Genomic DNA, 1,153,433 nt, shown 5'->3' on the forward strand with positions numbered 1-1,153,433 from the left:
TCTGGTAAATTTCACGGCCTATAAGTAAACTACACAATATTTTCCAAAAGTGAAGGTTTGGGGGGGGAAACACCTGTCTATACAGTTTGTAGCCTGGCCAGTCTCCGTTTTCTGCTACTGTCCCACTGGGATGAGTGAGAGGAGGAAAAAAATGCTCCAAAAGATCCCGAAGCAAAAACTTAGCTAAGCAGAAGGAACATGGCAACTACTTCAGGTCTTGGCAGGCGGGATGGCAAGAGCAGTGGTTTTGGTCTCAGAGGCCCTTTGCACTCTTAACAATTATTGAAGACCCAAGGACAATTTGTTTATATATTACATATTGCAATATTTGCTATTTTAGAAATTAAACCTGAAAAAAAAAGTTTATGTATTCATTTGAAAACAATAAAAATAAACTCATTCTGTGTTAACATAAACAACATACATTTTTATCAAAATTCCTATGTTTTCCCAAAGAAAAGAGTGATATGATCTTATACTTTCTTGAATCTCTTTTAATATCTGGCTTAATAAAGACAGCTGAATTCTCTCTGCTTCTGTGTTCCATCTGTTGGGATATCTTAATTTTTATTAAAAATATAAAGAAAAATCTGGTTTCACACAGAAATGTAGTGAGAAAAGGAAGAAGCATTTTAATAGGCCTTTCAATTAAATTTGGGTACTCTTCTCGGATACTACACTAATACCTAGTGCTAGTTTCTCAAAGGTTAGTGCACCATAGAATCTGAGAACATATGAGCAGACTTTCCATACTGCTACATTGCAATCCATTGGTCCGTATAAAACTTTGAATGGATCTTTCATCCATGCATGCTTTGGAACATCATGCATTTGTTATTTGGGAAATAATAGCTCCCTAAGTTATGCAGATCTTTCATTTCAAAACACATTTTGAAAATCACATTTATTAATATCACCACCAAGCTCAGTGAAGAAATAACTATTGAGAAGCTCACAGTAGTGGATAGGAGTTTTCCAAAAATTTAATTTTTGCTTGAAAGCTTAAATTTTATTATTGGCAACAAATACTATAAGTGGTTTCCTTGAAGAGAGGGTTTCACTCCATTCATTATCATGAAAATATTGCCAAATCCCCAAGTCTACATAATCATAGTTTTTCTGTCAATCGTTCTTTCAAGTAAAAATGATGACCCATGTAAAAATGTGCCTAGTTCAGCTCATTTCTCAAATAATCACATAAGTGCTTTTGCTCAAGATAGTTACTGTGTTTCAGTGTGCAGCAAAAGTACTTTATGCATGTTTCCTATCTGGTCACACAATATAAAAGAGACATTTATTCAAGGGTCTAGATTTAATACAGTAATGTATTATTTTTTCATCAAGAACATTTGATGTGAAATTGGCTTTTTTTAAAAACTGTGAGTCCGGTTTGGTGCAACTGCCTGAGTTCATGCTCAGCAGCCCCACAGTTTTACCCACCATTTTTGCTTTTCCACCATTCATGCAAATGCCAGTACAATGAAACAAGCAAAGTGATGTCTTGGTGCTATTATGAAATATTTTTACCTCACAAACCACCTAACAAGGTCTTGTGGAACCCCAGCGGTCCACAGATCATACTTTGATGAAATTTTAAAGTGGCTAAAGCCAACACCTGCACAGTCAAAGATCTTCATATAACTTTTGACTCCCCCAAAACTTAACTACCCTCAGTATCCATGGGGGACTTGTTCGAGGACCCCACCCCATTCCCACAGATACTACAATCTGCAGATGCTCAAGTCCCCCATATAAATTGGCATAGATCAATGCATCCTCTCTATCCACAGATCGAAAACACAAGGTGTTTGTTGAAAACAATCCACAGTGAAGTGGACACGCCCAGTTCAAACCCACATTGTTGGAGAATTAACTGGACTATGAGAAGTTGTATTAAGGAGCAGAAGGAAAGGCTCCTGACTTTCTGCTTTTTATACTGATCCATTAGGAAGAGAATCTTTGGGACTACAGGTGTTGGTCATATCGGGAAACCAACCTTTTTTAAACCTATGTCTTGATTGAAAAGGAGAATTGGATAAAACTAATTAGACATAACTCTATCCACAAGGCCTAGGAAATATTTCAGCCCAAATCAGAACAGGAAATCTCTGGATTGTAGGAAGAATGTCCTCCCCAAAAAGAGAGAGATTCTAAGCAATAGAATAAAGAAGAAGTTAGTGAGTGATACGATGAAGACGGCTAACATGTTCACTGTCTCAACAGAAAAAAGAAAGATGACTTCAGGTTTAAAAGAAAAACAAAAACTGTACAAGAAAATCTGATTCAAATAAGAAGCAAACAAAGTGTGGTTTGATTTGAACAATCAACACAAGAAAAAAGCATCCATTTTATTTGATGCCAGGAAATTTCCTTTGAGTTATTTAGGGATTTTGACTTTAGATTTGTAGAGAAGGAAATATTTGCATAGCTATAATGATAAAAATACTATTTACTCACTTTTGATGTGCATGAACTGAAAGACAAAAATACAGATTCCAGTATGGCTGTAGGACAGCATGTAAATGTTATCAGTCCTGAAGATGGGGAGCAGAAGAGATGCAGAGAGAACGGTAGAAGCCCTAAGAGTATCCTCAGTAACGGGAGTCAAGAGGTGCAATGGAAAGTTAATAGAATAAGAAATACAGGGAAACTTCAAGTATTTAACTAAAAGTATTGTTCAACATTACAAAGTTAAAGTTAAGAAGAGATTTAGAAAATTATTCAGCTATCACAAATTGGGAAAGGTAGGAGAGAGATATATTGTGAATGAACTAAATTTTCTTTGATAGTGCTAAGTCAAGAGATAATGTTGAAATGTGATAAATCAAGAAATTAGGATACAAATTATATTATTTAGACAGCATTAATATTAAAAATGTCTGGTCACTATTATGTCACAAACACATAATGTTCAGACCAAACAGAAGTTTGTATATTTAGAATGGGGGTTGACTGAGACACACTGGCTATCTATCAACTCTCTTTGTAAAAATGATTTAGGAAAGTAACAACTTTTGAAGTAAAACTAGAAGCAGGCCAAAAGGTAGGCAAGGTTGGTGCAGGGAACTGTTTGCTTTTAATTAAAAGCCTTTCTGTGCTATTTTAATTTTTACTGTATGCATGTATTACTTTGCTAAGGAATAATATTAGTATATAAAAGATATTTTCATTCTATCAATAATTAAAACAATTTAAAATTATACTATCATTCTATAATATCTATAAGCTATTGATATTCAGCAGAAATAAATTCAATAACATATAAAAGTAAACATTTTCTTGGTTTAGTAATAACTTTTAAAACTATTCTAATGTACCCTCATATATATTCTCAAGGATATATAAAGGAATTATTTCAAGTTTTAATTTAGGAGATAATTCATAATTATACTTCTTTCTCATGATGACAGGGAAGTAATGGAAAATATCCTAAAACAGATAGCTTATCTCTAGGGCACATTTCTTTAAAAGTTATCAATGCTTTTAAACATTAGAACATTCTCCATACCCAAATTAAAGATGACGTTGGGAATTTTATTTTGCTTAAATGAATGGACCCCAATGAACCATCACTTATGTCTATATGGCACAATTAACTATCCTTTCTGGTCTTTAGATCACCACAGAGAACAGGAGCCCTACAATAATTACTAGAGGATGTATTTCGAGGACATTGCTTTACTTGAATTTATAAGTAGTACAATTAGTCACAGATATTGTTGGCTGCAAGAAATAAGTCCATGAAAAATAGTCTCCCCAATAACATAGTTGCCTGGACTTAGAATTGTTTGGATATCAGACTTATTCATTCTGAAGGTATATGAAGCCAGTAAAAGAAAATATGTAAGAGAAAAGTTATCAAAATATAATTAATTGCAATTTTCATGTTTCAAAACCTAGAATTTTGTGTATACTTATAAATATGCAGACATTTTTATATTGTTGGACAGTTGTTATATTACAAGGTATAAAGGTGTGGGAGATGGATGGGCAAGTGAGGGTCCCAGAATACTTGGGTTCATTTGAAGGAGGACCTCGTAGACCAGTTTTGAAGTTAGTTCATTTAACCAACATCTATTTCTTAAATCAACTCCCTCACTGTGTAGTATTACAATATCTTTGTGTAGTATTTTGGATCTTCAGTGTCAAATAACATAAGATTTCAGGCCATATGGCATTTTTGTTCTGTGTGTTTCAAACACTCAAGTTACTGTTCTTTCTTATGTTTATCAATTTCATAGATCCTATGGAATAAACTGTATCATAATATTTATGCATAGTTTATTCATACATATCATAAAATAGTGAAATTTCTACATGTGCACACTTAACGTAACATAAATGGAAAGGAAGTCTTACTAAAGTAAATTTGAATTATTTGACTTTACTCAAATCTTTGTGTTTGTACACATATGTCTACAATAGCCTATCAACAGCAAAGATAGTTAATAATTCAAAGCTTTGATTTTGTAGTCAAATAGGTGGCCTTTTTGAGGCTATAAAAGTCAGATATGCATAAATATATAAGGCATATAATTAAACAAAAAGTCTGAAAGAATGTTACTAGAGGCATGTACGTTATTTAAAGTATGATTAAGTCTTGGGTCATATGTTAAAATTATGAGTTCTAGCAAACATCTGTAGGAAGATCCCAAAATCCATTTTTAGAATTAGTATATATTTATTAGTTAAAGCAACAAGGTTACATAAGTCATATATACTAAAACATCTTTTTTTGTTCTATAGTATAAAATATTCAAAGCAGAGTTCTTTAGGGTCTTATGACATATTAAATGAATGTGTATTAAAAACTGTTTTAAACCACATTATTTCTACCTAAGAAAGCAAATTTAATGCACTAGCTTTTTCCATATCCATTCAATTATTTATTCATCATTCATCTTATAAATATTTACTGAGCCCCCTGCTCTTACACCACTATGGAGAAGGCAGAGACATAAAACATATGGCCATAATACTGTGTGATAAGTGCTCTGGGTAATTTACCAAGTTAGGCCACTCACAGGAACAAATAAGTTAATTACAAAAGGTCCCTCAATAGTGTTACTTCTGAAGTGTCTGGTTTTAAAAATAAAAAGTTGCCTACGTTAGACTTCATTATACTATAAAAAACTGGCAAGTGGAAAACTCTAGAATTATTATATTGACATTAAGGAAAATTAGGTAAGATGCCTCTCTTCTTAACTTTATATTTATTTTAATGGAAGCCCATTCTTCATCTTTTTTCTTCAGTTCTGGAAGTTCTTGAAAGGCATTATAACAGGTTCATTTTAATAAGAGAGAGGACAATCACACAGAAAATGACTAAATTATTCTCAGTTTAGGATTTCACTGTTTATTTATTTATTTTTGCCTCGGGCTTTGGGACATTAAGACCATGTTATAAATCCTGGTCACTGCTTTTACTAAAGAGCAAAGATGAGAGTTTATTAGCATCTCAGTAGTTGCCTCAATAATGACAAAACAGTTGCTCATTATCGCTCATTAGTTTCGTATTAGATTCATTTGCAATAGCAATATATCTTCTATTCATACTTGACTGCAAAGCAGCCGATATGATTTGACACCTGCTGTACAATAGAATTCATTAGATAGTAATAATACAAATAGAAATTCAGAAGCTGGACTTCTATTTGCCTCCCTGATGACTCTGTACAGGAAAAAGCCTCTGAAATCATCTAGGTTAGAATAAGATAAATATGCACAACAGATAATCAAGCTTTTCAAATACTGAAGTCTCTGTTTTTCTATCTATAATAATGTCCTACATATACAATGTAATATTTTAATGAGTGGCATAATTTCCAAAATAATGAAGCACTTTCTACTGCACAGATGAAATAAAATATTTATTTAAAGAACCATACTGAATGAAAAACAAACCTAAGATACTGCTATTAACCCCAAACAGAATAAATGCAAAACAGAAAAAACACCTTGGAAAAGCAAAGTAAAACTAAAACACAAAGACCAAAGTTTAAAAGCGTTCAGAGAATATACCTTTCAAAAATATCCTTCCAAACTGAAAGGGAAATAAAGATATTTTTAAACAAACACAAATTTATCATCAATAAATCCTCACTACATAAATACTATGGGTGACCTTCAAGTAGAAAAAAATAATTCTGAAGGGAGGCTTAGATATGCAGGAAGGATTGAAAAACAATATAAATGTAATTACATGGGCAAATGCAAATACATACACTGTAATAATAACAGATCATGGTAAATAATAACAGGTTTAAAAATATATATGAAATTAAAATACATGCCAATAATAAATAATTTATGAAGGGGTAAATGGTAATAGAAATATTTTAAGATCCTTGCTGTGTCTGGGAAGTGGTTGAACTCTAATAACACAAAGATGCATGTTGTAATCTCGCATGTAAAATCCAAAGAAGTAATGAAAGAATATGTAACTATTAAGAGAGAAAACAAAACCATAAACAATTTTCATTCATTACAATAGAATGCAAGAAGGAAATAAAAGGCAAGAAAAAGTGTAGAGACAGGCCAAATAGAAAGCAAATTGTAAGACAATAGATGTAGATACAATAACCACAGAATTGCAACCAGCTTCCTTGCTACCATTTTTAGTTCAAGGACGGGCACACCAGTAAATAGAACTCCCTGACCAAAATCATTTCTTTGAGGCAACCAAAGTCCCACAGATGGTTCAATCAGAGCAAAGACCAGAACTAAATTTCAATCCCTCTCTCTCTCAATATAAACAAAGGCCCTTGTAGCCCTCTGAGCTGCTGGCAGCCACTTTTTTGAGCAGGGAAACTAGGCTGGGATTCAGGTACGCAGGCTTTAGCTAGTTAGCGTGGGGGGCCGGGGTCAGGATAAAGCTGACCCGACAGAAAGAAACGGAGATGTAGAGAACATCAGGGTCTGTGGCTTCACCGGACTTCTGGATGAAAGCAGTCTTGGACTCCCTGTGAAGACTTCCTGCACTTATGTGAGCTAAAATGTTCTCGTATTGATTAAGCCAGTTTGAAATGATTTTTTTGTCACTTGCAAAAGTAAGGGGGTTACTGAGACACCTGATATGTAGTCATCTAGTCATGCTTATTTCTAATGTTTCCATTAAAATATAGCCATCACTTTCCATATCAATTTATTTTTTCAGCTTGTTCTAAACTTCTATAGAGTCACATATTTTATCATTTTCCTTTGTATTGTCCTCCATACTAATGTTATCTGCACTTCTTATATTGTATCCTATACGTAAAAGAAATGTGAGCTAACAGTTCACCATGTGGGCTGAACTGTCAAAGTAGACTGGTTAATCGTGACTATTACCCAAGATACAACCAAACTTTACTACTGATTCAAACGATACCAGCAAGCATTGGCACAGATACAGCATTTCTTCCTAGAAATGCTCAAATCCTTTAGCCACAGTTTTCAAAAACACCCCTTTCTCCTGCATTGGGACAATTTGGGTTAAGATAATAGACAAATTCTGAACACTGGATGTGGAAACATGCTTCTCAAAGAAGCGGTTTAAGTTTTGTAGTTCTCCAGTTTTATACTCAGTTACAGAGATAGAACATATCTATGTTACCACATCCCATCCTCCAGCAAGTCCAGTTACAGGCTGGTTTACAATAAACCACCTGCACACACCACATCTAGCATTTTCAGACAGCATTCTCCAGTGTCTTTCCCCTGATGAGTATCCTCAGCAGGTTTCATAAGAGTTCCGGCCGAAGTGGGCAGAGCAGGGAAGGGGTAAGTCACAGTTGGCTTGTTTTACACCACACACACAAATCTCTATTTATTAAAATCATATACATGTACTATATCATCAAGTGTATCTAGAAGCAAAATTTTAAAAGGCACAAGATAAGGAGATATTATTTTTTTAAATACTGTTTATTTCATGTATTAAGGCAAAAGCCTTTATGCACTCTCTAAAATATTATTTATAGAACTTACAATAATGGTAATTATATTTTGTGCAGTAGCATTATTGAAGATGCCCCATGAATATGGAAATTTTTGATTTAATACTTTCTGATACAATGTCTCTGAGATCTAAGCTTTGGATACTTGATGTTAATGGCTAATATAACTGAAAAGAATTAGATCCAAAGATATAGCATTCCAAGTGGAATAACTGCTGAATTAGCTGTGCTTACTATAAATTATGATAATAACTTTAAAATTCCCATCAACTAATTATGCACAGCTTTTTGTTAAATGTTGGTTATTAAATTTCTACCTTCCTTGTTGTCAGTTCTTGCAAAATAATCAGAATGTGGTATAATTTTACATTTTTAACAAGTGATTTCAAAATTCACTGAAACTCCTCATATGGAAGATTTTAAAAATCAATTTAGAAAATTTTGTTTCCAAATTTTTAAAGTATGTAGATATGTGAGTTTTATCAATAACACATTTACAGCATTATCAGACACACACACACATACATACACACACATACATTGTACTATTTCAAATCATATTGCCTGGGGTCAAATCCTAGCTTCACAACCTATTAGAGGTGTGACCTTGGGCAAATCACTTAACTTGTCTCTGCTTGGTTAGCATATCTCTAAAATAGCCTTTCTCTACAATAAGGTCTTTCTTGGGCTGTTATAATTCTGGGGCCAATGACTATGAGCTCTTATTAATTTATGTTAGGGTCCACTTTTTACTAAAAACGCTAGATGAAAATAAAAAATTTTATAGAATACCAATTCCCTGGTTTTCCTAATTCTACCCTTGCTTATAGCTGATTTAATTATTATCCAGACATTAGTGTGGCCTATCTGTCCCTGTTCACCTTTGGCTCGTTTATATGCTATGACTTTCACTCAGTGGATAAGGCCAATTTAATCTGTTGGTCAATTTTGTTTGTCCCAGCAGGGGCATAATTGCCACTGGGTTTGGTTGGGACACGAGCCTCCATTTCTGACAAAGGTATAGAGAACTGGGTGAGCGGGGACTCTTTCCTATCTTCTACCTGCCTGTCCATGCAGCAGTTTCAGAGGCCCAGACCCACAGGCCATCGTTTCTCCATCTGACCTTTCTGCATAGGTAAGTGAGGCTTTCAGGGTTTGGCAATGCTGTATCCCTTTGACGCAGAGATTTTCAACAGGTGTGCCTCAAGAATTTTTAAAATATGTAAGACCTGTAGTCAGGGACACTGACCTCTTTTCTCTTAGATTCTCAAAAAAAAAAAAAAAATGACAACAGCCAATACAAAATAGCCATCATGTGTGAATGAATCAAAATTATACCTATTTTTTTGTCAGATCTGGGGAAAATATAATAGATTTTTTGGTGTGCCACAGAATTTTAATTAGTTTATGTATGCCATGAGATGAAAGATTGAAAATCAGTGTGTTAACTCAGCACTCTTTACCTTTTAACACGTTATGTTAATTGTGTTTTGTCTGCCCCACCCTTGCTAGAAGCTAGAATGATAGCTCTGCAAAAGCAGGGGATTTTCTCTGTAAGTTTACCTGAAACAGTGCCTGACCCAGAACAGTTCCTCAAGTAAATATTTTGTAACACATTTAAAACCTTACTTTTTAGTAAAGTTGTGACTCAGAGTTCCTGTTTTCAGAGGGATTTCAATGGGGAATTCCTTCAGGCAAAGCTAGCTGGCCACCATAACTTGGAAGTCAAGAGTCAATTACTTGGACTTTCTTCAATGCATATCAGTTGTTTTGAAATATATATACAGCCCAGAGCATCTTTTTATTTCTTTGTTACTTTTGGTAATATCAGAGAAAACAACTGAAGTCACTGAATTTGCATTAAGAACAGTGCCTTTTTCTCAAACAATGGCTACCCTAAGGCAAGGGCAAAACTTCACCTATGTTGGTTAGACAGAGATGAAAACCTGATTGGCCACAGACCCTACTCTTTCTACGTATATCATCCAGTAAAATTGGTCTTAGTAATGTTCATAGCATTCCTTTTTTTATTTCCTCCAATTCTTTTCAGTTCTAAAGTTCTGCCTCCATTTATTTGTGATTCCAAATTCCAGTCAAAAAGCTTCTACATAAAGCTGCTAGCTGAGGAGATACTGGAATTTCTATTAAGAAGTTTTGTAAACAATGATTTAATGTCATTCCTCTAATAATTCATATTAAATCATGGAAGAAATACACAAGTTGAGTCTGGTGTGCTTTTTCTCTCAATGAATTTTTCCCTTCCTAATAATAGCACTTACATTGCTAAGATGATAACAGATGTGTTCATGTTTATATACCAGAGATCAAAACCAGTTCAATAAAATGAAATTGTATTAGTTGAAATCCTGGAGTTCAACACAGATTTCAATTCACACTCTGTTACTGGAACTAAATATCACTTATTATATGGAAAAATCATAAGTAATGATACTCTATGGCTTTTTAAAATGTAATTACAGAAAATGCTAAATTCCAGTTAAAACTAGTGAAAATAAAGATGAGATTTTTTTTTTTCTCCCTTCTAAGTTCACAGACTGCTCTTAAAGTCCATCCAGGAATACCCTGAATCTGGACTCTATGAGAACCCTTTCTTAATAAAAATTCCCTGGGCTTAAATTCTTTCACATTCAAAACTTAAAAATTTAATACAGATCCTTGTCATAAAAGTTTCAGATGAGTAGCTAATAATAGGTTACTGTACATTTTTCTTAATTCCAACTTATAAACATGTTTGGGATATTAATTTTCCTAAGATACCATAGTCAACAGGTTAGTCAGAGATATCACAACAATTTTGTTTGAGTTTTATACTAACATATGAAATGAAAGTTACATCAACTACCCAGTGACTTGTTTCCATGTAGACATCTGTTAATACTGGTTCTAGCTTTTTTTTTTTTTAGTAACTGAATTTCCCCTTTTCTCCACTCTACCCTGAAATCAGTAAGTTACAGTTTTTAACATTTTCTTTACTTCCTCTTTATGCACAGGACTCAGCTAGTAGCATCTCCTATACCTCTCCACACCTATGACAGATGGCTACTGAAACCTACGTTTTCATTTGATTTTTACATAGCCTCACGGTTTTCATCCTGGGGTCTGTGATTAAAAGAAATTGCTCAAATTCCAGTGCCCCTGACTTTTAAGCAATCATTGATTCTTCTTTTTGTCTCAACCATCAAAGCTGTTAGTACTTTGAACCCTTTTTAAGTTGCAGAATGTCCACTTGAGAACCTTAATCAGTCAGAAAGTTGGTAAATTACACCTTCACGCTATCCATATTGAATACCCATTACTCCTAGACATAGCACATTAACTGACTCATTAGCTATTTCCAACCATATGGACTTCGGTTTGGGTGGGTCATTTTGATAATATCCTGAGGTGAGTTTCCTAATTATTGCAATTATGTGATCTCAATCATGAGGCCAGGCTCACAGAATAGTGTCAGTGCCTTTAGAATGAGTGTCAGTGCACCCAGACAATGACTGAGATGAGCAACATGCTCTTTGGTTGTTATAAGTCCCTTGATACCCCAAAAGTAATTACTTGAAAAGTTCTGAGAAGATGCCAGAAACAGTCTGAGAATGGAATAAGCATGGAATGTTAGAGTGCTTGACAATCATAATTAGATTGCCCAGAGTTGAAAGTGGAAGAACTTGCCTACCTGAATGTTGATGCTGCTTAATCAGTATGCTTATTTCCAATGTATGTCTTATATAGTATTTTAAGCAACAATGCAGATACTTTTTAAAAAGGAGTGAGAAAAGAGCAAGTGTGAAAATCATGTTGTCTGTGAGAAATTTTGTGATGGTATCACAAAACAATAAGGGGTTAGACATTCACATATCAAAGTTGAAGGGATAGCAAAAGATTTGTTTACTAACTGCAAGTTGGTTTTATAGAGGTAAAATATACTTAAAAGTAATCATTATAACCATCTTAAAACGTACAGTTTTGTGGCATTAAGTGCATTCACATTGTTCTGCAGCAGTCACCTCCATCCATCTCCAGAACTTTTTCACTTTGTAAAACTGAAACTCTGTACCCATTAAATCATAACTCCCCATTTCCTCCTCTCCTTCCCTGGCAACTAACATTCTACTTTCTGTCTGTATGCATTTGACTACTCTAGGTAGATCATATAAATGGAATTATACAATTTGTTCTTTTGTGAGCAACCTGTGTCGCTTAGCATACTTGTCTTCAAGGTTCATTAATGCTGTAGCATGCATTAGAATTTCCCTCCTTTTTTAGACTCAATAATATTCCATTGTGTGGATGGATAGATAGGTGATAGATAGATGATAGATGATAGATAGATAGATGATAGATAGATAGATAGATGATAGATAGATAGATAGATAGATAGATAGATAGATAGATAGATAGATAGATAGATAGATGATAGATAGATGATAGATAGATGATAGATATAGATAGATGATAGATAGATAGATAGATGATAGATAGATAGATAGATAGATGATAGATAGATAGATGATAGATAAATGCCACATTTTGTTTATCCATTCATCTGTCCTTGGACACCATTCTGCTATCATGAACAATACTGCTACAAACATGGGTGTACAAATACCTGTTCAAATCCCTGTTTTCAATTCTGAAAGGTTATTTTTAAAAAAACAAAATAGGAAATGTGTATTTTCAAAGCCTACCCTCTGCACAAGCATCTAGAAGTTACCAACTACAAATTAAAATTAATATGATCAATTTGAAAGTGAAACAGAGGAAATCCCCAAAGTTCACCACTTCCTTTTATTTTTCTGGCTTCTTTACTTAACAGCCAAAGATAAACATTAGAAGTAAAAAATTTTTTGTTGTTGACTCTAAGATATGTATGAAAGGATTAGTACAATCAGAGCTGCCAATGTGAGTCAGCTGGGAAAAAACCCTGAACACAGTTACAAAATAAATACAAGCAGACCTCACTTTATTGCACTTCACTTGTTACATTTTTTACAGATTGAAGGGAAGACCCTCCACCAGCAGAATGTTTACAACTCACTTTATTGCAGTGGTCTGGAACCAAACCAGCCATATATCCGAAATATTGGAGGGGGTAGTCATGCTCAGGTTGGTTTAGACAACCAAACTATTGAAATATGGAAGTTGGCTGGAAAAAGGAAAGAAATCTGTAATCTCACAACTGAATACTAATGGTGAACAGATAATTAGCTGGTAAGAGATATTTTTGTCTCTCAGGAAAAGTTTAGAGATGGAGAGACTAAAGAGCAGTTCTGAAATAAACGTATATGCAGGGTAATTGTGGTTGTTGGTGTACATGGGTCTCAGGTTTGCAAAGCACCATTCACACTTGTGAATAGTTTGAGGGTTCAGGACAGGCATATTCCAATTTAGAGGTTGAAATAACAGTTAAAGAAAGCAGGATAAATTGGGAATTAGTGTGTGTGGGGTGTGTGTGTGTGTGTGTGTGTGTGTGTGATTCTATTAGAATTAAATTAAAGCATTTGATAGAGTGTAATATCAGTTGGTAGTGGGAGTCTAACTTAAGTGGATTTATAATGTCCAACGATCAATCTATTGACAAGACACTCCCATTGGCTTTAATACTTTTACATTTATTCCTGGTGAGAAAGAGAATCATGACCTTCTTGATATTTTATTTTGGAATTGTTCTTCTAAAATTGGATCTGTCCAACTTTATTCCTAGCCAGTCTACCCACAGATCCTGTTAAAGCAAATGCATTACCCCTGGTATGAGGGCCAAATACTCTACAGACATTTTATTTCAAGGTTTCTCTGCTCTCGTGAAGACCTGGTTCCTAAAGTCCTAAAGTTCTAAGTCCCCAAGGTGAAGACAGCAGCCAGACTCATGGGTATTTGAGTCATGATGGGTGCTGAGAGTGCCGAATTTAGTTGGTTAACATGACAGCAATTTAATGAAAAAAATCACTAATTTTGGGAGTTAAGGATTATCTAAAGAGATTCAAATATGGAGAAAAAAACCTTTATTAGAAAACAAGTACATATAGGTTATGGACCTTGTTTTATTTGCCTGGGCTTTAGCTTATAGAATAAAGTCAGGGAGACGGGGAGGTAAGGCTTCCCTTCTGGCCAGAGGACATCTCATCTAGCTGCTCTTTAATGGAACCATCCTTGTCTTTAATCCCGTGTCACACTGACCACTGTCTGAGGTATAGTGCAATGGTTAAGAGCATAGGTTCTGCAGCTAGACTGCCTGTGTTCAAATTTCGTCTCTGTTGCTTCCAAGCTGTGTGACCTTAGGCAGATAACTAAACCGCTCAGAACCTCAGGTTCATCCACTGTAAACAAAAAGGGGGGCAGCAATAATATCCATCTCTCTCTTTTTTCTTTCTTTTTGTTATTAAATGAGTTCATAACTATAAAGCAATTACAATAGAGCCTGGGACATATTAATAGCTCAATATATGGTAAGCCATTGCTATTGCTACCACTGTCATTTCCTCCTTTCATTTGACTTCTTAACAAGAATTCAAAAGCCAATGTCAGAGAAAGCCCAAATTGAAGAACCAGACAAAGTAAGAAAATCATAGGCAATTTTAAAAAATTAAAATATTTACTAATTTTAACCATTTCTAAGTTAAATGCCTTTTTTTGCCTTTGTGTTCATGGCTCAGAACTATTTTGTGAATTCTGCTCATGCAAAAGTCATGGTTTATCTTATTGTCTAACTTAGATGGATGGACAGCCAAGAACTGTGGCATGAACTTTTGTCCAGGGACAGAATGAATCCTCCAGCTGGATTAAAGATGCCCTTCTATGTTGGAATGCTTTATCTTAGTATTTTTTATGATTGGTTCAGTTTACCGGAGAAAGGATGCCAGTTGGGTGGCTTTTATGGAAAAGGTGAGCTTCTGCTAAAGACACTCAATAACCTTTCACCTGACCTTTGCAGATCACTGGCTCCTGTATTACCCTTTCCAAGTAGTGTCTCCTTTATCTAACTTTTGCTCCCATACTCCCAGGCCCTTTTCATCTAATTTATAAGATGTACAAAGCATACATCAGTTTGTAATGGTCCCTGTGATTTCAGTATAGATGACTACTTCTCACGCATTAAATAGTGTTCCATAAAACTATGTGTAAATGAAATAAAATGTGACTCTACTGGGGGATTTTAATGCTTCAACTATTGCAAGTCTTTCTTCTTTCAATGTGCCCTGTCTCACTTGTTCCATTACATCATGGAGACGTGCAAAGTGAAAATTGCCCAGCATATTTTCCCTTCTGAGAAAATAATGGAGAAATTTCTGAGTTGCTGAGATTATTGGAATGTCTGTCACCTAAGAGCTCGTGTTGCCAGTGGGACCAATGGTGTGAGACAGAGAGGAGGGCAGAAGCAGGGAGAATGTTTAGTATCTAATTTATGTAATTCATTTTTATAACATGAAAACAGCCTAGATATTTAGCTAACAAAAGTTGATGTGACTCCTCTTAAAACTACAGATACACAGTACTCTTCCTAGGAATATGAAACTATGAAAGATAGGGAGGTTTGAAATAGTTTGGAGTTTGTGGATGAAGCTTTTTAGTACTGGTATATGCAGCATTTTCAAAAAAGTTAGTATGGCTCTGTTTTAGTTTTGGAATGTATTGACCTTAATGGAATAAAATAACATTTAGTCATTTTTCATATAGTCTGGTGGCAAAAGGGAAATCTTTCTTTGTTGACCTTTGAAGGAATAAAAATCTACACATTTTAATGGCTTTGCGCTAACCTGTGGCTATATAGTTTTAAACTTTTATTAAAGTACTAATAAGTTAAATAATTATACCATTTTGTGCAAATTAAGTATGCCCTTTCCTTTTCAGCTTTTATTTTCCAAATTGTCTAGCACCTCCATCCCATGATATTCCAAACTTAAGGACACCAATCCAGGATGCCCAGTGACTCAGCAGAATAAGAAAAACGTCATTGGAGGCCAGTGACAATCCAGGGTATGATAGAAAGACAAAGCGCCTCTCCATCCAACCCCAGGAACATAACTAAGGGGTCTCAAGTATTCAAATTACATCCTGGGAAAGGCACCAGAAATGGGTAGTGGTGAGATGACTTCTGAAGAGTGTGAGCAACAGCTATGGTTGATAATATAACCTTTAAAATGACTGAATATAAATCCAAAGCAGTCTTTTAAATAACAAGAGACTGGATTTCTCCTATTAAAAAACTTATTTTTGAGGGATCACATGTTAGTGGTAGTGATGTAGGGAATTCATGTAAAGGGTTGAAGATGGGGTGGATTTGTTAGACATCTGTAAAAATTCAAGGCTGCAAAGGTAAAGAAAATAGTCAATTATAGGGTTAGTCAACTATAAAAATAAAATTACTTTTTTGGTCATCTAAGTCAACGTATATAAATATTAGCCCAGTATAGATAGAAATATTGACAGAGCTTTCTTACTGGTGTTTCAGACTAGAAAAATAATACTGGCTTCATCTGCAAGATTTATAGGAAAGAGTGTAAGTTTCCAACCCGAGAGACTGAGCAAAGATAGAATGATAGGAATGTTTACATTCATAAGGGGGAGGGGGGGGGAGGGAGTATCCTCTGAACAGAAATTGCTTGTATTTTCATGAATATAACCAGTAATTTATAAGAGAAGTCTTTTATTTTATTTATTTTAATTGGATTTATTGGGGTGACATTGGCTAATAAAATTATATAGGTTTCAGGTGTACAATTCTATAATACATCGACTACATATTGCATTGTGGGCTCACCACCCCAGGTCAAGTCTCCTGTCACCATTTACCCACCTATACCCTCTTCTATCTCCCCCCATCCCCTTCCCCTCTGGTAATCACCAGGTGCAAAAGAAGTCTTAAGAAGAGGGATTGGGGGGTGGCTAAATGACACAGTTTTAGTAAAATGTGACCAGCACTGCAGTATTCATCCATCTGGTGGATGAAGAGGGAAACATCCTGGCCGAGGCTTTCGAATGAGGAACTGCCTAGTAAGGGAGACAGTAACTATCTGTTATTAAATAGAGCTCAAACAATCCCATAATCTAGGTCTTGAATCTAGATGGGAAATGTCTGAATACTGCACCTGGATTCACCAGCTATTTTTAGGATTCAGAGCAGGGGAAATTGTTTTTATCTTGGGACTTATATTGATCCTGATTTAATGCTTTGTACTCCAGGGCTCCCAGAAAGAGGTAACACTTAAGAGCTACAAGAAGTACATCATTTCCTGGTCTTGTCCAGAGTTCCTTTTTCTATAGCTCTACATCAAGGGATAGGAATATAAAGAAGGAAGCCTTTTCTTCCAAAGAGTAACCCAATAGAGAGTAGTTTCTGGGTTATTGAAACTCTTGACAGTTACATTAAAACACTTAGCAATTTGATCTTTCTTTAAACATTCCCGCAGACCTTCTGGAAGATGAGAGATCTAATTGCAGTTTAGTCATCCAATAACTCCCAGAAAGCCAGCTGAGAATTCTATTCAATGTAGTCCTTTAAAAGCCTAAAGCGCTTTATGGAAACTGATTAGCTATTTTCTGTTTCTATTACAAACCAAATAGAGGGGGGAAAAGAAAAGCAAACCTCCAGGCACGAAGTAATCAGCATAATTTGAATCTTCAATATTTTCCCACCTTCAATATCTTTTACTTGTCTGGCCCACTTCCACCTTTCTTTTCTGTCATTCGCCAGTTTCCTCTCAGGTATACCACTGGACTTGAACTCTCAGAAGTAGCTTAAATGGGACCATTTTGTTTTGCACAAATTCAAGAAGGAAGAAGATTTGCCTTTTACAAAAGGAACTTTTATTAACATTTAATGGGAAATTTAAGTGATTCTGTATTGACCAAATGTAGAGTTGACCAAAAGGTGGTAGTATGGCTGGCAGAGCTTGCAAGATCATGCCCTGTTTTCCTGTCTTAGACACAGTCTTTTTTCATGACCAGATGAAATTGTTCAGATTGCTATGATAAGACAGACATAGACTGTCTCCCTTGTCATATTGAGGCTTTTTTATTTGTTTGTTTGTTTGTTTTTGATTTTGTATCAGAATGGCCACTTTGGTTCTAGGCTCTGTTGAGCTCCTGATCTACATTATCTTTGATTCTTGACTGTGATCTGACTTTTCCTTGGGTATCTGAATGAAAAAGGCACATACCTGGCCCCGAATAATGCTTTCTGAGATTCTGAAGCATCTCACACACCATTTATCCTTGCTGTTTGCCCTTTTGAATATTATTCAAGTTCTAGAGCCACTGGAGTTTCATATTTTCTTGCATTTTGAATTTCTGTCCTGTCCAGTCTACTGAAACAATCTTCAGAGGCCAGTTATTAAGATTATTTCTACCAGTAACAATTTACTTCTCATCGATGTTAGCAACCCAGTTCAGCCTTAGAGTCAGTTTTTAGTAAGTAGCCTCAGGCACGATACCTGTGATTTTTTTCCCCCTGCTATGGTTAAAAGGCCTCTTCCTATTATAAAGCTATTGCTGAATTTTAGGTTGTCTGAGGACTTCTTTATACTGATATCAAGGTTTTGCTCAATGAATATGCACATAGATATTGTTGCTTATTTCCCCATATATAATAACCTTAAGTTAATTACCCTTTTATAATCTTGCCATAACCCCCAAATCTAGCATGGACCAAAAAAAATCATATCCTTTTCTTCGGTCAGGTGATATTTGAAATGCCTATTAGAACCCTGTAGAAATAAATATACAAGATTGAAATTCACTGCATTAATCAAAATTTGTGTCAGATTTTACTTTTTGAAGATGGCAGCAACAATCTCTCCCATCCCACAAGCTCTTCCCTATTTTGATCTTGGCTGTACACCCATCTAGAAGTGGAGCTATGTCTCTTCTTAAATATTGGCAGGCTTGTGACTTGCTTGTAATCAATAGCATGGGATGAAAGTGGTGCACATGACTTGTGAGGCTGGATAAGAAAAGGGAATGCAATTCTGCCTGTTCCTTAGAACACTCACTCTTAATGCCCTGAGCCACCAGGTAAAAAGTCCCAGTACCCTGAGGCTGACATGCCCTGAGGAAGTCAAGACACAGTCATTGGTCCTGGTCTTCTCATCCAAACATGTGAGTGATCAAACTGTCAGATGATTCCAGCCCTCAGGCTGCAAGTGATCCCCAGCCTGCAAATCATCCCAGCAGGGGAAAGCCTTCCTCTCTGTGCCCTTTCCAAGCTCCGGACGCACAGAGTATGTGAGCATAATAACAAAGCTGCTATTTTATGCCACTAAACTTGGAGCTTTTGTCACTCCAAATGGTAACTGAAACAACTGGGGGTATAAACTCTGGAGTTCACAACACACATTTCATTTAAAGCTCTGGGACTAGACAGAATAAAAGATGGTCAGTGTCGGCAGAGAAAGACTAAGCAAAGTAGATTTAGAAGGAAAAGCCGGTGGGCTAGAAGGAGCACAGGGATGGTGTGGTGTCATGGAAGTCCAAGTAAGAGAACTGAGATTGGAAGTCGTGCATTTTTTGTTTTTTTTGGTGCTGAGACCACGAGTATGAATGCCATTTCTTCCCTTCCATCAGAGTGAGTGACTTCAGTGATTGACTTCAGTAGGATTGAAGAAAAAAATCATTGAAGTTGAGAGATCAAATAAAAAAACCTTTTAAATATATACTTAAAATAATTAGACTTCAGATCATTTATGCTTAGCATCAGTATCTTCTGGCTGTAATTTTCATTATTTATGTGTAATCCAAATGATAGATAGGCTTCCCATTCTTTCAAGATCTAGGTTAAATGAACTTAAGATCCTTTCCTAAACTTTCTGTGGATTTTCAGGGACTTATGTTCTCATGGCCACTACCTCCATTCAAATATATGATAAAAAATGAACTAAATCTATTGTAAAATTACTATAGTCAAAAGAATATGGTGTTGACTGAGGAACAGACCTTCACATATGCAGCACTCTATATTCTGTGTGGCTATCACACGGGAACATTTAGTATTAGTCTCCTGCTCAAGTGTCCAGTGACTCTCCATTGTCGATGGTAGTGCTGTCCATGAGAATGTTTATGATGACAGAAAAATCCTATAACGTGTGCTGTCCAGTAGGGTGGCCACTAGCTACGTGTGGCTATTGGGCATTTGAAACATGGCTCATGAAACTAAGGTACTGAATTTTGTGCTTAATTTCAATTAGTTGAAATGTAAATGTCACCAGTGGTTTGTGGCTACTGCACTGGGCAGCACGTTCTATAATGCCCTTATCAAGCATTTCAGATCCTTCATAATTTTATCTCAGACAACCTGAGCTCTGGCCCTATAGGGCTTAAGAATAAAAACTGAAAGAGGGTGGTACTGTAAACTCATGGAAGGAAAGTCTAAAAGCATGGCTCACCTGACACGTGGGACGACAGGTCCTGCCTCTCATTTGTTTACATATAATCAACCCAATTCTTATCAAAAGCACAGCTTCTGGTTAAAAGCCATTTAGCCAGTTCCCCATCTTCCTTTTCCAGCTTGTGCTTTTGGTTATTGCAGGCATGTTAGTTGGGGGGAAGGAAGATAAATGTGCGAATATAGAGTGTGAATACGGTCTTATGATTCATTAACCTTTTATGATGCTTATATTAGGGGAATGGACAGGGCGGGACTAGTGGCCCTTTTGGCCAGCCAATATTAGGTTCTACTGCCTTCCATTTGATACATATTTACTGCCAGTTGTTTGGCAGCAGGACTCAACTAATTAACATCTCTGGAAGAGAGTTTATGGGGCCTGTTGAGATACTCAAAGATGACATTTTAAATGATTTTTTTGGTACCCTTGTCTTTCGTTTATATGGACAATCAAGCATTATGTCTTTTGGACAAATACGTTCATGCTTTCTAATGGTCTTATATGTAGAGAATGCAAAGGACATAGATATTTGGTCTTGTTGTATATGTGATAGGTTTGCGATTCTATTTACCTGAATACTTTTACTTTCAAAATTTCTATGTTGGTAATCGCTCTCCAGGGATTGTGCACTTATGAGTGCAAATGGCCCCCTGGTTGTTATAAAATAAAAACTAGCTCTTCCTGGGCAGGCAAAACGTTTCCAGTGAAGTGATTTCCTTTCTTACATTAGATAACAAAGATTGGATTTTTCTAAATGTTTTGTCTATGCAACATCTTTAACACTTTGTTTTAAAGGATCTTGGCCTTGTAAAGTGTGCTCACTAAATGGCTATGTTTTTCTTTTTCCTTTGAACCAGTGTAAGCTTTTTATAGCACCTGGTTCTTTGAAAAGCAGAACCCATGCCATACCTACTAGTTGGCACACCGCCAAGAAAGTCCTTTTGTGTGTGTTTGTGGTGAATCATTCACACTCCGTATTTTTATCAAAATTGCGCTGTTTGAAAACCTTGTTTTCCCTACTTTTTGTCTTCTGCTGACTCAGACTTTAGCGCTTTCATGTCTAGATTCTCTTTTCTTTCTTGTTTCTCATCATGTTCATTCAGAAGATGTTCTTTCTCTAGTTCCAAAATTTGTATTTCTATATTCTGTCAGTTTTCATCTTGAAACATACACACAGCAATATGCTCTGAATCATAAAATTCGGCATTAAATCCCTACACTTAGAAACCCCACAGATTCTCTGTACAGCTTTACCTGTGCTTCTGGTCCCATTTTCATTCAGTAAAAATTTATTAACATTTTAATTTCATTGGCCCTTGAAGGTTCTGGATGCAAGAAATGTAAAAATCAATGCTAAGTGACTTAAACAATAGGACACTTAACACCTCATGGATAAATATGAAAAGTATCCTGGCTTCAAGGTTAACTGAAGGAATACTTCAATAATGGTCTCAAGGACTCAGGTTCTTCCATCTTTCTCTTTAGCCATTCTTTTAAGTCAGTTTATTGAGGTATAATTTACATATAATACAATTCATAAATTTTAAGTGTACAATTAAATGAGTTTTGACAGATGTATAATCATGTAATCACTATATATAGTTTTACATTTCTCTTGGGTAAATACTTAGGAACAGGACCACTGGGTCATATGTTATTTATATGATTATACAAAACTGACACTTTTTCAGTGGCTGTACCATTTTGGATCTTCACCAGCAATGTAAGAGAATTCCAGTTACTCCAAACACTTACCAAAACTTATCTTAACAGTGCTTTTTGAAGAGCAGTAAGTTTTTAGTTTTGATGAAGTTAATTTATCAGTTTCTTCTTTTAGGCTTTCAGCTTTTTTTTTTTTTTTTTGGTATATCCTAATTTTACAAATTCAAAGATCACAAAGATTTACCAAAACCAGAATTATAAAGACTATCTCCTAGGTTTTCTTCCAAAAATTTAAAAATTTTAGCTCTTATATTTAGATTTACATCTATATCAATTTCAAGACAATTTTTATGAGGTATATGAGTTAAGGGCTGAGGTTACAAATTTTGGTAGTCTAGGGACATTTTGGTGGTTATAACTTGCAGGGAAGGGAGTCCTGGGCAGGCCCGGGGTGCCTCTAAATAACCTACGATGAACGGAAGAGTCTACCTTGGACCATCTTCTCTTTCTCAACAAAGAATTACCTGGCCCAAATGTCAATAGTGCCAAGGTTGAAAACCACTGAGGACATAATAAGGACTGGCTAATGCTGATTGAGCTAGAATGACACTGAAATGTTTCGAGCAGAGAAATGATCTAATTTAAGCTTTTAAAAAGATCATGTGGCTGTTGTGAAAAGACTGAGGGGTTGATGGGTAGGGAATAGAGTAGTAGCCTTTAGGAGGGTACTGCAATTATCCAGGAAAGAAATGATGGTTTGGACCAGGGTGGTGAGGAGTGATGGATTCTGGATATGTTTTGAAGGTTGAGCTAACAGGACTTACTAACAATATTCCTCGTTAGTACAATGCATATGTTGAAACCTAACCCCCACTGTGATGGTATTTGGAGATGAGACCTTTGGGAGTTGATTTGGTCATAAACTTCCCAGCCATCAGAAATGTGAGAAATACATTTTTGTTTATATACCACGTAGTCTATGGTATTCTGTTTAGCAACCTGAAAGGACTGTGACACTAAAATACTGGGTATTTAGGTGTGAAAGAGAGGAGTATGTCCCCTCAAGAGTAATCTATCATGGCTGGTGCTGGAGCTAAATCTTCCCAAAGAAAGTAACTTGGAGAAATGGACAGAAACCTAAACAAATCTGGAACGTTTGGATAGGCAGCCAATAGTATCTGTTACATACAGATCTTATGGAAACAAGAATGGACGTTGTTGGATTTGTGAATGACTACCTCAAAGGGCACAATTACTCTACATAAAGACTGTGGAGTTTCTTTTAAAAATGTTTTAATGTTTTCATAGCCACAGCACGAAGTGCTTCTTAAGAAATGTCTCCTTATGTAATCTTTCACTTGGTGACAGTCTGAGGGATGTAGGAAGCCCTAAAACCTATTCCTTCAAAGTCATTCAAAGACTTTGATTTTCCTTTCAGTATTTGCATCCCAAGCACTGACTGACTTCCTACATAGGAACTTGATTTATTGCTAAATAATTGCTTTCTGAGCATGTTTTGTCTACCCCAAAATATTATAAGCTCTGAGTCATTATCTGTTAGAAACTACTTAATTGTCTCAATTATCGTAATAATCTTATAACTGGAACCTGACAAAGATCCTCCTTCACCAAACTCTAATTAGGCTTCCCTGAACTCTTCTTCAACTAGGCCTTGATTTTTGGACTTCCATGTTCTCTCTACAATTGTCCAATTTTAGCAAGCATCCTGCTAGGTCAGTTTAGCCAGAATCCCCCATCCTCCATAACTGATTAGCTCTCAAATCCAGTGGAGATCTTCATCCCCTACAACCTCCCAGATGCCTGATCTCCCTGGCCTGCCACAGAATCCTCCCCTCATTCCTGCTGTTTCGTCTTAGTAATATTCTATCCACTGACTCCCACCTTGCTCCTTGGCTATAAATTCCCACTCTTTGTTGTTTTATTTGGAACTGGGGATAGCTCTTTCTCCTTTTGCAACAGTTTTGAATAAAATCTTCCTTACCATTTTAACAAGTGTCAGAAAAGTGTTTTTCTTTAACAAACCTTAAAACCCAAATAACTATGATTATTTCCATTTCACCTACAGCAAAATTGCAGTTTGTGAAGTAATTACATTTAATCAAGATTATCCAACTTGTAAATAGGGTGTTACTTATAAATAGCCAAGATATGGAAGCAACCCAAGTGCCCATCAATAGACAAGTGGAAAAAAAAAGTGGTAAGTATACACAATGGAATATTACTTGGCCATAAAAAGAATGAAATCTTACCATTTGTGAGAGCATGGATGGACCTACAGGGTATTACGCTAAGTGAAATAAATCAGACAGAGAAAGACAAACGCCTTATGATTTTACTTATACGTGGAATCTAAAGAACAAAATAAACAAAAAAGAAACACACTCATAGATACAGAGAAGGGGCTGACAGTTGCCAGTAGGGGGGTTGAGGGCTGGGTGAAAAAGGTGAAGGGATTAGCAAGTACAAATTGGTAGTTACAGAATAGTCCCAGGAATGTAAAGTACAGCATAGGGAATATAGTCAATAATATTGTAATAACGATATTGCCAGGTAGGTCCTGGAAACACCTGGGGGAAAACTTTGTAAAGTACTGTATGTGACTGTCTAACCGCTATGCTGTGCACCTGTAACTAATACAAAGTTCCACGGTCACAAATGCACGCCCGGCTGTTTCACACCCAACGGATGGCCGACCTTCCAGACCGCGGCGGGCGAGGGCGCAGGGCGCTAACGCAACTCTCACGCCGCGTTCGGATCCCCGGCGCCCTTTGCCCTGGGCGGCCCGCAGCGCGCACAGGCCGCGGGAAGGCAGGCCCGCCCCGGCCTCCGCCTGCCCGGGACCCCGCGGGCCCACGGCCGGCGCCTCCGCCCTGGCGAGGCGGTGCCCGCGCGCTGCGCCGCGGGCCGGGTGGCGACAGGTCGGTTTGGCCCCTTCCTGGGCCCGCCTCCCCGCGGGATTGGAGGCCCTCGGCCCCGCCCGGCCCAGACCGGCCCGCGGGAGCCGGCGCGCGCCGCGTGGACGCCCAGGCCTCGTCACCCCCTCCAGCGGCGGGTCCGGGGCTGGCCGCTCTGGCGGGACTCGCCACTTCCGCGGCCCGCATCTGTCCGCTGCGCCCCAGGCCCGGGAGGAGCAGCCTCCGGAGGGAGACGCCGGCCCGGGCGGGGTCCCTGCTTCCGCGGTTGGTGCCTCACTCTTCCCCAACTCGAGCGCCAACCCGGCGCCCCCTCCAACTCGCGCTCGCCCGCGGCGCCGGCGGGGAAGCGGGTACGGTTCCCTCTCTCCCGTCCCGAGAGAGCTCGAGACGGGCCGTTGGGCTGCAGACGCGGGCGGGCGGCGCGGGGGCCGGGGGCCGGGGGCCGCGCAGTGCGGGGGGGGGGGGGCGGTGCTGGGCCGCGCGCTCCCCCCGCCGCGGGCCCCGCGCCCAGTCCTCGCGAGCGTTCAGGCCGCTAGGTGCCCGTCCGTCCCGGAAGCTCCTGCTGCGCGCCTTTCTTCACAGCCCAGGGGGAAGCCGGGAGCAGGAGGGACCCCGGGGGCCGGGATGTGCGTTTCAGAGTCAGTGACGCTTCGGGTCTCAAGTTCTGATGTCCCCAACTGCCTGTATCCTCTGTGGGCTTCTTTAGAATTGTTGCGCGGCTGGAGGTGGTTCTTTGGCGGGTTTAGGTCTGAAGCCGGCAGATATACTGTATATGAAGTGCCGGTCAAGGGGGCGCCCTCACGAAGCTTTTTTTTACTTGAGGCTTATTCGCCCTCCGCCTGCCCAGCGTCCCCCGTGGCCCCGGCAGGAGGACAGGTGACTGTCATAAAGATGTCACCCGCGCTCCTGGGCTCCACCAGGGACCTTGCTGCTGAGGAAATGACAGCGGGGCACTGGGCTTAAGTCAGTGAAGGGCAGAAAACCTATGAAAGGAACTGAAACTTTCTCATTCGGAAGATGGGAAGGTGATCCAATGAGAACTTGACATGAGCTTTCATTCAGAAGCACTCAACACATAAAGTTCTTCGGAAATACAGGATTGACGTTATCTTCGCATTTAAATTCGTTCCAGGCATATATTCTGCCCCTCCCTCCCCCCCTCCCCAAGAAATTCTCTCTTCCAGCTCAAGATCTCTTGTGAAGTTCACTAACCTGCGTACAGTGATAATTAACTGATTAAAGTTGTGTGACTACTGTGGCGTCTGCGCTCTTGCCGTCGCAGCACCGCGTTAGTCTCAGGCGGGCCGTTCTCCTTGGGGGGGGCGGGGAGGGGCGGGGTGGAGAAACGGAGGAAGCTGGAAGGGTGTGCGGGCCTGGAACTCCGGGGCCCAGCCTTCTGCTAAATTATACACCGTGAGGCCTCTTGAACAAATACGCTGTCACTTGCTGTGTTTGGTGATGAGGAACGTTGCCATCTTGGTGGTTTTCCCAGTCCATAGCTGTATTTTTTCCTAGTGACCCGGGACCTCATCTTTGACGCTTAGCATTCTCAATGAAAGGAGCACGTGAAACATTTTTTTCTCTTTGTCATCGGAAATTGTTAACTCAGTTCTTAAGGTGTGACCCCAAAGGAATTTTGGAGATGTTAAGTTCAACAGGCTTGTTTTTTAAATACCAGCACCTCTTACATTTCAGTGTTATAATGTATGTGAATCTTCACTTTGAACAAACCCAATTGACTCCAGAATCCTAATTTCTAGAAACCTGGGAAAGTGCCCCATAGAAGACATTTTGAGAAATGTATTTTAACTGGAATTTTTTTGTCGCTGATGTTTTTGTTTTTAACCACTGACCCTTCTGTCAGCAGAAGTGATGCCACCAAGAAGAAATGAGAAATACAAACTTCCTGTTCCGCTTCCAGAAGGCAAGGTTCTGGATGATATGGAAGGAAAGCAGTGGGTGCTGGGCAAGATGATTGGTTCTGGAGGATTTGGATTGATATATTTAGGTAAAGTATAACTATAAATTACCATATATTCTTATGTATGTGACTAATATTTTGAAATTGAAACTTTGAAATAAAATTGAATAAATGTGTTTTATTAAGTGATATGAAGATAGTTAATGCTTAATAGAATCTTGGGTTCCTCATTAAACATTTCAAACTGGGGGAGGAAAGACTATCCCTCTGCCCTCCTAGGTTCTGTAGTTGGGTTTATGAAATGAATTGACAGGTAGGTTAACAGAAGAAAAGGTATACAAATTTATTAATTTTTAATGTTATGTACATGGGGATGTTATAGAAAAAAAAGTGAATGTCCCAAAAAGTAGTGAGATTTGAGAATCTATATACCATCTTAATAGGGAACAGGAGAAGGGATGTAGGCCACTTAAGGGAGAGTAGATGACTTTTAGGAAAGATGAATGAGCCCTTAGAAGAGTAGATGGGGGAGATATGACAGTTTGTGACAAAGTTTGAGAGTGGTGTCAATTTCTAATCTCTTCTCCAGTGATAGTTTCTCCTGGCTGATGAAATTCCCCTGGAGGAGATTGATAACAATTGAGGTTTAATTGGGAAGATCTGTGTTTAGGCAAATAATGGGAGAGCAGAGAAAGCCTCTCCCTGCATGTGCTGGTTTTCAAGTCCCTTCAGCTCATAATACAGTTAAACCTTGGACAACACGTGTTTGAATTGCGTGGGTCCGCTTATACTGGAAATTTTTTCAATAAATACTATAAATGTATTTTTTCTTCCTTATGATTTTCTTGGACCCCACAGCTGATCAGACATACTTTTAGTTTTCTGTTTGAATTATTTGAGTAATTTCAAAGAACTACAGAAAAACATTGATTGCAATGATCTTATTTTCTTTTTAAAATGTAAATATTATATATGAGGATATGTATTTAAATTTAAGTAGATGTTTAAAGTTACTGTATGTCTATACACATAGCTATATCTGTACATATATATGTGCACATACTACTTGTGTGGTGAAAAAGAATTTGCTCAGGCATGTAACGTATTTGTCTCTTTTCAAATACAGAAATATTTTTGCTTCTTTCAGTCTAAGAAACATGCCACATATTTTTTACTTATTTTTTTCTCATTACCAAACAGTATTCGTTGTACAGCAATTTTCAAGGTTCTATATGTATGCAATACCTCCCACCATCTGAATTTTAGAACCTGAATCCTGGCAATATTAGCAAGTGAATACCAGTGGGGAAAGACCATTAAAAAAAGTGTAGCTATTTGAGGAAAAGGCTCCATACTTCCAAATCTATAATAAAGCTCTGTGTTCTTTGCAAATGTTGTCATTGTTCCATCACAAGTGGCACTCATGAATCATAGAATCAGCTTTTTAGTGAGATGCCATCAGCAATAACTTCATTAAACTAGTTTGTATTGATTCTTTTCAAAGCTATCTAAGCAAATCCTTAGGAAATTATATCATGCTTTTGCATTTTACCTTGGTTCTCATCACTTCTGTATATAAATGAAGAAGCTGGTAAATTCAACTTTTCCTTAATACCTTGTGTCCAGCTGCATTCATTTCTGGCACTGTTCTTTCCAGATACACTGTGTCGGCAGACACTTCATCAGCATTTGTTGCCTGAGGCTGAGGAGAAGCTGGCATCCATCTATGTCTAACTCATTGTACATGTACAACTGTCCTGTAGCTTTGAGACCAATAGCTAAGACCTTTCAGTGATCAGCAAAGGGCGGAGAAGTTTGTTGTGTAATCTTGGCTTGAAGAAAAATGTGCCTGGAGCAGTAATAGTCAAAGTTATAAGAGGGAAAAGTTTGAATACAAGAACAAAGCCAAGGTTCTTTTTTGTATATGAAAAGAGAGAGAGAAAAAAGGAAACTGGTTTAGGGGATGGGAAAAATTGTGGTCATTTTAGTATAAAATAAGTGGAAAAGTTTCTAAAACTCTACAGGGAGAGAGAGAACTGAGTGTGAATTGTACCGTCATAGAATTGCATAAGTGAGAGCGTGGGTCTTGGTGTTTGGCAAATCTGGGTTGAATTCTGACCTTACTAAGCGTGACTTGAACCTAGTCACGAGTCTGTTTCTGTTTTGTGTCATTGGGATAATATTAATTGTGAGGATTGAGATAATGTTTTAAATAATTTAGGACTTGGGAAGCACTTAAATGCTTTAAAAGCACTTAAATTTAATAAACAAATTAATTTGTGCATTTAATTAGAATTTCCCATTTTCAGTGATAATTGAACTCTCGGTTCAGTGTGTGGTGCCACGGGATGGCTGAGGGTAGTGACAGAGACATCTATTGAAGGGGTTTTACATTTATCCTGCCAAGGGTTGTGATGGATTTAGCTACTAATGTGGTATAACTAAGAACATAGAGAATGTCAGTGGAAGACTGTGACATTTTACTTACTGACTGATAACTCTTCTCACCCTTAAAGTTTACGATAGTAGCCACGATGACACAGTGGAAAGTTCTCATTTAAGCTATCTTACCTGTTCCAGATGTGAAAGCTAATGGGTCTCAGAAGTTAGTCAGAAATCGAGAAAAACAGAATCATAGGTAATAAACTTCAGCCAAAATTTCTTTGAAGACTTATATGAGTAAAAATAGAATCGATTTCTCTGTGGAAGTTTTAGTTTTTTGAAGTTGGGCATAGCGATGATTATTTCGCAGCTTTAGATTATCAAGCACAGAGTAGATGTTCAAGAGTGATTTGCCTGAGAGATTGAGACTGAGGTTGGGATATTTAACCCATACAAGCCAGTTTGCTGTAATCTCTTCCATAATTATAGGTGTCACTGTTAATTCCAGCCTGTAATCTTGGAGTCACAAGAAAAGCGGGGGCAAGTTAAATATGATGTCATCTGAGAGAATCTGTGTCTGCTTTATTGGTAGTGAGAATATATTACCATAACTAAAATGAACTCTAGTGGAGCCTTATGACTGAGCCCTTTATCTGTGGATAAGTATTTAGAATTCATCTGAGTGACCATCATTACATTTTTTGGGTCATGCTCTCCGATTAGCTCAATTTTGATCTTTAGAAACATAGAGGAAATGTTTTTTGAGGGGGTATGTGTATGAGGAAAGTGGGTAGGAATACTAGGATATTTAGAAATTATCAAAATTTAACTCACTTATTTGATTATTAAGAAAACAGACTTCTACTTATGAAGAAATAGAAAAGTTTATGCCAATGTGGTTTTTACTTATTTTATTTTTTAGTCAGCTTTAATGGATTGATTTTTAAGATATGCAGAATAATGTCCAGAAGAGCCCTAGTGATAAGCTATCAACAAAGTGCACTTATTGGAGCACATATTGCTTCATTACACAGTGCTGTATTAAATGTTATTCTGGCAGAGTTTTACAGAGAAGGCTTTGAGATAAGCAGTTAGGCTCATCTGACACAGTGCAACATTATGGTGCCACCACAACTGTTACTAAGACATTTTGCAAATGATATAGTGGGGGTGAAAAGATGAAGGAAATAACATGAAACAAGGATACTTGTACTAGAAATTATATGTGATAAATTAGTTCACGGGTGATGGTGTAGCGAGATAACAGGTGAAATAAACTCAAACGAGGAAGGGATCACTTGGATTTTGTGAATTTAATAACTGGATCGTCCTATACATAAGAAATAAAAGTCCCTGGAAGTTGTATTTTAATTTTGCATGTGTTGTCCACAGGCTATTAAGCTTGAGTTTTTAAAGAGAGAGCACTGTTTATTTACCTATCAGTTAAGAAACCTAAGTATTTACAAAAGTTTGCCTTCTTTGTGTAAAAAAGGAGAGTTCTTCTAAGGCTTAGCCTTTGCTTGTATTTTTCATTTTTTTAAGTGCCCAACCTTTTTAACATATTTATATTATGGTTTTCATTTTCAACATTTTTGCTGTTAAACTCCCTTGCTTTAGGGAAGATCTACAAACTCTTCTGTTCTTCAGTGATTTATATATAATGTCTCTTCCACTGCACCTGTTACTATCTTGTAACTGTTTACAGTGGTCAAGGTTTTAAAATTTGAAACCTATTGCTATAAGGATGTGTCTTCTTCATGAAATGAGCTCACCTCTCTTGCCACACAATAAAAGAATTCTCAGTCTTTGAGAGCTTCTGGCTTCCTTATGAAATATGGATAGACTTTTGCTTCTGAAGTGTTTTCAGGGTTTTTCTTTAGATACAGAGGAAGAATAAATAGTAGGAGGTATGGTCCTTCTTCTAAGACATAAGAGTATCTGTGTTTATAAAATAAATGAAAAGTAAAATTCCAACACTCTAAATGGGAGAACTCATTAGAAATGAGCTACTTGGATGATGACAATTTGTCCACCATTCACATTTAACAGTGATACAAGAATGTTTATGGGTTTTATACTGCTTATGTCCTTGGTTCCGTAATTAGTGCTTCTTCAGAATGTTTGTCCCCTATAGCTCCATTCCATGGACTGAGTACACTTTGCAGTAGTCTAAGTGTAAGAGTATTTTAAGAGAAAAGAAAGAAAATTCAGCCGTTATTCCAAGACAGTTGTTGAAGATACCCATTGTTTTTTTTAAAAGGATGGCCTTCACTTAGTCAGGTAGACTCTTTTTTTCCTAACATTTCCAGTGAGAAAAAAGATTCCGTAGAATGACATCCATTGAAGGCCAGAAACATCTTCAGATGCAATGTGATCCCAAGCAATGAAGCATGTGGCCCTTCATTGGCATTATATGATAACAGGAGGATCTTCTGGCAGGAGAGCTGACTTTTGCTGCGTTCTGCATGCTGCCCCTCCAAACCCATCTTTGATTGGCACCTATGCCCTATTGAAACTGGCATCACACCTTCTGAGTGGGCATAGTGCCAGGCTAGCAGATGGGTATGGGCAAAAGCCTGCCAGAAACCCAGTATGTGCACCAAGTTTAAGTATCAGGGGCCCAAACTTCCATCCAGGGATATAAAAACTGCAGTCTGTTGAGAGCTTTTTGTGCTTAAGGTTAAAGGACATGCCATTTCTATTCTAGCTCAGAGGTTGATTAATTTTGAAAGTCAAACAGGAGCTCCTGTGTCTGTGTCAGGCAAAATTCTATCTTTGGTGCATGAGAATTACTACTACACGTAGGGAAGAGAAAGTATTGTAATGAAGTTTCCAAAGAGTTACTCTCCTGCAAGTGCCTCCAGCACTTAAGCAGCATGCATTCAGCTGAGATGAATATTTCTCTTCTCCAGCAGAGCCAGGTGCAATCAAAGCCAGATCTTCAACCTGCTGCAGCAAAGGACCCTAAATTTAGAAAGGGCAGACAAAGTTTGGAAGAACTCCGTGGTGGCAGCTCTCCCCATGAACTGATGAGACTTCACAAAAGTGTATAAAGGAGATGAAGGGAAATCTCCACAAATAAAAACGCTTCAGAATACTTCAGCCTGAAACAGAAAGATCTTTACCAAACCAAAGGAAAAGTTTAGTTCTTTCTCCTCAGTGCAGAAATTCTTCTGAATTTTATATCAATAAAAACTTAGTCTACCAAAATGTTAGAACCAACTTAATGCATAAGTAACAAAGCTTCTCATTCTAACATTTATTTCATTGCATGTCTATCATGTATATAAACTTCACTTCTTGAATAATGGATTTTGCATAAAATCTAGTTCTAAATATCATATTCCTTATGATCGTCTCACACCAACTACAGAACTAGACCAAAAAAAGAGGGCATCATTCCTTGTGATCACTTTAATCATATCCCCTAAATGCTCTTAAATTTACAGGAATGCCTGTAAGACCAGCTGTGGCCAAGAGAGGCTTTTCCTAATCGCCATATAGCCTTTGCTTTCTCTTTTCCACTGTGTAAACTTTATCTATGGAACAGATTCCACGAGACCGTTGTGAATACTTCAACGTATTCAAAACATATAACTGCCACAAATTAAACTACTAAAACTAAAGCTGGTGCATTGTAACTGCCAAGTGAAACTGGCACGTCCCTCTGTCAGACTGCGGGAGAGTGTGCCATACAGGCCTCAGAAAACACAATTCATCCAGAAGCACTCTTGTCACTTGCTCTGATATTAAACCAGAGAAAGTGACATTAATTAAAGAAGTGACATGAGCCAACAAAGGCAATGAAATTCTCAGCTTTGGCTCATGTGCAGACCTTAATCCAACTCGCTCTGCTTAGGTATTGTGGCCATTTCTGGAGAGTCCTGTGGCTACTTCCCCCCCCCTCCTTTGCTCCCCCCTTCTGTCTTTCCATGCTGAAACATCATTTTCAAGCAACTAAAATTTCATAGCCAGTGTTGGACTAGCCAGTTGGTACACTGGTAGTCATTGCAGGGTTTCCCAAAATGGTAGTGTGATGGCATGTGATGCATTTACTGCACTTGGTAACTGCATGAGATGAACAGTCAGAGGCAGAGGAGAGTTGGTCTAATGAAAAGGCGAGCAGCAGCCACACAGAGCAGAGTCCCTAGGTTTGGTAGACTGGGAGTGAGGGGATCTGCTGCTAGGATCAGTTGTGAAAACACATGGCTGGTGGGCCTTATGGAAACTCTAGCATGCTAAAGAGGCAAGCAGGGGAGTAGTACCCACAGGTTTTCTTTCTCTTTGTTCTTCAGTGTGCTTTCTCACATGCTCATCCTGCTTCATATGATTGTTATTTGTATACTCCCCACCCTGCAACCAACATTAGACGATAAACTACTTGTAGGCATTTTCAGGGTGCTTAAACAAGGCCTTGCATGCAATAGTTTTCTAAAGTGAATGGGTTAATTAACTCTAGAACTTGTTTGTTATGGAAGAATAATTTCCCCAGCAACATTCTGAGATGAAATTTTGTGCTATAACATGTGGTGTGAGGATGAGACACTGTACTTTTAGATTTAAAGACATTATTTAAAGAATTGAGGTGAGGAGGGAGAGAGAAGTATCTGTTTATTTTCTTTTCAAGCATAGTTTTTAAATACAAGAAGCCACGCACTTACTTCATAGATTATAGGATTTATTGGGAAAAGTCTCCTTTGCTCATGCATATAGTGTAGGGAGAGTTAAAAAATGGATATTGTATTAAGACTAAAACAGTTTTGTGTCTAGATTAAAACAGTTCCGCTGAGTAGCACTTATTTGAAGTAGACCTAATAGCAAGTATCAACTTGTGTGGAGGAAAGGGATGGCGTTTATTATTAAATGGATTGACTTGTAGGCATGTAACATGCATAAGAAATCCACTTTTCACAGAGTGTAAACACAACTTTAATGGGAAATAAATTATTGGAATTTCTTTTAAGTGAATGACAGGTTTGATGAAGAGTTTTGTACATAGTCAGAAGCTTTTGTTATGGTTGCTGGGCATAGGTATTTCATAGTGGAGAACAGGAATTTTTATCTGTGTAATTAGTCATGAGGTTTAATGCACATTTTTCATACCGGGCAGACAATTGCTTCAAAGAGACAGCAGTGCTGCAAAGGAGCAAGGAAAGAAGGCCAAAGTTGACACACACGGAGGCAAAACAGTGTAGAAAAAAATCAACACGTTTTGCAAAATCAATCATTGAAAATGTGTCAGTGTTCAGGAGACTGTCTTTAATTTGCAATCCAAGTGAAAAAGAGTATTTAAATATGAGAGGCAGTATTATTGAGCCCAGCATGCCTGCTACCACTTGTTTGACTAGCTCAGAATAGAACACTGAGAGGCAAGGGCTCAAAGTTAAATGAACATTTATACATTTTAAAATCAAATGAAAGATTCAGAGTATATTCATGAATTAAAAAAAATTTTTTTTCAGAACCCTAAATTTAATCAGCTGGAATTACTTTTAAAGTGTCATTCTATTTAACTTTTGGGAATGATGAATTTGCCTTTTAATGGGGATGCTGTATTTTATCATGAAGATGAAACAAACTGTCTTTTGTTAATTATTCCCCACAGACACTGGCCATTTTTCTCTCCTATGCTTAGTGTGGAGTAAAGGCAGCTTCCGCAAATTTGTTTCAAGCAAGAGCAATCGGAAGCTACAACGTGTGTGAAATAAGCTCCTGGAGAGTGTAGCCTCCATTGTAGGCATTCCGAGGGCCACCTAATGAAATTCTTATAGGAAACGTTACCAAAGCTTCACTGAGGCGGCCGTGAACATAGAGCATAGAAAAGTAGAAAGGAATGAAAGGGAATCTCTGGTAGGGAGTAGCCGATGAGTCACATGTGTTTGTGGTATCTGATACCTACTAGGAACAGTTCTTGTCTTTTTTTTTTTTTTTTAGGGAACCATCATCATCATCTACTACTAAAATTTTTTACTAGTGTGCCAAGCTCTGTGTTAAGTGCTTTACATGCATCATTTCATTTAATCCCCCCAGCAACTTAGTATGAAAGATTTTGAGGCCTTGGAGGTTAAGTAAGTTGCCTCCATGCCACAGTTTTAGTAATTGTCTCCATCTACTTTGAACTCAGATTTCTTTGCTCTACTGATTGATGTCCTTTGTCAAGAACACTTTGGATTAATTCTAGCCAGAGAAATAGTGGCAAATGACATGCTTATGACATCCTCGTTTCTAAAATAACAGTGAGATATCTAATTGATAGTATTGGCAGCTAATTTGAGAAATCTGTTAGTGATGATGCTAATGGTGTCATTTTTATTCAGATTGACAACTTGAGGTGTGGAGCATCAGTGATATGTTTTTAATATTATTATGTTCATGAAATCTGTGAAAGAACATCTGATATTTATAGTAAATCTAATGTTAAGAACTAGAAAAATACATTAAAAATGTATGATACTTAGATCAAACAATATTTTTATGAAAAGTCAGAATGGACAACCAATAGTACATACAAACTGATGAGAAAAATTTGGTGGATTTTCCTGCTTTTTTGAAAATGGGTAGATTTGTCTAGTTTATAGGGATTTTGTGTATTTGTTTTGAGTCTAATAAGCAACGGGAAGGTCAAAAGAGGCCTCTTCAAATCCCTATGGCACAGTTTTCATAAGCATCATGTAAAAATAGATATTTTTACAAATACTGAATTTTTCTTGACCATATCTTTTTTTATTGGATAATAATTTAAAGATACACCATTTAGAAATCTAGGTCTTTCAAAAAGTAAAACCAACGACTACTTGGATAGACGGAATCTTGATAAACAAAATGTTTTCTTATAGAATTTGTTCAGATGCCAAAATATTTTATTTATAATAGAACTATAGTTTTTGAAAATTAGTCAAGTATTTCAAGATATATAATAGTCATGATTTATTACAGACCTCTGCATGATTTTATGGAAAAAATTATAACGTTTCATGTAGAGGCAAATTTTTAGGTATTTTTAATGGAGAAGAGATATTTATTAGCTAATGTAATGCTAATTTTTATGCTAGATTATTTTTTCTTTGGTGTATATACATAGCAAGGGAAAAAAACGAACAAAGTATATTACATTGAATATGTGTTTTTGAGCACTTATGGTATGAGGTTATAATTTTAATTTCTGGAGAATGTGAAGAAAAGCTATTCATTATACTTCATCTTTTTTCTAGTAAAGATCATGTGTTATAAGTCTAGCATAGATCTCTAGTGTCAAATGTGAAAATGTGAATATTACAGTTGAGATGGAGTATTACTTATGCAAACCTTCTATCTTACCAATTGTTAGGATGGTAGAAGGAAAAGTAGTAAAACCCACTAAAAAAATTCTCACACAATGCATCTCAAGAAAAGTGAGAAGAAAGCAAAACAGGTTGTGTATGTAATAGGCAAATGTTGCTCTGTGATACCAAGGGGAAGAAGAAAAATCGTGTAGGATTTTATGATTTCAAAATTTCTACTCCAGCAGAAACTGGAGAACAGGCACAAATGTTCTGAAATTATCTAGTTTAATGTAAATTGAATTCATTATGGAATCTTTATAAAAATAAGAGGTTTTTATTGGCATTAGAACTTTTTAGTTCCTCTGACCCTGAAAACCTGTGAGATCCTGAAAGATGGTGAGAGATACAGAAACATGGGAATAGGATTTAAGAAAATAGTTGACTCAACTAAGCAAAGAATTAGTTGTGCTATCAATGAGCAAGCAAAGCAAATCTAAGTCACAGAAAAATAACATAAGAGATCATCAAGTAGAAAAAATAATGGTTCTATTATCTGTTTATGTAGTATATATATCTTTCGATAATAAGAATATCACATGAAAAGGTAAATACCTGTAAAATAGAGACCATAGTGAAAGATACAAGAGAGATTTCCCATATTTGAATCCTAATTTCAGCATGAATATTAGAAAGTGTTTTGAAAAGTGAGGGTGGAGCTAAAGTTCTTATGTAGTGGGTTTTTAAACTTAAAATACAGAATTTACCATATCATTTCAGAAAGGGAGGTCAAGAACTACTTCAGACTTTAACTCATAGAATGAAAATAGAAAAGGTTCACGATAACTAAGAAATGTGGCTACTATTTCAATATGCTGTCTCCTAAGAGATAGAAGGAAACCTTTGAGGTCTTAGGAAATTCGATATGATTTCATAACAGATTAGCACAAAGATAAAGTAGACGTGAAAGTATATAACTGAAGGAGACTTACAAGAGATAATGAATTAAATTATTAAGAAAAGGTGATGATACAAAGTAAAAACAGGTTAGTAAAAATTGGACTTATGAATATAGAACTTCGTGATGCCGTTCCCATTTCTAAAGTATATTAATGAGAAAAAAAAAAAGTATATTAATGAAAGTTGTTTAGGGAATATAGGGTTAAAAGTTTAAAAAGTTGCATTCTATATCAACCCTTTAGTCAAGCTCAAAATGTATTTAGGTAATAATACTAATAATGAAAACATCTGAATTAGAGTATATCACTGTTAAGAGTGTTTGAGAAATAGATAAATGGACTGAAAGATAGTCTCTTATAAAATGGAATAAAATGTGTAATATGTTGGACAACCAGTAAGTAATTGGTGAAGGAGAAGCAAAGAAGAATAACAATAATATAAATTCATGGTGTTGGATTATAATATAATTGTCAGTTGCTACATTAGATAAAAACAGTCTGAAATCCTCCTTTAAAGAATATCATTGAAAGTAGGGTATCAGAGGTCCCTACTATTATTATATTGCTGTCTATTTCCCCTTTTAGTTTGGTTAATACTGGCTTTACATATTTAGGCACATCCATGTTGGGTACATAAATATTTACAATTTATATTCCCTTGATTAACTGATCCCTTTATTGTTATGTAAATGATATAAAATCTTTGTTCATTGTCTCATAACAGTTTTTGGTTTAAATTCTGTTTTGTCAGAGATGAGTATAGCTTTTCCTGCATTACTCTGATTACCATTTACATAGAACATCGTTTTTCATTCTTTCACTTTTACTCTCTGTGTGTTTTTAAAGCTGATGTGAATCTCATGTAGGCATCACAGAATTGTGTCTTTTTTTCTTATCTATTCAACCACTCTGTGTCTTTATTTGGAATATTAGTATATTTACATTTAAAGTAATTATTGATAGGTATGTGCTTACTATTGCCATTTTTGTAATTGTTTTTTGGTTGTTTTGTAGTATCTTTGTTTTTTTCTTCTCTTGCTCTCCTCATTTGTGATTTGATAATTTTTTTCATAGTGGTATGCTTTGATTTCTTTATCTTTTGTGCATCTACTATAAGTTTTTGTTTCATAATTACCATTCAGATAAAACATAACAATCTGTTTTAAGCTGATAATAGTTTAACTTTGAACACATACATAAGTTCTACATTTTTACACCCCCCCTCCCTGCATTTTATATTTTCCTTTTCAAAATGTACATGTTTTTGTCCTGTGTATTTATTAAAAATTATTGTAGTTTTAAAATACTTTTGTCTTTTAACTTTTATACTAGTTTTAAGTGATTTACCCACTATCTACATTAATGTATTTTGAATTTAACTGTATATTTACCTTTACTAGCTAGTTTTATACTTTCATATGTTTTTATTTTAATAATTCTCATTATTTCATGTCAGTTTAATAACTTATCTTAACATTTCTTTTAAGGCCAATCTAGTGGTTATAAATCTCTTCAGCTTTTGTTTGACTGGGAAACGCTTTCTCACCATTAATTCTGAAGAGCTTTGTCAATAGAGGATCCTTGGTTGGCAATTTTTTCCTTTGATCCCACTCTTTTCTGTCCTGCAAGGTTTCAGCTACAAGAAATCCACTGTTAGACTTATGGACTTTTTTTTGTGCATAACAAGTTGCTTTTCTCTTAATTCTTTTCTCTTTCTAAGATGTTGTCCTTGTTTGTAATTTTTGACAGTTTAATGGCAATGTGTCAGTGTGGGTCTCTTTGGATTAGCCTTATTTGGTACTAGGCTTCCTGGATCAGGATGTCTGTTCCTTTCCCCAAGCAGGGAAGGTTTTAGCCATTATTTCTTTGAATAAACTGCCTTTTTTTCTCACTTTTCTCTTTCTGGAACCTTTATAATGTGCGTAATTGGTCTACTTGATGGTGTCCCATAAGTCCCTTAAGCTTTATTCACTCTTTTTCATTTTGTTCCTCTGATTCTGTGAATTCTACTGCTTCGCCTTTGAGTTCATAGATCCTTTCTTTCACTTGAGTTAGTCTGCTGTTGAAACTCTTTATTAAATTTTCCAGTTCAGTTACTGTATGCTTCACTCTAAATTTGGTAATTTGTAATATTTTTTATCATTTCATTGAAATCTTGCTTTGTTTATGCATTGGCATCCTGACTTTGTTGTTTTCCTTATGAATCATTATTTTGAACTATCAGATAAATCACTTACCTCTTTTTCATAAGGATCTGTTTCTGGAGATTTCTCTTTTTCTTTTGTTTGGAACATATATATTTTTTTAATTTTCCTCAACTCTCTTCATCGTTTTCTGCATGTTAGGTAAAATAGCCACTTCTCCCAGTCCTTCCAGTGGTCAGATGAACCTCATCAGTCAGCCTGGCCCAAACTCCTAGTTCTCTGTCAAACTTATGTGATTTTTTAAGCTGCCTTCCTTGTTCTTAGTAGAACTAGTACTTGAGGGTGTGCCAAGACCTGTCAGTATGGCTGAGGAAAGAGTCATAGTCAGCATCCCTTATTATATGTGTATTTTTTCATATGCCTGACATGTAGGAGTTGATCAGCTAATTTCTGAATCTCTTTCAGAGGGATTTGCTTCTTGTGTAACTACACATTCAATCAAGCTGTAACTTACCAAATTAGATCTCTTTCCCTCCATTGATAAATCCTGTCAGTTTCTGAAGTCTCTGGAATCTGCTCATTCTTTGTTATATCTAACATTGATGCTCTAGTCCAAGCTATAGTCCTCTCTTCTCTGATCTACCAAAATTAAATCCTTATTGACCTGTCAGTATCTACTGTGGTTCCCCTTCAGTCTGTTTTCCATAGTGCAGTCTGGTGATCTTTTCAGAATGCAAATCTAATTATGTGTTTCCTAGCTTCCATATATACCTCAAGCTTTTAAAAACCTTTCATTAGAAATTATTAACTAGATTTCCATCCAGCCCTTTACAATTTCTGCAACCAGTCTTGCTCGAGCATTTCCTTTTTATATAAATTAAATTATATATTCTCATAGCATCATCTACCTCTCCCTTTAACATTTATTATCATTACAGTTTTACATTTGTATACAAATATTTGATGAATGTCTGACTTCTCCACTGGACTATAAAAGCAGATACCATGTCTGTTTTCTGTGATCATTTAACTTCACTAGCTAGAATGTGGCTTGGCTTACAGTGGAAAATAAATATTTGTTTCATTAATTAACTGATTGATTACTGTAAAGAGAACTCCATGGTAACTAAGACAATTTATTTGTTTAACATCCATCTCCAAGAGCTTTCTAGTCAATTGATTTTGGATTTAGGCTCTCCAATATAATCTCACTTGGAAGTTTATAGACAACATTGTATAGCTGTGAAATGACAAGTACAGGGATGTTTTAAGTATATGTCAACACATGGTTATGTTCATGTGAAATAATGTGAAAGGAAGATTCAGATAGATGATACAGTGGTAGGGAATATACTGATTGAAATCGTCAAGGAGTAGGACTTTGGACTGGTTGGATATCTTTTTCCCCGATGGCAGCATTATACATTATTTACCTAGTTGAAATCCCCATTTTCCTTTTGTGCTTTTCTGCTTCTTACATCCTGTTTGGCTTAAAGATTTATTTGCTACTGTGGCCACTTGCTTTTGGATAAGAGGCAGGAATTTTTTTACCAGCTTATACCTCAGAAAGCAAAGACCGTTGTCTAGTGTCCGTACTGTACTAAGTGGTCCAGCGTTAGGGCAGGGCAATTTCTCCCCAGCCTTAGGGAACATCATACTAGTAAAAATAATTTATCATCAGATGGGAGGAAAGGCTATTCTCATCTCTTCTTTTATAGCAGGACTGGATCCCTTCTTCTGTGTATACTTTCTTTCCCCTTCCTTAGATGTGGATAATCCACTCCTCCTGCAATTCCCTTGGGATTATAGCATGAGTGAAAATGAAATGACTTTATATGAATAAAGATGAAAATAGAGATTTAATTGATATAAGTTTAGTTTCTTTGCTACTGTAAAGAGGTCTGGGTTCACCATTTATCTGTAATATCCACTAAAGTTGAAGTAATAATTTCTTCAACTGGCTAATAGCATTGCTGACATCAAAATTTTGAAGACTGGTTAAGAAAATTGTGCATGTACACTTTATATACTTTAGTCAAGTTGTGATGTACTTTAAGGTACACTTTATATACTTTAGTCAAGTTGTGATGTACTTTTTACATCTGTCATGTGAATTAATAGAACAGTTGATGGAGTTAGGAGAAAGAAAAGGAAAAATGTTGGGAGTAGTGATAAGAGGACACAGCATTTTGGTAAACCTGAAGAATTTGATCTTGTTCCCATTCTAGGTGCTGATTTTCTATTGTATTCATATTAGTTTCGCCTTTTCCCCTTTCACTTTAAACATAGTCCTAATGCTTAACACAGTGCCTTGCGTATTCCAGCCTCTTGGTAAATAAATATCGGTTAGTTGGGTGAATGAAGGAATAAATGGATGAAGAGTGAACAGACGAATGACAAAATTCTAGACTTCACAATTCAAATAAGTACATACATCAACTTCCCTGATCAAGATTTGAAAGCAGAGGGATCTTTTAATAATTTAGATAATATAGAGGAAAGTATTGATTTGATCTAAAAATTTAACAATTGAGTTTTCAGAAATTGGATTACTGTGCCCAAAGTGCAAGTGGTAAACAATAAAATGAAGTAAGATAGCTTGAAATGAGCTTATATTATGAGATATGTATTCTTTAATGTTGGAATAATTGATGTCTAGGCTCAGAAGATAATTTTTAAAAGACTTTGCTCTTATTTTAACTTGGCTTATTTTAGAATTTTACCAAGTAGAAATTGGTTTGAACTTTCTACTTAAAATGAAGCAGTTTTTATTTCTGAATTATCATAGATTTTAATTTAGTAAGAGTGAATCAGTGGATTTTACTATATATCATTTATTGGGTTTAATGCTATATATCTAGAAAATATTTTTCCCTACATTTGGATCTGTGGGATTAATATCATTTGCTGGTTTTACTTGTTTGAATATTTGAATATGGTTTGTGGTAAAGAGTGTGGGCTATCGTGTCAGACAGATTTGAGTTTAAATCCCCAGTGTGCTACTTCTTAGCAAATTATTCAATTTGTCAAACCTTAGTAGAATCTTATGTAAAATGGAGATGATGCCTACTATTAAAAGGTTCTTGGGAGATATAATAAACTAATATATGTGAAGTGCTTAGCACAGTGTCTGGAATATAGCAGGCATTCAGTAATTCGGAACAATCATTTTCCCCCGTTGTGTTTTGTTCTGCAGCTTTCCCCACAAATAAACCAGATAAAGATGCAAGACATGTAGTAAAAGTGGTAAGTATTGCTCCTAAATGTGTGTTTCACATATATTTGACTTTTTCTTTTCTGCTTTACTTTATTTTTGTAAAAATGTTTCTCATCATAGTTTTCATAATTTTACTTATGGTTAAACCTAATGTTATGATACAGTTTCACATCGTTAAAATGTAAAGGCTAGAGAACTTTGTTCTTCTGTGTTAACACTCATAATCCTTGTACTGTGCAGCTATATATCCTCTCCTGCTCCCTCCCACACTTCCCATTTTCCTTTCTCTCTGCCCTAAATGGTATGGTCATTTCAGGCGGGGTGAGGTTTTATTTTTGTTTGTATCCCCTGTGCTTAGTGCAGTGGATGAAATATAGTGGATACTCAGGAAAGGTGTCACGTAGAATGAACCACCAGGTAGTCTGCAGTGTGCCATATCCCTGATGTGCAGGTTGGTACACATTGAGTGCCTGTGTATGTGTACAGTTCTCAGTGCTTTTAGTAAGTTCTTTCAAGAAGAAGACTACTTTCATGTGTAAGAGTGTATAGAGATAGCATTACAATATGTTAAATTTAAAAATGAGATTCTTCAAGTTTATTTAGTGCTCTTTTGGAGATTTTTTAGTGGAAATCTGCTGCCTGTGTTTTATAAGAAATGATTCAAGTACTATTGTATAATACATATGTATATTCATATTTTCACAGTTGCAATACCAATTTTATCTTTACAATTTTAAAAAAATAAAATTAATTGTTCTTTCTTTTATAGGAGTATCAAGAAAATGGCCCATTATTTTCAGAACTTAAATTTTACCAAAGAGCTGCCAAAAAAGAATGTAGTAAGTAAAATTAGCAAAGCAAGTTACTTCCATATATATGCTTGCTAAAGTGAGTGTAAATATTTTTGTCTTTTTCTAGCCTTCTGGAAAATTCTTTTCAATTAGAAATGTTATTGTAAAATGATTCAGTTAACTGTTAAAACATATAAAAAAGACAGATGGTGTACAAGTTTTGATATTATGTAATAATGGGTTATGCATTTCAAAGTTGTTTCTACTACTTTACATAAAATCTTGTGTTGTTGATCCAAGCTACCAAGAGTTCTCTAAGTGTAAAAGATAATAGGATGAAATTAATTTTTAAAAATCAAACCATTTGGATAGGAAGAATACAAGAAAAATAATTAAAATGGGCAGATATATAAATAAAAGGAATGATCTTAGAATGGATTAGGGTAAGGTGTATAGATATGATTAAATGTTAAGATTTAGAAATTAAGTTAAAAATGCTCAAATGTGAATGTCGGGAGGTTAATTGGAACTGAGTATCAGATATAAAAAGCTACCAATTAGAGGATTTGAATGTGAAGTGAATATGAGCAGAACTGAAGAATAAAAGCATTTAATAAGCACTGTAAGTTTTATATGGACTGAGTAAAGCTTTAAGGAAGCTGGTTTGAGTAACGACTTTATAGTCAAGATCCTTTACATTATGCTTAGAAAAAAGAATGATGAGTCTTGCCTCAATAATTAACTTTTTTCTCCCTAATAAAACCTTCTAAGCATTAAGACTGTAGTCTTTACTGACTGCTTTAAGTATGTCAGGGTGACAAATAAAATTCATTAAACTTATTGTTTATCAGTAGAGATGTCTTAAACATTAAACATACATGGTAGAAAAGTGAAAAATTAAATAAGTTACCTGATTGTTTTAAGTGGATTTGATTTTTTTTAAAACTAAATTTAATCAAAACCATTTCTGTGTAATATGCTTTCAGAATACGATGATTTTTCTGCCCAATTTCTGTTATTTGACTACAGTGGCTTTAGATTTTTAAGTAATAAGGAAGAAAAAGCCATCTCTCTGCTGATCCTGTGGTGGTTAGCATGTTATATTTAAAAATTTAGCATATAAGGGAATTAATTTTTTTCATGAATAGAAACATTTGTGTATATGATAATGCATTTTATGACTGTGACTACTTTTGGTTATAATTTATTTAATTTAAAATTTCTCTATATGGCCTGGCTGCCGTGGCTCAGTGGTTGAGCATCGACCTGTGATCCAGGAGATTGGTTTGATTCCCAGTCAGGGCATATGCCCGGGTTGCAGGCTCGATCCCCAGTAGGGGGTGTGCAGGAGATAGCTGATCAGTGACTCATCACTGACGTTTCTATCTCTCTTTCCCTCTCCCTTCCTCTCTCTGAAATCAATAAAAATATTTTTTAAAAAATAATAAAAAATAAAATTTATATGTATTTGTGTTAATTATAGTGATAAATGAAATTTGAAGCCATTAGATATATTTAATTTCTAAAAAAATTTTTTTAGGAAGGTCTAATTTTTATTTAGGTTAGCTAAATAGGTTTTAGCATTAATGTAAAAGTAAGAAATACCTTTATAAAAACTTTTTTTTTTCTGTTAAATTTGTCTTTGCAGTCAAAAAATGGATAGAACGAAAACAACTTGATTATTTAGGAATTCCTGTGTTTTATGGATCTGGTCTTACTGAATTCAATGGAAGAAGGTAAAATGGAATTATTATAATTAAATATCATCCAATCACTATTACTTATGTGGTCTCTTAATTATCTGTTGCTATATGACAAATTATCCAAACTGTAGTGGCTTCTAACAACAAACTGATATTATCTTAATTTCTGTGGGTCAGTTATCTGTACCTGGCTTAAGTGAATCGTTCTAGCTCAGGACTTCTTATGAGGATGTAGTCAGCTGTCTATTGGGCTGCAGTCATCTCAAGGCTAGACTGGGAAGGTTCTGCTTTAAAGGTCACTTATGTGGCTGTTGGCAGGCCTAAGATCTGCTTCTAAATGTACTCATGTAAGTGTTGGCAGTCCTCATAGTCTCACCATGTAGGTCTCTCCGTAGGCTGCCCCATTGTGTTACAAAGACATGGCAGCTGGCTTCCCCTAAAGCAAATAACTGAAGAGAGGGAGGAAGAGAGCACATGCACATGCATACACACACACAAGCATGCATCCAAGAAGAAAGTCACAGTCTTTTTATGGTCTAATCTGAGAAGTAATAGCCTATCATTTCTACTGTATTCTCTTTTCGAGGAGCAAGTCACTAAATGTACCCCATACTCAAAAGACGAGAATTATGAAGTGCTATCTCTTGAAAAGAGGCAAAACAAATAATTTTTAGAAATAATTTTAAAACTACCAAATATAACTAATCATCATGTATAAATAAAAAACAAAATGAACAGTAGTCTTGTAACAAAGTAAAGGGCTGCCAAGAAGGGACTGAAGAGCTAATCAAGCTACATTCGTATCATGCAATATTATGCAGCTCATTAAGTAAATCAGTTAGAGCTATACCAGTTGCCTTGGAAGGATTTCACTGAGATGCTACTGAAAAACGTATGATGCAGTAAAGTGCATAAAATAAGATCACATTTTTATGGAAAAAAGACAAAGGTTTCTATATGCCTGTGTTTGTGTGTCTATACACAGATAGACTTAGACTAGGGTCCTATGTGGGTAAGTGAAGGGAAGAAAAGGGTAGAGGGTCCCAGACAGAAGAGAAGAAGGGTAGAGGGTGCCAGACAGAAGAAAGGGAAAAGTGCATTTCTAAAAAAGCATGTTTACAAATGTATAGAGACAGTAAATATGATTTTATTAGGTCAAAAACAAATATAAATATAATTTTATGTATAGACAATTTGCTCAGGCTCTATGGTGAGAAGGTGATGGAGTCAAAATGAACTAGATTCAGGACTATTAGATTTAGAAAGACTTTTTTTCATGATCTCAGTGTGGGTGGTTCAGCCCAGCATTCTCCTCTAGGAAACTAACTGCAAAGTAAAATACTAAATAATATCTTTCTGCAAAAGGGCAGCATTATTAATGTACATTCATTCTCTCATGGTGCATATTGCATCATTCTCTGTTGTTAGATTGGGTATATTTTTTCTTGTTTTAATTCATAATTAGAAAGTTTGAAACATTGCTATCTTAAGATCTCTTTTTTTAAGTTTATTTTTTATTGTTGACAGTATTAAAGATGTCATCATCTTTTTACAGTTACAGATTTATGGTAATGGAAAGACTAGGAATGGATTTACAGAAGATCTCTGACCAGAATGGTACTTTTAAAAAGTCAACTGTCCTGCACCTAGGTGTTCGAATGGTAAGAAGGAATAACTTATTTCATGTGCTCTATTTTTAGATTATTTACTTGTTACAAATTGTTGCCCTTTGTGGAATTATCAGAGTGAAGGATTATTGCCCTAGAAATGTCAGTTATTGAGAGTAGAGGCTATTTTGGTGAAATTGATAACAGTGGGCTCTGTAAATGACAGAATGTGCTGTGTTTGGCTCTACAAACTCAATTAGGCATTGGTTCTACGGTCTGATTTTTCTGCACAGCTTTGTTTTACATATCAGAACAAGCTTGCATTGCTATACGAATAACATCTCTTTTGTCAGTTATATTTATAACAATGCAAACTACAGCAGATTATATTATTTTCCATACTAAACACATGATGGTATGGGGGTGCTATAAAGTTTTTATTGTGAGTTTGGGATAGTGGCAGTAATTAGTGTGGCAATGAATAATATATACTTTGCCAAATAAGAAGCAATGAAATCTTAATAGCACCCATGCACACATTTTGTTTATACCACATATTTGTCTTATCTTGTTTGTGTTTGGTTTGCCTAAGCTCCATTTTATTTTTTTCCATTTTAAATGGAATAAGACTATTTATGCCATGTTGGGATGTGGCAAGTAGAACTCATTAATTTTCCCATTTGTCCATTCATCCATCTAGCCAGCCAGCAAATGTTTATTGAGCACTGGATGTAGGTAACACGCAAGGCCCAAGGGATTCCAAGACGAAGCTAAGGTTTATTCTGTTACTACAGAGGGAGAATGCCTTTCTCTGTGCTCATGGACATGGTGTTTTGTCCTGGGGTCCCTGGAACTTGATTTATAATTATTCTTTGGATAAGGAATTGCTGAGCGGGCTTCTTAATTATTTCACTTTAGATCTCAGATTTTACTGTGTTTCTCCTCTTTGCACAGTATGATTTGGCCACCAGGCATAGGTGCTGTTGAATCTTGGTTTCCTTTCGTCAGAAGTTCAGTTAAAACACTTGATATTTGAGGGTCATTTTATTCAACTTTTCCCAGGATGAGCAGCCAGGATATGTGATATTTAAGAAAAGATAAATAGCCCGGCTGGGCGTGGCTCAGCGGTTGAGCTTCGGCCTACGATCCAGGTGATCAGGGTTCGAGTCCCGGTCAGGGCACATGCCCAGGTTGTGGGCTTGATCAGTGATTCTCTCATCATTGATGTTTCTGTCTCTCTCTCTCCCTCTCCTTTCCTCTCTCTGAAATCAATAAAGATATATTTTTAAAAAAAAAGAAAAAAAAAAAAGATAAATAAAGAATTGTGAAGTATGTCACTTTGTCATTGTTAATATGAAAAAATAAAATTACATGTTATTCTAAACTCAAATGTGCAAGTTGATCATAGGTTCTAAATAGACATGGGTATAACCTTATGCAATTCTTTTCACAGTTGGATGTACTGGAATATATACATGAAAATGAATATGTTCATGGTGACATAAAAGCAGCAAATCTACTTTTGGGTTACAAAAATCCAGATCAGGTAAATATTAAGCTTTGCTTTCATAAAGAAAGGGTCCTCAGAACACCATACTGAGATATTCAAGAAACAAACTCCTAACTGAGACAGGTTTACAAATGAGGACTTAATATGATGAATGTTGTAATTTATCTTACCTTGCTTATCTAGCTTAATGCACTAAACTAATAAGTAATTAAGATGGGGAACTTGAGACTCAGAAGGGTTAAATAATTTGTTAATGGGCAAATAGTTAAGAAGTGGCTGAATAGGAATTTGACCTTCTGAGCAAATACAAAGACCCGTCAATATCCAGTGGGAGAAGAGATGGATTTTATGCAGAGAAAAAAATAAAAAGCTATCACATTAGCTTCTCTACTATGTAAATAATTAAGTTTTAAATAGAGCAGCATTTCCAATATAACTTTCTTTGTTGATGGACATACTCTGTATATTACTGTCCAGTACCGTTGCCACTACCTGCATGTGGCCATTACACATTTAAAATGTGGCTACACCCCCAAATGCTGGCAGGAACTTGGAGCAACAGGAACTCTTACTCATTGCTGTTGGGAGTGCAGAATGGCTTGACCACTGTGGGAGATGATTTGGTGGTTTATTACAAAGTGAACATATTTTTAACATATGATCTAGCAGTTATACTCCTTGGTGTTTCCCCAAAGCTGAACACTTCAAACTATACAGAAACCTACACATAGATGTGTATAGCAGCTTTATTTGTAACTGCCAAAAAATGAAGCTACCAAGATGTCCTTTAATAAGTGAATGGATAAATTGTGGCATATTGAGATAGGGCAGTAATACTCAGTGTTAAGAAGAAATGAGCAAGACAGTGAACAGACGTGGAGGAACCATAAGTAATGCATGTTACTAAATGAAAACCTGTATAACTCTAGTTACATAACATTTTAGAAAAGGCAAAACTATGGAGACATTAAAAAGATCAGTGACTGCCAAGAGTTAGAGGGGAGGGAGCGATGAATAGGTGGAGCACAGGATTTTTAGGGAAATGAAACTTCTGTATTATACTGCAGTGGCGTATACATGTCATTATACATTTGTCAAAGCCCACAGAATGTACAACATCAAGAGTGAACTCTGATGTATACTGTAAACTTTTGGTGACGATGTGTCAATGTAGAATTACCCGTTGTAACATATGTATACTGTGGTGTGGGATGTTGTTGGTGGGGGAGGCTGTTTTTGAGGTGGGGGGAGGTAGTGGGTATATGAGAACTCACTGTACTTTCCGCTCAGTTTTGCCTAAGTTGTTCTAAATTTACCAAAATTGAATCTAAAACTGTTCTAAAAATTTTTTAAAGTGATTCCATAATCAAGTTAGCACATTCATTGCCTTACATAGTTAACCTTTTTTCCATTTAGTTTTGTGGTAAGAACACTTAAGACGTACTCTTTTAGCAAATTTGAAGTATACAGCATTATTAACAATCATCGCCGTGCTGTACATTAGATTCTCAGAACTTACTCATCTTCTAACTAAAAGCTTGTACCCTTTGCCCAGCATCTCCCCATTTCCTCCACCCCCCAGCCTCTGACAGCCACTGTTCTACTCTCTGGTTCTTTAAGTTTCACTTCTCCACATCCCGCATATAAGTGAGATCATACAGTATTTGTCTTTCTGTGTCTGGCTTATTTCCTTAGCATATGTCCTCTGGGTTCTTTCATGGTGTCACGAATAACATATTTCTTTCTTTTTTATGGCTGAATAATATTCCACTGCACGTTATATATGTCACATTTTCTTGATTCATTTATCCATCAGTGGACACTAAGTTTTGTTTCCATGTCTTTTATGAATAATGATGCAGTAACACGGGAGTGCAGATATCTCTTCAAGATAGTGATTTCTTTAACTTTGGATATATACCAGAAGTGGGGTTGTTGGATCATATGGTAGTACTATTTTTTACATTTTTTTTGAGGAACCTCCATATTGTTTTCTATAATAACTACTAATCTACATTCCCACCAGCAGTACACAGGGTTCCCTTTTCTCCACACCCTCACCAATCTTATCTCTTGTATTTTTGATAATAGCCACCCTAACAGGTGTGAGGTGATGTCTTATTGTGGCTTTGATTTTCATTTCTTGGCTATTAATAATGTTGAGCACCTTTTCATATACCTGTTGACCATTTGCATGTCTTCTTTAGGAAAATGTCACTCAGGTTCCTTGCCCAGTCTTTAATTGGGTTATTTGGGTTTGTTTTTGTTGTTGTTAATGAGTTCTTATGTATTTTGGCTATTAACCCCTTATTAGATATATGGTTTGTAAATATTTTCTCCCATTCCATAGATTGCCCTTTTTTTGTAGATGGTTTTCTTTGCTGTGTACAATTTTTTAGTTTGATGTAGTCTTGTTTGTTTGTTTTGTTTTGTTGTTTTTGCTTTTGGTGTAAATTGCAAAAAATCATTGCTAAAACTTGTGTTTATAGATTGGAAGAATTAATATTATTAAAATAACCATACTACCCAAAGCAGTCTACAGATTCAGTGCAATCCCTATCAAAATTTCAATGTCATTTTTCATAGAAATAGAAAATACAATCTTAAAATTTGTAAGGAACCACATAAAACCCTGAATAGTCAAAGAACTCTGGAGAAAGGAAAAAGCTGGGGACATTATAGTTCCTGATTTTAAACTATGTTACAATGCTAAAGTAATTAAGCAGTATGCTATTGGTATAAAAACAGACAGACCAATGGAACAGAACAGGGAGCTCAGAAATAAACCCAGGCATACAGGGTCAAATGATCTTTGACCGGGGCACTAAGAATATACAGTGAGAAAGCTGGATATCCACTTGCAAAAGAATGAAATTAAACTCTTATCTTACACTATACATAGAAATTAGCTCCAAGTGGATTAAAGACTTAAATGTAAGACCTGAAATGATAAAACTAGTAGAAAACATAGGGGAAAAGCTTAATGGTAATTAATTTAAATTTTAATAACCACGTGTGGCTAGTAGCCACCGTATTAGGAAAGATTTAAAAAGTTAAAAAAAATAGTCTTTAAAAGAAAGTTACAAAAAATATAGTTGAATGTTTAACTGAACTTTACATGAGGAAAGAAGTTTCTAAATGTACAACAGAAAAAAATCTTAGAAAATACTGAGAAGTTTCCAATTTTAAGCTGTCTGTATATTTTAAAAATTGAAAAAATAAAAGGCAAATGAGAAAGTGGGAACTTACATTACAACACATATTTGAGGATATATAGCAAGATCTAAAAAGTTAATAAAAACACCACATACTTTGTTAAAATAGTGACTAAAAGGAATGAATAGACAGAACAGAGAAGAAATAGGACTCTCCAAGAAATGGATGAGAAAAAGTTCACTATCACTAAAAACTAAGAGACAAGCAAATCAAAACAGTGAGGCAACATTTTAAAAGAAATTATCAGTTGGAAACTAACGAATCTCTGAGGGAAGGGGGCATTAACCAAAGAATTATATGTGTCCACACATAACCCATGGACACAGACAGTAGTGTGGTGAGTGCCTGGGGGTGCATTGGGGGTGGGAGAGAGGGGTCAGTGGGGTAAAAGGGGGACGTCTGTAATACTTTTAACAATAAAGGTAAAAAAAACAAAAACAGTTGGGAAAGGTCTAAAAATAATAATCTGATTAGATCAAGGCTGATGAGATATAGAATGCCAGTGGGAATGTAAATCAGTGGGAGTAGAAGAAATTAAGTTAATGAAAGGGCAATTTGGCAATATGTATTAAGAGCCTTTACAAGTCTGCATACTTTTTTAAAGGATAGGTTTATTAATATGTAATTTACAAACAGTAATATTCACCCTTTCAAATATATAGTTTGATGTGTTTTGACACATGTATGTCATATAACCACCATTATAATCAAGATACAGAGCATTTCTGTCATTCTCAAAAGTTCTCTTATTTACTCTGCTGCAGTCAGTACCCTTGTCTCACCCCCAGTCCCTGGGAGTGATTTCTGCCCCGATATTTTTTGCATTTTTAGGGATGTCATATAAATTAAGTTACTGGATATGTACTCTTTTTTGTCTTGCTTCCTTCATTTAGCCAGATGTTTTTTATCTTTTATTTTGTTATTATTTTTAACCCCTCACCCTAGGATATTTTTTCCCGTTGTTTTTCAGAGAGAGTGGAAGGGAGAGACTTTGGAATATAATATAGTGTTGCACAATTGATTGTTAGAAAGTTACGCTTATGGATTCTGATGTAGCATTTGGAAAATGAATGTGCTTTCTGATTTCATTGCTTATAATGGTATTACCAGGAATGATATTGAGTGGTGGTTTTGCCAACTAAGTACTACCCATTTAGTTGTGCCACCAGTGTCACTAGTGAAGCAAGTTGAACTGTTTTAAGTAAAGCAAGGTTTCTACACACTTTTTAATTTCAGTGGTGCAGGTGCTTTCACATATGGAACGCCACGCCTTGGTTGATCAGAAGCACATTGTTTTCGCACCAGCTTCTATTCCTCCTCTTACGGGAAGCCTTTCTTAATGGTTCTGGTCTCTACTGATCTCCTTTTGTGATTTCCTTTAGCTTCTAATGTGTACTTAAACACAGGAGCACTCAGGTCTCACTTGTCTGTGTTGTCTTATGTCCTGAACTAGAATGAACTCCTTGAGGCCTGTAGGTAGGTGCACTTCTTTCTTTTGTATTCCTCACAACACATAGCTTGGTGTCCTTTTGGAATAGTCCTTCAAGAAATACTTCACTGACTTCTCGGGACAGGAGGCCAGTCTCGATGCAGGTACCCGTCATGTCACTTAGTGGCCGGACCCCACCACGCTTCAGGTTTTTCTGCCCCCAAACCGCCTGTTCAGTTGAAGAGGAGGCCTCAGAGATAGAGAAGGACAGTTTTTTCATGTCCGTATCTGGGGTGATAAATGTGACCTAGGAAACCTGTCATGACTTCAGGTTGTGCTGTACTGAAAGTCAGGAGATCCAGCTGTAGTCCCAGGTCTGATATTGAGCACGATTGCGGTCTTCAGCAAATGATTTAAATCTCTGTGGATTTTGGCTTTCTAGTGTATAAAATGTGGGATTTTGAATAGGTGATTTCAAAAGTCCCTCCTAGCTCTAAAATTCTGTGATTGTCTGCAAACGTCTTTTTCAAGCTCATTGCAGAAGGAAATGTTTCTAATAATGTTTCCTAGTGTCTTGCGTATTGTTGCATAGCTAAGGAAGTTAAAAAGTTTACATTTAGGCAAAATTTAATGTTCTGGGAGCAGTTGTAGCAACTGACCTGTATCTTGTGACAGATACTCACTTTTAGATTCCCTAGGATATCCGCAGGGTAGGGTCATAAGCCTCATTAAAGCTGTGTGTTCACTGTTTGCTAGAGGGAATTCTAACACAATCCATTTATCAATCACAGTTACTTGTAAGATGGAGTGTGAATGTGTTTGTAAGAATTTTACATGATATGTGTACATGATATGTTTACCATTTAGAGGTAGCGTTTCCTTTGTCGAACACACATAAAATTTACTCCTGGTAACACATATGTCTGTATTTCATTATCTCCAGAGCAGTCCTCTATGTCTTAGCCTGATACTACCGTAATATTACTAGATGGCACAGCTGGTGCAGCCACTTTATTTTTTTATTTTTTTAAAATATATCTTTATTGATTTCAGAGAGAGGGAAGGCGAGGGAGAGAGAGAGATAGAAACATCAATGATGAGAGAGTCATTGATCGAGCCCGCAACCCGGGCATGTGCCCTGACCGGGAATCGAATGCCGATAGCCTGGATCCCAGGTCGACGCTCAACCACTGAGCCACGCCCAGCCGGGCTGGTATGGCCGCTTTAAAGTGTTGTGATATCAGGTGGATAGGATTATACTCTGGATTCAATCACGGGGTTGTGTTTGTAGTAACTTGTTGCTCTCTTTGCCTCCCTCCCGTTGCTCACCAGTACCCCAGTCTATTCTCCCGTTGCCTCCTGCCTGGACTGTTTATTATATTCTCCTAAGTGGACTCTCTGCTTCCATTTACTCATGATGCTGCCACTGCTGATAATACTGTTCCTTGAAAAAACCTTCAGGGACTTCTGTTTGCCCAGCTTCTTGGTGTGGTTTCCAAAGCTTTCTGTACGCTGACGTTAACCAGACTTTCTCGCTTGTGTTGTGTCCAGTAACCTCTCGGCTCCCAGCACACGCTGACCCATGCCCTGGCTTTCCTTCTTGTGTTATTTCTTCTTCCCTGTTTCCATTTGTGGAAATATTAGATATTTTTCAAGGCCCAACTCTTTTTTCTCTGAGGCCCCAATTAGAAATAACCTCTCCTTGCTCTAAAATACTATTAAATGTAAATCTAATATACTTTTGTCAGAGAACCTGTTACCTCTAGGCTTGTGGATGTGATTATGTCATCTCCCCTTCCTGTATGTGGGAAAGTACTCAGTCTTCCAGTCAAACTGATTGAGATTCAGATCTCAGCTTTGCCAGTTATTATAAGTTTATTCTGCACAGAGTACCTAACCTTACTCATCCTATTTTTCATCCTCGAGTATCTTAAAATAACTCCCTCGAGGGTCACGAGGGTCAAATGATTTGACTTCTGTAAAGCACTGAATGCTTTCACATAGCAGGTACAGTTGGCACTTGAACAGTGTGGGGCACTGACACCTCCTACCCCCACTTCTGTGTAGTCGAAAATCTGCTTATGACTGTTGACTTCAAAACAAGAGCCTATTGTTGACCGGAAGCCTTACTGATAACAGAAACAGTTGGTTAACACATATTTTGTACGTTACATGTATTGTATACTGTACTCTTACAATAAAGTAAGCCAGGGAAAAGAAAATGTTATTTTATTAAGAAAATCATGAGAGAAAATACATAAACAGTATTTATTGAAAAAAATCTGCATATATAAGTGCACCTGCTTAGCTCAAACCTGTGTTGTTCAAGGGTCAACTATATTAAAAAAAATACACATTCATTTTTCTTTTTTAAATTTACAGTTGTCAGTAATTTATCATGCTTGGCACTCAGGTGTCTATTGAAAATAATTTACGTCAGTTTGCCCAATTATCGTCAAATCAATAAAAATGTGTTTAAACCTACTATGTACAAGGCTTTAGATTGGGTGCTGTCTTGGATACAAATGTGTTATACAACATTGTCCTGGCCTCTTGTCCGCTAGGGGCTTACATCGTGTAAATGTGGGGCCAAGGCATAAATAAAAGAAGAGCAGAATAACTGTGCATTTTAAGATAGTAAATCCATGTGGACACAAATGAAAACTCAATCAATTGCCTTGTGATTAAAGGGACCCACATACCAGAGTAGGATTCAGGTATAAGGTGAGTCCAGGAGGTATAAATTGTGAACCCAGGAGGTGTGGTAGGAAATAGAGGAGAGCACTTGAGATGCCAAGTTGAAGACAGAGGCCCTTTCCATGCAAATCACTGCAAAGGAGAGTTATCTCAGGGCTTCTTTCATTGTTAGTTTCACTCATCCATTTGGGAAATTAAAGCAGTGTAAGAGCCTACAACGTTAGGAAGCAAAGGAGATGGGAAGTAAAGATTTAACTAAGTACAGAACTTGAGGATGTGGCATAAGTGGGCGCAAACCTAGCTAGGTAAAACAGCATGCTGATTTTTGAGACAGGCTTGTTTAGTATGGGAAAGTTATATTTCTCATGGTCATCAAAGGCAGCTTTGTTTTCATCTTCATTTGCTTAGAGTTTTTAATCAAGGCTATGATTTACAGGCCATCTGTGTCAAATCCAGTTCTCAGAGAAGCAGATGCTGAGATGAATTAGGAGTGCAAGGGCTTTAGGGGGAAGGGGGGAGTGTAGAAGTATATTACCTATGAGAGAGAAAGGAGAAGCAGCAGGATTGGACAGAGAATGCTTTCAGAGTGGGATGTTGATATGACACTCGTGAAAGGAAAGGGGACAAGAAGGATTGAGCAGGGAGAGCTCAGTCTGTGATACAGTTCTAAGGCGCAGCTAGCCCATTAGGGAGCAGCAGAACAAAGAATGCCCACGAGAAGAATCTCTGATCAGATAGAATTGGCCACACAGAATCCCCACCATGATCATTGTTTGGCAGGAGCTGCTCAGGAAGAGAGTGGCCTCGGCTCACATGCTCTGGTGGTTCCTAATGGTCCTACCACCGGAGGTTTTCAGCTTATTGCACCCCTCATAGGTGAAAGGCCAGTTCTTTCTTGATGGGATTACACCTCAGTGGCTGCCACACTACCTTCAGTAATAAGATATTAAAATCAAAAGTCCATGAAAGCATTAGCTCAGATTAGGTGGTATTGGGGGGTACTAAGAAATTCATTAAAACAAAACCCTTTGTAGAAGCAGGACTTGGTGAGTGTTGGGTGACTTGGCATTATTTGGGTTTATTGCATTATTTTTCACCTGTTAAATGTGGATAATGACACACATCATCTCTACCTATCTTACAGAGTTATAAAAAATAAAGCATATCTAAGGTGAGAAAAAAATGAGTTCCATGTAGAAATGTGAGGGGCAGTACAGTGTAATGAAAAGATCTATGGAAAGGGAAGCAGGTAGGGCTGTCCTTTTACTCCTGGAGAAAGGAAACGGTTACTAAATTCAGAAAAGTTGCATAAAAATAAGATCATTTAAAATGCATTAGGGAGCTAGATTTTATATCATCCTATGTCTAGTCTTATTATAATGCAAATAATCGTCCTTCACCTGATTGTGAACTTGAGTTTCCAACTACAAGCTTCTAAAACGAGGCATATTACATGTATTTATACTTAAAGTAAAAAATATTAGTTGTTATTTTTTATTTCACAGGAAAAAAAAGGATAATATAAAAACAGTTAACTAAAACCAAGTTTTTCTCTAGATTAGAGGTTGGCAAACTTTTTCTGTAAAGAGCCAGGTAGTAAATATTTTAGGCCTTACGGGCTCTGGGGGCCACACATGGGTCTCTGTTGCCTATTCTTTTTCTTTTTCTGTTTTACAATCCTATAAAAATGCAGAAATTATTCATGGCTCAAGGGCATGCAAAACAGGGCCTAAACTGCAAACCCTACTGTAGATTAAGTTCTGCTTAGACTTATATTTTACTTCAACAAAATTTCAGAAATGAGCAGATTTCCAAATTGTTTGTTGTATAAAACAAAACAAAAAAAGACAATGGACTTCGAAGTCATATTGGCATGGATTTGAATCCTGTTTCTCTTCTTTACTAGCACATGGGCAAGTTATTTAATTACTCAGATGCTCAGCTTTCTCATATCTAGAATGAAACCAGTGCTACCTGGCTGGGTGTTTGATAAGATTTAATGAAGTAATTTGTGAAAGGTATTTTGCTCAGTGATTATCACATAATTAGAACTTCAACAAATGTTACTTCCTTTTTACCTTCCTTATCATGTTTGACATTTCCTAGCCTTTTTTTTTCTTATTTTTAATTGTTCTAACACAATTCTAGACTGTATTTCTATTAAGTTATCTTTGTAGAAACTCTCACTTTGACCAAATTTGAGACAAAATAATTTGTCAATATTTTGATTAGTTTGTACAAATTATTGGTTTTACTTCCTTTTACATCATATCTCTACCCACCAAATGCAGTCACTCCTAAATTTCTTTATTAGTGCTTCACAACCTGTAATTTAAAAATATTGATAGATTCTGGTAGTAAAACTTCCATGAGAATTTAATTCTCATTGAATCCATAAGAATATAAATATTTTCAATTATAGGCTTTACTAGTAGATAAAAATCCAAACAACAACAACAAAAGATTTATATAGTGGGGTGAAGATAGATACTTGTTTGTTTTATTATTTTGTTTAGCAGCCTTCTGTGCTTATTTGACTTCTACCCACAACTCTGTTAAGACCACCAACTATGCACCCAATATCAGAACACTTAATAAATAAAGCATATACTAACAGATCTGAAAGGAAAAATAGACAGGAATACAATAATTGTCAGGGGCTTCAATACCCCACTTTCAACATGGATAGATTGTCCAGACAGAAAATTAATGGGGAAACATTGAACTTAAACTACATGTTAAACCAGATGGGCTTGATAGTCATACAATACATTCCATCCAACAACGACAGAATATACATTCTTCTCAAGTGTCATGGAGCAATCTTTAGAATGGATTGCCTTAGGCCACAGAACAAGTCTTAGCAAATTTAAGAGGATTGAAATCATATCAAGCATCTTTTCTAACCATAGTGGTATGAAACTTGAGATCAGTTACAAGAGGAAAACTGTAATATTCACAAGTATGTGGAGATGAAACAGTGTGCTCATGAACAACCAGTATGTCAAAGAAGGAATCAAAAAGAAAATCAAAAAATACCTTCAGACAAATGGAAATGAAAACACAGAATTCTAAAATTTATGGGATGCAGCAAAAGCAGTTCTAAGAGGGAAGTTTATAGCAATAAACTCCTACATTAAGAATAAAGGACGATCTCAAATAAAACAACCTAACTTTACACATAAAGGACATAGGAAAAGAACAAACTAAGCACAAAATAATTAAAAGGAAGGGAGTAATAAATTTCAGAATGAAAATAAGTGAAATAGAGACCAGTTAGACAATAGAAAAGATGAATGAGATTGTTAGCTGTTTTTTTTGAAACATAAACGAAATAGATAAACATTTAGCTAGACTAAGAAAAAAGGGAAGACTCAAATAAATGAAATCAGGAATGAGAGAAGAGATATTACAGCTGATAACACAAGTAAGAATCATAAGAAACTATTATGAACAGTTATCCGCCAACAAATTAGACAACTTAGAGGAAATGGATAAATTCCTAGAAACATACAACCTTCCAAGACTGAATCATGAAGAAATAAAAAAATCTGAGCAGAACAATTACCAGTAAGGAGATTTATCCAGTAATAATAAAACCTCTCAGCAAGAAAAGGCCTTTCTCAAGGACCTGGGAGTTATTCCTTTAAAATGTAATCTCTGAGAAACATAGTGCTCCTATCTCTTCAGTCTCTGAAGGAGGGTAGGAGCCTAAGCACCAATTAGCAAACGTAGATAACCTAGGCACATTGACCAACCTTCCCTAATGTCCTCCAGTACTTTTCACTAGCTTGCCTCAGGGCTTAAAAACTTCCCCATCTTTGTTTCAGTGGAGTTGAGTTTATCTCTCTCCCCTATTGCAATGGCCTTGAATAAAATCTTCCTTGTCTTTTTAACTTATGCAGTGCAATTTCCCTCCCACAGTGACTGAAAGTAAAAACTCTGGAGTCAGACTCTGGCTCCATTTTACTACCCAAGTCACATAACCTCACTGAGCTGCAGTTTGCATGAGTGAACTGGAGATGGTGGTACCTACGTGCAGGATTTCTGTGAAGAGGGTTGGGTCAATGAATGTAAAGCTCTTAGCATGCTCTCATGTATACTAGGTACTCCATGAAGTTTAGGTCTTTTTGGCTAATGACTACATGAAAATATTCTTGATAGTTTTTGTTTGTTTTTAGTAAACTAGTGTATTTACTATACTGTTCCATTTGCTAAGTTATCAATATGTACATATCTGGGATATTTTCTTTGTAAGTGAAGCCTATCAATTTAGTTCTTGAAATAAAGATAAAAATGCATCATATATAGTGAAAGTAAGCAACCAGTTACAATCTCATCCTTAAGCCTAGTTACTTAGGGCAGAGGGATCAGTTACTTCTGAGGCCATCTGTGGGAGAAACAGCATCTGTGGGAGAGAGAGATAAAACTGAAATACCATGTTTTCAGACACTGTAGCAAGCTATGTTCTCCAACAAATGAAGAAAACTCTGTGCTGTTTCTATTTTGAAGTCCTAAAACCAAAAGGTTAAAGAAACTAAAAAATAAATACTAAATTTTAATAGATATATTTTAAAATACAAGTTGTTTTGTAATGCTCTCTTGCCTTGTAGCTACATCATGAAATGTTGCCTCAACCCCTAAATTAAAAAAAAAAAAAAAAGTGAAACAACATGTTTTAAAAGTTGCAACTGCTTTTTTGTGGGGGTGAGCATGGTAAGATATAGTTGGCAACTACTGTATTTTGACTTCATGTCAGAATAAATATCGAGTCATAATAGTCCTCCCTATTCAATGTATGCCACATCTGTAAAACTACTTCTCCCTCCTCCTTCTCTCTCCAAAGTAATCTGAGAAAAATTCACTTGAATTGCCTTCTGACTTTTATCAACTTATATTCTGTTTGGAAACCCTGCTTGCAATTCTGACTGACTGACAAAGATAACAGTGGTGATATGGATCGGTCTGAGTACTGCGCTGATGTTCCGTTCTTAAATACACACAACATGCTGGTGGTTTTTGCAAAGAGTCATTACCTCTTACAGTCTGATCACTATTTTTATACCTCCTGTTAATGGAGACTCCTATAACATTAGGTTTATATTTTTAGATTGTTGGCTCTCACCTCCTCCTCCCTGCTTGAAACAGTTTTATGTTGCAGGGTGGAGGTTACGAGAAAAGGCAGAGCCTCATAAGCTGCATGAATACTGATAAAAAGACAAGTTGCGGTTTATGATGTCTAGATGCCCACATGGAGGGAAGGGAGTTTGGGAGCAAAGTAAAAAGACTAAGAATCTAAGTTAACTCAGAAAAGATATGCCTATGATGAAGTCAAGATTTAAGTTGGAAAGTTAGTTGTTATGGTCCCTAGTTGTATATATTTTATCCTAAGGCACCATTTGGTTTAATAAAATGTAGATCTAAGACTGTTCTTAACAGTTTCTTAAGACATAATTATAAAGGTTGTATTTTCAGAGGACAAAAGCACGATTCATTTGTCTGTTCATGTCTTCCAGGTTTATCTTGCAGATTATGGACTTGCCTACAGATATTGTCCCAATGGGAACCACAAACAGTATCAGGAAAATCCTAGAAAAGGCCATAATGGGACAATGGAGTTTACCAGCTTGGATGCCCACAAGGGAGTACGTAAGTTTCTTTTTACTTTTTCTTATTTTTATTTCACAAGAATAATTAAAGAGTAATAAGACTCCATGAAATGACCTTTGCATAGTAACTCTGAGGAGTGAGAGCACTGCTGAGATTTTTATTGAAAAGAGTGAATTCCTCTATGCCAGTGAGTATTGTCTTAACAAGGGGAGGAGATACAGACTGTGACAAGTGAGAAAATAGCAAAAGGATGTCAAGAAAGCAAAGCCTGATGCTCATTTTGGGTAGGAAATTACTAGTTTGTGTAGGTTAAACTTGGAGGTCAGCAACTGAGTTTTTATGCTGTAGTGAACATTACAGACTTGGTAAAGTGCACGTATGAAGAATTGTTCCTATTTTTCATTGTGCCCTTATCTGAGCTATGGAAGATACCATCTCTCAACAATAAGAAAATCTTTTCCGAAACTATAAAGTGTTAATTTGTGGAAATCTCTCCTAGTCGCCTTTCATATATCTTACTTATTTAAACTCACTTTGATGGTATTGGAAACACATTTGCAGGTAAATTACATACATAGTCCTTTTATTGGATATTGATTGTACTGCCTTGCATTCCAAGGCAGACTTAATTCAACAATTCCCTAATTAGTTAAAGTCATAACCTATGTCTTGTATTCATTTACCATTAATTAAACCTTAGCTGTTTATTACACTGCAGTCCAAATCCAATAGCCGACCCAGAAAGCCATGGAAAAGGAAGTAGGAGGTCAATATTGAAAATATATGGTGCAGAGTCCCACTGATGGTTGCTTTGTTCACAATCAATATGGTCAATGCAACAGTACTTTCTTAGTTGCTCTGTCAGCAAGACAAAAAGTCAATTCTAATGTTATGCTAGTAAAAAAAAAGGGTGATTATTGAAGAACTTTGGCTTTCAAAATTATATTCTTTAAACTTTGTTTATAAAAGTATTTTCAAGTATGCTAAACCATACAAATAATTTTAAACAGCTTTGAAAGAACCACATTTGCACTAAAAGGCAATTAGACATTTGCACTTGTTAATGGCTGTTGAACTGTTACCCTAAACTGAGACTTCCTAACGAGTTTTAGTTGGTGCGAACAGCTGTATATTATTGCCTTTTCTATTAAAAGGACCACTGGCCATGTAATGTAGAAGGGTCCTGATCATTTTCCAGAGCAGTTAAAGCCCATTCTAGTTTAAGGTAGGCCAAGGAAGAAGTGAGACAAGTGTGTCAGTTGTATCCTTGCTTCCTTTCCGGGAGAATCATAGGTTAAATTTTCTGAAATGGAAATTAGCTTTTATACTTTGGATTAGAGTGAAAGAAATCACTACATTACTTTTCAAGGATAGTTTGGTTAGAAAAGTAATGATCACTCAGAAATTAAGAAATCTTGTGTATTTTTTCACCATTTGCATTGTTAATGAATCAGTGAGCACTGAAAGATATAAATGGGACATCGGTTTAAATAAATTAAGAAATGTAAGAATCAAATGCCTTTGACAGTGGGGTACGCGTTCAGTTCAAAGTTCTTTTACTCTCAGTGAGTTTTCTTCACTTTTGCCAGATTCATTAGTATGAAAGGATTTCCGGAAACCTGGGAGTACTTTTTTGATAGTAGTGTAACTGGAAATTCATCATACAGGTTTTTAAGCATTGGTCCAGTTATGGTAGTAATGATATTAACTTATTTCACTGGCTAGTTCTAACCCTGATGCACATGGCTGTGGCCGTGGAAACAGCTGAGAAACCAGTGTGACTGTTGAATGGGAGGAATAGTTGTTGCGTGTTCATCTGGCCAGTGTCTGGACTGGTAATTCTGAAAGTCCTCTACAGTTATTCCATAGGTTAGGGCAGTGTTTTTTTGTGCCGTCTTCATAAAAGATTTGAACGAATTTTAATTCTGTAGTTTGCTTAAGTTTTTTCCTTCCTAAATAATAATACATGTGATGAGTTGGGTAGATTCACCATACTAGGGTTTGGGGGGAGAATATTGAACTAAGAATGATGGTAGAAAGACACTATATCTCTGGGAGGATAATTCAGGGAAGAGTCTATATTACCTATTTTTGGTATTTGCTGGAAAGTTACATGCTGGAGTGAATGTTCATTTTTATAGGTTTCATAAGATTCCTATAAAAATATTCCCTTAATGCATTTAAAATTGTATTTTCACTAAACTTCTGTGCATATGTATATCTACATATAGATATATATACCTGCCTATGTACACACATACACATATGTACACACATACATACATAGCTACATACACACATAAATATATATTTGCTAAAGTTTTAATATATACTTTTAGTCTGGTATATAAAGTGAAGGGTTTGATGTCCTCAAATGTTTGAATTCATTCCTAATAGTTTGTATTTAATTTTCTAAAATATTTCACATTAAGAATTTATTAGAAATGAAATAATCATTTAGTCATATCTAGGAACCTGAATAAACACAGCCATAAATACTGTAGGTTAATGCAGAAGGTCAAATTCACAAATATGTATGTGTTTACTTTCGGTACAGTCACTACGTAGTTTAATCTCAGAAAAACCTTTTCTATACCAGCCCAACCATGAGATCAAATAACTACTTAGAAAGATAATGCAAAGGAAAACATAAAGAACAAAACAAGTTGTCACTGGGAAATGGAACTCTAGTTGTCAAAGCATCCGTCTGGTGTCAGGTATGTCTGTGTCTGGTCAGGCCCAGGGAATATCCAGGCTTCAGGGTGAAACTGATTTGTGAATTAGCCATTTAACTGACACTGTTAACCTGATCAGACTAGCTGGTCTCTGCACTTTTCATAGTGGTTATTCATAAACTGTAGCTAACCCTCTTCTTTCTGTGGATTAGTTGGGTTTTTATAATGGAGGAGCTCGTATAAGGTGCCAATTAGCAGTTTTACCCAAGCATTTTCTAGTTCAACTTTATGTAAAAGCAGAGTAGCTTGTGTTATTACAAACCAAAAAGATATATAGAAATGGGTAGATAGATTGACAGAGGAATGGATAAATAACTATTTCTGGAACTATCATGTATATATCTGTATGTTTTTAAAAAATCGCAATTATTCTTTCAAACTCAATTCTCTTGTATGACCTAAAGGTATTGTCTGAGTGGCTGAAGTGCTTCATTTGGTGTAAAATTAGAGTAATGCATGCTGGGCTTATCTCTTCTATTATTATTTTTTTATTCTTCATAAAAACTAACATGTATAAACATTGACATATTTTGGGCTCGTTGCCTGATAATTAAAGAGAATTATATCTGTGTCAAATATACTATTTTAAAATTTGTTACATTCTTAGCAATGTTAAAAAAGCAATATTTGGATCAATGTGTAGTATGGATTTTTGTAGATTTTTCTACTCACTGAGGCATGCAGTCAATACCTAATTTCTCTAGAGATATACTGCATTTAACATATTGAGCTTTTTTAAATACTTCAGACCTGTGCATTGAGTGTATAATACCTGTTTTAATTTGACATCATGGTTGACTGTAAAATAGGATATCTAAATTGCATTTTAAATGTCTATTTGTTTATGTAATATATTCAGTATCAAGGAAAGATATATTACATACTTTTTTATTTTTGCCAATCGCTACCATGTATGAAATCCAAGTCTTGTGCTATTTCTTGCATGGCTTCATTTCACTCTAATTCAGCACTCCAACTTACAAAATATATGTGAAATAAACTGAGAATGTATTTTCATGTTACCAAACTTGGGGAAGTGACATGAAATTTATCTTCTTAAACAATAATTCACAAAAGGAACCCATTTTTCAATGATAAGATGTCAAGGGGAGCCATCAAGTTATTGATATGCTCTGTTGGATCTGTTAGTAATCAGAAAAAAATACTGTTGATTTCTATTTTTAGGTAAATTTAACTTCTGTAAATAGTCTTTGGTTGATGTGTCAATAAACAATAATGGAGACACTATTCCCCCTGCATGGCATAACCCAATTGTGACATTTAGACGTGACTTTTAAAGTCATGACATAGGTCTTGAACTGTTCGGTTGGGTTAAGAATATGCATTGACGAAATGTATCCTACCTTTACCTTCGCTCTGTTGAATAACTTTTCCTAAGCACCCCCACTGTAGTGTTTCATAAAAAGCTAAGGCTTAGAATTTAAAAGGTACAGGAAAAACAAGGGAGACCTGGGTTTAGTATTTTATTTGCAGTGTCACAGATTGCATTCTTTTTTCCTCACATCCTTTTTGAAATGGCAAAACTTTGTGGCCACCATAACATTTTCCAGCTCATTATATATCTGAATTTACAAAATACTGAATAACATAGGTTACTAGCTAGAAAAATTAAAATGAAGTTTAGATTTGTTTCGCACAGTCACCCTTCGCTTGCTCAGGTGAGCATCTTACTCAGATGTGTTCTGCACTCTCATTGTCATTGCCCAGCCTATGAAGTAGTATTTTGGGCATTTAAACCCGTTTGCTTTAGGACAAAGTTTTCAAGTTCACTTTATTATTTCCTACTAAACTTCTTTTTCTTCACAGTTTTCATTACTCTATATAAGAAATAAAACTAAACAGAAAACCCCTTAGGCAAATGATCAGATTAATTTTAGAATTAACACTTGCACTTTCCCTGTTCCCCCAATTCCTCTCTCATTCCATTTGAGGAACTGGGCCTGGATGATTTCACTACAGTTTGTTGTTAGAATAAAGACCAGTTCTCCAAGGTAACTCCTCTGTTCTTGTACCAGCTCGGAAGGACCATTTAACACTTTATGATATAACGTTTTTACTAGACACCCTTCTTCATTAGAATGAAGTAGTTTGAAAGAAATAGTATCTTGAAAGGATAGTTGCATGAAAAATGTTGTTAGTGCTGTAGCTTACACCTCAGGATCTGCTGCTGGTTTATTCCTCGCAAAAGAACTGTCTTTGTATCAGTATATCTTTCTGTGTTTTAAATTACAATGCCTACTTCAGGTAATTCCCTAACTCTAGAAGTAGTATATGTAATGTTTGAATGGTGTTGAAACTAATGATAGAGGCAAAGTAATTATTAGACTGAGTGTGGACTTTGGATTCTGAAATATGGATTTCACTGTAGAGCTCTGTCAGATTTTGCTCTGTGATACTGAGCAAGTTATTTAACCTCTCTGAGCCTCTAATTTCTTATTTGCCATCGGGGTTAATAATACTTACCTTATATTTTTAGGATTATTAAATGAGATAATATAGAAGGAGCTAGAGTGTCTGGCACAATAGCAGCTCCATAAATCACATCAATTCTTTTAATTTTAATCATGCATTTCAGTGTCAACTGTTTCTATAATCAGCTTTCTAGTGAAATAGAATTCAAGACCCTACCTGTGCCTTTTTTTTCAATTGTTGTTACTCTTGGCAATACTTTATAATTTAGAAATGCTGAGCAATTGAGAACACTGCAGGCTTTCCATGAAAAGAGTCATTTACATTGTTCCATATTTATAAATAAAAATTGGATGCTAAATTATATTTGGAAACTAACACAAGAGTGTAGAAGAAAAATATTAATAACTAAATTTTGCTGCATTCCCGTAGCACCATAAGTAATAGTTTGATTTTTTTGAAGATTTCTATGTGAAAATATACTGTTAATTATATTAATTATCAAATATAACTGAAGAACCCTATAAGTTACAGTAAATTATACAGAAATGCAAATTATATAGAAACAAAAGAATCCATATATATTTCAACTTTCAAATTAAAAAAAAATTTTCATACGTAGACATTAATAGTCCTCTTCAACTATAAGGAATTCTTGTGTTTCTTTTTATTTTCAGCAGTTTATTTTATTCTTTTGAAATACAAAGGAATTAGAATAAATGTAGTAAATATCAAAATATTCATTTCCTAAATTATAATTATTATTTTGTCATGTCATTTATATTTTGATGTATTTTAAAGTCAATTAAAGATATATGATCAATGTCTTGTGTTAGTTACACACATATTGTCATCAAGAGTATTTTTAATTAACAGGTATTAAAATTATTTTTCTGTGTACAGTAGATGGAAAGAAGACATAATTGTTGGTAGAATCTTAGGGTTTAATTTCACTAAAACGCATCAGACTTCGCAATTTGTTTTTTGGGGAGGGAATTCCAGGGAGGATATGTACTTAGAAACATTTTTAATACTTTTATCTCCTTAATAGTGAGAAAGAGAAACTATAGGATGTTACATTACATGTATTTCTACAGAACTGAATGGAAACAGTGGTAAAATACCTAAGCATAGTTATTAATGTATGTATGCAGTAAAAGAAAATAAGTAAAAAGTTGAAAAATGTGATAATGTACTTTACTTAGGTAAGACCAGACTGTAACAGTGAGGTAAAGTTAACTCTCAAAGGAAGACCAGTTCATGAAAGATTGGCTTCAGAAATCTGAATGAATTGTCATTACTGCTGCTTCAGATCAATTAATCCCCCTGTCGAAAGGTGGGGAACAGTGACCGGGAAGGTTCATTCCATTTTAATTCTCTATTGTTTTTCTTCAGAGGGCCTCTTGTGTGTAGCCTCTGTCATCCAAACAGGTGCCAGAATATAATTTTTTGAAAATTAGAGGATGTGAATTTTTTTTTAAATGGTGGTAATCAGGAGTTACCAGCCAGAATGGAAAAGGGACTTGTGAACACATCTGTACAAATGGAACCATTCCATTATTAATGGGAGATTTATTACTGGAGAAGTCACTACAAAACAGTGTGGTAGAGGCTGTGTTTTTATTTGAATACAAGAGCCAGGACTTGCATTAGGACATTGTGGAAGCTTGTGCAGAAAGTAAATGGCACCCGTGGGATCGCAGCATTCTGCTAGGCTGAAGGGCCTTTAATAATCCTACTCTCACAGCAGTTAAGATAGAGTATGTGTAAGAGCTAATCTTGTCTTCTGCTTTTATAACAACTTATGTATGGTGACCAAAAGTAGTTATGACATACTGGCAGCATTGTTCTTAGTAGATGACTTTTTAAACTAAAAACTTAAGTTTACTGAGCAAGATTTTTTTGGACTTTATTTAATGAAAGGTAATAAAATAGGATACCTGTTTACAGAAAGTTTAACAGCCACAAAATACACTTTGGAGGTTGTGTATCCCTGCACAGATGAGCAGTCAAGTCATGGTAGAAATGTAAACACCAACCTGTCGTTTTATAACAGTTTGGAATGGTTAAAAACATGAGTTTAGTTGTTGGGTTTTGTTAATGTTTTAATCATTTTTTTCAGTAATATTTGTTATATTTGACATGTTTCTTAGATTTCATTGTCTATCTTTTGAAATGAGGCACTTTAAAAAATATAAAATTGTGATGGCATTAGTCTACAGCATTTAGTAGTTTGATATAAATTATATTTGCAGTGGCTTAAAATTGTTCTTTTACTGCATTTTGTATAAAAAGCCATCTTGTAAATGCTGAAAGCCTCTGTTGGCTTCAAAATCTACTTCCTACCACCTCCACCCACACTCCCATGAACACCATTGCCTCATCTTTATATTTTCTATTCAGGGTATTTGACCAGAATCTTAGTTTAACACTGCTTATATCTAAAAATAATATTTGTAAAACCATAGAACTGTGTACCCCAAACAGTAGGCATATTTTGCCCCTCACTCTCACGAATGGGAAAATCTCCCGACAGCCCTGGTTTTTATACTGCACACTAGATGGCAGTTTTGTCATACTCTTCCAGCTTCACATGCTGCAGTGCGAGTGGAACAGAAAAGGCCATCGATGTTTAGTCTGCGCTCAAAGGGTCTCCGCGTGACCAATGCAGACCCCATGGGCTTCCCGGAACATATGTTAGCAATTTAGCCGCAGACATTTATTTCTTTGTTTTACTGCTTGGCTCTTTGAGAAAGTGTTGGTGCCAGGTTATGGGTTGTCTGGATCATGTCAGAGGCCATGGAGATCAAGTTCATGTGACAGGCTAGACTAAGGAAGGATGAAGGCGGAGGAGGCGAGGAAGCTGACCCTCACTTTCAGCAGCAGCAAGTCCCTGCCTGTCTGTGGCCTGGAGCCAAGCGCCCAGGCGGTTAAGTTTTACTCCAGCTGAACAAACAAAACACGTCGCCCATTTGGCTTTTTCATATTTCATCGATGGTAGTTAAATCAGTGGTTCCTCCATTTCTCAAAACCTGCTTCTCCCTCCTCTCTGTCTCAACGCTGACCCCTCTAGCCCTGTCCCGACGAAGTGACCTGGAGATCCTCGGCTACTGCCTGCTGCGCTGGCACTGTGGGCCGCTGCCCTGGGAGCGGAGCCTGCGCGACCCCGCGGCTGTCCAGACTGCGAAAACCAAGTACAGTTTCCAGACTCTCCATCAGCACACAGCAGCCCTGCAGGGGCCCATCAGGGGAGGCAGTATCCCAGAGGAGACTGCCAGTCACCCAACATGATAACCAAAGCAAATTTCTTAAATTTGAAAAATACTGTTTAAAAGGCTGCACAGCCTACAGACATAAAATTCATTAAGATGACGCCGCCTATGAAATCACATGTACACGAATCATAATACAAAATGTAAAGTGAAGTAGTTCTTCCTTTCCATGGTGTTTTCCAAAACTTAGGTTCTAGGTGGTGGTGGTTTCAAGGGAGAGTATTTTCAGATGAGCGCTGTATAAGTATATGCAGGTAGTTTGAGCTCCATGTGATCGATATTAACTGCGCAGAGCGACGATGTGAAATGGGACAAATATGGCCCATATTTTTCAAGTGAGAGCAGCACACCTCTTTCTTAATCCTGTGTCTTGGTGGGAGTATGTTTTGTTTCTGAAAGAAGAAACAAACAATTTTTATATGAGGTGTTTATATAAAAGATGATCCTGCAGCCATATAAACATTTTTAATATTTCACATTCCATTTTTCTCAGCTAGAATCTGTTAGCATGAAAATTAGGTCAGCCTGAGAACAGAGTGTGTTGCTATTTTACTATTTTCTCACTTATCAAGCCTAAGAAAAAGTCAATTGCATGTAGCACGGAATAGCCAATTTTTTATTATATACCAAGATATGCTCAACAGTCCTCACCCACAGATACAATATCACAATTGGGGAAGGCAGGTATGTCCTAAGAAGGGCATGTCACAACAGAAGTTTATGAGAGGGGCAGCTGATTCATAGGAATCAATCTTCAAGTTCATTGTGGCATCTGTTCTTAAGAGAGAGAAAGGCTGGCCTGCAGATGCAGATCACATTTGTAAACACTGACGTACTATATATTATATAAGATGTTTGTCCACTTGGAATCTTCATCATCCTGTTCCCTCACCCAAAATGAACACATTTATATAAGTCAATATTAGAACTATCTAATTAGTTACTTACTGCAGTGATCGATGTGTCCATATTAACCCCCATGTAACTGACATTTTTTAATATATGGGTCAAGTCAAAATACAGTAATGGGTATAAACAAACAGTTCTGGTACACAATTTTCCACCTCAGTTTACTGAATTTCAAAAATGTATTTTATTACAAAGATTAGCATTTTAATTCTAATGATTATATGTATGGTTTTTTTATTAAGATTTACTAATGATTTTAGTCTTTTATCAATATGCATATATAGATTTCTTTAATGAATATGCCTACATATTTGTATTCAGATATAATAATAGGGGATCATATAAAATAATAGAATATAATGCTAATAAATATAACCTTTATTTACATTTTGGAGATCCTAACATGTTAATATCTTCATTTTGATGTGATTATTAGTAAAAACCTATAGATCAATAAAGCTAATATATTATGAAGTGTATTATTAAGGTAAACTGTAGACATTTTCAAACTTCTTATAGTGTATAATACATAATCATAATTTATTCAGTTGCTGAGAAGGCATAACACTGAATTTTCCATAAGGGCATGCTTGCATATTCAACCATGATACCATATCTCCCTTATGCCCTTTATTTCCCTGACACAGGGTGATATTTGATCAGTGCATTTATTGTTGCATTTCTGCCTGTGCCTGAGTTTATGAGTCAGACATCCATATCAGTAATTTTAGTTGAATGTTCATATATTTGTGGCTGAAGCAACTTAAGAGAGTTGTATTTGTTCAGTCTAACACACTGGCAATTGTTAGAATAATGGATGTTGTGTTTTGTTTTTTTGGATATTTCTTGTTGGCCTGTTTAATCATTGGGTAGCATAAAATACTGCCCAATCGAGAACATTATATGTAAGTAATTAAATAATTTACCCCCCAATGGTAAATGCTTGAGGAAAAATACCCTCAGAATCCAGATACAATTTTTCTATGTATTTTTTTCTTGTTTTTAAGAAAAAAATATGACAGATATTGCTACTTCTACATTTTTACCTGTGTAAACCTTGAATTAAAGCATTTACATTATTTAGTCTCTAGGTGACTGATATAAAATTGGTCCACTTTTCTTCTAACCTATTACCGGTGGGTGAAAAACAGTACTAAAAGTCAAGGTATTGGTGACTCACCAACACAGAATTTGAGTTTTGTTTTCTAATCAGAACAGTGAATCACAGGATGGCAAACAGATTCATTGTTGTTACTCTATTTGTTTCAGTCTGTTGGATGAGCTCCCCGAGTCGGTGCTGAGATGGGCTCCTTCTGGAAGCAGTTGCTGTAAGTTACACAATAACTTCTGCCCTCTCCGATATTCTCTACAGGTCACCACATTCGTCACTCTTGTTTTACAACTTTTTAATCCACCCACTCCCATTCCACAGGGATGGGAGGAAACTCTCAGGGTTATAGATAGGTTGCTCGAGCAAAGACTATTTGGATCCTTTTTGACATTAGAACACAAGGACGCTGCACGAAAGTATTTAGGCAGCTTTCTAGGCTCTGCTGACTGAATTATTATTATTATTGTTTTTTAGATATATATATTATGGGGATCATGCCCAGGTTTAATAGTCAGCTTTATCTGGTATTTCTAGAGGTGACTTTCTATCTTTGTTTAGATAAAATTGACCTAAGACTACTTTCAGTAATTTAAAAAAAAACCCACAAATAAACCCTTGAATGCTGTTTAGACCGTGGGTTACACTCTGGCTGGACAGCCAGCAACCAGATTTTGAATTGGCATATGACGTTGGGGTTTGCAGGTATATATTTCATTAAATGGTTTTTCCTTCCAAGTTAGTATAGACCATTTTTGGAGTTCTTTAATTGACAGTATTATTAGTAAAAATAATAAGTCAATTCAGTTACCCAAGTGCCTATCTGCAGTGCACGCAGGGCACATTGAGCACCAATTTAACAACTGGGTTACAGTGTCTCATAGAAAGACCCCTTTGGCTGCTGGGTCTGCTTTTGCTCAGAGACAGATAAGCAGAGTGAATCTTGTTCTCTGTTTATACGGCATGGTCTCAAAGGGAGCTTTTAGCTGACTTACGAAGGTGAGTATGAACACTGACCCCTACCTAAGGTCAAATAGTGTCAATTTTCACCTGAGAATTTGAGTTAAATCACCTTAAACTTACATTCATAGCCCTTCTTTGACATGACACCAAAGTTTTCATTTTCATAGGAAACAAAGGAGGAACAAACCAGATCTGCTTTTCCACCTCCATTTCCTAAGACCATGAGCCTGTCTTCCCACTGCCTCGTGGAGGGGGGAGAACAAGAGAGGGCTCTCATTTGCGGGGGCTGGGTTGAAAGAGAAAAAGTGTTTCCTTTTTTTTTTTTTAGCAACTTGGTCCAAATGCTAATAATACTTTTTTTCTTATTGACATTTTTACCAAGTCATACAGCTTGTGTTTTACTCAACAGGACAGCAAAAAAGAGAGCTGGGGAGATGTCAGAAATTTTTAAAAATTGTTTATCTCCTTTCCTATCCCTCCTGCGCAGAGAGTAACTGTTCAGTTTTGGGTCAGGAAAGAAAGCCCAGATGCCATGGGTTATACAAGATAACCTTCTGTGACCCTTCTTTTGCTAGAGTGAGGTTCAAAGGAGAAGTGAGTGATACGGGAACTCAAGGGAGCAGTGCCAGATTCCTCTTTTACAGTACAAACCATTTGAGTCTATAGTAGTATTTTATAAAATGCAGATTTCTATTTCTAAAGCACAAAACATTGAACCTTTAATATTAAGTGAAGGTCTCTTAAGTTGGTTATGCTTAGGAGAATGGGTATTGTAAGCAGGAAAATTAAACTGATTTACAAAAGGTTTATTACTAAGACACTTTATGAAATGAAACAGCCAAGAAATTTGCAGTGTGCATGCCCAACTCAGTGTAACAATAATAGTTTCAAAAGTTTCTCTCTCTTGAAATGATACTCAGTAATGATACTTAATATTCCACTAGCCTAAAAAGCAGATGATTCAAGAATATCATAATTTCATACCTCTCAAAGTGTTTTGTTTTATAGCTCTGGAAATATGCTAGTAAATTAGAAAGTATACTGAATATAATACATCCAGATCTTGAAAGGCTGACGTCTAAAGCAGTGCTGCCTCACAAAAGGCTAAGCTTCAGGTTTGTGATAGTAAATTTGTAACAGAGGTGGTTTTTATTTTTCTCCCTCTCCTACCTCACTGGTACCCAGTTTTTTCAAACCCCAGACCCATGAAGGCTTCACCAAGCAGCTGCTGTCAGTTGGTGGGATGCCAGGAGACTTCCATTGTCTTCCAACAGTGATTTGTGAAAAGCGTTCCCAACATATTCAGCTCTGTTCTCCATTTGGGATATTTTGGTTAATAGAATTGTAATGTATATCAAACTTGGCTTACCAATCTGTAAAGGCCCAAAGAACGACAGGATATTTATGTTAAAATAGCAGTGAATGCGATTTCATCTTTTTTTTCCTTGATCATCCCTTCAGGAATTGGATGCTCCCAAAGGGCTCCTGCAAACATGAGTTATAAATATGATGGGACCACAGCACTTGCTAGTTAATAGAAAGCTGGGTGATCGAATGCTAGATGACATATTTTATATATCTTATATATTAGAGAGGAAAAAGGTGGGATGCATAATTGTCACTGTATCCAAAACAAACAAACAAATGAAACACCCTGGAGCCAAGAGTTCTCGGTTTAGTCACATTAGCCTTGCGTTCCTAGAGAACAGCTGGGGACAGTGTGGTGTACAATGGTCATTCTGACTTTCAGAAGGGAAAACAGATGATGGCTATTCCTTTTGGAATTTTCCTTTTGGACAGCGAAACCCAGGTTCTCTGCCTTTCCCCACTTGAACGGAGGTCAGCCTGGAGGGCAAGAGAAGGGTTAGGAAGCCACTCCTGCCAGGCTTCCCAGATTGTCTTGCCCCGGGATATAAACGGCTTAGTGCTAATGTAAGAAGGACTTGTGTCTGGGTCAGTAATACGTTTTTGAAGCGGAAAGGCTTGTAAAGACTAGTTTGTGGAGCATCTAAACATTGCCATAAACAAATGAAAACATGCCCGTTTTTAAACAGTGTATGGTCTTGTATCTAGATTTTAGATTGAACTTGCATGAAACAAATGCAAAAATTACATTTGTTTTAAGGCTCTGCTATGCTTGTAACTTGGTTACTAATTCTACTTGTATTTAAAAGTTTATAGTCCTTAAATTCTTTTTTTGGAGGGGGGAGAGTTACCTTATAGTCCTAGGCAGGAGATTACAGTAGAGAAAAACATAAAAGGTAGCAAGTTGTCGTCCTTTTGCACTAAATCTGACTGTGACGCGGATGCGCTGGGCTGGCCAGGTATGGAAGCTTAGCAACTTCCACAGTCAGGCCCGGCTGAACGCGTACAGTTCAAGGTCGTTTCTAAATGAACTGCTATAATCTCAAAACCAAAGCCTTAATTGAAACTTGGAATGGTTTTTTTTTCCTTTGAAGGAGGTCTATAGTAAGTACCAAGTGTTTTTAACTGAATTTTTAAAACTTCAACATAAAGTAAAAGCATCTACTATGCTCCTCAGGTGGTTCTTAGTAGTTGCAAGCTATAAATCAAAATCACTAACTGTAATTTTAAAATTTGCTTCCTTTGATAAGATTAGTGAATTAATGACTATATACAAAAATGTATTAAAAATTACATTTCTCTCACCTTGCCAAACCTATAGGTCACTATATAGTTGAGTCATTATTGGATATCATTTGAAAAGTGATTTTCATTGAATTGCTCATTCTTAGTTTCTTTAGAGTATGTGTGTGTGTGTGTGTGTGTGTGTAAGAGAGAAAAGAGAGATTTTGAGGATACGGGGTCTTGACATTCCTTGCCAATTATGAATGACATGTAAAAAAATTTAATACTTTACAGGTGAAATAGCCCAATATTTGACATGTGCTCGTAATTTAGCATATGATGAAAAGCCAGACTACCAAATGCTCAAGAAAATTCTGAACCCAGGTGGAATACCTTTAGGACCATTGGAATTTTCCCCTAAAGGAGAGGGTGTAAATGTACATACTCCAAACTATCAAAAAGTAAGTAACAGTCCCTGGGATCTTATGATTACCTTCTGTGAAGCTTGCTTCCAAGTGAGGTTGTTTTAGGTTTCAAATGAATTTGACAATCCAGTTTCTTGTGTATTATATTTAATTCCTATTTCCTCTACTCAACCCCAAGAAATTTTGTTGGAAGTTCTTTTGACATATTGTTTCTTACAGGAAAATAGTAGAATCTGTGGTCTATTGTACAGATTAAAGAAGTCAAGCAGTCACTGTCATCATAGAGATATGACGAGGTTGAGTCTAATCTGGCGTTATTTATGAGAACTTTATTTGCTGCTTTTCTTCAGATTCCCTTTAGTTATTTCCCTTGGTTTTCACATAGCAAGTTGGCCATAATTTGGTGGAAATTATAATAACCTTAGATTTCAGCAGATTATTTGTATGTGCTGATATTTCGATTTATAGAAACAATTATTTTTTAAAGAGTTTTTTTTTTAAAGTTGTATCTCCTCCTTTACTCTGCTGTCTTTCAACTGGCTCCCTCATACCAGCGTAAAAAAATGAGAATTATCACTTGAAAAAAGATTTAAACTTGAAACAATACAAAAGAATTAGGACAAAACATTTTTTAAGAGAGAAGCCTGAGACTGCTATCAGGACATGACTGGAAAGGCGACTCAGTGGCTGTTTCTCCCTTGACACTCTCCACATACACAAAAAAGTAGGAGGGTTTTTCTCCCCTCATGCGTGTATAATAAGGTAGGGTCAGGATGCCATTCATTTTTAATATTTCTTATGAACTTTGGATCATCACGAGCGTTCATGAGCCAAGAATGCAGGATGCAAACTAACGTGACGGATAGGCTGCTAGATGAACGGTGAGTCAGGTACCGGAGCACAGATGGTTCTGATTTGCTGAATTTTGTAGCTGCTGCAACTGAAGACATAAAATATCCTTCTAGTCATAAATTAGCTCTTTGGAAGCAAAACCTTGACACCAGAGCTTTACAACCTTCAATTAGTAGGGAAAGAAGTATTTGAATGACTGTGGTATTGACATCTGTAGGCCTGCATAGTAATCATTCCTAATAGAAGAGAATATCTGTTTGAGGAGGTTTTGCATGGCTAATTAACTACCAGCGAGAATATGTAATTTTTTCATGATCTCCTGATTGTCACCTTTCTCTCATGATACAATTACATTTTATTGTAGCAAGTGCCTCACAAACCAATTGTCAGCACTATTTACGTATTGCAGAAGGCAGAACAAAAGTTCATGTTTAATAAAAAGCCACTGGATTTTGATCTTGGTAATTACTGAGACTTATTTTAACAGTTTTATTGACTTCTGTGTTTTTATCACTTTCGTAACAAAACAAAGAGCCATTTCCTTGACATAGTATTTCCCTTGCAATAATGGTCACCATTTAATCTACACTAATTTAAATAGGGTGTTTTTTTTCCGTTTTTTGTAGATTTTCACTTTCATAAACTTAATCGAAATATAAAAAACCCATTTTAAAACCTGATAGCTATATCCTCTGATATAAAATTTTAATTATTCACCAGAATTTTTGGTTTCAGCAAGTTCTAAGGATGTTGTGAAAACATTTTAATATGCAGAGAATATACCATAAAACTTTTTTCCAATGAGCCTCAATCAAAAATATTTTATTCTTTTCTTTTGATTAGAGCACTTTGATTATGAGTAAAAAGAAAACAGAATAATATACATTCTTAAGATAATTTCTGTTAACAATATGATCAGCCTCATTGTTACAGAAAGTATGATTTGGGATATATTTCACAGCATATCAATATTGTATAATGACTTTATTTCTCTAACATTTTAAATATACAGATACATTTAGTAATTAGGTGGCTAAACCTTAGTATTTTAATATTTATTTTTAAAGCTTACAGATTTTGTAATGCTAAAAAAACCAAACTTGAAAATGTTCAAAAGCCAAGTATGATAATATATACTGTCCTATGTTCCGTCCCTTTGCGCGATAAAGTATTGGATAGTTTCCGCAACTGATCGCTTCCATTTACAAATACAATTTTAAGTCCAAAATGAATATAATTACATGGCCCCAAATTTCTCTTTTTAGTCACAGAGTCCCTTTAAAATCCCCTTAACATTTCCTCTGACTCTATACACTCGTCCCTCTAGTTATTTAACAGACTAGTGAATGAACTTTGGATTTGTGCTTTCTAGACAAAGATCCTTAAAAAGCAGCCAGTGGACCAGAAAATGTATCCCGTCAGATAAATGTTTCTATCATTCAGTATTCAAAGGAAAACTATGAATGTTTAATTTTTAAGAATGTTGTTTCCCTCAGTAATAAGCGGCTGTGCCTTGTAAACTTAGGCTGCTTCAGACTGTTTCGGCTGCGTGTTAGAGATGAGCCCATTGCCGCAAGAATCTCGCCAACTCCCACCCTCTTTTTGCAAAAGAAAAATGAGCTATTTTTTTTCAGTACGAGGTTTTACTGGGCATCATAAACTCTTCTCCGTAAACGGAACCTTCTGAAGTCCTCAAATACTGTTACTGGAGTGAAAGAGGGAATGAATTTTGTCAAGATAGTAGAGACGTTGCTATTTTTCCCTGAAAAGCAAATCTTTGCGGGTATTTGCCTCGATCAAAATGACGGTGCGTGTAGCTGGAGTCACCCTCCGGTGGAGCTGACGGCCCCTGAGGTAGCACTGACGGATTAGGGGAATCTGTCATCAGGGCTACCTCAGTCTATTTATGCCACCCACGGGGACCTAATGTCCAGAACTCACTGAAGGAAACCATATTTCAGTAGGCATGCTTGCCGAGTGAGCTAAGCTCGGCAGTTCCCAGGTGAGAACCTAACGCCAAATTGAAAAGCCAGCGTCACTGAAGCCTCAGCTCAGCCCTTGAATAAGCGGCTTCCTCAGGAGCCAGCGTACTGGATCCCTTTCTCAGTTTATCAGTATCTCCTTCCTTAAGATGATACCTGAATCCATGTTTGAACAGTGTAGACACCTGGCCTAAGGAGCTGCCCATCCTTCCCAAATGCTTCCCCTTGGCAGCGGAGTAGCTGTAGGTCAGAGTCAAAACGTCCCAGCTAACCCACACTTAAGACGGAAAACGTTTCTTCCTACGTCCACCCTAAGTTGGAGGCTCCCACGGCAGAGCTAGGGGTGAATATATCATTATTGGTAGTAGTAATCTTTAATGAACTTAAAACGCTTACAGAATTCTTCCTTGAGCTTTAATTCTCAAAATAATTCTATTAAACTTGTCTTCATGTTTATTTTCTGTGAGAGCAAAATATAAATTCTCCATCATAAGCACGTATTTGGCATATTAAATTTTAAGGGTCCAAAAGTATTCCTGATTTTGTAGAACAGTGTGAAGCACTAGTGGAAATTTAAATAAAACGTACGTTGTTTGAATAGCCACTTTCTCAAAATCACACACATTTGGATGGCATCCTTTTACTTGATTGTGGGGGATGCCAAGTGTTTTCTGTATTTGTATAACTTTGAGAAAAATGTTTACTTCATCATCCTTTATTCTTACCATTGTAAACACTCCCTAGAAATAGAACTTTCGCATAAACTGGGCGTCATTTGATTAGGTAGAGGTGTCCATGCAGTACAGCCTGACCATCCAGGCCCAGCCTCAGGGCCGAATCCGTTAGACCAAGACTTGGCGCGTCGGAGGCTCCCAGAGCAAGAGTCGTCAGAGTTGAGGTGCCTGGCACATAGGAGGCACCAAACTACTCAGGATCTCAACTAACCCTTCATGCCACAGGACACATTTTCACGGTGACTGGCCAGCCAGTGGTTATTAGGATAAAACTGCGTGCAACAGCCTTGGGAAACTCCGTTTCACACTAGTGGGATGATGGACATTTATTACCAGGATGCAAGAGGGGCTCAGGAGGAGGGCACACACGAATTCCCCAGCAGTTTGGGAGAGTTGAGTGGTGGAAATAAAACCCAAGTGATTAGGAAGCAATTTCAGTTTTCAGGTTACTGAAAGGCATAGCCTTGTCCTTTGAGAAGCTGGGATCGGAAAGGAGGGATGGATAAAGACTGATGTTGCGACGCTTAGACCTAGCCACAAGCACCAGCATGTTTTAAAGGGAAAGTGAGCACATTTGGCAATAGAAGCTAAAAACTGAGAGACTACAAATTAAGGCTCTGCTTGCCCAGCCAGTGTAATTCATTCTGTTTTGGCACTGGCTACTCCATTATTTCCCCTCGTACTGTTCTATCTTCTGCCCTCTGTTTAACCCGTGAGAAAAGGTGATGGCACTTTCAGCTGCTATAAACATGAAGCTGCTGAGCAAATACTTCACATGAGGGTCTTCACTGTAGCTTTCAATCTTCCAGCTGTATTGAGGGATCTGTGCTTCTGTTTCCCCGTCTACTTCAGGTTTATTAAGTCAGACATCCCCCAGATAACACCATGGTGTGAAAAAGAAACCTTAGAAACAAGCTTGTTGTAGAACTTAACCTCTGATACTGGTACACAGGATTAGGTGACATGAACTGTTATTCTTCTGCTTAAAGGTTAAATTACCTGTATAAAAAGTAAGCAACATCATAAGCTTCTGTTACACATTCACTTTAATTAGGCTCACTTCAGTGATAGAAAACGAAGATTCTAATTAATAAGAATTTAAACTAAAACGATATACCGGATCCACTCCCAGCAAAGGTTAATAATGAATTCATGTGCAGTTTCAAAATGTGACAGTTTTCTGTAAAAATGCTGTTTTCAATAAGCAAGTTATCTGTAGAGATAATTTCCAAAGAGTGCACAACAGAGCCACTAATTTTAATTGGTCTTGTCCTACTGATGAGAGAGGGTCAGGATCTTGCCAACTACTATCTTTTTTCTATAACGTTTATTTGTTGGTTTCCTCTCTATTTTTTTCAAAGCTTGGCAAGTTTAGAGTTTTCAAGAATCTGGATATGAATGCATTTTTAGTTTTGCATGTCAAAAGTTTTCAATATATATTATTACTTATTCTATATCAACAGGTTGATTCACAAAAGGCTGCAACAAAGCAAGTCAATCAGATGCAAAATAGGGTAGTAGAAAAAAGTGTCCACAGTGAGAGAAGTGCTGAGTCCCACGCAACACGGAGAAAAGTGCAGAAAGAGGAGAAGCTGATTGGATTGCCTAACAAAGAAACGGCTCAGGTGAGAGGGTTGTTAATTTTTCTCCTCTCCTTAATGTTACATTAGAATATGCCCTTTGGGAAGAAAGACGTTTTATTTTCTTCTGAGGGCCAAGGTTATATAGTTTTGCTAAACGAGAAGGGACAAGAAAGTGTCCTATCCAGAAGATAAAATCAAAGCCGCCAACACCAGTTATAGAAGAATGACAGTGAACATACTGGCGTACAGATCTGATTTCTTCCTGTAGCCTAAGAATGTAATGAAGTGCACTTAAATTTTTATGCCATCTATGATCCATTAGAGACTCTTAACATATTCCATACTTTTACATGGGTTCCTCCAGTCTAACCATTATAATCCAATGTAAGGGAAGTGTTTCTCTGTCAATATAGTTGTATTTTAAAATGATGTCTTTTCTGCATTATTTGATAATTTGGTTGGATAGTGACTCACCTTTTGTAGATCACTCACTCAGTCAAGTCTTTCCTAATCTAACCTTTTTGACAAGAAGAGTACAATGTGTTTATATCTGCAGTGAAAAAAATTATTTTTTCAGAAAGACCAATATTTTTTTTCCAGAATGATTTGAGGTAGTTTACAGTGTGCAATAGAATAATTTAATGCCCCCACTCCCAAATTGGTATATCAGGCAGCTGGGATGTTAATCACTAAACTAGTGCTGAATTTGGCTCTGAACTTCTTGGGAGCCAAGGCAAAAATTAGAAGCATACTAGTTAGGTATTTCTTGTCCTGCCAGTAAGCATACAAGTTTATCTAGAGAGAGATATATATTTTTTAATACTAATAGGAATCTTTTGCATTTATTGTTACAAAATAATAGTGGCATCGATTTTTTAATTGTAAAGTAGTCTACTTCAAATGTCATAACTTATAGTTCCTAATTGTAAAAGACAAATATTGCTTGGTGACAAAATAGAGATTCTTGAATGCTCTTTTTCCACCCTTATTGTGCACCAGAATTACCTGTGCATGGGAGAGAGAGGGACTATGAAAATACTGATGCCCAGGTTCCAAGCGAGGAAACGGATTCACTTTCATTGGGATGGCAATACGATGTGTGTGTACCTTTATCACTCCGGAAAGTTGTTTGTTCCCTTTCTCAGTCCCTTTCCCTTAGAGACAAACACTGTTTTGATATTCTGATTCTCATCACTAGATTAGTTTTGCCTCTTCCAGAATTTCACATACATGTAGTCATACAATATGCATGCTTTTGTGTCTGGCTTAAAATGTGTCAGCATGTTTTGTGAGATTTCTCCATACTGTTGTATGTATTAATAATTTGCTTTTTTTCTTATTGAGTAGTACTCCATTGTATAACTAGATCATAATTCACATATCCATTCTCTTATTAATAGACACTAGGGCTTCCGGGCTGTAGCCACCACAAATATAGTTGCTATAGACATTCTCACACAAGTCCTTCTAAGGACATGTTCTTCCTGAGGGATGGAATTGCTGGGTCATAGGACAGATGCATATTCAGTTTTATAAAAAGCTGACAAATGGTCCCAACCATTTTGTACTTCTACCAGTAATGTACAAGACTTCCAGCCATTCCACATCCTTCCCAACATTTGGCGGCGTCAGTCTTTTTTAGCCATTCCAACATGTGTATATTAGTATTTCATGGTGAGTCTGATTATCACTTACCTGATGACTAGTGATTTTGAGCAACTTTTCATGTGCTAAATGCCCGTTCATATATCTTCTTTTGTGAATTGTCTTTTCAAGTGTTTTGATCCATTTTTATTTAGTCAATTGTCTTTTTATTACTGAGTCATAAGAATTCCATGTATAATTTACATATACATCTCCTGTCCTATCTTTACATGTATAGTGAAAATGCCAGTCATCCTACAGAACTGTTGCATGATCACAGAAACTCCTCATGTTGCTTTATAATAATACCCCCCATCATTATGATTTTGTTGTTTTGAGCATGTCCTCTATATCAGACTATGTAGTATGTAACTGGTTGAGATGGGCTTTATTTCACTCACCATAATGTCCGTGAGATCTATCCATGTTTTGCATGTGTAAATAGTTCATTCCTTTTCATTGCTAAGTAGTATTCTGAAGTATGAATCTAGTTTTGAAGAACATGTGAGTTTCCAGTTTTTTGCCTTTCACCATTTTAGTATGGTAGGTTTTTGGTAGCTGTTCTTTATCAAGTTGATGATATTTCTAGTGTACTCAGCATTATGAAATGGGTGTTGAATTCTGTTAAATGCCTTTTCTGTATCAGTTAATATCGTGATTTTTAATCTTTATACTACTAACATGGTGATGACATTGATTAGTGTTTGAATATTGAACTAGTCTTTCATTTCTCAAATCAATCCCTCTTGGTCATGGTTTACTATTTTCATGTGTTGTTGGATTCAATTTGCTGGTATTTTGTTGAGGACTTTTGCACCTGTTCATGAGGAATATTTACCTGTAGTTTTCTTTTTATTCTCCACTGTCTTTGTCTGGTTTTGATATCAGGGTAATACTGGCTTTGTAACGTGAGCTGAGAAGTTTTCCTTCTAATTTCTAGAAGAGAATGAGTAGAATTGGTGGTGTTTCTTTTTTAGAGAATTCTCCAGTTAACCACCTGGGCCTAAAGATTTCTTTTACTTTTTAGCTAGGAATTAAATTTCTTTACAAAGACTGTGCAAATGATCTATTTCAAGAGTTGGCAAAATTTTCTGTAAAGAGCCAAATAGAAAATAGGTTTTATAGGTCCTGCGGTCTCTGTCACACTATTCAACTCTGCATTATAGCATGAAAGCATCATAACACAATCCGTAAACAAATGAGTATAGCTGCTCCCAACAAAACTTTATTTATGGCACTGAAATTTGAATTCCATATAATTTTCAGGTCTCACAAATTTTTTCCTACCATTTAAAAATGTAGCCCAGCCAGAGTGGCTCAGTGGTTGAGCGTTGACCAGTGATTCAGTAGATCACAATTAGATTCCTGGTCAAGGCACATGCCCGGGTTGTGGGCTTGATCCCTGGTGGGGGGTTTGCAGGAGGCAGCCGATCAATTACTCTCTCATCACTGATGTTTTTCTCTCTCTCTCTCTCCCCCTCCCCCTTCCTCTTTCAGAAATCAATAAAGATATATATTTTTTTAAATGTTAAAACTATTCTTAGTTGGTAGGCTCTATGAAAACAGGTAGTGCGCGAGATATGGCCTTCTGACCAGTTTACTCTCCTATTTCATCTTGAGTTGTTTTTGATAATTTGTGGTTTTCTAAAAATTGGGCCATTTCACCTAAGCTGTCATATTTTTATGTTTAGAATTATTCATAGTATTCCCTTATTTAAATCCTTTAAATACTGTGGAATTTGTAGTAGAATTTCTTTCTAGCTATGGTTGTTTTTCTCTTTTTTTAATTTTTTTTTGGTCAGGTTATCAATTCTATTGGTCTTTTTGCAGAACCAGCTTTTGTTTGTTTGATTTTTCCCTATTTTTCTGTTGTCAATTTCATTGATTTCTGCTCTTGGATTTATTTTCTCTTTTTCTAGTTTCCTGAAGTGGAAATTTAAGTCTCAATTATTGAATTAAGACTTTTCTTCTTTTCCAATATAGGTATTTAGTATTATAGATTTCCCTTCCTAGCACTGTGTTAACCACGTCTCACATATTTTGATATATTTTCATTCAGTTCAATATATTTTTAAGTTTCTCTTTGACCCATTCAGAAGTGTTTTTAAATTTTCAAATGGTTGGCGATTTCCTTTTTTTTTCAGATTGATTTTGGTTTATTTTCATTTTCTTTTTCTAGTTTAGGTGGATGGTTTAACTATTGATACGAACCCTTCATTTTTTCTAATATAAGCATTTAATGCTATAAATGTCCTGCTAAGCCCCAGTCGCATCCTATGAATCCTTACATATTGTATTTTTATTTTGTTTAGTTCAAGACATTTTGTACTTTTTCTTGAGACTTCTTTTGTGATGCCTTGGTTATTAGGTATTTCTGTTATCTGTTATTGATCTCTAACTTATATTGTCTGAGAACATACTTTATATAATTTTAAATTTGTTAAGGTTTATTTTATGACCCAGGATAATTGTCTATCTTGGTGAATGTTCCAGTTGCAATTGAAAAGAATAGCTATTTCTCCTGTTTTGGGGTGGAGTACTCTAATAATCAGTCAGATCCCATTGGTTTTTGGTGTCATTAATTCTTTTATAGCTTTGCTGATTTTCTCAAGGAGTTCTACTAATTACTGAGGACAAGGTTTTCTAGTTAGGAGGATGTAGGGTGCTGCCTCTTTGCTGTCATTTGCTTAATGCATAGCAGTGATGGGTCAATAGGGCTCCTTCCCATAGTACTTGACAGTTGATGTCTCTTTGCTGATGTTTGCTTGACACAGGTTGGGCATGGTCAGTAGGACTCTACTGCACAGTCTCTACAGTGTCTGGTGGGGTGCAGGAGAGGCACTGCCTCCTTCTGCCTGTGTTCGTGCAGGAAAGGAGAGTCTCCAGAGTACCTCGTGGGGAGGGCAGTCTGGGAATGGCGAACATGGCTTTCATCATTTCTGTAACACCCGGTGGGACAGGGTACTGCCTTATTAGTGTGGGGATGGCTGATAGGGCTCCACTTGTCTGTCTCCTTAGTGGTCCTCGGTTTGTACAGGGTAGTGATGCTTGACAAGGCTCCACCCCAGTTACCAAAGCACCTGGTGGGAAGTGGGAGAGGTACAGTTTATTTCATGGTTTTCACCTAGAGTAGAACAGGTATAGTCAGGATCCTGTCCTATAATCCTGCCATTCCCCTGGTCCATTGCTTAGAGAGAGCAGGGTTTTTGGACCTTTTTTGGTCTGTGCATATTGTTTTCAAGTTGCAGGCTGCTTAATGGCGAGGATGGTATACATAAGATGAACCAAAAAGAGGGAGTTTGAGGGTGAGACTCATGGCTAGGTCATTCCTCATGTCCCGAGTTCTCTATCCAATCTGCCTTCTACTATACAACTTTCAGAATGTTCTATCCATTGCTTTTTGTTCAAAATCTTTGGTTGTAATTAGCAAGAAATGTAACTTAGAACACTCTTACTCTGTCTTGTCTGTTAACAGATGCCCCTTACCTTCATTTTGAAGGCTTCATTGGATATGGAATTTTTCGTTCTGAACCTTAAAAATGTTTCCCTTTTTGGGTGTGTTTTTTTTCTAAGAAGTTAGCAATTTTTCTTACTGATCCTGGATATAATGTATCTTTACATTATATTCTGGCTGCTTTTAAGATTTGTTTTTTTATCTTTGGTTTCTTAGTGTTGGCTGTCTTGTGTTTATTCTGCTCGGGTTCATTTAGCTTCTTTTATCATTGGGTTGATATTTGTCATCAAACTGAAGAAGTTTCAGCTATGATTTCTTTGATTTGTTTCCTGCCTTAATCCCTTTTAACTTCTTCTGAGAGCCAACTATATGCAGATTAGAATGCTTTACCTTTTCTAACAGATAACTGAAGCTCTGTTCATTTTTCAAATCAGTCTTTTATCTTGCTGTATTTCGGTTTGGATATTGTTTTGCTGGGCCTGTCATTGATTGTCAAATTAGCTGTTAAATCTAGCCAGTGAATTTTTCATGTCATATTTTTGAGTTTTAGAAGTGTGTTATATTTCCCAAGTCTCTGCTGAGACCCTCTTCTGTTCACTAATTATGTTTAATTTTTCCTTTAAGTCTTTGAACATATTTATGTAGATGTTTTATTGTTGTCTGATAATTCTACCATCTGGGTCATATCTGAATCTATTTCGGTCAAATTTTCCTGCTTATGTGTAGTAGAGTTTTACTGAACATTCTAGATGCTAAGTTCTTGAGATTCCAGGTTTTATTAAAGAGTGTTGAATTTTGTCTTGGTAGGCAGTTAATTTACTGGTAAATATCTTTAAGTTGTAGCCTTTCTAGGGTCTGGGTTATTCTCCCTTCCTCAACAATCACAGCCTTGTTTATTTCCTATGACTCGTAAGTTGCTACATGTATTTTGCCCAGCCTCATTGTTTATTCCACGGTTTTCACAGCAGGAGGGGAAGTCTAATACCCATTACTCATGACCAGAACTACAAGGGGTGCTCATATTTTTCATAGCTTCCTAATTGATTCTAATGTGCACTCAAGGCTAATAACTGCTCATAATGCATGGTTTCCTGATATCATCACTATTGGCATATTGGGTGAGGATATTTGTTGTTAGGGACTGTTATGTACATTGTAGGCCACTATCCCTGGCCTTTATCCAATAGATGCCAATAGTACCTCTTCCCAGTTGTGACAACCCAAAATGTATCCAGAAATTGCTAAATGGCCCCGTGGGACAACCACTGGTTGAGAACCACTGTCCTTGCAGAATAATTATTGCATACCTTAAGTCTCCTGAATGAGGTCTGCATCTTAACAAGACCCCAAAATGATTTGTATGCTTTTTGGTGTTTGAAAAAGAATGCCATAGACCAGGGGCCAGCAAATTTTTCTTAAGCCTAAAATATGTACTATTTGGACCTTTAAGGTCCAGTCAGAACAATTCAGCATTGTTGCTGTAGTGTAAAAGCAGCCATGGATAATATGTAAAATAATGGGGTGTGGCTGTGTTCCAATAAAATTTATTCACAAAACAGGCAGCTAGCCAGTGAGCCACACTTTTCTAACCTAAGCGATAAACTATCCCAATCAGATCTCTCAATAAAGTGAAGACAACTGGTGGTTAAATCCTTTGATGAGTACCTTCGCATTTGATATCGTTTGTTGCTTAAAGAGATGTATAGGTTAAACACTTGTTTAGTAGCTTGACTTCTTATCTAGGCGGGGATACTGCCTAAGTTAGCTTACTGGTGGCTCTCAGCCTTCAGAAATATTTGATTTGGTGGCAAATTTCTTTTTCTTTGTGAAGAACAATAATATATTATTGGCCCAGTGAAATAACTATTCACTTATTTTGCCTTAGCAAATTCAGCTGCCAGAGCTTTAGGAAAATGGCCTTAGTGTGACTTTAATGTTAGAGCTGTTTCGGGTTCGTTCTCCTGCGGGCCAGACCACGTTCCACGTCCTCAGCCACGGCACGAGGGTTTCTCTTGGCCGCGCCTCTGGGCAGATTTTGTTGTACGCTCCTAGGCATTCAGCTTCGACATTATAAAACTTTAATTTGTAGAGACAGCCTGTCTGTTTCCTTCTTTGCTAGGAGATAAGAGTGGGCATCTTTCCCTAGATCAACATTCTGGACAAATAGAATTTTAACCAGCTGTCTTCTTGAGGCCTGTTATGGGAAGAGGTCAACCTCCGGAGTCCAGGCAGGAGGCTGCAGGGTCAGGTGGCAGCCAGTCCACTCAGTGAGTGTGCGCAGCCATCTCGCTCCCCTAGAATCACTATATTAATAACCAGAAAGCTTTCTAAGTAGGACTGCCTGACACCCATAAGATTAAATGTTTTTCTGTCTTGCCAAGAAAATTAAGTTTTCATATTCTATCTTATTTTTGGATTATAAGTTAAGAGATGACTTACTTACTGGTTTAAAAGAACCAATCAAATTAACCAGATTTGACTGATGCTGGTAAGTACTTTATAAACTCCTAAAATCCAGGATCTAAAAATAACTTATCAGGTAAAATAAACACACAAAAACTTATTTAGCATTCTTACAGAGCACACACATAAATACTTGATAACTCAAATCTCACACACTGTATATGTATTTTCCCATAGGAAAGCACAAGACGACGACAAAAATATCGTGAGTCGCAAGAATTTTTGAATGAAGTAAAAAGTTCTCCACAAAAAGACAGCTTTATGCAGTTCCCAGACTCATTTTATGAACCCCATCCAGATAAATTCAACAAGTCAAGACATCCATCGTGGTACGCATGCACTGCTTCAGCTGGTATGCAAGTCACAGACTTAGAAAGTTCTACAGGATTTTGGCCTGTAATTTCCCAGTTTACCCTTAGTGAAGAGACAAAGGCAGATGTATATTATTATGGCTTCACCATTCTTTGTCTTTTGACGTTAGTAGGTCTTGCTTTATATTTTCTTTGAAGATAGCAAAATCATTTTGATAGTTCTTAAAGTTCCAGTTCTTCACAGAAACGTTTCATTCTTATTTCAGGGCTTCCTCCCAGACATTTTCAAGGTAATTGGCTTATAAAAAGAGAATACGTTTTAAACAAAGTAAGTTTGTGAACATTCCAAAAAAAAAATGCTGTATACTAGAAATGGTGTCATGATACAGTTTGGAAAATACTTTTCTGAAGTTTCAGATTACAGAGAAAATTAAAATGTTATTTATCGGGACAATTTACCTTACAGAAACTTTTCTTTTTTAAATACATGTTAATGTCTCAAAAAGTTTTAGATAAGCTGATATATGGATATCTTCTAAAACACATAACTAAAAGCTAAGGACATTTTATGAAATGTGATTAACTGCTTACCTTACTACAATACGGACATTCACCAAATAAGATGTTAAAACTCTGTCTACTTGTCTGTAGTCCTCTCAACCACTGAAGTTGTTTAAAAGAGAAGATAAAGGAAGCAATGTTAGCATGATTAGATACTCCGGAAATAATTTTTCTTTTTGAATGCATCATATTTTTATTCCAGAAGATTTACCTTCTTAATTTTCTTTTGCAAGATGAGTATGGGGAACATTTTCTGACCCAGTACCGGACTGTGTGTGTGCTGAATAACCAGGGGAAACCAGCATGGTTTTCAGGGCCTATACAAACTGGTGTTCAACCAAATTGTGGGCCCATTAGAGTCTGATGAAAACTATTCACCATTTCTACCCTGAAATACACAAAAATAATGCCTACAGGTCTAGGGGTTCACAGATCTACCTAAATCCATTAGTCACAAATGAAGAACTAAGGCTGTGAAAAATACCATAGGCCTTGAAAATTTAGGTCTTAATTCTGGTGTTAATCACCAATAGTGGGTTAATTCTCAACCATTAATTACAAGCATGATACAGTTCATTTTTAAAAATTAAATGAATCTATATAAGACTTTCTTTGTATTCTATACCCAGAAGTACAACTGCCGAGTTATGGGGTATATGTATATACACACACACACAGAGGCACATACATATTAAATAGTGCTAGATTATTTTCTAGACTACCTCCACTAGTATACCCTCCCACTAGCAGTTACTGAGGATTTCTTTGCCCTCAAATCTCTGCCAATTGTTTAATGTATCCAGATTTCTACATTTCTTAGTCTAATAAGTATTAAGTGATACATCAGTATTTTAATAGGCATTTCTCTGAATACTACGTTTGAAGACTACTTAGTATACTAGTTCACTTTTTTGGCTCTTATCCTCCCAACGTTCATATCCTTTACATATTTTTTACTTTTATTCCTGTATTTTTATTGTTGAATTATAAGAAATTACATATATTTTAGATATTAATCCCTCATTAGTTTTAGGCACTGCAAAGAAATTCTTGTATTTTATCATCTAAAAAAATTAAATGAATATTCATTATTATAAAAGAAAGCACGTTTCCTTAAGAGTATCTCTATAATTAGAACTGATATTTTATGATTTTATATAAGGTAAACGGACATCTCTACCTCAACTCTCCCTTGTTAAAATACAGGTAGCACCAACTACTATATCTAATCACAAAAATCAGGTAGGTATACTAGGGAAGACTTAGAAAATTGAAAGCACCATACAACTGCAAGGTGTTTTGTATATCGGTGCACATGTACTTTATCGTATGTCAACTGTGCCCTAAGACGAATGCTTCGCAGAACAAATGACTAGAGATAGGAATAAAAGCAGACTTCACATATAGTAAATAAAATGTCACTGAGAGTGCTGTGAGATACTCACATCATAAAACGTGTTCTCAATATCAAAAGGAAGATTATTACATTTATTCTATACTTAAATCTAGCCTGAAAAGTAACAGATGTTCCATAGTGCTAGTTCCTCTTCACCTCACTGTCACCACTACTCCCAACTGGATGAGTCTACAGTTTGCATGTGGTTACACGAGGTATTTACTGAAAGACTGCAATGTACTGTCAGTTTATGTGTCACTAGTAGTTCATGAATGTATTCTGGACACGTCTTCACTCATGAGAAAACATGATGAAGAAATGAAGCACATGGACATCTGAATGAACTAGTAATGCAGGAGCTAAGGGCAAAACAGAAGATCATTTTGAAATAGATTTTATAGTCTATTTCAACTAGGCACCCTTCCTATGCTGTGTTAGCTGAAAAAAGTCTTGCTCATGTTATTTTACCTCATATAAGCATATCTGATGGAAAGGCTGTCCACACTGGGAATTATCACACACTTGGTCAGGAATGGCACCATCAAGTTGATAGGCATAACAAATTCCACAATCCATAGAAAAATCCTTCAAAAGAAAATAAATATTTAAAGTGTATGTGTTTAAAACATACAGGATAAGAGAGAATGAATAATATGGTATAGACAATACTAAATGTCTGTAATTACAGTTTTTATAAAGGTAACTATATTATAGAAAATAGCCACATTACTATTTAACACTTAAGAAAAGCTGTTTGTATGAGTGCTCCCTTTTTTCATCCAATACATTATACATACAGATATATAAAAAACAGATTCTATTTTTGCCTCACAAGATGTTTGGGTTTAAGTAATTTTCCCATATTGTACATCAATATACACTAGTATGTAAAAACAGAAACTGGTATCACTGGTGATTACTAACCAGCAGTCTACAATTTAGCAGCTTTGTCAAAAATCAATCCTAAGTTTATTTGCAATGTAGTGGTGTGTATTCAATTTTGAAAAACCGTAATGCCACCCTTCACAAACACTTATATTAAGCTCATCAGAACTTCATCTCAATCATCCAGAAGCAGATAGTATAGAAAATCCAAACACCTCATTAGCTACTTTGGACCCTTCCTCCTATTTTTAATAAATAAAGATGTTTGTCATTAATCAATTTACTGTCACAAAGACCATGAAAAAGTACACTTATAACCACCAATCAAAGGTTAACAAGTTCTTTGGTGCAACTTGCTTGCAGTTTAAAAGTCTGTTATAATATTCTTCCAATTTCCTCACTTTCAGCCTTATTTTCCTCTGGTACCTAAAAGAACATTTAATTTTCATTATGCAATGCTGTTTGGAATATCAAAGCAAAGAAAAAACTTACAGATTTTTCCAGGATAGCACGAGCTGGAAAATCAATTTCTAAGACATCTTTCAAATTCTGTAATAGAGTATTTTCTGGATCCCTGAAAGCATGAAAAAAAATTTTTTAATTAAATTTGTAAAATCACAGAAAAGTAACAATTCTATTGCAAAGATACCTACCATAAATGTATGTTTCTGCTCAGCTTAATTCCCAGAGGTTTCACCACTTCAGATATTTAAATAAAAAAAAGTTTAATAATTTAGGGGTTGCTGTTCTCATTTTGTAAAATGGCACAGAATTTGTTTCTAAGTTACTCTGATATATAACACTATTAGTTTTAGATGTACAACATTATGATCTGGTATATGTATATATTGTGAAATGGTTACTACAAGTTAACATCCATCACCACACGTAATTACAGATTTTTTTTCTTATGATGAAAACTTTTAAGATCTCACAGTAACTTTCAAATACAGTATTGTTAACTAACAATACAGTATTGTTAACTAACAGTACAGTATTGTTAACTATAGAATTTGTTTAACTACTTGAATAGAAAATTAATTAAAACCACAAAAGTACACAGTTCAAAATGATGAGACATTTTCATTTAAAATAATTACCATTAATATTTTATAATAATACTTTAACAGTAGTAGACAAGGATTTTATGATTCTGTTAAAACATTTAAATCTGAGATCTCACACCATGGTCAGCTCCAAGAAAGCAGCACTCGGGAAGCATAGTAGGGTGCCTGGGGTCCACCTCCACATGTACTGAAGCATTATTCCCTAGAGTAAAAGAATATTAAAGTTTTTACAAAAAATAAGTGAATATCTGGCTGGGTGCTTACTTCATTATATACACAAGGGAAGAGTAACCAAGTGCTTTATAAATGTGTCATAAACGTCAATATATCACTATATTATAAAAAGTAAATTTTGAAATTATAATTGTGGCTAAAAATTTGGGGACCCTAAATTTCAAAAAACAGAGTCAATCCATAAGTTAATATAATTAATTTAGATTAGGATCCTGGTCAGAATCCTATTAAAGTTTAAATAAAAGGTTTTATGGAATGATAAAGATCTTTAATATAAAAAATTCACAAATCAAAAATTTAAGAAATTTTTAAATTACTTTGCATGACTTTCTTGGAAAGAAATAGAAATATGGTCAAATATATAGACAAATACAATAAATGGTAAAAAATAAACATGTTTAAGATTTGAGTTTTATGAAGGTTTATAATAATACTTTCTGAATTCTTTCGCTCCATGTGAAGTTTTCCTCTGTAACTTAAAGGATTTAATTCCTATTAAATTTAAAACAGTTTATTTAGTGAAAACAAATAACCTTGCTTGCACAATCTATGAAAAAGTTACTTTTATTTGGCACTAGATTCTTTTATAAATTTTAACTGTACTAGAGTACTGAACAAACTTCAGAAATTTTACTATTTTTAAGGTGCACAGTATAATTGTTTAAAGTCTATTTAAATTTCATTTTTATGGTAAAAATGTCTTGATAAATTCTATATACTATAGTTTATAAACCTTTGGCTAAGGTTGACAACAATATAAACAGAGTTACTACAGATCTGGCAAAAAGGTAACCAAGTAAAATAAATGACTATAAGTCATTCATTGAGAAAGACAAAAAGGGAACTTGTAATCTCAATTGTTAATACATTCTTTATCATAAACACAAATTCCATATTAGCCTTTGGCAAAGTCATCTAATGACTCCAGAAAATACTTTCACTTAACAATGGCTATATTAACTAATCTTTTAATTAATTTGCTGAAAACTTGGTCTTAAAAAGGCAAATCAGTGCCTAAAGAGGGGGAAAGCACCTAAAAGGTAAGCAGAGAGAAGAGAAAATGAATGAAAACCAGGCTGTTTTTGCTGAACAATGAGAAATAGGATAAGAAGTATATTTAATCATATAACCTGATAAAAATAATTATTTTAATGATGACATGAAGATAAGTTATTACACTTCTTTGAAGAAAATATTTTCATTCTTAATATTTACTTGTTCACAGATATACCAAAATTTGGTTAATTATTCCAAATTAAATACTGTTGGACTTTAACAAACTGGGTAACAATATCATTTGTAGAACTGCTGTACAATTATACTTCCTCTTCTAATAACATGTCACTATTTTCCCCCCAGATAATCTAGTATGCCTAGGTAAAAACTATAAAAATTGCTCACTAACGAATATGATTCACATCAGAAATTCAAAATATCCTTTGGGATATATGATTTGAAACAACATATCTATTTGGGCTAGGAAAAAGGGGAGGAAAGATATAAATAGGTATCTTCTAACCACCCAACTAACAGTATTTAGTGTGAACTCAACTATGGTTTAAAACATCTACAATCTTGAGAGAGGCAGAACTTGGAAACTGTTTTGCTTGCTCGTAATGAAACACTTAAAACAATCATTTTATAGTAAAGAATATGGTGATATTTAAAGGATATTTATAGTTATATATAACATCTTTTCCATTTATTTCATATATTTATAATGGCAATACTTCAAATATATTATTATTTTGTGCCTTGTGTTTACTCTTCAGTGGCATGCATGGACCATTTCAGGTTCTTTCATTCTCTGTATTTTTTTCCAGAAAATATTTCCAGATTTGTTCACACTCATCTTCTCTAGCTTCAAGGATGAAGACTTCATTATTTCTGACATAGTTCTTTTTCCTAAATAATGTAAGTTTCGAAAAACCTGTTCCACTATTTCTGTGCTAATTAAAAGCTAATTTAACACCATCTTTGAATGCCGCTTCCATCGGATTATCACCTTTTATAATGAGACACTGCCCTTTCCCCCAGAGATATTTACATTTAAATACATTGTAATAAAAAAAAGTTTTAATAGTTTACTTCATGCAGAAAAGTCTGACCTAAGAGTCCAATGTTATCTTTAGATTCATTTTCCTAAGTAATACAAAATATAATCAAACACCTTAAAAAGAAAAAAGCCCTCCTGAATCCTCTTTTTCCCCACCTACTGCAATTCTGCGTGTGGTTGCACTCCGTGTAGGTTTTTCTGGCTCAAGTACCCAAGTCTTCTCATCGATTTCATCCATAACATCCCAGAATGTCTTCAGTGATTCCAATGCTGCCAAAAACTGGCTATGAATGCTTATTATGGAGCTCTGTAAAAGACAGATGAAAGCTGAATAAGTTATATGGCACTATCAATTGCAGATAGTCTTTCACTTAAAACCCAATTTAGAAATTTTAAGCCGTTTTATTTCAGCTTGACCTAGACTTTAGTAAACAAGAGTCAACTCGCCACACCTCTTCACCTCCATCAATATTAACAGAATTCCTTTGTCATTGGACTATGCAATTCTCAAGAAAGAATGGCTTTTTTCCTAAATGGTGATGGAAAAGAAAGAAAATAAACCATATTTATGATGAATTTTGTATTATATGTATGACAGTAGTTACTAATACAAGAAGATGTGTATGTACAACTTTACTAATGTATATTATATATTGGGCATAGTGTACACAATTTTATAATGAAAATATTTTCATTTTTGCTGTACTTATCTAGTTAAATGCAGTACTGTTTGTGACTTGATTAAATTACTTTTAAACATTATGGATAAATAACTTTTCAGACTTAATTAGGCAAAAAGTATAAAAGGTTTTACACTTAAAAAAAAAAAATCAAACAAATTACAAGAAGATTTCTTTTAATGTTAAACTTTTAGCCAATCTCTGAATTCAGTATTTTAGACATTAGTCCTTTATAGGAGGTAAGTACATTTTCACTAAGCAATAAGAACTAAAGCCATCACTGATTTAACAAATCAATTTATATTTCAAACAAAGTCAAAAGTTTCTCATAAAATAATGTAATATGTTTAAAAATTACTTACTAAATACTTTCATATAAAAAGGAATCAAATCTAAAACAGTTTTAAAAAGAAGGATTTTGTTTCAAAAAAGGAAAACATAAAAAGTCACTGAAAATACTACAAATGCATTCATCCAAAATAACTGATAGAAGCCAACAACGCAAGAATATCATACTCCCTGGGTAAGATGAAAGGAAAGCACTCCTTTCCTCAAACTGTTGTTTGTACTATGAACTTAAAGAAAGCCCACTTCATTTCATCACTTCAGTTGGGGTTTACACTTAGAAGAATTCGTGGCTCAGGTTCACAGAGCTAGTTTCAACTCCTCTAACCTTCTATACATGGAAGTTTAAGTGTAGGAACTAGAGTTTAATGTCTGAAAGAACCTTTTACAATACTGAAGGTAAAATATCTGTACTTTCCTAGTACAGCACACTTACCTACACATTTAGATGTCAGAATCCAGAAGTCAGAAAACTCAAATCACAAGTTGTTGTTTTTTTACTATGGGCTATATATTTTATTATTTTTTCACTAAATGCACCACAGTTTTTAAGATATACAAACAAGAAACCAGTTGTGACCCTTATAGATTTCCTCTCTTACACCTAATAAATTTAATAAGTTAACATAGAACCTGACTCTATTTTTCAATATTTCTTGACAACTTCACTACCCTAGCATTACTATATACCATTAGAATAATCCCCTAGTTCTTGCTTCCATACCCAGACTAGCCATCCTTGACTTCAACTACCTTACCGCAGAGTATCCAATCTAAAATGTAAAACTGAACATACCAGTTTCTCTCTTAAAACCATTCAAATCAACCTTCTAACTGGATTTTTTCCATCTAGTTATATTCCCATAAAATCCATTACTTATATTGCAGTTAAGCTGATTTTTGTATTCTCCAAACCTGATACTTGTATAATTTCCTGTTTTACAATAAAACAGTCTAGGTGCAGTTTTCTCAAAGTGATATTTTTTCTTTGTAATACCATTAAATATAAATAGAAATCATATGATTTAATGTACAGCAATAATTTCTTTAATCAAAAGAACTATACATCAGAATCAAAATATTTGGGTTACATTTTATAGGTCCATGTATTTAAGGAAGACGTGAAAGATGCATTGTATGACTACTATTATTTTCTAAAATACAGGAGAAAATTCAGTCTTCCAAAACTTCTGAGTTTTTGGAAGTGGTTTGGAACCACAAATTCCTAGCAGGAATAACAAAGCAATTATATAGCTTAAATGTAGTGAAGATCCAAAAATAACACCCAAAATATTGCAACTGGTTAATTTACTAATCAAAGGAAAATGCCATCCTTCTTTGCACACATGCATAGACCATGATTAAAGGAAATGAAACAGAGGAACAAAGATACAAGACAAATAACAAAAGAACAACAACCTTGGAGAACAAAAGATAATAGAAATTAGTATCTTAAAAAACTATAAAACACACAAAAGGCTTTGTGTCCCAAAAGCAATCAGCTATCACAGAGATGAAAAATAGCCCAGAAATGAAGATAATGATGCAGAGGCCTCTCACCACTCGCCTCTTGCCTCACTGTGGTGGGAAAGAAGAGAGGAGAGGATAGGAAAAAACCTCAACAATCTCTTGTCTTTAAAATGTAAAAAAAAGGAAATTCTGAGAAAGTTAGAAAATATAAAACAAGGTGAGGAGCACATTCAACACAACACCTCCAAAGATTTGCAGCAAGGACCCATGTTGAGGGCATTCCAACCACAACAGGTTAGTTTATCTTTGTCTGTCTGTCTTTTGGTCTATATTTACGTGGGGTAGGACTATAACAAGAAAAAATGACCCACACTGAACAGCAGAAGTTAGAAAACTACCTCTATAACATGACATGTACAGGGAGCAGAAGAACTAAGTTTAACAGGGGAGCTATTGCTTGATATGGAGTCCAATTTCCTGTGTTAAAAGCAAAGGTCAGAAGAATAAAAAGAATGTATTAATCTTGATGTAAATCGCTTCTCAGCCTTTTGGCTAAGATCAAGTGTAATCTTCAGGGGAGAAAATAGACATCACACATGATTTCAAAATAGCAGGCATAAAAATATTAAGAGATCAGTCTAATATTAGGTTCACCTAAGGCACTTAGTGAAATTCTCTGCACTGAAATCCGAATATCTGGACTGTTCTGTATATGGGCTTTTCCGTGAGAAGATCTGTATGTGGTCTCCCTGCATTGATTCACTGGAAATTTCTGAACAAACAACTGGAAAGATTTCTGAACAGTCTTGTTCAGTATGATAGATTCAGCATCTAAACCTTGAAATCATGAACCATTAGAAAGTCTGTTCAAAGTCACCAAATCATGACCTTACAAAATAACTAGCAGGCTTGTTTTCTCCACCCAGTTTCATAATGCTGAAGCAGTCCATTTTGGCAATGCTTACCAATTTTGTATTGGAAGGCATGTATGAACCAAGTACCCCAAGACTGAAGCAGGGAAAGGTCAGGCTGGTTATTCTCATTCATGTTTAACAAATAAACCATCAGAAGACTAAGTTGTATCATTATGCAAAAACCTCAAAAGGGGTCACATTTCCTTATGAAACATAGCCAATAAGTAAATAGGGAAGTAGATGGAGTAGTTCTCATTGGCTCCATGGCTAGAGACTGTATCTTTAATGAAAGAAGTCAGCGGTCTGGTTTCCACACTGTCAGTATCCACTGGTGAATTTTTGTATGCTTAAGTCTAAACTCTTTTCAAAAACATACTGGTACCAATTAATGAAATAGAACAATGTTTTTTATATTCTGCAAAGAAGCTAGGAACCAAAAAACTAGGTACTAGTACAAGCTAAGTGGGATTAGTCCTCCAACTTTGTTCTTCTTTTTCAGAGTCTTAGAATACAGCTCTGTTATATTTAAATATGAATTTTAGAATCATTTTGTCAGTTTCTTAAAAAAAATCTGTTGGGATTTTGACTGGGATTGCATTAAATCTATAGGTCAACTTGGACACAACTGACATGTTAACAATATTGAGTCTTTTAACCCATGCATGTGGTACATATCTCCATTTACTTAGGACTTTAGAAAAAAAATTGCAGACATTTCACCAAAAAAGATGTATGGATGACAAGCACATGAAGATATACTCAACATCATTGATCAGTAAGGAAATGCAAATTAAAATCACAGTGAGCTACCACTGCGTACCTATTAGAACGGCTAAAATAAAAACGACTGACCATAACAAATATCAGCAAGGATGTAGAGAAACAGGAACTCTCAGACACTATTGTTGGAAATGTAAAATGGCAAAACCTCTTTGGGAAACTGATCAGCAGTTTCTTAAAAAGTTAAACACACTCCTCCTATATGATCCAGCCATCCCACTCCTAGGTATTTCCTGAAGAGAAATGAAAGCATATGGTTCATGTAATGACATCCACATAATGTTAATAGCAGTTTATTTGTAACAGCCAAATCTTGAAAACAACCTTTATGTCCACCAACAGGTAAATGGACAATATGTAGTATACCCATACAATGAAATAGTACTATTACTCAGCATAACAAAATGAACTATTATTACATGCTACAACGTGATTAATCTCTATGCTGAGGAAAGAAACCTGAAATAGAAGAGTACATAGAATTACATAACATTTTAGAAAGCAGATCAGTAGTTGCCTAAGGACCAGACAAGAGGGAGAGAAGGGCAGGATTAAAAAGGGAAAGGAGGAAACTTGGGTGTAATGGAAACATTTATTATCTTGATTGTGGGGATGATTTCATGGGAGTAAACATTCGTTCAACTCACCAGATTATTTACACTTTAAATATGTTGGTTTACTGTATAGCAATTATACCTCAAAAAAGTTGTTTAAAAGAACACTCATTCGGATTCCTGGAGAGGAATGGATCTACATAGCAGTACCTTCTTTGCAGTAGACTTCTCAACAATCAGAAGCTTTAAAAAACTTAGAAAATGAAACCATTTCTAACAGCAAGGACGAATGCAGGACAGTAACTGTTCATAAACCCACCACTTAGAGAGTGAAATTTTATCACTTTTATATGTATATATAGATATATAAAATGTGTATCAATCGAAGAAGGAGAAAAGATATATATGGGAACCAAGATGTTAGCTATTCCCCTATAACTGTTATTAAATTATGCTAAACTAGGAAAGCACTTAAGCAGAAAAGTGTGAACACTGCCAATCTCAAAATGTAACGCTTATTATCTTTAAAAGCATTTTGTTACTTTTATAATACCTGAAGTGATATAATAATGTCAGTCACTTAACCAGATCTTAGAGTATAATATCTTCATCTTAAGTACTATTATTTCCAGTATTTTAATAATTTTCTCACAGTCCCGAAATGTGATCTTTTGTGCTCTGATGGCACTTAAATTAATAGCATAATTTTCTGGTACTTGCAACAGATGCTTTCCATTCTGATTTTTTTATACTTTCCTATAATACTTGAAGATAAATCCTCTAATAATCATTTTTGTCTTTATCTCTGAGGGATTCAAAAGGCTTCAATAGAATAAGGAAATATCAAGAGATTAAACTTTTTAAAAAATTTAATTTTAATATTAATTGCAATATTTCCAATCAGATTATCATTAAAGAGATGATAACTCTCTTAACTATTCGGTTCATTTGATCTTATTTGCAAGCTTCATTGATGGTCTCAACTTTTTGTAGGTACCACTATAACTAAATCTATTTAATCAAATGCTATTTTCTGTCAAGCAGTCCATATAGAACATTTCACCTCTTCTTATTCTTAAGTTTATTTAACTATAACTGACCACTAGTGATTTAAAAGAATTGCCTCTATTTTTAAGTCATGTGAAAAAGGTCTCTGCCCACAAGGTCAAAGGAAACATTAATTTTGTGTGCAGCCATTACAGAATGATCATAGCAACTATATTCAGAAAATGATTAAAGAACCCTGGCCAGTGTGGCACACTGGTTAGAGCGTGGGCCTGTGCTCGGGAGGGTTGAGGGTTCAATTTCTGGTCAAGGGCAGTACCTGGGTTGCAGGTCTGATTCCCACCCCCGATTGGGGGTGCATGTGGGAGGCAACCAATCGATGTGTCTCTGTCACATCAATGTTTCTCTCGTCTCCCTCTCTCTCTCCCCCTCTCCCACCCTTCCACTCTCTAAAATCAATGGAAAAAAATATCCTCGGGTGAGGATTTTTTAAAAGAGAGAGAGAGTAAAGAAAGGAGGAAATATCTGTCAAGTGTATGTTGAAAATAAGTGCTTTCAATTTAGTCCTTAGCTATCCTATATTGGCTACCCCACATTTTAGATCATTAAAAACAATTAAAAAAATGAGGCCAATTAGTAGAGGATTCTGGGTAGATGGTTGAATAGGAAGGATCAGGAATCTCTCGCCCCACCTACACAACAATTGCACTAACAGAATCAGTCTGATGTACCAATTTTAAACCTCTGGAGTCTACTGAAGGATTGTAGCTTTGGTTAATTTCAGTTCTTAGCTTGGGAGGGGCTACCCATCACCCAACCTCCAAGCCCATGACACACAGCACACACCCCAGAAGCATTTGCACACAGCTTGTAAGAGCCAGTGTGGGCAAAACGGGCCCTGTATTTCAAACAGCAGGGATCTGTACCCTAATCACCTATTGCTACTTCGGATCTCAGAGGGGCAGACAGACTGTTGGCCATCGTTGAAGCACCTCCCCACCACCACCACCATTGCAAGCCCTTCCCCCTACTGAAGTGACTTTTGGGGTATTTAAAGAGCCAGTGCCCTTTTATTTATCCCTTCATTGTTCTCTTTTCTTTCCCTTTTGGGAGCCAGATATTAAAGAGTAGAATATTCGAAAGCAACTGCATATACAGGGGAAATTCAGAAGTCACCGAAGTCACTATGTATGCCCAGGAAAAGATGGAGGTTCAGAAAGGACCAGAGAAGACCTTAAGCTTAAACCTCAGGCTAATCCTTGGCACAGAGACAGCCTACAACAATAATAAAATTAAACAAAAAACACAGGGGATTTTGTTCTTCTCTGAGGAAAGAGAAGAATCTGATTTCTAGAGTTACTGCATTACTAGATCAAAATTTCCAGCTTTCAACAATAAAAAATCACAAAACATAAACAGGAAAGTGTAGCCCTGATTCCAAGGGAAAAAATAAATGAACAGAAACGGTACCTAAAAAAAGACCTGATAGTAAATCTAATAGAATTTAAAACAATAGCATGCTTTAAAAAGTTAAGATGTGGAAAAAGAAAAAGATATATGAACAAAATGAAAATATCAATAAAGAGAAAGCAAGCCTAAACAGGAACCAAAAAGTTAAAACAGAACTGAAAAATTCACTGAAAGAATTCAAAGGCAGATCTGAGGAGGCAAAAGAAAGAATTTGCAAACTTAGGGCAATGGAAATTATCGAGTCTAAGGAACAGAGAGAAAAAGATTGAAAAAAAGGTGGACAAAGCTTAAGGCACCAGTGGAATACCAGCAAGAGGACTGAAATATGCATTGTGTGACCCCAGAAGAGGAGTGAAAGTGGCAGAGAGAATAAAGAAAAAGATGATGGAAAAATGTCCAAATTTGATGAAAGACATGAATATAAACATCTAAGAAGCTCAATGAAATCTAAGTCAGATGAACTCAAGGAGACCCACAATGAGACACATTATAAAGAAAGCCTGACAAAGAGTGAATCTTGAAAGCAGCAAGAAGTGACTCATCATATACAAGGGATCCTCAATAAGACTATAAGCAGATGTTTCATCAGAAACTTTGAAGGCCACAGGCAGTAGCTGATATATTCAATACCATCAGATCTGCCCCCCAGGAAATACTAATGGTAGTCTTGCAGGTTGAAATGAGAAAATACTAGACAGTAACTTAAAGCCCTAAGAAGAAATAAAGATCTCAGTAAATGTAAGCACATGGATAACTATAAAAACTAGCATTGCTGTAACAATGGTTTTTAAGTCTACTTTTTGTTTTGTGCATGGCTTGAGACTAATACATTTTTAAAACAATTATTAGTCTAAAAGCTAGGATTATAACTGGTTTGAAACTCCACATTTTGCTTTCTATATAATTTAAGAGACAAATGAAATTTAAAAATTACTCATTTATGGTTTGAGGCACATGATGTTGTGATACCAACAACTGAAAAGGGTGGGTATAGAGCTATAAAGGACCAGAATTTGTGTATGTTTTTGAAGATAGTATAAATTCAAATAAGAGTGTTATAACTTTAGGATGTTAAATGTAATTCCCATTATAACCACAGAGAAAATACGATTTTTGATAAGGGTGCCAAGACCACTCAGTGGGGGAAAGGACAATCTTTTCAACAAATGCTACTAGAAAAACTGAACATCCAAATGCAAAAGAATGAAGTCTGACCATTCCTTAACACCATGTATAATACAAAAAGTAACTTAAAATGGGTCAAAGACCTAAATGTAATAGATAAAAGTATAAAACTTTTAGAAGAAAATGTAGGGCACAAGCTTCATGACACTGGATTTAGCAAGGATTAATTGGATATGACAACAAAAGCAGAGGCAACAGTAGAAAAAAACAGATAAATTGGATTTTATAAAAATTAAAAATTTTTGTTGCATCAAAAGACAGTATCAACAAAGTAAAAGGGCAACCCAAAGAATGGGAGAAAATATTTGCAAATCATATACCTAATAAGGCATTAATATCCAGAATATACAGAGATCCCCTAAAACTCAACAACAACAAAACCATCACCTAATGGGCAAAGGAACTAAATAGGTATTTTTGCAAAGATACACAAATGGCCAATAAGTACATGAAAAGATGCTCAACATCACTTAGGGAAATGCAAACCAAAACTACAATGAGATACCACCTCACGCCCATTAGAATGGCTAGTATCATCAACAAAACAAAACAATAAGTGTTGGTGAAGATGTGGAGAAACTAGAATTCTTGTGCACTGTTGGTGGGAATATAAAATGGCATAGCCACTGTGCAAGAAAGTATGGCAGTTCCTAAAAAAACTTAAAAAAGAATAACCATATGATACCCCAAAGAACTGGAAGTAGGAACACAAAAAGATATTTGTACACCCTGTTCATAGCAGCATTATTCACAACAGCTAAAACATTGAAGCATCTCAAGTGTCCATGAACGGATGAATGAACAAAATATGGTGTGTGTATGCATGTGTATGCAATGGAATATTTTCAGCCTTAAGAAGGAAGAAATTCTGACATATGCTACAACATGTATGAACCCTGAAGATATTATGTTACGTGAAGTAAACCAGTCAGAAAATACAAATACCGTATAAATTCCACTTATACGGGATACTTAGAAGAGTCAAAATCATAAAGTCAGAAAATACAATGGTGGTTGCTAGGAGCTGGTGGGAAGGGGGATAGGGGAGTTTCTAAATAAAAGGTAGAGTTTCAGTTTTACAAGATGAAAAGCATTCTGGAGATGGATAGTGGTGATAGTAACACATTATGAATATATTTAATACCACTGAGCCGTACCTTTAAAAAATGGTTAAGATGGTAAATTTTGTTATGTGTATTTTACCATAATTGTTTTTAAAAAAGAAAGTGAAATGCTAAAAGTGCCAGCATGGGGCTTAGATGGTGGCATCCTGACTCAACTGATGAACAAACCCCTGTGATTATCTATTTCTTTCTCTTCTTAATTCTGAGAAAAATCACTTCTGTACATTGCTGTTTAAGACCCTTAATGTATGATTTTAACTCACTTCTAATATACTCTGTTTTTAACTTCCTTTACTTTGTATTAAAATAAACATAAAGGTGTACATAATTTTAAAAAATCAAGCCAATTAGTAAAAAACCAACTAGTCTAGCTTTTGTTCCACTTAGGTCATAGTGAGAAAAGGGTGCTACTCTCCTTGACAAGAAAGGTTGGTTATACCTAATTTTTCATTACATTAAAAACAATAACAAAAATCTTTACTTCAGGTAAGTCAAAACTAAGAGAGAATAGCAGCATGGCTACCATCCCATAAAAGTATTTCATGTGCTCACAATGCACAGATCTCAAATCTTCTACAAAATGTAAACTAACTTTGATAATCCCTAGAAATTGAAATTATAATGATACAGATTCCAAGTCATAACCAACTGTCCAATAAACACAATTACTTATATATACCATCGCATATCAAAATAATCAAATTCCAAACTGAACTTGTGTCTACACCCTTTCTTCCTGCATGCTCTAGCCTAGTCACCCATACCAGCAGCACTGGGAGTAATTCATGAGGTTTTTGTGCCCAATCTTAATCGCCAAGTTCTATCAATGTAACGTGAAATTTTCTCAATCTCCTTTTCTCTTACTCAGCAACCATTAACCTAGAACCTAATTACTTCCTGCATGGAAGTACACAGCAGCCTCTCAATCAGCTTCCTTCACTATAGTCCTGCCATCCTCACTTAGAACCCTCCTCTATGCTGACAAGAGTGTTTTGCTGAAATCTAATTCAGAGAGGTGATTTGAGTTGGGGGAAAAAGCCATGCTGAAAAGTTATAACACATGTTGGCATCTTAAGAAATCTGAGAAGTTGTCCAAGTCAAGAAATGGCAGAAATTAAATCTTCAATTTCATAAATTTATTAGATCATAGAGTCCTTTCTTCACCTTAACCGTATTAATAGCCAAAACCAAAGCAAACCAAAAAAAAAATTATAGAAATGCTATCATAAAACAAGATTCTGATCATGTCACACTTCTTCCGTTTAACCCCAGCACTCAGGATAAAGCTCACGTTCATCAGAATTAGTACGGCAGACCTGGCCTAACTATAGCAACAGCTCCAGTCCGCCGAGTACCAAATGATGTGTAATTCATGCGTTATCTCCTACAATTTCATGCCTTTGTTCTTTGGCTAATGCAGTTCTCTCCTGAAGTATCCTCTCTTCTCCCAGTCCTTACTTCTCATTCCTTAAGACTCACTGAGCTTAAGTAATATCTTATCCAGAAAACTTGCTTGAACACGTAAGGTTAGATTATATGCCTCTCTTCCATCTTATCAAAACAGCTCATCATATCACTCAACATATTTAACTGAAATTATCTTTTTAAATACTTCTCTCCTTATCAGACTGAGAGTTTCTCCTACTAACTTAGGGTATCAAAACCTGTCTAATTCACCATAATATCCTCAGGATCCAGCTCAGTGCACCATACTTAGTGGATAAAAAAAATTAAAAAAAGTCTGCTGCATTTAAATTGTTTCCTACTGAAAACTATTGCTTCCTGCTTTTCCGTTTATGTACTTTTACAAGTTAACTATTAAGAGAAGACTTGACCATGACAGCTATACAATTTTATCTAATAAAGCACTAAAATTAGGATATAACTTCGTAATTTGTGAGTCAGTTCCCTTACTTACCTTATGTTCTACAAATGTCCAAAGAACCCTCAACTTTCCACACTAACCCCTAAGAAATTACATAAATGTGTGGGGAAAATAAATCGGAGAGTTTATTTCTTTTGTCACTTGCCTCTAGTTGAAAATGTGAAACTCCATTCATATTTACCATATTTATTTAAAATTTCAATACTTCTCTTTAACTAGAGGCCACTGGTAAAAGCTATGAAAAAAAATTAACATGTTCATCAGAATTCAAATATAGTTAAATCTACACATTTCAGATTATATAAAAATAGGGTTAAAGCTACTAGGTAAGAAAGGTAGGTGGGTTAAATAAAAACATCTAATTTCACTCTCTCCCCAAAACTCACTATCACTATACCTATGTTGTTGTTTTTTTCCTTTCCAATTGATTGATCAATTGATTGACTGATATAAAATACATTATGACCTAATTGGGCTTATTTCAAGAATGCAAGATTGGTTTAACATTAGGAAATCAAAATATAATTTATCCCATTAAGAGATTAAAAAAGAAAAATCATTTCATTATCTTAATATAGAGAATATGTTTGATAAAGTTCAACCTTCATTCAAAACAAACTCTTAGCAAACTAGAAACAGAAATAAAAATAAATTCCATTAATTATTGATATCAGGAACCTAAATAAATGCAGGGATAACCAGCTCTAGATTGTGAACATATCAGTTCTTAATTTGGTGGGTAAATGAAAACCCAATTGTGACTAAAAACTTAAATGATTCTAAGGATTACTTGGAAAAAAACCTGAAATATTTTGGTAAGTGTTGAATATAATTTCAAAACTATTATTCAGTGAAATCCCAATTCTAAATGAAGGAATTAAAGGTGATTTTATATTTTCTTAACTTGGCTTGTTCTCTCTCTCTCATGGTTGAAAGGCACTTTTAAAATAAACGATGTTATTGAAAAAAAAAAAGGGGCAATTAATAGATCACTGGGTCCAATAGGTCACATTGCTACCTTTTCTACATATCATATAATCTCAATAATGAATTAAATTTCTTTGTTTGAGTGCTGTGATGCCTTTTTATCTATACCATTGTGGCAAAAATAAGATTACCAAGAAGACAAAAGCATATTTAATCAACCAACTTAAAAGTGGACAAAAATCCAGTACTATGAGTTCTCCAACAAAGACAACAAAGGGAAAATGGTAAGAAAGATAATCCAGTAGGTCAGAAAAGGAGAACTTCCACAGGATTATTACAGTGGATACTGAGGGTCTTTTCCCCCCCTGACATTCTGTTTGTTTAAACCAAATTTACTTTTCTTAACATCTCTATGAAAGAGAAAAAGTTCATTATTCCATATACCTATGAACGGAGGTAAAGGGAAGTCATATGACTTGTTTGAAATTATACAATTAAGTCAATGGCTGAACTGTAAACAGAATGTAGGATACCCAACTGCTAGTCTGCTGCTCTAATGGATCATGCTCCCTGCTATGTAATAGGACTGTTTCCTTTAATTACAAATTCTTCATTCACCATCAGATTATCAGCCAGAGGCTTTATCATTAGTTTTGCTCTTCTTGCATTTATGGCGTTATTCCAAGAATATAAAAGTTCCATGTTAAAAATATAAAGACCACTGCTTACTGTTATCATACCAAATCTGAAAATTCCCACTGCCCTGGCAATACTTCACCAAGCCCACACTGAATGGCACAATTATAGGCAGAACTGCAATATTAACATCCATTTTGGGTTAGTCAGTGACTGGAGAAAAGAAATTTTGATTTTTATAGAATCATTAATATCAGTGCACTTAAAATCTTACATTAGGGAATTCTATGGTCTTATTAATCAACAATATTCACATTATATGACCTGTATGTAAAAGTCTAAAAGATAGCAAGATTGTTAAAGATACATTTTGGAGCATTTGTCATGTTGGAAAGTAGGATAAGATTAAAATCATGGCATACTCTTACATTCTATATTAAAATCTAGGAAAAAAAATGCAATGGAGTAAACAAACTAAATATCTGAAAAGAGGTGTGCAGTCACTTGTCTTTGAGAAGCACTTTGTGTTTCTTTGGCACATATCACAGCAGCAGTAGTAGCAGCAGCCTTGCCCTTGGTGCTGATTTCTTACTACTCTAAATGTCTCCTCTGAGCCAGAATACACTGGCTGTTGCTGATCATGCTGTGAGACACCTGCACTGGCTACTAGGCTTGTCATGACGCACAAAACCCTACCATCTTCAGCTTGACATTGTGCAAGTTATAATTATTCATCCAAATGAATATGTCAGAGCAGCAGCAGCAGACCTCTCATCAGAGCAAAAGAAAAATACATCAAAACATTATCAACCCAGCAGGAAGACAGGGACCATAAGGAAAATTACCCATTTTTAATATGGATGCCACAAAGCCATGTCTATTATTTTACAAAAAGAAAGGAAAATAAAGATCTTCCAAGTTTAAAGTCCAGAAACACTGAATCCAAGGAAAAAAATGTACAAAAGCAGATAAGGAATGTTTGTTTTTAAATCAATTATCTAGAACCTACTAACAGTCTCTTAAATATAAGTTTGCTATTAGACTACAACAGTAACATTTATTTTGCTTAAGAAACACAATTGTTTAAAAATTGTTTTAAAAAAAATAATTCCCACAAGCAGAATTGTTTCCAACAAGTCAATGGGAAAAGGTCAAAAACGGCAAAGAAGTCTGCTATTGCTTCTTACTTTCAAAACACTCTTATCATGTCTAAAAGACTCAAGAGTTCGTACCCCTGGTAACATCACCAAAATATTTATGACGTACGGCTAGACTTTAAAAGAATAGGTAAATACTATATTTTGAAAATTTTCTAAAGTTTAATGGCATGCATAAAAGGAAAACTGAAATCACCCCTGATCTCCACAAATGAAGATGGCACATCCAAATTCTATGAGCATATACAAAATAGGCAAGTGTAAATACAGATTTCCTATCTCATACTTAAATACTTAAATAAATATGACAAACAAATAAATATGAAAAAGTATAACTTTTAGAACAAACTATAAGAATATATTTTCAGAACAAGATATGAAAGATTTTTCCATTCAAGACAAAAAAGTAGAAATCACAAGGATGAGACTGATAAATGTGACTACATGAAAGTTAAACTTTTGATTGACAAAATATATTATATACAAAGTTAAAAGACATGCCACAGGGATAAGATACTTAAATCCCAAAATAATCAACAAAGAATTTATATCCAAAATATGTAAGGAATGCTTATAATAAAAGAAAAAAATTAAAGAGGCTAAGGTATAAAGACAATAATAATGATTTATCATTCCTGATAAGAATTAGGGTCACACTAAAATCAGACAAAGATTTGGAAGGGATTTGGAAAAGTAGGAATTACTATGCACTGCTGGGTAGAAGTATAAACTTACACAAGCAATTGGCAATGTTTAGTAACCTCAAAATGGTACATTTCCCTACAATCCTGCATTTTCACTTCTAGGCATAACCCACACTAAAAGTCTCACATGTTTCCAAAGAAACATGTTAAGATATTAACTGCAGCAAGAAATTTAGTAAGAAAATTGTGAACAACCTTATCAGTATGGCAACAGATACATTAACTGGTAGATTCATATAATAGAATGATATAAAGCATTTAAAATAAATGTACTACACATACATGGATCATTGGTAAACCTCAGAAACAATGTTGTGTAAAAAAAGTGAGACTGCAAAATGTTATAGAATATGGCATAAACAAATGTAGCAAAAATATGCATAGATAACATATATATCAATTTCAGGGAAGTGGTTACTTCTAGAAAGGAAGAGAAGGGAAGAAAGGAGAAACAGAAAAGAGGGGTAAGTCTTAGTTATTCCAAAAACATTGTATTCCTGAGAGACAGAAACAGGGAGAGAGAGATCTGAAGCAAATGTGACAAAATATTAGCACTTGTCAAATTTGAACTGTGGATAAAAAACGTGTCCAAATTTCTTTCTGTACTTTGCTAAGAATTTTAGTATATTCTGTAACTTAAAAAATAACTTGTGACATTCCATTTACTACTAATTAAGTCTATTTTCTTGGAGCTAGTACAAAACAGAAAACTTATATGATGCAATTAAATCTAAAGCTTGAATTTGTAGTATTATAAACACTTACTCCATACCTATATGTGCAAGGCAGTTGAACTAGTGTTAAGTAGGATACAGAATTTTTTTAAAAAGTCTTCAAAGGTTTTCCAGCCAGCAGAGTCACACACTAACGTTGCTAAGTGGCAAAATAAGGTAAGTGCATTTTTCTGTGGAGATGCAAACCTTGTTCACAGATTAAAATATGGGGAAAACCTGTATGGTTATCTACATTAAAAAAACAAAACTAAGACACATCAGAAACATATTCTTCAACCTTGGGTTTTGATAAGTATTACAGTATAATTTAGGGAGAGCATATCTGGAAAGAGTAATACAATCTAAGTATAATGTTATCTCCTTATCTCATATAAAACAAAGACTAAGCTTATAGAGCCAAAGAGACAATGTATATTTTTTAAAAAAGGAAAGCTATACAATTTACACATAATTCCAATTCTTTTTTAAAAAAAATCAACAGTATTTCTTATATATTTATAATATATAACAGAATACCAAGAGCAAGTCACATGATTTTTCCTATCCTTTATTTTGCTTTTTTCTCTTTCTATTGAAAGGAGATTTTGTTTGTTTTTAAAGTAGAAAATGAGAAAAATAATTTTTGAATATATATGTATGATTAAAATGACATTTGAGCCTTCACAAGACTATTTAAATCCTGTTAGGCTTTTTTCAAAAAACTTCATATACAGGACAATTACTTTATATAACTGTATTATAAAATATAAGCATACATTTTCACTTGAACCTATCAAAATTTCATAAAAAAAAAAGATAGAAAGCCTCTACTTAGAAAATATTTGTAAAATGTCACTAAGAATTTTTTTCTCTTTGCATAAGAATAGAAACATTCTATTTGCTTTCAACTGACACAATTTACCAGTGAAAACAATTTACAGGTGAAAGAAGGACCATGCCCACCATCATTAGATTGTTCTTTGAACCTAACTGCTACTATTCTGCCAGATCTTTAGAAATTACACACAAAATGTTGATGATGGTACTACTGATAATCAGACCATTTTATAACTATATAATGCACTTCTAAATACACTATTTTGTTACATACCACCAGTGTATTGAGAAATTCAACTGACAAGAGCAAGAGAAAGAACCTCCTATATTCTTTATTCAAAGTTCAAAGCACATACAAAAAGAAAATTGTCTAAGTTCAAGGATGAATGAAGGAGAAACACTTTAAAACAATAAAAACTGAGTTGAAATGGCAAGGTTTATAGCTTAAGTCATAGCTCATTCTCCTTTGACAAAGATTATTTGATATTATGCCATCAATGTTAAAAGTTTTAGCAATCTGAAAAATTTCACCTAATTTTCCACTTACTGCTCACTGCTTTTTAAGAGTCCTTTAGAATTTAAATTTAAAGCAAAATTTCTGTCAACAGAGCTCCTTCATGTTTACCTAAACTGAAGCATAAAGATCAAAAGGCTGAATGGGGTGTGTGTGTGTGTGTGTGTGTGTGTTCAGAGAGAAAAATGAACATTAACTACTAGGAAATATGAAAGAAGCACTCTAGAAGTGCTGTTTATAAACAAATGCTTAAAGAAAACGAAAAGAAAAATCACTCTACAACCTATAATGGCCATTTATAAATAAATAGAATATGCTTTTTTAGCTACTTAAAATAAATTTAAGAATGTACCTGTGGTGTCCAGGAAACAGAAAATGAAACAGGAAAATCCACAAAGCAATCTGGTGATTCTGCAGGGTACTATGTAAAAGCAAAAAAATAGGTTCTTTTTACTTCTGTGTGACAATTTCATATGAGGTACTTTAGAAAAACTGATTAGCAAAAGTATAAATGCAAATGTATTATATATAAATATTTTAATTCTACTCTTATAGAGATGTCAAGAACTGATTAGTAAAGTTATGCTGAAGAGGTACAAAGTTTGGTGATTTGGGGGTAACAATGCAGTCAGTTTTGAGAAAAGAGGAATGAATAAGGTCAGTGGTAGGTCAGCTGCTAATGTGATTTGAGGGGTAAACCAAACTGCACCTCAGTTTCTTACCTATAAATAAAATAAAAGATCAAACTAATTGGTATTAGTTTCCTATCTAAAATTTAATCTCAAAGAGCCTCAGTTATTATAAAGAGGCAGTATCAGAATCAAGAAATACACAAAAATACAAACAATTATCCATTATAAAAAGTATTTTCTAGCCGGGCCAGTGTGCCTTATCAGTTGAGCATCGACCTATGATCCAGAAGATTGAGGTTTGATTTCCAGTCAGGGCACATGCCTGGATTGCAGACTGGATCCCCAGTGGGGGGAGTTCTTCCGCAAGAGGCAATGGATCAATGACTCTCTCATCACTGATGTTTCTATCTCTCTCTTTCCCTCCCCCTTCCTCTCTTTGAAATCAATACATATATTTTTTTTAAAAGTATTTTCCACAATTAAGCAATTACTTTCAATAAGAAGATAAATAAAAAACAAACAATAAAATGCCTTCTTTATTAAGGAGAAACAAAAGTAATAGTTTTAAGCCAGAAAACATTTTCATGGCTGATAAACAGAAAATCAATTCCTCAACAGTTTTATACAAAAAGTGATAGTCATTAGGACAAATCAGGTTTTTAAGTCAACAAAGACAAAATGCAGTTTTTCTTAAAGTCAATTTTGTTATTAGAAAATTATACTACATGGTTCCTCTAAAAGGCAATTCTCGATTTTTAGTTGCATGTAATTTAAAAAATACTCATTTCTGTCCATTAAAAAGCTAAATTTACTAAAAGAAAATTAGCTTTAGGAAAACTCATTTCTCTCATTTGACAAAATGTTTAAAATAAGTTTTAGACTCACTTTTTTCAGCTTATTTTTCACTACTTTGCTGAATAAAGCAAAAAGGGGCAAAAATTATCACTATAGTATTTAAAAAACATCAGCCGACTGAAGTCAATGCTCTGAAATGAATTAACATTTAGTTATAATGATCTCTTGAGAAACTTATCGCAGATTCTGACTAATGGTATCTGGCTATGTAGAACTGGTAACACAAAGGCAAATACACAGAAACCTATATAAAAATATAAGTAGGCTCTAATTTGGAAAAAATGAAGAAAGGCCAGGCTGAAATTAAGGAGGGAGCTCTATTTCAAACAATTAAAATATCAGATGATGTATTTAAGAATGTATCTGCTGCAATCACTGGAACAACAATTTGTATGCCATTTTTATAAGTCATGTGATTATCTCATAGTGACTGCAGCCAGAGACTTGAGCTTTCGCTGGTTTTCAGGCTGCTAACTAATTTGTGTGATCTTGGACAAGTCAGTAAACTTCTGTTTTATAAGTAAAAATGATGAAACTTAACTAAAAGTGTTATAAAATCTCTTTTCCCTCTAAAATGTTAACATTCCATAAAACTAATAATGCACACTTGAAACCTCCATGGATCAAAAATGGAGTATTTAGTCTGCTTTGACATGCTATTTATCTCCCACTGATGCTGACAATGAACAATATCAACTCTCTAACTTAAACAAATCATCAATGTGAGTAAGAGTATGAAGTTAATGAAGTGTTTACTGTATTCAGAGTAGATAACCCAAGTAAAGTACCTATGACTTTAGAAGTCATTAAGTACATACAACTCATTATGTTAGAAGAGAATATGATCTTATATTTAAGTAGGACTCAGTACAGTAAATGGTACATATGTACTGACATAGAGACCTAATAGTTGAACAAAAAAGCAAGTTATAAAAAAAATAATATGATCCCACATATATAAATGTAGGATAGTTTCTGAGATAAATATCTTTTAAATATATTTTATGTGTAATTATGCAAACATATAAACATAAACCAGACTGATCTATTTGTAGGTTGCTTTACTATATATCTATGATAAGTTAATGCATATATATATATATATATATATATATATATATATATATATATATAGTATATGTTAATTACATTCACATTTAAGATCTATTTTATTTATGTAATAAATTTTACATAACTGCACAGAACCTAAAAAGCACAAATTTATATACCTGTGGATAATTTAACATGAATTATGAAGCAGTATCCTAGATATTCATATTCAGAATCATTTGTATTGTAGTACTAACTACAACATGAACAACTAAAAATAATATTGTAAAATAACTACCAAAATTCAGACAGTTTCAGTAAGTAATATAGGTATACATAAAATCACCAGAGACTAATTGCCAAAAGTGTCTTTGTAGAAGTGTAATTGACGATAAAAGCTCCACATAAAGGATATTAATTGAAAAATAAGTACAGTAATTATTTTAAATTAAAATATAGTTTAAAAATTCACTTGAAACCATTCAATTAAGTAACTATAAAATAATACAATTATAAAATTATAAAAGTATATATTTTTGTCACATGCAATATATTTAGACTCTAATATAGTTCTAAGAAAAATTTTAACCCAAACTGTCCTGTGACTGGATCATCTAAGAGGCTCCCCAAGTGAATATATACAAATTGAGGATTACAAATCGGCCATCAGAGACAGAGTGCTCAGCCTCTGATACACATCTGTGAGTTGTTTTTCAAGTAGTTCTGATCTTGGCCAAAACTGAGAAGGCCTACGCTACTTTTTTCAAGGAGAAATGATAATTACATCCCATGGTTCAGGATATATTATAAGTAATGCATAAAAATACACCTATAAAAACAACAAATTTTAACTGTTTCCCTTATCACATTTCTTTTTGATTTATATATTTATTTTTAATAGTGGGTGTCTAGTCAATGCTGGTACTGTTTTCTTTAAGCAGAATTGAAAGTATATATACCAGAATAAAAATACTTATACTATTGTAAAGTGTGCTGCTATGAACATAGGGGTGTATAGATTCTTTCTAACTGGTGTTTCAGGTTTCGGATATTGTATATGTTAATCTATATACGTGTATATTTAGAGTAAACCCTGGAATATTAAAAAAATACTTAAACTAATGAATTTCTTTACAATATATAAAAACAGGTTTATAAATTTACAAAAATAAGTCTGCTTTAAGTTTGTTAAAAAAAAATCAGCTTGACCCTTTATTTAAAATTTAATTTGGATTAAGATTTTGCATTATGTCCTTTAACACAGTTTCAGCTATCACTACTTTTAATTGACAATAGGAGACCCAAATATTCCTAGAAAATAAATTATCACATGTAAAAGAGAACTTGGGTCTGCCTCTATGAAAACTAAACTAAATGGACAATTAAAGACTTTAGTAAATCACACCAACATAAGATTCATTCAGTTCCACTCTGTCCTTTCAAAAAGAAAAGAAACAAACATTTTTTTCTTTCTAACTTCTTCCCAACTCAAATAAAGCTCTCTTCTCTCTTGCCAGGGCATCCATGATAGTGCTTCACAGCTATCAATACTGCAAAAACTGACATTTAGAAACATTCTCCAGAGAAATATTAAAAGTGTCAGCTTATCTACCTTGTGAAGACATAAGAAAAAGTGAACAGACTAGTACATCCTCACTCTCAATACTACCAATAACATTATTAACTGGAATTAATAATAAAATCTTGAAGGTATAGATATAGGTAGTGTAGGCTTAAAGAATTATCTCTTCAATAACTAGAAATGCTTGCAAAAATTAGGGTATTAAACCAGAATCAAGACAGGATATATTTAAAATCTTTCATTTTGGTCTTCATAGCAGCCAATAATTTTTTATCAATGTACAAATTATAAACAAATAAAGCTTTGAAGGAAATGACAGAACTTTTGCCACTGGCAGTATGTGACCTTTGGAAAGATAAAGGAAGATTTCTCCCTGTTCTTAAAGAAAGCACACCTTAAAAAATTTAAAGGGAAAATAATTTTTTTAAACGAAAATATCCATGTAACTTCTTTTACAAATAAGATTTCTAGTACGCTAATTTTTTTAGCACTTCTCACATGAGTCTTAAAATTATACCTAAACATTCTGTGTGTGAGAAAGAGAGAAGGAGTAATTTCTCAACTTGCCTGATACAGAGGCATTGTAAGATACCAACTTTTCTGTGTCACCCAGCACAGCTTTATATATTAATTCTCTCTCATGGAAAGCTTAAATGCCAGGCACATTTTTAAAAGGACAAACACAATTGATCTTTTCATCACTACAATCTTCTGAAATAGAGTTGATTGATGACTCCTGGGAACAATAAAAAAAAGAGATGTACTGGTTTTCTCAAATTCTAATGTTTCCCTAGTGATTACTAAATAAATGATTAATATGCTGTACTTCCTTATTGTACTTATTTCTCAAAATTCCCAATCTAGAACTAAAAAATAAAGATGAAACAGCTATGTTTTGTGCCAATAAATTAATGAGTAGTTACAGATATCTAGCCTGTAAAGGCCCTATAGAGGCAAAATTTTAAAATAACAAAAGTAAAAAAAAATTCAGCCAAAACAAACAATAAAAAATATGCATATGTGTGTGTCTGTTTTTGGGTGGAGGTCAGGAGTGGGTCAGAAATAACTAGAAAGGTAATTCAGAGTAAGAGTTGAAGACAAAAGACCTTCAGTAGAACTTTACTTGGGAGAGTGGTAACTTCCAACTCTTTTCAATATTGGATGTTACAAAAATAACATGTTGGTGCTTTGAGGCTGCTGAATCTTATTGCAATACTTCCTTTTTATGAAGTCTATATTTTTATCAGATTTGAATTAAAATAGTGACATGAAATTATATCTAGGCTTTTGAAAACCTGGTGAATTTTCTTTTCAAAATAATTTTTGAAAAGGCTTTCCAAAATAATTTTTTAAAGTACCATATGTATATTTTTTAGAAGCAGCTGGCACCTCATTACATTGAAAACATTTATAGAGGTCATTTCACAGAGTATTTCCTGACCACAATAACAGTTTAACAAAGCACATACCTTTGCCTTCAACTTGAGAGTGATTAGATGCTCTCTACCAGAAGCATCTTCAGCTTTTAACTTGATGGTACTGAAGCAAGAATCCGCATATACAAGTCTGGTGAGTAGAAGAGAATAAATGATCACACTGGGGAGGGCAGGACTGGAGGGAGGGGGAAAGAATGGTAGGATTAGAAATGAAAATATATGCTATATTCCTATTAATCCACTACAAAATTAATCAGAAGGATTTCTGCATGCCAGCCCTTTATGCTGCTATATAGATTTACTGCCGTTAATACACCAGCCTAGTGCTTAATGCAGTCATAGATCTCTGGATTATTTACAATGTATGTCAAGGCTCATGCTGTGGTCAGTGAGCACTATGTTTCGGTTTTCCATCACTGGAACCTTTGGCACACACAGCATGTTCCTGTCAGCCTCTACTTATGTACACATTAAACTTCCTGTCAAACTCTTTGATCCATTTCTGTAGTTTCATACAGTATGAGACTTTTATGCTTCCTTTATTTGTTTTCTCCGCGATGAACTTTTCCTTTATTATCAATAATGTTACTGTACAAAAATCTCGCTGATATTAGTTCATATACTCAAATTGATGCTCCAAGGAAAATGCTGTATAAGCACAGGTACAGCCTGGTCTCCTAACAATAAATTTTCTTTTTGTGCGATATATAGCTTCTGACACTTAACCTGGGCATGCATTCAAGATGACTAATATTTTAAACATATAGCACAAGCACAGTTGTTTTGGCTTTAAGTTGCTCTAAATGCATGAATTTTCTACAACGGAAACCAATACCCTTTGAAATACATCATTCTGTAAAACTATGGTCCCTTGAGTAGCATAAGCTACTGCCAAAAATGTTCAAATTTAGTAGTATATTTACTAGTGAACTGGGCATGTGGATATTTTTTGACATTTTTACAATACTATTCTCTTGTAAAGATAAAAAAGTAGCCTAAGAGTATTGCACAACTTATCACCCAGACTGATGGTAAGACCCATTTAGAGTTCAGAACTAACATTAGCCTTCTAACCCAGGAAACATTTTTTTAACATCACTATATGCTGTTTAGTCACTGGCTAGGTATAATAGTAAAAGTGGGTCAATTTCAAAAAAAAAAAATGCTGGGCAATAAAGTTGTGGAACACTGTTTGTAATGGAAAATAGATCTAAGTCTGAAAAAGACACATATCTTCAACAACAGACTAAAAGATAAAACAACCTTTATCAACAGAAGAAATGTTTATCAAAATCTATATAAAAAGTTTCAGAAAACAAAAGTAATCTTATTCCAGAAAAAAATGTTTATTTACATAAAAATATCAATGATTTTATATAAAAATGTTTAATAATTAATTTCTTTCAGTTATATCTGTAAACATCTCAAACCCCCTCCCCCAAAATATTTAGAACATGAGACTTTATCACACATTTTATCAATACAACTCTAAGTTCAGATATACAGGCACCTAACTCTTTGAAAACATTAACACTGCAGATTCAAGATGCTGATATAAGCACATGCGTTTATATCCACTCACTAAAAAATGAAAAAAAAACCACAACCCCACAATTACAAAAAGAGCAAGAAGAAAATAGCATCAACTAAAGCAAATTTTCGACAAACTTTATAAAAATAAAAATAGGTTTGAAGAACATTAGCTGACAAAACACGGAAGACAGAAAAAGAAGGTTCCAGGAGAGAGAGAGCTGGCAAAAAAAAAGTCAGTCAGTCTACAGAACAGAGGGTATGACATATATGAGGAGAAATTCAGGGAATACTTTTAAAAAAATAAGAAACCAAAAAGTAAAGAAGAAAATTTAACCTAAATTATAAACAATGAAGCTACGTTAAAATTGTAATTGTTCTACCATTAACTTTTCAATGAAAAGTATTTATGTAGTCATAAAAAAATCAAACTGCTTACTAATTACAATTTTAAAAACCCAGCAATAGACAATGCTAAAAGAATTACAGCTACAAATACTAATGTAAATATATTTGACCATTGCAAAAGATGACAAAAATTGAGAGGTAAAAAGGGGGAAGAGATGAGAAGGAAAGATTAGGAACACTAAAATTTCTAACTGCTAATTTGAAGGTAAAAGAATACATATCATTAATTGAATGGACATGAAAGAAGTTTAACAAATATTAACCCTAATTGAAGAAAAAAGAACAGTAAAGAAGGGAGAGAGGTGGTAGTGTAGGAGCTAAATCCTTTCTAATTATAGTAATCAGTATGTAATTCCTAAAACTAATAAATCAAGCAATATTGAACATAGGCATATTATTAAAAAATATGGAAGTTGCAAGCATGAATATTTCAGAGTGTTTGTCTCAAAGAATAAGACTGGGGATAAGAAACGGTGTGGGAAAACTCTCCTGCTCTTCTTTCTAAGCCTTATAACCATGGTGAATATACACAAAAAGAGAACAAGAAGGGTGGGAAGAGAATAGAAACAAATCACCAACTAGTACTTTTCATACTTCACATTGCTGCTCCTTATCCAGATGTTCAAAATCATTACTGAACATCTAAAAAATTAGACAGAAATAAACAAAAGTTCTAGTCTTTTGTTTCCAGTCACACAAACAAAGATTATCATCTTTCCACACAGTTTAAGACATGGAGATAATACATTAGAGAAAATGTCATGCTCAAAACATGGCCTTGCAGTCAAAATGGTAAGATTAATTTTATTAAACTTTAAGAAGTCAAATAAAACAGTAAAAACATTTATAATTTTAGGTTAATCTCAGCCTAGTCATTTAAAATTAAACATTTTACCCATGTTGGTTTCTGTCTACTTTGTTTCGGGGACAGGGAGAAACCTCATTATGATTATTAACACTTTGATTACATGTGACCTAGACTGCCACATGTCTCCTAGTATTTCCTCTCACCTTCTTCCTTTTGGCAATAGAACCCCTGCCTCTACAGCACCCCCGACTACACCGAGTTTTAGCAGGTACACTCCATCCAGCTAGCAACCCTTCCTAGCTGCCCCTGCATATCTGCGTATCACTAAATTTTGGCCAATGGACTGCAAACAAAAATGATTGATATGTGCATCTTTTGGATCATGTTTATTAACAAAACTGTGCCTTCTCCTCTCCAGTGCCCTCTCACTCTCCCTTCCTTTAGACTAGATCTGAGATAGGCCAATATGAGCCAGCAAAGACCATACAGACAAGAACAACTCTCAGAGCAGCTCTGACGACTGGCAAGTTCTGCAGTGATGGAGGTACTCTACATCTGCACCGTCCAAAACAGCAGCCACTGGTGATGTGGGACTTAAAATATAGTTAGTATAGACACTGACATTTTAATTTAGTTTAAATATAAATATATAGATATAAATATAAACACCAATAGCCACCAGAGACTAGTAGCTACTATACTAGCTACTGACCAATGCAGTCACAGTAGATGGTTGCGAAACAAATGAAAGAAACGTGGGTTCTTGGATGACCTTGTGGAACAGAGCCACCTGGACTCACTCTTGATCATCTGCACACCTCTGAACTGTTAATGAGAGATGAATAAAATTCTATCCTGTTTGAAATAGTGAGGATTTGGGGTTCTCTTTGCTAATAGTAGCTTAACCTATATCTTAACTAAAAGAACATATTTCTATCTATTCACAATAGAAAAGAAAATCTTAGAGTCTGGTCTATAAAAAAGATATTAATGGGGAAAATAAAATAGTGATAAGCTCTTACAAGTAATTTAAAAATCAGTCTTAAAAAAGTCTATTTCAAATGTTCTGCTTTATTGTTACAGTGGGTATCTTGATTTAAACAATATGGATTAATTGTACTCATTTAAATAAGATAAATAATTCACTTAATATATTTAGAAAACTTCCCTCATTGGAAAGCTCAAATTTTTTTAATGTTATGAAATCACATTTAAAATTTATATCTAGAAGGAGTTTGGGTATTATTACTTAGCTAGGCATATTCAAAATTTGACTAAAAATATAACAACACAAATATAAAATCTAAAGAAATAAAATATACCTTTGGCATTTTACTTTGTATTTGTAATCTGCTGCATTTCTTTGCAAGTATGCTTGCAATAAGCAAAATGGCACTAAACTTGACAGTTAAGTTTTATAAACATTTAAAAAGGATATTAGTTGCTTTAGGAAGGTTTTTGTTCTTGTTAGTGGATGAATGTTATCAGTACCGAGCAGCAAAAGGAATGAGCTTTATCTCTTGAAATACTGTACCTATTTTGACCAACAGCCTAAGTCATATAATTTTTCGTTCTTTAAATATCTAGATATATTTATATAGTAATAACATCGAACGGCAAACTGAGACCTTCATGGTTTAATAAAGCATCAAAATTTCCATTTTTACCACTACTCTCAAGTTTAAGCATTAATACTTCAAACCCACATTTCAAAAAACAACCTCCCTAATTGGTGCCTTTACTTCCTGTCTCTTCTGTACACCAACCTATCCTGCCTTCCATGACTAAATTAATCTTCCTAAGTATCTTTTTAACCATATCAACGCCTTGCTAAAAGTACTCAATGAGTCCCCATTACCTGGGTATAAAGAACCCTCAGCCTAGCAGTCAAGACCCTTCAGTCTGGCCCTGATATTAATCCTCTTATGTGAGCAACTTATTTACTCCAAAATCCAAAAATGAATTGTCCATTTCCATCATTATAGCCTTGCCTTTACCAATCCCTCCCTTTTAAGGCTCTCTATATTCCTTCCAAGCTTATCCCCAAACCCACCTCATCTAAGAACCTTCTTAAATTATCTGTAGCCCAAAAGGACCTCACCTTTCCTGAAACTCTCACACTGCTCCTTTTCATGTAAGTTTTTGCTTTTTTATAAGGAACATAAAAAGTTTTATACTTCAATGAATATGCCAATGCTCTATGTATTAAATGAACATGGAGAAGCTTTTGTGAGACTGGTTCATATTTATTGCTTCACATGCATGTTCTAAACAGCTGAATGCAAATTCTATTTAAATTAGATACTATCAACACATTACAAATTTAGAAAAAAACAATATTTTCACTATTAGATAACCTGCAGTTATTCAGTGGTTTGGATATGAATGAGGAAAAAACACTATTTATAAAGGTACTTTAGAATGAAAATCATATTATTAGCATCTATGTCCTTTTGTGTTATATAACAAAAGTTATTACTGGTTATAATTAAATCATAACACAAATTAAAACTCTGTAAAACTCATATACAGTCTAACATTTTGGGGTAAAGTAGTATCTCAACAACTTTATATCTACTTGACACAGGGATTATTTGAGTCACATAACATGTTTCTTTTCAACACTTATTATTAAGTATTATTAGTTTCAACTGAAAATGAAGAAAATGTGGCTCAGGTAGGTTATGTTACTTGACGAAGGTGATACAGCTGATGAGCATAATCAATGTCCTTGTCTAGTTATTCGAATTAATTTAGTATAAACAAGTATCTCCATTTAACAGAAATAAAACTAGAAGATTTCCTCTTCCCTTTCCAATGCCTTCCTACATTCTTAACTATTTTAAAAACTAAGGTCTTAACATTGAAGCACCTGAAAATAAGTCAAAATGATTTTTCTCTATTCTATCACTTTACATCCAAAAAATGACATGATCCATGTCATCAATGCCTTGAAACAGTTCAACTAAAAACAGGTATAAAATAAATTGCTGAACATCTCATTGAAATGTGTAAAAAAAAGGCATTTCTAAAACATATTTTAAAATAGACATACTTATCCCAACCAAGAATTCCTATCTCTTCAATAAGGCTTGAGTAGAATTGGGGAGGAGGAGGTAGTGCATGTATCTCTTCTTTATTCTTTAAAGCAACTTCCTGTTTAAAAGAAAAAAACTTGAATTGGCTAAGGAATGCTAGACAATGAAATGTTAGCACCTGATTACACAACACAATTTCATAATCTTCTTTGTGCCTAACTAAAGTATCCATTGTTTTTACAGAAAATCCAACCAACTCTTTCCATTTCTCATCAAAAAAGACACATGAAAAAGTTAAAAGATTGCACTGAAGATCATATAAAAATGTCAATTATTATACCTTCAACCGTAAGACTTTAATATTCTCCTAGACTATGACATCTATCAAAGATGAAAAAAGTTAAAAAAAAAATACTCATCCCCAAGGCTTCACCACTATCTTACTACTCCTGTGAACATAAAGTTTGATAGAAAGAAACATGTACCTTTAAAGAAAAGCCTGAACTCTAAGTACATTGCCTAAACTGATATATTTGTACACCATTATGAATCACCTTATAAACAAAAACCTTTCATTATCACAATAAATACCTGCTAATTTCTTTTTTCATTCTATGTAAATCCGAGACCAGGTAAGTCTAAGTGTTTTGCCATCTGATTAGATCATAGTTTCTTTTTCTACTAGGCTCACGTTATGATATCTTTAAGACGGTTTATGTTCCCCCAAACAAAACTGAAATTACGTTTTTATTTTATTATATTTTATTTATTTTTTAAATATAACTTTATTTCAGAGAGGAATGGAGAGAGAGAGAGGGAGAGAGAGAGAGAAACATCAATGATGAGAGAGTCATCATGGATAGGCTGCTTCCTGCACACCCAGACTGGGGATCGAGCTTGCAACCTGGGTGCGCCCTGACCAGGAATCAAACAGCAATCTCCTGGATCACAGGTCGATGCTCAACCTCTGAGCCATGCCAGCAGGGCTAAAATTACATTTAAAGAAGCAATACAAAAATCACTAGAATTGCTGAGGCCAAAAATTACCAATTACTTCAAAGGTGCTATCCTAGACAAATATCTTATTTGGAAAGTAAAAATAAAAGTATCTACAATTTATATAGATGTTCATATGGCCTGGATTATCAAATGGTATTGTAAAAACTAAACAAATAAAATTTAAAAAAAAATCGGATACTATAACTAACAAAGCCATGTGGAAACAAACACAAAAATTATAAATGTTTCTGGTAAATGTAACCCTAATAAAAGGTATAAAATTTAACCCTTTAAGTATATGTTTAATCTATTAGCCCTTATACCTTTTTCTTTTTCAACATGGATAGGATACTATCAAATTAAGGTAACACTAGAAAGAAACAGATTTTACAAAACAGTATTTCAAAATCAGAACTACTATTAGCTGAAAGTACTTTAATAAAGTTCTAAATTTGTTTTATGATTTAAAAAATAAAATTAAAATTAGAAAACTCTGTGAAACCAGATTTGTAAAGCCCAGAATATCAATTTGGATTTAATTAGAAGGTAAGCTCCTAGAAGACAAGGAAAATATTGCCTTTTTTACAAACTAAATACCTCATATCTGTAATTAGCCTGCTGGTCCATAAAAATAAATCTGTATTATGAAGATTATCCTCTGTTTCTAAAAAAATAAATAAGTCAGTATAGTTCCTGTATTTATAACAGCTATACAGTATTTTCTTTGAAATTTCTATTTTTATTCAGAAATATTAATTACTGCTACCCACAAATATTGAAAATAAAAAGAAACTTGGATAATAATAAAAATGTATTTTAATCCTAAATTTATGGTATTTGTAAACTCTGCCTTCTACCTTAGGTCAGACAAGTTACTCCTATTCTAGAAGCATAACAGGAAAAAAGGAAAAGTCAGAGAAACAAAGCATTCTTTACAAAGAAGGAGGCAAAGGTATATAGAAGGAAGAACACAAGCTTTACACACACAGGTTTTAAATCCTAGTACATTTAACTTGAACATTTCCTAGTATTGAGGCCTAAGGCAGTTAATGACTTAGCTCTAAAATGGGAATAAAATAGCCTACACCTCACACAGTTTTTTAAAATATGGGTAATTGTTCATTTATTAAATATATACAGAACACCTACCATATGCCCAATTATTACTAGGAAATTCTATGGGAGATTTACAGAATTTCCTGACAAATTCAGTAACTACTGATTTCATTTGGGTATCAATACTTTCATCAGTGATTATATTATAGGAACCCTATTACTGACAACACACCCCAACAAATGAACTAATAATTATTCTATTTCTAGGTACACTGTCATAATTGTGTAATAATATAACCAACACTGTCCATAATTTATTTAGAAAGCTAAAAAATAGGATCTCATTTTATTTAGAATTGCAGTAACAAATGTGCTGAGGAGAATATTGTGACTCAGAAATTAACTTAATAGTTTTGGTTTTAATCAACGATTGTTTCTTCAAAATTAAATAATCGATAGGCCAAAAATAATAACTATGTTAACAGCAGAAACCAAGATTTTCACAGTAAGATAAAAAACATACGGGAAGTACAAAAACAATCAAGACTTACAGGATATGGTAACAGTGTTAGAAAACAAATGCTTACCAAAACCATTTTCAACTCCATCATAAAGCTCATTAGATCAGGAGAGTGCTTCATTCTCTAGATCAAAATAACATTTCCAATTAATTTCACTTGTACAATGAATATTCCAGTCACTGAAACTGAAATAAAATACAGGTCCCTGTGAATGTGAAAAAAATATTAGCTATATCTATAGCATAAAAGTATAAGAATTAGAATATTGGTCATTGTCTTTACTATTTCTACCAATTTCATATTGAAAGAGTAATTAAAGCTTAAAAATCTACTCTGGTGAGATATACTGAACTGAGTAAGAATTTCACTTAAAACCTCACACACTCCTCTCGTCCTTTAGCACTGATTACTATTAAGTTTAGCAAATCTAGCAAACCACACCATTATTTTTTGTAAGTGATATAGGAGTGAAGAACGTGAAAATAGGAGCATAAAATATAAAAATCAGGCAAATCTATACAACTATAAAAAAACTAGTTAGAGCAATTAATTAATAATTATAAACAATACTATCTATTTTTATTTTTTATTGACCTTAAAGACCACCTATAATAATTATTTTTGTCCTTTCACAATTAATCCACATTAATTCAAAAGGAATCAATCTTTCAATAAGGTAAAACCAATATAACAAAATGGCAAAAAAAACCCACCACTTCTAAAGTAGAATGAATATTTAAGAATCATGATTCCATTTCTTAGAAATCATTCTTAAAATAACTATATAATAAAAGAAATTAAATTTAAATTCTAATTTGAAATTGTTCTTAGATAAAACTATATCATTTCTCTGCTTGAAGTCAAAATACTGTATCTGTGTTACTTTTTGTGATGCTCTGTGCTATAGCCACACAGTTCTGGGCAAAGTCAGTATGTGAATTTGTTCACTCTCTTTAGATACAAAAATAATAACCTAAGATATTTCAGCAATGTATGAGACATATGATTCACATATTAACATAGCTTTGAGTGGGTACATGTTTGTAGAACAAATCTTTGATTTTCCCTTCTTCTGTACAATATCTACCCCCCACCCCTTAGTTTAGTGGAGATGAGTAATAAATTATATCCAGGGTTTGCAACCTACAGTCCAGAGGCTAAATTCAGCCAATGCATGCTTTTGTAAATGAATTTGTACTGAAATGCAGCGAAGTCATTCCTTTTACCTCTTGTCATGGCTGCTTTGGAGCTACAGGGCAGAGCTGAGTGGCTGCAATAGAGATCTTATGGTCCACGAAACCTGAAAAATTTACTATCTGGCCCGTCACTGAAAAAGACTGTTGATTCCCCTGACCCATATTTACTACTTAAAAATGATACAAGGCAAGAATAGTAATATTCATCTGGACTTTGGAATAAAACAAAGACTCAACTAATACTGGGTTCTACGTTACCAACTGGAGGGCAGAGAGGAGATTGGGACTTTTTCTAGGAACCTTCTTGGTGAATTGATGAAGAAAAACAGAAATCTTATTATACTTAGTCTTTATTAAAAAGTTTTTTCAGGCTATTTAAATATCTCAATAGATTCATTTCTTAAACTTTAATATATAATATAAATAGTCATAGGGGATCGGGAGGGGGCAATGGAGAGAAAACAGAAATAATTTAAACATCCTCTTAAAACACTGCTGTAATTATACTGTCAGCAATGACAGCCTACATTCTACAAATCAAATAGTTTATCTCCTATTATTTCTTTGTGGTTCAGTGATGCTTTATGTGTGAATTTCTGTCACTGTCAGTTATCATAGATAATAACCTGCCTTTTAGATTGAGAAAATATAGGAGGGAAAAACATACAAATGAAATGCAATTCTACTTAATTTATTTTTCTACAAGAGGCATTTCATTATTTTCAGTTGCTTCAGTAACAGTGATTTTGCTTTAAAGTTTCTTAACTCTTTAAAGGAATTTTTAGGTAGAGGAAGCTAAACATTAACAGTAACTAAACTTGGGTGCAGGGGGTGGGCAAAATGGGTGAAGGTGGTTGAAAGGTACACACTTCCAGTTATAAAATGATTTTAAAAGAGTAACTAAAATAATCCTGCCTGTATCTCACTGATGGAGCCTTTACAACTACTCCTATTATATGCACATACATGATCCCAAGTGATTTCCACACCTTTTCTGTTATTAATCTAGAACCACAATCCTATTTTGGGCACAAATATCCTATGACTCCTAAATGGGTCCTGGCATTTTTTCATACCACCACTATTCTGTCTTAGCAGAAAAATCACTCAAAAAGTGATGGATCCGGATAAGGGTGAATGCACTTGAAGACCCTAAAATCTCAAGGATGGAAATCAGTTTCAACACAAATGCTGACAGTAGATGTGCTAAGGATTCTGAGACAGAAAAACATTTTATATAATGTATAGATCCTTAAAATATTTCATAGAGATGAAGCCTACAAAATTTAGCAACTAGTTTGTTACAATATTCTGCAAAGTAAGTCTTTAAAAAAGAGTAAACTTAGTAATTTCTTATCCTTGCTTAAAACATAAACCTTTCAAAGGACTTACCTGTTGTATTATTTGATGGTATCCACTAAGTATTGTCCTCAGCTTCCAACTACATAGTAATCTAAAATTTTAATGGAATAAAATAATGTGTTCATTGTTCAGAATAGGAAAAAGCTTACATGTATGCTAACACAAACAGGCATGAGCATAGAAAAGAATGACAAACATAATTCTGACGACAAAATTTTTACCACTTATATAGAGTTAAAAGCCCTTCAAACTGACAATACTAATTTTATTTCAAAATGTAAATAGCTGCAATCAGCAAATAATAGGCAAACAGTACATCCTTTTTTAAACATAGCAAAGTTTTCTACTGAACTAGATTCTGCTCCAAGGCAGGTTAAATAGAACCAACAGTTTAGATCATAATATACAGAACTTGTATTTGAGAAAGTATATGTAGCAATATAATCTTCTTCAAATTCCAGAGTAATATAACTAAAAGGATACAGACTTTTAATTGTGTTAGTGATAGTTAATGTTCATCTGTCTACTGGATCACCTCAGCTGTGCTCTCAACATTGCTAGGCAAGTAACTCTTCTAGGAAGAGATTTAACTTACCTAGAAGTAGGAGGCCTGAGTTTTCATAGTGTTGGCCACTCTTTTTCTTTTCTTAAAGTAGTTTATACTGTTTACATTTCCTTTCTACCCACTCTAAAACCCAATAAACCTGGCTTCTGTCTACATAAAACCTAAGCATATCTAAAACGATCCCTTTGCAACACTCAGCACTGTTAATCACTCCTTCCTTAAGTCTCTCTTTGTTCGGCTTCAGATTTTCCTCTTACCTTTCTGGTCAACCCTTAGCCTTCTTCCAAGGTACTCTTTATTTACCAGTCCTTTAAGTGGTGGTATGCCTTCAAGAGTATGTCATTGGCTTTCTCTTTTCACCCCATACATGCAGGCACTGGGAAGTATATCCGTACTCAAGAGTCCCAAACCCCATGCCTACTGTGACTTCCACATACACCTCAATTCCAAGTCTCACACTCGAATTCCACACCAATAGAACTACTACCTACTAAATAACTCCTCTTGATATTTCACACCTGCTACGTCTTAAAACAATTTCTCTTCTAGTTCTCCATTAGTGTTCTCTTCTCTAGCTTTGGGATCTAAGCCAGAAACTTGGAAAGCATCCTCCATTCCTCTTTACCTTTCATTTCCCGCTTCTAATCACAACACAGCTTTCTATTTCTAATTCTTTTGTAGTCTCCCTTTATACTTCAGTTCAATACTTGTTAGTGAAATTTACACAACTCCAGTTTACTGCTTTGAATTAAAAAGAAAATTAGAGAATTAATATGTCACCTCTGAAAAGTACTACAGCACGAGGGAAAAATCATTTACAAATGCACACTGACTTGGAAAAATCAGAAATGACTAATAAGCATTTTAGGCCAAACTCTACTGACTAAAATCAGTTTGTACCAGATTAACTGACTGCCCATCCCACAAAGATGCATGTATAGAACAAAACACCACATCACCTTGCATTCTTCAGTTGCAAATCTTCGGGCAACAATATTCTAAGATGGAAATCTCTTCCCTGTGGAAAATATTGAAAAGGTTCAAATTTCCATCTTTCACATAATGTTATGAATTTCACTTAATTTTAGAATCACATAGAAAAGGCAATGTTTACTTTACTTTCTAAAAGGTATCAACTTTATCCAAATGTTTATACTTATTAAAATATAAGCAACAGAATACTGCATTTGAGAGAAAATAACTGTCAGTAACTTTGTAATGACTGGGAAATCAAAACACTGAGATTGTTTTCAAAGATACAGTCACTCACAGAACCATAAGAACTATAAGAAATTGTTAATGTAGACATAAAAAAGATTTTTAAATGTTATTTCTTAGGAAATAAATTTTTGAAAAGAAAATTCCTTCAAATTGCTTTGAATATAGAAGAAAAAGCCCAAAATATTGATAAGTAAAAATAAGAATATGTGATACATTATGGGCTTCATATTTTCAATTTTCTATATTTTATAAAATAAAAATATATTTAAATAATCTAAACATACAAATATCAGAGAAATGTTTTCATAAATCAGAATGTATTTAATTCTCCCACACTTGCAGACATTTAATAAGTAAAACTGCTAACATATTATGTTACTTCTCTTAATTTAAATATTCACTAGCTATATATTCAAGTATACCAAGTATATTCAAGAGTCTTTCTAAGGAAGGAAGAACTGTTTTCTGAGAAATACATTCAGTTTTACTTTCTTGAGAAAGTGAATGAGTAAGCAGCTTAAACTTTGTACCTTAAATAGGATAATACACATGAAATCTGAGCAAAGGTAAGCAGAAAAAAGACAAACAGAATTATAATCTTTTACTCCAACAGTATAAAATGAAAAAGAGTAATAAAATTCTTGAAAAACAATTACCACGAGAATTTGAGCACAGTCTCCCTTAAAGCAGTTTCAAAAATAGAGGAACACAATTAAATGTACCCCATAACCTTTACTTTCATGGTAATATTACAGTTCTGACTTTCATTACATTTAAATGTCCTTTAAAAAAATGAAACAAAATGTACTACTGACCTTTTCAAAAGGTCAAGTAACAATAATTCACTATTTCATTAAAGCACTAAAAGGTATTATGTAGTAACTTTAACCTAACTTTATAGACATCCCACACATAGGTGTAAGAACAATCTGGAATTCAAAATTTACATGAAAAATAGTAAAACTTCTCTACTGATCTGTTATCTGAAAGAATAAAATTCCAAAGTCCCTTATTTGCAAAAATCCAGCCATTTTAAAAGGTCAAATGTCATGTCACATGCCATCATACTTTTCTGATTAAAAAAAATATATCCTAAATTAGCTCTTTTTAGTTAATTGCTCTCAAGAAGCAGATTTCCCAGGCTTAGAGGAAACAAAAGTACTGACAGTTGCCTAAATGTGATCCTCTCTATACATCCTTCCAAAAGACTATATAGATCAATATTAAGAACAAAAGAACCCACAAAAATCTCATGTCTTCAGCAAAATCAGAATACAGAGAACACTGTAACTTTCAAATTACCTGTAGAAAAAATATATAGACCACTTTCCAGTTCTGTCCAGTTGGAAAACCTTATACTTTAAAAGCCAACAAATAGAAGAGTGTTTACTGGCAGAGCCAAATTAGTGTAGGCTAACGTCTGCTCTGTTTCTGCTTAACAAAGCTTAAAAGCAAACCCTGAAAAGATCAAACTATTTCCAAGTAACTTAACTGCCACTTAGAACAAATCTCAAGAATATTTAAGAGAATAAAATATATCTAGCACACAACAGGTAGAATGCACAATGCACAATCAAAATATACCAGGTAGGCAGAGAAGCAGGACAATAAGATTCATAACAAAAAGAGAAATCAAGACAAATAAATATAAAAATGGCAGAAAGAACTGCTTTAAAAATGTTTAAACAGTTATAATATTACATATATTCAAAGTTGAGGAAAGCATAAGTATGCTAAACAGACACAGGAAAGATATAAAGAAAGACATAAATTTAATAGATAAAAAATGCAATGTCTGAAATGAAAAATATCCTAGATGGTATTAACAGCTGATTAAATCTTGCAAAAGAAGATATTCGTGTACCTGAACCATAGAAATAGAACATCCAAAAAAAAGCCCACCAAAAAAACAGAGAGACTGTTAAAAAAAAAAGAACAGACCATCAACGAATTATACAACAACTTAAATTGGCTTAATATGCATGTATTTGGAGTCTATAATACAGGTGAGAGAGAGGGGAAAACAAAACAAAATACTGAAGAAATAATGGCTGAATTATTTCCAAATTAAATGAAAATAGTCTCACGGATCTGGGGGGTAAGTGCACAAATTCTATGGAGAAAATATATGAAGAAAACTACACCAAGGTACATCATTATCAAATTGACAGAAACCAATGACAAAGAGAAAAATCTTAAAAGCAGCCAAAGGAAAAATAACACACTATTCACAGAGAAAAAGATAAGAAGAAAGAGGTCTCATAGAAAATAATTCAACACAATGAACATCTTTTAAAGCACTAAAAGAAAAAAAGTCAACCTAGCATCTTATACCCAGTGAAAGTATCTTTCAAAAGCCCAATCAATTTTTCAGACATGAAGCAGCTGAAAGAATCAGCAGCAGACACGCACTGTGTGAAATATTAAAGGAAGAACCTCAGGAAGATAGAAAATGAAATGAGGTGGAAATCTGGTATACAACAAAAAATACCAGAAACAGTCAGTGTACAAGTAAATATAAAGGCATCTTTTCTTGTTTTTAGAAGTCTCTTTAAAGGATAACTGACAGTGCCAAAGCTGGAACAGTTTGAGCAACAAATAAAGTAAGACAGAATAAAGTGGTATCTTGGATGGGATCCTGCAACAGAAAAAAATTATTAGGTTAAAAACTAAGAAAATCTGAATAAAGTATGGACTTGAGTTAATAATAACATATGGTATTGGTTCATTAATTGTAACGAATGTACCATACTAATGTAAGATGTTAATAAAATAGGACAAACTGTGTTTGTGTGGGGAAGGGGATGGTATATGGGAACTCTCTGTGCCATTTGCTCAATTTTTGCATAACTCTAAAACTGTTCTTAAAAAATGTCTATTGATAAAAAAGAATTGACTGTTTAAGAGAAAATTAATAACAGTCTATTTGGAGGGTTACAAGATAAATAGAAATAAAATATATGACAACAATAGCACAAAAGCCAGGAAATGACAAATAGAAGTATGTTGATGTAAGATTCTTATACTATAAGAGAAGTGGTAGAATTGAAAGTAGATGGTAAGTTAAACCCTAGAGCAACCACTAAACAAGAGAGACAAAAATAATATAGCTGACAAACAGTGTGTATAAAATGGAATCTTAATATTACTTTAAGGTAAACCATGAAAGGTTTAAAATGTATACTATAAACCCTAAAGCAACTACCTAGGGAAAAAGAAAAGCTAGTAAGCTGACAGAAGAGATAAGTGCAATTATAAAAAACCAACAACAATGTAAATTACAGAAAGATAGGAAAAAGATAAAAAATAAATAACACATGGAATAAAGAGAAAATATTCAGGATATTAGATTTAAACCCAACCATACCAATAATCATATTAAATGTAAATGGTTATTAGATTGGTTGTGTATGTGTGTGTCACTGTTCTCATGAAATATACCTGGAGTATTTAGGAATAAAAGGGCACTACGTATGCAACTTAATCTCAAACTGTTCAGCACCTAACATTCTTAGGGATAGGTAAAAGTTTCATTTAGCAAGTGATTTTGATAATTCACTCAATATTTTTGAGAGGTTATGTTTAAAGAACTGCACACAAAAAATGAAGTCTTCGAAACATATGGTGATTCCTAGGATATAGCCCCAATCCTGAAAGAGTATGTGTTCTGGGGAGGGGGCACGATGTTGACTGTAATGGTCAGGGAACAAAAGTCTATACTCAAAATTCTGACCTAAGGTATCTTGGTGCAAATACAGAGGGGGGAAAATCCAGGCGTGGAATCAGCCTGAGTTTAAGGGGGTCTGTTGCGATCATGGACAAGAAACTTAAAACCTCTCCATTTCCCATGCCTTGATTTATTCAACTATGAAATGAGAATAATGATTTTTTTTTTTGAATTTCCGTCTCAAAGGGCTGAGGTTAATATTAAGTGAGATAGTGTACTTGGAAAGCGCTTTGTAAACTACAAAGCCCTACACGTGTGTCATAACTCCACATGAGAGGCTACTTGGAATCAGCAGACATAATTAACTCTGCTGTTAACTTTCCTACAAAACGTGCCAAGTAGATGTGGGCGGGTGCACACCACTTGACAGAGCGGCAAAACGAGGTTTCCGTCCAAAATGTTCTTTCTTCAGGAAACACCAACATAATAATTAGCAGGGATTCCCGTGAACGGCCACCGACCCTCGTGGATGTGGGCGGGTGAGAACAGAGATAGGCAAAAAAATTTCCAAAACCAAAAAAGTGTACGCGCGGGTCAGAGGCTGAATTAGGACGGAAGCAACTCCGAGAGGGGAGGGCAGGGGGCAGGGGGCGTGGCCCTGCGCCCCGCCCCGCTCCGGCCCCGCGCGCGCGCCCGTCTCTGGGCTTTCGGCCCCGCGCGGGGACCGGGTCCGGGCTTGCGGGTTTAGGCGCGGCAGCGGCGGCGAGCAACGGGCTCCCAGCGACGCCGTCGGTGCCCAAACCTCCCGTCTCCGCGGAGTCCTTACGCGCCGTCCCTCTCAACCCCAGAAGTCAGGGCTCCCGACCGCCTCCGCTCGCAGGCTCCACGGGGCGGCGCCGCGCCGCGCCGCGGGACGGGGGTTCTCCTCGGGAGGGAGCGGCGCCGGGCGAGTACCTGAGCAGTGACGAAGCCCTCATACACGGTTCTCGCTCGGTTCTGCGGCAGCAGCAACGGGAACTGGCGCCACAGGCCGATTCCCGTCTCCTCCATGGCCCGCGGTCCGGGAGCCTCAGGGGCCCGTCCGCCGGCCGGGCGGCGCACATGCGCAGCTCCGCCCGCTCCCGGCGCGCGGGGGGGCGGGACGCCCGGCGTTGGCGGGAAAAGGCCTCGAGCAGCCCGCGCGCGGAGCTGAAGGTCTGGCGCCGGGGGGACGCCTGGGCGTGAGCCCCGCCCGCACAGGGGGGGCTCGCTGGGAGGCGGCATTGGCCCCCACGAGAGGCGGGAGGGGGGGTGCTCCCAGCGTCACGGCGCTGCCTGAACGGGGCCATTCTAGCCCCGACTTAGCAGAGCCCTCTCGGTGATTTTGCCCCATCTTATTGAAATGCTGCTGCAGCTTTGGAGTTGCGTTCCTCCTCGAGTACCGTGGCTTACCCCGCACCGGCCGCGCCGCCCTCTCACTGTCGTCAGTCTCCTGGTAAGCCTGCCCCACAGGGCCTGCGGTGTGCCCTCAGCGCACGGAAGAATACGTTACTCTGTGTATAACAGTTTACCCCATGCAGTGCATTCCGTTCACCGTATCATATGCAGCATGTTACAGTTGTGACTGAACAGGTTTGCCCCGAGTCCCCGTCGCGCGCTGAGTTCTGGCGCACGCACTGCGATCACACACGGCAGGCAAAGCGCGAGGAGCGGTTACCGACGGGCTGCGCGCACCCAAGTTTGTTTTTTGGCGACGCTTTCCAGACGTTTTTCTAACTTAGGAATGGTAATCATCTGTTCCCTTTTACTAGGGGTTGATTAAGTAAGGACCTTATTGATACTGACTGCACGATTGTCGGGTCTTCCAACCGATGCGTCGCACTTTCGCGGCCTGGCATTTCAAAGCACGGCCGTCCTACGCCAAGGCCGTGCGAAGACGAGTAGGGCGCCCCCTCCCATCTTCGTTGCCCTCGGAACGGAACCAGACTTCCTGAAGGTTCCTCCCGTTTGACAGGAGTTGTCACGGTATGCCGGGTGCCTAGAGGTCGACAAGAACGCTGCAGCCGTTAGCTACAAATCACACTAAGGCAGTGCTTCCCGAGGTACGATTCTGGGAACAGTGGCATCGGCATCACCTGGGAGCCTGAGAGAAATGCTGGTTTTCCCGCCTCTCTCTCGGACCTAGGCAACCCCGAAGTCGGGGAGGGAGGCCCCACCCTCTGTGTTTAACAAGCCCCCGCAGGTGGTTATGATGAACGCTCAAGTTTTTCCCCGTGAAGCCTCTAGCCTTTTCTCCAAGTCCTCGGATGCTGCCGCTTTTTGGAAACCTTTATTTATCTGCTGAAAATTATTGCTCTCCCTAATCACTTAGTGTATTTCCTGGTGCAGTGTAAGTGTTCATTAACTATTTACTGAATTAAATTTCCATTAGTCCTATAAACAAAGTAAAAGCAAGTCCTTCGGGTAAGGGATGGGGAATGGCAAGATGTGAGGCTGAGCAGGTAGGAAAGAAAGACATCAGTCTCATGTGGTGACGGTAGACATTTGGGCGCTTGTAGAGCTATTAAAGGGGGTGTGTGTGTTTTAAATCTGGGAACTGGTCTGATAGATTTAACTTTTCGAAAAATTTCTCAGGGAGCTCTGTAGAGCATGACTAGGGGCAGTAAGATCAATTAGGAAATGATTACCATAATCCAGAGAAGATGCTGAAGAAATAGCTATGAGAAATGATATTAAGGAGGTGGAGATCCTGCCTCTCAGCCCTCTTTTGGCACCTCCTCTTCATCCACTTGTAACAGTTGGGGTGCTTCATTGCTCATTACTGGTCCCCCTTCTCTACCCTCTCCTCTCAGTAATCCCCTGTAGTCTATGGATATTAAGTGTCAGCCATATACTGGTGACTTCTAAATTTATCTTTCTCACCCCACCCTTCACACTTGCATACCTAACTGCTACATGATATATCCACTTTAGATGTCTAATTGTCATCTCAAAGTGTATTAAAATGGACCTCCAAAAATGACCATTTTATAATTTCTAAAGAAATAACTGACTTAGGCAGTGAGCACCACTAGATGCTTAAACCATGATATGAAAGGTTAAAGTGGGATAAATATTCACACAATGCAAAATTATCAACTTAATAATGGTGGAATCAGGTTATCACCACCTGACACCTCTTTGGTTAAAAGCCAGACACCCATATATGAAGTTTCAAATGATGTGTTGCAATAAGAAGTACAACACCAAAGATATTTGACATAAATCTAATCAAGCTTTTGGGTGTAACTTCTAGTTTACTGGTAAACATGACATTAGGAGAACAATCAGGCAAATCCAGAATGCCAAGTATATCATAGTACAAATGAACTAATTTGTTTATCCAGTCAGTGGCATGGAGGAAAAAACACAGCAGGAGGGAAAAGGACTGTTCACGTTTAAAAAGAGACTTAGGAAACATTAACACTCAAGAGCAATATGAAACTTTGAACACTAATTTGAACAAACCAATTGTGCAAGCATACGCAGTGGCCCTGGGAAAGAAAGATTTCTGAATTGGTGAAGTTTTGGTAATGGTACAGACATCCAAGACTAAGAACAAGAAAGAAAATTAATATATTTAATGTATAACATGTTAAAATATAAATTTGTGTGAAATCTTTATGTAGAGATGATCACAAACCAGTGGTTCACAATCATGGGCAATTTTGATGCCCAGGGAACATTTGGCAATATCTGGAGATATTTTTTGGTTGTCACAAAGAGGAGAGAGCAGGATGCTACTGGAATCCAGTGGGTAGAGGCTAAGAATGCTCCTAAACAATCCACAGGACAGCCCCCCACAACAAAGAATTTTCCAGCCCAAAATGTCAGTAGTGCTGAGGTTAAGAAACCTCACAATAGGCAATCAAATGTCTACACAATGTTGATTTTTTTACTTTGACCTTAGCATAGTTCCTGGTACATGGTAAGAGCATATATTTGATAATTCTTTTTATATTTTATAAGCCTCCAGGTTCTTGTAAAAGTGGGGGAGAATCAAAGAGAGAAATATTGTTTTAGGGGGCTGAAACTTAGAAGACAGATGTTAGAAGGACTTATAAATATACATCATTAGTACACAGGTGGAAATAGAAACCTTAGAAGTGAATGAGAACTTCTACAGCACTGGTCCACAAACCTCACTGTGGATTACTTGGGCAGTTTTAAGAAAATACAGGTGCGTAGTTTAACCCCAGTGCTTCTGATTCAAATGTCTGGGAGTAGATAGTGTAACAAACATCATATATATTTTTTTTTAAAAATAACACACACCTCTTCATATTATTTTAATGTGTAGCCACTGTTGGAAATCTAAGATTTTTTTTTCCTGAACTGCGTTCATTATATTGGGTTTATTCGTAAGACGTACTCTATTCGATGGTAGCTCAAGCAGTTGGCTATAGTTTTAACAGTTTTTCTGCATTTGCTAAAGGAAACAGGAACCCACTGTTGGTCTCTTTGGGTAAAGAAAAAGGCCAAAAAGTCCTTGGCACAATGTAGAGGAAAGAATTTAAGGACTTGGGAGATAAAAAAGTAGATTAAATGGATCAGGTGTCTCACCTTTATATCCTGGAAGGGCCCTGAAGACTCTTCTCCCTTGCCAGTAAAAATACAGTGAAAATTGAAATACCCAAATATTTAAAAGTGCTTTGCTGGCTCTTTTTTTTTTTCTGGGCCTGGAATGCTTTTGGAAGGAGATACAATAAAAATGGAATTCCTGATCTCAGTGGGGATGTGAGAAGCCAGCTGAGGCCTGGCCCAGGTGATGACTGTTAACAGTCTGAAGCAAAGTGGGTATTGTTTTAATAGCCAGATGCTACACTCAGGGATCAGGGAATGGCTTCAGTAGCAGAAATCTCTGACTGTGGTTAATTAATCATGGGGTCCCCAGGAATGAAATAGACAGACAGCCAATTAATGTGTGCCTTGATGTATTTAACCAAAGCTATTCTAGGTCTGATGAACAGAGGCCTCACTGGAGCCAACCTGCTAGAGAATTTTGGGTTCACCGACCCTGTGAAGGGGAGGCTGGTACCTATGAGGAAAGATCCTGCTGTAATAGTACCCAGGCATACTGTGTATCTTCTGTTTTGTCCTTCCTAATGGGGCTGGCCGTTGTTAACCTGAATGGTTGTGCATTGAAGAAAGAAAATTACTTCAACGCGGGAAATATTGGCTATAGCTCCAAGTGGTCACTGATTCCTGGGGACCTGTAATTCCACTGTAATAAGTTGGGTAGAATTGGGAATATTATGGATCCCAGGTTTTAAATTGAGTTCTGGCCTGAATTTATTTCATGATAGTCCGTGGGGACTTTTTTGGGGTCATTTTCTCAGATCCTGAGTGAATCGTTGAAGTGGATATTATAGGAAAATGGCAGAACCCCATAGAGTTTCTTACACCATAAGTAAGGGCTAGTATTTTAGGAAAGTCCAAGTGTGGAGGCCATTTGGCACTCCCCTTTCCTGTCAAAATAAGGAATGAACAAGAGCACTACAACCCTGGAGGTTGCTTCCTGAAAGGTGTAGATTTGGTGATTAATTAACAGGATGGTTTGGCTTCTGCAATCTCAAAGGTCTTGGAGAATGACTGTGGATCATTGGAAACAAAGTCATATGAGGGCCCAATGGTGGCTGCTATTATAAATTTTTTTTCTCCTTACTAGAATAAATGTATATTTTAGCACTTATGGTGCAAGTATTGATCCTGCCAAAACATTTTTATCCACTTGGTGTATAGGCATTACCAGAAGTTTGCCTTTGCTGACAAAAGCACCAATAAATCATTATTGTCAAGCCTCAGGGATATGTCAGCTCTCCGGCTATATGTACCTCTAGTTTGCTGGAACCTTGGCCATGTTACCACTTTCATCCAAGTAGTACTTCATTTTGATTCAATACCCACAAAACATCATGCTGATAGGACATGAAGATCAGAAAGTAGAAATGATCCTGGATGCTTCTGTAGGTCATATGTATGCCTGTGAAATTCCATAAAAATAAAGACCTTTGATATGACAGAAAAGGGCCTGGGCGTTTGAGGATCTGAGGCATTTCGGGCTACTCCTTTCAAAATGGCTATCTAAATTTTGAATGCAGTTTATTTGTGTCTTCCTCTGACCATTAACAAGATGATCCAAATTGTATCCATCCATAATTGGGGATTAAGGATGACTCCACATTACATGCCTCTACTAGATGGAAGATGATTGCTGGCTTTAAGGGTAATAGAGAATACAAATTGCTTTAATAGGCAAAACTTGTGCTTTACATGTTAAATACTTTTCATGGAAAATGGTCTGGCCTGAGGTCAGGATATACACTGATTGCTGGGCAGGAACTAATACTATGAATTATCTAGGATTTGGGAAGAACAAGAACAAAAGATTGGTAAAAAGCAAGCTTATGGAATGGGTGTGTGTATGGAACGAATCTCTTAAAATAGTCCCAGAGCCTGGAAATGTTTGTACCTCAAGCAAATACTCAGCAGAAGGCCCAAGATGGACAAGAGAGTCCTTAATAATCAGGTAGACAGGATGGCTTTCTGGCATGGTATTTGATCAATGATCTCAAGAGTCATGTTGGGGTAGAAGATATGAGGAGGGCAGTTAGAAGGGAGAGAATGGAACATGGGAGAAGACACTGAAAAATACAGGAGACATGTAGAATTTTTGTCAAATGGCTCTGAATGCCCAGATGAAACCAGAGATGATGAATGTATAGCTAAAGTATGAGCAAGAATAAGTTTTCTTCAACATCCTGGCTTTAAGAACAGAAAAATTAAATTGATGCAAATTCGAGAGTTTACCAGTGGCTATAACTAGAAGTACAGCTTGCAGAGGGAGTTGGCAGTGGAGCAGGGGAACTACTGCTCTGCCTGAGGAAATTCTGTTTTGCAACCTTGGTAGTTTTTTAAAAAGTACAGAGATAATAATTTAACATGAAAGTTAAGATTACGATGAAAAGACATAAGAGGAAGCAGTGTTTGAGAGCAGGATTGTGAGTCACCTTAGAAAGAGATTCAAATTTGGTTACATTTGTTCATTTCACTAGCAACCACTGTACAGGTCTGCCTACAAAGCTTGTTCCTCTGATTGCTGAAACTTACCATGTCTGGAGAGTAATGAAACAAGACAGGATATAAGGCACTAAGTGTTCTGGTCACAGGGTGATTGAGATGAAATGCCATAGGGACTATGCAGAATGGGCAAAGAAATGACAGGTGACAGACTGAGAAAAGTGGGATTGTAAGATTAAAGGAGTGCATGGGTCAAAAGTGGTATATCTTGCATCCAACCTCTGCTCTGGCCATTAGTATTTTCTTGACCATTTATTATTTGCTCTTTTCCATGTCTTTGCCCTACTATTCTTAGTAGAAAGCTCTGCCCTCACCTGCCAATTCCTATATTTTTACTTTTTTAAAAGTTTGCTCCAAGGGCATTTTTTAATCTTCCTAATTACACCTTAATTTTAATCCACCCTTAATCAACACCTTGATTTTATGCTAGGTGAAGACTCTGTGCTATAATGATTTGTACTTGTTTATGTTTCTCCGAAAGTGTTTTTATTTATTTATTTTATATGCATTTGTTCTGTTTCCCTCCCCAAACTAAAAACATTGCAAGCAAATACTCTATCTTTTCTTTTCTACTCTGACATGGTGGTTTACCGGTCAGTGGGCTGTTGATACAAAAGATATGTTAAAGATGTTTTAATTTGGTTTGAATCATATGGATAGGTTCTAAATTGTCAAATCCAAGATTATGCTGACAAATCTAAATTTTGTATTTTTATTGGAGGTGAAAGGTAAATGTTTGCATTTTAATTTTGAATTTCTGTTTTTTGAAAACTTAAACTGAATCATTCTGCAAAGGCGTTTTTCCAGGAGGCAAAAATAGTAAACTTTAAAACCCAGACATATTGGAACCAATAAAACACACCTTTAGAATACTTTACTTTAACATGGGATTCAGTAGGGGAGCATGAAAAACATACAATTAAGATTATACCAGAGAGGTAGTAATAGTAATCATTTTTTATAGATTTCCTCTATCATTCAAAATTACATGGAGAAATACTAAAATTGTTACTAAAGAAGAGAATGTAAATTAACCTATGGTGCTGATGAGATAGTTCTTGTACAATAAATTGTTTTATTTTTTTAATACCAACCAAGTTATTTAATTTAGTACTAACATTTTTCATGGGGTCCTCTTACAAACTGAACCCTTGGGTTTCAAATAGATTTTATTTTGACAAATGCTGCTTTGTAATGTCACAGAAAATATTTCCCCTGGAAAAAATACTTTGTTTACTCCATTCATAAAATATTTTTTGTCAGGGTTTGATAAACTCTATTTTTTTAAACAACCCTCAAAATAACATGCTATTTGCTTTAGACTTATATATCTTATGGGATGTGTCAAAGATTCTGAACCTTACATTTAAAAGACTTGTGCAACAGCAACACATATGGATCTGAAAATGACCTGGCACTCAAGAAACTGGTCCATTTAACCAGGTCCAAATAAGATCATATAAGTCTTTAAGAAAATATTACAAAGAACATTTCTAATCTTACCTACTACAATAGGCACTCTTTAACTGATGTCTTTTATTTTGTAAGAGCAATATATATATATATTACATGTAAGAATTTGACATGAAATTATTTATTGAAACAATCTGATTATGGTAACTTTTAAGCATAAAAGTTTAGGGAGCCAGATTATATCTGAAGGGTGGAAAGGAGTTAGTTAGGAAAAGGAGAAGAGGGCAATATGTGCAGGGGTGCCAGTCAGAGGCAGGAAGGTGCATGGTACGTTCAAGAAACAAATATAAAGAACAGGCGCGTGGGGAGGAGTAAAATGATATGAATGTGTGAGGCAGAAGACAGTTCTTAGAATGCCTTGAAGTCAATGTAAGGAATTTTAATTTTATCATAAAGGTAATAGAAAGAGTTTGTGGGAGTTTAAGCCAGAGACTGACATGATTCAACATGATTAGAAGTTGGTTGGGGGGAGGGATCACCCTGAGCATAGTATATAACACGCTTGATATATAAAATCTTAATGGCCATGGTGTTGATAATAGAAGTGCCAGGGTGAAGGTGGGGATTAGTTAAGAGACTAGTTAGATAACTGATTTTACTAACTTTTAATTAGGTCATTGGATGTTTCTAGTGATTATCTGAAATGAGCTTTCCCAGGGCTGTCTTTCAACTTATATTTTTATATATTAGAGGAGATAGCAAAAGACCATTGAGAGGCTATTGAAGTAACTTGGGTAAGCTATTATGATGATTAGACTGGGGCGGTGGTGTGGCAGATGGGAAGAATAAAAGGATTCTAAAGACAGAAAATAGAATCAATAGGCTTGCTGATTAATTGGTTATGAGGTAAGATGGGCATAACTAGAAGTATAGTTGAGTCATTTACTAGGCTCATGAACAGAGAAAGAACTGGTTAGTGATTAGAAAATTGTGAGTTCAGTATTGAATATATAGAGAGAGATTGAGATGCCTGTGAGACATCCAAATTGTGCAAAATGGGCACTAGCTATATGGGTTTAAAGCATGGAGGAAAGATCTGGGCTGGAGAAAAAAATGGGAGTAGTTTGCACATAGATGGTAATTGAAGTTATTGGCGGAGAATGGAGACTAAACAATTGACTAAGGAAGGAAGAGGTTGCCTGGAGAAACTAAAACATTTCAAGGCTGGATAAAGAAGTCATCAGAGAGGCAGGGAAAGCCAGTGAGCAACAGCCATAGTTATGGAATGGATGAATGTAGGAGAGTTCTTAGGAGATGGTAATAGATTCCTTCCTTATCAACAGAACAAAATGTTTCCTAGTAGTGCTGGATATCATAGATACAGAGGTACCTATGCCTGCTGGGAACATCCACTCTTGGCTGTAGAAGTACACCACCCCTACTCCCAAATACTTGCCCACATTGACCTTGTGCTAGGTTTTGAGTGAGCTGGCCCAAGCTGGTCTCTTATCTAGGAGCAGGCATTGATAGTGACAAACTGGCCTTAGTCAGCACACCAACATCACCACCTAAGTCAGGCTATATGCTTTAGGCATTATAGCCAGCTTATCAGGAAGGGACCAGGTCATGGGAAATGACACCCTAGACTAAGTCCTATGCTGACCAGGCATGAACCCCAATTCCTTCCTTTCCTACAGTAGACATTATATAGTTTCTACTCATGGTTGGGGCTTGGAGTACAAAGGGGCCAAAAGGAGTAGTCATATATCTAGAGTGCTTTCAGGTGATTGCCTCAAAGAGTACTTCTCAACTTTTAATGTGCACATAACTTACCTAAGGTTCTTGTTAAGATGAAGCACATCTGATTCAGTACATCTGATTTGTTGACTGAGATTCTGTATTTTCAACTAGCTCCCAGGCTATGAGAATGCTGCTGCCCACACTTTTAGTAGCCAAGGTTTAACTTACATTTGTAGGCTAGAAAGCCGGAAAATAAAATAGCTGCCTAAGCAACTAGAGCAGAAACTGATCAAGAGAGAGATGGGCTGCTATGTGAAGCCCAGATCTCACCTCTAGGCTCAGAAACAAGGTCTCAACAAGGTGTATGAATGGTGGTGCCTAATTAATGTGTATTGAACCTGGTTACTTAAATAAAGGGCTCCACCATTTTGGGCTTCATGATCCTTAGGTGCCTTTTCATTTCCTAGGTTCCTAAAAACGTATTCCAGAAGAATTTGAAGCATAATACATTTGTAAACCCAGATGTATAGCAAAATTTTCATGTATTAGCAGCATCTTTAGCTGTGATTTCACTTGAGATTATAAAAATTATTCCTGATGGTAAAGGAAATGGAGAAATATTTCTAGTAAGAAAACTGAATCCACTTAATTTTAAAAAGTGTACTTTTATAAGGTATATATTATGTAATGAGTAATTATGCCTTTTGTGTGTGAGGGAGCCTAGAAGAGTTGTATTTGGATCAGCAGTTAAATTCTAAAATAAAATAATACGACATCTACACCTATATAATTTTTGCCTTCTGTAAAGTATGTTCAAAGTAAAAGAAAAGAAAAATGGCATAGAGAGAAGCAAAAAAAACCACAACACACTACAGAATATGTAATATAAAAAGAAGCAGATAAGGAAAATTAAAAGGAGGGTTTTTACAGGGAAAAACAATTTCATTTTATTGTAAAGACCTAAATGAATAAAAGAAGACTTTGAATGTGAAGATGATTAAAAAGACAAAATCATTAGCTAAAGATATTTACAAGTTTAGACTCTTTCATTTTGATTGTAATTTTAATTAGCTGGACACTGTAGGGGGAAGAAAATGAAAGCTTACATCATTTACTTACTCTTTAAATTGTATTCCACCTTAATTTTCTGCTCTTTAGTTCTTAATTTTCTCTATTTTTGTTCTGAGTAATCCGGTTATCAGGCTAAACTGATTTTCCCTCAGCCAGGGTTAGCATTCAGTATTTGCATCTGTGAACCAAAAGTTCACCCCATTGCTTTAGTTTTTATTCTTTCAGTAGCAAAAACTCTCTACAGGTAACTTTTTTTCAGTCTTTTGTCTATACAGCGGGGCGCTTTGTATACCCATGACAGTTAGATGACTAATGACAAAGGCTTCTATTTTTCAAATAATTATGCTCTATTTACAGTTTTCCACAAAATTTACTCATAAAATTTAGACGACATCAAAGCTTTAAAAAACTGTAGTTTTACTCTTCATTAAAACCATTTTTCTGTGTGCGAGCAATTTGCTTGTTTCTGTTTCTGACAAAATAGAAGCCAAAAAAATCAGTATAGTTAAGTCTAGGATTTATGCCTGTGTGAATGAAATTTAAAAAAATAACATTGATATAAAACAAAATACATCTGTTTAGAATAACCTACTTTAGAAAGGGCTTATCTTCAAGATATTATCTGGCTTTTTAGTAGCTTATTTATTTTACATTTGTTAAAGAAAACAAAATTAGCATAGCTAACCATGTATTATGTGTCTCTCAGTTTGCCCTGTTTTCCAAAAGAAATTCACTCAAATAATGTGAAGTAACAATGTTGGAGTGCCTTGAGGTCTGAGGATGAAAGGCACTAGTTAAGAGGTGACAAGCAGTATTATTATTCTGCCATGGACAAAGAGTAACAATTGGCTTTTAAAACCATTGTGGACAATTTCATTTTGCTCCCCCATATCTCAGAAACGATCAGAGCATCAAGTTCTCAGCACATAGTATACACTCAGACTAGAACAGCACCTGCAGAGTAATTAGACACCCCAAAAGTACCTTTGGCTGCCAGTCATAGCCATCCAGGGCGGGATAGTTTAAGGAACAGCAAAATCAACAGCAACAACGAAAAAAACAACGGCCAACAAAACCAACTGTACATCATTCATTGTTCCTAAAATTCCAAAATTTAACTTGTATTTAAGGTTTTCCTCACCACAAAATACAAATAGTCCTTAAGATGAACTATTCTTTGAACCTTGTCATTGTTATTTTAATGAAAAGAAGTCCCACATACTTTCCAGATACAGAGTTTAGAAAAGGGGTAGAAGAAGAGGGGGAAACTAAGAAGTTGAAAGAAGTAATTAGAGGAGCTGTTGAGCGTGAAAAAATGTGCAGAAAGTGAAATAGAGGAGCAAGAGAGGTCAAGCACCTGATATCCCAGCATATAAGAATAATTAACATTATATTTACTAGGAAGTGTTATCAAGAAATGCTATAGAATTTTATTATCGGGAAGTCTTTTAAGATAAGATACTTGGGTCTTTCTGGTGTGGTTTATGGATATTATTGAATAGAAGGTGACGACTGATTAGTTGTCCTGTCTAGGATGAATCCCTTTAAAGGTCGTCTTCCTTCCTGCACTATGGAGTGCTGTGCCAGTTTGTTTACAGCTTTGATATGCTGCAGCAGCACTGAGATTTTATTCCAGCAGTTCTTATCTTGTCCCTTTTGTCTACGACTTATTGCACAGTGTCTTCAGACTCTTGCATCAAAATCAACTGGAGTGCTAACTATGTAGATAGATCCCTTAGGCCACAACACATGCGGTTAAATACACTCAATTTGTGAGTCTGCAGACACCTACTAAGATGAGAGAGGGAGGTTTTAAAAATTAGAGAGTGGCAAGGCATGGCAATCTCCAATAAGGTGATCACAGCCCCCACCACTCTCATCATAACACTTAATGCGATTACACTGTATTGTAATTGCTTGTTTAATTGGGAAGGCTATGTTCCAGGAACATGGCAAGTGCTCAAATAATACTTATTGAATAAAAGAATGAATTAATGAATGAACTTCTTAAAAGAGAGCTACTTGGGTAAAATCCTTAAAAAGAAAAGGAATTTATCTTTCCAGCAAAATGAAACAGAGTAATAATAATAATATTAGAAATTAACAATGATTAAATTCTTACTATGGGTCAAAAACTGGTCTAAATGCTTTAAATGTAGTATAAAATTCATACAACCCCACAAGTGAAATACTACTATACTATTAATATATTTCATAATAAAGTGTGAGCACTGAAATCAAGGCAGCTGGACCCCAGAAGCTATGCTCCAAGCTGTCACTCTGTATAATGCAGGCAAGGATCAAGGCACTGTGCTAGGAGGGGTGGATGCTAAGTATGGCTCCTGCTTTCAAGGAAGATTACAATAACTAACAGCACATGCTTACCTGAGTAGCTTGCTTCCTCTTTTTCTCTGAAATTTAAGAGAAGGAGGGGGAGGAGGAGCGGGGACAAGGGACTGGAGGGAGGAATCAGGGTGGAAGTGGGAGGTCAGGAAACAGCCTTAGTTGTTTACCAATAGGTTTGTGGCCCATTTTATACATGTTTGATTTTGTTCTGAACAAGCAACATGAATGAAAAACTCTCAAACAAGCACTTAACCTACAAATTGTTTTCACCATTCTTTGAGTATTAAAAAATATCTGAGAATTATTCTTCATTAGAAAAGAAATCATTCCTTCAAAAATAATGAAAGTTTCTTCTGCTTTCAAAATAACCAACATGTCACATAGATATAATGTATCTTTAATCTCACTGCCGATTGCAATACTACCACCATAGTGTTTATGTATATTCTAAAACCATCCAATGATGTGGCATAAACTGGCTAATTCATTTTTACTGATGATCATGAAACTTAATTCTGAGAAAAAGTTTATCAAGTCTCTAGATAAAAATTGCAGAAATAGTATAAGGTAAAAAGAGCAAAATGATTTGTGAGAGAACAGGGTTCAGGTACAGGATGAAGAATATCAAAGACATATGAAATGTCATTACTTTGCAAAAAACAAAAATAAAAGAATAACAAGTTTAGAAAATTAACTATCAAATTACATTTTTTTGAAAGAGGAGCAGTTAAAATGTTGATGAACAAATATAAGATGATGACTCAGGGGCACTAAAAACACAATGTGTGGGTTCTACTAGATAATACAATAAGTACTGGGAGTTTCACTTTATAACCCATTGTGATTAAACTGCATACTGCTGAAAATGCAGATGTGATAGTACCATAGTAAAACCAGCCTTTTAAAAGATGTTTCTAATTAAATCATGAAAAATCAAAAAGAAAATGTTGAGAGAAGCCATTTTGAAGATTTTATTAATGATGCATTCATGGAGAGGACTTCATTAGGTTTAAGCTAGCAAATGCTAATGCTGATACACAAAATGATAGATAAGCATTTCCCACCCCCCCAAAAAATTCTTTTTTTCAGGGTAAAAGGTTTTTTATGATACCAACACCTTTAGATTCTTGAGAGCTTAAAAAAAAACCACAACTCCACAAATTATTTTTTCTTATAATAATAGTAATATAAACACACTGTAGGTAAAGACCCACTCTTACTATACCTGCTCTCTATTTGATAAAAATCTCTTGACTGATCAATATGTCCCTAATCTATTAGCCACGCCCCTCCCCAGCCTAATTTATATACCTGGCCTAAACTACATGGTTCGTTCCATCAAATATTTTCTGTCCAAGCTCTTCAGCCACTATTCCTCTAGCACATCCACTCAGCAACATGTCATCCTGGCCAAACTGACAGACCACCTTCTCTGCTACACTCGGGATGCTGAGAATAGCTAGAGAAAAACCTCAGGACCATCCAGATTGGTGCTATTACACATTTATTGTTTCCAATCTTGGGGCCTCAACGCAATCTCACAATCCTAAAATTATACGGTCAGTGCCCTTTTGGATTCAGTGACATTTCAATATCTTAGCATATTCTTCAACTTTCTTAACCAAATGAACTTGCTTCCTACTTCACAAAAAAATTAAGGTATGAGGTTTGAGACCCCAGTTTATTCCCGGTCTCCCCTCCTCCCCCTCTCCCCCAACTAGTTTCCCTATGCATACCTGCATTCATACTCACTTTTCCCAAGTTTCAAAGGTTATCCTGTGCTTTAGATTTCAGTGCTTGAGGTCTACTCCAAGATTGCACTCTTTTGTTATTTTTGTTTTGTGTTCTCCTGTTTGTTTTTCTTATCTGTGAATATGTTCAAGTGTCCCCAAGTCTTAAAGCAATAAGATAGTCATTCCTCTACACACACACACACACACACACACACACCCCTTTATACTCTCCCCTACTAGCCTCTACCACTCCCCTTTATTGTTTAATCAGCTGCCTTTAAAAAGGAGGCGACTCTTGCTTCCTATAATCCTCCAACACTCAAATTTCCTATAATTAGATTCTGCAGAGACTAGTGTTGGGGGTGGAAATACCAATGACTTTCAGGTAACTAAGTTCAAAGGTCATGCTCCAGTCCCTAGCTTAATAAATCACTCTACTCCATTTCACACTATTGACATTTTCTTGAAACTCTCTATTTCATTGGTTGACATTTTACTGTTATTTCATTCTCCTCTCCCACCTCTGTCCATCCTTCCTTCCTTCCTTTGTAGGTTCTTTCTCCTTGCCTGCCTCTTTCATATTGGTGCCCCACAAAGTTCTGTGTTTTACTCACTGCTTTTTTCTTTTACACACTCTCTTGCACACTTGCCTCATTTTTAGTGGTTTTACCTCCCACTTATAATGCTAATGACTTTTTTAAAAGTGCCTTCAGCCCTGACCTTTTCCCTTCCCTTTATATTTATATGTCCAGCTGACTATTAGACATATCCCTTTAGATATCCTGTAATAACCATATAATATAACGTGTACTAAATTGAACTCATCATCTGCCACCCCTCCCTTTACTCCCCATATATTTCTACCATATCTATTGTGAGATAGTGTAATTTATAATAAGAAATATATACTTGGTCTGGCAGAGCTCCTAAAACCATTGGATAAGCCTGAGTGATAAAAGCATAGAGAGCCTTTTGTCATTCACAACCTGCCCCTTTCAGCTGTACCTGAATTTACTTTAACTAGCTGGTTTTTGGAAAGTCCCTGAGATTGAGCATCTGGTTACCAAGGGAAGCAACAATGTGATTAGAAGGTTGAAACTTTTAGCCTCACCTCCTAACCTCCAGGAGAGGAGAGGGGCTGGAAGTTGGGTGAATCACCACTAGCCTAGGATGTAGTCAGCCATGCCTACCTGATCACGCTTCCTAACAAAACCTAACTGAAGGGGTTTGCGGAGTCTCCAGGTTGGTGACCTCATGCAGATGCTAGGAAGATCACGCGCCTGGGGAGGGCGAGGAAGGGCCATGCCCCTTCCTGCATGCTTTACTCTAGTTCCTCATTTGGGCACTTAGTTGTTTCTGTATATTTTTTTAACTTATTTACGTCTTCCACCCAAATAGAAATAAAACAAAATTACTAGGCTAAAAGTTTGTTTTCATATCTCTTTCTATATACAGCGGTGGGCAAAAGTAGGTTAATTTACCAACCATCATTATCTAAAAGATACAAAATAAAAAAATAATAATGATAAGACAAATACTACAATAATAAATAAATACTACCAGAATAAACTGTTTCATTTACTCAAAAGTATAAACCTACTTTTGCCCACCCCTGTACATATTGTCAAATTATTTTCAAAGAGTTGTACAAATATATAACACCACAAGAAACTTCACCACATCCTCCCCAGCATGAAGTATTTTTTTAACTTTATTGACACTGTTACAGATGTTTCCATTTCCCCCATTTCTTCCACCTCCACCCAGGCCCCCCCCCCCCATCCCTCTGGCCAATTTTGACTTTCACTTTAGGCTACAAACCATTGCTTTTAAATTTACTTCTCAAAAACTGAGTACATTTTCTCAAATATAGGATCAGGGATAAAGGAAAGCAAGAGAGAGAGAGATGGGATTAAGTGAATTGACCCCTCCCCAACAGCAATTCACCTAACCCATTTCACTTCCTTATTCTTTTGTTTTAATTATTAAAATTTTAAATTTATCTTTATTGCTGAAAGTATTACAGATGACCCCCTTTTCCCCCCATTGATCCCCTCCACCCGGCATCCACCCCCCCAGACCTTCTCCACATTATTGTCTGTGTCCATAGGTCATGAATATATGTGTCCAAGTTCTTTGTTTAATCTCTCCCCATCTCTACTCCCCACTATCCCTCTGAAATTCTTCCAACTACTCTATGCTTCTGTGTCCCTGTATCTATTTTGTCTATCGGTTTATTTTGTTCATTAGATCCCGCATATGAGTGAGATCATGTGGTACTTGTCTTTCTCTGCCTGGTTTATTTCGCTTAGCATAATACTCTCTAGGTCCCTCCATACTGTGCCAAAGGGTAAGACATTCTTCTTTTTTACAGCTGCATAGTATTCCATGGTGTGAATGTCCCACGGCAGACCTGACTGCCTCCTTGATGAGGTCGCACAACCGGCCTTCCCGCCTCCCTGGCAGCAGCGCCACCCTGACACTTTCTTATTCTTATAAATTAAATGTCCATTTAAGATTTTGCTTGAAGAAAGTATTTTTGTTTTTTTACCAAAAAGAAGTAAAAAGTTTGAAATTTTTCCATACATCAAACTACATTTAAAAGGAAAAAAATATTATTGAAAATAAAACATTTAAAATCCAAGGGACACATACTTTACTTGTAGTAAAAAATTTGAAATAAGTAGACTTCTTCCAATGTAGATGCAATAGAATAAAAACATAGGGAAGACTGAGAGATGAGTAGGTGAAAACTTAAAATTTTATTTATATTATAATCAACCAAAGTAAAATGATATTAAGGGTATACTTCTGTCATATGTGAATTTTAATGTGTTAATTTCTTGCTTTCATATAAATAAAAATACAACAATCTCAATTTTAGAAAAAAGCAAATTATTTGGACAGCTCTGTCCAAAAGGGAAAAAAATCTGAAAATATCAAAACAATAAGGAGAATGTAGATGAGGAATTCCGACCAATTTTTGCAAAATGGAGGGTGGTGGAGGGGCGTGGTATCTGGTGAGAGAGGGCAGAGGGGCAGGGCTTGCAGTTTGTGGAGTGGGCTGACTGCCCTGGCCTGCTGAGTCCCGCAGCAGGGCTCTGAAACATCGGGGAGTGAGAGAAGAGGTTCATAGGCAGGGTGTACACACAATTTACTCACTGCAGTTTCCACCCCGTCTTGCTCCCCCCTTCTTACACCTGCACAGGCACACACATGCACAATCCCCAGAAGTCAAGCATTTATTGCCCAACTTAAAAAAAGAAAACAAAATCACAGTTTCCTTTTCCAAAGAGAACAAACCTCTTCTTTGGGGAGACTACAGAAGACGGCTGCCCCCCCCAGCAAAGCCTCCTTTCCTTGCTGTAGGGCCTCCCCGCACTGGGCTGGCTCTCACCCACCCTACTCCCCCTAAATAAAGCATGCGGGTGGCTCAAGCCTGCTCATGTACACAAAGCACACAGTCATTTACTTTTATTGTCACATTCTTAAACACAAATAAATTTCTGTCCAGCCATGCTATTTTTCCTGTTCTGCTGGCAAGACAGAAAAGGTTTTTGCTGGGTCTATGGTCTACACCCATTGGTCTTTTCTGGCACTTCTCCAGCACCCAGTCTGGAATATACTGGGCGGAAAGGAAACCCAGGGAACTCACCACTGTGCTCCATTGGTCCCCACATCGCTAGCCAGCCTGCTTTCTTCTCTCCACCTTTCAGGGTGTTGATATAAGAAACATCCAAACCTGTAGAGAATTTTTATAAGAGTTGATTTGAGCCACAACCAATGACAATTGCCGGGAAGTAAGATATCAAATGCTCCGGAGCATAGGTTTTGCAGTTGCTTTTATGTATTTGAAATAGAGGAGGAAATGTAAGGAAGAGTACTGAAAGGTGGGAGAAAGCAAGGCAGGGGTTGGATTACAATGTTATTAACAAGATTATGTGCTCACTTAAGGGCTGTCAAGCTTTAGAGGGAGGGATCTGAAAAGAGGCATTTCAAAGGTGTGTTAACCTGGAAACACAGAAACAATGGACAGGGCTGGCTTACCGCAAAGATAAGCCTTTCACTAAAGAAGTTATAGGCCTGGGGCATGATTACCCACCCTCACTTGCCCAGTTAGAAATTTATGACCAGCTCCCCCTGTGAGGTTACTTTCCTAGAACCCCTTTTTCATCCACAAGAGTCTTCTTATGTTTGTTTTATATATATAACATCCAGGGTTTTTAGTTTCACATAGTGGAGGAACAGAGAAAAGGGCATCTACTTCATATTTCAGGCAGCAGGAGTCTTTAGCTGAAAATTTATAGATAAATTGGGAATAAGAGGAAGCAATAAAGTGTACGTATTTTTCCCATTCTCCAGTCAAATCATTGTAACTTACATTTAAAACACACACACACACACACACACACACACACACACACACACACACACACACACTCTCCTAGATTCCTGGTTTGCTCGAGCTTAACTAATCAGATGCACAGGGAAAACCAGGTCCCCTCCAAAAAATGTGGTCAACCCATAAAATCTCCAGAACAGTTGATATTTTAATTCTATAGTTAATCTCAGAGTGATTTTTACTGCTTTCCCTACATTATAGCATTTGACTCATTTGTCTTTCAAAGGACTAGTAAACCTTAATTTGCTTTAGCAGCTTTGAATGGATTTTTATTGTTTCTTACCACTGCCTTTCAACTCATGTAATTTTAAAACTAAATGCAAACTGTAAAACTCAATCAATCTAGTAGTATTCTTTTAATATCAACTTTTCTATAATTAGCCCCCCAACCGTGTTCAATTATTGACAATTAATCTTACACACTTTGAGGGACAACACTAATTTCACACTTAGCAGCATTTAAAAGGAAGGTGGTACAAATAATATAGGGGAACAGTCCCTCCCTAAGGAGTTATACTTTATTATCACTGACTAGAGAATAAAAGTGCTTTCCTATTGCAATCCACCGTAGGGGCCCACGTTTTCTTTCATTCGAGACCAGTAGATTTGTGTAACAAACACAGAAGCAGAATCACACATACTTTAATTACAGTTTTCATGAGACCACCAGCATTTTTTAAAAGATCTTGAATTTTCCTTGTTCTTTTGACAATTTTCTTGACAGTTTTCAATAGTATTCTTATCAATGCTATGCGGTTAATTGCTCCATTGAGAGGGACTGCTAGAAACCAAACAATGGAAGCATAATAGGGCAAAATAAGAGAACAACAGCTGAAGGTAAAAAAATTGTGGAAAACTTCTTATTAGGGAAGAAATGTTCATAGAAATCAAGATATTCCAAAACCAGGATGTATTAAGTCATTGCTTAATACCTGTTGTAATGCTATCTCTTTCTATATATTACTGGCTTTTAAAATAAATGTACCAATTTTCCATTCACAAATTACATTTTTTCTTATTCCTGACTTATGTATATAAGTACATTCCCCTAATACTTGGTATCTAAAGCTGATATCATCAAGACCGAATCATATTAAAATAATTTTTGAAATACTATTATAATTTCTCCTAATAATTTAAAGTCAACTACTATGAATAAACCAAGGTTTGAACTATCTTCTAGTGTCAAAAAAATAATGAATACATGTTGGACTGTATGCACAGTGTTTAGCAAAAGGTGCACACATATCTGTTTACTTTGGTCTTTCATGACTTTGACCTTTTAGGTGCTTCTTGTTAGTAATTGGGTGATGAGGAGTTGTAGCCAATTTTAATGTTTGTAATTCATACTCAGATATGCAAATTGATGAGCACATTATAAATTTTTAAAATTATAGGGACAATTTATGGTGCAAAGTGGCATTGCTCCAGGGGATGAGCAGTGGCCTGGGAACTCAGAGCTGTGCATTTTAATTTTGATTAACTCTCAGCATGACCACATGCACAGTGTGGTCTTAATCTTCCTGTACTTTGGATAATTCATCTATAATGTGTGTGTAACAATTTCTTTCCTGTAGTTGAGGTGAGGAGAAACTATAAAGCAGAGAGTGGCTTAAGACAAAATCTATATATAAATAATCACATCAAAGACCAGTATGAAACTAAAGATTTTATAGGTTTAATAAACATTAAGTTTTGTGTCATTTACACAAAGATAAGATAGACAAATGGCTCATGGTCATGAGAAGTATGGAAGTCACTATATTCCAACCCAGAAATCTTATTAAAGTGCATTTAACATAAAAAATAAAAATTTTGCTGTCAGACTTCTGTGGATATTCATTACTAAATGAACATTATTCCTTCATTCATGTTCTCTTCAATATTATACACCTTCCAAATGTAAAACAATGCATTTTAAATGCTTTATTAGGTGCGCTCTTTAAAGGAGACCCTTCCCTTCCCCTCCTTAAAAATACCTAGGTTTTCATTAGGCACTTAAGCTTTATACCAGGAAAACAAAAATCACACAAAGGAATCAACTTGAAAGTAGGACATTGCAAAATAACATTCAGTTTCATGGTAATTCACAGCAAAGGATAAATCTGTATTTTTAAATTCACCTAAGTTGTCCTACCTGTTAAATGATATACTGTATCCTGAGAGCCACAGCATACACAGGCATAACTGGTGAGCTGATGATGGAATTTGAGCCTCTTTACTTTTCCATATATTGAAATATCCATCTTTTAAACTTAATAAATAGCTCTGCAACATTGAATTTCAGCGGGGAGGCCATTTTCCAGTTGTGGAACAATACAATTTTGAGCCCTAGTGTCTTCCCAAGCCTCCCTTGCATTGTGAAGTTGATATTTAGAAAACTCTAGCAAACTAACACCTGCTAAACATCAATCACATGCAGAAATCTACAGCCGGACAAGCTCAGGAAGACATAATAGATCAAATCCATGAAGAACCTCACAATGAATTAAGAAAACCTTAAACTTAATCCTATAACCTGACAGGCAGTCGGCAGACTGACTTATGGGGAACTGTAATGTGGGAATTAGACTGAATGCCAGATGGCTTCTAGAAGTCAAATTAAAAAAAATAAATAAATAAACTGCAGTCGATGATAGCACAGGTAGGGAGCCTGACAAGGAAAAGGCAGTAACTGCATTTTGAAATAACACACAAGGATGAACTAATATTTTACACTATAGTCTCTTTCTTTTGTTTCTCCCAGCCAGCTCGACAGAAAGTAGTAACGTTTTCCTAGTTCGAAGCCTAATACAGATGCCAGTTTGAACAGGTGCAAAAACAAGAATAGAACACTTACATTTGGAACATCGTCAGCTTTCCTCTTTATGTATTCCCTGATATGCTTTGTGGGAACTCACCTACTAGGTTTCTTATTGTAATCCCCTGCTTGAGAGAAGTTCTATTTGATGAACACATAGCATGTTCTCGTAGTCAATGAAAAAGTGTTAAATAGAGAAATGACCAGTTAATTTATCTGGGACCTAATCTCATCCCAACATTTCACCATTGAGAGAGGATACAGGGCTGGAATTTTGAGATCTCCGTAGGTGGTAATGTGCCTGTTCTCTGTTACCATCATCACATAATTGTGAGGTGCTATGACATAATTTGATGAGGGAAAGACAGTGGAAATTGGCAATGCCAATTATCAATGTTAAATGTATGGTCAGTCAGTACCAGGGGCTCAAACAAACACAGCTTGTTCCATACACTCAGTTGGGAAATTAGATGCAGGCAGAGAGACGAACACAATATCCCTCCTCTGTAGGTGGTCTCTGTTTCATTAGGTTTCCAATTGATGCTGCTGCACGGTAATCCAGAAATGTGTGATGGGAACATCACTCTCATTTTTCATTAACACTCCTTTGCAAATGTATCAGAGGCAGGTACAAAACAAAGATTTTGCCAGGCTTACTTTTATCCTTTGGAGGCTATTGCATATCCAACGTCACTGCTGGGTGCTTAGATTCTACTCCTTTAGAGTTACTGTTTGATATGATCAACTTCCTTAAGGCTGTTGTGGAAATAGTGGAAGAGCTACTAATCTTTAAAAGACGTGATTTAGGAAAATCAGCTATATACACTAATGAATAGTAACGTGGCTGCTGAAGTCAGGTGAGGTAAGAAAAAAAAAAAATAGAGCTAATGCCTATTGTCTCACAAAATCTACCAGAAATGTATAAACCTTGGAATTGTTTGAGATCTTTGAGATCATGTGACTGATTTCCTCTTTTTCATTTCATTATGAGGAAATGGAGACTTACACTGGTTCTGGCTTTCCAACGCAATGCAATTACTGGCAACAGCTAAGACTGCAAGGCAGGACCTCTAACTCATGCTCTGTTCAGTATACCATGTTCAGTCTATAACATGTGGATCTAGATAACTACCAAGGACTACATAATTCATATCCCCTGCCTCCATGAGCCTCCATCATAGCTTCTATTTATAAAGTTTATCAAGACGTTGTCTAACACATGGCCCAGTTTGTAGCTTTTGGAGAGCTCACTCAGCATGATGCCCTGAGGAGCAGTGTTTGTGTGCTGGCATAGAGTGCAAGGTGTTACACATGTCTGGTCAATTTCCTGAGACAGCAGGCATCGCTCTGTCTTTCCTTCTGTCACCTAACTTTCATGCCCCTGGAAGCCTGGCCAGAATGCCCATCCAGGTGCCATCCTGCCTTGATTGTACCCACAAGCCTCATCCCCAAGATGAGAATGAACATTTCTCAGATGACCCATCCTCTTTGCCTGACTCTGGAAGCATGGCTGTGTCCTGCATTAGTGGACACTGTGTTTTGTCTGTATGACGGGACTCTGGTTGAAGTGTTTGTTTGTTTTTGAGAAATGAAAGAAACTCAGTACACAGGGCTTAACCGTCCTGGTACAATCCTGGAGCCAGTCTGGCTCCCTGGCTCCATGTTCTTCTCTTCTGCTGTCATTGAACCATATGCTTATTCCCTGTGCTCCTGGGAATTTCTTCTTCAGTGAGTGAGGAATTACCATCCCTCAGTTACAGACCTTATATACCCAGAATGTTGAGTCATAGCATTTGTATGCATGGGTGCGCTCAGGATTATCTAGCTATTTTAAAGACTAATGTAGTTATTCCAGAATATGAATATCAAAAAAAGGATGACTGATTTCAAACTATTTAAAATTCTTCAGAATATTTTATATGTAAAAATACAGAATACTTTATATATGTATCACAGAGTTTGCTCAGATTTTTTAGTGTGTGTCATATTGACTTTTTTATTACAAATGTTAGGAGTGAATTCATACTAACCACTGTGGTTCATCTTTGTTCTATTTTAAAAGCATCCAATCCTCCTCATCAAAAGGAGCGTTATATAGGTAACTGCAGCAGATAAAGGAAAAATAAATGGCAGATTCTAGTTGCATTATTTTAATGTAATTAAAAGTCATGTAATTAACCATATCCTATTTCTTATGGTATGAGTAAGTAAGAGCATGCTAATCACGTAATCAAAACACATGGTAAGTATACTAAGCGCATCACAGTGCCTCCAGACATACGTTAATTTCATTTGTAAAATTCAGCTGTCTTAAAGTCTCTTGCAAATTCATCAGCAAATTTAGACAAACAAAAAGGATTAGTAAGCTGAGAAACTTAAAAGTCTATGTAATAGGTACCCAGGTTCTTTGGAAATGTGTTTCCTCAATTCATATCAATACAGATGTTGTTGTAGGATATGGTTAAATGGAATTATTTAGTAATGATATATGTCATTATGCCACTTTGTTTAGTGTCATGTATGTATGTTTTTTAACTCACCTGAATGGAATTATATTAACATCACTGTTTCAGGATAATATTCAGATAATGTTACTTTGCTTATATTCTTTGCTTGAGTAAAAGGATCTATTGGATTTAAACAAAGGGTGCCTGGCATGGATGAAACCCTCTGCTCTCATTAGTCAATTTCTCTAACAAGGCTATATCTTCACGAAACCTTTACGTCCCCAGTTTCAGTCACTTGGGAAGTAGTCAGGCTTAAAACAGACTTTTTAAAAATTTGAGTTCTAGGTTGACTATGATGTTACAAATAATGACAACTCCATTGAGAAAATGAATTTAAAATTTAAACATAAAAATAGCAGAATTGGGGGCATGACTATTGGTATCACAAGGAAACCATATAGTTTGCCACAAATGATCCATGTTCCTTGTGGCGATGACAAAATGGGAAAAGAAATATATTAAAAAACGAAAAGTTAGAGTATCACTTAGCAGCTATAATACTATAACAGAAAGACCCAACTCAAGGCAGCCTAAATGATAAAGAAGATCACTTGCTCAGGCAAGGACAATCAAGACATAGGGCAGACTTCAGGGCTACTAGATCCAGAGACTTCAACACGCTGTCAAGGACTCAGTGTCTTTCTGCTTCTAGTCAGTTCTCTGTGTTTTTATAGCAAGGGCCTCAGAGAGGCCATCATCTCAGAATGCATCACCTCTCTCTCCCAGAGAGATAATGGCATTCGGCCTCAGTGGGGTTCCACGCTTCCTCTTCAGTTCATGGGAGAGAAAGTTTTTAAGCAAGTCAGTAAGATTCTCCTGAAGCTTGGAGGCTGGGGGTAGGTCAACTTTCCCTAGAAATATGGACTATGTAGGGAAGGAGTGGCTCTATACCCCTTTCCCCTTATCCCTTGCACATACAAATTCTGGTTTCTGAAAGGATGGGAGGAATGTGGGTAGGTAACCAATATTTGTGTATTATGGAATGTGACAGAATTTTCAAATGAGATTTCACATGTACTGATGAAATATATTATCTCAGTGCCCATCATTTTAGTTAGGGAAATTATCAGGAACTTTAAAACTTTAAATCTTAGCATATGAAAGGACTTCTGTTACAAGAGATATGTAAATTAAATGTTACAAAACATAATGCTTTGGGGAAATATAGAGTCACATTTTTATTAACAATAATATTAAGGAAAAGTACATGAAATACTTTATATCATCTACTGAAGTCTCTCCAAATTTTCACATCTAACAACCTGTCTCACTACATTTTTCTTTTCTTCTTTTTAGTCCATGAAAAAAAAAAGGAAACTCTTTTAAGGACTAACATTCAGAGCTGCCTGGTTGACGAGGGAGGTTTGGTTGCAAGAAGACCCTGAAGCAAGGGTTCTAAATTAGAGATTCAAGGGCAATCTGAGTTTGCATTTAAGATCCTTGTGCCTATAGCAGTGGCCTATATGATATATTCAATTGACGTATAAGCACTATGAAGAAATATTCCACTACAATCTCTTCTGACATTAGCATTGTGTAATTCATATGTAGTTGTAGATAGAAATTTGGTCTGTTTCATTCCAATTATGACTCTTCCTTAAAAGCAGAACTTAAAAATTAAATTTATCTACATAATTAACATAAGTACTTATTGCATACCTGTTCCGTACTTAGCAGTGAGCAAGATGTTATAAAATAAAACACAGAAAACAAAGTCCCTTTTCACAGGTTAATTATTTCCCATTTTAAGTAAAAAAAAAAAAAAAAATGATAGAGATGCCTTGAATAGTTGTTCAATTTATATTGCAAATGTTACTTTGACTAGATGATTTTACCAACAGAGATTGAAACTGTGAGGAATTGTCATGGAAAAAGAAAAAAAACTAAATAATTATAATTCTTTTATCTCAAATAAGAGAATTAATTGGGCTTAATCTGTGGAAAATACGTCCTTTGGAGTCTGCATTTCCAAGGAGCTGCAGCTGGCTTTGCGTATAGTGCAAACTCTCCTTTGTAAAATGAACTCGTGTGTTCAAATCAGTAGGTAGGAAAAAGTAAATTTCTCCATCAGTCAAGCAAAAGTTCAATGACAGAAAAGAAAGTTGAAGGAATTTGTGAATATCCTTTCCTCTTTGTGCTTAGGGAATGCATGTCCATTTCTGCAGCAAAGGAAAAAAAATTAAAGAAAAATATTCTTTTTAAGAATCTTTCTTTGAATTTCATAGGTAGACTTAGAAAACAGTTATTGCTAGCACTGTTTACTCTGAGTAACACTTTTCAGTCATGTGTGGGCTGTTTCATTTGGGAAAAGCTGTTAATTTAGGTGAAACTTTAAAATGCAAAAGTAAAGATTATAGTGACACATACACTTCTGAACCAGATTTTTTTGTTTGAACAGTCAAATATTATATGGCTGAAATGTTTCCCCAATCTTTATTTTTCCTTTGTGAATATCTTTACAAAACCAGAACAATTTGTGGAAAACTCTTTTATTTATCAGTCTAACTAGACAACTCAAGTTCTAATCTGTGTCTAACACCTCAGCATTTTAATCTCTATTCGTTTCCCTTTTGATAAGATGTGGGCATTCTTGTTTAGTTAGTGGTAGGTGTGATAGAATCTGAGGTCTCAAATTATTTGCCAGAGTCACTGGGTTATCTCCTTAAAGCTGATCAGATGGGCTTTCTTTCTACCATCCTATTATAAGGGGTTTTTGTAAACTAGTGCTATAAACGATTATTTTTAGTTAAGAGAAGCCCCAGGAAAGATTTTTAAAAAATGGATATAAAGACATTCCAGTTCTTGATCTTATCTTTTTCTCATCTCAACCTTTAGAGAGTCTTGCTGGAAGAACACAAGGAAAGGCAGGAAGGCTTCTTACAGATCTTTGAGACCTCCTTCCACTCAAATCCCAGGGGAGCTAGAACGCTATACCTCTGTGGTTCAAAAAGTCTTTGGACCAGAAAAAGGGCCTTTATCTGCTAACGTTTCAAACATATTCAATCAAATATTGATCTAGAAAATCAGCTACCTTTTCCTCTAATAGAGAAATTAAATTAGTACTACCTACTGAAGGCCTATCCATGGTCCTCGGGAAGATAATGATGGTACCCTAGGCTATTCCTAGGATCAAAAGTTTATGGACACCAAACTGATTTAACATTTTCTGTAATGCATGGAGACAAAAGGGTGAAAGATCTTCTTGCCAATAGTAATGTGCTGGAGATTATCTCATGTGGCGAGTCCTTGCATCAAGAAGCCAGGTTATGGTTTTCAAATCCATCTCATCTCTGAAAATAAAAGGACTGGAACGTGGCCTGTGTCACCTCACTGAAAGGTTTTCATCACCAGAAATATCAGATGGCTCTTATTCAAGTTGACTGTAGCACATGTTTCTCTGACTCATAAACAGTCCCTCTCTCTATTGTGTCCTGTTTCCAAGAAGCACCTGATGTTATGTTATTAAAGGATAGGAAGTTTGCCTATTCTCCCATAAATAGGAGGATTTCAAAGAAATGATCAAAAGCTTTCCCAACTCTCAAATCATTTGGTATTTCAAGTTTAATTTATGAAATAATGTGGTTCTTTGCCTCTATATACTATAAAATTGTGACAGCCCACTTTTAATTAGAAATTTTAAGTTGATGAGACACTTGTTTCTACCAGTAGTATCCATGTTTTATTTTTAAGTTACATTTATTCTCTTAAAGTTGTTTTTCTGGAGAGGCCTTTAAATTATTCTTAAAGAAAGGGGAATGGATTACATGCCTTACAATTGTAGGTGCTGAAGTCAAAATTTTCATGCGTTAGTAAAAGTAGGAAAATAAAGTATTTCTCCTTTCAACTTTACATGTGGTCACAGTGGCCATAAGTACTGTGAACCTACTAATTACAAGGCAGCATTGTAGAGACTAAGCATGTCAACAGCCTCTTTGTAAAAATAATGCCTTTTGGACTGTGGGATTGTTAGTTGCTTGGCACAAAGGTTACATTCTTAAGTAAAATGAGGCATATTTTGGAAATCTGCCATGAACTCTGGTTTTTTAATGGTACTGATATTAGGAAGATTATTTCAAATGTTGTCATCATAAAGTCACTCTGTTAACTGTTTTGACTCGATTGATGATACAACCAAACTATTTCTCTGAATTGACCTGTTTTCAGCATCATGGCAATGCAGTCAAAGAATTACGGAAAGAAGGAGTATTCTTGAGCAACTACTGTGTGTTAGCCTCTTTGCTAAGTAATGAGAATGTAGTGCACAGGCCCTGCCCGCTCTCAAAGAATCCCATGATAAACGTAACATTACTTTTGTGATGAGAGATGTATGTAAAAGAGAGGTATAGATATCTGTCAGGCACCTGGTTTGTGCAGAGCATTTTGTTTGTTACATAAATCAATATAGCAGCTTGAATGAAGGTTGAAAAGATTAACTGCAAATTTAAGAATTAAGGAGGTCTGATTTAAGATTCACACAGAAAAAAAAAAAAGAAAAAGAACTTATATAAGAAGAGTTCAGTTTATGGTCAGCTTAGTGGGAGACTGTATATGCAATGTGACTTTTAAAATAACTCAAGCAGCCTTAGAATGATTAACGGAAACTCAGGTTATAGGTTGAGAAAGGAAAAGGTATCTGTCTAATTGACATTGGTCACCTGCTTTAGGCTCCTTTTCTGGGAAGTACACCTTAAAGAGGATATGGAAAACCTGGGGGTGTCCTAAGGAGCTGAATCCATATGATAAAAGGCCCAGAAACCACGTCTATGAGAAACATTTGAATAAAGTGGGATGCTTGGCAAAGAGAAGACAAGGGAGACTATGATAGTGTCTTTAAATAATTAATATGCTGTCATGGAAGATGAATTAGATAATGTTGTATAGCCATACGTGACAGATTTTAGACCAACCGAAGGGTGGAAGTTACAAGATTAGGTTTAACATTAATGATGAACCTTTCAACAATAAAAGCTAGTTGAAACTATAATGAGCCCTTTGTGAGGTATAGATTCAGTAGCATTAGAAATGTCCAAATAGTGGCTTGAATAAAACGTTTCCAGATGAGTCAAATCCAGCTATTTTCTAGTCTGGTGATACTCTACTCAAAATTCTAATTCCAAGACGAGCCTGATTTGAACAACCCAGCTTGGTTCACAGGCCCACTCATTGGCTTCCCAGTCTCCTTAAGACTGAGTTCAATGGAAGGTGGCAAAGAACTGGGATGCTGTTTTTCAAGAAGAGGAAATGGACTTGGTACCAGCCTAGCTCTTTTATGTATTATGTTAATATGTGCAAAACACTTCTCTTTCCTCTATCATTGGTGAGAAACCTCTAAAGTGGGAAAAGAGAAAAGTGACCAGTGGGAATGTTTAGGAAATTAACCTTTTAAGGGATTCCTTGAGATTCATGTAGGGAGAGTATTCCGTGAATATGAACCCTATGCTTATGGCATCTTGTCTTATGGTTTCCCTCAAAGTATTATATATATGTATTTATATTTTTATATTATATATACACACCATACATATGATAGTGTATATATGTAAAATATGTACCTGTATATATTACATGCATATATGTGAGCTATCTGTGCATATATACACATATACATGTGCAATATATATACACATATATACACACAATAAAGAAGTAAAATGACTATTTACTTAGTGTCCAAAAAGAAGTTTGTGAATTTTTCCACTTTTCAGTGGGAAACAGTATTCCATTGTCAACTTGCTTTGATTTTTATTTTTCACTTTTATCTTCACCTCAGGACATAGGCTATAGTTCTATTATGGGAAAACTATTATGAGTGCGCTCTGGGTCCAATAGTTGATCGGCATAAAAATGTGCCTTAGTACAACAAGAGCTTTTCCTACAGGTAGGACCGGTGTTGTAAACCGCTCCACTGCGTCACGCAGGCACGCGCCGTGGACTGCTTAAGTATTTCTTCCCGGTAGTTTTTCCCTTCCTTATTGTGCCCTCACTGCAAAGTTCTGTAATGCAACTAACAAAAGAAAAGCCACAAGACGCTGGGGATGAAATGAGAAAAATCAAGAGGAGGTAGAGAGAGAGGTAAATGAAATTATTATTAGGAATGAAGCATTGCAAGATTTCTGTATTTATACATAAAGGAACAGAGCAATTTTTAAAAGCTACGTTTTAACTGTGGTGAAAGGGCAGTTTAATTGGTTATATGTAAGTGTGCATGACACAGTGTGGCTGGGTTGCTCCTGGTAAAATCAACTGTGTTCAAGCATTTCTCTTTCTTTCTTTCTTTCTTTCTTTCTTTCTTTCTTTCTTTCTTTCTTTCTTTCTTTCTTTCTTTCTTTCTTCCTTCCTTCCTTCCTTCCTTCCTTCCTTCCTTCCTTCCTTCCTTCCTTCCTTCCTTCCTTCCTTCCTTCCTTCCTTCCTTCCTTCCTTCCTTCCTTCCTTCCTTCCTTCTTTCTTTCTTTCTTCTTTTTAAAAAAAACATGTCTTTATTGATTACAGAGAGAGGAAGGGGGAGAGAGAGAGAGAGATAGAAATATCAATGATGAGAGAGTCATTGCTCGGCTGCCTCCTGCACGCCCCTGACTGCAGATCGAGCCCGCAAACCGGGCACGTGCCCTGACTAGGAATCGAACCCGATCCCCTGGATCATAGGTCAATGTTAAACCACTGAGCTACGCTGGCCAAACCAAGTATTTCTTAAGAAAGACCTTTGTTTGGGGGGATATGGGCACTTTGTTGTTTTACCAATGAAGATATTTGTGAATTTGGCTGCAAAAGATGTAGCATGGCCAGTGAGAAGGGTGCAAAGAAAGTGGGCTTTAATAAAAATTCCAAAAGAATTCCAAAGGATTTTGCTGGTTTAGCTGAGTGGTTGCACCTGCTCCCTTCTCTGCTGCCACGGCATGGAATATGATTTTGCACTGCTATGTCACATTGACCCATGATAAACAAAGCTATTTATTTTATAAGAAACAATAGCAACATGATATGACAACTTGAGCTGGCCCAGTGCAATTCAATTGTGTTATTTTCTGATAACAGGAGTATAGCTTATGTCATTGCTATATATCACATTCTTTGTGTAAATTTGGTAGATTTTTTCAAGCCTACAAAACAAATCCAGCTTTTATTGCTTTTATTATCTTTGATAAGTTACATATCAGGAGCTGCTGCCCCTTGCATTAAGCTTACATTAAAAATAACATAAACTTGAATTAAGAATTAATATGATTGCAGTCTATAATAAATAATTGGGCTGCTATCAGATGATAAAATTGTCCACCACTTGGTTTCTTTTCTTTCTTGGGGGGTTGGGGGACACAGGTCTAGATCCAAAGAAACAGTAGTTTCCATCTCTATTCTTTGTTTCAAAACTATTATCAGTTGAGATGCTTCTGTTTTAGATAATCTAGAGTAGTAATTTACTTATACAAGAAGTACAGAAAGTTTTTGTTTTGTCAGGAAAATCACAAATAAGCATACCTAAGTTTTCAAATAAGAAGGAAACATTTAAATTTCATGCACCAAATTTTAAAAATTATTTTACTGTAAAGTGTCCATGATAGAAAAGTACAATTTGTCAGACAAAAATTTCCTATGTTTTAATCTTTGTTGCCACCTGCAGAAGCATGTATACTAGACTATGAAAGTATTACAGCATGCTTGTTTCATTTTCAAACTCTGCTATAAATTCTTTATGCTCCTGTATTGAGAAACCCAAGTGCCCACAAACACCAAATAAACAGGACATAATTGGGAAGAATTGATTATATTACCAAGCCTTTGACTGGATTGTCATATTTGAGAATGACGTGCATGGAATCAGATATGAGCTGACAGTTTTAAGGAACTAAAGATGGCTTTATGGAGCCAATGCTTATGAAGCCCTCTTGGAAAACCAGCTTGGTACCTGACTTATAGGTATTATAGATGAGTAAGAAAGGTTGCTTCCTGACAGGCCCAGGAAAATTAAGATATTTGGGGGACTTTGAGAAGAGGGGAATTCACCCAAACCTATAGGTAATGCAGGTGAAGTCTGACAGTGAGTTCTTAGCTTGGCACCCTAGCCTTGGCACCCTCGCCTTGAGAGAATTTTAAAAGTCCAGTCTGAGATTCCTTATGAAAGCTCCAGCAAAGGAAACTTAAAAAGGCCTATGTGGGCTGGTATCATTCTTGCTGTACTTATGTAAATGATCAGGCTAAATTGAATGAGATTAGACTTAATTTATAAACAAGAATTATTTTACTTTGATAAAAATGGGGGTGATTGTAGAGGAAACTTTTGTTCCAATGGAAAACTTTCACCCATCCCTGCGAATCCTCGGGTTCTAATCTTGTTCATTGTCTCTGAGCTATTTTCACCTCTTTGTAAACTAGATCCTGCCATCTTGCACATTTTGTCAGTAATTAACGTTTCCAATTTTTCTCCCACCCTCTTGCCCTGGCACCCTTGAAAATGAAAACTGCCCTTTTCTTGAAGCCCTGGATGACTTGATATAACTTCAAAGGCTTTATCACCACCACAGTGCGGGCTGCTCGGGAATTTCACCAGGACACTTCCATCTTCCAGTCTCTGCTCGAGGAGAGGACTGTGACTGTGACATTACCACCATCATTCTCATTCAAGATGCTTCGAGCCCAATCCTAAGACTCAAGAAAAATCTTCTCAACTGGCTGCCCTCTGGACTTAAAAACTGGGTGTATGGTCTACTCAACCGTTAATCTTTGTTTTTCTCTCCCTTTGCAGAAGTCCTGTCCTACCACTTCTAACCTGAATCTCTTTCCACAGCAACCAACCCAGCCTCTTTTTGGTCAAACTTCTAGGGGAGTTTTAGATTGGGTACATATGCAGCCCCACTAGACCTTCCAGAGTTGATATAAATATTATTTTAAAGTAAAAAACATTTGCATTAAAAAGATGCAGAAAGAAATCTTATCTGAACTTCCCTTATCTGACTAAAGCAGAGCCTCCAGAAAATACAGCTGCCATTAAAACCCACTCCAGAGATTTTCCTGTGAATTCAGCTATCACAGAAACAGATTGCCCATTTTTATTAGCATCAAAGAGCCCAATAGAACATTCCATACTTTCCCATTGACACTGCAAACATCCACCCCTCTTTCTTAAGTTTTATATATAAACCTTTTCATCTCTGACTATTGAATGAGTTATTTATCCTAAAACTCTCCTGCAAGTGTGCAGCACGAATATAAATAAACTCTGTCTTTTTCCTGTTACTCTGTCTATTGTCAGTTAATTTACAGGCCCCCAATCACTGGACCCAAGTTGGAAGAGGAAAAGTTTTTCTCCCAACAGTGACACAATGAATGGTAGAATGTAGGTGGAAGTGTGACACAGGACAAGCAGAACAATTAAGATGCACAGAGCCTCAAATGAAAATGAACATGATCCACAGTGGGCAGAAGAGCAACAGCGTAAAGGCCAGCTAGTGTCATGATTGTTCTTCTGTCTTACAAGCCCTACCTGTCATTACGCTTAGAGGGGTTCCAGCTCTCACAGGTGAACTTAACCTTAAGTAAATTCACTAGACTGATTTATAAAACCTGAGGGTCATGGCTAATTTACTGTAAGAACCAGATTCCCTAGGAATCAGCAATCCAATCCTAAGACTCAAAGAGAAATGAAAACATATGTCCACAAAAAGATTTGTACATTTGTACATAAATGTTCATAACAGATTTTTTTGTTCCTTTATTGTTGAAAATATTACAGATGTCCCCTTTTTACCCCCATTGATCCCCTCCACCCTGTATCCACCCCACCCCCAGGCCTTCCCCAGACCAATGTCTGTGTCCATGGGTTATGCTTATAAACATATAAGTTCTTTGATTAATCTCTCCCCACCCCCTCCCCATCCTCACCTTCCCTCTGAGATCCCTCAGTCTGTTCCATGCTTCTATGTCTCTGGATCCATTTTGTACCACATGATTTCATAACAGATTTAATTCTAAAAGCAAACAACTCAAAACAACCTAAATATTAGGTAGCACAGTCCCACAATGGAATACCATTTGACAATAAAAAAAATTAACTACTGATACAAACAATGATATAAACAAATCTCAAAAGTATTATGCTGAGATAAAGAAGTCAGATAAAATAATTCATTTTATGTGGTTGCATTTATTTTTTAATCTTCACCCAAGGATTTTTTTTCATTGCTTTTCAGAGAGTGGAAGGGAGAGAGAGAGAGACAGACAGACAGACAGAGAGAGAAACATCGATGTGAGAGAGACACATCAACTGGTTGCCTCCCACACGCACCCTGCCTGGGTCTGGGGATAGAGCCTGCAAACCCAGGTACTCACCCTTGGCCAAAATTGCACCTGGAACCCTTCAGTCCTCAGGCTGACGCTCTAACCACTGAGCCAAACCAGCCAGGGCTATGTGGTTGCATGTATATGAAATGCTAGATCAAGCAAAACTAATCTACAATGAAAAATTTTTTAATGGTTGCTTAGTGGAAAGGGTGAGCAATTGACTGGAAAGGTCCTTGTGCGAACTTTCTGGAATGACGACAATGTTCTATATCTTGATTGGAGAGGTGATCAAGGTATTTATAGCTCATGGAATTATACATTTACAATCTGGGACTTCTATAAAATGTAAATTGTACCTTAATAAGAAGATTGTTATCAACCAACAAACAGACACAAGGCAGGAGACACCACCATGGAGTGAATGTGAGAAAGTTGTTAATACGGAAGAATTGATTTGCAACTGAAATCAAAGTTTCAAAGAACAAAACAAAGAAACTGACAAGAGAAAAGTAGGCAAATTAGAGCAGAAAAACAGGACAAGGCAAAGTAAGTAACCCAACTAGTGAAGAATTAGGTGACTGGAGGAGCTTACATACTGTTCCTTGCCCTAAAATTATAAGCGTGAGAGAGAATGAACTCAACTGGCCCTTAGGGTGTCAGAAGTGGCGGAGGGTTCCCGGCAGATCCATTTGGGATCTCTGCGGATATGCCTTTAGTTTCCCGAAGACTCTGTACAAAATGACTGCTTGAGATATAACAGATTCAGCCTGGGAGGTGAGGTCCTAGAAACCATTGTGGTCTAGCTCCTGGGTGGAGGGAAGTTCTCTGGTGTGATCACAGCAGACTGAGCCTCATTTAAGGTATAAATGTCTCTCTTCACTTGGAGTCACTGTGAACTCGGCCAGAAGACTTGGAGATTTAAGGGCATTTCCATACACACAACTCACATTCTTATCCAAAATTTGATCAGAACCCCTGAAACATTTCATGCCTGCAGTGCTCAGTGAAAAATTCCTTGAGTTGCTCTGTATTTCTGGTTCCCAATTAAGCTGAAACAAGGACAGCTTTTTGCATAGTATTTTGGCATACTCTCTCAACCCAGGTAGGGCAGAGATTAGAACAATGGAAACTAACAGAGGAATACAATTGCTCTACCCTCTGAAAAAAGTGGGAAATTTGTATTTGCAGTACTGGGTAAATGTTTGTGCAGTTCTGATTTTTCTAAATCGATGGTATGATTTTTACTTTCTTTCTTTTCTTTTTTTTTTTAATATATCTTTATTGACTCCAGAGAGAGGAAAGTAGAGGGAGAGAGATAGAAACATCAGTGATGAGAGAGTCATTGATCAAGCCCACAACCCGGGCATGTGCCCTGACCGGTAATCGAACCCCGATCGCCTGGATCCCAGGTCGACGCTCAACCACTGAGCCACGCCCGGCTGGGCTGATTTTTACTTTCATTTTATGCTGAAACAGCTCCCATCCTAGGTATCCCCTCTATGTACAGCACATGAATCCATGTGATTTAATTCTGACATTTCCTGTCATCTCACTCTGAAATCCTAAATCTCATACAGACTATATTATTGCCTGCTTCAATGTACAAAATGAATTTCATGTTAGCTAGGTTTTTTCTAATAAATTTTCACATATATAATATATATTTTCATAGATTCACATATCATGTCAGAATTTATATTTGAGTCATTGTGCCCCTAAAATTTGTGACATTTGAAAAGCATTTTTGATACACAAAAGTCATACTGGTATTGACACGTATAGAACATGAATTTCAGCTTACAAAAATCTAATGGTTAAAATTTATAACCTATATAATTCTTAACAGTTTTCATACCTGTACTTTCTTAGCCTTCACTAATATTTAATTTCAATTTATTTCACATATGGATGTTTTTTTACTTAAATTATATATTTTGTAATGTTTGGTGTCATATGTAGTGTGGCCTAGCTTTAATGTTACTCATTTTCACCATTTTAAAATATATTTTTTCTGATGTCATTACAGTATTACATGTCAATTGTTTATCTGAAATTTTAACGTTACATCTACAGTTCTAAAGGCATATTGCTGAGTTACTTGAATGTAATCAAATAATCTATGTAACAATTTAGTTTGTAATATATTTTCCATATAAAATATATTTATTTTTGAATTCTTCTTGACTGTGTACAAACATATAAATATTTTAGACTTGTAATATATATACTAAATGCAATGGGTAATTATGAATTACAGAGATCACTGCACTTTGAAAAATGGTGAGATTCACTAGCAATTATGACTCCTGAGGTCTTTGTCACATACATCCCATTATCTACACTAAGTTATCATTATCATCAGGGATGTCTGGTTTTTAAATTCTTCATCACTAAAAGGGAGTTTCCCACTTATGACCACTGAATTATGTTCAAATTTTATTTATGAATTGGCTATTAGAAATTCTGAAATCATTAATTAACAAAATAAAATGAAGTTTTAAATACTGGTTAGACTTCATTTGAGGACACTTTCCAGCTATTGCCACTTCTCTGAGAATTGTTTCCTACCATAGAGGTGACTATGATGGTTCAATGTGTCCATTACCTATGGTAACAGTTGATTCAACCAAAGCAGGGATGTCTCATTAGAGTGAAACCAATCCAGAGGCTCAGCTTGGCCAGACCTATTCTCCCTCTTAGGAATCCAGGATGAAGGACTGAGCCATGGGGAGAATGGGTCCATTATAATGGGTCCATATAACAGAGCATTTGCCTGGAAGGTCATGTTAACCTGGCCCGGGTGGGCTGGCAGGAATTGGGCAGGGGGTGCATCTTTTGACCTTGTGCAAAGGAGTAGAGAAAAGCTGGTCTGCACCAAGAGATAGATAAATTAGAAAAGAGACTCCATGTCGCCTCGGACTCCTATGTGATGGCACATACAAGTTCATGATAGATTTCTAACACTTGGCTCTAAACCCTGTTCAGTCAAGGAGTGCTCTCTACTTTTCTGTTCCATGACATTTCCCATTCATTCTTTTGTAAATTTATATTTTTCCATTAGTTTAAATGGGTCATTTTCCTTGTCACCAAGAGATTCTGCATAAGTCATTTGGTGAAATACAGTGCTTTTAAAGAGAATATAGCAGAATTACCAGTGCTGCTCATCAATGGTTGGGGTCCTGGGAGGAGAAATACACATGAAATAGGAAAAAGGAGGAGAAAGGGTGTTTCAATTTTCTCATAAGTTTCAGGTCAGCTTTAGACAAAATTTCAAAACAGGCAAAATGCGAGCATGGCACCTTGCTGCTCCTTTCCTGGGCTCCAGTCTCTCAGTGTTCTTCCTGACGCCCTAGGCTCTCCACCACAATGAAACTGACTTTTTTTACTTGGTCCTGAGTCAAAATGAGGTTTGGGGAATACCCCAAATCAGGGTTTCACATGCAAGCAACTGATAGTAGGCAAGCAACAGTGTCTTTTTTGTCACATGATACTAACATCGAAGTATGTGACAATTATTTTAAAATTTAAAAAATCTGAACAAATATATATATACATATATTCTTGCATATTTGTTTTATAACTACTCAAATAAATAAAAACTAGCATTCTGACAATGTAGTTGCTTTAAGTTGTTAGCAAGAAAGCAATAACATTAAACATTTTCAAGCTAATTATCATTAACTTGTGACTATTAGCCCTCTTATTCTCTTGAAAGTTAGTTGTATTTTAAGAAAGGGATGCTTAGTAAGCCAATTGATTCACTAATGAATAGATTTTCCTGGATAAAAACAGAGTGACCTGGAAAATGTTTGCAGTGTGGGACAAATTATCAAGAAGCCCAGGGAAATGTTCTCCAGTTGCCTCCGGAACCCACCTTCAAAATCAGCTCCGCTGAATGTCCCTCCTCACCATGACTCCTTGCCTTCCTCCAGCTCAATGCTCGGAGCTTCTGCACGATGCCAACATTGTCCTGCGACTTTCATCCATACAGTAGGGGAGTTATCAGTGATCTCAAGGATTCCTCTCAGTATATATCATTTCAAAATTGTATTTGGATTTGGTGGCTTACTGGTCAAATTTGGCACAGTTTGAAAAATTGTGGATATTTTACCTTGCAGAGCCTCAAGGTTATGCAGGGAAGTTTAGAGCTACCTGAGTTATTCTTAGTATTGCTTGAAGGAGCCTCTCTAGCTGGAGACTTGATTGCTCAGCCTAGTGAGAAAATAGGTATGACTAACCCCTTACAAAATTTAAAGTTTGGGCCCACAAGATAGACTGTGAGAGCTGGTATGCTTTAGGTCACAACTGTGCTCAGAAACTGCAGAAATTATCCTATTACATTTACTTATACGGCCTAGTACATCGCCTATGGCTGTGGCACAGTGGCTTTGATATAATGTTATCAATAAATACTTGATTTGAAAGAAAGGAACTGAATTGAAAATGGTCATATTTCTATAGGCCTCCTACCATTAAATTGGTAGTAAAATTCCATTCTTTAGATATCACCAAAGCTCTGTCTATTGTCATTTCATGACCCAGTTTTAGTATTTGAGTCTACCCAGTACCTATAACACACTTCTGAAATTTGCCTTCTTCCTGAAATCTTCCTGACTAATTACAGAAAGATTAAGTGCTTTTGCTCATCCTACCTAGTCTACAACACAATTCAAATGTCTTCAAACTGTAAAATGCTTTTAATTTGATCATCGCACGGTCTCTCTATAATATAGGCTCTTTATTATGTATTATGTATTTGTTAACAAATGTATGTATAGAGCCATATGATGACTCTAATTTCCATGAAAGAAAGGTTTGTACTATCCAGTGAAATCATTTAGAGCACCCATGAGCAGGTGGGAGAGATATGAGGCAGTTCCTGATACTAACCCTCTAACCCACTCCTTATGTTTTCGTTACTAGTTTCTAGGTAGTTAATAACTCAGAAGTCTATGGGGCCACAAAGAAGCAGCCTCTTGTAAGGCCAACAAGGTTGACGAGGCAGTTGTCTCTACTAAAAGATCCCTAGCCTACCTTTCAAAAGGTCACCTTTTAATTACCTGTAGTGTCCTGGTTGTATATAATCATGCAGGGAAACTGGCCTTTGTCCTCAATGGCTTTATAAGGAGATGCCTTTGTTTTAAATTTTAGCTGAAATAATTGTATATTTTGTGATAATTGGAAAGGTATGGGAAAAACTGTTCAAAATAAAATTTTTTACATAAAAATGAATGAGTTTGAAAAATGATGTTGAAAAGTGAATTTATGTTCTTTAAAAAGTCTATACATTTCAATTATATGCTTAAAGAAATATTATAAATACACTTTCATTGAATTTTAGTTAGGGATAAACACAACTAGCCTATGTAACCTACTGGTTCCACTTCTTAGATCTTTCTTCCAACATACTTTAGACCTAAACAGTGCCAGTTTTATGCAAAATAAACAAACAAATGAATACATAAATCTGGGCAGACATGGAACTTCATAAGCTAGTTTGGTTTGAGGTGAATTTTGGTTTTGTTTTGTTAATTTTAGTCCCTTGGACTACTAACCTATCTAAAGAGTAGATAATGGAGGACAGTTAGATCATTTTTAAGAGATATTTTTTTCTCCTTAAAATCTGCTACTGGGGCTGAGAGTGGGGACAGAGAATGACTACAAATAAAAGCTATAAAGCAATAAAAATGTTTTAAAACTAGATTGTGGTGATGGTTGTGCAATTCTGTCAATTTACTAAAAACCATTGAATTGTACACTTCAAATAGGTGTATTTTATGGAATATATATTTATACTTCATTAAAGCTATTAAACATACACACATAAATAAAATAACAAAGCAAAAAAACAAAACTAAACTAAAAACCCTGCTTCTGGACAGATAATATGAATTAAACATTTATCAATGAGCTATACTTATAGCATATTTGGTTACATATTAAGTGTATTAGCCTGCTTTAGTAAGATCATAATTAAAACTAAACAGAAAGAAAAATACTTTTTAAATAAATATCAATATTAAGTGGTCACTAGTTCAGATTCATTGATAGGCATCTCTTTTTCTCCTTGGGTAGAGTGTTCTTTTTACATGATTCCAGCCAGGACCAAAGAAAAGCAAAAACGTGACCTTCAAAGTAAGCTTTCATCAAAGTAAAATGTGGTGTCACATTTTCTTTACTTGAATTTCTAATTCACCATGTAAAAGGAAAACCTCTTCTGTCACCATCTAGGAGAAGGGGTAAAATCTGGAACTAAAAAAAAAAAGCAAGCAAGCAAACAAAACATTCCTAATAGCTTAAATCAGATTTAGGGGCCAATTTTTTTTTTTTTAATTTATCTTTATTGTTGAAAGTATTACAGGTGTCCCATTTTCCCCCCCAATTGACCTCCTCCACCTCGCTCCCACCCCCTCCCAGGCCTTCACCCTGTTATTGACTGTGTCCATGGGTTATGCATATATGCATATAACTTCTTTGGTTAATCTCTTCCCACCTTCCACCCCCTTCCCTCTTTCCTCTGAATTATGATCGTCTGTTGCATGCGTCAATGACTCTGGATCTATTTAGTTCGTCAGAGTCTTTTGTTTATTAGCTTCTTCCTAAAGAAGACCCTCAACATTTCCTGTAGTGCTGGTCTGGTGGTGATGAACTCCTTTAGCTTTTTCTTATCTGTGAAGCTCTTTATCTGACCTTCAGTTCTAAATGATAGCTTTGCTGGGTGGAATAATCTTGGTTGTAGTTCCTTGTTTTTCATCACTTTGAGTATTTGTTGCCACTCCCTTCTGGCGTGCAAAGTTTCTGTTGAGAAATCAGCTGACAGTCATATGGGTGCTCCCTTGTAGGTAACTAATTGCTTTTCTCTTGCTGCTTTTAAGATTCTCTCTATGTCTTTAACCTTTGGCATTTTAATTATGATATGCCTTGCTGTGGGCCTCTTTGGGTTCCTCTTGTTTGGGACCCTCTGTGCTTCCTGGACTTGTAAGTCGATTTCTTTCCCCAGGTAGGGGAAGTTTTCTGTAATTATTTTTTCAAATAGGTTTTCAATTTCTTGCTCTCTCTCTTCTCCTCAATAATATGAATGTTGGGCTGCTTGAAGTTGTCCCAGAGGCTCCTTATACTATCTTCATATTTCTGGATTCTTTTTTCTTTTTGCTCTTCTGATTGGGTGTTTTTTGTTTCCTCATGTTCCAAATTGCTGATTTGATTCTCATTGTCCTCTACTCTACTGTTGATTCCCTGTAAATTGTTCTTCATTTCAGTTTGTGTAGCCTTCATTTCAAATTGGTACTCTATTATGTCATCGATGGACTCAGTTGTTTTCATAATACTCTTACTAATATGGTTGAGCATCCTTATAACCAAAATTCTGAACTCTGTATCTGTTAGCTTGCTTGGATCTATTTCATTTAGTTCCTCTTCAAGAGATTTCTTCTGTTCTTTCCTTTGGGACATGTTTCTTTGCCTCCACATTTTGGCTGCTTCCAGGTGTTTGTTTCTATGTATTAGGTAGAGCTGCTATGTCTCCTGGAATTTGAAGAGTGGCTTTGTGTAGTAGGTGTCCAGTAGGGTCCAGCGGCTCAGCCTCCCCAGTCACCTGAGCTGGGCCTTCTAGGTGCTCCCCTGTGTGGGCTGTGTGCATTGTCCTGTTGTAGTTGAGCCTTGGCTGCTGTTGGTGTCCCTGGGAGGAATTGACCCCCAGGCCAATCGGCTGTGAGGAGCAGCTGCAACTACAGCCAAAGAGCTGCTGTGCTGGAGACACCCCTATGGAGAAGATTTACTTCAGTGGGGCTTTGGTATTCACCAAGTGTGCCCCTTGAGTGTCACTCGTGGATGTGGTAGGGTTGTAATCCAGCGTGGTAGAGTCTGACCACCAGGTGCACTGTCTCTGAGGCCTCCAGGGAGGTGCAAAGTCAGCCTCTGCCAGTGCCTTGCCCAGGGTCCCCCAGCATGAGCTACACAGCAAACCGTAGCTGGCTGCTACTTGTGCTGGGCTTGGAGGTGCCCAGGAGAGGCCAAGCTATGAGCCAGTGCAGCTGCCGCTAGTGCCAGGCCTGGGGCCGCTTATCAAGCTGTATGGGGCACGCTGCTGCTTGTTTGAGAGATTTTAGGAAAGTCCTAAGCATGAGGCTCGAGAGGCCACTTGCACAGAAAAGCCCCTGGAAATGGCCTGGATGAGCTGCAGGTGGGAAGGGGCGGGGCCTCCGGGCATCACGGGGCGGGGCCAGAGGTGTGAGTCAGGTGCTGGCGACTCAAACATGGCGCCTGCCTGCTGGCTGTGTGCGGGGAGGACTCGCCACAGGAGCCATGGCCTCCGCCAGCCCTTCTGCCCGGGAGGAAGCCGCCCTCCGCCTCTCGCCCGGATCTCAGGCAGGTTAGTTCCTCCCCGACTGTCCTGGGTCCTTTCCGGCTGCTGCCCGGCGCTGGGCTCAGAGGGAGCGTCCGAGTGAGTCCGTGCCGGGCCCTTTAGAGGAGCTGCTGGGGCTCCCGCAGCCTCCGCGACCCTCAGGGACAGTCCCCCCTGGTTTCACAGCCCGAAGGTGTGGGGGCGTCTCTTCCCGGCCCTGGGGCCCTGGGCTGGGGGCCTGCTGTGGGGCTGGGACCCCTCCCTCTTCCCTCCTCCCTCTTCCCTCCTCCGGGAAACCTCCGCTGCTGAGATGTCCTCCCGGGTTTAACCCGCGGCACTGGGTGTGGGCCCGCGGCAGCGTCCCCGCCCCTCCTCCCGGTCTCGGTGCTGCTTCAGCTCCCTGGTTGCGGGGCTTCTGTTCAGCCAGATCTCAGGAGGCTCCGAGTGACGGTGGTTCTGGATTTCAGTTGTGATTTTGATGTGGCTGCGGGAGGCGGGGGTGCAGCTGTTACCTACGCCGCCATCTTGGGTCCATCCTAGGGGCCAATTTTTAAGTTTTCTGTTTTATTCCTGGAATTGTAAAAAATGAATTTAATCTTTCCAGATTAAAATAGATTGAGGCTTATAAAACATATCTATTAATTCTATGGAAAAGCGAGAAGATGCCTCTGCGGAAGAAATGAATAGTAGTAAGAGATGTGTGAGTAACAAGGGCACAAGAATAAAATTCCGCTTTCTATTTAAGGGTCCTGGTTGTTTAGTGAGCCTGAAATAGCCCGCGCTCACCTGCTGTGGTCAGGGTAGGAATGTTAAGTTGTCAAACTGGAGGTGATAGTAAATAAATTCAGCTCCAAGGTAGGAAGCCTTTACCAGATTATAGCTATTCTGATTCTTCCATAAAGCCAGTGATTTTACACATTTTCCCATTTCATCACAGGGAACAGAAGGTCAGAAGTGCCTCAAATACAGATAATTAATTTTCAACATAAGACAACTAATCATTTGAAGTGAGCAATTTGAAATATCACCTGTCTTTCTACATTCCAAAATTACATGGATTCTTGCAGTAGCTAGTAATAACAGAGCTAGTTGAGGAGAGAGAAATATGGTTTATTAATATTGAATCTAAAGGAGAATAAATCTTTTCTGCAATTAACTTTTAAGTCTTGAAATAAGAAAATAGCCATTATAACATAGAGATCATTAAAATGTGAACAGCATAGGCCACAGAATGTAAAAAATAAACAAACAACAGAATGACCAATTTGAAAGAGATATTAAACTAGGGGAGAAAAGAAATATTTCCTTTAGTCACAGTTGGCTGAGAGATTCTTTTCTATTTGCTAGTCAAGAGAATTTAGCAGTTAATACCAGACTCATTTATCATTTTGCTTCATTTGCCTAAAAATCATCTGTAGATTGTCTTTATTCTGTGATTTCTAAATTTGTCATTCTGGATCTATCATTTTGTGGTTTTTTAAAGTTTGGCAGCATGATACAGTAGGAAAAGAACAGACTTTTGTGTTAAAAAGATGAGTGTTTTCTTATGAGCTCTACTTCTCACTAGCTATGCCCCTGAGTGGTTTACTTAACTTTTCTCATCTGAAAAATGAGCATAATAATATCCACGGTGGTAGGTACAGATCATCTTTCTAGGAGGAGCCTAGAGATGGAAGATTTATTGACGAGGAGTGAAGGAATTTGTCTTAAGGCTGAATTTGGAGAATTAGCACACTGTCTTTACTTAAATTTATTGGAAGTGATGGAAATTATAGGGAAGTTCAAGATAACTCTCACACTCAAGTCACTCATTAGCACCATCATGGGATGTGGGGTGAGCAGGGAGATTTTGGGGGGTAACCTAAGCATCATGTTCACTAGGCACTCAGCAAATATTAATTCTCTTCGGTGTAACTCCTGTGAGTTCAGATTTTATGTAGGTAGATATTACAATAAAAATTCTGGTAACTGGAGGGAGAAAAAAGTAAGGTAGAGAGCATATCTGGCAGGGGAGTGCTAGAATGCAGACCCATTTCTGTCTTGGTTGGCCACATATACGGAAGCACCGGTTATGAGGAGCATGTTGAATTACATAAGAGAACAAGGAGGTTCCCAATATCAGAATATCACCTTTCCTCCCCCTTCTCTCTATTGACTGCGAGTTCATGAAAATAACACCACAAGTACATCACCATTATAGAAAATTTAGAAAATGCTAAAGAATGCCAAGAAAAATTAACACTCATAGGCAATCCCACTAAATAGCTATAACCACTATTAACATTTCATTTATTCAGCAATTCCTAGAATGCCCTACTGTATGACACCGACTCTTCAGGCTGTGTGGTTACAGAAATGACTGATACAATCCGTCCTCAAGGAGGGGTAGAGAGAAAGGATTTCTGCCAGCCTTGTACCTTTAATATGTTATGTAGAGATTCAGAATTTATTTTATATTCTCTCTGCTATTTGAAGTCTTTTTACAAAGCTTAGTATTAACATTGTTTGTAAGAAAGGGAAGTGAGGTCTGGTCTCTCTGCTATTCCTGTAGGTACCAGGTAGAAAAGTAGAAGCATTTTCCAGCCAGGGATTTCAGAAAGGGTGGGTCTGAGGTGAAGGTTACTTATGGAGACCTTTCCCTAACCTGCAAACCTGGCATTTCTCATCTGAGTTCATCTTTGAAGGTGTCAGAGAGCTTCTGCAATGTTTTACAGTATTTTCCATTAAAAGTGTGTCATGTAAATCAATCACAGCTTCAATTTTTCTGTCAGACTCCTATAACCTTAAACCAAAGCTTTCAAAATTAATCAAAAGAGTAAGTCAATTTAATTTTTCATGAGAGAATAACAGTATGGGGTTTGTCTTCAGCTACCTCAATTATAAATATTTATTAATGAATTGTGGTTAATAAATTTTTACAAAGGAAGTTTAAATATGGATTAAAAAAAGATCTAGTCTTAATTTCTGCATAAATTGCCAACTGCTTTTTGAACACTTTTTTTCTCATCTCTGTGCAAAATACAGAAAACCACTATAAAAATTAGAAGTTAACCATCCTACATTTTTGATGTATCCATGGTTAAGATTTGTTCATTTATTCATCTAACCATCCACCACAGCCCATAAATATTTATAGAGCATCTATGCAGTGCTGGGCCTTTGGCTGGGCTTTAGGGACACACGGCCAAATATAAACCATTTAGTTCCTGTCTTTGAAAACTCACATTCTCATGGTGAAGAAAGGCACATAATCAGATGGTTAAAACACCATCAGTTAAAGGGACAATAACCACAGCTATTGTGGGTGCCTGGCGGAGGGGCTAGTACCAACCTGGGGTGTAAGGAAGAAAGGGTCAGTCATGGGAGGGGTTCCTGGGCTGAATTTTAAAAGGGAAGTTGAATCGAGCTACAGGTTGGAAGAATCCAGAGGCATTCTAGTCAGAGAAAAACGCATGAGTCTAAGCAAATAGAAAAAATATATTAAGAGGATGCCTTCGGTTGCAGCTAACAGGAAAACCAACTCAAGAGGGCTTAAATAATGAAGAAAATTTATTGCCTATAATTGGAAATATAGAGTAGGTAAGGCTCCAGGGTTGGTCAATCCATCAGCCCAATAATGTCACCAAACAGCCAGTTGCTCTCTGTCTCTGTTCTGCATCCTCAGAGTCAGCTTCATCTGAAGGCTAGTTCCCCTGGGGTTGTAGAGTGGCTGCCAGTAGTCAACAAGGCTGTGTGATTTCTCAACTTTGCCCAGTGGGAGCGTCAAACAACTGTCAAACAGGAGGCTAAGATCGTTCAGACACCCTGAGCAGCTCGGAGGTCAACACAATGCCATACACTGATCCCTGGCTCAGGTTAGGATATATAAACCGGTATTAGTCCCTGTCTTGGAATGTTTAATGTTCCAATAGGTGACCAAGAGACATGAACAAATAATTTCCAAATGAAACAAAATAGCACATACAGATAGAAAAAAATACCTCTTAACAAACCAAGGATTTTCCCATTATTTTTTGATTGCAGAAAGGCCAATATTAAAGGAATTGTGTCTCTCTTAAAGTTTGGTAGACATTTTCTGAGATTCTGTGGTGTTTGTACCATATAAATAGTTTTAAAAATACTTGTGATAATTAAAATAATAGAAATAAGTAGTGACTGTTTTCCTTCTGCCAGAGGGACAATACATGCACTTTTACAAAAAAAAAAAAAAAAGACACAATATCATCTATATTTTATGTAACTTTCTTTTTTAACTTAAAACCTATCATTTCACAATAACATTTTATTGTCAATTTATAGAAAACTACCTCTTTCTTGGCAGCAATATAAAATCCCATTAGACAAATCTACCATAATTTACTTAGCTGTTCCCCTTTTGAAAGACTTGTAGATTGCCTAAAAATTTAAGTACTTGGAAGAGGCAATTTCAAAGTTTAATCCTGGTCTTTATGTAGCTAAAGAAAATAGTAATTGATTAATTCAATGTGGAACAAATGTCCTGCTGGAGAGTGCAGGGTCCCATAGACTGCCTTGTGGAGAAAAGTTATCCCTCGCAGAGGGTACGGGAGAGAGAAAGAACGCTTTGAACTCGAAAGGAAAGAGGAAAAGGCAGTTCTACCAGAAACTCTAGTTTATAGACTAAGGTGATATATTATTGCTCCAATACTTGGTAACTGTGCTATAATCAGAATATCTCATGAATATTAAAATTTCTCACTAAATATTTTTCAGCACATACTATGTCCTAGACAGCCCGCAGTAGCTAACCGTAAATCTAATATAGCTCTGAGTAAGTGCTGAATGGACAATAGAGACAATTTTAGAAGATTCAACAAAAGGAACTTCGGAGAGGCTGGTTACAGAAGGGGTGGAGGAAACGGAATAGCCTCATAAGAAAGATGCAATTTAGATGCGTAGAGAGGAAGTTGGGATTGGGTGGTGGAGGGTGTGTGTGTGGGGAGGTGGGGGGTGTGCTTGAGATTCCACGCAGACAGAAATCTGCAACAATTTTTCAAGGAGCTATGGGTAGGCTAGAAGTTACACACAGGGCTGCAAAGTCAGACATGTGTTCAAGGATGTCAAGGTCAGACTGTAGAAAGCCCTAAATGAAGGTCTAAGAAGTCTGGGTTTTGTTCATTTGGTAAATTAAAATACTCTAGCATGAGAAAACACTTTTATTATTCACAAAAAATAAATTAGCAAAGAGATCACATATTTCGAGTTATATTTTAGTGTTATTCTTATACATACAATAATATGTTTTGTTGAAGTAAATTTTTAACAATCCTTTTTTATTCATCATGTTCAGCTACTTCTGTGTTAGCCCTCATAAAATTGTTAAAGTCAGTTCTTTTTAGCCCCTAAAGAAACATCCTACCATCTATTACCTCCTTCAAACCTTGTTTCAGACTCTCAAACCAATAGAATCATTGATTAACTAGAAATTTATTTAATTTCTCTTACCTGCCACCCCTCTAACGGTGGTGACAATGTCTGTGTGTTGTATTTGAAGAAGTGTTAGTACACAGTGTAAAGATTTTCAGAGTTGTTTTATATATCCTAGTTGACACACTGTTCAATAGCACCATAATATAATTTAACACCCTACAAATATGCAGATGCTAATTTTTGCAGTATACCTTATTGAACAAAGTATTAAGACTCAAGCTGTATTGAGATATTTAGCATGTTGTCCTAATTTTAAAATTTGTTTGTTCCTTGCAGAAATACAAGATGATGGGTGCCAGTATAAATAAAACGTTAACAAACTGCTCACAATTTCTTTGAAAGAATCCAGGTGTGTATTAAATATTCAGCTTCCCCCCTCCACCGCTGGCCAAGCCTATGGCACCACACTTTCCCCAATTCATATTCCTTTCTGTGCTTCATACACTTGTTTAGAGCATTCTTGTGATTATGTTCATATAGTAGACTTGCTTATCCTATGACAGCATTATGAGTAGTTATCACATTCTAAAATGCCAGATACTGTTTAATTGTTATGGTGCCTACTTTTTTATCGAAACTATTCATACTTTATTACTGTAAACAAGTTTGATCATAATGATGCCATTCAAAAGAGCTGATCAAGCTGAGAAAAATGACACTACGGTCGTAAAGCCACTCTATATGTAGCTATTAACATTTTATAGTGCATATAAGGAAAAGTGTTTTAAGTTGCAACCATAGACAACTAAGAAAATTAATTTTAAACACAAACCTATCCTTTTGAAGATTAGAAATAATGCTGCTTAAATAATTATTGCCAACAGATACTTTTAGATTCTAGCCGATGACCTTCAATGCAAAGAGCTGCATATCTGCGGCAGTTTGCATTTAGATTCAAATCATCTTATTTTGGTAGGGTAGAAAACAAGGGCTTTCCTTCCTAGGAACAAGTAAGAAAGAAACATACTGTAGCCTCACTTCAAAGCTCTTCTCTGGTTACATACCAGAAGGGACAAGGTTATAGATGAGGAGTTTTAAGAGACACATTCTTGTAGCACTTCTCGGATCTAACACGCTCTTCAAATGAAATCAGAGACACTTACTGGGAGCCTACTACACGTGTGGCATGTGGCGAAGTATGGCAGAGAACTTCACCTCTGACATAAAGAAACCCATATTCCAGTTGAGGCGAGATGAGATAAACACAGGAACAATTAAAGACTAGCATTTCCATTCCACAAATATTTAAATAACAGTGTGTGACATCAATAGAAGCAATGCAAGGCCATGTGTACACATAATGACCAAGCAAACCAGAGAGAAACAACACCACCACTGGAATTCAGAGGAGTTAAGATTGGGGTGGTCAGAGAAGGTTTCATGAAAGATTTCTTCAGCTGGGTCTTGAAAGACTGGTAATAATAACATCTTATATTTGTTTAATGTTTCGTAGGGTGTTGGGAAGTTTCTGAAGCTGTAGAACAAACATGGCTCGTCTTTCTATGGTATCAGTTTACCTAACAAAGTAACCTAAAACATTTTACTATAGAGATTAATCAGCCTGGAGGCAGAGGCGGACCTCTGGGTGCTTTGAGTCTTTGCCTGATCTGCTTCTGGACCGGGGCCTTGGAAAAGCAGCCTTTGGTGCATATCTTGGTCCTGTCCAAAAACAGTTTACTATAAAAATAAACAAGGATTTATTATTACTAGTATGTAAGTATCAATAACGATACTAAAATTGTGAAACTTGTTTGCCTTGGTGATGTCCTAGTGCTTCACATATGTTATTGCTTATAATGGACTTTATCCCTTATGAAATTCCAGCTTTGTTTGATTTTCACAAACAGCTCATGGGTCTGGGAGAGGTTTTGCTTTTTTGCGGGCTTCTTTGAGATATATGCTCTCCTGCTCAGGGCACCTCCTGCTTGGGAAAGTGTGGCTGGCCAGGTAGTTTCACTGATGTTATTTGCTTTAATTCTCACTGAAATCTTGTTATGTTGGGAGCACAGGTGCTAGAAATGAGCAGAATAAAGCTCAACATGCTTAGTGGTCAGCTGAGGTTTGTTCAAAGAAAGGTAATCTTCTGATTCCCTTTTCCTTGCCTGGTAAATGATCTCAGGGCCTGGTAGGTATGTGGCATATGTGAGTGCAGCGAGGTTGGGGGTGAAACAGTAGGCAGAGACTGGTGTTGTAGAGTGTCTCTATAAAGACATTAAATTCAATTAAACAAATAAGCAAATCAACTAAAATGTATTTAGCAATTACTCATCAGAATTGGGCCAATGATTAAAGAAAGTTTTAAAAATCTTTAATTTTATTTTTAAAATATGAAAAATTAAACATTAAAATAATCAAACAGACTTTCAATTTTATAGTATCTAAAAGAACATTGAGAATCTAAAAGAACATGCAAGTTTCCTGTGGATGGAAAAAGCAGCTTTTGAACCCTGCATTTATCTTACAGTTAGTAACTAGAACTTTATAAGGAAATAAGTAATTTAAGCTATTTCCACTTCAGACTTCCAATATATTTATTAGAGCTGTGGATATTGCCATAAATTCACCTTTAGTTTTTAAGTTTAAAACTGAAAAATTCATTGCTGGGAACAGGATTTTATTGGCAATGATAAGCCAAAAAAGTTAAGAGTGATTGAACTAAGAAACCATGGGGAAAAGATGGATGTTATAATTTCTGGGACTTCTGTGACATCTTCCCTACCCCACCAACAGCTCAGGTACACCAGGTCTTTACCAGCAAGCCACAGGTTTCCATTCACAGGATAGAATTCAGATGCAGGACACCAGTCCTTTGGGGAAAAATGAATGTAGAGTAAGGACCTGTTCTATGGTGTCCACAGAACCTAGACGGACAAAAAGTAATGGGAGTTCCAGAGAGAAACTCAGAATTTATGCAGGAATTGTGGTAATGAATTTGGATGCCGGTTACAAGAAGTAACAAGGTCATCCACTGGTACCAAAGGCAAAGTCAAAACAGAAGCAGAAGCACAAGATTGGTTTGGTAAACAGGTAGCAAGGCATGGAGCATCACATGTCCCAGAGTCTGGTAGGGTCTGGTACTAAGGTAAGACAGATGCAGTAAGTTCTCACTTAACATCATTGATAGGTTCTGCATTGATAGGAAGGCATCAGTATGCAATATTTTATTTTATAACTTTAAGGAAACAGCATGCATATGTACAATATAAACACGATGAACATTGCCTTTTTCACATAGCTCTTGCCATCCAGGCAACAAAAGTGTAATATCTTGGATGATTGAGCAATTGAGAGTAAAACAACGACAGAGGAAAAAATTATTAGATGACCCATAAACCATTATTAGAATAAATAAGAACTGAAATAACCACTAATTCTGTTTCTGCAGCAAGGCCATTTTTGTATTTTATCTCCCTTTTAAGAAGCTATTTTTCATTCATAGCACTGTTGTAAATTATGCACAGCAGACTTCTTCATTTAATAGGTTCAGGTCAGAGAGTGATTGTATTTCAGCAGTTGGTATTCAGGGATTTTGTAATTTATGAGGTTTATTAATTTAGCAGATTATTTGCTTAAGATGCCACTACCCCTTCATGAAGCCTTCGCTGTGAGAATTTCTGGTCAGCTTAGTGTTTTCATAAGAAGCTTCAGTATTTAGAGCCTTCTCATATTCCTCAGAATTATATAAAGTCCATAAAATTTAGCCCACAAGAAGTGACTGGGGAGCATGTAAAAGCACTGTTTGTTCCTTTTGTGAATGTGACTGAGGGGAGGTTGGAGATCAGAAGTTAAGGGCTGAGGGCCTGCCTTATTGTTCCCATGGAAGATTCAGTAGGGAATGAAACTTTAAAAGAACAGGTAAATGCCCACATAGGGAGCACTTACAGGACTAGGCCCCCTAAAAAGGGCAGTGCCCACATTTCTGAGAGAATCTTGAATTGGTCTACTGCTTCCTCAATCTCATTACACAATCGGCAAGAACAGAAAGAGCAGGGAGATCATCCTGCTGAGTCAAAATGGCAGAAAACATCCTCAGAGATGAGTGACTCTGAGAAAGGCGCAGGCAAGTTTTTTCTCTGTATTTAGAAATATAAACTCTTGCTACCAGGATTGATTTTTTAAAAGATAGGGTTTGAGAAATTAAATAAAATGGTATGTCAGCGGGGACCTAGGTGTTTCCCAAAAGCCAGATCTGACCCTGGGCCCTGCTCAGTGTCTAAATGGTTGTCTGGTCAGTGGTTTTCCAAATGCATCATCCACTGAAGGACTTCTCAGTGTAGACGTGTTACAGATGCCCCCCTATGGGAAAGGGGCCTTGATGAGGTCATTAGAAGCTGATCAACTTGACTCAAATGAATTAGATATTTTCCCTTTAAAATAGGCTCCCCATATTCTTTATGGAGAAAAACCCACAATTTAATCATTCCAGCTCTTTCTTGCAACCTTCCAGAATCTTCCTCCTCATGTCAGTGATGATTTCCTCCCTGTATGTACTTCCAGCATTTTCTCATCTCCAACTTTGCTCCCCTCACATAGAATTTCTTCCCATCCGTCTCTATCTGCATCCGACCAGCCCTGAAGTTCTGGCTTAAGACTTCTCTTGTACTGAATTCTTGTTTGAACTCCACCCTCCACACCTGCCTTGTAAAAATATCATCAACCTCCAAACATTATGGTCCTTAGTGCCAAGACCAGTCATGTGTCATTGCCAGTCACTGTTTGTATGTTTTAACATTTTAGATGTTTATTTTTTATATTCTTAATCATGGAGTAGCCACCTTAAATATAGGGATGATGAATACTTCAGCAAATGCCTTATACTTAATTGGTATTTTAAAAATATTTAAGTGATATTAACCAAGAAGGACATGGTTCCTTTTTGTTGCTTATAGACTCTGACATTCAGGCATTCCTCTCCTTTCTTTGTGGACCTCCCCCAACCCCAGCTCCAAGCATCCTGCTACTTGTATCATGATGCTAGTGGCTCTGTTTCCAATATCTCCCACAATCCCTAAAATTGAATTGTTCCCTAGCATATAATAATAGTGGGATAATCAGGCAGGTTAATTCCTGCCCATGAGTGAGTCGGATTATTAAATCAGTTAATATGGACTTTCTATGCAGAGTGTGTGTGTGTGTGTGTGTGTGTGTGTGTGTGTGTGTGTGTATTTGGAAAGAAATGATGAGGTTCTTCCAACATTCTCAGATTATGTCCCCTGGTTGCTACCTATTGTACCAGGACGAGCTGCTTACGGTTATAGTCTACAGGTAAATGACGAGATGAGGTGATACAAACTAATAGTGGAAAGCAAATAATCTTAATCCACATTTATTAAACATCTAAAAGAATATACGATGTGTGATTATTTTCAATAAGACTTTTTAAATAAGCAGTTTTCAAGTTCACCTTGCTGTCCCAGCCCTCACATGCCAACGGCCTGTTTCTGTTCTACGTGCACCGAACTGGGATCAAAATCCCTGGAAGGGGAGGCCTGGAAATCTACAAGGAGATCCTTTGTTCTTTTAAAATTATCCCAAATTCACTATTTCAATGTGTTAACATTGAAATTTAATATTAATTCTATACTATGGAGGGCTTTAGTTTCCAACTTTACATAACAGAGAATGGTTGTGCCTTCCCTTATCTCCTTTTTTCTCTTTCGGTATAGTTATTTTAAATTTTCACTGCTTTTCTTGAAACTTAGCAATCAGATAAAACCGTCCTGATTGATGTTACAGAATCACGGATTTCCCGCCAACCAAAGGAAGCCCTCCTCATTATCTCCGTTCTCTTCGGCGGGGCCATGCTCATCCAGGTAAATGTACTTATTCCCTTATCTCCTCAAATCAGCTATCCACTTTTCTCCAGCCAAGCTTGGCTGTAAATTGACAAGATCTCCAGTTGTCTTTGTGATTTCCCTGCAGAGTGCAGCTGGGTCCCTTTCAGTTTAAAAGAAACAGGTGTGGGGGTAACTCTGCTCAACCTTTAAAAAATTGCTGTCATAAAAGACAGAGATGGAGTGGTGACTTAAATCTGTTTTATTTTTTTATTTTGGAATGACAGAATCATTGTACTCTTATGGAATACGAAATGTAGGCAACATAAAATAAGCTAATAACAAAGCATCAGGTTTACCGGCTGCTTCCATTTGTTCTTCAGTTTTTGGACAAGAAGAAACTTATTGCTTTTAAAAGCCCCAAATATACTTAGAAAAATTAGAAACAGTGATATCAAAAGGGAGTATTAGCTTTGACCCCTTCCAAACTTGGTAAACACCAGAAGAGATCTGTGGTTAGCAGAAGAGATGAAGTGAGAATTAAACAGCTTGGGGTCCAATCCCATCTGACATGAACTAGCTGAGAGATCTTTGCGAGGTCAGGAAAACTCTTTGGACCTCAAGATTCTCATCCATAAAAGGAGGAAATTGAACTAGATAATCCCTGATAGCTCTAAAATTCAAGGGCTCAACACGATATTTCGACCTTTTTTATTTCTGTTGATACATAGTAGATACAGCTTTTGTTTTCCTAGAGAAATTTGGGAATACAATGGTCATAATTTTAGACTTAAGACCAGCTATGCTAATGAGAACATTTAGTTTGTCTTAAACATCCTCTAATTTTCTGAATGTATCGTTGTTACTTAAAAAACAATCTGATTATTACTCCTCTGCATTATTAAGTTCACTGGGGCTTGGCTGATCTAGGCGGAGCTCAGCTGATAGCTCTGCTTTAGGTCACTGGTCTGTAGGTGAAGTAGGGTGACCATGTGCTTCTTACGCTGGAGAGTGTAGCCAGCACATGTTCTTCTCATGGTGATGGTAGGAGTTCAAGGGTAACATCCTTATGTATAAGTAAGAAAAATGAAAGTCAGAGAGGTCAAGTGATAATAAAAGCCATCTCAAACTAAGTAAAGGAAAAAGGGAGGGGGAGATGATTCATTGGTTCACATAACTAGAAAATCCAAGAGGATGGTACAGCTTCAAGGCACAGCTGAATTTATTAGTTCACGTGATGTTCTAGCGTCTCTGTCTCTCTCCATCGCTTGGCTCTGCTTTCCTCCCTGTTGGTTTCATTCTCAAGCACATTCACTCCATGGGGCAGAAAGACGGCTGCCAGTACTGACCTTCAGTGTTCACAGTATAGAGGGAAAATATTCTACCTTGTTGTCCATATAACGTCTGTTAACCTTTTATACTGGCTGAGCAAGAGACGGGAACTTGAAAGGCCACCTGCCTGGCCTTGGGGTAAGAGAAGTGAGGCCGTTTGATGTCAGGATAGGGGGTCGGGAGACAATCCCTGAAGGGAAAAGATGCTAAATTGTCAAAAACTTACAGGTGCCTACTCAAGTGTTCACCTGAAAGCCTACAAAAGTGGCAGAGCCAGAACTGAAACATGTATTTCCTAAATCCTTGGCCAGTACTCTTCAGGATACCTTATATGAATTAGTGGTACTATTTCTGTCCTGTTCAGACTATAGTGAGAAGCAGGACTACCTAATGGTTAATTAATGCCAATTCTAAGACTCGTATAGGTGGAAATGACGCCCAGGACATATTCATCTCACACCTCTGGATTTTGGAAAGATATTGGGCCATTTGTTTAATCTCTGATGATCCATCAAATTAAGGCTGATAGGCTGCCCAGCCAGCCAACTCTATGCCTTAATGCCTGAAATAAATGCTGCTTATGCTGCTAAGAGTGACCATACTTACTTGTGCATGCAATCTTTCTATGTAATTGGGAGAAAAATCACATTATTTTTTTCTGGATATAGCTTAACTCACTACTACGTTTCATTTATTCATCTTCTTTGGAACAGAAACCATGGGTTCTATTAAAGACTTTTTTTGAAATATGTTTTTTTAATTGATTTTCAGAGAGAGAGGACGGGAGAGGGAGATAGAAACATTCATTGATCGGCTGCCTCCTATACCCCCTATTGGGGACTGAGCCCGCAACCAGGGCATGAGTCCTGACTGAGAATCGAACCTGTGACTTCTTGGTGCATGGGGTGACACTCAACCAGCTGAGCCACGTGGGTTGGGCTATTAAAGACTTTTTAAAACAGAAAGTGATTAGTTCCACATCAGGTCCTAGGGCTGCTGCAGCAAAGTACCACAAACCGAGAAGCTTATAACAACACAAATATTTTGTCTCACAGTTCTGGAAGCCAGATGTGTGCAAAGTGTGGGCAGGGTTATGTCCCCTGTGAAACCCATATGGCGGATCTTTCCTGGACTCTCCTTAGCTTCTGGTGGTTTGCCCACAGCCTTTGCCATTCCTTGACTTCCAGCAGCTTCTGTATTCACATGGTATTCTCCCCGTGTCTCTGTATCTTCACACGGCTGTTTTCTTTTATGGACAACAGACGTATTAGATAAGTGTCCAGTGTGACCTCATCTTAACTAACTATACCTGCAATGACTATTTCTAAGTAAGATCACATTCTGCAGTATTTGGTGTTGGAGCTTTGCATATCTTTTGGGGGGGAGACACAGTTCAACTCAAAACAGTTCTTAAGATAAAGAGTTAAAACTAAAGGAACTGCTGGCTGTTTAACACCCTGACTAGTGAGTGTCCTAGGCCTGTCTTGTTCTTTTCCTTCCTTTTCTTCTTTATCTTCTCTCTTCCCCGTTAGACTCTCCAAAGCACTTACAACCTCTGGAGATGGATAATGTCTTATATTTTACCTCTGAGAAGATTTTTCTCATCTCTTAATTTATCATACCTTACACTGACCCATGGAGTAAACTAGGAAAACTCCATTATGTCTTTCCAACGAGTGATGAGAGAGAAAGATGAAATGACTTACCTAAGGCCACCCAGTTAGGTGGTAAAGCTGGGATTAGAATGAGGAGACCAAATTCAAATACCTGAGATTGGTTTCTTCCCCTACTGCCTCCAAAGGCCAGCAAGACCCATGGATTTGGTGGCTTTTAAACTGGTCTTTTCTTTCTACAAGTCTCATAGCTCCCCTGGCCTGTCCCATATCCAGCCATGCCTCTGTTTTTCACCTAAACTGATGATCCACTTAGGGGTAAGCAAGTCCTGAGAGCTTTCCTCAGGCACGTCCCCTATGTTGACAGCAAAGTGGGCATCTTCAGTTGGGGGGGGGTCCCTTAAGTATGGTGAGTTAGTGTTTGCTGCAACCCCAAATCTGTTTCTCTTCTCAGATTTTCCCATCTCTGTGAATACCCACTCCAGTAGCTGAGACCAGATACCTAAACTTCTTTTCACTCTTCCTTTGATGCACATGTCTAACTCGTTGCTAGGCCACATTGAACCTACCCCCAAGCTCTCCCAAACCCGCCTCTTCCTTTCCATCCCCATTACCACTGCTATAGTGCAGTTCCTCATCAGTTCTGTCTGGCTCTGCTTTTCCTTCTCCCAGATTCTTCCTGCTCCAAAGCATCCCCCACACTCACTGCTGCTTGTGTGGTTCAGCAAAATGGCCCATTGAAAGCTCTTCGATGGCCAGGAGCCTTGAATTATATAAGAAATACTGGTGGGTAAGATACTGGAAACGTAAAGGGAGTTATGGGAGCAAATATGGTAAGAAAGTCACATTGCTACAACTGTAGATAGTCTCAGGTTTCTAAGCTTAACTACTCAAAGAAGAGTTTGGGTAAATAAAATGGCTAGTGAATGGGGGAGAGAGGATATATGGGGTCTCTCTATACTCTGTGCTAAATTTTTCTCTAAACCTGCTCTAAAAAATAGAATCCATTAATTCAAAAATAAAATAAAAAGTGTTGAGAATGGATTGTCATCATTACAAATGGCAACAAAAATAATCTAAGCGAAATTAAGCATAATTACTTTTAGATATTACAGCTGGTCTGCAGCCATGTTTAGGGTTAAGAGGACTGAAAGGAAGCCTATTTGCTCGATCATATTAAAGCCTAACTTGCTGATACGCTGCCTTGCTCTAAATTGCGAGTTTCACGAGCACTAAAAATTGGCTGACCTACTTCACCATAGTAATTGAAAGGGATTATTACTGACAATTAGCAAGCAAGCAATAGTAATAGATAATTTACTTTCCAAATATTTTGCAAGCAAGCACATTTAAAAAAAAAAAGGAAACACATTAGACAGTTGTTTCTTGGCAAATTATAATGCATCTTCTATTTCTTGACAAATAATTCATACAGCAATATTTTTTACAGCCCATAATTCTAATGTGGCTGTTACATTCATTATGTCTACAGACACTTTATTGAGATAAGTATTCAGTACAATGCATGGGGACTTAGCCACAAAGCCCTCATTATAGCTGATAGTCCCATGATCGTGGCCCGGGCAAAGCTCAGGGAAGAGGCCTTTTGCAGCCAGAATTTGCCCTTGGAGGAAAATGGGGTCATTTTCTATGTAAATGTTAAAACTCTTCCAGCCTCAGATATTCTATTATATCCTTTCCAAGATGTAAGTTTTCTTTTTTTAGCCTAGTGAAAAATACAGTTAAGTTGTGGATATCTGGCTGCATATCTTTCTCTGCCCATATAATGGAGCACAAATCATTATATCTTTAACAGAAGCTAAGTAAGGTGAGGGGTGGAAGGCTTTAATGATGCAGAATTTATTATTAGACAATATCTTGATTTATTTTTTAGGAAAATATGTTTTGAGTTTAAATTAATCCATGCTCATTGCTCTATATGTCTGGTCCATATGCCATTGTTTAGCACTAGATTATTCTAATTGTAAACTTGTAATGACAGTTCCCATGACTTTTTGGTATCACTATAAGGTTAATTTTAATGCTGGATACATATTGGATACTCCAAAAAATACTTGATTGAATTCAGTCCTCTTTGAGCTCTCCTGCAAAGGTCTTGCATTAATGGGTTTCTCAGTGTCAATGAGTCATATTCTCTCCTTTTATCCTCAGGAAGATACATTGTTTTCTGTATAGATAAGATATAGGGAATTACAGTGTTTGCAAATCAAAAACTCTGGAAGCCGTAAGCTGTCCTCCATTCTAATGAAAAATCCCAAACTATGCTAAGGTGATTCGCCTGTGTTAATAAGATTCCTTTTTCTTGGAACAGTACTCAAAAACTGCTTGCTGCGAGATTGCATAGGTGAATGTCCTTCTTCCTCCCTGTATTGCCCTCCCAGGGCCCGATATATTCTTCAGAGCTTATCCTTCCTGCTGCGACTTAGGTTGTAAACCACCCCACACTGTAGTTATATGTTATGCATGTTTCCCACCCACTAGGTCCAGCTTTCAGTTTAGTAAGTGTTCAGTAAACATCTGATGAATTAATGACCTGGCTAACAGTAATTTACTTGCCCTCTCAATAGGATTTGGCACTACTGACTTTTTGAAATAAACTGTAGTATTGGCTGGTTTTTCTCCTGCCTTCTAGCTAACCCTTCACAGGCTCCTTTAAGAATTTGTCCTAGACTCTCTTCTCTTTCTAACTCCTTGGTGACTATTATCCGTCATCTTAGGATTAAATACCATCTAAATGTTGAAAACTCCCCAAATTATATTTTTCCCCACACCTACCTTTAGTCTTCTAAGCTCTAAAATAATTCATTAATAAAAATTATTATGTACCGTCTCCATTCTAGGTGTATTAGTCAACTCAGGCAGCCATAATAAATTACCATAGACAGGGTGGCTTAAGCAAGAGGAATTTATATCTCACACAAGTTCTGGAGGCTAGGGAGTCCAAGATCAAGGTACTGGTTGATTCACTTCCCCAGTGAGGGCTGTCTTTCTGGCTTGCAGATGGCCACCTACTCACTGTGTCTTCATATGGTGGGGGGAGAGAGAGAGAGAGAGAGAGAGAGAGAGAGGGAGAGAGAGGGAGAGAGAGGAAGCACACTCTCTGGTATCTTTTCTTACAATGCATTATCTTATCATGAGGACCCTACCTTCTAACCTTAATTAGCTCCCAAAGGCACCATCTCCAAATACCATCACATTGGGAGTTAGGGCTGCAACATGTAATGTTGGAGTGAAACAGTCCGTAGCAGGAGCACCAGGTAACCACTCCATGGATATAGCAATGAATGAAACTGATAGGAGATCCTTTCTTATGGAAAGTATATTCTTTGAGGAAAGCAAATAGCAAACCAGTAATATATATCCATATATTTAAGATAATTTCAGACCGCAATAAATGCTATGAGGACAAGAAGCGGGGTAATGTGACAGAGTAAAACTAGGGTGGGGTCAGAGGTCTGAAGGAATGAGAAGCAGGCCTCAGAGATTGTCTTTCCAGGGAGGTGAGCATGTTAGCCCCAGATCTGAATAATGAGAAGAAACAAGCTAAAGTCTAGGGCAAGAGTTTTCTAGGTGCAACAACCCTGAACTTGACTAATTTAAGAAACAGAAACAATTGCATAACCAAGGCTCTACTTGCCTCTAGTTTACTGTCTCAAAGACATCTCATAAGTATAAGCAGATTCTAGATCACCTCCCAGAAATGTGCCTCTTTCCTGATATTTCCTACTTTAGTAAATGTTTCTACATGTGCCTAGTATCAGCAAGGCACACATGAGTTACTTCTGTTATCTCCCTCTCATTCCCAACATGCAATTCTTTTCCAAAATGCATCTGTGCACTTTCCACACCCCGCAATGTCAACAACACAAATCACTATGGTTTCTCCACAGTGGCTAATGTTATCACCTATTTATCATTCTCATTGTCTCCACTCCTGGCCCTCTTTAAGCCGTTCCGCACAAGACTGAGGAGGTGATCATTTTAAAGTGTAAATTGTTCAGTGATGCTACAGTAATCAAGATAGAAAGACACTGGCAGAAGGACAGGCATATAGATAAATGGAGTTGAACTGAGAGTCCAAAATAAACCGAAAAACTTCTGCTCAGTTGATGTTTGACAACAGTTCCAAGAAAATTCAATGGGAAAAGAATAATCTTTTCAATACATGATTCTGGGACAACTGGATATTCACCTGTAAAAATTTGAAAATAAACCAATTCCTTATACCATACACAAAAATTAACTAAAATTTGACTTTTGACCTATAAAAATCTTAGAAGAAAACCTAGGAATGAATCTTCATGATATTAAATTAGGCAATAGTTTTTTAGATATGGCAATAAAAAGCATAAATGGCAAAAGAAAAAAGATAAATTGAACTTTATGGAAAGTAAAAGTTTTTGTGCCTCAAATACCATCAAGAAAGTGAAAAGACAACCACAGAATGAGAGAAAATATTAGCAAATAATATATGCGATAAGTGATTTGTATCTAGAATATATAAAGACCTCTTACAACACAATTATAAAAAGATAACCAGGTTCAAAGATGGACAAAAGATTTGAGCTGACACCTCTCCAAAGAAGATGTACAAATGGGTGACAAGCACATGAGAAGGTGTCAACATTCTTAGTTATTAGGAAAACGCAAATCAAAACTGCTTCGCACCCGTTAGAATAGCTGTAATAAGATATGAATGTATCGGCAAGGATGTGAAGAAACCGAAACCCTCATACATGGCTGGTGGGAATGGAAAATTGTGCAGCCACTTTGAAAATCAGTTTGGCGGTTCCTCAAAATGTTAAACAAAGAGCTACGATATCACACAGCAATTTCACTCTTAGGTGTGTATCCAATAGAAATAAAAATAAAGAGCTACATAAAAACTTGCACTTGAATATTCAAAGCAGCATTACGTATAATATCCAAGAAGTGAACAGAACTCAGAAGTCCATTAACTGATAAATTAGTTAATATAATGTAGTGTATTCATATGATGGATTAATAATTGGCAATAAAAAGAACTGAAGTAATAATACATGCGACAACATGCGTAAACCATGAAAACAAGATGAATGAAAGAAGTCGGTCACAAAAGACCACATATTGTGTGACTCCACTTATATAAGATATCTAGAATAAGCAAATTTATAGAAACAGAAGTAGATTAGTGGTGGTTGGGACTTGGGGTGAGTTGGGGAGGGAGCATGGGAGGTAACTTCTAATGCATATCTGGATTTTGGGAGGGAGAGACAAAATATTTTCAAATTAGATAACAGTGATGATTTTGCAATTGTGTGAATTTACCAAAAAGCATTAAGTTGTACACTTTAAATGAGTGAATTGTATGCTTTGTAAATGCTGTCTCAATAAAGCTGTTTAAAAATTGTTGGGTGATGAACATATTCTTTATCTTGATGGGGGTATGGGTTACATGGGTGAACCCATTCGTCAACAATTGTATAGTTAAGATTTGTGCATATCAGATTATATCAATTTTATCTAAAAGGGAAATATAAAGTAATAATCAAGTGGCTATAGGGAATGGGGGAAAGTAAATAAAACAAAAATTGCAAAATGTTAATAAATGTTAATAGTATTCTGTTTTCCTTCTATGTTTCAATTTTTTCCATAGTAAAGCATTTAAAGGTATAGATATATTTTTAGCCCAGCGCTCCTCAAAAACTTCCCTGCAGTCGCCTACAGGGCAGTGACCACTTATCCCCACCGATCCCTCCCACGGTATCGGTGCCCCTCTCCCTTATGTTTCCTCTGCGCCTGGCACTCGGGCCTCTTTTGCTTCCTTCCTGCTGACTCAGGAATGCCCACTCATCCTTGCACCCTTTCCCTGTTTCTCTCCTCTTAGTTTGCGCCTCAGCCTAAAAGCAACTTCCTCAGAGAAGCATTTCACTACCCTCAAACCCCGTCTCTTGGCTCCCTGTTTGTTATCACTATCGTGTGTGTGTGTTTTCTTCATAGAACATATTGTAATATGCAATCTTATATTGTTTATGTCTTTGTTTTTTCTCACTAGGCTTGAAACTCCATGAGGGCAGGGAGGTGTTCAAGTTTATTCCACACTGGATATGTTCTGCCTAGACCTCTGCCTAACACATATTAGTAGAACAATTAATAGTTGCACCCAGAAGTAAAGAATGAATAAATGAATACATTTGCAGACTCTACACATCATGGAGATTTTCTAGAACCAGATTAGCCTATGGGTGAACTAAAACTTCACAATGTATTTTCTCGCTTTTTAATGTTTTTAGTGAGACATCTACATGAAGATTCATTTCTCAGGGTTTTTTTCATGGTAATTTGGAGCATTTTAGAGAGAGGTTGAAATTTCATGGAAATCTTTAGCTGTGTTACCAAGACTCATTATTTTTTCTGATGCTAAAGGGAAATTTAAAAAAAATACAATGTGGCTATTGTTTTATAGCTTAAATAACTCAAGTGAAGAAATATGAACACAGCTGCTGGCATTTAAAATCTATCAATAGGTAAATAAGGCAAAAAATAAGTAATGAATCTTGCTTTCATTTTTGATTGCCAAGAGTAAAATTAGGACTGTTAAGAAAAAGATTGAACAAAACATTGGAGTTTTGCTAATAAAAACCCAATCTAGCATATAGATTTAAAATATGTTGAAAACAATGAACACATTGAAAGATATCTGTTAAATACCCAAGTGCTACATTTTTCAACTGCCAGTGAATGCAGTAAATTTTTGTAAAAGTGAAAATTAAATGGTTTATGCTTTGGTAAACTATAATCCTTAATTTTCTTAACTAAAAGAGACATTTTCCTTAACAATATTAAAATGTTTATATATATATAATATTTTATATATGAAAACACTTGAAATATATCATGAAATATATGAAATGCTTTTATATATGTATATATAAAGCATATATATATACATATATATACTTTTTATGAGGTTTCTATACTATTTCAGTCTTAAATGTTAATGTGTGCACAAATCACCAGGGGATCCTATAAAATGCAGATTCTGATTCAGTAGATCTTGAATAGGTTCTAAATTTCTGCATTTCTAGTAAGTTCTCAGATAATGCCAATGCTGTTGGTCTAGGAACCATACTTCAAGTAGTAACTCTACATATTTATTGACCTTTGCTAGTAGAAGGAAGTTCCATTACTAAAAGATGTAAGTAAGAGTTACTTTGGGGATCATTTAAGATAGTCCTGACTTTAGGAGATGATGGCCTATTATGTAGGACAGATGGTCCTTCTCTTTATGAAGATCTCCAAGGATACACCCAACTACTTAATTTTATATCCCATTTTAATGTTTAATCACTCCAGTCCTTGAGAAGTACATATTCTGGTAAAGGTGCAAATATACAGCCATGTGAACCATTTAAAATTAATACAAGGCAATAGGTGACCAAAGGGTAGCTGCCATCCTTGGATCTATATTCAAATATATCTTTCTCTATGTTGTTTTTTAAAAAGTTATCTTTATTCTGTTTATATTATTGTATATAAAATCACATGCTACATCAAATAATCCTTTTATTATAAAAATATAAGTTAGGAAATGCAACATGTTTTACATAGCGATTCTGATAGACATTCAGAGACAGGGAGAAATCTAGCGATCACAAGGCATTATCCTGGAAGGCTTCTTCTAGGAGTTGGCTTTTAAGCTGGTTCTTCAGGAGCAAGTACGTGTAACGTATGGGAAGGTGAGGTAAGTAAGTTGCACCAGGTCAAGAAGGAGTGGAACAACTTGGCTAGAGCAAGGGTTCATTAGATTATAAGAAATAAAATACACTAAACTCTAAAATATAAAATTGGAGTGAGGCAGTGGGGAACTTTACAAAGGAAGACACAGGGATGTAGCTACTCTTCCAAAGGCAGTGGGAGACACCAAAGGGGTTTGTTTTGTGGGTGAATGACAGGCTGAAAGAAAGAACAGTCGGTCAGGTAGGCTGGTGGAAGCAAGAGGGAGCTGAAGCACATAGTGCATCGGCCTCATCCTACAACCGAAGAAGGTGCTGAAATGGAAGTGAAAGTTGAAGTGGATTTGGAGAAGATGTATTTGGACAAAAACAAATCCGAATTTGGTCCAAAATAAATGTATTCAGCTTTAAGTTGAATCAGTTACTCTCCTTTGATTTTTGTGAACATGGGGAAAAAAATGATTAGACTATTTGAATAAAACAAAACCTCAAAATCTGTATATGTAATTTGTTACCCTTTACTAGATTTTTTTAAATTGTCAAAATGTTTAATGCTCGGTTCCTTCTCAACCTAAAACATACAAATATAAACATCCACACACAGATACACACACAAATGCACACACAACATATGCACACACCATCTCAACTCATCTTGCTCTCAATTCATCTCAACTTGTCCTGCCATTCTGCTTCCCCCTTCTTGGACTTCTGTGTGCACAAATAGAAAATTATTGCCTTCCCTTCTTCATTGCCAATTTGCTCCTAAATGTATTATAGTCTAGTTTCTGCCCTGTCACCCAATTGAAATTTCATTGAAGAGTCACCTTCCAATTTCAAATGCAGTAGCCTAAATATTTTTTATTATAAAAAATTCCAAGCATACACGCAAGTCACAACAAGACAGACTCTGTATCTTCATCACTTACATTCAACAATTATCAAGATTTTTCCACATTTACTTCATTTATCCTTGTTTTCTTTGCTGAATTACTCAAAAACAGATCCCAAGGATCATGTCACTTTACTGCTACGCATTTAGGTACATTCTTTTTTTTAAATTTTAAAAATATATATATCTTTATTGATTTCAGAGAGGAAGGAAGAGAGAGCAAGAGAGAGAAACATCAATGATGAGAGAGTCATTGATCGGCTGCCTCCTGCACGCCCCTGCCTAGGATCAAGCCCGCAACCTGGGCTTATGCCCTGACCGGGAATTAAACCTCAACCTCCTGGATCCTAGGTGGATGCTCAACCGCTGAGCCACGCCCTGCTGGGATAGGTACATTCTTCTAAGTAAATATGGATATTTTTCTTTTATAATTATAACATCACTAACACATCTAACAAAATTAACAATTTTCCCTAATATACTCTAATACCCTGTACTATAATCAAATTTTCCATAATTATCTCCAAAATGTCTTTTTACAATTGTTCTGTTTGAATCAGAATCCAAACAAGATCCACACATAATATTTTCTTGATATGTCACTGAAGCCTCTCAAAATCAAAAGCATTTCCTTTCTTCTGCTCCCTCCTTTTCTCCCTCTCTGCCTTTGGCTTGTTAAAGAAACTGAGGCTGCTGACTTGAAATTCAACATCTCACGGTCTGTATTTGTCTATTGCTTTCTCATAGTGTCATTTAGTGTTTCCTTCCCTCTTGTATCTGCTGTACATAGAGGTTTCCCCTAGATACCTGTTTAGAATAAAGTTCAGCATTTTATGGCAAGGATAATTTATAGGTGGCGCTGTGTGCTATATATCAGGAGGCACATAATGTCTTAAGTCCCACTTTTAGTGCTGCTAAGGTTGATCAATGGGTTCAAGTGCTGACAGCCTGATCCCTCCATCGACTTTTCACCTAATGGTTCATCCATTGATGGCTTTTTGCTTGAATTGCTTATTTCATTAGGGTTTTAAAATGGTGATTTTTTTTCCCATTCTATTCCCTATTGCAAATTTATGGAATTTACTTATAAAGTGGAACTTTTCTTCCTTCATCAACAGGAATATTAGATTAGTCTACAAAGTCATTTAAACAGGAAAGGTAGAATAAATGCTTATTTCTTTCCTTTTAATTGCCAGTCTTCAGAGTAAGGTGTTGGTGCTTAGTTACTTGCAGTGCTGTCCAATGAGATGTTGCCCCCACCAGCTCACCTTGGAGTTTTTCCCCCTAACTACTCTCTTTTAAAAGATAATTTTGAAATCATAAGACAGCATTTAATGGTTTCAACTAATTGCATTAATTATTCTTTTGGATTTTCAAATTGTCCCGTCTTTTGCCAGCTGGAGGTCTTTCATGTTGAACATTGGGTCCTTTTCACACAGCAAAGGTTTGATGGAGTCCTTAGTTTCTAATACACCAAGATAACACAGGCTCATAGTGTATAATTCCTGCCCCTGATCTCTAAAATTAGTTTGTTTTTTATGAATCTCTGATTCCTTTTAATGAACACTGGTGTTTATATGCCACAAATTGCCTCTCAGTATGCTCATTTTTCTTAGCTTGTCATTGCTTCTAGGCCTACTTAGGACAAAGCTAAAAATAACTTTTTTAAAAAAGCAGTTTGGTTAAATGAATTTATGTTGGTATTCTAATTTAAATATAAATACAAATACAAATACAAATGATTTTAACATTTTTAAATTTTATACTTATATCTCTTTTGTTTTACACTGAAAATCTAGGTTCCTAACAGTAGTAACACAATTACTTGTTTGTATTATACTATCATATACATAAAATAATTTTAAAATAAAAATACCAATATTACCACTAATAAACTACTAAGTAAAAATTAACATTTTTTTGCAGCTCTTTTTGCCTTAGGATAGATTTCATTAGGGACAGAGATTAGGACTTGGCTCTGAGTAACATCAAAGTTTTGAGACTGGAAAAATAAAGAGGCACTAGCATAGGAAAATGAGGAGTGGCCTATGGGGTAGAAAAGCATCATGAAACCATTCTTCTGAGTCTCAAGTAACTAAGTATTTTGAGAACAATTCTCTATGTCCATGGATGCTGATAGGCCAACTAAAATGAAGATAGGAATTGACCATTGAATATGGCAGTGTGAAAGTCATTTGTGACCTTGACAAGATCTGATGACAAGAGTAGTAGAGGGGGAAAAAAAACAGTCTATGGTAGGTTCACAAGGGAATAGAAAAAGAAGAATTCGATACAGAGAATATAGATGAGTCTCATTAGGTGACACTTTGCTAAGAAAGGAAGCAGAGAAAGAGGGAGGTAGATGGAATGAAAGTTGGTTTCAAAGAGTTGCTTTCTTGATGACCAGTAGAGAAGAAAATTTGATGATAAAGAAGATAGAGGTGACAATTACAAATGCATTTGAGTAAATATGAGGGGATTTGTTCTGGGGAGGCATTGGCCATAGTTAGATAGGAAATATGACTCCTATTACAATTCATCTCTAGTAATAGCTGGGAAACCAGAATATAAGTGTGGATTTAGATGTAGGTAAGTTTGCTGTTTTGGTGGTAAATGCATGTAAATTGCTTCTGTTTTCTCAGAGAAATAAGAAGCAGAATCATCAATGGAAAGGGAGTCCTTCAGATTAAGACTAACATGAATACTTCAAGATATACAATTACTCACTTTATAATAGCACAATGAAGATTTATTGTCATCACTTATCACTTATTTTCAATGCCCATTATGCACAAATATACATTACAACATTTTTAAAGACTTGGATTTTTTACTATGAAAGCTTATTTCTGAATTTCTTTAAAGAAACAAGAAAGGCATTACAATGGAAATTATATACTTCATCATGTAAAATTTAATTGTTGCTTTTTGGGATTTAAAAAGAAAAATGCTCATTACAGATATGATAGGCTTTATGCCAAACTTTTATAAAACTTTGATAATGCCTGCAATCATAAAAATGATCTATTTCAAAATAAAAGAGTCTAACTTATTTTTATTCATTTGAGTAGAAATACTAAAGTAATGAACAAAGCAGAAAAAGGAAAGAATGGGAAACATCTTATTTCACTTACTAAATTAGTTAATAGAAGTAAACAATGAAAGTTAATTAAACAAAAATTTCCTTTAAGGTGGTATCTGTAAGATATCCTGTTGGTAGGTTAAGAGATCAACTCATATTACATCCAAAAGAGATAGTGTGTGTTTTATTATTTTCTGTGATAAACATAGAGTCTAAAACTTTTCAAAGCAACCCTCTTGACAGAAGCATACAAATTTGAATGCTCTTGGAAAAAGCATTTGTACAAAATTTGCAAAGGACGGTTTATGTTTAAAATTAATTTTAAAAGTTTGCACCTCTGTCTTATTGACATTTGTCAGTGAAATTACTGTTGATGGTCTTCTGTGCCCACATGAAGTGTGTGTGTGTGTTCAAAAAATGGTAAGAGAGTAGAACATAAAAAGTTTATTGTTTGGGGGAAAAAGATATGGTTCTAGCTTTATTAGAATGTGGTTGAGGAGACCACATACATAGAGGAAAATGATGCTCAGATGTTATGTAGATGATTATGATTTAAAATATACACAAGAGCGAGCCAACACAGCCAAGCAAGCTCATTACTGCCGCTGGAGTAAGGACTGTTGAGTGCCAATAGAGGAGAGTATAGAGAATTTCGTTGTAATAAGATCCTGCGTATTCTTGGCAGCGTTTAAAATTTCTGACCACTCCCTCTTTGGCATTTTTCTTTTTCTTAGATTTTGTAATGCTACTTTTTCCCTAAATTGTGTGCTTCCTCTCTGTTCACCCTTTCTTGGCTGCTTTTGCCCACTCTCCTTCCATCAAGAAACCACCAGACTCAGTTATCGATTCTCTTTTTTGGCAATGACAATACATAACTGGCACTGTTATATCAATCACTGTTCTAAACACATTTTGTTACTTAACCCTCACAATACCCCATGAGGTAGGGGCTATTATTAGTGTCATCTGACAATGAGGAAATTGAAATCAAATTTCTTACCCACATAATTTCTTCAGTACTTTTTCAATGTTTGTGTGTTCCTCATTTTTAGCATGAACTCTATGTCTTATTTTAAATATATAACCTGACTTTGATATTTACTATTACTATATCTTCCTGAACTTCATTCTAGATAACTCTGATGGTTGTTTGAAAATGGATATAGTCACATAAAGACAACCACCTGTACAGTCAAGGTTTGGGTTGGGAGGCCACAAGGTGAAGATTAAGGAATGAAGATTCTAGGATTCTAGACCATGTAGAGGAGAAGGTTCAGTGTGGAAAATATTAACCAAGAACAGAGAACAGGAAGATAAGGTGTGTAAAAGCTTCTGAGACAACATTTATAAAATTACTTTTGAAAGGAGAATGATGGGAAACCTGTTTAAAATATTGTGTTCAGCCTCCCACCCTCACAGGTGAGTAGAAAGAATGCATCTGGAATGAATTATTCTCTGCTTTGAGCCAGAAAATAGATGGCATGAAAAATAGAGGGACAGGGGAAGTTCTGACCTATGAACTAGGTCACGAAATTCAGGGGCTAAATGTTAAAGAGGAAACTATGGGAAAACCCAAAATATGTGGGGATGAAGAAGTGTCACTACCAAGAGGAAAAGTGTAGAGACACTGCTGTGACAATAAGCACCAGCATTTTCCTTTATTTTAATTTGTATCGCTGAAGTGGTACAAGGGTACATTTCTTTCTAAAAAGTCAACACATTACGTATAAAGCTAAATTTACTATTCCCCTGCCCCGATTTTAGGACCCTCTTTTCTTAGAGGATTCACTATCCAGATTTTAAGTATTTATATAGAAAGATGCCCAAATAAAACATACAGATAAATTGTGTGTGTGGTGAGTGTGTAGTTTACATATGTGTTTTATATAAGGTTAGCCACTTTCTAGGTAGAGGCTGGAGACTAGAAAGCCAGAATCAAACTGATAATATTCTAATCAGGAAGTAACCAGGCCCCAACAAGGGACTGACAGGGCAAAGGAAGCTGCTAAAGTTGATAAATGAGTACATGTGGAAGAAGAAAGATTTGAAAGTAAAGATAATGCCAAAGATTTACGCTTGAATACCAGGATAGCAGCTGGGATTCTCCTGGTGTTTAGGAAGCAGGGCAGTCGGGAAATTTTTAAATGAAACAAAGACATTTGTCTGAGGCACACTGAGTTGAGGTGGAAATGATATTGAATCTTATTAAAATCTTTAATCAAATGACAATCTTTTGTGGCTTGAAATGCATGTATTTGACTACTACTTAATAACCAATCTACCGTATGGAATATTAATGGGTATTTGCTTTCATCCCAGTGATTATTATTTTCTGAGTTCTAAATTTATTAAAAGGAATTTTTAGAAAATTTTTTTCTTTTAAAGAACATCTTTAAAAAGAATTTGCTGTTCGACAATAAATTTTTAAATTCTGGGCAATCAGAACTATGTGACCTCAATCAAATCACTTGCCTTCTTTTGAGTTGAGTATTAGACTTCAATTTTGCAGACTAGGTATCCTCACATACCTTTCTGCTGAAAACAACTAAGAATGTTCAATAATTTTTTCTACCTTCGTAAGTGCATTTGTAAGATAACTAAAAGGCAAATCAAAAACTGAGTGAAGTCAGGATCCCAGGAGTGGTCCTTCGTAAGAGGGTAAGGGGAAGTTCAAAACAAACCACATTCCTCCTCCCTGGAACCCCCAACGCCCATCAAGGAAAATTGCCTAACTTAAACCATGGTGTTTAATAAAAGAGAGAAAAAATTCTTCCTTGAAAACTGTTAAACCAATGTCTACCCTCGGAGCTTATAGATAAATTTACATTGTCTGGGTTTTCCAAATATCCTCTAATGGATAACACTATGGCCTCAGGTGGGCCTGGACTGGTCGTGCCCCAAAACACCTCAGAGGAGCAAATGCAGGTGCTCTTTGGAGGAATTTACCCTCATCACAGGTCTCATAGAATTCTGATAGATAATGCTCTCCAGGAGATAACAAATTGCAGGAAAAAAACTGTAAAGCATGCAGATACATGGATTATCAAGTATGACTATGAAAAAACATTAATGTGCTTAAGAAATAATAGAGTAGCTTGAAAATATAAGCAGAGAAAATATAAAAGAACAAGCACCTTTGGGAAAAAAATAGAATTTCTAGAGATAAAAATTACAGTAATTAAATTATATAATTTCAGTGCATTGTATTAACTGCACAGCAGACTGACTTAGAAAAATAAGTGAATTGGAAGGTGGATGTGAGAAGTCCTTTGGTATTGAGAATGAAGAGATAAAGGTATGGAAAATACACAGAAGTGATATTAGGAATGTGAAGCTTAGGGTGAGACAATTTTTCTTTTAAAAAGTAGAAAAGAGGGAGGAGGTAGCAGAGGCAAGATTTGAAAAATTTAAAAAGCCATAACTAACAATAATCCATACCTTCAAGAAGTCTCCATAATTACAAGCATAAAAAGTCTATACCAAGACAAATCACATTGAAATTGCAGAGCAGTAAATTGCAGAGATATTATTTTAAAAGACTGATTGTGGTAACACAAGCAATAATAGATCAGGAGTCAGCGAACTCTTTCTGTAAAGGGACAGGTAGTAAGTACTTCAGGTTTTGAGGGTTATATGGTCTCCATTGCAAATACTCAAGTCTGCCGTTGTAGTAAAAGCAGCCATAGAAAATTTGTAAATGAATAAGCATTGGCTGTGTTCCAATACAATTTTATTTACAAAAAATTCCCAAACAAAACAGATGATGATTTAGATTTGCTAGGCAGGCCGTCGTTGGCTGACCCCTGAGTTAGACTGACATCTGATTCCTCAACAGTAAAACTGAAAAGCTGAAGGCAAGAGATTATCTTCAATGGAGTGAAAGGAAACAGTTGCCAACCTATACTCCCGTAGCCAGCAAAATATCAGTCAAGAATGAGGTAAAATAAAGATATTTCTTAGGAAAAAAACCCACAAACCCTAATAGCTTTTTACCACCAACCTGTCTTCACCAAGTAATGTCCTAAAAGACATGGCCTCAGGAGGTTGCGGGGGGGAGGGGGGGAGTGATCTCAGATTAAAAAAAAAAAAGCAATAAAAGTAATAAATATGTGAGTAAATCTAAATCAACACCAACTATATGCAACAAAATAACAACAATATAGCAAGTATATAAATAATAAAAAAGGTAGAGTTAGAATGCCCACTGATAGCACTTGCTGTGAGAGAAGTGCCTGGAACAAAGTGCTCCGGTTCTTTACTTGTTCACATGGAGCACAGACGCACTGATTAACCTTAGACTGTAACACGTTATGGGTGTAAAGTAAATGTATGCGAATGTAACTTCCTGAGGTAAGAACCACAAAATAGAAATAGAAAAACAGAAATCCTAAATAGTAAGGGAAAATAAGAGAAAAAATCTGTCTAAAGAAAGCAAGAAAGAAGAGAAAATTCATATAAAGAGATATATAGAAGGATACAATAGGATGGTATAAATAATTCTACATATATACATATGCTAAATGTAAGTATACTGAATGCTCTAAATTAAATTTTAATGGGTTAATGCTGGTTTCAGAAAAAGTCACCCATCTACTACTTTAGGAAAACAAGGTAGCTACTTAAGCCTAAAGCAAGCAGAAGAAAAGCAATAGTAAAAATTAGAGTAGAAATCAATGAAATACACATATACACAAGTCGTAGTTATTAGGATGTAAACATCTTTGGGGGCGGGAGGTATTATTTTGCCTGGCACAGCAATTCAGTGGAGAAAGAATAGTCCTTTCAACAAACGGTACTAAACAATTGGATGTCCATATGCAAAGAAAGTAAATCTAGCACAGATTTTATACCTTTCACAAGAATAAACCCAAAACGAATCATAGGCCTAAGTGTAAAATGCAAAACTATAAAACTTCTTGGGGAAAAAAAATAGTCCAAGGTAACCTTGGATTTGGTGATGAGTTTTTTTTAGAGCTAACACAAGTAGCATGAGTCAGTAAAGAAAACACTGATGAACTGGAATTTATTAAAATTAGAAACTTCTGCACTGCAAAAGACACTGTCAAGAGAATGAAAAATAAGCTTCAATCTGAGAGAAAATATTTGCAAACACCTATCCAATAAAGGACTTGTACCCCAAATACATAAAGAACTCTTAAATTCAACAGTAAGAAAACAAACAACCCAATTAAAACATGGGCGAAAGATCTGAGCAGACACCTCACCAAAGAAGATACACAGATAGCAAATAAGGAAATGACACATGCTCAACAGTACCTGGCATTTGAGAATTACAAATTAAAACTGCAAGGAGATATTACTACACACCTATTAAAAAAGCAAAAAATCACCCAAACAAAATAACTCAAACCTGACAATACCAATTGCTGTCAGATGAGTAACAGGAACTCTCATTCCTGCTGGTGGGAATGCAAATTAGCATAGACACGTTGGAAGATTCCTAGGCAGTTTCTTACCATTCTAAACATAATCTTATCTTACAATTTAGCAATTGTACTATTTATTAAACTGATCTGAAACATGTCTTTATCAAAATCTGCATATGAATGATTAGAACAGCTTTATTTGTAATCACCAAAAACTAGAAGCACACCAGATGTCCTACACTAGGTGAAAAAATATACAAACTGTGGTATGTCCTTACTTCGGATTATAATTCCATGATAAAAAAGAAATGAGTCACGGAGCATGAAAAGACCTGGTTAAATGCACATCGCTGCATGAAAGAAACCAGTCTGAAATGGCTCATACTTTATGATTCCAATTAAAAGGATCCTGGAAAAGGCAAGGACCAGTGGTTGCCAAGAGTTTTGGAAAGGGAGAAAGTTTGAATAGATGAAGTACTGGCCAATAATATTCTAAAGCAGTGTATAATATCATGATAAATCCATGACACCATGCCTTTTCAAAAAGAGTGGGCTGTGCATAGTCACTTTCTTTTTTAAAAATTTTTATCTTTATTGTTGAAAGTATTACAGATGTCCCCATCTTTTCCCCATTGACCCCTTCTACCCTCCCCCCCCCCCCCCCCCCGCTGCCCCCAGCCCCAGGCTTTCACCACACTATTGTCTGTGTCCACGGGTTATGCATGTAAGTTGTTTGGTTAACCACATAGTGACTTTCTTCCAAACAGTGCAGTATGAAATGCAGAAGAAAAAGTAACTTAACAGTAGAGACACCTGATAAACACGCCCCAACCAGGCGGTCAAGATCGACGTCAACGCTGGTAAGTCATGTTGACAGTAAGAACCATTGATGTGTGGGATAAAATGGTACTTTACGTCTGTGGCCTGCCTTCCAAAATATGTAAGCCCAGTCTAGCCGTGAGTAAGGCATCAGATGAATCTCTGCTGGGGAACCTTCACAGAATACCGGACCAGTGCTCCTTTAAACTGTCAAGGTCATGCAAGTCTGAGAAACTGTCACAGCGAGGAGCTGACGGAGACATGGCAACTACATGTAATATGGTATCCTGGAGCGGATGCTGGAACAGAAAAAGGACATTAGATAAATACAAGGGAAATCTGAATCAAGTGGAGCTTTAATGAATAATAATGTATCAATATTGGCTCATTAATAAATGTATCATGCTAATATTAGATGTTAATAATAGGAAAAACCTGGTGTTTGGTATATGGGAACTCTGAATTATTGTCACAATTTTTTTTCTAAATCTAAAACTGTTATAAAATAAAATTTTTATTTTAAAATTCTTTTATTAAACCAAAAGCAGGTGAAAGGAAAAGTAAACGCTTTGGAAAAAAGAGATGGAAAAATACCGACAAAAATAAAATAATTACATCAAGTTCAAAAGTACTAACACCCCAATGAAAAGGCAGAGATTGTCGTACTGGATCAAAAAACCATTTACAGGTTCTATAAAATGAATATAAAGCCACAAATAGGTTGAAAGTAAAAAGATAGGAAAATATATACCATGAAACCTGTAAGCATAAGAAAGCTAGAATGATTATATTAATACTAGATAAAGCACACAACAAGACAGGGAATATTATCAAAGGTAAAGAAGACTATAACTTAAGTACATAACAGTCTACTTTGAATGCATGCTAATTCTACTTTTTTTTTAATTGGAGAGTTGGGCTACATGATTTCTAGAGCCCTTCCTCTAAGTACTATGACTCTCAGGCTGGCCAGGGGAGGGTCTGATTTCTAAAAGTGAGCATATTTTGCTATGATTCTACAAGTCCATAAAGGGCTGTTGGATCCACATGGATAAATTCTGATGGGCTCTTTCTGAACAGATTTGTCTATGTAGAAAATAACGCAGAATATTTTGCTTGAATTCAAATGAAATTTGCATTAACCTTTGTAAGTGGGGAAGCATAAAGAAATAGCACAAGCGGTTTGTTGATATACCACACCATAAGACTGTTTGCTTATGAAAGCTGTTGAACTATTTATTTGATCCACACCACACACATTTCGGAGGCACTGAACTGAAAGCATAATAGACCCTAGGGTGTGTATGTATTCTAGAGAAAGAGAGAGAGACTTGCATTCAAATGAATGCATTTTGTTTAATGTATGTTTTAGAACCATACTTGAAAAGTGCTCTATGAAATTTCAATTTGATTTTGCCGGGTCATTTTCATTTAGAACTTAGTAAAAGCTAAACTGCCTAATGAATATTTAGTATACCTTAGACAGTTCCGCATTTTCAAACCTGCATTAAATTGAAACATCAAAACAAAAATATATTATTTTTCAAATTCTTCTTGGTCGTTTCCTTTCGTGCCTCCTAAATAAAGATAGTCTAATAGCTAGAAATAGTGCTATAAAATGAAGAGGGTAATGAGTAGGAAAAAAGAGGTTAGAAAGCTATAATCAATTGTGAGCTTCAATGCAATCATAAGCCATGAAAGCTAAATAAGTCCTATCTCTACCTTTGCCCTCTCGTTGTAATAATGCACACAGAGATTTTTAAGTAATATAAGCTTGAGATAAAAACTGCAAAGTTCAATTATCTTAGCAATAAAACATTAGGATGTAAAAATGGATATATTTGAATAAGTGATAAGAGTGGAAATACGACAATGTAATGACATTTCAATAACAAAATTAATTTACCTCAGCTATAAGAGGCTACATTTTCTTATACTGATTGCTACTGGATTTTTGTGTTGTTTTTTTTTTTTTTTGGTTTAGTTTAGTGGATTATAAATCTTCTCTGTTGATGTCTAGTAATTATGTATTCATTTGAATTATGAAAATCATTATCATAATATTTCAAGCCTCTGGGGAGCTATAGATTTTTCCCATTATTTAAAACATTTTCTTTATTTTTTGAACTCAGAATGACATATTCACTTTTAAATTTTTATAGAATTATATGTGAGTTTAAATTTGATGTGCTTCTAATTTGCCTTGTTGGAAAAAAAGAGCTAATTTTAAAGTGTGTGTGTGTGTACATGTGTACTTACTTGCATGTGGTTATGTGTGAGTTTGCGTGTGTACAAAATAACCGTTATTTCACTGGGATACATAGACACTGAAGAACTGAGTTATTAAGTTGAGAAGGAATAGAAGTAGAGCAATGAAAGACTGCAAAATGAGGGCATTTCCCCACAGAGCCATTCTTAATTTAAACCTAATGAAGGCGGATGGGGCAGGGGACCAGAAAACAATGAGAAAAGAATATAGAGTCTTTGTATGTATGTAATAGGAAAAGTTGGCAAATTATAAAGAAGAAACATATTACAGAGATTGTTTTTGTAGTGAAAGCTTAAAATTGAGAGGTAAAAGGATTTGGAAGCGAGTGAAATTACGACAGGCACTAAGTCTCCTCGCAGTCTGGACACTGTCCCGAGCGTGGAGGTGGCATCGTGTGCAGCTCCCGAAGGGCTTTCCTTCCCTGGGTTAGGGCCGTGCCCAGCCTTTTCATTGTGTGGCGATCAGGAAGGGATGTCTGCATGGAAATGCAGAGAGGGAATCGCTCTGGGACTTCCCAAAGCCAGTATCTGTGTGAATTCCATCTTCGCTTCCCCCGACATGATCTTATTGGTGAAGATGATGGGTGGATTCCACGTTCGAAAGCTCAAGATCGTTTCCAGCCAGGAGCAGGCTGAGCCACGTCCTTCTTGGTCGCCTTCTCTCCCGTGTCCAGCATGACTGTGGAATCTTGTTTCCGGGCAGAGTAACAGCACGCCCGCTCCACGTGTGCGGGGCCTTGGGGCGGCCGTGCGGGCGGTTGGGCTGCCGCCTACCTCTCACTCTCTCTGACCGGTCCTTCCCTGGTGACGCGCGCATCCAAACTGGTCGTCGACCTTCCAACTTGAAGCAACCCTTTTTGCAGATTGGAACCCTTCAAGCCGTGGAAGATATTCTGAGCTTCAGTAGGGTTCCTCTACTGTCCCAGAGTTTAGCAGCTTGTGGAAATTAGGTTATGGTTCCATGTAGACTCATATTTTGCTGGACATTTGATCCCTGCCCCTCTAAGAAACAACAAACCTGATTGTGCAAGACCCAGCGCCTGGCAAGGTTCCTCTGTGAAGTATTTCTGTGCATCCTTGGAGCTTGTGTCGTGGGTGCATGAGCAAGTCTGAGCCTGCTGGCTGCGCCCCCCCGCCTCTGGCCTATGGCCAGCGGTGACGCAGGTGCTCTGCTGCTGCGTTCCCATGAGCGACCCATGCTGTTGGTTGTAGAAACTTAGACTTGCAAAATGTTATTATTTTGCTTGCAGTTTTTAAAATTTACATCAGTAGACAATCGCAGCATATATTTCTATAGTGCTAAGTGAGATTTGTCTATCCTAAATATGAACTTCCAGATTTGGGGAAATTTCAGCCCATGCTATTGAAGGTCATAAGTATTTATATATAAAATCTTTAACTTCAACATTGTTGTGGGTTTGTTTTTTTCATGATGTGAATGCAAAACAAAAACACCAAAACGAAACAAAAAACAAAGCCAACATCACCCAAAATATTGTTAATTAAAACTTATGAAAAAAATACCTGATAAAATTTGTGGTATTTCTATTTTACTCTCTAGCCTATATATGTAACCTTGAATATCAGACTTTTATCTATGTGTCCATCCATTTTTTTCATGAAATCTAAAATGGAATCTGTTTTATACCCTTTTTTCTTAGAGTACAATCCTGGGCTTAATTTCTCTTGAGAAAAATGAATTTTGACTGCCAATAGCCATAGCTAGATGAGGCCTAATGTTTCCAAATAGAATAATACAGAATTATTCTAAAGTAGCTTTATTTGGTAAAAGCAATACAAATTGTGCATTATAAATAACTACTGAGCACAGGTTGCTTGGTTGAACCTCGTTTTAGCTCATTGTACAACTGCTGGTAAAAGCCATGTACCTGGGGCTAAGTTTATAGGTATCAAAGGTGTAAGAAGAGGCAACATAAAAGTTTTTAAAAAAAGGAACAGAGTTGTCACTTTTGTACAAGTGTCAAAAATCTATTGCTTTCCCCCCACCATTTAGTGCAGAATCTTTGATATTTCCCAGATGTTCTCAAGGCCAAAGCCTAAACTAATGTCCCCACTTCATTATTTCCACAACTGTTACAGAGTTGGCCATCTTACTTCTTTTCTGTAAAGAACACAGGAAAATGTACATAACTCAGAATGTGTAGAATCGAGGAAACAATTCATGACTGCCATATAAACACAAGATTTGCAACTTTTCCCTAGAGGAGTGACTGAGTGAGATACCCCCACGTGGCGGCTATAATCCAGTGCTGTGGGGTCGCACAGAAAGTCTATAATCATTTCACCATGACAACAACCAGTGCTCAAATCAGTTTTTAAAAGTTAGGTGCTTTCTATTTTTAAAAATGTGTATTTCTTTGCAAAAAGGAACAAGCATTCTACCACTGTCATGCTACTGTTCTTTTATTTTTTTCATTTAGCTAATTGGGTGTTGATTCTTTTGAAGAGCAGGGCCATTTTTATTGCAGAATCTCAGATTTGCACAGGTTCTCTTCCTGACATGGACTCCCTTCTTCGTCCATTCATGCCCACCCCAGTGTTGGCTATAACATTTGCCCTCTGTGCTCAGGGCAAGCCTTGCTTGCTCTGTGGAGCAGTCTTGTACAAAGTCATAGAACAATGGAGCGGGGAGATCATTCTAGCTCTTATTGCAGATGAGGAAACAGGCATAATGCTGTTGAACAACTTGCCGAGGTCTTCCACCTGGTTAGCGTAAAAGTTGAGATGGAGCTTGAGTCTCTTACAGGGCAGGCCACTAGATTTCCCTTCCCACTCTGGCTTTGCATTTCTCTGGGTTCTTAGTCTAGGATATTATTTAACATTTAATTATGTACTGCCTTGTGGCACTCCCTGAGTCCTTCTTGTGTCGGAACCTTGTATTGAATCCTGACTGCATGGTAGGTGTTCTACAAAAATGAGTTAATTGATTGGCACTGGCACACACTGGCGTGGATTACGCTCCCTGAATGAGTCTTCTCATGAGATCAGAATGCAGAATCCCAGTAAGATTTCCTACTCTCATTGTCAGGTTCTTGAAAATATTCCACAGACCAGTTGTAAGCATGGCTATTTTTTAAAAATCAATTTATTTATTATCAGAGTTGCCAACTTTTAACACACAACATCATTAAAAGTAAAAAAAAGGAGTGGGACCATAGGATATTCTCTTGGGACAATAGATTTTTCACCACTGGAGAAAGTAAGAAATGAGAAACTAGCTCATTGTGTTTTTCCATATTCTGTGCTAGGCAACTGGCATGAAAACTGAAAAATTCAGCCAATTATCTGGATATTTTAGTTTCTTATTAAAAAAATGGTATATAGACGGTATCCAGAATTCTATCATTGCTTAGTTGTCAGTCAAAAAGTCATTGTTATACATAAATATGATGTCATATCAATGCATAATAAACCTTTCTGTCAATCAAAAGTATTGTTATGTATAGACTTTGTGTCAGACATTTTAGGCTTTCCATTGAGATATGAAGTGCATGCAAATTAAGGAAAATTTAAAGATGGCATGGCCACAGGCAAATATATTTTAATAGAGTTAGACTTTACAGGGAAATTGACACTTGAGCAAAACCACAAAATGCAAGTGAGTAAACACAGTTTTCTAAACAAAGAAGCCAGCTCTTGAAGGAGGAAAGAGAAATATAATTTTATTATTATACAGACATATTTTCCATTTAGACAAATTCTCTCATTAGGATTCTGTAATTGGGAAAGGGGAAATAATAAGAGATACAAGAGAGTAAGGCAAATTTCTTATCTCATTTCCCACATTTTCTAATGATTTTAATAGAAACTTTAGTTTAATACAGCTAATTTCAAAGGAATTAATTATTTGCCAAGCTAATTTCTATTTAATGTTTTAAAAAGTACTTATATCTGAAAATGGAAAAAAAAAATTGGTTCAATTTTTCTTTCTCATTACTAGCAAACATTTCTTTCACTGAGAGAGTCTGCTATATGGAGCAAGACCCCTGAACAATAAGGATTGTACCTGATTTTCTCTTGTTTTCCCCTCAACACCTTTCTTACAGCATGCTCTGAGTGTCCCTGCCGTAGCCACGACCAAAATCAAAAAGGACCAAGGAGGAGTGAACCATGATGTAAACGCTAGGCTTTGGTGTCAATGTAGACGCAGCCATTATCACAAAGGTACCGCTCTGGCGGGGAATGTCGATACCGGGGAAGGCTGTGCCTGTGCGGAACGGGGATATATGGGAAATCTCTGTACCTTCCTCTCAATTTTGCTGTGAACTTGAAACTGCTCTAAAAAATAAAGCATTTAGAAAAAAATGAATCAAGGTGAGAGGCATAGGACCAACGTCTAACCCAGCTAGCACTGAAATCTTCGGTGTAGATGCTGGCCTAAACCTGGGGCTTATGCAACTGAGGGTGTGCCTTTAGGCAAGTCACATAACCTCTCTGACCCAGGTTCTTCATCTATAAACATAAAATTCATTCAGAATGAATTTTTTGCCTTCATTTATTCCAAAAATGAAGTTATGTAATGCTAAACGTAAGTTGCTAAGTCCAAGAAGGCAGGAGTCATGCCTGTGTTGTTCACCTTGGGTGCAGGGCCTGGCATATAGAAGATACTCAATAAACATGTAGTAATGACTGAATGAGCAAGTAGACTTTCATAGTTCCCTTTCACAGGTGAAAAAGCTAAGGGCTAGAAAAATTACTTCATTTAAGTTCACAGGCTAGAAAGTAGCACAGTTAAAACTTGAGCCCAGGATTCTTAGCTCTTACTCAATTATAGTAAGATTAGTGAAGATAATGTAAAATATATGATATCCATTGGTTAACGACATAGTGGATAAGACCAACAATGGTCTCTAGATGAGAATTTTTTTCCTCTAGGGAAAAAATATCAACTTTGCAGTAACATATTGTGTGCTGCTCTGCCTTTGATGAAATTTCTCCCTTATGGATTACCTCCTCACCCCTCACAGAAGTTAGAGTAGAATTTAGTAACCAAGAGAAGTGTGGGGCATGGGTACCATTACCGCCAGTTAACATTAAATGCTTTGTAATGGTCAAAAGAATGGTAATAAAAGGGATATCATTTTCTCATGTAAGCAGAAAGGGTTTGGGGAGAAAACTCATTCTCATAATGGAGAGATTTTTTTTTTTTTAATGTAGATACTTGAGGGGTAAAACAGCTGTAACTGAGCCTGGAAGCCCCCTGCGACAGAAGCCATGGTTGCACAGCAAGTTACCCTGCAACTCAGAGGCTTAAGGCAACAGCAGGCGGGCAGTAGAGCAGAGGGATGAAGGGTGAACTTACAGGCGGAGGGATACATGTTCGAGCCCTAGCTCTGCACCTTTTAACTTACAAGATCATGGATAAGCTGCTCTCCTCATGTGTAAAAGGGAATAATCACAGGTCTTTGCACACACACACAGCACACACACACAGCACACATGCACACACACACAGCAACCATAGAAATGATCTTATACAGATTCTCTGGGTAGAAGCACCTAAGGTCTGTCATGATTACTGTGGATCAGGAAGTCAGGAGTGGCTCAGCTATGTGGTTCTGGCTTCAGGTCTCTCATGAGTTAGTAGTCAAGGTGTCAATGGGGCTGCAGTCACCTGAAGGTTTGATGAGCTAGGGAACCACTTCCAACATGGCTAACTCACATGCTTGACACCTGCTCTTGGTAGAGGCCTTAGTTTCTCACCATGTGGACCTCTCAACAGGGCTGATTAAGTGTCTTTATGGCACAACTGACATTCCCCAAAGTGAATAATTTCTAAGCAGGCAAAGTGGAAGTCACAATATCTTTTATGACCTAATCCCAGAAGCCACACTCCATCATTTCTGAGATATCAGAGGTTATTTAGTGTGGAAGGGGACTACACAAAGGCATAAATAGCAGGAGACAAGACTCATTGGGAACCGTGTTGGAGCCTGGCCACCAGATTACCCTGGACCATATGCTCTTCCAGAAGAGCAATTAGACACTGAGATCAGAGTGCAAGGAAATTGTCTGTACTACCTAACTGATGAATGACAACGTAATGGAATTCTGCATACCAGCTCTTCATATGAATAATATCCTATGGTGTGTTTTTTTAATACTTTTGTAAAGTAAAGAAGCTATTAAAATTTCTCATTTAAGGTTCAAACCAAGAAGCAAAACCCAAGCATAATAAGGAAGCATGAGATGCAGAAAACATTCTCCCCTTGTATCAGGGGACTTATATTATGTGTGAAATTTGAAGTAATTGGTACCCAGAAGGAACCATATATGCTGGCTGAATTGTTCTGAAAAATATCACCATCCTGCCGACCAATTCACAGAGAGATGCTGATAACACAGTCAGAGGAGGTCACAAAGTTTCACTTGCTAGATAGAGAAAACAAGTTCCATGAAGGAAGCAGAGGGACAGAGAGATGTAGGAATTTTGTAAAAGGGCAGAAAGGTAAATTGGACCAAAAGGTGGACTGTAACTAAGCCAGAGATCCCCGAAGCTACTCACCACCAAACCAAACAGTAAGAACAACCTCATCACACAAGGCAAAGGATTGAGACCATTTGAGGCCAATTCACCATCGAGTGCCTCTGTGGGAAACTTGATTTAATCCCAAAGATCGGCATTTCTTACTGTCCTGAGGAAGTGTACATTCTCACAGCTCCCAGCCAAAAATGAAATGTGCTTCAAAGTAGGTCAGAGCCAAATGACAGCTCTCAGGAGCTTTGCAGTGCACCATGCATGCAAAAGAATAAAAACAAAGCCGCTTACAGAAGTCTCAATTTTCAGATTTTAGAATGAATTCTCTAGCTGGAATGAAGTACAGACTAATCCTTTGCATGTACTGAATTATTGAATTAACAATTTTGGCCATGCATTTTATCCTCAAGCTTGATTTTCCTTCATCACCTATCTATTTTTGAGAACTTGCATTTATGATACTAACCCAGACACTGTTATTAACGAGTATTTTATAGATTTTTGTCACAGTAATTTCCCTGATGATTAATTTGAACATACTCAACTCACTTCTTGAATTGCTCCCCAATGCCTGAAGTAACAGGTCTTAACCACAAACTAATTTGGGGCATCTGTATATTCGATACTAAAAACAGTTCGGATCTGGCCGGGCGTGGCTCAGCGGTTGAGCGTTGACCTAGGATCCAGGCTATCAGGGTTCGATTCCCGGTCGGGGCACATGCCCGAGCTGCAGGCTCGATCCCCAGTCAGGGGCGTGCAGGAGGCAGCCCATCAATGACTCTCTCATTGTTGATGTTTCAACTCTCTCTCCCTCTCCCTTCCTCTCTCTGAAATCAATAAAGATATGTTTAAAAATAAATACATAAATACATAAATAAATAAAAACAGTTCAGGTTGTGAACAATAGAGAGGTAGATAGATGTGCTTTCTCAAATGGTAAGAAAAGGGGCCTATTTAATCTTGAGTAAGCTTAGGTGAGTGATACAAGTATAATTTTTATCCATTAAGGATACCACATTGAAATAGAGATGGAGAGTCTTTGGCCTACAGTATAAAGTGGCTCTTCCTATAACACTTTCACAACTTGGATCCAAGCTCCCTTTGTGAACCATGTCTACTCAGGCTCCTTTCACTCATTGCTCCTGAATATGGCTTTCCCACTTCTAGGCATTTGCTCATATTTTTCCTTAACTCTTCTGATTAACTGCATGTGTCTACTCCTAGCTGATTTTTAATAGCTTAGATGACACCTCCTCCATGAATGTCAAGTTCAGTAGGCTAAGCTCTCTCTTCTTGGAACTCTTAAAAATATCTTTCCTTTGGCACTCATTATTTTATTTTATGATTTGTGACAGGGGAGTTTTAGATAAAGTGCCTTCTCTACACTGTTCCCAAGGTGGAAGATCCTTAGAGTTCCAGAAATCCTTCCCTTTGGATGGCTGGCTGATACCTACAGAGAATATGTGGCTCCTCCTGAACATGGCTCATCTTTTTCTGCTTCAAATCAGTGAAAGAATAGGACTGAATCTAGGGTGTCAGACAGATGGAATAGCTTCACTGTCCATTGAAATGACGTCTTTGTGTCCACATTTGTTCCATTGGGATTTGTATGCACCATACTTGATGGGCGGCCAGCCATTGGCCATAGATGTTATTGAGAGCACCGGTGCTCATTCACTTGTTAAAGGGCGAGCATAATTTATTTTTATTTTTAGATGAAAATGATAAAATGTAATAATAAAATAATAACAATAAGTGCCTATAGGTAGATGTTCCAATAATTTGTTCTTACACTCTACTTTGGAGACTACTATTTCATATAATTTTCCACTTTATTTGGCATTTTAAAATGCTAGTCACTTTTATTTGTGTTTTCAAGTGACCTGAGGGGAGGAACAGAAGGAGGAGGAGAGAGAACAGCGAAAATAGCTCAACACCTGAGCTTGTTCATACCGCTCTTTCTCAAGTTCATGCTTCTGCACCAGTTGGTTCAATCTGGACAGAACCCTGGGAAATGAGCAAACCTATAGAATAATTTCTCGGTGTTGTGCTGCATGTTTCAGAGCAGCTATTTTCAACTAGTGTCACAGAGTGCTGCTACCAGCAACTGTTAAATTACACAGGAATCTGACTTCACACTGTTTATTGAAGAAATGCCGGAGTATATTCAGTGAAGTTTTATTGTGCTTGTGTATTTCTCAAATGCAACTACAAAGCTAAGTGCCTTTATCAGAGTGAACAAGTTCATATAACATTTGTAATATATAAACCTTTAAAATATATTTTATATTTTCAAATGATCTATGAAAACAAGATAAAATAACAGTTCATTTTGATGTTTGGAAAAAGAAACAGAAACTAGAAATAAAATAAAAAGTCTTGGTGTAGAAAATGCATATAATCTACCTCGTAGATATTGGGAGATTGTAAGAATATGTCATAAAATGTATGCTTTGCAGGGTAACTTTAAGAACTAAAAAAATCTAATCTCCTTATTTGAGAAAACCAGCACTTAATTTCCTTTGGGTTCTCCCTTTTCTGTTCTTGAGAATTACAAATCTCCAAGCCTTATCAGTTGTACATCTTCCCTAGTGCTTACTTCTTGGATTTACGTTCTATTTGAGCGCTGATTACATTAAATAATAATGTTAATTCTCAGTAGTTATTAGTTAAAATTAGCTAAATTATTTGAAATCTCCCTATCATGATAAAAATACAATTTAAAATACCTTTGTTACTTTTTCTGGCAAGGGAGCATCATTATTATAATCACCATTTCCTAAAGATAGCATTCATTCCTTCTGTATGGAAGCATTACCAGGCCCACCTTTAAAGAGTGTGCAGTGTAAGGGTATGGAAGGGGCCGTCATTTTCACCTCTCCCCACCCTCATAGGATTGCTACTAAAACAAGTGATAAGTGATAGGATTTGCTTCATAATTGAGTGTATGCACCACTGAAAGACAAAAGCTTGCTAGGTATAGTCTGAAAATCTTTTTAAAAACAAGTGAAAAAGTGAACTGTGGAGTTTTCTGCTTTTCCTTCTAAGCTGCATGCTACAGTAAATTGTGTTTTGTAAGCATTATTTTAATACACAGATATGTATGTATGTATGTATGTATTTCAGATATTGGTTTATTTAAAAGAAAAATAACAGTTTTCCAAAGCATGGATTCCAAAGGGCATAATTAAATTTTAAAAACACTTTGGGCTAATTTTAATATTTCAGGCTTTTTAAAAAAAGTGAATGAGGTGGTAGTAGTTAGGAAGATACTCATTTGGCTGCACAGAAAGCTGTGTCTGGGATCTGGGACCCCCTCAAGTATAGCAGCAGCTGCGCCCATAGATGATCCTGCGCCCATTCCAAGAAGTGCCTGGCTGGAGCGGGAGATACATGTTCCCCGGCTACCTGCGCCAAGTGCAGGGAGAAGCATTGTCAAGACCTGCAATTCTTCTCTTTGGGTTTGCCATGGGTGCTGTGGTTATAGTTTATTTTTTTAAAAAAAGGTATCATGAAACTGTTAGGAGGACTTCATCTTTTCATAACTCTGCTGCATAGTAAAGCCTTATACTCATTCCAAACACTACAAAATGCATGAGTTTTCCAATTTTTATTCTCCCTTGGATTAGAAAAATAATCTTTTTAAGCCAAAACTTTTTCCCAGACTGAGAGAAAGAAATGGTATTTCCTGAAAACCTAATGAACATTTGGGAGCCATAATAGAGCTGGTTTATTCATCACTAATGGACATATTTTGGAAGTAAACAGTATAATTTAAGGAAACTGAAAATACTACTATTATATGCCTAAATTTTTAGGAGAAGTAGTAGAATTGAAATGGGAGGAAAGAAAAATTAAATCAAAGAGTAAGAGATGAAGATAGACCCAGGTGGAATTAAAAGTTAGACATTACAGGAGAGATACCAAAAAGCCACCCTGCCACAACAGGTTCCCCCTTTCTCTGACACATTGCTGAAATTCCACCATAAAAACACACACATTACTTTATGATTCTACCAAAAATCCTTTTGTCAGTCTCAGATTTTCCCTCTTCCCAAATTGAAATATCTAAGAGTCCTCATCAAGTTACATTGTGATTAGTGTCAAATATACAATTGGAACTCAGGTCTCCTTTCTGCTACCCCAGTGCTATTTACCTGGTAGGACTCTTTCTCAAAGAAGGATTTTTAATTCAATACTAACCTTAAAAAATATATATATATATTCTTGATCATTTTAATGCCCATATTTGTGTCTAGAGCCCATGCTAAGTAGTTCAACTTGAATTATCTTGGACTGAAACAGATAAGAATTTAATGCATCCCATGTGATGGTCAAATGAGGTGAAGGAGCACTGTGCAGAGGAAAATTTCGCAGAACTTTGAATACTGACAATGGTGGGCTCACTGCTCAACTATTTGGCACGTGGTACTATAGGAATGCCAGTCATCACCAGCACCAGATTCATAAGGTTAGTGGTCACTTAATTTAGGCAAAATATTATCACATTAAATTAATTGGTTAATTTAGGTCTCATTGGCTTTATAGATTTAATTTGTAAATGTTTTTTCATAGTTGTATACAACTTTTGAGCATTTAGAGGTATGAGAGATTCTTTTAAAGACAAAACATTGCTGAAGTTTGCAAGTTTAGCAAACTCAGTCCTTTGCCATGCTGAGGCACCCATTCTGTCATGCTCACCCCCTACTCTCATTTGTAATCTGGATAACAGGTGCGAGTGCACGTGTGCTCACAAGTGTGTGTGTGTGTGTGTGTGTGTGTGTGTTTATATATCAGCAGCAAATACAGAGAACCAAATCAAAGGTCACAGAACCCAGGCCTTCAGTTGCCTAATTCACAAACAATGGCCATTGTATACAAAGAGATAACTTGACTTAGAGATAGACAGACAACCACTTTCACATATGGGATTTGGGTCTCAGCCCACAATTTCTAAGTGTTAAATTTCTTTTAGTTCCTGGTCTCATTTGAACAATTTCCTGAGGGGAAAAAAAAAAAATTAAATATACCTAATTTCTAGAAGTCCCTAGGACTGGGAAGGATCCACGTTCATTCCCTCTGCTTTGTCACTTGGAGGCAGAGCTGGGTTTTGAATATAGAATCGCTGAACTCCATCCAGAGCCTGTGTCTTTTGACCGACTTGTTTCACAGCCTCAATGGTGCTTAGTAATTCTAAAGTGATGACAAAGAGACAGTCACCAAAATGGCTATTACATCAGTGGAGTAAATGTGCCATTGAGCTCTAAGAGACAAATGAAGTTCTAGTTCTGTGAAGCTCTACCAGGCAGTTTTTCAGAGTCCCCTTCCCCCCCACCTCCACATCCTCTTAAGTCCTTATTTCCAGCAGGAACTTGGCCATGTCTCTAGTCCTTAAAGCTGCTGAGAGCTGTATCAGTTATCCATTGCTGCACAATGCACCACTCTAAAACTTAGTGGCTTGAAACAACAATGATTTAGTGTCATGATGCCATGAATAGACTGAACAATTATTCTGTTCCATGTAGTGTTGGCTGGGATCATTCATGTGGCTGAATTCAGCTGGTAGCTAGGCTAGGGTACCCCAGTTCTCCACAAGGCCTCTCTCTCTAGCAGGATAGTCTAGATTTCTTTAAAGCTTGGCGGCTGGATTCCAAAATGGAGCATCCCCAAAGGACAAGCCTCCACGTGCAAGTGCTATCAAACTTCTGCTTTTCACACTTCTCAGAGGCCAAAGCAATTCGCATCGATAAATCCATGGTCAGTGAGGGGAGTAACTTTCTAAGTGACAGAAGTACTAAGAGTGACTTTTCTTCTATTGAGGCTGTTCTGGGTGGGCTCCTGGATGGAGGCTGGTATCCAGAAAGATCAAGCCATGTTTAGAAGCTTGAGATTTTCAGCCCCATCTCCAGTTCTCTTGAGAAGGGAGAAAGGCTGAAATTGGAGTTACTGATCCAATTGTGCCAACATGATATAGCATCCATAAAAATCCCAAAACTACAGGGTTCTAAGAGATTCCAGGTTAGTGAACATATATACAATGGGAGGGAGACACATCTCAACTCCATGAGAACAGAAGCTCCTGTGCTCGGGATCTTCCAGACCTGGCCCTATGTATCTTTTCACCTGGATGTTCATTTGTATCTTTTATTATATCCTTTATTATATAATAAACTGGTACACATAACTAGGTGTTTCCCTAAGTTCTGTGTTGTTCTGGCAAATTAATTGAATCCAAACGGGGGGAGGTCCCAGGAATCCCTGATTTGTAGAGAAGTCAGACAGAAGTTGTGGGTAAGCTGGGGACCTCTCACTTGTGATTGCCATCTGAAATGGGGGAGCAGTCTTGTGGGACTGAGCCCTTAGCTTGTGGGACCTGACACCATCTCCAGGTAGATTGTGTCAGAATTGAGTTAAATTGTAGGACACCACCCCATCCCCAGCTGGTGCCATGAGAATTTCTTGGTGTGGGGACAAAACGCACACATTTGGTGACCAGAAGTATCAAAGGTGAAGTGTTGTGAGTGTGGTCGTCATGTGCACGTAAAAGAGACACACAGGTAGAAGACAGGGTTTTTCTAATACACCTGATTAAGGGGAGAGATGGGAATTTGGAATGGGTTCAAGTAGTTCTACTTGCGCCTCTCCCTTCGACTTTCAAAACAAATCTCAGCTCATGGAAAGGGATAGATGAAATGAATCTGAGGGTAGACAGGAAAATGGTACAAATATGCAAAATTCAATTGTATTAGAAAAAAATGTCAGTGTCGATCAGAAATTCTACATAAGCATGCCAGAACATATTTGTTTTTCATCTAACTTTTAAAAATGAAACTATGATTCCTTAAATCTAATTTTATGCAATAAAAAAAATTCTTCTGTTTACTTAGAACATAAATCCCCTATTCAAAGCCCTCAATCACATAGTTCTGAAGTGCAGAAGTCTCGTGTCTGATGCCAAGAGAAATAAGGCACAAGTAAATATTAAGGGGGGTTTCATAAGGTCACAGTTAAGTTAGAGTTTTGGAAAACGTGTAAAATTCAGCATGATATAGAGAAAAAAATCACAAGTGTGGAAAAGAACATGATTATAACCTTGGTTGAACTATCCTGAGGGAATAAACTAAAGCCAGTGTAAATAGGGGATTTAGGGTCATTTCAATAGCTTTGCAATATAATTCCTTTTTCTTTATGTATAATCAGAATGCTTGAACACCTACTTATTAATTGACCTAGTTCTTAAAATGACCACAGTGACTGGTCTATATTGTAAACACTCCTTATTCAGTTCTCTTGATTGGATCAGATGGTCTTTTTACCTATATTGTCAATATGTTACATGACCTGTAAATGGTTGGTCCAGACTTCTAAAGATGACACTCTTCTATTCAATAGTGCTCTCCCCACACAGAATTAAACACGGGTAAGGCAATAACTTCTTTTAATGAGATTAATTCTGATGATAACTTAGGCACCATTTTACTGCAAGATGTAGATGACTTCCAATCCTTATGAATTAAAATATTGAATACTTTTTGATATCATCACCATGGTGGTTATAAATAGAACTGAGACTGAGAGGGTAGTGTTTTAAATAAATGAGGCCATAACCCTAGAATTTTCCTGCCATGGATCACCCTGAATCTCATCATAAAATCTGCCTAGAACAGGACTTAGATGCTGCTGCATTAACGGTAGTGAACACTGATCAGATGCAGTTCTACCCACAGAAACACGTATACAGAGGTGCTGAGCCTGCTTTCCCATCAGGATCTAAATACTTCTTCGAAGTTTTAAAACTCAAAATATGTGCTCACAGTCTATCCCCTCCGCGAAATACTTGTGCAAAAATAAATACTAATAATTTATACAACGGGAAGACTAGAAGTCCTGCTCCCAGCTCCTCTGGGAGCTTTCCGCGGTGTTGGTGCTGGTGTGGACGTGTGTGGGTGTGAGTGTAACACTGATGTTCTCCTGAACAGGGCTGGACCGACGCCGGCAGGTCGCCCCCGACGGGCGCTCTGCACCGTGACTCCCCGGGAGCGGGGTCGCTGCGCCCGCGCCACGTCCGCGGGAGGCCCCGCGGTCAGCGCGGAGCCCGCTCCTCTGCCGGGTCCCCCTGCGCCGGGAACTCGGTCCCGGGGAGCTGGGGGACAGGCAAGGTGCCTGGGGGCTTGGGAGCTGCACCGCGTTTGCGGGGCTGGTGCCTCCACCGAGGACAGGCTGCTAAACGGGGGGTGCACCCCCCCCCCGGCAGAAACTGCGCCTCAGCCTGGTATTCGGGTCTTACTCACCTGTATTTATAAAAACCGCCGCCGCGCTCCCTGCACCAACCCCCCAACTGCCTCAACTTCCCATTTAAAGCAGCGACTAAGCCCAAAGAAAGAGGGAAAGGCTGGGGCCCGGGGGGGGGGGGGGGAGGAGGGAGACAAATAAATAAATAAAAGCCCGCGCGAGGGGGGAAGGGGAGAGAAGGGAGAGCGGGAGCGCCGGGGACGCCAGACGGCGGCAGGTTCAATTAGCTAAACAAAGAAATCATGGCGGACTGTTTACACTTGGCAGCGCCCGCTGCGCCCGCCGCCGGCCCGAGCCGCCGCCGCCCCCGAGGAGTCGGCCGAGCTGCCCCCGCGCCCTGGCCGGGTAAGTGACGCGGGCGCGGCCCGGGCGCGGCCGCCGCGCGCCCCGCCCCGCCGCTCCCCGCCCGCCGCCCGGCGCCCCCCCGCGCCCCGCCACTCCCCGCGCCCGCCGCCCGAGCCCCCTCCTCCTGCCCCGGCGCAGCTGGGCGCCGCGCGGCTGCCGGTGACGCGGCGGCTCCGCTCCCGCGCCGGGGCTGCTGCCGGGAGGGCGCGCTCCCGCTGCGGCCGGGGGAGGGGAGGGGCGGGGTGGGGCGGGGGGCCGCGCGGGGCAGCACCCCCTGCGCGCGGCGGTCGCCCCCGGGGTCAGCCCTGTCCCGCTCCGCCAGCCCGGCCCGTGGCCTCCGCGCTCGCCGGGCGCCACTGCCTCCCGGACCGCGGCGCGCGCGCTGCGGCCGCCGGTGACCCGGCGGTGACCCACGGTGACCCGGCGAGAAGTGCCAGTGCGAGGGCGCCGATGGCTACCCAGGGAGGGTCAGCGCCTCCACCTCAGGGTCCGGAGGCCGCCCTGTCTCCTGCGCGGCTCCCGCGGCTCCCTGCCCTGGCGCCCGTGACCTCTCACCCTCCCTCCTGCTCCCCTCGCGCTTCTCTGAGGCAGGCCCTAAGGTTGAGCACCCGCCCGGGAGGTCACCTGCAAAGGCTGACCTTGAGGTGACCTCGCACGGCCACCACGTCGGGGAGCGCTTTTCTAAAGGATGGCTCTTCATCTTTTTTGGCCCCGGGGTTCACTTTTTTGCACGGATGGAACTCTTGCTCCGACAGAGGCTTTCAGACCAGCGTCTTTGTGCTGAGATTGGCACAGCGATCCTAGGAGGCTGGCTAATGACAGGAGAGGGAAACAAAGGCAACAAATAGGGGGAAAAACAGAGGGCAATGTCACCAACAACAGGGGCTCGCTGTGTTCCCGGAAGAGATGGCTTCCTTTGCGGGAATCCTTCAAGCATCATCAGCACCAATGACATATTTAATTTCCTTTGTAGAGAGAAAAACCAATCTCAGGTCCCTCAAGTTAATCAATTTTTTTTTCCCAATAAAACTTTAAAAAAATGTTTAGTGCATTAAGTAGTTTGCTTTTTCTCTTTTGCATGCTTCCCCTTTCCAAAACCTCAGATAATGTATATCTTACCTGTGTCCTATTTGGGGAAAAATCACAGCCAAGAACTGTGTAAGAGCAGGACTGGAGTTGGTGGCATTTGCCTTGGCACAGGTTTGAGTGGGGACCAGGGCAACAGAACCAAGGCCAGTTGCTTCTTTTGCACATGCCCTTTTGAGTCTCTGACATCGCAGGCCTGACAGGTTACTAGTGGACATTGTAATTTGTAGTTCAGTGAATTGCTTTATTACCTGAGAAAGAAAATACCATTGTTTAAAAAAATAATAACTCGTATTGTCATAGCAATTATTATATAGTTTCTATACAAATATGATTCAAGTGAATGAGTTTTTTTATTCATAATTTGAGAGGTTATAATTTTTATATCCTTTCAAAGCCCCATCCAGTATAAGGTATGCACCTACTTTTTCTTTCCTTCCCCTTGAAAGTAGCAAACGTTGAGTAATTGAATTTCATTTATTAGATTCAACTAAATTATATCTATTTTTTTTGCTTGTTAATCACCAAAGCAATTTTCTATGCAACCCCACTACATCTTTAATAAAACAAAACTTACTTTACAATTATAATTTGGCAGGCATATTCCTACACCTTACCATCTCACTACTCAATTCTTTTTTACCTATTGACATTTCAAAAACTAAGATTTACTCACAGAGCAGTATAGGAATGGGAATGGCTGGTAAGCCTTAGCTAACTCAAGAATTCAGAACTGACCAGTCAGAAGCTCCTACTGAAGATTGTACATGTCTTCTCACCTTTGTGTAGACATTAGAAAAACAAAGTTGGTGCTCCCATAAAGAGCTTCTACCCAGACACTTAACTCATCAATTAGCTTGAGATTCCATTACTCAGTAACCCCAAGCACATTCTCATAAATGGATTTTATGTTGACTCCCTGCCCATACTAGGTCAGAGATCATAATCATGGAAGGAAGTGAATTGGCCTCCAAAGTGACTTTAACAGAAGCAGAAAGATCAGTCTTTGGGTTATAGATCTTGCTGACCCATTAAGGGTCAGTAAATTAGTAGACTGCACTTGAGTTGACACTTCTGATCCCAACTTAATGGGTTGATTAACTGATGGCTGCTATCTTCATTATGGGCTATTAGCACATTGTTAAACCTGAATTTAGAGTAAAAGTTGTTTTTAATGTTTACTCTTTACTTCCCAAGGTTAATCAATATTTATCATGGCCTTAATTTTCTTTTTTAACTGAAGAGGTTAGTTAAATAAACTCTGTAGAAAAAAGAAGATTCAATACTATAACTATATATGACTTTGGGTTGCAAAATATTTTCTGGTTGAAGAATTTGCAATATACACAGAAATATCCAATTAGAAACACCATCTCCAAATGGAAAAATACATATAATATAAACATGAAGGATTTAAAATCGACATTGTTCTCTCTAGTAGAGAGCACCCTGACTCTTATTTTCTGGTTGCATTTTAATGACCGTCAAATTCAATGTATGATATTTAGACTTGCGAAATGATTGTGTAACTTGCTGACTTGGAATAGTTCTTTGTCGTCAATGCGTAAGCCTAGACTTTGTCTACCAGGAAGTGTGAATCTTAGGCCCCAATGAGGCGCACATTTGTGATCAACATAAGTGAGAAATCAACCTCTAGGCTGTATTATTAAATCCTTGGCATGTTTCTTCTTTCCTGGACTTCCTGAAATTTCTGGAACATTTCAAAGTAGTTGGAATCTTGGTGGAATGGATATCATCAATGATGGCTCTTTCATCTCACTGTTGGAAATCAGTATGTCAGTAATGCTAGGAAACTGCCTAAGATGCTTGCAAAACTTATATTCCCAAACATATGACTGATTAGGAGTTGTGTAGGTTGTTTGCTTCATATGGAACTTCATTCAAAACCCAGTGTGTTTTTCTGTCAACTAGGTTGCAAAAGGAGCAGTAATTTCTGGTAGAGATTTTTTAATTGATTAATTGGTAAACATTTATTAAAATGAAAGCAAAACCAAAATGAATCTAACAATTATTCTACCAAAAAATATAGGAGAATTAGGATATTTTTATATATTTAAAGTCAAGGCTAAGAAGGGTATCAGGGAAGTCTGATGGTTTCAAAAACAAGGGATTGGTCCCCAGAATCAGGAGAGGCCATGGAATTTGGCAAAGAGGAAGGAGATCACTGATGAACTTAGGGTGGGTAGTGCTGATTGAGAGGTTAGGATCCCAGGCAAGATTATGAGAGGGCAAAGAGAAAGAGACAGAGAAAAAGCCATAGGAGATAATTTTAATGAAGACTGTCTCAGAATGACCTTCTTGAAAGGTGCTATAGGTGACAAATCCTCAGTTCACAGTAGGGCCTCAGAGAAAATAGGATCTTAGTAGAAACAGAATTAAAACAGCATTAAGTACATTAAAACTCCATAGCAAATAAAAGCTGTGAAAGGCACCTACCTTCAAAACTAGCCACATTTGTCAGCATTAAAAGCCTGTACCGACAGGTAATCCTCTTGAACCATCTTCTTTAGCTGTTTGGGGACAAATGGCTACAGGATTGTGATCACCTGAGGCAGAGGGTCCCCAAGCTCTAGGGTACACAGATTATTTGGGGCTTTAAGGTGTTCGAGCCCATGCTTATTTGAAATTCAGTCTTTCACACTTGCTTCCTCCCTTATTTCATTTTCTTAAGCCCTGACAAAATGCTTTCTAACCACATAGCCTTTCTACAAATTGTCTTGGTATTTAGGGGAAGTCTTTTCTTTCTTTTGGTGGGGGCTGTGCATCTGGTGTCATATCTGCAGAGTTAGAGGGTGTGCTGTAAGCCTCTGTGAAACCCTCAGCTACACAGCCCACAGAGAGAGCAGCAACATTTATTGTCCTGCCCTGCCACTTATGTGATGGAACCGAATCTATACTATATAGAAAGATCGTAGGCTTTACACTTGTATACATATATAAAGTGAGTTATTTAAAATTTGCTTGGCAAGAGCTTATTTTATTATGATGGTATATTGTGAGAAAGGGAGAAGTAAAAGCAAAACATTTGGCTTTGACAATCTACAGATAGGTAAGGTTTTATTCTACATAGGAATTTGATTTAATTAATGTGGCTTCAAGGTATGCTCTGTGTTTGGAGCAATAGTGGGGGGCTGCTGTGACTCAGAGGCTGTGGAAAAAAAAGTGGGGAAGCAGATATGGTCTTCTCCCTATCTCTACTGCTGCTCACCTCAGAGGAAGCTGTGATATTAATAACCAAGGCCACAGAGCAAGGCTAACCCAAATCTGTGGACTCTGCCTTAAGGGAAGGCAGGGCTTAAAAAAGAACCACTTCTCATCAGTGGGCTTCCAGATGCATATATCAGAGAGTTCTTTGCCAGTTAGCAGGAGAGCTAGTGGAAACAGAATCTTGTTGGAGGGAGAGGGTGATCAGATTCTGCTGAGAGGCCAAGGACCCAGCCTTGGTCACAACTGGGCTCCATTACTACCAGTATACATGCCAGAACCAGGCAGGCAGATGGTGAATCAGAAAGACAGGTAGCTTCACGTGATGGAGGTTAGTCGGAGGTGTGGGTATTGCCCCAGAACTCTTTGAATAGGAGCAGCAGAACTTAATCCTCTTACCAAATCCCACTCACCGGTGGGTTCAAGATTTTAGTATTCTCTTGTTTCCCTGTTGTGAGGTTTATGGGGAGGAGGAGAGAGGCTTGGACACCCAGTCCTCCTCCTTGAAAGGACAACAATTGGAGGGAGAGAAGTAGGAAAAGGCAGGAGCTGATAAAAATGGAGAAACCCAATGAAACTTAAGGATTAAAATATAGTAAAACCCTGAGAATATAATATTCTAAAGGTGTTGAGTTTGAAAGCAAAAACGATATGCTCAAAACTATGTGTCCAGGATTACATATTTCCAACAATACACTGGAAGTTACTTTAACTTGCTCTGAATTACTGTGTCAGAATTTTTATATCAAGTCCTTGTGTGTGTTGCCACAGCTCAATGGAATTTTTAAATCCAGAGATTATACTTATACAACACATTTGTCACAGAGCCTTCCCTTCTTAATGAAAGCTTCTAAATATAGCCCAGGTGAAACTGAGCACCAGAAAGAGACAGTGAGTTTGACGATGGCATTTTATCCATTGACATAGTTTCCTCTATATTAACACATTTTGGAAATTATATTTTCTTGAAGGCATCACTTATGAATTAACAGAACTGATTAAAGGATAATAACTTCCTGGCTAAAACAAAACACAACACAACAAATACCAAACACCTTTCCTGTCTCAAAATTAGTTGAAGAATGATTATAGATACACACACACACATACACAAGAGGCTCTGTGAATCTCTAAGGACATCACACGATCAAAAACACACAGAGAACATATTGAACACTCACATCAGCATCTGAAACATCAATGTCTTCTGTTTTATTTCACTTTTTCTGACTACCTCAGATTTTCAGTAGTCTTTAAGAATAATGTATAAGTTTTCTATTGCCCTTTAAAAAATTACTACAGACCTTGTGGCTTAAGACACCATTTGTTACCATATAGTTCTGTAGGTCAGAACTCTGACAAACCTCACTTGGACTAAAATCAAGGTGTCCACAGGGTTGCATTCTTTTCTAAGGGCTCTGGGAAAATCCATGCCCTGCCTTTGCTCATGGCCCCTTCCTCCATCTTGGTGTTGCTCTTTCTGACCATTTTTTCACAGTCTCACCTTCCTCTGACCACACCTAGGAGCAGTGTCTGAGTTTAAGGATCCATGCGATTTGACTGGGCACGCCTGAGTAGTCTCCATCTCATGGGCTTTCACTAACCTCGAGGACATTTGCAAAGTCCTTTTGCCATAGAAGGCATCACATTCACAGACTCCTAGGATTAGCATGCGGACGTCTAGGGGAAGGGGGCATTGTTCTGCCTAATTTTCAATTCTACTTTCTTCCATACTGTTAATTCAGGTTCCTCTAAGGTCAGGCACCCAGGCAAGGATCCTAGTGCCACAGGTTTATTTGGGAGTGATACCAAGAAATGCTGATAAGGGAGTAGGGAAAGGAGATAAAGAATAAAAGAAAGAAAAGAAGTGGTATATTATCAAGCCAGTGGTCACTGGGTTATTGAAGTTTAATCTCCTTGGGTGCTGAGATAGTGTAGAATTACAAGTTGTTCTAAAGTTGGGGCGAGGAAAATGCAGCATTTATCTTCTAAATTCCTGTCCTCATTGGTTCAGGCTGCTTCTAAGGGTATTACCCCTCAAGCACTCTGGCATGGCCACGCATGTTCGCCAGCCAGGCTGAAGGCCTCAAGCAGAGATCACAGGTGTCCACAGCAAGCAGGCTTCAGTATGAGGAGGTGGGTGCCCGCAGTTTATGTGTGGGGCACCAATGGGCATCTCCTGGGTTTAATTCATCACCAAGTCCTACCTTCTATTCTTCCTCCATAATTTCTCTGACACGTCCCTCTTTCTATTGCTACAATTCAGATCAACTACTCTACATCACTGCTAACCTTTTCTTTCTACGTCGAGTTCTGTTCTACTCCAATTTGTGCTGTATCTGGCTTCAAAGGTTGTCTTCCTGAAAACATGACTTTTATTATGAGACTTAAAACAAATAGGCACGCAAGCAAACAAAAGTCTTCCTCAATTTCCTATTACCTATGGGAAAATTTAAAAATAAAAATCATCAGTCTGGCCTTTAGGTACATCCATTCTGGCCCCATACTACCTTATCTTTGTCAATTCTTATCCCAACTTCTGTTTATCAACTTTACCCTGTGCCTGGAGAGCAAGAGAACTAATTTAATTTACCCCTTCCCCCCCCATAGTTCCTAATCCTTTGGATCTAAGCCTGGATGATGTGGAACGTTTCACCTGACACAGGTCAAACACTCTTGCCTCATTAATCGCTTTACTTGTATCATTACTATTTTTAAGCCCATCTTACACTTTCTTTATACTCTTGGTCATAGACTTTCTCTTTCTGGGCTAATGATCTAATCCCTGCGCATCCTTCAAGGTTCAGGTGAAACCTTTCCCTTCTCTATTTAGCCTTCCATTAGCCCATCCCAGCTGGAAGTGAGAGATTTCCCTCTTTTCTGAACTCTTTAAAGCTACTATTTTAGCTTTTATTTTTTTTTTTTGTTCGTAATTTTAGCTATCTTTTCATAGAAGGTGAGTTTAATCTTTCCAGACAGGTCCTAAAGCCTTTGAAGATAATAGGACATCATATATTTTTGCCTCTCAAATCCTAGAATGTTTTGGTTAGAGTATGTACTCTTTAGCTATTTGTTGATATATTTGTTAAACACAATCTCTTTTTGGAAAAGTATAGAGCAGCATATTTTGACCAAAGTGAAAACTGATAAAGGGGAAAAAATTAGTATTTTAGTGACATGTGCTGCTGCTGTGCTACAGAGCAATTTATTACTTCAGTTCATGTTAAAAGAATCTAATTCTCTTTGTCTTTCTAACTTCAAGCAAGCAAATAAGAAAAAGTTAAAGACACCAACATGTTTGAAACTAAGATATCTTAAAAGTATAGACTAGAAGTTTGGATGTCTCCCTCTATTCTTAAGCTAGCGCAAAGAGCTATGATGAGAATTACAAAGGATCTTTCCCTTTTTGAAAACTTATGAAGGACAGTTTAAAACTGTGGGCTTTTTCATTTAAAATTTTCTCATTTGAAAACTAATTTTAAAAGGACCTAGGATGTGACTGCATTTGTAAGGCAAAAATACCCAGTGGCTTCTTGGATGCTGGTTCTTCTATTTTCCATTGGAAAAAGAATCCCTTTTTCATTTTAATCTTGTGAGTCAAGGAGGTGACTGAAAAAATCTAGGAAGCTTGGTAGATGATCCTTATGGTATCAGCGTAGCTTTTCTTCTGTGCACAGTGTTTTGTGTTGCCTTTTTAGTATTGGAAATAGTATTTCCCAATGACTTTAATCCGGCTCTTTGGACCAACAATGGCATTGCAGTTCTGCCAACAGAATCAAGCTACCTGGCAGGGGAGCATTATTTGCTAATCTCTGACCTTGTTAATACCAATCAACTGAGTTAATCATCAACACAGATTCTTAATAGTAATGCAGATCATTAGCCCAGAAAAACAAACTCTGTGACCAAGACAATGAAGAAAGGAAAGCGTTAAGGGTGAGTGCTACTAACATTCTTTAGTAGTTCTCAGCCTTAGTTGCTTAAAATACTGATGCCTGGGCCCTGCCTGCGGAGATTCTGAGGTACTAGGGTTTGGGCTGTGTTCTGGACATCAGCATTCTGAAGTCAGCTCCAGGTGACTGAGTCACTGATCTGGTCCCTACCATCTTCTGAAGGTTGACAGAATAGGGATATTGTGGGTTGTAGAGCTTAGAGATAATATAGAGGTTATCTCCTTTCCTCTCCCAGGCAATTCAAGAGTGAGCAAGCAGACCTGGCAGTATGGGGGGAATGACTCATCTTCATACAAGAGTTCAGCTAAATTTCAGGTCTCCTGGCTCCCAGGCCATAGTCCTTACCTACTTAAAGTGTCGTCTTTGGACCACTAGCATCACTTGGGAGCTTGTTAGAAATGCAGAATCTCAGGCTGTACCCTTGACCTCCTGAATCAGAATCTGCTTTCCAACAGTTTCCCCCAGGTGATGGCTGTTCGAGTTCCTTTGCGAAGCACTCACCCTAACAGGTGCCTAACTGCCCTCTCTGAGAGCCTGGAGCTTCACTTTACCTTCATAGCTTCAACATCTAGCACGGCACCTGGAATTTGGAAGGTAACTGTTGGTTGAATTTTTAATTCTTTTTTTGCTATAAAATATGTCAGACATCTACTTTTGAATAATTTATTCTTTGAACAAATGAACTTGATTATACTTTTGATGTACTATTCAACATTTCATCTTTTTTTTAAATTTTATTTTTGTTTAAAATATTACAGATGTCCCTTTTTCTCCCCAATGACCTGTTCCACCCCGTCCCACCCCCTCCCAGTCCCTCTCCCCACCATTGTCCGTGTCCTTGGCTTGTGCATATATGCATATAAATTCTTTGGTTACTCTCTCCCCCTCTACTTACCCACCCTCCTCCATCCTTCTGACATTCGTCAGTCTGATCCATGCTTCCATGTCATTGAATCTATTCTGTTCATCAGTTTATTAAGTTCTTTAGATTCCACATATAAGCGAGATCATGTGATGTTTGTCTCTCTCTGCCTGGCTTATTTCACTTAGCATAATATTCTCCAGGTCCCTCCATGCTGTCCCAAAGGGTACGAGATCCTTCTTCTTTACAGCTGCATAGTGTCCCATGGTGTAAATGTGCCACAGCTTTTTTATCCACTCATCTACCGATGGGCACTTGGGCTGTTTTCAGATCTTAGCTATTGTAAACTGTGCTGCTATGAACATCAGGGTGCATATATTCTTTCTGATTAATGCTTCAGGATTCTTAGGATACATTCCTAGGAGTGGAATCACTGGGTCAAATGGCAGCTCCATTTTTAATTTTTTGAGGAACCTCCATACTGTTTTCCATAGTGGCTGCCCCAGTCTGCATTCCCACCAACAGTGCACCAGGGTTCCCCTTTCTCCACACCCTCACCAGCACATGTCGTTTGTTGATTTGTTTATGGCAGCCATTCTGGCAGGTGTGAGGCGATACCTCATTGTGGTTTTAATTTGCATCTCTCTGATGATTAGTGATGTTGAGCATTTTCTCATGTGTCTCTTGGCCATCCGTATGTCCTCTTTGGAGAAGTGTCTATTCAGGTTCTTTGCCCATTTCTTAATTGGGTTGTTTCTCTTTCTCTTGCTGAGTAATATGAGTTCTTTGTACACTTTGGAAATTAGCCCCTTATCAGATACATCCTTGGCAAATATGTTTTTCCAGACCGTGGGGTTCCTTTGTATTTTGAGGCTGTTTTCTTTTGCTGTGCAGAAGCTTTTGAATTTGATGTAGTCCCACATGTTTATTTTTTCTTTTGTTTCTCTTGCCCTAGGAGATGTATCAGTGAAAAGTCCACTACATGGGATGTCTGTGACTTTACTGCCTATGTTTTCTTTCAGGATTTTTATGGTTTCATGACTTACATTTAAGTCTTTTATCCATTTTGAGTTTCTTTTTGTGTATGGTGAAAGTTGGTGGTCTAGTTTCATTTTTTTGCATGTATCTGTCCAATTTACCCAGCACCACTTATTGAAGAGGCTGTCTTTACTCCATTGTATACTCTTACCTCCTTTGTCAAATATTAACTGACCATAATGGCGTGGGTTTATTTCTGGGGTCTCTGTTCTGTTCCATTGATCTATATGCCTGTTGTTGTACCAATACCAGGCAGTTTTGATTACAATGGCTTTGTAATACAGTTTGAAGTCCGGTAATGTGATCCCTCCCACTCTGTTCTTTTTTCTCAAGATGGCTGCAGCTATTCGGGGTCTTTTTTGGTTCCATATAAACTTTCGAAATGTTTGTTCTAGGTCTGTGAAATATGCTGTTGGTATTTTAACAGGAATTGCATTGAATTTATAAATTGCTTTGGGTAGTATGGACATTTTAATGATATTAATTCTTCCAATCCATGAGCACGGTATATTCTTCCACTTGTTTAAATCTTCCTCTATTTCTTTTTTCAGTGTCACATAGTTTTCCGAGTACAATATTTTACATCCTTGGTTAAGTTTATTCCTAGGTATCTTATTTTTTTAGTTGCAATGGTAAATGGTATTACTCTTTTAGTTTCCCTCTCTGAAAGTTCATTGTTGGTGTATAAGAATGCCATTGATTTCCGGATGTTGATTTTGTATCCAGCTACCTTGCCAAATTCGTTTATCAAATCTAGTAGTACTTTGATGGAGTCTTTAGGGTTTTCTGTGTACAATATCATGTCATCTGAAAATAATGACAGATTTACTTCCTCCTTACCAGTTTGGATACCTTTTATGTTTTCTTCCTGTCTGATGGCTATGGCAAGGACTTCCAGTACTATGTTGAATAGGAGTGGTGAAAGTGGACATCCTTGTCTTGTTCTGGTTTTTAATGGAAAGGGTTTTAGTTTTTGCCCATTGAGTATGATGTTGGCTGTAGGTCTGTCATATATGGCCTTTATTATGTTGAGGTATGATCCCTCTATTCCCACTTTGCTGAGAGTTTTTATCAGAAATGGGTGCTGGATTTTGTCGAATGCTTTTTCTGTGTCTATTGATATGGTCATATGATTTTTGTTCTTCATTTTGTTTCTGTGATGTATCACATTTATTGATTTGCAGATGTTGTACCAGCCTTGCATCCCCGGAATAAACCCCACTTGGTCGTGATGTATGATCTTTTTAATGTATTGCTGGATCCGGTTTGCTAGTATTTTAGTGAGGATTTTAGCATCTATGTTCATCAGGGATATTGGCCTGTAATTTTCTTTCTTTGTAGTATCTTTATCTGGTTTTGGGATTAGGATGATGCTGGCCCCATAAAAAGAGTTTGGGAGTTTTCCCTCCTCTTGAATTTTCTAAAATAGTTAATAGAATAGGTGTGATTTCTTCTTTGAATGTTTGGTAAAACTCGCCTGTAAATCCGTCTGGTCCAGGACCATTGTTTGCTGGGAGTTTTTTTTATTACTGCTTCAATTTTATTAGTTGTTATTGGCCTACTCAGGTGTTCTGCCTCTTCTTGATTCAGCTTTGGAAGGTTGCATGCTTCTAGGAATTTGTCCATTTCCCCCATGTTGTCCAATTTGTTGGCATAGAGTTGCTCATAATATTTTCTTACAATCCTTTGTATTTGTTGCGTCAGTTGTTATATTGCCTCTTTCATTTCTGATTTTATTTATTTGGGTCCTCTCTCTTTGTTTCGTAGTGAGTCTGGCTAAAGGTGCATCAATCTTATTCACCTTTTCAAAGAACCAGCTCTTGGTTTCATTGATTTTTTGTATTGTTTTTTTAGTCTCTATGTCATTAATTTCTGCTCTGATTTTTATTATTTCCTTCCTTCTACTTCCTCGGGGCTTTTCTTGCTGTGCTCGTTCTAGTTCTTTTAGTTGTTGTGTTAGATGGTTCACTAGATCTTTTCCTTGTTTCTTGAGATAGGCCTGTAATCCTATGAATTTTCCTCTCAGGACTGCTTTCGCCGTGTCCCATAGGTTTTAGGTTGTTGTCTGTTCATTTTTGTTACTTTCCATGAAGTGTTTGATTTCTTCCTTGATCTCCTTGGTAACCCATTCATTGTTTAATAACATGCTATTTAGCCTCCATGTGTTTGAATATTTTTGAGTTATTTTATAGTGGTTGATTTCTAGTTTCATGGCATTGTGATCCAAGAAGATGCTTGATACGATTTCAGTCTTCTTATATTTGTAGAGACTTGCCTTGTGCCCTAACATGTGGTCTATTTTTGAGAATGTTCCATGTGCACTTGAGAAGAATGTGTATTCTGCTGCTTTGGGTGAAATGTTCTGTAAATGTCAGTTAAATCCATTAGGTCTAGTGAGTCATTTAAGGTCTGTGTTTCCTTGTTGATTTTTTGTCTTGATGATCTGTCCAATGCTGACAGTGGGGTGTTAAAGTCTCCCACTATGATTGTGTTGCTGTCAATCTCCCCTTTAAAGTCCCCCAAGAAATTTCTTATATATTTAGGTGCTCCTATATTGGGTGCATAAATGTTTATAAGGGTTATTTCCTCCTGTTGGATTGATCTCTTTAGTACTATGTAGTGACCATCTTTTTCTCTTGTTATGGTCTTTATTTTGAAGTCTGTTTTGTCAGAAATAAGAATTGCTACTCCAGCTTTCTTTTCTTTTCCATTTGCATGGAATATTTTACTCCATCCCTTCACTTTTAGTCTGTGTGAGTCTTTTGCTCTCAGGTGGGTCTTTTGTAGACAGCATATATTTGGGTCCTGTTTTCTTATCCGTTCAGCTACCCTATGTCTTTTGATTGGACCATTTATTTCATTTACATTTAAGGTTACTATTGATATCAACTTATTTAATGTCATTTTTCTCCTTTATGCTGATGTACTTTTCTCTCACTATTCTTTCTTTTTTTTAAAGCAGTCCTTTTAGCATTTCTTGCAATGCTGGTTTCATGGTACTGAACTCCTTTAGCCTTTTTTTGCCTGGGAAGCTCTTTATTTCACTTTCAATTTTAAATGATAGCCTTGCTGGATAAAGCAATCTTGGTTGCATGTTCTTGCTTTTCATTACTTGGAGAACTTCATGCCACTCCCTTCTGGACTGAAGAGTCTCTGTTGAGAAATCAGCTGTCAGCCTTATGGGGGTTCCCTTGTAGGTCACTGCTTGTCTCTCTCTTGCAGCCCTTAATATTTTCTCTTTGTCCTTGACATTTGCCATTTTAATTATGATGTGTCTTGGAGTGGGTCTCTTTGGGTCCTTCTTGTTTGGAACCCTCTGTGCTTCCTGAACTTGTGTGGCTTTCTCCTTCACCAGCCTAGGGAAGTTTTCTATCATTATTTCCTCCACCAAGTTCTCTATCCCTTGCTCTCTTTCCTCCCACTCTGGCACTCCTATAATGGGAATGTTGTTTTGCTTCATGTTGTCCCAAAGCTCCCTTTGCCTGTCCTCATGCTTTTTAAGTGTTTTTTCTTTTTGCTGCTCTGATTGTGTGATTTTTTCTACCTTGTCTTCTAAGTCACTTATTCTATCCTCTGCTTCATTGAGCCTGCTTTTAATTCTTTCCAGTGCATTCTTGATATCAGATACAGCATTCTTTATCTCTGTCTGAGTTTTGTTTATGGTATGTATCTCTTTTTTCATGTTTTCACTAAGGTGCTCGATCTTATCATCTAGTGTCTTCTTAAGTTCCTTGAACATCTTCATCATCAATACTCTGAACTCTGTTTCTGATAACTTGCTTAACTCCATCTCATCAAAGTATTTTTCTGGCAATTTTTCCTTTTCTTTAATTTTGGGGTTGTTTGTCTCCCCATTTTGGTAGGTCTTAGTGTTTGTATCTCTATATTAGATATATTTGCTGTCTCCCAGTCTTGTGGGATGGGATTTTGTCTTGTGGGTCCAGTGGAGCCCAGAGGTGTGTTTTCCTTATACTTCTGAGCTCTTTGCTCTAGGCGTGTCCCTCTTGTGGTTGTCCCTTTTGTGGTTTCTTTATGTTCTCCTGTTGTGGTTGGGTCTAGATTGTCGTTGATCAGTCCTTGGGAGGACCCTCCTCTCAGGCTGGCTAACTGTGTCTCAGCCCCAACCTCATCATGTAAGCTGTTGTACAGGTGCTGGCAAGGCAGGACAATGCACAACTAAATTTCCAGGAAACAAGAAGTATCTTATAAAATATCTTGACAGTCACAGTGAAAACAACCCATGTGAAAATAGAACTAGGAGAGTGAAGGGAGAACACACCCACAAAAAAAAATGCTTAAAAAAAAGAGTGAAAGAAAAGTAACACTTAGAGAGAGAGAGAGACGTATGTTGTTAATACTGGTGAAAATTTAGAAAATAATAATAAACTAAAATGTAAAAAAACAGAGAAGCTACTGGGAGATAACAGAAGCAGAGAAAAGATTCTCAAAGAAGGGCCAGCAAAAAATTAAGGGAGAGAATAGGATAATAGTTGAAAATGAGAAAACAAAAATACAATAAAGAGAATAAGAGAAACTATCAATTGAACAAAAAGACAAAGACAGAAGGGAGGATAACAAAAGAATGAAAGAAAAGTAGAAAATGAAAAAAGAAAAAGAAAAAAAAGTTATGCCAATGGATCGAGAGGAGAGAGAGAGATATAGCCCAGGCAGGGAGAGAGTCCAGTAAGAGATTTGGTGGAAACTATAGAGGAAAGCTGTAAACTTAGTTATAACAATAAAGTCCTAATTGTTAAGCAGGGATATCAAGAAAGTCTTGACAGTAGAAGCAAGGATGAAACAAAACAAAGCAAATAACCAAAAAAACAAAAACAAAAACAAAACACCAAAAAAAACGCTTAAAAACAAGCTAAGCAAGACAAAATTCTTTTATAAAAAAGAGAAAAAAATTTAGTTAAAAAGTGTTTAAAAAAAATTATTATAAAATTTAAAAAGAAAAAACAAATTTTCTCCCCTTTCTCTTCTTCCTAAGGAAAAAAGAGAAAAAATAAACAAACACACAAACAAAAAACTAACAAAAAAACCCAAAAGCCAAAAAAACCAAAACCAAACCAAACAAAAAAAACAGAATAAAAAAGGTAGTCAATCAGGTGAGTTTCTTCTGGGCAACTTATGTTGTCTGAGGCTCACTGTTTTGTGTGCTGATTTCAGTTCTCCTGGGAGGTGCTTGTGTATCAGCCACTGTGTGGAGCCGTCTAGGTTTGGCTCTGGTGTCCTTAGGTAAATGGTTGATCTGAGGCTCTCTGTGCACCACCTCCTCTTGTCAGCTATTTTGCAACCTTGTAGTTGCCTGGTCTTACTCCAGAATCTTCTGTAGAGTCTTTAGGGTGCAGGGTGGCTAGTGTAGCCCAGGGTGTCACTCCCCTTAGAGGTGTGGCTGTCAGGCACTCACTCTGCGGGAGTTAGTCTCTGCTCCACCGCCAGCTCCTCAGCCCCTACCCTGTCCTCTGATTCCAGTTCCCCAGGCTCTGGCCTGCTGCAGCTTCAGATAGATTTCCACCTGTTGCCTTTTCTGTGTGGGCCATTTCAGCAGCCTGGGCTCAGTGGGTTCGATTAAGAACACATTCTGGTGGGCCCTCTGCCTGCCCAGCCCCCAGCAGGGGTTTTCAGCATTTCCTCTAGTTCCCAAACAACGGTCGCTAAGTCTTATTCTTGTTCAGGTGTCCTGTGAGCTGCTCTCCCTTCCCCTCAGGACTGTGACCCGCCCCTTTCCTGTTGGGGGCGGGGCTCCCAGCTGCAGGAGAGGCGGGTGGGCTCCGCCCCTCCCTGCTCAGCTCTGGTTGGCTGGTCGCACCAGGCCCGCCCCTCAGACCGTCTACTGTGCAGGCCCCAGTCCCAGCCTCCACTGGTCTGTCTGTGCAGTGCACGCCGGGAAGGTGGGAGCCAGTTCCGAGACCAGACTCACAAAGGCACAAAGCAACACACAGGCAGAGTCCGCCCTGCAATGGCCTGCCACCCGCGCACCAAGGCACCCAACAGGAGGGGACCCAAAGTCAGCTCCCTGCAGCTCCCCGCACCGCTGGTCTCAGCAAAGCTGGGGCGGCTTCACGCGCCACCACGGCACCCCTCGGCTGGTCACAGATCCCAGCCTCTCGGCACCCGGAGCTCAGGGCTGAGGGCTCCTCCCCTCCCCCACGCCGCCCAGATTCAGTGCTTCCCGGGGCTCAACGCAGTGCCCCACAGGGAGGCAGAGGGGCCCCGTGTGCGGCTGCTCAGCGCAGTCCTCTGGTCCCTCACCACCTGGGTGCCACAGACTTTGGGACAGCCTTCCCTATGGTCGGGACCCCGAGCACCAGACGCCGGTCGCAGCCGCCACTAGAAGCTTTGTTTCCTGGGAAGGCGCCGTCCGCCATTAGAGGCCCTGTTTCCTAGGAAGGCGCCGGCCCTCCGGGACTCACCGCTCCCCGGGGTCCCTCTGCCCTGTGCGCGGGGCGCTCCTCCCCTTCTCCTCCACTCCGGGTGTGGGATCCCCGCTTTTGGATGCCGTCCGCACTCCCGAGGGGAGGGAGCTTTGCAGCCTCCAGGCCTCCAGGCTCGGAGCCCAGCACAGACTTCAGGGGGACTCCCCCTTGCCTGCGCCCCCCTCTCTTACTGGACTCCGTGATGTCTCTTCAGTGCTCCCCACTCGCGCTCCGTCCACTCAGGTATGTTTCTCTCGTTTTTCCAAGCTGGCTCCGTAGGATTTAGGAGTCAATGGAGTCCGTGGCTGGGGGGCGGGGCCCTACTGCTTCTCCCAGCGCCGCCATCTTCCCTCCAACATTTCACCGCTATGAGCCTTACTGGGTACCTGGTTTATGCTGAGCACTGTAACTACAACGGCACATGAGATGCCTTCTAGGAGCTCACTGTCCAGTTGGGGGAAAGAGAAGCGTAACTCACACATGTGATAATACTGTTGGGTGAGAGACACAATGGAAATATTGAGGCGTAAGAGCCCACGGTGCTTGCTGTGGGGACAGGGAGCGAGCGTTGGGTCTGGGCTCTTTGGGGAAGTCTGGATGGTCTTTGGTGTGGCCTTGAGATTCTTGGGGCGAGTGAGAGCAAAGTTGACTCCAGACGGCAGTGAGGACTGGGCCGGCGATGGAGGTGTGGGGGTGCAGCAGAGCCACCTTGGGGACGGCTGCTTTTGCCAATCCAGGGGAAGGACCGGAGTAGAGCTGTAAGGGTGACTGCAGGTGGGGTGCAGGGAAGAGAGGAAGATTCCTGTGTTTCTCCTCTACCTGGCTTTAGGTGTAAAGGAAAACAGGAAACCAGGGGCAGCCCGAACATTTTCCAGTCTGGAAATAGTAGTCGCATGTTAACCAGGGTATGCGTCACGGCCCTGCGTTTGGTGACCTTTCGGTTTGTATTCTTGTAGCAGCCTAACACGCAGAATTGACAATAAACAAACCTCGGGCCCGTCTGATCCAGATAGAATCACCCGCCTTCAAAGTACCTTTTCTTCTCAAGTGAGACTTTGGGTCCAGGACAGTAACTACTTAGCCATATGTGGCTAGTATGTGGTTAGTCCAAACTGAGTTGTGCTGTGAGTGTAAAATACGTACCAGCTTTTAAAGACTTATCACAAAAAAGTAAAATATTTCAATATTTCATACTGATTACCTGTTAAAATGCTACTAATTTAGATATACTGGGGGTTAAAGAAAATGTATTAAAATTAATTTCACCTGTTTCTTTTCACTTTTTTAATGTAACTACTAGAAAATTTAAAATTATGTATTTGGCTCACATTATATTTTGTGAGCAGAACTGGCCTAGGCTGTTTCAACCTGAAGAGGCAACCAAATAATTATTTTTCTTTTCCGCCATGGAAACACACTCCCAAGTCCATCTGTGCCTCCAGATGACTTGGACGTGGTTTTAGCTTTAAAGGTGCGGAGGCACACCTTTTCAATGGTTGTGCCAAACTGGGGTCAAGTCAAATGAGTTACAGACAAAACTTTGCCTTTATCAAGTATTTTTAAAGTTTTTATTTTAGTATATTTTTAGAAACATCACTGCATTTATTTTTATTTCATGGGTAGGCAGGTTTATGACTTGTCCAACTCTTTCCCTCTAAAGTCTGAATGAAATGCCACTGTCAAATACACCCTCTCTAATCTGTGTTATTTGACATACATGAGGTAGGACAGAGCCTTAGGTTCTATTTTCACTTCAGTGCAGATGTGAAAGTTCCAGTTAATGAGAGCGTTGTGTAAGTGTTTGTGTTTCAGGAATAAAAGGCTCCCAGAATCGGCCTTAAAGCTTTAGATATTCTGTACATGGAATAAAGTGACATGCTCAAATTAACTGTGGCCAGACAGATCCACATGATCTGAATATAAATGTTTGAGTCTTGTTCAAATTAAGGTTCTTGGTATCAGGGAAAGCTCTTTCTCAATAGGCAAGTCAGAATCACTGTATCTCACTCTTCTACTGGGACATAGAGTAGTACAAGATTTGCATTCCACTCGACTGTGAGATTTTATTCAATATACTTATTTTAATATATTTAAAAGGAACTTCTTCAGTGGTCTAAAGTCAGTCCACATTTCATTTCCTTGGCTTTGGAGAACTTCAAAGATCTTTTCACGTTATATCCAATGGTTACATGGTTAATTGGAAAGACTCTGTGGGGGCTAGAATTTGAGTTTTGGAGTCAGCAGACAGGAGTCCATGCCTCACTGTCTGGTGATCACAAGCTGGTCACGTCACCAGAAAACAACCTTCTGAAGGAATAATTCCTGGAATTGCTATTTCTCCAAAAGTTACTTCTCTGAAAGTGAATCCACCAAAATCCAGTTCCCTTATTGAGCTCTTTATTAAATGACCAATTTGCCAAATCCTGATTTACCAAAACTTTTCTTCTGGCAAGTTTTCCTACAGTTGATAGCAAATCCTTTTGTATTAGGTGACTGCAGCAGCTTTGGGGATAGTCCATAGTTTTAGTTTAGTTTGGTCTAACTCTTCTTAGTTTTTATTCTTGCTGCAGCCATTTTACACTAATTATTTGATAGGCTCTGAAAAAACTTCAGTGTTGTCCAGGTTTTCTCAGAGTATTGGCCTCTGACTTTGGGGAACTATAATGAATGTTTTTTAAATCACAGTGTTCTGCTTGTCATAAAGTCAAGAACTTTTATAAAGCCCAAGGATAGGGTGAGTCTCTGTCACCCAACTCATTTTTAATCTGCCCATTCCCTTTTGTACGTTTTGATTCATAGATTTGCTAACGGTGTAAATGAAATGGATTATTTACAATATATTTTAAACTTTTCAAATGAAGTATCCAAAATGTGAAACATACAGGAAATGGCATTTAGCTAGTGGCATTTAGCTGACAGAAGTGCTGCAGAGCTGCTGGGCTTAAATGGTTATGGCAAAAAATAAACAAGAATACAAAAAAAACCTAAACAATATTAAACTCCATCTTCAAAATATCATTAAGGGCTGTTGAACCATCCCATGTATCTGAATTTGCTAGAAATTTTATAAAATGCAGAAAGTTTATTACTTCTCTTTGCTCCATTGACTTTGTAGAAGTTTGCAGGAAGATTTGAGATGCACTGCAATACCATTATTAAAAGTAGTAGAAAAAATTAGGACTGCCCAGAAGGACCATATAATTGGGACCTCAGATTTGACATATATTCATCATCAATGCAAAGTGAATTTAAATTCCTTAACAATGTTGCCATGAAGACAAAATTAAAAGTCAACTAAAACTTTAAAAATAATCTTTAAAGCTTTAACTACTATGGATAATATTAATTGCCATAAAAGTGATAGTTTAAAGAAAAAAGTTCTTAGTAATTTCAGCAAATTCTTCAAATTCATCATTTGGTAAATTGGCCATTTGGTGAATGGATTTTCAGCATATTTCCCTAAAAGTATCCAATTTAGTAAACTGTTTTAAATCTCACTTGCTTTATTCTATGAATGCAGATGATAAAGACGAGTATGTCTTAGGGGATTTGTGAGGGTTAAATAAGGTAACAAATGTTACCTTATGCTTAGTGTAATAAATGCTATTTCCTTTCCCTGGAATGAACGTCCACCTATGCCTGGGTCACTAACCAACTGTTGTCAAATCATGTCAGTTTTCTGGGCATTAGCTTTCTTAACTTTAAAGTAAAGGGATTTGACTAAATTATCTCTAAGACCTCCTTCTACTCAAATAATTATATGGTATTAAAAATAAAAACGAACTCCCTGCTGAATCAAAACTTGCTTAGATTCCAAAACTTCTGATGCCTGGGTTCCACATAAGGACAGAATTCAGGGATTAAGGTAACTGGGTCATAGTGCTAATTATGAAGAGTCTGAGTTGTTTGCTAGGACCCTACATATTTTTTGGTCCCAGGAATCCCAAGGTGATGTGCTCTCCAACAACCCAGAGGAAAAACAAGTATGGTCCTATGTAAGCCGTGGATTGAAGAGGAATGGAAGGAGGGAGGAAGCTGACACCATGGGTATCTCTGGTGTCTGAGTGTCAGTTCAGCTCCAAGAGGCCCTATGTACATTGATGTACGTAGCACATGGGGGGGTGGGGTGTGTGCTAAGGGTGTCTGAAAGCTGACTGGGCACCTACTGGCATGCACACTAGGAGTGAGTGACCCACTGGTTTCTGTTCCTATCTGTTCTATCCTGGGCTTTTTATTACTTATCCGTATTGTGCATTTATTTGCTATCCTAAACAGTCTCTCTTTTTGTCAGAATGAGATAAGCACACACCTGACTGTATCACAGCATCTGAACATTTCTGTGCAGAGCAAGTCTATTCTGGCTGGAGCTCACAGTACTTGTGAATTCAAATTAGTTAGAATAATAAATAAAAACTGTTTTAGAGCAGACCAGCAAGCTTCTGTTGAAAACAGCTACAGCCCAATTTAAAACGCTATAGAAAAACTCAACTCATTCTCCTTCATATTTTATAAAGTTAGAGGTTTTCCCCAAACACAGCAAACTTGACAAATGCACTGATTGTGTATCCAGTCAATGCCGCATCCTTAGACCAATTGCATTTCCCTGTGTGCGTTTAAGCCTCTCTATCTTCAGGACTTCTAAACAAAGTAAAAAGCACACACTTGCTTTACGTTTCCATCCATAAAATGCAGCACAAAACTCACTACGTGTACTCGGGGGAAAAAGAGAGAGACGTCTCCACGCTCTGGGAGCGACTGGCAGAGCGTATTGCCATCTTTTCATTAAGTTCACGCGAAATGAGGATTTAACGCTTGGGCACAACAGCCCATCCCTCGAGGTGCCACTGCCCGTAATCCCACCTTGAAAATAGCTGCATATTAATTGTTGCAGCCAAGTGGACACACAATTTTACCGCTCAGCACTCCCACTTCACAGATAACCGCAATTGTGGAAACCTTTGTTTTTCATTTTCTAACACATCATTATTCAAGCAAATATTTCATATGTTCATTTAAACCCAGAAAATCCATATGGATCAAGCTACACACAGATGTCTTCCCTGTATTTTGATCTTAACTGTATGACGTTTAGAATATTTAGAAGGACATATAGTTGTAAGTATATATACACATATATAAAATATGTCTCTATATATTGTGCTTTAAAATCTTACATCTGAAAATTCATATTTCATAAACTGATAATTTTCAAATTAGTCACCCACGTTACGAAAGAACCGGCTGAAGCTTTCTTTAAGTCACCATATCCCTAGTTAGTTTAAAATATGATCCAATTTATAAGTATTTTATTTTCACTTCACTCCTGGGATGCATTTATTGTTTAAAGTGAGATGCACCTGGATGAACCGAACATTTATAAATTCTGGCTTACCTTTCCCATTTCTGTGTCTCAGGTTGTTAACTGTTGAAGTCTTACTTTATCTAAAATTATGTAGGTCAGCCTTTTAATAAACCCAGAATAAGTGAGTTCCCTAAAGAACCATTAGGACATATATTACACTTATTTCCCTAAAACAAAGAGAACACAATTTCCTATACAGTAAATCCCTCACTACCCACAATTCCACCTTGCACAGGCATGTCAGGGGACTGTACACAATTTGCAACTCTGGTATGGTTAAAAAGATCCTGGCACATAATCAGCCAGTAGGCCTAGCGTGCCAGTTTCGAACTGTTCACTGTTTTTATTACAGGTTCTAGGTTTCAGATGAACAGGAGCCTCCTATTGCTTTTATAGTGCGATATTAAATTGCAGCCGCTGGCAGGCGGCACCTGCCCTCTTCCTGGCATGCTCTAGTCAGTCGTTGGCCATGTGATACTCTAATGTAATGTATATTTTGTGTTTTGCTCTACATGGGGATTTAAACATTGGGAAACACAATCTCTCCCTGAAGGTATGCAGCCTATGGTGTTAGGTCTTGAAAAAGGCTCCACACAATTAAAATTTAGTGTGTATCTGGAAGGTCCTGTCTTCCACAGGGTGTTTTGAGTGGTGAATGAAATAAAATTGTATAAGCATCTTAGACAAATGTATGTAATATCTCATTCCCCTTGGATAGAAATTCCCTGAAAGCTCTTTTGCCCTAGCTATCTATTTATTGGCCACACAGCGTGATGTGTTTAACTACAACCTATTGCATAGAGAATTCATCATATTTATTTGCTGATCCCTTGTCTGTCCTCTATAAAGGGATCAGTATATTTGCCCCTAAAGTGGAATTTAGGAATATTTGAAATAATTAATAATCACTGAATATACTATCCATCTTTATGATTTATCTATGACTACTCAATCAGATTTCTTTTTTAAAAAACTTGAATAAACAAGGCAAAGTTTTTTAAAATTTTAGTTTCTGAATTTTAGTTCAGAACGATGTTTAAGTCTATTGTTAAAATAAAAGACACAATTTTAACATCCTTAGTTTTGGTGTTAGCAGTATGTGAAGTTCATTATTATAGTAATTCTCTTAAAGGTCCATCTTCCAGAGTTGCCCAGCTGAACTTACAACTTATTACTCAGTTAAAAATGGCAATTATATCTGTTCATACACAAGTGTGGGGCAATGGGTGGCTTCTTAAAATATGATATATCTCATTTATTTATTAAATTACAAAAACATAGTATCATAGACCTAGAATATATCTTAAAATTCTCCAGCCCAACCAACCTCTGATACTTAAATCACCTCTAAAATATTTTTGCAAAACCATTTTCAGAGGTGTACCTCAACTGTAATGGGCCTCCCCAAGACTGGGCTTCTATCCAGTACCCCAAACAGTGTCCTCTCCAACCCCCAACCTTAGAGTGCTGCTCAACACACTTGATTAAGAGGAAGTTGAGGCATCTTCTGAACCAGGGAAGAGGTCACTGCAGACTTTCTTAATCATTCTTAATTGAGGGTGGTCACTGAATTTTAAGTTTAAACACCTGATGTGCCCTTAGGAATTGGGCTTTTGTTCCTAACTTTCTCAGAGTCTATGGCAAATGAGATTCAGGTACCACAAGTCAATCATTGAAATTTGAAATGGCCTAATAGGCAGGGGTGTGCTGAAACAGGCTCCTACCAGAAATTATGGTTTGGCAGTTAAGTGACACTCGTGTTAACTGATATCTCTTTGCTAGCTTGAAATCAGTCTTGATGAAAGTATTTACACCACAGAAATTGGCAAATGGTTTAAATTGTCACCCTAAGATATTCATAATTGAATGTGAAAGAAAATAACAAGTGAAATGCATTCCAGATATACTGACTAAAAGAAACCAGTATTAAAGATTCTGGTTTTTAAAAATAAATATTATGGTAAGGTCGATAACTATGGAAAAATGAAATATAGAACCTTAAGCTAGAGACTACTACAAAAGCATCCTTTCTCTCAAAATAACTTCTTCTTTTTGGGGTCAGTTCTTTAACTTCTTTGGGAAACTTGAAAATTTACTTAGGTGGCTTGCAGAAAACTATGATTCTTTGCAAATATTCTATATGATAGAATCATTGCATAATTTTGGATAACTGATCCATGAATGGAAAGTCTCTGGGTTGACTTGCAGAAGCATTATACAAAGTAATGATAACCATTTTTTAAAAATCTGTGATTATGTATGGATGTGATAATCTGTAGCAGCACTATCGGATAAATAATACATATTTAAAAAATTTCTGTAATTACATGTTTACCCGATAGGCCAGAACGACTCTGTCCCAAGGAGCTGTTACAGACTGAGTACATAATACATGTTTTAAAGTCCATAATTACATATGTAAACGATAGACTATCGAGTAAATAATGCACATTTTAAAAAGTCCATAATTACATATTTACATGATAGTCTGTAAATTCTGTAATTACTTATTTACACAATAGACCATAACAGCTGTTACAGTCTATTATGTTAACTCCCATAGAATTATATTATGGATTTTTAAAAACATCATAAAGAACCTAAGGAATGGAATGATGGAAATGAAATAAAATATAAACTCATACTTACTATAACTCTCTCAAAAGAGGACTATTCAAAGTTTAAACTGTTTCAAGGTCAAGTTCATGGCTGATACTTTATTGATAACTACTGACTTATAATTTATTTGTAAAAATATGTAAGTTACAGAATCACAGGATGGGGAATAACTGGTGGTGTGATATTAGGCCAAGTTTTCACCATTTCCATAGATAAAACTTATTCTTAGGAGCATCGATAAAGCATTATATGTAACTTTTAATGTTTCTTAGACTTCTCATAAAATTATAGTTATGCACAATCATTAGAATCGTATTTGTGTTCACTTATTTATTAAGTACAGTAAAATAGCCTATAATTTGTACATACTAATAAGGTTATGGGTGTGTGTGCATAGGTTATACATAATGATAATATATGCATTTGTGTGTTTTTCATGAGGATTACAGTTGCTTTCTTATCTTTCATGGGTCTTCATGGCTTAAGGACTCATATGGTGCATTTTATGTCTCAACTTCTGAATTTATTCTAAAGTTAAATACAAGATCAATGCAACTAAATGAGACTCCTGTCCATAATTACTACTAAATAGCAAGGCTAAATCCAGCAAGTGAGAATTTGTCATTTAGTGATGTTGGACCATATATTCTTAGTAACAAAACACAGTAAGGGAGAAACCTTTGATCCCATTTGTTAGGTATTATTCTGTAAGATACTTGACAGCTTGAAATAAGTGAGTGCTTGATTTTCAGAGAGCCGTTATACAAAAATAAATCTTCACATTTCATAAAATTTATTTTCACTCCATATTGAGCTATCACCCCCTGACATTTTTCACCAACATCTATGGATAAGGTTATTTAAACCAGTGACTCTCAAATATCTTTGACTGCAACTCTTGGTAAGAAATAATTTACATTAGGACCTAGTACATACATATATACAAAACTTTCACAAAGCCATACATATCCTTATAAAATGTAATGCACTCTGATATTATCTACTCTACTGTTTTCTGTTTCATTTTGCAAAGATGCTGGTTGTGACTCACCAAACTGATTTCATGATCTACAAATGGGTCACCACCTGCAATTTAAAAAACATTGATTTAGACAATGCTTTTTATTGCTAAAGTACACAAGGCTTCTATACTTTATAATAGGTAAAATCTGGTTAGATTTGGAATGGAAGCATTCTATTGGTGAATCATAGTTGTGTAGTCAAACAAAGGTTGACTCATTGTTTGTGAACATAGAAGTACATAGTAAAGATATAAATTTTCTCATCTATGTTTCTAGTGTTAAAGATCTTGAAATAGAGCATCCTGGAGTACGTTATTTAAGAGTTTTGGTTATTATGGAAACTGTAGAAATTATTTCATGGGAGCTGTACTTAGTGATACATCAGATTCTGATTCAGAGTGTCCTGCTTGAGAAGGGATTCATTTCATAGGCATTGTTGATGTGTCCAGTAGATTTGGAAGCAGAAAAAAAAAAGAAGGAAATACTACTGCAAAAATGATACATGGTCAGAGAGAGATTTTCATCATTTTATGGTAAGGAAGTCCTTGAATAATGAAATTTCACAAGGTTTTGAAATCTAATTTTTTTAAAAAAACATAGAGGTGTTGAGAGGATTATTATTATTATTATTATTATTATTATTAATCCTCACCTGAGGATATATTTTTATTGATTTTAGAGAGAGGGAAAGGGAGGGAGAGAAATATCTATTGGTTGCCTCCCATATGCACCCAGAACAGGGATCGAACCTTACAACCTAGGCATGCTACTTGACGGGAAATCAAACCCTCGACCTTTCGGTGTATTGCACCATACTCCAACCAACTGAGCCACACCAGCCAAGGCTGAAAGGTGTCTGAATTTTAATGAAAGAATTAATTTGAAATTAGTATCCCAAATGAAAATGTCAGCATTATTAATTTGTAAATAAAGTCAATTGTTTAGAAAATTGTTACTGTTTTACTCTCCTTTTCATTTAATATGTCAATATTCATCTAAATACAGTATGCGAAGATTTTGTTGTGGGATGTAGAGTAGGAAAAAAGTGATGAAGAAGAATCCATGCTCCTGATTGTGTAAGGTCTAAAATTGGTAAATATTCTAAAATCTATATTGTCTACTCGTCTCTATCTTGTCAATACTTTACAGTTTGAGGGAGAAATGAGACTGAAGGAAATTTGTCTCCGTATCACTCAATGAATACCTTCAGACCACAGATTCATATTTGTAAATTCAGGCACAATCTCAAATATGTATCATGCCAGATCTTTTATTTTGATTTAAAAAATTATTCTCTCTGCTCTTACTTGCTTTTCCTCCTGCAATCCTTCCCTTAGAGTACAGTGCTGCAGCCAGCCAGCCTCTCTCCTGGAGAAACGAGTTGCCCTACGCCCCTCACTCTTCTCCATTCTCCCTGACCAGTCAAGACCACATCTTTATGGTCTATTTCCTAAATATATCTTCAACTTGCCTCTTTTTTCATGCCCACAGTATTTTTTTTTATATTCAGATCCTCATTATTTTCTATCACTTCATCTTTGACACTGCTGTTGGAGCAATCAGTCTAAAAATTAGCTCATGATTATGTGTGCCCTCTAATGAAGATATCCTTTCCTTTTGCCTTCTCTGGCCAGCTTTGTTCACCTTCAGAATGCAAAGGAGAGCTTCCCTTGCTCCTCGGGTTTCTTAGGGTGTCCCCCACCTTGGGTAGCCACAGCACCTATCAGAGCCCTGCCAAACTGTTTCACTACAAGTTTTTCTCTCTTCCTCATAAAGTTTTAACTTCTCAGAAGGTAGTGACTGATTTTCCCCAGGAAATATCAAGTGCTCAATAAATATTTGTGGAATAATCAGATGGAAGAACCACTGTCTAAAAACACTAACCTGCAAGTCAGCCTGATAGTTTTCAACTAGATTTATTATAAGTTGAACTCAATCTTCTTAATAGTTACTAAAGAAAGTGGAAATAGGGGACACAGGATGTAGGGGACATATCTCAGAGAGAGATGAAACTTCTACAGATTACAGACTCCATTAGGAATTGCAGACTCTGACATCGTATTTTTAAGAGATAGGTTGAAATCAGCCCCATTCATGGCTTTTTCATATGGACACATAAATTATTTCCACATTGCATGTAGCAGCTTTGCTTGAACCCTACACCCAAATTGGGTGCTGTATTTTTAAAACCTGGGCCACTTTATTTAAAAAGAAAAATTCTTTAGCTATATGCTATCACTGTGAATGGACGTCTTTGTGGGTGCTTTTTTTCTAAAGAAATTTCCCTCTTGCTACATTGAAGTTTCAGAAATTTGTGATTTAATAGCAAATGATTGCATTACTTGGCTATTATAATGCCAAATATGTATGTATCAGATAAGTTATTTATTTTATACACACTTGTTGTTTTCTTTTTTATTATTATAATGGAATTTGAAGACAGAAATAGATTTCTTCCCTGCAGTGTTAACTACAGTAAGGGTTCGTATTATGGAATGTCATGCAACTGGCTCTTATAATGATAAATATTTCCATGACAAAGCCTACTGTGAACCTGTACTCTCTGGAAATTTCTCTCTCCCTTGGCTACTATTTTACCTTCAGGAGAAAGCAGAGAAGTGAAATAGCTATAGATTACTTCTAGAAACTTGTAAGCAATTAAATAAAACTCATGTATATGAAGGACAGCTTTCCCTTTACAGTATTCTGCCATCAGTTATGTATTATGTAGATCTTTTTTTTCTTTTTCCTTTTTTTTGCTCCTTTTATTTAAAGTTGATGCTCTTGGTGGTGCTATTGTCCATTCATAAATATGCCTTGAACTACAGGGTGTGGGCCAGAGATATTGATAAGATAGAATCTTGGTCTAGTGACCAGTCGTTAAAAATATTACTTGTTCAAAATGTAATCATGAACATAAATTCTAGCTTCAAGGAGTGTGTAGTCTAGAAATAGTGATGAGATGTGTACATAAATATGACACAGGTTAAAAAGTGCAATCTTAGAAGAATCCAACCACTTCTTACCAGCTCCACTGTTACCACTGGATCATCAACATCATCTCTTGCTTAGGTAACTGCCAGGGTCTGCTAATCGCTCTCCCTACTCTTATTTCTTACCTGCCCCCATTTTTTCAACACAGTAGCTAGAGGATCCTTTTGAACTGAAAGTCAAGTCATGTCACTCCTCAGCTCAAAACTCTCTAACGGCCTCCATTGAATTGCCATAAACTTTCCCTCAGACCCTCACACCATGAGCCTCTGACCCCATCTCTTATTCTTCCCTCCTTTATCTCCCTCAAGCCACTCTGGTCTCTTTGCTGTTATTTAAAAACACAAGGTGTGTTCCTTCTGGCCTTTTCTATTGGTTCCTCCTACTGTCTGGAATGATCTTCCCACATATGCCTGTCCTAAATCTCCCCTCCTTCAAGTCCTCAGGTCTGGGCTCAGATTTCACCTCGTTAGGAAGCCCTACCCTAATCACTATATTAAAAATTGGAACCACCTGCGCTCTGTTCTTCTGCCCTACATTTCATTTTACTGCAGACTCTGTTACCTTCTAAATACTAGGTGACGATTTGTTTTAGGATGTCTTTTATTTGTTGTTGCTCATTAGAATTGCAGCTCCTTAAGGCAGGGATCTTTGTTTTGTTTGCTCATGCCTCTGAATCACCTAGGGGAGTGGCAGCTCATAATAAGCACTCAGTGAATATTAGTTGAATGAATGAAAAAATGAAGATTTACAGATGAAATTATAGCAAAATTTATAGGTGAAAGAAATGTATTCCAAGAGGAAGCGATCAGGAAGTTCTCAGTGGAGGCTTATCCAAGCTGGATCTTGATAATACAAAATTTAGATATATGCAAATACATTTAGGTAAACCTGTTTTAAGTATTTAACACAGTCTTATATCTTTTTTTTAATCCTCACTGAAGGATATTTTTTCCATTGATTTTTAGAGAGAGTGGAAGGGAGGGAGGAGGGAGGGAGGGAGGAAGGGAGAGAGAGAGAGAGAGAGAGAGAGAGAGAGAGCATCTACATGAGAGGCACATCGATTGGTTGTCTCCTGCAGGCATCCTGGACTAGGGCTGGGGATCGAACTGCAACTGAGGTCCATGCCCTGGACTGGGAATAGAGCCTGAGACCCAATCTGTCTAGGGTTTATAATTCTTATTCAAGAACATTCTTATTCAAGAATATAATTCTTGTTAAAGTTAATAAGAGGCACATTGAAGAAAGAGGAGAATGGCTGTAAAATTCTTTTGCGTATGAGAGTATACTTTTCACCCATCTGTGTAATGGTTCATTTTGTTTTGTGGTGGCAGGAGGAAAGAAAAAAATAAAAGAAATCACTGCAGCAATCACATTAAGCCTATCACTTTCCTCTTACCCATTCCAAATGATCTCAGAGACCCGATGTCCTCAAAGCTTACTTCTAACTAAACCCTCATTAAATCCATCATATGCTTTTTAAAAACTCTGTCCTTTGAATATTTTGCAATTCTTTAACTTCTCCTCTGTGACAGATTTAAAGAAAAAAACCTGCATAAATATTAACATCAGATAATTACTAGAATAATATAATGCTCATGACCACAACACAGTTTACTTTACAGACGAATCCTAAACTGAAGTGGCCGCGTTGTTTCTGCTTCTCTTATTTCTTACTTAAACTGCTCCAAGTGAAGCTTTTACTGCAGCACCAAACACTGAACTTAGAAGTTCAATACTGAGATGCCTGGAGGCCATGCTGAAAATTAAGCAACAAAGAACTCAAGAACAACAGGAAATACAGTTGCAGGCGATGCTTTGCTAATTTGGCAAGAGACCGTTGCTAAGGTACTGGCGTTCTCTGCTTGCCTCTTATTTCTTGACCGCACTCCAGCAAGGCTTTTATACTTGTTAGTCTACGGAAATTTCCAGTGCTCATGGTTAACCTCTCAGTGGCACTTTCTTGGCTAGTATTCCTGGACATCACCCCTCCTACCTCAGTGTCCTCTCCTGAGTGCTCTTTGCTGGATGTCCCTCCTCCTCACTGCCACCTCAAAATATCTGTGTGTTGCAGGACCCAGTCCTCGTGTGTCTCGTCCTCTGGATCTGCACTTGCTCTGGAGGCAATCACATGTACTCCGGTCCCTTAGATGCCATTTACATGCTGACGACCCTGAGTGTTTATCGCCAGCACCTGCCTCTCTTCTAAGCTCCAATTGCATACCATCATCTAATAGGCATCTCAAAATGAACACAGTGAACACACAACACTTGGTCTCTATTTAGCCTCGACTCTGAATCCCTCCTTCCCCAGAGTTCATCTCAGCAAACGCCAGCCCCACGCATTCAGCCTCTCAAGCCCAAAAGCCCTGATTCGTCCTCGACTCCTCTCTTTCCGACCGCGCGGTCCAACCCTATTGGTGATTTTTGCTGGCTCTACCTCCCAAGGGTATTTCCAAGCTGACCCTCTGCCCAGTCCCTGCCTTCCCATTCTAGTCACCATTGTCTCTTGTCTGTCCTCCTGCATGAGCCCCTAGCTGGCTTTCCTGCTTCCACTCTTGTCCCCTTACAGTGCTTCCTCAACCCAGCAAGCCAGTGAAGTTTTACAAGGGTCAAACAATGGCACATTTTCCAATGAGTTTCTATCCAAAGACCTATGATGGCCCATGAGGCCCCATGTGATTTGGACCATGATTTTTTCTCCAACCTCATTGCTATCTCTCTTCCATCAACCCCAGTGCTTAATCCCATTGGTTTCTTTGCAGCCCTTTCTTTGCAGCATTTATACTTGCTGCTCCCTCTGGCTGGAATCCCTTTATCCCCCACAGGTAGACAGGTACATCACTTGCTTCCTGCCTTCATTCCCTGCACTACTCCTGAGTCACCAGCTCAGATAGAACATCCTTGTTCACCCTGTCGGAACCAGCACTCTAATTCTACTCTCTTTCCCAGCTTTGTTTTTCTCCATAGCAGTTATTGCTACTAATTGATTTATTTGGGGTGGGGGGGGGGGTGGATATTGTCTGTCTCACTATTACAATATGAAGGTAGGGTCTTATTTGTTTACTTCTGTTCCCTGGCACATGGTAGGAACTCAGCAATTTTTTGAGCAAATGGATAGTTGTTGAATAAATATAAATTACTGTATTTGTTGAGTCTGGTTTTATTATTTTTTTTTTACCATCCTTTTTTTCTCTATTTTACTTTCCTCATCAGAAATATGTCATAGTTGAACAACTCCACATGTCCCATTGAAGGTGACTTTCTAAAAATTATATTAATAAGAAAACAGTATAGGTGATCCAGAGAAACTGAAAATATTCACTGGAAATTATAAATCTTGACCCAGTCATACCCTCTGTCTGGCATATTTTCATTAGCTTAAGATAATTCAGATACTGGCTGGAGTTTTATTAAAAAAGGTCTCCTTAGAGATACAGATTCCCATCAAAACCAAGTACAAAGAGACCATGAAGGAGCAAGATACAGACAGAAAGACAGAATATGAATTTTTATTTCCTTTAGTGTTTCCTGAATAATTTCAGTCCATGAAGACCTTGTGGAAACCACATTAGTTATGTCATATTTCCCATGACCCAATTCAACCTATTGCCCTTAGGCTGGTCAGAACTGAAGCTAGGTTTTCTGATGGATGTTAATAGAAAGTTAACAGAAAAATCATGGAGATAAAAAACAGAGTGAAAAATGAAACTAAGATGGCAGGACAGGGGTGAGCTGCCCAAGTATCTGCGCACCAAAAACCATAGAAGAACTAGAGGGGCCATTTGATTCCTGGGCCCCAGCTTCTCTTCTTCAGCATCCCACTTCACCTGGCAGTCTGCTCACCTTCCTCCTGTGCCGGGCTCTGAGATGACAGCACGTAAATTATAGCACAGTTTCTGGGTTTCAGGGCACAAATAAAGCTGAACAACCAGGATGGTCAGTCATACTTTTAGAGTCACTCTTTCCCTGATGTTTCGCTTGTTTTTTGAGTTTATTTGTTCTTAAAAACTTTTCAAAAGAAAGTTGTAAGTAATATAAAAGTGGACCTATTGCAGGAAGTTTTAGAAAAACTGTTCCTCCCTAGGGGAGTCCTTTGCCTATAGCAAAGGCAAGTGAATCTTTGGTTAATGGACCTGACTGTGAGTGTATCATTGAACATAATTTTGAGGAGCCTACTCAGGTATTTGTTATTTGATTAAATAACTGTCTCAAGTTTCTAAACCAATACTTTATTTAATTTAAACTAATCTGAGGGGTTCGTGGACAGGCCAGACCGAGTTAGTGAAAATAAATTGTGAAATTAAAAAAAAATACAATGTATTTTCACTTACAAAAACTTGTAACTAATAGCATTTTTCAAGTAGAGATTCTGCCAGATCAAAAATGTAAGAATCGAATATTACTTGTATATTGTTTACATGGAAATGATGATGCCAAAGGACTAATACAAAGTTATGTTGAAGTAAAGAGGTTAATACATACAGTTTATTCTTTCTAAAATCTTATTGTTTGAATTGATATGTTCAAATAATTCAAATAATTTCTTGATTTTTATAAATTTAGAATTACAATAGACAAAGAGAATTTTTAAACTACATGTTTAAAAAAACCTTTGGGCCCGGCCAGCGTGGCTCAGTGGTTGAGCATTGACCTATGATCCAGGAGATTGCTGTTCAATTCCCTATCAGGCATGTGCCTGGGTTGCGGGCTCGATCCCCAGCAGGGGGCATGCAGGAGGCAGCGGATCAATGACTCTTCATTGATATTTCTATCTCTGTCTCCCTCTCCCTTCCTCTCTCTGAAATCAATAAATATTTTAAAATCAAAACAAACAAACAAAAAAATTGGTTCATACAAACTAATGAATGGGGAGAGAATATTTGAAATTGAAACTATTTTGGAACATCTGGGCCATGACACTACTCCAGCTATAATGCTTGGTGTTGCTTATAGCCTGGGCCCGAGTGTGGAAACCGAGGCCAAGGACATGATGTACAAGTATGATAACATTTCTGATGACTATAGACGAAAGTAAGCTTGAATACAATACATTCCAAACAGGATTTGAAGGTGTTTCATTCAAGTGATCTTTGTATTTTATAGATTTATATTTTACTTTGATATAGTTCTAAACTTTTTTGAAGTTTTCCTTAGGTATGTTTGTGGGCTTCTATGATATTTATGTAACAGTTAGTTGTATAAGGTTTAGAAAGTTATCCCATCTAGTGATTACTTTAGTTAATACTAAGTATCATGAAGCATTCATAATGCTCTTAATCTTTATGCTTTTGTGTTGGGGATTTTTATGTTTCCTTTTAAAATCACTTTTTAGCCTCATTGTATACCAGTGTCCATTCTTTTGTTGTTGTTGTTTAAATGGCACATGACATTGAAAATTAGTTAAGTACTCTTTTCAGTTGTTTTCTTGCACTATAATAACGATAAGATTAAATTGAAGAGCATGAAATAAGATTCAGTTTGAAACAACTGCAACCTCTGCCTGTACATTTTTAATTCATGTTTGGATGAGTATATTTCATCATTATTTTATAAGCTCTATACATTATTCTTCTGTATAACATATTTTAAATGAATTAGGCATAATAAGCATGTGTTAGAAACCTGCTTGAAGTCAATCAGAGATGTTTGGGGACCTCACCTTCATTTTCTAATATTTAATTCTCATGCACTTCGGAAACTCAGGAGAATTTTGTGTTGCACAGGCTGTGAAGAAATTTGAATGTTAAGGCAATTGTTCTTTTTCTTTTATTTTTCTTACTTCTATGGAAATTAAACAACCAAAAAAACACACACCCACCTTTAATTCAATACTGTATTATGCCTGAGGTTTTAAATACACAAAAGTCAGTAAAGTAAAAGTGATGGTTCCTAGAGCAAGTGTAATTCAGATGTATTGCACATATATATTAAAGCATAAAAGTTAACACCATATGTACAAAATTCTACATGGGCCCATTTGTGTCACCACTGATAAATGCACAACTCCTATAGGAGCTGTGAGCTCTTACATGAGCTAGGATTTGAGCCCAGATATAAGAGAGGTTTAGGTACAGTTGTGGGAATACTGCTGTATTTCTTTTGTGAATTTTAAATTTCAACCAGAAAACTGTAGAGGTGAAAATTTCATTAAGGAAACAATTCTAAAACTTCTAAATTTTATAACTACAGGTTTTCTTTTTTTTTTTTTTTGCTATGGATTCAGTAAGGTCTTTGCAATTAATGGCCTTTATTGGTCGTTTATTAATTTTTTTCCAACAAACCTATTGAGAATTTACTGGGAGCCAGACTACCCAAGGTACTTTGGATCATCAGCAAACCAGATAATAACCCTTGCCCTCTCAAAGTTTATATTCTGTGAGGAAAGGCAGACAGTAAACATAACAAATAAGTAAATTATAAAGTGCTATAAAAAATGAGAAAAGAACAAGTAAGGAGGGGAGAAGGTTGGTGGGTAAGATGCAATGTGTTAAATAGGGGAAGATGTGAGAAAAGACTGGAAGGCTTAAGGGCGTCAGCCAAGTTCAGAGATAAAAGAAAACTAGGGTACAATCCTAGGGTTTTGAGCAGAGAAGTGATGTAATCTGACTTGACTTTAAAAGGGTCAGTTATTCTGGCTTTTGTGTTGGGAGTAAACAATTTGGGGACTACAGTAATAGTATAGTACTGGACTTTATTGGAGACTCTTAAAATAAGCCAGGTTATAGGTTTAAACCAGCCTGGCAACAGTGGAGTTGGGTAACAAATGTCATGTTGTGGAGCTAGTTTGAAGGTAGAACCAATAGGATTGCCTATTGAGTTGGGTGTGACGTGTGAGAGTAAGAAAGAAATCAAAGGTGACTCCAAGGGTGTTGGCTCGAGCATATGGAAAGATGGTATTGCTGTCATCTTAGGTATACGATTGCTGGTGAAAGAGATTTGGGGAGGAAGATTACAAGTTCAGTTTCAGGCGTGAATTTGAGATATATTTGATATATCCAAGTGGACAAGTCAGTTGGATTTAAGGGTGTGGACTTCAAGAGAAAAGTCTGGGCTAGAGATACAATTGGGGTACCATGAGCCTCTAGATGATACTTGAAGCCATGAATCTGAATGTAGTCATCAAAGGAGTGAGTAAAGGATAAGAGAATACAGCCAGGGACTGAGCCCTGGAGCACTCCCACATTACGATGTCAGAGGAAAGAGAGTGAACTAGCAGAGGACACTGAGGAGAAATGACGAGCAAGGGAGGAGAACATGATCAACTGGGTCAAATGTTGTCGTTAGTAAAGTTATTCGGAGACTGAGAGCACTGACCACTGGACTTAGCGATGTGGAAGTCATTAGAGACCTTGGTAAGAGCAGTTTCAATGGAGTGGTGGGGCAAAAGCTGGATTGTAATGGGTTCAAGTGAAAAACAATGGAGAAGATGTATGTGCAACTCTTTTTATATATTTTGACGAAAAGGTAGCAAAGAAATGGGATGATATTTGCTGAAGACAGTGGGGTCAGTATGCTGATAAGTATTGAACAACTGGTTGTCTGGGTAAAAGATACTTTTGTTTTGTAGATTGTGCCAACTTTGGTAGTATTAATCCCCAGGGTGGCTGATTTCACTGCATGAAGAGTTGAGAAGAGATGTGCGCATTTGGCTCTTGGGAGCTGGCATGGGCCAGTTCTAGTGTACCGTCGTGGTGTCAACAGAAGTTTGACTTTATTTTCAGATGGCTACTGTGTGTACCCTGAATACACTGATCCAGTCAATGGCTAAAAATGCATAATGTGGTCACGAAAGCAGTGAGCTGCTGGGTTAAATTCCCCAGAGTAGGTGCGAAGGAGTAAATTCAGTGCCCGGGTACAGTGGCTTTAGATATAAATATGTGTAGTTCAGCTGTCTTCGCAGTGGTAGGAGCCGGAGCATACAGTGAAGATTCTGCCAGTACTTGTGGTACAGGGAGTCTCAAAGCTTATTTACATGGAACAAAAACCCAATTAAGTAAAGATAAAAACCAAAGTGAAATTTTTGGAAGAATATAATGGTAGCTCAGAAAACCCAACAGGACTAATTGTAGTTGAGCTTCATGATGGGATTGAAGGGACTCATCTCTTCTCTCTTGTTTCAAGTGTATTCTGTACCTCTGGAGACTGAGAAATGTTAGCCATTGACCCAAAGGCATTGTGCACCCATAAGGCATTCTTTTTTTAGAAAACCACTTGTTGCCATTTTAATCTTCTCCTAGAAATGATTTGCTTTTGGTAATTTTTTATACTTTAAGTTGCATAGATGATTTAGTGTTTGTGAGAAAAGGAGCATGGATTAATTACTTGATACTGAAAAAGATATATTGCATCATGCCGATGTTTGAGATAATTAATTTGTCTTTCAAATTATTTTTGAATCATATAATAATATATATACATCGTTAAAGGTTTGAAGATAATAGAAGGGAATAAAATGAAAGTTGAAATCTTTCTTCCTGAGCTCTTTCCCCCTTAAAACTCTCAGTCTCTCTTCTCAGAGAGAAATACAACATTTCTTATGGAGACTTTGGGAAATTTTTTATGTGTATTTAACATATTCATACACACATAGACATGGTCTTATCTTATGCACCAAAACCACTTGACATTTGTTCTTTGAAATTCCCTGAATACATTTCTACTTTAAGAATATTTATGGCATTGGGCTAAGAAATCACTTGAATCCCAAGGACTAACTTTCTCTCCTGAACAGATCTAAGATGGAAACTCTAAGTAACTCTATTTTTTCTTATAATAATAATTCCATTTTACCTGAATTGTGTTTAGTTATGTGACTTGCCTGTGGTCATATAATTAGTAAAAGGCACCGGTGAGATTCAAACCCACATCCTTGTTGTACTGGTCTCTACTGTCTCCCAAATGATCTTGCCTCTTAATTATATAGACTATAGGGATCTTTAATGTCCATTGTCAGTAAACAAGCCATTGTTTTTAAGGCAGAATATACACTTGTTTTTAAGGTCTATGTACACTTACAGACCAGGAGGAATCACTGCTAAGACTTTGTCTACACTTAGCATTTCAGTAATCTGTTTCCGTTTTTACCATTGAAGTTCCTTAAATCTGTTTTTGGTGATCAAGCACTGATGTTGAATAAAATATATATATCTTATGCAAATATCTTGAGCAGCGTAATTAACAGTATAGTAGATGAAGCGAATATACACCCAAATCAAAGAACAACAACAACAAATCTCTTCTTTTTTGTTTTCCTTTTCCCAATGGGGAAGAAGCGGGAAGGTGAAAGGGTGGGGTGACAACTCTACAAACTAAGAGCTTCAACACCACACTCAATGTCTATTCATAGTTTAGCTATATGACATTGTCCTAGCCAGTGGTGCTTAAGAGGTGGTAGTCAAAAATAAATATAATGAACCAAAATGTAATCAATTTACTGTGGATAAAAATGAAACAGAACCACCATAAACCTACTCAAAACAAACACCCTAGGTATTAGAAGACATCTACTGTTTAGAAATATGTATTAACCATTGTTAATAAACAGTGTTTTTTGCTACATGCAAAAGTCTATGCCACCTACCTACCAGCTGTAAACTTAAAATGTTGTCAGCCTAATGTAAAAGGGATAAGGCTTACCATTCAAGAAAAAAACAATTTCTTTGAAATTGTCAAAGAATTAGAAAAAGACTAGCATGTTAAGCAATCTGCATTATAGTGGAAATAGGGAAAGAAGTTTTCCCCTATTTGAAAAATATAGGGGAAATAATTTGAAAAATAAATATTAGTTTTCTGAGTATTGGTTAAGTTCTTCAAGTAGACTGAAGAAGAATGAACTACAACTCTAAAGCCATGGAAAGGCATTCCTTCATGGTGACCTTGACAAGGCAATTCTGGGCTCTTTCCAGTCTGGATGGGGTACACAGAATGCCTGAATCGGAGTTGATCTGGGCTGAGAAGGCAAGATGTTTGATCGTTTCAGAATGGTAGGTGACTTTGATGAACATTCTAGTAGGTTAGCCTGATCCACACAATACCGTGGGATTCATTTTTAACAATTGATTAAAATAAGTTGATGTGTTGGGGCCATGGTTGGTGACATTGAAATGAGAATGTTTGCGAGGAGGAAATGACAGCCATGATCAATCTGCAGAAGGAACTAGCTGGCAAAAACAAGACCAAATTAGGCTATATTGATATTGGATGTATTTTTATCAGTCACTCTATTTTGATATGCATCATTTCATACATTAAAATACATCCATAAAGTCAGAATTTTAACACACACAGTTTTCACACAAATAACAACGTATTTCTGTTTCTATATTTCCATGTATATGTATACATTTATACATTTATTTATATGTATTCATGTATACATATATAACTATATCAAACTCATCTTTTAAAGAAATAGTTGCATGCATTCTATTGTCTAAATGCATCATAATTAAATTAGCCAACTGAATGTAATTTTAACTAAGTAAGTTTACATTGACTCCATTTAAAATGTGTTTCTATTAGCTTTGTCTTAATCACAATTTGAGTGATCTATGACCTCCGTCTCCCCATTACCCTGATTAACTGAAAAGTGACTGCATATTATTAGGAAACTTCATAGAAAGCAACATCTAAAATTAATTTTTAAAGTAAACTAAAATCAAAAGACCTAGGTTCTTTTTTCTTAGCTTCAGAACTTAGATACCATGTGAATTAATAAAAATAATTTACACTAAGAGTAGTAAACCTATGGCAGATGATGTGTGGTTATAGATTTGTTCCATAGGTTTATTATAAATTTTTAAAGAATTACAGAGACATAGAGTTGGTTCACAGCAACTCTAAACATTTCTGGGAAATAGAATCAAAACTCCTCACAGATTAACCATCAATTTAAACCAGAAAACATTTTTACTGACTCTCTACCTTTGTATTAATTGAAAGGTAGAACATTACCTTATGAGATAGTTAATGAATTTCATTTTTGTTTTCCTCTGTTCCATTTTTCTTCTGGTTGGATCGTGCACTAAACTGTCATTCAGTCCTCTCAAGAGTTCCCTGGTATGTCCTGTAGCTTTACAGTAGTTTTTAAAACTAACTTCCCTTTTAAAGCTCCCTTACCATTCTTGATTTCTTTAGGTCTCTTCTCTCATGATTGTATTTATGTTAGTGTTGAGCTTTCTTATATTAATTTCTTTGTCATTGTTCAATGAATTCTGAAACATCGATTACGTCTAGATACTCTGTCCACTGTTCAGTTTTGTGTGCATTTTTTTTTTTTTTTGGTCTAGGTGACATTGAAGGATAGGAGGCCCAGTAAGCTTTTCCTATTCTCGCATTATTTTTACTTTAGAGATCACATAGGTTAAATTTAGTGAAGTGGAAAAATTTTAATAGTTTTTATCACCTGGTAGCTCCTTCTCTAACTTTCATTTTATAGTTTTTAAAGGCATTAAATACTATATGTATATCTGATCCATCTGTCTTTATGCAAGTATTATATGTATTTTTGTGTGTGTATACATATATATACACACATATATATATATACACACACATGTATATATTCTGTCTGCATATCTGTATATATAGATAAATGTGATTCAGTTTCACTTTCTTTGTTTTGGGTGACAACTGTTATGTTCTCTCCTATGGGGTAATATTCAAATTCTAGCTTCATTTAGATAATCAGGGTTTATTTTTACTCCTTGCTACATGTTTGGGCCCTTTCTCCATTAGCAAATTATATATAAACTCAACTTGTTTTTAATTAAATTTGTAAGTTTTGAGTATACAATTCTTTTTTTTAAAATATGTTTTTATTGATTTTAGAGAGAGAGGAAAGGAGAGGGAGAGAGAGAAAAACATTGACGTGAGAGAAACATCCATCTGTTGCCTCCTGTATGCGCCTGACTGGGGATCGAACCTGCAACCTGGGTATGTGCCCTGACCAGGAACTGAACCAGCAGCCTTTCCATGCACAGGATGACACTCAGCCAACTGAGCCACACTGGCCAGTGATGAAGTGTACAATTCTATAACCCATCATCTGTATATTGCATTGTGCGCTCCACACCCAAAGTCTCGTCTCCCTCTCTCACCATATATTTGATCTCCTTTACTCTCTTCTACCTTCCCCCACCCCCTTCTCCTCTGATAACCACTGTGTCTATGAGTTTGTTTGTTTTGTTTATTCTATAAATTCAACTTCTCAGTTTCAAGAAACAAGGGATTTTAAAAAATTGTTTAGAGCTTTAAAAATGAGACATAATTTTCCAAAGCATCTCTTTTTGGTGTACTTTAATAAGTATAACATAATGTTGGATTTTATGTACATTTTATAAAGCTCTGATTCATAATGTAGATTGTAGTTTAATAATTTAATTGCGTTAGAAGATATACTAAATATTTGATAGATGTCCTGAAGATAAATGTTGTGTGCTAAAAAGAGTCATAGTTTAGCAAAGATTAAGACAGAGTTGAATCCCCAGCCTATTAGTTGTGAGCTGAGCAGATTACAGGGGTGTATCCATCCCTTCAGGGAAGTCTAACTGGTACGATGTAATTTACTTTGGATTTTCAATATCTTTTGGTTACTTCATCTCCTAAAAGGATAACTTTGAAAGTAAATTGCAAAAGCAACCATATTAAACCCTTCTGATGAAGAATTAGAAAAACAGATCAATATAAGCTGAAGTGTGTATTTTTCTAAATCAGTATTAACATGGCAACCAAGAGGTGATTGATATGCTTAAAATACAAATTAATCATCAATAGTTTTTATATCATACTTTGCAGTTAAAATATTCAGGAGTTGTCATTTCAGAAAAAATATTCTCAGCTCCCTGTGACCTAATGATCATAGTATTTGACCACCAGCATTCCTCCTGCAAGCTGGTGTCCTGTGTGTAAAATATGTACATGCAAAGGTTCTGATTTTACAAGTTGTAATAAATCCAGTAATTTTGAGACATACTTAATTAGCTCCCCTGAACTGAAAGGCATTCTTAAGCACCCTAGATGTCCTTCCCATACCCAGATGCACTGTGTGTAGGGCGAGAGGGTGCCTCTTCACCATCATCTTTCAGTTCTTGTCCTTTCTCCTGGGTGACAATTCTATAATGTACACATCTATCTACTAAGAACGGAACAGAGGCCTCCTATCCATTTTGCATAGAACACTGGACAGCCATTAAAATGGAAACAATATTTTCTCCTTCTTGATGCAGAGCAGATTTAAATTGCTATCCTGGAGGTAAAAGGGCTCATCACCCAGTGCCCAGGCTGTAGGGGATTTTTAAATTTTTTTTCTAAAACAGGTACAAGAACATGATGATTTTCCTTTTCCAGTTTTGGGGAATATAATCATTTAAAATTATTTTATTTGTATAAGTGCTTATATAAATCATTATCTTTAAAATATTCTAATTTTCATGAATCTATTTCATGATCATTTAAGTTCTGAGCAAAAGTAAAGGTGAGCCTGTGTGTATTTCTGGACTTACTGTAATGTAATAGTGAATATTCATATAAATAAAGGGAAGTAAAGAATTAGAGCATTCGAACCAAAGTCTTTATTAGGTAAGAAGGCATTTATTGTCTGTATGTTTTTCAGATTGATAAATTGTGGTTATAGCTACAAGTGTCTATTTCTCGTTGCTGTAACTTCAGTTTTTGTTAGCTGCATTTTTCATCTTGTGAATAAAAATATTCAGTATTCCTCCAGTGTATGTGCACTTGGCAGATTATTTTACAGAATCAGTCTGTAGCTATAGTTTCTGTATCTGTAGATGGGCAGATTGAATCAGACAGTCACTGAATTCCTTATCTTTAAAGTTCTGTGATTCTGTGAAATAAGAGACTAAAATTTCTGCTTTTTTAACGATCCGAGATGAAGCTGAATTAAAATAATTTTTAAAAATTAGCCTTGCATTTTTAGAAATAATTCCAAATATTATAACATCAAATCCTTCACTTTCTAATTTTTGGATGTGTAACAGCACTGCTGCCTGCTGTAGATGTGGTTCTTCTGAACTTAGCTACACAGCCCAAAGACCAGCACTTAAATACTTTACAAATTGAATTGCACTTGTGTTAGAAACTGATTGATAAAATAAATTACTATATCTTGTAGGTTAAGATTTGAGTTTTGCAATTGTAGCTGTTACAAATTACCTGAAAGCCTTTTTATATTGCATTTCTTATGGCTGTATTTTACAATTGCTCTAATAAAAAATTCTATACAAAAATTGTTTGATATTAATAGCAATCATTAACAACTTGATAGATTCTTGTTAAGTATATTTGCAATACATTTAATCTTATTAAACTCAGCCTTGAGTTGTTTCTTCCAAATATTACAGGTCTTTATGAAGCTAGCAATATAAAGAAGAGATTTCAACCATTTTAGGCCAAAAATTAGGTTTAGCTTAATGGATCAATTTTTTTCTTATTAAACTGCGTCTGACCAGTGCCAAGTAATACATTCAGCATTGATCTTTGTCTCACCCTGCTGTAGCTTGCGTTCTCTTTATGTACATGAAAAATAAGGTGCCAGGAATGAAAACAATGCCTGTATAATACAAATATAGAATTTTTCTCAGACTTCCATTCGGTTTATCATTTCACTTTGTTATTAATGCCTTGCCTGCTGCTTTTTAGAAATGTGTTTTTAAAAAGCACATTTATTTCCATAAAGAATGCTTTCTTCTGGTGTAATTATAAAAAACATACGCCATATACTGGAGCACATCAATTGTTTCAGGGGCATGGACAAAATGTATGAGCCCTGTTCACATGTGCAAACAGTCTGTTCTAAATGTGGAGCCCTCTGGGGACTTGACCCATTAACACCAGGGACCTGAAGTGTACTGGTTAGAACTGGGGCTCAATTTTGCAGTTTTCTGGGGTTTTTTTAAAGTAAAAATAGAAGAATGAATGAAAATGGAACCAGATTTTAATAAATATAGAGCATGCACATGACAAATTTAAAGTGATGCCAGTGCTTCTTTTGAACTTCTCAGTCTTTGAGACACTGGAAGTCACAACAGGAGCCCCCGGACCTCTCCATACCACGCCTTCTCCTGTCTCTTTCCACCCCCATGCATTCTGCATACTCTCAGGGGAATCGTGTATCATCGCCACTGCTTAGAACTTCTCCTCTGCTTAAAAGTTTTCCTTGGCTCTTCACTTCCCTAAAAGACAGAATCGAAACTCTGTTCCGAGGCATTTAAAAATAAGGAATTGGTCTTCAACCTGGCTTTTCACCCTTATCTTGCACTTCTCCTGAACAAACCTTGGACTACAAGAGCGTCCAAATAAACCCTGCACATCTTTTTTGCTCACACTCTTCCCCTGCTTAAAATACCCTTTCCAGCCTCCCATTCTTACCACCTGTCCAGTTTCTACCAACCTTTCAAGCCCCAATTTCACATGTCACTGTTGCTTCACTTGCACCAAATATGCCTTAAAGGAAACATATAGACTTTGGAGTTGAACAAATTTTATACCACACATTAGCTGCTTGACATTGGGCAATTTACTTAACTTCGATTTATTAATCTCTTTTACTCCAGCTTTAAAGTGGAGATTATAATATTAAATCCATACAGTTGTAAGAATCAAGTGCATTATGCATAGAAGTTTGGCATACAGTTGGCATCCAATAAATAATAATTTTATTTCTCCCTTCTGAGTGCCCCCATTTGACACACATCAGGCATTGCCAAGTTGCAGTAATGTTTCTATTTGTTGTGTTATCAACTGTTTTTTTAGTTCCTTTTGCATAGTGATGGCTCCATATACTACTTTGTATCTGTCGTGATACAGAACAAAATGATCCACAGAGGGGAGATATGATTTGATAAGTTTTTAGTTTGTTTTTCCAAAAATGGAGGTAAGAGAAAAATATTTTTCTCCTCATTACCTTTCCACATATTGTTCTTTGACATCAGGAACTGGTCTGAAAATTTCTGAAATTGGTTTTAGATTTTTCTCTTAATAAAATGTTTTTAAAGAAAGTTATACTTGATCAAGGAGCGTGAGCCCCCAGTAACCTAAAAGAGTGACAACCGATATGAGATGTGTGCATTGCAGGCTAGAGGGAAGGTGTGCTGGAACACGAAAGACTTAAATGGTGTCTTAGTTTGAGCCAGGTGGTATCCTCCACTGTTTCACCAGCAGTTAAGTGGTGTTTTGATTTCAAGTTCCAGATAAAGCATCTTGTATTTCAAAGAGGAATACCTACCATACTACCTGGAACACAGTTGGGATGTGGGGTGTCCTGTTGTCTCTCTGGCTGCAGATGGAAGTGATAATCCTTAGAAAGCTCTCTTGTGTTTTCTGGGCCTTGGAACATGTGAGGTGTTTCAAGCCATGATCCAGTAGCAGCACCTCCTATCAGGGGCTCAGACACTCCTAAGAACTTAGGAAATCCTCTTGGGCAGTTCTTGGTAAAAAGTTCGTGGATGACAGCAATTATTAAGTATGTTTTTGTGGATTATAGCCCTTAAAGGTGGATTCTTTAGTGATTACAATCTATATAAATACTAAAAGCATAAACCGTTCATCATTTGATCCAAGGCAGCCCAGGTATAAACCTATGTTTTCTTTGTAGACATGTGAATTCAAACACACACGCACGCACGCACGCACGCCCAGCAGAGTAGCATCAAAAATGAGATATACAGCCCTGTGAGTGAGTCCCTAACTGACAGAAGGAGCCATCCTGTCTTCTGGGTGATCAGTGTGGGCGGGCGTAACGGTGTTCTAAATTGGGTATAGGACATGAATTGGAAACAAAACAAACATTAAAAGAATGTGGTTTCTGGAGTAATACCTACTTTAAAAACAATGTTTATATTAAATATATATAATTTATGTCACATTAACTCTGTTAATCTTTTCCAATATCTTAGTAATTATTGCATGTAAACCCCGACTTTTAAAATTTAAGCATAAAATTAAAATGTGACTGTGAAATTCGTGTTTTATACCTTTTAGGCTTCTGTCTTATAGTACACTGCATGAGAAAAATGTTGTAAAGGCTACCGAGAGAAAACACCTATGGCTTTGTGACATTTGCCATAGAAAATTGTGTCTGCACTGAAATTTCAGCTCACCGGCCTTCAATTAATTGGCTTTTCTATTAATGTGGGTTAAAACTAAAAGTAATACCCATAATATTTTTTAAAAATATAAACTACCCAGAAGGGACAAAAATGCAAAGTGAAAGATCTTCTTAACCAACAACTTCACTCCACTGGGAAGCCACTTTTAGCTCTGTTTTCCTTTCCTCTCTTCCTCCCTCCGGCCTTGCCAACAGCTCTCTCTTTTCCCTTCTCCCTCTCTTTTTGTTCTTCTATTCGATGATCTTGTCAGGTGGTAAAATTATTCTTCTATTTTCTGAGTTATCAGTCTTAGGCTGCTCAGACGACTGTCTACTGTGAAAGGCACATTCATTTTACACCGTCACTTTCTCCCGCATCCCCTTACTTCCCTGCACTCTGATTATTGTCAAGTTTTATAACACGTACATTCTGGTCTGTAGCCATAATTAAGCCTTCTTCGTCGGCTCTCTCTTTTTAACTCTAGGATGACTGTACACATTCAAATCCAATAAAGCAGTAGATAAATATTGTTCAGCGCAGTACCATGCATTCTGGTTGGGCTTAGGCAGTGTGATGGGGTCAGATTTCACTAAACTCCCAGTGTATATGTATTTAAATCCCAGCAGGCTTTTTCCCTTCATTTCCAGGTACTTTTCCTGTTTGTTTTTTCAGAAGCAGCCTGTTCTTGTTCATAGATAGCATATTCTTTCAAATCTCTTTGAAGATACTAATTACAGTTTTCTAGCTTTGTTTGCTGAACACTGTCTTTTCTCCACTGACACGTCTGCTCTGCAGTCTTCTTGGTGACCCTCCACGTGTGTGCATGTGTCCTTCCTCTGCAGCCTGTGGGTTTCCAACAGGCCTCCCCTTGAGATGGACGCTCCACTGGGCGCTCGCCGGGTTTCTCTGAAGGACATGTGGGTGCTGAGCAGGCAGGCGCTGCGGCGACTTCCACAGCTGACAAGGGGGAGACTATATTTTGGCCTCAGCACCTCGGCTGCTGGTGAGAAGGTCTGATGCTACACCCGGCTCGGCTCTGTTTCTCTCTCAGCTCCACCTCTCTCTCTGGGCTTCCTCACCAGTCCTATCACCCACTTTCTTTAGAAAGAAATTCTTGGAGTTTTTTCCTTGGGGAGAAACTATTGTTCATGTCACACACTGGAGAGGGAGAGTGGGGAAAAAGATCCCCATGGTTTAGCTGCTCGGAATATAATTTCTTTAACTCCCTCCCTGCTGACAGCCCCACACTCTTTGAACCTGTTGACTCAACTTGGGCTGATGTTTCCTCTGAAGTTCTGGGCTTCCATTTTCCTTCTTGTCTTTTCTCCATTAAGTTGTTCCCATTTTCTTTGAATCAGTTCTCTCCCACTTTATGGTTTGCTTCTGGGTTGAACTCTTAGGGTTTTATTTCTTTGGAAAACAAAACAGCCTCTCCTGCCATTTCAGTGGATGTGGGAAGGAAGAGAAGGCAGATATGAGGACTTGGTTTGCTTTCTCGAGCTGGAGTCAAGATCAAGGGCTGACCTGACAGGACCGTGCTTTACGAAGATGTTGCTGCCAGTACATGGAGGGGGGAGAGGGGAGAAACTGAGGCAGAGAGTCCGGTTAGGAGGGCTCTACACCAGCTTGGGTGCAAGATGGTGAGGGTTTCAACTAGGATAGTTACAGCGATAAAAACAGATGAAACCCTACTGGATATTTTAAACACTAGCTTTATTTTAGGAGCCATGAGAAAATAATGCTATGCGTTAAAACATAGAGTTCCAGAGAGCCTTGGGAGCAGCCACATCTTAAACTTTTATGTGTACCATCCTGGACAACGAGAGATGACATTTGAAGTAATGAACCTGAGGTAGAGGAAAATCTTTAATTATGAAAGTAAGAATTCATTATGCTAACCACACTGCATCTTCAGGACCGGCCTAAAGAATACTTTCACTAGGGCTAAAAGAACAAGGTTTTAAAGTAACAAAGCCTTTCTCTAACCAGGCTTTAAGAATCCTGAGACATTCACATCTGTTGTTTGTTCGTTTGCTTATTTTAATTTAATTTTTATTTTTAAAAAATATATCTTTATTGATTTCAGAGAGAGGAAAGGAGAGGGAGAGAGAGACTGAAACATCAGTGATGAGAGAGTCATTGATCAGCTGCCTCCTGCCCGCCCCCTGCTGGGGATCAAGTCGGCAACCCGGGCATGTGATCTGACCGGGAATCAAACCTCGATCTCCTGGGTCTTAGACCAACGCTCAACTGCTGAGCCACGCCTGGTTGGGCTGTTTGCTTATTTTTAAATTTTAAGTTGGGAAGACAGTAAGATGGAAATTCTACCTTTATTCAGTGATATTTTAGGGACTTAAGAATTATCTTGCTTTTGGGGTAGGGCAAGCAAAACTAAATTAGTGAGACTACAAGGTGATTCGACTTATTTACTATTTTCAATAGTTTTTTTCTGTGTTTCTGCTTGTATTGGAAATAAGAATCCAAATAAATGCTTAAAACAGCTTTTCCAGTTTCTTTAATAGTGTTAGCATATTTTTATATTGTAATGAATTATATAAACTTCGAGCATTAGAAGAGCAGTAAGAAGAAATGAAACCAGATCATATTTAGTATGATTACCATTATCATCCAGTAGAAAGAAAAATAGAATAATCTTACGCATTATGGGTCTATTAAAAATGCAACTTTGTCAAGGAAATTTTTTATTTCCATAATAGTTCAGTAGTTACTCCATCACAATGTAAAATGGTATGGGCATAGTTATTAACTACATTCCTAGTGATATATATGTATATATAAATATATATGTACATATATATATTCCATTTGCAGATGTGCACTTTATAATTTCTTGTGTTCATAATTTGCATATTGCCACACGATTTCCTTTTCTCCTAATAACAAAATAACTGCAAAATGATTTATGAAACTTTTGAGCCTTTTCCCTTTCTTTTATCAGATCATTAAGAATATTCTAATAGACTCTTTTCTTTAGGGGGAAAAAATCTATCCCCATAGATTTTTGTGTATTGTAGGGGAATGTTTTCTTTCATTTACTCATCTCTTTCTGTTTTTCCTGCCTCTTTGTGTTTATTTCAGTCAATAAGTAGATGAAAAGAAAATGCCTGCATAACAAAATGCAAAGTGTATTTTTGTTTGCTAGTTGATAAATTATTTAGAAAAAATTCGGGGGATGATAAAAATATAACCTGAATATGCAAAGCGCTTTTTAAAACTTTCTAAAGCAGCAAAGGCATGCTGTGTCCTATTCTGGCTTCTTAATGGTCCTGCGAGTTAGTATAGGCCAGGTGCTGCTTTCCTGGGATCCGGACTAGAAAGCTCATCGGCAGGGAGTTTAAGTGACTCACCCAAAGCTGACTGTGGCACAGACAAGTCTTGACTCACATCTCCTACTTCTCATTTTGGGAATTACTACTACTAATAAAGCACAAAACGGAGTCTATAGCTGGCAATAAATGAACAAAGAAATAAATAAATATTTATTCTTTTCAGCAATCTTCCTAATTGATACTAAGCCCCAGTATCATTATATTGATTGTGCAGCTATGTTGATTGGCAATCGGCTCTGATTATTTAAAATGGCAAAAGTAAACAGATTAATTATGTGTTCTCTTTCATGACATGTGAACACATGGCCAATGTTATAGAATCTAGAAACTAGAGAGAGGCCTCTGCAAGGACTTTGTCCAGCATCCTGATTTATACGTGAAGAGACCAAGGCTTGGAAAGGCCCAATAGTCGACTTGTTCAGGATCGCACTCTTATTAGTCTTAGATTCACTAATAAAAATTGAGGTTACTTCCAGCCTAGGTGTCAGATTGTCTTCGTAATCATATCTTCCCATCCTATAATTATTTTCTAAATCATTGAAAAACTGGAGCTCCTTACCAGGAAATTTCTTGTTCTACTAAGCAGTTAATGAGATGGGAATATGATAGGATTTTTGATCTGTGTTTCAAAAAAATAAATAAATTGGAGGGGGAGGAAGAAAAAAAAAGAAAATGTCGCCTAGGCCCTTCTGCAAAGTATAGTCAGAGACCACCAACATTACCACCAGGCAGCTTCTGAGACTCTCCAGCTCCAGGCCACACCAGTCAGAGTCCTCGGGATCCCATAGGATTTTTGTGCACATCATAGTTGGGAAGCACTGCTCTAGATTAACAGAGTAAGAATAGCAATTTTTTCATTTGCTCTTATCCCATCAATTATTATTATTATTATTATTATTATTCTTCTTCTTCTTCTTCTTCTTCTTCTTCTTCTTCTTCTTCTTCTTCTTCTTCTTCTTCTTCTTCTTTTTTTTTAACGCAATGTCTTTAAGAAACAAGTTGTGGAGATTTGGCTTTCTGAAAAAGTAGAAGTGGCTGTTTAGCTCCTACAGATTATTCTCTGACACATTAGAACCCTTTGTAAGAAATCTCTCTCCCAGAATTGTAAAATACTGTATTTAAAAAAATTGTTTTCTAAATGCTACTTATCAGAAGTATATGAAGTGCCATTCTATGAAAAAATTAATGAAGTAATATATTTTATGATAGGCACATTTTCCGTAATGTTAAGAATCCTTTGTTTCAAATACAGAGGTTTTCGGTTTTATCATTATTATGTGTAAGGCTTAGTCTTAGAGGTTCAACCTGAGTTTTTGAGATTATAGTGTAAAAAGCTCAAAAAACCATCAATTTTGTATCTAAAATTGTAGAGACAAATGAAGGCAATATGAAATCAATGATATAGTTGTATGTAAGCAAATGACCTCCATTGACAAATATTTACCTCAATGAGATGTAGGCTAGTGATATTGGACTTTAAAGTAAACATTACATTTTCCCAGTATTTATGGAACATTTTCACAAAATGCAAATTCAGAGGAGACTAAAGTAGTGAAAGAACAGTCTGATTCTTTTTATGGCCCATGTTATCGTTTACCTCTTTCATAACTGAGTCTTCAGGGTACAGGTCAGTGAGGTGAGGGATACAGCACCTGACCAGTGTTTTAGGGTATGGATAGGATTTGAATAAGTGGGTAGGCCTGGGAAAGATCCAGGTTTTGTGAGGCCTGAAGTATGAACATTGTCGGGTCCCAATTTTAAAATAAATAATGCAAATTATAAATACAAAATTGAATACTAAGTCTTGTTAGGGGCCCATACAAGTGCTTCCTGGTATATCTACCTCGGGAAGGCATTCTGAATGGATGGAACAATATGAACAAAGGAGCAGGGCTTGAAATGCATCAGTGGATATAAAGCTATCCATACAGAAGACCAAGGAAGAATTTGTTCAATCCACTGTCACTACTCCAGTCAGAGGAATTTTCTAGAGGTGAAGGAGGTATAAAATAAGGAGAATCAATCTCATTACCATCACTGCAATAATTAATACCCATCACCTCATGCTTTGCCTACCCCTGCAGCTGTTCCCCTGCCTTATGGGTCATTCTCAGGGTTAGGAACTGATGGGTTGTCTGGCTTTTTCCAAATGTTACTAAATTCCAGGTGGGAGAAGCAGCTTAAAAATAAACCATGGCTCTGATGGTGAGGTGACAGATTTCCCTTGAGCGTGAGGGTGACTATGTTTATTTTGCCCCAGTTTTAAAATAAAAGTATTAGAGGTGAGAGAAGTATTTTCAGGGGAAATAGAATACTATCTATGCACTTAAAGTGTGTCTTTCATTAACTATTTATGTGAATGAGTTGGTTTTTCCCTGTTGTGTATACAGCAACATTATTTGTGGGTTAGTAGATTCTAACTTACTGAAAGGAACTTCAAACCTTTGCTCCCCCCAATACTTCATAATATCCCCCTCAATTAATTTGAATCCTCAAAAATTATTTTTTTATTCATTTAAAAGTCAGATTGCACTTTGAAGAATTGCAAAGTAATTGGGCTTAAACAATAACTATCCCAGAAGTGTAGATCTGTAGACTAAAGAAATAAACTAATGAATGTGTTTAGGATGTACCAGAAATATAAGATTCTCAACAAATACTGGCTGAGAAAATTCTGTACTTCGAAATCCCAGAGGGCAAATCATGTCTCTTTTATTCATCACAGTCTTGGGAGCTCCTAATTTTAAACTAGTGTGTAGGTGTTTCTCTGCTCACAATAGAACAAGTGAATCAATAAGAGATGAATAGTTTGGGAAGATTTCAACTGCTTCTGCACCTACTTTCATTACACGCAGGGCACAGATGCATCAAGGTCAAGAGTTACTTATAGACACTGTGATTTGGGTCCAAGAGAAGCTTTCTCTCGAGTGGAGTTCTCTTGAAATGTATTTGCAAACACACAGCAATTTAGACTAACAAAGGCAGTCCACTTCACTAGTATATTTGCAGTAGCAGAAGAGATGCTCAAATTCAGGATTCAAACGCAAAGTCAAAGGAGAGACTGGCATTTAAAATCAAAACAAAACAAAACCCCACTCACCAACTCCTATGGTTCCCCTAGTCTCAGCTCTCCTTGGATTTTCCTCATTCTAATACATTTACTTCTCTATCTAGTTAAATCCCAAATTACCACTTCAATTTATCAGCCGGGCACGGTCTCCTAGCACGGATCCTAATCCCAGTGTCAGCACCGCTCTGCAAGGGCTCCTCCTGCTTTAGCTTGGCACCCAGTTGCCCTGGATACAGCTCCCTGCCTAGCTCGGTGGCCCTCACAAGGGGGCGCTTCCAGCCCGCAGGCAATGCAAATGAGCACAGGAAATATTACATTAATTTCTAGGCACTTGGAATAAGAGTTAGAATGAGTCCCTCACTAAATTGGCAGGGAGCAGTTAGGTGACTGCCTTGGCACTCCCGGGCAAGGTGCCTCCCTGCTGATTGACAGGCTGTCCGCTTTGGAGCAGAGGAAACGCTGAGAGTTCAAACTTTGCTCCCACCAACGTGGCTTTCACTGGAGCAAGAAAAAAGCATCACCGTAGTCACCCAAGTATATTTTCTCTTAAAATTCTGCTCTATTTTACACACACATACATACACAATTAGAATTACTTGTATGTATATATGGATGTGTATCTATGGTGTGTGTGTGTGTGTGTGTGTGTGTGTATATCCATAGGAATTTTAATACACCTGGGTGCCTGGGTTTGGGAAGGGCTTAGTGGACAGCAGCTATGTTAGGAACACTTTCCGCCTATGCAAATCCTATTGTCCCACAATCCCATCTCTCTGCCTCCATGAAACAGGCATTTGTGTTCTCTGGAACCACCATCAGGCTTATTGAGAGGCAGGAGAGCATGGCCTGTGGAGGCGTGTCCTCCAGCTAAGACCAGCTAGGTTAAAATGCCAACTCTGCCCCTACTGTCTGTGTGTTCCTGAACAAATTTCTGAACCCTTCCGTGACCTAGTTTCTTTATTTGGTGAAGGGGGATAATGATAGTAACACACATTTAGGATATTTGTGATGATTCAATCAGATAAAATGGTGCATAAAACATTGCATATAACAAATACACAATAAGTGTTAGCTATTATTTTTTTATGCTATTATCAGGAAACAATAGAATAGTGTATATTATTAATTACAGCACTGAAGCTTAGTGTAGTTCCCTAACTTGCTTAAAGGCAAGGCACTGAACAGGGAACCCATTCCTGGTCTGACACAGAATCCCTTGTTCTTACCACCTGTTTGCTGACTGCTGCTTTACCTGTGTATTAGTAATGCCTGTCTTCTTACCCAAGACCCTGCCTTATACTTTGAGGCACTGTGTACTGTGCTTCTGGCAACTCGGAGCCTAGGGGATGCATAATAAAGATTCACTGGTGGACTTATTTGTTAGCACACCCCTGCTTGTGATGCTACTGACCACTTCCTAAACTTCTACCTGACAATACACTTCTTTAGTACTTGCTGTAAGATGTTTATCTTCCAGAAGCTGTCTTAACTCATATTTTTTCTCCATTTCAAATAGGTCTATTATATTCAACTTGTTTGTTGAGATTGCTTTCTAATTGTGTATAGCGTGGCGAAATAAATTGATAGTTGCATTTTCCCCCCATATTTCTCCTGAATTTCTCTTGCACTTCAAGGAATGGTAAACAATTATGTATGCAGCAGAGGTTCCACATATATAAGGGGCCATTTGCATTTTTGCTAAATGGTGTTTGGCTCTCAAAAGGTTTGAAGAAACATGATGGTGTGTAAAGTCAGGTTGCTTTTATCTTATTTTTCCTTATTGTTGCAATTGATACTATGGACCAGTTCTCTCTCTTTGAAGCCCCTTCTCCCTTGAACTTCAGTGACATCAGATTTTGGGGGTTTCTCCTGCCTCTGAGCATCCTCTTGGGCACACTCCCTCTACCAGCTCCTTAAATGGCCATTTTTCAGGGCTCCCTCTTTGGTCTGCCCCTCCTCTGTCTCTAAAACTGCTGCCTGGCTGCTGTCAGTCACATCCACGACCCTCTCCCTACCACACACCACTTGTTGTTCCCCTAACTTCACCCCCACTTGTCTTTTGAGCACCAAACCTAGTACCCAGCTGACTGCCAGGTAGTTCTGTCTCTCTCACCATACCACAAAATCATCATGTCCAAAGGTGACCTTATTTCCACACAACTTAAGTCAGATTATGCCTCTTCCATGGCAAATGTTCCCTAGTGGCAAGCATCCCGTCATCATCGGGCAGAGGCAGGCACGAAGCCCATGCTCGCAGGGAATGCAGATCAGGGCTGGTTCCCGCCCATCCTGCCAGCCTTTATGTACTACACTTCACACATTTTCTGTCTCTGCAGTTCAGACAGCTGGCCTGACCTTAATCAAGCTCTGTTCTGTTTCTCTCACATGGCGTGAGTGGTAGAATGTAGGGCAGTTATTAAGCATGTGGACTCCTGAAGCCTGACAAAGTTGAAATCTAGGCTCTGTGTGACATTGAACAAATCACCTCACCTCTCTGGTTCTTGCTTTCCTCAACCTTAAAGGGGAATATTATTGTATCTACTATATAGGATAATTGAAATGGGTGAAGCACAGAGAATAGCTGGTGCTCCCTATCAAGTAGCTCTTATTATTGCTATTCCACGTTCTTTACCCTCCTGACTGCCATCCTCCTACTGCCTGGTCTAATTAATGTCTTTTTTTGTCTTTAAAACTTAGTTTGCAGCCTGGGGCTCAGTGGTTGAGCATCGACCTATGATCCAGGAGATTGAGGTTCGATTCCCGGTCAGGGCACATGCCCGGGTTGTGGGCTCGATCCCCAGTGTGGGGGACATGCAGGAGGCAGCCTGTCAATGACTCTCTCTCATCATTGATGTTTCTATCTCCCTCTCCCTCTCCTTTCCTCTCTCTGAAATCAATAAAATCATATTTTAAAAAAAAATAACTTAGCTTGCTTTACATATCCTGTGAAAGTTCTCTGACCCTCTCCCCCGGACTTCCATTGCACGCTATGCATACCTCTATCTGTCACTGTGCTTGCTTTAATTTTGTGTAGTTGTTTGTTGTGTAGTTGAAAGAGCTAGTTTGAGCTCTTTCATCTCTTTCTTCTGCACCAAGTACTTAATACTGTCTACAGTAATTGTTGAGTGGTTTGTTTAAGAATGTAAGTCAGTATTTAAAAAAGACTTGAGCTTGAGCCTGGGACTTAACTACTTACTTGCTCTGTGACTCTGGGCAAGGGAAAGTGAGTTTTCTCACAGGGTTGTTGGAATTATTAAATGTATGTGATTATGCTTTAAGCACTCTGAAAATATTAATTATCTGAGCAGCTGAAGATGGAAGTGGCGTTTCCACCAGGCTTTATCTTGATGTCTAAAAGCCATTTGCGTTTGTTGTTCAGCGGTGTGGACAGTTATTCTTGGTCACTTTTCCTCTGAGCTGTCCCAGCATAGCCACTTGGGCTGAGAGACATCATGAGAGAGAGGAGAAAGGAAGAATGCTGGGCCAGAGGCAGGAAACCTGGTTCTAGTCTGTAGTCATTCCTTAGTGCTTTGGGTAAGGAGGTGGCCTATCTGGAACTCAGTGTCCTTGTCTGTAACAGAGGGCTGGTGTTATTTCTTAGATTCCTCCTGGCAATTCTAGCCGAAGATTTGTCTCATCTGAATGAACTCTGTAGTGATGATTAAACTCTTAGAGACGATAAAATTCTTAAATTCTCATCTTTCCTCCTTTTCTCCATTTCTACCAAGAAACAGATCGACCTAGCTACGAAGTGGCTGATTCCAAATATTTTGAAATATTTTCTAGATGGTGTCAAAAGCACTTATTTGTGTGGCATGGGCTGCCTGGTGAAGAGAGCTTTAGAATGAGGCCCGGTCCTGCTGCCAGGGAAGGAAGTGGGGTGGGAATGGGGTGATGAGTGGGATGCCGCTGGTCTTTCAAAGACAGAAAATAAAGGATATTTTAATGAGCCATCCACCCATTTTTTTTTAGATTTTATATCATGAAAGGAAAACACATTATAAGGTCTGCTTTATATTTTAAAATTTATCTTTATTGTTGAAAGTATTACAGATACCCTCTTTTTTCCCCCAGTGCCCCCTTCCAGCCCCCACCAATCAGGCTTTCACCACACTATTGTCTGTGTCCATGAGTTATGCATATATGTGTGTAATTTCTTTGGTATAACCAGTGACTCTAAGCAGCCTCAAAGGACATGAGAAACTTGATTAAATAAGGAGGTTTTGGGCTGCAGAAGAGCAAGGCTAGCCCTAAAAGGGTGATTTTGTTTCTAGAGTACTGACTAAACATTTACTCTGTGTGTGAGGCACTGTTACAGGTACTTCACCACAACCCTGTGCCATTGGTACTACCAGTAATACCCATTTATCAGGTGAAGAAACAAAAAGTGACCAGTGTTTCAGAAATTAAAGGTATACTGCTTGCTCCTCAGGAATCATTGCTCCTCACTAAGGAAGAGGGGCCTGTACTTTATGTAGCAAGAGCTAGGACTGTGTGGATTAAACAGTTTCCATAGTCAGTTTGACAACCATTCTATTAGTATTGCACAAAGAACTTTGGAAATCATTTTCTCAATCCTGGTGATAAAAGTGAGGTACATATTATTACTACTTTTTATAGGTGATAGATGAGCAAATATTATTATTACTCCTTTTACAGATGGAGAAATTGGGGTGCAAAGAGCTTGGGTGACGTGGCCAGGAGCATACAACCAGAAAGTAGCACTGTGATGCACAGCCAGGACTCTTCTTTCTACTCTTTCCTCTTAATCCTATGCTTCTGTAAAAAATAAAATGTTTAGGAGCCACCTTTTAATGTTGCAAAGTAGTTCACCAGGCACAGTACTTTTAATTCAGCAGACTTCTTAGCAAGCCCTGTAAGGTAGGTAGAACAGGAGTTTTGAGTTTCATGAAATGAAAAAAAAACAAAACAAAACACAAAACAGCACCGAGGTTTAAAGATACAAAGTGATTATATTAAGTCACATATTAAGTCACATATCTAGTAGGTGGTGAAGTCTGGTTTGAACTCCTTTATGCAGATTCCAGAATGAGAGGGAAGAAGAGAGGAAAGAGGGACCCCCAAGAGGTCACAGCATTTTTTCCTTCCTTCCCCTTGGACCGCTGCTGCCGTAGGTCCTGCCCTTGACTGCCAACAAGACTCAGGGCGAGGTTGAAACCCAGTTTCTGGGAAGAGTCCCCCCATTGTGAAATGATCTGCAGGAGGGAGAAATAAGAAGATGGAAGAGAAATGACAAGAATGGAAAGGAATACAAAAGTGGTCCTGAACTTTTAAGAGACTTAAAAGGCGGACACGACCTTAGTGCTTTTGAACTATCCTAAGAAGATGATGAAACTTCAAGAAAATGAATCATATTTGTTTCAAGGTCAGTTTGATAAAAGTATCATTTCATTTTATTTAATAAATTTCTGAACTTTTTTTTAATCCTATTATTACTAATTTGGGCATATTTAGAGATGACTGGAGGCCCTATTTCATCTACCAATAACATGTGAAGCCTAGGAGCATCCATGTCTAATCCCTTTTTCAAACACCGTTCTTAGTTCTCCTACCTAGTGTCCCAAAGAAGCATGTAAACTTCCTTCCACAAGCATTTAAGACATATCTTAATTTAATAAAATAATAAGCACATGCCTTGTAGCAAAGGAAGGTAGAACCAAAACGAAATCATTACAGGGTATTGCAACTCTATAAAGTTAAAGAGACTTTATCAAACAAATAAAATAGGCCTGGTGTGTGTGTGTGTGTGTGTGTGGCAACTGTTATTTACAGTAAAAAATAATTTACAGCTACAAAGGTGGGGCTGGTAGCTAATTTTAAAGTCAATCAGGTGATGATATCAGTGCATTGCCATTCCTCCGTTCCTCTCAGATATTTACTCACACGTAAGGCCAACAATTAGAGCAGCAGTGCCAAGCAGGAATTTTACAGTCCAGCCTTTGTGTCAGAATCTGTGTTTTTTTAAACACCCATTCATACTATTTTGAGATTTTTATATGCCTAGACTCAGTCATAAAATTGAATTCAGATATAACCTTTTGCAGGATGTGGAGCTAATGAAATCACCCCAAAGGTCATTTACTTAAGCAATAAGCACTTCAAATTGATCATGATCAGTTAAACTGTCTATTCCAGGTAATGATTTTTCCCCCTCTTCTTTTCTTTTTTCTTTTTTCTTTTTGTACGCATTCAAGTACTAGATTAGAAGATCAGTTTGTCCCTGGTGTTTAATATCCAATTTTCTACCAATCAGAACACAAGATATGCTCTGTTAGATTTATGATACTCTTAAAATGAATTTTATTTTACAAGTCAAGGTACAATCACCAATTTTGTTGACGTATTATTACCAGCTATGTAAAACCTTAGATAAAAGCCAAAAAGGAGAGAGATCTGTATATCTCACATCTAATAATTAGCTAGTGAGGGAAAATTTGAAATATGTAAGGATATGGATAGAGGCATATGCATGAAAATAAAGAACATTTTCAAATTCAGTATTTTCAGCTCAGTTTTTAAGATCATTTTTTTCTTTTCTTTCTAATAACATTTGGTAAGTAAGAATGTGTATAATAATATTACATATCATCTTTACCTCAGTCAAACAAAAATAATGTCAGTAAACTTAAAGGACCAAGTTTATATAACGTTATTAGTTATATATCACAATTTATTTAAAATTTTCTAGAAGTCATGTGACAAAACTTTAGCACTTATTGTTATATAAAATAATGCTATTGGTTAATTGATTGATTGATTACCTGGTTGCCCCAGTATGTCTGACTGTCCCAGAACATGAATTTATATAAGACAAAGACTTCCCTTTTTCTTCCTTGGACATTACAAATTTCTGTGTCTTTTTTTCTGTTTATTGTGAAATTTCAGGACGTTTCTTTTACTTCCTATACTGCTGTTGCTTGTCACGTTCATGCGATCCACTATTTTCAGCTCCAGTGCAAGGCATATTGATTGGATACTGTCCTGGAGAAGGCGAAGGGCTCTACGATCCTGTAAATAGGGAGTTCTGAGATGAAATTATTTAGGGTATAATATATGTTATAATATGAGTAACCTAAACGGTTGCACTTGCCTTTGTAAAAACTGTCTGTAGCACCTTCTTGTTAAGGATTTTGTCTTCCAGAATAGAATGATCTGTGAACAAAATTATGTCCTGTTTGCTGGTGGGGGGCTTCAGTAGTCCCGTGGTGTTTCCTAAGAGAAGATGGTCAATCGCAGTGTCTGGAAACTGATGTACTATTTTTGATGTTTCACATGGCAAAATTAAAATCCCTCTCTTACTTTATTTAGTGTATATCCTTCTGCCTTTCTTGAAGATGTTCATAATTGATCAAACTGTCAGTTTGACAACTGGCTCCAAGAGACCCATTTAAAAAGTTCTTACCTCCTGAAGTGGGATGCTGGGGATGGGGTTTGTGGGCAGCGAGCGGTACAACTCCAGCCCAAGAGAAGTGGTGACATGTGGAGTCGACGATTCATTTTTCTTTGAGAACTTTCGGGTAGGTGGCTTTAAATTAAATATTAACATTTTTAAAAATGAGGTCTGGGCTGATTGTCACTGCACAGAGGAGACCTAAATTGGGCTGTGGCCCTGAGGGCCCAGCGCCACGGCAGAGAGTGCACAGAGAGAGGGGCAGGGGCGAGGGATCAGTCTGTAGGGGGCAGTGGGGCTGCAACTTCATTTTCCTCTGACATATTTTGTGGGCTGATTAATAGGCTGACACTCATTTAGGTCTCAGAAGACTAGACTGTTCTGTAACAGGATAGAGAAAGAAGGGGGGGGGGTGTTGGAGAGGGGAAATAACAGAACGTGGGATGTCTCAGAATTTGGGCCTAGGGAAACCCAGGGCACATTTTAAAGACCTTACCCACTAGCAAATTGAGGATGAAAAAGCTGGTGCCTTAAACAATTAATTTTGCTAATCATGCAATCTAAATTGTCACACTTAAGTATCTCAGTGTTGACCTGTTTAGACAATGTGCCTTCATCCACAGGGGAGTAGTTTCAGTAGATCATGTTTAAGTTAGCTAATTAATATCAAAAGCAGTGTGGAATTGACTAACAGGTAATTTAATCAAAAGATAATTAAAACTATTGAAATTTATAAATTATTATTTAATTAATATTAGTTAATATTATAATTTTCAAAGTCTGAATTATGCTGATTAAAGGGTTCTCTCATAAATACCACTGACAATTAATTACAAATTAATATAATCTGCTGAACATCCTCTTAATGGACTTCCAGCTATTCTTGACTTTTGCAATAAATAAACATTAGACCCCATACTGCATCCCATCTTCCCGAATGTATTAGGTATTCTGAAATATTGAGGCCATTAACTCCTAGGATTTCTAAGGAAATTCACACATATAATGGCACTTTTAAATAGCAGAGCAGTTGATTGTTTTGTTAGGGTGTGAGGCTGAATCTGCTCTGGAGAAGCTTTCAGGAGAGAGTTGAGCTGTAGTGTTGGGTGAAGGAGATGTTCTGGCAGGGAATGTTGTGGTAGGCCCTTTGGTTCTCTCTGTACTTTGCCACAGCCTACATGGGGGTGAATTCATTAGGAATGCTGAGAGAGGATTCAGGTGAGTGTGACTTGGGAGCCTGTGAAACACCAGCCCTGGTCAGGGAAACCCAACAGCTTATGATGGAGCTGGGTTATATTTGCAGGGAATATAGAGAAATAAAGGAGACGTCGGGGCTGAGGGCTGAGGGGGTGGGTGAGTGGGGCTAGATATCTTCTCCCCTCTTATCTACCATACGAAAACAAACTAACAACACATCCAGAGGAAATGTTCTTCATATTATATGAGGGAATTAGCAATATTTCTGTGTCGAAGTGGGCAAACACACCGAGAGCCTTGGAACACTGTAGAGACAACTCTTTATTGTTGCTTCTCCCAGTATTTAATTTTTGACTCTTAAGGGACCCAGAAAGAGGAAATGGAAACCAGGAAGCTGAGCCAAAGGGAAGTCTCTTTGGTCATTGAGGATTTGTGCTATTAACCTTTCCTAATAAACAGAGAAAGTAGGGCCCTCCCCTTCCTCCCTCCCCCTCGTATAGCATCTAGCACTTGGGGAGTGCCCTGTAAATATAAAATGACCTCTCTGCCTATATTTATGAGGCAGTTAGATGCTGAATGGGTTGTCACATAACCTAATACTACACATAGAAGCCCCTGGCTGAAATGTATATGCAGTAAAGACAGATTTACAGCTGCCTTGAGTTTCCCTGTGAATTTCCAAGATTTATCTGAGCTTAAGGTCTCAATCTTCGTTTATGCTGCCAGAGCATTCCTCAGAATTCAGGCTAGAGCAGGATCTTGGGACTGGTGCTGAATTTCCTTTGATGAACATATGCTTTCAGTCTCTCTTTTTCCTCTGGAGGCTGTGACTGAAATGGAAGGCTATGGTCTTCATTTTGTTTTAGTCATTTATGGTGGATCGCTATCCAAAAATGCGTTTTCTTAATTGGAGCATTTTGGGGAACCTAATGAAGGAAAAATCGTGTCCCTTAAAAACTGAATCACAGCTGTAGTAGTAGATAAGACTGACATATTCTGTTCTTCGAAAGAGGCAATCAATGTTGAATGCGTCAGGTGAGTTCATTTCTCGAGCTCAGCTTTAATAGCTTATAAAGAAGATTGATTAAGTTCTTGTCTGATAGATCAATAGTGGAATGAAACTGTGCTTCCCTCTTTCCCTTCTTAAATGTGGATTCCCAGTATGCTTAGAGGCAAAGAAAAGGCAAACATTTGTGCATTGCTTTTCTCCTCCAACTTATTAATGGCAGCTATTATGAACAGGCACAGTATTTTAAAGTTACCTTGATTGCTTTATTTTATATTAAACATTTAAGAAACTTCATTAATTCATCCAACAAATAAGTGTCTTTCTGCGCCTATAGACAGTTCTGGCCTAGATAAAGGTAAAAGTGGTAACATTGAAAACTTAGGGAAACTTCATGGTTTTAAGTCTTGAGATTCCAAATCTGCTGTCTGTTCTCTTATGTAGCGGGTATTAGCTCATAAGTGTATGAAATCTTTGGTTTTATACATTTCTATTGTATTTTTAACGTGGACTTGTAATTTCTTTGTTAAACTAAATAGTTTCCTTTGTTGTAGCATTAACATAAAATACATATACATTGTTTATGTATATGTTCTCCTCAATTCAGTTAATTTAATTAAATTTACTTACTTATATTCAGATTTTTTTTTAGTTGTCTTTCTTTTTTCTCTCCTTAGCACTATGGAATCATGGCTGTTGACATTAAACTGTAAAGCATGATGATTATGTAAATAATTGTTAAACGTTTTCCAACAAAGATTAACTTGCATGTATCTATAGAATATTTTTAAATGCCCTTCTAATTATTTTCATAAATTGCCCCCCCTTCTTAAACTACTCTTCTGTCATTTACATGTAAACAAACTCTTCAGTGACTTTCTGATGCTCTAAAAATAAAGACCTTTCCCAGCCTCACAAGGCTTTTTGTAATCTGACCACCAGTGAATCAGCCTCCATTTACCTCCCAACCCCCAATCAAGTGCTGTCCCCCAACCACACTGGGAGCCTTTCAGTTCTTTAGATAGTCCTTTCTCTTTTCTTCTATAAGACCCTTTGTTTAAACTGTGCTTTCTTTTGTTGTGTAGCCTTCTCTGATTCCTCCAAGGCACATCTTGCTTTTATGGTCTGACATGACACCTTGTATTATAGTTTGTATAATGTCTTTATTTGTGTAATTAGCTGACAATGACTATGAGGCTAGGGGCTAAGTCTAGTTTTGCTCACCTCTGCAATAATAAGTAGAGTACTATAAATAGAGTTCCTGGCACCTAGTAGATGCTCAAGAAATATGAGTTTTAATAATGAATGAGTGTTGACTATGGTACCACCTTGTACTGTCTTTTTGCTTTAATTATGCCCTTTCCCCTTTTAGGGAATGTTAAGAATTGCAGAAAGCAGGGAGAGCTTATATACTTAATAAACCAACTATCTTTGTTTCTATTTGCTGAGTGACATGAATCTATTCTTCCTTAAAGAGAGTAAGAATCACATGATTTAATGAAAGCCATATAATGATGTTTGATTAATATGTAAGTTTTCTCTCGCAGTGAAGATCAGTAAGGGTGTGTGTGTGTGTGTGTGTGTGTGTGTGTGTGTGTGTGTGTGTGTGTGTGTGTAGGGCGGGTGGTGTGGAGATGGTAATAACAAGAATGGTTGTGTTTGAATACTCCAAACAGAGGTCCAGCAGAAGGGAACCCTAGTATTGTAAGAATAAATGCACTGTTTTCTTCTGTGAGTTATTTAAGAAAAAGTCTATGATCAATGTCAAGGTGAGATTAAAATACTTTTATGCAGTATCAGAAATAATTCTGCTTTTAAGGGAGAGTGTTAGGCCATGAGGAGTAAAAGGCTGTCTCCAAGAGGCAGCTGTCTTCACACACGGTTATGTCTTCTTGGGTAGAAAGGGGAAGAGCAGGTAGAAATACAAGCTGACCCGTGTACAACGTAGAGGTGAGGGGGTGTCCAGCCTGCACAGTAGGAAATCCGTGTGCATCGACTCTGCAGTCGGCCCTTTTGGCCCTTCGCATCCACGGATTCAACCCAAGGGGATGAAAACAGTATTTTCTCTCCGCATTTGGTAAACTGCGACTGAGAATCCACTGTTTGGAGTCTGCAGCTGGGAATGTGAAAATCGTTTTGGATGTGCGGTTGGTTGAGTCCCGGGCTGTGAAAGGAAGGGCTGACTGAGGGCCACTGTACTGATTGAAAACAATCTGCGAAGTGGACCCACGCTGTTCAAACCCGTGTTCTTCAAGAGTCAATGGTATATGAAATGACAGATACATATTTTTGGACAGTATTGTTGCCTTGGATTCTTCTAAGGTTAAAAGTAGTTTGTTAAGAGAACACAAGAAGCTTTCTAGGTAAGTGAAAGTATTCTTTTTTCTTTTCACCATCTTTACACCATCACTTTTTATATAGTTTTTCATCTCCCATTAATTTCTTTCTTTTTGAATTCAAACCAAATGCTGATACTTTCCAGGCACAGTGTTTCTTAATTTTCAGAAGCTGAAATGAGAACAGGTTGACTGAGTTGAGTGTACAAGGCCTGCATGCTCTCTAGGTCTGCTTTTTCTTTTTTTGCTTTTGTTTTTATTTTATTTTCAATAACCAGAGAAGCCTTCTTGGCTTTATTTATAAAATAGCAATAAATACTTCAACCTCCCTGGGTTTTTAAAGGGAAGAAATGCTTTGAACTTTCAGAAATATTATTTTAAATAAAAGGTATTAAAACTATTGTTTAAAATTACATTTAAATGATAATTATATGTATATTAACTGAAATTTATAGAGTAGAAAGAAATATTTTATTTGACAACAAAGGCCTTTCTATGCCACAATAAGAGCAAGCTTGCAACTTTTAATGGTGTATTATTTGTATTGATTTTTTATTAGTAGCATAAGTAGGGTACTGTGATAGGGAAAACTTTGAGAGCAGCTCTTTTCACAGTTTCAGTGGCTTGGTAACTACAGGTAGTGTTTGTGTTTACTTTGTAACTTTGCCTTATGTAATAACTTGAGATAAAAGTCATTAGTCTGCTGGCACAGTGTAAGTCTTATGATACTAATGTCTTTTAAAAATCACATTGTATTTTATACATTTCTGATTAAAAAGTCTCAAGAAATAAAACATTGACTATGGAGAGATGCCTTTTTGCCTCCTCTGTCAGAATACATGGACAGAAGAGAAAGATGACAAAAAAGCCTATTTTGTAATTTTGTAGATGCTTTTATTTCAGTTTCACTTGAGCAGTTGGTTGTAATTGCTGTGAATTAAAATATGAGTAGTGATCATGGCTTTAATATTTAAAGGCCAGTATTTTGTGATTATAGCCTGATATTTTTTCACTTAAAAAGCTTTATTAAAATGATGCTAATAGGGTAGATTTTTTGTTAAGTGTTCTTATACCTAAACAACAAAAACAAACAAAACCTAAAGGGTACGGTAGGAAACTTTTGAAGGTCAAGGATATTTTATGGTATAGAGTGTGGAGATGGTTTTCGTGGGTGAATACTTATCTCAAAACTCATCAAGTTGTACACATTGAATATGTACAGCTTTTTGTGTGTCAAAAAAAAAAAAGATATAAATTGACTTCTTTAAGAACTGACAAAATATTCTGCATGGATATTCCTCAACATTATCAGAGCCAATAATCTTTTTAATATAAACACACTTTGTAACTCCCCTTTTTATCCTGAGATAAAATTTACATTTAATATAAATTACTACACACATACATTTTTAAAAAAATCAATGTAATCCCCTAATTGTAATGTAAAGGAGCAGGAAAAGGAGCAGGATTTACATAAAATAATATGTGTCTCACGATGTGAAGACTTGGCAGAACTGTACCAGAAGACAGAGCACAGTTGGCTGAGGTGTGATGATCACCCGTGCATGTGATGGCCATTGACTGGTTGGTGGGCTACTCAGACACAGGAGTGGCTTTGTCATCAGTGAAGTGCATTACTAAACAATGAATAATTTTAAAAAATATATATATATCTTTATTGATTTCAAAGAGAGAAAGAGAGAGATAGAAACATCAATGATGAGAGTCATTGATCGACTGCCTCCTGCACACCCCCTGGGGGGGATCAAGCCAGAAACCAGGGCATGTGCCCTGACCGCGAATCAAACTGTGATCTCCTGGATCATAGGTCGATGCTCAACCACTGAGCTGTGCCAGTGGGCAACAATGAATAATTCTTGATAAAGTTATGAACAAAGCAGTGTATAATGCTGCCTTGATTACATGTTGGTTTTGTTCCCAGAAAATTCAGTATATATTAAATTTGTGGTAGAAATTATTTGTGTTTGTGTGTAAAATGGAGTTATACCCTTAGCTCAAATAATTATAAATGGTTTTGGTTTTTCAACTATGTGAATGCATTACAAGACAATAGAAAATTATTCAGGATGTAGGTTAGTATTTTGTTGTTTATTGAATTGACTCACTAATTGCAGCATATTTAGTATCCCTGGTCTCCACTCACTAAGTACCAAAAGGACCCTCTCCATCATTACAACAACCAGAAATGTCCCCGTGTTTTCCAAAACTACTAGTAGGACTTTCCATTGAGAACCACATGACTAGAGGTGAGTGCTGCTGTATCCTGAATGAAGAAGAGAGATAAGTGACCCCTACTCCAAGCTAAATGTATTGAGTCTTTCATATTTGGGTTCAATTACAGTAAATAGGCTAAAATCATGTAAATATAAAATAAGATCTTTATCAAAGCTTTATTTTGGACTTTAAGATACTTGAAATTGTAACAGATCTTCTAATGATGAGCATGTGACCATTTCGAGATAAGTAATTTTTAGGAGAAAAAGGCCATCTCTCCTGTGGTTGTGACCCAGAGGGCACTAAGTGATAGCTATGGGGCAGCATTAATTATTCTCAATAGTGTTTCTACTGTGTAGAATCTAAAGTTCAGGATTAAGAGGACATCTTTTACTCATGACATCTGGTCTCATCTGTGTTATTTAATTAGAGATAGCCTTGTATTAGTAAGGATACCTTCTCTTGGATCAGATGCTGTTTCTCAAAGCATAATCCCATAAACACCCATATTCTACACATATAATTCCCTTTTGTGAGACTTCCACAACATAAAGATTATTTTCAGCTCTCTTGGTTGACTCATTAACCTTATATAAACCAGCAATTTGAAATCATTGATATATTTACTTCAAGTCTAAAAAGAAGAGCTGGTTTTTAATTCAGTAAACTTGTTTAAAATACCTTCCTTTAAAGTTGTCATGTTATTTCTCACATTTATGTTAGTTATTAATGACTATGTTATATTATGTGTTTCTGTGTATGTTATATGTATATCGTATGCATGTAATATTATCTCAAACATTTTAAACACTGCTTCTCACTCCTGAAACAAATATTTATAAAGTGCCTATGGCGTGCCGCTTACTTAGATACTAGAGCTACCGAGGAAAAAATAGACAAAAACACCCGCCTTACATCGTAGTGGGAATACAGACAATAACTTTCATTTGAGAGGGAAGATAGAACTAATAAAATAAATAATAAAATAAAGCAGAAAAGGGGGTATGAAAATTTAAATGTTTTTTACTTTTGTTGAAATTTTAGCTACATGGGATGGTTAGGGAATAAGACCTGAGTTTTAAACAAAGACCTGAAAGAAGTGGAGGAAGGAGCCACATAGATATTTGGGGAAAGAGCATTCAGGGCAGAAGTAAAAGCAAGTGCAAAGACCCTGGGGCAGAAAGCCTGATATGTTTTCAGATATGAAGCAGATGGATTTTGTTTATAGAATTGTCATACAAAAGATTGCTGTTTTTGCACATTCAGATATATCTGTCTTTTAATTGCTAGATTGGCAACTCAGTGTCCTAAAGTTTGTTGTAATATTTTTATTGATTTAGACTTATATTTAAATTTTTAAGCAAGCTGGAATTCTGGTATATGATTTATTTTCTCTCAGAGGGATAGCCACTGTTACATTGTTATTTTTTAATAAATTATCTTTCCTTTACTTGATTGAAATTGCATCTTTCTGTATATTAAATTTCTGCTATTGACTTTCTTCTGGTTTCTCTAGTGTGTTCCACTAATCTCTCTGACTATTCCTATGCCAGTACCATACTATTTGATTAGTGTTTTGTATTGTTCATAGTTTTCTTTCCCTGTTATATTTGTTCTGAGTTTATATTAATATACTAAACATTTTTTTATTGTAGACAAGAAAAATTACTTTCTTTTACAATTTTGTATTTTAGAGGCAATACATTTAAGAATTCATTCTGAAATAAATGACTAGATTTCTTTATATTTCTCTTGCATTTGAATCCTGATTAACAAGAAAAGATTGGTACTTAACTGATTCCTTCTTAGAGAAAATACAGAGATAAGCCCCTTATCAAGGCTCATATAAATCATGAGTGTTTTACACCTGATCTAACACCACTACATTAACCTGGGAGTGTGTTGAATGTAACACACTCCCGCTTTCCTGGGAGAAGCTATGTGTAGTTTGTTTACTAGTAGTTCCTTGCAGAGCCGGTCACTATGCATAGCTTTTTGTTTTTTGGTTACTAAAGACCACTGAACTCATTTATGAGTCATTAGTAGGCAACCATTGTGAGCCCATTTACTGGGCAAGACCCCGAAAAGAAGATATTACTTGTTCTAGCTTTGAAAAACAAAGATAATTTTTGCTTCACTGAAAGAAGACACAATCTCGATCCTTGAGAAGATCACAGCACATTTGGGGAAATATAAATATTTATAATTATATCTAAATACATCTTCAAATCAACATCTTTATACACATATACACACATATCCCAGCAATAACTTACATTTGAATAGCATAGCTCGTTGTGGTTTAGAAAGTGTTTACATCAAAATTGTTTCATTAGAATGTATGGACAACTTGGTGAGCAATGTCCAGCAGCTGTTTGTAACTCCGATTTCCTGATGCTCATTTTATCTAGGGTTAGCAAGGTCAAGGTCCTTTCTAAAATGATGGTTTAATTCCTGGTGCTTTTTACCCAGGTTTATTCTTCAATGCAGCCATTCTTAATTCTTAGCACCAAAGCTATGGGTCATCTTTTCCCCCCAGGAAGTGGGGTTATTCAGTAGTTTGGTAGGCATTTATATTATGTACAGTGGCTTGTTGTTGGGGATGGAGATTTAGTAGAAAACAAGACCTCTGTGGTCCCTGCCATCACAGTTTGTGTAATATGATATGTGTGTGTTTTTGAAGGGAGGGATGTGTAGGATAAGGGAGGCAGGATAACAGACATATAAACAAATAGTTAGAACTGTGATCCATATACAGCAGATTAGTATATTGTACCCATAATATTTGACCTGACCTAGGTGGATAGCAAAGCGAACTTTTCTAAGGAAGTGATTGTTAAACTGAGATTGCCATTGTTTGGATGAAGGCACTGAGGAAGAGGGAAAGCCTTAAGGTGGGAAGGAGACTAGAACAGTGAGGGATCTGGAAAAAAAGGTGGCTAAGGCTGGAATATGAATAGCAGAGTTGGATTGAAATTAAGCCAGAGAGTGAGTTAGGGCAGGGTTCTGCAGGGCCTGTAGGTCAAAGTGAAGATACTGGAAGTTACCCCTGGAGCAGCAAGAAGCTTCAGAGAGACATGGTTATACTGAGTTCTCTGAGAGGTAATGAGAGAGACCAGGTAAAAGCCTGATAGTACAGTTGAGGTGAGAAATTAGGGTGACTTAGACTGGGATAGTAGTAGTAGAGATGGAGAGAAGGGAACAGATTTGAAAAACATTTAGGAAATTGAATTTACAAGTCTTGGCAATTGATTCATGGTGTGGAAAAGATGTCAAAAATTTCTCCCAGTCTTTGACTTGGGCATTAGAAAACAATTGTGTGACCTTAAAGTAACAATTGGATGAAAAGGTCTTGAAAATTAGTTTGGTTCTTTCTTTACAGGTGCAAAGTGGGAGGAAAAAATGAATGTGCCCTTGTAGGAATTAAAGCCATAATGACACACCAAACATTTGCTTTAACTAAGGAAGGCTACAGTTGTACAGAGCTTACATGACTATGATACACTATTGACAATAAAACTGAGGTCCTGCCCTCTATAAAAATTAAACTAATTATTATACACTTTCATGTTCACTCATGTTATTTATTATTTTCTATTTAAGGCCATTATTTTTATTGCAAAAGAGGCATAATTTTATTTTTAGCCTATAAACCTTACTATAACTTATCTGTATCTTCTAAGCACAGAGCCATTTTTGTCCCTTTAATAAGTGTAGTAATTTACATTGGCTAATGGTATAACTATGATAATTAGCACAATGTAGTTGTAGTCTTAACCACTGCCTTATTATAACAATTTTAAGTCTTGTTATTTTTTCCTGGTGGAGTGGAGCTTATGATTAACCATGATCTTTTCTTTTTTTTAACTATATATAAGAAAAACTTTTGCTTGCTTTATTTCACTTTGGGCTCAATCCAGTCAGCAAAACTTAGTTTGGAGATTTTAATCACTCCTCGGTGAAAATGGATACCTTGCAATTTTTTTTCTTGGTTCTAGATTTATTTGGGTTTCCCTCCTAGATCTTTTACTACCAGGCTAGTGTATGCAGTTTTTCATGGCAAAAGGGAAAGTTAGTCATTTTTTTTCAGCTACAAAGAGGAGGGTTTATTGTTAAAATTCTGAATACAAATTATAGTGAACTCTGTTATCTGGAATGATTACAAAATAAAATGCTTTGTTTAACCAAATATTCATTCATATACATGTTCATATATAATTTATAGAAAGTTAATTTTTTTAGTAATCAGAGACAAACTAACTTCCCTTAAAACTAAAACCAAGTTAAATTGTACTTTGGCCTTTGAGGTGTGAGAAGGTGTTTCAGGGTTTTCCAAGCCCTGGCTGGGCACGCCATTCATCATTCCAGGCTCCATTATGCTAACTCTATGAAGTTACAATAGTTCTCAGTAATTTGACTGTCAAGCTATGGCCGATGACATCCATTCAGACACCAACAGGAATCCCCAATTTAGGGTATGGTGAAGAAGGAAACTCAATGGTAATACAGCATGATTAGGCTGTGAAAAGAGCACTGCCATGAGGCTGCCCCTGGGCCAGGTGGCCCTGGGACCAGTCCCCTTTTCAGCGAGGCAGCTCTGCTCCTAGATGGCCCACTCCACTCTGCCCCACTTCACGTGGGTCTGGCCCTGTCTGCTTTGATCCACACAGGTCTGTTTTGCTCCATTCCAAGTCTGTTTTGGTCAAATTCAATTTGCTCCACTCCGGTCAGCAGCAGGCAAACACAGTCTTCAGCCTTTAGTGGAAGGTGCACCCCCTGAGCCAGAGGGGAGCTGGCTTTTATAGAGAGACGGCCCCACCCCTGGTCCCTGATTGGTCAGAAGAGAGCCACTCTGATTGGTCAGAGCTACACAGCCTTGATTGGATGGGGAAAGCCTCAGTCCTGTTGGTTGCAATAAGACTGCAGGAGGTCCTTTATAAGGGCTGGCAAGGTGGCAGACACGGTGCAGAGGCAGGCAGTCTGGCACACAGGCTTCTCCTCCAAGTGAAGTTTGAAATGACTGCCGGTCCTCTGCTTTTTAATTTAATTTAATTTTTATTTGAGCCCAGTTAGCCACCAGTATCCCTTCTTAGTAGGTGTCTTTCTTTTTACTTTTCCTCAGGCTTCGCATAACATTTGTAGTATCCAGAAAACAGGGCTTTGTTCAATATGTAAGAGTGCCATTATCTATTTCCAAGATATAGCAAACTTCTCAACTCTTAAAAGCATATTCTAAAGGCATAAAATAAAGTGTTAAGGCTAGTGAGGCCAGGAGGTGAAATGGATAGTTAAAATAATTAAAATGCAAGGCTTTAATTTTTTATTTTATTTAAAATCATAATAATTTGGATCCTAACCTACCAGAACCATTAATTAAGTGGATTTGTTTTTCAGCACTGACCTTTTCCACCTTAGTGCTAGGGCTGTTCAAGTTCCAATCGATCTTATTGTCTTCCTGCTGCCCCAGATCACCAGTGATCAAGAAACCTTTCAAGGTTGCAAATTATGAAAAAAATATTAAGATATGTTCAATTTACTCTACCCAAGTTAACCAGAAAACTTATTAATATACCTTGAATATTTCCAATTTGGACAGCATTATTTAATGTAAAGAATTTGGTAAAAGAAACAAACGCAAAAGCAAAACACAGTTGTTTCAGCAACTTAGGAAATTCAGAAAAATATGATATATTTTTCTTTTTAATTATCCAGAAACAAATTATGTTTCCTCTTTGACTCATGAATCTCAACCTACATGGATATCACAAGGCAAAATAGTAGCAATTGCTCTTTTGGTACAAACTATAACAATGTGTGTCTGCTTACTGACTTTTCTCTTAATCAAATGGGATTTTACATAGATCAAATAATTACATCCATTTTCTTCATTGTTTTTATCTCCCTGAAATTGCTTAATGAAAGGTCAATACAAATGCTATTAACAGCGAGAAACAAGGCCATGTATGTGAAACACCTTTGTAAACTGTAAAGTGCTCACAGATATATTAATAATGAGAACATGACAACAGTGGGTGTGTGGAACAAGGCTGATGGTTGAATATTCCCTAGGCACTGACTGGGAACCGGGGAAGCAACTTCCCTGGAGGAGACTTTCTAGTACTTTAGCTTCTGCATTAATTTGAATCTGCTCATCTGCTCTGCTGAGATTTTGTACATTGTTTGGCCTATTTCACTCTCTAATGACAGGCCTGGTGCATTTTGATAGAGAACCTGCCAAACATGTCAAATTTCAGACCAACAGGTAGCCAGCTGCCCCCGTCTCTGAGACATTCTTTCTACATGTTGATTTCCTTTGTTTTGCCTCCTTCTACAAGGCCCGACTCCAGGCTGATTTCTTTCAGAAGGCCTGTTCTTCACGATTCTGACATGAAAGGCCTTGCCTCAGTGGCTCTTAATATTTGAGCTCATATTCTGACAACAAACTTATTATCCATGTTGTGACAGCTCTCCTTTTGCCTCCTGGAACCCTGACTCAGACCAGTGTATATTTAGATAAATTTCATGTGTGTGTAACTTATATTTCCTTTCATAGTAAAAAACACTTGAGGTCTAGAACTGTAACATTATTCCTCTTTGGATGCTTGACAGTGCTCAGGGTCCATGAAAATATATGATCAGTTCCATTTTCATTGATTTCATTTTGATCACCAAAGAGATATTCATAAAACTTCTTGTGCTTAGAAAATATATCTTATTTATTTACTTTTTTTTTTTTTTTTAACACAAAAGAGTTTCACTTTTTATAAAAAGGGTGGTGTGTGGTATGGGCAGAGGAAAGATACAATAACATTTTTTTTCTGCGGTTCTGTCTGGGGTTGATTTTAAGTTAGATTGAGGATACTTAAAGTGGATGGGCCTCATAGGATACTTAAACTCCCTGTAGTTATATGAATAATATGGTGTGTTTGGGGACTTTTTTCCCTTTATGAGGAAAGAGTCCATAATTTTTATTACATTCTCGAAGGTTGTAAGTGACTCAAAGATAGTTGAGGGTCATTGAATCAGAAGGTACCAGCACAGCTGGGTTTGCTCGTAAGGATATGTAGACTAAAATACTTGTAACAAAGCTGGTGTCAAAGGCTTTTTTGTCTGGATGTCGATAGTACTACCAAAGAGGGTTACTCTGAGAATTACCTTTCACTCTTACCTTACTTTACCATACAACATTACTATATATATAAACACTCAATACATAAAAATCCAAATTTATAAATTGGGTGATGTCACTTTATGAAATGATTAGGTCAGATTTTGTTTAATGAGTTCTCCTAGACATTTAAAATTGCTTCATTTATGTGTCACTTTACAAAAACACATGTTCTTTGCTCAGGACAAAATACACCAGGAATTCTATACTTTGCAATGGAATAAACAAGCCCATAAATGTGCCGTATCTTTCTGACATAGTTAAACAGCTCTCTGCTTCTTGAAATACTTTCTGTGGGCTTTGAGGACATGACTCTACTAGATCCTTCCTTTTTCATAAATCTCCATCTAACTGACTTCTAAATGTTGGGTTATCCCCAGGCTCAGTCGTTAGCCCTTTTCACTTCTCTATCTATCCTCACCCCCTAGTGACATCACCTAATGTCATTCACAGGTTTATATACCATTTATGAATTGATAACTCTAAAACCTAAGTCAGTCCGGACCAGACCTCAGAATTCCAGACATGCATATTCATCTCTTTGATGTCTGCTCTTGAATACCTAATAAGTTTCATTCATTTATCATGTTCCAAACTGAAGCCTCGAGTTTTCTACCCTTCCCACCCAACCTGCAATCTTCCACACTTTAGTTAGAAACAACTCCATTCTTCCATTTGCTCAGGCGAGATGCTTTGTGGTCTGCAGTCATCTTTACCCATCCCACCCCCCTATTCTCTCTCAGTCGATAGCCAATCCATAAGCAAGATCTGCCAACTCTACCTTCAGTTTATGTCCTAAACATGACTCCTCGCCGACCTTACTTCTACTCACCATTCCACCCTCACTTCTTGCCAGGATTGTTGTAAGAGGGTCCTAATGTGCCACCCCTGTCCTTCTCTCTGCCACCTAGATGCTCCTCTCAACCCAACAACCAGGGTGGTCCTATTAAAAGGTAAATTGCATCATGTTACTTCTCTGCTCAAAGCCCTCCCAAAACTTCCAATTTTATCAGAGTAAAATCAAGTTCCTTATTGTGGCCGTTTGGCCCTACATGACCTTGCTACCTCTACAACCCCTTCTCTGCCTTGCTGATCTCGCTGTCTTCCACTTCCCCCTTGCACACCCTGCTCCAGCCACACTCACTCGGTAAACCCAGTCCTGCTTCAGGATTTTGTTTCTGTTGTTTACTGTGCTTTGAATGCTCTTTCCAGAGATATTCACTTTGTCTCGCTCCGCTCCCTCGCCTATTTAAGGTTCCTTCCTTCCCCAACTACCCTATTTAAAAGAGTAATATCCCACATATACTTGCTTTCTCCTTTACCCCAGCTTTGTTGTTCTCCATGTCACTTATCACCATCTGACATATTATTTAGGCTGAACCACATGAAATTGTAGATAATGACCATTTTTGTGCTGCAAAAACTGCCAGTGCACGGAGTTCAGGCTAATTCATATTTCTTGTTTATTTGTAAGCTCTGTGATAGACGTGACTTTTTCTGTTTTGTTTCTCTCATAGCCCCAGCTCATAGAATAGTGGTGGGTGCATAATAAATGCTCAATAGATATCTATAGAATAAAGTAAATGAATGAATCAGCAATATGTGTAAGGTACCTGCAATGTGCTAGTCATGTTTCAGTCCATGTAGCAATCTTTTTTCTGTTTCATTACTTGATATAAAAATGAGTCTCCATCTTATTCAACCAGTAACTAAGTTAATTTGCAGTTGGGATGACTCAAGGGGAACAGTGTAACTATTTGAAAGAGGTATGTATATAAATTAAAATCGAATGTGTTAATCTTTATAATCTATGTAATATAAATATTTGCAAATATATATATTTTATATAATGTTTATTTCACTAATTATGCTTTATTTTTACTAAGACCACTAATATAAATTCTGATTTTTATGTCCAGAGCACATTTCACCTGAAAGTGGTTGGGAGGCATGCCAAAACTAGAGTGGGATTAAACTATAGGCTCAAATAAATGACAAAGGGATATTTCTCTCCAAATAAATATGTATAGACTAAATTTGAAAAGAAAGGCTTTGAAATCATGAAAAATATGAGTAACAGGATAAATGCCTTTTTAAAATTTTACAGTAAGAATATGCCTTGAAAAGGCTGGTTGAAAAGAACCTGAAATGCTTTAGCAATGAAGTTCAGCTAAAAAATTTAAGTCTGGAACTACACACGAGGGCCCGTTCTCACTGTTCAGAATTTTAGGAAAGTGTATAAAGATGTGATTAAGAAAGCCCAAATATAATCTGGGGGGGGGGGAATTAGAATCATAGTTCTTTCTTCCTTTTAACTTTATTTTTATCGTTGACACTATTACAGAGGTCCCCATTCCCCCTGACCGCTGCTCACCTCCACCCAGCCTCCTTCAGCCCGCCTGCCCTCAGGCCATCACCACAGGGTTGTCAGTGTCCAGGGGCTCTGCATACAGTTCCTTAGCTAACCCCTCACCCTTCCCCCAGGCCCTTCCTCCCCCCTTTTATCTGACAGCTGTCAGTCTGTTCCATGCATCCATGCCTTTGTTTGTATTTTGTTTGTCAGTTTATTTTGTTTATTAGATTCCATATAAGTGAGATCATCTGGTATTTGACTTTCTCTGACTGGCTTGTTTCACTTAGCGTAATACTCTCCAGGTCCACCCAGGCTGTCCCAAGAGGTGAGAACCACAGAACTGGCAACATTTTGTAAGGTAGTTAACGCTGCTGCATCCGATCTTTGAACAAGTTAACTGAGGCAAAGGAGAAAGCGGTATGTTTCCAGGAGCAGAGCACACACTGGGCAGAAGATCCGGGATGCGAGCCCAAAAGTCCCGTCTTCCTGCCTCAGACTTTTGCGTTCAAAATATTGCAATCTGTTACCTAGTGGATGATTAGTGTGTAGAACTGAGCGCTTTAATTTTGCTACAGGAAAAAAAATATTGCAGAAAAGAGCATAGGCTGTGATGGAGACAAAATTTGTCTAAATAAAAATATCCTTGGTTAATTAGTAAAATGGCAAAGACATTATGAAAAACAAGAGAAGCACATACGTCTCTTTCAAAAATGTTAAATATTTTAATATTCACTCGGGAAAATCCTTTAATGCAATTCTTATGTATTTGTAGAAATGATTAACACTAAAAATGAGACATAATTTTCTTTTTTGCCACTGAGCTAACATTACTTTTTATCATTCTACCTTTGAATACTATATTACTTATCTGACCTAGAACATTTCACATAAAAGAAAAGCTAAGTTAGGAAAAGAACAATTCAGATCATAAAAAGATGAGATATCTGTGAAAACAGATATGATTAAAACAGTGTGTGCTGCTTAAATGAATTAGGAGTCATCACGGACAGCTCAAGGAAGAAGTCTCCCCATCACACAGAGGCAGTTAGGAAGGCAAATAGGACTCCGGGGTGCATTAAAAAAGGGAGAAAATAATGTGGAAATATTAAGTTGATGTTATATCAAATAATGACACACTTTCATCTAGAATACAGAGTCTAATTTCAATCAATGCACCTTAAAACATGTCAAGCAGAGAATGAAAATATCCAATGGAATGGAGAAAAATGAGTAAATTGGGGATGAATTTGTGTAAAGTTAATTTATTTCTGAAGAAATAAGTTTTGCTAAGTGGTTCGTCACTTGTTTTCCCAAATAGCACAATAAATGGCATTTTGGTAATTGGGTGATGGATGCTTACAGGAAAATAAATAGCAGCAATAAATAAATCTCAACAAAAAATAAAAATAGATAGTATTATCTGAGAAGTGGAGTGATATGTAAGACCAGTCTGGGATTAGAAAAGAGTTGCTGATTAAAAAGAATTGAACAAGAGCATTGGTGATGGAAACAGAACTTGTAAGCTCGTGGTCTTCTGCTTTACCAAGTTCTCTACTTAGCCTCTGTCCCCAACCAGCTTGTAACAGTAATTGTAGATTTAGTCCCTTTCATGGTGACACAAAAGTATAAAATAAGGTCACTTGTGGGGTGTTTTTTTTTTTTTTAACTAATTAACAAAACAAATTGCATGTGTGTTTTCTCAGCATAAAAGTAGATACTTATTATAGAATATTAGGAAATTGGGGGAAATTAGAAAGAAAAAAATTCTTACCGTCCCTAACCAAAACCGATCACAGCGTTTTGATGTACCGTCTTCCAACATCTTACCTACCTATAGTGCTTGGTTACTTCATTTCATATAGTTGTTGGCATACCGTAGATACAATTGTTTCTTTTCATTTCAGCAAAAACATATTCCTATGGTATTTTAAGCTTTCAGTGACCATTTGGATATAATATCATTAGATGTACCACCATTTATGCAAGTATTTCTATAAAACTGCTGATCCTGATATTGACAGTTTTGTACCCTGAGATAAATTATCAAGTGGTTAATGAGTAGGAAATATTTAATAAAATGATAAACTTAATGATCATGCAAGTTGTAAGAAGGAATGACTCCCACTTATTTTTTTCAGTATTCGCATCATGTTACCATTTGCCCTCTAGATTATAAACACCCATTGGGTTTGTATGATGTCTCCATTAGTCTATTCCCATATGCAACTGTAACTTAGTCGATAGTTTCTGATAACAGCTAACAGAGTTTATCATTCAAATAGTGACCATGGCCAATTCTAGAGACAAATACCTGATGAACAGAGAAATTATCCTAGAGGAGTTCTAGGTTTGGAGAATGCAGATTATACAAAAGACTTTTTCACTGCAAAGGATACTTTGTGCCTATTACCTAGAACAGAAAACAGCTACATCTCACTACTGTGACATCAGGCGCTTCATCTCAGAAATTATTTATTTTTTTCTTTAATATAGTTGCCATCTTATAATGTGTTGAATTTATGTAGTTGAACTTGCTGTATAAATTTCCCCTTGTTTATCCTCACGTGCTTGTTGAGATGATGAACGTTATCTTCATTTCACGCTGAAGACACAAAGTTAATGGCTGCAGGAGTAAAGGAGCTGGGCTTAAATGCTAAACTCTCTACTGTGAACCACATTTACAGTTTTTACAGTATTAGTCTAGTTTTTGTTTTTTTAAACACTTTATTAAATTTATTGGGGTGACAGTGGTTAATATGAACATTAGTTTTCATATTGCAGTGAAAACGATGAAGTAAACTTGACCCCCCTGGACCACTGGATGAATTCTGAGACATTCTTTATTTTCTGCTTGTTTAAATAGCAAGAATAGGCCCATAAATCTATTGCTAATTTTAACTTCCTTCCAAAATGTAAAGCATGCTCCATTAATAGAAATTGAACTTGTATATAATCTACATGTGCATATATGTACTGGACCAATATGGACTGTTTTCTTAAATATCCAGTTACTTTCAATTCAGTTATTCATTAACACTTCTTTTAACCATCTGTATCTCTGGTCTTAAAGTTCAAATGATTTTTTTTGCCCTTTTCATAGACTTTTAGGTTCAAAAATCCTTTGTTCCTTTTTTCAAATCTATAAGGAGATTAGTAAAGACCAAAGTTTGGGAAACTTGGAGGAACCACACTTATTTCAAAGGTAGAGTTAAGAGAATGAACTCAGAAGGGATATTATTTCAATACCAGACAGAGATAGTCATAGAAGAGAGTGGGATAGAAATAGAGTGGAAATAGAGAAAATGAATAGTAGAATCTAAACATTTTATAGCTTTGAGTGGAGCATTCTTTCCGCTCTTAGAAAATGTCTTTGGAAAGGATTTGGGGCATTGATTGCATGTTTAGGACGTCAGAGTACTGAGCAGGGGTAGGGAAATTCAGAGCCCTATTCTGCCTTTGCTGAATATTGTAGCTTTTTTCCCTACCCCCTGCTGGTAATTATAACCTTTGGAAAGATGAAAAAAAGGGTTTTGTTTTTTTTCTTGGAGAATGCTTTTCTTTCAAAGACCATGAGTTTGGAGAAGATCTTTAACGAAGGGGTACTAGACATGAGTCTTTTTAAGCCCTTCTTATCCCAACATTTGAAAAAGCATTTTATTCATAAACCTTACACTTTTTTTTCAAAGGAGCCATTTAATTCATTATGGAGTAGTATGAAGCTGTTGAGAGAGATATAGCAGCTTGATTCATTTGAAATCACAGGACAAATAGACTTTAAAAAGCAAATGCATCCATTTTGACACTAATTATGTGTCTTTTGCACATGCAGTATCTCATGTCACAAATTGCTCTCATTTGCTTCTCACTGCAGAATATCTCTGAAATGAGATGAGTGGAAAATGCCTTAACCAGGTGGATGTGAAACAGGATTTTGGTGGAGGAGGGGTGGGTGAGGAAGGAAAAAATTGAAGATGTCTTAGAAGTGACTGGAATTCATAGGGAATTTGTTCAACCTGATATTAACCCATGTAATAGGGTGGAATATATGGCTTTTCAAATAATATGTGCCTTCTTTATAATCCTAACAACAACAGCATCAGCGTTGTGCTAAGATTATTTCATTTGTACATATTGTCTTCAACTAAAATAAGCCTAGAGTTCTATTCCCATTTTATAGATGAGAAAACTGAGGCAGTTAGGAATGTACATGAGCTCTTTCCAATATGTGTATTTTCCTCCTCAACACCACCAAGCAGTTAACTCAAGTCCGACATTGTCTACCTGGAGATAGCATCAGACCCTATAGGATAAGTACTCAGTCCTACAAGACTTCTCCCCACTTCAGATTCTAATCACAAGTCCAGGTTGTCACCTGTGCTTCTCAGCAACCACTGGCTCCTCCTTGCGTTTAATCAACTTGTTAGAGTGCCTCACAGAACTCAGAAACATTTACTTACTGGATCACCGGTCTGTTTGAAAAGGATGTTCCTGGGGAACAGCCAGATGGAAACGGTGTATAGGGCAAAGTGTGAGGAAAGGGCTCGGAGCTTCCATGCCCTCTCCAGCAAACCACTCTCTCAGCACCTGCATGGATGTGTTCACCATCAAATCTTGTTGTTCAAGAGTTTTTAATAGACTTTAATCTGCAGACCAACCCCCCTCTTCTTCCTTAAGGTCCCTCGGTGGGGCAGAACTTTCCAACCCTCTGATCACTTGGTCTCTGCTTGCAGACCAGCCCCATCCTGAGGCTCTCTAGGGACCCCACCCTAAATCAGCTAATTAGCATAAACTCAAAATGGGATCCTTTCCAGTGACAAAAATCACTCCTATCACTCTAAATTTCAAGAGTTTGAGGAGCTTTGTACCAGGACCAGGGACAAGACCAGACATATTACTTATTATACCACAGTATAGGACATACTATATACTATATAGTATATACTATATACTATATATTATATACTAAATACAACATACTATGCACTAATACTTGGGGGATTGATCCCTAGAGAGTTCTCTGGACACATTTGTATCAGGACTCTTGATCTGCATTTCCCCCATTCCTGGTCTTCTAGTTGGCTGAATTCTCTAGAACGCTGTATGAAAAACAGAAAGTTTACTGAAGTCTACAAAATTAACCTGAGTTTAGCATCTTGCAATCCACTCTTAGATCTATTTAGCACAGGAGGAGAGCTTTATAAATGATGCAAGAGTTTCTTAGAGTTCTTTATAGAACAATTTAAATAGGGCTAAAAACAACCAAGAAGAGAGAAGTACACATTCATTTTCCCCGAATTTGAACAAAAACAAAAGCATTTGCTGCTCGGTGTGAATTGGAGGAATCTTACATTATTGAGCTGGTGCTTGTTGCCTGATAATGGACAAGATTAGCGTCACTTTTCTGTAACTAAGCCTGTAATGGTGTCACAGCCTATTTGGTGCCAATTGGTGTTCCTGGGGTCCTTGGTATAAAGCAACCTTTGCAAATGAGTAGTCAAAATGGTTGGGATAAGGGATAAAACCAGAGAGTAAAAAATGGACAGCTAATTCAACACTTAATTTCTTTTAATTTTGAGAGTCGTACATATGCGCTGCCACTATTAATGGGTGCGACGCCGATGGTAGGGGAAGAGTTTCAAACTGTAAATTTATTTTCACCTGAGCTGCAGAATTCAAACCTGGCATGCCTTACACGTAATGCAGTTTGACAGTTCATTTGAAATAAATGTGCCGATAACCCTTAAAAGTGGTCATAAAATACTCTTTGCTCTACTGTACAGATGATTAATACCACTAAAGTAATTAAATTCCATTAGGCTGAGGTTCACATACCCAAGGAATTGGTGCCAGGAATTTAGCTGTTCTCTAGCGAGGACAAAAGACTGATGCCTTTTAAAGCCACGTTTCACCAGGAAAATCCCATGGAAGTCTATATTAACTTAGGACATCTGCTTGTTGTGATTGTTTGAGGTATTGATGCATTGGATCATTAGCAGGGTAGCGTGAACTAGTGTTTTCCTGTTGACAAGGATCTCTCACCAGGAGCTGCTAGCTTTCTGCAAGGGGAGAGAGGCAAGCAAAGCAGGGCAGCCAAGTTGAGTCCTGTGAATGGCTTTGACTTACAGAATTATTGCTAACTGTATAGTCTCCGAGGGTAGGAAACAGCATTTTGCCCCCAGCCATTTTTCCCAAGATCAAAGCCAAAGTAACTCTGTCTCCCGCTGTTTTGTAGCTGTAGATTCTTAAAGACTGGCATTATTGTCCTCGATGAACAGTTTGCCCCCTTTCAGATGGCTGCAGTAATGACCCACGGGGGAGGCCGTGGTTAGGCAGTGCTGACAATGTGACCAGGTGCTGCGGCATAAGCGTTTCATTAAATATTGAAGCGATGGTTTTCAGTTACAGTGGCAAAAAGGGAATTTGGTCTATGTCCAAATACGGGGCTATTTCTTTTCCTCCAACCTCTTCTAATCACATTATTTTTTGCGTGACCTTTCTGCTGGAAATTAGCTGCCGCCCTGAAAAGCTTTGTGTGTAATATGTCTAAAGTAATTCTGCGTTCCACTTTACACGCTGGTAATCATTCTTAATGTATGAATGATTTATTTTCCAGTTTTTTCCTTAAGATAGGCAAACCATAAAAAATAAAACTTATGATTATTTCAGTTTTCAGAGGTACCAAACGGAGGAATCCTGGATTTTCAAGGGAACGTTTACAGAAACTGAGAACAGTGTACCGAAGGGTTCGTTTTTGATGGGAATCTCGTGAAAACAGTTTTAGGGCTTCGACACTCTGTTTCCATGCGGAGACCTTGTTAAACTTGTCTGTGTAATTTGTGAAATGGATTCCCAAGAGAACTACTGCGGTCATTTTCAGGAATGTAGATGCCATTTTATCAGAGTTCCCTCCTCAACATACTGCGTGCGCAGGAGACTCACAAACCCTCGCAGGGGCTGGGCTGCCAGGGCTGCGCTGCCGTCTGACTGCCCGATCCTCTGATTCCAGAACCTTCTAAGAGAAGGTGGGGCTTCACATCAGACAAACATTTATACACGGTAATGAAATACCACACACAGAAAACTCACTTCAAAAGTGTACAGGAAAAAAAGGCGGCTTTCGGAAGCTATGAAAGATGAACTGCAACCCAAATGTACCATAAAACAGATTAAAAACAAAACAAAACAAACAAAACAAAAAACACAAAGCAGAAGCTCCCTCCAGGAAAGAACACAGAACTTAAATAATTTGCTCCCTGCTTATCCCTATCTTGAATATCCTACCTATTGATTAATAGCTATTTTAAGCTTTCAAATGTTCTGAAAAACCAGACCGGTGAAGCGCGTTGGTGAATCGCTGGATTTCCATGCTGAGACCAGCTCCCTCTGCTCGTCCATGAAAACTGTTTGGCTCTCCCCTGCCAAGTCCAGATGTGCTGGGTAAAGGGTTACCATTCATCTCAGAGACGAACTCACCTGTTCCATGTGGGCGCTGTGCACCGTGCACTTGTCCGGGAGATCACCTACTCTGTGTACTAATCCTGCTAAAATCAGATTCTCCTGTTAATTCGCCCTCTCTTGTTTTGCTTGTAGTTTGGAATAACTGAATTAAAATGCCCATACAACCAATTACTGAATCTTTCTTTATTCTCTTGTTTCACCTTTGTTCCTTTGCTCTTCTTTCTCGAATTCATAGATGTTAAATGAGTGTGTAAGTGTAAGGAAAAAACGACCTTATTGAAAAGTAGCTATTTATTGAATATGTTTTCATATTATCACCAGTATTAGTGAGATAAAACAGCTTTTATTTAGAGATATAAGGAATTTCAACTGTTTAAATTTATCATTATCATTTCCTCTTTGCTGTGCTGTTCACAACGCTTTAGGAAATGACTAACTTCTTTGCATTGATAAGTTCTTAAAATATAGCGGCTTCTAGAGAATAGGAAAAACTGAAGCTGTTATAGCTGAAAGCAAATAATGGAGGCACAAGGAGGAAGACTCGTCTAAAAAAGTAAATGCTGGATCAAATTTATTTAAACTTCACGCTTAGTCGATGATATGATCACCTAGCTAGTACTTATATGTTCAGAATTGTCTATTGTCCTGAGGCTGTTTCAAGAGATGACAACTGGCAAAACTCTGTAGCTGTATGGTGAACACGGAAATGAATACAAATGCGTCTCTTATGAGTACCATTGCTTAGAGCTGATAGAGCCAAAATAGTTCCTAAAAAATGTTCACGATATTCCTCAAAAGAGTATATTTATCTATTTTCAAGTGCTGGATGGGACAGCTTTCCTGCTTTAAGAATTTTCACAAGCAGTGGTGACATCTTCAAAGTTCAGTCTAGTGGGATTGAAATATTTTTCTAGAAGTCAGTAGGCATTGAAAACCGTTCTTTTCTATTTGTGTTATAATGCGAACATTCTGTTTTGACACAATTTCCCCTTAATTTTTTTGTGACAATTTACATGCACCATTGAAATTATTCCCCATTATTCAACTGTATTCTTTGGGTTTCTTTGAAACACATAAATATTAAGGATAGATTAATTCCAAACAGCAGGTCCAAAATATTGCTTTTGAATCTAACATGTGGCCTAAATGGAACTATTTTTGGTAACTGGAGGAAAGGTTGAGATACAGTTAGGTAAGAAAGGGAGGGGATTTTTTTTTTTCTAGGCTACTAAGTAAATAGTCTCCCTTCAGAATAAAATTTTGTTTTAATAATGATATAATAACAAGTTTTTTCTTTTTTGAAAGCTTTCTTTTTATAATGAAATGTATATGTTGTTTTTATTTTATTTTATTTTTTTATTGATTTTAGAGAGTGGAAGGGAGAGGGAAAGAGAGAGTTGAAATATCAATGATGCTCAGAGAGTCATCATTGACTGGCTGTCTCCTGCAGGCCCCCAGCTGGGGATCAAGCCCGCAACCTGGGCCTGTGCCCTGACTGGGAATCGAACCACGATCTCCTGGAGCCTAGGTTGATGCTCATCCACTGAGCCATGCTCGGCTGGGCTGAAATATATACGTTTTAGCTTTAAGAGTCTTTCCTGGGGTTCCTGATTTTGTGATATATGGCCTTAAAGACTCTAAATTATCTATATTAGGAGTAATTCCTCAATTTCAGAATATTGTATGAGTTGAATTTAGTATAATAAATCAACATACATTTATTAAGTAACTATAGACATATATGCCAGGAAATACTTTGGCTACGGGCATCTGAGGTCTGATCTTATATACTAATTTACAGAGACTGACTTTTTGGTGGAGCTTTTCCTGAGAACCCTGTGTGTTCTTTTAAAAGTTAAGTCATGGCTAACCTTGTGTTTGGTAGAATACTAGCATCCTGTGAAAATCAACAAAACGTTCCTATGTTAAAATGGAGCACTGATGATTTTCCTACTTTGTATACCCTAAATTAATTTTCTAATAAAAATATTTCCATTCTATTTTTTTCTCTTAGGACTGACCCACCCTCCCTCCCCCCCACACAGACACTGACTTGCTTTTTAGGCTTTTGAGCTATGTGGCAGTGCTAGAGAGAGCCAGAATTTGGTCAGCACAAGAATATTGCAAGCCATACTCAAGGAAAATTTAGGATATTTGGTCACCAGAGATTGGGAATTTCAAAGGTTCCAGTAGAACAGAGTAGAAGATAGGTGTTATGGACTGCATATTTGTGTTCCTCAAATTCGTGGGTTGAAACCTTAGCCACGAACCTGATGGTATCAGGAGGTGGGGTATTTCAGAGATAATCAGATCATGAGGGTGGAGCTCTCATGATAGGATTAGGGTCCTGATAAGAAGAGGAGAGAGAGCTTGCTTCCTCTCTCTGTCTCTCTCTCACTGTCTTTATCTGTCTCTCCTCTCTACCATCTGAGGACACAACAAAAAGATGACCGTCTGTGAACCAGGAAGAGGGTTCTCACCAGAACCCAATCATGCTGGCACTCTAATCTCAGACTTCCCAGCCTCTAGTACTGCAGAGAATTAATTTCTGTTGTTTAAGCCACCTAGCTTATGGTATTTTTGTTACAGCAGCCTGAACTAACTAAGACAATAGGGAAACAAGCATTGAAAGATCTGGTGATATATGTAGCTGACCACATGAGAAGACAGAAGGAGGGATGGGGAAGCAAGAAATGTAGGAATAATTATTGCTGTAAGGAACCCCCCCTACTCTGCTCACTTTCCTTTTGGAGGATAAGTTGAAGGGACAATCTAGTAGAAACAAATGGGAAGTTCTCAATAGGTAGAAGTAGTTTCGTTGTGAACAGGCGTACCTGAGGAAGAAACTTTTATTTCTTCTCTCTCTAGATCCATCCCTGAATGTTAAGGAGTGATGGACATGTTGATGTCCTGCAACTTGAAGAGTCTAAAATTAGCACAGGAAGCAACTAGAGCTTTCTATCTATGTTTTTTCTTCTTCTGGAGCCATTTTAATCATTATGGTGTCATATGAGGAACTAAGGGAGAGGCACCTGATATGTTAAGTCCCAAGCAGTATTCCCAGTACTTCACATATACCATCTTATTTAATACTTTCAAAAGTATGCCAGGAGCTCCAGTAAGTGGGACGTTGGTGTTTGTAAATGAGTCAATCACGTATGACTCCTCATGAGTCACCGAAAAGTCTGCTGTATATAGGATTTCTAGATATACAGAAAAGGGTGTCTGAATTGTAGGTGTAGGTACTAGACAGTGAATGCACCTGGCTAATCTCATAGCATTCATACCTTTACATGTCTTTGTTTTCTCATCACTGAGAATTTTGAGTGTGAGAAAAAAAAATATAGAGAAAGTCAAGTGCCTGTAACAGAAGTAAAGAAAATAATCGGTCTTAGAAAATTAGAAGTTGGATACATTGAAGAATGCATTTCTGCATTTGTCTGTGGCTAAATCTGTAACCAAAGAATCCACTGTGTGCACTGAAAAGTCAGAAGAAAAAGTGACTCATGAAGTTGTTTCAGAGTCAAAAGTTGTTCTTTAAATAAAAGAGGAAACTTTTGTGAAAATTACAGATGGTAGAATTTGATAGCTTCATTAATGATGTAAAACTTGTGTTTATAAGATCATTAGGGGTCTGAGAGAGTTGCCTAATTTTTTTCCCACTTACATTATTGGATTTCATGAGAGAAATCATACACTATATTGATATTTGGAAATTTAAGGATTTCTGTTTATAGCCTTCATAATTGTCAATAGTGTAATCTCTTATTATCCTCATTTTATAAATGAGGTAAAAGCACAAGAAAAGTTAAAACAAATAATTTAAGGGCATACAAGTAGCAAAGGGGAGCTGAGATAAACTTGGGATTGTCCTACTCAAATTGCTTTTTCACATCAAAATTTTTAGATAAAAACACCTTTGAAGGTGTGACCTTAATTCACTTGCATCACAAAAGTTGAGTCATAGCAGGTTGCGTGACTTTTCAAAATTTTTAGGCTACTTGGATCTTTTACTTAGGACAAATCCCACGGGTTTTAAGACAGTATGTAAAAGTCTTCACTTAAGTGCCTTGTGATCCTTGACATAATGTCAACTTGATGGTCCCAAGTTCAAGAGAAAAACACCCAGTGGTTCTGCTGGAGCTGGCCAGTACGGGCTCACATGAGCCAATTTTTAGATCCTCAGAAATTTTGTAAACCTATTAAAGACAGCCACATTATTATACTTACAGTTAAATTAATTGTATTTAAAATAAAAGCAATAGATAATAAAAAGTCATTCCTTTTTAATCACCTTATGACACTATTGTTTATGGTCTTGAGGTCATTTACATCTATTATATCTTCATAGTGAAAATACTACATAATGGTGTGTCACTGCACATATTTTCTCATACTCTCTCTTTAGTATCATCATGTTGGTAACTTGAAATCAGGCCTGGTGGGAGTATTTACACCAGGAAAATTGGCAGATGCCACAATCAGAACCTTTTTCCCCTCTGGGAGAGCTAGTTGCTAAACCTTTGCCAGCACACCTCTAGATACAGCTTTGCGAGTGTTTAATTGTGGTTTTATTGATTATTTCTTTAACAAAAGGAACCTCAACTGTACTTAATCTAAATAGCTCCAATCTCTTGTTCATATTGCTTTCACAGGTTTAGATTAGGATCGAGGGGAGATTTGAAAGAGCAAATATCTTCTTCTTGCTCAAAACCAGATTCTAGTTAAAGAAAGTGAAATGAGGACATTTTGGCACACTCTGTTATGCCTAAAACACAAGTTTGCTTGGAATTTTACCCACGCATCAGTTTGTAAAGAAATCAAAATTGGATTTTTTCACCTGTTTGGGAAATCAACACGTGTATTAAGACAGGAGGTAAAAACTCATTTATAATAAATTTTTTGACCCATTGTGGTTCTTAAGGTGAGAAACTATTCTCTAAGTTACCAGTACTTCAAAAGTGTGAATGGAAAGGGCACAAAACAGGCATGTGATTGCAGACAAAACTTAATGGCATGCCAACAGCTGCTCAAAGGGACACGTGAGAGGGTCAGGAACTTGTGCCTGATCTTCATGCTGCCTTGCCCTGGGTTTTTGGACCTTTCTGCTCCACTAAAATGTTCCAACTTTGGTGAGTTATGGGTGCAAGACTGAGGAGGACTTTTTCTTTTTGTCTCAGGGTGCACATTAGCGGCTTTGAAATTCTCTTACATTTTCCTCCTTCATGCGGATGAGTCAGTGCAGATTTATATTCCCATGTTATTATGGGTAGGAGAGACTGTGTCTCCTTGAAAGTAATGGCACGTGATTGCTTACTCCATTACTTTCAATGGGACTCAGTCGTGACCATCCTTAGGGACTCAATCCCATTGAAAGTAATAGTCTGAGACTGCCCACATTGTTACCTTCCTGCTTTAAATTGGATTGAATTTATACTGATCGGGATGGGCCAGCCACAGAAGTGTTCACTTTTAAAAGATGAAGAGTTGATACAGTTTTCTGGCCAGCAACTGGGGAGTTTAACTGCCTGTTTGGAGAATGTATTCTTACTATTTAAAACATTCATTTCTTAATGTTGATGTGTTTTAACATTTAGCCTCTAAACTATTAGACAAATTCATTACATTGCAGGAAAATTGTTTTTAAACTTTAATTCTTACTTAACTATGACATATTCAGGCATTTCAGGAAAGAAGAAAATTATTTTGCTTGAACATTAATTACTTTCTTGTTCTTAGAATAATGATGTTTTTAGAACTGGAAAGAAACTTTGCAATATCACATTATAGATGAGGAAAGTCAGGTTCAAAGTAATTTGCCATGTTCAAGGTCACAAAGCAAGAACTTGGTCACAAAGCAGAGACCAGAACAGCACTGTACAGGATTACCCAACCCCATATAATGCTTTGGAATTGGTCTGTTTTTATACTGAGAAATACTAATGGGTTATTTCATGATAAATTATGCATTGATATTTATACTTAAATAACAACACATTTTAATTTTTCTCTATAAAACAAACATTTTCAGATCCTGTTAGTATAAAGTACCTTTCAGGTGTAAACATTCACTGTTGGGGGAAAAAGAAAGAAGGCATTGCATAAGAGGCTACGTGAAACAGTGTTTGAAAACTGCTCCAGATCTTACCTTTTATCTAACGTTGCTGCTGCATTTATATCATAGCTTCGAAATGCAGCAGGTAGTTTTTAAATTTCTGTTCTGTTATCAGATTGTTAAATTACCTAAACTTGGTCTACTGTCATTTTAAAAAGATTTTGTTGATGACTTCAATAAAATTAGCAAATGTTATTTTATATTTAGTTGATGTTACATCTAAAACATGGACATACTTGATATATATAGCAAAATAAAATTTTTAATAAATTATTAAATGTTATTCAATTTGTACCTTATCATGAAAGCTAATTATTTGTGAATTGGAGTAAAGACCCTCATCGTTGTTAGCAGTGCCAATAGTTGAAAGTATTGGCCAGTCCTAGATATTCAGTGTAAAAAGATTCAATGCTTTGTCAATTATGTAATGAAAATGAGGGAGATTTTAGCTTTCACAATAATAGCATAACCAGAAATTTAATTTATTATTTTACTCAGTGTCAATATTATTATTGGTATATAGATTTTGCTCACATGCACATGTGCATAATACTTATCTAATATTTGGACAGACTATTGAATTATAAATATACTAGTTATGTAACTCCAGGAATCTGGCATAATATGAGGGTGTAAATATGGATGTTCTCTAAAATCTTTTCCATTTCTAGAGTATGATTATGTGGTTTCAAAATTATAAATTTTGGTTGCAGCAGCTAATTGCCTTTTTATTGTATAACCATACTTTATCCTACAACATTTTAAAATTTGTGGTTTTTTTAAAGTAAACTATCATACAAAACCCCCCACAGCATACTAATGTGTATGTTTAGAAGTCAATGTAGCGGTTGCTCTTGGAATGTGGCGGGTGGTGGCTGCAGGTGAGAATGACAGTTGCCTTTGGTTAGTGAATATTCATCAAGCTCTACACTTTTCTTTATGTATATTATACTTGAATACATAAGTTTAAAAATGACGCACAAATATAAAGAATATGGTTAGTTCATTTTTTAAAATTTGATATTCCAGGAGACTTACCTCCTTTTAAAAGTCCCTTCTAGAGTGCTTTGTTTGGTTTTCTGTAACAGTAGAAGGCAGAGGTCAGCCAACTGTGACCTCTGGGCCAATTCTAGCCCACTGCCTATTTTTTATAGCCTGTGAGCAAAGAATGGTTTTTACATTTTTAAATGGTTTAACAAAATCAAAATAAGAATAACATTTTATGACACATGAAAATTATATGACATTCAAATTTCAGTGTCCAAAGATCAAGTTTTATTGGAACATAGTCAGACCATGTTCCACACTCATTCATTTCTGTATTATCTGCTCTTTTCTGTTGTCTGTTTTACAGCATTACAGCTGTTTTTTCACCACAATGGCAGCATTGAGTAGTTCTGACAGAGATCATGTGGCCTGAAAGCCTAAAATATTTACTATCTGAGTAAGAAAACATTTGCTGACTTGGCAAAAGAATCAACCATGGAGTCAAAGGTCAATTGATATTATTACAGTTTTCTGATAGTATTACTGTTTGAATGGTGTATGAAATTTGCTACCCACTGGTATCACCTAACTCGATATTACCCACACTAACCATGATAGTTATCTTAGAGTCTACTTTCATTGTTCATCAGATCCCACACGTGAGTGATGAAAGCATAACCAATAGAGCCAACAACTGCATTGGAAAAATATTTTCTTTGACCAGTTTTCAGCATCATTATGGAGCTGGTCTATCTCTGCCTTCACAAAATTCCTGCTGACTCAATTCATGCCCTTGGGCTGGTAATCTGGTTAATATTTTGCAGCCTTCACATGGGATCACACCTGCCTCTGTCTTCAATAAGTGAAGTGTTGATTTACCACAGGCACTTTTTGACCCTTAAATATCTGTGGGAAGTTTCTTTAGTTAATCCTCTGTGTTTGTTAAGGCCACTTACGGCCTCCAAGTAGCTGTGTGGGCAATTGTTCCCATATTATGTCTCCTTGATCTACTACACACAGCTTTTTTGGATATGGTCAATTGTAGCACCCTAACCAAAATATTAGTTGTTGTTTTGCTGACAAGAATCTTTTTGAGAAATAGGGAGAGAAAGCTGTGAGTGCTCAAAGACAGCCAGGGTCAGAGGAAGTTAGAGATCATAAGGTACCGGAAGCTGAACTATTCAGTGCTATGAACAAAGCAAATGCTTTATGCCATGTGGTGAGAGGGGGGACAGGAGTTTGTAATTCAGATCCATGTGGAAGAAGGGAATTGGTGAACTAACCACCCCCAAATGGAACTATGCCAGGATTCTGTAAGTCTTTCCCCCTTTTTTTCCTCCCACTTGGAATTGTCCAATGTGGCCATCAGGCAATCTGTCAAAGGTGCCCACTCTGCACACATGAGTATGGGCAAGAGCATATTGTGGTTACAAACATGGTCTCTGCAGCTAGATTCAGATCCAGCTCTGCCAATTCCTGGCCGTGTGTCCCTGGGCAGTTAGCACATCATTTCAGTGCTTCCCTGTCTTCATCCTTCAGGCGGGGCTTAAATGGGTCCCTACAAGTGCTTTGAATGTGCTCACTTAATATTCCCTGTTATTGCTTCACAGTTATCCCTCAAAAGCTAAAAAAGAGACTTAGTAGGATACTGGATGCCAGCATAGCAATAAAGTGTCATTGATAGTATATCAAGGAACTCTAAATAGAATTTTTGTTTTGTCTAAAACTCAATATTCTTCAACATCTAAAAAAACTGTTTGTCTTTGTGGATGATATTGGACGAGGTGGGGGGTCCTTTTCCCCACTGGCTGCTGGGGGTAGAGTCCTTATGCTCTCTCGAGGAAAAGAATTTTCTGAGACTCTCACGGGAGGATGAGTGATTTTTATTTGTGTGGAATTACATCTTCTGGTTTCCAAAGTCCCATTTCTCTTAGTCCAGCCATAGAAGATGTGTAGCTGGGGTTTCAGTAAAGCTAGAAGCAAAGCCAGTATCCAGAGTTTCCATTCCATGTCGGGTCCAGTTCAGTTTCAGCCTAGTTGCAGTTCATTAGTTCATTGTGTATGGGGGCTGCATGGCCGTGGGCCACACGGGAGAATGGAAGGGAGCCCCGCAAGCTGAGTCACACAGGTCCCAAGAGTCCCAAGAGTATAAGAACACAGGAGGGCAGCGAGAGAAGGAACTTCTTTGCTTAGGGGATTAAATATCCCAAATCTCATGCCCTTGCAGTGGCCACATCCATTCTGGCCAATGACCATTGTTCCCAAGTGTGACTGACAGTAAGTACCTTCCATATGTCACCCCAACTTTATTGGGCATGCATCTACCTCTCCCTTGTTGAACCCCTGGGGAGTATAAAGCTGTACCTTCCTGATGAAGCTGCCTAAATGACATGCCTATCATGGTTGGCTTCCCCATTTGCTCCTTTCCTGTTATTAACAAGTAGGTTCATTACAACAGTATCAATATTGTGCTTAAAACTTGCATCCTAAAATATTTTAGGCCTTACTCAACAACATCTTTTATTCACTCATTAATTGAACAAAGTTATTTAGTACCTACTGAGTACAGGTACTGTGCCAGGCTCAGGGGACACATCAACGAGGAAAGCCGGTGAGGTTCCAGTGGGGACAAAAACAGGCAAAAAAAGCAAATGAAACAGCAGTGAAAGACATAAACATTGCGTTCAAGTGATATGAGTGAAAAAATGAGTATTAAACTAGAGAACTGCAAGGAGAAACACACTTATGACGAAGTGATCAGAGCCGACAGAGGAAACTCTTTGAGGGACAATTAAAAGATTTGAAGGATGAAAAAGAACCAGCTAGGCTGACGCTGGGAAGGAGAGCATCCCAGGCACGCTGCACCGCACTTCCAGAAGCCCTGGGGTGGAAGCCATTGGCCCTGTTTCGAAGAACCCAGAGGAGAGTTGAAGCTTGGTGAGCAAGGTGGAGATTGGGAAACCTGATGAAGTGGGCCAGGGATAGTTCTTATAGGCTGGGATACTAGTCTGATTTCTGGTGTGCTTCATAAGAAGGTCCAACTGGCTTCTGTGTGGAAAATATCAGACGGAGGTGGAATGCAAGATTACAGTTAGCAGGCTGATCAAGTAGTCCACGGGGTTCATATTATACAGCAGGAGCTCATCAGGGAGGGGGGTGGGGAGCGACTAGGAGCACTTATGCATGATCCTTAGTTAGCAAGTCATGTAGGAAATTCAAAACACCATTGCGAATGTAGCAGTGAGCTTATATAGAACATATATCTAAAATAAATATTACAAACACACATTTGTATGTCTTTATAAGAGATGAAATATCTTTAAGTTAAAATTATATAACATAAAGTACATGTACTTTATAATTATTATTTAGTGTGTTAATAATGTTTACTTTCAATGTTTCAAGCTTTGAAAAAATCATTTCCAGGAAAAGGAAGTATTTATTTTATCCCTTCAAAACTGTATTTCCATGAAAAATCTTCCTTGTTTTGCTAATGTACGTGAAAATACACATTAATGAGCATATTAGTGGGATTTTAAAATGCAACAGCGGTGATTGTTACTGAAGTGAATGTTGGGGAGACCTGGGTGACAGTGGCCCAGGTGGAAGCACCTCAGCTATATTCCGCTCAGGCAGTATGATTCTATTGAAATTTCAAGTCCCTCTGGGTTTTTTTGCCAATCAGCCGCCTGGCTTAGAAACTCATGATGTGAATTTTTGATGGCAAAATTAGAAAATAAAGTGCCCTTCCCTTTTAAAAATAAGTTTTGAATTCAAGAAGTGATCTGGCTAGACACTTGTATAAACTAATTTTACATTCAGGATGAATGAATGTACTGTCGACGAGAAGTTTCACCTGGTTCCTCATTAATATGATTATATCCTGAGTTGGTGATGAGGTGGGACAGGTTCTGAACTTGCCTATTCTAACTAATTTATTCCAGAACAAGAACCAAGTCAAGTGTATCCACACGAGAACTCGCCATGCCACCTAGGAAAAGTGCATAATTATCCTGAAATAGCCCCTTACCTTAGAAATGGGACCCAGAATCCAATGTGAGTTAAGTTATTCAACCTGGAGTTGGCTTTCCCCCAGCCCCTCCCTCCTTTATCCAGGGCTAATGCAGACAAATGCTCTAATCCGCCCATCCTGAGGTTGGCTGTTTGCCAGCTGCAGGGACATTAGCTTCTCATTAGCCCCTTGTCATCTGCCCACAAATTCATATCCCGCCCAGAACAAAAGTAAAGTTGCCTGGCCCATCTGAAACTTTGGCCACTGAGAGGGAGGCATGCCAGTCCATAGGTTGGTTCTCTTGTGATTTTATGAGTTAGAAGTAAAAGAGAAATTCCTATGTTGTTTAGATTCAAGACATTAATGGGCATGTTGGTGAGCAGATTATTTAATATGTAGGACACCGTGTTTTACTTTTTATAAATTCTGATTCCAACAATGACCCTTCTTTCCTAATCAGAGATAGTCTTTTCTTTTTCCTCCAGAATACTGTCTTTGTTGATTACTATTATTATTACTTTAAGATAATGTTACAAAGTTGTAGAGTAACAAAGAGGAGAGATATTCTGAGAAGTAATTCTGGGATGGCCTGGGTAAGCAGAAGAGTTTAGGTTGTCATAACATTCTTTGCAAGATCGAACAGGTAAAGGCCATTTGATAAAGAAGAAATTCTCATTACCACCCCTCTCCTTCTTTATTCATAGATCCTGTCTCAGTCAATCTGTTGTTACAAGATGTGTACATCTATGAATATGCACATCAGTAAAAGCTTTGCAGATAAATATCCCCAAACCTGTCTTTGTGGTCATTTCAGCCACCAGTGTCATCAGTTTTGGTCACCACATATGATAATCCTTTGGAATCAATGCACAGCTAACGGAAGAAAAGTCGAAAATTCTGAATCGACTGTCTTGGATTTGATTTTGTACTTGGATCTAAAAATAACAGAAACATTTCTTTTAGACCTCAGATTTTCACCTTTGCTTCTACCCACTCGAGGTCTGAGAATTAGGCAATTAAGAAAGTAATGGTTAATTGTTATATTTTGTAATTTCCACTGCAGTTCAGATTCTGGCCTGCCAACAAGCTTGGTTTCTTTTAGGCTGATCTGATTTTGTACCTTGGATCTATGCCAATCTGTACCTTCATACTTAATAATACAAATAGATTCAGGAAACAGTGCAATGATGAGGTCCGTCATTGGCCCCATACAGGTAGCCTGCTTTGTTGGGATGGAAATATTAAAGCTTGAATTGTCTTTATAAGATGGCCTTGCACCGTTCAGATCACCAAAAGATTTTAGGGTGCCTAACAGATTCATTTGATACATGATGAAGTGTTAAATGGGAAGATGCCACATTTTTCTTAGATAATTGTTTCCATTCCTGAAAATATTCAGAAGGGAAAATTATAGCTATCAGTTGGCATAGTTTTATTTCTTTTCTAGATACCAAAAGACTGCCTCTAATCACTTCTTAAAATCACTTCCAACTCTCTGTAATCCGTAAGACTCCATGGCTCTTATTTAAGTTTTAATATTTTCCGCGTGTGTGTGTGTGTGTGGGGGGGGGGGGGGTCCTGTACTGGGACTTGTCCCATCCCCCTCTAATTTGCGTAGGGTGTTTTTATGCTGCACAGATCAAACCCAAGCCTCTGCTTGTTTGAGTCTCTAACTGCAGCTGCCATCTGAATTTCTTTTGGACATAGTCCATTAATCTATGGTCCAAATTATATTTTTATAAAATATATTTTTCCAAAATTAATTAAAGAAAAAATTTAATTTCTTGACATGTATGAGTTTCACTGAATAAGTGATGGTTATGTAGTAATCAGCAGCATCCAAACAAAATCTGGTCCTCAGACTTTTAACTGTATTGTTTTTCTAGAGCCACAGTCCCTCTGGTATCATACTTTAAAAGAATATTATGGTCTGGTTATCTAGTTTCTGTTCAAATACATATATATGTATCGACAAGGAAACTAAGATATATAGCATTCACAATCCAAGCTTTCAAATTCAGAAGTATAGTTATCACAAACATACTTCATAACTCAGCAATGCATAAAAGGTGTTTAAATAATAGATCGAGATGACAGATGTCATAAACATATATGAAATGGATATAGTCAAACCTGGCAAATTTTGAGATGTGGTTTCAATCACAGTATTTTTTTGTTGTTGATTTTTATATATGATCTTAGGCAATTTTAAATTAAGGCAGGTGTCACCTTTAATTTATTGTCAGGTGGAAAGCACACTTACTTTGTACTCTAAGGATTTATTCAACTTAACTCTGTAATTGCTAGCAATATACAAGCTCATTATATCACAATTTAGTATATTTGATGCCAGCTGTTATGGAGTTAATGGCAAAGTCGAAAGAAATGACATAAAGCACACTCTCATGTGTAGTGCAGCCATCATAATATTACCATTAAAAATCTCCAGTCGGCCCACGAGTTCACTTTACTATTGTTTCTTACTATTGTCATGATTGAAAAATAAGATCCCCCCCCCCAATATTATTGCATTTGATATTTTGTCAAACATTAAACTTTTGGGTTCTCTTTTAATGTATGGAAAAGATCTCTTGTACCAATTTTCTTTTTCTGAAAGTTATTTTTGGTAAAGCTGCAATTTAAAAAACTATTTTCGCTTCATTGGAATGGGGTATGAGAGGTGTCTGTATATAAACTAAGAAGCAAATATGATTTTAATTGTGCTATGCGTCACTCAGGATTTTCTTCTCCTGAATATAAATTGATTATTTCCTCCTTATATTTTAATATAAAATACGATATTATTTTAATATAGAATGCTATATATTGCCCTGTGGTTCTTAGGGCAACAATACCAAGATCAAAACAGCATAACAACTCAATATGAATTCAGTAGCAAAATTCTGAAATTAGTGAAAAAACATTTTCCTGTATTATAAGGAATTGCACATGATATATTTATGCTCTTAATAGCTACAATGTTTACTAATTCACAATTTTTATAGAACATATCAGTCTTTACACTAATAACATCCCCATATAAAGCCTATTGTATTAGACTATTGGTACGCTTGTAAAATGGATCATTGTTGCAAAATTGTCTTGATTGGAAATCTTCTAATTTTTTTTTCCTAAATACATTTCACATAAACACAAAAGGCAACACTTAATATAGTTCTTTAAATTGAGCAGATGTTAAAATGAGAAATAGGATATCAAACTATGTTTTTAATTATAGGAATACTTAAAAATATTTCTCCACCCTCTTTTTAGCTGGTATACTTGATTGAACCAACAACTGGACCCATTTTGTGAATCTGTGTATTTAACTTGGGGAAAACTCACTCTTCTTCACTGTGTGACATGTAAAAAGAAAAAAAAAAGTGTTTTCAGGAAACAATTCACTAGTAATTTAGACCAGTTATTTTCAGTACTTAACTTTTGTGTTTTTTTTTCCCTTAAGTTCACCATGATATGGCATTTCATTATTAGATTTAAAAAAAAAAAAAATAAGTCACCCACCAGATATTAAAGGATGCACTTGGTTTCAGTTCAGGCAGGTTTTAACTGCGTTTTAATTAGCTTAAAACATATGCTTCCATTTATCGTATTACTCGGAGTACGTCCTATTCCATTTAGCTGAGTACTGAGGACTATTGTACAATATTGTGCTCAGGCTAAAACAATGAAATACTAATTGGATCCAGTAAAATAACTAACATTTCCGATTCCTATTAGGCAGGTTACCTAAATTAGGCTAATATAAAATGGTGCTTAATAGAATTGCAAATACGGTGCGATGATACATTCAGACGGGAAAGACACTGAAAGGGGATTTTGGAGGAAATCAAATACATTTGCATGACAATAACACATTTCCTGCTGTGAGGGCTCTGGCTACGCTGGAAAAAACAACACCCCAGCCCCTCTCCCTCCTATTTCCATAGGAATGTCGTCCCCACCTCTTCCAGGGCCCCTGGACTGTTCTGTGGGTAACTGAGAGCAACGTGCAGCGTTCAGACTGTTGGTGAATGCAGCCCTTTTATTATTTCATTGGGCATCACGTCTGAGTTCTTTATATTGCAATGAGGGACCATTTCTCTTCTTGTACGGCATGTCTTTTTATGATTAGAATGTGTTTTCCAGGCTTGAAAAGCCTACTGCATTCAGTGGATTGGGTAGATATTCCCTATTTAAACGAAACCTCTTGTATTTCTTTCCTTCTTGTCTTTAAAATCATTAGCCACTGGGTTGGCTAGTCGTGACATTTGCATGCACTTTAATCACCCTGAAACGGGTTAGGAAAGGCCTGGGTACCCCTTCCGAGTCCTGGTCCCCTTGGACTTTCTGGTAAGCTCGAATAGCAGCCGCATATCATATTTTAAGTGAAGACATTTGAGAAACGGACATCGGGATGGAGAAAGGCAGAGCGGCCCTTTTTCTAAAATGCTCCTAAACCAGCGCTAATTTCGTCTCTGTTCATTAGCTCGTTTGCTTCTGTGATTTTGAAGAGTCCAGAGCACTTTCTGGGCTGAAAGGTGTTTCTGGGGAGGAGATTTTGAAGCTGTCCCCCAAAGGAAAAGCTGCCCAATGACGTGGGGAAAGGCCTCCATTTTCCCCCTGCAAATTCACTGATGAAAGAGCTTCATGCTGAACTCACAAGCACCCTTGAACCTTTCGGTTTGCTCCCAGCGCTCAGATGCCAGTGTTTCTGTGAAATGGCAGAGAGGGGGAGAGGGAGAGAAGACCATTCTGGGGCCTAGCATGCAAATGAGCAAACCGAGGTAAGGAAAGGAAAATTTAAATCCCATCTATTGTATTCTAAGCAGGTTGCTAGCCAGCCTTTGTGGAACTGGTATAAAAATGAATCTCATCTTCTCCCTGCCATGAAAACTAAAAACATACTTTATTTCCTCACTCACATCAGCAATTCTTATGCAGTTTTATCTTCAAAGGGGTTTTGTTTTTCCTAGGAGTTTAGTGTGTAACGTTTTCATTCATGATACAAATTATTTTATCTGCATCTGTGCCTCTGATTTAGACCTTAATCTCCCTGAGATCTTTAGTTGTGGAATTTGTCACTTTATTTATGTTCACAGGTAGTTCTCCTTTTCTTTTTAAAAAGTGTTGGAATTAATACTATTTGCTCAAAGGAGCAGCGATTTTAAAAAGGCTCTACGTTGTATGGGGCATGCTTTCCTAGCGAAGCAAAGCAAGTTAAAATCCTCTAGATTCAAATTCCCTTCGCGTTCAGCTTTCAGCTGTGAAGAAAAGGATTTTCATCTAGATGTAAAAGATGGTAATTGTACAATAAGGGAAAGGTTCTGACCAATAGAAATGTGCCTGGGGGACATGAAAAGAGGAGCAGAGGAATTGTCGCGAGGCCCTGCAGGCCAGGCTTACTGAAGAGGAACGCTTGACAACCCACATACAGCTGAACGGTCAGCTAGTCAGCTGGGTACTTTGTCCACCAAACCAAATAATCCATTTGGCTGGGTCTCTGCCCCCTCCCCTATGGTGACTAGAAAAAAAAAATTAAACTGATTGATTTGTTTCAGCTTCATTTCATGTATAGAGAATGTGTAAATCTTTAGATCTGTATGTTTATTTATCTCTATGGCCCTGTCAAGTTTTTAAAAACCCAGGTATAATATAATTGCATATCAGAGAGAGGAGCCAGCCCATTGTTCAGAGAAGTTTTCTGTTCTCAAGTAACTTTTTAAAAAACTTTACTTTGAAACAACTATTGATCAGAGGAATTTGCAAAAATAGCATAGAGAGGTCCCATATACCCTCCCCCAGTTTCCCCCACCCGTAACGTTATCAGTGAAATGGCACCAGATGTTAGACCTCGGTTCAGCAACCTCGGCACTTGAGTTCTGGCTAAGAAAGAATTCAGAGCCAAGACTCAAATGCAAGCAAAGTTTATTTAGAAAATCACAGAGGTAGAAAGAGTGAGCCAGCGAGGCTGTGTGGGCCCAGAAAGCAAGTTGCAGAGGCAAAAGAAGAGCCTTTGGAGCTTAGGAGAAAAAAAGAAAAGAGACACGCCTAAAGGAAGAAAGTGTGAGGGGGAGCGTGCAGAGGAAGAGAGAGGCAGAGACACCACTCTGGGTCCTCGGTCCTAAGGGCTTTTAAGGGTGAGGATTTTGGGGGAGGTCCCAGGGGAGGACCTCAACAGAATATTCACCAGCTCTCCAGGTGTGTCCTTTCAGGGCCAGAGTCTCTACTGATTGGTTGGTGCCAGGACAAGGGGTCATTAGTCATTGCAGCTGGTCCTGATGTCAACCATGGCATTGCCTTGCCTGGCCTTGCTGCTTTTCTGGGCCTGGGAGCTGAAACACAACTCAGGCCTAGATGTTATTTCTAGTTTGACCAAAACTCTATCTCTGTGCTCAGCAGACCCAAGGCTTTGTTCCTAAGATTATTTGATGTGGGTCAGAACCTCATGTCCTAAGGGCTTAATGCTTAAGGGAGTGGTCATGCAAGGGCTTGCATGGGAGTTATATGAGGTTATTCTCCAGACCCCTTGCTGCTACTCTAAGGGGATCTACCACATGACTAGTCACATGTCAGGGAAGGAAAGGTCAGAGGAGGGTCCAAACCCCATGACCAGTGATATAAAAGGTCAGGGGGCCTAAACCACATGAACAGCTATAGGCCAGGGGAGGAAAGGTCACTCTGGAGGTGAGGTTCTACCCTGCAATTGTTCGTTGTTACTAGGCACAAGGGCTTTCCGTCCTGGTTACCTTCCATATCCACTGTCCTTGCTCTTCTCATGCATCAAATTGCCTACTACAGTAACATCTGACATAATTATAGCACAATATCACCAGGAAACTGAGATTGGTACCCCCCAATGGATCTTATTTATATTTTACCAGTTTTATATACATTCATTTGTATATTTGTGTGTTTTTGTGTGCATGTGTAGTTCAAAGCAGTTTATCAAATAACTTTTTTTTTTTTTTTAGCTTAACCATAGCTTTGTAAAAAGAAAATAGCCAGGTGGCTTACACAGTGATGATATTTTACTGAATCTCCCATTATTTCAACACTGAATGATAGCCAAAAGTAAATCTTGTCATTTTGCTTTGGTTGTTTTCTTGTTTAATAAGTGGACTCTTCACAGACATAAGAACATAAATTGTTTAGATTCAAAAGAAAAGCAAGATATAATTACAACCAAACGAAAAACTGATTGATAATTAGTACAATTTGATTTTTATCAACTCAGACATTAATCTTTAATTACACTTTTATAATTTTTAACTTTTCACATGCATACGTGCATACAGGTATATGCTTGCTGTAATCCTACTTTTGTCTCATTGATTACCAGTTGTTGTATATGCATGCACACACATATAAATAAGTACACATTCCAACTGAATAGATTTACAGTGTACAAATACTTCCAGTCAGGGGTCAGCAAACTCTTTCTGAACAGGGCCGGATAGGAAATATTTTAGGCTTTGCAGGCCATACGGTCTCTGTGGTAACTACTCAGCGCTGCCATTATAGCAGGAAAGCAGTCACTGATGATTCAGAAATGAATGAGCTTGGCTGTGTTCCAATAAAACTTTGTTTATGGGCACTGAAAATTGATATTCCTATAATTTCATGTATCACAAAATATTATTCCTCTTTTATCTTTTTATGCCTATACTTAAAAATGTAAAAATAATTCTCAATTCACAAGTCTTACAAAAACAGTCAGTGGGCTGGATTTGGCCAGGAGGCTATAGTTTTCTAACCCCTGCACTACACAGCATATAGAATTTTTGGCGATGCTCTCACTGGTGTGTGTACATAAGAAAGTTTTCTCCATCCTAACCTCTAATCTTATTCTCATCACCACTTGAGAAAGCAGAGACAAGTTATAGGGAAGAAACAGTTACACTAACATGAGAGGAGGTTATTGACGTATGACTACAGTAACAGTAGATTATTATTTTTTTATTTTTTATTTATTTATTTCTTTTAGTAGTTCGACAATGCATTAAAGGGAACAACTTAGGTTTCTAATTTTTTTCCTATTTCTTGTCATGGATATATTAGCAGTACATGATGCATACTAATTATAAAGTTGGCTGCAACAAGAGTTCCTCTTGTGAATCCATTTAAGAACTGATTGTTTACTATCTTTTTCTGTAAGTATAAAATTTTAATTATGCCACTGACAGGAACTGTGCGTGATACAGTGCTCTACATTTATCACTGGGAGAGGGCCAGTTGCAGAGCTGTTTGACTTTGGAGCAATCCTGATGCGTTTGCAATGTTGAGCAGCAGGTGCCACATTATTATGTACAGAAAAGCAATTAGGAAGCATATTGGATGAATGGGGAGTGCATTAATATTAGCAAGTACATTTGTCAGTGGTTTTGATGCGAGTCTTTTTCTTTCCTTTATGCAACATTAAGATTGTGGCTCTCATAAATTCTCCCCTTAAATTGCCATCTGTTCCCTTGTCAGGCAGTAGTGAGGTAGAGAAAAGTTTTCTTGACAAAAAGAAAGGGATTTCTTTTATTTAAAGTAGAAGCAAAAGAACCTATAGAAAGTCGCAGAATTGTAGGTTGTGCGGTTCAGCTTTGCATGTGTTAAGTAATTACCTTTGAATGTAACATTAACTGTGGAACCTTTTGATTTTTACACGTTGCTATTCCCCCCCCCCCCCGTCATTTCATGTATTTTAAAATTCAATGGGAAAGAGTTATAATTAGATTAATGCAACGACAACCAACAATTGGCCACTTGGATTATGAAGTTTGAGGAAGGAATTGCTGATTTCATTTCAGGGCATCTTTTCCATTTTGCTGGCGGAGGGCCATGTTCCCATCCTAAATGATTTAAGATTAATCACTAGAATGTTACCCCTCTTTAACTCTAAACTATTTCTGAAATAAATAGTGTTCAATAGAGTAACAATTGAGAGAATTCTTGGTACAATATGTACTATAACAACTGGATATTATCTTCATAACAAATTCTGATGTATAATTATTAAAATTTCCAAAATCTTCATTAACTGAAAAGCATAGTGAAAAAGTTGACTTTGGTTAATTTGAGTTTTCTGGTTAATTGAAAAGTAATATAATTCCTTTAATTCCAACTAAGTTAATTGAAATGATTTTCCTTGAACGTATTTGTTGTTGTTTTTTGAATTTTCAGCCGTGGATCTTTTTCTCCATTGCTTTTCAGAGAGAGTGAAAGGGAGGGAGAAAGAGAAACACTGATGTGAGAGAAACACATCGATCGGTTGCTCCTGCACACACTCAGACCAGGGCCAGGATTGAGCCTGCAACCCAGGTACATGCCCTTGGCCAGAAACTAACCTGGGACCCTTCAGTCCACAGGCTGAGGCCCTAACCACTGAGCCAAACCAGTCAGGGCTATTTGTTCTCTTTTTAACTTTAGCAATAGAGTTTATGAAAAGTGCTGTTATTCACTTTCCTATTGTTTCTTATCTTTATCTTGTGCATTTTCAACAGTGCCTCAGAAAGAAGACAGAATTGTGCTAAACTTGTAACTCACATAGTACGTAGCCTAATTTTTAAAAAATGGTTAGTATTATTGACATAGCTTTTCTTCTTCTTCCAAAAGTATTTTTTGAAAGGAAATTGAGTTAGTATGTATTCTGGTTGAGTTCTCATTGATCACTGAAAAGGGGATCCCCCTTGAGTAATGTGGTTTTCCCACCCAGGTTAACTGTTGTCACATGTATCTCACTCCTGTTTACAGGTGGCTGTGGCTCAGATGCTACAAATAGCAAGTTACAGACCTTTCCCTCAGGTTCTCTCAGGGCTAGAACTTGCGGTTTATAGCATCCTCACCACAGTCACCTCTAAACAGGTGAGGTCTTCTGATTTCCTTTCCTACCTGTTCCCAAGTAAGTAAGGTCAGGAGGACTAACCATGTGTGACCCTAGCTCACATGAAACTAATGTAATAATTAATGCTAGTTTGTTCACTTAAAACCTTATTGGGTGTTGTGTAAACTCTCAGGATATTCTCTCCCTGCAGCTAGTCCCGTTCTTCACTTTTAGCTCTATTAGTAGTATCTCCATTTCTTTGAAATTTGGGTATTTCCACATTTTCTTCATCATGCGTAGCTGAACAGTCTATTATGTGACTTATTTATGGATGGCTAAGCTCATTGTTCTTCACTCTCTCAGAGGTAATCTTAGTTTCACATTTTGGGGTACCCGTATACACTCACTGTCTTGTTGGAGATACCTGGGTGGAAAAGGACACTTTTAAGATCTGAGAGTGATTGTACCATGGCCTTTCATTCTCAAACTAGACAGCTAGCCTGGGTGACATAGCAAAAACAAAAATCAACTCACAGGAAGGACAATTAGCTAGGTAATTCAGGAAAGCAAACAGCAACAGAAAGGATGAAAATACCTTATCATCACTTGTAATGAGCTTTCACACCCATTATCTCATTACTTTCTCTTAACAACCCAATGAAGTAGGCATCGTTCACATGGGGTATTGCAAATGAAGACACTGACCATCTGCCAAGCTTCCAGAATCATTCTGTACAGAGGGGCAGGGCCAGGAGGCAAATGAAGACCTACAAACTCTGGCTCTGGTGCTTTTTCCTACCTCCCAGACTTCTCAGCTTTCCCTGCTTTACAATGGGAGTCTTTTAAATATACTTAATCCATTTGCAGTTCCCAGTTTCCTCTGGTGTTTGTTCAAACTTCCAATTTACTTTGTTAGGGTAAATGGATCCTGAACTATCTTACTGACTTCTTGAGGTTTTGGTTTATGCCAGCCTGGATGGAAGGAAATGTCATCATGGTGGGTAGAAAAGAACACTGAACAGGAAATTAGGAGAGCTGACTTTTATATGAATTTGATGAATAACTTTGGGCCAATCATTCAGCCAAATGAGACCTTATCCGGTGAGGGAGTTGGCCTTAGATGTTTTCTAGGCCCCCTTCTGGCTTGGAGATTTTATGTCTGTGTCAAATCTTCTAGACAGTTCCTGAGCCCTTCACTGTTCAGGGTGCTCAGTCCTCTGTTTCTAAAGCCTGTGCATATCCAGATGCTGTCGGGGTGCCTGGGTTCCATTCCTGCTGGGGCAGGGCATCAGCTCTGTGACCAAGAATGGTACCCCTGAATTCTGTCTTGTACACAGTGAGGATGATCATCTTTACTCAGCTGTCTTCACAGCATTTTGTTTTGATCAAGTGAGAGAATTGTGAAAAAAATTTAAAAACATAAAAAAATTATGAACTTAAGTCAGCAGTCTCTATCTAAATCTTCATCCCTCTATAGCAAGTATTCCTCCCTCTACCTGCTCGTTCACTGGGCCAATCTCGAAGGCTGGAGGCAAGTGCTGAAAGGCATGTGATCTCAGCTGGGGATGTGAGCGCCCTCGTTCTCCAGGCATTAGCTCTGTAGGAGTCTAGGTGTTGCCCAAACCCAGCTCATTCCTGGAGGTAAAGGATGGTCTATGGGAATAGATGTGTACATTTAAACCCCCTAGAAGGGAAGAAAAAACATTACTATTGCTTGAAGAAATGTTTTAAAATATGAATGCCAGGCAGCCTGGGCAGCCACTGGTGGCCGGAAAAAAGGCCCCCCGGAGCTTGGTAATTGGATGCTGTTGCTGCCTCCCAGCCATCCATCCAGGCAGGCTAAGCCAAACCTGCTCTCCATCTCTCGCTGTGGGCAGGTCTGGAGCCAAGCTGGTAAGCCTTCTTGGCATGTCTTTTGGATCTTTTCGTGGTTCCTTAATTATTTATTTATTATTATGAAGCCATCACTTTGAATCTGGGCAGGATTACAAAATGGATGGAAAAAATGTAAAAAACAACAACAAACAGCCAAAAATTGGAATCACAAAGGTTAGCTAACTAGTGGTTTCCAAATACCTTTTACTCCATTTCCTCACCATTACCCACCCCCCTCTTCTTTCCCCCACGGTGTGCACCTGTTAATCTCAGTGCCACCACCCACTTACAGTCTGACCTCTTTGAAATGACGTGATACAAGGACCTGCTGTGTGTGTTTTTAAGAAGTCGAAAGTGGCTAATAGTATACAGGGTAGATGGAAGATAATGAATGGAGCTCAATCAGACTGTCATCAAATTTAAGCCTTTCAGTTGGGAGTGTGTTGGAGTTGGTCATCGAGAGGATGTGACTGCCTTTCACCCTTGGGCTGGGCAGTTGGAGGCTTCTCATCCCTGCCCTCTCCTTGGGATATGTTTTGTTCGCTGCTTCCACAGCTAGAGCTGTTTTCAAGGACATCGCCGGGAGAGAGCAAGGTGTTGCTGAGACCATCTGGACTGTATTTGTGACTGAACTCCGTTAAAGGCTCTATATAAACTTTTAAGATTCTGGTGGGTGAGTGGGGAGATCCACCTGTCTTGTTGCCTCCCAAGACAAGCCTCCTAAGTAAGTTTTCTTGCTTATTAAAACTGCACCTACTAATGTGGACTGGTCTGCCTCTCTCTTTAACCCCTCCTTGCCCTCAGTGTATGGTGCCAGTTTCCAATTTCATCCCCGGCAGGGAACGCCCGAGGTTGCTAACCAACAGACTCAGATTGTTTTACATTTGTTAAAAGGTAAACTGAGGCATATTACACATTTTAAGAGTTTTTGAGCAAAAATTTTAATTGGTTAGGAGTGCTCCCAGGAGAAATACTTTTATAGGAAAGGGGTAGAAGCAAAGCAAGGAAATTATTTGATTGACATCAGCTTAAGCAGCTGCCCTATTTGGAAAAGCCTAGCTGGCTGTTTGAGGTTGGTTGTCTTTAGGTTTTGATTTCTTAACCTTGAGGCATTACAGCTTAGCTTTTGGTTTGCTTACATGGCTCCTAAGGCATCAGAGCCACCTCAGTCTAACGGCCTCCTTGTTGAATTAATTTAACACACTGTTGTGGTTTCTTACAGCTTCCCAAGAGCCGTTGCTTACATGATCTTGTGTAAGACTCAGAATAATCCACGAAGGTAGATAGGGCATGCTATGTTATCCCATTCTATGTGTCTGGAAATCACGGGCTCAGTGATGTGAAATGTTTTGCCCAAAGAGCACCAGTTTAGAAGTGATGGAACTGGGACTTGAGTATGGTAATTCCAATTTTGTGACTGGACACATGCCGTGTCACCAGGGGCCAGAGAAATGCTACTTAGGTATCAAGGAAAACTTGGTGAAGCAGAACATTTTACTCCTGAAATCAGTTCATTCAAGTTAAGCACACCCAGCTTCTCACATCCCAGAGTCAAGTTCCCTGCTCACATCCCTCTCCCATTTCCTCAGGATTCAGACAGGTGTCCCTTAAGATGCGTTACAAGACTTTCAGTGTATTGACCAGCTATGGGCTCCTCTCAAGCCCTTTAGAGACTTACATTCTACAACTGAGGGTGTCGTTATTGGTTTTTATGCTGAGCCTCATGCTTCAACACCTGAGCAAGGATAATCTCAAGGTTTTAGGAACATAATCTAAGACTTTTATTCTTTAGAAAACTTTTAATTGAAGCATAGCATTAATTCAGAAAAATGCACAATCATAATTGTACAGCTCAGTGAATTTCTACAAATTGAACGTACATAGATCAAGAAACTAAACATAACGAGTTCCCTAGAAGCCCGCTATGTCTCCTCCTAGTTGATTGAGCACATATTAAAATGCTTGCTCTTTCTTACTTTTTTTGAACTTCATACATTAGAAATATCAATTTTTAAAATTTCGTTTTTATATTTTTGTATAACGATTTTAATACCTTGAAAGAGTTAATATTCTTTTATTCATTCTAATATTAGTGCTTCTTTCTGTATTTTTAGCCTTATATGTAAATATTTATTGAGCATAGTCTCTGGCATTATTATAAAGAGTACTGTCATTTTTAAGTAACTTGGAATACTTTTGATATAGTTAAATGTCAATTTGCAATCTTTTCTCTACTTTGACAGTTGTCATTTGATTTCAGGGTTTCACCACCAGACAGTTTTCAGATTTTTATTTTTATTTTTGGTCATTCAAACAATCTACAGACCTGAAGATCATTATCACCTATAGGGTTCTCATTCAGTTTGCTTTCCTGGCATGTCATCTGGGTTATTCCAAGTCAAGAGAGTTAGCTATTTTTTTAAGATTCAACATTTATAGGTCACTAGCATGCTCAGCACTTGATTTCCTCTATTTACTATATATCATTAATGCCAAATTATAATTCGTAGGTATTGCCAGTACAAAGCTTGTTTTGCTTTCATAGGGCTTATGGAGTTTTGTACCTTCTTTATACTGTAGTATGTGTTTACAGATAAATCTTAGAACAGTACCTATGTGAGTTTGCTAGTTTTGTTCTTTCAGCTCGTAAAAGTCACACATATGGGGATATCATTGTTTTAATGATGACCTGGCTCTGTGGTCCCAACCTTGAGTACTTGTGGGTAATAGGTCTTCTATAACTATTGTTGTCTGACTTTTTAAATCTTGGCTAAATATCTGATTCTGACATCACTTCCCTTATGCTGTATGTTTCTCCCAAATTCTGCTTTGACCTTGACCACTGTGGTCCCTTGAGTAAGAGGTTCATTTGACCCCTATGATGTTAGCTTCTTCCCTGACTTTGATGAACTCACAAATTCAGTACCGAGAATCTGGGAACTTCCCCCTACAATAGGCATGTCTTGGATTTCATATTGTTTATACAAACAGACCTACTCTGATTCCTTTCTGACCTACAGTGTGCATTGCAAGATAAAAACATACTCAAATTAAGGATTCCTTGCAATATAGCTCAGTTATCTCTGAGTTAAGAAAGGAATACACCCTGAAAAGGGATGGGGGAAGCACCTTTCTTCATCTCCTCCTACATTCTCTCCAGGAGGGAGCAAGAGAGATTTCTGGAGCTTATTTATAAGCACAGGCAGCGAGGGGTAAACAGTTCATGATCAGGAAAAATGATGTTCAGGAATACAGACAAATCTGGACAGACATCAGTGGCTCCTTCTCTTGCCCTGCCCTGCCCTTTTTCTTCCTAGTGTCTTTTTGTTGTTTTTTGTTTGTTTCTGTTTCTCTCCAGAGTTCTGTTTCTTACACAATATGTCGCTTGATTTTCCCTCTAGATACAGCTGGCTGAATGGCAGCAGCAGGCCCTTGGGCCCCTAGGTTTGACATGTCATATGCCTGATAAAATTATGCTAAGAGGTTCTCCATCTCTTTTGGGTCTCACCAAGTAGTTTCCTCCTAAGAAGGGGACAAATGCAAAGGAGAGAAGGGACAGGTGATAAAGGATGAAGGTCTCATCCTGGCCACATGAGGATTCTTAGCATCTCTTTGAAGAGGCTCAGAAGTGTCCCTGCAGATGGTGGAGGGGCCAGGAGAAACCTCAGTGCTTCTCATTGTTTCAGCTCCTGCAGGAAAAGTGGAGTGGGTGCTGTCAGCTGGTGTGGTTTGGCTCTAGTATGGAGGGAAAGCAGTTGCTAGCTCAGCCACCACCAAGGCTTGGTGAAGGGCTGCCTCCTGTGTGCTTGTGTGCACCTTGGAGAGTCCTTTGTGGACATGGCGGTTCTGTGTCCTCTGAACAGACGCGTGTATTTTTTTGTTCTTTTTGTGAAGGTGGAAACTTTTCTTCTTTGAGAACAAAGAAAAAAAATTACATTTTTGGGGTGACACATTTGATTCTTTAGGTAGAAAGTCATAATTACATTCTAATTCTTTTTTCTTTTTTCTTTCCTGGACATGCCTACCCTGGATTAAGGCCCTTCCCACCAATGTCTTATCCATACAGCAGACTCCACTCCTAGGGAAAGCATGTGACTTCACATATCTCAGTGCAGTTAGTGCAGAGATTTTGGGAATTTTTTTCTTTATAGCTAGAGAAAGCAGCTTCCCAGGTTTGTGCACGAGCATTATTTTTGAAAGTGGTTCATCAATGTATTAAAATAATTTGTCTAAACTTTTTTTTAATTAGAGCTACAGCCTGATTTAGCTGTACTGGAAGGTGTGACCAACAGTTGATATTTGCAAGATGACATCATTTGCACATGCTCTTTTGCAAGATCCTCTGTCAAATGATTAGATCACCTTTCTTTTGATAGGTTCTGCCTTAGGAACTTAGGAAGTGTTAAGATTGAGAATGTTTATTGTTTCCTAATGCATGCTCTTACTCAAAGTGTTGTTTTTTTCTTTTCCATTTTTGGTTGCATTTAATTATTATGTGACATTTGGATTGAGTTAATATTTCTAATCTTTGATCTAATTTTAAGATATTTACTCTGAAGATACAGAGTGGGCTAATTCTTTATTTAAAATTTTTTTAAAAATTGCATTTCCTTATAGAACCATTATGAGGGCAACACACTTTGGCCCCCTTGGGTCATTAGGGGGCAGAGATGGGCTGGCACTGGAGAGAGTTAATGCAGCACATTTACTCAAGAAGGTAGTAGACAGATGAATGTAAAGGTCACAATTGCCAATACGTACTGAATAGAGTCTGGGGAATTAATATCTATATCTCTAACACACACACACACACACACACACACACACACACACTTCAAGCTGTAGCTGAATTCTGGTAGCATCTCTCTCCATCTCTTTTCCTTTTCAAGTTTGCCTGTGACAGTTTCTTCTTTCTAATATTCACATAAAAACATTTCTGGTGAGCAGGTGGCCAGAAGAGGGCTAGGGTGTTTCCACAAACCAAGATTTTCCCCACTGCTCCAGAGCCTTCCACGTCCTGTTTGATTCCCGTTTATAATAAAATACCAACGTTAAAATAGTGTAAAGATCATTTCTCTTTGGTTGCCAGTAGCTCCTCCATTGGGTATCACTCAGCCTCGTACCTCTGTGAGGGTATTAGCCCCTCTGCCTTGCTCGTGCCCTCTTGCAAGGGCGAACCCACCGACAGCACAGGATGAGTAACAGGGACACAGTGTCTCACTTATGTGTTATTAACTTACTGTGTCTACACAGGCAAATCAATCCAATTGTATGGTGATATTTGCTTGCCTAAAAGGGGTATTTTGAAATAAAAATGGGGGAGTTTGGTTTTGACTTGATTATGTCATGATTTACTTGTCGATTCTTAGCAATAACATTCTTAGGAACATTCAACGCCCCTGGTTCTAGGATTAAGAAGACCGCCTGCCATCAGGTTGTGTACAGTCAAGAGAGGAAAATGGGCTCATGCAGAGATGATGAGAATCATGTGCATTAAAATGGATGCTGGACACCCAGGGGCTATGAGAGCAGGAGACCGGAGCCTGTAACCCTGCCTGAGGGTGATGGTAGAGGCGATGAGGAGGGAAGGCTTCTTGTAGCAGCTCACGCCCAAGTTTAGTATAAAAGGATGAGTCCGAGTGAAGGAGCTGAATGAGTTGAGGTGGAGGGAGAAGAGAGAGGGCACAGCATTTGCAAAGCTTTGGAGTCCAGAGAGCGCTCGTGCATGTGGAGGGAGTGTCGAGCATAGCGCTGCTGAAGGGTAAAGCAGGGAGAGGAGGGACGAGAGATGAGGCCAGATAATTAGGCAGGGGTGCTGTCTGCTGTGTGAAGGAGTTTGGACCATTTCCTATCGTTGATGGGGTGCCAGGAAAGTTTAAAAGGGCACATGACAGGACTCTTCCTTTTATCCAACCACAACTCCAATTCCTTCCAACTTTGAAGAATTGCTGTTTCTTTGTCAACCCAATGGTGTTGAAGGTGTTTTCCCCCTGATGAGTGGACAAGCTGAATTCTTCAGAGAGATGCTGCGTGACCCATATGGCCCACTGACAGTTTGACAGTTGACAGCTTTTAGTCAGACTTGACTCACTTAAGCTGCTTACCCATCCTGAGGCGCACACGCGGCCAGAGCCCGGACTTCACATCATTCTGGCGGTCTTAATTGGGCACTAATTAAATGTTTTGGCTGCAAACCTCTCCTTGCCATGGCTGAATGGACTCATTTGAGGCCAATATTTCAGGGAAACATCTTGTTAGGCTGATCTGATTCCCTATTTAAAAAGAAAATGCACATATTCAGTTTGTTTCTTTTTATTTTGGCCTAAGTATCTATTAAATTTTTCCCCTTTTAGAAAAGAAAATGAAAAGTTTAAAAGGATGTATATATGTATGTATATATGTGAGTGTATATCCACATGCATATATACTATATATACTCACATATGTGTATATACTATGTAGTCACATACATATATACTGTATATATTTATGTGCATATATATATACTCACACACATACAATTCAGAAAAGGAGTTGATGGAAAGCTTTGCAGTCAGAAACTAGAGGGTTAGCATTCTTATTCAAGATTTATTTTAAGCTAAACATGTAATGAATCTGATTTTGGCTTAATTTCTGTATTTGTAACAAAGTCACAAGAAAGACACCTCAGAAGTTTCCCATAGTATTTCAGAATGAAAGTCAGGGATGAGGGTGATTCACCTCTAATCCTAAGGTGTTCACAAAAGGATGGACGGGCTGAGATCTGTTTTTTACCTTTTTTTAGCTATTTATTACATGCTGATAAAGATTTTTTTCTCAAACCATCCCCAAAGCAGCTTAGATAGCCAAGTGTCTGCGGCTCCAAGGGCCACTATGCAGTCTACACTGCGAAGTATGCCAAGAGCACCTGCAGTGTCCACAAGAAGGGCAGCAGGTGCCCAAACACATCGAAGGAGGAACAGCGAGTGGGCCATCCACCTGGGGACCTTCCAGAGCTAGATACTCACTCTTGAAGGCACTGGCACGGACTACCACTGATAGGAAACGGAAATGGTTATTTCTTTAGAGACCCCTCCACTTGCTCAAATGAAGCCTCTCTTGAACTTAGTTTCTCTGGTAAAATAAATCTAGCACTGTACGATTTCCCCCCCTAAATAATGATGGTCTTATTGTATTAAACAAAGACTAATGTGAAAATTGGGATTTTCAGAGGTTAAAATTAATTCCTAAATTATATAATTTTCTATGAAGATAACAGGGTTGGAAGATGATTTCTTCTCTGGAAAAGGGGAACTGAAATGTGCTCCAGTTCACGTGCCTTCAGTTTTTTCAGTTCTCCTAATGTATATATTATATCCATTAAGTATAGGCCTATAAGACAAAACCTCATCAATTAGCTATTCTTGAATTGATTTGCATTTGATTACTTAGGAGTAGCTTGTGCACAACCCGGGGCTGTAGCAGGGAGCGCAGGAAAGCGCTGCGGCCCGGAGCAGGACTGCAGAGGCTCTGGCTGGCGCGTCCTGGGGTCTCAGGGGCGGGGAAGTGTGTGCAACTTTCCAGTCTTCGCTTCATTTAAGGAGAAATGGTTTTCGTGTTGTTTGGCCACTTCCTTCCTCCTCCATAGCCACTTCCCCTCCCCCCCTGTTTTTGTTCTGAGCAATGATTCTGTGTGTTCTTTTCCTATTTAAAATTTAAAGAGTTACATTTGGGAGAGGAACAATGCGGGGGAAAGGAAACCCCTGGAGTGTGTCTGATGTGCTCCTCTCCTGCGCCACCATTGTTCCTCCTGCTGTGGGAGCGCTAAATGATAATGCCCGATACCTCGCCGAAGAAAGCCTGACACGGTGTCCAGCTGTGCGCATGTGATCAGTTTTTATGTTTGATTTTTGCACACAAGTATACTACCGCAAGCATGTCCACAAACTACTTCACCAGTGCTTAAGGGAGGAATTGCTGTCGAGTGAATCAAACATTAAACAAACACTGAGTGATTGCACTAAAAAACCAAAACCTACATTTTTTTTAGAAAGCCATATTTCTGTTCCAACTCAGAATTTATTTAAAAAAAATTAATTTATATTTAATGGTCAGGTATAACCAAGCAAGCAACCCTCAGTGACTTTACTCTCAGACTCATTCTTGTCTGAGATGTTCAAATAGAAAAGAGATTATGTTGCTCCCTGTATTTTGCTGTCCTGATTAAATGTGATTGTAATTATGCAATGGGTTGATTCATTTGTGAGAAACATTGACTACTGTATCTTCTATTATGTCATCTTAAAATGGATTTCGTAGGCTGTAATTTTAAAATTTGTATTTTTCTTGGAGCAGTATATTGCACATATATGATCCTGATTTTGGTGACATATTTTGGCAATGTTATAGTCTTACATGTCAGAGCATTCCACTTCAATGTCTTTCCTATAATAGGCAATATCAATTTCTTACTGTTTAGTTGTTGATATTCATAAAAAGGTTACCTATTCAAACCAGTTATTCTGCATTAGAAATTAAGATGCTAGTAAAAAAACAAATTATCAGTATACTTGTTATTAATTCTGAAGACCTGCTGCTGCCATTGATGAGGTCTGTGGTATGCCATGATATTTGAAAAACAATAAAACTTATTATATAATATATTTTTTCCTGGCTCACTAATCAGTGTTGAAAAAAAATGGGGATAAGTGTTCCTGAAGGAATACACTACCAGAATGAAGAAAAGTTATTTTACTTTTAGTGATAAGATGGTTTAATCATTGGCTGGGGTTTAATGATTTAGAGATGGGAGGCACATAATTTGTGAATTAATAGGAGTACCTAATTCATATTATAAATAGAAAAAACAACAACTACTTCCAGGCCAAATTCTTGGTTTTCTAAAGCTCACTGCTTGCCCTCTTGCAAGGACCAGATCAGAAGAGGGCTGCTCCTAATCTCAGCTTGTTTTTCAGGTATGATACTACATACTGAGGGGCAGAAATATGACATTTAGAGAGAGTCAGGATGCCAAGTTTTTCAACAAAAGTAGAAAAACAAAAGCAAATATTCTATTCCATGAAAAAAAATGGTGACAGTATGGTGATAATTCTGGAACGACTGTTAGTAACTACTGTTTGTTTCTTTTTAACCCCATGTGCACCTACTTTAAACACCAACTGAACATTTCTAGTGGTGATCACTTGTTTTGCTGTTGAAATCTGGTATTTCCTGATTATCCTAATTATTGACAGTTTCTAGTTGTGTCCTTACTGTGGTTGACAGTATTAAACCACCTTAGCTATTGAGTCATCATTTTAGGGAGAGTCATTACAATTCCAAAGACATTAGATAAATAAAGGAGAGGAATGGCAGTTAGTCATTAAAGCCTCTGCAGAGATAAGGGAACTATTTACTGACATTGCTTTCATGAACTTTCCTCATCAAAAGAATGCTAGTCAGTCACATAAACACTGAATCTATGAATTTTGGGGATTGAGGATTGTTTCCAGGCTTGTTTTGGATTTCCATAAGCCATTAACTATTCTCTCTCTCTCATATATGTGTATTATCTATCTATCTATCTATCTATCTATCTATCTATCTATCTATCTATCATCTATCATCTATCTATCTATCTATCTATCTATCTATCATCTATCATCTATCTATCTATCTATCATCTATCTATCATCTATCTATCATCTATCATCTATCTATCATCTATCTATCTATCTATCTATCTATCTATCATCATCTATCTATCTATCATCTATCATTATCTATATGTATGTATATGCCACACACATGCTACACACATGTAAAATATATATGCAAAATATACATATGTAAAGTAGATTTGTTAATGTACAATTTGTTAATATTGTGTATATTAAATGTATATATGAGGTATGGTAAATATACACAGTCAATATATGTTAAGTGTATATATGAGAGATCTACATTCATCTATTCACTTACCTATCTATCCATCTGTCCATGTATCACCCCCCTTTGAAGTGTGAGATAAGTAAATGACCACCTTTCTCCCAATTGGTGCTTTAGAATTTTTTAAAAATATGGTGCTTGGGAAGTGATGGGGCGTTGATGTAGGCATTTGCCAGGACTAAAACTTCCAGATCTGGTTGGGATGTGGGGAAAAAGGGGGAAGGGGGAGCAGAGTATTACCAGATAACTTACAGCAACGGAGGCAATCTGTGTCACGAGCAGACTGGAGGCTGTCCAATCATTTCACATTTGTACACTTCAGTTTTCCTTCTATTAAATGCAGAGGATCACATTTCTTATTCTGCATGCCCTAAACTTCCATTCCCAAACAGCTGCCATATACCGGATATCTTACACTAAAAGCCCCCAGAGGCAGAAATAGAGACTGTCTCTTTGTGTGTGTACCATTTAAAGATGGAAAAGCAGCTCTGCTGGACCCGCCCCCTGTAGACATCCCCTCATGTTTCGTTGGCCAGAGCTGTGGCACTTGCCTGTGTTTCAACCAGTCACTTACAAGAGGGTTGAGTCACTTTTGGAGGCAGCAAAATAGAGAACTGTGGCCAGTCCCACAACTAAGCACAGTTTTGTAAAGCGATTTTTTTCAGTTTCAAATAAGAAAGACCCTTTCTAGCCCACCAGTTTAGCATTTTATGGAGTCATTGCAAATCTTATCTAAATCCTGTCTGATCTGGAAAAGTGACAGTGGCCTTTAGAATTTTTCAGTTTGGTTATTCAGAAATTCTTTTGACGTAAAAATTCATAAATATAAACAGTCTATCATCACCTTATCTCCTAGGTAAATCCAGATTCCTAATCTGCTCCTACCACCACTGTTTCTCAATTAAACAGCCAAAGGAGTCAGTCCTTAGAATGGATTAATGACCTGCAAAATTCCATTTAAACATAGCCATTCTTGAGTTTTATTAGTGGAAAAATACAAACTGGTCTGTGGTCATGGATTATTACAGATTCACTCCAGACTGCTGAATTGAACTCTGATGAACCTGCGATACTCTCCATTAAACCTCAAAATGAGCTTTCTCTTAATTGGGGAGTAGGAAGGGAAAAGTAAACTAGTAGCTGGTAAATGCCAGACTTGTGAATCATTGCTTTACTTTGGACAGAGTGTTGCAGTATTTTTAGATGTGCATGGAGGTGAAGGAGAGGGAGCAGGAAAGACATTTATTCATTTATTAAGCCCTTTTCTGTTCTAGGCAATGGCATTTTAAAAAAATCTAAATATAATATAAAATATATACTAGGATATAATAAAAATATAATATGACGGTAGTATTTTAGATCATAAAATTGAGTTCAGAAAGGTTAAATGACTTGTGCCAGGCTAAATAATTAGTGGCGGATCTAGGATAGAAACAAAAGCATTCTGTATTTATTTAGCTAAGCCCTAGAAATATAGTAGTGAAGAAACCAGACCTCTCTCTGCCTTTCTGGGGCCTATAGTCTAATAGAAAAAAAAAACCCCAATATTTAAAAATATTGAAAAATATACATAATTATAATTTATAATAAATATTATGAAAAACGTGCAGGGTGTTCTCATAGGAGGACATGATTTCCACTGGTGTTTCCATTGGAACATCTAAGTAAAGGTGTAAAGAATGAGGAATATCACACGAATGAGCAGAGGCAATCCTGTCCTCTGTGAGGAACTGGCCTACGCCAAGGCCCTAAGCGGGAGCTGAGAGCTGGTTAGCGCGGCCGGAGCATAGTAATTGAGGGCTGGTGTGAAGATTCTGGAGTCTAGGGGAAGACTTGATTTTTGTTGAGCTTTGTGAAAAGCCATGACATAGACTTAGACTTTTATCTGAAGTATAGAGGAATACCACTGAAGCAGAGAATGTCATAGTAAGATTTACAAAATCATTCCTGTCGCCATGTAGGAAATGGTTTGGAGGGATTTATTTTATATCTAGATAATACAATAAATATTTTTAATTCTAATCACACACTTCTAATTCATGTCAGTTAAATGAATGAATGAATAAGTGAATTTGCAGACCACATGTGGAACAACAGTGCTTTACAGACAAATTATTTCTTGGTAGCCAACACTGGAGAGAGAATTACCTGCTAAAATGGCCTGAGAAAATATTACTATATAGTTTTCATGTCAAAATGAAATTTACCTGTCCTAATTTGCTTTTTGTTTTTATCCTACTCTGTTATATATTTATACTTTAAGAGACAGGGTTTTGTCTCAAAATGTGTTTCTTTTTGGAAAACTTTTCCTTTTTCTTTTAAATATGTTTTTATTGATTTTTTTAGAGAGAGATGAAGGGAGAGAGAGAGAGAGAAACATTGATTGGCTATGTCCTGCACACCCCTTACTTGGAAACGAGCCCAGGTCTGGGTATATGACCTGATTGGAAATCGAACCAGTAACCTCTTGGTGCATGGGACCGTTCTCAACCAACTGAGCCACACAGGCCAGGGCAACCTTGGCTTTCTTTTAAATTAAAGGTTCCTAATGCTAAATGCTTAACAAGCTGCCAAGTGATTATAGAGCGGAAGAGTAGAGTCAATTTTAGAGTAGAAGAGACTAAAATGTTCCTCTATCCTACGGTTTTTAGAATTCAGAATTACAGCTAATCAGTCTGTACTAATGTACCTTTTGGTATATAGAGGATGTATTTAAAAATTTCCTAGGTCTTTTCCCCTTAAGCAGAGACATTAATGGGCTATTATGATTATTAGGGATGTGCAGGTGTTTTATGAAGAAATTATTACCAGGGGCATATGCATAGTCATTTGTATATAAAGACAAGCATTGGCCCCTCAAGATGTCCACTTACATTTTAAGCCTTTTTGGAAGCTGTCTCATCTACAAATGAACTATCAACACAGTTTTAAAACACAGAAAGAAAATAAAAAGCAGAAGGTCATGATCTAGGAGAGACGATGTCTAGCCTCACTGAGCATACATATATGCTAAATCAAGGTCATAGAGCACCCGTGATGATCTCCTCGTGAGCAGGTCTGAAATGTGTGACCATTTGGCCTTTGCACTTCCAGGACCCCTTTGGTGACCAGGCATTTGAACATGCTGTCCTCTCTGTCCAGAACCTCTCCTTTTCACCTTATACGTCAGACCCTTTAAAACACAGCAACGCTACCTTCCCTTATTATGGACCCTCTGAGCACCATGGTATTTATCCCAGATGAAATTGTACCAAGTATTTGCTTGGTTATATGATTAATATCTAGTTTGTGAGACCCACAAGGTTAACAACAGTGTCTGTTTTTACTCAATGGCATCCAGCATATATGAATGCAACCAGGTGAAGGCAATTGATATCTTCATCAGTATCATAATAAAGTGGTATTTTTAAGATATTTGTTACCAAGGTTAAGTTTATTGTCTCATTATTTTTTAGAACTTTATACCAATTCCTTCCCCCTTTTCAAATAAGTCAACTAAAATCATGACAGTTAAAGGCTTTTAGCAAGTAGTTAATTTCACTGTTTGTGATCCACACTTAGAAATTAATTTTACATCATACCCTGTGCCCATATGCATCATATATATGAATAAAAGTTTTATTGCTATAAAACTCCCATTTTATTATTAAAAAAAGGATCTCAATCATAAACCAAAAAATTGGTTGTCTTCCACTAATGGGCTGTGACATAATATTTGTAAAGCAGTTAAACTGTTTATCTAATTAGGATTTTCCCCATCACAAAATAAGTGACTCAGAATTTAATACCTACCCAGTGATGGTATTACACATTTCTTTTTTAAAATTTATTTTTAAAATTTATTTTATTGTTGAAAGTATTACAGATGCCCCCCACTTTCTCTCCTTTACACGTTTCTTAATTTCTTCTTTATGCTATTCTGTATCATCCTCCCCCCTTTTTTACACAATTGAGTATATTGCATTTATAATCAGAAAAAGATTAGGAAAATAAAGTTGTCCAGTTTTTGCTTTGTCGCTGCTATAACATATACTTCTTAGATATTCTAACATTTAAAATCTTAGCTTCTCACAAACTTCTCAGTTCACATTGGTCTAATCTTACCAAAGATTCCTCTTCTTCAAATCTTTACACAGTCCTCCAACTTCCAATTTGTACTCTGAAGAGCTATTATGTAAAACTGGTTTCCCGGCTCTTCTTTTGCAAAGTCTCGCCCACTCACATCCAATATATAGATGCTCTGAAGATAAGTACTGTGGGTGTCACTTGCAATTTAGATGATCAGCTTTTAGCCAGGAAATACACTTATTCCAGTTTTCCAGTATGTATGTATAGTACAAAGTGTATTGTATTGTTTGTGTTTAACATTGTTTGTTAGTATCATTATCAACACAGTAATGTTATTAATAGCATTGTCAGGAACAACAGCAATCACCAAGATAACAGCCTTAGCAACAGTGGCATTTACAGTAGGCCATTATATTAATTATCACAATGGATCTGACAGGCTGCTCCTAAGGATTCACATTAGTGAATAGTTTATGATTTTAAACTCAAGAGGAAAACAAGAAGCTACATCAATCCTAATATGCCCTTGTCTTCATGTACCTCCTTCTTTTACTAAGTTTAAAAAAAGCAAAGAGGAAAAAGATAAAAACATTACCAGACCAAATTTATTAATGGAATGAAATAAGTTGTTAGCGCTGTCATAAAGGAACACGACTACGAGTGCATAACTTTTTTCCCCTTCTTCTATAATTTGATCAGCGTCATTTGGCTGGATACAAGTAGTTCATCAGGAAGAAATGTGTGTATCCAGTGATGGGAAGCCATGAAAGGCAGACGACTCTTGAAGATTTAATATTTCTAACATGAATCAGTTGAGAAAATATTTCCCTCTGTTGGGGAACAGAAGGACCTGTCACCTGTAAGTTAGTTTTATAATTTTGTATGTTGCGGATTTTATAGTCATGAACATTAAGAGTGGGATAAAAGTCGTTATTAGTGGAATGACATCCTGATCTAAATAGCAGAAGTAAACTTCACAAAGGAATTCTTCTCTTATGGAAATGAAAGTTTATTGTAGTTTATAAAATGAATTTATCTTGATTCTGAAAGCTTGTTTATTTACTGATCAATAATGTACTTAATAATTCCCGTGTCACTGGATAGATACGAATACTCTGTAATTAAAATATCCTACTGATTAGTTCCTAGAAAGTATAAAGTTACCTGTTTATTTACAGATTTTTGTTACCACAGAGGATATTGTCTCATGGATTCCTGCCTTTACTTTTAGTTATCTGAAGTAATTATTAGTTGAAAATATATTTTAATTTTACCAACTGTCTTCTTTGATGGTCAGGTGTTCAACTAGCTTCTACCAGAAACCTATATCACTAATGGCCCTTTGAGGCATTGATATGTGACATGAAATGCTAGAAATGATTATGTTTAAGCAACAGTGTAAAATTACATGACACACAGATACTCATTTCTAATTTACCGCAGGATAATCTTGCTTTGTAGTATTTTTGGTGTCATGGAGTTAAATTTGATTAAATAAACTGTTTATTTGTATTGTTAGATTTTTGTCTATGGTTATACCTTGTGTTTATTTATTTAAAGTATAATATATAATTGCATAGGATTTGTTGAAGATATCTCACCTAGGGGTTAACTCATACTATGGCTAATTTGTAACACGTGGTTAGTGAGGCCAATTACCTTTATCTCAGATCTTAGGGACTAAGTAAAATTGGACATATTTAATAGCAGGCTTGAATTATAAAATAGTACTTAGATAACTAAATTAAAAGGCAAATTCAGGCTCCTTGTCAAATCAATATTCGAGAATTGGATCCAGCTGAAATGCAATTCAGGCAACATGGCTGTCAATAATTGTGGGTCTTATGTGGAAGAAAAAGCAGTCACTGCTACATTACAGTAAGTGACTCCTCTGAACCCGGTTGAAGCAAACAGTGAGGAGACCTTTCATCAGATACTTTTCATAAAAATGAGCAGCTTAGTTTAATACTCTTGGAAAATTCCAAAGGAAATATGCACACAGTGTCAGATGGAAAGCACATTATAGACGGCTGTGCCAACTTCACTGGTTTGCAAAAGGCAAAGTGTGAACAGAAACCATCATCCCGAGTCAAACTATACAGCCTAGTATTTAGTGCTTTAACTCACAAAATATTTCCAGACTCACTCATTTATTTTGACCTCTTTTGCGGGGAGACTTGGTGATCACTGTGGCTCTCTTCTTCACTTAACAATGTTAAGGGTATTTGAGGCTTAGGTTATGTTCATATGACTTTCCAAAGGCGACAGGTCTGGGCCAAGGACTCAGGTGTCTCAACTTCCCGCTCTGAGCTGTGCCCATTATTTCATACAACATCTAATATTCACATGTAACCTCTGTTCGTGCATTGGTTCCATTAAGGCACTTTGCTACTGAGATTCCAAAGACGAGATGAAAAGTCAAATTGTAACAAGTGAACCTGAGGGACAGCAGGCTGCATTTGCTTTGGGCTTAAATTCTTGAATTTCTGGGAAGTGACTCTGATGATTCTAATGAGTACTTACACCTTCTTATCTTTTTAAAACTGTGCCCCCATGTGTGGAATAGAGTCTGTTTTTTGAGACATCTTTACTTGAGAGAAAACAAAGATTCTCTCAAATCCTCCAAACCCTCCTCTCAGTGCTTGGTCACTGCTATTAAGTAAAATTTACTGCAATCTGAAGAACTGGGCAGATGTTAAAGACCCTTCAGCCCGGGGGCCTCCACCAGCCAGGGGGGTTCCTCTGTTTCTTATTTCCTGGCTGCTCTTGGCACGTTCCCTCGACACACGACAAACCCCCATTATGAAGGATTATATGATGAGTCAACAAGCATGTGAAAGATAGCAACCAAATGGTGACTCCCAATTATGTGAAAAATTACTATAATCACCCCTGCTGCAACACCCGTCTGTTGGCAAAGTGGTCGATCCCCTTGAAAAGCTTTAAAAGAAGATCCAGCGTATTAAATAAAAATCTCAGTTCTGTATATAATCATAAAAATTAACACTGTCACTTTAAAAAAAAAATCTAATTGGTGTCCTAAAGGGAAACCTACTAGGCTATGTAAAGTAGCTATTATGAAAACGTTTAGCCTTTTGAATGTATTTCAGACAGCGTTTGTGTTGCCAGATTTGTCAGCCAAAAATTCACTAAGCAGATTTGTCAGGGGCTGAGGCCATAATCTGGAAAATAGACATTGGCATAGAGATTAAAGATCAAGAGAATTATATAGGTTTTGTTACCATATGCCAAGACTCCTTTTTAAAAGTAAGTTTGTTTTGTGCAGGCTGTACCCAGAAGCAAGCAGCTATCTTTGTTTGGTATTTAGAACAGTAGCATTTCCTGCTGGGGAAGGAACAAAACTGTTTCATTCACACACTTGGGGTGGTCGGGCAAGACATTTCTGACATTCTGCTCCCTGTTTCCTGCCTCTGCAGTGTAATTCTCATATGAGAGTTGCAGATGAAAAACCCAGGGCGCGAGAGCCGTTGAATCCAGTTACTATTCTCCAGGGGGGGTGCTGTAGGAGCTGGCCGGGAAATGTGTCCCTAATAGGAAGAGTAGAAACACTGCCATCAGGCTTCTCTTTTCCTGCCCCTGATGACATGTTCACATTTGTAAAGCTCCCACTTTGCAATTTGAGGCTTAGAAATATCAGTGACCGAAAATGACTGGGTGGGAGACTCTTGGGTTCCCGTTCTAGCCTTCTGCTCTGAGCAAGTCATGAAATCACTCTGAGCTTCTGGTTCCTAAAATAAGGCTGTGAATTAGGGGGTCTCTCAGGACCCTTAAATGTTAAAATTCGATGAATCTGTAAAGATTCAGATCTTGTATAGGTTGCAAATACAACCCTCCGAGGTGCAGCATGAATAAGTGCTCTAAATTGCCAGACTATGTGCTTCAAAGTTTAATGGAACAGCGAGCTTTCTCAGAAAAGCTGGGGGGACAGTGTTATGCTAAAAAAAATCTAGAAAAATATAAAGTGTCTTTTGAAGTTTCAGTACGTCATAGATAAGGATGCTTTTCCTAGAGTTGTGCACACAGGGCAGATTTGGTATTTACAACGGCCAAATGTAGTAATGACATTCTTGCACATTTACTCTTTTGAGATGACCATGGATGAAACTGATGGTAACACTTCATAATTTTAACAGTGTTTAACAGAGAAAGTCTAGTCCATAGATAACTCTGGGACACCAAAAAATTAATTTATCTCGATGGACAGGGAATCACATGCAATTTGTGTGGGCACTTTCAAAGGCGCTTACACTACAGCTTTTTTCCAGGCCACTTTTAAATTATATCTTCATCACACAAATGAAATATTGCTCAAAGAACCGCTGACTGAGAGAAGTGACAAGCAGTCTTCCCAGACTCTATTCAGTATTCACATCCAATCACATCGGTAAACATAAATACATCACAGCGCTTATTCCAACACTCACAAGTTATCTATATAAAGACAAACTACCATATACTCTCTGAAATAGATTTTTCCTCCATTTCTCTTTTTCATTTTGCATCCTGAATATTAACTATAAAAATTCATCTTTTTTTTTGGAAACAAATTACAGACCCCTCCTGACTCCACCCTTAATTTTCTACATTTTCTGGAGACAAACTCTGCCACATTTCGACAAAGCTAGTGGCAACAGAAATTGTGGGAAGTATCCCGAAGCGGTTTCAAGTCTGACACCTTGATTGCTGACCTGAGAGGAAAGTAGCTTTCTCCCCAGGCTGCAGTCCTGGGGTTTACTCTTTAGGAGCCACTCTCGTCCCCTTCATTAGACGGAGCAGGAAAGGAAAATCACCTGCGAGATGTTTTCATGCTCACATAGACACTAGGGGGTGTCCAAGGACCAAATGTATCTCTCCTTCCCTTCAGACCCGTCTCCTCAGTACTCCTAGGTCTAGCTAACTTAAAGTACAGGAGCTAAGGGAAAATCCATCCAATTAATTCCTGTTTTGTGCCGAAATGAATAATGGGGGGTCAGTTTCATCATCAGGCCCCGATTCCCTTGGATCTCTGGCAGCAATTGTCATCTCAGGGGTCAGAGCCAGAGACCATCCCATAATATAAGCCACAGGTGACAGGGATCGAGGTGCTCTGTTATCAAATGCTTTTTGCCTCTCTGTTTGCCAGAATGTACATGTACTTGAAAAGAGGTGGCTGACTTTTCTTTTCCTCGGTTTCAGTTCTGGTCTGCGCTCTGAGCCGGAGGCGGGAGCGTTGTCAGGAGACAGATCTCTGCCTTCTCACTCTTTTGGGGTCTGGCCTGCTTTTTACTGTGGATTATTTGTTGATTATTACCTATTAGAAAACATTTGCCCTTGCTGCTATAGACATCTCCAGGCCTTTGGGCATGGGTCTCTTTATGAACACCTATTACTTCTTAATTATGATGGTTTAATAAGATACGTCCTTCATTTTCATCTCCCATTTCTCTTTTCCTGTGATTCTTTCCCTTTTGCTATTGGTCCCTCAGGGCATGTTACTGGCTCCTTTTCTTTATTGCTCCCATCTTCCCTTCGCCCCTCCCGGTGAATTAAAAAAAATAAATAGAATGCATTTTAAGGATGACAACAGTAATAATAAAGTCAGGGATTGCTTTCTAGCTAAATGTGCTGTTTGGAAGTCCTATTGAAAATAGCATCAGCCTAATTGAAGTAGTCAACCCCTCCCATACGGGTCATGCTATGCTCTATTAAAATGAAGGTAAAACAAAGCTTGTGACATTTCTGCATTTCCCAGACTCACTTTTCCTAAGACATATCAATAGTATTGACAATAGTATTGCATTGTGCTCCCCAGTGACCTGGGCTGTCATCCGATGGTCCAGTATAATTCTTTCATAATGAAACCTTATCGTATCCTTTACCTATAACAGTTAACAAAAAAATTATTGTGTTTCCACATGTAGGATTAGAAAATTTGAAATAAAAATCAAAATCATAGTGAACGAAGTAGCCTAGAACACTGATCATTTAGATAATGTGGATACTTAATACGCACCTAGTGTAGCTGTTAAAGATGCTAACGCATTTCCTAAATTTATGAAAATATACAAATTGCTAAAGAAACGTCTGATGTGAAATTACCAGGGGAGTTGGGATTATATACAAGGATCCGTTATTTGATTTCATTTTGAACAGGTTAAGTAGGCTCCTCAAGAGTCATTAGTTGGTCCTAAGCTTTATTACTGAAGTCTCTTATATTAGATGGAACTGACTATCAGATTTGATGGCAAAGCACTAGCAGCTGGGAAACTGCTCTTTCTCTCCCCTCTCATTTCCCAAACAATGTTTGCACTGATTAATACTATGCAACAAGACATGACGCAGAGATTGTGTTGGCATTGTGTTCTGATGACCCCACACATTGTGTGCGCTCTGTGGTTCCTTTTGCTGCTCATAGTTATATGGGTTTATCAGAAATTACATGTCAGGCTCCCGATGAGTGTAATTGTATACTGATTGTGTATAGTTTTTTAAACCTCATTATTAGCCTTGTATGCAAACCAAATAAAAGGAAAGTTTAAAAAAGGAAAAAGAAAATAGCCTCCACCGGACGTCATGTCAGAGCCCAGGTGTTTGAGCCTGGATGCAGGGGGGAAACAAAATGTTCTCTGAGGGACATCTGCTGCAGCCATGTGCTTGAAAAAGGCCCTAATGAACAGAGGGGGAGGGAGAGGAGTGGCTCGTGTGTGGGGGGAGAGCTCGTGGCTCTGCTTTCTTCTGGCTCTGTGCTCCTAGCCTGCACCATTCATTGAATAACAAGGCAGGAGGACACTGAGGGATGCGGTGTGCATGCCCTCATTCATTTCAACTTTCGTTAATTGGTGCCCCCTTGGCAATTTTTCTGAGTTCTGACCGTCTCCTTACAATCACTGTATTAACAGGAAAACCAAAACAAAAACCCCTCGACGTAGCCACCAAGTCAGGAAGGTAGATACAGGATGAGTGAGGAAATGAAGAGCGTTTTCTTTCCCTTCCCAGGGCTCTGCTCTCCTGCCCATGTACACCTGGGCATTTGCTGGGCACGTCTGAGACGGCGATCACCCAGGGCGCGCATCCTTTGGACTCGCGAGGGGAAGCCCGGCAGGGAGTGTGGAAGTATTACATACCAAGGACTAGGGCCATTAGACTTGGACTCGCCTCTAATGTGGGAAGCACTCAGTTCTCTTTTAAAAACCTTTAATCAGTATACAGTGGTTCAGTACACAGATGTTAGCACCAGTGTGAGGGCTCTCTAATTGTAATTTAAGTTATCCCTGCCTGAGGGCTCCAATCAAATTATTAGACTGTTGCAGTGAGTCTGTGGCTCTTGGTTGCACCTTGCAAGGGGGTATTTTCTGCAATGATGAGAAACAGTGGTTTCTCCTGGGAAGCAAATGTACCATTATGGACTTATTAGGTCCCTGATTAGATACACAGCTGATAAGTGAATAGACTTTTCAAGAGAAAATATTGCAGTTTATTTCAATCTGCCTCGCTCAGCCATTGGGTTGTGGAAAAGGAAGTAAATGGAATAGAACTAAAGGAAATATGAGGGCATTTTCTTAAAAGTGGTGGTAAAATTTATTATTCAATTTTTATAATTGCCATTAGCCCTTTAGGCTTAAAAGTAAAAAGGCTTTTTAAATTTGTTTGTTTGTTTTGTTTGTATGTTGTCATTTTTCTCAATGACCAAGCTTGCTTTCTGTTGACAGTTTTCTGACAGGACTGCCAAGACATAAAGAGTTAAACATTCAGAGTGACAATTAATTAATTAAGGGAGTCCTAGAAAGTTAACCTCTCCTTTCCTTCCTGAAATTCATGTTTATCTGATTTGCTTTTAATAAGTGACTTGCTATTGAACTAGTTTTACATACTTTAATTTGAAGATAATTACAGTACTGTAATTCACATTTCAGATGCACATTAACTTTTCAGAAGGTATCGAGGTAGATACTTCTACCTAGCATTTTACTTTTTTTTTTTTTGTAAAGTGTAACCTGAAGAATAATTGACTGGCTGTAGTAATATCTTCTAAGTCTTTCTATTACTAGGCATTTATTTGATTTTAATTGTGGAACCATTGGTCATATTGAGTTCATTTCCTGTTCATGTTGATTTCATGAGTCTCTCCATTAGTATTCAATTGCACAGTAATTAGTCATTAGTTCACGGTGATGTCTTCAAGCATGTGTACACTTATAGTCTCATTTTCCACTGTTTCTGCAGTCATATTTGAATTCTCTCCTTCTTAAGGAGATGAAGGCTGTGATAAAGAAGACAAAAATGCTAGATCATGAATTTATTAGATTAAACATTTTGCCAGAAGACCCTTAGTTAAGGCATGCAAAACTCGATGCACTGAAAATGAGATGAGTGACAGCTGCCTAACCACACTACTGAAGTCACCGAGATGTCAAAGTCTGGGATCTGAAGCATTTGTGATCAGTGGCTGGATAGAAGCTACTTAGTGAAACTTCAGGATGGCGCTTGACCCCAGTGTGCACCTGGCTAATTCTGATTAGAGCACCTTCAGTTTCTGAAGAAAGGTCAGACTCCCAACTTGTTACTAAGCTCCAATAATGTACTGGATTTTGCCATTTTAACTAATTGTTTGGCTTTGCAGATTTATTTTCCTTTACAAGAGAAAGTGTTTTTTAAAAATATATGGTCAATGGATTCATTAATTTCAAATCTGCTGTGTTTTAGCTCACATTTTATCTAAGGTATTCATTTACTAGGAAAAGTAAATATGTCATCTGTCATAGTCTGTCACAAGCTCGTAGTTTAAATCCTTTAGAAAATTGTTCCTGCTTTTTATTTGAGCTGGTTTCACATTGTTGTCCTAATTAAATTGGAATCTTATATCATTTAAATGTTAGACTTCATAATGAAATTATTTTTATTCAGGCGATAAAAGTGATCCTCTTGGTAGAGCTCAGAAATTCTGCTTTCAGCCCTGGCTGGTGTGGCTCAGTTGGTTGGAATGTGGTCCCATGCTCCGAAGGGTTGCAGGTTCAATTCTCCATCAGGGCACATACCCAGGTTGTGGGTTTGATCCCTGGTCCGGGCACATATCAGGGGCAGCGGACTGGTGCTTCTTTCTCTCTCTCCCCATCTCTGTTTTCAGGCTAGTGGAATAAATTTCCAAGAAGCCATAGCTGCTGTGTACAGGTTTCTATGAGCATTTACTCCCTATCCAAAATGAGAAGAAAAAGAGATAGTGGTCCTCAAGACAGAGTCTTTTCTCTTCCAAACACACCAGTTCTACAATAGTTTATTCTTATGCCCAGTTTTTTGGACGGGTTGTCCAAAGTCAGTTTAATTCTTATAACTTGACTAAACAACAACATTTTATACAACAGTGTGCACAAACGCTCCTCAAACTTTAATGTATATATGAATCTCTCAGGGACCCTGATAAAATGCAGTCCGACTCAGTAGGTTTGGGGTGGCCTCCAGATTCTGCATTTCTCAAAAGCTCCCAGGTGAAGCAGAAGCGGCTGGTCTATGCTTGCACTTGGCATAGCAAGAGTGTAATATGACCAATAGGTAAACAGGGATGAATCAGAATTAATATCTTTTCTTGTAGCTTTTTTTGAGAATTGAAAAACTGTTCTCAAACTTTAAGAATAATAATGCCAATCATTATTTTGACTTGAAATTTTACTAAGGGACTGCTTATTTTTTAAAGCCTTTTAAAATATCTATATTTGATCCCTTTAGAAGCAACTGGCTTTTGTAAGAGGAATATGTGTGGCTTCACATTCACCCTCCTGACTTAAACATATTCATTGCACTATGCTTCCCCATATATATGAAACTTAATATTTAGCAGTTAGCAGAAGGTATGTTACTTCTACTTCTTCTTTGTTTGAAATTAACTTTAATTTTGTTTAAACATCTAGGCTTGAGAAATTAATTTTTATTTCTAAATTTAGTAGGAGAAATCTTTCCACAGAATAATATCCAATAAGTTAATGACAAGGGATGCTAATTTCAGTATCACAAAGAATTGTGGAGATCCCTAAATATTCAAGGTGGCTTCAGATAAATGTCCACAGATGGGTTGTGTCTGTGGTATGCGCTTTTTCTGGAAACTAAATTAGTTCAACAAAACATAGTTCATTCATTTCTGTGGGAATGGAGTCTGAATTTCATGTAGTCTCAACGAAAAATTGTTCTCTGATCACTTCTAGGTTTTTTGGCTAAGAACAAGTGCAGTATCTGTTCTTATCAGTTTAAAAATTGTTCTCTAGATTGAATTACACTCTATAAAGGTTCCCAAATATATTTGAAGGACTCTTTAAATTTTCTCTAAATTTTGGAGACAGATCTGAATAAGAATAACTATTATCCATGAAGCCAAACCCTCTTGACCTTCACCCCTCCCCTCCCCTCCCCTCCCCTCCCCTCCCCTCCCCTCCCCTCCCCTCCCCTCCCCTCCCCTCCCCTCCCCTCCCCTCCCCTCCCCTCCCCTCCCCTCCCCTTCCTCTTTTCTCTTTTTATGTGTCTGTTGGGTGAAAAATGAATTATCAGTACAGGAAAATTAGAAAAAAAAATCCAAATTATGACTAGTCCATGAAACTTATTTTTCACGCTTTATTTTTCCTGTGGGGTTTGAAATCAAAGGAAACATTTTAAACATCTCAGATATACCCTAGGAAGTTGGTTCACATTAGTGATTCTAATCCTAGTTAGATAACGTGTAAACTTAGAAGGAAATACTTTTTAAAAACTTGATGTAACACTATTTTAATTTTTAGATACAATAGTTTTTAAAACTCAGATCAGTCCAAGAAACTTAACAAAATGGACTAGGGAAGGGGAAAATTAAACAAGAAAGCACTGAAAATACTTAACTCATCTCAGACCTTAGAGCCCCAATAAGCTTTAAGTAAATAAGGTTGAAATTTCTCTTCTGTAATGTAAAAGCAGGTGGTAGGACGGAAGCAACAAGGTGTCTCCAAAGGCAGACCAAGACTTCATTTTCCTGTCTGCCTTTTCCTACCTTTGCTACGTGGAAAATTACTTATTCTTTGCGAGCTTTGGTTTTTCACTTTTTTGTTTGTTTGTTTTAACTCTTCAGTGAGAATGCTGATAACTCCTAACTCAGAGGGCCCATTTGAATTGAATACAATAATACACTCCTCTCGAGCATTTGGGGTTTCTTGGCTCTGGAAATAAAGCAGAGAACAAAAATAGGGGGGGAAAATCCTTCCTATACCTTACATTCTAATGGGGGAAGGCAGACAAGAAAGAAAAAAATGACCAATGTGATACATGCTATGGAGAAAAATAGGTCCCAAAAGAAGAGAATGGAGAATGCTGGGGCCAGAAGTGGGAAGATGGCAAATGAAAATAAGGTCATCAGGAAAGATGACATCCTAGCAAAAGTCTAACTGAGAAGAGTGTTCTAAGCAGGAGGCACAATAGGTGCAAAAGTCCTGAGGCAGGAGCATTGCTGGAATGTATTAAGAGACTGCAAAGAAGGCTGGTGTGGCAGGAGAGGAGGCAGGGGAAGAGAGAGGGAGATAATCATGAGACCAGGTCCCACAGGGCCTGATGGGTTGTTGTCAGGACTTTGGTTTTTATCCTGACTGCGATTGGAGGCTGGCACAGGAGAGTGAGGTGATCTAACTTCTGTTTTTAAGAGAAGTCCCTTTGTAGTTTGGTGTCAGTGAAGCTATGAGCTGGGAGTTGGGCAAATGTGTTGGTCTGGGGCTCAGTGGAGAGGTCCACGCTGGATATGTAAAAGTACGAGAGGTCACTGGTACCCTTGAAAAGAGCTGTTCCATGGTGACATGGAATTACAGCACTTGCTACATGGTAGGTGCTCAGTGAACATGAGTTGCCATACCTTTATTTTTCTTTTACCTTGGGACTGACAGACTTGTACCATTTTTTATAGATAACTAGATATAAATAATGTCCAAGTGGCAAATGATTATGTTGTATGCTTGTTTGTGTGTTTTCCTCATTTCTTCTAAAGCCGTATTGTTCTACAGGGTTGGGCACAAGTAGGTTTACAGTTGTTCCTATGGAAAATAATACAGTAATTAATAAATAATAATATAAGAATAAACTCTGTTTTGCATACTCACAACTGTAAACCTATGTTTGCCCCATCCTGTATATCTATTGGTCTCTGCCTCTTGGTTTAAAATACTTTTAGAGCTTACTTTCACGGGACCTAAGCTGTCTTTGTACTTGTTCCTTTCTAGTGAGAATATCATAATACTTATTTTCACAAGTATTTATTAATAGACCATCTGAATTGTGCAGTGCTATCATGTAAACAAGTTGAATAAACTTTTGAATGGATCTTTATGCCCTTACCCTTGAAGAGCATTCAACCTTATGCTAATAGTCTTATAGCCAATAAAGGCTGTTTAGGTGCTTAAATAAGCAATGAGAAAATGCATACAGATTACAAAAGATGGTTTATATTATGCCCAATATTGACAGGAGTGACTGATATATATATATATATATATATATGAATCCTCACCCAAGGATATGTTTTTAGTGATTTTTAGTGAGAAGAAGGGGGGGAGAGAGGGAAACATCAATGTGAGAGAGAAACATCAGTCGGTTGCTTCCTGTTCCCGTGCTGACCTGGAATCAGCTCACAACCCTTTGGTGCACAGGACACTCCAACCAACTGAGCCACCCAGCCAGGGCAGGAGTGACTGATATTTTAAGTTTTTTTAATGTGCTGTTTGAAATAGCAACTGATAGAATATTAGACCATCTGGAGAGTCTTTACCTATTAAATTATCAGAAATGTAATAAAATTAATTTTGTTTCTTCTCTCTATTGACATTGTTTTTGCACGTGGCATCCCACATTGCTCCATGACTGAAAAGGTCTATAACATACCTATGTTTCTATTTTGTTCATTGATTTCAGAGCTGTTGTGTTCAGTGATTTCCTTTACCCGCCCTTTACATGTTGCCCACTGACAGCTCCCAGTTTAGAAGTAGTGCAACAAAGGTTGTGCCTTGATTATTTGCTAATGAAGCATTTTGGCTGGAAATTTGTCGTTGGGAAAGCAGAATGCACTGATTACAAACATGTGTTGTTTTTTAAAATCTTTATTACTGAAAGTATTACAGAGTCCTCCTTTTTCCCCCCATTGACCCCCTCCCCCCTGCTCCCCCTGCCCAGGCCTTCATCTCACTCTTGTCTGTCCATGGGTTATATATATAAGTTCTTTGGTTAATCTCTTCCCACGCCCCCCATTGCCTCTTCTCTCTGAGATTCGTCTGTCTGTTCCATGCTTCCATGTCTCTGGATCTGTTTTGTTCCTCAGTTTATTTTGATGGAAACTTTTGTTGAGTGAATCTAATTTCTCCATAATGAACATCTATATATATTGGTTTATTTCTTTCTCACGGGTTAATTTTTCTGCCCTGTAGTTATATAGAGAGCACTACTTGAAAACACAATATGTAGTCATGTGTTTTAGGAATCATTTATTAACTTAGAAAAACCTATAGTACTAGGTGTTAGCTAGTGCTAAGGTGGTCGCCGTGTTGCATATGTAAATGTATCAAAGCACTATGTTTTACACCTTAAACTTACAGTGTTATATGTCAACTCTGTCTCAATAGAAAAATTAGGAAAAAAAGCATGTATATAAAAAAAGAAAATACCTGTAGTACTAGAGAAAACTCCTTTGTTGAAAGAATCTTGAAGGATTATAATTATCTTTGGCAAATTTTATTTAAAGTAAAATAATAATAATAATTTAGGGCATTTTTTCTGACACAAATCAAGTTAATTTTATCTAAAGTTATATTTCTAATAAAAGACAATTTCTAAGAAGAATAAAAACTGCCCACCTTTCATTATGACCAGGCTCTAAGCAGAATGGTTGTAACAAAAAGTCTACACTCAGTGGCATAACACTCCCAAGTTTTGCTTCTCCTTCTCAACAGTCTAATTATGATGGGGTGCTTTGCTTCACACAGCCCTGTAGGGACCCAGGTTCCTTGCATCCAGTGACCTGCCCCACCTTGTCTCCGGAAGACTCAGTGCACTTGGCTGGTTCATTTCTATCCAGACAGCGAGGGTAGAGGGCACAGAAACAGCATGGCAGATTGATAGGAGTTTTTAGATCCCAGGTCTAGAGACGGCATATATTACTTCTGTTTATCTACTTATCTGTCTATCTAGCCAGAAGCCAGTTATATGGCTCCATCTAACTGTGTGGTAGCTCAGAAAGGAGGCTTATCTGGGATTCCAAGAAGTGGATACAGATGTCTTGCTCTTAGCAATCCAAAGACTCTGTTAAATTTGCAACCCCAAACACTCACCTTTGCGGACCTCTCTGTTTCCCGCAATTTCTCTTCCTGCTGCTGCTTCCTCCACCTACTCTTCTCTCCTGGTGTTTACCAACTTGTGGAAACTGTGAAACAGAAGGGAGTTGCACGCTAAACTTAAAACTGATGAAGAGAGTAAGTAACTTGTATTCATCCCATTTATCAGTTGCTTTGAACATTACCATTCTTGTTTCTAGCTTGCTTTTCCCTGTGTCAGAGGCTGACATCTCTTAAAAATGAGTCCCAGCATGCCATGTAGGCTTGTGGGAATTCTGAGAAGGAGAATCTACTATATTATTCTACTGTGGTTCTACACAAAAATAATAGTCCTAGAATTAACACTTATTGAGCACCTACTATTTGCTCTGCTAAACCCTTTGGGAATATTGACCTTACTTAATCATCAGAATAACTCTGTGAATTAGGATTTCTCCTATTCGGAAGGAGAGCAGACTGCTTTGATTAAAAACCCAGACCTCTTTGACTCTAAAACCCATGTACTTTCCATACCATGCAGTCCACTGACTGCCCCGCCCCTTCCCCATTTCAACTCCCCAGGATTTACTGCAAGGCTGGGGAACCTTTTTTCTGCCAAGGGCCATTTGGATATTTATTACGTCATTCTCGGACCATACAGAATTATCACCTTAAAAATTAGCTATGAGAAACGCTCCTAGGTTTTGAATTTCAAGTCCTCCCTGTGGTTGCCTTGGCAGGCCCAGACCAAACGATTTCGGCCTGTGGGTTGGATGTTCCCCACCCCTGCTTTACTGGCTGAAGGCTTTATCCAGGGCTCATCACGTTTGACCCTGTAAACAGAAGTAATTGCCTATCAAAATAATCAGATTTTGTTGTGTGTATAGACATAGGCTGAACCCATAATCAAGCCAGTCAGTGTACTCAAATCTGGGATTAGAAAACTAACTCAAAAAGAGATCTGTAAATTACATAGACATAATGAGAAAGATATCACACGCATATGAGTTTTTAAAAATTATTTAAAAAGATGAATAAGAAAAATGAACTTAGTGCTGCTGCTTCCCTAAATAGTGAGTTCATTTTCCAATATATATATTCTTCTCTTCTTCCTCCTTCTCTCTCTCTGTCCCCCCATTCACATTCTCTATTATTACTGACAAAATAAACCAAAGGAAAAAAAGAATAGAAAAGATTACTCTTTTCCTTTCCATGGACTCCAAGTAAAATAGACATGGCATCAACTCCTATAAAGGTTTCCTCTGCTTCCATCTGCCAGGCTGATCTAATTACACTAATAAAATGAGAAGACAAAGGGAGATATTATACTAACAAGTGAAGTTTAACTTGCACAAGAAACATTTCCAATCCCTCTGCCCTCCACTCTCCTTTAAACGGTGATTTCACATCCCTCGATGCTCAGCAGGGGGAGTGGCATTTGCCTCCCTGTGGCAAAATGGATCTGCAGGCCCCTACGTAAAATTGGTCCACGAGTGAATTAGCTTTGAGTTGTATTGTGTTTCTTATACTAATATAATATTGTTCTAGTGCTTGCCCCTGATTAAAGAAATACATAAATAAATAATTTATAATTTAATTAATAAGGTATAATATGCAAAGCACAGTAATTTCAAACAGCTTGTAATGTCTCTAATGTACTTTCAATTTTTTATTTTACATAAGGGCTATATTCATTATGTGGTTATGATAAACATACTAATGAATTTTATTACAGGAACAAATTTAAACATGTAAATGAGATCAAATAGTATTAAAATGCAAACGATGGTGAAACTTACTACAAACTAACCTTGCCAGCATACATGGAATGATGTTATTTTCAAACTTTGCAAGTTATATTCTTTAAACAAAGGCAGTGCCTTTTACAATGTCCCTGTACAATAAGATTTTGTGAACTGCATGCCTTATTCTCACATGAACTCCTCAAAAAAAAAACAACCAAAAACCAAAAAAACCCACAACTTAACTAGAATCCCGGGTTTGCGTGTAACTTTGGATGACAATTAAAATCCCTTTTCTTGTTCCAGTGAACAGTAATCTGTGCATAATTACATTCAAATGAGATATTAGCATTTTTTTGTGCTTACTCTTTGTTAATTGCAGAGTTCACTCACCATGGTGATGCTTTTGATGGAATCAGGCAACCTTATTGACCTGATGCCGTAAGGCATGTTGGGAAATTCTGCTGTATTCTTCATTTTTTTTTTTTTTTTTTGGCATTTTGAGGAGTCCTGCTGCTTTTATTACATTCCTGACACTTTTGTTAATAAATCATTGCAAAGTTAATGAAAATTGCATTCAGGCATATCCAAAATAATTGTGTCCTTTGTCATGCTAATAAATTGAAAGATGTTGATCCAATGGGCGAATGCATGCCCATTATGGAGAAGTTTGTGATATGGGTGCCTGTTGCACTCACACTTTTTTTCCTCGGCATATCATTCCATGTAAAATGTGAAAGAGGGAAACATGCCTCAATATGTTTTATTTCATACTTTATACAGTGAGCCTTTAATTAAGTCATCAAATGGGTGAATTATATCTACACAGAAAGATAGACGTATTTGCACTATGATTTATGAAAGGTTGTTAATATCAATAGGAATCAGCAACAGTCTAATATCAGACTCATGAAAATATGAAAGCCATGTTTAACTGACCTTTCTCTCATGCCTGGGGATTTTTCCACATTTATATATGACCCACTTGATTTAAAAACGACAGTGAGAATAACTCAACATTCATTTCCCAAGGATTCTCCTGTACTAATTTAGAAGGAAATGAAAAAATGCTATTTAATTTTTTTTTCTGTTTTTGGCAAAGCATTAGACCTTTCGTCCACTAAACCTTAAGTGTACAAGATGTGAGTGAGTGTGTTTTGGGGATAAACATAGTTATACTCATTCACACAAGGCAGCAGGTTTAACTGTTCAAAGCAAGGAAGATTATTCAGTTCAGAAATATTTAAACTCATAATAGATTGCATATATTTGTATATATATTTTTTTCAAATTTATCTCAAGGAAGAACTCCAAGTAATTGTTGTCTTGGGGAGTTCTTAATTTATGCACTCGCCCATCATGCTGGTTTTAGGTAGGTATTTATTCTGCTCTTCAATCAAAAAGCATAGTTTCCATAACAACTGCCACATCAGATGAAACGTGCAGCTTGGGATTTGAAATACAGGACTTCTTAGGAGATATGCTTCCTGACATATTGTGTTGAACTTGTGTTCCTTTCATTCTCTTTTAAGCTAGCAAGATCTGTGTTTCTATAAAGGACCATTGCAGTTTTGCATAATTATTACAATCCATCTGCACATTTCCAGGATTTATATTAAAGTAATTAAAGCCATTTTGTATTAGTGGGTGCTGTGTGGAACCGGCTTGGATGCAGGAGTCTAAAAGTTCCCACTTGCCTGCTTGCTGTGCTGTAATTTGGAGAACAGAATGTTCCGTAAATGAGGTTTGGGAATACTACATTTTTTTCTTTCTTTCCTTTCTTTGCAAAGTAACTTTTTTTTCCCTCCAGTGGAAAATGGAATAAAAGGTTCACCTAGGGACTGGAATTAATGCAGTCCTTCTGCCGAGGGTTAAAAAAGAGCAAAATCACAGCCAGCAACACTGTGCAAACCCTAATATATTTTGCTTTTTCTATGGAGAAATAATAAGCCTGTATTTCTGAGGCAACTTTCTTCCAAAAAGCAGCGAGCAATTTAATTTATATTCTCATTTTCCCCAGCAGTATTTGTTCAAGGTAAACGAGGGCCAATATTATTAACCCCATTTTATGGATGGGATGATTGAGGCAGACAGATAATGTTGTACGAAGCATATAATGAGGCAGATAATGTTGTACTGGGCAGGGGAAAGGAACATCACAGCAGGAGTAATAACTAATACCTGTTATATCAAACCCACAGAAAGAACTAACTGAAAGTGCGGTACTGCATTTGCTGAGAGAAAAAAAAAATCATGTAAGTTCTATGAACTTTCAAAGGGATGGTTGGGTACAGATTCAATCACTTCTGCCCTACATGAAAATCTTTGGCATCTCCAGTGAGGTTGGCAAAGCCTGGGTTTGACTCTTGGCGCTCAGAATCTGCCTCATAGGGCTCTGTGATTCCTCTGGGTGATCCAGAGGAGGCTCTGAGGAGGCTGTGCCACCCAGTTAAGGAGACAGCATGCTTAATAAAAGTTAATTCACATAAAACAAAATCTAGGTGGGCTAAAATCGTTTCCTAAATGGAGAGCTTTCTTCCCTTTTCTCCTCGGAGCACTCTTTCTTAGTATCTAAACTTTCTTTACTGTGAGAGGAGAGAATGGGTGATGCTGAGCACTGTCTTCCCTGGGCTGCTGATCTGCCAGACCCTTGTTGTCAAGCTCCTAACAAATGGTCATTACCCGATCTTCCTGTGATCCCGTCCTATACCTGTAAGGATGGGTGATGACGAACATCCTTTGTCACAGACAGGAGCATCCACAAAATGTATGGGCTACGGACCCCCGGCTTCTGCTTAGCAGTGGGGCTGAGACGTTAGGGAGGCCTGGAGCCCAGGGCTGGAAGGGCCTGGTCTCGGTGTAAAGGTTGTGCGCACAGACTGGGATGAGAGCAGCCTGCTAAGGCGCCACTTACCTGCTGCGTGCCCGGAGGCAGCCACTTAAGAGCACTGAGCTCTGGCATCTCTTCTGAAAAATGGGGATGATAAGGACCCGCTCATAGGGTTACCGTGTTTTGTGAAACAATATTTGGAAAGTGCTTAGCACGTTGCTGGCATATAGAGAAGATTCAAGAAGCATAGCTTCTAGGATCATCACCATCATGCATACATTTTAGAACCTACCCATTTGCATGATCTAGATCACCGATTTTCAACCTTTTTCATCTCATAGCACAGAGACTAATTACTAAAATTTTGCGGCACACCAAAAAATTGTATTTTTTGCCGATCTGACAAAAAAAATATGTATAATTTTTATTCATTCACACCGGACAGCTATTGTTGTATTGGCTGCTGTCACTTCTTTATTTGACAACCTAAGAGAAAAGGGGTCAGAGCCCCTGACTAAATAGTAAGGTCGTCCATATTTTAAAAATTCTTGCAGCACACCCATTGAAAATTGCTCGCTGATCCAGATTGCTAATTTTCTTTCTCTCTTTAGCAATCTATCTCTCAAAGATTTTGTTTTTTTGTTTTTTGTGTGTATGTTTTTGGTAAGGAAGAACTCAGGTTTGACAATGCCGTAACTCTTAGGTATATAATCATGGAAGGTAAAGAGCCTTTACTGCATTTTTGCTTTCTACTCATGTCCCATCTCATTAAATTCCTGCAACTGAAAAAGTATAGTGGAGGCAGCCAGAGTGAGCAAAGGGGTAAAGGGACTTTATAACAAAATTCAAGAAAATGAACTTCTCAACAAACTCCAGAATTTAACTGGAGGGAGTTCTCAAAGTTTGAGATAAGAAATTTAGGGAAAGAGGATTTGAGCTATATTTTGCATAGTATTTATTGAAGTTATGTAACTTTGCCCTAAAAGACAGTACATTTTGAAATTCATTTAAAGAAGTTTTGAACCCCTTTTATGGGTTTTAGTTTCCATAAAGTTAGCAATGGACATTTAGCAGGATTAAATTAGGGGCCATCTTCACTTAGGAGCAGGGGTCAAGTGGGGTAGCAGCTGCAGGCTTGGGGACAAGAACAGAGAGGCTGTGGTGCTTAGATACGAGACCTTGCCAGGGTGAGTCCAGAAACAGTGTCAGGCTGACTAGATACTGTGGGACCCAGTATGCAGTACATTTCTGACATTCTTGCACGCCCCCCACTGGGTACTGAGCCCACAACCTGGGCATGTGCCCCGACAGGGAATCAAACCCCTGACCTCTTGGTTCCTGGGTGGACGCTCAACCTCTGAACCGCACCGGTCAGGCAAGGTTTGGGAAAGTTTTGATTGGGAATGGAGGAAATCCTGCTGCATTAATGTGCTGGGATCAAAAGAGTTCTAAAATCTGAGCCGTGTGCATCTTCATATTTGTCCCGGCGATGTAAAAAATAAGTTGCCCTACACCCACCTCTCCTTTCTTTTTTTTAAATATATGTTTTGTTCCTCTAAAGCAGCCTCTGCAATGATTGACTTGTTCGATGCCTCCACGCAGCTTTACTGCCTACAGTCGACTTTATGGTGTGCTGGCGAGGCTGCTCCTTTTCTTGCACATAAAATCATAAAAATCCAAATTATTTTTGGGTAAATGGAACCACTGACTATCAGGTATTCCAATCTATGATTTTCCCATCTAAATGAGCACTCCTGATAACTTTCAGTTTTTTTAAAAAATATTTTTTCAAACATATTTATTTTAGACAGAGGCTCTTCAGGGTTTATAGCTTTGTAAAGGACCAGTGTTAATGTTGGGAACTGTTAAATAGATGAAGTATGTGTAACCTAGTAGAGAATATTATAGAACTGCAGTTGCAAGGACTGAGTTATAATCTCTTATCTGCTACCAATTTTCATATTTACCTTCTGCAAGTTACTTAGCCTCTTTAGTTGTTAGTTTTTTTATTTGGGAAAATATAGAGATGCTATCTGAAGTGTTCACCATTTCTAAAATTTGGTAGTTTTGTGGAGGTTTTTTCATTTGTTGTTGTTTATTATAATTAATAACATCTTATTGAACAAATCCTATTTTGGGCTCCACTACTTTAAATCAGTGCAACATGCAACAATGGGAACATCACTAGTACAAATTCAAAAGGAAAGAAAACCAAACTGAACACACCTTCTGGTACGTATACCACCAATTATATCACGTTGCTCCTTCTTTCAAAAAACCTTCGTAGGCTCCTCTCTGGTCTTCATACAAACTTGGTTCCAACCTTCACCTTCAGCCTCACATCTCCCTCTCCTGTCTCTAACATATGGTGTGCTCTAGACCAGCTGAAAAGCTTGGAATGTTTCATAACTTTTGGCTCTTTAATGCTTCTATTTCTTCTGTTGAGGGTGCTCTTCCACCTTCTTTGTGCTGATAAAACTCCTGTATTTCCATCTTGATTAACTTTACATTTTTTATAATACTCATCACTTCCTAATTCCTTCATTATGTACCTACATCCCCTTGCTAAATTATGTATTTTGAAACTAACGTCTGCCATCTACCCCAGCACTTAGAATAGTGTCTAATACCTTATAGACAACCAGGAGATATTTGTCGAATAAATAACTAGCAATCCAGAGAGTGGCTAGTGATTCCAGATCTATAGAACACATTGTTCTAGAAGCCAAGCAAAGTAGCTTAGGATGGACAGTTTTGCGGAAGAAAGATGTAGTGAAATCATTCTGGAGTTCCCTGTTCTGGATTTGCAGGGCACCAGCCAAAGACTTGCTGTCTTATCCTTGACTGGGTCATTACCAGCAACCCTGATGTGGTAGCTAGATGGTCCAAATTTTACATTTTTTTTTTTCTTTTAATTTTCTGACTTATTGAGACACTAGAATTTCCTGATAGTTCAGTTCACACAGTATTGTATTGAAATTAATGTCATGATAAGCTACCACCCCTACAACCCAGGAAGGCAAGATTTCCACATCTAGTTGATGGAGAACAGAAGTCTGGAATCCTAATCAAAAAGATTAATTCAGTATATTTCACAATGAATGGATACTATTTGCGCTAGCATCCATCATTAATGAAGAACATTTGATAAGCTTGGAAAAGACCAGATTTGGTGTGACCTTCCCCAGCAAAAAGAGCAAGAGAGTGGGTAAATGCTAGTATTGAAATGGGCTGCTTCATAGATTTTGATTCTCAGTACTCTACTAGTCTCCATAGTGTATTTCCTAACCACTGGGCTTCAGAATGAACAGTGGTGTAGCCCATTGGATTTCTGTAGCTATTTCTTGGGTACCCCACTGAATAAGAGGTATGTAGTGCTTCTATAATAACTCGTCAAACTTACCAAATATCTTAATATTGAGTGACGCAGCATCAATTGAAATGGTGTAATTACAGCATCAAGCATTGGGAGCATATTGTGCTACATTTATTTTTTTTTTAACACCTTCTATTCAGTTTGCTTCAAGGAAAAAGGGTGCTGCTCAGTGTCTGAATCTTAGAGACATGGAAAACTGATCACAAACACTTTGTTATGTCTCAATGTGACTTTCTTAAGACCTAGAGTGACGGCTGTGTTAATCGCTTATAGAAATGTTGGCTACCTCTCGGTTTCTTAAACTGTATCATAACTTTGACACTAGGAGATTGAATGTATGTGTATCAGCAAGCGGATAAGAGATGAGCAGGCCTTTCAAAATAGATCTTCATTAAGGCAATAGCTCCTCTGAACAAACCCCATGCATTGACTAGTATAAAATAATTTAAAAATAAAAATTAAGAATCAAAAATAGTAAAGGGGAACCTCTGATATACATGAAATTTAAGAACTCTAGTTTTGGTCTTATCCTAGACACTTGGCCCCTAATGTATTTAAATCAATCTTCACAGTCTGGTATATGACAAATATACAAAATAATAAATGAATTATAAAGTGTTCAGGCCTTCAGAACACACATAGTGAAACAACATCAAAAAAGCAACTCTACTTTGTGTTTCTGCTCATGTACACAATGCCCTGAGCAGATCTGCTTGAGAGACCTTCAAATAAGTGCAGAGTATGGAAACCTTGGGTAGCCTGAGTAGTTGGCATTTGACCAACTCTGTCCTTTTTGATAGTGTCCAATTGTGCACCTGGAGCTGTCATTTAGCCTGGTGTTTTTTTCTTATTTAAGGCTCATACTTGCTATATTGTATGTCTATTCTGCCCCTTAACATTGTCTCCCTGAGGTTACCGGTGGCTCTGAAAACCAGTGTCTGATGAATAGTTTGCTTGCCCCTTGTTTATTTTTGCCAGCTGACCAAAAGGTAACTTGTAACTGTAAATAAAAATGTCTGAATTTGAATGAATTTAGAGATGCTCACGCAAATGCTATGCTATCAACAGTGGAAGGATTTGAGAAAACATTCTGAACTCCTAGGGCTACTAAAAATTTTATTGATTCTTCTGGCTGACATTATGTTGTAGATGAAGACTTCTAAGACATTTCAGAGGAATTTTTGTAATTGGAGTCCACATTTTACAGTATTTTTAAAAAATATAAATGTGGTAACTTGAGAAGTGCCACTTTTTTGCTTCATATATCAGCATTGTATCAGTGACTGGGCAGTGCTTAATATATTTCTTTTTGCCCCTTTCTCTAAGTTTTTAATGGCTTTGTTAGATCTGACACTTCACAGGAGTCCCTAAAACATCGAGACTTTGTGTAATTCATTTATCACAAGTGACAGTGCCATGGACAACATATCATGTCTGACTCTCTATTAGATCTGCTATAATCTATGGGCCTTGTGATGAATGGAGAGAGGGGTACTCTATCACATAGCTCCGTCACTGTCAATCACACCTGGAAACTGCATAGACACTAATTAGAGGAAACCTAAAGTGGGATGAAAATCACAAGTAGTTGAATTATAGTCTCCCAACAAGCCTCAGTCCAGAAGCTGCTGGGCTGCAAAGTGATCTGCTATGGTTTCTTCTCCTCCCTGCAGCTCGGAGCCTTCTTGCCTTCTCTGTGCAGCTGAGACAAACTTTCTTCCACACTGCCTGCACCCATGCATACAAAAATGTCTTCTCCAGTGCTTAGAAGAAACATCAAGCTGTTGAATTTCTTCTGGCTCTAATACATTCTGAAAGCTATATTCTTGCCACTGAAGCAAACCAAATAAATTTGTTTTCACCCATCGAAAGAGAATGTGACTTAGTCTGGGTTGCTAGAGAATTCTCTGAAACACAGTATTACCTTCTTTGGGCTCTGTAAAGTACTTCTTAACTTCTAACATGCATATGAATTATCAGAAAAATCTGATATATTTTTCAAAATGTGGATTCTGATTCAACAGATCTGGGGTGGGGCTCAACTTCTACATTTCTAACAAGCTGCAGTCCCCTGGCCACACTTCGAAGAGCAAGGTTCTAAAAAAAAAAATTCACTGAAGTGTATGCCTCAAGGTCGTCTGTGCCAGCCCCTGAGCTGAACATAGTGAGGAGTCCAGGGTTGTTTAGATTCCAGTTAGAAAACTGTCTACTGTAACATGTGTCCTACTTATTTCCATTAACAAGCACTGAACCTCATTATTGATCTGACCAGCCTTGAAGGGTCAGGCTTCATCCCTGAATTAAAGGCTTCAGCACATCCTGAACCCTGAGCCACAACTGCAGGAAAACCATCCAACAAAGGGGATTAATTTCACCCCTTTCCGTATTGACCCTCTACTTGGGGAGCTAGTATTTCTGGCCCTGAGCCAGCTGATCTCATCCACAAATTAAGCTGACAGTTCCTTCCAGCAATAAATGCTGTCTTGGAGCCAAGGCAACATTGATTTATTTCCACTTAAAAATCTCACTGGCCACAATTTCACGGATTCCTGAGGGAGGGCCTCCCGTCCTGCAGGGGCGCTGTGACCCTCTTCTTCCTTTCTTTCTTCTCTATCTTTACTGAAGCTCTGGGCAGTGGTTAGAACTGCTGTACAAGTGGGGGTGGTGGTGAGATGGGCATTTATTAAGGTAGATGGACTTAGATGAAGCCAGATGGGATGGGGATGTCTGATCAGAGAATAAAGATCGGAGACTGGTGGAGAGCGGAGAGAGAACAAACAGGAAAATGGTCACCTGTGGGTTTGGGACTATCTGAAACCTCTCACACTGTGCATGTTTCTCCACCGAGGATAAGGGCTGTCGCCTCCAGAAACACGGGGACTCCAAAGATGGAGGAGGAAAGGAAACTTTCTTCTCTATGTTTAGTAGACGTCACAAAACAACTAAAGCCATGGAACCCTGCTCTAAGCAGTGGTTATGTAGAACATGGAAATGAATTCAGCAACTGGAATATATGGCTCAGAGGAAGCTATTAGCTGGCAGTTCCCATGACACCCAGTGAATTTCTGCTCCTCCTAGGCCTGGGATTCGAGAACACGCTTTAGTTTCCAGGAACCCTTGAGCCTCCTGAAGTCATACCTAGCATTTTACATGTATGAGCATTTTTTTTCTGGGGTAAGCTCCCCTTATTTTAGCAGGATATCAAAGTTGTTTGCAATCTAAAAAAGCTAAATAAAAGCACTGCTCTAAGGAGCCATAGAGAGAAGGAAATTTTGGCTCTACACTGTAATATCTAGTACATTCTTCTGTACTCCAAACTTGATCAGAAAATTTTTCATAATAAATTAAGAAGAGGAAACTCAACTCCTCCAGTAGCAAAAACTAAGACTGACACTGGCTCGCTTGCCTGGAATAAACCATCTGAGCTAAGGAGTGTTTGAAAGATGATGGTGAGAAAGGACCGTTCCCATCTAAAGGAAACCCAGGCCTACAGTTAGAATGAAAACCTGGGTCTCCTTACTCCTAATCTAGTGTACATTTGCATTCACCTAATATTGTAATTCAGTTGTGCTCTCTCAAAAAATGTGCTCTATTTCTCTTTCAGGTCCACGTCTTCCATGGTGACGCTGAGTGCTTCATGTCCTTAGCATGTACCCTTAGAATCAAAATCACCTAGGGATTTTTAGGGTTTTTTTTTTCTTGCTTTATTTTATAAAAACATAGTAAAGTTTAAAAGATTGCTCTTTATTGTCAAGATCTCTCCCATTTTGCCTTTTAGTCATAATTCCATTCTAATATTTCACAGGATAGTAGAGTACAGAGGGCTGCAAACCCGAGCCCGAATTTCTGCTACATGCATTCTATGCATGTCTGTGTATCCTCTGGTCCCATCTGGGTTCATGCAGTTGCATTATGCACTCTGACACCCATGTCATGTCATGTTTATCCAACTGTTTTACTACTAGTCAAAAATCAAAAGTTTTTTTCCTCCCCAATTCTCCCAGCAGGGCCTTCCCAGCTTGGAGAAAATGAAGCTGTCGGCCATCAGTTTATACATCATCACCAACAATAAACATGCCAGGATCAGAACCTGCATTTTGTTATCTGACCATTGCTGATGGCAGGAGGGAAAAAAGACAGCTTGATTTCCATTAGCTAGTCTGACCCCCCAGCTCTGGGAGCAGCGGGGAACATGCACATTTTGACTGGAAGTAAACTGAGGAAACATGACATGGAGTCAGAGAGGGATTGTAGATCTGTCCCAAGGGGGCTGGTTTTTTAACAGACTGACTTCTGGCATTTGAGGAAAATCTCAACTCTCTGGACAGAATTTTTATACGTGTCTGCAGGCTGATCTGATGTGTGACTCAAAATAGTTCTTCTACTATTTTATTTTATATGCTCTGGCTTTTGTATACAAATGGTCTTGTTTCCTGAAGCCTGGAAATGGGGACTCTCCCCACCCGACCCTCCCTTGTATTACCACACTGTGTCTGTGGCCCCTAACAGAGTGGCTGGTACAATAGGCCTGTAATAAATATCTTCCGAAAGGAGTTAAGTATTTATATGGGGATGGGAACTGCTTTTATTTGCCATGCGGTCCAGGAAAAGGAGCAGGCTTTGGAAGTCAGATAGGTCTGGGTCTCCATCTGGAATGTTACTGATTCGATCTCAATGTCCTCATCTCTATCATGGTATAAGACCTTCCTCCTAGACATGTTACACATGAATTAGCATACGTGTAAAACACTGGCATGTAATAAATTCTCGAAATAGCTTAATTCCCTCTCCTGTTTGGTTTCTTTTTCCTTTTGGTATAAATTGTGGATGTTCTGAAATGAAATACAGAACAAACATAATATAACTTTTACATAAATCTTACAGCCCTTGTTTTGAATTTTCTGTGTGATAAAGAAGGAAGAATACAGGTATTGGGATGAGATAGACGTAAAACCCATTTTCCTCTTTGTAGAGGGCTCAACGAAAACAAGAGTCTAAACACAAGCAATGTGCAAAGTGAGATAAATTAATTATGCATCACCCCAGTATCTACAACCAGTGATTTCCTGTTTTTCCATTGTTTTCAGTGGAGGTAGTATTGGTGGATCTAACAAAAGATGGAGAGAAGAGCCTTGTTAACGAGAACATTGGGGTCATCTCAGGAAGGAGAAACCAGGGGGAGGACCTACGTGTTGGGCAGGGACGAGAGAAGAGCAGGGCCAGGTGGGTGCGGGCGTGTCAAGCAGCACTACCCTTGTTATACTGGGTGGAATGAAATACCACCATAGCCTGCTCATAATTCTGCCCCCCCCCCCCCCCCAGTCTGGATGCCACCATGGCTGTGTCTCTTGGCTGGGGTGTTCAGGGTTAAGATTCAAATATCTCCCTGTCTTCCTCTCTAGAACCACAATAAAGGCACCAGGAGGGTCTTGCTCCCTCTGGCCCAGAATAAGATGAAAGAACAAAGGAAACTTGATTCTATGGCTGCAAATTGAATTTTCTTTATTGGGTCCATCTTTAAAATCATGGAGCAGGTGATTCACTTGGACTTGGGGCATTTTGTTTGGACTTGGCTTGACCCCCTAGGGTAGACAATTGGAATGCCACTGTGCAGACTTGCTGGATATGCTAGAAAGTGTGTGTGTGTGTGTGTGTGTGTGTGTAGGGGAAGGATTAAGGAAATATTATCAATAAAGAAGGTTAAGATTCCTCTTAATCATTGTTAGTGGGACAACAATGTCCTCTCAGGGACATTTCCAGTTCATTTCAATAAGTATTTGTTGATGCAGGACAAGACCAAATAGTTCCCTGCTATCCTGGGTCTGGTATTACAGTTAGGCAGAGCCAAATTACATAGGAAATTAAAAAAAAACACAAAATATATATATATATATATAGTACTCAATTGGTCCTAATTAGGTAGCCTATAAGTTTCAATAACTAGTCTATGGTCTGGTGATAGAGAGGTCAATGATGAGCACTGATTAGGACAGCCAGAGAGAGGTCCTTGGAAATGGTTTTAACACCAGTATACACAAGGTACTTCCTACTATGGCATATCAGATGGAGTGCCTCGCTGCTTTTCTTGATTCCTTATCAGGTCCTCATATGTGTCCCAAGAAAGGATTGCAGCTCCTCTCATGTGCCACGTTCCCTCCTGTCTATGCGTCTTTGCCTATGTGCTCTTTCCGCCTGGAAGTCTCCTCTCTCTTCATTTGTTCCTCTGTTCATTCACATATAACCTGGTTGAATCCTACTTTCTTTCAAAACACGTTATATGCCACCTCCTCCAGGAAGTCTTCCAGAGAGCTGCCCTCTTTATCCCTCAAATTCCCCTAGCTTGAGCAGAGTGCTCCTCCTCCATGATACATTAGCATTATGCATGCCTTACATATAGAGGGTCAGGCAAAAGTAGGTTTACAGTTGTTCGTATGGAAAATAATACAATAATTAATAAATAACAATACAAGAATAAACTGTGTTTTCCATACTCACAACTGTATACTTACTTTTGCCCCACCCTGTATACTGTAATGAGGACAAACGCTGTGTCCCTGACCGGACTCCGGGCTCGTCAGTACAGCTCCTCTGTGTCCCTGCCTCTACAAGTGTTGGCAATCCATAGCCAATGCAAGAAAAGTATTTTGAATGAGTGAATAAGAGAGTACCAGAAAGATAGTCAGAAATATCTCATTGCTACTTTAGCTGCATACTCCTGGGAAGAAAATTCATGTGGCATAGAGTCCCATTTCAGAATCAGCATCCCTAATGTATAGCTCATCCCTGAAAATTATGCCTCGCCTGGCAGTTATTCCTATGTATCCAGAAGAAGAAACCTCTTAGCATGGGCCACAGGTGCCTGCATGCCCTGGCTGTCCTGCTGGCAGCTGGCATGGCTCCACATTGCCTCCAGGAGCGAGAATGCTGAGGCTGGCTTCTTCTAGGATGAATGAAGGGCCCTGGCAATGCTAACTGAGCAAAACTTGGGGTCCATTTGGAGGCTGACCTCTCTGACTGGTGTAGTGCACGCTCTGCTGGGGAATGGGTGCTGTGTTTAGTGTTCCATTTTCCCTGCAAGAGACGCAGAGATGTGAGGCCAACCAGAGAGAGGTTAAAGAGATGTGGGAGCCTTACAGCTGGGGATCATTAACAACAATCAAGACCAACATAAAAAGGCAGCAGGACTCCCCTCCCTCTTGGCCTTGGAAACCATCTGGATAGAGGAAATTTGGTTTAAACTCTGGAATGGGTACTTTTTAGTTGTCTGAGATTGTTTTTTTAACTTCTCCATTGAAGTCCCTTGAATCTCTGAAATCTGTCCCTCAAAACCCCTTACCAGCAAATCCGCATCCCTTTAGACCAGAGCAGATGGTGACTGATGGCATAAACTAGGCACTTATTACCTTTCTTAGAAATACCTGGTAGGCCCAGGGGATCTTTTCACATTTTCTGAAAGCTAGGATCCTGTTCTAATCAGAACTAGGCAGGCTTCTTTGACCGTCACACCTATGTGCTCCTATTAGGGGCCCAACCTTTGCCACTGATTGAAACGCAGGTGGCCTCCTGACTCTGGGGTGGCCTAGTGATCTACAACAAGGCCTGGCTCAATCAATCAGATTTTTTCCCCCTGAGAGAACTGGAAGCAGGATCAGAGAGAATTTGTGGTCTTTGATGGACCCTTGAGATGAAAGGTTAAGGTCCTATAGAATTAATGCTGGGACTGCTTTCCTAATAGCACATGCACACTGGAGTCATGAATGGCTGGGCAGTGAGAGCTGAAGAAGCAGCTGAGCAAAGGGGATGGGTCGGATGTGCAGAGAGAAGTAAAGATGAAACCTGCAGGCCTTGTAGGATGGAGGGAGTGGCCTCAGTGACTACTTCCTAAATTCCCAAGTCAAGGTCTAACTCTACTGTGTTTCTTGTCCTTGGAGTGCCAGAGAGGCCTCATGTCCCTGACATCATTGGATCCTTATAAGCCTCCTTTCACTAGCCTGAGGGGTCTCCATTCCTAGAAATGGAAAATGCCCCAATTGTGTTCCTGAGAGGTTTTGCATGACTGTGAAACATATTTTGCTTTTTCTAAATAAAAAACATTGTATTTAGATGAAAGCGATCTAAAGGTGGCCAATCAATGACAGTCCTTACCTTCTTAATAACTACTGTAGTTCACGGCCTCCGGAACCCACTGACTCTGTTTTAGTCTCCCCTTCTCCCTGTCATCGGCAGCATGCAGCAGTTTGGGCCTTAATGGTCCTCTGTATTTCAGCAGTCTAATCGCTCTGGACATGTAGCATTGCTGTTGCGACTGCTGAAATAATGGGCATCAGTATGTTCCGTGTGTCTCCGATACTCCCCACATCACGCAGTTACTGGGCACAGTGCAGGCCCCCAGCTTTTTTCTGACATGGTTAAAGTAATGATGCTGACTCATGTTTTCCTCTTAGATGTTGGTGAGTAAAGGAAACAACCCTAGTTCCTTGTATAATTTGTTTTGCAGCTAGTGTTATAAAATCGAGGGTGGAAGCTCAGTTCCACCCCTGCCTTTCATAGTTGATGTTCAGAGTGTCAGAGAGGCCAGTTAAATGATGGAAGTCCAGGGCTAGGGAACATTCTGTGGCCTTGCAAAAAATTTTTTTTCTTTTTCACCCAAATGAAATAACCTTGTCATTTTTAACCTGTTTATAAACGAAATATATGTTTACAACACTCAAGGCCTTGGTATTATTTTTCTCTGTGTAGAATACTCTTCTCTCTGTGATAGTCATGGCTGGGTCCCTTGTTTTATTCAGGTCTTTGTTCAAATGTCACGCCTCTGAGAAGTCTTCCTTGACCATCCTAAGTATTATAATAGCCCAGTGGTTGCTCTCAATCACCTTTCTCTGCTTAATTTCCTTCGTTGCATATATCACCTGCTGACCTTCTATTCTATTTTTATTTGTTTATTTCTTGCCTCCTTCACAACACTGTAAGTCCACAAGCTCAGGGACTGTGTTTTGTTCTAGGTCATACCTTCAGTGCCTAAAATAGTGCCAAGGACATGGTATCAAAACAGATATGTGGAATGAATATAGCAATGAATTGTAAAAATTTAATGACTTCATAATAAATAAAATAGAAAGTAAATATTACACATACTTCTACCACCCAGAGATAAATGCTGTTAAGATTTTAGTAGATAGCACTCTGGAAGTTTTTAAAGAAGAAAGGGAGCATGCTATCTTAATCTGATTTTTTCTCATTAAAATGAAAGTGGGTCTATTTCCATGTTTCATCAGTTCTCAGCCATGGTGGTGCAGCAGGTGGAGAGTGCTAAAATCCACATTCCAAAGCCCTGCCCCAGACCAACTCGGACAATTCAGAGCTGGAACCAGCGCTCCTAGTTTTGGAAGTGATTTGCATGCACAGCTGGAGTTGTAAATGACTACTCTACATAGTTATTTGAATTGTGCAGAATAGAAAGGTTTTTGTCTGTTTTGCAAAGCTGACCCTATGGGAATCTTAATGTATGACCAATGTACTGACCACTAAATTGGGTTCATACTATGGTGATGTTAACAAATACTTTTATAGTACTTACTATGAATTTACTGTATTTAAAGATTATATATATAAAAATATATATTTCTTTAATTCTCACAGGAACTGTAACTTTGGCACATTGCTATCACTCTTTTACAGACGAAAAACTGAGGCAAAAAGAGGTTGAATAACACCTAGTGTCAAGGTCACACAGTAGCACAGCTAATAAGGAGCAAACCTGGTATTTGAACCCTAGGATTATGATTCCAGAGTCTATTCTCCTAACCCTGATGCTATATAACCCTCCCATGGATTCTAAAATATATATAATTCACATTGATTTAACTCTTCAATATGAAAGTAACTTTTACTTAGGAAGACAGTATAATATAGTGGAAAGACTCTCACTTTTGGAGACACTTAGTTATCATCTGCTCAATGGTTGGCTGACCTTGGGCAAATTGTTTAAGTTCCCTCATTAGCCGTATCTGAAAAATGGGAACAGAAACACCAACCGATCGCCCGTAGAGAGACCGTGCATGACACATCACTTGCAGCGCCTGCCGCAGGTAGGTCTTGACTACATGATAACTTTAGTGTCATCATTTCACTTGATCCTCAAAGACATACTGGGAAGGACACAGGAGGGGCTTTTGAAAGGGTGAGCTGTCCTAGGCTCAGTGTGTAACATTTTGCCTACACTTGTCTCCTTCCAATGAGCAGAGTAACTGTAGAAGTCTCAGTCTGTTTTGACACATAATTTGGTGGATGAATCCTCTATTACATCATGGAACAAATGTCTAAGTCTTTTTCTCCTTTCTCTCTGTAACTTATAGAGAAAAAGGCGCACAGGGATAGAAGGGAGGTAAGAAGATAGGTGGCATATCTGCCTTTTCTGGTTGTCTTTTTCTATTTTACTAGTGAGCAATTTAATTTTACTTGCAGAATAACAGAGATGTTAATTGTCATGTCAGAGCTTTTACATGACAAGATACAGTTAGTTATTGAATAGATAAGGACAATTTCAATGCAGTACAGTTATGGTTGAGGTAGCACAAGTGAACGGTGACATTTTTTATTTAACTCCCTATTACATTAAAAAAATCAAGTCCTTCTGCCTTTTCTTAAGAAATTATCAGCCATCAGTCTTTTGAACTGTGAGCCTCATGAGTTAAATGTCTGAACAATCAAGTTATAAAGGTTCCCCTGCCTACGAGGTTGCCAGCGGAGCCTGCTCTTGCCCAGGATGTTCAAAGCCTGGGGAGTGAGGGCAGGGCCGGAGCTGGAAGGGAGACTGCCGTGGGGATTTTCTGCTGAGTGGGAGAGGCAACGGGAAGGGTGATGCAGCCATTGGGAGACGGTGAGGCTATGACAGTGTGTGAAATGGTAGTTTTGTTTTTTTCCTGAGGACTCAGGGCTTAGGACACTCCTAGACATGGCCTAAGCATTGTGAAGTTTTAGTCGCGTGTCTCTAAAATTTTTTCTTCACTGTCTTTATTTCCTTACCCCTCAATACACTGTACTTGGTTTTCTATTATTAACCAGTTCAGCTCTCAGAAGGGCCAACAATAACCTAGATTTATTATTGGTCTTCCTTTTTTTGTGGCCCCTCAGCATATTTTGACATTGTATTACTTTCTCCTAAATGAACAAACATTCTTCCCTTGGTTTATGACATCACGTCTTCTAGTTTTTCTTCTATGAGTTGTGCTACTTTTATCTATTTGCCTTTATTTGCTCACTCTTTTCTTTCTAATCTTTAAATGTTTGTGAGTTTCAAAGTGCCCCTCTTCTCTTGGCAGGCTATGTTTTCTCCCCCAGGAAATTCTATTTATGCTCATGGCTTTAAGTATGTTCTGCATGATAGAATCACTGCAATGATGACTTATAATTGTATAGCTCTAGCACGGAGGCCCCTTCAGACTCATGTGAGATGCTTCCCCACCCCAGGCCCCTGTTTCATGGGCAAACTCAGTCTCTCACAAGCAGCCTTGCATTCTGTCTCTCAGCTCCTACCTCCAAACACTCACCATGTTCTATGGGTCTTACCTCCTAAATTTCTCTTGGCTCTGTCCACTTCTCTACTAAGTGTCTTCATTCTAGATGGGGTTCCTGTGATCTCTTTCCCTTGACTATATGGCCTCTTAACTGATATTCCCATCTACCTTTATAAATCTAATACATTTATTTTTCATCTGTTTTTTCTCAAGTCCCAAATGATGGAGTATTTCCCTCTCCTACCAGCTTGACTATCTCTTCTGTTCACTCTCTGAATCCAAGACCTGATAGTGTCTATGTTCCTTCTGGGCTCAGGGCCTTCACATGTTCTACCCTGGCTATCCCCACCCCCCTTCACATGCTAAGTAATTAATTGCTGTTTTTTTACTTCCTAAAGGAAGCATTTGCTGACCTTTCAGGTCCTTCTGCTATATGCCCTTATTATACTCTACCATCCCCCTTTATCCAACAATTACCACAAAATGTGTAACTAGTTAACAAAAGAAATAGTCATATAATCTCTTTAACCATGAAGGTGAGGTACTATATGTATTCATCCCAGTGTCATGTACAGTTCTTTACACATAGAAGGCACTCAGTAAATATTGGTTGAAAGAATGAGAGAGACAATAGAGAGGGGATTCCTTTGGGGATATAGATAATTCAGAAAAGAATCTGGGCAAGAAAATATTCCATTACTAAATCCGGGAAGGATAGTTTCAAGTTTGTTCTCTAAACTTGTAAGTCTATATTTTTCTTTCCGTTTCTTTCTACCTGGTAAAATAGGTGAGATGATGAGATACTTTTTCTGCTACAAAACTTCAATTAGACGATGGCAGCCTTGCTGTATTTATGCTGAATATATGCCCAGGTGTATAAATATTCTTCGCTTCTATGGAAGACTGTATTAGTTTTTCTTTTCTTCTGTTAAAAGGAGTGAGAAAGTTAAAATATATTATATTCCAGATTGCTGAAGCATGTTTCTGATGTAAACCCACATGCCTTTATGAATTTAATTTAATGATATATTGAAGATGGTTGAAGGATATAAAGTTCTGCCCTGGGGCCAGTGTGGGCACACCTAAGTAATTAGTGAGGAGCGTAAATATTTTCTTTAAATAAACTGCTATCTTTTTTAGCACTTGAGGGAGATTTCATCTTACCCTTCTTTCCTTGGTTAAAAAAAAAGAGACGTGGCTGTGGTAACTCAAGGGCCTTCACTCCTTCGTAGGCAATGTTGACACTGGAGACCACTTGCAAGAAGGGGGAAAGAAGGTAAAATTCTCACCCTAACAAAGCTCATGAAATCACATTTTCACATATCTGACAGGGGGGTAGGGGAAGAAAGCACAATGCTATTCATTTCCATCGTGGACTTTTCAACAGCTAAATGCAGGTGGCAAATGAACATTATTACACAACTATTTTATGAAACATCTCCAATAATTATCACTGAGAGTCTTTTGTGTGGAACGATATTTGGGAGATTGGCATCTGAGAAATGGTAATAAAGGGAGATTTGCCAGGACGGAGACTTACTGGAAGGCTGTTCAAAAGGTTAGAAAGGGAAGGAACATGTTTCTGTGAAGAAAGCATGAGGGGAAGGTGGTTTGAAGATATTGGTGAGAGTGAAAGGATGTGGAGTGGACGGCTGTAGGCCCACGGAGGATCGAAAGCCAGAAGTGGAAGTTTGAATTGGATGTGCATGTGAGAGGGATTGATCGAGGCTGGAGGAACGGGATGGAGTGTTTCAGATTATAAATGCGAGGAAGTGGACAGGCCGTTGTCCACAGGCACTGACACACGGACCTGTGAAAGGAGTGAGCTCACGATGGCACAGGGCCGAGGGACGTGAGGTGCCGAGTAGTGCACCAGCCTTTCCTCTCCTCTCCTTTTCTGAGCCACTGCAAGACCTCCCTTAACAATATGCCTTATATCTCCTAACACCTGACCTGCTGCTATTCCTGTTACTAATTTTTATTATTAAATCGTAGCAAGGAAAATTGATCTGATGTCTAAAAGGATATCCCTAAATTGTGAGAGTCACATATATAGATTTGGAAATGTTTACATTTATCCAAATGCATATTGTATGCTTATGTCTTCAAGTATTTGAAAGCTTCTCATGTTGGAGGAATGTCCTGTGATGCTGAGGGCTGGCTCTAGAAACAAAGATGACAAATACATTTTGACTCAAAATAAGGAAAATCAGTCCAAACTCGGGACTGTGACTTGAGGAGTGCTGAATTCCTCATAGCGAGAAGTGCCCGAGCCCAGGCAGGAGCAGCTTGGCAGGCGTGAGGTCGTAAGAGATGCAAGTTAGAGGCCCTGGGCTGAGTAGCTTCTACACAGCCTGCTAACCTGTGGCCCAGAGGCAGGCCCTGGTCTCCAGAGAGTTTTTGTCTGTCTCTTTTGAATTTTATAATATTTTAATTAGTCACCCATACTTAAAAGTTGGGAGAAGTCACGAGATCCAGATTTCCACCTTTTTCTTAAAAAAGCTAGAAGATCTGGCAATGAGGTACTAACCTTTATAAATCACAAGCCTGCCTGAGGAAAGTTGCTGTTACCCCTTTTATTTTTTTTAATTATTATTTTTTAATCTTTACATGAGGATATTTTTTCCATTGCATTTTAGAGAGAGTGAAAGGGAGAGAGAGGCAGAGAGAAACATCAATGTGAGAGAGGCACATGGTTTGGTTGCCTCCCGCGTGGGCCCAGGGATAGAGCCTACAATAGAGATATGTGACCTTGACTGGAATTGAACTGGGGACCCTTCAGTCCAAGGGTCAATGCTTTAACCACTTAGCCAAACTGGCCAGAGCTGTTATCTCTTTTAGATGGCACATAGAATCGCCTGTTGGTCATAGACCAACACAGTTCACTTCTCACAACCTCATTACTTCTCTGTTCTGGGTGCGCATTGGTGTTTTCACCTGGCTTATATGTTTCCCTGTTCTGAGAGTTTCCAAATCTATGAGAACCGAACATCATCTTTTCCATTTTAGATATGGTATACTTTGAGTGAGGTCTATAAAGCTGTTCTGTGTTTGGGATAGTAGTGAGAAGATCCAGGGAGGTAGAGGAGTTTATATTGAGTAGGAACCATTATTGTTCTACAATGATCATAAGTTAGTTATATCAAAGATACTTTATATTGATAATCACACATCTGATTGGATCAATCCACTGTCTTGCTTATGAAAATGGCTGTTTTATAAAGCACTATTATTTCTTTATGAGTAAATACATGCTTTTCTTTATAAGACATGATACTTGAAACTATAAGACAGCAATGAATTACTATCATAAATCTTATAAGTCTTCCAGGAATGTTTTAAACCAGATTGTAGTGATTTCTGCAGAATATAGATTCTGGACATCCATATTTTATAAGCAACTAGGCTTAACAGCAAGGAGAACCAAACACATATGGGGCTGGGCAAAAGTAGGCTTACAGTTGTGAGTACACAAAACACAGAGTTCATTCTTGTATTATTATTATTAATTATTGTATTATTTTTCATGTGAACAACTATAAACCTACTTTTGCCTCATCTTGTATATATTTGGGGGGAATCTGATATCCTGTAATACTTAAAAATGTTACCAAGGAATCAGAAACATCATGTCTTTCTTAATTTTAGCATGCAGCTTTATAGTACCTTCTTTGTCTATCTCATTACAAAAAAAATGTTAAAAATTTATCACACTTTACCAGTATTGTACAATTCTAGTGCTTAAGTCCTTGAAAGTAAAATTCCCAGATTTATGTAGGTTTTGAAATGGAATCACATTCCACATCTCGTCATGGGCAAAGTTTTAGGCAAGCAGGATATAAAATAAGAAATGTGTTTCTCTTTTCTGTAAAACTTTGAAGTACAGTTTCTTTGTATTGTAAGAAATCCACCTTTAAGACTCCTCTGTACTGCTTTTGGTAGTTGCTCTATATGTAACCAGTAGATGATCTCATAAAGATTTACATACTATATATATAAATATTTTGATCTGGTGACATTTCCCCATTAAAGAGAAAAGCAAAGCAAAATGTTTTTTTAAACCACTTTTTTTGAGTCAGGGTGTTACGTACATACCATTTATAAATAAGACTTGAAATAGCCATAAGATATATGTGGCAGACAGTTGAGTAAACGTGGTCAATATTAAGATTTCCACAATTGACTGAAGTGGGTAGAATTGATTTTTTAAACCTATAACCCATTATGAGTATGCATTTAACCTAACCAAACTCACATGGTGGTATTTGCATTCTTGTGGGGCTTGGATTTTGTATTGTCTTGTAAATGCTAAAAACAGGGAAGTGGAGCTCTTCTTAGCCGATGTATATGGGATCCATAAAGACACTTTTTAAATAGTGGAAGAAAATCTTTGTTTTGGTTTTTCCTATTTTTAAAAGTCAAACTAACTTGTCTTTACAAATGATGGTATGTAATATATTTCAGTTGACCCGCTAATTTTTTATGACCACTGATGGGAAGTGTGTCATTTTCTAGATTGGAGAAGGTGAAGCAGAGTTCTACAACCTCTGTATTTGTCATGGAGGAAACTTGGTAGTTTATTGATTTTCCTTTTCCATTCATGCTAATGTCTTTTTCTTGCTTTCTAGTTACCTAACCATGCTAACTCTTGTTTGAGGACTGGTCTTTATGGGGCAGTAGTAGAATATTGCTTGTTGCAGTTCTGATCTTTTAATATAGCTCCCCAGTGATGTCTCAGTGGTTGCAGAAGAGCAAAGTTAACATATTTAGGAACTCTCCCCTGGCATGATGCAACTCATAAAATCACAGAAAGGTGGAACTGGAGGGAACCTCTATAAGCATCTAGTTGGGCATTCACAAACTGGCGGTCTAGCAAGCCTCACCTCAGCATCGTTTAGTTTGACTGGCATAATGGTTTTTGCTTGTTTGTCTGTTTATTTGTTTTTAGTCTGAATCTCTTCAAATCAGACATTGCTCTAGACTCCAGTACTCCCTGGTTTCTCACAACTATCTGCTTGATGGCATAAATGCTACCTACCTAACCTGTTGAGGTATTTATGTTTATAACCTGTAATCTGCTGAGTTAAATCATATAGACTTGTTGTTTGTTTCAGATTTAAGAGATACTTGGATATTAGAAACTCCATATAGTTCGGTCTTCTTCTTTTTTTAAATATCTTTATTGATTTCAGAGAGAGGAAGGGGGAGGGAGAGAAAGAGAAACATCAATGATGAGAGGGTCGTCTTTGATCGGCTGCCTCCTGCACGCCCCGACTGGGGATCGAGCCCACAACCCGGGCATGTGCCCTGCCCAGGAATTGAACCAAGATCTCCTGGATGCTGGGTCGATGCCCAACCGCTGAGCCACGCCCGGCCGGGCAGTTCAGTCTCCTTATTTTACAGATGAAGTCGAGTTCTGAATAATGACTCACTTCTTTAACAGAGCTCCTAACATCTCAAAACAGATAGATTTTTTTCAGGGGTTTCTAGATAAAGGATAATTTTACTAGATTGACTAACATTGACTATTAAAATGCATTTACCCCCTGGGGTTTATCATTTTTCAAAAATGCCTTATCACAGCATATCTGTGTGTGAATAATTTCTTTCACTTTTTTCCCTGAGAGTAAGGCTGAACAGGTAGGAAGATGATAGTGAATGGAAGCGGACCGGTGTCCAAGAGGGAAAGGAGGGCTGCGGTTGAAGGAAGGGTATGGCACACGGAGACAGGGAGGGGGGGAGGGAGAGGCGGGGGAGAGGGAATAAGGGAACAGCAGCAGTTCATGGGAGCTGAGTGGCATTTTCCTGAAATGCTGTTGTCCTAGAAGATGCACTACTTGTTTTATGTGGATTAATTGTCATCAGAATCAATATGCTCTAAGTGATGTAAGTGAATTTTAACCTTCTTTCATTTAACAGATTCCTAGTGTGACCCATAATTAATTATCAGCCTAAAATTGGAAATATATATTTATTGTGGGTCTCTGAGTTATGAGTTCATTTTGTAACTGATTTGGGACAAAGATATGACTACAGTTTGTTCATTTATATGCACTATGGCTTTGAAATGCATGCATGTAGATGAAACTGCATCCGTGTGTCCAAGGGGAAAAACCTACCCTTTTTATTCCAGAGTATTGGGAAAATGGGTTCTGAGATTGATTTTGGCAGTTAATAAAAGTAAAGAGTTACAATATTGTATTGTACTCTAAAAATTAGAGAGAACAGAGCCATTTAATTACAAGTGGCTGGTTTTTCAGCTTTATATTTATATGCTTGTTATGAGATCAATAAGGATTATTTTCTGATTTTTCTAGTTCTAAACATGCCAGGAAAACAGCCGCCCTAGCCTAGTAGGCTAAGGTTAGTCATAATTATGTTCTCAGCAATAAAAGTGTATGACATCCTCAAGAGATTATCCAACATTAAAGCTACATTGTCTCCTTAGATTCCTATGACAACCCACACAGTGAGCATTAGTGTTGTTCCCATTTCTCAGATGGGGAAGTTGAGGTTTGGAAAGGGAAAGTAACCTGCCATGAAGTGGCAGGGGTGAGATTATAGAGTCTGGATTCTTTTTCTCTAATTCCCATGTGTTGTTCCCCATTCACCGAGGGGGAGAGGGAAGAGCAGAGAACCTCCGACATGGAGATTCCCCGGAGCACCGACCAGTTTGGATACCAACAGAGATCCTCCTGAAAAAGCTCAGGGATAGTACTCAGGTTCTGACGATCAGAGGCCTCTCTAACCACCTACACACCTGACTTTGCTTCAGAGGAGACCCCGTGGTACCCTGTCTTCATGGAAGATCAGAACTTATATTGTCACCCTACCCTTCTGCTTAAAGGGGTCATGGCTCTACGCCTTTCATTATCTAGAGAAATATCACATTATTAACCAGGGGCACTGAGGGATGTATATGAGAATTGGTGGCACAAATGTAGACAGATGATATTTCCCAGTGGTCTGCTGGAGAGAACCTATTCGAATGTATTGCAGAATTTCAAGGCACATTAACAGAAAGAAACGCTGTTCACTGTATCCCTTCTGTCCACGAGGGAGTAAAGTGCGTAGGGAAAGAAGTTCAATTTCTATTTCTCTGTAGCCATAAAATGATTTTTTTTTTTCATTTTGATAAGGAATATCAGTCTTTGCAATTGAGAAAATTCAGTTAGAATTATTGAAATGATGGCACTCGTTGGGCAATTATATGAAGATGGCTCATTTAAAAACAGATCTTCTGGTGTTTATCTCAAAAAGAATTTTCTATCATTCTGTTGCTAGGAGGAGGCCAGCTCTGTGACTGGGGGTCGGCTGGTAAGTGAGGGTGAAAAAGTACTTTTTCCTATAATATGTCCATCACTTGCAGAAAGAGTAAAAGAGCTAAGAGGGGCTGTATTAGGGTAGAGGAATTATGGGAGATAGTTTTCCAAATGATATCATAATGAAGCTACACTAATTATATAAAGGAAATATGTTTAGAATACCAGTGAATAATGAAAGTCTTTATTAGAAGCTACAGTTGTGTTATCAGTTTTATAAATATTTCCACCAGCATTTAATTTGGGTGAAAACAAGAAAGACTAACAGCAATATACATTTCAATTATATATATAAAATAGTCACTTAAAAAATTGGGGCTTGGCTGTATTGCCACGTATGTCTCCTGGGTCATATATTTTTTCTAAACAGCAAGAAATGAATATAATAGGCCTCATAAAAAAAATACACCCCAAGTATGTATTGGGGTATTAGAGGTTTTAGGAACATTATGCACTTTTTAAAAATTTGTTTCTGGAATCATAGTTCAGTTTTGGTTTAAGTGAGGAGAGTACTCATAAAGAAGCTACTGTCAGCCAGACTGGCATGGCTCTGCGGTTGAGCATCGACCTAGGATCCAGGAGATCGGGGTTCGATTCCCGATCAGGGCACATGTCCTGTTGAGGGCTCCATCCCCAGTCAGGGGTGTGCAGGAGGCAGCTGATCAGTGACTCTCTCGTCATTGATGTTTCTATCTCTCTCCATCTCCCTTCCTCTCTCTGAAATCAATAAAGATATATTAAAAAAAAAAAAAAAAGCAACTGTCAGAAGGTTCTCTCTCTGTGTAGTTGTCTTTTCTCCAGATCCTTGGTAACAACGAAACAACCTTGCTTGAGAGCATTAAAATTTTTGGTACTGAAGTATAGTGAAAGTGACCCATTTTGTGTGTCACAAACTACTATGTTTTGAAAGTCCTCAGTGTTTTAGGTGCAATTCAGAATGTAATAGAGAGAGACTTGACCCTCAAGAAAGTTGCAATCTGAAGGCAATCTGTCCTTCGATGGTGAAATGATTGCCAAAGGAAGTGACTGCCGGCCCCTCTGCAGAGAGATTGTCTTTCACCTCGGTGCTTTGCAAAGAGGGGTCCTGGCCCTTAACTATTCTTTCAGAGAACAATTTGGGGAAGAAGAAAGTCCACAGAGTACTTTTCTAATTTAATATATCCACTTAACTTTTTGAAGGCCAGGATTTGTTTCTTCAATTGTCTTCCTGTGTTTGCATTCAGAAAGCTGACAGTTTGCCAACTTCTGCCACAATCACCGATCGTGGTAGAGAGCAACCCACGAATGTTCAGCACAAGGTATTGCGACAAGTGAGGTAACCTGGGGAGAGACAATCTGGACTTTTTATTGTCCTGTTGGACATAAATGCTCTGTAGTATTTCATTCCACAGTGCTTTAATTCTGGCCTTGGAGGACCTGACAAGGTGAGGAGACAAGATTTGTCATTTTTGTCTCTCATAGAGCCCTGATGTTCCTGTCCAAGGTCTCGATTTCTGATTATTTCCATGGCTCCCTGTGCCGTAATGCCTCTGAGCCCGCATCAGGCTTGTACACGTGCAAGGGGTGTCTGTCTCATTTTACAAGGGAGCTTCTGAGTGACAGCTTGTTTCAGAGTATTGCTTGTGGCCAGGAAACAAATAAGCAAAAGAGGTCCTCAATGCTCATTCCATTTTAATTGCCATAATATAATAAAAATAGCTTTGAAACTATTTAAAATTTGTATGATCTTAAAAAATATCTCCAGTTATAAAAAGGATCACTACTTGCCAAAGAGACTTACACACCGACAAGATATGATAATGTGGTATTCATCACAAATAGACTTTTAGTATCCTGTCGTTAGTCTCTGATATTATAATTTATAAAGTACAACTCTTACATTGTACATTCCACGGATGATAGGCTCTGATACTGTATTTGGCTAAGGGGGAAGTAACAAGAAAGTCTTATAATTGCTTTATATACTTCATACTATCAATTAATAATTATTTAATACAGGAAGATGGTTTGACTTTGGGTGGAGGGCACACAGTGCAATGTATGGATATTATATCATAGGAATGTACACTTGAAACCTACATGATCCTATTAATCAATATAACCTTAATAAATTTAATTAAAAATAATAATTCAGGTTTTTTAGCTTGGGTCATACTTTCAAACTATTCCTTCTCTGAATATTAAAATGCAGTAGCTTTTTTATTAAGGAAGTTAAAGTACAAGTACAGACAGAACTATGCCATTTTGCATGTGTGTGTGTTCTGTTGTGAGCTTTGGTTCTTGAATATAAGCTAGTGCTGCTAAATATTAAGATAGCTCCTTTACTCTATATACTTATCCAATGATAGAAACCACGGCCCTCATTTTGTGGAGATGTGTTTGTTTAACTACTGGAGGTTATCCCAGTGGCAAGTTCATCCTTATTTGATAATAATGAAACATAAGTTTTATGTGTTTGCTTGAGGAAGATTGCCATCTGGTAAATAATATGTTTTGTGAGTGTTTATAACAATCATGGTTTAAGCCAAAATTGACTTATCATGATTGCTGCAAATAACACTTGAGTGTCCTAACTGGTTTGATTTTTTTCTTTGTTGAATTGAGAAAATGTATTTTATGAAGCTTCCTGCATTTATTTATAAAGTATTTTGTGGGCTTTAAAGCTTGAGTTTCAAAAGCAATAATTACAGCTGATTACTATCTCCATACAGTACTTCTGCTCTAAAGTAGAAAAAAAGATTGTTTATATAGATCATAAGTATTGTTTATATATATAGATATATAGAGATATTTATCTCTATATATTTGGTCTTGCCCTCAACAAGTTAGAAGTTTATTCCTTTGTGAATTGAAGAACCCTAAACATTCTCACCTTGGTAGAAAATCATATTAAGAAAGTGTGGCTAACGGATGAGCCAGGAGTGCCTCGGTGTATTATTTCTCAGGCAGCAATAGCATTAGAAGTAATTGTGGAAGTAGTCTCTAACCCATTATCTCTTATTAAAAAGGAGAAACTTAAGATATAATTTTTTCCCCTCAGCCTAAGTAAAGCTGAGATTGTCTTGTCTCCATGTCACGTGTAAAACACTTCTCTAATTGCCACAGGATTAATTTTCAACATATCAGTTCAATTTGAAGACTTCAAGTGAGATTCAATGACTTGTTCTTGAAAATGTCAATTAAAATCTTTAACTAGTGGCTTTGCATATGAAAAGGAACAGAAAGAAATGAGCATTTAGACTAGAAATTTGAGCTGAGTCCAGAATGGGGATCTATAGCTGGTTACTGATTTTTGGTCAGAAGACCAGAACTTTGATTCTTCATGTCCATCAATTATTTTCACTCTCTTCCAAGGTCAAGGTTACCACACTTGGCTATTGTTGACTCTCTTACTTTTGGGTGGTATGATCTGAAAGGGAACAGGGTAGTCTGAGAGTATAATTGGATCAACACAAAGCAGTGTTCTGCTCTTTGAAATTTTTTTTGGTTATATTTTGGAAGACTCTGCATCATATCTCCATTAAAATGGACTTCATTTTTATATACAGCATATATAGATTCTTTCCTTAATTCCATCTTTATCGTCCTCTCAATTCATATTCTTTCTTTCAGGATGTTCATTTCTTCTCACAAGTTCAACTTCCACTTACATGTGTATAATTCCAAATACACGTTGTTGCCCCTCAGCTATAGATCTCTAGCCATACACATAGCAGCACTTGCAATAATGGATCAATGGCCCCTTAAACAACTGCTCATTACCATCCCTCTTCTCTTCTAGCTCCTGCTCTTCTCACTCCATACATACCCATGATGTGGACATATTGCCGATAGGTTATGACTCCAGAATCCACATTTCTAGTCCAAAGAGATTACCTTCCTGCGGAAAATCTGTTCTTCCTCTTGCATTGTTTATGTTAGAGCAAAGGATGACCGCTACCCAGAATGTAATTGTCATCCCAATTCCTCCCATCCCCTGGTCCTCCATAGCTGCTAGGTAACCATTACCTGCCTTTAAGTAGCTCTCAAATCTATTTCCTTTTAAATCCTACCACTTCTGTCTTAAATCCAGCCTTCATAACATCTTGCCTGAATGTGGTAGATAATTCATAACCAGTTTCACCTTGCCAGATGGCCTTTTTCATGCCATCCTACAAATCCCTGCTAAAATGATCATTGACAATGCAAATTTGAATATGCCCTTCTCTCTCTAATATCCATGACATTCTTGTCACTTTTCTATTCCTGGAGACTAATACAATGATTGGCACATAACAATAACGATATTCACCTCATAGATTTGTTTGGAGGATTAAGTTTGATTATTTTGAATAAAATAAACATTAGTCATTAGTTACCATTATTGTCACCATTGTCACAGGAGTAGTTGTAACAAAAGTGTTAAGTAGTATCTGTAGAGGAGCTGGTCATTTCCAGGGTGAAGTTCAATCCTCTACTGTAGCACAGAAGAACCACCGTTGTCTGGCCCTGCCAGCATTGTTCCCTGCTATCTTCATAATCCCGCCTGAGCTCCAGGATTTCTGAACCCCCAGCGCTTTCACCGTCACAGCTTTGCAATGCCACTTCCTCTGCATGAAATGCTCTCACCTGTATGCTTCTCTGCTTCTCTGTTAGCTTATAGTTACTCCTCCTTCAGGCCTCACCCCAGGTAGCCCCTTGCTCTTGCACTGGGTTAGGTATCTGCCCTCCATGCCTTATGCCACCCTGGGCATGGCCCAAACACAGTAGTTAGCACATCGATGCAATAATTTTGCATACTTGTCTGCCTTTCTTACTTATAAACTTCTTACTGATAGTGACTTTCACCTACATCTTCCTATCACCTGGGACACTGGCTGGCACAAGGCAGCTATTCAGTGAGCAAACATATTTTTCCACCATACACTTTTGGTTGCTGCTGTTTTCTCTCCTTCAGATTTTCTTCCTCTTGGCTTGACTTAATTCAAATGTCATTTTCACGATGAAGCCTTTTATGACCTATTTGAGCACTGTCTCTTTGCCATTACATAGTGCACGAGTAATGTTGTGGCCTGTGGAGAAGCAGGGGCTTTGAGTGGGGAAGAGCTGCCTTGTAGCTAGGGGACTTAGGCTGGATTACCCCAGCTCTTTGTGCCTTGATTTCTTTCCCTATATGTTGTGATATTAACACCCGCCTCACAAGGTTACATCAGCCATCACAGGTGGTGGGGAGACAGGAGGAAATATGTGCAAAGAGCCTGGCACTCCTGGTGGTTGCAAATATTTCTATCCTGACCATAATGTTCAAATCAGATGATTTTTGTCTTTGGTGGGATGATAGTTCTCTTATTTAGAGATGAGAAAAATAAAATTCATCCAGGGAATGGATGGTTATTTTCTCTAGAAATAAACCCATGCTTTAGGAAGAATTAGAAAGTCATTATAGTACATAATTCTTTTTGAGATATTTTGTCTCTAGCCCTCCTTATGATCTTGCCAGGTATGTCTTATTTACCTGATTTCACAATTTAAAAAACTGATGTCCATTGAGATGAAACCATTATCAGTAAGCATCAAGATTTTTAAAACTATTGATACTGTTTTACTCAAAAATTCCACTTATGGGACACCATCCTAAAGGAACAAAATCAGATGTGCACACAAAGTTATATATGTGTATTCAGAAAAAAGCCCTGAATTCCAAAACACACAGGATTATTTAAATTTATTATGGCACATTCAAAAAAAGCAAAGACTTGAATCCTTATTAACACTCTTGCCCTAATATATTTGCTTTTAAAAGTTTTCAAATGAAAGTTGTGTTTTTCTAAGGATTCATTCATTTGTATATTTGAAAACTGAAGGTCAAAATTGCAGTATTTTTTCCTGTATATGGTCTATCTAAATTTTCTATATTTTGATGTATACTAATCTGATTTCTTTTTCCAGTGGTATATAAGGATTTCTAGAAAATTTGTGTTGTAAATTTTGGGCAAAATCAAACCAGAAGTATGACTTTCAGCACAAGAAGAGCCATTGTTCGAAGAAGGGAGTCACTCAATAGTATTCCAGAAAAAAACTATCATTTCTGCAGAGCCGAAGACTTTCCTTAGCCAATGAGGATATAAATATTTGCATATCTGAGAGGCTAATGCCAGCTCTAGATTTAACACCCAGCGCACAGCTGCTGTAGACTGATGATTTTACTCCTGCAAACTCAAATATTAACCAAACCAAATGATAGATTCTTAGCTTCTGTTGATAGAAGTTTTACAAAGTGGCTTGACTACCTGAGATAAAAGGCATTCATGTCGTTTCAAGGTAAACGTAATTGTTTATAAAAACTGCCCCAAATAGAGGTGTTATAAAATGTTTGATGTTAGAGGAAAATGCATGTGAAACGACAGTATTAGGAAAATGATATAATGCAATAAACTGGGTTATCAAACCACCCAATTTTCCATAACATAAAGATAAACCATTTCTACTTGTTCCAAAAGGCTCTTCAGGATTTACTATTAGAAAATGTTAACTTTTCTTATTTCTTCCATTTTTCTGTACACCCAGTACACCTGAAATGTGTTAAACTCTTTGACCTATAGCTAATCGAGTGTTCTTTATGTTACAGGAGATTTTAAAAATGGATTTTTCAACTTTTTTAAATGATTGATTTTGACATAAATCTATTAGAAAATCCATCCTTTTGCCTGTTTGGTAGCACAACCACACACACAAAAGCACACTAAAGAAGCCTGAGGTGAGGTCATTCTCGCAGGGATCTGGAAAGGGGGTGTGCTCAGGGCAGGTGTGCTATGCTGGGCATCCAGAGAAGTGTGATTAAAAAGCAATTTCTATCATGTCTTCTTCGCACTATTAACCATTCCATGGGAAAGCTGTCTGGGAATAATGTGCTATGGTAAGAAGTTGGGTCAGTTTTACATTTTCAAAAACTAAATGCAACAGTACACATAAAAATAGTAAATATTTAGTGAATTCAGTGCAAGGAATGTCTGCTTCGCTTCATTGATCTTGGGCATCACTTAATTCTTTTTAATTTATTTGCCTTCTTAAAAATATGGTGAAATTATCCTTCCCTACTTATAAGGTTGATTAAGGATGTACTAGTGTCTAAGAAAATATTGCTAATATTTTCTTAAAATGTTATTAAATAAATCCAATATACTGTTAATAGCTTGAATGTAAACCACTTTATATTAGCTTTCAAAGAAGAAAGTCATATCAAGAAAATTTGGACTTAAATTTACCCCTTATAGGAGAAGGCCAGCCTTTTTCTGAACCAAGAAAAAAGGTCATGTGGAATTTTCTTAGGGATGTTATCAGGCAGGGTGAGGAGAATGTTTTAATCTTACCTCTGTTCCTTATTGGGTGTGTCTCCTTTAAACTCTTTGTGTCCCAGTTTTCTGTTCTGCGAAGTTTCAGCTTTGGGCAGATTGTATTGAAGACCCAGTTTAAAAATTCTGTCTGTAGCATGAATCATAGTTTATTCCCTTGGGAATATTTTATTTAACATTTTTTAGATCATAATAGCTGATTAAAAATTTTAAGGGACATAATGCAAGAAACTTGATCTACGTGGAAACTAGCCTTTAGAGAAACATGTGTGTCTGGGTGGGTGGACGGGAGGGGTCGATAACTTTATAGATAGGCAAACCTCTCATGTTTCTGGTGGAAACTGTAAAACCCACTTTGGAAAACAGGTGGGAATGTCACATTTGTTTTGATGAGCACTGATGGTTAAAAATGTAAGTGTGACTTAATGTAAAAAACTTGGTTTAACCAAATCTACCCCACCAATCTTCTAAAAAAGAAGATGGATGGGAGCTTCCTAACACCGAATCTTGGTGAAGATGTGAAATGATTGAAACCCTCATACAAGGACGAGAGTTTCCAGTGAAGTTAAACTTGACCCTCTCTGTGACCCAGCACCACCACTCCTAGATATTTTCCCAAGAGAACTGAAGAACTACGTCTACAATGAAAGACTTGTATGGAAAAGTTTATAGCAGCTTTATTCATAGTAGCCCCAAGCTGAAGCAATCCAAAGGCCCAAATAGGTAATTGTGGTATTTTCATACAAATGAAATACTAACCAACAAAATAAATACATACTTATACATTCAACAACATGAATGAAACTCAGAAATGTCAGGTGGAGTGAAAGAGGCCTGACATGACGACACATGTCTTTGACATGAAGCTGAATAGGCAGAACTATGGGTAGCTGGGCATTGATTGGAAGGAGACGTGACCGAACATTCCTCAGTGATGGAAATGATCTATGACTGAATTGAGGTGGTGGTTGTATGTGTGCATTTATCAAAATAAATCAGATTGTACTCTTAAGATCTGTGCATTTAACCATATGTAAATTTTAATTCAATAAAAGAGGGGGGTGGGGAGAGGCATTTATGGTAAGTGGAAAGTTGACAATGGGAGGAGTAAGGATGTACTTTATAAAAAAACAATAGGATGTTAGTGGTTTATGGGCAGGAAAGTAGATATTATTTACAGCAATGATTGGAAGAGATGAATTGACTTAGTTCTCAAGTGGAAAGTGTTCTAAGTTTAGACAAAGTAGAAGTCTAGTTATTTTACTCTGCCCTTCATGCTAATAGAAAACAAAGGCACAAACAGACAAAACAAAAATAAGAAGTCTCCTTTCTCACATTAAATTATTCCTCATGATTCTAGAACTTTAAATAACACAGGCACCTCCTCAAATTTGGAAAACAGTAGACATTTCCTGCTCTGAAACATGGTTTGTTCCATATCAGAAATGCCCCCAAGTGGTACCCCAAATTCAGTTTCTATATCTAAGACTCAAGAAAAACTTGAGGAATTTGTTAGACAAAATAAGAGGATGGAGGTTTGCATACTAGAGGGCAGCTAATAATTGAGATGTGGTTCCAAACCCAGGCAACCACAGGGACTAACCACTCACCCATTCCTCGTGGGCTTTGGGGCATGGATGCTGAGCCCTAGGTTTTAATAGCATGTGAATTGAGCATCCACAAATGTGAATGCTGGTGAGCATCACTCTGCTAGAATGTGTATTTTCTGAGCACCTAGGCTGCTGTTGATTAGTAGGTTCCATTATTATTAGGGTGGGAAGTAGGTGGAGAGGTTCATTTGTGACTGATGGGTCAGCTCAAACATAAACAGATTTTGACTCCAGGTTATGATACATAATACATATTTCTTCCATTAATAATCAGTTCAGTAACCTGATTCTGATTTCATATAATGTAACTTCCCAGAACACAAAATCACTTTGTATTCTATCTTGATTAATCTCCTATAAATCAGTCTGAAAACTCCATTTGATATAGATTAAAAAATACCTTCAACAAGTCAACTTCAGACTAGTAAATTAATTGTTCATGTAAAGGGGGACTTGGCTGATTTATAGAGTTCCTTTGAAACAGTATTTTTAAAGATTTATTTAAAAAAACTTTTGTAGAGAGAAAAGTTTAATAACTTCCTAGTTAATATGTCTTTTTTAATTTTTCATTAAAATGCTTTTTTTGGGGAATAGCTTTTGGCCCACTTGTTGAAATCATATTTACCTCACACACAAAAATCTAACCTGTTTATTAAAAAGGCATCTAAACATACAAGCACTGTGTTCAAATACTTGAAGGAGTGTCATGATGCAGAGAGAGTGGTATTCTAGATTGTTCTAGTGGGGGCAGTCCTTCTAGATGGTAGAAGAGAGGGAGATTTCCAGGGAAAATAAAGAATTTGTAACATCTGGAGAATAGAAGTAGTTGAGTTTCCTGAAACAGATGTTTATCATCAAAGGGTTCAAGTCTCCGATGTGCGATGACCTCTCCCAGGAATTCTGCGTAGGGAATCCTGCAGTGCGTGAGAAGTTGAACCACAGACCCCCCACCTGCCAGCTGCTCTAAGGCTATGCTTGCTTGATAGACATGGGTACCTGTTGAGTGATACTTTCTTTAGAAACAGGTGTCTGTGGCACAGTGATTTCTAACATGGCCATAGAGCAATGGCACTGGGTTTGGAAGGTAGAAGGATTTCGTGTACTCCTTCCCCGAAGCATGACATTCTTGACAAGTGGTAATCCTGCCTTTCCTCCAATAGCTCCAGGAACTAGAACTTGTTGTCTCATGAGGTGACCCACTTCATGATGTTAATTATTAATAATTTCTCCTTTTCCTAGGCCAGCGTTTCTCCAAGTGTGTGTCTGTGGATCTTAGGGCCTCCTAAAACCCTCTTGGGGGGCCCTCACAGTCACAGCTATGTTTTTTCATAATACTACTAAGTTAGACGTTGTTCTTTTCAGTCTCACCGTCCCGCAAGACAATGGAGTTTTTCAGCGGCCACATGACACGGGGCAGCATAGTAGACGGAATGCAGGAGTAGGTACGGAAATCCACCTGTCTTCTATTGGGCCAGAGATTGAAGAGATTGGAAAAAAAATGGGGAAAAAAATGCCACTTTTTCTATTAAATTTGTATTATCTAAGCAAATAGCTAGTTTTCATTCAAAATGTTATTTATGTTTACATGTAATGGGTTGTTTATTTTTATTTTTAAATTAGTACGTATTTTTGAGTTTCTCATTTTTAATTTTAAATATGATGATCATCAATATAGAGAGCCCACATAAAGTCCTCAATATTTTTTGCGTAAGGGAGCTCTGAGATTAAAAAAAAAAAGTGTGGGAACTGCTCTGCCAGTCAAAGACCGCTTCCTTGTAACTCTCACTCATGGAACCTGGATCTATGTGGGATACGTTCAAAACAAGTTTGATCTGAGAGCCTTGCCAATACTCGAAGGCAGTGTACTAATCTCCCTCTCTTAAGTGTCCCTTCAGCAGACAGCACATCACTTCCTTCGTTAGTATACATAGTATATGATTTTGAGTTCTCACACTTTCAATAGCTCTTTTTCTGAGTGTATCTCAGTGAGTGATGTATCATCTTAAATACAGCACTCAGAAATCAGCAAAATATTGTAGGTCACACTTAATAGCATAGTGGGACCATCGCCCTTATTATTAGAATGTTGTTGCTATTCATGCTGCTTAAGTTGGATTAGCATTCCTGGCAGCCATATCATGGTTTTTGATGCGCGTGGAGCTTACAGCTTACTAAGAGTCTTAAATGCTTTTCCGTCAAGCTCGCACTTGTAGGCCACGTTTTCCAAATTTTCACTTTTTGTAATAATTCTCTTTTTATCCAGTGGGAGGTTTTCCTCCCTATTAAATTGAATCTTGCTTGATTGAGCCGATTATACTGGGACATTTTCAGACCCCCAGCGTGCCATCCCCTGATGCAGCAGGTTTCTCGGCTTTGCCGTACCCAAGTATTCAGTCACATGGCATCTCCACGTTGAATCAAATCATTGATGCTGGACAAAGCTAAGGGAAGAGTCCTATGGTCCATCACTTTCATGTTGAAAACATTTTTCCTCTTCAGAGCCATCAGCACATTCCTAAGAGGTGGCCACGGTATCAGTTGTGCGTTCTTTGTGTCCTGAGCAAGATTACATTCAAGAGACATAAAGTTATTCACAGCCTCTGGGTGCTACTATTTCCCCTGTCACCTCTTCCCAGCCTTGATGTGTCCCAGCCTTGATGTGTCCCTCCAATAATGCGATTATCCTTTTATATCAAAAAATGTCTCTCTTTGGCAGGGAAAGCAAAAAAAGTATTGAATGGCTCCACTTTCCTTCTGTGATCAGCTATTTTATACCTTCTGCCCCAAGTAGACTTTTTCACTTTTAATTTTCCTCTTGCTCTACATATATCTTTAAAAGACTGTATTGTCATTGGCGTTTCTCATAAGTCTTCACTCAGAGCTTTCTACTCACATGATACCATTCCTCCCTGGAGAGTCCTTTCTTCACCATTTTTGACTTACTCTCCTTTAATCTGTGTAGGCACCTTCACAGAGTTTGCATTTGTCATGAGGCTGCCTGGGCTGCCACGTGACTTGTTTAGAAACCTGTCCCGTCTATGTTGTCAGAATTTCATTTCAGAAAGTCTCCCAGTTGTCTTGAGAGGCTTTTGTTTTCATGAGTCTCTGGCCTGAGATCTTGCTTACCTTTCCATGCAACACTTTGGAATCACCTTTTCTGAAGCCCATAGTACCAGTGTGACTGCTTAGCTCTTTCTCGTTTTAGCTTCTTGAACTCTGAAATAACACAGTCACTTTAAAAACATCAAATGTCCAAAACTCTCTAAGTTCTTAAATTTTTATGACATTTAAATGCCACATTTATTTTCAAAATTGATTTCTTGCTACCAAAAATATATTTGTCTTGCCTCTGCAGCAGAATGCAAATGTTTCATTTCCATCGCATGTTTGTTGGACGTTAGTACAACGTGCCCTGTGCTGAACACCCTATATGTGTTTGTTGACACAATGCCAACTCTTTCAGATATAATTTATATCCGTTAGAAAGCATTTTATTAGTGTACCCATGTTCCTAGTACTGTGTTGAGGTCAAATTAAGGAAAATGTAAGAATTGGTCTCTGTCTTCAAATTACTTATTATGTCCTTATGAAGGCAGAATAAAAAAAACAAATAGCAAACAATATGAAGTGGTCATTGTGATGATGCAGCCATTTGTTTAGCCACTCATTGAACAATGACTTACTCACTGAGCATCTATTATATTCCAGATTCCTTAATGGGCTCTTGGATCACAAAGATAAATATGACACAGGACTTGTCCTTGAGGGATACCGCCAGCGGAAGTGATGGGGGTGGTTAATTCATAGGATTATAACTCGGTTCGGTGAAAGCTAAGGGGTGTACCCACAAGGCACCATGGAGAGCACAGGAAAAGAACACCCATGTGGTTTGTACCCCTCAGAGAACACTTTACGCAGAAGAAGGGCAGGAGTGTCAATGAGGGACTGGTTTTTACCAGGCAGCCAGATGGAGACCAGAACTCTCCGCAAAGGGGCTGGAATAAGCAGAGTGCCCGCAGAGGAGACCGTGGGCCGTTCCGCATGGCTGCATGCCTGCTTTGCACATTTGGGGCAAGGGGTGGAGATGAGTGATGAAAGCAGGGACTTAAAGTTGAGTGTTTAAGCCAGTGGTTTTCCAGCTGTGCTCTCTGGAACCCCTTAGGGACAGTGGGATGACTGTGGAGCCCAGGCAGGTGCTCAGCAGTGCTCGGGGCCTCTCATCCCCACTTTTGTCAGGACAGCTCCTCCTTTATTTGTTTCATCTATTAGGTTTTTGAGTCAGCTTTTCTTGAAAGAAGTATTCTGAAGCTTTTTTTTAATGAAGTCCAGTGCAATGGACAAAGGGGAAATCCTGATAGAGTTTAAACAGACGCCCCAGAGGTGGAGCCAAGGATGGGTAGGAAGCAGGAAGGCTAGTTAGGCGGACATTGCACTCACACATTCATTCTTTCAAAATGTACTTGTTGCACACTCGCCATGTGTGAGGTTGGGGTAGTGAGAGCCAGGCCGTGAGAGTCGGGCATACAGAGAGAGCGTGCTCTGACAACTTTATCACAGAACAGCACTCGAAGTGGTTCTTGAGTGATGTGTAGGACGTGAGGAGGGCTGAGCCCTTTACTTTCCTTTTCCTCCTTATAACTCTCGATTTTGATATAATTTCAAACTTATGGAAAAGTCGCATCTTACTTTAAAAATAACCAAATCTGCCCAGCCGGGCATGGCTCAGCAGTTGAGCATCGACCTAGGATCCAGGCGATCAGGGTTTGATTCCCAGTCAGGGCACATACCCGGGCTGTGGGCTCCATCAATGACTCTCTCATCATTGATGTTTCTATCTCTCTCTCCCTCTCCTTTCCTCTCTCTGAAATCAATAAAGATATATTTAAATAAATAAATAAATAAATAAAATAAAATAAAAATAAAATAAAAATAACCAAATCCTGTAGAATGCCCATGTAGAAGCATGGAAACATTTATAAACATATATTTCTGTGTCTATTATATTTCTATGATGATGGATAAAGATAATGACTGTTTTTGGATTAACAAGTAATCCAAGCTGTGAACTTTCAGAACCTGAATCCTCAAGAATAAAACTACTCTCTGTTTAACCGAGATAAACAGCTTTTCCCATCTCAGTCACTGGACCTGTAGTTAATGTGAGGGCCTAACCTGAGCCCCCGTCCTTCTTCCTGATCCAGGCGGACAGAGAGCCCAGGCAGGTGTTCAAGTGCTCCTGGGACACGTATAGTCCACTCTGCTGACCTCGACGTTGGGTTATAAGACACCACACATCCGTGACACTCTTGAAGGAACTGAAAGTAATCCTGTAAGGCCAATTGAATAACTGGAATTCTATTTAGAGAATGGGGATCATTGAGAGTCCCTTGCAGCTCACCATGTGCCAGGCAATGTGCTCACTCCACTTCTCGGGTTATTGAAGGAAAAGCTGTCATTTTCTCACTTTATACATGAGGAAACTGCAGCTCAGAGATGTTCTATAACTTGCCCGGACCATAGATAGTAGGTGGCAGAGCTGGCTTCCAGCCCAGGATGGTCACACTCCAAAGACCCTACTCTTAGCCGCTAATGTCATGCTGTCTCCTGAGGTTTCAAGCCCACGCCCAGAGCAGAGACTTGGCCAGAGACTCCTCTGGGGGAGGCTTGTGGAACTTGACAGTGTCAGGCAGTTATCTCAGCTCCAGGCTCTCGCAGCCTGTCCCTTGGGCCTGCCCTGTGACACTGCTCCATCAGTTAGGGATTGTGCTCTGCTGTTGGTAACGGAGATGTGAGAGCCTTTCCTCTCATGTGAAGAAAGCCTGTAAGAGGGCAAGGCAGGCAGGCGGGCGGGCTTCCTGGGGGCATCCGGAGCCTGAGCTCTTTTATGTTTCTGTTCCACCATCTTTAGCACCAGTCAGGAGAATGATGGCGACTGAATCTCCAGCTGTCATAGCCAGGCAGAAAAGGGGCAGGGGAAAAAAGGTCTCCGGCAGTCTGTCAGCTCATTACGGAGCCTTCTCTGTTAACTTCTCATTGACCAAAATATAGTCACATAATCACCTGTAAGTGCAGAGGAGCCTGGGAAATAGAACCTGTTAGCAGAGCACATCGCCTCTGAGCAAATACAGGCCTATGCCAGTGAAAGGCCGGGAGAGCGATGTCCAACGGGCAGCTCACCTTCCCGCCGGGAAGCTGACGCACGTTATTCCTGGGACCGAAAGCTGCCCTGCGGAACCTGCGCTGGCTCTCTGCTTGGCCTTCAGTGCTGAAAACTGACCTAGTAAGTCACAACATCTGTTTAAAGTCCCGCTCACGGAATTGACAGCCACTCTCTTTAACTCTGAGACTGAAGAGTTGGAACCTGCTTAGGAATATTATTTTTTAGATATTCTTGGACTCTTTGACCACAGTGGTTCTAATGGGACAGACAGGCAACTCTTGTCTCCAGCGTATAAATGAAGACTGAAGCCAGAGAGATTAACAACCTTTATTCAAAGTTAAGACTGGGCTCTGTGCTCTGTGACTGCCAATCCAGTGACTTCCTCTTTGCTCTCCTACTGCATTTTTCCCCCCTTATATTTGTAGGGCATTCAGTTAAAAGCATAGCTTCTTAGGGATGGGGGAAAGCCCAGGAACCTTACTTATGTTGAGAAGAAATTATATTTTTTTTAAAAAAAGAAGAAGGCATATCAAGTCATGGCCCCTAAATTATAACTTTCAAATGTTACATTTGAAAATTTACCTTTTTAGCATTAACAAGTAAACATTAACCTTTTATAGCCCTCTTTCCCTCCCCCACCATACACACACTAAGCACCCTCAGCAACCCCACAGTACTTGCTATATTATTGAGCAGATCACAACCACGGCATTTATTTTAAACACTAAATACTAAGGTCAGTGTATTGCGAACGGCCAAGGCATTCTGCATACGGCAGATACAGCAGCAACAGTTTGCAAATTTCAGTGGTTTAATGCAATCAAAGTTTATTTTTTTTCCCCCACGCAAAGCCCTCTGCAGAGCTGGGTGAGTCCCCCGGGAGACCCAGCGGTTCAGCGGCCTGGGCTGACTAATGCCCCCCTTCCCCTTGCTGCACTGCCGGCGAGAGGGGTGCTGGAGCACCCAGAAGTGACACACACCGTTTAGCTCCTGTTTCATCCTTTAGATCTAGTATAGGGCCTGCTCACGGCAAGGGCGCTGAGAAGTGAACCCTCTGAGTTCCTGGGAGGAGAAAAGAATATGACGGACCCTACCCTAGGCCACTAGCGGGACAGTGGTTTGACATCGCGGGATGGGTGTCACCTTTCAGTGCTGCCTGGGTTTCTCCCTGACCGTATGCATCGTGTCGGTCTAAATTTGAGACACTGCGAATCTGGGGTAAAGACAAAATGACCCTGTGTTCTTGCGAAACATCTCCCCGATGGAGAGCAGGAGGCTGAGGAATGCCACCCAGCGACAATCAATATGCCAAGTAGACGTGGGTTTCTCAGGCTGGCGTATCAGCTGGGACACGGGTCCTGAAAAACATAACATTAATGACTATTGGATGGGTAAGTGGGTTGTTCTGGGAAACACCCTTCAAGCACTGTAACTGGATATCATTTCTAGCGACTTGGACATCTCTGTATTCATTTGTTAACCGAGGCCAATTGAAATTTTGTATGAAAATAGGAAACTGAAAAGTTTCTCTGCACTCTCTGGTCTGAATCATTTTTTTTTAAAGATACTTCCAGTTAGAGATCCCCAACAAAACAGAAGGAAAACCCAGCCCCTAAGAAGAGGGGCGGGGCAGTCCATGAGCTAGCACGTACAGGCAGGATCTCTAACAATATCCTGGCCCACCTCCTCAGCAGCTATAGGCCATCAACTGCAGGTCTTCCTGTGTCCCTATGTCTTTCTCTTTTAAAAAAATGAAATTTTGGGGGGCTGCATTTAACCATTTTTCTCCGTACTGTTTGATTCATGTACCATTAGAGTTCAGGAGATTTCTCTATCTTTGGATATTAAGTTATAATTTTGAAAATAACAAAGAACTGGCATTTCGCTGGATAGAAGGTTATAGATCTTTATACCACAGATGGAAAACAAAACTAAGATGAAATTCTGGCCTAGAGCATCGAAAGGGATAGCTGTTTGAGCACGTGTCTCGATTTCCCAGCCAGAAGTCTAGATAAATGTCCTCTCTTGATTCCGTGTCGCCAAGTACCGTTTGGGGAGATTGCATTCATTACCTATCATAGGTAATGCATAAAAATAGTAGCCATGAACTGTTTAGTTCTACCTGTATTTTCAGTTCGTCAAGGCTGGTGAACATCTAGCCAAAATCAGAAAGTGGTGTGCTGTGTGTGTGTGTGTGTGTGTGTGTGTGTGTGTGTGTGTGCGTGTGTGTGATGTGGGTGGGTGTAGGAAGGGGAAGGGACATCCCTGAAAACTGCCACAAGTAGCGAGAGCTGATGAGGAAGAGTGCTAATGAATTATGAATGATTATAAAGAAAGAAAAATCTTTTTCGCTGTAGATGGCAAGTCCAGCTTTCCCTTTGTTTTTGTGAATGAAGAAATTATCTTATTACTTGATTGATCTAGGCCAAGTTCTTCGATACATTTTTCCCATTTTTTAAAGCTAAAGTCTCTTTGTTCTCAGTTTGGAAAAGGTTTTTCTGTCCTTGCGTTTGTTGGTCAGCCCCTCTGTGTCTCTGCAGTTGAGCCACCAGTTTGTGACTCTAATAGCATAGTCACACATGGGATGAGATGAGGGACAGACATGAGACCAGATTGTCCCAGGCGGCTACTTTTCTGTTGACTTGGCCACAGTCCTAGGGGAGGAAAATCATTTAAAATAAGTTCCTCTTTTTAAATCTTAAAAGTTTCTGGGACATCAGGCAGGGACTTGGCAATGTGCTGGTAATGTGTTTTAGCCAGGATGGTCCTCAGAAATATGCTTGAGAATTATTAACTCGTCTGGGCATAATTTAGCAGTATTTACTGTCTGTTCCTCTGAGTCATTGCACAATCTGTACTGTCCCTGGGATATTTAGACCTTCCTGGCCTGGTCTATTTTGTCATGTAATGATATATAAAGATACAACCATTCTTAAAGTGCAAGCTTGTACCCTGTCGGAGTGTGACCTCTTTAAGTTAATTTTTATGCATCAAAGCTATTTGACATTTACCCAAACAAATTCAAGTCTCTTGGAGAGTGGGCTTTTTTTTTTTTTTTTAATGACAAAAACACCATTGATCTGACAGCTTGCTCTCCAGGGAAGAGATATTGTGGGTAGCTTTAAAGCCTTAATGCTTCCAAAGTCCTTTTCTACCACCAGTCCCAAAGCAGTGTGTCTGGAGCCGGGGCAGTGCAGCTTGCCACGGTGGCAGCTGGGAGTTTGACAGTGTTATGAAGAATTGCAACTGTTGATCAGTGAATTGTTACAGTGTTGATGACAGCGTTGCAAATTAATTCTGAAATTAACTGAGGGGACATGAAGAGGTCCCACTGCTTATCTGAGAAAAGGAGGGCAGGGTAAAAATTACCAGTGGATCTGAGTGAGGAACACATTCAGAAAATTGTGCCTGGTAATCAAGGTGGCGGGTGCAGTTTACATCGTCTTTGAGGGAGGGATTTGCCTAAGGAAAATGGGTGGCTGAAAGATACATGTAAAAGAGTTATGACTGAATGTTTTCAGTACTTTGTTATTTTAGAAATGATTTATTGAACTCATTGCATCTTAGAAAGGAAGAATTAATAGGTTGCTGTTTTTCTTCTGTTTCAAAATTAACTCAATATTTTACAACATTGAAATAGTTTTTCAGAGTGTCTCCTACTCCTCCTGCCTCCCTCCACAGTGTGTCATGGTGTGTTTTTTGTTGTTTTTTTGTGATTTTTTTTTCTTCTCCAGCTGAGAGTAGCTTCTAGTGTTATTTTGGCTACGTGTGCAGAATGCCGTGTACCTGAAACCAGAGGTTTCCTTCACCAGTTTGTAGTAGCCATTAACATATGCTTTTCCCAAGGTTTCGTGTACTTATTCTGAGCATGTGCCTTTTACAATGCAGAACACAAGAGACTTGTTTTGTAAGATTAATGAAGGTCACCAAAATTCTCAAAAGTATTCTGATAATTAAGGCTTTGTTTATCAAAAACAAGTTATATTAAGAGCAAAAAGATTCATGGTAATTATTCATAATCTTAACAATTCAAGTGTAGCCACCTCATTTGTGCATTTAATTCTTCTTGTTAATGTTTTGCATAAATCTGCATAATTACTTGAGTTGCCTGTTGTAATTTTGACAGCTACTCAGTTCATGTGCACCAAAGTATATCAAAAGCTTGATGTGCTGAATATTTATAATTTTACGTATGTTCTTGGGATAATATTTTTTCAACAATATTTTTAGTTTTTATAAAATTGACACGGTATACTTGGAAACTTTGCCAAACGTAGCTCTCTAAAATAGAGAACTCATGAGGGAAATAAACTATCATTTAAAGGTATAGAACCCACCCTGGGCAAATTTTTTCAGTAATCCAGATGAATTATGCCTGTCATGAACTATTTCTCTTTCTTGATTTCTCTCTGTCTCTCTCTCTTTTATACATCTATAACACACACACACGCATACACCTCATTTTATGTTTTTTATGGAAGTCTTTTAAAATTAGAGAAACCAAGTTTTTCATTTCTTGTAATTATTTTGTAGGTATGAGAATAACTAGGGGCTTGACATGATTTTTGTCTTCTGGACAATAGTAATAGTATAACAAATAAATAAACACACCCAAGAACCACCCCTGTAAGTGTAAACTTGCATTGCCAGCTGCATTTTATATGGGGCAGGAAGGTGGCCAGGATTCATTTCATTATGAAGTTATTAAAAATGAAGGGAAATGTTTGATGCAATGTGTATTTTTTAGTGGGAAGATTTTCCAAGTGATATGAGATGTCCAAGAAATAGCCAGTCCTAATCAATGCAGTCACAGGGAAATAATAGTAGTAAGAGAAACCCATCAATACACTGATATTATGCTTCTTCCAAACTCCTGTGGGGGAAAGATTTTATGGATGGAGAAAATTCTCACCTCTTCCAGATAAATGGGAACAGGCATGATTTCAGAGTGATAGCAGATACGGCAGTTGTTTGTAAATATCCCCGTGTTTGTGAAATATTGAGACAGTTCAAGCCTATGTCTTAGAGGAAATTTTATTGTTTTTACTCAGATATACTTGGGGGAGTTTCGTCAGTCAGTTGGAGTTGTATAATTGATGATGCTGATATCAGAATTGAAATAAGATATTACAACAAGGTAAGCTTGAAATTCTTGTCACTAGCACTCTCATACTCACAGATGATTTTAAGGTGCGTCTAAGGCCCTGTTTGCATGAAAACACTGTGGTTCCTTCAAGTTGTCTGATCCTAAGAGTAATTCTTTGGTATAAAAAATATGGAAGGGGCTGAGACTCCTGTGCCATATTCTATAACGTCTGCTCACACTATTAAATAGGCGTTGGCATTCCTTGGAAGTCAGTTTAATAACTTCTCCAATGTTTATAAATAATATTATTCTAAGAGTTGATAAACAACAATATCCATTAGCTATACATTGCAATTTTGACCAGTAACATTTTCCCCCCAAAAGTGATATAAATTTATTAGCTTTTTAGTATTAAATAACATGTCTGCATTTTTGAGTTACTATAATAACTTAAATGAAGAAATCAAGGAATGAAAATGATTGCCTAAGAGAACAAAGATCTTGTGTATTAGAACCCAGCTCTTGTGAGATGGACATCTGAGCTGCAGAAGCTCCCCTCATGAAAAGAAATCACACCAGTACTCTATTAACAGAGGCTGGTTTTTGTTTGCTTGTTTGTTTTTAAAATGCTTCTCAATTTATTGAAAATACCATTTAGTTTAGAGAATATTGGGGGTGGGGGAAGATGGGTTGGTTTTAAATGCACTTACTACTATGCAGTTATTATGCCAAAAATTAAAAAAAGGGACTGTGAAGGTGGCCAAATGCCAGAGAACTTTGTCCAGTCTTTCACTCTCTATAGGTGTTTCTGTGTATTTGTGATGTGTATGTGCAGATACATGCAAGTTGTGTATACACACACACACACACACACACACACACACACACAAGATTGATTAAAGTTAAAAGTGCTGTCATGTGCTGATACTTTTCATTTTAATGAGCACTCAGATATAAGTGAAACATTAAAAGGTGGTTATATTTAGCTATAGCTGTACACTCACTTTATGTTGCACACAGTAGGCAATGAGCATAAAACCAATGGAAAAAAGCCTCCACATTGCTGCTATATGCATTAATTAAAAGAAGTTTGTTAAACTAAATTTGAAAAAAAACTTCTTTAATTGTGTTTACCCAAAAGCCTTTTCTTCCTAATTTAAATAGCATAAACATCTGGACTAAAGCAATATTAGAATCATGGCAGTAGTCAAGCAAATCTTGTGGAAAATAATGAAATTAGATCCCTGGTGTTGTGACAGAGTAAGGGCAGGATACATCAGTTCGATGTTAATAAAATTTCCATGAATGACTGAATACAATTAAGAAATTGTCAGTTGCGGCAATGAACTTTTGTAGCTCATAGATGTTTGCATCATTTGATTATGCTGGCAATTTAAAATTGTTTGTTAGTGTCTGTGTTGGGATATTAATTATGACCTTTATTACAGCCCACAATTAAACTAGTCATATAGCAACAAGCACACTGGGCTGCCATACCAAAGGGTCTGAGCTCTTTAGAAGGGGGGCTGCTCTGTTCAGGCTGCCGGTGCCCTTTCGAACTGGAAATGATTTTTAAAAGTGCAGTAGCTGAGAAACCGCGGCAACTGGAATGAGTAAGGCCTTTAATACAAGAATTTCTTTTTAATAGTGTTTTAACAGTTTTAATTGCTAACAACATCTGTAACACTGGAAAAAAGCATTTTTAACTGTGACTCCAAGATAAGCGTTCCCTCTTTCAGGAAGAGAAAACAATTATTCATTGGTTAATTAGCTGTAAACAACTTTTAAAAGACACATCCATTATATATGTAATTATTTGCAAAAAGGCTTTAATGTTATTTGTACTAATGCATAATTATTAGTGCTTGCTAAAAGGATTAACAGTATTTAGATGACCACTGTTATTGTCGAGTATCAGTGGAGAAAGGAGATTAGCATCAGGAGAGAGTATGTTACAATGAATCAGATAGGAATTTTTTTGTTTTGTTTTGGGTTTTGGGTTTTTTTTTGGGGTTTTTTGCACACTTCAGTAGAGGTAATGTGGAGTCATATTACATTTTCTGAAAGAATGTGTTTCAAACTCAAGGAATGGTAGTTTTTCATCTTTATTTTTATGGCACATGAAAAAAAAAAATCTCACCAGACAGGAATATATTCTGAGGGTTACATTGCTGCTATGATTTATTTATTTATTTATTTATGACTCTGAGAGCTAGCTGTTTTTAAAAAAAATCAACAATAAATTATATTTTAAACCCGTGGTTATTAAAAACAAAGTAGTTACCGATAAAACCAGGGCTATTTACTCATCGGTGCTCACGGCAGCCTTTGTGTTGTATTTATTAGATCATGAACCTTGTTCCCCATGGTGTGTTGGGTAATTCACAACCATTGGTAGAAATTAAGCACAATGAAAACAAAATAGTTCTGCCTGATATGTGGGTTTCAGCTGATGAAGTTCATTGCGGACTTGCTCCTGGTGTTCAGTGATTTGGCTGAAACAGAATTACGTGGACATTCCAAAAGCAAATAGCTTGGGTATTGGCCTTTCCCCCTCCCTTTGCTTTACCTTCCTTTTTCCAGTACCTTTAATTGGTTACCTGATACCACTATTAAGAAGACTCAAAGCTGTGCTTTTCATTCTGCTGTGATGCTGATAAAGATATTGCACAGCCTGGAGGCAAACCCAAGGTTTTCGTACTTGTGGCTACTGTATAGTATAATTAACTCCGCTTAGGTGGTCCATGGGCTTGGCCTGGGCTTTCTGACCTCAGATGTCTGGATTTGATTCCACTTGAGACCCCTGTCTTTTAGAAAGAACTCAAGTTCTGGGGCTCTGGTTTCACGATTTGCAAACCTCAGTTTCCCAGGATGCCAGTTAAAATCTCAGTGGCAGTGACGTCTTCTTCATCTCTCCTTAGACCGAGAAGCTAGATATTTCCTGGGGGAAGGCCACTGTGAGGCGAGGCCTTGCCTGAAGCAGTGTGGAGACAGCACAACTCTTGCATATTTCTCAATCTAATGCAGGCTTTGCTCCAAAGTCTTTGACCAAGTTTTGTGCCCTGAACTGAGAATGCGGGCTAGTGTCCTTGTACGTCACACTGACCTCTATTGGAGAGCAATAATATTTGGGGTTTGAAATTTTTGTAGCATTGGCTTGAGCTTGCTGTCTCTAAGCAATGGAGTTTTCTTGTTTTGGATCACAGACCTGTTTGGGCTGTCACATTGACCAAAGCATCTAAACCTGATTCTCTACAGCTTGAGAGCTCTTATCTGTGATAGGATTTCAGTGGCCGTTTAGGTCTGGGCAGCTTGACTACCAGTTAGTTTCTCTGCTGGGTTATCAGATGTCTCCTCTCAGTTTCTTCTCTATTTTCACCAAATGTCCAACACATTTGAAGGAAGGGGGGATGTCTGGAAAATCCACCTATATAACCTATTCATGTCTTGTGAGAGGTTTTTTTGGGGTGCTCTTTTTTCCAGTTTCCAAATTCAAACACAGCCCAGGGCCTTTGACATGGAGGAGCATTGAAATGGATGCTGTGGCGCTGTTATTTTCCATAGTTGACAGGGAAATTATTGCATTTTCAGGGATTTGTGAATTTAAGCATAGATGGTTACTTCAAACATTGGGGTTTTGCAAATGGGAAGCCTTGTTGCTCGATTTACTAATTTATTTTGTGATCTGTGACTAAACTGAGTGAAAATGCAAATAGTACCAGGCCCTTTGCTTTTTTATCACCGGATCAGTTTACTGATGGGAGGATCAGAGTCACTAAACACTCCAACACTCTTGTGATTCCTAAGTAGTTGGGCATTAAAAGCAGCTAAAGTGAAGACTATGGGAAGACTGCGGCACTTCACACAGGGAGGCTTAAATGAAATCTAGTTATTTATTTTAGGTTTAAAATGAAGAGTCTCCAGCTCAGTTTTATTGGCCATTGTGACAGCACAAACAGGTCTGTTACCCATCACATGCGACAATAAACTGCATTGCTGGGCGGTGGCAAACTCACAGAAAAAGGAAAGCATTTGGCAAAGGCTGAGTAAATACTGCTGCAAGTTTAAAGGGACCCTGTTAAATGCCTTTGTAGGTTATTCGTATACAACTTCTGAACTTAAAAACGGAAAATCACATTTTTTATTCTTTTTTTTCTTCTTTTGCATTTTGTAGGGCTCAAATAAGTTTTAATATTTATGACATTCAGCATAGTTTATGAAAATGCATTTCTTTCATATGTATATATATTCGTATTTTCAATTTAGCCAGGTCATCAAGGAAACATTAACCAGGGACACCTATTGTGATAAAGTCTATTGTTACATATGTTTAGAAATACTGTGGGTGAAATGAAATTCTAATATGAGTTAATCAGCCTTTGGCATGGGATTGATTCTGAAGATCAGGTAGAGGAGGACGTGTGAAATTCCCAGTGCTGTACATAGGTTGAAGATGCCTTTAAGCAGAATCAATGGAAAGTGTGATCCCAATATAAAGGGATCAAAAGTCCCGATTCATCATCTCCTCAACACTTCCTAATATGAAAAAAATCTGATATGGCATAAAAATGAATTTGTTTAGCATTGTTTCTTCCAAATGTCTCTTCTTTAAAAATTACTTAATTAGACTAAGTGATGTAGCTCATTTGTGAACTAGGTCAGGGTCTGAGTTGCAGGAAAGTCCACATGTGCAGGTCTGCAATCCCTTATCCAAAGCCCTTGGGGCAGATATATTTCTGCACTCAGAAATTTCCTATTTTAGAAAGGTAATATGGTACATGTTTCACAGATTATGCAATATCTCCAGCTGGGTCTGGGGCAGCACCCTACAATCAAACACATTCACATTTCTGCATTGCAATCTATGAATATTCACACTGCATGGGATAAATAAAGGCTGGAAATCTCTCTTTGAAATTAGTTCAGGTCTGGTTTTGCTGCCACATGAGTTATGAAAAACCTTACAGAGCTTTTTGTTTTCAGAGCTGCAGATGGGAGATTGCAAACCAGTATTTCTATACTCACTCAAACACTTCAGTTATGCCTGGATGTCGTAGTTTTAATTTTTATTTCATTTGGGTCATAATATATTGCTGTAATCAAACAAACCAATATGGACAAATATGGCAAGAACGTAAATGACAGACCCAGTGTTTTGTTTTGCTTTTCATAAAAAGTCAACAAATATTTATTAACATAGATGAGCCAAGCACTATGCTAGGTGCCCAGGGATATGCTAGAGGAGTAAAAGCATGGTCTCTGTCTCATAGAATTTATAATGAATTTAGGCACATGAGACTTCCTATCTTCCTTCCTCTCTCTCTCTCTCTCTCTCTTTCACACACACACACACACACACACACACACACACACACACATACACGGGGGGGGGGGGAGGATAACGTCAAGAGGTATATAAAAACAAGTGCTAAATTGAGTGTTCCAAAGAACACATGCTTTAAGTCTGCTGTGGCAAATAGGTTTCAAATCACCTGCCAAATCCTATTGATTGGCAGTGGCTGCTTCTGGTGCTATATTGAGGCTTCTGAAATAAGTCTGAGATTAGCTGCAAGAGTCTCCTTATTGATTATCAACGTATGCCACGGTGGGCAGGAGAGCAGAATGACAACAGCCAGGCCGTGTATTTGCCATCCCTCTATGTCTAGATTGTCAAAGTCCAGGGAAGATCTAAGAGGAACGAGTGTTTGTTGCTGCCGTTGGTGTACAGTTGTTATTGTGTCCATTCCATGTCATTTTAAAAGAGTCCCGTAAGCGTTAGTTATTTTCAAAAGGTTAAGAGTATATTCATGGAATTACATGGTTGTAATTTGAGGAACCCTTAAATAAATATGACTTTTTACCTGTTTGTGTCGAATTCTGATGTGGTTATTTTACATGAACATGGAACAATACAATTTGATGTAACAAATTAGATTATAATCCTATCGATTAGTAGTTAAGAATCTCTTCAGCTTAACTTTTCTGTTGTTGTTCTTTTCATTTTGTTTTGTTTTAACATGAGTTATAAAAATGTAGCAGTGCTAATTAAATGTGAACCTCTCTTCCAAGAAACAAGAATTCATCTGGGGGTCATTACGGGTTGTTACCCCAAGTATTGCCTCCTTTCTTTTCTTTCCCTCGTCATTTCAGGAGGCTCGTTTGCACTTGGCGTGCTGGAATGGGAAGTTTATAATCTTGTCGCTAAGATTGTTTGACTCTTCAGTCAGTCTTCTGAAATGTTTAATCGTGATGAGCGCAGGGTGTCGGAAAAGCACTCATTCCAATGTGATTGTTATGAAATACACATCCATGCATGTGTATGTATGCATAATGTATGTATGTGTATATGTGTTTGTGTTATGTATAAATGTGGCAGCCATTCATTAGTAGCCAGGCTGGGACGGTTGGTGTCGCCTTCCTCCGGCTCCCTTACCCCCTTCTCATGTGACCTAACCACAGAGAGACACGTCGGATTTCTCCTCGCTCTGCAGTGTGACCTCGTCCCAGAAGAATTGGGTTTTGACATAAGCTTTCTCCAGTTCTGACTGTGATATCTTGAGATCTTACTTGAGAGATTTTTCTCTTGAAATTTTATTCTCAGGTTTGGAAGGAAAAAGAGCCTTTTAGTCTTGTAAATTATTTCATTCTTCGTAAGTCCATGGTAAATTCTGTGGTGACTTAATTTTATATCATTAACAAATACTGAGCTGAATATTTTTAAATGAATTCTGCGGAGTTCAAAGTTCCCCGCTGCTTGTGTGAAAGGTCAGGCCATCACATTTAAAACAAGACAAAATGGAATAATAAAGGAGCCACAGGCATCTTTTATTTTTATATCTTTGGGACACAGCAGCAGGGATCAAACAGTTTAGCTATGACAGTGCCCTCCTAACCTGCCGTGTACCTCCTTGGGCAGGAGAATGGACAATCCAAAGGACCAAAAATGTGCTCATCCAGACTCTTTTGAACATCAAACTGGGCAATCATATCTATACTCAGGGGAAGCTGCTTCATGGCTGGCCACAGAATGGCAATGCAGGCAGCCAAGTGAAATGGATTATAAAACTTGATTGGTATAACAAATCGAAGTTAAAATGTCCCCTAGTGCATTTAATACTGAACTGGGAAATTGTGATCAGATAGTGTGGAATTATACATTATTTTTGCCAAAAAATAGATTATTGACTCATATACAAAAGACTTTTAGAAGAAATAGAAAAATAAAATTACCATTTTTTACCAGATATCAACTAACAAAAAGACTTTGTAATCAATGCATTGCAGGTTTATTTTAAATACATTAAGTAGGTAATATTCTTTAATTCACCCTGACTCAATTGGGGGCAGATACGTAAAAAGAAAACTATTATTAGCAACTATGTTATTTATTCTAAAAAGAATGAATAAAGTAAAATGCATCTTAAATTCTTCCAGCTTGGAATCTATTTGAAATTCATACAAAAATTATGTTGGACAATTTTAAACATATGCAAATACAAATAAAATGCCACTTCTATAAGATAAACACTGACTTATAACTGACTTTATAGTTTAAAGAATAAATCAGGCAAAACAAAGACGTGGAGGTAAGTATTTAACTTGGTTTAATGTATGTGTATGTGTATTTTTATATTGCTGGATTCCTATAGTATCTAAAATCAGGATTGTGAATCTCAAATAATATAATTTGACTTAACAGAGGAATGTTTTAATGCATAGCATATTAATATATTTCCCTTATCTTGAGGCACATATGGTTGTATTGAGTATATTTACTGTTATAGGCATGTTTGATAGGCTGTTCTCACTTTCACCATGTTTTGTGTGGGGGTGTCAAATTAGAACATTCTTTACATCTACTCACACATCTAAATGTGTCAGAAGTCATTAGTAGCTTCATATGTGTATCAACGTCTTTGTGGCAGTCTTGGTAGGGTTGGAATTTCCATTGGTTGCCTCTCAAACCCTGCACCCCATCAGACAGGGCGGTGCCAGTAACCACAAGGTGCTGCCTTATCAGGCAAGTAGACTTTCCAGAGACTTACAATGCATGAGGAAACATGTAGTTCCACTGCGCAAGCGCCAGAGTTCCCGCCTCTACATGCTTAGATGTCACAGGTAGACGTCATCTTTCCTATCTCAACTTCTTTAAAACTCTTCCCCTGCCTAGTACTGGCTTGGAGAAGTGGGGGGATAACCAAGATGCATGAACATAGTTCTTGCCTTCAAGATACTTACTATCTCAGTTGACCAGAGACTAAATTTGCAAATAGCTAACACCAATTAACAACTAGGCAGACTAAACATTTGAGATATGAGACAATGAACCATTTTCACATATAGCCTAGAGCACTCACAGATAAGTGATGGCTTGGTTTTACATTTTCTCAATAACATGAACCCTTTCTGCCTGCTCACTTGGTTTCCAGGCTTGTGGACTTCCAGTTAGCAATGTAGAATACCTGTGCCCTGATTAGAGGGTGCAGCCTCAGTCGTTGGCTATACATCTTTGCTATTCAAAGTTTTATCTGCAGACTAGCAGCATTAGCATCACCTTGGAGGCTGTTATGAATGCAGAATCTCAGACCTAACTTCAGAGCTGCCCGATCAGAATCCTTATCTTTAACATATGACTCATAGGCACATTAAAGTGTGAAAAGAAATCCTTGGAGTCTAATGCTTAGACTATGATGTCACTAGGATGAGACTCAAATCATGGAAGCCTACAAATTACCAGGAATCTCACATTGAGTTGCAAGAGTCTCCACTAGATATTGGATTCCAAACCTCATTGATCAACACTTTTTCATTAACTCCTTAAACAATATTTATTTACTTTCTCTACCCTGTGTTGTTACCAAAAAGATTTAAGATGCCTTAATATACATATATATATTCATATATATATATATATATATCACAATACTTTAAAGAAAATAATAGCAACAACAAGAACAATAATGAGACTGTTGGAAATAAAGGTGAAGAGAAAATACAGGTAAGAAAAAGAAGCCATGGGAGGGGAGGGTACACCAAATTCATGCACAGAGATCTGGTGCCCATGTCTTCTATTGCAATAAAAAGGTTATTGAAGACACTGGGCATTATGCTAGACAATGGCACCTGTATAATATCCCAATGAGACAGCCTTCCAAAATTTAGTGCCAGGAAAAACCTTTGTCTAATTTGAAGAACTGTGTGCTCTCTTCATGATATAAAGCTTATGTAAATTACCATGTTTCTCTCTTTCCCTGATTGCTAGGAAGCACAGGGCCAAATATTACAATCATGGAAACTGTTTTAACTTTCACAACTGGAATATTTACCTTTTCTTTGAATAGTTTAAACCATTTCATCTTACTGTACATATGTTCTATATGTAACTCAGCTCAGATCACTCTTAGGATTTTTTTGTAACGAATCATGATACATCAACATATAATCAATCAACACATTTTGTTTCTATTCTGAGCAATGTTGAGAAGGATGAACGATGGCTTTTCTGCACCACTAAGAAAAATGGGTTGTTCACATCCTCTTACCCAAGTTCTGATTCAGCTGGTGTGAGCGTTTGGGGCATGCACAGTAGAGGGTGAGTTCTAATAGAGAGTGATTAAGGAATAATGATATTGAAAGCTATACCTAAAGGAACAATAGGGGTGACTATGAAGTTGAACAAATTCAGAGGAACTTACATTGTAGTGTACAATGCCCAACTGGAATCAATCTCTATGGACCAACTTTCATAATGTGTTGATGTCTCACCCACAGCAGTGAGACAACTGACACATCTACCAGCAAGATTATAGTTCTGTTATAGGACTAGAGAGGTTTCTTCTTCTATAAAAAGATGGGTTCTTGTGGGTGGCTGTGGTCATGGCCATGACCGTGGGAAGATGGAGTTAGGCTATCTTAGTGGTGCATTTTTATTGTGCCCAGATGAAGTCCCACCCATTGTAATACTTGAACATTACCGTTAAAGTTCCATCCATTTAGCATTTGGGCCTTGATTAAATACACATTCCCCCAGCAACATCGTAAGTTCTGGGAGTCAGCCTTAATTTTAGATTTTCTTGCTTGTAGCCAATTGTGTTAAACATTAATATAATTGAAACTTTATCTTTTTAAAACCTGAAAATAATTCAGTTTTCTTTTCCAAAGTATTTGCCCTAAAGAATATTGATTTTAAGCAAAACAAAATAGAAACAGACCCGTAGATACAGAGAATAAGCTGATGGCTGCTAAAGGATGTGTGTGTGTGTGTGGGGGGGGGGGCGGGTGTGTGTGTGTGTGAAATAAATAAATAAATAAATAAATAACTGCATACATACTAGTGAGATTTAATAGTTAAAAGAAATATTGATTTTAAAATATAACACATATCAAAACTTTAAGAGTTTATGGCACATGAGTGATTTGTGAAAGGGACATGTCTATATTTCCTGTATAATTTTTGTGTGAATAATTATTAGTATGGACAGAATAAATACTAAGTAATTTGGCTTTATATTTTTCCAATTATTACATTGTAATGATCTTTATTAATTGTAAATTTTTAATTAAATTTGTCAGTACTTTACTAAAGTTCCAGTATTAGCATTGTTTATGTATGTTCTATGACATTCAAGTTTCTTGAAAGTTGTAAATAAAACTGTGGGCCAGCTCTATATAGAAATCTCACCACTATTATTACTGTTAAAAAGCATGTATTTTGTAATTGATGGTTGTCAGCCTGTAATTTTTTTTGCCTTGCTATACCTTGAACATTTAGCAGTTTTCATCAATTTTTGTAGTATTTACAACCTATCCTGCCATTGCATTTTTAAATGATGAAATGAAGATGATCTTTATTTAATTATGCCTTATTGAACTAGAGGTTCTCAATCTGAGTTGCACAGTAGAAACACCTGGGAGCTTTTAGAAATCCAATTGTCCATGCTGCACCCCAGATTAATTAAGTCACAAACTCTGGGGTTTGGACCCAGATATCAGGATTTTTTAAACCTCCCCAGCTGATTCCAACATGGAGCCAGGTTTGAGAACCAGCGGATGGGGCAGAAAAGCACATCTACTTTGAGCCACTCCCAATGGCCCCAAAAGATTTTGCAAAAGGTTCCAAGTCTCAGGCTGCATACCCATTTGGTGTGTTTCTGCCCTACTTCCTAAATCAGTGTTGGGCTGAGAGCAGCCTGAAACAGTACAGAAGACAATGGAGGTATTTTGTAACAAGTTTTGCCCAACAGGGTCATTGGCTTATTACGATAGATGGAGTTCCAAACTTTGAGTCTTTTCATGGTCATAATTGATTGCATCTGAAGTTCATTATAAGCGCTCTGTTTATGAAATATCCAAGTAAGCATTCCACTGAATTAACATTCAACACTCAAACTGAGTCTGCTATTCAAAGATCATGTATGTGAACCCTCAGGGCAGATATGGAATACAGATATAGATATATAATATACATATATGGCAATCTTTCCTTGGGCCCCGAAAAATTAGTGTAGGTTCGTGCGAGGAGCTTCAAATTGGAAGGCAGGAGCCCGGACTTTCTCTCTTCCTGTGTCTGCTTCTGCCTGAAAATTCTATCATCTTTATTGTGTAGACAGTTAAAAATGTAAAATCAGTGAGATTGATTTCTCCTCTCTCCACCACCCACATTTTTTTTTTTAAGTGCAGAATCTCTGGATAAATATCCTTAAGTAAGAAAGTTTAAGTGTCTGCTCTGACAGTTACAAATACTTTTATACAATAGGCAGACAGACAAATTGTGCTGATTGTCTGTATTTCTTTAAAAAAAAAAAAAGGAGAGAGGGAGAGAAAGTCTGGCCTGGAAACTAGAGTAAATCACAAAAGTGATCTCAAGTGAACAGAGATAGATTTCTGGAATACAGTGTGCAATGAAACCACTGACCTCTTATACACGGGTTCATGTCTTTTTCTACAGAAACAGATGGGTAATAGCATAATGCCGAAATCATGCTCTACATAATATGGACCTAGTGATTGCAGACCTGATTGCTTGCCATATGGTTGCTGAAGGGTTGAAGAGAAAATGGCATGATATGCAAACCCTTAAAAGCAACATTTTTATTGAATGGCCATTACATTAAAACCCAAACTCTGCAAATGAAGGCAAAGAACTGCGGTGAATAATGATGAAATAACAAAGCAATAAAAGCTAGCAGCAGCATTGCACGCATTTTGTTTTCAATACACAAAGAAAGGGCAGACTTATTTTTGTCACTTTGCCTAGCGCGGTTGTGAGCGTTGGGGGGTAAGGTGGTGGGACATGAATGCCTCCAGGGCAGAAATGCTGTGTGTGTGGAGCATTGCTCACTCGCTAGGCTAGGTCAGAGAGAATATAATAATCGCTTGTCCCAGAGGAGCTGAATTTGACTCCAGAGCTACCTGCAGTATGTGAGTAACCTCTGTGAAGTTCAGTACACCAGCAAGAGGCTTGCAGTAAAAACCTGGTCGAGAGTCTCGTGTGATAGTGCAAAATGAAGGAGCCTGTTTGCTTTTTGCCATTGAGCTTCCTCATGCAGATTTCATGCTGCCTGGCTGTCGGCAAACAGGTGGATGGGATAAGGTGGGTGCCATTTCCCAGAGTGAATTGCAGGTTCGTTGAGCAGCTGTGATCTGTTTTGTGTTTTAGTGTGTAACCAGGAATGGATAGGGTTTTTGTTTTGTTTTTTTCTTTAAAGAAATTTATTAGCTCGCTTCAAATTTGCATACACTTCATTTCCTGTCTCTTTAATGAATGTCTTTCAATCATGCAAAATTATAAGAGTTTGCGCTCTCAGAAATGGAACTCACATACATTAAACCAAACCTACTAAGAGAGTGTGGAGGGTAATGAGGTGAGAGGTAAAAACTGAGTCCTTCAGTGAGAAGTCTGAGGCATCTGATTTTATTTCAGAGTGTCAGAGCTACTGATCAGGACCAAACATCCAAACTCAGAGTACATTATTACGCTCACAAATCTATGGAGACTTGGGGAATTTAAATTCCCTAGTGCCTCCCTATAAAGGTTCACTCTTCAAGAGATTTTCTTAAAGATTCCACAAATGTCACCTTACTATTAATTAACTTCCTTCTTAAACTCTCTATATATTTTCAATTTCTGAGGGTTAAACCATATGATTAGTGAGCAGTCTGAGCTGTTTGCTTTTATTTGCCTCAGCTTATTTTTTTCCTCTTGTTCCTTCTGCTTTGATTCATTTTTCTAGTAGCAGAGAGATCCCATGAGAATTTATAAGTTCAAGTTGGAAAGGATTTTGGATGGTTTATAAACATTGCCAATTATTTATACAAAGTTTATTTGAAGGAAGAGGTTGATGTTGGCTAATAGGAGGTTTGGGGATGTTCTTTAATTTACCTCGATTCTTGTCCCTAATTGTTAATGATAATTAAGAGTTGTTTTGTTAGGTTGAAACTGTTATGTCCACTCTCAAGCTAAGTACTTAATAGCTTAGTTCAGGAGTTCTCAAATTGGAGGGCCAGGTAAAGCACCAATCACTGAGCCCCAACCTGAGAGTTTCTGATCCAGTAGCTCTTCATGGGGTAGGTTATAATTTGCATTTTTTCACCATCTCCCAGTTGATGCTGCTGCTCATCCCTAGGACCACACTTTGAGAACCACTGGCTATGTTTTTAGTGCCTAGCGATCAGGCAGAAACCTTAGCATCATCAAGTATCATTGACTTGAGCATAGAAAAAGTTTTGTGAGCCTTTGATTTACTTGATGTTTTGAAAATAACACCCTGTACACTTAAGGCAGCTAATGAAGCCACATTCAGCAAGATCAAGACAACTTTGTCCAAAGTAGGAGGGGAGGTCCAGGTGGAACCACCCTGGCCCTGATGAGTTATAGCTTCCATGTTTTGTTATTGGAAAAAGCACTCGTCCAGGGCTGCATCCTGTGACACTAAGCATCATTTTGATTTGGTAGCTGGGACCTGTGCACCTTCGAAATCTCATTTGCTTTTGCTGGAAGAATAGAATTTCTGTAGCAGTGTTCAAAGAACTCCCATCCACTTAAATGAATCCTGGAATTGTTAGGCATTTCATCAGCCTCATTGCTTTTATTACTTTCTGTGGCCTAAAGACATATGACAAGCGTAGTGTAGTATTTAAGACATTTTATGTATGGCAAAGAGTTTTCCCCTCCTAGTGATGAGGAGCATTTTCTTCCTGCCTAGAAAGCTGATTTTTATGCAGCTTGACTAGTGACATATCTCCTGTGTGGCAGAAATAAGTTTTGCATAACTTTTAAGAGCCCGGGCTGACCTATTTAACAGATACCCAGTGCTACATAATGTATTTAGGTCAAGTATTGTGTTTGAGCTCCTCGTTGCTCTTGTACGAGTCTTGCTTTCCGTGCAAACCTCAGGTATATCACAGATATAAATATAGGCCAAGGGATGTTTCCTGGTATCAAAATGTAATAAATCTCTATATAACATAATTATCATGTCACCCAATCCTACTACGGAAGTTAAAAAGGAATCTAAGACTTTAACGAAATATCTGCCCTACTGGTTTTACTTTAAGGCATTCACAATGCTGCCATTAACATGGTGCTATGACTGGAACCCAAAAAGCATCAGTGGAGTCAAAATGCTTTTGACTGTCATTACAATTTTGGAATACTTTTCTTTAAAAATTAAAATGAAAATGGTGGCCTGCTATCATTTTTTTTTATAACTTTTTACTTGAGAAGTCGAATGATTAAGTTTTGACACATGCCTCTCAGGGTAGGGTTTTTTTCCTTTCAGAGATTTTTCAGGTAAAGGTTGCAGCCTGAATATGGGCAGTGTCATTATCCTAATATGTTGGAAGATGAACCCATCCATCTTATAACAATAGCTCATTGCCTCCAAGGATCTTAAATTGTATAAAAGTAAATGTGAATTTGAAATGAGATTTTGAGAAAATGCAATTCAAAAATTATTCTAAGCTAGCTTTTAACATGTATTTATCAAATACATGTGTTCCCATCTAAGTAGAGAACTTTGATTTTTTTTTTTTTTTAAGAATTGGTGCTAATAATATCCTTTCATTTGTGTGCTTATCTCCCACTTTCCCTCCTCTGAGATGCAAAAACAAGTGCCTTGAGCTTCAGGTCAATCTATAGGGTGTCCCCTCAAAATATATACACAGACTTTGAATAATTATAAAGGCCGTGTTTATTAAAAAACATTTCATTTTCAAAATTGAGCTATCAGCTGTTAAAGTGTGTGTACATTTTTGGGGGACACCCTGTATATCTGGAAGGGATAGGGAAAAGCCTTCTAATTTAATTCTTCAGCTTTGATACGTAACACACTATTATTCCCATTTTATTGCTTACAAACTTTTTTTAAAAAGCTCCCCAGGTAATTCTAATTGTGCAGCCACAGTTGAGAACCACTGTTAAAAATCAAACAACATGCAAGTTCCTCCTGAATCTATAGGAGTCACTTTTTCAGCATTAGGATCTCTAGTCACAAATTGCCGCTCCTACATGAATGAAAATTATACACATAGAGGGAAAGAGATTCCATGTTATCACGTTTCTTTCTGTAACCTACTTCCACAGAGAATAAGACTTTACCGGGGCTTGAGAACAGAAGCTCTGACCAAGGGTTATGAATATGAAACCAGGACTGCCCTGGATGTCTCCCCCTCTCCTCCCTCCCCTCCCTCCCCCACCTTCCACCTTTGATATAGCACAGGCACTGGTAAGGCAGGTGTTGACACACCGAGCCAGGCAAGTTACTCACCCACTCTCTTCCCTCACCATCATTTGCCAAATGGTGATAGGGATATGGTGGCTCTGAGAGTTAAATTAAAAGTATAACATACCAGCATCTTGAAGGCAGGAAGTAAGTGTTTTATGATAAAGAATTAAGAATCACATTTTCTGCTTCAGGCCAAATGACAAAGCAGTAAGTTTGTATTTTACTACTTTTGTTTGTCTACCGGAGGGATAGGTTAAAATGTCTATAAGTAGGTATATTATGCGTCTTAAAAACAAATGTAAGTGACCTTTAAATGGGCTGTTATTTGGGTTGTGAGTTCTCTATTACCACAAACACTTGAAAAAGTAATTCCTTCTGCTCACTTCCCCTTCCTGTTACTTTTCCTAGATGACTATGATGTTAATACTTACATAAGCCTGGCCCGTGTGGCTCAGTGGCAGAGCATCGACCCATGAACCAGGAGGTCACGGTTTGATTCCCAGTCAGGGCACATGCCCGGGTTGTGGGCTTGATCTCCAGCAGGGGGCGTGCGGGAGGCAGCCGGTCAATGGCTCTTTCTCATCATTGATGTTTCTCTCTCTCTCTCCCTCTCTCTGAAATCAATAAAAAAATATATATATATATTAAAAAATACTTACATGAATAAGATCATAATTATATTGCAATAATTGTGGGAGAAGACCTTTTTGGGGACAGGGCACATACCCGAGAGCTTAACATTGTGCGTAGTGGTCACGGTGTAGTGAATGGGGAATCCTGTGTGGGTGTGGTCGGTGCTCTTCACATAATCCCATCCACTGCTATGGCTCATCCTACTTTGGTCTCACAAAACTCTACATTTGCTTTTGTCTATTTCCTAGAAAGTAAATACATATTTACTCTGTGTATTTTCTTTAACTATAATTTTTTTTGTTATTTTAATTATTTGAAAACATCATTTATAAACCCTAACCATTTACAATAGCACTTGCATATTTTACTGAACTGACAATTTATCATCTTTTATTGCTAAAGTACTAGTGAATTTACTGGTACTCTCCAAATAAAATAAACCTGGCAAGTTTTATTGGCCTTATTAAGTTATTAGCTGTGTGTGTGTGTGTGTGTGTGTGTGTGTGTGTGTGTGTGAACTGCAGTTTTTACATGGTCTGTCTCTAATGCCCTGGTCTAAAGTCCACCACTGAATTGCTTTACTTATTATTTTAAAAATGCATTAAAATGATGTATAAAAATTTAAAAGAAAGACATTTAATTTTCTTTTATAATCACAAGGTGTTTTTTACAAATAGAGATGCTTTTAATCATTTCACTCAGATAATTTATAATGTGCTCCTTTGTAGTCCTACAGTTTGGAGGCAATCTGTGTTTAAGTGAAACGGGCAGTGTACTTTTTGACTCAGGCACACTCAAAAGCGTTTCCTAAATACAGGACTTGCTTCTGGCTTTATGTAATTGTAATAACGATCCCACTCTGATAATCTAACATTAATTTATGTGACACTGCAGCACTAAACCTTCCACCCTCAAAGAAAAAAGAAAGATCCAAGCTGTCCGTAGAGGAGGAAACTGGTTCTCCGGGATGTGCCTCATTCTCATGTCTTTGTCCCATTCCCAAGGCTGCATCTGTGAGTCTTCATTTTGATTAACAGCCTTTCTTAGGAAGTGGGAGGCAGAGACGAAGATGCTGAACTCTCTCTGAAGTGTGTGCTAAATGATTCACAACAGTGTGAATGAATCAATTTCTGCAAGCATTCCCAACCTTTTAAATATGTAGCCTGCCAAATCTTTGTTGGATTACATTCAATTAAAAAAAAAAAAAAAAAGCACCTTTTTCCTCGGCACCTTTTTTCACACAACCTACGAGTATGCAAGTCCTTTGTGTTTCAGCTGAATTTTACTTGTTCCAGAGAGAGTGTTTTCGAGAAGCATCTAATATTAATTTGTCTTTACATTTGAATGTGTTAAGGTCTGCCTCTTTCATTTTCATCATTGCTGCTTGGGTTTTAGTGGTCTCAAATGTTTATGTTAAAAAAGTACTAGAAATAAGAGAAACTGAGTTTTGGCTCATCCTTGTGGATGCACAAATATGTATCTTACATGACGGGGAGGAGGGATTGACTTATCCCAAATGAAAGTGAAATATCTTTTCCTGAGTGTTTCTCTATTACTTCTAGGGAAAATAAGTCAGCAACAAATACACCTAGGTAATTGTTTATTTAGGCAAAGGTTACTTAATTTTTCAGTGCATCACTGTAAATGATGAGAGTCCATTCTCAAAACTGATCTGAGACCCAAGTCTAATCTCCCAAATGGCATGATCCTATTTAGGGGAAGTTGGTGGCTATATTTCAAGGACAGTAACATAACACTCATGGCATTTTTTTTTTTTTTTCTGATGGCTGATGATGTTCTCCCTCCATAAAGGAGTATATTTCAAGAGAGGCATCATTGTTTTAGAGCAAGGAATTTGGTGACTCCTTGTGTGTAATTTAAAAACAGTCAAACCTATCATAACCCAGTTCTCTAGGCTAGAAAAGGAGCTTGGTAGAAAGGATATTATGAATCACAGGTAAAATGGTCCAAAAACTTTGAGTTCACTGGAGCAGTGGTTTTCAAGGTCCAGTCTGCAGACACCGATACCAGAGTCACCCATTTAGCAATTAGATGCTTGCTGAAATGGGATTCCCAGCCTGTCCTCAGATTTACTGAGTCCAAGATGTGGATGTGAGGCCCAGGACCCTGTATGTTCACCAGGCTCTCCAGACTGAGCTTGCTCAAGTTTGAGAACACTACTGTTGTGTTTTAATATTCCCTTTGACACCTCTATGAAGTGTTACAAGCAATCACCCCATCCCATTGCACAAGCAAGATATTCTGAGCATAAATTTGTTAAAATACTACATGGTAGGAAGAGAGGATTGGTTATCGGAAAACAGGGAGACAGATTGAATATTAGAAGAAATTATTTTCAAGAAATATCCCATGGAAACAAAAAGATTCTTATTAAGAAAAGAAAACTGAAGCCATATTAACTCATGAAGATTTGTGGTTTGGACACTACACCTTTGTATTTTCCGATAGGTCGTTCCTCTCACTTTCTTTTCTCTTCCCGCTCCCCTCTTTTCCTCACCTCCCCGGTAAGGTGCCTTACAATTTATTCACTAAAAGTTCATTGAACAATTTTTTTGTGTGTGGCAAATAATCATGCTATTAATTAGCAGCACATTTTGGGGGGAATTTTTCAAGAGAAGAATCTCAACAAAAACAATATTTAATGTCCCTAAATAGTTAATGGACAATATCAATGCATTTGTAACAATACAAGGATACAAGGTACTGTGATAAAGAAGAAAACTTATTTAAAGTGTTTTGGCTTCCCAGAATGATAAAATATTATTTTTCCTTTTTCATTTCACACTTTACATGGATGTGAATTTAGGTGTTGTTTTGTGTTTTGTTGTTGCTGTTATTGTTCAGAGAGCAGTGTTCAGCTCTCCCTGGATAAAAGTGTAATGAAAGTTAATGGTTTACAAAGCTGAGAAGTTCAGACGGGGTTTGGTTGGGGAAAGTTAGAGTTTCTGGTGGATTACTATTATAAGAGTATTCCTTTTTTCTTTCTTTCATTGTATCTCTGGGGTAAGTTACAGTGGTTGAATGATAAACTTTCCCTGATATATGCCATACAAATTTCATTCTTGGAACAATTAAAGGCAAGAAACCCAGAGAAGCTCGATCACATGGCATTTGTCCTGCAGGTTTTAGGGACCTCCTCCCTCCCTCTCTGCTGCACACACCCCCTTGATCTTTCCTTCATCTCCAATGCTCTCTTCATGCCTGGACCGCAGGATCCACAGGACTATGCTTTTGTCCTTATTGTAATACATTTTTGTTTAGATAAATTATTTAACCTTTTTGAATCTCTGTTTCTTCACCTATACAAGAGGCTGTTTACCTCATAAGTTCAAATGAGATGTTGAATTTGAAATCTTTATAAATCTCTCCCTGTAGTATCTGCTTGCAAAGGGGTCTACCCTCTTTATCCTATGAACTTTCCTGTGTTTATTGTGGTATCCGTTTGGCATTTATCATCACTACACTTGAATTATAAGGCAACCATTGCCTTTGGGCACACCATCTTCTTAACTAGACTTTGAGCTTTTTTTTTTTTTTTTTTAACATGTCTTTATTGATTTCAGAGAGAGGAAGGGAGAGGAAGAGAGAGAGAGATAGAAACATCAGTGATGAGAGAGTCATTGATCAGCTGCCTCCTGCGGGCCCCCTGCTGGGGATCAAGCCCAAAACCCCGGGCAAGTGCCCTGACCAGGAATCGAACCTCGATCCCCGGGATTATAGGTTGATGCTCAACCATTGAGCCACGCCCGGCTGGGCTAGACTTTGAGCTTCTTAAAGGCGGGTCCCATTGCTTAACCACCCTCCACAATAGTAATATGGGAGAATTTTTAATGTAGGTTTGTAGATTAACATGCTTATTTAGGACAACTTGTATCTGGACCACAAAAGTATAGAAGGAAAGATCATTTCAAGCCTAGGTAATTCCAGATGTAAAATCGAAATAAGTTTGTGATTCTGGCTGAAACAGAAACTTAGAAGCTGATGGTGATATATAGTAAACAGTGATCAAAAGCTTCTGGGAAAGGGAACTTTATATGAAAGTGAACAACCTCTAACCCAAATATATGTAAGAAATGAATGATTCTAGTATATTAGCAACAAGGTTCCAAAAAGTCATCTCCCAATTATTTGCCTTCTTCACATTTATCAAATTATAGCCAAGTAAAATATGCTTTTAAGAACATTTTCAATTTCCTTAGCAACCTTGAGTTTGTATTATATACCCTTCTCTCAAAACTTGAATATTTAGTTAGGGTATCTGGTGGGAAGTGTATGTCAAAATGATTAGAATCAGTAGATTAATTACAAAAGGCGATGTTATTAGGAGTTATTTATTAAGTTTCTAGTGGCTGGAGTTTATTTTTAAGTATATTCCATCATGCTTCAAGTTTATTTATAGACCAAACTTCTTAGCAAGTCTGGCTTTCATGATTTCACTCCATGCACTGGGCTTGTACAAGTGGTTATTGAACACCAGCCAGGATGATTCACTTTTCATCGCAAGATGGAAAACTTCCTTCAATATGGTTCTATCTTGAGCTATCTGTTTTCTACTGCTGGTTAAATATCAGCGACATAGAAGGTAGTGAGCATTCATCCCCAACACTTTAAGATTAGTTCAGCACTGTTTAAAAATCTGAAACTTGGGATTGTGATGAAAAAAATACAAGTGGACCATATCACAATAAACCAAACGTACTCGTTTCTCTCTTTCACCTCCCACCGATAACTCTATATACAGAGATGGGGCAGAAAAAGAAATTGTGAAAGACCCAGAGGAATGCCCCAAACAGCCTGACTATTTCTACTAGAGTTGGCGTTTATCTCCTTTTAAAACAATCCATGGATTAGGTGTGTTTCTGAGCTGAAATTTAGGAGATGAGAAAAGATAGGATATTTGGAATGTCATATATAGGGAAGCACTTCTGTCAGACATTATTGAAGCTGGAAAAGAATGAAATTGAAACAAAGAACAGCTGCTACTTTAACTCATTTTAAAAAACATAATGGTCTTTACTTGCTGGCTTGAAATACAGTATTTTCAGAGAAGAGAAAGTGCTAATCTAAGAGGGAGAAACTACAGTGGTTCACTATGTAAAGATATGAAATCAGAAATATTTTAAAGTTTTTTTTTTTTCACTATCTGGTAGGGTAGGTATTTTGTATAAAAATGGTTTTATTTATCAGGTGGTGAATATTTCTCACAAATTGCAATAAAGAGAATAAAATCGGCTTGTCACTAAAGATTTTTTTTTTTTATTGACATCTTTAGCTTGTCTTCATGCCAGTAATTAAATTGCTAATTATGTGTTTCTGTTACCGTGGTCACGCTTTTATTACATAATTGCTTCAAGTTTTGCTCAAATCACTAACAATATTTATTTAACCTTTTTGTACATTAAATAAATTTTAATATATAAAAGCTTTGGAATGAGTTCATTGACTGTTTTGATTAGCAAAAATCAAAGGAATTCTAACCTTTCTTGTAGTTATATGGGTTGGGTCATATTTTCAATGAGATTGCTGATAATTATTAATTCAAGCCATAGCAGTCATTGAAAGACCAATTGAAATAGCACAGAAAAATTACAAAGAAAACTTTTCAACATGCCAGTGTCCATTCTAAACAAATTAAAATGATTTTTCTGGAGGTAATTGGAGATGTAAGATTAACAACTTGATTCTTAATATGCGCCCCATATTTTTCCAAAAGACATTTGATTAACTTGTGGGTAATTCAGTTACCAAGCCTCCCCTCCCCTTTTGAATGTAGGCGTAATTTTTGTCAGTGTTTCAATGTATTCATGATTTTGTTTTCTCATTTGTTTATTTTATGCAAACCATAAGAGACATTTTTCTCAGTGAAGATTGCCTCTTTATTTTATTTTGAAATATTTGTATATTTATTTCATTAAATGAGATAATGCTTTTTCTTATTAACATAATTTCCAGTACATTAAACATATTTCTCCACAGACAGAAGAGAGGAATCAAATTAAATGACAGCTAAATCACTCGCAGCAATTTCAACTGTTAAAAGAAATAAGTGTCTCTGTTTTCTTTGTGATCACAAGATGTGCTGTAAAGGGAAATGAAATACTAAAGATAGAAGGGAAAACATAAAGAAATAATGACTGACTTATTGCAGCAATACCATGGAGAGAAGAAAAATTCACTACAAATAAAAGCTAAAATAATATAGTGGATTTGAAAGTTACAAAACTCATTTCTTATTGATGAGTTCAGTGGAAGCCTAATACTAAGTAAACTGATGAAAAAAAATCAATGCAATAAACTATGAATGATGAAAGTTGAAATAAATACTTTGCGTATGGAGGACCATCATTCTAAATGTCTTTAATTTTTTAATAATTCATGTCTTTATGTTTATATAAAAAAAAGGAGGAATTATTGCTTGGTAGACTCAAAATGCATGTAAAAAGCATCTACTAGAATTCCATATTTAGTAATAAGTCCAAACAGTATCGGTGACCTTATGATTTTTAGTATCATGCCCTGACTTTGACAGAAGTGCATTAGGGGGAGGTGGCCCTGCTTTTAAAGATGGTTTTTACGAATGATGCTGGTGCATTTTTACAGCACAGCAACTCCATCAAGGATAAACTGCTTTCCAAGAATTAATATTTGGACCCTAGAAAGAACAAAACTCTGAATATGTATTATATAAGTATATATGTATGTATGTACATAGTATGCTTATGAATATTCTGGGGGACATCCATGACGCTTTTTGACAGCATTCAGCATTGCCACACACACATGCATATGCATACAAACCTCTGTGTATGTAGGTATTTGTATTTTTTTAATGCTTGCCAGATTGTTAGTGTGTTCGAATCAGAGCATTACCTGGATCTGTGTATTTGCAAGTGGGCTTATGCACTCATTTTCTCTTTTCACACATCATTAAAAATAACTAGTTAATTTAATCAATTCAATCAGAAGGCAGTCAATTCGGTATGGGGAAAAAATCACTTGAGCCACTTTTGCTGAATTGATTTTGACTGAATTAACCTTCTAATACAGTTGATCTTGAAGCCCTCTCTTGGCCAAGTCCTGCCTTGCTCTCCCGGTCCTGTCCCGCGGTCGATGTGAAACCCTAGCCCTTCACTGTCTCTTTCCCTTTGGTCCTTCCCACCCTTTCTTTTTTTTGGGGGGGGGGCTTTTTCTTTTCTCCTTCCCTCCAACATGTTAAGAAGCCTCTTCCATCTGCCCCTTTCTTCCCACTCACTCGCCCCTTTAACCTGCCCCACTGGGGGAAACAACCCCACAACACATTCTAAATCTGGGTTTTCTTTTTCTGAATTGCAGAGATTTGAAACTATTGCTTGGCTGAAAACACCTGGCTGCCAGTCTAGACTGTGACTCTAAAGGTAATAATTGTGATTTTTTCCCTCTTTCTCCCTCTCAGTGTAAGCTTCTGGGCCGCCTCTGGATTGCTTTCTCAGCGCCCAGCTTCGCGGGGCGTGCGTGACCTGCGGGGGCACCGCGTTCCGGGCGGCGTGGGGGCGGGTGGGGGGACCCTGTTAACGTCAGGAACCCTTAGGGTTGCCCGCTTTGGAAATGCTCCCTCTTATCTTTACTTGCGGATGCGCGGGACAGGGCAGAAGTGCAGGCCGCGCAGGGGATTTTGAATTATGCGTGAAGCTGACAGTGCGCCCGAGGGCGAGCGCGCCCGCAAACAGCCCGCTGCCCGGGCAGGGGCGTCCTGGCGCGCGGGGCACCGCGCAGGGACCATGCGGGGCGAGGCCGGGAGCGCGGGGCGAGGCCGGGAGCGCGGGCGGAGGCGCCAGGGTTCCCGCGCTCGGGGCTCGCTCGGGCGCACACGCACGGAGACGAGTTCGGATTGAAATTATCGTCTAAAGCCGATTTGCTTTCAAAGGGATTTCGCCCAGGTGACGGGGCTGCCTGCGGGCGGCCGGTGCGGTTTGCGGGCGGCGGGGCCAGCCCGCCGTGGAGTCGCGTGAAGCAGGGCGGGGGAGGAACCCGTGTGATGCTGTGACGGGGCCCACGGCTCCTTCCAGAGGCGGCATTCTGCACCGCGAGGTCTGGCCACACCCTCAGCAGCGCGCGGGCCTCGGGCGCGGGGTCTGTTCCTGGCCCGCACCCAGGAGGGTGCGGGAGGCGGCTGGTGAGAGGCGCGGTGAGGGGGCTGCTGCGGGTGCCCTTCCCGCCCGCCCGCTGGACTGTTCTCTGAGCTGCGGGGCTCCTCCCGCTCTAGCGGAGTCAGGGACGTCAGCGTTTCTGCTGTGGGGGATACTCACACACACACAGTCACACACACACTCACACAGTCACACGCAGTCACACACGCAGTCACACACACGCAGTCACACACACACACAGTCACACACACAGTCACACAGAGTCACACACACAGTCACACACACGCAGTCACACACACGCAGTCACACGCAGTCACACGCAGTCACACAGTCACACAGAGTCACACACACACACAGTCACACACAGTCACAGTCACACACAGTCAGGCACACAGTCACACACACACAGTCACACACAGTCACAGCCACACAGTCACAGCCACACAGTCACACACAGTCACACACAGTCACAGCCACACAGTGACACACACAGTCACACACACAGCCACACACAGCCACACACATTTACACACACAATCACACACAAACATTTACACACACATTCACACACATTCACACACATTCACACACAGCCACACAGTTACAGTCACGCACACACATTTACACAATCACACATTCTCACACAGGCACACACACTTACATTCACACACACAGTCACAGTCTCACACACAATCACACACATTTACACACGCACAGTCATGCACAGTCACAGTCACACACACATTCACACACATTCACACATTCACACATACAGTCACACACAAACACAAATTCACACACAGTCACAGCCACCCAGTCACACACAATCACACACACATTTACACACACACACAAACACGCACACATTCACACATTTACACACTCACATACGAACACATTCATACATACACTAACACAAACATGCACTTACATTCACACTCAAACACACACATACACACACATACACACAAACACACACCCAACACACACACATTCATACACACACTCAAACACACCAACACTCACACACATTCATACACACACACACACACACACTCACACACACGTGGTTTTGAAACCGATTTCGTCCTCTCCTCCCAGGAGGCGGCGCGCGGTGAGGCCCCTGGGAGCTGCACAGCTGGCCCGCCCTCCCCTCTGCCCGGAGCCGCGCACCGCGCGCGCCTCTCGCCCTGGCCCCGGCCCAGCGCCCCGGCCCTGCGCCCCGGCCCGCGCGGGGAGGCTGGCTGTGCGGGGAGGCTGGCTGTCCGGGCAGGTTAGCCGCGGGCCGGGGGCGCCCTGCCCGAGAGCCCGGCAGGGCGGTTTAAAGGAAGTAACTGGAGGGTGGGGAGCGAGGCCTTCGCCGCCGGCCTGGAGGGTACCTTCCCTGGGGAACCCCTGCCCTGCGGCCCGACCTGGTGCGGCCGACGCGACTCACACGCGGGCACACGCCGCCTAGTAGTAGATGCTGCTTTACATCTGAATTATGCTTATGTCTTTGCATTATCTGCCAGTTTGCGTTTGCGTCCAGAGAAAAGAAAGAAAGAGGCAGCTCGCTCGGGAAGGGTTGAGGTCCTGAGGACCCAGAGAAGGCGAGGAAAGGCTCTTCCGAGCAGGCCTGAGGCTGCCGACTCCCCGGCTGAGCCCGGCCTCCCGCAGCTCGGGGGCGGGGCGGGCTGTGGTGGCCAGAGCCTTGCAGCTCAGGTGGTGGTTGACTGATGGCAGAAGAGGAGACATTGCTGGGATGAGGTAATGCCAGTGGGTAAACCACAAGGAGCAGAAATTAGTTGATTTCTTGCTACATGTCCTGCTCAGCCAATAAATAATCTAAACATAAGGAGAAGCTTTCCTGTTAGAGCTCATGCTGTCCCTCCCGTTGACTCATGTCTCTATATTCAGATGTATTCTTAGCTAATCAGCGCACCTATCGGCTGTGGGAAAGGCAGGCCAATCACAGTAAGGACAGTGTAGGAGATGTTAATAGGAGAGAGAGAGAGAATACCTGCGAATCTTCGTTATGAAAATTGGGATATTTAGTTATTTTCCCCAGGCCTAAGATTATTTTTGTGTCCTTAAGACTCCCACTTTAATCATGTATTTAAAACAACAATAGAACCTCTTGCAGTTACTAGTGGCCTATACAGAAGCTTATTATGGGCTAAATGCTTATGTTCTGTCCAAATCCATACGCTGAAGCCCTAACCCCTCAAAGTGACGGTATTAGGAGGCGGGGCCTTTGGGAAGTAATTCCCTTTAGATTTGATTGAGACTCAAATGATAGGATTAGTGCCATTATAACAGGAGGAAGAGAGAGGAGCACCACTGAGGAAAGGCCATGTGAGGACGCAGCTGGCAGGTGGCTCTCTACAAGTCAGGAAATGGGTCCTCACCAGATGCAGAATCCATCTGCACCTTGGTCTTGGATTTCCCAGCCTCCAGTACTGTGAAAAACAAATTTCTGTTCATTAAGCCACCCAGTCTATGATATTTTGTTATGGCAGCCCTAGCTGACTTCAAGATAGTGCTCGATAAATATTTTTTATCTAATAATTATAATACCCATAGATACTTATATAATGCCCACTGTATACTAGTGCTGGACAAAATGTAATACTTTCCTGAATTGTCTCTATTACAGACTTATTTCCTGCTTTTAGAGGTAGAGCTAGGAGCAGGTTCCTTAAAAAAAAAATTTAAGTGGGTTTTGATACAGAGTTGGTCGGACTCACAATGCATGGACAAAGCCCAAAAAGGACTTAATGTCACTTCCTGTCCTCCAAAGACCCAGAGATCCTTAGTCAAAATATAGAGTAATGAGCCAGAAGTACAGTGTGAAAGAGGGGCTGGGGTTTTCTGAGAGTCCGAGGGTCCCTAGGAACCCAGCTTTTTTATCCCCTGGCCAATCTCAGCTTGTGCAGTTGAGGGGCACTGACCAGGGCTTTGTCCTCTGGTCTCTCAGAGGGAAGGGCCACCAGGCTTTCCCTTTGTCTACTGGAGACAGTGACTCTGAGTGTAGGAGTCCCAGACACCTCAGGGGCCACTGGAAAGTCAGAGCTGGGCTGCCAGACAGAAGTTGCCCACACATCTTTTAAAAATGTGTCGCTAAGTGCCAAACTCATTCTTTGATTAAGCTAAGTGTTGCCAGCAACACTCAGAATGCTGTGCTGTAATCAACTTGCATCAGCCCGCACTTTGCTCTTAAGGCCCTCAGGCTCAACTACTGTAGAAATAGTCTGGTGACCAAGGAAATAAATGTATCTAACGTTTTAAAGTGGCATTTGCTTAAGGGACCCTGGGCTCCATAAAGGAGGTTGTTTCATGAAAATCTAAATCAAGACACAGCCCTTCCTTTTGAGAGAAATTTGGGAAATAGGGGAATACTTTGAACTGCATACAAAAGCAAGGTGTTTGAGCTAAGTAATAATGCAGATGACACTGTTAATGTTTATTGGACATTTTCTCTGTAGGAGACACTACACGAAGCTCTATATAGTTCTTATTTCATTTAATCTCTCTGTAATCCCGTGAGATGGGTGTGTTATCTCAAGTTTACAGATGAACAGAGCAGTTAAAAGGATTGCTGGGATTCAAACCCAGGCGTTTGGGCTCCATTGCACTCTATGACAGTGGTTGCTGTATTTGGATGGTAATAAGAATCATTTGGAGGAGTTTTAAAAAATAGATATTTTCATATTGTACATAAAAATAAATTCCACAAGTATTAAAAATCTGAACTTTAAAAACCATAAAACTAACACGAGATGTGATTTTTAAAAATAAATTTTAGTTGACAAAGATCGTTCTAAGGAACAGACCAAAAAATGTCTATATATTTGCATTATACAAAGTTGAAAGTCAAGTAGAGAGAGCTTTTAGAAATCAGAGAAAAAGGTAAATCACACAATACAAGCAGTTCCTAGAAGACATGAAAATGCCTTATAAACATAAAATGAAGCTGAGGATGAAAATTAAAAATAAGATTTTAAAAATACATTAGATTGGTAACATTTTAAATTATGAAAAATATTTAACATCAATGGCTTGTGGAGAAATGGGCCTTCTTCCACTTTATGTAGGTGAGAGTGGAAAATTATATAGCCTTTGGAAGGACAATTTTTCAGTATCTATTAAATTTTTAAGTTCATATATCATTGATACAGAAATTCCATTTCTAGGAATCTATACTGTAAAAAACCACTTACATGTAAATGGTATATAGTATAAGGATGTCCATAGAAACATTTTTTTTTGTTTTGTAAAACTAATTAGTTAGGGACAATAGTAAAACTAAGGAAAGGCTAAAATATTTATGATTATTTATGCCATGGAATACTAGATAGCCATTAGAAATAATAAGAAATGTAGATAGTTTTAGATAGATCTGGATATAAATCAGAATAGCATGAAGTGAAAATGTCAACTCACAGAACAGTATGTGAAGTCCAATTTGGGTTATGTAAAACACATACACAAATACATTAAAAGCAAATACATGAAGGGTGACAGACTCCACATGGTGATGTATGTAGGAAGATCGTGAACTCACCTCCTCCCACGGACACACTGCGTCTACAGCTACATATGGAGCAATTCCCTCTTTAAAAAATGGCAAGGCTGGCTGAGTGAGGACTACACAGTGAGCCAATGAGGAGAAAACTTCATTGAAGCAGGTTGAAGTGGTTGGGACACAATCCTGCCCATACCCCCCCTCCCCCCGGTAGTAAAACTGTGAAGACTATAGAGACATCTGTATAGAGGGGCTAGCAAAAGCATTCTTTCGTGTTCTTGCTTGCGTTATTACATAGTGTGTTGATTTTTAGCCATAAGCATGTATTTCTTTTTCATTTAAATTTTTATAAACTGACTCTCCCCATCATAGTTATTGAAAATATTATTGACTTGAGAAATTTTACATTCACAGATAAAAAGATATGCATGAATAAAAAGATGGATCATGGACGGAGGCTTTATTGATGATAGGTTTTCTCTCTGCTTTTTCATGGCTTTTTGTTTGTTTGCTTGTTTTGTTTTTTTGCCAAATATTCCATAGGGAGTACCCATTGCTCCACCCAAATTGTACTGAATAAGAATCCCAAAGGTTGGGACCCAGGGATCTGCATTTTATGAAGCTCCCGAGATAAGTCTGGTAATTAGTTGAGTTTGAGAACAACTGGCAAAGGCTACACATCTCCAAAGGATTGAAAGGCAACATGGACCTTAGAATTGGAATGTGCCTAGAGAAGTGACTTATATAAAAGTGATTTACTTTCTTGAAGGTAAATCTAGAGAACATAATTGCACCCTTTACGTTTCATGAAGACTGAGTCAGTACTCCTTTTTGGCTCCCGGGGTCCCAGCCTACTGTGGTGATGCTATTATTTGGTGTGTTTTGCATACCTGCTGACTAGCCTATACTTCACACTGCTATTTATATTAACTGCATATGGTGGCTGCTCTAATTTTAAACTCAACACTTTTTTTTGAGTATGTATTTAATTGTTTACAGAATAACCAGTGGGATGGTATTAGAAAACCCACGGCTGGTTCTTCGCCTCTCCTTGCTTCTGCCTCTTCCTATTTTCTTTTTGTTTGGGATACATCACCTTTTCAGGCTGTTGAGCTCTTGAAAAAGAGACATGATTACATTTCATATCCAGGCGCCTTCTTTTCCTGTATCTATCATTGGAAAGGAAGGGCCAGATGTGCGTGTTTTTAAAGGAACCTTGAATTAATCTACATAACTTTGAACAATCATGTCTGCCTGCCATCATGTCTTTCTGACATGCCAGTATGCACACCAAATGTTTGTCCACTTAACAATGAGACACTTATTTTTGCATTCCCAGACCTACTGATATTTGCTTAGAATGCATTTCCTCTTTATGAATGTGGGATGGGATCCATTTTCCCTCGTCCGCTCAATAGTTTTATAATGATCCATTCTGCTTTTTGCCCCTATGTATTTCTTATTTTGGAGGTCAAATTATGGGTGAACTGTTATATCCCCCTATGGCTACTAAAGCAATACTCTTTGGAGAAAAACATAAAATATAAATTTGTGGCTTGTCTGTATCTTGAGCTTCTTTTTTTTGCATTTCATATTTTGGAAGCTCAATTAAGCTGGAGTTCCTAACCTTTTGGTCACAACATATACCCCTGGCTAAGTTTGTCTTCCTACAGAATTAGCTACAATAATGAGAATTGTTATAAAGGGGAGAAAAGCTCTTCAATAATTAGGATTCATCTACAACTAGAGCATTTTATTAATTACACATTGTAATCACATGGATAGTCACAAAACCAATCGTGCAAGTCTGTATTTAGAGATTTGTAGACAGAAGACTTAACGTAAACATAGAAATGTTAAACCCACTCAACTGTAACCTGCAAAGAAGATAACAAGAAGGATTCTGTTCTCTGTATGATTTGTGAACAATGCTAAGTAAATATTCATCATTAATATATAATAACTGTTGCTTTTGGCAGTTCACTTTTCATTTAATTTGATAATGTGTCCAGTAAATGAAGTGGTACAGGCTACAGTGTTTTACCAACACAATTGCATATTTTCAATCATTGTTAAATGAAGGCAGCTCAAGGCAAAGCTTTAACCCCCACTAGTTTTGTGTGTGATAAAAAGAGAAGGCGCTATCAATCTTTATTGTCTGTCTCGCTTACTGTAATTGCATTCAATAGTCCACTGATTCTGTTGTCTGTGCTAATGTCAGAAACAGAGGAGAGCCAGATGCTCAGACTTGATCATATGCATCCAGTGGCTACTTTGATAAGTTGGCAGCAAGTCGCTGGGTTTGATGATAAATTGTTAACGCTATAGATTATGAACAGCTGAACACTGCAAGTGTACATGGAGGAAACTTCTTACCTTGTTTTAAATCTGGCATCATGATGCTAGCTAAAGGGCATGTCATGTATTATTCAAATGCATCTTGCACTGGAAATGTGCCAATGACTCATTGTATCCCTATGAATAGTAAAAGCAACAACAACAACAAAAATCCACAGTGATTTGAACATGACATTAATGGTCCCAGGATTATGAAAAGCATTTTGAAATACTGTTTAATAGTTTTGATTATCTAATTCAGCAAGAAGAAAGCTTCTGAGTTGTATTCACGTTTAATTCATATTAAATCGTGCTCTGAGTGGTCATTTCTGTTATATTAGCTCATAATGAGGATGTTTTCTAAAAACAAACTGGTTTTTCATGGTTAAAACCCATGGCAGTTTGCTTGTGAAGGAACATAAATTGGAGCCGGGGGGCAAGAAATATGTTGAAATTTTGGCCAAGATTTTGTCTCACATAGATGCTGCCTCTGCTGAGACGCATGTGATATAGGCCATGTGTACAGAGTATACAATAAGCCTTACTTCTGTTGAGCTCATGTGACAGTTGTAAAAGTTCAGGTTGTGGTTCTTAAGTCATTGGACAACTAGGAAAGTTGTTCAGAAAGGCTGAGATGACCATGAACTGTGTAACAGTCTCATGCTAGAGAATGCTGAGCTGTTGACCACATTTTAAATGGGAAAATTCTAAATGCAACCAGATGAAGAATATATTGTTTTTAATCATTAGAGGAATTGCTCTTGAAGTCTCTGATCATTATATGGTGTAGTTTCCCTAAAATAAACACATGTAGGAAGAAATGCTGTTGGATTTAAGGATCGGGACAAAAAAAGTCTCTCATCTAACTCATAATCCTTTATTAGATAACGGAAATTTTGTTATACACAGTGTATTCCTTTTTGCTTGTGCTGCCAGGAAACTCAAAAATTCAATCTTAGTAAATTTTTTTAAATGAGTTTTCAGCTATGATTATTTTTTTAAATTTCCCCTTCATTCTTTTCTTGTCACTTTAGCTTGTTTTTCTCATCTCTCTCTTCTTGGCAAGATGGGTATATAAGGTAAATGAATAGCAGAGAAAATTAAGGGGTGGGGGACCACAAACTTTACCAAGGAGTTTTAAGGGTAGAGTCCTGAGGTATATCACTGTGTCACCAAAACACAAGGACCAAAAAGTCTCTAGAAATGACCAGTGTGGGATTCTTGCTGACACTGGGAAAGTCACGTAAACCTCTCTTAGCATCAGTTCCTCATCTTAAAAAAGAAGTGACATTATAAAAGCATTTAATTTATCAGATTCTGGTGAGGATTGCATTAATTAATGTCGTGTCTATGTAAAAATGTCCAAATTTATAGAGAATTTTTATAAGAGTTTGTTTGAGCCAAAACTGACAACAAAGCCATAAAGCATGATCTCAGATGCTCCAGAGAATTATGGCTTTACAGTTTTTTTAATACATTTGGAACTAAGGAGGGAACTTAAGGAAGATTACATGAAGATAGGAGAAAGCAAAGTGGAGATTGCGTTAGAGGATAGTTAACAAGATTATGTGCTCTCTTGAGGGTGGTAATGCTTCTTAGGGGTCTGCAAAAGAGGATTATTTTGGCTTTTCAAAGGACCTAGATGCTCAAGAACAATGGACATTAACTTGCTTAAGGCAAAAATAAACGTTTTGCTAAAGAAATTATATGCCTGGGGCGTGACTACTCACCATGACCTGGCCAGTTAGGAATTCATGACTAGCTCACCCTGTGAGGAGCCTTTTGGTTAGATTTATTACAGCACCCCTTTTTTTATCTAGTAAGCATTTAATGTTAGTAGCTATGATGATGATAATTTGCATGTGAACACTACATGGTAAAGACAGCACAGTATGACCCAGATGTTAGAGTTTACTTCTGATAGCATCTGAAATTGAGCTCAAATCTTAAACTAATCTCATCCAAGATTTGGTGTATATGTTAAATTCTGTTTTAAGCAAGTTGATATGTAAGAATCGTGGTTTGCTCATTTTATTATTTAAGAGATGCATTCTTCATTTTATAAAAGATGTTTAACTTTCTAAAACTATTTTCATTTTCTTTGAGTTATCAGGCTCTTAAATGTATACAGGATTTGCAAGAGCATGTTACTGGTCTAGAAAGTGAGATAGGGCTTCACTCCTGAGCCCTCCCCCTGAATCTCTAGTGCTAGAGCTGATCTTTCTCTTGCCCTCTTAGTTTCCTCTGGCCTCGGGCCGCTCCTCTCCTGGCGTCTCCATCAGTCCCTGTATGTTGGAGCGCCCGCCCGTGCCATCTCTACACTGATGGCTGCCAAATTCCCATCTCTCCCGGTACTTAGTTCACTGCTATTTGACATCTCTCCTTAGGTGCGTAACAAGCGTCTAACACCTAGCTTGACTTCCCCCTGGACATCTCATTCCCCAGTCACTCCTATTTCAGTAAATGTTTCCACCATCTCAAGTTGCTCAAGCCGGAAACTTAGTTCTTAGCCGGCCTCCCCCTCTTTGTCCACCCACCGGGGCAGTCCGTTAGGGTCCTGGGGCCCGTCTCTGACGCGTGTGTGATGCCATCTGCTTCTATCCATTTTTTCCTTCCCCGCCTCAGGCCGCTGCACCTAAACCACCCGCCACTCCCGCTTAGCCCACTGCAGTAGCCTCCTGGTCTCTCTGCTTCCCCTTTGCTTTCCTTACAGTCGTGCTCTGTAAAGGGGTATTTTGAAAGCACAAATAAAATGACGGTGCTGACTTCTTCCTAAATCCCTCCAATGGCCTCCCATCATACTTAGGATTAAGGTCAACTTTTGTCCATGACGCCCTACTTTTCCAAAGTCATCTCTTCAGCACCCTCAATCCTGTTCTTCGGGCACATCAATGTTGCTCTTCCCCGGGGCCTTTGCATAGATGTTTTGCCTACTTGTAACACTCACCCTAGAGTTTTACAGGACTGGCTGCCTTATTTCATTCATGCCTCAGCTCAGACACCACCTCACATAGGCTTTCGCACATGCATCTCCCACTGTTGCTTGTCTTTTGTTTTCTTCAAAGCTTATCATTATCTTTCTTCTTTATTGATTACTTTCTTCTTTATTTATTACTTTCATTACTTTCTTCTTTATTTATTTGCCTGTTTTCTGCATTCCACTACTAACATGCAAGCTTCACGGGAACGCAAAGGTTTTTATCTTGTTTGCCGCTAAGCATTGTGCTCAGCACATTGGTTGAGCCTGTGGACTCTGGGATGAGATTCACCAGGTTTGGCTGCCGCCCCTGTCATTGCAGCTCTGTGACTTCACACCAGTCGCGTCCTTCTCTGCGGCTCAGTCTTCCCATGTGAAAGTGGAGACTGTGTCAGCGTCTGCTCACACTGTCTTTGTGGGAAATAAAGGATACCATACATGTGAGATATCTGTGACAGGTCTGGCATGCAATAGTTTTAATCTGCTTTCCTCTTCACTTAGAGTGATACTTCCACATAGTTGATATTTAATAAATATGTGTTGAATAACATATGAAAAGATATAGAACGATATCTTCATGTTTTGTGGATATTTTTTATTATCTATTTTAGCATTAATTTATGAAACGATCTTATAACAAATTTTTTACCTCATTAGGGTATTTAAAATATTTATAATGTTTACCCCAGTGACCTATTATTAACAATTATTTTGTTATTTAAATTGCTAAATTGGATATACTAAATCTTGATACATTAGCTAATATTTGGCAAATTAGCTCACTCATCATAAATGGTAAATTGCTTGGTTATTTTTCTTAAAATTTTGAAGATTGACAACTATTTTCTCTTTATGTAAGCGTGACTTATTATTTGGAGAAAATTATAAAGTATGGTTGAACAAAATGAAAAATAAAAATAATCTGTAATTCCTGAATTTTTATATATATTTTTACTTCCAGGCTTCTCTGTACACTGTCATTTGTATTTTGCTTGATATTAGCTGTCCGTGTTAGCCTGAAACAAAGGCTTGTGGAAGATGGTTTATTTGGGAAGTAATCCCAGGGAGATCACTTGTATTGCTATTGTTAACTGCATTTCTTTTTTGAAATTGATTTTTTTTCAGTGTTTGCTGCATGTATATAGAACCACAATTGATTTTAAAAATTGTATCCTAAGACCTTGTTAAACTTAGTAGCTTTTTTGTAGAATTTTCTATGTATACAATTATATTGTCTGAAAAAAAGGCCATTTTACCTATTCCTTTTCAATTTTATGTCCTTTATTTCTTTCTCTTGTCTTATTGCACTATGTAGGACCTCCAGTAAAATGAAGTTGTGAGAGCAGAAACCTTTGCCTTTGTTCCAGTCTTGGAGGGAAAAAGTTCAATACATACTATTAAATATGATGTCTGTTATGGTTTTTAGCAGTTACCCTCTATCAGACTGAGGTAGTTCCCTTTACTTTCTAGTTTTCTGAGAGGTGTTTTTTTTAAATCATGAATGGATATTACATTTTGTCACCCCCTACCCCATGAATCTTTTGGGAAGATCATATGGCTTTCTCTTATATTCTGTTAATATGATTAATTTCACTGATTATTTTCAAACACAAAACCAGCCTTCCATGTATTAGTTATGATGTATTATACCCTATTGATTATGATGTATCATCTTTTGTATGTATTGTTGGATTCAGTTTGCTAATTTTTGTAGAGAATTTTTGTATGTTTATTCATGAGAAGTCTCAGTCGGAACTCTTTTGTTTTTGTTTTAATTTTCTTGATAATATCCTTACCAGGTTTTGATGTCAAGTTGTGCTGGCTCATAAAGTGAGTGGGAGATGAGTTTTCCTCCCCTATATTGAGAAAGAGTTTGTGTAAGATAGTTATACTTTCTTTTTGAAATATTTGATAGAATTCACCAGTGAAACCAGTGGGGTTTGGAGTTTTCTTTGTGGGAAAGGTTCCATAAAAATTATTGAATTGATATGGGGCTATGCAGATTTTCTGTTTATGTGTCATTTTTGGCAAATTGTGTTTTATAAGAATTATCTATTTCTTCTAAATTTTTGGATATGAGCATCAATTTATACATAATATTTTCTTAATAGTATTTCATTTTCTGTAGTGATATTTTCACTTTCATTTTTAGTATTGGTATTTTGTCTTCTTTTTTTTTTTGGATCAGTTTTGGTCCAAGCTTATTAATTTTATTAATGTTTTAAAAATCAAATTTGTCTTTGTCACTTTTTTCTATTGCTCATTTTCTATTTCATTGATTGCTGATTTTGTCTTCTATTATTTCTTTCTACTTGGGTTTAATTTATTTTTTCCTCTCTGTCTTTTTTTTTTTTGTCTTAAAACAGATCACTGATTTTATACCTTTTCTCTCCCTTTCTAATATAAACATAATACATATATTCCTTTCTAACCATTACCCAAGCTGTATCCCACAACTATTGATTTATTGGTTTGTCATTAGTTTAGTTTGAATATTCCCTAATTAGTGTATTAGAGAATTACTATGTTATTTAATTTTCAAATAACGGGGATTTTTTTAGGTACCTTATTTTTATTAGTTACAGGTTTTAATTCCATTGCCATAAAAATGCTCTGAAAGATTTGGAGGATACTTTTAAATGTATTTTGATTTGTTTATGGTCCACTGTATACATAGAAAGTATCATATTCTGAAGTTGTTGGGTGTACTGCTCTTTAAATGTCCATTAAGTCAACTGTGGAAGTATTCTATATTCTTACTGATTTTTGTCTGCTTGTTACATCAGTTACTGAGATAAGAGTGTCAAAATCTAAAACCAAGACCGTGCATATTTCTCCCTTTATCCCTGTCAGGGTTTGTTTTGGGTATTTTGATGTTCCGTTGTCAGGTACATGTATAGTTTGTCATGTCATAACTTCCTGATAAGTTGCTAAAAAAGCCACATTTTATAAAAAACAAACCTGGAACCACTGGGGAAACCAAAGTAAAAGTAGTCTTGAATTATGTAAACATTTGGATTTGCTGCATTATGCTTTCTGGACCTAAAAATGTGAGCTAGAGGTCCTTATTGCTAAAATTCTCTTGGGATTATGAATCTCTCTACAGTACTTTCATTCTAGAGCGTAGTAAGATTATATTTTGTAACTGCCACGTGTCATAGTTGAAATTCGAATAGTCACATCTATGAAGCACATAGAAAGCGTTTGCATTTTATAAGACTTTGTCCTAGACCCAGAAGGGAAAATAGTGGAGTACCTTTATGTAACATCAGCCTTGATCTAAACATCTGGATTTACTTAGCGATTAGTTTATCATGCTGAAGTATAATTAGAAGGCTAATTTGCTAATCATTTCTCTCAACTGTTGATATAATCGTGGAAACACAGCCTTCCCACTTTGGAAATGTCTTACAGGCTGACTCCTTTTCTGAAAATTAAATCCCTCCTCCAGTGTTCCTGGCCAAGTACTCTGCCAGTCTGGAATTCAGCTCATGTTCTACAGTTGTGTAACCAAGTGAGGTAAGGTCTCCTGTCTCTTGGAGACCAGTTGCGCTTCCTGGAATAATAAATAACCCTCTCCACACCTTCAGTGGGTTCCTTTGTCTCACTTTCTCTGAGTCTTCAAGATCTTGAACCTGTCACTGTCCCCTGCAGCACAGGACAACTGGTACCGAAAGCACAGTGCTTCACTGGTTTTCACACAAGAATACACCAGCTTCAGGCTTTTCATAAGTTTATGCATGTGTGTTCATGTGTGTTGTGAGGACAGGAGTGACAGAGGGGAAGGTGTCACATCGTGCAAACTGAAGGTCTTTTGACCATTTCTTTTCTACTCTCTAATAATAGTCTATTTACTTGAGGTAGAGGCAGGTTTCATTAAGAAAACTTTCGTTCACATTCAATGTCATCCCTGTCTCTTGTTCTGTTCTAATTTTATCAATGACAGTTACTTTCAACAAAGACTGTGCTCACCCTGAAAGAAATTCTGGTGAAATTTTTTTCCTCTCATCACAGATAATAATTATCTTAAAAATATATAATAAATGTCCACCTCTGTATACTGAACAACACTACCAATTTGAAATAAATGGCCTGCTAATTTGAATGTCTTACAAATTTATGGTAAGGATTAGTGATACATTTAAGTTATAAATATGCTGAATGTGAATTGTTACCCAGGGTGGCAGATTTTGCCCAGGTGTAGTCATAGCACGATGCCAGCTTGGTAAAAGAAAATAACTATCTTGCAGGTTAGATAGTGATAAATTACTGGGAAGTAAATACTCCTGTATTATATTCACATAAGTAGAGAATCAGTAGCTGGAAACACGTTGCCAGGTATGTGCCTTTTATTATCTTCCTTAATGGATATATTAGACTAATCTGTAATTAGCACTTTCACCTTCTAAGTGGAAAACCCTCAAAACACTTTCTAACATTAAATGAGTAACTACTGTAAGTCAAACACTGTGCTGCCCATGTGACTCAAAGTGTTCTTAGGGCCTAGCTAGTTGAGCTCAGTGCTTAGAGTGTCGGCCCTTGGACCGAAGGGTTCCGGGTTCGATCCTGGCCAAGGGCACGTACCTGGGTTGCAGGCATAATTCCCTGCCTGGGCCGGGACGCGAGTGTGGGAGGCAACCAATCGATGTATCTCTTCCACATCGATGCTTCTCTCTCTCTCCCTTTCACTCTCTCTGAAAAGCAATGGAGAAAATATTCTTGGGTGAAGATTAAAAAAAAAAAAATTAAAATGTTCCTAGGAAACAAGATCATTTCTAAACTGGCATATTTCCCTCTAAAAAGTCTTTTAACAGAAAGAACAAAGACTAACACCTTACTTAAAGTTTAAATTGGACTAATTTTTGAATTACTGTAAATACATTATTAAATCTTACTATTAAGATGACTATTTTTATTCAGGACTGTAAAGAATGATTAGGACATTTTTCTTTAAACTAAAAAACGACGCTGACTTTTGTTCCGTCTCTTGACAATGCCTTTCTCTCACCTGTCCGTGAATCCATTTCCTTCATCCATCCTTTCCCTCCATTTTTGAATGGTGTTGATAAAAATATCTTTAGATCTTACTTAAAAATGGAATGTGTTTGCCAGGGAAAAGCAATGATAACTGGGAGCAGACTCTACCCAGTTTTACATGTGACTCAGTGTCTATGAGAATTGTGTGGCTGTTTCACTGCTGTGCTTCGACAGCTTTTTCAGTCTTTTTTATCTCAAATATATTGTTCTGGAGCCACATTTTCTCCCAATGCTGGCAAAAAAAAAAAAAAAGAGAGAGAAATCTGGGGCTACTGCCATGCCTGTGATAATTAGGTTTCGATAGTGAAATAGGTGAGGTATTAAGAAAATGTGAATTGATAAGAAAGCTATACATTTAAAAGAGAAAAGAAATACTGGGAAGGATGATCTTTTGGGTGCTGCAAAAATTACTGATTTCTCTTGGGTTCAATTTATCCTTGCGTGCCTCGTCGCGACAGCTGTGATGGCCTGGTGCTGGAGATTTTTTTACTCTATTTGGATGTTTTCCTCAGTGACTTGCACCAATATTTTCCATAGAGATAGGGACCTTTATAAACACTGTATGTGTTCACATATGTATTCTTGTTCATGTTTTTGATGGAAAACAATCCTATCATAAAATACTTATCCACTCTTCTAAATCAGTATGAATGTATTTATAACCATGGGAATTATTTAATGTTGTTTGATAATCTCTTGTTTTGTTTATGCTGAAGAAAATCATTAACTAAGAAGCAGAGAAAACAAAAAAGTGGTTTGTTAAATTCATATTACCTACTGTTCTTTCTTTTTTCCTGTATTTTCTTCAAATTAATCAATTAAAATGCACAGATGTTCAATTAAAACTATAAAAATTTTCCATGGTTACAGCTGTTTTGAAACTACATTGTTGAAAATTTAACATATCTAGTAATGATTCCCTCTCAGGAGAAATTAAATTAATGACTCTTTGCTAGATTATTTTCCATTTGATAAATTAAACAAAATTAGAAAAAAAACCCCGAGACTTACAATGCCTGCTACATTTATTAATTAGCATGATAGACTAGCAGATATTAATATAAAAAGGCAACAAAATGGAAAATGTTTCTTCTTTTTCAAGCGAAATACTTTCAGGACTGCAGTTTATCTTATCAGCAAATGGTTAGATGGTATAAATTATTAAAATTTCACCTGTAAATAGCAGACAAGTGACAAATTTTGTCATCCACATAATAGAGATGGCAGATATGTGATTATGCGGGGCTAATATAACATTTTTCTTCACTTTTTTGTGCACCCCGTGGATGACAGACAATGACCCTTAAATAATAAGTAGAGAAACAGGACCTTTTTTCTCGGCTATGTTGCTTTATCTTGAAAAGAATTCGGTGTTTTTTTCCTCATTTCCAATTTATTGTTTAATTTTTAAAGATATGCTTACTAATTTTTTTTTTCCTACGCCAAAGAACTAGTATATGCTCATTGTATTAGTGTTCTCCAGAGAAACAAGGGATGGGTTCCCAAACCACCACACCCCACTACCCACCCCGTCCCACCGCATCCCAAATTTTGAGGATGCTCAAGTCCCTTATATAAAATGGTGTAATATTTTCATATAACCTGCACACATCTTCCTGTATACTGAAAATAATCCCTAGATTACTTATAATGCCTAACACAATGTAAATAGTTGTGATACTGTATTGTTCAGGGAACAAGGACAGGAAAAAATAGCCTGTGTACATATGTTCAGGATGGACGCAGCCATCAGAGGCTAAATTCGTAGTGTACAAGAGCAGCAACATAACTTTCTTCTGTTTTGAAATATTTTTGATGTGGGGTTGTTTGAATCGTGGATGTGAGACCCGTGGCTACAGAGGGCCGACTATATATAATACCTTTGTATTACACAGACCTATGCCTACACCTATACCTACATCTATCCCCGTATTTATACCTATACAATAAGAAATAGAGATTTGTTTTAAGGCATTGTCTCAGCATGTTGTGCCTGGCGATTCTGAGACATGTGGGGTGGGCTGGCAGGCTAGAAACTCAGGCAGGGTCCCTGTGTTGCAGTCTTGAGGCAGAATTCTTTCTTTGATGGGAAACCTCAATCTTTGCTCTTACCGTCTTCAATTGATTGGATGAGGCCCACCACTATGGAGGGCCATGTCTTTGCATGAAGTCAACGGATTATAAATGTTAATCACATCTGGAAAAAAATGCCTTCACAGCACACCTACAATGGTTTTTGACCAAACAACTGGGCACCGTAGCCTAGCTCATTTAACACATAAAATTAACCATCACAGTCATTAAGAAAACTGTAGAAAATAAACACAAACTGAAAATGAATATTTAAAAAGCACTTGTAGTCAAGCACCTGCGAATGATCTCTCCTATCTTTTCAATGTATGTCCCCCAAGTTTTCCTCTTATGTTTACACATCTTTTCTTCCAAAGTTGAGGATATCGAGTTTATTTATCCCATAACTCATTATTCTCTTTAGAGTATAAACACCTTCTCACTTCATTAAAGTGATTTCTTCTGCAGCTCATATTTAATAGCTGCAATATAACCAATTGAAAGAATTGTTGGACCCTTAGGTTTTCAGTTTTTGAAGGACCTGTTTCTTTTCATACTTATTCTTCGAATGTATTACTACACATGCATTTGCTAGTTAAAAATATGTACATTTAAAATTTTTTTGCATGCATTGCTAAATTGCCTTCCAGAAAGGTTGTACCAATTTACATTCATGATGGCAATATTCCGGAGGCCTATTGCCCTTCCCCATTTCAGTATTGTTGGAATAGAAAATATTCCAATCTGAAAGATTTAAAAAAGATCTTATAATACTTGTCTCATTCTGAATTTCTTTGCTTTGTAGTGATGAATGAGTTTCTTAAGTTTATTGATATTTCTAGTTCTTTGTAAATTGTCCACTTTGTCCAATTTCCATTAAGATGCTTCTCTTTTTTACTATAAAACCTGCAGGCCCTGGCCAGTTTGGTTCAGTGCTCAGAGCATTGGCCCGAGGATTAAAGGGTCCCAGGTTTGATTCTGGCCAAGGGCACATACCTCGGTTGCAGGCTTAATCACAGCCCTGGTCTGGGTGCATGCAGGAGGCAACCAACCAATGGGTCTCTCTCACATAGATTTTTTTTTCTCTCTCTCTCCCTTCTATTCTGTCTGAAAAGCAATGGAAAAAAATATCCTCGGGTGAAGATTAAAAAAAAGAACAAAAAAACTGCACGCAACATATATAACCGCTTTGGTTATCATATATTTTGCAAATGGTTCCTCTAATTTATTATTTGCCATTCAATTTTGTTTATAACTTCTTTGATATACTGAAGTTTTTATTTTTGAGTAAACAAATCCATCAATATTTTAGGTTATACCATGTTTTGGTTTCATGCATTTGTTTTTCTACTCTGGGATTATATGTCTTTTGTGCCATGATAGTTTATTTGCTTCTATTTTTTTTTTTTTTTCCAGCTTTGCAATTAAATTAGATGTGTGGTGTGAGGCAGGGATTATTTTTCAATTCACAATTTTGTTTAAAATGCAGCTTTTCTATTTCCTTCTGAACATGGGGGAGATGGCATGCAAAAGACTGAAAAGATTAGAAAGGAACTTACACCTTTCGTATCTGGTAGGCTCAATATAGATCACAGTGGTTCTACAACATTATTTGGTTTTCTGTCAAAAAGCAGAGTTAAATGTAACAGTATTGCCTGAGGCTTTCATATGTGTGAATGTGCATGTACAATGACATGTGAGGGAACATGCCTGTGGGTTGACAATCGTGGTTCTGGGGACCATTTCCAGTGTGGCTCTGTGATCTTATTAACCACATTTTCATAGATGGAGTCTTTTCTTCATGGACAATGTTTGCATCTTTAGTCAATGATCTCACTGTCTCAAAGAGTACTGATCTACAGTGTTTTAACTATAAGGGTCTTTCTCTGCCAGGGCAGAATATGTCCATGGGCAAGAGGCTGCCAAGGACCAAATCCTGTAATCAGTGAATTATTTGAAAGTTTATAGTGCTTTATGTGGCCTTATTGTAATTGTCACTGTATTTTTTTGTGTCCCCATAAGAAATGGCTTTCATTTATTCTTTACAAAATTTTAAGTTATTGGGTAACGTGGCTACAAGACACAGTAGTGACTGAGATAAATCTTACTCTAGAGATTCTCCTTTTCTTCCTATCTTAAAAACTTTCATCACCCTCATCTTCAATTTTTCATCTCTAGATGTGAAACAGGAAATAGTGATATGAAATTTCGAGTGATACATATTAGGACTCAGGGTTTTCAGAAGCAAGGTTAGTATCTTTCCAATATGTTTTATATATTCAACAACTGATTTTAGATTAGTAGCCTTTTTGAGATTTTTTCAGGATTATCTTAGAATTTATTTCTACTGTAGTACAATTCCTTATAATATTTGTAGGGGTGTTTTTTTTTGTTTTAGAATCATCATACTTTTATTCTACCTGGGTGTTTTTTCTTTTTCTTTTTATTGTTGACACTATTACAGATGTCCCCATTTGCCCCCTCCGCCCAGCCCTCGCCCCCCCATTCCCTCTGTCCATTACGATACTATTGTCTGTGTCCATGGGTTATGCATATATGTTTTTTGGCTAATCCTTCACCTTCTTTCATCCAGTCAATATTCATAGGTTTTTATTGCGTATTTCACTGTTTTAGACTTGAAGTTTCTAGGCGATGAGGCTTGAGATTTCACATTTTATCAAGCTTCCCAGTTGATTTCTATAGCCATTGAAAGCTTAAGAAGCATTAGGCTACTGTTTCTGGGTTCAGAGTTAGTATGTTTGGGAAGTTTGTCATGAAAAATAAGTAAATGTGCCTCACACAATGGCAACTACAGAGTACACATTGCATAAATGTGTGTTAGTCTGGGTATTAAAAATGATTAGAAAACTGATAAGTATTTGGTATGTTCACATCTGTGGCTATTTCTAAGGAAGTTTTCATATAAATACATATTATTTTACAGTGTGTGCTTTGTATTACTAATCTCTGTGAGCTTAACATTTAGAGGACAGTGTTTATTGACTTTTTAGTGTGAACAGCTCATCACTCTGTTAAAGATTCAATATTCTGAATATTCCAGGAACATTAATATCCACAAGTGCTACCCGCATTAGCTAACAGAGTTGCCATATATTTGCACAGCTGTTAAATGGTTGTCCTAAAAATTTTAAAAAGAGTTCAGGTATATGAAATTATTCAAATTATGTTAATATTCAGAGGTTTATACCAGAATAAGAAGATGCCACCTTGTGGTACAAAAAAAAAAAAAAAAGATTCTTTAGTATGTTTGTAATATGCATTCGATGAATCTTTCAAATAATATGTAATAGGCTTACAAATCTATTTGAATAAATATTAAAAGCAGCTAAAATGCTCATGCTCATAATCAAGTGTTTTAATTCAGTAACTATGTCACGAACAGAAGGAAAACACTGGGAAAATTACATAAAGTGTGTTATTTTGTGAAAGCAGGGGCCTGCCCAGTGGTATACAACAGCAACAGGAAACTCAAATGGAGCATTTCAGTGACACTTAATATGATACAGTAAACTTGGAACAGATATTTTAAAATAAAGTTTCTGTTGCATTTTTAAGAACAGTTGCTATATTTTATTCCTTTAGGCAAAAAAGTAAAATTTTATTATGATTCAGTTTTGATGAGCTTAAAGATAATGCTTTAACTCTGAATAACATTTATGTATATTAAAAGCTTTTGTTAAAAAGACAAAGATTATTTGAAATGAATTATGAACTATGGCATTTACCTGCGTGATGGTTCCTGATATCAAATTATTCTAGACTTTCTGAGGATGAGTCTGTCTTGGAAACCGTGTAGTCTGATATTCCCTGCTTCATAGGTGTGTAAACTGAGGCACAGAGATGTTGTCTGACTTGTCCAGGATTCCCCACCTCCTCAGAGGTTGACTTTCTTTGTCCTTGGCTCTTTCTACCTCCTCATTTTGCATTTCAATTGGTCTCTTGTATTGGAAACTTTGTTTCTCAGAAAAAAATAGAAGAGAATACATTTCTCCCCTCTGAACCTTTCATTAAATGTTTATTCTGTTGCTTTTCTCCATAAGCATTTTTATATTGCCATTTTCTCCTCTTATTAGAATACTTAATATAGTTCCAAATAGTACATAATTGAAAACAGTTTATCATATCTATTTTTATTTATTAGTATAATAGTATTCCTACGATCTGGTGGCAAGAAAGTACTGCACTATTTTATTGTAATTTATCCCACTTTAAATGTTCATTTGGGTCTATGAAATTGCACAATACTTTTTAGAAATACACTTTTAGAATATGTACTGGGAAAAACCTCAAACATCAGAATTGCTTTAGAAAATTTTGCAGAAACAATATTGTAGGACATTCTAAATTCCAAAGTTAAATGGATCAATCAGCTAATCATTTAAAGATTTTGTGTGAGCACAGGTGAATATTCATCAAGGTCTTTTCTCCATAGACAGTTGTCAGTGACAAATTGTGAAGGAAGGTACCGGCAATTCTTCTTACTGAAATTTTAGAGGAGCAAGGAGCACTATGCGACTGGATTTACCAGCAAAAGCATCACAGAATTATATTTAAATGGAGTCTTGAGGAATAAGAATTTAAATAATTAGGTGGTGGTCGGGGAGCATTTTAGACAGAAATGGTATATCCCAAGGCTATTTCTCTGGGACTCAGTGACTAGAAATTTGCTTAGAGATGGAGACCTTACATACGGGTAGGACTGTTGAGGGCACTAAATGAACTAAGAATATTTGTCTCTTTTTTGTATATAAGAAAAATGGGTAGCTTTTGATTAAGAAACGTATATGAATGAACTGGTGTTATTAAGATTATACAGAAAAATGTGGGGGTTTGGGTCAAAATAACATAAAATGAGCCCGGCTGGGTGTGGCTCAGCGGTTGAGCTTCGATCTAGACTCCAGGAGATCGGGGTTCAATTCCTGGTCAGGGCTCATGCCCGGGTTGCAGGCTTGATCCCCGGGGGGGGGGGCGTGCTGGAGGCAGCCGAGCAATGACTCTCTCATCATTGAAGTTTCTGCCTCTCTCTCTCCCTCTCCCTTCCACTCTCTGAAATCAATAAAGATATATTAAAAAAATAAATAAATAAAATGAAATACATATGTGTTGATACTTCTTAACTGAACTGATAATCTTTCCATTCTCAAGTGTACTTTGATATGGATATATCACTGAATAAAATATTTTTGCTATTTTATTTAGGTACTTTTTCTTTCTTATTTTGTTAGCCAGAAATAGGCAATGGAAACATTCATAATCCCTTTTCCACAGTTCACCTTTTCAGTAATATCAATCTGTAGGATGACTGTCACCGTCCATGTGCAGATTTATTTTGAAAATAAATAAATAAAGCCTACAGGTGGTTACACATTGCTGACTACTGTGGTGATAGAATACATCCTTTATACACTTTATAGACAGTGTTAATAGGCCAGTTAAGTCAGCATGGTCCTCAGGAAATTAATATCATTCTCAAAAATGTTCCTGTGGTAGGCAGAATAATCCCCCCTCCCCACCCCTACCCTGCAAAGATGTTCACGTTCTAGTTCCTAGAATCTGTCAATGTATTAGGTTATGTGACAAAAGAGAATCAAGGTAGAAGATGGGATTAAGGTTCTGAGTCAGTTGATCTGAAAATAGAGATTATTCTGGATGATCTGAGTAGGCACAATGTAATTACAGGGTCCTTAAAAGTGGAGTAGGGAGACAAGAGGAGGTTGAATTGATCACACTGAGGATTCAACTAGCCGTGAATGGCTGTGAAGACGGAAAGGGGCCACACGTCAAGGAAGGTGGGCAGCCTTGAGAAGCTGGAAAAGGCAAGAAAATGGGCTCTCCCCTAGGAGGGCCAGAAAGGCGTGTAGCCCTCAGGGCACCTTGGTCTTCGCTCAGTGACACCTGCATTCGACTTCTGACCTACAGAATTGTAAGATGATAACTTTTTGTTTTAAACCACTAAATCTGTGGTAATTTGTCACAACAGCGGGTAGAAAACTAATACATCCCCAACCTAAAAACAAAGAAATAATTATGATGGTGATGAGGTTGCTGATCTTCCTCCTACTCCTCCGCCTCCCCCTCACTGTCATCATCTTATAATTATCCTCTGTGAGGGCTTACTATCTATCTGTTCAGTGCTTTCCATGTATAATCTCATCCAGCTTTTACCACCACCTGCCCTAGGTGTCATCGTGATAAACAAAGGCTCAGCGGATTTAAACTGTGTGTCTGAGGTCAAAGCCTCGCCCTCTTCAGCTCAGGGAGGGGCAGCTGGGAGGCAGCAGAACCTCAGGGCTGACGCGCAGGCTCCGGAGCCAGGCCACCTGGTTGGAATTGTGGCCCCTTCTCTTAGTGGTTAGACTAGTGCCTGGGACGCAGTGAAACTTCAATATATCTTGGCTTTTATTATGATTAATTGCTATCATTATTACTATTATTATTATACTACATAGATGGCAAAAAAGAGTCGTCATCATCGTAGGAAGGTGATTGCTAAAGTGACTGCCACCTTACCCATTTTTTTTAATACTTTTTTATTGATTTAATTAATTAATTAATTAATTTATTTATTTATTATTTATTTATTAAATATATCTTTATTGATTTCAGCGAGAGGAAGAGTATATATATGTATATATATATATACTCATACACTCTCTCACACATGTTTTTAAATGATTGGGGAATCTTTTAGGTTTGATTAAAAATTTTTCAGTTGCAGAACATGTAGTCAGATTGTTTGGTCTGTATTTTTTCTGCTTCTGAAATTTATTGGGCTTCCCCCAACAGATTGGCACCTTATCAGTTTTTTAATATATTATACAGTGGTCCCTCGGTTTTTTAATGTAATTCGTTCCAGAAGGCTGTTCGAGTTCTGAAACCTTAGAAAACCGAGGGATCCACAGCCGACAGCTGGGCCTCAGGATCTTGCCCTCAGCGGAGGGCTGAGGGGCATGTTCAACTTCCAAGGCGTGTTTGAAAACCGAAGCATTTACTCCCAGGTTTGCAGCATTCGTAAACCGAAATGTTTGTCAATGGAGATTCGAAAACCGAGGTACCACTGTAGATTCTTAAAGGTAAATAAACTCTGTTTTTATAGTGGGCAATTCAGTACACATCTTATTATTAACTATACTAATGAAATTATCCATGTTACTGTTATTTTAATTCTAATGGTCCATTTCTCTATGTTCTCAAATTCATGATCTGTCCAAGGTATATTAAAATCTATCATGACAACTTTGTTTCTGTTCATTTTTCATTTTATATTTGCCTTCCAGTTTTATCTTAATATACTTGAATGTTGTATTATTTGACACATAAAGGTTCATAGCTGCTGCAATTTTCATTATCATAACTCTTATCAATATAAAACAGCTTTCTTTTATCCCATTATATGCTTTCTACCTTAAAGCCTAAATTGTCTGAAGATACCATTGCCACCTCTACTTTCATTTAATTTCTATTTGCTTGAGAAATCTCTACTCACGCTATTTTTAACATTTACATGCACTTCCAAATTAGAGATGTCATAGTAGCAGCACATAAAATGTGTCTTTGACTCAACCTGGTAGTTTTCCAGCTAGTTCCAATTTTTTCAAAAGTGATAAATTTGGTCTTATTCCCCCCTTTTTTTTCCATGACTATGTCCCTTTTTATATTTTCTTCAATTTTTGGATTTCTATCATTTTTTTGTTACCTTTGTTTCGGTTGTTGTTCTTTTAATGGACTATGCTTTCATCTTCTCCAATGATTAGGAAAGTAAACATCTGGATACTTATTTTACTCATTTTCCAAAATATTCAACTTCTATTTTTCTGAATATTAAAGTCAGGAAAGAAACAGCATATTTTGTTTATTTACAACTAATGCTTTTATATTTCCTTCCCCATCACCCCCCTTTTGCTTGTTCATATCAACAGGGATGTTAGACTTAGATCGATATTAATAAATTTCAGATCTATTCTTTTACAAGAATTATTTTTAGCATTTGCATTCAGAGTTGACAATATATTTGCAACAACTATTGAGGCTTAACACTTATATTTAATTATTCTAGTGCTAGGTTTTATATTCCAACTTTCCCATTCATGAAGTTGTAAATTTTAATTCATGTTTTAGTAGTTGTTTCATCCCAACCTATTTTCTTTTTACCTCAGATAGTTCTTTCTTTTCATGGTATATTGAGGATGGGGAAACATTTTCTAAATTTTTTCCCCTGGTTTCTATAAGAGCAAGAAATATCTAAAACTTCTGACTGATATTTCCTTTGCTTGTTTTACCATATTAACCACTGGCCCCCTGTTTTATTTCCCTTACATTCACTCAAATGAGAACATTTTTTCAGAGTCACTGTTTTCCATTTTTACCCTGTGCACCTTTCTCCACATACTTTTGGATAAATCCGTATGTTCATCTCGCTTTCTAATTTCTGGTGACCAGTAGACGTTCGTGTGTTGTGAACTTGCTCCACTGAGGTGGACTCTGCTACTGCGCCCACCACCCATTAAAGATAATGGAATTAATTGAAAATACAACCTTTGGGATTCATCGAGAGCAGTCTCTTCGTTCTTTCTCCCACATTTCATTTGCGGGTTCAGCATCTCCCAGGATGCAATGTGCTATAATTATCCTCCCACCTCTCTCTCAACTATTATTTTCAGAGCATTTTTCTATCTGAATAGCATTCAAATGTGAATGAACAGGAAGGAACTGTAATATTCTGTCTGCCTCAAAATCAGCACCCATGTTGAATAGAATGGCTCCCCGGTTTCCTGTTTATTAGAGGGTCCAAATCTCGAAGGTGAGCCGTGCAACAGACAATGGGAGCAGAAACAAAAACCTGCTTTTGCAAGGAGCCGACTTCCCTGTTCCATGAGGTGACGCTTGGATAGGCTACTGGACTGATTCCTCATTCTTGATGCATCGGCCTTGTAATCATTCTAAATTTTTTCCAGATTTCTGGCACTGGGTTTCCTGTCAGTCTTAGTTTTCTGTGTTACAGTTTTCCATTTTCATACGTATGTTATTGACAATTGGGAGAGGCAGTTCCAGGGGATGGTGGCCAGATGCCATTTTATACCAGGAGTCTTCTATTATCTACATTTAATGATTATCAGGAATGAGTGCATTTGTTGGGAGTCCTTTCACTGACTCACCAAGAAACCCTGGGACCAAGTTTCTTAGGGATCCATTAAATTCAACACCTACTATGTGCATTTTAAAAGTTATTCTCAATATTTAGTAGAATAAGAAATGGCTTTTGCTCGAGAGTATTATGATTAGGACTATAACAGAGTTAGGTTGAAAGTTCTATGATCCACCAGAGTCAAAACCACTTTTTTTCCTTGGGAAATAGGAAAGGCTATACAGAGAAGATGGGTACAAAGAAGTGAATCTTGGGGTATAAATAGATTTGCAAAGGCTCGGTACAGGTGCCAGAGCATCCTAGGCAGAAGGAAAAGCAGTGACATAAGACAGTAAAGCATGAGATCAAGAAGAAATGATAGGGAGCCGGTGACAGATGGGAGAGGTTTCTGAGGCCCCCATTTGTGCGGATGGTGGGTTGCAATGGGGAAAGAGGGATGGCAGGAAGATCGATATTAGAGGCATTGCATTCAGCTAGGCAAGTAAAACCGGGGAAATGACGTCAAACAGCAGCCAGGGGAGAAGGGACAGAGGACGAGGGAGGAGGAGCGCAGTTTGAAGACTGGTTCTCCTGACCGGCCAGTTATGCACAGGTACAGGTGTGACGCAGTGATCGGACTGGGTGTAAAAATTGCACGGATGATAACTGTTATGGAAAACTGAACCATTTCTGTTTTAGCATTTGCAGCTTAACCTTTCGAAACTTTAGATTGTCACTCATGTATTTGGGTTGTGATCAGCTAAATCTACTTATTTCAACACACTCTTTTTGCAGTAATAGTAATATATTTCTTGTTGTGCCAAATAGTAACATTTCTAGTGGTGGGAAAACTAAGGGATAAATTGGATTGGGCATCAATCTTGAGGAAACCCTGGTGAGCCTAATCCTATTTTTGATTTCCAAGCGCACACTCTTTTCACTAGAATTATTTACTTTCATGCTAAAGAAAAATCATTTAACTATTTGAAAACTTATGATAATTTATAAATTAAAAATGGAAGCCATTTGTACCTTTTTGTTCTACTTGCAATAAGTCCTGATTCCAATGTTTCTTGGATCTATTTCATGTAGGTGAGATTAAAATGACTCATAAGAGACAAAGCAGAATTATTTCCCTAAAGTTTTGAGGAAACTAATATTCTATTCAGAGAACTAAATGGTATTATCCAAGTGAAAATATTATTTATTCCCAAAGGAACTATCATCTATTACCCACAATTCAGTTAAATAGATTTGCTTCTCATGTTTGAATTTTCCCCCCAATATAATTTATCTTTTATTCAAGTGAAAAAAATTTTAAGCTGTAGTACTGAGAAGTTTTCTACTAATTGGAAAGTAAACAGTAAAACAAAAATCCTTAATATACCCTAGAATTGCTCGAATGACTTAAAGTACCCATTTTATAAACTCCTGATACATTTATAGGTTTCTGAAATGGAGAAAGAAATCTCCATTAGCTTTAGTCAAATAATTTTTAGAGAGGTACTAGAAATGAAATATACTGTATATACACATATATAACTAGATTTAATAATGTGGCAATGTGCATTCCAAGAAATGACATTCTTCTTACATTCTCACTGGAGGGGTAAAGATTTTTAGAGCATACTTAAGATAGATCTGTGATATTCACTCCAGAAATTAATGCTAAAATGTTTAGTGATGCACTTGTATTAATTTTAAAACATTTAAAAAATTCTAATAAAAGAGTCTAACACAATTGTAATCAGCTACCGTCCACGTGCAGGGGCTGGTTTTCATTTTCCACTTTGCATTGAGAGGCAGCCCTTAAAGTGCTGAAGACCAAGCTGTACTTGAAAATGGCTGAGATTTACTTGCGCTTAGATCTCTTCTGTTCCTCCTCAACTTTCAAGATGTGCTTTCATTTGATAAGGATGCTTGGGAGCCTGAATTTTAACATGTAGCCGTGTGCATTTAGGCATGCAGATATATACACTGTATATTATTTTGCTTTTACAGTAATTATTTTCACTTACGAAATTCTAAATTCAATGTTAAATATTGAATATTTTGGTTAAGTGACAGCTTGTGCTAGCTTTAGGATATTCCTGCCTGATAATTATTCATGAGAAGAACAGCTGAAAACAAACTAGTTATACACCTTGGCAAATGACTGTGATTGTAATTCTGTGAAATTTCCCCATGGCCATGTGACTTTATTATAAGTACTCTAACAGTGCAGATGTCCAGAGTGTTGTCGTTGTCACAAACGCTCTTCCTATATTCAAAGTTTTGAATTGCTCTTACTGCTTCAGAGGCAACGTGAGGAAGGAGCTGAGACGTGCACTATGTGCCATAGAGCATATGCGGCTCTTTCAGGGCCCGCCCTCCCTTGGTTGGGAGTGGGCACGGTGCTTGCGTGCCACGTTCCTGTAAGATACAAAAGCGGTGGCATTTCTGTGAAATCGAGATAGGATGAAAACATTTCCTGTTAAATGTTAAGAAAAAGGAAAAATAGCCCCAATTTATCATCCTTTAAAAAAAAAAATCATCAGAAAATCAAATGTTATTTCCCTACTCTTCTCCCTTTCAGTTCTTTCCCCATATGGTTCCTAAAACGTTCTTCCATTTAAATGGATTTTAAAGCTCATTCCTTATAGTTCCTAGAGCATTCATTGCTTTTGAGAAAAAAAAAAAAAAGAAAAACATTTTAGCATGTGCTATTTTTGTTATTCTAATTAGCAAAAACAGCTGGTCCTGTGTAGCTCAGACTGTAGTCTTTTTCAACACATTGTTCAGATTTCCCCCCCCCTCTTCTGTCAAGCTACAGGCTACCACCTCTCCTCTTCCCACACAAATCAACCCCCAAAACACCTGCACACACCACCTTAAATATCACCTACATCTGCCATGGAAAGAAAAGGGAAACAGCCTGTCCTTACTGGTGGCTGGGCAGGGTACACGCAAATCATACAGAAGGTGAACAAAAGTCATCCTCAAGGCACTCTCTACATCATCAATTTTACGTTCACCAACCACTTTACTCTGTTGTCCCAAAAGTGCAGCTTTATTGTGGTTTTTTGTTTTTTCCGTGTTTTCTTTTTTTCCCCTCTCAATTCCTTCTGGCAAATGGGAGGAGCCTCTTATAGAATCAAAGATTGAAAAATTAGATAATCAAACCTTACTCACAATTTGGTATCTATCAAAGGCATGTGACTGCCAATGATCATTGGAGCTGATCAAAGTCACACTCTGTTGCCATGGTAACGAATCCCCATTTTGCGTAGATGGAGGGGTACGCACCACAGGAGAATAATGCGGAAGGAATTAAATTTGTGTTGTTGAGAAATTAACATGCGGGATGCTTAGGAATGAGTTGAGTGCGTGCTTATCAGTGTAATTTTTTTTAAACAAGGGAGGTGATGAGGCAGAATAGGATCTCTGAAGACGAGGGCCACTGTGGAAGAGTCCAGTGAAATACCGAAACGTCTGGTAGAGCATTTCTCAGGTGGAGCCCTGACATGGAGCAATAGTTTTTATTGTGTTTTGTCACTGTCACATTTCGTGAGCTTAAGTCTCTCCAAGCTCTTTGGCTTTTTTTCCCGTTTCCAAATTTAAAAAGGATTACAAGAGGATGCATCTTTCACGTTTTCTATTTGTTTTTCCTATGAGCTGGGAACGGTTCCTAATCCAGTACCCCTAATCTGCTGGAGAAAATATAGGACGATTAGTATACTTTAATTTTCAGTGATTTGAGACCTCCCGAATTTTGGGGTTGAATCAAACTCTTTGCATTTTTAGTTTGGAAAATATCATCTGATCATGAAGGTAGTAAGTTATTAAAAACTTTTTTAAATTATTATTTTTTTTGGCACCGCATGCTGTTTAAAATTTTTTATAACAAATTATAGTGCCTTCTTCAAAGGAAATGCAATAGAGATGGGTTATTTTACCTTTTTATTTCTTTCAGATGCTAGACTTTATTGCCATGTCCCCTCTTCTTTCTCCATGCATGACTGCCCTGCCATTCGGCCTCCCATCCGTCACCCAGCACCCAGGTCAAATGCTTGCGCAGGAAGCCCCGTTCATGTGGAGCTATCTCTTCCCTCTTCTCCTCCAGCAGCCACCGGGAACCACGTACTCATATTTTCTGAAGTAAACAAGACTTTCATAGGGCCACATAGCAGTTTCTTTCCGTCGCACTTGTTATTGTGACCTTACTCTCTCATTGTTATTCGAAATATGAATTCCACAAATATTTGAAGTGACTGCCCCTTTCAAGGCTGTGCTGATATGTAAGATGTGATCCCAGGCTGGGAGTTTATAATCTTGTTACGAGAAAGGGGGAGAAACCAACGCTCGCTGACAGCCTTCTCTGTGTCACTGTCCCTGCTCAGCACTTGCTACATTTACACTTTGCGGGATCTTTTTGCACACTGGAGATGAGTAACAAATACCCTTATTATTCAAGCCAGGAAACTGAGTCAAGGCAAGGTTAGGCAGCTGGTTTGAGGACATGTGATAGGGGACTGCCTCTAAAGTTCACATGCCTGACTCCAAGACCCCCCCCCCCCCCACACACACACAGACATGCTCTGGGTGATAAAACAGATGCAAACATACCCATAAAGACCACTCAGGATGCACTGAAATGAATGCTACAAGGGTGTTCATGACAATTCCTGCTTCAGAAGTGGAAGATAGGACCACACCTCTTCTTCCCAGGGTAGGCAAGGGTAATCCCGAGAAGAATGGAGAATTGGAGCAGCGCCCGGAGGAGCACGGCCTGTGTTAGGTGGAGATGGGGCGGAGGGAGAGGCTGGCGACCTGACCTCGCCACCTAGGCCCCCGGAAAATGTTCCCTGGCGCTCACTCGGGAATTTAGGATGCGTGCTCAGAACAAATAGAGGGGCAATCTTTGTGTGTGTTTTTGTTTCCTCTTTCTCTTGGCTTCCACCTGAATAATGTTCACTTATAATTTCCAGCCGGGGGCTTGCTGCTTCATTTTTAATACCTGAATTGCTTATCAAAAATAGCTATTTTACAATGGCATGAGGTGGATGATGTATTCCTATTTTATTGAGATGTGAGGCTCTTGGAACACACAGTTTTTGTTAGTCAAAGTAGATGAAATCAGTGAAGAACTCGTATAGCCAGTCTTCTACAATTCTCTGTTGTATTTGCTGATGAAGGATACTGATAAATGGAATTCAGACAGAATCCACTAACCGCTGCTTTACTCTTTCCTTCAGCCCTTTCTCCTACCAAGTTTTGATGACCTGCTAATATTACAGGGACTCTCTTTCCTGATTGCTGGCTGGCAGGGTTATTAAAAAACAAAGAAAGGGTAGAGTCTGAAAATAGAAAATAGGCCAAATTATCTATTATAGGGGACTGAGTGAGGAACCAAGGGATAATAGGTTTCTATACCAGCCATTTGGTTGTGCAGTTCTCGTAACGCAAAGACCTTTTACTTCCTCATTCCTCATTTAACACTGAGAATGGTACCACTGCTATTGTCGCTACAAGTCTTGAGTAGGGCCTATGCCGCTTTTAACCAGGTTGGTATTAATTCACTACAATGGCTTTATGGAGAAGGTCATTTTCACAAGAAAACTCTCTTGCTGACCAAAGACATTGGATCTGTGTTCCTCTTCTTAGAAAGAGCCAATGGCCACACACTTCCTGTCACCCTCTCAGCTCGGCTGGAAGTGGAGGCCTCGCTTGGAGAGTGTTGTGCCTGTCAAGTCCCTGTCTTCAAGGTGGGAACCTGAGAACAAGGGAGCACCTCCACACACCCCCTTTCTCCCACAGGGAGATTCTTTTAGCCCAAGGCTTCATGGAAAATGTGTTCCCAAAATTTTTGTCTTGAAGTATATCCTTGGACAAAATGTATTGTACACTCATTATTTGCCGGTTAAATGTGTTTTCACCACTTAACTCATTTATTTGGTTAAGAGGAAAAGAAAATCTGGTCAAGGCCTTCCAGGAAGTGAGTGAACCAGCTGGCAAGCAATTATTGCTGACAGGTTATCTAACTAGTAAGAAGAGGTTTTTCACATCGCATTCCAAGCCACCATCGGAACATTTTCAGGCTGTTTCTACCCGTTGTCTAAAGAAGCAGGAAGAATGTCTTTTATTGCTTCTGTGTGCTTTTTGTACACATTGGGGACTTTTGAAAATGTTCCTGTCAAAATGTACAAGAGGCTGTTGCAAGGGGAGCTATTTAGAGACCACAGCTCTATGGTTACTGGTTAGCTCCACCTCCATCCAGTACCCCACCCATGGCCTCAAAAGAGCTTTGTGGACTTTTGAGGTCTTCAAATGGACCTTCAGGCTCAATGGCCAGGCGAGGGGGATTCAGGAGCAGGGAGCTCTAGCTCAGCTTCCCTGTGTATTATTTGGGCCTGAGGAGCATGCAGTGTGTTAATGATAGTCATGAACTTAGCACACAGCCTTAGCTCCATATTGTTCCTTTCCATGGCGGATTGTCTAATTAACAAGGGCATCAGGCCCTCCTCTCTTCATACCAGGAGACCTGCCACAAAGTTCAGCTTAATCAACTTTCATTTACATGGTGCACATCAAAAGAGTATTGGGACTTCAGTAATTGCTCAATTGTTAAGGAATTGTTAAATAGGTTTTGTGCGGGAACTAAGTTTCTTGAAGTACATTTGCCTCATCAGACTCTTAGCTTATGTTCCCTGGCAATTCTTTCTATCCCTAAGTTTCTGAGTGGCTTTTTCACACAGTGCTATTTTTATCCAGCCTAGAGGAACAAATACATAAAAGAAATCTCAATTTGTTAAAGCCCGATATTATGGCGTAATGATGGGCTAGGGCAATGAACTGACTTTTGAATTTTAGTGAGTGGTAAATGAACAACTGGAAGCCACTGCTTTGGGGCTCCTTCTGTTCCTCTATTCTAAGTTTCATACTGGAAGGAAAGTTATTTTGCAGGTATACTCTTTTACCTGGAGATTGCTTTTAATTTACTTGAAATGATGGTTTCTTTTCCTCTTTCCATTAAAGCTTTCTTTCTATTCAAGTCAAGAGCATTGAAAAACTGGAGCAAGAATTTAGACCCTTTGTGATTTACAGGTTTTATGGATATGTTCAACCTATAGTTAGCCAGCAAGGACTCCCCTTCCTGGGCAAGAAGAAATATTGTCTAAAAGTAAATGAAAATGTCAGTGGGGCCTAATGAATATCATGAAGTCTTGGGAAAACAAGAGACTACAGATGACTTTTCTCTTCTTTCTTTCTGAATTCAAGAAGCCAGATACAAATTAGATATATCAGAGCTTAAATAGAAGATTCTTGTTTAACTACTCAAGGCAGACAGACAAGACTGACAAAAGTAGACAGATTATAAAAAAAATAAGCAAATGAAAAACCCACTTATTTTAACCCTACTTTGTAAACTGTGTAGAGATGACACTTCCTCCATTGATTTTCATGTGGGAATGGGAAACAGAGAGGTTTAACTTCTCCCAGACTTTTTGTAAAGCAACAGTGGCCACGCTTTGCCTTGCTAGTTGCAAATTTGTGGTCCATATACCTTGAGAAGAGGAAATAGTTCACACTGACCAATTTTATTTGATTTTTTTAATTAGAAAAAGAAGAAATTTCATATTCTTGTTTACATAGTATAACTATCATTCATCCTTCTGTTGAGAGGTGGTGTCATTAGAGAAAGAACTTGGAATAAAATAAAGTGGCCTTGGATTTTAGTCTAGGAGCTTTATAAGCAGATACTGAATTCTTCTAACTTTTACTTATCTCATCTATGTAATGGGAATAATATTTTATGGACCAGAAAATAGAATCTGGGAAAAAACAAGGACTTAATATTCCTTTCAGGTGTGCATGTGTCAGTTTTCATGATGGGCATGTACCAGTAATTTCTCATATTTTAGCCGAGTCCAGATTTCTCATGTGCTGTAATAAAATGAGGCTTTATGCTAAACAATGAAACAAGAGAAAACTGGGAAAAGCCCTAATAGTTATCCAGCTTTATTTCAAAAAGCATTTTTAAACTCTCAGAAAGGCAAAAATGGACTTTTTTGAACAGTTTGCTAAATTATTGAGGATACTGGATTAACTTTTCATATTGCTAGTTTACTGGGTGGGTTACTGCTGTCCACTTGTCCCTTTCTGGCTTCCTGGTAATAGTATGTAGGGCAAAACCTCATTTATTTCTCCAGTTATTACAACTAACTTTTAACTATCCAAGGGTGGACTTTTTTGACATGCTGATTAATCCCACTAAGGATTTAAAATAATTCCTCTGTTGTTTCCTTTCATTTCTCCCCTACTCATGAAACCTGCAATCTAGCTGGACACTTAAAAAACAAGACACCTAATCACTGTTTCAGTGACAGTGGCTGCATAACAGATTATCCCCAATAGTCACTGGCATAAAGCAATTATTTATTAGACTTACTGATTCTGTGGGTCAGAAATTCAATCAGGGCACAGTGGGGACAACTTGTCTTGACTCCACAGTGTCTGGGGCTGCAGTTGGAAGACCTAAAAGCTGGTAACTGGCATCATTTGAAGTTTGCTCACTCATTTCTGGCAATTGATGCTGACTGCAGGCTGAAACGTATCTGGGACTATTGACCAGAACACCTACAGGTGACCTCTCCATGTACTCTGGGCTTCCTCATAACATGCTGAGAGAAACCTAGGCAGTAGCTGTGTCCTTTGGAGTTGGGCAGTCATATAAGATCACTTCTCACTCTTGGTCTGAGCAATCATAAGACAAACAAATTCAAAGGAAAGGCAAATAGTTTCTACCTCTTCATGGGGAGTGAGAAGATTCCGAAAGAGCATGTAGGACTTCAAATACTGCTGTGGTCACTGTTTAAAAATGCCACAACATTAAGAGGTGGTAAAACATATACAACCAAGTAAATATCCAAAGCAAAAAATAAGTCTTATTATGCAGGTGCTTTGCTTAAACTTATTGGGGGGGGGGGGGTTCTATTTCTTTCGGGAGAAAGGAAGAGAAAATTATTGTAAGCAGAGAATCAATTGTAACAATTTAATTAGATGGCATGTGAATTCTAAAATCATGAACATTTCCCAAATTAAATACCAATATCAAAACCACATTGCAACATCAAATTTGAATGTTTTTGAATGGATTCTTCTTCTGGCTTTTTCAGGACTTCGACATTACCCCCATTGGACAGGATATTCTAGTTGCTTATTTCTCTTCTAGTTGCCCAGGGTTGAAAATGATGTGTTTAAGGGAAGGAAATTGGTGACTTCATCCCACCTCTAGTCAGGTTTCTAACCGTGTGCTAACTCTTGAGAGTGTTCAGTGGATCAGAAAGGATCTTTGAGTCATTTTTTCATTCATTCATTCATTCATTCATTCATTCATTCATTCATTCATCTTTCATTCAATACACTTTTGTTGAATCCCTAGCATATGCAAGGCATGCTAATTATTATTTGCTCTGTCAAACACAAAGATGGGTAATAAGCGGTGTCTACTTTCAGTAGTAATAATAGCTCTCACTTTTTGAGCACCTAGTATGTACCTGGCATCATGCTAACACCACATTCAATGTTAGTCATTCTTATAGCATGAATTAAGGGAGGCATAATTATCACCTATTTTACAGTTGAGCAAACAATTTAGGAAATTGATCCTTGCTTCAGTTTGTTCAGCTCGTTGGTAAAACATCATACTTTGCTTTGTTGGATTGAAAAGCCCCCCCCCCCCCACTAGGCTAAACTACTTCTTCCAACAGCTTGTCTTAGTGGGGTGGAGAAAAGGAAATAAGATACATTTACAAATAATGGTATTATAAAGTGGAATTTTATAAGTATCCCAAAAAGGCTATAGGAGTTAGGAGAGTCTGTTTCTTTGTGGCATAGTTAGGGCAAAGCATCATGAAAGTCACATTTGAATTAAGACTTGAAGAACTAGTAGGATTTTAATATGTAGAGATGGGCATGAAGAAGAAAGTCTAGATTTTGGGAAATGTAATTGGAATAAGAAGAGCATGGAGAAATTTGGGGAATGGAAATCATACAATTTAGAAGACTCCACGTTTGAGGATTAATGCATTAGAAGGCTGGAGATGTAGAATGAGTCCTTATCGGGAAAGATCATATATAGCAGCCAACTGCAGCTCAAATAGGTGTTCGGGAAGTAATGGTGAGCAGTTGAAGGTGTTTGCGAAGGGGAGTGGCATGGGGCCAGTGGGGCATTGGGAAGAACCCTGCTGGGCTGCCTAGGCTGGATTGGAAGGGTTGGGAGACAGCGATGTTAGGAGGTTTGCAATAATCCAGAAGATTGCTGATAGACGTTATAAAGAGAGAGAGAGCGCAGTGTTTTGGCATTTCCATAAAAACTAACTGCAAGCCTGGAGCAAAGAGAAGAGCCATTTGTTATTATATCTTTAGTTCTCACAAACTGACCGGTTGCTCAATTAAAGTACATTCGAGTCTTCCCTCAAATTATCTGTTCTTATTTTAGCAAGTCATAGTCTACCAGAGCCCTACGGAGCACCTGCCTCTAATTTGGAAATGTGTTGTCATGGCTCCTGTTGAGACTGTTCTGAATTTGGAAGTTCCTTTTCTATTCCATTTATTTCAATTAAATGCTTTGCTATTAGACTTCTTACAAGCCATATGCCCTGAATACAAAGTCAGAAGAATAATATAAACAGCACTGAAGGTGCGGAATTGCTGGTCAGTGTTGTAAGGAGCAGGAGGCATAAAGGGGATGACAGTGCACGTTGCAAGCAATTTTATAAAAGAGGTTTAGCCAGTGTTTTGTTTCTTTTGCCCCTGAAGTAGTTCAGATTTTTTTTTTAAAAAGAAATGATGTGCCTGCTTTGTTCCGTTAACATTTCCTTGTTCCTATGCCCCTCAAGGTAGGTCTGTGCACATGGAGAGGTTAATATTAATATTACCTTTTTACAGCTAAATTATCTGGCTCTAGAACCATTCAAAAATTCTATTAAAGACCCCTATGGAGGATTGCTTCTTCAAATAGGCATTTTAATTCACCCGGGTACAATAAGGTGTTACCTTCCTTTCATTAATAAAATGGGAACTCATAAAGAAAACCAGATTATCTTGAATTTATGATCAAGTAATTTTGTTTCTCTTAGCCTGGATAATAATTGTGAAACATCATTTTCCCCCTTCTTTCCTTTTCCCTTCATACACTTCGACATTCTTAATTTCTCATGTTTATTTATCTTTTTTATTTTAATTTGACAGGGAAAGCTATCTAGGACCCCAGGAGGCAAACACTGTGACTCAAGAATTGGTCTTTTCCATCTTCAATTTAATGAAATAATAAGCCAGTAATTGATTTATATTTATATTTACATTTGCCTTACAAATTCTGGGATTTTTGTCACCTTTATTGTAATTCCTTAAGTAGTCACTAAATTACTTCCAATAAACTCTCTTTTTCCCTTACCTACCCAGTGACTAACATCTTTTATCATAGTCTAGGGGCTTTGTTCTTCCCTCTAGTTTCTCGTGTCATTTTCCTCACCTCAAATTTTAGTTTTCATTTTAAATTGTTAATGCTTTTTTTTTTTTTTGCCTCAAACTCTTTGTATTCTTATCAACAGATAATTTGCTTCAAGCAATCTAGTGTTGTGTCTTTCTACTTTTTACATAATCACATCTCAAGTATTCTGAGGAAGACAGGCTTCTGGTGCTATTAACAATTTAGGACACAATTGGAATTGGGAAGTGAATAAGCTAGGCTTCTGAGCATTCCATTTGGCTTTCATAAGATTTTTTTTTAAACCCAAATTATGACCATCCTGGACTTTCCTTTATTCTGACACTTGTTGCTTTACCATGCTTATTAAGGGGCATATATTATCTGGTAATAACTAAAGAAAATTAGAAATAAGTTATTTGAAGATTGAGGAAAGAAGGATCTATTAGATGCAGATAAATGACATCAGAAATGAGAGCTGATAGGCTGATATTTGGGGAAGATACAACACTGAAAAATTCATAACTGCATCAATGTCAATGAATATAATCTCTGGAGCACCTAGTATGTGTTGGATTGTGAACGATCAGAACCACTGCAGCTAGGAAGTGGCAGTACTAGAATTTTTCCCTGGTCTATCTGACTCCGAAAGCCGATGATATCATTTTGTTTTACCATGGTACCACCAGGTGCTGCAATGGATGTCCAGGAGCTTGAGTTTCCCAAGAAAAAATAATTAAGTTCTATGGCTTCTATTTAAGGAAGCAAAAAAGCAGTGTGTCTTGAAAGCATTCCATTGAAATTTTTAAAATGTATTTTTTAGTGTTAGGAAATGAATACTTGAGCTACGTGAACAACTAGTAACTAGTTATGTGGAACACCTAATTCCACAATGAGGTGAGATAAAGTTTGTTTTGTTTTATTTTCTGCAAAAAGCTTTATTGTTTCCATTTGGTCCAATGCATGGGAGATAGCTCCAGGGTGGTTAAAAAGATGCCTAGTGGTTTCAGGGAGAGGCTCAGGCAAAAGCCAGACACCAGAGGGATGCAGGGGGGCTCCTCAAACCCCTGTGGGCTCCAAAGGCTTCTAGTCATGTGTCACCCATCTATTTGATGAGCTTCACCTCCTTCAGGGGGTGGCTCTGCAGGAATCACAGAGCTGAGGGTCTGTGTGGGCAGAACCCAGGGCCCGCAGGTCCGAAAGGGCCTGGTTCAGGTTCTTCTCCACGGCCATGGCGGCTTCCATGGTGTCCTGAGTTTCTCCCCACTCATCTTGGGACGGTTTCAGCATGTGCCAGAAGAGAACGTGGCCACCGTGCTAGTTTTGCATCTTTAAGAGACACTTGGTGCCCTCCCGCTTCTCCTCCACCACCCCGAGGGAGAAGTGGCCCATGCACCCCAGAGCCACATGGTCACGCTCAAAATAGAAGCCCAGAGAGAGGCAGGTGTGGGGGCCCAGATGCAGGCCGGCCAGGCGCTTGACTGCTGACCGCAGCCTCCACCTGGGTAGAATAATTCTGATGAATCTGGGAGCTCATGGCTGTTTGGCAATAAAGAGTTAAGGTAAAAAACAAAAAACACTGTTAGCTGGTCTCGGAGGCTGAGGATGGCTGAGGTGGTTCCCTAGGTGGTGGCTGGAAAAGAGGTTGAGGGTGGTCAAAGGCTGGAAGGAGGGGCGTCCCTGGGTCTGCTTCATCCAAACTGTTGGAGCAAAAGACAGATCTGGGGGACTACTGAGGGCATCACCGAGATAAGGTATTTTGACATAAGCTTGACATCACAGTTTTAGGAAACTTCACTCCTGGATCAAATTTTCCTCAAATTAAAAAGCAAAAACAACCCCCCCCCCCCCCCAAACAACAAAATCCCCCACAAACTTCCCCACGAGACCACTCCTGTCTCCTCTGGCACTAGCCCCACCAGAGCCCTGCCACCCTGTACTGTTCACTGTCCTCCCCAGACGCCAGGCGCTTTCACATCCCCACACCCGAACTCTCGCTGCTTCCTCCTGGGCTGTGTCCTGTCCTTTCCCATTCACATGTGAGTCTCTACTCATCCTTCAGGACCCAGCTCACATGGGGTCCCCCCTCTGCTGCTTTTCCTGACAACCGGCTCCTCCCTAGCAGAAAAGAAAAAAAGAGTTAATCCTCCCAGAAGCATTGCACGTTACAGCATTCTGTACAATAATAAGGTAATAGACGATTGTTTTGACCTGCCTCTGGCTAGAGTACAAATCCTTCCAGAGCAAGATTGTACTTTATCCGTCTTCGTACTTTAGTTCCAGGACTCTGGCACGTACTTGGCCATCTATAAAGGTTACATGAAGAGAACAGAGTAGAGGCAGGTGAGTAGGTAAGTGTTGTGGTAAGAGGGACTAATTTTTCAGAAGTTGGTAGGGGCTTCCCACCAGAGCTGTAGGCAAATGGGGCTTGAAGAATTAGTGGGAATTTGGCAGACAGCTATGAGCAGAGCTCAGGTGGGTGGAGAGAGGGATCACAGTAGAGACAATGCATGTCTGAAGGCTTAAGAGGGTATAGCCTGGTTGGAAATTGCAAATAAACTAGTGTCTTTAGAGTTTAGCATGCTCAGGATTGGAGCCGAGCAGGCTCAGAGCACAGGATGGCTGCCTATTGGGATGGGCCTGTAGGTGCGGGATTTCATTTTCCCATGCAGATCTTCAGGGAGCCACTGGAGATGTGGCAGTCCCCTGGGCATATGTGGTTGCATGGGTGGTGAATGAACTCAGAAAGGCTAATTGGGAGACACGGGCACAATTGCGGGGAGAGACAAAGGCCTATCTGAGGTGGGGTGCAAGGATGTTCACATGTTGCCAGGAGTCCTAGGGCTGTACCAGAATGATCTGGCTAAGCATGCTCCTTAAGGCTTCATTACAACATTTTCTAACACTGACTGCCTGCTTGGATCTCTCATAGTCTGATTTTCTCCTCTGTACATTCTCCCTTGTTCTCTCAGCTGCAGCTACCCTGGCCTCCTTGCTGTTCTTTGAACTACAAAGAAAATGCCCCCTCAGGGCCTGTGCACTTTCTGCTCCTGTTTTCTGAAGGTGCTCACTCCCTGTGACTCTACCTCCAAGTCATTCCCCATTGACCCTGTCTCAGATAACACCCCTGGCAGACACTCTCTCACTTTTGACTGCTGTATTTTCATTCTTTTTTAAAAAAAATGTTTTTATTGATTTCAGAGAGAGGAAGGGAGAGCGAGAGAGAGATAGAAACATCAATGATGAGGGAGAATCATTGATCTGCTGCCTGCTGCACGCCCCTTACTGGGGATCAAGCCCATAACCTGGGCATGTGCCCTGATCGGGAATTGAATCATGACCTCCAGGTCAATGCTCAACTACTGAGCAATGCTGGCTGGGCCGCATTTTCATTCTTTGTACTTTACTGTGTATGTTTTCACTGCCCTATTTCCCTTACTCAGATGGTAAACTCTATGAGGTTAAGTGCTTTGTTTTGTTCATTGTGGTATCTTAGCATGTAGTAGATGCTCCATAAACATGTATTTAATCATTGAACAAGTGAATGAATGTCACAGATCCCCCTGGCTCTTCCTCTGAATTGTTCCACCATCATAAGGACTGATGGGCGGCCTCCAGGCCAATGTTTTCCAAAGTTTAGCACCTCAAGACGTAGAAAATATAATAATATTTGCATGGTATCAAGGAATATAGAAGGGATTTGGAGAAGTCTAATGGTGCTTAGTGAAAAAGAAAGTAATTACATTTTTTTGGTTTGATTCTAGTAAGAAAAACACACACCAAGTATTAGAGAAAATATTAAATATTGAATTTTCATAAATTTGCAAGTACATTTTTTGATTTTACAAAATTTTATAGCTGTTATGACCTTATGGCACAGACATAACCTATTTGCCACATACCAATGGGCGTTGGCCCCCTCATTGCCATTTTCCATTCTGCCTGAATTTGGGTGTTTGGGTGTTTGCCTGGGGGGATTTGCTGTCACACCGTGTCCCTAGCCATGCTCCACACCCTCCTCCTCCACACGTGAGCCGGCCCCATCCACCAGGGCAATTTACAGGACCGTGGCTGTGCTAGGACAATAAGGACACCGAATGTGAATTGCCTGCCTTCACCAGCATGATAAAATAGGAAGGTAGCAATGCCTGTGAAAGTTGGGCGTGTTGGAGGCCTCCTTGCTAACCGCAGCTGAGAGCACCATCTGCTTGGGAACAGCCAATTTGATGTTTGTTTTACACTGAGTTTATTAAAGTTACCCAAGGGAAAGTAGGAGGAGCCTTATTTGGAAACTTGTTTCCTTGAAAACCCAAATGACTTAGTGGAACGCGAATACTAGAAAAGGCCTCCCGAGACCCTGGTTCTAGTCCCACCCATGGTCTGAGCTGCACCATCTTATAGACTTCTGATTGCTCCGAGTTCTGGTGACCTCAAATGCAAAATAGGACAATATAAAGCTTTTCCCCCTTATGTCTTCAGAGCTGTTGTCTGAATCACATCAAATCATGAAATAGCACTTTATAAGTGCATCATGGAACTTAGTATGTTATTTTTTAAAAGTATCGTTGTTAATGTTGGTTTTAAGTTATTTAAGGGTTTCTGTATCTGGAGAGCTCTGCTGGGTGAAAATTAGATGTCCCATCATAGACTGTTCTTCGGGGTGGTGGCCAGGATAATTCCGGTGCATGTAGGAGGGCATTCCGAGAGTCAGTCCCTAAAAGCATTGGCCCAGAATCCCTTATCTGGAAGCTTCAAAAGCCATTGCATCTCTTATCCATTAAAAACTAAAGACTCCAGAGTAAGATGTATGTTCCTATTTTAAATATGAAACTTGTTAAGTTATACATTTCTAAAATGAACTCAGCGGCATCGAGACATCTACAAACATTGAAACAAGGATATAGTTATACATAGATGAACAAAATCTTTTAAAAAGGTTACAAATCTTTTATTTGGACTATTTGCATGTGGTTTTCTTTTCTCCTAAGGATTTAGAATATATAATCCAAATCATTTATTCTCTTGCTAAAAACTCCAGAAACAAGTGGAAACTTATTTTGTTAGTTTCCCTTCTTAAACACTGACATTTTCCAAAGGTGATTCAATTTAAACAGTGAATTGATCTTTAGTTCAATTCTCAATGGCAGGGTATGAAGTCCTGGTTAATAAACACCAAAGAGCTTTTTCTGTAATTCTTGGAAATCTTTGTTTTTGTTTTATTTAATATTATGGAGCATCAATGGTATTAAAAATATACTACCTTTTCCAAGTATTGTATTGCTAATTAGTGTTTTCATCATTTTAATAATCCTGTTGTTAAGTTGTTTGATTACTGTTTTTCTAGTGTCTGTGTTTCATGGACATTTTCCCTCTTTTTTTATCTCAATGAAATCTTTCTTATATCTACTGCACAAGTATTGAGAGAAAAAATATTTTTAAAAAATTATCTTATATTGCTCTTTTTTTTTTAAAAAAAAAAGCAGATATTTTCAATTTGGTGTTTTGAGTCTCAGGTGAAGAGTGTAAGAGAGACTGTTCAAAACATTACTTTTGGAGAAAGTTCCTATTTTGGTGCCACAGATTGAAAATCAGATTTTTCCTAGGATTTTACACCATATGGAAATTGACATCCCCTGAAATTTGGAGAAACTAAAATAGAAAGTAAGGCCAGATTTATTTTCACTTTTAGTAATCTGGCTCTATTACCTTGAATAAACTAGCCTTTAGAGGATTATTTTTTCTCATCCTAAGAGTTAAAAAATAAATTCATTATAGAAAATATGGAAAATTTTAAAATGTGTAAATAAGAAAATAAAATATACTAATTCCACTGTTGATGTTTTAATATATTTCTTTCTTATATTTTTAAATGCTATATGTATATTTAAAAAGAAAATCAGGCCTTGATTTGTTTAGACATTTGCATTTTGCTTTTGCTTTTACCATTACATTATGAGCATACAAAGAATAAACTGAATAAAAGTCATTAAATATTCAATAGTACATTTTAAAAGGCTGTGTATTATTCTCTGTATGGACACGACATAATTCATTTTACTGATTATCATTAAGTAGGGAAAAATTTTTTACTATTATTAATAATCCTTGAATGACTATTCCCATAAACAAATTATTTTTATTTATATTGTTTTCTTGGAGCCATCAAAGACTTTTCGTATTCCTCCTATCAACTTGGATTATTTTTTTTCTATTTCAAAGATATAAAACTTTATTGAGGTATATTTTTACTTATTAGTTAGGATGTTAGAAATGTTAGTTTCATTTAGTTAGAAACATTAATTAGAGTATTTTTCAAAATTTTCTTAGCTAATTTTCATTCAATAAATATTTACGGAGTTCGTCCTCTGGGCCTTAGCTAAGCAAGGTGGATATATTCTCTAGCCTTCCTAGACACACACAGGGTACATCTAGAGAAGGTCTTGTATTTCTTCTTAAATTAAACTCTAAAATCACTTCGGCAAATTTAAAAAAAGTGCAGTGATTTTAATTGTAATAACACTAACCTCATGCAATAGTGACATTCTTACTCTCCTGTATCTGAGACACAGAAGATCTATGTATGTATTCTCTTATAATTTTCAGTGAAGATCTGTAGCATTCTTCATCTGTTCCTAAGTATTTCTTATTTTATTACAGTTTTCCCTGGGGAGAACTTCATGTTTTATTGTACTTTGAGAAACATGTCTTTTCTTGTCCTATTCTGTTTCTGTAGATATAAAAGAAAATGCTTTATTTCTGTGTATTTAGTTTGTATTTGGCCATTTTCTAGAACTCTCTTTTTAGTCCCTCTAAAGGACAGACATAGCTTCCAAGTGCATCCTTGGCACTGCCCATTGCGTGAAGTTGAGCAGGTTACACAAGTCTTGCTCCCGGCTTCTCAATGTGTGAGAAGGACCATCAACACACCTTCTGGAGTTGTAAAGCTCTAACGAGCTGCATATTAAAGAACTTAGCACAACGCCTGGAATGTAATGGGCATTCTATAAATGGTAGATGATTACCGTTTTCTTAAGTTCTTTAAATCATTTACTTCTTTATTTCAATTTAGCCTAATGTCTGCCACTATAATTAATAGTTTTTCCTTTATAAACTTACATTCTATATTACTCAGAGCATAAAATTTTATTGTTGATATCATTATTATTATTATTATGACTGCATGGCAGATTTTACCTGTTTAATTCTTTTTTGTTCCATTTAAGTTTTCGGTTCTAATTCTTCTATGTCTAATATTATAGACATAGTGACCTGCACTTTGCTTCTATTGTGATTGTGTGATATTGAAGGGCATCCTTTCTTTTTTATCTTAGTTTGTTCTTTACTGTAGCTGTGTTTCTATTAGAAGCATATGCCCCAAATGATTTACTCTACCTCACATATTTTGTTTGCTTTTAAAAATACTTCTAGATATTAATTTGTGCCATAATTGATACATTTGATATATCTCACATTTGTTTGAAATGTTTTGTGCTTTCTGGGTTTTTTCTCTGTTATTTTGTGTATTATTCATTTTCTTTCTTTCCTTCTATCCTTCCTTCCTTATTTCCTTACTTCCATTTGCTTTTTACTTTGTAGTTACTTATAAGGTATACATTTGATCCTAACATGGATAACTACCTTTCAGCTGAAGTAAAACTTCTTCAGCCTACATTTCTTTCATTACCGGCCTGGAGAAAAAGCTGCTTTTCATTAACCACCATGGAAGGTGAGGAAATCGCCTCCTTTTACTACTTTCTTTTTCTTAAATCACTTCCAGAGTGTGTTAATATAATTAGAGGTGATAGATCTGGATAATAAATGTTAAATAATGATTTTTTTAAGCACTATGCTTCTCTCACAAGAACCATTTTTGATTCATCTTAATAATTACATCTTAAAATTTTTAAAATTTTTAGATCAAACATTGTATTTATATATCACCATTTTTTTCTATCAATGCTTTGACATTTTCATTTTAAAAAATTTTGAGTATTCTCTCAACTCTAATGCACCTTTGAGTAAGTTTCTAAAAACAAAAGGATTATATACTTTCTCAGCCCTTGTGTGTCTGGGAATACCTTTTTATTGCCTTTATAAAGGTATCCCAGTTGCTTTTGTATGTAGAATTCTTGGGTCACGCACTTTCCCCCACAAAACTGTACAAACATTATTTCGTTCTCACCTAGTATTTAGTGCAACCCAACAGGAGTATAAGACTAGCTCAATTTTTTTTTCACTTTGTAAGTAACCTGTATTTCTTTTTAGACACAAAGAGGGTACTGTTATATTTTACTTTCCCATCCCTTTTTACGGTTATCCACACGTGGGCTTTTTATTCTTTCCTCTCTCGCCTTTGTCTCGTGTTATTGCCCTTTCCCCTCCCTCTAGAAATGTACCTGGTGTTGGCTCCCATGTCAGAGGCCAAATACTTTCCACAGTGGTCTGTGCACTTCTTCACCAGCGCAGGTTCATATACACTAACAGAATTTTGGATCCTTGTCTCTCTTTTCTTAACTCATTCAATTTCTTTATCACCTACTCATGCATCTCAAAATCTCTCTTTTCAAACCAGTCTCTTTCCTGATCATTTTATCAGTATCTTGCATTTGATGACAAGTTTTCTTAAATTTGATTGAGAATACTAACGAGATGCTTTTTTCCCTTCTTTAGTTCGTGAAAAAGTCTTTATTTTGTGCTCTTCCTCTGCCTTTTGTGTGCTGTTGTCCCTGATAGTAGGATGGGGAATCTTGTGCTAAACTGTTTCGGGTTAGTCGACTTAACCCAGAGTGAGGTGTGGCCCCTTCAGCCGGGTTCTGTGCACGTACCCTGCCGGGCCAGGGGATTCTTCTGGAACAACTCTCTGTTTTCCTTGATCCTAGAATTCCTCTCAAATCTTACGCTGATGCCCAAATGTCCAGTGTCAAGCAATATATCTTATCACATTCTTTTGGAGTGGGAAAGAATGTTCTGTTCTGTTTTGGTCATCTTGATTTGAATTATTTTAAACATCCTTCATGTTCTCTCAACACAGAAGTAATACATGAACTCTGTAATGTCCAAGCAGCATCTCTTCTAGGCTCTTCTTGATTTAGACACTGAATTTATCTCAGATCGATCGGTATGTCACTGCCTGTTCCACCCCTTCGTATGGGGACTTAATAAAATTGTAGCCCATGAAAGAACACAAGACAGGAGGGATGGACAGCGATTGAGGATGGGGTGGCACAGTGAAGACAGACCAGCTTCGGTTATCTCATAAAGCACCTTCTACTCCGTTTCCAGCTCTGTCGCCAGTAGGGCCAGCGTGTTGCTGGAAAGAGCTGCCCGGTGGAGGTCACTGGAACCCCCAGCTTCTTCCCCTCTAACCTTCCTGCCTTCTCTCAGAGCTCCACCCATTCTTTGATTCCACGATCATTCTCCTGTGGTATGTCAGAGTATTTATTAATATATTTAGTATTATAATATTGCTATTGCAACTGATCTTTTGCCCCCTGTGATGTGATGGGGTGAAGAGTAGCATGACTCAGATGCCCCTGAGTGATTCCTGTCTTAACCAGAAGCATGCATAGTATGGTCCGGAAGAGAAGCGCCCCACAGTCTGAAGGTGAAACAGCCGACAGCCAGGCACCCCTTCGGTTTAAAGTAGTCAGAGAGGACCAGGACCGGGCTTCTCTGAGGACCCAAGGATGGTGGCCTCAGCATCATTCATGTGAAAGTATAAGATACAATTATTGTGCTCATATTGGAGAATCTAGAGGACTTATGATACATAATGAATAAAAGGAATGTCTGAAGGGGGCTTGCCAGGGAGAATTGGGAAGCTGAGGCCCTGGGTGTTTGGGTCAGCTGATGATGTTTAGAAGATCTTTGCAACTCTGTTTATTAACCCGCTTATCCCCTAAATTAAATAATCTGTTCATGGAGGTCTTAACTGTGTGTTGAGAATAAAATTCCAGGAAAGCTGACTTTAGACTCTCAAGTTTTAAGCATCCCTAGGGAGCCATTTCTAAAGATTTCTCTCATTCATGCATGCAGCCTTTGAATTCACATTTGTGTCCCTGTTCAGATTAAAGCAGCTGCTTCTGCAACTGCAGGAGACCTTCCTACTTAGACTGAGGTCTGTCGCTGTCATTTTATGGCAGACCAAATGTTGTGTTGGTTGTCAGTTTCAGAGAGAATTAAATATTGCCTGCTGTTGGACGTCTTTCGTCTAGGGCTCCTTTTCAAAGCACAAGCGGGACCCCTGTTCTGAGTCCCCCTGCTCGTATCCCTTGGACTCTGTCCTTGGTAGGAATTTAATAAGACTCGTTAGTGTCTTCCAGCCTTGAGCAGCCATACTTGAATGCTGGGAAACCTGAAGCCAAGCCCAGAACCAGGAGAAAGATTTGGGGAGAGGTCTGTAAAACAAGAGTTGGTGATGAGAAGCCAAGAGCCAAGGCTTACATGGCTCTCAGTTTGTCTGTCCTGCTCGCACAGGTGGCTCCCTGGACCTCAGGAGCTGAGTTGAGGTTGAAGGATACTAGGGGCTGGAAGGACTGCTCAGGACTCATGCAGAGAACTGAATCCAGACAGCAGGACCGACGGCCCAAGAGACTCACAAAAGAAAGCTGGTCAAGATAGGCAGTCCCAGGCTGAGACAGACCATTAAAGCCTGTGGAAAATAAGACTTATGGATGAGTCATTTAGAAAGTTCTGTATTTGGCAGGAACGCTTGCTTTGCAGTCAATAACCTTATGATTAAAATAAGGTCTTTGTTCAGTAAGAGAGCTGGCTGAACACTTTATCGTTTCAAATGCCCTCCCATTTATTCTGAATTAGCTTGTTCACACTTTAATGGATAAAAATTTCCATTTTAGGTTTTTATATATGATTATGCACTGCAGTTAAAACCTCTTTTTTGGAAAGGTTTTACAATGTGATTTTATTTGTTTGCTAGTAAAATTTATTACCGTAATACTTTTACCATCCTCATTTAATCTTCAGACTTCTTTTAAAAAAAAGTCAATTTACCATAATGTTAGCTACTCACACTAACATGGGGGGGGGGGGGGTCCAGTTTCACAGTGTATACATTCTTATTGGCTTTGTCTTGAATATTTTATTCTGAGGACAACAAAATCAGTTTTTACAGAAATAAATCATTTAGCCATATTATTTGAAAAGGCTATAAAGGGTTTATTTTTAGCTATTATTGTAAAAATAGAAAAAAGGGGGTGAACACTCTATGCTGTCATTTAAACATGTCAGTTCTTCAAAATAGTATTGAGGAAAAGCTTCTTCTTCTTATTTTGAAACAACATTACTGGGTGAGTAACTTACATCTGATTTATTTCCTCCTGAGCTATTCCCTCATAACCACTTTTAATATGAACATACATTTCTGAAACAATAATTATTATTTCTAGGAATATACCAAGACCTAAATACCACTTGAATATGTTTAATAAGTATAAAAGAAATATTCCTTTTACATAGAATTTATATATAGAGTTCTCTGAATTTATTTATTTATTTTACAGTTTAAAGTGTTTCTGTGAATTCCAGAAATAAAGCATATTGTCCATTTCCCTTTTTATAAATAAGACCTCATATTAAAACCTTTTTAGTTGTTGGTGATTTGCCCATGGGATATACCTTCATTCACATATGTGTGTGAATTTATTTGTTTTAACGCTCAGTGCATGATAATTTAAACCCTGAGATGTCATTTGACTTTATGTGGGTCAAATGTTTCCCGTAGAAATCAATCTCTCCTAAGAAAACCTACTTCACAATGAGATAAAGGTGATCTAGCAAAAATGGTTTCATCACTATTGACTCTTTGGTCACTAACTTTGTAGGACAACTCAAATTAGCTTAAATTTTTAATTTTTAGAATTTTTTTCTGAAATGTTCGCTCAATCTGATTATTGCAGAGTTGTCCTTGAAAAAGAGAAGGAATAGTGATTTAACTAATGTTCAATCTCTAGACACAGTAGCTTCTTACTTCCCAACCAAGAAAAGTCCTCCTTAAGCTCTTACTAGATGATGAATTTTTATGTTAATTCACAGCAGGTATTTTAAACTCAAGGTTGTATGATTGTGCTTGCAGATATAGTTAATATGAAAGGTGCTGTAAAAATAAAACTGGATTCTATATATGACTGCAGATCCACATATAGACACACAAATCATCAGTCCAAATGCATATTCCTCTAAAAATATTTGTAAATGTTACTCCAAATACACATTTGGTAGATTCATTATTGAATCTTTATATAAAATTCATCTTCTGTAAGCTGTTCAGAATCTTTAGAATTCTTCAACATGTCTTAATAATTGTGTTTGAGTAATGTTTTACATTTATAGGAGTTTTTAAAAGGCAGGTGCAATGTGACAGATCAGAAGAAGCAAATTAAACTCTTGTAAAGCACAGCTGGAATGCTAAAAATGTGTATTTGTAATTTAAATATGTGACACCATCACACTGTAAAATCAGTTCATAATTAGAAAACATCTGTTTTTTCCAATATGATGCCTAATAGTATATTTAAATAATTTAGAATGCAATAAGAAAAAAAGTCCAGGAACAATAAGAGGTTCATGGACATTTCTTTCCCTTTGTTTCAATTCCTTGTAGGAGATCGTGGAGTAACCTATCATTGTGAAGCTACTTTTTGGATAGAGCATAATTATCAATGATGAAACACATATGCCAAACACATGTGCTGTTGTGACCTCATTGTGTGAGTCAAATAAATAAATAAATAAATAAATAAACTTTAAAAACCAGGTTGTGCAAGTTGAGGTGTTAAGAAGGATTTACACACTGTTATTTTTCTCTCACCCCACTCATTTTTTTGTTTGTTTTAATCAAAAGACATTGAGACAAATACAAGTTGATTATTTTAACGGGAAATTTATGTGAATGTATTGCAAATACAGGGGAGCTGTTGAGTTGTGTGAATTCTGGAAATATACTTGAACCAGGTAAAATATTGCGTTAAAACTTATCGGGATCAATTCAAGTTTAGCTAATAAAGTTTGAACAAAACCACAATTTCTCAAATGAAGTTAACATGGTAGATTAGCCACACATCTGTCCTTGGTGTTCACATAGGAAGGTATTTATATATGTGCGAGGAAAACTCAAGTGGGTATTTTTATTCTAACTGAAGTGTGCACGCTGAATAGTCTCTTGGTTTATTGGCAGTAAATTGTGTAATTTTTTTTTTTTTTAACCACAGTCCAAGTATTTGTTTCAGATATGGACAAACCAAATGTGCCTTGGAAGGTTCTGTTTTTGGTATTAACCAGCCTGTGTCTTGAAAGGTTTGCAAATCCAAAAAAAAGAAAAAATGTAAAGAAGAAAAAAAAGCGTTTGCAGCAGCTAAGAAACTGAAGAAAAGCAGTCAGTAATACAGGTCAAGAGTAGTTCTTAAACTCAGTCACCAAGCTGTGGTGAGTAAATTAAATGCAGCCAGGCCTCCCTAACAAGGTGCTGGAAGGGAGGAGGTGGATTATAATGCATAGACTCACCTTTCTGTTTTAAATGCATTTTATCACTTTAATTCTTGGGTGGGGGGTGGGGATGAAGACTTTTTTTTTTTTTTGCTGGGTTAGAGTACACAAAGTTAATCTGCTACCATTTATATTCATCTACTTTGAATCGCCTTTTATCCACCTTTGCTGCTATAGCCCCCCACTCACCATTCATCAGTTTATGCATTGTGCGCCAGGGCAAATAATGACAGAATATCTAGCTAAAGAAGGGGTACTTAATCAGCAATCAAGATTCAATTTGTTTTAATTTTAGCAGGTGTTTGTGAGGTACATTGATGGGAGAGATAATATGTGCTGCTTTCATTAGCTCTCTTGTTTTTGTGCTTGAACATTTAAGAGCCAGATGTTCGGAGGTGAGCTGATCAGAATATTAAGTCTCCAGAGGTTGGTTTCCATAGTGTTTTACATTCCTTTCTTTATCTCCCTCGATTCACCCTGGGCTCCGAGGTGCAAGTGCTTGCAATGACAGGCTCTATCTCAGCTCCTGTTCAACTACGGCTTTAAATTAGTGGCTAATTCTCAGTATAAAAGACTTTAGTTTAATAATCTGTCATTAATTCTTGGACTCTGGGTCAGCCTCAGTTCTCTTTCAGAACTCTTTCTGCTGATAATCTGTTTTAGAAGTTATTTGTGTAGCAGCCAGTATTTCATCAGGATCTTTTCTTGAAGCAGGAACACGGGAATCTCATAAGCTACGAAGGTAATGACCCCATCATCTTGTTAAATCAATATCCAAACTTGATCAGTGCTCTGTCATCAGCTAGTCAAAACACAACAGTGATGACAGCATTGTGGCATGAACAACAATAGCAGGGCCACTGAAATCCGTTGCTTTGCTGACTTTGAAAGCTCTTTACCTCTCAAAAGGAAGTGTGCATATTCTTACATGAAATTATTTTGTAATGTAATATAAGATGACTATGCTACAGTTTGCAAGAAACCATTAATAGGACTTGGAGAAAATCTAACCAGTAGTTAGGCTTTGTTTTATAATTGTAACTGGATCTAGCTTTTATTTAATAGCTTTTCTAGTTACATTTTGGTAAACTGCAGTGTGTTTTTTTTCCCCTTCTCCTTTTGGTTCTCTTATACATATATTAGGAACATGAATTCCCTCTCTGCTGAAAAACAAACCTACCAATAAGGAGTTAATTGAACTGGCATTGGCAAGAAGATGTTTTCTCCCACTGTTACTTGTTCTCTGTTTACTTTGATGTTCAAGAATTGTTCTGTTTTACAAGCATATTTTCTTAATTGTGTCACCTTGTACTATAAGTATGTCAGAGGGGAAACATTTGCAAGTGATTAGATATGGACCTATGTGTCACCAAATGTATGAGGTACATACCCTTATAGGATATAATTGTGATCTTTTAATATGCGGCCATTGACCCAGACTTGTTATTATCTATTATAGTTTATAATAATGTATCTCTTTATGATTAAATGATGATGCCCGGCAGAACACTATGATTAGCATTTCAGTTATTTATAGATTATGTCAGAGCAGTAATAAACATAAAATGCTGTTAATGTGTGGCTAATGAAATCTGGACATGAACAAGTTTATGAATTGATATAATTCATTTGAGTGTTCTAACTGAGCTGCTGGTTCTCGTCATAATTCAAAAGCTTAGCAGGGTTCACCGATTAGGTGGTAGACTAATTTGCTACAAAAAGTCAATGGGTTTTCATCGTCTTGGGCCATCAGACCCAGCACGGCTGATTGCATAAGGACTATACAAAGTAATTCTCATAAATATATTTATTAAGCTTAGTATGTTTGTAGGGATAGGATGGAATCAGTTGTTACACAACATATGTAGAACCAAAAAAAAAATCACATTGTTAATTAGATATCCAAAAAGATATACACAGAAAGGTTGGAGAATTATTTGATTATTAAGGGAGGAACAAACTGGGTGACTCAGGAGTGAATGCTGATGAAGGCTACAAAACTAGGGTGCATCTTTCCTCCCTGGAGACGCTCTTCAAGTGCACATGAAATTCCCTTTGACCAGCGATGACTGGAGCTGCAAGTTTCATTTCGTGGGCTGTTAGTACCAGTTTTCTGTCTTTTCAAGTCTCCCAGGAAAGCGAGCAGTGGGTGCTTTGTTCTAATGATGTTGATGTTTTTGCTAAGGGTCTGTTTGGAGGCCAAATGTGAAACCATGATTTCTTCTCAGGAAACATAATCCAAAGACGTCTGGTAGGTTCTTAGAGATCAATCTTTATGGCTAGACAGAGACCACTCACTCTTAACTTATGGAAAACAGGTTCTGACCTCTCAGGCAGCAGTGGTTGGCTCCGGGACAGACCACACTTGCATAGAACACCACTAAAGAGCTTATTAATGTAAAGAGAAACAATGCATTGATTTCTTTTCAGCTTAAGTTTGAGTGTAAAATACCTGGTTTCTTCACTGTTTCAGACTATCTAACTTAGGCACCACCTCCATAATACCAAGTCTTGCCCTTTTCTAATTCATCAAGTTTTTGTACTACATGGAAACCTAAGAGGAACCGGGGCTCACCCAGAATTGAGATTCTGCCTGTATTCAGCTGTAGATGGAAGGTCTTACTGATTTCTTAAAAAAGAGATGATCAGTTGAGCAATACACCGGGGAAGGATATACGTACATACACAGTTGACCCTTGTTTGAACTGCTCAGGTCCACTTAAATGTGGATTTTTTTCTTTTTCAATATGTAGTTAGCCCTCTGTATCCCCAAGTTTTGCATCCATGGATTCAGCCAACTGCAGATCTAAAACAATATTTTTGATCTGCAGTTGGGAATCCACTGGTGGGAAGCACAGACTATATGCACTGTTCTACGCCATTTTAAATAAGGGATTTGAGCATGTACTGAGTCTGGTATCTGTGAAAGGTCTTGGAAACAATCCCCCTTGGATACTGATGGACTACTGAAGTTTTGGGGGAGTAAAAAATTATACGCAGATTTTTGAGTATGCAAGGGTCGTCATCCCTAACTCTCCATATTATTCAAGGGTCAACCGTATTTGTATAGGTATGTGTAGGTGGGTGTATATATGTGTGTGTGCATTGTGTATATATATGCATATATATTATATAATGTTTACATGCAAACATATCTTTGTATGTTGCTTGATAAAACTATACAAGATTTTCCCACAGTGTTTTACTATGCTAAATCCATAGATTGAGGTTGGGAAATTTTCTGTTGCCACACTATAAAATTTATAGGGCCTCAAAGGTAGTAGTGGAGGTTCTTGAGCTATTTACAGTATTTCCAGGAGCTTAATTGAAATTGTAGGTTTACCTGGGATAAGGTTGTTAAATGACAAGTTTCTTGCCTTTGATTTACGTGAAATAAGCTTAATGTGATACTCCTGATTTGCTCATGATATTCTACAATGAAGACAGAAATATCTATACATATATGTTTAGTAAATGTCTCCTTACCTGACTCAATGGGGAGTGGTAGTAGTTCAAATTATTGGAAAAGGTTGATAAGATCAAGAGTCATGAAAATAATATCTATACATAGAAATAATTTTATTTTAACATAAAACTTTGAATGTGGGTCCAATGATTGAAATTCCATATAATCTTTCATAAAGTATGCCAATGATGTAGCCTTTATTACTTTCAATCCCAATTTCTTTAAAGTAGAATGAAAAAAATTATGGATACTTGTGAAGAAATCTGAAAGCAGAATCCTTCAGTTTTATTAAAAACAAGTTTTAAAATCTATGGTGGCTTTTCCCAAAATTAATACTACAGTCTTTGTGTATGTGGTGGTGGTGATATAGGGGTAGCTCAATTTTATTTTTCCAAAGCATTGAATGTACTTCTAGAGTCACATTAATTCTTTATTTTGCCCTTATGTCTCATTAATTTGTGTGCCATTCAAAGAGCTTTTACACAGGAACATGCACACATACAAACATATATTTGATTTACAAAATATTTAAAATTGATCATGATTTAATACAATTTATTTAGTTGAGAGAATCTTTGGGGAAAAAGTCAATAAGGTCTTCTTTGGCAGAAAATAAATTAAAAAGTTATAATTTTTAATGAATCCCTTGCTTCCTGAATCCTAGGTTAAAGAAGCACATTTTTATCTTGTTTAAGTGGAAATGGCTGACCAACTCATTATGATTTAGACATCTGGGTGAAGATAAACTTTGCTCTGGCATTCAAATTTCTAGTTAGGGAGACACTGCTACTGTAGTTAATGTTATAGAAAATCTCTAATTGGGATAAGTAGGAATTTAGGTCTTACAAAGTTGTGTTTCAATGTTTGCTCTCTTAGACTAACATTTTGTATTTACAAAATAAAAGGCTTCCAACTTTTTTATTATGTTCTTCATAAAATTCTCCCTGTCCTACCTCATAATATGTTAGGGCATGACTTCTGTCCTTTCCTAAAGGTCTTCATTGAAGGCCTTTTCTGTACCCCAGAATCTAGTTATGAAAATATTGTAATTCTGTACATTTTGTTGGAGGAATATCCATTTGCCATAAGGAAGGCCAAACACAGGCCTCAGTGGGCTATGAGTCTCCTCACCTGTTCTAGTTCGATGACTTTGAACCTCACACCTAGCCATTAAGCTGGGATGTAACACATAAGGGAATGCCAATTACCAACTATTCACCTGTCCTCTACCTTTCTTAGCTTTGGGGCTACGAAAGCACCTCTGTTTGCAGCTCACCTTCATGTGGCCTCTTCATCCATGCTCAGAAATTCTGGTGGCCCCTTAAACACAGAGGCACCAAACATTCAGAGTTCCTTTGGGAGCGGAGCATTAGGTGTAGACTGGATTGAAAAGCCCATTATCACAGAAAAATACTCAGCCTGTGGCATACAAGTTATCTACATATACTCCACACCCATCTCCAAAGCTTGAGTGTGTTCCTCTGTCCTGTCTGCAATATTCTGCTGATCTAACATTTTCTACTCTCTGTGGGTGACAGACTGTAAAACCAAGGACTTGGTGTAAATGAAGTCAAGGAGTTTGCTTTGCCAGTCAGACAGATCATCTGCCTCCACCACCCAGCTTCTTATCCCCCCTCCTACTCCTTCCCCCACATAGTGAAGAGTGTTCAAGCATTGAGGTTAGACAGACCTGGGTTTGAATCCAAGGTATACTATTTGATAGAGGAGGTTTCTCCCTGGGAAACTGATCACGAAATCTCTCTAAATCTCTCCCAGTCCCATATCTCTCAACAATTAAATTAGTGTAATCACATTGACTTAGTGCAACTTGGCCCATAATAGGTTCTCAATGAATGGTAACTTCTTTCACCTTTAGTTTCTGTCCGTCTGCACATGTATCGTATTTCAAAGCCTCGCATTAGCTCCATCTCCTCCTCGAAGCCTTCTCTGATGAATTCAACCCACATTCTATTATTTCTTCTCAAATTGCTTTTGCACATATTTTCCTGTGCTCCACAAGTAACCCTTCATTTTACTTGGCGGACATCCATAATCCAATCTCATCCAGTCCTTTTTCTTTGTCTTGATTGTCCAACCGGTATGCAGGTTGAGGGTAAGGAGGGTCCCCCTCCCCCCACATTTCCCATCGAGCTGGGAGCACAATAGACAACCAATACTTCTTTTAAGGGTCCAGTCATTTATCTTTGCTAGAAACCAGCATGAGAAAAGGGGAGGGGAGGGGCAACTCAATTTAAGAATTGCTTAATTCACTTTTGAAAGACACTGTGTATGGAGACATAGAGAAACCCCCAAATGAGGAAAAAGTTGTGATAAAGAAAAAAAAAAGAGAGAGAGAGAGTGCAAAATGACTATTATAATGCAACTTGAGAAATACAAACAAAGGGCATTGAAAAGATGGAAAAAATACATCTGGTTTGGAAAATTAGAAAGGATGAATGACATGGTTTCCATTAAAATGGACACTGCCTATTATATTTTATCCGTCTCTAGTCCAACCGCTTCATCATCGAATGCAACTGAAAAACTGCACCGAATTCACCTGGAAATGGCGGGGAGGGCCTCAGCCTTGGGAGCATTCGCAGGGCATTCCTGCTGCTCCACTGGGAATCCAGGTTCTTATTCTAATGGCCCCTAATGACAGGGGCTTCCCCTCCCCCAGCATATTTCTTTAGAAGTAAATCTTATAATGCAAGGATATTTGTATATAAATTTGGAAGTACATGTGTTTTAATTTTTAAAAAGCTAACAGATGTGTAGAGTGGAAAAATAAAGAGTGCATTTATAAAAAATCATGTGCGATCATTCTTGTGCCTGCGCAGAGGCATTTAAAATGCTTCCCTCCGCATGTCTCTGACCCAGCACATGGCTCTGTGAGCACTGGCTCCCTTATCTCCTGCATCAGCCTCCGTTCAGTTACCTTTCAGTATCATTCACACTACACACATTCTTGTGCCTTGGAACATAAATCTTTTTCCTGTCTCAACAAAAAAAGTGCTTGGTGTAATCATACGCCGCCAGCTCCTGCCATATTTTGCTGATCTTCCCTTTCTTTCTCCCCCCTTTTAAAAAAATTTTTAAACTTCTAGGGAGTAAATGGCTTTTTGCCATATTGTTCCAACGAATAATTTGTGCCTCCTTTTTGAAGATAAACCATAACTTGCTTCCCCTTCTTTATTGAGTGAAGGGGGGTGGGGAAAAGATTTGAAAAGATTTGCAATTAAACTTATCACTCGCTTCAATAAAGTCTTCTATCACGAATCGCTCTTTAACAAATTTGACATCTGTAATAAAACTTCATTTCTACATACCCCTTTATGTCAGCCCAGATCTTTTAATATTCTTAGTGAGGGAACCAAAATAATCGTAGACTCTTTGTCAGTACAATTAGCCCAAATACCCTGAATAATTTGAAAACATCTACACTTTCAGTTTCACCATGGTCTTTTTTGCCTTACTATTTCCAGCTTTCTTTTCAGGGGAAAAATAAGGCAGTATGTTACCCTTTTCTGAAGTCTAATGTGAAATTCTGTCTCCGCATATCTAAATGCATATCTGACTCAACCCCTTAGAAACCTTACCCACATCTTTATCTCCTTGCCCATTCACTAGCTTACCCACACTGTAAAGTTAAAAAGAATTATGAGTGTAAGCCAAGAGAGTGCTGGGCTGCGGAAGTGTGTGATTTGAAGATGCTGATGACAAGCATGGAGAATTACAACTACCCTCTTTAACTAGAATGTCATGTGCTTTCCTCGCCACCCACAAAACCCCACTGGCAATTTAGAGGAATCGTATTTGTTTGGGTTTGTAGCTTACTGCTGCAACATGTTGTAATAGAGCAACTATGTTCAATATATGAGGCAATTTAATTTTTAAAAATATTTAGCTCATGTACTTTGGGGAAAAAATCAACTCACTTGAGAAATACTGTAAAATTTCTGTAATCCCACTAAGACAAAAGAAGATTAACTCATGGTCTAGATAACAAGGATTGTTATGAGATTACTTAAAAAAACAAACAGGTGAGGTAACTTCTTTAACAATATTTAGGATTCTTGGACTATAGGGAGCCTTTGCAAAAATAAATATGTGCTACTTTACATAATAGATAGTTATATAGAATACAGTACCCAAAATAGAGGAAAAATAGCTTCAAAATAGATTCAGTTATATTCACCAATTTGAAATTGGCGCCATTGAGGACCACGACTCCTTTCTATAAAAATATCTCCCTATCCTCTTTCCCCTAGTTTTATTGTGAGAAAGGAGGTACTGAACAAAACTGACAGTGGTTAAGTCTTACAGTTTATTTTTCCTGTTTTCAGTTAGTTATTGAAAGATTCGCTAATAATTCTTGCCCCATTTATTCGATCTTTATGGAATATTCCTTAGAGCAAAAATAGGTATTCAGTTCTTTTGTTTGTTTTTTAACTTTCATCATTTGGTGTGTAATTCTTAGTAAGAATCTTTGAATTCATAAACAAAATGTTTTAAAGATCTATCTACAATTAGGGTAGCTTTAAACTCTAATAGCTGTAAGCTATCAATATGGGAGTTTATGAACAAAGGCAGTCAGGTGCCATTTAGAGTTTGGCTTCTTCAATGAGCATAAACCACACTCATTTTTTCTTCTTGCTTCCAAGTGTAATGGAGATGGTCAGCAACTGTGCACCGATCACACAGCCAGATACATAGGGATGTAGAAAATGGGTAGAAGACACAATTTCTCCCCACAAGAGGTCCAATGTGTTTAGAGAGAAGACTCTGAGCACATGTCGATGAAGAGCATGCTATAGATCATAAGTGGAAATGGAATTAGGAGAGAAGAATGTTTTGGTGTCAAGTAGTATAAAGATATTCTGGAAGAAAGAGAATGTGAACCAGGTCTAGGAGGAAGAGTAGGGAGGAAACATGGGAAGGCAGGGTAGAGGGGAGTAGATGAGTTGGAGTGGAATTCGAAAAGCATAAGGAAAAACACGTAAGCATGATTACCACGGGAATGGTGAAAACAACCCTGGGCCGAAAGTCAGGTAGGGAATAGTTAATGTTTCCGAAATTCTGCTTCTTCATCTATAAAATGGAATAACTATACCTACTTGGCATATCTTATATAGGAGTAGATAGCTCAAAAAAATAGTACTTGTGAAAGTGCCTCGTAAGTTCTAAATTCAAGTTTTATTGTTGTGGTCATCATTATTACGCTTGTGACTGTGACTGTAGGGGGCAGTGTTGGAGAGAAGCTGAAGAAGAACTCAAGGCCATTGCTAGTGCAGAGGAGCTTAGACTTGCTTCAGGAGATAGAACTAGCCACAGGAAGAATTATGCAAGCCAATTACTTTTTGGAAATATTTCCTGATATTGTAATAGGTGATAGTGATGGAGAGTCAATGATGAAGAAAACAGGCATAGGTTTTGCCCTCCATAGGAAGATCTTATGATTTTTTTTCCCTTCAGAACCCTGACCTTGTGCCAAAACCTATAGAATTTTCATCAGGACCCCAGTATTACCACTTTCAAAACTACAGGGTGGGCAAAAGTAGGTTTATAGTTGTGAGTATGTGAAACACAGAGTTTATTCTTTTTTTTTTTTTTTTAAAGTTTCTTTATCTTTATTGTTGAGAATATTACAGATGTCCCCTTTTTATCCCCATTGATCCCCTTCACCCCACAGCCATCCCACCCCCAGGCTTTACCCATACCAATGTCTGTGTCAATGGGTTATGCTTATAAACCTGTAAGTTCTTTGATTAATCTCTCCCCACCCATTCCCCCCTCCCCACCTTCCCTCTGAGATCCCCCAGTCTGTTTCATGCTTCTATGTCTCTGGATCCACTTTGTTCACAAGTTTATTTTGTTTATTATATTCCACATATAAGTGAGATCATATGGTACTTGTCTTTCTCTGACTGGCTTATTTCACTTAGCGTAATACTTTCTAGTTTTCTCCATGCTGTGCCAAAGAATAAAATATCCTTGTTCTTTTTTATAGCTGCATAGTACTCCATGGTGTAAATGTGCCACAGCTTTTTTATCCACTCATCTACTGATGGGCACTTGGGCTGTTTCCAGATCTTAGCTATTATAAATTGTGCTGCTATGAACATAGGGGTGCATAAGTTCTTTGTGATTGGCGTTTTGGGTTCCTTAGGATATATTCCTAGCAGTGGGATCATCACTGGGTCAATATTCTTATGTTCTTATCTATTAATTATTGTATTATTTATTTGTAGTATTTATAAATCTACTTTGGTCCACGCCTGTATTGTCCTCATTATGGCCCCTTGAAGATTTAGTCATAATTGGGGAAAAAATGACTAAATATTGTCAAAAATGCCAGGTGCTGGGAAAATATTCCTAAGCTTTTTACAGAGGCCACAACAGTATTAACAGTATTTGATAATCACACTCATATGTGGAATGTAATGAGCAAAATAAACTGATGAACAAAATAGATCCAGAGGCATAGAAGCATGAAACAGACTGAGGAATCTCAGAGGGAAGGCGGTATGGGGGAGTGGGTGGAGAGAGATTAATCAAAGAATTTATATGCTTATAAGCATAACCCATGGGCACAGACTATAGTGTGGAGAAGGCTTGTGGGGGAGATAGGGGATGGAGGGGATCAATGGGGGGGAAAAAGAGAACATCTGTAATACTTTCAACAATAAAGATAAATTTAAAAAAACCACAACAGTATTTGAGGAATATTAGTTTGTTGTGGCTGTGAAGAGCATATTATTGAGAAGAATGGGAAAGACATTTACTGCTTCTCAATATCTGAGTGCCCCTCCATATATCACAGGCCTTTCCTAGCTAGCAATGCCATGTTACTGGTTCTGGCCCACTGGCTATGAACAGACATGGTTCACTCCAGGCAATGCGTTTAGGAGTCAGAACATGACGCCCCAGCTCTTCTCCTTTCCCCTCTTGTGGCAACTCTGGAAGTCTCTGGTTGAGAGGGCAGAGCCCAAGATAGAAACAGCTTAGACCTTTGAGTTACTTCATGTTGGGAGCTGCTTTGGAGAGGTGCTTGGAACTGCAGCAGACTCTGTCTGAGCATGAAATAAACTCTTGGCTTAAGCCACTGAGTCCTATCCTGACTCTTATAGCGAGATGGGCTGGTGACAATAAGACCTGCTAAATGTCAGGAATATTTTTCTAGGGATGAGATGATATAGGCTTAGAGTGGGAAAATGCTTGAATGTTCTCTTTATAGTTTCGAGTCCTGTAACGTCATTTCTTTCAACCCCTCATCCATTAATAGAAGGCTACAGGTTGAAAACCAGTGAAATGCATTTGTTAGTTTTCTTAAGACTATATATACAAAAACGAAATAAGTAAAAACAAACATAGTGAGCAAACTGAGGACTAAATCCCACGGATGGTTATTTGGTGGTAAGATTATGTTCACCAAGGGGAGACCTAGGTGTTGGATGATATCTGCGCCGGGTTACCCCACTGCAGTTTTCTCATATCCAGGTTCTCTTCCGATGGCAGAACCAGCCAGAAATGACTCTAACATCTACTGCCCTGGCGCATGGGCCGCGTTTATTGTAAGGCCAGCCACTCAATGAAGAGAAATGCTTCAGTTATGCCCAGTAGCCCTGTTCCTGTTGACACCTTGATGCCGTAGGGGAAGGAGCTAGTGAGCTTTAGCCTCTGGAGCTCAACACGTTTTATCGGGAAACAATTCAGCAATTTTCTCTCATCTGGTCCTGTTACTTATATCTTGTTATCTCTCAAGGGCCCTGTAATTAAAGCAGGTGTGTGTCCTCTTAAATTAGGGATGCGGCAACTGTAGAGACTGTAGTAAGCTCTAACAGGAGACGCTAATGACCCCCTAGATGCAGTAGTTATAACGCAGCAGGTGGGACTGTTTGGCCAGGGAGAGGGACAAAATGGGCAAATATATCCCAAAGCGACGGGCTTAGAGGGTACATCCTAAGTGAGCCAGGAAAGAGTTTAAACAAAATCACGAAGACGCCCACTCTCCCTTCCCCCTTCCCTTTTTACTTTCAACCCTCCTCTCCCTCCCCCCCAATCTCTCTCTCTCCCCTTCTCCCTTTCCTCCCCCTTCCTTCCTCTCTCTAAACAGACCAAAGCAGAATTTTAATTTAGATAGTTTTCCAATAGTCAATGTCATAAGACAGACACATCTTCTCACTATTTTAATAGCTACTATTCTAATAATGAAGCAGCCCCAGATTATTTTAATGACAGTTTTGGGGCTACGTTTTATGTTCTAATTGGGTAAAGAGCGTGCTCCACAACTCTTGAAGATTATGGAAACGCGAAGGCAACTGAGGAGGAAGAAAAACTTGTGGAGACCCGTGAGAAGAAGGTAAGAAAGAAAACGTGACAAAGAGGACTTGAAAAGGAGAACCGGGGGGGGGGGGGGGGGGGGGGGGGGGGTTGTCGTGAAGCAAATGGGGGAGGGGATGACAAAGACCTTCCTCTGAATACATGTGCGTTTTGCGAAGGTAATTCCACATAAATAACATGCGGTGTTAATTGCTATGCTCAATGCTCTTACATTTACTTTCATTAAAAAAAAATTAAGATTAATTTTTAGGGCAGTTTTAGGGTCATAGCAAAATCGAGCAGAAGGTATAGAGACTTCGCGTATGCCCTGTCCTCACACACGCGTTTCCTTCATTATGCAGACTCCCCGTCAGAGGGGTATGTTCGTTACAACTGGTAAACTGACATGGACATAGTATAATTACCCAGAGTCCGGGGTCTACATTACAGTTCACTCTTGGTATTGTGCGATCTGTGGGTTTGGACAAATATATAACGACAGATCCCTCCTTACGATGCCATACAGAGCCTTTTCACTGCCCTAAAAACTCCCCTGTGATCTGCCTATTCATCACCCGCGCCCCTCCTCCAAATCCTGGCAGCCACTCAGCTTTTTACTGCCTCCAGGCCTTTACCTTTTCCAGAAAGTTATATAGTTGGAATCATATAGTAGGTAGCCTTTCCAGAGTGGCTTCTTTCCCTTAGTGACATGCACTTAGGGTTCCTCCATGTCTTTTCGTGGCTTGCTAGCTTCTACTTACTTTTTAAGAGGAACCTGAAACAATCTGAAGTCATTCTAGAGCAAGGACTATGTGGTGGGTGCTACCGGTGCCCCCCCCCCCGCATTCCCTTGGTCCCCTGAGCCCTAGCGAGCAGGCCCTGGGCGTACTGACCCCCCCCCCCCCCCAGCTTCCCTCAGCCTCTGCGTCAGGGCTTCCCCCTCGGCCTCGGCTGGCGTGGCCTTGGTGAGCTGTGGACTCAAGAAAGGAGACTTGAAGCTCTCTCTCAAGGGTGGGCTGGGTCAGAGGACAGATGTCTCAGCTTTCTAATTCTGCAGTGATGTGTTCCTGAGGTTCAGTTTTTCCTCGGTTCCTGAGGGACCCCAGCAGGAATAAGCCTCGGTGTCCACAGTGACAGCTGGCTCAGGACAGCCCTGCCTTCCTCTCCCTCCGGCCCTAACTCAGCTTCCTGCGCCTTCAGTCCAGCTGCTTGGACTCAACACAAATCGCCTCAGTTAACCGCACCCTTGTCTCAGTTCTTGCTTCTGCAGGAATCCCATTTGAGATACATTATTTCCACCATAAAATGTCTTTCAAACTCAGCTCTTCTGTCCATTTGACCTGATTTTTCAACTGCTTTTGGAGTAAACTGGGTTGAAATGTATTCGCGCACACACAGCTCCTAAGAGGACAGGAAATAGAATTAGGGGACAGTCTCCCTCCCCGCAAAGATTTTTTTTGTCGGTCAGACTAGATGCTTACCAGTGCTTTTGGAGTTATTATCAGAAGCGCTAATTGGTTAGGACACAACACAGGTTATTACAGCAGCATGTGGAAAACATGCTAAAAGTAATGAATTATTTTTATTTCCTTTTCCTGAGCTCCCACAACTATTGAGAACCGTTTAACCTCTGCGTTATTAAGGATTTTCCCCCTTTCTTTAGAGATGACAATGCCTGATGATTTCTGTGTCCTTAGGGCAAGGGTAAATCTTGGTATGCAGCCTGAACCAAACAGATAAATATAATTATTATTTCTGTATATTTGATGATGAAAGGGTTTCAGGCTCCACAGACTGATCTTTCTGCCGCCAACTGCATACTGCCGAAATGTTGATTAAAGGCTCACTGAAGTAGTTTATCAGTATTTGTTTGGTTTCAGGAAGTAAAATATGTGAGCTCAATATGAATGACAGGCTACATCCAACGAGAGCATTTGTTTCATCAGCTTGGGAAACTCAGAATCCTTGCTGTAGATAATGCATGAGGAAGATATTTTTCCTCCCCAGATTTGCATAGAGCTCAATAGTCCCCTGATTCCAGACACATTATGTTCTGTGGTAGCTTTCCTTGCCTCCATCTTCCTCTTGCAAATGTGAATGTACTAGAATACAGACATCATTTAAAAAATAATTTAAAGCCTTCAAGTTCCCCTGTCTGGAAAATGTTTATACAATTTGTAACAGAGAAGCCCAAAGTGCTGCTGAAGACAGCCAAATATTTTGCTGACTTCTTGAAGGGATCATTTCTAAGCAGAAGGGGGGAAAAAAAATACTGATCTTGATAAAAGGGAAAAGAAAGAGTGGAAAAGCAGGTTCTGATTTTTAAGCTTTCATAAAAGTAAGCAAATATTTCAAGAAATTTCTTTTAAAAGAGTAAAATGGATGAATAGGAGATAGGTTATGAGATGACCTTCCGTCTCTTGAGTCAAAACAAACTAAAGTTAGGGGCACTGTAATGAGTCTGATGCCTTTTCTGTGTGCCTGGAGGGAAGAGAGGGAATGATTGAGAGAGAGAGAGAAGGGGGGGAGAGAAGAAGGGAGGGGGAGGGAGGAAGGAAGAGGGATCACACACACACAACCTGGTGGGGGTGGTGTAGAAAAAAAAACGGCACAAACAAAATCATCACATGCCACTCCCAGAGCTCCCTTGGTGACTGTAGAACGGTGGTTTTATTATGAATGTATACTCTCCTACCCTAAGATGGAAAACATTGATTAATACACATAAACTTTTGATAAATCTCAGCTACTTGCCTTTGTGTATGAAATTGGAGGTCTTTATCTTAATCAAGCCTTTTAACATTAAGAATTCTGAATCTTTTCATGTTATCGTTACTCTCATGAACTTGAGCTCTGTCATTCCTAGGTACTCACCACGTGCACAAGTGATTACAGAAACAAAAGACAAAGTAGACACCAAAGAGAGAGGCCTTGATTTCCTTTCATGGAGCAAAACCCAAAGAAGCAATGATATTCACCATCTATTGTAACTTTGGTGGTTTTCCAAATTGCCTGCAATACGGCAAGCTCTTTGTTCAGACCTTTTAAAATAACACAAACAGACAACAACAGGCTGAACATTTAGAGTAAAAGCTGACAGTGTTTTTTTAGCTGATGGGACTTGAAATAAAAAATACAACCTGCACGATGTGAATTAGAAAATACCCCTCTCTCTATCTTTTAGATTTGGGGCCTTCTCTACATTTTTAATTGTCTTTATATTTTGAAATGGTGGCTTATATGTCCTTTTTTCCCCCCTTTATTTTCTCTCCCTCATTTTTTAAAAACACTAAAGTCCCTTCTATATGTGGGAAAAGTACACAGGGAGGTAGGTATATGATAGGCGCTACAGTAATTTTGAAAATGTGTATTATTTGGCAAAATAGTCCATAATAATTTGAGCCCATTGTGTGCATCTGTATTTGGACACTTCTTTAAAAGTGAATTTTTGATCTGATGGACCATAATAACTTCTGCAGCAGATACTTCTTAGATGCTAAATTATTGGGCCTCCAACTGCAGTTATGTTTTATTGGAGGAATAATAGTCTGTTCCAAGGCAAAAGTTATAGATGGTCCAACATACATGTTAGTTGCTTACAAACCTTTCCACAGTTTCTTTGGAAACAGTGACTAGAGTATAGAGGCTAATGGGAGGGTCAAGGATTCCCTTTGGGTAATTACGATGCTGTGTCCACTGTACTTTTCATGGCCTTTTGTTTTTTAGTTTTCATTATAATAAGACAACAGGTCTAGGAGATCAGTATTGGGAGCTCCTTTAGCTATTGAAAAAGATGAACTGTAGTGCGTTAAGTGACCCCTGGGGCCTAGGAACTATTTGTATGTAGAACTTGGCCCTGGAGGTGGATCTCCCTCTGTTTGTTGGGCAGCTGTTTTCTTCTCCACAGACTTTTATGACAGGCATATTTAGCTTGAAGAAAAAGGGGACTAATGTGATGTTTAAATGTCAGCAATGTTTAAGTTTGGTCACATTTTTTGACCAGGAGAAAGAAAAATCATTTATAGAAATTAATGGGAAGAGAGTGGTAGTGCTAAAAGGAAGAATTAGTGATTTTATTTAAGAGCTGAAGTCCTGGGTTTGGAAATGTAGATGGCAAAGGTTTTCATTGCAACCACAGGTATATGCCAGTTCGGCAATGTCACTAAGAGTGTTTTCCAGCAAATGGCCACGATTATGTATTTCTTGAAATAAGTTTCTTAAAAAACAAAACCAATGTTCAGAACTGAGTTTGTTCTACAGACTTACACTCAGTATTTTCAAGATGTCCTAGAATATGACGTTATTAGAGTTAATAAATTTAAGAATTTTCCAAATTCTCTCTAATCAAAGACATAGACTTCATCCTGTTTGTCTTTTATTTTGCTTATCTATTTGTTCTTGCCAATGAGATTACATCCCAAATACTTTTTATGCAATTAGAAGCTAAATATTTATGATACACTCCTATATATAAGCCACTCAGGTTGGTATTGCTGACAAGAGTGAGATAGCATTCCTGCTGTATTACTTTTTTTTTATTACTGTTTTATGAATTTCCACAAATTTATCAGTTTAAATCACACCCATCTATTAGCTTCTGTAGGTCATAAGTTCAGCACTTGGCCAAGTACTCTGCTCAGGGTTTCAGTAGGGTTTCAGTGTCATTTGGGAAAGATTGCACTTCCAAGGTCACTCTTGGAAGAATTCGGTTCTTTGTGGTTGTAGAGCTGAGGTCTCCATTTCTTTGCTGGCTCGTTTGCTGAAGGCTACTCCCAGCTAGAAACGGCCCGTGTCCCTCGGCATGGGGGCCCCTCTGTCTTCAAACCAAAAACGAGAACTTCTCATGCCTCAAATCCCCCTTGTATTTTTTTTTTTTTTGAGAGAGAAACAGAAACATTGATTTGTTGTTCCACTTATTTATGCATTCATTGGTTGATTCTTGTATGTGCCCAGATCAGAGGTTGGACCTGCAACCTTGTATTGGGACGATGCTCTAACCAACTGAGCTACCTGGCCAGGGCCTTCCCCATTGTACTTTGATTCTGCAGTTCCTCTTTCTGATGAAGAAAAACTTTCTTCCTTTATAGGGCTCTAATGATTAGGTCAGGCCCACCCAGATCATCTTTTTATCTTAATGTCAGCTAATTTGGGACCTTAATTCCATTTGAAAAATCTTTTCACAGCATTCCTTAGATTAATTCCTGATGGGATAACTTAGAGAAGGTGTGTACACAAAGGGCCAGGAATCTTAGGGGCCCATTTTGTAATTTTGTCTACCTCACCTGCCTTAAGGGAGATGAAAGTCCTTTAAGAGAGATAAAATGAGGGTATGAAGAGACAGGACACAGGAAGAACTACAAGAGTCACAGGAGAGGGATGGACCAGGTGGTATAGGGGTTTAAAAGAGAGAGAGGAACTACTTTTGCTTAGGAAAGTCTAGAGAGGTTTTATGAAAGGGACCTTGAAGGGTAGACAGTATTTTTATTTATGGAAATTATCTCCAGTCAGAGATGACAGTGCAAGCAATGACACAGAGATGGGAAAGTGAAGCATGTGGGGGAAATGGTTAGCAGCCTGTATCAATAGAGTATGAAATACATTTGAGTGGTGAGGAGTGGAACTGTAAGGTAATTTCTATTTGAAAAGGGCTTTGAATGTCAGGCAAATCAATTAGCCTCTGAATTAATGGAACATCACAAGTTCCAGAAAGTCTTAAAATGGCAGGCATTTGGACATCCTCTGAGGCCTTTCATACTCCAGTCTCTCTCTTCCCTTTATTTATGAGCATCTTTTACCTCCACTTTTTCACACAGCTTCCATTTTTGCTTGAAATAGCCTCCTGGTACCATCTCCCAAAACACTCCCTTTAGGTCATGAGTTTCTGAAATCCCACCGCTTCCAGGCAAACACATGGGCGAAATTATGGAGCCTCCTCCAACCTCCTCCCCCAGTGTAAACAAGAGACCATGGCATCCCTTCTCCCCCAAATCCTCCAGCAGGCGCTTCACCTTTTGTTGTGCAGATGTTAAAGAGTCTTCATGACTATAACTCTTTAAAAGTATGTTCCAGTGTTACCCTATCCTCATCGAAGGGTAATTTTGAATTCTAAGTACTTGGGACACATTTAAATCTCTTGATTTCAGATGAACCCAGTACAATGTAATATTTTATTTTACATATATTTCTTGAGTGCTCGCTGTCTTCCCAGGGTGATGGTGGTGGTGGTGGTGGTGTGTGTGTGTGTCTAGGGGATGGAGATCCACATAGAGGGATTAATGTTTATAAAAGCAGAGGCGTGCCTGGAAGAATTGCAGAGGGTGTACTGTGGCCGAGCACAAGCTGAGGCCATGGTGGTGTGGGCAGTTAATCCAGCAATGCCTGATGAAAAGGGGCAAAGATGTGGTTTGAGGTATTTGTAGTATATTCCAAAGGCAGTGTGGGAACCAGCATTAAAATGACTGTGATCTCTGTGAAAACAAGGTCAATTTTTTTAGTAATGTCCCACAGCCTAACACTTTGGAGCTAATCAGTAAAAGTTCTTGCTGAATGAAATTATGTTTAATCCACGTGAAGTGAATGTAATAATGCAGGGGCAATATCGCAGCCGCATTGTAGTGGGGAGAAGCTGGAATTTAGAGGAGCTGATGGGCCACTGAGTGCAATCAGATAACAGATGGTGGAGACCATAGGGTCATGGGTGGCTTATTTTTTGTTGTAGTTTATCTTCAAATTTCTGATTATTTTTGCAGAGTTCTTAAAATGAACATGAATTACATTTATCACTTAAAAACTTCGTAGAACTTATTATGAAAAGAAATAGAAATGACTGATTAACAGGACTCAGGAGTGCTGGTAAAGAGAAGAAGACAGAGTTAAGAGACATTTAAAAAATACTGGACTTGGGTGAAGACAGGACCTCCTGCCACGGTGTGTGTACATTTCATGTGCCTTAGATTTATTCAGTTGGATTTTGCTGAGTTCTTTTGAGGCTATAAAATAAATCCAGGCCCCTGCGAGTGTAGTAGGTTGGGATGGTCTCCCTAACAGACATTTGGGAAATTGAGGTCCTCATGTAGGGAAATAAAGTTCATAGGAAGGACCTCAACCAGGTTAGAAGAAGACTAGTCCCTCTCTGGTTTCATTCTTTCAGTTCAACCCTTTGCAGGAGGCAACGGTGCTGGAGCTTCTAGTACACTCTTAAGGGACAGGAAAAGGCCATCTACCACTGGCAGTAATGGGGAGCTAAGCAAGGACCATTCACTCCTCAAGGGCTCTACGCTAAAATGACTGAGCTGTATGTATTTCATGCATTGAAGTATCTAGTTACTTGTTAGCCTCTGTATTTCCTTTCTGTTATCCTTGCTTAGTGGCGTCTTGTTTTCATTTTGTCTGAGCTAGGCTTTGGGGTGTTTCCATGTGGGGCTAAAATATGCAATGGGGGACCCTCTGCGCAGCCTTGGTAACAGTAATTAGCATGAGTTCCCCAGGGAAGGGTGAATCTCAGGGTAAAGGTGGGAGACTATGAGTTCCAGACATCCCTACCTAGTGGCGATTTTCTGTTACTGTGAGTGATTGTGGTGTGATCTTTTTAAAGGCATCTGCATATAACTTGGTGCTTGTGCAAGTCTGAGGTTAAAACCAGGGAAGAAAGATCTAAGTGTGACTTGATGTTCCTGTTTGCCAAGTTAGATGACAGTGCCATGGACCAAGATAAGGGACTCCTGAAGGACAGGTTTCTTGGGGAATGATTGTGCTTGACTTTGGACATGTGAGGGTGAGGTGTCTTTGGTCTGTCCAGGTGCAGTTGTCCAGCAGGCAGCTAGATCTGATTTTAATCTGAAGAAAGACAGAGTCAGGAACTAGAACTCAAGAACTCATATCCAAATAAGGGAAGATAATACTGGTTATGTGACCTCACAGCGTTGTCATAAGAACAAAATCAGTCAAGGCTGTGGATTGACTCTGGAAGTACAGTGGGAAAATGCGTGCAAAAGAACTGTAATAAATGTTACTATTATTGAAAATAATAACCAATCGCTCTGTGTATTCTCCCACCTGTCACCTTCACATTCCTGAAATGTATTATTACTCTTTCTGTTCTTAGAAACACTTTTAATTGTGTTATTGTCAGACCTAAAGCAAAGATTTATTTTGAAAACTTCTTTGTCTGTTAGGAGGGAATTTTTAGTTTTTCCTTGGAGAGTTTCATTGAAGATGTAATGATTAAATCTTAAATATAGTGTGATCTCAATCTGACTAATGTCTGGTTCAATCTTTTTAAAAATTATTGTTCCTTAAAGTCTGGTAAGTTTTGGTTTGATTCAGATAGGACTGAGAAAGTTATTCACATTTGGAATGGGAGGAAGGAAATCATTTCCTTTTAAACACCACAAAATCCCTGAATATTACTAATATTATAAGGCTCCCCCCCCCAATTTATCTGGAGAAACCCTGATTTGCATATGTTTGCATCTATTTGCATGTGCTAGTCAAGTGACTCCCAACTCCAAGTATGTAAGATGAAACAAATTAACTCTGTTTGAACCTGCTGTAATGCTTGTCTAACACTATGTGGAAGGTTTGGACGTTTTAAGCACCTTTTAAACTGGAAGAGAGTTCAGGAAGCATGGAGGTGGGCATTCGGGGTACCATGTGGCCTCTGAGATAAGGATGGGGAGCCACAAGAGGTCTGGGAAAGTGTCAGTGTGGGCAAATATGTCCCCAAGTGCAGGCTTACAGGGCACCTCCTAAATGAACAAGGGAGACCCCAGAGGAAGTTTTGAGAGAACCCATCTGTAACCAGGGTCCTGGAGCAGGTAGAGGCAGAGTTTACCCTTGGTTCCCCGCACCTCATCACTATTGGTCTCCTCACGTCACACTCCTGCCTCCCTTTCAAGAATCCTAAGGCATGTCTTAATTTTATGCAAATCTATATTGTACAAGGATTGCATATCTTCATATTATATGTTCGCAAGATACATTTTGGAAGGGAAAAAAATCTCCCCCAGACTTTCCCTATGTGTGTTTTTTTTGGGGGGGGGGATATTAACCCAGCCTTAAGAAAATAAAATATTAGAGGAGATTTTAGGTTCTTTGGAAAACCAATAAATATATTTTTCCCTTGGGGGTAGGTTGTCTTTGGAGCCACCCTACTAAACCTTAAAGGCAGCTCGTTCTTTGGCTTTTTGGGCCAGACACTAAGACTGAATCACCCAGTACAGTAGCCATTTACCACATGTGGCCATTGGGCCCGTGAAATGTGACTGAATTAAGGTGTGCTGTCAATGTAAAATAAACTCCAATTTTGAAGGCTTCCTATGAGAAAAAGAATGTAAAATTTCTCATTAATAATTAAAAATTTGAATAGATATTGCAATAATATTTTAGATATATTAGGTTAAGTAAAATATATTATTAAAACGAATTTCTTGTTTCTTTTTACTGTTGTTTTTTTTAAATGTGGCTACTGGCAAATTTAAAATTACATATGAGACCCATTTATGGCTCACACAACATTTCCATTGAGCAGTGCTACACCAAGAGATACTTTTTACTCTTAATCCTAAAGGTAAACCTATAACAGAAGCTAAGAGATTAGGGCTTTGTTTGGGAGTGATTGCTACCAGTCACTGATGCTATAAGTTAATACTGTTTATAATTTGCATGTCAAATGTCTTAAAATCACTTAATGTGGGGTCTTTTAAAACCATTTTAAAGGTAAATATTGGCCTTACCTTTCTTTCCATCTTGCCCCCTTTTCTACTATGATTCAATGCAGAGATAAGAGAAAGCAAGTGTCCTCAGCTCAGGCCTATGCAAATGGATTTTAGTTGAAACATGATTTTTTTCCTGATGACTAGTAAAAACCAATTAGGTTTTGCCATCTATTCACTTGGAATTTCGTCTCCTTGAGACCTTGCTATTCTATTTAACCTGCTTCTAGTTGGCAACCATCTACTGCCATGTTAGGTTATGCTTTTTTGCTTAAATTAACTCTTAAACAACATAGCACAGCAGATGCAGGAGAATGGGGTGGGGGGAGAAAAAGTTTTCACTTTTTTTTAATACAAGACTGATTTTATTACATTACCAGGGAAATAAGTTAGATTGCTCTGGCAGTCTCAATAAATCACACATGAAGTCGTCTTTTTTTTTCCCTAAATTAAATTTTTATTTAAATAAAAGTGTTATGTTTGTATTTGAGCTGACAGCTAAATCTGATAATTAGAGTGCATGAAGTTGGCTTTGATTGGCATTGTAATTGGATTGTCATTGGGCTGAGAACCTATTATCTTTGGATCATGCCCCATGAAATCTGTTGAAGAAACTTTGCTGCCAGTCATTCGAGCCACCATCTTGGCTTGCAAATTAGGTTTGAAAGGCTTCTTACCACTGGGAATGTAATTTAAACCACTGCAATTGCACTCCCATTAATTAAAATTATATTAAAATTATGGTTCATTTTCTAAATATTTTTTTTGTATTTTATTAGACATACTTATTACTAAATACTTAACAAATTACATAGCAGTGCTTAGCAAAATTATGTTTCAGAGATAATCCATCTCTTCAGCACATGCTACTCAGCATCCCTGGAATTAGTCGGTGTTAATCATTAAAAGATATACTATTTACATTTTTCATTACAAGTTTCAGAAAGAAATGTTTCCGTTATTTCAACATGAAATGCAGGACCAGCAGTGTCTACTGTAAATTAAGATCAGCCCTGCCGATAATGAAATATGTAGCTTTGCTAAAAGGAGATGTCCTCTGTTATGGTCACAGCTCTTCCTGCCTAGGTTTTCTTTTCTAAAACAATAGAAGCCTGTAAAAGATATATATATATATATATATATATATATATATATATATATATATATATATATATGTGTATATATATATATACACATATACACATAGAAGATTAAGGGGAGAAAAAACCCACACACATGCCCAAATCTATGGTGCTCTTTATTCCTGTTATTGTCAGTTAAAAGCAGATGAGACCCGATTAAGACAGAAAGAGAGCCTGTGAGGGCTGAGGATAGCAATGAGCGGGAGCTGGGGGGTGGCCTCTCCTGGCTGGAGGAGGAAGGGCTGTGTGTGCCAGGCCCAAGTGCATCTTTCCTTTCCTCCGTCCCTTCCCTCTGGACGCAGAAGGCCAGATACGCATGGGCAGGGGCCACATCAACTGTGCAGATGTGAAGCACTGAGGGGACTCCTTTCTGACGTACAGAATGAGACAGAGATTCTTAGGTTTGCTCTCCATGCCTATTTCTTTCCTTTTCTGTGATGAATGTTGTGATTGTTCAGGAATATCTCTCTACCCCTTAATTTCTTGGCTTTAAATAAGTTTGGAGTGATAGTAGGCAACTTGGATAAAAACTTTAATGGGATTTAAAAGTATAAAGCCCTGGCCAGGTAGCTCAGTTGGTTAGAGTGTTGTCCTGATATGCCAAGGCTGTGGTTCCATCTCCAGTCAGGGCACATACAAGAAGTAAGCAATGAATGCATAAATAAGTGGAACAATAAATCTCTCTCTCTCTCTCAAAAATAAAATTAAAAAAATCAGTCAATAAAAAAATAAAAATATAAAGCTAAGCTTTCAAATTTGTACTAATTTTATTTAGATTATATTAAATATCTTTTATTTAGATTGTACTAAATACCCTCCCCAGCCCTCCTGAGGATTCCCTCTCAGCTATATTTTTACATGGTACCATTTCCATTGTTGTTTCTCTCTCTGACTTCAGTGTTTTGCTCCAGGATCTGACACATAATAGATGCTCAATAAATATGAAATTGGATTGAATTAGACATCTACTTTTTAAATATTCTAGGGATAGCTAGAGCCAAATCCCACATGGATTTAAAGTACCTCCCATGTGGGTGACCAGGTATAGTTGATAAAGTAGTTTCATAACTTATTTAATCTACCATATGGTGTTTTAGGGTGAATATTGCTACCTGCTTTCCTAATTGCCTTTTCTTAATAGATGAAGACACCTAGGGTCAGAGAACACAGTTCAAGGCCACATGTTTCCTGAATAAGTAGCAGAGCTGGGACTAGACCGCACAGCTTCTGTCTGCAGGCTCGGGGCCCTTCCCATTTTCCCCACGTCACCTTCTATACAAAAGGACTGTGTCCCAAAGCAAGGGAAAATGTGGGGTCAGGCTCCCACTTCTCCCTGTACTCACTGGTGGGGCAGGAAGCTGGAAGACAGGTCGCATTTTAAACAAAACTCCCCAAGAATGTTTAGGCCCTATGACCCTTCGATCTCCTTCCTAGGAATGCGGACTGAAGAAGTAATCATACGCCGAGGTATTTAATTACAGCCAACTTTTATTGGCTGCTCAAAACGAGCCGGGCACAGTGCTCCTTACTTTACATGGATTTTCTTGCTTAAGGCTCAGAACAGTCTGATGAGCTCTGTGTTCTTACAGTTACTCTCCCCTGAAACAGATGGCGAAATGAAGCAAGGGAGGATTTTATAAAATATGTCCAAGTGTCCAAGTTACACGGCTGTTTAGGATTTGGACCCACGTCTGAACCCGGGGCTCTTTCTCTCCACCGATCCGCCTGTGGTTCCATCCATGGCCGTGATGCTTAAGGCAGAGGAAGCCTGCAGGCAATCTAAAGCTTGGCTACAGGGAATTAGTTTGGAAACATTTTTTTACAAACTCTACAAATGATTCCGTAGATGTATACAATGGATATCAAAAGATGATTACAATGAAATTGAAATCTATAAAATACTGTTATCCCACTCTGCAAGCATATGTCCGTGGAAAAACATCTAGAGGGATGATAGCTCATTTTTTTCTCTTGTTCATCTGTATTTTCTATTTTTTCATACAATGAACATACCTAATTGTGCAATCTTTTTAAAGCTAAAGTACATAATTGGGGGAGTAGTTTAGAACTTTTGAAGCTTTCAAATAGAATCAACAAATTTTCAAGAGTTTTTTGTTTTGTTTTTTTCCCAAGCAAAGACTGAGCGTTCCTTCTAAAGAGTTATTTTCTCCTGTTCCTCCTGGGCAGGACCCTCCCGGCTTCCTCCTCAGGCCCTTGGGTGGGTCTTTGAGCTCAGCAGGGCACCAGGGAGGAGTAAGGTCTTTGTGGCTCCCCCCCCCCCCCCACTCAGAATGGAACAGTTGCTCACACAGTGGAACCTGGGTGGGAGTCACACCCTGTTTTCTGAATGAGAGGGTGGCCTTTGGAAAGGATACTTGACAGCCAAATTTGGGGCAGAGCTCCAACAGCTTGAGGGGCAGTGAGAATAACAGAAAGGAAGCTGAGGGCCTAAGCTCAGAGAAATGGGAGCGAGAACAAAGACACTCTCCTTCTGACAGGTGGAGAGTCCCTTATTGTTTCATTTGGCCCCGTGGGTGGGCAAACTGTAGATCAATACAAAAGGCCCAGCTGAGGGGCCGAGAGAACAGGACTGTGGGAGGATTGGACCTTCTGGATTGGAGTCAATCATGTGTAGGCTCTTCTTTGGGACATACCTCAAATACCTTGCAGGTGCCACCATCAAATTTCTACCAAATTGGGTATTTGGGCCTAAGCAATGGAGTAGGATCCGTTCAGACTCTCAGACACCTTATGGGCCAGCAGTGGGGAAAGGGCTCAGCAAAGATCACCAGGCCCTCTATATTTCTTTTCATAGATTTCAGCTTTGAGACATTTGCTTAAATTTTATTTAAAACAAAAAGGGGGGTTTCAGAGCTAAAACAAAAGTTCAGAGTGTTTGGGGCATGGGACACATGATATGCAAGCCAGAAGAAGACAGCGGGTATGGAAGGGCAGAAGAGTGGGATACTGGAAGAAAGGGCAAAGGAGTCGACAGAAGAAACATCACATTTTCACAGTCTTTATCCTCAACTGGTTATGTATTTGCAATTGAGAAGTATCTAGAATTGTGGCCACGTAATTTGTTGGCCAAATAGATTCTCAAGCTTTGAAGAATTAAATTTTTTCAGGGACTCTCAGTCATTTTAAAGTAACTGTTATAATATAATGACCATAAAATTATATATGTAATCACCATGAATCCTAGTGTGTGTGTGCGCGCGCGTGTGTATATGTGTAGTTTTTGGTATTTCTAAGTCTTAGGTGTGACTTTTCGATTTTGCTTGTGCTCACATTTCTAGTCTGAGACAGTAGAATCGAATTCCCCAGTAAAATCCGACAATTCCATTGGGCTATGTATCGTTAGTCTGTATAACAAGAGACAATTTAGCATAAACGTTACGGGGTTAAGCTCTGGAGCCACGCCCCCTGTATCTGAATCCCACCCTGCCATTTATTAGCTGTGTGACCTTGGTTAAGTTTCATACACTCTCTGTGCCTCAGTTTCCTCGTCTATAAAACGGGGATGATGACAGTAGCCCCCTGACGAGACTTTTTTTTAGGATAACATGAATTGAAACCTGTGTTGCACTCCGAGCGGTGCCTGGCGCGCAGAAAGCCCCGTAAATGTCCTTCTTCTCCAGCGTTTACCGAATGCCAGGCACTGGCGGAGAGGACAGGATGAAGACGACGCATCCCCCCTTCTTCAGAAACCTTAGATCTTCAGTTGCTGCTTTTCTCTATCCTATCCATTGTATTAGGTCATATTACTGCTGTCACCAGTATCTTTCTATCAGAATTTCTGAGTTTCAAAGTTGTATTGCTGAAAAAAATATGGAGTTCTCCTTATGGATTTTTTTATTCCCTAGGAGAGATAGTTACCTCTCTCCTAAGCAAGTCAGGACCTAGCAATTCACTGCCCCCAAGGTGACGCAGCCCTACCCAGATAACCACAGTGGGACTCCGGTGAAATCCTTTGAGTATAGCAAAGGCCTTATGCTCCCCTCTTGGTAAATGAAATCATTGATCTGCTTTTAAAACTAACTTATCGAGGGGTTACCTATATCGGCGTTCATATCAAGCTAGGTAAGGATGCCCGGCTAAATGTACATCCACGGGGCCTGCACACACTTGCAGAATCCCCCACACAGCTGGGACCTCGCGTTCCTATTTGAATGGTTTTCAAAGAATTAATGTCCCCTTTCCTGAAGCCAAGAAAGAGCGTGGAATCTTTGCATTTTTTCTTTTCAATTTGTGTTAATATAGACATGAGCCTTTATTGGGAAAAGTAGAAAGCAGTGTGTATGAAACTTGGATTATATCCAACTGGAAAAAAAACCCCAAAATGAGTTCAGATGCTTTCCGTGTTGTTTTCTGCCTCACATGCAGATTGTGCTGTTTGGTGAGAGGAATAATTAGTCATTTACAGGTTCATTACGTAGGACGGTTAAACCTGACCTCTTCCCTTTGGCTGGCTGGCGAGGGACCTTTCTCAGTAGGTCCAGCTGGCTCATATGGCCCTTATATGTACAAACCTATGTAGTACAGCCTGTTTCTTCCAACCCTACTGCCACTCTGAGATCCCGATTTTACATATGGCAAGAAAGAGCCCGCATGTCATTCATTTTTCAGTTCTTTGTACAAGACTTCTAAATGGGCCGTCCACCCTTCATCCCACCTCCTACAACAAAACGGCACATTGTTATTTAAAGCAAAAGCTTTATAGATTAGTGGTTGAATGTGATATTCATCTCATGAATAACTAATAACATAAAATAAAGAACAATGAAAATGCAAATTATCTGCACATATACAGTGGCAGTTAGCAGCACGAACAGCCCTCCTGAGTTCGTGCAAGGTAGGCAAGAGCCAGTCAAATTTCTGATCGCACCTAGTCCTTTGAGTTGCTGAGACAATATCAGAATTCATCTCTTTTATGACTCATTATTAAGGCATGAAAAAAGAGATTGAAATCTGGTAGAATTTCAATTCTTTCGTTAGCATTATTAATAAACAAGAATTGGCAGGAGCTAAACTGATTGGCACATACATCTGGAATAACAGAAATAAAGTTTCAGAATGGGAGGAAAGTTTGCTACTAGAAGGATTTGGGGTAGATTCAAATCTAACCAAACCCCAACTAAATTTAAGAAGCACTTTTAGGATGGAAGAGAGGGACAGGTGGGTGTCTGTCGCCATGAAAGAGATGCCTTGCTTTTATTTTGGGGGAGAGCATGAAAAGAATGGTAGGAAAATGGAGGTGGGGAGTAGATTGTTAGCACAGCTATGAAAAACCAACCTAAGTAGAAGCACTGAGGCAAGGTCTTATTGTTCTAAGCATCAGACTGATCCCACACACTATTTCCTGGATTGGCTCTGAAGAAAACATCAATGGTAAAGAAAAGGGTCTTTGGCCTTTGAAAGATTTATAGTAATACATAGAGCCAAAATGTTATTTTATGTGTACACAGTGAATTAGCCCTGTCACTTGATAAACACCTACCAAGAACATTGAAATGTCCTTCCCCTTGCCCGCCTGCTGCTCTTACCCAGGTTATGGGCCCATCACAAACACTGTACAATGTATTCGGAGTAAACCAGTACAGAAAGGCTGCATTTCATTTCTTTGACAGTCAGGCCAGAAGAGGATACCCGGCCTCGGATTTTAGTGGTAGTTTACCCTGTATCAGTCTTGATAAGCATCCATCACAATAGTTTTGCAATGAAATGTGAGCAATGGGCATAGGAACAACATAGGATCTGCCTTTTTATGAGATATTCAATTACATTCAATTCTTTTCTTTCCTTGGCATAAGAGAAAAATGAAAACCAAAGGCTCTAGAGGACCATTTAAAAGCAACAGACTCCACAGATGGCTGACCCAGATAACTGATAGCAAGATATTACAGCCGCACTCCGTGTGGTGAGCTCTGGCAACCCGGAGCCCCTGGCTGCCCACCACTAACTGCCAGGCTACCCTGTGCTTCCTGTGACCACTCCAAAGCTGTCAGCCTAATGGAGGGCCTCCCAACCCTACCCACCCACAGACCAGGCTCTGATATTTCCTTCTGAACCAACTCTTGAGGGATTCGCTACATTCTAGAACTGGTCGCACTCCTGAGACTCCTATCTTGGCTTCTACATGGCTTGTATCAGTTCTCCTCAACCATTTGTACTCAGGTACCCTTCCTGGCTTAGGAGAGATAAACTCTTAGTCCATGCCCAGTCAGCCCACAGCAAGCCAGCCATTTCTAAACAGTCCCCTTTTTATTTCAAAAATGTAGGGAATTTACATTGTACTCCACAATATGTCTGTTTTAATTTCTTAAAGCAGGTAGTCATCCCTGCCACCATGACTGCCGAATTTTACAGAATAAATGATGTTCACCTGTGGTCCCCAACCTAGCAGTATCAGCATCATCTGGAACTTGTTAGAAATTCAGATTCTCAGGCACCACTTACTGAATTAGACTCTCTGGGGGTGGAGGATGCCTATCTGAGTTTTGAGCAAGCTCTCCACGTGATTCATATACACAATAAAGTTTGAGAGCCATATATCAAAATACTGTGCTATGTTAACCCTGGGGCTTTGAGTATTCTGGTTGTGGGTGCTCTCAGGTATATCATTTCCAAATTGGAGAAGCATGTGAGAGTTGATTAGAGCAGAGATTCTCCAGCTTTTCTTTTAAGGTATGTTTATATATTGGGAGTACTTACGTAGATGAACCTAAAGTTCATTCCACTGGCCATTCCACATGTATTTACTGAGCACTCACTGTGCACAGAGATACAACAGTGGACAAAACCATTGTGGAGTTTAGGTTCCATTGGATGAGATAGTCAATAAGCAAGTATAGTATAATGTCATGTGTTAGTAAGTGCTGTGGAGAAAAACAAAGCAGAGTAAAGGGATCGAGAGTATGTCACTGGGATTGTTGTTTTAGATAGGGTGATCCAGATATGCTTCTCTAGACGCAGCTTTTGAGCTGAGATGTGAACGAAGTAGCTCAAAATGGGCTATGAGACAATCTGGGGGAAGATGTTTCTAGGCAGACTGTGGGTGATACCATTATCAGGTTCTCCAACTTAGAATATTTAAGCCTAGGCACTTGGAGTATTTCTTGTCTTCTCCATATGGGTTGTAGGTCACTGAGGATCACTCTTTCCCAGGCCAACTTCGTGCTGAAGGTCCCTTTTGTAGGAAAAGATTGTTTAACTCTTCTGGTAAATATTCTACCTGGTGGTTATCCCTGAGTATGTGTGTCTCCTGATCAAGGGGTTAGTGTTGAGTCCTAGCACCTACTATAATCCCACACCTTTCTCTCCCATCTCCCCAAACAAAAACTTGGAATGCAAGTTACAGTTTTCCTAGCTTCAATCTTGAAGCTACCCTCATTTATGTATGTAGTCAAGAAAATTGCTCCCAAACATTTGTACGTTACTAATAGTAGAACATATTACTTTTGACCTTACTTTGCAAGTGTTCTAGGCACAGCACTGTTCAAGAAAAGGTGGCAAATCCTGGGCTGAAAAGTACCATGATGGGGGTGAAGGTGATAGATTCAACTCCTATTTGTGGCAGATACTCCTCCCCCAGAGACTCAAAATCCTCCCTCGAGTGAGTCTTTTTAAGTAAGGAGGAGCATGGGGCACGGAAGAACAAACCATTCTGACCAAAGGAAAAGCATGCCAAGTGCATGAACTGTTGACAGCAGGTGAAGACGGAAATCATGCACTCGGTTGCCAGATATGAAGGAGTCTGTGACTGAGATGGGAGAAGAAAAATCGTTGCTCTTTCTTCAATCTGTAGCCTTTTACTTTCTTTCTTTACTTTTTTTTTTTTTTTTTTTTTGATGAAGGTGTTCAAGGGAAGCACTATTCAAGATAACTTACCCTCCTGAAAAAGCACCAAAGGGTTTTCCCTTTCATCCTATTGGAAATGCCCAGGGGAATTCACAGGAGGGATTCACTGAGCAGCAGTGGTGGTGGGACGCCCGGGGTTTACCTGCCTTTGAAGGTGAACAGAGGAATGTCCATCATCCATGAGACCTACTGTGTTACCAAAAGCTAAAAGACCTCCATAAGTGCAGTCTTGTAATTCCCACATGGATTTCTAATGATTTCCACAAAAAGAGCAAAGAGGGAGTCACGTTTGTACTCTTATTTCCACTTCAGACAGAACAAGCATTCTCACCAAGATCTGTGGCATGACTCACTTTCTTCTCTTTTCCCTTTTCATTCATGAGCTTCCCTTCTCACTGCTTTACTTTCCCTGCCTTTTGTTTCTCTGATTTATCACTGGCTCCATTATCCTCCCATCCTTTGATACAATATGAAGTTTGAAGCCTCCAACAGTGCTTTCAAAGAAAGCATGTAACCTCCACTTTGGAATGTCTTTGGAGCTGTGTGAATAAATGTGTTGAGAAGGAGTAGATGGTTCCAAGGTAATTCGTGCAGACAGAACTGCAATCCAATTCTGGATCTGCAGTCAAACCATCTACAGAGATAAACATCACAAGCAAATTTGTATTTATGGGGGAAATTGTCCTTCGCCCTCAACCCAACATTGAATTTGAAAAATTTCCAAGCTTTATTGCATGTAGAATTGGTTTTTAATGCTTTGAGGTGTGTATAGGTGAGTGAGAATGGAGCTGATAAATGTAGTTACATTCTTGCATCCATTGGTGACCCAATTTCCTACAGTCTTTTTGCATGTAGAAAAAAAAAAAAGTGATGGGGAATAAAATAGTTTCTGCCATGAAAATGTATAAAATAATCTGGCAAGACTCAAAATTTGGGAGAGATTTGAGGCCGAGTAAGATTCTATCAAAGGGACTTTACATGCTATCTCCAATTTTTCTATATCTTGGTAATAAGAATATGACATTTTTCAATCTAACATGATTTTCCTTGTTTAGCGGGGTCTGGGAGCCAGGGATGCAAAACTGTTCTTTCTGGTTTATCTCCAGATGAAAGTCAGCCAAGGGGTTCAGGTGGAGGGCATCTGAAGTGTTATGGGAAAGCAGCGGTGTGGAAATCTCTCATTGCACCAGCAACTGACTTTTTCACAGACACAGAGAGGTAGAAAATTCCAAGTCTTCCCCACCCCACCCTGCACTCTTGCGGGATTTAAGGAATCTTTCTACACAGACCCGGTGTAGTTCATGCTGGTGCCAAATTGGACACAAGGGGGCACCGAAGTGCCACAGATTTTGCCCTGGGACCTTTCTTCACATGCAAATTCCCATCAACAGAGCAGGCCAGGAAACTGGCCTTCAGGAGCATTCTTCCAAGCTTACTTGGCAGAGGCACTACCATGGTGGTTGGAATCATAAAACGTTGCCCACAGTTTGTGTTTGCCCAAGCGTCCATCTTGGTGCCAGTTTGAAAGTACTCCCCCATGGCGGTTGAAGTGCCATATTAAACTTCTTTCTTTTTTTTTCTTCCCCCTTTAACTAATTCAACACTTGGATTTTTTGTTGTTTTTGTTTTTGCTTTAGAGATAGTGCTACAAACATCCACTGGAGAGGAAACTCTCTTGATTTAAAAAAATGATAGTTGCTTTTTAACAATACGTTTCAAGTATTGGTGTCCTGAATATATTCTTAACAAGGAAATTATTTTTCTTTTTAATTCATCTGTGTGACAAAGGGGACAGTCATTTGTTGATTTATTTCCTGTGCTTTGTCTTTCTTCTTTACCTGAAAACTGAAGAACTGGCAGGGTTCTTGACACAACGTGAAGAACCATGGGATAATTCATGGGGCAACAATGAAGTTGTATGTGAGTTTCTCTCACTTAAAAGAAGATGGGGAGTTTGACTATTGATTTCAAATTTTCTCTGTCTGGGCAGGAGAGCTTGCATTTTATTAAATGCAGTCAATTTGTGGTAAAATATTCTTTTTTATTTTTCAAGATAGATTGCTGATTTACTGTAGAATGGTGGGAAAATAAGGCTGTACCTGCTGAGAGCTGAAGAGAAGCGTTTATTTGCTTTATTGATTTGGTCCATTATTGTGAGATGTTTTCTATGTGTTTTTCATTTGGCTACAAAATGTATTCACAAACTGTCCTAGCTGCTGAACTGCTGCAGTGTCCTGGAGAATCGCTCCTAAAGGAGGGTTTGGAATTTGGAAATGATTCTTTTGTTGGAGAAGCCTTTTGTAGAGGGAAGTTCTGTCCCTTACATATAGACAGATGTCACTGCAACCTAGTACTTTTCAGTGATCGTGGTTGGTTAAGTCCTCTTACAGCTTGAGCATGAATGAAATAAAAGTGTTGGCTCCCAAGCTAGGACCCTCAGTTCATTGTTAAATAAGAAGGCTGGTCGATCAGGGTACTGACATCAATGCAAAGCATATTAAGCTTCCAGATGACTTCTGAATTTTCTACCAGAAGCTTTCTCTTTAAAACAAAGTGATGGGACTACTTCCAATAAAAAAAACTATTCATTTATTCAAAAGATAGTTTCCTTAAAGACCCTTCAGTTATGATAAACAAGAAAAATGCCTAATCCAGTGTTAAATGGAAAAGTATAATGCCCATGCTATCTACAATATATAAAATGTATGTTTAGGAACTGAAAGATGTTATGGAATAGATAATATAGGTTATTTTGTAGGGTTGGAATAATAGGTGGCTTAAAATTTTTTTTGATTCTGTTCATTTTATAACATCATTTATGGGGGAAAAGGACATTGGGTACTTTTGTAAAATAGTGACTCCTTTAGGTGATTGGAAGCAATTATCTCACCATTTTCAGGTTTTCTGAGTAAAAATCTTTTGAGAGTTGGATTTTTTAAGTGGCACCTGATTCCATTGGAGATGACCACTTCCACTTTCTTTACAGAAAAAGAGCAAGATTTTTAGATCCAGACTGTAAAGGCGAAACACAATTTTTGTGGAAATTTGAAAATTATGTATACTATCCTTCCAATTTTGGCAAAATACTCAGGGTCCACTGGCACTTTTGAGTTCTTGGATAACCAGGTGAAGGAAATAAACTTGATAAATTCTAACTTATACTAAAAATAGTATACTCAACTATACTAAAAATAATGCAAACTATACTGTAAAAATTCATTAACCGAATGACCTGTTGCAATGAAATAGAATGTTTAAGGAAACCCTTATGCTTACATGTCAGGATTATGTGTGTGTGTGTGTGTGTGTGTGTGTGTGTGTATAAATAAAATATATGCATAGTTTTTTTAGGAGAAAACAATTTTATTAGTTCGTTTATATATGAGGTCAGTTAACTCTCCTCAGCTTTTAGTCGTGCATAGAAGGCTGGCTAAAGATAGCAGATCCAACCCTCTCCATTTCCTAAGTGCGCCTAAAGGCACTGATGCTGGATTTTGGCAAATAAAAGAAATTCAAATACAAGAGGATGTAGGCATGTTGATTTCCAGACCAGAGGAAGGAGTTAAAGAAGTAACTTTGTTTTGGGTAGAGGTGGGTGGGAAGGACACTGTCTTTGAAGTAATTGTCGGTAGCTTAAATCATTTTCTAGGAGCTTTTCCAAATTTAATTATTTTCTGTGCTCAGTGTTTCTAATTTCAAATAATTCCAGTTATCTAGGTTTCAATACAGGCACATGGGTCCCCGTTTCCTGCAACTTATAACTGTCCTTGTTGGGGGGAAGGAAGTTTCACAGGTGGGGTTTGTTTTTGCGGTGGTTGTGGTGGTTTTTATTGTGCACTTTTCTAGCCAATGCTGATGAAAACAGCTCAGGAAACTTTGCTTGTCATTGGCTAAAAAGCAATACCCAAAGGTGAGCTTTTTGGTGTCAGAGTAGGAGGTGGTAAAAGAAATACGTAAGAAAGTAAACTTGGAACAAAAGCTTTGCCAATTTGTCAATTCTTGTGTTGTTAAAAAAATGAAAAGTAGAGATTTGATAACCCTGGAATCCCAGAGCAATACATTTCTACTTCCATCACTGTATTTCACCCTGAAGAGCAATTTGTCCATCTCCATTATGTTTCTTATTTATATTCACGTCTGGGTAGGTATTTCTTTACATTCAGCTGTCTCTTATTATATACTGAAGGCATAATATACTTTCTAGTCTTGCTACATTGCAGATGATTTGGGAAATCTCCATGTTTTAATATAACTGGCATAGACATTTTTCCCATTTAATTTAAATTTTCCTGATGAGGCTTATCATGGTTGCTATATTCAAGTCATGCTCACTTCTGTTTTGACCCCTCTTTCAAAATTATAAGAAACAGGTTAAGAAAAGTTTGGGAAACATTTTGTTTTGTATTTACATGGGTTCATAAGCATTTCTTTCAAATCAACTCATGTGTAGCTACCTAGGAAGTTATCACCCAGAGTTGTGTTGTGTTTTGTTTTTTTAATAAAGTAGGTAACAGCCTCATTTCTATTTTTTCATGTTTAAAAGTATGTTTGTTTTTTTAAAAATGAGAATTCTCATTGATGGGAAAATCCTGAGTCCCTTTTCCCAAATATGTAGATGAAAGGGGGAAATGAATGATTGACTGAACTTTTCACTTCCATCCAGATGTCTTGGCATTCTGCCGCATGGCCTGACGTGTGTGTGTGTGTGCGTGTGTGTGTGTACAGGCCTGTATTGCAGCTCTCCAGTCTCAGGTAGACATCGCTTAGGCCAGTTCTGGGGTAGTGGCGGGGAGGCATGCGTGGCTTTGCCCAGTCACCAAGCTACTCAGCTATCTTTGCAGGTCCAGGGGTACTGGGCTGGCAGGGAGGGCTCTAAGGTGCACATGGCACCATCCATAGAGTCAGATGACCAACACAGGGAACGGCTGCTTGTCAGGAGCTGCACTTGCGGTGTCACCGCCCATCTGACATCATCCCCTGCCTCCTGGAGAAGGGACTTGGCTCATGTCAATTCAAGAAATGTTTCTTCCCGCCTCCTCTGAAGACCCTGCCGTGTAGCAATCCTGGAGACCTTCCTGTCCCCCGTGGCAGTGACTGCCTTTCAGTGGTGAGAAAAAGTGATCCCCACGCGCAGAAGTTAGGAAACCAAAGGTGATTTGAGACGGGAGTATAAACGTGTTAAAATTTATTTCTTGTAGGGTGAGCCCCGTCTGATTTCGGAAATTGATTTTATCAACCAGAATCAGCACTAACTGTTGTTGCGCCTGCAGTTGGCTGCTATACCGACACTTTCTCTTTCAAATACACTTTTCTCTTCAGACCGGGCACACTACCTGCCGTCTGTGAGTGACACACTTCAAACCCCATCTGCTGCGGTGCCTTTCAAAGACCCCGGCGTCCCCCTCGGCCCGCACCTCCTACGCCCAGGCCCCACGGAACGTTCCTGCGCCCGCGGACCTTTCATCCCGGGCTGTCGCTCACGGCCCAGAGCTGCCACCTCCTCGCGTTCCGCAGCTGCCTCATTATTCACAACATTTCATGTCCATAAAAACACATTAAAACGATTTCCTTGAGCAAAAATAATCAGCTCTCTGCTGTACGTATCATTTGTATACTCAAATTGTAAAATGTAAATTGATATATAAGAAAATGGCCCATTAACTTTTTCATTAATGACAATAATACATTCTGTACACCAGCAGCAGGAGGATCTCGCCTCCACTTCAGCAACCTGAAGGCTAAGCGGGACCTTCCTTTTCCCCCTTTTTTCATTTCATAAACGTCATGGGTGTCATCACACAGACCTTCTTTAACGTCTCCTTATTTGTCTTAAAATAGGAAACTTTTGATTTATTATAAAATTGAAGCTACCCGGACATACAGGGTAAGGGCTTTTCTTTTAAAGAAAAAGAAAAATAATTATTTGCTATTTGAATGTTCCCAAGAAGACCAGTTTTCAGCGTGGATAACGTAATTGTCCTAAAATGTTCATGGCATTTCCAGGTATGCCTTTCCACTTTATATTTAAAATACTGTCAAAATCATAAAATATTAAAGAAGAGCATCTTTTGTGGCCAGATAACTTTCATGAAATGCAAACGTACAATTAACGTGAAAACACTGATGATAACTTTTTGTTACGAGATACGAACGTTTTCATTTGATTTCATTAGGATTTACTTTGATTTCTTTTTGTTAGAATTTAGTGCATGCGTTTTAGACAAGTTAATATTGAATTAATCATCTTTTTTCAGGTATTAATAATAGTCACATTTGTCCAGGGCACAGAATTTAACTCTTATAGTGCCTACATGGCCGGTTGTCAAGCCGAGGTGTTTGATTAAAGCATAGATTAGTAATTTGTCTATCACAGATACATCATGCACTAACAGATAAAGAGCATCTGATATTAACTGAAAAATAAAATCTGCCTTCAGTAAATTGCATAGACAAATTACACAGTACATTTAAATTACCATTTGCTTAGCAACATGCCCTTGTAACCATTCCAGTGGGGCTATAAAATGATCGATTTACTTTAATTTTCTACTGAATCCTGAAAAAAAAAAAATGGCTATCAGTAACCTATCCCTTCATCATAGCATGCTGATTCACTCTGTGTATTAAATTTACTGGCAAGGAGCAAGACGTTAACAAAAAGTAACAGATAATGCGAACATTTCATGCATAATCTGTAATATGAGATATGTATTAATAGGGAAATTATGATGCATTCAATTATTCTGAAATGCCTTCCAGAGATGTTTTGATTTGGCTGCGCTCTGATAGTAGCGGCACAGCGGGGAGCATCTCAAGTGATGAATAACCTAATCTCCTAATCTCAAAATGGGCACTATTCACAGCTAGCCTGGGAGAGGCTGGTGGAGGAACCCGCACGTCACAGCCATGGCCACTCACAATTCAACAAAGACAACAACCCACACAACAACAAAACAAGCAGCAGCCCAGCCCGCCACCCCGCCACCAGGCCTCTTAAAAATAAAGAAATGAAATGCACATTTCTAATGAAGGCTGTTCTGTCCCCTAGTGATCACACAGGGCTAGATTCTAATCTGAGAGGCTACCTTCCACCCTTGTCTGCAAAACTTACAAGACAAAAGGCTGTAAAAAGGATTGCACTTGCGTGGGTGCTGTGAGGGCTCCGGTATTTATGACACACTCTGTGTGCACAAGGACCTTTGCTAATCTGCCATGTTTCGCACACACCTGGAATGATCTGCCCCACGTATACGCTTTTCCCCCCTTTTCCTTAATTTCCGAAGAAAGCCTGCCCCAACAGGAAACTGTTCATTTTGCATCATAAGCCCATGTTCTGTGAAGCTGCCTGGGTGTAATTAAGCGTCTACGTTTACTTCTTCGTGTGGGAAACAATGGTCTGGCTCCTTGGAGAGGTCAAGCTGGATTTATTTCATTGTGTGCAGAGTTGGAGCAATGGAACGGGCTGTCCAGACAGCAACTGGCCATTGCTTTGCCATTTACGGGGCCCCCCTCTATGTAAGAGCAGGGCTGTATTTTTCCTTCCTCTGATTTACTTCCCTTTTTTTCATGGGATCATTGCTACAAAACTATTAGTTAATACGCTGCTCTGAGAAAAATATGCTATGCATGTATGCCTTCCCCACCCCCAAATTACTTGATTGCAGCAGGCTCACTTTTTGATTAATGCAATTTTGCATAAGGTAATATTACACGAGTGTATTACTTTTCAGTAATTATTCAATGGAGTTAATATGGCAGACTTCTTGAAGAAAAATTAGAACCGTGGTGTCTCATTTCTCTAAATCCCCAGCACTGTTCAGTAGGGTAACAATAATAATTATGTATAAATAAATAAATTTCTTTTATCAATGTTCACTTGGGCTGGAAATAACGGGCAGCCTCATCCCCAATCAGAACAGTAACGGTTGTACTTTTTAATTAGCAGTGTTCCGAGGGGCAGACATGATTTCACGTGCAGTTTCGTTAGCCTGCAGTTTGGGAGACTGACACCGTGATTTGTTATAACAAGGATCTTTGCTGTTTAATCAGCGTGTGAAATTATGTGTGTTATTTTGCTTTCACTTTCCCCTGTACCTTTGGGTTCGAGCCACTCCAAAAAACGGACAGGCAAGGCTTGTGGACTCCCTTTTCCTGAACCAATTTTCTCTCCTCCAGGCCTGATTTCACGTGAGCATCATTTTAAACTCCAGCAAGATGTGGTTCTATTTAACTAGCCCTCGCTTACAGAGGTCCCATGCCTGCTATTATATTTCCTCACCGTGATACATACTTTGCTGTGCATTTTTCTCACTAATCATGGTTTAGCAAACAAGGAAGGAGAGGGCCCCGTTTTATGAAACTTTCCGATGAGTGATGCTCAGTTTATTTCAGTCTTTAGTATACGAGAATGTACAATTGCTCTGAAGATAAATAAAAGATTCAGCCGGGTGCCACTGGAGAGCCGAGCAGCATGTCTTTGGCATTGCTTGAGACTTATCTGATTTGGATTTGTATACCTCATGGGGAATGGCAAAATATTGGAACAGACGGCTTGATATTTCCGAAGAATATAGTGGGCTTTATTAGCACCAGTTTCACTCCCTGACTGACGGCTTTTTCAAATTTTTTATCTTATTAATCCGTGCTACTGTATGTAAATGTTATTCCTCTCTGCATAAGGGAGGCAACCAGCGATTTGTAATAAATGCTTATGAGTGCCTGAGGCTGCACTTAAACTTTAAAACATCTATTATTAAGTTGCAAAAAAACACTGTAATGGCCAATAGTGACCTCATAGGAATTTTAAACTGTGGTCTGCTCTTCTGCATTAAAAACAAACAAAAAAAATTGCCTCAAGTTAGAATTATGAGCAATGCTATTTTAACAGCTGCATTTTGATTATTAAAGTGTGTTTTACAACTGAATTACAATGCTTTTATGGACTCTAGGTATAAGATTTAAAAAGGTCATTAAACATAGTCGGGTTTTGTCACAGTAGGTGTCATTGTATACAATGGACACTACACAATCTATTTTATGTCACCGCATTTAGGATTTAAAATAGCATGCAGGAGCCTTTTAGTTTGCTTAACCATGTAGATTACTATAGATCTTGCAAGGATGTTTGACAGTTTGCAGTCTGAGATGACTACTTTCATTATTATTTTATTAATTTGACAAGAAGCCCTACAGATTTTCTGTGTATCACTGATCCATTTGTCCCAGAAATAATTAAAAATGCCAGCCTGGAGCAACAGACAACAGATACACTTCTGGCAAATCAATGTTCAAAAATGCACTGCTTGTACTGTAGCCAACTCTCTGGTCCCGAAACGTTTCTGTGTTTTCTCAGTCTGCCGTATAGGGACTCACTGACAATAGGTATTGACCCATGGTATAGGTTTACCAAATGCAGGACCTTTACATTGATTTATCTGTTATGCCCCACGCTGGATACTATGTGGAGTGTTTGCATCTCTTGCTCCACAAATGCGAGGTGAAGTTGCGTTTCCCAGGACTGCCCCTGCCACGCACAGCTCGCAGGGCGGTGAATATAAACTTGAGTTGGCCTCGCCTGTGCCCTGCCCATTAGCCACTCATATGTAAATCTTTAATTCTCCTTTTCCTCATTTGGCATGGTGCTGTGCTGGTGACTAGCCGGAGTCCACTGTGCTGTCCTTGGAGCTGGTTTCTGGGTGCTGATGGCTGATGAGGACATGGGGATGGAGGTGTGATAAGGATTATAGAATCCTCAAAATATTTGACAAAATGTCACAAAGGATTGTATTTGCATGTAGTTCCGTGGGTAGGACGTAATGATTAGTGTGCAGCGCGTCGCTGGCACTGCGTATCCGAGCTCATGCAGATAACATGTCTGCTGTACAGCTTTGAATATTGTATATGTACTTTGAACATATCTATGACTAGCAAAGCTGTCATTCTGTTGAAAAATGTAGCTGCACGGATGACAATACTGGTTTAATTTTTTTTTTAAAGAGCACATCTTCTAAATAATTATTATCATGCTAATAACATTTGTATTCTTTTGTGTATAATTAAGACTTGCCTGTCTAAGCATGAAATAGGGTTGAAATCGTGAATAATATGCTATCCTTAACCTATTTAGTAAATCAGTTTTAATTTGGCTTTCTTTAGGTTAAATCATAACAGTAGCATGCTGTATACAAAAAAAAAAAAAAAAAAAAAAAGCCGTGATTCCTGGCTGTTGAGAATCTTGAGAATATTTAATACTCAGCAAAGCTTCCCACAAAATTAAAGAAACCCCTCTTATGAATGTGAAATGCTGAATCAAAAATAATGATTCAACAATTAAAGAACTCACATATTTGAAAAAGTTAACATTAACTCTTTCCATCTCAGAGTGAGAAAGAGCCAAACAATTTTATATTTTGACCTCTGGCTATAGCATGTGATTCCGCCCCCCCCTTATGTAATAAAAAAGATTAATTTAAGATTCCTATTCCACCTACTTCTGAGAAAATTCAAAGCTGCAAACAGGATAAAACACAGTGAAAAATAAGCCATTTAGGGATAAAACATAACAGGTTATGTAATTTAATGATCACAAACTGTTTTGGAATACATCATGCCTTTTTGTTCTCATAAAATAAGAATATCTGTTGTTTGGTTATTTTTTCCCCCTTCTGTAATTTCATAGCTAATACCTATCCAGGCAATTATGCTAAAAGAAATTATCTTTGTCATTTTGCAAGGGTTATTCTTTATTTTCAAGGTACTTATGGCTTCTATAACCCAGCAGATTCACTCTTCCCCATCCCGACTGTAACCATTTGCATGCTGTGATTTATCAGGTTATTGAAAAACACCTCCATTTATCAATTATGAGTGAGCACAGACTGCTTGGGAGCAGTTCAGGCATCATCCCTGGCAAGTGAAACATCTAAGGGGGTGGGAGGGGGAGAAAGCAAAGAAAGGAAAATGGCAACAGGAGGAAAGTGGGAGTGCAAGGAACGGTGGTCAGCGCGGCTTCGGCCTGTGTTTCTGGGGAGCCCTGCTCCCCACAGCTTCCCTGGGACTGTGCACACAGGCTCCTGCCTTCGATTCCTCCATCCACATTTTTGGTCCTCTCGCTGTTTTTGTATGAATCTGTATTTGTTTCTCAGTCATCAGCAAATATGTTTCAAGCGTCTGTGCTCTGCGCCGCTGTGCCTGAAGGCCTAGAGCTGTGCAGAGTCCTGGGAGTACTCGAAAGGTGGGCTCACGGGGCCCGCTGCGGCCAATGTCATGGGCCAAACAAGATTATACAGAAGTGCCAATTAAAGGCAGATAGAAAATGAGTGCTAACTAAATTAAATCATATTTTTAAAATGGTTTGCATCATAGTTTCTGACATGTCATAATTGCTTAATAAATGACAGTCAATAATAATATCTTGATGATGATGATGATGATGATAACATCGATGCCTATAAGCACTTCGGCAATTGTCACAGGGAAAGAAACTAGATTGGAGCAAGTGTTTCTACCTCTCCCCAAACCCTGGGCATTTGAATGAGTTTCCCACAGTGGAAGCTGCTTTGATGGGGCCTCCCCTAGCACTAGCTGGCCGCCCCACACCCCACTCTCCCACCTTCCCTACGCTTGTTGTCTCTCGATAGTTTTTATTACGTCCTAGTCTCCTGAATCTGCTGCCTACTGGGTTTTGGTTTTTATCTCCGCCCACTTGAATGCAAGCTCCAAGAGGGCAGGGATGTTTGTTTTGTTGATGAATCCCAAGCTCTGAGTGTCTGGCACAGAGCTGGCTCTTGAGAAACATTCCTTGAATGTGAAGTGAATGGCTCGCTGGTCTGGTGTGCCCGCCTCCGCCTGCTGCTTTCTAACCTCATGCCCTGAGCACCCCATCTCCTGCGCCCTTAGAACAGCGCACTAAGTGCCCACTGTGCCAGGCTCCCCACAGCGCGGCCACTGTCTAGGGAAGGAGAGGAGAGGAGAGGAGGGTTTCCAGTGTCCGCTGCGTGACGGGCACTGCTGTACACGGGCAATAAGCTTCTGGGAACAGCTAGGAAACCCAGTTCTGGCCCCTTGATCAGTCTGCACACCGAAGCCATTTCCTTCAGCCAGGCTTTCCCTGAGATACTCGCTCCCCTCACCGAGTGGCTTCAACACGCCTCGCGGTTCAGTGAATGGCCTTGGAATCAGGCAGATCTCCCTGGGTCTGATCTTCCCCGCCCCTTCCTGCCAGGCTAACCCAAGGCACGGACTTAGCCTCCAAGCTCCACTTATTTATGGAACTGAGCTAATAAAGTACCTGCCTCCTGGGTGTTGGTGAGGAATTGAAAGCAGTGCTCTATGAACTCTACAATGCTGGGCGAGCTAGTGCTCAGTAAACGGTAGCCCATGAAATCATGCCTCTACTGATTATTATTATTTTATGATTATTGTTGTTATTGTTTATTTTGGAAGCCATCCCTTATGCTGCATAAAATATATCTAACATGTTGTAATCTGTGTTCCACACAGTTCTCTATTATCCACTCCCTTCTCTTTTAAATTATTCCTTCCCCCCCTAGTTTTTCAGGGATTTAAATTATTAGAAGGATTTATTTTAAAAAAATCTTAAGTAGCTAGTTGAAGAGAATATACTAAGATTCAAAATTATACTTACTTTAGAATTAAGAAAGTATTATTTTTTTTCCAAGTCATGATTATTAATGGGAAAGGGGTAATGGGATTTGGGAAGACAATGGAGGGAGGAAGGTAAAGGAAGATGTAGTTCTAAACCATTCGCTATCTTGATTTTAATTTTTATTTTCATACACTTGAATTATTAAACCTAATTTTGTTTTTTTAAATGTAACCTGATTTTTCTCTTGCTACCTGCATTTTCTTGGAAGTACTTATTATTTGTCAAATAGTGAATTAATTAGGAGAGATTAATAGGTAAATATAGGATTTATATTTATATCTATAAATAGAGAGAATGAATATCTCCAAACTGGGAATTATGTTTTGGAAAGAAACCTAAACATACAAAGATAATTAATTTTGAAAAAGGAAAATGATATGGTAAAGTTGCACTAAACACATTATAAAACTGCAATAATTAAAATGACAATGATACTATTATTAGATGAAATAGAGATTTCAGTGTAACAAAATATAAGTATAGAAATTAAACAGTATAAATACTTTATATAATTAAAAGTAGCATTGAAATTTAATGGAGAAAAGATAAATAATTCAAAAATTGCATTAGAAATTTAATAATTTGGGGGAAAAAGAATTTAGAACTATCTACCTTACACAATACATGACCATACATTGATGATCAGTTATAAAGCTATGTGCACCAGTGTGCATCCCCACCAACAGTGCACTAGGGCTCCCTTTTCTCTACAACTTCTCCAGCACTTGTTGTTACCATTTTTGTTGATAACAGCCATTCTAACAGGTGTGAGGTGGCATCTCATTGTAGTTTTGATTTTCATTTCCCTAATAGCTAGTGACGTTGAACATCTTTTCATAGATATGATGGCAGTTTGTATGTCTTCTTGTAAGGGGTGCCTGTTCAGGTACTTTGCCCATTTTTAAATTGGGTATTTGTTTGTTTGGTGTTGAGTTGTATGAGTTCTTTATATATTTTAGATCTTAATCCCTTGTCTGAGTTGTTGCTTGCAAATAACATCTCCCATTCTGTGGGGTGCCTTTTTGTTTTGTGGTCAATTTCTTTTGCTGTGCAGAAGCTTTTTAATTTGATATAGTCGCATTCATTTATTTTTGCTTTTACTTCCCTTGCCTTTGGGGTCAAATTCATACTGTTAGTGGTTCCCAAACTTTAAGGTACATAAAAATCACTTAGGAACCTTGGCAAAAGGCAAATTCTGAAAAATTAGGTCTGGGTAAGGCCTGAGATTCTGTCTTTCTAACCAGCTCCCAGCTGATGTTGTTGCAGCTGGTCCTTGGACCATGCTTTGAGTAACAAAGTTGTCATTATAAAAATAATACAACCAATAAAATTAGGAGTGAAAAACAGATGGAAAATAAAATGTGTGATTATTTTTTCATTTATAATAGCTGTGAATTAGTGAATATTATCTACCACTGATAAGTGAACTTGTAGAAATATAACCACTTAGTAGTATAAAGGTAAATATTAAGAAATATAATACTATTAACTAAAATCAAATGGGTGAGGAACAGGCTGGATGCCAAGGAGGAAAAAATATACATTTCCTTGCTCATAGTGTAAACTATTTGATATAGCCCCCAAAATTAGAAGACCAAAGATATTATATAAAGATATAGCTTTAAAGGTAATCATTAAACCAAATTAAAAATCATGTTACATAATAATAGAACTATAAACATGCAAAAGAAAACAGACCGCATAGTGAAAGACTTAAAAAACAGCAAATACAAGGAAACATAAAATAATAAGACAGAACTAAGACCAAATATCTTTATCATAGAAGTAATGGAAGTAATCTAAAACCAACTATTAAAATACTAATGATTTCAATTTGAATCACAGAGCAACCTCATTCTGTACATCAGGGTTTCTCAGTTTCATCACTATTGACATTTTGGACTGGAAATTCTTTGGGTTCATGTGTGGGTTGGGGGCTGTCCTGTACATTGTAGAATGTTTAGCAACATCACGGGATTATTCCCACTAGATGCCAATGGCAACCTGCCCCCCCGCCTCAGTTATGACAACCCAAATTGTCCCCAGACATAGCCAGATAACCCTTAGAGGGAAAATTCACCCCTGATTGAGAACTACTGTTGTATACAGACCATCGTCATGCTTTCTGAGAAAGCATTAGAAGCATTTCTACTTATGGGAGAAACAAGGAAAGGATGCATATATCAAAATGATTTAGAACAGTTGAAAGGATAGGCAAAGGCCTGCCATGCAGATGTAAACAGAAAAGGTAGATGATAACATAGTATTAGTATCAAACAAAAAGGAATTCAGGCCAAAGACATTATATAAATAAGATAAAGAAAGGTCTCTGTAATGCTGAAGGTTGAAATTTGCAATGAAGATATAATTGTTATAATTTTCTGTGCACCAGTAGCATGGCATCAACATATAAAAAACATAGGATATGCAAAGAAAAAGAAATACAATAATAGTTAACCTCTTCTAGTTCATGATTAGATGGAGTAAAAAATATAGGCATCAGAAGACAAAAATAATAATGTAGATTTATGTTTGTATATTAAACTTTATTTTGTAAAAATAGAGGGTAAATATTATTTTGCATAACCAGGAACCCTTACCCTGATCATGTCCTAAGCAATCAAGGAAACTTCAATTGTCTCCAGATGTATAAATAGCAAAGCAAACATTTTTCTGATCACAAAGCAACAAAACTAACATGGTGAACAAAATCAGAAATAAAATTTCCTACCTCTTGGAGGAAAAGCTTTCAACTCTGGGCTCAAAGAAGAAATATAAACTGAAAGGAAATTTCAGAATATGCAGAAAAAGCGATGACTACACTACAGTACCTCTTACAGCTGATAGGATACAGCTAAAGCAATGTCCAAAGAAAATTCATAGTCTTAAATTCTTATATAAATAAATAATAAAGACTAAAAAATTAATCATCTGATGCAAGAAAGGACAACACATCAAGTGTAATAAATAGGAAGGAATAGCAGAAGTTAATGAGTTAGAAAAATAGACAAGGAACAAAAATGATACAGGAAACATTCCAAAATACTTTAAAGAAATAAACAGAACACTGATCTTAAATCAGCAACAACAAAGTTTGAATTTATACAAAGAGGAAATGATAGACCAATGTTTCTAGACCTGGCTTTATATTAACTTCCCCAGATGCCCAGGCTGCGCTTCCATAGATTTTGATGTCATGGGTTGGTGCATGATGGGAGTGGGTCAGTATTGGCTTATTGTTATTGATTGTTTTTATGCTATTGATTTATTTCATTGCAATAGGTAGTCAGATTGGATAATGACTGTTCTAGGTCAGTGTCTCTCTAGAATATCCGTACAAAACTTCTAAACAAATATTAGTATTTGGAATCAAGCAGCATATATATTAAGAGAATAATACTGTATGATCAGGAGGGTTCAATATTAGGGCATCTAAAAATATAATATTGACAGAAGAAAAATTATGTAACCATTCTCATAGACACTAAAATGACATATTACAAAATTTAATTATCATTCTAAAATTAAAAAAATCAATAAAATAATGTATTGCTCTGAAACCAAAACCCATCATCATGCTTTCTGGGAACAATTAGAAGCATTTCTATTTTTGTTAGAAATAAGGAAGAGACAATCATCATGGTAAACTAGCCAATGCAAATGGGTGAGAAAGAAATGGAGAAAACAGCACTGGAAATGAGAAGGCAAAAGTATTATTTCGCAAAGTATACAAGTATTTTGAAAATGAAGAAAATCAACTAAAGTTCTATAACAATAAAATCACTCAGGTGTCAGGATAATAAATTAATATACAGATTCAATAGTTTTTACATTCATAAGCAAGAAGTTAGAAGGTATAATGGGAGAAAATACCTGTTTTACAAATATAATAAAACTAAAATTTATAGGTACGTGCTTAAAAATAAATATGACATATGAAAATTTAAAAAAAATACTTTTGAAGGCCACAAAAGATTGCATGAGCAAATGGAAAGGCATAGCATGTTCTTGGATAGAAAGTCTGAACATCATTAAGATGCTAATCCTCCCTGAGTTTACTTATAAATTTAACATGATCTTGATAAAAATACCAAGTCTGTTTTTCCCCCCAAACTAGACAAGTTGATTGTATAATTCAAATGAAAAACAACAAGAATATCCAGGAAATTTTTCTAAAGAAAACCAACGAGGACGGAATGGATAGATATAGAAAAATGTATATGGTATGCAATGATTTTTATAAAAATAAAGAAAAATAATTTATATATATACACCCATATATGTATGTATGTACATGCACACACACGTGTGTGTGTGTGCATTTGGCTTGCATGTGCACACTATTTTCCTCTGGCAATATAAATAAGAAACAAGGGAGAGTGGTAACCTATTGGGGCTATGGGCACTCCTCTAATGTGGAATAGATGATCCTTCATTGAATACATTTTTATAAACTTTGATGTTTGGGCCATGTAGTTGTATTTATGCATTCCCAAATAAATGAATACTTAAATAAGCAAAATATGCACCTGTTTTTAGAAAAACAGGCAAAGGACAACCACTTGAAACAAAGATATGGTGAATACACTAATGGAGGCCATAGGAAGTAAAGCCACAGCAACAAGGGGACTTCAGTGATGCACAGTGTTAGCGCTCCACATGCTTTGCTTAACTCAGCCCTCAAACATCACCCTGTGAAATAGGCGCAGGTATGATTTGAGGAGGTTTTGAGGTTTTTGTTCCTTTTCATTTACGGATGTCCTAAAGTCACCATTTTTCTTTCTATTTTCAGCTGAGAAGTAGTAAATACTTAAAAAGAGAAGTAGTGTTCTCAACCACCTCGTCTCTCAGTTGTTCTGTATATTATTTGCCTGAATACTTCTGAGCTTTTCTATCAAGGTCCCTCATTTTATGTGGTTCAAAAAGGTTTAATAGTGTTTTATTGGTTTATTATGTGTGTTATTAAATTAACTTAGAGACATTATAACAATATTCTATGCATGTGACCAAATTTATTATTTAAAAAGCAGCATTAGAGCCAGCAATCAATTAACAAATACCTTTGGAATCATCCGCTATGCGCAATGTACTCAGGTATGTGCAGAGGGTGGTAGATTTCAGAATGACTAAGGGTCATCAAGGGCAGGTTTAGGGGTGTTTTTCTGAACTCATGACGTGCATTTAAAGAAGCCCACCCAAGTTAATAAGAGCAATAATTAAGATGGTAATAATGAGGATTGCTTAATTAGGAGAGTGCCTATTACAGACTTCGAATAGATGATTACACATCAGAGGTGGAAAAATCATAAAGCACATATGAACTGCTTAACAGTATTCAACTATTTATTAACTGGGTGACTCAGGGAAATTAACTAATCAAATTAACCAGTCTATACCTCACTGGCCTCATCAATAAAGTGGGATAATCATGGCATCTAACTCATAGGATTTGGGTACAGATTTATATATATATAATAAGACACTGCTGAGTACATGGTAAATGCTCAATAAATTAGAGCTATTATCTTTGTTATTATAGTACAATCCCAGCCCTTTCCGACAAGTTTTGGACCATTCGTGACTCCAGAGACACTGCATGTAGGCAGAGAGTCGCTTATTGAAGGCTAGGCATTTCCTGCTGTAACTGGCAAATCTGATGGAGACGAAAGTAAAGAGCAGAAGGGAAAGAGGGAGGGGAGGAGAGCAGAATAAAGCGTGAGAAGGCGACGGCGCCAGCGGTGGCGTGGCTGCTGCAGTGAGCAGTGGGTGATGGTGCCTGAGCTTAGGGCTGCATCGCGCTGGAGGCTGGCAGAGTGCACGCACGGGGCCGGAGCGGCGGCCCAGGGGTCTCCGGGCGCACGCTCGGGAAGGCTTCCCGAATCCCTCTCGCTCCTTTCTGCTGTGGCCTTTGAGGTCAGAAAATGCCATGGAGCGATGTAAGCTGTAATACCGCCAAGTGATCATCTGTATAAAAGTATGTCATAACTAGGTCTAGCTCATAAACTATTATGTATTGTGGATTCTGGTTTTCCTCTAGCAAAAGGTAAAAGACACAAAGATTATAAAACATTTGTGCCAAGTATAAAAGATAAAATGAATATCTTCACATGACTTGGAAGGATTAACCCAGGCAAGTTTGATGGGATTCACTTGGTTGCACTTGAGCATTAGATACAGGGGCCACGGCCAAAAGGTAAGGTGACATTTGGGGCTCTTTTCAGAAAAGTGAACTGTAGGGTCACGGACAGCAAAGTGGAATCTTTGCTTTATGCTGTTATTAAAAATAGCCCCACGTCTGTCCGGCATAATGGTGATAACACCTGTGGCTGTCAGCGTGAGCTATTTGGAAGATGCAAGAACAGGATGAACACTTTGACTTTGTGAGGCCCACTCTTCTCCTGATTAAAAAGTCGCAAAGAACCACCCCATGAGGGTTAGAAGGTGAAAGGACAAGTGTATTCTTTGAAAACAAGGACAGTCTTTCTCTTTGTTATGCTGATGCTCTGTAAAAGAAACGTGCGACATGCATGCTGCCGGTGGTACTCTAGAAGATTTTAATATATAGGTTTAAACATTTTTTAATTATTATTTTTTCATTTTAATGAGTATTAGAAAAATGGCCACCAAACTCTAACATGCATGATCTAGGAATTATGCAAGGTGATCTGTTTCAGTACAAGAAGATAATATTTGAACTTCCATTCCTGTCTTAACTGAGCCTTTACATTTTTCTGTTCGCTCTCATGCAAATTATGTATTAGTATAGTTATAAATAAAACAAAATACATGTACAGACTCAAAAATTTCACTTATGGAATATGTGAACCAAAAATTGAGAGACTACTGTTTGAGAGAAATATTGGCTTTCCATTTTTAATGTGACATAAAGTTTCCTTTAAAAAACAAAATGATTAGAAGAGTCAACATAGAGTGAATAACAGTGTAGATAGTAGCACAGATATGTCACAAACCAGGATAGCAAGACAAGGATCACTGAAGTCTGGAAAACTCGGCAGAGAATATTGGATGATAGAAGGCCGCAGCAGCATTCAAGTCCAAGGGCACTTATGAACTTTGCCTTGCTCATAGTTTTCCGGAAAAGCTGGCCGTCCTGGAACAGCAAAAAGTCATTCACCTTGGTGAGCAAGAGGGCGGGGTGGGCTCAGAGCTTTTGGTGGTGCAGACTGGTGTCAGGTCATAAGGGGCAGCATCTGCCTCTATGCCCTCCATCCAATAGCTCCTGACCTTGCCTTATATTTAAAACTCTTCCATAACTGGTTTGGCTTGAAATTCCTGTGGCATACGAGAAAGGTGCAGATGAGGATGATTCATTTAGTCAAACATTTTACAGGTAACTTTGCCTCTGCCCTTCTAGCCCCCAAAGAAAAAAAGTGGAGGTGCTGCAAGAAAATGAAGCTGAAGTTGCTTATCAGGGCAAATTGCAAACAAATCCTAAATGGTGTGTTTTTGACATGCTAAAGATAAAATAGTGTCCTTTCAAAGTATCAATTTATAATTTTGTGTCTGCTATGATTTTTAAAGGAAAAATAGAAAACAGACTATATATCTTCCTTAAAACATTTGAAGACTAAAATGCTATAAAAGAATATCTTCAGATTTTGATCAAATAGTCTTGCTCTGAATCTATGTAACTCATGAGAGAAAAAAGTAACCACCGCCGTATGAGAATCATCTTTCCTAAGCCACTTGAGTTATGTGAGATTGAGGGGAAATAGGTTGTTGGTTGTTTTTGCCAAGTAATTAGCTATTATTAACATGGAAACTCTATGTCAACCGTTGGACTGGAAGAACACCCACCGCACTTGGGCCAGAGTAGGAAACTGTTGATTGCGGGGTTTTATGCTCAGGAACATTTTTAAAAACAACAAGTGACAAAAGCCAGCCCATCTGCATGATGCTGAGTTTGGATCCAGTTTCCTTTTCAGTTATCAGAATTGTGAGGAAGTTTCTGACCTGCTTTTGCTCCTGCCTCCCTGTACTTTCCTTGCAATGCTACATAATTGTGTGAGTTTAGACATTTAGCTACCCAGAATTTACCTGCACTTGTCACTAATGGTGTGAATGTGGGATAAGAGGAAGGACCCAGGTAATGTCTAGGAACCTCAAGGTGAACTTTTCCCTTCTTGAGCACGCCTGGGGCAAAGAAATAAAATCCCTAGAGATTTCTAGCTACTAGTAAATACGACTAACTTTAATAAGTCTGCCCAGCCCAATTCATTCTTCTACTTAGAGAACTATAAGTCTGGAAGGAATTTTGAGCAGTCATAAAATTCACCTGCACTCATTTTGGTCAGGGCCAACCTGAGGACTAAAGATGTTGGTCTAAACACGTTTTTCTCAGCCCAGTGACTGACAGCTATCATTGCCGAATCTTCACTATGCTATGGTTTATTTTTATCTGCCTTTTCAAATTGAAGAACCGCTATAGGCCTTGGAAGAGTAGATTTTTATATGGGTGGAAATATCTTGAGGTGACCTCAAATATACAGTTACTGGGCATTTTATTGGTAGACTTAAAGCCATTTGTCTGGTTTAAGTCGTACCAATTGCCTTTCGCTTTTCGTCATTGGTCAGCATTGTCTTATAATCCAACTCATCATTTTCTTCTTCCTTCATTATTTCTGAGGAGGAAGCCCACGTAAACACACAAACACAAAGAGAGGGAAGGTCCTCTTTAAGCCTGTGGTTTTTAAAATATATATATATCTTTATTGATTTTAGAGAGAGAAAGTGAGAGGGAAAGAGAGAGCTAGAAACATCAATGATGAGAGCTATTGATGGGCTGCCTCCTGCACGCCCCCCGACTGGGGATCGAGCCCACAACCCGGGCCTGTGCCCTGACCGGGAATTGAACTGTGATCTCCTGGATCCTAGGCCGACGCTCAACCGTTGAGCCACACCTGGCTAGGCAAGCCTGTGATTTTTACGCAGTTTTTCCTGTACCTCATCTGAATTCAGCAAGTGAGATCAGAGGAAATAAACTGAACATAAGAAGAGGGAGTTGATGGGACAAGGACTTTAGGAATATTATTGTGTTTCTAATAGATTCATGTGGGTTGAAGGCCATCTGGATGGCGTTATGGGAAAAGGGCAGCCTGCTGGGATATTTGGAAGAGAATCAGGTTTATTAGATAACTATGCAGTGAAATTCAGATTTTGGAACACCTGAAAGGAACAGAGAAGTCAGGGAACTGTAAGAGGAAATATTTGTTGTATGCACAATGCAGAAATGAATATATTACATATGAGAGCAGTTATTATTCTGGAGACCAGGAAGGTACGTTGTTAATATGACCCAAAAATCCAATATGGAATTACTCAAAACAAAGAAGATAGAATTAGTGTTGATTTATGGAAAAGTATCATGACCTTTATGACCGAATAAAAATATGCAGTTTTCCCCCTTTTCAAAAGCAGCATATTACTTTTTTTTCTAATTTTTTATTTACTTTTTAGTGTTTGCTTTGTGTTAAAGATATAGTCTTATTGTTAGAGGGTTTTTTTTCAGTCTTGTACAAGTTATTTAGGATGAACTATTTTTTTCCTCAATTATTTAAGTAGGAATACTTTAGAAAAAAACTACTTAGAAAGAACTATTACATTTATATTATAGTTTTATTGTTCAGATGGTATATAGGATATCATAGACCAGTGTTGCTTAAACACAAGAATGTGATCTTCAAGTTTAGAAGCACTAACTTAAAAAACTAAGCTATGTGGTATGAAAACAGCTTTCAAATCTGAATTTATGCAAGTTTGGCTTATGTAACTGCTTAAAAGAATCCTCATGAAGGCATAGAGGGCAATGGTTTTCATTTTTTTACATTTAGGACCTTTTAAGTTATGGGGTAACCATTCATACTTAGCAACAGAATTGAAAGAATTTGGTGAATCTTTAGGTAGTAAGTTGTTCCCACGGGTGTGATGAAGACACGACTACAAATGGGTGTACTTGGTTACATACGGTCATCCCAATAATTTTAAAAAGTACTTGTCTATAAGCTTAATAGTCTGTACTGTGTATTACATATATATGTAAGAGCCAACAATGGTAGGAAGGTCAATAAGAAGGTTTAAAAAAATCTTTGTTTTTAAAATATTATCATATATTTAATTGATACATCATTATACATCATTAAAATGAAAACACTTAAATGTTTTTGTCTGGATTATATATTTGTATAATTATGTTAATTAATATAACTATAAAATATTTTTATTTTTCAGGAGAAAAATTGTAACTATGTGTTATGCTAATTAGACTTATAATGGTGATCATTTCACTACATATATATATATAAAATCATGTTGTACACCTGAAACTAATATAATATTATATGTCAATTATATAGTAATAAAATATATACTTATATAATTATAATATCTAATAATGAGAATAAAAACATATTTGAAGAGCCCCTTTCCAAGGCCTGTCATCTATGACCCCTACTTTGAGAATTATTGATAAAAACAATTCTTATTCCTGTTCATTTAACTGTCATGCACTAGTAGTTCTAATAGAAAAAAAGAAGGGGTGGGGCAGATGAAATAAATCCTCACAGAAGAGCTCATCATTAGATGCTAGATTTCCAGGACATAGAGCGGTTGCCCAGTTCAGCTACCGCATGTTGACAGAAACCTGGCCCAGTGAGATTACATAATTTACACCCAGTAGCAAAGACAGTGACGAAAGTAAGACTCAGCCCCAGGATTCCTGACTTTGAGTTTTTTGCTTTTTGGAGCACAGCTATTAGAAAGATACACAAATGCTATTTTTTGTTATGACAATGGGAAGAAAATAGTATTTGGTTAATATGGATACAGATAAAAAAATTAAATTATTTTTGGTTTCTAAATTTTTATTTTTGATGGACTGAATTAATTAAAAATAGATTTAACTTCCTTCCTTTTTTCTTTCTTTTTTTGCTTTCAATTGCTATAATTCAAAATATTGAAATAGGAAATTCTTTTCTCTTCTTCAGTTAAAGAAAAATTTCTCCTTTTATGGAGTCATTTAAGATGTGAATTTTAGGAACTGCCAAATGAAGAGTGGCTATTGCTATTTGGGATGATGTGGAATACAGTGGAAATGCTTTAGGGGTATCAAGCCTGGAACATCAGATTTGAAGGGAAATTAACTTCTCTGTGATGTTCTGCTTCATTTTATGCAATTCTATTCAACTTTTCACCCCTCACCAAGCTCTGCTTTACTCCGTCAGACTGTATTACACATCAGATTTTGGGGGGCTGGTTTTATATCTATCCACTCAAATGCCAGTCACTGATGTCAGCCCCTTTGTTTCCACGTTACCTTGTGCAGAACTCAGCTGCTCATGTTCTTTCTACCAGAGGCTTTTTTTTTTTTTTAACCCCCCTGAAGACAGAATTTCATGCTTAGTCAAAAGAGGCAATGAAAAATAAAAAATCAATTTATCTTTCAGATATTTTTCTGTGTTTGTACTCAAAATTGAATATTATTGGGCATTGTGTTTATTAGAGTAAAAATGATTTTTGACACTCATACTTGATCTCCTCCTGCCTATTAACATGCTTGTATATTAAAGTGTGTACACAGATGATGGGCAGGGTGAGGGAGTGACCAAGTGGAGATCAAGGGAGAGAGTGATACCCAAACTGTGTTCACTCACAAACTATCCCAGTTTCCTGCAGGTCACACAAGGAGGAGAGTAAATGCAGTTCTTGAAAAGATAATGCATTGACTGTTTCATTCAACAAAGGCCATGTGATGTGATAACATTGAAAACACAGTACTTTTCAGTTGTCTAGAGGGAGACTAAAGAAAGAAAAAACAGGTTTGTTTTTTTCGGTGTTTTTTTAAAAATTGAAAATCTCTACAATAAAAATTTCAAGACTATGAGCATGTCCTATTTAGGGATTTTACATATTTATATATGGTTTCTATAATTTGCGTTTTGAAGAAATAAAATCTAACAATGCCTACCTTTTATTGAACACTTAGCTGAGTGAGAGCCAGCACTGTGCTAAAGCTCTCGAGATCTTTTGTTTCTGTAGTTAGGCAGATAATGTCATTATCTTCATTTCATAGATGAAGACACTAAGTTTCAGAGATGATAAGTGCCTCTGCTAAGATTGCACTGCTATCATATACCAGAGCCGGGAAGTATCCAGGCTGTGGGGTGCCATGGTCCTCATCAAACCCCTGATCCATTCACTGTGCTGTGAAGCCTACCAAACCAGTTCCATGAAATTGTGTCTGCCATAAACGGCTCACCAAAGATAGTACACAAGGAAACGGGACACATTTTAAAACCTTTCGATTAGAATTTGTAGTGTCTGAATATATGATAGAATAGTATTCTAAAGACTGAAGAAATGATGGTGATCTCTGCTTTCATATTGTACCTCTTTTCTGTGTTTAGAATGCCCACTTCTTTTTCCAGTCTTCAGTGTTAGAACTTAACCTGTCCTTCAAAACGCCATTTCAATGAACTCCCTGTATTGTTAATTCCAATCAAAAGTGATTTATTCCTTCCCAGTTCTGTGGCCATTCAATTGCAATGAGGACTTTCAGCTCTCTGTAGAGTTACGAAACCTGATCACTCCTGTTAGAGGCCATTTCCATACATATTCATTTCTGTCTGATTCATCTTCATACTCTCTGTCGCAAAGTGGCTTGCCTTCAATAGGATCTTCTACAAATTTATTGAGTGAATGAATGCAATGTAGATAGAGACCTCCAAAAGTTGTTCAATAGATGTTCTTCTATAAATGATGACGATGAACTAATATTTTATCCATGTTTACTCTAAGGAAGGAACTGTGAAAACTGCTGCATAATTATATTTTACCCTCCCTGCAATGATTTTAAGAAGGGATTATCATTATTTCTATTCTACAGATGAGGAAATAGCCTCACAGAGTTAAATAGGATGCCTAAATTTACAGAGCTAGTAAGTAGCAGAGCCAAAACTTAATCCCAGGTCCATCTGGCTTTCCAACTAAACCCTCCATGCCATTAAACTGGATTTTTTTTTACCCCTCTGCGTTTGCTCCCAGATTTAGTGTTTGTGCCAAACTCTCCTGGTGTACTGCGTTCACCATCTAAGAGATGGTGTTGCGGAAGAGAGGAAACCCTAGGGACCCTGGGTGCATTTGTGCAGGATGTGAATGCAGTCGTTCAGGAGGCCCAGGGCCCTCCATGTGAAGGGCGCCTCCTGGAGGTGTGCCGTGCACAGTCTGCACAGACACGCAGGCAGCCCCGACAGCTGTGCTTATCCGAAGCAGTTCTCTCATTCTCCAATCTCAGGGTTCACTGCTTAGGGAGAGTGTACATTTCTCCTCTCCACTCCAGGCGTTATTTTAGGGAAAAGATATATTTTAAGAGAGCTCTATATCTCTATCTTAGATTTAAATTCAGAAATAAACACAGAAGGGAAAAGAGCTTGTTATATACATGAAGAATCTCATTTACGAAAAGATTATTAATGAAGAATCACCACAAAAATATATCAAATAGTAATTATGCAATTATAATTATGAAGCAATATTTATGATATATTTTTTGCCCAGAGAATTAAATTATATTGGTGACCAGTATCTGTGACTTTTTTCAATGTTATTCAATCAGGATTCTCCTAAAGGTGAATTTGATTCATTGTAGGGTAGGCACTGAAAAATAAATAACCTGGCAGATGCAATGCCACATGACAGATCTGAAAGCATGTTCACTTAATCTCTGCCTCACCATTTCACTAATCTATCTTTTTAAATATTTCCAAAGGTCTCCCCAAAGTCTTAGCTTGAGTTAACACTCTAAGCTCTTGATATTCATTCCTTCATTTAGAAACCATTATCCAAGTCTTGAAAGGAGCCACTTAGCCATTCATCCTAGGAAAGTAAAGATTTATTCTGGTTAGCTTTCAAAAATCCTAACTTTCATTTCATTATTCATTCATATATTGCCATAGTGGAGCAAAATCAATAGCAATTCACTTCCATTCTGTGGGCAAATGTAGTTCTTATTTGCAAGACTGCAGAGAGTATCTGGTGCTCACTCAGTCACAGGTTTAAGTCATGGTCAAAATTAACCTAGAAACCTATCTTTAATAACTTTTTATCAACAGCTATTGCTGTTCTCCTGCCAAAGCAAAGCTCATCTTGTCGAGACCTTTCCAGTTGCCTACCCCATGTGCAGGCAATTGTGTGTTTTTTTCTGTTTTCCTAATATTTATAACATTCAATTGTGTGTGTTTTTTCTGTTTTCTTAATATCTATAACGTTATCTTTCACACCCTCTGTTCTGCCATTTTTATTTCAGCCCTTACTGCAGCATGGTGCCTCGGTTTCTCAGCCTTGTGCCTGCCCGAGTTTTGATACTAGCATTTCCCTGTTGGCTGCCTGGCTGTTCTGTTGCTGATATGCGCTGTCACCAGGTCCCCTTGTCTCTTACTGTCCCAGTTTCCTGTCATTTACACGGCCTCCTAAGTCAGTGCCTTACCCAGACCTCTCCTGGAAATAACCCCTCATCTAGCTAGTGAGCTGCCGCTAGTATCCTCTTAGTAAATTTAGGATATTGATGTCCTTTGTAAAAGCTGATGGAAAGATCTTTACGTTGATGCTGGCCAAGTCTTTATTCTAGCCTAGAATTCAATGCTCATTTAAAAAAAAATTTTGGCTATTTTTTGTCAATGATTTCTCCTCAGATTTCCCACACTAAACATCATAATATTGAGCTAGTCATCTCCATAAACCTGTTCCATTTTCTGTATTTATTTCCCCCAATAGCATCACCCTGGGTAGAAGCCTAAGGGTAATTCTTGACATCTTCATTTCCCTCGCTCTCTCCCTACATCCAATAACTCATGAAATCCTGTCACAAAATCCAGGCCATGCACTCCCCTCTGTTCTCCCTTCTATTGTGCTAGTTCGAGCCTTAGCCTCCATCTTTTGGCTTAACTGGTGTAATGTCTTCCAGACTTCCCTCCCTCACTGAGGTTTTCTTAGGTTCCCTCTTGTATGGGGTAAGGCACATACTCCTCGATGTGACTCTGGGGAGCCTGCCGATCGGTGCCTTACTCTCTGCTTCATGGGCGCTGTGACTCTCAGTTTACCATGTCGCCTGCGGGCTCTTTCCTTGGTGACTTGGTGATGTCCTTGGTGTGGATTTAGTGGACTGTTTCTTACTGGGCACTTGATGTGCACTTGCACCTTGAGAAGGCACGGTCTTTATTCCATCATCTTCGTCAACATTGCTTGCTGCCACCCCTCAGTGCTCCTCTGCTTGGACGCCCCTGAGTGTGTATCGAAGACCCTCATCCTCTCTGTCCCAGAGCTGCCCTTTCATTTTTATCTTTATCTGCTGGTTACTGGGTTATTCCTCAATTATATTTTCCAATTTGCCAATTATTTCTTTAGCTAGTATTTGCCTTGAGTTTATCCAATTTATTGTGTGTGTGTTTTTAAATTTATTTCAAATATTGTGTTTGACATTTCTAAAATGCTACTTAAGTCTCTTTCAAATACCCATTCTCATTTCTATTTAATCTATCTTTTTAAATTTCCTGTTTCCTTGTTGTTTGTTCTGAATGTTATTTATATCTTTATCACTTAGAGGATATTAAATATAGCTATTTTAAAGTCACTTAGAAAATCATTTTTATTTTGTTTAGGGTGTATTCTTCTAATTATTGAATTTGTTGATTTGCTCTTCTAGCCTTTTTCTCTTATATTTTGGAATTGGAGTCTTCAGGCCGGTGTTAAGGGGGATTTATTTTCTTTCTGTCCCTTGGTACTCATCCTTTCCTCTTTATTGATTTTTAGAGAGAGAGGAAGGGAGAGAGAACCATTGATGAGAGAGAAGCATTGATTGGCTGCCTCTTGCATCGCCCCTACTGGGCATCAAGCGGGCAACCCGGGCATGTGCCCTGACTGGGAATCAAACCCGTGACCTTTCGTTGCATGAAATGACTCTCAACCAACTGAGCCACACCAGCCAGGGCTCACCCTTTCCTCTTTAGATCTCTGAGGTTGTCTCTATTCAGCTGCCCAGATTTTCTAGTTCACAACTAGAACTTTGATGACAGTGTCACACTTTTGTCTCATGAAGATAATGAAGATAAAAAGAGATTTTGTGATTGAGTCTGTCAGGACTGTGAAGCTTGCCTGCCACTTCCAGCCTCTTAGGTACCAAATGTCATGTAAATAATAGCCCTAGATAGAGGATACTCTTGGAAAAAAAGGACTGTGACTTCAAACTCCACTAAAGTAATACTTCAGACTATTTCCCCACCCTATCACTCACTCCTCCCCAGGACAGAAAGAGTGATTTGTTGCTTAGAGAGTCTCTAAGATGGAATGGGTATATGTAGTTTAGGCCCTCCTGGGCTGCTTTTTTTAAAAAAATTATCTTTATTGTTGAAAGGATTACAGATGTCCCCCTTTTCCCCCCATTGTCCCTGCCTACCCTACCCCAGGCCTTCACCACACTTGGGCTTTTTTTAAATGGCCTGCAAGCAGGGATGAAAGAATTTTGGTCTGCCCCTTGACCAAGATATAATTTTAACTTTGCCTCTGCAGGTGGGCCAGCAGTTTTGCATCACTACCTGTTACTGGGTGGGTAAATATGTCTAGCCGGCTATGCATTCAAGATACACTCCCCAATCTAGCTGTTGTCTGTAATAAAGCGTCCATTTTCATCTATCTTCATGACTCCTCTCTGTGTCTCTGTTTCGTGTCTTTGCATCTCTGAATCTTTCTCTGTTGGATCTGAGCTTGAAGAGGAATCGGGATGCTATCGACTGGACTTTCTTGCTACCAGCAGCTGGCTGTGGCCATTCTCATGGGTGGGCCCCTGGTTTCAAGCGTGGCTCTGATCATCAGCCTTACGTGAGGTGTTCTCCATCCCTGAGCCTCACAGAGGCAGGGATTCCTGACCTCCACAGCCTGTGAGCAGCAGGCCCCCAGCTTCAGGATCCGGCCTGAAAGATTTATATGACTTGTTTGCTTTGAGGCCACAGAAATGTCTGATTTGTATTTGAGTACAGCTAAGCCTTTTGGATTTTGTCTAGTCATATTTTTATTTTTGCTACATTTTAATAGTGGAGAGAATAGCCAGTACTTGGCCTTAGTATTTTATGTTAATGAGACTTCCTTCTCAGCGACTTCGTTCCTACTATTCCTCTTTTGACCTGCCTTTGCCTCCCCCTGTCTCTCCCTGGCCTGATTACCCTTTAAGACTAAGTTTTGCACCACCTTTTTTTAAAGGAAACTTGCACTGCAAACTTCAGTGGCTGCACTTATAACCTAGAAGTGAACCTTTCAGATACCTTCCTCATTAGGTTATAGGATCAAGATCCAGGATCCGAGATGAAGATGGTGTCTTATAGGTTCTGTGACTCCAGCACTGGTCCAGTGCCTGGCACCACAGCAGCCTTAATAAATGCTTGTTGATTTGTTATTGAAGTAAAGGGGCAATTGTATATTCTCACTAACAGATCATGTATAGATGAACACGTTCAGTTTTTTCTTCTCATTTTTACTAAAATGTTACTCTCATTCCCTCCTCACCATGCCCACCAATACTACCTTAATTTAAGGATTTATCACATCTGGAAAGGAGCATGGTAAGAAAACACAACAACATCGACTTTGGAGTCAAATTGTATAACATTGTTTATTTTCTACACCTCTATGACTATCTATTTTGATGCCAGTAAAATGCGGTTAACAGGACAAATTTTGCATGATTTGATGAGTTTTAATGGCTAAATCACAGAGTAAGGCCAACACTTCTCACTCTCCCACCCCTGCACCGCCCCCTTGTCTTGATTGATGCCATGATCTTATAAAAAAGTTTGTATGTGTTTAGAAGTTCCTCATGATCTTGATCTTTCCCCATAAGCATAATCAGAGATGGCTGCTCAGAGGCTATCTTGAAACGTAGATTTTTGTCTCCACTTAGGCTTTACCTTGCAAAAGATATAACTTGCCAATAAAGGCCACTACCATAGAAGTCATCTTCATAGCAGAAGTCTAAAACAAGAGTGCATATTGGAATCTTAGAGTATGAAGCTTGAGAATACAATACTTAAATGCTATTGCTAATAAGGGGCAATAATAAAGAATCCCTGTCATAGCATCATTTCTGGATGGGCAAGTCATACTGTATTGGCAAAAATACATAAATAAATAGGGAACTTGCATGTACAGGAAGAAGGCCTGAAGAACTTTTTCAAATCCAGGAGTCGTATATCTTTTTCCCAGTTCATTCTAAATTAAAAGAAATGCCAGGGATGGTTTTATTTAATTCTTTAATCTCCTTTATGTTGTTGTTTGCTCTCCAAGTAGACAGAGGGAATGAAATGCACTTGCTTAATTCTCACTAATGTGTTAGAGGAGTCGGGTGGGATGAGTTTGCTCATCCCCATTGCTTCCTTTCTCTGGGCTGGAGGCCATAAGGCACTTGGCTTCTCGAGCTCAAGCTGTTCTGTTCTTCAAACATCCCCTGACAATCAATTTATTGAGTGATCCTGATGTTGCTCCAGGGATGAGATGACAATTACAGACCCACCAGGAAGCAAAAAGGTGGCAAGAACAGCAGTTACTATACAATTGTGTGGATTCAGGGATTTGTCAGAATATGGGTGTGAGGCGAGAGTGAGAACGAATGGGGTATGTGTGTGTGTGTGTGTTTCAGCAGAAAGATAGGCTAACTTTAATGTTTAAATATATTTAAAATATTATTCTAATCAATAATAAATGTAGCTTTAGCAATGTGAGAAAGAGCTGGAAGGGAGAAAATTTATAAAGAAAGAAAAAGAAAACTGGAATAATGGCCTTTGAATGAGGCCCCTTCTGCTGTTGGAAGGCAAGAGCCACTCCTCTTTCCACAGACACCACTCGTGAGTGTGAACATCAGAGTGGGAGGAGATGGAATGGGTTTTACTGTGAGTGTTGAGTTGAAGCCAAACTTCCTTCAAGACTGGCTGAAGATTTCACTTTTCAGAACTTCTTTTCTGCAATGTGTGTCTCCTTTGGAGTCTACAGTGCTGATAATTGGGAGGAGGTCAGTGAAGGGAGAAAACCACTATTTTTGAAGTGATTTGACTTTTTGAAAAATTTCCATGACTGATTGGATAGAATATATTAAATAGTAACTTTTAGTAAAATAATATGTTGCTACCAGTTCTTTTGGGCATTTAAGAATAGTGAAGGGAAGAAAATCTGATTTTATTTCTCTCTCCAATAAACATGGTAACAAATCTTTTTCCATGCACCCATCAAAAAAGCAATTAAAAAAATAAAGTACATAAATAAGTATAGCAGATGGAAAGGGGATGTAACCCATTTAAGCTTGAGCAGTTTATATTTGTTTCTTCATTGTGAGCCAATCACCTCATTTGTGATTAAAAAAATAAGAAGGAGCTTTGTCACCTTCTTATTGTTTGTTTGCTCAGCAAGAAACAATTCCCCAGGTTCTTTGAATTAAAGCTACAAGTAAATTAAACATATTAAGCTTCATTTTTTGGAATGAAATCCCAAATGAGTGGTCTGTTGTACTCTGTATTTCATCTTCTCTTGTTTGAGTAGGTGGAGAAAATTAGGGAGGCTTTTTTTTTTTTTTTCTTTTAAGAGGAGGACCCCTAATATGCCATCAAGGTGAGGTAGAAGAAGCTACACAACCCTATTTTGTGTGTGTTTTTTTAAATAGACTGGAATTTGAGACTTGCATTTGAGACTGGAATTTAAAATATAGTCACACTTTCCCTTTTTGATTTCATTTTAATAAATAGCACTTTCTGAGAAGGAAAAAAAGTCTAACTTTATGAGAACATTTTTGTATAAAATTAGATCCAAATCCCAGACATGCTGATACCAACTGCCGCACATCCTTTTACATAGCTCCTGAGAATATTAAGGCATTCCACACCAAATTTTTATGTTAAAGGCTTGTCAATAGGATTAAATTCGACCCAGAGCAAGGTGGCAAAAATATGTCATCCTGTAGTTATCAAGCAGCATGAGTGCAAATGGACTCCATCCAGTTCTGATGTAAATTATAAACAATTAAAAGTACATGAGTTACAATGCCCAGAGCTGAGAGCTGAGGACATTACTGCACACTTGAGATAACTTTGGGAACTGAAGAAGCAATTGTTTCACAGTATGACATGAAAACAACAGACAACATTGGGTCTGTGGAGTTAAGCGCAGTGTTGTATGTGGCTTTATCATGTAGACGATTTTTTTCCAGCAAGCTGGCAGGAGCGTGAGCGATGCATAATGGCAGTGGTGAATAGTTTTTGGAATAGATTAGTAGGTGACGTCACGGATAAAGGACTATTTATCACCATAATTTAACACGAGATGCAACACAATAGCTTGATGGATGCATTTTATGGTTTTCAGCCAATCATAATAATGGACCTATTGACTAAAGTTTTATGTGTCCTTTACACATCCTTCATGTTTTAGAAAAAAAAACAAGGAGCATGCTGGAGAAGGGTGAGTGATAATTCAGGAAGGGCCAGCCTTTTGTGGAGTGTGTTTTTACCACCCGAGCCCCCAGGCTCCGGTCTCTGGGGCTGTACCCTCAAACTACCAAAGGCCAAGGGCAGAGCCAATGCTGTATTAAAGGACGCGTCCGAGGTGAGAGAGAATGTTTTCCCTCACCAAAGAGGTCAGTCAGCAGGGAGCAAAGTCATTTGGGGAACGGAATTACTGTTACTTCTATGGCATTTTTTTTTTTCTGAACAGGGGAAGGGATGCTGCTTAGGGAGAGTGGTATCTCTCAGATCTGTCAGAGAATTTCGTAGCTTGTAAGGCCTGAAAAGATGACAAAGGAGGTCAGAAAATACTCTTTTCGAGAAAACTGTGAATTAGTCATGTCGGATCAGAGAATTTACTTAAAGATGGAGAGAGAATCATTTGTCTTCTCCCTCGCCACCCCACCCCAAATACCCTTAGGGATGAATTTCCTTTCATTGATTTCCATGGACTTGTTTGGCTACTATAAATGATTAGGCTAATTTCTTTTTATTATTATTTTAAAAATGATTCTCTTGAGGTAGCTGAAGAACCACAGACTCCAACATCCTGTCTTGTACAAAGTGGAGTATAGAGAGTAGAGGGATTGGATAGTATGTTATCAATGTTTAATCATTTCTCTCTTAGAGAACCAAGACTAGTAATGTTTTTCACTAAATACAGTCAGCAAGCAAAAATATATGATGCGATGATGACAGATACCCTGACAATAAGTAGTTTTCTCTGTCTCAGAACGTATGTACCTGTCTTTTACTGACTCTCAGCAAAATGAAGATGATAGTATCGGTATCCACCTAGGAAGGCTGAGAGGGTTAAATGGGGAGATGCCACAAAAGCAATGAATATATTTTGCATCCCTTCTGTGTTTGAGGCATTGTCCCAGTTTTACCCCATTTCCCACCAGCTTCAGAGGGGCAGAGAGCAGAACATACGGAACAGGGCTGGTGAGTACCAATTGTGCAGCATGGTCTTGGTATTTGAAAGATCAAGGACACTTTAACCTCTGTAAGCCTTGGTTTTCACCTTTGTAAAATGGAGTTGATATTAGTGCTTGTCTCATCTGACAACTCTGAAAATTAAATACATTAATGAACATAAGGGAGTTCACTGTAATAAGTAAAAAATAGAAGGCATCATTATCACTAATCCTGGTCTTGGAGTCTTTTAGGAGCTAGCCTGTCAGTGTTGAAGGGACCAGTTCAGCTCTCATTGCGAATTTATATTTTTCTAGCTTTATTGAGTTATAATTGACATACAACATTGTGTAGATTTAACATGTACCATGTGTTGATTTCATACATTTATATATTGCAGAATGACTACCACCATAGCTAATACCTCCATCATATCTCATAATTACCAATTTTTTGTGGTGAGAACATTTAAGATCTACTCTCTTAACAACTTTCAAGTATATAATACAGTATTATTAACTATAATCACTATGCTGTACTTTCCCTAGAACTTATCATTGTGAATATTTTTAACAGTGTAGATTATATATTTTCATATAGTATTTGTACTTTTCACTTGCCACAATCTGAACTATGAGTGAAAAAACATCAATTTAAATGGGCATCTGTGAAGAGGGAGACTTTTCTTTCAGAACAGTAGATGATTCCCTATCATCTATCTATCTATCTATCTATCTATCTATCTATCTATCTATCATCTATCTATCTATCTATCTATCTATCTATCTATCTATCTATCTATCTATCATCTATCTATCTATTATCTATCTATCTATCTATCTATCTATCTATCTATCTATCTATCTATCATCTATCTATCTATCTATCTATCTATCTATCTATCTATCTATCATCTATCTATCTATCATCTATCTATCTATCTATCATCTATCTATCATCTACCTATCTATCATCTATCTATCTATCTATCTATCTATCTATCTATCTATCTATCTATCTATCTATCTATCATCATCTATCTATCTATCTATCATCATCATTATTATCTATCTATCTATCTATCTATCTATCTATCTATCTATCTATCTATCTATCATCTACCTATCTATCATCTATCTATCTATCTATCTATCTATCTATCTATCTATCTATCATCTATCTATCTATCTATCTATCTATCTATCTATCTATCTATCTATCATCTATCTATCTATCTATCTATCTATCTATCTATCATCATCTATCTATCTAATCTATCATCATCTATCTATCTATCATCTATCTATTATCTATCTATCATCATCTATTTCTCTATCCATTCATCCATCTAAGCTTTTGAAACCATTACTTTATGTAGGGGACCAGATGGCTCAGGAAATTTGCAATCCTCATACTTTCATTGGCAAAGTGCTTTTAAATTAAAAATCTAAAAGCATCTTACCAATATTAGCTCATAGCTCATTAGAATTAACCTAAGATCCTTGGTTCAATTCAGCCTCATGATGCTAATTAGCAAAAGCATTTCTTATTCTTGTCATTTGGGCAGCTTATAAAAATGGTTATACTTTTTCCCAAAGAGTCTATGCAGTTGCACCACAGCTGCTCTGTATCCTCACTTTGTTTTTTCCAGGAAATGTAAAACATCACACTAAAGTAGACAAAACTTGCAAGATAGAAAAGAAAAAGAAACATGCGGTAGATATTCAGTATATCGAAGAAGAAAATACCTGGACAAGAAATGAGAAATGATGCATGTGGCATTGTACAGATGTCAGTGTATTATTGATTATGTTGAGTATAAAACACATTCTAAAGCAGATTTGAGATTTTAATCCAAGAAGATATACATAACTCCTCAGACTTAGTGGAGTGACACTCGTTCTACAGCACTGGTAAGGAAAAGCTATTCCAGTGTTGGAAGAGATGTATTGCACTAGAAAGAGAGGCAAGAGAATGTTTCAGGTTATCAGGGAAACTGATGGCATAAAGTGTTCTGTTAAAGTTTAAAAAAAAAGAGAGAGACAGAGAAATAAAAATAAGATCAGTGGAGAACGTGGATGCTGAATTTCAAGTATAGGTAACATAACTGGGCAAGAAACAGTTGCCTTTGGTGATGGTGGAAGTCAGCTACCTGACTCGCATGCAGCTCTCGTTCCTCTCTGAGTAGAGCATGTGAAATGTTTTTGACTTACCCTGCATTTGATTTCATGCCTTGCTGCCAAGTCTCGTCAAGCTAAGCCGTTTTCATTTTGTGATAAACTAAGGAAAGGTCTAGTGAACCTGGATTTTGCACATTCGGTAAAATTTGTGGTTATCTTTGTGAAAAAAAGTGGTAAAATGTGGGTCGAATAATAGATGACTACATTTGTAGCCATTTAATCCCATGCTAAATAGTACTACTTAATGAGGCAAAATTGATGTTTAGGGAGTTAACTAGGCTTGTGCTTCCGTCTATAGCCTTATTTTGTTCCATGGTAAAACTGGCGATTACAGAGATGGCTCACTTATGTCTGTTTGGTGGATGACAGAACAGAGGCAGGGTAACTCATTTATTTGTTTCATAATCAACAGGTCTCAAAAGACTACAACCATGGGTCAAACGTAAAGAAATGGAATTCAAAATAGACAAATATAACATTGCTCATGTAAGACTTCCAAGTCTCTCTACTTTAGTACATAGCACAAAAAAACACACAAGCTGAACAGTAGTAGCACATTTTATAAAGACACAATGTTCAATTGATTCTGAAAACCTGCCATGTGTCAACACTGTGATACAACTATTAGAAAAGCTGTGTGACTCACGGACATTTATGTAGTGTCAGTGCCAATAAGATGACAGACTCACTGTGCCCTGTGCTGGTCAGGTCAGACTTGGACCATTTTGGTTCATTTTACACCTATGTTTTTAAAATGCAATGATGAACTGATATCTATCAAGAATGATAGCATGTAAACTATAGTAGGCAAAACATTTAAGACAATATTAGTAAAATATAGGGTAGGAGGTGAGGGTTAGAGAGGGAAGTTAGCTGGGCTAGAGGAGTGAAGAGTTGCTGACCTCTTATTAAAGATATTACGAAGAGTTGATGAGTCACCCCGGCCAGTGTGGCTCAGTTGGTTGGAGCATTGTCCCCTACATCAAAAGGTTGAGAGTTTAATTCCCAGTCAGTGCACATACCTAGGTTGAAGGTTCAATCTCCAGTCCAGGTGCATGTGGGAGGCAACCAATCAATGTTTCTCTCTCACATCCATGTTTCTCAGTCTCTCCTTTCCTCTCTTTCTAAAATCAATAAAAACGTATTTTAAAACAAAACAAAATTAAATAAAAAAATAAAGAATTTTTGTCTGTTAAGGTGCTGGACTACCAACTTCTCATATTCTCTTAACACCAAGATTCTAGAAATCTCACAAAAATATAGCTTGGAATGAATTGTGGAGATAAAATCTGATATTAAAGAAATTAAATAAATGGAGAAACCAGTTGGCATGCAAAAAAATTTTGAGCTGAAATCTCTGTTTTGCTGCCAAGTGTTTTTATAGTGCATTTCCACAAACCCTGTTTCAAAGCAGTACAAAAAAGGAAAAGGCCCTCAGATGGTAATTAGCCTCTGAACTTTAATTTAATTTAGAGTTTGAATGAGTTTCTTCACTGTCAAGAGGGCTTTTAGACTGACCTGGAGATAGCATGCATGTTCCAAATCCTCTGGTAGGCTTTAGTGATGACCCCAAATTCCCACTTTATTTGACTTTTACTGATTCCTTTCTGTTTGCCAAGTCTTGTTTAGGTGGGACGATTAAAAACATTGACCATGGAGACAATCTAATAGCTTAGAGTTGCATACAATTCCTCTGGATATTTTTTTCAGTTGTAAACAATAAGTTTTTGGAAGTAAAGATCAAGAACCTTTGGGCTTTGGTCATCTTCTTTAATGCCATCCTCTCCCCCTCCCCCCAAAATCTAAACATCGTTCTTTCTTTTCTTCTTAAAAGAAACAATATTTCAGTATATGCTTCCATGTCTAGCTTTTGATTTAATTTTGATTTTCACAATAAAGTATATATGTTTCAAAGGCCAGAGCCATCTTTGAGTCCTCAGAGCTTACCACAGTTTGGGTACAGTTTAGGTGCTCAAAAAATGCATGTTGAATTTAAACATTTCTTGATGATCAGGTTAAATTAAGGAAACATGACAAATAAATACCACAAGTGATCCTGGATTGGATCTTGGACCACTCAAAGGACATTAAGGGACAATTGGTGAAATTTGAAGGTCTGTCAAGTAGATAATGGTTTTGAATTTTAATGTTAATTTCCTGATTTTGATAATTTACTGTGGCTATTAACATTAATAAATATTTTAAATATGTTAACACTTGGGAAATCTGAATGAAGACAATAAGGGATTGTTTGAACTACTTTTTACAAATGGTTTGCATACTCAAAAAAACAAAATAATAAAAATATAAGAGAAAAATATTTTTTTATGATGCCTTTCAGTGGTTTCTAACAAAATAGAATAGGGCAAAATAAACTGGTATTTTTCTAAGGTCTGGGTGTTTATGGGAGAGCAGGAAGTGGCCCTGCATCATGCATAAATCATAAGCGTGGCCTAAGGTACGATTGGCAGGCGTCACTTGGGATTAGCAGTATCAGATCACAGGAAAGTGGTAGTTGGGGAGAAGGCCGTTTGTCCACCTGAACTTTAAAGCCCTGGCAACCAAACTGACGTGGACTGAGTTCTCTATTTAATTCTATAGAAAGTAGCCTAAAAGATGACTTCAAGCTGACTAGGATTTAATTTTCAATGCTAACCTTCAATTAATTTGTAACTTTTTTGGCACTCCGTTTGCTGGAATGGCTGTAATTATGTTGTTTTCTGAACGGTGAATTCATTCAGGGCATACTCTCCAGACTGTTTATACAGCTGGAAAATAGCAATGGTAATAGATGAGGGGAAAGAAGTTAATAAGGAACTTACTTTAAAAATTCACTTATCTGTGTCTGTATTTTTGTGTCTCCTGAGCCGTTCGTTATTGGGAAGCTTAAACTAAATTTTTCATGTACGCCATTTTAAATGACCTAGTAATAAAATTGCTAGATGTTTTAATATTTTAAATGCTGTCTTGAATTTGAATGCATATTTGACATCACAAAGGCGGCAGCTTAATGCCTTTTTAATACTCAGTTCACCATTTGCTGAAGAAAGCCATGTTGGTTTTCCATTAAGGAAACCAAGCCTGTCATCTGCAAATTTCTCCTTAACCAGAGCTGCTCTGAGGGTTTCTGGAATTCTTTCTATGGTCAGTTCAAACCCAGGAAGGATGTATTGCTGCCATATTGGCTTTAGCTGATGAGTCATAAAAATTGCCTGTCAGATGAATGAGGAAACTTGCAGAGAGGATCTTTTGGGTTTTACAATACATGCTCTCACACCCTACTTTCTATCTAGTGAAAAGAACACTCTTTAACAGTAAGGATTTTCTTTTGATCATAATACACGTAAGGTATGGTTTGAAACCTTGTCTTTAACAAACTTTCAAGTCATCGCTTTGAGAGGGGTTGATTTTTTTCACTGTCAATAAAACACAGACTCCGAGTTTCTGATTTAGAAGCTCTGGGGTGGGGCTGACAATTTTTATTTCTAATAATTTCCCTGGTGATGCTCCTGCCGCTGGTCCAGGGTCCATACTTTGAGAACAACTTCTCTAAGTCAGGGGTCAGCAAGCTCGCCTATGGGCACTTGACTGCTCACCTATTTTCGTACATAAAGTTTTATTGGAACAGAGCTGTGCTCATTATTTACATATGGTCTGTGGCTGCTTTCTCACTATGACAGCAGCGTTGAGTATTCCAACAGAGGCATGATGGGTGTAAAGCCTAAAAGCTTTATTTCCTAGCCCTTTAGAGAAAAAGTTGGCTGAGTGCACTGAGGGGTCCCTCCCCATTCCGTCACCAAGGAGCCAGTGTGGATGTGGTCAGCTCTGGGCGATGGAACAGCCCCCGTTTCTCCCTGTCGCTGCCCTCCTGCTCCTGCTCCTGGTTCTTTTGCCTCTGCTGTTAGCCACTTACCCCTTAGTCACTTGTTTCCTCCTCAGAAGGCATTTGCATCTTTATGATTCTTTCTCGTTATAAGATTAAAAAACAAACAAAACCCTTCTCCTCCATGAAATACATGTGCCACATCACAAGCCAAAGTAGAGTTCATTCTGTCATAAGGACAGGCAGCCCTGTCCCAGTGTGAGCAGGCCCTCACATGGACATCTCCTCCTGCCAAAGTCCACTCCCAGGAGAAAAGGGAACTTTTCTTGGCTTGTAGCAGCAGTTCCTCACTGTGGCCTTCCTGCTGGGCCTGAGGCCTTTGCTGGCCCCAATGCATAAAATCTGTTTTTGACATTGCTGCGGGGTTGGAGAAGAAAGGTCAGTGTCCCAGATGTCTAAACATTTGTTCTCAACCAAACCTGTCATCAGTCTTCCCATAGGCCCCTGAGGAAACTTTCCTTTCCTGAGGTGGACAACTGGACTGCAGGATTTCTTGGGGTCCAACATTTCTCTACATTTCATGCCTCTCCTTGTCTGCCCACCCAAATGATTTCTGTTGCACAGGTATTTTATTGCCTGTGCTGTGCCTTTGTTCATGGGTCTCTATGCTTAGAAAGCATGTCCTCCTATTCACATGGTTAATATATCTGCATCCTTCATTCAAGTGCTACCTCCTCCAGGACGCCTTCCCTGCTTCCCTCAGGAATGTACAGTTGATGCTTCTTTGTATTCCCATGATTCTTTGGTACCTCAGCATCAGGAAACTTTCCCATTATTTTACAGTCACCCATCTATTTCTGTAAGTTCTTTCATAGCTGGGCCATTATTTATTTCTGTATGTCTTATCCCTAGCACAGTGCTAAAATGTGGGTGATATTCAAAGTTGTTTATTGAATGAATAAATAATTCAGAGACACCTTCTCAGATGGGTAAAGCCTTCCTTTCATCATCCATGCACCCAGAGTAATAAGTGACATGGTAATTGTTATGCTGATATGATTCACTCAAAGTAGAATCAATAATCTATTCATTTCTTCTCCTCTCCTTTTGAGAGAGCACCTCCATTTTATCAATAGTTAGGAATGTCACAGCTGTGCTGGTGGTGGAGTTCCCCACCTAATGGGTCTAATCCAACCTGTTCTTGGAACCTCCCAAGATTAGTTAAGTATACAATGGGAATGAGGAGGAGGAGCTTTGCAGAATCAGAGGCTCTGCATAAATCTATGGCATTTTTATACATGCACAGTGTCATGGTGCCATTTAACCTTCTCTTGTCCTGGGACTGATCTTGACCTTAGTTTTTCATTCTTCAGTCTTAAGTTGGATAAACAAAGCCAAAGACTCACCCAACATCCTTTCTTTAGTCTTGAAGAGAAAAATAGGGGGGATGATTTTTTTTCTGTGCTTCTCAAAATTGATTATAATTGTTTTTGGAGAGAGGGAAGCTCTCAAGGCCCTATATTTTATTTATTTATTTATTTATTTATTTATTTATTATTATTTTTAAAAATATATCTTTATTGATTTCAGAGAGAGGAAAGGAGAGGGAGGGAGAGAGAGAGAGAAACATCAATGATGAGAGAGTCATTGATCCAGCCCGCAACTTGGGCATGTGCCCTGACCGGGAATCGAACCCCAATCGCCCGGATCCTAGGTTGACGCTCAACCGCTGAGCCACGCCCAGCCGGACAGGCCCTATATTTTAAACAACTGTTTTTAAACAGTAGCTTTCTCCTTAGAAACACTCATTGCTTTGACATTTGCAGATGCTACAATGGAAGGTCAATAACTGTGCAATGTTAGAAAGTACATCCCCTCTCTGCTTGGTCCCTCTGGAGAAAGGCAATTCATATATCTTTTTAAGCTTGGACCATTGCATTACCCAGGTGGAAGGGTGACTTTTAGGGCCAGTGAGAATGGAATTTTCTCACTTCATCCCAGTTATGGAAACACCTGCACTAAATAGCCCTGTGAAAATTACAGCACTTGGTCCTGCATAGACTTGCGGACACATGTCTCTGAATGAGCAGTATCTGCCCTAGCAAAAAAGGGTCATCCTTTCTAACTTCGGTACCACCTGTATCTTAGCCTCATTTGAAAATCCTAATATTCCTTTAGTCACTGTGCTCTGTCCCTAGTCATTCATTCACTTATTCATGCAAATAATTTATTAAATACTGACCATCTGCCAGAGGCTGAACCAAGTGCTGGGGATAAAGATCTAGTCTCCCTCACAGATGAGGTTGACCATCTAACAGGAAAGAGACTGTGTCTATAAACAAGAAAATATATGATATAATTGAAATAAAAATGAAGCAAGATAGAACAAAATGATATAACCTACTATTTAAGCTAGGACCTATTAGGAAGGCTGCCTTCCCATGGGAGATGATTTTGAATTTCCAGTTAAAGAAAGAGCTTATCAGATGCATACGAGAAAGGGAGAGCATTTACTATAGAGGGAGAGTGTGCAGTCAGAAGGCAGACAGAGTAGTGTATCTACCTGGGGAAGGATGAATCGTGTGGCTGGGGTTTTGGGAAGTGGAGTGGGAGGAACATGAGGCAGTAAAACTAAACAGAATTGGGTTCTGGAGGACTTTGAATGCTAATGAGTTTGGCTGTTGTTCTTTATACAAGGGAAAAACATTGAGGAATTTTGAGCTATTTCAGCACAAGAAACATGGGTAGTTTTGTGTGGGGTTAGTACAGCCAAATACCTTGAAAATCTTCTGAGCAGTGGAGGAGTCCTAGTCACACCGGGACTGGGACTCTCAGGTTTTCCTCTTATTATTGAATCTCTCCAGAGGAGTTCTGATGCTCGAAATCTGGCTTCCTTCTGCTGTTGGCATTCGTAAGATGAGTTCTGCCATTCCCGCTTTAGGAACCGAATACCTACCTTAATGCCCTGGCACCTTGCCTATTCACTTTAAGTACACCTTAGTGTGAAACAAAACCAGGCTTGTATCTTGGGGTAGAGATTAGTAGTCCTCACCACACTCAGCTACCCTCTCCTTTTGGGCACACAGGAAGTTTCCCCAGCTTCCCTTGCCACTGTTTGATCCACATACTAGTTCTGGCCAATGGGTTAGGAAAATATGTTATTAAGTGTAATTTCTGATTTAAATACTTTGAACTGGTATAAAAGTTTATTTTTTTTCATTCATTTATCTAACAAATATTTATGTGTCTGATACTATTCTAGTGCTGCAGATACCACAATGAACAACATGTATGGGGTGCCTGCAAAATCTAATTAAATCCTTAATCCATTACTATTAGAATATCTATAAGAATGTCCTGAGCCAAATGGGTTGAATGAACTTGATCTCATCCTTCCTCCCGTTTGAGGTGCGCAGAGAGAATGAACTAGGTCATTCACAAAAAGATTGTTGTAGCTCAGGAAGGAAAGCTCTATTTAAAACTAAATCATTAGCACCAATAAATCTAATAATAGACATATAAATTCATAATGCATTTGAATAACTCTAAAATAAACATGTGTGGTGATTAAGAGATGCCATAATTGGAACTGTGTAGGTGGAAGTGGGATAGGGGAGAGAAAATCACTTTTCTTTGATTTCTTATTAACCACCCAACTTTGGGAAGTGTTTCTTAGAAGTGGAATTCTGAGAGCATCCCTGATTACAAAGGGCAGGCTAATGGGATTAGTTTCTACAAGACATTTTCACAAGGTGTGCGTGTATGTCCTTTGAGCCTCCTTCTTATTGTTAATATTAAAATTTGTGTTAAATTGCCAAAATCTCATAGCAGTAAAGTAGCTTGAGATGGGAAGAAGGCTAAATGCAGAGCTTGGGTGCAGTCAGGCAATCACTGAAACATGAACGGTGGTCATGGATTAGCATCCACTTTTTCTCAAATTTCATGCAGTTTGCAGGCTACAGCGCTTCGCTCTCATTGTGTGATACATAAAGGCGCAATACTTACAGATTTTCTCTTTTTAGTGCCAGCCACTTCCCCCTCCCCAATCAGAGCTATCTTTATGACATTCACATATTTTAAATAAAAGAAAATATAGATACATGCAAAACTGTCATTGGCTTTTAAGGTATTACATAAGTGATTAAATTTTATCTCGAGGAGACAACCAGCTAATGGTTTTAGTGGAACACATAAAACCTCATAAAATACAAAAGTTAAATTTTGTCATATAATGGGAATCGGTTAGAGGAACCAACAGAGTTTCCTTTTCCCCCTGAATAAATTCTAAACAGTCCTTAGAAAATGAATTACCAGACTGCAAATCAGGATGAAATATTTTATAGCCATAAAACTAAGCTACTTTCAGACCACTTAGTTGAGGGGGGAAAAAAAATAAAAGGGAGAGCACCTCGTCAGCCCTGTCGTGGCAGCGTCATTGCCAATGGCATCGATGGCCCTGCCTCCATTTCAGCAGCTTGACCTTGTTTAGAACAACCTGAATCCGATCGACAGGCCTCCCTCCCGGTCCCCCACCCCCAACAGAAGGCACAGCCCCCCCAAGAGCACATTCAGCTGGAGCCTTGCCAATTGAAGCAATTACGTGATGAAACTGTTTAACTTTGACTAAAATACTCTCACCAGGTTCTTGCAAACGGTGTGTCTTATATCTTGTCGAAGCAATTTTATATCATGCCTTTAAAGTACAGTAATGGCCCCTTGCATTGACAGAATCCTCGTAAAAGGAGAAGACCGAGACCCGGCTCATGAAGTGGTATTGATTTTCCGAGTTCCTGCTCTAGTTGCCAAAGATACAACACTGTTGTTAGGGAGAGGAGATGCCTTGGCCTTCAATATCGCAGGAGGGTTCCTCGGTAAGCACAGGCATCGGGCGGCCCTGGTGATAAATAATGTATTTGGGTGATAACTGCCTGGATTACTTTGTTAGTTTTAAAGTGACTCAGCACTTGTCCATCCCAAATGCTTCTTGATGTCACCGGTGGCTGTGGCGGCCTGTTCTCTGTGTAACTAGCTCCCGGAGTCCAAGAGAGTGCCTCTGGAGAGTACATTTACATGAATGATTTATTTTAGGCAGATTTTTCTAAGTTTTAATCACTAAGGACAATGAACAGATTCGACTTCTGGCTAGAGTGATGGCTTCAATTTGTTGCTTAAAGAGAGCTTAAACGTGTCTGCGGATCCGTAACTATATCTAATATAGGTTAAGTTAGTTTTTAGTCACTTCTAGTAAGTCTGTGTGAAAAAGATTTATAACTTTGAGCAGAGCTCTGTGTATGTCATTACAGACAGCAAGTGAGGGAAACCAAGCATCTTGATCAGAGGCTTGCAAAATATGCATTTGCACCCTCCTCCATAAATGCACACAGCTTCATCTTCGCTTTTTTCAATCTTACATTGATAAACTGCACAATGTCTAATGCTGAATAAAAGTAAGAAGATGGATCTTTGATGGTTTCCAAGGAAAATTGAAAGCTATGTTTTTTAATCTTTTGAGAATATGAATATCTATACTCAAAAACTTTTTTCAGTAGTGATGGCGAGGGGGTGCTGTAGAGATGTGAGTTATAGGAATATTGGTATATTGACCAGACTCTTTTTTTTTTAAGGAAACTGGAGAGGAGGGTGGGAGGTTTAAAACAGTGTAATAGGAGATAAATCTGTGGCAGGGACTATGCAGCATGTATCCCTGACTCCAGTTTCCACAGGGCCACGTGAGTGTCCTATTAGAGAGTGAGCAGCACACATGGTCACTCGTCACACAGAGGACAGAACGGGTCAGTCAAAAAAGCAGGGCAGCCCAGCTGGCGTGGCTCAGTGGTTGAGTGTCGACCTATGAACCAGGAGGTCACGATTCGATTCCGAGTCAGGCACGTGCCCGGGTTGTGGCCTTGATCCCCAGTAGGGGGCGTGCAGGAGGCAGTTGATCAATGATTCTCTCGCATCATTGATCTTTTTATCTCTCCCTCTCCCTTCCTCTCTCTGAAATCAATAAAAACATATTTAAAAATAAAAATACAAAAAAGCAGGGCAGCCAACTACAAACCTTTCGCAGGTAATTAAGAAGACGCTGACTGCTGGCTGCCCTTTCTTCCTGCCCTAACACAGGGAGCTGGCCCGGGGGCCGTGAACAGGTAGGCACGCTGTGCACTAAAGCGACAGGGCTCTTTGTTGGAAAACCTTTGCGTGGTGCAGGGGCTTCTACCTGCCGTGTGGTCTCAGCCAGCTTGGCAGCGGGCTGTGGTCCTAGAAGAGAGAAGCTGCATGATAGGAAGATGTTCCTATTTCAGAATCGTCGTCCTCACTTCAAGCTACTAGAGGCCACAGGTGGCTCTACCCTGGGTGGAGAAAAGAAGAACTTGGAATTATGTTCGAGATTAAAGTTTTAAAATAAATAGGAGCGAGTCCTAAATGAGACAGTACTACCTACCAAAAGAGATTGGATACTTACGGAAGACAAAGATGTTAAGAGAACCACTTGCCAGCGGGGAGAGGGCACTTAACATGGAAGAGCTGGGGCAGCTCTAGAAAAACACACACACACCTGTTTTATGTTTATGGTGCGAGGAGTTGCAACTCCTCAGTAAACTCGATACCTATAAAATGAAAAGATCACTGCTCTCCTTCACTGAAGTCTGAGAATATTTTCTTCAGGCCATAATACATATTGATTTTTTTCATGAGTCTAAGAAAAGTTACTTGCCTGGAAATCAGCTTTGCTCCACTTGCTGCTCCACTTCCAGTAATGAGCTTCCTCCTGTTCCCCTGCCTGCTCTGTGCCCAATTTCCAGGGATGGGCTGTCACCTTTCCTGTGTCTGAATCCAGTCTTGTTACGTTCCCCTACGACTTAACACCTTTACAACCATTATCCAATTCACTCTCCATAGTTGTCAGAATCCCCGTCCCTTACCTGAGTTTTATTTAATCCGATGCCAACAGTTTAAGGGTTTGTTGAGGTTTATGTGGAAAGCCCCTCAAGCTAACTGGTTTAGGAGATTTGCTGGTGCAGGGCCATTGGGGGCATTGCTGCTTGGTCATCAGCTTCCCAAGACACTGGGTCCCTTATTTCAGGAGGTACCTTTGACAATCCCAACACCACCCAACATTTACCATTTAGTTGCCGAGGAAAACTGTCATTTGAGGGTGTGATCATGCCCTTGTTCTAAATGCTCTGTCATTTTAGATGGACGATCTAAGGATAGTTAAGGGTCCATTAGCCTGGGGCAAATGAGGAGGTGGTGCCCTCTGAAACTTGATGGAGGTCAGTTAAGGACAAATGAAAGATAACACTAATTCACACAGTGGGTAATAAAACGAGGGACCTCATTATCCTAAAAGGTGATACTGGCAGGAAATATAAATGGATTTTAAAAGGGTTTGGACAAATTTATGAATGACAGATTCATAAATGGTTCTAAAGACAAGTAGGATGCAGTCAACCTTTTAGGTGGATGTCAGAGAGGATAGTCATGCCTTCTTGGGCCCTGCCCCCTAGAGCTTCTTTGGGCAATAGGACAGAGAACTGAAAGGATCACAGGCATGGGTGGCAAGTCTAACCCCAGCTCAGAAACACGTAGGTCTTGGGATATGGTGTAGAAGGGGAGAATGGGCTTTGGAGCCATGGCTCTTTCCAACTCTTTGGCTTTGGGAAAAGACAAGTGTCTGAAAAAAACAACAACCCACAAAACACAGGAACATGTGTAATATGTACCTTGCACAGTTTTGAGGATCAGAGGTAATACATGTAAAATGTGTCCTGATTTGAATATATGTTACACACTCAAAATTGCAACTATTATTATTATAAGTAAATCAGTGGACGTGAAAATGCCACTCTTTTTTTACTCTTTAAGCACAGTTATTTGTGCTGGGCAGGTGGTTTCATTACATCACTGGGTATTCCATTTAAAGAGCTGCGTAATTTTAAAAGACCGTTACCCAGGGAATCTTGGTGAGCAGACATTGCTTTGAAGAGGTTGATTCTAAGAGCAGCCTCAGGTATTGTGTTTCCTTGATATAATTTCAGGAATTGTGGGAAGTTTTAGGTGCCCATACCCCAGCCTCATATCTCTTCCACCTGTTAGTTTCTTGCTGAATTTTTTTGTAGAGGACTCTACAGCTCTGCAAGCTTTCCAAATTCCTCTCTGAAAAAGAAAAGATGTATTTAATGAGAATCCCTCGATACCATCACTACCACTACCACCCTGCCCAAGAATTTGAACTTTGAGAAGTTTACCAAAACAAAACAAAACTTGCCCAAAACTTTGTGTTCCTAAGAATGGTGATATTTAGGGACAGATGACACTTTTGTGTAGGAAATACATTGAGGAGCCCTATTTCTTGAGAAAGACAAACTCCTTCAGATTTATTATTGAAGAGAATTAAGAGAAAATGACATAGTTTTGAATAATTTAAAAAAAAACATAAAATTTGAGTTTTACCATGGCAGTCAATAAAAGAGAGGGGCAGGGACTTTTATCTGAGCATATAAAGGAAGACATGACCAGTGAGAAATTTCCAGGGACAAGGGCCGCCAAAGGATTTTAAGATGAATGGTATTTGGTTTTCAATTTTAAGCTGTTCTTCTTCTTATTATTATTTTTAAATATGTCTTTATTGATTCCAGAGAGAGGAAGGGAGAGGGAGAGAGAGACAGAAACATCAATGATGAGAGAGTCATTGATCGGCTGCCTCCTGCACGCCCCCGACTGGGGATCAAGCCCACAACCCGGGCATGTGCCCTGACCGGGAATCAAACTGCGATCTCCTGGATCCTAGGTCGACGCTCAATGGCTAAACCACGCTGGCCGGGCAAGGCTGTTCTCTTTTGTGGTATGCCATGGTCTCTTCTATCCTACCCAGACTATAAATTAAAGTTAGTCACATGCGATAGCTTTGAACCGGCGGTACTTTGGGGGAGCAAAAGCAGCTGAGGAGATGATGCACATGGATAGAGTAACCAGGGAGGGAGGGCCTGTATGATGAGGTAGGACCGTAAGTGCGAAGAATGAGGAGTGACCAGAAAAGCAGGAATCCTTCCCTTCCTGGAAACTGCAATGCCTTGGGGACAGCATTACATTTCCCATGTGTGAGGCCGGGCTTGAGTCACTTCATCAGGAAATTTAAAGGAAAATGTGGCCCTAGAAGATGGGAGGGCTTGGGGACAATCAGGTTATATGGCTGTTATCAGTCAAACTCCATTTAAATCAACGTGAGTTGAAGATCCCAAAGATCTTGCCAATAATGGAGACAGACTAAAGCAAAGAACACTAGTCAAATTAATATGCCATTATATGTGCACAGGGCTTGGAACGTATAAAACAATTTCATTTCTATTACTCATTTTACTTTCCCAATCACTCTGTGGATTTTTTTCTCCAAATTTAGGTACCAGAAATTCCATCTTTCACTGTGTGAAGGTGATGTCTTGGATGTGGGTTAAGGGTTAAATATTTGACTCGTAGTTGGTTAGAAAATCCACATGGAGTGGAATGTTGGTTTTGTTACAATTCATGAACTTGGTATTCAACATTAATATGAAAAACATAGAGGGGACATTTGCTGAGCTGAATGCACAGGTCTCTGGTATCTTGGACACACAGAACAATATGTAAAGTAATAGCAAAAACAAACAGCTTAGGAAAAGCAAAGCAAGGTGTCTTTGTAATTCCTGAGAAGGATTTGCAACCTATATAAACATGAATCATAAACCCACTGGCAAATAGATCCAAACTCTTTCAGGAAGATTGTTCATTTATATGTGGGAACTAAAAACTCGGGATAAGAGAGAGGGTCAACAGCAAAAAAGAAGATTCACATTACTCCGCACACATAATACCATGGTAAATGATTATCCTGACATTTTAGTTATAGACACTTGATTTTAATTTTCTCAGCACCTGTGCTCACTTTAAAGGGGACAAGGCATGCCAATAATTCTCGCAGAGTATTTTGGGTTACACATTCTTATGGAAGGCCTTCTCTTTAAAATATTGGACAAGTTTCTCTGTTAAATTTCTACTCTAGGCCCACTAGAAAGACTAAAATTATATCCATCAGGAGGGACGTGAAGTGGGAAGTAAAGGCATCTAATGCAAGCTTTGCTGTATCTAGCTATGTTTTTAAACATTATGTCATGGGCACCCTTCAGATCAATAGGACCTGGATATTATTAATTGCATACTATGTCATGGTGTGGACATACAGGTTTATTTAGCCATTTCCCCACTGAAGGTGTTGATTCAGATTACATTCACTTTTTTTTTTTTTTTTACCAGTTTAAAATAATTGTCCCCAAAATGCACTTGTACTGTAAGTATCCTTGTGGACTGATGTTTCCACAGGACAGATTTCCCAAAGAACAATTGCTGAGAAAGTGCCCATCTATTTTTAATAAATATTGACAGAAAGTTTCCCCCAAAGCCTCGCAGCAATGCCTGTCTCGCCGGCGAGGTGTCCGAGGGCGCTCGCCCCACACCCGAGCTGCCCCCTCCCTGCGCTCCCAGTGAGGCCCCGAAGCCTCGCTCCCGCCCTCAGCCCCATCACATGCCTTCCAGGGAACACGCGGGCAGTGTCCCGCCCTTACTCTTCTGTCCTTCAGACACCCTTCACTTTAGCCAAGTGCTTACATTGTCCCCCAAGCCAAATTTGTCTTTTTTACTTCTTACCCCTTGCTCAAGGCCATTCTTCTCTCTCTCCGTGGGTTTGTCTTCCATTCGGCCACCTCCCTCTCTCTGATGAATCTCTTCAAGCCCCGCGTTCGCGCTCAGCCCCCCGAGACTCAGCTGCGTTCCCCTCGCTCCTGAGCAGCCGCCCCGTTTCACCCGTGTCTGTGTGGCCCTTACGCACAGGACACTGCGTCGTATACTGTTCTCTAGGCACTTGCCTGTTGTCCGTCCTAAATAGTAACATTTTGAAGACAGGATCTGTCTTTTCATTAGTGTTTTTTATATTGGTGCTTGCCATTGTTGCCCAGTTGAATGAAAGGGATCAAGGAGAGATAGTGCCATGTACTTGCTGAACAAGGCAGAGGCCTGGCCTTCAAAAATAATGAGTGCATGTCATGCCTGAGCTACTGGGAGCATGGGGGTTCCTTTCTCTAAAAATCAGGAACAAAAGGAGAACATCGCCCGGCCGGGCGTGGCTCAGCTGTTGAGCATCAACCTAGAATCCAGGAGATCACGGTTCGATTCCTGGTCAGGGAGTTGCGGGCTCCATCCCCAGTCGGGGGTGTGCAGGAGGCAGCTGATCAATGACTCTCTCATCATTGATGTTTCTCTCTCTCTCTCTCTCTCTCTCTCTCTCTCTCCCTTCCTCTCTCTGAAATCAATAAAGAAATATTTAAAAAAAACGGCGATCGCTATTTGGAGATAAGATAATGGACTTGGGCAGGATCCATTTCAGGCAGCCTTGGGGCATCTGGGTGGCAGTGTGCAGCAGGGAGGGGCTGCATGCAATTCTGACTCTAGAGCAAGTCGGAACTGGGAATGCAGCTGTAGACTTCCCTCAATGTATTTCATACACTTTCATTTTCAAGTTGGAATGAGGTAATCCATAGGTAGCAAGTAGGAGAAGTGCTTATTTTCTTTGTGGGCACACTACCCAAAGTGGAATTGACTGGTAAGAGGCAGGCCAAAGGTTTCATCCTTTATTATTTGTTAAAAGGACACCCGATTTTGAAAGCCTTGTTTGTTCATGTGAGGCAAGTTGGTGAGTGTGTGAGTGTGTGAGTGTGTGTGTGTGTATATTACTCAGTTTCTCCAGGGCTAGCTGACATCCATCAGCTACCACATACCTCTACAGTTGTTCTGGTTATCAAAATAATGAAATCCTTTCCGATTGGATGTAAAACCAAGTGCCCTCTTGCCATCACCCTGGCAGCTGTAACTCTTTTCAGAACCACTTTTCCCTCCTGCTGGCCCCTTCTCTCTCCTCTAGGCTCCCTCAAGGTCTGGCAACTAAAGTGTTGACCCCTGACAAGGTAGGGGCCTCCAGGACCCTGTTGTAGTGCTGGGGCTGGTGGGCTCTATGCATAGCAGGGTTATCTGCAGATGCACATCCATAGCGTCTTTGAATCCACACAGAACATGGTCCAGGCCTTTTCTCCCGTATTTGAACAAGGACTTACTCATTTGTCCTTCTGATCATGAAACTGCTTCATCCATAGTGGACCACTCAGTCTCAACAGGTCGTTAATACCTTAAACAAAGCTGCAAAAGCTACGGAGGGACTTTTGAGGATAAGAGGCCCATTGGGCATATTGTGAAGAGAATTCATCTCAGAGAGGATAGATACATGCAGACCCTGTCTGTTTCTCTGTTTGCATTTAAAGGTGCTAAAGTCAGCCCAGCTGGCGTCGCTCAGTGGTTGACCATAGATGTATGATCCAGGAGATTGTGGTTCAATTCCTGGTCAGGGCACATGCCCAGGTTGCAGGCTCAATTCCCAGCAAGGGGCGTGCAGGAGGCCTCTGATCAATGACTCTCTCTCATCATTGATGTTTCTATCTCCCTCTCCCTCTCTTTCCTCTCTATAAAATCAATAAAAATATATATTTTTTAAGAAGTGCCAAAGGCAAGTTAATGACAGATCAGATGACAATGCAATTCTATTTGCAAATTTAAATCTGATTCATTTTAATATAGTTTTCACCAAGGAAAGCACTCAGGGAGGCTCTGTGCCACTGCTGTTGCTGGTTTTCTTTAACCCATCCATTCTTTCTAATAAAAAAAAAGGTAAAGAAATAAAAAACTATTGATCTTTATTTATTGACTTCCTTGTGAGTGTAGTTAAAGTTGACACAGATCAATCACAATAAAGTTAAATGGATGATATAGTGTAACATGACCTGGGATTGCAAGTGGAGTTTTAATTATGAGAATGTTAACATTTTCCTGTATGCAGATTGGGAAGGGACAGGGATTTTACAACTACTCAGGGACACAGGTAATGGGGGTGACAGAGTTCCTGCCATCTCCACACACCCTTCAGCCAAGCTTACAGCCCCCTGTGGGGAGCGGGGAGCAGGGGGAGGACAGGGAAGTCACACAGAGCTAGTTCTCAAATTCCTCATTAAATCTTTCTCACAGGGTTCCTCTTTGGAGATTCTAAGGGAGGTGAATATCCAACATTGTTAAGAGGGAGGAGAGTGAGATTCACCAGAGGTGGCGAAGAAGCTGGGGACAACCAGAGCATTAGCCTTGAGTTCTACTGCGCACACATACCCCATATCCCGCATCGGTAGAGTCACTTTCCCTGCTTTCTACTCCTACCACTTTCCTATGTTTCTAACCCGTTGAGAAAAAAATTATGTATATGAATACATATATATCCTTTGGAAACAGAGGATGTTACCAATGGAAGAGTTCTTGTCTTTTCTTTTGGAGTTGACTCAGGATTGAACTGGCTAAGAACAGTTGTCTCTGTCTCCCACGCAAAAGAAGACGGTATTAGTGACTCCAGTAAGCAGTGCATATGCTGTGTTTCATATTTCTAACAATGGGAGTGTCTTTGTCCTGAGTCATCCACACATTCTTATGCCCCCATTGTAAGCAATTTCAAATTTCAGCTGAAGTTAAGCAATTGGTAGAGAGCGATAGCTGTAAATCAATGCAGGGGCCTTTGTGGGGACTGAAGCATGAACACCTTTGCCTTGTTAGGCTAGTGTTCTGGAGTGGACTCACCAGCACCTTGGTCCCCTTGTGGATGCCTGTTCCAGTGACTGCAGTCCCTATGGCTACTTAATATCAGCTGTGTGTCCAAGTAAATGGGAACTGATGTATTTATGGCCTCCCAGGGGAGAATTATGAATCCTTTGTTGTTGGTGCATAAAATACTGCCATATTTGTCTTTTGTAGTTTATTTTAATCCTAAAGATCCTAGGTTTTAAAGTCAATAACATTAACAAAATTTGAGAAAAGTGTATTTTCCTGCTTTCTATAGTATTTATATGAGATTTAAAACCATGAAAAAAAATGTTTTGCTGGTGCTTAAAAAGGTGTTTTCCATCTTGTGTTTGGGCTTTACCCCCATCTCCTCCACAAAAACCAGAGCTGACAGAAACCATCTGTGCTCCGTGTAAAGGTGAAAGAAATAGGGCTACTTCTCAGGGAATAAATGTTTCTTTGATTTCCTTTTCTTTTTCAATTGGTTGCCATTAATTTTAAACTTTCCTGGCATTTTCCAGACAATAAAAAGAGGGAAGGGAGGGACATTTGGAGGGGGAATTCTCGTCCTTTCTGCAGGGTGTTCTCAACTGGCTGTCCGTTTTGAAACACAGGCTGTCTGCATACAAAGAGATCACCACCACCGTTTGCATTCAAAGACAATTGACAGTTGGTCCAAATGCAGGAAATAAGGGTCCTTGCAATTTCCATAAGGGGCAGAGTTAATGGAATTCTGGCCACTCCTAATGCTGCATGGAAATACTGAGTTTTGTGCAAAAATCAGTTTAAAGTGCACACATATTTCAGCAGGAACAGAAAGCCTGATCGCTTTGGAGAGTCTAGAAATCGAGGATGGCTAACTCACTCTTAGTGGATGGTGACATCCAGCTTTTCCCTGTCACTCACTTAAAGGGTTTCTAGTGAAGCTCACAGCATTTCTCCTGGGTAAGGAGTGAGAGTGAGGGGAATATTTGGAGGAAGAAAATTGTTTCTTAGGGAATACCATGTTGTAAATAAATTATTTTGGAAAAGCTATTTATTTATTTTGATGAAAAGCAACTCTCGTTTGAATGTTTGGAGATATTTGGGGACTTCTGCTTCGTGTACAAATAAAAAGGTCTCATAGAACTTTTCTGCTTGTGGGTTTGTTGTTTTTCTTTAGGTTCCCTTTTGCTTGACTATACACAAGCCAGTATTTGTTGTGCACTTATCAAATGTTGATGAATTGTGTATTAACTAGAATTAGGTTTAGTTGCTAGAAACAGGAAAAAAATATGTCCGTGGCTTCGGGGGAAAATGCATGCTTATTTCTCTCTGACATGACATTCTAGAGCAATGAAGTCTAAGGCTGTATGGCAGCTCTGTGCCCCCCCCATGGTAATCTTAGCTCTCCACTCTGTCACCTTGAACTAGAGTAGTCAGCCTCACGCTCTCCTGTGGCATGGGCAGTGCAGGCAGAAAGACAGAAGATGGGTAAAGAAGGGAGCTTCTCTCTCTCTCTCTCTCTCACACACACACACTCAATACACACTCCTTAAGATGGCAGAAGGACATTTCCACTTTTATCCCAATGACTGGAATTTAATCGTTTGACCACACATTACTGCTGAGAGACTGTGAAACGTAATCTGAATTTTGTGGAGTCCTGGTTGAATATTCTACTACAACGGAAAACAGGAGAACAGGTATTGGGGTACAAGTAGTATTCTTTTCACAAGCGTTTCCCTTATCGAGACACACAAACGCAGTTGAAAGGTGTGTAGGGAAATTGCACCTCTTATATCTTTAAAGGATACTTTGGAAAACATGGTAGAGCTGCCAAACATACATGAATTAGCTATACGAAATGGAAAATATGTACCATTCTGTTTGTTCTCTGACAGTATGAAATTACATAATGTCATCGATAGGGAAAATACTAAGCCAAATAAAACTGTAAACTCTTTACTGTAATTTAATCAATGAGTTGTTGTTTTTTATTGTTGTTGTTTTTACCAGATATATGTACACCTTCACTGAATGTGTTTATTTATATCACGGCTTTCCATGATTATGTAGCTTTGGGCACAAATGTTCTATTCTCTTTCACTAGTTCCAAGTTTTGACCATGGTAATTTGTAGTTTTGTTTATGGTACCTTGGATTATTTGAAAATAATGTCAACATATTTTTGTTAGTTTATTTCTCTCTTGTAATCTCTTGGTGCCTATGTCTCTTCCTCAGTATTTATCCACACCTTTTAATTCAGTTTCTTCCATAAATAATTCATAAGCCCTTGTTTCATTTTGGATAAACTGGGGTCCCTTGGTCAGGAGGAGATCAGAACCATGGACAGCAACACATACCTCATCCCTAAACCCCCATTCCCACCAGAGCTTTGTTTATGTCTGTAAATGTTTTGCTAACCCTGAGGTAGCAGAGACTCAAGCAAAACATTCTGGAAGGGAAGAGCACTGGGGAAAAAATCAGGGGTGGCCTACATAGCTCCCTACCCTTTCCTTCCCCCCACACACACTTCACCAACCACAGTAGTTTCTCTGCTGAACTCTCTCAACCCTTAATTTCTAACATCTACTTCTACTACCAAGGAAAGTATAGACTATGGAAAGTATAATAAACTTAAGATGGTATCTCATAATTTGTCCAGACTAAATTTCTTCCACATCTTAATGGTTTTAGCTTTGTTTTCAATTCAGGTGGATGAAGTAGGCATAATTCAAATTATTTGACATATTGCCAGGATTAATTAAAAGAAATGCCTAGGCTCCCGAGTCACTGGGTCCTGTGTGTTGTTGCTCATGTAAAGTGAAACTTCTCCTAATGATTCTGACTCATTTCTTCTTCGTACTTAAGCTTTAAGTAGTGATACTGGAGTTCAAGTCTTTTATTTTGTACATAATTAATTTAAAGCCCAGAAAATTCATATAATGAGTTCAGGCTTACATGGAAGATTAGTGGCAGATTGGGGAATGAACTCCTTGATTCCAAATCCCAGTCCCAGCACTACTCTTATCTATTTTAACACATCACTTCTTTGGAATATGAACAATAACTAGCTAGGAGATAGCAATAAAACACATAATTTATGGTCAACCTGAAGAATATCTAGTCAATTACCTTTCAGACAGAATTCTCAAACATATTATAAATTTTAGCTCTATTATTTCTTACTCTTCCATTTTGTACACATTCCTCTGAAAGTAGAACTCTTGAGCATCACATGCTATCTAACCTGAAGGAGCCACCCACTCCATCTGCTTGGGCTTAGCAGCTGGATACTGATAAACCATGAACCAGATGCATCCATGGGACTGGGAGCTGTCATTCGGGTGTCCTGAGCCAGAGCCCAGTGAGTAAGACCACCCTCCCTGGGCTCTGTCCTCGGATACTTCCATTGGCTAATAGTGATCCATAGTGATGTGTGAAATTTGGGAAATTCCCAACTGAAGAACTGATAAGACTCTGGGGTAGGCATAAATTCCAAAATAAAATTCAAGAGCATTTATACATAGCACAGTCGCGTCATTTTTAATTTTTTTTTTTTTTAATTCAATGCAGTGCCCTCAGTGCATGGCTTGTTTTCTCCTCTGATCCTCCTCATTTGTGTTGTTCTCTGCTCTCTCACTGAGGGCCGTGGCTAACCACATCCACCGGGCTTCGTGAGAATGCTGAGTTATCATGCAGGAGTTTTACCTCACACCGGGGAGGTATTAGTTGATAAGATCCACCTTGTTCAGATTTATTGCTTTAGCATATTTCATGCTAAAATTATTTTTTCTCCATCTGCTAAGGTTAGCACTCTAGTGGTATAATAAATTTACTCACCCTGTTTCTGTGATGTAGTTTGGAACCAACTTTATACTTTATTCGGCCTAATTGAAAATAGGATAAGATAAATGATGCACTTTGAATTTCTCTCTCAGACACACCATCGTTCATTGCTTCAAGGGAGATGAGCACATCTGATTGTAATTTTAGTGGTTCAGTAAAACAAAAGTTCCCATGGCAAAAATATAGCATGAGCCATTGTCATCACCCAGTGGAGTCTTGTAAAAAAAAAAAAAAACATTCAATGTTGTTTTCCCCTCAGATGAAATATTGCTTTTCATTTAAATACAAAACTAGTGGCCATCTTTCCAAAACATGTTATGAAAAGAAATATATTTCAGCGGAAATATGGGACTTGGTATTTATTTACATCTGATGCTCAAACAAAAGGCCACATTTAGAATTTGATAGCCTTAGCTTAGTAGGACATTTGCATTCCCTTCTCTTACTCAGTCTTCTGCTTGGAATTGAGTTGTTTTGGGCCATTTTGAAAGAGAAGAAAGACTATGTAAGGTGTTTATTATGTGTTAGATTGTTATAGGCCCATACCCTTGTGGCGTTTCCTTCAGCTTTGATCTTGTACTTAACCGTGAGACTTGCTTTGGCCAAGGAGACATCAATAAATGTGATGCGGGCAGAGGCTTTAAAAGTGTTTGCAGATCGGGACTTGGAATGCAGCTGCCGCGATAAGAAGCGGTGACTAGCCTGCTGCAGGCCGTGGGCCGAGCTGACAGACAGCACCAGCCTCTAGATGTCTGCATGAGGTCATCGTAGATTGTGCAGCCCTCGTTGAGCCACCAGATAACTATAGTTGCATGAATGAAGCTTGCTAAGACTAGAAGAACTGTCTAGCTGGGTTCAGTCTAAATTGTTGATCTCCAGAATCAGAAGAAAATAAAAGTGTTTTTACTTTTTTATTTTGACTTAGTTTTTAAAAAATGTTTAAGATTTCGGTAATATACATATAACATGCTTTTAAATTTTAATCCACAACTTTCTGAGATAGTTTGTTATGCAGTAATCAGTAAATGATAGGATACATAAAGCCTCTTGCCAATAAACACAGGACTTTGTGGTTAGGGTCAAGAATGATGGATAGACTAAAGCCTGGGTTAAGTCGAAGTTATGGCTGGATGGAGGTTGCTGAGGAGACTATGATAAATGTACTGGAAGCTCAAGATAAGGAAACATTGGGAACCATATATTTTATTACTGTTTATAAGCATGATCTGCCTCAGTTTCCTTATTTATAAAATGGGCATCGGGAGGGTGCTTATCTGATGAGAATTAAATAATCCACATAGAGCGCTCAGAGCAGGTCTTGGCACAAAGTAAACATGCAATAAGTATACACTATTATCTCGTGTACATAAAATATTAATGTGATTGGCCACGTCTCCTTGTAGCCAGGATATTACTGACTCGTGAAGTCAAGGCAATAAACAGGGCTGATTAGACATTGTGATTCTAGATTACTTAATAAGTGATGTGCGTGTTATGGCCCAGCTGCAGAGAGCGATCTGCAAATTGGCCACTGGGCCCTTCTCAAATGTCTCCACAGGGAAGTTACTTTTAAATCAAGTTAACAATGCAGCTTGCATGAGGTTTTCAAAAGAAGCAGGTCACTCCCAAATTACCAGTTTGACATAGCTCTATACCTTAAGACACCAGAAAAGAAAAGTAACATATAATAGAAATACCTCTAGGCAGTCCTGTTTCCCATGCCTGACCATTTTCACCAATGCAGAAAAAACTATCAAATGATTAATATGATTAAAACTATCAAATGATAAATTAACATTGACAGTCTGATGACAAAGAGATGGCAGGAGTCTGTATCTGAGCATAAGCCGGAGCATAGGCACATTTAGTGTGTGAAGCTACTCTACATTTCACCAGGAATGGTGTATTTATTTTCCAAAGGCATAATTTGTGTGTTGTGGTCTCGGTTTGAATCATGAATGTGTAGCCAATGTTTAAGAGGGAAAATGTTATGACGATTCTCTGTCCAGAGCTTTCAGGCTCTATTGAAATGTCACAGTGCTTGGTGAATCTTCCCTCCCTCCCTCCCTCCCTCCCTCCCTCCCTCCCTCCCTCCCTCCCTCCCTCCCTCCCTCCCTCCCTCCCTCCCTCCCTTCCTTCCTTCCTTCCTTCCTTCCTTCCTTCCTTCCTTCCTTCCTTCCTTCCTTCCTTCCTTCCTTCCTCTTTCCATGTTTTTTGTTTTGTTTTGTTTTGTTTTTTAGTATTTTTTGTAGGTATGCTTGACTGGGGAGAACAGGGGTATATGTTTATTAAAATGTTATCATGTGCTGTACCATGTCTGACTTTTTCAGTTATTAAAAAGTGAAAGTAAGATCTTTAACCTTTCTATGCCCCTTCTTCATTATCTCTAGATTTAGGAAACCTTAGTAGGAGTGAGTTAGGAGACCAAAAGCTGTTATTTGTTTGTAAAGCAGTAAGTATATCATGGTGGTCAAGAGACTGGTCTCGGGGTCTGGAAAAGCTGGGTTCAAATCCACACACCACACTTTCTAGGAGTCTGACATTGGGCAGACTAATTAGTCTTTTTGAAGCTCAGTCTCCCACTTACTAAGCACATTTAGTAATTCCGCCTCAAAGGGTAGCTGAGATGATGAAATGATTTTGTGTATGCAACATAAATGGTACATAAATAGTGTCAGTAAATGACAAGGATGCTGCTTATGATTTCATTTACTAGGACGTGCTGAGCTATGTTATGAAAATTTACACAGCCACCCACTCTGTCCATACACCCTGTGCTACTTATGACCAACTGGTAACATTCAAGGTCACGTCCACACATCAGCACAGACCTTACTGATTGCGAAGCTCAAACTTGTGGCCATACTCGTATCACTCTAACACCCTGATCTCACCAACCAACAGGCCATATACACACTTGCCTCCTGAAGCTGATTCAAAATGAAGAGCAGTAGAAGCAACATGAGACATGGCACAGAAAAACCCTGGAGAGGATTAGTCCAACCTGCCCATTTTTCAAACGCGTGCTGTCCAGTAGCCACTAGCGACATGTGACTGTTCAGCCCTCGGGATGTGGCTAATTTGAACTGAAATGTGCCCTAAGTATAAAATATACACTAGATGTTAAAAACTTAGTACAAAAATAAATGTAAAATATTGCATTAATAATTATGCATTGATTACATGTCGAAATGATTATATTTTAGATATGTTAGATGTTAAAATTAATTTGACTCTTTAAAACTTTTTTAAAATGTAACTACTAGAAAATTTAAAATTACAAGTGGGTTCACATTTGTGGGTCACATTATGTTTTCATCGAGCAGCACCTTTTCAAACAAAGCACACCAGTCCTAGAGATGTGAGGTGACTCACCCAAGGTCGCTCAGCTTTCACTGGCAGACCGCAGATGTGATTCCAGATTGCCTAGTTTACATTGATTTCCCCCTCAACATGCAGCCTTCTTTAGCTAAGGATTTTTTTCTTTTTGACTGTCGAATTGGGTCCCTGATGATGTCTGGGTCCCTGAAAACGGAGGATTCTTTGAAAACACTGTCAGCACCTCCTCTGTGACTGGCTGTGCTTTTTGAATTTATTTTTTATTTTTTTGTGATTGCACTGCCTGGGAGACTGTGCTGCTGTTATCCATTTCTCGCGTTGGTTACAGAAATTGGTATTGTATCTAAAACAATTGCTGTTATTAACAGGTTAAGCTGCTGGGATGTTAAAATAAAGGCTGCCCAGCTTTAGTGCATTTTGTTGTAATCATCTCCCAGATGCCTTGTCGGAAATCAATTCAAGTTCAAAACTGGCTGGAATTGGGAGGTCAAGGCTTTGGCAGACTAAATATTTTATCTTCTGTTCATGTCTGGAGCTTTTAAAGATGTGGACTAGGGGCTCTTTTCTCATACCCCATCTGGACAAAGATGATTGGCTTTGCTATTTTGCCCAGGTTGGGGCAAGGTTAAAATCAATTATAATCAATTATTAAGAGTCTTCTGTGGCCGTGTTGCTTAAAAGCGGATTTTAAAAGTTTCTCAGTTCTGAAACATGCATATGTTAGTTGCTGCTGGAGATGCTGTTCTTCTAGAATGTCAAATATAGATGTTATCAGCATCAGGAGTAAATACACAGAACCTCTCCTCCTTATTTCCTTGATACCTGCATTTCAGGACTATGAGGAAAACCTAAAGAGCCTGAGATAATCATCGTTGCTGCACCAAGTTGCAAAATCTTGTTACCTTCTTCTAAGTGTTAGACAACTAGAGCTATTTATAATTTAGTCACATTGTCAAATTATTTCCTAGGAGTTTATTGAGAGGCTCTCTGCATTTCTTATGTGCTCGTTTGCAATGGAAATGCACCTATAAGTGCTCCATCTAAGGTAGATTGAAAGAGACACAGAGTTCTAATTCCATAGTGATTTCGAGACAACCCAGATACAAGCCCTACATTTTACACTGAGGAAACTGAGGCCTGGAGCATGTAAGTGACCCCCCAATTCTTACAGCTATCCCCAGGGAGAATCATAGCTCTTAGTTCCTACATGCAGGTTTGGTCCCTAAACATCCAAATGAATCTTTTTCTTTTATACAGTATTTTCATACACTATTAATTTTCTTCACAATGATTTGAGAAGAAAACTTATTCAAACAAAATGAATATCATTCTGAACCTTGGACCAAGACATGAACTCAATAAACAGAATATAATTTTAAGGTGTTCTCAAAAGGGCACTTAGCTTTGTCCTTTATCTCATTTTCTGTGAACGGAAATCCTTTGTATTTTCAGATTTCGCACAGACCCAGTACCCAAGGGTTCAGAACGCTGCCAGAAAAATATTCCATTGCATTCATAGTCTGTTTAGAAGAACTTTAGAAAATATACCAGAATTTTTCCGAAGACAGGTCCAATCCCAGCTATTGAATGAGGAGCACAGACTACATGCCCACTTAGTCTAGGATGAGCCCATCATTAGCAAACACAACCATGTATTTTCATAGCAAGCTCCGCATCCTTGTAATAGGCTAACAAAAGAGCAAAAAAGCTCAACATTTTTAATTTGGGAAAAGGAAGCCCAGGGAATTTGGGGGAGTAGCATATCTTCGAATTCTAACCCTCGCCTCCCTCTCCATCGGCAAAATAAAGACCCTGTGGCACACAAGGAGCTATCAATAAATGTTAACTATAGTAATGATAACAGATAATAATAATTATTATTCATAATGATAGCAGCAGCAGCCACAGTGATAAAATGTATATTCTCGATTTCTAACACCATGTTACTTTCCTTTGGATCTATATGGACCCATATGGGATGTAATCGCTTCAGTGCCTCTTCAGATCAAAAATTCTCTGGATGAATTTCTCACCTTGGCTTATTTCACAGCAATATAATTCATATGGCCGAACCCTTCAAACCTTCCTCTGTGTTGAAAGACATTGTTCACTTGGATTGTTGGTTCGGTTCTAAGAACAATTTATTCACTGCTTGTGCAAGGACAACCTGAATTTGATATTCCGAGGGCTAATTAACTGGTGGAACTTTTCACTCTCCCTTTCTGTGTTCCATCGAAGTTTGTAGCACATTGTATTAGCACGAGCTTTGAAGACCTTGGGCACCCAGCAGGCATAATGCGGTGGTTACGGAACGTGCAAGGGTTGTGGAGCAGAGGGGTGAGAAAGGCCTGCCGCTCACTGGTGGCGACAGCAAGTCAGTTCACCTACCGGAGCCTCTTGTTTCTCACATAGAAAATGGAGACAATAGCACTTACTTTCTACTATCATTTTGAGTGTCAACATTAACATAATGCAAGTAAAACTCTAAGCAAAATACTTGATGAGTGCTAAGTGATTCTTAAGTGGCACCTACTATTTTTGTTTTGTGCATTCATACAACTCATAAGCCATGGTGTTTATTTTAGGACAGTGAAAAAACACTTAAATTATATCCACTCATGGTGTCAGCCCACAAATATCTATTGATTGACTGATGACTTATATGAGCCAGACACTGTGCTAGACCAGGGGGTGAGAGAGATAGTAAGAGAGGCTGCTTTAAAAATGAATGGTGGGGCGTAGGGGATCGTGAGAGAGAAAAAATAAACAAGCAATTTCAACAAATTGCATTAGAGTTTCACTGCCCATTAATTCTCATCGGGTTTGGTAGCTGATTTGGCTTGTCTCCCCGTAGCTAACAGCTCAGAAGACCAAGCTTTGTTATCTGTGGATTCCATGTACACATACTTTGCTTTGAAGTTGTGCAGGCCTTTGCCCTGTGTTTACATAGCTCCTCCATCCAAACAACTCAAGCACTTGAAATTGGCTCAGGAACCTAGTGTGTAACTTCCTAGCTGAGAAGAGAAACTGAAAATGTACTCTACCTGCTAGAGTGTTGACATAGCAACAGATAAAGAAGCTGGAGAAAATGACTCTCCATTTTCAAAGGTACCCTGTGATGTCCTGCCCTTTATGTTTCCTTGCCTGGGTATGGTTTCTTCGTAATTGGTTTTGCATCTGATAAGATGAACATGGAGCATTCACAGTATGTTTGTTGTCTGTTGCCAATTACAAGCTACCGAACACCAGCAGGGCCACCATCCTTGCATTCAACACCAGCCTTCCCCTAGTTCTGTTCGGACCTACTGGCCTCGTACCAGGCATAGGAGCACAGGAAGGGGAGCCCTGTGTAGTTTTCTAGGAGAAGAGAGTGTTTTTAAGGAATGAATACTCTAGAACACCCCTATTTTCTTTACCTTTGTGAAGGGAATACCCTGTGTTTTAAATAATTATTCATGTTATATCCAATGAGTAAATGCAGAGATTGAAAGCTTCTATTTATTCTGTACAGTGAACATAAAAATCTGGAAACAGCATCTGCTTCTCATTTAAATGTATTTTTTCTAATTATTTAGATGTATAGAGGCATCAAGCCAGGTTTCAATCAACAACAAGTCTTGGGTTATCTAAACAAAACCTCAAACCTGAAGCCACTGGTCATAACACAATGGCTTAAAGACCTCAGTGTGGCCTCTGATGCAAAGTGGTTGTAACTCCTGGATCATGAGCAAGATTGGTTTTGGTTTTAAATCAAGTCTGAATGTGTAGAGAAATATGGGTAGAACTACGTATTTCCTGATACCTAAAAAATCAGGTAATTTAGCCCGGTAGGGCGTGGCTCAGCGGTTGAGCATCGACCTAGGATCCAAGCGATCAGGGTTCGAGTCCCGGTCAGGGCACATGCCCGAGTTGCAGGCTAGGCAGCCAATCAATGACTCTCTCATTATTGATGTTTCTATCTCTCTCTCTCTCTCCCTCTCCTTTCCTCTCTCTGAAATCAATAAAGATATATTTTTTAAAAAAAATCAGGTAATTTAACCTTCATCCTGAGTCACCTGTCCTTTTGAAAAATAAGCTTGGGAATCATGATTACTGTCTCTTGTTTTAAACGTAGGAGAATAAAGACCATTTGGTGTCTTTGTATGATTTGATTATATTGATTAGTTATTTGAAGTACATGAAAGAATGCAGTGCCTCAAATATTAACTGGTAGAATTTCGACCCCCCAATTCCATGAGTCACAAAACAGAGGAGTCTACAATAAAGAAACATTGATTTTTCAGAAACTCTGTAGGTACTCACAGTTATAGTCAGGTGAATAGATACGCTGTAACTCAGGAGATAAAGGAATTAGGAATTTTGAGGAATTGGGCCATGAGAACCATCTTCTCTCAACAGCAGATATGGATATGGGAACCTAGCCAGCAAATCTGTAGCTTCAGGACAGATCTGTGCTGCGTGGATGATCCCACAGCCAAAATGAAGACAGAAACAAAGGAGGGCCTGAATGAGAAGGAGAGGGCTGGCCCCGATTGCTTTAGGAATGGCGTTTGCAAGGCAGTGGGAGAAAATGGAGTTGTTCCTCACCCTGCTCACCCCTCTCCTCTACGAGGACAGAGCTTCTTGATGCCCCTGGGCACAGCTCTGACTGCAGATTGACTTTTCAGAGGAAGTCATCACCTGTCTCCTAATTACTTTTGAGACTAAATTCCAGCTGATCAGGACTAGAGGCTGAAAGGATGTTGATTTGGGGTGAAATTGTATTTTCTATTGATTTTCAGATAATATTCAGTATGTTCTCTGGATGTAAATGGAAAAGTTTTTCAAAAACCATCCTGTCTATCTCTCTGGCTTGCCCACCATACCTGTCTCAGTCTTGTTTCACTAGCTCTCCAACTTACTGTACTCATTACCCCTTGTGATATATGATAATTGAATTTAGGACAAGAGTTTAAACTTTTATACATTTTTTATGGTTTATAACCTGCCTAATTTCAAAAAGGATTTGAGGCAGCAGGAGTAAATGGCACTGGGAGTTACACAGATATTTTTACTTTGCATTTGGCCCGTAATCTCTTAGACTGCATATATTTCCATAACTCTGAGCTAGGATCATATTTGGATGACCTTTTGTCCAGGGTAGAATTCACAGAATTGCAGGAGGTGGAAAATGAATTCCTCAGTATTTACAAAATGATTGCAGGCACATCTAAATGAATTAAATATTTTGTCCAGTCTTGGGGTAATGGCTCTGCTAATTATATTGTTTTATACTTAAGACATGTTTCTTGCTCTGGAGGAAAGGAGAGGAAGAAGGTGAGAAGATTTAAAGTACCTCTTGGATTGCTGTGTGACTTTGGGCAAATTACTGACAACTCTGAGCTCTAGATTCATCATCTGTTAAATGGAGATAATAAACCAACGGCATCTCCATTGTAGGATTGTTTTGAGGATCAAATGATATAATGTACATGCAAGAGCTTCGTAAATAATAAGTCACTGTGTATCATGCAGACAGTGGGGGTGAAGGCTTTATTTACTTCAATCTCAGTATCATCGGTGAGAGAGACCAGGCCTTAGCTCTCTGGGATGCTCTACGGAAAGTGCCTCATTGTGTTTGGACTTTATTTATTGAATGCATTTGAATGAGCGATCATTCTGAGAGCAGAGAGTCATTCAATTTGATTTCACAATGGGGTGATGGGTGAGGTGGAAACTGCATTCTCAAATGCATTATCCAGAATACAGGAAACAAAACCACTTTTTAAAAGTGACTCATCTTTAATATCTCACAGCAGGTTCGAAATACTTTATTCATTCATTTTTATAGCAAACTCTTAATTGAGAATGTCATAAACCGCTTTGAAGAGAGAGGCAATCACGACCTGGAAAATTAAGTGGAGTAATATACAAATAGGCTTTTGTCTGGCTGGAGGTTTTCGCTTATTCGCAATGTGCCTTTAGGTTATCTTAGCAACACATGCTCCCTTTTCCTTACCCCGCTGGCAGTGTGTCTTTTGGGGGGCCAGTGGATGCTGAACATGAAAAACGGTTCCCCATATGTTGCTTTTTTCTTGTCTGTGTTACAAAGTCTTTCTGACGCATTTATTCTCAAAAACAAACACTACTTTCATCATTCTTCAACACCCTTCGTCTTCTCACTTCATCTGTCTTTTGCTGTCTATCCAATGTCCTTTCTGTGTGGGCCACACAAATATGTTGTGAATGAATGAAGTGGGAGCCCCCTTCCAGCTCTTCTCCATGAAACCAACCTTCACCCACGTCCAGAGTAAGTACCCTCTTCTCTTGATTTCTTTACAACTTATCGTCTCCATAATGTAGCGCTTTAGAAAATATATTCTTTTCGCCTGGCTTTTAAAAATATCTTGTCCCACCCTCTGCTATCCCAACTGTGTGACAAGTTATGGGAAGAATACAGGCTTCTAAGTTGGATGAACTTAGATGAAACCCCAAGTTCTGCCATTTTCTACCTGTCGCACCTGAGGCACCAGGGTACAGTAATTATAATTAAATCATAGGGTTGTTGAAAGAGGTAAAAGAGACAGCTTATATGAAGCATAAAGCACATAATAAGAGCTCATTAAATTCTTGTACGAAGATTAATTCATTAATTCTTCTCTAGATAAAGCTTTCTCTTTCAGGTGAGGCGAAAGAGAAAAAAATTTCCTAACTAAAGACACATTTCTCCATCACCTTCCCCCCACCTCAAATTTATGATCCCTTAAACTACTGAAGACCCTGTGAACTTTCACTTAACTTCAGTCTTGCAGCTTCAACAAATGTTCATTGCTTTCAGTTTAATCTTTTTTTTAAACAAACCTTAATTGAGCTCCTACTATGTGCCAGATAATTTCCTAGACACAATCAAGAAAATGTTTATTAACTTCCAAAGTCCCTGTCTGCAGATTTATGAAATACTTTCTTAAGCCATGGGTTGAAATAATATTCCTCCCTTCCTCTCCCATATACATATGCCATTTAAAAATTAAGCTTGGGCAGGGGCAAGAAAGTATCTGTAGAGAGAATTTAATGGATTACAGCTTTCTAGATCACTTTCCTTTTTATCTTTTTAAAAAATTTATCTTTATTGTTGAAAGTATTATAGATGTTCCCTTTTTTCCCTTTCAACAAGCTAAGCACCTAGGCTAAATGACATTGTTTGTGCAAGGTATAAACCAGGCCCCACATTTCATCCCGTGGCATTAACTTGTTTTTGTACAAAGTCACCATGCTCACTTTACATCATTTCAGCCCTTTTGCTTTCATTTTATTAGAAATGGATCCATCATTTTAGCTCATAACTTCTAGTTTCCCCCATTTTATTTTTCCACATGTGATCCATTTGGTTATAAAACAATTGATTCAAAGGCAATCTTTAGCTAGCCTAACAGTATTAACAGTCTACTGCCAAAGACTCCTGACTAATTTATCTTTTTAAAGGACAGAGTATTCACACAGTTCTCTAATCAAGATAGAGCAGCTTACTGAGACTTAAAAGACTAGAAAAAAGGCAAAATAACTTTGCACTGATGATACTAAAAGCTAAATAATTGTCTGTCTCTTCCCACTTGTAGTAACAAACAGCCAACAGATTCTTATTGACTTTGGTAGTGTCACTGAACTTTCAAGTTGAGAAATACTGTCCAGTCACTTGTTCCCCAAATTGAGGTCCACGGGCCAGCAGCATCTGCATAGCATGGGAACTTGCTGGGAATGCAAAATCTCAGGCCCACTCCTGGCCAACCGAATCAGAATCTGTATTTTAACAGAGTCCTTAGGTGAGCTGTAAGTCCCTTAAATTTTTAAAGTGCCATTCTAGTAAACCTCCACCTCTGCCCTCCTTTTAAGAGATGAGAAAGTTTAAACCGAGTGTTAGTGTGGAGCTCAGACTGGAATCTTAGCCCCCTGACTCCAAGTTCACTGGTCTCTTCTGTACTCAGGCCTACCTCCGTAGCATCCTAACTCTTAGGGTGGAAGCAAGTTGCTGTTGCCCAGTTGCTCACTCCAGGTCTGGCCTTGTCTTGCTTACTTTTCTGGTTGACGTTTGGTGTCCTAGAAAAGTAGACTTCAAATTTAGAGCATGACTTTCCCTTTAACACCCATTTCCCTGGTGTGGGAAGGCATTTACCTTACCATAGGATATTGCATAAAACCTCCTAAATAAGAATGAACCCTTAATATGGCCAGAACCCTTTTTATTGTCATTTACATTTGTCAGCATCTATGATAGGAATTTTACCACCTGACATTCTTTTCCTATCTCACAGCTCACGATTGCATAGTACACCCCCCACTCATAGGAGGAAGATCGAAAAGGCTGAGCCAAACCCTGTTAACAAAACAGTCCCCTGAAGGGCTATAATATTGCTCAGTGGTAATATCATCCCTGTGCATTTTATCTTGTACACGAAATCTGGGCTAATTATCATTTTCTCTTACAGTGTATTTTAGACCATTGTGTTTTTGTGTCCCTGCCTAGTTCATTAAGCAGGGTTTTACAGCTCCTCCAGTAACAGGATTGCTATTGACACTTTCATTAGACCCATAATTCAAATGCTTGTCTGCATTCCAAATGGAAGGCTCTCGGTCCAGAACCACAATCTGGCCACCGACCGTATGTTGGCTTTTAGAACTGTCATAAACTCATCATCACATTCAAGTTCTCGAAGGGTCAAAATCTGCTTTCTTGGTGAACTGTCTCCATCCAGCAAACAGTCAACGGGTCCTCCAAGAACAGCCAGCCAAGCTTTCTCTGTAGCTCTCTGAAAATCCTTCCAAACATTTTTCAGTATATTGTGACTATAACACAGATAATCATTGTCTCTATTTAAATATTAATTCTCTAGTGATCATGATAGTCTTTCCTTTTTTAGTTGTATTTTGTTTTTCTCTCTGACAAGCTTCAAGAAAAGGTCCAATGCAAATATTTGATTTAATTTACAATAAAGCTTTTGAGGAGTGCTACTAGACAACAGAAATTTCTGCCTTTCAATTTTGAGGAGGCAACTATCTGGGCCTCTTCTGTCACTAAGAAGAAGCAGGAAACCTAAGCAGACCTCTGTAGCTTCAGACCTCTGTAGCTTCCGTGTGCAGGCAAGGTTTCCAACCTTTACAAATTGCTGTTAGCTACTTAATTGAACATACAATTGCAGACCATATATTTCAATATACAGTTAATTGTGTTTGATTTAAAAGGCTGCTGATTGGGTGCTTTGCTTTTGCTTTCAGGCCAAGTAACAGAGAAAAAAAAATTATTTTGGGATAATTTTCACCTTCTTGATATGTTTGCCTTTAAGAATAAAAGAAAGAGAGGAAGAAATGGAAAAAAACACAAAAGTATAGCCTTGTACTATTTCTTCAAGTTCTTTCTTGGTTCTTACCCTTACCTGAGCACACGCACTGGATTACCTACTTCGTTTGGTTTACTCCAGCCAATCTCCTAGCTGGATTCCTGAAATAGGAAGGTCCTCTGCTAGAATGGGCTAAGACCATTTAGCAGGGGAAGGATGCAAAGCTGACTCTATCGCTGACTGGGACAGTGTGGCTTCATTTTGCAGTAACACTGCCGTGGGGTGAGAAAATGACTTCAGCGTTCTTCCCGATGCATTTATTCCACTGTGCGCCTTCACAAACACATCCAATCGCAGGAGGGAGGTCAACGACAATGTAGGGTTTAGAGACTGTTGCTTGGAAATCACACTCACTTAAATACCTGAATCTGTCCATCAGCCATGCCATCGCGTATTCCAGGCCTGTGCAGAAGAGTGATTTGCAATCTCCTTGCTTTTCATTTCAAGTAGCATCACTCACTTTAAGCCAGATATTCAGGCCTCTTCAGAAGCCTCCAGGGTGAAGGACAAGTAAGAAGAAGCTTATCGAATCTTTCACAACTGTGGCCGGCTGCATCTACTGCTTCAAACTGGTTACATCTTTCTCTGGTGTTTTATTTAAAAACCGCACGTTCTTCCTTTCATGTGACAAGGAATAGGGATTTTTACCGCATAATTTCATGATCCCTTTGGCTCCTCTGTGGTGCTGTTCAGTTACTAGATCACTCTCCAGGTCCGAAGCTGGGGCAGAATTTCTGGGGTTGGGAGAGAGGACACAGTGTTTGATTTTGCAGATTCGTCCCTTTTTAATTATCTTCCCTCATCTTCTATACGCTCAGGCTGCAGAAGTAGATTCTGTTTTTTTCTTTTTCACTTACAGGGACTTACCAGTTTGGGCATCTTCCAGAGCTGAAAACCGATCACAAATATGAAACAGATTTCACTACTGGACTTGAACTCCACATAAAAAAAACAACAAGATTCTCAAAATAAATGAACAAGGTCTTCACCAAAGAGTACATGCAATGTGAAGGGCGGGAAACCGAGGAAGTAAGAGGTAAATTTCTAATGAAAACACGTTTGCTGTGTGGTCAGGTATATAGAAAATATGCTTCTAAGCTAAAGGCAGTGTCTTTCTCAGTTGAGGGCCAGGGCAGGGAAGATCATTTTTAATTAGCAAAACATACTGGATGATCCTGGGTCTGTCTGTCTAGCTATTCATTATGGGAATGTTGAGAAATGCTAGGTACTTTCTAAAGACATCATTTTGGGGGAGGCCTGGGCTTAGTGAAGGAAATGACTTTCACAATAAACACTTGTGTGAACATTTTGCAAATTATTGTGCTTCAGAAATTGTGGCAACCGCATCTCGTAAACCTATATACAGGATAACAAGGGATCATCGTATCAGGGGCAAAGATACAATAAAACTCGTATACCCTGTTTATCTTGATGCTGGGGGAGGGAGAAAATGGGGTGGGCTCGCTAGAATATACAAAGACCATCTAGGGTAGGCACCTGCAATTTTAGCTTTTCCTGGTGTGAAAAAGGTGGGGCAAATGTGTATGTATTTATGGATGAATGGAGTGTTCTTTATCTTTTTTCTTTCCTGGCCTATTAAATAGTTTAGTGGCTCCATCCATTCTGTCCTGACAGGAAGCATCTGTGAGTTGCCAGATTTGTTTCTGGGGCTCTTGTGACTCAGAATCAAAGACTAAGGAAAAGATAGAAGGCAGAAATGCCGTGGTGACCTGGCCTCGCGAGGAAGGTGGGAGCTTGGAACACAGTGACGGGACGCACCCGGTCCCCAGGAAAAGGGCAGAGGCGGGCACGGCCCGGCCCCTGGGCTGCGAAGGTGCCAACTGTGCCTGAGGAGTGAGGGTGCAGCATGGCGCAGCGTGAGCGCCCGCAGCAGGTGGGGTGACTTTGAGGGCGATGGAGCTTGAACGGTGAGCCCGGGAGCTCCCAGAGCGGGCTGTTCGAGCAGGGCTGGCATGAGAAAGGAAGGGTTGGGGGTGCTAATAGGAGCTGCTGTGTGTCGGATTCTTGCACCCCTTTATTTCTTCAGTGAATGAGTGAAGGGGGTGACCCCCAACTCTTAAATGGAATGTAACTTTGGGTCTGAACTCACGGTTGCAACCTTTGATAAGGTTTCACACAGAAAGCAAATATTCCACTGGGCACCTTGGCAGTGGGATTCCTTTTGAACTAAATCATAGTGCCTGGCTGGTGTGGCTCAGCGGTTGAGCATCGACCTAGGATCCAGGAGATCGGGGTTCGATTCCCCGGTCAGGGCACATGCTCAGGTTGCGGGCTCGATCCTCAGTCGGGGGCGTGCGGGAGGCAGCCGATCAATGACTCTCATCATTGATGCTTCTCTCTCTCCCTCTCCTATCCTCTCTCTGAAATCAATAAAGACATAAAGCAAAACAAACAAACAAAAAACTAAATCATAGTTCTTCTCAGTGTCCGCGCCTCAGCTCAAGCACTGGGTATTCAGTTCTTTTCATAGGGTCTGGTTTGAAAAGAGCAGATCTGAGAAGGTTAGTGCCTTGGGGAAGCCCTAACTGGCTGCACGATCCCAGATCGCTCATCTGAGGTAATGATGGGCACTAGTTATGAACAGGGGACTGTGGAGTCACACAGAGTTTGTACAAGTTGCATAATCTTTGTTATGCTTTGTTTCCTATTTCTATAATGTTGGAGCATTTAGAAGAATCTTCCTCATGGGCTTTTTAATGAGATAATGTGTGTGAAGCTTCACAGTGATGAGTTCAATAAACATTAACCACTGTTGTCTGGCCGGTGTGGCTCAGTGTTTGAGCGTCGATCCATGAACCAGGAGGTCAGCGGTTTGATTCCCAGTTAGGGCCCATACCCGGGTTGTGGGCTCAATCCCCAGCAGGAGGCAGCCAATAGATGTTTCTCTCATCATTGTTTCTATCTTTCTACCCCTCTCCCTTCCCATCTCTCTAAAATCAATAAAAACATGTTTAAAAAAATATATTAGCTGCTGTTGTTATAGTTGCTATTATTATTATTATCGGTGATGGTGGGATTATTAATTCCTGGCCCTCAGTTCCCTCTTCTTTAAAATGAGAGGCTACAATAAAATTTTCTCTATGCTCCCTTCAAGATCTAAAAATAATCTCTATACTTCCTGAGTTTAGGAACACCAAGCACAGGAAACAGGCAATAGTCAATGAGAGAATTCTTTTTTGCCCTAAATCTCTTAGAAATATTTGGGTTCTTTTAAAATGCCACCCCCTGGAGAGGGCCCAAGATTTCATTTAACCTGTGCTTCACCAACTTCAGTGTCTTGCTCAGCACGACTTGTACACCTACTGAGTGAGGAAAAAAGAGTTGGAGTTCTCTTTCCTTCTATAAACTCTACTTGAACTATTTATGCTCTCCCCTCCCTGTATGGAAACACTAGTTAGTAGCTCTGCCTTTTCCTAAGAACATCGATAGCTACAAAGTAGATTTCCCTTTTTTCCTTTCTCCTCCCACTCCTCCTCTTCCTCCTTCTGTTAAAGATGTCACAGCCCTAGTTCTTCTGTGATACGTAAGAAACCATCTCTTTCAAAGGCTTTCGAGCTCTTCTTTTTTCTTCTTGGCAGCCTCTTGTTCACATAAATGTAATACCGATGGAGTTGTTGATTGGTCCTAGAATATATCACAGTCCCTAAATACATGAAATTGAAAAAAAAAGAAAGAAAAGAAATCAACATTGTTCTGAAAGGAAGGTAGTTAAAATTCAGAAAGAGAGATTCTTTAATTAACTTAATAAAATTACTAATGGAAGCATTTTAACTGCTAAATTTAATTTACTTGTCAAGATATCAGGCTACAAAGAGGAGGGAAGAGTAGGAACTCTGCTTTCCATTATGATGTACTCTATTATAGAATAAATTTGCTTAAAATGAAATATATCACCAAAAGCCATCAATGACATCTTAATTTGGAACAGCCAGTTGAAAAGTAATTAGACTATGAAGCAATCAGTTCTAGTAAATCAGTGTTTCCCTTTACATAAACATACTTTTTTTCTTTCTTTCTTTCTTTGCTATTTATACACAGGGAAGACTTTTTCAGGTAGTAGGCAGGCAAAGATGCTGATTCTTTTTGGCTGCCGGTGTTTTTACTTTACATTACCAAGCTGTCAAAACAAAATGTTTTATGATGGGATTAAAAAATGTATAAGCATCTGATTTGATTTAGTGTTTATATTTATATGTTGAACTGAGGAGAGTTTGCTTATCATGGGGGTTTAAAAGATTTACATTTGTCTGCTCCTTACTTCCAAAATGCTTTCCAGATCCACCAGCAGCCCTGACACCTTTCTTCAATGAATGAGGCTCAGTAAAAAACCAAACAGAGCCCTGCTTCTCCCTGCCCGGCCCCTGCTACCTGATATAGATCAAGGTGGAGAATGGGACTGGGATGGGGTAGAGATGGGAGGGGTTAAAATCATCATTTTGTTCTGTGTCTGACAATTTACCATTAGGAATTTCTCAAAATGTAACCGACCTTCCTAGGCGTGTGTGTGTGTGTGTTTCTTATTGTGAAAAGCTTATGAGAAAATTTATATTTCACCTGATTTTGAAAAGTTAACCATTTAGCTAAGTGGCATCAAAAATCCAGCTACCAAACTACTTCATATTAGGACGCTCTTTCGTATATGTCTTCTCTGATCGCCTCAGTACACCTCTGAAGAAGACATGTTCATCTTCAATTTACAGACGTGGAAATGGAGCTCAGAGAGGTTAAGTGACTCGTGGAGATCGCAGAGGTAGTTAATGGGAGAGCTGGGGCTGGAACGAGGGCTTCTGGGCTCCGGATACCTTTTCCACAACATCTGCTTCTGATGATGGAATCCCATCTGTTATATGCGGAGGGGAAGAGGTGTGAGAAAAATAACTCGAGGAGATATCAATCACTCAGCAAAATATTTATGAAGGACTTCATTCAGATATTAGGGGAGTCACCATTGTCATCAGCCCTGAGGAATCAGAAGGGATGATGAATTATGCCAAAGAGAACATTAACTCAGAAGATAGAGACTGCTGTGCAGTGTCATGCTCGTGCTAGTGTGTATTATTTTCTAGTGCGAGAGAATGGCACGAGGGAGGAAGATAAAGGACAGTTTTATAGTGAGCCAGATAAGCCACACCTTGTTATAAAGGGAGAAATGTGGGGACGCCTCGGAAACGCGGTCCTAGGATCTGCCAGCATGCAAATCACTGAGCAGTATGCAAATGACCTCACCCTAATAGAGTAAATCATTTCCATTCTCTCCACTGCCTACTGAGGAATGTGATCATTGATAACAACACTACAAGGTACTATTCCTAGCTGAAAAACACACTGGGAGGAAATCTAATATGTATGATGCCATGGGAGTATTAACATTCATAATCGCAGAGAGGTGTGAAGTAGCCCAAGACATTGTAATTAAAGTGCAAAAGCCTGCGCCGCATGTCACAGCAAGAGGACTTGCAGGGCCCCTCTGCCTCTGGAATTCTAGTGGAAAAACAGTCTATCATCCCCAAGGGCTGCTCAGGATCCCTGTACGGCAGGGCAATTGCCCTGGGAGTGGAGAAGGCAGGAACTGTATAAAAATAGACAGAGCAACTTAAAGTTAGCAGAGAAAAGATAAGGAGCCCCAAAGTGGGAAATGAGATATTGCTAGTAAAGGAGGTTAGGTGAAGTAAGGAGGCCTTTTATAAACCTATCAAGGAAAAAAGGGATTCTCAAGAGAAAAAAGACCAGCGAATAAATGAGAAGAGGGGGGCGTGAAATTAATGATGGCTGAGATATTGACCTCCTGCTTTAAGTCAGTTTTTAGGAGAAAAATGAGAAGAAAATTTGGACAGCTGGAAGGCAATAATGACTTTTAAAAATGGGTATCGACAAAGATGATGAGGGGAAATTTAGAAAAAAATTAAACATCGTGGCATATACAGATTGTAAATTTTAGATAATAATGCTTCCTAGGGAATTAGGTTTCCTGTCTACTAACTAGGCACTGTTATGGGAAAACAAGACAAACTAGAAAAAAGTAAGAAATTCCTCAAAACAAATATGTTGCATATAACAGTAGAATAATAGTTGAGACAGGTTGGAGGGTGTCGTGTAAGTTTTAGTCATATTTGCTTACGCCTATGTAGCAATTACAGTTTTTAGAAAATTGGGGAAAGCTTCCATCTTGTATTCAGAGAGAAAGAACATTAACTCCATGCCCCATATAGCTAATGTGTATTGTGGATAGTGTAAAAGTACAAGGGAGACTCATTTTCCCGTGGGAGAAAATTGGAAAAATGATATAGTCCCTAAAAGATTATGTAAGTATGAAAAGATTAAATATGTACATAAAATTGGAAAACAGAGTACAATGAAAAAATCATCTGAAAGGAAGTTTCAGATGCTAGTAAAATTTTCAAGTTAAATCCTCAAAATCCAACTTGTTATTGGGAAGCTACTAAATACTTGGAAATAATCATTTAGGGAAGTTTTTGTTGGCAATAGACAACATACTGTGGGATAAAGATACAACTGTACCTGCTGGAATTTTATATATGGTGACTTATTGGAAGTGAATTCTTGAGGAGAGAGTCTTGGAATATTTGCCCCTGAACAGTTTTCTTAGCATTCATTCCACCCTTGATGGGCTGTCTCAGTTGACAGATTGTAGACAGTGACTTCTTGGTGTCTCTTATTTTCAGTGTCCTCTTTTCTCCTCACATGTTGCTCTTCAGTAACCAAAATCCTGATTATTGGCATACCACTCCATCCATGCACAGTATCCACACTCTGCAGGACCCCTGCAGGGCCTGCCCTCAAGCCCCTTCCAATCATAAGTCAGATGTGTGGTTCATTTCCAAGCCAGCATCACAGTGGGGAAGAGTCTGAAGTCCTATGGAAAGACGTGACAGAGATGAAACTGGGCCTCCTGCCTGAAGAATGCATGGAATTTAGACTCATGGCACAGTGTGGAGAGAAAATATTCCAGAGCCTGCAGCAGTTAGACCAAAGGTCTAGAGACAGAGATGTTCACTGTATGAAGAACCAGAAAATACATCTTTTTTGGTGGAGCAGATTCTTAAAAGGCAGCAGGTGCAGTTGTGATGTGATAGGGCAGTTTGCGATCTGAAGACCTGGACACAAATCCCAGACAGCTCAGACATCTGGGAAAGTCATTTTTATCTCTGTCATGCTCACAGACTCTGTTTGTAAAATGGGGTTCGTTACTCTCCTGCAAGGCTTCCCTGTGAGTTTCCAGCCAGTACTAGAGTTCTGTGGTTGAAGTGGCTGTATGACCAGCTCCCTGCGTTTCACCCAGCCCTCTGCTCTGCTTTCACCAGAGTTCTACTCTTCAACTGCTACTTTGGTGAATCCCTGGCATATTGCAGTTAAGCCATTTCCCTTTACTCACTTACTGTTTAATATTCCTTCCAAGCTCTAAAAATATTTTAAAGGAAGGAATCTCTTTAAAAACACCACCATTCCCATAGAAATGGGAGCATGCATTTTAGAATAGATTCAGGGACAATAAAGATTATAAGGGAGTTGTGCAAAGTTATGTTTCAGTAAGTTGGAACGACAGTTTTGTATTGAGGTGGGAGGAAAGTAACCTGCTTCTTAGTTTGATTGTGACTGTGCTGTTCAGATGGAATTTATGCTGAGAAAAGGAGAGATTACAAGAGGTTCCATTCCATGTAAGGAATGATGGAAACTATTTTGGAGGATGAGAATAGTGGCAGATTGTGAGTAGGAGGTGAGTGGACACAACTGATTCTTTTACATAAATCAGACCCAAAATCCAATCAAGGATGCCCTCCCCCTCACTGAAGGGAGGGTGGAAGAAAAAGGAAAAAAGAAAGGAAATGAAAGAAAGAAAGGAGGAAGGCAGAAAATAACAACAATGAAAAAACAGGAACTCACAGTTTTTAACAACCCATTTTTGAAGCTCTTTGGGCTAATTGCCCATGAGTAAAGGAAACCTTTATTTCACTTTTCCTTTTTTTTCCCTTTTTTCTGCTGTTCTTCTCTATATTCCTTTATTTAAACAATCCTTGCCCTTCCTTATTACAAGAATATGGATGGGAAAATTGTTATTCCATTTTTGGTTGTCTTGTTTTCAAGAGGTGTTTTAATAAAATCATTAGACATTGAAAATTTTCTTTGAAGTCTTAGTTTCTGTAATCTAGATCTTAGTCCCAAACTCCCAGGAACTCAAAGTGGGACATTGTGTCAATGTGCATACAGAAGGAACTGAAAACTACCTGACTAAAACATGAAATGCTAGTAAGTAACAGATAATGGTAAAAAAAGGTCCTCCTCTTAGTTGGAGTTAATGTTATTAAGAATAAATGTTTATTTTTTTCTTCTTGCTATTACACAGTGTTTAAAAAATGTTATTTTTTTTTTATTTTCAGAGAATTGAACCTAATTTATGGCCCAAAGGACATAAAAAATAAAATTATGTACGATTCAGTAAGCAATAAATATGAACATGCTACATTTCAAAACTCATGAGAGTCAGCCAAAGCTATACTGAAAGGTGAAGCAATAGCCTTAAAATATGTTTTTTCCATGAGAGAAATAAAGGATAGCTACAAATGAATTAAAAGTAAAACTCTGGAAGTTACACTTTTAACACCATGATGAATTAAGTAATAAAAACAGTAATAAAAGAATCAGACCCCTAAAAATAAGTGATTAATCAATCTGTAGGTATTAGGAAAAACTATTTTATTCATATAATGATATAATATTTATATTTACCATATAAATTACATTTATAGTATTAGATATTTATATAATAACAAATTATTCATTAATTTATTTTTAAAATGATTTTATTAATTGATAAACCCTTGTCAGTTTTAATAAAGTGGGTTATAAACAAAATTAGAAATGAGAGCATCAATTTTAGAATAAATTTAGGAACAATTAAAATTATGAAAGTTATGCAAAGTTATGCACCAATAAGTTTGAAAACCTCAGTGAATATATTATATATTTCCATAATATAAAAATATACAATATATATATTTGGAAAAATATAAATTACCAAAATTGTTTGAGAATAATTAGAAAGAAATAAAGTGATTGCCAAGGTTGAAACTAAGTAACTAATTAACTAAATAAAATTTTAGAAAGTGATTAAAGTACTCAAAGTATTATTTCCAGAACAAATCCTTGGACTTTCAAAGGCCAATTAATTTAAAATTGATCCTAAATTTAGAAAAATATTCAAAACGACCTAACTTTGTGATGCTAACATCACTCTGATAAAAACAAACAAACAAACAAATAAACAAAAAAACAGAGAGAAATATAAACAATAAAAAAATCTACAGACTTCTTCCACTTAAAAAATATAGGTACAAAAATATGAAGCAAAGAGATTCAAGAGTTCATAACATGAACAATCTTCTCATCATGGTGTGCAGGCTCAGTGTGCCTTTGAGAAGGAGGTGAAGAGGCCATTGTATTTTTTATTCCTTATCAGATGGGGACTCACTTCTGGAAAAGTGGCAGGCAGGCGGAACAGCTTCATCAGTTCTGTGACAGAGTAGAAGATTACAGAATCAATTAGAATGTGTTTTCAGGAAATGATTTGATTCTGGATATATTTGCTTGAATATAGGGAGCTGGGGTTAAAGTCATGATATAGTCAAGCTTTAATTTTTTATTATACTATTTTTAAAGTTAGCATTCACTTCAAGGAACAAATAAACCAGTGTTCTGTATTAAATTTCTAATATAGTCAGCCCACGTGCTAGGCACTGCATGTGATTCAAAGAGGTGGAGTTAATTGTTAGTTCCTATGAACCTTGTTCATAGTGGGCACCTCCATCGTGTTTGTTAGCGATCTGGCCAGTGATCTTCCCTTTCCACCCTTTGTCTTGCCCTTTTCAAAAATCTCCCTCTCTTCCTCTTACTACTTCTCTTGTTCTCTTTCTCTCCTTCCACCCCCAATCTCTCTCATTCTTTTTTTGTGGGGGGAGTTTGGTAAACAGGGCCTTTGTCAAGAGAAACCTGAATGGCTCCCTCATAGAGAAGAAAAAGCTGCCTTTAAGTGTCATTCTTAGTGTATGGGTAAGAGCTGCTACTGTACCTGTGTGAGGTTCCCATGAGAATTTCACTAAATGTCTCTCTGCCAATACCAATGACCGAAAGAGACCTTTCATTAACTTCTGAATTAGCCAAATGGGACAGAGCTTAATCTAATATGTGTTATTTCATTTTCTAGGTTACTTGTTTTAAAGGAAATAAAGTATACTCATAGGCTGTCTAAAACCGTCCTGGGAGATGTGCATGGAAGGACTCCATCTAAACAGTATTGGCTTCTGAGAAGGCTGGGTGCATGCCTGAGGGCCCAATTTAGCTTGGTGGCTGCCTTTCTCACAGTAGGCAAAGCAAACCCCTAACTCCAAAGAGCTTTGAGAGCAATTGCACGTTAATGACAATGATGAGTGCTTGTGCTAGAGTTTCAAGATGCTGTGGATAAAGGGGCTTTTTCCTCTACTGATATCTCTGCCAAAGCCTATTTGAGTTCTTCTTAGAGGCAGTCAGTGTTCCTCACAGTGACCAGGATCTCTTCTCTTTGGCCTGGTATGACCAGTGCTGTGAACAGTCCAGCCATCACCAGAAACAGATTGGAAACGGATGGACTGGAGCCAAAAGCTTCTGACGAGGCAGCATGGTGCAGTGGAAAGAGAACCAACCCCGCTGCCAGAAGCCCGAGTTTCTGTCTCAGCTCAGGCATTAATTGGGTGGGTAACCTTGGATAGGACTCCCTTGTGCCTCAGTATCTTTCTCTCAAATGAGGATAGTAATATTTGCTCTGCATATTTCCCAGGATTATTACATTCGTCAAATGAGATAATAAATATGAAAGTGTTTGCAAACCATAAAACACGACGCATTTAAATTATTTTGAGTGTGCTATGGCATATGGGATGGTCCAACAGGTTACTGGGATCTTGTAGGTATCTTGGCAATGTCTTCGTGACTCTCTAGGATTTTCATGAAAGCAAAATTTGCTAAACAGAACTAGATACATGCAGCTTTCTCTCTTTTTATAGCCATCCTTTCCAACTGCCAACCCTATTCATGGGATTTAGGACTGTGCCAAGGTTAGAAGACTCAGACATGGGGTGTGAGCCATAACTTCTAAATCAGCTCTGGAAGGCTGCCAGACCATCAGTTTAGAAAAGTGATTCGAGTGTCTTCGTGAGGACAAAGAATTACTTAGAGAGTATATCTTTCAAGAACATGTTATTGAAACTTGGAAAAAAGAGTTTTAAAGCCTGAGAACACTAGTATTAAAGGCACTCTAAACCAATTAGAGCATATTTACTTGGATTTCAATGGGGGGGATACCCTTTTCATTATTTGCAAGCTTCGAGAACATTAGAAACACTTCACTGAAGACAATGTAATATCCAAATCTGAAGTAGGCTGTTGTTTGTCCATTTAATCCACTTTCTTGCTTTTATCTTCTTCATGAAGGCAGAAGAGCACTTATATGTTTTTAGAATGCACAATGTGCCCTGAGTAGGCAGTGTACTTTTGGATAGTTAGCACCCTGTGTCCCCTGAAAAAACATATTCTATTGTACTTACCCTACCCTGGGGTTCCATGGAGGTGCTGCATTGGAATCGTGCCACACTAGGGACAGGTTTAGACCCCTGAGCCTTTAGCACAGAAAGGCCTACTCATTTCCAAGCGCTTAATGATCATTCTGCACATTTCAAGGAGAGCTTTCTTTTAAGGCCATGGATGGAGGATGGGGCAAGAACAAAGAAGTCTGAGGGAGACTTATGTACAGGGGTGTCCAGTGTCTTTAAGATCTGTTGTCCACCAGGCATTGGATACCTTCAGCTAATGCAAGGGCTTTCAGCATTTTAGTGCCCTTTAGTCAGAGGATGGTCATTGAACAGAGAAGAATATCTACTTTTTTCTGGTAGCTTCTCCACATGGGTATGAAATGAGTTTGGGGACCATACGGTGCACTGGTGAGCCCCTGGATGTCCATCTACCCACTGAACTGTGGCATGCCCCCCACCCCCATGCCAACTAGAAGGGCCCAGTCGGCACAGGCTTTTCCTCTGACTCTTTTTTTCTCCCCCTTCTGTGTGGGAAAGACTCTCCCACCGAGGTGGGTCCTGAGAATCTGCCATGCCCACAGAATCGTTCGTGATTCCTCCCCATTCTATCCCAGCTTCCAAGGCCTTGCAGCCTGCAGTAGTATCTGGGCCCTGCCTCAGTGTGGATGGGCCCATCTTCCTCATCAACACTTGACCCGAATCCATGGACACTGCGGATTCTGGGTGCAGCCACGTGGTGGCACTGAGACCACAGTCTGACTGAGCAGCCTCTGCCAGGCTTCTGAGCCTCCCTTCTCTTCCTCGCACTGAAGGTCGTTCTCTATTTAATCCCTGCCTCTGCTATCACGATCGCTGTGACTTTAAGCCAATTACTTCACGCCCCTGCAGGGAGACATGTCCTTGTCTTCTTAGGCAGGGAAGTATAACTGCTGTCCATAAACAGAGTCCCTGATTATGAATTAAACACAAGGTCCAGAGTCCAAGCTGGCTTCCAGTCAGCAGGGGGTGCTGTTCCACAGAGGCATTTGAGGACCTCAGCGGACAGGAACTCTGCCTTCCATACCAGGTGGTTTCCAAAGTCACAGGGCACCAAGGATTCCAGTCTATAGAAGGAGAAGGGCACCTGGGGAACAGGCACCCTCTTCTTAAAGGCCATGGCCCAGATGTGGCACATGTCTCTTCCTCTATTGACAAACCAGTCATAAATCCATGCAGGGGGCAAGAGGGCGGAGAAAACCATTTTCCAGAAACAACTCCAAGGTACGGAAGGTGAACAGAAATTTTGGGGCGCAGCTGCCTCCGCCACACACAGCATCTCTGCCTAGGCTACTTAGGTTACCATTAAAAGCAGTAGTTACTAGATGGGCCAATTCTGAATTCCTTTCACTTACTAGTTTCATGATGATGAACAGCACCTTAAATGATCCGGGCTTCAATTTCCTCATCTTTAGAAGGAGACGATTCCGTAGCTACCTGATGGGCTTACTGTGAAGACCATAATAGGACAGAACCCGGCACCTGTTATCACTCAGCAAACGTTAGTGGGTCTTATCTCTCGGCCAACCCACTCTAAGTTCTTGTGAAGACTCAAGATTGAGGCTTATGATAGAATGGGGTATTTATTCCCTTTGTGATGACTTTTAAAACAAGGTGTTCTGTGCTTCCTGACATAACAACAACACCCTCTTCCCGAGGTCATAATCTAAATTCTAAATGCAGGTTCAAGGTAAGAGAGAGTAAGATGGGGGGGTGGGAGGGATGGAAGGAGAGAGAGCCAGACAGACTCCCGGTTGCCCTGCCTGAACCTTTCTTGAAACTGTGCTGCAGTGGAAACTCTTTCTACAACCTTTGTTCTTTCTTCCCCTTCTTCTCAAGGTCAGACCCACACCACTGTCTGAAGGCTGTGCCCGACCTTCATCCCCCGCAGGCATTTCCCCTACGAAATCTGCTGCACATTTAATCCCGTTTTGGCGTCTGCTTCTCAGAGAACCCAAACTAACACTCTAAACAAGTATGGCACATGTATGTACTCAACATAAAATGAAATTCTCCCAAGTTGTTCTTACTCCGCCACAGAAACCCTCTCCCCAGCTTTGTGTAACTTTCCTTAAAATAAAGCTTGTGCAGACGTCTCATCTGTGTGGTACCTGGCTAGTTTTCTATAACGCTTAGCGCCATCTTCTTCAGAGTACAGCCTATAAAACATGTGCCAAGGAGATGGAAAAAGCTGCCGTGCTGCTGGACTCACGCTCTTGGACCATAAAGCATGGGTCAGATAGTGCCTCTGATTGGCAACGGAAGGATGAGTGGAGGAGTACCTGGTGGCTCCGCTGTGGCAGCATGTTTGGGGCAATGGTGAGCGTCTGCCTGGCCCTGTGACAGGTGCTGGGACTATAGAGTCAGAGACAAAGGCCCACTCCCTTCCCTCATAGTGCTCAGAGGCTGATCGGGGTGGATAATTGAGCAGGTCGTTGCAGTTTCTCCTGATGGGCGCCAGGTGAGTGTAAATCCTGAGTGCTGAGCAAGTAGGAGAGAGAGCCTTTTACGAGGAGGGAGTCAGGAAGCACCTCTAGGAGAGGTGAAGGCTGAGCTGTTTCAGAAGTGAAGTCAGAGTTGCTCAGAGGCTGGGAGGGAGAGGAAGTGCACTCCAGGTGCAAAAGCAGCTGGTGTCTGGGTTTGAGGGCATGACAGAATGGGGACCGTCTAGTCATTCCACCTGTAGGGCCAGGTGGGGGCCTGGAAGGTGGGGAAAAGCCAGCTTTTAGTGCTGCACAAGTGAGAGCTATAAAAACTACTATAATATAGTGAGATTGATGCTATTATCGGGGCTTAGAGAGCGTAAGGCTGTTACCATCACAGGAATGGAGGTGTGCTCCAAACATCAGTCAAGTCCCTGAAAACCCCAATATCAGAATGGCTTCATGGAAATGACTTTTTTTAATGCAGAAATATTAAAAATATATTTTTCAACTTTCAGTGAGCTACCTCTTGGTGACTCAGTTTGTTGCTTTCTGTAAAATGTAGCATTTCCTTTTATTTGTTCTGAACACATTCATTAGGCTTCAAGGGGTAGGATATAGTGCAGGGTATGTGGGCAGACACGTAATAATAAAACCTTAGAATTTGTTCAAGATTTTATAATCAACCAATCCTTTAAAAACTCATCCATTTAGTCCTGTGTCCCTGTAGTCTTTACCATGATATATTAAAGAATCCTGCTTCCTTTCCTTCTTCCACATCTTACTTTCTTCCTACTTAGTTGACCCTCCGCCTAGCCAAGCTCTGACCAGATGGTTTCCAGCTTGGGTGCTCCCTGAAGGTGTGAAAGGCTCCTTGCTCTGTCTCTGCTTCCCTTGTGCCAGGTATGGTGACCACATTTGACCACCACCCTCTGAACCCTGGGCTTTAGTGGATCATGGGCTATGTGGAAACATGGCCCCAGATAACATCCCATCCACTCCGTGAACACAGCCCCCTCCGTCTCTCCCTGCTCCCGAGGACAGTCAGCCCCCATCCCTGTTTTAGAAAATGCCCTATAGCCTGTGGTTCCAGGGAACAGCTTAGACTTTCTACTTGCCTGGTCCTAATCTAACGATATTAGGTTCATTTCTGGCTCCTTCCTCGTGCAGCCTTTTTGGGTAAGCTGATCCCAAAGAGCTTTTAAAAAAATCCCCTGTGGGAACTTGCTGCCGTGAGACCCCAAACATCAGGCTCACACCCTTCAAGTTCAATCAGCCTTGTTAGGCAAACCCAGAAGAATGAAAAACTCTGTTTAACCGTCAAAAACTAGAGTTTTCAGTGACATGCCTTTAGAATAGCATGCAGCTTATACATAAAAATATTGTTGCACCTCCACTCAGCTCTCCCAGGAATGTATGTACCATGTAAAACAAGACACACCTGTATAGCTTCCCCAAGTCTTCAGGTCCTGCTCCGTCTACTGCTGCTCCCTTCTTCTGCTGCTGAAAATAAATGTGCGAAAGACATGTCACACAAGGAGATATTTTTATTTTAAACTAATTGGACACAAATAATTTTAATTTGGGTTATAATCCGAGTGAAGCTGTGGGTGGACTCTTAAAGCCCAATCTGTCTCTCTACGTGGCCCCACCAGATTCTTTTCTGTCACCCAGGAGCGTGCTCCTCGCCCGCGTGGATTCTGCTAGCACAGATATTCTTTCAAAGGCAGGTAGGCTTCTCCGGCTACGTGGCTCTTCTTTGTCTGCCTGGTGCTGTCGAAGGGCAAAGGGCATCTGAAAGCATTGGTCTTCACATAATGCTACCACCTTGCTCTTAGCTTCTTCCACCGGCACATGAAAGTTGCGGTTAAAAAACACACATCAAAGAGCGCGTCCCATTGAACAGGCGAGAGCCGCCTGCTGAGCCGGCATTCAGAGCCAGGGCTTTTGTTTCAGTGGCGACTCTGACTCTCCTCCGTGAGTTTCCTGTGAGCTCTGGTGTGGGTTCTGACTTGCTCTTGATGATGTTGGAGTGTGTGTTTGTGGCAGTCACTTTTAATCAGCGCATCTGAGTTTCTGACGGTAAAACTTCTTTCTCCAGCAGATCGAAACTTTGGAATGGAGACATCATGTTTGGCTAGATGTGAACTTAGTCCAGGGATGCAGTTTTAGATGTGGGTCCCCAAACTTAGCTCACGTTTCAGGAAGGGAAGTTTTCTGTGGTTTTTCTCTCTCTCCTTTTTTCTTTATTGATGGTTTGCTAAGGATGGCCATCTCTTGGAGAGAGTTGCTTCCTTAAAGGTGATATATGTGGGGACTCTGGTAAGAGGCAAGTTCTAGCTATTTGCATCCAACTTGGTTCTCCCTGTCTTGCTCCCCCCCATTCCGTCTGCAGAGCAGAGTGTGAGGGATTGACTCTCAGCTAGATGATCTGCAGCCAGTGGGCACCAGCTACAACTTCAGAAGGCCGGGCTGCAGTGGGCATTGCATGAGACACACAGAGAGTTACAAGTCTCTGCATATGTCATGTGTATCTGTCATCAGATTGCCCAGCCAGCCACAGGTGGGTAGTGGATGCTCACCTGCTATCTCCCAACTAATGGACCACCATTTGTCTGTTGACCACAGACACAGTTTTATTTGAACTAGAGATAACATCTAGGCCTCAGTTGTGTTTCAGCTCCAGGCTGAGACAAGAAGCAAACCCAGACACAGGGATGCCTTGGCTGACATCAGGGCCAGATGTAATGACTAATGACCCCTTGCCCAGTGCCAACCAATCAGTAGAGACCATAACTCTGAAAGGATACACCTGGAAAGCTGATGAATATTCTATTGAGATCCTTTCCTAAGACCTTCTCTAAAATCCTTGCCTTTGGAAAACAGATAAAAACCCTTAAGACAAAGGACCCATATCTCTCTCTCCTCCTGTCTGTCTCTATCTCATGCCCATGCCTTTTTCCTCAGGTGCATATCTTTGCTTTCTTTCTCCTAAGCATCAAGGGCCCTTCTTTTGCCTCTGTAACTTGTTTCTTGAGTCCACACAGCCCAGCTGGCTCACTTCTTCTACCTCTGTGACTTTCTAAATAAACTTTTTGTGTTAGAGTTCTTGGCTTGGAATTCTTTCTTAGTAGAACTCAGGAACCAACATTTAACTCCGCCCTTAACACTTTGAAATTTTTGTCTGGCACATAATGATCTTTCTATAATTTTATGTAATGCCCTGTTGATTTATAAAGCATCATAAAATACATTATTTTGTTGGATTCTCAAAACCAATCTGCAGGTAGTGGAAACAGTTGGAGCCAGAATGCTGAGAGTTAAAGAGGTGGGATCACTTTTCAGGATGGGAACCTTTGTTTTCTGACTCTCCAACACCATGCTTTTATATTTTGAGAAGTAGCCACATGCTGGAGAACTTGGGAAGGAAAAACCCTTGCCAGCAGTTAGCTGAAAACTGTGGCTATTGCACTACTCTCACTGTCCAGTAGGAGGCAATTGAGTTGAAGTCTGCTTTCCATCTTCCATACAACTTTCCAACAGCCCTGTCTCACTCCCAGTACCTTTCTATCACACAAGTGTCAGTTTCCTTCCCCTTCAACTCTACCTTCCTTATACTCCTGATCTCCTACTTTATTAAATCTTGACTTTGAATTGGAAGAATGTTACACACCTTGGTCACTGATACTGATGTGTAAATTTTGCATGATACTCTGCTATCTTTATTCATTCATTCACAAAGTATTTAATCAGCTTCTACACTAGACACTGTGTAGCAGGGTGGAGATATAATGTAGAACAAAACAGACACAGTTTCTGTCTTCATGGAGCTTATATTCGTGGGGGTGAGTACAGGTATTTTCTCTCTCAGAAATGCTTTGCTTGCAAGCAATAAATTCTAAAATTGGTTAACTTAAGCAGGAAATAAATTTATAATTGCTCACAGAATCAATAGGAAGCTTAATAATCAAGGTTAAGTTCAGAAATGAACAAGATCTAAAGAATGCTAGGCAGTAGGGCAGCACAGACAAGGTTCTGCTACAAGAACAGTCTAGGTAATGCCTGCCTCTACTGTCCTGGACATTGGTGTCACTGTAGCCCCATTCTCAAGGCTGTCATCCTGAATAATTTCTCAGCCGTTCCTGTGTCTTTGTTTTACTTCCTAAGATTTAAAATCTTGGACAGGAATGTTAGATTGTCTGAGCCTACACTCTAGGTGCTAGCAGTGTGGAAAGGAGTATCTGAGCCTTTCACACCTATAGTGGGAGGCAAAGCTCATCCTTTCAACAACACGCCCCTGTTACTTTATCTCAAGCACTATGTCCTTTTGCAATTGTGAAAGACCATGTGGATCATGATAAAAATTTAAAAATATTGCACTAAGTGCAACAGGATGTCACTAAAGTGTGTAAAGGTAGATAGTGATATGAGTCAGTTTAAATTAAAAAAAGAAATTTTAGTGGCATTATAGAAAATCTAAAACAGAAATTTTACAGCAACATGCTTTTCACAAACATTTACAAACTAACATTGAATCACTAATATTTCTATTATAATTGTTAAAATAATACATGCATATTGTATTAATTTAGGCTAAGTAATGCTAGATGCTGTAACAATTCCCAGCTCTCAGTGGCTTTTATTTTTTATTCACATAAAGTCCAGTGCAAGTGTTGCTGGTTAGCATGTTGTCTTCATTTAAGTCCTTTGGAGATGAGGGCTCCTTCACCTGGTGGAACCACAATCCCTTTCAACCTTGGATTTTTTTTTTTTGCTAGAACCTTTGTATATGGCCAGGAGCTAGGGAAAGGGAGAGGCTAAAGAATCATGAGATAAATTTTTATGAGCCAGGCCTAGAAGTGCTTCTATTACTTCCTTTCACATTCCACTGACTAGGACTCAGTCACATGGTCACCTAACAGCAAAGCAGGCTGGGAAATGTAGTCTGTGCATCTAAGAAATAGAGGGAACAGGTTTTAAAGAACATATAACAGCCTGTGTGTGGCATACAAATAACTTAAAAAGTTATAGGCATGGAAGGCTTAAAACAACAACAAAACCAACTCCTTTTCGCCCTCCTAGCCCCTTCCCAGTCTTCTGAATGAACCACCTGCAACTCCTTGAGAAGATGTGACAGTGAGCGTGACCGTGCCCTATGCAATATACATGTTGTGAAGCAGGAGAGATTCTACATTTGAGATTTAAAACTAACTCTGCGTCAGGGATTCAGAAGTAGTGAGCTATATCACTCTTTGGTGGCAGTATCCAGGTATCCCTATCACTACAGGGCAGGGTTTCTTAGTCTTGGCAACGTTCACATTTTGAGCTGGATAGTTCTTTGCTGTTGGGGGCTGCCCTGTGCACTGTAAGATGTTTAGCAGCATCCCTGGCCTCTATCCACTAGATGCCAGTAGTACTCCTCCCGCTAGTTGTGACAATCAGAAATGCCTTCTGACACTGCATATGTGCCCTGGAGGGCAAAACCACCCCTAAGAATCACTTACAGAGAGGTTGAAGCTGGGAGCCTTGGAGACAGGAAGGTGGATCTTGTTACTATGCGCCTCAGATGGTGACACCACTGAACTTTAGGGAAGACGTCCCCTCGGCTTAAATTGTTCAGAAAAGTAAGGTTGTGGAGGAATAACATCGATGGTGTGCTTGGTGGGGAAGACCGGGTTCGGTGCTTTACACAGTCATCTCGGTTCAAGATTAAGGAGCCACTTTCTCCATGACTCCCTCCATTCTCCACGTCTCATCCCTGTCACGTCCGTGGGCCAGAAACATGACAACACTTGAACAAAAGCTGGGAGTTGGAGAACAGAGGGAGCCGGTGTCAACCTGATTTACCTGTTGTAGCCCAAACCGTCTTTGTTTTTAGTTCTTGGTTTTGGGGGTTCTTGTTTCTTCTGAAGCGCAGCCCCCTGGTGGACAGAGATGGACTCTGCATCTCTGACTCGGCTGTCAATTAACAATGAAGACCAGCATATTGATCTCCCTCACCAGTCTCCTCCAACCGATACTTCTTAATCACAGAACAAATCGGAGTCCTGGTACACTACTTTAACGAGCATCCATTCTGTTTCTCAGTTCGCACGGCTGGAAGGGAAGCTATCTCCCTGCTTCCCTACCTGCTTCCTCTTTGTGTTTCTGACTCACTTCCTCATATCGCATCTATATTTCATTTTATGTCTACATGCATACATATATTTCCACATTTTTATATGTGTTTTGCTATAGCACTGGAGGTTTATTACTGTAGATCATCGCGAGGCACCTGAATATTTTGCAAGACAATGAGCCTCTAGAATCTCGGTATCCCGAGGAACTAATTTTGTGCAGCAATAAGGGGGGGGGGGGAGAAAAAGAAAACAGTAACTATACATCTGGTTTCTAGACAGTATTAGGATGGCATAACTTGTTCCTGTCTGAGTAAATTCAGTGGATTTGTATTATACAGTGCCTGCTTAAAATATGTAGCCAAGTCCGAGTCATTCTTTAAATTAAAAAACCAACCCCACGGCTTTCGCAACACTAAGTGTGTGCCTCGTATTTGCAACTCTGTTCAGGTGAAACCAACCAACTCTCATCCCAAGAGGGTGAGCGGGCAGGAGAGCTCTTAGTGCACAAGCATAAATTTCTTCCTCCTTCCAAATGATATTTTATACAATTGTAAAGGAAATTGACACCCTAAAGTGCATGGGTAATGCCACGTCATAAACTTTGTACTATAGATGGGCGAGCTGGGGTAGGCTCGTGTTCTGAGCAGCAGGCTGCATACCCAGAAACGGGGTCCGTGTTCCCAGGTCTGTTTCTGGCTTTGTGTCACCCAGGGGAAATCAGTCCTTTTGCCAGGGCCTGCATTGCCCGTCTCCAAAGTGTGGGTACACACGTCACTCCCTCCCTTGCTCCATCCCCAGCTGTACCTTGCATTATTGGGTATTCAGAAAATAGATGAGCCGATGTTTATGAAAGACTTTGAAACACTAGGTAAAATAATCTTATGTATGCCTAAATTGTTATCTACTGTATTGTTACCCGTATTGTTACAGTGCACACGCTGTTGCGTATTTGCAAATCACATACAGTAATTACCTGAGTACATACAGTAATTCAAGTACCATCATTAGTACTTGACATTAGTATTTCGTAGCAACTTGCAGGGCAATAACTGGTGCTGGGATTCTTGCCCTTAATGCTTGATTATTTGTTGGGGGCCCAGGATTTGTTAGACACTGTAATTAAGAGAATTTTAAGCCATATCTAATGCGGGCTTCATAATCTCCCCCATCCTCTCTCTGGCAATAGTCCTGTGCTATAAGAAGGTCCCAGAATACTAAAGCTGCCGGAAACACTGGAGTTTATCTCCTTTAAAGCTTCCATTTTGCAAATGAAGGAACCAAGGCTCAGAAAGATCAAGGGACTTTGCCAAAGCCATGTAGTTAGTTAAAATGTCAGAACTGGAACCAAGTCTCTGAATTTCCTGTTTAATGCTCTTTCCGTTGCCCTGCACTACTTGGGAAAGGTAGAATAGAAAAGAATGGGGTGACCCGGTTGTGAGATTCCTGAAGAGTGACAGAACCCCAGTTTGTTGGGGACCTGGCAGCCTTCGCCAAATGCTCTCTACAAGAGTAATTGAGGTTGACAAGAAAGATGGAGATTGAAACACAGGCCCTCTGGGTTAGAGATATGGAGGTGTGATTAGAAGACTGTGGGCTGGGTTTTGCTAGCAAGCCATGGTGTCACCTTCTGGCATGAAGCTCTACTCCTTGAAGTCCATCTCCTATCCCTGTGAAGAAAGTAGGTGGGCCCCATTTTCTACCACCCTTACAGCTGGAGTGTAAATGAAGACTGTCGATTCCTGGCACTTAGTTGGTGTTTTCTGTAGAAGACCCTCCAAGGTCAGCTGTTGATGACGAGGAGGCGATTATTTGGGTGGATCCCAGGGGAGGAGTGTGGCAGCCACATCGCCGTCCATGAAGCAGTGATTCCTTTCACTGTGTGGAAACACTTGTGGTTGACAGCTATTCTCCAGGTGGTCCATGGGCCAGTCTTCCATCGTGTTAGTATTTTCTTCATATTGCAGGACTATTCCTGGCATGAATTGGTAATGTGCTTGTGATCACTAAGGCAACTTGGACGATGCCAGTTTGATTTTCATTAGCATCAGAACATCCTCCCATGTTTCCTGGTAAGGAATTCTTCTTCAGTAGGTCATCAGAGATCACTGTTGCTTTAATAGGCTAAGGTTTAAACAGAAAGACTGATTTTTGGTAGAGAGATCCATATTATTCCTAGGGACATGGAAGAGTTAATTATATAGTAAAACCCTGAAATTCAGTATCATATTAGGTGTACAGGATTAGAAGGCAGAGGACCACAAAACTCATACTGACTTATCTACCAAGTAGTTTTGGACTATAACAACTCACTTAACATTTCAGGGCCTCACCTTTCTATTCTGTGAAATGACAGAAATTGCTTAAATCAATACTCAAGCCCCCTCTAGGCATAAAATTATAGGAACCTAAATGAATTAAAAATTCATAGTACAATTTAGAAGGCAGCTTCCTGGGATGTGGAACTTCTAGAAGATATGATTGCAGTACTTCCAAAACACATAAATTCCAACAAATGACCTGAGTCAGAACCCTCATGTATCAAACTTCAAGGTGTGAAATGAAAGCTTTATTTGTATGCTGTAATCAAACCACCCTTTTCCCAAAGACGACGAGACTATTTTCAGCCATAGGTATTGAGTGATGCCATAACAAAACATTGGCCATCACAGGCTAGATCAGTGTTTCTGACACCATGCTGTGGGATAGTGGGCCATCAGAGAGAGGAACTGAGGCACAGACTTGCCGAGAGGGGTGTTTGGTCATAAAATACCACTTAGAAAATGTCTAGTTGGGCTGGGTGGAGGTGGGCAAGGGGGGCAGGAATGGGTGACATCTGTAATAGTGTCAACAATAAAAAATCTACTTGGTGTGACTGAAAATTCACAAAGTTGATGGTCATGTAGCTAATGGGATCCTTCTTGTTTTTTCATTATCTCATTTCACATGCATAGACAGACAGACAGACAGACACACACACACACACAGAAACCCAGCGGGGTAGCTCTTTGATCTGCCATGAACTTGACAGAGAATTTGCCCCTCATGAATTCATGAGTTGGGGCCACACAATGCAATTTTTCATTGCCACGTAGAACTGGCAGAAGGCTTCCCTTATTGCCCAATGCAGCCACCATTAAGGTCCCATTGTGTTGTGCGCCTCCAGCCCTGAGGTCTGAGGAGTCAAAGCAGTTTAGGGAGCACATGTCGAGAAACCTCTCTTGTTTCTGCAAAGCCATCTTAATCATGCCTGCCTCTTTTCTTTGGGTTGATTTACATAGCAGTGTGACATTTCATCATTAAGGAAGCAGGTCCCAATCTTCTGTGTCTTTTTCTTGGCTCGTCTGGCAAAGCAATTCTCTATTGCAAGCTATGAAATCCTTAAGGAGGACTTCCTGGCAAGGGAAAAATCCTCAGTCATCCAACAGTCTCTCACTTTTCTATTTTAAATCTTGGCCATGCACATATGGTTGGGCATGTGTGTCTAAAAATTTCTTCCACATTGACTAACTTGAGCTATTTAATAGATCGTGCTGGCCGTGGGCCTCTACAGCAAATCCTGTGATGCTCATCTCCCTCCCTGGAGATGCAGAAGACCGCCTCATGCATTTGCCTTTGTGTTTTCCTTGTAATCTCCCTCTCTGGCCCTGTTAGAGCATGAAAGTCAAACCCTGCGACTCTGCCCATTGTCTTGCAATTAACATTGTCTCTGCTCTCCTACCGCCAGCAGAAAAGAGATCTCCAAATATCGGGGTTAATGTTCCAGCAAGTGTACTTTCCTTAGGGCTTTGCTAGGGATGTTCTAACCCATTTCTAAGGACAGAAGAGTTTGAGGACATGTCTACCCTATGCTCTTGGAGGCCCGATGGTGTACGTGTGTGTGTGAATTTAATGTGTCTCAACCTTAACTTTCTTCCAAAACTTGGAATCTCTTATCTTCAACAGCCCCAAGCACAGACCTGGGTCCTATTAGGTCCCCAGGAATGATGGTCGAAGTGAATCTGAAAACAAAGCCGAGTTCTGGCAACTTGGCTGTTTCTCCCAGGTTGTAAAGAATGGGTCCAAAGGGACAGAGGAGAATGGCGGAGGCATGCACCCAGAGCCAGCCTCCGGCTGTGCCTCCTCCATGCGTGCAGCCCAAACTCCCATGGTTTCTCAGCAATTCAGCAACTCCAAGAAGCTGAGAAAATGATACCCTGTGATCCAAAAGAATGACTACCCTGCCAGAAGGCGAAGGCTCTGCTTCCCAGAGGAGACTGTTCCTGAGAAGACAAAGAGCAATAACAACAACAGCACAATAACAACAATAGCATGGGGATGAGCTGTAGATTAATACACAGTGTCTCAGGAGCTTGCAGAGACACCCCCTCTCCCACCTCCCCCAGAATTATATATATATATATATATATATATATATATATATATATAATATATATATATATATAATATATATATATATATATTTTTTGCATTGTGTGCCTGGACCGTTTGGCAGTGCCTTAAAGCTCGGTGCTGCTGTAAGAGCAGTGAAATTATCCTCCTGCTGGGATGGCCCCAGAAATTTCATTTTTTTGTTGAATGTTAAATATGTCCCCTGAAGTTTATCACAAACAGCGTGAGGAATAAAGCTCAGTGTGGCTGGTATTCCGTACACTTCATCCCCACCAAAATGACAAGCCCTTAAGTAAGAAAAGTCTGAAGGGCTGTGATGGATGGGAATGCTGGGCTTACCTTCTTGGAGGGGTGCCTTGGCAAAGCCCACGGTTTCAGACTTTATATAAAAATGATATTGCTGCGGTAAATGGGAAAAACATGTTGTCATTTTTGGACTCCAGACAAAGGCGAGCGTAAACAGCATTAAAATGGAATCGCTATTTTTAACTTACCTTTCTCTTTCTAGAAATCGCATCACAATCAGATGACACATATTACTGCATGTCTTTTAAGGATGTAGCAACCTCCCAGCTTAATCCACAAAATCATTACTTTCCCAACTGTTAGTCAGATGTATAATGTCCGACGCCACCACCCACACTTCAGTTTGATTCTAAGAGCTCAACTTTGCTAGAAATTGTCAATTTGATGTCGTAATGCATTTAACGGCTCTTGCTTTTGTTGGCATCTCCGGGATAAAGATATTTAAGTGGTGTGGCCCCTTGACTCCTTTATCTCATGATGTTTCCCCACCCCTTGGCAGCATTTCCCTTTTTTTTTTTTTTTGCATCTTTTGTATTTCTTTTACTTTTTTACTTTCTTAATTCAGATGTTCCACTTCAGGGGGTCAGCACCAAAACCCCTGGAACACAGGGCGTTTACAAGTGCAGAGCACCCGCAGGAAGGACTTGGGGAAACGCCGCCCCTCCCTCCCCTGAGGCTGGGTGCGAGCCTCGCGCCCTGGCGGGCTGCTGGCCCGCTCCTTCCGAAGCAGCGGGGAGCTGAAGGGGGGAACCGGGACTACGGAGTCACCCCCAGGGGCCTCCAGCCCTCCCAGCTTCACACCCGGTCCTCGCATCGCCCTCACTCTACAAGGCCCGTCCCCTGTTGCCTCTTTACTCCTCGCGACAACGTAGGAGGCAGGAACCGTTCTTTCTGTTTTACCTGCAGGAAATCGAGGCAGAGGGTGGCTGTGGAACCTGACAGGTCGCCGAAGCCAAGCTCATGACTGCTCTGCTCTGCCGACCCCATTTTATCAACGGAAGAGGCTTGTAAGTTCAATGTTAAATGCTAAAATCTACTGCGCTCTGACGCCAAGACCACAGGCCATCTTTCCATCATAGTGCATGCGGCTTAAATTTAATTCTCCTTGTTTGCATTGATCCTCTCTGCTCACTTCCCAAGATCTCGGGGCCAATATTTTTATTGTTTAACACTTGCCTAGAAGTACAAAGATACACGACGTCCCTAGGCCTAGAAAAGTTCCATCCGTAAAGATACATTGGAATGAAATTCATGATCTTCCTTCCAGCTCAGGTGATGGGAAGTAACATGAAATCAGGCTGTTCAACACCCTCTCTCCATTGCATGCAAATTCAGGCATGTACAGTGTATGAGAGGTGTAACGATAGAATATGGTGTTGCTAATTTGGGGCTTCTTTTTTGTGGAAGTTAATTTTTTTCCAAATATTAGAGAAAGTGACTAATATTCAGTCTTATAATAAATATTTATTGATCTTAGCTGTACCTCTAGAACTCTGCTAAGCGAGGCAGGGGATGTGGTGATACCTAACTAAGGGTCCCTGCTCTGGGGGATCATAGACTAGTGGGGAGAAAGGATGGAGAACGCAAGCCCACAAAACAAAACAAAACAAAAGTTGAAAGTCATAGGAAAGTAAATATAACAAATTATTACCCCTGAGTGATTTAAACTCAAATTTCTCTGAAACGGAGGGAAAGAGAAAAAGAACCAACACTTATTATGAAACTACACTATTCCAGATGCTGTCTTAAAGTGTTTTTGATGTAATTATTGCAATAGATTTATAAGGAAGATGTGATTAACAGAGAATTTAACTGATCCCAAAGCATGGCCGGCCTGCCAGAGGGTCAGCAGTCTGTCTTCCCCCTGACTTCTCACCATGGTTCACCTAAGTATTTGGTGGTAGATTTAGGTTTTTAAAGCTAGACCTCAGGCTAGAGTGGTCAGGAAGGCTTCGTGGAGGAAGTGGGCTTGAGCTGATCCAGACTGAGAGCAGATGGGCAGGGAGAAGTTAAGGTGACTCCTGGCAGGACTCAGCAGGAATCATGTGATGGAGAGAAGACTCAGAACACAGGTTGAGCCAGAGAAGACTTAATAGTAATAGGACATTTATTTAGGGGAAGGGCTGGAGATAATGTTAGAAGGAGGCATGAAGCTAGGTTTGCATCAGTATTAACTAATTATGGTGAAGGGAGCCCCCATACACACACAATCACTAATCTGCCAATCACACTGCTACACTCAATGTGGAACGTAGCACCAATAATATTTTACTTTACATTAGATTTATTAAAAAATTTTCGTAACAAGATATATAGGTTACATAGAAAACCATCTCTTCTCTTTCCTGTTATCATTTATTCAATTACTCTTTGGTGAAAATAATCTGTGTCCACCCCGATGCTGGCCTTATTCTCTCACCACTGATTTACCTGCATAGGTCAAGTAAAGGGATCCCTGTGGATCCAGAAGTGGGGGCTGAATTCTGCTGGGGTTTCCAAGGGCACAGTCTTCTCTCTGGGACATGCGTAACTTTCTGAAAGCCTCCTTTGCCTGACTTGATAATGTCACATTTGAAAATATTCAGGTTGCTTTTGTTGTTCTCTCCATAAAAAAGCAATGATCGTGAAAGTATTATCATGTTTACTCTAAAGCAACTCTTTTCTACATTTTAATTAAAAGTTGTAACTCACCATCTTTTCACCAAGTTATCTTAAATCTTCCTCTTATTGGTAATGGGTATTGGGCAGATTCAGAGAGAAATACAAGCGTTACTTAATATGAACAGTAAAACCTCGGCATTTGTAGAGACACGGTTCTGCTCATTTCATGGGCTGTGCTAACTCTGCCTTTTTAATTAGAAATATCCTCCTGCTTATGCGAGGATCCTGGGAAGGGGCATTGTCTTACCCAATATGTATTCCACGAGAGTCGCAAGTGGACAAAACCAGGCGAATACGGTGACTGTTGTGTTATTAAAGCACTTTAATAAGGTCACTACCTCAGTAGAGTGAGCTCCTCAAAAACCCATTTCCTTTTCAAGAGGTGAGCTGCATGGGAGGATGCTGGGCACGCCTCGGGGTATACGCAAGGCCCCCTTTTTGTATGTACTTTACAGAGCTCTATGGGTGCACCCCCAGGATCAGCTCCTCTTCCTTTTTAGTCCCCTGTCCTACCTTAGGGACTGATGTCCTAGAAAGCCTTAGCATTTCTATTTTGGTCCTGTAGCATAGTAAGAGGAAATAGGGTAAAATACTGACATGTGGGGGGAAGGTCTGTAAACAAAGCTTCACTCCACGTGGGGCATCCCACGCAATGCTGTCCTGCTGAATTGTCCCCCCTGGCCTTCCACCCCAGCCAACTAAAAAGCGCGTCGGTTACGAATTCAATCTAATGGTTCTCATTGAAAATAAAATCTTTAGTGGTACTAAAAATGTCTTTTAAGAAAGAAAATGGAAGTAGTGAAGTAGGGTGGGAGGCAGGAAAGCAGAGAGAGAAGAAAGGGAGGGAGGGTGAAAGGCGGGGGGGTGAGGAAGGAAGGGAGGGAGGAAGGAAGGAAGGAGAAAAGGAAGATTTTTTTTTTTTAAAAAGGGGCCACCCAATTGCAGCAGAGCAAAGACTTATCTATATGCATTACTTTGATTTCAAATTATTTTTAGCACGGCTTTTATTGTACTCATTGTTACATACATAAATCTTTAAAGTAATACGTTTTGTAAGAAATGGTCATAAAAATTTACAGCCAGTAACTTTTCCCCTGTCCCTTACAATGATATTCTACTAAAACCATTAAATGGTTCTCATTAATGCCCTTTAAATGATTGTGTAATGACCCACAATCGCTTGTAAGTGAACAACCATTAAAGAATTACCAGTTCTTAGCATGCTTTTAAGTACAGCTTAAATACATGGGAGGTAACATATAATATATTAGAAAAAGTATTAAATTGGAAATGGTAAAAACCCGATCATCGCAAGAGAATCATCAGGTGTGCAGCTCTGCCCTGCAACACCACGCTTCCCGCTGAGCCGCTGTTATAGGAGGTTTTACGGCATTTGTTCTTTTTCCCTATTGACTCTTTTCCTTTTTTCCCCTGGGATTAAAAATAATAATAATAATAATAATAATAAAACCCTGCCACAACAGGAGAGAAAGTGCATATAAAAGCCAATCGGAGAAATAATTAAAGCCGTGCGTAACAGACAGCAACCTATCTGAACAAAAAGTGAGCAGTCCCATCCGAGGTATTTTCTACAGGAGGGGCGAATATTCATTTTTTTCCTGAACCATACAGACATTAGGTACAGGACAGCCTGAGCACTAGGTGATCGCATCTTTTACGCTTCGAAGTAAAGATAGTAAAACAGAATAACTCTTCCTGAAGGAGGGAGGGCAGGTGAATCCCCTGCAATTCCTGGCATGTTCTATCGGAAGCTAAGCCACCCCTGTCGAGCCGGGCAGTTGATTTACCCTAAACTACACATGGCAAGTAGAGAGCTGGGTGGCATTTGCTTTTGAAGTTCTTTCACTCCCGACGGACCTTGTTTATGCTCTTTATGGTGATGTGACTATATAACCAGGGCCACGGGAATCCTGTCACCAGATAGGGCAAGGGGCAGGGTGAGCACAGTGCCAAGTTACAGCAGGAACAAGAGAAAATTAGATGTATTAACTTATTTATTCATCAGAGGTCATCAGAGGGAGGCGGCAGCAAGGGCAGGAGCAGTTTGGGGCTGGACGGCACAGCTACATACTCTCCTTGCGTCATTTAGAAACTCAAGATCGACGCTGGATCCCAGCTGGCATGGTCGTGGCCCCCTCAGACTGGCGGCACAGTAGGCTTTGTGCTCTCCAACAAACTCTCGTTATCCTCACGTGTGTAACGGCCTTTTCTTAGTTGCTTCCTTCTGGTGCAGTTAGCCCGTGGCATTGATCAGAATTGTTTTTCTGTATCCTGAAAGTCCCAGCTTAGCTCTCCCTTCCTCTGGGGACGCGCCCCCAACCCCACACCGCCGTTCCCATCATGCTTATCACACGCTAGTGTAGCCACGTAAGATCTGGGAGGCGGGGACCGTGTTGCCTGTTCCTGCCGGATCCCCCTCCCTAACACAGCACCCGACAGTGCTGGGCTTTTCAGTGAGTGCCAGGTTACTGCATCGACCCAGAAAGGTTGCAAAAATAAGTCCTGCTGGTCAACTAAGCTGGATAATTCTATATAGATCACTATTCAAAAACACAGCAGTGTTGGAGATTTACAAAATTGTCAATGGAAAGTTGAAATTTGGGCCTGTTGAGCCTAAAATGAATCCCAGGCATTCGCCAGTCTCCTTTCTGCACCTTCCCCCTTCCATGTTGGTCCCTCTCAGTCTCCACCCTTTTCCAAGCAACTGTGCTTCTGTTTTTCTCACCATTCTCTCCCTTGCCATGGAGCCCCATCTCCTCTAAAAGCTATTCTAGAAGTTACTCCCACTTTACCCCAGCCCATGGGTGTCATTGCATGTTGAAACGTCGTCGTATCACGGAAAAAGGGATGTTTCCTTTTCTTTGACAGCAGCTCTGAGTGTTGGTGAGCTTGTGGGCAGCATCTCCTTGGGACCCTCCAGTCCTGAGAGAGGCGGGGGAAAGTGGCGTGGAGAGAGAGCGCTTGGGTTAACTCGAAGGCTGACTTAGGATAAAGCATTTTCCTTAACTGATCTGTAAAACAAATCAAGCAGAGAAACAAAGATGAAAACAGGGAACAAAAACAAGCCCTTTATCTTCCCAATATTTTCTTAGCTCCATGTCAGCTGGTTGTCTCTTTTAAACTCAGGGACCTTTCACTTCTCTGTGAGAACACATCCGACTCTGAGCCTCTTCCCAGTGTGCCTGACAGTAGCTGCCACACTGTGTGTTTTATTTAAGAAGCTCTGTTTGGCACCATGCTCTGCAAAGGAGAGGAGCATATGGCCTTGACTGTTAAAAATATTCATGAGTCATGTTGCCCAGTACTGAAGTACAGCCACCTCAAGGGCAACTTTCCAACAGCTCATATTGGTTTACAACATGGAATGAGGACCAGATGAAGTTCCAGGAGGTGTTCAGAGGAGACAGAATGCAGTGACGCAAGTCAGAACTTGGTCAGTATGCTGGGCTGCATGTCCCTTCTGGAACGAGGCACGGGGTGCTGGTAGAATGTCAAAGTGAGGGATCCCACTCCCAGGTTCCATTTATAGGCCCAGGGTTCTGCTAAAACCTTCTATAGAAAGAAATGGAGTAGACGTGCAAGTGAGGGTTACTCCATCCATTGACTCCCCGAGACTTTCCTCTTCTCTCCATGACCCCTAAGAACTCACCTTGTCTCATGGCGTTTGCTATTCCAGGATACCACCAAGCTCTCACCCCCCTGCTCCTGGCAGAAGATTCTTCCAGGGATAAGTGTTTCTGATTTTAAAAAGTCATTGCTTTAAGGGAACTTATGAAGAAGTTTAGACTGTGGATGTTTTGTTATTGGTTTGTATTGAAACATTTCTGTTTCTTTGGAAGTGGTCCTGAGTGTGCTTGGCTTCCTGGGGACATTTTATGTGATTCCTCAAAGTGCTCACTAAGCACAGTTAAAACAATTGGGCCTGGAGGGTAAAAATGTCTCAACTTTCGCATGGCCTGAGAGCAGACAGGTGGGATGTCTGAAATAGTTTCATGGTTTAGAATACAACCGTTTGCCCTTCATTTCTCTTTCTATTGTAAATTAATCATTAGAGGGTTCTCTCTGAAACACTTTTCTTTCTCTCACTGTGTATCCTGTTTCAACCTGCCCCGTGCCGGCAACTGCACCTGACTGTAATTTGGGGAACACAAATTGTAGTGGTTCAGCACTTTGTGACGCCTCTAATAAGTTAATGTCACTCCCATCTCCCGGCACAGTTCAATTCAGAGAGGCTGCAATGTATCATTAATGCATTAAAAAAATGTTGTGTTTTTAGACTGAATACCTGGAATTAGTGGGGAGTCTGATGATCCAAAACAGACTTTTCACAGTGCTTGGGAGCCCTGAGGAAGCAATTCTTGTTTAAGCATCTGCATTATCAGAGCATCCCAAGTACTTTAAAGGTCCGTGCAGGATGCTCAAAATAGGCACCTTGCCAAACAGAAATTGAAACACATATACGCACTACACTATTTGCCTTACAGAAATTAATTTCCAGCCAGCGGCACCTAGGATTATTTAATATTTATCTTTAGCTGCAGGAAGAAGAATCTATTATATTATGAGTTGATTTTGTTATTTTACCCGTATTTCAGTCAGTCTTTCCAGTAGGAGACACTTATGGTCTCTTCTATGACCTGCCTATCACCCTCTTATTAAATTATTATTATTTTTTAAGTAGTCAGAAGCCGTGGGAAGATTCATTTTTAAATCAGTTGATTTCCCCAGTTGGTTCCCTGGGAAGAAACGATCAGGTCCTTTCAGGGATATGAGAATAAGCCCTGGATCCGTTGAATGGCCTCGGTGGTCAGAGGCGTCGCAGAAACAGGTTTGGATGGCAGGTAAAGAAACTGAGTTGGAGGACCTCTCCCCACCTTGGTGACCTGGGAGAGATCCCTTAACTTTCCCAGTGCCTCCTGCCCGTCATCTGTTTCTAATTAGTCTAGAGTCGACAGTCCCCACCGAGCTCTTTCCCCCAGCGATGTGTCATTCTGAAATGCCACCAAGGTCCTACGGTTCCGCCTTCTGTTGCTAAAATTCCAGAGGGCTGTGCACTGTGTTGATTGTTGGCTCCTGTGAAATTAAAGCGCCAAGGAAAGAATGTGTCACTGTGTCGAATAACAAAATGACTGATAGAGTATCGGGGGGACTTGAGTGTATAAAGAGCCACAATATTGCAAAGTACCTTGTAGATGGCAACTGTTAAATATCAATGGAGCATCGCTGCGTCTGCACTGTCAGCACTTCCCTGTGGCCACAGCGAGAGAGACGCTACAATGTCATTTCATGGCCCACATTATGTGCTGCTTACAATGAATATTCTGGCCATGGTTTATTACATTTTTGATAAATTGTAACTTCTTGGACCCAAATTTGGTTAGCTTATCTCTAGTGCCATTTAAATATCTTAAAAGACTGAATCTGCCCCAAAGATTTAATCATCATTCAGCAGCGGCCTGTAACCATGTGGTACTAATTTAAATTACTGTAGCAATGGACAAGTCTCTATCCAGAAATTAATAAATGCAATTTATAAGGAATGTTAAGTAACAACTAACAATTTAATGCTTTGTGAGTTTCAGCCAAACTGATTAAATAATTAAAACAGATTTCTAGGGATAGGGGAAGAGATTTTACCATAAAAGAGATAAACAGTTTGGGAATTGCATGCATTCTTTTAGACATTTAAGATAATTAAATCCAAAACCTATGTTAAAATAACACTAAAGGTCTGGTTTAAATCAGTACTGGGAATTGCTAAGTTAAGAGTTGAACACCATCCGCAATGTCTGCCCCGTTGTTTTAAATAAGGCATTTGGGGGCTCTCGGAGCACTGGGTCAGTTTATAGAGCAAGCTGTTGGTGGAACAATATTGGTCTCAAGCACAAATAGATATATTCCACAGAACTTCCTTCTTACCACGATGTTTTTAGTATTTTACAAAATCTAAACTGAATGTTTAGGATCTTTCAGAGTTGTTGTACAAACCTAAAACTTTCTGCTACATGTTTTTCAAATTCTTATTTGTTAAAAAACAAAAAGGTAAAAGAGTTTACAGATCATAGCTGTTTTGATTTAATGTGCAATGAATGTAATATGTACATTTATGAGCTTAAAATAATTCACTTTTGCAACCTATTATTGAGTGCTTGTAGATGTACAGTACAGGGATGTCTTTGTGATACAAAGGTTAATAAGGCCTCAAAGCATTCTGTTTTCTGACGAATCATATTGTAGGCAGCAAAAGCAGATGGGTAGCCCCCTTGATAGAAATGACCATAAGTCACAATAGGATGTATTCCTTTTAAGGATATTTTTTAAAAATGATTTGCACAAATGCCTCAAAAGGTGTCCATCACTCATCCTTTAAATTGTATTTGCAGCCCCGCAACCCCGGTAGAGAAAGACTGACTATCTAACCCTTTGTGCCAGGGCCTCCTTCCTTAACTGCATGAATGCTGGATGGTGGTACCTATGGGACAGTGGAAATGTGGAAGCTGTTTGAACTGACCAGCTGTTTGGGGTTAGGTAGATGCAGATTGAATTGTTCTGCTCAATAGGTTTAAAATTCATCATCTTCCAAACTGAACGTATCATATGTTCCTCAAAGTGTACCTTTCCTTATATGATAGGCAATTACCCCTGTTTGCCTGGGACAGAGAGGTTTCCCAGAATGCAGAGTTTTTGGTGCTAAGACTGGGGATGTCCCGGGCAAACCTGGATGAGTTTATCATACTGCTCTTTAGCCTCTCTTATTTTCTCCATCCTGATTAATTTACTGTCACCTGCTCATTCATGCTGGACTTTCCCATTTCTTTTCCCACATCCAAACTTCCACTGAGTTCCATCAGGTATTTTATTCCTGCCTCTTTCCAGGCTCTGTCATTGCCTTGGCTCAAGCATTGTTATGGATTTGCCCCAACTGTTCATGCCACCGCTAGACTTGTTCTTACCCCCACCTCCCAGTGACTCATCTTCTAGTGATATTTAAAATGCCTATTCACTCTGTTTAGCCTTTGCTGTTACTTGTTACATAAAATACCCATTTATATACGAGCGGGCAAAGAGGCCTTCCATACGCTGGTTCCTGCCAGAATCTCCAGGCTCACTTCCATCCATACTTCTTCAACTCTATTCTCCAGCCATTTAGATCCGCTTGGAGTTTTGTGGAGGCAGAATACTAGTAATTCACACTTGTACACCTTTGGCTATAATATTTCCTGATTTTGGAATGCCCTTCCCAGCCCCCCTTTAATCTGTTAGACAACTAATTATATTTCAAGACCCAGTCCAAGCACCACATTCCTTTATGAAATCCTTTCTGCTCCAAAATAAAATTGACCACTGCTAATTTTGCACTAGACTGTGCTTTGGATACTTGTTATGTACCTAAAAACACATTACAGTTGTTTATTTGTTGGTTTTCTGTTTTAGATTATGTACTCTTTAATGAAGGGTACCTGATTTATTAATATTTATTTCCAGATTTTGGTATCAGGTCTGACACAAAGCAGACGCTGAAGTGGATGCAGACCCTCTCTCCGCGCATCGTGGGCACTAAGATGGCAGAGCAGCGTGTGTGGTGAGTCTCCAAGGGCCTGGATAATGCCCTTCTCATGTCACCTGCTTGAAACTTGTTGTTTTTACTTGTTCATTACTTTACTGTTGTATCATCTATTTGCTCCTAGAGTAACTTCTAAACATAGATTTTTATGTCCACTTTATGTCATTTTTTCTTATGCTATATTGGTTTCAATTCAGATCTAGCCAGCTGTTGACTGCCTGGCTAATGATCATCTCTCTGCTCCACCCCATACCTTAAAGCTTCCAAAAGAACCCTGCTCATTTCAGGGCCCCCTCTCCTCAGGATCAGGGACTTCTGAAAAGTTTCCTTCTGTTCCCGAGGGGCTGGCTCCTGATTAGCCTAAGGCAATTATAGCGGCCCCATTCCCCATATAGCGGCCCCCTACCTAAAGGTGGCTAGAAGTTTGGGCTTGTGACACAATCCTGGCCAATGAAATGTAAGACAAGTCTGCTGGGAATCTCCTGGAAAGATTCCCTCTTATGACAAAGGTACCTAGGAAGAAACGGTCTCATTATCTGGATGTCGTTCTTTCTATATGTGACACCTAAAACTACTGTGGTCATGTTCTGACATTGAGGGAGGCCAACCTGTTGATGAAGCCAACACTGAGACCAGCATGGCAGAAAAGTAGAAGGAACCTAATTCTTGGTGCCATTGTGGAGACTCTGATCCCGTCCCAGCGAGAGTCCTCAGCCTCCTTCCTCTAGACCTGTAATTGTGTTACATGTGGCTGAAAGTCTCACAGCTGACACAGGCAAGGTTAGCATTGTGACCTGAGAAGGACAGGGCCTTTAGTTTAATAGATACCGTATGGTGTGTCAAAGGTAAGGATAAAAATGCTTAAAGCATGATTGGAATAAAGGCAGAAGCCAAGATGACCACTGGAGACAATTAAATTCTACCATTTGTTCAATACCTATATTAATGAATCAATCACTGAATGAAGATTCTGTTGGAGGAACTATACTAAGTGTGTATAAGGAACACAATCTCTAAGCAGTTGCAGCCTTTCTCTATATGAGCTAATGGTCTCATTAGTGAGCTAGGGCAATGACCTAAATGACTATACAATAAAAAAGAAAGTAATAGATATTATAGTAGTGATAAGGATCTAACATTTATTGAACAATTACTATGCACTAGGCACTGTTCTAAGTCTTTCCCAAAGACTTTTATTTGCATCAGTTATATTTTCTCTCTCAAATATTTTCCTCACAGACCACATCACAGCCTAAAAATACATATATAAGTATACTTATGTAAGTCTCTCTTATTCTAAATTCGAGATAGAGAGAAAGAAAACTACTATCTTTCCTGACAATGCTTTCCTCTCAAGATACCACCTTATTTCCTTTACACACTTACAAAACGTCACCAATTTTATTTTAATTAATAAACTTTATTCTTAGAACATTTTTAAGTTCACAGCAAGACTGAGTGGAAAGTACTGAGATTGCCCATATCCCCCCCGTCTCCACACGCACGTAACCTCTCCCATTAACCACATCCCCCACCACAGCGACATGTGGTCAGAACATGGCCCCAGCCTTACATTTGTTGCAATCAACACGACTGCGCTGACACATCATTATCACCCAAAGTCCATCGTTTACATTAGAGCTCACTCTGGTGTTGTACATTCTCAGGTTTCGACAAACCTAGAAGGACAAGGACCTACCACTGTAGTGTTACACAGAACAGGTTCACTGCCCTACAAATCTCCTGTCTCTAGCTACTCACCCCTCCCTCCCCCTTCACCGAGTTTTTTTGAAAAATAAATAAATGACCCCTTCTTCTAGGAGCCTTTGAATTTTCACATCATAGTCATCCTTTGATCCACTGCATTTATTTTCATTCCCCTCGTTTTTCTGAAACTACCCTGAAGAAGGTCACCGCTGACCCTGTTGACACCTCAGCGGCCATTCCCCTGCTTGTACCTTCTTCTCTCGTCTCCTCAACATCACCATCGTCCATCTATCCAGCTCACCTAGGCCAGAAAGCTCAGGCCCACACCTGATCCTCACCTCTCTCTCTCACTTGTTAATTATTTCCACAATTCCTGTTGCATACATTTCTCCTCAGAGCCATGCAGCTTTTCTTGCCTTGCCTTAGGCTCCCATCACTTCTTCTCTGCACTACTGTAAAAACCTCCCAGCTGATTCTCATGCCAACCCACCCCTGCAGTGACGTCAGAGTAACTTTCTCAAACACCATGCTCCTCCTGGGACTCGCTGTTGGAAGTACTCTAATGGTATCTCTTCCCTGCAAAAGAGCATCTAAACGCCTCAGCGGGGCCTCAAAGGTCTTCACAGTGCTGCAAAGGTGCCGCCTTCCCAGTGCCACCTCCACCCACTCCTGCTCCACGCCTCTTCTGCCTCCCCCGAAGTGGCCTGTGCGCCAAGCGCGTGCCCTCCCATTGTTCTGCGACTTTTTCTCACTCTTCTCTTTATGGAATGCGCTCTCCCTCGCCCAGGTAACGAACCTGTACTATGCTGAGGCTTATTGCAAATGTTTCCCGCTTTCCTGTCAATCTTTTCATAGAACTTTTAACATAGCTCCCTCATGAAAACTATTCCGCTCTATTGTCATATTTGTCTATGTGCCTGATCCTTTCTCTTAAATGTGAGCTTTTGAGACAAGGAACTCTGCTCCATTCTGTCTCATTCATCAATGTTTCTAGTACTTGGTGCCATGTCTGGTACTGAATACAGGTGTGTTGAGTTAAGGCTGTTGTGGTGGCGTGAACAGAGTGTGATGGGCGCTCTGAGAGGGAGCAGTTGGCAGGGTAGTTTTGTTTGTTCACTCATTCAGTCAGCCAGCAGATATTTACAGCATACCTCCTGAGGCAGCGCTCCTCTAGGCTCTGGGCGTCACAACGAACAAACAGAAGACGATGTCTTCCTCGTGGAACATAGCATTCTGTCCTGGTGGGAGAAGACAGATACAGTGAGTTTGGCAGAGGACCAGGACCATGAATGAATGAAAAGATAAGGCATACATGTAAGACGTAGGGAGTGGTAAGGGCATTGATAAACTAGTCGGTTCATGACCCACCCAAAGGCAGTTATTTAGACTCACATTAAAACATAAGAGCAGCTACACATGACTCGGCCCACTGAACATATTTTGGGGCCATATTTGGCCAGTTGAGTACCTGTTTATGGTCCTTGTTGCAGAGACATCTTTGTTCTGGATTCTGTTCGTTGAAAAAACTGGGAGAGGCACTAGATCCCTGGACCCTGGCGGAATTTCCTTAGTCTTACTCCAGTCTACCCTGACCACAGCACCTCACTTCGTATTATCCTCTTTATCCTGTGCTTGTAGCTTTACGATTCCTCAGCAGCCACAAAGTTGTCCTGAGAAAATGGTCCATTTCTACTCCTCGGAAAAAAATACCCTTGTGCTTGGGAATCAAAGGCTCTGCGATGAAAGTGCAAAGGGTAGAAAAATAGTGCAGTGCTGTCATCCTGGATTCAGAAGTTGGGTGCGTTAAAAATAGATTCTGCAATCATCCTTTTAAGGCGATAGGAGAGGGAAGAGTTATGCCATTAATATGTAGGAATGACTAGATGGCAGAAAAATAAAATCATAATATTTTAAAGTTGAAGAGACACTTAAAGATAATTCTAGATTAACTCTTTCATTTTAAAGGCAAGGAAACTCAAGCTCAGGAATTAGTAACTTACCCAAAGTCATGCACCTGAATATATTAAAATAGCATCAGTAGTTAACCATTTACTTCCCTCCCGTGTTAGTAGCCAAGAGTTTTGAAGCAGTAGAAATGGATTAAGGGCTCTGATCAGCAGATTGTAGGTGTTTTTACAAATTTCTGCAACCTATGACAGTGGTAGCCTAAAAATTAAAACAAGAGGCTTGTGGAATTATAAGTTTCGATTGTATTATGTAGATTAGTACTGTTTATCTATTAAACTGTTTATTCATCCAATTTATCTATTAAATCATTCACTCATTGATTCATTCATCACAAATGCTGAACCCTTACTGTTATTTACTTCTGAGCTAAGTGCTGTGGAAGACACAGTGTAGCAGAATGCCCGCTCCTTCCTCGCTCAAGGAGCTCACGGTCCCACAGAGGAGCCAGATGTGCACGTCTGCTATTCCTAAATAAGGGGGAAGCCCACCTGGACCTGGATGCTGACGGCAGTTTGCTCCACGTCAAGGGAAGAGCTGTATTGAGATGAAGGCCGCCCCCTTCCTAGTCAACCTAACAGTGCCTCCTGTTCACCAAGAATCCTCTGAAGAAGCCTTTCTCCCTCAAGCAAAGATAACCTGCTTAGCAGATATTATGAAGAGGTTTTCTGCTGCTTTTAAAGTTATAACACCGCCAAGTGACATACCCTGTGTTTCTGCCGCACTGCTCCCGGAAGGACCAAAGCTCCTTAGTCATCAGGTGGCAGTCACTGGCTCCCGAGGAGCAGGCATTTCCATTCTTCCGCAAAGCAAAGAAGAATTTGCCGCCTGCTTGAATCAACCGTATGCGTGTTGGTTGGGAGTTGTTTCGAGACGTACCCCTGACAAGAGCCTGGGTGCCCAGCCAGCTTCCCTTTATCAGATGGGCCAGTGCCAATCATCATTGTTCTCGCAAGGTGATAGCAGGCGCTGTTCCCCGTGAGGAGACGGTGGCGTTCTGGCAGGGTCACCGTGGTGTTAAGATGCATAGCATTTGTCAGGTTTGCCTAGAACTTCTGGAGGTTTAGTTATGAAACTTGTTAATTGAGCTATAAATATAGCTGCAGCCTTTGCCTTCCAGTAAGGCAGCGTGTTAATTTGGGTTTGGCAGGGGGATGGTGCAAGCTGCCAATGTTATGTTAGGATTAGTAACGTGCAGTACATTTTAACTCCGCTTCCCCATGTGCCACCCTCCCCTCCTCTGTTTGTTATCTTTGTGAGGGAGAGAGAAGAGAAAGCAAGCTCATCATCACGGCGTCTTACGTTAAGGATATTTATCTCTGGGCCTGCTTTGCACCCTGCACGTCTCCAAGTAGAAAGAGTTGGAAAGACAAATGACATAAACCATGCGCAGCACCCAGAGGGCCCAGCCACAGCCTTCTGCCCTGAGATTAGCGTAACTACAGTTACCCACAGGGGGGTACTTGCTCTCGCCTCCTCCAAGGAACTCATCCCTGTATTTAATACACTGAGATGGGAATGATAATAATAAATATATGTCCTCTGTTATAAAAACATGTTCTTTCTTTTTTTATACACGTAGAATTACATAGAACGGAGTGGGTTTATTTGCCTGTTTTCGCCTCACATACTATTATTGTCGGGTAAACGTGTCACTTGCTCATCTCATTGCGAAGAAAAAAGTGAGGATTTTAAACTGTACCTAACAACAGCTTTGGCTGTGCACTTTGTGCTCCTAGAGGAAAGGAAAGGGTGCTCCAGAAGCAGTTTTCACCAGCCTGTTTAGAGATTCTTGATAAGTGTTAGTTGAACAAACAGATGAATGAATGAGCGGATGGGGGGTGGGTCTCAATTAAGCCCAGTTTTGAGAGAGTGGCCTTTGCAAATTACCTAATCGGCCATGTCTGCTTTCTTTTCTTAAAACACATCAGTGACCTGGAAACAGGTTGGTAAAAATGTGGAATTCTGTTTGTTGGCAAAGTGGTAGAGGAAAAGAACTCTCTTCCAGCTAAATAGTATCAAACATTTAAATTTTTTTCCTAAAGCACCTGGCTTGAGTAGAAATATGAAAGAATGTAGAAGTCCAACATCCTGTGTGGGTCTCTCTGGAGACAGCGCTGACTGCATTTGCCTGGTTATGAAACGTTAGAGAGAGATTGGCTTGAACTAAGCATTCTTGGCTTTTCTCTCTGCCTTTTCCTTCACGGGCATGTCTCTCACCTCTGATAAGCAGAAATTTCTACTCCTTTTTGTTTTCTGTTTAATTAGGGCGCCCTGTCTTCCTTCCTTCTTGGGTTGAGCTCTAGAGATGAAGATGTTATATCATGGGTACAGAAATGTGCTCATCTTAAATGAAGATCCTCTTAATTTTTTGCTTTACAATGAAACTGTAGCCTGCCTCGACTGCACCAGCTGTTCATTGTCTTTTTCTTAAGTCCTCTTGATAGTCATTTGAAATGCATTTTATAACCCATCTGGTAACCTTGCTGCTAACCAACAATTATAGTCTGACATCTGAATACAAAGAATTTGGGACAAGCCACAGTTGTACATGGAAACTTTTAAAACAACGTCTCCCTTAATATATTCTTTACTGAAAAACATTGTGAAGAAATGATTATAGCCTCACCACATTCTGACATGCTGGAAAAAAATGGCTGTTCATTTTTTGAAAATTTTTACCAACTTAGGGACTGGGGAATTGAGAGCACAATAATAATAATGAAGAAGGCACAGGCTATGCCAGGCAGCCAACCTTTCTTCCGCTGCTCCACCCCATTCACAAACTTGACACAGCTTGGACCAGTATTCATTCCAACTGCCGGAGGTGGGCAGAGAGTGGGTGCTGTTCACAGTGCGGTTACTTTGGAATCAAATTGATAGGATTATTAGAGTCTGAAGCAGGGCTGCTATGGGCAGTTGTGGGCTTTTGTACTTAGGCACTGGGCCGAGTAGGCAAGTGTGGGCTGGAATCGAGCCCTGGCATGGCTTGCCAAGCTGTGTGCCTCAGCCTGGGGCGGCGTCAGCCAGAGGAAAGGGCCTTTCTGCCGTTCATCTGCCAGGGTGGAGTGCCTTTTTGTAGCTCACACAAAGATGCTCTGTGTGCTAGAGGTGGCCTTGGCTGGAAATAAGTCTTAAGAGAGATCCCATCTCTTCCACCGCTATGCTATTGTGTACCTGAAGCTCTCTCGGGTTCTATGAAGCCCTTCGTTCACCTGCGTACCTCCCATCTCCATTGGTGGGAGTTGGAGTGCACTATCGGATGGGGAGATCTGGAAGGAGAAACCAAGCCTGGATAGCTCTACTGTCTTTCTTTAGGGAACCAGCTGCCAGCAGGGAGCACATATCCTGCAGGAGGGTGTGGGAGGTGGGGAGGAGAGCAAGAGAGAGGCCTGACCAGTGCCAGTGTCTCTGACTCTAGGAAGCTCACTTTTTCATCTTTCCCGGCCTTGCTTTAAAATTCAGTAAGAAAGGTTATAATTTGCCCCCCATCAGCTCACTCTTTTGTCTCATTTTTTCAGTTGGTTCAGAATTTAGAAAAAGGGATGCTATTTACTGGGTTCCCACCAGGATCCCAGAGATCATACAATTCCCCATTCCCCCCCACACCCATACTTATAACAAAAGTGTTCTTTCCAGCAGAAGCCATGACTGGTGGGTCGCTGGCCAGACCCAGCCTACATCATGTTTTGTTTGGCCCACAGAGTGTCTTTTGAAAATAACTGCACCAACATTTAAAAATGGGAGATTGCATGTAGACATCAAGATTTCTGGCCCTTCTTAAAAAATAAAATTGGAAAACCTGGCCGCATTGGGCCTGCCTCCCCACATGGCAATAATCAGCTGAGCTATTCTCCCTTTTCCAGGGGGCGCAGGCCCTCCAGCTTGCCGCTGTCCCCGCTGTTCTCTATTGGCTCTTGGGCTGAGGCTGGGTGTCAGCCACCATCTATCATCCCTCTCACACAGTTTTTGCGTTGAAGTAAATGAACGTCTCTTATTTATCCCTTTCAAAAAGTCGATTGGGAAGACTCCATTTATGAAGACACATGGGAGAGAGCAAATGTCTTTTTGGAATCATAAATGATTTCCATATGTTGAATGTATATTTTTTTTCTTGGATGATTCACACATTATGCTACCTACCTGGCTCCTAGAGTCAGTTGGGATTTATTTAGCACTTTGTAGAGAAAGTCTTTGTTCCTTTCAGAATATAATTAATGGAAAGGAATTTGCTGCTTCCCGAGCCAGATCATTCTACCACATGGAAACTCTTCCTTGTCTTAACCTGGTCCATGCCCCCTGCACTTCGCATACTATCATATTGGCTCAGCCGTCGGGTGTCCAATGACAGATGTGCTGCTGGTAATTCTTAGAATCGTTCACTGTTATCCCTGGGTCTCCTTCTTCTGGACGTGGTAGAATTTCACTTCCTCCAACCCCTGAAAGTTGACCATGGTGCAGCTCTTGAGTCCGAAGGACCCCTGTTTCTACTTGTCAGTCCTGGCAGACCTGGAAGTTTATTACTTTGTCTTTTGTTTGTTTGTTTGTTTGTTTTTTCTGGGATAAGATTCCATTTAACACATGCTTATATGTTTTCTAAATATGCAGCAAGTTTCCATCCCACTCAATTGTAAGAAAATTTCTTTTAAGATGATGGTTCCTGTGGTCAACTCTGCCGACAGCTGCAGAACACTCCAGAACAGGATGAAATCTGCCTTAAGGCCAGAAAAAGGGCAATGTGACCCATTCCTTATTTAATAATCTGTCTACAATGGGCTTTTTGCCATTTTCACTAGCCCCGAGTTGTTTCTGATAGAGCCTCTGAGAAACATGTCGTGGAGAGCACGCTTGCCATTCATGACTGGGAAAAAGAACTGTTATCCTTCTGGCCTCTCACTGAGTTTCTGCCATGATTGAATGTATCCAAACTCTCCTTGAAGTTTCTGGAGTATTTAGATTTGATCTGTAAGCCTAGACCTACTTGTGGGTGTAAGCTCTAAGGTTTTGGGAGTAAGCTCTAAGGTTTACTGAGTAGTGTACAAAGGAGCACTCCCATTGTTGGTTCTGAACAGTGTCTCCCAAAATTCAAGAAACATCCTCTGGTTCTATCTAGTGTTCTGCAAATTTCATAAGCTTAAGCTGTGTAACCTTTGATTTTATGAACCTTCCCTATCTTACCAAGAAATGACTATCTTTTCGATTTGGGGGTTATTTATAAGGATTTTTAAATATTCTTGATAATGCATCAGATTAAAATAGTATATAATATATATATTTAAAATAAATCTACATTTGTCTATTCATCTACTTATCTATGCTAGTGTCTCCTTTTCTGTTTCTGCCTAAATGTGTGATTAGATGTTCTGAGGAGTGGCAAGAAGTAATGAAATGGGAACTACAAAGAGGAAACAAAATTCTGTTGCTTCTCCCCACAAACACTCCCCTCCCCGAGGCCCATATTTAGGCTAATGGAAATGAAGGCTGAAGGTTCGGAAGGTTCTGAAGATCAAAGTGAAACACTGGGCTCATCATAGGCATTTCAGTAGGAAAACCATTTTGCTCTCCTACATACTCGTTATAATGTAGGGAGAGGTACAACAGAACTTGAAATTCTGCAGTAAGAAGGTTCTAGTTTCAGCCCTGGTGGTGGTTAGGCCATGTGGCTCGTCTAAGCCCCTCTTTCCTGGTCTGTAAGATTTTTACTCCACCTGCCTCACTGAGGTGATCTGAGTGAGGATCATATGTGGATCATATTCCACATAGGAGCATTCCTTTAAAGTGGACTGCCATGGATGTGCTAAATTCAGAGTAGAGGCATATTTTTAGGAAGGGATGATTTTCCTAAAGACGTTTTGGGTGACCCCCAGTTGGCCCCTGCCCCTGCCATCAATCTCTCCATAGCCTTGTACAGGACACAACCTTAAATAATGAGGTTTGTCTACCACACCAGGTAGTCATCACCTCCCTCCTTGCTGTGGAAGTGCCTAAGGAATTCAGTATCTTTATATCCCTCCCTAGGCTTCTTGCTGAGTTGATGTGGGAGGTCTCTGAGGTCACAGGAAGGATGTAGAAAAGCTGATGTCTGAGACGGCAGGGACGAGAGCTTCTGGCTGGGCTCAGACACTGGGCTTCCCTGGGGTGGGTGCCTCAGTGGGAGGACCATGACGCCCAAGGCACTGGAGGGGTTATGGAAAGGGTACAGGGATGCTGTGGAGAGAGAAGGCATCCAAGGGCTGTCGGCAGACCACTGCTACACCAGAAGCTCTTTTCCTTTCTCCACAGTAGGACGTGTCTCTTCATTCCATCTCCCACTTCTGTCCTCAGTAATACATTAAAAAATATCTATATATTTTCTTCAAATAAGCATGAGTTAAGAATCCCGAGTACAAGCCTGATAACTGGGCACTTGGTCCATAGTATTTTTATTGAGCAGGGACTAGTCATTTTTCAGCTTATTTTCTGGACCCTTGAAAGTTTCCTGAGTGTTGCTTTCTGGGAACCTACTCTAGGCCATGCAGAGATACACTTTTCTGCCCAGCTTTGCTCTCTGACTCGGGAATGCCTGTGAATCATTGCTGCCATCTCAGTTCTCATTTTTTAAACGTGAATTATTCTGAAGTCAGACCAGCGATGCCGTGGACTGAACTGACAGAGGAGAAAGAAAAGATTCCAGGTGGTCCAGCCGGTCCTTCCTGGGAAAGCAGATCGTGGGTGCAAACAGGGTGTAAATGAATCAACAGATATTACCTTTCCATGTGTCCTCCCATCCTAAGTTTATTCGGTGTAATAAGAATATATGAGCTGGAGGGGAAGACTTCATGATCTATGCCTCAGATTTATTTCCACTCCCTGGAGTCACTGCTTCGCTAACCTTGCTCTGCCCTGCGTCATCCTTCATCCCTCCAAAGTAAATAAATGGAGTTCTCTTCAGCTTTCTTTCTTAATTAGCTATCAAAATTTGAGGTGTCACCCAGACTTTGAAGGCCCCTCTGACACCGTTTTAAGAATGTGGGGGTTGCCCTGCTGTCCTTGACCAGCTCGCCCCTCTTCCATCAGCACTGTCCGCGGTGCCTGCCGCGCACACGGGTGTCCTGCGCGGCCCCCACCCCGCTCCGGAGATGGGGAGCTCCTGGCCTCTGTTTGTATATAGAGCTGTCTGAAATGCATTCGGGATCTCTTGAGGTGAAAAGAGTTATATAAACAGAGAATGTTATTATGGATTCTTACTACAGATGGAAATGACTGGGTATTCTCAAAATAAATAACATTTCACATTTTTATAGATCTGTAACATAATATGCATGTGTGTGTGTGTGTGTGTGTGTGTGTGTGTATTTATATTCTTTCCATCTTGAATACACAGCCTCTCCTTCCTCAGCACTTGGATAAGCCATTCACTTTGCCTCCTGCTTTTCTGATTCTCTTCTGAAGAATTCATTTAATTGTTGCCAGCATTTGGAGAGTTAGGATGAAGCGGTTAGAGCTGCCTGCTAGCTCCCGCCAGATAAGCCTGCCGTGGCTGTAGCAGTTAGGAGAGCTGAATGCAGAAAACACTTAAGTTCTGTTTTTCCACTTCCCCTCTAAAGAGGGATCAATTGGCTTGTGGCTCAGCACAATTACCAATGGAGACTTCCTAGAAGAGGTGCCCGGAACTAGAGGGTTTGGGGTACGGCACCTACGTTTAGAAGTTGCTTGTTTAGATATTCTGGATGTTCCCCTCCTCCAGGTACTGAACCCGTGTACTCATTGTCTTTGAATTCTGGAGGCGAAGCATGCCATGTCTCGTTTATACATCCATCCACTTCCAGGGAAACAAACGAGTGAGTGTAGGTAAATGAAGGATGGGGTATCGCTTTCCTAATGGTGCCATTCCCCAGAGGAGAATCCTGAGTCATTGAGACCTTATGCCCGGGGTTTGCAGAGAAGAGCAAAGATGCCAGAGATTTATCCTGAGCCAGGGAAGAGGAAGATTGGCATCCACAAGTCCAGGCAACACAAGGCAGACAACATCTGGCTTTGCCAGCTCCACCTGGCTCCAATAAAGGACTGGCTAGCATCCTTGGCAGTGGCTGGTGGGAGCAGCAGGCAGAAGCCAACTGCCCCGAGGCCGGCCAGTCCTGGTGGAAGGAGGTGAAGGAAGGAGAGGTAGCTGGGTGAGAGGGCCTCAGGCCCTCAGTATGGTGCTGAGAAAACGGCTGACTTGGGGGAATTCAGGCCAATTAGAGAGTGATCCTTTCACACTCAGCCATCTGGAGATGCCTGTGAGGGGACTCAGCCTGTAATTGGGAAACTATCCTAAATGACAACTTCCAAATTGTAAGAGGATTTGATAAAAATTTAAACTAAGATTTAGTGAGTGCCTAATCATAGGCAGGCTCTTTGACAGGTGCTAGGGTAACAACAACAATAATTATAATAGTGATAATAACAATATGAAGATGATTGATCATGTTAAATGAACACTTATTAAGTGCTGGATTCTGTTACATGTATCAGCCCATTTCCACCTTACAGTCTTTGTAAAGTAGGCACTGTTGTTATTATCATTCTCATTTTAGAGTGAGGAAACCAAGACTTGGGAAGTTTAAGTAGCATGCATGTCCAGGTCACAGAATTAGAATCATTGGGATTTAACCCAAGCAGTCCATAGTCTGTATTCCAGACTGTGCTGAAAAATATATGCTCTGCGCTTAAGGAACTAGTGGTCTAGTAAATAAGGTAGAGATGAAAGAAAATACATGGTGATTATGAAAGTAATTCCACTGTAATGCACTCTGCCACAAAGCGAGTTCAGATATAACATGACTGAATATTGAATTTCATTCCTGGCTTCAAAATCACCTATACTCAAAAAATTAATTACATAATTCAACTTGTATTTTTAAGATTAAATTTTGGGGACTGCATTCATAATAATATGGAGGTGTGTCACCGTGTAGGAATAATAACTAACTTGTATAGTGTACTAATAGTAGATAACTTTTATTGACCATGTACCATGAAGTCATTAATGGTACATGGTCAATAAAACCATTCACAAAAGTAGATAATATTATCGCTGATGAAGACCACGAAGCTTAAATGATTCCCTCAAAGTGTAGACTTAATAAAGTGGCAGAGCTGGGATCAGACCAGAGACAGAACAACCCCCATTTCAACGCTTTCTCCGCCACGCCATCCACCTTGCCTCTCTGCAGTGCAGCGGGATGGAGGAAGAGACTGTCCATGGTCCCATCACTGAGGGGAGGGAGCATATTTAATTCTGTGAAAGCAGTTTGCGTAGGGAAGAGGGAGCTGACATTTACGGAGTTTTTCCTGTGTGCTAGTCCACTGTACTGAGTACTTAGCGTGTATGCTTTCACTTAATCTTTGTAAAAACTGAGTCAAGATTTATGGACAAATAGAAGAATTTCAAAGACACTGTGGGAGAGATATGGCTATTCCAAGCAGGGGGAATAGTATGGAAAAATAAGTCGAGGCATGAAATATTATAGTGTGTTTGGGGGATTTAAAATCCTCTTGGTATTTTGGGTGCCTCTTGGCATGGTTGTGGGGATGGAAGGTGGCAGTGACCAGAGATGAAGTAGTAAAGACAAAGATGCAATGACACCTTGGAGGGCCTTGGACCGAGGAGCATGGGTCTTTTCCTAAAGACCTCAGGTGGGTGACAGAGTGAAGAGAGAAATGATTCCAGGTAGAAAGTTAATTCCCCTAAAAATATCTTGAAAAGTAGAGCTATCATCCCCTTTCTTTCTTTCTTTCTTTCTTTCTTTCTTTCTTTCTTTCTTTCTTTCTTTCTTTCTTTCTTTCTTCCTTCCTTCCTTCCTTCCTTCCTTCCTTCCTTCCTTCCTTCCTTCCTTCCTTCCTTCCTTCCTTCCTTCCTTCCTTCCTTCCTTCTTTCTTTCTTTCTTTCTTTTTTTAAATATATCTTTATTGATTTCAGAGAGAGAAAGGGAGAGGGAGAGAGAAACATTAATGACGAGAGAGTCATTGATCGGCTGCCTCCCACACGCCCCCGACTGGGGATCGAGCCCGCAACCCGGGCATGTGCCCTGACTGGGAATCAAACTGCAACCTCCTGGATCCTAGGTCGATGCTCAACCGCTGAGCCACGCCCTGCCGGGCATATCTCATTTCTTTTAAACCAATAAGGAAACAAGTTCATATAGAAAGATGAAGGAATTTAGCCAAAATCATGCAGTTTGTAAATGGCAGAGCTGGACTTTCAACCCACTTCTTTCTGGCTCAAAAACCCACATTTGTTTTACAATCCCAAGATGTTATTGTTTGAAGTAGCTCCATTCCAATGACTGGAAAGGAAATGAATGGAAAATAAGTGGACAGAAAGTGCTCAGCAGCTTCAGACCTGCCCACCCAAGATTGTCCTGTTCCCAAAATAAATTGCTTTCTTCTTAGAAATTTTTATCAAAAATTTTTATATTACTGTTGCCGCTATGAATTTTTTAAAATGTCTATCAAGATACGTGATGTTGTAAGGTGAAGTCATGCAAGAGCATGAAGCAAATAACCACTTCGAATAGAGATGAGCTTCCCTAACTTCTCTCACTAGCTAGTGGACACTCTCTTAAATTTAGAAAGTAGAGCCGCTTAGAATGGCTGGTGCAGGTCCTACGTTCACAATGACACCCAGTGAGGACAAAAATCTTACCGACAGTCCACTTGCCGAGTGCCAGCCCTGAGCTGTCTCCATCTGGAGCAAAAGACCCATTTTTCTGCTCATACAGGAGTCCATGTGGGTTAGCAGAAGCTCTCCTCAGGAAAGAAGGGAGCATCAGTAAATTGGCTGTTTCCACAAAGAGTTTGATTTACTCTCTATATTTTATATCAGTGTGTACCTCCTTGACCACTGTTTGCATAATTTGCATAAATGGTAGCATTGAACTTGAAGTTTAAGGGTGCTTTCGACCGCTATGCCAAATTGCCGTTAACCTTCCTATGCATGGACTAATCTTGATCGACACTACAGATTATTTTGTTCTGTTTTTTATTTAGTCCTAATTGGTATGGAAAGAACTATGGTTCCAGAGTCAGAATTTACGTCTCTCCTCAGTGGTTGGTTGAACTTCGCCACGTGGGCTACTTTCTCAGGGCTCCCCTCTCCTCAGCTTTGAACGGGCATCATAACACATAGGTCAGGGTGCGTTTCGTGGGCAGGGCCTGCCTGGGGGTACGGGCGACACAGCGTCAGAGTAGCCCTGTTGATGCCATGTGCTCACAGCAGCAGGGGCAGGATAGCACAGGCGCGCCGTTAGCCAGCCCGCCTGGGAGCTGCCATCCCTCCAGGTTCTCCAAGTGACAGGTTTACTCCAAGGACAAATAAAGAATATGGATTCAAAATGGGCACATTGTGAGGGAGATTTAAGGACCGGTGTTCCAGGTGGCCAGACTCCACCCTACCCTCAGCCTAGACTTTTTTGCTAGCCTCTCTTTGAACCTTTCTTTGGCTGAAGTCCAGTTGAACAGGACACTTTTTAAATTAATATAACATGTTATGCATGAAAGCTACACATTAATTTACATATAATATATATTTAAATTGCACATTAATATGTTTCTAAATTGCCCCCTTCAAGTCTTTGCTCAAATGTACCTTTTCAGTGTGGTCTACCATGACCACCCAATGTAAATTCCAACCTTCCCCACGGCACTCCTCCTCCTCCGTTCCTGATTTAATTTTTCTTCTTAACATTTTTCACTTTCTAATATACTATTTAATTGTTATTTTGTTCATTCACACCCCCACCACCCAAATATATGCCCAATGAGACAAGAATTTTGATCTTTTATCTTAATAGTCATTTTTTCCAGTGCCTGGAATTTAGTAGGAGATTATTAGTGAAAAAGGAAATTATATTATTGTTGCTTTTCTTCCCTAATTTCTAGGACCTGGTAGCTTATTTTACATAAACTTGTCAATAAAATGCTTTTTTTTTAAAAAAATAAAGATACAGTTTCAGATAGAGAAGCTCTAATTAGCATACTCAAAATTTTTACTTGACCCATTTTTATGAAGGCAAAAGTAATTTTTCAATTGTCCAGAATGACACATTTTCCCTTGGGATGAGAGGCCTGAAGGTTGCCTTTGTTTCATGGAAAGATATAAAATTAAAAATGCCTCTCCCATCTCAGATGTTCTTCCCCCAGTATCATTAGAGGCTTCTCAGATTGTAATGTCAACCTGAGGTATTTCCTAATAGGTAGTAATTAAAGACTTAAATCTCGACACAAACAAGGCAGTGATATTGCTCTGAAAATGGAAAGAAATAACAAAGTCCATCTGCTCCAAACCTCTCAATGCGAAAGTACTTGTTTCTAAATTGTCAAGTTCATATATGTGATGCGTGCATGAGTGTGTGTGTGTTTATATGTATGTGGCTTTTAAAATAATGGTTATTTTGAGCAAGTGAAGAGCTTTACTTTTGTCATCTGCATAACATTAGTATGAAAATAATGAGACTTTTTGGTGACTTGATCCACTGAATTTTCAGATGCTCGTTAAATGGCTAAGGCAGATGAGGTGACAAGGAATTTTTAAAATATTTTTTTTAAAGGGATGTAATAGAAACACAAATAAATTGCAGCATGTTTGTGTTAAAGAGACATTCACCAAGACAACATACAGGCATGTGTAGACTGAAGGGGAGTGTGGGGAGCTTTCTTAAAGGGAAATCATAAAATGGTACCTGATTCAAGATTGCAGACGGCTTGATCACATTCATATAGAGACAACCCATTTGATTTGCCGGAACTTGATTTTGTTGGACTCACAGTGATTTTTTTGTTCCCTCTCCTTGAGTAACTAGTCTTCACCCCTGAGTCTGGGAAGAGGGAAGGTGATTAAAATATAAATAAAGAAATGTATGAAGAAGATGTAAGCTGTCTGTGTCTGCAGGTTATAACCCATGTTTAATGTTTTTTGAAGAGGTTAAGATACAGCTGCTGTGGCATCCAGAAAAAGGGACTTGCGTCGGCTGGTGCTTGTGTGTGAGAAGCATGTCAGGCTGAGCAGAGTGAACTTCCTAGAATGTGATCCTCAGCTGATGGCAGCTGAGCGTGTGCTGTAAGCAGTGCATATTATTGTATAAAATTTACTACAAAGGGGAGGGATATGAATAGAGAATGTCTACAGTAGCTTACTCCGTGCTAGCAGGTCTTTTCTGGGCTCCTAAATGTTAACTGGATAGTAATGTAAGTTATTACACTCATTAAATTAGGCCACAAACAAGTCAACAGTGATTCAGCAAAATGGCTTTGTTTGTGTAGTGCAAGGAAGCCTGATAGATATCCAGTCACACATTTATGGCTAAATGGATGAAGATTTTAACATTACAGCCTAATAAAAACCCCATACTGTGTGATTAAATAAGAGGGAAAGCAGTAAAAAAGAGAACGCGTAATGACGGTAACATGTAGGTCAGTTACAATTTAATTGTCATTGCTCTTCATTGCTAACATATCAATTCTCTGCTGCTTAGCTGAGCAGAAAACAACAACTTAACATGTACGCTGGGCCCGCCGCCGACTCGTCAAAGGCCCGCTTCCATCACCTCCTCCGACTCCTTCCTCCGCAGCCGCACGGAGCCCTCCTGCTCTAATAGGATAATCTCTCCGAAAGCTCCCGCTGATTATTTCTTCCCATGCTCAATGCATCAATGATCAGTAAATTTACTTCACACTCTACATAGATGCTAAAATTAGATTGTTTGCATTACAACTCTCAATACTTCTGCAGCGAGAAACACCTGCCTGCAGATTTATATTGTTTTGTTTAATGGTTTAAAATAAAGATAGCCTCACCGTGGAGATACCTTGATGTACTATATCGGAGGCGCACAATGGCTGATCATTTTTCTTACTTATCCAATTTGTACTGTATTTCTTGCCATATAAGGTATAGCTTCATTATCATTAATTGCAGCTTTAGAAGAACCGAGGAAGTATTTATTCTTGCCAACTTCGCTGCAATTTTACTTATTCAGTGCAACTAAGAAAGGGGAGGGTGTAAAAGAGCACTGTGTATTTAACTTTCCCCCCCCCTGAATCTGGATAATTCACACAGATCTCAAAGGGGCCTTGGCACCTGTTTAAAATGTTAGCTCTAAAGAATTGTCTGTCTAGCACACTTATGCTGATCTATAGTAAAGACTTAACCGAGTACATAACTGAACTATTAATTCAGGTGCCTAAGGTGACATTTTTTATCCAGCTTAGCATAGTCTATTCCATATAGAATAGAGCACAGCTCCTGGTATAAAAAATGATCCAGCAGAAGCTAGATAACTTTATTAGAATGATTAGAAACATCAACAATTTTTTTTTCTCATTCCAAATCTCATTTTAATTCAGGTTTCTGGGAATTGGGCTCATAGATTCCAAATGTTGCTACACTACTGGTAAATTTTCTTTCTTTTGCATCTCATTGCACCTATTTAGATAGAATGATGTGTCAGGTCAGGGCAAGAATAAGGGCCTGCAGTTCAAGATCAGGGACAAGCAAAGCAAAACCCTCGGGAATAGGCTCTCCCACTGGATTGATGTCTAGAGGCAGCCTCTGTGCAGCAAGAGTTACTGGGTTTGCCTTGGAGATTTGGGAAGAGCCTTGTGGCTACTTCCAAGACTGTCAGCTTATGAGTCCTCAATTCTTATTTAAGGATCAGAGATGGATAGGTACTAATCCGTGGCTGTGATTATAAAAAAATTTTTTAAAAAATTATAAGAACCACCTTCCTTGTGTTCATTTCTTTATCTTATAATCACTATGGGGTGGGAAGTCCTTTCTTTCAGTTCAACCAGAGAAGAACAAAGTAGTATATTACTTTTGGTTTCCATGGTGCTCCTTATAAAGATTATGCAAAGTGCTTAATGAATAAGTAACTCTTCTCCACACTTTGCAAATGCAACACTTAAGAGATTTGGACAAAAATAACAATATGAATAAAAAGTTAGCTGTGGTGCTCCAAATGTCTGATTTTCTGCATATTTCCCAGTCTGCTCAGCTGTACCAGGAGAGTGACTGTCTTCTGTTGATATGATTCTTTGACATTCATTCTGATAATCAGTGCATGTCAATTTGGTTCCTCTAGCATGGGCACCTTTTCTACCATCTTGGATAATTATGCCTCGTGGAATTGATAGCACCCTCCCATCTAGGCAATAAATGCTGGTGACATGCAGGGGTGGCCTGACTAGGTAGGACACGCTGCAGGTTTTCCAACAACTGAGGGAGAAGGCTAAGGAAACCCTATCATCTTAAAACTACCCAACCAGACTAGTTATTGGTAAGGGCTCCCTTCAGACTTTTATTTTAACTCATTTGTTGAGTGTTGATATACATTTCTCTTTGTCCCTGTGAGAAATAAATTGTAAGTAAAAGACTCATTTTCACAAGGAGCATATATTATCCGGGTTGGGGATAAATGCATCGATTTTTCCGTAAAAATGAGCTCTCTAGATTTACAAGTGCCTGGCTATCTAAATATAGAAATGTGATAAATTCAGATTCACAACAATAGGTTTAACCATATTATCATCTGAATAATCCATTAAACCATATTTTAACCTATCTGAAAAGGACTGGAAGAAGGATTGGAGGAAAGAGTTTTCAGGTGATGTTAGATAATATTTCTGAATCATATTTCCCATTTGTCTAATTTTTAAACCTTGACCAAACGTCCCATGTTCATTTTATCTTTGAATCCAAGAGAACTTGGCAAATTTTTGTATTTCTATCTCCATTCAGTGACATGAAGTATTGACTCATTGCCCAGAATATTAACTATCTTCATTGTTGCTGTTACTTAGCTGTTTTAAATATTAAGGCCAATCAGTGTTTTTTGGGACCATGTTAGACTTGACTTTCTCAAGGCAGTAAGAGACCAGTGTCTAGACGTGGAATGAGGGAGCTAGAGCCCCACTACACACTGTGTGTGTGTGTGTGTGCGTGTGTGCCTGATGCAATGCTTGATTTGGAAGGATGGACTACCTCTTTCTCCAAACAGCTGCTTTTTATAAGCTTATCTGAAACCTTGACACAATTTTTGGAAGCTCATTAGACTTAAGAGTGATTGCAAACGAAAGAGAATGCATGGTTACTCACTGACATTCATGCCTGCTTTTTAAATCTCATGCTGCATTGTTGCGGATCTTGATTTCACACTCAGATGCTTAACCCCACATTAATATATGTCTTTTTCCCCAAGATGAACACAGTTGCCTTCCCTGCCTGGCATTATCATTACCGCCAACAAAACGGATTGCAGGAAATTTGGGGGTGGGGGGGGACAACAATGACGTCTCAAAACCTTAACCATGATTTTTCCATTTATTCTTTAATACAAGACACATTTCTGGGTGCCTACTGTGTGCAACCCTGTATCAAGCACAATGCAGATTCTTCTTGTGAGTTAGGGTCTCAAATAAAATGACAGATATTTTTGTCTCCCTAAGGTCATGCCAGAAGTCTATTTCTTTTTATCTTCCCTTATTAAATTATGTTTACCTGAATACATCAGGTTCATTTCACCTAGGCAGGATGTCCCATTAAGCATGACAAGTAGAAGGTTGCAAGATTAATGCCCTTCTTGAGCTTGAATTAGTGTGTCAGCGTATTTCCAGACCTGGGACCAGAGCGTGTAGGAAGTCTTCCATAATGGACCTTAGCCTCTAACTGAACTGCTCAATATTATTCCTATAACAAGACTACTTTTAAAGAACCTCATTATTGGCTTCATTAGATATGTTACTTGCATCAGTGGCTGTAGTTATGCGGATAAAATAGGAGAGGTTAAGTTAACATAGCATATTTTTTATGTATTATATGGCATACAGCTTGAAGTAGCCAAAAGGTTTATGGCGATGTAATTGGTAGTTAGTGTGAAATTTGTAAGACAAATAGACAATATCTAGGGTAACCCCTCTAATCCCCTTCTTTCAGTTTTTTACAGCCACCAAAGGGCCTCATTAAAACAGCAGTCAGCACCTTAGCGAAAAGATACAGTGCTTAGTGTGCCCAAATGTGACAGAAAATCTGCATTTTGTAAATCTGACACCTTTGATAGATTATACGGTGCGAAGCCATTTCTTCTAAACATTATGATAACGCTTAAGGCTCTCTTCTGAATCCCGTTTTTGCTGTACTCACTGGCTATAACGAAGCGAAAAGGAGCCGGTCGAATAAAATGCAGCCAGGAAGGTAGAGAGGGACCTTTTTCTTTGGCACAAAGCTCTTTACATACAAAGGGGCTGCAGAGCAGCTGTTGGCATTTCCAAAGACCACTTAATCTTGGGGGTAACATTCCTTTAAATATGAGGATGCTGCTTATGAATATGCCAGCATTTCTCTGTGTGGAGGTGAACCAACCTGTAGAGGGACGGTAATTTTACATGCTACATGGGAAAGATTACTGGCTTTTCATTTATTTTTACAGATTGTTTTATAACAGTGCCCAGGCTAAGGGAATTAATGAAAACCTTATTCTTGATTTCACAAAGGAGACCCCTGAAATCAGAAGGCGGAAGGCCAATGCAAATGGTTCACAACTGGGCAACTCCTCATTGAGTTCTAGGTGGCTGCCATGGCACAGCGGCCCGCGGGGAAGTGGCACCGTGAGCTTCAGAAGCACCACCGCAGGCGTCCTAAGCAAAGGATGCTTCACTCCAAGCCCTCACCATAGCTTCTCCCAAGCCAGCAGAAGCCTTCTGCCTCTATCCTTTCTCTCCGAGCCTAGTCCCCGATGTGCCATTTAGAAAGATTTATGTGGACAACTGACAACAGAAATGGAAACTAAAATTGGAGACTCTGTAGAAGAGTCTTTAAAAATTCTATCATATGTAAATTTACATTTTCATTGTAACTAGAGGGGAGGAAAGTGTAGAACAAAACTTAAATACCATTATTCTCTATTTTGGCCCAAGATTTGAGAATATTTACTAATTATGATAGGACCAAAATGGAAGGAGGGCCTCTCTTGAGTCCCTTGTTTCTGCCTGTTATTGAAAATATGTATGTTTGCAGCAACTCCAACACAAGGAGATAAACCTGTTGTGCTCTCTCCCACACTTTCCATCTCTCTGGCCAGATGATATTGAAATGAAGTTTTTATGTATAGAAACTTTTAAAAAGATAGCCAGATCATATTGACCTATAGGCTTTATGCATTTTATGATGAGTATAAACTGCTTAATATAGTAGTCGAGTATCTTTATTAAAAGTTAAAAGGAGAAAAGATGATTTAAAAGCACCGTGTATTATTTATGTTTTTAATCTATAGCATGACAATAGAGTGTTATGTGTAAGCAGCTATCATTCAATTGAAGGAAACTTACCTGAGCATTGCTTATGTTTTAGTATTGAAATGCCTTCTAGGACAGATTGATAATCAGACTTAAATGTGCCAAGGTAATTGCCTCTCTTTCCCCTTAAAGATGCATGGCCATCTATGCCTACTGAAATTTCCTTTTCAGCATTTTATGTATACTCATTTTGAATATATTTATTAAGTGGCTTAGTTTTCCCCCCATTGTGAAAAAAGAAACCAGATTCCATTTAGATATTTGCAATTACTAATAATGCAGTTTACAAAAGGAAACATTTCAATGACAGGAACCTTGAAATGAATCCTTGAGAATTTGGAATGGATATTGCTTTCTCTTACAATAGTCTGGGGCCAGGCTCTACTTTTGTTGAATTCAGTGATTTTTTTTTTTTTTTTTTTTGAGGGTCAGAGCTCTTAAATTTTAGGCAGTAGCTAGAGGGAGTGGCAGGCCTCTTGGCTGAGAAATCTTCTTGAAATTACTCTTTGGGAGAAAAAAAAAAGGTAGAAAATTGCCTCATCAAAGCCATCTTTCAACCAACAAATCCTGTGATTCTCACTGTTCTTAATTGTTGACCCCTACCCTCTGTGGCAGGCAGTGTGGCAGGAACTCTCCCTTCAGATAAAGATCCACGCTACCTCATCAGAATGTGCTTGTTAAAAGTGATAACGGTTTACGATCGGTCCTTAGCCATGTGAAACACAATACCCTCTTTTAAAGATGTGAGGTTTGGGGCCTAAATTAATACCTTGGTGCATGAGTAATTGAAAATTGTTTGATGCAAGGGGAAAATATCTGTGAGATGCTTTGGTGATCCAAAGAGTTAGAAATGCAGAATTTATTTAATTTGGGAAAGGAAGTTATTGTGTGAGCTGTATTGCAAACTGTTGAGTGTCATTTAGCCTTTAAAAAGCCGCCCTTAGACATACGTAGAACCAACGCTAGAAAATGTATTTAAGGCAATTATACATTTCCTCGTAAAATAAATTTTAAAACATCTGAAATATGTGTGGCATGGAATTAGTGGGACTGGATTTTACAAAATCGCAACCTCTTACAGTGAATTCTCTTCATGTATGTGGCTTGCCTTGCTCTGAAAAATGAACTTAAAGGGGCATTGTGAATGGAATGTAGGGGTTTCAAATTCAGGGGATCATTCACATCTGTTAGGTGAGAATTAGAGAGTGCTCTGAAATAATGTATTCTTATGTGTTAGAGCTACCACTGCCAAAGGCTACTGACTAGCAAGAACCAACATCTGTGTTACTTCTTTAGATTTCCTGATTCAGTGTGTCTAAACATTTCATTTACCACTGGAATTTTTTTAAAAGTTGTTTCAAGCCTCTGTCTGATGTCCTTTTTCACCGAAAGATATCATTAGCAGATATTAGTTAAGGGATTGTATGTACAATTAGCCCTAAATAACAGCAACCGAATGTTGTGATCCGTATTATTGAAAGAACGTCAGGCTCTTGAAACGGTAAATAAAGGAATAAAAATAAATGAAGGTACCTGTATTTTGACAGTGATATTCCACCTCTGGTTTTCCCATGCGCAAGCGTAAACACACACCCTCTCCCTCTCTCACACACACACACACACGCACAATCATTCAAATGCCTTTTCTTTCTCTGACAAAAATATTCATTAAAAACATTTCACTGTGCTGCCTTTTAATATAGCACGGGCATTCAACCTGCACAGGAAGCTTCCTGGAACCGCACAAATACTGTGTAATTATCTGGTGGCTCCCTGCTGGCTGCTGCATATTCCAGGCACAAAGTGAGCATCGCGTTTCTAGAGCCTGACTCCTGTCTTCATTGTCCCTGCTTGGAATATGAAGCCTCACTTCATTATAGTAGACCTGATCAAACTTGATAGATTTAGCCATATTCTTCACTGTGTCAACTTTCCACAGGTTTTTTTTTCTCCTCCCCCCCTCCTTGGGCTCTTTTGTTTTGCCACCCAGGGAATGAAGAATATTCTGAGTCCAGGTTTCTCTTTCCCTCGCCTCTTCTTCTCTTTCCTCCCTCCCTCCTTTCCTCCCTCCCTCCCTCCCTCCTTTCTCTCTGGGCTCTTCCCCCCCCCTTCTCCCTCCACCCCATTCCTTTCACTGTCTCAACCCCCCTTTCCTCTCCCCTCTCCCACCCAAACAAACCAAGGATTCAACAAATAATGTTCCTTGCACATCATGTGATTCAGGGAAAATAAGGCTTGCAATTTTTCTCTCAATTGTCCTCTTTGGTTTTGATTTTTCAGTTGCTAAAAAGGAATTCTGCGGCAATGTTGACACACAAGGCAGAAACGCTTTGAGAATCCCTTTCTATTTCCCGTTCGCAGCGCAGGAACTTTTGCTCTGTGATGTTGTTGTGGTGATGGTTGGGCTTGGGCTTTTTTCCTCCTCCCCCATAGTCTGTTTTATGACAACTTTCAAAGAGCACTTCAGAGTTCATATTTTCAAGGATCATCCACATCAGTGTATCTTATCAAATTTTATAAACGTCGCAGTGCATTTTCTTTGCAAAAGGCATTGGATCGTTGTCTAGGCAAATACAGATGTTGGTAAAACTGGTTTAGCATAACAGATTGCTTTGTAGTTTTTGAGAGTTGCTATGCAACAATGGAGAATTATACCGTAGCTCTAGCAAAATGTTAAGAGAATCAAAAAATAATGCAAGCTGTGTCATTAAACTTAGGGTCACACTGACCCCTCGCACTCTCCTGGAACAAGTCAATCAATATATCAGGTGTTTGTTACTGACCTTAAAATACTGATCAGCTCAGTTTATCTTTACCCTAGTTAATGAGTATTTTGTGGTGAGATTTTATTCCCTAGCTTTTAATTTTTTGCTTTCTGTAGTATCTATATATCCCTCTGGTGGACCCCAAGCACTGTTTAAAAGCAGAAAATATTGTTTAAGTTCAGGCCTGCTTATTAAGTGCAAATTATTAATACAGTAAAAACTTAAGGGTCTCAGGAAGTCCTCTCTCTCTCCAGGGTCCCTCCACACTCCAAGCCACTCCGATCCTGCTTTATTCTGTTTATTTTTTGAAAGCAAAAGCCAGGCTCCCCATATGATGCCTTCCAACAAGTTTGCTCTCGGGACTCGTATTGTGGTGTCTGGTTTTGATGCCGCAGAAAGAAGGTACGATGCTGGTATGGCTGGAATTTAATATCATCCTCCTTAAATTAAAAATAAAATAATTATTTCTTAGAGTGGCATTTTCAGTCACACCAAAAGCTTCGAGGCATCTTAAAATGTAAATTGCCGTGGAGCAACACAAAGGAGAAAGGGAAGATTTTGAAGGCAATCGCACTGATCACTTAATTCAGTCGCTGCATATCCACTTGGCATAAGGTAATTAGAGTGCCACATTGCTGTAAAGACAGAAAGCTTAGGGTCCCATTCTGACTCACCCAGACGATAATACATGATTAGAAGTCAGTGACAGATCACAACTGCTGAATGACCCACCAAGGTCTTATCAAGGGCAAATCGCATAATTAGCATGCACTTGGCTGGCAGACGAGTGCAGGGCTATTGTTCCTGCACAATCAAATTAGCCCTGCCAATGAGGTCACCGTTCTGTGACCTCAGAGACATTTCATGTTTCATTCCCCCCTCTTCGTCACACACATGCACACACACGAGTGCAGTGTGCACACATGCATACGCCCTCAAATCAAACCCAAGTTCTCCGGACACTAAAACCATGTTTTATGGAGACATTTTTGAAGTACACGCCATTGACTCTTTAGTTCGTCATGAGGAAACCAGCTAATGCAGTCTGACCCTGGGGGACACACATGTAATGGAGCTACTTTGACATAAATTCAAGCAACCAGGGAGGCCTAGATCTCATATTATTTGCTCTTCATACATCTGCAGCACCCCACACGTACTAATGAAGCCTTAATTCAGGCTACAGACCTCTCCTTCCTTCTGTAACTGAAATGGCTCAGTGGAGGTGTCTCCTCTGCCTTAGCCGGTCTACATTGTCCTCAACTGTTTTCTGCTTCCAGGGCCCCCTCAGAAAGAAACAGCTGGAGTACCACCGTCCACTGTGCCACCAACTGTCCCCTGAAGGCAGCTTTTGCAGGGTCCAAGGTTCTTCTTGAGGGGTGACCTGCCAGTCTGCAGAGCTGCAAAGCTGGTGTACTCTTCCCGTTGCCAGCAATACAGGGGTCCGGGCGGAGCCCTTCAGTCAAACAACTTCATGACTAGCTTGCAGGCTGTTCTGTTTTCCAGCCTGAAAGCCGCTTTCCCATTTGTTCTACACACTCGGTCACCTGTTCACTGCACAGGAGAGGTCGTCTGGCGCTCAGCACAGAGCCGGAGCATATGTCAGCTCCACCCTGTGGTTTCAGTCACTCCCGCTGTGCTCTCTCTGATCCAGGTGTCACCATCACCCATGCTCCTGGATCCCATTCTGCTGACATTACCTGCTACCCACTTTTCTATGGATTATTTTAAAGAAATTGTTTACATCTTATCAAATTAAAGCCAAGGTATGAGTCCCTAATGAGGGTAATGAAAATATTTCATCCTATGAAGAGCTAAATAATTTCAGATTTGTATTCTCTGAATCTTGCCCAAACATGACTCACAATATATGATTGTTAAGATAAGACTCATGTGAGCTGAGATTTCATGACATTTTCAGAAACATCTCATCCAAATTTTAGTACTAATGAGAAGTCTGGGGAATGTAGATTTGTCTAAGAGGAGGGGCCCTGGCTTGAGGTTACTACTGGGGAGGTGGGATTGGGTGAGGCGTGGGAAGCTTTGGCTGAATGGTACAATCAAGAAGCAATGGACTGCATTTCAGATGACTTGGGTCTAGTCCTGGCTTTGAGCATGGCCAAGGCTTTGTCCGTTCTTGGGCTAGATGTCATCATCTACAAAATGACCAGTTTTGGCTAGAAGGTCCTTCCTAGCAATAACGGCCTGTGTTTCTAAAACTTATGTGAAAGTTTTACCCAGTCCATTTGGTTATATGTTCTAATAAGCTGCATTCCTTAGCGTTGCACGTCATAGCTCTGATCATTGTAACTGAGGGTAATGTTATAGATATAGGGAACAGAGACTTTAGAATTCTAACACACACGAGGAAGAGAGGGGTGTGAGAATATCTATTGTTTACAAGATTTCCTTCCCTCCCACCTTCCATGCATATACCTTCTATAATTAAACACCAAGAAAGGGGAGAAGCCAATGCAAGCACAGGTGATTTATGTTCAAATAATATGTCTTCAAAGTGTCACTAAGCAGGCAAGTTCATCTTTGAGCCAATTAAATAATTCCAGCTCCAACTTAGCCTCTTCTGTAATTGTTCTATTTTGTGATGCTTGCATTTTAATGGGCAGTGTGCTTTTGCAACTGTACCGAGGTGCTCCCTTATTTTCTTGCATTGGATTTCAATTGTCTTCTGTTTTCTAAAGCTGAAATACATGGATATTTTAATGTAAGGAGATTTAAATTGGAGTTTAGGAATACAGAGTCCTTCCTAAGAATTTATTTCTAAAGTATATTTCATTTATTATAATTGCCTTGGCCATTTGTGCTAAACGTGTGGACGAAACTTTTTTCTTGCATGGCACCAAGAACATTTCTAAAGGCGTTGTTGATTGTACAAACACAGGGGCATCTCCCTTCAGTGAGAATTAATATTGTCTGTGTATAGAATGGTAGCATTATTTAGTGTGGCACAAAAGTTCCCGAAAATATTATATTTATAATGATTGTGATAAGCTATTCCATCCTCCTGGTATTTAGCCTTCATGGTAACTTCTTTTTGATGAAAAAATATAGAGAATTATGCACAAAGGAGCCGTTTTTATACTTGTAATGGAAATATTAAAAAGGGACCCATTTTTATAAATTGTCTATCTAATAGAGATTTTACAGCATCTGTAAAATATAGACACTGCATCAGGCAGAACTGTGTCTGCTGTAAGGTTGTGTGTCAATTTGTACAAGGTGTATATTTTCACATGTGTGCTCCATGTACATTATATGTATTGCATATAAATATAAATCATGCTACCCAAAGTCTCAGGGGGCGCTCCCCCAACCTTAGTCATCTAGTGCAAACCGTGAAATTCCCCTAACAAACAGGATTAAAATTCACTCCTTTCAACCACCCCAGACATTTATTCCTTCCTTTTCATTGAGCTACATTTGTCTGATTTAACAAGATAAGATTTGAGTGCTGATGCAGCCCGTTGTTAATGTGGCAGCCGCATCCACCATACCATCGGCACTCGGCATCAGAGGAATGCATAAATCAGGTATTCAAAAAAAAATTAGATATGCAGCGCACCAGTTTTATAGTCCCAGCCTCAGAAATTGAAATGGCCCAGATTAATGTATTATATCTTACACACTGTCCGAGTGAATCAACTTTAATATATTGAACAGATTCGCAGAACAAGACTTTGTTATCTAAGGAGCACTCGGAAGAAGGAATTGACCTGAGGATTTGATTTGGTTCAGGTAGTTCATGTTGTACAGCAGCATTTGAATAGTTTCACATAAAAATAAAATTTGTATTAGAAATATTTCACATCGTTTCTGGGCTCATCCCCACGACAGCTCTGCAGAGGGCCAATATTACAGAAACAATGTCCAGCCAAGATATGATTTTAACCTTTGCTTCTGACGTGGCAAAACAATGTAATTGTAATTTTAATGCAGGCTGCCGTTTCCCAGCAAGGCAGCTCGCACAGGCTGACTTCAACCAGTTTGGATTTTGACTGGAAATGAAGTGCCCATTGAATCGCTCATACAATAGAAGCCCCCGATTCGGGGCGTTCCAGTCCCAGAGGCTCGGTCGGGGCCGAGGCTGTGTGTGAAGAAGCCGCCTTTTCATGCGGCTGGATGCCATTCCCGGAGGGACGGGCGAGGAAACGGGGTGAGGCTGGGGGGCAGCAGCTCCCGTCCTTGCCGGGCTGGCAGAGCACGATGAGGACCTAGTTTGGGGATCTGAAACCAAAGATCATGGCCTTTCCCCCTGACTGCCCCGGAGAGGGGAGGGATGCGGGGAAGGGCAGACACTGAAGTCTGGGGAGAAACAGTCTTCACTTGGGGGGCACATGGCAGAGCATTTCCTTCTTCCCTGACTTTCTCCTTTGTTTCACATCCCGGAGGGTCCTCTTTGTATAGCCTCAAGATCTGCAAGGTTGTGCTCTCTTTGCGTTGGGGGAGTCTGCAATCCTATCTTATGCTCTCGGCAATGCCAGCTGTGTGACCCACGGCGGGTGTAAACTGCCCCATCCGGAGACGAGACTCTGCCCCTGAGTGCATTTGATGAACAAGCTTGGGCAGTAGTCATCATGACTTCCTCCTTGCGCCCAGAAATAGGTGGGGAGGAGTCTTGCGTGTAACGACAGCAGACCCCACGCAACAGGGCAAACACTGGCTCCTGTCGGGTGCGAGGTGAGCAAGGAGCCAAAGGAAGGCGCTTTCTCCCGGCTGGCACTCCAGGCCTGCTGGCCTTCTTTACACTTCTTTGCCTCTTTGCCCAGTTCGTCTTGCCTGTTTCCCATGCCTTTGGCTTATTCTGGTTTTGCAGAGATTGAAGGTCCAGATTATCCCCCCAGATAGCAACAGCTAAAAGGCTCGCTTTGGCTCACTCCGTGACCTTCATGCGTTGAGGGCCAATGCCTGGTTTTCTGTGACTGATGAAGCCGTGTGTGAACAAGCCTGACATCAGAAATCTGGTTATGTTTTTACAACTATTACTGCTTCTCTTTTCACCCGCCTAATTCTCATTACTCTTGAGATGTCAATATAGGTCTTATTTTTGGCTGGGAAACCACACCTCAGCCCTTCTTTGCCTCCTCTACTACCAACCAAATTCAGACTGGCCACCCACCTACTTGCTCTGCTTGCATCCTGTGTTCCCCCTTGGCACCCATTACCTGCTGGTTTGTAAATGCTGATTTAATTCTTTCTCCTGAGAGAACTCAAGCTCTTTAAGACAGTCTTTTTCATGTGACATCTCTCATTCTTAGCACAGTGCCAGGCACATAATAGATTTTCATTAATTATTAGTGGAATTCACTTACTTATTCATTCAATAAATATTCTGAATGCCTACTATGTGTCAGCAGTGTTCTAAGCTCCGGGGTCACAGCAGCAAACAGCAAAGTTGCTGCTCTCACAAAATGTGTGTTGCAGAATGGGCGATAGACATTAGCAGAACAACCACTAGTAAATGAGCCAGATGAAGCCTGACCATATGAGAGCTGCGGAAATGGCAATTTCATATGGTCCAGCCTGGTACACCGCATGCCATGTGGAGATAATGAGCGCATCGGTGCGGTGATGGCGTTTGACAGCATCCTCTGAGTCACGTTACAGTGTAAAAGGCTCTCGCTTGAGCTTATTATATTTTAGCATAAAAATTCTCCAAAAATCATCAGACAAAAATCGGGCACCATTAGTCAGACAGAATATAATAATTGCCCCGATGATTACTGAAACTCCCGTCCCTTTGCACATGAGTTACTCTGCAGTTTACAGGGCGGTTCCAGGCCTTACTTCTGTACTCAAGGTCTCAGCATATCCTCAGGGCCCTGGAGATCCAGCATTTGCCAGGCTCCTCTGTGGCCCAGGCTGGGCCCAGCGCCACAGGATTCTCACTGTGGCACGGTGACTCTTTTTCCTCAAAACCTTTAGCCCTCCACCTTGATTCCAGCTAGTCACTGCCACAGGCTGGGAAGAGTGATTTGGGTGCCAGTAAATGAGACCAGGCAATTTGTCCATCTCCCCCTCACCCGAGGGAGGAGGGCCGCAGTCTGTAATTGTATTGCAGGTGGCCGGTGCGCCCCTTTCCCCCGCTGGCCCTCACCCTGCTCAAAGACCGTCTTGGAGCCCCTGATCTGTGTCCACAGGGAGGCCATCACATGACTGCCAAGTCTGGGACATGGAGGGGACATCTTTCCTCCGGCAGACACATTCAGTGCGTTATGTTTCACAGCAGGTTCTCTTAACATCCAGCTTTGACAGCGCACGTTCCCTTAGCATGTATGGGAAAGTGTCAAAAAAAGTGCTAACATTTCTACTAGTTCGGATCATTAATTTTCTCAAGGAATTACTAAATAAAATGACGTTTTAAAAAAGCCCTCCTACGCTGCCATTTAAGTTTTATTTTAAATGCTGTGTGCCCTTAACTGATTTTTTTTCTTTGCACTTAAGCTTATTTTTTTTCAGTTTAGCATATTTTTTTCCAGTTTAAAGTTCATAGCTCTTTTATATGATAAATATTTTTGTATATTTAAAAAATTATATAGCAAACAATGCTGTTTGGTAGCTTTTGCTGGAATTATAAAGCAAAGGAAAGCACAGAGAAGCTGCTGTGCGGGGGGACAGGGTGAATTTCTGTCGCTTTAAGACCCTGTGATTGGTAGATGGGTTTGGATTGCTAGCTCACTGGAGCAGACTGAAGGCCAAGGGCATATGTCTTGTTTGGACCATCTACAACAGTGAGTACAAGGCTCTGTGCACTGGGCAGGCTAGCATGGCATTTGTGAATAAATTACCTCAGCTACCATGCATTAAGCACACAGCTTTGTGCCAGGCCTCACTAGACTCTGCATTGTTGCATTATGGAGAATATTCTTCCCACTTTACATACAGGCAAACTGAGGTGCAGAGGGTTCACTGTGTGTCCAAGTTGACACAGCCAGCAAGTGACAGAGCCAGGCTTCAAATCCAGGTCTCTATTTCTAAAAGCCCATGCTCTCTCCACTCCCTCACTCAGCTCCTGACATGGCTCAATAGGTGGATCCATATTGCTCAGCAAAGGAGTACATTTGCCATCAGGAAACGTTTTCAGTGTTGGTGTCACATTAACAAAGCCTTATTATTTTTTGACCAGTGTCCCAAGTGGCGTGGAATGACCTAGACATTACTGGTATTTTTTTCTTTTAGATGATGAAAAGATTATCTTAAACATGGACTTTGGTGATGAAAGGGACTTTGGAAATTACCTAGTCTATTGGGTGAGTGCCCATGAGGGTGTGACATGGCCGATTTAAGCCACATTGCTAATTCCAGGGACAGCAATGAAACATAGTTCTGCTTCTGGTTGAGTCTTCTTATAGTTATGTCATGCTGGATATTCTCTTCTGAGGGGAAAGGGAGGTGGGTGGCTAAAATATTCCACCTTTAATACTGCTTAGACTTTGCTGTTTCAAATATAGACGTTATTAGACTACATAGGTAGGATTTACAGCACAGGTTGTTCCATTATTATCACCATCATCAAAAATGTGGGGCGAATACACTATGTGTGCAGAACCCCTGACTAGGGCTCAAGAGAGGATGTGGAGAGGTTTCCGACACCAGCCCACACTTCACTTGGTGTTGGTGCCATTGAAAATCATCACTTATGCAAACCTAGTAGTTCAGAGAACATAATGCCGTCCGAAGAAAATCAGGCCTTGAGTTAAATAGGTCTTGAATGCATTCAGCCTTCTACAAAGCAACTTTTTCACGAGAACATGTGTGTAATGAAATTTTGAAAGTATTTGAGAAATGCAAATAACTTTGTTTCCTTAGCATCTCTAAGGGAAGTAAGCATGTGTGAATAGGAGGGGGAGGTGGGCTTGTAGTGGCTACACCTGTAAGTATGAGTCACACCAATGTAACTTCAATGGCATAAGGACAGTTTTCTGAAGCTATTGGCAGGGTTATGATTGAAGAATATGTGCTATGAGGAATGTGGGAAAGACAAGCAAGAGGATATGAATAATCTCATACAAGGAATTTTTATTGTGCTTACTTTTCTAAATGTGCTCATTTTTGCTTTTAAGAAAGTCCTAAAAGGTCCTATTTTAGAAATCTCACTCCCAAGGATGCCCTTATACTCTATAAACAAACATGGATTTTCTCATCGAATGAAAGCAAAATTAATTAGGGCTTTGTTACTATTTCAAAGTCCCAGCTTTTATTATATGCCATTCATTTTGAAAAAATTGGAAGTAGCTAAGACCTTGCCCCCTGCCGCCTGAGGGAAAGAGCTCTTGGTGCCTTGGTGAGTCCCTGAGACCGCTGGCCTTCAGATTTCTCTTCCCTTGATAAGAACCCCTCCACCCCCTGGCTGTCCCACCAGCAACACTGCCTCTGCCACGCACCAGCATAGAGCACAGATTGCTGCCCAGCTCCTTGGAGAGGGGCCAGCGCATTTGTCAGGAATTGAAAAGTTTTGGAGCCAGTTCGAGGACTTTCTGGTACACAAAGCGTTGGCTGGAAACATGGTAAGTATTAAATGGGATGTTAATTTTCATGAATATTTTCCTCATGGTTGTAGCTTGTGGTCATTGAGCAATTTAGCAATCACCATGTGGTCTGTTGGATACACAGCCTGGGTGAAGTTCAAGAAATTAGCAGCCAGTCAGTGGGGAGAAGGCCAGAGCTCAAATTTATGTGTGTTTTTGCTTTGTCTTTTATTTTTATGTTTGTCTTCTCTACCCCTCAGGGGGTGGCTGATTCTTTATTAAATCTTTAGGTGCAACCAAATGCCTGAAATCTGTATGTGCCTCCCATTTGATGTCCTTTCACGTTTCCAGCCATTTAACTTAGCCTGTGTTTGTCAGGTTGGCATTCTAAAATCCGTGACTTGTTGGCCAGTTCATTCTTTGCCCCATCATGTAGGATATATTTGCACCATTAGCTCCAAGGACATTTACGTACAGGTGCAAGGCATTGCCGATTTCATTCTTTTCTTCAAAGTGAGGGTGGTTTGTTGGAGTTCTAGAAGTCACAGGCCATAAGAGAAGATACTTGATGTGAGGACTGTGGAAAATCATGGCCAGTTATTTGACATGAATACCGCCTTACTTTTATTATATGGTGCCTTCCGGACACCTTAAGTACTTAATTAGCTCTCGTAACACCTTGTGAGGGTGTCTAACGCTGGAAATCGATCATAGTCCCATCCTTACAGGTGAACCTGGGTTGCCCAAGACCACACTACTAGGACTGGGAGACATGTCTCCTGCCATGGCCACATTCTCCTTCCTCCCTGTCATTTATTCCCCAACTCTATAACCAAGGTGTCATGAGGAATTTGTTTTTAATAACAAAAATAACAAAATCTGCCGATGACTTATCTTTGTAGATTTTTATACATTATAGCAAGTCGAGTTTCCATTCTCATTCACTTATATCCCAATGCTTTTTTGAACAGAGGAGAGAGGATTGAAATGTTACGTATGTACTAGGTATTGTGTGTGGCACACAGGTCTTAGAGTGTCTTACAGTGTAGCACACAAATGGTGCCCGAGATCGTAGCCACTGTTTGCTGCTGTACTGAGAGGAGCTATTGCAATGGGGCACCTTTAATGAGTCTCATTATTTAAATGCCACCCATTAGAGAAACCGAGAAGTCCAACTTTTTAATATTCTCCATCTCTGGTTCAAGGAAAGAAAGCTCTAACTTCTGATGTTTCCTCCTGAGAATTAAATACTAAATCAATCTGAAATCCTAACGTTCACTAGTAAAAATTATTCGTTTATCTGGCATAGGGATTATTACACAGTAAAGCACATGGTATGTCTATATTTTTATAAATACATTTTATATTTATTTTCTCAAATATACAATTCATATGTATAAAATATATGAGCAACACATTTTGAAATTCAGTATCTTCAAAAAATAAATTCTTCTACATATGTGAAATTTTAACTGCCTTATCTAAAAGCTTACTTTTATAACATTTTAACTGTTTTGATAGAATTTTCTATAGAGTGTGTTATATATTTCCCTTTCAGGAAGAGAAAGATGAAGCTCATTTAATCCTTTTTGGATGCTTGTGTCAATATTATCAACAGAACTTATTTGTTCTGTTCTCTTACAAAGATGCCCTCAGGTGGGGTGGCCTTGGAGATTATTTGAGACACTTTATTACGTGTTCGCGTCTCTTATCAGGATAACAACTCTATGTTTTAGAAGTTTCACCTTGATATTCTCTGGCATTCTTGAAGCTTCTCCTTCTTATCTGCCTTGGAGTGCAACAAATGATAGAAAAGCATAAATATCACGTCTAAACTAAGAGTTCATAGGCCCTGAGTGATTAAAGTACACGTAAATTATCGGGGCTTTATTGTGTGAGATAACAACCCTGAATTGCTGGTTCCAGGGGCCCTTTCTCCTTGCTTTCCCTCTGGTTTCCAGGTGGGACAGGAGAAGTGGCGGTGGCCTAGTAATGAAGTGCTCCTGCCCATTAAGAAGCAATGAGGCTGCAGGAAAGCTCCAGATCCCACGGGGTTGGCCGGGTTCAGACTGGGGGCCGGAGGACGGGAGTGGGGAGCTTCTGGTGAGCAGGGGAGGCCCCGTCCTTGCCTCCTGCCCGGGACGAGCCTGTGAGCAGCTGGAAAGGAGGCGCCTCCCCAGCAGACTCGGGCTTCCGCTCCTGGGGGCCTCGCAGCGCTGGCTCGTCCGTAAAGCAGCGTGAACGCGTTGATTCTCATTTTATGTTGTGCTTGCGAGGCATTAGCATGATGCTCTAACACTTGTAAATGAATACGGCTCTTGCCTAATCTGTCATTTTAATGCCTTATAGATTTTATTTCACTCGATGTTGTACCAGAGTCTCAATAATAATAACCAACTGCTTTGTTGTTCTCCTGCAGAAATTAAATTTCTGCGGTGGGCGTGCAACTAATAAAAGACGTTGCTTGAGGAAACAAAAAATAAATATGATGAATCATAAAAGTTGGGTGGGGGGAGAGGGGAAGTCGCTCCTCGATGAAAGACAATGACTGAGCGGGTGGCGAGCGTGGGGCTGCTCTGCTGTCAACAGCTTAATAACCGTCGCAGGCCTCGGCCAGGCCGCTCGTGCCTGGGAGCCTTGGCCTCACGGCCTCGGTGTTTCCCACGACCTCCTTCAGAAGCATCCGGATACAAGGCGAGGGAGCGAAATAACTCCCTAAGTTTGCTCGGGGTGCCATGTGGCCACTCACACAGGCCTTTACCTCGGCCCGCCACAGGCCACCCGGGACAGCAGCCTTAGAGGCAGCTAGAGGGACGCGGATAATCGGGCTGGGCTGGAAAGTGGAAAATGCGCAGGGTGCTATCACCAAGCTGCAGGAACACAGCGTTCGGGGCTGGGGAAGGACAGGCAGTGGCAAGCCGCTAACTGGCCACCGGCTTTGGAGGAGATACGTTCCTCCAGACCCCTGCCGTTTACCGTGTTCTTCCTGAACACCGCCAGGCTGCTGCGTTGGCTCTGAGCCCCGACAGAAGGCAAATGAAGAGTCAGGGCCGCAGGGCTGGGGGCGCTTCGGAGACTGAGCCACTGGAGGCATCAGTGCTAGAGAAATAGTTGGCTCCCCACGACATAATTAAGTCACCCCCTTGTGCACAGGTACTGTGTGGGTCCCACACCGGGCGTGTGATGGATGTCGAATTGCACACAGCGTCTGCCTGAGAATCTAGGCTCAAGTGAACTCAGAGGGGTGGCGGCTGGATTTTCATTAGTGTCTGCCCTTTCCCCCCCCCAATTTTGTCCATTTAATTTATCATTTCTTCTGGAAAGGTTGATGTATTGATGAGACACAGGAAAGCAAGAGGAAACATGTTCATCTACCAAGAGGAGATGAGTGGTCTGAAACATAAACATTTAACTAAGGAAAAGAGAGCCAAATGCGAGGTAACGGACATTTATAGTGCTAGACCTAGAGTTGTGGAGTAACATTAAACTAAAATATATTAAAATGAAGGACTTTAAAATATAATTGAATTCAAATAAGCATGTGCCCCGCCCTCATCCCAAACTGGACATCTTGCTCGCTTAGGGAAACAAAGGAATAAGAAAGAACTTCTCATCCAAAGAAGCACTTTGTTTATGTATTTAAATGTATATTCACATAGGATGTCTCCATTCAATTTAGCTTGGTTGAATGGTGCCTTGGGGTATACTAAGATATTGAACTCAAAAAGCAAGACATCATCGTGGTTGGTTGTCTTAATCTACCTAAGAATGTAGTCTCAGAACTGTAAGCTAGCTTAAAATCATGTAACAGCTTTATAAATTTAAGCACTCTAAGTGATGCTAAGCCTTGCATAGACTGATAGTAGAAGGTCCACACACCCTCTGAAATTGTGCCCCTTATTTTGCATGGATGTATGTGCATTTTGGAGGTGCTGGAGAAGACCACTGGCTTTTCTCATATCCTCAGAGAGGTACAAAAATAGAAGGAAGCTAAAAAAGAGCCACTTAACCATATAATCAGAGGAAAAAAGAAAGAATGAGAGATAATAAATGTAAGGGAACCTAAGATCTAGTTCATGAAAGTCATGTCTAAGTAGGAAAGGATTGATTAAAAGCAATTTTTAAAGTTGTTTGCTACCATAACTTGCTTTTAATCAGAGCAAGAATCATCTTAGAGCCCAGCCAGTGTGGCTCAGTGGTTGAGCATTGACCTAGGATCCAGGAGATCACAGTTTGATTCCCCATCAGGGCACATGTCCGGGTTGTGGGCTTGACTCCCAGTAGGGACCTGCAGGAGGCAGCCAATCAATGGCTCTCTCATTGTTGAGGTTTCTGTCTCTCTCTCTCCCTCTCCCTTCCTCTCTCTGAAATCAATAAAGACATATTTAAAATAAAAATTAAAAAGAATCATCTTAGAATTTGAAATGGGCTTCCTTTGCATTCCTGTGACCTCATTTCCATATTTTTAAAAAATCTATAACCTAAAAGATGTCCTGACTTTGTATTACTATTCTATGTGTACTGTTATTCTATTTTTTGGTCCCCTTTTGCCTTTTCTGAAACAGTACATGGTGTGCAAGGATTTGCATTGACTGATACTTGTGTTCACCCTGAGAACAGGCTTTTCTGACTGCAAGGAACCTCACTGACTCAAGGCCTCAGCTGTTAGATTGGAGATCCCTCACGGGGGAGTCTGTGCTTCCCATGTGCTGCTTCCAGCCTGTAAGTGGGCCCGGCCTCATTACAGAGGCAAGTTCCTCTTGAGGAGAGTCAGGATTCTCTGATGGGCCAGTTTAGCTGAGGGACTGCGTGATGGCATTGCCAAGCTTTCCTTGGGAATAAAGGCATGGCATTTAAGATTTTTCTACGCAATCCTCCTTCCTTCCCTCTCACCACTCAGATCCTGAAGGCTCTCCCAACCTCTCCTGCCTCCCTCTCCCATTTTATTTCACAAGTGTTTCCGCTAATAAATTTCTTGCACATTGAATCCCATCTTGGCATCTGTTTCTTGGAGGATCTGGACCAATGCAATAATAAAATTCACGGTTTTTTTTTCATCATTTACTGTATGCCAAGAATGTGCTACCTTGTGTTCTAATTTAATTCTCTCAAATCCCATGGTATAAGAATATGTTTACTTTACAAGAGAAAGAGCAGTTGCTCAGAGACATAAAATTACCCAATATTACACAGCCAGTAAAAAGGATCAGTTCTACTCCAGAGCCCATGGTCTCTATCACTGAACTATAGCCCCTTAGAAGCAACTACAATCTCTTCCAAGTCATATTAATATGACTCATAGTTGGATTTTTTCTTGAATGTAACTGTGATTGAAAAGTAATTGAATGAGTTTATAGTCATGTGTTCTATTTGGCTTTGTGTCAAGAGGCTTTGACATGAAATTCTTGCCTTCACTGTGGGAGGAGTTTAGAATTGATTGACATGCAGAGCCTGGGAATGAGAGGCCCATTCATAGAGTGGAAGCTCTGATTCTCTCCTTTCCAGACCATATGTGACTCTCATTATTGTCAGGGAAATCATGGGATCAGAGCTGGGTTTTTTTGTTGTTGTTATTATTGTTTTTAGAAAATGAGAAAACTAAATGTTCTTCTTTCAAGGTTCCTTTTTGATAGTGTTTGCTAGACAAAGTAGAATTTTCACAGCACAAGTCCATAGCTCAAGAGCTCCACTCAGTCAGCAGTTATTTTATGTGCCTTTCATCCGGCCTTTCTCACTTAAAAAAAAAAAGAGAGAAATTTATCCACTCAAAGTGAGCTTCTTGCTAAACTTGTGTCTTTCCTTCCTTTATCATTTTAATTACATACCAAACAACGCCCTTTCAGAGAATTCTGCAAACTCTAAAATGCACCATCAGATATACATTGGTTTTTAAAGTGGACCAGTTTTTCATGTAATAATGAATTTGGTATTATGCCGACTTCGAAATAAGAGCTGATTCTGCTCCTTAGTTTACCTGTTCCTTCATATACCTTGTGACCTACTACAGCAAGATATTTAATTTCTTCTCAGTTTCCTAACCTTTAAGCTGGAGATAACAACAGTATCGTCTCTTGGAGAGTTATTATATAGAGCATACTATGTGCTAGGCTTTTAATTTATATTGACATTTGTTAAGTAAATAAACAGATCTTGTTCAGCTAAATTTTGGTGATACAATTTTATAATTCTGTCATCAGTAGTCATATTCAGCAAACCATACAAAGGGAGAGACTTTATCTGAAGGTTTTTTGGCTGGACAATACCTGTGGGTTCAGACACCTTTAAGATGCAATTTCCCATGAATGGCAGAAGTATGGAATCTCGACTTGAACATAGTAGGTGCTCAATGAATATCATACAAGCGTAAAGAAAATAAGGGAAAGAGGAAATGTGGCATATAATGGGCTTGGCTCTGGAAGGTAAGGGATAAAGCTAAATGATTTATTAGTAAAATGTTATTCCTTCAACTTATTTTCAGCTAATAGAGGACTAACTATCCAAGAGTTACTTAGGCACCCTTAAGTGTTAATATTAAATATAGAGTTTCCGTATTACAAAAATACTTGAGGGTTAAACCAATGACTAAGTCAGCAAAATTATTTTGTTGCAGAAGTAAGGTGGTGGTGACTATTTTATCACTGTACAGAAAACTTCCTGCTCATCCAAAGTGAGATCATATCCCCCTTCCAGGCTAGTCCACTCGTTTATAAACTCCAAGAGGCAAAACAGTACCAAAGGACACACACAGTTTTTCCCCAAAGAACTTAAAATCAAAATACTAAGATGGTGGCCAAAATGTTGGCAGGATAAATGTGTCCTGAGATATGTCAACCATGGCTACAGATTGACTGGAAAAGTTATTAGTTTAAGAAGAAAGGAGACAAAGAATCCTGCCTGTTTTAAATAATGAATTAAACTCATTTGGGAGGGAGAAAGGTTTATGTGATTCCTAATTGGATGGTTTTCTTCTGATCTTGGAGAAATCTAGAAATCCAGTGGGGTTCAACATTAGATTTATAAGTAGTATGAAATCAGCTTATTTGGACCTTTTAAAGCTTAATTGAGCACTCTTATACAAGAGGAAATGTAGTCATAACCTAAGGACCCCGTAAGAATGAGAACTATTTATAAAAGAAAATATTATGGGCTCCTTGGCCAAGTTTCAGAGTAGATCTTGGAAAAATCTGTGACAGAAGCAAATCTGCTTTTCTTAGTGGCTACTGCGTTGTAATTCTGCCTTGCAGTGTAGCTATGTGTGTACCTATCACATTCCAGCCTACCAGATCAGCTCCTCATAGGCCAAGGCCATTTATTCATTAGATCAAACAGACACTGAATCCCTGTTTTGTTGTGTGTACTAGTAACACAAAGAAAACGAAAAAGGACATAATCGCCAACCTCAAGAAGGCTGTCATCTAGTGGAGTTCCTGCAGAGAATTAAATTTTGTATCTCCCAGCGCAGCATCTCCAAAATGAGATGTGTGTACTGAAGGTGTGGAAAGATCATAGTCAATAATATTAGGACATTAGATGCTATTAGACAATATGGAACATCTATTTCTATTTTTAAGGAGACATTGTTTTGCTAATAATGAATATGTGGATTTCTACATATGTGTCATTATACATTGTTATATACTAATTCTTTTGGAGTGAAGAGATAAAGGTTTGAAGACAACTGTTTTAGGAAATGGTACTTTATACCCACTGGATGTCAGTAAACAATTGTTGAATGAGAAGATGTGCGTCTTAGGTTAGTAAGTCTCTGTGTTTTCCCAGGTGCGCTAAGACCCACTTCTTGTCCTTTGTCCACCTGGGCTTACTCTTGTGCATGTTGCCTCCATGACCAGATTCTTCAATGGTCTTAACTCAGCTTCTCCCCCTACCCCCACTGACCAGCTCAGAGCTCCTCATCCAACTAGCTGGGTTGAATAGGAATGCATTTAATATTTGCCTTGAATATATTTCGGATCACGTTTTCATGAGGTAATACACAGGAAGCTTCACAGAAGAGTCACGTCAGTTCCCAAGTGTGCACATTTCAAGCCCAGTGTTGTCTGAGCACCTCAAGCCCACTGCCAGCCATATCAGTGAGCACACGAGGCAACCCCTGTGGGCTCCCCGAAATGAGATAAATGTAGTCATAATTAGGTTTATAACCTTCCCCCCCAAACTGTTCTATTTATTAATGCCCCTTTGATACAGAAAGTGTTTATTTCGAGGAGTTATAGTAGGATTTCTTACCCTTCTAACTATTGACATTTGGGACCAGTAAATTCTTTGTAGTGGGAACTGTCCTGTGCATTGTAAGATGTTCAATATTATCTCTGTCCTCCACGCATTGGATACCAGTAGCAGTCCCTTCCCTTCCCCCATTTGTGACAATCATTTGTGTCTCGAGATATTGCCAAATGTTCCCTGGGGAGTGCAATTGCCCCCAGTTGAGAGCAATGGGGTTAGGTAAAATAGTATTAAAAATGTACACGGTAGTTCAGGAAACAATGGATTAACCATGTAATTGGGTTCAAAAGTAATGTGAATATGTGAAATGAGAATAATCAGAGATGATTTATTTGAGAGGTTAGTGTCAACTCCAATCTACTGCTAATCAAAGTAATTTTACGTTGTAACTAATAAGTTAAATCTTACTTCTCTCAGATCTTGTGTGACCACAGGGGACAGAGATTTTTGAGCAGAGAGATAGTAAATGGTAGGAAGGGTAACATGTAGGATATACAGACAAAATAATAAATTGGTGAGGAATGATTAATAGCATATTTTCTGCATAATCCAATGAATCAAGGCTATCAGGAAATTCTATCACTCATGACATCCATTGGGAGGTGTGCCCAGAAACAGCTAACAAAAGGTAGCCTGGTATATAGGAGACGATGATTCTTGAAATCTCATTATTAAAAAGTGGCTCAAGGTCAGTTTCACATCACATTAGCAGAGTGCATGTTTTCTGAATGAGCTAGCTAATTTTACTCTAAAGGCTTCCTCTAAATTCTAATTGGGGAGTCTTTAAATCGTCAAACATGAATATGCTGGAGAAGGGATTCAATTATGTGCGCGTTGAAAATAGAAATAGATCTGCTTGACCAATATATATCTCCTTTCCCGTGAGAACTAATGGAAAAACAATCCACCCACCCCGATGAGCTAATTGTCCATTTGCTGGATTTATGTCAGATGGGGAATGATTAGGAATCCAAGTTACTGCAAACACAACTTGGTTCCAAACTGTCAATTAAATGGAGAAATTATATACAGAATTAGGATTTCAGAGACCCGGATCTTTTGGCAGATAGCTAGGCTCTGAAGCACTTTGAAATCAGAATATAATCTAATAACCCTCTGGGGTAATTCTTCCCATTAAATTTGCAATTCTTCAATGTTCGATGCTGTCCAGGGAGCAAACAAATTAAGACTTTCTTTTGTAAAGTTGTTTTTCTTCCTACCTGGCCTAAATTCTGACTCCAGCTCCTCTGTGGGCTGCAGGTGGAAAGGTGCATGTCCTGTGGCAAGTGCCATCTATAATTCATGCTTCTAAAAATTAAAAATGGCTATAGCTTATTGTTTTCTCACTGTGTATTACCCCTACAGATTGTTTAAATGACAAAAATAAAGAAAAAAAGGTTCTGTATTATGCAAAGGGATGTATAATAGAATGCACATATGCAATAGGTGAAGGAAGCAGACATTGGGGAGTGCACATGTAAAGGGGTGTGAGTTTAAGTTTATACACATCATATTTGTTTATCTTATAGCAACTGCACACATATACTTTAAAACCACTTGAATATTAGCTCTTGCATAATTGGGAAGCTGCCATCACCAGTGTACAGCACAAAGTCAGAAGGCATTTTAGGAATTGCTTACAATGAATTGTGGGTCATTTGGAATAAATTTGTAGGAAGCCTATTAAATCTTTTTCTTTCTTTACTACATTACACCCCAAAGATTATTTCTCTAATGCATTGGTCTGTCAAATCTGTATAAACATGTATAAATGTTTAAAAAGTAAAGAATACTAATCAAGAGACACAAGACATACACTGCTTAATAAATCTTGCCTTCAATTTATTTGTCTAGTATTACAAAGGCAGAGGAGATATCAATTAATATAGGCAAAGAGGACCCATAATTTATAATTAACTGGCAAGTGGTTTGTAACAAACAGCAGTACCGAGTCTAATAGCCGGTAGAAAAATAACTAGTGTTGATTTGTCCCTCGGCAAATTAATAGAGTGCTTATCAATGACAGGGTTACATAAAACTGCTAAATAAATAATCATCAGCGAGTTCGAGTGAAGCAGATCTTTAACAAGCTTAATCTGAACCTCTTGACATCTGTAGACTATGAAGAGATTAAATGGTAAGAAAGGAAAGATACAGTGTGCAAATTGTAAGCCAGCTCAGTAACTGTAGAAGATCATGTTCTTATGTAATGAGAAACAAAAAAACCACACATTTTTATTGCAAAATTACATTGAAAAATGATTTTCATTATAATTAGAGTGAAAATTATAAAAGATATATCAAGGAAATGCTGGATTGGAATTCACCAGATGAGGATTTCACTACATCTCCTAACAATGAAAACACATAATTTTAGTCACTTTTGATATATTTTTGCTCGTTTGCTTCACTTTTATTACTCACCTTTGTACATGCCATGCGTTCCAACTCATATGTCACCACAGCTACATCAGTGAGCTTATTTTTGGTTATTATGGTTCCACTATAGAAGAAAATTAATCAGGGTTCTATATTTAAATGGACATTTCCATCCTGCCTTCCCACCGCCCCCCAGCCATTTATATGGGATTCTAAGTTTTTGTTACAGGGTGTTTTATTACTCATGGTTTTTACGGTGCACCACGTGCATTGCTGTGAATTAAAAGACTTGTATAATACCCCAGGTCTTTAAGAGAGTTTAAAAATCAGCCTTATTTGTCAGTATATTAACATTAGCATACCACCTATATTTTCTTAATTAATAATATGAATTGTTTATGTTTAAAATCATTGGGCTTTGGGAGCAATATCCTGAAGCAGGATGTTATCATGCTTCCAATATTAACTTTTTTTTTTTAAGGCTTTGTTTTTTTTTTAGAGCAGTTTAGGTTCACAGTAAAATTGAAGGGAAAGTGCATAGATTTCCCATATACAACAGTGCCTTTGAAAGAGATATATATAGTTGAAGCCTCTCACAAAATGGGGAGATGCCCCAAATCTTAAATAGAAACCTGGTTTCCAGTGGGATAAATATATGTTCTAATAGGTGTTCCTGTGAAAGACAAAATGAGACCCAGAGCTGGAAAGTCACGGTTGCCTCCAGGGTCACAGTTCTGTGCTTCTTAGGACAGAACAAATCCTCACCACCATCTCCACATTCTTTGGGCCTGGAAACGCCACCTCCGTAGGTGTTCACCCTTAGCTTGGTAAGTCTTTGCTCCTCTTATGAGCTACCTGCCAAGATTCAGTTGCAGATACAGTAAATCATTTACATTTTATTTTTAAAATACATCTTATTTTCTCATGTGAAATACCCGCTAATTCCCATGAAAGCTGCTGACTATTGAGTGTCAGTATGTGTGAACGTCATTAGTGTGCTCGGTACCTTCCATCAAGCTACGCTGAGACTTCACATATTACATGACAATGCCCAGACCTTGGTCATCAGCACTCCTGTTTTCCTCAACCTCAGGCCCAATATCTAACAACTGTTTGGACATCTCAACCTTAATATTCTCTGAGAACTTTATATTTGCTATTGGAAACTGAACGCATAGTAATTAATGGAATTATCTTTGACCAGCTTTTAAAAATTGAATCAAGTAGAAGACCTCCTTAATTTTCCACTGTCCTTCATGTCCTCTGCACCCTCCAAACCCACCCAAATGAATCTATGTATTCTTTCAACTGTGCATCCAAAAGCACTCCTTAATATCTTCCCTCCTATTTCTGCTAACACCACCTTTGTTCAGGCTCTTATCAAGTCTTACCTGAGATTTTGTAATAGTTTGTGCAGTAGGAAGAATAATTCCCCCTTTCCTGCAGAGGCCCCAGGCCCTAGTCCCCAGACCCTGTGATTATACTACATTACATGGCAAAGGGGAATTAAGGCTGCGGGTAGAATTAAGGTTGCTGACCCACTAACCTTAAAATGGGGAGATTGTCCTGGATAATGAGGGTGAATCCAGTTTAACCACAGGGGTTTTTAAAATGTGGAAGAGAGAGGCACGAAAAGAGGCCAGAGTGATTTGATGTGAGGACTCACCTACCATTGCTGGCTCTGAGGACAGAAGAAGGGGCCACAAGCCAAGGGAAGCAGGTGACCTCTAGAAGCTGGAAAAGACAAGGAAGTGGATTCACCCTGGAGCTCCCAAAAGGAAGCAATCCTGCCAACGTCTTGATTTCAGCCCAGTAAGTCCTGTGCCAGACTTCCAACCCTAGAACTAAAAGATAATAAATTTGTGTTGTCTTAGGACACTAAGTTTCTGGTAATTTGTTATGAAAGCAATAGAAAACTAATTCAGCTTAGCTTATTTTCATGATTTCAGCTTCCTTTTCTTGGATCTATTTTCCATACAGTTCCCCAAATCATCTTTAAAAATAAATATCCGGGTATGACACTCCTTTGTGTTAAATTCTTCAGTGGTTTTCTATCTTGACCAGGATCAAATTGTCCTGCTTTCTCATGGCACACAAGTCCCTTTATCATCTGGTCTCAATTTCTAGCTTTTACTCCTATTTTACCCCTCCCTTACCCCCCCCATTCCACAAAAATAAATTCTACACTCAACACATTCTCTTAATCACTGTTTTTAGAAAATACCAGTAAGCTTGGTGCCTGCTAAGTGCTTGTTTATACTGATGACTTGAAGTGGTACACTCGTCCCTCGCTTTCTTCCTGATGCATCCGCCAAGTATGAAATGCTTCAGTGCGACATACGTCTTTCACCACTACTCACATGATGCAGTCGCTTCGATTCCTACCACTGCTTCTTGCTGGGGCTGGTGAGCATTTACTAAATTCTCTATACAGCACTCCACTGTTCTATACATTTTCCAAGACTTCACTCATTATTCCTCACAAAGTCCCTATGAGAAAGCAATAAAATCATCTCCATTTTATGGCAGATGAAACTGATGCGCAGGGACATTAATGTTTCTAAGTTATAAAGGTAGTAAGAGGTGGAAGTTAAATTCAATCTCAGGCAGTCTGATTCCAGAATCTGTGCCCTAAATACTATTTTATACCTCCTCTATACCCAAACCATGGCCACTTAGTATTTGACTTTGTGGAAACGAGAAATGTAGTTACATAAAATGGTATTTTACTGGAGTAGTTGACAACATGGTACAATCATAGACCTTACTTTTGTTTAAAAAAAAAAAATAGTTTATTGATTTTTAGAGAGAGAAAGGGAAAAGAGAGAAACATCGATGTGAGAGTGCAACATTGATCAGGTGCCTCCTGCATGCCCCCTACTGGAGATGGAGCCCACAACCAGGGCATGTGCCCTGACCAGGAATGGAACCAGCAGCCTCTTGGTGCATGGGACAGTGCCCAAACAACTAAATCACATGGCCCAGGGCTAGACCTACTTTTTTTTATAGTTTTATTAGCTTTGATGTATTTAGTTCATCAAGCAAAGCCTTTCCAGCAAATTCCATTTGCTAATTTAAAAAATTTGCATCATGTTTATGAAGAATATTGATCTATACTTTTCTTGTGACGTCTGTTGGTTTTTCTTTTGGGACAAGGCTGGCTTCATAAAATGAGATCAAAAGTGTTTCCTCCTCTCCAATTTTATAGAAGGATTTGTATGAAATTGGTATTTTTTTTTTTTTTTCACATGCTTGGAAGAATTTCACGGTAAAACCATCTTGTCTTGAAATTTTCTTTATGGGATAAATTTCAAAATATATGAAATATATTTGGAATAATAGGGTTATTCAGATTGTTTTTTCATCATGAGTAAGTTCTGGGAGTTTCTTCAGGAAATTTTTCCATTTTGTCTAAATTGCTTAATATGTTGACAAAAAGTTGACATAATATTCCCATATCTTTTTGGAAACCTGAAAATCTTAGTGAGGTCACCTCTCCCTTTCTTGAAATTGATTATCGTTATCTTCTTTCTCTCTTTTTGTACTAATTAGTCTGGCTGGAAGTTTACCAATTTTATTGATTTTTATTCTTCAAAGAATCTGCCTTTGGTTTCACTGATTTTCTCTCGTTTTTCTATTTTCCATTTTATTGATTTTTGCTCTGATATTTATTTTTTTCCTTACTTTTACTTACTTTGCTTAATTTACTCTATTTTGTATGTGGGATGGGTGTTTTTGTTTCTTGTGGTAGAGCTGAGCTTATCTGATTTAAGACCTTTCCTTTTTTCTAATGCAGACACTTCGTGTTATAAATATCTTTCTCCTGCTGCCAGTATTGCTTTACTGGAATCTACAATTTTTTATACCTTGTGTTTTTATTTTTATTCTGGTTACTTTCCATTTTCTCTTTTGATTTCTTCTATGGCCGATGCTTTATTAGGAAATGTTTTAAAATTACCAAATATTTGGGAACTTTTCAGAAGTATTTTTGTTTTTATTCCATATTTAATTTTTGTGTGATTAGAAAACATATTTCACAAAACTTGAAATATTTTACATTTATTGAGACATGTTTTATGGCCCAGAATATGGTTTATCTTGATAATTACTTAATGTGCATTTGAAGAATTTGTATTCTAATGTTTATAGGGTGGAGTATTTTATACCTATGTAAATTAGGTCAATTGGTTGATCCTATTGTAAGTTTCTATGTCCTTACTGATTTTCTGTCTACTTGTTCTATCAAATATTGAGAAGGGGATATTGAAATCTTAGATTATACCTATATATTTGTCTGTTTCTCCAAGGAATGCTCTGTTTTTACTTCCTATATTTTGAAGTTTTTTTATTAGGAGCATAAACAGTTAAGAATTTTATGTCCTCTTCATGAACTGACTCATATCATTATGATATGACATTCTTTACTCTTGCCAATAGTCTATATGCTTTGCCAGGTATTAATATAGTCACTCCAGCTTTCTTTAAATTAGCATTAGAGTGGGATATCTTTTTTCATCCTTTTGCTCCTAAACTATTTGTTTCTTTACATGTAAATTGTGTTTCTGATAAGTGGGCATAAAGGCCATACTTTTTTTAAAAAATAAATTTGACAATCTGTCTTTTAATTGGAATGTTTAAACCATTTTCATTTAATGTGATTGTTGACATGGTTAGGGTGAAGTCTGTCATCTTTCTATTTATTTGCTATTTGCCCCAATTGTTCTTTGTTCAATTTTTTCTCTTTTTTCATTCTTCTAGGTTAATTGTTATTTATGATTCTATTTTCTATTTCTCTTGCTGGCTTAATAGCTATAACTCTTTCTTTTTTTAGTGCATGCTTTAGGTTTTATAGTATACATTTTTAACTTATATTTTACATAAAAGTGTTACTATATCACACCCTGCACTGTATAAGGACCTTAAATTAATATACATCCACTGTCCACCTCCTCAATCTTCATGCTATTGTTGTCATATGTATTTCTTATACATATGTTATAAAACCCACACCACATTGTTGTTATTTTTTATTGAAATGGGTATCTTTTAAAGAGATTTAAATAATAAGAAAAACCTCTTAATTATTTACTCATTTGTTACTGTTTTCAGTGTTCTTCATTGTTTTGTAGGTAATCATATTTTTATCTGATATCACTTTTCTTTCTCTCAAAAGACTTTTTAAAATATTTATTGTAATGTACAACTGCTTCTTTTAATTTTCAGCCATTTTACATCTGAAAAAAAAAATTATTTCTCCTTCATATATGAAAAGTATTTTCCCTGGGTATAGAGTTCTAGGTTTACATGTTTATTTGTTTTTTTCTTTCAATGCTTCAAGATATTGCTCCACTGACTTCTCCTTTACATTGTTTCTGAAGAAGAATCTCCTATAATTCTCATATTTGTTCCTCTGTATAGAATGTGACTTAGTTTCTGGATACTTTTAATATTGTCTTTTTATCATTGGTTCTTAACAATTTTGTTATAATGTACTTTGGAGTAGCTTTTCTTCATGTTCTTGTACTGGGGTTCATTGAGATTCTTGGACTTGTGTTTTATAGTTTTCATTAAATGTGGGAAACTTTCAGCTATTATTTCTTCAATTTTTTGCCCCACACCCCTTTTCTCTTTATAAGATTTCAATTACATGTATAAATGGCATGTTAAAGTTGTCCTTCAGCTTACTGGTACGGTACATTTTTGTTGTTTTATTTTATATGCTTCTATTGCCATGTCTTCAAATTCATTAATCTTTTCTTCTACAATGACTAATATGTGGTTAATCCATCCGGGTTAGTTTTCATCTCTAGGAGTTGTTTTGTTTTGTTTTAGCCTCCATATAATAAAGTTATAATAACTGTTTTAATGTTCTTGCCTTCTAAGACTAACATATGTGTCTATTTTGTGTTAGTTTTAATTTATTGATTTCACTGCTCATTAAGGTTGTATTTTGCTGATTCTTTGCATATTTGGTAATCTTTAACCTCATTAAGTGCTAGTTATGTTGTATTTCCATAAATATCTATTTCTTTTATTCTCAGACACAACTAAGTGAAGTTGAAAGTTGAATTTTGGAAGTTTTACTTTTAAAATTTATTAAGTGATTCCACAGCTGTGTTTAAATTAGGGTTAGTTATTTCTCACCAGTGAGGCAGGAAACTTCCGTGCACTCTTCACAATGCTCTGTGAATGATGAGGTTTTCTGTCTTGCTGGTGGGAACAAATACTCTCCCAGCCCTGTGTGGGCAACAGGCAGTGTTTTCCCTAATCCTTTTGGTTGCTTCTTTTTCCAGCCTCAGGTAGTTTCATCACAGGCTTGTGCTGATAAGTGCTCTGTTATATGCCCAAGGGACCCCTCTGCAGATCCCCAAGGTTCTTTCTCTGTGCAGAACTCTCTTCTCTGGTACTCTAGCCTGTGATCTCTACCTGCTTATATCGACCTCGTATTTATCTCTGTCTCTTTAACTGAGGAGTCAGCTGGGCTTTGCCTGGGTCTCCCTCCCTCTACCACAGCCTGGAAACTCTCTCAAAGTCTACCTTAATGAAAATCATAGGCCTCATCTCATTTGTTCTCACTGCTTGGGGATCACTGTTCATTGCCTGATATCTAGTGTTTTGAAAACCATTATTATTGTTTGGTGTTTTTAGTTTTTTCAGGCAGAGGTTAAATATGGTCACTTGTGCTCCATCTTGGATAGAAGCAATGACAGGTTAACATTCTTATTGCTCACTTAAGGGCTTCTTGATGGGAAAAAGGATCCAGAACCTAACGTCTGAATTTTCCTGCTGTTTTGAACTATGAATACTGATGGGCCATAAGCTTTCTCCACCTCAGTGACCTATATGTGTTTACTGGGAATAAGCAGTTGGTGGCCCCTGGCAGAAACAGGTGTGCAAGAAAAGCTTCTAGAGAGTCTGTCCTAATAATACTAACCACTTACCCCTCCTCCTTTCCCCCCCTCCCCAGCAATCTCAGCTACAATTTGTAGCACTTAGGGCTAAAGCTGTATAGAGACCACCTGTATACTATGCTCCTATAATAAAACATCATGCCATAAAAATAGGTATAGGTTTTTCTTAACAGACCCATGGGTTTGGTTTGAAAGATAAACTTGTAAATCTGAGGCTCCAAAAATCATGTACAAAGTTTTGAGGACTTTGTGAGAAGTTTTACTGCTTACATTCAGTACCTATTTTTGTCAGTTTTTGCCAACTGCAGCTCCAAAATTGTCTCAGGGCCTGACACTTCACAGGATCATTTGCCTTTTAAATGTGTTGCTCACTTTTGTATGACTGATCTGCAGATCCTAGGACCAAACATTTTCAATAAAAGTTTCAGCAATTACAAAAGACAGCATTAAGTTCTCACACCATGTTTTGAAAGGCTTTAGGCTGTTAACATTGCAATGGATGTCGAGTTTGAAAAAGGAAAAAAAGCACCTTTTTTTTAGCTCAAAATTAATGTGTTCACTTCAGGGCCGGCAGAGCCTTGCCTCCACACATTTTCAAACGTGCTGCTTTCTCGGTGTGCAGAACTCACGGCTTGCAAGCCTTGACTGTCCGAAGGAAGATCAGAACCATAGTAACCATCACCAAAGACTGTTTTCCCAATCCCTTCCCTCTGTGCTTTGTGATCATTTCAGGCTTCTTCACATGTCTGGTGCTAGGGATTTCCAGGGCGTACCCCAGTTTATGCTTCCCCAGCTAGTCCTCTTAGCATAAGATGTCCTTTTCTTCCACTTCTTTTTCTGTGGTTATGTCTCCTGCCACTGCTAAAAGGTGGCTCTTCACCTGTGCCTGTAAAGATGACCGTTCTCACGCCCATGGGTGAAGGGTTCTGCCCTCCCCATGTCTGATGTTCACGTTACCCCTGTGTACACCAGGAGCACCAATACTGATGGCCTCACCTCTTAAAGGCACCCTCCCCCATGACAGCTGATGCCAAATAATACCTGTGGTAAGATTCCCCATGCCCTTTGTGAAAGGGAACGCTATACAAGTTATGGACTATTGTTACCACTGCTGTTGACTTCTTGAACCCTGGCTCACTCAGGGAGATTTTATGAAGCCATTCTTTGTTTTTGTCTACCATCCTGTTGTAGTCATTCCACCCCAGGATTCAAAAGAAGTAACATTTGAGCTGATACATGGAAGACAAATAGGGGAATGCAAGATTTATTTGCAGAACTGCAAAAAAACAAAGGCCTTGTGACAGGAGCCCATGTGGGAGAAAGTAGCCACTGAGTATTGGGATCCAGCTGTTCTCCTTGGCAGCAGAGCCCCTCTTTTGATATAGTTCACTGCTCCAGCACAAACATCTCTGCCTTCCCAGGAGGACCTGATTCTTTAGGTAAATATACTGGAAAGAAATGTGTACCACCAGAACTTAAACATACCTAAATGTGCCCGGATTCTCAAATTAACACACTTTTGGTTCAAATGGAACTCCTACTACTCTTCAAATATCTTTCCTAGGCATCCTCTTGGAAATTATTAATGATGAATTTCCAGTGACAGTGAAATGGTACAGCCAGCCTCCAAGTGAGGGGGTCAGCTAGACAAGTGCTCAGAGCTGTCTGCTTTCTGGAGCTGAGGGCTGGGGTAGCATTGCAGCGTTCCCTCAGTACCTTGGGGTTTGCAAATGTGGGAAAGGATTGTGATTGTTGTACATGCTCACATGGTTTCTTAGAAAGACTATTAGATAAGAATAAAATTGAAAGGTAGGTTGGTTATTAGGTAATCCCTTAGCATCGCATGGGTCCTGATACCTTCCTCTGGCCAGTGGAATGAGGGGCTTACACCAGGCCACATGAAGTCTGCGTGAGAAGAGCTAATGAGTGAAGAACGGCAAGTTTCCCAAAAGAGAGATGAAGGAGCTGTTAACAGAATGAGAAATAGATCCTGCCTGGCCAAAGCCCTAGATATCTCCTCACCAGGCAATCAGAAACATCACCACTGACACGTGGGGTGGGCAAGGAACAGAACCTGGCCCTGAGGAACGAATATAGAGCAACTAACAGCGATGATGACGATAGCTAGCTTATATTGAACCCTTTCTATGGACAAGGCACTATGCCACTGCATTTTCTGGTTTAATTCTCAGACCAACTTGATGAGGCACATTCTCTACTGAGGTGGGGGCATTTACTCAGGACACATAGTAGTGGAGTCACTGCATTCCTTCCTTTTAACAGCTGCAATATCCAGGCATACCTACCTCATTTTATTGCACTTTGCAGATGTTGCATTTTTTATAAGTTGGAAGCAAGACCCTCCACCAGCAAAGATATTTTGACTTGCTTTATTGTGAACTCACTTTATTGCGGAGGTCTGGAACCGAACCTGCAATATTTCTGAGGTATGCCTGTGTAGCATGGCTCTCCTTCCTAGGATCTTAAAACCTAGTTGTACAAAAAGTATATTTAAAAAATAATGACTGGCACAAGTGTGTTGCAGGCAATATGCATAAATTGTACAGACCGCACGTACTATGGTAATTCCAAAGAAGGGAAGTTCTTTTCCAGTTGTGGGTAACCAAAATATTTCACTGAGAAGGTAGGATTTGTGCTTGCCTTGAAGGGAAAAAAATGGGACACAAGGAGGGAGGTACAGAATGGGGAGGAGATGATAATTTAGATAAGAAAAACAAGAAAATGTAAGCTGAAGAGTGAGAAAAGTCCAAATCATGATTCTTTTACTTGTAAATGGGTAGGAGTTTACCCCCAGAAAGAACTGGTTATGTCTATCTCAAGCAAATTCACATGTATTAGGATGTGTGTGTGCGAAGCATAGGTGCATATGTACAGGTTTCAAATATTTTATCAAAACTGAGGGTGATGCACTTGGAAGTAGATCTGAAGCCCAGATTGGACTCATATTTACCTGGATTACATGCATAGAGGGCTTTCATAGTTTTTTTGTGAAAAAATTTTCCTTGAATGATACCAAAAGAAGGGGGAGGCTCACCTCATTGAACCTGCTTTCTGATCTTCTTTATAAGCTTTTGTGTCATTGGTAGGATCTCCTGAATTGGGATCAGTCCCTAGCAGCTGTGGGGCGAACTTGCCACTGACCACCTTTGTTGGCAGCAACAGGACGCTGCCCCGAGTGGGCATTGTTAACCTTCTCTGTGGTTTTCATCTCATGCTCCCCAAACTTTAGATGTATCCTTTTAGAAATGCATTTTTCAAAGTAGCATCTGTTTATATCTCGTTTGCTAACTGGAAGAGTTAGAGTCTTTGGGATTCCAATGCAATGGATAAAGCCGAAGTGATTAGGGAAAAGAGAATCAGTAAATATGTACAGGAATGCCGATGCTTTGGTTTAAATAGTACTTTTCATTTGAATTAATTCTTGGTCTAGTTTTCTGCTATTTCCATCTATCTGCCTTTTTGCATTAATGGCACACCTTTGAATACTAGACTATTCGGTGGCACTCTCAAAGGGATTAAATTGCATCCACAACTGTGATACGGTTCGTGTGGTTGCCCTCTATCACGGGGCTGCTATTTGAGTACAGGCACTTCTTGATCTGGGTTTTCTTGCCCTTTATGCTCTAAGGGGGCACAGTTCTTCCACATTCCAGAAAATGCTCCCTTTTTCTCTTGCATTGGCTTAGGGCTGCACACTATGTCTTGTTTTTGTCTCTTGCTCTTCCTTCCTTCCCTCCCTCTTTCCCTTCCTCCCTTCTTCCTACCTTGGAGCAAGTTGTACTTCTCTCTTATCCTGAGAGCAGCTTAGTGAAATTACCCTATTGGAAAGATATTATTATAATTCAATTGTAACCAAAAAATTGCATACTGACAGAAATTTAGTGGCTCACATGGGAATGCTTTATGGTACCTCCGTGCATGGCGTTGCAACAACCGAGTAACACCATCCTAATAATATTTTGGTAAAAATTTCTAATAACCAATCCTGACCCAGTTTCTCTGAAAATACCCTTCATGTTTCCAGCCAGATATTCACTGATATTTCCCTTGATGTTGCATCTTTATTTCCCTCTGATATAGGGGATCTGGATAAATTATGCTTATTTAAGTCTAAATTATAATTTGAAAGTGTCCAAAAATATCCTGTATCTCTGTAAACACATATTATAATTATGAACAAGTGATACCCAAATCTTAAAAAATAAATGTCAAAAAATTTTATAAAATAAATAAATGTCAATGTCATCTTTTATCCTTTCTAGATGTGACACATGGGCCGCCTTTATAGGCAACTATCATACTATAATTAGTCAAAGAGGTCTACTTTATTATTACCCATTGCATTAATTTTGAGATGGAAAACGATGGCAGCTGGACTGAATTGATTTGCAATTCAGCATGTCAGCCTTGTTTTTTAGAGTTTTATAACATCTTTCTTCACAAATAATATCAATAATCACTTGCCACATCGTGACTACCCAAACCAAAAAAGAAGCTGAAGTATTGCTTCTCAGCTCTGCCCTTTACTGGAGATATGTTCTATTGGTAGTTCCTTGAGTGCTTTAATCCCCTGTAGGTCATTTACTAACCATTAACATTGCTCATTCGCAAGCAGTAGGAAGACCTGGCATTGGACACCCAGGGGTGGTGCCTGGCACAACCTGTCAGGACTAGAGCTTTCACCAAGCTACTGAAAACATGCTGTTGAGGGTCAGGTATAGAAGCTGGCTCCCTTAGTTATGAGGAAAATAAAAATGACTCTTTTTAAATTGTAAAGATCTTTTTGAGGGCACATACCAATTAGGTGACTAATAAACAACAGAAATTTATTTGTCACAGGCTAGAGGCTAGAATCCTAGATCAGGATTCCAGCACGATTGAGTTCTGGTGAGAATCCTCTTCAGGGTTGCAAGCTTCTGTCTTTTTATGGTATTCTCACAGAGGAAGAAAGAGGGGAAGATGCTCTCTGGGGTCTTTTATATAAGGGCACTAATCCCATTCATGAGGGCTCTACCCTATGGCCTAATCACCTCCCAAAAACCCCATCTCCTGATATCATCACGTTGGGAGGTAGGATTTCAACATATGAATATGAAGAGTAGGGAGCATCAATATTTAGTCCATAACAGCCTGAAAAGTGAAAAAAGGCAAGTCTTAAAGAGACAGGGGGAAAAAAGAGCTGTGAGAATTCTGAGATAGAGAATGTTGGCAGCTGGGATAAACATAGTATGTCTGCACTGAAAGGGACCTTAGTGACCATCAGGAAACTGGTGTGAGTCAAATGGCAGCATTTTCTCTTTCCCCCCTCTGTCCACTCACTGCTAGGGCTCTAAATCAGAGCTCACACTTAACAAATACATAAATACATGGTCTCAGCATGCATTGGATCCATAATAGTGTGTTTCCATCGAAACCCCCTTCTGTCTTCTAGATTGACTTTTCACATCGTACACATCACACAGTGAGACAAGCAGCACTGCATGCAGGAGTTCTGGAAATGACTGCCCTTTATGGAACTAGCAAGGCACCTGGATACCTGGTAAAGATCTGAAGGTCATGGGAAATGCAGTCAAAGTCCTATGTGTTAGTCTTTGCCCAGGTGCCATGCCTGGGCCAACCTGCACGCCGACTCCAGCTTAGCACTCTGATACTTGAGTTAGAAGGCCGAGCTTTTCTTCTGACCCTCCTGACCTTCAAAGGGTTACATAAATTCTGCCCACCTCGTATCATCTTGTGATTCTTTTTATGGCCCCCAAACACACTGTTATGGATTTCACTAGATGTCTCCATTCTAACCTCTCACCTATGGCATGGACATTTCTCTAGACCCAGGTGTGAAACCCAACCCCAGAAGTTGGCAAAGCTGCATGGCAGGCTCCTCTTACTCACGTCTATTCTCCTCTGAATGCTGATGTGTTCTCGAAATGAGGAAGCTTTAAAAACCCTTGTTGACATCAGTCTAAGATCTCTCTGTCTGAGGTACTATCAGGGAATTCGCAGGGCATTCATCAAAATCAAGCTGATGCAAGCATGAGTACTCACAAGAAAGAGCCCTTTTATGCTGAAAACTGCTGAAGGCTGGAAAAGGGGCTAATTTATTTAAATTATCCCTCTAAGTGTCAAGCCCCACACTTTCTGGAAGGGTCTGACAACTTTGGGTTAGAGAAAGTTTTCTCAAATTTATAAATAAATTAGTGACGGTAGAAAGTTAACCTGGGAAATCAGAGTAACAGAAAAGTAATCGCCATCGATGTTGATGCAGATGTGGGAAAATACAGGTTTCTGCTATTAAGCTTTTAAATGTCAGCAAATGGCAGTTTAGTAGATCATTCGCTAATAATGATTAAATTTCTCATTAAAATGTTTCCTTCATTATTCTTCAGGTAGAAATGTGTAATTCAATGATTGTTACATCAATTACACTTAAAAAGCTCATTAAAATACTGAAATATTATCTTTTGTAGTCAAAGTACTTTAAGAGTACTGTACTAATTATAAAAGAAATAAACTCTTATAATAGCACCATTTGAACTGATGCCTTATAAATTCTTAATGTAAAGCTAACATGTAAAGTTTAAATCAAATATATAGATCCAATAAAACAAAACCTTTTTAATCTTGTTTTACCTTCAAAAGGACTCTGATTATTGTAATTAAATAATGCATGATATAATAAAGATCTAGAGTGTGTGATTATTTCATTGGCAATTGAATATTGGTGCTTTTTATTTATGCAAGCAATGTATCACAGGCAATATGCATCAAGCATTAAAATATTGATACAATTACACCTAGCCTGCCGAACCAATAAAAAAAAAATCTGTGACATGACTCTGCTGATGATATGAGGACAGTTTGAAATCCTTTTTAAATTTTAATACTCTGATGTGCCGGGTTATGCTAATTCTGCTAAGAAATAATGCCTCCAAGATTCACTGTTGTGCTTTTCATTCCTGCGAGAGAGAAAAATCCAGCTTTGCTCAGCATGGTTAAGTAGAGAGTTTGCTTCTGTACACATTTGAACATTTGACCATGCTTTTTTTTTTTTTTTTTTTTTTTTGAAAAAAGATAAAAAGAACAGTAAGGTCTGGGGCAAGTTTGTTTGTTTTTAAGGGTACTCATTTATATTATAATGACCTTTCTCTAATTTTCTCATTTACTGTGTTGCACAGTTCCTTTTTAAACATTCAAATGCTTTTTATTCTTAAGTCCTTTCTCAACAGAGCAAAGGGTTAGGGAAGTTTTCCTCGGAGCTGTTTTATTATTAAAGCTTTAACAAGTGACTACGTGGGGCTCTGCCCCTGTCCCAGAAGTCCTCCCTGGAAGCAGGAGATGACAGGATTTTTCTGCCATGTGCACACCTGGGGTTCAGTGTTACATAGCTGACCCGTTTTCTCCCCTGTACAAATGGACCCAAAATGCCTTTGTTGTTCGTGTGCACAGGAGTGATTTAATACATAATTGTTGATTTTAAAACACAGTGACAGAAACAGACTTTCTGCTCATTTGGCTGCTAAAATGTTTGTATGGATCCGGGGATCTTCCTCCTTGCTTTAAAAATATTGTTAGACCCGTGCCCTGGCTCGAGGGGAAGATGTTTTCTATTATCCCACCTGGCAGCAGTGTTAATACGAAAGGATGCAGAGATTCATAATACAATAGCTGTGCAGGGAACCAAAAATAAATCATATAATTCAACGTGTGTATTTTAGAGTGGAGGCATCCGAGGCCCTGAAAGGTAACGGGATTTCACAACCGTAACTTCTCTGGACCAGTCTCAGGTCCAGGTGGGGTCTGATGGCATTTCCACTGTTGCTCAGACCTTCCCCCTAGGGACGGTCATCCAGGACACTCGATAAACGCCCTGGGCGCCGAGCGCATGCTGCCTGCTGCCTTTGCTCTCCAAAGCTGTGCCAGCTGTAATACGGAGCTGTGAACGAAATGGGGATTATCGGGCCTGTAAACATAATGTATACATTGTAACAATTTAAGTGTATTTTAAGCCCCCAGAGTTGTACTCTAGAGCCAATAACTGCGTGAGTTCCATCTTCGCCTCCCCTTCCGGTGACTGTAGTTCCCCTTTTAGCAATGTCAAGTGTGTTCCCTCCCTCTTTTCCTACGTGAATAAGTAGCAATGGCTGGCGATGATACAGCACAGTTGATCATCATGAATGTCTATAGGATGTCATATTTATGCTCTTCTGTTTAGCTTAAATCTTACTCAGGTTCTAATAGCAAACAGTCCGGTTACAATGGGCTGGCGTTGCAAAGCATCTGTTCAATTCAGATAAATAAGACCAATGTGTTTGAAGGGCAAAGTTTCAGTACAAGTGGCCTGCCATTTCATTTGGAGATGCAATTCCTGTGCAGCATAAATAACAAAGGGGAAAGGGATCATTTGCTAATTGATTAATTATCTTGTAAATGAATTACAGACCTGTGGCGTGCCAGCTAGGTGTGTGCAGAAGGCCTCCCGCTTGCTTTTTCCTTTCGAGTTTTGAAGTACAAGTGAGGTGAGGTCCTGTACTCCCAAGGCTGGGGTCTGTTCCACCGGGCTGGAGGCCGCCCGCCAGGACGCCCTTCTCATTTTTCGGTACTTGAAAACCATTCATTGTTGGGTGCGAGGTTTGCCTGTGTGCACCTTGGTGCGCATAAACATGCAGAAGAAAGCAAAGACAATTAAATTTTGAGTCAAAGCTGTTTGATAAGTTAACAGTTCAGTTGGGGATGGCCGGCAGTTCTCTTTTGCCTTTATTTTTGCATTCTATAAATAAGCTTAGTTATTGTGAATAACAGTTTTTTGTGTGGACTAAAAGCGCCACAGATTAAAGATCAGGGAGAAGAGTGTCCCTGAAGTGCAAAAGCTGGTGGGGTTGCAGCGCCTTGATAACACCAGAAAAGCCGATAATTAACATGCCTGCTTCCTAGGCGAGGGGGCAATTGGTCTTCCAAAGGCGTAGCCTACTGCTCTGTTTCTCTCTCTATATGAAAGTAGCTGATTTAGTCAGAAAGGTGACAGTTAAGGCTCTTTGCTGGCGGAATTTTTGCATCTTCCCGGTGCCTCTTTTCCCCGACGTTACCACAGAGGCTGTCCATCACGGTTGTTATGTATGCAGGCTGAGTGAGCCCGCAGGGGATCCTAGTTATTTACACTCTTTTTCAAGCTTCGAAGCAGTTATAATCATTCGCTGTCAACTTTGTGCTGACACCGAATTTTACTTTGTGTTTTTTATGCTCGGTTTGGGTCTAAAATACTGGCATCCATGCCCTACAGTGTAATTCCATGGGTGACTGAGCTGACCAGCCATATCCCGGTATTAATAACAGAGCCCCGAATCCTGCTACATATGGAAATTTCAGAATTTGTTGATTGTGGACGATAAACAGTGGCCTCCGGCTTTGTGCTTTCATCCTGGCGGCGCCCTCTCATCTCGGTGCCTTCTCATCTTTAAGAACACCTAAGTGCCATTTCACCTGTCCCCGAGTTGTAAAGTTGGAACAGGCCAGCTTGCCCTCCGCAGAACCCAGTGTGCGTTGCAGAGGGTGCTGCTTCCTCCAGACGCCGGGTGAACAGAGCAAGGCCTCTGCTCTCCCCTCGCGGCTGGCCCTCCGCCTTCCTTTCTGCCCGAAATGCATGCATGATCCACATCAAAATAGGAGCGATGTCCTGGGTGGTATGAATGACAAGGGACAGATTATAAAGACCCTGGGAAAGGCCACCTGAGGGACGCGAGTGGGATGCTTTTAGGCTTCATCACCAGATATTTGCATGCTTAGGCTTCAGAGCCCCGCGTCGTTGCCGTGCGGGGAATAAACACCTTCCTTTCACTGATGAACAGCGTTCTTTCCATTAAGCCCAGGGCCTGAAACCTCTAATGACACGGGAGGGAATGATTTCTCCATGTTTAAAATGTACCGTTTCCGTGCACCGTCCCCATCTCCGATATGAAAATTCCATGTACGTCGGGGCCCAAAGGGAGTGATCCGCAAAATGATGTGACCCTCTTCTTAACTGGACTTGAAATAAAGCTGGTCAAGGAGCTTGTTTGCTCGGCCAGTGTAATAAAGTAGACAAATAATTACCGAGCAAATCAAACACACTTACACCTCAGATGATTTTGAAATATTATCTATAATCGGGCACTTCTGTGCTCGGAGGAAAGGTTAATAAAGTAATTTAAAAAAGATTGTGTGAGGTATTATAGAATCAGAAGAGGACTGGCGATCATAATTGTTAATCTCCTAAAACACCAGTTCTGCGTGGCACAAAGCAGATATTTTAGTACATATTCTTATTGTGTGTTCCACTTATTAGTATATTAGCTTGCTTAATTATCCTTTATAAAAACCTTACTTTCGATTTTTTTTTTGGAATTAAAAAAAGGTTGATACGATTATTCTAGCAGCCCAGCAACGTGTATGTCAGTCCTGATGTGTAGATACGTTGGGAAGACTAATATCTTTGAAAATTAATTGCCTTTACGTATGTCACCTAGAAGAGCAAATCTGAGCAGGCACTAGGTATTTATGTATTAGCAACCCTTTCGTTCCTGCTATCATTTGCGAGGGATAGCAAGGGGAATGGCACAGCGTTTGCAGTCGGAATTGTTAGAGGAGAGAAGGGTAATTCTAAGCTAGCTGCTGGTAGCCGCACACTCTTGAGATAAAGTTAAGGTGAATGGTTGTGGGCTATAGCTGTAGGAAAATCTGTTTATAGCAAAGAAAATGTCTGTTTTTGTGAAAAGTCTTGTAAAAAGTAAATTTAAGTCATTTCTCTTCTGTTGCAGAGTTAATTTGGTATGGAAGTTTAAAAAGGGGGCAAGGAGGATATGCACCAGGTAAGTTTCTCTCCATCGCTAGTTGTACCCCGGCGCAGGTTGTTTACTCTGTAAACCAGGAATAACAAAAAGATCTATCTTGTAGAACTTTTAAAGGATCTATGAAAGAACTATGTAAACTCAGAAGCACCTGCTAAAAATGTTATTTATTATAATTCTTTGTTTTACCAAATTTCCCCTTCATATTCATATCATAGCATTTTTTCATGTATAAGTATTTAAAATATTTAATGTTTAGTTATGCAACTACTTTTCACTTTAAATTAAGCCTGTGCGGGCTAAAAATATATTTGTAATATTTTCCTATGCGAATAATTTGCACTTTCAATGACTGCCCTCGCTTGGCCCCGCTGCCTCTCCTGGGTAACTCACACACTTCTCTCGCTCCCCAGCGTCTCGGACGGCGCGGGGCCGCTCCTGTGCTTTCACATCACTTTACCGTTCGCCTCCTTGTATTTGTGCCCTGTGCCTGCCATGCCGCTGAACCTGCCTTGCGTTAGTCTCCAGTGGCCCGTGATCACTTCTCCAAACCATGCCTCTGACCTGTGTGCCACACGTGGCCTTAGAGCCACCCACTCCTGCTTCCTTTCCCCTTCTTCTGGCCTGGAGAGGATGCTCCACGAGCTCAGTCGGAGCCCTCTTCACACTCCTTCCATCAGACCCTGTCCATCCCCACAGCTTCACCGTCAGCCTTGCTGCTACGTACTCTGCCCAGGTCTCCCTTTCAGACCTCCAGCTCCAATCCCTCATAAGATCATAAACAAACACATCTCTGGCTGCAGCTGTGCAGAGCTCTGCAACGAGCAGGGGCTACTGTCGCCGTCGGAGTGACCAGGTTTGAGGAAGCTTTATTTTAGTTGAATTAGGGTCTTAATTCCTGCAGATTGAAGCAGTTGTGAAGTTGTTCCTTTTATGCGATTTCGCTGTAGAACCAAGCAGACGTGGTTGGAGCTTTGTGATAGAATCACCTACTAAACATTGTTTTTCATAACAGTGGAGGTTCAGAAAGAGTCTTCCAATCTCATCCACCACTTGCCAGCATGGTTTTGGGAATTGGGGGTATGGCACAGCAGGGGATACCCTGAGAATGCTGAGGACTTCTAGAATGACTGAGCTGACATGTCTATTAGTCGTTTTGTGGATGAAGATTTTTCCTTTTTTCTGGCAGCAAATATAGCTCTTAGAACTCTTGGCAGTAACATTGGCGAGACTCCAATGAGCCAGCCTCCTTTGAGGACTTTGACCTGAGCCAACATGGTCTATGCTTCCAATGAAAAAGAAACTAAAAAGTTTTAAAATAATGAAGAAAAAAGAATCACAACATATTGTGACTCTCAGGTGGGATCACACTCTCAGTTCTTTGTGGCAAGGTTCCATCTGCCTCCTGAGAGACGAGAACCTTGTCTAGGGCTGTCTCTCATCACTGAAAAAACGTTCAGGTCCCAACCACAGATGTCTAACACGTGTCATTGAAAGCATGGCGTTTCCCTGAACTTGGAGGCCGAAATGAGTTGACTCCCACCTTCTTCTGGGATCAATACCAAATCCCTACGGAGAGCTGAATGGCGTTGGAGGAAAACTCATGGACTCAGGCTAGGATCATGGGGTGGCAGGTGTGGGGAGAGGACGAGAGAATTGTAGTTTTTGAAGGAAAATCAAAGGAGCAAGGAGATCTCTCTTTTCTTCTCAGTTTTGGAACTCAGCTATGACCACTGCACATGCCCGCTGCTGTCGGGGCTGCGGGGCCCAGTGCTGCCCTCTGTCGGCTGCAGCGTGAGGCTGGGAAGCTTCCATTGAAATCAGAGCAGGAAGCTAACAGACATTATTTTTTTTCAGGAGTATTTTCCTTTGACCGCGTTTCCAAATAAAAGTTCTTGAATGCAGTGCAGCTCTGTCTGCAGGACTGAGTTTTAGAGTTCAAGGGACAGGCAAGCACGTGACACCAACATGGAAATATCAGCCACACGTAATGCTGCCGACACGTTATTGGTGGGACTGAACTTGTGGATATCTGCTCTGCCCTGTGGATTCCTCCCTCAATTTCTCTCACCTCCCTCCATTTCTTCCTTCCTTCCTTTTATCTTTCCTTTCTGTCTTGATATGATGTTGGATTGATTTTATTTATTATCATTGACCTAAATGATTTGTTGTATTTTCTTGCCTATAATAGTGACATTAGCTATTTCATTGTTCAATTCTTCTTATCTTTATATTTCTACACAAGGTTAGGGTTTTCCTGCAACCTCTGGAGATGTAAAGATACAGACAGTAAAATAAAATAAAAAAGCAGACTAATAGTTGTATGTCTTTATATAAGTAAGGTCAGACCACATCATCATATGACTATTTTTTGTAAAACAAGGTAACAGAATTTCAGGCTATGAGTGCCTGGGATCCAATACACGAGAACAGGTTAGAAAAGTAATATAGTCATAGTAATTACTTTCATCTGGCAAAATATTTCAGTCAGCAATGACTAGCAATAAAACAAAATGATCACCTTTAGTGTATCTATTACAAAAACAATTGCCTAAAATAAGAATGGTTTAAAATACCTGGTGGAATATAAAGCATTTATGCAGGAGTGTTCCTATCTCTCTCCCTCTCTTCCTCTCTCTCTCTTACACACACACACACACACACACACACACACATTTTTCACAGTTCACAGACTATGCTAACAATAATTTGCCTGAATTTTGGGGCTGTTTTTTAAAGACAAATTTCTAATTGAGGATTTATCAATAAATATACTATTTTAACTACTGTCCTTTTAAAATGTTTTCTTTTAGCTTCTAAGGTTTACAGAATCACTTATCTGCTCCTTAAAAGATTCCTATTCTTTTCCTCCCTCTTTTTTATAAATATAGTGAATGTGAAACATCATTAATCCAGTGGTAATATCATCTGATAGCAGCTAATCCCTTCTTAGGCACAGCTTTTCTTGGGCCTTTGGAATATAAAAATGTGCTTTTACTATGAGGCGTTTTATTTAAGCATCAATCTATTCTTAATGCTAATTGTCTTTTGTAAAAGACCACAAAGCAAAATGAATACTGTCTTCCAAGCTCCTTCCTTGGGAGCCCTGCACCATCCTCTGGCCTGCTATTTTGTATGCTAAGGTCATGGATCAAGGGCAGCTCCGTGCCTGTGGTTTGGACTCGGCTATCGGCGCTGACAGGGTGACGCAGCCAGCACTGAGATCCTAATCGGCCAGAAGAAGTCTATTAAGTTTGAGCCCTGGAGCTGTCTCAGCCAAATCAGGGCTACCAAAGTTACATTTGTTTTTGCGATGACCATTCATTTTGGTCAAATGAAGAAATTGCTCGTGTGGATTTTGTGGCTTTAGGGGCAAAATCAGTGAATGTCACGTATCTTTCAGCCCCTCTGCTTTCTCGGAGACATTATTGAGAAGACACTTATGAAAAAAATAATCATTTTTATTGCAGCTGTTTATAACTCACCTTGATCATAAAAGAAAAGAAGCAAAAGAGAGGTAACGATAAGCTCATTTTTTCTCTTGGTGAATAGTAGAGTCGGGAAGCCTGTGCTCTGAGGTACTGGGGGCAGAATGCATGCATCTGGGGAAGGGAGCTCCCTGGCACTCATTTGGTTAACAGCCAGGCGTGAGTTCAAGACTTTCATCTCTGAAACTCTTCACGCTTTTTTAAAACCAGGTCTGGCTGAATCAGAAAAGATCTGAATCTTTCCTCTTAGATCTGAGATTATAGCTGTATACTCTGTTTTTTGTTGTTGTGTTGGTGGGTTTTTTTTTCCCACCGGTAAAAGATCTTTGGCTTACGAACAATGCTGTCTGGGGATAGCATCCTGACCCATAGCAGCCCAAAAGGCAGAAATAATTTTTCTTCCCATTTTCTTCTCTAACATTCTTGAATTTTTAGTGAGCCAGTGAAAGGGTTTCCTTGTGATACAGATGTTGATCTAAAATCACTGTCTAGTAAAAGAAATGGAAAAAAAGGGGGGGTGCATCCAGTATGTACAGTGTCTCACTGTAGCAGGACAGTAGAACTCTAATGTGGCTGGCAGAGAAGACCTTAGGTATTCCATTTTGCAGATGGAAAAACTGAGGCCTAAGCAAGTAAATGTCCTGTCCAGACAACTGACAGCAGATAAATTACTGGAATCTATTTTAACTCTCATAAAAATGCTCTTTTCACTGCCAACATCCAGCAAAGGCTTTGTCACCTCCTATAAGAGCAAAAGTTTTCTTAACATCCATTATTCCAATAAGAAAAAGATACATACCCTAGTGGTTATTCTGGGGCTCTAAGGTCAGGCTGACTGGGATCAGAGCACAGCTGGGACACCTGTAAAAGCTCCTCAACTTCCTTGAGTCTCAGTTGACTTGTAAAGTGGTCAAAGAAATTGTTCATACCACAGAAGTCTGTTGTAAAAATGCATACACAGTACTTTGCACTGGACACCGCACATTCTATTGGCCTTATACAGGATGATTATCTAACTTTGCCACTTACTGCCAACCTGCCCAACCTCAGGGGGAAGGAAGCTCTAAAGTCCTCCTAAGGAAAAGAAAGCGTGCATGAATATGATATAGAAAATAATACATTTTCTAAGATTGCATTGTGAGAACTGAAAAAGTATAAAAATTATGGTATTTCAAATTGGCGTACCATTATGTTGCAGAACTGTTCGCAGAGAGATGTAAAAATAAAGTATAGATGTATCTTTTCTTAGTCAAAGCTGATATATGGAACTCTAGATTTAGAGAAAGATTGGTTATAGGGTCATTATTTGCTTTACAAAGCCATTTGGCAGAAGGTTCCTTTAGAAGGGAACTTCCCTCGTATCTTTAATGTAATATTTCATTTGCTGAAAAAAAAAACCCACATAACTTTGTATGAACTCATTTCATGCATAAATTGAAGTACAGCTGTTGAATATATAGAGGAAAATGGAAGTAGAAAGAAAGAGAACAGAGAGAGGAGTAAGAGCACGTGAAAAATAAAGTAGCAAGGGGACGTGATGCAATGAAAATTCACATTTTTGTAATTAACAGGTTCCAAAAACTTTTATTCTGTGTGTATGTATGTGTGTGAGAGACAGAGAGAGAAAGAGAGAGGATGTGAGCCTGCTATCACTTCTCTATTTGTCTTTCCATTTGGCGGTGACCTGACTCCTCCCCAGTCCTTCAGACATTGGCGCATGCACCTAAAATGCAGCCCTGGGCACTCTCGTCTTTTCGAACCTCACTGAACTTGCACATTTCATTCCCTCCACCTAAAATTTCTTCCTCAACACTCAGCCAACCACTGTAGCTCACACCTGAATCTACCTCAGGCTAAGCTTCCCTGTTCTGGGGCGTGCTCCTGGATGGCACTCCGTCGCCAGGACGCTCAGGGGAGCTGCCCTGGGCTGGACACTGGCCTACACCTTCCGACTCGGATGCGTTCGCTCTGGGGAAAAGCCGAGTATATGCTTAGGAACCCAGTGCCCCTGACTTTGGATTCTGGCTCCATTTCTGACTTGCGGTTTGTTCTGGGGGATGCGAACCGATCTCTCTGGGTTTTGTCTTCATCAAAGCTACCTCATATGGTTTCTGAGGGGATTTGATGGAATATGTAAAACCCTTAGCATTGTGCCTAGAAGACGCTTCGGACACAACAGAGTCACATCCTTTCTGTGCGCTGCGCTGTAACTGCTGACTTCCTCCTGTTTCCCATTAAACTACGAGCTACTTAAAGGAACGCGTTGGACCTCACCCAGCTCAGACTGCCAGAGCCGGTCTGATTCATACAGAGTGGGCGCCAAGTGCATACGTATTTGTAGAATCGAATTGAGACAAACACAGGAGCATATATTTTCATGGAATATGACAAGCCGTAGAGTAAAGCTATGCACCAGAAGGAAAGAGCAAGGGCTAAAATGAAGTCCAAAAGGCACATGTCACTGGAGAACTCCCCAGGTTGCCCCCAATTAATCAGCAAGCATTTTTTTGAGAACATTTGTTCAACCAGTTTTGAGTCACCCTAATTACACTGGCTTTTTTCTTCTTTTTCTTTCTGTTTTTTTTTTTTTTTTTTTTGGTCTATTATTATGTTATGCAGTAATGTGTTAAATGTCTTGGTACTGAGAGCCATTTCCCTGAACTGTTTGGCTAATCATTCTATAAAACAGGGATGGGAGTGGGAAGAAGAAATTAGGGAACAGAAGAAAAGGGGCGAGGTTGGTAGGGCAGGGAGGACAGGAGGGAGGCAGGGAGGGAGGGAGGCAGGGAGGGAAGGAGGCAGGGAGGGAGGGAGGGAGGCAGGGAGGGAGGGAGGGAGGCAGGGAGGGAGGGAGGGACGCAGTGTGACCTGGAGTGAACTCTGCTAGTTGAAGGTCATCACTGCTTCTCTCTTTAAGCACAAACAACACATGCATGTGATAATCAGCTCTAGAATTTTGCTAGAGGTATTTTCTAGATATCTCTGTTTTTATAAATTAAGTTTTTCTTTATGTAGACGATACTAATCCCTGGTCATCCATGATTAGACCATGATTCTAAATAATCATTGGTTGGACTTCCAGAATCATATCTGGACCCTTATTTTTAGATTCTTTCAGGAACCCAAGAGACCGTTTGTCTGGTCTGGAGCCTTGAACTCACTTGAAGCCACTAAGCTTTATTTCAGTCTCTCTTGACTTACCTTAGGCCCAGCTCACACTTCACTCGCTTGCTCTGCCCTCTCCAGCTTGAAGATCATTCTTCGTGGTAGAGGCTACGGAATCAAAACAGGAGTTGGATAGTTCTGTTTTCCCTGTGACATCTGTTAACATTTTGCTGCGTGCCCCAATCAATGTACCTATCCCTTTGTTCTTCTTTACAAACAGAGCTTAAAATAGCTTTCTGTTGTCCTTGGCAGTTTTTCAATCTATAGCCAAGTGTTAGCTGTCCTGACAATATTCTTATAGCACTTTTTAACCCTGGCTCCTCATCTTCTGTTCAGCCTTCCGTTTGGGGTACGTGTCTCTTTATATTCTGCTTTCAATAGTTTTAAAAAGGGGAAAAGAATGTTCCTTTTACAATATATGAATTTTTAAACACCTTTGGAGTAATCTGTGATTATTTTGTCAGAATAGGTTTATTTTGCCGTTAATTGTTTAGCCATCAGATCATATCTACAGTTTCTCTATTTTGATGCCTGCTTTTCTAAATTCTAGGATGAATGCCTCTGTCCAGAATTATTTTTGTGTGTGGATATAACAGACTCTAAGATGGCAGGTTACTTTCTTCCAATTTTCTCATCACTTTAAGCTCGCCAACCAAATCTTCCTCCTTGGTGAAAATAAATTCAAAATAAGAATTCTCCAAATTGATCTCTCATTCTTCTCAAGGATGTAAATAGCAGAAGGCAAGCCAGGAACTTACCAGAAAACCGTCCTTTCAAAGAGTCTTCTGGCAACTATTTGGGAGAAAATTTCCCCATCACTCTGAGTTACTTTTGGGATCTGCGTTAGGAAAGCATGGACAGGTAGTCATTCCTCTTCTGAAATGATGCCACTTAGAGTTCCCTCTCCTTTTAACCTCACCAGAATGTATTCTATCATAGGTCCTCATCGGGGCCATTCATGTCCCTGTTTTCTTGATATAAAGTACTAAAACCACATCCATAGTACAAACTCTTTTTGGGCCAATTATACCCATTCAAAATGTGGCTCAGAGCAGTGCCAGTCTGTGAGCTGTTTATTATTGGCTTGTAAAAGGGTAAGTACAGAAATGGAAAGTAAGCATATCAAGACTTTTAAAGCAGTTTGACAAAAATAATTTTATGTATGTTGAATCTAATAATAAAAAATCAAGGCTTGAATTTTATATGCCTTTAAAAAAAATTCTTTTTCTATTTATTTATTTTTATTGCATTGAAAAAAAACTATTGGTTTAGAACAGATTAGAAAGAAAAAAGCTGGTGAAGGACCACAGATGATTTGGGGAGCCCTACTTGGCAAGGGCCCCACATCTCACAAAGTCTTGATAGAGGTCTAGATCATATTTAGCTTTTCATATTAAAGTTTCACATTCAACGTATTGTTTTCAGTCTATGAAATGTTATATATGAACATAGAGGACAAGTATATGGCTTCTGCCCACTTTGCTGTTGTTTTCTTCTGAAAAATCCCAGCTAACACATTTACAATTTCATACTCTCTAAATCTCGTCTCTTCATCCAGCCCAGTTTTGAAGCTTTGTTTAGCTTTTGCCCTTTTGGATTCAAGTTTAAGCACTTTGGCTGTGGCATTTTTGTCCATATGCGTCACTCCAATTTTCAAAGGACCACTTCTCCTTGTGCAGAAGACCTTGGACACTGTTCTACCATCAGGAACTCTAAGAAAACAGTTCTCTTTTGTACCACCTAGTTATTGCCCAAAAACCCCATGAGTTCTCGAATGCCACCTATATGTCCATGCCCTTCAGCTTCGTGCTTATGTCTTCAGGGCCATACGTGAGCAGTGACCATATCTCCTAGAAGCAGCATCGATTATCACATATAATCATAGAGGATAATGGAATCTTTCCACACATTTTACATTTACATCCCAGGAAAATAGTTCACCCCTTTTAGTCACATAAAGTCTAAATGTGAACCCATGAGCTCCTGGGTAGAGAGCCAACCACTCCCTCCACCTCTGCCTCTTGGAGAAGCTGACAGAACTTTTCCAATATGACCATCCTGAGAACTCCCCTTACTCTTTGTGGAATGGGATTTCCCTCATGGGAACCCACACTCATCACCCAATGAAGTGGCTCCATATACAGCTCCATATATGTAACCTGGCCAGTGTAACATTTCCCTTTTGACACCAGATTCAAGTTTTCTCTGGCTCCTCAGAAATATTTTTGCTCCTCTCTTTCTTGTTGGGTTCTATTTTATTTAAACGCTATCTCTAGGACCTTTTGTCCTGGCTAATAAGTTGGAACCACAGAGCGGCACTCCTCAAGTGCCTTTACTTCCTGCTGAAGACTGAAGTCCATGCTACATTTACAAAATGCACATCCCGAGGGCCTCGGGCAGGACAGGCATGGCAGAAACGCTGAGCAGGATCATCCGTGGTCCTAGCTCCCGGGCATCAACACACCCTGCCGCCTGTCGCAGCTCCCTCCGTAAACTGTCCTTTTGCTGTTCCTTGCCACGTCGGCTTCTGTTGCAGGGTTATGTGGTGGTGGGGGGTGGGGTGGGGGTGGAGTGCCTGATACTGCGGCCAGTAACTGGCGCTGTGCACGGGTTAAGTGTGCATGTTGTATAGACACTCAGGTACTGAGCTTCCCTACGCAAAGCCAAAGCAGAAGTGCCCCCGTGGAAGTGTGAGTTCTTCAGTGCCTGTTACTGGTCTTTACCCCTCATTCCTCCCAACATCTAGTTAAAAGCATTTAGAAAGCGACTAGAGAGCTGGGACGATAGAAGGGAGGTAGTTGGTTTGGGAGTTATAAAAACCCTGTGGGCTTGTCCAGCCTTGGTTCAGGAACTGCAGAGAGGTTGGGGCAGCGGGAGGGTCACAGATACTGGAGTCTAGGCCTGGTCCGGGATCCTTTGCTTGTGGAAGTGAAAGAATTCTCTCTGAACAGGAAAAAAGGATACCACGCTCCTTCCACATCTCCTTCTACTGGTCCCTTATAAAGCCATCTCATGTTTTCATGCTTTTCTGTTCCCTGGGACCAAAGGATGGGCCAAGGCAATGTGAATTTTAGTTCAGCTACATGATAACTAGTTTGTGTTTTATGTGCTGGGCTTGGAACCAAACTGTTCTTTAAGTATTATTTTTATGAAAAAAATAATTACAAACTTTAATGCAATTTACCAATTACCTTTTGGAATTAAACGCATTTGTCACTTGGGGACTGACACTATAAGGTGCATTTAAGTAAACACAAAAGTATATGTATGCACTAGAATGTTGCGTTTCAAGCCAGTTGTTAGGTCTAACAGACATGTAGCATATTCTATATACTATAAACAAAATAAAAAACTTTACTTGATCAAAACAGTATCTATGATAGCCTAAAACTTTTTTAAAAAGCTCTATTTTATGTAGACCTTGAGTTTTAACATAGAGCTCTTTATTAAGAATGGAATTTTAAGAGAAGTATGAATTTTAGTAGATGCATGCTTTCAAATAACCACAACATTCCCCCACCCCCCAAATTCTGTCTTTACATTTAGTTTAAAAAACTAATTGTAAATGTACTACAGCTTTTTTTATCCACTCATCTATTGATGGACACTTGGCTGCTTCCAAATTTTGGCTGTTGTAAATAATGCTGCAATGAACATGGGGAGTGCGTACTACATTCTTTCGAATTAATGGTTTGGGTTTCTTTGGATATATTCCCAGAAGTGGAATTGCTAGGTCATAAGGCAGTTCTATTTTTAATATTTTGAGGTAACTCCATACTGCTTTCCACGGTGGCTGCACCAATCTGCATTCCCACCAACAGTGCACAGGGGTTCCCTCTCCTCCACATCCTCACCAACACTTTTTGGTTGTTGATTTCTTGATGGTAGCTATTCTGATAAGTGAGGTGATATCTCACTGTGGTTTTCATTTGCATTTCTCTGATGATTAGTGACACTGAGCATCTTTTTATATGTCTGTTGGCCATCTGTATGTCCTCTTTGTAGAAGTGTCTATTCAGGTCTTTTGCCTATTTCTTAATTGGATTGTTTGTTTTTTGTGTGTTGAATTTTATAAATTCCTTATGAATTTTGGATATTAAGCCCTTATTAGATGTATAGGCAGCTATGTCCTTCTATTCAGTGGGTTGTCTTTTCATTTTGTTGATGGTTTCCTAAAAGCTGTGGTACATTTACACAATGGAATACTACTCAGCCGTAAAAAAGAAGGAAAGCTTACCTTTTGCAACAGCATAGATGGACCTGGAGAGCATTATGCTAAGTGAAATACGCCAGTCAGAGAAAGACAAGTACCATATGATTTCACTCATATGTGGTATCTAATGAACAAAATAAAATAACAAACAAAATGGGGACAGATTTATGGATACAGAGAACAGATTGACAGCTGTCAGAGGGGGGAGTGTTGGGGGCTGGGTGAGAAGGGTGAAAGGATTAAACAAAGAAACAAAGAAAGAAAAACTCATGGACAGAGATAGCAGTATGGTGATTGCCAGAGGAAAGGGGGGTGGGGGGAGGTAGAAGAAGGTAAAGGGGGGATAAATGGTGATGGAAGGAGACTTGACTTGGAGTGATAAACACAGAATACAATATTACAGATGATGTATTGTAGACTTATATACCTGAAACCTATATAATTTTATTAATCAATGTTACCCCAATAAACTTGGTAAAATTAAATAAATAATTATAATAGAAAATTTAAAATGCCATATCTTCAATTTCCAATGAAGAGATAAGGCAAAAAACAAATCCATAATACAATAAAAATATTTATTGAAAAAATTTATTATGTCCCTTTAAAAGGCCATAAATGTTTTATATTTCATTTTATTTTTAAATAAGATCCTCCACCTAATATATATGCATGGATATTGTGTATGTGTGTTTTCCAACAGAACTAATAAAGTCAAAGTGACAAAGCAAGGACAATGCTTGTTTCCAAAGAATTATGTTTCTGGAACAAAGCAAATAAATAATTACATTTTATTATAACTAGTAAAACTTAACTTGATTTTCTGAAGACTAATTATATTAACTTCTATGACCTAAAGTGCAGCTTTTTCCTCACTCCAGTAATTAGAGGGATATTAATATCTGTTATGTTTTAATGCTTGAGAGTCAGAATCAGTAATGTGCCATCACCCTGCCCACAATTTAGCATAGGCCAAAATAATGTTAAAAGAAACCCTACAGTATACAGTTGTCAAAATTTACCTGGAAGCTCTCAGAGGAATATTAGAACAACTGACGACAGGTGAAATAAAAGAAGTCTCAGACTTCCGAGTTCAGGAGGATTCAGCAAAATTTCTTACGGTGTCACTTTGGGCGTTTAAAGCCCTAACATATTACATGAATGCTTCCTGCAATTAGAATGGCAACTACAGGTGGAAGAGATGCAAAACTGCTTACTAAGTTGTTTGTATCTATTTCCCATTGGTCTCCTGAGGCCAAGGAGACAAGGAATTGTCCTGAGTTTTCAAAAACTAATTCACGTTAGCAGTGGCAGCTTATTAGGTGCCCCTGTGTCATTCCCTTAAAATCATAGACATGCCAACCAATTAAAATTGTACTTTGTGGAAACTAAAGGAGCACAGCTAGGTGCTCAAAAAAAAAAAAAAAAGAAAGAAAGAAAAAAATCTGATATGCTAGGAGGAGCTAAGACACGCTTAACACAGAACCACAACATGCCTGCTTCGGCCCCCTGAAAAGAAACACATCTTTGGCATGTATGCTCTGTGGCTACCGGTGCTCCGCCAGGGAGAATTGTACTTTTAAATGGAGACTCTATCAGCAGGAAGAATTTATATCCAGTCAGAGAGGAAGCGGAGCGCAGCTCTTGTCCGGCACATTTTAGTGCAGAGAAGTGCTTTGCCCTAAATGTGCCAGGTAAAGAGAATCGCTGAGTAAAGAAAATTTACTGAATGCATTTCTAAAAGGGAAACATAATCTGACATTTTTTGTTTCTAGAATCTCGGAAAAGCGACTTTCCCCGGTTCGTATATACATTAAAAGGAAACTCAGAGGCAAACATACTGTCTGAGAATGCATGTGTCTGTATTTTTTCCCATCTCATGATGTTTTCATTCGTAATTATTTTGTATGCTGTGCTGTATTCAGAGGTCTGCCCGCGTCACACCTCCAGATGCTGTATTTATCGTTCCCGTCTCTCCGGTGCTTTTCCTCCCCAGGAGCCGCAGGATTGCGGGTCCACGTGAATCTTCCCATAGAACCACCCGCTTTGGACCGACACAGCCTTCGCCTCCCAGGCTGAAGAACCTGGGAATGGAGCTAAAGGTCAGACTTGCCTTTGAAAGCCAGTGGCATCCTCACCTCCCTTTCAGGTTTTAGGTGTGCCCGCCCCTCTCCCAACCTTTGGATAGCAGGGAAGATGCTTTTTACACATATGAAGCCCCTTTGTCTACTACCATTGATTTTACCATAGTTGTCCACAGTCTGTGAGCTTGTTCAGACCATTTTAGGGAGTCACAGGGAAGGATTAACATTTTGCCCACGGGAGGACTTCCGAAAACTTAGGCTGGGCTAAAAGACAGACGGGTCCAAATAAAATAAAAGCGCCCGGTTTCTGATTTGATTCCCTCTCGCTTTTGCTAATGATGCTGCTCCGCTGTGTCTCTTCACAAGGCAACAGCAACTCTGTTCCAACTCGTTCGTTGACAAAGTGAAAAGTTCCACCTCTGAGCAGGTAAAATCTGTTTGTTAGGGAAGGCCTGCTCGGCAGGAAGGGTGACAACAATTAGCACATGCTACTCATTAACAAACGGAGATTAGAAGGCAGCCGCCGCAGTGGCAGGCTGCCATCAGTGCGACAGTTACGGGGCAGTTTAATTTCTAACGAATGTGAGCGCTGGATCAGTAACAATATTCGACAAAATGCCGCCTGCATTCTCTTATGGCTTTCATTACCAAATTGAAAATCTGTGTAGATTTCTGAAAATTACTTTTAAATGTAGCCAATCTCCTAGACTGCAAGGCTTGATTTGCTGGTGAGGGAGCCCTGCTGTGAGATTTTAATGAAAGATCATAGTGGCCCTCCAAGGCCGGCAAAGAGCTATGGGCCCTCGAAGACCCGAAATAATCTGTTTTACTTTTAATGGCAGCCATTTTATATTCATTAAGATCAAAATGCAGTTTTGCAGGCAAATTGCAAAGCTGTTCCACTCACAGCTTGAGAACCTGGAGGCCCTACAGCTTTTTATCTTGTTCATAAGCAAATATGCAGTTAATATCTTTTAATATGCTTTGATGCTTGGTACCTTATGGGTACATTGTATCGGAGGTTAGAGGACTGCATGTTTCCTTGGCACAGACAGCCACCAACGAAAGCGGTCGTCCTTTTATTTCCATAATGGCAGGAAAAAAATGAGCCTCTCTCTTTTTATTCCCCACCCCATTTTTTTTTTTTTTTTTTTTAAATATGAGCTCTGCTCAGATAAATTGTAAAGCACCATATAGTGTCCATTCAGGGTCTCAGAGAAGGCACAGTTTTTCACTGGGATCCATCTGTTGGTGGTTCATATTATTTAAATTTATACAGTCACATTATTGAAATGTAAACAGCCAAATAAGATAGGATCAAATCATTGGCATCTGGAAACTGTGCTCTCATCCTCTTTGATTGTGAGGTTGTCTGCATTAATAATGGAGTTCTAAAGACTGTGATTCCACCTGATATACTGTATGACCTTAACAGTTGTGATTTTATCAGGGTTCCACTGTAGTAGAAAATGAAGGTATTTTGCAGCTCATTTCCAGCAAAGCTAGTTTGCATTACCCTCTGTCCAGAGCAGTCCTGACCGTTTGGTGTGTTATGAAACATCAGCCCCCCCTCCGCCCGCTGCCCCCTTTCTGCTGTGCAGCTCTACTTCTGGTCCTGACCATGTGGTAGAGTAAATTCCATCAGGTTTCTCATAGCAGGTAAATGGTACTGTGATTATTGAACAGAGAGGAAGGGAGGGAAAAAAGAAGGAAGGAATTTAGTTTTGTGTGGTAAAATCTTGGCCGCTATTGCTTTTACCTCCTTCAATTCAGCAATTTCTATCTCATCTAAGACAAGAAGTAAGGTTGCTGCAAGTGGAGCTTATTACTCAACCCATTACTTGAATTCCACCTTAAACAATAGACCAGGGTTAGAAATAATTGTCCAAAATCACAGGACTATCCAATTGTTGTAAAAGCAAAATTTAAGGGTGAATTTTTGGTAGAAAAAGGGGCCAGCCAGGTCTATTTCAAGTTGCCTAAAGATTTGGAGGCTAGGCCAAGACAGAATGTTTGCTTCTTTACTCAAATTATTTCGGCTTTGGATGCATTCAGGGTGTCAGAGTCTTAGAATGAGGGTGGGAGTGAGAGCACAGGAGCCTTTCTGTGGGTAGGAGCAAGGCCTTCCATCTTTACCCAGCAGGAGATGAAGGTTTGTGTATCCCTTTTGACTTTCTAACCATTGAAACTTCAGCCATCTGAAAGAACATTGTGGGGCCTGCTGGTTTAAGAATGGGAGTCAGCCCCTTAATGGAAGTTAATACAATATTGTGCTGTCTCCAAAAAATAATGTGCCTTTAAGACAGCTCCATGGAAAGGGCAGCCTTTGTATCCCCAGGCCCGCCCAACCTTTGTACTTCCTTGTGCCCCACAGGCATGTTATAATATTGTATGGCATGTTTACAAGTCCTAACATCTTACTTTGTGCAATTGCATAGCTTCTTTGCAGGGCTCAAGAATGCAGGCTTTGACTGTCTGATGAGGGAATTCGATAACCCACTCTCTTTGGGTCTCAGGGCAAGGTGAAGGTGTCTGGCCTGCCAAGGCACAATTTAATGGGCTTCTGAAAACACTCAAAAGGCAGACATAAATGTGTGGATGGGCAGCCAGCCAGGGTGACCTGGGGAGAGGCCCGGTTGATTTTAAGCAGGATGAGGTCGGAAGGAATGTTTCAGGCCAGAGCGGGCTGGTGGAGTCGGAGGGGCTCTCTGGAAGCCCGAGGGTTGACTGTAAAGGATTTACAGAGCTTGAACCCGACTCTGTAACTTAAGAGCTAAAGCATTCCCACCTGTCCAACTTTAAAAGGGAAATGGAAAATGTAAAGAACATATAATTAATTTCAACTACAAGCCTCACATATCTCAAGCCAGATAGGCACTATCTTCATTTCCTGTCAGCTCAATAGGCTCCAATACAAAAGTCACGTAAATTAAATTAAAACGTAAAATTCCCTCTCACACATCTCTGTTTTCTATTTTTAATGCCTTGTGACATTTCATCTTTGATATGGCTACTTTTTTTCCCCCTGTACAACACATATAGCACTTTCGATGTTGATTTCCGATCAGTTTTCCCCCTTTATGTTGCATCATACACCATCTTGGGACAATTAATGCATCAAGATCAGGGAGGAAATGGAAATGCACTTAAACACAAAAGGTTTCACCTGATGTTTATTCACAGCTTGATTTCAAAATTGACCTGTTTCATATTGTAGCCATTTTTGATTACTGGTCTTTGGATGTTTTAAAAAATAATTGGAAATTTTTGGGGGGGATCAATCACCTAATTTGCTTTGAACCCACAATCCCCCCCCCCCAAAGACATTCCAACCTGTGTTGTGTGGTGTCATTGACCACAAAGAGTCATGTTCTCACAGAGGCTGGGTCCCGCGTTGATCGGGTGCAAGGAGAAAGCAATATTGCACACTATTTTCACATGCCCGCGAATCGGCAGTGGTGTTACATCACGGCAAGCGGAGCTCCGTGTAGATTCCTAAAAAGGAGCCGTGCCTGTGGGGGCGGGGGCCGCGAGGACGCCTCACAGCGCCCTCAGTGAGAGCTGTCAGGGAAACCGGGAGAGAAAACAATCTTCACTGAAGCTTTTTGCTATTTGAATTTCCGTCAGCTGCCTATTATCCATCCAAATATTAGAATCCATACATAATGGAGTTCCTTGGCTCCTACACAGTAATACCTTTAAGCACGCAAAAGGAAGTTATATCTTGCAAATTCCTCCAAAAAGGTTATCAAAATTGCCCTGAAGGGTTGACATCGTCCTGACAGGGATTGTTTTGAAGGATGATGTTATTATTTTTCATTGGTCATTCCACAAAAGTATTAGGAGGGAAGGAAAATTCGACACCTGTCCCTCTTGGATCTTATTTAGCAAAAAAAAAAAAAAAAAATACAAGATTTCACTTTAACAGGGTCTTTCAGGCAGAAAAATACAGCAGTAACATGTGTAAAGAAAATTTCAATATGTTTTGACAATAGTGTAATCTAGAGGAAGTGTTATACCCCTTGTGGAGGTCATCATTCTTAATACAGTGTGTGTCATCAATTCTCAGGACAACAGAGAAAATGATCTAGTCAATACATATGAAACAGAAATCATGCATAAACATGCTGCCTTACTATAAAGTGGGTGACACCACTGAAAATTGGATAGCAGGCCTGGATGCAATTTTCCATAACTTTTTATTATTCATAAGATCGTGTGATCTAATAAGCCACACCTCAAATTACTGTCCATTGAAGGTGTTCTTGAGTGATAGATTTTGACAAACCAGACAGAGGATATATTATGATTAAGATCAGATGCTGGTAGTGCTGGACTTTCCGCTGCTGACTGTTTTCAGCTGTCTTCCATCAATTCTGTACTTTCCCCCCTTAAAAAAATGAAGAAGCATGAATCCATGGGCTATGAACACATAAGAGAAGAAATCTATGAACTGATTATTCAGTAGGTCTGTTCTCAAGTGTCTCTCCATTTAACTGTGATGGGGGGGCCTGGGAGAGGGCTGATTTGAGAACAATGAGTAGAAAGGACAGAATATCTGAGTTGAGTTGAGAGATATAAGTATCTGAATCTGGCATTTAAGCATTTGTTAAAATACATAGCACTTTAAAGGGGCAGGGACTTCCTTAAATATTTAAATGAAATAGAAAAGAAAATAACAAACACACCCAAAACAACTGAAACCTTCACCTAATCATCTTTTGTTAAAATTAATAGAAGATTTCTGGTTAGGAACAGTACCTCTGCAAAGGCTTTTAAAAGCTCCTTCCTTCTTTCCTTCCCCGCTGTCTCTTTTGTTTTCTTTTCTCTTTTTGTTTTCTGTTAATAACTCCTCTGGTCTAGGTCTGTGAAAAGGACTCTGCCCCTTTAATTCATCAAATGCAGAAAAACTGGCGTAGCCAGTATCTACAAGCCACATTCCAAAGGGAGATGTTTTCAATTCACTCATTATAGAAAGGTCAGTCAGGTTCAAGTTCAATGTCATGGAAAAGAAGTACTCTCTACAAGGAGTACCACCCACACATGAAAAAGTGGAGGGAGAATTAGGTGAACTATGTAACCTAATTTTTTGGGCAAATACAAGAAAATTAGCCCTGTGTGCTATTTGAATTTAAAACCACATATTAACAATTCAGCTCTAGAAGGTGACAGCAACCACAACAAAGTAAACACGCTCTCCAAACCACTCGGCCGTAATGATGTTATTAGTATGCATGTTGCTGAGTCCAGATGTAGCCTTTAACAGCCCAAGCCCTTCCAGTGCTTTTTGTTCTAATGGCTTCAGACTCTTTTTCAAAATGGGGCACTCAGAGCCCACCAGGACCAGAGGACAGGATCCGGAGATAATTCACGCTGGCAAATGGAACATGACCGCCCCGTCCATCTTCGCCACGTCCCATTGTCTGCCATGCTAATAAACGGTATCTGCTGGAAGACAATAAAGCACCTGTGAGGAATCGTGGGTTCAGTGGGACGGGGCCTCTGTTGGGGCTGAGGCTCTGAGAAGTTGTTCCTTCAGGTTGATGGCAAGACAGTTGCCTGTAGCTGGGAGGAGGCCCCACCAGTGGCCTCTCCTCATAGGAGTCTGCTCCCTGGAGAGAATTTCCCCATTGTGAGAAGGATGGGCTGGCCTTCACGGACATGTGCTTGAATAGAAAATTTGTACATAGAGCCTCAATAGCCTAAATGCATTCAAACCAACTGCCCAGTTCATCTGCGAGAGCCTTCATCTTTATGTTAATTTTTGTGTGGCTGCTGTGGGAGCCTCTAAAGTATACAGGAATGTGCACAGCAACCCTGCTGTTTGTGACACAGAACCTTTGGGAACCACACCGAAAAACAAAGTGCCTTGGCTCAATCTGGTCCTCCTTGTTGTGGTTGCAGTCAACCCTCTGTGCCGTTGTTTTGAACCCTTTCCTTACATACAGTCATTTTCTTTTCTTTTTTTAAACTTTTATTACAGTAGATCTCTAGAAATAGGAATTAGTACTGTTTTTCCTTTTTGAATCAGAAGTAGGTAAACACCACTAAAGCTGAGGGTGCAGAGTGATTTAGTGTAGGTTAACGTAGTGCAGAGGGTATTTTGCAATAAAATTTTAAATTAAGGGGAATATATTTACTGCCTGTCTTGTGTGTGGCTTATGAACTATAGGTTTGATATTTGGCAGAATGCGTAAGAACTGATAATTAGGTATGTGCGTGTAAGTAGTGACATTTGTTTTAAACAAACTACTGTAAAACTGAATTCATTTATGCCTCTTACTTTGTTCAGCCTCTCCTAGACAAGTAATAAAGTATACCAATAATATCTCACTTTACAATAAGCTTTAATTATAGAGACACCTGATAAAACGCAGATGAACTATCTGTTCAGAAGCTGTGTGGATTTTAATAAATAGAATCGGGGTGTGTGTGGGGGTGTGTGTGTGAGAGAGAGAGAGACAGACAGAGAGACAGAGAGACAGAGACAGAGATAGATACTTATACATATTAGTGCTGAGATGTTTGCAGTGGGGCTTTTTTAATTTATAAAAGTTTATTGGCTGGAATCATATTTAACAAGTTAGAAAAGGCTGTCGCATAATTTGTCTTTATTGGGTGTGTCCAAATACCAAAAGAAACAGTGCCACAGAAACAAAATAATGCCATTTGATGAATGCCTGTTGCTTTTTTGCATTGTCATTTGAAAGCATTAAGTTTTTCCTTTTGTGTTGTGAAATAATAGTAATTTAAATGCTAGAAGCATGAATAAATAACCATTTTTAAAAGTCTGAAATGATGGAGAGTGTTTAGGAACCTCTGTCACTTTTCTTCCTCTGGGAGGAACCTGACCACTGACCAGTTATGCCAGAAATTCCAAGTGAAATCAAACAGACATCCTTCCGGGTTAAACGTAACCCAGAGACGGCCTGAACCAAGGGCCTCCCTGGTGCAAGGTTACTGCTAGAGCAACTCTGATAATTTCTGGTTTGTTTTATGTCTCTTTATTTCTGCACTATCCCTCAACAGAGGTTTTATTACAATAAACTTGGATACTAAATGAGGCTTTATTAATTAGGGATGGGCAGAAAACCATCTGTGACATAGTGACCCCGGGTGGGAAGCCAAACCAGAGTAATTAAGACATAACATGGTAATGGGAACAAATAATGAATACACTCGGTGACCTGATGCCGAGCGGTGCCCCCTCTCTAGGCCTTTTTTTTTTTACTTTTTTTTTCTTTTAAACTGGTAGTCCCTTTGAATTCCCCTCTTATTATACTTCAGTAGAGATGGTATCCAAAGTAGTGAAAATTGAGAAAAATATGGGCTAGTATTGGAGAAACTCTGAGGTTTAAAGGCTACCTCTGTTCATGTGACACTATCTCTATTAGTAGGGACCAGAGGTTGGTATTCTTTCATTATTTGTCACGCAGCATTTCTTTTACATGGAGAAAATAATATCCTGGGCCGAGCATGCACCTCTCCTCACCCAGGCAAAACCTGTATCTTCTGGGTTTCTTCCTATGATGCTCACTCCTCTCCAATGCTAAGGACAAAATAAGAATTTGGAAGAAGCCAATGAGGACCCCCAAGGTCTCAGAAGATGAGGAAGTTTCGTGTGACTCCCTGTGCCAGGTCCTGGCTACCCAATGAGGAGACTGTACCCAGGTGTTCAGCAAGGAGTCCAGTCTGTAGGCACAGAACCACTGAGCAGCTACCAAGGAGCATGCCCAGAGTTTTAAAATGATCCGCAAAGGTTTTAAGTGAACGAAAACCTGACCCAAACACCCCACTCTCTTCAATGCATTTTGAGTTAGGAACAAAGATGATTGTGCCATGAGATAAGAGTTTTATTTTTAACTTAAAAAAAACACACCAAAAAAACACTGGGTAAGGGCCATGACTATTAAATCTTTTATAGATACGTACTCTCTTTCTATTAAAATCTAGTTGTTTGGCACCTTGGCACATCTTGAAGTTAAATAGACTCTTCACTCATAAAATTTCAAATATGATACAGAATAGATGCTTAATATAAGCTTATTAACTAATTATCTGTTTAGGCCTGTAAAGTGCTAAATCAAGGCAATTAGTTAAAGGACTCCAAAGAATGCAAAGTCACTGTAACCAAGAAAATAAAACAAACCGTCAATGGGTTATGACAGCATCCTATAATGGATGTGAAAACATTTTACTTTTTATTTTCTTGACTTTTAAGGGTAATTACTTCCACTTCCCGTTAGTTTTTGTGTATCAACTTGGCCAAAATATTCAAGATAGAACTCAAGAGATTTCCTTGTCCCAACTTAAAATCACGTTGTACCTCAGCTCATTCTTTTGTGGAAACAAAATCTTCACCCAGTTTCTCAAATGGTAAAAGATTACTAAATAAGATCTAGTCACACTTTAAGAGGAAGAAGAGTTCATGTCAATTACAGCTCTCTTACTGTTATCATTGGTTTCACGTCGGGCGTAAAGGCTTTTCGTTTTTTCTGTAAAAGTTGCCTAACAGTTGTGAGAAAGCCGTAGACAGCAGTCTCAATAATGTGTCCTTGTGTCGTGAAAGCACTGGCACTTCTTTTGCCTTCTGTGAGTCAGAGCACACTGACTTAATCAATAGAGACATTCCACATCTACTAACACTTTACTCTGGGGAATAAAATTCCTGGGAAAAGTAAAAGCAAGAATTGCCCCCATTTGATATTAAAGCAGCTCTATTTAGTTCCTTTCTCATTGAGCAAAGATCGTATATGGCAACATCACGGCTTTAAATTTTCTTTTTTCAATGAGGTAAGTTTGAATAACTAGATCAATAAGAGAGTTGTAATGGAATCTAATGTTTTCTTCCTCTAGACCTACGATACTTTGTTTTAGCATGAGGTTCAGATTTCATGGTAGTCGTGAGAGTTTGCTCTATATTTATAGCCCTGACCTGTGTATATCATTAACATAATATATCAAAGAAGGACCTACATCATATAGAAAAAGTGTTTGGGCCTATCTTCTTTAGTAGTCGGGGCTGGGTTTGGGTGGTGGGGAATGACGATGGGATGCTTGCTTCTGTGTAACCAAACAGAATTTTTTAGCCAACTTGAAAATAAATACTTTATGATTTTTTCCAATCCTTTTCATTCTCCCATTTGGATGGGTTTTATTTTTTAAAAAAAATCAGTCTCAGGATATTCAGAGCTTTGAAGAAATAGTTCCCACATCCTTTGAGTAAGTTTAGAAAGTTTCCCTTTCTGGTTTTAAGGAGAAGGTAAAAAAAATCCCCACACGCAGGAAAGAGATCTTTGGGCTAAGTCATTCTCCATCCAGTGCTTAGCTGAAAACATAATAAAATATAGACATTTATGAAGATAAAAGTACAGTTTCCCCATCAGCCCACTGTTAACATTGCAAAGGACCCGTGCATTGGGCACGGAGAGATTATACCCTCGAGCACGTCACAGGGAACCTGGCGGCAAGCGCTCTGTTCTTCGGAAGATATTGGCGCTGATGCAGTACCCATTTCTAGACATGCTTTCCCAGAGTGGCGTCCTTTGCTTTTCCCTCATTTATTTTTCTGCCTGTCTTTTGTGCATGAAAAAAAGACAACTGACGGCGTATAAAAAATCATGGAAGGAAGATGTACAGAAATCGGAAAGAACGGAACTGATTAGAGATGGACCCAGAAAACCATCCTCTTTCCTGACAACTGCCTGTGAGGCTGAGAAAAATATAATTCCCAGAAGCATCATTTATGAGATGTGTGCTTCTCATTTACAGTTTTCTGTATTTTCTAGCTTCTCCAAAAATATGTTTTACATTTTTAATTAAGAAGTTGTAGTTTTTTTAACAGTAAATGGTCTTCCAAGGCATTCACATTAGTCCATGTTGATGAATAATGCAGCTGGAAAGAAATTTAAAGACTACTTGGCACAACATCTTCAAGAGATGTAGGAAATCAGCTATCCTAACCCCAGGTTTTGAACATTTTCACCTATCTATCATCTGTCTATATCTATCTATCTATCTATCTATCTATCTATCTATCTATCTATCTATCTATCTATCTATCTATCATCTATCTATCTATCATCTATCTATCTATCATCTATCTATATCTATCTATCTATATCTATCTATCTATCTATCTATCTATCTATCTATCTATCTATCTATCTATCTATCATCTATCATCTATCTATCTATCTATCTATCTATCTATCTATCTATCTATCATCTATCTATCTATATCTATCTATATAGCTCTATCATCTATCTATCTATCTATCTATCATCTATCTATCTATCTATCATCTATCTATCTATCTATCTATCTATCTATCTATCTATCTATCTATCTATCATCTATCATCTATCTATCATCTATCTATCTGTCTATCTATCTATCTATCTATCTATCTATCTATCTATCTATCTATCATCTATCTATCATCATCTATCTATCTCTATCTCTATCTATCTATCTATCTATCTATCTATCTATCTATCTATCATCTATCTATCTATCATCATCTATCTATCTATCATCTATCTATCATCTATCTATCTATCTATCATCTATCTATCTGTCATCTATCTATCAATCACTTACTGACTACATACATATACACACATGTGTATGTACACATAAATATGTAATTTTTACGCTTGTATTTGTGAAAATTATGAGAAGTACTATAATGTACGCCAAGCTTTTTATCCCCAGTGACTGCACAGAGGACAGCAGTAGGTGAAAGTGGATATTATATTTGCCTCACTCTAGACCCACTCCCAACCTTTCTCCACCCATCTCTGTTCTTAACAGATTCCCTTGACTTCTAGTTTCCAGTTGGCTTTAGGCAACGGAAGTATGGGAAGTACATTCGTAGGACAGGAGGGGAGTGAGTTGAAGTCCTTATTCCACCAATACCTTCTTACCAGGCTACAGGTGGTCAATGGCTACAAAAACGGTATATACTACAATACTTCTAGTGATCTGTTTAATGAATATTTATTGCAGCCCCAGTTGTCATAGGTGCCGGGGCACAACAGAGACCAAAGAAATGAGATCTCTGCTCATAGAGAACTTATTTTTAAAGTGTCATTTTGGATTGCTTTTATTTTTAATCATGAAATATTTGGCAGATTTTGTGATCTGCCTTTTAGTGAAAGAGACCCTTTTTGAAGAAATAGAAGACATGTCAAAAGCAGGCACTGTAAGTTTTGGTAGCGATTTGGTACATTCATCACACACGGGTTGCATGTACCAGAGAAATTGGTGAGTAAAGAAGAAAAGAAAGTAAAATAAATTTTAGTTACTTTTCAGTGGATATTTGAGTTGCAAAGCCATCAAGTGAATTGATGAAATATTAAAGATAGGAATGTAAGTAGAGAGACCCTGTTTCCTGTCATTCTTACTTTAATCTGTGCCAAGCACACACATTAAACTAGGCCCTAAGATGAATGGAAAACCACAAATGGTCTTTGTATAACACTTTCAGGTTGTTTTGATGTAGGAAATACATTCATCATTCATAGAGGGAATTATTTAAGTTATAGATTTGACAACTTAGACTGAATCTACATAGTGATAAAACATCTGCTCAAGTCTAGTCAAAAGCTCAGTCAGTTTTGTGAAGAAATCCGTCAAGCCTGTTGCTTGGTGGCATGTAGACAAAAACCACCAACTGATCGACTGAGTTTTTCACTTCTGAATGGGTGGTTTGGCACCGTGTAGACCCAGCCTATGATTATACTGCCATCTGTATTCTTTCTTACATCAGGCTTATTTCAGCCACAACTTATACATGCTGTTTTGAGAAGAACTAGTCAATATTTTGGTTTGTCTTTAGCTATAAGAGCTCCTTAGACAGTCTTGCGTGAACTTGGCTCTGCCTTGCTAATTCTCTGTCAGTTCTGGCAGCTATGGGAATTTAAGTTCATGGTGTAGATATTTGGATTCCCCTCAAAATAAAAATAAAATATGTAAAATAAAATCTTAAAATAGGCTGCTTTTCTTTGACAGAAATACCCCAATTCCTAGAAATGGCCAGCCATAGTCAATATGTATATATGTAACTATAATTTTAATGTAAAAACAATACAGAATACATAGACTATTTGGAAGTTAACAATTACTTGTGTTTTCATAGTTTTCAAATGACATGAAGCAATTGAATAAATCTTCTCTTTCTAAATTCAACTATACATAAATGTTTTTGAAAGTATAAGGTACTATGTGATGGTGGTAGGACTGTTCACTCAAAACTGGGAAAATGAATTAAAACATTACTTTTTTTTTCTCACTGGTGCTATCACACCTTGTAACATGACAGTCATTATAGTGATCACTTATTTCTTCTAAGGACAAGGGCTAAATAGAGAAAGTTTGAAGTTTAGAGGGTGAGGAATCATAAAGTCTTGTATAACAATAACATTGTCCTGTGGGTTTAACAAGTCAGAGCCGTTTTGAAATGTGTTTCTCTACAAGGACAACTGAATCAAAAGTTGCATTTTTTTGTTTGTTTCTTTCTTTAATGAAAGTTGAGGGACATGATAAGTCAAAGAGATGAGGAAATATGTATTCTTTATTCAATAAAGTGATAAAATGGGTAGATTCAGGTTTTGTGGGCCCTGAAATTCATACAGTTTGAGAGACCCACTTTTGAAAAATATATAAAATGATAAATAAAAGATAAGTAAAAAAGTGAGTTTTATTTCATTGAGGAACTTAATTTAATTTAATTTAATTTAATTAAGGTGTGTGTTTTTTAAAGTGAGAGGAAAAGGTTCTTTGGAAGAGGCATGTATAAGTCAGGGATCCTGAAACTTCAGCGTCATTAGCTTCACAATATAGTCAATGATGAGCTAACAGAATGTTCTAGAACAACAGCTTTATACAAAATTACCTCGACTTGGAGCACAGAAAAACAATTTGTCATAAAGAATATGACTTAAGATACATCTTACACTGTAAGGTATAAAAATAATGTTGAATCGCTATATTGTACACCTGAAACTAATGTAACTAATATAATGTTGTATACCAACTATAGTTAATAAAAATATAAAATAAAAGAACATTTCTACAATATTTTTAACCTGTAAACTAATTCTAAAATGATAGATACTACTGAAGAAGAAAAACAAAGTGAGGGGGCTTTCCTTTTCAGGTATCAAAAATTATTATAAAGCTATATAAATTAAAGAAGGTAATATTGCCACAGGGGTAGGCAAATAGATTAATGGACCAGAAGAAAAACTTACACATATAAGAAACCCACATAAATAAGGCCCATATTTGCAAGCAAAGTTCATTTATAACAGAAATGGCATTGAAATTAGCAGGGAAAGGACAGATTTTAATAACTGATCCTGGCAGTAAAACAGTTATCCAATAAGTGTGCTTTATAAAAATTAGAAGATAATATAAAAGAAAAATTTTGACCCAGATTTGTCCAATAAATATTTGCTGAGTGATTAACATTAGCCTGTAATTCCTTTATGATATTTTCTTTAATTTGTTATATTTTAACTACCCTGTTTTTTCCTGATGGCATAATTTTAACTTTTGGAAGCATACATATAATTATTGCAATATAATTCTGGAAGTAAGAACTATCTAACACTCAAATAAAGGTGAGCATAATCTATTGTCCTGAGATTTGACTAGTGTGTATCTGATTTTATTATAATAAAAAATGCCCCCAAAATGCCACTGTCTACTAACTTAGCATATCCAAAGTCACAATAATTAGCTTATAAATCCAGAGTATCATTCTTAAAAAGTGTCCAAAGGAGGCTGATCTCTTAGGTGTACACTCTATAATGTGGAAGTAGGTTATCATTATCCTTCCTAGATGTGCTAAATCCTTTAAGCAACGAGAGATCAAAGGCCTGCTGTCCCTTTATCTTTGACAGCCCCCTAGGTGATGCTCTATGAGGGTATTCCTGGTGTGCTGCTCATTCTACAGAAACATAGAAACAATCCCAGTTGTAGAAAATGGGAAGACAGTGCAGTACTTACCCATTGAACTCCATTACCATCTATAACTATTTGAATAATTGACCGCACTTCTTTTTTTCTTTTAGCCAGAATTAGTTGGATAAATGCCTCAGTTTTCCATTTCACTTAATCTTTGTAGACAGAGCCAAAGAATCCCTCCTCCTCCCAACACAAACTCTTCCGCCACGCAAACCACACTAATGCTCTAGATTGGCATGACACAGCACTCACTCCAAACCATTTGGCTCCAGCCAGTTAGTCAGGCAAGAATGCCTGAAAGCAGAGTGACTCCTCTGTTTAAGTACTTAAATGCACAGCAAACAACTGCTGGCCCTCTTTTCTTCACTAGTGCTGTCTCACGAAGCAGTGTATTATTACAGATAATCTGCACTGAATATAAGACAAAGCATTCTGTATTCAAAATATGCACTCATTTGCCAAGTTTACTGAACCTGTGATTTTTCAAAATAAAAGATACAAATATTTATTTGAAAACTGATATAATTAAGAAGGGCTTACTACAGAGCAGCAACTACACATGGTGTATAAACTAAATCACAACACCAATAAACAGGTTTTGCCGACAGACACCTATTGTGTCAATCAGATTAGTTGAACTCAAAATAGTGCCAGGAAACTTCTTTCATGCTTCAACAGAACATAATTTGTTTGAAGTAATGATGACTAGTTATGTATAATTATCTGATTATCCAGAAGAAGAAAAAATCTTGCCTAAACAACTTTGGTATGCTGCGTTATAAGGTTTCATTTAGTCTCTGACTTATTTAATGTTTATGTAGTTCTGAGGCAAACTGCACAATTCAAAACCAATTAAAAGATTTGCCCATATCACCCATAACTTGTAAATTGGCACAACATGGTAGGATACTTAATAAGTTAGGATTTTTTTATTTTTGGAAAGTAGTCAGGGCTTCAAAAATAATGAGGTTTTCCAGAAGGGGAATAGTTTATAAATCATCAGTCAATGAAAATGATTCATGAAATTGTATCAATTTTAATATAAAACAACATAATTCTTATCTCTTGTGTAGGTAGACTTTGAAAATGTATGAGAAAGTGAATTGCTCATACTATGTAAATGAAAATAATCATTCAGTGTCTAGCACAGCCTTGCAAATCAGGAAAAATATTTAGATTTGTACACAAAGAATTTTCAGTCATTCTTATCCTTCTGGTTTACTAGGAAACACAATGAATTAAACTAATATTTTACTTTCAACTGGTATATATTAATTTTTCTTCTTGGAACTATTTATGTTGAATACTTGCCCATGAGTTAAAAACTAAAACTTTTTCTTCCCAGGTGAGGTCCCAGTTCCTTATGGGAGGTAACTTAATCTTAATTTTCAGGATAAAAATAGTAGTTAAAACATTTAAACTATTTCTTTGTCATTTATTATATTTAATAGGTTTAATCTTTGTTGTTAAAAGTATTGCAGATGTCTCCCTTTTTCTCTCCATTGGCCCCCTCCACCCTGTCCCCTCCCCCTCCCCATGCCTTCTCCACACTATCTTTGTCCATGGGCTATGCTTATATGCATATAAGTTCTTTGATAAATATTTTTTTTGTTATTTAAATTTAAGATAAAATTATACATAATATTGACCTTAAATCATCTCCTTGCATTTCCATTATTATTAGTTGATAGTATTAGGAATGCTTTGGCCACAAGTAATATAAAATACTATCAATACTGGTTAGAGAAAGAAAGACTTATTTTTCTCGAGGAATAAGGGGTTTAGAGATAGGCAGGCAGCTGATGTCATTGATTCCATGACACAACCATGTTAGGGCTAATATCAACTGAATTGTTCCTGGCCCACATCTCTTGGCACTGGTTTTATGCTAGGGTAAGAATGGAGGAGACCGAAATATCAGCACACCCATTGCTTTATCAGAAAAGCTTTCCCCAAATCCATGCCTGCAACAGAGTTTCTTGATCAGTCTGAAATATGTTACATGGCCACCTCAGCAAGGATTGCTGGGAAAACGATACTTTATAGTGGAGGTGGGTGAGGGAGAAAAGACTGAGTGAGCTAAACCATAATGCTGTTTATATTGACATTAGTATTCTAATTATAGGAGAGTGATTCAGCTGATTACAAACCTGAAAAGTTGGAATAGTATTTCCCTGTCTACTTAAAACTGTGTGAATGATAAGCGAGATGTTTTGCTCTATAAGCTATAAAGAACTAAGCATAGTTCTGATTGTCAATGTTGACATGGGAGCACAGCTTCTAAGGCACTATGCCATCGCCCCCTTATGTTGGTCACCTCAGTTTAGCCTCCCCGTTTCTAGAAACCCATCCCCAGACTTGTAAACACAGTCATGCTATAGTTCCTGAAATAGAGAAGTCTTAAGATTTTCACAATAGGTGCAGAAGGAAAAGGCAAAGAAATAAAAGGAATTATAAATAAGGTGCTATAAAACAGTGAAAGTAAAGATGATTTTATGTAATCTATAATAAGCATCCTAGAATAGAGTTCCACAATGTAAAAGTAGAAACTTTCCCTGAAATTAAGGGGAAAATTGATTAAGTGTATACAAAGATATCATGTTCTAGGGGGAAAAATGATAAAAATTTAGCCACATTAAAATATTAAACTTTAAGTAATTTTAAATATATATTTTAAAAGATTTCTGTCATCTAGACAGAAAAGCAAACAAACTATCACATAGAAAAATCATGCTAACCTCAGACTTCTCCAAGCAACGCTCATTTCTAGGAGACTCTAGAATAATGTCTACAAAGTCCTACTGTTAGGAAAGTGTGACCCAAGGTGCTCACCATCCAGGTAGAAGGACCAAAACCAGATATTTCTAAGCTCACAAGGACTCGGGAAGTACAACACCCGTGACCCCATCTTGAAATAAAGAAATATAGGAAGGTTAATCCAAGGCAACAGAAAAAAGAATGAAAAGAAAGAACTCAATGGGGAAATGATTGAGAGTGACTGTTGGCTGTATTTACATATAAGCCTGATAACCAATTGTGGAAATTGAATTTGGGGGACTGAATTTAAGTGTTAGATACCCTGAGGATGCAACAAAGAGGACCAAAAAAAACACACCAAGTACAGACAAAAAGAGAAGGTGAAGTTTGCATATTTCTAAAAGAAATTCAAACCTTTCTAAATGTGAAGCTTCTTGTTCTAAAACACAGCTACAAGCATCTAATATTTTTATAACATTTTATTATTTTTTTAAATTTAGAAGCACATATTTTTTAAAAGTAACAACATAAAAAGTATTTAGAGTTTAGCATTTCTATTGTATGTGTGATATATGTATGATATATATATTGATATATATATTAAACAGAATAATGGTCCCTCAAAGATGTCCATGACCATATCCCCAGAGCCTGTACATGTGTTACTATGCATTGCAAAGAGGGAATGAAGGTTGTGGAAGGAATTAAGGTTGCTGCTAATGAGCTGACCTTAAATTAAAGGGAGTATCCTGAACAATCTGGTCGAGCTCAATTGTTTATAGTTACAAAGGTCACTGAAAATGGGAGAAAGCGGAAGGTCAGAGTGATACAGCCTGAGAAGGTCTCGGCTAGTGCTTTGGGCTTCAAAGGTGGAGCGAGGGGGCTGCAAGCCAAGGAAGGCGGGAAACACCCTTCTCCGGAGCCTCCAGGAAAAAGGCTGACACCTTGATTTTAGCCCCTAGAGACTTCTACAGATAACAAAGTGTTGCTTTAAGCATTTAAGTTTGTGGTCATTTGTTACAGCAAATGTGGTCATTTGTTTATATGCAAATAGATTTATAAAAATGTTGTTTAATTAAAGTTAAGGATGCACCTAAAAGGGAAAATAAGTAGTTAATCTTTGAGGATGGGATTGGGGGGTTAGTTCCACCATATTTTAATACCCAGGTAGAAGTATATATTTCCATTCTTATTTAAGAAATGGAATCAACAGAGTAAAAGTGAATGTTAGCATTAATTCCCCAATAGCACTTATTTCATGTTTTGGAAATCCATTTAAAATCCATATACTAATGGGGGAAAAGAAGAGATTTGACAAAGAGTTTACCCTGTTCTGGCTGGGGCAGGGGGAGAGTAACACTTATCTAAAGCCAAAATATTAATCCCATAGCACTTGCACCTAAACCTAAGAAAGGAAGACGCTGAATTGGTCGAATTTTATGAATTGTGTAATCTGCCAGATAAATACTTGTTGAAATTTTCAAAGTCAGATTTCCCTCTCCCTTGATGCCAGAAAAATTTACATTCTCTCCTCCCATTTCCACTCTTTCCTCTTCTCTGTTTTAAACATTTTAATTGTAAGACATTATATTGCTAGTGTTGAGGTTAAGTGCACATTGCACACGGGATATTTATTTCTGTGATCATATTTATTTTTGAAAAGAGTTAAAAATAGTAATAAGTGCTTACAGAAATATTTTCCCCTGTTGAACTTGTGTCTCTTTTTTCTTTGCTTTGGTTCTTCTGAATTGATCTCTGCATTGACTGTGACCTCCCAGCCCAGGCTATGACAGACCTAACCCTTACAAGGGAGTAAAATTTCTTATGTTCTTTTGGCAAATAAGTATGCAAAGAAAGGTATTCCCACTTCTCTCGGGTGCTTTAATGGGTAGTTTGACTTAACATCACAGTTTTCAAAGTCCAAGAGGATATACTAACTTGGATGAAAAACACATATACAGGGTTAAGGAAAATATATAATGTGTAGGAGCTAAAGGGCTTGATTTTCTTGGCTGGGAAAATATATTTTACACAATTCCAGAGTTGAAGTAAAGACAAATGAATATCCCCATGGTGTAATCACCAGGTTGAAGAATCAGGTGACTTCAGTCTTCAAGTTCCCTTTCAGCACAGTAAGTTTTTATGTTTTTTTATACCTCGGTTGGTGGATGAGTCAATGTTTTAAATGGTCATTTATCATGTACCATATAAAAGAAAAGCTGTTACCTGAAACTCATTTTTACAGTTGCAGGCAAACAGAAATAATAATTTTCAAGGACCTAAAGCTGTTTCTTAAAGAATGTCATCATTTTATCCGTATTTTTTACTTACTATTTCCTTATAGATGAGCCAGTTTTTGAAGGCTGCACCCTGCCAGGTCTTGCTGTAAACAGGTTCTACCAACTCCCTGCTGCAGCAAGTGAGGAGAGGAAATTCAGCTTTCCAGAAATCAAAGTTACCTTTCAGACCGACTCCAAGAACCAAAGCCACCAAGACCAAAGGCACCGAGCCAGCCAGAAGCAGCCCTGGCTCCCATCGTGAGCTGACTTGTACTAATTCTAGGTACTTAGGTGACTACTAAAGAGTCTCTACGGGGAGTCATTACACTTATTCTCGGGGTATTCCTGGTTTTTTCAGACATTTCAAAACTTATAATTTCAAAGATATAGACTTGAGTTTTGTAAACATTTGTTGCCTTCTCTAGTAATGAAATGAGATAATCTATTGGGATATAGAAAGGGATAGTGATGCATGAGGACTTTAGACAATAATAGTCTTCACGAAAGTTGATGAGTGACTTCATGGGAAGTCTTTAGGAGAGATATCTCAATGATTTAGAAAGAGTAGAAATGCTCTAGAATCACCTCGACCTGGTTGCAAGTCTTCTCTCTGATGTTTAATAACTGTGGATGCAAGCAGTTTACTGAACCTCGTCTAGCCATATTTTTTAAAGGTCATAAACATGAGAAACACTACTACCTACACCATAGAGTAGTTGTGAATGTGAAATTAAACATATATAAAAGGCTTGCTAACCTGGCTGATGTGCCATAGGAGCTCGGTAAATGCTAATTCACTTCTGGTTAATCACTCTCAGATCAGAGAATTCTCTTTGACTGGGTCAGAGCAACCTGCCTTACTGTTGATATCCTTAAAATATAATCCCAGGCTAAACATAATTCACACCTACACTACATCAGATAGAATAGGTATAATGGGCCTTGTTTTTGTCCCAAATTCTCATCTGCCCTTTCCTCTTGTAGGAACACCTATTGGGTGCCAACTGTGTTTCAGGTACCGTGCTGGACCCTTCCATCCATCATCTTCCTTAGTCATTGTAACTGAGATGAGGTAGCAGCTGTGATTCTGAGTTACCCCAGAGGGGACTGAATTCCTGGGATATTAACTGACTCAAAGTTTCACAGCTAATAGATGGAAATTCTGTCTCCATATCCTGTCCCACATTACCTTTTTCCCTCCCTCTCCGTTCCATGATATCAAAAATGATTCAGAGGTATGGTTTCCACAAATCAGCCTGGGTGTTCACCATGACAAACTAATCAACACATGAACAAAAAGTAGAGCTTTAGCGTGACTCTGCTGCCAGTGGATATTGGCAACACAAATAATCCTGTGCTTCTCTTGGCTTGCTGGTTGACGGCACTGCTCTGCATGCAGAGATACAGTGATGGAATATGCAGGCAGGGAGGAGAACCACCACCCCTTAGCAGATGGTCCATGGGGAGATGGAGGGAGACTAAGCTGGAACTGGGCACAAGGGCTGAACTGAAAGCAGCTGATGGGAGTGCAAGGCGAAGAATGTGGAACTTGTTTGTAGTGGGCCCCTGCCCCTGTTTTGCATTTCTATTCATGTTCACTTTTCTACCATCTTTTTTAGGTTTCTAGGAAATAGGATGGAGAAGACAAAGCTGCCAAATGCACAACATTTATGAAAGCTTCTGTCCAGAATCTTGATCTGCTCACCCTCTCTGCTCAGCGGAGACAGTGTAGAAATATCCAGGGCCCTTGCATTCCTTTCCTTTTAAGTCTAAAACTGAGTTAGGCGTGAGCAGCCTTCTCTTTTCCCAAGGCCCTTCTATACCCCAACAAAGTCCTCCAAGTCCAGTTTTCATCCAAGGAGAAAAAGAAGGCAAAGAAAGGAGAGAAATGCATTTACACATTTTTACAGTTTCATTTTCCCCTCCAAAAGCTGAGGTCTTAGGATCCCATAGTTCCATTGTGAATCCATAATAGACCTTCCCTGAGGATAGAGTAGGCATGTGGCCAGTGAGGACCTTTTTGTTATAAAATACAGGGAAAAAGTAATGGTACTTTTAGAATCAATGGCTTGAGAAAATGAGAAAGTTAAGATGAAATTGTAATTTTAATGAGCAAATTTGTGTTTTGGTTATTAGAAGAACATCTATGCACATTTGAAAAATAAAGATAGTGGTTCCTCTACTTGGGAGACTCAGCATTGACAATTCTTAGTGTGTTCAGTGGGATATGTGAGCCCCTTGAAGTCACTTTGCAGCATCTGAGGAGAGTCTCAGCCACAAGTTGACAATCACTGCTTTTAGTAGGGCAGAGCTATGGAGGACTGTGATGATGTATGAAAAAATGATGCATTAAGGAAACTGACTGACAGATTGCTCAATGATTACCTTATTCTAAGTATGAGGTTTTGGGGTCTAGGCCTAGGTGGTGACAATGGAAGCAATTCATTGATAAGTATAAAGAATACGTAAATTTGTTTTTTATTATTTTTTGCTACTTGGTTGTTGGAGCAAGTGCGAAATTCCACATTTTCAAGTCTTAGTGATTGGAAGGTTGATGGTAGTAAACAGCTGGCTTAGGGAAAAGATGAACTCAGTCTTAGCTCTCTTGAAATAATGGTGGTTTATTTGCTGGGTAGTGGGTGGGGATGCTAAGCAGGTGTTTAGAAATAGGTGACTGACGTTCAAAAGAGAGGGCATGACTATAGAGAGAGGTTATAGAGTCATTTCTGTAGAAGTAATTAAAGTTACAAGAGAGCAAAACTGCTCTCTCTAAGAGAGAAAAATACAGAGCTGGAACAGTTGAAGATGGATCTGGAGTCTACCAGGGTCAGCCAACATTTTCTCTAAAGGGCCAGAGAGTAAATATTTTAAGCTTTGTGGGCCAAAGGCCTCTGTGGCAACTACTTAACTAATCCATTGTAGAGCAAAAGCAGCCATAGATAATATGTAAATGAATTTTCCTGGCTGTGTTTCAATAAAAATTATTACAAAAAAAACAGGTGGCTGGCTACATTTGGCCCAAGGGCTTTAAGTTTGCTGACCTCTGGTCTAGAAACCTAAGTTCCATAAGGGCAAGGGTGGTGTCTGGTTGGCCCACTACTGTATCTTCAGCACTTGACGGGGCACCTGGCTCACAGTAGGTTCTTAGCGGTCATTTCTTTAATTGATGATTGTCTACATTTAACTTTGAGGAACAAAGAAAACCAAGAGCAATCTAAATGTTACGAGCACGAACAAGATTGCATGGCATAGACGAAATCGAGAAAAGAATGTGTCAACAAAGTCTAGCAACGGCGATGACTGGTAGATTATGGAGAGTGAAGAGTTGTAATTTTTTGGGGCAATGAGTAACGAGTCAGATATTGAGGTGTACAAGATAAAAATAAGATCATGGGAATGTTATGGAAGAAAGGATGTATTCACACAGAATAACCCGGGTGTCAGGATGGAAGTAACTTTGTGAAGGCATTTGCATGGTTTAATTTCAATAGTTACTGTCCTTAATATTTTTTAAATGTCAGTCAAAGAGATATGATATTAATTATAATCCAAAATGTGTGTATTAGATAGTTAAAAATCTAACATCATGATTTTGTGAACTATTTGAAGGAGAATCAGTCACACTTGTTTTTTTGACATTCTGTAGATAAAATAAGCAGCTTGACTAATTTTTTTAAAGTAATTGTGTTGATATTTGTCAAGCATTCTGGGCTATTTTTCCCTAAATTTATGAGCTTAACTTTTGTGAATTTCTAACTTCACTTTATGAAGTCAATATTAAATAGACGACTTAAGTATTTTCTTTGTATTATTAGTTTCCCACATTTACTTATACTTACAGATTACCCCACACAGAGCTGTCGGAATTTCTCTGTGATTATTTCATAGAAAGTGTTCTTCTCTAAACACTCTTATCCCAAGGTAAATTGATGGATTTCTAATGAATAAATTCCGGGAGGAAAACATCAGCATTTTTATACTGCAATTCAAAGTATTTAAATTCCTTCACCCTTAACTGTAGCCACCTGCCATTCTAAGTTTACACAGTGATTTTTAACAATGGAAAATTATTATTATTTTTTGTGCAATGTCGATCACCTCTGTGTCGTGTGATACCTAGGGTGGTTAGTTTGTTATTCCTGTACAGATGGGAGAAAACCAACAATACCATAAACATGTCTAATCATGTCATTGAAGCTTTTCTTGGAATAATCGGAGTGTGATGATGGAGCAGGGAGAAAAGATGGGATGGAAATTGAGGAAAAGGGTCTCAGCCTGAATTTTCCAAATTGGCTATTTATCTGGTTAATTCTTCATCTTTCCTCATCACCATGTCTGAATTGAGAAAATCTTCCTAATGATAATAAACTATGTCAAGAACAGATGGCTGATTTGATGTGATGAAAATAGCTGTGTCAATTGAGGGTATTTTTTTCCTCACCCGTTTTGCTTTTCATCACTCTGGGGTTGGTGGTTCATATGTATTTTTTTCTCTTTTACAGAATTTACCGGCAGTCCAATATAATGGGGTGTATCTCTCCCCAAAAGCAGTTTGGACCCTTTTCTCTGAAAGAAAGAAAGGAGAAGTGGCTTTTTTCAAAAAAGTAATTATTACCTTTCCCACCTTTTCAATCCTTCAGTTACGTTACTTTTGGAAAGATCAGTTTACAACAAATGTTTAGTGTCAGGAATTTTGCAGTTTCATGGGCCTTGACAGCTTGGCATGAAAAGCAGTGGCATTATGTCAATTGTAAATGAGTATGCTATTTACATACTAATTAAACTTTGCACTAGTGGGGTGAAAGAAGGTCGTTTGGAGCACCCCAGTTATTCTGTTTACATCATTGTTGTCTGTGTGAGCAGTCCATTGTCTGGCATGCCACAGCGTCAGCCCTAAATATCATTCTGTAACCTTGCACGACTTTCAAAACATTACCCCCACTGCTCGGCAAATCTGACAGGACCAGTATATCTAAAAGCAGAGGGAATTCCCAGATTCACCTGCATTCCTCGGGTCAGCACCGAGTTTGCTGTTGATGATGATGATGGTGACGACAGTAACGGCTTTTATCAATTGCTTTCCATAGGCCAGGCCTATGACATTTTGCTAAACAATTTTTATATCTTAATCTACTTAATTTTTAAAGTAAGGTGGGAATGGTGATTACACCCTTTTTACACATAAGGAAATTGGGGTCGCACCGTCTGTAAGTGAGGACATTGGGGCTCCAATATCTGTTCTGTTATCCACCCGAATATACTGTTTCCTGCTCTGCTGTGTCATTGACACCCAAAGTGACCCACTGCCTCGGATGGGGCAGGGTGACTGAAAATACAGCAAGAGCAGGAACCTCCCTTATCAACTTCACTTAAGGAAGAAGGTGATAACCAATGAAGAACATACGCATACTGCCCAGTATGTTTTTTCTCATTTACATCAGAAATACATCGTGAACCCAGGCTCCCATTAGCCACATAGTCCCCACCGCCTCTCGGCGGCCTTTTATCCCGCGTGACGCCAAGACAAGCTGCCCGGCCCCGCGGCGGTGCCGTTACACAGAAGTCCACGCGTGCTCGAGGCGCCTGGGTCAGGAGTAGCGCCGGTGCCTGTTAGTTTATACAGTGAAAAGTGATTCACAGCCCGTGGAGCTAGTTTATTCTCCTGCTTCACATCTGCAGAAAGTGGTTTATTGGATTTGGCTAGACATTTTTTCCTCCTAACTGCTAAGGAGCAGAATCCACATTATATCATACCTGTGTGGGAGTCGGCTTAACAAGATTTGCCGCGATAAAGAGGGAGATCAGAGCCTTCCCTGGCCGGGTCTGGTGGAGGGAGCTCACCATCCATGTGGGTATTTATATCCAAGTTGAGAGTGCAGAGTTGGCATTCCTTGGCATTGTCAACAGAGTGCTGGGCTGTGCTGCTTTCTTTTTTAAAAATGACAGAAACAGAGAGCCGAGGTAGTTGACATTGAAATAACTTGCCAAGCAAAGGTTGGACGTATGATCCTTTATAGCTTTTTCCTCTCTCTTTTCAGTGATCTTCAAGGCTGATATAATTCCATAATAGAGTTAAAAATCCAAAGGAAGAAAAGAAAGAAAATAGACTTTAGCTCTTCATCATTACAATGGCCATACCACCTCTCATGAAATGTGACATAGTTTTGTCCCATAACCTTGCCAAAGGAAGAAAAAAAAATCTAAATTTTAAGCTGATAACTCGAATGGTTCCAGAGATATCAACTTGTGAAAAGTCATAATTTTGTATTGTGCTGAAAAGCCACCTTACAACACAGGGACGACCATCACTCTTTAATATCCAGCAGAGCCCCCCGCTGTGCTGTGTCAGTCGCTAGCAGCATCCAAGTCTGCCTGTAAAAGTAATTCACACTTTTTTCACAACACTGTTGCTTTAATTACCACTGAACTCTGCTGATGCTCAGACAGGCCTGGCAGGACCAAGGGAGGGTCAGAGCTACAAAAGAAGCAAATAGCTTTTTTTCTTCCTTACTTTATTATTAACAAACCATCTTTGATGGAAATGTTTCTAGTTCTGAGGCTAGGACTTAACTCTGAGTCCCCTTGGTGTATTCGTTATCAAAAAAGACCCACAGATGCCATTGAGAGAGAGAGAGAGGGATGGGAGTAGAGAGAGAGAGGGGGTAAAAAGTATTGCCTACAATCCTAATTAGAGATTAGAAATGTTGGCAAAGAACAGGCTTAGCTATTCAAAACTGGCCAATGGTGATTGCATTTCTCACACAGCTTTCACTTTCCGCAGACGAACACGGATTTCATGCAGTACTGTCTGGCTGGACAAATGTCAATTTGTCTACTTATTATGGATTTTTTTTAAAGGATTAGTTAACACAATAAATCATGTACCAAAGAAAACCATAGAACTGCCCAAATCTACTAGTACATAAACGTAATACGAAGAATCCTTGCTTTATAAATGATACGACAGCAATATGATAGGTAGAACATCTTATGTGTAGAAGGCACCTTCCGTCCCAAATCACAAAATATTTATCTAATAAAACTATTCTTGTGAAACCAGCTCTCTTGGTCTGCTTCACATAGAATCCAAGGGTGTCTACCAGTAATGTCACACATACTTTTAGGGAAGAAATAAATGGGTCTGTGACCATAGGTAAATTACTTAAAGGCTGCTACATTTTCTCCTGACTTTAAAATTCCATATTTAAAATATTACAATTTAAAGGTATACTGTGAGCTTGTCTTTGCATCATCAAGTAATCATGCTGTTGTTTATCATTTACTGATTCGTAATCTGGTTTGTCACCATTGTGCAGGGTTTAGCTGGAAAGGGTAGTGTTGTGATAAATTAATTAATACAAGTGGCATTTAATCATCAGATCCTATGGAAGACCAATTGAGGCATATTCCACGTCCTCTGTGCTTTGGTCCCAACCTTTTATTATGGATATCTTTACTGTCACCTGCCTAAGCCCTAAATGTGAGTGGTTCCAACATCAGATTACTCGTAAAAATTTCTCATGGGGTTGGGGGGAAGGCATTTAATAAATTGGGACATCTTGGAAGTGGGGTGTAGAATCTATCGCTGTAACCTGGTTTTTGTAGTTTCAGATAATGTGCTAGGTTTGGACAATTCCTTGAATCAAACTTTTCTGCTTATTTCCTTATTTTCAGCATCTGCCTCCTAGCACCTGCCATAGAAATCTTACTGATCATGCAAGTCTTAGTCCTAGCAGCTCACATCCATGCAGCATTTACTGATTTCTTCAGCTGATATTAGTCTCTGCCCTCAACACCTGGACAGCACTAAACACCTTCCCTGAGATATCAACCTTCTATGGCAAGTTGCATTATCGATATTTTTTTCTTTTCTCATATGTTTACCATATTGAAATGTAAGTTTTTCATCCAAGGTGTAGGCTATAGTATTTTTCCTTGAATCTATACTGTATAAAAAGATGCATTCTGTCTGTGGGATGAATGAATGCCTGAAATTAATTTTATGTAACACGTAAAACTGCAAATCAAGTTGAAACGACTGACTCCTGTTCATATATTCATTTACATGACATAAACACTGTGTAGCAGACTGATTTTTTCTAAGGTGTCTAAACCAACTAGTATATATTACAACCCACATGCTTTCCTTAAAATGTTGACAAATAGGCTGAGAATTCCCCCACTGAAAAGTGGGGTTTATGTTGTCTCACCTTAAACCTGGGCAAATCTTTGTAATTGCTTCAGCTAAAAATAATGTTGTGGATGTGACCCTTGTGTCTTCTGGAACTAGGTCACAAGAAGGTGACACAGTTTCTTCTTGGCTTTCCATCTTGGGAGTCAGAACTTAAAGGCCCAGAACTGATATATAAGGAGTCTGGCTGACCTGGACCCTCCAGGCTGGAGCTACCACATAAAGGTACTTTCCGGTCATTAAAGGGAGCCCCAATGCTTTGGGTCACCAGCAGTTTGGTTGGGACCCCAAACATTATGGATTAGAGAAAAGCCATCCCCACTCTGCCCTAATTCCTGATGCACAGAATCCATGAAGATGACATATGGTCATTTTATGCCACTGCATTTTGGGGTAGTTTGTCACTCAAAATAAGTAATGGGAACTCCTAATTTTAGGCACTGGAGATCCAAAATGAGCAAGATAAATTATACATCTGCTCTGATGAAGCAGTATTCTATGATAAGAAACTAAAACGAAAGCACAAACAAGATAGAAACCTTTCATCTGGTTATTTTAAACTGTTCTGGTTTTGTAAAAAACAGCTTTATTGAGGCATACTTGACATACCACAAACTGCACATATTTGAAGTGTAAATTTTGATAAGTTTTGACACATATATGCACCTATAAAACCATCACCATAGTCAAGATAATGAACATATCCATCACCCCCAAAGTTTCCTTGTGTCTCTTTGTCACCCTTCTTTCCTGTGCTTAGGCAACCACTGACCTGCTTTCTGTCACTTTAGATTCATTTGCGTTTTCTCGACGTTTATACAAATTGAAATGATATAGCATGTTCTCTTTTTCATCTGGTTCCTTTTACTCAGTATAATTATTTTGAGATGTATCTATTTGTTGCAAATATCAAGTTTTCCTTTTCACTGCCAAGTGCTAGTCCATTGCATAGATATACCACATCTTATTTGCACATGTGCATTGTTCCCAGTTCTGAGCTATGTAGCTGTTGCTAGAAACATCAGGAGCAAGACATACATTTTTATTTTTATTGAGTAAATACCTATGCGTAGAGTGGTTTGCCTTTTACATGGTAGCCTAAGAATACTCTTAAGGGAATAAAGTAGGCAATCTTAGGGCTCATCTCATTTGATTCCCATCTCTCAGATATCACTCACTTTAGTTTCTTAATATCCAATGTCTTGAAAACTGTGTGTGTGTGTATACTCACATATATAGTATATACATATACACACACATATATAGTATGTATATATGCACATATATAGCATATACATTTATAGTATATATATACATATAAGTAGTATATATATGTATATATATTTATATATTTTTTTAATTTGTTTTAGGTGGGAGGGAAAATATAGTCCTTGTTACTCCACCTTGTTATGGCCTCCTTCTTTAAATTTCCTACAAGTTAAGAACTTAAGAGGCAGGAGAATATTTGTCTCCTCTTTATGTCTCCTAAAATTTGCTTTACAAATGCCACTGGGTATTTGTGTCATGATGCAGAAGGCCTCTGAAGTGTGTCATCATGTCTTCTTTTGGCTCAGGGCTGTGCAATTTATTAGCCCCGTGACTTTGGACAAGTCACTTAGCTTCTCCAAGCCTCAGTTTCCTCATCTTTATAATACTAATACCAATAATCACAACAACAGGAACAATAATAATAATAATGAGAAAAAACAACCATCACCATTTTATAAGGTCAGTATAGGTGTAGAAACAAACTCATGAAAAATACCAAACACAATGTGTGGAACATTAGCACAATGTTAGGCTCTAGATAGATGCTATTGATTATTATTGGTATAATTTTAGGAGCAGTTCTCAGAACAAGAAGAAATTGTGTCCAGCCTCTGGATAAAACGAACATGGTAAATAGCTATAATACCATTGTATGAAATATTTAGTGATAAAAGTGTTTCCTCACACACTCAGAATAAAGGCTCTGGGTTTCATTCCCTTTTCCAAGTCCCATCCCTAGAGAATTGACATTATACAACCTTTACAAACAAAAGCTTCAAGAAATTCAGTCAAATCATTTTAAGGATCTGGAAAAAGAAGTTAAAGTTTGGTTAACAGAAATGATCCTCTCCAAGAGACTTATCCACTGGGGCTAAAGGAGGGTAGATGTGATATGGAGCCTAAGGCTGCAGTGAGTTTGCAGAAGGAAGATCTCCAGTTTGAATGGACTGAGAGTTTTCTAATTGAGCCAACCCCACAGCCAGATGAGTAGGCTAAGGCAGAGGACCAGCTTCTTAGGCTCAAATTGCTGGTGAATGCTACTTTTAATTAGTACAGTATTGAATAGGCAGTTAAACTCTGCGTGAGTGTGTCCATGTGTGTTGGCAATGGAGAAATTAAACTGAATCTCAAAATTTTGACTTTATTTAATGGCAATATGAATCTTCATGTATGAGCTGGTAGGTGTAGACAATGTAGACTGCATGAGAGTTTAAAAGGCCTTTAGCTACTTGAAAATTTAAAGATTAGCTTTAAAAATTGCAACTACTTTTTAAGGACTCATTGAAAACTTGACTTTGCCTCATGTAGGGCTGGCATGCACTCTGATATGAAAGATTCATGTAAGGCTGTGCAATGCTATGTGCCTATTGAAGACCTAAGAGGAACTTTGGTGCCAAAATAGGATACTTGGGTTGTAAGAAGGCATTTTTTATACTACTATGTGCAATACATTTTTTAGATGTAGGCCAAAGTCACCATTGTCTTGAGCCCTGTGTTTTGCCAGGCCCATTTTGTTCCTTCTCGGGTACTTTTTGGTTCTCCTTAAGAGGTCAGACGTCCAAGGTAACAAGGGACTTTCCCAACTAGATTCTGAAACCTGCCCCCACCTAGGACATACTCTGGATTTACTAGACCCCCAAATTCCTGTGTAATGTTCCCAAACCACTTCCAGGGTCTGTGCAGGTCTTTCCTTTGGTCTGTCCTTTTAGGGCTGGACCTTACCAATATCCTCTGCACCCCTGAGAGCTGGGTGCAGACTGAATGCTCACACACATGTGAGAACTCGCAGAGTGCAAGAATGGGGAGAACAGGAGGTGAGACGGGCTGGAGTAAGACTTTTCCTGTTCTGCCAATTCTAGCATAGAACTCCAGGGAGCCCATAGATTCTAAATTGACACCTAGACATCTAGGTTATTAAGACAGTATATTAATCAAGTTAATAGAATATAATTTATTTTAATCGGAAGTTTGCTAACTTGATATGTAATGATATTTTGACATATGGTATGTGAGCCTCCCTTGATATTCTTCCACCAGGCCCTTCAAATGTTAGAGGTAATCCTTTGTGACTTTATCCCAAATAGGTATTTTCTTCTCTCTCTGACTCATCTCCTTTTTGGTGCAATGGAAAGAAAAAACAGAGGTGAGAAGGACACAACGCTGATGAGTCAGCCAAATTATTTTGTCCTAAGGTGTCTACTTTATGAGCTACTGTGTAATTACCACCTCTGCAGCCTTCACAGACAATGTAATGAAATGCTTTCCTGTTTGGCATCTTTGGAGGAGAAAGTCAGCAGCATGGTCTTTAAGTCCTAGGCCTCCTGGATCCCTAGTCAGTCTCAGTGTCTCCCTCATTGTCTCCACAAGCTGTTTGGGATTCTCCAGCTAGTGCATGGGGGCCAGTTTAAGATGTCACATGGTCTTAACAATGTCTGTCACCCTTCTTCCTCAGCCTCTATCAGCCTCTCAGTGATGTTATACCCACCACCCACATCTGGTAAGACGGGGGGGCTCCTCTCTGGAAATGTTGTCTTCCTTATTTAATACCTTGACTTATACCTTCTTCGAGCTGCAGCTCAAGATTTCTCTCTTCTTAGGAACACCTTGCTGAGGCAGGAGGAAAGAACTAGGTTTGGAATCATAAAGAACTGGATTTCAAGTCAGTGCTTTGTTGCATACTGTATCACCTCACACAGGTCACTCAACCTTTCAGAGCTTCAGTCCATCAGAAAGCAGGTATAAGGGGACCATCCTGACATGACTGTTGGGATGATTAGGTGATATAATTGATGTAAAGCGCCTGGTATGCTTTTTAGATCATTTCTTATGATGACTTCTCAGGTCAACATAAGCACGTCTTCCTACATGTGTCCATAATTCTTGTAACAAACCCCAGGTAGCCAGAACAGCAATATAAGAGACACCAAACCATTAAAAATATAATGCATTTGAGGAAGGGTCACCAGTTTTTAGTGGATGGATGTTAGGATACATTCAGAAAATGTGCTAGAGATGTTGACTGAAACCACATTGGGACAGGCAGTTTAAATTAAATGAAGAAATTTGACCTACTGCATTTTCTTAGAATTCCTGTAGTGGATATGGAAGCTTCCCATATTCTTTAGATAAAATTCAATTAAACATCTTAAAACACCTCAGCTTAATGTATGCATGGTGATGACATGTTGCCAAGGAAAGCTTTGGGACGTCGTTGCCAAAGCGTGCTTGCCATCCCATCAGTGATAGGTTCTAAATAAATGAGCGATGTCAAACATGGCATTATGCTTTGAGTCAAACGAGACTGTCACATTCTTAATTCCCATTTTTTCCCCAAACTAGAAAACTGTTTCATAAGGGTTTTTCTTAGTGCTTATGTTTCAAAATGAAATTCCTACGCATTTGGGATACTAATGATTTAGCCACATACCAAGTTGGAGTTTCTCCAGAGTCCGTGTGCTCCTTCCTGAAAAGGAAGAAGGCAAGCTGCCAACCAAAAGACTAGTTACAGGTTGCAGGCGGAGACCAGATTGGTGATAATTGCTGGCAGAATGCCCAGCGCAGTGTCCTGTACACCAACATGCTCAGAAAATGCTACTGGGCCCAGTCAGACCTTCCGTAGCCCAACTAAGAGGCCTCCCTGGCAGACATGACATTTGCTCAACCTAGAGCAGGAAAGAAAGCAGTAGTATGGACAGTCTCCAATTAGCCAGAAGATTTTAATCTGCTTTGCAGAACTAATCAAACGGTTGTGCTTCCCCAGCGTTCCCGTGAATTGCACCCTAGCTGGAGGTTAACGGACTAAACAATAGCAGCAGCAATTAAGTGGATGTAAATGAATGTGATAGGCTAATTCTCACAAGGAGAGCATCCCTGTGTCAGCGTCGGTGCTCTGGTCTCTGGAACGAAGGGGGAAGTGGCTGGATCGAGGGGAATGTGTGGCAATTCTGCAAGGACGTGTGTGCTTCAACTTGACTAGTTGGGAAATTCTTTGGATGTAGGCAGGAGGAATAAAAATAAGTAATGGCAACAGTTCTCTTCTATATATCCTCTTGTGGGAGGGCAAGAAAGAAAACAGCGCAATAAATACATTCAAGGTATTATGCCTCATGGTGTGCCTAACTACGGAGTAGATGGCTGGACATGGAATTGAGCCAAACACAAATCTGCCTACAATAAGGAGAAGGACAGTTTCATGACCCGGGAAGCTGAGATTTCAAAAGAGGACAAACTTCCCTGGACTTTTTCAAATGTGTAAGCGGGGACCGATCGGCGGGATAAGCAGGCTGTAGAGGTTGATTGCGGCAGGGTTTCAGCACCGTCTAGAAGGTCAGGGGTTTGGGGCAATAGGGAAACTTGAGGTTTTGCCTACGCTCTGTGCTTCAGCGTGTCATGCTTTTGGGGAAATCCCACATGTGCAGAACGGGGTGTGGGGCTTGGAGGGAATGTGAAATCTGCAAAAGTGTCTGGAAATTCTTTCCGACGCAGGCATCTGCAAGCATTGTGGGAGCCGTTTGAAAGAATGAGGCTGTCCGAATGCGGAGAATATAGCCTGCCTCCCTGCTGCCTGCTGCCCGGGCACCCCAAAGCCCCTCTTAGACGCGCTGGGTCAGGGAAAGCTGTGTCCCGTCCTCTGGCAGGGGAGAGTCACAGCCTGCATTTCCACATAAGTCTTCGGAGGACATCCTTGGGTGTCTTAGCTCCCTGGTTGTAGATGGACATATCATAGATAGACCCGATTACTACCATAATGCACAGCCTGTCAAAAAATCAAAGGATGGAAGGGGAGAGCAGACCAGATGTGTAAATGAAGAAAGACAATGAGAGTAGAACACATGGGATAGTCTTCTTTTGAAGACTAGTTTCTCAAAGGGCCACTGGTGCATTAGACTGAACTAACGGAAATTGATCAAGATTAATAGATTGGTAGATTGAGAAAATGAATTTTAAAAAATCTGGAGAAGAAAGGTGGATACTTATATTTATAGTCTTTTTTTAGAGTATGTTGAGAAGATTTTTAAAAAGCACAGTCAGATAAATCAAAGTTTTGAGAGTCAATGAAGCCCAATGAGGACCCAAATTATTTATCACTATACAAATATGTTATGTAAACAGTGAGATTAAAATAAACCTATACATCAGTGATTTCCAACCTTTTTCATTTCAGGGTACACATATGCTAATTACTAAAATTCTGATGCACACACAAAAATATATTTTTTGCCAATCTGACAAAAAAAGTATAATTTTGATTCATTCACACTGAACAGCTATTGTTGTGTTGGCTGTTATCACTTTTTTTTTTTTAATTTGACAATATAAGGGAAAAGAGGTCAGTACCCCTGACTAAATAGTCAGGTATTGCATGTTTTAAAAATTCTTATGGCACAACGATTGAAAATCGCTGCTGTACATGAGTGAATAACTGGGTAGTTTTGGTTTTTAACCTTTCTGTTGCTATTTAAAATTGTATAATAGAAATCCACAAGTCCTAATTTCTGCCGGGATCAAACCTATGACTTTTTCTACTTACATAAATAAATTTTATTGAGAAAAACATCAACTTGAGCAATTGAATTTTAAGGAGTAAATACAAATCGAAATTTAGTTAAATCAGTTGGTCAGCTGATTTACATTGGTCTCCCTGTCCCATCCTTTTGTATACAAAGCCACAAAAAATGTGAAAGCAATATTAATGAATCTTATTTGGCAGATATAGATAGAAATACTACAAATATTACAAATTAGCAAGTTCTTTCCAGTAAAGCAGGAAGTGAAACGATGATGACTGGCACAAGTTGGAGTACCATGCCTCAGTGATTTAAATGGAATCACACTTTGTTGAGACACAAAATCTTCGAGGTTGTAATGCATCTGATCTGTATGTTTATCTGAAGACTAATGTTATTCCTACATATAGGTTGGCAGGAAGGGAGAAAAGAGAATGTAAAGTGAAAAGGTCAAGCAGTTTTAAAAGTATTTGCTGATAAGTTGAACACATCCATGTACTATAAAATACTGGAACCATTCTTATGAGCAAAAAATGTGAACACAAGGAAGCATGGGTACTAAGGCTTTGTAAAACAAACAGCATGCATTTAAAAGGAAAGAGAAGATAGAGGCATAAATTTGACTGCATTGAGATAGATTACTGATTTCATCTATAAGTGGAAGGCAGCGCCTTAGACGTACCTGGTATTATTCAACAAATGTGCAGTTTGAGGAAATATTAATCCATTTGGCTATTATTTACACAGACATATTACCACAATAAAAATACATTTTTCTCTGTATAAATTAGGTAAAAATGTATTTCTATTATGCTAAGCGTGAGGTAGGAGGCAAGTTAGGACTAGAAAACTATGCCCTCCTCTTTTTTAAGTAAAAGAAATACCAGCTCATGGGATCAACATATAACCATGTTCCTGATAAAATTATTAAAAAGACAAAGGGTGTGAGAGAAGAGTTAAAATAAATTTTGTTTTCTGATTCCTGATAAGCAATAAAAAACATAGTACCTAATGTACAGCATGGCGACTATAATAAAAATAAGGTATTGAGTACTGGAAATACAATAAGAGAGTATATTTCATGTGCTCTCATCACACCTACAAAATAATAGCTATGTGAGAAGATATGCTAATTAGCTTGACTAGTCATCATTTCACTATATATACACATATCAAATCATCATGTTTTTAACCTCAAATATATGCATTTTATTAAACCAAATCAAATAAAAAAGGAACATAGTCTTTCTTTGCTCTAATATATTTCTCTTTAATTTCTGAAATTTATTAACATCTCTAGGGAGTCAGTAGGGACCAGACGGGAAGTTAAAGATATTTATCCTATTTTTATTGGAGGAGAAAAGGTGGTTTGCTTACCTGAATTTATACAGTTATTATAGATGGGAAAACATAGATTGAAATCAGGTTCCATAGCACCTGATTCTGCAAAAAGGCGTGGACGTGCTTAGCTTTTGGCAAAAACAAAGCAAAACCTCTTGTGGATCAAACTTGTATGAACTGTTTCTACTGTGTCAGGAATTACTCTAGATACTTGATGTGCATCATCCTGTTTCATAGTCACAATAAGTCAATAATTTCAATACTATTATTGAAATAGTAGTATTGAAATATTATAATTTCTCTATTATTTATAAATGAGCAAACCGTTCCTTAGAGAGGGGAAGGGGCTGGTTAATGCACCCCCAGCCAATGAACAGCTGGGCCATGATTCCAACAGGTAGGCTGCCCACTAAAGGGCATTGTGAGGTTACAGGGGTACAGGGCATATATGTTGGGGCAGAAATCATTGCACTGAGTGATATTATTATCAGGGAATTTCTTTTAATTTTAAGATCAATCATTCATAAATGGCTTCTCCTCAGAGTTCTTGTCGTTTGAAGTATTTTAGGTATTAAAGAGAACAATTTTATCATGGCAGAAAATGGACATTCATATATCTCCTTTTTTGGCTCAAATTCCAATTCTTATGTTAATACAAAAAATACAAAAGAAGGAAAGGAAGAAGGGAGGGAGGGAGGGAGGGAGGGAGGGAGGGAGGGAGGGAGGGAGGGAGGGAGGGAGGGAGGGAAGGAGGGAGGGAGAGAAAAAAGAGAGAGAGGGAGAGAGAGAGGTAAAATCTGTACACATTATAAATGGTTTTTAAAAACTGTTCATAGCTATAGAGGGGCATGGCATTTTCCTAACAATGGTGTAAGATACATACAATGTACGTATATTCAAGGAAGGTGAACCAGAATTGGCAGCAGTGTGTAGCCATCAGTGCCAAACACTAGTCCATGCAGTCTTTGACCTTTATCAAAGATGATGTGATTAGAAACGTTATTAAAGAAAAAATGATTAAAATGGATAGGCTGGCCATTTTGAAAGCCATTCATTGCACATGTTCCTGTGCCATGTACATACATAAAATGTTTTTTTCTAGGAGCAAAATGCACTTTCAGGATTTGTTGTGAATTTGAACTATTTTATCCCAAGTTCCACGCATGTCTTTCTGTTCGGTGAGTGGTAGCACACTCTATCTAGTCTCTAAAATGATAACAGAGCCAAATCCCCAGGCATAGACCAGCCATGCCAGCCAGTGGACAGGGAGTCAGAATGTATGCAGTAGGTATTCATCATGCTTAGTCTATGGTATTAGCTTGGCAGGAGACCCCGACCTCTTCTAGGATGCAAAACGCTCTCAGGTTCCCAGGGTTTGGCATTAACTGCTATGGACCAATTATTGACTTCTCTGTGAAGTTAATGAGAAATGACAAGTTGTTGGGGTTTTTGCCTCAGTGTCTAGAAACCGCTAAGCACACTTTCCAGATTGCTATTACCTTGAGATTAACTTCTGACATATGGATCATATTTCACCATGCAAGTAGACATACACAGGTTTGATATGAAGCAAGCACTTACTGTTTATCCTGTGGACACATATGAGATGCACACATACTCCTTCAGGGTGGGAGATACAGAGCTGAACTCATACAAGATTTCATCCAGGCCCATAAATTCTGTTGCAGTGAACTGAACTGAACATAGAAGCTTTCGGATCAACAACATGTACCTCTAAGAAACATGAGTGACTTTTTATTAGTCTGGTAGAGAATGAAGAAAGCAGTATTAATAAAATACTAGAGTAAGAGACAGTGAATACAATCATCCTCCCCCACCCAACTGCCCCCACCCGGCTCCCCGCACCCCCCACCATGATCTTCATTGGCTTTATCCTGACAATCTGACCTTCCTGAGCTGAGCCATACCCAGTCCTGACAGCCACATAAAACCCACAAACAAACAGGGAACTGGTGGTGTCTTTTCAGATTTAGGATCATGTTCAAGCTTATGAATCAGATTTTTCTATGTGTGGACATGACAACTCTGGAAAACTGTAATTTAGGACATATTCTCTTTATCCTTTTATGTAGAATTCCACTTTAATGTGATGCAAATGACAGTAAGAAATACATTCAGTGAGTGTTAAAGCCTTCCCATTAAAAATTCTGTGTGCATGTTACATTCTAATTCATGTACAGTCAAAACCCTGATAAAATCACACTGCTGATTTGACTGCTGCACTTATCGTATTAATGAGGATACTTTATGCCTTTTGAAAATTGGGATATGGCCCATTATGTGATTGTAAATGATGTGATTGTATCACATAAATTTGTTATTCAATCCCACCCCTCCCTCTAGTCACCTCCGTATATAAGAAGATTCATTGGTGAGCCAGAACCGAGGCTGGAAAACTGAACTGCAAATTAGACTCTTCTCCTTTCCCCTTTATTTCCATTTATAGAAAAGAACATCATAAACATGTGAGTAAATATGTGAATATTTATATCTATTTTTTTCTTCTTTTTTAAAATTTCCCTTAAAACCACAGGGAGAAGGTCACTAAGGAAATCAAAATGAAAGAAAAAAGCAGATGGGCCCGAGGCTCCCGTGGGTATGTAGCGCCTGCCAGCACAGCCACCGCAGCGCCCTTCGCTTCCTGGCCAACCCCGGGCTGCTATTGCTTGGAAATCTCCCCTTCTCCCCTCCTGCAACAGGTGAGAGGTTTGAGAACTCTTGTTGACCAAGGTTTTCTGATTTTGAGTTGCATTTGCAGTCCTAAAAATACCTGCTCTTCTTTCTGTTTATTCATTTCTCTCTCTCGCCTGCCTAATTAGTCACCGTGTGCTCCCGGGGCGCCCAGTGGGAGTGATCTATAAACACAGCTGCAGGAGCCCTTTGGCTTCGCTCTGCCCTTGTGCCTCCTGCCTCTGAATCGTGGCATAGATGTCTACCTTGGTAAAGGTCAAAGAACTATTTTTTCTCCTGTTCATCACTAGAGACACAAACACCTCGTCGGACATCAACATCTCCAAAGTCCCCACAGAACAAGTTAGACCACCGCCAACAGAAGTGGCTTTAGAACCCTCAGATTAAAACAAAGAAGGGGACCACCGCCCTTTAGCTGGAGGAGACCACCACCCCTTAGCTGGAGGGGACACCACCCTTTAGCTGGAGGGGACCACCACCCCTTAGCTGGAGGGGACCACCACCCCTTAGCTGGAGGGGACACCACCCTTTAGCTGGAGGGGACCACCACCCCTTAGCTGAGTAGCTCTCATAGCCCCAATTGCCTCTTTAATGATGGTCCCTAGTCTTATCCTATGATTACGGGAGAGAAGCTCACATCACAGACAGAGGTGCTTTCTCTCCGCCCAAACCATAGCGATTGTCAATTGTGGCCTGTACTTCTGTGTTTCTTAAAGATTATCTTTGGCTTGGGATTCCTTAGCATTTATAGGCTGGATTCTTGTCTTTTCTTTTCTTTATTCCTTCAAAAAAATTATCTTTCGTTGCCTGGAATTTAGAGGGAGTGACAATGTCCTTCACAATGGAACACACCCTGGAGAGAAGTTCTTAGGGTTTGGAAATACAAATGCCCAAGTCCTTGACACCCACCTGGCAATCTCACATTTCTGACTCTTGTGCTTGCTCACCTTGGAACCTGACCTTTAGGCTTTGTCCAGCTCTGTGTTTTCACAGACCTCAGCTGTTGTGGATGAATTGTTTTTTTTTTTAGGTCTGTCTCTGTCCTGCTGTAACATCAAAAACATATAGTACCCCCACCCAAAAAGACAGAGAGATGCCATACAGAATGATTTTGCATAGGAGAATACAAAGATGATTGTAAATTGTATTTTTAAATGGTTTATGGGAAAAGGTAAGTTGCTTGACTTATACCAAAAGATCCCTGGGGGTCTTTCATGATGAGAGATACGTTCTTTTTTTACCTTATTTCAGATTCAAGGCCAATAAGAACTTTGTACAATCTTCTGGACAAAGCTTGCTACATCCTAATCTCTGCAAATCCACTCTGTTCTGTTCACCTCCCTCCTTATTAATCAGTTCTGCAGAGCTGCACCCTGCGCAGCACTGCTATACACGCTGCATTTTTATGCCTCTATTACTGCGTGGCTGTTCTGTATTTTTGCTTTACCTCTTACTCAGTTACTCACAGCTTGGTCTGTTGAATAGGTACCATCACTGCCTACATTTAGGCAACAGCACCTAATGTCATCTTGATTCACGTATTTTACCTCTTTTAGGAGGAAGCTCATTTGAGAAATCTTGGCTCTGCCTTTGCAGAGGAATCATTTACCTTCTTTCATTCAGGCTGACATTTGTCTTCTCACTCCCTTTGTTAATAAAAAAAAAACCCAAACACTTATTTACATCTTCTCAGATCCTATTAGTTCACTCAATTGCCTACTTGTTGGAGTTTTAGAAAAAGACCCAGTCATTTTCTTGCTTCCAATCACTGTTGGTCTATTTTGTGGGTTCCATAATGCCGCGTTCACAAGTCTGCTTACTTTCTTTGGGAAGATTTTTCTGTTTCACTCTGATGTGCAGCATCGCGAATGTGGAGCGTTTCCCTCCCATGCATAGGAAATACGGCTACACAGGCCCCCTGTGAAAGAGCAGAGAGGAGAATATCAGGCCTGGCAATAGTGCCCATCACCTTGGGTTCTATGACTGTGGATGAAAGCAGCCTAGCATACTGGAGTTTTGATGAATTTGCCCTGGTTTTGCTTTTCTCTCGTCTTTTCTACTGTTAATAGTTTCTTAGAATACATTTTCTTTCCTAAGATGGATCTCTCCTTTTCTCTCCTGACAATGCTGAGTAAATCAGGGTGTGGAATATTACCCATGCAACCTGCTTTCTGAGAAGTATTCTGGCTAAAGCCATGCTGTTTCTATGCCATTCTATACCCAACCGTGGATAATAACAGAATTGATTTTACCCGAAGAAAGACAAAGGAACCTCAGGGCTGCTTTCTGCATTATTTTGTTCTTGGGTTATTCTGCTCTGAATGGTAAGATCTCTCACTAGAATATTGGGTCATATTTAGCTTCCTTTATGGCAAATCCCCTGTGGGGTAACTTCTGGCATTGGGCTGGGAGGTGTTACTGTTCTGTGCCCGTGTGTGTGTGTGTGTGGTCAAATTATAGCATATGTAACTATGTGTTTTCAAGTCTCCATGAATACCTTCTTCTTTTTCTAAATTTTTTCTATTAAGAAAGTAGATTTTAACCTGGCAACTAAACCGTGCCTTTCAGGTCCTCTGAAAGTTGAGTTTAAAGAACACTATTCTTTAATAGATTGTAAGATGACCATGAACAAGTCAACTACATAAATTATAAGGGCCGTACTAATAATAGCTCTTATAAATCGAGTACCTAGTACATCTCATTCGTGTTCCAGTTGCCTCATGCATATTAATTAACTAAATCCTTACAACAAGTCCATTAGGTGTGTAGTATCATTGTCCTTATTTTATAGGTATAGAAACTGAGGCCTAGAGAGAGGCTTTGTTACTTGTTCAAGCCATAGGTGGTAAGTGGCAGATCCAAGATTCAAACCAGGTAGCATCGGCTCCCTAGTCTTGGCTTTTAAATACTGAACTTTCTACCTCATTGAGTGAAAAATCTAGGACCTTTCGGATAGTGAACGTCATGTCAGCAAGATATTTTACAATAGTTTTAAGGAAATTTTGATGAAGTAATGTGACATTGAAATGATTTTATTTCTAATCCCTTAATCGTGATTCTTTCAACTATATTATCCCTTAGGGTTAAAACAATCTACCAAGTTACCTAGAATAATGTAGAGAACCTGGGGAAGTTAAAGACATACAATGATTGTTGCCTTTTAAATAAAACAAATAAATAAATGATACTAAATAAATAAATAAGGGAGGGAGATTTCCAAATAGAGTATATTTGTTATATGATGCCTAGCATTATTACTTTTAATTTACATCCCCGTTTCACACTTTACTTTCTGTTGATGTTCACCAATGCTTTTATGAAAGTGACAAGATACACACCCAATGAGGGTGTGTCTTGGGTACGTGCAGAAAGAGAACCGAAAGTCTCAGTTTTTGCCTGTGCTTAAAATGTGCCCGGCCAAACCTGTGTTCCAGGGCTAATCTTCATAACCAGGTACTTGCAAAGACAGACAGTGAATATTTAAGGGTTCATGCTGACACCAACTTTCTGAGCATGTTAACTCTGGGTCAGATTCTTTAGCTCACTGGCCCCGAGCTGCCACAAATGTGGTTGAGCATCCTACCTACACACAAAGAATGTATTGAATGTCCCAGAATTTTGAAAGTTCAAGGGATATTAGATTTTATGTTTTATATATTATCTATTACTTGCTGAAGATAGCTTGCTTCTTGTTTACATGGAATTAAGAACAGCGAATGGGCCGTTCTGCTGATCTTGCATAAGTGTTACTCACTGGATTATGTGAGTAAGCATCAAGGTGGTGGTCAGAAATTACAGGTTAGTACAAGTTAGCACGCATATAGGAAAGCTTTTTGGGAGCCTCTAAAGAGTTCTTTATATTTAGCTCTTGCTCCATCCAAGCCTTAACCATTGGATCAATACATCAGATCAAGAATAAGTGGAACCCCAAAGTCACACCATCCTATCAAAATAATTATCTTTAATTAATATAATTATTGATCATGTAGTAGAAGTCACTGTCTAGATGATATAAGGCTTTTAGGATTTCATGGGAATGCTTTACAACTTAATTATGTTTCCCTGGGAGATTATAACATAATTCAATTTATTTTTCCCATGTGTTTCATCAATCATTATGTGAATAGAAGGAATATCAGAATCTCATTTCTATGTCAATTCCTGCATAGTTTAGACCAGTCATTTCAGTAGCACAGAGCTCATTGGAAGACAGGGTCCCTCCCACCCAAGAATGATCTGCACTCTGTTGGTTTTGTAGTATGTCATGAAGCTCGCTGCCAACCCTGTGGTAGCTGTGTTCCAGTGTTCATAGAAAACCAAATTTAAGCCTATGTGAAATTTCTTTCTTAGATGTGTAAGGAGCTCTGTTCTTCTCTGGGCCTTGGTTTTCTTATCCAGGAAAGCAGGTGGTGTCTCGGCTTCCTTCCACTTGTAAAGCCCCATGTTCTAGTGTTGCTTGTGATTTAGCTCTTTCAATGTCCAAAATGATGTGTCTCCAAATTTAATGTACTTATGAATCAACGGGAGTCCTGTTGAAATGCAGATTCTGATTCAGTAACTCTAGGTGAGACCTGGGCTCCTGCGTATCAAACAAGCTCCCAGATGATGCTGGAGCTCCTGGTCTGTGAACCACATGTTTTAGGAAGAATGTAATTGATGCACAGAGCTCGGGGGGGGCTCTTTGTCTTCCTATGGTGACATTTCCATTCACTTCCCTCGCATGACTACAATTCCCGACTATCTTCTGCAGAGCTGTGCAACCTGCCTCCCCTTTCCTGGCCTCACCACGCAGAAAGGGGGCTCCGGGAAGACTGAGAGCGTCCGTATAGCAGAGTACAGGTCCCTCCGTCAAGAAGGAAACCACAGAGCTTATCAGGAAAGCTGTGCGCCTCTCACGTCAGCCATCTCCAGCCTGCTGAAATAGGAAATAAATGAGGTGGAGTTTAATTTTAGGGTCTACAAATTTGTAATGTGTTCATCATTCCTGTTGCCATTTTGCATGGCAGGCTGAGGCTGACAGGCGTGCTTTGTGAAGAGCCGCGTCTGAGTTCTGGTTTAGTGAAGCACTCGCACCCTCTCAGGCCCTCTAACCCCTGCGGCAGCGACGAGAGAGGGAGGCCACTCCCGCCGGAGGTGTCCAGGCTGGAGACCTGCCTCCCGGCTCTCCGCTCTCCTGGAGGCGGCTCCGGGAATTTTCCAAGTGGCCCGCAGGCTGGCTTCCAGCAGGGGGCGCGCTGCCCCGGTGCCCTGCCCCAGAGCAGCTTCTCTCCCGCCCGCTTCCTCCGGGAGCCTGGGTGGGGCTGCAGGGCCACAGAAGTGGGCTCTCGCGAAGAGACGAGATGAAGACCATTTTAAGGGAGAAAATCAAATCAAATCGTTTCAGATATGAATCAGTGACTTTTAAAATGAAAGGTCTATTTGGCTACCGTTAATGGGCAGCTTTTCATAATTCTCAGCTGTTCAAGACAAGTTCCCTTTCTTAAGGCTTCTCCAGGCCTTGCACTGTCCAGCATTTGTATCTTTCACTTTAATGGGCGCTAAGTAAGAATTATATAAAGAATTTTAATAATTCTCACTGGACAGATAATTAAGCAGGGAGAAGTCTTTAGAATGTGACTCTTCCGGCCTCTTATAGACAAGTGCTTCCACAGATCCCAAGGAAAGAGGTCGCGTTTATACATATATAAGATGATGTGTGGGTTAGTAATTTTTCTCAGTAACAAATGACCTCCCTAACAAGCCGAAATAGTGAAATGAAAACGCACCTTTGAGCGGCCCACTTTCCCCTGAACTCTACTCTCCGTTTCCCTCAAACTTCTTTTCACAGGAAATGAATTCCCTGCAACCTTCGCAGGGACTCGAAAGTGTTGATCTCAAGTTTTCCGAATTTTCTGTGCCTCCGTAAATCACACGGGCATGACCCAGCCCAGTCATTCATTACAAAATTCTTTTCTTTTCTTTCTATGTTTTTTAACAGCTTCTGTTTTTCCTCATTCTTGATGGATTCTACCACAAACTTCAGCTGGAGTGAGTGCAGACGACCATAACATTACTCTCACACAGAGGGTATTTTATTAAGTCCAGCAGTTAAAAATGTACAAAGTTCCTTGTAATAATCCATTCATTCTGTTCTCCCCTGATTCTTGGAGTAAGCCTGCACAATTATTCAAATCCCAGCTTTTAGCTACAGCATACACCTCGCCATGGGGCTGTGCCTCTGTAATCTTGCTTTGGTCTTGCATGTCAAATGGAATTAACTCCCATAAGAAATGTGTGCGAAGACAACCCAAAGTGTCTAATCCTGCTGCTGTCTTAAATTTCTGAAACTCGGAGCTGTCATCTTTGTCTATTGCTTTGTTGAAGTTCTCACTTATGCTTCAGTCCATCCAAAGCTGAAGTTTAGGAAAATTTGCATTTTTATATATTTTTTCAGTTATGCTCTCCCTTGGCCTTTTCACATGTTCTCTTTGTAGAAGGATTTTTTTTTCCTTTCTTCAAATTCCAAGACCATCTAATACACAGTGGAATTTCAACAAGAGGTGAATTCACTTTCTTTCTTTTTTTTTTCTGGAGTACACAAGTTGAAACATACACAACACTAGCTGAAGATTCACAAGCCAAATTTAAACAGATATGGAGGAGGGTGTGTGGTTCTGCGCCTGTGTGCAAGTGTGCGCGCGTGTGTGTAAATGTGTCTCTGAGTATTGTAGGAGAGGAGAGAAGAAATAATGATGTCATTATTACGATACCTTAACCACTCAACCTAGCTAATCACAAAAACTAATTCTGTCTCGATTGAATCTCAGGCTGCATCATCTCCCTCATGAATAAAACGCTTGAGGAAATGAGCTTGGTTAGTCTACTTGGATGTTGTATTAAGAGTAAATGAGTTTGATGAGGAATTTCATACTCTCTCTTCCTCTTCTAGGGGGCACACTATTTAAAAATGCTGACATTGTCCTCTTCAATAAATCCTGAGCTCGGTTTACCACCTCCTGGAACTCCTCGCCATGAGGAACTTGGAAGAATACTCAGTATACTCAGTATCTGGAACACAAAGCAAGCACTTAATATTTGTTGAATCCCTTTGAATGAGTAAGATCAGCTTATTCTCTTCTTTCTAAGCGATGTAGCCTTTTCCTCAGTTTACAAATTCTATCATCCAGTCTAGAAATGAACGCTGCCCGGGTTTGAGTAAACTCCCCTCACAGCCTGTGTGTTCAGTCTGATAATTATGCGTGGTGCATATTTTTAAATCGCCAGTTATTCAGCATTGTGGGTTTTTCGAGGTGTCTTAACTAAGTGAGGTGCAGAAGGGTAAAACTGTAACTTAGTGTGGTGGGTATTTAATAAGTGGTAAACCACAGCATCCTCCATGCGAAAGTTAATTAAGGCCACTAGCTGACCGGGCTTGTGCAGAAAACATGTGCATGGTTTAGCCATGGAAACAGTCACAACAACGACTCTCAGCTAAAAATAATGGCCTTAAGAGACAGGTTCTCTGCTCATTCCTGAATGCTATTGTTTTTTCTAATAAAGGGATTGTCACATTTTTTGAGGAAATACCCAGTCGCACCATCTTCTTTTGAGACTTGGAAGCTGTCCTTATGCCTGGCCAGTGGAAATTAAAATGAAGAGTGATGGTAGGGGACAGCCACGGGACCAAACTGTGTTTTTAATGCTGTGTGCAAGAATGGCTCTTGTAAAGTAATCATCCATTGTGTTCTCTAGAATCTCTTTGCCTAGTTAATAATGGCCTTTAATATGTGGATGCAACTAGTTTGGGCACAAGATAAGTTAACTCTGTAGCATCAAATAGTTTATTTTATCCAAATAGGGTCTGAGTTAGCTGGACAGCCCTCCTTTAGTGGCAGATGATAGAATATGAGTTACGTTTCTGTGAGCTCATTGTTTCTTTAGGATGAGAGCACTGAAGTAAGACAATATCTTTTACTATGTATATTACTTTGGCTAATAGGATTGAAAAAGCACATTAAATGTAAATGTCTTTTCAGCATCTGGACGGTGAAGGCAGGTTGTCTTATCAAATATCTTAATGGTATTCTAGGATCCAGTAATATTTAGTGAGCTGAAGCAGGTGAGGGCCATGTATCAGGCAGGTGTGAAAAAGGTGTAATCAACAAAAAGTGGTCTCAAGGAGGCCAAAGCAGTTCTGGGGCTTTGTTAGGCTATTGGTTTCATGTTGTTTTTAATGGAACAATAAGAATTCTGTTTCAAATCACTCTAGTAATGGGAACACAGTAATCTTGGTCCGTAAGTCCTTCCATTTAATTTTAAACTATCTTACTATCACTGGAGTGTATTAAGACCAGGTACTATGAGAATTCGTCTCCTGCCTTCCCATCCATCCACATTCCAGTGGGTCTCTCTAGGCACATTTCCAGCAGTATTTTGAGCTCAAATGACACTTCATCCTTGGCAGGACTTGGTAGAGGAAAAACGGCACAATGGGACAAATATTCTTCCTGCCCTCCGAGACCTATACTTCATGTCACACACATGCCATCATATAACCAAATAGAAATCATATCACAGTCCGAGGGGCATAAGAATTCAGGCCTCAGTGTAAAACATCTTCCTGTTTATCCTGGCCACATCTGCATCAGAATATTCTAGACAAAACTGACCTGAAGTTATCATCCCTACAAATTCTCACTGTGGCTCTTTTAACCTAAGAAGAGATGACAAACATCAGTCTCTGCCAGTAGTCGTGGAGATTTTCAGGCTCTGCTTTTCTCACTGGCTACTATAAGTGGATGCCAGTTTGTGCTGGTATGTTCCTCCTCTTTCCCGCTCTCCTTTCATTTTTCTTTATTTGTTCTAATTTCATTTGAAATGCCCAGCCTCTGACTGTAATCAGGTGAGGAGGCTCGGGAGACTTCCGGCAAGAGCAAGTCTCCCGAAAAGGGTCTTTTGGACACAACAGAATGAGCCTTTATTTATTGTCTCCAGGATAACAGCCGGGAGAGAGCAAGATGGTGCAGTGGCCGTCCTTTCAAGCGGCAGCTAACTTGATGAAACACCCCTCTCCCGAGGGGATGAACAGGCCACCCCTTGGCTCAAAGTCTTCCTGCTGTCCCTGCTGCTGGATCTCTAGGCCAACAAAAGCAAACATAACATAACATAACATAACATAACATAACATAACATAACATAACATAACATAACACAAACATAACATAACATGCAGAGAAAGTGTCAATAGAAACTCTGTCTAGGAGCCTAGCTTTTGGAAGTGGACGGGATGTGCAGTCCATACAAAGGCTTTGGGAAGGTTTCATTGGCCATGGCCACACACCCAACACTGACTTCCATCTGTGAGATGGAACAGGTGGCTCTATTTCTTTCATGATTCCTTGGGGAATCACCTCAGTTTCCCCGTGCACATAATGAAGATTTTTGGAGACTTATGAACATTGGACTTTCCAAAGAAGCATCTGGGTTTAAGTGCTAACTTGATAACCTGAGAAAAGTACTCTCTTTAAACCTCAGTTTCTTTACCCATAAGCAGGATAAAAGTATTTCCCTCCATGATTGTGATGATGGAATGAAATACAGAGATGTGTCACTGAGAGAAATATCCAAATGTTTATACCAACGTAAAGTTTGGTGTGTAGAGCTAATGAAACCATGGATGTGAATGTGCATGAAAAACAGGAGAGTACTGTAGAAATATAAGATACTATTATAATTTTCAAAATATTAGGTCACTTATCTCCCCAACAGGTAAGGGTGGTAATGCTCACCCCCAGGTTCAGGCCTGGACCTACCGCGTTCAGGGCTCTTCGGCGAAGAGGAGACAGTTCATGCCTGTGCCTCTGCCTCTCAGAAATGTTGCCAAGCAGCTCGGTTAGTGGTGACGGAAGCCCGCATCCCCAGGTGCTTCATGTCACAGTTACTACAGATAAGTGATGATCTTGGATAGTTAATCTTCATGTGTTGTGAGTTTCCAGCAAAGGTTGAGAAAAAGTCAAAAGTTCGCGATCATCTGTGGTTCTGTTCTTGCAAGAGAGAAGCACTTGGGAAACTGGCAGCTCTGCCCCTTCAGACCATAGCCAATGTCCAGCTCTGTGAGTTTTTCAGAATGTGGAGGCATTAGCTTTTCTATAGTTAGTAGCCAGATGGATTTTTGGTCAATGCAGGTGCTTCATCCTGCCTCATAAGTATAGGACTTGTGTGTATAGAGAGAGAGAGTGAGTCTCCTTAGGAAGCAGAGGGAAAGCAGAAGAAGAATGGAAAGGGGTCATAAACTCTGTGGCCCAGGCATGCCTTTGCTCTTCCTCTCCAGCGTTAACCCAGGGACTGGCTGTGCTGAATGTTGTGTGATTGAAAATAACTGTGGAAGACTGTGACCATGCCATCTTTTGTTTCGTTTTTAAGGTAACATTCCATTCCCTTAAACCAATTCAGAAGCCATCACAGTGCCACGTACAGAATGGACACCCAACACTTTGTGGTAGCAAAAGAAATGTGCCAGACATTTGGCACTTGCCCTTAACGTGGAAGGCCCTTGAAGTGCTGACGTCTAGGTGATGGGCAGCCTACAATGGGGCGCGTGTCTGGCAGCCTGTGGGGTAACCCGAACCATGGAGCCTTCTTCCACTCTAAGGGGAGGCATGGCAGTGCTCTGAGATCCAGGTGTCAAGCTGAATTGCCTGGCACCCAGGAATTTCCCAGGTGTTTTTGTAACACACACCACAAACCTATTTGTGTAGGGGCCAGAGGAGTAAAGAAGCAGAAAGTAGAGGCTACATGAGCTCTGTGAGCCTCTGTGCCCTCATCTATAAAATGGGTGAGCCCGGCCGGCGTGGCTCAGAGGTTGAGCATCAACCTGTGATCCAGGAGATCACAGTTCAATTCCCGGTCAGGGCACATGCCCAGGTCGCAGGCTCTACCCCGGTCAAGGGCGTGCAGGAGGCAGCCGATCAATGACTCTCATCATTGATGTTTCTCTCTCTCTCCCTCTCCCTCTCTCTCTGAAATCAATAAAATATTTTTTTAAATAATAATAATTAAAATAATAAAAATAAAATAAAATGGGTGAGAGCTTTTTGAGTCTCAGAACTGTGAGGAATCCATGAGATAATGTAGGTTAAGCCTTATCCGGGTGTCTGGTTCAGAGGAGGCACTTGACAGAAGGGAGCAACATTTATTAAGAAGGAGCACATAACTCTTGTCTTTGGAAAGGGGCCCTTCCCTCTCCCTGCCTCCTCCTTCAAGCCTTTGAGGCATTTCTGTAGTAATTGGCTGCTGGGCTCAGCATCTATCTGTAGAGAAATACATTTTTGTGGAAGGGCTCTGAGGTGCTGGTACGAGGCGTTTATTAGTGATCTAAGGCAACATAAGTTGCCTCTGGTGTTTATTGACTGTTTCTAGCTGGAGGCTCAGAAATGCACAGGCACTAAAGGGTGAGTTACTATTGGTTGCTACTCTCTGGACCAGCAGGGACTTGGCGAGCTCTTGGAGGACAGAGTGTCTTGCATCAATCAACACTGACCCCTCTGGCTGAATATGTACAGACATAAAGAGGCTCCCAAATTAGCCTCTGTTCTCCTTAGCTGGATGAATGAAGATGAAATGCAATCCCTGGAGTGGGAGAAAATGTGTGTGTGGTGGAGGACTGAGCTGCACTCTGGAAATTCAGGCCGACTTCCTCCTGCTTAAAACAAATCTGAAATGCTTTCATTTTCTGTGGGCCTATTAAAGTGTATATGTTTAATAAATTGGCATGATGAGAGGTGAGGAAAGGAATGGAAGATGTGGGGAGAGAAGAGAATGGACAGAAGGAATAATCCCCAGAACGACTTGTTTGATGAATGAATTAAAATGGAGCAGGGGTGGCTTAGGCCTAACTTCAGCATTTGTCCAAAGTGTGTATTGATGAGATGGACTAATGCTTTGGGCAGAGGTGTAAGGTGTGGCAATAGCCAGCTGATCAATTTTTAATACCACCCAGAAAAATGTCATGTGTTTAAAAAAATTTCTTTGAATATTAATTTACCTAAGGATACCAGAGATCTGGCTCAACCACAAGGAAGTCAGGAAGCATGTACAAGTTGTCCTTCCAGGATATGGTGAGGGTGCCCTACATATAATGCTCGTTTTCGAAAAATGTTAGCATATATACCGGGATTCTTCTCCCTCCTCCCTAGTTATAATTTTTCCTTTGGGCCAAAAAGGGAGGAAAGAGAAGGACTCTCCAGGAGGCACACCTTTGTGCCTCCTCATATTTCCTAGTTTTTCTATATGGTCCAATGGCTTTCTTTTCAATGCTCGTTTGAGAGTCATTAGTATTAAAAATGCTGGTGAGAAAATAGTAACCCATGAACTTGACACTCTGTGTTAAGAAATGTTCTTTGCTTGCTTTCTGTAAGGCATAAGACCAGTGCATTGAATACTGTTCCAGGTGGGTATGTGACAGAGCCATACCCAGGAGCGTGGGGTCTTCCCAGAGCCAACTGAGCCACAAAGTATGGACATCTCAACATAGGCCCAACCCTGCTTCTGCCAAAGCCAATCCAGAGGCTTGGTGTGCATCTGTGCTTGCAGAAGCAGGTCACCCCACACACACTTGAACTATGAAGAGCTATGAGAAGTAACCTTTCTCAGAGTTACCAGACCCTCTCAGGATTACCTTCCTTACGAGAACAGACTGTAAACCTTAGGGGTTTGTGGTGGCCTGGATATACTCGAGGAGTCCTTTCGTCTTAATAATAACAATTAGCAAGTACATGGCACTTAGTAAGTACCAGATGCTGTTGTACACACTTCACGTATATTAATGTATTTTAGATCCCTCAAGAACCCTATGAATAGGTCCTATCACAGTCCCTGTTTATGATGAGAAATTAAAGGCAAAGGAGGTGAAGCGACTTCTCCAAGGTCTCTACAAGGAATAGAGCTAGGATCTGAATCTGGACTCCTAACCACGCTTATTCTGCCCTGGGCTTCACTGGGGAGCCTGGAAAGAGAAGATAGACTCTGCCAACAGATTATATCACTTTCACTTGGGAGAGAGGGCTTCTAGAGCAGTCCAAATATGGAGAGCATTCTTAGAATTTCTCCCTCTCCTAGGATCTCTAGGTTCTCCCTCTCAAACAAACAAAATCCAAACAAACTCTAGAGACAGTCTCCAGATGTAAAGAGTTTTCTTAATTAGGATTCACTTCTCAAACAGCTCTTAACAGTATGATTCAGGAGGTGTCCTTGGGGCTCACACCTCTGGAAACAGTAGCTCCAAGGTCCCTCTGGCTCTACTGGAGGAGGTTCTTGCTCTTAGCAGCAGCAAACAACACAGAAAAATGTCAACCTGAAGGGGTGTGCCATGTTGCAACAGACCCGGGATTAACTTTATAAAATCGTCAGCATTCACAAATGCCAGACAGTGACTCCATTTGCTTCTGTTTGCAAATTTATTTAGGAAGGACCTTTGAAATTTATGTTATGCAAAGATACAATCTAGTTTCTCCTCTTACAGGTCTCTTCCCCCTCAGCCCACCTTCCCCTCCTCCCACCACCAATACCACCATGCATTTTTAAAGCCCTTTAAAGTTTTCAAAGTGCTTTCAAATACATACTCCATTCTTTATGTCAGGTCAGGGCAACACTTTATTGCATTTGGCCAAAGGCCATTTTGAAACTTTAAGAGAGAAAAGGAGACACAACATGATCTTTGAAATAAAGGGATTAAAAAAGAAAACAGTTAAAGTTAGAAAGGATTTATGAGTTTGTGTATATATATATTTTTTAACTCATAAATCCTTTATATATATATAAAACAGGACTGACTGACCAACTATTTCACTGTTTTTCAAAAACAGTTGGGGTTTAGATGAAAACAACTAGAAGATATAAATAAATTATTTCAAAATAGTATTTATACATCTTTGATTTTAAACAGCTAATATATACTTGTCACAGAAAAATTGAAGGTTGTGAAAAGTGAAAAATAAAAATATAAACAATCATAATCTCATTATGCAGGAAACTCCCCTAAGATGATGTGTAGAGTACAGTCCTCTAGTCTTCTGTTATACATGTGCATACATACAATGGAGTTGGAAATTTCTTCATGCTATGCTCAGATGTGCAGAAAATAAATGTTGCCTTTGAATATCTAAAAACACTGATCTGGCCTATGAAATTCCACTTCACTGAGTGGAAAAAAGCAACTTATTATCCATTAGCAATATTTCAGTCACTTCTGGTGTGCAAGTCTCCTTTCGTTTTAACATTCAATCTATTCTAAGTATGATGCTGTACAGAGTCTTCTTTCAAAAAACAAGTCGCTTCAGGAAAATGCTCAGTCTTTCAGATTGTTCCCCTACCCCTACTTTTTTCTTCCTCAAAATGATGTCTCAGTGTTCGAAAGACGGGGCTATAGCTAACAAAGACTTCAACTTAGAATGAATTGTAAAAGGGCAAAAATAGCCGCTCTTCTGAGATGACCAGTGTCAAAAGACCTCCTTTCCTGCGGACCAGCAAGGCCTGCACCAGGGCACATGATTTGCCAAGAGAGGGTAACACCTTGGAGCAGTTACTTGTGCAGTCGTCTCCACCCTAAGGGACATCGCTGCACAGGGACATAGCCAGGTCTCTCCTCTCCTGGCTGCTCTTTGCCCCACAGGTGTCGATAGCAGGTTTGACTTGCGACCTGCTCTCCTGTGGTTTGGTCAGTACCCTCAGAAATCCCCCAGATGCTTCTGGCTCATCTCAGCTTTGGCTGATGGTTTTGAGTCTCTGCCATATAGTGTCACCAGCCCCTGTCCTGGAAAGTCCTCCCAGGGTGTGTGCTGAGGTGGCACCTTGTCCTTCATCACAGGGGGGGCCCATGCTCAGCCCTCTGAGTCTCCTCTTGGACATAAAGATATTTCCGGGGCTCGCCCAGGCACGCGGAGGTGAGAACAGCTTACAGAGCGCACCTTCTCCACGCACCTCTTCCTACCCAAGCGGCACCGCGGGCTCCCCTTTATGCCTCTAATTGAGATCATTTCCATTTCTGCCTGAATTAATGGAACTAATTTAACATAAATGAACTCAACTGTTGTTAAACTAATGGAAGGTCAAAGGAAAAAAGGGAGAGGTTTCCAGAAACTGTTGTAAACTTTGCGATATGTATTCTGTGTCTCGTCCCCAAGTTCACACTTTTCCTTCCTAAAGAACTTGAGCCTCCGTGGAAGGGGGTACCACTCGAGCCCAGGAGGATTTTCAAGAGAATCATTTGATTCAGTGATTTTGGATTCTGCTAACTTCATATCTGTTATCTAGGATGACTTTTGGTGAAAACCAGCCAACAGCAAGATACAGAGAACGAATTTCAGCTGACGACTTACATAGTTGATTGAAAGTTTGCATTTCCAATCAAATTCTCACATTAAATTATTTTTTATTTTTTATTTTTATTTTTTTTAAATATATCTTTATTGATTTCAGAGAGAGGAAAGGAGAGGGAGAGATAGAAACATCAATGATGAGAGAGTCATTGATCGAGCCCACAACCCGGGCATGTGCCCTGACCGGGAATCGAACCCCGATCGCCTGGATCCTAGTTCGACGCTCAACCGCTGAGCCACACCCGGCTGGGCACATTTAATTTTTTTTAGAAAGAGCACTCTTTGTCAGTGTTAGGGAGTTTTGAAACTTCTGCAAAGTAAAACAGCAGAATCTTCAACATTGAGAAGAGAAGAGGCTTTCTTCCAGTTAATTAAAGAAGCAAGAATTATGGAACTTTATAGCCATTTAATTATGTCATTAAGGTAAGAGTTAGCTAGCAAGGGGTGAGGGAGAGACGGCAGAGGGCCACCCTGTAGACTGAGCCTGACCTTTGGGGGCTGTGCCTACACTCAGGCTGTGACTCACTGCATTTTTGAAAGATTGTAACTAAATTGACACATTTGTTAAAAAGATATTTAATAATTTAGTTAGAATGACATCAATACATATTTTCCTAATGGATTATTATTATTTTTTGTTAGAAGTGTCAAACATGGACAAGTTGCCTCGTGTAAAAAGAGACAGCTGCCTTCCCTGTGCTCAGGCATGCTTCTGGACACATCAGCTGTCAGGTGGGGAAAAAATAGTAACACCTTTGCAATACTAACTCTAGCTGCTATTTATAGACTTATTTATTTAGTCCTTTGTACCAAGGCTTTATTTTCCCTCTTTTAATCCCCACAGCAAACCTCTGAGGTAGGGTTATATGCTTATCTTACAAATGATGTAAAGGGAGCCTCAGCGACATTAAGTAACCTGCAGAAAGCCTTACACCTAATGAGTGGGATTCTACCCAGGCATTTATGACTAAAAAAACATCCTGATGGGCTACCTCTCTTCCCAGCCCTACCCTGCCCAGTTTGTTAGGAAGATCAAACACAACCATATATGTAAACATAAGAGCTATTTTAAATTAGGCAATGTCTTTTCAAGGTATTTCCCCCTCTCCATTTATTTTCGAATTTTGTTTCTCTTCACTGTTGATAAAAAATATGTAAAGGAAGACAATGGTAAATAGCAATTATTAAATGTGTTGGTGATTATGAAGGGAATTAAAAAGAAAGGATATAACCATGGCATCTGCCTATTTACATAATTCTTTGCTTTTCTTTTGGTTTCTGTCATAAGAATTATGAAACTATTTATAGTATGTGTATTAGAATTTTCAGTTGAGAGGGAATTTTCTATGATTTTCCACCTTTTGGATCTGAGTTAATAAAGATATGTGGCAGAGTTCCTATTAATGTGTCCCTTTGCAGGAATGCTGTCTGGGTGATTACATGTTCTCTTACTAAAATTGCCTTCTTCAAAAAAAGACACACATGCGTGAGAAACAAGTTCTTTTCAGGAAATACTGGAAAAAGACTCGCTTTTAGAAAACTGACTCTGCATAGCCCTCCAGGATGGGGGCGGGGGAGCAGTTGGAGTGGGGTGATAAAGAGAGAAGGGAAGTTACATAGCATAAGAAACTAACTTTTACATGTCCTGGGCACACTTTAGTTCCCACAAATATGAGAGATTTAAAAAATACAAAATGGGCATAAACACTTTTGGGGATGTGCATTTACTTCACAAATTTAATTCAACATTTTTTAGCTATCTTTAAAAATGCCCTCCACTAAGTCAGAAAACTTTTAAATAGACCACATAAACTCTTGAACTCTTGGCCTCGGGGCACCTTATCTTGTCTAATCAATCACCTACGGGAATTTTTTTTTAGTCTCTATAAAATGCTCCAGACTTTGCTGATCCTTTGTCCTGTCACACCCTCACTGTGGCAGACCAAATCCCTCCCTCTTTTTTTTTTTTTTTTTACTATGCAATTTGGTCTTCTTTTTGCATTTTAGACTTTCTTCACTTGCTTTTTAATTTCTCTCTACTGACTTTCAAAAAAAGGCACACAAGTAGGCAAGCTGCTTCAATCAGTAGATTCTGCTTTTCTCTTTCACAGAATAACTGCTGTTTTGTGCTTCCTTGACATTTCATCACTATTGTGTGTGTGTTAAAGTATGGATACCATACTCTGAGAGTCTTTGAGGTCTCTACACACTCCTCTTTTTGCCTTTTCCTTAGTACTGGAGTTTATATCTGGTCATCCATGTAGTTTTCTTTCAGGGACACACTGATATTTACTTTTTTTATTGTGGGTATAAGGCCACCCCTTTAGATATAGAGAAATGGTTTAATTTTTCACTCTTAAAATTTCCAGAATTTCTGGGTTCTCTCATTTCCCCTCAGTCCTGCTTGCAAACCAGTCAATATCTGCCAAGCTCATCTCTTTCTTGTAGTAACTTATCAAATGAAGATAATAGCAGCCAACTCATACTATGACTGTTCTGCCTCAAAAACTTCTCAGCCCAATACTATAAGTACACTTAGTACATTTTTTGCCTTCTAGGTTATTACATTCAAAGTTTTATGTTTTGTTACTATATAACATGGGCTGTCATTGTTCCAGCTTCTGATGACAGTGTTTTAGAGTTTCTCTCTACTTGCTACTCAGCCCAAACCCAATGACACATATTTTAAGCTTGTTGACCCAAGTATCCATTTCTGGTGCAGTTTCTATATTAATTAGCAACTGGCACACTTACGATGAATGACAAGCTTCACACCCAAGCCCAAATCTCAGAGACTCAAACAAGTATTTGTTTTCTTGCTAATAGTCCCATGGGTAGGCTGAAATAGCACTCCTTCAGTTCAGGGGGGGACTTGGTCTAGGCCTCTAATTAGGTTAAGTTTTGTTCTAAGAGTCTCTTCATTTTTCTCTTATTTATTTTTAATATATCTTTATTGATTTCAGAGAGAGGAAGGGAGAGGGGGAGAGAGAGAGATAGAAACATCAATGATGAGAGAGTCATTGATCGGCTGCCTCCTGTACACCCCCCACTGGGGATCGAGCCCGAAACCTGGGCATGTGCTCCAACCAGGAGTCAAACCGCAATCTCCTAGATCCTAGGTCAATGCTCAACTGCTGAACCATGCCCGGCCGGGCCTCTTCATTTTTCTTTTAAAAATGACTACTTATGAAATATTATTTTCTTATAGGGAATGGCAGAAGCACCAGGATGTAAGCAAGACACACAATATATTTAAAGTCTCTGCTTGCCTCACACCTGCCAACATGTAGTAAACCAATGCAAGTCACATGGCCAACCCTAACATCCATGGGGTAAGGATTCGATTATTTTCTACCCATAGTTACTTGTCACATGCCATGTATATTATAGCAGAGAAGGAGTCACATATTGAGAACAGTTCAACTTGCACACATACAAACAAGAAAATATCACCTAGTACACATGCTGTGAAGAAAATAAAGCAGAGTAGTGCTTAGAGAATGCCTGGAAAGTTATTCAGCATAGTTTCTTAGACATGACATTTAAACCGAGGCTGTGTGCCTTCTGGGTAGATGGAACAGACAGTGAAAGAACCCAGAAGCAGGGATAAGCTCATGGTAATGGAGGAACTGACATAAAACCATGGGAGGGTGTTGGGAGATGAAATCAATGAAGTAGGCAGAGGCCAGGTTATTTAGACCTCTGTTATTATCACTGTTATATGTCATACACTAATATGTCACTGGACATTTCAGATGATTATTTGTCAAATGCTGAAAAACAATTTTTGGTGAGTTCTACTGGTTGTCCTGTTAACCTATAAGTAGGGTAGCCGAAGTCAACCAGTCTGGAATGTTTTTTACAAATTGAGTTGCACAATCAATTCTAAATAATTTACCTTTTCACTGGTTCTGAATGGTGTGTCGGCCTGCTAAGTTATTTCAATGGGAACACCAGAAAATACTAAGAATTCTTGACTAGAGAGGTACCTGCTGAAATACTGAAGAGGTGAAATGGTAGCCTCTGAAACTGCTTGGTTTCTTAATAATTCCAGGTATTTCTTTCCCCCTGGGCTCCTTAGAGCTAAATGGAAATATAAAGGCATTGGAGCCTCCTTTCCCCCCTTACTCTCACTCTTGGGAAAAACCTCTTATTCTTTTGATCCCTAGAGGGTTCCCTAGATCTAAAATAGCCCCAGCTCTGATTGTTGATGATATCTTTTCCTGGGGAAGTCTTTGCTAGTGCTACAAATGGAGAGGCAACTCTAGGTATAAACCCCAGGGGTACAGCCCACACCTTAGGGAAGTTCATGATTAATCGGGCTGTAGAGTAAGTTTAGATGGGGCGCATTCACTGTGCAGTCACATGCAAAGTCAGTTAGAAGTATCTCCAAATTTCACTAAATTTGAAACACAAAGATGCTAAACACTGAGATGCCCTAAATCATGAGGTCTTGAGCACTTTCTAGAAACCACCATTGAACTTTGTCCTTTGTGAAAAACTTTGTTAAAAAAATTGACATTTAATTGGCCAGATTTTCATTTTAGACTTCAGGAAAAGAGAGCCATTCTCTTTTCAAACACATGAAGAAAATAAATGAAAACCAGTGAGGTGGAGAAGCTACTTCTCTCTCTTGGCCCCCAGTAGCACCTCTCCAGGTGTGCCCTTGACTTCCATTAAGAATGACCCACTAAACAGGTGAAATACCCATCTGTAAATTTGCACTGCAGCATCATTTAGCAAAAAAAAAAAGGGGGGGGGGAGGGGGGCGCAGTGTTTAGATGAAGCAGAACATGCTGGCTGGCAGACCTCAGACACCATGACGCATAAACGTGACGGTGTTTATTCGCACACGCTCGTCTGTCAGAGGACTTCCGAGCCGCCGCAGCGATCAGCTGAGCATTGCCGCCCGTCTCACTGGCTGCGCCTCTCTTTCAGGTGGGAGCCCGAGTCGCTAACCCTGAGGCAGCTCGTCCCTGCTCAGCTCCTGTGCCACAGGTCGGGCAGGAATCCTGCCAGGAGGAGCGCGTGGGGCTCGCCCCGGAGTCACCCCAGTTGGACGCCAGCTGCCGGCGGTGCGCACAGAGGCGAGCCTGCGGCTGGGCCGGAGGAAAGCTGCTCCAGCCCCGGAGACCGGCGGGTTAAAAACCTGTAGGACGGATCCATCCGATGCATTGCCTGGCTCTGTCCCGCGCTCTGCTGAACGACGGAGCCCACGCTGCTGGGAGGCAAAGAGGGCGCACGTTTATTTTCAAGCGTAGGACTCTGGAACCACTTGGGAAGAATATTCTTGATTGAGAACCAAAACATTCCAGGATGCTTAACAAACCTGCAAATTGGAAAATCAGCATTGGCCTACGCAGCTGGGAGGCAGGGGGAGGACCTATAGACCTTGAAATCCCCCCTCCCCCAAATATTCCTTAAATGATATCTGTGTGCGTTTGCAAAATTACTGCCGTCTGGATCAAAGCGTCCAGCTGTTTTCGCCCGAGAACGGACGTGGCGCGGTTAAGACACGGCCTCGGCCCGCGCGCGCGCCGGGTAACCCGCAGCCCCGCCAAGAAGGCGCGGCGGCTCGCTCAGTGCCTCCGCGATGATATTGTAAAGTAAATGATATGCATCATTAAATCACCGAGGATGACTAACTCAATTTTAGAAAGCCCGCGACTCCAGCGATCCTAGTTACAGCTCTGATTTGAATACCTTCGCTTCCACCGGAGCAGCCTCGCGCCCGGGCCGCGCTCTCGGAGGAGCGCGCGGGGCCGGGACGCTGCGAGATGCCTGCCGTCCGCCAGGGCTCCGCGGGCTTCGCCTTCCTCCCTTCTTGACTTCTTATTTACATATCACAGGCGTCCTCTTTGTAAAGTTATTTTAAATAATTTATTAGATTGATCTTTTTAAAATTCTACCCTGGCTAAATGTCATAAGGAGGGAGGGGAAAAAAAAAAGCCTTCGAAGAAACTTATGGAAAGGTTTCTACTGGAGGAGGCCGGTTACCTGCTTCACTGCGGATATTCTAAAAATACCTCCGTGTCCGTACTATTACCCATTCTTCACGTCCAATTGCTCTGTTATGGTAATAGTCAGAAGCACACCATGCAGTAATTACTTACAGCTGACTGACGAAAAGAATATTCAACTCCCCCACTGTTCCACTGGAAGGTCTTTATGCACTATTAACTCATTCCTGTTTATTAATACTCTACTGGTAATTCAGGCTGCTGCCTCTTAGGTTTGTAATAGGAGGACTATTAAACAGCAATTACTGACCATATGGGTTGGCGAATATCTGTGTGTGTTTTTTGGTGGGTTTCTTTCCCCCTCCACTCCCCCCCCTCCTTCCAACTTGTTTTTTTAAGAAGCCATAGTACAACATAGTAAAAGTAACATCACATCTGCATGAGATTAACAAGCCTGGCAGTATTTCTCCCTTAGAAAATGTGAATTCATTCCCAGATTATCCTCGCTGGTTTAGGAAAGAGAGGTCATGGAAGAAATGGGAAAATGGGCAAGATTGTTGGCATGTGGGGAGCCCCCTCCTTCGGAAGAGAGTTTGGCTCCTCCGGCCCCTTAGACACTCACCAGGCTGTTTCCTCTTACTGCCTCCGAGAGGGAACTGATCCACCCTCAACCGCCCTCCACTTCTGAAAAACAAGCCTGCTTACTGAGGAATCCCGCAATAACACCGTTTCCCCCTTTTAAGTCCCCTCAAGCACTTGGAAATGGTCACTTTAACATGGAACATTTAGTAAACTCATCTCGCAAAGAGCAGGTACGTGAACCCTGGGAGAAGGCGAAAAGCTCCGTCTGGGGGAGGGACGGCGTGAGTAATGGGTTCAAGTGAGGGAAGCAGGTGGTAAATGAAGATTATGGTAATAATAATGCGTGGCTCTCTCACAGGTAGTGAGCGCTAAGCACGTGGCAGGCATTAAACACTTTTAAATAGAGATGCACCTCCGAGAGGAGAGCCCAGGAACTGGATTTCCATCGGACCATGATAGGCTGAGACCAGAGCGGGTAAGTCACTTGACCAGCAAACTCCAGCGAGGGGTGGCAGAGGCTGGGCGTCCGGGCTCTCTCACATAGCCAGCTTTCACCCCAAAGCCGCCGGCCCTTGGGGGCTTGTCTTCTACTTTCTCCCCTTTCCCTTAAAGAATCGTTCTCTCTTCTCGTCCAAATCCTTTTAGACCTTCAACAAACAGGTCAGACCGCTGGAAACTCCAGCTTGCCCCAATCTCACCCTTTCCATCCTGCGAAGCAAATTTAGTGTTTACCTTTGGCAGGCGGTTGTAGCTAATTTAGTATCTTCCTTTGTTACCGGTTGGTGTTGTGTGGGGAAGGTTTTTCTCTCAGATACACTCTAAATCCTTGAAGAGAGGGACCATAGTTTTAAACTTTTCTTCTATATATTCTTGCACTAGTTTGGTAATGGATGCTCAGTTGGTGTTAAATAGAGGTTGGAAGAATTCAATGGAAATATATGAGGGGAAAAAAGACATCAGTCCCTAAGTTTTCTTACTCTGTGGAGATGTAGGGCTATCGTTCGGGGTTAAGTATGGAAAAACAAAAGCAAACCAAAAATAAATAGTAACAACAAAATGATAAATCTCAGCCCCAAATCAGAATAGTACCAACCTAATAGATAGCATATAGTTGATGTTCAATGAATGAATTGAGATGAACTTGTTAAATCAGAGCCTCATAAGACCCCAGACCTTTTTCATAGTGGGTCTAAGGGGAAATTGCAGGGAATTTATTTCAACTGTGACTTTCTGATTTGAACTAGAATGCTGGCTTGCTTTATGGCCTAGAAGGCCCTCAAGGGAAAGAGGGGCTTCCCTCAGAATTTCTACGATGGGCACCTTCAACAATATGGATTGATCCTTGACAGAATCAGACCTACTTGGTGTGATTGGAAAGGCACCGTTAGGCCCATCTTGTCCTCACATGTTTCATAGATTGAAGGACCTGGTAGGCACCTTAGAAATGAGCTACTCCAGTGGATTTCCAACATAGTTTTGTTTGTTTTTATTACTATTGCTTATAAAGCAGAATTTATTTATGTTTTTTTCTGGTTAAGTATTATGCAAGATACTGATGCAGGTTAACCAAGACCATCTCTGATTGAAGTCAGATTGGGAAGAATGGATGCCTAACCTGATATCCCCCCTGAGAAAGCCACTAGAGGCCCTGGTGTTCCTTGGAGCACCATACAAAAAGCATTTGGACCAAGCCATTGGACCTCCTCTTAACACAAAGCTGGGACAAGTTTAAAGTCAGATGAGTCAATATGAATTGGAGGGAGTGAGCAAAAGCTCTGGACTATGGAGGGATGGCTACTTGAGGATATTAAATAACAAAGCAAATGTAGGATGGGGGTGATTCATTTCACTTTGGCCACTCCCATGTTTTCATGGTTGAAGTCTCAGAACTGTCTTCAGCTCAGCGTGGTTGTCCCATGTTTACCTGGTCCCATGTTTACACCAATTTCAATCCTGCCTGAGTTTAGGGGAACATTTTTATGGTGCTGGAAATTATGCTTCCCCTACTCACAGCACAATATAGATTATGCTATAATCTTTAATGGCATTTAAAAAATATGTGGGGAAAAGTCCACATCGCAGAATGTCCTTTTATTCTTTCACTAACAGAGGCAGCAGGATATAGAAAAAAATATGGTATGAGACCTGTATCCACGGATCTGTATTCTAGACCACATCTTTCACCAATTAGCTGTGTGTCTTGAGGACATATTATTTAACCTCTCTGTACCCCCATGTCATCATCTGTAAAATAATGCCCTCTGGCTCAGATTTGCTTCTGAAATACATTTGGCTCTACTGGGCCATCACAAAAATTTAATGCTCTCTATATAGTAACTCTGAGTTAAATTGTATTAAAACAAAACAAATGATTATAGTCATAATATGAATAAAATGCTCATATATGCCAAGAATTTTAAATTAGGCTGCATGACAAAAACATTTATTTCTGATATCAGTGAAAACTGGAGTTAAGTCAGTAAAGATGATACTAAGCCTTGTAAATATCATCCAACTGTGACTGGAACTGCAGAACTTTCCCCTTGGGTGAGAACATCTGGGCAGGCTGTTGGCTTCATTTCAGGCGTTCGATTATTCAATGCATACTTGCTTTTTCCTCCCATATCTCATTATTCAATTAATAAGCATGCCCTAAGTTGCTACCATTCATTCATTCAATAAATGTTATTCAATGTATCTTTAAGGAGAAGCCTGCTACATATCTTTAAGGAGAAGCCTGCTCTGATTGTTAATAATATCAATAAAAAGGTAAGTCCCTGGCTGTGAAGAGGTAATAATCTCATTCAGCCAGGAAAATGTATATAGTAAAAAAATAAATAACTTTGTAAGACAGTGATTGCTTAGGGTCCAAGAGAAGGGTAAAGGCTATAAGGGCTGGGAGTAAAGTGGAGTAATTATATGGGCTAAGATCGGCAGGAAGGGTTCAGGAATGGCTTCCGTTGTATCTTGACACTTGACAATATTAGGACAAGTGAGGATGACAGAGGTCCCTTTAGGTGGGGGAACAGTATGTGCAAAAGCGGTGAACTGGGGAAAATTAAGAAATGTGTGATTTTAGTAAAGATTCAGGTTCACCCGGAGGGAAGTACTTCTATGAGACCAACAGGGACAGTGATGGGGAAGACAAAGGCTGTTAATGAAAATCATGATGTGGCAGGTTTGGAGTTCAGCTCACACATTCAGGGGGATGAGAAAATGTAACCATGCAAACCCTTCTCTTTCTGGCTCAAGGCCTCTTTCTGCAGGAGCAGTAATGTAATCTCAGTAGCTTCAACTTTCTTTCACTAAACCCCTGAGGGTGTTTCTCATTTCTGGGGCCTTTGAGAGTCCCAAGATGATGGAGCTGACTACAGGGGGTGGGGTATCTGTCTTTAGTTGGTATCTGTCCAGTGGGCGCGTGTCAATCCTGCCACACAGTCACCAGTCCATACAGATCACCCCTGGGGCTCCCCTGATTCTTGTCTATCAGGTGGTCAGGGCCTCCGAGGGCCTCCCGCGCTTTTCTTCTTCTCTGGATGCTGAGGGTGGGGAAGTTCATGAGCCCATCTGCCTAGAAGGGCCACACAGTGCCATCTTCTCAACAGACTTGCTCTATAGCCCTGGAGGGGCCTTCCTTGATTTTAGAAAACACAAAATTACCTGAGACTCTTATGCCCCTGCCCCGGCCCTCCCCCCCGGCCCAGAGACCTAACTCCACAGTAGAAGCAACCTGTTTCTGTTTTTCTCCTTTCTACTCTGAATTTCCTCCTCCCCACAAAAGGCAGGGAATTGTCTCCATTCTTGAGGGAATTCTGTTTCTGATGATGCTGAAACATTTTATCGGCAGGAAAAGTGACAGAGAGAGGTTCTATGACTTACTCAAAGTCACACAGCTTTTCAGTGACAAAACAGGTAAAAATGCAAGCATGCTACCTTTCCCCCCTCCTTTTTATTCCCCTCTCCCTTCCTCTCTCCAAGAGGACTGTTCTGTGCCAGGCAGTGTATCAGCACTGCGTACACCGTACTGAACAAATTAAACAAATTGAACATACTGCTTTCATGAATCACCTGTCTAGTAGGGAAATGGACATCGAACATGTGCATACACAAACTCATAATTTAAATTGTGGTCAGTACCATGGGTTTTATGAGAATTTAGATTAGGCAGTCAAGAATGGTCTTTCTGAGAAAGAGACAGTTGAGCTAAGACCTCAAGCACAGGGATAAGAGGATTCCAGGCAGAGGGAATGGCCTATACAAAGATCTGACATGTCCAAGGAGCTCAAAAACATTCCCATGACTGAAAATGGAACAAGATATGGTTGGAGAATGAAACAGGACCAAGGCCTATAGGGCTTTATGACTGGGACAGCTCTGCTCATTCTGGGACCTAAGCTGAAGGGATGAAGACTGTCTGGGTCATGTTGTTCATATGGCAATGATAAGAGTGCAAAATAGCAGGTCCAAATACATAAGCATATTTAAACTCTGCTCTCAAACATATCCAATAATACCCCATTCACCAAAGCAAATCACATGGTCAAGGTCAATGTCAGTGCATGGGGAAATATACTCAGAGCAGCTAGAGGCCATGTCAATCATGCAAATATATAATAGAGAAGAATGAAGAGTTGGAGACAATAATTCAGTATAAGACATTTATTATGCAGAAGTAAGAAGCTGGACTGATGACTTTTAAAGCCATTTCTCTCTAAGATGTATGGTTTCATGACACTTACTTAGAGTCTAACTTAATTGAGAGCTTACTATGCACCAGACTTTCATCTGAGTTCTTTACAAGGGTTAGGTTATCCAATTAAACCACACAAACCTATAGCTTATTAAGAACAATGTCCTGCATGACCTAATCAGGTGTAACATTATGAATCTTGCTATCACACATCAGGTGGTAATTCACCCTTTGTAGACACTTCAAATACAGGTCCTCAGGTTGGAGATAAGATACATAGACATTCCATGCAAGACAAAGCACCCACTAACCAGCCGGTTCACTGGCAAATGGCATCCTGCGTGTTTTGACCTTTTCCAGGACCCAAACTACAAAACACAAATAAGCACACAATTCAGGTCTTGCCTCTAAATGGACACTTGGCTTACCTAGCAAGATGCATCGCAGATGAAGTTTCAGAAGACACTGTCATTGCTTATGCTGTACATGAACTCAGTGCCTTGTGACTCTAAAGTAGTGACACTGGAAGGCTGGCATGGCCCCTTTCAACACTGCCCCAATGCCTATACTCTGCTTTCTCCTCCTGGCTGAGGACAGTGTCTAATTTGGCCAAGTAAATGTAGGCCAACAGTGCTAAATAGTCTTTATAAAAGAATTGAGATTCAATAATATCATTGCATAATTCTTACAACTGACTCCGATGGCCCAAAATTTAGAACCTATTCTGTTAGGAAAGATATGTAATCATTGTAAGGTCTTAGCCTTGAAGAAATAGAAAAATGAAAATGAATGTTATTCCCCTCCCCACCTTTCTAGAAATCCTATTGAATCCCATTAAGAAACAAGTTCAGCTATTGTATTAGAAAACTATGTGAAATGACCTTTTCTAGAATAGCAGATGTCAGTGCTTCAAGGATGTATGGCACCAAGATGACTATATATTTTTATGGCATATAAATTAGATAACAAGTGGGTAAATCTGGAGTTTAGTGTAAGAAATGTGTTTACAATGCCCAAGCCAGTTCATAGATACTTATTAATAATGATATTTTTTTGCCAAATAATACTAAAAATTGTTAATATTGATCTCCAGATACTTGTAAATTTTCAACCACATTTGTCTCTTGCCTATGTTTGATCCCTATGATAAATAAAGTGGATTTCTTCCCATTCAATAAAAATAAATAGGGCCCCAGTAACTGATGACATTTGCCATAGGTCAAACAAATGACAATTTGGAGCTGGGGGAAGAACTGGAATCTTCATCTTTGTAACAATTATTGAGATCTAGAGATGGAGACAAGCTACCTAACAATCCTTCACAAATGTTGATTCTTTCCAGTCTGGGTTGTTTTCACTGTGAAATTTAGAAAGGCAATCTGTACAATGGCCCTTAGGCCTCAGTACGAATTTCTGAAAGGAGATCTGAGGTCCACATTAAGAACACGTACAGTTAGGACAAGTATAACTCTCAGTATTTCACAATATGTGCTCACTTCACCATTCAGATTCATATTTGGTCTTCCATCTGGGGATGGGTTGACACCCTAATAGAAGGTAGTTTAGTCACCATGGTAAATGACTTCATGTAGGTAATTCTTACAGTAAGTAGTTTCACCAAGCAAAGAAAACAAACCTGAACAAAAGCAATGCTGAAGCAGGTGTTCTAGCTGTTGGAGAAAAGTCATTAGAATGACATCACTCAATCACTTTGTTTCTCTTATAATAATATACTATTTATTACAAGCATTGCTTTTTCCCTGTGTGCGTCATTTCTATAAACTTCACACCTAACATTTTTCCCCCTTTGGGTGTGCCAGAGCAGAAGCAAGTGATGTTTGCGGAAGGTGAGCCAGAGAAATTTTAATCCTGTTTTGAAAAAAGCCCTTTCCTAAGCTTATTTAAAAGCAATAGAGCAAGACACTTCTCATATATTTTTTGTCTTTTATTTGTGTTTCTTAAGTCCAAAATGTTGCATTTCAGAGTTTAAAGAAAATTAAGACAGAAACAAAAAACCTATTTGTCATGTCCCTTAATGGAAAAATCTGAAAGGAAGTGTCTCTGAATTAAATGATTCTATGAACACTTTAATAAGCAGGCCAAACACAGACATTCATGATATCGCATTTTCTTCCAGTGTGGAAAGAGCAGTGATGAAGAAGAATGCTTTCCCCTCACCCCCTCATGCTTTCCCCATGCTCCCAATTGGAAGCAAGAGGGATTCCATTTTCTAGCTATCTTATTTAGAAAAATTAAGCAAAGCTTCCAGATTTTAAGTGAAGACAACAGAGTATGTTAAGTAACCAACTAATATTCTGCTGAAAACCAGACAGCCCTCAGGGAGGCCTCATAGAGTGTCAGTTATTGGATTGTGAGTCCCCTCCGACGTGCCTGTGATTTGGAAAACTCCAATTCTACCCCATTCCCTGCCACTTCAGGCAGCACTGTCGCAGTCCGGGCAATCAGCAGGGGCCTGGAGGAAGAGAACGTTAGACGTGCTCTCGGGAACGCAGGGGAGACAGCATGTTAAAACTGGGGCAGTCGCCTCAAAATTGGGGCAGTGGCGCTCTTATGGACTCCCCTGCCACTCAGAAGATGCTCCTTGGAAGCTTTGTCATTCCTTTGAGACTGTAGCAAGTCAGCGTGGATGTGACATTGTGAAAATGCTATTGATGCAGCAGGAAGAATCATTTCTTTTTCTAGGAAGATTATCACAAACAAAGAACATGTCGAAAATGAGTAAACTTACCATAGCAGTTTAATAAACACTGACCAGTGGAAGGGGAGGAAGGGGAGACTTGGAAAGTCTATACTTCACGCTTCCTCGTCTTCTGTAATCTGGGCTGGTTCAGGCCAACTAGAAAGGAAAGTAGGCCAAAGATGAGAGCTGAACAACAAAAAGGAACTTTTTATCAGGTGGTGTCATCTACTGTTGATCGTTAGTGTCATTATTAGTGTCTAGTGAATCCACTAGGAACATCAAACATGCAAGTAACCAAGTGGTCATGAACACAGTCATTGCACAGTTAGCCATGTTAGTGGAAGACAGAAGTGTAGTAGTGATTTTGGGGGTGTGGGGAATGGATAATTATGCTTAAATGGATAATTTGTCATTACCTTGGGTTCCTCTTAACATTGCTAATGTTACCCAAGGGCTTTGAATTAAGGGGACAGGATGAATGAATGAACTAGGAAAATACTGAGTGAATGTATGAAAATGCCATCTGAGGTCAGTGTGATCACTGCCGCTTCTACTACAACTAGCAAATATTTACTGTGTCCTTACTATGTGCCAGGCAATGCTATAAGTGCCGTCTGTATATAAGCTATGTGCATCCTCACAACACTGGGAGTTGTTATTCCCATTTTACAGAAAGTGAAACTAAAACAGAGAAAGGTTGAGTAACTTGCTCCTAGGAACATGGTACTAATAGCAGAACTGGGATCCAAAGCCCACTCTTTTCATCCTTCACGGTGATGACCTTATACTCTACCTGTAATGGGGGAACAGCATGGAACTTGGGCCTGCATGGAAAACCTATACAGCAAGTTGGCTGCGTAAGGCTGATTAGCTCACCTCCAGGGCACTAGGTTTTAAGCCTTCCCTAACTGATGGTTCAAGAATAATTCCATTACACAGAAATAATTTAGGAATAAATAGTTGAACAAATAGTGGTATAATACCATGCTCATTATAATAAACAATGTTATTTAGTTCTGTGGGACCTTATTTCCAAATGGTATGTATTTTTATTCCTTCTTTTTAAGTAAACTAGTTGTACTCATGAGACATTAGGCAGACTAGGTACTTAGGTCAGTATACATTTATTTGAATAAGATTTAATTGAAGTATTGGGACCCTAGGTTTAAGCAATGACTTGTAATTTTTTGAAGTGTACCAGAGGCAATTTCTATAATCTATTCCATTCCTGAATCTCTATCTCCTATTTTAACACATTTTGGATAAAAACTATATGGAACTTGTCCTAAAAAAAAATAGTTGTTCTATTTCACTGAAGATGTTTCTTTATAACTATGTCTAAAGATCATTTGTCTTCTAGAAAACACAATAAAGAGAAGAGCCCCAGGATTTGAGAGAAGGATTGAAACATGATGATGGAGGAATAACACTTCTAGGAGAAATGAAGATACATTTTCAACCCTACTTCATACACACACACACACACACACACACACTTATTTATTCATTTAGGATGAACTCCATACAATTCCTGTCCAAAAATTGTTAGCGTCCAGTGAAAGTGATAACAAAGGATGGCGTCTGTGACATGTCCACATGCAGTGACATCCTCACTTTTCTAAAATAGATGCCATTATCGATGATTTTCTAGCCCACTTTCACTATATACACATCTTGGCGTACTTTGGTAGGCCTTTACCTAAATTTGACCTCAGAGATGCTAAGACAGAGCCCAGCATATGGCACAAGTGAAATGAATGGAGGCAAATAAGCGCAAAGAGAAGAACTGAATTAACCTCAGAAAGATAGAAAAGTAGGTCTTTTAGAAATTGATTTGCAAGTATAGACCTGTTGGGTCTTTCTTTGTGTGGTTTTGTTCCTTCCCAGTTTTAGTAAAATATTTCAATTTAGGGGAAATTACTTTCTTTGTCAATAAGATATAAAATGAGGAAAACAGCAAAATATTTGCAACTCTTTCTCTAGAATTTCATGGTGATCCTGCCTCTCTCCTCTTGACATTTCTTTCTATGCAGATCATTCTTGTATATTTCACCCATTGCATTTTTCATAAAGAAAACATAGTGATTATCAAAGATAAGCAGACGAAATCAAGACAGAGCTTTACCTTGCTCCACGAAGTGCTTCCAGACTTATTTAGATGGAATGCTCTTGAAGGCAACACACTTGCCTATTTTATCTTTGTTGGTATCTGGCACACATTTGATACACAGTAAATTATCTGCCCGTATCAATTAATGAGCAAAGAACAATGGATGAAGAAAGTAGATATTTTTGTAAGGTTCTCAAAGAAGATTTATAGAACATTTTGGAAATGGGCCCATTTTATTTCCAAAGGAAATTTTACTTTCAAATTTAAAAAAAAAAATCACCCAAATGAGATTTTAGGGGATTTCATGTGATTAACTCTTTACATTATCTTGTAGTAATTATACAGAAATCTCTATTTATGTAAACACAGTGAATGCAGCATAACACTAGAATAAGTATACAAATACTGCATGTCAAATTAGGTTATAATCACTTTCAAGGGACGTGATTTCCTAGTTAAACAGATTCGTTTACATCTTGTGAAATAAAAAATAAGTGAAAATAACTATATAAAATCAGGCTTACAGCTGGACAGATCTTCTTGGCAATGGTCCAGGCACTGAGCAGGAAAGCCCCTCCAGCTGAGTAATGCTGGAGATCTCCAGGATGACTTCAGAGAGGAGACTTTGGCTGCTATCCTGCCCCTGTGCCTTGTCCCTGGCTGCTTGTGGGGAGATGAGCTGCCTTCACATTTATGATGAGACTCTTACTGTGAGGGGGATGGGGTGGGTGGGGTGGAGGGGTGCAATGGAAACTTGCTTAGTAAAGGAGAAAACAGAGGCAGCTCAACATTTCACCCTTAGGTAGAAAGCACAATGGAGTAAGTCAGAGATCTTCTAACTAAAAAGCAAATAGCAGAATCAGGGTTTGAGCACTATGGACCACCTAGTCCCATCCTTGCCACACAGATGAGGAAACCAGCCAGAAGTGGAGAAGCGACACCAAGATTGAGACCAATAACTTTTCTTCCCAAATCTAATGCTTCATTCTTCCAGGGAGATAATTTTTACAAAGCTGCTCCTTTTGACTCATGTCTCTAAAATGTATATTTCAGCCCAGCCGGGTGTGGCTCAGTGGTTGAGCATCGACCTAGGATCCAGGCGAACAGGGTTCGATTCCCAGTCAGGGCACATGCCCAGGTTGTGGGCCCGATCCCTAGTCGGGGGCATGCAGGAGGCTGCCAATCAATGACTCTCATCATTGATGTTTCTATCTCTCTCTCTCCTTCTCCTTTCCTCTCTCTGAAATCAATAAAGATATTTTTAAATAAAAAGTATATTTCACAGTACCCTGACTTAGCCAACACTTCTGCAATGTTCCCTTATTTTCATGGCAGAAGGGCATAATTGCAAACTTCATTTATGACACAGTATCATAATATAGTGGCGTTCTCAATGGCTGATTATGCAGAGCAGTTGCCTTTCACTAAGCTTCCATAAACAGGGTGCATTTGGTTACTTTTCCTCTGTGTCCCCTTTATATTCATCTATTATTTTTGTTGATTATGAGAAGTCACTAAGATAGTGATTTTTTTTCAGCCCATAGATTCTGACTTAGAGGTAGCTCTACATTTCTGCTATTGAATAAAGTAGTTTTTAAAATTTAATTCATCCGTATTTTTATTCAAAATAAATTTGTTGAATACTTACTCTATACTGTGCTGCGCATACATTAGTTTCTTTTCACATTCCATTGGCTGAATTGTCCTGAGCAAGGGTTGGCCAACTCTGGCCTATGAATGACATCAGGCCTACTGCCTGTTTTTGTAAATAAAATTTTATTGGAACACTTCCACACTCACTTTTTTGCATATTGTCAATGGCTGTTTCGCATTACAATAACAGAGCAGAGTAGCTATGATAGAAACTCTATGGCCCATAAAGACTAATATAATTGTAATTTGGCCCTTAACAGAAAATTTTACCAGCCCATGGTCTTGAGTGTGAACATTTGATTTTCTAGCTATCTTGATAAGGGAGCCAAAAAAAATAGATGACACTAAATTATAGCTACCCTGAGCACTAGTCACTGTCAAGGTTTTGTGGCCACAAGTCATAAACATGGCACTAAATAGTAAGGAGGGAACTAGCAAAATCCTGAGAAATACAAGGCTTTTCCAAATTCATTTAAATTATTTTCAAACCCTGTTCCGGGAACCATCCCTAATCTGTACAAATACCACAAACGTGCAGCTCTTGCATTACAAATTTATTGTTATTTCTTTTACTTCTTTTTTTTCCAGAAAAAAGGTAATTAGACTATAAACAGAGGTCTGACAACTAATTTCAGTCAAGGCAAAATTAATACAAAGCAAGCAGATAATTTTAGCTAGGTGAAATTAAAATAGATATATTTTAATGACATTCTAAAAACTCCAAGTCTAATTTTTTTGCCCTTTGTTTTCCCCAGCCTCCCCCTGTTCTCATGTGATTCCCTGTTCTCCGTAGGTAGTGACATGTGCTAATTTTGGCGAACTTCCAGCTCACTGCTGTGGTTATAGTCGGCTCCTTGGCTCTGTCTTCCTACCCCCACTATTGATCTGGGGATGGAGAGCTGTTTCTTTCCTTTCCTTTCCTTCTTAGGGGTTCTTCTAAGCTGAAAAGACAGGAAAGGTATTCACTGCCCACCCCTTCGATTTTCAAATTTTCATTGACATTAATAAGAGCTGGTATGTTAAATCGGTATCAAAGCTTCAAGAATTTAAAGGTTAGTGGCATTGTGGGTATGCATGTGTGTGTGTATTTCTGGGGGGGAGATTCCAACACTGCTGTGTTCTGTCACTTCAAGAACATATTAAATATGCATCTCGATGTCAGCAGCACGTTGAGATGTTGTCTCCAAAAATTATCACCTGCCTTCTGAAAACCATAACCCTAAAAATATTGATTGGTTAAAAGGTAGGATCTGAAGGAATGAGTCAGTGTCTCTGTGGATTATCCTAATCAAATAAGGATAGTATTAACCTAGATACTCACTGATCTGCCAGTATTTGGTTTGAAATGTAGGCATCTCAACTGAAGTTATGGGTTTCATTCTTTCGAATATTTCTCCCAGACATTTAAATACATTACCACTAAGCCAGAACCAAGGAAAGCATAAAAAGCATTTTAGGGAATAAATTCAGCAAGTTTCCATTTGTACCAGATAGTAAAGTTGTTGACATGCATTATGAGGAATGTGTGTATTTCAGACTGTCAGGCCTCAGTCACATGCTCAAGGTGGAATATTTTGGCTGCCCTGGGTTATGTAGAAAGGTCTCAGACATTTTAGGTAATAGTACTTCCTAACAAATATACAGAGTTTCCAAGTCAGGAGAAAAATCTTATTTCATTAACTATGTTATAAATGTAACTTCAACAAAGGGCAACCAGCTAAATACAAGATGAAAGAATGGGTAGGGATTCTCTCCATCAAAGTGTTGAGGTTTTTTTTACTTAGAGACACGCAATTTTATTTAGAGACTCTTCCATTACTAAGAAGGCTATGAGTTGATCGACTGTGTCTTAGAATTAACTACAGTGGTAAAAACACAAATTGCAAACCAGCATGAAGTCACAAAGAGAAAGGAGAAAAGAGAAGAAGGAAAAGTCGGGGATTCATATGTATTCTTCATTTTCCTTTACAACAAAAGTAAGTATTGGACCAGCTGCTCAGGGTTCAACACTAGTAGGAGCAAGCCTAAGTATTGTTAGGCAGAGGGCCTAGTGAAGAGTGCCACACATGGCCTTCCTTTCTCTTCTCATTTGTTTCTGTTCTCAGAGGGATATGGATTTTGTACGAGGCAAATTATTATGTTCCCTCTGCTTGATGTGCTAGAACGAAAAGGAAGACCAGAACTGGAAAGTGTCTTGGCCACAAATTGTGTGGGCCACTGAGGAAAGTTCCAATGTAGTGCTGTTTGTAGTTGGGGGAGGAGATGAAGAGGGTTTGGGGCTCCCTTAACCACCATCCTTGAAGTCTTTGTGGGCACTCTACCTCTCCCAGGAAGTGTTAATCTTAGAATTCTCAGTGCTCCCTTTGTTGTTTCAATCTAGCAAAGATTCAAAGTAAGCTTTCATGCTCACAAGATAGTGATAATACCTCTTCCTCTTTTCCTAATTTCTGGACTAATTTTCCTCAAGATTCAGGGCTCAGAATAATATTTAAGTTTCTCACAAATGATCAGGATGGAATTTCCTCATGAAAACACTAATCACAATCTATTGAAAACTAGTTCTATGAATTCTGTTATGTACCTCTTAGTGTTTCGTATAGTGACATTACAATATATTTGTTGACTAAACCAATATGTTTTAAATAAACCATTTAGTAATTTATTTTTTATTTGCATATCCCTTTCAGTTTATCAAGTGATCCTATGACTATTAGCTCTTTAGAAGATAAGCCCTCAGCAGGGTGGACTTTTATTATTCTCATTTTAGACATGAGAAAACAGACTCCATGGCAAAGATTTGGCACAGGTTAGGTGGCTGGTAATTGCTAGATTCTTGACTAAAATTCATGACTCTAGATTTATAAGCATCCTGCTGACTTTTCTGTGAGTCTATGAAATCTTCAAAATATTTATCCAATGTCAAAACTTTTCTATTGGCTTTTTACCTCTAGAGACCTCAATTCAGAGTAAAGCCAATTTAAATTCCCCAAACATGTCCAAATTGCCGGGAATATTGGTGTGCTGGAGTTGGCTCTGCTCACAAGAACCGATGGAGCCCATCTCTTCCCACTTCCATGTTCAGTGGTATCATGTTGGTAGCTTGAAATTGGCCATGATATGAATGTTTACACCATGGAAATTGGCAAACACTTCATATCAGAAAGAGTTGATTGTCACCTCTTAAGAGTATTGGTTGTCAAACATCTATCAGCACACTACTGGTTAGAAATTTGGGCACCTGAGCAAAAATCCTGTAGCTGCATTTCTTGATATTTGGAATATGTTCCAAAGCACTTGATTTAAAGGCACCAAGTTTTTTTGTAAATCCTTTTGAGTATGTCCCCTTGAAGTCTTTTGAAACTCTAGGTAGGAGAACATCAAAATATCTTCTTCAAGAGGGAGAGTGAGGTCTGGGAGTAAAATTTGTTACTTGTTTAAGTCTATGGGTGTTTGTGAACATGTGACTGTACTTTAAATTACACATAATTTTAAACAACTGTGTAGAAAGAGTTTTAAAAGTTTAATGGTGCTGAACCAAGAATAGGAATTAAAAATTGAAAGGAAAATACGAAACTATACCTTGTTTTTCTGCTTTAAAAAATAAGTTTCCTCTCATTTGCAATTAAGATGTTCAGAATTTGCATAAAATGTGTAAAATTGGAGATAATTGAACTATAGTAGCTATAAAAGTGGCTTTTCCATTTAAAAAATAAATCAGATGTCCACTAAAAGGGTGTGAGCTTCACTTCCCCCCTCTCCTCCTCTCCCATTTGGATCTCTGGTATTTTTTACACTTTTATAGCTGATTTTTATTGCCAAACAATTCGTGGAGTTTGTAGCAGCTCTGAGACGGCAGCTGGTCCAGGCAGGCCTGTTAACTCTGGCATGTTAAGGACCCTTCAGAAGGTTTCAAATCCAGCCTCAGGATCCAGGTCAGTAGATCAAATCCAGGGAGACCTTCGGGAGGCTGCACTGGGGATTAAAGAAAAGGGGAACATGGGAAGAAAAGAAGACAAGAAAAGCCCAAGTACAGAAATACCTTTCAACTAAACGTTAAAGGCATAATAGATGGTTTTGTTTCCCTATACCAGGATTTCCCCTGGGAACCTCACCTTTAAAGCACCCAATCTGGAAGAGAGTGTGCCAACTATCAAAGTGGCCACAAACGATGGTTGCAGACTGATGTTTGTGTTCTGGTTGAAAGAGACTTTCTTCCCAAGATGAGGTGCAGCCTCCACTCTGAAGGTAGCCCAGGACCAGCCCTGAGCAATTTCATGAAACACATCTTAGGCCTATTGCCCATCACCCATCCCTGAGATGGGCTTCCCCTCTCCCTGCCTGGGACCCAGGCGCATGAAGACGCACTGCCCACTGGCATGCTGCTTGGGCGTGGCTGTCCTGAGAGCCTTATGATCCTGGATATCAGCAGGCATGCTCTCCATTTCGTCCTGTTCCATGGGAGGAAACACTTCAAGGGTGGAGACTGCGCTTATAAGCGGACCTGTGTGTGTGTGTGGGGAGGGTAAGGGACTGTTTCCCAGTGCTAAAATGTGGTATCCAAAGTACCCATTCGGGGGAAATGTGGGCTTCTCAGAAATGTTACAAAGCTCTCAAAGCTCTTAAATGGGAAATGCCAGCTGTCTTTTCCTACTTTTTGATAAAGAGTAAAATATTACGGCTTTTAAATATATATGATAAGTGAAAACAAAGATAAATGGTCCCTTCAAGTAGAGTAGAATCTCCCATGCTAAGCCGTTCTCTCTGTGTCCCTCAAACACCTGCTCATGCTGTGCCTGCGTGTTACGCAATAGAAGGTGTGTACAAAATGCTTGTTGATTTGATTTGACAATCTTTATTCCCACAAAGCAGGAGCTTCATGGTCAGCTCTGTCTGGAGAGGCCTTTTCTGGTGTGGTTCTTTACTGCTCATGCTCCGTCTCAATCTACACCACATTCCTTTCAAATAATAAAATAAACATCCTTCAGTCCCCTTAGACTCCTACTCTTTCTTTGGAAGTGATTAGCTGATTTGATAATAGGGGACTAGGGTTATTGATTTACTGTGTGACCCCCTGCCTGGTAGCTTGTTTACTTTCAATTTGGAGCATCCTGGAGATGATATGTCAACTCATAGTAGTGACTCTGCTGGCATCTGAAACATCACAGAAGGCCAGTGGGAAATAATGGCAGCAGGATGCAAATATTCTGAATCCCTGCAAACCGCACTGCCCAGAGAGCTGTCTGCTCCAAGCTTCCATTAGGCCAACCTGGATATGCTCCTCATTAGCTGTGGGCACCTATTTTACTTAAGCGATGGCATATCCATTTACCATAGAGGACCAACATAAACCTAAAATTATTTTTACATATCCTATTCTCTGTAAAGGTGTGTGCCTCAAAATTATTCTTAGGTCATAACATGTAAACATATACATACTATATAATACATATGACATATAATGAATCTTTATATAGTCTAGCCCAAAGTTCGTAGCATACTAGGATGGAAAGGTCTGAAAATGTTCTGTGAAAATACATCTTGAAGAATGAGGGATGGAGAAGAGCATCTTGGATGAGAGAGGATAGAAATGCTTGAATGACATCTGGGTCTGGAGATTGGCACCTGTGGGCGAGAGAGCTGGAACACATACTACAACTCTCTTCTTGCATGGTGAGGCCGCATGTGACCTCAGAATCTTTCTCAACACAGTGCTCCAAGAAGCAGTTAGTTGAGGTCATCCAGAGCAGCAGTGCCTCTTTGGCACTCTTGATATTTATTATGGAAAAGTATGGTAAATAATGCTGAAAGTAGAATGTGCGAGTTTCTGGATTATTTTTTTTTTAAGTTGGTGAGTAGAATCTCTTCTAAACCTTTGGAAAGACATGTGCTTTATAGATATTTAATTTGGTTATTTTCTTCCTTATACTCCACCACCAGCTTTTCAGTCTGTTTACATGGGTATGTAAAAATGCAAAACTAGCTTCCATTAAAAGTTAGAAAAATCATAAAAGAAAGAAATGGGAGTAAAATATGTACCACATGAAGTGTTTCTTCCAATGGATCTTCAGAGTTTCTTCCAATGGATCTCAAACTTGGATTTCAATTTTCTAGCTCTCTATTGTCAAAGAACATCCTTCACAAGCCCATGTGCTAACTGTGGCAACCACAATGGGGCTCCAAGATGCTGGAGGGCTTTGGGGGTACCATGGCCCACCTTACCTTCATCTTTTCACTGAGACTTTCCCTGTGTGATTACTGAATGCCCCCTCCCATGGGAAAGGACCCCTTAGTGCCTTCTCTACAATTAGGGAACTTCCATTTTAACCTGCCTTCTACTGACTGTAAATTCTATTAATTTTTCAAGAGTCTTTTGTATAATATGGAAACTTCAAGCAGAGGACCCAAGGCATTTTCTTTCATCAACCTGATTCTAATTTCATCAAAGCACTAAAAAGAAATCCATTTGGCTTTTTCACTTGTCTAGGACTCTACTTACTCTGAAGTGCATTCAAAAGCCACCTCTCTGATTTGAAGGTGCCTCTCCGGAATTATGTAATTGGACCAACAGTTGCCAGTTCTCTAGACTCTGGCTACCCCACATTATTGCAAAGCAGACTACTGTTTTGCAGACCTTCTTTATTGTGTAAATGGCTACATTATCACTGTGTACACATTAGGACAAGCAAATGGGCCCCTTAAGGCAAATAAGGGTTCAAATAACCCAGACAAGGTAGCCCAACTGAATTGAGGATTCACCCTTGTTACAACCTTATTGCTTTATGGCACATGAGCTAGTGGAAGGGACAGACTGCTTCAAGTGTGTTTCTACTGATCCTGCTGGCAAATCACAGCTTTATTACAGTAATGAGCCTGACCATATTTCTGTGCTTATGCATATTAGGCACCAAATGTATTTTCTGGCCTGCCAGCCTGTGGTAGTAACTAACACAAGCAATTTGTCCCGGGCTGCAGTGTGTATGCATGCATTAGGTACAAGCATGTTAGTTGCTTTCGGTTATAAATACTACATGTTTCATCATGCGTACTTTTATACGCACAACTTAACTGTATGCAAAATAGCTTGGCAATTAACCAGTGCAACTTATTAGTTTACTATAGGATTATTGCATAAACATATGAATTGGGGACAGCCACAAGTTCAATTCAGCAATATTAAAAATTTCCTAGGATTATTAAACATCTGAAAAAAAGGGGGACGTTTTTCTCTCTATGATGTCAGTGTTAAGGTTTAAAAAAAAATGTCCCGATTCTCCTCTCATTTTCATTTCTATAAATAACCCTGAGTGACACCCTTTTTAGGAGGCTGTGGGTTTTTAGACCATGAATTTTCCCATACTCATTGTGAGCTGATATTTGGCTTTTGACTCCATCAGCTTTTAGGTAAAGGTGAATGGTCATTATTCTAATTCCTTCCTCAGGACCATATTTTATGTATGCCATTTATTGAGTCCCTGATTATTAAAAAATGACATCAGCATAATTCAGCTCAGCCACTAAAAACAATGTATTTTTTTCTCTCTCTTTCTACTGACCATGGGGATCATAAAGCTTGGTGCTGTTTACTTGATGATCTGACTGTATAGAAAGCATACTAATTTAGGGGTTTGCTCCAAAAGAGCATACAAGTGGAAATATGTCCTCCTGAACATTTAATTAAAATAAACTCTTACTTTCACTTCCCTGAGAGCAAACAAAAATAAGTATGTCAAGAAAGAATTAGGGTTTGTGGGACTCCCCTGCCGAAGGAGTGGCAGCTGTTGCTATGCACACACGTCCCTTATTGTAAAGTGTCAGGCAGGGATTCTTTTTTTCTGTTGAGGTTGGAGTTATGCAAATGACCATACGGGACAGGTGCCTTTATTTAGTCTCTCCTAAAGCTGGAATCATGTTGTACAAGAGCTGATAACATGAAATAACATGAAATAAGTGGGCTTATCCCTTCTGAAGCTTGCTTTACAGTACTGATATTTCTCCTTAGCAAATCCTGCTGCGTTTTTAAGTAATACAATAAAACAACATAAATGTCTTTGTGGTTAAAACATTGTTTCAGAAGGAACATGGCTGTTTTATTCCTGTCTTTAATCTCTTCCACATTGAATTTTTGAAAACAGGAACAGCTCCCTGGCCTATGCGTATGTAATAGGTGATTTGCTTATGCCCCTCGCCCCCCACTTACTCTCTCACGGAAGAAAGGAAGATGGGAGGAGACTGTTGGTAATAGCAGCACCCGAATAAATATCAAACCAAGATGAGAAGTGCCTTTCAGTCCCGTCCCAGATTAATACGGCTCATGATAGATACTTAGTTCTCTGACAGTTTCCCCTGCACCTTCGCTGGGAAGTTGATAGAAATTACTCCAGCTGAATGCTTAAAGCAGATGTTATCCCATTAATTAGCTCTGGACCCGGGTACACTCGAGACTTCCCCATTTTCAGGCCGAAAGGAATTGGTCCCAGCGAGCGTGCTCTATATCCACATTTAGTATCATCTCATAAACAGCAGTGAAAACACAGCAGGCCCTTGATGAAGATACATTAGCTTATTTCTAATTTAAAGTTATGTTGCTTAACCTTAATGTAATTGGTCACCAGTGGCCAACTGTTTGTAGAGTGTGTTGATGACCAAAGAGATGTAATAAATTATAAAACTCTCTGCTTAAATGGAGGGAACGACTGTTTTGTTAAAAGCTTTGCATGTAATCATGGTAAAATAATTGCACCTCAAGCCAAATAACTGTGAAGCTGTTAATACTAACAACAGAGTTGTTCTCAGGATAGCTCGGTCCATCCCATTTAAAACAAATACATGAACCTGGCTCTTATAGTTAGCCAACGACTAACTTTGAAAGTTGAATCTCACATTGAATAAAAGAGACAGTCCATCTGTTATTTTATTTGGGAGTGATGGTGATGGGGAGTGAGTGGGGTGAATTAAAATAACCAATAGTTATGGTTAACTCAAAAATAAAAAGCACAAATAACTCTATTATTTACATGGGTTTGTCGTCACTGCATACATGTGTCTTTAAAGAAGACCTGGTAAGCTGGTAGAAGAACTGGAATAATAGTCAAATATGAAAGTAATTGACACAGCTTTAATGTTTAATAATGAATAGTATGCCAGGGGCAGAATTAAGGGAAACTGTCTTCTTCCCTGAGAACAAGTTCTGGCTTAAAATTTCTTAGGCCAAATATAGACAGCAGTTACTCAAGGCTTGTGAACTACAACTCTAGGATTATAGTTGGAGTTATAAATATGCTTAAAATGAAATCACACACTTAACAGCATTCAATCTCTCATGAGTAACCATACTGATTCCATGGGCTTCCCTATATGTTGCTGTTGAAAGTCTATTCTCTCCTTTCCCTGTTAAAGGCTTGAAATGCACAAGTGAAATAAACACGTTCATGCTTCAGCCCGGATGTTCTTTTCTCTGTCTTGCGTGGATCATGTTAACTAGCTTTGCCCTAACAAGTAGGAAAAGTAAAAGTTTTTACTTTACTAGAAAGATAGTTCTTTTCTCTAAATATCTGCATTCAGAGTTTGGATCACCTCCAAAGGGTACTCACTTCACAATAGAGAGGAAAAAAAAATTCTCTCCCTTCTCACATTACATTTCTTAGAAAGACCTTCCAATAATTTAAGCTATTTACAGTACCTCTCGGTCATTATTTCCCCTGACTCCACTGAAATACCCTGGGATACTATTTACGGCTGACTTCTGAGTTACCTTACAGGATCAGTTTACAAATCGGAGACTTCGCCATGTGAAAGTCATTATTTTGCTTAACACACTTGCAATGTTAAGGTTTTTTGTTTTTTGTTTTTTTTTAATTTGCCACTTTCACACAAACACTGCCGTGGCTGGGAGTGTTAGTTAAGAAAACCCCAGAAGCTCAGATGTGAAGATATGTATCTCTCCAGGGTCAATCTATCAATATTATTTGGGGCTAACTCATAAAATCAAAGATACTGATGAGAAAACAACAGGAGAATAAATGGGAGTTTTTTTACTTCCAGGAAAAACAACAACAACGCGCGTTCTATGAAATTAAAAATTCTGCATTATGGAGAATAGCCGACCAGAGTCCCTAAGCAGTCACTGGACAGTGGGCTGTCCCGTGAAGGCCGTGCTAAGGGAAGCTATAAAAGGGGAAGTCCCCGAGTTTGTTTGGAGAGCAGTTGTGCCCTGGGAATAACTTCAGAGCTACCCTTCTTAATAGTAAAAATGACTCTGTTGCTGTTCCAACTAAAAATCAATGTGGCTCACAATTTTAATAAGGAACATGAATCTGAAAATGTGTTTAGTATCAGGTTATATAAACACACCCTAATGAGATACCATAAAATCCATCACATTAAAGGCTGGTTTCCTGCAAGGTATATTAGCTAAAAATGCTCCATATATTAGGTCAGTATACAACAGTACACATAATAAAGCAGCTCTGTCAAGATAAGATGCATGTTGTGCCCCTTAAAACTGTTATGTTTTGCACATTTTATAAGGTTCCTTGAATACATGAATAAGATAAGTTATTCCCATCTCTTTCTTAAGCAGTCTCAGAAATGGCTCTGACCTGAAATTGGAATTCTTGTAAACACCCATCCGAAGAAAATGTGTGCAGCTCTGTCTTAAAGAGACGGTACATGTTTAATTATCCCAACTTCTTCTAGCAGAATACTATTAACATGCACATTAGCATCATCTCATTGGTTCATCCTGCTGCTCCACCTTAGGGGCAGCGGTGGGAGCTAATCTTATTGCTCCCATGCGCATAATAATGAAATTTGGTCTTGTCTCAAGGCAGCGTTCTTTGGTCGAAAGTACAGCTGGAGACATTACTGCTCTGGCAAAATTCTGACCAATTCATTGTGAAAGATAAAGAAATAAAATAAAATATAGTCCCGAACAACAATAGTGAAATCTATTATTTTACCTTGAGTATCAGGTATTAAGTGATTCAAGATGCAAATGACTCCATGTTTGAATATAGATGGGAGTGCAAACTAAAATCTTAGATACCTATATCTGTACACATACCAAGGAGCCCCCCTCACGCCCCCATACAATCAGTGTCTACCTATGAAAGTTTTATTTCTCTGTCTTCAGCTGTGTATGGGTCCGATAAAAATAAACCCGAACCATAGAAAATACTCTTTCCTCATGTCTTTTTCATCCGTTTTCCAAGAAACAATGACAAGATTGCATGGAATATATAACACCATTGCCTTTTTGCAGGCAACATTGGAAAGCTCTAATAAAAAAAAATATGCATACATTGCATAGCACACACAAAAATACATGTGAATTCAAGGCTACTGAATTAAGGGAGGTTGTTCCAACATTTCCCCCACTGTACATTATTTGTATTCAAGGTTTTTGAAATGACATTGTAATCTGATGATGCACCAGCCTATTATATTGTCTAGCAGGACAAATATCCTTGCGTTTTCTCTGTAGAACTAACACAATTTTTCCATGTCAGAGGTGCATAATATCCTGGCGGTCATAAGGAATGATGCTATTAATCCTCTTGGGCAATCTCCAGGTCTGATTATTAGGGAAATAAATTTGCATGCTGCATATGAGCTAGGTGAATCACCGAGAGCACAAATTATATTTCCTGACAGCAAGTTAGAGAATGGAGCCGTGTTGCTTTTTTATCTTCCCCCCCCCCTCTGAAAGCTATAGAATTTCAATTCATTACATGAGATTGGTTAGAATTCAAGTCTTTTTAAGTTGATATTAAGTTGAGTCTGTTATCTCTGTGAAGGCTGGTAGGTTCCCCAGAGTATCCACCTAATCACTACTTAAAAAAATCGAAACGTATAGTTAGTGTCATGATTTAGGTACCAGAGCTACTTTATTTATCAGCACAGAGTGAGATAATTTCAATTTGAGCCTCCATAGCCCTCATGAATTTAACTGACTTGAAAGCTTTTCACCCCAACTCCCTTTCTCCCTCCCCGTTTGTCGCATATTGTAATGATAGTCATCCCGGGCGCCTTCCCTAGCGCTGCACTCGGCTCCTTCCTCTGTCGCGGAGACCTGATCTGGCCAAGCTGGTGCAAACAGCCTCCAGTTTCTCTCTCCGCATCTGACTGCCTCCTCTTTGCCAGCAGTACTGCCAGGCGTGTCTGCATTCAATATCCATGATGAATGTATTTTTATTATTTCCAGGGATTGGCATGTGAGAAACCTTTTTGCATTATTAAATTCGAGCGGGGAGAATGATAGCAAATAAGAGCATAATAAATTGCTTTATGTCCTAATGTATTAATTAAGCAGACATTTATTACAATGGTTGTTTTATAGACCCATTGTAAAAATGTATGATTGTGTGCTGATACTCCTAGCCGGAGCCACATATGGTAACTCGGGTGGATGGGTTGTGATGTTTGTCAGATTGGAAAGGGTTCACCAGGTCCAGTCTGCAGATTCACAAGGCGGCAGAGAACCTGGCTGAGCTGTGAGTTTGGTGAAATAGTTTTGCTATGGCTAGCATGCAAGAGAGAATCCTCTTATTATTATTGTGGTTATGTGTAAAATAAAAATGTACGAACCACACACGGTAAATACCTTATGTTACGTAGTGTTTTACAGTTTTTAAAGTACATTTGCAGATGAATGCACCACAAAAGATGGAGAAGATTATAGAGCTTTCCTTCAATTCAAAAATGTGTATTATTACCATTGCTTGAAACAGAAATATGTGTGCATTTCAGAATAATAAGAATAATGGCAAATCCAAGAGGCAGACAATTTTGGAATATGTAAGATCCAAGTGTTTTAGATTCTATTTATTTATTCAGAGTGAACCAAAAGCAGCACAGCTCAGAGGGTTATATCTGGGCCTTCTGATTACTTGAGTCACAGGTAATTGCAAAAAACAAACAAGCAACAAACCCACAATTCTTTCTTTATCTTGCTTCCTCACAGTGGGTTCAGTGATCCATCTACCATTTTGCCAAAGAAATAAATGAATAAGTAAATGATCCTAGCAAGTTCTTCCATCACTTTGCTCTCCCACGCAGTCGATACGGTCCTGATGAATATGTTCTCAGAACAGAAATACCTTTGAATCACAGGTGTGCTTTGTAGGCACCTGGCTTGTGATCCTTCCTACTTAGGAAATATTCTCCAGATTTTTAAAAAAGCAAGTAACAGTGGAGAGAATTCAGAGAATGTCCATGGGGAGGGACGCTGAGGGTCTCAGGGGCTGTTCCCTGTCCCTTGCATGGGGATTATTTTTGTAGTAGTGCTTTCAGCACTGTTGACTTTAATTCCTGCCTAATACTGGATACTGAAGCTGATTAGAGGTGATTGGTAATGAGCCCAGAAAAGGGCATGAGGTTAGATGCAAAAATGCCTAAAACCAGTTACTGCAAATAAAGCGAACCAAATCCATCCCCAGTGCCATGCTAGGCTCCTTTCTACAAGAATTCAGCATTCTGGCTGGCCGCAAAGCAGGTGTCAGTATGATTAGGACGAGAGAGAAATGGAGAAGGGACAAGCTGGAATATACTGACCACTGGGCGCTCTGAGAGGGGCCTTGAACATGCCTACTGGCCAACCTTGGGAAAGAACTGTGGAGGCCATGCAGGGTGCATCCATGAACTGGTAGCCAAATGACACGTACCCTGGAAAAATGCTGCCTCTGTCTTCATCATGTGAAAACAGTCATTCAATTCAGTAAAAATATATCAGTTTCACAAGTACATTTATATTTAGAAGGTGATAAAATCTGAGTGATCTGCTTTAGCTACTTTAGTGCCAGTTGTTCAGATATTGTGTATAGATTAGAGAAGGAATTTCCATCTCAATGCCAAGCATCCTGCTAAGTACCTTGTTTATGTTATCTTCTGTGGTCTGCTTTGTGGCCTTAGATAGGGGAGAAGGGTATAGGTTTATTTCAGATATGAGGACACTGAGATCTGAGCAGTTAAGTCAATGCCCAAGCTTAGAGCTAGGAGGTGGTAAAGCTGCTGTTCAAATATGGTTCAGATGCCTAAAATCTCCTGTTCTTATTCCTGGACCAATCTTTCTCCTAGAGTGAGGGAGAGAGAAGGAGAGGTAGAGGTAGAGATAGAGAGAGGGAAAGAAACAGCACAAAGATGCAGAAGGGAAAGAAGAAAAAGGAAATACATATATAAATATATATAAAGAAATATATATATATGACTCAGATTCTCTTCTCTCTTTGGATTATGGTGTAAGTTAATCTTGATCTTTTACTAACTGTCATGTCCTAGAGAAAGCCACTTAACCTCTTTGAATGTTCAATTATTATTATTGCTATTATTATCATTAATTATTGATGTTACTATGATCAATATCACTATACTTAACAGACTCAATTGTAAAACTTCATGAAGCATAGTAAATTCTCCCAGTTCTCTTGTCAAAATGCAAATTTGTATAATACAAACCATAATCCAGGCAGAATTCAATCCTATGTCATTACCCACCCAACGTAAAAACAGTACACTGATTGGCTGGGCCCAAGACACTGAGTGTGAAACCCAAAGCTGAGAGTGGCAGCGATCAGGCTCTCACACCATAATTGTGTGGAACTTGATAATGCGTTCGATTGTAATCATAGTAATTTCCGTGTCTTACTTTTGTCCAGGGCTGTGCAGTGAACAAGAATTTTTACTTTAGGGTCCTTCCATGAGTTCCATAATTACCCCAAGAGATAACTGGATCTTCTAGTGACTTTTACACATGTGGAAACTGAGTTTCAGGATTTGGAATGATGTGCCCAATGCCACAAATAACTACAACAGGACCTGAAACTCGAGTTTTCAGCTTCTTGTGGTACTCTCTTAGGGGCTGAAATTTTGGATCTTGAATCTTAAGTTGAGGTGTTTCAAAAAAAGAATGGGAGTAGAATATTTTCTACCTAATTATTTAACCAGTATAAGAAATTAGAGAACACCAAGCTTTGTATAAGGTCTGGCTTCACAAGGTAAGTTTACTGATACATCTTGAAAAATTGCACAATTTATAACCACACTACTACCACTTACATTTATATGGGGCTTGCATTCCAACCATAGCATATTTGTCCTGAAAGCAAAGGCTAGCTTTTCAGGATTGTGCCAGGGCCCTGGCATCCGCTGGGGAGATGGCAGGCGACTGTTTGCTTCTGTGCAGTGACCTATCGTGACAAAAAAGGAATTTCACACAGCCCAAGCAACTGACAAAACAGCTCACCTTTCAGGGAAAATGTAATATTTTCCGATAAGCAGCTTATGGTAGTTTTCTTAGCAAATAGCCCAGAAGCACTTCTGTCTGTGGCATTTCTAGATGTGATAAGTTGAAGGGAACCCCTCTGACCAGGCCGTAGTCAGGCAGGCCCTTTTCGTGCAGGGGACAGCTATTTGGAAAAATGTAAACATGTGGCCATTTGAAAAGGATATGAAGTAGCTGATCCCAGAGACAGCCCAGAGCATGTGTTGTTAAGAGAAATACATGTCCCGTTTATGAAGCTGCGAACAGAGAGGTGTGTATTTATTGCTGGGGGAGGCCAAAGCCTGGGGCGAGTTTAGGTCAGAGCCTTGTCACTTCCGCGCACGGCCACGCGTGGAACCGATGCACACACTCTACCAGCGGCATTTTCCAAAGTGTGTTCAACGAAGGAGGGACAAGGGGCTGGAGGGGCCCCTTCCGGTTTCATTTGCTCATCAGAGCACCTTAGGTGGGCGATACTCGTCCCATTTCGCGGAAGAACTGAGGATGGGAAAACTCTAGTAGCTTACCTTCCAATAAGAAGGTGATTCATAGCGAGAGTTATGATTTGAACTGATTTCTGACTCCAAAGCCCAGGATCCCCGGGCCCTTCTCCCTCCAGAGCTGAAAGACCGGGGTGCGTCGCGCGGGGTTTGCCTCCGTCTGCTTGCTGTGAACCCCTAGGGTTGCGCTGCGGGCCACACAAAGGCAAAGGGCCGCGGCGTTTTGTCCCTCTAACTACTCACCACGGAAAACCTGTCCCCTCGCGTGTCTGCGTGCCGAGGGCCGCCCGGCTCTGGTGAAAGATGAAGGCGATTCTGGGGGGACTTTCCAAGCGAGGTGCAGCTGTGCGCTGCGGAGAACACGCTTGTGCCCACGGAGTCTGCTTTCGTAAATTCCGTTGCGGGCTGTTCTGAGGGAAAACACAGCCCATCTTCTCTTCACCTCGCAGGTGTTCGGTAACCATCAGGCCACGGTTTGAAATGAATTGTGTGCGACGATGTTAGAGAAGGTTAGACTCTCTGCGCTGCCACCAGCGACATATGACTCCGGTGACAGACAGGCAGCGATATTCAAACTGAACTGATCCGAAAACACAGCCTACTTCAATGTGACGTTCAGAGGGAGGAGGAGCAGCTACTTACTTACCAAGGGGATGTCGCCGAACCATCTTTCCACCTGGAGAGAGCCTATGGCTACACAATCCTTTCAAACCGGCAGTGGGGCGATGAACTACCCTGGGAGCCAGGTCTTTTCAGCGGGTCCCCCTGGCTCTCTCCTCGCACTCCTCTAGCCGCCCCGATTGCTTTACTTTGGACAAGGCCGCAAGATGAGTGGGGGGGGGTCAGATGCCTTCTGTGGGGATAGCGGGAACCCAAAGAGCCTTTGGAGACCGAGGCATTTGCTCTGATCACTCTCGGAAGTGAACACACACGTATGAGCACACTGGAGGGAAGGGAATATGGTAATAATGGTGCTGGTGGTACCTTGATTTTACAAATATGTAATGCTAATTATGTAAACATTTGAGAACTCTGAAATCTCTTCATCAGGCGTGTCATACAATGGAAATATTATGCAGCCTAACCCGACATTATACAGTAATAATGTTATTTCACATTGGCTAGTTGACAAGCACGGGCCAATGCTGTCTATCAAACAAAACTGTTACGCCAGATTGTATCTTGGCGATAAGTAGAAAAAGAGCCACTCAGAGTCTGTTTATGTATTAATCAAGGCTTTAGACTTAGGCCACTCCTTCCGATACACCCTTTGCTAAAAAAAAATATGGAAATCTTCTGTGTACCAGGTGTCTAGTGAGCTTGAGCTGCCATAACAAACACCATGGTGTGGGGCTGAGAAATTTATTTCTCAAGCTGCCAGCATGGTACATTCTGGTGAGAGCCCGCTGCCTGGCTTGTAGATGGCTGCCTTCTTGATGTGGCAGGGGCGGGGGGGAAGAGTATTCTGGTCTCTCTTCTTTTTAAAAAAATGTGTTTTTGTTGATTTTTAGGGAGAGAGGAAGGAAGAAAGAGAGAGAGGAACATCACTGTGAGAGAGAAAGATCAATCAGCTGTGTCCCCTATTGGGAACTGAGCCCACAATCCAGGCATGTGCCCTGAGCAGGAATTGAACTGGAGACCTTTCAGAGCCCAGGATGATGCCCGACCAACTGAGCCATAAGGGCCAGGGCTGATGTCTCTTCTTCTAAGGACACTGGTTCCATCAGGAGGACTCTGTCCACATGACCTCATGTAAATCTAATCATGTCCCTAAGGCTCATCAACAAAGTCCATCACATTAGGGGTTAGAACTCTAACAAGCACATTTTTGAGAGACACAGTTAAGTCCATAGCACCAGGGTACGGCTGGATATTTGTTGCTGACCCCGGCCTCTGAAACACCCATCCTTTGCTTGCAGACTTTTATTTAAGCTTCAAATTAAGTATAATTTAATAGTTCTAATAGTTTTTTTCTAAGAGTTTAGGAAATTATCTTGCTATAACTTCCAAAATTTTATATGCCCCTCCCACTTAGACAAGTACCACACACATGTGAACTCATAGCAAGCAAACTACTTTGCACCCAGGTCAGACAGACTCAGGATGACTTGTGGAATAATTACGACACTTGTCTCATGACCAAGTACTTGGCTTCTAGAAGAGACCCAGAATAACAAGTGTATCTTCATAGCATCACCATTCCTCCTTTATCTAATGCTTCAGAGACACATTTATTTATATTTTTTTACTATGGCATAATTGCCACTGTGGGCAAGAGCATTCAAGTCTCGGTGTCAGAAAGCTCTAGAATTCCAGATTGAACCCAAACTTACACTAACGGGATCTGTGTGACACCTGAAAGCAACACCACTGATTTTCTTCATACGGTTAGTGTCGGAGTATTTCAGGTGATTTGCTGAACTAAAAATGCCTTCAGTACTTAGATGATACTTACCTAGAGAGAAATCAAGAGTGAAATTCTCTTTTAGTCTTCTTCCCCATCCTCCTTCTTTTTTTTTTTTAAGAAGCTGCGAAAAACCTGACAGGTTTATACCATTAAAAGAAGAGGCTACTGAGTACTTACCAGCCAGGACTGACTTGTTAAGAGCTTGGTAAAACTTAGAGGTTAAGTCTACATAGCATAAAGTGAAGAGGATATTTGGTGATTATTATTTAATTTGAGCAATCTTTGCCAAGAGGTCCTTTTATAATTAATTAGTCTTCATTTAAACATGATTTCATAAGTGGACCCCCAAGTATCACCTCAGGAGGAAAATGCAAAATGCAGTGCCAATAATGTTAGTATGTCAAGAAATATCATAATGGAATCTATGACATGGCACAAATAATTATTCATAACCAAAACAAAGCGGTCCCTAATGTTCAGGATATCAGTCCTATTTTTCTCTCTCAATCTCTCTCACTGAAAGAAAGATAGAAAAAATTTCAAGACCTGTATAGAAAGAAGAACTTAGTAAAAGGTTTCTATTAATGTAGATTAATTTTGCTGTGTGATTTAAATTTAGAAAATGCTATTAAGTACGCTTTCCAAGAATGTATTGGAGAATTTAATCTATATGTTTTTAACACAAACAAAGGTCTTTTGGGTTGATTTGCAGGTGATGCCAGGATGGGAGCATAATGTACCCACTGCCACAACTCTCTCCTATGCATTTTAATTCAGCTCAATTCATTTCAACTACCTGTAAGGTACATATGTAGGTGACACATACTCTGTTGCAGGCACTATGCTTTCTAGGTAATGAGCTGCTGCTAGCTAGCAAGTGCTTTACAGGCAGGAACCAAATCTTAATAGAATGTGTATCCCTGGTGCCTAGCAATCAATATTCAAGTGTGAACGTGCACGGTGTGTTTGGGGAATGTGGTCCTGGGTAGGACTGGATAATAAGTGTTAGGGTAATAGGACAGGGGAACCGATCATGGAATGTCTTGAATACAGTCAAGAGAGTCTCAGACAATAATGATACAGAAACCAGAGAATGTTCCTGTAGTAAAGACTTCAATCCACATAATATCTATACCATTATCCAGTGCAATTTTTTCGGTTGGCATTTTTTTCTGCAAAGGGTGAGATAGCAAATATTTTCTGCAGCTACTCAACTCTGCAGCCATTGTAGCAAGGAAAGCAGCCACAGACAATATGTGCACAAATGGATTAGGCTGGATTTAGCCCATGGGCCATAGTCTGGCCACTTTTGATTTGGTTCAAGGCTTGCTATTTTTAAAATTTTATAATAGACCCTATAACTGAAGTCTTCTGAATGGCAAGAACAGTACTTACTGAATAATGTTATTAGTAATTTTTTATTACAAACACTATATATGGATCAACAAAAAATAAACAACAATATAACTCAGAAGTCATGGCAACTTTAAAGCCTACATTTGTAATGCTCAAGTTGAATTATAGGAATATGGATTGGGTGGTGAGTGAATACTGCAATGATCCTACCAAAAACAATGTTCAAACAAAAAAAATGAAATTTCAGCCACACAGTTAGACCAATTTTAAGTCAAAATATCAAGAAACCACTCAATTCCCCTGAGATCTGCATCTATTTCCAGATGGCACTCAGCATGAAGGCAAAGACAAGCTGAGCTCTTTGATTTGTGCCAGGTTGGCTCAAACATGAAGACCTGAGTTACACAAGGTGCATGGTCCGATTCTAAGGTGAACCTCCCGCCACCCTTGTTGAGTTGGGAAGGACTGTGTATATCCAGCTTAGGAAGTAACCCAATCACCAGCAAGAGCTTTTCAGAGCACAGCTGTGGCCCTTGCAGTCAGTTGTAAACGCACATCTGGAACTTCTACCTCTTTCCAATGCTGTTGAGAAACGTATAACCTTTGAAAAGACAGTGGTGATGATGATAATGACCCACCAGGAAACTGGCTGTGGCCCTTCGGGTGAGCAAAGATTGAATGATATTTTCTTTGCTTCATCTCCTCCACTGGCTCTCTGCCTTCTACCGAGGCAAGCTTTTCTCTCTGTGGTAGGTTTTGAGTATTTGAATGGTAGATCACACACCTTTAAGGCTGTTATTTTCAAGTTTTAATAATGTTTTGCAACTCATTTCCTGTTTCGCAGCTGCCAACCTTGCCAAAAGCATTATTTGTCAGGTACTAATTTGGGTGACGTGACGACCACTTGCTCTAAATTTTTGGTAGGTAATTACTGAGTCAGAAGTGAGTAATTTTTTTTATATCCAGTGGCAGTCAGAAAGGTGGGTATTTTACTACCCACTCATTAGAGATTCTCCAGTAGAGAAATGTCCTGAATTTTGCTCTGTTTGCAGACAGAAGAAAAATCTGACTGCTCAAATAAAAAGTAACTTCTGCTTATTTTGGCATCACTTACAGGGTATATTGAAGTTTTTTATTATGGGCCCACTCCAGTGTTTCATTGTACCTGCAATATTAATTTTGTATTGATCAAAGTCTCATGGAATGACTTTCTCCTTTTTTAAGTTATAGAAACTTTGCATTTAATTTAGAAAATTATTGAAGATATTTCTGTTATTAAGGATTTAAAAAATACTGGAAGTCCTCAGTAGTAAATTTTAGTATATGAGAGTAAAGAGCATACATATCTTTTCTCTGAAAGTGCTAGCCCTTTTCATGTAATACTTTTGAGTGGGTATCTTTTAGGTTTCTAAAATTGTTCATTTTCTTTTTCTACCAGAAGAAATAAATAATAGAAATGTTTTTGGTGAGAAATGAAATGTCATTTAACCTTGAAGCAAGCTCATGTACCCATATATTGGAAGCAGTGAAATAAAAGATGAAAATTTTGTTTTGAGAACTTCCTATGTTTAGTAATAGAGAATATCATATCACATCATGTGTCTTTATCTGCAAACAAAAAGTTGAACTGACATTACATGCACTCAGAGATTTTTCCTTTTGTAACGTCCTATGATTAAATCACAAAATTTTTCTATAATTAGGCCAAATGAACAATATAGAGTTACATCTTTATTGTACAGTTTCATTACTGAGGATTCTATTCACACAGATCCAGTTTAAAAGTAAAAAAATATATATATATTTAATTGATTTAAACAAATTATTTTAGAAATATTGAATTGAACTGAATAATTCTGTATTAGTTTCCTGTGGCTAACATAACAAATTAGTGCAAACTATGATTTAAAGCAACATAAATTTATTCTCATAATTCTTTTTTGTGTTTTAATTTATCGTTATTGTTGAAAGTATTACAAATGTCCCCTTTCCCCCCATTGTTCCCCTCCACTCTGCACTCCCTCTCCAGGCCTTAATTCTGTGGAGGCTCAAGGGGAAAATTTGTTATTTGCCTTTTCCAGCTGCTTGTGGTTGCCAGCATTCCTTGGCTTATGGCTGCATCACTCCATTTCTGCCTCCTAGGTCACATGGCCTTCTCTTGTTGTGTGTGTGTGTGTGTGTGTGTGTGTGTGTGTGTGTGTGTGAAATCTCTCTCTGCTTCTTTCTTACAAGGATACATGTTACTGGATTTAGGGTACAAAATCCAGGGTAATCTCATCTCATCTCCCCTTAATTTAATCATATCTGCAGACTCTTTTTTTTTTTTTTTGCCATGTAAGATAATAAAAGCCAGGGAACAGGATGTGGATGGCTAGTTGGGATGGGAGTGAAGCTTTAACTGACCATGAATGCTTATTGAATATTGATACTCTACAAGACAGAATACCATCTACACCTTAATTAAAACACAATTGTTTGCAGTGGCTTGGAGAAACTAGAACTCACTCCCATTGAGAATAACAGGTTGTTAAAGAAAGAGAAGTGTAAACTGTGCTCTGAAAATAGGTATAGATTTGAAGGCAGGAGCAGAATAGATAAATTCTTAATGAACAGAAGATGTGGATGGAAACTGTAGAAGGAGATAGACTTGGCAGGTAGATTGTAGCACTGGGTTAGAACCTTGGGTTCTAAACCCAGATTCCTCAGTTTGAATCCTCACGTTGTCTTTTTCCAGCTGTTTGTCTTTGTTTGATCTCTCTATATATCAGATTTGTCATATTTATCATAGAGATACTCGCATCTAACTCACAGACACTTTTATGAGCTCTCTCAGTATCTGTTACATGTTTATGCCAGTAGGAGATGCAAACAAACAGACTATACAGTGGTACCTCATTTTTCGAATGTCATCCATTCCAGAAGATCGTTCAAGTTCTGAAACGTTTGAAAACCGAGGGATCCACAGCTGACAGCTAGGCCTCAGGATCTTGCCCTCAGCGGAAGCCGTGTGGCATGTTCCACTTGCAAGGCGTGTCCCAAACCGAAGCGTTCCCTTCTGGGTTTACGGCGCTCGTAAACCAAAATGTTCATCAACAGAGATGTTCGAAATGATCCTCAATGGAGATGTTAAAAAACCTAGATACCACTGTACTTAGAACAGTATTTGCATATAGTAAAATATAAGCTGTTATTGTTATCCCTATAAGTCTAATATTTTCTTATAGCTTATGTTTATTCATAAGACACTAGTTTAGAAGTTGAATCAAAGATTCAAGTTTAAAGATGACCTTCAATGTCTAGCTCAGTCGCATATTTTATTTTCCAGAACAAGCTTCTTTAGGGGTCTCTTTAGAAGACCCTTCATGTATGATACAATGAAAAGAACATATGCTTTATAGTTACAAAGAACAAGGTTCATAGCCAGAATCTGTCACCTGTGTGACCTTGAGCAAGTTGCATGACCTCTCTGAGCTTCAGTGAGCCCATCCATTCAAAGCTGTTGATACTGCATTTCTCACAAGGTCACAGTATGAATGATATCATGTTCCCATGGCAGACGCAGAAGGGCTCACCAAATATTCTATCTGCTTCTTCACATTTCTTTACTGCCTTGCAGTTAGGTGGCGCCATATGACTAGTTCTGGCCATTGAGTTGTGTGTACCATTCTGAGCCAAAGCACACAAGAGCAGGGGTGTGTGTACCTCTATGAGTGCCTTGCTCCCCTGAGAATCTAAGGTATCATATGTTCTGTAAGATGCATTGCTGAAAAATTCTGGGGAGCGTATCCCACCCTATCTCTGGACATTCCCATGAGACATAGATCTGTAGAAAGAGGTAACTATGCATTCTGTTAACTTACTGAGATATAAGGGTTGTTACTACAGCATGATATAGCTGTATTTGTTTTACATAACCTCATAACAAAGGAACACAAACATAGCTGTTTCAAACAACACACATTTATTATCTGTTGGTCAAAGTCTGGGCTTGGCATGATTGGATTCTCTGCTTAGGGTCTCATCAAGTTGAAATCAAGATGTCTGTTCTCATCTAGGGCTCTGGGTCCTCTTGCAACCTTACTTTTTAATTTCCTTGAGCTTGTAGGACTGAGGTCCCATTTTCCTTGCTGGCTGCCCTTACCTCCTAGAGGCCATCTGCATTCCTTGCCATGTGGCCCTTTCCACCTTCAAGTCAGCAACAGAGCATTGCTTTCATCACGTGTTTAGGGTCTCTGATTTCCTCTTCTGTGATCAGTCAGAGAAGCTTTCTGTACTTCAGAGCCACCCAGATAGTCTCTCCTTATTCTAAGATTAATTGATATGGGGCTTTAATTACATCTGAAAAAATCTCTTCTCAGCAGTACCTAGATTAGTGTTTGTTGTGTGCACCAAGGGTTGGGGGTCTTGGGGATCATCGAATTCTGCCTACACAATAGGAAATCTTAATTTACAGAATACCTACCACATAATAGGTGTAAATCAATATTAATTTTTCTCATCACCACACTCTTATTGGACATTTACCCACATATCAGTATTTCAGAGGAAATATTACACAGATATTCTCCTTGTAAGGTGTCTAAGTTTCTTTTGCCTCTTCTTAGAGGAATAGAAGCTGTTATCAGTTTAATGAGACTAATACCAAACCATTTGGTACTACTTATATAAATACATAAATAGCAGTACTAAACAGAGTGTGGCTTGGTGTGTGAAGTTGTTCATGTGTGTGTATGTGTATATGTATATATATGTATATATACATGTTTGTGTGTGTATAGCATCATACTAAGTGTGTGCCATGCAACTTGATTTTCACTGAAGAACAAATCTATATGTTTTCTTTTAAAATGTATGGGACACATTAGAGACCATAGTTGTTGCACTACATGTGATCAAATTCTGTTTAACTGTTCGCTTGCTAGACACTTAGGTTGATTCAAATTTCAGCCATTACAAATGATTCCACAATAAATATCCATGCATATGAATCTTTGTACTCCTGTACTTTTGGTAATATTTTTTGTTTACTTTTTTATACTTAGATTTCACCCTACAAGATATTGAACTGCAGCGTAACATGTTGCCTTTATCTTAAAGTGGTTCAGATTCTTAAATACTCAGCTCTTTACTCTTCCTTTGAGGTCTGAGAAGGGCCCATTTCTCTTAATATTCTTTTTGATGTCCTTGAGTCTTCTTTGAAGACATCAGCATCTTGGAACACCTTAACCAAGAAGTAGGAAGAAAGAGGTCAGTGGGAGATAATAAATTAGAAATATTGATAATAAAATACATCATACTGACCCCTGCCCCAGATAAACCTGATAATATTAACTGCCACCTGTGCTCATGTGCACATGCAAGGGGTTTTATAGAGAGACCTATAAAAGAAGCCCAGGGCTATCAGTTAAGACTAAAAAGTGGGAACTCTTTCTTTTTAATATGCATCAAATGCAGCATTGGCTAATCCAAAACCAGCATATCTTTTGCTATCTTCTACTAGTAAAATTCTTCCAAGGAATATAAAATTAATGGAGAAAATATTGATTTTGGCTGTTAATTTGCTTTCAAAAATTGAGCTCCTGCAATCTTGGTAGAGTAAGTCTGAGGCATATCTGTTTATCCATTTATTCCTATTAAAATGGCACATATAGAAAATATTATTTGGTATTAATCTGGTGAATAGTGTTATAAATGCCAGAGTTTATGTTTATTATACTTATTAAACTGGTCCTGATATCTCATAAAAATAAAATAAATGGCAGGGTTAGAAATTGAATACTTTGTATAATTCTTCAAATCTTTAATATTCTGTTTATTAAGTTTTTATTGAAATACAATACATGGAGGACAGAGTGAGTGAGCGGAGTTGCAGAGCTATATAGCAGCTGAGCTCCAGCAGTCCTGGGAGAAAAATTGTCCTACTGCTCTTTCTTTTATGAAAATCTCTTAGACTTCCAACATCTCTACAGTTCCTGGAAGTGTGCTTTTTAGAACTAGGATGGGGAAGTCTTTTTCCTTTAGCAAGTGCTGCTGAAGTAAAAGGGCAGACTTGATGATTTTCCACTCATCCAGAGCTTATTGCACTGACCACTGTCACCTTTCCATGGGGACAGAAGCAACCTCAGCAGTGGGAGCAAGGAAGGAACCATGACAGAGGCTTGGGGAGGCAGATAGGCAGAGATAACCTCTCAGGGAATTCTTGGGTGGTGGGGGCAATAACACCAACTTTTGCACCATCATTTCATGCACATTGGAGACAGGGGGTTGCTATGTTGGAATTAAGGCCTGGAGAAGGAAATTCGTGGAAGTCCAATTTAATGGCAGTCCAGCTCTTGCGTGGGATAGAATGAAGGAGACCCCTGTTGCTATACCTTAGGGGTAATTTCCGCTGTCAGGGAATCAAGCCTTTTGTGGATCACTTAACTCCCTGTGTCTTCTTTCATGACTAGACAGCAATAATATCAGTGATTTAAAAAATTTTTCTGCATATTAGAGTAAAAGATTTACTTATAATAAAGCACTTTGAGGACTTCCAAAGGAAAGCAAGCTATTATTACAGCAATACTAAACTGTCCCATATGCACCTCAAATCTGAATGGTCAAGTTCGTGTTTCCCTGTAACCTATATGTCAGCCCTGACCTAGACTGAGAACTAACATGGACAATAGGGACAGCAGGTAATTGCCTTCAAAGGATGAATTGAGAAATTCTAGAAATACCTCTGGTGTCTATTACTGGGTATAGAGATTACAGAGCCATTTCTCTAGAAGTCATTGCAACCGTAAGAAAAACACATTCTCTAAGAGAAAGAGGACAGAGCTGAAGCAATTAAAGATGTGTGAAATCTCTGGAGTCTACGAGCAGTCGGCAAATATTTTCTGTAAAGGACCAGATAGTAAATATTTCAGGCTGTGTCAGCCATACAGTCTCTGCACACAGTCCTGCCACCGAGCATGAAAGCAGCCAGAGACAACACGTCAACCAACGAGAGCCCCTGAGTTCTGACAATCCTATTTGCCCAAGCAGGTGGTGAGCCCCCCCTTGATAACCCCTGCCCTGGGCTGTAAGCCTCTTACGGACAGGGACTCTATGTTAGTCATTGCGTGTCCCCAGAAACCTATGTAACTGACACATAGCAGAGGCGTAACTAAAGATTCGTTGAATGACTAATAAATTATTACTTTTCTTCATTTGCTCATTCAAATTAAACTCTGTGTTCAGCTTCTATTTCAACGCATTTTCTGAGGGGTGCCTGAAATGTAACAGGCGCTGGGCTGTTTTACCTGACAGCTTTAACTGTTTTCTTTCTTGGCCTTCTCTGTTTTCAACTTCATTTTTTTTCTAGTTGTTTAGTTGCTTATTTTGGCTGTCAGAAACTCCTCAGAAGGGACTGAAAGTAGAAGAAGCATATGTGAGAAAGTAAACAATGAGCCTTTTGATGAATTTGCATTTTCAATGTATTTTACTGAACTATAGCCTTTAAATGAGACAGCATTCCCTAAGGTGCATTCTCTATCATATCAGATCTGCAAGACACTCCTTGAAAAAAAAGATTCCTTAATCTAAAAAGCTGGAGAAACTATATTCTGTCTTTTGGGGAGTCAATCACCAAAGGCACTAGGATCTACAGTAAAGAATCAAAGAACCCCAATCATTTTTGTTTGACCCTCTCATGTAATGGCCTGTGTGTGAACACCAGCAAATGTCATTTGGTGCAGGATCTCAGCAGGTGCACTGGCCCGGTTCTCTCAGAGTCCTGTGGAGATGTGAGAGAGGTATGCGGGGGCAGAGCACAGCTGGAGACGCTGCGGGGCTGCATTCCCATAAAGGACGCTGCCACCCTCCTGCTCTCCCTTTGTGTGATGTAAGCATGAGAACGGTCTTCAATGAGGAGAGCTGGGCTCAGACATCCAGCAGTCTGAACTTGGACACCAGCCATTTGGGTGATGGCTGGAAATTCCAGTCGTCTGGTATCTGGAGACCTGAGGGGCCTTTGGGAAACTGAGTCTCAGTGCAACTGCTGCTGCTGAGAGGAAAAGGAGCTTCTGGATCCATGGGGAGTTGTATCTGGTCCTGCTGAGAAAGTTAGAGCCACTCTTCCTGCTAGCTCATTGCAAAGAAAGATCCCATAAATGCAATTTTCTAACGGTATTTGGAAATTCTCCCTTTTATATGTGCATGTGTGTTGTTTTGCAAACCACCAGTGGGGCCAGTGTTTTGTCCGGCATACTTTGGAAACACTCTATTAGCTACTGTGATAGAATAAATTTAAAAATGGCCACAAATGTTCACACCTCCCTGTCTCCACATCATTTGCAATGTCACTCTATGGCTCCACCCATTAAAAGGTGAAGTTTCTTTCCTCTGCCCTTGAATCTGATGTAAGGCTGTGAGTTGCTTCTGCTAATGGGATTTGGGGGAGGTGACAGTTTGCCAGATCTGCAGCTAAACCTCAGGAGGCTTTGAACCTTTTCACTTACTCCTTTGGAGCCCTGCCATCACCATGTAAATAAGCTTGAACAAATACGCCGGATACTGAGATAATGGACCAATCAGTCACTTCTCTTGTCCCAGTCAAGAATCAGCCAACCATTGGAAAAAATAGTGAGGCCATTCTAGACCAGCCATCCCCACTGACCCCTAAACCTGGGAGAGATTCCAGTCATGATCAGAGAGGTGACTACCCAGCCCACAGCTGATAAGAGTAAACCCAACAGAAACCACAACTACCCAACTGATCTATAGATTTATGTCTACTTAAAAGCACTTAATGTTTTAAGCCAGTTCATCTTTGGGGTTCTGGTAGCTTTGGGCTATTACTATTAGCTAACACAGGTATTTTATTTGACTTTTTAAAAAAATATATATCTTTATTGATTTCAGAGAGAGGAAAGGAGAGGGAGAGAGAGAGATAGAAACATCAATGATGAGAGAGTCATTGATCGAACCCGCACCCGGGTATGTGCCCTGACCGGGAATTGAACCCCGATTGCCTGGATCCTAGGTCGACGCTCAACCGCTAAGCCACGCCCGGCTGGGCTTATTTGACTTTTTATATTTCATTTCTTATCTATAAAAAAGGGGTAAGCAGTGACTTATGGAAAGATAAAATAGGGCCATACACATAAAAATGATAATTAATGAAGAGTCTCATACCACGAATATGTGTTAACAAAGGATTATTATAGATGTATTGTTTTCACTTAACATGGACAACCTTGTATGGTCCTAGACTAATAACGTAAAATTAGTGTGTAGGTGTGTGTGGGTGGGTGGGAGATCTCAGTGTAGAAGAACATACATATGGAGAGATTTTTTTCTGACTTTCTCCCATAGAGCCTCCTTTGCTGACAGAATCCACCAGGTATCAGATGAAATACACATGCAACTAGATGGCATTTTTGGAGCTTTCTTTCCATCCTGATTTTTTTTTGATAACCTATTTGTGTCTGGAAACAATAATGAGTAATAGTGTGGAAAAATGTTTTGGTTTTTTTTTGTTGTTATTAGATTTTAAGCTTAGAAGGTAGAAGAAGAATCTTCTCAAAGATCTTGAAAGATAAAAACAGTAAAATGACACAGATGTACCCCTCCTTCCCCCGCCCCAGGTTTCTGCCCAGGGGGAAATTTTGAAGCGCAGAGGCTCTCTCCTCTCACAAAAGCATTCATGGATAAACAAATCGGTGCCATCTTCCCTGCGCCCCGAGAAGCCGAGAGTGCAGCATGGGGAGAAAGGATCTAGCTTCTAGGGCAACGAAACAACTGCGAGCTGCTCACAGAAATCAGGGGCTCGCTGGACCAGCAGAATTCCCACAGCACACACTCCAGGCACTTAACTGGTGCCGTTTGCTGGGATGCAGCCAGCTAATTGAATTTAAATTAATGATGTACATTTCTTTTAGTTTAAGTTGTTAAACTGTATTTCCATGTTTGATAGTCATTTGCTAAATCTTGGGAAAACATTGCATATATAATAATATGCCGAATCCCCTGAAGCATTAAAAAAAAAGAGCTAACAAGTCATATATGATTCACTCATTTGCAACACATCTGTATTTTAAAGAAACATTAGCATAATCAGAACAGGGATTGGGTTATTGATTTGAATTCCAATTCAAACATTATTTAGGAAACCTATATTAGAAAAAAAGATATACTTTCATCTTTTTCAAAATGGACAGACTTTGGCTCACTTCTTTACAAAAGAAAAATAAGACATGTAATATAGAAATAATTTTTCATGACATAATAATTCATTTTTAAAAAATGAATCAGACATAATTCTTATTTTCTTTTCTTTAGCTCCCTGAACCCTAAATAGAAGAGGTACAAAATAATTTACTCATAGCCAATTAATTTGAAATACTAAATATGTAATCTTTTTACAGCATAAATGAGTTGATTCTTTGTACTTTGCTAATTTGGAAAAAATGCATACGGTTGCAAAAAAATTAATGAAGAACATTTAAAGCAGATTTCTTGAAGTTTTTCTCATTATCATCATCAATAGTGAATTTATCACAAAATAAACATAGACAACATGCTTAAGTTTGGTTTATATTACCATGGGTAGGCTCTTTCCCTATACATAATATTGCTGTGGAAATGACACTGAGCTTGGGGTAAGAGGACATGGATTCTAGTCCCATCTCTAGCACCCAGAATCAGGAAAGCTCAAGGTGGTTGCTTAACACCTCTATAAATCCGTTGACTCATGTGTTAAGTGATTACACTAATAGTAGGTTGAAATATACAAAATTGCCAATATTTGGCCACTTTTGACCATAAAAATGACAATTTTATATGGTTCAGTCTAATACTGCTCTGTCTTACAGGGTTGCTGCATGAAATAAAAATTTTAAAAACATTTTGGAATACTATAAATGTATGTAAATGTAAGGTTTTTATTATTCACACTCAGGAAAACCATTTTGAGTGGCTATAATAATAATTGATCCAGATTTTTACACATTGATTTTCCTGAGATGCAAAAAGGATTGAAGGTACTGGATGGCATAAACAAACTTTTATGATCATTCATTTCTTCTCTATTGAGATGTCTACAATTTGGCCTTTACATTAAAAAAATGTGAATTAGAAACTGAATAGCCGGCAAAGTCTTTTTTTTTTTTTTTTTACCTATTAGACAAATTAATAAACTGGGTTCTCTGTTGCCATCATCGGGATGCAAACCATTTGAAACGGGGTCCAAATGTGTCTTTCTTTCAAAGACATTTTTTTTAAAAATATATCTTTATTGATTTCAGAGAGAGGAAAGGAGAGGGAGAGAGATAGAAACATCAATGATGAGAAAGTCATTGATCGAGCCCGCAGCCTGGGCATGTGCCCTGACAGGGGAATCAAACCCCGATCGCCTGGATCTCAGTCGACCCTCAACCGCTGAGCCATGCCTGGCCGGGCTCCTTCAAAGACATTTAAACACTAGATCTGGTTCAAACACAAGCTGTGTCCAGTATTCACAGACAATCATCTTTGGTTTCCCCTCCGGCCATGCACAAACACCTGCCGTCTCTGCTCTCTACTACACACCCTCCATCGCCCAACATGCCTGCATGAATCCATCAGTGTCTCCTTTTTGCTAATTTAGATGTGCTAGTCTCAGCTCAGCCACACTTGTCCTTTGAGTTGAGGTCCTGGAAGTAGCCAGCCCACCTGCAGAGGTGAAGAGGCACCAAGAATGCACTGGTGGGATGGGATCCAGTAGTCTCAGGAAGAGTAAACAAGTCTCTTCCTTTCTTAAGACTTTCTAACTTAATGATTGTGGTCTCCCGTGGGGCCCAAGTTGACTTCCTGCCCTGAGGTTTTGTGATTTATTGTGCATTCTTATAATTTTTACTTAAACTGGTCTGAATGGGTTTCTGCCTCCTGTGAATACTGGGCTTATGCTTAGGGTATATACCTATTCCAGGGACACTGTGCTTGCTTCCACGGAACGTTGGCTCATTTACGAATCATTAGACACAGTTTTTTTCCTCTCTTACATTTATATCTTGCTATTTTATGTGTGTTATGTCAACATACATGGGTTTTTTTAAATACAGTTATTTATTAGATTTATATTCAAGTGGCTTTAGGCTTTTAATCAGAATCAAATTCACTCTAATTTTTAAATGGAAGGAAAAGTACTTATGGTCCTCAAAGCTCTTCAAAGGGCTGTGCTATGATTCTGCAAAGGTCCACATCCAAAGAGGATTTTCAAGAACCTTTTAAGTAATTGTGGCTCCTTTGGAATATTTGGATGGCCTCTTACACTGCCTATTTTTGACGTAGCAACCTTCAATGGGCACAATGAAAGTCCCATTTTAAAGTTGCACCTTGAAATGCATATTTTAAGATAACCATACAATGATGTAATTATAAGTGGTATTAATGCTCTTTTCACTGTGAACCTCAAATCAGTGCTTTTTAATGATTGAGATTGATAATTGTGACTACCAGTTGCTTAAAGTAAATAAACATAAACAAACTCCCCCAAAATCCCAAATCAGACATTTCCCTCAGTCCAGCTGCTTTCTAATAGTGTATGCAGAGCACCTGGGCAGCAGTGGATGTTCTTGAGTCTGTTTGGATACTGCTTCTTGAAGGCCTATTTTAAGTAACATTGACATTGATACCCTTTTGTGTTTCACAAGCAAGAGAGGTCCTTACCTTAGAGTCTCATTGAAGGACAGCAGTGACATACTCCTCTAGGAGATATTTCTTTGTTTTAACAAGTTACAAGAAGAGTATTTGAAGGGTAACAGCCAGGTTATGCACCCCATAAAAGTACAAATGATTTACAAATATTTTAACAAGGAAACAACTAATTATGCTGCTCTTGTCACAGGGAGGCCAGGCTTAGAAATGGTATAATCAATATGGGAATGTTAGCTGTAATACAGTCTGTCAGCTTTTAAACCAACCAAAAAAAAAAAATCAGAAAGCCTATAAACAAAGTTGAGCCCTCTCCTCCAGTCCTCTGAATTTTATACATATATATATCCAGTTGCATATACCTTTCATATATAAAGTGTCCAAACATTTGGAAGTTATTGCCAAGGCCATTTGGGAGGGCCCATTTGGCCTGAAGACAAGCGCAGTCTTGTGAGAACTGGGGGCTTTACAATGGGTCACTGTACACAAAATATAACATTTTGTTCCCTGGGTGCTAGCGTTTCCTAGAACATGTATCCTTTTCTACCAAATTAAAATAAATTTGATTCTACTGTAGGCTCAGGAAATTATTTTCTTGTGATGTACATGTGTTTCGAGAGGTGACCATTAGGATCTTTTGTATGGTGTTATATAGCTCTAGGAGTTTAATGGTACCGATGTGTTAGTGGATATCTCAGAACCCAGGGAAATGGCGTGGTAGAGGCATCACCCAGAATGCTACACGAAAGGGGGCTCACAGAATCGCGTGATGAGGTGGGGAATCGTCCAACGGTCACAAGCACAGCTGGGGAGTCAGGCTGTATGAGTTCAGTTCCCAGCTCTGGCCACTTAGTATTTATGATCTTGGGTAAGACTAATGCGCTACAAATCTTTCATCTGAGAAGTGGAGCAAGCAATGGGAGTTATTTTATAAGGTTATGGAGAATTAAATAATACATGAAAAGGGCATAAGACAATTTCTAGCACATAGTAAATACTCAATAAATATTAGCTAATAATCTCAGACCAAAGCTTTTCCAATTTGTAACTCATGCTGTCTTAGCCTTGCTGACTTCCAGATAAAAGCAGGGTCACATTTATAGCACTGACCCATGTTTTGCTGGTGTTTACCAGCATCTGCCTAACATTTGAGAGCTAAGTACTCCGCAAGATCATGCTTGTGTATCTCTCCCCCGGCCTCCGCCAATATTTACTGGCATTCCTGGGCTGTTTCACATGAGCTCACAGATCGTCTCTTACTTCTCTTATTGATGTTGGCTCCATGTGAAGCCCCTGATGGTGGTGCTTTGCTGCTGTAGCTGCAGCCAAGACCTAAGAAGGGCTCTGCCTCCCTCCTGCTGCTTCCAAAGTTACCAATTTGTCAGGAATCAGGGTGGTGTCATGCCCCCTGCTGTCCCACACTTGGGAGCCTCCCACCCCTGCTCCCGACTGATAATGTCTTTACTCCATGGCACATTTCATTGGTCCCTTTGCTTACAGTTTCTTAAAAAAATAATCTTCAACCTTTGCCTAAGCACCCTCCCCAAGATGCAGGCATACATCCACAGGGTCAAATAAGAACCAATATCTAACATAAATACGATGTTTTTCTCTCCAACCAGGCTTTCCTTCATGTATTTGTACAAAAGAGCACATTCCCAGCCAATTTTCTCAGGAAATTTGTTCCTTGAGACCCTTACCAATATACTAGTTCTTCATATTTGCCCAGGCACATCTGGATACCAGCTTGGGCTCAGTGGAGTCTCCCCTCTATGTGATGTAAATGGCATGGAATTTCTCTATATCCCAACAGAATTCCACCCCATATAGTTCTTGGGGGCATGATGTGACCCATAGCAAATGTCTGAATCCATATGGTACTGACGACTCTGTCAAGGCTCCGGTGCTACATGTTCAGAGATAGGAACCCGTCTCAGCTTCTACATGTAAAGTTCTCTGATTTGTGGCTTTGTTTCAGTAGTTTGGGTTGGTTACCACATTTTACATTGTAGTAACTTTACTTTATTGCTACTGTCACAGCAAAGCAAAGCAGCTATTATCTTATAACAAACTAAAGCTACATTTCTAAACCATCACATCTAACCAAACCACAATGCTGTAACACCTAATTTACAGTTTATTCCAATTGCGTGGACACGCGGAGCATAAAATAAAAATAAAAATACACATATTAGATTTCATTGGCTCATCCGGGCCAAATGCTTTGAAGTTTGGGAGGATGGTTATAAAACAGCTGAGGTTCCATGTTGCTCACAAGACTTCTATTTAGAGCTGGACAGCTGAGTACACATCGGGGCTGACTTAAAATTGCCCACATGGTAGATTGACATCACACTTGGGTTCTCACACCTCTGTCCAGCCAAGCTAGAAGCCTGCTCCCCAGGCTCCTGCAGAGCTGCTTTTCCTGAGCTATGGGCACTGCTGCATAAGGGATTCTTAAAGGTCCTTGGAAGGTGAGTCTCAAAGCCAATCCAACAGGCCAGCCAGTTGAGGGTTTGGAAGGGTGATAAGAGAGATCACCAGTTCAAAGGCAGAAATGCAAAGTAGTTCTTTGTGCCTTCGAAGAAGTATACTGGTGTATTTCCACTGAAGAATGTGGCTCTGGTTAATGTTAGGGATGAACTACCCTAAATATAAACTAAAGGAATGAAAGCCTGACTCCATTTTTCCTCTTGTAGGTTCCTACATAAGACAAGATCATACAGGTTCACTTCTCTCTACCCAAGTGAATGAATCTTTCCTTCAAGAGCCAACCACTTCCAACAATAATGTGTAAGAAGTTTCTAACACGGGGCCTAACATGGGCATTAGTTCCCTCCCTCCCCCTCACCACAGCAGAATCAGCTCCTCCTCTGATCTTCCATGACTCTCAATTACTCCACATACCATAGACTGTGTCAGCTGGTGGTATTGCACTCAGCAACCAGTGAAGAGCCATTTGGGAAATGGAACAGATATAGCACAATATGGGGGCCCTGGAGTGAGAGAGATTTAGAAGGACCCCGGGTTTCTGGTGGTCATGGGCTGATGTGATAGAGCCATTATTGAAACAAGGAGCCTGAGAAGAGTAGAGATTTGTGAAGTATGAGAATTGATGACCTACTTTTTAATTTAATTATTTAACTAAACAATATCACTTCCCACTGGGTGGAGTGTTTGCAGGGTTTTGAGAGTGAGCCCTAGCAGAAACTGTGCCCTCTCTTCTTGATGATGTTCCATATATCCTGAGCCTGTTTCCAAGGCTAGTGCAGACTTCCACCAGTTTCATCTGCCTGTAGAGACACTACACTGCTAGCCAAGGCTGTGTGCAGGGATGACCTGTGAGGAAGTCAGGGTGTGCGGATGGCAATGTCCACATAAATGCGGTGGCATGAAGCCCACATGGGAAATGTGGGTGTTGTGTCATGTGCCACTATTTGGGGACTGAAGACCAGCTTTCTCTGCACCTCCAAGTTCTGGTAGAGAGTCCCAACGACTCTAAAAATTTTAATTTGGAACCTGAATTTCCAGGTTATTATAAACATGTATTAACCAAGAGAACATATTATTTTAAATTGTTTGTTAGTTTGATATATTTTAATATTTAGATCTATGATGAAAGTACTCTTGATCTCAGTACTAAATATCAGAGGCTGGTCTGACTGGGGGTGCCAAGAAGCACTTTTTGATCAGGGTGCCCTAAGCTCACCTTCTAGGCTGTGACCACAACAGCTCCTAAGGTTGACCCTCCTGGGACTCATCACTCACAGTTGGTGTGTCAGTAGGTCTGATACACAGAAAGAGAAATGTTACAGATTCAGGAATTTGGACAGCAGAAGGGACCTGCTTCTTTTCTCCTAAATTATTTTGATCTCTCAGTAACTCAGGGCCAGTCCCACTGTCTTCAACTCTGTATTCTCTCTGATCATGTCATGCTAATTTTTTTTCTTCCCTTTAAAAGAAATTCATTTACAGTGTTTGCTTTTGTTTGTCTCTCCCCACCCTACCTCCCTGGTGTTGTACTGAATTTCTTCGTAATTCATAAACTGTAATACTCCCCCACATTCTGCTCATCATGTTAAGGGTAGAATGCTTTATTTTCCTTCAATTTTTAGTAATGTCTGTATTTCTCAACCTTGAATTCTTGCCTTGACTGTCTTCTAATTTTCTCACCCTCTTTCCCAACTAGTCTTTTTCTATTTCCTCACTCATGTATCGTGAAGAGCTGTGCATATGGATATACGAGGACCATTTGATTTCCTCAAACTGCTCTCTAAGCCTGAGTATGAAGCATCGCCAGACTTTAAAGGTCTCTAGTGAGAAACCTACACAAGCAGGTGACTGAAAGCACAGGGAAGTGGTTTGCTGGGAGGGAGGGGGAAGATGACACAGATGACACCAGAGAAAAGGTGGGGAGAACGTGTGAGGGGAAGGGCCATTCATAACTTAGGACGGAGTTTCTGTGGAGATCCACTGAGTTGCCAAATTCCCCACCTTTGCTACACGTCTCTTCACTTGTTACAGTGAAATGGAAGTGAATGGCTATTGCAGGGGCAGGTCCTTCACCCGAAACTTATGGAAGGGCACCTTTCCACCCGCCCGGCCCTGCTACACAGGAGCGGAAGGCGGTCCCTGCTCTCGAGAGGCCAACAGTGTTCCTAGGGCACCGACATTCACGCATATGAAGGTGACATAGGCTGGAGCTGTTTTCTCAAAACAGGCAAAGGATAAATCCCAACCTCATCTGTCATATAGTGTTTGTTGACATTTGTCCCACAGGGAAATGGGAGGATGTCTCTCTTCTGCACAGCCAGGGCAACGCACACAAGCATAAGAGCAATTTTCACTGTGCCCGTGGCAGCCTAGACCAGCCACAGTCTTTCCACTACCCCATGTTCTCAGCAACCTCTGCCTGGGCACAGGTTCTTGGCACATGTACAGTTGACCCTTGAACGACATGGATTTGTGCTGCATGCATCCACATACACACAGATTTTTTTCAATAAATACATACAGTACTGAAAATGTATTGCCTCTTCCTTATGATTTTCTTAACATTTTTTTTCTCTAGCTTACTTTATTGTAAGAACACAGTATATAATACATATAACATACAGTGTATGATACATATATGTATTATATGAGAGCAGGTATTGCTTTCCACTTCTTTGTGGAATACAATATATAATACATATAACATATTCATTTTAATTCTCCCTTTAAAATATAATGTGCAAAATATGTGTTGACTATGTTATCAGTAAGGCTTCTGGTCAACAGTAGACTATTAGTAGTAAAGTTTTGGGGGGGTTAAATATTACATGCAAACTTCAGGGGGGCTGACACCCTTAGCCCCCAGGTTGTTCAAGGGTCACCTGTGTAATCAGGATCTCCGTTTCTCTCTGTGCAGCCTGAACTCTTTATGGTGGGCGCTGCTCTACAAAACAAGGAAACAGCAACTCCTTTGTTCTCTCTTCTGTGTTTTATGTAAAACATTGAGCCGCTACATTTTGCTTCTTTCACCTTGGAAATACTGATATTTTTGGATCTAGCCATGTGCCACAGGCCATATGTGGTTTGGGGCATATTGCGTATATGTTCTTGAATTTTAGGAAAACAGACAAAGACTGTAGAAAACAAAGTTAAGAACTCCCAAGTTAAGAGACTTTGCAGAATTGTTTTCACTGCTGTTTCAAATCATTTGCTATCTGTGGCCTCCTCCAACCCCACCCAAGAAGAGCAGGGATGCATTCTGTGGACAGGCTCCATCCTAACCTGTTCCTGAGCCAGTCTGCACCAAGGCAAAGAGGCTATGACCAGCCTCATGCCACCAGGTAGGTGATCTGGAAATCATTCCCTAGTAGTATTTTTGTAGATACACCCATTCAATTTAATTCTCCCTTTAGATTTTGTTTCCCTTACAGCCTTTTTTCTACCCAGACTGGCCCCTGTGTATAGTGCCCCAAGGCAGGAAATAGAGACTTCTTGACATTTTTTGGCGAGACATAAAGCTGAATGCTGCATTTAGAGAAGTAGACCACAGTGGTTTAGGTCCAGGGAACCCAGAGGGAAGAGGAAGGGGCAGGGCTTGTTGGGGTCAGGGAGCCCACCTATTCTACCCCTGGGGAATGGTGAAAAGAATTGGAAGAAATGTGGGGAAAAGGAAAGCTGGCAGATGCCATGGATCCTGATGATCCCTTTGGGCTGCAGTTTGGAGACGGCAGGTGTGTTAGAGGGGTATAGGGATTGCAGTAAGAAAAAAGGGAATTCTATCCAGTTTCCGATCGAGACCCTAGAATAGACCATCCCTTCCTTGGCTGCTCTCCCCCTATTCCACCTGCACCCTTCTGTCCTGACCCCACCTTACCAACTTCTTTATGAAAATAAGTATGACTTCTCAACATGGTTAGGCAGAGAGAAGTCCTTCAATTTCTCTTTCATGGGCCACTCTTACATCTTGTGGGGCATTGAAGAGACTCAAGTCCCCTTGTCCTCTTCAGAAGGGAATTAGAAGGCAGTTGAGATGCAGTAGGATGGTGACAGCAGGCCTTATGTCAATAGACAAACTGGCCTTCAGCAGAGGCTGGGGATGGAGCACCAGTCATGCAGTGTTTGGAAAGTGTGGCAGATCCAAGTAAAGGTAGGTCACCAGGGAAAGCTACAAGATCTTGATAAACCAAGAGAGGACGGGTCATGAGTTACACCAGCCACAGATGTCATCCATAACCACAGGACAAGAGGTGTTTCAGCATATCTTGGGTGATTTTAATTTTTAGGAAAGTCCTATGATAGTGTTAGCCTACATTCAGAGTGGGCTGGGGCCTACAGTTAAGACTGTGACTTTTGCATAATGAAAATGAAAAGGTACAGGAAATCAGCTCTGTCAATCAATTTATGATGACCACAGCCACCCTACTTTTGGCTAGACTTTGGGGATTTGAGCTAGCTGCTTCCTGCATGCCAATGAAAAGAGCTGGCCAAAAACAAGGAAGGGGCAGTCCAGTGACTGAGTGCATAGCCTGGATTTGCACACGGCCAGCAGCCAGGGGCAAGAAGACATTGGCAAAGTAAGCAAGCAACACCAGCAGCTGCAACAGCTTAACCTGATTTTAATAAATATGTGGATTTTATTCCCCTCAAAAAGTAACAAAAAACGAGAAAGAGAAAGCCATTGCAAATATCCCCCTTCTTGTACTAATTTGTGCCTTGTGGCTAAATTTCAGCTCTGCTGATATGGGCATTCTCAGTTTCTCTTTAATTGTGCTGTAAAAATATATCTGCAAAATACTCCATAGGCATAAACTCAAATTCTGGTTCTTATACATAAAATGCCCACAACTAATTATGTCAAAATGAAACTGACAAATATTTATAGTTAGCTAGGCACCACGAGAATTAAAAGACAAAAGGGGGAAGGCATGAGGCTAGCAATCAAGCCACAGACACTAAGGTGTGAGAAGCTAGTGACTTCCCATGACAAAGAGAGAGTCAGGCCTACCACAATCAGTGGCCAAGAAACAGAGACAGGATAGATCGCCTCAGCCTGTGTGGTTGGGAGGGCATACTCTGGAGGCAGAACCAGATAAAAGGTGGGACTGGGCAGTCATGGGGGCAGATCAATCTACAAAGAATACTATAAATCAGAAACACGGTGCCAATGAACCCTGCATGAAAGTGTATGCATAATTTCACACTGTAAATTGGCCTAGCTACCACCAAAGTAAACAGTGCCATAGTATGGGAAAGTAACAAGCCCACCTTACTGGCACTACTAACTTAGAAGAGAGTTTTTGCAGGTTGGGACCTACAACCCAGGCTTGCTTCCACTTCCAAGAGCAGCTTGCTAATGCCACCAGATATCACAGTCCTTGGAAGCTAAAACTCCATAATAAAACAATGGGTGTTTCTGTACAATTTACCTGCATGGAGAACTAGTATGGGTAAATTTAACAAGTATGGGTAACTAGTGCTATCCAACCATGAACATGTGATAAGGTGGGGAGGAGGAAAGCCATTCCCATCAAGTTGGAATGTGACATCCCAATGCAGTCATGTTATGTATGCGAAGGAGAAAATGTACAGATTTTATTATTTGAAGTCCGGTTTTTGAAAGAATACCAAGTTATCAGCTGCCCATGGTGACCACTTGTCTCAGTCCAGCCCTGAATAGAAGCAGCAGCATTTGATCTGGGTGTTCAACAAAAGGCAGGATTTGAAAGTGCAAATAGTCAAGAAAACTATAAGACACGAGAAGCATCTTTCTGGCAGGGAAGGCCCATCCTGTCTGCACTTCCATTCTCTAGGGCATAAAATTTGAAGAGTTCACACAGCAGTGGTTGCTGGACTCATTTGCCAAACAGAAAAGCTTTAACTACTGCCCTGTCTTCTTCAGTAAGTGTTCATCCCCAAATACTGGCAGCTTAGCTTCCTTACACATCCTGGCCAGACTCTGGGATAGTAGTTTGCGGTGAAGGGTAGGAGCTGTGAAGTCAGGCAGGCTTGGGCTTGACTTCTGGCCCCATCTCTTACTGGTTGTGAATCTTAGCCAAATTTATGCATCCTTTCTAGAAAGTCTTTTATCTCTCCATTTAAAAAATGGGAATAGTATCAATGGCCATGTAGAGATGTTGTATTACTTGAGATAACACAAGTAAAGCATCTAGCATCTGGGAAGAACTCAATGAATGGTAGTTACTGTCCCAGCTTTGTTTTTCTCATTGCCAAACTGACAAAGAAGAGCAATTCCCATTCCTTCTGCTGCAACCAGACTTTCTCTGCCTTTAATTTTGAGATAGCAGATCTGCATCTGATACATTTTCAAATGGTCATTTCCTTGGCACATCTTGACATTGTCTGCTCTTATAATTTACTGACCGGAATATTCACCAAAACATGACTGGAGATAGGTTTTTATGACCCACTCACAAAGCAGTTGCCATGGTAAGAAATCTATTTGCATATTTTTTTACACTCTGAGGTGGGCTATGGTGGCTGTTGATTTTGCCTGCCCATCATTCTTTCCCATCTCACTTTTTTGAGTTCAGCCACTTCCCGTTAGCTATAGGATTTGAGTTTGACCCAAGCCTGACCATTCCCAGTACTTCATCTTGGCTGCTGTGCTTGGTCCAAGACATAGTCATATCACCCAAGCTGGACCAGTTGATGCACTGGGAGAAAAAATTGGTTTTTCTTCTGAAGTCATTATTTATTTAAACTGTTGCTGCCAGAAGCCATTTATTTACCATTTGAAGGGAACCTTGTGTTTGTATGAAGAGTTGACATTAGTTGAATGCCGATTCTGTGTAAGTACTGTCCTAAGAATTTTGTTTGTAGTACTTCACTTAATTCCCCCAATATCCTTACCTTGGAGACAATGCTATAATTAGTATCAGAGAGATAAGGAAATTTAAGCACAGAGAGGTAAAGTAACTTGCTCACTGTTACATATCTAGAAAGTAATAGAGACAGAATATAAATCTCTGCTCTTCATGTTATTAATCTCTAGACCAGTGGTTCTCAATTGGGATCAACTCTTCCAAGGGACCATAACAATGTCTAGGGACATTTGTGGTTGTAGGAACTTGAGCAGGAGGCATCACTGGTACCCACTGGACAGAAGCTGCTAAACAGCTTAAGATACACAGAACAGGTCCCCACAGGAAAGAATAATCTAGTCCAAAAGGTGAATAGTACCAAGTTTGAGGAACCCTATTTTAGGCCATTCAAGTCCCCTAGTCCTGACAGACAGAGATGAGAGAAGCACCCAGACTGTGCTCATGATGGTTCCTGAGGCCCAGAAACTTCCAGCTACCTAAGCCAAAGATGCCTTTAATGCTGAGTGAAGTTTGAGTGAGGGTGCAATCAGGAGAATCCTGACTGATGCATATGCAGACCATTTTTATTCTACTCTAGTCATAGACATTTGAAAAGGCTTGTCTGATTTCTGTGTGCGCTGTCAACCATCCACCTCAGACCATCGGACGATAGTGACTGTTTTTCTCTCTACATATCAGGATGCTTAATTAGCACTTTCGGGGAAGAAGCGATAGTGACGAGCTATAAGCCATCACACTTATCACATGGGTCAGGGTGGAAACGATCCTCAACAGTGCTTTTCTCTACCTTTAATTTAGAAATTATAATTCAGTGAGAGATTCTTTCTCAAACATTTAGGCTTCAAGGCAAATGTATGCTCAACACATCTGCTCCTGGAACCATTTTTATGTGCAATTTTCTTTTTCTCTCTTTGCATCCACTTTGGAATTCTTTCTCATCCTGTGAACGTTGTAATAGACTGGTGTGTTCTAGGAACACATCAGTAATTCTGTGTGTCTGTGTGCCTGAAGGTCAACAAACTACTTTCTCTTTTTAGTTACAATCAAATGGCTACCAACACCTAGAAACAGCTAGCGAGCTGGGGGGCAGGGGGTGGTCTACATATGAAACCCACTACATCTGCAAATTCAGGAAATGTGCAACAGACCTGGGAAACAGCCAAGAAGCTCCCATTTCTGTGTATTTCACAGCAACCACCCATGATGAGATACTAATATTTATTTAAAAGCCTCAAAGCCATGGAGTTCTGCTATGTATTGGGCACATCACTTGCTTGTAGCCATGAACTTTACATTTTAATACATAACAATAATAAATCTCATAAGCAAACATTTTGTGTATTTTTTCACTGTCTGGGTCTTTCATATATAGATACCTTAAATTATGAAATAAACCCTATGTAAACCAAATATTAAATAAACTGAATTACATTGAAATTTTTAGATGTTCTTAATTGTTTTCTGTAGGATCTGTTGGTTTAAAACATTTCAAGTTGTCCATTGAAGCTAAAATATGCTTGGTTTTTGACTATTATAAGCTTTACTCTGATTAAAATAAATTAAACTTTAGGATCTCTGTCTTTTAATGGACACACTAAATAATTCTCATATAGACTTTTTCAGAGGGTCACAGAGAATATGAAAAGATAAAAGTGACTTTGGCCACAATGAGACCATGACGGTTGACATCAAAATGTATTAAAATCAGAAAGTTCTTACCAATGTCAACCACTGAATTGGATAGTATTTTCGAGGTATTATATTTTATCTCTTTGCTGTCCTTGTACTTCTATTACATGGAATTGTTTTTTTTCCCCCTGTTAAAGCAACTTTGTCAAGCATATTGTCCACCATCTTCTTTAAACTTTGCTAGCACAGAGTGCACAATTCACTGTCTTACGTCGTTTCCCATGAATATATCATTTTATTCCAATTAGCTAGGTTTCAGGCATTCTCTTAAATCTATCAAAATTCTATGTGTTCCATAAATACTTGCTGAGTAAGTTGGGAGGGAGCGTGATAAAGTGGAAAAACTTTATTCATATTTATTAGTTGCAAACACTGGAAAAGATAAATACCTGAGCCTCAGTGTTCTCCATCTGTAAAAATACACCAATGTTTCTGGTCATGGCAAATTACCTGGTATCAGGCTTACTTTGCCTATGAAAAACTGGAAAACGGGACAAAAGTTATAGAAGTGTTTTTAGTTGTTGGACAATAGTCCATGCAGAACTGTGGTCCCTGAGGCAAGGCAGGCCAGCGAGGTAAGCTCTACAATCACCCTAGGCCACAGGAAAAGAGGGAAGTCAAAGAGGGGAACAGGCCAGTCACTGATGCCAGGAGACAGCCCTGCAGCGGAGGGAAGAGGGAGGGCCTGGAGTCTGTGGGGCAGAGCAGGACGACTAGCAATACAGAGCCAAGGCTCTGGGAATCAGTTAAGGGCCTTCAGCGTCTCTGGTAGGAAACTGCGCAGGGGAGCGCATGAAGCTCAGCAAGGGAGAAACACTAGGGCAAATCACGGGTTCACGTGGGGCTGGAAGGCATTTATGCTTGCACCAGCCAAACTGGAGAAAAAAGTCAGCATCAGGGAAGAAGGAGGTGATGTGCCCTAAATTTATTAAGCGCATATTAAGAAAATATTATAAAAAACATTAAACTAATAAAGTTGAAAACTCAGATGAACTAGATAAGTTGTTTGAAAGACAGAAATGACCAGAACTGACACTAGAATAAATAGAAATTATAAATAGCAATAGATGTGTTCAACAAAGTGAATTGGTAATTTTAAAACGTTCCCAGAACAAAAATTCCAGGCCCAGGTAGCTTCGTTGGTGAATTCTGTCAATCATTTAAAGAAGAGGTGATGCCAATTTTACACAAACTCTTTCAGATATTAGAGGAAGAGACAACATTTTCCAACACAACTTATGAAGTCGTTGCTATATATGGTGACACCAAAACAAGACAAAGATATTATCGGAAAAAAGTTATAGATCAATATCTCTCAAGAGCATAGATGCAAAACTGAATAAAGCATGGGCAAATCAAATCCAAAAATTATATGAAATATGTATACATGATGACCCAGCAAGTTTTATCCCCAAGTGCAGGGTCAGGCGAACGTTCACCAGTCAGTGCAAAATCACCTTCTATCAGAATAAACGAGGTAACTCATTTAGTATAAGTCATCTATGAGTGTGTGTGTGTATGGCAATCATAATAAATGCAGAAAAGGTGTGGCCAAAATTCAACTTCGATTCATAATACAGTCAGCAAAGTAGGGACAGAAGGAAATTCCTTCAAACTGAGAAAAGGCATATGTCAGAAAACCTCCGTGGCCAGGCCCCATTTCCAAGCTCTCAGACTTCCATGAAGCCAGTGACTTACCTTCCTTGACCACCTTCCATTGCCTGACGTGTGGATTTCCTGGTGTGGCCCCACCTTTGGATGAGTAAGGGATTTATCTGGTCTGCCCAGACCGGCTGCCAATGGCCTGTGGTTAGCAAGCCTACAGTGCTGATTACTGCAAAGGCTGCCTGTTTGAGCAGCTATTATTCTCATGGTAATGTCTCGTATTTTTAAATCTGTCATTTCTATGAACACATCGTCTACATTACACAGCTCCTCTGACTCTATTTCCAGACATTTTTTATAGAGGTTACACACTCAACCAATGTTTTGTTGTTGATGATGATGGTGTTGATTTAATTTGTTGTAGCCAATATGGTATAAGTTAGAATACTGGATAACTGTAAGCAAACATATAACTATATTGTTATATCAACCCTTCCATGGTTTAGAAGTGCATATGTTCTGATTATAGATGTTTTGGAAAAAACAACATTTAAAGCACCTATGTTAAAGACTCATCACTTCGAAAAACATGGACATCAGTAACAGAAATGCCAACCAGTGGTGTATATCAGGGAGTAAATATTTTATACTCATAGATGCTTTCAAGGAGAAAACATGGGTTATTAAGTAATATGCAAATTATTAATAATGTGAGTTGATTCCCATTAGTGTCTTCTCAGCAATCTCTAAATGTTGCTAATTTTCAGCAGTCTCCTAAAATAGATGAAAGCTATCACTTAAATATGTCCTTCCTAGATGCCAAATACAGGGATATGTTTCTATTTTATTTTTCATTTTCCTTAGTGCATTGTTGAAAAGTGATATTCATACCCATTAGACAAATGTAGTTGGAATTGTTGCAGTTATATATAACACATCAACACCTGCTTGTTTCTTCTCATTAAAAATGTGATATGTACTGAGATCTGGTTGCATTTGAAAGGGTGAAAATGCATATCAAAAGCAAATCAGAGATTTTGTAAAAGAGCAGTGGTGCAAACCTCTGAGAGTATCACTTCTTGAAGATGATGTATTGAAATCTGTCCTTTCTATAAATTTTCATGTGCAGCCTCTTTAACTGGTGAAGGCTCCCTCTCCTAACCTGATGAGTTTTTAATGGATGTGTGGGGGATAAGGTGTGGGACTTTCATTTTATGTGACCTTTCCAGTAGAAGGTGAATAATGAGAGTGTTCAACAAACATCTTTTTGACTGCCACGTCTTATTCTGCATCACTGTGTAATTCACTGAGAAGAGAGTTGGGCTGTGTTGGCATCTCAAATTTATAAAAGATTCAATGTTTCCAAGTACCCCAAACCTACCTGGTTAGTGCAGCTGGGATAAATGAACCTGCTCCAACAAGCATGAACTTGTTTCCATGATGGTGAGAGTTTCCAAAAGGGGGTGAAAAAAGTTTTGGTTATCTCTCGCTTGACACAAGGTGACTTGATCAAATCAGAAGGTGTATTTTTCTTAATCAACGTGAATTGCTTATATGTTGCTTTCTTCAGCTCTCCTTTTCCAACCATGATGAAGGAATCTATAATTTGGTTATATTAATATGGTCTTTAGAAGGTTGTTTTTTGATTCAGCTACTCATCCTTTCTTATTTTTCTCAATAACGACATTTATTTCTCTCAGCTTATTTACTCTTGTTTATTAGGTACAATAATATGGGCTAACTAAAATTTGGTTAAGAAATAAAAACATGTAAAAAGACACAGGAAATATTTTGTATTTGAACATATTAGAGAGAGTAAGCTAACCACTATAACAACCTCAAATTTAAGTGACTTTAGAAGGCGACTTCTTGTTCATGTTAATGTGAAAGAAGGCTTTCATAGTCTTTCAGGAACCAGGTTCCTTCCACATTGTGGCTCCACTACCTTCTAGGTCCTTGGAGACCTCTGGATTCATCTGGCACATAGGGAACAGGCTGGGTGAGGATCACTTAGGGAGTGTCTATGGGCCAGGACTATGACGAGAGATCATTTTGTGATGATGGCCACAACCTAACTGCAAGGGAGGCTGAGAAATGCAGTCTAATTGTGTGACCAGAAGGAAAGGGGAAAACAGTCATTGGACACCTGGCAGTCAGTGCTACGTGAACTGAGGTGCCAATTTCAGAGCTACAGTGCAAAACTCAAGGACTCTGATAAAAATCCAAGCCTATCACTGGAGCATTCTAAGAAAAATTGTGTAGGATGTTTTCTCATTGAATCACTTGGTTAGAGAGATACAATGAGGTTTTCTTCCACAAAATGCTGGATGCTGTTAATGAAAGAATCACAAGGTACAAGAGCATATCTTCAACCTCATTATTTCTTTTCTCTTTGATTGGCAATTGTTTGGCAGCCACATTTGCTGAGTTCTTGAGCTCCCAGGCTTAAAGCAGTATTAGTCTTGAGTGGGAAGATATATATCCCTCAAGCCAAGATTCCCAGAGGCTCATCATATAATTAAACATTTCCCAAATAGTCATCAGGTTATATTCATAGAAATAAGTGAGCCTGTACCAGAGGCTACAGAGCTGTGGGGAAAAAAATAAGGGTCAGTCTCCTTTAAATAAAATGTGGCACATTTTCTACTAAAAATGAATTTTTTGAAATAATAGGTAAGCTTTCCTTGTTATTCATAAACATCTTATTTATGCATCTTCACTGTTGTGATAAATTAGCTGGGTTTGTTTTATATTTCCCTACAGTTTACTTTAAATAATCCTTCACAGTCGTTCACCACAAGACCACATAAGGTTCTTTTTTTAATACCCAGAATGCTGAAATAGCATTTTGAGCACAGACTGTAATGCATAACAAGTGTATTATTTCTTCTTGGGAATGCCATGCAAAAACTTGTTCTTTTCATATTGTCTGTTTTTAGTTTAATTCTTTAAAGCCACTCTGTATTTTAAAAGGTAAAATCACCCCAACTATTCTCCCCTTACATTCCCTGTCAGCTTCATTCCAACATAACCATATCCTGAGTTTCATTGTCATGAAGTACTGACCCTTTAAACGAGACCATTAATTCAGAACACTGTTCACCTTTTTTTTTTCTTCTATAACCATCTCCTTAGTTCCTCTACTGCACCCATGGAGCCTGTTCTACCTTCCCAAGGTGCATTCTCTTGTTCACCCACTGCATCGTCCAGTCCATGAGTGCTGATATCAGTGAAAAGTGTGTTTTTTAAATTAATAAAAGTTTGAGTGTCAATTTCCAATTTTAAGATACTACCAAACACCCAAAACCCACCCATCCCACCACCACTATTGCTAATATATGTCCCACTACAGACCATTGTCAGACCTGATACACCTGTTCAAGGGGACACAGCTGACCTGTTGGAATCTCATTTTAGGTGTGTCTTCTTGTGTTACAGACCTGATTGGTACTGAGGAACATACAAAATATAAAAGTGATTATTTCCTTTTCCAATCATGTATTGGGAAAGGCTGTAGATAATTTTATGAAATCATTTGTTTAAAAGCATATTGAGTACCAACTATGGCCTGATTTTATGGATATTACTGTCAAATGGGAAGAGATCATCACATAAAAGTAAAATGTGGTAAAGGCTATGAGAGCAGGTGCAGGACACCATACATTTTCACATTTCTCTGCTTTCCCCTCTGGTTCAAATGGCATCCCACCTTAATTTTTAAACTACTATGCATTGTCCTGTGCTATATCTTGTATTTGAACATCCTTACTTATGCCCCAGCCTTCCAGAAAGAAGCACTACCCCTTAGTACTAACAGTAACCTTCCTGTGTGTTCTACATTATCCATATTATCACACGGTATCATAATCATTTGTTACATATCTTCTTCCCTATGTCCGACCTGGAGCTGGGATCATTTTTTTATTCAGTCTTCTATCACTGGTGACTAGCACAGTACCTAGAAAGTAACACATTTAATATATATTCTTTAAACTGAACAAAGTATATCAGGGAAAACCAAGGGATATTTATAGAAGAGAAGATCTTTGGGAAGAAAAGACCATACCCCAGGCATGAGAACAGTGTGTGCAGAATCACGAAAACATGTGAAACAGAGAATTGGGGCAGGGGTGGGGGCAGGGACTCAGTGTTTTACTGTTTCACAAATATGTGGTTGGTGATGGGAAGGAGCTTTGGGAGTGTAGAAAATGAGATTGCTGAGGAAGTTTGGGTAGATAAGAAAGACTTTCATCGAACAACATTTAAAAAAAATGTAATTCAAAGCACTGGTCCCTAAACTTTTTAAGAATTAGAAAATAAAGACATTTTTATGCATGAATACTGTTACTATTTGGGGAGTCTTGAAATACTTAAAACTCATCCAGGAACCCTGAAAAAAAAATGCTCGTTTGACTTTTGCTTTATCAGTAATTGAGAGTCATGAAAGGTTGTTATGTCACGTTTGGTTTCAGAGTAAATCTAGTTAACTAGTTTAATGCTCATTTGAAGAAGAGGCCAGGAATCAAGATGCTAGTTGAGTCTGGACAGTCACTGAGAATAGAATTTCATGGTTAATAACTTTTAGAGTCATAACCATCTTTACCTTTAGATATATTATATTTCTGTGTTCCTATAATTCTAGTCTTTTGGTTTCCTGTAGATGGAGGTCCTTGGTGCAGGTGCCATGCGTTGTTCATGTACATTTTCACAGTGCCCAGTAGAGTGGTTTGTGCTAAGTCAACATCCTTCAGTAAATATTTGTTAAAGAAGTGAAAAAGTGCCTCTGAACTAACTGTTAAGAGACAGATCACATTTTTTTTCCAATTTAAATTATTTTCCAAATTGATGGTTAATAGAAAAATAAAGATTAAACTTTTGCATGAAGTTATAGAAACTTTGCATCAAGTAACCACGCTAACCTCTAGGGCAGTCAGCAAACAACATATGCCATCACTCTGCACTTCCTCACCCACTGCAAACATAGCTAGTTGAGGGTGATAGTAGGCAGCTCAGCTTTCTAGATGGCTCTCATCATGGTTGGTTTGTGTGAACTATAGCATTTGGTGGAAGTGATGGTGAATCACTTCTGAGAACAGGTTGTAAAAGTTGTTATTGTTTCTCTCAATACATGATGATAGATGATAGATAGATGATAGATGATAGATAGATATAGATAAATAGATAGATGATAGATAGAGATGATAGATAGATAGATGATAGATGATAGAAAATGTTTATACCTATTTCTATATCTATATCTTTGACCATAAGCACTGGGAAAGCCAACTGGCATGTTTTAAGGAGAGAACCACATGGACAGGAAATAAAGCTTCTGGCCCAAAGCTCTGGTGAGTTGCTAATAGTTATGATGAGTGAGCCAGCATATATGTGGATCCTTCGTCCCCAGTCAAGCCTTCAGATGATTACAGCCTTGGCCAACATCTTTCCTCCAACCTCATGGTCTTCCTTAGCTGGAACCACCCAAGTACGGTGCTTCCAAAATTCCTAACTCACAGAAACTGTAAGATAAATGTTTTTTGTTTTAATCTGTTAGATTTTGAGGTAATTTAATATACAACAATAGATAGGTAATACAACCACACTGTTCATTGCTCTGAGACCAGCTCAGAATTTTTTTCAACATCATGATCCAGGAAGCCACCACCAATCCACTGATGTTCGCAGCGGATGAAACCCATTTGCTAGCTTGTCTGAGCAGAATTCCAAGGTGTTTTCCTATGTTTTATACTATCACTTGCTGAAGACTAGATTATCTTGTCACTAAGACTTCCCCTCTCCCCCCATATATCACCTCCCCATTTAAACTTTGAAAATCTGTGTATATGTAAGCTTAGCTGAAAAAGCCACACAGCCGGGGTTAATCTAGGTCAAATTGATAAGGGCAAAGGATTCCTTGTGGTTCAATCCATCACAATAAAAAACCATATAAAGGGTTGAAACACAAATCTTATTGTGATAAGTCTTGTGCATCTTCTGGAGTGTCCTAGCTATTCGACTTCCTAAGAAATGACTAATTCATAAGTACTGCCATTCTAAATCAGATTCTAAAGTTTGTCCAGTCCAGCATTCTACCTCCAATAACTTGAATGGGTTGCAGGAAGGTACAGCTGGGTAGAATAGGCAGAATATGATACAAGACTCAGAAACTTAAGAATGTTTTCTATTTAACTCTTACTTCCCTTCATCTCCTACTATGTACCTATTTTCATAATTTTATGTTAACTTTTCATAAGATCAGTTATTTTTTCCCCCTATACTGTATCTTAGGTTAAGATCATTTTACAATATATTAAGGTGATTTATAACATTATATAAATTTCAGGTGTACAACATTGTAATTCAATATCTCTATACTCTATTGCATGCTCACCACTAAAGTCTAGTTTCCTTCAGTTACTCTATATTTGACCACAATTCACCTTCTCCTCCCCACCCCTTTGCCTCTAGTAACCCAAATTCTATCATCTCTATCTGTGAATTTGTTTTTGTTTTGTTTTGTTAGTTCATTTGTTATTTATTTTATATTCTACATATGAGTAAAATCACATGGTTTTTGACCTTTTGCATTTGACTCATTTCACTTAGTATAGTACCCTCAAGGTCCATCCATGTCGTTGCAAATGGCAATATTTCATCTTTTTTAGGGTTGAGTAGTATTCCATTGTGTATATATATGACTCACCTCCTTTATCCATTCACCCATCAATGGATATGTAGGTTATTTACATGTCCTGACTACTAGAAATAATGCTACAATAAACATAGTGGTACATATATCTTTGAATTAGTATTTTCATATACTTCAGATAAGAATCCTCTGAGGCAAGAGTAGTCATGTAGAAATATTAGATAAAATATCATTCCATGCAGGGAAGTATTATTTTCTGAGATTTTTATGTTTTCTTCCAAAAGCATCTCTCACTATAGAGCTCATTATAGTAGAGGTTTTCAAACAAATTCGCTGGGGGTCAAGAGATTGAGGAAAAAATGCAAGCCAGGTTTCTGATTCCGATTTCTAAATTTTTGTGGAGTAAAGAAAATTGGTCTACATACATTACAGAAACACGCAGTAAGTTCATAAATTTAATGAAAATGAATTCCAAACAATGAGTTTATTCATTCAATAAATCTTGAATGCCAAATTCATGCTGCAAATATACACATGGTTTGCATTAAATAAATATTTAGTGATTGTAGTTGAGAAAAAGGAAAAGTGAGGGAAGGAAAGATTTTCTTATAAGAATAGAAAATAATAGACTGGATAAGAAGACAAGGAAATGGTCTTGTTTGTGGTAGACTGAGCGGTTCTGAAGTATAAGATTTTATATGGAACCCTGATAAGACCCTGAGAAAAAAAGACTGATATAGTTAAATAAAGAAATACATGATCTTTATTCACCCAATTTAGACTGGAATAGATGGGAAGAGCCTTTAAATTATGAATTTTGCAGCAACAAAACTTACTGAGGCAGTTTCTTAAAGCCCCAGAGAAATTATTATGGTTTTCATCTTCAGGTCGACATTGGCTTTGAATACCAGCCTTAGAAAGTTTGAAGTTTCCTCTCTGTACTCTCATTCCTCCCTCTAGCCATCTAGTGTTGGAAACCTTTTCATTTCAGAGACCAACTGAGTATGTTTGCCAAGGAGAAAGTTTTTCAGTCAACTCACTTCTCTATTTTCTTTCTGATGCAGAAAGTTGGAGTCAGACCTCTGGCCAATAAGATGGCATTGACAAATCCCTATGCTGGCCAGCACATAAAATATTTATACTCAGAGAAAGCTAGACTAAGTAGTCATCAGAGTATTTTGCAGTGTAGAAGCCAAACACCTCCCTAAAACAGCAGAGCATGTTCACAAAGGATCCTCTTTATAGACTGAAAAGTAAACTATGATTTTCATAGCAGAGGGTTGCCTGATGTTCTTTTGACTTGGTGCATGCCTTCTTAAGTCACGGTTTACTTGATTGAAGTGAGGGAGAATTTTGATTTTTTTGAGTTTTACTTACTTGTTTTTGCTGTGATCAAAAACATCAATTTCTGGATGGGAGGGATAGGTTTCAAATAGTAGACAAGAGTTCTCTTCCCAGAGAATGAAGTCATATAGTCCCTGACCCCAGATGGTGGCCTTGGGTGGGAGTTTTGAGCAGAGCCTCTTGTTTCACTACCTGGACATTATTTGGAACTGTGGAAAGAGGAGATGAGCTTTGATGTTGGAGCCACTCAAAGGAAAGCAAAGGACAAGGGGAAAAGAGCAGTGAGTGTAGCACCGCTGACCCTAGACAAGTCTTGGCTGGTCCTCCTGGCCCAGCCTCATATCCATGGCCTCTCCATCAGCAGCAAGGGGCAGAGAGGGCTTTCCTTTTAGTTGAAAGCAGAGGGTGAGCTGAGCAGGGAGTTCAGAGGGTCATTAGAAAGCATCAAAGGAGGCAGCCTCGTGATGGTAATAAGACGGCTGTGAGGAAATAAAGTGGGCATTGATCTGCACTATCGAGTGTGACATTTTAACCGAAGCTAAAAGCCAAGAGCAAATCTAGCCCTCTGATTCATCTGCCTGCCTGTTTTAGTAAATTGTCTTCCCCTCCCCTAAACCACTGGCCTCAGAGGTCACTTCATATTAGCTGGCTTGTTAATACTGAGGCAATCAATACTTAATCAACAAGTAATGGGATTTTGCAGTCATCCTGTATGATCTTTCAATAAAGCTCTGAATCCATCTCGGCCCATTCCCAGCCTGACGAAAGGTGTGCGTTTGCAGCAGACCCTGGATTTGATGGTCTGATGCTCTTCTGCTGATCTGCATCTTATTAAGACTGCAGGTAGCCACTGTCCTTCACCCCTTTGTTTCCTGATCCCCACAGAGCACAGTGTGGCACGGAATCCAGGCATCTAAGATTTTACATGCATCAGTAGAAAATTCATATTTCTTTACTGCATAGGGTTCAGGACTTTTTGCTAGTATTATACAAATAAAAATGAATAAATAAAAGACTGAAGAGAGGAGAGAGGCAGCACACAAGGAAATTTTAAAAGGAAAAAACAGCTGTTTTAATATATGATATTTGGCCAGAGAGCTGGAATCACCACATGTTCCAATTATTGAACCCTGGGCTGCCCAAGCTCTTCTCGAATGGGTTCAGTGAGTGATGAGGGGAAGGGACACAGGGGTCGGCACTGGCCCTGGACATCCAAAGGGGAGAGAGGGTCCAAAGGAGCCACATGGGTACTGCTGTATGAAGAGAAATTGTTTTTTTGACACAGGACTTAGGCTTCAATACTCTCTTAGTATCTTGATGACTATGGTTTTCTTTGTCCACCTCTAATACTGCAATAGCCTAAATGTTTAAAGGAGTCTCGCAGTAAAAAAAAAGGTGGTCTCCCAAAGGAAGGCCTTGCTGCCATCCAAACAGGACCACCCAAAGCAAGTTCCCTTTGATGAATGAATCACTTGCCATTATCTCACCTTATACCTTCAGGTTTGGAAAGTGGATCTTGACAGCTTCTGACTCAGTGGTGCCAATTCATGGTAATAAAGGTAAGTTCATGGATGAATAAAACTGAAATGCTGACTTATTAACATAACTTTCAAGCAAATAACCTATCGAGAAACTGGGACAGACACAAGGGTCTGGCCAGCATATCCTTTCTTATCAGAAAAGAAGCTGCATTCTTAGAAGATTGATTGGCAGTCATAGAATTAGATCAAGGGGAATTAGGAGATAATATGAACATTTAATGGCAACAGAATCTAGCACTGTGACACATGCAACTCCACAATCAACTATGCCTGCTACTTTGCATTTATGGCTTAGACTATGTTTGTGTGAACACCTTACCCATTTCAGGCATTATTTCATAAAATAGGTATTATCAGTACACTCATTGTGGAGATGAATAGATTGAGACTTGTATTGAGAGTTAGAAAGTAGTAGAATTGCCTGACCAATGTCATGCAGCTAACATATAGGAAAGGAAAGATCTGAAACCACACAGACTGACCCCGGGGTAGTGATATAAACCACTAAGCCATATTGCCCTGGCTATGCCATTTACTAGCTCTATGACTTTGAACATGGCCCTTAAAATCTTTAAGCCTCAGTTTCTCTAACCAATAAGATGGGAATAGTAAACATGCTTATGTCATTGGATTGGAGATTAAATGAGTTATGCAGTTAAAGTGCTTAACATAGAGTGGCTGAGAGTAAACGCCCACTAAATGTTCGTAACATTCTTCTGTCGTTGTAGCCTTATCATATCCATGTCTGCTGGATATGTCACCTTCCCTCTTCCACTCTGCTTGCATGGGCTCTGCCAACATTTCCCTCTGGACCACTTCTTTGTTTAGGGCAAAGGCTGACCTACCACTTCCCTGAATGGCACAGACTTCCTTTATTGATGTTTGTGACATCAGTCATGTCATAGCACATTCTGGGAGGCATAGGAGCTATTCTGTCCTTTTTGGTTAATAGCTTATTTCCTGGAGGTAAAACTGATTTCCAAGTGTTCTGGTGGAAGCTGTGAGTAGCAGGGTGCTAGCTGAGAAATTTTATGGTCTTCCCGTGTATTGCTGGTGACTACTAGAAGGGAGCACAACATCAAAAATATATTTTCAAGAAAGTCACTAGATTTGCATTAAAAATAGTTTTACCCTACCTGCTAGGGTAAAAGAAGCTAAAATTTACTGTTTCTTTTACCTGACTTTATTTTCAAGAAAAACAATCATGTTTCTTAACTCTCAACATTTCTTCTAATAATTCATTTCCTTTTTAAAACTGACTTTCCTAGTAACAGAAACAATGCATATTCAGCTTTTAAAATTCAAACGTTACAAAAATTTCCAAAATAAAAGGCCACAAAGTTGTGGCTATAATAACTCCTTATTTGATTGTCTTGACTTCAGCCATTATTGCATTCCATCACCTACTTTGGTAGATGGATCGCCTCTAAATATTGTGCTTGTCAGGTCACTCAGTGGCTAAGTAACTTTCAGCAGCTACATAATCACTGCTGCTTAAGGCCCGAACCCACCTCCTTTCTTTATTCAGAGCAGTGCCACACAGCCCACCCCTCTAGCATCATTCCTGTGTGCAAACCTTTGTTTGAGTTAAAGTTGTGTCTCTCTCTTCCAGTTGTGATAACTACAAAGAATGCCCCCTCCTCCCCTTAGCCTAACTAAGCCACACCTTAGGTTAAGGTCTTTCCTCCATATATTTGTTCTGAAACTTCAGTCCTTTAGACTTTATTCTTCTCTGAGCCTCTTTAGCACTTACTGTATTACATGATTGGCCTAATTATGTTTTCTCATATCTCCTGCTGCTTTCTGCATGTGCATCTTATTTCCCCTATTAGATCACAATTTCCTTTATGGAAGAACCCAGTCTTGACTTGTTCTATCAAGTTTGTATAAAAGCATAAGTGCATGGGAGGACTTTAATATATACTTGTTGGATTAAAAAGATTTTGCTTAGACAATTTATAATGGTAATAATATTAAAAACATTATCAGTAGCATTAAGAGCTATAATACATATGTTATAACTGTGTATCATGATATATAAAAATAGAAGCATAATAATTGGTAAATTATTGTTTACCAGTCAGTCTACCAGCTGAAGAGTGACAGACTTTTCTCATTCAATCCTCAGAAAGTGGCTTATACTAGATATTTTTGCCCTACTTTAGATCTGAGAAATCTGAGTTTCTAAAAATTCAAGCAATTTGGCCAAGATTGTAGAGCTGAGATATGGTCGACAAGGGGTTGGAAGAATGTTTAACTGATTCTTGTTTACCTGCATAATGCCATATGCATCATTCTTGCAAAAGTTTTTCTTTTAGTTTTCTTTGTAAGTTGAATCTTGATCACCAGCTTGTGAAACTGACTCTGCCTGAAAGGTGTTCTCCCTTTATTCTCCTTAGATGCAATACTTTTTTTTGCCCAGTTGGCTTGCACTTTCTTCCCTCAGCCCACAGAACATTTCTTCACCTGAACAACTCCTTCTAAAACTCAAGAGAATGCTTTTTTCTTCCTATTTCCCAGTCTTTCTCTCATTTTGCAAAGTTGAATATTCAGGTCAAATCCTTAGAAAACACTTCAGAAGGAACACTTCTTGTGCCATCAATCATGGGCCACTCTTCTTTTGGAAAGCAGAAGCATCTACACAATAACAGATACGTGACTTTGAAACAGTTCCTTGAAATTCCTAGAGACACCTCTCAAAAGCGGGGTGCAGCTTATTTTGGAGTTACTATACTTACTGGGAATTGCCAAATGTGTGTATCAGTTTGAGAAAGTGATTCTGGTAAACTAGAATGTTCTGGGCTCTACTGAAATAATATCACTTCAAAAAAATTAATAAACTTTTTAGAGCACTTTTGGATTCATACCAAAATTGAAAGAAAGATAAGAGAGTTCTCATATACCCACTGCCCTCACACATGCACAGCCATTATTAACATCTCCCACCACAGTGATGTTTGTTACAGTGGATGAACCTACACTGACACATAGTTATCACCCAGAGTCCATAGTTGACATTCAGGTTTGCTCTTGGTGTTGTACTTTTTATGAGTTTTGACAAATACGTAATGACATGTATCCATCACTGTAGTGTTATACACAATAGCGTCACTGACCTGAAGATCCTCTGCGCCCTGACTATGCCTCCCATCCTCTCCCCTAACCTTGGCAACCACTGATCTTTTTACTGTCTCCATAGTTTTGCCTTTTCCAGAATGTCATATAGTTGGAATCATGTTGTTATGTAGCCTTTTCAGATTGGTGTCTTTCACAGTAACGTGCATTTAAGGTTCCTCCATGTTTCTTCATGGTTTTATATCTCATTTCTTGTAGAGCTGAATAATATTCCATTAAATGGATGTACCACAATTTATTTATCCACTCTTCTTCTGAGGACATATTGGTTGCTTCCAGCTGTTGGTAGTTATGAATAAAACGTCTATAAACATCCATGTACAGATTTTTGTATGGATATGAGTTGCCAACTCCTTAGGATAAATACCAAGGTAAAAGTGTTTTTAGTTATGTAAGAAACCACCAAACTGTCTTGCAAAGTGGCTATACCATTTTGTATTTCCACTATCAATGAATGAGAGTTCCTGTTGCTCCACATCTTTGTCAGCATTTGGTGGTGTTGTTTTTTATTTGAGTCATTCTAGTAGGTGTGTAGTGATATCTCATTTTGTTTTAATTTGCATTTCCCTAATGACATATGATGTTGAACATCCTTTCATATGCTTCCTTGCCATCTGTATATCTTTCAGGCTGCATGAACCTAGTAGCCAAGGAAAGGGAAAAGTATAAGTTCATCATTTCTCTTTCAGTCTTGAGCATTTTTCTTCCAAGCTGAGCTTCACTCTGCACTGACTGGTAAAATGGAGAGAACACAAGCCAACTTGTGTTATCTGTGAGAGTTACCCAATGAGATGAAGCGATGCAAGACAGATAAAATTAATTTTTCTTTGTTCCATTGTTTTGCAAAGGTAACAAAACAACTTGAAAACTATGTCATTTCTATTTATTAAGCTACCAAACCTCTCCTTTCCTTGTGAGCTGACTCTCTTTTGTGCTCCTTACTCATAGAGCATCAGTATTGAAGAAAATCCTTTTTTTTTCAGTGTTCCAAGTATTCTGGTATATAAGTAGCTGTGAAGGTTGATGCAAGTAAATCCACCAAACTTCAGGAAGCTAGATGTCAGGGGGTAGCAAAGACACAATTGTATAGAAAGACTTCTCAAAACATAGCCATAGCAACAAACTACGTGCCATGGAGCTTAGCTCAGGGATCCACTAACTAACTTGGTCCCCTCTCCTCAGCACCACCATCAACAGAATTACTTTTCTCTTATGCCCCACTTCACAGCACTTTGAGGCCCTTTTTGCTCCCTGATCATTGTTTAGCCTAGCCTCTTTCATTTGCCTTTTAGTAGACTGGCTCTTCTTTTAGACTGAAACCTGCCTCTCACTTTTTGATTTGATTCTAGAGAAATGGGAAGATTTGACACATGTCCTTGAGGGGGCTGATGATCTTTAGAGTCATCTGTCTTCTGGATCCTCCCAGTGCTGTCAAGATGGGGTACCAGATGCCAGTGACTGCTGTGGTTATCCCACAGAAAAGTAAGATTTACCTCTTATTCTGCCTGGCAAAAATACCCAGTTGCCCTCTGATTAAATTGGCACTGCCTTTTCTCCTCTCTGAGGAGAGCTCATGAGTACTAGTGAGTAGACCCTCCTAGTCACCAATTTAAGAAGGTTACTGAAGGGAAATAGAGTAAAATCCTGAGATAATTTTGAGGGAAGAATCCAAAAAATCAAATCTTCAAATGCATTCGGCTTGATTTTTTATCATCATTATTATTATTATTTTTAATGCTCTAGTCTAGAAGCCAGAACTGACTTTTCTGGCTTTTCAGTGACTTGAAGGAGAAATGATTCTGTAGTTTCCTTGAGACACCATTCTAATGCCAAGAAAAATTCAAAGGGCTTAAAGTGCTTAAGACCTAAAGGGAGCACAACCAGCATCTGTGTGCTGCATGTTTCCCATTCCACCTCCTTCACCTCCTACTCCTGCCCCTATCCACTCTCCACCCCTTCTCACCTCTAGGTTTCATCACCACTTTGTGCATTTAGACGTATAAGTGGTGATTGATCCCAACCATTGCCAGCCCCAAAGTATTACATAAACCTTTAGGTTTCCCATATCCTTGCCCTTTTAATTGTTCCTTTATTAAGCTTTCTTCAATTGTCCTATTTCAGTGTGCTTGTAGCATATAAAATAATAAAATACTGAGAAGGAGAAAATGCCTAAATACTTGTAAGAGCTACATAAAAATTTAAAATTTGGAGGGCTTCTTGAAAAAAAAAAAAGTACCCTATTTTAGATTTACCTTCTAACTTGAGAGAACTCTTTTAAGTGAGCTATGAGTAGACCATATGTTTATATTTTGGAAGGGGATGGTGGTAAACTTAGAAATTAAGATGAGCATCACATGTGAAAATAAATGATGCTGTGAATGGCACACTTCTCAAGTGATTATGATAAAGTCCCAACTCTTAATTTGGATAAATTGCTAACAACCCAACTTAGCACACCCATTTGCAGTAATCATTATTTTGCTGACTTGGCTCTATGTCTGGTTTGCATTTCAATAGTGAATGCAAAGCCTATAAGCATTGAGGGGTTTTCTTGCTAAACATTTTCCTACTCACAAGGAACCCAACCCAGAATCAGAACATCCCAATGCCTGTGATATATTTCTGATTGAACATTAAGAACTTTTGAAGTATGGCTTAACTCTTAAATGCTATCAAGGGTCTTTTGAATCAGTCGCTGAAGCTGCTTGTAAAGTTCAAAAGACTCCATTTAAAAACTACAACCATTAGCCAACTGCCTTATTGACATAATGAATCATATTCAGATGCAGTGCTTAACCCCAGCATGTACTCATTCTTTCGTTCGTCACCATGTGCGCAAGGCAGGGATGTGAACCAGTGTGTGCCTCAAATGAGTCTAGTCCCATCATTACCAGAGTGTCTTTCTGAAGATCAGGCAAATTAGAAGCTGCATTACAATGATTTCTTTCCCCCCATTGGCCACTCTTGTTAGTTAGGAGAGTCCATCAGTCATTTAGAAAAGAGTCTTGCTTGGTCTGGGAGTTTTAGTCATAAGTCTACTACTAACCAACCACTAGGAGGGTTTTTGAACAAGTGTTTTTGAACACTTAACCTCTGAGCTTCTGTTTCCTTAACTATGAAGTGAGGTATTTGCTAAAGTTATTCTCCTCACTAGCGTGGTCTGCCAGGCCCTTCCAAATGTTTGTGGGCTCGTTTCTCTGTAGTGATGTTACTGCAGTACCTTTTGAATAATTTCTGGAGTTTACCATGGCATATATTGACATGCCTGGACATCTCCAGGTAATTATAAAAAAGCTGTTTTTCTGAGCATAGCTAGTCAGTCCTCAAAACACAATGTTACCACCTCTGTTTTTCATAAACCACTCATCTGCTGGCTTAATATCAACTTGACCTTCCAAGTCCGTACCTATATTCCAGGCCAGCTTTGATTTCATTTTCAGTGGAGTTGTCTATTTTTCTTTGATTTGATTGTTTATAAAGCCAACTTGGAGGAACTTTGACATTGCTCTGGGCAGTTTTGCTTTAGCAGGGGCCTTGAACTTCAATGTAGGAAGACCAATTATACATTCTGCACGTGTTTCACCAAAGATGGCAGTCTGTAGCTAACACCCCAGAGCTTACGTTTCAAAGACGCATTTAACTGAGTGCAGCTCAGGTGGGAAGGGGGGCAAGGAAAGGGAAATAAATATCTGGTAAGGCCAAGAGTGTTCTGAATTGTATCCAGTACCAAGCATATCTTGATTAAATATTTCATGCTTTTCCCAGCCAAACATCACCCAACCATCAGCTGTTCTCTTCAGCAGGGATAAATTCACCTATATGGCAGGACACCTTAGTACAGGGTTATAACAACATGTTTAAGAACCTTCACGGAAGTTTGTTTTCATCTGCTTATATGATCCATGCCTCCTTTACTCCTTCCTCCCCCCTTTTTCTTTCTCTGTTTTCTTTTTACTATCTCAAGTCATCTTTATCTTATATTGGAGAATAGATTTTACCCACAAGAATCAGCCTGAAAATATTTCCTCTGTTTCCAACCCCAAGATCCACACTAGCTATAGGTTGAAGGTGGCTGCAAGTTGGTTCCCAGGTCTGGGAACTTCTAGCTCTGGCCATGATCTTGGCTGGATGAAAGTCACTATACTGTGTGTCTGCAACTGTGGTATATTTTTTCTACAGCAGAGTTCTTAGCTATGCTGTTAGGTAAATAGGCTTCGTGGGTGTTGTATCTTTTTAGTGGATCACTCATTATTAACATGTAGTCTTCTTAAACCTATTAGGACTTTTCCCACTTAAATTTTATTTTGTCTTATATTAATATTCTGCCACCTCTCTTTTGGTTAGTATTGACATAGTGTATCTTTTTTCTCTCCTTTATCTTTGACCTTTTAATGGCCTTGATTTAGGAGATCTCCTCCAAATAACACATAACTTCACTGGTTTAACCTGTTCTGATCATCTCTGTGTTTCAGTGTAGGAGTCTATGTGCTTGTTGTGCATTGTGTGTACCATTGGCAGTCATTGTATGTTGTGTCTGATTTTCATCACCGTCTTCCTTTTCTTCTTCACATTAACCTCGATTTACATTGAAGATTTTTGCATATTTCTCTCCAACCTTCACCATGTAAAATTTTCCTATGATGATTTGGATTATATGCATTGAGTTTCAGTTTGTTTAATGAGTGATTAATTTATGAACATACTTACATGACTATACAAATTTTGTCTTAAATACTAAAACAATTTTAGCATAATTTAGCTACTCGTTAAACATCCTCCTCTTCTTAATTTTCTTGTCTGTGGTCAAAATTTTACTTTTTTATTAACGTAGAAACAAGGGTTTATTAAAACTTAGACTATATGATAACAAATCAATTTCTGTGATCTTCACTATTTAGTTTTTTTTCTTCCTAAACCTTTCTTATAGTTTATTTTATTTTATATTGTGTTTTATTTTAGCAGAAGCATGTGTTTACTCATTTTGTTAATAATGGGAAAAAGCCACCTTAGTTTTTGTGTAACTAAAATTGTATTTATTTTGTTCTTATTTTAGAAAGATAGTATAGCTAGGCATAACGTTTTAGGGTTGACAGCTAATTTCTGTCAATTCATTAAAAATAAGAATTCTCTATCTTCTGGCCTTTACTATTTCTGATAAGGCTTCTTGTAAAAACATAAAAACCTGTTATTTCCTATGGGTAGCATGTCTTATCTTTATGAAAATGTTAAGATTTGCTTTCTATTTATTTATTTATGCATTTAAAATATAAGAGATGTGTTGAAGCCTGAAATTATGACTTTATCTTGAATGAAGATGCCGTCTATTAAAAAAAAAGTAATGCTTAAAAATGTTAATTGTCAAAATACAGACGAGCAAAGTAAAATTTAATTCAGCCATACAGAAAATCTACTATTATGTGTATTTTTGTTTAATTGTGTTAATAACATCTTTCCAATTTAAAAGATAGCTATCTACATCACACTTTCTAAAGGCTTCATAGAACAAGCATCTAGGCTTTAGCTAGAGGTACTGAAACTTCAGCAAAATCACACAAACATCATCAAGCTTCACTTTTCTAATATTCTGTAAACTTCTTAAGGAAAGAATGATGCTATATTTATCTCATATTTTGAGGAAATGAATGGATACAGTAATGAGTTAATAATGAATGACTGAATGCATAAATAAATGTTTAAACAAATGGTTAGTTGTATGAACAAGAAAACCACCACAATTTTCTCCCTATCATTCACCTACTCATCTCCCCAATCATGTGGCTGGAAATAATTATGCTCCCAAGACCCTCAAGGTTTCTAATTATAAAATGTCCTAGTATAGTATCAAAGTATAAAACCACAGTATTTAGAGCATCTTATTGTATAAAGTGTTGTCTCTATTGCTGCCTCTCAGATTTCTCTGAGGTTCTGGATTTAAAGGATCACTCTCTGGCTGACCATTTGATGTAGTACTATTAACAATATGCCATTAAGTGAAAGAGTCAATATTTGTTCTTAGCTTGTCTGTACAATTTGATTGGTACCAACCTCAAGAGTCTTGGTCTTTTAACTCTGATTATGCTTAAGGTTGGTCACAAGTAGAAAGGCTTCTAGCTCTGAAGCTATGATTATCAGCTAGTATATCCTATCTGAACAGTCGTTGTGTATATAGAAACTACTTTCTAGTTTATCCTACTGCAATATACAAGACAAATCTCTTAAATTTTTTATTTAAAAATAATTTGTTCTTTTATACCAAATTTAAGAAACACATGCATCACAAAGCAGGTCTTTGCATGTCATCGGAGAGTACTCATTGGTTCATTTCTTTGGAAAATTGAGTGGGCTACAAAAGTAAAAGTGTCCTATAAGAGAAACACAAAGGTAAGGAAGGCCATTGTGGGTCAAAGTTGCTAGTTATTCCCCAATAAGTATGTTCACTTCTTTGCCAGTTAGGACTTCAGATTTGTGTCCATTTTGGGTATGGCTGAGTAAGCTTCTACTGGCTGACTCTCTTGCAGATAACTATGACAACTATGGACAAAATGCACAGGTGATGGTTCAAAGACACTGGAGACTGAACAAAGCAGGTAGATGCTGGAGGAAGTAGATACTATGGAAAAGAGAATGGCAGGATAATTTCAAGCCACAGTGGCACTGAGTAAGGTACTTTAAACTCTGATAGGAAGCCTACAAAATTTCTCACATAAAGGAACAGAGGAAAGAGTTTGAAATACATGCAGAAACTAGAAAGTAATTGTCCATCCCAGAAAGGAAAGAGACAAAGAGAAGGAACTCCAATTTCTGTGCACAAACTCTGCCCAAGCCTTTGGCTTTACTCTACCTGTACATGGGTAGAACAGAGTCCAGATAAATATTAAAGAACTGAACTGGGATTTGACCTCTAGCCTAAGAGACAGAATTTTTGGTTTGAATTTGACTGGCTTAATTGACTTCTAAAACAAAACAAAAAAATCACCTTTCTGGAGGTATTTGAAAGAGTCAATATCTCCATAACAAAATATTTACCGTGTTCAGAATATACTTCAAAATTATTTGACATAAAAAGAACCAGGAAAATGTTACTCACTCTAAATTAAAAAACAATCTATGGGAACCAACTCTTTGATGCTGGAACAGACAATTATAATTATGCACAAAGATATAGATTAGAGGACAATATACTAGTAATTAATATAAAGATAAGATAGCTCATCAGAGATATAAAAACTTGAAAAGAAACTCAATAGAAATTGTAGAACTGAAAAACTATAATATATGAAATAAAAATATATCTGGGTGGGCTTAATAGAAAAATGAAGACCACTAAGGGGAACTGAACTTGTAGACAGGTCAACAGAAATTCTTTCATCTGAAGAACAGAGAAAATGAAAGGTTTAAAAATTAAGCAGTCTCAGAGGCAGGTAGTATAATTACAAAAGGTCAAATATACATGTAGTCGGAGTCCCAGGAGGGAATGAATTAGCTTAAAAAAAAAAACAAATTTGAAGAAATAATAGGTGAAAAGTTCCAAAGTTTGACAAAAGGTAAATCTTTAGAACCAAGAAGCTCAGAAAATCCCAAACAGGATAAATATGAAGAAAAACATGCAGAGGTACATCAGAATCAAACTAGAGGACACCAAAGATAAAGAGGAGACTCCAGATTCTCAGCCGGCCATATGGTTGCATGGAATAAAAACTGCATTTCCCAGTCACCTTTACAAAGAGATGTGGCCATGTGACTAAATGTTGACCAGTCGTACATTAGGGAAAGTGAGGTATACAAGCTATAAGACATGCCTTAAAGAAAAGAGATGTGCAACTTCCCCTTTGCTGCCTTCCTGCTGATTGAGATGTGCTGTGGGACTAAGTCATCTTGGACTGGGAATAAGAGTAGCGCCCCAGAGATGATAAAGTGACAACTGAGAAGGACCCTGGGGAGCAGAGTGCCATTTTGGCTCTAGATGACCTCATACCAACAACCCCATATCAGCCTTGAATGCTGTATGAGATAGAAATAAATTTACATCTTTTTTTACCTTGCAGGAAAATGAGATTTAAAAAAATAATAATATCTTTATTAATTTCAGAGAGAGGAAATGAGTAGGAGAGAGAGAGATGGAAATATCAATGATGAGAGAGTCATTGATCGGCTGCCTCCTGCACGCCCCCGACTGGGATCGAGCCCGCAACCAGCGCATGTGCCCTGACCGGGAATCGAACCCCGATCGCCTGGATCCTAGGTCGACGCTCAACCGCTAAGCCACTCCCGGCAGGGCGGAAAATGAGATTTTTGTCTGATGTTTTTGATTTCCTGATCATGTAACTAAAACTCTGCCTAGATTCATACAGATAGAAACATCTTGCGTCAGTGTCAGGACACACTTTACACAGGGCAGAAAGCAAAACGCGAGTAAGTCAGAAGTCTGGCAAAGAGGTAATTAGATCCTTATTAAATTTCTGCTTTAATAAGGTAAGAGGTTATTAGTGGAATCAAAGTGCTATTCTCTTTGGTATTTTTCCCAAGCTTAATGTAACTAATGCTTTGTTAAATGGCTCAGAGGAGTTTTCAATCAATCAACTTCAAAAAACAAAGGAAGAAAGTCATAAACATAATTGAAGGGGCCTACTGATATTTTCCATTTTCCTTCCATCCCGGTTTTGTTATAAATTAAAGCCAGTGCTTATTCACTGTCTCTCACCTGTTCTCATCTAACTTTTCCCTAAGGTCTCCTTGGCCTGCCCTGAGGTTTTCTTACGCCTCCATCTCTTTTGACTAGACAAGAAAGTCTCCGTTATGTCAGCTTGTAGGTGATGTGGCTTGGTTACTCCACCCTGTGTAGAACGGTGGTCTCCCATGGGACTGTGGATTATCATGCATTCCCCAGCATGTCTGATTGGAGGGCCCCAACCCCACAGGATTTTCAGCTCTGCCCCCAACTCTCCCTGGGGTTGAGATAGCTACCATTTAATGATGTTGCCCTATGAGAGAGAAGATACCCCTTGCATAAATTTTCAGTCCATGTTGTTTTTAAGAATATAAAAGAGCCAGTAATTTTTTTTAAGCATCAATAACGATGTATCTTTCTATGTATCTATGTACTTATAGAGTTTATCTACTTTGTCCAATATATAAATATCTATATATCTATCTTTTTATCTCTATCTCTTTATCTCTATATCTAAATATATATCTATATTAGACAAAGTGTTTAGGAAACAAACTATTAATTTGAAGTCAGGCCTTAAAGTAAAATGCTTCATTAGGTCGCTTTAGGTGGCTGACAACCTACTGGTGAATGTTACTCCTGCTTTATGATTCTTGTTAGTTACCCCTATTAAGGACGTCCAGCCTGCTCTCACATGGCTTCTTTATAGCAGCTTTTGATGCTCCAAGGATCAATACTTTACAGCTAAACATCAGGCTGATTTGGTGTCGAGGTTTTTGCAGTAAACAGTGTTCCCCAACCAATACCTCCTGTGAACATGTATATGAGGAAGCAGGGCTTTTCTCCCCGAGTCTGTTTAGCACTTGATTCCAATTTAAATTAAACACAAACAAGAGGATGGCAGCTTCCCAGCTTCCTCGTATCCCACACCTGTACTATGACCAAGCAGGGTAATATTGGTATGTTGCACATTGCAGCATCTTCTCCAGTTTCACCTCAATAAAATCCCTGTGACTCAGCTTCTCTGTTTTCCTCAAGCTCAGAGATCTGGTCAATGTTAAGAGTCATCACATTGCTCTAAGGTACTTTGCTTTTCAATCCACACTTATTTTTTTCAGTCAACATGTACTAATTTTAAAGGACCAATCACTTTTTTATAGTTATAAAGTGAACATAACACATTTTGGATCAACAAAAGATAGGTATTCATTAAAAGGTGTATCATTTCATCAGATTTTTGTTTTGCAGTTAGGGGTTCTGGAATTTCCTTAGGCCATTTCTTAGTACAAGCTTGAGAATGACATGGTTAAATTGCACAGGTACATGAGCCTGGAAATAAAAACAGAAATTTTTTTAAGAGAATTACAAAGTACAAAGGAGTCTTCTGAAAGGAAGCTCTGGTAGAATAAGAAGTCCATGTACTTGGGTTGTTCTAAGAGTTGGGTAGAACCCAGTATAATGCAGTTCCCAAGACCTGTAGACTGAGGAGACACCACAGTTGGTGATCTCAGATGACTGGCTCTTAGAATACAATGCCTAATTATGAGAACAAAATCAGAGGCATACTTAACACAAGAGAGGCTTAATACTGAGTCCCAGAATGTGGAATTAATGCTTCTCGAAGCTTCTTTCCTCCAGTGAGAGTTCAACCGAGAACTTAGTAGTACTGAATCTACAGGTTGAATCTAAGTGGTTCTCTGGAGGAACAAGATGTTTATAAATGAGGTGTGATTGGAAGTCCTCACAATAATATCGGTCAGAAAGTTTTCAAAGATTATTATGTATATAGAATAGTTAGGAAGGATCAAAATATATTCTCATTAGACTTATATGAAATTTGCAGTGACTTGTTCTGGATGTTTTCTTCAACTCTTTGTTACCTTTTTTTCAACCCTTAAATAATTATTTTTAATATGTGAACTTCATTCTACATATCACTACATGCATACATACAAATGGCAGATGATATATATGTACACAGATACATAGTGATGCAATTTTATGGGATAACATTCTGAGTCTCTATTCTTAATGACATTTTTATTTTATAATATTTTAGATTTATAGAAAAGTTGCAAAGATAGTAGCTTCATATACCTCACACTACCCAGATGGTTTCACCAACTATTGTTATCCTAATGGAAAATAGTTATTAAGTTTCTACTCTATGCAATGAAATGTTCTAGAAGCTTGGGAAGATGCAACTATAGACAGCCTCTTCCTCTAGTTCAAAGTATTAAACACATGTTAACTAAAGACAACTTACCACACATAAAAACTTAAAGTGAGTATCAAATAAGAGATGCAGAAAATGAGTCCTACTAGTATTCTGAAGAAAGAATAAACCCTTTGAGTTGAGATGGGCAAGGGCAGAAAAGGCTTAAGATATTAACCCATGTCTTAAAGTAGCAGTATGAGTTGAGAGGTTGAAGGAGATTAGGAGAGGTGTTTGGTTACAGACAGGCCATATGACTGTTACTGCTGTAGGCTGAATTGTGTCCTACCAAAATTCTTATGTATCTTAAAGTCCTAACCATCACTACCTCAGAATGAGACCTTATTTGGAAATAGGTTGATATAAATATAATTAGTTTAGATGAGATCATACTGGATTAGAGCATGCCCTTAATCCAATGTGACTGGTGTCCTTATAAAAGGGGAAATTTGATCTCAGACTTCCAGGCTCCAGAACTGTGAGACAACACATTTCCATTGTTTGAGCCACTCAGTTTAGGGTACAGCAGCCACAAGAAACTCTCATAATGAGAAAAAATGCAGAGTCAAGAATGTGTAGGGCAGGTCCCAGGGAAGGCTAAATCTATAGATACTATCAATATCTAACACTTTCTGAATGCTTGTCATGAGCTTCATGTGCATCAGTTCACTTAATCCTCACAACCACTCTACAAGGTAAGCTCTACTATCATCTTATTTTATGGATAGGGAGAGTCAGTTGGTTAAGAAAATGCCAAAGGTCACCCAGCATGGAAAGTACAGGGCATAGGTGAGAGAGATACTGAAAGAAATGAGATAAAGTGGGACAGAGCGTAGTGTGTCTTTTCATCTCAATCATGGATTCATTTCTCTGTACCAAATGCAAATCACAAATTAGCAAAATATTCCATTGAGGAAAATAGAGCCACCAAGTTTTATTCTTAGGAGAGATGGACAAAATGGTCCTAGAATTCTCTCATATTAACAATGGGAATTGATATCCAAAAGAAATAAAAATTTGCACAAGGCCAAAAAGCTAGTTTGGTGTTATCCCTAGGGACTATGCCATGTGGCTCCCCCTCCAGTATTCCCTCACTCTATCACCTACTTGCGTAAGTGACATTGACCAGCCAGGCCTCTGGGCCATGTGTCCAGTCTCCCAGCCATTTTTTTTTAAGGGACATCAGCATAATTCCCCTGGCTAGAGCCCACCCAACTCCAGGGAGGAGACTGCCAATCAGTGGTGCCCTGTCCTAGGTTTTATACCCTCTGTGCTTGGACAAAAAGAGAAATGATATTCCTTCTCTGAAATGACAGGTCACTCTTTCTCCAAGCAGGCTGAGTGCTCCTGCCGGGCCTTCATGGTAAATATTTACCTTGAGTCAACACAGGCCTGAAACATCCGCTGTCTAGAGAAGCAGAATGGGGATTTTGGACATTTGGAATCTGGAACCTGTGATGAATAGAAATACAACCTTAATGCTCTCAGAGTCTCTGGTCTGCCAAGGGAAAATACTTTATACAGCCACAGGCTTGACCTCCGAGAGCCTTAAAAGGCCTCACATACTCAAAGGTGCATTACCAGGCCTCACACTAATTCATCATGATAGCTAAAGTGCTCTGTACAAACCACAGGAGATCTGAGTCCCCTGGGCATCTAGAAGTCAGCATTAATTGCTTTGAGTTTAGCATAGGGAACCATAAGTGAACGTAGGGGAAAGAATATTTGCATATCGTTTGCAATAAAGCTTAGAAATGGTTCCAGATGTCTCTGTTGAAACCTCCCCAAGAGTTTATCCAAGGTTGGGACTAAGCACACGCCAATCTAATAGAAGTTTCACCTGGCCTTTCTCTTCCTGCTCTGAATCAGAGTCTGCAGGTTGCAACAAGACAAATTTTTATTCTGAGCAGGCTGGACATGATTTATTAATTCACTTTTGAAATAACAATTGCAGTGGGGAGGGAAGAGCTGAAAGCCTTAATTACATTAGAAAATGTGCCTCACTGTAGTCTGTCCCTATCCTGGGTACAGAACACATAATTATCATAATTTTCAAATTTTATTATTATTATTTGAAAAAAAAAATTGATGGAGAACAGACTCTATTGATTTAGCTACTTCAAAGCAGTGGCCAAGTCACATTTGAACCTTCGCATAGATGATTTCCCCAACTTGCTTGTTAAGGCCCCGTAAGTGGGAGAGCATCTACTAGCTGCTTCTAGCCTGAGACACTGTCTGTCCAACAGGGCTGGCTTCCCAGGCTCTCTTCTGCTTTGTGCAGAGCGGGAAATGCTCAGGGGTGCTGTTGCCAGAGTGATTAGGTTAGTGGGAGCGCTCCTTGGACAGGAGGTTGGAAAGCCTTTGGGATCATGCCCTCTCATCCTTGTTAAATGACTGTGAGTGTGTGTGTGTGTGTGCGTGTGCGTGTGCGTGTGCTGCTGCACGCACACCTGCCTAGAGGGAAGAGGTTTGTTTTCCTTTTTGAAGGGCCTGGTGTGTTTTTAAAGAGAAAGCAAAACATTTCCAGAAATGAAGGTGGGGTCTGTGTTAAGCAGCAAAGGTGCCAGGCGGAAGTCTCAGATGTTAGCACTGGCTTTGTTATCAACTTCCCTTGTCTTTAGGGAGGCCCTGTCTCTGGGTTTCTGTCACCCCAGGGCGAGCCAACCCTTTCTCTGATTCTCCGGGTGGCTGTGATATTTATCAAATTAATAAGTTCAGTTCCGGTGTCAGTGCTAAAGCGGTGAGTTCCTGCCCCAGCCTTCCCCTCACCTATGGATTCTCTGCCTTCCATTTTCCAAATCTCCTCCTTCTGAGTTCCTCTGATCCTTAGATATTAAGGGAACTAGGGTTAAGCCATTTTGAATAAGTTGAATTCTCTGTTCAAGTGGATCTATTTAGAAAAACAAAATAAATCAATTAAAAGAAATAAAATAAAAAACAACAACAAAAGAAATAGAAAATACCGGTTGCCCCCAAATAAGCTTGAAGATAAACCATCATTCTGTAAACTCTCCAATCCCAGAAAGGTATCTAATGGTTATTTGAGCAGAGACAGCAGAGTGAAAGCAGAGGATGTCAGCCAGGTAGCCTGGAGTCCAGCCCTGACAGAGTCACTCACCAGGACTAAGGCCTGGGGACAGTCACCTTGTGCACCCAGGTTTCAGTTTCCTCACGGGTAAAATCAGAATCATAATACTGGCTGCTCTTACAAAAGTTCTCTGGGGGATCCTATGATACAACTCATGTTGGCATTGTTTAAAATCATTTGAAGTGCTTTGAAAATGTAAAATTGCATTATCAGAACTGACTCAGAGCCTTTAGCACAGTAAGAACTAAATAAATATTTCTCAGAGTTAGTAGACTTGCTATTTTCCATTTTGTAATTAGAAACAAAGTAGATATTTTACTATCCCTGAAATGACCCAGCTCCTGCCTATATATTTCCTATATGCCTGGGCTCAGGTTTTCTTGCTGAGAAAAATTTAAACAGCAAAAGATATACACTGAGGGTCCCAATCTGTCTTGGAAAAAGAGCATTTTATTCTCACCCGGGGATATAAACAAAACTTGTTTATATGAAGACAATAATGACATCTTAGAATCATTTAAGTCTAAAGATGAAGGGACCTTAGAGAAATGAATGTTCAATTTTCATCTCCCAACTTTGTTTTCAGAAAAAGAAGCCAAAGCTAAAAGTTTCAGTGGCTTACCTAAATTGTTTGGCTTTGTTATACAGTAGAGGGAGGTCTCTGATTTCCCACTGGTCCTGTAATCCTTGAGCCCACATTTCACCAAGCACCTGGTAGGGATGTTGCTCTGAGGTATATAACTTTAGAAATTCCGCCCTAGCCTCAATGCCTTGCCTTACAGAGGAGAAGACTGAGTTCACATAGCCCTCTGCTGAGTCGAGGAAGGGGTAGCTCCAGTCACCTTAAAAAACACAGGAAAGACTTTTTCTCCAGGTTCTAAGCACCCCACTCATAGCCCATGTGGTAGTAATCACCTAAAAACTTCCATGCCTGCTCTATTTGTCTTTAAGGTTGTCTTTACTTGACAAAGCACTCTCCCTAATTCAATTCTCTCTGGTGGGGATGACCAGAAGCGAAGATACTGTGTTCGGAGAAAACACTCCTCTCCAACCCCTCCTCACTGGGAACATCCACTTCTCTTTTCAGGTAACAGGCCAATATTGTCGTGTGCCTTGTGCTCTCCCCCCATCATTCACTTTAGTTGTCTTCACCCAAGTGGATGAATCAGTCTTCTGATCAGGTTAAGAAAAAGATGGTTTCCTTCTTTGGTTTTCTTGGTTGGATTATACGAGATCCAATAAGGAAGAGTAATGACCGAGGAATGAAGTTTAAGAGTTGGAGCCTGTTCAGGTCTTTTCTCGGCAAGAGTAAGTGCACCTTTCAAAAGGTGGAGACCAAGTGAAGCTGGTGCGTCTCTCCTCTACTCAGTGGCTATTAGATTCAGCTCTCTAGTGCCCATGGAAAATGTATTAGAGCCTTCCCTCAAGGACCTATTACCTCCAAGCACTATCATTTCAGAAGTCAGAGCTTATCTGCTTTGACAAACACCCTGGATACCTAAAAGGAAGAATAAATGGGCCACAGGACACCAGGAGTAGAAGGAATGAAGTGACATGGTGTCCTAAATGTGAACACACTATTATCTACCATTGGCCTTGAAAATTAAAGGGTACTGCACCCAGCACTTAAACTAGTTGCCAACACTTCCCTATGTGGGAAGATGCAGGTTCACAATTCCCAGAGAAGGAGAGTGGTCCAGAAGAGAAGAGGAAATGGCATGTGTCTCAGCTCTTCCCACAGACAACTTCCCCCCCCCATCCTCCCCTCTCTTCCTCCTCCTCTCTCCCGCCAAACTCCTCTAGGACAACTGTCATTCTTTGACCTATCTAAATGGTATTACTGATCAAGATGTAGCGAATACATCTTCATCATCAAAATATGAAAAACTGGAGCACATTGAGATGGGCCCCACTCTTTGGAGTGTAGGAGAAGGCCCATACTGCCCAGGGAGAAGCTAAGGGAGCTTGTGGATGCTAAAATCAGCCAGATACTCTTCCGTAGCTGCTTGGTCGGCGGTCTACAGTTTCTACCATCTCACTACTGTAGAATCGCCCTCATCCCCATACACACATCATATTTGCCCCTCTCCTCTTTCAGCCTTACTGTGGATATGGGTTTCAACTTGATTTACCTATTGGAAATTGGGCTGAACATCACTGTTCCATTTCAGTACTGCCTTGAACGAATTTCTTGGTCCAGCATAGGGGATGGCAGGCTTAACCCCACCAGGTACAGAGGAGGAGAAGGTGGAAGATTAAGAAAGTCCTCAGTGAAGCAATCAGAGAACATGTTGAAGATGATTTGATCAAGCTATGAGCAGTGACACCTCTGCTATGGCTCATGGGGTGGTGGTGAGCAGGGCACAGCTGCCTCCAAAGGGGCCACAGTGAACAGTGAGGCTGGAGAGCTGGCAAGACCAATAGTACTCACTCCCTTTGGCTTATCCTGAAACTGAAGAGTTGTCTTTCACTCATTTCCTTTTAAAAATTCTTTACCTCCCTTGTCTTGAATGTTTACTGTCAACATCCCCCCTCCTCCTCCCACTCTCCTCCCCACTTTGGAAAGGTGTAAAAGAGGCACCATATGTGGACTCCCTCTGCTCACACTGTTTCTAAAAGACCTTGTCAACTGGTACTAATTGTTGTGACTGCAAACTTTCATTCATCCTGGATGCTGTTACAGACTTCTTTTGCCTCTAACATTCTAGGCCATCCCACATTCTCATGTAGTTTCATTGCCATTGACAAGACTTCAACTTCCAGGACCTCCTGTTTTATCATCACAACACTCTTTCTCTCAATCTTTAGGCACATGGCCCACAATTTGTAGTGCTCAAGGTGACGTTAACCAAAGGATCCTGTTACTTGAAACCCATTTCTCCCTCTGTCATGAGGTCCCGGGTACCAGCTTTATTTCTTTATTCACATTAGGGATTGTTAAGCAGCATATTCCTTAGGTGTGGGCTGTGTTTAGAAACTCAGAGTGCATGATTCATCAAGTTATCTCTGTTGATATGCCCGTTGTTGACCTGCACCTCACAAGGGCGCCAATCGATGCTACAACTTTCTATCTCCAGCAAAACTCCTGTGATCTCATGGACTTGCTGGGCAATATTAAAACCTGAGGAGGGAAGCGAAAAGGAAAGCTTTATGAAAGGGACTTCAGAACACTATCCAATTATTAGTATGCTTTTTCATAATACCGACGGTTTCACTTTTTATTGAGAGAGAGAATTTTTCCCTAGTCCTCTTGGGAATGATTTTATTGAAAGCATCAGAACAAGGAAGACGGCTGCATCACTTCTGCAGTGCCAAGGGTCAGAATCTTTGACTGGTTTGGTGTAATGTGCACATATAAAACTTCACTCAGTGCTTATTCATTGCCTTTTATTTAATATATAATCTGGATAGATCCACTTTTGTTTCTTTACATTTACTGCTAGACTGCATTAAGCTCTTCTTTCAGTTGCTTTAATATGTATATATTAAATTGTGTGTGCGTGTATTCTATATCCTCCTATCAGGAGTCTTGCATGATGGGAACACTCGTGTGTGTGTGTGTGTGTGTGTGTGTGTGTGTGTGTGTGTGCTTTTTACCCAGTAAGTCTAGTAGCATAGATAGTAGTGAAACTATCCATAGGAAAACAGTGTATTGGTGATAGCCATTTAGTTTAGAATGCTATTGTCCCTTCAAAAGTAAATGCCTGCCCCTTTCCTGGTCCTTCTTTCCTTTCTCTGTGTTCTATACTCACCCCCCTCTCTTTAGGAAACATTCTCGCTCCACAGCCAAGATAAATCACTTTAAAATACAATATATCTTTTTGAGTTGAATTATTAAAACACACAAAACCAAACCCAAGAGATAAGTTTCTAAGGAGAGTTTTCTGACTTAAAGGGAGTGCCCTGTCCTCTAGGTTCTAGTCAATAGACAAGAGACTCAAGGAGACAAATGGAGAGTGGTCAGTTTTCATGAGGGTCTAATAACTCCCTAAATATGGGACTCCTTGGTTAAGTTGAATTGGAGGATGAGGTTGCATCTGGGCGAAAATGGTGGTTTCTTATACCTCCTTGATGAACTGACAGTAACTGACTCTCAGTGAACGATTGACCTATATAGGTTAACAATTCATTACACAGCATATTATAGAAAGATTCAAAATAACATTGCCTGAACAAAATAGAAATTTATTTATCTCCCAGGTAAGAAGGTCTGAATGGAAGCAATGCAGGGCTCCTGTGGTGGTTCCATTAAGTCATCAAGGACCTAGATTTTCTCTAGGTTAAGGCTTTGCATTATGAATGTTATGAGCTTACACTTGTGATCCAATTAAATGTACACCCTCACTCCTTAAAGATACTTTTCAGAAGTTCCATGTAATAATCTCACTTACACCTCTTTGGCCAAAACTTAGTCACATGGCCATACTGAGCTGGGTAACTTGAGTTTCAACTAGGTAATGTTGGGCCTCCTGAGCAACAGGATTCTTATTTCTAAAGAAGGGTAAAATAACTTTGAGAGGCACTCAGCAGTTCCTGCAAAACTTGGCTGTGAAAGGATGATTCTTATAATCTAAGTCTATCTTGTCTCCTTCCCAATGACTCCCCATCACCTATGAAATAAATGTAGTCTTATAATCATGACATATTAGTAGTGTGAGCATATAATTTATCATGAAAACTGGACTATGTTTGAGAGTGAAAGAAGCAACTATTAATAATACATCAAGACAACAGGAGTACACTGTCCCAGGCAAACTAGGATGTATGTACTCTCACCATCTTTTAGATCTCATCTCCCTCTACTTCCCCATCTGAATTTCATTCTGTGTCTATAAAAATAGTTTAAACTTCTATAAGTGCAACATAATTCTCTACATGTCATCACTTTGGCCTGGAATTCTTATGCCTACCTCTTACCTGGCAAATCCCTATTCATACCCTCCACCTTCTACCCCAGATCCACTATTGCCCTGAGAAATCTCCTCTAATCAGTCTCTCTCAACTTATAGAGAATTAATTGCTTCCTCTTCTATACTTAGTCCATTGAAAATTATCTGCTTGCTTACCTTACTGTCAGGATAGGCAAGGTTATGCTATGGAAACAACCAACCTCATCAAAATTTATTGCTCACACTTCAGGACCAGTTCTGGTTGCTGCGAGGTTCTGTTCTTTGTTCCTTGGAGGTGATTGTAGGCTGACTGAACAAACAGTCGGTTGCTACAGTGAAATTGAATTAAGTAGCCAAGTGTCTGTGTCCAAAAGAAGTAGCCAAACCAGAAATAATGAGATGGGAAGTAAGCTCCAGAAAAGAGATGGGACTCAGCATTGTTTCTCAACCCAGACAAATAAACCAATATTCCAAGGCCCATCTAGATGATCATCGTTCAAAGATGAAGTCTCGATGAGTTCTGCACTGGTGTTTAACATCCTGCCAGGTTTGGTGGGTAAGAATTAAGATCTAGAGCAAGAGAGAGAGCGACAGAGTGAACATCCTCAAAAGCCCTTCAGATGGAGGGAGCAGAGGACAAAGCTTATCCGACAGGACTAATAGGAGGTATGCCACTAGTGTATGCGGAATGGTCAGTTACTATCAATAAAACTCAGTTCTTCCTTCAGCATACCCTTTCATGCAGGTACCACACCACATTTTTCTCATCTGAGTCATCAGGGATGCAGCTGGCATCTTCTGAAGAGAGCTGAGTAAGTGAACGGCAGTTGAGTGCTGCTTTACACACCAGGTTGGGAGGACACTGCATCCAATAGTGTCCCCTTGCCTGACCATAATGCCAGAATAGGCACTCACACAGTCTGCTTGACTGTTAGTGACCATAAAGGAAGGTGGGGAAGCCCTTGGTGGAAAACTATTCTGCAAGGCAGAGAGAGCCATTCTCATTAAGATTCACTGGAGTGCACATTACTCTCAGGGAGTGGTGACCAGTACTAGCAATAGCAATAATGCACAAAACAGCCTGTAATGTGTGAGCTAGTAGCCACTGCATAGTTTTTAGTGGCTCCTCATCACAGAGTCCTAAAGGTGGCTCAGGGCCAAATACATAAAGCATTTGGCCCAAGGGGTGTGGGAAATGTTCCAACGATGCAGATGTCTTTCAGTAAACTGAGCAACCACCACAGCCACAGGCCAGCCATGCCGAGGAGGAGAGGGCAAGCCCGGCTGGCCTATCTGCAGAGCGAAAGAAAAGAACTGAGCAGCAAGATCTCAGAAAAAGGACACGGGAAGTAAAGACCTTGAAAGCAAACGGCGCTGGGCTCTGCTCCAAGCCTGAATTTATGAAAACATCGGGCCAAAACAAAATAATACGGCAGCGTCGTTTCACGTAGGGGCCCTCACTGCCGGGCACTATTATTCCAATTGCTGACACTTGAATGAAATGTGGTATAATTGGGTTTCCCAGCCTCCGCTTCAGGCGACATCAATTGCCGTTTTTAAAAATGATGATGGTGGGGAAGGAGATTCCTTTTTCCCTTTAATGTTTTGAAGTTGCCACACTCTCTGTGCCACTTGTACACTCCTTGGAAGGACCATGGGACTCCTGGGAGGGTCTAAAGTGCCAGTGGCTGAGCCCATGAAGAAATATGGTGTGTCGACGGCAGAGGCAGCAAAAGTGGCGGAAGATGCAGGATTAAGTCACTCCCGCGACACACCTTTCTGGATCTCTCTCTTCTAGCTCTCTTTCTTCCCCAACTGACTGTGGCTTTTCCCTCCTGTGACTTCCTTTCCCTCTGTTTTGCATATAATGACTGGGATCTTTTCCAGCTTTTGTATTTTTTTCTTCCCTTGGACTTAATAATATGACATCTGTAGTAGTAAATCAGAAAAAGTGTTGTCACAAAAGAAAAGCCTATTGCATGCAAAAGGAGAACTCCTCTTTTATAGAGTCTTTGCCTATGCCGTTTGCCTCGGTGGTGTTTCCAGGTTTGGGGTGGGCAGCTGGAGAGCGGAGAGAAGGTTGGGGAATTTTTAAGCCTCCTTGTATAGTCTTCAGTTACACCTACAAAAATAGAAGCAAAGCTGCCTGTGTGTGTGTCTGTGCTTGCGTGTGTAAAAGTTACTTTAAACCAGAAAGAGACAATCTGAGTTTTAGATCTGCCTCCACGCAGCGGAGGGAACTGGGAAAGTGAGGAGCCGAGTCACATTCAGAACACAATTCTCACTGCTCTGCAATGCTTCCCTCCCCTACCAATGAGCACCTTCTCCCCCCAATTAGTCTTAATAGAAGTAAATAAATATAATTTGCACTGCAATCTGGAATCTTTGCTCTGAAAGTCCCTATGCCAAGTGAAAAACTGTCAAATTCAGTTTAAGCCAATGTTTTTCAGAAATAGCTCTTACATTTTCATGTTTCTTACACCCAGTTGAGGATTCAGAGACTCCTCCTATATCACATGATGTCATCACACAAAACTAAAACAAATATGAGACTGCTATGTTAGGACATCTTTCACAAAAATGTAAATATGTATCCCCAAGCACAGTCAAGCACATAATAATATGAGATTGGCACTGGTTCTAAAACAAAATGCTTTTCTTCCCAACTTCATGTATCACATATATCAAATATGGGGACAATTTACAGTGTTCCCAGCATAAGAATTGTGATCTGGAGGAGAATAGTTAAGTGGCCTTGGTGTCATTCTAATTAAAAGGCTGGGTTGACTAGTGTGGTGAACTTGAGAGAGCCACTTTCTCTCTGCCTCACTTCTCATCTATAAGACTGGCCGATAAATTCTCCTCTCCATACCCCACTGATGCCCTGAAAACAAATTCATAACAGAATCACTCAGTCATCATGCACTTATTATTCAAAATATATAGAACTATACCAGACCCTTAACAGGGGGCTATGCAAGTATGAAAAAGAAACAATAACCATTGACAGTCCCTCTAAAACTACTTCCTCACCCTGAGGCTTCTAAACCGAACTTGAGTGCATTTGTTGTCTTAGCTGTGAAAGGCGAGGACACCAGCTTGTCCTCACCCCACCCCTCCCTAAAGGAACAAGACAGGTACAGGTGGTCTTCTGCCTCTCTCTGTTTGGAGGGTGGTCTTGGATGCAGGAAATGTTGGACTGAGGGTGGAACCAGACTGTCATTTCTGACAATGGGTTTCTCTCTTTATAGCTGTTGGAGAAACAGACCCGGGCTGCTCGGTTTAGGGAGCTGCCGTGAATTCCTTTAGCCTTCAGAGAGGCCAACCCACAGAGCTGAGGGGACTGTGAGAATGCTGTTGCAGCTTCTTAATTCAAAACACCACTGGAAAGAGACTTCCTGGGATGGCGCTGGAGGAAGCAGGGCTGCTCAGCTGCGATGAATTACTAGGACTGCTGGCTTGGTTTTGCCACCTAGTGGTAAAAGGCTTCGGGACCCCATGAGCTAAATGGCTTGCAGTGTCATGGGAACACTCACTCTTGAGTAAAGGTGACAGTTGGGTAGAGCAGGAGGGCAGGACATGGAACCAGCAGAGCCATTAACTAACACTGTGACCTCTACTCTAAAGACCCTAGTCCCCAAACCTGCAAATTGAAAAAGATAGACTACATCACAAAGAATTCAATTCTTTCTGCTCTTACTAGTATATGACTCTAGAAACATACCCTTCTGGCACTTTGATACCCAACATATTTCCTGAGGGCAGCAGAGGCTGAGTTTTAGGTCCTGATGGTCTCTCACTTAGGGGCCAGTAACATCTAAGTGAGAGCAAAGAGAGAGCGCTCATCCCTCAAGGTGTTTCGGATAAAGGCAGCATGAGAGGATTGAACAGAACCGCGGGGGTGTTTGGAACAAAAGTTTCCATCCTTCATAGACATCCTTTCTGCCCTCTCTGAATGGCCTCAAAGTGAGCAGCAAGTTGGAGAGATAGAGCAGGGTAGATGATCTACCTCTAATTCCTATTTAAATGAACTTACAGATGATACCACTTTAGCATAAACAAAGACTTTCCCGTATCACTCATTGTTTCTCATATCCCAGTTGTGTGTGGACCAGGAATCACAAAAAATAACCCAGAAAAGATAAGGAGCACCCAAACTCTTGCAACACAGGAGAAATAGAGGCCTGCCTAAGAATTTATAGAGTGAGAAATAAAACCATTGCTCTGGAATGGCTGGGATATTGACCATCTATTGCTCTGTGGAAGAAAGAGACTCCCTCAGATGGGATGAGGTAGGGCTTATTTTCCTCTCGTTTGTGATACTTGCTCGCTGAATCTTACAGTACTGCAAAACATATGAACATGCCATTGGTTCTTTTCTTCCTGTGTCATCTTTCTATAGTTTCGGATGCATTTCGACTTCACCAGGCAGATAATTCTCTATAGCATCTGTACAATTTAAAGGTTTTGACCAAATCAAGCTGCAGACACGCATTTTTTCTAGCTAGCGTTTCCTAATTCAGTGGCTTGTTACCATCTCCTCTTGGCTTTTTTTTTGGCCTAAAGAGAAATAGATTGTGTGCTCTTTTTTGGGGAGGGGGGCTGCGTACCAGCTCTCAATGTAACTAAGGAGACCATTTAGTCAAAGTCAATCAGGTTGAGAGAATAAAATGAATTTGGGGTACTTTATTCAAAAGAGGGTTAATTTCTCAGGGCAGGCAAGTGATCCTTGGTCACCAGGGATTGTTAACAAGAAGAATTCCAGGTAACTAGAAAAAAAAAAAATTACACTGTTCAGTTAAAAGTGGCAGAAACAATGAAACACATAAACTCTTTTACTAAAACCTGTTTCTGTCTGGCTAGAGCGGAAACGGAGACAATAAAATCATTTTCAACAAATTATTAGTGCAACATATTTTTTTTTCCCTTTAAGAAAGAGAAACTAAAGAATGGTTGTGGCCTTTTGTTGTAGATAGCTTTTCAGAACAGTGTAACGTAAACAGATTATCTGCAGTGTTTATTCAGTGTGAAAAAACAGTTCCAAGAGCCCCAGGTGCTTGCCAAGATCATAATTGTACCTTCTTAAATACTTTCATTACTTGGAAGTACAATAAGCGAAGCAGGGACACATGCTTTCCATTTTCTTGTCAACAAAACACCTCCAAGAAATTAAGCTCTATTTTCTCTAGAAAATTTCTCTAGAACTGTTCAGGGATATGAAAAGGGAAGGGAGGTGGGGCTTTGGTTTAATTTCCCTATGACCTTGAAAAGAGGCACACATAGTCCCCTGATCAAAAAGCAAGGGGTCGGGTGGCTTGAGTTTAGAGTACAGGGTAGCTTAAAATCAGAACATTAAATCTAAGGTGGTTCATGTTTGGTAAAATGTGGCTATGAAAGCGCGGAGTGTTAAGGAAAAATGACCATATTTCACACATGCTAGATTTCTTTTTTTCTTTAAGGAGATGAGCCACACTTGAGTATGAGGGGCACAGGGAAACCACAGGGCAAAGCTCAGATCATATTTGTGGAAATTCCCTGAGCCAAGTCCTGTCTTCAGGGTGGGATGGAAAATGCTTGTTGACCTCCCACAAGAGCTTGCCTGATCATAACGTTGAGGGGGACTCGACTCTGCTTGTGCGTGTTAGTCACTTCTGGACCAATTAGACATCCCAAGTGCTCATAGTCTCAGGACATAAAGTCAAATCGGCATATGTGCATCTGACCTCGGAGGAGGGTTCCTTCATGTGAAGAGGTTTTCTCTGTCTTCCCTCCTAACCTGTCCTTTTTTCTTTCACCTTCAGTCACTGCGTTTTCACCAGCTAATCAGGCTTCAGTCTCCTGGGGTCTGTCACAGCTGCTCTTATATATGCAAACATTTACCTTCATGTAGCCTCTGCTACATTTTTCTTAACTTAATCACCATGTGATAATAGGGAAGGTCCTCCTGGATCCTGACTGGCCTGAAAAGATAAAAATATCAGAAAAGATACAAGTTAAAAATTCAATGATTTTTCCATATCTCTTTTTCTCTCTTTGATCAGATTCACCTCCAATCATATTGGAGGGGGAAATACTAGAGAGAGAGAGAGAGAGAGAGAGAGAGAGAGAGAGACTGTGTGTGTGCAAGAAGTGAATAATTAACCAGAAGTTGCCTAATCAAGATGGTCAGTTAATTAGAATTTTTCTATACCTGAATTTTAGGAGAAATGGTAAGAAAGCCAGGAATTAACATAAAACTTTTGCATGCATTATTTCAATTAATCTTCACACCTACACTGCCAGCTAGGTTTTTCTAAGCCCATTTTACAGACAAGGGAACTGAGCTCAAGGAGTTTCAAACAGGGACTGGCAAATTATGACCTGTTGACCAAAGCTGACCTACTTCCTGCTTTTGTAATAAAAAAAAAAATTATCTGAACTGACTGATTGACACCCGAAGGTCTGTATAGTGTCTGTGACTGCTTTCACACTACCAGGACAGAGTTGAGTAGTTGTCAACCTCTGGTTTAAAAAGTATGAGTATCTCCACCCAAAAATATGTGATAGGGATAGGATTTGACCTTTAACCTAGAATTTTTCTGGTTCCATACCCTGCAGGGCTTTGAGACAAGAAAGAAGAAAATAAGGTGATATTAAGTTTCATTGAGTAATCAAAATTACAAATAACTTTTTAATTTATAATAAAGAAAAGGCTGCTCTGAATGCTCTGAGGTCAGTTTAGAGTTGATGAGAGGTACTGAAGGATCTCCCCAATCCTACACACATCCTGATCTTTACCAAGAAAAAAATAGGTAATTACAGTACTTTTTAAACTGATGTGCACAAATATCACCCAAGGCTTCTTGTTAAAATGCAGATTTGCATCAGTAGTTCTGGGGTGGGGCTGAGAATTTTCATTCATAACAAACTCTCAGCCAATTCTTATGTTACTGGTCCTTGAACCACACCCTGAGTGGAAGGGGCTACTACACTTATGCCAAAATCCTCAGGCCAAACCTAAAGTAATCAGAAAAATTGAATAATCTTTACATATCTCCATAATCTTCAGATTAGTAAATCATTTGATAAAAAGTGACAGATCCAGGTTAGTTTATGCCACTGGTTCTCAAAGTATGGTCCAGGGGCAGGGTAGCTTCAACCACCTCTGGGAAAGGCTGTTCTGTGTTCGAACAAGTCCTCCAGGTGTTTCCGTTCTCTTAACCCCTTGTGGTAATTCTGGTGCATACTAAAGCTTGAGAACCACTGGTCTGTGCTATGGATATTTAATGAGGGTTGGTTGGTTCATTTATTCAACAATTCATTCACTCCTCTATTCATTCACTGAACATCTTGTAAGTCTATCTTTATAATATATTCAGTCTCTGTTATGTAGTGTGTAGGTCTGTACCAGCAGAGGAGAGAGACAATGGTGGAACGGGCAAAAACACATTCTGATATTATTCCAGGCTTTTCTGTCCCTTTAGTTGGGGACAAATAATTCCATAGCACTGCTATTATTTGACAACAGTTGAGATTTCCATAGACATTTTCCCATCTAATTAGTAAAGCCCACTATGTATGTCTGACCCACTTTTGAAAGTAGAAAGTGGTCCTGGTATATCCCAGGGAAAGAGGCCTGAGAAGACAGCGGGAGGCCTGCTTTGATTTGGAGGCTATTTGCTCCATGTCTTATTGTTATCTTCTAGTGCCAAGGTGTCTGTTTTATTGTTTGTTGGTTGGTTGGTTGGTTTTGGACAACTACTTGAGGATAAAAAAACAAAAAACAATGACCACTTTATGGAACTAGGAGAAAAGTCTTGTCCCATATGCGTATGAGTGAGACACCATCTCATACCACTTCAGTTTATCTCAGCTCACTTGTGAGGCTGTTGGCCACACAAACACCACTTCAGGGATGAACAGGTCCACGTGCATCCTTCCCGCTCTAGCCTTTTTCTCCTGCTGATGTCAAGGTGGGCGATGCTGCAGGACCACTGATAACTCACTTGGCTGTGGGAAAGCTAATGCCTCATGGGGTGAACTTTGACCAATGGTAGGCAGAAGCTCATTGTCTTTTCCACTTCAGCTTCCAGCCCTCTCCCAGCCTCTGAACTTTTCTGGTGCTGATTGTCTTTTCCACTTAGATTGATTCCTTTGTATCCTTGCTATAATTGCATATCTGAGTCATTTTCTAACAAGATGACACTACTTGGGAGAAGGCGCCGTGCCTCCTACTTCCTAGTAACCCTCAGAGTGGCTGGCACGGCACTTTCAGCTTTGGGTACCACTAGTTCAGTTGGAGAGGCTACTCTCCTGTCCTGGGTAAAGCTGAGTGAGTCCAAGGAAAAACTCTACCAGTTACATACTCCCAGACTCTCCTATCCTGAACCCAGACAAACTGCTTAACAACAGAAAAGTGTCTGTTTTTCCCGGTTTGGTTTAACGATTTTCCTGCAGATCCACATCTCTTTCTATCACAAAGAAACCACTTTCTCCTGCTGGGTAATTAATACAAATGTACAGTATGGCAAACATGTTCCCATAGACTGCTTATTTTGCTGGTAAATTACAGGAAATCCTATACAGTACACCTGGGATACCCTGCAGTTTGAAATTAGAATATAAAGTGTCTCTCAGTTCCTCCTACTTGGCCAGGATACTGGTCTGATTGTGAAAATCTTTCTAGTTAGACGTGTAATAAACTGAGATGGTGGCAAATTCATTTACTTCCCTTAGCTTAAAATTAATAAAGATTTTAATTCTAAGCTTGAAAAAGCCCCACCACCCTGTTTACAGCCCTCTGAGTTTACTAGAAGGGGATGCGATATGGTGTTGGCTCCCAGTTGTGAATTCATTCAAAAAACATATGCCACATACGCATTTGTAACCAAATCCTTACAGTTGAAGGCATGTGCCAGTAAAACTCCATGGCCAAGCTTTAGTTCTGTGTGATGTCACATCTATATGAGCCCTGCGATAGCATTAAACTGGCCACAGCTGTTTCTGATTGAAGCAATATAGGCCTCTTAAAGGCAGGCTGCCCCTCTCCTCCGCCCTTTCCCTCCCTCTTCCCCAGGGCCTTTCTTTATAACAAAAGCACTCCTTTATGAACAGGGTCACTGGGCTCTAGCTGGCTATTCTCACAGCCAGTCTGTAGTGATTTGGTTCATCCTGGAAATGGTTTTGTACACCCACCTGTGGGAGCACTCACACACATTTGCGCACACACACACATACACTAATACACACACATGCGCGCATAGGACTCAGAATGGCTTTCTTTTTGATAACTGAGGTGTAATTCTTCCCTAGGCCTGTGTGCTGAGGTACAAAGCAAACACCTTTCAGCCTCTTTCTTTTAGGAAAGAGTAGTCTAGCCCAGAACAAGCAGTTTGTGGGAAATATCAAACCTCCACTCTTCTTGCAAGGGGAGTGGGTAACGTGAGGGTAGGTGGCAAACATTTGCTGGATTATACCCCATCTTTTTGTTATGGAGTATGCTTTGTAGTTCAACAGGGGTCTATAAACTGTTTCTGAAAAAGCCAGATAGTAAATACTTTAGGCTTGCCGGCCACACACTCTGTCACCCCCACTCACTCTGCCATGGTAGTGGGATCCATAGACAATTCATAAGGTCTGACAAAACTTTATTTACAAAAGCAGGTGTTGGGTGGGGACTGGCCCACAGGCCTGCTATAGTACAGAGCTAATTCCGAGTGGGGCGGTCGGGCGCCAATGGGAAACTGGAAATGTTCCACGGCGAGGTAAGCATAGAAATTGAAAGTACATGCCTAGAAACTTTTATAGCAATTTGGCATTGCCCCGACATCCAGCCATATGAGCACTGCCCCCTTTCTCCGGAAGGATGGCCTAGTTCAGATGTTGCTGACCTCATGTAGATGATCGTATGTGGTAAGGCTGTATGTATACGGATCATGTTAAGTAGGACACACAGAGGTCCATGATGGATTTGAAGTTAAAAACAAAATAAAAGCAAACAAAGAAACAAAACTGATACATGGGTTGTTTGCCACAGTGGACCTCTGAGTGAGAGAGGTGCCAGCGTGCCAGCCCTAGTGCCCAGCCCCACTTGCCTGTTTTGGGAAGAGATACTGGGTCATCATCTCTACTCTGCCTGCTTGAAACCCTGAAACACAGTCTCCATTTGCACTGTTGGCCCTTCAGAAACAAAGGGGTCGTGCCTTTGTCTCTGGGAAGTCAGCCCAGTAGCATGAACTCCTGATACATCATGAGGAAGGTTGGGTTTTATTTCTTTTTCGGACTCATGGTGAAAGTTATTGGTTAGACCAGACCCAAAGGGAATAGGGAAGGAGGTGCAAATTGCTGAACCTGGAGAAAAAGAAGAAAAAAAAAAAAGCATTACTGCTTGATCCCAGACTGTTTTGTCTCTTTTCTAACTCCCCACCTCCTCCCTCCAGTAAAGCCACCTTCCCAGCCAGGCCTCTTTTATAAGGTGCTACTCACAGGGTTGGCCTCACAGTTTGTAAACACATAGAGACTTATCTGGGATCCAGGGTTAAGAATCTTCAAAACCCAAAGAAAACTTTGGAAATGTAAGGTCGTTAAGGACATGGACCGATTGCCAGATCTGGATGGTTTGGGGGCATTTTAACATACTAGTGCCCTTGGATTCCTACCCTTAAAAGCCATGATGTCACTGTGGAGGAATGTGATGTCAGGCTGTAAAGAGATCAGAAAGCTCTTGAAAATTCCTAGGCGATGTTGGGAAGTTTATATGCCATGCTGAACAGAAAAGACAGTGTTCTTTCTCTTTCTCCCCCCTCCCCCTTCACAAGTACCCCTGCCAAAGGCACGAAGGTGAGGCAGGCACTGCCTGGGAACATAGCTGGCTTTTATTACTAGAACTTGTTCATTCTTTAACAGAGTTGCAGTAAAACTTTTTTTTTTAAGTTCCCTGGCTTAACAACTACATGCAGGATTAAATGGTCAGCCGTCCCTTTTTAGAAAGAGAATTTACTCTTCACGAAGCAGGGAAGACACTTTCCCGGTGTTGGCCCAGAGCTCTCAGGAACATGGCAGTCATATGTGGATTTTCACTTAAGGAGATTCTGGAATCTGTGTCCTCTCCTTAAAGACTCCCTCGCTCTCCAAGGACTCAGTACTAATAACATTTTCTTAAATAATTTAAATTGATACACTTTCAAAGACAACGATCTCACATTCTGATGGTAAACTATTGGGTAAATCATGTGTCAAGAATGATTAAGGTGCCAGAGAGACTGATTTATGGGGAAAGATTAAAAGAACTGGATGTGTAGAGCTTGGCTAAACAGAGATGTGGAGGGGGCACCTGATAGTCATGTACTAAAATCAGGAAGGAGTGGGACCAAAGGAGAGGGGGGAATGATCTCGCCTAGAGGTCGGGCTCTGAGAGTAATGCAAAGAAATTCAGGAGGGGAGGCTGTCAGGTGGGAATCATGGAAGCCCTCCTGACACCGAGACCCATTAGATGGTGGGCAATCTCTCAGGAGGATTGCTGTAGGTCCATCTTCTGAGATGTGAATGGCCAGCTGGGAGCAAGCTATACTTGAGGGAACTATTCAGATAGCTGAGTACCTGAGATATGGGCAGCTTTTTTTGGTTCTGTTCTTTATTTTATTTTTCTCAGGATTGTCATTTTGATGCCTCAACTCTATGCAGAATAATGTATAGCAATAGCAATAAGAACAGTAGGGGGCCTGGGTAAGCCTGTATCTATCGATCCCTCTAGTCTTCCTCTTAAGAGATGATTCCTTTCCCTGCCTTAGTCACAGTATCCCAAAACCTAGAAGATGCACTTGTTCTTTAAGTTAAAGAATAAATAAAGTAAAGGTAAAGTAAAGGAAGAAAATATCTAGTTTTCATATTAATTTGGGAAAGATAAAATGCTTTGACCATTGTTGGGAAACAGAATAAATTCACTCGAAATCCCACTGACAAAGATAAATGATGCCAACAAGTCAGTGAGTATCATTCTTTCAGCATCATTTGTTCATTAAATGATTTTCACCGCTCTTGTTGTTTTAACTGACTTCAGGTTTGGGGCATCTATACTTTCTACCACATTACACCTTTGGTCACCCCAAATACCAGCAGAGTGTAAAGCCCAGGTGACTGCCTTCAGCTGCTAAACAGAGCTCTTAGTAAGTGATGGAATTTTAACTGACCCAGTGTGGGGATCCTGGCCAGATTCTGTTTATTTATATATTAGAGAGGTGAGACCACCAGGTCTTAGAATAACATTTTTTTGAATATTTACTACTTTCTTTTTTTCTCTACTCACTGAGTGTAAATAGAGAATTATAAAGGGCAAGTGGGGCTAAACAAGAGATAGTAGAGTGAAAATAAAAACAGAAAAAAAGAGGAGAGACAGGGAGAAGAAATAAAACTAATATAAAGGGACTGACAGTCTGGTTAATATTTCCATCCTCTCAAATCCCTGTTTCATATGTATTTTCTCTGTGAAACACAGTAGCAGCATACGGCTACTATTAATTTGACTTTCTCTTAGCAGCAGATAAAATATCCTAAAATTATGATGTTATTTAAAAAAGGTCAAGAGGGAAAAGGGCATATAATGATGTGGCAGGTCACTTTGAGAAAAAAAGGTTGCATAGGTGAGAAAAGATCACATCCAGTTAGGAAAGAAACTGAATATTTTGAATTTTGGCTCACACTTCACACACACATTATTTAAAAGCTCAGAGAGGACGATGATGAAGACAAATATCCAGCAGAATCCACCTGACCTACATACGAAAACAAACACATACATTTTCCAATATACTGATTTTTTTCAGCATGAATTCAAACTTCTGCTATTATAAATGGAGTACCCAGGTGTTTTCCTTAGAAGTCATCATATAGATTTTAGTTGAGCAAATATTTAAGTATTTTTGTTTAAATTTTAAGCTCTCACCGAAATTCTTGCTATAGCCTAAACGTCCTTTGTAAGACTGTTTCATAAAAATTTGGAACTAATATCTCAATGGAAAATGTAATGTTCCTTTACCCAATTGTTTTTTTTGCTCATGTGAATGTGTCACATATCATCGGTCAGTAAAGAAAGAATGCTGAGCTGCACTTGCCATACTGACACTAATGGGGGTGAAGAAATGAACCTCCCCAGCCTCTTCAACGCCAAAGGACTTTCCCTCATTTCCCCTCCACATGTACATGCCGATCAGAAAAGGAAGCCAAAAGATAGATTTGAATCTTGCTCCTAGCTTTTCTGGGTTTTCAGTTTTGTTTTCCTCTGCTGTTTGTCACTTTTGTGGATGTTTTGTGGGGGTGAGAATGTGTGTGTGTGTGTGTGTGTGTGTGTGTGGTTTAATTATATGAAAATTATACCGGGGGTTCAGTAACCAGTGGCTTGAAAATTAACTGAATTATGAAAGCTGAAATGTTGCTCATAGCATCAGATAATGACAAGGTCGCCACCACTGTCATATTCCAAAGAAATGTCACACTTGAATGGGGCTGAGATGGCTGTGTTGTCCCAGGGCCCCAGGTAGAAACAATGAAACAGGGGCTCCTCGGGTACTGTTTCGTCCCCTGTTTGAATCTAATGCATTCTTCTTTCAACTCGTTTTGGTTCTGCTGTGCTCCCATAACATATGGAGTCCCTGGGCATTCTGCTCTAACATGGAAACTTTGGGGGCTGGGAATAACTGATCATGAATAGATTGAAAATTCTCTCTAAGTGCCCCCGCGGGTGGTGGATGTAAAGGCTCATTGTGTGTTGTTTCTGTCTTTTACAAAAATTAAATATGTCTAGAATTATTTGAGTCCAACCGGCTATATTAGGGATCTAAATGCCAGCACACCCCATACACTACCAGATAAATGATGACAGATGTACGCCCTTAGTATCTCCTCCTATCTCCCCAGCTCTGGGCAACTGTAGTTAATTGAAAAGAAGGAAAGAGGAAATTGAGTTTGGGATGGAATCAGTTGGAAATGAAGGAAAAATCCAAATAAAGGACTTTGATGTTAAGCCAGTCCCAAACCAGTTGGTAGAGTTGGTGCAAATTGGGAACATGGATTGGAGGAGGGGCGGGGAGAGCAGTAATTTTGTGGAGCAGAGAGCCAGAGAAGGTACATGCCTGATGGGTGACATAACCCAGGAGGAGGTGAAGTGTGTGTCTACTTGCGTGGACCCTCAGGAACCCCCAAGGATTAGAATGCTGCTTCAGGAGAAGAGGAGGCAGTTTGCTGCCCTGCCCCCCAAATACTACAACCTCCTCTTCATCGGGCAGCAATATATTGAAGCTGATGTTGTGCATGCGTTGTTTATTTTCTCTCTTTTTTAAAATATATTTTTATTGATTTCAGATAGAGGAAGGGAAAGGAGAGAGAGACAGAAACATCAATGATGAAAATCATTGATCAGCTGCCTCCTGCACGCCCCTAAATGGAGCCCGCAATCCTCGCATGTGCCCTGATCTGGAATGGAACCTCAGTCTCCTGGACCCTAGGCCGACACTCAACCGCTGAGCCATGCCCGGCCGGGCTATTTTCTCTTTCAAGCTGAACATTACCTAAAACATAAGACAGAATACGAAAACATAAATATACTTTTCTTCTTTCAATCTTTTTCGCACCTGAGCCCAGATTCAGTGGGTTGCCTTAAGTGTCTTCAAGGAAAAACAAAGACATGACTAACAGTTACTGTTTTCCTGTCGAGGTGTTATGTCCTTTGCTTAAACCACCTCATTTAATCTCCGAAAGAGCTCAATGAGGTTAGTAATAACACCCCAACTTTAGAGATGAGAAACCCAAAATTTGGACAGGAAAACGAAGTAATTGCCAGAGGCCATCTAGTTAGAAAGCAGCTCAACCTGGACACTATTGCAAGTCAGTTGGAGCCAGAGTCTGTGAGTAAGCCATTAGCACTTTGCCTCTAAGCTAGGGGCCCATAGCTGGAGTAACCTTAATTCCTACGCTTCCCAGGACACAATTACTTTATCCTTTTGCCACAGTTTCTGCCTGCTTGACATCTGCCCCAGACAAGCGTTTCCTGGTATGAGCTCTGCACATAGCATAGCTCACTGGTGTTTCAGCAGCAGGAACACTGCTTTGGCTTTGAACCCAGATGTTCAAGGAAATGGCCGTGGCACTTGAGAAGGTGGGATACTTAGTGTAGGCTGAGTGCTGAGTGCCCACAAGACAGCAAAAGGACATGTAGACCTGTATCACTTGCTCTCTCCCCCACAGTGCATATTAGCTCAACTCCTCTAGAAATTAGAGGAGAAAGAAGGTAGTGGTGAGGTGACTGGTAACTAGAAGAGTGACCCCTCAATGAGAATTAATCAATAATTCTGTCTCATTAGATAACTAAACAATATGTTGGGATGTACTCTGATTAATCATGCTGAAACAATAAAACATACTGGAAAGGATATTCCTCAGTGTTTATAGTTGGTAGAATAAAAAACACTTGCAAGGAACACTTTGCAACTCTTAATTTTAAGGGAGAGAATATATAAACATCTGAAGATCTATCTTAAGGTTTGGACATCAAACAGGAAAAATATGTGACCTGTTGCTCAAGAAATGTACCTCCAAGGAAGAATGCAAAAAAAGAAAAAATTGTAACCAGAAATTCCATAGGTCTAAGTTATATGATACAGATACATGTCAATGATACCTTTTGGGAACAGAGGTATTTGGAATCTCCTCCACTTACAGGTGAAGAGAGAAAAATCTGTGTCCAACTTCCAATTCTCACCTTAATATCTGCTACAATGTCCACACTGGCTGCTGTGGTTCACTACTTCGTAGTGTGTCTGGGTTTAGTAGGGTGTTTTTTTTTGCTTCTTTCTTTCTTTTTTTTGTTTTCAGAAATAGTGGACACTATTTCCTGTGTGTGGAGTCCAAATCATATCCTTGAACTAGATTCTGTGTTAGGATAGGTCAGCCACTTTTTTTTTGTATGTGCTTAAAAGCCAGTGTGGAGAGAGCTAAAATAGCTAACCTTTTGAACACTAGCTAGATCATGCTCTATTTTGAGGGTTTTACTTGGATTAAGTTATTTTACATCCTCACTACACACCCAAGGAGGGAAGGACTTTTATTATCCCTGCTTTAAAGCTGAGGAAACTAAGATTCCAGACAGAATATCACCTCTAGAGTTGTATCATTTTCAGCCCATGGAGACTGGCCTCCCCTGTTGGATGTCTCTGAACAAGATGAGGAACAGATTGAGTGTACTTGGGTTCAAAGTTGACAATTATTCTTTTTTATTTTTAATTTAAATATACTCTTGACATATTATTTTCAAATTTCCATCATGTCTTCAGCTCTACTCATACATGTATAAGTGAGAGGCATAGTACTGACAGCCTAAAAGCAGAAATAAAAATCGGATCATGTGCTAGGACCTTGGCAGAAAGTACTCGTCTACCCAGTATCCTTAGAACACCATCTGGCTGGGGGTGGTGATGTGCTCAGGTAAAACATCACAACACAAACTGAAGTCTACATTGCTCAGACTCCTTTGCAGGTATGTGTGACCATGTGACACAATTCTGATCAAGAGGTGTAAATAGATATTTTAAGATGGAACTTAAGAGAAACTTAAGAGCAAAAGAAGCACCCTCTGCAGAGAAATAGTCTTTATACTTTATGCATCTTTTTCTTCTTCCTGATGCCTAAAGCTATCACAGACAGTCTATTGCAATTGAACAGGAAGGAAAAGGCAACAGAACTGCAGAAACTTCAAGTTTTGAGTCACCACAGGGACCCTGAATTTCACCTTCAGATCTCTAATTACTTAAGAGAAGATGTCATGAGGATTAGTGGATAGATATACGTAAAGGTTATGACAATACCACATATAGTAAACCTATAAGTGTGGCTATTATTTATTTTATTAAAGCCACTGTTATATAGGTCTCTCGTTATGCAGAGATGAACCTAATCCTTAGCTAGTATTAGTGCTAAGGATAGCTGAACAATGTACTAACAATTTATCTGATACGGTCTTTGAGAGCAGTACCAAGGTCTTCTGTAGGAAGTTAATTGTTATCACACAGAAAAAGCAATGTCAACTAAACTTGAGAAGTCCTGGAACAAACCAAATTGATCAGATTTCTCTATTGCAGTTTTTCTCAGAGCCTTTAGTAATTTAATATGTATTAATAATCTTCAAGGAGATTAAAAAGAGGGTATTTTCCAAACTTCTTAGGAAAAAGAACAGTTTCCTGCATTTTACAGAGCTAGTGTTCTACACGACACACTTTCAAGAATCTTAACTTGGATGGTTTAAAATATGCTTTCCATTTCTTGTATGTTATTATTCTTTTCTAAGATGCCTATTTACAGAATCCCGGAAGGCCCTGTGCTATTTCATTCCAACCCATTGTTCAAACTGCTCCCCCTGCCTGGAATGCAGCTTTTTAATGAAACCATTAATTGAGTGCTATTTTGTTTCCAGACTGTAGTTAAAACTTTTTATACATTTTAAAAATTATTCCTCATAACAATCTACAGTCAGGGTAGCTAGGTTATGATATGGTAAGAAAGACAAAACAATTATTTGAAAATCTTAGTGGCATAATACAATAAGTGTTTGTTTCTCACAAAAAATCTGCAGATCTGAGTGACTTTCCTGGACAACAGTGTGGTGACCCAGAGGCACAGGTGGCTTTGAACTTGTGGCTCTACCTCTCAACAAGAAGTCTCCTCCAAGTTTGCCATCTCGGGGAAAGAGAGAAAGGCATGGGCTGTTCCTCGCCTCAGCCTGGAATGAAGCATGTTACTTCCTTTCACAGTTCATTGCCCAGAACTAGCAGCGTGGCCCCTTCTAATTGCAAGAGTGCTAAGAATTACATTCATCCATGTACTTGGACATTGATAAGCCCATTAAAGGTTTATTACAAATTCTGTAAGTTGGCTAATAATCTTATCTTTTATTTTTATTTCAGATGAGGAAACTGAGGCTTAAGAAAGTTAAAGTAATGTCGCCAAAACCACACAACTTAGCCAAGATTTTAACCTAAACTATCTTTCAGTCTCACCGGACCTCATACTTGCCATGGGTAGGTTTCTGTAATAAGCTTTGCTCTACTCGTCCCTCACCCTTGTGAAGGAACTGCTCAAACAAGAGACCAAAAAAAATATAATAGAAGGAAGAGTGTCTGCAATCCCTCCCTTTCTAGACTGTGCCCCCTTAACTTTTCACCAACACTTAATGCACACCAACCTTTAAAAAGAAACGAAATAAACAACCCCAGCCCTTACATACACAGGCAAGTGATGTCTGTCTGCTGCTTACAGAACACAGAGAAAACAATGGCCCTGTGTAGAGAGTTCCAAGTCTTTTATCTTTCTACAGATTCAACCACAGTATTGATTCTTTATTGACCTAAACTGTCCTAAGCACGGCTGTGGTTTTTTCTCATATAGTGTATGGGAGAGTTAAGGCAGGTACTACTTTAATATTGATTTTTGTGAAAAAGGTAGAGGAAAGAGGGCAATTTGTGTCTGCAGTTGCTCCTCACTATAAAAGATACCATTGTTAGGAGCTTATAGCATTATATCAAGGGCCTTAATCGGTAGCAATCTCTTTTTTACAACTTAGAAATAGGCTTGGGCAAGTGCGTTATTGGTGTTAATGATATTTTGAAGTGAAGCAAATTTGTCAGTCTTTCTAAGTAAACTGCTCAACTTAACTATTTGAGCACTTGGCAGGTTGACTCTATGAATGTGCAGGAATCGGATGATTTATTTATTTATTTGAAAGTCCTTTGGAAAGAATGTTTTGTTGTATAAACAGTGACAACAGCTTTGCTCAATGAATCTTTGAGACGTGGGAATGATTACCTAAGGCTGAAATAAGACATGCATCTCTCCTCAAAGGATATTTCTTCTTACTTTAAGAATCAAAGGATTCTGGTTTCGGGAATACCATTCTATGGTTCAGGAGAGAGGAGAGGGGAAAAAAATCACTCAAGAGAAGACAATTTTATTGGCCAGAGTATAATGGCTATTGAACTTGTGGGTGGAGTTTTTTTATGTTTTTGAATGAATAAGTAGAATAAGTATTTTTAGAAACAGGTTCTGTTGCTATGATAGAAAGCTTATGAAAAGATTTTTCAAAAAGCCCTAAGAAATGGTCGCTTTTCTGAATCTGGCCAATTTTTATTTGTTTCATTTTTAGCAGTTGCACTAAAAATGGGCATTTAACACTCTAAGTCTAGAGAATTTTTTAGCTACTATAGTGTGGTTTTGTTGAGGTTATTTTTGCTTCTCTTCATATGGGATGGTCAATGAATCAGTGGCCATACATATTAACTATGTATCTGCTGCACACAGAATGCTCCCCAGGGCACTGGCCATATGGGAATACAAGACAATGATGATTTACAGGCAAGACCCCTGATAAATGATGACCAAGGACAAGGAGGGGATGCCAGAGCACTAAGTTCTTTGTGGGTGTGGTAAGACTCCTGTTAACTTATCTTTAAAATACTCAGAGGGACAGGGTCCTCCTCAGTCACTGGAAAATGTCACATAACAGCCCTCAAGGTTAAAAAGATTTAGCACTTCTCAAGATGCTGAGAACTATCATCCTGATAGGAAAGTCTGCACAGTGTCCCACAATATTAAAATGATGACTTCCACTCATGAATGCTGTATTAGTGAGCTTTAGTACTCTCTCTACCAGGCAAAATCTATCTCTTGGGTCTGATTCTTGCAGACAGATGCCAAGATGTATCAAATATTCAAATTATCACTTCCTTGTAACACCTGGTTCCTGCTTAAACCCCTAGAAATCTAAAATAACACCTGCTCTTTAGATCATTAGTTTGTGTTTTAAACATTTTTTAAAAAATCTAATACTGTTGTTTGGAAATATATAGTACTGAGGCCCCATTGGGTTGCTTTGTATATATTAAAATATCCTAGTACCCGATACCAGTTATATAAGGCCAGAACAGGGATCATTCCAGAGGGAATAGAGGGACTGGTGATTTGATAACACCTGTAACCATCTTTTCTTTCTTCCATTTCATTCTAAATCTCCATACTGAGTTACCTGACATAATTTGCAAATGTGAAAAAAATATGCCCCATATTGATCGACTCTTTGACATAAGAATAAATTATCCTTATAGCTCATACATATATTCTATAGCAAACACATACATGGGCACGTTCACATACATAGACCACACACCCTCACACAGTATGCCACCTGAAAGCTGGACAGCCATGAAAATAAACATAGGCGCATGTGGCAGGCTCTCAAAGAAACCAGATGATATGGTAAAACAAGCATTTTTATGCAATCCTCAATTCCCTTTAGAAGAAATTTTACTAAAATTTCTACTTGTGGATGAACTCAAACTATTAACTTGAGGAAACTGGAAGCCGAAGCTATGGCTTAAATGATAACTGGAAGCATTGAGTAGTGGGTTGGGAAGAGCTTCCACGTGGCCTGGAGTCGCCCAGGAACTGAGGGAAGCCCAGTTGAGAAAACAGAATTTATTTGTCTGGTTCAAATGAAGCCTAAGTATGATCTCAGTGAATAAAATGGCATGCCTTTCCCCAAGAAAATTGGATAGCAGTAGAATAACTGGAGATTGAGAATTAGTAGAGGGAGGTTGTCACCAAAAGCAATATAAATCATAAATTGGAGTTCAGGCCTGCAAAGGTCCTTAAAACATCCACAGTTTCCCACTGCACATATTCTTAACAGCACCATTATGTGATGGGGCAAATCTTGTCTTTTACAGCACATTTGAAATCTTAGGGAGCATGGCCAAGAATCATAGATGATCTCGCACATGAAGAACTTTCCTCTGTCTTGTAAAACTTTAGACTTCCAGTTGATTTTTTTAGAGAGAGTAGAAGGGAGTGAGGGGGAGAGAGAGAGAGAAATATTGATGTGACAGAGACACATCAATTGGTTGCACCTCAGACCCACCCTGATAGAGGTAGAAATCAGGCCTGCAAACCAGGTACATGCCCTTGACCCAGAATCAAACCCAAGACCCTCCGGTGCTCAGGCGGATACTCTAATCACTGAGCTATGCCAGCCAGGGCTATTTTTCTTTTTTTTTAAATGACAGACTCTCAATAATTATATGTCAAGAATGGACTGATGAAAGAGTTCAAACATATCTACTCAATGAACATCTCCAATCTGAATATAAATATACAACTACAAGGATACGGATATCAATTATCACATAGAGAAGTCTCATAAATTCACTACAGCCAGCTTTCCTATAAACAAGTTCTTTAACAGAGAATCAAAACAAAATATTGGCAGGTCCTTAGTCTATGGAGATAGTTATAGAGATAGTCCTCACCCTTAGCATATGTGCCTTTTGATTAATAAAAATCTATCAAAGAATTATTTTGGGAAGTGAGATGCTTTAATTCTCTAAGAACATAATTGCCCACAAATTATATTTTATCCATCTAAAAGGATAATATTGAAAAGATCTGAATTAAAATAACTTATTAAAATAGTGATTCTGTGTATCTTTCCTTATTTTTTATTACAAATATGGGTTTACCATACAGATTAATGAAAGTAGAGTAAATCTAAGAAAATAAAAATCATCCATAATCCCAACACCCAGAGGCCTCAGGTATCATATTTCTTTCCAGCTTCTTTTCCACAAATTTTGTACATAGTTCATATTATGTTACATGGCAATTTAGTGTTCTGGTTTTCTCATGTAATGTAGCAGCATTCCTCTTATTATTGCAATGTTTTCAGAAACATATTTAACAAATGCAAAAGAATTTATTGCATATATTAGATTAAATCACATGAAATTGTTGATACTTAACCTTTTTATTTTAGGCCCCTTTAAAATGGCAATTTCATAGTGTTCAGCTTACATATAAAAGAATCGACCTATCTTTTCTCTATTAATGTGATGGATGATTTGGTTGTTGTTTATCTTTTATTATTAAAAACATGTTGAAATGAGTGTCTTTTTGCATACATCTTTAATAGCATTTCTGATAATTTCCATAGGCCAGATTCCTAGAAGTGATGTAATTGAGCTGAGAATAAACATCTTTATGGTATTTTAACTTCTATTAGAAAACTTCTTTCCAAAACACTGAGCAAAATTAACTCCAATCAGCAATGTATGAGAAAGCCTGCTTGACTACATGTTTTCAACAGTGAATTTTTTAATTCCTTCTTTTTTGTAGATTTAAAAGAAACAAAAACAAAACCCCAAACAGAGCCAGACAAAAGCCCAGCAACTTGTTTAAATTTACTTTTCTTCTTTAATAGTCAAATAAAATATTTTTCCATGTTTGTTAGCCATTTAATTTTCCTCTTTGGGGAATTGTCTTCCCCTGGACTTGGCTGGTTTTGTTTCAATGGCTTAGTACTTTCTCTCAAGGTCAAGTTGTCATATTTACAATCTTTCTTCTCTACTTTGTTATTTGTCTTTGATTTTATTTATTTAACATTCAAAAACTTTTGTATCTTTTGGTTCACATAAAAATTTATTTTAGTTCAATTTCCAGAAGTTATATCTTCATAGTCCTAAGTTCCACTAAAAGTAAAAGTAAAGATGTATCTTTATATCCAAATGTTGGATGTGATAATAATGCTGTCAAAGAGCATAGTGAACAATATCATGGGTTTTGGAATAAAAAAGAAAAACAAGTCTAGCTTAGTCATTTATTTGCTTTTTGACAGGGGACAATTTACTTAATCTCATTAAACCTCAATTTCCACATCTGTAAACTGGAATGATAAAATAGTATATAATTTAAAGGATTGTTCTGAGGATTAAGATAATATATGCACATCACGTAGTATAGTGTCTAGTTATAGTAAGCATTTATGATTGACTTGAAAAGCTTAATTTTTTTATTGAAGTATAATTGATATACAACCTTATATTAGTTTCAGGTGTACAACATAATGATTCAACATTTGTATACATTTCAAAATGATCACAATAATTTAGTTACCATTTGTTAGCATACAAAGTTACACAAAATTTTGTTCTTGTGTTGAGAACTTTTAAGATTTAATTGCTTAGCAACTTTCAAATTTGCAGTGTAGTATTATTGACTATAGTCACCATGCTGTGTGTAAAATCCCATAAAAGTTCTTAAAATATTTAATGAGCTTTGTTATTCTCATGGGACTAAACTGAGCCCTTTAGAAATTATCTCTCTCTATATAACGATAGAACCAATACAAGATTTTCTAAACAGTGACTTGCATTGTGTAGTGGATTATTATGTCAGAGAGAACAGGCTAATAGGTAGGAACAGTACTTCTCAGTATCATTCCATTATCATTTTGTGGAGATAAATAATGCAACTGGCTAAAAGATAAAAAGTAAATCAGTTTATTATGATATTTTATGTGTTCTCTTCTTCATAATACCATGCTACCCTATTTCTGCTTCAGTATAATGTTCTTAGAAAAACCTATGTAATAGTAGTAGTAGATGATAATAATTTATTGATTTCTAAAAACTTATATGCCAGATGCTCTTTCAAACACTTTACATATATGATCTCCTTCAATTCTCATAACAGTTCCTTGAGGTAGATAATTACTACCTCTGTTTTACTAAGAAGGGAACATAAATGGAAAGGTTTACACAGGTAAGCCAGTAGTAATTTACTAGGTCTGCTGTAACAAAGACTGGGTGGCTGAAAGAAGAGACATTTATTTTCTTGCAGTTTTGGAGGCTAGAATTCTGAGACAAGGTGTCAGCAGGGTTGGTTTCTTCTGAGGTCTCCCTCCTTGACTTGTAAGTGGTCATCTTCTTCCTGTGTCTTCACATGGTCTTCTCTCTGTACCCATCTGTGCCCAAACTTTCTCTTCCTGTAAGGACATCTATTGTATTGGATCTTAGCCCACACTTAATGACCTCATTTTAACATAGTTACCTCTTTAAAGACCCTATCTTCAGATACAGTCATATCCTGAGGTACTGGGTGGGGGGTTAGGATGTCAATTTTTGTGTTATTAGGGAACACAACTCCATAACACTGCCCAAGGTAGTAATTTCATATTCATGAGCTAAACGTGGCACTCTGACCTCACAGCAATATTGTCTTCATTTTTAAACTTTCATTTTTAAAGAATTTCAGACTTCTAAGAAAGTTGCAAAAAGTATACAAAGAATTTTGATATATTTTTCACACATATTCCCCTATGCTAACATTTCAATACATTTGTTTTATACTCTCTCTGTATATCACAATACAATTTATCAAAATTAAGAAGTCATCATTAATACAATGCTATTATCTAACTTGCAGACCTTAATAGAATTTTATAAATTGTCCCACCATTTATAAAAACAGAAAAGCAAAGTTTTCTTATGGTCCTGGGTCCAGTGTTTTATTTAGTTGCTACATCCTTTGAGTTTCCTTTAACTTTAAACATATCTTCAATCGTTTTAAAATTTTCACAATCCTGACATTTTTAAAGAGTACAGGCCTGATATTTTTAAAAATACTCCTCAATTAGAGTTTGCCAATGTTTCTTCATAATTAGATTCAGGTCATACATTTTTGGCAGGAATTCCACAAAGAGATACTGTGTCTTTCTTAGTACATCATGTTGGGTGGCACATGATATTGATTTGCCCCCTTACTAGTGATACTAACTTTGAACATTTGTTAAGATATTATCTGCCAGGTTTCTTCACTGTAAACTTACTATTTTTCATTTCCAAAATTAATAAATGTCTTATGGGGAGTTACTTTGAGACAATATGGATATCCCAATTTTGCATACTAATTTAACATCCACTGATGATTCTTGCCTAAAATAAATATTATGATGATTTTTAAATTATATTATTCCTTCTTTATGTATGAAATATAATTCTACTGCTTAAAAGAAACTTTTCTCTTCCACCATTTATTTATTCACTTATTTCAGTGTATACTCATGGATTCTTATTTTATTTTATGGGTAATAATCTCTTACTGACATTACTTATCTGTTGCTCAAATTGTCCCCAATTTGGCCAGTAGTGGACACTTCAAGTTGTTTTCTATGTCCTTTTGATGAGTCCTCATTATTCCTTGAGCATTTTCTAAATTTCTAGAAGAAAAGATGTCCCAAGATCATCTTGTATTCTCACAGTTTCAGCTCTGTAATTATCTGTCTCTTCAAGGAGTCATGGTTTCCTTTACTGGAGAATGGCTTTTAAAGAATATGATCTGGGCTCTCGGTGTGCTCACTGTTACTGAGGTTACTGAGGTGTAATTGTCTCTAAGCCCTCTCAGCAGACAGCTAGAAAATATATATGTTTCTATTCACACATCCATACTGATTATCTATCTATCATCTATCTATATCTATCTAAATTGATTCTCTATATCTAAATATGTTAAAACCTTCATTTCAAGTTGGGAACATGGTCCTGACTTTATAGTTTTTCTAAATTTATGCTTAAAATTATTTAATATCCCTTTGTTAACACTGCTCAACTTTAATTTTCCAGGTGCTCGATGTCTCTTTCTAACTATTTATTCTGGAGAGTAATACCAGATGGTGACATCACAAGTCTAGGATTAAGAGTCAAGAAATGTTAAGTAGCATTCCAAAGGAACCGTATAGAAAAATGATTGGAAAATCTTCAGCAGAATTATGATCTCTTAAATCCTTTCTGGTTTACAATTATGTAAATATTTAGGTTATATACAAGTACCATAATTGTACCAATCCTGAGCTTTCAGAATTACTGTTACCCTGGAGAAGTCTATAGTTGAGGACTAGGTTCAGGAATATGAAACTCTGTCACAGATCTAGTCTCAGTTTCATAGTTAATACAGTCCTATGTACTAGGTCAGGGGTCAGCAAATTGAGGCCACAGCCATTCATTTATATATTGTAGCTTTTCTGCTACAATGAGATTTGAGTAGTTGCTACAGAATGTAGGGCCCACAAAGCCTAGAATATTCACCATATGGCCCTTTACTAAAACAATTTGACTAGGCCTATAGTAGCTCATCCTGACCCTCAAAGTTGATAATTTTTTGGCATATATATGTACACACACACACACACACACACACACAAACATCATTGCAAGACAATGCTATTAAGAGATATTTTCGAGACATTTCATACATGAGTGTTAGCAGAGGAAAAAATCCTGCCAATGGTTGACTCCATATAACATTGATGCAATTTCATTGGCATGAAGGTCTCTTTTTAGATTTCAAAGTATGTTTTATACTCACACAGTTCATCAAACTAGTCTGCCTATCCATTCTGTGTGGCATGCAACTTTTTTGATAATTGGGCAAATAAATTAGACCCCCAGATTTGGCAGCCTGTGTCAATCCCGTATGACTTACCAGTTTGGCATTGTGATATTGTGAGAGGTTGAACATTCATATTTTTATGAATGTGTCTGCATTTCTCATTAATTATTTTGAGATCTAAAAAGAAAGAAAGACATTCTTTGGAAAGACTATGAATACAATACCAAGCTAAAAGCCATGTGGAATGGTGTGATGTCTACTGGTAGTGCCAAATTACTGTGTGGTTAATCCACTCGCCAAAGTCAATAAGACTGCTGAAGCAACCCAAATTCCCCTTTGTTCTACTCATAGTCACATGTGTAGAGATATGGATACCTGCAATAATTCAACCATGGTTTGTCTTCTTTATTTTGGTCATTCAAAGAAGAAACTCTTGAGGTCGACTTGATTAGTTTTTACACCTTTTACTTTATGGCAAATTAAAAACAAGTCTATGCCTCTGAGCTTCTTCAACCCCAATGTTTACATTGGGCCCTCTGAACATGCTGTGGGTGCTATGAAATAGTCTTTCTGGGATCAAAGTATTCTATGTCCAAATCTCTCCTCCTTTGTTTTCTGATGACTCAGGCTGCTACTTACTTTGTGCATCAATTCAGATGTATTATGTTTTTATGCCACTTCTTTTACCTGCCAGAAAGCACCATCACTGTGCTGCGTGCTAAACTTTTCTTTTAGAAGTGGTAAGGTCACACACAAACACAGGAACCAAAATTAACTCTTTGATTGCTTGAAAACAATACCCTCTAGCTGTGCCTTAGATTGGCATTTATAAAACTACTAAATTGTAGTTTTACAACAGCAAGACTTTTTAATCCATCCTCTAGTTATTTTCTGAGATCCATGAGTTCCTTAGGTGGAAACTTTGTCTCCCCACATTGTTAATTTATGAATCCTAGAGGTCAGAGGCTTGAAGATCTAGAAGTAACCATTGCAGGACTCCTGAAAGTAAGAATGCTACCTTTCCAGTATAATAGTAGAGGCTGTATTTCAAATCTTTTTTAGTATTTAGCTCTCTTTTTAATATCAGTGGTATTATTTACCTTTGCATAATTTGAATGTCCACAAGCCTCAATACAAAATGCACACCATTCAAATCATGTGTGTGTCTCCATCTGAAAACTCCTACAGTGCTGAGTGGCACTTATCACTCATGGCCCTCCCATTCCCACTTAATAGACCTTATATACTTCATAATGTTCAACAATAGAACCTTATAAAAATGTTATTTTACCCTAGAGTTTTGGCATTTTTGATTTACTAAATCTGATTCAAAATTCTTGAGCCAGATATTTTTCAGGATTTAGAATATTTTGGACTTTAAAGAGATGTATACTGAGTATTATGACACCCCCAGTAGAGTCTGAGATAGCTCCCTGTGATAAGGAATATCAATATTTATGCAGTGAATAATATCAATATTCCCAGTGGGATAAAAGCTGTAAGTAGACTCATATCAATTCAGATAAGATCATGCCATTGCTACCAAAGGATTTTAGATCAGTTCAGGTTTTGCTGCCAAGTATGTTTTTAAAAATTTTAGATTGGGGAAATTGCAAATATGGGATTATTGATTTTTACAAGGGGTCAGGAGAATTTTTCCATAAAGGGCCACAGAGTAAATCTTTTAAGCTTTCCAGGTTATCCTGTCTCTGTTTCAACTATCACACTCTGCTGATTGGCCCTTGGATAACAAGTACTTGGGCGTGGCTGTGTTCCAATAAAACTGGGTGGGGTCAGGGGCAGGGTAAAGGGGTCAATGGGGGAAAAGGGGACATCTGTAATATTTTCAACAATAAAGATAAATTTTAAAAAAAAGAAAATCTATAAAAATTCCATTTACAAAAGCAGGCTGTGAACCAAATTGGCTTGTGGGTCATAGTTTGCTCCCCTGATCTACACAATCATTCATGTTCTAAAATTCTGCACCCTAGTTATCAAACTCACTGGCTAGTTTGTAATAATTTCTTTGCATTAATATTTTGAGAATGGAAAAATTATGAAAGGAGGAAGAGATCTCTGATGCTTGGCTTACTCATTCTGTTACTTACTCTTAATTTTAAAACCTGAAAGAATATTGGGTATATTTATAGTACTTAGATCTAGAATATTACTTAGTACCTAGATCTGAGTGCCATCTAGAATTTAATTTGCCATTGACTTCATGGTTAATATTATTTCATGTTAGCATTTGGAAATAAGGAATGCTAGAATCTAGTATTGTCAGTGATTATCCTGTCAGTGACTTTAAGAAAAAAACAACACATTTTTTTAGGCTTGACTTTAACTACTAGCTGACTTCTGGTTCTGTGGCTGAAAGCATCAGATTGAGAATTTGTTCTTAGTACCCTGCTTGATCCGTTTGATGTTCATTTAATTAGAAATGAAAAGAAATTTATACAGTTGGGCTGAAACAGATTAACAATTTATAAACTACTCATGGGAGTTTGCCTTTCTCTCAACTCAAAATGGAGCAAAACTATAATGGTCAAGTTTGAAGGACTTCTTCAAGTGGATTTATTTTTTAGTGGGTACTGTCTGGTCAAGGGTGAGAATAGAGAACAGAGCAGTACCCCCCATGGATGGCATCCCAGCTTGCTGAGAAATGATGGGCCCTCAGTAGATGACAGACTGACTATTTGAATGAGATGCAGCTATAGAGACATGATATCTTTATGTCATGAAGAAAAACTTGCAACAAACTAAGGCATGAAGACTTGATACTTTAGCCTGATTATTAAAAAGGAATTAAGATAACCTTGAGAACAGCTGACACTTTTGCCAATTATCTGCTAAGCTGACTGAATAGTGAGCCACAGTGAGCATGCCATGTATTTAAAAGGCATCTCTTCCTAGCCTGTTGCATCTGTTTTCTTGATAACTTCCTGCCTCCATGTGGGGATTTCTCTTCCAGATTGGTTTTAAGAGTATCTGGACAAGATTATGTGGTTTGCATGGCAGTGATGTTTTCTCTTTGTGGTGATAACCTTTCCAGGCTTGGCCTTAATTCTTAGGTATGTTATGCTCTTCGGCAGTATCTTGTGCACCTTGAAACTATTTTTTCATTGTGCTTCTCATGTGGATTCCCACCTCGGTTTTCCTGCTGGATAATGGACAGCTTGAGAGTAAGAATAGCAGTTCTGCATGTCTGTATCTCAGCATGTCCGCTGGTACCTGACATGCATAGACACTAGACTTCAGATTAAACAAACAAGTATGCATTAATATGCAAACATATTGTAATGAGATATAATATTGGTATCTCTATGGGAACAGTAGTAGGAAAAAGAATGGTAGATTTGTAGGACAAACTTGTTACTTTAAACAGAGCTGACAGCCAACAGTGAGGCCAACTAGAAAAAGAAAGAATGCTGATGATAATAATTCCTGCTTAATTTCCTGTGGATTTAACCTGAGCCCTAGCTGCTTTGTGTGTACCAGAGACAATGAGCTCACATCATCCATTTCTCTTTAAGGACCTTTACTTAGCAAATGAAAAAAAAAGTCACTAGAGATTAGAGGTCATTTGCTAAGGTATGAAGAGAAGGTGGGGTTAAGAGGACCAAGCAATGAAGTGAAGAAGACTGACATTTCTAACTCATGTAATTGCTGGTTGAAAGAAAATTGTGTATTAAGATCTTACAGGTATACAGTGGCCCTTGAACAGTGTGGATGTCAGGGGTACCTATTCCCCTCACAGTTGAAAATCTGCACATAACTGTTGACTCCCCCAAAACTTAACTACTAATGGCATACTGTCAACCAGAACTGCCTCACCAATCACATAAACAGAGGACTAACACATAATCTATATGTTATAAGTCTTATAGAATATATTCTTACAATAAAGTAAACTAGAGAAAAGATAATTTTATCTAAAACATCATAAGGAAGAGAAAATATGTTTATAGTATTTATTGAAAAAAATTCCACATGTAAGTGGACCCAACACAGTTCAAACCAGTATTGTTCAAGGGTCAACTGTACATTGTAATATACAGTGTTTCCCTGAAGGTGCCAGAGAAACAATTCCCCACCTCCCTTCCATCCCATGTGGAAATGAGGGCCGTGGAGCAAGCAGACAATGATATCTACCCAGCTGCCAGAACTGTGCAATGAATGAAGCAGCGCCTCAAAAAACTCTGAATGGATTGCCAATTTTTATTATGTGTAAGGCAGGCAGTAATTTCAGTGTTCAATTCCACTAAGTAATAATAGTTATTAATTAGTAAATTAGGCCACTGGGTTCTAGAGGTGAGCTAACAGAATGATTAAAAAGGAGAGAGAAAATTCACAGATAATGCTCAGGTTTCATAGAAGCCTGCCACAATTGAGAGTTTATGTTTGTACATCTCTTCAGAATGGATTGCTGCACTTAAGAGCAACTTACATTGCCTACAGTGCTGTCTGTTCAGTAATTGCAGCAAAGTGAGGTACTGCACCATACATTGTCATAAAGATGTCAAGAAATGAAGGGAGATGTTCAAGGGCTCCAGCTTCTAATACTTACATTTTAAATCTGGGGGCATTAAATCCAAGAAAGAGAATTCCTGAGCTCCCCCCCCACCCCCCATACCAACAAAGTGCTTAGACATTTCTTGAATAAAAGCTGTGACATCAACCTCAGGAAGGATTTCTGGACTCCAGGTAGGTCTAATAATTCTAGAAGCTAATTTTTTTAGCTTTATATTTCAAACGTGATAGCTTACCTGGAGGTTTGTGGCTTGTGTTTAAAAGTACTTTCCATGGCTGTACCTGAATAATAACAAGATCCCTGAAATATCATTGAAACTCCTTAAGGACTTGAAAGGCTAAAACTGGTTTATCTTGCAGGGTTCTAGATGGGTCAAAATGCAGGTAACGTATCTCAAGGTGGTTGGAGGGTATTCTTGATACTAAAAGAAATAGTTAAAAAGTGGAAACATCAGTCAAACTCATTCTATAGATACAAAAAATGTAGTGCTTTGCTGGAGTCTAGCATGATTTTTTAAAAACTGTATGGAGACAAACCAGATATATGTATGAATACAGAGTATGCCTATAAAGGCAAAGTAATTAAATCATTAAAACAGATTCAAGGCTATTCCTTTTAAGAAAAACAGTTATTTTTCTTCTATGAATATTAGATATTGCATACATTTTTAAAAATTGGTTTATTTTATTCTGCTTATGTAGAAATGAAATAAGCATTACTTGAGACATTAGGACAAATTTTTCTATTTAATTGTTTTTTCTTCTTTTTTAAATGTTTTATTGATTTAGGAGAGAAGAAAGGAGAAACATCAATGATGAGAAAGAGTCATTGATAGGCTGCTTGCTGCACGCCCCCGACTGGAGATCAGGCCCCCAACCCGGGCATGTGCCCTGACAGGGAATCGAACCTTGATCTCCTGGATCCCAGGTCGATGCTCAGCCTCTGAGCCATGCCCACCAGGCTATTTCATTGTTTTTTCCATTTGAACATCTTCTCGCTGCCTTATTTTTATATTTGCTCCTTCAGTAGAGACTCATGTTTGAGGGTTTTTTTCCCTTTGTTTTTATTTTATTTTTTTACCTTTATTTTTGCCTTTCAGGTCACCATGAGGTGTTAGGAAGAGTGGTTTGTAGTCTGACAGAAACTAGGTTAGGCCTTGACTCCACTGCTCACTGGTTATTTTAACCAACCTCCCAGAGCTTTGGTTTCCTCGTCTGTACTGGGGGAGATGTAATATGTAGCTCAGACAGAGGTTTTGAGTTTGCTATGATACAAAAATATTTCTTTTTGAAGGAAAGAAATGAAAAAAAATCTTGGAACTGGTTCGCATATAGACAATACTTTTGTACCAGTGTTAACATTAGGCCGGATTCACTAAGACATAGCCATTTGAGAGGTGGACAGGCTGAGTAGCTATGAACACAGAGATTGAGTATTTAACTGGGACAATTGACACTTTGTGGGTACTTAATATATTAGTTTCTTTCCCATCCTCCTGACCTTATCGCGCACACGCACACTCGCACAGACACACCCACGCATCTCTGCCTTAGCTCTAACCCGCGTTTTAGGCGTGGGCGGCGTTAGTGACCTCCTGCCTATGCTTATCTATTAGTTTTCACATAAGACTGTGAATTTCCATATTGTACCATCTATCCCCATTCCACTGTTTTCTTCTCGATGTTAACACATTAGGAAATCTTATTCGCAATGAGAATGAATGTTAGGTCTGTCCACTGGGTTTTGTGATTGGAGCCCTCATCTTATTTTGAGTCTACAATATAAAGAATCTAACTGTTAATTTCCATCCATGAAAGATTAAGCATATTTTTAGAGAGGTGTAAAACACACTGGAAAGAGGGGAAGAAAGGATTGACCCTATTTAACTGATACAAGATGTTCAAGTAAGATTTAAAATAAGGCCAAGTTCATTGTGAAAGATCAACCTAATTTTATCCTAGAATAACTATCCAATCAACCAACCAAACAAAGAAACAAACAAACAAAACCCACCCGGAATGATCCGTGAGGAAGATCAAGAGAACAGATCTAATATTGGATATCAATTCACTGTTCAATAGACTAAGACAAACAAATGTCTCCATTTGTACCTAAGAATGTGACCTGTTAGTTCCTAGGGATCTCATTCAAGGCTGTAAGAGAAGTTCAGCGAAGAAGCTGACTAAATTGAAAAAGCATTTGAAGGTTAAGGTGCTCTCCAGGAGTTTCTGCTTCAGTCATTGCTATCACTGAACTTTTCTGCCTTTAAGCGTTTGTAATATCTAAATTTAAATTATTCCATCTCTAAAGCTACTCAGTGATTTTTTTCGACCACCAGCACAATGCAGTTTTCTTTTTCCTGTCACCTCATATCATCACCTATGACACAGCATTGTGCGGGGAGCACCAGCCTGGAGCTTTCATTCAAGGTCACCTCAAGCCCTCCATGGTGAGATATTTTGAATAACTTAGAATTATTTTAACTATATATGTTTGTAGCTGTCAGGCTCAAATCTACATGGTTCATAGAGGCTCAATTTCTTTTCTATATTAATAACTTATTGAGCAAACATACTATGCCATACTACATATATATGGAGCTTTTTTTCCCCCCAATGAACTCAGTGGTCTTGAATACCAAATGAAAAATATTTCTATTATCCTTGTGTGCTTGCATTTCAAAAACTATAAGAATGTATCAATTTTTGAAATAATTATTGGGACTTATAGAACATATCCTGCTGCTTGAATATGACTTTTAGAACTAAAGGGTTCATTAGATGTCTCAAGGGGAGTTTTCATATTCCAGAGCAGAAAAGGGATACCACTGGTGATGAAAATGACCCTGTCAAATGTAATGTAAAATACTGGTGAAAATTGACAGTTGCAGTCAAACATCTCAAGGTGTGACCTATAAAAGATTATAAAACATCCAGAAATCCTGATAAGTCAATTTTTTCAAAATTTCTTTATATTTCTTGGCTTATATTTGGTGCTTGATTGTACATCAATTAAGCTATTGTAACAAGTAGAACATGTACTCAACCCCTCTCAGGCACAGGGAGCAAAACAAAGACATTTTGAGGCATTTACCATGTAACTGAAAAAATAAACCTTACATAGATGAAACAATTAGAATACAGTTGAACCACACAGTGAGTGACTAACTGGTATTTGAAGGGATAGATCACTGTGAGGTGTTAATAGCAGGTGGTGACTCCATACAGAAGAAAAAAACTTAAAGAAAGAATTGGTATTTAAATAGAGAGGACAAGAGGTTCAGGAACATTTCAGTGTGAAAAAAATAGCATGAGAAGAGGCAGAGAAATAAAAGCACAGCATATAAGCTAGCTTAATTAAGGGAGAAGTGAGAATGGAAAAATGGTAGTGATAATTTGGACTGGTAAGAAGAAACCAATTTCTGGAAGGTCTTTAAGGCAGCCAATGAAATTTAAGATTGATGGAGTGGGCAAAGGGAAGCATATTTATGGACTTTTAGGAGTGATGCAGTATATATAAAAGTGGTATGTCTGTTATATTACTGTGATAACATATGCCAATCATTGAGGTCCATGGTTCTTTAGTTGTGAGTGAATTCTATGGAAGCATAGAGAAAACATGCAAAAAATGATTGTGGAACTCTTTGTATTCTTTGGAGAATTTTGTGAAAAAATGGGATTGGGAATGGTACAAGAAAAATGGAAAGAAGCAAATGTTCTGACAAGAGAAAAATGAAAAACGTGCATCCCAGAAACTCCATGTCTGAAAGTTTCCAGAAATTCAAAATTAATTTTTAAATTTCCTTCTTGTGAAAAATAATAAAACAACCTATGAGCATTGAAGCTCTCACAGGTTCACTAAAAACAAGTGGTGACAAATAAATAATATTTTAATTTTTGATGGAATTACTATTCCACCAGTTGTTAATTCTGTGTTATAGGAAAGTGCCTGATACATGGTAGGTGCTTAATAAACAAATGTTGCCCTGCTGCTTAAATACATACCTCGGGAGGACAGATTTCTCTAAATTGATTTGCCAAAATCTCTGGTAATATTCTGTGGCGGAAAGACAAAGAAGTGTGTAGAAAATGATTTTTATAGTTAGATTGGCTCATTCCTTGTTGTCTAGCCATTGTATGTTGGTTAATATATCAATCCCAATTGGGAATGTCATATTCAGTGTCAACACACAGGCTGTGTTTGTGGCCTTGTCTCCCCAACATTTCTATTAAAGGTTCCCATGTTTCTAAAAAATGAAATGCACATTACATTTTTATGAGTGACACCAAGGTGCAAGTTTCGGCCGTACATTTGTGGACAAATTCAGGATAAAAAAATCTTAACAGGCTAGTGCAATAGGCCCCAACATAGTTTAAGGAACAACCCGAATCAAGGAAGGTGATTGGGCTGCAAGAACAAAGAAGGAACAGAGAGCTTTAGTGTTGGCAAAAGAAACAGCCCAGGAATTTGTCCCCCAAGTCAGGGACTTGACCAGAAGATACATCTGGGCTCACAGATAAAGGAGGGAGGCCTCTGAGGGAAAAAGACCCCAATTAATTATGTAGCAACTTTTCACTTCTTGGAGGTGGAGAACCCAAAGTTGGCCTCTATTAAACTGACACATGACTTGTCAAAAGGCCCATTTTAGTCCCTGTGTATTTATTAAGCAAGTTACTCTCCATTCAGACTTGATTACTATTTAAATAATTGAAGAGCCCCCAATGTGAAAATTGAGAAAAGAAAGCTCTAAATGTGCTCCTTCCCATTAGCTACAGGAAATCAGAAGACATGAATTGATTGAATACAAATGAGAACCATTTGCATCAGCTCCTACCACTCTTTTTTCTGTCCCTCTGTGGACAAGGGTTCTGGGCTACCCTTCAGCAGGGGAATGTCTTGCCAAGGTTGTCCAAGGAACTCTGTCTCTTCCTGATGATATAGCACTGGGTCATCTCAGAACTCACTTTCCTGATGGATAGCCCACAGTTATATTATGAGGCAGGGACTTTATTCAAATGTTATTGAATGCCCTGTAGTAGCTCTCCTTGTCGTTCTTGGGATCTTTCCCCTAGAACATGCTCTTCATCTGATTCCCTGTAGATGTTCTGAATCACCTAATATTGTCACCCATCTCTACCTGTCCTTGATAAACATCTCAGCCTTTGCTTAGAAACTCATTCATTTATATGAACTCCATTCACCCCTCTCCCCTCTTGTTTTTTGGGATGAATAGTTCTTTTATCCGGTGAAGTAAATGAAATCCACCCCCCTACACGCACACACACACACACACACACATGCACCCCTAACTCCAGCATTCTCAGCTTTAGGAGAACAGTGAAGCTTCTCTGTGTAGCAGAACTCTACATAGTCTTTAAGCCATACTCTTGATAAACTAGCACCTTAAACTATGTGGTGGATTGAGGGCTGGGGATGGTAGCATCTAGAACAAATATGGCACATGGTGTCTACTCAGTAAACGTTTGTCAAATAAATGAGTTATGACTCATTTTCTATTTAGTCCCTCTACTTATACAAGCTGTGATTAATTTCCTCACTAGTTTCTCTAACAATCACTCCATGGTATTATTTTTCCCCCAGAAAACTGTTGTCTCATGAGAGAGTTAGCAGAACTTTTATCTTGTCCATTTTGAAACAGTAACCTAGAAATATTTTTATAAAATCATTTGACTGCTTGGGGGTCAAACTTAAATTTCAAGATCTACAACTCATTCAGGAGGGATGGCCTCCCCTGCTGTCCCCTAATAGAAAGGGTCCCTAGGCTTCCAGTCCAATAATTGCAACAACATCCAATGCTCTGCTATGTGCCAGTCACTTCACCAGATACTCTACATACACTGTTGATTTAATCTTCAAAACAATCCAATTAGGTCGCTATTATCCTCATTTTAAAGATGAGGAAACAGGTTATAGATGCTGCACCCAAGTTCACAGGACTAGGTAAACAACAGGCAGGGGTTACAAACTCGTCACCTGGCATTTTTCTTTTTCCAGGAGAGCAGTGGATCAAAGCCAGGGTGCCTGAATTCACTCCTGGCTCTGCCACTTCCCATCTGTGAATTGGGTCAATACATGTAACCCCATTGCACCTCAATTTTGGCATGAGTAAAATGTCAAAGGTAATTTATTTATTAACAGGGTTATCCGAGGATATAATTACTTAGTTCATTTAGAATAATGCTTGGGACGGAGTAAACAATGTATCTTAAAGATTATTACTCAAATTTGTGTAGAACTAGCACTCAGTATCTTCTAATTTAGCAATTAATAGTTTAATAATTCTTGTTTTATTCTCTGTTGTGCTATATCAGGAATTAGATGACTCACAAAGAAATCACTTAATATACTGTAAACTCCTTAAGGACAAACTAGAGGATTATTCAGTAGCTATTAGACACACAATTAACACATAAATAGGGATGAAAAACATGAATGATCGATTTACTATCCTCCCCCAAATGAATGCCTTTCTTACGTTCATGGAGAATTTTATAGTTTACAATGTGATTCACAGACTTCAAAGAAAAATCCCCACTGACCTCTGTGACACACATGGTATATACCTTTCTCCCCCTAGCACAGATAAGAAAGCAAAGGACGAGATGGCCACCAGATTAAACAAATCCAAGTCTGCTTTACTCACATGACAGACACTGCAGATGTGTAACTGGCAGTTTTTCGGGCTTGCCCAGGTGAGGTTGGATTCCGTTGCCATTCTCTTGACTTTTCATTCACGGTCACAATATAGCCACTTCAAGCCAGGAAGTTAGCATTTAAGGCAGTGAGAAGGGGAAAGCTCCGCATGGGCCTCATCATTCATTGTCCTTTTATATCAAGGAAGAAAAGCTTCTCCAGGCACTTTCTAACTCTCTGAAATCATTCTTCACATGTCATCAGCCCAAAGTGTGTTATATGGCAGCCCCTCATTGCAGGGAAACCTGGGGGAGGAAAATGCTTGGCTCTGTCACCTATAGAGTGAGCAGTAGCAAGGGGCAAGGGGTGGGCCATGGTTTTGGGTAGTTTCTCAATAGTGTCTGCCGATAATCATTTTTAATACTATTATTACTGCTCCTACTATTCCTATTTCTACTGCTACTACTAAAGAGTTTATCCTAACAAATATAGTATATTCATTTGCTGTCCCTCTAGTTCACCAAGAAATGAGAAACGACAAGACTTTTCCAACATTGATCAGGATACATTGGTATTTGAAGGTAAAAGCAGGCATCCTCAGTCCCACCATTGCCCTCTGATGGAAGACATTGGTCACTAGTACCTGGAGCCTTTAATTCAACCGCTGAGCTTGTATTCAGTCAGGATCCCACGTGCCTTTACTTTTAAGTTTAAGAGCTACTGGTTGTGTGATAGTTGGAAGTACCCACACTTTAAGATGCCAACCTCAGATGAAGCTTGTAAAGATTTCTAAAAGACTTGGTTTGGCCTGAGCAGGAGAAAGATGGAATTAATAGGAACCAAGTTGGGGCATTGCCAATCCCAGATCTTTCTTTCCACAGTGACTTCCTGGGAAGTTAGCAGAGCCTCTGGGTTCATTCTCACCAAATATAGACACCTTTTCAACTTCAACCCTGGAGTCAGGGCCCTAAAACTAATGTGGAGGGACGTAAATGGAAATCGTGCTGTGTTTCACAAATACAACAAACTTAGATGAAGTTGGGTGAAAACACACCTGCATTTGTTCAAAAGATGGACTTTAGGTCACTTTTGTCCAATCCATCAGCTGTTTCCCCTCACAATCCCTTCTTGCCCTCCCCGTATTTCCAGGAAGATGATTATATGGCTCGTTTGGGAAGAAAAGACAGTCCAGGACAGAGAGAAAGTCTGGAGCTTGGTGGGGGAGGGATGAGATGGAACTGAATCTACACTGGCTTCACGTACATGCTGGCATGAGCTGGTAGCTCAGGTCACTTTTAATCCAGTGTTCTCCTGGAATTCTGTAGCGACTCGCTGTTTGTGTCCCAACTCATTAGCATTTTTGGAAGCAAAGGCTGGATATTGGAAATGGGAAATAAAGAGAATTTTTCTATTTATTGCATGTTTGGGAATGAGAAGAAAAGAAGAAAACATGGAAAATCCTGCTATCGTTTGCAAAGCTGGAAGGCCACTGGTGGTGTGTTTGTTTCATGGATATGGTGTGCGGAGACCCAGCTGAGCTAGGCCCATTGTGTATTGCCTTTAACATACATCTGAAAGTATCTGCAAATATTGGCACTTGGGAAAATTGTTTTGGGGCAAGTATATCTTCCCTTAATATAAAATAGGGATGGGGGCAGAGAGAGAGAGAGAGAGAGGTGCTTATTCAGAGGAAGATGGAAGGGAACTTAATCTGATCTGTCCACTTCAGTTATACCTGCCTCATCAGCCTGGCTTAGTGTTGGGGCTATTTACTGCCTAAAATTCAGTGAGTTTACATGGACATTACTTTTCCCAGGGACTAGGCCAGCTGTGACAGGATGATGTTTCAGGATATCGGTCCCAAAGCTAAGATTCACAAAGTTTGGCTGAAGGCAAAACCTATTCTCCTCTGCTCATTAGCAAACAGTTACACCACATGCAGTTGTCCATTTAGCTGCCTCCTAACACCTTGCATTGCCATCTTATAAGCAGTGCTGCTTGGTTGAAACACCTGCAGAGCTTCTTGGCTTATAAGCACCATTTGATCACACAATGGGAGCAAGGGAGGCTCATTTGCCTCTTGGCAAAACAGGTGAGGACATATCGAGCGCTGGATTACCCCTTCTCTTAGTGCAGGGACTCTGTTGGTGAGGGTGCTTCCCTGCCCTCAGAATAAGGAAGGGAGGACCAGCAGCTTGAACCAAGAGGAAGTCTAGAACATAGCTCCAAGGTCTATTACTAGTAGACTAAAGCTAATTACTAAAACTAGTTACTAGTTAAACTAGTTTTCCCCTTTATTTTGTTGATGCTACTCTTAAATACTGTTCTTATTTCCCCTTGATGTTTTTTATTCAAAGTAATATTCATTCCAGAGCAATTAGCTTTATGATTCTGGCAGAGGTAAAGGGAAGAAAATATAAAGTTGGAAATGAACGTGGTGCTTATGTCCTAAAAAGACATTGCCAAGAGCAGTGGTTGTTAGATGTTTGGTCTCAGGACTCCTTTACACTCTTAAAAATTACTGAGGACCTCACAGAAATTTTGTGTGATTTACATATATATGGATAAATATGTATATGTAGGTATATCTACATATCTATATCAACTCTCTATATCTATATTTATATATATTTCAATATTTATCAGTGAGTAGAATAGAGAAATTTATGCATGTATTATTGCAAAACAAGACCACAAAGTATACAAATTTTTTGTGGTATTTCCAGAAAAAAAAAAAGATAAAAATTTCCAAAGAAAATTACTTTTTGGATTTCAAAATAATGACAAATTGGCCCTTATCAAGGTTCACAAATGCTATACTTGATATAAACAAAGATAGCTAGTATGAATATAGTAGAAGTAAGGAGAAAAAAACTGAGTTAATCTCTGAACAGTCACATTTTAAAAAATACTATTTTAGAGCAGTTTTAGGTTTACACCAAAAATAAGAAGAAGGTTATTAACTCCCCAATCTGACACATGAATAGATCCCCCCATTCTAAACATCCCCCATCAGAGTGGCCCATTTGTTATAATTAATGGACTTACAATGACACATTAAGATCAACAAAGTCTGAAGTTTACCAGGGTTCACTCTAGGTGTTGTATATTCTGTGAATTTGAACAAATATATAATGAAGATCTTTGTGCTCCACCTAGTCATCCCTTCCCCCTCCCCTTAATCTCTGACAACCATTGTTTGAAAGTTATCAAGGCTTAGAAAGCAGTTAGGGACCCTGTCTAGGTTGCTTTAGGCAAATGGCCCTTATATTGTCTGCAATTTAATATACCTCAACATATAGACTTAGAAATGTGTGTGTGTGTGTGTGTGTGTGTGTGTGTGTGTGTATGAGTCTGGCATATCTTATATGAGAAAGAAAGGAAGTGCTAAAAGAATGACAAAGATGTTGAAAGAACACAGGAGCTAGTTTGAAGGGGCAACTCTGGAACAATTTGAACATCAATATAATTAAGGAAAGTAGGAGAGTATAACTTGCTAAATTAAAAATTCCTTAGTTCACAAGGATATAGATATATAGGAAGAAAAAAAAATTCTCTCTTGCAATAATTAGTCAACTAACAACTGTTTAAGAAATAATGTAATTAGAAATCATAATTGTTAATGTTAATTTTCTGGTTTTGATTGTTTTACTGTGCTTATGCAGATGATGTCTTGTTTTTAGAAAAAACACTGTGAAGTATTTCATGAAGTAGATAACATTGATGCACAGATGTGTATACATATAATTTATGTGAAAAGTTTAATTACTCATAAAATGCATATCAAATATATAGGAGATTCTTTTCCACAGCTCTCAAAGGGAACAGGCAAATTCCTTTACCTTACATTCATGTTCACCTTTACTTATGAATTCATGGCTGAGAGATCATGGCTTCCAATTTGCAGTGATGGACAAATGTAATCCCAGATTCAAGATGCTTTAAATCTTTTGTTTTGTTTGGCAAAAGGGACTGTAGTTAGACTTGAGTTGGGCTATGAGTGTGGCCTCCCACCTCCACCCCAGCCTTTACTGCTATCTTGTTTTGAGATGCAGAAGAAACATAGGCAAAGATTTTTGTCTTCAAGGCCTCATGGTTGTTGGTGCTGCTCTTTTTGAGGAAATAACCAAAACCATTCTTGTCTGCTAACACAGACATCTCTACCTTCTGGTTCTGTGTTACTCACTCTACAAGCTTTGGGTGTTTAGGCTTAGTCATTGAGAACTGTGGTCAACATGGAGATGAGCTGCCCAGAGGACCCTTCAAGAACGGACTTGCAGGAAGTGCAATGAGCAGACTGCCTCCAGCTGTGGTCTCCTTCAGGGTCTGCTCAGCTGACAAGACCACCTTGTTGGAGATCCTGCCCTTCTGGTGGCGACTCACATCCATGACTGAGTGAAGCAAAGGCCTCAAGATCTGGCAAGTTTGGCTTAAAGTGGGGAGACTGACAGGCAAGTTTCTCTCCAGGGCTCTCTCCTGGGGGGACCACAGACTTACTGGGCATATGTAGCCATTAGGCTTCTTTCTCTGCCCCATTCTGCTTCTGTCCCTTCTTTTCACAGGTCGTAATCCCTAATGAAGACCTTTCATCCAAACTTCCATTCAGGACCTGCTTCTGGAGAACCTCACCTGGTGCAGCTTCTCGTTCTATATAGTCATCCTTTGTCTTACTTGCCTTTCTTTCCCACATTCCCAGAAGCAATGGACAGGCGGTAATAGCCAACAAACTAATATCTAATCTACATAGAATTCTTAAAATGTACAAGACTTTTATATGTAACTTTCTTTTCCATATTTATTTCATCAACAAACACAGGGGGGTGAGATATACTTCCCATTGGCAGAAGGCCAACACTCATAATGGGCCAGTGCCACCTGACTCAAGGGAGTCGGGAATTTTATAAATTTTGACAGGTTTTACCCAAGATGGCAAAGGGCAAGATCTCAGCTGGGGTCCACTCTCTTTCTGAATCACGGTCAAGGAAGAACAGAATACTGAGAAGATTGTAAGGGAAGGTGGGAGGGAGGTTGAGGGAAATGTACAGATCTTTTTTCTCTCCACTTTCCCAAGAGAAAAGAAACAGTGATATTCAAGCAACAGGAGACTTGTTTACAGTGACACAATAGCCTCTGAAAATATTTATTTAAACAAAGGAAACACAGGGGTGGGCAAAAGTAGTTTTGCAGATGTGAGTATGGGAAACAGTTTATTCTTATAATTATTTATTAATTATTGTATTATTTATTTGTGTTACAACTGTAAGCCTACTTTTGTCCACCCTTTTATTTCTTTTCAGGGATATGCTTTCCTACATTGGTCACCCATGAGAGACACCTGTCTTGTGTTTTCCAGACATTGCCACCAATCAACATGAATACACCTGTTCATTTCCATGCATGTGGGCTGAATTTGTCTTTTAAGAGGCCAGGGCCATCTGACACATTTGAAGAAGTGACATCCGTTAAACATGAGACTTAAGTTTCTATGAAGGAATGAATGGCTTTGTCCTTGATCTGCTCACTGAACTCTTTTTAATATTAATGTGCTATTTAAAAATGCATCATTTGCCTCCAAAGTAGCTCAGTGGGCGGCATTAGAGCTCATGGGCAGGCTACGAGGCCCAGAAAGAAGCAGCTGATTGCTATTTATCACACACGACTGCTGGCTCCCAAGAATCAAAACTTGCAGCATAACTTGGCAGGGAAGAGGGGTTTCATTCTATCTCCTGGTGTTGAAATTCTAAGATTAGTGAGATCTAAGCCACCTAATTCTTGTAAAGGTACTAATATGATAATACTTTTTTAAAAGGTCAAAACTTCATATTTCTTCCATTACCTCCATCCCATGTTTCCCCAAGTAGGACATACCTTCGTGGCTTCTTTTCAAACCAGCATAACTGTGGTTTGCAGCAGGCTCAAAATACTCTTTTTGTTTCTGGAGGCAACACACTGAAAGAGGTATTCCAGGCCGAATTTATGGACTGCTTCTATTCCCACCTTCCTTCCGTGCTGCTACAAAATATAGGATTAGGCGGGAGCCAGACAGATGCTATAACTACCGTTGGAAAGAAATATAGATTTTAGGTGGGTAGACACCCTGATAGAACCATGAAAATGTGAGCTGAGTGGCTGAGCTTTAACTCAGCAGAAATACTTGTTCTATTTAATGTTTGTTACCCTCCAATAGTAAATCTTAGAGAAAACACTGCTAGAGAAAGTAAAACTAGAGGTTATTATGAAAATGAGCATAGATCTGGAGATGTGCTCCGAGTCCCATATAATTGCCTGACGGGGGCCTAGCTAATCCAGCTCTGCATCAAACTGAGGCCAGGAGCCCGGTTCAGCACAATTTTATCTGTTATCTCCCCATGAATATTCTTGTACTGTTTTGTTTGGGGTGTTTTCATCTCACTCTAACATAAATAGTGCCCAGGAATCATGTTGTTTTATTAAGACTAGGGACAGGACTTTTTGGAAGGAAAATAAATGTTTGGTAATAGAACATGGTTATTCTTCCCTGTGTTTATAGACTAGAGTAAGAAGACTTTTTTTCCCCTCTCCAAAAACTAACAAGATAGCCCAGCCTACTTCAGAGCAGGGCTATTATTCACTCATTCATTCATTCGTTCATTCATGGACAAAGTATTTACTGAGCCTGCCTTACTGGGGCTGAGATTATAAAATGAGTAACACTGAGATTGAGTATTTAAAGTGCTCCATTGCTTGTGTATAGTAAAATCTCCAGCAGCTGATTAATTGCCCCTTTATTTACCCACCTCCCCTTGGTACCCATGTCTTTTCCATGTAACCTGGGAGTAATCTCCCACTCAGACTGTGCCCAGGCACATGCTTTGTTTGGCCAAAAGGACAATCTCAAATTTGGAGCAAACAGAGGCTTGAGAAGGCTGGTGAGATTCAATGGCTCATTCCTTTCTTTAAGTTTTCAACTTCATCGAGGAATAATTGACAACTATAATTGTATATATTGAAAGTGTACAATGTGATAATTTGATATACATATACATTATGGAATTATTAAGATAATTAACACATCCATCACCTCACATAGTTAACTCTCCTTTTGTGTGTGGTGAGAACACTTAATATCTACTCTTCGCAGCTTTCGAGTATATAAGGCTGTATTATTAACTAGTCACATGCTGTACAGTAGATCCTTAGAAACTATTCTTCTCGTAACAGAATGTTCATGCCCTTTGAACTAAATCTTTCCATTTCCTCCCCCACCCCCAAGTCCTGACAACTACCATTCTATTCTCTGTTTCTATGAAATTGGCTTTTTACAAAAGATTTCACAAGTAAATTATATCAAACAGTATTTGTCTTTTTTTGGTCAGGCTATTTCACTTAGCATAATGTTCTCCAGGTTCATCCATATTGTAACAAATGGCAGGATTTTTTTTATGGCTTTTGCCCTTATAATCTTTATAATGTCCATATGTGTATATGTATATATACATATGTGTGTGTGTGTACACTTGGCTATTGTAAATAACACTGCAGTGAACATGGGAGTGCAGGAGTTTCTTTGATATCCTGTTTTTACTTCCTTTTGATATATACCCAGAAATGAGATTGCTGGATATGGTAGTTCTATTTTAAAAATTTTGAGGAACTGCCATATTGTTTTCCATAATGGCTGTAACAATTTACACTCCCACCAACAGTGTACAAGGGTTCCCTTTTCTCCACATCTTCACTAACACTGTTTTCTTTTTGATAATAGCCATCCTGACACATCCTGGGGTGATATCTCATGGTTTTAATTTGCATTTCCTCTTTGGAAAAATGTCTGTTCAGGTATTTGTCCATTTCTAAATTGGGTTACTTGCTTTCCTTGCCCCCTCTTTTTTTTTTTAACTGTATGGACATCATTCAACATTTAAGTTGGCAGTGGAAGAAAAACAAAAACAAAAGCATATTTAGCAAATGATATAGACATTTATTGTTTATTATGTCTCAAAATAACAGCCAAAGCAAAGTTTTAATGGAGAAGAACACATGTAACAGATGTTTTTTTTCATTTCTTCAGTTTATTGTGTTGTTATATTTATTTTATTACCGAAGTATTTGCTGACTGATGAAGAGAAGAGAGATAGAGAAAAGACTGGGCTAAACAGAGTTAACTTAAGAGATGAAGAAAAATCTTTAAATTCCTCTCTCTCTCTCTCATATATATGTGTGTGTGTGTGTGTGTGTGTGTGCGCGTGAGCACATGTGTGTGTATACGCACACATACATACACAGTCTATCTGGCTGAGTTATTTAATGGAAAGTATTATGTACCAAAGATGTATGCTTCTCCCTTACTTCTTGTCCAGAAATCAGGAGTCCTGAGTTCAACTGTCAACTCCACCACTTTATGTATGACCGCGATTTATCAACCTTTCTGTATCTCTTTAAAATGGGATACTTATACTTATCCCATCTCTCTTTCAAATTCATTGTGAGGATTAAATATGATAATGGAAATGAAAAGACTTTGAATTCTAAAAGAAAAATGTCCTCATAATTGCCAAAATTACTATTTGATCTATTTGAAAGTGGAATAGATATTCTTGGCAAAGCTTAACATTTATTGTCCCTTCCAGCTATACAAGAGTGACTGCCTTTAATTGAGCAACTGCTACAAAACACTGTGAGTTGCTTTATGAAAATGATTGCTACTGCTCAAATAACTCTGCAAAATAGACTTTATTACGCCTATTCCACAGAGAAATATTGGAGAAAAGGGGCTAAGTGAGCTCTCCCTGGTTGCCTCAAACTTGAGTCTCAAAGTTGCACAACTTACAAATCGCAAGGCCAGAATTATCTACCAAAGCCAAGTTAGTTTTCCTTTCTTTCCCCTCCACTAAGATTCTCCTGGGATTTTCATATACACCCTCATTTGCATCACCTTTCCTCTGCCTCATACCAAGCGTGTTAAGCAAATTAGTCATTTGGTTTTTTTAAAAATATCAATCTCAACCATTATTGGATGGCATTTGGACTTAATAAAAAAGAACTATTTGAGACAATTTTTTGGTTTTCATCTGGTTATTAGTGGGCTGAGTTTCCGTGCCTCTGTGAAGATGGAATTAAAATGAACCAACAGTGTTCTCTAAGCAGTTTTGCAAATCGAAGTACCACCATTTCCCCCACTTAATCCTCAGCTTAGGGCTGGTGCTCAAAGAGGGCAAATAAGGATTTTCCATTTGCTCCTCTGTTCTAGTTCAGCCAAGACCAGGACCACTCAGGAAAAACTGGGACTCTGCCAAGTTCGCTGACTCTCTGCTGTCAAGAACAGAGTGTACCGATCTGAGGGGACACAGAAGGTGGGGTTCAGGAAGTTGGCATTGATTCCTAATTACTTTGGATCCTCTGCTTTAAAAATTTCTGTTTTGCTAATGCTTTATACTGCATCTAACTTATTAGTACAATTGTACATATATTGGAAGCATGTGCTCAAAAATATTTTACTGATGGAGGAGATAATAAAAAATGTTTGGAAACCACTGAAGCAGAGCCGTAGTGGCAATTAGCCCCATCAATGGCTTAAATCTGAGTTTTTAGAACCCCTGGTATGGCTTGTTTTCACAATTTCTAGGAGAATGATAGTTTTCTTTTAAAATATGTTTTTATTGATTTCAGAGAGAGAGGAAAGGAGAGAAATAGAAAGATAGAAACATCAATGATGAGAGTCATTGATCCACTGCCTCCTGCATGCCCCCTACTGGGGACCAAGCCCACTACCTGGGAATGTGACCTGGCTCACAGGTCGACAATCAACCGCTGAGCCAAGCCGGCAGCGTGAGAGTGATAGTTCTCTGGGTAAGTAAGATGAGAATGACAATAACACTCCTTATTTTTCCTTACTGATCATGCATCAGGTTTTACCTGTGAAAATGAATGAATGTATTGGTACTAAACACCCCATTCCTTATGGCTCACTCTGGTAGTAACTGCAAGTGAGCTATATCTAAACAGTAGAGGATTGATAACAGCCAAAAAGCAGCTCAGCTTCAACTCTCCTTTTGCATACAGCAACCAGAATCCCAGCCCAGAATCCCAGAAGCTCCGAGTCAGATAATAACCAGATAGCACCGAAAAATTCACTCAGGCAATTATTTTTGATTCAGCCTATATGGTATCTAATAATGATTGAGATGAATTTATTTAAGCCCAATGACTAATTTTTAATGCTCGCTTTTCCAGTTAGTGACCGTTGTGACTCCTTGTGTGACCCCAAGTCACCTTGGATTCACCTTAATTTCCTAAACAGGCATGCGTATCCTGTTCATTATGCATGAAGCTCTTTTTGCAGCGGTGAGCACTGTCTCACCTCCTCTTGACTTTTGTTAATCTGACAGCCACACAGCCCTGGCTTGGGGAATATTGCAGAGCATCTCCAATTCAGTAGCATTTCTGTGGTCGAGGGGTTTTCTGTCATTACAAAAGTTTCGTAGTTGATTTGAATGTTATATCCCTGTTGTGGAATTATGTTTGGACTTTATCCTAAAGGACCGGAAAGGATGTTTGTTTTGTTTGAGCATTTCTTATCACAGAACTATGTTGGAGACAAACCCCAGTGACACAAACATCCAAACACCACCTTCAGATGGAATATTGATTTATAAAACAACAGTGCACAGCTGCCAAGCTTCACTCTTGAATACAGAAGGTCTTCAATTCCCAACAAATTACTGGCATTTCTACCAATTTACAAATTAGAGTTTCCTCAGAATATCCCACAGTTCTTAATATTCCAGTCACCTTCCTTTCCAGCCTTCCCTCTTGAAATCTGTGCGTGAAGAGGGGGGAGTGAAAAAGTAGAGCATTTGTAAAATTGGAGTTAAAAAAAAAAATCTAGATCAACTTTTATCCTTAGGCAAATTATGCACAGGGTTCAATTAAACCACTCTATGTACTTGTAGATTGAAGAATCAGAGGTGGGGGAGGGGTCAGAGACACCGAGATCAAAGTTTCTGTTCTTTGAACAAAATCCCTTTGTGAAGCCCCCACGCCACCTATTCTGCTTGTTAATGTTTTGACTGGGAGTGTCTAGCTGTGTCATCAGCAGCAGAATATTTTTAATACCTTTTTTTTTCCCCTGTATGCAGCTAGCTCTACTTAGCGAAGCACCCGATTCTTTGCCAGCTCTGCTATATGTCTCTTAAGGGAATATTTTTGTTAATTGCAAATATTTGATTGACAAACATAGGATGCAATTAGTAGTCAGGCACAGTAGGAATGTGCAGTGAACTGGATCCCTGAACCAACGGATCTCAACTCTCTCAGCTTGATCTGAAATCGACTAGAGCATTTCAACCATATGTTTGCCTCAAACTTCCTCTTCCCCAGGAACGTTGATTATTTCCCCAAACTCGCTTCTTTTCACGTTGGTTCACCGAGGGAGCTAATTCCTCTATGATGAAGCCAAATGAAAGAAAGTAAATTCTTCCCAAGTTCCACTCTAGTGGGGCTCTTTGACCACAGCAGTAAAAATTAACATGGACAAGATTACACCTGCCAGTTTTTCCTTTCCAAAGCCAAGGTGGAAAAAACACTCCAACCTCTTTTGAATTCAGACATTATTTTAAAATAACAATTTAAAACAACCCAGCACCATCTGATGACCTTTATCAATTACATTTTGATTCTCTATACCTACAGCAAGATGCGTCCTTTGTTTTGTCTTACTGCGACAAGGGGAAAAAAAAATCTGTTTTTTAAACTATTCCAGTCATTATTAAAGGTATTCTTTATGTCATGAATCAGTTGAAGGTATTGGAGTCTGATACTATGATATTCTGCGGCCTCCTACTCCCTCAGGGAATTAATTAAAGCTCACTTAAAACTCATAGAATTTGGTGGGGGAGAGAGAACCTCAAAACCTTGAGAAAAATGTGACCTGTTTTCCTACCTATATGACGTAAAAAACAGAAAGTTAAAACACAAAAAATAAGCTAGTCGAACTTCGTTTATGGCACCCCAGCACCAGTTGTCAATTTTTTCCACGGAGACGTGCAATTCGCATGTGTTTTGGGGACTGCGATATACAATAGGAGTTGCTATCTTTAAAAGATTAGCAAATAGATATCAACCTCGTGGATAAAGAGATTAGGAATCTGTCACGGTCACGGCAGTAGGGCCGCCAGCTGCCTTCTTAGGAACATCCTGCAAGCACCTGGCAAATGAGGTGGGGCCTTCCACAAAGATGGGGAACCTGAAACCCAGGGAGATTTTAAATTAGTTCAAGGACACACTGGAAGAGCTCGGCGATATGGAAATATAGGGCAGCAATCCTGACATGCAGCCCATGGAACCAGAATGCTTGTCAAGTCTGCCAATTATAATGTGCCACATTCCAAAGAAAGCTGTAAAAACGGGCATCTTGAGGCTACAAGGCGCCTCTCTGGTTCCTCTTGACCATCCTTCCTCTAAAAAAGTGGCCATTAATTTTTAAAAGTAGCTATCTGCTCCAAACATACAAATAAATGTGTTTGGAATATAAATAAAATCAGTGGAGAGCAAAGTAGGAACCTGGACAAATAAAAAGACAGTCTCATGTTCTCTTGCTCTCCTCTTTTCCTCCCTTGGAGTGATCGTCTCAAGCTCAGTGACCATGGAAATATATGGGATGAATCTGGCTCACGGAGCAGGTTCATTGGGTGCTTTTTTTTTTTTTCAAATCTTCACCCGAGGACATGTTTATAGAGAGGAAGAAGAGAAAGAGAAACATCGATCAGTTGCCCAGAGATCAAACCCACAACCCAGATATGTGCCCTGACTGGGAATCAAATCTGCAACCTTTTGGTTCACAGGTCTGTGCTCAACCAACTGAGCCATTCCAGTTGGGCCTGAAGGACTGCTACATTTTTAAGGTCTGCATTTACCTCTGTGCTGTCTTCAGAAAAGACCACTTGCCCTCAGGAAATCGGATCTCTTTTCAGAGTTCTCTCATTTCCCTCAGTTTGCCATTTGTTTGCGAACACTCTAGTCTCTACAGGAATTCACAGCAAGATTTGAAAGGCCTTTGCTGGAGGGACATTTCTCTTTCTTTACAAACCTCTGCCGTTCTTAGTAGGTCTCTCCTCTACTCTACCACAGCTTCTCAAATTTAAAGGTATATCAGAATCACCTTCAAAGTCTGTTTAAATGAAGATTGCTGGGCCTCACTCCAGAGTTTCCAATTCAGCAGTTTTGGGGGAGGGCCCAAGAATCTGCATTGCCACAAGTTTGTAGATGCCACTGATTGCCCAAGGACCACGCTTTGAGAATGACTGCTCTCGATATAGAAGCAATGTTCAGCGTATGTTATTAACTAAAAAATTATTAACTTTATCTGTATAGAAATAGATCTAAAAGTCTGAAAATGAAATAGTGTCTGGCATGTATTAGCTGCTCAATAAATATTTTTGATTGATTGAGCTGAGGCTTGATGTCACCCTCTATTTACTTACATCAGTCAAAAAACAAAACAAAACAATTTATGAAGTTGAACAGGTTCCAAAACATTGCTCCTTTGGTCATCCCCCAGGTGGGGTTCAAACCTGATTTGTTGCCCTTTATGGCTTTGTGAAATCGGTCAGCTTTTCTATTATGTAACACTTTTAGATCTCTGTTTCCTCAGTTGTAAAATTGAGGGAAATGGGGATATTGTGGGGATTAAATATGACTATTATTACAATTCTTCTTAGCACAGTGCCTGAATGCAAAAATACTCCTTTTTCTTATGTAACTACTGGTGAAAATAAATTTTCTGTAAGTAACAGAAACTAATAGGAGGCATTATTTAAAATAAGAAGTGCATCGTAAATTATGCCTCAATATCCAATTCTCTAAATACAAAAAATCTGCATATTAGCCTGTATGTATACCAGTGTGACTCCAATGCAAAAAAAGAGCATAGAAACATTCTGCACTAAAAAATATATTTATTAGAACATTTGATGCAGTTAATCAGTTTGTTTTAATTTATGAGAAATCACTAAATGGTTTAATGGGTTAGCGCAGAACGAATAAATAATGGGAAAATTTAAAAACCAGTGCACTGAGTGGCCCAGATGTTCATCATCTGTTTAAAAGTACACACACCTGTGGCTTGGTTTTAAAAAGCATAGAAAATTTTGTGTACCTTTGTTAGTTTTTGTTCAAAAATATATTTTAAAACCCTTAAAAAGCAAGAGTCTAAAAAAACATATCAGAACAGGTTTATGGTTAGATTTACATTTCTTGATATCCTTTGGGTCAGATATTTATACCTTTGGTTCTTTACATAACTAAGGAAAGATGACATTTTCTAAATAAGTTCCCATGAATGACCATAAGTAGATCACTAAATTCTATATAACAAATATATTATTTATGTGTTTATTTTCACTTAATTTATGTAAAAAGTTATATGATTCTTACTCTGTCCCACGTATTATCTTAAGTGCTTTACAAATATAAACTCATTTAATTCTCAAAATAACCCTAAGGGATAGATATGATTCACATCATCTTCACTTAACATTTAGAGAAAGTACAGCACAAATTAAGAAAATTGCCCCAAATCACAAACGGTGTAGCAAGGATTTGAACCCAAGCAATCTGGTTGTGAGTCCCAGTTCACCGTACACTACCTCCTAATCACTCACCACATGATCAGCACTAGGCTGGATGATGCAAGGGATAAGTGCCCCTGCCTTCCTGGAATTTACTACCTCACTGGGATTAAGAATGCTACAGCAATTCATTAAGTGACAAGTGACAATATTTATGATGTATAGACAGAGGCCACAAACCGGGGAACCACAGATAAAATATGGCTTGGGAATATGTTTTATTTGGCTCATTTAATATTTTAAAATAGTTGAACTAATGGTTTTAATGGAAAATTTTATATTAATATTCCAGATTTTCAACTGTACAAAAACCTTAGTTTTAGAATCACTGTGCCCAAATTCTTTCATGAAACAATCAGATGGCACTAAATCTTCTTCTGTTTGCTTTGCTACCTGGCAGGCAGTCACACATGTGCATTTTTATCAGGTGCACCTCACTCACTCTTGTTACTTGCTTAGCCCCTAAGTGGACTCCCAAGCATGTAGAGAGAATGTGTGTCCTAAGGAAAAGGTGTCCTAAGACAGTATGCCCTAAGGAAAAGTCTGTGTGAAGGCCCCAGGAAACAAATGGTAATTGGCCTTGAACTTCAAAGGAGGGAAGGACAGTTAGTTGTAGGAAGACTATGGTGAGCCATCTGATTCCTTCCGTACCCTAGAGCATACTCATACAGAGCATTTCTTCTACATTCATCCAAATGTTGAGTCAACAGTATGATTTTCTGACACTCATTTGCATGGTGACTACCATTTCACTAGAGTCAAAATATTCCTGCTGGGGTAGTAGATATTGTTTACTCATTGAAGTAAGGCTAATCTCGTTTCTCTGAACGGAAACAAAGCTTCCTCTAAAATGCATGCTACACAAAAACAGGGATCAATTCGTTCTGATCAACGTTGTATTTCTAGAACCGAATACGCTGCCTGGAATGTTGGGGGAACTAAAAAATGTGAGAGGGAGGAAGCCAGAGAAGAAAAGAGAGAGAGAGAGAGAGAGAGAGAGAGAGAGGGAGAGAGGGAGAGAGGGAGACCAACTGACCACGGCATCTGATGGATCACTTTCCTGAGAGTCTTCTCTCTCACTGCTCAGCATGAGTAATTGTAGCTGCTGACCATATCCCAGAATAGTACAAGAACTTAGTGGAAATTGTAAGACTGTATAAATGCTTTCCATGTTCAGTAAAGGTTAAATTTATAACTTGTTTTAAGAATCAGGAAGAGTTGCAATTTCTTAGTATGTGGTCCCTAGATTGCTCACATCCCAAATGGAGTACTTGCTGGAAATATAGATTCCCATGCCCCAACCCAGACCTACTGGCACATGGGAACTGTCATCTTTGTATGCCAGGTAATTTCTTTATACATTAAACTTGGTGCACCAAATGTTGGTAGAACCACTGTTTAGTGGAGGAGAGGGCTTAGCAGCCTGTTTTGAGCCTAAAATCACAAGTTTTACACAATCCAATTCAATTCAGTTGAGGAGGAAATTATGCAGTGAGTTTTGGATAGATGTTAAATCAGTCTGTCACTTCCTGATTAACCTGAGTTTTTACCTGGCTGGTGAGTATTTTGTTAATACAGGTTCATGTGTTAATATGTATCTGCCAAAGTGTTAGTAGCATTGTTCAGACCCAAGACTAGTGAACTGATTATTTTATTTACTCATTTGTTATTTAAACTAGTTTTATTTAACTAGGAAGCATGCATTCCTACCAAAGTTGCAAAAGTTTGTTTTGTTTGGCTGATGCTATGGTTTAAAAATGAATTTGCATGCCTTTATGGCACTCTCTGCACAGTCTGGCCACAGATTTCATCACTTCCTATTATATTTCATTAGGTTCATTCACACCCTTACACATAACTATTCAATATGGCATCCAAATCCAACTATTTCTCACCTCCACCTACCACCCTAGCCTATGCCCATTTTTATCTCTCAACTACATTATTGCCATAATCTAATTGCTGGCCATTCTGCTTCCCTCTTGGCACCTTAACTCTATATTCTACATGAAAGGCCAGATGATCTTGTAAAAACAGCTCATCAACCTCTCATGGCTTTCCATCTTACTGGAGTAAAATCCAACATTCTTACCATAGCATCCATTAATGCTATTTACAAGATATGTATAACTTTTTGCTTACTGGGCATATGGTAGAATTGTACTTCCTGCCCACAGTTGTCCCTTCACCCTACCCCCACCATCACTGAATGTGGCAATTGGACTAGATCTGGCAAATGACTTGTTTGTGGAAATGATGTGTCCTTTCCACTCTGGGAAATTAATTGCTGAGAGGAGGCCCTTCAGAGATTTATTTTACCTCCTACTATATAACCAGCAACATTCCTGATAAAGTCTGCTCTGTCCCCCTGATTCCCAGGATGAAGCTGACATGCTGCAGAGCCTCCTGCTTAATTGTGGTGTTTTCAGCCACTGAGATTTCAGGGTTGTTTGTTACCACAGCATTATCTTGCATATTCTGACTGTTCCTCTGATTTTTATCTTTAAGACTCTATATGATCAAACCTCCACCCATCTCTCTGACCTCTTTCCCCAATCTCTTTTCCTCTTTCTCACTCTCTTCTGCTGTACTTGCTGTCCTAGAGCATTCCAGCTTCATTCCCAACTCACAGACTTGGCACTGTATGAAATGCTTTATGGCTACATCTTTCTGTGCTCACTCACTTGATCTAGATCTGTGCTTGAATTTCCTCTTTAGGGAGAGCGTCCCTGACTCCACGTCTATAGTGCCCTTCTTCACCTCTCTAATCTTACCCTTTTGATTGTTCTCTGTATCTTAGTTTCCCTTGATCATGTTATTTTCTATCTCTAAAGCTAAAATGTAATCTCCTTGAGGATAGGGACATTATTTTGTCCATAGATGTTTTCCCAGTACCTTGAGCAGTCCCTGGAGTAGAGTAGATGATTATTAAACATTAATATTTGTTAAATGAATGAACTTATTTGGGCATATCACCTAATTATGAGTTTCCCCATCTGAAAGTACTTATTAACGGGACCCTCAACCTACCCCGTAAGGATATGTTATACTTTTAGAAGTATACAGCACAATGTGTTTTATCTTCTCACCACAATGACAGATGAGTTCACTTAATTGTTTCTGTCTAAGGAGTTAGGAAGAAACATCCTAACGATGCATGATGCAGTTGGGACCAGTGGGTTTGGCTTCCTTGGTTCCTTGGGTATTTTACAGCCTCAATCTTGTTTTTAGTGTTAGAATAATTCAGAAGAAACTATGAGAACCAGCAGGCATTGGAAGGCTGCAAGGGAAGTTGAAATCCTTCATTCTTCTCAGAGGAGGAACGTTTATCATTTATCTTGAAGGCACCAGCAGAGTTTTGCTTTGTCATACAAAGTTTATTGATTCTTTCATAACAGCCTTGTTTGAAAGTTAATTTGGAATTTAAACAATGACCTCTTTGAGAAATGGTGAACATTTATGCTGAGCCTTCTGAATGTTTAGTAATGGAGTATGAGTCACATATAAGCTTCATTTTTCACTCTGATTTCCACACAATACAGTTTTACCTATATGAGACAGCACATCTCAGTAAACTCTGGAAATATAAATTTATAACTTTCCCCTTCTTAGAGTTGGCCATACAATACAATTGCCACAAGAAGATTGCTTTAAACATGCAATTGCAAATATGGTATGATTCTATAAATTATCTGTAATTTATTTATAAATCTTCTACAAGGGCTAATGTTTAACACATGCACATTTTTTTCTTATATTTCCTTTCCTTTCAGTTCTATGATATCATTAGATAAATATACTTAATGAGGGCTTATTATGGAAATAAAATAATCTAAACAGTATTGTATGGTCTACTGTATTATGGAAGAGTGATTTTAAAAGCCTATTAAAGTCCCTGCTTGGGCTTGTCCAACTTAGTGTGAGTGAGAAATGATAACCTAGAAGAAAATTCCCATTTTGATTATTCAATCAATTATGTTCTTCTGTATTTTTCAATGAGATCAACTCTTTTCTCTTTCTGCCACTTCTTGTCTATAAGTCACAGTCAGGTAAAACTGTAGGTCAAGAGAATGATTTCTTCTTCATGGTGCTATCAGAGGTATTTTCAAAGACTAGACTGAGTCAAGTTTTTTATGCACTAAAAAAGCAGAAGAAAAACATATTCCTTCTACAAAAGACTGCTCTAAGGTCTAAGCATCAATTAGTATTTTAAAAAAGAAATGTAGTAAGAACGTGTAGTTCGATTTTGCATTTGGGTATATCAAGGGCAAATTTGATGTGGTATTGTAATCAGAGAAGTGTGCTTTAATCTTAATGACAATGGGGTGCTTCAGCTTTTATTTGTAAAAGGGGATTCCCCCAATAAATGAGGCAGAAGACCATTTATGACACTTTTGTATCAGAGAAAGGGATGACATGCCCAGTCCCAATCTGTTTGACATAATTCATCCACCCTACTATGTTTTCCAACTAAAACAAACAAACATCAATCAAACTAACCCCCATGACTTGAGTTCTGAGATCCTATCCTAATCATCTCTGTATCCTTAAGTGCACCCTTCACCTGCCAGCTGCTAATTAAGATGCTGTATACAAAATGATATACAAGTGACCTATCACCAGAAAGGCATGGAAACAAACACGAGGAGGACTCGAAACAATTCTACTGTTTCGTAGAAACCACACCACATGTATGTACCTACATATACAAATAGAGATGGTCACAGACAAAGAAGGAACAAACAATGTTGGAAATATTTTAGCTTTGTAACATAAATGATACTGATATGTGTCTAATCCACAGGGCATTAGGTATCCTGTAGGGATAGCATCTGGACAGGTGACTGTGTTTTTTCCATTACTTTTCAGATAAATCTTTTAAGAACAATCCAGAGAAAAAATGGTTTTAAAAAAAACCTTCTTATCGCTTTTTAAAAAATATTTTTTAAAGCAAAGGTTGCATTACCTACCTTGAAATAAAATCTTACTCAAAATATCAACAACCCCAACATATAAAAAGAATAAAAGTTTGGGTAAAAGATCTGCTCTTATGTTTTCTCCTTACTCACCACACATGGCAACCCCCATGGCAGTTTCCAAGGTCATCACAGAGAAATTTAAGGCTCCTACTTAGAAAAGCAATGACTCAGATCCATTCAAAGTGGATAATTTTTAACTCTACCTGACAATGTACCTATGTTGATATATGAATGTTGCATTCACTAAGTAGATAGTATATAAAACACATCCAAATAATTTATAACATATGTTTAATATTTTTAAGTTTAATATTAATATACACATGACCAGATCTATACAAATAGACCACTCTCAAACTGGTTGATAAGGACATGTGAAAAAGATAGGAACCATAACTTGGCTCCATATTGTGATGATGGAAAACAAGGGGTGATATATTTTTCCTCTGTTGGACATATTTTCAGAATCAGGCACAGGGATTTATATGCACGCCCTGCATCGTTTATAACTGTGCTGCAAATAACAAGGATTATGCTTATTAGCAAACATCGCTACTTTTTTGAAGGGAATGCTAGGCAGACACGGCTGAAATGAAAGTCTTTTTAAAAAGAAGACACAAACCTGGAAATAGGAATCTATATCTTGGTCCTGTGACTGTTTAGTGCACTGTTTCATGAGGTAAGGAGAGAGAGAGGGAGAGAGAGAGAGTTGCTTTGTATAATACCTTACAAGCATCACAAAGAAATCTGATGTTCGCCTTAACCAGGCACTGCTACGATTTTGCTATCCAGTTTCTGAAAAATATTCATAGAATCTGAAGAACTTTCCCCGTTAAGAAACTACGGCCATATGTAATGGGGGAGGAGGGAATCTAAGAAAACAGTTCTTTTAAAAAAATCTTTATCTCTACCACTAAGTTTGGACGGTAATTGACACGAAGGAAAGGTAGCCTTTTATACAAATTAAAACTTAGTTGCCAAGTTGCCCTTCAGTGTTCCTCAGTCCCCATCTTACCCCATTTTCTCATCTGCACAGCTTGTGGTGTTGTGCTTGCGGTTGTTTTTCTTAAGGATAATTTTCGCTTTTAAATACTGAGAAAGAAGAATCAGGTGCTCGAGTAGTGGCGTCTCTGTTCATCTGCCCACACGTGACTTCTTTCTGTCTGGTGCTTTGTCATGGTGCATCCAGAGCAGACTTCCTGGGCTTCCTTTGTTATCCTCGCCTGATAAATAAACAGCACAAAATTACCGAACTTACGGTAATTGAGAGGGAAATGGAATGCTGAGCCTGCCCCCTTGTCTATTACACTGTGGTTGCAAAAGTTGGCTAAACCTGTGCTAACCCTCAGAGGCCAGAGCCACACCGGCCCCTCTCCTGCGCCCCCCTTTCTTCCCGCAGCCCCCCAGCCTCCGCGATGATTGCTTTCTGTCCATCTTGAGCTGGGTGTCAGTTCATTTAGATTTACATCAAGTAGTAAATTAAAATAATCACTCAGCAAACACTCTGAGCTCAGTTTTCCCTTTCAGTCAGGAGTTGTGCGAGCTGCTTGAAGCATTCAAGCAGAAAATATTGCTGTCTAGATATTTGTCCTCTGGGTGATAAAGGAGGCATTGTCTTGGGACCCACTCAGGCCTCGGAGCCGATCGTCGCTGTGCATCACAGCTGTGAAGTGCGCTTTGTTATGTGTCTGAGGACTCGGGTTCAGGACCTTGTTTTTCTTGAAATACCAGACTGATCAGAGCTGCATATGTTCAGGGGAAAGCAGGGGTCGGTGGTTCTCTGTCCACATTTTTACTAGATTATTCTTGGACAGAACTCTGGGAAAATACCCTGCAGCCTAAGCCATCCCAAGAGTTTTTCTTTGTTTTAATTCATTTTCTTTCTTTCTTCCTCTTTCTTGCATCTTGCTTTTTATTTCCTCCTTCGGAGCGTGCATCGTGACAGTCCTAGGAAATGCAGGAGTTTATCTGCATGAGTCAGAAACAAAGGCTGACAGCACTGCTCTGAACCCGGTGCCATAATGTACCAAGTTATAAACCTGTTTCTTTGTGTTCTCATTACAGTACATCTCTCTGCCCATTTAGAAATCAGAATGCAGAGTTCAATCACCTGGGATGAAATATAGAATGGGCTAAAGAGGTTTTTCACCATTTGTAAATGATCAGAGGAATCTGGAAACAAAATGAGTTGATGGGGTAAACAAATCGGGATTTTTGCTCTAAATGAGATTTTTTTTTAAGATGAAAATTATCATTTGTACATCTCTAAGCCATTTCATTTTTATTTCAGCTTTATTTTTTTGTAGCTATGGTATTGCTAAGAGTGTTTGAAGGAGTGAAATATTTGTAGTTTTAAGTAGTGAAAGAAAAACATCAGATGATAAAGAGTGTGATGGTAGGCACCTGAATGAAAATTGGAATTTTTAGTCAATTATCTGAATTTTTCCAAATAGTTCCACATGCGTGGCTAACTACTGCTATTGATAATTTTTTTTTGGCCAGATATTTTGCATTGTGTTGTATTTGTATTAAAGCCAATGTATCTATAGTGAATGTAATGTTTGATATATATCGTTATTTCTGTGTTATGGCTGAATATACGCCTTCAATTATAAAATTCTTTATTCATACACAGAAGTGGAAGTACTGAATTAAGCAAAAAAGGGATGTGAAAGAAATGCAAGGGACACATATGTGTTTACACACACACATAAGTAAACACGAATGACTTCCTCATGAATGAATGAGTTCATATTCTTGAGCTAAAATGCATTTCCTTTTGAGATGTTCTCACTCAGTGGTGAATGGAGCTGTGCCTCTGACCCCGTGGACCCACCATGATCAGCTGCAAAACTCCCTCTTTGGATCACGGGATCTTTCCAGTAAAGCTGTATCTACAAGGACCAGAGGTGTCATTGCACTGGCAATGCCAAGTCCTTAGATTGTGCCACAGCCTGTGGAAATAAGTGGAAAGAATCACCAGATCAGGGAGAAAAATCATATATTATTTCCAGTCCCATATGATGGTTTATAATGTTTAGTGTCTAGTAAGTACCAATTTAGTTCAGAAATATAGTTTGAAGAAACCAAACCAGAATTTTCATTATGATTTGCTTGGGTTCCAGAGTCAGGGAGCCTAACTTGATTCCCTGTCTCCCAGTGATAGCTGAGTAACCTTGAGCAAGCTACCCAACCATTCTGGGGGTCTCAATTTTTTCATTTGTATAATGAGAATATCATCAATATGTACCTCATTTGGTTGTTAAAATTATTTAATGAATAATGTACATTCAATGCTTAGAATGGTGCCTGGCACATAGCTAATATCCAACAAATATTTTATTAACTATGTGAAGATAATAATGATGATAATCTCCACAAGTATAAAGGCCATTCTAAACTCAGGGAATACAAATTGGTTTGGGCAGATATGTCAGTTCATCATCCACGGGGCTGCCTATGAATACTAGTTTCCAATAATTCTCTCAAAAGTTGTTTCTGTGTTTCATTGATGAAACCACAAATGTAAGTCTTGTGCCAAAAAATGTGAAGAATGACTTGTTTCCTGGTCATGGTAAGTTTACAGGTCAGAATTCTGTAGTGTATATGTAGAACAATACATCTTCCAACCATAGTTGTTTAGGGTATTACCATTGCATTTCTGGAATGTGATCTTTTCCAATATTGTCTGTAGCCTTGCCCTCCACACCTTACCAGCATGGAAGGTAAACAAGGAACAAGGGACTGAGCAAGAGAATGGTCCATTTGCATAAGAAATGTTGGTTCTCTAATCGGCATGGCTTAAATTTACTTGGGATAGTATGATGTGACCAAATCAAGCCATTAATGGGAAGCTTGACTGGCATTGTGAAGCAACGGTCTTGGAAGCCCTTAGAAGATATAGTTGTAGCCACCTGGAGGACTGTCTAACACATGGGACAGAGCCATGTGATTTCTCTATATGTCAGAGCACATTGGGTAAATGAACTGTAGTCATTCCCACCACCCTCAGTTACGGTAGACTGAAGGTGGCACTGTGGTTGGTCAGAACATGGATAGATGAGCGTTAGCACATGGGCCAGACACGTGGGCCATGTCAAAGATTGGCAGAGGGAGGCAGCCTAGAGTCCTAAATACCTCTTGTGTCTTACTTGAAAGTCATATAAAATAAGCACATCGGCACCATCTGACATGATACCCCCAACGAAATACTGCACTGAAATCCATTCACCAGGGCACTCTCCTGGAACCAATTGGCCATGCAGCCCCAAAAGAGCTCAGGATAACCCCATAGACTCAAACTCCAAAGTTTCTGGGGCATCTGTTTGACCCCATGATTGCGGGAGGGATGCCATAACTCACACCAAAGGAGAGAAACAGGTCAGGACTCAAAAGGATCCCAGTTTGGTCTCAGATTGCTAACATGGCCAGAGAGAGACTTGGAAAAATTTGAGAAAATCGCTTTGTGGATGGAATAGGATTTTCTTGTTGGGTAGAGAAGGAGAAGGAGGAAAAAGAATGGGTGCAGGAGGCAGAGGCAGCAGCCTGAGCACAAGAGAAATGCAAATGGCCTAGTCACTGAGGGAAACGCAGGGAGCAGGGGTTGGGTTTGTGCAGGGGCTGTTGGGGCACCAAGGAAGTTGCAGATAGAGACTAGAGCTGAAACTGGAAAGTTGGGATGAGGCCAGGTTTTGAAGAGCTTTGAGGACAAACTATATCCCTACAAGTTTTAGGGGCTTATTTTGTGCCAGGCTCTAGGCATTACAGACACAATACCAGGTTTGGGGGAAAGGGGTCAAGTGTTGAAAGATTTTCAAGTAATATAGTGACCTCTGTTTTAGAAAGAATCCTCTGGCAGAACTTTCAGGGTTGGACAACAGTGGGAAAGCCCCTAGAGAAGAGGCTTAATTAAGGAGTTATAGAATGACTTTAGGGAAGAGATGAAGAACACCAATTAAGATAGCAGAATGAAAATGTGAGGAAGGGATAAGTCAAGATTCTAACAGAGGTAAAAACAGAAGACTTTGAGGACTAACTGGATGGATGCTGGAGGAATAGATTGGTCATTTGGTGTTACAATAACTATGAGATTGATTCATTCAGTCAGTTTACAAAATTTTGTTGAGTGGAAATATGTCCCCAAGTGCCATGTCCTGTGCAGGGAATATAAGAGGAGCAGGTCTGGTGGTGATGGGCTCTCAGCAGGGAGGTCACCAGTATGTTGACTATGTCTCAGTAGACATGGGTTCCACACCCCAGAGATTTGTGTTTTGAACAATTATCTAAAGTAATACTTTCATCAGGAAAGATTCGGAAACACTATACAAGATAATATATCTGTTTCTAGATAGATGGAGATAATCTAGAGAGAGAGAATACCAATATAAAGGATTCTGCTACATTTACATGGCCATCAGAGGCAGGAGATGTTAAAAGCAGGTTCCTAAGCTACTCTATGGGGGAAAACCAAACAAACAGAAGCTAAAACAATAAGACATAAACTCTCTAGAGAATACCTCTCTCTGAATCTGAGAAATGGAACTGGAAACCTCTGCCAATAGGAATGTCTCATTCTTTGATTGAAAGATTGGCTCAAGCCTCCCATCCTAATCCAACTTCAGCCTATAGCATTGATTGCGGTAATTGACATCGTAATTCTCCGTTTTGCTGCGGAGTGCCTGCTGCCTTGAAGCCCACACGATACTTATTCATGGCTCCACTGGAAACTCAATACCAATGAAGGCAAAAGACCTTCTGGATGGAGGGTGGGAGAGAGTTAAAAGGTGTTTTTATGTGTCCTGCAGCACTCTCTGCCCGCATCATGACGGTGAAGCAGGTGGAATTGGATTTTGGTGCACTCCGTAGCCAGGATGTTTGTGTTTTCTGTGCAGCCCCCCACCACTCTGAGCCACAGCATACACACACTGCCCCGTGAAGGCTAGAACCAACCCCAAGTACCTGGGTCATTCTTTATTTTACCACCTAAGATCTAGATCATTTTTTCTCTCAGAGCCCCATTTATCTTTTTTCTTCCAAAGGCAACTGTTTTAATCTGATTACTTGATTGATTTCTGTTAAAGTTTTAGTGCTTTGTGATGTCTTAGTGTTTTATCTGACTCAGGTCATGTGCACTTTAATAGAAGACTTTAGATGGAGAGAAACTAATTAACCAGGACAAGCAGAGGATGAAGAAGGTTTAGGGAATAGTCCTTTTTACAGTTAAAATTTTAATTATAAACTCCAAATATCAATGCAGGCAGTAACAAATTCTTTATTGGACCATTAAGATATTTAAATGAGACAACATATATAAAGCTCAGGTACAGGACTTGAAATTCAATAATATCATTTTTTTCCCTTGTATCTTCAACCCTTCTTTGTAGGCGTGGGTTGCCTATGATCTTTTGATGTGTATTACCTCCCCATTATTCAGCTAATAATTCTATTTAATTCCAAAGATACAGAATGTAGAGAAGGAGCTGAGTGTCCAACTTTAGAGCTGGGGATTTTATATATTTTTTCTCATTTAAGTGTTGGCGAATAGTCTTTACAGACTAGACTAGTAAACTAGACTTACAAAGTTAACTAGATTTATTGTCCTGATCACTTTACAATACCTAACAATATCAAATCATTATGATGTATACCCAAAACTAATGTAATGTTATATTCAATTATACCTCAATAAAAAGAAGTTATAAAATACAGGAGAAGCAGTGCTATATGGTACAATTAAGGTGAAGATTCTATAACAATCATCTTTAGAGGAATGCCATACTCTTCTTAAAGATAATAATTAACGTACTGTAAAGTCAGTAAGCTTAGCTTGACTTAATGTTTTATATCCAAAGAAACTTAAAAATGTGGAATTTTGCAACAGATTGGCACCCCTATTTTTCCAAGCACTCCTAATATTTTATACTCTGCATGAAATAGATATACTATGAATAAAATGCTAGTTTTAGAGCATGGATATTATGATATCACTGTGGTTGCTCAGATTTTTTTTTCCTTCTTTAACATTGTTTATCAGGGGTGTGCTGAATAGTGAGGGTTGTCAAAGAACTGTGTGCAGGTGGAATCAAGTTAAGCTACCATGCTTTCCTATTCAACACCAACTCAAAGTGACTGTGTAAGTTATGCATTGGAAATGCTGTCAACAGCATTCTGACCGTTTGTAGCTACTCAAATCACTAATCCTGCCACAGAATAAGTTTGTGAACCTCCTTTTCAGAGGTTCTGTCTCTGATATTTCAGAACCATTCAATTATAATTCTGATGCTTTCTTTTATGTGGCAGTCATAGGTTGTCAGCAAGGATAGAATTAAGAGAGGCATGTGAAGTGTGCTATGGAGCCTCATGCCTGAAGATCTCTTTCTTTTGTTCAAAGATCTTTAAAGATCTTTGTCCTGATTCCTCACTGTCCCTATGCAGGTAAAAACTTCCATTGAAGTCAAGCAAGCTTCACTGAAGTTAATGGGAAGCAATGCCCTTGAAGGGAAGGAAGAACCAGGGTGATTAATTTTAATTAGCCAAACATAAACAAACATGTGTTCACAAGTAGTGACAGGGCAGCCACTGCTTGTAACTCCAACTTAGTTTAGGGGTTTAAGTTTGGCAATTTTGTAGAGAATCAGATAGAACTATTTCACCTCGGAAACGTAAGAATGTCCATAAAGAATAAAATCCATTCTCCATAGGTGTGTCTCTGAAATATACCCTCAAAACGTTAATTCAACAAAAAGCTACTAAAATATTACCACCTGCCAAATACTTCTCAGGCCTTGGGAATCACAAGAGGAATATAACTAGCTGTCCATGTGGAGCTAACATTTAGGCCATGGAAGTAGGTCAGTAAACAATTTTGGTACAAGTCATTTATTCATGTCTCTATCACTCATTCTTTCATTTATTGACTCATTCAAGAAATATTTAGCAAATGCTTCTAAGTTTTTTTTCACACTGTTCCTACGACAGGAATGTATAAAGTACTATTGGAATCCAATGGAATAAGAATTTGAAAGCCTGGGTTATAATCATGGAAATCTTCTCAGAGATAGTGTTGCATGAGCTCAGCTTCACAAGAACAACATTTAATTAAACAAAGAAAAAAGAGAAAGATGAAGGTCATAGAAACTATATAAGGAGAAGTATGGAAGCATAGGAACTCAGGACATGTTCAGAAAAAATATGAACTCCTCCAGGGCTCAAGTGAAAGTGTCAGCAAACTCAGCCCAAAAGCCAAATCCAGATCACTATCTATTTTTTTAAAGGCCACCAGCTAAGAATGTTTTAAAAATATTTAATTAGTTGAGAAGAGTCAAATGAATACTATTTCATGGCACGTGAAAGTTATGTGAATTTCAAATTTCAGTTTCTGTTAATAGTTTTATTGGAACACAGCAGCACTCATTCATTTTCATATTGCCTATGGCTCCCTTTTCGTTACACAGTGGAGTTGAATGGTAGCTACAGACCATGGCTCACAGCCTAAAATATTGACTGTCTGGCCCTTTACAGAAAAATGTCTATCAACACCTACTCTAATGTATAAGGTGCTGGTAGATTGAGACCAAATGGCAATGCACCTTAAATATTATTCAAATGAATTTTGACTTCATCTTGTGGGAACTGGTGAATAAAAGTTTAACGGTTTATCTTTCTGTTATAAAAACAACTTCTTCGGTGAATTTAGATTCATTAACTTGATGAAGTCTTCCATTCAAATATAAGTGCCACATGACCACAAAACCATGATCAAGATACCTAACACATCTCTACAGCTCCTAAAGAGAGTTAAGAGGCAGTTCAGAGGTGTCTCAGGCCTATATGTTGTAGAGAACATAATGAATTTTATGTTTAGAAAGTCCCCAAACTATTTGTCAGAAACAGTTCCCTGAGGAGGAAAGTCAGACATTACTTTACAGGCTGAAGGAAATTGTCACTTGATTTAAGCCATTGTTTCCAATGTTTTTGAATAAGAAGAGTACTTTTTTAATGCTAAAAAAAGTTATAGGCCATTTTACATGACAACAGTTGTACATAAGTTAGAAAATGTATAATGAAATCATACATTTTAAATTTATTCAAATTTAAGCTGCATTTGCAGACACAAAAGTAGTAGTACAAATATATGTGAACCTTATCCAATCTTCTGAATACTATTTGGTGGAGTTAGTTTCAGGGACCTCAAAAAACTGTGAAGAACTATATCTTCATGGTAAAAAGGCAAGAAATTAACTAATGTATATAATATCATAGAACAATTTTGGCTGAACTGCTTAATAAATTAACTAATTTTCATTTTGTGTGATTTTTTTATAGCCTTCAAATTTTAAAAATGCCAAAGAAAAACAAGTTTGGTTAAAAAGACATCAAATACAAACAATTTAGCAAACCACTTACAATGTAACTTTTGGACCTGATTGATTCCTTCTAACAGCTAATTCCATGAACAGTTAATTGATTTATATTTGTATAAGCAAAAGGAGATCGGGCTAAAAATTCAATCGCACTACACTATTGGGGTTCTTATCCTAACCTCTTCACTTACCTTTTATCCAGATAAATTCTACAGCTGGCTCATAGGTCACTTGCAGAACAGGTTCAGCAATATGAGTCTTTTGCAATGAAAGGAAAAAAAGTAGATAACTTGCTCCTAACAACTTAGGAGATACCTGGAAAATGAAAGATGAAAAAAGTCCTGGCTGTAGACTGATAAAATGATGAAATCTTCAAAGCTAATCATGCCATAGGAGACCTCAACTAGAGAATAAAAAACAAGCACTGAAAATATAATGCTTTGGCTTTCCCTTTGGAAAACTCAGCTGAATCCAGCTTAAAACTGCATTCAGTGAATCCTCTAACATTTTGACTGAAGGGTGATCTGGAGGCCAGCTTGGAGGTCAACAGTAGGGCATTGTGATGAAACTTCCATTTCATTGTCAGCCATGCATTTGAATGAAGTTGTTTTTTTTACAGGCAGAGTATGAGCGAAAGGCCAGTGGGGATACCTTCGGTTGTCAATTACTGCATGTTTTATGTCTTGAGTCATTGGCCCTAGAACCTGAAGAATTCTTTCTGTCTGTTTGTTTGTTAAGAATTGACCCAAGATCCTTTCTTTAACCCCATAATACACAGTAAACGTCAGAGTTACTATTTCTGTTATAGTTATCATTGCTACATCTAGTGTCCTATTTACATATTGCTTTTAATATTTTTATTATCATCACCTCTATTCTCATTTAATTTTCCATAATAGTATTATATTGGCATTTCCATTTGACGCATGAAAAACACACTTGGTAATTTATTTTAAAGATTGCAAATCAGACATTTTCTCTATCTCAATGCAGGAACATTTTGAAAGTTTAAGAAAACCCAACTACTCTTAATTATATCCCTGCCTACTATGCACCCTATAGCCAAATAAAAGAGATTTGGTCAGGCCATGCCCCTATATGATTACCTTACTCCTAGCTGAATATTAAAGCAAAGATGGACTAATAACAGTTTGGTTAGTTAATAGGCAATTTATCCCAGAATAATTAATATAGTTTATAGCTAGTCAGATGAATTACAGATAATACAGGATTAGGAAACTGAATCAAACATATCAAATTAGACATTCAACAAATATTCATTAGGGACTTTTTATGGACAAGGCATTATGCTAGGCACTGAAAGATTGATAATAAATCAGATAGTGCCTTTATCTTTAAGATGTTTTACAAATCCATTGAAATAAATTTATTAATTTATTGAAGTTCATATATGTAGAACCTTTTCACTGAGCCTTCATTCTACTCTAAGTATTTCCAGATTTAAAAAAAAAAAAAGGAAAAAAGACTACTACAATCAAAGTTGAACTGAGTCTATACAATAATTATGATAAATGTGTGATTATAATATTCTCTGAAACTTCACATGCCTATAAAGGATCCAAGACTTAATCATAAAAGACTCAAGGACCCCCCCCCCCCCCAAAGAGTTCTAAGCATCTTCACATACAAATTTAGTTCAATACTACATGGTGGATGAAAACTAGTTTTTCATTCAGAATATCTGGATCTAATTCTGGCTTTGCCATGAATTACTTTGATCTTTAATCCTAGTCAAGTTACTTAACCTCATCTTTAAAATGAGGGGGGAGTTGTGATAGATCTTAAACTAAGGCTTCTTTCACCTTAAAACTTCCATTACTTTAAAAGTGTGTTGAATTCTTAACATTATTATGAGATCTATGTATACATTAGTCCCACCCATTTAATAATGGCCCCACTATTCACTTTCTACTATAGAAAGCAAGCAATATAACACTTTCATAGAACTATGGCTTGAATTTCTTAGATTTGCTGAGAGTTCTCTTATACCCTGGTAATAAATGATGCTGGAAATGGTAGAAACTATAGCAGAGTGGAGGAGGGTAGAGAAATGAAGAAACATATAGAAAAGTTTTATTTTCAACTTGAATGAGAACATTTTAGTCATTCTATAGGGTCTTTTACATTAAGCTCCTCAAATCAGAGTAACAAATGCATATGTACTTGTGGAAAATTTCCTTTTAAGACAAGACCAGCTACATTATTTTAAAGAGATAAAAATATAAAAACAGATAACTTTTTGACTGTCAAACCTTTAACCAGACCCATCAATAAAACAAGAGAGAGAACCTGAATAAATAAAATCAGAAATAATAGAAGTAATAATTGACTCAAAGAAATACAAAGAATTGTAAGAAAATATCATGAGCAACTATATGCCAACAAATTGGACAATCTGGATGAAATAGATAAATTCCTAGGAACACTCAATCTTCCAAAACTGAATCAGGAAGAATCAGAGATTCTGAACGGACAGATTACAACTAGTGAAACTGAAAGAATAATAAAAAAAAGCTCCCAACAAACAAAAGTCCTGTATTGGATGGCTTCACAGGTTAATTTTACCAAACATCCTAAGAAGAACTTACACCTATCTTTCTCAAACTATTCCAAAAAATTCAAGAGGAAGAAACACTTCTCAGCTTTTTTTTTTATTAGGCCAGCATTATCCTAATTCCAAAACCAGATAAAGACACTACAAAGAAAGAAAATTATAAGCCAATATCCCTGATGAACATAGATGCTAAAATCCTCAACAAAATATTAGCAAACTAGATCCAGCTATAATTAAAGAGATCATACACCATGATCAAGTGGGATTTATTCTGGGAATGTAAGGTTGGTACAATATCTGCAAATCAATAAACATGATATATCACATAAACAAAATGAAGGATTACAACCACATAATCATATCAATAGATGCAGAAAAAGCATTTAATAAAATCCAGCACCCATTTATGATAAAAACTTTCAGCAAAGTGGGAATAGAGGCAACATACCTCAACATAATAAAGGCCATTTAGGGCTAACCCACAGCCAACATTATACTCAATGGGCAAAAACTACAAGCGTTTCCCCTATGATCGGGAGCAAGACAGGGGTGTTTACTTTCACCACTCTTAATCAATATAATACTAGAAGTCCTAGCCACAGCAATAAGACAAGAAGAAATAAAAGGCACCTAAATTGGAAAGGAAGAAGTAAAACTGTCATTATTTGCAGATAACATGATACTGTACATAGAGAATCCTAAAGATTCCACAATAAAACTACTAGAACCGATAAATGAATTTAGTAAAGTCGCAGGATTCATAATAAATATCCAGAAATCAGTTGCATTTTTATACACCAATAATGAACTAACGGAAAGGGAAACTAAGAAAACAGTTCCATTTACAAGACTTGGAAGTAGCCCAAGTGCCCATTGGTAGATGAGTGGATAAAAAAGCTGTGGCACATTTACACCATGGAATATTACTCAGTGGCAAAAATAAATAAATAAATAAATCTTACCCTTTGCAACAGCAGGGATGGACCTAGAGAGCATTATGCTAAGTGAAATAAGCCACTCAGAGAAAGACAAGTACCATACGATTTCACTCATATGTGGAATCTAAAGAACAAAATAAATGAACAAGCAAAATAGAAACATACTCAGAGAACAGAGCGACAGCTGTCAGAGAGGGGAAGTGTTTCAGGGCTGGGTGAAAAAAGTGAAGGGATTAAGCAAAAAAACCAACCACCTACAACTTCATAGACACAGACAACAAAATGGTGATTACCAGAGGGAAAGGGGGTGTTGGGGGAGGTAGAAGAGAAATGGGGGGTAAATGGTGATGTGAGGAGACTTGACTTTGGGTAGTGAACACACAATACAATATGCAGATGATGTATTAGAGCATTGTACACCTGAAACCTATATAATTATATTAACCCATGTCACCCCAATGAATTCAATAAAAATGTTTTAAAAATTAAAATGAAAAAGAATTAGATAAATTAAAACATCATCTTAATGATATTTACTAAAGAATCATAAAGCATTGCATTGTTTCCTAAGAAGACTAATAAGGATTTTCAGCTTTGCTCAGCTTAGTTCTTGGTTGGAGGTAAAACAGTCGTGGAATATCAGCAAGAGATCTAACCCTTGGAGCTCGAAGAAGTCTTTATCTCAATTGCTTTTAAACGGCATTAAGTGTGCCCATCAGAGGAACCAAGGTGAAGGATCCTGTGTGGATTGACTGTTGGGGCCCCGACTGATAATTCCTACTGTGATACACTTCAATGCCAGCCCACAAGAAGCTGGGATTGGATTTAGAGCCAATGTAAACTCTAAATGGAGTTTTACTGTGAAACAAAACACCTGTCTTTCATCCCAAGATAAATTGACAAGCAATAATTTAGTTGTCTAAACTGAGAGCTTTCAGGATTCCAAGCTGCGTAATGTCAAAAGACAATGTATAAAGTTGCATTTGGTAGGTTCAAAGGTAGAATGCCATGTAGGCAAACATATCAAACGACTGGTCTTTCCCCCTCTGTCTCTAGGTCTTTTTCCTGTTCTCTCTCCCTTTCTTAGCTACTTTTCCTTTGTGTCCAGAGTGGGCGAAGAAGGGTGGGGTAGGTTGGAGGAGACTGACTAACTATATAAAGTGAAACGGTATGTAACAAAGGAAATCCTAAATCTAAAAAAACCACATTTTCCTCTCGTGCTTTCTTCTAGGTGAGCATTTCCTGTGATCAGCTGAACTAATCAGAGATTAAATGGAAGAAAAGAAAGAATATTGAAAAGTATATTTGGACAGAATTACTAAATTCCTACATCATCTCCCTACATAAATGCAAAATAATGTAGCCTGGAGTTTGTAGTAACATTTTCCACACAAGTTATTCTGATTCCTTTATCTTCCACTATAGTTGTGTTCGCTAAAATCTGGGTCCCTGGCATGAGAGCATCCAAGTTTAAACTCCTACACTTGACTACACGTCCCACTTCTCCCTCAAAATTTTTGGAATAGATGGTAAAAACAACCATAGCCTTTGTTTCCTACAAACTAAGACTACATATACACACACACTTGGCTTTTCTTTTCTTTTTCAGGTTTACATGCCATCCCTTTTCTAGTCTCTTTTTCCAGAAGAACAAATGAAGAAAGCAGGGTCGATTAGCAAAATTAAACAGATGCTACAAAAGTAGCCAGTTAGTTGTCTGCAGAGATATCTGATCTGACTTTGCCAGCTGTCAGTTAGCATTCCCATGTTTTGTTGATGGAGTGGTATTTACTTTTCTGGACTGCCATTGGCTGAGATGTTTAGTGTAATGAATGCTAAACTGAGCCTGGATTATTTTTTAAATCATAGCTTGGGGCTTAACAGTCCTTTAAATAAATTGTATAAACAAGATGGCTGTTAATTCTCAATCAATGTGTCGTTAATCATCAAATCATATTTAAAAAAAGAACTATCTTTAAAAAGCTCAATAAACTTATAAAAGTGAACAAATTATCTATTCAGGGGCTATTTGCTCATTCAGAGTATCAAGATTTTAATGGAATTATATTTGAAGATACATATTCCTGTGGTCTAATAACTGAGATATATTCCAGGTGGAGCAAAAGTAGGTTTACGGTTGTGAGTACTCGAAACACAGTTTATTCTTGTGTTATTATTTATTAATTATTGTATTGTTTTCTCTCACCCCTTTATTGGTAATGGAATTCCAACTGCGTTCGTGCACCCACTTCTCAGTGAGACATCCACGTTCCCTAGTTCAGGAATAAATCTGATTAGTCTAAGACAATTGTGGAAAACCCACTTAATTTTGCTAGTGATTGGCTGAAAAGTGTGCATCTGGCATAGTCTGAGCCATGGGATGCGAAGGGAATTTTGCCGGGAGCTTTTGAAAAGTGTTTCTTTCCTTTTACAAGGAGATAGTGGGCTGGACAGCTCCTTCCACTGGATATTTTCATGCTCCAATGTGATGTAAATTGTGGCAGAATTCTGACCATGTGGTAGAACAGAAAGAAAGAACCTGAGATTTTTATGACATTGTTGAACTGCTGGGTTAATTAATCCTATTCTTCCTATTGCAAGAGATAATACATTTTTATTTATCCAAACTGGTACAGGACTTACCCTCTCCCTCCTCCACCTGCTCCTGCTCCTGCTACAAACTATTTCACGTGTTTAGGGATTTATTTACCATGTACCAAGCACCCTCTAAAACAACTACCCTACAAAGTAGATCCCATCGTTCACCCTGTTCTATAGATGGGGGCATAAGTTCAGCGAGGTTAAGTAGTTTTCTGAAGGTCACATAGCTATTGAGGGGCAGGGCCAGCCATATTTTGAATCCACATTTATATGCAGACTATAAACTTTTCATCTCAACGCCACATTGCCTCTCAACGTGTGAGAGTAAAGGAAGGCAGGATGGAATTCTGAAAAATGTATAAGAGATTATATCTATAAGCTTAGGTTCTTGGTATATTGGATAACAGACAAGGTATCCAAAGGAATTATGAGCATTTTTTAAAAACTGAGTGACATGGCAAATGCTGGTAAGATTAACTGAGGCTAGGATTAAAAGCAGAGGTTTGGGGTTAGGAATTAGAAATGCCACATAAGTGAGTTTGGGACCTGTTAAAAGAAGAGTGTCTAGAACACATTCAATGGGCAGTTGGAAATGTAAGACTGGGATTGTTAAGTTACTGTTTCATTGCCTTTTCTGGGGTGGGTACTTAGTAAGTGCTTCTATAATAAAGTCAATTAATAAATAAATCACCTCTGACTATGTTTATACCCTGCTTCCTACTTCCATTACCTAATTCAGATGGATATATAATCAAACGTAACTGTAACAAGGAGAGAGGAAAAATATAAAATATCTTGACTGGAGCATGCTTAGTCTTACGCACATCTAGCTAACAGGAAGCAATGATGAAATCCTTTATTTTTAATCTATTCATTGGTTGCATATTTTACCTGTATGTTTTCAAATATGAATTCAAAGTCAAATACAAATCATAAATATTTTTATTCCTTTACTGGTATTTTAGCTATCTAACTCAAAATTAGATCACCCCATAGGTAGCTTTTCAAGCGCCTTGTGCATTTTTCCCCTGAAAGCATTAACAGCAAGGGTCAACAGCCCTACAATGCCTTTGGAATGACAACCAGGTGACAATACCTTGCACGGATGCCTCTGCTGCCATCCATGTGTTTTCGGTGCATGTGGCAGAGATGTCAGTGAGACAACCAAGCATTGTGCTCTTGAGCAAGAAAGTGTTTTCTTTCAGTGAGCTAATTTTTTGCAGTAATAGAAGCAAATCGAGGGAGAAATAGCTTGTTTTAGCGATGAGACAATTACCCAAGCCTCAAGGGTGACAACACAGTGAGAATCAACTACTACTGATAATAAAAAATCCAGTCAACCAACTGCTTTGTTCATTTATTCATTTATTTTAGTTATTCTTTATTCATGAACCATTTATTGATCGTCTCCAATGAGGTACTATACCTATGCATGTTTGTTTCTACTGATGAACTAAAAACAACTTGAAGACAGGGAATATCTCCTAGTCAATTTTATAACCTCAGGGCAGAAGCTAAATGGCTCTTTGAGCTCTAGTGAACCACACTGGACCTTAGGAAGAGAGGAATATGTAAAGGAAAACTGAACCACAGGAATCCTGTGCTGCGTTGCGTACAGACTACATCTAGATGACACCTAGGTTGAACAATGAGGTGGTTTTGATGGACTTGGTTTTCCAAGGTGTTCACAGTTTATTCAGGGAATCAGCAAATAAATGAAATACTCAACCACTGGTCTGACAGTCATTTCATTCAATTGGTTTTAAAGACACCGAATACCTCTGTGGTGAGAAAGACCTGGATTCAAATTTTGGCTATGACATGTTCCAGCCGTATGTTTATGGTTGAACCAGCAATTACCTTTAAGCATTATTTCCTTACTTTAAAAATAATGATTGATATAATAATAACCTAGAGTGATATTAAATTGGACAGTGAATGTAACATGTTCAGCATGGTATGTGGTACAAGGTAAGTGCTCAACTAAATGCAATGCATGTAATAAAATCTTTTTTGACATAATGTTGTGATCTAATCTAAACCTTGCATATGTAGTACGTGACCAAGGATTCCTGGTGGTAGTTTCCTTTTGTTTTTGTTTGATTTGAGAATTCATCACAGTTAGGTATTACCAGTGGTGTGGCATTTCACAACTTCTTTTCACCTAGTGTTCTAAACAAGGAAGTACTCTAAGGGAAAAGGTTGGAAATTATTGATTAGCACAAGTAAATCCTAGGAGATGAACTGCATTTGGCGAAGTCCACTTTTGTTCTGTTCCACAGCCCACAGACTAGACTTTGAGCCCAGTGTCTTAGTTTGGAATGTATTAAGCTGCAAACAAACAAACAAACAAGCAAACAAAGCCTAGTAGCAGATTTAGGTCATCTAAGTTTAGTGTAGCAGCTCAAAATGTCTTTATGGGCAGGGGCATTTTATCTCTTTGTGGTCTGTCATCTTCTGTCTATTTATTGGCTTTGGGACTTACGTCCTATGCTTGTTCTCTTATGATTATATTAAAGGGCTGCTATTTCTGCTTTCCAGACACAAGAATGGCAAGCTTTGAATTTTTATTCCAGGAATATTGTATTCCTAGGCAGGCTTCCAGTTCTATTTTCTAAGCCAGATGTGAGTGAGTCATATGTCCATCTTTAGACCATTTGATGGCAAAAGTAATAAGATGTCAATTGTTGATTTGGATCAAGAAGATAGGTAGAGATATAGGTAGGGGTTTTCATCTACCTTCTGAACTCACAAGAAGGAAAGGCAGCAAATAGCTATTAAGAAGGAAAGAGGGCTTCCACACTCCAAATACCTAGGAAGAAGTTGTATTGGGCTTAAAATTCAGAATAATTAGAGCACTTCCATTACAAACAGGATGACCTTGGGCAAGTGACTGAGCCACTTAGAGCATTAGTTTTCTCCTCTGTAAAATGGAGAAAATAAAATCAATCTAAGAGGTTTGAAAGCTTCTGGCCAAGTCCATGACTGATAGTAGCCTCTTGCTAAATGTTTGTCTTCCACTGTGAGATTTTGGCCAAGTTTACTTTAAAACTCAAAAATTCAGTCTCTTCATCAGTGATATGGGCATGGTAATAGTGAGGTCATTCTTTTTTTTTTTTTTTCTTTAAATATATCTTTATTGATTTCAGAGAGAGGAAAGAAGAGGGAGAGAGAGAGATAGAAACATCAATGATGAGAGAGTCATCGATTGAGCCCACAGCCCGGGCATGTGCCCTGACCAGGAATCGAACCCGGATTGCTTAGATCCTAGGTCGACGCTCAACCGCTGAGCCACGCCCGGCCAGGCATGAGGTCATTCTTGTAAAGCATTCAATATAGCTCCAAAATAGTACACCTCAAGGATACTTGATCATGGTAATGGAAGGTGATAAAGTTCAGGAAGGCTGTTTAATCTACTGGGGTTTAAGAGTAAAAAAAAAAAAAAATTGGCTGGATAAAGGTCCACAACCTTGAAGCCCTGTTCTTAAAGGGAGATTCCTTTGGGTCCTGAGGAATCCTTGGTCACTGAGAATTTCTTCATTCAAAAGTAGCACTAATAGTAGGTAGTCCTTCATTTTATTAGTTGTTATCAGCTCACATTTTAAAAGGGATGAGTGAGAAGTATTTGAGTCATTTCTGTAACTATTTATGTACCAGTTTGGTAAGGGCAGAGAGGATATATCCCTTTTTCTTCCCCTTCCTTTGCCTCTAGATCTAAGAAAATTTATTCACAGGTTCTCCAGTTTTTGTCAGACTCCCTCAAATCCAATTTTTCTCTTATAAGAATTTGTTTCAGTAGGCCCAGCAGGACTGGCTTCTGCCTCAGGCTGGACAAACCCACCCAGAATGGTCGCAGGTTAAGCTCTGGATGGCAAAACTCTGCCAAGGGGGAAATGAGTAAAGATGGATAAAAGTCTTAGCCTCCTATGGGAGGCTCAGAGGAGTCCTCTTCTTTGACTTCTCAGGAAGCTTTAGAGATTGTTTTGTTTCTCTCCTTTTTCCACTATTCTCCCTTTCCTCACCTCCCACCAATTATGCCTTGTTTTAAATATTCCAAATGAAAAGAACTTTTTAATTCCTCTTGGAGAAGCAGATTATCTTGCCTTTATGTTGGGGAGCTCTGGAGGCTGGGAGTTGGTGAAGGATTTCTCTAGGTAAAATTCAAGAATCAGGAGGGATCCCTTCAACTCCAAGACTTCTAAAGTAGAGGAAGAACCAGATGGAGTACTATAGGACTGACTTCACTCGCCCACCTTAGGTTTAGCCTGACTGACTGTCTCATTTAAAATTGCAACTTATCCTTGATTCAGTTATTAGAAAACTCTTAGGACCTGGCTGGAGTGGCTCAATGGTTGAGCATCGACCTACGAACCAGGAGGTCATGGTTCAATTCTTGGACAGTGCACATGTCTGGGTTTCAGGCTAGATCCCCAGTAGGGGGCGTGCAGGAGGCAATCAACCAATGGCTCTCTCTCATCATTGATGTTTCTATCTCTCTCTCCCTCTCCCTTCCTTTCTCTGAAATTTAAAAAAAAAAAAAAAAAAAATCATAAAAAAACCTCTTAGGCATGTTTGGAAAACCTGGGCATATAAATGTACTTTGTAAGAACAGATAAAGTATTTGAAGGCAAAAAAAATATTGCAACCCTGATCCTGCCACACATTCCTGATCCTCTTACCCTACTGCACATGTCCCTGTTTCCATAGTCCTCGTGTGTTTCCATAGTCCTTACTTATTATGTTTGCTGTCGCCCTACCTCCCATCTCTCATGCCCCAACCTTAAGAGACTACACACTTTTTGAGATTGGAGATGGCTGTGTGGATTGACTAGAGGATTGAAAGGGAAAGGAAGGTCTGATTGTTTATCTGTTACACACTTCTATGATGCTTACAGCATAAGCACTTGCCAAATTTACCATAAACAGAGCTGTGTTATAATCCCCATTATATGGGTGTGGGAACCAAGGCATGGAGAGGTAAAATGACTTGCCAGGACCCTTAGGCAGCCTGTGGTGCAGCCAGGGTGCCAACACAAGCAGTCTGGCTCCAGTGTTCTCGCTCTTTATTACTAAGCTATGCTATGCTGAATGAATAAATGAATGAGGCTTTCAGACTCAGCTCCAATTCTAAAATTTTATAGCACTGTCCACTACTCATTTTCTTCTCTGGGAAGAATTAGTTGCTCTATCTTAGTGCTTACTCTACTGAATTCAGTGCCCTTCCCCTTGTGGGCTATAAGCCCCCTGAGAGTGAGGACCTAGCTGAGGAACAGGTCCACTGGAGGACGCCCATCAACATTTGCTGGTCCAAGTGGAATTGAAAGAGAAAGGAGTCATGAATTGTTTGTAGGATAAACTTTGTAGGAAGACTGTGGAATCCAAAATACCCCCCACAGTGGGACCAGCCATTTGGAAAGGCAGAATTTTGCCAAAATGAAAAGAATGACCTTTCTTTGGCTGACTGCCATTTTTTAGACAGAGACCAACAACATATTTTCATCTTGTTTAGTAGCCTAAATACAAGTTTGTTGAAACTTGGATACACCTAAATAATGGCATTATCCCTAGTTAAAGAGATAAAATGAAAAATAAATAAATAAAGCTAGTCTCTCCAATAGTATGTTTCTTTACTTTTCTTTTTGTATGTATATATTTGATATTGTGAAGAAACATAATCACCAGTGCCCAGACCTGGAATGTTGCCACGCTCATTTATTTTTTCACATTCTCAACCACCCAGTAAGAGGCGCTGTGCTGGGCACCATGAAGAGTAAAAGAGGGTGCGAGACTATGTTCAAGCAGTTGGCCCTCTAATGGGAAAGGTGAAAATGATAGGCATTAAAATGATATAAGAATTTCAAGTAATCATATTAACAACACTAATATTAGCAATCACTGTAATAATAGCTAACTCTTTAAAACTCTTCTGAATTATCAGGCATTGTGTCAAAAGATTGAGACGCATTTTTCCATTTAATTTTTATAGTGGTCCAACGAAGAGACTATGAATGGCTCCATTTTATAAATGAAAAGACAGATTCTATAAAACTTAGGCAATATACTTAGTCACCCAGCTAGTGCCAAAGCTGGGAATTGCCCCCAGGTCTGTTGAACACCAGAGTCTGCAATCTAATAATTTTTTAAAAGAAACTCTTTTTATAATTTATTTGAGAGAGAGAGAAGGAGGGGGATGGGGAGAGAAAGAGAGAGAGAGAGAGAGGGAGAGAGAGAGAGAATATTGATTTGTTGTTTCACTTATTTATACATTTATTGGTCTTTTCTTGTATGTACCCTGCCCAGGGTTCTAACCTGCAACCTTGGCATATTGGGAGGATGCTCTCACCAACTGAGCTACCTGGCCAGGGCCAGAGTCTATATGCTAAAATTACATTTAGTAATGGAAAAGGTAGGAGCTGGAAAGGAGAAGGGGATAGTTTCTAAGTTATACAATATATCTCATACTCAGGAAATGACAACAGTTATTAAGCAAGTCAATAGTAATAATCTGCAACTGTTATTATTATTATTATTATTATTATTATTATTATTATTTATGGTGACAATGATGTTAAAATAGTGAACCTATATTTTTTATTTCCTTCCCTATGTGAAGGAAAGGAAAGGTATTCAGTTATAGTTGTAAATTATTCTTTTAGATCCTTTTTAACCCCCTTTCTCTAGCTTTCTTTTTTCCTTCCCTTTTGCTGCCTGGTATTGATGCATCGTACTTCCATATCAGATCAAAAGCATATGGGATTTTGAACTTATTGACACTGTTCTGTTAAAAATTACATTTAGAAGCATGTTAAAAGGTCACCTCTCTGGTTACTTATTTCTTGACACTTTGAGAGCACGGACTGTAGCCTTGGTTCATTAGTCAAGGATATTAACAGCCAGGGTTTGGCTTTCTGAGGTCACATGGTACAGTCTGGGCCCACACATATTTCTAAGGCTTGTTAGAGTCTTTATTTTTAAGAATCTCCCATTAATCTCTGCCCGTGAAGCGCAATAATAGGTTAGATAGTCATCAGATACAAATCAGAATCATTTCTACAAGTATCTTTAATAGCGTTCATTAGTTCTGTGCTTATGTTTTAAGGGAAATGAAGGAGGGGGGAGGGAAAAAGCTCCCTCTCCAACACAGAATCTTTCCCTTCTTCAAGAGCATCTCATTTTGAAATCATTGAAATTAAGACACTGAGAATGTGCCAAATCAAATGCAGAAAATGTGCTTTTCCTGTGGAAATGAGGATTCTTACAATCTTGACTTTTTATTCACATAGAGGCATCTTTGGTCATTATCAGATTTTACAACTCATTGTTCCCTTCCCTTCCTTGGGGTGAGAGGATCATGTAAACGGACAGGCAAATGCTTGGATTATTGCAGGCATCCGGTATTGATAACAGCAATAAAAAATGTTTACCTAACTTGAGTAGATTTTGTGTATAGATAAGATTTGTGTGTGTATAATGTACACGTGTGTGGATGTGCATTTCCCCCCTCTCACTGAGAAAGAAAATATCAGAAGATCAGCATATGCATTATAGGGTTTTTGTATGCAATATCAGTCCATTTCTTGGCGGAGACCCAAATCTATTGTGGCAAGAAAGTAATAGATGAACTAACTAGGGACTCAGACTTACTGGCTAGTGTCCAAGAAACATTAAAAAATTGAGTACTGAACATAACAAGTAGGATGGTGCATGCAAATTTAGATGTCTTATTGAAAACAGCACATTTATTAATATATTAGACTTGTAGACGTGAGGGTGTTTTAATACCTACTCAGAAATTACTCATGGGTCGGCTTCACAGAAATATCGCTCGCATAAGCGTGAGCCTACAGAAAGGAGGCCGGTGCGAGTGAGCATGGCTGGGCTCGGCTAAAGCTGGGGAGTAGGCAAAATGTGCTATTGCCATGGTCAAGGCGCCGCCTTTCTTCTTAATTCACTCGACATTCACTTACCGAATTCCTACTAGGTGCCAGGCCTTAGTCTAAGTTGCTGGGAATACTCAGATAAAAAGATTAAGAACATTATCACACAGAAATTGTTTTTTTTAAGTCAGGTTTGTCAAAATATAATTTATACACAGTAAAATTTACCCCTTTTGAGGGCACAGCTTGATGAGTTTATGTAACTCAAACTGTGTTTGATGAGATAACACAGTTTGATGATAACACAGTTTGATGAGACATATAATCACCACTGTAATTAATATACAGGACATTTCCATCTTCCCCAAAAGTTCTCTGATGATTATTTGCAGTTAATACCCTCTTCTGATCCCCAGCTCCTAGTAACCACTAATATAATTTTGTCCTGCTAGTTTTGCCTTTTTCAAATGCCACGTATTTGAATTATACAAAGTATAGAATTATACAAAGTATAGCCCTTCGTGCCTGCATTTCACTTAGCATAATGCTTTCCAGATTTATCCTTAGTCTGCATCTCAGTAGCTCATATATTTTCACTGGCGAGTATTATTCCACTTGTTTCACATTAACCAGCTGATGAACTTATGAATTGTTTTCAATTTTGGTGATTATGGACAAAGCTACTACAAATATTTGTGCACAGGTCTTGCCTATTGCATGGGCATATGTTTTGTTTTGTTTTTCATTTCTTTTAGTTTTTAATTAAATACTAAAGATTGCTGGGTGACACGGTAAGTGTGTGTTGAACTTCAAAAGAAACTGCCAAAGAGTTTTCAAAAATCATTGTACTGTTTCGTTTCCCCATGACAATGTATGAGACTTTTAGATGATCCACATTCTCAGCGGCACTGGGCATCATCAGTCATTTTAATGTCAGTCATTCTAATAGATGTTTAATGGTACCTCATTATGGTTTATACTTGCATTTCACTAATGAGTAATAATGTTGAGCATCTTTGTATGTGCTTATTTGCCACCCATACCTCTTTGGTAACGTGTCTGTTCAAATATTTGTCCACTATTTTTAAAATCAGGTTTTGTCTTCTTATGGAGATGTTCTGTGAAGTTAAATATTCAGTTTTCTCATCTGTTAAATGAAGGTAATGCCTACCTCACTGTATTTTTGTGAAAGTAAATGAAATACTGTATATAAAAATGTTTAGCACAGTCCATAATATATTGCAGGTATCACATAAATAACTATTACTCTATTAGTATTATTGTAAGACACAACTCCTATTGTAAGGTTCTTGCCATCTAGCTAAAGTAAATGTCTTTCATTTTCTTCTAGGTAACACTTTACCTCATTCTATTTTTTAAATTTTCACCAAAGGATATGTTTTATTGATTTTTAGAGAGAGAGGAAGGGGGAGAGAGAGAGAGAGAGAGAGAGAGGAACACCAATGTGAGAGAGAAACATCAATCAGTTGCTTCCTGTACACACCCAGACCGGGGAACAAACCCACAACCTAGGTACGTGCCCTGACCAGGAATGGAACCCACAACCCTTTTGGTGTGTGGGATGACATGTCAACCAACTGAGACACCCAGCCAGGGCTCAGCTCATTCTATTTTAATTTTACCTGAGCCTCAGTTAACCTTTGATATAACACTAAAGAGTAACTAAGACATTACATGGCAATAGATAATTATATAATACTCGAGGGCTGTCTTCATTGCTTAAAACTAGAAATTTAATCTAAGACCTAGAGACTGTGTTGGTGGAATGACAGGTTTGGTGAACATGGTTTGTTGTGCAATGAATTCAACATTTGGCTCCAAGTTCCTTGATTTATAGCCCTAGAGAAAAAATGCCCTTGAGGACCACATTCTGAGAAGGCAGGGCCTAGGCTTCTCTAGAATTCTTAAGGGGACAGAGATAAGAGAGCTTCATTTCTCTGAAAGTTATAAGGATAGAATGAAAAGGAAAATTCTCTTGGCCAATAAACAGGTGGTGGGCAATGCTCCGTTCCACTAGTATTTATGGACTGAGAATGCAAACAATAATGCAATACCGTTTTATAATTCATAAGAGGCAAAAATTAAAGTCTAATAACATTAAGGATCTTGACAATGGAAAAGAAATGGTTAAAACCATTTTGAGATGAATTTAGAAATGATGGAAAACATTGAAAATGTCCCTTTCCTATCATCAAGCAATGTCACATCTATGTATCTATCTTAGAGAAATGTTCCACTTGTAAGGAGATATGTTCAAAGGTGCATGTTGCAGCAGTTAAGGGAAATAAGCCAGTCAGAGAAAGACAAATATCACATGATCCCACTCGTAAGTGGAATCTAATGAACAAAACAACTGATGGACAAAATAGATCCAGAGACATAGAAGCATGGAACAGACTGACAAATCTCAGAGGGAATGTGAGGGTGGGTGGGTGGGAAGAGACTAAGCAAAGAACTTATATGCATATATGCATAACCCATGGATACAGACAATAGTGTGGTGAAGGTCTGTAGGGGCTGGGTGGGGTGGAAGGGGGCAATGAGGGGAAAAAGGGGACACCTGTAATAACTTTCAACAATAAAAATAAATAAAAATAACATGCAAAAGCATTCATTTGTTTTTTACTCATAATCAATACTTATATAAACAATTTCAACCCTTAGCCTTTCATTTTTCTACAAATTACTTTCTCCAGAAAATCTACCATGATTCTGTTATGAACTGGTCTTCTTATCTATCGTGTGCCGGGAGCTTTGGAATCACAGAGAGATGTTTCTACTACCTGAGTCCATTCAATGTTGTGCACAGGACAATCTGCACTCTGTAGGCTAATTTGAAAAGAGTCTCCAAGAAGTCTTAAGGAGCAAATTGGGAAATTTAGATAATTTCTGGTTGAAGTGCTTAATATCTAGTAATATGAGTACTTGAAATGTCTTTAAAATGCCAGCTGGGAAAGGAAAGAAATACATTTTCTGGAGTAAAACCTTGATTCACTAGAGCCCTCAAATAAGCAATTTGCACCTCTGGTTTTCTCTCAGAAAGGGGGAAATAATTATACCATAAGTTCATATTAAGCACTAGTCAAAAAATAAATCAATATATTTTCAGAAACATCTTCTATATCCTCTAAATTTCCATCTGGAGTCTTAGATGATTATTGGCATTAATAGTAACCTTGAAATCTTAAAAGCACCTCAATGATCAAAAAGACTTGGTTTAGCTCAATGTGTATCTAATTAAGAAGAATAATAAAACTTTTGAATAACATGATTTGAAACAATAAATTCTGGATAGGGGGGCATTGGCTCTAAGTTATCAAGAAAATGTATGTTTTACACATATCCATTTGGCACAACTTCAAAAATTTGGATAGTATGCATCAAAGGCAAGGTCATCAAACCAATCTACTATGCATTGCTAGAACCACCATGAAATATTGTTGCGAAATTCACATGCAATTTCACCCAGTAATTCCGCTTGTATAGCAAAAAGGAAAGAGGTTGTGTTCTTCAAAGATGTTTATTGCAATGTTATATTAAATAACAAAAAAAATTATAAAGACTATAATACCCCAAAATGGGATTGATTAATTATTGGGCACATTCAATTACTTGGATATTGTTCAGCTATTCAATATGATAAACTGAAAACAATACATCAGCACAATGAAGGACGTGATATATATAAAAATACTATGTTTATGTATGATTATAATTATGTGGCATTTATGAGTTCATATGGACAGGAATTTGAGGGAAAACGGCAAATAGTCATTTGCTTTGTGGGTGGTTGGTAGTCATGGACAAAATTATTATTCTTTTGGGCAGTTTATTACTTTTACTTTACAAATGTTCCCCATTCCCCTTCCCTTTGCCCCCCTGCACTCAGCCCCTACCCCACCCCAAGCCTTCACCACACTAGTGTCTGTGTCCATAGGCTATGCATATATACATGTAAATTCTTTGATTAGTCTCTTCTCTCTCCCCACCCCCATCCCCTCTGAGATCTGTCAGTCTGTTCCGTGCATCCATGCCTCTGGACCTATTTTATTCATCAATTTATTTATTTAAATACAATATTCCATTCCTTGAGTATATTGATTTATTTAGAGCTATGTGTCACCCCTATACACAATGGCCAACATTAATATGAGTTTTCTAAAGACATTCTGAGTAAAATGAATTCACACTCCTTGCAAAGTGGCTACAGTTTTCTTACATAAGTCACATCTATTTTAAAAAGAAGGAATCTTTTTCCCCTTACTCCCAACTGCCTCAGCCAGGCTTTCCCTGAGTTTGTGTCATCAGAACAAACTTAAAAAAATAAATAAAAATCAGAAAAGGTGCACTTCTGAGCTGGAGGAGTTTTCTTAAGCTCTCATGGCTCTAATTGTTACATGCAAATTGTTCAATAAATAACGTTGGCCATAAAAAGAAAAGATATTAATTAAGGAAAGGATTTAGGCTGACTCAGTCTCATACATGAGACAAAAGGTTAAGTAAATGCCAAGGCCGCTGTGCCTCTTCAAACAAGGAATATTAGTTTTAGAATCATTAATGTCTACTTAGAAAACAGAGTCATATTGGAAACTTGTATGCCAAAATAACCAAGGCCAGAGCTGTTTCTTTTCAATCTGAAGTAAAATTATTCTCCAACTGCGGGCTAAATGCATGCAATTAAGAGTGCTAGGTAAGACAACAGAGACAGGCACTTTTAATATATAGCCAAATTGAGATCATGCTTTTCCTTGAATGGAGCAACTCGCGTGGTGGTTAATATGTATCAACAAGATCGGGATCAACGTTTCTGAGGAAAAGCAGGGCTGACTGATGGTGGGGAGGCCACTCCAAGGTTTGAACTGGTGGCAGTAGAATCCCAAGAGAAGGCCAATAAGGGGCAGGAGTGAAGCCATGGCCAAGACAGCTGTCTGCCTGTGGCCAGGCTGGCTTCCTCCAAGGACAACCAAAGGTATCTTCAAAGCAAGATATTTTGCAGACTCATGTCCATATCTCCAACTGGATGAGCCGTGGATACTTTCTGTATCAGCCTGGAAATTCTGCAAGCTAAACTTTATTTTGTAGGCAATTTTTCCAGGAGGGTGGGTTATCCTTTACCCCTTTCTACCTTCTCGCCCTATAGAAACTCTGCTGAAATTAAAGTGGGCCAGAAGGAAGGCTTTGAGCGCTACTTGCATTTTGGCAGAGTTTATAAATATAATTTATATTTCTTTGGTTTATGTTTAATTTTCCAAAAAGCTTATGGGATTCCAATGCTTCTGTCAAGGCAAAATAAGTACTTTAACATCAATACTTCGAACACAGGCATAAATGATTCATATTTACATATCTGGGGAAGTAAAGTATGATATTTAAATTCTAAAATTTAGTGGAGTTTTGTTGATGAAGGGAAAAAAGTTGAAGGGGAATATGGTCAATAATATTGGGATAACTTTGTACAGTGACAGATGGTTACTATAAGTAATGGGATGATCACATTGTAAAGCATAGAAAATGTTGAGTTCCTATATTGTATACCTGAAACTAATATAACTAACATAATATTATATACCAACTATACTTAAATTTAAAAAATTAAAAATAGAATAAAACATTTTAAAAAAATCTTTTTAAATTCCACACTGTGTAAAATATCTGTGATATTGAAAATAATTGAGGTTCAGCAAAGAACTTTCGCCTCAATTCTTACTTTACTGAGTGCCTAAAATTATGCATTTATTTAAAAGACAATTCAATCCATTGTATTGAATGCATTCATTTTTATAATGTTGGCTTTTGGAATCAGATTTTTGTTCAGCTAAATACAAAAAAATTAAGACCTGTAACTCCAGCCTTATCCAAATCATTATTAAAGTGGACCCTGAGATACACAGTTTTGAGCTTGGAGGATTCCTAAAATGTGTCAAGAATATAGATAAAAAGTGATGTGAGGACAGATAAAGGCGGGGGTCCTCGTTAGGTGTCAGGTACTCCACTACTTGATAGGTCAAGTTCCGTAAGTAATTTCCCCAGGTCCTGTCCTCGTTTCTCTGCCTTGGAAATTAGATACACAACCTGTCTCCATTCTGCCCTTCACTTTTCTCACTTCACAGGGATATTTTATGATATTTTGAAAAGTGGATAAAGACAAAAAGCAACAATAAAGGAGTCAGTTGGTATCAATAAAATAATTTAATGTGAGATGGCTCAAATATCTTTAAAGTATGATAAAATTTCAGAGCATTGTTAGTTTTTATTTATAAATAGCTAATCATGAATTTGATAGAGACTATTTATTTTTCTCATTATAAAGCCCTTGCTGAATGCGTAACTCAATGACTGTAATTTCAATGACTAGAAACATATATATATATAAACATTATGTATATAATGTACATATATATCATATATGTGTGTATTATGTATAAAAGTATCTGTGCATTATGGATGTAAAATGTGTGTGTATATATACTTTATATGTGTTTATTTATATATGTATGTGTTTGTGTGCATACTACATACATGTATGGAAAGAGAATAACGTTCCATACTGCATGTATGTATGTATGCATATACATGTATATGTGTGTATACATTCCAGACAGTGTAGGATTAAAGGGAAAGATTCTTCCTTTGAAGACTTGTCCAGAAGCAGCTGGCAAGCCATGGAACTGTCATAGACAGGACGGCCCTGCATCAAGGTCCTTTTGTTAAATGCTCCTAGGTTGAAATTCAAAACAAATGGTTCCTATGCTGAATTATCTTTGTAGAAAAGTGCAGCAGTGAGGTGGACCTGGCCTTAGGGGTGGCTGATGCTGAGGTGACCTTCTGACGACAGGAGGCCCTGAGCCCTTGATGGAGACGCGTGAAGACTGAAGTCTCCTGTTAGTTTTCCTCTGTGCTGGGAGGGGGTGAGAGGCTTCCTGTGGATTCGACGATAGAAGCAGAAAAATAATATATCAGGGGTAGGTGACGGGAATGGGAAACGGCGAGCGAGGTGCAGACAGGAAAACATGAAAATGGAGCCAGTGTGTGTATACAGAGTGACGCAGACAACGGGAAGGACAGAAGGAGACAGATGCAGAGGCAGAAACCAACCAACCAGGGGCCCCAATCAAGGAGACAGATGGGGTAAAGTATAGAAATGTGGAAGAGGCGGGAGCTGAGCCAAAGACAGGGACAGTAAAGGAGGCGAGGGAGGCTACGGTAAAGACGAACACAGAGAAACAGCGGCAGTGAGCGCCTGATGGGGACCGACGGACTCGGACGGCGCCCTGAGGGCCTGGGCACGGGGAAGTCACCAAACGACGGCGCAAACACGTGGAAGGGGGGAAAAGGAAGACACTAAAACACAAGAAATTCTCATTTTAAAACACAAGGGAAATGTTGTATACGAAGCTCCCTTCTGCCAAGGAAGCACAGGCGCCTCGAAGGGGTGGCCGCGAGGACCGGAGGGACAGGTGCCACCTGAGAGGAGTGAGACACGCACCGCGGACACGGCGCCTCACTGCGGGTTTAGAGAAAGGCCGGCCCGAGGGGAGGGGGGAGAGGACGGCTTCGGGGATTCCCATGTCCCCTGGGCCCCGATATTGGGAACCAAATGCAGTCATGTACTCGATTTGGGGGCTGTTCGACTCTGTGTTTGGCCCTGTACCCTGTGGTGTGGTGTGCTGATGGATTTAAAGGGCATGGAAACGTGGAGCCCATGTGTAATTAACTACGGCCCGCAATGGTATATTAGATAATAACGTAACAATTCTGACACATCATAACGTTTCCAATTTGCCAATGTTTCTCATTAACAAGCTTTATTATCAAGGTTGGGAGAAGGGGGTGGAGGGAGGTCAAACCTTGGATTGCTGCTTATTTATGGGTTTCCACTAATTTTTTAAAAAAGATATCTTTATTGATTTCAGAGAGAGGAAGGGAGAGGGAAAGAGAGAGATAGAAACATCAATGATGGGAGTCATTGATCGGCTGCCTCCTGCACGCCCCCGACTGGGGATCGAGCCCACAACCCGGGCATGTGCCCTGACCTGGGAATCGAACCCCGATCACCTGGATCCTAGGTGGACACTCTACCGCTGAGCCACGCCCGGCCAGGCTCCACTATTCCTGAGATCCCTGTTCCGATGACCACGGTTTAGGGAATTTCACGTATAAGTGGCCTGTAGAGAAGCCTCTACGCTGATATAAAACAGGTAAACAAGAGCCAGGCTTGAATTTTGATAATAGTGCAAGTATATAAAGTAATAAAATGATACCAAAGAATTTTATTGTTGTTGGCTATTTCTGTAAGTCTCATCATCATGATTTCTGTAATTAACATATTTGTATTTGTGGTTAAAACATAAGCCAGAAGTAATAAGAAAGCATAAGCTTGTGTTTTATAAGCTGCTTTTACCCACAAGCCTTGGGAATTCTGCGATGTTTTAGCTATTTTATGATGCAATCATTATCCTCTTCAGGCTTCAGCTCACAAATATTGAGTTTAGTTTTGTTTTCTTGCCCAGTTTGCAAATTATCTTGCTCTCAATCATTATCAATTAGCAAAGAAAGCAGTGAAATATTTTTGTTATTATCAGTTTTCTTTCCCCTATGTTACAAAATTCCTAGTTCATCCCAAGTACTTGCCTAAGAAAGGCAAAACCAAGTAATGAAAGTTGAGAAAGTTAAGAACAATCAGTACACCGATTCATTAGTGAAGAGCAGTCCTAGTCTAAAACAAAAACAAGACACATTGCAGTGTATAAAAACGCCACTCCTCCGTCTTATAAGTGGTTTTCAAAATGTATGACCAAGAAATGTTTTTCAGACCTCTTCGTTTCTCTTCTTCCTACTCAGTCCCACTCTGTGCAAGTCCACATGTCACTCTGTTTCAACAAACTTAAGCAGCTACTTGGCAAAGATAGATTTGGTTTTTCCCCAAATGCCCATATGTGCATGTCATGCAGATGCAAATGTTACTGGAAGAAGATATGCAATGAATTATTGCCCGGACCTTCTACACATGTTGACTCGTGCTTTTGATGGCACCATTACTTAACGGGGTACTCCTCTAGCTCAGGCCGAATTTTTTGACCTTGTCTTTAGTGAAATTCATAAGTGTTACATCCTTTCATTTACTGAAAAGCTACCATATTTACAATTAAGAAACAGGAAAGTAGGAGGAGGCAACCACTTGCAGTTGCCTTGTGTTTCTCTCAGAAAGGGGCTGAGTCCATCAAAGAAAAGCCAGGTTTTTAACCAAGAGGGTCCATATCCTACAGACAAATGAAATACATGTTTCAGTCATTAATTAATTAGTGAGATGAGAAGTGTAGCCCCAGCCTTCAAGAGCTGATGGTCTCCTGGGGGAGACAGAGACGCCGGCAAAGCTGCTCCGAGACGCCCCCGCCGCAGAGGCGTCAGCGGCAGGCACCCTGGGCGCGTCCAGCGGGGGCGCCGGGACCAGGAGCCTTGAGCGCGTTCTCAGTGAATGTTCAAACTTCTCTCCAACTGTGCGCAGTGGCAGTGGAGGACAAGTTGATGTCATTATATTCCTTTTAGAGGGGGGAAAAAAAAACCCTGAGACTCAGAAAAAAACTGGAAATAAACTTTTCCACAGCCATCATACAACGCTGAGATTAGAACCGTTTCTGAAGGCAGTGACTCAGCCTAACAAAATAGATGTGCTGTTCCAGCATTGCTTGGCAGAAAGCCCTCCTTGCCATGAGCAGAAAAGATGCTACATCTTGTTTCATATTCAAAATATGTTATATAACCCAGTTGGAATTCACCGAAGCTATGTTCTCACTTCCTTCCAGACACTTAAGGGACACCTGACAGTGAATCGTGGGCAATGAACGACCTGTTTTTCCATTTGGCTTTTCTTTTCCAAAGTCAGCTCTTTTTCTTGACATCCCTGCTTGTGTAAAGGTGGCTACCATTTCCCTGTTCTGCAAAAGCAGCGGGTCAGAATGGACTGTGTAGCCTTTCTTTTCCCTTCTCACTCTATACTCCCATCCTAAGGTTTATTCATTCTTTGGGTGAGAAACACACTCACCTGTTGTTCTATCTCCTGTCCCATCACTCGTGTCACGACACTCTGACTCTTTCAGTGGTATCCTACCTAAGTGCTCATCTCTAAGCTCTTCTGGTTTACACGCTGATTTCTCATCCTACAATTTTCCTGTCATCAATTAATAATCCACCTCAGTGCCAACATCTTAAAGTTTCCCTTCTGCCTAAAAGAAGAAAAAGGATTAGCCCACCTCATCAGCTTTCCAGGCTCAAGAGCACTGGTCCCTCCTTGATTCCTGACCCGTCATCTCCTCTCTGTTGTCCATATTCGCCTGGAGTTCCCGCGTTTCCACTTTGCTCAGGCCACTGGCCTTTCCAGGATGACTGTACATTGCCCTTCCCAAATCCTTCCTTGTGACAAGGCTCCACCTCACTTTCTGGAAATCTCTCTCGATTGCTCCAGCTAATCACTTTTTCCTTCTAGTCTGAGCTCCCAAAGACCTTCTAAGCCACACCCCTAATTTGGCCCTCACCTTTTTAGAGCTGGTTGGTTGGGAAATACTGTCTCTGCTCACCTATGTGTCAAATCTCCCCAAGTACTCATCAAGGGTGTAGAGTATGTCAGTAATTTCGAGAAATGCCTTACTTGTATTATGGTAATAAAATCACGACTCAGTATCCCATTTTCAAATGAGAAAATCAAGGTCCAGAGAAGATAAATTCCTAAAGGACCTAGAGCCACACAGCTAGTTAGTACTCCATCAACTGCAGCTCGCTCTGTCAGACTGCAGTTCCTCAGGGTCTCCACGGTGATATTATACAATAAACGCTTCGATAAAACAGATTGTGCTTAGGACCTCTTTAGAACCCACCGACAGCTAACATGGTGCAAATGTGCAATGGATACATATGAATTCCTTGATTCATTTCAAAGGTGCTTTGTAACCTCAGTTTTAAACAAGAGAGTAACGATAGAGTCTAAGCCAACCACAAGCTCTAAATGTCTGACTGCATTTAGTCTGCAGAAGTACACATCTGCTTTTATTTCAGAAATACACACCTGTTTTTATTACTAAGAAAGTATACAGAAGCAGATTTGTCCGTGGCTGGGAGAGGGAAGATCTTAAAGACCACAACTGTCAGTGAACAAAAAGAACCCTCAATTTGCGTCTTTCATCCCTTCCCTCCTCACCATTAGAGTTGTGCTTAGGGTACTGGCACACATCTTCCAGTTTATGCTTTGACATTGAGGATGGTGACACCAACACCATGAATTTACATGGAACAGCTCTTCGGGAGTTGGTTCCTCCACAAAAACCTTCTCCATTTTGCTCCAATACAATTACTTTATTCCAAGTGGCCCCAGTGAGAAGTGGGGACCTGTAATGTGGTCATTGTGCCAGAGACAAGAAGTCACAAATCCTGCTCGAGACAAGTGTTCTTCATATACACATATATATAGTCATATATATATATACATATATATATGTATATATATGTGTGTGTGTGTGTATGTATATATGAAGTCTTTATGACTTAATTCTGCCAGATTAGAAATAGCATTGAGCATCTGAGGCTCCTCACAACACTGAAGGGAGATACAACTTGCTTTAAGTTGGAAAAGTTCATGCCTGCACAGCCAGTGATTAAGGAAATTTTTCATAAACCTCAGAGGCTCTGTGAAGATTCTGGCTACTGAGAATGTCAGTGTCTGTGATGAAAGATAACAGGAGTCAGGTTAAAGAATAATGTTTGCATCTTCACTGTGTGGGTTCAAGAAGCTGTAGCCCACTAGAGTTAGCTAATATTATGCAGGCTTTGAAGAAAGAGATGTGTCTGTGACTAGGATAACCTAGGGAGAATAAAAGTCTGATTTGATGAAAAGCCTCTGGTAAAATTAGAACCTGCTTCTGTGCTCGTTCAAGGAAAATAGGAAGTAATGAAAATTAAAAGAGTGGCAGAGGAATCTTGCAAAAATCCTGACAAGAGGGCAATCTGGAATTCAATAGAGTTGATTTTGTCTTTCTCTGGTTGTGTCAGTTTTTTCTTTTCCTTTCCATTCCTCTTTCTGTCTCTCTCAAATAGAGACATGTTTCTTGGTAAATTCATCATATGCACAGAAGCAATATTTTCAGGGAGTGCATGCAAGCTTTTAAAGAAGAGATTCTTTTGAGCAATAGGGAGACTATCTTCATCAGCAACCCATCAACAAACAGTTACTCCCAGGTGCAGACTTAATTCAAGAGGCAGGGTAAGGTTCTAGGGAGAGGAGAAGTGACTGATTTTTAGACAAGTTTGAAGGAACTAGCCTGGCAGATGGCATTTGTGTGGGTATCATGATTTGGAAACTGTTCATTATATCAAGAGGCAGGAATAGAACCTGGACACTGCCTTGTTTAACACCATTTACAAAAATTAACTCAAAATGGATCAAAGGCCAAAATGTAAGGCCCAAAATGATAAAATTCTTAGAAAAAAGCCACAGGGCAAAGGCTCTACGACATTTATTTGGCAATGATTTCTTGGATATAACACCAAAGGCACAGGCAATCAGAAAAACAGATAAATTGGATTTCATGCAAATTTAAAATTTTTGATCATCAAAATATCAACAGAGTAAAAAGTAAACCTATGGATTAGAATAAATTTTTTGCAAACTCTATTTCCGGTAAAATTAATATCCAGAATATGTAGAGAATTCCTAAAACTCAACAACAAAAAACAACCCAATTCACAAAATGAGCCAATGACTTAAATAGACATTTCTCCAAAGAAGATATAGAAATAGCCAGTAAGCACATGGAAAGACTCTCAACATCACTAATTATTAGGGGAATGCAAGTCAAAACTACAGTGGGATACCACTTCACTCATGTTAAGGAGGTTGCTATAAAAATAGGAAAGAAAATGGCAAGTGTTGGTGAGAATGTGGAGAGATTGGTAACCTTGTACACTGTTGGTAGGCATGTAAAATGGTATAGCTGCTGTTGAAAATAGTATGTCAGTTCCTCAAAAAATTAAAAATAAAATTACTATGTGAGTTTATAATTCCACTTGTGGGTATACACCAGAGAACTGAAAGAAGGGAACAGTAGAGATATTTGTACACGTTATTCACAGTAGCCAAAATGTGGATGCAACCCAAGTGTCCATCAGTGGATGACTGTATAAGCAAAATGTGGCATGCATACAGTGGAATATTATTCAATCTCAAAAGGGAAGAAAATTCTGACATATACGACAACATGGATAAACCTTGAGGAAATGCTAAGTGAAATAAGCCAGTTACAAAAAGATAAATCTATATGTTTCCACTCTTATATGAGGTATTTAAAGTAGTCAAATTCATAGAGACAGAAAGCAGAATGGTGATTGTCAGGGGCTGAGAGGCTGAGGATTGGGGAGTTATTGTTTAATGGATTGAGAGTTTCAGTTCTATAAGATGAAAAGTGTTAGAGTAAAGGACGGTGGTGATGGTTGCGTAATATTATGAATGTATTTAATACCAACTGAACTGTATACTTAAAAATTAAGATGGTAAATTTTGTTACCATATTTTTTTTAGAAATTGAAAAGATCCCCAAGGAGTCCATGAAGTAAAAAGCCACCTCACTCGGAATGATCTGAAGACTCATGGATGACTGGATGCTTGAGGTTGAATTTCAGAACTTTATAGAACAGACAGAGCTTCTTGGTCTCCAGTGGCTCTTTGAGTAACCTTTGTCCTGCTTCTTATGTCACCTAGAAAGCTAGAGAACGGCACAATTTAGGCTCTGTGGAAGGTATGCAATTAGAATAAAATGTGGCTCTTGTCCTCAAGAAGGCTGTAGTTCAGTTGAAGAGAGAAAAATATACTTTCTCTTCTGGTTCATATTAGCTCTTCTGTCTTGCACAGTTGCCTTAAAGAAAGGCTCACGCCTTGCAAAGTTTGACCTAATTTTTATAGGAAGAAGCCTGTAGATCACTGATAGCTACTCTTGCTTTTGCTAAAATTTCTCAAATAATGGAGCAAAATCTAGATTTGGCAGTAAAAACAAATCCTAAGCTAAATTGTGAGCCCCAAAGCCGGCCATATAAAAATTCATCATTTAGGTCTAAGTTCTCAGTCTGTCTCAGACAGACTCATCAAAAGGGTCGCATCATAAAATGAGGTATCTTTCCTTTTCCAGTAATTAACTTTGTGAAATTTTCTATTTTTTTTCCTTTGCTTTTTCCTACTTAAAACCCAGATCCCCAAAGCTTTGTTGAGACTCTGGGAAAATTAAGGTCAATAATTTAGGAACACAGCATCTCATGTTTCTTTCTCTCCTCGGATCTTTCCCTGCTCTAAACAGGAATCAGGAGACACATGTGCACGGAAGTCCACTCTGAGGACACTGCTGTGCATGCTGCTTGTCCTGTAGAAGAAGGACTTCACAATACTGTGTCATACTTACCAGAAACCAAAGGCAAACGAACTGAGTATAGAAACCACAGAGCCTTTCATTGCCGGGCTCTCTGATTTGGAGAGCTCAAGTCCAGATCAATGACAATGTGGAGCATTCATGGAATCATCACAATGGTTTAGACAGGGAGGGAGTGGATAGGAGTGTGTAGGGGGAATATGCACGGCCATTGCCCAGCTGCACATCACTTTCTTTGATGATCCAGTGATGTTAACATTCAACGGCTTTATTTCCCACCACTCAACCTCTTTTCCTCTGCCCCTTCCTTCTTTCTCTTTTCGCAGGTTGCTTCCCTCTGTAACATCAGCAAGGGTTACTGTGGTATTGTTTCTTAGGCAGTCTTGAAGAGTCAGAAGTGGGCTGTAATTGAAGAGTTTGTTACCGAGATAAGTTGGTTCCCTGATTATAGCGGCAAGGTGAAATATTTACCCTCGCCAAAAAGCTCCCGCATGACCGTTTTCGAAGTCACCCACTTCTCACTCTTTTTTTCACTCGAACCCCAATGAGCTTGTCAGCAAAATTAAAGGTATGTCATTCACATCGTGCTGCGTTGCAAAGGACTATAAACCTGCCAACCTCTTTGATGAAATAAAAGGGTTTTATTTATGATTCATGTAGGAATATGAGGTTATTTTTATTCAGTCAGTACACTAATAATCAGACGAGGGCTCTGGAAATGAGGAGCCCGACTGACAGGGAAGGTTCTGATAAAGGGGAACCCTCTAGGGTGTTTGCCCCTCTTTGTAATCTCCTTTCTAGTGTGAGGTTATGAGAGTGGCAGAGTGTGAGCCAGCTATGAGGCTTGGCTGCAGGAACAAAGACAGTTGCAATCCAGCAGGACTTGGGATGCCATTCGATGAAGGGGAGGTATTAAAAAAAAAAAAAAAAGCAGTCCCTTCGATGGAAAAAAAAGTTTTTGCTCCGGCCTCAGGTTAGCAATTTGGAGCCTCCCCAGTTTCCTGTGATGTCTCCAGTTCAAAAGACAGCCGATCTTCCAGTCCGCACTCCTACTGGGCATTCTAGCCAAAGTTAAAAAAATAATAATAATATAAAAAGATAAGTAAAAGAAAGAGAAAGGAAGAAAAGCCAATTGGCCAGGTTCCTTCCACAGTCATTAACCATTTGTTCCTGCCACCCAATGTCCTTGGTTAAGGTGATCTGACTTAAAGGCAAACAAATGTGGCTGAGTATATTTCAAAGGACACTCTTGCCTTGTTATTTCAAATACTCCCATAATTTGGGGCCCCTTTCATCTTTGTTCCTGCTCTAGGAAGTGCTTGGAAGTTATTTTAATTCAAGTTGGGGGTAAATTCTCATTCCTACCCATTCCTCCCATTGAGATGACCTCCAGCAATTCTGAATAAAAAGTTATCACTGCGTGAACTGGGCAGCATTAAGACCTGCGATTTGCTCAATAGTGATATCTTGGCAGAGAAACACAAAGGCATACAATCCACTGAGGATAAAGTGCACGAAAGTTCACTGGAGGAAGGAAAATAATACTAATCCTTTATGCAATAAGCAGTGAGTCAATGAGGTGTTATTTTTTTAAGGTTAAGTAAGTGAAAAGTAAGTTAAAATGGGAGTATCCGTTCAGACGAGGCAGGAGTGGTGATCTGAAGGGGCCTGTGAATGTGTGTTTTTTAGGACAAAGTAATTAATGTTATCAGCAGGTGTATATGTGTCTGTATGTCTTTCCAGAGAGGTCTTGCTGATGGGGGGGAGGGGGCAAGTTTGAAAAGCAGGGCTCCTGGCTGTCCTTTGGAATTGAGAGTTTAGTTCTCCAGTGTTTGTCTTCCTCACTCCACACGAAAGGGCACTTTTTCCAAGGGTATTATTACCCCGTTAACTTTAAACACACTTTAAATGACACCAGAACATTCTTCCAGGATGGCCAATTACCTGAAGGTGTCATCTTCAAAAATAAAAGCCCTGGCTGCGCACCAAAGGAACGAAGGCCTGAGCCTGCCTGAGTCATAGATCCTGTGAAAAGGCGTACATGACACTTCAGCCAGGTCTGTCTGCTCGGCACTTGGGACCAAAGGTTTAAGTGTCCCCTGTCACTGTGTACTATTAGAAAAATTAGAGAAAAATGTCTTACTTGGGAGCTATCTGTTCAAAATCATTAATCTCTTCAGAAAGCCATATTTTTTCTTCCAGTTTTTAATACATAATCTGCTAAAGCAACCCATTAGCTGGAGAGAAATGGCATGTTTGAAACTGGCCCCTGCAGGAAGCCCAGTAATCCCGAATTCTAGTTCTGTTCTGCAGCTAAATTTCTGTGCGGCTTCAGCAAGTGGCCTCACATCTGTGGACCTCAGTATCCTCATTTTTAGGACAAGACTCTCTTCACCCCTTGCTGACCGGGTAAGCGGCAAATGAGATCCTGGGGGTCTTTGGGAAAGGCTAAGGCTTGATCCAGAGTTAAGCTGTTTGAAGAGTGAAATTCTACATTTAAAAATGGGGCTTCAGTGATGAGTGCCAACCAGTCTTAGACCTGGGGCCTAGAAAGGCTTTCTCACCTGACACAGGGTGTCTCACCCGAGGCAGGAGCTGTCTGTCCTTCCTCTTGCTGACTTTGGATGAGGCAGGACCGTGGATGGTGAGGTCTAGACAGGCCACTGCGGTGTTATCCTCAGTGCCCCTCCTAGAGGTTGATTAGAAAAAGCAGTGGCCAAGTTGTTCACTGTCAGGACACAGTGGGAGAGGCCCTGGGCCCCCAAAATATTCTAGAAATGATCTACCTGATGGGATCTAGAGATTCCAAAGCTTGTTTACTTTTATGGAGATTGCACAAGTAATGAGAAGCCCTCCCTCCTGTGAGCGGTGGAGCACCGACGATCAATTTCTATGGAGCTACTCAAGAAATTATAGCACCTCTCCAGTCCCAAATATTGATCTTCACATGCAGCCTCTTTGGCGACGGCCAAGAAAAGCCCGAGATGTCAGAGGAAGCGGCCTTGCCCCCCTGTTTCCCACGCTGGGAGGTGAGGCCGGTGACTCTACTCCGTCAGCCCTGGATTTCATTCCCGTGGAGCAGGGACGTTCATTATACTCCCTTTATCAGCTCTGAGGTTTACAGCCGAATCCATGAGAGAGATCCGTGTGAAACATGAGCCGGGAGAGCAGCACTGCGTCTCACCATTAATAAGCCCTCTTCTGGGATCCGGCATTAGCGAGATTCAGCGGATCATGGAGCACAGGGGTATCATTTTTACATGATTACTCTAAATTCTTAAACCAGAGGCTTAAGAGAGAGGCTTCTCACAAAAGCAGCTGTGGGAATTGTTGAGTGATTGGTACAACACCGGCAGTGGGTTAAACCACTTCAGGTAGCTGCACTTGTGGGGCTTCCAGCCAGGTATTTAGCCACCTGCTTTCCAGGGAGAGGGGCAAGGGGAGAGGAAGGGCTGCCCCCGGGAAGGGCACGGTGTGCTCTGTTAGCCGCATTGGGGCGCCCTGTAGAGGCACCCACAGCCCCCTGTGCCCTCCTCCTGCTGCTGCGATGTTTGCCTGGCTTCTCACCAGTTTGCTGTTGGGGATTAGCTGTTTTTAGAACGAGTGCCACTGCATGTCTTTGAAGAGGCTGATGCTTGTCTCCATAAACCCACTCTCCCTTCTCCGCAGAAATGAGAGGCCTGGTAAGAATGACCTACCCTCTGGGCCCACACAGGCTTCCGTTTTCTACAATAACGTTGATTTTCCAGAGAAGAAAATGCTAATGCTATTCCCTTTGGCCCCAGATGCCAGGGGCTCCTGTGATGTACCTCAAAGGTCTCCCCGAAGGTAGTGTGACTAGACACTCTACTCTGTCCAGGCATCAACTGGTTTGATCCCACCAGCTCAGAACAAGGGCCACCTGCCTCCATTCAGAGCAAGCAAACACTCAAACTACGGAGTTTTCTTACAGGACATGTGATGCATCTTTCTCTTTGCCTCTGGATGTGGAAAGTCCCAGGGGACTGACCACATGCTCTCCACACCTTCCGTATTTGAACTCTAAAGATGCATCTCCTATCTGATTGGCTTGTACATAGGTGTATTATCTGAAGCCCCAACTTGCCCTTAATTATATTTGGTTTTGTGCTGTTCTCCCATTGTTTCAAAGGTTGGTGCCCCCTCCTTACACTAAGAGACTATGCCATTGAAGAGCAGGGCCTAGGCTGGATGCTTCTTTTGAAAACCCAGAAGTTTCCAGCACAGTCCTGGTCATATTTAACATGCTAAAAGCAGACAGCAGGCTGACTTCAGTGGAAATGTAATTTGCATTTTTAGGCTCCTTCTCACAAGCCAGTAACACTTATTTGAAAAGTGTTTTTAAAATGTTTACACCTGTGTGAGATCTAGATATTCATACTGCTATGGACTGAATTGTGTCCCCCCAAAATTCGTAAGTGGAAATCCTAACCCTGATGTGACTATATTTGGAAATAGGACCTCTAAGGGAGTAAATAAGGTTAAATGAGGTCATGGGGGTGGAACTCTAATCCAGTAGGACTGGTGGCCCAATAAGTAGAGGAAGAGACAACAGAAATCTCTCTGCACATGAAGAGAGGAAATGGCATGTAAGGACATGGAGAGAAGGCGGCTGTCTGCAAGCCAGCAAAAGAGGCCTTGGCACAAGCTGGAACCTTGATCTTGAACTTCTAGCCTTCAGAACTATGAGAAGATACATTGCTGTTGTTTAAGCCATCCAGTCTATGGCATCTTGTTATGGCAGCCTGAGCAGACTAATGCACACATCTACCCATTTTACAAAAGATTCAGAGAGATGAGTGGTCACACAGTGATAAAGCCAGGGTCAAAGTACTTATCTGCTCCCACATCGTGCTCATTTCATTCTTTCATGTTGCAGTTGGGAAGTGCAGGAAATGCCAGGAGAAGATGGAAGGCAATTGGAGTCTACAATGACAGATTGATGTTAAACCATACTGGGTTTCTTTTCCTATCTTCTCTCTTGGTTGTTGATTTATCTAAAGTACAACAGCCTTAGAAACCTATTGACCTGCAGAGAGCGAGAAGGGAAGGCTGGTGACTTCCTCTGGTAGTCATACAGCTCAGCAAACCTCAGAATCAACTGCAAGAGAAAGTTTTCCAGTAAGCTAGTGTAAGAGAGCACCCTCTGAAGAGAGATTTTGTCTTGTTTCTCCCAGACCATATAGAGCTGTTTAGAACTATTATCTGATAAATATGTGTGTGTGTGTGTGTTTGTATGTGTGTGTATATGCAGGTCTGATAGCTTTTAAGACATTAGAGTGACAATAGGAAAAATAAAGTTAGACTTTTATATCAAGAAAATTTTCAGATGGATCAAAGATCTAAATGTAAAACTAAACTATAAAAATCCTGGAAGAAAATTTAAGTGAATATATAATTTTGAATTAGGTTTTTCCACATATGAAGTTGAAAATAGAAATTCTTTAAAAATGTATGCATTTTACTTCATAAAAATAAATATCTACATTTAAAAAAAACCACTTAAAATATCATGAACAAAATGATAGAAGAAATATATGGAAATATATTTACTTGCAAATATGTAGCCACCAAAATGTCAGTATACTTAATATATGAACAGCTCTCCCTGGTTAGTAAGAATAAGACAACTGTTGCATGAATATAGTGGGCAAAGAATGTGAATAGGAGTTCATAAAATCAGAACTTTAAATGCCAAACATAGTTTTAAAAAAATAGTCCATTCTCTTTGAGTCAAATAAATGCACTTAAAACAATAAAAATATTTTTTTCTATCAGAACACACAGGTAATCATTTTTTGTTCATTTGCTTTTTAAAAATATAGAATTCAGATTGGCAAGGGTGTGCTTTCTCACTATCACAAAGTGCTGCTGAGATGGTGAGTCAAGAAACATTTCTTAGGAGCCATTTAGCAACTTATTAAAAGCCTTACAATTGATTATCCTTTGACTTGACAATTCTAACACTAGAATTTCATCATAAGGGAAAGGTTGAACAGGCAGGCACATAAACAGGAATATTCGTCACAACGTTTATTTATAAATATGGAACTATTGGGGAAAACCTAGATATTCAGCACTAGGGCACTGGCTAACTAATTATACATATGTGCAATGGAATAGCCATTAAAATGACGATGAAGAAATTATAAATGTGTCAACATGCAGAGACATGGTATACTGATAAGGGAACAAAACAACCTATAAAGGTTCCAAGCATCAGAACCACTGGGAAGCCTTCTTAGGTGTGCAGACGCTAGAGGCTAACTCTGACCTAAAACCTGGATCTCTGCAAGAGGGCCCAGGTATCGACCAGTTTTTACAAGTACCCTGGGTGATGTTTATGTAGTCTATATGTAGTCTACGTGTTGAGAACTATGGTTGCAGGAATCACCTAGATCCTTTAAATCTCAGAGTTACTGAATAGTGGTCAGTCTTATTGAGTGACAATGATGTACTCAGTAGCTTCCAGTAGCTTCCTTATTAGTGCAATGACTGCTGGCTGTTTGTTAATGCAGCTGAGGGATGAGGCTCAGGGCATCCTGGATGCAGGAGAAAAGCCCTTGTTCTGCTTGCACTCTTTCCTTCCTCTCCCTAGAGCTTCCCCTTACATAATTTGCAGGCCCCAGCAATCACCCTGGTATCTAAGTCTCTTTGCATATAGCAAATGCCTCAAGGGCACTTTCAACTAACAACAAAGTAGATATTATTCGTTGGGAATGAGCTCCAAGAGCTGGAGAGAAAGAGCCCACTTAGGAACCTGCCAAGGAGGCAATGTTGGAGTTGAGTGAAAAGAGAGGCCTCCAAAAACCTGAAGCTGTCCTAAGGCTGAGGGATGGTTGGACTGGATTGAAGGGAAAAAAGAGAAAGAGCTCTTTTCTAAAATCAACCAGTTTTCCAGGGGTGTGAAATGCCAAAACTAAGTTTTCCATAAGTTTAAGCACAGGCTCTGCATCTGGCAGCCCTCCAGACTCTGATGATAAAATGATACCCGAAGAGGGTGGTTGCTCCCAAAAGCCACAGGGAGTGCGTCAGTCCACCTCTGGCATCTAATTGCTTTCCTAAATTACCAGCAGGTGGTGCAAGAGTTTCCAAGTCCATGAACTTTCCCTTCCATGGCTTCTGCTCTGGAGAGTCTCTGTCAATCGCATACCCCTCCTTCCTGTGAGTTCTTCTCATAATCCTTACATGGCTCCTGCACACTGAATAATCACAAGGGAAAGAGAAGCATCTTTAGAACACATCTTGTACCTTTTAAAATGTGTTAAATATAAATGTAGAATCAAAGAAACATGCATTAATTATAGAACTGTTAAGTAAAAGGGAAAAAAAATCCCATTACTAGCAAACCCAGCAGAAACGTATAGGTTCCTCCTATTGGCAAAGGAGAAATAAAGAAATTTAGAGGAAACTTTTAGGATTTAGTGGCCTTTACTTTCCACTAAGAAGACTGTGACTATGAATTTGGGAAAGGGGGGGGAGGGGATTAAATTAGTCCACTTGGAAAAATCTAAAGGAAGAGTAAGAGTAGAGAAAATAGACCACTGTCTGAATTGCATTGGTAACTTCTCTGGTTATATAAGTGAGGAGGAATTTCCAATTGGGAATCCCCCAAAAACATAGTTGGGGAATGTTTCAGGCCAAGGGGGAGTGGGGAAAGGCTGTTTTAAGAAAGCATCAGGTGGTTAGAGGGAAGTTCATAAGGGCCTAGGGTCTGTGCTAAGAAAGAACTGGAAGTAAAAGAGGCTAAGGTTTGAGTTTGCTTGTAATGAGATGGAAAACAACATTCTGTAATTGAGAAGGATAATTAGACAAGGTCCCAAGTCGGGACTGTGGCGGGGTTCCTGGATCTCAGGCATCCAGAGCAGAAGGCAGAGTTAGGGAGTACGTGAAGGTGGGGCTTCGAATGTTCGCACATCACAGACAAGAATTCAAACGTCAGGGTGGTTTGCATCATTTCACTCTTCCAGTTCATGGATCCAGATGAGGACTTGAATAGACATGAGGTTAACGCAGTTGTATTTCTATATCTTTAATAAAAACGACACTACGATCTTGGGCAAACAGAATTCCAAAGAACAGAAACTGACTTGAAGCAGTATGTAGATCAGGCTGAATGAATCTCCTTTTTCTAGAGCTCTCCCACCCTTCAGGGACCTCTTTCAAGACCCTTTCCAGGGCTGCCTTATTGTTTCTGAAATTGCTAACTACTCGAGAGAACCAAGCTACAAAGACCATGACCAAGACCTCCAATATCTTGGGTGACTTGGGCAAGCTATTCAAACACTATGAGCCATTATGTTTGAGGCTACAAATGCAGAGTCCCCCACCCACTGTGAAAAACTGGATGTTACTCTGGAAACAGTGGTTCAAAGAAATATACCACATACAACTATGGGTGGGGGTGGGCATGAAATAAATTCTATTACACTCAGTTCACTAGCCGAGATCATATTACATACATAAACTTGTTTTAAAATGCAAAGGGGAAAATGATTTGCTGCTTGAAATTAGGGCTTGTGACAATTCCGGATATGCTCATTGTCACTAAAGATGACTGCGGGCACCTAATGAAGTAAAATGTGCTAGTTGATAGGTAGGTGAAGGTGACGTATGACAACTAATGAGACAATAGAATGTGTAATTGGAAAATGTACTACCTGGGTTACTGTGAATTATATCACCATCCATAATGAAGGGACCAAGATTGTACATCCATAGTTAGTCTTCTAATATGTATTAATTCTTGCATAAATATAGTGAGGGTAGTAGGAACCCAGCGAAATGTTGACACACATATGCTAAGAGGCGTATTAAGCAAAAGCAGAGGTCAAATGCCACTTTCCCTGTACAGAATGATTCAATTGTCCTAACCCCCTCTCCATTTAAGGGTGTCTCTCTAGTTTCATCTGACATTTTTACCTTTTTTATTGGAGGGAGAGGTATTTCTCATCCTTGAAAGACTGAATATTACTTGAGAATATTTCTCCTCTATAGTACATATCAGCATCTAACAAATTATATGTTTTATTTATTTTATTTTCTGTCTCTTCCCACTAGAATGTAAGTCACAAGAGGTAAAGATCTTTGCCTGTTTTTTCACTGCTGTGTCTCTAGTGCTGATAACATCAGACACATAGTAGGTGCTCAATAAATAATTTAGACATTTCTCCACTACCTTTTTGAATCTTAGACCTCTCCAGACAACAGTCAGTCCCAACATGTGAGTGAGCCCTTCTTGGAATTTCCAACCCAACGAATCCCCCCGCTAAATGTATCTACATGGGTGGACCTAGGCTAAACCAGAAGGGCAGCCATCCAGCTAACTCATCAATGGTGAGAAACAATTAATTGCTGTTGCAAAATGCTAAGTTTTGGGGTTATTTGTTATGCAGCAAAAGACAACTGGTAGATCACAGTAAAGAGAAATATTTATGTTTTGAGGTTAAGTAAACAATGCAAAAGCCCACTTGTGAGCTCTGAAACCCTGTTTCCTAAACACTGAGGGGTTAGAAATTGGCTAATTGAATAGAATTTGAATGAAAGGAAGGTACTAAGGAAGGTAAGACCTCCTAGGTACAGGCAAGGGACAGGACAAAGAAAGAAAAAAGCTCTTACTTTCATGCTTTTTTTTTTTTTCCGGAAGGAGCAGTTCTGTGGACGTTCCCCAATCGTCCAAGATTTTCTTCTGTTGAGGATATACGCAATGTGTTCATCTAGATGAGTAGAATTAAATTATTAAGTTCTTAGGGGCAGGGAAATAAAAGGGAAACCAACACTCAGAGAGTATTTACATTACCAGGAGCTTGATAAGGATTAATCTCATTTAATCATTAAAACAATCCTGTGCTATGGGTATTTTCCCCTATTTCACAGAAGCGAAAACTAAAGCTCAGGGAGATTAAGTAATTTACCCAAGTTTAATGAGCTAGTAAGTGATATTGTTTTGTTTGTCTCTATCCCCAAATCCATACCATTTCCACAACCACATATTACCTTACTACCTTCCCAGACTCTATTGTATTAATCTCACAATCAGCAGTGCTTAGTTTATATTCCAGAACAATCTATGTACTCAAAAAATGTTTCTTTATGGAAATTTCAAGGAATAAATCTTACATCACAAGAATTTCATTAATCTTTTACTGTTGTGTTATTAACGGATGAATAGTTCTTGGTGTGCAGCCCACCTCCTGTATGTGTCCATTAAGTCACAATTCAGTCATTTATTAATCATTTAACTAATAGGTGTTGAGCAACTTATGAGTACCACCTTTCTAGGCACTAAGAACCCAGTAATGACAGGATGCACACACACACACACACACACACACACACACACTCACACTCTCAAAGGCTCCAACTGATGAATAGTGAATTTTGGTCACTTCTGTGTCTTCCTCAGAGATATTGTGGGTGGTGTATAAGCCCCTTATATTGCCAATTTAAGTTGGGTTCTCTCACTCATTTGTTTCCATCCCTATATCTCTGCTTGGCCTCCTGACAAAACAGTGGGGGTAAATTATATAATAATAAAAATATTCAAATCTCTTTGATCCCCCTTAGTGAATAATAATTAGTGCCCTTTCCAAGAAAGGGGGCAGAATTTTCTAACTATTCCTTGTTTACCTTTAGGGGTTACAATGTTTAAATGATATATTTGCTACCTGTAAAGAATATGCATATAATCTACACAGTGTTCTTCAAAATTCCAGTATTCTAGAGCACATATCAAAACTAACTAAAATGTGCATCTAAGTCAGACCACAGACTCCTGAAGTTTTTCTGGCAAGTTTGTCAAAAGTTGGAGAGTGTTATTTATTCCCAGCTGTTTCTAAGGTTCACAACTTCCACCCCCCACCCATCGACTGAGATTCTTGGCTGAGAGAGCTGTTTGTTTCTTTATTTAGCGAAAACTAGCGCAGGCTTAGCAGAGGGACAAGCTGGAATTTGCAAGTCTCTGCGATATCACCCAGGCAATTGCCAACTTGTCACAGGTGTACATGACAAAAGCAGTGGGAAGGAGAAAGCCATGGACTTGTGTGGACCTGAACGCTGGGGCTCTGTCCAAAATGTCCCACACTTCTTTGTGCATCTGTTAGGGAAAAAAAGTGCTTTTAGTGATGGGCAGAGGTGTGGGGGGTGCAGTTTACAAGATATTTTGAGTCAGCAATTATAAACAGAGCTGTTGACAGAAAACTGCTTGATTATTAAGCCATGAAGGAAAGAATGGCAAGAGTAACTCGAAAAAGAAATAAATAAAAAATGGTGAGTTTTCTGAGAAGCAGAGAATAAAACTGAGAGCTTAGTTTTATTTTTAAAAGCTGCTGAGTTGGTCTCACTCCCTTGCTAAGTCTCTTGTTCCCCCCCAGAAGAGCTGAAAGCCTGACCAGAGCTGAAGGGGCCACGCAGAGGCTCAGCTTACTGTCAGCTGGACAGGTGGCTGAACAGGTACGGCGTTCCTGCTCCAGGTCAGCTTTATATGGGCCTTAATTGAATAATATCACCTCTCACTTTTTTTTTCCTTCCCCCTCATTGATCAAGCTGCTTTTGAGAAAAGTGATACTTTGCATATCTGGCTAAGTGCTGTTAACAGCCTCTGCCTGCGGTTTGTTAAAATTAAAAAAAAAAAAAAAAGTGTGATCTTGCAGGAGAAGTAATTTGCTTCTCTCCAACCAATGATGGCTTGTACTTTATGCAAATTGGTATCTAGGGACAACAAATCCCATTTAATACATATGCATAGTTCATAAAAAAAAAAACGACGTGAGAGAAAGGAAAAAAGATAAAGCAACGAGTCAGCAAAAGAACAGGTTCCGAGGAAATTTATTGTCCCAAATTGGACATTTGTAACAGATGATGTGAACAAGTGTTAACTTTGTTTTCAGCAGCTCTTCACGTATATTCACTAGACATCACACAGATTATGTTTTAAGGATCTGAACTGTAATAAAAAAAAGTGTCTATGGGCTTTAGAGTGTTGTGTTCCATATGGTTAGGGAAGTGCGGAGTTATTGCGACAAGCATCTTGTGAAGCTCATTACGCGCGGTGGTGTTAGATGCGAATTGCCGCGCATAGCTATAGGGTACGTACATGACATCCCACAGTCAGCAGATAGCAACTGGAAGTGAAAGATATGAAGGCACAGAGCACAGCTTCAGGGAACATGTTAGACAAAACATCTGCTGGTATCAGAACACTGCATTATCAGATCATTGTGGCCATGAATTTTTTATAAAGACACTTTTTTTCCCCCCAAACTGCAACTTTGAAAGTGACATTTTGTGCAAAAAGTTTTTGATGGAAGTGTGATGTCAGGAGGAAGTCCAGTGCAGTGGTTCATGGTGGAGAGGGCCCACACTGGACCAAGAAGACTCCTTTTTTGCAAACTGGGCCAATGCCCATTGGCAAAATCCATGCTGTAGTACATAGGCATGGGGATGCATGAGCAAGAACATTTTCCAAGCAGAAACGTGACTGGGGTGCGCTGGTCCCCTCTCACACTCTATGTGTGAAGCGGCCCCTATTCTAGACATCCACTTAACACTCTCTTTTCTCATGTGGACAGAGGGCTGGTCACCAGCTCCCATTAAGCAAGGAGGCCACATTCCATCACCTCACCTCCTGTGCTCTGCTTGTTAATGGCAGCCATTAACAAGCCATTTCTTGTCCCAAGAAATCCTGCCATTTCTGCCCAAGTGTGCTCTTATAAGAGGTTCCTTCATTGCAGGAAACATGCATGGATGAAAAACAAGTCGAGTCCTGATCCTTGGGAGTGTGTGGTAGATGCATTAGTGCTCCACAGTCCTTGGGAAAGGGTGAGACGATGGCCCGAGGAGAGGGAAGGAGCGAGGAGATGGCTCACCTTGAGAGAAGTCAGAGGTCCTGATATTTAAGTCCCATTACAGGACGTCACATATTTCATCTTGGGAGATAATAAAGTGCTTCTAAAAGCATTATGACTTATGGAAGAACCAGACTATCAGCAGCCACCTTTCTGTTAATGTGGCTCTGAGAAATGGAATAATTCCACTGATTCAGACCACCCAGGCCATAAGGTGGAGGGATAAGCATATTTCTTCAGAAAGATCTAATGCAAAAGAGCAGTAGAGAGGAAAGAGTTCAGAGATGAGTGGCAGTTCCCTAAAATGGATTCTGGAGAACTCAGAGGAATGTTTTCCTCTACTGTGCAAACAGTCTTCCATTTAACATTCTTTTCAATAAACCACTGGATTCCTCTTTTAGCCCATTAGAGTGAACACAAGTTAGCTGATGTCAGTGTGTGAGGTTGGGAAACCCTTAGGAGTCAGGATGTATTCACTTATGGCAGTAGATATGCAGGGACATCTGTAGAAGAATCGGCAATAGTTCCAGATATGAAAGAGACATGTAAAGTGTACTCATGAACAAGGAAATGCGGCCCATAGATGCCTGGACTTCGCAGCTCCACCTCCAGCTCTTCTCTTATCAGCTGGTTATGCATTTCCCCCTATATTCGCTTCCTCTTGTGTCCTTTCTTTTCTTCTTTTTTAGCAAAGGCAAGGTAGAGAGAGGGTTTTTTCCTTTCATAATTGTGTGTTGCTTTATAGAAGAGGTATTGATACAGAAAAACTCCCCTGGGAAAAGGAAAGTTTGGACGAACCATCAATAGAACACAGGAGGACCTGAAAACTCGTTCATTCACTCATTCAACAAATATTTCCTGAGCAGTAGTTACTGTGAGTGACCCTTCTGCTGAAAACGACTAAAGTGTTTTATACCTCTATTCATTTTAAAAATAATCTATAAGTAACAACTTAGTAAATAATACAACAAAAGAGAAACAAAGAAAGTTACGTAATCTGGGATCTGTCTTTGTCTTTAGAACATTTGCTGTTCCAAGTAAATTAGGCCTTGGTTTTCTCCAAGGATATGGGGAGACAAAGTCTTGGGGTCACCCTAAGTGGAAAGTATAACATGAGACACTCCTGCATACACAACTAATCCCTCCAAGGGCCACATACTCAGTGTAATATAAAACACAAGTAAAAGCAGCCCATAATCCCTGTTAAAGGAAAGCAAATAAAGCTACATTTCTGGAAATTCGGCATAGGATGAAGGAGTGGTATCTTTCATTAAAATTCATCATACCACAAGCCAGTTATGATATGGTTAACTCAGTTAGAACTCATACTATCTGGAGTGCCAAACACACACACATGCACACACACACAATTGTAGGCACATGAAGAATTTGGGAAAAATCCTAGGTTGGTGGAACCCATCTTTACTACAGTCCTCCAGGAATCCCTACAAATAAAGATTCATGAAATATGTACAAAATGCAAAAGAAAACCGGATACCATGAGGAATAATCATGAAAACTTTTGGAGACACATGGGAGAATAGATATGATCTGGTGTTTCAGAAGAAGATGATGTTTTATTATTTTTTCAAATCCCCCAAGCTATCCATTAAAAGGAGGGTTATCTGATCATGCAATGTTTGAAAATAGCTCACAATATGTCTGTACAGTGGAATATTCTATAGTCGTTCAGAAAAAGATGTTTCTACATGCACAAATGTGGAGAGGCTCTGAAATACATTGTGATAAATGTAAGTTCCGGAAAAGTGCTCACATCATGCAAACATTTGTATGAAAAAATATATAATATATATGTGTGTACAAATGTATAGAACATTTCTGTAAGAATTTATCCAGAATGATCAAGAAACTGGCAAAATCCATGTCATGGATAATAGATAGCAGAGAAGCCAAAGGAGAGATGAAAACTTAGTTTTTGCTCAATGCCATTTTGTACCTTTTGAATTTGGAACAACGTGTATGACTTACATACTTAAAGCTTAATAAAATTTAATAAAATTGGCTTATTACATTTACTTAATTTTAACAGAGGACACATTTTCCAAGTTTTCTCTGAGATATTGGCTGTAGAACTCTAAAATATTTCCTGTTAAATGATATGACTAAACAAAACGATTCAGAACAAGTTATCAATTCAAATTCTTGGACATTCTGACCCTGCAGCCAGAACTGAGTCGGTGGAGAGCAACATTTAAAAAACAGAGAACATACAGCCTTCTTAAAGGGAACTTGGTGCATTAGCACATGCTTGTTCACAAACAAACAAACATACACACACACAAACAAAAACAACAACTTGCTTTGTATTTTGAGAGAGGTATAATTTTACATGGTGGGCAGCAAACTCACAGAGGCCACATAAATCGTGTTCTTCGTCAATGAGACCTTACACAAAGCTATGGGTTTCAGTGAATGGAAGGTATGGATATTCAAGAAAGGATTTCTAACATTATTTTAAGACTAATGCCAAAGGCGAAACCATTTATTCCCAATATTATGCTTCTCACCCATCACTATCCTTTTAGCCAGCTGCTCTACTGGACCCACCGATCAGGTCCAGCATGGCAACCCCTGAAGCTGCCAAACTAGTAGAGAGATGGTGTCTAACTGGCCCCTTGAACAGGGCCATGTCACGTGATGCCTCAATTATTCTTCCTAAAGAAAAAAAAAATTATATATATACATACACACACACACACACACACACATATATTTACAATGGTTTGACCACCTCAGGAATTTTAATGTCTAGACTTATTGTACATTGAGAACCACTATTTGCTGGTTTGAATTTTATTTTTTTAAAAAGATAAAAGCTTGATTTGTAAACAAGTATGTGTGAAGAAAGCATGCTTAGCTGTAAAAATTCAGATGCTTCGGTTTTGGATATTCTTATGTCTTGTTATGAAATTGCTCCAAATGCCAGAAATGTTCATATATGAGAGAGGATAATTAACAACAAATGACTAATTCCTTTCCGTTGGGAGCCTGAGCTCCTCAACTGCAGTGTGGGAATGTAGGCGCCTGAGTTTTAAAGAGTCAATGAAATTTACAAACAGAGTTACCTGCTGGAAAGTTCCACGTGGGAACAAAGAGAGGGCCTCTCTGCATATTGTTACCCCACTCTTGAGCCTGTCCATCTACAAGCCATGATTGATGATGTCACCAAAACAAAGGCATGCGTTTAGCTTAATAAGCCAACTTGAAGAGACACTGAAAGGTTGGAATTACGTGTGGCAGAAGACAATTATGCAAGCTAAACGATTCTTTAATTAATAATGAGATCCATCACAGGCTAAAGAGAAAGAATCGCAGGATGCAGAGCTTTGTGATTTACTCTGTGTGTGTCCATATGTGCCTGCAGAATATATATTTGGGGATATAAATGATATATGCACAGTGTGAGTACCATGGCATCTGAATCTACATGCTTGTTGTCTGAGCTCATGACTCATTCATACACCAGGTGGGTGAATAGCTATAATGTAAGGATTGTTTCTTAAGAGATAGAATGCATTGCCTGGCTCCTGAAGCCAAATGCATTTATTAGAAAAAAATTAAATTTCATTAATTTGTAATCTGTGTTCCCTTATTTTCAAAATATAAGTAACTGCTTTATACTGGCCAGATTAAAAATTTTTTAAAATTTAATCAAAACATGGAAGTGTATAAATTTCTTTATATATGTAAGGCTATACCAGTTTATCAATGTCAATATAAATGCATAAACTAACAAAATAATATTTACTCTACTTTTAAATGTTTACCAGTCTATGGATGAACAACTGCTTTTAACTAACTTGTCACATTTGTTTCCAAATTTTAGGTCTTTCAGACAACAGAGGTTTTCAAACTGTTTCATGGAACCCTTGTGTTCATTATGACTCCTTTACCCTTCTTTATTTCTCTTAGAAACTACCAAGGGTGAGAGGTAAGGGAAACCAGGAGACAGAGCTCCGACCCAAGGAGCTACAGCCTGATTTGGGGGAAGGGTTCATTTTATGTCTTTGTTTAAACAAAATATTCTATGGTTATAAATGGTTTTAAAACCACCATTAAAAAAAATCTGAAACAAAACTAAACTTAGTTTCTTACCTCATACCATACATTAAAAAAAAAATTCACATAAAACTCATGCTATAAAAGTACAAGATAGAAATCCTTGGATAATTTTAAAGACAACTTTGGGTTACTGAAATAAAGCCTATGTAAGAAAATATTGGCAGATTTTAAAATATATTAAACTTCTACATAGTACAAAATAACATTTTAAAAGTTAAAAAAAGAAATAAAAACACACTAGGAAGAAATATTTTTAACATTCATAACAGACAACAGATTTTTTTACCCATAGTAAATAAAGACCTCTTAAACATATATTCAAGAGCAAGTAACTATATTTAAAACAACAAAAGACAGGAACAAGAAATTCACCAAGAATGTAGCTGTTTAATAAACATAAGACATTAAACTAACCAGTAACCAGGTAAAATACACATTTTAAAAGTACATATTGTTTTAACCTATCAGATAGAAAAAAATATAAAGCAAATTTGCTAATGTCAAATGTTCATGAATTTGTGGTTAAATAAGCAATATTAAGGTCTTTGTGGCTACATGAGCACTATCGTTTTAGAGGACAATATGGCAACATCTTTCTACTGTTGAAATATGTATATGCATTTATGCAGCAACTCCACTTCTAGGACTGTATCCTAGAAATATATAATGCCATTCATTTATTTATTTGTAGACTTACTTGTTTATTATTTTTGTGGTAGTTTTAAAACATTTCTGCAAATTCTTTGACATTTCTTCCTTCAAAAATGAAGTCTAATTTTTCTTCTCTTGAATGATAGCCAGACTTTGTAACTCTCTTCTAACCAAAACTATGTGGTACTAGGGAGAGTGACGACAGGAGATTGCAGAATAGGAATTTTCAGCAGTTGACCCTCCACAAAAATAGTAATTCAACAACAATATATGAACCCAAATACCTTTATGAGATTGAACATAGTTATAAAGTTGCAAGACTCCAGAAGAGCACAGAACTGAGAACCACTGCATTAACATGAGTAAGAAGAGCAGCTTCACTTTATGAACGTAACACCTCCCCTGAGCCATGACAAGCCCAGAGCCACCTTTATATTCAACGGTGAAAAGCTGAAGCTCTTCCTCTAAAATCCAGACCAGGACAAGAATGCCTACTCTCATCACTTTTATTTAACATACTACTAAGATGCTTGTAGATGTCTGACCAACAGAAACTCTGAGGTAATAAAGGTTTGTTGTTTGAAGCCAATAACTTTTAGTATAATTTATTATGCAGAATTAGACAACTCTTACATAATATTTTATGGTAGCACCATTTGTAAAAGTGAAAAATCAGAAACAATTTAAATTTATATCATAATGCTATGGTAGAATAAATTGTGGTTAACACATATTATGAAATATTATGTAACTATTAAAATAAGGTAGCTCTATATAGTCTAAAGTGAAGCGTGTTTAGGAAATATTAAATAATAAAGTCATCAAACTATATGCATTGTATTAATTTTTATAATAAAATACATTTTGATGTATATAATTGACATACACACCTACACACGGATGTCTGGTTTGTATGTGTTTAGGCCCCTGGAGTAGAAGATTCGACTGAGAAGGGAGTGAGGAGATTTCACTTTATACAGTTCTGTGTATTTGGGATTTTTTAATAACAAACATGGCTTATGAATCTATGCTTACTTTTATAATTTTATTATGAAAATTAAACTAATGAAAAATAAATGAAGTAGCCTACTCTTCTTTTAAGAGCTTTCATTGTTGATATTAGCTAATTACCAAGAAGTACAAGAAAAGAAAATAAGATAAAGTCAAAATGCATAATTTACTTTAATAGCTTTGTGGTTATGAAAAAGCAAGTGAAATGGCTCCTAGTTTCAATTGCAAGCCGGGTAGTTTGATGTCATTCAAGGGCCACAGCTTACCCTGTCTGTGAGATGGGTCCGTGGATCCCAAGAGGTGATGTGGGGAGAAGACTCGGCCTGAATACACCACTACTGCTTGACTCGGCCTGAATACACCACTACTGCTTGACAAAGTCCCGAACTCACACCCAAGGCCAGACGGACTGTGGGTCCACAGCCACATCTTCACGGGGAAGGAAAGCATGCTTAAGAAGGGAATGAAAGAGGCGCCTACCTGCAGGAGCTATTGATTGGGTTGAACGCCAGGGCTTTTATCCTGTTCTGCTGCAGGGATGTGCTGAGGATTTCAGAAAAAAATAATGCATGGGCTGTCCCGAGGACTAGAGGTCAAAGGGGGGGAGATAATAGAATTTGAATAAAAAGGAAAAATTGATTAGCTGATAGTGATTATTAGGCAAGGTTACAGAAGGCAATATCATAACTAGCAGAGCCTTCTGTAGGACACTCATCCCTTAGGACAAAGTCTGGAGTATAATCTATGAAGACTCCAGTGACCAAGGCAAATTGGAAAGGGGATTACAAATATTACTGTGCAAAACAGGACTAAAAAGACTCCTCGAGAGGGTTTATGTAAAACCTTATGTCTTTCTTTCCAAGGTTCCTTACAAGGAGTTCCAAAAAACTACTTTCATTCCAGTTTATAGATTTTCCTTATTTTAATGTTCTTGTCTCTGGTGTAGGCATATTATAAATGGAATTAACTACATTACTAATGCTTTTAATCTGATTTTACTGGCGCCTAGGGCTGATGGCTAGAAATTAGCATGTGTGTCGTTAAAAGAAAAATACAGTGATATAGAAACTAAATTACATGTCCAAATAAACACATTTATCCACGTGCTTTATTTATGATCCCAGCCAGCCAAAGCACAGGCCCTGACTGCATGACTTCAAAAATGAAGTCGCTCCAAAGCAGTTTGTCTGGCTGCTGAAATAAAAAACTCACCCTTGATGAAAGGACTGACAAGAATACCCCCAAATATGATGTATTCCTTTGTCTGTAATCCCGAATTGTATGGGAACGACGTGTTTCTGGGCCCCGCCTGTATTTTGGTAAGACGGTTCTCATGTAAGAGATCGAGGGCCGTTCCTAATTCGCTCCAGTCCATTGTTGTGAGCCCGGCCGATCCGGTTGGGCTCTGCAGACCAGTGAAGTATCAGTGCTTTCTGGGTGCTGTTGACTGAAAGTCCTCAGGATGAAGCCACCACTTGGACCTAGTGACAAGCGAAGAGAAGAGATGCTAAAGTGCACGAGCTGAGAATTTTAAAAGAAATTATTATAGGCAGAGAACGGCACAGTCCCAGACGTCAGAACTGGTCCTGGAAGCCACAGGGGACTCTTGCCTCGTCTTACAATGGCTGGTATTTGCTTTGGAATAGTTCCACGTCCTGTGCCGTGCCACTCATAAATCATCTCATCACGAATGGCTGACTCCCCTTCCCATCATCTATCAAATCTGCTCATTGACTCAGACACACCAGCGACCTTGCCACGTGCTGAAACCCGCCCTGACCCCTTTACATGAAGGGTCCGGTTGTCTTCCGCCCTTTCATTGTAATTCCTTTTTCAAGTATTTAATAGGCAGCAACTTGGATTTTTTTGCTCATTGCATCTCTTGTGATTTGGAATTATTATTTCAACATTTTGTGCCTTCATTTGACTTTTTACAACATTCATTACCCCAAGTCCGTGGCCAGCTTTTGGAGTGCAAGTGATTGTGTTTTATCTAGTTTTCTTTTCTCCTCCCCCCCCCCCATCCACACATCCCCTCCACCTCTGGGCTGTCACATGCCCTACACTAGGAAATCCTGCTTACACATTTGTTGTTATGAGGTTTTTAAACCATGACGCAGTCCGCCTAAGAAACTTTACAATGTAACTGGGCAGAATATATTCACATCCAAAAAGTGTCACCACCACTGTAAAGGCAAACGGAAAGGAAGGGGAGATATGTTTCATTCAGAACCAGAACATTTTCACGATACAATTCAATCTTCCCGATACGTTCACGACAAGGTGGGTATTATTATTTCCATTTTGCAGATGAGGAAACCAGGCTAAGGGAACTTCAGCAACCTGCCTGAAGTCAAACCGATTCTGTGTGGTAGAGCTGATTCAAACCCAGGTCAGCCGGGCGCTGTCGTCTGGGCTGGTTCAACAATAAATAACAGTAAAGAGCTTGCATCAAGAGTCTGCAAAGCGGGGTGACCACCGAGGAACTGTGGGGTGATGGAAGCATACAGAAAAGGCTTCCTGCATGCGGGGACATTGAAAGGAGAAAAAGAGGGAATGCAAGCCCCAGAAAATGCAGGATAAAGTAAGTGGAGCAAGGTAATAAAGAAAAGAAAAAGCATTTGCCATTAAGGCTGTAGAGATATTTACAGTTGGTTTCCAATCTCCTCATATTTTTCTATCTAGCCCAACAGCAATAAAGGTATGTGGAAAAAAACATATATATTAAATTACTAGGTGTCAGATTTCTGATTTGATAACACTTGGTGTAAAAATAACAGTTATTATTACTCTTCATTTATCTAGCTCTGAGAGTGTACACAGCACAGTATAATAAGTAGAATTTATCAGAGGAGGGACAAGATTGGCGCCCCGGGGGCTTTGCTGAGTAGAGAGGCTCGAGTGGAAACTGCGCGACACCCGGGCCCGGGCGCTGCAATCACAGCGAATGAGGGCTGGCCCTCCCCCGCAGGCTGCGGCGGAGTCGGGGTCCCATCGCAGGCCCCTGCATACTGGGGGTGGCTTTTTTGTGGGGGAAGGTATGGAAAGGGATTTTAATGTCCTTCTTTCAGAAAAATGTTAACTGGAGTATTTTCCTAAGATGCACCCCAGATTACTACGTGTGAAAAAATAAATTTAAAAAAAAAAAAAAAAAAAAAAAGCCAGCGAGTCCCACAGTCTGGAGCAAGGTCTGATGTGCAACCTTCTCCGCCAGGTCCCAGGAACACAAGTTTAGGTTCCTAATTTATCATTGGTTAAGTATTTCTTGAACCCCTATTATGTGTCAGAAGCTATACTATGCTAGCATTTGGGCAAACAAAAAAAAACAACCCACAAAAATACAGTGCACACCAGTTCTTGCCTGAATTACAATTTAGCAGGTGAACTAAATAATAAACAAGAATACAAACATATAATATAATTTATGGTTGTGATACATGCAACAAAGAAGAATAAACCAGGGTAAGAGTGTCAGGGGACAGGCAAAGGGAGAAATGCTACTATTTTAGCTACAATGTTCTTATAAATTCTCTCTTAGGGGGTCACGTTTAGACAGAGCCTCTGAAAACAATATGGCCATTCAGGGGAAGAGCACTCCAGGAAAAGCGCTGAGGTCTTAGGGCAGGGTTGAGTTTCGTATATTTGAGGGACAGTGAGAAGCAGAACAAGAGAGAGCGAGAGGGTTGCTGACTTAAAAGGCGTGGGGAGTAGTCAAGAGGAACAGGTGCTACAGTTGAGTTGGATGCGGGATGCGATGGAGAGAGGAAATCAGGGGAGACCTCAGGACCCCCCCCCGCCCATCACCCTGACCTGGCTGACTGGGTAAACGATGGAGCCAGTTACTATTATGGGGGAAACGGGAAAAGAAGCTGCCTTGTGGGAGAGTCGGGAGAAGGGAGGTGATTCTATTGGAGAGCGAGGGAAGTTGGACGGAAGATTAATTCCTGGGATCCATCGGAGTGTAGAGTGTACACAGAGCTAGGGGACCAGGTGAGAGAGCCGGGGTAGTGGGTGTAGGTCCAAAGAAGGGCTCAGGACACATCAGCTATTAGAAATGGGTAATAAAGAGGAACACACTAAGGATTAAGGAGGAATTTAAAAACCCAAGAGAAGCCACAGAGAGCAGAGTTCTGAAAATGAAAAAAATATATATATATATATATCTCCAGAAGGGTGAGCATTCTGCTGAGTAGTCACCTGAGGAGCTGGGTAACTCCGATGAGCACTAAGAGCCCGCCGTGGGATGTGGCAATCTTTCGGTCACTGGCCACACAGAGGGGAGTCGTACAGAGAGATGAATTTATAGAGTCACAGATCATTTAAATTCTTGACAATGGTAGAGAACTGTTGTACAAAGTTTAAACTTAAAGCAAACTTCTAATATAATAAATATGCCTTAGAGGGGTCATTTCCACGCTGCTCCTCCCTGGCCCACCGGCCTGCTGCCTGGGAACCCTAGTTTCTGATAGGGGTGTGTCACACCCTTGGATGCAGCGGGTAAAGAACCCAGGGTGCAGCCCTAGTGGGTTTTGCTCAGTGGTTAGAGCATCGGCCCACAGACCGAAGGGTCCCGGGTTCGATTCCAGCCAAGGGCACGGACCTGGGCTGCAGGCTCGATCCCTGGTAGGGGCGCATGCAGGAGGCACCCAGTCGATGCGTCTCTCTCACATCGATGTTTCCCTCTCTCCCTTCCACTCTCTGCAAAAGCAATGGAAAAATTATCCTCAGGTGAGAATTAAAAAATTAAAAAATAAATAAAAAGCCCAGAGTGCAATTATCCCTTTTGTTACAGTGAGTCACGCCCAGGAGAGAAATCAGCCCATGATTTAGAAAAGGTCGAATCCAAACAATTTAAAAAGGGGGAAAGTAAAGAACCTCACAGTGGGATGACTAAATCAAGTGACAAGGGGTAGCTTGGGATGGGAGACCCTCAGCAGTCCAGCAATGACTTGCCTTAGAGAAAACTAATTCTAATAAATAAGTGGGTGTTTTTGTTGTTTTCAATTTAATTTATTTCTTCATTAAGTGGAATCACATAACAAAGAAGCTACATTTGCTAAAAAACTTGGAACTTTATTAGAAAAAGAAGAAGAAAGATGTGGTGCCTGTGTGCTGGGCAAGGGTGTGGGGACAGCTCCTACACAGGGAAAATAGTGCCCCTGGAATTGTAAAAATTTGATATAATTGCTCATTGAAAGAAAATCACCTATATTTTATCGCGCGTGGTTGTGGAATGGACGTATGGTAATGTTCCTTTTTCTTTTCTAAGTCCTCGGTGAAGGAGAAAAAGAAAAATTCCATTGTGATAGTGCGGCAGCCAAGATTTAAAGGTTGTGCTGGACTCGCAATTGAAATGCAAATCACTCTTTGCAAACAGCTTCCCGCTGAGGCCCAAATTTTTACGGATCAGGTTCTGCTGTCCTGATGAGGAATCATTGAACGCCATTTCCCAGGATTCACAAATTAGTTGGCGTCTAAGGTATCATTTTCTACGTTATAATTGTAACTTACCAGAGGAAACTTTGTCACAAAAGACAGTACCCTGTGCTTCCATTATTTTTCCAGCTGCACCGCCACTAAGGATTCTTTCCCACACAATAAAAATACACCCATCACGACCTCCCTCTCTGAAATACACACTCCTTGAATATAAACATTTTGAGAATATTGGTGTGCTTTTCTTCCCCTTCTTTTTTAGATGCGCAGGTGGTAAAATACTGGCTGCCATGAACTGCAGACAATAAATAAAAATTACCAGCTTCTTACGGCTGCCTGATAGAAACGTGCCAGCTTGGAAAAGGCTGATTCCCCAGGCTCAGAGATTCTCTGGGTAAAGGAGTCCCTGGCTGGTCAGGCCCACTCCCCCAGTGCTCCTTGATGGGCAGGGAAGGCTGGTCCAGTTCACACATTCCCGGTGCCCTCGGAAGCGGGAGGCCCCAAGAACCCTGAAGGCTGCCCCCCCCATTGAAGGAGGCTAATGCTAGGAGAGAGGCAGTGCCACACAGAGGACACATAAAACCCACGAGAGGTCGAGGGTTCAAAAGCCGAAGCTGAGAGAGGGAAGTAATTCTCAGAAGTGTGGTTGTGTGGTAAGAAACATCGCTAGCTCGTCCCCCGAAACTTGGTCTTGTCCCAGACCTTGCAAGCTGAGTTATCTGAGGCAAACCACAGCTTGTCAGTGGACGTTCATCTCCTTGCACGTAGATGTTCTGGGTCAGGGTTTCTCAAACAGAAATCCGAGAACCGCCTGTCCCAGGAGCGCAGGGGGAGCTTGTTCTAAAAGGAGCTTCTAGGGTTCATCCCCAGAGAGTCTGATTTGTTATACCCAGGATAGGTTCCAAGAATCTGCAGTGTTAACAAGTTTCTCAGATGATTTTCATGCATACGGAATTTGAGAACTGCTGCCATCGATGAACTCTGAAATTCCTTTCAGACTTAATGCTTGGGAAATCCATAGTCCAGTCAAGCATACCGCTGTGAAAACTGGGCCCCCTAACCAAAACTACCTATATCTATACCTAACTGTGTCTCTGTCTCTATCTCTATCTCTATCTCTATCTCTATCTCTATCTCTATCTCTATCTCTATCTCTATCTCTATCTCTATCTCTATCTCTATCTCTGTCTCTGTCTCTGTCTCTGTCTCTATCTCTCTATCTCTATCTCTCTCTATCTCTATCTCTATGTCTATCATCTATCTCTATCTTATCTCAAGAGAAATAGAAGGCAAAAGCCTCCTTTTAGGAGTTTACTATCTAGATAGAAGCTACTAGAAGTCACTTTACTCAAGTATAAATCCATAGGCCCCACTGGTAGGACAAGCATGGTAAATTGTTCATATAGTCTATTACTTTTTTCTTTAATGCCTTTGACCATTTATGTATTTAGGAATATAATCTTTTACTGTATGTACTGAAAATAATTTCATTTATTTATGTTTTTTCAATGTGCATAAGTTTTCATTTGAATGTACCCAAATATATTGAATTTCCTCTTTATATAGTCTTCCATACCTATTAAACTTACAAAATCTATGCCGTTGACAAGGCCTGAGAGATAACTTTGAAAGATAACTTTTTTTTTTAATTCTGAGCAATACGTCCAGTCCACTCAAGCAAGTGGAGTGTCAGACCACGGGCATTAACTGCATTGTGTCTCCCTTTTTCCTACCCTAGGGCTGGGGCTAATCAGAACTAAATGACTTACATGGAGTATAAGTGCATTTCAACTAACCAGTCACAAAGCAGTTCTGAAGACCTATGAAGAAGAATTAGACTCTTTGGATTATATTCATATTATCTGGGAAAATCACAAAGTAATCCTAATAAGTTTTGAAAACAGAAACCCTCCATGACAGTGTGAGAAATTTATTTCCAGAATACTTGTATACAACAACAACAACAACAAATAACAAGTAGGCATCACTATTAAGACAAAACTGCCCTGTAGGGAAAGCGTTAAGAGCATGACTGAATTTAACAAGCGTAGGTTTGAGATCTTGCTGCACCATCTATTAACTATATGACCTTTTATAATCGTAATCGCTCTGTTATTCTGTTTCCTCATTTGTAAACAAGGGGAAATTATAATAACCATTCCTACTTGTTAGGGTTGTAGTACAGATTAAATGAGTTATTATCTTTAACTTAAGCCAGTGCTGGCACATAACATGTGTTCATTCATTCTAATTATTGCGTGATTCATAATAAGGGAATTAATCCCCTCTGCAAGGCTTACTGTCAGGCTTTGGAAATCTCCATGTCCTCTCCTCTCAGTCACACATTTCTGTAAACACCATCTGAGTATTTCACCTTTGTCTAAATTTTCCAGTTATTCCTTCCCAGCCAAAGTCTGAGATGTGGGTTGGGTTATACATATAGTTTCGACAAGTGAACTGGATATCGAGGGTTTTCACTTGGAAGTGAAAACAGGAGAAAGACACAGAGGTAGGAAGAATGGCTGTGTTTGGTTAGATGAGTTTTGGAGGCTATCATCTTTGCAGCGCAGTTTTTGTTCTGGCAGTGCTATGTTCTAAAGGTGAGACTTCAGGACCAAACGCATCTTCCTTTCTGTCTTCTCTGGAGAAAAGAAGAAGCTATCTTTTCTTTCAGAACACTGCAAACTTTACATATGTGTCAGGACTCTTTATTTTGAATTGGAGGAACAGAAGCAAGCAGAAAATTCATGATCAGAAGAAAAAAGACAGTTCACGTTGGAGAAAATCTTCAAGTCGCTATTGGAGATATACATATCTACATTGCTTACCAGTGAACAGAGCTCTGCCGTCTGAATTATTCTGAGAATCTGGACCTTTGCACATTATATTTTTAATCGGTATGCCTGGTTTTCCTTTGTTGCATTTCATAGTTTCTCAGAGCAGAGCATAAAGAACTATATTCCCATTCAGTGCATTAGAAGAGCTTGTTTTGTTTTCTTTGAGGAGGAGATACTTTTTTTGTAAGGCTTATAGTCGCCTTTTTGAAATCTCTTAAACAACTTATAGTTTATTATGGAGAAAAATATATTCACATAGTATATGCAATATGAACACTCTAGTTTCTCCTATTAATTCAGAATTCTTAGTCCATCCTGCATGGTTTATAGCCTAACATAGTGATATAAAAGGAATTTTATATATTTTAGTTCTGTCCCTCTACTGGCAGTGGAAGTAAATCCCAAAGTATTTCAGCAGGTGCTATTAATATGCAAATAACAGAGGATACAGTATTTCTAATAGACCTCCCAACTGCATGGGAGGCGTCGCTGTTGGAGCAAATTAGCTTTGTGTCATTTGCATGCTTTTCACAACCTCCTGGGATTATATTTTAGATCAGAGACAATAAAAGCATATGCAGTTAGCTTAAAATGTAACTAATTTTAGACTTTGAAACAATTTTCACCTAACTTCTTTGTGGTGTTAAACAGCTATTTGCAAAGAAACTTTTATAACAGTCTATAATTTTCATAGCATTGAATCACCATTAATGGCTCCATCTATCTACAGCATGCAAACAAATGTGGGAACAGACCAGGTGTATGGTCTCCCAATTGACTAATAAGACCCAAGGAGTGGTGAACTGGAGGCCTGAGAGTATGCATTGTGTGGGTAGCTACGAATGATAGTATGAAGCAGGAGAAAACACGAAATCAGCCCAAATGGAGCGATCCGCCAAAATAATTCATGGCCAGAGGACCCAGCCAGAAATATAAAGCAAATTTATTTAGCTCAAATTTATTTAGCCTCACAATACCTAAATATCTAAATAAACTGAGCAACATCTAAATAAACTAATAAATAATATTGAATGAAATGATTTTAACTAGCGCAACATATATCTTACAAATAATGTGTTTTTAAAACTATTATCCGTTGTCATAGAAATTAGGAAGTTCCTTGAAAAATATTCATGGAGTAAGGCAGCAACCAAACGTCATAAGTGACTGGGACTTGACATAATTTTCCAGGATTATGTTTTCTTGTTGCTCTATCAATAAGAAGATGAAAATTGCACCAACCTCTGCATATTTCATTGAGAAAATAAATTATTTTGATCCTTTCCTGAGCTGAATAAGCCAGTTTTTTTTTATATAAAAGTATATAGATGATTTTTCAGCTCTTTGCTGTCTTAAATCCATGCAAGAGAATTAAATTGAAGAAATTAAATAATTACATAGTTAAAGCCTGAGTGTTGCCGTTAAGTATGTGGTTTTGATTTAGAGCCCAAGTTATGTAATAACTAAATTATTCTGCACTTTCTTTTGTTTCTATAGACACAACTGCATATAAGTATAAAAGATAAATGTGTCACATGAGAAAATATTATAAATGGGAATTATTTAAGATTTGTTATCTAAATGTGTTTCTTATTCATCAGTCCGGCAACCAGTAACTGACTATAGGTAAAATAAAATGACTTGAGGGAAAGAAGAAAAAGAAAAGCTAACTTTGCTATGAAGAAAGAGTATGACTATGTAACAGTAATTCCAATATTTCTGACTACATTGTGGACAGATTCAATTCAAGTAATTTCTGCCCCCTGAATCTTGCTGAATCAACTTACAGTAAATACTTTGGCCATTGCCATCCGTGGATTGACAAAGTGAAAAGCAATTAATTTAAATATGATAAATTTTGCTAAATCAATAATCAGGTGTTTGTATATATTTATATATGGCAACAATAACATTGTTGTTTATGACTTTAAGCTTTAAAGATATTGTTTTTGTCCAATGATTGCATTTGGAAAATTAGTCTTATACTTCAAATGGAAAGAGAATCCATGTATGTTTTATACAAGTAAAGCTAGGCACTATGGAAGAGACTTCTTTGAACATAAAAAATGATATTGAGAATAATGATAATTTTGTAAAGAAATGGAGAGGATCTAATACCAAGTTAATATAAATGGCATATTAATACACATAATTTTACATAGATCATACATTTATATTATTAAACTATAGCACAGCTTCTATTTGGTATACCATTTCTTCTTCAATACTTTTCCTTCCATGCTAACCCCCTTAAAGTTTTGTCTTCAGTCCCATTTTTTCTTTTTCTTATCTAATAATATCGCCCTATGAATGGCTCTCTTTTTACCTCTCTATTGACAATTCCCAAGCAGTGGCATCAGATCACATGATTTCTTTTTTCTCTCTTAAGCGGAGTACCTTCAATGTCCAATTAAAATATGGCATCCTGCCCTGGCCAGGGGCTCACTTGGTTGGAGAGTCATCCTGGGTTTGATTCCGGTCACGGCACATACCTAGGTTGTGGGTTCCATCCCGGGCCAGGGCGCATACATAAGGCGATCAATAGATGTTTCTCTCACATCAATGTTTCTCTCTTTCTCTCTCTCCCTTCTTGTCTCTCTAAAAAAATCAACAAAGACATATCCTCAGGTGAGGATTAATATATATATATGGGCTCCACCATGAAAACTTCAATGCTGTTGCCAGCTCAAACCAGTCTCTCTTTTCTCAGAAGTCCCATTGTCCTTAAATTGTTCTATTATTAAAATATGGCACTTCCTAAGGTTTTAAATTATATTGCAAATGTCTTATTTCCTCTGACTAAACTGTATGCTTCCTGAGAGCAAGATTTGCTGTTGCCTGCTGAGACCAATTCCAAAAATATAGCAGGGACTCTGGTAATATTTAATGAATATTAGTAAAGTTCCCATACACGTTCATTTATTTTCTTATATACTCGGTTGGATAGGAGAAGAATTTTATCGTTTATCCCACCTTCCCCCACTTTTAAATGGATATTTACTGTTCCCGCTCAGAGTGACTAATATGGAAACCTGGAACACATTTTCAGATTAAGCTCACTTTGCACTGCTTTTATGTACATCATTAGGTACATCATTTATCTCCACCATGCCAGCCTCTCTATTTGTACAATAGTAAAGGTACACTCTCTCCACTCTCTGAGTTGCTGTGAGGTTTACCCAATGCAACACGCTTTGCACAAACACGTTCTAAAGGCAGATTTTTGTAAACAGAGACTGGCAGTTCTCAATAATCCAGTTCTGGCCAACACTGCTTTGAGCCTCACAGTGCCTTAGAGTGGCTCACGGCCCTGGCTGCCTCTGCAATGGGACAACACCTAATGTCTTCCTCTTTAGTTATTTGGCTGGCACCTTCATGAAAAAAAAACAACATTATGGTTTCTGCTTTTCTCATGGACTAGATGGTTGGACATGATCTCCTTACTGGCTAATTTCAAGTCAAGGAAAACTTTTTTGGCAGCTGATTTAAAGGAAATTCTGGTTGGATGTGTTCAGGGCCTTCAGCCACAGACTTGTTTTTATTTTATTGAAAAAGAGCAGAGCAGGGAGACTTGGCCCCGTGGCCTTTATTTTAGTAGCACACAACAGAAGAGCTCTGAGTCCAGCACTGGAAACTTGTTTCAAGTATTTTAACCAGAGAATTCAAGAAGATTATTAGTTTTGGTGTGTTTTTTTCCTGGACAGCTAAAGGTTGCACTTCTAAGTAGATCACCCAAATATAGGCCAGAGAGATTTTTTTCCCCCAAGAAAATACCACATTTGTTACTCATAAAAATATCCCAAACACTCCCCAGCTTAAATAATCAGAAGAGCTTTGCCTTTCCATAGAAATCATTGACTCTATCACCTCCTACCACCCAGGTCCCATTCTTTGTTAATACCAGAACTTCTCTCTTTCTGATGATATTTTGAAAGATGATAGTGCTGAACATGTCTCTTTAGCAAATTCCTCATACCTTTTTTCCATGTATCTTTATGGACTAAATTTGATACCAATGACTAATATTGGAAACCCCCTTCTTTGTCACAAGGAGTGAGTCCATGCACTCAGTTTTATTTGTTGTGAAAATGATCACAATTTGCATGTATTAAACATTATATGTGGGGTGGACACTAAGCTAGTGGCTTTATATTGTCTCCCTTAATCTTCAGAACTATACTTAGGGGTAGATAACATTATGTTCATCTCAAAGATGGGGAAATTGAGTCTCTAAAGGGCCCAAAGTAAAATTGCTAGATAGTGGCAGAGCCAATATTCATGTTCAAGGCAGGCTGATTGTCGTCTCTGTGTTCGTTTCATAATACAACTAAACATGAATAAATCGATACACATAAATAAACATAACTATACACACAAACTCACACATATGTATACCTTCACACAGACTATCTGTTGCTGAGGTTTCACAAAACCTAAAGTGATCTTTAGTATTAGACAAAAACCAACCACTCATTTCAGTGATAAGTAGATGAATTGAGAACTATCAGAATAGTCCATTTGTCAAGTTGTAAATCATTGTTTTCAAATGCTGTAGGCACAGATCCATATATAGAAATATTTCCATGTCTCATTATACAGAGAAGACTTGGTGAGCTAGAATAACTCTTTCCCCAAACCAGTTGGTTGATTTAATCTCACCCTTTCATAACTGCACATGACCCTGACCACGCAGCTTATGGTACTGGGACAAGCGGGCAGATGCTCAGTGAGCATCAGTTGTTTCAGCTGGAAGGGGGCTGAGGAGGCATTTGGAATGGAAGTGGGGTGAGAGGCAGTTACCACCTGGAAAATAAGAAAACGGAGACCCAGATTCTGGATGCAAGGCCCTGGTCCAGAGCAGAACTAGCAGTCATCTGAAATTCAGTTTCTGATGGACTGGCCTAAGGTACTCAATGAGCCCTGAACACAGCAGGTATTGTTTCCACATTCAGTAGCAGGACCTAGCCTACACATGGTTAAATGTTCACATCTTCAAAAGTTAGAGGGATTAAGAGATAGGGAATTACCCAAGTAACTCCAATTATCTTCTTTCCTAAATGTGTTTTAGCCTTCATTTTTTAAAATATATATTGATTTTAGAGAAGGGAATGGAGAGAGAGACAGAGAGGGAGAGAGAGAGAGAGAGAGAGAGAGAGAGAGAGAGAGAGAGAGAGAGAGAGAGAGAGAAAGAGGAAGACATTAATTTGTTTTTCCACTTATTTATGCATTCATTGGTTGATTCTTGTATGTGCCCTGATTAGGAATCGAACCCTCAACCTTGGCATAGCGGAATGACACTCTAACCAACTGAGCTACCCAGCCAGGGCCTTAGCATTTCTTTTTTAAGTGTTCTGAAGCATGATTACTTTTCAGCAGACCATGGTAATGTGTGCTTAGGAAAAAATGAAATTAAACCAATGTTTCAGGAATTCTTTCATAATGTAATCTGAACCAGTCCTTATTAATGAGGCCAAAGTATTTCCCATCCAACTGAAGTCCTGCAATTATGTAAATGTGTAAGCAAAACCATTCTTTATACCTTCATTCACAGTCCATTTAAGTCAGAAACTGAGTTTACTTGGTTTACTAACTGGGCATTAAGCACCATTTGAGCAGTTTAAGAACTATCAACAGTTGCAATGGCCCATAATAAATAAATGTACAATTATTTCTGTATAGATTGTCCTTCATAGTTGAAAACGACATTGCCAATATAGCTGCTAATCACATGCCTAACTGTTGCTACACAGCTAGGATTTTAGTGTATATTTGCATGAAGATTTTCCATTTACAGAGCACTCAGACTCTCTCCTTTATTTATCAATATAACCCAATCTATGATTATTTATTTATTTTTATTATTACTAAATTACCATTAAGAAAATAAAATTCAAAGGTGTTAAATAACCCAAGAAGGATAAAGCCAGAAAGTGGGAGACCAAAGTGCTTAGCATACTGTGTCATGCATACCATAAAAAAGCATGATCCGTATCCCACGGCTGCTCTCCAAAATTCTGGGTTGCCTGTCACACTTAAATGCTGGTCATTTATGTGAAACACAAAGTCCACTTATAAAGAAGAATAGTTATTTATTTAAATTTTTATATAGTTAAATCTCAACTTTTATCAATAATTTCTTCATTAGGGTATGTAAATTATTTACTTGGGGTATTCAAATTAATTATAGTCTGAAAATATAATAGAGTTTTGCAGCAAAGAATCTGAAAATAATACTCTCTAAGACTCATATTTTATTTTTGTTTTTAGTTATAAATGTAACCACATATTTAATTTTAAAGTATACCAGACAGTTCACATACACTGACAGCTTTTTCTTCAATTCTCAATATATTAAAAATAAGGAGTTTAATTTAAGCATATTCTTAGAGGTTGAGGAAAGAACTGAAAAACTTTAACAATATAATTTCATACCTTGAAGCCTATATATTCAAATCCTTGTTTTGTAGATTTTCACTGGTATGAGATAGAACTCATGAAAATTACTTGGTTATGTCATTTTGGACATAGCAGAAAAAGGTTTTTATTGATTTTATTCTTTTCAAATCACTTTTCCCTAAAAATATGCATTGAAGTGTTGTTCAGGATAATTAATATGGGGAAAGAGTAGTATCTGACTAGACGTTTTGAATGCAGCCTTTCTCTCAGTCCCAATAAAGTATTTATAAAAGTCCACAGAAAGATGAAAATTAAGAAAACTTGAATAAGTGACAATGAAGTTACTGCCAAACGTTGGGAAAATATAAAAAATGTAGTTGAATTAATACTACAAGTAGCAGTTATGCATATGTTGCTAAAAGAAGTGATTCTAGTGGCCTGAAAGAAAGAAGGGAAATAATTCCTCTCTCCACCACTGCCTGTCTTTGAAGCAGAGATGGCTCCCATCTCTACCCTGAGAAGATGTTGCTGCATGAGTGTTTTGGACTAAATGTTTGTTCCCACCCCAATTTCATATGTTGAAACCCTAACTCCTAATGTGATGGTTTTAGGCCATGGGGCCTTTGGGAGGTAATCAAGTCAGGAAGGTGGGGCCCTCATAAATGGGATTAGTGCCCTTTTAGGAAGAGACATGAGACAGATGAACACTCTTGGCCATGGGAAGACACAGTGAGAAGGCAGCCATCCATAAGCCAGGAAGAGGAGTCTCACCAGAACCTAACCATGCTGACGGCCTAATCTTAGGCCTCCAGTCTCCAGAACTGTGAATAATAAATGCTTGTGGTTATAATTACCATGCAGTGTATGGTATTTGTTAGAGCAGTCCAGGCTTCCTAAGACAATGGGTATTTTATTTTAACACACATTATTTTTCTCTCCTTCCAACTTTAAATTTCTCATTCAATTCAGACACTGAAATCCTCAGAAAACAAAAGATTAAGAAATATGGAGATGCAAACAGAAATCCACTTCATCTTTGAGATATAACCACAATAGATTTAAAGTGGGTGGGATTGGTGACAGGAAGATGGTTATTGGTAGGACATGTTAATCGTTGTAGGTTGGTTGAACTTAACTATATTGCTTTCAATTCAGAGGCAGTAGAAAAGTGTTAGAATACTACTTGACACTGAACATTATTCAAAAAAAGAGAGTCAGGTCAACCAGGTGAACAAAGAGTCCTGTAAAAATCATGCTGAGCTGTGAAGAAAACATGTTCGTTACAACATGACACAGGGTCATAAGAAAAGATAACAAGTGAACTAAAATGAACAATAGTCAAATTAAAGTCTGGATGGCGTAAAATAAAGAGCAAATGAAATTAGCATGTAGAGGGCAAACTTTGAAAGTTCTCCCAGAATAATAAAGAAATAAAAATTATGAGAGAAGTTCATGAAAAAAGATGACACAGATGTGAAACTGGTATTTTTGAAAAGAGACTAGGAAAATAAATACAACAGGCCCAATAGCTATGATGAAAAGGGAGAAACATTGCAGCTAAAGTTTGAATTAGAACTTAAAAACACCTGCAAACATCCAAGCAGAAAAAAACAGATTACCTACAGGTAAACAAAATTGAGTCTGGCAAGAGATTTCTCCTTCCCATCAGTGAACAACATGAGCTCATGAGATAATAGCCTACAGAAATCTTTGGGGCAACCTTGATGATTAAAATGTGAATAACATTTCACGTTTATATTAATATATGAATAAAATTATGTCATTCTCAGATCTATATGGAAGAATAAATCTAGCATCCATTTTCCTTTTTGAAAATAATTATTTAAAAACTTCTTGGAAGCCCATTCCAGGCGACTGAAAGATAAATAATGATTACAATGTCAAAAAAGGAAGTAGAATATCGGATAATATTTTTTAAATGTTATGATTCTGTACATTGAAATTAGTACTACAATCAACATATTAAAAAGTAATTTGTATTACTGTAACCAAAACCAATATAATGTAGAAGACAAAAATATAATTGGAAGATAAAATATAATGTAATATATCATCAATTGACATTTATCTATGTCTAAAGTTCTAAAACTAATAATGAGAAGGAATTGAGAGTAAAATTGTACTAATTTTCCTCAAGTTATTGGTAGAGCCTTAAAATACTGCTTTAAACTTTTTAAATCATTTACTTAATTACCAAAACACATTCTCCTTGAGAAAAATTCAACAAACAATATGAACATGCCTATAACTAAAGCTGCAAATTCCTTACTTACACGCTCTGGCACCTAAGAGATGGACTCTCAAAAAATAGTTTGGTTTATATTTTTCAGAACTATAAAGAGTTAGCCAGAATATAAGAACACACACACACACATACACACACACATTTATATATATTTATGTGTATTTGTGTTTGTACATATCATATGTATGTATATTTAGAGCATGTGTATCTATAATCACCTCTACATCTCTGTGTAGTATCTATATAACATAAAGTAGATGAGTATTAGTTTGTACTTTTTTTTACAATATTGTATCTTATATTAAGATAGTGCTTTGCAATTTGCTTCTGTGCTCACAAAGCTCTAATGGACATTATTATTCACCAAATATATCTACATTGACATATATACACATATAATGTTTAATATTTAACTCTTTTGTTATGATGAATTCAAATATTTGTCTGCAAATATGTGTTATTAACATAATATAGCAATAAACATTTCCGAGCATAGATTCTATCACACTTGTTTTAGTATTTTGGAGAATAAGCTTCTATCAGTACAGTATTTGTTTTAGTGAATGCTCAAGTGTTTTCATTGAAAATACCAGCATTTAGCCTTTTTTCGAGGAATCCAGCCTGTAACCTAAGCTAAAGCCCTAAGACTGGCTCTGGAAACAGAGTGTCCCATCTCGTCATTTGCTTCTGTTTCCTGAGCAAGAAACTCCTGAAGCCACAAGGTAAGCTCCCAAATGCGTCCTTCCCCACATGTATATCATGCCTTGGGAACTTTTAATGAAATTTTGTATTTACCAGTCTGAGAAAGTAAATATTTAGTTTTGTTGAGGAAGCCACTGCAATTGCCAGTAGTGACCACTTTAGCACTTTAGATCTGTTTACAAATAACAACAATATAGAGAAGCAAGGCCAACTGTACTTTGAGGAAAACGAATATAAAAAAGATAAAAACTGAAGCAAGAAACACTAGAAGATAGAGTTATCAGTCTGAGTTATGAGATGAAAATATATCCTAAGAACACAGATGTAATGTAGAAAATAAAAGACAATTTTAAATTAGTTAAATTTGTATCTCTGGAAAGAGTCAATGATCACAGAGAGACAGTAAATACTGTTTTGAAGCACAGACAAACAAGGAAAAACAAACAAAAAACCACAAGTGCTTAGAGATTAAAAACAGTTACTAAACTAAAGAGTAATAATAGTGGTGCTGAAGGGTTGCAGTAATACCGCTTAAAGCTGAATTAATAATGTGGATTCAGATTACGGGGAACAATAACAGCCAGATAAATCAATACAAGTTATAGTTCATTCTAAATAATATTTGATGTCGCAGCTGTTCAGTGCCTGTTCATTTTAAATAAGGAAAGGCATAACATGAAACCCGTTTAATTACTTTCTAGGCAAGAATTTATAAATAATTTTCATAGGCCTGGCTGAAGAAGAAAGTTGAAAAGGGGGGAGGGACTTACCAATAGTACTATCTTAATGAAGAAAGAAAGTATATAAAAGGGCACTGAGATTTGATGAAAGCTTAGAAGAGCGGGGATTTCATGAACTTTTTCTCCCCGCCTTAGTTGAGGAATGACTACAGTAGAGTGTGCCCATTTCAAGTGTACATTTTTGGGGAATCGACAAATGTAAACACCTGTATAACCATCCCACAATCAAGAAAAAGAATATTTCTTTCACCAGAGTACGTATGTTCCTTTTGCTCCTTCCCCATTAATCTCACCCATCTAGCCTAAGTCAACCACTGACCTACTTCCTGCCATTAGAAATTAGATCTCATGGAAATAGTCATACAGCAGTTACTCTTTTGTGATGGCTTCTTCGGCAAGTATGTATTTTTGAAATTCATCCATGTTGTTTCAACTATCAGCCATGCGTTCTATTTATTTCTGAATAGTATTGATTATACACATATACCACAATTTGTTTAACCATTCCCCTGTTGATGAACATCTGAGTCCATCCTTTTTAGGGCTACCACTATATAAAGCTTCTATCTAAGGGTATGAAAACATGTATTTTCAGAGCAGGGAGCTAAATTTAATGAGTTCAACTGCTGGATTATGTAGAAAGTGTATGTTTCCCATTCTTTGCCTGGCCTCAGGGAGTTTCACAGCATGGATGTGCAGATTCGTTTCAGCTTAGGACTCTAAGGGACCCCAAACCATTTTGGGAATCCGCTCTTTTGCATATTTTCCTTCTTGCCAGTACTTTTCTTCTCAAATTCTAGCTAACTCCATCTTCTTGAATATCAATCTGTCTCCTCAATTCAGTGAGCCCTCTGGGAGCTGTTGGGATCTCCTTCCCGGTGCCGAAGGTTAGGAACTGGCTTCAGGCAGGAAGCCGAGGCAATGTTTGAGCTCAACTCATTTGTTTATCTTGTTTGTGGGATCATAGTTCTACTCTTCTTATTAGCCAACATGTGAAAACAATTGCTTCATATATTTTGCCTAGTTTTTTGTTGACTATGGGAAGTTAAGTTTGGACTTTATTAATCTCTTAAATCAGGAATTAGGAACTGATATTAACTTTTCATTTAATAGAGAATATAATTTTAAATTAAGAAGAAAAAAAAACAACTATTATACTAAAATAAAAATAGAAAACAGGTGTCCTAATATATGGTGATTGGAGAAGATCTGACTTTGGTTGCTGAGCACATAGTGCAATATACAGATTTTGTAACATAGAAACCCATCCCGGAAACCTATATGATCATATCAACCAAGGTCACCCCAATAAATTTAATAATAAAAAAATAGGAAATAGAATTTTCCAAACCACTAAGAATATAAAATGAAAAATAAAGGGAAACAACAGAATGAAATTTAAAATAATCAAGAAATGCAAACCACAAAATAGACAAAAGCAACAATCAATAAATGTGGAATGAATGGATTAAATTATCCAGGACAAGACAGAATGCTTAGATTGGGCTTTAATATATCTTTATTGATCTCAGAGAGAGGAAAGGAGAAGGAGAGAGATACAGAAGCATCAATGATGAGAGAGTCTTGATCGAGCCCGCAACCCGGGCATGTGCCCTGACCGGGAATCGAACCCCGATCGCCTGGATCCCAGGTTGATGCTCAACCGCTGAGCCACGCACGGCCGGGCTAGACTGGGCTTTAAAAATCTAAGTGCATGTTCTTTATAAGATATAATACATATAATTAAAAATATTAACTAAATTGCTTGGAAATAGATGGTGAAATGGTCTCATTCTCAATTTTGCTATATGAAAAATATAGTTCAATGTTATTTAAAAACATTGACATTGACTTGAATAGGTAAATCTGAAATAATATTTGAGAAGATAAAAGCAAACAAAACACAGTTCTCATTATAAAATAAGACTCTCATCTCTATAAAATAAAGGAAACAAAAATATTTGTTAAATTAAGAAATATTAAAAATTACAGGAAGAATATCAAACATGTTAATTATCATTAAATTGTAAATGGATTAAGCTCAAACCATCTCTGGTTGTCAATAATAAAAGTCTTGTATATACCACCCACCCCTGAAAACATGTCACGGTAATTAGAGAGTATAAAATGAATAGTGGGTAAAGACATATCAGGGAAACTAGAAATTGAAATGACAATATTAATATCAGAAATATAAAATTCTAGAAAAAATTGGGGCAATTATGATCATTTTGTATTGAGAAAAGATATTCCTTGAGGTCAACTCATGAAAGTCAATTATGCATAGCTTCTCGGCTTCACACTCGGTGATGTTATACAAGTAGCTTGAAATTGGCCATGGTAGTAGTCCTTAGTCTTCAAATTTGGAAAATGTTTCCAATCAGACACCTACCCCACTTAACTGGAGATCTGGTTTTTAAATCTTTCTCAGCACCACCACTGAATAAAGTCCAAAATGAATATGTAACAGTCATGACTCTCTGTGACCCGGTAACAGAACTTAGCAATGTAGAGCACAAACTTATTAGAAATTCAAAGACAAAATGACAGAAACTCAATATTTGTGGGATAGATTAATACATATCTGTCAGCCTTTCTTGATTCAAGGAAACACGCACACTGAACACAATGAAAAAGGTGATTTAGATTATATAATTAATAAGATTACTTGAAATGTGGATTGAACCACCAAACAAAGAATATATATTTTTGTTGCATATGTAATACACTTCAAATGCATACTAAGTCAGACAAAAAAATCTCAATAATTGCCAAAACATTTAAATAATGAGGTACACAGTCTTGGACCTTAGGACAGCCAAATAGAAATAACAGAAAGTTAACTATGGTGACTGCTGAATGAAATCTCCTCTCTCCCTCCAACACACTAAACACCCTAATCAGAAATATAATTGAACATAATTTCAAAAATAACAAAGGTATGTCCATTGCTTTAAAAGTATTAAAACTAGCTCTGCGGGGTGTGGCTCAACCTAGGATCCAGGCGATCAGGGTTTGATTCCCGTCAGGGCACGTGCCCGGGCTGCGGGCTGCAGCAGATCAATGACTCTCTCATCATTGATGTTTCTCTCTCTCCCTCTCCTTTCCTCTCTCTGAAATCAATAAAGATATACTTAAAAAAATTATTAAAACTAGAAACATTTTAGATTTTGCTCCCCAGAATATTTTGTCAGTTTGGCTCAAATAAACTCTTATACAAATTCAAAAAATCAAAATATTAAAACTACAAATTCATGATATTTTCTGATTCAAACGTAAACTCGGTGAAAGCCAGAAGATGACAAAATAATATATTGCAAAAATCAACAAATTATCTGATTTCTAAACTGTAAGTTTCTACCTTCTTAAAACAAGGAGGTTGCTCTTTTTAGAGCCTGTGAGACACACAACATCAAAATACATCACACAATATTCAACTTCTGAAAAATGTATTATAAAAGTGAGAATGAAAATTATATATATGATAAAAGGAGTGTTTCCAAATAAAGGGTCCTTTAAGAAAATACTATGCCTAATGATCTCCAATAAATATGGAGGTTTTAGAAAGAGTTATTAATAGCTAACGTGTTTTGACTGGTTATCTTGTGCCGGACAGCATTTTCAGAACTTCAAATCTATTAAACTATTTTATTCTCAGATAAAACTATATGATGACTGGGGCAGTTCACACGTAAGGAACCTAGAGACTGAGAAGCTAAGTAATCTACCTAAGATTGAAGAGCTGCTCAATGGCAGGCCTGGGACTGGAAGGGAAATCCGGCCCCAGAGTTTCTACGTCTAACCCACCACAACACGCTGCTTCCCAGAAGATTTTGTGTGAAACTGAGTAAAATAAAAAGCCGCAAAAAGGTCAATGGCATAGGGAAAATGTAAAATCATTAAGGGCTGACTCTGGAAAATATTTAAAAATCAGGCAAATTTTATAAATAATATAATTTTTAAAACTTATAAGAGGAAGGAAGGAAGAGAGGAAGGAAGGAAAGGCGGAAGGGTGAGGGAGGGAGGCAAGATCTCTACTCCCAATAACTTATTTTTGGTGGCTATAGACTTTGTTCCTGAAGCAGTAGGGAGTAAAATGATAAAGGTAATGGATACGTATAAGAAATACATTAATGAAGCACAGAAAAAGAAAGTTATTTTACTAGAATAAAGGACAGATGTAAACAAAGTCAGGATTTTTTCAGTGATGCCTATATTTTGTAAGTGTATATGCATGTATATATTAGCATATATGCATGTGTATATATAAGCATATATGCATGTATATATGTGTGTATATGTCTATGCTTGTGTGTATGTATATCCAGAAATAACAGAAATCATACATATAATTCCTTTGCCCACAATGACTTTTTAGCACCTTACCTTGTTTTTCTTTATAGAACCTAATATTTTATGTGATTATAAAAAAACATTACAATCTGAGTTCCCTTGGATGAATGAAAGTCTGATGAGAGCAAGTACTATTTTTTCACTGCTGCCCTTAGTGGCTGCCCCATGGCGAACACTCAGTAAATAACCGTAGTGGCGGTTGTTATAGAAGCGGGGGAACCAGACAAATGAAAAAAGATGAGCTCATCATTATCTTAGCTGAATAATCTGAGTATTGCAAAGACACTGATCTAATATATTTAAAGAATAATTATTTTGAGTCCCTATGGATATGTAGTTTTGGAAACTAATAAAATATCTTATATTATAATTAGAAAAAGAAACAGGAAGGAATCACTATGAATATACTAGGAGAAAGCTGAGACACTCCCTGGAAGATTTTAAGGTAACAGTAATATTTCATGTGTACCAAAATGAGCAGATGCATCAATGGGACCTAATAAACAGTCCTAAAACTGGTCTTAGTCAAAATAAGAATTTGAAAAGGGAAACATCACAGAATAATAAAGAAAAAATTGCTTATTCAATAAATGAGATTTAAAAAGTAAATATTAGGGAAAATATGTATATTAAAATAAATTCTAGATAAATTAAGAAATTGAACAGAAAAATGATAACTACATAATGTAAGATAGATGAATTTTTAACTACTTGTGAAGTTAGAGGATGCTTTAGACATGCTTGAAAAGCCAGAAACTATCAAAAATCATAAATTTTAAGCAACAAAGAATAAACTGGCATAAATTTATTTTTATCAAATATTAAAACAGGATTCTTGTCCTCAATATTTAAAGAAGCTCTTACAAATTAATAAAATAAGTATTAAAACCTGAGTAGAATTATGGACCAATAGTAGAAGCACATAATTTGCACACACAAAAGAAATTCAAATATCAAATAAATATATAAAAAATTTGCTCAGTAATGCCATGCTACGTTTAACTTGCCAAGGAGTAAATGATTTTTAGAATTATTAATGACCAGTGATGGTGACGGTGCAGAGTGTAGGAGGTGGGCAGTAATGTGCTTATAAATGTTCAACAACCAGCTGGCTCTCTGGATGTCATTCTCACATGAATACTGGTTGATATTTAATGTTAACAAGTGAGACAAAACTCAAAAAAGAAAAGCAAAAAGGAACAAAAATCAGAATGTCACTCGTTCAATACTATGAGTAACTTCTTTGCCACATAGGATGATAAATTTCTTGAATAGTGGAAAAAATATTTCCTCAATGTTTAGCACTATTTGTAATGTAAGCACTATAGATGTGATATATTTTTTTAAAGTACACCTGCATTATTAATATTTTCTCCATTGCTTCATTAAGTCTTGAAAAGCAACAAAATCATTGGAGCCCTGGTTTATGGTGTTTGTGGCATTGCTGTGGGGAAATGATCCCACCAGGCTTCAAAAGTGGAGCTGCTAAAAGATACACAGTGGCACAGTATTATATAGTATTTCCACTAAACAGAGACAATAGATATAAATATTAGAATGTGATAAGTTCCTATTATATTATGAGAAAAACTATGTGCTGTACATAAATTGTAGAAAAATTACATATTGTTTGATCTGGTTTTTGTAAAATCTGTCCTGTGTCTGAGTGCAGGTTGGTTTATGTATATTTCCAGGTTATTATAAATGTTTATATTTGTTTTACGTGGGTAGTATGTTAATAGATAATTTGTATTATGTTATTTACATTTCTCCATTACTTTCCTAATTTTCTACAATTAGCACACACTTTTCAATCATTTACTTTACTGAAGCCCTTCCAGTGAAAGCATGAAACATTAGTTCCTATTAGAAAATATTCTGCTTCATGTCTTCCAGGATTTAAGAAGTAGGGGAAAAAAGGAGATACAAAAATAAATAAATGAATAAATATAAGATGTTGTTCAAAAGATCAAGTCCTGTGGAATTTCCACATTTTAGCTTAATTTCACACACCCTAAACAGATTACAAATTCAATTTAAATAACCTTCCATGTCCAGTGTAGGCTCTAAATTCTTCCACACCATGATTCAGGCCCCCTAACCAATTTAGAAATGTTCTTGAGCTGCCCAACTGAGCTTATTTCTCCATGAAACTGAACCCTGCAGAACGCATCATTGTCCTCCAAAGCGGTGCTGTGTGAATTCTGCATCTGTACTTTCTATAGACATTCTCTACGTGAGGATCATGGAGAACGGGGTTAAACTCCACTTCGCTTCATTAGTTTGGCAAAAGAGAGGTTCGGAATTATTCCATATAATTCTCAGCACTTAAGAAATCGCGTATTTTCACAATACTGTAAATCTATCACTTCCAGTAGCAACTCAAGAGTATTATTATGACCAGTTTGCCATAGAACTGCCGTGTTACAATTGTGGTGGTATTGTTCCTTCATTGTAACTGGACGTCAGAAATTTGATTTAGAATAATATTTTTATTGAGCACCTGATATTTTAATGAGCACCATTCTTGTAGTTTTTGCACTGCTACTATCAGTGTGTGATTGGGGGTGTCTATTTATCATGTATGTGGCCTTTCACATAATTAATTTTACCAAATGGTAGCATTTGGGTTTTGCTTATTTTTTTCAATGGAAGAGATTGGACTTAAGTAGTTTTTAAGATGGGTAAATACTCCACTTTTCTACATGCCGCTGAATTTCCAGACCTTATCTTATTATTACATTACCATGTTGTCAAAATTGTTTGAAACACATGATCTTCAATTCATTATTACTGACAACTAATTAGTTCCTCTGATATCCAATAATAAACAGGAAGTTGTTAAAATATCTCTGACATACTTGTTCTTTGTGGAGATCTTATTAGAATTAGAATTATCCATTTTAGAATCACAAGCCACCACCCATTACATTAAAAAAATAATAATAATGGCCTCTTTCACCATAGTTGCTCTCTGTTCTCTAAATTCAAATCTAGATGGCTGATGTTAGCTACAAACTGACTAGAGTATTTTTGAATATTGCCACCGTTTGATCAATATATGCACTATTTTCATGTTCTCTTGTGGAGATCAGTATATCAGAAAGTTCTGTTCAGGAATAAACTGCTCTGTACACTGTATTAGATATTTCTATTTTGGTTTTACCTCTAGACATTTCATGCTTTTTAAATTGACTCTGCAAACAGCAAGTGATGAAGGAGAACTGTGACAGATGAGACTTCCACAAAATGACAAATATTGGGGGGGGGTTCCAAGCAGATAAAATTAGGCAAGATCATTCTGGTCATGTCTTTCTCCACTAAGCCTTAGATGATTTCTGATGTTGGACGAAAGCTCTACTTACCTAAGTTAATTTTGTCAAAAGTTTATAGAATTGTTTTTTTAAATTATGCTTGCTTATTTGGAATTAAATAAGAGAATAAAACAGACAAAACCCTACACTGTGGCCAGAACTAATGGTTTCTTTGAAAGTTTAACATTTCCAATGGAAACTAAATGTAGCCGGCAGCTCTATAGTTTGAAACATCCAATTAATTCCATACCATTTTTTTTTGTTTGTTTCATAGCATTTTATAGCAGTGAAATAATGTGTTGACCACTACATGTATGACCAAAGTTAATTAAGTGTTTTCAACCCAGATGACGCAAGAGCCAAAATAAACTGAAAAGGTAAAAAGTTTAATTTAGTGCTGGCCATTTATTTGAGTAATGCCTATGGGTGAGAAACTTGTTTTTTATGGATACTCATTTCAAATTCCTGGTCACAGAAAGACATCTAATTTACTAAATGTGAAGTCATCACACCGCAGCTTCTGCTGCCTTCCGAAGCAGCAGCTTGATGTATTCCATGACTGTCTAGCTCAGGTCTGAGATAAAGGCAGCGTTGGAAATGGAGCGTCTAGGATGTGACCTGCCTCCCAGTCTTCACGCTGTACCAGAAGAGAACAGAAGCAAAAGGAAGAGAGATTTGGAAAGAAAATGGGGCACTTGACCCAACAACCAAAGTCTGTGTTTAAGGAAAGGCAAAGAAAGGAAAGACATTAAAAAAATTTTTTTTTTAATTATGTCTAAGTAAAAGAACTGCAGGAAAAGCATCAGGTATGAGAATGGAAAGGAAAGGGAAAGGATGAGTGAAATTAGATCCATGGCAGAGGGGGGTGTCAATGGAAAACTGAAGTAACAATGCCTAGAATATAGCTGATAATTCGAGAGAGAAGTTTGTGTGAATTCTAGGGTACAAGATTTGAATTTGGGGTGAGTCCAGAGAACAGACAGAAGTTGAAGCCTGTACATTTATTAAGTGTTACAAGGTAAGGCTTACAGTAGGAGAACAAAAAAGAGCCATTGGCCTAACCATTCCACTTCAAATAATTTATATTACAGGCTTACCCCTACATAGCCAAAAATGACACATACTATCAGTTATAGTGATATTTGTGATAACAACAGATTGAAAACAAACCAACTATTCACTAGCAGGAGAATGGATGGATAAGTTAGGGCCTATTAACAAGATAAAATGTCCTATAGCTATTGAAAAGCTGTGGTAACATGCAAAGATCACCAAAATACATAAAATAGCTAAGTGAAAAACACATGATGCAGAATGGCGTATACCGTATGCAGCCTTTTGTGGAAAAACATTTGGAAAAGTAGGATATATGTTTGATTTACTCTCATGTATAAAGAAACACTACAAACATACAAAATGAATAAAAGTGATCATAATAAAGGTGGCAAGAAATAGTGAGGAAAGTAAGGACAAAGAGGAAGGAACTATTGTCAGTAGAGACCTTGCGATGCTGTTTTGAGCTCTGAACCATGAGAACGTGATAACTATTCAAAACAATAACACAACAGTTAAACACTGAAACAGGAAAGACACAGAGAAGGTGCGAATGGATTCTCCTCGGATGACAAATAGATGAAAGAAGAAGAGCCTGGAGATGAGATGAAGACCACACAGAGAGGAGGGAGAAGCCCAGGCCCAAGAGAATGAAATGTTCACAGGGTAGGCAGAGAACGTCAGAGGGAAAAGTGGTCAACATCTTCAGACACTCCCGAAAGAATGCAGGTATAAGGGACCTGACTATAGAGCAAGCGCAAGGTGCCTAATGATAAGCACTTTCCTTCCTGTAGATAGCAGGGCTGGCGGTGCGGCTTATCCGAGTCTCAATGCCGTCTTTAACAAGTAAATATTTAAGGCGTATAAGAAGCAAAGCTTCCTTAGAACCAGGTATTGGTCTCTGATCTCTCCCTTTATTTTACTTAAAAACACCCTATTTCAAAGCTATAAAACCAAAGATGAAAACGTGACAGATTAGAAAATGATCCTCATACATAATAATATTTAGCATTCATTTTCTCTTTTCCTTTCTCTTTCTTTCTTTCTTTCTTTCTTTCTTTCTTTCTTTCTTTCTTTCTTTCTTTCTTTCTTTCTTTCTTTCTTTCTTTCTTTCTTTCTTTTTAAATAAAGAACAAATGTGTGTTTGGTTAAAGAAAAAAAATGTTTCAATGGATTTCACCCCCTACCCACCCCACCCCCTCAAAAAGCTACAGTTTCTTTAGGAATAAAAATAAATATTTCATTGGAGCATTGAAGTTTGAATGTCAAAACAGTAATGTAAAGATGGAATTACCCTTGGAAAAATGAATATTGTGCTGGTGTAATGGTGATTAAAACCAGAGAGAGGAATTAATGGAAAATTAATACAACTCTGAATTTTTAAATGGGTAAACTAAGAAAAGTGGGTCAATGAATCAAGCTTCTTTCTTTATTTCTTGCAGATTTCTAGGAAAATGCAAGCCTCCAAAAATCAGAGTTATGACTCTGATTAAAATGATCTATAATTTCTTTAGTGGTACTATTGCTTTCTTAAAACCTTTCATTCTTTCTAACTTTTTCAAGTTTTCCTGGCAGAGTTTCCTTTTGAAACTGCAAATCTCCTTGAATTCATGCTCTCTCTCCAGCATGTTTTGTAAGTGGTGAAGGCATTCACTAACTAGAAAAGGTACTACATAAAGATTTCTTAATAGTTTTCTGGGTGAACTTCTTTGTACATCAAAGTGAACTAGAATTATTCCAAATTCTACCTCCAAAGGCAGGGAGTACATAAACCAGGAAAGTATTTGCAAAATATTTACATTTATATTGTTGTTGCTTTTAATTGTATTTTGAAACTCAAATTAAAATATTCATTAGGGTTTCATGAGCACTATAATTTCTGCATTTTAAAATAAAATGCCTTGTTAGCTTGGCTTGTTCCCCACTTGTATCCTCCAGTCCAAAGCTGTTCAGCAGAGTTGGGTAAGGTCATGGAAGTTCTAGGTGTATCTATCATAGTTCCAGTTGTTGTTTCTGTCATTCTTTTAGTGTCTCCTTCTCTGGGTATTGATCATTTATTCATTCAACAAGTAGATAGGTAGCTGTAGTGCAGGAATTTATAAACATTCTCTTGTAAATTTCTAAGTGAAATTGGATATATGGTTATCAGCTGAAGATGAGAGAAAGATGATGTAGATTTACAGAATCAGAGGTCTGAAATAGTCACCTAGAGAGCAGAAAAATGAATGGGCTAAGAAATTATAGGAACCAGAAGGGTCCACTTGAGGTTAGTGGCAAAAAAGATCCCCTTCTTCATTCCCCTCCCAATATCTGCACATCGCTTCTCAGAAGTCCAGTGTCCTTGAATTTCTCCCAAGTGCAATTAGGGTTCTTCCCATGAAGGCCTCTAGTCTTCCTCCCATAACCTAAACTCATATGTGTGATTCTTCTGTTCCAAGATCTCCTGCAGAAAAAATGAACTGATCAACTGAATAGTCCTCAGACATGAGTAGCATTTAGTGGTTGAACTATTACCATTTCCAAAGTAGCTGATACATGGTTTGCATGACAAAAAAGAGAAAAGTTCATCTCAATGTTTGAAAGATTCAAGTATCATGTAAGAGCCAGAGTGGGAGATACACTGTTTTGAAAATAAGCTGTTTGGGGAAGACTAGGCTTAAGTCTAGACCTTGGGATGATATTAAAGCAGCATCTGGTAGGAGGACTTCAGCTTCATGTAAGTAGAATTATTTTCCCAGTTCTTCCCACTAAATACAACTAAACTCTAGACAATACATATAAAACAAACATAAGAAGACTTTTGTGAAGGACAAAGACAGAGTAAACCATGGCCCCACCCCACCCACGCCAGAAATAGCTAAGTTGAGAGCTTAGACTTTCATCCCTGCTGGGTACTAACAACTCCCCCCTGCCAAAGTGGTATCAGTAGAATCCACATGGCCTGGAATCCCAAATTTGCTTGGAAGTAAGAAGACTTCCAACCACTTTTCATTTCCCCAATGGAGAGGTATCAGAGCAGACACAGTGGAAAGTTATGACTTTCATCTAGCAGTAATGATCTCCCTCCCCCTACCACCTGCCCTGTATCAGTGGAAACCATATGGGAGTCTGTAAGAAGGCCCTCCAACTCTTTCCAGCCAAGAAGGTATCAGTGGAGGCCTAGTGGAGATCCAGAAATACTACACACACTCAGCAGTAATAAGGATTACTGTCCACTTTGGGTGTCAAAAAAAGACAAGTGGGAACTTGGATTTCTATCCTATCCTGGCAGTAATGAGGTGACACTCCAATTTCCCTGCTGGAGCAGTGCCAGAGGAAGTCAGCTAAAAGAAGATTTAAATAAAATGTCAACTCTTAGAATATAATTACCAAATGTCAAAGATTCAATTGAAAATCACTCATCATATCAAGAAACTTGAAGATATCAAATTGAATGAAAAAGACAATGAATAGATGCCAACACAGAGGTGTTAGAAATTTTAGAATTATTTGACAGGTTTTAAAGCAATTAGCATAAAAATGCTTCAATGAGTAATTACAAACACAAATGAAACAATGAAAAAATAAAGGCACAGCCAAAAAAATCCAGAAAGTCTTGGCAAAAAATTATAAAATATAAAAAAATAACCAGGTTGAAAATTTAAAACTAAAAAGTATGATGACTGATATAAAAACTCAATGATGGATTCAACAACAGAATAAAAGGAACAGAGGAAAGAATCAACAAACTTAAAGATAGGACCATTACAATTGACTTAATCTGAACAGAGAGAAAGTAAACTGAAATTTAAAATGAACAGAGCTTCAGGGACCTGTAGGACTATAACAAAATATCTAACTGTCATGTCACCGAAGTAGAGAAGGGAAGGAGAAAAGAGTGAGACTAAAAACTTTTCAAAGAAATGATGGCTATTGATTTTGCAAATTTGGCAAAAGATATATACCAGCAGATTCAAATAGCTAAGCAAACCCCACATAGGATAAACAAAGGCAATTCACATTAAATCGCTTGAAAAAACTTGAAAGTATCAAGAGAGAAATGACAATATACCTACAAAGGAAAAAATATTTGCATGACAGGATTTGTCATCAGAAATCAGGGAGACCAGAAGAAACTGCCCAACTAGAATAGCTAAAAGAACTTTGAAAAAGAAGAATATAGTGGAAGAAATTATTCTACCTGATTGTAAGACTCATCATATAGCCGAAGTAGTCAAGACTTATGTATTGGCAGAAGAATAGACACATAGATGAACAGACTACAATAGATAACCAAGATATATACACCCACACATATACCCAACTGTTTTTTTTAGATTTATTTTTTAAATTAATAAACTGTTTTCTAGACCAGTTTTAGGATTTCATAAAAATCGAGGGGTAAGTACAGAGAGTTCCCATACATACCCTGTCCCCATATGCATAACCTCCCCCACTATCTACATCTTCAGGAATCTGTGTATGCTTAAGAAGAATGGGTATTATGTAACTGTTGGATGGAATGTTCTATATATATATCCCTCTTAGTCCATTTGATCTAAAGTTATGTTTCAAAGTCCAACATGTCCTTATTGATTTTCTGTCTGAATGATCTACCAATTGTTGAAAATTGGGTATTAAAATCCCCTAATATTATTATATTATTGTTCCTTCATATCTGTATTTGCTTAATATATTTAGATGTTCCAATGTTGGATGCATATATATTTATGATTGTTATATACTGATAAGTTGATCCACTTATTGTATAATGACCAACCTTCTCTCTTATTACAGTTTTTGGCTCAAGGTTCATTTTGTGTGATATAAGTAGAGCTACCTCTGCTCTCTTTTGGTTCCACTTGCACGAAATATATTTTGCCATCTCTTCACTTTGAGCCCATCTGTGTCCTGAAAGCTAAAGTAAATCTCTTGTAAGCAGCATATAGTTGATTCTTGTTTGTTTTTTTAATCCATCCAACCTTTTGATTGAAGAATTAAATCTATTAACATTTAGAGTAATTATTGATAGGTAAGGACTTACTAATGTCATATTATCAATTGTTTTCTGGCTATTTTTATAATTCCATTGTTCTTTTCTACTTTCTTGCAACCTTCCTTTGTAAACTGATGCTTTTCTTTGGCAGTATGCTTTGATTCCCTTCTCTTTTTCATTTGTGTATCTATTGTAGATTTTTCCTTTTCGTTTCTCATGAGGCTTACATAAAACACCTTACATATATAACACTTTATGCTGCTAAAAACTTAAATTCAATTCCATGTACAAATTCTATCCTTTTATCCCCCATTATGTTTTTGATGTCACCAGTTACATCTTTTTATATTGTACATCCATTAACAAATTGTTGAAGCTATAGCTATTTTTAATACTTTTGCCTTTTAATTTTTACTTAACTTTTATGGAGTGAAGTAGTTAACACATCACCATATTACAGCTTTACCATTTTCTGTGATTATTCTCAGAGTTTTTTGTTCCGTAGTACTGCTAAAACATCTTAAGTGGACTCTAGAGGTTTCCCAGAGGTGTTTTGTTCATGGATAGCTCTTCAATAGTTAATCTTTGTGGTGGAACTGAGAGCTGGGTTCTCCTATCTCACTATCCCCCCACCCCCAAATCTGGAAGTGTCAATCATTGTATCTTCAAGCTCAAATTATTTCCACAGCCACATATAGTCTGCAAATGATCCCATCACAGGCATTCTTCATTTCTCTTACAATGTTGTTGATTTTTTTAGTTTCTAGCATTTCTTTTTCATACTTTCTTAGAATTTCCATCTCTGTTCATATGATTCATCTGTTTTTGAATGTTGCCTAATTTTTTAATCAAAGCCTTTAGCATTTTAATTATAGTTTTAAAAAATTCCTGGTCTGATAATTTCAACATTTCTGCCACATCCGACTCTGGTCCTCAGTTGCTTCAAACTGTGTTATTTTTTTGCCTTTCAGCATGCCTTGTAGGTTTTTATTGAAAGGTGGACAGAATGTGCTGGGTAAAATGACCTGCAGTGAATAGGCGCTCAGTGAGGTAGTGGTAAGGTGTGTAGGGAAAGCATTTTTTAGTCCTATAATTAGGTATCAGTCTTTTGGTGACCCTGTGCCCCTGAATTGTGAATTTCACCAGTACTTTTCAGTTTCCCCCCTCCTTACATGGTACAGCGTGGCTAGAGGGGGCTGGATTTGGTATTTCCCTTCCCCTGGAAAGCTAGAAAGAAATGGAGTTGGGTATTTCCCTTCCCCCATTCAGATAGGCTTGGATAATACTCCATAGTATCTGAGGGTGGGCTTTAAGAACAGAATGCTCTGATATATTTCAAAACTGTTTCTTTCCCCCTGTCCCTGCTGGAAGTTTGAGAGGATTTTCTCTAATATTTACTATGAGGATCTAGTAGAGCTCTTAGGGGTAAAACTCACAAATGTGTGTGACGCCCCCCCATTGAATCTTTGGAGTTTTTAACTCTCAGAGTTGTCCACACTGAGCCTCCAGCAATTTGTTATTACAGTTCAGATTTTCCTACATTGGCACTGGTTTGCACAGAGGTATTTGCTCAAGGTTTTCTGCTCTGGTAAGTGGTGATTCTCTATAATTACTAGTCTCTTTCTCTAATTCTGGGGTAAAGTTTGCCCTGCAACCTCCTTTTTCTGATGGATGTAAGAAAAGTTACTGATTTTCAGCTTGTTCAGATTTGTTAGGACAGAGCGACTTTTAAGCTCCCGACATGATGCTCTGGAAACCAGAGAAGTCCCAACTGATTTTTCATAAAGGTGCAAAAGCTGCCAGTGGGAGCAAGATAGCCTTTTCAACAAATGGTGCTGGGGCAATTGGATAATCATTGTAAAAAATATGCCTTAACCTATGTGTTATACCTTATGTATAACATATGTGGAAATACATCCCGGAATTTATGTAAAGTTATAAAATTTTAGAAAACACATATTATAAGATCTTCAGGATCTAGGGATAAGTAAAGAGTTTTTGTTTTGTTTTGTTTTTTGTTTTTTTACTTGATGGTAAAATCACTACCCACATAAGCAAAAATCAATTAATTAGACTTTATAAAAAATAAAATTCTTCTGTGAAAGAAAGACGCTGTTAAAAAGATGAAAAGACAAGCTGCAGACAGGGGGAAAATATTTGCAAATCAACTATCTGACAAAGGACTAATATTTGGAATATTTTGAGAACTCTCAAAACTTAACATTAAATAAGATTCTTTTAGAAAATAAAAAGAACAAAAGAGGAGACTATACATGTGACAAACACACACACAAAAAGATATTCATTAGCTATTAGGAAAATGCAAATTAGACCACAATGAGATATTGCTATACACTCATTCAGTAGCTAAAATAAAAATAATGACAACACCAAATACTGGAGAGGATGTGGAGAAATTGGATTACTCATATACTGCTGGTGAGAAGGTATTATAATGACAGCCACCATGAAAAATAGTTTGGCTGTTTTTTTAAAAAAAACTAAACATGAACTACCTATTACCCAGCAACTACACTTCTGGAAATTTATCCTAGAGAAATAAAATTTTATGTTCTCACAGAAATCTGTGCAGAGATATTTGTAGTATTATTTATAATAGCCTCACACTAGACAAAACCTTGATGCCCTTCAGGTGAATGGTGATACATCCATACCACAAAACACTAGTTAGCAAGCAAAAACAACAAATGATTGATACATACCTAGATAAATCTCCAGAGAATTATTTTGAATGAAAACAAAAACCCAGTCTCATGATTCCACATGTATAACATTTTGGTAACAACAGAATCAGAGAGATGGAAAAAGATTAGTGATTTGAAGGGGCTAAGGAGGTGTGGGGATGAAAGTAAGTGGGTGTGGCTATAAAAGGGCAATATGAGGGATCCTTGTTTAATGGAAACATCTGTATCTTGACTAAATCAGTATCAATAACCTGGTCTTCATATTGTACTATTGTTTTGAAAGACTTTACCATCGGGAGAAACTGAGTAAAGAGTGCACGTGGTCTCATTATATTATTTATTACAAGTACATGTGAATCTACAGTCATCTCAAAACAAAATTTTACTTAATGAAAGAAGAGAAAAGCATACTAAATAAAAAGCAATCAAAACAAAAAACAGAGCAGGTCAGGTTTCCTAAGAGACTTCTAATTTGGAAAATCCTGAAACACTTTTTACCAATCGCAGTCTGATTCCGATGTCTATACAAAGGTCGTGTAGAATCCACAGACATCCCTGGCAAACTTAACCTCTTCCTAGGATTGTGCTGCCTCGCCCCCTGATGGAACTCACTGAGTTCTATTTCTGAACAGGTCAACAATTTCTCTGGATTCAAATTTTGACATGTCCTTTTAGGACAGCAAGCAAACTCCTCAGGCTTCCTAGCATTCCAGCATCTCACTTATAAAACAGCCAACACCACGGCCAAATCTGTCGAGGGCACGCCCTTGTCAACCTTCTGAGTTTATTGATATTTACATTTATGATACAAACAAGTTCTCCAAGAGCCTCCTTTTCTGCCGCCTCATGTTTGCTTTCACGGGAGAGAGGCCAAACAACTGAGAAGGAAGGAGGCAGCACTTGTGCGGGATTTATTGGCACAGCACACTGAAGAGCGAGCACGCCAGCAAATAGAGGATATTGATAAGGAGACTAAATTCATTTGAAATCACTAAAACTCAGTTAGGGGCATATTGTATTAAGTGAAATGCTATTACTGAAGGGCCCAGGGAAAGACTGTATGCCAAGTTATGAGAGCTTTTCAGCTCACTGGAAAGCAGCCACTGCACCCACGCACACCATTGGATGGTTTGGAAGTAGAGAGAATGTCTGCATAGATCATAAAGGGACTTGAGAATAGCTCAGTCCCTGGGAGCACAGGCGCAAGCTGAATTGTCCCCGAGTGAGGGCATGCAAGAGAGCACCCCCGTGCAGCGAACACATACACTAAGCGGGGACGAGTCCCAGCTCTCCACAAAGCCTTCCATTCATTGTGATTGTGGCACGTTGGTGTATTTTAACAGCTCCACACCGAGGGCCATCATTTGATTCTGTGATTTTTTGCAAAGCATCTTACTCTTTCTGGAGAGGATGGCAGCAGAACTCTGGTTTATTTGATTTACTTTAACCATTGCGAGCTACAAAATTCCCCCAGATGAAATAAATTCTCTACTAAAATCACAACAGCCTCTTGGGGGCTGTTCTTGGTCAGGAGAGGGCTTACTACCTGCCCCAAGTCAGAGTAGATTGAGAAAATCTGTTTTCTTCCAAGCAGCCTCCTAGCACTTCCCCGAAGGTTGGCTGAGGCCTCCCCGCTGGATGCCTCTCACACGGCCCTTACACTGCTAATCCCGGGGCGCAAGGACGCCCTGTAAACACGAGTCCATTTCAGTGAGGTGTATAAATCTTGTTCAGGTTATTCAGACTAAGGCGCCCCTTATCTAACAAGCACCAGAGCAGACTTTGAAAACACTTTTCACCTGTGACAATAGCGGCCCAGTTTTGTCCTCGCCAACAATGGAATAAATGCAATATCTCATGTCAGCTAACTCCATGTCTTATTTATGCCAAATTCTTTTGGATTCAGCATTTTGACACAGGCTTTGCCTTGGAATTTTATTTCAGCACAGACTCCTAGAATAGCATTGCCCGGAAAAGAGAGGAGAGATTTTTCTTTTGAGTAAATTTCTATAACGACCACAGTAGAAATGAATTGTCTTTGCCAGGCTCTTTCGCCTTAACTATACTGTGTGTTAATCAGGATAAATCAAGCTTTGAAACTATAATAATAAGTATGTTAAAAACTACCAGAGTTGCACTAAAATGCTATAAGGTGATTCAGGTAGTTGGCAAACGGGACTAATTGTTGCTTCGAAGAAGTTCAAGGGTTATTTACTGCCCATTGAGTGCTTCTGCCTCGAAAGAAGCCTTTTCTTAAGGACATGAATGCTAATGTGGGGACCTAACAAAATTATGAATAAACTAGAAGATGGTCATATTTGCAGCAACAAGCACATATTCCCTTCTCTGTGGCCACAAATGCACCTGGCTGACCTTTTGGCAGCATGATCATATTTTTTTTCTTGCTTTGCCCAAACCTCCAAAGTGAGCTTCATTCCACTGAACGGATCTGCCTATGGCAAAATAGATTACAATTTGCAAGTGTTTGTAAGATTATCAGAGTCATGATGCACAAACAGATGTTTTAATATATCCAATTATGGCAGGTGCGTCAATTTTGAAATACCCAAATTCATAGTTATTAATTATGAAGCTTTATTTTAAGGAAGAAAGTGGAGGTCCTAGAAATTTTTTTTTTAAAAAACCTAGAACATTGACACGTATTTACCCCTCTGATTTGTGTTCTGTATAACGTCTGGTGGTCTTTCGTCATTTAGATCTGATCATATTACTCTCTTGGCAAAACTCTTCGATTGTTGCCCACTCCCTTTAGGGTAAAAGCTAAACCCCATTGAATACCAACATTGCATATGTGTTAGGGTCAGGTTTCTGTCTAGCTCTGCCATCTCCTTTCTAGATCGTTCCCTGTTACTTGATGATCTAACAACGCTGAATTACTCATTCTGGAAACATGCCATGTCTCCTTGGCCTCTGTGTCTTTGCCTTAATCTAGAAGGCCTTCTCATTACTCAGTTAGAAGACTTCTATTTGTTCTTTTAAGCCTGAGTATAAACGTACAACATGCCATGTCTCCTTGGCCTCTGTGTCTTTGCCTTAATCTAGAAGGCCTTCTCATTACTCAGTTAGAAGACTTCTATTTGTTCTTTTAAGCCTGAGTATAAACGTACATTAAGTCCCCATGTAATGCCATTCATAGGTTTTTTGACTTTAAGGAAAAGAATGTATAATGAAACCAGTTTTACCATAGGCTAATTGATATAACCAAGAGTTTAGTTCCTTTTGCATCTCATCAACGTTATAACAAAATGATGTTGAACAAAACAACATTATTTGATGACCTGCTACAGTCCCTTCTGGAACCTTCCCTAATGTTCCCAGCAGACTCTCCTTAGACTATTCTGTGACCCCAATGCATCTTATGCATACACACATTACTGGCACTGCAAACACTTGTCGACATATATGTTTCCCAACTAGATTATAAGCTTCCTGAGGGAAGGAACCACATGTTTTCATCTTTGATTCTTCAATACCCAGTAGAGTGTCTGGTATATATAAGGTCCCAAAGAGTTTCATTGAAGGTATATATGAATAAATGAATCAATGGGTTAATGACAGCAGCTGTAGAGAGAATAAATTTTTATTTTTAAACACAAAGCAACAAAATAAAAATAGAGATGAGGAAAAGAGAAGGCAAGCACCTAATTTCCTCTCTTAGTGATTTGCAGTATAGTTTAGGGAGGCTTAGAGCCGAACTCCCAGAGCTGCTGGTGTGATGTTCTTCCTTGCCACTTGAACCATACTTAAATTTTCTTAGAGGTACAACAACATCCTCCTCCTCATCATCATCACCATCAATCACTATATATATCATCAACATTATGCTCTTCCTTTGTTCAGACTCTGTCTACTCACTAAGACAAAGTAAAAGAAACTCTTACACTTACCAGTTTGTGTCCCGAAGTAAACCACTTTTTCCCAGGTCTCGAGGAGAACCAGCTTGCAGAAGCAAAATAAATCTGAGTCTTATGGCAGAGTCAAAAAAATCTACATGTCCAGATACATGCTTTTGTCAGCCTTTAAAATAAACAAAATACAATTTCAAAACAATGGCCTAATATTTGGGTCTTTTAGATTACATCCTGCAGAGAACTGTGTCTCACAGATAGTATTTTCTATAGCAAAATGATCAGAAGATACTGGTGCTTCCTAATGCCCCTTTTGCACCCTCATAAGCAGGTTACTCATGGTCTCCCATTCAAAAGACTGTTTAGTTAAATATTTACTTAACGGCAGTACCCTCAGGCAGAGTATTCATACCTCCCTCACAGCACTATTGATAGACTTGCAGGATACTATTTATAAAGGGTCTGATTTCTTTCTTAGAACAATTTGTATAAATTTAATGAACAAACTGGGCTAACAAGCAAAATAGAGAGAAACTCTATATAGATAGAGAGCAGGCAGAGAGCTCTTGTTGGGGGGTGTTGGGGGATGGAGGGATTGAGCAAAAAAGAAAAAAAAAGAGAAAGAACTCATGGACACAGACAACAATGTGGTGAAAGGGGGTGGAAGGGAGTGGGTGGAGGTGGAAGGGGTTATGGGGGCATAAATGGTGATGGAAAAAAATAAAAGAAAATAAAGAGAAAATAAAAATTAAAATGTTAAGGATGCAGTTGAGCAGCACCATAGCAATCGGAGTGACCAGAGAATAAAGGTTGCTGAATACTTGGGTTTCCTGGTTAATTGAGTAGTAATTTCCAAGAGAGCACAGTGATTAAGAGAGTAAACTTGAGTGTTAGACTACTTGAGTTCAAGATTGGGCTCTGCCACTTCCTGGCTGTGCAAGCTTGGACAAATTTATGAACTTTTCTGGGACCTCAGAGCCTTCATTTAAAAAAAAATGCTGGTGAAACTATCTACCTCCAGTGTGGCACCAAGTCATATTTGAGCCTGAAACAAAAAAGAAAACCATGTGCCTCTATATATATGTATAAAACATCCTTGCATGTTTTTAACCAAATGGAAAAAGGAAAAAGTTAAGAAAGTTCTACAATCAAAAAATCTTGATGATATTTAAAGCTCCACATTGCCCAAGATGAGCTGACAGGAACTTAACCAGATAAGTGCAGCCAACAGCAAAGAAGAAGTCAACATGTAACTGGCCAAATAGTGTATATAGGCAATGGCTAAGCCCCGCTTTGAGGAGGCAGAGCTTTGGATATGAATCCCAATTCCTTTGCTTGCTGCAGGTAAATAAAACTGCTTTGCATCAACTACATCTCACTTTTGACTAGAGCATCCCAAGTGGTGAATCCCTTGAGTTCAGTAACACTAGAAGAATGCCTGTATTGTGAAGCAAAGTAAGGGTGGAACCCCTAGGAAATGTAGCTAGTTGAAGGCCCGTCTCTCTATTCACGTTGTTCTATGTGTCGTCACAAAGTGACATCTGGGACAGTTCTGCATCAGGTTTAATGTCCGTGACCCCTATAAGCAATGCACTCTGCTACCTTCTGGAACTTTCTAAAACCAGTCTACCTGACCAAATTATGATGCTGATTATACTCAGGAATGTCCCACACACAAGGTATTTAAAAGATGTTTCCAATAACAACCTTGTCAAAATACATTTGCATTCTCATAAGAGTAAGATGACAACTGCGCCTGGCTAGTTCCAACATACACAAAATGCATGACAAATAAGCAAACAAGTAGCAAACTCAAGAGAAAACTTAGCCCATGTCATTTTAAGTGGAGCAATATTTTGGAAGGGTTAAACCTTCCTGTAACTAGTATATAACTAAGACTCAAGTTTAGTAATGGCATAAGAATATTATAAACCAAGCCCACACAATATTAAAATAAGTTAAAATACATGCAAAATTTATGAGAGAATGTCAGGTGTAATGCTTGATAAAGTAAGCTTAATGCTTAAGAAATTTATCTTTGGGCTGAAAAAGCCAGCTCTTGCAATTCTAAGTTGGAGTATAATTTTAGAAACTCTTGTCTGTAAAGTCTTTCTTTTACTAATGAGATCAACTCTAGGTGAGCCGAGAGAGGTAACTTCCTAAAGGATCCAGGAGAACAAGCAAGATCCTCAAAAGCGCCGAGAGTCAGTGTGCCATGTTAAGAAAACAGTGAGAGGCAGGTGCATACTGTTCTTTCCTGGAGAGAAAGGTAAAAAAAATCAGTCCTCAAAAAACCCTTTGGATTTGTACCCATTCAGTCCTTCCCTCACCCTGTCTGGGACATTGCTGAAGCTTGTGAATAAATCAAGGGTTTGGAGACTGATGCAGGCACATGGTTTTAGCTGCTCCTCCTTCCCTCTGGGTGTGTCATGCTGCATCCTGTGACATCCTCTTATCCGGCGGGACCACGACAAAAACAGGCCAGCAGCAAGTCCGGGGATCAGGTTTCCATCGGCTAACTGGTCACATACTCAGCTCCCAGCTGAAATAATGCTGTGGCTCAGGAAGGCAAGGAATGAAGAGACAAATCTGCATATTGCACAGTCCCTCTGCAGGATGACTCAGTCTATCTCTCATTTGTAACCCAAATGTCCTCCCTTCACAAGCAGACTTTTATGAGTTCAATCAGCCCGGGTAAATGACAACCGACACTGCTGAGTCATCCAGCAAAGATAAGGAAGGAAGATAGACGCCTTTAAATTTGTGAAATCACATCGTTTTCAGGACCGTGAGTGATTTTTAGATGACCTTAAGATCTAGGCTTTTGGCACACTGCCCAAAGGTTGAGATCTGGTCTGTACCTCTTTCTCAAGTGCCAGAGCAGGTGAGAAGGTTCGAGGAATTCCGGGCTTTCCTGTACCATGCGTTTGAAAACAGTCACTTTGCAAATATCCCAATTCCTGATTTGGGAATCTCTAAGGTGCAGAGCACCTCTGAATAAGTATGCAATTCTGAAACGAAGTTGGAGACATAAGAAAATGTCCAAGTGATTGATTTTACATGTCGTATCTTTTTTCAGCCACTTCAATTCTGCAACCAAATAACAACAATTAAAAAAAAAAAAAAAAAAAAAGACTAATGCAATGTTGGCTTAACCTTTACTGTAACAGCTCAACTCTTTGCTGGCATTCCTTGGCGACTGGATAAAGGGTCACCATCCTTGTGGAATGGCATTCCCAGGGACACAGCCTTGGGGGTACTGGGCATGGAAATCCTGCCTGTGAAATTCAAATGGAGCCAATTAATTTGTTCATAGCTGTTCTACATCTCTTATTACCTCACATAATTATTTTAAAAGCTACCATGTCAAAAAATAGCATCATTTGTGGACATCAGCTTAACTTTAGCTTCTCTGGATCCAGAGTCAACTGCTTTTTCTGTCTCTCTCATCTTATTTTCTGTCTCTGTCCTACTCCTTCCTTTCCATTCTTTTTATTTTCATTCTCTCCAAAATTCATTTACTAAATATTATTTTACACTGCTTTAATTTCCTGAAGCCCATTCTAAATCCTTATTATAAGATGAGGATGATCGATAGGTTTTCTGCTTGCCAATTTAAAAAGATGAGAAGAGGTCCCAAGCTGAAGAAACTAGCTGTTGAGGTGTGACTACAAGATGTCAGAGTTTAGATGAGAGAATGCAAATCTCTGTACATGGAGACAAAAAGCTGTAGATGATTTCTATATTCAGTGGAATGAGCTGAAGCTCTTACATCAACATTAAGTATTGCATCTAGTCTTTTTTGAGGACTATTTCATGGAATGGACAGTTGACATTATTTCAGGTTGCATGGGTTATAAGGTAGTATACTTACTGTAGGCATGGAAGGCTTCTGGAGAAGGAAACGGGTAGCCTCGGAGGGTAACAGCTCTCCATATTCATGGCTGGAGGCCAAAAATGTGAGAAGGAAAGTGATCACCTACGTTTTCAACAGCAACTGCCCCGGCGGGAAAAGGAAGGCCTCCCTGGTATCACTATGCACAGACAGAGTGTGCCTCCTTCTGGGTTTCATACTAGGCCTAGCTCTACACACACCCATTACAGAGTTATTACTATCATTATGGTGGACAATGTAGTAATACTTTAAATGGTCAAATTTGGCTGCCAGCTATTCGTGAGCTGCTCCTGCAGGCCTTAGGGAAAATAGCTTATGAATGTAGGGAAATGGAATCTGGCCCACATCCTATTGTTTCCTCTACTACCAACCAAGAAGGGCCTCTGTTATCCATGGTGCTGGTTCACATGAGCCCTGATAATAAGAAGTGAGTAGCCTTTGTGGATAACGTTTTGGGCCTAATTGCAGAACCGGTCTTGGGCAAAAATATAAAACAAGTGAAGTTAGTTACCCAGGCTCTTCACTCACCCTTCCTTTTATTTTTTTAAATTGATTTTAGAGAGAGAGAGAGATAGGAACATCTACATGAGAAACATCCATGAGAGAGAAAAATATTGATCTGTTGTCTCTGAACATGCCTTGACCAGGGACTTGAACCCTCCACCTTTGGGTATATGGGAAGATGCTCCAACCAACTAAGCCACCAGGCCAGGGCTTCACTTACCCTTTCTGATGCAGTTTCCTGGCATCCTGCTCGTCTACCTCTGACCCGCTTTCTCACACACCACTTTTCCTCTTATAAAGAAGAGACAATTCATACGAAGTCAAGATTTGCCAAAGTATGTTTCTTGGGACAGCGGCCCTTCAAAATGTCCCACCATTAAAGGGTTCTGTGAAAAGTCTTTCTCTCTTGAGGAGCCACAGAGCCCATGAGCATGAGAGAGACTTTGACTCCAGAGGAAAATGGCCTGTTTAATTGTGATGTGGGACTCCTTTTTGGGGGGCATAAGATATAATACATTTTAGAATTATTATTGTTCTAGGGAATTAAAGGTTCAAATTTTAAAAGTACAATGGAAAGAGTAATGTTTAAATATGAGAGTGTAATTATATGAAGGTCAGCTGTACTTCAAACCTGAGCTATACCACCAGACACTTAAATTAGATAAAGAATCTTTCAAAACTTTGCTCTCAAAACAAGCATTCTAGTTGTAAACTTAAAAAAAAGTAACAGTATTTATGTCTTTGAAGACACAATTAATTCTATATGAGAAACAATCAATCTGCTAAGAGAAAACTCTTGGCCTCATTGGATGGAACTAATGTTCATGGTAGTTTTAACAACTACTAATATTAATAATAATAATTTAGAGTATCAAACATGATAAATCTTTCCTAGCTTGGTGGATAACTTTGCCATCAGTCAAATGACATCTAGAAACCAAAGCTAAATTGTAGACATTATTTTGTGTTTATTCCAAAAGTGACAAACTAAGCCAATTAACTCTATTCAGGATATGTACCCTCTCAACTTCAAAAAGGAAATTTCTTTTCAACAGATTTCTGGTAACTTTCAGGCATGATGAAATAGTTAGCCAATTGATTTTTAACCAATTTAAAAATACGATTCCAGCAAAACAGTCTGTGCATATAACCATCTGCACAAAGATGCCCCGGCAATTATTTGCTTGGCCTCCCTCTGCAAAATTCCTGGGGAAACATGATCTGCAGTCAACTAGCCCTTTTTGTTAATAAGCACTCGGTGCTGCAAAAAGAAATTTAATAGGCGGCCCCATCCAGAGACTCCAGGCAGCTTGCATGCGGGGAGTGAAGGCTTCTCAGTCTTGTGTTTCTACTTCCGTTTCTCAGTCAAGGTGCATTGACTGGGGCAAACTTAGGGAAAGTAGGCAGGCAGAAAACGGCGCACAACCTTTCTCCCATAGAAGTGAATTTTGTCCAAGTTAGAGGCCAGTTCACAATTTTATGAGAAACAGAGGCTCTGTAGTCATTACATTGGGGCATGTGTGAGGAGGCACAAAGCCTTATATGTACATGCAGCATGACCCTTTCGTAGTATCGATGTTTCTCGTGATAAAGAGTAAAGAAACTGAACATTCAGGGGTCCATTTTAGATAGGATTTGCAGCTAAGGAGTCAAGCAAGAAACCTATATGGAATAATTTGTGTCTGATTTTTTTTTATTCTTACACATAGACTAATGCCAGGAGCACTCTCTGAGATCTAAAAGGTGCTTTGGAAACATAAAAGCCAAGATTTCCCTTCATTTGGGGCTGCTAGGTTCTTTGAAAAGGCATGACCTAAGACCAACAAAGTCAGAATTTTCAATATTTAAGGTCTGTGAACGAGAACTCTGTTGAACAACAGGGCACAGAGGAGGAAGAAAAGGAGAGGAAATATTAAGGACTAATTGAAAACAGGCAGAAAAAAACCTTAGGGTTTCCAAATGAATTGGAGCATTTTAAATAATCCCATGAATTTACTAAATGTTCAATAATATTGTATTAGAATCAAGTGTTACTCTGAACTAGTTAACGAAGAGCTTTTATTGTTTGGGGTTTTTAAGCGGTTAAAGTAACCACCACCTGTTTACAGCCAACCTTCAGCCTAAGAGAACTGAAGAGTTCTGTTGAGAAATAATCCTGTCCATTTCCATAGTTGTGAAGACAGTAGGATCAGACCAGAAAGTCTATGTAAGACAAATACATACATACTCTGGTTCAAGATGTATTGACTCATTTTTCATGGTGTAAACCCAGTTCAAGTTAGATTAACCCCTACATTAGGTCGTAAATCACTGCCCATGGTTTCCAGTCACCATGGCCTGGTTTTCACACAGAATGCTACCTTACTCTTGGCTGATTCAAGTCTACTCAATCCAAAGCCTTGTATCTTCATGAAGTGCACAAATTCACTGATTATCCTAGACTATCCCTTTCATTAGGGGCTTCCAGTGTTTCAAAGCCTATAATCATTTCTGATTTCCTATACCCAGGTCAAGGCCCAGGGCAGATACAAAGTGAGCTAAGTTAGCCTGTGTTACTCTAGACCTGCCCGCTGGCATCCTCGTCTCCTTGATTAGCGCCTCTCTTCACCACCCTTTCAGTGTGTCCCTAAGCCTTCCTCTGCCCTGAGCCATGACACTTAAGAATTAGAGTGCTACTACTTTACTTAGTGGAATTTGCAACCCCCTTGAGGACTCACTTTGGTGACTTTCAAAATAATAGAACGGAGGTACAAATGGGAGGACTTCAGGTACCAGCCAGGAAGCAAAGGAAAATGTGAGGACCACGTACACCTTCTAATTTGCTAGACAGTGTGTGGTGATGTGTGAAGCTGATGACTTAATCTCTCTGTATTTCTGTTCCCTCATTAGTAACACGGGGATTATGAAAATCCTTATATAGGGTTGTTATGAGGTGTAAATGACTTAGAATTTGTTAAATGCTTAGGAAATAAGTACTATGTAAGTGTTTGCCCATCAAATAAGAATAGACCTCCAGAACTGTCAGGGTGTTAAAATAAGATGTGTTCACTTTAAACACTGAGTTCAAACCATGAACTTTCATGATAGGACTCCAATCCCTTCCATCCGTATATACATCCTATAACACACTCTGCTCTAGGCAGACTATTAGCTCCCTCCTACACCAGAAATAACCACTCAAACCTCATTCTTACGTCATGTACTCCTTCCATTTGGACTACTCCTTCATCCCTCTGCTACCTCATTAAATTTTATTTAACTTTCAAGGCTTAGATTCAATTTTCTTCATAAATCAAGTTTCACTAATGGGGGTCTGCATCTGCTCCCCCATTTTTGGCTCTTTTTTTTCTTGAACAACAGCAATGCTTATGGTGCTAAGTGTAACTTTGTGAATGCTAGACACTTAGAAAGTGCTCAATAATTAAGCTGCAAGAAAGCTGATATTTAAAATGATATCTTACTTCCTTGCTTGCCCAGGAGAGAACTGGCCTCCTGCCTTCTTACTGCTCCATAAAAAGGGAGGCCCCGTCTAACTAACAACCCAAGCCTGCTTGTTTCCCGTGGTTCACCTCTGCAGAGGAGCATGCCTTAGAATTATAGAATGGCCCCTCTGTGCCTTTAGATTTGTGATGATCAGCCCTCTACACCCTGATGTCTATTCCAAGCTACTCTCAATGCACCAAGCATTCTTCTTTCTAAAAAGTAAAATTCATAGGCGATAAATAATTGAATGGTTCAATTTATTCCAAGCAGCCACTCTCTTGCCACAAAAAACAAGAAAATACAGAAGTACACGCTTGTTCACATGTTTTGTGCTAATTTTTAGCAACCTTTACATTTTCTGTTGCTCCCTTGCTCTCAGCTGCCACAATATTCGACAGATATTTACTGGACATCTATTGTGCAAGGCCCTAAGCAATGAGATGGGGAAAAGGTGAATCAGACAGCTCTTGCTTCCTATACACAATCTTTCTATAGTTGTTACAGCTCATTAAACTACAACAAAATAGTATAAATAACATAAATTGCTGATAAGAGATGTTTCAGAAAGCTGATGCATAGAAAATCAAGAGAAATTAAAGTTTTCCATGAATCCTAATAATTCTCCCAGGAGCAAGGTTAACAAATGAAGGGAGAAATATTTACCATTTTGTTAAGATTTTTCTAAGTTTTCTCTCTTTTTCAGTTTTGGCAGTTGAGATAGCCTACCAAAGACAATAGAAATGCTCTTGAAATGATATGAAGAATTAAGGACCCTAATGTGATTGGAATTAACAATTCCAGCCAGAACTACTTTTACATATAGGGGATAGGACCCCTGCCTCACCCTAGGCTTTAGAGGGTCTTGCTCTAGCCCTCTCAGTTCATGTTTTAGCCCTCAAGGAAAAGAGTTTATGAAGCTGAGGCAACGAGTACCCCTTTGATTAGGTGCTCCAGGTACCAGGATTCTGAGTTCCCAACAGCTGGTGTGTGAACTTCTAGTCATGAGGAATGACTGAGGGGCACTGTTGGTAAGGACAGAGCTTAGCTGTATGTATGCATTGTGAGGTCCCCCCAAGTACAGTGGGACTCCTAATAGTGCAGGAGAGAGTAGGGGTGAGAGAGAGAGAAATAGGGCCAGTCAGGTGGGCTGGCCTTCCCTACATCTTTTGTGGAACTACCAGGAATCTAAGCATTCTAAATTCAAACTTGGATTTTAAGATCCTTGTGAAGGTCTATTTCTCAAAGTAGGAGAATAGAACATAAGTTACTGATCAGTTTGTTAGTTTGCTTTATGATTTTTAAAAATTAGATATATCATATATGTGTCTCCATATTTATTCTTGCCCTAGCCTCGCAAATGTTAAGGGTAAATGTGGATACAGCCATAGACACATAGGAAATGGAGTTTGACTCAAACTCCAGGCACCTTCTCTGCTGAGCCTCCCTGCATTCTCGCTCACTTCCTGAACTTTACAGCGGCAGAGCTGACCCTCTGCCTGACCTTATGAGAGTGGGCTAGCTCTTTGGACCATTGGTTTGGTCTCTGCCGTTGTCTTCTCTTTGAATGCTATCTTACTACCTCCACACTTGGTTGTTCTTTATTTGTTACAATATATGACAAGACTTTTCTTGGTATCAAAAGACAGACAAAGAAAATAAAAGTTTTTGTAAAGAAAGCCAACTCTTTGCATTGACAATAGATGTAAAAAAGTAAAATGAATAAATAAATAAATAAATAAATAAATAAATAATAAATAAATATAACTAGCCAAGAATTTTCAAAAGCATTAAAGTTTGGAGTGACAATATTAGTGATAACTGAGAAGTACAACCTGCACAGTCCTACGGTATATGCAGTCTTCATGTGCTGCAAGCCTTCTAAACATCAAGGTGTACCATAAAGTCAGTTTGGAGTGTTAGACTTCAAATATCTCAATAATTGTTCATTAATTGGTTGATTCATTAATTAACTCATTGCACAAATATTCATCCAGCATCTGAGATATGAAATGAGATATGAGTAAGGTATGTCAAAAGACTAATTGATATGCTCTAAAACAAGTCCACCATGGCTGTTGCATTCAACACAGAAGTGCTTTATGTCACGGCTATTTGAAAAAATGAACTCCTCTTGCTTCTGTTTCATAAAACAAGCTGTCCCTTAAACACTAACATGTCTTATTTTAACTATTTTGACGGAAATATTTCTAAAGTATCCTCATTTCCTTAGAGTATGCTAAATGTTCTTTAATCACTCATGAAGTCAGTCACTCACTGTGTTTTAATTAATTCTGTGATGAACTCAGGAAATTTCAATGTATAGATGGCAGTCTGTTTGGTTTTTTTATTTGTGCTTTATAATTTTTTAATCTACTTTTGTTCATCACTTCTATCAGTGTGTATCCTCTAGTATCCCTACTCCCTTTAATGTGCCTCTCACCTACATTTGGTAAAAATATTTTGTAAAATAGCAGTGAGTGTCTGACATACTGTCTACGATGTATTATCTATGAAAAATGATATAATATTTATTACACTCATTTCATGGCATCTCTTTTAACTGTTTATGATCAATTTTGATTATTTCTTGTTTCTCAGATGTATTCAGAAGAGAATTTATTCAATGGATACTTTTGAAATGAGATATGAGTAAAATATATTTTAAGGTATGTCGCAAGGTAACTGGCTAGCTTGGAAAATGTGATTTTCTTAAGGAGGCAAAATTAGCGAAAGTAATTCAATTCAATTGACTGATCATCAACCAGGTCAATTCACTCAATTGTCTGTGTCTTTGCAGCTAGTGTTAAACAGTTACTTCGACTTTTAAACACTCTGCAACTCAAACTCTGAAATATATAGAAAACTAATAAAACAAAAATATTAAAATGGGCTAGGAGATCAACCTTCAGTATGGTAACATGTTGAATTATTCTGGCCAGCTCCCCAAGGAAACTGGTTAAAACTATTTTTTAAAAAATTAAAGATTCTGGATATTGTCCTAAAAGTGAATGGCATATGAAGAAGCACCTATTCAAGAACATTTTTGAAAATTTGGTAATTATTCTCATAACTAAGGCAATGGCCACACCAAGTAGCTACTTATCGAGTTAAAAGGTATTTTTTAACTGCCTTTTGCTTGTCCAGCTCTTCCTTAGGCAGTAGATAAGTTTAAAAAATAAATAAATAAAAATATATGTATACACACATACATACATATATACATATAAATATAAATATATATGTGTATATAAATATTCAACAGAGTCCCTGCCCTTATTAGCATACAGAATGTATTCACAAAGAAAATAGCTAGAGAACAAGGCAAAGAATTACATAAATGCCATATTTTAAGTCCCCGAGGCTTAGAGTAGCCAGTGACAAGAAAGGGCATTTTGGCAGGAGTAAACAGGGAAGGTTGCTTGCTTGCTTGCTTTCGCTCTTTTTTTTTTTAAGTGAAAATAGAACTTGTTTTTTAGGAAAGTGTAAGATTTCTGTAAGCTGAGAAATCAGGACAGGTGAAGGAAAAAGCAGTACAGCAAAGAATAAAAGCTCAGAAACAAGAATGAACTTGGCCTGAAGCGGGGACTCTGTGCTTGTTGGGAACAGAGAGTTTAACATGGGGAGCAGGAGAGACAGGGGTTAGATAAGGAAGGTGGGTGCCATTAATCTAAAAACTATGTAATTCATGACAATTGAAGAGTGTGTGTGATGTCTGATAGAGTTGATTAGGAGAACCCTGTTCCTTGAAAGTAGCTTAGGTTTGAACCTTCAGAGAACTAGAAATTTTATTCTCTTACCAATAGAGATCAGAAGCTATAGCTTGAATCTATACCTCAAATGATCAGATGAAGTAGAAGACATTTAGGTGGATTTTCAACATCACAGAGTCTCCTTTAGAGCAAATACATACATAACTAAACAAATTTAGTTTTAAAAACAATGGTGTATACATTAGGAGAGAAAAAGCAACTAGCTGTGAAACCTTTAACCACAGCTTTTTGGGAGCTCACAGAGAGAGAGCCCTAGGGCTGTCTTTACAGCTACCCAACAAGCTCTTGAAAACGAGGCTTTTCTGTGATTTAATAACACCATTTACAGAAAACTAAACTTAACTTTTTAAATGCCCGCTAAGAGAATGGAGGCAGAGGAATAAGGTAGTAGTAGCCAGTGAACAATTCATTATCTTTGTGAAAACAAACATGTAAATAAGCCTTTATTTAATTTTGTGGATGCGGAGTGGGCAGGGGAGAAAGGAAATCCGTTCCTAACACTGTTGGTGGCTTGAAAACCCTCTCACTCTACCCTGTGGTGTCACTGAAAAGCTGGTGCTAAAGCGAAAATGTACCAATTCTAATAGACCAAAAATAAAAACAAACAGCTTAATTGCAGAGTGGGTGTTTCTGAATGGCTTCCTGAATTTTAAAGTGCTCATCATATGTCTGTTATTTTCACAGTCCCTAAGACTTCCTCCCTGGAAGTGCTCAATGAAGCGAGATGGATGCAACAAATGGCCAGAAAGCGTTGCGTTTAGAACCCTAGCACTTTTGTTCCTCACTGAGGAGGGCGGTGAAACGACAAGCACCGTGGCAGCTCTGTTGCCCACATTTCTACTTGAATGCCATGCCTAGCTCAAAGATTTTATTTCAAATTAGGAGATTAAAAAACACTGGTTGAGAGATAATTTGATTAGTCAGGGTAACTGAGATGGAGAACTTTAGGTTTCAGGATGCGTTGTAAGTTTTCAGAAAAAAATGGAACCACATCTATCCGACTAGGTGGTTTTGCACTCAAAGGGAAGCCTCGGTAAAAGCTTCACGAAAACAGTGAAAATACGGCACCATGTTACTGAAGTAAAATCATTCTGGGAACTCCCTTTCCCCCAAATAGAACTGGTGGGCTTTGTGAGCCAATCGAGCACCCCCTTTTTTGAACTTTTTTGGGGTTGAAGCTATGGAAAAGAAACAGATGAGAGAGAGAGGTGTGAAAGAAGATGAGAAAGAAGAAAAAAGGAAAAGACGGAACAAAGGGTAAAGGGAGGAAAGGATACAAGGTGAAAGGGAAAAAGGAACGACCGAGGGAAGGAAGACGTGAAATACAGAATTTTTACAATTATATATAATTTTCAAAATCTCTCAGGAGCTTATGGATATGTTTGAACACACTGGTGAATTGGAATACCTTTTTGGAAGCTATCAGTTTGTTTCTCATAAAAGAAACAAAGTCTTATTATATATGCTATTTTATAATAACAAAAATGTGTTGTCTACCCTGTTCACCAGTCTTAATTATGATTTACTTTATTTTTTGTTTTCTTAAAAAGCATTCTAGACTGGTCTTTTGGAGGAGGGTGGGAGATGTACAAACCGGAATGCTTGCGGGGGGTGTTGTAAAGGCAAACAGGGGTGGCGCTCCCCAGAGACGAGCCGGGGACTGCGCAGATACAGGTGCAGGGAGAGTCTCTCCTGGATTTCCCACAACTTTCCATTCCTGTCTCCCCAAGTCTCTTCTAAGAGACACATTCCTAGCTTTGTTTTGTTTTATCTCAGGTGCAGAAGGTTTGATTAATCCTATTTCTCAGTTCATGGCATTCTCTTATAGCTTGATGTGAGACCCCCCCCCCCTTGTTTCATGAATGTGCGTATGTAGGTAACGGTATAGCCGAATTATGCATTCACTTTATTATTCTCCATTCCCATGCTGCTTTCTCCCATAGCAACCCCTCCAGGGTAACTAATACTTAAACTTGAAATTAAATTTAACATTGTAAAGAACGGTACTTTTTGTGTGTGTATGAGTTTGGTTTACGTGAGCCACAGTGTACTATAGCCTTGATTTTTGTTTATAATTTTCTTTCATCTCTGCACATGAAAGACTCACCCTGTTGCTAAGTGTATATTCATCCACTCGGGTGCCTCTACCTGTTGCATACAATCCCATAGTGTAAATCTACATTTTGCATATCTGCCTCCTTGGTATATAACTAGTCTTCCATTTTATACCACCACACACAAACTCGAGAGTAAACATCACAGAATTTGTCCCGTTATGAAATTTCAATTTGTTGTATTGCTGGATCGTATGTATGTAGATGCTTTATGAATAAGTACTGATAGATAGCTCGCCAGGAATTTACACTGGCTCCACTATCATCAAGACTGAAAGAGGCCGTTCTGTCTTCAACTTCACTAGCATTTGGCATTACACAGCTTTAATTTTTGTGAATCTCATGGGTATTAAGTGATACCTCATTCTTATTTTCATTTTCACTTTTCTAAGTACTAATGAATGTAAACATCTTGTACTTTAGTTGCTAATATTCACTCTCTCCCTTCTGAAAACTGCAGGTTTGTATTTATCCCCTTTATCAAAATTGGGTGATTTCTCTCTTTTTACATTAATTTACATAAGTTCCTTATACAGTCAAGATACTAGTTCTGTTTTTTTGTATCTTCCTTATCTTTAAACTATTATTTCACTCTATGGTGTATTTCAATGAGCAGATATTTATAATATCAAATTAACCAAATTTTGTTGTTCTATAGAACTACATTACCATTAATTCATCTTTATTGTTGAAATTATACATTACTTCTGTAGTGTAACAGTTGTTTCAGAAGACAGAGAAAAAGGGAAAACCAAATTCACTCATGGGATTAGAAAAAGCTTAATTTAAATAATTAATATGATGATTACAAAAAACTATAGTCTGACTTGACTTGTACACATAAATGAGAAATTACTGAATATAATGTTAATTAACTTTAATAATGGATTAAAATATATATAAAGTGATCAACGGTTTATTAAAGAAAGTCAAGCATAGTTCAGTATATCTGTAATTCAATCACACATATCAAAGAAGCAATATCACAAGATTTTTAAATAGCAAAACCTATAGAAAATATATTTAAAGTGAAGATTTCAGTGAGTTCACTTTAAGATTAGGAAGAAGAAAAGATATTCCCATGAACAAACAAATATATTGTATACTATGATACTTTAGGTCTTCAGCAACTCCATAAAGCAATAAAAGAATTGGAGTGTAAGATTGAGAGAGGAAAGCCAAAACTTCATTAGTATTTTTAGAAAATTAAACAAAATAAGGTAAACTATTTAAAAATAATGAGAAAATTCAACTAGGTCGTTTCACACATGATTTTCTCCCCAAATTAATATTGCTCCTTGACTATATAAAAAAATTAGAAATAGAATAGAAAAAATAAGATTTCACTGGCAATACAAAGTAAAACTCTAAATTATTATATAAAGAATACATAAGAACACTATGGAGAGAATTTTTAAAGTGTATTAAAAGACATAATGGGAGAACCAATTTAAGTACATTTCATCATCATAGCTAAGATGACCTAACTTCGTAACTTATTAATTTTGATCAAAGCATCCTATAATTTCAAAATAATACCTATCAAAATATCAGCTGGATTTTTTTAGAAACTTGATAAATATATAAAATTAAATGTATGAATAGAAATAAGATTCCATAAGTAATAATAAATCCACTTTGAAAAAGAGAAGTAAAAAGTGGGGACTTGTTCACTAGATATTAAGACCTCAAAGCCATTGCAATAAAAATAGTTTTGTAGTCTAAAAGGAACAAACAAATATAATTGTGGAACAAAAAAAAATCATTGTTCAGAGACAAACTCATATATATGTGGAAATTTGGTAATTATATGAGGGGGACACAAATCAGTGAATGCAAGAAAAGTTGTGAATTAGAAGGTTTTAGAGATAGCTCCCCATATTGTACCACTTATAAAATTGGACTCGAGATGAATTAAAGAATATTATGCTAAATAAAATAAGCCAGTCAGAGAAAGACAAGTATCATATGATCTGATTCATATGTGGAATATAATGAACAAAATAAACTGATGAACAAAATAGATCCAAACACATAGAAGCCTGGAACAGACCGAGGGATCTCAGAGGGAAGGTGGGGGTGGCGGAGTGGGTGGGGAGAGATTAATCAAAGAACTCCTATGCATACATGCATAACCCATGGACACAGACGACAGTATGGGGGCCCAGCTGGGCATGGCTCAGTGGTTGGGCATCAACCTAGGATCCAGGGGATGGAAGTTTGATTCCTGGTCAGGGCACATGCCCAGGTTGTGGGCTCAATCCCCAGTAGGGGCCGTGCAGGAGGCAACCGATCAATGATAACTCTCCTCGTTGATGTTTCTATTTCTCTTTATCCCTCTCCCTTCCTCTCTCTGAAATCAATATAGACATATTTAAAAAAACAAACCACAAAACAATAGTATGAGGAAGACCTGGGGTGAGTGAATGCAGGGTAGAGGGGATCCAAGGGGGGGGGGGGAATGGGCTCATCTGTAATAATTTCAGCAATAAAGATGAATTTTAAAAAACTGAATATATATTAAAGGTAAAAGTTAAACTCATTGAGAAAACATGCCAAATAACTTTATCACCTAGTATGGTGAAGTAACCTTAAAGACCCCAAAACTCAGATAAAGAGTCCAAAAATTGACTCTTGTATCTTTCTAATAGTTTCCCTTTTAAAAATAGAACATAATAAAACAAGTTTAAATTAGTTTCTATGTTTACCTTTTTTTGCCCTATCATGTCAACTCTCAAAAGATGAAGATATGCTACCTCCAAGAACATGCAGCAGACTCAGATAGAATCTGATGATCTTTAACAAATGAGAATCACAAAATCAATGCAGTATCACTGAAATGATATCTTGACTCCCAAAGATACCATTAAGAAGAGAAATCTTTCATGTCATTGTAGACCTTTTGTTAACTCATCTATGAACCTGTTAGATAATAATTTTTATTATTTTATGGTTATGCTCTTGGAACTTGGGACAAAGAGCCTGTAGTCAGTATCAGGGCCCTGGAAAACACTGACCATATAACTTTGAATAAGTTGTGAAACTCTCAGAACCAAGTTCCTTATCTCATAAGTGAAAATCAATACCTGTCCTAACTCTACTCAAGAGTAGCTCTCAGACAGGTATGTGCAAGTTCTATGAGGTGGCAGAAAATGTTAAGTTTTGATGCATAAAGAATACTGGGAAATGATTTTGAGGTGGAACCTGAACAAATTTGCTATCTGCTTCACTACTTGTTTATCATTTCCTTTTCCTTAAAACAGGCTCTTGAAAATAACTCATAATTAATTTTTTGGTTGTTTTCCTTGTGGGAAGAGTCTCATTGAAATTCCTATTGTGCTTTGCCTAATTCTAGATCAAAAAAGCATCAAACAAATGTGAACATATTTTTAGGTAGAAGAAATAACTCCAATGCCTTCATTATCACAGCAAGAACCACTTGGTGTCTATATAAAAAATATGTGGGGCGGAGAGGGGATGGGAAACAAACATACAGCAATACACAAAGAACAGAGTATGGTCCAGCTCCTAGTCTAACTGAGAAGGAAAAATATACACCGATCAAGAGTTTACTAGGAAAGCTATGCAAAACAGAAAACATAACAAAGCAGTGCTCTAAATGGTGTTGGAATTTAGAGATCATTGCAAGCTAAGATAACTTCCTGGAGGAAGCAGACATGGAAGGAAAAGTTTAGGAAGGAGGAGGAGATATTTTGAGTATTCCTGTCCACTTGAATGAAATCACTACATCACCTTCAATCACCTGTAATGGACTGTTCTGTTCTTGATAAATTTATATAGTCTTGTTCTATGGCCTAACATATGATCTATCCTGGAAAATGTTACATCTGTGCTTGTGAAGGTGTATTCTGCCTCTGTTGGATGGCATGTTCTGTAAATGTTGAGTCAATCTAGTCTAACATGTACTTTAAGCCCAATGTCCCTTATTGATTTTCTGTCTGGATGATCTATCCATTGTTCAAAGGGGGGTATTGAAGTCCCTTACTATTATTGTATTGCTGTCTATTTCTCCCTTCTGGTCTGTTAATATTTACATATTTAGGTGCTCTTATATTAAGTGCATAAATCCTTACAAATGTTATATCCTCTTGGCAGATAGATCCCTTTATCATTATGTAATTTTTGTCTCTTATTACAGTCTTTGGTTTAGTCTGTTTTGTCTAATATAAGTACAAGAAGCCCTCAAGTAATGTCATTTCCTTCTGTGTCATTTTGTTATAATGTTGATGAGATACCATAGGAACTTAACTCTTACTGACATAAATTAGCTTGTAAAAGTGGTTTTACTATATATCATTTCCTTTAAAGTTGCAGACCTATTGATGACATTGAGGATTTACTATATAGATACTGCTGCTTTCTTTGCTCTCTGTTTGCATGGAATATCTTTTTCTATCTCTTCACTTTCAGGGTATGTCTTTACACTTGAAGCGAGTCTCTTGTGGGCAGCATATAGTTGGGTCTTGTTTGTTTTTTTTCATCCATTCGACAACTCTATGTCTTTTTATTGGAGAATTTAGTTCATTTACATTTAAAGTAATTATCAATATGTATCGACTTACTTTTGCCATTTTGTTGTTTTCTGCCTGTTTTGTAATTCCTTTGTTCCTTTCTTCTTCTCTTTCTCTTTTCCTTTGTGATTTTAAGATTTTCTGAAGTGGTTTGATTGCATTCCTTTCTTGTTATCATTTTTGTATTTAATACAGGTTTTTGTTTTGTGGTTATCATAAGGCTTAAATACAATATCATATTTATAGCAGTCTATTTTAAGCCGATAACAATTTAACTTTCACCAAATATTAAAGCTCTACATTTTTACTCTCCCTGTCCCCATTTTATGCTTTTGATGTCAAAATTTACATCTTTTTACATTGTATATCCAATAACAAATTGTTGTAGTTATAGTAATTTTTAATATGTTCATCTTTTAACCTTCATACTAGATTTAATATTAGAGTATTCTGAATTTAACTATATATTTACCTTTACCAGTGAGATTTATATTTTCATATAGTTTCCTGTTACTAATTAGCATCCTTTATTTCCAGCTTGAAAAGCTAACTCCCTTAAACATTTCTTGTAAGACCGGTCTAATGATGCTGAATTTCTTCAGCTTTTGCTTGTCTTTGAAACTCTCTTGCTTGTCTTGAAAACTCATTATGAAAACTCAATTCTAAAGGACAACTTTGTCAGGTAAAGCACTCTTTTTAGACAATCTTTTTCTTTCAGTATTTTGAACATATCATGCCATTCCCTTCTGGCCTGCAAAGTTTCTGCTGAAAAACTTGCTGACAGTTTTATGGAGGTTCCCTAATATGCAACCAGTTGTTTTTCTCTTCCATATACCATACTCCATATATGTTGAATTGAAAGGGGTTTGAGTCGACCAGTTTTTGAGGTTTAGTTTTTTGCTCCCCTGTTGCTTAGACAACTTCCAGCAGCTAATAGGTTTTATGTTACAATTCATTCAGGTGTCTATTCTATTTTAAAACTACTCTAGGTAAACATCATTTTCCCTCATGAGCACTGAATCTATCTTTCCTCCTTTAAATTACATATTCATTGACTCAAAAATTTTCTGTCAATGAGAGTTTATTTACTACCCATTTAAAGCCATTGTTTTATATTCTAATTTCTAGGACAGCAAAAATGAAAGTTTATAGTATTTCATAGAACTAAAAATACTGGTCTGATTTTGGATTTTAATTCTTTCAACCATGGTTGTTTTCTTTTCAGACTTTCTCCATCTTGGCTTTTTTCTTCTGAATTAAGTGTCCCCCTTAAAATGTGGCACCCAGAACTGAACACAGCACTCCAGATGTGATCTGAACTACAGTGAATAGGAAACTATTACTGGATGTAATTTAGAAAAAGATCTTCTACTCATGCAAGCTATGAATGTGAGTTTTTAAAGGCATCTGCTTCATACTGATGGGTCTTATTAAAATCGTGGTCAGCTAAATCCTCCAGAACTTCTTCACATGAATTTCTGCCAAACCAAATTTCTCCATCCTGTACTTATACAATTAATATTTGAACTTTTATGCAATACATTGTATTTATCACTATTAAATTTCATCTTGTTGGAATTTGCTCAGAATTCCAGCCCGTCAGAACAATTTTGACTGTTGATTGTTATATTTACTATTTCCAGCTTTGTGCCTTTTAGATTTCATAAGCTTCCTTTCCATGTTGTCATCAAAATCATTGGTAAACAGGCTGCGCCAGGCAGGGAACAAACTGTTGTCCACTGGACAATGGAGAATAAAATAAATTATTTAGATCTCATTGTTGAATTCAGTTTACCCACTTTACCCAGCTTGCATTTCTTCATGTATATTAATTTTAGAAGGGAAAAAAAAGAAGAAATTTGTTGAATATTTTATTCAAATCAAGCTGTTTCCGCAGATTCATCTTGATTGGCTAACTTTATAATATTATGCAGAGGAAAAAATGTTCATCATTTATTAGTACCTACTATGTGCCATGCATCATTATATGTTAGAGAAGTACTGTAGACAGTTATAAGGAATTTGAATTTTAATTGCAAAGAGAAACTATTAGAGAGTTTATGAGGCATAATACAATTATCTGAGTTTCAGGGTTAAAAGATCACTTTGACACTACGCATAGAATGCATTAGGGAAGGTCGAGAATGAAAGTAAGAAGACCAGTTATGAAGCTATGGAAATTAATTGAAGGAACACCTACCTCTGGGCCAGAAGATCTAGCTTCAACTCTCAGTTCTGCTGCTGATGGTATGACTTTGGGAGAGACATTTCAACCATATAGCTTAGGCTCCTATATCTATAAAATGAAAAATTAAGAGAGTTTTGTGAAATAAACTTGACAAACTTTACCAGCTACAATATTCCATGTATCTGCAATTTAATCATCACTGATTGATTTGCTCACTATCAAACCTAGAATGTTTCATGGCTTTCTGACAATGGGATCTTTCTTCAGTTTTTGAGATACATTCTCCCCCTTATTTTAAACTTGAGACTTTCTCTATTGTATGTGATCTTTCAAAAGTTGTGAGGATTGGATCTTTGCAATAACATCTGATAATTCTATACCTAGGCCAGGAGAATGAAACTCACTTCGGGTAGCTATGTTCTCCTTTACTAATCTCTCACTTAGATGATGATCTTCATTTGACATCATTTAATTGTTTTCTCTCTGAAGACACTGCTCCTTACTTGGAAGGCAATAGCAAATTAAGAGTTGACTAGTACTGCCTTCTTGTTATTGACTATATATAGTTGAATGTTATTATATGTTCATATCATTACAGATGCATTTGCTGCAGCTATAGCTATTATTGGGGTTATGCAGGATACACACTAAATGAATATGTTTCAGTAAGAAACAGTTAAAGTGACCTTCTTGCTGCATAGGTCTATCTATAGACCAAGAGCAGTCTCTCCATCTTCAAGAAGTTCATCTTCTCCTGGACTGTATCATCATCACTCACATCAGTAACAATATATTGTCCCTGAAATCCATTAAATGTGTAGTATATGTCTGGCACTGAGCTAAAAGATTTATGTGCATTATCTCATTTTATAGGGCAGTTTATTCAGACATCCACTCATTCAGTTGATTACTATTTATGGTGCACCTCTGATGTACCAGATATCGAGTAAGCACTACAATGTGGGGGTAAACCAAGCAGTCATATTACTTTTTCATGTTATGTGCAGCCTAGAGGGAAAGATAAGCACTAAACAGGTGATCACAATAAAGTGGGTATTATTATTTTTGGTAAATACAGGTCTATGGGTGTCCATAGGAGATAGACCCACTAGATGACTCCAAATTTTGATATTTCCTGAATATACCAAGTGCTCTTCTGCTTGACAGTTGATTTCTTCCTCCAATTATCTAAAGCTCTTCATCTAGATATTTATATGGCTCATGCCCACATATTATTCACTCATATGCCACCCTATTGTTGGGAGCCTTTTCTTGCCACTCTACTTGATGATGCAACTTCTCTTCTCATTGCTTCCTGTGGCTTTATCCAGCAGATTTTTCTTCATAGAATTCATAGACACATGAAAGAAAAAGTATGTCTCCTCTCAACCTACTCCTCTAATAAGTAAGTTACATGAAACCAGGAACTTTGTTTTATTGACTGCCATTTCTGGAGTGCCAGAATAATGCTTAATAAAGTAGCATTGTGGAAGGAGCAGGAGCCAAGAGCAGTTTCTTTTCATAGACACAAATGGATTTGAAAGTAAACCAACATGTTGGGTAGATATTATGTCTGAGGGTGGAATGGGTAGAAGCAGAAGTGATGCAATCAGTGAGTGAGGACAAGTGGATTCTCATATGGGAAGGCACATTTGGCTTTAGGCAGTTAGGAAAAACATAGACATCAACAGGGTCATAGCAAAATCTGCAGGGAAATGGACAGACCACCAAGAATATCCCGGCAACCAAGAAGAGGAAAAGCAAAGGCTAGGGTTAGGGCAGTAAATGTTTTGGGGGAATTGAGAGTATCCCAGAAGGAAGAGCAGAGCCTGTGTGCAATCAGAGTCACCTCTCCACCCTAGCTGGCCCTGTTTTCCCCTTTGCATGAAAAGGATCTCTGCAAATCCTCATTTTCCACAGGAGGCAATGTGAAATGCTTCAGCAGCAGCACTGTTCTTAAGCACCACAGAACAACTGACTAAAAAATTACTCAAACTCATTGTGGGTTCCATAAAATAAAAAAATGGAGTCTTTTTACCAAATTTCCCTGAATTTCAACTATTTTAGTATTTATGTGCACAGGGCCCTCAACTTCTAGCTTTACTGACCTAAGACAGATAGAAGCAAAGGAATAATGGGAAATTATACCAGAAGAGTGTTTTTAAATGTAAATTTACAAATGGGTCTGAGAGTCAGCAGAATAAGATGTCTTGGCAGGTAAACCTCAACATGAGGCCTTCTAAGTCCATTCCTTGTTTCTTCCTTTAAGAAATATGAGATACTGTTCAGTGAATCACCAGATGGAGAATTTGTTCAGTCAAAATGGCTTTGCAAGTTCCCTTGTAAATCGCCTCTGGCTTCTAAAAAACAGTAGCAAATGTGCTGAAGACTGAATTAGCTAGAACAGAAGTTTCACTCTTTCACTACAAGAATTATCTGGGCCTGAGCTAAAACCTGGACTCCTAGTGCTGGAAGGGATGTCAGACTGTCAACCAGGCCTGTAGTTTCAGTCGGGAAGACTGAACAAGCTGATGAAACTTACAATAGTGAGAGGTCTCCTCTAGACTTAAGAGAAATCCATTCCCTTGACAACCCTGAGTTTAGAGAAATTTGTTACCCATAGAATGTGGACACTGAGGGGGAGACATTGACCTCTGCATTGTGAAGGTTCCCAAATGGCCTGGGGGCATGTTAGAAGAGGACAGTCATTTTGAAGTAGACTGCAAGAAATGAGAACCTTCTAGAAGGCCAGAGGTTGGAACATTGTCTTGCTTTCTACACTTCAAACCTTCCAAAATATAAGATTCAAAGAGCCTTCAGCTGAACTGAGCAAAGGACACTGCCCACATTAAGAGATCCATTGGGACTACACATGACCCTTGATGATCAGACCACCATGTGGCTATGAGACCTGCATCTTGAATATATTAAGGATTCTGAAGTCTTCAGGAATGGAATGCATTTTTTAGAGAATTGTCTTGGAAGTACCTCTCCCAGGACTCCATAGGACTTCACTAGCACAGGAACCCACAAGTGAGGGCTTTGCTCAGGATAAAGCTCCCATGTTCACTCCTCCAGAAATAGAAAGAGGAATGGACAAAGTTATGGAGTGGGGTGAGAAAAATAGCAGTTGGATATTTTTAAGCTTCACCTTTCAACAACTTGGGTTAAAATTGTGATATTATGTCAAAATCATAGAGCCAGCCTCCCCAAATTTACTGAACTTTACATTTATTTCCTATCATGAAACTAAAACTCGCACTTGGGGGGAAAAGCCTGGAGGTATTATGGAGAGTGTGCAGTTTAAATTCCTTTGCATTTCGTGACTTTTTCTGACTAAGGGAGGATTCAGGTATTTGGATAATTTCATAAACCATTGACTTTTTAAAGGGGACTATGAAGAAACATATGCCAATTGAGTTAGAAGCTGGGCATAGCTGTGAGATAGATATTCGTCCTTTTTTTTTTTTTTTTTTTTAACAAAATGTGGTTTATGAGGCCTTTAATAGAGATTAAATTGGTGGAAACCAGGTTTTACCTTATTATGAATTTGATAGTTTCTACAGTTATCTCCCCTATGTAATGCTGAACTGTTGGACCCAATGCAGAGGCTTTAACTCAGGATAGATCATTTAGTTCCATTTCAGAAACCAGAAATGGCAAATCTCTATACAAAAATCAAAATAAGTCATCAGTGATTAGTTATTTCCATCTATACAAACCCCTCCTGTTGTGTCTGTTTCTGTTCACGGCCCTAAGGACCCTGGTGCATAACTTAGGATCACTTTGATCTCTATACTCAATTCCCTTCCTGGGATGTTCTTCATTTGCCAAAATGCTAACCATTCAAAGACTATTACTGAGTTATTATCACACTAAAACTCTTTCTAGATGGTGATATATGCTATGAAGAAAAACAAAGCAGACTAAGGGGAAACAGAATGCCAGGTTTGGAGGGATGCCGACTTTAGAAGATAGTCAGAAAGACCTCCCTGAGGGTGTGAGAGGACACATGAATGGTAAAAAAAGCAAAGTGGACAGAAGCTGGTGCATTTGTGAATACCAAAGGCTTTGGTGGCTGGAGAGAAATGGAAAAAGGGTGGGAGACAAGGTTAGAGAGGCAGGCAGGGGCCAGACATGTAGGGTTTGATTTTATTTTAGGTGTGAAAGCAGTGAATGGTTGTGAAAATAAGAGTGATGACCATGACAAAGTCCTATCCTCATGGAGTTTATTGGAGTGGGAAAAGAAAAATGATTAATGAATAGACCAGGTGTGAGCTGGTTTCTGTTTAAAAAGATCACACCAAACTGATACTTTACAAAAATCATTAATTTATGGGCCTTCAAACTGCTGTGTTCACCCCAGTCTGTATGTAGAGGGACATTATTCAGCTTAAACTTTCATCTACATGAGGGTAATATATTAGCTTTTAGTCATTTCGCAACATGTATTTAATGCTCGGGATAGTACATATCATTCCTAACCAGACTGGATAGAAAATAGATTTGGTGTTTTAAGGAGTCTCATGAAATCACTAGATAGAACTAATTCTAAGGGGACTACCTTTTCTCAAAAGAAATGTTTTATGTATATTTGCTTTTCAACATTGGTTCTTAAGATTCATGAAGTTGTGAGTTGGGCTATTAGGTGGGGAATCTTAATGATAGCCTATCTAAAAGATCAGGGGTCTATGTATGTACTTGTGTATGCATGTGTTCCTTTCAGCGTCCACCATCGTGTATGTTAATGAACTGATGAAGGAGGACATGAGAAGAAATGAGCTGATGCTGTTGTTTTTCAACTTCTTTTTTACTTGTGCTCTCTCTCTTGGTTCACTTACTAAAATCAAGAGAAAGGTCTGGATGAAGTAGCCCCTCCTTCTTCTACCTCATGTGTCACGAACTTCCCAGTGGGGGCCACAGATGTGAAGGCCTCTTGTCCTCCCACATTAACCCCTTAAACCACTTATAGAAGAAAGGGTGACTCTAACCTCCTGACTAATTTCTATTAGGCTGGAACCTTCCGGATTCTTCGACACCATTTCTTTCTATCCAGATAAAGGGGTGAAAATCACCTACTGGTGCAATAAAAGTAGACTTAAATTCCCCTTACTATCCAAAGCACGGAGAAGGAACTGGGTCAGACTACCTGGTCTGAAGCGGCTACTTCTGGATAAAAGCTTCAAGGGGCTACTCTGAGCACCCACAGTTCCCTGGAGGCCTTGCAGCAGCGATTGAGTTAATAGACAGGAAATGGCAGGGCCCTGAGACAGGGATGGGGAGGGAGAGCTGGGTAAAGAGGGACAGCAAAGGGCGGAGACAATTTCTGCAAAGGAGCTGGCCCTGTGACCTATGACCTTTTTTTGTTTTTCCTCTATGATGTACAGGTTCATTACTTTCTTTTCATTCAGTTAAACCACTAAGCAGCTGGGAAAATCCAAGAACCAGAAGGTTCTTTTAAACAAAAGCAACCAGAAGGGTGGAGTCGGAGATGCCATGATAAAGGCCATTCCTTCCAAAAAGACTTGATGGGGAGTGACTGGAATGCAAGCACCTTGCTTTGGTTTGAAAACGCTTATGTTTTTATTTTGTTATGTTTGTTTGTCTGTGTTGTTTCTTTAGGTTCCACATATAAGTAAACCATACTTCTATGGTTTTTGTCTTTCTCTGCTAATGTATACAAATATCCTTAAATAAAATTTTTAGAAAATGTTATGTGACTTTTAAAAAGCAATCGTGCTGGTGGTAGAAGGGGAGGTTGAATGAGCAAGAGGAGGAAGACATGTACCTGCTTTATCCAAGGCCCAAGAAATTAGAGGTCCCAGGCAATGCCAGTCCTATTAGTTCACCTAAATGAGAGCTAAATAATAAAATCACATCATACAATGCAGAAGTCAACCCAGAGCAGCAAATACAGAACAAAGGTGCTTTGGAATATGCCGTCCTAATACTCCTGTCTGCACAGCTTAGTGCTCTTAAATGTGTTTTATGTTTAATGAAAGAAACAATGACTTTTAGTGGAGGGGGAAAAAAGAGATCTTTAAAGATAATCACGGCCTTAACTACCTACCTTAGGTAGCTGAGAAAAAGCTACTGTACTCTTTATTTTTTAACACTCCAGATATGTAATTTAATGCAGGTCTAATGACAGTCTCAAACGTGGGGCTTTAATCGAAATTGTTCAAGCTCAGTACTGTGACAGGAACTCACAAGCCCCCAACAGTGCTGTCCATTTTCTCAGGTTTTGCAAGAAAAAAGGAAAGAAGAAAAAAAACCTCTTGAACTTATATTGCTATTGATGTGTAATATACAATAAAAAAAAACAGTTAAATTTCAATTACCCACAGGTAATTATAATTTTATTGTTTGACTGTACTATAGGGATTTTTGTAATTCCCAAGACTAATAATTTTCTATAATTTTACAGGTTGTCAAATAAACTATTAAAGATTATCTTTGAAAAGGCGTCTGCAATTGTAAGGACATATCATACTGTTCATGTACTGTATGAGTAATTAGAGATCCCTGGATAGTGAAATATCTGTGCTGGGAGCTCACCACCGCCTAGCACATTTCCTCCCAGCTGCCTCTAATCTCCCACGAAAGCTTTCCAACTTCTCAGGTGTTCTCTTCACTGCTGTAGGACACACGTTCACATTTTATTAATATTCCCCCCCAGTAATTCCAAACAGTTTGTCAGGATAAATCTCTACTCCTGGTGGGAAGAAGTTAAAATCAGAAAGATGGGCCCCACCTATGGTTAAAGGGAAAAAAAAATCTCAGGACCTCAGAACAAAATGCAAAATGAGAGGTGGTGGTTTGGAGGGGAGCCAGTGGAAAGTGGTGGGGGGATTATTAGAGAGAGAACGACATGAGAGAGAGAGAGCGAAGGAGAGAAGGTTCTGGGACCAAGGTAAGTTATAAAGTTATTTCTACCAATAACCATTATAATCAATGAGATGAAATTAGCCCAACAGCAAGGTTCTTACTGAAATTTTCTCTCTCATAAGGCAATTTCTGTCATTTCCAGATTTCCATATATACATTGTGTATAAAAGATCAACTCTGTCCTTTTAGATTGGGTAGCGATGCTCCTCTCTTATGAAACATAGATCCATGACAGGCCAGGAAGGTGCAGACACTTCCTCACGAAGCCTCTCGGTCATTTCCAAACACACCTCTCTTGTCATGCCTTCCTGCTTTCGTGCCCGTTCAAATACCTTCCTCCCCTCTCCTGTCAAACTCCAGCTTACTCTTCAAGGCCAGAGAAAATGTGCCTCCTTGATAAAGACGTTACTAACTCAACTCTTTCTATTAAATATTTTCTCTTCTGGGTTCTCAGAGGGTTTTCAAAATCTTTATTATTGGGGCACATGGCACCGTGTCAGGTAAACCAAAATGAAACCTAGGACTAAGGGAGCAGCCAGAGAATGCCTTCAGCTGTCTGAGGGATACAGGAGAGAGCCAGGCATGATTTTCTGGGCCAAACCACAGATAAGGACTGTGGTTTATGTGTTGGGGAGGTAGGATACCAGGGCAAGAATAGCAACTTGACAGCAAGGACAAGAAAGTGAGAGGTGGAGGAGAAAGATGATTTATTAGGAAACAAGGATGGGGGAACAAGTACTATGTGATCTGATTGGATTGCTGTGGACAGATGCTGTCTGAAAAGGTTGAGAACACAATGGGGTCTGTTGGCCTGTGACAAACACCATCTAACCAGGGCCTGCCGGGGCCCAACAGGGCAATCTTTGCACTGTCCTATAAATCTATGCTTCCACCCATCTCCTTCACTAGCTGTGAATTCCTAAAGGGCAGACACTGTTACATTCAAGTCTGCCCGCAGCACCTTGCCTAGTAGGCAGTCCTTGAAGAAATGTTTGCTGTCTGTAGTTGCAAATGCACAGAAAACCTGAGCTCTATCCTTGGCCCTTCCACAGTGTGTCTCTATAATCTGTACAAGATTGGACCTCAGGTTTCTATACTGTATCTACACTCTATTTCCTTTTAAAAGTTATGAGGGAGAGTAGAAATCACTTGTTACTAGCACCCTAAAACCTCTCTCACTTGGATACTTATCTCTTAAATTCCTATACTAAGAAAGTAAAATCTTAACTGGGCAACCAAAAATAAGTACAAATGTAACAAAGGACAGCAACCAGTTAGCTTTTTCTCACTATGTGGTAAATGGTTGATTGGAGGTTTTGAGTGAGAATCCAATTTTTTGAGAGAGTGAGATTTTACTGGTGTCTCAATGTGTTTTGTGGGTGTGAGTAGGTCACAGAACAGAAAAAAGAACCAGAAAGAAGGTCTTGGGAATTACACAGACATATTCTGTCATCTTAACATATTGTCCAGAGTTTTTCTTGATAAGAATTAATCATAGTTTGATTTTTAGGTAAAAATAATAAGACAAAGAAGGGTCAAATTAAAAAGTTAGATACTAATTATGTTAACTGTATGAGATAATAAAGCTGTGAGGAATGTAAAAATGATCATATAAAAAGTTCCCTAAGGCCACACTGGATAGTGATAAAGACCAGGAATTAAATCTTTTGCCTTTTAGCCTAGTGCTTTCTCTGCACTTTTCTGTTTCCAATCTTTGTGCTAATGTTTAAAAAGATACCCTCCAACACCTAGAAGAGACATTTCACAACCAAAAACATGATATTAAGATGGTAGATGGGAGAAGGAAGTAGGTTAAAAATATCAACAATCCTAGTGTTTAAACTAGGATTTAAAGACTATATCCTTTATCAATGCATAATCTCAACATAGATGTCATTCCAATACAACATATTTATTTCGTTATTGGCCACTGCAAAGCTAATACTTGGCCTTGCAGTGTAAGCATTCCAGGAGCTTAAAATTTGAAAATGTAAAATTATTAAATAAATAGTCCTTTTGCAGCATGTCTTAATTCTCGATAAGTCATTTTGATAACAGCTTTGTGCCCTGAGCTGAAGGCAATGCCAAGGTCAATTATTTCATTCAAGGCCCCTAATTAAGACTACTTCCTTGAGGTCAGACTAATGCATTACTTTATTTTAATAGAGAAAAGATCAAAGCGCTATCTTAAATTTTCCTGATGCAAAGCAATGCTGCTTTAATCTGGGTTACAGTAACAAGGGCAAAAAGCTCTTTACTTACTTTGGAGCACCCCCCCACCCCAAAGCTAGAGTTCCACTCAATGGAAATGAAGTTTATCTAATGATGGCCACCGTCCAACTTCTGTTCTCACTGCATGTTTTTCATCTCTTTTTTTTGTTGCTATATCAGAAACTTTATTTCTCTGGAATAAACTTGCATTAGCAAAACCAGTTTGCAGAGAGATGCCCAAATGAGCCTTTTATATGCTTTTCAGATCCTGAGTTCCCACACTCCCTGTTGCTGTTGGAGCAGATACTATAGTGGGAGGTAGGCACCCTCAGTATGAGCTTCATGGGGCCCAAACAAATTCAGTTTGTAGTGTTTAAAAATCAAGAAATGTTTCATAAAGTCTGTATTTCTGGATTCTCATGGAAAGAATCAAAAGACCTAGCAGTGTTCAGCCCATAACCTTTAGTGGTAACAATGGGCTCGAGTGGAGGAAAGGCAGCTCCTTTAGATAGGATGTGTATTCCAATTCATCACTGTCCCCACTGTGACAAGGGTTATACACTGGCCAACATATTTTGTGTGGCAGGGGTAGCCTCTAAATTATTACTAATATATTTTTTAAATTGCAATGATTTGAGGCAGGATTCCATAGGTTCCATCCTTATGGCTCGATTCATATATTTTTGTTACCAGCCTGGCCTCGGTGGCAGCCCTTCCCACTGTCCTGCCCCATTGCCCCTCAGTCCATCAGACCTCCCCTATGCTGGGTGGAAAGTTTCCAGCAGACTCACAGCTGTCCACCTCAAAAGTCGATGTCTGTCTCCTTCACTGACAGAGGGCTTTCCTGGCAAGGCACAAAGAGGGAGTGCTGGGCATTCATGCCCCAGGTGCAGCCCTCCCCAGTGGGGGAGGTGGGTGGTGAGGTGTCAGTGGATACACACCTCAGCCTCCCCATACCAACACCTGGTGAAACGGTCCTGAGGTGTATTCCACACGGTTTTTCAGAAGACCCCCAGTGCAAGGGAGCCCCACTGCCCACAGTGGGAATCAGCTCATTAACACACCTCTTGTGGTTTTTCTCCCTTCCTCAAGTCACCATCCACTCTTCTTCACTGGATCTTCCTAGAATCACCTCCCAAATCAACTATGCACACCAAGGCATGAGCTCAGGCTGCCTTTAGGGGAAACTAACCTAAGACAGTATTTAAATGCAGTCTACTGTGAGGGCATCTTAACCACTACACACTCTGAGAACGTTTGACCCAGACTGGGAGGCTTCCAGGTCCACTACACAGAAGAAAAACTTGTAGGAACTGTGCAGAGAAGATTTCACATGACTGAAAACTATAGTCAAATTTGGGGAAAATATGCTCTAAAAAGAGATAACATTGACAGGTTAGCTCCAGAAGGCTAGATTAAGATTAAGAAATTTTATCCTGGCAGATGTAGAATCAATATAAGGATACATTTTTAATCTTCAGAGCAGACTAAAATGGACTGGCCGCATTCGACGGAGGCTCCCCTGTCCTTCCAGAGATTTAAAATAATGTAAGTCCCTTACTTTCCACAGACCCCTATAATCTGTGCTGCCCACACACATTTATTTAATGTCGCAAACATGGGGGCTACAGAGAGGGGGATCTTGCTATTTACCAGGTAGAGTAGATGTTCAGATCTCTTTTGAGGTTGGGGAAGGGGGAAAGAAGGAGACACAGCAGGCATTTGATGGCAGGAACAGTAGCTCCTCCACCATTACAGGGCTATAATTTAGCACCTCTATAAACACTGGGAGTGCTTCAAATCAAATGCATTTTTTTCTTCACACTGAGCATCTCTTAAGTGAACAGGAAGGCATAAGATCGGGTGAATTATCTATTATTTGAAAGATATTTATGATGCCTAACATGGGAGGCAGGATTCATATCTGCTCCTCACAGAAACTCAAACATGATACTGAGCCAGCCGGGAAGAAACAGCTGAAATGCTTAGAACAGACCTTCCCTGCCAGAGGTGACTGTGAATTCAAGTGTTTTCCAGTGCTCCCCTTCTTCAAAGCTAAGAAGCAATGAGGTAGTCAAATTAATGAAGTGTTGTAATAGAAATGGAAATATTAGAGTGTGCCGAAGAGTGGAATACAGCTTTGTTCTTAAGAGGCACGATAGGAAAGAAGCACTTTGAGGTAAGAGGTTGGTTGGGGGGCTATTCAGCTCTGGTGTCACCAAAAAAAAAAAAAAATCAGAATGAATTAGCATGATTTTATTATCATTACAGATATGATCACACATGAAAAAATAGACATTACCAGGTTATAATTCATAGTTTCAGATAAAAGTAAGCAGTTAAGTATGGGGCTCCATCAGAGCCTCCTATGGATTCAGTTACAGTTCCTGTAATAGCCAGAAGCCCTCCCATTTATATTTATGGATTCCAGTCCACACAACGAAAGTAAAAATTAAATGGAAAATCATTGCCACAGAACACAAAAGGTCTGATGGAGCTCCCAAAGTGATGGTGGTCAATGTTCAAGGAAGTATCAACTCAGATGCTCTTAATCCAACATCACACAATGGTGTTTAAGGAAGTTCACAAGCTTAGTCTTACCTCCAAACATCAAGATCTTTAAATCTGAGAATAAAAATGGTGGTTCTTGCCTGGTCAGTGTGGCTCTGCGTTTGAGCATCGACCTAGGATCCAGGAGATAGAGGTTCGATTCCAGGTCAAGGCACATGCCGAGGTTGCAGGCTCAATCCCCAGCAGGGGGCATGGAGGAGGCAGCCGATCAATGACTCTCTCACATTATTGATGTTTCTATCTCTCTCTATCTCTTTCCCTTCCTCTCTCTGAAATCAATAGACGTATAAAAAACAAAAATTGGAGCATAGATACAACAAATTGTGAAGTGCCACTCACAGCATGCCTCCAGTATCCAGGGCTCCTTATAATAAGACAGCCACTAGGACCACTAGGAGACCTGGGAGCATCTTATTCCATTTCCCCAGCCAGCCCCATGACGTCTCTAGCAGAGGGTATTGGCTTCAATCCCCTTGCTCCTGTGGGTGGGCCACGATGACAGACGACTTTTTAAATGACATGCTGTTTCCTGTTCTCCTAGTTGTATAAGTTGATTTCGCTGGGATTTTCTTTTGATGATACTAATTCCACCAAAGATAATTAGGGAACAAGGAAGTCTGCTTTTGTATTCGTGCCTTTGGGACGTACAGATTTAGCATCTGAAGGAAAGTGAACCTGACTGAATGCAAGAATAGAGGAAACTCTATTTTGAAAGAGAAATTAATGCAGCTTGGTTTTGGTGTCACCTGCAGGAGCAAACCTTTTTATTATGACCCCTCTGGTGATATGAACACTCTGTCTTTTCTTCAGTGTTTCCTGGTCACACACAGCCAGCCAATGACATCGATATTTGTAAAAAGGAACTTGTTTTTCAATGATCAAACTCTCCTAGCTGGTAGTGGTGGTATTTATGGGTGTCACTCTAAATTATTGTTTGAATAATGTTTCACATTTAACATATTTGTTGACAAAAAAGATAAAAAATAATAATAGTTCAACAGCCCAGTCTGCTTTTTAGGTGATGTCTCACACACAACTTTCTGATCAGAACCAATTGTGACTGTGGTTGTCATAAGACAGTCCGTGTGGTAAAACTGACAGTTTGTTTAGAAGATTTGAGGGTAGGACCAGTGGCAATAAAATGTCACAAAAATACAGTGTGTTAGTGGGGGAGAATATCACAGCACTTTCCACCAATATCCCCACCACTCATCAGATTGAATTCCTTAGAAATAGTCACTGTGCTTATTCTGTATGTGTGCTGTGGTCCCATAACTACATGAGGAATGGAGTAAGCCATTAACACATAGTTTTAGAATTTAAATTCTCTCTTAAATTACCAATTACAGATTGGAAAATGTGTTCCCATAGCTGCTAGAGACTTTGGCGAAAGTATTTTCATGTAGCTAAGGTTTTGCAGTAACACTTAACCTTCAATGGCGAATGTGACTGGTATAATAAGAAAGAATTCATGAAGTATTGGAAGGCAGTTGTTCAATGTTGTACAGTTATAGAATTGGGATAACATAAACAAATCCCACCCAAGAGACCAGATATAATGATGTTTGACAAACTTATTGATATTGCAACTCCTCTCTGTTCACACAGATAATACCAATGAGTTCCAGTGAGTATGTGGTCTGAAAAAGAAGATGAAATTAATATGTAGACTGAGAGATTTCAGAGCAAAGTCAATTATCTTTTTGGTGACTAGGGTACTTTGCATACACAAATTAAATATTGTAAGTAACTGAGAATTAATTTTAAATTGGAATCAATTCTGAATAGTGTACTCTCACACACCTGTTATATTAGTAGTATATTTTTTTAACAAAAATTAATGAAACTGGCTATTTCCCTAATTTTAAAGTTTATAAAGAACTAAGTTATATGGAAAAAAGAAAAAGGCAAAGGTGTGAAGAAAAGTGAGAAAAAGAAATTGAAATTAAAAAGTTGAAGCCTATATAGTTGCATACGAGAGAAAAGCCCTTAAAAAAAAAGATACTGTTCCCCTTTATGTAATATTTGATACTTAAAACATTATCATATTATCTAAAAATGACTTTAAATATAACAAAAGTAATATTTGTGAACTCATTACCTGACTTAGAAGCAAGAGCATTGACAGAGCCATTGTTTCTACATGAGCATCTTCATCTTACTCCTGTCTTTTTATTTTGAATTTTCTGTTCATTGGTCCCTTGATTTAGAAGAAATAGTCTTAACCCATATGTATATATCCCAAAATACTGAATTATTGCCTCTTGTTTTTAAGATTTATAAAAATGGTATAATGTTGAATATAGTCTTATGACTTGATTTTATCAATATGTGTTTTAAGATTCATCCCCTTGTGGGGTGTAGCTGTTCATTCGTTTTTATTGCTGTACAATGTTTCATGGTGTCTATATATCACAAATAGTTTATGTATTGTACTGGTCTGCTGGGGCTGCCATAACAAAATACCACAGACTGGGGCACTTCAGCAACAGGAATTTACTTTCTCACAGTTCTGAAGGCTGGAAGCCCACAATCAAGGCCCTGGCAGGGTTGGTTCCTGATGACACATTTCTTCTTGGTTTGCAGACAGCTGTCTTCTCACTGTGTTCTCACATGGGCTTTGTATGTGCAAGCACACTCCAGATATCTCTTCCTCTTCTTATAAGAATACCAGCCCAGTTGATCAGAGCCCCACTCATGACCTTGTTACCTAGCTCAAAATATAGACATACTGAAGGCTAAGGCTTCAACATACAGATTTTGAGGGAAATGCAATCCAGCTTATAATACATATTTTCCTGTAGAAGTACACTAGGGTTGCTCCAGGTTTTTGCACTTATACTCCACGCTTCTATGAATATTCTTGTATATATCTCTTGGGGCTCATGAGCAAGCGTTTCTCTAAATCACATAAATAGAAGTGAAACTGCTAGCCCATAAGGCATGCAAATGTTCAAATTCAAAAACTGGCACCAAAGCATATCCCAACATGGTTGTATCAAGTTTTACTGCCACCAGACATGTCTATGTGTTCCCAAGGGTCTCCATCCTTACTGCCAGTAGTTATTATCAAACACCTTCATTTTCACCAATCTAGTGAATGTAAATGTTATCTTATCAAGGACTTTAACATTATCTCATTAATTATAAAGAATTTTAATCATTTGTTTAGTCACAATTTGTGTCCAATTTTCTGTAAAATTTCTATGGTATATATTATTTTTCTGTTGGTTTGTATCTTTAAAAAAATTATTAGTAGATATTTATATGCATTTTAGATGACAAATCCTTGCTGATTATTTATGTTGCCAATACATTCTTGTAGTTTATATCTTGTCATTTCACTTACTTTTAATGGACCAAAGTTTTAAATTTATCTATTTTTCCTCTAAGTTTAGTAATTTTGTATCTTGTTCAAGATTCTTCCCTGCCCCAAGATCACAGACACTCTCCATGTGTTGCTGTATTTCCTAAGCCCTTTATCTTAACCCCACTGCAAAATACAAAACAAAACAAAACAAACTTTGTTTTAGACTTGACAAAATTCTTCACTAATTTGTATCTTAAATATTTTAGATGAAGCACATACATTTTCAATTTGGATAATAAATACTTTTGACCCATTTTATTAGCACCTACTCCATGCAAAGGCTCTATGATAAATAAATAGGATACGGTCCTTGCTCTCAAGATGCTTAAAGTCTAGCCCAGGAAAACAACTGCATAGAAGCATAACACTAGAGCATATTTTAGGGTGATAAGAAAAGGGCCTTGAGATCTCAGAAGTTCTTTAAAATAAAGTTAAAATGTGTTGGATTCATACTACATGCAAGAATAATCTTATTTCTTTGAAAACCCTATGAGACTTTCCCCCTACTGCTGTAATTTTTAAATGGCAACACCAAACTGAAGCTTGGAAAGATGTCCCCAGGTGCCCTAGAGAACCCTGGCCAACAAAGTGTACAGTGGGATTTAATCGCAGGCGGCCCGACCTCAGAGTTCTTCCACGATCAGTCCCCTTCCTTTGCTTCATTGAGGAGGGAGTTAAAGCAGAAGTGGCCATAAAAAGAGAATGAACTCAGGCTGTGGTGTTGGAAATAGGCTTTCAAGGATGAGGGAAATTTCAGAAGTCAGACAAGAGAACCTTAATATGGATAAAGCCAAGAGATAGATGGTAAAGTGCCTGCTCTAATTTGAAGACAGCAGGTAAGCGCATCATGACAAGTTGCCGCCTCTTCAAAAAGATTGGAAATATATGTCATGAGTGAAAGGAAAAGGAATATTATTCCAAAGAAACTAGCATAATCTCTAGGGCCCCTACCTCCCTCAAGTTCCTCTTGTCTCAGCACTCACTCCTGGCTTCAGTCATCCTGCCTTCCCGGCTGCTTGTGAGCAGGCTCGGCAGAGCCCAGCTTCAAGCACCGTGCACTTGCTCTTCCATTTTTCATGGATGCTCTCCCCGCTTGGCCTGGAATGCGTCCTCCCTCCTGTTATTTGGGTCTACACTTAAATGTCACTCAGTTCAGACACTTTTCCTAATCATCTTGTCTAAAACAACAAATCCTCTCCTTCACTATTGTTTATCTCCTTTATCTTCCTTTTAGCACTTATCTGACTCAGACTTATGTTGTATCACAATATCTTTACTTGTCAGCCACTGGGCAAGAAGTTTACATGATTTTTTATTTTAATAATATCCCCAATACCTAAACTGTGCTTGGTACATGATCTGTGGTCCACAAATATTTGCCAAATAAATGAAATAAAGGAATGGATGATGAATGAATGCGTGAGTGAATAAATGATGGGCATAAGGGTACCATCAGAGGTTTTGTACATGTGACATGAACCCACATTTTGATGAGCAGTCTGTGGCAGAAATGTGCAGAAAGGAGAGGAAAGCCAAGATAAAGCAAGTAGGGAGGGCAGTTGTGAAGTTTTTACAGCAGCAGGGGAGTCAAGTGGTTCAGAGTTTCATTTCTGGTGTCAGATGATCAGGTTCAAATCCCAGCACTGACTTCCTAGCTGAGTAACCTTGGGCAAGTCACAGAGACTTTCCACCTTTTCCTTTGTCTGCAACATGGGGATGATATTATTATCACCTGACTGTAGGACTGCTGGAAGGCTTAAATGAGATAATACAATAATTAGATGCATAAAACATAGTGATCAGTAGCAACAATAAGTACGTAAGTTGGGGCAACAGTGGGAATTGGAGGAAATGAGTAAAAAGACATTGAGTAGGTAAGAAAAGAAGGCCTTGGGATGATATAAAAATGAAATGCCTGAAAAAGATTCATAGTTTTGTTTGGTCTGATTAGAGAAGGGCAATAACTTTAACTGAGATCCAGCATACAGATAAGGGATTCAATTTTGCATATGTCAGACTGTAAGGAATAGGAAGCTTTGTTTTTAAATGTTTGAGTTTGAGGTGTACCCAGGCATTATACATGAAGATGTCTAACAAAGACTGGAATATACATTAAAGGATCATGACAAACTTTAAAGTTATCTTTTTAATCTTCTAGAAGATTTATAATAGAATTTTCTTAAGTAGTAGTTCCCTTCCCTTTGATTTTAAGATATTTACTTACCCTGGATGTAACTATCTCCCTAAGTATTTCACAGACTCTGCTGTATTCAGTAAGTAAGCCCAAAGTTTCATAGAGAAAAACAATGTCATAATCCCCATCTCCATCCTACCCTCATGTCTGCCCCCAACCTTTCACTGTTTTGAGGAACTGAGGACGGGTTCTCAAGCTCGATGTGGATCTAAAGATTTGATTCAAATGTACTATAGGCCAGAATAAAATGGATGCTAAGGCACCCCCCTGGCAAGGGGATATGACCAAGCCTCCAATTTGCAAACCAGAGAGCTCTTGTTTACCATCCTCAATTTTAACCACACACGCTCCTACTCAGAGGAAACAGCATGCTCATAGTCAGTCAAAGAGTAAAAAGGGGTAGTTAGAAATCTGTAATAAATGTATGTAAGTGAGACAGAAAATTAGAAAATGGCCACCTGCCAGCAGCCACATAAATTTCAGAGGAAATGCATTTTCTACTGGGATGCTTTATCATAAGAATTGCAAATATTTATTAAAAGTATTAAAATAGTCAGAATGTTAAATGTTTCCTCCAGTGGTGAAATTTCACATTGCCACATTAGAAGATGGGATATTCTGATACAGCGTTTATTAAAATGACTTCACTTTATTAGTCTGTCATCCACAATAAATGGGCAGGTACCTTTAAAACAAGATCTATTGAAGATAAAAGAGATTTGAAGGAGGGGCAGAATCTCATTGTGTGAATGTGGCTTTGACTACACAAGTATATAAATCTTGCAACCTTTCCCAAATGATGCCAACAAGATTTTGTTAATGGTGGTTGGATATCAAGTTTGTTGGATTCTGTTATCCCTTGGAAAGCAAATGTAGTATTTGCCACTGACTTTCATGCTCTCTTATGCATGTGAGAGGTTCCGGGCCAGTCACCCCAAAACATGCCACTTTGGCATGTGGATTATTTTGAGCTGAAGACAATCAAGCCACAACAGACTCAAGAAGAACTTTCTGCCTCTCCCTTAACTGCCTCATAGAGTTTAGGTAGTGAGCCTGGACCAGGGTGAGAGCTGTTACCAGAGAGAACTTTCTACAGCAGAAAGACTGATCTGCATGGCACATCGACATTTGTCTACCAGATATTCGCTCTGACTTTCTTCCTGAGAATTGTCTTCCTCCACTTGGGTTCCAGACCCTCATCCCCTTCTCCTTAGCTCAGCATGGCATATAAGCCTCAATTGCCTGACTATCTGAGAGCTTCTCATGTTTCTCATGTCTTTGTGGGGTTCCCATGCATATGAAATTAAATTTACCTTTCCTCCTCTTATCTATTTTATGTCAGTTTAATTATTAGGCCACTAAAGAACCTAGAAGGAAAGACAGGACAAGTTTACCTCCCCTGCACAACATACACCAGATAACTATCTGAATGGTTAGTCCTTAGTGGGTTTGCAGATGCAATTACCAAACGTACCCAAGTGGAGATGTTAAACCGACTCCAAGTGAGCTGAAAATGGAAGGAGGTGGCTGCTGTATTGCACCAGGATAATAGAGATGACAGGTAGAGTGCATCATTCCTCAGTGCCACCGGGGTGAAGAGTGACAAGATGAGCTGGACAGATTACCTCCCTAAGAAGATTGTGGTTTGTGCGAGGCACTGACCTAATAAAGATCTTATGCCATCACAGGGCCAAGGTAGAAAGAGCCTTTTCCCATCTTTAGACACTCCTCTGTGTAAGTTGGGACAGCTTCCTGAGTTTATCCCATGAAATGTTGACAGTACCGAAGGGAATCTAGTCTAGCTTAACTAGGTATGGGGTGGGGTGAGGTAGAGGAAAAGAGGGGCAGGGCCTGATGGGAAGCCAAGTATTTCTCGGGAAGAATAATTAAGAAGCATTGGCCTTCAGTAGATGGGTAGAGTGGCCATCTTTCATGTTAGAATGTAAGCAGTTTAAGGTGATTGCTCTATATGAATTCATTTATTCAATAAATATTTGGGTCTGAGGCACCTCCTAAAGCTAACCACAAATATGGGTGCTGAAAATCAGAGGTGAATAACAGTGACTCAGGTCCTGTCTCAGATACCTGGCATTCTGGTGGGGAGGAACTGGGTGGTCACAAATCAATATACAGTATTTCATGAGGTAATGAAGGCTCCAAAGCAAAAAATAACACAGAGGCACAGGGTGAAAAGTGACAAAGAAGACTTCTTTTAGGTCAGGAAGGGTTGTGGGTGAGGGGACATTGAGCAGGTGCCTGAATGCAGTGAGGGACCTGTCCAGATCCTGTGGGCATCTGAGGGAAAAGTGTTCCCAGCAGAGGGAACAGCAAAGACAAAGACCCCCAGTATGAGCTGTGTGTTGAGGTGTAGCTGTTTTCTCCATCCTCCAGCCAGGCTTCCAGAAAGAAACATTAAAGACCTGTGAGAACATCAGACCTGTTTGGTCAATGCTAATTTAGGTATCTCTTTTGGCTTAATTCCTGGCATGATTTTAGGTACCCTTGATCTTCTCAGAAGAGACCACCTCTCCAATTATTTACAAGGGATACTGGGTCTGATAATTCTTGTGGGATGTGTGAACACCTGATGGTTAAATGTACAGGAATTTCAACTTTTGCTGAAATCCCAAGGTACCAGGACAGATCATCTTAATGAGTTATTAAATGGTGAGAACTTATACACTGGCTCTCTAGAAAGTTATTCACTCATCATTCATCATCTCCCTCTTTTCCTCCTTCCTTCCTTCATTTATCTTTCAAGTATTATCTATCTGTAAGTGTGATGCAGTTGGACATAAGATGCTCTGGAGAGCGGATACTGAGCAGCGGCAATGCAGTCCCCAGTGGTGATGTACATGGACAGTGCATTTATACTGTCCTGGTTTGGAACCCGTGTTCCAATTCACCAGGCTCTGTATGACTTATAGATTCCTAACCCTATTATCATGACATGACAGGATCTGCCTCATTGGATTTTTGCAGGAGTTAAATAAGATGTTTTTAATGAATTAATATAATGCCTAATACAAAATAAATCATTTTATAAAGTTAATGCAGAGTCATCAGAACTCCTTAAGGGTTCCTCAACTTTTGTTTGTTTCTGTGATATATTTGGATCAGTTATTCAGAATCCATACTACATTTTTAAGTCACTTTTTGTATCTTCAATGTATTAAAACACTTTATAGGTATTAGCAAAGCATTAACAGTGAACCTGTCCATATATTGAGGATACCAAAACATAAGTACTACCCTGTCATTAAGTTATTTCACTTATTCCACAAGTATGTATTCAGTGCCTGCTATGTATCGAGCTCTGTGCTAGTGCTGAGGATCTGATAGTAAAGAGTAAAGGGATTGAGAACTCCTTGAAGGTAGTTGGAAGATGACTTAAGATGGAAGTGATGTGGATAAAGTCAGGATTAGAAGGCTAATATTTCAGGAGAGCAAAATCACACTTCAGGAGGCAGACATTCTACCTTGAGAGAGCAGTGATGTAACTAGCTCGACTAGACAAGGGGCCATTGAATAGAATTCATTGTGCAGCAGTTGTGTACCTGGAAGTGGGCAGTGAAAGAGAGCAAGTCTGGACCTGACCCCCAGGAAGTCTTCAGTGCACACCATCTGGCAGTGCACTGGACACTTAGGTTGTGCTTTCTAATGTCTGCTGATTATCTTCTTCTGGTCTAGTATCTGAAGGCAACTTTTTTTTATACTTGGATTTTTGGGGGTTTTTTTGTTTGTTTGTTTAAAATATTACAGGTGTGCCTTTTTCTCCCAATGATCCATTTCACCCCGTCCCACACCCTCCCCAGTCCCTCTCCCCACCATTGTCCGTGTCCTTGAGTTGTGCATATATGCATATAAATTCTTTGGTTACTCTCTCCCCCTCCACTCACCCGCCCTCCTCCATCCCTCTGACATTCGTCAGTCTGATCTATGCTTCCATGTCATTGAATCTATTCTGTTCATCAGTTTATTAAGTTCTTTAGGTTCCACATATAAGCGAGATCATGTGATGTTTATCTCTCTCTGCCTGGCTTATTTCACTTAGCATAATATTCTCCAGGTCCATCCATACTGTCCCAAAGGGTACGAGGTTCTTCTTCTTTACAGCTGCATAATATTCCAATGGTATAAATGTCCCACAGCTTTTTTATCCACTCATCTGCTGATGGGCACTTGGGCTGTTTCCAGATCTTACCTATTGTAAACTGTGCTGCTATGAACATTGGGGTGCATATATTCTTTCTGATTAGTGTTTCAGGATTCTTAGGATATATTCCTAGAGGTGGGATCACTGGGTCAAAAGGCAGTTCCATTCTTAATTTTTTGAGGAACCTCCATACTGTTTTCCATAGTGGCTGCCCCAGTCTACATTCCCACCAGCAGTGCACTAGGGTTCCCCTTTCTCCACACCCTCGCCAGCACATGTCCTTTGTTGATTTGTTGATGGAGCCATTCTGACAGGTGTGAAGTGATACCTCATTGTGGTTTTAATTTGCATCTCTCTGATGATTATCGAATTGAGCATTTTTTCGTATGTCTCTTGGCCATCTGTATGTCCTCTTTGAAGAGTGTCTATTCAGGTCTTTTGTCCATTTTTTAATTGAGTTGTTTGTCTTTCTCTTGCTGAGTGCTATGAGTTCTTTGTATACTTTGGAAATTAGTCCTTTATCAGATACATCCTTGGCAAATATGTTTTCCCAGACCATGGGCTTCCTTTGTATTTTGAGGCTGTTTTCTTTTGCTGTGCAGAAGCTTTTTAGTTTGATGTAGTCCCACATGTTTATTTTTTCTTTTGATTCTCTTGCCCTAGGACATGTATCAGTGAAAATTCCACGTCTGTGACTTTCTGAAGGCCATCTTTTCCTTTGCCAGAACTCATCACTTTAGATTTAGTGTTATCATTTCACTAGAAGAACATGTCCACCGCTTAAAACACTGGACTCATTCAGCAAAGTGGGTAAGCACATCTTCAATGTGAGGCTGACTCTCACAAGTCAGTCACTGTCCACAGCCCACCCCAGCAGTGGTGCAAGACAAGGTTTTGGTGGTTCCAGGGATGAGGCTTCGTGTGTGTGTGTGTGTGTGTGTGTGTGTGTGTGGTAGGGAGCCCAAGTCTCTAAGTGGTGTCTAGTATAGAAATCCTTGCTAATTGAATTGTGGTCCCAGGAGCAGCAACTTTGACATCACCTGGGGGGGCCATACAGCACACTCAGGCCAAGAGCCCAGGTGAATTGCTTGTCTCATTTGACTAGGAAAGAAAAAAAGCATATCTGCTGCCTACTGTGGCATCCTTTATATGCTCTCACCTTTTTAGTTTGCTTACAAAAGAAGAATCCATGAGTTAAATAATAATTATAATAGACATACAAATGGCCCACCGGTACCTGAAAAGGTGTTTACCATCACTTTGTACATTGCAAAAATTCTGGATTTCAATCGTGACCTTATCTATTTACTAGTTGGGTGACTTGAGTGTAAGTAATTTAGCTTTTCTGAGTTTCACTGTGTCCATCTATTTTTTAAAACTGTGAAAGCAGAGAGCCCTCTAACAAGTGTGCTTAGGATGGAATAGCTGTGGCTTTCTCAAGGGGCAACTCTGATTTCCTACTTCATCCACCCCAGTGTTGCTATGTGAGGAAGGTGAGGAGTGTGAAGAACCAGGAGGTGGCCACCATCTCTGGTATGAGGGAAAGAGGGCATGGCTGGCAGTCAGCTGCCTTAGGTTCCAGCCTGAGAATGGCACTTACTGTGTGTGCTTGAATCAACTGCCTAACCACTGATCACAGCAGTTTTCTCTCTGGTAAAAGGAATGAAATATGCAGTCTTTTAGCTCTCCAATGCCAACCTCATTCTTTAAAATACTGTTTACTTACAAATATATTTTTTGTAGGTACTGTCAATAAACTAGTCTATTATCCATTCTAACAACCTTCCTTCATGCAAGCTTCTGTCATAGTGGTGGAGCCAGAGCTCCTCATTCCAGCCCCTATCACAGCTGGGGTGGCCTCAGGACTCCATTCTGGTCCATGTGGTAGAAGTAGGTCTGCTAGTGCTGTCTTTCTACTTTCTTTCTCTTTCTGCCTGGATCACAGGGAGTTCTTCACTAAAATGTCATTAAGTCATAATACTGGTCTTAGATAACTGTCATTGTACCTCTTGTTTCATGAGACTGACAAACTCCCTTCTAGTTGGTCCAGACAGGGTAGCTGAGTTTAATGTAATTCTAATTTGGGCCAGTATCTGCTATTTTCCAGCATTGTTCTAAAGACTAAGTATTCTGCAGTTGTATTTTAGTGTGCTCCAATCTGCTGCCTAAATTTGTTTTTGTTTCTAACCATTCTAACTATAAAATAACAACAATAATAATAATAATGCCTTCCCACAGCCCAATAAAGCAAGGGCTTCTACCTGGGCTAAGATTACCACAAGACTAAAACCCTCTCTATTGCATTTCCCTTATGACCAAAGCAATGATAACCTCTACCTGAAATACATGCATAGGTTCTGGTGTTCCATGTATCCCTTTAAATTGTGTGCCCTTGATGCAGCATAAAAGGATGACTAGAAGAACAACTCTATCCAGGAATGCCTAAAAGGAGGGTCCTTCAGTCCACACTTAGATAGCCGAGAAGAGTTAAGGGAGTACGAAAACTTTCAACTGAAAAACAAGTGACAAGAAAGGCAAGCATTTCATCAAGATATTTGGAATAAATGGGGTATGATTCAGTGCAAACCTGTTGAAAAGTAAGGGGTAGAAACCATGTGTGTGTGTGTGTGTGAGAGAGAGAGAGAGAGAGAGAGAGAGGGAATGCTTTCAGAGCTACGCAGGCACGTGCAGAAGGAGAAACCTTGGGTATCCCCTGCACACACACACTCACCTAGTACAAAGGGACAAAAGAGAGGCAGGAAAAGAAGTAAGGGAGAAAAAATAAAAATAAAAAAGGAAAAGAGAAGAGGAAGAATGATGGGAGAAAAAAATGAGAAGATGTATAGGAACACACAGAGCAAAGGGAAGGCAAGAAAACCATCTGCATGTATGGGCGGCACGCTGTGGTGGGCAAACACCTTACTGGACCTCTCACTCAGCATGTCCTCACGGCCACTCTAGAGAGGAAGATGCGATTCTCACCATTCTGAGGTCAAAAAGCAGGCTTCCAGAGAGGAATCAAGTTGCTTATGGCCCCATGGTGGCCAGATGCTGTCCATGGGATCTAAGGCTCAGGAATTGTACAGAACTCCGTACTCCATGCAGTCACACTGTAAGGGCACTCTCCAAGGACCTCTGAAAATGAGTTAGTTAATTAAAGGAATATTTATTGAGCACCTACAAAATGCCCTGGAAATATACCGGTGGGAGAAAAAAAAGAAATCTCTGCTTTTATCAGCTTAAATCTAGAAAGGGGAGACCATTTAAGAGCTATGATGACTTGAATAGCAATGAAAAAAATTTAAGCCGGATACAGTATATAGATTTGGGATAAGGGTTACTCTCTACAGGGAGGTTGGAAAGAGCTCAATGATAAGGTAAAATTTAAACAGAAATCTAATATAAATAAAGGAAGTGAGCTATGAGAACATGCTGGGAAAGACATTCCAGGGAGGCATAACAGCAGGAGCAAAAGTCCTGTGGCTTTTAACAGCTTGAGCCTATGGGTAGCAGGAAAATCAAGACCTATATTTAATAGTAATTTACCCTCAAGGTATGGCTGGTTCAATTACAGCTGGTCAGTGGTGAAAAGCATTATCTAGGAAATACTATAAAATGTATAGAGTACATAAAATGCTCCAAGAGCAACTGAATTGAAAGAGACTAGGTCAGAGAAGGTACTGCAAAAGAAGTTTGCATGAGTCTCGAAGAACATCTGACAGTGAACCAGGAGCTGTTGTCTACAGAAAACCACAGAGAAGAAATAGCAAGTAGAGTTATCCACTAGCATTTGAGGCAGGAAAAAAGCTCCCTGGTATTGGGTCGGGTCACAGTGTGTGTTTCTGTTCCATTTCCTGCTTGAAGGGTTTCCATATTGTGGTGAATCTGTGTGTGGCTGTAATGGGGGCGTCCATCTGGGATCCTGGAAGAGACAGGTCCCGGAGCATAAGCCTGGTCACTCATTGTCTTGGGAGGAAACTCAATTCAGACCCTGGGCAGAAGGACATCCATATAGCACAGCAGATAATCTCCTCAAGACCAGCTGCTCCTTGCTTTTTGGACACAAAATAGGACCCAAATTATAAAATCTGGGACCAGCTCTGTCCTGAGTGCCACATATTGTTTTCCTTCCTGGCAAGAAGAGTTGATGTAGCCTTTTCTGTCAGATGTATGCCAACGCAACACAGTAAAAGAACAGGCCCATCAAATGTGAACCTGGGATTTTGGTGACTACAAAAGAAGCCCTCATCAAAATTAAGGCTTGTGCATTAGAATCCAATTACAAGTCGCTTACCTTCCGATTTTCTTGCATTTTCTGTTTCTCCCTGCACCCCTTTCACCCTGATGCATGACTCCACCAGCAACCATTTCCTGGAAGTGGGCTGCTGGAGACAAGAGGCCACGTTGGATCCCTTCCTGCATCCCCACTGCTTAGTAGAAAGCGAGGGCACACAGGTACTCAGTATATTTATGGAAGAGAACGGACACACCAGGTTTGGCTTTGTCAAAAGATGAGTTATAGACATTTTACAGGACCCCAAGAGCTACTCTGTTGTTTTGGAATAAAATTTTAAAAAAAAAACAAAAAAACAGGAAAAAGTGATGGGCATTTTGGGGGGAATTCAAACACAAATAAGCAGGATTCTAAGAAGAGAGCTTTAGAATCTAGAGGGAGAGTGAAAACAGAAGCATATGAGGATGCAAATGGCAACACCGCATTTGAATAACAGTCCCAGCCCAACAGAACATCACCAGACAGGTTACCTTTCATTGCCAAGTGAACGGAAAAATCAGAAGTGCTGTAGAAGTTCAGAGGAGGGAGAGACTTTTGTCTTCTTAGATGGTCAGAAAGAGATAATAGGGATTGGGGTGGGGCAGAAATACTTGACTTAGCTCTTGAAGGACTGGATCAGATTTCTATTGTTTGAAGGGAGCAGGGAGATAAAAGAGACTTGGTGTAAGCAGAAGGACAGAAGAGGAGCATTTATCTGTAAAACCTGCGCATCAGAGAACAATGCAGGGTGGTTAGAGCGGAGCGGCCAGGCACAGAGGGTTAGTGGGGGGAACGGGGCCAATGGGGGTGGGACCATGTAGTTCCAGAACTCCAAGGACAACCAGAGACATCTTTCTTAACCACACTTTGAGGAGACCAGAGGTCTTTGTCTTGACACTGGAAGAAATGAGAAAAAGGAATTGTATGCATACCGTGATTTCGCTTGCAGCCTGATTTAGCAATGTCTTTTCTAGTTTGCTCCTGCTGTTGCTTTTCCTAATTTCCTCCCTGCACAAAGCAAAGAAATAAATAAGTGTACTATAGTCTTATTTATCCTTCTTTGGACATTTCTTTACCAGGCAGATGGTCAATTAAGAGCACTAAACAATGACACTGTTTTCTCTGTAAACATTTTTTTTCTAATAGCCTAACAAATGTAAGCCTGTGCCGCCATGCTGCTGAATACCATCTTGACTTTCTAATTACAAAGAGCTGTGTCTCGATTGTTACAATTACAGCTGTGACAATGATGCCGGGCCCTGAACAATGCCGTTAGAGGCAAAGTGCTTATCCGGATAGTCACAAATAAAGGCTTAAATTTATGCCAGAGATGTAGATGGAAGTTAAACAATTGGGAGGGGGGGAAAAAAGGTTGAAAACATTGTTTTAATGCTACAGATGTGAATTTGAATCCAATTACTCTGAAAGACAAAAAAAAGAAAAAACTTGAAAAGGTACTGTTTTCTTCTGTTTTAGTAATCAATAGGTTAAGGAGTGGTTCAACTTAGCATATTAACACCTCTAATTTTGATATTTGGCTACACTTAGTATTTTCAAAGCATACTATCTTTTTAACTAACTGGGTTTTTGTAAGCTGCACCTTAGTATCTCCATGTTAAAGTCAAAGATAATCATTCTTCAATTAGTTAACCCATAAATTAAATAATATGATTTTTGAGCAGCTTCTATATACGTCCAACACTATCTTATGGAAGTCACTATAACACAGTTCTGCCTCAGTTTCCTTATCTGTAAAATGGGTATAATAATGCTAAAATAACTATTACCCCTGGATTGTAGTGAGGTTTAAATGGCTAGATATAAAGCATGTAATATAGTAATTGCTATAACAGGTATTTAAAATAGGGCAGCAAGTGTTGTTATTAGTGGAAAGTAGACTTCGGAATGAGCTTTTCAAACCCTGAAAGAGGAAAGCAAAGGCAAAATGTTAGGAAGAGGGCATCTACCTCAAGGACACTAGGGTCATGGGTATCTCTGGGTGTGTCCACAATCTCTCCGTAACTCATGGCCAAAGGGCATACTTACTTCCTTTAATGGTATGATTGGGCCAATTCAGAGTGGCACTTTGACATTAACAGTATTTTAAAATTCCGATTGGGAATTTTCTTTCCAGTTCAGGACTGAGAGTTAACATTGGCATTGAGCAATGCTAATTACGCCTTTTTATTTTTCCTTCAAATGATCCACAATCTACTATAGTGCTCAGATACCTAATGGCCTGAAAAACATAAGGACAGCCATGTTCTTGGCCCTGGATGGAGTAAGACACGTTTATTTATTAGCCTCATTGTGTAGGTAAAGTAATATTCATAAAAACCTACACTTAATTGTGAACTGTACGCATGCCAAGGCCAAGCCGTTAACATGTAAAAACTTACTCCTCTCAAAAACTTTATGAGAGGTAATATTTTATTTTCTTCATTTGACAGATGAGTTAATCAAAGCAGACAGACTAAGTAACATGACCAAATCAAATCATAAATGACCATGGACTTTAAATCTCATGAGCAAACTAATAATGTAAAAATGTATAAAGGCCCAAAAGCAAATAGACAAAGACTAAGGGCTATTACGTATGTTAAAACCCTAAACACTTAATTCCAGGTTTGGCACTGCCCAGTCACATTATGAGGAAGGCGTCCCCTACCCACCAAATGACATCCAGTTCACCTGCACGCAGCTGTCAGTGATGTGCACACACGCTCATCTCTTCTGTTGAAGCTGTCACTGGCCTCCCCACTTGTATAGGATAAAGGCCAAGTCCTTGCTTGGCACACCCGAGCCTATGATCTAATTCTCATCTCACCTCTGAACGTGCCTTCCTCACAGCTCACTTTCAAACTGAGAGTTGCAGTTCCATGAATAGGCCCTGCTGCTTCACACCTCCCTGCCTTTGTCCCTGCTTTCCCATTGCCCAGAATAAAGGACAAACATTTTCTTTACAGACCTGCCTTGCGCCCACCAGGTGGCACAGTCCACACCGTCAACAACACGTGTCCCCCATCTCCCCTCAGTGCGTCCGAGCCCTGGTATTGCACAATTTATTTCCTTTGTTTTCACCCCTGATTAGACTTTTAAACTCCTATAGAAGAGAGAATCTGTCTTAATGGCTATCGTGTCTCTAGAGAGAAAAGTATTTATAAGCACCCCGGGGGAAGGACAGAAAACAGCCCCACCCAGCCGCACTGGCCTCAATAGTCAGTCTGATAAAGGACTGAAACCACCTCTCCCTGCTTACCTAGAATAAACATTTAGAGTATTAATCTTTCCTCTGCCCCTCCTTTTCTTCCATTGAATTTGAGACCTGAAGATGGGCCCTCGGAGGATAAATGCTTTAGACTATGATGGGATAAGGCGCAGAGATCAACCATTATCTATGTAATATTATCTTTTCAGAGATTTTATTGAATTAGTCAGAGGACTCATGAATTTTCTTGCCAGCCCCTGGAATAGCAGGGCATACATTGTTTTCTTCAGGTACGTCATTGTCAGCTCCAGGAGACCAAGATCTGTGCCTAACCCACCTGAGTCTGAAACCACCATGGGTACCACGCCCCACAGTTATTTGTCAAATGCACGGGTGGGTTAGTCAACCCATTACTGAGAAGAGAGTAAACATTACCTGCAGGGTGGGTGTGATATTTCAGATTATCTTTATGCAAAGAATCATTTAGACTTTTTAAATCATCACACTTTTCCAACTCCGAACAAAAACGAAACTCTACAGAGAGAAACATTGACTCTGAGCTTTTCATTCTGAATAACTGAGGATGGGAGTTGGCACTGAAAAAGATGGAAAGACTAGGAGGACAGTTTGGGTTCGGTTCAGTTTGGCCTTGTTCATTGTGAAATGTCTACTAGACATTCGGAGGGAGATACTCAGGAACAGATGGATTTAGGAACCCAGAGCTCAAGGGAGACGTCAAGGTTAGGGATGTAAAATCAGGGTGTCCATAGCACGCATGTGCAGTAATGAAGCTGAATGCGATGGCTTAAGGAATGCGAGGAGAGGTGTAAGACTGGGAGCCGGAGCACTCCGAACTTGAGAGGTTGAGAAGAAGAGAAAAACCCATCCGAGGAAACTAAGAAGTGTCAATCAATATGCTAGGAGAGAGCGAGATTCAGGAAGCCAAGGGCAGAAAGTTCTAAAGAGGGAGTGATCGGCCGTGTGCAATGCTGCGGAATTGTCAAGTGAGATAGGGTCTAAGAAATAAATGCTGCATTGAGCAAGGTGGAAACATCCTGAAATTTAGATTACCGTGGCTCACTTCTCACGGAGTGCACAGTGCCTGCCTGTTTGGGGTTTCGTTGTTGCTTCCATTTGATAAGTCACCCTTCTGCGCTGTTGTGCTTACTTCCTTGAGTAGCATCCTCTCAGGCTGTACAGGGAAGACGCCTCCCTGTGTTTCTGGTGGGGGCTTAAACCTGAAGGAACTGAAGTGAAGGTCACACATCATTAAGGAAAGGTCAATTCCCAGGCAGAAATTGGTATTTTCTTTTCTCCCATTTCCATATTACAAAGATGCCTCAGGCTTCCTGGAGTTTCTATTAAGAATTCCAAATCTCCCAGCAATGATTTTTAAATACTAGTTTTCCCTAGGACAGTTCTCTTTAGCTTGGCTCGCCCTCCACAATACATCAGGGCCCTTCAATCACTGTAAAAGCCTTTTATCACTCTGACTCCACTCCCCGAGTATACCATCTCTAGACTGACCTTTCCAGACAGCACATTCATAATGATAATAGGTATAATTAATCTGCTCCGCGTTATCTCCGGCAATTTTGTGCACATAGTAGGCGCTCAACAAATTGTTGTTGTGTGGTTTGAAATTAGACAACTAAGTCCTCTCTTAAATCTTTCTCTTTTTTTTTTTGATTAGTAAGACTCATTTTATTTTTGTTCTCCTCTGCCTAGCTATTTTTAAATATAATGAGAGAACAGTATCTCCAGATAGTGTGTGAAAGCATTTTAATACTTTAATTATTCGATATAATTCCAAATGATTTTTTCCCTCCCATACTTTACAGTAAATAATAAGTACATAGATGAAAAATATGCATTTTGTATCCAGGGGAGCAGCTATTAAGTATCACCAAAAGAAGGAGAACATTTTTATCTTAAGTCAGCCACATAAATACCCATTAATTTTTTAAATGATTTTATTTGGTTGATGGAGTATTACATCTCCAAATTACATAGTTTAGATTTCCCATTACACGCTCCTTATGGATCATATGCAGATTCACAAAGTTATACGGAAGATTCTACCATGGGAAGGAGCCAATTTTCATTTTCTCTGTTCTTGTTTGAAGAACCAAAACTGTTAAAGGGATAAAGCGCTCAAAAGTGCCTGTTCCAGGTTAATTGTCTCAAATTGCTCATTTAAAGCACCATTATAGCACAGCAAAGCCAGTTAATCTACTCTGAAGCTTCCTTTTTTATGGCCGTAGCTACATTTGGTGAAATGGCACCTTTGGCAAACACCCAAATTGGATAAAATTGCCATTTTTCTTGGAACATGAAAAGAATAACACATGTTTAGAAATCGCTTCATATCATGTGGCTCTAAACGGTAAGCTGCACGTTAGTCTTGCTCCGGAATTCACTCTCTTTGGCATTCTCTGATTTGACCCTAAATTTCCTTTGCTGATGTGAGTAAACGATGTGCTTTTGCAGGCAATACATAGGTAAGAGCTGGGGGTGGGGGGGTGCAGAGGAAACTGGCAAGAGGAATTGTGGCAATATTTTTAAACATCACAACTGTATAAGAAAATGATGTGTCCCCACACTGACACTTGTGCACAACTTTCAGCGGATGGTACCTTTATTATTGGAAACACTGTAGTTTGAGAGCCTCTTCAATGTCGACATAACTAGCAGGTGCCACGATCATAATGGTAAAAACATTCACTTATTAATCAGTGCACATAATTCCTCTCTAATGCTGTCAATTTAAGATGGCAACCTGATTTTTTTTTTTTTTTTTGGAGTGGGGAGGAGGGTCAACAATTTAATGAATCTCTTCTGCATTTTAATTCCAACCTAATAATCTGCCTCCGGCTCTTTTCCCTCCCTCACTCTGAGAACATTGCTCCGGATCTCGCTATTAAGCACAATGGGGTATTTATCTTCCTACCTCAGTCACGCATCAGGATGGAGAAACAGCCGGATAGCCAGACCCTCCAACCCAACCAGCACTACTGTTAACCTGTCACCAACCCTCACGGGCATCCTCAAATTCCCCTCCCTCCATTTGTTCATATAGAATCTCCTCCCTCCTCAATTCTGACACTGTAGTACTCTGCAGGTTTCTTTTATTAAACACCACTGGGAACCAGACTCAGAAATGTGCAGTATGTTGACATAGTTAAAATAAATAAATACAAACCTTTGCCAGAAATATTAAAAAATTCATCTAAATGTGCTCCTGTCAGGGATGATTTGTTTTCATCCAAACAGGGAAGACTGATGGCTCTGGGATGGACCAGGTAGAGAGGCCATCTACTCATTCACTCCTTCGTTCATTCATGCCTTCATTCCTTTTCTTAATAAAAAAGCAACCCACCACCCCTTGCTCACCATGTCAAATGTAAACAGAATAGACTTTGTTATTAGGGGAGATGTGACTCCGAGTGTCTGAGCTGCAGAGTGACAGCCAGCTCCTCTCTGAATTTCAGGCAGCCTCTGTCACTTGCCTTGACAATGAAGAGAGTTAATATATTCATGACATTACCACACATGCATTCGCAATTCACAGCATATTGTATTGTTTACCCCTGTTCTTTTGTACTACTGCATGTAGTAATTTGCCTTCTAGCAACAGAAAAATTCCTCAACTTAAAATTTTACCCTCATTTTATTTACCCTTAATAGAAAAACCACTGCTTCCTGGCCCATCGGTGGTTGGCAAGACCACCTTTCTGCAGCATTGCAAACAGATAAATGTCAGATTTTACATTTTGATCAGATGTGTCTACAGTCATTTCCTATACATATTCTTCATCTCCTGCCTCCCATGCCTTCCTTCAGCAGCCGTTGCCCCCCTTCCTGTATATTCTTAGCATATTTGGCACTAGGTGGCCAGCTCTTACAGTGAGAGTGAGAGAAGTGTGGCATGGATTAGGCATCATACCCTAAAATGGGGCAAAGCTGATGAAAATGAAAGAGCATTGCAAAGCCCCCACTCCTTTACCAGCTATGTTCAATGTGCCCACAGTGCTCTTTGTTTTTATCCACAGTAATACCTCCTTGGGCTTTTTCATCACTCCCCTGGACTGGGTACATTCCCTAACATGTATAGGTCCCCACCAGTCATTTAAAATCTGTCTATGGGACATTGATTACTCAGCTTCCTTGATCGAACTTATTTACTCTGAAGGGGTACAAACTTGTAATAATGTTGAATGTTTAGACAGATGGTTTTGCTGTGATGATGGGTAGAGTTGTTATTCTCAGATATGACACTATTGTTCTTCAGAATTTTGCTACTGGGGACCAGAACTGAAATATGCTTTGATGGCTTAGGATAACTTTGTGAGATGGCTGGAAGAGGCAAGAAGTCTGAGTTAGCAAGACACAATGAGTGTTTCATTTTTCTCACAGTGATGAGCTGCCTGCATTCCAATGCATGTCACAAAATTCCAAGGTCTAGAGAGGCCGTGAGGGGTCACTCAGTCCACAACCCTGCCTTTAGTACAATCATTTAAAAAATACCCTGTGCTAAGAGTCTTCAAGTCAACCTATGCCCCTCAGCCCAACTGAATGTTGAAATCCTTTCTTAGAAGAGACATGAACTTGTCTGCAATTTAGAAGCATCTCCTGTTCTGTCAGAGAGAAAGCATTTGGTTGTTCATTATATTCAAACCCTTTCACACTTAAGAATTATAATTGAGTTACATTCTCTCAAATTCTGCTCTTATCATGTGCTGTGTAATTCAGTGTTTGCTTTTTTAACCTCCTGGTTCTTTTCTACTAGTTATGTATTGTTTCATCTGTGTATGTCTATCCAATTGACTTGTAAACTCATAATGGGCAGGAACCTTCTCTTACAAACTCTTATAAAGAATAAAAAGCTCAAGGGTAGTGATTCTCAACCCTGGCTTTACAGTAGGATCACCTGGAAAGATATTTTAAAACATTGATGTCTGTGCACCAGAACCCCCAGAGGTTGTGAGTTAAATGGTCTAGGGTACAAGGGATTGTGGTTATTTGTTGAAAGCCCCCCAGTTGATTCTAATGTGCAACCAGGGCTGAGAGTATGATGTGGGGCAGATTGCTTAACATCACTAACTCTTGACTTCTTTAGGTAAGACACAGGGATAAAACAGCCACTGTCTCCCCCCTTTTTTGGAGATTAAAGAGTTCATATATGTACAAACCTTAAGCATGATGCCCCCCAAAAATGAATACTCACTTTAATGATTATAAAGTCAGCATTTATTAACATACAACTCATTTTCAAAATTTAAAAGAATCTACAGAAATGAATAGGTTTTTTTGTTTTTTTTTGTCAATGCCTGTTTTCAAACTGATGACTGTTCTTGGCCAGGCACTGCTAAGAATGTGAAGCAATGGTATCACAAGCATCAAGAATCTTTTTTTTTTTTTTTTTTTTGGTATTTGTGTGCCCTCAATTCATCAACTATTGGTAATTTTGTACTGTAAACTTTATCTTTTATGTATCTCCATAAAAAATAGTAGTGGCACTTTAGGATAAATTTTCTTCATTCAAAGCTTAGTCTGGCTTCACCTATTATTTCAAATCAGTTAAACCTGAAAATAAGTGAAAGTTAAGTGAGTTAGTTGTTAAAGTGTACATACATTTTTGAAGAGGACACCCTATATTATCAATATGTTAGTTAGTATTACCATTGTTAATGTTATTATTATTATTTGGCCCAAAGTACTTAACATGCTATTGGAAACCTTCAGGACACTTAATAAATGCATATTAACTAATAACTTAAAGTCACTTAGCCAATTAATCCAAATCTAGATGAACAAAGTTAAATGATTACAGTAAGTATCCAAGTAATTTAAGCCAAAATATAGTTTCCACTTATATATAAAAATGTTTGAGGAATGTGTGTTTGGCACTTGATCTAGATAAATGTACTTGTTCACAGTTTCCTTGTGTATAGAGAATAACTGGATTTACTGTGGATTGGAATATTTAGTGTGGACAAATAAAAGATTCATAGTGTCTGAAGAATAAAGTAAAAATATAAAGAATTAGAAAACCCTTATGACAAGCTGATGTTTCCAATCAAGGATATTACATCATTAAAAGAGTGATAAAATCATCATCAGAATAATAAAATAATAATAATAATATAACCTCCATACATAATAACATATTTTATTATTTTATTATAGCAAACAAATTGTACAAATTACCTGAAAAACCTAGCTACCATTTTACAGATGAGTAAGCTAGGCCTAAGAAAGGTAAAATTAATTTGAGTACAAATAGCTATAACACAAAATATAATAAACTAAGACAGAATCATACTAAGAAACTTAAAAGCAGAGAAGGAAGAGGAAATTATGGCTGATGTAGATGATCAATGAAAGTCTCACAGAGGTAGTGACATATAATCTACAGACGGACAGAAGGATATAATTTATCAGGCAGAAAAAAAGAGTAGACAGTTTCAGACAAAGGGAGTCAGTAGAAAAAGCAAACCAAGGGACAAAGTTGACTAGATCATAATGTTCATTAGAGGGGAAATGGATGATAAGGCTGAAATGGAAGTCTGGGGTCAAATGTGGAAAGATCTTAAATACTAAGCAGAGTAGAGGTCTCAGAGACACCATGCCATAAGCTAACCCTAAAGTAAAAAGTTCTTTAGACTGACCATAATGGAGCTTAAAATCAAACCCGGAAAGATCAAGCTGTTAACAAAGTAACTTAAGTTAGCACCACACAAAGAAAAATATTTAATACTATTTTTAAAAAGACAATAGCAAATTTTATACAATAAAGCAAAACAATAGCAATTTTTAGCATTCAATCAAAAATCACTAAACAGTGAAGAAACAGGAAAAGATGACCCAAAATCAGGAGGAAAAGCAATTGATATAAAGAGGCCAAATTATTACAAAAATCATAGAATTGTCAGATAAGAATTTTAAAAGTGTTCTGAATATACTTGAGTATGTCAAGGAAAATATAAACGTAATGAGAAAGAATAGAAAATATAAAAAGAACCAAATAAAAGTCCTAGAGTTGGAATATACAACATAGTATTTAATATTAAAACATTTTACTAGGTTAGTTTAACAGCCTATTTACCACTGGAGAGAAGAAAAGATCACTGAACTTGATAACATAGCAATAGAAAAATAAACGCAGAAGGAAAAATAGATGAAGAAAACACATAAGGTGATATTTGTGATTTGCGGGTCATTTAAAAGCAGTCTAATGTAAGTGGTAGCAGAGCTCCAAAAGAAGGATCAAAAAATATTGAAGAAGTCTGATCAAAATTGTCCAAAATTGATGCAAACAATACAAACTCAAAGACCTAAAAAGCTCAATGAACTCTAAGAAATATAAACACAGATAAAATCATTCTTAGACACATTGTAATAAAATGGTTGCAAACCAATGAAAAAGAAAATCTTAAAAGACAACAACAATAAAAATACATATTAAATAAATGGCAACAAAGATAAAAATAAAAACCTAAATTTTCAACAGAAGCAACACAAGATAGAAACAATAGAAATATATTTTAAGAGAAAAGAAAGAAAAAAATTGTCAATTAAAATTCTATATCCAACAAAAATATCCTTAATAATAAAGGTTCAATAAAGAAAAAATAGAATATAATTGGAAGAAAGACAATCCTTTTAAGATACCAATTCGAACTAAATTGGTCTACAAATATTTTACAATCCTACCAGAATGTTGGTAAAAACTGACTAGCTAAATTAATATGAGAAATTTAAATAGAAATGCAAAGGACGTAGTATAGCCAAACACTCTTGGAAAGAAAACCAGATACAAAGAACCCATACTACTTGAGTTAGGAGAAAAGGGACAGAAAGAGGAAAGACAAAAAGAACAGCAAATGTTTGGGGAAAGTCTAATAAATGTTATTTTAGAGCAGATTGTAAATTTTACTGAGATGCCAATGTTATAACCAGGTATAGATGTTTGCTTGACATGATTTACAAATGTAGGGTTGTGTTTCATATGAAAAAGGTGAAGGAGTTATAGTTTCCCAACTTTTAGCCTAGAAATAGTTGCTGAAGATGAGGGTGTGAATGATATCTCAAGGGAAGGCTATGCAGAGAGAGGAGACAGATAGAACTTTGGAGAATGATTACTTTTCAGAGTTAAAAAATAGGAGAGTTGGAGAAGGAACATTAAAAGGAAGAGAAAATTTGAATGTTTATAGAAGCCAAGAAAGAAGAGAATACCACGGAGGCAGGGGCCATTGAAGATAGTTTAAAATACTGCAGAGGGGGTTAAACAAGGTCCAGAATATTCCATTAAACTTGATAATCAGGATTTGAACATGGGAAATAATTTTCTGTGAATTAATGGATAGAATTGTTAGTAAATAGAAGCAGTGAGTGTACTTTTCTTTTCCCAATCAATTTTATAGGCAAAAAGAATAATACTGAGATAGCATGTTGATTGTCAAACAAGATGAAAGCAATTTATTCTTAGAAAAGTAAATGCATTTGTGTATTTTTATGTTAGCAAAAACAATTAGAGAAAAAGACCAAAGATGTCAAAGAAGAGTTGTTTCTTGCAGATCCTGGAAAAACCAAGCAGTAAGAGATCTAGAGCCTCATGGTACTTGGTGGCTTTTGGTGTAGTTGCTAACTCTTAAGTCTCAGTTTCCTGATAGGGTGCCTGAGATATCCACTTTTAAATGTCACCGAGAAGTCTCAGCATGTAATGCATAACAAGTCTAGCTCGGTGCTTGATACACAGTAGTTATTATTTTTTTAAAAACCTAGGGTTTCTTTTGGAAAAGAGATAGAAACAGGAGGGAGAGAAAGGAAGATGAAGATACCAGGGAAAGTTTCAGAGAGTGAAGCGTGGTGACAGATGGAGAGGAGGAAAGACTATGGAGGTTGCACCAGATGGCCTCTGCTTTTTCAGTAAAGTAGGAAAGAAGGTCATCTGTTCAGCATGAGGACGGCATGGTTGAGAATGAGGCATAAAAATGTAGAAAAATGTTAGAATTTTTTTTTTCCTGAGAGAAAATGGATATACAGTTCAGAGTGACATAAGAAACCAGGATCTTGTGGAATAAAATGCCTAAAAGTGAGGTTGGGGAACAAGAGTGTAGCAGACCCAATGGCAACCTTCTCATAAACGCACCTGGCAAAGCCTGGCAGTTGGGGAGCAAATGAGTAGCCTACACATGGTAAGGTAGCTCTTTTGGGGGATTTGGTATGATGTAGGGCATGGAAAGAAGTGGCTCTGGTGTGTTAAGAAGAAGCACTTGGAAGTAAATGAGATGGAGCCTCGGGACCTGGGGAAGGCTCCTGATGCTGGAGTTAGGGTAAAGAACTGAGGGAACTGAGATGAAGCTGAGGACACAGGGGCTTTGATAAAGGTGAAAAATCAGATGCAGAAGATGGGAAGGAATTGACTGGCTAGAAAGTAAGGTTGTCATAGCAGTAGGTGGGAGGAACTCTTAAATATGGATTATTAAAGCTAGGACAGTCTTAAGAGAAGATGAGTCTGAAGGGTACAAGTATAAAAGAGTGGGAGATGTGCACTAATATCAAGGTGATCAAGAATTAAAGGGATCAATAAAATTTTGTAAAAGGTATGATTTTAGACATCAATGACGATTCTCAAATTATTGATCCTATAAAAGAATTAAGGAAGAACAGTGCAATGCAATAGCAGTCAAACTACATTTTAAAAAGGTGAGACTGGTAGGTAGGTGATATTATGAAGGCTGTGAAGAGACCTTTAAAGGTGCCAAAAATTTTAGAACAAAACATTTACTTGGGAGCCAACAGATCTAAGTTTGAAGCACGGTTTTCCCACTAGTGAGCTGTTAGATTTTCCAGCTAAAAGTAAGAGACTTGAACTCTGAGATTACTTCTAGCTAGATCTAACAATTGTGAAAGCTAAGACCGACAGTTTCAGTTCACCAGAAGCATACAGTCAAGTTAGTGAGATAAGTAAGCTACATGCTCATGCAAAAAGAATTAAAAATAGAAGAGTGTTAACCATACTAGACGGTGTTTAGATGTTGAGTGGCTAGGCTATTCTTACCACAGATGGTACCTCAGGACAAGAGCCCCATGCTAAAGTCACCACCTTTCATTATAGAGAAATGAAGCCCCTGGCTTCTTAAGAATCAAAATTACCTAATGTCACTGTCACCAGGGGGTGTCCTCTCAGCTTGGTGTTTAATCAGATGTCTTACCAATGAAGCTCCAGGCCAGCACCCTTTCCTCACTCTAGTGAAGACTCACTGTAGAGAGAGGAGCACAGCATGGTCTTCAGCAAACCTCTCACCCCCACCTCTGACTGCTCCAAGGGATTTTCAGCAAACCCTCTAGAGCCTGCCTCTGCCTTCCGTCCACTGCACCCCACACCCCGTCCCTGCCTGAAACAACAGCATCTACGTACTTGCTATATCCCACATGTCATTTCTTTTTCACCCCCAATAATGTGATTATAATAGTTCAGGTAATCCATTATTTTTTTTAAATTTTAGCTTTATTGACATTCCAAAGTTGCACACATTTTGTGTATATCTTGATGAGTTTGGACTCATTACCTTCTAAATAGTTCTACAACCAAGTCCCAGAGAACCTGGAGTCCTCCTGAGTGCAGCCTTTATTAACAGAATTCCTATGACCTATAGAGTGACCATACCTAGAGTGACCAGACCCATTTTCAGTCTGCAATCCTGGTGTAAACAGAGCTGGCTTCTCCATTGGACAGAGTGCTAGAGTCCACCAAACTGTTTCAATTTTAATTTCTTAGAAAAGAAAAAAGAAAAAGATGACTATTACAATAAATTCAGCCTGGATTATAGTCACCTTTATGCCATCAGAGTCATAAAATATAATTTTTAATGCTGGTGGTATTTTTTTTCTGAAGGAAGGGGCCCATGGAGGCAAAAGTGCTTAGAGACCACAAAAGTACAGCCCTGTGTGTTATTACCGATAGCTCCCTGTCCCGCTCAAAACTGTCTTAGTTTCAATTATAAAATTATATGGTGGCTCTACATGTGAGAAAGGTGGAGAGGAGTTGCATGACAGGAAAGAGAAACCCTCAAACCTAAAGAAAAACAAGACCTGTTTCGAACCAATAGTCATAGTAAACACTTATGGTCATTTTGAACATTGTGTGTGAGGTTGTCCGGCTCTGAAGACTCCCTTCCACTCTAAGAATTTTCTAAGAGAAGCCGTTTCACCAGCCGGGACACTAAAAAGTGTACATGAGAGCAAGAGCAAGGAGATAGTGTCTCCATATTCACCACTTTACAAAACCCCACCCCAGGAGCTCCCTCCCCCACCATCTGTTTTCCTCCCTCCCCTCCCCCTCTCCCTTCTCACTCTCTCCGTCTCCCAGGCTGCCAGGTTTTGTTAGAGTTATTTTTGAAAACATGCTGATTAGCTTTGCCACAAATTCCTGTTCTCTAACCCCTCACTGTGGCTCAGCGATCCTCCTTTTCATCTCTTGTTAACTCTGTTTACTCCTCATGGCTTGGCACAGAGTGGAATGAGAAACAGGTCGTCCTACAATCGCTCAGTGAGTCTTGGTTGAGGACCTACCACAACGCCCACCCGCATGGGACAAACACAGCCAGGTCCTGTCGCAGACCTGACCTCAAGTCACACAGAATGAGGCCAGGAAAACAAAGTGATTTCTTTTTACATGCCTACGACGCGGTGAGCGGGAGGATGAGCACCTAAGTATTAAAAAGACGAATCTGACGTGGGCTCCCAAAGAATTCATTTTTCAAATATATGTAAATGGGTCTCGCCTACAAACCAAACGTTGCCTCTCTTTAATTGGGGGTGGGGAACTGATTATGCTAAATTCACCTGAGGGCAGACTACATAGCTCTCTGCAAAAATTTGACCCAACCTCCGCAACAGACATCTCTTTGCTCTTAATTTGGGCCTCTTCCCATCTGCAGACATTTCTACATTAAAGTCAAAGTGAATACAAGCTTATTTTTAAATCATTAAAACCTTTGGCCAAACAGCTAGCCAGAGCATGTTGTTCCTTAGTTAGGAGCTGTCAGAATCACTTAAAAACAAAGCTGAGCAAAGTGTTAAATAAACGCACAAGAAGAGCAGAAGGGGCCATTCAGATATTGCCAGGTAATTCAAATCCACTGTGGATTTGGGGAGAGCGCATCTGCAGACTCTGAGAGACCGCAATGCTGATTAGCTTTTTAATCTTACCCCAGTAAGGATGGAAATTTTTCCTGTTACTGAGAGACACGAGGAAACCATTATTTCTTTGTAAAGACAAATATCCATTTCAGTAAGTAATTTAAAGCACACACTGTAGAGAACATGTGTGGATATTTGGCATAGAGCTGGAAGTAACAATAAAATAACTTCTCTTTAGCTGGTCTTTTCTAGACTAAAAGATAAAATTAATGGTGTCTTTTCTGGTATTTACCATATTCTAGATGTTTACAGTTGATCAACTGTTGGAAATAAAGAAGTCTTATGCACATAAAATAAGGGAAGAAAGACAAGGGAAATCCATCCCCATTTCCCATCCTTACTTAGAATGTCATCAGTATTTAACTAACACTGTTGATGTCAGCTGGCTAATGACTCTGTCTTCCATTATGTCTCTACCTGAACAGCCCTAGGATTGTCTCAGCCATACACATTTGGCATTGACACTGTTTGCCCCTTTAGAATTGATGACTTATCCTAGGAAAAAAATGCATTTACATTTTTAACTGAATATTATTTCATGACACATTTGTGAGGCTAAAAGAAGACTGGGGAATGATAATATTATGGGGCACTAAGAATAGCTTCACTCTAGAAACCATACATCTCGCCAGCTGTCCCCCACCCTGGCTTCATGCTGGGCAAAGGGAAGATGCATTCAGGATTCATTTATATAGTCAGAGCAGGGGGCTGACTGCTCTGTTGGGAAAATCCTTACCTATCCCTGTCATGACCCTCATGGAGCTTACTATATAACTTGTGAGTAGTAGATAAATATGAAAAAGGCCAAATATAATATTTAATTAGTGAAACCAGCACAAACAGAACAAAGTGATGTATGCCATACAGGGCAGGGCCAAAGTTGGTCTACAGTTGTGAGTACACAAAACACAGAGTTTATTCTTGTATTATTATTTATTAATTATTGTGTTATTTTCCATACGAACAGCTGTAAACCTATGTTTGCCCCACCCTATCAATGAAGTGCCTAGCACTGCCTGGTTTCTAATAGGTACTCAACAAATATTTACTAAATGAATGAATAAATACTTTCTATAACCCAGATGATGGCTCTGAGCTATCAGCTTCTTAATATGTACAGTTTAACAAATAAGCATCAGAACAATCAAGTCCACTGACCATGTGTCCAGGGAGGTTTCTGAGACAAGGAACTCTCCTGTGCTTTACAGGCAGGGACCTTTTAGTGAAGACTTTTTCATGGATCTTTGTGCATCACGGCTCTGCAGAGGCCCTGCCCCTCCTTAAATCATTGGTATCCGTGTAATTACCAAAAATCATTACAGAAAATTTCCTCTTTTCTCATTGATGCCTACTGCAATGCATCATCTTCTGGATTAAGTTAAATAGTTCCTCTCCTCCCTTTGCTTTTCTATCTTTGAAATTTTTGTGGACTGTAATTATTCCCCATCTTGGCAATGGCTTCAATGAACTATCCATTTTCTTTAATCCACCCAGATAACTGAATTCTTCTATGGGCTTAATCATCTTGTTGCTCTAGCCTGGAGTTCCTCTCATTGCTGTTCATTTGTTCTGAAAGGAGATGCCTCAAACTGAACCCTGCACTCTGGGTGGATTTTTAAGGAACAGATGTTCTCTTGGTATCCCTATGATGCAATTTCATTGCTATGTGGGCTTTTTATGGCATTATCAACAATTTGTATTTTCTCCAAAACTGTACCAAAATTTTGCAAAGCTTTATTTTTACTTATGGGTCTTCACTTTATGTGAATTAGAGAGAGAAATGGGAGGAGAGACTGAGACTATATAAGGTACATAAGATATGACAGAAAAGGTCAAATGCATTTATGTTTTTAAAGAAAAAATATTTATTTTGACCCAAACCCCTAGAGTTTAAAACCATCCAACTTTACTTAACAATCTTAAGAGCTCTTACTCAGTAGTTCATAGAATATTATTTTATAGATTGATACATAGATATAGATATATGATTTAATCTCGTGGGGGCAGAATTATTCCCATTTTACAGATGGTGAACACAACTATCAGGAGAGTCCAATAGCTGGCCTAATAAAGCAAGGGGCAGATCTAAAACTCAGCCCTGGATTCCCTGACTCCCAAGCCAGTCATTTCTGCTCCAAAACAGCTGTCTCCTCCCTCACAGCTGTTGTTTAGAGAAGCCAATTCCAGTTGTAGATACTGCATATATAATAAACATTATGGTACACTTTATACTCAGCCTCAAACACTTATTGTATACTTTGTTTTATCAGATTGTTTTGCAACTATCAAAGAGAGGGGAAAAAGAAGCTAGGAGAGTGGAGTGCAGCTTATGTTTTACTTTGCAGAGACCGCTGTGAAAGGCAGGAGTCAGGAGCCAAGGACGAGCCCATTGCTCTGAGCTTTCTCTGGTATTGTGAGAGAGACTAAACATCATCATGCTCTGGTGATGATAAAACAGATCACATGACATGGAGAATACAGGGATGATTTACCAGGCTGTGAGTCCCCAAATTATGAACAGGTTTTCTTCCAAATGTTCTCTTGAAGGAAATTGTTTAGAATAATGAATGCATATTATTGTGGGGGGGGGCGGGGGAGTCTTATAAATGAGGTTAAGAGTTTAGGTCTTAGCCACAAAAGCCTGGCTGTAGATGCCTGGAGTGTAGTACCAGGTGTCCTGGTGTCTTTATAGTAAAAACTGCGTTCTGGAATGTGTAGGACACAAATCCAAGCCACAGTCCCCAACCACCACAGTGAATTGCGTCAGGATCTCTCCAGTCTCCCAATCATCAGCATCCAGGTGGGATCCTCTGTCCTGGGGAAGGGGATCCAGAGGGGTGGAGAGGACCCCTGCAGAGAGGAAGCACCAGGCAGTTGAAAGTAGAAGCTATAATGAGGGCCAGAGGCTGCTGCCAGGTAAGCCCTGAATAGAGGTGCCTACTTTTTTTATTCTTACCAGCCCTGGTGGGCCAAAACACCATCTTTCCTTTCAGCAACCTGCCACTTGTTGTTTCAAGTTTTCCTTTGACCAGAAACATTTTAGGTCAGATGAGAGACCCAGGGCTTCCTGCTCATGCTCCATCCTTGACAGCATGCAATGATGCTAAAGATTGGTTGTTTATACCTTTCAGGTCCTTGTGCATAGAAACCATGCCAGAGGAAACCAATTCTATGCCATGCTCTACTCCCTTGCTGCTCTATCAGTCTCATTCTGCAATTTAACAAATACTTATTTAATACATAGGAATGCAAGATCTAATTGGTCAAAGAATCAGTGGCTTAGGTTGTGCCTATTCAGAGGACTGAGACCTGGTATCATTTACTATAAACTATCCAGATTTATATTTTAATTTTTTTTTTAATATATCTTTATTGATTTCAGAGAGAGGAAGGGAGAGGGAGAGAGAGAGATAGAAACATCAATGATGAGAGAACCATTGATCGGCTGCAGCCGGCAACCCGGACATGTGCCCTGACCGGGAATCCAACCTTGATCGCCTGGATCCTAGGTTGATGCTCAACCGCTGAGCCACGCCCAGCTGGGCTATATTTTAATTCTTAATGGGACCTATTTATATCTAAATTTCCAGTGCAAATTATCAAAATGTTCCCTATTTTATTGCAACAGTGATGGGCTCCAGAGCAGGACCTCCTGGCTTACAAGCTTGTTGTCCTCTATTTAGGTACTTATTCAATGAGAGTAAAAATAAATCGTACCTTAGGGGATTGCTGAGAGGATTAATGGATTGGCCCTTGTAGTGGGCTGCTCCTAGCGATGACCATAGAGTAGGCCCTGAGTGCTCCAATCTTGCCATTATCATTGTTGACCTTCCTGCCTTGTGCTTCAGAGTTCTATGAATTCCAGCTTGTCTATGGAATTGTATCAAGGGCATTGGGAAGGCTATGTTTCTGCAGGGTCCTCTAAACTTGGAGGACATGGGCTGGCACCTGTGGATTTATAATGATCTCTCAGACTCTCCCAATGGAAAACTGGAGAGTGAGAGAAGCGATACCTCTTCTTCGCTATCACTACCACAAAGACCGGTCTGCCCAAGCCCAACCCCAGGATGAATGAGGAGTGGAGAGGCCTATAAGGGAGAGAAAGAGGCAGCAGAGTGAGTGGTGAACATGTATTCTGGGGGTCAACTGTCTGGGTTTCAGCCCAATCTCCACTCTTTAATACCTGGATGGCCTTGAGTAAGTTACATAGATGCTCAGTGCCTCAGTTTCCCTATCTGTAAAAAGAGATAATGATAGTATCTACTCACAAGGAGATTGAAAGGATTGAGTTAATGTATACAAATGACATAGAATAATACCTGACATAGTGTAATTACTGTAGAAGGAAGTGTAAAAGGGGATGAGAAGCCAGATACAGTTAATAATAACAAGCATCCCCCCTCCAGTGGCTTTTCTTGAATCCCATATGTAGTCAAGATGTGTTTATATGCTAAGTGTGTGTACCAACCTGTGTTTTTTTAAAATAATGATCCAAAGATCTTCTAATCTTTCTTTGCATTTTTTTCTACCATGGTTTCTTAATATCCTCTTATCAACTTTAGAACAAAAAAAGCTTAACAATTTTCAGCCCTCCCCTGTATGATAGATTCTCAACCTGCATCCAGAGTGTATCCAGATTTTTCACTTTAGTGTCTAGAAAGATAGGTAAGAAGCAGTCAAATGCATGTCCGTCTCTGCAAGAGGCATGGCCAAGCCATTCTTCCTGTTCAGTTCCTGCTCTAAAGAGATGCTAGACTCTCCCTTGATCAATCTCTCTATGAAAGGCTATGCAATTCCCCCCCAGAATGGCCTGAAATGATGAGAGACAGTGGCAGAACAACAGAGCAGGCCAGACTAAATCAGGCCCTTATAATTGTTACTTAGGCCTTCTGAACTTCATTTTCCTTCTCTATAAAAATTAATGTAATACCACATACCAATTGGTACACCATTTATAGAGACAGAAAGATTATGAATTATTATTGCAATGCTTTATTTTACTATAATAACTGTGTTTACTTTCTGGGTTTCATCAAAGTCTGCATTTACCCATGAAATTATGTTATATAGGTGAGTACTGCCTTTGATGCGTGGTGAGGCAGGAAAGGGTTGAGAAGAGTTGATCTGAAGGACTGAATGGATTGCATGCCTCTCAGGAATTCCTCTACAGATATTTTATTCTTCACCTAAACTTCTGATATCTCCAGAGAGGCAGAGAGCTCAAGCTTGTGCTCCCTGACAAGTATACAGTGTGTTGCTCTCCCATGTTTCAGGTTTGTGCAGATATGGAAGGCCCAGCAGCCAACCAAGCTGGCATAAGGTTTGACATTCTCTTATGAACATTAAAGACCCTGACAAAAAAAAAAAAAAAGACCCTGACAAGCATGCTTGAGTGAACTGAAGGTCATCTTTCCTTCCCATTGAAGCAGTTCACAATAGTTTCTGTGGTCAGAGCCACGCTTCTCCTGAAGTAGTTTGGAGTCACTACTGGCACACAGACAAAAGCCCAATCAACACCCTGGTGCCCTAGATGAGAGGGCATGACTATAATGATCTTAATGTAGACATTTTTTAAAGCAGATAAAACCAAATGTCTGCCTCAATCATAATAAAATAAATAAAGATCTCAAAAGGAAAAGCAACCATAGAATGGGAAAGACTCAACATTCAAGCTTCTTGTATACTCTCCAATGAACATCTCTGGGTATCGAGTGTGTTCATTTGCTGTGTCTTATCCCTGAAAATTTGTGGCAGTATTGTGAAAAGTCAATGAGATCTACAGTGACAAGTTTTCTGTTTTTAATTTTGTGTTTTCATCCTGACAATAACTTTTAAAACATGGAAGACTAAACCATGTTCTGAATCATCTAGTAGACCACCTTCTAACCAAGTACTGCCACATGATTTCAGAGCTCAGGCTTATATGTGAGTTCACTGTCATACTGGTACCCAGTGATCACCTATAGTTGGAGCATTTCCAGCACGCATTAGGTGATCATGTCCTAATATTAATGAGACAGCAATCATCATGTATCTGCTATTGTACTCTTGTTAGATTCTTTTACTAATTATAAAGACAAAACTTCTATTTTACAGTGATCAGCTACAATTGAAAGATATTTTCACAGACTAGGATTTCAGCTTCATAATATATTTTATAAATCTAGAATGTTTTGACATCATGAAAATGACAATGTGGTGGAATAATGTTTTACATTAATTGTCACAGGCTAATGAGAAAAGAACAGAGCCAGACTTAATGTATAAATGGGATTTTTGTATTAAATGAACAATGAATGACATCACAGCACCTGGTAGAAACTGCCAAAGGTTTCACGGTTGTTGAAACAGAGAATCTGGTTGAATAATGAGATCATCACAGGCCATACTGACCTCAAAGAAATGCATGCAGACAGAGCAATAGGTACCATCCTTGTTTTCGTGGATATTCTGTGCAGACCCATATTTGTACATCACAACTTGCAACAGTTCATAAGGACTACACATTAATGAACAATGAAGAATTTCCTATTAAATTCTATTTCGAAATTATCTTTTAGTATTAATTTTGTGTGGACTGCTAAATGGATGGGTCTATTAAAACAATGGATGGTGGTCTGAATTAGTTATTTTTTAAAAAGGAAAAATAACTGCAGTGATGACAATGATTTAAAGAATGGCACATCAGACTCAACATTACAAATATATAAGTTGACAAGAAATGAATCAAATGGCTATGTATTTTTTTGTTACAATTAAACCCACATAGATCATTTAGTTCAGCAGAACAACAGCATCATCTGCCACACTGAATCATTTTGAATACTTTTGGCTTCCTATTTTTACTTGTTGCATATCTTAAAAGATAAATTGAGGCATGATAAAAATTTTAAGTGTTTATTTGAGCATTTACCTATTCAAACCCAACAGTGCCAAACCAGAAGTGGTTAGGAGCACTCCACTGACCGGAGTGAGGGCAAAGAAACACAGAGAAAGTGCAGGAGCAAAGAAAGGAAATTATTTAATTGGCTATAGCTTAAAGGCTGGTTAGTTGTTTGTGATGGATTGTCCTTAATGTTTTGACTCTGTAACCTTAAGGCATTTAACAGACTTAGATTTGGGTTTGCTTATGTAGGTCACCAGGGCATTAGAGCCACCTCAGTCTAAGGGCCTCCTTGTTTAATTAGTTTAACATATAAAATATAAAGTTCTGTTTCGATTTTTTAATAATATATGAATTACATGCTTGCATATACTTAGGTAAAATACAATTTTTCAAAATTTAAGGCAACAAAGAAAGCTTATGGTAAGTTTTCTTTCTAAAAGTTTTCTTTCTTCAAATACTATGTGTGTTTTTATTTATATTTTTAATTTTTTTTTGTTTAAAATATTACAGATGTCCCTTTTGCCCCCCAGTGACCTGTTCCACTCCGTCCCATCCCCCTCCCCAGTCCCTCTCCCCACCATTGTCCGTGTCCTTGGGTTGTGCATATATGCATATAAATTCTTTGGTTACTCTCTCCCCCTCCACCTACCTTCCACCCACCCACCCTCCTCCCTCCCTCTGACTTTCATCAGTCTGATCCATGCTTCCATGTCATTGAATCTATTCTGTTCATCAGTTTATTAAGTTCTTTAGATTCCACGTATAAGTGAGATCATGTGATGTTTGTCTTTCTCTGCCTGGCTTATTTCACTTAGCATGATTTTCTCCAAGTCCATCCATACTGTCCCAAAGGGTACAAGATTCTTCTTCTTTACAGCTGCGTAGTATTCCAATGGTATAAACGTCCCACAGCTTTTTTATCCACTCATCTGCTGATGGGCATTTGGGCTGTTTCCAGATCTTAGCTATTGTAAACTGTGCTGTTATGAACATCGGGGTACACATATTCTTTCTGATTAATGTTTCAGGATTTTTTTAATGGATAAAAGTTATAGCAGCAAAATTTAACATTGACAGAATGCCTATTATACATACACAATTTGGTATTACTCTTCTCATTTTAAAAATAAAAAAGATAACATCATATGATCTCACTTATACATGGAATCTAAAGAACTTAATAAACTGATGAACAGAATAGATTCAATGGCATGGAAGCATAGATCAGACTGACGAATGTCAGAGGGAAGGAGGAGGGTGGGTGGGTGGAGGGGGAGAGAGTAACCAAAGAATTTATATGCATATATGCACAACCCAAGGACACAGACAATGGTGGGGAGAGGGATTGGGGAGGAGGGTGGGATGGGGTGAAATGGGTCTTTGGGGAGAAAAAGGAACATCTGTAATATTTTAAACAATAACAATAATAAATAAATAAATAAATAAATAAATAAGTTTTTAAAAATTAAAAAAAAGATATTCCAAGAAGATAAATGACTTGTTCAAGCCATATAATAACTAAGTAGCAGAATAAGGAATAGAAGTAAGTTATGCATGGTTGCAATTGTCATTCTTTCAAAACAACAAATATCTAGAGGTTCAAGCCAGGAAAATATGGAGGGGCAGCTAACAAAAATAATGTTTGGTTTGGAGAGAGTTGACCAGTAATTCTTATTCTTTGATGATAATTGTACGATAGGTCCAGGAACCTGATGAAGCTACTATTAATTATTAGGATAAAAGGTAACTTGCCAAAGAATAAAAAGCATTCTACTCTAACTCAGAAGTACTCAACAAAAGTGAAAAATGTTAGCAACTGCTGCATGACTATCACTCGCCTCCCACTGTCCACATGATGTCAAGATTCACGACTAGCCAATTCGACTTACGGGGAAAACAATTACTTTGCTCCACCTCCGCCCTCCCCTTTCTTCCTCCTCAAGCTCTCCTTCATTATTTGCTCTGTTCCTTTCTCCTGTTTCATATTTCCTGATGTCACTGTCCAGCTCCAGAGACATTTCTCCTATGTTGATCTAAGCAGGAAACTTTTCCTTCATAGAGTAACTTAGAATAATTCCAGCTCCACTGCCCAGGGCAAGAGAAAAATGTTTCATGTATCTTCTAGGTGGATTATAATGTCCCCGAAATCTTTAACACTAAAAGACAATATTTGCCAGAGGGGATGAATATACCAAGAAGGCATAAGGCCTTTTGAAATAAAAGCAAATTAAATATTTATTGAGCACCTACCATGTGCAAGGACTATACTAGAAGGTAAAAAATAAAAACAAAGATAGGGCAGGGCTTGCCTTCAGATTGGGAATACAAAAATTTAAATTACAATGCAAGGTAAATAACTGCTCAAGGCAATTATGTAAAAAAATTAAAAGGAGATCTAAAATTCACATGTAAAAAAATAGTGAAGATTAATGCTATAAAGTTAAGAAAAGAGAGAGGTAGGATTTGAATTGAATCCAGAAATTTTATAAGGATATTCACTGTTGGAAAAGTGAAAATTCAGTAGGGTTATTATTGTATTAAAGTGGTGAATTATTCTGTTCAGTTCCCTGTATAATTAGACAAATCAATAATAAAATTAAACACCCAAATCACTAATGAACATATCCCTTTGGAGAAACTGTACACGATTATCAGGATTAGTAGGGATAGTAGTATTGGTTTCAGTAGAAGAGTAGTACTTTACACAGTTACTCCTTATGGAAGGAAAGCCTACTGCATCTACATGCCAAGAACTGTAAACCGTGTTGCAGACCCATCATGAATCTAAGAGATTAAATGTGGCAGTTCATGAGTGGTGATTATAAATTGTTTATTTTTTCCTTAACTATTAGATTCCTTCTTTTACATTTAAATCTGCATCAACTTAAGTCTTAGAGGTTGTCAGAGATGTGATTTACATGGGGAAAGAAGACATTATTTTGGCGCAAGGCAAAACGAGAAAAGTTCTTTCCGCACACATGTTTCCAGTTTTGCTGCTTAATTTTGGAAAGAGGTAATTCTACGTCAAAATTAGGCTGAGTGAAAAATGCACACACAGTAATCTTCATTTTCATTATCTGGAGTAGTTCAAACGGCTAAAAAAATAGAACTATTCTCAAAGAAAGAAATGCATGTTCAGGTAATTACAAATAACAGACGCATCTGGCTATCTTAATTGTTTGGGAATGTCTCAATTAGCTGAGAATGTTTTCATGATGACTTGGAGACAGTGAAAATTTTTCACAGCAGATTGGATTCAATAGTGAGAGGAAATATAGGCAGCTCACCCTGAAGTTTATTTATGCCTATAGAATTTATTCAGAAAGCTCTATCTTTTGGATTTTATTTGCCTGTAAAGAAAATACAATTTATTTATTATTTATTTATTTATTTATTCATTTATTTACTATCTCTGCAGCTTTGTGATTGGGTTGAAGAGGAGGCAGGACTGTTGATGCTGTAGACGCCAGTTTACACTACATAGTCAGCCTCATGTTCTCCACCTTGACCACAGTTCCATTTCTTAACAGAAGTTACCTCCTCACTGAAATTTGACTCTCAGGCATACTCAGTAATTTGGGCTTGCTTCTTGAGAAGTGTCGGATGATCCAAAAATAAAGCACATCCTCAATCCTGTTTAGAATTTATGGTTTTTGTATACTCAAGAAAAAAGAAAGTCATATGGAGTACTTTGGTCATAGGGTAGAGTTGCTACCATACCCTAGCATACTTCTCCTAGATCAAATTCAATCCAGATTCTTCCCTTTTCTGAGCTCTACCTCTTTAATTATTTTATGTATTTATTTATTTTAAAGAAATAGACTTGTCAACTGCAGGATAGTGCATAAGCGATTACTGTGATGTCCCACAAATCAGTGTCTTGTACTCCTAAACTTCCTTCTTGGGTGAAAAAGTCTCTTTACCCAACTCCTTTGCTCTGCGGCTTATTAATGTAGATTAAAAGAGATAGATTAATCTGTTACAGGGGCAATTGACAATGCAACTATTTAGAAATGCTTCAAGAGTAATTTTTCTAAATTTGACAAACACCCTCAAGCCAAAGGAATCTTTTTGTAATTCCTGGTGAAGCAATTATGAGCTATTAAATCTCACCTTTACATACAAAAGATGATCTGAGTTAAATTCTATAGAGGGGTTAATCTAATCAGCAAATAGAAGCCTTGTCACCCTAAACAAATTCAGATCAATATTATTTACCTATCAACCATTAAAATAAACATGGGCTACTCCACCAAATATTTCTTACCTGTACGGATTAACAGGGGAATTACTTACTCCTAAAAGATAAGTTAGCCCTTCCTAATGTTTCAGTGCAGCTCCACACATATAGGTAAAGGGGAGTGAAAAACCCAGATGTTAAAGATACTAATGCATGACTTCCTCTCTGTGGGATAGGGTGTAAAACCCTGGTGCTTCAAATATCTGTCATCTTCTAGCATGTAGATTCACCTTTTTCAAAGTGAATCTTTACTCCTTGCTGCTTAACAGAGACATACAAAATTATAAGGGCCCCTAGTTAATTGGCATTAGTATTTCTTTTTAAATTCTGAACTCTCAGAAATAAAGATATCAGTGTAATATGTCCTGAATTAACTCATAAAGAAATAGATCCCAAGTGAACTAAGGCTCAGCCTTTCAGGGCTTCTCTCCCATAACACACTTCTCACCTGAGTCTTGTTTGCCCCTTGCAGAGATGTTAGACAGTTCGTTGTTGGAGTCTATCAAACCCTTCATGTTTTGGAAGACAGCAAGCAATACCTCTACTGACAAAGGATGAAGATCTTTCCTTTGTGAATGACATATTAAGTAGCCATAATGTAGACATATAAAACCTGTCCTGAAGGTGCATCTTCTCACTTATTGCATGTTTTTTCCCTAAGAAGTAAACTGGATTTGGGCTCCCCCTTTTAATATATACCACTGTCTTTTAGGATTTCTGATTTTCACCTTCCTTAAATCTGCCAGAATTGTTACTGGCATCAGAAAATCCTCTTACAATGGCTCTTGCCTTCAATACCCATCCATCCTTCAGGGTTCACTTAAGTCTACCACCTCATAATTGCAGTGAAGTCTGCCATTACTATTCTAGAATCAAGACCTTCCATCTCAGATGAGTTATAGTATTTAGTTTGACAGTAGGTCACATGAACATTCAATAAAGCCCATTGCCGCTTACTTTGCTGTGTATCTACTGAGATCCATAACTTCTTTTAGAACAGGAATGTGCTTGGCATATTTAGCACTAAATTTGGTCAATAATAGGTTCTCAGGTAGAATAGGTTGAGGGGAAGCACATCTGCTAGGCTGCAATCCTAGAGAGAGTCTTCCAATGGTGGTTCTGAATGGAGGCTTTAAATCTTATGGAAATGAAAGTTAAATATTAAAGATATATTTGTAAGTGGCTGATTTCATAAAAGGGTCAAAGGAAGTTTATAATGTAAGAAATTACCTTACGATTATGGAGATCAATATTTATTTATTTCAAACTAGGAAGGAAAGGTTCATACATTGCTACTAATGCAGTTGCTAATATATTTTGGTTATTAAGGTTTAAACTGTGGGTGGATTAATGCTACACACACAGACACACGTTGGTGAAGAGATCACTAGGACTGACACTAGGCGAATGACTCAGAACTAAACAGTAAGATCCCAAAGCAGAGGGAAGAGTGTCTGTGGTCTATAGAGTAGCAGAGAGTGTTCAGCCTTCAGAGTTACAGACAACTGGTCTCAAGTCTCAAACATGTGGTTTGGGCAAGTCAAATGATCTCTTTGAGCCTCCATGTTTTCTCCTGTAAAATGGAAGTAACAATACCTCACAAAATTAAATGAGATTGAAATTCAGATAATGCAAGTGTCTCAGGGTTTAAAAACAGCAGAATACAAATGTAGTCTCATTAATACCATTACTCAAGTCTTTATATCTCAATATCCAACCTGGTTTTTGCAGAAAGACTAGACTTACAGAGTTCCTCTTCCCCAAATATTTCCAAACCCCAGGAAGCTTTTCTTTGTCCACTGGTCTGTCCTAATTTTCCATCTCTGCTACAATGATCTCAGCTGAGACTCCACAGAATTTAAACTCAGAAACTGCCCCAAGAGGTCATGTTCTGAGTTGAAACCTTGCTTCCTTAATTCACACTACAGCTAAGGTTCTGGCTGAGGTAGAAACCATCCCACTGCCTTGCCAATGGAGCAAGAGCCAAGGCCATGGCATGGTGCCAGTGCATCTGGCACTCACGTGTGCTTGCCTTGAAGTCAGTGGAATTTAGTAGACCAGTGACTTGCATCTTAACATTCCCAAAGTCAGAAACAAACTGGCCCCTCCATGTAGGTTTATTTGGATTGGAAATGGGAGAGTAGGATGCCACAGCAAAGTTGGTTGAGGCCTCAAGTATAACACCTTTTGATGTTGGAGTTTTTCCCATTGGGAAATTACAGCCTCCTTTTCCCATTCCTCTCAAACCACCACAGCAGCAATAGCAGACTAATCCTGAAAACCACCACCAGGTTATACCCAGGACCACCATTAACTTCTGGCCTAAGCTCGGTTACCAGGCCTGCCTGGATATCAGCCTTTACCCTTGCTTATGATGCTGGATCTCATGGGTCCTATTATTTCTATCTATGATCTGGTCTCTGCATGGACCTTTACCCAAGTCTGTTTGACTGTCTATCTGTTTCTATCTATCTATCTATCTATCTATCTATCTATCTATCTATCTATCTATCTATCTATCTATCATCATCTATCTTCTATCTATCATCTATCTATCTATCTATCTATCTATCTATCTATCTATCTATCTATCTATCATCATCTATCTATCTATCTATCATCTATCTATCTTCTATCATCTATCTATCATCATCTATCTATCATCTATCTATCTATATCTATCTATCTATCATCATCTATCTATCATCTATCTATCATCTATCTATATCTATCTATCTATCTATCTATCTATCATCTATCTATCTATATCTATCTATCTATCATCATCTATCTATCATCTATCTATCTATCATCTATCTATATCTATCTATCTATCTATCTATCTATCTATCTATCTATCTATCTATCTATCATCTATCATCATCTATCTATCATCTGTCTATCATCTATCTATCTATCTATCTATCTATCTATCTATCATCTATCTATCATCTATCTATCATCTATCTATCTATATCTATCTATCATCATCATCATCTATCTATCTAATCTGTCATCTATCATCCACCTACTTATCTATCATCTATCTATTATCTATCTATCTATCTATCTATCTATCTATCTATCTATCTATCATCTATCTATCTATCTATCTATATCATCATCTATATCATCTATCATCTATTTATCTATCTATCATCTATCTATCTATCTATCTATCATCTATCTATCTATCTATCTATCTATCTATCTATCTATCTATCTATCTATCTATCATCTATCTATCATCTGTCTATCTATCTATCATCTATCTATCTATCTATCTATCTATCTATCTATCTATCTATCATCTATCATCTATCTATCATCTATCTATCTGTCTATCAAGTCTCCTTACTTCTAGCAGCCTCTTCTCTGTAAATCAGTGGACACAAATGCATGTGGGTTCCTCCTAATTTTCTTGAGTCATAGAACTCTTGTCTACCTGGCTTAGTACATGAACGTCAATAAATCCTTGACCCATACTACACACAAGAAAAGGAAGGCAAGAACAAGAGGTTCAGAAAAGCAAGGAGTAGGTTAGCCATATGAGCACTTCTCCAAAAAATTAAACAAATTTAAAAGTTTTTCTGGTCCAAATACACTGAAAGTTGGCTGAGCTTCACCCCAGAGTATGAAACAGACAGACAGATTTACATGTTAATTGGATAATTGGTGAGCTTTTGTCAATTCAAATATAAAGACACAAATTAAACCAAATTTCAGTAGTTAACAACCCACTGTGAGGTTGTTTATTTCTTTGTTTCCCTGTCTACTATTCGTAATCAATGCTCTTCCACACACTAATGGAGAAGGAAAATTGGGGGGCACAGTTACAAAGGCATAGGAAAGATCTAGAAGAGAACTTTAAATAGAAAAAAATGTCTGAATTTTATAGTAAAATAATGGAACTTTAGGGTAAGAAGGCTTAACTCCTTGAAACCACACAGTCAGGTACACTAATGCTTATAGATGAGGACAGTTGGGCAGAGAGACGTTATAAGTAAAACCAAACTAATATTCCTGGGAGTTTTAAGTATTAGCTTAATTAGTTTAAGAAAGTCTTAAGAAGAGAACAGAATTTATGACATTTCCTTGACTTTCTGGACACATCATACAAAATAATTTCAACTAGTAAATTTTTGTTTTTTACTGAGTATACATAAAACCAAGAGTATGCTCAATAGTCATTACATACACTGAATCTTATTTTGAGAACATTGATATGTGCAATTTACAGATGGTTTTCTGGGGTTCAGGAACAAACATTTCTATGTCAGTGTTTAATTTTAACAGGGACAGAGCAAAATGTGTTAGACACGCTGACAGAAGAGAAGGCAAGCATTCTCATCTTGACTTTCCACACAACTGAGAGCAGCAGTGAAATACGTGCTATTTCTATCTCTCTTGTCTCCACCCCCTTTGTAATGTGACTTTGGAACTCTTTCCATCATGAAGTGGTGTCTATTTCCCCAGCCCTTGAATCAGGGCTAGCTTTGTGATTTCATTTGACTGATAGAATATGGCAGGAGTGACAGCACCAATTCAGAACCTAGGCCTCAGGAAGCCCTGGTATCTTTCTCTCTTACTCTAAGAACAAGCCCAGACTAGTTTACTGGAGAAGAAGAGACCATGAGGAGCAGAGAAAGTTAACCACGTCTTCCAACCTAAGAACTCAGACATGCAGCAGAATCAGCTAAGAATGCAAAGCCACCTAATGGACTTGCAGCTGAACTCAGATGCGTGAGTGAGCCCTACTAAAACCAGAGCTGCCCAGTGGACCATGGCCTCACGAGCGATAATAAATGATTGCTGTATTAAGCCATATATTCAGGAAGTGGTAGTGTTTATGCATCATTACTGTGACAATAGGCAACTGATACAGAGATATATGTGTCTGTAGGATTAGCTCCCTTTATAATATCAGTATGGCCCTGACTTCTGGTGAAGTGAATTAGATGTCCCTAAATTGACTGTGGATTTAAAAAATAGGGATATAAATGTAAATATATATATTTTTTCATCTAAATGTATGTGTATATATATATAAATATACACATGCACATATTTGCAATATATATAACCACATCTCTGTAGGTATGTCCAACTTTAAACACATATATTGACTTATATCTAGACTAATAGACACAAACTGTAAAATCAGACGAGATGCTTTACACACAGCTTCTCAACCTGATACATGCATCTTCATATAAAGGTAAGGTACTCATTGCTGTCATCAAGGATTTACTAAAGGGCTATTGATAGCATATTCTGTGCCCTGACATAAACTGGCCCAGGGCGGATTTATTCAGTAAGTTGGGTAACTAACATATCTTGTGATTTAGCCAAACACAGGTTTTATTTGCTCAACCATCTTTTCTTGCCTCTTATTACAGTTCGAGTGGCCCTGCATAAGATTTGCTCACATTAGTGATTAGTCCCTGTATCATTTTTATAGGTCTATTTTTAAAAGGTGCTTATTTAAGTGACTGGTAACTAATCATAGTTCCATAATTGACTGAAAAGTTGACTCAGTGTAAAATCCAAATTAAATTGAAAAGAAACCCAAGCCCTCATTATAAATTATTCTTCCCAGCTCCACAAACACTCATTTTACAAACAGCAAAAACACGAAGAGACAAAGTTTGCCTTCCTGCAAAAAATATGTTCAACAATTACAGACCAAAATTTATAGCAAAGGAAGAATGTTCCTCTTTCTTTGCCATGACACTAATAAAAGGAAAGAATTATAAGTACTGCTTAGTGTAGGCTGGGAAATGCCTACATTTTAAAATTAGAATAGTAGCATTTTATTTCTGGACAAGCTCGACTGATCTTTTTACGCAGAGCGACAGACAGGCTTAGGAGGGCATGAACTCATCGCAAAGATTTGGGCTTCAAAGGCCGCTCCTCAAACCTCTTGCTGATCACCTGCCCTTCTACTACCCCAAATTAAACATTTAAAAGTTTTGAAGCCTTCTTGCTTTACATTAAACATTTTCCTACCATCCTTCAGTCAATTACCTAGAGGCCAAAAATATCTCTTTCCCCCATTCAGCCCATGGCACCTCTACTGTGAAGTGCTCTAAATCCATTAGCGGGGCCCTCTCTGCATGCTACATCATCAGAGGAACAAAGCTGCGATGATGTAGAACAACCCACGTTCATGTACATCACCAGAGTTCTAGCCTCCTGATCAGCCGGCGGGCTTAATAAACATTCCAGATGGCTTGCTCTGCCTGAAGGAAGAATGGATAATCACACTGCACTCCCCTCCAAACAATAATAAAATAAGGCCATGGTAGCACAGAAGCCCGAGCCTGCCAAAAACACTGAAAGGACTGCTTGGAACAATAGAATCAAGTGATTGGAAGGCACATCATTGCCCTTACCCTTTATGAAGGAAGGTGGCCTGCTTTCCTATAAAGCATGCAAAACCAATTGTGTTATGCAACAGCTCTGCTGGAAAATAAAGGAAGCAAAAAACAACAACAACAAAAACTCCATCAAAATACTTTCTTTAAAAAGAATTTGGTGAAAAGGAGATTTAAATAAAAGCTCAGAAATAAAATATCTTTGGCAAGCCAGAATCCTAAGCTATGCGTACATAGCCTGAGACATGCAGCTGCGGGTTACGCTTGTCAGTAGACAGCAGAAGAGGTCTGGTCAGTTTTATATTCATTTTAAGAAATCTTGAGTAGGATTCTATAGCTAGTGTAAATGGAAGTATTCTGGTGAGTGTCTGCAGAGGCTTTAAAAGATAGATTCACAGAAGGAATTGAGAGGAGCACCAACAGAACTCAGCCCTGAGCCTGATTCATATAGCACACGTCTCCTCTTTTATATTGGCACAGAATTTCTCTCTACCTTTCCTTCTTGGGTAGTATCTTTTGCTCGTTGAACAAATATACCCTTGTTATAGTTAATAGGCTGCTGATTGATAACTTGTATTCCCTTTTATAGTTTAAAACATTTGACTTTCTTGTTATGTGATTGAAGTATATCAGAGTTGGAACTTAAAAATGGCTCAATATTTATCAAGAAAGGTCTATCCATACAAAGCTCAGAGGATTTTTAGGATAGTGAAACTACTCTATGTGATATTTATAATAGTGGATTCATGTCTTTATCCATTTGTCAAAACCCAAAGTGTGTACAACACCAAGAGTGAAGCCTAATGTAAACTATGGACTTTGGATGATCAACTGCAACAAATGTACCACTGCTGTGGGAGATGTTGATAATGGGGGAGACCGTGCATAGGTGGGGGGAGAGTGTATGTGAGAAATATCTGTACTTTCCTTACAATTTTGCTGTGAACCTAAAACTGCTCTAAAAAAAAAATAGTCTATTGAATAAATAAAACAAAGATCTATGTAGATTTGGTATTTTCTTTATGTATTGACAGTCAATTAGGGGAATTATTATACCTAGAAGTCTGTATTGATGATACACAGCCTTGACTCTGCTTAGGATCAAAATGAAAATTTTCAAGTTCTGACTAGATGGATCCGCATATTAGAGTATACCAAGAATTCTTAAGGGTAAGCCAAAATCAAAAGATTATTCCCCGAGGAAAAGCAACTGCAAATAAGGGCACATGTTGCTGGCTCCCATCTCTCCTGGTAATGCTCTCTACGGCTCATTCTGAGTTGTGGGTTGTTATGGTGATGAGAAGAGGAATCAGCAAGTGGAGGTTGTGAGTTACGTTGCCATGTGAAGAGGAGCATACCCATCTAAGGATTATAAAACCTTATAATCCTTATACATGTGCCAAATATATAAGATTTGTGAAAAAGTAATCTTGTAAGTTGGGTTTGATATTTGGCATCTTTTATTCCCATAATATTAGCTTATTTTATGAGACTAATAAATCAGACATTCTGTAATCCAAACAATCTTCTTTCTTCAATAAATTATTTAATATACTAAAAAGCTAATAATAAGAGCATGATAACATAAAAAGCTTAAAAGAACTATGTGATATTATGAGTCATGTTAAAATATCAATTATATAATTTGCCTTTAAATATAGTACATTTCAAATCAAACCTGAGTTAGTAACTTTTTAAAAGTTCATCTGGCAGAAAAATAGATAAGAAGCAAAACTATGTTGGAAAAGAGGAAGAATATAAAATGCATTATAAAACTGCAATAATTAAAACTATGGTACTAGAACATGAACAGAAAAGTTGAACAATTAAATAAAGTCCATATCAATTTCAGGAAATAAATGTAGCTTTTCAAATCACTGGGGGAAAGGATGGATTATTTAATTAATGTGGTTGACACAGTTGCTAATGTTGGGTAAGAAAAATAAATAATATTATATGAATAACTATCAACAAAGAAAAAAGTAAATATATACGTTAAAAAATAAAAGAATACCATTTGTGGAAGAATATACAAAAAGGCATTTTCATAGATATGATATGAATAAGACAATTTTTAACATGATGCCAAGGTCTTAAACCATAAAAGCTAACAACAAAAGGTCTGAAAAGATAAAAATATAACATCTCTTTACTTCAAAATATACCATAATCATAGTCATGAATGAAAATTAAATTGAAAGGAACTATTAATACATACACAAGGTTAATAACCTTAAGACATAAAGTGTTCTGAAATGTCAAAGAAAAAGATCATGATGACAAGAGAAAATTATGTACAAGTATAATAAATTCATGCAAACTTTTGACATAAACATGAAATAGTAGTGTTCAATTGCCCTAATGATCCAAGAAATACAAGCTAAAATAAAAAGTAAAAATTATAAGAAATATGACAGACAGATGTAAAGTGGAAGAACTCTTCCAAACATAAAAATACTGGATAAATTACACAAAGTACATAATCATTAAGAAGCGTGAGACACCCTGAGCCCCCTTTACCTGTTTGGAAGATTCTTATGTGGGAAAAGTAAGTGTCTTGTGAGTAATAACATTTATAATAACATTTTATGGTCCCTGAATGAAATTACAGGTTTGTCACTTTTTTATCTAGAGGAAAACCTATGGTTTTCTATAAACTTTTTAGAATTCCTTTGTTAAAGTGAACGGGTAAAGATCAATCATAAATGTTTGGCAAAAGCTTTAAGCGTGAATAAAAGAGACCAAAAGAAATAACCAAAACAAAATACAAAACAAAAATTAGAGAAAACAAAAAACAATATAAATATTGAAAACTTAAAACACTCACAAAAAAACTAGTAATTAACATCCTTTGGGACAGGAGAAGATAACTGAGCAGAAAAATACTAGAAGTTTTTAATACATAAAAAACCTCAAGATATTTTTAAAAATATGTATTATAAAGAATAATGTTTCTGATAATTCCAAACACTTAGAATTGCAATGTTAAAAAAATAAAGAGCAGCATGTCTTTGGGTACTACGTAAGAATGTCAAGACACTTTCTTAAATAACCAATGGAGTAAAAAAATATCATAACAAGAATTATGAAATATTTATAATTAAAGGCAATGATTTTACTATTTAAAAAAAATCCTGTGATATCCAAGAAAGTGGTACTTAGAAAGAAAATTACAGTTTAAAAAATTTTTATTTTAAAAAATGCAAGACTTGGGAAAAATGAGCTAAGTAAAGAAGGTTATACCAACTAAAGTATAAATCTGGAGTAGAATGATGATACCCATAATGATAAATCAGATTTTGATTTTCACTAGTTTGGAAGAAAAGAAGACAAACTTTGTCTAGTGTCAATGAAGATAGGAAGAAACAGCCACTCTCAATTACATGGTTGGTGGAGGGCTATTTGACAATATGTTTTAGTATTTTAATTGGGTACATCATTGGATATATTTTACTTGAGGAATTTTATATTAAGGAAAAAATTAGGCAATATACAAAAACGAATCCTCCCCCCCAGATGTGGACAAAGGGAAAACCTAATAGCTAGTAATAAAAAATTGGTCACAGTCATACAGGGTTGATATACTATTACACAATCAGTAAAAATGATGAGATATAGTTCTTTTTATTAAACTATGTCTAAGATCTACTTTAATGTAATAAATCAGATTGTGAAATAGTAGACACAGTACTATTTTGTTAAGAATCAAAACCAATATATTCATAATATATAACATACACAATTATTTTATAAGAATTAAAGAAAAGTGGAAGACCATATTGGCAAAAGTGTCTCTAATGCTCATGTCACTATGCAAAACCTAATCTGTCCCTCTGTAGACTGACAAGGCTATTATCACTTGCATGACTTTTTTTGTCACTTTCGTCATATATTGTCTATTATGTTTATCTACATTGATGCAAACTGGCTGGATATCATTATTTCTTGGCCTGGACTTTAAAAACTGTTTAAGAGATTTATCCCTTAAGGCCATGGGATAATCTGGATTTTTTTATCCTAAAACATAGAAAGTAATCCAATTTTAACATCTACCACCAAATTTTGGGTATGCACGGCCTTTGATATTTTGTATAGATGTCCACATGGCAGCATTCGGGAGCAGAGCCTGCCTGTGAGGTAACTGATGGCTTCAATTATAGATCACTATTTGCTTTCTTTAATGGCTAAATTGTCCATATTGGACAATTGTGTTCCTTGAGAGCAAGAACAAGAGTTAACTTTTACCCAAGAAGTGTACAAAATATAGTACAATATTAATAGGGGAATTAGGAGGAAGAACAATGGAGCCAATGTTTATTGGTGCCCCCCCCCCCGTTTCTAATATTGTGTTTGACACATTCAAGTTAAGAAAATGCTTTCAAAATATAGCTATAGAGTAAATGGATCGATTCTGGGATCCTAAATTCTCTGTATGTTCTTTGCAAGTAGAGTGAAGAAAGGTCCTTTCGAATCTCTAACTTTGTCTGTTTTATGCAGAACTTTGATAGTGAAATTTGATTGGGGAATATTGGTCTGACATCCAAAACAGAGGATGCTGGAGGAGAGGTCGGCGGCACAAGTGGTCTGTGTATATGGTGAGGGCAGGGGCAAAGACAATAAAGTAGAAAGACTGGCTGATCCAGATAAAGGGTATTGGGACTGACTTTGTATTTTTAAAGCAGGCTTTCATTGTTTTTCTTTACTGTCTTCTTCAAAGAGATTCTTAACGTACACTGAAATATTAAAGAAAAAAATTCAAACTATGGAAATTATGTTGTGGCTTATGCTCAACCCATTCCTTATATCAGTGCTAATAATTAAGAAATGACTGAATGTATGCTGCTGGTCCAAGAAGCTGTTACACATATCTAGGTAATTTCACTCATATCTTGCCATAATTAGATTTTTCTTTGTGTTTATTTTGACCAATATAGTAGTTGAATTCTCAAACCAAATGAAATTGTCACCCAAATGTAGTTAAAATCAGTCAACATCATTGCAAATTCTCTCAAAACAAAAAGAGTGTGTAAAGTTGTGGAGAGGAGAGCCCCTACGTCGGGCAGTCCGTAAATATGAATACTGTCTGGGTGTGTAGGTCAGGAGTCAACATTTTATTGAGTCCTCTTAATATCTTTGTTCCTTCCATCTGGAATAAAATGAGTTGTGTGAGGTTATTCTGGCTATGACTTATCTTTATAGTCCCAAATACATGCAATGCCTACTTACTATATATTTCAGGATTTTTATACCCAGTGAAATCATGACACTTTTTGGACATCCTGTTCCTAGTGACTCCTCTAAAGAAAATAAAAGATGAACATGAAGTTCTACCCAACTGGATGGAGATGCAGGTTGTCAGGACCCTGAAGCAGAAGCAGTATATACTGACACCAATCCTGGCCTCCCAGCAAACTCCTCACTGCTCAAAGTCACCACAGCACTGGGACAAGATCTGGCTCCTCAACATAAAAGTCAAGGCAAAGAAGCCTCCTGAACCAATTAAGCAGTTTAGAGAGGACAAGAACAATACCTTCCAGATGAACACCACCTTCTCAGTGAATGACAAAGGGGTCAAAAGACACATATCGAGATGGAAAAATTAAACCTCGAATATAGCCCAACCAGAGTGGCTCAGATAATTGAGCATCGTCTGTGAAGTGCTGAATCGACTACAGTAGCATCAGTTTATAAATTAGGTTAAAATGATCAGAACAGTCCAGCAAACGTCTATTTTCAAGGAGGCCAAAATAGGAAGATCCCATGACCACCAACTCTCAGGTGGCATATTGGGCTGGCCTCTAAACAAGGAATTTCCTACTCTTTGTTGGTAGGAAACTGCTCATTTGTTACTTGCCTTTCCCCATCTCTCTCTCTTTCACCTTTGTCAAGGTTAGATGTTGTTCAAACAATATTTGTCTTCTCTATGCTGTGATGTTTTCGGTCTATAAAGATTACCCTTAGAGGCTCTGGTGACTCAGGGGTGCTCCAAGAAGAAAAACTATATTGAGTCCCAGAAAAAATAGGACTCAGTGGGCAATGAACCGGTGTGTGTGTGAGGATTCTTAGGGGACAGCAGAGGAGAGAGGGTTTCAGGGGAAGTTCAGGTGAGAAAACAAATCTACTAACTGCCCCGTGTGAGATGCTGGTTGTCGGCCATCATCCCAATTTGCTGCAAAGATCTCATTTTACTCTGCAGAATGTGAATCTTGAACTTCTAATTTATTCTCTTTATCCCAGTCTTCTTTTAGATAACTTTATTTCCTCCTTCAAGAAACTCACAACAATAGAAAAAATAAATTTCCAAAGTAATTGCTTTAGAAATTCTTTTCTTATGGTGGACTAAGATTTTTTTTATAGTTTTTGTTTAATTAGGTTTTAAATCTTTCCTTCCTTAATTACATTTTTTTTTTTTTTTTTTTGGTATTAACACCTAAATATACTTCTATTCGGAGCACAAACATACAGTGATAACAATTAGCAGAATAATTACACTCTTTCTGTCAGTGTAACCTCATGGCACAGAAAGTATTACAAATCCATTTTAAAACATATTAAATGTTCATATTAATGAGGATAATAGAGAACAAGTATCAGCAAACTAAATATTGTTAATGATTTTGAGCTATTAAATTCATTACCATTTTCTTTCATAATAAAGTGGTTACTGGCTAATTAGACCTTTTTTAACTCCTCATTATTGAATTCATTACATTGTGTGCAGTTAACCCTTGGAGGTCTGTGGGTGTGTGCGCACAATTAAAATCATTTTAACACCATATTAAGGCGACATGGGGAATTCTTATGGCTTCTCTAGCAGTTGTTCCATATACTTTCCTTATGTACATTTTCTTGGCAGGGTACCCCTGGCAGCTTCATAGCTGTCACTGCATTTTCACCAACACATAATATAGAAGCAGCCTGAATTCTTAGGGTTATTACCATTAGTACTTAAAATGACAGTGCATCCCACTTCTATCATTATAGAAATTATATGTACAAAAAGTACACTTAAAGCAATTAGGCAAAATCTAAAATAATTTTAGTGCAGTCTATGAGGTAAAGTCCATGAGGCATCATGGCTGCTAGGCTAAGGGAGGCAAGGATGACCGAGGAGCAGATTTCTGGTCTATATATGTATTTAGTGCTAAAATCTAAACTGTTATCTTCAGTAATGATAAACTCAACCTAAACACAAAAGTTCAGGTGAATGGAGAGAGGTGCATAAGTAAAACAGATGTTAATTAGCAGACAGTCTGACAGTGTGTGTGTGTGTGTGTATGTGTGTGCGTGTGTGTGTGTGTGTGTGAGACACAGATGGGAAAGAGATGGGGATGAGCGTGGCGTTGTCTGGAATATATGGGACAGGTAGGAACATTGGCAGTGTTGTAACTTTGAGACACTGGTTAGCCAACAGATTACAGGATAGAGACAGAACTTACTACGTTAGCTTGTCTCCAAGATGACTCCCATCAGTCCTTTTCCTCCCTGCCATACATGCCATCCTTCCAAGTACAGCCTACTCCTGTCTCCTTGAATCCAGGCTGGCATTTATGATGCTCTTGTCTAGTGGAAGGCAGAGAAAATGTTATCATAGGACTCCAACTCTAGATCATAAGAGCTTCTTAGTTTTCTCCTCAGCTTTTCAGAACTCTTACCCTGGAGAAAGCCAGCCACCAAGTAAGAAGTCTAACTGCCTTAGTCTGTAATTTGTAAGAATATCCAAGCTTTCTACTTGAAGAGGTTATTTAGAGAGAGCAATGACAAATCAGTCCTAAGCTGTTCCAGTCACCTCAGCAGTGCTGGTGCTGAGTGAAGAAGCCTTCAGATTCCCCCAGCCTCAGCTGCTCTCTGACTGAAACCATATGGAGGGCCCCCAAGTGCGAACCCCAGCTAGCCCATCAGCCCCCAGAAACAGGAGATAACAATAAATGGCTGCTTTAAGCCACAAAATAATAGATAACGGCAATAGATAATGAGGGCATTGCTCACTGTCTAGGTGCGAACTCCAAACAATTTATTCTGTGGCCATCTCTAATTTTCATTTTCTCCTTTTGCAAATTTAAATAACAACAGCAAATAATTTGCAGAGCCAAGAAATTGCAGAACTGCAATGGAATACCATTGATATATAATACAGTGTGATTATACCCTGGAGCATTTCATTCCATGTACATGGTGACTTCCGAAGTTGTAAAACACGGCAGTCCTATCAAGCATGATATTTTTACAGATCTCTACTTTTAAGAGATAACTTTGTCCTTACATCTCATTTCCTTTCATGACAAGCACTGGCAGTACTTGGGACAGAAAACAAAAGGTCAAAGAGGACTAGTGATTTGCTCAAAGTCACACAGCTGGTAAGTTTCAGAGCTTAGGTAAGGACCAAGGTCCAAAGCACTTTTCACTATATAGTCTTGAAGGCCTTCCTGGCATGAATTTTAATTTTCTGTGAACCCCAGAGTGCTATAACCTTCCTCTCACAGCTCTGGTCTTAAATACTTGGGTGACCTTGAACGGTCCTTTTGACTTTTCACTTTCTATGTCCTTATCATTAAAATGGGCTTATAATACCTCCCTCAAACTCAATAAGATTAAAAATGTAAAAGCACAATGCAAGTTTTAAAACATTATACAAAGATTAGATAATATTATTGCTTCTTGCCACTACTACCCTTCTCCAAGTGCTGAGGTAAGTCAGAGAAGGGAGACATGAGCGTAAGGAATAGTCAGAGGAAATTCTCTGGAGAGGGGAGGAAATTACAGCTATGTCTTGAAGAAAGCAAAAACCATTTGAATAGATTAATGAGGGCAGAGAAGAAGGAAGAGAGGATCATGGAGGGATATCTCAGAGGAAGCACTAGCTGGGTCTCTGAGCAGATGGAACAGAAGGAACTGGGCGCTAAGAAAGGGTGTCAAGGAAATGAGCTTAGTCCATGGCCCTTAGGGCATAATAAATCAGAATCCATTTTGATGGTTCCTCCTTTAAGACCACTCACCCTTCTCTCTCCTCCTTCTTCCTATTCCAGCAGCCCTTGCAAATTCCTACAAGCCAATGCCCCTTCAGTTACCCTTCCATGCGTCTTCACGTTGGATTTTAGTGAGAAAATACTTAACCAAGACATGATTTCAAATGAAGTCTTGCATGGGAGCTAAATACACACACACACACACACACACACACACACACACACAATCACTCATCACCACCATCATCACTACCAATTACTGAGACTAAAGCGAGTGATATCTTGTCTCATGTTTTCATCTTTCATTATGTTCATTTTGTTTATTTGTTTTATTTATTAAACAAACCTTGTTATGACATTAAGACACACTACATCTCATTTTAATAATATAACTGCATAGAAATCCCTGGTTAGAGGAAAGCATAATGTTGTGCCGTGTATATCGTAGAACTAGTAGGTAAAAATACATCCTAGTGCATACAGACATCTCCTTCTGAGCATACGTAATTCTAACTGAAGCGCAACCAAACAATACACACCTGCTGAGAAGGATAAGTCGCTTCTGAGAATATTCCTCTTGATTAAAAAAGATGGAACTGATGGGAATCCCAAGTTGGAAAACAAAACATTTATCTCATACTCTGCATGTTTACGGTGCTTGGAGAATTAAGAATAAAAGTCGATGCAATTAATAGCTTCTTTTTTCTGTTTGCTATTTTATTTCTTCATAAAGAAGTGAAGCACAGAAAATGGGAAAGGAAAGAAAGACTAGGATTTTGCAAATCAATATACTGAAAGAATGTAGGTCAGGTTGCTAGTCTTCTCAATGTGCTAAATGTCTCTCAGAATTACTTTTTAAAGGATCTGGGGCACCCGTGCTGTCCCTCTGCGCCTGCCCTGATAAAGGTTATCAACTCTGAATCAAGATGGCTGAATGAACAAACGACTTTCCTTTCCTCCCTCCTCAAGTCCCATAGAAACGACAGAAGAAATATAAAAATAAATCTATATCAGTTCTAGGGAGCCCTCTGGGGGGTCCTAGACAAATGATCAGTTAGGAAATCTGGAAGATATTTAGCAAATGGGAACTTATAGACCACAAAAGTCCCCTGCAATAGGAATATCCAACATCTACAGACGAAAGAAAGGACCTCAAAAAAGGTGGGTTTTTCCCAGTTTTAGCCCCCCAAAATTTGAGATTGGAAGCTAGAAAAAGAAGCAAGGTTGGCAGCTTCTTATAGAGCAAACAACTATCCTTTGTCCTCTGTTAAATATTGAGTATAATCTTTTAAACTTGGATTTCTAAATCTAATTTCTTTTTCTTTTTCAATATATCTTTATTGACCTCAGAGCGAGGAAGGTAGAGGGAGCGAGAGAGACAGAAGCGTCAGTGATGAGAGCGTCATGGACCAGCTGCCTCCTGCACGCCTCCCAGTGGGGATCAAGACCACAACTCAAGCATGTGCCCTGACAAGGAATCGAACCTCAATCTCTTGGATCCTAGGTCGATGCTCAACTGCTGAGCCATGCCCAGCCAAACTGAACTTGGATTTCTTGCACAGGGAAAGGGTTATTTGTGGGCCTTGGCTCAGTTAATTAATGGGTGGTACTATTAATGAGGTCAAAACTTTGAGTTGTGGACCCTGTCAACTTGCATTTATTTATTTTTTCATTCATTTAACAATTTGGCATTGTGCCAGATATTGTGCATAAGCTACAGGTACCAAAATATTTTCCTAGTCTTTGAGGATGGACCCAAGTCATGTTTCAAGTTCCAGCTGTTGCTCTTTCTGTGTGATGTTCATCCTGTGGGTGAGAGAGGTATGATTTAGAGTGGAATATGTGTGCCCCACTTCATCTTGGAAGAAGAGAGTGTCCTTACACAGAGCTTCTGGGGCCACACCAGCAGGTACAATTAGAATTGCAGTCTTAGATATTTTCATTTCTGAGTTCAATGAGTTAAAAAGTCAGTTTTAGAAACAAATTTTGACCAGCTCAAGATTCCAGAGGCAATCTTAATGTTCAAATGAACAATATGTTGGGTAGAACTAAAGAATCTGCTATCTAGTTGATCAACAAGTAAGTCAAAAATAAATTTAGTGCCCTAGCAGGTTTTGTTTAGTGGTTAGAGCAATATGGCCCTCAGACTGAAGGGTCCTGGGTTTGATTTCAGCCAAGGGCACAGACATGGGTTGCAGGCTTGATCCCCAGCCTGGGTCAGGGCATGTGCAGGAGGCAACCAGTCGATGTGTGTATCTCTCACACCCATATTCCTTTCTCTCTCTCTCTCTCTCTCTTCCACTCCCTCTGAAAAGCAATTGAAAAAATATCCTTGAGTGAAGATTAGAAAAACAAAAAAAGCAAGAATAAATTTAGCTGGGAACATATAGACACAATAAAAAAAACTTCATAAAATGAGTAAATCTGCCTTGAGTTAAATGTGGGTTTGTTCTATGGGAAGTTCAAATCACATGTCATAAAAATAATAGGGCTGGATTTATTAAAACCAAATAAAAAATCAACAATAAAATCATTCCTATTAAACCTGATAATTTAGAGAAATTTCACTCTTACTTCAATAATAATAGTCCCTTTAACCCCCTATTTTTAGAATACATCTTTCAATTTACCTTCAGAATCCAGGGCATATCCATTTAAATATTGTCAACCATGACACATTTTTTTTCTTTTTAGAGTGAATTTGATTGCTGGGGATAGCCAAAATCATTTCTCTAAAAATCTGATGAAGAAGATGGTTAGTTAAGCTGGGGATAATATTTTTAGTAAAAAATGAAACTGTTTTCACATGTGGATTATCAACTGATTCTAAAGGAAAGAATTGTTGCATTACTAACCATGTCTTCCTCATGATTACCAATCTTGTAGACCTTCCAATTGCTCCTTCGTTTCTGGTGGAGAGATGAAGAACACTCAGATGGATCAGAGGACATGGTAATAAATTTACCTTCATGATCAGGGGCTGGAAGAACTGTCCAACATTATTCTATTTCAGAATTACATGTATTCAAGAGTTTCAGGAATCCTGTTGTAGAGCTATGTGCTGAGTAAAATCCCAGAACTATAATCACCCCCACCCGCTTTGAACCTCCTAGTACTGATTGTGCAGAGAAGTCTTTCACTCAAGTGTTTCATCAGAAATTCAGGGGTTAATCACTCTCTTTCTCCCACCACAACCATATCTCTCCCTCTCTCTCTCTTTCTCTCTCTCACTCTGGCTCACACACATACACCACAGACATACACACATTGGTACCAGTTGCCTTTTTTGTCTTTTATTTCTCACTCATGAAGAAAAAACAAACTGCCTTTTTTTTTGTCTTCCTTGTTGCCCATTTCAGTGTTAATTTATCTCCTTTAAATTTAATGTCCCATTTGAAGATGTTTAATGTGGACTTTTCTTTAAAATAGCCATTTTTATCATTAGTCTTTGAAACCCAGAAGGAAGCAAATTATCCCCCTTTATAAAATACAGGGATAAAAATAGCATACTTCAACTTGGTTTTGTTTATTCTAAATACTTTAGTCATTAAGGGCCTGCAAATCAAGTTCAGGGTATTCTGATGTTTTGTGTTTCCAAAGATTTATCCACATGCACACATTCATATTTGTGTGTTTATTTGTTTGCTTTGCTCCGTGATAAAACCTTCAGGCTCTAGGTGGCGGGTATCCTGGCAGATAATCCAGGATTTTGGTTCTCATGCTGGTTTTCTTAAAACCCCCTCCAAGTTCCATAAATTCCTTTACCTTTTAAAACTAAAACACTCCATTTGAAAATATTCACCTCCATGACAAGGGTGATACCTTTCCAAGAGATACTACTCAAGAAGGTTACTCCCACCTAGGACCTTTTATGCAAAAGTCCTGCAAAGCAGGTGAAGGTCAAGGGGGAAAATAAAGGAACAGGGTAGACATTTGTTCACCTGGCTGCAAACACCTAGCTCTCCAGAGATATTGCTAAGTTTGTCTTTGGAACAAGGAACACTCAGCATGCATGAATCTGGCTACACATCCTAGTGGGAGGGGATTTATGTGGGCAATTCCTTCTGTGCAACATTATAAACACAGCCTATTATCTCCCGACTTTCCGATTCCTAGTTTTTCCCCCCTAATGAATGATTCATGTATTAATAATGGTAAAAATAATACTTTGCAATTATAGGATGTTCTTTTTCTCTCTGGGGTGTTCAGTGGACATTAAGTAAATAATCACTTTTTTATTCAGACTGTCCTGGGGGGTGGGTGGGAGGCCTTCTGCTGGGGATACCAGCGTTATATTATCTTTGTTCTGCAAACATACATTTCTGTGCAAATGCCAATTTTCTGCATTCTTTAGGAGAAAGAAGCTAACATAGTTCCTCTTTTCAAGAAAACTGTGGTGATGTACATTGTTCAAGACTGTGAGCTCAATGAATTTTGTGGTTGAACAGGAACCTGTCCATGCTCCCCTGGTAACTGGTCTTCTATTTCACATGTAAATGTTTGCATGCTGTGAGCCTCTATCTGCAGCCCTGTTTCCTCTCTACACTCTGTTTTGATGATGTCATGCAGTACTACAGCTTTAAATGCCATCTCTCTGCTGATTATTTTTAAATTAATATTCTAAAGTTCAAGTTCCTCCTTTGACTCACACATCCAGCTTCCCAACTGATCTATTTTCTTGGACGTGTATTGGGCATCGCTGAATTTACATGCTTGATTCCCCACTTCCACACACACAACCCCCACCCGCACACAAACCTATTCCTACCCTAGTCTTCCTCATCATAGCAAATGGCACTAACAAAAGTTTTCCTAAACTTAGGAGTTTCCTTAACTCTTCCCTTACCTCCCTCACATTTTCTCCATCAAGTCCCATTAGACCTACTTCCAGTGCGCCCACTGTGGTTTATACATCATCTTTTGCCTAGAGTACTTCAGTCATCTTTCTAACTGGCCTCCTTGATCTCTTCTCACCGCTGTACTATCCATTTCCACAGCAGCCGCTGAAAATGTTCAAAGTTCAAAAGTTCTCAAAGTGACTCCTCTCCTAAGACCCCTCTCCGCATAAACTTGATTCCCATTGGACACAGAAGAGCGCAAGTTCCAAAGACTTCCAAGCCCTCCGTGGCCTGGCCCCTAGACCTGTCTGGCCTCATCTTGTGTTACCCTGCAGCTTCCTAGCTCACTGTGCTCCAGCCCACTCACCACCTTTCTGTTTCTGAAACAAGTCAATCTGATGCATGCCTCAGAGCATATGTATCTTCCCTTCCCCCTGTTTTGGAATTTTCTACCTCTGCTTCTTTATAAGAATGGCTTCTCCTATTCTGATTTTTACAAATCCAAATACCATTCAGAAACACATTCCTGATAACTTCATCCAAAGTAGTCTCATTTCCCCCACGTATTCTCTCTCATATCAACATATTTATTTTCTTCCTTTTGACTACTCTTATCTAAAATTAGTTTATTCTATTTAGTCTGTTTTCCCTCAAGATCCCGTGGGGCCTAGAACCTGTTGTGTCTGTGTCTGAATCTTCTATTTCTATCTTCTCAAGTAGTGTATGGCTCATAGTAGGTGATCAACAAATATTAGCTAAATAATATGGAATGAATGAATGTTAGTGATGGTAAAAATACTTTGCATTCCAAAACAGGAAATTGACCTCCTTCAACGTGTGCTCTAAAAATATCTTTACATGGAGTGTAACTGGGAAGTGAGGGGAGGGAGTTGAGACTTAGAGAACAATTTGAGACGATTGTACTCATCCTGGTAGCAAGTGGGGGGACTTCATTTAAGGCACAAAGAGGACAGGAAAGAGACAAGAAGTAGAATCCACAGAATTTGAGAATAGGATAGAGAGAAAAGAGTTAGGGATAAGGTCCAGGTTCTAACCACAGCGACCTGAGTGAATAATGATTTTATTGACTAAGTTTCAGAATAGGGAGAGAGCCAAAATTAAGATTTGTAATTGATAAAATTTGGAGGAGTATGAGTAGATTATGATAATCTCTCTTTCCTTTGACTTGACTCCCTTCTATAAGGATGGGCTCCTGTACTATATATTTTGTATAATCTGGTCCCTTAGCTACAGTCAAGTGGATCTGGAATGGTCATTTGATACAATGTGAGCCAGTCAGACCCTCTCCCTGGAATTTGGAATTGCAGCTGATTGATAGCTAATCAGTCTCTGGATGTGGCTGGAAATGAGGGAGCATAAATTCTCCAATTGTGGGGATGTTCCCTCCAATAGCAACATAGAAAGTTTATATACCAAGAGAGTGAAAATCAGATATGCAGAAAGAAACGGAAATGAGACACTGAGGGAGAAATACGGCTGTCTGTGTTTCTGAAGACTGTTCAGTTTCTACTTAAAATACCCCATAAACCTAGCTGACTTTGATTTCCTAGAGATACTCCACAATCCAGTAATCAAGTACTTTTCCAACAAATTTCTCTTCCCTCTAATTGGCTTTCAAAATATTATATTCAAAGAAAAAATGTAATATATACAAATAAATTTATATATACACATCTATTATACAAGTATAACATCAGATAATTTATTATATTTTTTATAAATAAGTGATTTAAATAATTCACTTCTCTTGCCCAAGTGCTTTAAACCAACAAATACTCACTGAGACAATGTACCCCAAACTCTGATTTGCACCAAGGAGAACTCAATGATCATATAACATTTGGCCCCCACCACAGAAAGTATTAGAAGCTGTTTTGGCACCTGAAAAATTAAATCATATGAATTTAATAATGATGTGATATGGAAGATGTCACGAGGCAATGGTATACATGATTAATTGTAAAGTAGTTCAGACAATCATGCTGTGAGTCCAGAGGCTGAGGAGGTCCCAGGGCTGGTGGACAGGTAAACTTCAGTAAGCAATGAAGGCAGAAGTTGGAACTTGAAGCATGGTTGGGGCTTGCACAGCAGGGCAGGAGTGAGAAGGCGTGAGACGGCCTCTACCGGGAGGTCTCGGGTGAGCAAATACAGTTAGGGGAATTTCAGAGCCCAGAAGTCAAATAATCTTGAGCTGAGAAGGATGCTTGATGGGTAGAAGTGACAACAAAGAATGCTGTAGTCTGCAGAAAATAATTTAGTATTTTGTTCCAAATGGGAAATGCTTTTGGCTCCACAAAGAAAAGACAAGTTTCATAAAAACCTCTCTCTCTCTCTCTTTTTTTTTAACCTGCCTGCCTTTAAGTTCACCTTGGCTGAAGGAGTCCTTATTTTAATGCCAGTGTCTGGTGGCTGATTCCAGCAAACAACCAGATCCCCCCAGTTTTGCTTCTGTTCTTTCTGTGTAACTAACAATCCAAGAAAACTCCCCACCAGAGGATTGTGCACATTGGAAAATGAGCTGCGCGCTCTGTGCGCAGGACTGAACAGCTCGGCGAACAGGAAGGAGAAGCCGGGGCTTGGCCTGAGCCCCAGCGTGGGTAACCGAGCTGGGAATGCGAGCCATGTGGAGCACATCGGGGCCGAGATGGCTGGGTCTGCGCTGCCCGGCGTCTGACCCTGAAGAAGGAAACCTTCATGAGCTGAGGCCCAGCTCCACTCCCAGACACATGTGTAAGCAATACCACCCCCAGCCTGCTCCTCGACACACAGGGTCAGTGTTCTCCCTAACAGAATGCAGATGGGGGAGCCTCCATTCGCCCAGCCAGGACGGCCAGCTTGGGACTCGGCTCCCTTCTTTGAAACAGCAACACATTTCATAATGAATCTTTTAAGACACCAATTGTAAATACAAACAAACCCCAAATCCTGATCTACTGCTGGAATCTAATGTGATTAAAACAAAAGAAGAAAAACAGGAACCCCAATACTTCAAGATCGGTGTTCCAATTTCCACTTCCCATGTATAACAGAGTACTCACTTGTTTTTTATTTATTTTTACACCTACTTACGTGCATTTATTCAAACCATCCTCTAGTATGAAAAGATCTGATATGTCAGCATTTTTTCCCATTCAGACACTCAGGTCGTATTTTATAGGCATTTAAACCACACAATCACACGCTGGCCATGTCCTGTCCAGACATCAGCATCATCATTTCCATATGAATCTAGGTCAAGGCAATAGCAAAATGTTAAAAACCTGGCAAGAAAGGAAAAGCAGCAGAGCTCAGACTCAGCTCCTGGCACAGTCCCCAGTGTCACATCGAGAAAGTTAGAAGTGACCCCACAAAGTCAGTCCTCGCTGTGATAGGGTAGGCATTTAAAAAACACATGGACAGCTGAAAAGTCCAAATTCAAATCAAATTCCACTGTTCCAAATGCCATAAGTCTTTCCCTTTCCTCTTTACACCCATTTCCACAAGAAAGGGGAACAAAATTTAAAAAAAAAGAGAGATTTGGGCAAAGCTTGTTAGCACGTACAAATCAATGAAGCTGCAAAGCCTATTCTATACAGTGAAAATTAATATATCTAATTAATTTTAAACTTTAATTAATTAACATTTGCAAAGCACTCTGAGATTCTCTGATGAAAGATGACATAAGTGTATTTGGGTATTGTTTTATGATTTCATTCTTTGAGCTGAGGTGTCACATAGTAACATTAATAACACAAACAATATAGCTACTCTCAATAAAAGAATCTTAGATATTGTAAGGCTGTTTATAAATTTCTAAATATCAGTTTACATCCTGCAGGATACAGTAGTTCTGGAGTGATTAAGAAGCTGGGAAAACTCTACAATGCCCAAATGGGAGTGAGCTTATTATAACATCCAGGTACCTTTGAAAGACTGAGAAAATTGTTGGCAAAGGAATCTTGCTAAATTAATTACTAAGTAATCCCGTTATATATTTTTGCTCCAGCTAAACAAAATTATCATTCTTTCTCACAATGCCCCACACTTTCCTACCTCTGTGTCTTTGCCCTGCTTTCCCCTCTGCATCAGGAGTGACCTTGTTTCATCTCCCCTTATCTAGGTCCTGTCCATTCATCAATGTCCATCTGAAGTGTCACCCTTCCATGACGCATCCCCTAAATCCCAGAAGTTAGAGTTCTTCAGTTGCTTTGAAGAATGTAGTCTCTTAACTCTGCGTTCAAGCCATTCTTAAGAAGTACAGTCTGTCAATCAGGATGGCCATGCTTATGATGCAGTGACACCTCAGAATCTTGATGATTAAAATATAATGTTTATTTTGCACTTATAGCAGGTCAATAAAAGATGGTAATTTATCCAAGGTAGAAGCGATATGCCACTGATGCAAAGCTTGCCCTGATGAGCATTAACTCTTTTAAGAATATTCAATGTTGACCAAATATGAGAAATATAACTAAAATACAGATTCTGTAAATTTAATTTTTCTGACCTTAGAACTGACTAGTTTTCTTTTTCTACACTGATGTTTCTCCTCCTTTCTCCTTTTTTTCCCCTCTTGATTTTTTTTCTACTTAATGATAACAACGAAAAAGTAATTCCCCTAAAAACAAAACCACAAAAACAATAAAAGTAAGAATTGCTCTAACTACTGTAAAATCATGTAATCCAACTTTTAAAATTTCATATGGAAACTACTTTTTATCTCACTAAAACTTTTATATGTAGAAATATACCTTTGGTAGTCAACATGTAAAACAAGCTATTTCTCTTAGTTGATTAAAAGAGAAGTGATGGTGAATTATTTTATGTTTGTTTTGGTTTTTATTTACGTTTCAGTAATTAAAAAGTAATTAATACATTTAATTATTTACTGTTAATATGTAAAAAACATACATGCATAAAGAAGGAAGTTAATCTTGTGTGATTTTAGTATGGAGGGGTACCTTCTCGCTATGTGCTCACATGGCCTTTCGTCTGTGTGTGCACATCCCTGTGCCTCTTCCTCTTCTTATAAGGACACAAGTCCTATTGGACCCGGGCTGCACCCTATTAGGCTAATTTTAACTCAATCACCTCTTTGAAGGCTCTATCTCCAAATATGGTTACATTCTGAGGTGCTAGGATTTAGGGCTTCAATATATGAATTTGGGGGAAAACAATTCAGTCAATAACAACGCCAATATAGACTACTTCCACAAATAACTGAATAATACTCATATTTCACATAGTATATCTAGTATACAATTTATCATCTCTTTTTAAATCCTCGTAACTGTGGTTTCAGGAACTCTTTTTTGAGAAACTCCTTTCTCCCTCCCTTTCTCCCTCCCTTCCTTCTTTCTGCCTTTTCTCTCCCCTTCCCTACTCCCACCTCAGTCTGTATAGAATCTAAATTAAAACCACAACAAAAGCAACAATAGGAAATGCATGGAATGACACCTTCCACCTTACAGGTGTGACGAACCAGAAGCACAGAGATCCAGAGAGTCTAAGTACCTTGCCCAAGCTGGCATGATGGGCCTCTAGTGGGTCCTGCTACTGAGGATGGGGAAACCAGGAGAGGTCAGTAAGCAAGCACAATGTGGACACATGCCGGCTGTTGGAACTCCTAACTGCAAGTACAGCTCTCCTTTCCCAGACCACACCAACCTCAATCACAATAATAAAATTAGTGACATTCCTGGAACCCAAATCCACATGTTTGAATCAAGGAATACCTGAGGTTTCTCAAAAGTACCCCTTAGTAACAGTCATTCTTGTGCTCCTCTCTTAGAATGCCTGTCTTGTACTGTCCCAAAGGCTCCTCCAGAAAGTGTTCAGTTCTCTTTGCTAACATCACTTTGCAAGGCTATACACAATGTCCCTGTTACTCAGGTATTAGTTTGGGGGTACTGATAAGCTTATTGAAGAGCTCCTCTTTTCTACTCGAATAGGCATCGCAATGAAGTGAGAGGAAATACACTTTCCCTAAACATACCTGTTAGTAGTCCACAAACAGAGGTGCTGGGGGTCTCAGACTCTTACAGATAAAATTCATCATTTGATTGTCTCTTGACAGCCACCACCACTCCAAATTGTAACAAAGTTCCTAGGAATTTGGGAACAAAGACAAAAGATTCAGGTGAGACTGCACAATACCAGAGTCAAAATAAATTCTATTCTCTAACCACCTATTCTCCATTTTGCAAGTTTGGGAAGTCTGTTTTCTTTGCCTCAGGTAGATTCCACCCCTTCAATTGCACTGTGAGAGAAGCTCAGGGTGAGGTAGGGTGGGGCGGGGTATCATCTCCTAAATTCCCATCATCTTGGTCCCAAGGTGAGTTGCTGCATCTGGTCATTGTTCTTCCTAGAGGCCATTAAGGGCTATGCAAACAGAATCCTCTCCATCCCTGAAAACATGTCTATATATATAACTTAACTTGCAATAAGCATGAAGTTTAGGAACCATTTTATAGAAATCCATTTATGGGTCACATCTGCCTCTAGTGCAGGAATAAGTACATTTAGCCTGAAAAGAAGCGGCCCTCCGTCATATCCAAGGAAGGTGGCAAAACCTCCCAAAACACCCTCTGTTAATACCTAGCTTCAGATATGTTGGGCAGCCAAATTATCTATCTGGGGATGTGTACACAGGACCTGTGGACGGTGTAACACTAAATAAGAGTGTTTGTTTAAACATCGTGAATGTGTTCTCAAAGTGCCATCGTTACAGGGATTCCCTGCATATGTTCTGTTCACACCAAAAACTTCACTCAGCTACTTGTTATCCTATGTGTGATTCAGATCACAGCCCCTGCCATCCAGCAAAGGGACCTCTGGTGTGTTCCAGGCATGATCTCTCCCCCATGTGTCCAGTTCATCTTCTAGAGTAAAACTGGCTGCTAGCTCAGGGCTGGTTCATAGTAGGTGCTTAATTATATTTATGGAAGAAGTAAATATGAATGCGAGAGAAAAGCCAGGTCTAAAATACGTGCTACCTTGCAATCGTGGAATACAACCCATGGGAAGATGTTACACTGGCCAGCTAACAGTACAAAGTGAATGGAATTTTCAATCTACCCAACTCCCACTAGAGTTAAAAAGGCATCTGAGTTCCTAATTTTATCTTCAGTGAGAGGTTATGCATCGAGATGAACTGGACTCCCCTAAAAGTCACATCCTTCACCTTGTTCTCAGGTACATCTGAGCTGTGGGTGGGGCTGAGGGCTTGGGGAGTAAGGCCTGGTGAGGGGGTCCGATGGGGAGGCGGGTCTCCACCACCTTTCCCTTCCCACGCTGAGCCCTGGAGAGAGACTTTTCAGCATAGCTGTTATGAACCCTTTGATTCGTAGCTTTCTCATCTGGCTACACAATACTTGGTGCCTTAATAAGATTCAGCTGAAAAGAGACTTCCTTCTTTTCACAAATTGAAAGAAAATCTGTTTGGACACTTTTAAAGGAAAGGGGAAAATACTTCTGTTCTGGGTTCTTTTTTTCTTTTTTTTTTCTCTCCCTCTCTTTTAAAGTTGTTTCTCTCTCTTATCAGCTCTTCACCTTGTATGTTCTGTGTCAAATAACTGAATCTTTGGGGGATTAAACAAGAAAAATAGTAAGAAAATAAAATGTTTACATTTTAGATTCATGGACTTGAAGGTCCAAGTGGAAGCCCACCCAACAGACTTTTTAGCATGCAATATTTTTTAAAAATTGGTAATTGTAGGAATAACTTAATATCTTTATGCTGTTAGAAAAATTTTTCCAAATGCTTATGTATTTTAGACTTTGCTTTTTTATTAATGTATACTTTATGTATAATAAAAGGCAAAGATCTTAACTCTCCAGTTCCATAAATTTTGAGTACTTTATAAATCCATGCAACTATCATCCAAAACAGCATATGGGACACTTCTATCACCACAAAAAGGGTCCTTGTGTCCCCTCCTGGGGAATTTCCCCCATCCCTAAGGAGGACTTTCTTATTTCTATCAATTACATTAGTTTTACCTGTTCCTGATCTCATTAACATGAAACATATCATGTATTCTTCTATATTTGACTTCTTTTGCTCAATATAATGTTTTAGAGATCCATTTATTTTGTTGTATCAATAACATATTCATTTTTTATTGCCAAATATTATTCTATTATAGGTGATGAATATCTATTCATAATTTATCTAATTCCCCTATCGATAGGGTTGTTTGCACAGGTTTTGGCTGTTGTAAATGAGGTTAATGTGAATATTCTTACAGTCCTCTTGGGTAAATATCTAGGAGTAAAATTAGTGAGTCATAAGGAATGTGTAGATTTAACTATTAAAAAAACTGCCAAACAATTTTTCAAAGTGGTTTTACCATTTTATGCTTTCATCACCAATACATGAGCATTTCAGTTGCTCCACATCCTTACCAACTTTTGTTCTGCCCAGTATTTATTATAAAAACTTCATTCCAAAAGTTGTAAAATTATGTCATTGTCATTTTCATTCATATTTTTCTAGTGAGCAACTAATGATATTTGAGCAACAGTTTTACATGTTAATCACTTGTGTATTTTCTTTAAGTATCTGTTCAAGTTGTTTACCTATTTTTTAAAAATAGGTGGTTTGTCTTTTAATTGTTTAATTATAGGAATTTTTACATATTCTGAATGAGGTCCTCTTTGAGGTATATGTATTTGAAGATATTGATCCAAGTTTGTGGCTTGTGTTTCATTTTCTAAACATGGTCTTTTCACAAGCGAAAGTCTTTAATTTTGCTGAAATCCAGTTTGTCCATTATTCCTTTTGTGGATGGCGTTTTTGATATCAAGTATAAAAATATTTTGCCAAGTCCTAAATCCCAAAGATTTTCTTCCACTTTAAAAAAGTTTTATTTTTGGAGGCAGAGAGAGATATTTTTCTCTCACATTGATGTTTCTCTCTCTCCCTCTCCCTTCCTCTCTCTCTAAAATCAATAAAAACATGTTTTTAAAAGTTTTATTCTTATTTAAGTCCATGACATATTTTTTAGTTAATATTTGCATAATATGCGATATTTAGGTCAACATTTCCTTTTTGCCCATAGATGCCTAATGCCTTCAGCACCATTTGTTAAAAGAATTATCTTTTCTCTGTTAAATTGCTTTTGCACCTTTGTCATAAATCAATTGTCATATGATCAATTGGAGTTGAGGTCAGTGGAAATAGTGGGGGGAAAACATACAAAAGTCCCTCCCACATAAAAGCAGTAAGGACACTGGCAAAAAATTATCAAAATCAACTTTTTCAGTACTCTGGAAATTAACTAAATTTGCTTACAGCAATTTCAGAGCATTATTCCAAGAAAAAAATGACTGAATCTTGGTAAGAAGAGCAAGCTTTATGGTGTTTTTCCTTGCTTGACTCCTATCCCTCTGTCCTCAGCTCTGCTATAGTTTTGAAAACCAAGTTCACAATAATGGTTAAACCAGTGCCCTAGTAGTCACTGATGAGGGAGAAGGGATGGAACTCTTAAAAGCTTTATTCTCAGCTAATTATTATTATTATTTGAACTGTTTGGCAATTATCTGGAAACCCAACTTGCAAGGCTTATCTTTTTTTTTTTTTAATATATCTTTATTGATTTCAGAGAGAGGAAAGGAGAGGGAGAGAGAGAGACAGAAATATCAGTGATGAGAGAGCCATTGACTGAGCCCGCTGACCGGGAATTGAACCCCAATTGCCTGGATCCTAGGTGGACGCTCAACGGCTGAGCCACGCCCGGCCGGGCGCAGGGCTTATCTTAATGGACCTGGCTCAGCACTTACCCTGTGTGCACAGCCTTTCCCTGGGATGTTTGTTGAGAACAATCAGTAGCAATGATTTAACACTAAAGGTGTCTGAGGCAGTGATTAATCGTTAGGGAAACAGCAAGCTGACCGAATGTCTTGCTCTTTCCCTTCCTTTAGGTCTTTGTTTAAATTTTGTCTTATTAGAGGCAGCATCTCTGTCTGAATAACATCCACTCCTCTCTGTCTTCCTCAACTTTTCATGGCGCTTAACCTTCATATACTTTGTATGCATGTGTTTCTATCTTTTTATTGTCATCTTCCTTCACCAGAATAGGATCTCCTTAAGGAGGGTCTTTATTTTCATCACTGCCGCATCTCCAGTGTTTGGAAAATTCTCGTCGCACAGTAAGCCCTTGGTGAATATTTTTGAAGGAACGATTGAAAGGCAGCGGGTGGGTTAGCCACCACAGCCTATTCTGTTGGTTTTTTAATAGTAACACAAACCTTTCTAAGAAGTCCCTGGAAAAACTTTATATTTTGTCCTTTAGGCCAAAAGTGAGTCACATGGCTTTCCTACAATAAGGAAAAGTGAGCAAGTTTTGGGTTGTTCTCCTCTATAGTTACAAGAGGCAAGGGAGGAGGGGGTTGGGAATGGCTTGGGATAGTTATTCACTGGTGTCTCTCAGTGCCAACCCACTCTTCACTTAGCTTAGTCTTGCAATTTATTCTTTATATTTCAGTTTGACTGTCACTTCATTGAGAGGTTCTCCTCTGACCACTCCCCTCTCCAATGCCCACTTCAAGATTTTTGTTAGTTAGTATCAGAAAAATTTCTCAAAACTGACTTATAGCAGCCTTTTCTGTTCCCTCATTCTGAAATTAACTTTCTCAAATTTTTTTCTTAGCCCAAGTGTAGGAAAAGCCTTCCTTTACCATCCTCTCTAAAAAAGTCTTACCACGCCTGATCTTAGTGACTCATTTTTCTTTGTAGCATTCGTTGATGTCTGTGAATTTATTTTCTGTTTTCCCCATTAAAGTGTAATATTGATAGGATACAATCCTTTTCTACCTTGGGTCTCAGCATGCAAAAATTCAAATTTTGAGGATATGTTACTAAATAAACCAACAGCAAAGTTTATGCGATCATGAGTATTTTTACTTTCCTCCAAATAAATAATTGAGCAACATTAGTTAAAAGGCTTTCCTGACCTAAAGTCAAAGATCATTAAAATCTAAAGCTATGGTACTCAACTCTGAAAACTATCCAAAGGAGTCAGAAAACTGAATCCAACATTTATCATAATTTGATAATATCTTGATTCATAGAGAAATGTATATAATCCTAAGAACGAAAATTTTTAAAATGTGGAATTTCTCCAAGAGCCATATTAAACTTTTGTTAAATAACTTATACAATTCCTTACATATGTAGAGCATCAAGTCTAATAGGGCTACACTGTCTAATTGAGTAAACTGGCAAGTGAACTATCTCAAGAACATTGAAATCATTTTGAGATCATGATCATTTGTTATTTTTCATGAACTTCCTTTTTTAAAATTTCTGTCCCTAAATTTGAAAACTAAAAATCTGATTTCAAAAGGTATAATTACAATATCACATTATAATTGAGAATAATAATTTTCCAGTTAAAGAATGGGTTGAGAGCTTAGAGGTGGAGAGTGCTAGGAAGCTACAGGGCTCTCAATCTCTCTCCATCTCAGTTTATCAGACTCTAATAGCGGACCATTTATGAGCTTAATCAAGAGGACAATGGGAGTGGCACTGCCAAAATGTGGCATCGATAGATTTCAAGCTGAGTGGCTAACAAGCATTGCTATTAGAGTGTTATATCGCCTCTAACCTCCCAGTGAAGGTTCTTGATTCTGAAAAGGAATATGGTCCTAAGAGCAATTGATCATCTCTGGGAAGTTTTTAACTGTTAACATCTCAGATATGGCAGGGCCAAATAACACCTTTGTACTCAACTACAGTACCTCATTATAATGATCACCAGGAAGTTTTATGAGATGTGTACTCTCTGAACTCTAATTTCTCCATTTGAAAAATGCAGCTCCCCAGGGCGGCCCCTCTTCCGCACTTACTCCATATTACAGAATTCCTGCCATAGCCATGGAAAGTGATTTTCAATGGCAAACATCAGGCATCCGTTAGAACTCAGGAATTCCTATTGCATTTGCTCTAGGCCTCTCTTAAAAATACCAAAGCACTAAGCGCAAAGAAGAAAGCTTAGAGCAAATGTTACAATCATGTCCTGCGAAGAAGGGGAAGGAGAAGGAGGAGGGGGAGGAAGAAACCACTTAGAGAGATGCTCGGACCTGAAGGGTCATCTGCTTTTTGAGGATTATTACCCTCTTTTAACTTGTCTTCTAAGAGCAATAGGACTAAAGCATAATTTGAATGGCTCCTCTTTTAAATGTCCTTGCTTCTCTCCATACTTAGTGTACGTTTACTTGGTCCCATATACATTTATTATTTACTCTTATAAAAATTTTCTATTATTTAACACTCATGCTTTTCTGTGTCTCCATTACTGGCTGTCTTTCCTCCAATTGCATGTCATATGGTTCTGGGATGTTCTCCAGGAAGAACTTCCTGCTCATTGCTGGATTATTTGATTGACTACTTTCACATTGTGTATTAGCTTCTATTAGAGCAAGCAGGGCTACCTCTGTTTCTCAGTGTTACCCTTCTGTCCCCACCCTCCAAATCCCACCAAACTTAGATTCCCATATCTGAATGTTAGACATCTCAGAATAGAGCAGCCAAAAAAAAAAATATTAGTTACCCAATGAATCAAAATATCTGAAATTTCTTCATCAGAGTTAACTTCTAGTTAACTTAGTTTCAGTGCCAAAGCTGTGAGAAAGAATTAAATTGTCCCTTGTCCATATGCCTTGAGTACTTTGGGGACCATCTCAATGTTCTGGGAGGAGACTCATTTTAGAAAGACATGTATAGCTAGGTAGAATGTTTTTCTGTTGTTGTCATAAGTAATAAAAGAATCAACTTCATTTTTCAAACAGATGCTCTGGCTCTGATTTTTTGAGGCAAGAAAGGAAAAGAAAGATTTGGGGGATAAAACGTGAAAAGTATGCATGTTTTTACAAGGTCTTGTGCACCTGACTCTAAAATTTGGCTAGGCCCATAGCAGCTTCTCTATAAATGTTTCTGACTGAAGTAGATTTATTTCTGGTGAAATGTTTATTTTTGGTGAAAGTGTCATAGAACTTTTTAAGGGCAAAGATTTATGATTGCCTATACTATTGGCTGCATTTTTGACCAATCCATTTTTCAAAATACTATCTATGACATCCTTTCAATAATATGAAATTGGCATCCTTGAGGGTGTTTTATATGTACCAAAATTTCAGTTTCCATTTTTAATCCTATATATTTCTATAACTCTCAACTTACATAATTGCCCATAAATGGTTTATCATGCTCACCACAGCTCTTATAATGAAAGATAATTCGGGCCTCCAATTTCTGAAGTCAGTGAGGCAAAGCTCAGGTGAGGATGGCTCAGGGAACATGCTAGGGATTAACTTTTGCTCCTGGCAGTGGTGGAAGGACAGAAAAATATACAAATGACCTATCTTTCCCCCCTGGGAATGCTGCCTTTGGGTCTTACATGATTGTGCTCTTTCGGGTCAGCTTATGGTGACACCAGCTTTTGGCTGAAAGAACTGAGAAGCCAATCTATACATATTAATATATCCATAATTTTCTGCATCTTAAGTGGTCCACTTTTTCTATTTGTCCAATTCTCCACTTTCATGGCTGTTTCTCCCTGACTATACAATGTCCTCAGATTTCTAACAAAGTCCCAGAGAGTCCCTACCTTTCTCTCTCAGGAGTCACCTCAAAAAAATAGTCTCAATTCTAGGATTATGAAGCATCCCACTCACACTCAGTCTTCCCAGTTTTCAAAAGGGGATGTGCCATAGATAGAAATGTTTGTGTCTTCCCCCTTCATATATACAAAGAAAAATTGTTCAATGCTAAGATTAGCTGAGTTCAGCTAGACATAGGAAAAATCACGAAGTTGACGTTCCTCTGAAATACCCCCTCTTCCTGTTCCTTCTCTGCTTCCTTCATTTCAATATCTCCTACTTCAGAAGAGGCCTGAAAATGATGAGGCCCTGGGCCCTCCTCTCTTCAAAGGCACGGTCTATTTACATACGAGACATTATTATGTTAGTCGCTGTATTGAATAATGCAAAACTGCCTCCATTTTGAAAACACAACACAATTCTGACCTCTCCAAGTTGTCCCTGCAAAGAAGGAATTGAGACAGAAAAGCATCTCTTGGGTTTTCTTACACATTTCATTTCCCCGCCAGGGTTTTATCACACTTATTCCTAATGGCCCCACCTCTCCTCTCTCACTAGGGTTCCTTGCAGCCCTTTCTCCCTGAGCCAAGTGCAGAGGGAGATTCCTGGATATTCTCAGCACAACAGAGACAGCTTCAGTCTCTCAACAAAACCTTACCAAAAGCATGGAATAAAATGATGACAGAAAATATAGATAATTTAAAAAATAGTCACATTGTCAACATGTATGTTTTTTGAGTATAAGAAAGGGCTCCTCCTCAGATAAGAACCCTTAGGCTGGGAATTGTTGGTGTAACTCCAGAAATAGCTTCTTTTTCCCTCCCAGACTCCCGGGCTTATTGCCTATAAGTTTTGTTTATTTTCTCTGATCTTTAGTCTATTTAAACTCTTCAAAATAAAACAAGTGTCCTGGCTCAATGCTCCGGACCAGAAAGTTACACGCCCCATTTTAGTGCGACCTTGGGCATACCACTTTACCTTTGTGTGCCTCGGCTTCCTTAATATATGCGTATATGCATGACTCAAGGACACAGACGGCAGTGTGGTGAAGGTCTGGGGGGCAGGGGGGATGGATGGAGGGGGCAATGGGAGGGAAAAGGGGACATCTGTAGTACTTTCAAACATGAAAGTAAATTTAAAAAAATAAAATGGAACAATAGTATTACTTTACAAAGTTATTGTAAACATCAATAAACAACATTTACTATTTGTAAAATTCCCAGAAACTGGTGTTAATAAATGATAGAAGTTACAGATGGTTAGAGGTTGTTAGTTTTCTGGCACATTCCCAGGAAGATTTTAATTTCAAATTAGGATCCTGAAGACCATGAGGCTTATCACCATGTTGCTCTTCATATTTGACCAAAGTCTGCTTCCTCCCTGTATGTGGATAAAGTCAGGACTGAACGTGAACAGCTTTCTTTCCATACATGGAATTCAGGCAGTAAGAGCCCTTAGTCTATGTGACATTTTCTAAATTAAAAAAAATGAAACGAAACAACCCTCTTGCTTTATTTTGTATAAGCAACATAGACATTTAGCTGTCATATCAACATTATGTAATTAAAACTGTTGTTAAGTATAGCATCACAAAGTTCTCACCCTTGCCTCCAATTTAATGCTTCCTGAGAACCATTGGAGATTTGCAAAATAAATGATGTAAAACCTGGGATGTTTGGGGTATGACAAATTTCATTTATTTTCACTGTCATCACTCACCATAGTATATAATACCTGCTCCCTGAAGACTGAAATATTACAGATGTTTTCAAAATAATATTGGGCTATGGAGAGAGAGAGAGAGAGAGACCTCTTGAATTTCTTACCTGGTTAGTTTCAGCTGAAGTCCTCATCCACACGGTTTCCATATATGTGCACTTTAAAATCGAGCTTCCTGTGCGCTTGCTCCTGGAACCAGTTGCCCACCCCGCATCCAGCCACAGAGAACTTGAAAAGAACTCCTGCCAATAGGTGATTTACGAAAGACTGAAGACCAAGGAGGCAAAGGATAAAAGTAGTTATAACTATTCATCAGTTTTTCGTACATCAGATAATTTGTGCAATGGCTTCGGGGCTTTAATTGAATCACTTTTCCCACCTTGTCTTAATTTTAATTATGCAGCAATCATTTTTACCAACCTGTGCAAAGGAACCATATGAAAATGTGACATATGACAATATACATTTACCTAAGCTCCAGGACTACAGTGACCTACAGGCAATTAGCTACTGCCTCTAGCATCGAAACGACCAATTAAAGAGTTAACGAAATGCCCTCCAAATCACCTACATGTACAGGATTTTTGGACTGCCAGGAACATTGCGCCTCAACTGATATAATTTTTGACTGACTGATTTAGTAAGTCTACATCTGCTAAAATTCCAGACTCATGCCTGTAAAACTGAGGAGTCAGGTTTCATGAGGTGCTTTCACTGTCATTAAAGACGATCCCACCTTAGCCCTTCTCCTAACAAGACAATCGTGCGGCCGTTATTATGAGGCATGATCCGAGCTTGTCATCATGGAAAAAAGTGGCTTGCTAGGTCAATGAGAATGATACTGAGTTCATCTCAAGGATGTAAGACATTCATTCTAGTGGCTATAAACCAGAAACTAAATATAAAGAAGGAAGGAAAGACGGAAGGAAGGAAGGAAGGAAGGAAGGAAGGAAGGAAGGAAGGAAGGAAGGAAGGGAGGGAGGGAGGGAGGGAGGGAGGGAGGGAGGGAGGGAGGGAGGGAGGGAGGGAGGGAGGGGGGAGGGAGGATGAGAAGGAGGGAAGACATATGATATTTTTAAATATCTTTTGAAATTTAATATTCAAATTCAATATTGTATTTTTAAGCTTTTGTAGTAGCTCTTCTGTACTTCAGAAATGAAATTAGCTAATTGGAAAGGAAAACAACAATCAACATCATGACTCTTGAACTATGACAGGTTTTGCCCAAGATATTATCCCTCTAAATGTAGAATTACTACTAACAGTTGTGTAGGTTGGATTCCCTTGGAACTAAAGCCTGATATAAGGATTTATTCAATAAGTGATCCACAAAGACCTAGGAGTGGAGTGAGGAGGGAGACAGGAAAGGGAAGGGAGCCAACAGGGTGTGTTTATAAGTAGATTACCTCTGTGCTCAACTGGAGCTCAATCCTGTTGGAGACCACTGGGTGACAGTGTGGAACATGCAGAGCTGTCCCACCTGAAGGCCAAGAAAGCTGCTGTATTTATCCACCAACTTCTGTTGGTCATTGGCCAAGAGTGCACTCAGATATTGGCTCCCCAGAACTCTTGCATACCCCATCAGAAAGCTGGGCATACTCCAACAGCCAGAGAAATTGTTCATGCAGAACTAGGGTGCTTACAGTAGAAAGTCCTCAGCATGCACAGAATGGTGAGCATTGAGGCGATCTGGGTAGGACACTGAATATTTTGCTATAAAAGTTGACCCGTGTGTCTGAGCAACACCAAGTTGTGTTGTGGGGCTTGCTTCATCTAGTCCAATGCACATGGTTCATTCATTACACCTTGAATGTAAAAGTGACCCGTTTGCCTATTGTTATCCAATTTAACTCTAAGATCTGTCCTTGGTGTAAAATACCTCAAAGCATCACCCTTGGCCTTTGGGATGTCACAGAGTGGGGGGACCAGTGAGGGACAAGAGCAGCATGTGCTCTATGGGAAAGCCCATTAGTTCTCTGTAAATCACACATTTGATTGGCCTGGGCAGGGCAAAACCACTGGAAATATGTTTGTCAAATTAAACAAATTGGGACAGAAGTTTTGATAACTAAATATGTTTATGAGATGCAAAAACTACAATAGACAAAATCAAGGGTTATGAAAATCTAAACCAAATCTAATCAGTGACCAAAACCCTTCTCTAAACTAATTTTTCTGGGACCTAGACATACACATTAAACACCACAAGAATAAAGACAGAAAAATTGAGAAACGTACAGGCTATGTTGAATCTTGCTTTGGATGAAAGCCCAAATCATGCAACCTAAAAGGAGCTCTCATCTCCTGTTGTTATTCTTAGCTGAAGAGTCACTTCTAAAGAGAAGTCCAAATACCACAGGAGAGAAAAATCATTTTCCAGATGCCTTCTTCTCCTTCCTGATTTCTTAGCAGTACTCCCAGGAAGCTATCAGTCAGTCAAAATATAAGGAGCATTTGTATCAAGTCAACAAATATCTGCTTGGCACCTACTACGTGAAAGCTCCTGTCTCCTGTCTAAGGCCCAGAGAAGGTGAAGGAACTGCAGGATCCTGATGTTTCACTCCTGTTGAATATGGACTGATGGGTACATTGGTTGCTTAATTAAGTTACTGAACTAAGTGAATGAAAGGACTCCTATAGTCCAACAATTATGTGGACTGTAACCTTGTCTCCTCTACTCTGTAAAATTATTTTCTGAACAGGCCCACTTTTATATAGTTGACTTTATAATGTCTTCTGTTTTATTGAGCTACTACTTATATTTTTAGATGAAAAGCTCCCAGAAGGCAAAGTCTGTGGACACCACCTTATTTACCCCTAGACAGAGTAAAGATTTGCTACCATGTCTCAGGGTTATAAGTCTTTGAGATTGGGCTATCCAAGTTGCCCACCTGCTATTCCTATTCTTTCTATTGCCAGTTCTGTTCTCTCTGATTAACAAACAGAATAAATTGGTTTAAAAAAGTGTATGTAAGACTCTGCATTTCACAGATTTTATGCATAAAATATTAATACCTTGCAAATAAGTAATCTGTTAAATTGAAATTTATTTATAAATGACTGAAACCAGAAATTTCTTGAGAGCAGAGACCAGATTTTGGAAAAGTGTATTACTAGTACTGAAAAGCACAGAGAAAGCCAGGCAGGAAGCTAACTTAAAGATATCTATACTAGTTATCTCTTGTCATAATAACACAGCATAACAAACAGCCACAGCAGCTTGGTGGCATACAACAATAGGTATGTGTTTTTGCTACAAGTCGATGCTTTGGTTGTGTAGCTCTGCTTCACTGGGGTAGCCTTGCTCAAACTCATGCAGTAGGCTGGCAAGTCAGTGGGGGAACTGACTGGTCTAGCACGAATTTGGTTGTAATGACTTTGCTCTGGTCCATATGGTCTCTCTTCCTCTAGCAGACTAGTCGGGAAATATTCTCATGGGGCAGAAGTCTAAGACAAAGAACAGAAGAACACAAGTATTCTTGAGGCTTAAGGTCAGAACAGACATACCTACACTGTCATTTATACCACATTCTACTGGTCCAAAGCAGTCACAAAATCAACCTAACTCCAAGGAGTAGAGTAACAGACCTCCATCTCCTGTTGAGAGAAGGTGCAAAGTCCCATTGCAAAGGACATCTATAGAGCAATTTATCTCATATAACTTAATATATTTAATTGATTTAATCTATCACAACAACCTTTACTTCTTTTACAAATTAATTCAGGTAAATAAAAAAGGAGTTTAAAAAAGAAAAAATAGAAGCAATCCTCTTAAATAAATTGCCAAGAGGAGAGAGAGAAGGAACAATTGTGTATTCATTTATTCAACAGACATTTACCAGTTGTCTACTACATTTTAGGCTTTATATTGGGTGCACATATGATTAAGATATAGCCCCTGTTTTCAGATAGTTCACAATCCCATGAGTTTGCACAGAGCAAGCATCATTTGGACAGTGCTTTGCACATCATGATAGGTACTCAATGAATATTTGTTGGTCAATGATCAGATAAACATAAGGAGGCCATGGTGTTGTCAGGTTGCAAAAGTTCTCTTCGACTCCATAAGACTGTTTTTGGATGGCAGTCCTTCAGTGTGTAGAATATGGTAGAAAATGAAGAATATTTAAATGTCTAAGAGATCAATATGCACACTTAATTTCCCAGTACAACTGTTTGTCTCTATCTCTATATCTCTATCTCTGCCTCTGTCTCTTATCTATCTCCATCTTGCGGGCAGAGGATGCTCCTTAGCTACCAAAGTAAAAACACTAGTTAATAGACCTTCCTAATTGGTAGTCAGCATTATGATGTGGGAGCCTCTCAGAGATCAATAACCCAGACCAGGGCAGAAGCCTCAAGTCAAGCAGCATCTGCAAGTCCCCTAACTGCCAGGTCAGAGAAGACAGATCACCTAGGATGTGACTCCTGTGTTCTCCCTTCAGTATGTCATCAAGGATAGGTCTGAGGAGTAAAAAAGACAATGCAAAGTTATCCACATTTCAATGTATATGTACACACAGACACACACCATATCATACATTTACACACAATTTTACACACACACACACACACACACAAGCATCCAACCAATCAATTCACAGTGAAAAATCTTTGGTCTTGGGTTTGCTCTTAGAGAATCTTTCTCAGACATCTTTGTGGAGGTTTAGAAAGCTATGTGAAGAAGGAAAGCCTGTAAGCTGGAGCTGAGGGCTCCTTTGATTTGAAAAGTGAATCATTCGCAAGATGAAAATAATCAGGGGGCACCAATACCACATGGTTCTTTATGTGTGCCTGTGAACACATGTGAGTATGCCTCAGTGTATGTGTAGGTAATGGGGCATTAACGCCAACTCACAAAAACTGCTCTGCTATGTGAGTTGGGATTTTTTTTTTTTTTTTAAGGAAAATCAAACAATATATTTTTTTCCTTCCCATTCTCAAAGATGAAGCAGTTTACAGATTGCTGAATTCTTTTTTAGGAATAAATCTCAATGCATCATTCAAATATTCTTGAACTGAGCACACAATATGCACATCATGAATGCATATCACCACTACATGGTGCTTTGTGAAAACAACATCTGAAAGAGCTATCGTAGGTCTCTACCTGAGGACGTGCACTTAGTGAGTGTGATGGAGCCAATTCTGGCCACTCATTTCCTCTTTCACCAGCCCTGTTCCATTTCTGAAGTCTTACCCTAATCTCTGGACCCCTTACCAATTTCAGTGGTCCTACTAGTTAAAAAACCCTAATCTCTGGACCCCTTACCAATTGTATGCTTCTGTCTGTCCAAAGAAGATGGCACTTGTGGGTTTTCAGTATATGCCACAGAAATAAACATATTATAAAAAGATCATGACTTTATATAGCTAATGTCTCCCTCATCTACGCTTGTTTGGGGCTGATGAAACTAAATTCTAGAGCCTGATGTTGCAATTTGTATTACTACTATTTGTCTACTAGAAACATGTGCAAATGTGTAGTTCAACAACAGCAATCCAGTCAGAAAGCATCTTTCTTGCTATCACCATAACTCCTAGTTAACAATGTTGAGCCTGTTTCACCTTTTTCTTCAGAAATATTAAAAAAAAGTTTAGAAAATTCATAAATGGTCTCTGGACCTCAGAAAACTTAGCCTAGAGGACTGAACATTCTTTCTTTTCCCATTTGAGATACAGGATAATCTGAAGCCATTTACTTCTTTAAAATATTTTTTCTTTTACTGCATCTCCCCATCCTGGAAACCTAGGATTAAAAACACCAGATCTATAAGGTAAAAAAATCTTACATTCCCCAGTTTGGGGCACATAAGGTTTTTCTGATAAGCTCTTTCATGTGAACCTGAAGCTCATTTACGCAATGGGGCGCCCCAAATGACTTCAAGTGCCCTTTTCCAGATCCGATGGTCTTGAGATTGTTTTGATCTGTGATGGAACAGATATCTGAAAGCATGTGTTATTTGAAACATAAAGCAGAACATGAAACATTTGCATCTCATTACCATTTTATAAAGATTGCCTTTGAGATTCAAAAGGTGTAACAATTGTTAGCAGAGAAGTGGTTCATGTAACCCTCTCTCTCCACAAGATAATATTAATAGCATTAAAATAAATAAAATAACATAGTTCATTTAATGTCTATTCATTCAAAGAAAATATAAATATATATATTTGTGTGTTGTAGATAATTCAGAAACAACATGCCTCATTACTTACTCCCTAAATTCCAAAATCTATTTCTCAATTTAGAATGCAATTTTTACTGCCTTACATGTGTTCCATTGAATGCTTATATTTTAGGCAAGTGTGTTTTAAAATAAAGACTAAATCTTTAAATGAAGATTAATACAGTTTTACTGAATAAAATTGCTAAAATAGTTAAATATTAAAATACATTAGAAAGTAACAAACAATTCATAACCAACTTTTTCATAACCAACAAACTAATGGGTATTTTTAGAAGACCTACAATATGCTGAGTTACAAATAAAGTATACAATCTAATTCTCAACCTTGTGTATCTTATAATAAAGTTGGAGAGAGAAAAGTAAAGGTGTGGTGATGAGAGAACAAACCAGTAGTGGTTTAAAACAGTGCCTTGGACAGTCGCTGAAATTAGCTAGAGTCAGGCTAGAATCTGCTGAGTCATTTCTGTTTTTTCCCTGTAGAGAAATCAATGGCAGCAGCAAGACCAGTGATGTCAAGATCAGGGAGCTGCCCGGCCGGGCGTGGCTCAGCGGTTGAGCGTCGACCTAGGATCCAGGCGATCGGGGTTTGACTCCTGGTCAGGGCACATGCCTGGGATGTGGGCTCGACCAATGACTCTCTCATCGTTGATGTTTCTCTCTCTCTCTCTCTCTCCCTCTCCTTTCCTCTCTCTGAAATTAATAAAGATATATTAAAAAAAAAAAAAAAAAAAGGAACAGAGAGAGGGTGTGTGGTGAACCTGCTCCCTCAGTTTTCAAGAACCCCTAGATGGCTGTGCACTACACACAGAGGGGGGACACCTGAACACTTGTGAAGGGAGGGGGGGAACCAAACTCTCTCTTCAACATTCCCTTTAGTCAAAGGATCTCATGACCTTTATATTGTTAATCCTCACCTGAGGTTATTTTTTCCTTTGCTTTCTCAGAAAGAGTGGAAGGGAGGGTGGGATGGGGAGAGAGAGGGAGAGAGAGAGAAACATTGATGTGAGAGAGCTACATCAACTGGTTGCCTCCCGCACACCCCCCAACAGGGGGTGAGGAGAGAACCCACAATCCAGGAATGTAACCAGGAATTGAACCCTTCACCCTTCAGTGCACAGGCCAGTGCTCTAACCATTGAGCAACACCGGCCGGGGAGGGTTTCATTAACTTTTGAGGCTCAAACAACTTCTGCTTACCTCTCTAGCTTCATGTCTCATCCCTGACCCCTTTGTTTTCTGCTGCCCAGTCACATTTACATAATTTCAGTCCCAAATATGTATAATGCTCTTGGTCCCTGCAATGCTGCTATACTGGTGCTCTGCCTGGAATGTGCTGCTGAAGATTCTGGGGACCAGATTAACTGCTACTTTAGACTTTGCCTTGAATGTGGCATCTTCAGTGGTCCCTGTGCCTGGGGTAGTTGCTCCCCAACCATGTACCCCCACTTCAACATATATAGACCGTTTCAAACATTTCTTACTTTTTTAAAATGAAAATGAAAGAAATTAGCACATGGTAAACACATTAGTATCTAGCATGTCATACTCAAGAAATATTAGCCGTTATTATTCTCTGTTTTTTTAAATTATCTGATTCCTCAATATCTCCCTCACCAACATCTGAGCTAGTTCCTGTCTTGTCCACCAATGCAACCCATTACCTAGCACTGTGCCAGACACATGGGCCGTGGCAATGAATAGTGCATGAAAGAGAAGGTGTTTTAGTTATTACATATATCCACTGGCATTTAGATTTAATACTTTCTCCTCTCCCTATAAGACTTCTCATCAAAACTCCAAACAAGATTCCTAAAGTATAAAAAAATGAAGGAGGAGGAGAGGAGAAAACCGGTTGCAAATAAAATGTATCTGACTTGCTATTATCATAAACGATAGTTTAGATTTTGTGGGGCCTGTGATAGGTTGTGTATGTGTATAGTATCTTTTTTAAAATGACAGTTTTGAATATACTGCTCAGGTCTGAGTTCCTGTTTCTTTTTCAGATGAGGGAATATCATACTTTAAGAACATATTTAGGTCTATAATTTAAATAGGACACTTCATTTTCCTTCAGAATTTGTGTTTAAGAGTTTTCTTTTTAAGGCTTTCGTGTGAATCCCAGAGACAAATAATAATAACTATTTCATGGCCTTAAGAGGGTGGGGTAGGCAGAAATGATCCCCCACATGCTTGGATCCTGTGAATGTTATCTTATTTGGAAAAAGGACTTTGCAGATATGATTAAGTTAAAGATCTTCCAATGAGATAATTCTAGGTTATCTGTCAGACTGGTCTTAATTCCAATGCACATGGCCTTGTAAGAGAAAAGCAATTGGTGATTTGAAACTAACAGAAAAGGAGGCACAGACACACAGAGATGGCCATGAGAAGGTGGAGACAGAGATGGGAATGATGCAGCCACAAGCCAAGGAGCTCCTGGAGCCACCAGCTGGAAAGCATAGAGAAGCATTTTCCCTGGAACCTCTGGAGGGAGCACAGCCCTGCCAACAGTTTACCTTTTTATTTCATTTTTATTTTTATTCTTAATTATTTTTATTTCTGAAAACATTTAAATTCTCCTCTCTTGGCAAAATTCAATTATACTCAACTATATTCACCATGTTCTTAGACTCTCAGGCCCTATTCATCTTACAGCTGACAGTTTATACCCTTTAAACAACCTCTCCTTATTTCCCCCACTCCCCAGTCCCTGGCAACCTCTTTTCTATTCTCTGTTCCTATGGGTTTGACCTTTATATTTTTTTTGGTTCCACATATAAGTGATACCATGCAGTATTTTTCCTTCTCTATCAAGTTTGTTTCACTTAGCACAATGCCCTCTAGGTTCATCTACAGTGTTGCAAATAACAGGATTTTCTCCTTTTAAAAGGCTGAATGATATTCCTTTGTTTGTGTGTGTGATTATATATATGTGATTTTATATATATATATATATATATATATATATATATATATATATACATATATCTCACATTTTCTTTATCCATTCGTCTATGGACATTTAGATTTCAGACTTCTGGCCTCCAGAGGTGTGAGAGAACAAATTTGCTATGACAGTCACAAGGTCAAATGGAATAACACTTGTAGAACATGCCATTAGTTCCGGGAATATTCTCATTTATCTACTCCTTCAGTCATTCATTCAACAAATATAAGTATCTATGTCCTAGGACTGTTCTCAGTACTAGGAATATGCAAGCAAAAGGGGAGTTAGATCTGAGGAAATTACACTTATTATTTTATATAGCGTTCTATTACACGGTGAGTTTCCTTGTCATTGACTACCCAGCTCTAGTGTTTTTTTTTTTTTGGTTAATCCTTACACAAGGATTTTTTTCCATTGATTTTCAGAGAATGGAAGGGAGGGATTGGGGGAGAGAGAGAGAGCTTGATTGCCTCCTGAAAGGGCCCCTGACCAGGGCCAGGGATTGAACCTGCAACCCAGGTATGGTGATAGGGGTAGGAGGGCCAATGCTCTAACCAATGAGCCACACTGGCCAGCGCTCCAGTTCTACTTTGTGTGCTATTAAAATGCTTTCCTTATTCTGGTGAGACACACACACACACACACACACACACAAGTTCTAATTTCCGTTCATATCACACTCTAGAGCTCCTCCTCTTCACATCCTTGCCTAACCCCACTTCTAGGACAATCCCAAACTTGTCTGCCTGGAGAACAAACTCTAAAGCTGCAGCAGATAAAAGCGGGCTACTACACATTGCAAAGTATTTGTAATGTTCATCTCCATAGAAAAATCAGGCTAACTTTCATTCTAATTTTGTCCCATCTCTCTGGATTCTGAGATATCCTCTGTAAACTGGATACAGGTTTTGGTATCTTGTCCTTACATTTATCAGTTTTATTTGTTTTTGACTTCTCTAGACCATGTAAATGTCTCCTTCTTGTGGGAAAGAGCAGAGATTTTAGTAATTTTATGGTGAGAACACCCTTGTTGGTAACAGATACTGACTCTAATAATATTCAACCCATGGAAGGAAGTTTATTTTCTTGATGGAAGCTTTTCTCCTTAAATTCGGTTACGACAGAGAATAGAAAACAAACTTTGTAACATTTATGACACCTGCAACCTGAGCATAATATCTTGCCCTAAATAGGATTAAAATTGTGATAACCTGTAATATCCATATTAGATTTCCCTGTGTCCCTAGGATATACATGTCCTACTCTTTTGCTTTCTAAACTAATTCCTTACTTTTATAAAGTAAATTTTTCATCACCAGTTTCTTCTATATTTTGTAAAGATCTTAGAAGAGACATTTCTCTCAGGAACTGACTGTTATGGCAGTATTATAAACAGCCACATATATCCAGCTTAATATAAATGTCCTGCAAGTGACAATTTGCCCCCACCGGAAGTGATTCTTTAATAAGATTGAACAATTTACCTGAGAAAAGCACTTGACAGAGACAGAAACTGTGTCACTTGTTCAAAGCAGGGACACAGACAAATATTTTCATCTGGCTCCTGCTCAATACCTGACTTTAAGCTACACATCACTCACGTTTTTATCCATCACATTTTAAGCACTGCTATTGTAACCAACATGAACAAACTGCAAAAGCTTAAAACTCTGTGTTCTGTCCCATCTAGCAGACAGTTGATTAGATGGACTTCAAGGGAGTGGACACATGGATTAATTGGGTTCAGGGAGAAAAGAGAGCCAGAAGAAAAGTAATGATATCAACTACCAGGCAATGCTAGGTTGGGTAGCTCTGTCTTTTTTGAAATCTTGGAACCAGGCCAGGGTCACTGATTCTAATTAGCAACAGACCAGCTCCTTATCCCACACAGGTCCTGGGGAGCTGAAGAAAATGAACCCGGTCTGCCAAGTCAGAACTTGTGTTTAATTTGGGGAGGGAAATGGGGAGAGTACACTTGGCCAAATCCTCCTGCTGGGCTCTCTCTTGGGCACCAAACAGCCAGAGGAGGGTGAAGAATGGGTGGAAAAATAAAACACAATGGGGGAGGGGAATAAATTATGGAGATAGACAAGGCTGTGGGGGAAAAGATGGGGGTGGGGTGAAGGAAAAAGGAGGTAAGGGAATGCCAGATAACCCAAGGTGATAAAATCAAAGTCAACTTTTCAAAACACATCAGTTCATTCCATCTCATTTCCTCGTCCTTCCTACTTTCATAGCAATCTAAAGGTAATTTAATCACTATATATCTTCGGAGCCCCTCCAATGAATGGACCCGGCACTGTGTGAGCAATCTTGCTTACATAATTTTGTTTAATCCTTGCAGCAATCCCATGGAATCCACCATTTCACATGTGAAAATTCAGAGACTCAGGGAAAAAAACAAGTTCCATCTCTAGCTTGTGCCAAAGTCATAATTCAATTCCAGGTTCATCTAATTTCAAACTCATGGACTTTTCACTATAGCAATCGACTAAAAATAGTAAGAGAGTGTCTCATTAGCTCCTGCAAGGGGGAATTTTTAAAATCAATACTTTAATTTTAATAGAAAGACCAGTGCTGGAACAATGTATTGCTTTAGGGAAAAGCCCACCGAGATGAAGGTCCAGGAAAAGATGCTGCCGCTCTTTTTAATATTTCTTGTGAAACTTCCAACAGGGGAGACTGGGGGCTATTGCTTAAAATTTTCCTGTGATGGAGCACCTAGAAACAGGAACTTTCATTATGAGCTACCATGAAAAACTGTCACATGACATGGAAAATACATGTATAAAATATATACTTGGTGCTAAATAAGACACCGTACATCGCATCATAGCTAGCAAGCACATTTTTTAATAAGCACTTGCAGAAGAAAACTTAGAATTGAGAAAACAATGTGTTGAGTATTCTTTTTCTATAGTGTCTCCCTTAATGAGTATTTATTCCATTTCAGGATACCAGGTTTTCATGCAGAATTCAAAAACCCACACTTTGGGGAAGGTATGTTCTACAATGAGCTTGAAGTTTTGAAATATAGGGTGAATAAGTATCGGTATGACAAAAGTTACAAATTTTTCACTTCTCAGTATCTAATTATAAGAAGTTTAAGATTCTCACAAGAAAGCTCAAGACCTCACTTGACTAGACAGTTTAGAAATCTGAATTTACAAAAATTCATAGATAATGGACTAGAAGCTGAGTATAACAAAGCATGGAAAGAATGTAGCAGAGTAAGTAGAAAAATTCATTTTGTGGATATCTTTTTTAATTCCATATTTGCTTGGAGTTCCCTACATATTTCAGTGACTATGTAACTTTTTCTTCCAACTTCTTAAAACACATGCCTAACTGTATTAATTCCAACTCTAACCAAATCCTCAACATTCATGATAACCATCAACGCTGTTGAGAGCATGCCCCCAAAATCCCTGATAACCAGAAGTTTGAGTTTACCTTTGAGCCTCTCTCTGAGGAGTGCGACAGTGAAAGGTTTTGACTTCTGGAGACTGAGTTAGAAAGGAATACATCTTGCATCATTGTTTCCCCTCCAAATCCTCTCCTCCTTGCCCAGCTGCGCTCTTGGACTTAGTTTCTGATGCAGTTGGGCCAACGGGAGGCACCATTGGGAGCTCAGGGGGCGGGAGGAGGGCAGGTTCTGTGTTGCGTTGTCCCTGCCTCCTTCCCATGAGCTGTGTTGGCTCCTGTTCGGAAGCCCCCGGCGAACTGTATATTAGTTTCCTAGAGCTGCCATAGCAAATTACCTCCGACTGGAAGGCTTACAACAACAGAAATTTATTCTCTCCCAGCTCTGGAGGCCAGAATTCCAATCAAGGTGTCAGCAGGGCCATGCTCCCTCCGAAAGCTCTAGGGGAGAATTTTTTATTTATTTATTATTTATTTATTTATTTATTTATTTATTTATTTATTTATTTATTTATATGCTGCTTCTTCCAATCTCTTTCCATAGTCTTCTCTTTTCTGCTCTATGTCTTCCCTTCTTATAAGGACAATTACCATTGGACTTGAGGCCCACATGGACAACCCAGAATGATCTCACCTTGAGATCTTTAACTTAATTACATCTGCAAAGACTTTTTCTAAGTAAGGTCACGTTCACAGGTTCTGGGTGGGTGTATCTTTAGAGGGACCATCTTTCAATGTACTACAAATGGCTGTATTTCTGAAGGGTCCTAGTTGTTCTTTCATCTGCTCCTTCAGGCTTCCCCCAGTTACTAGGACCTCCATGCTGCACCATTCATGGGTGATCCCTTTAATCTGCCCAAGATACAAATCTAAGAATCTCTAAATTAAACTTGCTTGCATTATTTTTTTAAATGTACATGGACCCTGACTAAGACAGTTATATAAATTATATATTAAGCTGTTGAAGATGTTTTAAAAAAAAACCTAAACATGACCTTATCAACCAAGATTCTGACATGAATTCTCAATTTCAGCCATAGACTTGCCCACCCTCAAAGGAATATATCTACCCTGATTCATCCATCAGAATTCACCACTGAAAACTTGAGAATATTCTTACAAAAATCCACAGGGGCAGAAGTCATTCTCTGTGCTATGTGACAGCTAGATTTTCAAATTCTGGCACTCTGTAGAAAGGAAGGAGTAATCTTTATAATGAAGACCTCTCCACCCTCCACAAAAACATAATGAACTTCCATAAACATATTTATATATGTTTTCAAAATTCCCCCAAATAACAGTGCAAATCAGTGAACCTAATTGTATTAAAACTAATGATTTGACACCATATAAATCAATCCCCTAAATTACTACAACACACTGACTTTTACAAATTTTAAACAATTTCTTTGATATTGTGGAAACAGCAACCTACACTCATTTGTGTGTTCACTCCTTTCTGATCTTTAAACATTTACCCTCTCTCTCACTGCAGAGCCAGCTCTCTATGAACACATTCAAAACACAACTTTATTTGCCAAACTAAAGAGAATTTTGGCGAGGTATTCAGAGATTGATACTTTCAAATATCCATTTTCTCATTAGAGTAACTGTGTTGGACTTGATGATTTGATCTTTTAAGCTGCTTTCTGGACTGTCCTGGAATTTATGTAAATTGCCAGAAGGAACTCAGCCACTCTATCATTTCATCACCGTGATGTCACAAGGAATCCTAAAGCCCCGAGGGCTCTCCTTGAATAAAGCAAAGTTGTTTAACTTTCCAACTAAATTTGGATAGTGTTCTATGTGTCAGAATTAAATTCTATTCATGGAATCTGCTGCCTGCTGATAAAGGCCAAAACTAGTCTAAAACTCCCTGAAGCCACTGCTTCAGCAAGTTCAAATCCAACACCCGACCACACCAATACAAAAACAAACAAATGCACAGAAATAGGTCTTGTTGCTACTCCCGGGCTTCCCCTGTTCTGTGGGGTATTTAACTCTATCAGATTTCATTTGCTTCACAGTTCCGTACATGCCTCTTCCTGCCAGGTGTGTATACCTAGAAAAACTGGATGCACACAATGTATTTAAACCATGTTGTTAATGGAAGGTCAATGTCATTATTCATTCATTTGTTCACTCATTCATTCATGCCAAATTTCCCAAGTGGGCCATTTATATCTTAAAAAATAATGTTTACTATTTTCTAGCAAACTTCAAATATAAGATCATCTCTTAAAAATATCTAGAGTAAATCTTCCATTTATGGTGTTCATGTAACAATTTAAGGACAGTAGTGAAAGAAAGACAATATTGAGCAAATGGAGGAAACGCATATACAAATGCGCATACATGCATATCCATATGCATATGTGAAATATGTGTGATATATTTAAAATTATGGTTTGAAAGGCATTTGCCAAAATTCAAAACTGCGTGTAAAAATAGCTCCATGTCTGTATCACTTAGTTTCTTTTGGAAACTTTAAAAAAATATAATATTTTTTGATGGCTCTACCCTGCGCTGCCCAGCTACATTAAGATAACAGTAAACTACATTCTTATGGCTGTCATAACATTTAGCTTGGTGCTGCTTGCAATGTGAGTAATCTATTAAGATATATAAGGTGCAAAACGCCGCCTTTGTGTCTTGGAGTTCCAGCTATCAGCTGTAACAACCAAGAGCAATTACTGCCAGTGTGGGGCCTGGCTGCTTCCTCACAGGGCAGAGAGCTTGCAGCAGTGACCCCTGGCAGCCTCGGCCACTGCCACTGGGGCCGCCCAGAGCTCCTTCTCCTGGTCTCTGTTCCCTCAACTCCCTCCCCTCTCCTCTTTTGTGCCTGTCATCAATCTTACTAAAATGACAGCGGACAGATGTTAGCCTTTGCAAAGATCAAATGAAATCTACGGCTTTGGGGCTGTTCACCAAGGAGCAGATCAGTCTACACCCAGTGCAAGCACACACACCAGTGACAACCCACCTAGAATCAAATTGCTGGCCATTGCAAGTGTCTCTCTGCAAGCGTGGGCCACTCAGAAATGGATTATGACAAAACTTAATCCTTCAGAGAGGTTTGACGATGGACCGCTGGGAATTTCTTGCGCGTGTGTCTTTGTATATGTGCACATGCATTTGAAAATAATTACTAATGTTCAAGTTAAAGGAGACGGTATTTATTTTGGCCACAGACTCATGGTTTTTAACCCCTTCTTTCAAAAGTTGGACTGTACCAAGTCCCCCGCCCCCACCACTTGCCCTTGAGTGTTCATATTTCTTTTACTGAGCAAACATTACTCCATAGCATAACTATGCTGAATGTGCCCTTGTCTCATGCAATTTCTTAACATCAATGTACAGGACTATTTATCCCCAATAGAAATGTTTACCTAATCTGGAAAATGTCAGGCCATATGGTGTACATTGTATGAATTTCATCCATCCTTTTTAACTCTTTCCGAAAGTCTTTTTTCCCCCCTGCTGCCCATTTGTTGTGGACCAGGCAGAAATGATTAAAGGGGATAGAAATCAGAAGAGAGAGGCCAGGATGGGAAGGAAGCAGAAAGGAGCACAGATGGGGCATGGGAGAGGCTTCTTTCCTTGCTGAATATGAAATCTTATAAACCAAAAGCCAAAGAAGTCTCAGGATTCAGGCAACCTTTGTGCAAAGTTAGAGGAAATCCAGAAAGAAAAAAAAAAAGGCAAAGCCACTTCAACAGTGGCCTAAAGATGCATATGATGCATTATTAACAACAACATCCCCATGGGCTACCTGAAATGCAGAGACCAAGTTCCCTTCAGGCTCCTACCTCCTTCATCACCTCCTAGAAATAGTGATGTCTTAGCCGCATGAAGGAAAGAGCAACGAGCCCTCTGGAACTTTGAGCTGAAGCAAATGTTTCTGCAATGCATCTTTCTACAGTATCTCAGTAAAAGAGAGATAGCTATTTAAAATAAGCGATATCAAGGAAGAATAAACTATTATGTTTGTGCCAATGCTTATTCATGGTTTTATAACAAGACATATCTGTTTTCTTCATATAAATCTTGACTCTATATTTAGAGTTTGCAAACAATGATTCTAGTTTTTGGCTGCCTGCCACTTCTGATAGAAAGCTGGGATAGCCGTACTACATTACTGTAACATTAAAAAAATTCCCAAAATTTCATGTGCAACACTTCCTGGAAGGCAAGAGAAGACAGAAAGTGTTCATATGTATACAGAGAAGAAAGGAGGGCAAAGGGTTACAAACTTCGGGGAGGGGCCTGAGCTGGTACTACTTTTATTATCAATTATCCTAAATTAAGGGAATCTACCAGGGCTATAGAAATCAAGTAGGGACTACCATTTCAGCCTCTTCTAGTCTTCATTTCACCTCTAATCAAAAGATTTCCACTCTGTCTTAGCCACTCAGTCAATTCCTAAACAATAGTTGGGCATCCACCAAACATTCAGAACACAGTGCCAGTTTTAACAGTATCAGTAATGTCAAGTAATATAATATATTTTAGAACTTCAAGCGCCCTAAAGAAAATTTTTCGTCTCCTATCTCTTATACCAAATAGTACCGAAAAGCTTAGTGGGTGCCAGATAATTGTCATTAGCTTAATTTTTATTTTGGTCCTAAGAAAAGAGAAAAAGAAAGCAATAGTTTCTAGGACAGGCAATTCCATGGACTTCGATAATCTATTTTGGAGGTGTGGGGTTAGCTCAGGAGAATTCATTCATTCCATTACAGTTTGTTCATACATTCACTCAACCAAAAAATACATCTCTCCTTCAAGGGTCTCCTGTTCAGATGGGAAAGGCAGTCAAGTCAACAGGTCCTCATAGTGCAGGTGTGACAGACAGCCCCTGGAGCTCTGCGATCCTGGCGATTAAGGAAGCCTAGTACCCTTCTCTGGCACTAACTGTCCTTGAGTGTCCAAGAAGGATATGAGAGGTGGTATCTTCTAAGCTACCTTAAAGAAAGAAAAGGAAAATTATGGCTATCCAGGTCAAAGACAGAGGCTTGAGAGAGCAGATGAGTAGCTTGGTATGATCATGGGGTGTAAAACCTTGGTGTGGTCGTGGGGTGTGGGGGTGGACGTGGTGGCAGCAGACAAAGGCCAGGTGAGTGGACATTTAAATCCTAACGAGCCTTGGGCATCCGGAGAACTGTGGCCTGGATAGAATGACTGTAGAAACAGCTCTAAGGTTGCTGCTGAAATTCCAAGCAGGCACATTCTAACGGAAAGGTAGGGAAGCCACGAAAAGATCTTTCTTAACCTGGAAAAGACATACATAAAAAGCGGCTAAACAGTTCCAAGACTCAAAAGTAAGCCTGTAATTTTGACATTACATAAAAGTGAAAGATGCCCAGTGGTCTTCAGTCCTGAGATTAATTCAGGAAAACATAACTGACTCAGGAAACATGAGAAAGGAGACTTCAGAAAAGTCAGAAAAAAATACAGGGGTGGGGAAGGCAGGGGTAAGAGGTCATGGTGAACCAGATTTTAGGAAAAGCTTTATATTAGTCTGCATGAACTCTGGTCACAAAATTAAATATATTACTAATAAATTGTGGGATTTTTTTGCTGAAAAATAGAGGAGAAAAAAGCAAGGAGAGCTGACATAGATATAGACACCACAATTTTTAAATCACACCTAGAAAAGAAAAAGAAAATCAAATGCATTAGTTCTATTTACAATCAGTGTTGTTCAGCATATCAATTAAAAGCACAAAGTACTTTCCCCACATTCCTGCTATCCAATTTTCAAATATTATTTGGTGCATTTAACTGAACATTTCATCACAATTAGTGTGGAAGTGATAGAAGGCCCATAGAACACACTGAGCTTTTCATTATGAAAGTGGATTGAGCAGGACAAACACTAAATTGTTAATACCTTAAAAACAAGAGCATAAATTATTAAGCAGCAGTACTAATATATGGAGTTATCTGTGAGAGAAATGGAACATACCATTTAGCTAGTTTTTTAAATTTCCCCATTTGTATATTTCTAATAATAGCTTATTAAGCTATAGAGATAGTTGAGAAACACACCACTAACTTGGATGCCATAAATAAGAATATTAGTAATAAACCTGCAAAACTAGTAATTGGAATCCCACGTGAGTTACCTTGATCCTTACTTTGAATGGGTCAAAATTGAAAATAAAGAATACTTAGTAGTATATTTTAAAATGTAGGCTCACATTCACAGAGGATAAACTGAGAAGATAAAGAGGAAGAAAGGAGGGAAGGAAGGAAGGAAGGAAGGAAGGAAGGAAGGAAGGAAGGAAGGAAGGAAGGAAGGAAGGGAGGGAGGGAGGGAGGGAGGGAGGGAGGGAGGGAGGGAGGGAGGGAGGGAGGGAGGGAGGGAGGCAAAGTCTGCTTCCTAGATACTCTCAGCTCACAAATCAACTTGCCATGAATATGCCTGTTTACAGAACCATCACAACAGACAATAAAGACTTGTGGAATGTTTGTCTTTTCACCAAAAACTTCAAGGAAATTGTTTTGTGTCTCTCAGATGAATGTTTAAGGACCAAATATTAATGTTAAGTAAGATAAAACTCATATTTCTAAAATATTTGTCTACCCAGTAACTCAGTAGGATACTTAGAAGTTTCTCAGCAAAAATTATGCACGAGGAGAAATTATGCCCTTTCAGATAAATGCTTCCTTGTGATCCTTCCTCACCCCCACCCACCGCCCACGCCACCTGACTGCTGGTGTTTGTTCCCCGTGAGAGCAAGGAGCCAGAAGCAGAAGCCATGGATCTGGGGAAGAGAGCCCGAAATGGAAGTGGTAGAAAAAGCCTTATCATGAATACATTCAAACTTTAAATGCTTAGTCATTTGTAGAATGGAAAGGAACATATACTAAATCTTAATCTCAAATATATCAAACTACCTTAGCCAATTTCTTTTTCCAACATAAACTTAATTCTAGGCTTAATTTTCTGATATTCTGCACATTAGAGTGATGCAAGCTATTTAAATGTGAACTTGCCTCCATATACTACTCTAAAATTTCCTCTAGTGCGATGTTTTGAAACTGAAGGGTGTTTTTTTCAATCTAATGTCCTTAAGGTTTAAAAAATATCTCAAAATTGTCCACTCTTATAATGGATTAAACATTGCCACCTATAGCTGAGATTAGGGTTTCTAAAAACGGTGTGTAAAACAGTACCCATGCCTCCAGGAAGACAGCAAAAATGTTCTCTTCAGTGCCTTATTGCTCAGTATGTGAATAAAATAGTAATAATTAGTAAGCAACAACAATTGTGGGACCCAGTACTTATTGAGCCAGACCCTTCTCACACATTATCTCATTTAATTCTCCTAGCTTCCTGATGATATCAGTATTACCCTCTGCTTTGTAAATAAACAAAAGGTCAGCTACATTAATAACCTGCACACAGCTATAAATAGAGGGATTGCTGTTTGCATCCAGCTCTATCAGACTCTGGAATTCATGGTATTAAACACTATATTCTCCTGCCTCTCCATATTAAGTGCTCTGCAGTCCTTGTTCAAATGATCAGCATGAACGCTTGCCCCATCTTTACTGCAGAATCAAATGGAAACTTAACGAATAAATCCCAAACCTCGGTTTCTCAGCAAAAGCCTCCAGGAAAGAGTTTAGCGTGTGGCTGCCCCTTCCTTCCCAAGGCCCTCAAGGGCACAGGATCAGCAGCCTGCCTGCTGCTACAAGAACATCTTGACACTAAGTACGTCTCCTGGGATGGAACAAGTGTCCCCTCTTGGGCTCTGGGCTCTGCACTGGAATCCCTCAAGGGGTTAATCCACTCCATTCCAAAGTTCAGTGAAGGGACAATCAGAACTGAACAGCAGGGATTTTTAGAATGTTAATCGCCGGCTCTCCTCCGATTGGCCCAGAACAAATGCAGGGTACAGTAAATTGTCCTTGTCAGCTCAGCTCACATGATGATATGCTTTATTTCTAGACATGCCTTGAATCTGTCCCCTGAATTTATGTTCAGAAAATAAACACTTCCAGACGGCAATAAAGCATTCGGTTGTGGCTGGCGATTGCATAGTCTCAGACCCACCAAAGCTCTTTTCTTGGGAAGTTTTAAGGGTTTGAGCAGTTCAGGTCCCCAAATCGCATTTCCTTCACTTACCAGTGGAGCACACAAGCATGCTGTTACAACCAGAACCCCAAGTTCATGCTTGTCCCCCCTTTGGCTCTCCCATCGCCACACTCGCCTTTAGCATTTTTTGTTGCAAAGGCTTTCATTTGGGGTTCCATTCAAGCAAAACTTTCTTTTTTACCAAGTCACCAAATGAAAAGGAAATTGCTGAACCTATTTTATCCCTGTCATAAACCAACTGAGATTATGATTAGGGAACATTACCATGCTTCCCAAAAGTTTAAGTAGTCACTTACCATGTTCATAATTTTGGTCCAAATCTGATTATTATTTGTAATATTACTTAGTCTAATATAAAAATGCTTTAAATCAACTCCCATTTCATTGCTTAGTTTATTATTATTACTATTTTAAATATATCTTTGTTGATTTCAGAGAGAGGAAGGAGAGAGAGAGAGAGAAACATCGATGAGAGAGTCGTCATTGATCAGCTGCCTCCTGCAGGCCCCCAACTGGAAATCGAACCTGCAACCCGGGCATGTGCCCTGATCTGGAATTAAACCACGATCTCCTGGATAGTAGGTCGATGCTCAACCACTGAGCCATGCTCGATCAGGCATCATTGCTTAATTTTGTACTAAGAAACACATCAGGGATTTGAGGGCCATACATATGTTTTCTAATATACCTAAAAATATATATACCTTTATTACATTATTTTAAAGTCATCAAAGTACCCCCTAAAATCATTGTCCATGCTACCAGTACGCATGTCATACTGTTGGAGAATACAATTCTAGAACAACACAATGATCTCAAGGAAGATCAAATAATCACAATATAAATAAATAAATTGCACTAGTAATAAAGATATCAAAGATTCAGGATATGAGTTTCTTTCATAAAAGCTAAATTAAACAGCTGTTTCATTTTCACCTGAGGTGGCCAATGGGATAACTTGTATGTAGGTGATTTGCTGATTAGATTGTGTGTGATGGTCTCTGGGTGTTGCTGATAAACATGCAGCCAACCTGTGGTGTATGTTTGCACCTTGTAATTTTTATGGTCACACTCTCACTCTACCTTGGTATCTCCTTGTGATGTGAGGCTGCTGAGACCTTGGCAAAATTAAATGGAAAAGAACCAGCCTCTGAAAGAGGCTACAGGCAAGACAGTGCCAAGGGGAAGGAAATAAGCCTCATTGCAGACAAGGTTTCAAGGGCTGAGCTGGGATTTTCAAGTCTCTTTTAACTAAGAGAAGGGAAATTCAGTGACTTCTTCTACTTCTTAGTGAACTCCATAGAAGAATATAAAAGACATGGTCATTAATGAAAACAGTGTGGTTTGGCAGATAATAAATTGCAACAAATAAGTGTTAGCAGTTTAGCTACTAGCACATGGTTTTACAGAGTCATTTCCCCTTATGGCTTCTCCCTTCTATTGCAGTGATACCGCATGCTTTTTCTTCTATGGGAGAGGATTGTGCAAACCTACCAGAAAGCATTCTTAGAACTTTCTCATATTCTGTACCAAGATATATGATGTCATCCCAGCTCACACATGGAACAATTTTAGTGTAAATATTAACTTGCTATCTTACCTCAAAGAATGGTGGAGGCCCATATTCCTACAATGCAATTTTCTCATCAATGTCTCTCTGCTTTATTTGATATTATCAATATAATACCACTTACTTTTAGCCTGACCTAAACTTCTTATTTCAAAAAGCTTAAGAAGCTTTTGCGTTTCTCAGTCTAACTTCTTTGGTTATTGTTGTTAATAAGCAAAGTTCTTCCAATTAAGATATAAGAATAATTTGGGGTCGTAGAAAATAAACTTTAAGTTAGAAAGGTTCAGAGGGATGCCAATATAAGCTGCAAATTGTGACAGCCATCCAAATGAATTAGAATGAGAGCCATAAGAATTTTCTGGGATTATTCTTCAGTTTTTCAGCAAACTAATATGCACCAAGCATGCACAGGGTACTAAGGACACAGTAGTGCACAAAGCCCATGCTGTTTCTACTCCACCATGAAATTAAATTAGTCAAATAAGGTTTCACCTTAAGGAGACTTAGTGTTTATTACTTCTAACATTAATTTGACAATTAAATGTATAATTGCTTATAACTCATCTTTTGGAATCCTGTCATATTGCTACATGCATTCTCATATAATGCTTTATAAGCTCATATGTTAAATCTTTGCTTCTGTTTTATTTTTCCTAACTGAAGTAAGAAATGAAGTCTTAAATTTCATCTGCCCTTGAGTACCTAATACAGTGTAGTCCATATCTAAATATTCAATAGATGGGTAGTTTGGTCATTCTCAGCAGATTGGCAAATTACATTTAATATTGTCATATCCCATAATGCCTTGCCTGCCAGCATTTTTAAGTGTTTATTTTTTAAAAAAAAAAGAAGAAATAATTGAGAAATCATTCACTTTCACCTTTACACAGTGGTGGCTATGGGCTGAGAGTCAAAAGAGGCTATAGAATATTAAGTGAGGGTAATACCTAGGCTGTGTCTTCCTAATAGCGTTAGTTGCTTTTATTTTCACTAAATCATAAGAGTTTAATTGACTTTTTTGGTATCTTCTAAAAAGGCATTGATTTCTAGTAGTAATGGATTGAAAACTAGTTAAAAGAAAGACTACTGAGATAAATCACTAGTCATCAGCTCAGAAATTAGTTGACAGCCTCTGAATCATGAGTGGGTGGAACAAGTGTTCTGTAAGTTTATGAACAACCTGAAAAATGGGGTAAATAGCAAGGCAGCAAATTTATCAAAACCACATAATTATTCAGGTACTAGACATAGATGTAGTCAAGAATAAGGGGTGGGAAGAACTTCAGAAAGACCAAAGGCAGTTAAGTAATCAAACTGCACAATGGTGAATGGAATTGAGTATAGCAAGTTCAAGGTAAGACCCAGTGGAAGAAGCAATTCAAACTACTCATACAGTACACTAATGGCTTCTGAATTACCCACAGCCTCTCAAGAAAGAAATTGAGACATCACCATCGACAGCTCAAAGAATATGTTGACTTGACATCATACAGGAGAAGATTAAAAAAAAATAAATAGGATATCGGGTTGTAATAAGAAGGAAATAGACAATAATGTGAAAAATAATACATCTTTGTTATATAGTAAAACATCTTAATAACCATCAGGAAATATGGAATTAAAAAGTCACCTAGAATGTTTCCTTTCATTAAGAAGGCTTCATATTTTAAAAAACATAAAAGGAAAATATGGCAGGGGGATCTAAGGAGTGTAGTAAAAAATTTGTCAGCATTCCATATAGAAAGCATGAGCAATTTCATGTCTTCAGCAGAGGAAACAAAACAGTGAGAAAAGACTGAATGAGAAAAGAAAAGCCAATATGAATTTTTAATTGTTTTCTAAGTATATGTGGATGTACAAGTAAGCTGGCAGGAAAAGATGTGACACGGTGAATGGATTTTTACAGTGGGTCTTATGTAGACGGGCTGGAAGCTGAGCTGGAGATCAGAACACACACATAGCTTTAAGTGACACTCCTGCTCCAAGTCTTGTAAACCCTTGCAATTTCTTTGTTACGTATTCTACAAAGAAAGGGCAGTTTTAATTGCAGAGTATTTGTAACCATTAAGAGCCTACTGGAATGCTTCACAGGAAATATCTCTGCATGTAGAAATGATGAAAAAAAACCTATGAGCACATTTACAATGGAAGAGTTAGTGTCCAAAGATTATTTTTATATAATAATTAGTTAGGCCACCACAGCAATAATCTGAATCCAGCGAGGCCTAGAAAATTTGTTACTATCAACATTAATAGGTGTTCATTCAGGATTTATTCTTGCCCACCGGTATTAATTCCTTGAATGGAAGAAACGTGGTGTATCAGAGTCCTTGAAAGAACAGCCTTCATTCTCAAACTGAGTATTTGAGCAGAGTTTGAAAGGGCTCTATTTAAAATTTGTGTTAAGGAAACCAAGAATAGTGCAGTATCACAGGCCTGCTAACAGTAGTTTCTCTAATACCCTTTGGCCCAAAGGTGCCAGAGGAAGGAGCAGGTCTCAGAAGCCAGGAAGGGTAGCTGTGTGGAAAGTACCTCTTCGGAGAAGCCTGCTCTTCCGAGTGCAACATAGCTACACAGAGCAACTGGCGGAGAGGGGGCTGGAAAAGAGCACCCCAATCCTCCTCTCCCTTCCAGTGCATCCCATTGGCCCAGAGCTCAAAAAAGCCTATTAATAAAGATCATAAAGATCAGGCTTCATGATATAAAGCAAGGAGAAGGAAGGCAGAGGCTGAACCTGGAAAGGCAACAAAGATGACCAGTACATGTCTTTGTCAATCTTTTCATCTTCAAGATTTAAGAGTGTCAGGCACATAATAAACAGTCAATGATACTGAATGAATGAATGGATGAATGAATGAATGAATGATAAAGTCACTAAGTTTCTAATCATACAGAATACCCAGATAGTTGGGAATGTGTCCACACTATGTTTTTCATGGTATCAAAATAGTGCTCACAATAGGAGGAAATTAATAAAGTTGTGAAATTTTATTGTTTTCAAGGGAGGGGTTTAAGATAGTTGAAATAACCAATCATCAGTTATCAAGAACCTAGACAGACTAATTGAACAGAAAACAAACCAAAATGTATCTGGCTGAAGTTCAATGTCATTTGACTCAGTTCTTTAAAATAGATATTCAATATCAACAGAGCACCCTCCTTAGTCCATTTCTTCATGTGATTTAAAGGTACAATAATTTGGAATAAATTATTGGCTTGCAATGATTGCCTTCTGGAGGAAAACCCTGTGACTCTCAAGTGCTGATTGGTGGAGTTGATGGCATATTTTAAATGAAGTGTATCTAGGTTGCTTCCTATTTTAGTGGAGGATTTTTTAACAGTTTTATTCACCAAGTTTGAGAACATAAGTTTACTTGTAAAAATTTTCAAAGCTTGAAACAACTGTAGTCAACACTAGGACTTCTCTCTCTCCAGAAAATAACCTCCTTCTTTCAAGCGATATTTCTGTCTTCTTCAATCCCAGTGCCTTTGGATCCTTCCTTGTCACTCAGGATTGCAGATTTACATTTCATAACAACGTTGCCTCCGAGTTTACACCCCTTCACACCTTTGTTATAGCAGAAATGTCTTACCTGAAACACTTGAAGAGAGATTCCCTCAGGCATAGGGTGCACTTTCAGTGATCAGCAAATAAATACTAATATAACAATAGGCATTTTGAAACCGATATTTTTATAACAAATAAATAAACAGCTTGTGCTATTAGAACATTGGAGAAAGAGCTGTTTCATCATGAGTTAAACACCTTCCTTTTCTGGCTCAGTGGCCATTGCTTTTGATGATTTCAAAAGCAAGTGCCCTCTGTCTCCTCTGATTTCCCTTCAACTTGTTTCTGTATCCTTTACAGAGCTTCGTGCCTCTTCCACCCCCACTTTGTGTCTTCTTATCTGTGCACTATTTTTATCCTCATTAGAAGAAGGCAAAGTCCTCTAAGGACAAAGACAGATCTCACTCATTTTCATAGCCCCTGCAACACCAACACTGGCACTTTCTTAGCATTTATAAATTTCCCACTTGCACCATTACGTGCTTATTCATTCTCTGTCTTTTCTCCCTCTCTCCCTCTCCCTCTCCCTCTCCCTCTCCCCCCTCTCTCTTTGCCCCTCTCCGTGTCTCTCTCTCTCCCCCACCCCTCCCCTGTCTTGTCTGGAAAGATGAGTAGATGTTACAACTGCAAACTCAGTCAATTCAGGAAAAAACAGTAAAAAGTATTAATACAAGCTTCTTATAGAGCTTAAATCATTTGTCTGCTCCAGATCAGCTGCTAACTATAAATATTCCCAGCAAACATCTCACAAACAAGCTCTGGCTCCAAATCACACAGGAATGAAGTCCGTGAAGAAAGAGGGGCTTGTGTAAGGGGCTCCCATGGAAGAAGCTGAATTTCCTGAAGCCACGAGCACAGTGAAGGAAGTTTTACAAAGAAGAAACCAAATGGGGGAATGTCTCCTCGTTTTACTAAGGCTCCATAAAGGCAAGAAAAACAACAATGACGACCACAGCAGCAAACGCTGATCATTTACTACCTGATCATGTGCCAAGTCCTATTGTAGGCGCACACCTTATTAGCTCATTTACTCCTCACGACAACCTCTGGCTTCTTTTTGTTATTACTGGCTGTAAATCCAGCACCTATCACAGAACCCAAATCATTTTGAAAAAAATAAAGTCAGTTCATGGTGTTCTGTAAGTTTATCCTTGCTATGTAAATGGCTATGTAAATGCATTTACTTAAATATTTTGAAATAATGGATCCACTAGAGATTGGGCGATTCCATTAAACACATGAGGTTTCTGATCACTTCTGCCACAAAGCACATGCAATTTTGGCCAGGCCACTTTTACTTCTTAGGTTTTAAGTCTCCCTCCTGTAAAATTAGGAAATTCTTTCTAAGTTATGTTCTAACTCGATAAATGAAATGATTATGAACTGATCAGAGTCAAACTTTTCAAGGCGGGTTTTGGATTAACTTAACTTATAGGGCCTGTGGGGACATGATTTTTCTTTGCAAAATCATTAATTTCATCATTAATTAAAGTTCAATTATGGTCAATACAACTATCAGTGATACTGGCTTTACTATGTTTTCCAGATCTAAAGGAAGGACTCAGAGCGCTGGGATGTCACCTCTGTGGACCTCACAGTGCTAGACTCGACATACTACTTCTTTTCCAGAAAAATCCTGGTTTTATCCTCAAGCAGCCCTATAATCTGCTCCTATGGGCTTATAGCTGACCACATGCCTTGGAAGAACAGCAAGCCAGGTTTCAGAACTTTCACCCCAGCCTGTTTCCTGCCCGCCTAATTCCAAACCAGGTGTATCCTTTTTTCAACGCAAAGCACAGGATATCAGCATTTCAAATATCCATCAGACAATTCAACCATGAATTGAATGTGAGCTATTACTGGTCCAAAGCTGTTCTGAGACATCTGACATATAAGGAAGACTGCCAAATGGATCATGGACAACCATTCCTTCCAAATCTCTAAAGTCTATCCCCTTGTTAACCTAGAACAATAGAAAAATCGATGTTTAAGCCACATACCGCATCTTCCCTCCCTTCCACTTCTGAATTGATATAATATTATTTAATTTGAAATTAAGAGAGATAAGTTCCATTGGAATGTTTCTTTTAGTTAAAAGTTATAGCTGAGACGTGTACCCCATTTCCAAGCATACCTTAGAGACACACTAGTAGGTAGGTTCCAGACTTGAAGAAATTCAAAGAGCCCAGTGTTATTTCAAGGAGGTAAAAGAACATGGCATAACAGTCTCTGGATGTGGAACACTCATTTTGAAAGATGTTAGCAACTGGCAAGTGTGGCAAAAACTACCTGTTCCTAAGATACAGTTCCTTTCTCTCCTGGGCACCAGCTAGGTTACCTTTCCAGGCCTCCCTTGTGGTCAGGTGTGGCCATGTGACTGACCTCTCTGGCCAATGGACTGTGGTCAGGGTGTTGTACCTCTTCTAGGTCTTACATGATCCATACTTTTCCTTTCCAGGACAGGCAACTCTGTCTGTCCTGGAAACATAGTTTCATTCCAGAAAATAATTCTATGTTAATAAGTTTAGGCAATGCTAGGCCAAGCAAAATTAAAGAGCGTTTTTCCTTTGGATCATTTTATAATTCAAATATAAAGAGGGTTGTCATGAGTCTCTAATAAGGCTCTAGACCATTCTGAGTTCCCCAAACTCATTTAGTCACAGAAGTGGTTTTTCTGAAAAACACCTACCATCTTTCCAGGAAACAGGGTTCCCACACAGGATGGGAAAGAGTGGTTAAGTGCTGAGAGGACTGAATGAGAACAGAAGCCCTCAAAGGTAAGAGGGGAATTACTAACAGCATGGGGATGAGGTAAAGGCATGTTCACTGGTGATGGCCTTCAGTTAAACTGTGGGCCGCATCCCGAATGCTTCAAAGGTGGTAACAAACGCAAACACAGATTCATGTATCGAGGACAGATTACACGCAGCACCACTTTGTAAAGAAGTTGTCCTTAACAATTTCAAAGCTGAAATCTGAATTTCAGGATTTCTTATCTAGTTTTGCTGCAGAGCAGTAACTAACAATCTTCTCTTCATTCTGCGGGCCACGTGACGTGAATCTTAACATTGTAATAAATGACTGAGCACACCTGTCACTTTCTGAGTCCCACACATCGTTAGAAAACGCAGAGGCGATGTGGTATGGTGTGGGTGTGGGGCAAAGCGCTCAACCAGGAGGCACGATAGCTGGACTCGCCTGCTGACGCATATGGAAAACCCTCATCTCACTTAACTGTTCCGTTGCCTCATCCTTAAAATGATTCCTGACGCCCATTTTAGTGCTAATAGAAGCATCACACTATCAAATATATATATTCAGGAGTTGAAACTTATCTTCCTGGACAAGATGCTAATTCCAATTTATCATGTTCATAAGGCAGAGTTGGAAAGGACTGCCTTCGTTTCACAAACATGTGATAGACTGTGCATCGTGAGATACAGTAATGCCAAAGTCTTATCAGCTACCAACAAATCGTTAATGTGAAAAAGTTCACCTAGGAAATCCTTCAGAAGAACGCATCCTTTGTTTGAACTCATTACATAGCTGGATCATCTACATTTATTCCGATGGGATTACATGATGCTTCACAAATTCTCTTGTGTCCAAAATTCCAGTCTTTCCTATTTCTTCTTCCTTACTTCCGTGGATTGCAAATTGTTTTGTGCGAATGACCACACTGGCTTCCTCAACCTCCTTATCCCTTCGCTCCCCACTATGAACAATCAGGCAGGCGACTTAATAGTGGTGACGATGAAAACAACATTACAGGGTTCTCGGGATGTGCTAGACACTTAGTCCAAAGACTCGGTCTAGACAGCATCCACTCACTGAATGTTTAGCTGCTATTACTGAACATATTTCACTGAATGTTCACAATAACCCCGTGGGTTTCAAATCCCCATCCTATAGCCAAGGAGACAGACACTGCGTGGGTCAGGGACTGCCCCCAAACGCTCACAGCCAGTACACAACAGAGCTGGACGGCAGCCCAGTGCGTCAGACATGTCTTCCGACATCAGCATACTTGAAATTTGGGTCTATCCTTTCTAAACATTTGACCTTCGGCAAGACAGTTGATGGTGCCAACTCCTGGCTTTCTCACCCGGAATGCGGAGAGAATTACCCATGCTTTCTGGTCTTGTTTCTTTGCTCATTTTTTGTTGGTGAGAAAGAAATAAGATACAGTCTATAGAACTCCTGTTATCAATTAAATTCTCAATAAATGGTAGCTGCTATTACGAAACACGGTTTCCTAACAGTCAATAGCAACCCCCTAGAAAGTTAAAATATTTGAGGAGACTAGCAGGCAAAGGCCGAGAGAGGCTGGAGGGGAGAGAGTGTTCGAAGCTGAGAAAGGGCTGCTTTGCTTTCAAACTTGGACATCCCAAGAAGCTGACACCTAGACAGCCACGCTCAGGATGCATGATGCCCCCTGGCGGCCTGGGCGCCCTCTAGACCTCGGGGCTCGGGGGCCTGCGGACAGCTTTCTCTTACTGCAGAGGTAGGTCTCCACAGCTACCTAGAGGGAAGGCCTAAAAATGAAGTTTTCCTCTCAGCATGCAGCCACCAGGGTGCTCTGCTTCTATCCAACACCAACTTTATTAAGATATCAGAGCCAGAGCAAGTAGGTGGCTACAGGGGAAAACGTGAGTGGGCAAAAGGGTGGGGGAGGCAAGCACTTAATAAAAGATATTTCTTTTCCTTTTTTAATCTAAGTCTGGCAGGAACACCGTTAAAAGGTGATAGAGAGTTGGTGATTTTTTTTTTTTTTTTTTTTTAAGAAAAAGCACTTTCTCCTTCTAAAAGAAAAAAAAACGCCCATTCTTCCCAGTTCGCTTAGTGCACAGAATGTTTTCCTCTAGGTACTCATCCAATTAAATGGTCAGACAGCTGGAATCTGATATGGGAAATAAACAGGTCTTCAAAGAGAAGCCACTTAGCTCTTTTCTCTGAGGGACTCTCTCCCCCTAAGTACAATCCCCCTCGCTCCCTCTTTCTGTTTTTCCCCTTGTTCCCTGTAATCCCAGGTCTGGCCTGGATGTCACAGCTTCAGAACTGAGAACTGTCATCTGCGGTCTGCCACTCTCCCCACCCTGCCAGGAATGACACTTTAGTTCTGTGTTAATTGCCCTACTGCAGCTCGGCTACCAGCCAGGGCCTGTCTCAGATTTACTGATTGCAGCCGCCAGTGCAGGGAGTGAGCAAGCTCGCAAGGGTCGGGGCTCAGAGGGACCAAGTTCAAGGGCACCGAATGGCCCGGGCGCATAAACAAGGGAACGGTATGTAAGCAATAAAGGCATAAAGGGCTAGCACTACAATAAACAGCTGTGATAGCCCAGTTTGCGTATAGATAAAGAATTTACAGTAAAATCTTCAGCTTGCAGCCTACGTTTGTTAACACTGTGAGAGGCGTATCATTTCTTTACGTCTTTGCTTGCTTCGTCTTCTGTGCGCTCTGCAAACATCTGTGGCCTTCTCAGGGATTTTTCCCCCCTTTTCTTTCCAGTATTAGAAGTGTACAATCATCATAAGAGCTAGAAATAGATGCCAAACCCTAAATCTCAGTGTTTGATAGCAGCGGCTACAAATTCCAAAAGAAAGCTACTTCTAGCTGCTACTGCTCTGGCGTCCCATTAAAAAAAAAAAATCTCTATTTTTCAGGCTGCAAAATGTTCTTTTGCACTTCATTTTTCCTAATTTTATTTTAATATACGTTAAGTAGAGTAAGTAGAATTTCATTATAATGTCCATAAATTTGGCTCTATGTCTGTTGTGCTAACTTTCTTTTTTAAAAAAAAATAGATTTTAGAGTATAACCAAGCATTTGGTGAAATCACCACCGTGTTTCTTAACTGTCCTAGGAGGACCCCATCAGAAGTACAATATATTGTACTGTAACTATTGATCCAAATGGCTACATTTCTAAAGGAGAAAATGATTGTGTAGTGAGAGCAGTGCAGAGGTGCAGTAAAATGCCCTCCAGTATATAAAGACATAAAGATTAAAGTCACCCTGCAGATTCCCTTTAACTCCTCCAAATCCACTGTGTAATGTGTTCTTTTAGGATTAATCAGAAACCTGGTACAAATTAACATGACAGGGATGGCGTTCATAAATAAAACTGCTTCATAGGATTGTCCAGACCAGACCAAGTTCGTTTTGCTTTAAATACACAGAAAGACTGTTAATTAAAACCCCAGATGTCAAAAAAGGAACATCTGAATATCTTGAAGGCAAAACAACACCCCCCAAATTCGTCAGACAGAACGCGTATTCGGGATAAGGAACTGAGATGTCAGCACACAGGATACCCTACAGTGTTAATATCAGTGGCTTTCGGGGCTATGGTTAGTCTTCAGTTTCTATAAAGTTAGAATGTTTTCCGAAGGACAGGTGGGATCTGATGAAAGAGATTTTAAATTGTGCTTTGCCGAGGGGCGCTTCTTGTTTAACCATTTCTTGTCTCTGCCTCCTGCTGTAACATGTTGCCGCTCAAATGGTTTTTAAAGAAACCATATTTAAATAATACCCTGTAGGGTTTGTTTTGTCAGGGCTACTACCAAATTAACATTTCAGTTACTTTGTGATAGGAAAGGGTCTTTCTGACTTTGATTTGGTTTCATGCTAGAAAGAGCACCGGGCAAGCCAAAGTTTTAAAACAGCCTCAGAACATGGATGACTGAGCCAAGACTTGCACTGAACATATTGAAGTTTTTTGGTGGAATTATTTGTTATCACTCTAATTAATAAACCAGCTTGTTTTCACCCATGTTTCCTTTTGTATTGAAATGCCAGTTTGTGTCAAAGGGAATCCATACATTGATTGAACATTCAAAGATCTGATTAAAAAGTTTTAATGACTTGGCTGTGCCACTGATGGTACCAGTTTTAGCTTTAAAAGTAGAAAGTTGAACTGCCATTTATATTTCAAAAGAGCTAAGGGCCTTGTGGAGGTCTGTGATCTGCAGAGGAAAATGTTACACCAGGCTGGAAGTACACGGAGTTCTCCCATCCTCAGCATTCACCTCTGAACAGATGATCAGGGTAGAGCGGCTGAGCTGGGCTGGGGTGGCTGGGGTGGCTGGCAGGACTGGATTCATTCTGCGGATCTGTGGCAGGAGACAGCATTGCTGGAGAGAGCTTTCCAGGCCACAGCAGGATCATCAGTGCCTAGAGCTCGCCCTGAAACTCTTTTGGCACTTAGAAGAAATGAATAATGCTAGGAGGAGAGAAAGAGCACAGAATTGAGAGCTGGAGCCAGGAAGGGAGCAAAGGGAAAGAAAGAGGGAAGAAAAATAGGAAAGAGGAAGGGAGGCAGGCAGGTAGCATCTTTCTTCTCCCTGAAAGTATTTGCACATGAACAGATACCCACCTGCTTTGAAATGGAATGTGCTACCTCATTATATGTTTATTTAGGAATTCACTAGGTTCTCTGATCAATAAAAACAGACAAAGAGATGTCTCCAAATTATCCATTTGAATATTGGATGAACCCTTGTGGGAAAGGCTCTTTGGGGCATGGAAGAATTGCCATGTAGAAGCACACCGGTATTCTTCCTTTCTTTTCTTGTATCAGTCAGAGCCATTTGCAAAGACTTGGAGCCTGGGGTGTAATCATATAGCCCAGAACTCTACAGCTGAGGGTTGGAAATAATGGCTCTCTGACCCAGTGAGTAGTGTATTACTACAGAAGTTTGTATTCTATTAAGAGTTAATAAATGATGAAGATCTGGACTAATCCCCTGCCAGGGTTCATTTTCATTACAGGTTCCTGCTATTTTTCCAGTGCCTTTTGCTCTGCCCTTCTTGCTACATATGGAAAACCTATATCAAGATGGTTGTCATGGCAATGAAAAGATTTGCATGTGTCTTATCTATCTATTTAAATACCTTCTTATGGTTTATAACCGCTATAATACATCCCTCCAGCTCTGCTCATCACTAATTTAGAGCTAGCCTGGTGGTCTGAGGTCATTGACACCATCTGATGCATGTTGTCTAGACAACTCTGAAGCCACTGACCATGGGGGGTATTGTTTTGTGCAAATAAAAAAAGGTATAGTGGTGATATGTGCCATGGCCAGCCACAGAATCTGACTGAATAGCCATGAACCCGGCCCCTCTGAGGGCATTTGTTTCAAAATAGGCACAAGAGAAAAGAACTTGAGTTTCTTTCTCATGTTCACTCTTTTCTTCTTTGTCTCCTTCCTTGTCAAACTCTACTAATTTCAGAAGTTAAATCATCATGTCAAGGTTTTCATTATAAGCACAGTCAATATAAAATTTCGTAGATAGCTGATATCTAAGTAAAAATTACAGGTACAATAAAATTCTGACATATTTGCCCAGAGTCCTCAAGGTTCTCTTCTTCAGTCTTCCCATATTATAAATCTTACCACTTTTTCCTTTGCACAATTTTTTGTCATTTGGTAAATTAGGTAAATACAGTCTTCATTATAAAAGGTATAGCTCACATTCATACTAACCCCTATAAATAATAACCTTCCAATGAGACAATAAATAAACAAAATGGAGACCGTACCCCTATTCTGCCCTATGAGCAGTGCAGTGCGCCAGAAATGAGACCAACTTACTCACACTTGATCTTGTCATTTCAAGGATGTGGCTCTTTTAGGCCTCTTTTGATAAAATTTACTTTTAAAGGTCCCCTAATAATTGTTCAGCCACCATCTTCTAGTAAATTGTGGTTCAGAGCTTGCAGAGATTTTAAAAAATACAGCTCATCAAGAAAGTCCAGTAGTTTAATAATGCAATGCTTTTCTATTTGCTTTGGAATTCTGTGCCATACTCACAGCAAAGAATTCTTAAAGATAATTTATATCATTATCTGTAGGCTTAGGGAATGCTAACCTGCTCTTGGAGTAGCACATTAAGGACCATTTTAGCCTGACAATAAAGTGAGACTGTGTTTACATATTGGACTGCAATCACTGTTTGACTAATCTGTAAAGGGGAGATTTTTCTATTACATTTCAATAGCTCATCTACTTCAAACTGTTGCGAACTTCCTAAAGATGTGTTTTCATTTATAATAGCAGATCTTGCAGTGTGGTGATCTGGAATTGAAGTTTCAGTGACAGATTCATTCAACTAGCACTTTGCATGAGGCATTACAGCAAACATTACTTTTTTATAAAAAAAATATATATAAAAGTGACAAAACCTTCCAAAGATAATTTCTGCAATTTAGTAAACTAAGGATTTCAAGTCAGGCGTCAGTTTCTGGGTGTTTTTCATAATGGATTTCACAGCAGATGACCTGACAGGCAATCTCATGATCTGAGCCTTGCTTTGCAGCACATATACAAACCGCCGTCAGAAGCCTGGGAGTCGCCCTCCCTTTCATGTGACAGGCCTGAAAGTGAAGCACTGCAAATGTCCAGAGGTCCAGACTGACCCCTTCACCTCCAGTCTGGGAAACATTCCTTCTTCGAGCCATTCATTCTTGACAACAAGCAGAGCAGGGCCACGGAGCTTGTTTTCAAAGGCCCACAGGAACGGCGATGAATGGAGCATATCTGGTGTGACAATGGCAGGCAAGGACGGTGCATTAGATGGCAAACCCTGTGCCCGAGCGGAGAAGAATGCAAGAGAGGGAGGAAGAGGAAGGCGGTGGTGGCCGATGAAGTAACCCTGGCCTTCGACTTCCTCTTTAGCCCCCTTTTTATTTCCTTTGCCTTCTCTCCTCCCACTTTAGGGCCCCACCCGTGTCCACCGCACCCACCACAAGTGTATTATGTTATATACAAGTCTGTGCTACCGAGGCCGCCCTCTTCAAATTGATAGTTATTCAAGAAACAGTCATTTCTGTAGAGGCCTCAGACAGAGCCATCATTACATGATATCACAGCAATACATTTGGATACCCAGGTCCAAAGGCAGTTATTCTTTGTTTACGGTCCCTGACACTTTAGCATATATCCCAGTGTATTACAATCTTGAGGTTCTAATCTTACAACTCACATTACCCAGCAGCATCTGGCACCTAGAAAAAGCTGGACACTGTCATTTTTTCTACACAAGAACTGTTTATATTTGAATTAATAATTCCATTTCTGTGTCTTTGGTAGGCATTAGCCCATTTCTGCCCATGAAAAATGAAATAGAGAATTGATTGAGCTGAAAAATACGCTTTTATCTAAAAGTATATGGTAGTATATGGTATCAGTAATCTTTTTCTACGCAAAGCATCCACTTCGTTGTGAAATCTTTAGCCAGTGGGTAAGGTAATAATTTTCATCAAATAGAACCAGCTGATATGCTGTTCATCAGCTTCACAAGAATGGCCTAGAATGTCAGGAAGAGATGTTCCAGTGAAGGATTCAGGAGAACAAGATTGTTGTTCCGGCCTTGGCGCTCACTAATATCATTCTACTCTGTTACTTTTTATCAAATAGAAATTGCCTCTTTGCAGTTGGCATGTCACTTAAAATGTCTTGACCTCAGTTTCCTCACTGGTATATAGAAGTACTTTGAAAATGGTAAAGTACCATATTAAATGCATGCTAAATTTATCACAACAGTTAATCACCATCACCACCCTCTTGGTCTACTCAGGTAATAAGATTGACATTTACATGGCTGCAAAATAAAAATTAATTTAAAAAAATGACTGATATTATAACTTCATTTAGTCACAACATTTAAATGAGGAACTATTTCCACTAACTGTATTTACCTGAGAAACAGAAAAAAATTCAATGTTCATATCCCAGTGCAAAAGATAAATAAGAATAGTAAACATGAAGGTAAAATCCAGAGTAAATTAAGATTTTTTTTAGACATCATTCAGAATTGAAGGAGGGAGCCATGAACTCAATTTTATTTTTTAAAGAATTTTTAGAAAATAGTAACACAGCTTATTTTGGTTTACATTGTAAGTCTCCTTCTGGAAAAAAGTCAGACCACTGGTAGTTTATTCCAATGAATCACTTTATACTACTTGGAAGTTTTAAGTCATTTCCACACTCTCCATCTGAATTAGGCTTCAAGCCCAAAATTTGTTTTACAACTGTCTACTTATCCTATTGATAAACATTTTTCAATAATTATTCTCAAAGTACTGTCGTTTGGGTTTGCATTAAGCTGTTTCCAAAGACCTCTGAGAAAGGAACAGGAAACAAATAAAGATGTTGACCATCCATTATAACTTTGTCAACATACATGTGTCTTTAAATTTAAACAACTAAATTTGTTTGAAACAAAATCATCAAAAACTTTACTCAATGAAAAGTGCTTTGGAGAACTTATACAATTAACTAGATATATTCAAATAGGACTTCAACTGTATTCTAATCCCATTAATAGGATATATCAGACAAAATATTATATTAAATTAAATTGCCTGGATGATAGGCCTAATCTGATATCTCATAAATTGTCAGAGAAGGAGTGGGGTTCCTTAGCATCCCTATGAATCCTAGTTTTATGGTACAGTCAATATTTTAAGCACCATTCTTTTCCTATACAATAGTTTATGACTTCATTCAAAAATATATTAAACTGCAAATGGGCAGAGTCATGACAATGGACAGTGCCCGGTGTTGGTGGCAGTGTAGAATAAACTAAACTCATCCCCAGGAAGGCAACACTACCTAAGACAACTAGCCCAAATGTACAAGACTACACCAGTTGTCATTTTTGTATTTGGATTCAGAACCCATTTTGGTGGTGGCAAGACAACAAGCTTTGGCGTAATTAATGATTGCTTGAATTACGCAAAGAAAAGTGAACCCAAAAATAGACGTGTAAGACAAGGCCTGTGTGAGAAGAAGACCTGGAGAAAACAGTGAACGGAGTGCAGGAACAGGGTGGAGAAAGTCAGGGGGACCGCAAAGGCCAGCGCTGGTGCTGGCAAAGTGAGCTAGAGATGGACGACAGAAGGAGTGAAGCTTCTTCAGGGGCTTCTGGTGGTTGTGCAGATCTCATGAGAGGATTAATAAACTAAGAATTTTAATTTTAAAAAAACAGAAGAACAAAGCCATGATTATACAGAATAAAAACATAAGGTTGGGGAGGGGAGTGAGAGGGCGTTGTTGGAGGCAGGCGTAAGAAGATTTTACAGTCTAAGTTAATGTTTTGTACTTTCTACCACACTCCCATAAACAACTTTGACTGCTATCTCCTACTGTTTTTAAGCTTAGTTAAAAAAATACTCTTTTGTTTCTGAAGGCAAAACTAAGAACACGTAATTTTGCTCTAATTGTGTGAGCCCTTACGCAGGCAATATGAATTCACCAAAAAGAAATTTTTAAAAAAAGCAAGCTTTTGGCTAGTTCTCTCTACCCCTACATCTCATGGAGAAGTGAAGGTTCTCATTGCAAAAGAGAGCGAGGGCTTGAGGATCCACACTCGGGGTCTCATGCTGAGGTTCCGTGTTCAAGATGGTGTAGGGGGTGAGGGAAGGGGAGTTAACTTCCAAGAAGCCCATGGGGTCCCTCTGAGTAGCACTGACTCAGCCTTATCCAATCAGAAGGGCAATTCTGTGAGCAGGTCTCAGGATATGGAATAGTAGCTGCATGGAATAGAACCTGACAGGCTGCTCACAGGAGAGGGTTTCACCTTTGCGGAGGACTTAACTGGGTAGAGGAGGACCCTTTATTGGGAACAACCATGGAATCGCAGGCTAAGCTTCCCATGCACTGATAACCCACAAATTCTCTGAAATTATAACCTAAAGTTAATTGTCCTCTGATAATTCAAATATAACACAGGTCTAGTCAATCTATAGCCATGAAACAAAATCATATCATCCTATTATAAACATGGGACCAAATATATCTCTAATTCAGAGGACAATCTATTGACTCAAAAGGAAACCCTGATTCAAGGTAGGATTTAGTGGAGTCCCTCAATTTCTCAAGAGGGATTTTATTAGGAATCACCAATGCAGCTCAACCTGAAATGGTAAGTCCAGCTGCATAAAGATGCATGTGTATGAACACAATTGTGGAAGGCAGAATTCTAAGATGACCCTTAATGACCCTCCTTGAACCGGACATGCCACTTGTTTCTAAGGAATGGAATATGGCAAAGGTGATAGGATGTTACTCTCATGATTAAATTTCTCGTGCATGGCAAAGATGGAAGGATTTTACTGATTTAATTAAAGCACCTAGTAAGTTGACTTTAATTACTTTAAAAGGAGATTATCATGGGTGGGCCTGACCAAATCAGGTATGTTGCTTAAAACCATGTCTAAAGGTTAGATACTCTCTCTCCTGCTGGACTTGATGAAACAAGCCACTATGGATTTCACAGCTGTGAGGAAATGAATTCCGCCAACATCCTGAGGGAGTATGGGAGCAAACCTCCTGGGCTGAGCCTCTGAGGAGATGCAACTCAGCCAACATCTTGATTACAGCTCTTTGAGATACTGAGCAGAGGATCTGGCTATTCTGTGTCCTGATTCCTGACCCATGGAAGGCATGAGACAATAAATGGTTCTTGTTTTCAGCCACTAAATTTGTGTTAACTTGTTAAGCAGCAATAAAAAATTAATATAACAGCCAAATCACTTCTGGGTCTATCTTTGGCTCTTTATCAGTCAAAATATTAGTTATAAGCAACAGAAGTCAACTCTAGTTAATTTATTAAAAGTTATGTCATAGCTCACATAATCACTAAAGCATCTGGGGAAACCAGGCTTGGAGCTAACACAGGTAGACACAGTTCTCCAAATCTCACAGAGGGAGTGGCCCAATGGAGATATGATAGCTGTAGCCACTGGGCTGCACTGACCCCAGTTCACAACATCAGCATCACTCAAGCTGGACATGGATGTCTACTGCTAAGGCCACTGCTGCTACAGAAACCACATGTAGACACTGACCTCTGCCAGCCACATGAGAATGGCATCTGCAAGATACCTGTTTTTCCATAAATGTGTTACTAGCTTCAAAATCAAGGTCTGGAGCCAGCATGTTGAGCTGCAATGTCCTGGTCATATACCTAAGATAGAAGTCCTCTACTTAGCTGCAAGGGCATTTAAGAAAGCAAGTATCTAGAATTTTGAGCTTGCATATAAGGAGGCAGGCTTTGTTAAATAAGATGGGTATTCGCCAAACAAAGGAAATGGTTTCAGATGCTAGGAGACCAAAAAGAATACAGTGTTTACTAAATAAGTTAGTCCTCGTGACTTCCTGTCTCCCAGAGTTCTCACACCATCCCCTGACAATGTGAGACTTGAGCTTAGTTTGAGCAGTTTCATAGGTTAGGTTTGGAAATCAATTTTTTAAAATTGATTTTAGAGAGAGAGAGAGAGGATGGGAGAGAGAGAGAAATATCTGTGAGAGAGAAACATCATTTGGCTGCCTCCTGCAGGCCCCCTACTGGGAATCAAGCCCGAAACCCAGGCATGTGCCCTGACCTGGATTTGAACTGGTGACCTCTTGGTGTACAAGATGATGCTCAACCAACTGAGCCACACTGGCCAGGCTGGAAATCTTTTTTATAAGTAAAATTATTGTCTTGTTTGGTTTGCTGACAGTATGAAATCACTGCATAAAGCCTGTAGTGGTTTTCACGAATATATTTTATTAATCTGGTAATCATACTGAATATTTGTTGTCTGGAGCAGGGCTGCCAGGATTCTAAGCTGACGATACTTATCCATGACTATTACCCCATCACTCATCATCGTTGATAAACATTGAAAATATTAATCAGCTTCCATCTGATCACAGTCCCCCATGTAACCACAGCAAAATCTCTGTTGTTTATGTACTGGCTTCTTTCCTTCTTCATTCATTTTGTTCATTTAAAGTCTCTTTTCCTGGCCTTTTCATTCCAAATAGATCCTGATAAATAGCGGCAGGAGGGGATATGTCCCATGGTTCAAATTTCACTGACACTGGATCAGACACAACAGAGAAGAGGAGAAGAGTGGAAATATACCACAGATCCAACCCCCAAGATAAAACATCATAGAGGAATGTGTGTGTACCAGTAATTCTACCCCCAGAAGGGGTCGAGAGGGCAACAGGTCGATCCCATGGTAGAGCTGAGGATAAGAAAAATTCCTTATTGATGCAACCAGTGCTCGGAGGTTAAAGTTTAAGAAACTTTCTGTGGACTAAAGACTCTCTCTTCCAGCAGAGACGGGGGAAAAAAGTGGAAAGAGGGAGGAAGCAGGGAGAGGAGCAAGTGGTGGTTGAGAAATTATATGTAGAGGTAGGAAATATGTGAGAAGATGGTAAGAGAACAAACACAGTCCACAAAAAGAAAATGTGGAATATTAAAATGATTGTTATGGCATTTGACTTTTTTTAGATGCAAGAAGCATGCCCATCTGAAATATATATTAAACAGAATTTGGTGCTTAACAATCTCCAGGCTCCCTGGCTTTCTCATACAACTGACCTCTATAATAGTAACAGAGATGCGGACAGACTAACAAACCTCACAGAAAAGTACAGCTTGCCCCAGCAATGACCCTCTGCAGCCAGGTACAGCAAGACACCCCCGCCCCTGTATTCCACAGACCTTGTTTCCTTTCTAGCTTCTGCTTTTGAAGCAGATTGAGTGCAGTGGATGCTGCTAAGGGCATGCAGAAAGAGCAGAAAGGAGTAGTTGTTTGGAGGTGGGTGAGTTTTTCTGGTTTGTGCCTGACTCAGTCAGTTCTCTACAGCACAAGGTGATCCCTACTTGGGGAAAGGGTTTTGCCAGAATTCCAAATGGATAGCAGAGTTTAGCATAATTTCAGAAGGAAAAATCGTGTATTGAGGACATGGATGGAACCACATGCAACAGTCGTTTTGGCAGGTCAAAAGTGGCCAAATAGTATCAATCGCATATGTTTCTAAGCCTATGTGCTAGGCCCCATGGAAGACACCAAGGTTGCAGAGGTGAACAAATGGATCCTGAGCAGAGCCATAGGAAGAATTCAGCTTAATGGGAGAGATGATGTCACTCAATGAATCGTACATATGGTCGTATGATTACCAACTATAATATGTGCAAGCAACTTAATGTGAGGGTCTATAACAAAGGGCTCAGACCTGCAGGTAAAGGTGAGGAGAGTGGACAAAGTGCAGAGAGCAAGAGACGGAGTCGGTGGGGGCGCGGAGGAGCAGAGCAGGGAGCAGTCCTTTCCTCCTCAGCCAGTATGAAGCTCTACGCCAAGTGTCAAGGACCAAGAAGACACCGTGCCCACTGTTCCAGCTTTCTGGAGACCACCTTCTAGTGGGTGAGATGGTAATAAATGGGCAAAAGGATCTATAAACAGAATGATTTCAAGTAGTAATATGTGCTCTGAAGGACATAAATAAGGGGTTGAGAGGGAGAACCACCAAAGGGGACTGATAAGAGGCCCCCCTGAGGAGGTGGCATTTATGCTGAAACATAAAGAATGGGAAAAAGCCTATACACTAGGAATACAAGAAAAAACATTCTGGGCAGGGGGACAGAATGAACAAAGATTACATGATCCAAAAACCCATACTCAGTAACTCCAAAGAGTGATGGAGTGAGGAGAGTCACAAGGATGAGGTTAGAGAAGAAAAAGGAAAGAGCATTTAAATCTCCTAAGCATGGCAGAGTGTTTGATATTTGTTGTAAGTGCAAGTAAAACTCAAAAGATCTACAGACAGTGCTTATTATCTGAGTACTACAGGTTGCAATGTCTTCTCTAGTTAATTAATTTCTCTACCACACTTTGAATGCACAGACATAACCTCCAGGTAGCTGAGCACTTAAATGTATTGTGATGTAGGAGTAATATTTTTGAACAGTGTACATTTTAAAAGAGGTGATAATAATATGAACATTGAAGAGTGAAATTGGAAAAGTAGCATCTGTAACTATTTACTGGGCACTTGCCACGGGCTATACTATGTGGGGCATGATTGAAACTTATTACCTTATTTAATCCTCAGAATAAAGCAATGAGTTCAGTACCCCCATTTAAAGAGCAGGAAAATAGATACAGAAAAGTTCTCATTGAATATGCCTCCATGGTTCATTGGATTGACATTTTTGACTAATGACATTGCTGTAGCTCTAAGTGGAAAACATAGTTTAGTATAATTTTAGAAAGCAACCAATGTTTCATAATTCTGCTCCCAAAAATTGGCCATTCATTTTACCAACTCCAAACATTAAGCGGCGGAAGAGGAAGCCAGGGCACTAATTGCATCTTTCCTTATTAGTTAGGTCTTGAGAAAAGCTCTCAACATTTCTGGTCTTCCATTTAGAGGAGTTCGACTTAGATATGTCCAGTAAAATGCAGGTCATCCAGTTAAATGTGAATTTCAAATAAGTAATAAAGAATGTTTTAGTATAAATTATGTCCTGTGGAATATTTAACAGTGTCTGTCCTATACAAACATGGTGTCTTGACTTTTATTTGCTGATTTCTGGCAAGTCTGGTTTGACTAGATCAAATGGTTAGAGCTGGCCTAACAGAGCATATGATCAATGATGAAATTTTCAAGTCTGGTAAAATGAGGAGAAAAAAGGGGACACTGAACTCAGTTATTCACATTTCTAAATTGATCATTTTAAAGTATTATCTTCTTTTTATGATGTTGTCTTTTTATGTGGCTAAAATATTTATTTTTATGAAAGGATAATATAAGCTTTGTATTGCTGCTATTTTAATATTTAAATTTTCTTAGCAAAATTCTATTTTAAATTTTTATTGTGCATAATTTATACACAGTGAAATGAACAGGACTTACATTTTATAACTCAATGAGTTTTTTAATGCATATAACCAATTTCTAACACACAGAATATTGCTTGTGTCCCTTCTCCAATCCCTACCAACTTCTCCAAGGACAGTCGCTACTTTATTTTTTTTTAAATATTCACCATTTATTATTTTTTCTGTTCTAGACATATCAGTAGAAACTTATAATAAATACTCCTTTATCTGCTTTATTTCATTCAGTAATATAATGTTTCTGAGATTCACCAATGTGTGGCATGCTTCATAGTTTTTGCTTTTGTAATGTTTAGTCCAGTGTGGGGCTATTATAAATAAAGCTGTTATCAACATTTATACATAAATCTTTACGTAGACATGTTTTTATTTCTCTTTGGTACATATGCAGAAATATAAATTCTGGGGCATATGGTATGTGTGTGCATAGGTTGGTAAGAAACAAACTATTTTCCAACGTGGATGTTCCATTTTATATTCTCAGCAATAGTGTGTGAAAGTTCCGTTTTCTGCATATCCATGTCAACACTTGGTATTGTCAGTCTTTGAAATTTGTTCCAGCCTGATGAGTGTAAAATAGCATTTCACTATGGTTTTAATTCTTATTTCCCTAATGATTAATGATACTGCCATCTTTTCATGTGTTTTTTGGACCATAATATATTATCTTTTGTGAGCTATTTGTCAAATATTTTCTTTCTACTACTTTGTTACCTGCATCTCAGAAATTTTAACTTTATGATTTATCATTCATTTAAAATGAATGATTTTTGTCTACTTTTTCTAGACATCTATGTATTTATGCTTTTATTAGTCCATACAGATTATCTTTGTGCTTTGGTTTTGATACTATAACAATAATTTCCTTCAGCAATGTTTTGTAGTTTTGTGTATACATACTGCATTTCTATTCTTAAATTTATTTCTAAATTTTATTTATGAATTATTTATTGCAAATTAATGGAAATGCAAATGATTTTATGTATCTTGTATCTTGCAACATTGCTGAACTTGTTTATGAGTTTTAATAGTTATGTGTGCATGTGTGTGTGTGTGTTCCTTAGGTTTGCTATATATAAGATTATATCATCTGTGAATAATAAGAGTTTTATTTCTTCTTTTCCAATCTGGTGCCCCCTTTTTTTCCCTGATTAATTGCTTTTACTACAACCTCCAATATAGCATAAAATAGACATGGTGAAAGAGGACAGTTTTGTCTTGTTCCAGGTTTTAGAGTAAAGGACTCAGTGTTTTAACATTAATTATGATGTTAGTTGTGAGTTTTTCTTAACTACCTTCAATCATGTTAGGGAAGTTCCTTTTATTCCTTGTTTGTTCAGTGTTTTTTATCACTGTAGGTTCTGTCAGGTGCTTTTTATGTGTCTATTGAGATGAGCATTTGATTTTTGGCCTTTATAATATACTGATTGACAAATTTTATATTAGATCAACCTTATATCAAATGGATAAATATCACTTGGCTATGATATATAATCTAATTTTATATGTTGCTGGGTTCTGTTTCCTAGTATTTCATTGAGAATTTTTGTTTCTATATTTATGTGAAATATTGGTCTGTAGTTTTCATGTGATGTCTTTGGTTTTGGTATCAAGATAATACTGGCCTAGTAGAATGAATTTATAAAATGAATTCTATTTTTTGAAAGTATTTGTGAAGTATTGAAACTAATTCTTCTTTAAATGTTAATATAATTCACCAATGAAGCCATTGAGGCCCAGAATTTTCTGTGCAAGATTTTATTAAATTACTAATTCAGTTTCTACTTGTTACAACTCTATTCACAATTCTATATCTGTCTTAGTAGTTTTTTTTCTTCTTCTCATTTTAGAAAATAGTTTATCTTGGTTATCTAATGTGTTGGCATATATTTGTTCATAGAATTCCCTTATAAATATTTTCTAATTCTGTAGGGTAACTAGTAATGTCTCTTTTAATTTCTAATTTTAGTAATTTGAGACTTATTATTTAATCTTGGTAAGTCCAGCTAAAGTTCTGTCAATTTCATTGATTGTTTCTAAGAACTAACTTCTGATTTAATTGATTTTCGCTGTTGTTTTCTATTCTCTATTTTATTTATGTAAAATATAATCTTTATTATTTCCACCTGTTTGTTTTAGGTTTAGTTTATTCTTCTTTCTATACATAAGGTGAAATTATCAATTTCTTCATTTTTAATATAGGTATTTTACTGCTATAAAGTTTCCTCTAAGCACTGCTTTAGCTGTTAACCATACATTTTTGTATGTTGGGTTTTCATTTCCATTAATCTAAATGTATACTCTAATTTGCTTTTTTATTTCTTCTTTGACCCATTGGTTATTTAGGAGATATGTTTAATTTCACATAATTGTGAATATCTCAAATTTTGCTCTGCTATGGATTTCTAAGTTCAACACTGTGAAAGGATATACTTTGTATGATTCCAATCCTTTTAAACTTATTGAGGCTTATTTTATCACTTATCCATATAATCTGCCCTGGGAAAATTCCATGTGTACTTGAGAAGAATGTGTATTCTGCTGTTGTTGGATGGATTGTTCTATAGATGTCTGTTAGGTCTATATAATTTATAGTTATTCAAGTCTTCTCTATCCTTGTTGATGTTCTGCTTACGTATTCTAACCATCATTGGAAGTGACATATTAAAGTCTCCAACTATTACTATTGTTGATTTGTCTATCCTTTCAATTCTGTCAGTTTTTGTTTCATGTATTTGGGGGCTCTGTTGTTAGATGCATGTATGTTTTTAATCCTAATGAGGTCCTGATGGATTGAACCTTTTATCATTGTAATGTGTCCTTCTTTGTCTCTAGTAAAAATACTTTTTATAAAATATATTTTTGTCATATATTAGTATATTCATTTCAGCTGTCTTTTGACTACAGGTTATACAGGTTATATTTTTCCCATTCTTTTACTTTCAACCTACTTATATCTTTAAATCTAATGTGCCTCTTGTAGAGAGCATACAGATTATGCTTTTCATCTAATCCTCCATCTCTGCCTTTTGATTAAAGTGTTAAATCCATTTACATTTAATGTAATAAGTAATAAGGTATAATTTATGTCTTCCGTTTTACTATTTTTTATATATCTTTCTTTTTGTTACTTTATTTCTCCATCACTGCCTTCTTTTTAAGTAAATATCTTGTAGTAAAACATTTTAATTCTCTTGCTGTGTATTTTACTATATTTTAAATTTTATTTTCTTAGTGGTTGCCTTAAAGATTACTATTAACATCCTAACTTAAATTAATTCAGATTAATATCAACTTAATACCAATAGTATATAAAACTTTTCTCCTATGTAGCTCCATTCTCTCTTCCCTTTCATACTATATTATACAAATTATATCTTTATGAATTATAACACAGTTTGATAATTATTTCTTTATGCAGTTTTTATAAATCACATTAGTGGATGACATTACAAAAAAAATATATTTATACTGTCTTTCAGAGTTATATATGCAATTACATTTACTAGTGTTTTATTTCTTCATGTTATTATCTACCTTAGAGGTCATGAACTCAATCTTATATCTCTAGGTAAGTTATCAAGAACCCAGAATAATCAAGTGTCTTACTCAAGATCAAAACCAGAAGTCAATGCAGCTATAACTAGAACTGAAGTTTTCTTACTCCCAATCTGGCACTCTTACACATAAAACATTTTGCCTTATCTAAGTTAATCTTCCTTTATTTATTAGGTGGCTAAATAACTCCTAATTAAGACTCAACTCTAATTTGAAATTTCAAATAAACTGGTATATGTGTGCATATATATTTAAAACTTTATTCAAAATTTCAGTACTGTTTAAAAAAACCTATGAGTATATGTCAACTGAACACTTGAAATATAACTATTATTTTTTGTTTATATCCCTGCTTATTTTGTTCTCAAATAAATTACAAAAAGATGTTGCTCTGTAACTTCTTTATGACTCAGTGGTTTGGAACTTGGAATGCATTCTTTTTTCTTTTTTGGAAATTCTATGTAACCCATAATATTGAAGTTTCTGAATCCTACAATAATGTAGCTGTGACATGATGTTAGTCACAGTACTATAAATAGCATTACCCAGTTTTTATGGGAGAATATATTAAGAGTTAGAACTTATATGCTTCCTCTTCTCTGACAAAATATCCTTCAAGAGATTTAATACTCCCACCCATCATTCCACCTGTTGGGCAGTAGAGGCTCCAAGTGACTGGTCACAATTTCATAGCCTGGAGAAACCTGTAGCAAGCTGTATCTGGATTTAGGAAGAGTTTTTGCACTGGAATTTGGCATAAACTAAGGGGAGTGTCTCTCAGTGAAGGTCATTCCCTTGCTAACCATTGTTAATCTAAAAGCAAGAGTACTGCCCAGAAAAATACTTTTGTATTTGGAGTTCAGAAAAGTAGTGTCAAGGGTGAGAAGAGCTTTCCTTTGTTTATTTCTTACTCTTGCTGACTTCCCATGCCCCAACAGTGAGGTGAAGTGAAAATCAGGGTTTCAGAGATGAGTGTCTGGGGTGGACAGTGCACAGTCCAAGAGGAAGGAGAGACGATGGTGATTCCAGCATGGTGGGGACACAATAAGCATCTGTCGCCAAAAGTCTATTAGTCTTCCCTGCGTTTTTCAGAGTGGGGAGTGCAGTTGTATGTAAGATCCAAATGGGAGTTGCTGAGTCCTTCCATATCACACCTAAAGAGATGCCCAACGCCTGCTTGACAATTCAACTGTGCATTCCCAATGCATTGTACCCAAAGTGGCCAGAGCCGGGTGAGGGGGAGGGCAATAGTTCTAACAAACTGCTATTGTTGTTAAAGAAAATTATTTCAGGAGAGAACTTTAATTGCATGTTTCATGACACTTTTACTAAAATGAAAATTGCGCCTATATTCTGGGAGCAAGCATGCCACATGCCTAATGCCTAGTTTTGCTAATGGAAGATGACACTTCCTGCTGTCCCTTAACTTTCCTTCACCTAGCTATTCTCAGCTGTCCCCCGATGCATTCACTTGACTCCTATTTACTGTCTTTTAAAAAATGACTGTAGTCCTCAGATAGGTCTTTATATGTAGAAAAGTTAAACAAGGGCTTGAAAGAGTTAAGCAAATTAAAAGGTATCCCTCTCTGGACTCAGATGTGTGCTCCCAACTGTGAATATTATAAGGGGTATCCTTATGAAAATATAACTCCCATAGGAAACTTAAAGGCAATTAAAGCGACATTAGTGTTTTTCATAACTTTACAATGTCTTTATGCATGTGATAAAACCTTGCTAATTATTGAAAAGTTATTTGTATTAAGATTTCAGAGCAGAGAGAGATAATCTGTGCAATTTAGAATCCTGAGCCACCATCAGGGAGCTGGCTAACGGAACCAGAATTCCCTTGCCGGCATCTCCAGTTGCATCAGTGAACCTCAAACAGGATCCTTTGCTGGCAAATATTAGCTTATTGTAGTTTTAAAATAAATAAATACCTTGAGCAAATGTGCAGTGACACCAAAAATTAGTTTCCACAAACTGACTAAATATAGTATCTGCTGGGAAAAGGCAAATGAGTTCAAGTGGAAAAAAAATACTGAGTTCCAGAATGGAGAGCAGACATTTCTTTAAATAGATGAGAAATTCTAGTGTGATCTGAATATAATCAACATTCAAGGCTCACTGTATGGAAAGGAGAAAGACAGAGGCTTGCAGGGTAATCTCTCCCATTCAGCTCAGCATCAGTTTGGCAGGGGGCGTACAGAACACCCCACAGTGTTCTCGGCACGCGCTAGGCATCCAAACCATACCACTGGTTTCTGAACCCTCTGATGAGCTGACATGTGATCTGTAAACCATGCAAAGTTTTAAAGGCCTGTTATAGAAAATGTGGAGATGAGGGTTACTGAGATTTCCAGAGTGTAATAAGGGGAGTTTCAGAGATGGAGAGGTCCTTAGAGGTCACCAAAGTACAACAACTCTGTCATTGTAAAGATAAAGAAATTGAGAACCAAAAAAGATCAAGTGACTAGCTCGTAGCCATCCATCCAGTCGGTGTCAGAACCCAGGGTGAAAAGAGGTCCCAGCTTTGGGGAAATACTCTCCCCACATAAGTAACATAGGTAATATACGGCAGAGGTATATTGACAAGCATATCAGCAAGCAAACTGCCTTTGATTATTACTTCGAAACAGTGAGTATTATGGGGTAGTCGTCTGGGGACAAGGTCAGATTACTTTAGGACAATATTTGAATTCTTTAGCAGTCCCTCAGTATGAGGGGCCAGGAGGAAATGAAGCCAATCTGAGAATGGATATTAGCCCCAGAAACAACACCAAATGAGGAATCCCCACTCAGATAACTTAGACTTGGCTGTGTTAGCAACCACCAGGGAGCCATGATGAACTGGACTCTACCTGAAAGCTCAGGGCACAAAGAATTCGATTCCCTCTAGTAACACCTGCTGCCTGACTAAAGCGTAAAATCACCAGAGCCAAGCATCTAGGAACATTTTCTGCGCTGGTATAACTATAGCAACTCAGTAGCATTAGTACTCACTTAGCAACAAAAGGAAGCAGGGAGCAAGTAAATCGATACAATTATAAAGTTTGCAAAGGTCTGTTTAAATCCATTAAGTGCAATAAGCCAGCCCAGCTGAGATCTACCAGCAGAATTAGAAGATTATTTCTTCATTGCTGCCTTTCACAGGGAGTAAAACAGTCAAAAAGATTGCGAGGGCAGTTTATGACTGAGTCCAATCACAGTTCATCAGAGAACGGGCTCAGTGATGTCTGCCCATCTCCTGTGGCTTTCTGAGAGGAACTGTAGCATGTGCTGCTCGTGGCTGAATAAAGAAGTTTGCAGGGATGGAGTTCCAAGTAATGGCCTATTTATCATGAGCAACAGGCTTTTATTAATCTGAAACCAATGCACTAAATATCAAAATATGTTTCCATTCATTGTGACTTTATTTTGCAAATTGCAAAAAAGGAGTCATATTTTTATAAATCTATTTTCATACACATGCACACACACACAGAGAGAAACCAACAACTACCACAACTAAAATGGAAAAAATAAAGGAAAACACAAGACTCAAAATTATGGAAAAGTTAGAGAAAAAATATCCAGGCTGCAGAGGGAAATAGGAGCAAAGAGCCAGGGAAACCACTTTTGGATTAGTAGGGGCTCAGGGAGTCAGGCAGGTCCTGGCTCTGCCTTCTCTGTTATTCAGGCTATGCCCTGCCATGAAAAAGAATGAATGAGCTGAGAACTATAAATCAGCCTTGTGCTTATGCTTAAGGTGCTGTTTACATGGCTGATATTTAGACTGACCTTTGCTGGATTGTGGAGTTTGTCTGGAGATCCTCAATTCTCAAACCAGAGAGCATGCTGCTGAGAACCAGCTGACCTATAGAGAGATGAAATGTTATCATCTCCACTGTATACAGTATAAGTTTTGCTTATTAAGTCTTCAGGCAGCAGAAATTATGAAGATCCCACGAGGCGTTGAAGAAGGTATACATTTGCTACCACTTGGCAGGCTTTTTCTAGGGGTACCCACTACCCTCCTGTCCCTTTTATACAGGAGACAGCAAAGCATGGTGGTTAAGCACATGGACTCTAGAGCCCAACTTTCTGGGTTCCAATCCTTTCTGTACCTCAGTTTCTTACCTAGAAAATTACTAAAATGATAGGATCAATTTTAAATTTTCTTGTAAAGATGAAATGAATGTGTGGATAAGCTCATTACTTGTCACAGGCTAAGTCATGGCCTGGTTCATACCTAAGGTCAATATCTTGATGCTTTGTTTCGTAGCTTTCTATCTGCTAAACACAATTTAAT

General features: G+C 38.6%; 2 protein-coding genes and 2 long non-coding RNA genes across 23 annotated transcripts; 2 read left to right on the top strand and 2 right to left on the bottom strand.

Moving 5' to 3' along the window:
* Nucleotides 1–24,911: 24,911 nt before the first annotated feature.
* On the top strand, nucleotides 24,912–95,784 carry VRK2 (VRK serine/threonine kinase 2). 11 transcript variants are annotated; one of them, XM_081156361.1, is made up of 14 exons: nucleotides 24,912–25,188; nucleotides 26,792–26,932; nucleotides 42,786–42,835; nucleotides 43,576–43,645; nucleotides 45,246–45,333; nucleotides 46,856–46,961; nucleotides 48,361–48,453; nucleotides 61,276–61,408; nucleotides 69,608–69,728; nucleotides 71,985–72,043; nucleotides 75,670–75,836; nucleotides 80,832–80,993; nucleotides 88,690–88,841; nucleotides 94,790–95,784. In XM_081156361.1, coding segments are annotated over exons 2-14 (1,338 nt in total). In that variant the 5' UTR covers nucleotides 24,912–25,188; nucleotides 26,792–26,796; the 3' UTR covers nucleotides 94,791–95,784. The 11 variants fall into 11 exon arrangements, with proteins under 11 accessions (XP_081012487.1, XP_081012479.1, XP_081012482.1 ...); XM_081156356.1 differs by having other exon boundaries at nucleotides 24,967–25,274; nucleotides 88,690–88,864; nucleotides 94,790–94,940; XM_081156360.1 differs by having other exon boundaries at nucleotides 24,985–25,274.
* Nucleotides 69,950–135,016, bottom strand: FANCL (FA complementation group L). 5 transcript variants are annotated; one of them, XM_081156365.1, is made up of 14 exons: nucleotides 134,803–135,016; nucleotides 129,920–129,978; nucleotides 128,426–128,486; nucleotides 125,904–125,960; nucleotides 123,279–123,379; nucleotides 117,511–117,607; nucleotides 112,275–112,343; nucleotides 95,179–95,329; nucleotides 92,851–92,934; nucleotides 92,319–92,364; nucleotides 92,158–92,239; nucleotides 91,249–91,365; nucleotides 89,415–89,486; nucleotides 69,950–70,198 (listed from the first exon to the last, which is right to left on the bottom strand). In XM_081156365.1, the coding sequence occupies exons 1-14, from the start codon at nucleotides 134,896–134,898 to the stop codon at nucleotides 70,016–70,018; spliced, it is 1,275 nt and encodes a 424-aa protein (XP_081012491.1). In that variant the 5' UTR covers nucleotides 134,899–135,016; the 3' UTR covers nucleotides 69,950–70,015. The 5 variants fall into 5 exon arrangements, with proteins under 5 accessions (XP_081012491.1, XP_081012490.1, XP_081012489.1 ...); XM_081156363.1 differs by lacking the exon at nucleotides 69,950–70,198 and adding an exon at nucleotides 80,274–80,367 and having other exon boundaries at nucleotides 134,803–134,965; XM_081156366.1 differs by lacking the exon at nucleotides 69,950–70,198 and adding an exon at nucleotides 88,718–89,121 and having other exon boundaries at nucleotides 95,179–95,368; nucleotides 134,803–134,965.
* A 91,862-nt stretch (nucleotides 135,017–226,878) lies between these two features.
* LOC308566451 lies at nucleotides 226,879–754,118 on the top strand. Of its 6 annotated transcripts, XR_014000159.1 has the most exons (10): nucleotides 226,891–227,061; nucleotides 432,104–432,165; nucleotides 585,651–585,827; nucleotides 610,571–610,671; nucleotides 619,832–619,928; nucleotides 681,482–681,532; nucleotides 694,374–694,479; nucleotides 732,335–732,500; nucleotides 751,054–751,177; nucleotides 752,784–754,118. It is a non-coding gene; the product is annotated as an uncharacterized lncRNA (long non-coding RNA). The 6 variants fall into 6 exon arrangements; XR_014000157.1 differs by lacking the exon at nucleotides 681,482–681,532 and having other exon boundaries at nucleotides 226,880–227,061; XR_014000160.1 differs by lacking the exon at nucleotides 610,571–610,671.
* On the bottom strand, nucleotides 613,309–624,667 carry LOC308566452. Its single transcript, XR_014000162.1, has 4 exons — nucleotides 624,290–624,667; nucleotides 623,086–623,444; nucleotides 622,769–622,855; nucleotides 613,309–615,357 (listed from the first exon to the last, which is right to left on the bottom strand). It is a non-coding gene; the product is annotated as an uncharacterized lncRNA (long non-coding RNA).
* Nucleotides 754,119–1,153,433: the final 399,315 nt, after the last annotated feature.

The sequence above is a fragment of the Miniopterus schreibersii genome, assembly GCF_964146895.1.
Source record: "Miniopterus schreibersii genome assembly, chromosome: 13".
In the NCBI taxonomy this organism is placed as follows: domain Eukaryota; kingdom Metazoa; phylum Chordata; class Mammalia; order Chiroptera; family Miniopteridae; genus Miniopterus; species Miniopterus schreibersii.

Excerpts from the sequence above, each read along its gene's own strand:
- VRK2 (XM_081156351.1), top strand. Across the intron at positions 26,933-42,785 it reads ATTTGGATTGATATATTTAG|CTTTCCCCACAAATAAACCA; the intron begins GTAAAGTATAAC and ends TTTGTTCTGCAG. Across the intron at positions 45,334-46,855 it reads ACTGAATTCAATGGAAGAAG|TTACAGATTTATGGTAATGG; the intron begins GTAAAATGGAAT and ends ATCTTTTTACAG.
- FANCL (XM_081156365.1), bottom strand. The coding sequence starts at position 134,898 with ATGGAGGAGACGGGAATCGGCCTGTGGCGCCAGTTCCCGTTGCTGCTG. Across the intron at positions 112,344-117,510 it reads CTCTCAAGTTGAAGGCAAAG|TACCCTGCAGAATCACCAGA; the intron begins GTATGTGCTTTG and ends GCTTTTACATAG. Across the intron at positions 70,199-89,414 it reads AATGTCCGTATTGTAGTAAG|AAACAAAACATACTCCCACC; the intron begins GTAAGCAGTTAA and ends TTCTTCTTTCAG.